Source organism: Lissotriton helveticus, chromosome 4_1 (genome assembly GCF_964261635.1).
Source record: "Lissotriton helveticus chromosome 4_1, aLisHel1.1, whole genome shotgun sequence".
In the NCBI taxonomy this organism is placed as follows: domain Eukaryota; kingdom Metazoa; phylum Chordata; class Amphibia; order Caudata; family Salamandridae; genus Lissotriton; species Lissotriton helveticus.
In genome coordinates, this window is record NC_136063.1 from 1,929,426,181 (window position 1) to 1,930,579,613 (window position 1,153,433).

General features: G+C 44.4%; 1 protein-coding gene and 1 pseudogene across 5 annotated transcripts; one reads left to right on the forward strand and one right to left on the reverse strand.

The window, feature by feature from the left end:
* The first annotated feature begins 19,989 nt into the window (after positions 1–19,989).
* ATP11C (ATPase phospholipid transporting 11C (ATP11C blood group)) lies at positions 19,990–925,845 on the forward strand. 5 transcript variants are annotated; one of them, XM_078688608.1, is made up of 30 exons: positions 19,990–21,534; positions 309,798–309,917; positions 363,629–363,718; positions 418,531–418,611; positions 422,688–422,795; positions 458,461–458,589; positions 471,943–472,046; positions 478,711–478,761; positions 570,784–570,848; positions 571,465–571,546; positions 591,868–592,018; positions 610,864–611,061; positions 632,805–632,966; positions 667,210–667,367; positions 669,404–669,475; positions 708,304–708,377; positions 717,958–718,061; positions 736,486–736,667; positions 743,257–743,520; positions 758,290–758,464; positions 778,275–778,377; positions 790,721–790,866; positions 791,067–791,126; positions 804,902–805,029; positions 835,213–835,348; positions 840,134–840,199; positions 861,685–861,788; positions 900,188–900,341; positions 920,642–920,728; positions 923,420–925,845. In XM_078688608.1, exons 1-29 carry the CDS (start codon positions 21,508–21,510, stop codon positions 920,723–920,725), a joined length of 3,378 nt encoding a protein of 1,125 aa, XP_078544734.1. In that variant the 5' UTR covers positions 19,990–21,507; the 3' UTR covers positions 920,726–920,728; positions 923,420–925,845. The 5 variants fall into 5 exon arrangements, with proteins under 5 accessions (XP_078544734.1, XP_078544733.1, XP_078544735.1 ...); XM_078688605.1 differs by lacking the exon at positions 19,990–21,534 and adding an exon at positions 273,706–273,839; XM_078688606.1 differs by lacking the exon at positions 19,990–21,534 and adding an exon at positions 273,706–273,839 and having other exon boundaries at positions 920,642–920,746; positions 923,420–923,537.
* Positions 313,429–315,111, reverse strand: LOC144826861 (uncharacterized; annotated as a pseudogene).
* Positions 925,846–1,153,433: the final 227,588 nt, after the last annotated feature.

The window sequence follows — 1,153,433 nt, forward strand, 5'->3', positions numbered from 1 at the left end:
AACAGGTGGATGCGATCTCAGACCAAACTCCAAAAGAACACCGAGTGGCAAATACCCTGCAATCAGCGGCTCCACATTTAACCTTATCTATGGAGATCAGATTTAGACACGTGACGCTAATGGAAGTCTCCGTGATGGTGGATTCAGGAGCCACCGGAAATTTTTGTGATCTAAAATTTGCGAGGAAAGTGGGTATCAAGGCCATCAAGAAGTTAAGAAGTGAACCAGTCCGAGCAGTGGATGGCACCAACTTATCTTCGGGTCCAATAGTCAGTCACACTGAGTTAATACATCTGATCTCTAATGACGGACATGAAGAAACAATCCAGTTTAACTTAATAGATGCTCCCCAATTCCAGTTAATTCTTGGGCTTCCCTGGCTCACCGAGCATAACCCCAACATAAATTGGAGTACAAGAACAGTTAAAATGGAATCGAGCTACTGTTTGGAAAACTGTTTTAGAGATCAACAACCAGAACGAGAAGTAAATCCTGCACACATGTTATGTCAAACCGGGGAGTCCATTTGTGTAATCCATGTACAAGAAATACCAGAAGAATACCAGGATTTCAAAGATGTCTTCAATGAGGTGGAGGCTGAGCAACTACCACCACACAGACCTTACGACTGTAAGATAGAATTGGAACCAGGTTCGAACTTGCCTTGTAGTCGAGTATATGCCCTCACGGAGAAGGAACATCACCATTTGAGGGAATATTTGGACAAATATTTGGCAAATGGGTTCATCAGGCCATCGCAGTCCCCAGTCTCCTCGCCTCTGTTTTTTGTGCCAAAGAGGGAAGGAGATTTGAGGACTTGCATTGACTACAGAGCGATCAATAAAATCACCAAAAAGAATCGTTACCCATTGCCCTTGATATGGGTGTTACTAGACCAAGTAAAGGGGGCAAAGATCTACACCAAACTAGACTTGAGGGGGGCATACCATCTCGTGAGAATGAAAGAGGGAGATGAATGGAAAACAGCCTTCAGAACAAGATTCGGCCTATTTGAATATCAGGTAATGCCCTATGGTCTATGCAATGCGCCTGCGGCCTTCCAGCACTTCATCAACGATGTATTGAAGGAATTCATTGATCAGTGTGCCATCGTATATATCGACGACATCTTAATATATTCCATGGATGAAGAAAAGCATCAAGATCAAGTCCGAGGGGTTTTGCAGAAGCTAAGAGAAAACAAGTTGTTTGTAAAGCTAGAAAAATGTGCCTTTGGGGTGGTACAGGTCGAATTTTTAGGTTTTGTAATCTCGCCCACTGGCATATTAATGGACCAAAAGAAAATCGAAGCTGTGACTAATTGGAAGTCTCCAGAGAGCGTCAAGGAAGTGCAAAGTTTTATTGGCTTCGCCAATTTTTACCGGAGATTCATTAATGAGTTTTCACACAAGATTCTGCCACTCACTAGACTGTTAAAGAAAGGGACAAAATTCGAATGGACGACTGATGCAGAAGAAGCCTTCAAAACCCTAAAGAAAAGTTTTACTACAGCCCCAATCCTACAACACGCAGATCCAACGGAGCCTTTCTTTGTGGAGACGGACGCCTCCGATCAAGCCGTGGGAGGAGTCTTATCTCAACGAAACAAGTTAACGGGGCAACTACATCCAGTTGCTTATAGATCAAGGAAGTTAACCCCGGCAGAAGTTAACTATACCATAACTGAGAAAGAGTTGTTGGCCATAAAGGACGCATTCAAGGATTGGAGACACCACCTGATGGGAGCACAGCATCAAGTCACCGTGTACACAGATCATAGAAATTTAAAATTTTTGAAAACAGCGAGAACCTTGACCCCAAGACAATTACGATGGTCACTGTATTTCGCTGATTATGACTTCATCATTACTTATCGACCAGGAGCCCAAAATGGAAAAGCAGACGCTCTCTCTCGAATTGATACCGAAAATCAAAAGACGCCAATAAGAGATCAGTCAATTATCCCCAGTGAAAAAATTATTGGAGCAATCTCTTCAGTTGATTTAGAGCAAGGAATCTCAGAAGCAATGGATGGGAAGGCAATGGAAGATTGGGCAAGGAAAGAAGGAGGAGAGATTCGTGCTCAGTTACCATACTACCAAGGAGCTTTATATATTCCCACCAAAGAATTGCAGCAACAAATAATGAAAGAAAGTCATGATGCAAAATTGGCTGGACACAAAGGGGAGACAAAGACCAAGGAACTGGTCCAGCGACACTATTGGTGGCCTGGAATGTCTCGAGATATAGAGCAGTATGTTAAAACTTGCGAGATTTGCGCTCAGGGAAAATCTGAAAGACAGGCCCCAAAAGGGTTGCTCCTACCCCTGCCCACTCCACCGTATCCTTGGCACACTGTTACACTGGACCTCATCACAGATTTACCACTTAGTCAGGGGTATAACACCATTTTAGTAGTGGTAGATTCTTTTTCTAAGATGGCTCACTTTTCCGCCCTGAAAGGAGTGCCGACAGCTAAACAGTTGGCGGCTCATTTCAGCGCTCAGATAGTGAGAATCCATGGAATCCCGAAAATAGTGATAACGGACAGAGGTCCCCAGTTTATTTCCCACTTTTGGAAATCATTCATGGAAGGATTGGGTACAGAAGTCCGGTTTTCCACCAGTTATCATCCAGAAACGGACGGTCAAACCGAGAGAGTGAACCAAGAACTTGAACAGTATCTGAGATTGTTTCTTTTGAAACAAGGAGGTAACTGGTCAGACTATCTTTGGGCTGCAGAGTTTGCTCATAACAATGCAGGAAATGTTTCCACAGGGTTTTCCCCTTTCTTCATGAACTATGGTAGGCACCCAAATTCGACTCTCAGACAGGTGGAAATCTCAGTTCCAGCAGTAGAGGAGGTAGTGACACAATTAGAGCAAGTGCATCAGAGTGCAATCGAAAATCTAAGAAAAGCTAAGGAAAAATACAAGGTCTATGCAGACAGGAAGAGGCGAGCAGGACCTCAGTTAGAAGTAGGAGACAAGGTATGGTTAAGTACAAAAAATCTAAGACTAAAAGGGAACCGAAAATTTCAACCGAGGTTTATAGGTCCATATCAGGTAGAAGAAAAGGTAAACTCGGTGACCTATCGAATTCAATTACCATCCAAGTTGAAAATCCATCCAGTTTTCCACATATCCTTACTGAAAAAGGCACCAGAGAACTTGCGAAAAAACTTACCTCCGAGGCCCTTGCAGCTAGAGACTGGTACAGAGTTTGAAGTCAAAGAGATCCTTGACTCGAAAGAATTAAGGGGAGAGTTGTATTATCTTGTAGACTGGAAAGGCTATGGGCCTGAGGAAAGATCTTGGGAACGAGAAGATGATGTTCATGCTCCAAGATTAGTGAAGGCCTTTCATCGACAATTTCCAACCAAACTCCGGAGGGGAGAATCTACCTTGTTGGAGGGTACTGTCAGGCCTCCCCAGTTGCAAATAGGGTCGTTAACGCAAGAAAGGCTCAGGTACGCGACTTGGACAGATTTAACTCGAAAATGGCGCCTGAGAAGGCCGCCAGAATCGAGTAGCCAGTAGCGTTCTAGTCTTTGCAGAGAACGCTGGCGAATCCTGGTGAGGAGCGCGCGCTGCTGGAGAACTGCGCACTTCACCGAGGATTTGACCGTAAACGGAAGCGTTACAGAAGTGTCCGTAATTTCTAGTCAGAGAGTCAACGTTGTTAATTGTTAAAATAAATTAGTCTGAGAGGATAGGGTTTCGCAGCAAACCTTTCTGAACCCGAGTGCTGTTTTGAAGAAAGCTCGAGTAGCGTGATTTCGAAGAGGAGACGTCGAGTCACAAGTGTTTCCCTCAGCAGTCTTGAGAAAAGGTTGACGAAGACGAAAACCAGAGCTAAGTGATTAATGGCTATCTCGTCTTAAAATCATAAGCACTTTGAATTTCTAAGAAAGCGTAAATGAACAGAAAATGAACTAATACTCGATTTGAAACAGTGGCATCTGTATGCAGTTTAGCCAATTCTAATGTAAACAGAGGAAACGCGAGAAATGGTTAAATATATATTAAAGTAAAAGAGTCATTGTGTTCAAATCAACAAGGTTATCAAAACAAGACAGATACTCACCCAAGGCAAGAAGTAATTCTTTTCCAGTTAGCTTCTTGAGCAAAAACGACCAAATACTGAAAGAGAAAATACAAGAAATGCAGAAGAATTATTACTAATAAGAAAAGCCACAAAGAAAAGCACAGTAAGTTAGTAGTTCATAAGAACATAAACAACAACAAAAGTAATAAGAGGGTTAGGTGACTAATAAGTATTAATGCATTACAGGTGTGCCAGAAAAGAACAAAAAAACAGATAAGGCAGAGAGCAAGAGATAAAGAAAGGAAAGATACAAGGAGAAATAGATAAATAAGTAAGTAAGGCTCTATAGGAAAATAAGAGGCAGTATAGGAATAAAAGGTTATCTAATAGGTGTATCTTATAATTGCAGACAGAAACCTCCTGCCATTAGAAAACAACACGCATTAAGAACGCACGCACACAACTAGAAGAGGAGCAGAGTTCTGGAAGTTAGAGGGTAAGGTAGTGAGAGATAAGAGTTTAAGAAGCCATAGAAGTAGTAGAAGTATACTGATGTAATTCTTGGTTACAGGTCTTCAGCAAAGCGGTCTGCAGGGCGGACTACTGAAGAAACTCACCAGAAACGTCTCTTCTCTCTTTCTCTTTTGTTATTTTATCCAATATCCTCCTTCCCCCATAATAGCCTCTGTGGAGACTTGTTGTATCAAGCTCCAAGTTGCTGTTGGGGTGGATTTGGGAATTAGCATCTCTGTTCCTGTGTAAAAAATACAATCGAGAGTCTGACACTTTGGATTGGCTACATCTAAAAGGTTAAACACCCCGTCTTTCCCGGAGTTGGAGGAATATGAGGATTGGAGTAATTTTACTCAATTGTCCATTAAAGATATACAGGCTCTGCTTCTTAATTCCTCCTTTAACATTTCCAGTATGAATCCTAAGGGTTGGCTGCTTTGGCACCGTAGTGCTGATTCTTGCCAAAAAAGATTTTTAAATATAACTGACGGTTTTAGGACTGTTAGATCTGATCCCCGGTTTGATTTGAGTCATACTGTCACCTCTTACTCGGTGGGCAAGTTGTGTCAAGCTTGGCTGAAACATTCAACCTTACCTGCGGTTAAGTATCACCTTTCCAAACTGAATGCAGACGTGGATTTGAATGATTTCATTAAAGGCCCAGCTAGTGGCAGGTCGAAAAGGTGGTTATATGGGGTTTACAATGAAATTTGGAAACTGTCACAGATTGAGGCTGCTTCACGCCTTAGGGCTATTGATCAGGCGAATCTTGAGAAAGTGCTTGCAGTTGTTGACAATAGCATTAACGTGCTTTCCTCTAGAATTTACACATTAGATAATATTGTGTCGTCTGTTGTTGATATTGTGCATGATGAAGTGTCAGTATTATACCATGGTCAAAATCAATTACGGTCAATCATGCAGTTTGCATGGACACTTCAGACTCTGAAAATGGGTAAAGTTCCCTGGGGATACATGAACGTTTCCTCTTTATTTGCACCGTTTAATTTGACAGACAAACAACGCTTGCTTTCAATGCGTGATGCTTCCTTTTCTATGCTACATATTGAAAGGTTGGAATCTTTACCTTTTTCTGTGGCAGAAGCCACTGCTGCTACGTGGCTTATCCACGGTTTAATAACACTGCCTTTTGCTTTATATAAGTTTTCAAATTGTATGAAATATGTGCCAATAGGTCGTTTTGAACCCTTAGGTAGCGGTTTTCTTCATGAGGTCTGGTCACTCCCATACACATACAGATGTTTCAAGGATGAACAGGAGGTTTATCTAACAGGGGATGAGTGTACTGAGACGCCAGATCATTCTTTAATGTGCAGACACATACAGTTACACGGTTCATGTAACAAGGACCGACCGAATATGGCTTGCGTTTTACAGGGCACGCCAGTTCCTGCTATCATCCCCACGTTTAAATTGTTAGAGAATGGTAGTTATTTAATGCTCAATAATGAAAATTGTTGTGGGTTAATTAAAGGTATAGCTTTCATAGTAACAGTAAGTGAGCGAGTTATTTGCTGCAGAAATGTTCTTTATCCTCCCACACGTGAACATAGGGAGTCTTCCATTTGGCCACAGATACCGACCTTGGGAGCAGAATTCAGCGGCATGGCTAGAATAAGAGCTCTTTTGTCCCAGAAAGAGGTGGCCTTGAGCTCGGCCGTGAAACTTTCGTGCTTCACATTGCTAACACCCGTACGGAGGTTCAGGCTCTTTTAAATACTGATTTGCCTTTGCATTTCGGAGCCATGGTTCGTTCTATCTTTAACGCATCCTCCACAACGGGCCTAGCACATTTTTTTAAAGTTGTTAGCGGTGGTCTCGTGACTTCCTTTGAGAAGATTTTTGGAGTCATCCCTGCCTTCTTCCATTCTATTTTTTCATCCTTATTTGGAGGGTTCCCATTTTTACTTGCATTAGCGGCTGGCGCTTTGGTGGTTTTCTGCCTTTTTAAATATGGATGCCCTTCCTGTGCAAGACCACGCTCAACTGCTACTGACGCGGTTTCGCAACCGCATGCTTGATTATTATGGCACACTGCCGTTGGCGACTCTAAGCACGGCGTTTGGATTATCTTTTCGGTTCTCCTATTTCACCTGTGTCCAGCCTGTATTTCGCTGCCTGACCTGTGATTTCCTTTGGGCCATTGATTTGTGTCTCTGCGGACCGATTTCTTCTGACGTCGATTTTGATCAACTGATGAGTCCTATCATTGCTCACGAGTTGGTTTGTTCTGACGAAAGGATTATGGCCTTGGCGGTGGCACATGGACTAATGGGTCCCTGGGATGTGTTGTCGGCAGCGCAAAATTTCTTGGAACGAAGTTTTCTTGAAAACCCACCGAGCTGTCCTCTGATGGTTATAGAGGATCCGGTGCTGGGAGATCACGTATGTTCCTTTCATCTTTTAAATTGGATGGCTGAACTGTTTTCGGATGAGGACAGTGACTTCCTCCTGGAGGCTGTTGCAGCTTACTTTTCATATACAGTCTTATCATAAACACTGCCTCAAATTGACATGCTGATTGATAGCATTTCCTTGATTTTATTGACTTTTGGTCAAGACATTTTTTTTTTTGCTTGCCTATTGGCTTGAGCCACATTATACTTGTGGTCAATTTTTTAGCATTAGTTTTTATAATTGAATTTTTATTCATGCTCGTTTATTGTTGGATTCTGCTCTCATGTGATGGCACTTCTGTTATCTTATTTAGTCCGTTCTCGGATCATGGGGGGGTGTTGTATAGCTCCTATATATCCTTATATCGTGTTAAGTTAGCATAGGTACATTTGAGATTTAAACGCCATTTTTCCTTTCTTGCAACTTCTGCACACGACCCTTAATTGTTGACTTAGCTTTCAACCTAGTGGTTTGCCGTGGTGTATGTGAGAATAATATGTTATTGCTCTGATATCAGTTTTGTTTAATAAACCATGTCTGCACGGAGAGTGCTGAAGTTTCAGGAGCAACACGATATGGTATTGTTATGAGGTCTGATCTCCACGCCTTCATAGTCATAACACAAGTGCAGCCTTTGCCAACTTGGGCTTGAGGCGGGATTGATATTGCTTTGCACGAGAATTGTTAACACACTTGATGCGGTGCACATGCAGAGAGAGAGCTGGTGTATGCTGATGTGATTCCTTCATGCTAGGACACTAAGGTATGGGCCCGCCCTAAAACAACCCAAAGAGACCTTCTTAGCTAATAATATAATATATGTGTTAGGGAGGGTGAGATATAAGTGTTGTTAACTCTTATTCATTACAGCATGTTAACATGCTGTCACCATTCGCTTTTTATGTCTTAGTAACTATGCTGATAATTTTGCTACTGATAATAAGCATACTTGTATTATCTAAGATACTGCGCCTGAGAAGACGGCATTAGTAAATAAACATTTCAAATGCACATGTGTCTTCTTTACTCCATGTTCTGGTTTGTAATGATAATATAACGAAAGAGTGTTCATGAGTTCCACGTACCCTGAGGTACTGTAAGTTCATGTTCTGGTTTGTCTAAACATTGGAAGTTTGATATGTCCAATGAGACACTGTAGCTAGCTCGGTAAGGGGTGAGTTGGTTGCTAAGGTAAGTTTTGGGACACCCTAATTTGCCGAGGTTCCACTCCTCTGTGCACAGTTCTGTGTGAGTACAGAAACCCTGCAACACTATTTAAAGAAGGATTTTTTATAATTCGCCCTTTTTTTTGCCCCCCTCTAGATACAAGTATTTTGATGGATTTATCCGGAGACTTCTGGCTCAAACTTGTGTACATATGTGATTTTATTTAAATGTATCTATGTATTTATACGGACATATAGGCTTTTCTATTTTGAATATGTCTTTGATTTCCATGATCACGTGATGTATTGAGGGGGCGGAGGCGATTGGGGAAAGTGTGCACTATAAAAATAAAAAATGTACAAACATTGGTTGCATGTGAACAAGGGCTCTAGTAGCCCGAAACGCGTTATGCACTTTTCCATGAACTTGAGTAAATAAAAAAGAAACCTGACATCTGGTCTTGTGGTCTGTCTCCTGTGTTTCGGTGACAAGAGGAGTTTCTTGTGGATATATATATATATATATATATATATATATATATATATATATATATATATATATATATATATATATATATATATATATATATATATATATATATATATATATATATATATATATATATATATATATATATATATATATATATGTACATATATATATCCCGTTTACTTTGAATATGAAAATTGCACACTCAGAGGCCAAGTACAAATCACCAAGATTTATTTACCGCAACACTGCTACGCGTTTCGACACCGTGGTGTCTTGATCACGCAATATCGGGAGATAATTTATCCGGCGTTTGGTTCTTGCCGGCTTTTGCACCAACCGACGATGGGACTGATCCCAAAAAGAGCCTACAAACTTGTGGATATATATATATATATATATATATATATATATATATATATATATATATATATATATATTATCACAGCTTCTTCTTTCTACAAGTTCGTAGACAAAGACACGGCACTGCAACAGATGGTTTCTTCACGTTTTTTATTATTTACACACCATGTGCAAAAAGAAAGTGTGTCAAATGGACGGTCTACGCGTTTCGGCTCCTGCCTTCAACTGGACCATAGAGTCCTTTGGTCTAGACCTTACTTAAATATAGTGATATGTGTAAGTACCCTCTACTATTTCCATGGTCATCTAGACCACCAACCCTGCATGGTCGATATGTGGCTGGTACATACTAGTAATCATTTTGCATGAATATATATATATATATATATATATATATATATATATAAAGGAAGAAGAGAAAATTATTGCACGAAAAACCTACAAATTTGCAAGGGATAGACAGGACTATCTTTTAGGGCAAATTTTCACTTTCTCGAGAAAGTATGATGGAGTGCTGAGACCGGCTGGGGGTACACAACAAAATACACAAGGAAAAACAAATCACAAACGTGTACAACCAAACACCGGAGATACAACAGCCTCTGACTTCAGTTCAGAACCAGGAAGTGAAAACGAATTGGAATCTAGGGACCCTGATGCCGCAAGTAGTGGCAAAAAACCATCTCCGGGCGAAGAGATTATTTTTTTATGCGAGGTACGCCTCCGATCCCTAAAACCGGGAACGAGAAAAAATTACAAAGAAAATGGAAAAACTACACCCGCAAAAGAAGGAGGAGGGCGAGGGCGAGGGCAAAGTCAAGGGAACACAAATCAACAGAAGAAGAGAGGCAGGGGTCAATGGTACAAAAAATGAGTGACCACACGGAGCAAACAATAATAAATTAAACACCTATGCAACTGACCACCAGGGAGGAAGAAATCCTTAGATTGGGTTTGTCATATGCTCCTAAAACAAATTTGAACTATGCAGCTACTCGTGTAGATTTTCATAAAGCAACTCGCAAATTGAAACTGAAAAAGTACCATAAAATACGCCAAGGGGGGATCACTAGTGTAACCTGTGAGGCGGAACAAGATCCCTCACTGACCCAAGAACTGGATACCCTATGGATGAACGATGGTGATGATACACTCAGTCATAACATCAGTGATAGTATTGGATCTGATACATTATCTCCAACACCATCTATATCGAATAAGACAAACCTGACTAAGCCACTCACCCCGTTCAAACCTCCATCGACATTTTGCCCTATCATGCCCCGAGATGTAATTGACGTATTTCATGAGAATCGGGTGAGTGATCTTAAGGACCTACATGGTAAAATAAGTAAGACAAAATACAGACATGATCAAATAACATCTGATTTTGAGTTATTGGTGGAGAGGTTCAAGAAGGACAATAAAGTGATCGTCCGCCCCAGTGACAAAGGGGGCAACATTGTGCTTCTTACCAGATCGGACTATGACAAGGTGGCATTTCGTCAACTTAATAATCGGGACCACTATGAAAGACTCAAGGGGGATGAAGTTAAGAATATGCAAGGTGAATACCATCTGTTGTTGCAAAAATGGAAATCACAAAAACTTTTAAGTGAATCCGAATATGAATATTTAAAAATGGACCACCCTGTGATACACTCTCTATACTTCATCCCAAAAGTCCACAAAGACAGGAATAATCCCCCTGGCAGACCCATCATCTCGGCCAGGGGGAGTCTATTGGAACGGACATCTATATATATAGACTATTTCCTCCAAAATTATGTTAAAGGATTGAAATCCTATGTCAAGGACACGGGGGATTTCCTGTCGAAAATCAGCGATATACAGGTACGAGGGGGTGATTAGCTAATAGCCCTCGATGTTACATCCCTTTACACGAGTATTCGCCACTCGGATGGTGTGGCAGCTGTACAGCATTACTTGGGGAGGAGGGATGGCAGGTTTCATCAACACAATGATATGCTAATTTCAATGTTGAACTTTTGCCTCAAACATAATATATTTATGTACAACAGTCTGATCTATAGACAACTGCAGGGTGTAGCTATGGGGGCCAGTTTCTCCCCAAGCTTTGCGTGTCTTCACATGGGAGCTTGGGAGGAACTGGTTCTCCAATCCCGTTACCAACATGAAATGGAGAACCATGTCATTAGTTGGCATAGGTTCATAGATGACTTGTTCGTTGTATGGAGGGGGGAAAAGGAGCAGGCATTGGAATTTATCGATTGCCTCAATGATAATGAACTTAATATTCACTTTACAGCTGAATTGAGTCAACATCAGTACCCTTTCTAGACACACTAGTGTACATACTGAACAATATTCTGGAGACTAAACTCTACCGTAAATGTACTGCGGGAAACACTACACTCTATGCAGGAAGCACACGCCCAGGCCACCTTATCATGAGTATTCTGTATGGCGAGATGCTTCGTCTACGTAGATTGTGCAGCAATGATCATGATTTAATGGATGCTCAAGCTGCAAGTGCCAAGAGATTCAGAGACAGCGGATATAGTCAGAAAACCATTGATGAGGCTATAAATAAATCTAAAAACCTCAATCGCCAATCCCTACTGACCAAAAGTAACATTTCCACCCGTACAGCTACTGAGAAAACAACTACTGACTCCAGGTCCATTCTAGGTGATGGAACCTTTAGGATTAAAACAGGCAACAGTTCCCACCACAAGGAGGTGAGGAGAATCATTAACAAAAACTGGCCTATAGTCTTACAGGACCCTATCATTGGGCATAGTCTTCCCAAACGGGTCAGTATCACGTACAGTAGAGCTCCCAATATGAGAGACAGACTGGTGGATACAGGACCGGAGGTACTCGCCAAAACAGTATGGTTTCAGAACAAGGGAGGATTCCATAAGTGCAAATCCTGCAAAGCTTGCACACATGGGATCAATCGTACAGGTTATCAGGATGGGTTTAGCAACAAAGAACACAAAATCACCAAAACCCTTACGTGCAAAACAGATTTTGCCGTATATGTCCTGGAATGCTCTTGCCCATTGCAATATGTGGGCAGCACTAAGCTCCCTGTACATAAACGGATTCTCCAACATTTACGTGCTATTACAACACAGGATAATACATACCGTGTTGCACGTCATTTTAAAACCCACCACAATAGTGACAACAAAGACAACAAAGACCTCAGATACTTTGTGGTGGACTCTGTTTTGGCAAGCAGGAGGGATGGTAACAGAGAGGCGAAATTAAGAAAACTTGAAACTAGATATATATTACAACTTAACAGTAAATGACTTTGTCATTGATAACCATAGGAATATTAGAATGTGCAGTTAAATGTCGATTTAGGTTCCTTACCTTACCTTATGTACCAATCCGGATTCAGTTAAATAGTGTAAGGATCTATGTCTGTAATATCATCAGCAGTAATGAACACAAAAAAATTCTTAAAAAATTTTTTTTTCAATTGCACCAAGCACTTTTTCTATTAGGGTTTTGCACAAACGGAATATGTCACAAGAAGTCAGTATTCTGTTAGGTTGTTTTTGGTAGGATATATAGCACTTTTGAATATATAAAAAAACAGCACAATTAATAGACCGGGGAAGGGCAGTTATTTATATCATGGATTGATGTATATGATTGTGTCTTATTCAAATCTAGTATAATGGATAATTTGAGATGGCATGGTTGTATAAATGTTATAGGGTTTATCTGACTTTTTCTAATTGTAAATATATGAATTGTTTATGATACTGTGCTTTTATCAAAGGTATTTAACCATGAGAAAATCTCTTTGAAATATATGATATTATGTAAAGAATATTGAATCATTTTGAAATGTTTATTAATATCTATTGTATACATATACAACAGTGATCAACTATATGGATGTCGTTAATAGGTATTACTAGAATGTATTAGTTTAACGACTGATCTATAGGAAAAGTGCTTATTGTTGTTTATAGTAATTTTTCGATATTTTGCACAAAGTGTCCGACTACATATTTGATAATTATTAATAGCCATTATATTGGTACATCAGTGCAATTTGGTGATTTTTTGTTAAATATGCCCCTGTATTATACAGTCAATATCCCGCTTATAAGCCCGCTCTCTAGGTCTATATGAAATTAAGAAAACTTGAAACTAGATATATATTACAACTTAACAGTAAATGACTTTGTCATTGATAACCATAGGAATATTAGAATGTGCAGTTAAATGTCGATTTAGGTTCCTTACCTTACCTTATGTACCAATCCGGATTCAGTTAAATAGTGTAAGGATCTATGTCTGTAATATCATCAGCAGTAATGAACACAAAAAAATTCTTTAAAATTTTTTTTTTCAATTGCACCAAGCACTTTTTCTATTAGGGTTTTGCACAAACGGAATATGTCACAAGAAGTCAGTATTCTGTTAGGTTGTTTTTGGTAGGATATATAGCACTTTTGAATATATAAAAAAACAGCACAATTAATAGACCGGGGAAGGGCAGTTATTTATATCATGGATTGATGTATATGATTGTGTCTTATTCAAATCTAGTATAATGGATAATTTGAGATGGCATGGTTGTATAAATGTTATAGGGTTTATCTGACTTTTTCTAATTGTAAATATATGAATTGTTTATGATACTGTGCTTTTATCAAAGGTATTTAACCATGAGAAAATCTCTTTGAAATATATGATATTATGTAAAGAATATTGAATCATTTTGAAATGTTTATTAATATCTATTGTATACATATACAACAGTGATCAACTATATGGATGTCGTTAATAGGTATTACTAGAATGTATTAGTTTAACGACTGATCTATAGGAAAAGTGCTTATTGTTGTTTATAGTAATTTTTCGATATTTTGCACAAAGTGTCCGACTACATATTTGATAATTATTAATAGCCATTATATTGGTACATCAGTGCAATTTGGTGATTTTTTGTTAAATATGCCCCTGTATTATACAGTCAATATCCCGCTTATAAGCCCGCTCTCTAGGTCTATATGAAATTATCCAATCAAAATTGAGCACTTTTACTTTAAATGTTTCACCCTCACTCACTATCGCTGTCATGTGAGCAAGGCACAGGGGTGCCGAAACGTTATGGAACCGACAAGCGAATAAAGAAATTGAATACCGTGAAATTTGGTCTGTGCTTTGTGTCTCTGCGCCAGCTGGGAGTGAGTGGCGACGCGCAGGAAACTTTGGTTGTTTATATATATATATATATATATATATATATATATATATATATATATATATATATATATATATATATATATATCAACAAATAGTCCAATAAAGCGCACAATTGAACAGTCCACTGCTAGTGTAAACAAGAGTTTAATACTCAGACGCTACGCTGCCTTGATTAAGTTTTACTGCCGAAACGCGTAGCATCTGAGTATTAAACTCTTGTTGCACTAGCAGTGGACTGTTCAAGTGTGCGCTTTATTGGACTATTTGTTGGTAATTAATGTCCGGTCGTTGTTTCCGCCAGCATCGCGCATCACCTGACACCGTGCTCAATCTCAGGAGGAACCCGCTCTTTTTGGAATATATATATATATATATATATATATATATATATATATATATATATATATATATATATATTACATTACAATGTATGCACTTTAGCACTGATCAGCAGTGGCAAAATACCCAGAGTCCTAAAGCCAACAAAAACAGGTCAGAAAATAGGAGGCAAAAGGGAAAATGTTTGGGGATAAACCTGTAACAAAAGGCCAGGTCCAACACCCTGCTATCTGTAGCCTGGTGATAAGAATGTATAATAAACATAGCCTTCCCTTAACTTCAAAAGAAAAATGTGGGCCTGAGCTTATATAAAAATAAACTCAAGGCTGAGAGCTAATCTGAAGAAGTCTACGAGCTACTGGTATTGTAATACTATGGGACTGGAAATCTGTATATATTATTTTTACATATTGTGGATCTCGGATGAGGTCTATATCAATCAATAAATGTAATTTAATTTAATTTCATTTCATTACTGGTAGGTCGCGATTAACTAGTTGGAGACACCTGCTCTATTCCTAGTTAAAAAATGTCAAAATCATAACTCCGGTTCTCTTATTATAATTTTGTCATTCGGGGGTCAAATTGTATATTATATTTTATTCTATTTTTATAATTTGGTTTGGGGTTTTATTGTTTTATATTTTGACTTTATCACTGTTTTGATGCTACAAAAAAACTTTACACATTCCCTAAATTAAGCTGTCTGTTCACTGCCACGGCTACCAGGGTGTTGAGCTCAGGCTAATTTAGGTACTTTTGACTGTTCCTCCTGACAAGGGGTGTGATTATTCCTTGAAGTGGGTAGTCAAGCCCCCAAAACCCCCCCCCCATGATAAATTCAATTTCTTACTATGCTCATGCCTATTTACTTTCCCAGTCCGACCCTGGATTATGATTAAATCATGGCAAAAATAGGCGATAGGAAATAAAAAAGAGATTAGTCAAGATGTGGAGGTAAAGATGCCAGTGGGATACCAGATTGCACACACTGAGATGAAAGAAGAGAAAGGGATATATATATATATATATATATATATATATATATATATATATATATATATACTAGCAGCCCGCCCCGGCGTTGCCCGGGGTCAGAAAGGGGCTGGGGGCTGCATTTTGTGCTATTGTTTAGTGCCGGCCGGGCCCCCCCCCTCCCGCCCCGACATTGCCTATACCGCTGCCCGCCCGCCTGCCTCCCGCCCACCTCCCGCCTCTGCCTAGCAGGTTGCCTGGGTGCAGAAGGGGGCTGGGGGCTGCATTTTGTGCTTTAGTTTAGTCCCGGCCGGGCCCCCCACCCGCCCGCCCCGACATTGCCTATACCGCTGCCCGCCCGCCTCCCGCCTCCCGCCTCCCGCCTCTGCCTTACCTCAGCCGCGCTCCGGACTTAGCCCCCAATCCCGGGCCCCGCCCGCCCCGACATTGCCCGGACCGCCTCCCGCCTCGCCTTACCTGAGCCGCCGCGCCACTCCTCGCCGCACGTCGCCGCTCGTCACCGCTCCTCCCTGCCTGTCGTCATCACGCAGGTGTAGGTCGCGGTAAGCGCTACGTCACGGCCGGCGCTTGTTTTAGGGGACTACTTTGTTTTTAAACTTGAATTTTTTAATTTACATTTATTTTTTATTTTATGCAGCCTATGTCCATCTACACACCCTGAGGATTCCAACAATGTATTGGGTGTGTGGATTGGCGCTGTGGTTCCCGAGTTTACCTTGCCAAAAGGTTTCTGTTCTCTCTTTATAATAGTAGTATAGATATATATATATATATATATATATATATATATATATATATATATATTATATATATATATCTATCTATATATATATATATATATATATATATATATATATATATATATATATACAACACCAGAAAAGACCCGTTTTTCACGAAGTCCGTGGCCCATTAACAAATGGCGAGTCCAACCGAGCGGGACACTCGGTAATTTATCCACCACCAAAACTCTATACATAGAGAGAAGGACTCGCACTAGGGATAACCAGGGTTTATTCCAGGCAAGGTAACGCGTTTCAACAGTCAAAGCTGTCTTGATCACACAATTTGCCACAAGACACAGAACGTCAATACATAGATATTCGACACAAACAAGGGACTACATGTTTGATAACTAGTGTTGTCGAATTTAGCGGCCATCTTAACACTGTAAAATATATATACCACATTGGGTTAAACTTATATTACATGCATATTAGCATAGAATATGCCCAAAAAAGCTTGGCTATAAGCCTATGTATAATTCTAATGCCTAATATAGGACAAAAAATAAAATTATACATTTTTATATACAATTGCTAGGGGTCACATGACTAGAATTCCAATCGACTTAGTGTCATAAGAAATCAAATATCAAGGAATACTTAAATGAAGGCTATATATGCAAATATCTACTGCAGAGCAGATGATAATGTACATTACTGTATATACATATTTACAAGTATTTTTAACCGTCATTCAACTCAATGTCAAAGAGTTCCCCGAGGTGCTGTGTATATGCGGCGTAGTGCCACCATTGCATTTATATACAATTTATACAGTTATATACAACAAACTTCCTGGACATAATCCCATAAATATATAGGTAAAGCAGCCAATCTATGTAACTATTACGATTTAACTGTGTCAAGAAAAGTGAAAAGTGCAAGTACAATACAAAGTGCAATATTATATCTACAATTATCTGATGGACAAAAAAGAGACTCAGGTGGAGGGATTAACTGTAGATTCCTGAATTTCATTGTAGCCAGTCTCTTCCACCTAGGAAAATCAGATAAAACTAATCAAACAGTGTTGTGATATGTGAAGCTACAGAAAAAATTAATTAAAAATAGAAACATGGAGACAGATACCAAAGTTTATATGCGCCTGAATGAACCTAATCACATATGTGTGCATGGTTTACTCATTTACTCTTTTAAATGGAAGGCTAATTCCTCATCCAGATTATGGCCATTTGGATACTTAGATTCCATATTAATGATCCATTTTGACTCACGTTTGCGAAGAGCGAGAGTTCTATTTCCTCCTCTTACACCTACGTGAACTTGTTCTAGTGCAAAGAAACTGAGTAGATTGCAGTTCGAATGGTGACACAGTTCAAAATGTCTGGCTATCGGGTAATGGGGATCTTTATTGGTGATAGCTCGCATATGTTCCAATACTCTGTTCTTTACTGCCTTAGTGGTGCTACCCACATATTTCATTTTGCACGGGCATGTTAATACATAGACACAGAAAGATGACCCACATGTTAGGAATTGATCGATTTTTTTGGGGGTTGCATAGCCAGGGATTGTAACAGTTTTAACCATACTGCTGTTGCGGCAGGCTTTACAATGCCCACACGGAAAGAAACCTTTGAGCTGATGTTCATTAGGATCTTTCGTGGGTGTGATATCATTGCGCACAATGATATCTCTTATACTCCTGCCTTTCCTGTAGGTGATTTGTGGTCTACGTGGCATGCTTGGGCCGATGAGAGGATCACTAGTGAGTATCTCCCACTTGTCAGCTAGGATTTTGGATATCTGTTTGGAATTGCTGTTATAGGTAAATACAGCCCGAACTACAGGCTCTTGATCTTTTTTCTCAGATTCCCTTACTGTGTCTGGATTCAGAATAGTAGTGCGGTCTACACTCTTTACTCGATCTTTAGCTTTCTTTAGAACCCATTCCGGATATCCTCTATCCTTGAATCTTGATATCATGGTATCCATTTCTGTCTCAAAATCCACAGGAGAACTACAATTTCTCCTCGCCCTCAGCAGCTCCCCATAAGGGATACTCCACTTGAGAGTATCTGGGTGGCTGCTGAGAGCGTGGAGAAGAGTGTTTCCGGCTGTTGTTTTGCGAAAAAGGCTAGTCTTGAGAATATTCCCTTCAGGAGTTATACGTAAGTCCAAAAATTCGATGGATGTACTGCTAATCTGACTTGTCAATTTGATGTTATAATTATTGGTGTTGAGGATGTTAATAAATTCAACTGCCTTTGCTTCGCCACCTGTCCAAATAATGAACAGGTCGTCGATATATCTCAACCATACTTTGACCATCGGAAAATATGTGGATATGACTTGATCAGATTTTATCTCCTCCTCCCACTTCCCGAGAAAGAGATTGGCGAAGCTAGGGGCAAAACATGTGCCCATGGCAGTGCCACGTATCTGTTGGTACAATGAACCATTAAACATAAAAATGTTGCCAATTAGACACATCCTCATCAGGTTGCCTGGGTGCAGAAGGGGGCTGGGGGCTGCATTTTGTGCTTTAGTTTAGTCCCGGCCGGGCCCCCCACCCGCCCGCCCCGACATTGCCTATACCGCTGCCCGCCCGCCTCCCGCCTCCCGCCTCCCGCCTCTGCCTTACCTCAGCCGCGCTCCGGACTTAGCCCCCAATCCCGGGCCCCGCCCGCCCCGACATTGCCCGGACCGCCTCCCGCCTCGCCTTACCTGAGCCGCCGCGCCACTCCTCGCCGCACGTCGCCGCTCGTCACCGCTCCTCCCTGCCTGTCGTCATCACGCAGGTGTAGGTCGCGGTAAGCGCTACGTCACGGCCGGCGCTTGTTTTAGGGGACTACTTTGTTTTTAAACTTGAATTTTTTAATTTACATTTATTTTTTATTTTATGCAGCCTATGTCCATCTACACACCCTGAGGATTCCAACAATGTATTGGGTGTGTGGATTGGCGCTGTGGTTCCCGAGTTTACCTTGCCAAAAGGTTTCTGTTCTCTCTTTATAATAGTAGTATAGATATATATATATATATATATATATATATATATATATATATATATATATATATATATATATATTATATATATATATATATCTATATATATATATATATATATATATATATATATATATATATATATATATATATATCTTTGTTTAGCCTCTTGAAATATACCCAGGTGCTTGCACTTTATTCTTCACCTTTGCCACCCCCGTGCTTTTATATTTTGCAATTTTGAATGTTATTTTATGATGTCTTGGTCCAGTGTTTAATATTTTTACTATTTTATGACGTATACTTGTATATTGCGCTTTGCATATTTTAGCTAGTATTATAATTATTGATGAGATGGCTAATTCGCTCTGCAAATACAACGCGGCCAAATATAAAATGTATAAAAAATATAGACAATGGAAAAATTGGGTTCTTTCTTACAGCAAGTCTTTACTTTAGTAGCCAAATACCGTAGTTATGTGGCTTGCGCTTGCTTGCGGCTTCTTTTTTGAGCCTAGATCCGTTTGGGCTTATTTTTGACACAGCTCTTATGCTTGTCTGACAAATAAAGCTTGGCGATCCTGCTGCTTGAATCAACTGAAAGTGGAAGTGCCGGGAGGGCGGGCGCCGGTTGGTGGGCGGGGCCTGGGATCCCGGAATGAGCAGAGCTCGATCCCTCCCTCCAGGGTGCTGCGGTGTGTCAGTGTGCGGAGAGCTCCGTGCGATCCTACGGGGAACAAGGGGGGGTGGCGTTTCTGTCAGATCAGAAGCGCCTGGGGCCGCAGAGCACAGGGAGCCCCGCAACAAGCGGCACACACACAGGCTGCCTGGCGAGCACCGCTGCCCCAGGCAGAAGGACAGAGTGCAGAAACCAGGGCGCACAGAGAGGGGGCATTCCTGCTCCGGGCTGGCAGGGGGAGAGCTCTGTTGCTGCCCGAGGCGGACGGGGTCAGATAGCATTAGGGTGCCGGTGCCTGGGGGTAGGTAGGGAGGGAGAGTTGGCGCTATTTTACGCATAGAGGTTCACATCTGCCTTGGGAGTGCCGTGCACTGTGCGACAGGAGAGGGTTGACACTGAAAATGGAGACATGAAGGCGGGTGGTGCCATAGGAGATGAGCAGAATCATACCCTTTTCATTCCTTGTTGCAGGGGTCAGAGGTGAGGTTTGACACTGCCCTTGGAAGCAGGCGGGTTGACACTAGTCTAAGAGACAGTGACATAGGGTTGGCGCTCCCCCAAGAGGCGGGGGGTTGGAGAAGGACCCGCGGAACAAAACTGCCACTGCCCTCGATATTAGAAAGAGGGGGGCATTAGCCAGTCTCTGTCTCCATGTGTCGGGGAGAGGTGTGCTGGGTCTAATACAGCCCGGGGAGGTAGTGAGGGGTGTCTGGGTCTATCACTGGCCTGTAGAACGGGTTAATAGATCCCGGGTGAGTACTACTGCCCTAGGGTATAAAGAGAGGTGATTTTAGCCTAGGGCTGGCGGTGCTCAAATAGCCAGCGAAGGGAGCCACCGTCAGTCGCTGGACCAATAAATGGGTGGTCTGAGCCGGTGTAGAGGGAAACAGTGGGTGACACGACACTAGGAGATTGAGGCGAGGAGGGAGTGTGTATGTAGCCTGGATATGTCCCTGTCCCACTGCAGCACGCTTCTGTTGCCGCAGGAGGCAAAGATGTGTTTAGGTTGTGACTCTTGCACCTGCACTTGACCAGAAGAAGAGCCGGCGGCTGCTGTCAGGGCAGACCCTGTGTGCTTGGGTACTGCCTCTGCTGTCTGAGAGAGGAAGGGACGAGCTGGTGGAGTGTAGAGTCCAGCCCCTGCTGTGTCACGGGGAGGAGAGCGCGGCATGCTGGCTCAGGTACTGCCCCTGTAGTGTGGTAAGAGAGGGAGGATTAGTGTTCAGGGCTGATGTATGACAGGCGCGGGCAGAGGGATGCGTGTGCCCCTTGTGCTGTGACAGGGGAGAGAGCGAGCGCGGCGGGCCTTAGTATCTCCCTGGAAATGTGACAGGAGCCAGACAGCTGTCCTGGATGACTTCCGGCGTGGCGATCAGAGAGCAGGTGGCTGTTCTTAAGTCGTTGGCTTGCCCCGTGATTCTCATGGTCAGCGGGATGTTGACTGGGACGGCACCGTGAAGGCCTCCCGGACCGGCAGCAGCCCTTCGAGCAGCGGATCCCGTCGCCAGGTCCAGCGTCATGCTTCGCAGGGCGTTCAGCCGTTTGGTGAGTGGCTTCTTTCTACCCTAGCGCTGCGCGCCTATGGATGCAGGATCCAGAGGCACCCAGATTCCTTCTGTTGTGGCATCACTGACCCATCCTAGGCAATGCTTAGTGTGGGGTTGTCTTGCAGCTTGGTGAGCAGAGACCTCCTGTCTCTGTGTGTGTACCATTGAGCACCGATGCTGGGCTTTACCTCTGCCATGTGCAGTGCACTGCACGGCTCCGCTGTTGCGCCCGGTGCGCACCGGATAACTTTATCTCTGCTAATAATTGTCTTTTTATTGCTGCGCCTTCTAGGACGTCCTGTTTCCTCCTCTCCCTGGGGCCCTGTCTGCAGGGCTTCTTTCAGTGACCCTGTCAGGCTTGCAGATAGCGCGCGGGAGAGGAAGATGCACCGGCTGCGCGCGCGAGGAATGTGAGGCGTGGAGCCGGATCCCGGCCCGCAGGGCGCGCGTGGGCTCGGTGCACAGGCGCGAGGAGCAGGTTCTGCTCTTTCCCGCATGGGTTCCTTTGTCTCTGTTGTGCTACGAACAGGCACTGGTGCCACAGCGGTGCCGAGTTGTCAGAGGTTGACCTGGGACACAGGCTCGCGCACAGTTTGTTTTGTTAGCAGCTGAGAAGAGGCTTTGCGTGTACTAAAGTTGTCTTTGAAGCAGGAGAAGGACGACTGACTAATCATCACACATTTAATGTTCCTCAGGGAGTACACCATTGCTGAACAGAGTTTACCTGTGCTACAAATAAGATTGTGTTCTCAAAAGAAGCCGACAAACGTCGTTGTATTGTAAGTGGTGAACATAAAATGCAGTCAAAGAAACATAGTAGGCACTTTTGGCCAAGGGCCAGTAATGTAACATTTATAAGAAAGCATATGTGTGCGTGTAATAAATAAATAATCCAAGTTGTAGACCAGGTGGTAAGTTCCAAGTAGTTCTTTTATTAAGTTTCAATTGTAGTTGTACGAAGATGAAGATAAGATGGAAATAAGATAGAAGTATAGCCCCACCAGGAGCAGTCTCCCTCTGCTCAGCCTTTCATCCTCAACTGACACTCTTTCCACCAGTCCACACACCAACATTCCATGACATCACACAGCATTCTCCAGCTATGCAGACTGAACAGAAGAGAGAGGATTGATGTAAAGAAAGAAGAGAGGAATTAACCATTACAACAGTGCGCACATCATTGGTCTATGAAAAAAAACAACGAGCGCAGTAGCATGTTATCACGGCAGCAAGATAAAACAAATGAATTGCAAGGGTGGCCAGTGAATAGCACTGTGTTTTTATGACAGGATAAGACGCCCAGAGAACAATCCCTAAACAAAAATGCAACCAAACAGCAACTACAATGTAATTTTGTTTTCAAATGAAATGAGTCAAATTAAAAGTATCTACAATATAACAAACTGACTACTTGATGCCTTATATTTAAAATGTATTGCAAAAACAAATGAGGCAGCGTGGCCATCTTCAAAATGCCATGGCCAGATAGACAGCCCATGTAAGCAATGGCAAACCATAAATACACATAAAGGCTGAAGATGGCTGACCCAAAGCCCAATCTATCTGTACTTCTTCTTCTTCTTGTAGTTTTGAAGAACTGATGACAAGCGTTGTTCCATATAGCTAAAGCTCTCTGTAGCCAGACCTAACAGTAAGCTATTAGTTAGTCACTGGGAGACAGGACTTCTTGAGGTTCGTATACTGCCAGGTGTTTACAATTTAATCCCAGAGATGGGTTTAAAAAACAAAAAACCTAGCCAATTACTTATTCTGTACCATTAACTTTTTTTATAGTAAGTATGATGACCTGTAAGGGTATGCTCTTTAAATACAGGCCGTGCCCAAACCACCCCTAAAAGACTGCACTTTTTACGAATGATGGTGTGCAATGATATGATGAGATATTGATGTTATTGCAGGGGGCTTTGAGCCACCAAAGAACAAATGCATGGAGCTGTAAAGTTCACTACAATGTCGGTTTCAAGGAAGTCAAAAGGAAGTAGGGAGATAAAAGCAGTAATGTGTTGGTGGTCATCAACTATGTATAGTCTATGTGTAGGTCAGCAGATTGAAATTGATGCAGGCAAAACGAATATTGCTATTGGACTTAAGTAAGGATTTCACTATCGTTCTAAATAATTGTGAAGATGGGAGCATTAAGAATATTTTGGAATTGATATCCTTTGTTGTATTAACATACATTACGTACATTTTCAGGTAGAGGAACTGTAAATGTTTACTGATGCCACAGCAGGATCATTTATCAGCATGTCTTTACATTAGCCGTCATAAGTCCTTGTGCTTGATGCAGTTCAATAAATAATTAGATCCGTGGAATGCAGTGAAATATGGGTTACTCGGGTGAGACAGTCTCATAGCCCCTCCCCTTGTGACTCCACTATGGACTCAGGCCACAAGTAGTTGAATATTGCACCCCGTCCTCCTCCTTACGGATCATAATGCAGAAGGTAACCAGTGGTGTGAAGCTTTGTCTTTCTCATGGTTTTCTCCAGCGTGAGCATGAGGCTCCAGCTAGGTGGCTGATTTTTCATATTCATAATTACATTATTTAAATTACTCAGACTCCACCTTGGGAACACCCTTTCGCAGCAACTAGTCAATTACTGTGTAGAACAATTCAGAGAAAACCGTAAGGCCGAGTTATGGATCCAAGATAACCAAACACCATGGTGATTAAATAAAAAGAATCCACTACATGACACAATTTCTACTTATCCTTTGACTTTCTAGCGTCAGTACAGTTACGTACATATCTCTAGACAACAATAGGGAGGAATAGTGTTTTTTGCATTTTTTTGGGCCTTTGTTCGGTCACTCAAACTGTAAACATCACCCGCCACACCATTCTCTTTTACGGCTGTCTTTGTTGAAGGGCTTCTACTGTATGGATCACTAAACAGCAAATAATGTGGTGGCTGCGTCATCCTACTGTACTCACAGAGCACATTTTAGATTGTGTATTAGGGATTTGTCAACAAGAGGACAACAGTGAAGAGACTGACCTGATTAGTCTGTGAGTTAACAGTGCACTGCTGGGGCAACAGCTCATTAAAGCTCCTACTACCATAAAGATTGCAGTTTTAGAGCACATGACACCATTCACTGGTAAGGATATATGACTGATACAAGTCAGGAACATACCATCTTAAGTGTCAATGTCATTGTGGCAATTGACAGTGGTTAAACTTTAACCCACCAGTTGGAATAAATGACCCATCTCTTAATGAGGTGACTGCCTTAAAACACATTGGAAAGATCATGAAACAGACCTAAAAAAAACATTCAATTGTTGATGATACTTGCAATATTCTATAAAAATGTGGGAAGTGGCTTTGCTGGCTGAAGCCAGCTAATCTACACAGACAGATTGGGTTTGGACGGGTATTTGCCATTGATATTCAGTCTCCAATAAAATAACAGGATTTCATAAAATTTTGGCATCACTTTGACAGGGCCATGTTTCATGGCCTGAGGAAATCTCTGGATACAGAATGTTTTATTATTCATTTGGTTTCTATGCTGTACATGGAATTTGCCCCTCTTTCAGCTCATGTGTAGAATTGGTCTACAATCTTCCCGTAACTCATTTAAAATTGGAGATTTTATTCTGATTTCTGTGTACAGATAGTCTTATAATTTGAGTTAACCACGCAGAGGTTCATTACAGACTGTGTTAACATTCTGAAAACATTTTGACAAAATGTCATCGTTTTTATTTTTTCCAAGAGGACTTCCGACACTATGTATGAAGAGTACAATTTGAGAGACCGTACATAGATGAGCAATGCTGATCAATGTTTCTCAAATCTATAACTTAAAAAAAAATTGAGTTTTATGTAGCGCAAACTAGACCCGTATATATCGCACCAGTTTTGTTACAAAAGGACACATTCCTTTTCGCAAGGCACCGAGAGTTTAAGTGATTTGCCCAGAATCACAGGCTGTTGAGCGTTGTTGCCGAGACTTGAACCCGGTTCCCCAGCTTTGACGTCGACTGCTCTAGTCGTAAGGCTACTTCCTATTGTAATGTAATTGGGGACACCCATATAAAGGGCACAAATCCCACACGCCAAACTCTGTGCACTAATGTTTCTGATGCCCTTATCAGCATCCTTCTTGCCCTTAGCCTTAATGTGAATTTAGACCCATGGAGTTGCATGAGGAGACCTTTTTACCCCAAGTTTATTTGACCTCTTCCCTATCCTCACCCGTTCCTCTTAGCAAAGGTGTCTGCTTGCCTTCCTACCTCGACCCCTCCTCATGCATGGTGCCCCAGCACCTCTTTGCACCCTCCTGCTTTGATAAATCTTTCCACAACCTGTTCCTTTCATCTGTGAGCAGTCCCCATTCCATGTGTATCCAGTTTTCACTCGGCATATAGTCTGCAGCCTGCAGCTGTTTTACCTGATATTCTTATCGACACACAGAGGTCGCTTCCATTGTCTCTAAACTCATCCATTAATCACATACCTATCTTTCATCCCATGCTCTGTATCTGTTACCTCAGAGGCGTTCTTGTGTTGTCTGCATCCTAGAGAACATCCTACCTCTTCTCTGCAAATAAATTAGACTTGTGTTTAGAAAGCATTATTCCTATTCCAAGAGATGTGTTTCTATGCCTTAAGTTTGCTCAAACAGTTCCCTCTGGTAGATATTCACCCCCCACCAGTGTTCATTTTCAATACTAATCTGGCAAGGGGACTACCGGAGACTGACGCAAACCCCTTCAACCAAGAGGAAATACTTAGATCATCCATTTAGATCCTCTGCAAAATCAGTAGCTCTTTCAGTCAGCTACTTTGAGCTACTCGGGCTGACTTTTAAATCAGTTTTACCATGCTTCAGAAACAGGGAAAGTTTGTCGTAAAGGCGCCATTTATATCCAACATGATCACCTACTGATGGTGTTAGGATTAAAACCCACCTGACATATTAGGGAAGAGCCACTTAAGACATGGGTATGTGCAATGGCTGTTCTTCCAAAACACTGTTGTCGGGTGGGGTTTACAGAGGGGTACCAAAGTTCTCCTTGTCTTACTCTTTACTAGCACAGGTCAGACTCAACACCTGGCCTTAGAGAGGTGCTAGCCTAGGGGAAGGAATAGTACAGCTCAAAAAGCAACACAGTAGTAAGAATAAACAAGATAAAGTCTCAACTGCTTTCATATATATACGAATGTATCAGTTACCACAAGTACTTTGAAGCAAATCGATAGAGGCAAAATAGAGTCAAACCGATATAACCAATTACATGCAAGTCAGTGAGGGCAACCTTTAACATGCGTTCTATGACTAATTATTACTGTGGCTCATTTCAGCTGGACTCCGGCCAGAGTTAAGCCATCTTGCGAGTGCTCATTGTCAAATAGTTCTTTGGGGTTTGTCCGGGTGAGCAGCTTTACATTTGTACTGGACCATTTATCATGGAGCCTAGATTTCTCCAAAGGAGTGGTTCCCACAGCTCCACCCTACACTTGGTACTCCAAGTCTCCTGCAGCACCCTAGGTCTAAGGTTTGGTCATGGACTCACAAGAAATAGGATCTAGCTGCTTACCAGAACTTCTTTCAGGTACCATCCTCCTCGAGTTTGAGAGAGAGGAACGATTATAATACACATTCTGCGTATTCACAGGCCCATCTCTTACTTCTGCCTCACACTGGTAGAAGAGAGGGATGGCCGTAAGGGAATGTATGCAATGTGTATCTGCTGGTTTATATGGTTAATCAATGCTATTTCTGAGTCTCAACATGAATAAGTCTTTTCTGAAGCCTCTGTTTTGAAGAGAATTTGAGGTGCACATGTGTATGTTAATTTCCTTGTTTCGCTTCTCCTTTGTACTAGTGAATTATCCGCTCAGACCTGCTCATTTCCACCTTCCTTTCTCTACTTAGTGGAATAGATTTTCGGCACTTTTCAGAGGAAATCGGGGAGATGGCCCAGTGAGCTAAATGCTCACACGTTGATATGCGTGGTAGGTTAATGTTTCAAGCCTGGCAAGACTATCCTAGCCTTTAATCTTTACAATAGCGATAGAAAGCTCTGTATTGAAAGTAGTTATTCTTAGAACATACATTTATACAATGGCTTTTACAAAGGTGTGTATTTTTTAACTATCTAATTGTCCTAGGGTCAAGATGCTTTACAAATCTACTTGTCCTGGTTAAAAATCTACTTGTCTCGTTTTGTGCCACAAAGTGATTTGACAAATTGCACCAGCTTTTATCATTATATGATAGCTTTGATAAGATCCTTTACGTTGTTTGGATTCTCGCATCGGTGCAATTATGCCCCACTCTGGGGTGCGTTCCCAGATTCTCAATGTAGAAGGGATCAATTTTACGTCTTTGAAAATTTGCATTGTCACCATATGCAGAGGCCCTGTGTCTTGTTTGACCCAGTTTTCTGCTCGCAGTAGGGCTCTGAATATGTCAGTACTTTAATTATGCAGAGTTATGAATAAATCGGAGCTCGAAATGTGTCTGTGTTCTAATTGTGTCCTTGTTCTCTTTCTCACCTGAGTGTCAGAAGAAGCATCTTGTGCATTTCTCTCGGTTATTTATGTGTCCCAGTGCATAAATTGTCAACTGAGTATCAAGAATATCTCCCACAGCCTGGACCTTCTCCTCTTCACCACCTCACACTGTGTAATGTTGCGCAAATCACTTTGCCTCAGTTCCCTTGTTTACCGAACTAATGAGCATGTACCAAGTGCTAAACCAGTGTCTGGACAAGTACATTTCATAGCATGATCTCTGCAAGGTGCTGTCAGAGTCGAACTGTGATGTGCCAATCGTGTGTGCACTTGTAAACTGATTCACTTACATAAAGATTTTCATGTGAGTGAATGTACTGTATGCAGGAAATCGGTATTCCGGGCCATATTGCCATTTATTTTGTGTGCATCCAGAAACCTACAAGCTCATGGATATTCATAAACGTCACTCTTGACAAGGCATATGTAACACCTTTTCCAGGGTTAAAAAAATACTACTTCTGAAAGTGGTAGGAGTACAGGAGAGAGGTTTCCACACAGGAAAAAATCGAGGTCTCCACACTGTTAAAATACTTTCCCCAAGGAGATAAAAAGAAAAAAAAAGTTACCAAGTGCATTAACTCTGTAGAGATTTTCTTAGTGCCTGCTGTAGATACGTATGTTTGCTCATGCGATAATGAAATACACAAAGGTTTGCTAAGATTGTGTCTGGAAAATTTGACAGGTGTACCCTGGGAAACGGTTTTGAATTCCGGAAACTCATAGAGCTGGGTCTGTTTCCTCATCACTCCTCCCCTCTGCGGAATGAAATTGCAGGACAATTTCCCAGTCTGGCCACTTAGTAAAACAAGAAGGTAGCGGCAGTGGAGTGTGCACTAGGTAAAAGCCGGAAGCACTGCTCGGCTGCACCTCCGGCTCTTGGTTTGCGCTGTGGTGCCAAGGGCTTTGCTGTGCTCAGCATGCACTCCTTTGTCCCTTTCACCTCTGACTCGCTCACCTCCTGTCCCCCTCAACCCCCTGCCTGTGCAAGTCTCACCGCTGTGTCCCCCACACTTCTCCCTTTGTGTTCAGACGGAGAGACTGCCTGTATCCTTTCCTTTGTGGAGTGTGCGCTACCCCACACCAGAGAAACATGTGAAGCACCACAGTTGCATGCTTCTTTGGATTTCATTCTCATAGTTGGCTAGTTAGGGTCAGGGTCTCAACGTGAATGCAGTGGAAGTCATTCCATAGATGGCAGTAAACAAGCAATGTGTCTTCTTGGTGACCAGCTTTAGAGTGAGACAGAAAAAGAGGTGCTCTGGAGTAGACCATGACCAGCCGAGAATTAATTGTCACACATTATAGCTCCTCTGCCTTGGTCGGGGAGCTTTGCTCTCAGTGCAGCTTTGTGCACTGCCAGAGCTAATCTGACTAATATTTGTTAATTCTGGGTATTGCAAGCCGGGCCCAGGGAAGAGGTGATTGTTATGGAAACCGCCTGTGGGCTGGCTTGTTACAATTTACAATTTGGACTTAGTGGCTCCTCGCTGTGATTGGGTCACACTGCACATGCAGTTATTATGGGTGTTGGACTATTTCCTGCTCTGACAGGATGGCACCATATAACCCCCAGAAGGAAACGTGATCATCCCAGCGATTCACAACAGTCCTTTGAGTAGCATACACCACTACTCAGGAGAATGAGATTTGGAGGTGCGCCCTACACAACGGGTCGTAGCCCGGCCAAGACCCAGCACCACCTGAAATGTGAGGTGCTCAGTGTAGTGATCCGAGCTCTTTCCTCCTGGTCAGACGACTGTGTTGGCTGAGTCACACTACGTCATCCGAGCTAGCTCGCCTAGCTGTAGAAGGGACAGTCAGTGGGCTAGTGCAGTCCCTCAAGATAATCTGTGTCTGGGGCAGTCTCCGACATTTCATGTTTAACTTCGTATTTCATCTGCTTGCATGCACACAGCAGCTTTCCCCCATTCCATACGTGGCTTGGGCTCTAGTCTGAAACCTATATCCGCAATATGCTTCCATAAAAGGAGTCTTCCAGCATATTCCATGCACTTCAAATAAATGACACTAAATCACAAACAGGGTTATTTGAAAAGCTCCAAGCAAGTGTCAGTCGCGAAAAACGGGGGGAGGTTGCGTAAAGATGGGAAGATTGCTTTCCGAAGGAGAGTAGTGATTCTTAGTTACTGCAGTATGTATGATGTACTCCTACAAAGCTTGAAATCTGAATGTTTTTACTATTACACAAATGGTTGACGTTTAACTAATTAATGGCAGTTCTTTTTTGAGGAAATCCAGGATTGCATTGCACTAACTTTGCTCCAGTGGAAAAACAACATAGCACATTAATTTGCACCACTGTGTTTTTTTTTTTAAGTGGTGACGAATCTGGCGGGAAAAAAAACTTGTACCAGGGCAAACATGGTACACAATACGTTGCATATTGTTTTCCAATCACTTCTCACCATGTTTGCCCTAATAAAAAGTTCTGTCTCTAATTTATACAAAGCAAAATCTATTTTCTCCATTCCTGACTCAGTCACGTACTAAACATTGTACCAATGCTTTGCATTGGTTGTTCTTTTTCCCACCAGTGTAAATCTTCTTCTGAGATACTGTCCCCTCTTGCTTTTAAAAGAGAAAACAATCGAACACATAGCCATTAGTAAATGTATTAGCTCTTATCATGAGAGTTAAAACTGACCAGCATTTCAGGATGCGTAAAGGTGAATACTCGCAGCCAGGAAGGATGAATAGCTGAGTCAGCCCACTCATCAAAAGCCTGGAGAAAGAAGAAATGCCAGGCGGGGGCAGGTTTTCTTGAGATCAGGCAGCGGGTATATCGGAAACCTGCCTAAGAAAGTTGCCAGCTGCCCTGGAATAACGGGCAGAGCTGGTGGGTGAGATTCTGTCCTGGCCCGCCCAGGACAGAATCCTGGGTGGACCTAAGAAATTAAGATAAGAAAAAAGGCCCATCTATGATTTAACATAGCTGGTGCCTCCTGTAGGGCTTCCTGGGACAGAAGGTGGTATATCTCCACGGACTGCTTGGCACAAATATGCCCTTCTGGTGGAGATCTGATGACTGGCCCATGATTTTTTGGCAGCGCTGTTGTTTCACTCACTCTTGGCAGATCTGGTGTCCCTTCCAGGACTGCCAGCCTGGCGCAGTTGATGCCCCCCAAAGGCTGCTTGGTAAGGCCAGAATATCTCCCAGCTTTACCTGGCAGGGATGAATTCCCTTTCTGCCCAAGAGCTGCCTGCACAAAACTGAGGCTTGTTGAGCCAAAACTCCTTTCAGGTGAAAGATTGATGAAGGCAGACAGAGTGCCCATGTGTCTTTTCCAAACCATAAGAGCCTGATTCACAAATCACAATGCACTATATGGAGATTCCGCCAAAGGAAAACGTACTCTTTTGTATAAGTTCACAAACGTTTGCTATTCACAAAGGTATTTGATCAGTTGGATCTTTAGGACTGCGGATTCTCTGCACATAAAAAGATAGGACTGTCCTATCTTTTTATGTGCGGAGACCGTGCAGTACTAAAGATACTACTTGTAAAATACCTTTGCGAATAGCAAACAATCGTAAACTTACACCAGTGTAAGTTCACCTTTGTGACTCGGGCCCTACATGTCTCAATAAGTTCAGGCTGTCATAGAGCAGCCCCCAAGAGCCAGTTTTAAGATGTGTTCTGCACATCAGACCGACGCCCAGCCAAGGACTTGACGGAGTAGCTACAGTATCCTCTTTCATGTTTGGAACACTGATCTTGATCACTGTGCATTTCTTTCTGTCTGTCCAGAGTTCGAAAACTCCATGTTTATAAATTTCCCTTACAAGATGGAGATCTGCAATTCTTTTAGCAGTTAAATATTATTTAGCGCCAAGAAACCTGAGTGAACATGTGCCTTACAAATGCATATGATAATCAGCACCGCTCTTGTTGAGGTGCTATTCTGTAGGTTTCCTTCTAGTGATTAGAAGTACAGACTACCATTAGATGTTAGTTTTATTTTTATGGATAGAAACAGTCGTATGTGATCTGAACCAGGTCTTACCTGGGTAATAGTGATGCTTTCCCTCTTTTCCTGCACATCACACACAAATGCTTATTCAGACACTGTGAGGTGGGGCGGGGCACCTTCTTGGCAGGGGACACCAAAGGCCCTGGAAGGCTTGGCTGCTGCCACCCTGAATGCACACATGAATTTACTCTACAAGAGTTGCCCAACACTGCTAAGGGCAGTATTTCATGTGTAACATGGTAGACCATACTTGTTAGCCAACTTTGCCAAGCTGAGATTGAGCCCATAATTGGAGTGTTTAATAAAACTAAAAGTACCATAATGCAACAATGCTGTTGCCTAAAATGCAAGTTGTGGTTGTGGCTTCCATGGCATCTGGCCTACCAGCCAGCAGCCACTAACACCCTTGAACTCACTACAAGTAAATAAAGCACTGGCCTTTCAATGATAAGAAGTGAAATTCATTACACCACTGAGAGAGTGATACACAAAATTTTGAACATGTAAACAAATAGTCTAATGTGTTCCATCAAATTTCTTTAAAAAATATGAACTAGATTTCAGAAAACGTTTTTGAAATGCTCATGGTAGATGCTTGATGAATGATGAGCAGTATATTGCTATTACTTGCTGACAGTACACTTTATTCCTCTGGCTTTTACCTGTACCAGGGTCACCGGGTTTGGTATAGGCAGAGAGCAAGGATCACTTACTAGTGCAAGGTATTGCTGTGTGGAGCAGTGATTAGTCACAGACAAGTTATAGTTCTGTTATTAAGTTCTATGAATTACTTATGTTTTGTTTATCAATATAGGTACACTGTAGGGCTTTTGCATGTTCTGATTATATGGAAGTTGTCTGTGGGACAATAGATGCTGGATTGCTGTTCCATTTGCATTCTTCATGCCATGCAGGCCTGTGGTTCGCACATTTCTCTATCCTCAGGCTGAGGTGTGGGTATGAAATCACACCAGATAATTAGCAGACTTCACCTTGCAGACCTGTCCAAGGTGGCCGAGCAGTGATCTGTAGGCAAGGTATAATGGGGATGCTTGCCAGCGAGAACAATGGTGTTGTCCTGCTAGCTCTGCAGTCCATAGGTTACTTCCTAACTGCATCTGACAGCCCAGTATCAGTAGGAGTGCTAAAGATGTTGGAGCATACATGATGTGTCCTTCTTCAAACTGAAGATCGCACTATTGCCTAGGTAGATTCAACATAGATTTAGAACCTTTCCTTGTCTCCCCGAGCGGAAATGATTCCAGAATGATCATGTTAAAAAGGGTGTAGGATTGGGACGGTGAGGAGCACTTCAGGCGAGTCACTTGACTCGTGATTAAATTATCACATATTGAGCATTGAAAATTCATACATACATACACTGATAATATAAAAATGTCACTCCTAAGCAAACCTGACCGCGCTGGCTGGCTGCTAAGTGTGATGGGGCCCGCCTGTTGCCGTGGTGCCGGCTCGCAAAGAAGTGCCTGCGACTGAGTGACGATATAATCTCCTAGTTGCACTTGCTTTGGAGCATATTGGAGGTGTTTTCTTCCAAACTGACCACCGGCGGTGGGCCGAAGGTCCACTAGACCACCAGAGATTATATTTGGAGAAGGAGTGGCCCCTCGGGCAATGGGCTAATGCTCCCCCTTAACCGCAGGCCCAAATGGCCCAAATGTCTTTCTGCCCCAGGGGGCATATTAGAGGTTGTTACCGACTAGACACCAGGGACACCTTGGCCTAGTGCCCCCAATAGGCACAAATCAAGCCAGAGTCAATTAATTAGTAGCTCCACGAGACTCCCATTGACCTTGGTTTGATGTTTGTCTGTTGCATGCACTAGGCCCAGCCACGTGGTTGTGGTGGCATTTTTATTGAGACAAGGGGAAGAATACTTGATGGCAGGAAGTTTTGGGATTCCTGCTCATTAAGGACATTTACTTCATAGAAATGAAAGGAAAATGTGCAATTTTAGACAAAGTTTGAGGTTTGCAAAGCATTGTGGGTAAGCCCGCTTTGTGGTAACCAAGCAAGGCAAACCACTCTAGACTTCCTTGGGTGTCACGTTTTCAGAAATGTCTGGGTTTGGTAGGTTTGCCTGGGTGGCTGTCGATCCCCGGCCCCAAAAAATACTGCTATCCCCATTGCCAAATCAGATCAGATCATTTTGTAACAGTAAATGTTGACATCTCCACATTGTGTTTTCGAGCACTTAGCCTACCCACTCAAGTGAGGTACAATTTTTATCAAAGACTTAAGGGAATGCTGATTAGACGGAAGTTGGTGGCTCCCCACAGATGTCAGAATTTTCCATTACACAAATGTGAGGAAAATGTGTTTTTTTAGCCAAAGTTCTAGGTTTGCAAGTGATTCTGGGTAAAACCTTGTGATAGCCATCCTGGATTCCCTAGCTGTCTAATTTTCCAAAATGTGCATGTTTCTAGGTTTGCCTAGGTGCCGGCTGAGCTAGGGCCATAAATCTACAGCTACCCACTTTGCAAAAACACAGGTCAATTTTGAGTGGGAAAATGTGATGTATCCATGTTTTGGGCAGTTTCCAGTGTCGGGCACTAGGCCTGGCCGCACAAGTGAGGTACCATTTTTATCAGAAGACCTGTGGGGGCATAGAATAGTAGGATATGTATTATTACCAATTGTATTTGGCTGCATTTGTGCCTTCCAAGCCAGCGTGTACAAAAGAATACATTTTGAAAAATACCCTCTAAATCTCTAAATCATATGCTCGTATAGGTGACCACAAATTGAGAGATGTACAAATAACCACTGTTCCTAAAATCCATATCTCGTGTCTGTTGAACCAGGTGGTTTCTGGCTGTCTGGGACGTATCAAAGCCAGACGGAATCCACCGTCTTAGATAGGATGAGTACGATACACTTGTTCGATAACCTTTGCTCACCCTTTGGTAACTTGACTCCGAGCAGTCAGGCCTATCGTCTGAGTAAAAGTGTAAAGTTTTTGTACAACACTACCCTCACAACACACAGCGTACACTACAAAAAGACTCCACAGCGCATGTATAAAACACTGGTCTTCGTATTATAGATACATTGACATCAACACAACATCCACACTGGATATATACTTTTATAGTTATATGCAATTGTCGAATTCTCACATTAGCAGCAGAATGGCATGAACATATATGCACTATTCATAGGTATTCATGATCCACGACATTGCCAATATCACATACTCCATACAGTTGCAATGGTCAAGAAACCGCAGATTTGACTACGCCTCGTTACTCAGTATTCAGTCACTCAAACTGCACCAGCCAACAATGCACTTTGATTAGATCATCAGGACCACCTAAAGCAGAAGGAAACAGTTGCTGGTTTTCGTCCATACAGATTAGGCCTTCAGGTACCCAGCAGTACCTTCATGAGTGCGGGATCACTATCCACAGTAGGCAAAAGACTGTGACTGTGACACTGGAAGCTGGCGCTCCCAAAAGGAAAAAGGTTTCCCCTCCAGTGAAGGTGTGAGCTGCAGTTGCTCCAGGCAGCCAGCTGTGAGTACACACAAGGCACAACAACACTTCTCAGGTCCAGTCAAGATATTCTCCACAACAAAGTACCTTGTGATGTGGGTCTGGGGAGAGGGAGCCAGCGGCCACGGATGGAGGCCACAATGTCGGCACTATCGTCCTGGAGGTCAAAGACAGTATAGGCTTCCAGCTCCGGTCCCGCGGCCTCAGGCAAATGACCCTCAGCATCCCTCGGACACCACACACTACGGAGTACAAGCTAGCAAATGTTTCCAGTTGCAAGCACTGGTCCCTCGGGCTCGGCAAATTTCCCCTGCACTCCTCGAACTCCTCACATTCCGGCACCCCAGGTGGGCCTCTGATCTTCGCAATACACTCCTCTGCACAGTGTAATTACGGCGTATGTCAGGACGGTCCTTGTGAGGTGCCGGGTTTTTAAGAACCCGGTGGTGCCAGGGAATAACACCCGAAGACCTCTGAGTTCTCCCTTGTTCCGGACCACAGAAACACGGAGTCTTCTAGTCGCAGTCAGAGATCAAGTTTTATTGGCAGCTACCAAGTAACATGTGTCCGAGAAGCACGACCACGCGGATCGTGTGTTCTCAGGAGACTGTTCGTTTTTACAGAACAAGCCTTCTCCTTATATACAGAAATAATAGCTGCAAGCAATAATTATTGAGTTTATGATATGGCTGTACACATATTTCTACAACAATACAAAGAGCGAAGTCATGTAGGCAAGCCCATATTTTGGACGTCCCGTTCGTGATAGATTACCCAGCCAGTCCCGGAACTCACATCAGATATCGATGAAACCCCAATAAAGAAGGGCACCTCCTAGTCATAAAACTGGCCATAAACAAGGAACGCGGACAGGTGTGTGTGTGTAGAAAACATGATCTGTACGCGGTGAATGGTTTGTGGTATGTTATGCATTGATGCTATCGTATTCGGCCACTGGGCGAGGAGCTGCCCAAACAGGTTTGGCTGGAGGCAAGGGAGTCAGTTGGGACAGGTCAGGGGGAAGTCAGGGAGAGGTGGACGTGTCCTTTTAGATCAAGCTCGACCTTACTCAATTGACTTATCATGAGGGCAAGACACAAGATGGATGCCGTTTACAAAATGGAGTCTGAGGGGTCGGAACGGAAACTACGATTTAGGGGTGTTGGCATCCCTCAATCATGATGCAAATGTATAGGGATGATGTCCTAATCATTATCGGTCCGTCGACACCAAATTCGTCATGGTACGTTGATATTTAGTGGCACCGGTATTGGATCTCGATGCTGGGATGACGGTAGGGTCCAGATTTTCAGAACCACACTTGTCTCAACTGATGTTCACTTCCAACCATTTCTGCTGCACCCTTCGTGGTCTTTACAATCTTGTGGAAACTGGAAGATCCTTTCTGTCTCTGGGATCTCGTGGAGAGGAGGCCTGCCAATCGGCCCTTGGAGAGTGCTTATGGACCCATGCCACGACAGCTGGCAATTAGCTGCAGGCTAGCAACTTCCAGGCAAAATCCACCAAGTAATAGTCCCCTTCCTGGAACACATCAAGCCCCAGGCCACCACAAGTCTGTGGATAATTCAGTTGTAGTCCCTCCTGCCCCAATATTTCCTCTTGTTGATGTCCCAGCATCGAATCAGTGTAGTATGGTTCCAATCCCAAAAGCATCTCTAACTCCTGAGGGCAGAGCCCCTAGTTTTTATGCTAGCGTTGGCCTTTGAAGATGAGATCAGTTCAAAAGGCGACCTTTGAAATGCAGGGACACTCTCTAAATGTTGCCCTGTCTGCCATCCTACCCCGGGAGGCTTGACCAATATAATTAGCAGGACCAAGACTATGCCCCTTGGAATGCAGGTGCCAATTCCACCCCCACATTTCTGTACCAAGAAGGCCCCTCAGAGTCGGAGGTCTGCAGTTTCCTTTGAGCGCCTAATTTATGGCCTTCTATCAGAAAAGCACAGATCTAGCTGTCCAACAGTACCAAGATGTGGATTGGAGACAAGCTGACAGGTACACAGAACCACGAGCACAGAAATGCCCACTTTCCCAAAGTGGGATTTCCATATTAGTAATGTTGAATGCACTCGCACCACCGTAGAGGATTTGCCATTACTAATTCATCAATATCAACAATACTGCCACTTTTCCGCATGTAGGAAATACAGCTCAATAGCCTTCCACAGTTCCCTCATGTCAATCCAATGCGAGAAGCAAGCACTACTGTACCGAACACACCATCCGCTGCCATTCACTACCATTGAATGTAGCACACCCGCCCTACCTCTTCCCGACACCACACCCTGCCCCCAGGGAGTACTCCAATGTAGCAAGAGATATGTAAAACCTTGGCAAGTACCTTTTGAAATGCCAAGCTGAGTAACAGTAACCTGTACACACAGGCCCTGCCATGGGACACCTGTGGCGTGTTTGAAGAGCTACCTTCGTGGGTGGCACAAACAGTGCTGCAGGTCCACGAAGGAGCATTTGTGGTACATGCCCTGGGTATATGTCTTACCCCAAGACAAGGGACTTACAGCTAACTTAAATCAGCCAATCCTGTATACACCAATCACCGGTATGTCCTAAAGCTAGCACATAGATAATTGGAACACCAGGAGGGACAAAAGCAACTAACATTTGCAATGCAATAGGTCTCGCATTTGCAAACATTTGAGCTGTTGGATTTGTAAATGACAAACCTTTTATCTATGTGTTGGTTTTGAAAACAGATAAATAAATGGCATTTTCATTTACAATGGTAATAGCTTAAACTCGCGCATTGTTAATAACAATGCCTTTTATTTGTTTTTTTTAAAAAGAACCATAAATAAAACACATTGTCATTTATAATACCAACAGCCTAAGGGTTTGTGCCACAGTGGGTCAGTGCAGACTGTCCTCTTTCACAGACCTGTTCTGCGGTAATGTTCACTCGCAGCCCAAGGGTTTGTGCCGCAGTGGGTCAGTGGCAGACTGTCCTGATTGTTGCTGTGTGTCTTTCTATCTTCCTGTCTCTTCTCTGTCTGTGTGCCCCTTTCTGCCTCTGTCGCCGAGTCAGAATAATATTGTTTGTCTACCTTTCTATCCTCCTGCCTCTTGTATGACATTGTGACATTTGTAAGGCAGAAGCGTGCTAGACACTTGGTGAGTGAACGATTAAAGTCCTTGGTGGCAGCATTCGGACTACATTATCCATAATGCCATTTGTTACGCCCACTGGGGCGGGACTTTGAATTTCAATTAAAAGTATGTTCTCCACAGTGCGCTTCTCGCCTCATTTCCTGCCAGTGATCAAGAGCTTACATATGGCTTCGTGAACGCATGGGGCATTCTGTCTATGTTTCCGCCTGTGGTGCAGTGTGCAGTGTGCGGATACCTGGAGGTGTGCGACATCCTAAAGGGCAACCTTTTGGATATATATATATATATACACATGTATGCATGTGAACAACCCGAATGACAGAGCTGCTGTTGTGCGTGTTTTTTTACGCACAAAATGCATCTTCCTTTTTAAAGCTACAAACATCATCAAATGGCAGTTTTGAATTTTGAACACATTTGCTGATATTTCGCATAATTGTTCAAAAGGAAGTTAATCAGACTTCGAACACCCCTAGTTACGGGCAGTGGGAGGGAGGGGGGTGCGAAAATGCACAGACAACGGAGTGCGAGCGGGGGGAGACCCAGGAGAGGTGGCAGAAAGCAGATGAGACCAGCAGCCACCATTCCACTGGCACACTAAGGCCTCTCGAGACCTCAGATAGGCCGCAGAATAAGGGTGAAGCAACCACTTTGGGTAGCCACTATTGTGACATCATAGCAGTGAATAACCAGATTTCAATTCTGCTATTCGCTATAAAGTCTTCTTATGGAAGCCATATACAACAGAGGAGAAACGGATAGATGCCTAAATCAGATGGGATGCTTGAAGATAGCAGGTAGACCACCCAAGAGGGGAGTGCAGGTATAATTCTGAAAGAACAATAGAAGAATACAGTAATGGTTGATTAAAAATCTATTTGGAAGCCAATATTTTGTCAGCGATGCGCCATAGAACTGAAGAACTAATGAGAACAAGGCGTCTGTGAGTCATATATAAAAACCGAAGCTCCCAAAATGAGGAAATAAGCCTATGGATGCATCCACAGCATAAAGAGAGCTGAGGGAAGTCCCGGCGAGATCCCTAGCAATCTCCGAACAGCTCTCTAGAGACACACGGAAGGTTTCTGAAGATGCGAATTGCAACCACCACAGACTGCGCCTTGCAAGAAGCGCGCTGCCGAACATCAACTGGATCAATATAATAAAAGCAGAGCGAGTTAAGTGCCTTACCATCCGTGAGCTGGCAGTATTCACACACCGGCAGCCAGGAAAATAATGCAGGCAAATCAAAGTGAGCGTTTTACTAGGTAAACCACAACGAGCTAGCAATGCATGAAAACGTGACCAAATAACGAGTGTAAATATAATGAATAGTTTCATAATGTGCCCTCCTCCGGTCCTAGCTACCAGGTTTCCTCGCAATGGCGGGAGCCAGGGGGCTGCGCCTTTCCTTCATACGCTGGATCTGCTGCGGGCAGGGCCCCTAGTGCTGAGGTGGGCCTCTGATGGTGGTACCCCAGACTCTGCTGAGGCCTCTGCGGCACCCCAGGCTGCAGTAAACTGTTGCTGAGCTAGGATATCTGCTGGTCCCCAGGCTGTTCCACTGCAGTTGGTGCGGTCTACGGGGTGTTCAGACTACGCTACTAGAGCAGCGCACCGAGGGCCGCCTGCCTGCAGGTGCTTGGGCTCTGCTACCTCTCAGGCCTGCGCTCGGGCCCTGGAGCTGCTGAGGCAGGGGGAGCTCGGGGCAGCACTGCCGCAGCACAGACTCTATGGGGGCCGCGGGGGAGCTGTGCAGCAGTCAGCGAGCCCTGGTTGTGGATGCACAGGCTCTCTGGGGCCTGTGCCCGTGCTGTTGTCCCGGCTCAGGCACTGGTGATGCCTCAGCTGCGTGCTCTACTGCTGTTTCGCGGTCTCTCCTGGGAGGGGCCCTGCTGACCGCACAGAGGAATGTGGCGGCTGCAGGAGGATTCCCAAAAGGGCACCCGACCAATCCAGCGGCAGTAACAGGCGAGGGCGCTGGCCAATGGGAGAGCCCGGCAAGGTTGGGTGGGGGGGGAGCTGCACTCCCCGTGCACCTCCGCGCTCCATGCCTGCTTCACAGCTGTGGTGAAGAATTTTCTTATCAGCTTGTTAAAAAAACAAGCAGATAAGAAAAGTCTTCACAGCAGCCGCAAACCAGGCCATGGTGTCCGGAGGGGCAGTCCGAAAAACGGACAGTGTGGCACCCAAAAACACTCCTTTCCATTGGGAAGCCAGTGTTTACCATAAATGCTGATGCTACTCAATGGAAAAGAGGGGCGGGTTAGGGACCTCTTAAGAAAAAAAATTCTACCAGTATCTCTCACAGAGGCGGAGCAGCTTCGCTTTCACGCCCACACGAGACCTAAAAAGTTGAGGGAAAGCACCCTAAAAAGGGCCATTTCCAACAGTGCCCATTATAGACATACGTATTTTTCCCTCTACACATTTCACCATATGAACTGGTCTATACTCCGTACAGAATAGTAAACCTTTGCAAGGGGCAGACCTGTTGTTGGCTCCTGGTACCTCAGGTTCTTGGAGAACCTAAAAACACTATATGTTCCCACAACCAAAAAGGTCCAGCAAACTTAATGGTACATGGCTTTTGTAAAAGGGCCATTGTGACAAAGATTAAAACATTGTCACAAATGGCTGCTTTTTCTGCAATTTTTTTCAATATTCCTTTATTTCAACAGTTAGTTTCTTTGGGAAAACCTTGTGGGATCCACATATATGACCCTTTACTGATTTCAGAATTTTGACTGGAAGTAGGTTGAAAGCAAAAATAGTAAAATGGGCCTTCTCTGAGAAATGGCAATACTGTGGTAAAAATGTTTTTTTTATTCAGCTTTGCATGTTCTTGAAAGCTGGGAAGATGGCAACTTTAGCACATCAAACTGTTCGTTGGTGCCATTTTTTTTAGGGAAAAAAGACACTTTTATCCAGAGCATTTTTTTCCAAATTACCAAAAATTTCCATATGAAACTATAGTTTGGCTCCTTTCTTAGTCCCCTCCAGGGGAGTTCACAAACCCTGGGTACCTTTAGAATCCCCAGGATGTTGTTAAAAAAAGCAACCAAATTTGATGTGGATTGCTTATGTGGACAAAATGTTATGGAGGCCTTACCACAAAGTACCCCAAATAGCCCAAAAAAGGCTTAGCACTGAAAAGGGGAGGTGGGGTGGCTAGCAGTGAAAGAGTTAATCAGCAACATCTTCATAAAGTGAAGCTTGAGAAACCTGGGGAAAGATGAACTTGGACAATGTAGTGAGACAAGCCTACTGTAAGGGTGCAAAGACAGAGCTAAAGACTAACCCCCAGATGCATCAACAACACAAATTAATAGCGAAAAATACCGATTCGCTATTAAGGAATTGCAATATAGAATGCATCAAGAAATCACTTAAAAAATAGCAATTTCTTAGAATTCCTTAATTGCGACTCGCAAATTGCGAGTCGCAATTAATGAATACCTCCCCATTCATTCCTATGGGCCTAGAGGCCCATAGGAATGAATGGGAAGACAATTTCTATTTGCGAATCGCAATTAGCAATTCGCAAATTGAGATTGCGATCTCAAGGGTGCAGGGGTGTCCAAAGGACACCCTGTTGCACCCCTGAACTTGATATGTTCACATATGTTGCGCAAACACATGCCCTTAGGGCATGTGTGTGCGCAACATGAAACTTTGAAAAATGCACTTTAGTGCATTTTTCAAAGTTTTTGCAAATTACCATGAAGTTGTACTTCATGGTAATTTGCGTGCCCTATTAGCGAATTCGCTATTTTAAAAACGTTCATGCATTGCATTTAAGGAATCTCAAATTGAGATTCCTTAAATGCAAATAATCGCAATTTAGCGATTTCTAAAATTGCGATTTTTGCATTTGGGATGATGCATCTGGCCCTAAGAACAGACAGAGGGTCACTTAAGGTTATGTCTGTGGTCCTTTGTCAGAGCTCAACAACACTAACACACTAGAAAACTGGGGGATCTCACAGAGCCACACCATGCAAACTGCAACCTGTGATATAAATACAACTTCGGAGTAGAGCAAAAGGTCTGAATCACAAAGCAGTTTGCACTTGTAAATTTACATGTGCATTTGGAGGGACATATGACTGCTGGGTATTGAGAAGAAGATTACCTAGTAATCATAAAGCCATTTACTCCTACAGAACATTACCCCAGCATATTGGAATAACACATGGGGAGTAAATCCCAAAAACGGGGCGGGAGTAGAAGGGGCAAGCCATGTTGAACCTTGATAGTTACTGAATGCCCATAAACATACACATTTGAGCCCATTCACAAACCACCCTGGAAATGGTTAGAGATTTAGTTCCTGCAAGGACTAGAATAAATCCCTTTTCAGGGTAAATAGGAAATTGAATACCTCCAAACTTCGCTGTGGTGTTAAAAAAAGAGGGGGGTGTTTTGTCCATGAAGAAAACAATTGGGATATTACTTTAATTTCCGTAAGCTCTTTATGTATTTGTATATAAATAATGAACAGTCTGGGAAAGTAGCAATATCCACACATTGTTAGATGTGGAAATGTGTAGCTATTTTTATTTCCAAAATCGTTTCACCGACACAATCTGGACTTACTGTATTTTCTTGTAGCAGTTGCCATAAGAGTAAAAAACAGTGCATTAATTAATCTTGTTTACCACTTCACTCCTGAAAAACACAGTGACGTTTGTGGAAACCCCTGGATTTGTAGGTCTGCATTGCGCCAAAAGGTGTCGCCACCCACCAGTTGCCTCTAGCACATCACTCGACAGCCAGAGTTGTCCTCATTAAAGACTGTCCTCTAGAGTAAGAAGTCCCGGGCGATGGAGAGCGCTGCATGCTGACGGGGGAAAGAAGTGAAAGCGTACACCACTTAGACCAGGTCATTACTTTGTCACGTTTAATCATCAGGATGTCTTAAGACTCCTGATTAGTGCCAGTGGCACACTGGGAAACCCGCCACACCGAAGAGTGCACCACAGTGGAACCAGTGCTGCACCAGATGGATCACAATGGTGACGGCAACACATCATGGCCTGCGCCACACCCAAGGGGCACGCGGAAGGTCCTGCTGCACACTGGAGCTCAGACCCCCTCAAGTAGGCGTGCTACATCAGGCATGCGCCTCAGTAGAGTGGCCTCTGGCACACACGGCCTACACCACCGCATCTTACACCTCCTAGGTAAATATTCCGCACAAGACCATGTGCCACTCATGGCCTGTTCAATTCCAAAGGGCCTGATCCACACTGAAGTGGCCTGTGGCACACAGGGTACACCATTCCGAGTCTTACGCCATACAAGGTCATGTGCCACAACTGGTACTATATCAAGGCCTGATCCACACTAAAGTAGCCTGTGGCACACAGGGCCTACACCACCCACGAGAATGCCTTTCTCCATCTGAAAACGCGAAAAAGAAGGCAAAAACTGTGACATGGGAGTACAACCACTTGCATGGAAGCACATGATAAAATATCAACCTGTGTGTTGTATTGGTTTCAGATATAAGTGCCCATAACCCTGGTGATACAGGTTAGTGTGAGTAACGGGTTACTCTCAGCCTCTGAAGCTTGACACCGTGGATGATCTGATTGGACTGTTTGTGCTGGTCTTAGTGCTTTCTCTTATTTAGGTTTGTCAAGTTGGGCAGGTGTTTTGCTTTGTCTAGATATTATGTACATATGGACCTTAAAATAATATTATTTATTTTATGAAAATGCAATCTGTTGCATCCAGTAAGTATTTTTGTATTTAACTGTGCATGTGTCCGCATATGTACACAGAACTTTAATAAAGTGTTAGTGTCCTTCCATTTCTGGTGCTCTGCAGCAGTTTCAAGTAGTTCTTGGAGTTTCTTGTTGCTCAAATGGCTGTAATTTCTAATATTTCGAAGTTTCCCTCGCCCTCGTTGTAAGATTTTTGCTCACAAGAAAGTGTTACTCATAGTTGTTGAAATGTTACTCATAATTTCACTGAAATTATATAAATTTCACACATGGCAATCTGAAACCTTGGCAGCTATGTTAAACTCAGCGGTTGGAGTGCATGAAGATAACTATGGAAACTGTTATCCTGGGTAAACGGGGGCGTGGGCAGAGAGTGTGTGGGTGAGGTTAGAGATATGGTTAAAAACAACAAATTCTGTGTCTTTTTGTTGGCCTTTCACCTATAGATAAGAGAATAAAAACATATTGGACACACCTTAAATGAAAAATAAACGCAAGTTACATTTTTCAGTGGGGAATGCATTTTATAGCCGAACAGCTCGGTTGATTTAGGTGATCACTTAAAATGTCTGTGGGTATAACCAGATAGTCACTGATTTCAATCCTGTTTGGGGAATAGAAACTTGTATTTATAGTGCTAAGAAGTCCAAGCTGTGAGACAAAGCACTGTGAAAAAGTATGTCATTTTCAAGTGCGAATTACTCACAGTATATGCAAAATGTGCAGAAAGGTTTTGTTTAAATGTGTACAGTGCTTTCAAAAGTTATGTTTTTATTAATACACGAATTGTATGTAATGCTGACCTTTTTATATTACAAATTCCTTCAATTAAACCGTACTCCGACTCCTAAGCAGCCTTTAGATTTGCTGAATAACCAACTGCACTCATTAGATTTCTCTCTGATAGCTGGCACCCTAGAGAGATGGCTTGTTTCTTCTTTTGCAGCCTCTCCCTTCTCTCACTTCACAGAAGAGGGGTTCTTCTTCTATCCTTTCAGACTGCGGCAACTCATTCGTTCAGGATTTGGTTGATTTTAAATAAAAAGTATGGTAACTGTTCTGAGCAAATTGATAAAGATTGGAAACGCTCTGATACCCGATATCTTCGGGTCTAGTTCGCGCTATATAAAACTCAAACCAACGTTGTTTCCCTGTCCACTTTGATCTCTGCTTGAAACAACTTGAATATTTGGGTGAATGTGTTACTTTATCAGCAGAGGGTTTTTCTGTGTCTTAACTATTGTCGCGTCCCCGCTGCAGGCACAGTGTGGTGCAATCACACGCTGGACACAAGGTGGGTGTAAATACAATTCTTTATTCCTTCTTTATCTTGACGCTGGTCACATACGTCCGTCCCCTTGCTCGTTCCAGTCCAGTCTGCCCTCTTCCTGTCCCCCTGACCGGATGTGGTGTCTGGTGACCTGGTCACCTCCCTCATGACCCACAGGGTCCTAGTGTCCTCGGTCCCTCGTCAGGTCACTACAACTATCACTTGAGGCTGTAAACTGAAACACACAGCGATGTTATGCTATAAACTGCCCCCCGCCCTCCTTTTTCCTTGAGAAGGAGGAGGGTGGTGCCTGCTTGTCCAGTGGACAAAACAGAAGTGAGTACCTGTCCTTCACCACCGAAAAATGGCCTTGGCGTCAGGCTATAGGAATTCCACATCCTTGCTTTTATATCACAATTTGTCTGCCTGATAAGGTTATAAAAAGTTTCTAGTTAAGATAGTTGAGTGAGTTAATGCATGAAATGAGTACCAATATTTAGGGGGCTGTGTACGGGTCAGTACACACAAAAAGTGGGCTGCTGCTATGAATGGTTTTTGTGTTGCAGATCATTTGATGTTAGGTTGTCCGCGTCCTCGAACATACCAAGCTAGTTCCTCATAGGTGGTACAGAGTGAACATAGAGTATGTGTAGAGACAGGCTCTCAAAGGAGCGGACCCTCACGCATCACTTGAGCAGATAAAGCCTTACTAAAAAGATTTACCTAAAGCGGCCTTCTGATAAGGTCGAGCATCAGACACCCTGCCCTGGTTACCAACCTGTGGTGCATTATTTAACACGCACCGTCTAACGCCCACAGCACAGCTCAGTCATGCCATCAGAGCGCCCTTCTTCTGCCCTCGTCGAACGGATGCCCACTATCAGTCTCACATTACAGATATAATCAGTTTCCAAACACTGGAAGAAGAAAACATACACTGTGTTCCATTGGCGAAGGTGAATAACTGACTCCCAGCCTTCAAACGACTAGCTAGATAAATATCAAGTGATGATAAGAAACGATTACCATGCATTGCAAAAACCCTGGTACCATAAAATGAATGACCATGGTGCCTTCTATCACATAACTGGGGAAATCCTAGACAAGATCAGACATACTGCATGTGTGTATGTTAGTTCTGTTCTGGCAAGCACGTGCAGTTTCTAGTTTTCTTCCCGATCGTTTAATCTGTGAGTACCCTGGAGAGGGACCACTTAGGCGTTTTTTAGGTGCTTGGAAATAGTAAACTCTAACCCTGCTCGAAATTTTGCACAACTGAATTTATTAAGAGCGTGTGAATTTAACAAGTTGCCGTCAATAAACATTTGTGTAAATATTTATGGAGGGCTGTTTTTCAGCTTCCATTGACTAGTGCAACCAGTCCAACCGATTTTGTAAGTGGACACAGTATGGGGACGTCGTGTAGTTACTGTTGCATAAATGGCATGCTGCTGATTGCACTGCCGAGTGTTTCATGGTGATCGGCTGAAGGTTTGCTGTAATATAAAACAAGGATGGACTTGCTTACTTTCCCATATCCCATCTTGGTGTCTTGTTCTCCATAGTGTCTTTGATATTTGTTTATTTCGAGATGTACTCTCTGTTGTGGGTAGGCGTATTCCCCCTACACGGAGTAGGGTTTTAATTTACCCTAGTAGGTTTTGGGTTTGGCAACTTTGTGGACCAGGTTCCAGCATCTGTGAGAAGATTCTTTTAGTTAAGGTCTTTTTGTGGATGTTTGTCCTACTCGCTCCCACTTTGTTCTTTAACTTCTCTTCCATTACCAGGCATCTTGTTGCTGCAAGTATATACAGAAGTATCCCATGCAGCATATAAATTGTGTACATATGACACACTTATATAGTATGTCACCTAGGGAGGTAGCACCACCGAGCATCTTGTTTCTTCAAGTGTGTACAGACATATACCATCCGGCATATCAACCATGTCCAGCTAACACACTTGTATCAGTATGTCACCTGAAGGCTAGAGAAGTACACCATTCGGCACAAAAACTGTGTTCAGGTAACTTACTTGTATCAGTATGTCTCCAAAGGCGATGGCCACACCGGGCATCTTGTTTCTTCAGGATTTTACAGAAATATACCATCCGGCACATAAACTGTGTGTTGATAACCTACTTGTATCAGTATATCACTTAAGGAGGCAGATCTTATGGGGATGGTTATAAGGACTGTATCCGCTCTCACCATGGAGACACGTCCGCATCCACTGTTAGGTTAAAGGTATGTACATAGAATCTTACTTTTAAGAGCCTTTGACTGACACTTGAGGCTTTCTTTGGCTCTGCCTCTGTCTTTTTGTCGCTAAAAACTTAACTGTATCACTGTTTCAGTTAGGGCAGACGGTCACAGAATGAGATCCGGCCCATCCTACTTCCAATCAAATTCCTCACTGTCCTTTCCTTATTTACTACTATACCCAGTTTCTAAGCATGTGACACCATAGCTAATGAAGTGATGAGGAAGGAAACGTTAAGTTTGTGTAACAATTAATTATTCCTATTGGTACATTGCACCTAAATGTCTTCAGCTCCCTTCCACATCTCAGTGTGGAGTCTTGGAATATTTTGCCTAATATGTGAGAAGCAAAAGAAGGGTGTGATTTGGGGAGGGGGTGCATGTTGTTTAGAACCTTTCTGAAGTAATAGAGCCCCAAATGAAATGGGAAGTCCTAATGAGGTGAATTGGCTAAACATGTGAAGTATTTTGGAGTTCCTCCAGGCGAGTAGTATGACCTAAATCTAGAGGATACCAACGTCCAGTGACTATCCCATGAACTATTCACATAGTTTGATCATTCACCATGGTTTTAAGTCTGTGCTAAGTCAATCAACCAATCATGCGTTTGTATAGCGCAAGTTACTCACCTGAAAGAGTCTCAAGGCGCCTGAGGGATGGGGAGAAAATAGGGGGCGCGCAGGTACCGGCAAGGTCACGGAGTTCCATCTAAGAGCCAGGTTTTGAGGTCTTTTAAGAACATGGGGAGTGAATGAGTCTGTCGGAGGTGGAGAGGGAGGGAGTTCCATTCCTGGGCAGTGAGGAGGGAGAAGGAGCGTCCTCCTGCTCTGGTTTTCTTGTTGCGAGGTACTGTAGCGAGGGAGAGCTGGGCTGAGCAGAGTGGACGTTGCAGAGCGTGGAAAGTTGGGCGATGGTTCAGGGTGGCGGATCTGATGTCATGAAGGTCCTTGTGAGCGTGGGTGAGAAGCTTGAATGTGATTCTCTTCTCGACAGGGAGCCAGTGTAGTGTCCATAGGTATTGTCTGATGTGGCAGTGGCACAGTTGGTTGAGGATTAGTCTAGCGGTGGCGTTCTGGAGCTTGCGGGTGAGGTTCTTGTTGATCCCAGCGTAAAATGTGTTGCTGAAGTCCAGTCTGCTAGTGATGAGGGCATTTGTGACGGTTTTCCTGTGTTTGGGGGGATCCAGTTGAAGGTCTTTCGGAGTAGACGGAGGGTGTGGCAGCAGGAAGAGGTGACTGTGTTGATCTGGTGGTCCATTTTGAGTTTGGAGTCCATGATGATTCTGAGGCTATGTGCATGGTCCATGTGGGAGGGGGGTCCCCGAGGGCGGGGGACCACCAGATGTCATTCCAGGCATAGGGTGTGAGCCCATGATGAGCACCTCTGTCCGCGTTGAGTTGTAGGCACCTGTTCTTCATCCATCTGGTGACACCTTTCATTCCGTATTGAACGTTGTGTTTGGTGATGTTGGGTTCATTGGATATGGAAAGGATGAGTTGGGTGTCGTCTGCATACGATGTGATGTTGAGTCCATGTGATCTGACGATGGGCGCAAGCGGGGCCATGTAGATGTTGAACAGGGTCGGGCTGATGGAGGATCCTTGTGGGACTCCTCAGGTGGTCGGTGTGGGTTCTTAGAGGAAAGGAGGGAGTCTGACCCGTTTCATTCTGCCGGAGAGGAACGAGAAGATCCAGTTGAGGGACTTGTTCCGGATTACCGTGTTGTGGAGTCTGCAGGCTAGGGTGCAATGAGATCCATTGTTTAAGGCCGCAGAGAGGTCTAGGAGGATGATGGCCACAGTCTTTCCCCTGTAGAGGAGTGCGCGGATGACGTCTGTAGCCGCGAGAAGTGTGGTTTTGGTGCTGTGGTTCTTTCTGAGACCTGATTTGGAGGAGTCGAGGATATTGATTTCTTCTATGAAGGCGGGGAGTTAACTGTTGACAGCTTTTATCATGACCATGCCTGGATAAGGGAGCAGGAGATCAGTCTGAAATTATTGAGGTTGGTGGGGTCCACTGTGGGTTTTTTCATGAGAGGGTTGATTTTGGTGTGTTTCCAGTTGTTGGGGAAGGAGGCGATCTCGAAGGAGAGGTTGATGATTTGTTGAAGCTTGGGGGCGATGATGTTTGCGGCTCTTTGGTAGATGTGGTGGGGGCAGGGGTCCGTGAGGGGCCCCGGAGTGAGTGGTCTTTGTCATCTTCAGGATGTCTTTGATGCTGAGGGCGGTCCAGCTGTCTAGTGTCGGCTGCGTGGTGCTGGGAGCGGTGGGAGGGGGTTCCTCGTGGGGGTTGTTGTCATAGATGTTCTTGATTTTGTGATGGAAGAAGGCGCTGAGTCTGTCGAAGGTGTCCTGGGAGGGTGGGATGTCTGTAGACTCGCTATTGGGTTGGGCGAACTCTTTGATGATGTTGAAGAGTTGCTTGCTGTTGTGTGCGTGGGTAGAGAGTCTGTCCTGGAGTGCTTTCTTCCTATAGTGTCTGATACGTTTGTGATGGGCAGTGGTGGATGTTTTGAAGTTGTTGATGCATGTTGGGTTTTTGGTGTTCCTCCAAAGCTTTTTGAGTTGTCTGCAGGTGCGTCTGGAGTCCGGGAGTTCGGTGGAGAACCAGCTGGCTTTCTTGGTGCGAGGGTTGGAGACTTTCATGAGGGGGGGATGGTGTTGGCGCAGTCATTGATCCAGTTGTGTAGAGTGCGGGCTGCGGTGGTGGGGTCGTCGTCTGTGGGAGAGGAGCTACTGAGGGCGGTGGCAAGCTGGTCGTCAGATCTTGTTCCAATTCCTGCGCTGGAGCTGATGTGAACAACTGCGGTAGATGTTCGTTTTGAAGGTGAAGTGAACACAGCGGTGGCCGTTAATGGGAGTTCGGAGGTGTGGCTGAAGGTGATAGAGTTCCCTGCTGCGTGAAGATGGGATCGAGGGTGCGTCCTGCTGAGTGCGTAGGTTTTGGTACGATCTGCTTGAGTCCTATGATGTGGAGGTTGTCCTGAAGGGAGGTGGAGTTGGGGTCCTGGCGGCTGTTGAGGTGGAAGTTTAGGTCTCCTAGCAGCGTGTAGTCGGTAGAGGTGATGGCATGTGGCATGATGAGGTTTGTTATGGAATCAGAGGAAGGTGTGCGGGGTCTGGGTGTTCTCTAGATGAGGGTGCCTCAGACGGTGGTGGAGAGGTTGGTCTGTATCTTGAAATGGAGGTATTCCATCAGGTCTGTGGGCTCGTCGGTGTAGGTGCTCATACGAAGATTGTCCTTGTGTGCAATGGCGATGACCTCCCTTCCCCCCACACCCCCTTCCCGGATGGTTGGGGGGGATCCTTATGGGTGAATTTGTATCCTTCGGGTTGGCCATCGTGATGTCTGGTCCAGAGGCGGCTTTCGTCCAGGTTTCGGTGAGGAAGGCGATGTCCGGGGAGGTGCTGTCGAGAAGGCCCCAGATTTCCGTGGCGTGTCTCTGGAGGGAGCGGATGTTGAGGAGGATGCATTTTTTGGTTTGGGGTGCGGTGGAGTTGTTGCTGAAGGGAGGTGTAGGGTCTTGGCGCAGGTGAAGGAATGGCAGCAGTGACTGCAGGTGGAGGGTCTGTGTGTGTCGAGGGGTGAGGAGAGCTTGCAGTTGTTGTTCTTGGCTGACGTTGAGTTCATGGAGAGCTGAGGAGCTGTACCACTGATGCGCCGGAGAGGGCCAGGGTTCCTGGTGCTGGTTGCTGTCTGGTCGCCAACGGGCGCATACGGCCATTGCCTTTGGCATGCAGTCGGCACGGCTGTGCAGTGTTCGCCATTAATTAGGGGTCGGGGAGGGCGGGACAGCTGAGGGGCGGCCGCAGGTAGCGGGAACAAACTGTAGGGGCCGCGGGGGCAGCAGCGGTGGGGTTAATAACGACGCAGGAAAAAGAGAGAAACAGAATAACAGAAGAGGCAGAAAAAAATAGAAAAATAAGGAGAAATGCAGAAATAAAGTAGAAATAAAGTAGAAATACAGGGAAGTACAGAGCCAAACAAGGAAATAACACTCAGAAAGGAAATCACAAGGAAACCAAAGGCAGAGGCTGGAGCAAAGGGCCTCGAGCGGGGTCCGGGAGGTGCTGAGGGGGGCACTTACTGTGGAGCTTTGCGCCGAGAGTGCAGAGCCCTGACGAGAAGGTTTAAGTGGGTATTTTACCTTTTGGGGCCCTGCACGCCTAGCTCCAGCATGTTGGGATTATCTTGTAGGTGTTCCCTGGGGGTCTTGGATCAGGGGGCAGGACATGCATGTCTGGGTCAGGTTGTGACTGTCCACAAAGTTGGTTTCTGAAGTGTGATGATCGCAGCCTGAGAGGAATAAAGCACAGAGTTGGATTCATAGTTAGTTTTGGTGGTTCAAGCTGTGCGTGGAGGGCTGGATACACAGGGAAAATGCCGAGATTAGGTGTGTTTCATATAAAACGAGCACTTGGAGTGCTAAATTAAGACGGCTCTGCCACAGTTTTGGGTGATTGGTGTCTTTAATAGCTGTAGAGCTCGTGCAGCGGTATTTTACCACCTTAGAGAGTGGTAAATGTTAGTTTGTCACTGTAACATTAAAGAAATGTGCTGCTTTTTACAAGAAATGTAGCAGCATATGTTGACATTTCTGAAGTAACAACATAATTAATGTTGCACATGACGTAACACAAAGCAAATAACAAAGCAACAAAAACGTAACAGAGCGCAACAACAGACGAAAAGAATTTACCACAACAACCAAAGTGCAACAGAATGACAACACGCTGCAATGAGGAGATTCAGAAGGGATTCCTTCTCCTTTTAATTGCACACCTCCAAGTGGAGGCCTCGTCTGGAGCTCTGACAGCAGGACTGGCGCGGTTCTGCTGCTCCGGGTCATACCAGAACCCCTCTCTTCGTCGTTAATCTCCTCGCTGACGTTGCTAGGATTACGCAGACTTCCAATCACACGGAAATACGCACCCGGGCTCCGCAGCGAAGTATGTTAATTCACGCGCCACTCTGGGTTACTTCCAGGGGTGGTATGTGCAGTTAAAGGGCCCTGCACAACTTCCCGCCGAAATGCAGAAGTCGGTAGTCCTGCCTTTAGAACCACTGCAACTGGTAAGAGGCCATTGCGGGCACCGCGACTAACGGTGGGCACCGCGACTTCCGGTCGCCATCGGGCACAAATGCTTTTCAGCGTTGACCTCGCCTGACTCATTTGTCTTTTCATTTTATGAAAGTGATGACATGCTTTAAGAAGTGATTACTTTTTGTTTGTGTGGAACTCGCCGTAGCAGTTTGCATTTAGTGTTCTAATAACGCTGATGTGGGTCTTGAGGTTATTGTTTGTCTTTCTTCATGAGGACCGCTGAGTGGGATGTTCTTCTGGCTGCGCTTCCTGTATTGTTATCCGAGACCCCTTGGCCGATTTACAGAGTCAACTAATTCACGTGCGACGACACCGGCCCATTCCTGGTCTCGTGACCGCAGCAAGAGGCCTTCTGTAGACGTCAGCACCACACTGTCCTCTGGCCATGGGGTGTGGGGGCAGAGGGCCTCTCTAGTCCAATGCCTGCCTTAACGTACAAGCTCCCGTCATGGCAAGCCAGACAGATTGGCCATCTAATTCCCACCCGCACCTCCGTGCATTGAGGGGTGGCAGGTTACCTTCCAAGTCTGAATCGAGTGTAAACTTCTGCTTAGATATCCAAGCTTCCATGCTTGGGACGTCAGAAAATACCCACCTAATGTGCCTCCCGGTGAAAGTGGTCCAAAATCTGAATGTGTAGGTGATGTCTGTTAACTTTTTCCCAACCCTCTGATTAGTGCAGTTACAACAAGTTTCTTTATTTATTGAAACTGTTGCCACATGTTAAACCGGCAGGATAGCTCGGCGGGTGAAAACTGCCCCTGAAACGTGCTGTGATCTGCAGGTCACGAGCTTTATCCCTGGAGGGCTCCCCTAGCATTTTAGCCTACCAAGGGCGGTAATGTGAGAACTATTACATTAAGTAATTATACGTGGTATGTGTAGCACGTTGAAGTGGTACTATTGTACCTCAAAACGCTATATAAAAAGCCAAGTTATATTTAGTTGGTTCCTTCCCTCACTGGGGCTGTCAGTCAGTATTTTCATGCTTGCCTGCTTTATCGATGGTAGCATACACTGTGGTCTTCCTGGATGTGCCTCGACGCCCTTACAGCATGCACTAAACACTACTCCAAGGTTCTAGCTTAGCCTGGAGAAATCTGACCATGTGTTGCTTATCCTTCATGCCTTCCATTGACCTTTCGTTCACAGGAGAGTCTTACTTTTAAGACCCTTCAACTGACACATAGTGCTATCTATGGCTCTGGTGCTGTCCTATTTGACAAGAAAATCTAGCGGTATCACCATTTTCGTTAGTGCAGTCATAGCAAGTAAAACTTTATTGCTTTATTTAAAAAAAAAACATTGCAAGTATGGGATTTCAGAAAAATACATTTAAAAAGGGAGTGGATTAAGTCCAATTTGGATGCAGACGTGAGATGTAGCTTGCCGAAATGTTATGCCGATAATGGATCACAGACTGTGGGCCCCTCACAGAGTTTTTTTACTGCGTGATCCATGTACCTTACCAGGGCACAGTTTAGTTTGGTGTTCCTGGGGTCGAAGCAGGCCAAAACTGCTGCTCTACACGATCTAATCATGTTAATGTTCTAGAGATGCTTAAGGAGCAGTCATAGAGTGCGATCCAGTCTCGTCCTAGTGGTGGAAGCTGTTGTAATTCTGTAGTCGGATTCTGCTCCAACTTCAGTGAATAATCCGCGCTCTGTATGATGCATTGTGCTATGACGAGTAAACATGGCGTAAAGCACCTCAAAAGTGGCCACAAGTATGCAGTCAGCATTGTACTGAGAAGTAGTACTGAGGACTCGCAATTTTCATCTATGAGCATGATGGGCTCTAAATTGCTCACTACGAGGACTACCAGCAATTCTCTTGCCAGGGTGCCTTGGCTGGGGCAGATGGCGGATGCCAAAGGGTGATCAGCTGGGCACTGCTACACCCTGCCTGCAGACTCAGGAAGCCATGACATCAAACAAAGGCCTACTCTGCTGTCCCTTCACAAGTTAACCTAGGGATAAACTGACATATGAAAATAAAAAGATGAAGAAATTCCAAAGAACAGAGAAGAAAACGCCTCTGTTGGCACCCGAACGACAAGAAGAGATAGCAGAAATTTCTGCAAGATGTCTATCTCATCTCCAAGTTAGGAAAATAAATAACAATGCCTTTTCAACATGGTATGCATATGACAGTTGCAGGCAGGTTTCTATCTATAACTATACTATACCACAAGTTACAGCTGAATAGTTTTCACATGAAATAATCGTTTTTAGTTGTTATCCAACGTATCGGTCAACCTTGGAAGAGCACTGTCATTGGCCTATTAAAGTATCTCACCATGATACTAACCAGTCACCAGCAGAATTGCACCTCATCTCTGTACCAATTACATGAGCAACCTGCGTTGTCTTGCTACTAGTATCTTCTACGATTAGCTGGATACACCGCGATCTCCACAGCAGCTACATTTACTCCCTAGGCTCTTTTATTTAATTTTTTTATAGTATTTCTTTTATCAAGAGAAGCAAATGAAAACCAACACATATAGTGCGTGGCTGTGTAAGGCAGATATTCACAGGGCAGGATATATAACCGATGGGAAATAATATAGAAAGCAAGCAGCAGTCTTAACTCCAGTGAGGCTTTTTACACATCAGACACATTTCAGTAAGCGCAGTTAACGTATTCTGTTCTACAAATGAAAATTATTACTTATCAATTTTGGTTTGACTGCTAAATAAGTTGTATTGTAAGACAACTTTGTTTTAAAGGAAACTAATAGCTAGTTTACAAATTCCTTTTTCTCGGCTACTATCCTTAAATGTCTAATCACAGATAAGTGTCTATAAACAAAAAATATCACAGTGATTACTTTTTATCCTCTACAGAGAGCATAATAAAACTGTGTTAAAAACCCCAGAAAAACGAATGAAATTGTCATAGTATCACAATTGGTGAGTTAACAGAACTCACACCCCAAGAAAGTTAAAAGAAATATGCAGAAAGTTCAATTTGTGACTTCTTATAATTTGATTCCCAGTTCAGCAATGTTCATTCCTTAATGTGAATAGAGCCACAAGCAAATCTTTGCAAGAGATTATTGAAGTTCAGGAAAAGACCATCATGGGTGAAAGTACACCCTCCTAACAGACTCACAGGGACAGTAGTAGTGGCAAGAGAAGCAGAAATCCAAGGAATAGCAACGCGTGGCTCCAAAAACTCCAGGGTGTCCAAGGCTCAAGTAGCAAGTTAGGGAAGTGAATATAATCACTTCGCTTTCTCTTTTTATACTGAAGATTCAAGGTGGTTGCAACCATGAAATCTCGCGAGATGCGATTTCCAAGTCTTGCAATATTCTGTTTTGATTTCACTTTCACGGCAACCTTGTTCATAGTGACCTCTGTCTTGGATGAGGCATCACCACATTCTTGCAATGAAAGTTTGTTAAGGAACTTTGTAGTAACAATATTTATCCTTTTATTACAGCCTGTGTGCCCACCTCTGAATTCCTTTTCAACTTTATAAGCGATTGTGACCCTTAACCTCAGAACACCAGCAGCACACTGATTGGACATGCCTGAGGCCAGTGTTGTTGCGTTGCTTCCCCCCCCTTAAATACACATCCTATGACCGTTTACTTCACTTCCTATGTCTCGGATACTTGACACAATTGTTCAGTGCTTTCTCTGACACTACTTTTGATTACTTTATACAGGATTTGTGTTAACTTCATTGGCAGCTAAGTGTTGAATGTTTTGCAGGCCTCTAATGTGCTACAACATTTTGAAGAGCATGCATACAGCTGAAGTCTCTTGACACTTGAAATTATTTGTAATTGTCTTGTGGAAAATAAAGTTGAAGGACTGTCCTCCTAGGTGGAAGAGCGTTTCATACAGCAGAAACACCACTGAAGAAGGCCTTGCTCATGAGAGGGACTTCTTTGACCTAAACCAGAGCAGCTCTGTGTTCTAATAGGGATGAAGGCTGAATTAGAGGGCACTGAACACTAACCTTCTGCTGTACTCATAGCATGAACATGGTGGGTATTGGGAGTCTGGGAAGCGGTGAACCCTATGAAACAAGAGGCTGAAGAGACCATGTGTTTGCTTTGGTCGCCCTAAGTTGGCAGGGTATGCCTAGACATGGGTCCCTTGCTCACTTTGCCACTGGATTCAAGCTTGCCTGGCTAATGAATGATGTTACCCTGAAGCCGTTCCCAGGATGCTTGTTTCTGGTCCAGGGAACACCTGGCTTGACAGTTCGGGCTGGACTGTTCCCATGAGGAAGTGGGTCAAGACTGATTTGCATATGGCTGGGTCTGAATTGGGGTGGTGAAATCAGCTAAAGAACGAAGATGGATTCAACCCAGATCTGTGACTGGGGGTGAATGTCTGAAACGTTTCAGCGCTCCGTCCATCATCTCTTTTTGCTTAAGCCTTAAAGTGACCATAGCATCACTGAGGAGTTCATCACTCCTACAATAGGCGAGTATCGCGATGTGGAGAAGGCACTAGCGGACTATAAAAAGGCCCTAAAAAACGCAATAGACAACCTCACCCCTATTAAAAAAAACAAATAGACAAACTTGGTCTTCATGTCCCACGGTATTCCCCTGAATTGCGCAGGGAGAAAGTCAAGTGTAAAAAACTGGAGAGACAATGGCGTCAAACCAATAATTATTCAAAATTTGAGAGAGACCCCTTAGCACACCAGGGGAATAGGGTACTTTTGTACAGTGAAAAAGATTTTTCCCTTGGCGGAAAGACTAGAGTTTCACAACCATAGTAATTATCTAGATCACCCAAACATTAGCAGTGGGTCCTAGCGCACTGTGATACACCAACACAACAAAAATATATACGTCACTATTTATTTTTTTGTTAAAAAGCCATTCATAAATATTACATTTCATAAAAGCAACGCATTGTGTACTTGCATTAAAAACACACTACAATTTCATTGTACATACAATACTTAAAAACACATTTATTAACAGTCACTTCTTGTCGTCATCAATTGGCTACACAGCATTTTTTTTTAACACCGGGGGAGAGACATACAGAGACACTCCTTATTGGTCATAAAGTTTCCACATCTGAGAACCTAATATTCAGAGAATCTACACCTGGACCCTCTCAAAGTCTTGAATACAGGGTAGATTTGGTCTCTTGATTGTGCAGAGGTGGCGTTGACGCGTTTCGATGGCTTCTATTGATAATATGCCATCTTTATCAAGACTAAATGATCAGTCTCTCCTGCTTCTGGGCACTGGTTGGTTGCCACTAACACGGTTTGTCCTATAACCGTTAATGGTATTTGCAAATATCCCCTAGTTTCTGTTCATCCAGCCCTTCATGTTGTGATCTTCCTTCTGATTTTTTTATGTTTATTTTCATGGGGTCCGTCCTTTCTACACCAATTAAATCGCCCCTTGTGGCCTTTTTTAATTGTGCACGTTCCACTCGGACTTATTCTTTTCACTGTATGGCCGGGCTCTGCACCACTGGCTCTTATGTTATTACCAGGATTTAAACTACTAGCCAGGTCCTCAATAATTCCAGGAATAGAGAAGCCTATATAAAAAAAAAGTAATGCTCTACTATGGGAACATTATAAAGTGCATAAGACTCACATCTCACTACAAATTCAACAGGCTGGAAACTCCTCCAAAGAGTTAAAGGGTTATACAAAGTTCTTAAATCCTTCATAAATCCGAGGGCCTGTTCAACAGATATCCTGCCTTTCCAAGCTCTAGTTGATGCCCTTGCAAACCACTTTGAAGAAAAAGTTAATCTGATTTACAGTAACTTTCCCAGACCAATGGTTCAAGTGAGATCAGTACTCCACCTTATCCTTTCCATTGAGGCTAGTACTGGGATCCCTGAGAATTTTGTACCTCTTAGGTCCTGTTTGTGAAGCTTTGAAAGCAGCGAAATCAGGTTTCCCTGTAGACCTTGTTCCATCTAGGATCGCAGCAACACTGGCTAATAAGCTCGCCCTGGCCGTTTACTCTTTATTAAACCTCTCGATCAGCACGGGAAGGATTTCATAAGCTTGGAGAGCCGCCCAGATCATTCCTATCCGTAAGTAGTAGAACCTCCCAACCTCTGACCTGTCGAACTATCGCTCTATCTCGCTTCTCTCCTTGCTGAGCGAACATCTAGAAGGACACATTGACAGACAACTTATGGCGTTTCTAGTATCTAACAGGATTCTGCATTCCTCCCAATCCGGTTTTAAACTCATGCATAGTACCCAAACTGCCCTCATAGCGGTCACAGACTATATCAGATGCTCTCAGAATGATAATCAACCATCATTGTTAGTGCTTCTGCACTTGTCAGCAGCTTTTGACACGGTATCTCAGCCTAGATTATTCCAAAGTTTAGAGGAGATGGGTATTCCGGGTACAGCTCTGCAATGGTTCATGAGCTTCCTATCGCAAAGAAACCAGACCATCAATCTGGGTCCGTTTAAATCCCACACCCTAGAGTTCAACAAGGGGTTCCTCAGGGCTCAAGTCTTTGCCCCACACTATTTAACATCCGTGTAGCCCCCCCCCCCTTGCTAAAATCATCAGAGCCCATGGATTCACCCCTATCTCGTATGCGGATGACATCCAACTTCTTATCTCCTTTGATAAACACTCCTATAATAGGAAAGTCTGTTTTGCAAATGGGATGAACGCTATCTCGGTTTGGATGACAGAACATCCATTAATTAAATGGTAGTAAAATCGAGATCATGCTCTTTGGCAGAGCACATCTGCTCTCGTCTCCGGATTGGTGGCCAACAGATTTAGGCACAACACCAACCCCTCAAATCGACGGTAATAAATATGGGCATACGCTTGGACTAGACTCTAACTAAGATCAGGAAGTGGCTACCACTGGCACCTGCTTTCATCTGATGAGTCTACTACGCAGTGTCTTTCCTCTACTTCCATTCTCGGTGCGCAAAGCCCTAATGCAGGCACTAGTGATAAGCTGCCTGGACTATTGCAATGCCCTCCTAGCTGCCACAAACTATTCCCTATTTGCCAAACTTCAGGTAGTCAAGAACACAGCAGCTTGCCTGATTCAAAATATGCTGGCCAGATCAGCCTCCTCTCCCTTTCTATGATTGCTTCATTGGCTTCTTGTGCACATTAGAATCATATTCAAGATCTGCTGTTTAGTGCATAGATCCCTAAATGGCAAAGGTCCCAGACATGACTGAGAAACGTATTCCTTACCAGCCAAGCAGACCTTTAAGATCTACTGATAAAGCTCTCCTTACTATTCCCCGAATTAATAAAATACATTCAGGGGGTAGAGCATTCTCTTACTTGGCCCCCTACGACTGGAATAAACCACACATTCGCAAATGCAAAGACCCTTGCTTTTCAGAAAGCTTCTAAAACCCGAGCTATTTCCATACTAACTCTGCCTTGTCCATGTTCACTCTGGCACTGAGATACCCCTTCTGGGGTGATTCAAGTGCCCTACAGTTTAAATGAACATAACATAGCCACCTCTTGATCTTTGGTGACATTGAATGGCGTGGTTTGAGCATATCACCTTGAAGGCCCACCACCATCAGTGATTCTTTTGTTTTTCTGATCAAAGCAGCATTTCTAAAGCAATAACACAATGGGTTTGGTGTTTCCGCTGTTAATGTTCTTTATTGCTGGACTGCCCAACTTAATTCTATAACTTTATTATCTGTGTATTACAATGATTTGGTTATATGATTCGGTTATGTCATGTTGTTGAGACTACATTTTAACTCTTACTGCTGCTTTCCTTCATTCTCCCTAGGGTAGTTATGAAGAGAATAATTTGAAAGGCAGTCCACATTGTCATTGCTTAACTGTGTAGCTCAGTCAGTTAGGCTCTCCCTGCTAACATGTGCTGTGGACTACGGGTCACGGGGCCTAATATCATCGCTCTGAAGTCCACGAATAGATTACCTTAACAACACAAGGAAGAAAAGAGAAAACTGTGTTAACAGGCGATATGAAAAAAATATGAAGGTTGGGGATTGTGTGTGAGCATGACTGGCGATGACAGTAGAAATGAATGAATAACCCTGCCTTCTGGAGCAAGAGGACTAATACGGTGATACACTATATTTTGTGGGAAATAACTTTTAGGTTTTGCTCGTACGTATGGCATTATTTTTAAATATCCACCTCTATTTGGCAGCCTTATTTCTCTAATGTGTCTTGAGGTGTAGGCCTCTGAGTCTGTGGCTGCACTGCAGAGGACTGCATCAGTCCCATGTTCTGTTATGTATTATGGAGCAGAGAGCAATGCAGCTAGGACGCAGGCCTCTCCGTGGTTAGGATACCCCAGAGGGTTCAATTAAATCAGTGTATGTTGAGGGCAGCCGGCCAATACTGGTTAATGTCTCTGCATAGGAGAGATTGATGCTGTGGAAGCCACCGAAATGCCAGCGAAGCAGAATTGATTTTGCGAGTGGTGAGATCGATGGGTAGTCTGTCTGAGGAAGCTGCTCGCAGTGCGATCACAGACAGTCCATATCAGGCAGACAGGGCCATAGGCCTGTGTGAGAGCAGTGTGACGGTACCCCACAGCACTAGAACCAGCAGCAAGTGAGGATCACTCAAAGCTAGTGTCTGCTGCCGGGGTGCAGGCCTGTGTGTGAGCAGTGTGAAGGTACCCCAAAGCACTAGAACCAGCAGCAAGTGAGGGTCACTCAAAGCTAGTGTCTGCTGCCGGGCTGTAGGCCTGTGTTTGAGCAGTGTGACGGTACCCCACAGCACTAGAACCAGCAACAAGTGAGGGTCACTCAAAGCTAGTGTCTGCAGCCGGGCTGTAGGCCTGTGTGTGAGCAGTGTGACGGTACCCCACAGCACTAGAACCAGCAGCAAGTGAGGGTCACTCAAAGCTAGTGTCTGCTGCCGGGGTGCAGGCCTGTGTGTGAGCAGTGTGACGGTACCCCACAGCACTAGAAGCAGCAGTAAGTGAGGGTCACTCAAAGCTAGTGTCTGCTGTCGGGGTGCAGGCCAGTATGTGAGCAGTGTGACGGTACCCTACAGCACTAGAAGCAGCAGCAAGTGAGGGTCACTCAAAGCTAGTGTCTGCTGCCGGGCTGTAGGCCTGTGTGTGAGCAGTGTGACGGTACCCCACAGCACTAGAAACAGCAGCAAGTGAGGATCACTCAAAGCTAGTGTCTGCTGCCGGGGTGCAGGCCTGTGTGTGAGCAGTGTGACGGTACCCCACAGCGCTAGAACCAGCAGCAAGTGAGGGTCACTCAAAGCTAGTGTCTGCTGCCGGGCTGTAGGCCTGTGTTTGATCAGTGTGACGGTACCCCTCAGCGCTAGAACCAGCAACAAGTGAGGGTCACTCAAAGCTAGTGTCTGCTGCCGGGCTGTAGGCCTGTGTGTGAGCAGTGTGACGGTACCCCACAGCGCTAGAACTAGCAGCAAGTGAGGGTCACTCAAAGCTAGTGTCTGCAGCCGGGCTGTAGGCCTGTGTGTGAGCGGTGTGACGGTACCCCACAGCGCTAGAACCAGCAGCAAGTGAGGGTCACTCAAAGCTAGTGTCTGCTGCCGCGCTGTAGGCCTGTGTGTGAGCAGTGTGACGGTACCCCACAGCGCTAGAACCAGCAGCAAGTGAGGGTCACTCAAAGCTAGTGTCTGCAGCCGGGCTGTAGGCCTGTGTGTGAGCAGTGTGACGGTACCCCACAGCGCTAGAACCAGCAGCAAGTGAGGGTCACTCAAAGCTAGTGTCTGCAGCCGGGCTGTAGGCCTGTGTGTGAGCAGTGTGACGGTACCCCACAGCACTAGAACCAGCAGCAAGTGAGGGTCACTCAAAGCTAGTGTCTGCTGCCGGGGTGCAGGCCTGTGTGTGAGCAGTGTGACGGTACCCCACAGCACTAGAAGCAGCAGTAAGTGAGGGTCACTCAAAGCTAGTGTCTGCTGTCGGGGTGCAGGCCTGTATGTGAGCAGTGTGACGGTACCCTACAGCACTAGAAGCAGCAGCAAGTGAGGGTCACTCAAAGCTAGTGTCTGCAGCCGGGCTGTAGGCCTGTGTGTGAGCAGTGTGACGGTACCCCACAGCACTAGAACCAGCAGCAAGTGAGGATCACTCAAAGCTAGTGTCTGCTGCCGGGGTGCAGGCCTGTGTGTGAGCAGTGTGACGGTACCCCACAGCGCTAGAACCAGCAGCAAGTGAGGGTCACTCAAAGCTAGTGTCTGCTGCCGGGCTGTAGGCCTGTGTTTGATCAGTGTGACGGTACCCCTCAGCGCTAGAACCAGCAACAAGTGAGGGTCACTCAAAGCTAGTGTCTGCTGCCGGGCTGTAGGCCTGTGTGTGAGCAGTGTGACGGTACCCCACAGCGCTAGAACTAGCAGCAAGTGAGGGTCACTCAAAGCTAGTGTCTGCAGCCGGGCTGTAGGCCTGTGTGTGAGCAGTGTGACGGTACCCCACAGCGCTAGAACCAGCAGCAAGTGAGGGTCACTCAAAGCTAGTGTCTGCTGCCGCGCTGTAGGCCTGTGTGTGAGCAGTGTGACGGTACCCCACAGCGCTAGAACCAGCAGCAAGTGAGGGTCACTCAAAGCTAGTGTCTGCAGCCGGGCTGTAGGCCTGTGTGTGAGCAGTGTGACGGTACCCCACAGCGCTAGAACCAGCAGCAAGTGAGGGTCACTCAAAGCTAGTGTCTGCAGCCGGGCTGTAGGCCTGTGTGTGAGCAGTGTGACGGTACCCCTCAGCGCTAGAACCAGCAGCAAGTGAGGGTCACTCAAAGCTAGTGTCTGCAGCCGGGCTGTAGGCCTGTGTGTGAGCAGTGTGACGGTACCCCACAGCGCTAGAACCAGCAGCAAGTGAGGGTCACTCAAAGCTAGTGTCTGCTGCCGGGCTGTAGGCCTGTGTGTGAGCAGTGTGACGGTACCCCACAGCACTAGAACCAGCAGCAAGTGAGAGTTACTCAAAGCGACAGTCTGCTGCGGGGGTGCAGGCCTGTGTGTGAGCAGTGTGACGGTAGCCAACAGTACTAGAACCAGCAGCAAGTAAGGCACTCAAAGCTAGTGTCTGCTGCCGGGGTGCAGGCCTCTGTGTGAGCAGTGTGACGGTACCCCACAGCACTAGAAGCAGCAGCAAGTGAGGGTCACTCAAAGCTAGTGTCTGCTGTCGGGGTGCAGGCCTGTGTGTGAGCAGTGTGACGGTACCCCACAGCATTAGACCAGCAGCAAGTGAGGGTCACTCAAAGCTAGTGTCTGCTGCCGGGCTGTAGGCCTGTGTGTGAGCAGTGTGACGGTACCCCACAGCACTAGAACCAGCAGCAAGTGAGGGTCACTCAAAGCTAGTGTCTGCTGCCGTGCTGTAGGCCTGTGTGTGAGCAGTGTGACGGTACCCCACAGCGCTAGAACCAGCAGCAAGTGAGGGTCACTCAAAGCTAGTGTCTGCTGCCGGGGTGCAGGCCTGTGTGTGAGCAGTGTGACGGTACCCCACAGCACTAGAAGCAGCAGTAAGTGAGGGTCACTCAAAGCTAGTGTCTGCTGTCGGGGTGCAGGCCTGTATGTGAGCAGTGTGACGGTACCCTACAGCACTAGAAGCAGCAGCAAGTGAGGGTCACTCAAAGCTAGTGTCTGCAGCCGGGCTGTAGGCCTGTGTGTGAGCAGTGTGACGGTACCCCACAGCACTAGAACCAGCAGCAAGTGAGGATCACTCAAAGCTAGTGTCTGCTGCCGGGGTGCAGGCCTGTGTGTGAGCAGTGTGACGGTACCCCACAGCGCTAGAACCAGCAGCAAGTGAGGGTCACTCAAAGCTAGTGTCTGCTGCCGGGCTGTAGGCCTGTGTTTGAGCAGTGTGACGGTACCCCTCAGCGCTAGAACCAGCAACAAGTGAGGGTCACTCAAAGCTAGTGTCTGCTGCCGGGCTGTAGGCATGTGTGTGAGCAGTGTGACGGTACCCCACAGCGCTAGAACTAGCAGCAAGTGAGGGTCACTCAAAGCTAGTGTCTGCAGCCGGGCTGTAGGCCTGTGTGTGAGCAGTGTGACGGTACCCCACAGCGCTAGAACCAGCAGCAAGTGAGGGTCACTCAAAGCTAGTGTCTGCTGCCGCGCTGTAGGCCTGTGTGTGAGCAGTGTGATGGTACCCCACAGCGCTAGAACCAGCAGCAAGTGAGGGTCACTCAAAGCTAGTGTCTGCAGCCGGGCTGTAGGCCTGTGTGTGAGCAGTGTGACGGTACCCCACAGCGCTAGAACCAGCAGCAAGTGAGGGTCACTCAAAGCTAGTGTCTGCTGCCGGCCTGTAGGCCTGTGTGTGAGCAGTGTGACGGTACCCCTCAGCGCTAGAACCAGCAGCAAGTGAGGGTCACTCAAAGCTAGTGTCTGCTGCTGCGCTGTAGGCCTGTGTGTGAGCAGTGTGACGGTACTCCACAGCGCTAGAACCAGCAGCAAGTGAGGGTCACTCAAAGCTAGTGTCTGCTGCCGGGCTGTAAGCCTGTGTGTGAGCAGTGTGACGGTACCCCTCAGCGCTAGAACCAGTAGCAAGTGAGGGTCACTCAAAGCTAGTGTCTGCTGCCGGGCTGTAGGCCTGTGTGTGAGCAGTGTGACGGTACCCCTCAGCGCTAGAACCAGCAGCAAGTGAGGGTCACTCAAAGCTAGTGTCTGCAGCCGGGCTTTAGGCCTGTGTGTGAGCAGTGTGACGGTACCCCACAGCGCTAGAACCAGCAGCAAGTGAGGGTCACTCAAAGCTAGTGTCTGCTGCCGGGCTGTAGGCCTGTGTGTGAGCAGTGTGACGGTACCCCACAGCACTAGAACCAGCAGCAAGTGAGAGTTACTCAAAGCGACAGTCTGCTGCTGGGGTGCAGGCCTGTGTGTGAGCAGTGTGACGGTAGCCAACAGTACTAGAACCAGCAGCAAGTAAGGCACTCAAAGCTAGTGTCTGCTGCCGGGGTGCAGGCCTCTGTGTGAGCAGTGTGACGGTACCCCACAGCACTAGAAGCAGCAGCAAGTGAGGGTCACTCAAAGCTAGTGTCTGCTGTCGGGGTGCAGGCCTGTGTGTGAGCAGTGTGACGGTACCCCACAGCATTAGACCAGCAGCAAGTGAGGGTCACTCAAAGCTAGTGTCTGCTGCCGGGCTGTAGGCCTGTGTGTGAGCAGTGTGACGGTACCCCACAGCACTAGAACCAGCAGCAAGTGAGGGTCACTCAAAGCTAGTGTCTGCTGCCGTGCTGTAGGCCTGTGTGTGAGCAGTGTGACGGTACCCCACAGCGCTAGAACCAGCAGCAAGTGAGGGTCACTCAAAGCTAGTGTCTGCAGCCGGGCTGTAGGCCTGTGTGTGAGCAGTGTGACGGTACCCCACAGCACTAGAACCAGCAGCAAGTGAGGGTCACTCAAAGCTAGTGTCTGCAGCCGGGCTGTAGGCCTGTGTGTGAGCAGTGTGACGGTAGCCCACAGCGCTAGAACCAGCAGCAAGTGAGGGTCACTCAAAGCTAGTGTCTACTGCCGGGCTGTAGGCCTGTGTGTGAGCAGTGTGACGGTACCCCTCAGCACTAGAACCAGCAGCAAGTGAGGGTCACTCAAAGCTAGTGTCTGCTGCCGCGCTGTAGGCCTGTGTGTGAGCAGTGTGACGGTACCCTACAGCACTAGAAGCAGCAGCAAGTGAGGGTCACTCAAAGCTAGTGTCTGCTGCCGGGCTGTAGGCCTGTGTGTGAGCAGTGTGACGGTACCCCACAGCACTAGAACCAGCAGCAAGTGAGAGTTACTCAAAGCGACAGTCTGCTGCCGGGGTGCAGGCCTGTGTGTGAGCAGTGTGACGGTAGCCAACAGTACTAGAACCAGCAGCAAGTGAGGCGCTCAAAGCTAGTGTCTGCTGCCGGGGTGCAGGCCTCTGTGTGAGCAGTGTGACGGTACCCCACTGCACTAGAAGCAGCAGTTAGTGAGGGTCACTCAAAGCTAGTGTCTGCTGTCGGGGTGCAGGCCTGTGTGTGAGCAGTGTGACGGTACCCCACAGCACTAGAACCAGCAGCAAGTGAGGGTCTCTCAAAGCTAGTGTCTGCTGCCGGGCTGTAGGCCTGTGTGTGAGCAGTGTGACGGTACCCCTCAGCACTAGAACCAGCAGCAAGTGAGGGTCACTCAAAGCTAGTGTCTGCTGCCGGGGTGCAGGCCTGTGTGTGAGCAGTGTGACGGTACCCCACAGCACTAGAAGCAGCAGCAAGTGAGGGTCACTCAAAGCTAGTGTCTGCTGTCGGGGTGCAGGCCTGTGTGTGAGCAGTGTGACGGTACCCCACAGCACTAGAACCAGCAGCAAGTGAGGGTCACTCAAAGCTAGTGTCTGCTGCCGGGCTGTAGGCCTGTGTGTGAGCAGTGTGACGGTACCCCTCAGCACTAGAACCAGCAGCAAGTGAGGGTCACTCAAAGCTAGTGTCTGCTGCCGGGGTGCAGGCCTGTGTGTGAGCAGTGTGACGGTACCCCACAGCACTAGAAGCAGCAGCAAGGGAGGGTCACTCAAAGCTAGTGTCTGCTGTCGGGGTGCAGGCCTGTGTGTGAGCAGTGTGATGGTACCCCACAGCACTAGAACCAGCAGCAAGTGAGAGTTACTCAAAGCGACAGTCTGCTGCCGGGGTGCAGGCCTGTGTGTGAGCAGTGTGACGGTAGCCAACAGTACTAGAACCAGCAGCAAGTGAGGCACTCAAAGCTAGTGTCTGCTGCCGGGGTGCAGGCCTCTGTGTGAGCAGTGTGACGGTACCCCACAGCGCTAGAACCAGCAGCAAGTGAGGGTCACTCAAAGCTAGTGTCTGCTGCCGGGCTGTAGGCCTGTGTGTGAGCAGTGTGACGGTACCCCTCAGCACTAGAACCAGCAGCAAGTGAGGGTCACTCAAAGCTAGTGTCTGCAGCCGGGCTGTAGGCCTGTGTGTGAGCAGTGTGACGGTACCCCACAGCACTAGAAGCAGCAGCAAGGGAGGGTCACTCAAAGCTAGTGTCTGCTGTCGGGGTGCAGGCCTGTGTGTGAGCAGTGTGATGGTACCCCACAGCACTAGAACCAGCAGCAAGTGAGAGTTACTCAAAGCGACAGTCTGCTGCCGGGGTGCAGGCCTGTGTGTGAGCAGTGTGACGGTAGCCAACAGTACTAGAACCAGCAGCAAGTGAGGCACTCAAAGCTAGTGTCTGCTGCCGGGGTGCAGGCCTCTGTGTGAGCAGTGTGACGGTACCCCACAGCACTAGAACCAGCAGCAAGTGAGGGTCACTCAAAGCTAGTGTCTGCAGCCGGGCTGTAGGCCTGTGTGTGAGCAGTGTGACGGTAGCCCACAGCGCTAGAACCAGCAGCAAGTGAGGGTCACTCAAAGCTAGTGTCTACTGCCGGGCTGTAGGCCTGTGTGTGAGCAGTGTGACGGTACCCCTCAGCACTAGAACCAGCAGCAAGTGAGGGTCACTCAAAGCTAGTGTCTGCTGCCGCGCTGTAGGCCTGTGTGTGAGCAGTGTGACGGTACCCTACAGCACTAGAAGCAGCAGCAAGTGAGGGTCACTCAAAGCTAGTGTCTGCTGCCGGGCTGTAGGCCTGTGTGTGAGCAGTGTGACGGTACCCCACAGCACTAGAACCAGCAGCAAGTGAGAGTTACTCAAAGCGACAGTCTGCTGCCGGGGTGCAGGCCTGTGTGTGAGCAGTGTGACGGTAGCCAACAGTACTAGAACCAGCAGCAAGTGAGGCGCTCAAAGCTAGTGTCTGCTGCCGGGGTGCAGGCCTCTGTGTGAGCAGTGTGACGGTACCCCACTGCACTAGAAGCAGCAGTTAGTGAGGGTCACTCAAAGCTAGTGTCTGCTGTCGGGGTGCAGGCCTGTGTGTGAGCAGTGTGACGGTACCCCACAGCACTAGAACCAGCAGCAAGTGAGGGTCTCTCAAAGCTAGTGTCTGCTGCCGGGCTGTAGGCCTGTGTGTGAGCAGTGTGACGGTACCCCTCAGCACTAGAACCAGCAGCAAGTGAGGGTCACTCAAAGCTAGTGTCTGCTGCCGGGGTGCAGGCCTGTGTGTGAGCAGTGTGACGGTACCCCACAGCACTAGAAGCAGCAGCAAGTGAGGGTCACTCAAAGCTAGTGTCTGCTGTCGGGGTGCAGGCCTGTGTGTGAGCAGTGTGACGGTACCCCACAGCACTAGAACCAGCAGCAAGTGAGGGTCACTCAAAGCTAGTGTCTGCTGCCGGGCTGTAGGCCTGTGTGTGAGCAGTGTGACGGTACCCCTCAGCACTAGAACCAGCAGCAAGTGAGGGTCACTCAAAGCTAGTGTCTGCTGCCGGGGTGCAGGCCTGTGTGTGAGCAGTGTGACGGTACCCCACAGCACTAGAAGCAGCAGCAAGGGAGGGTCACTCAAAGCTAGTGTCTGCTGTCGGGGTGCAGGCCTGTGTGTGAGCAGTGTGATGGTACCCCACAGCACTAGAACCAGCAGCAAGTGAGAGTTACTCAAAGCGACAGTCTGCTGCCGGGGTGCAGGCCTGTGTGTGAGCAGTGTGACGGTAGCCAACAGTACTAGAACCAGCAGCAAGTGAGGCACTCAAAGCTAGTGTCTGCTGCCGGGGTGCAGGCCTCTGTGTGAGCAGTGTGACGGTACCCCACAGCGCTAGAACCAGCAGCAAGTGAGGGTCACTCAAAGCTAGTGTCTGCTGCCGGGCTGTAGGCCTGTGTGTGAGCAGTGTGACGGTACCCCTCAGCACTAGAACCAGCAGCAAGTGAGGGTCACTCAAAGCTAGTGTCTGCTGCCGGGGTGCAGGCCTGTGTGTGAGCAGTGTGACGGTACCCCACAGCACTAGAAGCAGCAGCAAGGGAGGGTCACTCAAAGCTAGTGTCTGCTGTCGGGGTGCAGGCCTGTGTGTGAGCAGTGTGATGGTACCCCACAGCACTAGAACCAGCAGCAAGTGAGAGTTACTCAAAGCGACAGTCTGCTGCCGGGGTGCAGGCCTGTGTGTGAGCAGTGTGACGGTAGCCAACAGTACTAGAACCAGCAGCAAGTGAGGCACTCAAAGCTAGTGTCTGCTGCCGGGGTGCAGGCCTCTGTGTGAGCAGTGTGACGGTACCCCACAGCACTAGAAGCAGCAGTAAGTGAGGGTCACTCAAAGCTAGTGTCTGCTGTCGGGGTGCAGGCCTGTGTGTGAGCAGTGTGATGGTACCCCACAGCACTAGAACCAGCAGCAAGTGAGTTGCTCAAAGGTATTGTCTGGTACCGGGCCTTATGCCTGTGTGCGGGCATTGTGATGGTAGCCCTGAGGGTCACTCAAAGCTAGTGTCTGCTGCCGGGCTGTAGGCCTGTGTGTGAGCAGTGTGACGGTACCCCACAGCTCTAGAACCAGCAGCAAGTGAGTTGCTCAGAGGTATTGTCTGGTACCGGGCCTTATGCCTGTGTGCGGGCATTGTGATGGTAGCCCAGAGCACAAACCTGATGGATTAGAGGATCATGTTGTATTGTGTGGTAAAAGCATTAATATAGTGTCTCAAAGCCACAATGAGTTTATAACGTCCTGTGTGGGAAGAGTTTTTTTTGTGTTGTTAAGGAGTACCGAAGCGTTGATCTCTTGTGTAGCCCTGAACTTCTATTTGCACTTACACATGGCGTGAAGTGAAATATGAAATACTTTAATTACATGTAGTTACCATCTTTTCTGAGGGTGCCTCTTAGTTTCGGGGCTCGCTAGGCTGCGATTGAGCTGTGTATTCAGAATGGAAGAGTGGTTTGCCGCGCGCTTGGCCTGGGTCAATGTTCCAAGCGCGTGGCAGAGAGCTGCTTTTTGCTGCGTGCGCTGGCATTGGGCGCACGAGGCCTGGGGTCAATGCGCCAAGCGCATGGCAGAGAGCTTGTTGTTGCTGCGTGCGCTCGCATTGGTTCCTCGCTGCCGGATTCGACAGTTTCCCGCTTATCGGCTTAGTCAGGGTTTTCCTCGCATCGGACAATCAGACGGCCATGATTGTATAAACCTCATCCCGGGGATGAGGGAGTCATCGGTTTGGCAAAAGCCCGGTGTTTACCTCCTCCCTGAATTCCAGGTGATCTTGAACAGTGAGCTGCAGGGCTTAGATGTTTTGTGGAGTGCGCAGTCGGTGTGGTTAATAATAACAGAGATTAAAACACGTTCTGGTTTTGTGCTCTGTTTTTTTGGAGTGCTTTCATCTACATCACTTTTCAATTTCGGCCGAGGGCTTCTGGGAGCCATAAGATTTTACAGCTTTGGCGTTAATTGCTTGAATGTGAACAATGCTGTACGCAGCAAAAGTTAATTGTATAAAGCCACAATGAGAGTGGGTTATTTCTGAGTGTTGTTAATCGACTTTACATTTACTGCAAGAACATGTGCAGTCCTGGTCATTATAGTTGTGACGGAAGCCAAACACTAAACAAGCATTTGCAATACAATAGATTTCGCATTTACGAGAGTTTAAGCTATTGTAATTTACAATGGCAGTAGCTCAAACTCTTGTAAATGCGAGACCTCGTCCCCCATTGTCCTGGGTTTCTTGAAAGTGAAAGGGGGCATGGCGGGAAAAGCACGCCGTTCCCGCAGTAGGAGAAACTCATTAAAGGAAAGAGTGCTTCCAAATTAAATAAGACCTGCCTGTGTCTCGGGTGACCACTTTGGCGTAACGAAAACTGAGGGGGCCTCACTGCACGGTACTTCGGGGGGCCCCCTCCGGGCTCAATCAGGAGCTCTCCCGGCCAGAGTTTAGTGCTGAGGGGGCCCCTTGGAGCTAGGGCCCCCCTGCACCGCGTGGGCTGCAGGGGCCTGTGTTACGCCCCTGGGTGACCAGACATCCCCGTTTTCCCAGGATGGTCCCCGTTTTTGGAGAAGTGTCCCTGTGTCCCGACACTTGTGTCCAAGTGACTCAAATGTCCCCGTTTTCAAACAGTGTCCCAGTTAAACACAGAAATTTCCCTGTTTTTCATTGGCTGCCCTTTGGCAATTTAGCATTCCGCAGTTTACCTCCCATGCTTTTCTGTCATGAGCAACTAAGTATCATTAGTGAGTTGTACTTTACGTGTTGCTGACGCGCAGCTTTAGAAACAAGCATTGATAAAGCTAGTAAATGTGGCGTTTGATAGCCTGTGATGTTTTATTGATTTTTGGCAAATATATGCTATAGTCCTTAAAAGTGTAAATGTAATAAAAAGTACTAATGCTGCTGCGTAAAGGAGAGGGGTGCCAATAAAAGACCTCGGATTTGTTGTCTGTAATGCTTTATCTCGGTCTGTGGAGGGAGCTGTCATTGTCCTTTTTCTATGTCAGCTGTCAAATAGTCCTACTTTTATGTCGATGGTTACTGCAAACCGTAGTCCTACTTCTATGTCAAGGACCTGTTTTGTTTTGAGAATCTGGTCACCCTACCTGTGTCGCATCCGAAGTAAAGGGGTCAGTCGCCATGGGTGTTTACAAATGCAGGCAAGGCTGTACCAAGGAGGGACTAACAACCCTAACAACAACTCACAAGCCAACGTTTACGAAGGACAATGACACAATCCAATGTGAAATAAATATGTGTGGAAAGTGTGCAGGGCTTCACTACCATACTGTAAATGTAAATGTATGTATACTTGTAAAGCGCACTATCACCTTTCAGGCATCCTGGCGCTATATACCGCTGTGGAACCCTTCCTGACTTTCCCTGTGAGATGCTCCCTACTGGGCACCCCCAAGGTGAGGCCAGGCATCCTAGCGCTTTCGGGGCCGTTGTGGAGATTAAGCAAGCTATTACAACAAGTCTCGCAGGGCAGCGCATGCGCGCTGACTCCAGCTCGACCTAACAAAAATCACAGCAACAGCGTATGTGCACCGAGGCTCGCACTGCACTGAGGGCCACAACGTAGGGGCGTAAATTGCAGGTGTGGAATCCGCACATAGTCAGTGACTTCTGACCTGGTGACATGTTTGGCATGCCTCGTTCTTAGAGGAGTGCTGGCCAGAGACTCGTTCATGAGCTGTGTTTGCGATGGACCTGATACTAACAGTGGTACATAAACACGGGACAGTGTGAACCCCACACTCGCTGCCCTTGGAAAAGAAGCTCCCATGGGAAGATCAGTCTGAGCAGCTCCACTTTGAAAAACCTAAAAGGAAGGTGCTGGGTAAGGTTTGAGGTGATTTATTCACACACAACCACAGGCCTACCCCAGCAGGACGCAACTGCCTACACTAGAACCCTCGCTCCAGGTTCTCACCCCAAGATTCCACATTCCCAGCACATTCGACAACACCCCAGCACTCCCAACAAAACTTCGAAGCAAAGCGTTTATTTATCTCGGAAGATGCCAAAGTTGGTGGTCCTGGACCTCTGTGATCTGCACCAGGTCTCTGCTGTTTGAAGGCTCATTGGCAGATCAAGTGAAGGGCGGCTAATTGACAGCTTTTGGCTGGTCTGTAACAGGGGAGCATTTTTTGCAGCTGCTCAAAGATTGACTTAATAGGGTTTGTGCAGGCAAAACTAATTGTCAACAGAAAATGAAGTATTGGATTATTTTTCTGAGTTTTTCATGTACTTGTCATTTACTAATAAAGTTTATGCAATCTTGTTCATGGAAGTTGCAAAGGAAGTTGAAGCCGAGAGGGTGAGCAGGAACTTTGCCATAGCATCAGATATTTGATTACTATGCAGTTGTAGCCAGCTTCAACACCCCCGACAGTCACCGCAAACCAACAAAACGGTATCTTAACCATGACCAGCACCTGCCCTGTTTTTTTTTTGGGGGGGGGCGGAGTTTTATATAGTGCAAACTCGACTTGAAGGTATAAGAGCTCACTTGCATGAGCACCAGTTGCGTTACAGACTGACACATTCATTTAGTTGGGAACTGGGAGATAAAGTGATTTGCCTAGAATCGCAGGATGTTGAGCATTCTGCTGAGACTTGCACCCGGTTACCCAGCTTCAAAGCAGACCGGTCTATCATGAACTTACCATCTCCGTTGGCTCTTAGAACAGTGATAACTAGAACTCCATCAGAATGCAGATAAAAAAGTACAAAGAAGGAAGAAAACAAAGAAACGGGACTTCTTCATCTATGCTGCCAGGATATGACGCGACCTCCCTGAATCAGTCAGCCCTGCTCCAAGAGCGGCATACCCACCTCTGTAAAGAACACTGTTTCACAATGAAGTTACTTAGAGAATGTGTGGTCATCAGATCACGAAGGATGCGCTCCTTCAACTTGAAACCTACGTGGTTTCTTCACTCATTCATCACCTTTTCATAGACATTTACATTTACATTCCTTTTTGTCTGAATCAATGAATCTTCAGTAATGACAAGTCCATTTCTGATTGTCAAAATTCAACATTTAATTTTTCTTCAAAATATATTATGTCATTCATTGTAGTCATGAATACTTCATCACTTTTACATCATGCCCAATGCATTTCGGGTTGAAGCGGAAAAACCCTTCGTCAGGGGCCTGTCAAATGTAAACATACAGGACCTTTAGCATTCAAAGCAAAAAACAATCGTGCAAATATAAGGAATAACAATACATGTTGGGATTTACTTATGTGTTGGTGATGATCATACAGAAACGTTAAGCAAGCGTATGAACGCGATTGGTAATCAAAGGTCAAACATTTTGGGGAGCAAATGAATAACAATGGTCAAACAGATATGAGGTCCCTCAAAAAAAACGAGACGCCGGTAAATTAAACCATAATGCATTCGAAAAATGGTAAATCAACAAATGATACAGACGCTATAGTGGTGAAGAGCAGTCAGATGAAACACAATAGCACCGAGTAGATACGGGAATAACTTACTTCATGTAACGCGAAAATAATCACGGCGGTCTGAACTCGGAAAAGGTAGGGTGGCTGAGGAACCAATAATACGAGTGTTTATACGGCGGTGATTCAGTCACGTGGTAGCGATGTACGCTAGATACTGACTGACGAAAAATGAAACAAACCAATTGTGCAGGATACAAGGACCATCTGTGTTAGAACGTGTAGAGGAAAGGAAAGAAATGAGAATAGTGTGGTTGACGGCGGAAAACGCCGAAAGTGTTGCCTTGGCAACTGCCATCTGGAATTTGATAGGATGGGGGTTCCGATCACGTGATATATGAAAACCAGGAAGTGAATGGGTCGAAATCTGTGTCGGAAAGTAAACACATCTTAAAACACGATAACCAACAAAGAAGATGGACTAAAGTGGATGGTTGAGGGCTGAGAGAACCACGATGCTTATAGTCTTAAAAGCATCTTACCATAGACAACATTGCGGTTGAACATGAAATGGAAAATAATAAAATAATGAAATCAAATGAAAAACGTAGAAGGCAGGGCACTACAGCCAAAATAAGTATACAATAATCAATGTTTGACATTTAGGTAAAAACATTTACAGATTTGAAGAGTTCGTTCAGGGGTACAAATATTGATAGAATTTCGATGGGGGTAAGAGACTATCAAAGCCAATAGCTGAGCTGAGCATATAAAGTGTGTTAAAGAAAACATGAAAGTTCAATTCTGTCATTAAACCCTGTTGGTTGAAGGGCATTGTTGGACTTGGGCCTTCTGGCAGGGTCACCCCTGAACTTTTTGCCTTGAAATTATAGTGATTTCTGGTCTTTGCGCACTTTGACACTGTGGCGCAGTGTAAAGTGCGTGCTCTCCCTGAGTGCGTGTGTGAGATTGGCCTGCCCTCCCATAGGAATGCATGGGGATTGTCTGTGTCCCTGGTAGTTCCTGGTGCGTGAGGTGTGCATGGTCAAGTTTGGTATGTGTGAACTCGGGGGAGTGAATGCTGCGAGATGGTGTATGCCGCATGTATGTGTCTAGTAGGGAAGCGCCATTTCTAGACATGGCTGTACGTGTGCTGTGAGGGTGCTGGCGTGTGATTGGCTGGAGCTGGCTGGGATGCCAGGCTCCAGGAAGTCTGTGTGGGTCTGCCCCGGTGATGTGTGGGAGGAGTGTACCTGTGTCCTGGATGGGCTGGGTTTTCCCCACACAATGCTGGCTCCGCCCCCCTGTGGTGTGACTGATGACCCTAGCCCTGCCTGTGAATAGAATGGGTGGTTGGGCCATCAACAGTACTCCCAGACCAGCTGCGACTGGTTCTGCCCCCACCCTGCACCTAAAGACAAAGAGAAAGGTGTATAAAAGAGGGGCTGTGACCCCATGAAAATGTTCTTGTTTGCTGCTTGAATCTTGCCAGGGGCGTGCTGCTGCTTGGGCTCAGGGATGGCTTGCCTCCCTGAGCCCTGCCCAGCCCCTGGACTTCTGATGACCACCTCCTGAAGGACTTTGTGGCTTTTTGTGCCTTCATAGCGCTGGGAGCGCTGTATTTTCCTTCCTAGCGCTTGGGAGCGCTTTCCATTGACCCCTGGTGCAGGAGAGCGGTATTCTGTGTGCCTAGCGCTGGGCGAGCGCTTTATTTGCCTTTTAGCGCTTGGAAGCGCTATATTTCTGCCCACAGCGCTTGGGAGCGCTGTTCATTCAAGCCGGTGCCCACCCGGCATTTGCCCGTTCTGTAAGGGGTCCCTGACCCCCAGCGAGTGCCTACCTCGCTCGAGTGCTCATTTAATCTCTCGAGGGTGCCACCCCTCGTAACAGCCCCCGAGATTCACCGCCGCGGCCCGAGCACCGCAAAACAGGAAGTCAGGCACTACGGTGCCTGACGCGGGGCGGGACTTCCGGTTTGCCGGAGGAAGTCCCGCCTGCCGCCGCGCCCCGATTGGCTGCTCGCTACCACCAGGGGAAAAAGGAAAAGAAACCAACAGCCGGCCGGGAGATGTCGTCCCGCGGCCCGGGGCTCAGGTGAGTTATGGAGAGCCCCGGGGCCGCCAACAGGGAGAGTGCCCGTGCCGCGAGAGTGCCCGCACTCGGACAGGAGTCCCTCCACCGGAGGGAAACCCGCGATTCCCGGTGAGTGAAGGGGGGGGGCTGCCGTCCTTGTCCTGCCCCGAGCCGGTGACTAGAAGCTGGCTTGGGGGGGAGCTCCGGGTGTGTGAGGGCAGCAGGGCGCATTCAGCCTTCAGGGCGGCCCCGGATGGCAGTGGGCCGCCCCAACGTCTTTGTAAGCCAGAATGGCCCCCATTGCCTCAGGGAACCCGGAGGGGACTCCAACGTCGGAGTGAGTCATTGATTAGAGCCCACGAGAGGCTCTTGGGCAATTCGGGTATTGAGAGCCCCATGGCCCCGAGGCCCCAGTATTTTCAAAAGCCTAGAGGGCTCCCAAAAATGCACCTGTGTGTGCAGAGCCTAGAGGGCTCCAACGATGGCAAGTGATGTTCCAGAGCCAGAGGGCTCCAACCTATTGCGCAGTTGGGCGCAGTCCTTGTCCTGAGGGGCCAGTGAGGGCCCCTGTCGCAGATTTGTTCCCCAGCTGCCCAGCAATTAGTGGGCAGCTGCACCGTGTAGGTCTTTTCTTTTCTAGGGACATGTTCTGGACTTTGGGAGTGAGGCGCACTCCTTCATCCCTGGCCTTCCCCCAGCTGCGCAGCACTTAGTGCCAGCTGCAGCGTTTAGGCCCCCTGTCCTGTCCCTCAGCTGCCCAGCAAGTAGTGGGCAGCTGCTACGTTTAGGTCTTGGCGCAAGTGGCGCAACCTGGACTTTGTGAGTTCTACGCTAAAGGTTTAGATGCTGTTATGATCTATGTCCTATTGCTTTTGGGTGTTAGGAAATGTACAATGTGTAGTATGTTTTGCGCACCCTGTGTTCTGCACCTCTGAATGTGTTGTTGATACATTATGTGCCCTGTTCCTTACACCGCTGAATGTAGGTTCTGCATCATGTGTTTTGTCCCCAGGTCTATGCCCCTACTTGTATTGTGATACTGAGGTGGTTGTTCTTGCTAGTGCAGGTGGTGCTAGTAAGGTCCTGGTTCCCTGCGTGACCTGTTCCTAGGGTGGTTAGGATTGCGTAGGGGGGGACTTACCAGTTACCAGTGGGTACTGGTTGTGTGCTTTATGTCCTATTTTGTGTTACAGTGATCTTCTGTTATAAGTGATCCCAAGGGCTTGATACTAAGCTTGCCCCCTGACCAGAGTCCCAGGACCAGTGGACTCTATGGTGCCTTCCCTGCCAAATTGCTGGGACTTGTCTGATCTCCCTGGGCCCCTGGGGCCTCGCTGAAGTGTGCCTCGCTCGTTCCCCTCGGCAGCTCGTGCCGGCAGCCCGTCCAAGCCTCGAGCAGCGCCGCTCTCCCCTGAGCCGCGCCGCTTCGCTGGGTCGCCCGCATCCTGCCTCCCCCTCCTCTTCGGAGCCGCACACATTGGTCGCCCCAGAGAAACGCTTGTACCGTGCCGGCAGCCCGTCCAAGCCTCGAGCAGCGCCGCTCTCCCCTGAGCCGCGCCGCTTCGCTGGGTCGCCCGCTCAAGCTTACTAAGGAGGTCACTCGCATTATCCCGTGCAACCAGGATGGAAGGTCCTGTCTGATAGGCTATGTTCTAAGTTCTAGGCCTACAAGTATTGTATTGTTACTTCTAAAAGTGCTGATTCCTGACAGTGGTCCAGGTGGCCCTGTCTTGTAAATAATCCCTTGTAAATTCTGCCCGTGCCTCTGGCACATTGTAAAGTGTGTGTTTTATCTAATGTGTTTTGGTGTAATACAAAGGCTATTTTTATATAACCTTGTGTGGAGTTTCCTTTGTGGTGGGCCTTTGGTTGTTGTTGCTGGGGTGCGTGCGCAAATACTTAGCCTACATCGCCTCCAAGTTTAGCCTTGCTGCTCGCGCCACGTTACCTAGAGGGTGAGTAGGGGTTATCTTGGCGTGTAACTCCCTTGCCCTGACTTGGGTGTGGTGGTCTCTGACTGACTTTGGCGAAAGCCCTGGCCAGCCAGGGATCCCATTTCCAACATTGGTGGCAGCGGTGGGATAAGGATTTGTGTTTGCGTTGTACCTTAGTAGCAGCTGGCTGCACCACAAAACTCTGCATTTTAGATAAAAACATTTTGGGGATTATTGTATGGAGTTTGCTAAAAATGTCATTTCTGCGGAAATGTGTTTCTTGTGCACTTTGAGTTAGGTGTCCCTAGCTCGGGAGGGTAGATCATCCCCCTAAGTGCAGTGTGTTTTCTGGATTTCACAGAAGGGTGGGATCCAGTGGTGGCAGCATGAGTGTGTCCAGTGCATGTGTCCCCCGTCCCTGCCCTGGAGTAATGGTACCTGTGTCAAGTGTGGTCAGGTTGAGAAGTCGGGGGTGGTAGAAACTGCCTTACCAATCTGGGGAGGGGTGTGTGTGGATGAATGGTGTGTGGCACTGGACGTGTTTGTGAGTTCTCTGGACGGGGAGCTTGCTGAATGCTAGTTTTGCTCAGATATTTAAGTCCTGTGTGTTGAACTTTTCCCAAGAACGTCTGCAGACAGTGGAGCCTGCTTTTTGATTTCTGTGGTCTGTTGAGAGACAGAATTTTGGAGTTGGTAATGTTCTGGAAGGAGAGAGGCATAGGGGATGGAGTGATTCCAAAAGGAGTGTCTGAGGTGTCTTCCAGCCCTGCGTGGTGGAAGAGGTTCAGTGTAGCCCAGCTAGGTCTCGGTGTAGGGGCTCACGTCCTGTCTCAAGAGGAGAAGGAGTGGGTGGGACTTCATGTCTCCAGGTGCCCGAAACCCAGTGTCAGGGCCTGGAATGTTTCTGAAGGGAACATTTGGTCGGGGCCTAGGCTGTACCAATAGGTCATTTGAGGAGGATCTTCCAGAGTGTCTGGAGAACGTGGAACCTCTGTAACCAGGGTTCCAGTAGTTCTGGTGTCTGGCAGTACCGCTCCAGTTGGGAGGGTGCAGAAGTCCAGATGGAGGGGTGCGAGGGGGATAGGTTCCCCAGTGGAAGAGCCAGTGGGTCAGGGGCCAGCCAGAAGGGTTTTGTCGCCAGTGAGGGACCATGGTGATGCCACTTCTGTCCTGAGTGTCAGGCAGACTTGTACACGACACATTAGTTGTGTCACCCTCAAGGAAGTCCTGGTGCGCCAGGCATCTGACCAAAGAGGTACGTCCCTTGGTTGGGGAGCCAGTAGCCGGTGTTTCCGGATCTGGACGTAAGGGCAACTGTATGTAGTGTCCTGAAGTTACAAGAGGGAACTCCTGCCTGAAGAGAAGGAACCGGGTAAGCTGTATGGGGTATTGACCTGCAGTGGTTGCCTTGCTGCTGAAGGAGGAGAGAAAGTCTTAGATTTTTGTTTTCAACTTGTAGAAGTCCTGGTGCGCCAGGCATCTAACCAAAGGGTAGCGTCCCTAGGTTGGGGAGCCAGGGTCAGGTGTTGCCTGTCCTGGACGGCAGGGCGACTGTAGTCAGTGTCCTGGCCGGTTTGTCTTCTAGGGGTACCCCTGTGAACACAGGTGGGGCTCATCTTAAGTGAAGAGACCCTGTGTTTCCCAGAAGGGGTGGTACAGGCCTAGCGGGGATCTTTAGGGTTCTTGGCTGAGTGTTGTGGTACTACCCTGAGAGCAGGTGGGGCCTACCTTAAGTGGAGGGACCCTGTTCTACAGTGGGAGGGTGCAGAACTCTGGAAGGGGGTCAGAGGAAGTCTGACCCCTGTGCATCCGGTGAATTTGGATCCCAGGTGGGAGATTTGTGTTCTGGAGGGTGCTTCAGAAGTAGAGGTAGGGTGGGGCATTCTTGCCCGTGACCTCTGGTCAGCCTGAGGGTGCGGACCCTAGGTTGAAGGATCAGTGGTAGTTTGGAACTACGCTGAGAAAGGGAGTGGAGAATGGCTATTGTAGGCCAGGGGTTACTACCTCCCACTCTGTGTATTGGCAAGGACCAGTGGTATCTAGGTGGCCTAGGGCCTGGTCCTAGCCGTGGACAGCTAAAGAGTACCAGTGGGGTAGCCTAGTTGGGCCTGTGTTTTTTTTAAGGATGTGCTTGTCTTATGGATCAACTTGGCGTAGAACCGGAGGGTGTCCCTGCAGTGCGGGCCCGCGTCCGTGTTCTATCGCCCCAAGCAGGGAAGTCCATCACGGTGGTGATTGGCCTACCCTGCGTTTTGGCTGGAAGGGGGTCGTGTTGGACTTGGGCCTTCTGGCAGGGTCACCCCTGAACTTTTTGCCTTGAAATTATAGTGATTTCTGGTCTTTGCGCACTTTGACACTGTGGCGCAGTGTAAAGTGCGTGCTCTCCCTGAGTGCGTGTGTGAGATTGGCCTGCCCTCCCATAGGAATGCATGGGGAATGTCTGTGTCCCTGGTAGTTCCTGGTGCGTGAGGTGTGCATGGTCAAGTTTGGTATGTGTGAACTCGGGGGAGTGAATGCTGCGAGATGGTGTATGCCGCATGTATGTGTCTAGTAGGGAAGCGCCATTTCTAGACATGGCTGTACGTGTGCTGTGAGGGTGCTGGCGTGTGATTGGCTGGAGCTGGCTGGGATGCCAGGCTCCAGGAAGTCTGTGTGGGTCTGCCCCGGTGATGTGTGGGAGGAGTGTACCTGTGTCCTGGATGGGCTGGGTTTTCCCCACACAATGCTGGCTCCGCCCCCCTGTGGTGTGACTGATGACCCTAGCCCTGCCTGTGAATAGAATGGGTGGTTGGGCCATCAACAGTACTCCCAGACCAGCTGCGACTGGTTCTGCCCCCACCCTGCACCTAAAGACAAAGAGAAAGGTGTATAAAAGAGGGGCTGTGACCCCATGAAAATGTTCTTGTTTGCTGCTTGAATCTTGCCAGGGGCGTGCTGCTGCTTGGGCTCAGGGATGGCTTGCCTCCCTGAGCCCTGCCCAGCCCCTGGACTTCTGATGACCACCTCCTGAAGGACTTTGTGGCTTTTTGTGCCTTCATAGCGCTGGGAGCGCTGTATTTTCCTTCCTAGCGCTTGGGAGCGCTTTCCATTGACCCCTGGTGCAGGAGAGCGGTATTCTGTGTGCCTAGCGCTGGGCGAGCGCTTTATTTGCCTTTTAGCGCTTGGAAGCGCTATATTTCTGCCCACAGCGCTTGGGAGCGCTGTTCATTCAAGCCGGTGCCCACCCGGCATTTGCCCGTTCTGTAAGGGGTCCCTGACCCCCAGCGAGTGCCTACCTCGCTCGAGTGCTCATTTAATCTCTCGAGGGTGCCACCCCTCGTAACAGCCCCCGAGATTCACCGCCGCGGCCCGAGCACCGCAAAACAGGAAGTCAGGCACTACGGTGCCTGACGCGGGGCGGGACTTCCGGTTTGCCGGAGGAAGTCCCGCCTGCCGCCGCGCCCCGATTGGCTGCTCGCTACCACCAGGGGAAAAAGGAAAAGAAACCAACAGCCGGCCGGGAGATGTCGTCCCGCGGCCCGGGGCTCAGGTGAGTTATGGAGAGCCCCGGGGCCGCCAACAGGGAGAGTGCCCGTGCCGCGAGAGTGCCCGCACTCGGACAGGAGTCCCTCCACCGGAGGGAAACCCGCGATTCCCGGTGAGTGAAGGGGGGGGGCTGCCGTCCTTGTCCTGCCCCGAGCCGGTGACTAGAAGCTGGCTTGGGGGGGAGCTCCGGGTGTGTGAGGGCAGCAGGGCGCATTCAGCCTTCAGGGCGGCCCCGGATGGCAGTGGGCCGCCCCAACGTCTTTGTAAGCCAGAATGGCCCCCATTGCCTCAGGGAACCCGGAGGGGACTCCAACGTCGGAGTGAGTCATTGATTAGAGCCCACGAGAGGCTCTTGGGCAATTCGGGTATTGAGAGCCCCATGGCCCCGAGGCCCCAGTATTTTCAAAAGCCTAGAGGGCTCCGAAAAATGCACCTGTGTGTGCAGAGCCTAGAGGGCTCCAACGATGGCAAGTGATGTTCCAGAGCCAGAGGGCTCCAACCTATTGCGCAGTTGGGCGCAGTCCTTGTCCTGAGGGGCCAGTGAGGGCCCCTGTCGCAGATTTGTTCCCCAGCTGCCCAGCAATTAGTGGGCAGCTGCACCGTGTAGGTCTTTTCTTTTCTAGGGACATGTTCTGGACTTTGGGAGTGAGGCGCACTCCTTCATCCCTGGCCTTCCCCCAGCTGCGCAGCACTTAGTGCCAGCTGCAGCGTTTAGGCCCCCTGTCCTGTCCCTCAGCTGCCCAGCAAGTAGTGGGCAGCTGCTACGTTTAGGTCTTGGCGCAAGTGGCGCAACCTGGACTTTGTGAGTTCTACGCTAAAGGTTTAGATGCTGTTATGATCTATGTCCTATTGCTTTTGGGTGTTAGGAAATGTACAATGTGTAGTATGTTTTGCGCACCCTGTGTTCTGCACCTCTGAATGTGTTGTTGATACATTATGTGCCCTGTTCCTTACACCGCTGAATGTAGGTTCTGCATCATGTGTTTTGTCCCCAGGTCTATGCCCCTACTTGTATTGTGATACTGAGGTGGTTGTTCTTGCTAGTGCAGGTGGTGCTAGTAAGGTCCTGGTTCCCTGCGTGACCTGTTCCTAGGGTGGTTAGGATTGCGTAGGGGGGGACTTACCAGTTACCAGTGGGTACTGGTTGTGTGCTTTATGTCCTATTTTGTGTTACAGTGATCTTCTGTTATAAGTGATCCCAAGGGCTTGATACTAAGCTTGCCCCCTGACCAGAGTCCCAGGACCAGTGGACTCTATGGTGCCTTCCCTGCCAAATTGCTGGGACTTGTCTGATCTCCCTGGGCCCCTGGGGCCTCGCTGAAGTGTGCCTCGCTCGTTCCCCTCGGCAGCTCGTGCCGGCAGCCCGTCCAAGCCTCGAGCAGCGCCGCTCTCCCCTGAGCCGCGCCGCTTCGCTGGGTCGCCCGCATCCTGCCTCCCCCTCCTCTTCGGAGCCGCACACATTGGTCGCCCCAGAGAAACGCTTGTACCGTGCCGGCAGCCCGTCCAAGCCTCGAGCAGCGCCGCTCTCCCCTGAGCCGCGCCGCTTCGCTGGGTCGCCCGCTCAAGCTTACTAAGGAGGTCACTCGCATTATCCCGTGCAACCAGGATGGAAGGTACTGTCTGATAGGCTATGTTCTAAGTTCTAGGCCTACAAGTATTGTATTGTTACTTCTAAAAGTGCTGATTCCTGACAGTGGTCCAGGTGGCCCTGTCTTGTAAATAATCCCTTGTAAATTCTGCCCGTGCCTCTGGCACATTGTAAAGTGTGTGTTTTATCTAATGTGTTTTGGTGTAATACAAAGGCTATTTTTATATAACCTTGTGTGGAGTTTCCTTTGTGGTGGGCCTTTGGTTGTTGTTGCTGGGGTGCGTGCGCAAATACTTAGCCTACATCGCCTCCAAGTTTAGCCTTGCTGCTCGCGCCACGTTACCTAGAGGGTGAGTAGGGGTTATCTTGGCGTGTAACTCCCTTGCCCTGACTTGGGTGTGGTGGTCTCTGACGGAAATGGGATCCCTGGCTGGCCAGGGCTTTCGCCAAAGTCAAACAGGCATTAAGTTTATTGATCCAGAAAAATTCAGCCTGAAGGCGTTGTTTTACTGGATCCATGTCGCAACGTTGCGGGAGTATCTCCAGTATTGTGAATTTCAATTGAGCTATTTGGTGATTTGATTCCAGCCAGTGTGCGGCTACTGCTGATTTCACATTTTTTGTGCGAATATTGCTTTTGTGTTCTGATATTCTTATTCTTATTTTGCGTTCCGTTTGGCCAACGTAAATGTTTCCACATGGGCATTTGATGGCGTATATGACATTCTTATAGGTGCTGCTGCTGAAAGACTGACCGGATTGCTTTCGGCTCAAAAAACGCTGCTGTTGGGACCTTGTCACAGCGACCTTGCCCGCCCGCCTCCCGCTCCCTGAACACTCACCGGTATTGAAGATATTACCGTGTGGAGCGCGGCGCTGAGGCAACGAAACTATGTTTCCCAGCAACCCCAGCGGCACCGGCCGCGTCAGTTTCGCGCCAGGAGGCGCAGAAATACGGAGACACCCCCGCTTCGCGGGACGCCGAGCGAAGGCCGGGCAAAGGGCGGGCCCTCTGTGGCCCTCAGTGGCCGAGGTAGGCTGGGCTGGGCCCCGCTATTTTAATTGTTTCTTCCATATGTTATCCTATTCGGTCCGGATGATGTAAGTACTTCAGTTGAGAGGGACTGCACCTTTCCGTCACCCAGAGTACCTGAACGCTGACTGCACTGATTTAATTTTTACATTTTTTTCATCGTGTTTTATTAACTTTTACGTATTCTTATATAGTAATACCACCATCTCGCAAAGCCGGAGTGTGGGAAGTTTGCAGTAAAAGATGACAAAAAAACTTCGCTCTGGGAGAATGGTGGGAGGAAGAACTTGCGCTAAAACAAAATCAAATCCCTTGCGAAATAAGTCTGTGAATAACCAGCTGCTAAAGGGCCAATGTCAGCTCTTTGAACTTTGGGAAAAACCGGTGGATAAACCCTCAATGGCTGTTGAAAAAGGTAATACAGCCCCAGACATCCAAGAGAACGATATTCACATTGTAGATACCAACGCTCTTCCTGTGCCTTCTGAGCCACCACAAGTGTTATTCACGGACACCCCCTGCATTGTGCATTCGGAGGAGGGCAAGGCTAATAATCTTCCTGCACTCTCACTTAATGATTCGCTAGCTAATAACTCCATTCCACTTTTGGAGTCACCCTTGAACAGCATGGATGGTCAAGCCTCACCGCCGCTCTCTATTGACCTGGAACTCTGTGGCCGCTATGTGAAGCCGATCAGCCCGGCTGCTCCGGAAACTAATAATCCTTTAGGAGGGGCGACTCCATCCGGGCTGCTACTTTATAGTAGTACCCCCTCTGTGAATAGCCAATGTATGTCTGATGTATTAAGTACTTCCAGGAGTCCATTTCTTAATTTATCCGGCAGTTGTCCTACTGTCGGGGCAGGAGATAAACCTTTATCAGAATCCCTGATTGCACTGGAACATCTGTTAGCCTCTATATTGTTCCTACTGGGAAAATTTGTAGGCAGCTCGGACTGTATTCTGGACTCTGTTACACAAATCTTAGAAAATCTATTGCAAAAAGCACCGGAAATGAGGAATACCCCCCTCTTCTCACATGGTACTAAACTAAATAAGGGGGAAGCTGAGGTGCGTACAGAAAACTCCAAGATAAAGGTCCCTGAACCAGTGCCAGTTGCACTACACGATAACATTGCTAAAGGTTTGTCTGCAACCGCTGCACCCAATTGTATCATGAAGGCGGATTTGGGGATAACGGAAGAAATTATGCCTAGCCCTGACTGTCAAGTACCACAAGAACTCTTTCCAATCTTCTGCTCGGAAAATAAAAAAGCTATTTCCGAGGTCAATCAAGAAGGAAGGGAAAAAAATGGAAAACATAAAAAATATAAAGGAAACAAAAGGAAACTGGTGCGTAAGCATAAGAAGAAAAGACAGAGGCGGATAATTTTTCAAGACTCTATAATCCTAACTGATAAGGAAGATAAAGCCACTGAACCTATTCCATCTACTGCAAGGGTGATTTTGGAAGCCAATCCTCCCTATCGCGCCTCAGAGTCTTCTGGAAATTCTCCACTTATGATTAGGGAGGTCTTAACACAAAAGGACGGCTTGGGCTCAAGATCTTCCCTTGAATCGAATTTAAGGAGTACTAATCCAGCTAAATCTGAGCTACTTAATCCACTGGCCTCTCCCTTTACTTTTAAAGTTGGGACAGGGGAACCGTTACTTCCCACTCTTGAACGAAAAGAGGCCACATCTTATGTGGACACTTATGTGTTGGATTTTCTTCCGCTATTTGAGGTTGACTTACCACTAAATAGAACATGGCTACTCAAACGCTTTAGTGAAATGGATAAGTTACACCGCATTCAAACAAGCGACATTGAGTTAGTCTCTTTGCTAGGGGGAAATAGTGTTTCAAGCATAAGGGTCAAATTTTATTCTAAAATAATTGTAAATTTGGTTTTGCAACAGGCAGAGAGTTTCCAACGCACAGGTATCGATGTCTTACCGATAGTGAATTTTGGATATAAAGACGTTTCCCATGGGATGTCCCAAAAGGATGATAGACAAATTGGGGCTACTTCACCATTTAAAGATATAAAGATCTGGGTTGCAAAAGGAAAACGCTTGGTTTCCCAGGTTAAACCACCTCCACTGATTCAGAATTCCTCGCAAATAGAGGACTCTAATCGGTGGAATTGGCTGCATAACGCTTTATCATCTAAATCCACAGATAACCCCAAACTGTTTCAGCACCTTTAACAATCAATTGAAAATCATCTCATGGAACGCTGCCGGGATACACAGTAGTCCAGAGAAATTCGAGTTTCTATTCTCGTTGGGTGCGAATGTGATCTGCATTCAAGAAACTTGGTGTATTAATAGAATTGATGTTAGAAAGGATTACTTTGTGTTGGAGGTCCCGGCGGTTGCTTCCAAGAAAGGGCATGCTAAGGGGGGTATCGCGTGCATGTTATCAAATAAATGGAACTGGAAATTCTCCCAGTATACTGACCCAAGTAACCTTTTCCAAGCCATAACTATAGCAAATCTTCCCACCCTCCCAAAGATGGCGTCTGTTATAATTATTAATGTTTATATCCCTCCGGAAGAGTGTTTTAATGGTGTGTTGAAGCAGGTTTTCCAATATATTGGCGAGAGTAAAAAAATATCACCTTCTTCAGAAGTTATACTTGTGGGTGATTTAAATTGTAAAATATCTAACTCCAGTATGAACCTTTTTAGAAATAAAGCCTAAGAAGAGGCGCATTTTATTCCACAATCCCTTTTCCCTGACAAAATAATAACTAGTAAAAGAGGGAAGATTCTTTTGGAGGAACTTTCGGCAGTCGAGGGGCTTATCTTAAATGGGAGATTCCCCTCTGACGTACCTGCAAAATTTACGCATAAATCTCACAGTAAGCCCTCTATAATTGATTATGCGATCTCGGACTATAACATGTTTCCGCGTATCCTGGATTTGATGATAGTCCCCACGACATTGAGTGATCACAATATAATACTCCTGACTATTTCCCTAAAACCTCCTAGTACGGCTTCATGGGCGATTAATAGTAAAGATACAGCCTTCCATGCATCCTCTGGTAGATGTTTTTGGAACCCATCTTTAATTTCTGGGGTGCATACTATTCTATGTAAAACCATAGCAGACCTGAATGCTTGGTATGGTTCGGAAATTGCTAGTTTTGAAAACCTTATGCGGAACATCATCTTGGATGTAAAAAAGGTTAGATGTCCCTCGAAGCGGGTATACATGCCTAGTGCCTTGTGCACACTGAATAAAGAAATAAATAAATTAGTCCGAGCCCAATTCTTAAGTAGATCTGGGGAACGGGAAAAAGAACTTTTGAGGTTAAAAAGAAAGAGAGTTAGATTAAAAGCGAAACTAAAAAAGGAAAAGGAAGATTTAGTATGGATCAATCTAAGGGAAGCAGTAGCGCATGGTAAGATCCGCAAATTTTGGTCCATAATCGGGATGGGATGTGGCAATAGATTAACTCCTTGCCCAATCCTTATTGCCGAAGATGTTTGGTCTACCTATATTTGGGATCTCTATGGGGGGTATGGTACTTTAGTGGATACTAGCCCCCCCGATTTATTCTCCGAAGGAGAAATTAAGTATCCATCAGAGGAAACAATAGCTGCGGCCATAAAGAACATGCGCTCGTCTGGTGCAATGGGGCCGGACGAACTCCCCATGACGGTCCTGAAGCAGGAGCCCTCCCTCTGGAGTAAAATACTTTATCCTCTATTCAAATCCTGTTTTGATTCGAAGAAGGTACCAGCATCCTGGAGGGGTAGTATCTTGGTCCCTATCTTTAAGAAGGGCGCAAGGGATATCCCTAGCAATTATCGTCTGATTGCTCTCCTCGACTCAGTCGGTAAGATCTTTGCGAAGTGTCTTTTAAATCTACTTTCGGACTGGGTGGATGAGAATAATATTTTACCACTCGAACAAACGGGATTCCGTAGGGAGCACGGCACTCTAGACAATTTGACCACCCTTCATGTGATATTGGACAAGTATACGCAAGTGAGAGGGGGAGTTGTGTATGCAGCCTTCATTGATTTCTCCACAGCGTTCGATAGAGTGGATCGTAGAACGCTGTGGAGAAAATTATCAACTCTTGGAGTACCCCCATACTTGCTGGAACTTGTTCGCACATTACATACGGAAACCTGGTGTAGGGTGTTGCAGGGGGGAGAAAGGGGTCTTTCTGATCGTATCCCTTCTCTAAACGGCCTGAAACAGGGTTGCCTTTTGGCGCCTCTGCTGTTCTCCCTATATACGCAGGATCTACCTGCAGCTGTATCTGTCTGTGAGGGCATTGCCCCAGTGATAGGGGGGGCCTCCATTTCCTGCCTGATGTACGCCGACGACATTCTTGTTTTGGATTTAACACCTAAAGGTTTAGCAAATAGGTTGCAAGCACTCCACGCCTTTGCAGTTTCCCACTCTATGAGGATTAATATATCTAAAAGTAAAATTATGTGCATAGGGGGGAAAAAGATGTGCCGTTCGGAAAATTTTGGGTGGATCATTGGCGGTCAAAAGCTGGAGGTAGTCAAAACTTACACCTTTTTGGGAAAAATTATTGCGGCCAACCTGAGTGAGAGGCCTCATATTGATCAATGTACTCGAAAAGCCTTCGCACATGGTAAAGGCATAAATTCATTATACGTAGCGACCGGTAAAAGACATTTTTCTTGTATGCTTGAGGTTTATAGGGCTAAGATCCCCGCTACCCTTCTTTATGGTATTGAACTCGTCGAGTTAAAACTCTGGGATTTCTGCCATAAAACTGAAGGGAAACTCTTAAGATCCTTGGCTTCATTAAACACCAATTGCTCTTTGGCAGCTTGCAGACTTGAGTTTGGGCTAAGGAGCAGTTGGGTGCAGGGATTATGTGCCCTGGTACGTTGGGTGGCCTCACTTGCCAGAGCAGAACCGGGGACGATGAGAGCCCTACTTAAAAGCGAATTATTAGGCAACTTTAAAGAGTTTTCACAACTTGTAAAGAATTTCAGAAAAGCGGTGACTCTTCTGAAACTAGATGAAAGTACTTTGTTCCGGCACTCTCAATCGCATCTAAAAATCCTGTTAAAACAGGCATCTTGGGAACTATGCTTTGAATTAGATAAGAATGAAATACAAAGAAAAGGGGGTTGTGATCTTCTTCTTAACTCATATGTTGCCAAGAAAGCCCAAGCCTATGTTTTATGGAATATACCTCATGGCATTAGAAGGTTGTGGTTCCTCCTTCGTCATGACCTATTACCATTAAATGTACTTCTATCTAAATGGTATGGAACATCTAAAATGTGCAATTTTTGTAACTTAAGTATACAGGATCGTATGCATGTTTTGCTGATTTGCCCGGTACTCCGTACTTTACGCCTCAAATGGCTAAAACCAATTTGCATCCGCTTGGGTATATCCAATGTAAATATCTTCTTACAATCTTTATACTCGCCCTTAAATGAAATGTTCTGCTTCTACATTTTTAAATTTTTTAAAGGATTTTTAGATATTTATTAATACGTTATCTAATTTAAGTTGTGTCAGCCTTTTGTTGTACTCTTGTTGATGGATGATTCATGGACTTGTATAACATATGTTTATGGAATATTATGTTTGAATTTGTAGTTGCTCTTGAACGTGTCGTATGTCTTTTTATGTGGCCCTCTATGAGAGCCAAAACATAAATAAATAAACTTTGAACTTATGACATTCTTAGAATCACATGTTCCTGTATATTTAAGGTCAATTTTGTTACCTTTTGTAGGATGCATAAAAATCTTTCCTGTGATGACATTATTGCAATGGATGCAATTTAAGCATTTGGCCATTCCTTTGTATTGTACTTTAGTTTCTTTCTTTGAAGTGAGAATCTCTTTCAGATTTTTTGATCTTTTGAATGCAAAAGTTACAAGCTCACTGTACAAGTTTTGAAAATCTGGTTCAGATCTGATTAAAGACCAGTGTCGGTTAACAATGTTCTTGATTTTGTTAGCTTCAGTGGAGTATTTCAGAACACATACTGTTTTTTGATCTGTAGTGTGTATTGCTGGATTCAGTAAATTTTCTCTTGGAAGTTTGGCTACTTTTTTTAAGGATTCCTCTAGAATCTCATTGGGATATCCTCTAGTCAAATATTGTTGTTGTTGTTCTTTTAATGCATGATTTAAGATTTCCACATTGGAGGTGATTCTTTTCAGCCGGATAAATTGAGATGTAGGTAAGTGATTTTTGAGGTTTTCAGGATGAAAGCTCTGGTATAACAAGCTCGAATTACGGTCTGTGGCTTTTTTGTACACTTGAGTTTGGATTTGTTGGTTGGTGATAGTGATTTGTACATCAAGGAATGATATTGAGTCTTTTTTTATGGTATGTGTCAATTTTATTCTTGGGTTCACTTGATTCAACATAGAAATGTTAGCTGATAGTTGATCCTTTTCTCCTTTCCAGATTAGAAATAGATCGTCAATGTATCTTTTGAATATTATCAAGTTGTCGGTCCAATTCGTGTTCTTCAAGATATAGTCGTGTTCAAATTTTGACATGAATAAATTGGCATATGAGGGGGCCCCCCCAAAGCCCCTATAGCGTCTGTATCATTTGTTGATTTACCATTTTTCGAATGCATTATGGTTTTATTTACCGGCGTCTCGTTTTTTTTGAGGGACCTCATATCTGTTTCACCATTGTTATTCATTTGCTCCCCAAAATGTTTGACCTTTGATTACCAATCGCGTTCATACGCTTGCTTAACGTTTCTGTATGATCATCACCAACACAAGTAAATCTCAACATGTATTGTTATTCCTTATATTTGCACGATTGTTTTTTGCTTTGAATGCTAAAGGTCCTGTATGTTTACATTTGACAGGCCCCTGACGAAGGGTTTTTCCGCTTCAACCCGAAATGCATTGGGCATGATGTAAAAGTGATGAAGTATTCATGACTACAATGAATGACATAATATATTTTGAAGAAAAATTAAATGTTGAATTTTGACAATCAGAAATGGACTTGTCATTACTGAAGATTCATTGATTCAGACAAACAGGAATGTAAATGTAAATGTCTATGAAAAGGTGATGAATGAGTGAAGAAACCACGTAGGTTTCAAGTTGAAGGAGTGCATCCTTCGTGATCTGATGACCACACATTCTCTAATCATTCGAAGGCACTGATAGGTGCAGTGCAACAAGGATAGCGCCACTCAGAACCTATTGAACTATATCAAACAAATAGAATAATAAGGGAGAGCACGGACATAATTTGATTTATTTTCACAATGAAGTTACAACACACTTCCTCTTTCAGAAGACCATAGCCCTCCAATCAAGTACAGACTGTAGTTTTGCCTTTAACCCTGTAAAATGCTCCACTGTCTTTTGGCGAGGTTCACACAATGCAAATACCACAACCATAGTTACATACATACCTCTCCTTATTTAATGCTATCCACGAGGACAAAACGGTTGACCCCCCTACTAGAATATCAGTGTCAACACCTTTCCGTCTGCATCATTCAATTGAAGACCACTGACCAGCTCTGTATTTTGAAATCTCCAGAAGCAAAGATACTTTGGTGCCTCTCTCTGACAGTCTGGAGAACCGGCTGCCAGTGATCTACCTCATATCCTGTCTGTTGGCGGGTGAGGTGAGAGGTGGCAGACGGCGTGCTTGTGGCTGGTGTGTAATAAGGATGCAGCTTTTGAAGCTGCTTAGAGTTCACCTCAGTAGACCTTGTGCAGGGTTCACAACTTCTTTTTTTTTTTTTTTTTTCCCAAAAACCTTTGAGGATTTAGACACAACAGAAGTACAGAATTGCACCATGACAAAATAATATGCACTGTGATACGATATAAAAGAACGAAGGCTCCCACGTACATGCACCACAAACAATAATATCAATGAAATAGGTCGGGAAAACACCACAAGCAATGCGAAGAAATGATCAGGAAAGGCACCACACATGAGCGAGGGGAGAGCACGGAGTAGGGGGTGGGAAAGGGGAGCAGAGAGGAGACTCATTGACCTGGGTTCACCACTTCCTGAGTGTGACCGTGACCAGGAGATCCTGTGGAGCACTATCAGGGCTGTTTTCACATGGTGCATCACTGCAGATTCGTTCCAGTGGGCTGCACTGCGCCCAAGCGCTCGTTGTCCGTGCTCTGAAACTCCAGTTCCACCAACCTGTGCTTTATATTGTCTTAAGTTTGTAGTTTTGATCACAGAAAGACAATGTTTGCAGAGTCTGCAGATCCCAGTTTCAAAGTCATCATGTAGATACTTGTTGTCCTGCAAGAACAAAAAACGTTAAGGGGACAATTTATTTTATGACGAAGCCTAGTTATATTATATATTCCAGGACTGTCACAAATGCCTTTGATAGATCTGTCCCTCTTTGTGCTTTAAGACCCTCTACACACACAACACTCACCCTCTGTCTGGAAGCGAAGATGCCTTCCTGCTTGTTTAAAGATCTTCAGGACACCACCTTCTCAGGTGCAGTGAGGGTACAGGGTGTTCTTCAGGGGGAGAGTGCAGGTTACAGTGCAGAGTACACTGGTACCTCATGGGATGTGTGCAGGGTACAGTGCATGGTACACCTGGCACCTCAGATGGGAAGTGCGTGGTACACCTAGTACTTCAGAGAGGAAGTGCAGTGTACTGTGAAGGGTACACCTGGTGCTTCAGACGGGAAGTGTGGCATTCAGTGAAGGGTACACCTAGTACTTCAGGGGGAGTGCAGGATACAGTGAGGGCACACCTGATGCTTAGGGGGGAGTGCAGGGTGCACCAGATACTTTACGTGGTAAGTGCAGGATACAGTACAGGGTACACTGGGTACTTCAGGGGGAAGTGCAGGGTTCAGTGAGGGTACACAAGGTACTTTAGGTGGAAAGTGCAGGGTACAGTGCGGGTCACACCGATTCTTCAGGTGGGAAGTGCAGGGCGCCACCGAATAACATCTGTTACTTCAATTGGTAAGGGCAGGGTGCACATGGTATTTCGGGGGGGGCATGGTACAGAGCAGGCTACACCTGGCACTTCAGACAGGAAGTGCAGGGTGCAGTGCAGGCCACACCTGGTACTAGAAGTACAGGGTGCGTTGCTAGGTACACCTGGTACTTCAGACTGAAAGTGCAGGGTGCACCTGGTACTTCAGACGATAAGTGTATAGTACAGTGCAGGGTGCACCTTCTACTTCAGACTGGAAGTGCAAGGTACAGTGCGGGCTACACCTGCTATTTCAGGTGGGACGTGCAGGATACAGTGCAGGGTACACCTGGTACTTCAGTTGGGAAGTACAGGCTACAACAGGTACTTCCGGTGGGAAGTGCAGGGTACAGCTGGTACTTCAGATGGAAAGTGCAGGGCACAATGTGGGCTACATCTGGTACTTCAGGTCGGTAGTGCAGGAGACACCTGGTACTTTAGTTGGGAGTGCAGCGTATAGTGCAGGGTATACCTGGTACTTCGGGGGAAGTGTAGGGTACAGTGCACGGAGATGACGATTGAAAGCCGCCCACTCTGTAATACCCGGCTGACGACAGGCAGTCGAGGTGGAATACCCAAGGAGTGTGACTGTACACATAGAAGCGTTTAAATGAGAGGGGGTCGCCGGTATGCCTATGTTGGGTAATCAAGTGGTAAAATATACACATGATATTATTGCAGTGTGGTGACAACTGACCCTCGCCCTGAAGAAATTGCCATAAGATTGATTAGGCAATGAAACATGTTGGCCCTCTATGAAGAAGTAGATATCAGGCAACAGAGTGTCTTTTTAATGTGAGCAGACCCACGGCACAGAATAAAAAAGTATAGCTAATGGCTGTTTAGCTCGTTCTTAATTAGAAAGGGTGGTCCCCAAGACTGGGTCCCACTTTATCGTTTAGGGGTCATAAATGGTGAGCACGCGGATCAGCTATCCTAGTGCTCATTTCACGATTGTTCTACACTCACCACACTATTCACAGTGTTTCTTTCATATCTATTGCACGTTTTCTGTTACGGTTTGGTGGTTGCTGATGATGAGAACCTGAGCCTACTGGTGAGAACCTATCCGTGGGCTCCCATGGTGTTACTTCTGTGAGGCACTCCAAACCCTTTTATCACTTTTTCTATACTTTTACCACTCTTTGGTACACCACATGTTGGATTATAGGCAGGGGGAGACTTAGTGACATTTTAATAGAAAAAGGACAGGGATTCTCAGAAAGAGACAGTGTGTGTGTGTATATATATATATATATATATATATATATATATATATATATATATATATATATATATATATATATATAGTCAATGCTCGAAGGTGTCCACCTTTGAGTAGCACGCGAACAGCAGCTTGGTTTATGTATAGGTGAGGACGGGGTTGCACTCGTAGACGCAGCTCCGTACGGGATCTGCCCGACGCGTTTCGAAGCTCCATATGCTTCTCTTCAGGGGCTTTAACGGAAGCGGTGTGCGCAACCGCCGACCCACTTCCCCATTTTATATATTACACACCCACCGATGGGAGGCTCAAATGAGACTGTGCATTCTGGGAAGTGTGGTCCGGGAAGCACACAATCAAGTCCTGTATGGACTCCACAAGTGGGCCCGTCCTCGATTCCAAGTACGACTGCTGCTTCACTTTAGTGACCCCCAGGGTACCGGGGTGGTGCATACTCCGCGGCTGGACGGCCGCGTATAAATCAATGCACGAAGGTGTCCACCTTTGAGTAGCACGCGAACAGCAGCTTGGTTTATGTATAGGTGAGGACGGGGTTGCACTCGTAGACGCCGCTCCGTACGGGATCTGCCCGACGCGTTTCGAAGCTCCATATGCTTCTCTTCAGGGGCTTTAACGGAAGCGGTGTGCGCAACCGCCGACCCACTTCCCCATTTTATATATTACACACCCACCGATGGGAGGCTCAAATGAGACTGTGCATTCTGGGAAGTGTGGTCCGGGAAGCACACAATCAAGTCCTGTATGGACTCCACAAGTGGGCCCGTCCTCGATTCCAAGTACGACTGCTGCTTCACTTTAGTGACCCCCAGGGTACCGGGGTGGTGCATACTCCGCGGCTGGACGGCCGCGTATAAATCAATGCTCGAAGGTGTCCACCTTTGAGTAGCACGCGAACAGCAGCTTGGTTTATGTATAGGTGAGGACGGGGATCCACTCGTAGACGCCGCTCCGTATGGGATCTGCCCGACGCGTTTCGAAGCTCCATATGCTTCTCTTCGGGGGCTTTAACGGAAGCGGTGTGCGCAATCGCCGACCCACTTCCCCATTTTATATATTACACACCCACCGATGGGAGGCTCAAATGAGACTGTGCATTCTGGGAAGTGTGGTCCGGGAAGCACACAATCAAGTCCTGTATGGACTCCACAAGTGGGCCCGTCCTCGATTCCAAGTACGACTGCTGCTTCACTTTAGTGACCCCCAGGGTACCGGGGTGGTGCATACTCCGCGGCCGGACGGCCGCGTATAAATCAATGCTCGAAGGTGTCCACCTTTGAGTAGCACGCGAACAACAGCTTGGTTTATGTATAGGTGAGGACGGGGATCCACTCGTAGACGCCGCTCCGTACGGGATCTGCCCGACGCGTTTTGAAGCTCCATATGCTTCTCTTCAGGGGCTTTAACGGAAGCGGTGTGCGCAACCGCCGACCCACTTCCCCATTTTATATATTACACACCCACCGATGGGAGGCTCAAATGAGACTGTGCATTCTGGGAAGTGTGGTCCGGGAAGCACACAATCAAGTCCTTTATGGACTCCACAAGTGGGCCCGTCCTCGATTCCAAGTACGAACGCTGCTTCACTTTAGTGACCCCCAGGGTACCGGGGTGGTGCATACTCCGCGGCTGGACGGCCGCGTATAAATCAATGCTCGAAGGTGTCCACCTTTGAGTAGCACGCGAACAGCAGCTTGGTTTATGTATAGATGAGGACGGGGATCCACTCGTAGACGCCGCTCCGTACGGGATCTGCCCGACGCGTTTCGAAGCTCCATATGCTTCTCTTCAGGGGCTTTAACGGAAGCGGTGTGCGCAACCGCCGACCCACTTCCCCATTTTATATATTACACACCCACCGATGGGAGGCTCAAATGAGACTGTGCATTCTGGGAAGTGTGGTCCGGGAAGCACACAATCAAGTCCTGTATGGACTCCACAAGTGGGCCCGTCCTCGATTCCAAGTACGACTGCTGCTTCACTTTAGTGACCCCCAGGGTACCGGGGTGGTGCATACTCCGCGGCTGGACGGCCGCGTATAAATCAATGCTCGAAGGTGTCCACCTTTGAGTAGCACGCGAACAGCAGCTTGGTTTATGTATAGGTGAGGACGGGGATCCACTCGTAGACGCCGCTCCGTACGGGATCTGCCCGACGCGTTTCGAAGCTCCATATGCTTCTCTTCAGGGGCTTTAACGGGAGCGGTGTGCGCAACCGCCGAGCCACTTCCCCATTTTATATATTACACACCCACCGATGGGTGCACACCGCTTGCGTTAAAGCCCCTGAAGAGAAGCATATGGAGCTTCGAAACACGTCGGGCAGATCCATTACGGAGCGGTATCTGCAAGTGGATTCCCGTCCTCACCTACACATAAATCAAGCTGTTGCTCGTGTGCTACTCAAAGGTGGACAACCTTGGAGCGATCATATATATATATATATATATATATAACTGCCAGTATACCACACAAAATCGTGGGGGCTAAACAGTGATATTAGGAAATTCAATTTTACTGTTGTGGTGTGATAAGGTGCAGGGTATACCTGGTACTTTAGTGGGGAAGTGCAGGGTGCTACACCTTGTACTTCCTGTGGGAAGTACAAGGTACACCGGGTACTTCAAACAGAAAGTGCAGGGTACAGAGTGGGCTACACCTGTTACTTCGGGTCAGATGCACAAGGTGCAGTGTTGGTATACTTGTGCATGCAGGGAACACCTGATACTTCAGACTGGAAGTTCATGGTACAGCAGATTACAACTGGTACTTCAGTGGGAAGTGCAGGGTGCACCTGGTACTTTAGATGGGAAGTGCAGGGTACAGAGCGGGGCCACACCTGGTACTTCAGACGGTAAGTGCATGGTGCACCTGCTACTTAAGACTGGAAGTGCAGTGTACTGTACGGGCTACACTTGCTACTTCAGGTGGGAAGTGCGGGGTACAGTCTGGCCACACTTTGCTCGTGGCTTTCCATTGAACCGTTTCTGCCAAGACGCACTTCCATTGCAGTGCACACGATCGAGTGGATAATCCCCACCACGAAGTGCTAGTCTGATTCGGACCTGCACGCCTAACCCTGACACATGGTTATCATACCACGTGTTTTTATCAACATCTATCTATTGTTCATTGGATTTTCCAAATGACTTATTTTTCTGCATGGATTAACATTTCCAAGCACTGAACAGATGTCTGCAATTGGCAAATATTTATTGACAAATGCCCTTAGTTAAGGTGCGTTTCATTGATTGTGTCTGACGCTTTACAATAATTGTGCCTTGAAGAAGTCCTATGTTAAAAAAGGACTAAACCCGTTGGCTGATGGTTTTTATGAGCAGAACAAACCTCAATACAGAAGAGAATAACATATTCATTGCATTGACAGAAGTTTTTAATTTAATTATGTTACCTTGATGCCTGTTTCTCAACTTGTAAATACGTCTGTTTGTCAGTGGTGCAGCTCCTGTTCTGCTTTTTTGTTTCCTATCCCGCTGTGAAGGGAGGCGCTTCGGGACGGGGTGCATGCGAAGATTTGCACACAAGATTGCTCTGAATGTAAAATATTTTTGTGACCAACGGTCCGGGTGCTGTACATGTGTTTTTGGTCCACTGTCAAACATACAGTCTGGCTACACCTGCTACAGGTAGGAAGTGCAGGGTACTCCTAGTACTTCAGACATGAACTGGAGGGTACAGACGGTACTTAAGACGGGTAGTGTAGTGTACACCTGGTGCTTCACATGGGAAGTGCAGGGTATACCTTGTACTACTGGGTACAGAATAAGCTACATCTGGTACTTTAGACGAGAAGTGCAGGATACAGTGTATGCTACACCTGGTACTTCAGGTGGGTAGTGCTGGGTACACCTGCTACATTCGGGGGTAAGTGCAAGGTACAGTGCAGGGTAAACCTCGAACTTCAGGGCGGAAAGGCCGGGTACAGTGAGGGTACACCTCGTACTTCAGGTGGGAAATGCAGATGTTAGCCCGAGCCCATTTTACAGGCTTTTTTTTTCAAATAAAATCTGTTTCATACAAATATTTCCTAGAAAGCAAGATGGCAGACTAATCATATGCATAGTTTCTCATTAACTGAGCTTTAACATGATAGATTTTCAACAGGGAACACTCCAGCACTGAACTGGGAGTTACATTCCCCGCAGGGCAGCATGGCTGTTACATTCCCCATAGTGAGTACAGTTCTACCTGCATTTGCTTGAACGAAAGATTCTTATATACTTCGAGCTTTAACAGGGCCAGGTCCCTCTGGGACCTGCTATAGGTCTGGGGTCGGGGGAATGGTGCATGCGACATCAGACCCACAAGACATCACCTGGCACTGTGGCCAGACTTTTTTTTTTTAAACCGTTTTTATTTGCTTTTTTATCAAACCTGTACAGTGCAGTCATATCCATAATAGTGTACACTTTTACCCCCCCCCCCACTCCCGCCATCCCCCCAATCATCACCCATTCCGAAGCATATATGTCACATATGTACATGACCACAAGACGGACCCCCCACAATAGTATCCACAGGACTGACATCTCTAGACCTCTCTGGTCACCAGTGCGCAACCAACGTGACGACTCACTGTAGCCCAGCATCCAACCCGTGATAGCTTCTCCATTTCCCCCACACTTTTCGAAATTTCCTGGGACACCCCCTTGCTTTATAAGTGACTCTTTCAGCCGCCATATACATATCTAGCCCTCTCCTCCAGTCTTCCAGACGCGGTGACTCCGGCACCCCCCAGTATTTTGCTATGTCCCTCTGGGCTACTACTAGGGCCAGTACCAGGAAGGTCAGCAGAGGGCGTGGAAGATCCACATCAATAGTCATGCCCAATAGAGCCAGCTTGGGGTCCACCTGTAATTGGCTCTTCAGGACTGCAGGAAGTTCCGTAAAGACATCCGACCAGTACCCCTGTATTGTAGAGCAGGACCACAAGACATGGAAGAAATCCCCCCTGGGGTCCTGACATCGTAAGCACATCGCATCTGCTGTCTTTCCCATTTTCTGGAGCCGCACCCTATCAAAGTAGGTTCTATGTAATATGTTAAATTGGATAAGGCGGAGTCGGGATTTAACTGCCACCTCTCTGGGATGTGTCAAAATTAGCTCCCAGTCAATGTCCTCCATAACTCCCACATCCGCCTCCCATTGTCTCCTAAGCTAGACTAGGTCCCCCAGCATGTTGTTTGTAAGTGTCTTATAGGTTAGAGAGACTGCTTTCTGTTCCCATTTTACAGGCTTATTCTACAAACCATTTGCCTTCCTCCACTTATTTTTTTCACCCTCTTTTTGTTGGCTTTCGGACTCGGGCACTTTACCGGTGCTAAAGTGCGCGTGCTCTCTCCGCTAAACATGGCATTATTGGCACACACCAATTTGGCATATTTAATTTACCTGTAAATCTCTTGTTAAGTGGTATACCATATACCCAGGGCCTGTAAATTAAATGCTGCTAGTGAGTCTGCAGCGCCGATTGCTCAACCCACAGAAGTAGCCTTTCAAACCTGTCCCAGCCCTGTGCAGTTTACTGCCTCATTGACTTGGCATTAAAATTACTTTCCAAGCCTTAAACTCCCCCTTTTACTACACATAGGTCACCCCTATAGTAGGCCCTAGGTAACCATGTATGCAGGGTGCTATGTAAGTAAAAGGTAGGACATGTGCCTTTTATTTTATGGGATGTCCTGGTAGTGACAAACAGCCTATTTTGTTTCTCACTACTGTGAAATCTACTCCTCTCATAGGCTAGCATTGGGAATTCCCTTATAGGTACTTAAGTGGTAATTCCTTACCTGAAAGGAGTAGCGTTGCCATGTTTGGTATATTTGGAATAGTGGTGATAACTCCTGCTTACTGGTGTAGTTGGATTTTAAATCGGTATATAAGAAATGTCACTTTTAGAAAGTGGGCATTTCTCTGCGCTTGGGCCTCTTTGTGCTTTGCAGCCTGACTCTAGTCCACGTCTAGGGCTGAGTGATAGCTACACTTTGTGCATACTTTCCAGACAGCCATCACAGAGGAAGGGTTGGTTGTGACATGGTTACATCGGCATACTTATGGCCTTCCTGGGCTGGGAGAGAGAGGGGCGTTCACACTTCACATTTGTTTAGGCTCTATCTTGCCCTCACACAAAGGGCTGATTTACCTCCTACTGATGTCTGGAGCTAGGGCTGGAGTTGAAAGAGGGTGTTGCGCACTTCTAAGGTTTCTTTTAAATTCACCTCTTGAACAAAGACATTTTGGGGTATCAGTAAAGGGACTCTGACCCCATGATTTGAGATGCTGCATGGGACTTGTAACCAGATGCTGCTGGCTCTACATTCCGCACTTTGCCAGAAGGAACTGCTGTGCTGCGAGAAGGGACTGCTACTTTACAAAATGCTTTGCTGTGTTGACCTGCTGCTTGCTGTGTGCTGAGCTGCAGGAGGGACTGCCACTCTGCGACCGGCTTCTGTGTCTTGGCCTGCTGTCTTGTTGCTTTTGTTGCCCTACAGTGCCCTTCAGGGGCTTGTGGGCTTGCCTCCCCTCCCCCTGTTCTTGTGAGGGGTTTCTGCTGTTCAAGAGGATTCCTGTAAACTTAACAGCATGTGTTTGAGACTTCCTACACCAAAGCATGATAAGATGGTTATTTTCCCTGCTTTGGACAAATTAGCTCACGGTGAGGGCTGCGTTTTTCACTTTGTCTTTGGGCACCAAGTGTGTATGCAGCATTCACTCTTTCTCATTTGTGAAGGGAGAGCGTTTTTCGTTGCAGACAGCGCGTGATGAGTGCTTTTTCCTGCTCCTCGTTTTGCCATTGAACTGCACCTCTTGTTCTCCATACAGTATGGGCCCGGCTTTCCCTGGGCATCCAAAAATCAGTGTGTGTATGGGTGCCCCACATCGGAATCACTGAGCAGAATTTGCTGCCGACCAGAAGGAAGCCCTCCTCGCTGCTGCACCCACTTTGCCATAGCACCCTGGCTCCCTCTGCAAGATTTGGTTGTGGGGGAGGGCAGTATTGCCTGAAGAGAGAGAAGGAGGGTCTCCAGCAACAGGAAGACCGCTCTGTGCAGGATAGGTGCTGGGCTGGGACTGTGACGACCATAGCGAACCCCCGTGGCAGCCCACACTGCCACCTGTGGACCCCAGTAGGGTATGAACGTGCCGAAATCGGCTCCGTGCAGCGGATGGCCTTCCTGGTGGACTGACACCTGTCAGGCGTAATTTCTGATTGACCGACTGCCTGGGAAACTTGCATGAGTACGGTGGCCGCACTGCACATGTGGACGGGTAGCTTCTTTCTCCGCAGGTCATAAAGGACCTGTGGGGCACTTTGACAACACAGTGCCAGTATTTACCTCATCGTTGTTCGCCCCCTTCTTACGGAGTGAAGCAGGAGGGAGACAGAAACACTGCAATCCCCCAGAGGAGTCCGGGGGATGGTCCTGTTGGGGATCTTTATTGGGCTATAGTGAAGCTCCTGATAAGTGTGCAAGTGCTTTGCCGCAGTTATTCAAAAGGGGCCCATTGTTCTATTAGGGCTCATGGAAGCACCGTACACCATATACAAGGAGCGCAAGTGCTCCATGCCCTAGGACTGCTCTAAAAGTAGTGTGATATTCCTGCTGTACTTAAAACCACATTTGGAATATTAGAGCAATACATATGGGTGTTTATTCTTACTGCCTTCCTGGTAGGGGTATTATAGGTTTTATGTGTTTGTCCTCTAACTACACGGCTGCCTTTTTATGCACTGTTGTATGATGTTCTTTGCCTTGCCTGATACAGGATAACAAGTACTATTTCAGTAATGGCATAGTATGCACAGTATTCATGATTTATATGTCGTAGTGGCCCTCGTGCATTTACAGTGATGTATGACCATTGCATAATCTGCAAAGTATTTGTTATTCAAGTCGTTTTGGTCTATGTTTTATGTACAATATATTTATATATAAGCCTGTGGATAGTCTCTTTTGTGGTGCATTAATTGTGTTACTGGTGTGAGTGTGTTGCGCAAACACTTTACACATTTACCTTTGATAATAAGCCTCACTGTTCTGTGCCAAGCTACCAGAGGGTGAGCGTAGATAATCTTTGGTGTGTAATTTAGAGTGGTGGGTTCTACCTGGCTTCGGTGCATACCCTAACCCACCAGAAACCCTATTTCTAACAGCAGGGTACACCTGGTTCTTCAGATGGCATGTGCAGTGTACACTTGGTACTTCAGACTGGAAATGCAGGGTACACCTGGTACTTCTGACGGAAAGTGCATCATACAGTGCAGGGTACACCTAATACTTCAGACTGGAAATGCAGGGTTCACCTAGTACTTCAGATGGGTAGTGCAACTTACAGTGCAGGGTGCACCTGGTACTTCATATGGCATGTGCAGTGTACACCTGGTACTTCAGACTGGAAATGCAGGGTACACCTGATACTTCAGACAGGACGTGCATCATACAGTGCAGTGTACACCTGGTACTTCAGACTGGAAATGCAGGGTACGCCTGGTACTTCAGACTGGAAATGCAGGGTACACCTGGTACTTCATATGGCATGTGCAGTGTACACCTAGTACTTCAGACTGAAAATGTAAGGTACACCGGGTACTTCAGACGGGAAGTGCATCATACAGTGCAGAGTACACCTAATACTTCTGACTGGAAATGCAGGGTACACCTGGTACTTAAGACGGGAAGTGCATCTTATCGTGCAGGGTACACCTAGTACTTCACGTGGGAAATTGCATCAGACTGAACGCACGCCAGGCCAGGTTTCAAGATATTCTTTACGATTCAAGAAGAAAGGTACGGGATTGGATTTTAAATTACGGGCATTTTAAAAGAAATCACATGCTAGCCGTGTGACGTAGAATTAGATGCGTCGCCGAAAAAGCTAAAAAAGAAAGTTAAAAAAACAAGGGAAACATTCTAGCCTTTTCTGTTTTTTGCAGGTGCTCTCGCGCTTTAGCAAGGTTAATTAATAGGAGTACAAGCCTGTGCATGTAGCAAGTATTTCAAACATTTGAACGTACAGCAGGCAGAGTAAACTGTGCAGCAGCGTTTACTCCACTGATTAGTAAAAGAGAGGATGGGTGGCTCCCGTTCGGTATAATAACAGTTGTGTGGACGGATATCTTTTTACTCTCCTGTGTGTGCAAGTAGTCATATTGGAGGACACATCTGTACCATTGCATTTTAGTGTGCGGTTGTGTGGACGGATACATTCCTACCGTTGTACTTTGGTGAGCAGTTGTGCCATTGTTGTATTTGGGGAGTAGTTGTGTGAACGGATTCGTTCCCACTTTTGTATTTTAGCGAGTTCTTGTGTGCATTAACATTCTTGTACCATTGTATTGTGGTGAAAAGATGTGTGCACAGATCCGTTCCCACCGTTGTATTTTGGCGAGTTGTTGTGGGCATAGGCACTGTCGTACCATTTATATTTTGTTGTGCAGTGGTGTGCACAGATGTGTTCCTACTGTTGTGTTTTGGAGAGTAGTTGTGTGCATTTGTAACTCTGTATTTGTGTGAACAGATGTGTTCCTACTAGGATGATGCACGGGAATGCCCCATCTCCAATCATGTCGAGGGGAATAAGACGGCCGTAGTAATTCACTGTGCGCTGGAACGGAGTTTTGAAATGCCCTGGCATGGCCTTTAATCCGTAGATTTTGTATCCCTGGTAAATGAGTTTCTGGGAGTAGGATTTTCAATCAGCAAAGCAGCCGCATGATGGAACTGACCTCGGAAGTAATCCCTGGAGGCTTGACGAGCAGGGCATCTTGGAGGGTAGCAGTGCATTACAGCCACCCAGAGCCTGCACTGCACAATGCACGCAGGAATGAACAATATTCCTGTAATTTATCCTAGTCACCGAGGCACTTGTGTGACAGATGATGCCTTTAGCCAATCTGTTCGTCGACCTCAGAAGCATGAACAGCTAAAAGTCCATCCACTGCATTCGCACTTGTGGTCGTTTACAACCGATAGGTTAACACAGAGCGGTCTTGAACCTTGTGTGCTCGACTAACCGGACCTGAGGCTGAATGTACAGTGCAGGTTCTGTACGTATTATATAAATGATGATTCTCAACTTCAGTTATGTTGCCACCGGTTCACTGATTGGCAAATGAGTGAATTCTCCAGTGTATAAAAAATGCGCTTTCAGCCTTTAATGCATCGCTTGACTGTTGTCGAAGCTGCGAGAGGGGCGAGCAGCTCCGAGAAGCAGTGCCCCTCCCTTGATGTTACACTTGGAACCATGGTCTTATGCACCCCTGTTGGATGCTCTCTCTTTGCGCTTTCATCAAGGGCCCAATCTCACTGCTTTGCTAGCAGTGCCCATCTCTTAATGTTACACTTGAAACCATTGTCTTATTAACCACTGTTGGAAGCTCTCTCTGTGCGCGTTCGTCAAGGGCCCAATCTCACTGCTTTGCTAACTGTCCATCTCTTAATGTTACACTTGAAACCATTGTCTTATGCACTTGTTGGATGCTCTCTCTGTGCGCTTTCATCAAGGGCACAATCTCACTGCTTTGCTAGCAGTGCCCATCTCTTAATGTGACACTTGAAACCATTGTCTTATGCACTTGTTGGATGCTCTCTCTGTGCTCTTTCATTAAGGGCTCAATCTCACTGCTGTGCTAACCATGCCCTCGCTTAATGTTACACTTGAAACCATTGTCTTATTCACCACTGTTGGAAGCTCTCTCTGTGCGCTTTCGTCAAGGGCCCAATCTCACTGCTTTGCTAGCAGTGCCCATCTCTTAATGTGACACTTGAAACCATTGTCTTATGCACTTGTTGGATGCTCTCTCTGTGCTCTTTCATTAAGGGCTCAATCTCACTGCTGTGCTAACCATGCCCTCGCTTAATGTTACACTTGAAACCATTGTCTTATTCACCACTGTTGGAAGCTCTCTCTGTGCGCTTTCGTCAAGGGCCCAATCTCACTGCTATGCTAACAGTGTCCATCTCTTAATGTTACACTTGAAACCATTGTCTTATTAACCACTGTTGGAAGCTCTCTCTGTGCGCGTTCGTCAAGGGCCCAATCTCACTGCTTTGCTAACTGTCCATCTCTTAATGTTACACTTGGAACCATTGTCTTATGCACCACTGTTGGATGCTCTCTCTGTGCTCTTTCATCAAGGGCTCAATCTCACTGCTGTGCTAACCGTGCCCATCTCTTAATGTTACACTTGAAACCATTGTCTTATGCACTTGTTGGATGCTCTCTCTGTGCGATTTCATCAAGGGCCCAATCTCACTGCTTTGCTAACAGTGTCCATCTCTTAATGTTACACTTGAAACCATTGTCTTATTCACCACTGTTGGAAGCTCTCTCTGTGCGCTTTCGTCAAGGGCCCAATCTCACTGTTTTGCTAACAGTGCCCATCTCTTAATGTGACACTTGAAACCATTGTCTTATTAACCACTGTTGGAAGCTCTCTCTGTGCGCGTTCGTCAAGGGCCCAATCTCACTGCTTTGCTAACTGTCCATCTCTTAATGTTACACTTGGAACCATTGTCTTATGCACCACTGTTGGATGCTCTCTCTGTGCTCTTTCATCAAGGGCTCAATCTCACTGCTGTGCTAACCGTGCCCATCTCTTAATGTTACACTTGAAACCATTGTCTTATGCACTTGTTGGATGCTCTCTCTGTGCGATTTCATCAAGGGCCCAATCTCACTGCTTTGCTAACAGTGTCCATCTCTTAATGTTACACTTGGAACCATTGTCTTATTCACCACTGTTGGAAGCTCTCTCTGTGCGCTTTCGTCAAGGGCCCAATCTCACTGCTTTGCTAACAGTGCCCATCTCTTAATGTGACACTTGAAACCATTGTCTTATTAACCACTGTTGGAAGCTCTCTCTGTGCGCGTTCGTCAAGGGCCCAATCTCACTGCTTTGCTAACTGTCCATCTCTTAATGTTACACTTGGAACCATTGTCTTATGCACCACTGTTGGATGCTCTCTCTGTGCTCTTTCATCAAGGGCTCAATCTCACTGCTGTGCTAACCGTGCCCATCTCTTAATGTTACACTTGAAACCATTGTCTTATGCACTTGTTGGATGCTCTCTCTGTGCGATTTCATCAAGGGCCCAATCTCACTGCTTTGCTAACAGTGTCCATCTCTTAATGTTACACTTGAAACCATTGTCTTATTCACCACTGTTGGAAGCTCTCTCTGTGCGCTTTCGTCAAGGGCCCAATCTCACTGCTTTGCTAACAGTGCCCATCTCTTAATGTGACACTTGAAACCATTGTCTTATTAACCACTGTTGGAAGCTCTCTCTGTGCGCGTTCGTCAAGGGCCCAATCTCACTGCTTTGCTAACTGTCCATCTCTTAATGTTACACTTGGAACCATTGTCTTATGCACCACTGTTGGATGCTCTCTCTGTGCTCTTTCATCAAGGGCTCAATCTCACTGCTGTGCTAACCGTGCCCATCTCTTAATGTTACACTTGAAACCATTGTCTTATGCACTTGTTGGATGCTCTCTCTGTGCGATTTCATCAAGGGCCCAATCTCACTGCTTTGCTAACAGTGTCCATCTCTTAATGTTACACTTGAAACCATTGTCTTATTCACCACTGTTGGAAGCTCTCTCTGTGCGCTTTCGTCAAGGGCCCAATCTCACTGCTTTGCTAACAGTGCCCATCTCTTAATGTGACACTTGAAACCATTGTCTTATTAACCACTGTTGGAAGCTCTCTCTGTGCGCGTTCGTCAAGGGCCCAATCTCACTGCTTTGCTAACTGTCCATCTCTTAATGTTACACTTGGAACCATTGTCTTATGCACCACTGTTGGATGCTCTCTCTGTGCTCTTTCATCAAGGGCTCAATCTCACTGCTGTGCTAACCGTGCCCATCTCTTAATGTTACACTTGAAACCATTGTCTTATGCACTTGTTGGATGCTCTCTGTGCGATTTCATCAAGGGCCCAATCTCACTGCTTTGCTAACAGTGTCCATCTCTTAATGTTACACTTGAAACCATTGTCTTATTCACCACTGTTGGAAGCTCTCTCTGTGCGCTTTCGTCAAGGGCCCAATCTCACTGCTTTGCTAACAGTGCCCATCTCTTAATGTGACACTTGAAACCATTGTCTTATTAACCACTGTTGGAAGCTCTCTCTGTGCGCTTTCGTCAAGGGCCCAATCTCACTGCTGTGCTAACAGTGCCCATCTCTTAATGTTACACTTGGAACCATTGTCTTATGCACTTGTTGGATGCTCTCTCTGTGCGCGTTCGTCAAGGGCCCAATCTCACTGCTTTGCTAACAGTGCCCATCTCTTAATGTGACACTTGAAACCATTGTCTTATTCACCACTGTTGGAAGCTCTCTCTGTGCGCTTTCGTCAAGGGCCCAATCTCACTGCTGTGCTAACAGTGCCCATCTCTTAATGTTACACTTGAAACCATTGTCTTATTAACCACTGTTGGAAGCTCTCTCTGTGCGCTTTCGTCAAGGGCCCAATCTCACTGCTGTGCTAACAGTGCCCATCTCTTAATGTTACACTTGGAACCATTGTCTTATGCACTTGTTGGATGCTCTCTCTGTGCGCGTTCGTCAAGGGCCCAATCTCACTGCTTTGCTAACAGTGCCCATCTCTTAATGTGACACTTGAAACCATTGTCTTATTCACCACTGTTGGAAGCTCTCTCTGTGCGCTTTCGTCAAGGGCCCAATCTCACTGCTGTGCTAACAGTGCCCATCTCTTAATGTTACACTTGGAACCATTGTCTTATTAACCACTGTTGGAAGCTCTCTCTGTGCGCTTTCGTCAAGGGCCCAATCTCACTGCTGTGCTAACAGTGCCCATCTCTTAATGTTACACTTGGAACCATTGTCTTATGCACTTGTTGGATGCTCTCTCTGTGCGCGTTCGTCAAGGGCACAATCTCACTGCTTTGCTAACAGTGCCCATCTCTTAATGTGACACTTGAAACCATTGTCTTATTCACCACTGTTGGAAGCTCTCTCTGTGCGATTTCATCAAGGGCCCAATCTCACTGCTTTGCTAGCAGTGCCCATCTCTTAATGTTACACTTGAAACCATTGTCTTATTCACCACTGTTGGAAGCTCTCTCTGTGCGCTTTCGTCAAGGGCCCAATCTCACTGCTGTGCTAACAGTGCCCATCTCTTAATGTTACACTTGGAACCATTGTCTTATGCACTTGTTGGATGCTCTCTCTGTGCGCGTTCGTCAAGGGCCCAATCTCACTGCTTTGCTAACAGTGCCCATCTCTTAATGTGACACTTGAAACCATTGTCTTATTCACCACTGTTGGAAGCTCTCTCTGTGCGCTTTCGTCAAGGGCCCAATCTCACTGCTGTGCTAACAGTGCCCATCTCTTAATGTTACACTTGGAACCATTGTCTTATTAACCACTGTTGGGAGCTCTCTCTGTGCGCTCTCATCAAGGGCCCAATCTCACTGCTGTGCTAATTAGGCTGAAATAAATGAATTAACTTGCCATTTGTGATGATTGAGCCTTAGTCAGGAGGGGGATGGCTGAAGGGAAGGCCTAGACTGTTGCCCGACCAGAACTTCACCAACATTAGTCGTTGATAATCATGCACACAGGGCAAAAAGTGATGTATATAGTACACCATGGCCACATTGTGCTATCAGGCCGGACCGAGCACAGCGCTGCCCTTTAGAAGTGAGTGAAGCCAAAGAGGGCAATAAACGCAACTCTGATAGGAAGGAATGAAGTAAACCCTCTCCTGTAATTGTCTCTTTTATAACATACTCGGTTTGTATAGTTCCGACTGTACTGATCCCATTACGTGCAAATTAAAGAATAATTAGAACGTTATTTGGTGGGAAGCTTTTTGGGCAGATAGGTTGCCATCATTGTATTTTGGTGAGAAGCTTTGTGGGCAGATAGGTTGCCAACATTGTATTTTGGTGAGAAGCTTTGTGGGCAGATGGGTTGCCAACATTGTATTTTTGGTGAGAAGCTTTGTGGGCAGATATGTTGATATCATTGTAATTTGGTGAGTAACTTTTTGAGCAGATACGTTGCCATCATTCTATTTTGGTGAGATTTTATGTGGACAGATAGGTTGCCATCTTTATATTTTGGTGAGATTTAATGTGGACAGATAGGTTGCCATCTTTATATTTTGGTGAGAAACTTTTTGGGCAGACACGTTGCCATCATTGTATTTTGGTGAGAAGTTATGTGGACAAATAGGTTGCCACCTTTGTATTTTGGTGACAAGTTATATGGACAGATAGGTTGCCACCTTTGTATTTTGGTGAGAAGTTATGTGGACAGATAGGCTGCCATCTTTGTATTTTGGTGAGAAGTTATGTGGACAGGTCGGTTGCCATCTTTGTATTTTGGTGAGAAGCTTTATGGGCAGATCGGTTGCCATCATTGCATTTTGCTTAGTAGTTGTGCTCACAGGTGTGCTCCCAGCATTGTATTTTGATCAGTAAGTATGTGCATTGAAATGTTCAAGACGTTTTGTGGTGTTAAAAAATTATTGCATAACCAAACATATTAGGAAGTATTTGTTTTGAAATCTGATTTTTTTTTTTTGTCTCGTTCCTCTCGGTCCGATAGAATGTTGTAATCCTTGTCCTGGGGCCTCGCAGTAAATAACCGGTGCTCACTCTTTGCTCTCTAGCTAGCTATCTATTTTTCCATAAGATCACAAGTTCAACAAGTTGGAGAGCTTCACTTCCCCTACAGCCAGTGCCCCCCCCCCTTCGGCCCTGAACCCTCCGAGTTTGTTCGATGAGAATGTTATATCGTCACATGTGGCAGAAAGAAAGCAGCAGAAAGAAGTTAATGCAAAAAATGGATGTGAGGATCATTCACATGCATAAGCTCAGAAAAGAGCTCGGTGTAGATGAAGAGCTGAGTGGGTCGAAGGCTGTGCATGAGTCTTTCCACAAGGGAAGAGCTTCAGTCCAAGTGTAAACCCTTCCTAGTTGGCGGGTACTTTGCTCACCAGTCCTCCATAGGCTGGAGCATCAGGAGGAGCCGCTCACCATCGCATTTTCCTAGTTTTGTACCTGAGACCGTGTTAACCTTTATCCCACAAAGTCTGCCATTATTTGCAGTGCTTCAAACAAGTAGCTCATATTTGAATATTATCCTTCACTGAACTTTACACACACAGAATTTGTGTGTATTCTAATTTTCGCCTTTAGAAAGCCCTACTTCAAAAAGTTATACAGGTTGAAACATGCTTTGGTCGAAAATGTAGTTCGAACCTTCAGATTGTGACTGAGGAATGTCTAGATCCACATAACTATGATGATAATATCAATAACACATATGTCTAACACATGGAGAATTATCCGGTGTTATTGTAAATAATGATTTCTGTGTTTATGAATACAACTTTAATGAAATGAAATGAAATGAAAAATTATATTTATATAGCGCATACATACCCGAAGGTCTCGCAGCGCTTGAACTGAATAGTGTGGTGAGCAGATAACAGGATTTAGCACATTTTAGCAAACAGGTGAGTTTTTAGTGTTTTCCTGAAGACCATCCGGTCACTGATCTCCCGCATGTTCGGCGGGAGCGAGTTCCACATCTTTGCCGCCATGTGTGAAAAAGCCCGACCTCCCCAACGAGCCTTATTGACTTTAGTTGTAGTGGCAAGATGCAGGACGCTGGAGCGAAGGGTTCTCGATGGAATGTAGGGTAAAACCAAAGAGCGCAGGATAGCTGGGCCTGTTCGATGAAATGCTTTGTGCACAATGCACATAGCTTTGAAGTGCATTCTGGCAGCTATTGGGAGCCAGTGGAGTTCTTTTAAGGCCTTCTTTGCTGATTGCCAGCGGGGGATGCCAAACAAAAGTCGAGCAGCACAATTTTGTGTGACTTGGAGTCTGTTGATCACTGCTACCGGGGCTCCCAGATATAACGCATTTCCGTAATCCAGGCGGGAGAGTATTAAGGCCTGAACCATGATTCTCCTCGCCTGGAAAGGAAGCAGAGGGAGGATCTTCCGGAGCATTCTCAACAGTCCAATACAGATGGAAGCAGTTTTGGTGGCCTGCACAGAAAAATCTAATGCTTTATCAAGCCAAACTCCAAGGCTCTTGATGTGGGGTTTTGGTGAGGGAGGAGAGCCAAGACAGGCGGGCCAGATGGAAACCAGAGTGGTCGGTGCGAGATTGCCCAGTAGCATAATCTCTGTCTTCTCCCCGTTGAGCCTGAGACATGAGGAATGCATCCACTTTGCTACAGCCTCTAGACAGGGCCCCAAGGTGTTGGATGAACCCTCTGTGTGATCCAAAGAGACCACCAGTTGGGTATCATCAGCGTAGGTGATGATACGCACACCGAAGGGCTGAACTATCCCTGCCAGAGGACTCATGTAGACATTAAAGAGCGTGGGGCTCAGGGCCGAGCCCTGAGGAACCCCACAGCTCAGTGGATGTTTCAAGGATACTACCTCGCCCTCAAACACCTGGAAGAAGCGCTCATCCAGGAAGGAGGTCAGCCATTCCAGGGCCGCGCCCGACACGCCCATGCCACTTAGACGATGTAATAGTGTGGCATGGTTAACCGTGTCGAACGCGGCACTGAGATCTAATAGTATAATGGCCGCCTTCCCTCCCCGGTCCAGCACAGATCTAGTTTCTTCCGTTACCGCGAGTAAAGCGGTTTCGGTGCCATGTTGAGGGCGGAATCCCGTCTGGGAGGCACAAAGCAGCCCGTTGGACTCCAAATAATCTACCAGTATGTTGTTAATATGTCTCTCCAGCAACTTACTCATCCAGGGGAGAAGGGAGATAGGGCGGAAGTTGGCCAAGTTGTTCTGATCTAATGTAGGCTTTTTGAGAAGGGCCCTAACCATCGCACATTTCCACTGGGCAGGGACCAAGCTGGAGACAATGGACGCATTTAAGACGTCTAGGATGACAGGACATATGGCCTCGCTGACTTTAAGGAGGGTCTGGGGAGGTGCAGGATCATTGGGAGATCCTGAGGTGACTTTAGAAAATATTTTCAGCAATGTGATGGAGTCAAGAAGAGGGAAGTTATCGAGCGAACAGTGAGCTGGAACGTCCGCTTTAGGGCCAGCAGTGGTGACCAGCTCCTCTATATCAGTGGGGAAAGAGGAATAGATGGCCTGAATTTTCTGAGAGAAAAAGGTAGCCAAATTGTTGCATCGAACGAGCGCACCAACAGAGGATAGGCACTCGGGGGGGGGGGGGGGGGGGGGGGGAGATTAGTGACTTTGCTATTTTAAATATTTCTTTGGGGGAATTTGCAGCTGAATTAATTTTAGAGTCATAAAATTGGATTTGTGCAGTTTTTAATTCACTCTTATATGATTTAATAGCCGCTCTATACTCGGTTTTCTTGGATTGCGAGTATTCTCGCCTCCAAGCTCTCTCCAGTTTGCGACACAATTGTTTCATGGTTCTGAGGGCGGGGGAGTACCATGGGGCTACTTTGGATCGCTTTATGGAGTGTAGAAATTCTTTTGGAAGAACCTGGTCCAAAGTATCAATAATCCAGTTATCATAGTTAGAGGTGGCTATACTGGGGCTCAGTGATTTGGAAGGTAAATGGTCATCCAGAGCCAGTCTCCAATCAGAAAGAGGCAGTGAAGCCCATTTCCTACCCCAGTGCTTCTTCTTATTTGGTGGCATAGGCTGGATGTTAGTGGACCACATAAAGGGTACTAAATAGTGGTCAGTCCAGGGCAGAGGTATAGGGATTTCCACTGTTAGACTGTCAAGATTACTAAAAATGTGGTCCAAGAGGTGGCCTTTATTGTGCGTTGGATGAAAACCTTTTTGCAACAGGTTAATGGCTTGCAGATTAAGTCGAAGACCAGTAACTGTTGCATCCTGGGAGTCATCCAAATGCAGATTCAGGTCGCCCCGCAGCGTAAAATTTGCTGCCGGGAGCATCTGATTAGCGGCCACATCTGTCAGCTCAGTGATAAAGTTATTCAACGGGCCCGGTGGTCGATAAACTAATATACCAGAAAAAGTGGATGTCGGGGAGAACTCCAAAGTAAAGTGCAAACTTTCGCATGCTCGCATAGCCGGGAAGGAAATGCGGCATCGGAAGATGTCTCTATGTATGATAGCCAACCCTCCACCTCTACGTAGCTTACGATCTAGTCGTTTTAGGGTATAACCATGAGGAATAGCCCATACTACAGTAGGATCCATTTCCAGCTGGAGCCATGTCTCTGTCAAAAAGAGGGCGTCAGGATTGAGTTCCTCTATCAACATGGCTAATTCGGTACAGTGTCTAGGTAATGACCTGCAATTGAGAAGGAACATTTTCCGATCATGTCTAGGAGGATGTATTAGTGTGCTCGAGATGGACGTAGCCCAAGTGCAGATTTTACAGTGGGCCATCGGATTGGTCGGAAAGACCGAATGAAGACATGAAGGGTTAATGCTAGATCTTAAAGCCAACAGAGAAGAAGCGCTGTATATAATGCGAGGCCCTACCATGATTCTCGGTGGAAGCAGAGCGCCAGACGCGTCTGGACGCGGACTGGCGCAGACTGGCTTCTCTTTGGCGCCTCTTCGGCGCTCCCGCTGCGCGTCACCGCTGCGCGGCCGAACCGAAGTTTTAATAGATTAAGGGACAATGGAAGCTAGAGCGTCACCCTCCTAAAGATGGCCGCCCTGCGTGGAGTGATCAGGAAGTGAGGACGCTTTTCCTCCCTCCACAGCAAACAGCATGAATTGCTGCGGTGGACCGGGGAGTCAGCGTGTAGGTAAGGCAGAGATTCAACAATGTTAAAAATACAGTCAATAACACATTTTTAAAATCACTGCTAGCAGAAATGCAAGTTTCCTGCCCAGCGCTAGCACAACGATGTTCTCAGTTCAACAATTTGTGCGCGAGTGCACTGAGCCCTTTAGTAGTCAGAGGGACAGTGGAAGCTAGAGCGTCACCCTCCTAAAGATGGCCGCCCTGCGTGGAGTGATCAGGAAGTGAGGACGCTTTTCCTCCCTCCACAGCAAACAGCATGAATTGCTGCGGTGGACCGGGGAGTCAGCGTGTAGGTAAGGCAGAGATTCAACAATGTTAAAAATACAGTCAATAACACATTTTTAAAATCACTGCTAGCAGAAATGCAAGTTTCCTGCCCAGCGCTAGCACAACGATGTTCTCAGTTCAACCGAATGCCGAATGAGTGAACTTATTCGGCTTCAGCAACCACCAGATTTCTCTTAATGTTGTTGATCTCATTCATATTTTGTAGCGTGTATGGGATATGATGCCAGTTGTCCAATATTTTAATCTTCTCAGATAATGTAGTGGAATTTGAGCTTTTATCAATCTCTGCAAAAGCTTCTCTGGCACATCAGTCTTTATATCTTGTGCTTCTTTTGTTGTTTAGTGTTCCGCTTACTTGAAGGCAGTGTACATCCCATTATGTATAGTACATTGCAGTTTCCAATGGCGCCTTCGAATGTTGTGGTCAAGTGACATTCATACACAAGTGTTGGCCATGTCCGTAGCGTAAACAGTTTCAGTTAGTTCTTATGGGTTTGATTTCTTGGCATACCTATATATCCATGGCCCAGAAAAGGTCCTGGGTGAATATGAATAATGTGAGGCATAAATGCCCCATTATGTTTTGCATTCCTTGCTTAGGGTATATTGTGGTAATGGCTGCTTAAAAGAAAGCAGTCTTTAGTTTTTTGAGCAGGTGATTGCTCACCACAGGATCCTTGCCTGTCAAGCCTAAGCTAAATGTTTGCTCTTCATTTCTTTGAAGAGGCTATGCACCTCGGTTCGTTTAGAGTGACGCACAGAAGTTTACAACTAACTTTGTTGTAATGAATATAATTTAACCATATACCAAATGAAAATTAAGCGGGCTTCAATAGGGAGCCGAAGACACATTTTAAAGAAATAATGTGGAAGCAAGATCCTAACTGGGATTCCTCTGATATTAGCTGTGTGGAAGGAGGGCTCATTCTGTAAAACTTGTGATGTGTAAACCATGGCTTAAGGGTGAAACCTGCTGTTTGTTGGGGAAGGCCCAGCTCCATTCACAAGTCATTCAAATGACATGATTGTATTGAGTCTGGTCAGCTTCACATTTGTCGTAATTATTTCTTTGCGATTTGTCAGCACCAGCAAATTAGTTGGTTTCTCTTGTTCCACAAGCTTGACTGGTATCTTCCATGAAGACCTTGCTTTTTCCAGACTGTAACATAATTGTATAGAGACTTGCTCTTGAAAGAGTGTATGAAAAAACTGGATATTTTAAAAATGGAGTAGAAAATTAGAGACCAATTGGAATGTAGGCCACGCTTCTTTAACAGTGGTGTGGTCCAAGAGTCTGTGATGAGTTTGGCACCGTATCAGTAAGGAACGGAGAGTTACTTGTATTTATAGGTGGGAAAGTTAACAACTAATCACATTCATTATCCTATTTACAAGAGCAGCTGCTAGGTGTCCTCTCAGTGAAGTTCATCTGCTTAATGATGTCTGATATATTTTCTTCTTAAACCAGTCGGACGTTTAAATTAGTAGGGTGACTGGTGTGTGACTTCTCCATATCCTAGAGAATATTTTAAAATTCAGTTAGGGTGCAAGTGAAGATTGGGTGGGTGAAAGGGTGGAAGGCATTTCAGTAGCCTTGGCTTGAATCATAATAGTCATGGTGGCTTCATTGTTTTTGACCTTAGAAATTTGAAACTGGGGACCCCTCTTTGTATCCTGGCTTCGGCTCAACATCCTGTGATTCTAACCAAATCACTTAATCTCCTTGTGCCTAAAAGAATGAATGTGGCCTTGTGTAATGTAATCTGGTGCTCATGTAAAGAAAGACCTCTAATGCCCTTCGGCCAAATTCATGCTCTATAAAAAAGAAACTGTAAAACAAAATCCTATGTTTTGCATCCGTAGCCACTTTCCGGACATGGTTTGGACCGAACTTGTGAATTATATTTATTAGGAACTTGTAATGTGTGAATTAGTTCAGTTGGCCAGTTTTAAGGGATTAAGAATTCTTTTGTTAGTGCCCGGTCTTGAATTTCCCCCGTACCTCCTTAAGATATCCATATATCTTTATCGGTAAACTTGGAGGGAGGGCAAATTGCTTCAGAGCACGGGATGATGGTGAGTACCATTCAGGAATCAATATTACAAAGCTGAGTCGTGCATGTTTGCACCATTTTCTTTTGCATTTTCTTCAGTTGAAATCTCGAGGTAAAAAATTACTGAGCCAAGTTGATGGAGCACCAGTTAAAAAATAGCGAGCCTGATTCATTAAGAGGTTTCATGTGTCACAAAATCTTCGGTGTTCAGGCAATTAATTACTCCTTCCATCATGATTTCTCATTTGCACTAAAAAAAATTGTGTACACGAAGAATTCATGATTACTCTCTTACCATCAGAATTTAAATCTTTTTTTTAAAAAAAACAATTGGCAAGATTAGCTTTAATAGAGATATTACATTTTGTAATTCTAAAGAGAGATTAAAGCTCATAGCAGGACAAATTCACAGAAAATTTCACAAAAATATTTATACTAGAATTTAGGACATGGAACCCGACGTTTGCTCACTTTATGTTGCATGGATCTTCTACCTTTTAAAAGCAGCCGTGGTCGGTTGAGGAGTACCTGCCGGGGCGATGACGTGGGGAGGGGAAGGGGCAGGGTGGGGGTTAGTAATGTATGGATAATGGATATGTGCAGGTAAGTAAACATATAAATAAATCAAACAAATTTCGTTGCGTGCACTGCATTGCATTTGGGGATGCAGTGCACGCAACGAAATTCGTTTGATTTATTTATATGTTTACTTACCTGCAAACATCCATTATCCATACATTACTAACCCCCACCCTGCCCCTCCCCCTCCCCACATCACCGCCCCAGCAGGTACTCCCCTACAGACCGTGGCTGTTTAAAAGATCTAACAGCAAACTGGTCCCAGAGTTAGAAAAATGGAAAACCCTGCAACTTTTGTAAGCTGAGCATTCAGACCCTGGATCATGTCTTATTCGCCTGTCCAGCATTGGTTTCGAGCCGTCGTCGCTGGCTTCGGCTAATGTTTTTACAAAACGGTGTTAAAAACGTAGCTTCAGCCCGCAATTTTCTTTTTTGCCCAAAAACCAAAGCAGTGTGTACAAAACTGTTTAATTATTTTAAGGAGTTTAAGCATATATTTTACATTTTTTATAAATTCTTTTAGATGGTTTTTTAACCCCCCTTCTGCCATCTTTTTATGGAGTATTTATTTCTTCTCTGTCAGATTGTATTTTGCACACACATTACTGCTTTTTATTGCTGTTTGCACAATTGGGATATGCTGTGCTCCTCTCCCACTTTTGTTTTGTTGTTGTGTTTAAAACTCAACCGAAGTGGGATTCTGGATTGCATTTTTGCACATGTACTGGCTGCTATTGAATTGCATTTTGCACAGGTTAGGACATGCCCTGTTTTTCCTTTTTTCTTGCACCTAATTCCAAATTGAACGTTCTGCTGAAGATGAATTCTGGACTTTATTTTGTATTTGAACTAGCTGCTACTTACTGCCCTTTGTACATTGTTTGCACTTTCTAGGATACGCCCTGTTACTTCAATCCGCCTGCTGCTAATTCCAAATGCTTTTTCTGTCAAATAGTTTTTTTTTCTTGTTGGTGCTTGAGGTCATTGCGATTCTGTTTTCGTCCATGAGCTAAAAAGATACCATTGTTGAAAATCTTAGCTTTTGAGCCTATTAGGATAATTGACAATATTGATTAATGTTATCCAAAGGAATTTTAGACATGCTAATGCAGGCATCTGATAATTTATGATGGTTTGTGGAATGAGATTTGCTAGGTTTAATTTTCCTATGCAATAATATGTATGTGCTTTTATGTGGACCTCATACGAGTTCCAAATCTTTAATAAAATATTGAATTGAATGAAGCACTTATTATAAGAATTGTCCGCCCCAATTGGGATTATCGTGGCACTCATAATATGGCCCTTCCTAATATGTTTTCCTTTCTTTGTTGGTAAAAATTCAGTGCATTATTATGCAGGAACTACATTTTTGTGTGTAACTAGAAACACCCTGGCATCCTGAGAGATAAATATTATCCCCTTCACATTTCACTTCTGACACTAGTTTTCATATCAACTAATTTCTTCCCATTTGTGTTCATATCCTTGTCATTTCTTCGAGGGCTCATTTCCCCTTAACATCACTGTCCTTTATAAGTTTATCGTGAACATAAAGTTCTCTATTGCTTTTGAATTCCTATTCTTAATTTCTCCTTCTGTTTGACGATAATCTTTCTTACTAGGACAATGACTTTCCTTCAACATGTTTGAACTTCATCAAGCTTTTCTAGTGAATGCAAGTTTTTTTCCACACAAAATTATGCATCTATCTATCTATCTATCTATCTATCTATCTATCTATCTATCTATCTATCTATCTATCTATCTATCTATCTATCTATATTCTAAGCTTGCTTACACCAATTTTGAACTGTTCAAAAAAAGAAGAGCACACTTTGATTTCAGAAACACTGGGAATTTCAATCTATTTGCATATTCAACTTAATATATATAAATACATATATATGTGTGTATGTATGTATATTAGTAAATCCCTCACACTAATTTGCTTCATATATTTCAGGTCCAACCTGTCTTTACCAGACTGTGGTCCATCATATTGTTATTAATATTTTAATTTTAGTATCCAAGATACCTTTTATAGGCGGCAGCACAGACTTCTAAAAATAGGGGGATGCACTCCTTTTCGTTTGAGATTTCTTGAAAGAATGTGTTATTTCAGAAATCTATGTACTTGAACAAATGTGTTTATATTATGCATCCATTCGATTCCGTGTGAGTTTGAGGTTAAGAACCCTTTATCGCGAGAAATAATTCTATTTTTGCAAATTTTGGCTGAAATAGGAGCAATTGATGAAGTTTCTTGAATACTTTCAGCTTCTCAGCTAGCATAATTGATGTACAATATTGCAGTAATTCTTAACATAGTTACATAGATAGTTCTATGGAGAGTCATCCAGGGGAGATGAGAGAATGAAGGCTCTCTCTGGTCGGGTCTCAGAGCTGACTGTGAAGGGATGTGAGAGGCGCATCTGTTGCATTCCTTTGTGTTCCTCCAATCCTGTTGGACCTGTTCTCTTGTATTAGTCTTTGTTTTTCTATGTCCAATCATAGTTATCCATCTTCAGACACTACTGTACTTCACACAGTCACCAAATATAATACTTGGAGAACAGTCTGTTAATGGAACACGGGACAATTTCCAGAAATGATTAAAATTGTTCTGGCCTTCAATGTCATGAGAAATATGTATATATCTGGCTATCCATTTTTCCCTTGTAAAACTTCAGAAAGTTGTTTTCATCTGACTTAAAGGATTGTTTCATTTAACTGGAAGAAATGTGATTGTAATACCATGCATTGTTGCTTTTGTTGTTTATTGCAATAGGAAGAGTAGGTTTTGTCATCGCTCCAGCTGATTCTGTGCACTTGATCCACCCAGTATGCAAGTTCCATCTTTCACAGGATCACTTACTAACGAACATTAGGCGTGCAAAGCCCATCACACACCAAGCATCTATCCTGGGTGGGGATTTCAAACTGTCCTGGGGACACCTTTTAGGTTACTCAAGGCCACCCGACTCTCTGTGAGCCCATCACTCCTACAGAGGGCAGTGAGCGGGGCTGCTGTTATTTTTAGGTCTGGAAGCAACACAGACCACCTGCCACACACACGGGACTGCATCCAAGAAGGAGTGTTGGTTAGTGGTAATTTGACGAACAGGAGATCCATGTGGAGAGTATGTAGTTGGTAGAGGAGTCTGGGGCATTAACAGAGTCCCCTCCGCTGATATAAACTGACTGTTTCTTTGTGGTTGGAAGCTGGTCTTGATCTCTTGAAGAAACTCAATGAAAACGTGTGTGACTTCTAGGCTTGTGAATGCCGGTAAGTCGCTGCAACTGCTCGTAGACCTGCAATATCCCCAACTTTTGGAAGTTTAATGAAGATAACCATTGTAAAGGGGGGCGGGAGCACCCTGCTTGTCGTCTCAGCGCTGTTTGACCCCATTGCATACTGGTAAATGCAGTAAGTTTGCACTCTGAAGTCGCTGTAGTTTTTAACCATTGTTGGTTCTGGCAGTGCAAATATCTCTAGACACTAGTGTTTCAGGGTTTAGCCCTTCTTCAGTAGAGAGCATATAGTTGTTTTGGAGATAACCATTGCTTTGACTTTTTATTATTAAAACCGTTTCGGCCGCAGGCCTTTCATGTCATACCTGATTACAAATACCATAGTATACACGTTCCACAAAATAAACAAGTGCCACTTAAAACGTACACTGAGAAGCTACTGTGCAGGGAGCAAGCTTTAAAACCTAACTTACAAGAGAGGTGTACACATCTGGCCTCCCTACAAGTGTGCCACATTATCGAAATAAGAACTTTTCACTCTAGGCCCCAAGAAGGTAGGCGGACACTTTTGTAATTATAATTGGATTTTGTTCTTTAAAAAGAAATCCATCCTTTCCCCCGCCCCCATACCATTATCTATCATGGCACAGTTTAACCATCTCCAGCGTCCCTTGCCGCATCGTGGACAGATAAGATCAAATGCTCTAGCAATCCATAGTGCAGCTACTATTCTTGCTTACTTGAGCAAGTAAATTGTTGTTTCTTGCTGCCATGAGAAGATTCCTTTCTTCTGTACAGTTCATCGCATGCATATATGATATGATGTTGCTGCCGCCTGTCATGGAAAAAATGCATTGGCATGAAATCGATTGCAAGTTCTTCATACTTGCACCCACTTTTTTCTATTGCGGATATGCCAGTCTGCCATTGCTTTTTTACATAAGGTACTTTTGAGAAGGCCCCTGGGTGAGTCAACCAGCTATATTTCGGAATCTCCAGTTTATTCGTCATCTTGCTGAGGTCTCTCCTCCAAGGGGATTCTGCAAAAGTGCCCATATTTTCTAAAGATCATCTATCCACAGGGCTATTCTTTTGTGCAGTGTGCCTTTTCATGGCATAAAGTATTGAGATTAAATAATCTTGAACCTTGCTTTGGGTGGTCTCAAACTTGTTTCCATTGCAATCCTCTTTCACAGAATCAATATCGTTCACAAAAATAATAACATTCTCACTCACAACATGGGGAACATCCTGTTACCGTGCTTTTGGTGTGCACTATCATTTGTAATTTTACACCTCTCGGGAACGGTAACGTTGAAACATGTTTCTTCATGTTCACCCATCTCTGCAGTGTGTATGAATTTCTCAGGAATGTCTGAACGCTGTCTTAATGTCGAAAATGAAGAGGGCAACCTCATTCAAACCAGAAGGAATAATATTTTAGCTATAAAGTAGAAGAATTCACTTCATTTAGACTAAACATTTGTAAAGCACATTTTGGAGGTTTGTTTACCAAATTAGGTTAAGAAATTTGTATGAATTTCCAGGATTGTTTCTTCGCACCAAAATGTGGGGGTAACGTCCATGATAAGGTTTTGTGAAACATTCTGTCTGCTTGCTATGTTTCTGCCTGTGTCTTATGGCAGTTGAACTTTGGATTTTCAGCCGCTGATGTGGCCCGGGGCCTGCTGTACACTGCCTAAGACCATGTACTCTGTAAACGTCACATGCCTTTGTCTCCTTAGTTTAACTATCACTACTGTGGGCTTGCCCCAGCTCTGTCACTAAGCTGCCAATGAGGCCTGTCAAACTGATTACTAACTGACACCTAGTAAGTGAGCAATTTCAGTCTAGGTATCTGTGTTTAGGAATTATGGGTTGAAAGATAGTTTTGTTGGATTAAACCCAGATCTTTTGACTGGGTGTGAGTGTTTGATTGGTTCAGATGCTCCGTCCATCACCACCCCCTTTTGTACCGCTTTGTTCGCCATAAGTTTGGCAGGGTATGCTCAGACGTGAGTCCCTTGCTCACTTTGCCACTGGATTCAAGCAAGCCTGGCTGAAGACGGCTGGAATGCCAGAAACCGGTCCTAGGAAGCTTGTTTCCGGTCCAGGGAAGGCATGGCTTGGCAGTTCGGGCTGGACTGTTCCCATGAGGCACAGGGTCAGACTGATTTGCATATGGCCAAGTCTGAACTGGGGTGGCAGAGTGGGCTAAAGAACGGTGATGGATTAAACCCAGATCTTTTGACTGGGTGTGAGTGTTTGATTGGTTCAGATGCTCCGTCCATCACCACCCCCTTTTGTACCGCATTGTTCGCCATAAGTTTGGCAGGGTATGCTCAGACGCGAGTCCCTTGCTCACTTTGCCACTGGATTCAAGCAAGCCTGGCTGAAGACGGCTGGAATGCCAGAAACCGGTCCTCGGAAGCTTGTTTCCGGTCCAGGGAAGGCATGGCTTGGCAGTTCGGGCTGGACTGTTCCCATGAGGCACAGGGTCAGACTGATTTGCATATGGCCATGTCTGAACTGGGGTGGCAGAGTGGGCTAAAGAACGGTGATGGATCTTTTGACTGGGTGTGAGTGTTTGATTGGTTCAGATGCTCCGTCCATCACCACCCCCTTTTGTACCGCTCTACTTTGAAAGCACACTATGCAACTGTTGTTTGGCCAAATTTTGATAGCTGCTGCACACCCATGTCTCCTTCAATAAAATGTACCAGGTGGAGCTAACCGAGCTCCAAGAAGGCTGCGGACACTCAGAACTGCCTTTGATCGACATCCTCCCCGTCCTGCCCGTTCGACGCAAGCAGAGCTGTGAAGAGGAACACAGCTGTAGGGACGTAGCTGACCTAAGTGCAGCAGGTGCAGTGGCACTGGGGCCCAGATTCCTGAGTAACCCATTGAACCCAGACAATGCTGTATTTTGCTACTCCAGCTGCTGTCACAGGGGCTATTTTAGTTGCATGCACCTCGGCCCATGGTATCCTTGCTAAGCTTTTGCACCAGTGGTTCTTTCTGTGACATCTACATCTACACCTGAAGCTGAGCTGCAGAAATAATAACAGGCTTCCTGGGAGGAGGCGGAGCAGGGGAGGAGATCGTCTGAACAGGCAGAGCCTGCAGGGCGGCTGGCAGTGCGCTGTCAGGATATGTCTGGGCCAATGCCTGCCCTGTTTGGGTTTGAATAGACCTGTCTATGAATCCTGGGGGGGCAGCTCTCCTGGGGGCCATGGCATACGCCCCTGCTATTCTATTAGGGATGGAGTTTAGACCTGCGACCTCGCAGGCCTGGGCGATTGGATTCCTGCAATGTCAACATGAAACAACAAAGAAGACTTTTTTTTAAAGTCCAGCCCCAGCACACATTTAAAAACAAAATATACAATTAGTATCAATCTTGTTACATTCCACTTCTTGCAGTATACATTTTCCACACCAGATTATTACAGTGCTGGGGTGCGGGTTAATCTGGTTCAGTCTGCCTGTGCAGGAGCACATTTACATATGGATGAATAAGAACAAAGGGGGTTCAATGCCAACCGCCAACAACTGCCAGGAACCAACTGTCAGTATAGAAATGATACACCTATCAAATAAAATCCACTCTGCACGTATCCGCAACCCGCTACCCCTCCTGAATAAAGTCAAGAAACTATATTTTATGTCACCATGGCGATTAGCCGTAACCCCTAGATGGGGTGAAGAATTGGTCTCATGTCCTAGGTATATTAGTGTGGTCGTTAGATGAAAGTATAACATTCAGTTTGGTCAAGTACTCATTCCATTGTTCCATGGGATTACACCTCTCATCTCGAGCTCTGGTATCCATCCGGACCGAGGCCTCCGCATTCTCCCTTGGATCACATCCTTCTGCCTCACGACCACTAGGGGGAGGTGAGTGCACTCCTTCAGGCCATTGCAAAATGTATTTTTGCCAACATCAATGCCAGTGTCTGGCACCCCTTCAACTGTTTAGTTCGTTTCGTCACCACCCCAGAGCGCAGAAGACTTAATTCAGGGTCATACGGCAAAAGAGGTGCAGTGATATCCGATATGCAGCAGAGCACCACTTGCAAAACTCTCACTATTATTGGACATAGTCATACCATGTGGAGTAAATCTGCATTAACCTGCAGGCATCTGGGACACACCACACCACGTAACATTTTTTTCTATTCTGTTGTGAGAAAGGTACGTGTGATGTATGTAGTTGAATTGCGTAAATCGGAATCCTGCATTTCGTGTGGTCGTCCCAACTGTGCCCAGACATCTTCGCCATGTGGAATCCCACATTTCCATATTAAGTTTCTTTTCCCACTATCCCTTAAGAACGGAGGACCGTTTTTCTGCACCCTATTCTCGTAATGCTCCATAAATGTGTGAGATAACCTTGATGGGATCCAGACAGGCTATCATCAATTCCAACGGGCCAGTCGCCTGTATAGGGTTCCCATCCAATTTACATGGTTTCCCTGCCATTCCTGTCCGTGCAGCGTACAAAGGAACAGCCCTACTTCTAGTCCACCCCCCTCCATCAGTTCCTCAAAAGTGCAAAAACTGCCATCTACTATTACAACTCCCCAGGTCTCATACCCAGCTGCGGTCCAGGATTCCACCGGATAAATCCCTTTTAGTTGTCTGCTCTGTGGGAGTACCCAGATTAGTAGGCTAGGTGCATAGGGTGTCACACGTCTACCATGCAGTAAGTATTTAATCCAATTCCACGTCGCCACCCTCGGTAACATGTTAGTAATAGCCCCATGTGAAGGGGAGTTCAAGAACGACTCTAGAGGCAAGTGGTCCCCAAAGGTGCAGTTCCCAGTTGGTCGCATCCAGCAGCTAACTAAGTGGCCATTGGAGTTTGGCCGCACCATAATAAAGCTCATAATTGGGAGAACTCAACCCTCCTTCCTATAACTTCTCTAATTTCACTCAGTCTCTCATTCACCCGTAGCAATGAGGCCAACAATTGCTGAAGGTCTAAAAAGAAAGAAAAAAACCTTCAATATCACCATGAGTGCTGCAAAGAAGTACAGGATTCGTGGAAGGACCAACATTTTACAAATAGACACTCGCCCCAAGGATAATAGGGGTAGCTGCGTCCAGAAGGGCAGTGATTGTCGAATCGAGGACAAGGCCTTCCCTAGATTCCCCTTGACAAGGTTGTTTTCATAGTGGTATATTTGCACACCCTGATATTTTCATGTATCATACCTCCATATCAGTGGGGCATCCCCCACATGGTGGTGTGGAAGGTCAGGTGTCCGTAACAAGGGAAATAGACAGGATTGCCCCCAGTTGATTTGCGATCCGGAGATGCGGTCAAAAGCATCTAAAGCTGATTTAACTCCCGGCTCAATAACAGGGTCAGCTCGCAAATAAATCAGGGTATCATCCGCATACATGGAGATTATGTTTGGATGATCTCCCACAGAATAACCCCAGTCGTACATCTGTTTGCGGGACATACAAGCCAATGGCACCAGGGCGAACAACAGGGGGGACAAGTGACAACCCTTCCTAGTGCCACTTTCACTTCTGAAACTATCAGGGATAATTCTCCCTGTACGTATCCTAGCGATTGGGAGCTCATATAAAACGTGTATCCGCTTACTAAACTCCCGACCTAGTCCTAGTTTCACTAGCACCGCCTGTAAGTAACTCCAACCCAGAGTATCGAACGCCTTCTCTATATCAAGGGAGGCCACACACCCCTGCGTGTTGGTCAGACGTGCCCAGTCCATGACCACAAACAGCCGGCGAAGATTTAAAAACCTATTCCTGCCCTGGATAAACCCATTCTGTTCCTAGTAGATTACAGTGTGTATCATTGATGTCAGTCTGTTGACCAATACCTTACTCCGCACCTTATATTCAAGATTGAGTAATGAAAGGGGACGGTAAACTACTACCTCTAAGGAGTCTCCACTGGTTTTGGAAGCACCGTTATCAAGGCTTCCCTCATACTGTCTGGAGGTCTGCCCTGTTCTTTGGCTCTACTATATACCTCCAAGAGATGAGTGATAAGAAAGGCCTGGAACGTGGCATAGAATTCTATCGGTAGACCATCTGTGCCGGGTGTTTTTCCCCTAGCTATCTGCTTTATGGCCAATTTTACTTCCTCTAGTGTCAGGGATTCATCCAATTCCTGTTTCAGAAGTGGGGCAAGAAGAGGCATGTCAAGGAAGAGTAAGTATGCTGCAATTTCGTCAGAATGTACTGCCGGAGGCGCTTGGCCCTATAGCAAGTTTCAAATTCCTTATTAATGGCCATTTAGGAATACACAGAGTATCAATAGGGAGTTTACCCATATAAAGTCACTGGGACCTGGGTCATAGCAGTACTGAGAGAAGAGGGGTCCCAGTGAGAGCGTAGCAATTACCACAATTTATAAACAAAAAATTAGTAATACACTGAATGAAACTACACTGTTTTTATTCACAACGTAGATATAACCAGGATATAGTATCCAGCAATAACCATTTCCAAAAGGTTGTATGGTGCCCCAGGGAACAAGGGAAAGGGGGTAAGGTGAGGATAGTGTGGATGGGGAATTGTGACAATAAAATCAGACAGTGATCTGAACGCACTAGTAAGTGAATTAGAACATACAAACGAGCAAAAATGCAAATGTATCTATTGATCAAAAAACATGCCCCACGTAATATATAAATGTAACAGTTGTGGTGTGGAGCTGATGGGAGGAAGAGAGTTGTCGACGTTTCGACCCTCAGGTTATGCAGGGATTAATGGTGCCCTTGCTGCGGGGTCTTCATCAGGACAGGGCGGGGGCAGGCAACCTATTAATACATATCAAGGAGCGGATTCAGGTTACTAAACCTAATGATAGCATAGTAAGCATAATTAGCACACATTTCAAAGGGGGAGCGTACCTATTTATTCCCTGCATAACCTGAGGGTCGAAACGTCGACAACTGTCTTCCTCCCATTTGCATTTTTGCTCGTTTGTATGTTCTAATTCACTTACTAGTGCGTTCAGATCACTGTCTGATTTTATTGTCACAATTCCCCATCCACACTATCCTCACCTTACCACCTTTCCCTTGTTCCCTGGGGCCCTATACAACCTTTTGGAAATGGTTATTGCTGGATACTATATCCTGGTTATATCTACGTTGTGAATAAAGAGTGTAGTTTCATTCAGTGTATTACACATTTTTTGTTTATAAATTGTGGTAATTGCTACGCTCTCACTGGGACCCCTCTTCTCTCAGTACATTTAGGAATACACAACAATCCCTGTGGGTGTATGAATTGCACCTATAACGTTAAGGGGTCACTCCGAGTTAAGCAACCAGGCCAGTACACTGCAGCCTTATCCCCCAGATTATGTTGACGTTAGTGTATTCCCTGTAATCAAAGGCAGCTAGGCGGTGTAATGCTTCCCTATGCACGTGCTCTGCCTCGGTAACTGGCCCCTCCTTATACCAGATTGTGTAGACGTATATTCCCCCTTATCGTTACCGTGAATGCATCCCACTCAATCCCTACACGTGTGGCTGTACCTTAATTCTCTGAGAAATATTGAGAGATCTGTTCTCCCACCTGAGTCCGATACAGTGTGTCTGTCAGCATCTGTGACTGGAGGTGCCAAGTGGGTATTGGTGGAGGAGGCCGTCCCCATAGGAAGGTCACTCAGATTGGGCAATGATCAGACAGAGTCCTAGCCAAATATTCAGCTCCTTTACAGGTGGACATCAATACTTTGCTAACATAGATCAAATCTATTTGTGTGTGGAGTATGTGTATATGTGAATAGTGCGAGTACTCACAATTTAGTGGGAGTAGGCCTCACCCCACATCCTCCACTTGCCTATCATGGGCCCACTGTTGTAGCTGCCTGGTATTAATGTGAGATTCCTCAACCGGGTTGCGTTGGGGGCGGGGGACAGTGGATCTATCCAGTACCATGTGACACAGTTAAAATCTCCACACCACAGTGATGGTGCCGTCAGTGAACGCAGGAGGGCAGGTGTGAATGAGTTAAAAAAAAATAGGTTGTCCCACATTAGGAGCATACACTACAATGTGAGAGGCTCCCCGTCCAGCGCACCCTCTACTATGACATAGCGACCCTCCAGGTCAATTAAACTGTGACCCAGGACAAACATAACTCCTGGTGCCACCCAAAGTAGAACCCTCCTGGCATAGGCAGAATATGTGGTACCCAATGCCATGCCCCACTACAGTTTATGGGACCTAATGTGCTTCCCAGTGGTCGAATAGTATTCTTGGAGGCATTCAAACTGGATATTGCATCTCCGCAGGTAGGAGTAAATCCCTGTCGCTTGCCATAGTTACCCATGCCCCTCAAATTCCAAGTCAATACCAGGGAATCCTGTGAAGCCATGTGAGTCATGTAAGGTGGGCCGTTATTGCCGGGCAGTGTAAGTCTGAGATTAAGCAAGACCGCAGGAGAGCCTAGCATAAAGCAACAAATTGTAAACAAACAAACTAAACAATTTCTAACATTTTTCCTCCGCTCCCACACCTGGCGGCACCTTCAATCGGTCACAGCCACTTAGTACTGTCAATGATTCAGAAACTACTACAAAGTTTCTTCTGTACTGAGGGTGATCCATCATAAGCTGAATTAAAGTAACCCTCACTCCACTCCCCCGCCAACATAACAATAGTAAAGTCCACCCTATCTCAAATTAATTATATGGAACTGCAATTATCCACCGGTCAAACATTTTTTCCACCCACACCCACACCCGCACTCGCCACAGCAGGCTGAGAGAAAGGACTTGTAAGAAAAGGGAATAAAAAGAAACACATATGATACTAAAGTGGAGTGAAATGGGTCCTTAGCCATTGGGGTGATCCGTGTTCACACCTCAGTTCCTCTGGCAACTCCACCACCAGCTTGTTGTCCTGAAGAGTTCACCAGTGTCGTCTAGAGTCCTGGCCCTCCTGACCGACTACCGGGGATTGTCCCACTGCTGCTAAAACCTCCACTCTGCCCAAAGCAGCATGTACCTCGGTAGGTCTGCCACATATGCTTCTGCCTTTCTAAGTAGTATGTCTTCTGTGGTTTTTTAACTTCCAGTCCCCCCCTCACTTTCGAAAGGAGGTGTGCGTTGGTGGTCCTCTCTAGACTCCAGCTACGACCACACTTGCTTGTGCATTGCAAAAAACATTGGTACAGATCTGGGTACAACCCTCAATTTCGCTGCGAACCACAATGTGTACAGGATATTCAAGGTGCGTAGACACTGTTTCACATGGAGAAGTGTCTCGTAACTTGTGGACATCCATGGTGCAATCTAGAAATATGGTGACCTTACTGTTATTCGCAATCCAGGACCTTTAGTCCTGGCAATTTGCAGTATATCGTCCTGGTCTCTGAAATTGAAGAGTCGTGGTGGTGCTACTGGGGGGATAGGCAGGTACTCTGTGCCAGCTTTTAACCGAGAAGAATTTAGAGATCTTTCCTCTGAGCACCTCCTTGGCTAGCCATGTTTCCAGATACAAGTCCATGCTTGGTCCCTCTGTTCCCTCTGGAAGACCAACCACCCTTACATTGTTTCGTCGCGAGCAGCCCTCAAAATCATCAGCTCTGGCTCTCAATAGCGCCACTTCTTCCTGTAGTGCATCTATCTGTGGTTGATGGTCCGTGACTGCAGGCCTTACCGTCTCTAGTGTCTGTTCTGTGTTCTTCACCCTGTCTTTTTGTTTTTTGTGGTCATCTTTCAAGAGCTCTATATCAGTTATCGTGGATCCTAGTTTTTGTTCAACTGTGAGTGACCTTGAGGCTGCTGACCGCTGCTAGAAGTTCAGAGAATTTCCGGGCCCACGCGCCAGCCTGGGGGGGCCGACAGGAAAGCAAGCACGAACAAGGGGGGTGGGCAATAGGGGCTGGAGAGGGCTCCGGACATCGAGGGAGCCTTGCAGGCTCAGAGGAGCGACACCCTGCCACACGGAGCCTCCCCTAGCTTATCAATTGCCCTGGCGTTTTCTCACTAGAATCACATGGGAATTATTTTTAGCTGCTGCGGGGAACTTACCCAAGGACGATATCTTGTGGGCTGCGCCGAGTGAAGCCAGCCGTGGTGTATGTGGCGATCTGTGCCAAGCACAGCACCAGGCAAAAAACAGAATCTATGGGAGGAAAGGACTATTGTTAGGGGATGCCGGAAGGTGCGGTCGTGCAGGTACAAGCGGATACCAGCAGGGCGGCTTACCGTAAAGTGAATGGAGACTGAAATCCAGAGCCTACGGCAAGTGCAGGCATCAATCCCGGGCCGCCACATTCGTGTGCGGTTTAGTTGAAATGATGTAGCGATAGTGAAGCTGCTTAGATTAAGTAAAGCATGCGCTTCCGGGTACAGCGCGTCATGAAGTCACGTGCCAGGGGCTACTCTGGTGTGATGGTGGGACTGGGAGGGGCATCAGGGGTGACGCATGAGTGACAGCGGGAGGAGGGAAGGGGCGCGTGGTGGTGGGAGGGGCGGAGGCAAACGGAATGAAACGGGAATAAAAACGTTATTGGTACAAACAATGAGACATAAGGTAGTGAGGATGGGGAGAGAGAACCTTTTGTAGGTACAAGGGCCCCGTAGGACAAAGTATACAGAGCGAAACAGTTTATACATGTTCCGCAATTAAGCAAATTATGGACATGGCTGGTATCAAGTGAATCACACGGGGCCGGAGACATGGAGAGCGTGAGAGGCAGCGGGAGGGGGGCGGGAACGGGGCCGGAGACACGGAGAGCGTGAGAGGCAGCGGGAGGGGGGCGGGAACGGGGCCGGAGACACGGAGAGCGGGAGAGGGGGTGGGAACGGCCAAAAAATAAAAGCAAGCACTCACCTGGACTTCTTCCGGGTGCCGTCAATGCCGGACCAGATTCGGGGGCGTTCCCGAGAATCGGCTTTCGGCTGACGTAGCGTGACGTAGCCAAAACGGAAAAATTCTCGGGAACGCCCCCGAATCTGGTCCGAGATTGACGGACAGAGCCTTCTCCAATGGCTAGCCTCCATTTATGGAGCTAGCCAATGGGAGGAGGGGGCGGATACCCGACCCCACAGAGCAAAACATAAGATTTTGCTAGCGCATGCGTACTTCGTACGCATTGGCTAGGCAAAACCTTAAAAAAGGATGACATTTTGAGGTTTGCTATATCATTTTGGAGGGAAGAGCGAGGCATGGGGGATGGGGAATTGTTGTTTTTGAGACCCAGTACTTAGCGGTGCTGACTCTGGGAAGAGATGAAGTGGGCAATGTTTCACGATGTAGGATAGTTTTCTTCAGGTGAGATTTCCTCTCTTAGGGCCAGATACAGCAAAGGTTTTTGTCCATTCTGTGTCCATGGGAAAATGTGTTCATGCATATGGCCCTTAGTCCCTCCCCAGTCTCTTCTTTTCCTCAATGGGACCCTGGGCTGCTGTGTAATTATTTTCTCTGTGTGATTTCATAGAATATTTTCTCTTGTTGAAAATGGTTTTATAAACTACTAGGTACATGGTGGACTTAAGGTGGGAAATGATTGGACAGTGCCTCACTGTTTACTGTACTGTAATTTGATGCTTTGGTTAATAAAAAACGATTAAGCTTAAATAGAAGCTAACTTTGCTTTTAGCTTAAATCTTGGGTTTGGTGCATGCAATCTACAAGCATTTTTACTTTTAAGTGTAATTTTCTTGGCATTCTCAAATCTGTATACACGTTCAGTTTTGTGACCCAATAATGGGGTGCAGTCTTTAGCTGGACCCTTTTTCATGTACTCTTCCATGGCTTAACAAAGTATCAATGCTGGAAAAGGGGCCTGATCAGCCACCCTTCGTCATGTACTCTTCCATGGCTTAACAAAAGTATCAACGAGCGAAGGATACGCGGACACGCTTCTTTTTATGAATAGCCTGTGCCTGACTGGTAGAGTTGCCCTGGCGATAGGGAAGTCGAGTCTTTACGAATGACGCTGTTTCGAGCCAGGGAACCTTCCATATATGTGTGTCTAAAATATTTTGGTCTGTGAACCACCATTGCTTTTCTGATTCCTTCTTTTCTTTCCTACGTAAACACACAGTTTGAGTTGTGCTGTTTGATAATATTTCATGACATTGGGGAGACACAAAACACCCATTCTCCTTGGCAGCCTCAGTCGATGCTTAGCGATCCATGGCTTTTTCCCTGCCCAGATGACATGCTGCGAATTTGATGATCCAAAAACGTTATTAGGTTAACTGTACAATGACCATGTTAAGAACACGTCTTCTTAATATCCGTATTAATCAATCTTTCATTTATAAAATATACAGAACCATTATTTTTTGCTTTGCAAATGTTTAAATGTATGCTTTTAATGCAGACTTATTTATTGTCATTAAAATTCACTGCTCTGCATTCCCAGTGACCACGTTGACGTACAAGTAGGTTACGTTTACATATGAATACATACATATGTGCAGCAACTGCTATAACTAAACTAGAGAGCTAAAAATGGTTTGTTCTCTTTCACATGAGCGCTGTTTTGTGTGGCCATATCTGTGACGTCACGCAATGTGATGTAATTCCTCATATTATTTAGGCCTCCCCTCCACAAATCCTTTAAAAGCTGTGTCCGATGCTTCTTTCTAGCATGAGAGGAGGATTTGATGGGGAGCGCCTGTCGGTGTCGTTTTACATCCAACCTGTTATTTGGTTCTTGCCTCTTCCAGGGAGGGTCATTTAATTGCAGCCTTCTCTGATCTCACACATGCTCAAGTGGGCTGGGGGTTAGACCAGCATTGCAGGATAGTGCTGCCACATGCCTGGAGATGGTGACGCTAGCATGAGTTTTGCTCGCTACTCCCCTTGGAAAGACTTCTGTCTGAAATAATATATATTATCTTTTGCATTCTCTTCTGTGACCCAGATTCAACAACTATTGTCAAAGCCAATAGGGCTCACCTATGAAAGTTATTGGTTTTGGCAATGTGTTGTAGCGATGCTGTATAGCAGAGCGTATGCTTTGCAGTGTGGCAACAACACATTTTAAATAGAGCTATGAGTCAGCCACAGCGAATGCTTTTTTTCAAAACATTTTGGTAAAGTGAACTTGCGTTGGATGCCTCATAGTCCCTTTTTCATTATTATTTTAGCCATCTGGCACAGCAGTCGCACTTCTGTACGGCATGGATATACATCATTGCCAAAGTCAGCCAGGCTTATGCTGTAAAGCATGAACTAAAACCACTGGCAGAGCCAATAGTCTCAAATGTGAGACCTTTTGGCTTTGCCAATGCTTTTTGGTTTTTAGGCACAGGGAGATTAGGTGATTTGCCCAGAATCATAGGATGGTGAACCGATGCTGGGACTTAAAGCTGGTTCCCCAGTTTTAAAGTCGGCATCTCTGTCAAGAACACCACATCCTCGCCCCAGTACAACTCCTTTGATGTGCCTAGAAACGATTCAGTTCAATGTAAACAGAGTATGGAAACACACTTCAGCATACAGGCACACTTTATCGTTAGAGGAACAGATATGCTGCAGAAAAGGCTTTAGAGGTGGGTTATTGACGAAATACCACAGGTCCCCTCCATTTCCCCTCCGGCACAGGCAAGTCCCTGGCCTAAGACCTCCGGACTGGGTTCGAAGTGTGAGTATTCTATTTGTATTGTATTGTATTTGGCATTTGTAAAGCGCGTACCTACCTGTAGGCGTCCCATCGCTAAAGGGCGAAATGGAGGAAGTCTATATGAATAGACCGGTCTTCAGTTGTTTGCGGAATTTTAGATGATCATGCTCACTCCGTAGGTGGATTGGGAGGGCGTTCCATAGTTTGGATACGTTGAGTGAAAAAAGCCTACCTCCACTTCTGGCCTTTTTTATTCTGGGAATGGTTGCAAGGTGGAGCTCGTTGGAGCGAAGTGACCTGTTGGCTCTGTATGGGATAATCATGTCCCTGATGATTAGGGGTCCTTGTTCATTCAGAGGTTTGTGTGCAATGCAGAGGGCTTTGAAATTAATTCTCTGCTGGACTGGTAGCCAATGCAGAGAATGTAGGGGTGGTTATGCTGAGCGGTGCGCGGGGGTGTTGGTGAGCAGCCTTGCGGCCCAATTCTGTATCATTTGTAGCTTGGAAATGACTTCTTTGGGGGCACCTAAATATAGGGCATTGCCATAATCCAATCTGGATAGGATGAGGGCCTGAGTGACTAGTCTTTTTGCGAGCGGGGGGAGGAGGGGAATGATTTTCCGAATAATTCTGATCAGGCCATAGCATGAGGCGGCTGTCTTCCTAGCCTGTATTTTGGAGGTGAGCTTCTTATCTAGCCGTGTTCCTAGGCTTTTTATTTCTGTTTTGGGGGTAGGTGGGGATCCCATTGAGAGTGACCAGAGCGTGTTTAGATCGATACTCGAACGGTCGCCGAATATCATGAGTTCGGTCTTCTCTCCGTTAAGTCTCAAATGGGAGAGACTCATCCTTTTCACTACTTCTTCCAGGCAGGATTGGAAGTCTTTGACTTGTTGGCCGGGATGGCTCAGGGCTACTGGGAAACAACCCTTACAACGCAACTATTACAACGCACACCGTTACAACGCACACCATTACAACGCAGGATCCGTTACAACGCATGCCTTTACAACGCATGCCTTTACAACGCATGCCATTACATAGCAGATGCTATTACAACGCATGCCATTACAACGTAAGTATGTTATTTTTTTAAATCATTTTTTTAAAATGTAAATTAAATAAATTAATTTAAGTAATAGTATATATTTAGTTTTGGGTTATGGGGTACAGGGGTATTTTTAGGTTTCAGGGCTAGGTTTGGGTTATGGGGTACAGGGGTATTTTTAGGTTTCAGGGCTAGGTATGGGTTTTGGAGTACAGGGGTATTTTTAGGTTTCAGGGCTAGGTTTGGGTTTTGGGGTACAGGGGTATTTTAGGTTTCAGGGCTAGGTTTGGGTTTTGGGGTACAGGGGTATTTTTAGGTTTCAGTGCTAGGTTTGGGTTTTGAGGTGCAGGGGTATTTTTAGGTGTCAGGGCTAGGTTTGGGTTTTGGGGTACAGGGGTATTTTTAGGTTTCAGGGCTAGGTTTGGGTTTTGGGGTACAGGGGTATTTTTAGGTTTCAGGGCTAGGTTTGGGTTTTGGGGTACAGGGGTATTTTTAGGTTTCAGGGCTAGGTTTGGGTTTTGGGGTACAGGGGTATTTTTAGGTTTAAGGGCTAGGTTTGGGTTTTGGGGTACATGGGGTATTTTTAGGTTTCAGGGCTAGGTTTGGGTTTTGGGGTACAGGGGTATTTTTAGGTTTCAGGGCTGCGTTTGGGTTTTGGGGTACAGGGGTATTTTTAGGTTTCAGGGCTACGTTTGGGTTTGGGTTTTGGGGTACAGGGGTATTTTTAGGTTTCAGGGCTAGGTTTGGGTTTTGGGGTACAGGGGTATTTTTAGGTTTCAGGGCTAGGTTTGGGTTTTGGGGTACAGGGGTATTTTTAGGTTTCAGAGGTTTGGGTTTTGGGGTACAGGGGTATTTTTAGGTTTCAGGGCTAGGTTTGGGTTATGGGGTACATGGGTATTTTAATGGTTCAGGGTAACGGGTATTTTTAGGGTTCAGTTTTTAAATAAATAATTTTAAATTTAAATAATTAATTTTAATAATTTTATTATTTTTTAATATTAGTTCTTTAATAATAATAGTTCTTTTTTTAAAATAAACAATTTTTTAAAGTATATATATTTACAAATTAATTATTAAAAAATAATTTAATTTATTAAATTAATTAAATTTTATTGAATTACATTTAAAAAAAATAATATACTTACCTATACTTACGTTGTAATGGTATGCGTTGTAATAGCATCTGCTATGTAATGTCATGCGTTGTAAAAGCATTCGTTGTAAATGTATCTGCGTTGTAAAAATTGCGTTGTAACGGTGTGCGTTGTAAAAGTTCGCGATGTAACGTCATACATCCGGGCTACTACCAATTGCGTGTCATCAGCATAGGTACCACGTGGATTCCGAATGGGGACTCTATCTCTGCCAATGGGACCATATAGACATTAAAAAGGGTGGGACTGAGTGAGGAACCCTGTGGCACTCCACACCCTAATGGCAAATTTTGTGACGTGTGGTTGTCTTGGAAGACCTGGAAGGACCTGCCCTCAAGGGAGGACTGCAGCCATTTTAGCGCTGTCCCAGACACTCCTGCCTTCTTGAGGCGGTGAGCCAGGAGGGGGTGAGGGGGTGTCCATGTCGAATACTGCGTTTAGGTCTAGGAGGATGATTACGGCTGTACCTCCTGCGTCCAGGATCTTCCTTGTTTCCTCCACCACTGAAAAAATAGCGGTTTCTGTCCCCTGGCCAGGGCGGAAACCGGTTTGAGAGGGCTGGAGGACGCCATTGTTTTCGAGGAATGCTGAACGGGAGCAATTGATGAGTTTTTCTGTTATTTTGCTGATGCAAGGCAGTAGAGAGATCGGTCGAAAGTTGGCCAGATCTGTGGGGTCCAGATTCGTTTTTTTCAGGAGGGCGCGGACCATTGCTTTTTTCCACTCAGTGGGGACCGTACCAGAGTTAATGGAGGAGTTAATAAGTTCGGTGGCCATAGGGGCAATGGTGGATCCAGCCGGTGCCAGGATGTTGTGGGGAGCAGGGTCTAGGGGCGAGCCACTTTTTAGTGAGGATAGAAGGGTAAGGAAGGAGTTTTGGGTTACAGGGGGAAACAACCTAAGTTCTGGTTTGTCGGGTTGCGAGTCATCAATCATGTGTCCATGAGGATTCATCTGGACTTTTTGAGGAAGGTGGGTGAGGAGGATCTGAATTATTGAGTGAAAAAAGTTTGCCAATTCAGTGCATCGGTGGTTAGAGGAATCCGAGGGACCTGAAGGGCCAGGGTTCTTCATTAGTTTGGAGGCAATATGGAACATTTCACGGGGGAGTTGCTAGCTGCTAGAATCTTTCCCTCATAGAAGGAGGATTGTGCGGTTTTAATTTCTGATTTGTAGTGGCGAAGGGTCGATTTATATTCTAGCTTTTTTGTGGGTGAAAAGTCTCTTCTCCATCTTCTCTCTGCTTTTTTACAAAGCTGCCTTAGGGTACGCAGGTTGGGTGTTGTCCATGGGGAGCGGAGGGAGCCCATTTTTCTCTGGGCTGATACTTTAGGGATCACCAGGTTGAGAGTACCCTCGATCCAGTTGTGAAAATGTTCATTGTTTATCGCAGGATCGGTAGTGGGGCTGGGTTGTAATCTGTTCAGTTTGTGTACCCATTTCTCTACAGGTAATTTGGACCAGGGTCAAATTAAAGAGCGTGGCGGGGGGGCAGGGTGTGGTATGGGGGTGTGTCCAGAGGAGAGGGATTAAAAAATGGTCAGTCCATGGTAGAGGGGAAGGCGTGAGCCCAACCAAGTTTCCGAGGTTAGAAAAGATTAGGTCGAGTAGGTGACCTTTCCCATGGACTTTTTGGACAAGTTGGAAGGATGCTAAGTCCTGGGCAAGTTCTGTGGAGAGTGAGGCTGCGGGGTCATTGAAATGTAGGTTAAAATCCCCTAGAACGGTGAAGTTTGCCGAGCGACTCGTGAGGGTGCTGATAGTTTCTAGTAGTGATTTTGCAAACTGTCCTGGGGTACCTGGGGGGCGATAGACAAGAATGCCCGTGAGTGTGAGGGAGGGGGTAAAATTGATCACAAAATGGGTGTTTTCACAGTCCGATAGCGGGCTGTCAATCAGACGGCAGGTTAGGTGATTTTTATGTATGATGGCAATTCCTCCCCCCTTTCCTGACTCTCTATCTACTCTTTGGATGGAGTAGCCTGGAGGTAGGGCTTGGACTATGTCTGGGTCTGAGCAGGTGTTCAGCCACGTTTCGGTAAGAAAGAGTACTTCAGGGTCCTCTTCGCTAGCAGCATTGAGATTTCGGTTCTGTGTTTTGGTAGGGATCTGCAGTTGAGCAGGGAAAGTTTGTAGATTGTGTTACACCGGGGGTGAGTGGCCAGAGGAGAGGGAATCTCATAATGACAGTGTGGGCATCTGTTATGGGACCTTTGGATAGATATAGAGTGCAGGCATTGTTGCTCTGGTCATTTATTCATGGTTTTCAGCAACGTGATAGAATACTTGTACCGGTGGTGTTCTGCGGGGGCAGGGGTTCCGGCCCCTTGGCCCGTTTGGGGGCAGACGGGCTTGCCTTAGACATCTGTATTTATGTAGATGTGAGTGAGTTGGGCACTAGACCGCCAACTCATGTTCCACTGGAAGTGTGTTGGGCCAGGACTCCCTCCACACAAACGAGACTTCTCGCCGTGGACCGGGGGGAGTGCCCTTTGTGTAAGCAGGTGAGTGGAATTACAAATGTGCCAGAAGGATAAAAACTAGTAGTCAGTTTTTTAAACAGAAAATAAGACTCAAATACAAACTTTAAAATGCTGATGTGAGACTTGTAATCAGTCTCAAGAGCTAAGCTGGAGGAGCCGGCAGATTTACATAGCGTTATTTTGGCAGTAATCCGATTCACTCACGCGTGTACAGGCGAGTAGGCAGAGTGACAGTGTGCCCTTCGTCGTGCACCTTACTTCAGCCTTCGTATTGGTACAGTGCCTCTTGAATGCACTGTGCAGGGGGCCCCCCCTCAAGTTTCATTAAGCCACTGCTTCATGGCTTTAAAAAAAAATCTTTTTGTTGACATTTTATATTGTACAACAACATAAATTCAGTATCTGCTTAAACAATGACCTCCTTAGATATATTTTGGTATTGGTACTATGGCGGGTGTACAGAGCTATATGCAAGCGAAAAACCGAAGAACCTACATTCGAGGGTCACATACCCTTAACAATATCAACCGGGTATGCCCATGTGATATTTGTAGCGCTGATGATCCCCATGTGGTATGTTGCAGATTTGAACAGTGGGAGTAGGGTTGAACAAAATTAGGACAAATTAATTCAACAGAGGGTAGGGGAAACCTCCCATGACCTGTTGCTGTGGTGTATTACATCGGATGCCTATCTGCTTGTATGTGGTGTTGAATATCTATGAGTTAACTAACTGACCAGGTATAGTGGAACTCTGACCTACATGTGGCACCGCGTACGCAATCTCAAATTGTTAGTTAGGAACTGCCTAGTCTCCCATCAGCTCTAGAGAGTCCCCACAGTAGCCCCCCAACTGCTGGCTAGGGCAAATTTGCGAAGCCCCTCTAAGTCCTCCCGCTGGAGGGTCAGGCCTTGCGCCCTGGCCCGGTTGAATAAAGAGCGGCTCCAGGCCATTACATGCAGGGCCTCCGGCGTTTTCCACAGCTTCGTGATTAGGCGCTTTGCTGTAACTAGGCCCAGGTCTCGGAATCGGGAGGTGACCCTGTTTTTCCTGCCCCTATTAAAGAGGTGCAAAATATATACCTCTCAATGAAAAGGGATGTCCCGTTCAGTGCAACGGGCCACGGTGGTCGCTATTCCAGCCCAGTACTCTCCCCTAGGGCGGGGCAATGCCATAGCATGTGCTGTAGTTCAGCATTGGGTAAACGACACCTAGAGCAGGCTGAGTACGTGCAGTGAAAGTACTTATTAATCTGGGCTGGAGTGAGGTATGCCCGGTGCAGGATAAAAAACCGAATCTGGCGGAAGCACTGAGTACTAGGGACGCGTGTTGGGCCCTCGAGCACAGCCGTCCATTCCTTGTCTGACAGGGCTCGCCCCCGATCGTCCTCCCAATGTTGTTTCAAGGGGGCCAGTGAGATCGCCGCATGTTGACAGAGGGACGATTCAAACCAACGGATCAGTTGACCCCCTTCCGCCATTATATGTAAGTATTGAATCGGATGTATGACGTTACAACGCATACTTTTACCACGCATACCTTTACAACGCGGTTTTTACATCGCAAACCTTTACAACGCATAGCGCTTAGAGGTGCTGGATAGCGGTAAGTATAATTTTCTATTCCAACTCCAGTCCCCGTGGACACTAGGGAAGGTGTTGGATAGAAAATTAAACTTATTCCCTATCCTTGAGCGCCCCCCAGCGCAATGCGTTGTAATGGTAGGCGTGGTAATGCCTGCGTTGTAATGGTAGTGCGTTGTAAAAATTTCGTTGTAAACGTTGTTCACCATTGAATCGGATGTATGACGTTACAACGCATACTTTTACCACGCATACCATGTGGTGTGTAGGAGGTTCCGTGGCTGGGCTACCCCCCTGGATAAGAGTGTGGCTATGAGCGCCCGGTGTAGCAAGAAGTATCCCAGGTGAAGACCCTCCTCTGGGATGAGCTCTGTGTATGGGATAAGGGTGCAGTCGTGAAAGAGGTCCCCTATGTCATGAGTAGCTTATGTGTCCCAATTGCGTAGGTTTGCTGTCGTGATAGGTGAACGTCCCCTAGGTGTTGCTAGTAGGGGATAGCTGGGGCATATGGTGTGGTGCCATGGGTGATAAATAGACTTCTGCGGTAGCATTTGTAAGCTATGGAGCGTAGTAAGGAATCTATATTCTTGGGTTTTGCACATGGATGGAATATGTGAAGCAGAGTGTGGTGCAGGACATTGTAGCGTGGCTGTGTTTGACAAGTGATGGGAAGCTAACCAACTGGCTATCCATTGTAACTGAGTGGCACGGTAATAGTGCTCGAGGTTGGACACTGCGAGTCTGCCCTGTCCCGCTGGTAGATAAAGCTTCTTAACGGAAACCCTATTTCTAGACGCCCTCAAATAAAGTCTCTGATTATCTTTTCAAATTTACAGAAGAAGGAAGGAGAGATATAGAGGGGTAGGTTAGACAAGTAGTAAAGAAGTCGCGGAAGGACCACCATTTGCGTGAGGGCTACTCTGCCAGAGACGTACAATGGAAGATTTTCCCTGAAGGCTATCTGCAACTCAATAGCAGAGGAGGCTCTGACCATATTGCCTTCAAATAGGTCGGTTTTGTTCTGATATATGCGGACACCCAAGTAACGGAAGGTGTCAACACACCATGGCACTAGGACGCTGCCCAGAGAGTGCTCCGGGTTGAGGGTGTCTGAGAAGAAAGAGAAAAGAATGGACTTCGCTGCATTGACACATAGCCCTGATGCAGTGGCAAATACTGAAAGTGCTAAATCTAAAGAGGGGAGAATAGCGTGAAGATCTCTCGCATATAGCAGAATGTTGTCTGCATACAAACAAATTGTGTGTATACCATCTCCCAGGGGGATGCCAATGTCCACTCACGAGCGGATATATGCAGCTAGCGGTTCGACTGCTAAGGAGAAGAGGAGGGGGGGAAACGGACAGCCCTGCTTATGGAGTCTGATATATAAGGCCCGGTTTTCATATGAATGGTTGGGTGCTTTTACAGCAATTTAACCTTTCTAATAAAGAAGTGGCCTATGCCGAACCTGGGTAAACGTGCAAATAGATAGTCCCATTCGAGAAAATTGAAGGCCCTCTCCAGGTCTAGCACCAGGCAGCCTGAGCAGGGCCAATTCAGTGTGGCATATTCTGCCACTCTGAAGTAGCGGTGGAGGTTGAGAGAGGTGTTTTGGGCGGGGACGAACATATTCTGGTCCAAGTGCACCAAGGAGGGAATGCAGGGCACAAGCTGGTTAGCTAGAATCTTCATCAGTAGTTACTAGTCTGTGTTTAAAATCACTAGGGGTCTATAGGACCACAGGGCTGTGGGATCCTTTCTTGGTTTCAACAAGGATACCACATTGGCCATACATAAAGAAGGTGGCAGGGCAGAGCTGTCTACTGTGGAGGTAAAGAGTGTGTGTATGCGTGGAACAAGGACTTGTGCATAAGTCTTAAAAAAACTCAGCAGGTAGTCTATCTGGTCCCGGTGTTTTCCCTGGTGCCATTGACGAGAGTGCTTCCCGGACTTCATCGACTGATATGGGGGATTCTAACGCTAAATGTTGGTCAAGTGGCAGTATAGGCAACGCGACAGAGTCCAGGAAAGCTCCTATGTAAATGTAAATGTAAATGTAGTTGAGCTTATATAGCGCACAGCTACCCGCAGTGGGTTTCCCGGCGCTTGCTTAGGGAACCCTTCCTGGTATTCCCCTGTGAGATAGCAGGGTATCCACAAGGTGAAAGTCAGGCATCCCGCCGCGAGGGGCCGTTGTGGAGATTAAGCAAGCTATTGCCCAGAGTCGCAGAGTGTGAACCCGTGAGTCGAGGAGGCACCGGGGCGAGAATTATCGAGTCCGTGGAATTTTTTAGCCCAAGACCCGCCGAGGCGGGGAATTGAACCCTGGTCCAGGACCGATCTCAGCTTCCGGGTCTGCTGCCTCTAACCCCTGAGCCACACTTCTCCTATTGGCTGGGAGTCTCCATGTGGGCTGGACGTGTAAAGTACAGAGTAGTGTCTGGTCATGGTCGTATGAATGCCCAGTTGTGTGTATCTCATAGGCCCCAGCTTGTCTCTTATTGATTGTAAAGGATGGTTTACCTGCCTTATCAGACATTGCGTGAGTTTGTGCTGAATGTGCTAAGTAGTTATGACAACACAACTTATCTAGGAGTTCTAACCGGTCTGTCTGCATTGCATCCCATTGTGTTTTGGCTTAAGGATGGTTGACTGATAAGGATTCCCAGTGAAGGAGCTTCCTCTCAATAGTGGGAAGAGAGGTGTCTAGTTGTTTGCGAATGCTCCAGGTGAGGTCTAGGCAGTGTCCCCTAGCCGCGACTTTAAAGACCTCCCCGTTCCGTGGAGGGGGAGCCTGTATAGCCGATACTGTGTTCAAAGTATTCAACAAATGCCGCTTCCAGGGAGTTGCGGAAGGCTTGATCCTCCAGCGCTGCTGTTTGTAGCCCCAAGGTGGGGATCGGGGAGTTCTCCCTTCCCAACTAAGCCGCATGGACTGTGGGTTATGATTGGAGGGTGCCCGACCCTGGTACCCAGTGTCTTGGATTAGGGGGAGCAATGCGGATGAGGTCCAGCCGCACATGTAGATTATGGACAGATGAATAAAAGGAATATATCTGTGAGTCGGGATTGCGTGCATGCCAAACGTCCGCCAAGGACCAATGCCCCAACCAGCTGCGCACTGCTTGCAAATTTGAGGAAGCTGTAGTGCGGGTGAAGGGTGGGAAGGAGCGATTTAGTGAGATGTCCAGGACCGAAATGAAATCCCCACCAAAGATCCACGGGACATCCCTCCAGCAAGATAGTTGTGTAGAGATGCCACACAGGAAGGCGCTCTGCTCTATGTTAGGGTCATAAATTGAGCCCAGCACGAGGGGTTGTCCGTTAAGTTTACCCTTGTGTAAAGCAGAACGTACTGCAGGATCGGTCACCACCTCTTATACCTCCCAAGGGACCTCTGATTTCACCCAGACAAAGTCACCCCTGGCCAGGGAAGAGAAGTTTCTGTTGTACACATGCCCACGCCAGCGGTGCCGCAACCGACCATCCTCTAGGCTTATCAGGTGTATCTCCTGGAGAAAAGCAATACCAGCAGACCTACGCTACAAATATGCGTAAATAGAATACCTGTACGCGGGGGTATGTATACCTCTTACATTCCAAGTGATGATATTGACGCTTGTTATAGGTAGGAATGAGATCAGTAGGGTTCAGCCAGCACAGCAGATATGTAGTGTAAGTGTGTGAAAATGGCATCAGGTCACTAGGTGTGGCAGTAACTTTACGGGGAAAAACAAAAGTACCTTAGCTAAGTTGTGAAATTACATAAGAGCGAACTCCTAACAGGAGTTGACCCAAATAGATGTGCCCAACCATGGCAACCAGCAGATGTTGACTCGGAGAGTGGGCGTGTACGAGAGGTAAGGGACCAAGTAACCCACCCCCTGAATGAGTAACACTATGGAGTAGCAACAAAGAGCATGCGCGTAGTGTCTTAGGCACTTCATGTAGGATGCCAGGGAGTGGGCAGAGAAACTGAGTGTAAATTGCTGCGGTGGTAGGTGCCATGTTCATGATGTAGACTAGTGTAAACAGAACGGTCAGATAATATAATCTGAATTTTGTGGTGTGACATCTGGAAGGCGTGGCGAGCCAGATTCCGCGTCCCCCCTGGATCTGGGTGGAGATGCTGTGGAGACTGATAACGATCTCACAGTCTGAAGGGTTGATGCTACATGCAACACACCCTGGCATTCCGAAAGGATCTGTTCTGGGTCTGGGGCATTAATTGGTGAGGCCAGCCGACGTAATCCTCTGCCTCTACCCTTCCAACGACTTTGCCTGCTCCTCTTGTGCACCAGGGGGTCCTCATGCGGTCTAGATGAGGTGGCCAGTCCATTTTCTTCCAGCCAGTCCCAAGCATTGGATGGGGAGTCGAAAAAACAAGCAGTGCCATTTTGAATCACCCGGAGACGGGTTGGGAAGAGCAATGAGTATCGCAAGTCAAGTTCCTGCAATTGGCGTTTCACTGCCCCAAAGGTGGCGCGTCTCTTCTGTACTTGGACAGTGTAGTCTGGGAAAGACGAGACCGTGACTTTCTTGATCTTGGGCCCTGGGTGCTTCTCCTCCTCTCTCAGTATTGCGTCTGTCTCGAAAATGTAATAGACGGAATAGGATGGGTTGTGGATTAGCCCCAGGAGGTGGTTTGCGGGCAGGATCCCTGTGAGCGCGCTCTAACACAAATTGGGGGGAAAGTGATGCTGGAGAGAAGCAACTCCTTCAACCAGTTCTCTGTGCAATTGACAGAGTCCTGCCCCTCTGTCCCTTCAGGTAGGCCAATTACGGGCACATTATTGCAATGTGAGTTGCCCTCTGCATTGTCTAGTTTCTCTTCGAGGGTGCAGATCCTTCCAGCAGATCCTGCAGGGTCACAGTGTGATAACAAGATTTGAGTTGAAGTTCTGCAAGTGTCAGCTCAGCTTAATGTACCCGACTGGTCAATTTCTGATGGTCCGCTCTTAAGAGCGTAAAGTCAGATGTGATTTTGTGTACCCTTTTCCCAAGAGACGTGTGGGTCTGGTCCAGTGCCGCACCAATCTTCTCTACCGCTGCTACTACTGAGTCTAGTTTAGCTGAGAGGTCAGGGTGGCTTGGTTCCAGAGATTTCACCGCCCCATTGGACGACCCTTCATTCGCACCATGGGGCGGCATACCCTGGTGGGTGGCGGAGCGGAGATGGTCCATGGCTAGCTGTTGTGTACTGGGCATAGAGAACAGGCTGTGTGCGGTTCCTGATTTCTGTGACTAAGAGGGGGAGGCAAGTTCATTGCTACCAAGCCTGTGTGCTCCACGTGAGCACAAACCAGTATTCTGGAGAACGTTGCGCTGGCCCAATTGATTACACCTTGAGAAGGGGCCCTGTTGGTCAGATGGACTACAGGTGAGACTGAACAGGTCTGAATCTGCAGTGCCCCTTCAGACCACAAATTATAGCAGAGTCCAACGAAGAGGGCGAGGTAGTGATGTCCAAATGCCACTTTGCCTAATTAAGCCTCGACCCTTGTGCAGTGTAGCCCCTACCGTCCAATGAACCGTATAGTTCAGCCGCGTCATGGAGCGTGTGAAAGTCTTTCCTAGTGTCGAGGGCCATGGGAGGAAGGCGGAGTATCTATAGGCGGACCTTGTGCAGCCCAGGGCTCTACCATTCAGGCCCGTGACACAGGCGCTTTTGGTGGAGCCAGCAGGAGGGCCCGCAAGTAGGGGCCCGGATCAGACCCTCTGCACAGGGCACCCCCGGGTGGATAGTGAGTATGGGAATCGGGAGTTGGCCACAGTCTCAATGGCGCCCGGATTGCCCAAAGGCTGCAAGTGTGAGGAGAGGGAACAGCCTGGGCCTGATGTGACCACTGTGCTGAACCGGCCCGGCCCTCTGTGTACTCTGGAGAGAAAACGTGGGTCTTCTTTGTTGTGCCACTGTCTGTTACCAGGGATGTGAGGGGGCCTAGGCCCGACCAGCCCCGGGTCCCCTTCCCCCAAATGCCTGACTCAATGATGTCCGCGGGTGACATGAGGGGTGACAACCTGGACCCGACACGACCCCCGTTCCGTCCCCCTCCAGTCAGTCTTAGGCCTCCCAATGTAGGCAATGGCCCTCCAATTCAACACAGCTGCAATCAGCTGGGCGCCACCGCATGCATCTCGCCTGCCGAGAGGGCCTGAGCCTGATCGACCCCGAGCCTCCCCTTCTCAGTTTATCACTGAGTAAGCGCCTGCCGGGTTCACCTCCACTGTTGTTGTTGTCTCTGGGCTCAGCAAGCTCACTGGGGTGGTCTCTCCACTTAGCAGCAGGGGACCGCGAGGCAGCCGATCAGGCCACGTGCTTGCAGCTCAACCGCGGTCCTCCTGCACACACTCCGCCCCCCCTAAGCGAGGCCCCAGAGCTGTCCCGCGTGGGGCCGGTATGAGCCTGGGCGTGGAATGCCTGCTGCCTCTTAGGCTCCTCTGTTCACCTGTGGGGGCGCGGACTCTTGTCTCCGCTCCAGCAGACGTCCCACTCAAGGACGGGGTAACATGCGAGTAGGCCTGTAGAGCAGACTTGAGTGCGGGGAAGGCGCTGGCTGGGCCTCAGGCTCCCACGTGGGTAAGGCCGCACTCCTGTGATCTCGGCTGCTGGGGAGCGCACAGCCCCGGGAAGCCCTCTGCTGAACTCAGCAGATGTTTTTAAAGTTAAGTTAAAGTCCACATTTGTAAAGCGCACAATCACCCGTAAGGGTCTCTAGGCGCTGGGGGGCCGTCGGGAAGATTAAGCGAGCTATTGCCCAGAGTCACATGGTGCTGGGCTAACCTGCCGCCGGAGCCGGGGATCGAACCGTGGTCCCCAGATTCCAGCGTCAGTCGCCCTGGCCGCGGCGCCACACCTCTTCCGTGAGGGTATGGTCAGGATAATCGAGGGGGGATCGAGTGCGGAGCCAGATCAAAGCACGTCCGCCATCTTCGGTGCTTAGCCACGCCCCCCCGTTACACCACTGCTTCATGATGGAATGTAGCATACATGCCAATAGACCCGATGCAGGCTGGAGACTACCGATTTTTCAAGCCAAAAATGGCTTTATTTCAGCTGTTTCCTGCCTGAAATTGCATTTTCTACAATAGAAGTCAATGGGGAATTTTTATTCTCCCGATTTTTTTACTTTAAATCTCCCACGCCCCTGTCTTAAAATGTTGGCAGATGTGATGTAGCATCCAAGAGAGGTGCTGATTCCTCCAAAAGGGAGACGCGAGACACCTCGGCTGAGAGAGATTCTGTGTTTGGAAACACAACGGAGCAGCAGTCACCGCAGGGCATGCAAATGAGCTGCATACTTGATAGCAGTTTTAATTGCATGAAATGATCAGGTCCCATAGATGCAGCTGGTCCTTCCAACCAGGGTGCCTTTCAGCGATCTGGTTGTTTATAAGCAAGTGCAATGCAGTCTCCATGTCAGGACTTGTAATGGCAACAGTGATAGTCCACCAGTATCGTGTTTACTGCTGCCGACCGAAAACAGCACTGCCTTAAGCCCACTCACAGTGACTCATTACAGTTGAAAACAAATAATGATGCATACCTGCCACCTACCCAGTGTTCCTTCATCCAGGAATTTAGCTAAGAATATTTTGCGTTCTGGGACTTTCACAAGAACCGTTACAAAATCATAATTCCAGTTTCTTTGTAATTTTCTTTGAACAGAATCTAATTACAGTTCAGAAAAACACTCTAATGGCTCAACAATTCCACCAATGTCTGAGGGCTTTGGCTGCAAAAAACATTCAACGTTGCCTCAACGTCCTGTGATTCCGGGCAAACACTTACTCTACCGCTTAAAAAAAGGATGAATGTAAACTTGTGTACTGTAACTGCTGCTAATGTAAAGCGCTCCAAAACCTTCTGGTTGTGTTGAGTTTGCGCTGTATAAAAATATTAAAAAAGTTAAATAAATTGTACCTCAATCTCAGCTGGATCAGCAGATGGACACTAATTAAGTTAAATCAATCTGTACTTGGTGCATTCTCCACACAAACATGAGACAGTCACACAGGAAGTAATACTTCAGTGCTGCTGAATTAGAAGGCACAGGGTCAGACTGATTTGCATATGGCCATGTCATAACTGGGGTGGCGGAGTGAGCGAACGAATGATGATGGATTAAACCCAGATCAGTTGACTGGGGGTGAGTGCTTGCAATGTTCAAATCTCTGTCCATCATGCCCTTTGGTTTTGCTTAGTTCGCCCTAAGTTGGCAAGGCATGCCCAGACGTGGGTCCCTTGCTCACTTTGCCACTGGATTCAAGCTAGCCTGGCTGATGACGGCTGATTAGCCATAAACCAGTCCCAGGATGCTTGTTTCCGGTTCAGGGAAGACATGGCTTGGCAGTTCGTGATGGACTGTTCCCACGAGGCACAGGGTCAGACTGATTTGCATATGGCCATGTCTGAACTGGGGTGGCGGAGTGAGCTAAAGAATGATGATGGATTAAACCCAGATCAGTTGGCTGGGGGTGTGTGTTTGCAATGTTCAACACTCTGTCCATCATCCCCTTTGGTTTTGCTGAATTAGAAGGTGGCAAAGAAGAGTGATAAGGATGGCGAAGAATGGAAAGTAGTGGGGGATGTTAAAGCCCCTTTTTAGGTCTCGCTAGACGTAAGCAAAAGCGAAGCTTTTGCTGTCTATGCGAGACAACTAATGTAGTTACTTTTCGGGGAATGAGGACAGCAAAGTGCCACGCGCATTTGCAGGCCGAGATTCGACCTCGTGAGCGCGCACGTCGTCACTCACGCATGCGCACAAAGAAAGCCATACACACACTGCATATACACACACGCACCCCCCCTTAAACATACACACGCGCACACAGACAGACAGACAGACGCACGCACAAACACACTCAAACAGAGACACACACACGCGTACACCCCACCCCCACTCACCCCTCCTCTCACTCAACACACTCACCTGTTCTGGCGGTGCTCGGCGGCGGATCTGCATCTCGGGCGGCGGTAGCGCTTTGCGGGGCTCTCTCACCACATGAGAGCCCCGCCTTCCCCATACGCCCGGCCGCTCTTCACCCGGTCCCCCATCTCGGGACCGGGACTCAATGCGGAGCCTTCGTGGCTCCTCGGGCAGCTCTCTCCCTCTCGCCGCGATGGGGCGGGACTTTCGGTTGGGGTCGCGCTGTGATTGGCCGGCTTCCCAACCGCTTCCGGGTCGTCGCAGGCAGCGCGGCGGCCCGGCGGAGATTTGTTTTTTCTTGGTGGCTGTCTAAAGCTAATAAGGCATGGTGACGTTGATAGCTCTTCATACTCTAGATTTCGCATTCTGATTTCCCTATCTTCCAACAAAAAGTGCCAAGAAGGTGTGACTAGGGTAGAGCCAATAACAGGGTCAGTGTGTAATTAATTGTCCTGTATCAATGAAACAATTGAAAAAAATATTTACATGTGATTTTTGCATAGCGCTTTATGGTTCTTTTGCAGCGCTAATACAAACGAAAATGCCTTAGACTTATGCCAGAAATTTGAAATTTGTTCCGAGGTGAACTGAAACATTATGCACCCCGTCTATAAAAACATCAAACCACTGGACTGTTACAGTGGAAATTAGTAATTTGAAAAGGGGATTCGTGAACTTTGGAAAGAAAACATTACCCGTCAATGACGGCGGCGACGATGTCTCCCTGCACAGGCTAAATAAAGGAGATTGATGAAGGTGAAGTAAAGTCAAAGCAGATTTCATGGGCCTTGTAGCGCGCGCCTTGTTTTCGTATGAAATTAGCAGCCCCATTTGAAGCCTCGCTGCTGGAGATTTATTGCCACGCAAATTGCACGCATGAGCGCCACTGTCTCCCCACATGACGCGTCTTACCTGCTAAAGCCCGCGTGCCCCCGAGGCTCCCAGCCGGCGAAGGACGGCTGCTGCTGGGCTTCCTGCCGCTATCTCTGGCGCTGCACCTCGTCACCTTCGGGGGCTACCTCCAGCTGCGGGCAGAGCTGCGACGGGAGCTGAGCAGCGGGGCCCGCACACAGCAGCCCCCCAGCAGCGGGACCCCGGTGACAGTGAGCGTCGCCGCCGTCAGGTGAGTCCTCTGAAGTCCTGGCCGGAGCAGTGCAGGGCTGGTTTTATAATGATGTATATTGAACGCCAAGGAACTGGCTTTGAATTGCATGGACAGTGTGTAAGATAATGTTAAACATAGTTGTTGTGTGAACCTCGTTGCATTTCAAGGATCTGATATAAGGTTGTTTAAATAGAGAATGTAAAACTATTGATCCAAGTTTTGGGGAGAAAAATATTTTTGATGTTACTGTGATGTCAACGTGCATGCAGATTTCATACTTTATTACAGAAATGCAGGTCGAACACACAAGACACAAAACCCTTGAAACAGTACATGGGTGACCTAAAGTATCACCACAATATAAACAAGCATTTGCAATGCAATAGGTCTCGTAGTTGTTAGAGTTTGAGCCATTGCCATTGTAAATGGCAATGCCTTTTATTTATGTGTTAGTTTATAAAACGTAAATAAAAGGCATTGCCAATTACAATGCCAATTGCTCAAACTCTAACAACTGCGAGACCTATTGCATTGCAAATGCTTGTTAATACAGTAGGCAGTTGCCTAGCAACAGTGCATGCACTCTGCCTGCAGACTCGACCTAAAAATACTTACTTCCTTTGGCCTTCTGAAGAAGCAGGTGAGCCTACTGAAGTAATCGCTGGAATAAGCAGACCTCTTTTTGCCAAGTAAAGAACAGGTCCTAGAGAGATAATACAGCATTTTATAAAGCGCGAGCAGCTACCTCACGAGGAGGTGTCCCGGCGCAAAGGAGATGTGCACTGATTAGCATATTTAACGTGCAATGATGTCACATGAAGTGACGTTAGAGCCCTATTAACACATGTTTTTGGCCGTAGGTCTGTGGTCCAGTCACCTCTTGGGTACAAACTTGCCTTAAATATTATGTGCATGCAAATATATCTATGCATTTATAGTTATACTTTAGATTTGTATGCAAACTGTTCGTCAGTGTCTGGCTACATGTTTTGCCAATGAAAAACAGTGGATGTTGGAGGCAATAATTAAGTCTATATTTCAAAACAATGAATACCTTTAAAACATTATATTATTTCCATTGTGTAAGGATTAAAGACTGACTATCCGTGTAATAGCACCCTCCCTGCAATTTTACTCTTTGTTTACTAGCATTTACCTGTATTTATTTTGTTTTTTTGCAGTAGTCTGTGAGACCGCTGTTCCCAAGGGGTCATTGAAAGTGCCAAGTCAAGTCAAAATCATCTTTACTTGGTAATAGTTTGATAATAAAAGTACAGAATAAAAACATTGACATCTTTAAAAATATAAATAACACTTTAAAAGCATTGTGAAAACAGTCTGTCATTAACCCATTGCGTGCTCGCGTTGGCCGTTGGCGGATGCGAGCACTACCTCTGGGGTGTTGCGCACGACCAACGGCCGACGCAGCCCCGCCCACTGCGTGGAACGCTCACACCGCGGCAGAGTGTCCACCGCGGTAAACGGGTTAATGTACATAGGTTCTTTTCAATTTAGTAGCAGCAATGATATAACTAAGAACAGCAGTGCAAATATCAAGTGGTTGTAAACTTTGCAAATAGATCAAACCCTATTTATAAGAACTATGGTGCTTATGCAGGAGGACAGTGAAAGTGCAAATTTGGCGTGTCTCATGTACACCTTTTGTTGTGCCCTGAGATGTGAAGATAAAAATTGATATTCACACCTCGTAGTCTTGAAGGAGCAGCTCCTGCTCCTATGTATAGCCCATGGCAGAGGACTGCAATTACAGGTTTTCTGGTGTAGTATCTACTCTCAGGGATGATGCTCATGGACCTCCTCTACTAGGGAAGATTGTTGCATGCTATGAAATGTTTGCACTGTTAAATGCACTTGTTTTTGTAATAAAATCTAAATATTGCTAATATCAGAATGTGTGTACACAGCAGATCAGTGGTTTTCAGCCTGTGGTCCTGGATACCTTGAGGTCAGTGATGCCTGTTCAGGGGGTCCACAACTACTCAGAAAATGAAATAACATTTATTAAAGTTTATATAAAGAAAAAAGCAAAATGTAAAACTGAAAATTCTAAACAATTCTTTTAAAGCAAAGAAATTTGAAAAAGGAGACTAAAATTTGAGTTAGGTAGGTATGTATATATTGGTCAGTGTCTATTAGTTAGGATCAAGAATTCATCATAGAAAACCTTTAACATAAAAAAACTTAATTAGGGATTACTTATGTGTAGTACAGGAAATGTATTCCAACATTTTCAAAAGTTGATATGCATCACGATATATTCAAAAGAATGCCACAAGTTATGCCTCATGCAAGTAAACAATTACTTCATTGAATCAAGCAGAGTCTACCGGACAAAAGTCTCAACATAGTTGCTTCAAAACAATCCTTGTGGGTTCATTCGCCAATAATAAAAAATTCACACGTAATAATACAATAAGAAATGCGCTCAAAGTGAAGGAGCTTTGAGCGCATTTCTTATTGTATTATTACGTGTGAATTTTTTATTATTGGCGAATGAACCCACAAGGATTGTTTTGAAGCAACTATGTTGAGACTTTTGTCCGGTAGACTCTGCTTGATTCAATGAAGTAATTGTTTACTTGCATGAGGCATAACTTGTGGCATTCTTTTGAATATATCGTGATGCATATCAACTTTTGAAAATGTTGGAATAAATTTCCTGTACTACACATAAGTAATCCCTAATTAAGTTTTTTTATGTTAAAGGTTTTCTATGATGAATTCTTGATCCTAACTAATAGACACTGACCAATATATACATACCTACCTTTACTGACCCAGGTCAGGATGTCCTTAGGGTACACCCCGTTGTGAATTTACTAAAATTTGAGTTAGACTCCTCAGATTAATTTGTGGGAGCAGTACAAGTGCATCAAGCAGAATATAGTATGGGCGATGAGTGGCCTAAACTGAATTTAGAAAAGCTGCACCCTTCCCATTAAGTTTTAGTTGTTTTATATTTGTTTTGAATTAAATGAAATATTTGTGTATTTTTTTCATGAATGCTTGTTTCTGTGTTTTTTGTGTATTACTTTGTGGTTCAAATCATCAACAATGCTTAGAACAGGATTCCAACTTCCAGTAATAACTCTGGGGGTCTCCAGGTTCCATTAATGATTAAGTGGGCGTTTTTTGGTCTCCAGATCCTGCTGTATGTGTGGCAGACTTGCATCCATTTGGCCTGCATGCTAGCCAGGTTTAGAATGGCTTGACTGGTCCAGTGTGTGTGCATGTGCATGTGCATGTGCGTGCGTGTTAGTGTGTGCGTGTGTGTAAGTGTGTGTCATTGTGCCGTTCATGTTTCATGGACCTACACAGAATATCTTTGGGTCACTTGAGACAATCCCCTGCTGAGTGGTGCCACTGTCCTGAAGTCTTTACAGCAGTTAGGTCTAGGGACAGAACAACTTCCACAAACACTAAGCTGCCAGATCGACATTATTTCCCAGCAGTTCTTAATTTGAGCCGGTGGTTTCCTGTGCTCGGCACCAGCACTTAATTATCAACACCGGAACTGGTGACAGTCTGCCACAAGGTGGTGCTGTGTGGGTAATTTAGAAATGACCAAAACAAGTTATTATTTCAATATATATTAAAAATACTTCCATACCGTCCAAACCATTCTTATTAATTTGGAAGTCTCCAGGTTCCATTAATGATTAAATGGGAGGCCCCCCGGAAGTGAAAAGGTTGAGAACCACTGCAGTAGATAGTTCCAAGTAGCTAGCTATATACCTTTCGTTAAAGTTACCGTTTAACTGATTGTGAACATGTTCTGTGATTCCGATCCAGTGTGGAAGCCCACAGCCACCCTAAGAAGTCTACAGATAAAGTCCCAAGAAGCCCTCTCTACCCCTCAAAAGAACTTGCCAGAGCTCTACTTTAAGAAACTGTTGCTGTAGGTGCAGGTGAGCTGAGTGTTCACTACCTGATGAGCAGACTCCCTTCCTGCACCGACTTTTTTTGGGGGGTTTTGGTCTTCGGATCCTGCTGTATGTGTGGCAGACTAGCATCCATTTGGCCTTCATGCTAGCCAGGTTGAGAATGACGAGTGGTCCAGTGTGTGTGCATGCGCGTTCGTGTGTGTGTGTGTGTGCGTGCGTGTGTGTGTCATTGTGCCGTTCATGTTTCATGGACCTACACAGAATGTCTTTGGGTGAGACGTCAGCCTTCTCCCCTCGTCACTTGAGACGATCCCCTGCAGAGTGGTGCCACTGTCCCGAAGTCTTTACAGCAGTTAGGTCTAGGGACAGAACAACTTCCACGAACACTAAGCTGCCAGATCGACATTATTTCCCAGCAGCTCTTAATTTGAGCTGGTAGTTTCCGGTGCTCGGCACCAGCACTTAATTGTTAACACCGGCACTGGTGACAGTCTGCCACAAGGTGGCGCTGTCTGGGTAATTTAGAGATGACCACAACAAGTTGTTATTTCAATATATATTAAAATACTTCCATGCCATCCAAACCATTCTTATAACTTCGGGGGCCTGTAATAGTCAGAGTTGTCACATTTGTAGGAGTGTTATGGTTAGTAGTTGTGTTGTTACTATCATCGGCAGCGTGGCTGGGGCAAAGTGTGGTGGAAGCTGCACTGGCCTCCTGATAAAAGCCCTGGCACTTATTATTATTATTATTATTATTATTATATATTGTTTACAAAGGATGTACTGCTTCCCAGGCACGTTTCTTGAACTTCCGGAGCGCCGAGGCGCTCTTGTTTGCCCTTCCAGGGTCACCGTAATGTCCCAATGTGATTAGCCCCTGTGCTGCCTTTGTTGAGCTGTTTTCCGAGCTCGTGATCGCCAGGATCACGAGCGATAAAGGACTGGAGCCAGATACAGGGCTGCTAGCTTTGGACGGAGGCCTGCGAGGCTCCGTTTTGTAGTTTGTGATCAGGCAGCGATTGTGAACGTTACAGGGTTTGGTGAACATTGTGCGTGTGTGTGTGTGTGCGCAGTCTACCTTTTTTACACTGCCTGTAATATGCTAGGTTTGTGTTTCTTGTTTTCGATATCATCTTGTGATTGAATGGTATATATGGATTATATCACCATTCTTATTGCATTGCTGTTTTTGATTGTTACTTGTGTACTTTTTGACATTATGAAATAGTCACAAAAACTCGCACTGCTCAAACATGTACATTGGGCGAGTCAAGGGAGCTTCTTAAAAATGTGTACTTAATAATTGCAGCTTTTGGATTTTTGATTCTCATGATTTTGGAAACTCCACAAATCACGAAAATCCACTGTGAGCACATTCATGCGTACATGCATAGGAACGAAACCGTTTCTGTGAGGTCATAAAAGCATTGTTGATTTTACATGACTTGTTGGGTTTGCCTCAATGAATACTTCTTGTGGCATTCTAGACAAATCTCCAGGAGATTTAAGGAAAAGGAACACCGAGTCCTGTGTGACTTGGCACACGCTATGAACTGCAGCAGCAGGATAGTCATCCGGTGTGCAGGGCTTTAGGGCTGTGTTAAAGTGGCGCCTGTATGACATGTAATTCCTTTCAAAGCATAAAAAGGAAAGTCGGGCAACTGGTCAACATAAGTCGAACCCTTCTATTGTGTGTTGAGACTTGTTTAAGTCAGTGCAGAGTTGCTAGAGTATTTGTGTCTGCCAAATAACATGTTTTAGAGGTTCATTTAACAAATGATGCATTGTGGGAGCTGTTGCATTCGTTTCTTATGTTGAACCACTTAGACAGTTTGGGCTAGCACACCTGATAAAACATGATTTGTAAAAGGAAAGCCCAGGTCCAGATGTTTGGTGTTAGGTCTACACTGGGCTGTTGTGACAAATCTAAGAATGCTGTATGATAGTATTAGAAGATGCGAATACTGAGTTGCTTCGATTTTTAATGCAAATTGTATTGCGGACATCCGCTAATTGTACTTTTTCTAATTGTAAGGAACAATAAAAAATATTCTGATTCTGATTCTGAATACTGAGTTGTGTTGTTACATAATTATCAACATAACAAAGAAGCCAAGAAGGGAATGGGCAGTCTTAGTGCACTGCATTTATATGAAGAGGGCAAGGATTGATTCGAAATTTAGTTTGAAGTGCTCCATTGCCCAGTACAAGTGATTTTGGAAAGAGCGGTCAAAGATTAAATGGATGTTACATCTCCGCTCAGCTCTCCATTTCGAAAATGATTTCCTTTGCGGAAGAGTGAATGATTAATGGTTTTTAATCCTTTAACCATCATTACGACGTCCATCTGCAATCCAATCCTTTATCTGCTCATCAGCCCTAGCTCTTGCGTGTAGGCCGGACAGGCTTTTATTCCACCGGGCATTTCCCTGGTGGCTTTAGCCCTTGGATGCATGCGTGCTTTTAAGCCTGGGGCTGCTCCTGATGCCTCTGTCACTTTCCCCAGTTCCACAAGAATAATTGCAGTAGGCACGTGTAGGCTTGGAGAGGTCGCTTGGTTTCACTGTCACAGTAGGCACAGAATGATGGTTTGGAATGCTACCCCGTGTAAGCTCTAGTGGTTGGACAAAATGCAAGCTATTCCTCACATCTCCTTTTGTGCGTAATGTACTGCCTTAAGGGGCAAGGGTATGCCCAGACGTGGGTTCTGTACTCACTGTGCCGTTGGAACAAAGCTTCACAACAGCTGACGAGCCCATTCAAGACGAAACGGGTCTTGCGTGGCTTGTGGTCTGGCTCAGGTAGGACCGGACGTGGCAGTTCTGGCTGGACTGACCCTATTGGAGCTGGGTCAACAGTGATTTGTATATGGCTAGATCCAAACTGAGGTGGCAGGGTGGACAAGGGAATGATGGGTTTGAATTCTACCCCGAGACAGTACCTGTGATTAGACAAATTGTAAACATTCTTTCATCACTTTTTGTGTGCTTTGTGTTGCCATCACCTGCTCATTGTGGGCGGTGCATGCAGAGCAAAGCAACACGACAACGGGTACCTACTTCCTCGAGTAAAGTCCCAAACCCTGCTGATCTATTGTTCAGCGAGCCCGGCTGTGCTGGTCCTGTGGTCTCTGGGTGCTCCATCCTCTCTTTTCGTGTTGGTCCTGACTGGTGAGGGTGCAGGGCTGGTTAAATGGCCACTGGTGTTTTGCTTCGTTTGAGGACGTCTCAGAGTTTATTGATGATTGAATATTGTGGTGGTGGGAAGGATGGGAGTGAGTGTGGGAGCGGGTTAGGCCCTTGGTCAAGCCAAGCTATTCTAGGCCTAACCAGGCCAAACAAGGTTCCACCGGCTATTGCTGTCAGCTTGTTTTGCTCTTTACTTGGACGTCCAAGTCTGACTACTGTGGGAAACTTGCAGAATGCATCACGGACCATCCACCACTTACCTTTGTTAGCCAGAGGCCCGAGTAGGATGCTGGGCGTGGACTATTGAGGAGGGGATACAGGGCAGAGGCTCTGCAGAGGTGCCTTGGAATCGGGGAGCGTGTTTAGTCTCGGTTCATCTAAGCTAAGGGGTGCTATAAATCTCACGGGGTCCACCTGTCACCCGGCCTAGGATTCTGTGCTGCCTGTTCCCTCTGACTGCTGGGCTCCGTGCAGGCCTCAATCGAGCTGCACTCTAACACGGACTTCTCATTATTCGAAAGCACTTAACTGCATTCATCATGTACACGCAGGCGACACTGGCAGATAATTGAAAGGCGAGGGCAAAGGTCAGGCATGGCTCTTTAAATTGAAAGGTGAGGGCAAATGTCGGGCTGGTCGTTCCCCTAGTCTGGCGCTTTGCAGTATATTTCTTGTCATGTTATATTGGACTATAATAGTAACATCATGTGGCCGTTTGTGTTTCCCAGTTCTTTCCCTGGCCCCAGGCACTGGAGCACTAAAGAGGTTATGAGAAGGTTAAGGCCAACCGCACAGGCAAAGACAGACGATATTCTAATGAAATATCGATATTTCTAATACGTATTAATACAGTGTTTGCTTTCGCTGTTAGTCGTTGTGTATATATACTCTCAAATACATGTCATTTCTAATTCTAAGCAGCTTATTTTAAAGTTAGTCACACTGTAAAGCTTCTTTCACTGGTTTACAATGCTTGTTATTGCCGATTTGCATTTAGAATTGCAATGAAATGTTATTGCAGATTTTTACAAATGTTGGAATGGAAGGTGTGAGACTGTGCTGATCAATTAGAATTTTCTTTTTGGGGCCAGATTGCATTGGTTTTTAAAAATTGTTCTAGTATGCCATGGAAGTTATTGTAGAAAATATTTTGGAAAAGAGATTTTAGGTAAAGATAATTAGGAAAAAGATTTCAAAACCTGCTACCTTATTACAGAGGACGGGTGCAGAGTGCCCCTAGTGGAGGGCCTGCTTGTGGTACCTCTTACCTGTGAGGTACAGTCACACAAGGTCACTGGAGAAATTTCTTCGGGCCCTTCACCAGTGTTGAACGCCTGTGGGTAGTGTGCAGCATCTATTAACCGCTTCTTCAAGCTCCAGTAACGCTAGACTATAGTGCTACCCGCCTCGATAAAATAGGCAAAATATGATTAAGCTGAGCAAATTGTAAATTAAATGAGACTGCTCCTGCACCTCTTACAGAATTGTGTTTTCATTCATCTCCAACTATCAGTGGCTGCTTCTCTGCTAAGGCAGAGGAGCGTCGCCCCACTGCTTTCTGAGCAGTGCAAAGGAAAAATAAAATTATAATAACAGTGGAATTATTGTTTTATTTACAGTATGGAGCTAGGTTACGGCGAGGCAGGATTGGGCTCTCGTCATAGGGAGGACGAGTGGTGGGCACGCTAAGTGCGCATGACGGTTTAGCCTGGAGACTTGGGCCGACCAAACAGTCATGCGACTTAACATTTCTCCACCTGTGTTGCACAGCCTGGTGCTGAACGGTCCAAGGCACTGCCTGAGCAGCCAAACAGGCTGCTCAGACCAATAAGGACGCTGCTGTCATGCAGGAAAAGAGTGAGGACTGAGGAGAGGCGGCGGCCAGCAACCAGCAGGTAAGTTGTCTTTTTTTTCCCTTTCTTTTTTTTAACCGCCCCTACCCCCGCCACCATTCCCTAGCAGCCGCCTCGGACAACGAAAACGTGTATATTTCTCAGATGTTTAACTTACTCTCGGGTATGTGTAATGTAGAATTCTAGGTACATAAAACTAACCGTTAGTATTTCTTGCAGAATTGTGATGTTTTTGAACTCTAAGTTTGTAGATTTATATAGCGTGGCTTAACACCCGTGAGGGTATCAAGGCACTGTCCATGGGCACGGGAAGATTACGTGATTTGCCCAGAATCAAAGATTGTTGATCCGACACCAAGACTCTAACCCGGATTCCCAGCTTCTGAGTCCTCAGCTTTGGCCTCTGCGCCATATCCTCTTTGGAGCGGTGCAGAGTTTCCAAAGTGTTGCATAGGATTGGGTAAATGTTTCATCATCCATGCTTTTCCCCATGTCAGACCCTTTATTTGTAACTATTGCCTATCGTCAGACCTATCTCAGTGTATTTCTGGGCTCGAGGAAGGTATATTTTTAGGATATGCTCTCCTTTTTTGTCCATGTCACTCTAGACCTGCTTTAAAGTGCGATAGGCTTCATGTTGGTAATGCCCTAGGGCGGCACCACTTTTATAGCATATGTATAGAGACAGCTCTGTCCCCACTGATGGAGCTTGTGATGCATATTAAAATACAGCATTGTAAATAGACCAGGATAATAAATGCAGCTCACTGCGTTCAATAAAATAATTCCAACCAGTCATGACATAACGTAACGTCACAAGTAATCAAAGAATTTAAGACCACAAAACAGTACAAAAGCCTTTTGCCTTTACTATAAAGTGCAAGCCAATGACTTATATTTAGGATGGGAATTTGCACAACCTGAAGAAAGCCGGAGACCCACTTGGGCTTTTAGAAACATCTGAAAACTTCTCAATTGATGTATGAAACATTACTTTTTCATAACACATCTATAATCATGGCATAGATACCCTTGGAGTAAAAAAATAGATATCTTTAAGGTATATCATGGCTCATTTTTAGAAAAAAAATGGATCCCTGCGCTTATCCAGAGAAAAGGGTTGATTATAAGCTCCCAACAAGTAGTTGAGGCAATTCAAGTGGTATCTACCTACTCAGATGAGGAGAAGGCACCTATAATGAAGTATGCCACTATTATTCCTCGGTCAGGAGCCCAAGCATCTGTTGTATTTAAATACAAAAAATCTTAATCAGTCCCATGCAAGGACTTTCTTAACCAGCATTTACAATGCAATAGGTCTCGCACTGAAATTATTTTGAGCTATTGACATTGTAAATGACATTGGTTTTTGTTTTGTTTTTCTTTTGTAACATATAAATAAACAGCATTTTTTATTTCTTTATTGCTGGGGATGTGTATCCATGTCTGGGTAGGTTCTCCTATCCAATAAAGGGGTACACGTTACCATGGTGACCTGATAAATCATCTGAGCCGAATCATCAAATAATTATTTATTGCTATAGATACTACAATGTATGCTATATTTTTACTCGGAAATACAAATGCTTGACTGCATTGTGGATCGTATAAATAGCTTGGAACATATTGTACAATTATTCTCTTTTTACAAAGTCAGCATTCATGCTCTTGGTAAGGCAGATAGACGCAGTTAGGCAATTTAAATTTAATGACAAGCAAAAATAATTAACTGCATGGATGTAAGAGCTTGGACGGAAATATCAAGGCACTATAAGTGATAGGCCAAACCTACTGGCTTTGGCAGTGCTTAACGTTATGGAACAGCAGTGCTAAATACTTGTTGTTTTAAACCGAGTGTAGTTGGTGTATTGCTTTGTTTACAAATAACAGTCTCTATTGGTGTTGTGGGAGAGCAGGCTTTAAATCTTGATTATACTTGTGAGCAGTGTAGGCCTAACGTTTTCCGCACTTCTGGAGCGGTGTGGTAATGTATTATGCTTGTTTGTGGTACGTTGATACCGCATTAAACATAGACACTCTGTAACCTTTTAACACCATTTTTGTTTACTGATAAGAATATGTGCATAACTTACAATGTCGTTGCCTAAAGTCATTCCTCCCTACCCACTAAATCTAGGGGTGGCCAGCATACGGAAACGTTATATAATTTTACTTGGATTTAGGCTGCATTTTTTCTGTATAACTGAACTCTGTTTGCTATTGAGAAAAGGCAATTCTGTTGGTCAGGTGATTATTTAAGATCTTTATATCTGGCTTTAAGGTAACAAGAACATCAATTTAGTTTAACATGCGATACATAATTATCTGAACTGCTGATGAGCTTTGCGGGGCTCCACAGGGGGTAAAAGACATCGACATTTACAACGCAATTACTTGATTAATGCTTCACGAAGGGAAAAAAACAATAACATTTTCAATGCCAATAGCTCAAAACAATGTCATTGCGAGACCTATTGCATTGTAAATGCTTGTTATTATTACCTTCTGCAGGTTGTCCCATCGCTTTGCATTACGCCACTGGTCAGACCCTTCAGAGCGCTTCGCGTTGACCCAGTGTAAGTGGGATACGGGGGGCGGAGGACACAACATTGTCCATGAATCTTCAACATTCCGCTACAATCTGTTTCAAGGCGCTCTAAAAGTGCCTATTACAGTATTTACACAAGCACAACAAAAATTATTTGCGCGTGGGCTTCACTCCACCTGGAAAGTCAGATTTGTATAAATCTTGATAAAAAGTGTATCAGCGTGCTATTAACAGTAAATGTTGGTGTTTCTCGTCTGTAGTCACAAGATCGGCTTCTACCCGCTGTGCGCGGCGCTTTTTTTCTGTGAGGCACTGGGAGATTAAGTGATTTGCCTCGAATTACAGACTGTTGAGCGTGCCTGCCGAGACTCGAACCAGGTTCCCCAGGTCCAAAGTGAGCAACCCCAGCCGTTACGCCATATCTGCAATTTAAGTATCTTACATGCCTGTCCCATTATTTGTTTTGTAAATTGCTGTATAAAGAACTTCAGTGCGCTATGTAATTTCCCCTCGTTCCTTGGTATAAGAAGATTGGGCTGCTCGCCGTCAGTAGCCTGTAAGCATGTTGACACTTCATAAATAGCGTAATTCCAGGGATTAACGTTGGTGCCCGCGCCCACGTGTTTTCTTTGAAAAAGCACTGAAAGAGAGGGGGTGACATAAGAAACCCATTGGACTAATCTGCCGAGCGCTGCCTGAAAGTATTTTGTAATGTATTTTCTCAGTTTATGGGAAACGGCTAATCTCGGGTTACTGGATATTTAAAAATAAAATAGATGTTGAGTTTTTGTTTTATTTCTCAAACAAATTAACTTGCAAGCTGAGATGTGAGCAAAAGTATGCCTTTGGTGAAAGCAAAACATCTGCTATGCTGCAAGAACAAGAAACAAGGTCCCCAGGTCAACAATCCTGCCGCTCTCAAAAATGCCCCAACACAAAGTAAGCTCATGGGAACCAGCCAGCCCGCAACCCGCCCACTTTAAGCGACCTGGTAGCAATGAAGCGTTACCTGCGAACCGGTCACTGGGGCAAGGTTATACAGGCCCGGGGCACTTGATCCTTGCTGACGCGGAACGGATGAGGAGCGAGGCAGCCCCTCCCACCCTCGACGGATTTGGGCCGGCAGCACCGACGAGCATAGATTTTCCTAGGCTCCTGGGCCGGTGGCGGTGAATACGGGGGGATCAATTTGGTTGTGCTTGACTCCTGCCCGTAGTGGTGACGACCACAGAGTTCCCGAGGCACCCGGGCCGGTGGCGATCTCGGGAGCAGCTTTTAAATCCGGTTTTCAGTAGGGTGCAGACACCCGCGCACAGCACCACGTGGGTGATTTAAATAATGCGCTCAGTCTGGGCCAGTGGCGGTGACATTGGAGTGACAAATTAGTTTTACATGCCCCGCGCTGCAGAGGCAGTTTTTCACGGTCCCAGTGCCCTTAATTATATTAATAAAATGACGGCCCCTGATTTCCACTGCATGCTTCTTGGCGGGAATATAGACCAGGGTTGTGAGTCACCTCCTCCTCCCGGCAGAGGCTGGGTAGCCCAGCCCGGCCTGGGGTGGGTGGTGGGGGTCTGCTGCTGAGTCCACGGCCCAATTAGAGAGCCGCAGTGGTGTGTGCTGGATGCATGAAGGCAGCGTGACGGCTTGGAAAGCAGATGCCATGCTAAACTCTCCCTGAACCTTCCCTTGACATGCCCCATGAGATAAGCGAAGAATCATAAAACTCAGAGACGCCGTAGACTCGGTGTCCCAAGGGCTGGCACAGAAAAGCCACAGGGCGGTAACCAAAAACCCTGCAGAGCAATGGCAAGACAGGGTTTTAAATAAATATCGACCTTGCCCATTAGAGACCATGGGCGGGATCAGAAGTCATTCTCCAAAAAATACTTTTACCCCAATTAATCTCAATGCACGAGCAGTGCTGCGCGCTGCAAAGCTAGGCGAAACCTAAAACCCTTTTTTATTTTTCCTATTTTTTTCGTTTCAGATATTTGGGTCTTCTAAAGTTAGTCCATGTACAGAGTATTTGATGTTTGTCAGTCAATCAGTTGCCCCACATCAGTGTCACTTTTCCTATTAGTGAGAACTTTGTCTGAAAGCTTTGGTGCCTGTTCACAAACTACATTTTGTAGCATGCTTAGTTCTAATGTACCACAATATGCTATTCACTCACCTACACGTGAAGGTCTGCGCCTCTGCCTCTCTTGTCTTTTATGTGTGGAGTTCTCCACCGAGCTGTAGAGATCTACAAACATGTAGGTTTTTGTTTTAGTAGTAAATGTGGGAGGGACGTGTGGGTGGCTGGAAAATGGGGATTAAGGGTGGAGTAAAGAGGGACTTAGGTAGGGTTAACAAGAGGTTTAGGGAGGGACATGCACCCACCCACCCACAAAAGAGCAAGCCCATTGCTATTCACAGACTTCACTTCTATGGTTACTACAGCCCATAAGGACTAAAAACAGCACCACAACCACTAGTACTGCAGCACTCTCCATTAGAAAATAAAGGAGACAGGGACTGCTAAGACCTAATGTTAAATTTACTTAGTTTTATTTTTATTTTTATAAGATTAAAATATTTGAATGTTTAAAAAAAATTAAATCTAATCATTAGTTTATTATAAAACATGTAAACCGTTTCAAATGTAAAAATATACATTTTATGTGTTGTAAAAGTTATTCTTTAGGTTGGATTTTATTTTATTTAAATCTTAAGAAAAATAATTTTAATTTAATATATTTAAATAGCGAATTAAAAAGTTGCATAAATACTGCTGTATTATAAATGTATATTTTAAATTCATTTACTTTAGTATTTAAATTAAAACATGGTACTATTTTTGTTTTACGGTTAATAAATATTTAGTATTTTCCTGCACTTCTCCATAGAGAGATTTCTGCCCTGTTGGGCGAAACCTCCTCCTATGCGTGAAAAATTACAAATAGTAAGTTTTCAGTCTTAAATTAGGCTCCATCTGCTATTCAGGTGTGGGATTATATAAGACTACGCTTTTGAGTGACTTTAACCAAATGTAGTAAAGTTAGTGCTCAGTGTAAGAATAAATTTACTTGTAGTAAATCTACATGTGTACATTTACCTTTGTTAATAGAGCTAAGTGACATTCTTCCAAAATCTTACGGCCTGATTAAGAGTTTAGAGGTCCTGGAGCGGGCAGCCACGCCAGCGCCCCGCTCCAGGACCACCCAACCCATAGTCAGACCGCCTGCCAAATTCGGAGTTTTCTCCTGGTCTGGTGGGCGGGCCTTTGGCGTTCCCATGGCTGTGACTATTAAAAAGGCACAGCAGTGGGAATGCCAAAGCCCCTTCCTGCACGGCATGGTCTGTAAAGTCCATGCCGTGCAGGAAAGAGGGTGCTGCAGACAGGGGGCACACCATGTAGCCTCCCACATGCACCCCATGTCCTTGAGGCAACAGGGGCCCTGTAGGGCCACCTAAGTTTCCTTACCACCGCACTTTTAATGGCGAGCTCACTGCCATTGAAGGTGAGGTGGTCGGGAAACTCCTAATGTGCTTGGTGGTGCTACAGCAGCCCCGGTAAGTATATTCGGACCTCTGACCTCCGCACCACTGCCACATCATCCATGATCTTGGTAGTTGCGGCGGTCCTATGGCGCTCCCAACGCATATTCGTAATACGGCAGGAGGACAACCAGTCTGGCGGTCCATTGACTGCCACTAAGGGTTCGATACTCTAATGGATTGACACATCCATAATCAGGCCCTCAGTCTTTGAGTCAAGACACAACTGATAGTTTGTAAGTCTGACACATTAACAGTTATTACCTTTCATCCAGTGACAGTCAGCTGACCTTGTCTGTATGCACTCTGAACTGTTTGCACTTCCTGCAGTGTATATAAACGTGGGTACCCGCCTTTGTAGGCGATGCCTCTGCTGCTGTGTGGTTTTATGGCAGTTATCTTTTCATTGCAATTAGGGATCTGCATCTCAGACATTACTTGCGCACAATACGCCATCTGCAGCATCATTTGCTACCTTGGTTTCTAGCTTAAAATTATAAAAAGATAATTAAAACGTTGCACTGAGTGTGTGTAAAAATTAATGTTACCTCTCCGCTGTTAATTGAGGTAAGAATGGTGTAAATATGGTATTATATAGACTATTGAAGAACGCTATTCTACCGTGTGAAACATCTTGTTGAAGAATATTTTAAACAGGGCAGAAAGAATAACTTTTCCTTCGTTTAAAAAAAAAAATTGTTTCACTATTTATGCAAATTCTTGTTTCCTTCTCAGACACTGTTGTGAAAGCAGCAGTTAGTTCCAGAGTTCAATTAGCTTTTACTTGAGTCCCAAACCACTGTAAACACCCGAGTCTTGAGACACATAATATACAGTGTACAGTTCTTCTGCACTCTTTATTACTGTATTTCTACAGTGTGAAAACAGAATACAACAACTAGTATGTAACAGAATCAGCCAGCCAGAATCTCGTGTAGGTCTGTTTATGCAATGTGCAAAATTGTATTTGTTTTTCACAAACAATTTTACTGTAGAAAGTAGAAAACAATATATTAATTAAACGGTGTTCATATGCTTCCAAGCAAGACCACATTATTAATAATCGTCTGCTTAATTTTTTAAAAGAATATGATAAATGCTCATAGTTTTCTTTTTAGGACCCGTATGCATTTTCTACGATGCCGGGCCTCTTTTTCATAAATGCACATTCCAAAGGCAAAATAACTAGATAAAAGTGCCACTTGCACATCTAAGCCCAAAACATGACCTATAATTTGCCCTTCCTGTACTCCATGATTTAGTCAATCTGCCACATAATTAGTTCCTCTAATACCTCATAATTATTGTGGTGCCGATTGTCGGAGGATTTACAGTACTACTGCATAAAATAATTTGAAATCTGAAGACCTTCACAAGCAAGCTGCTGGTGTCTCCAGATTATTATACATATACGCATACAGTGGTCACTTACCGTTGGCAAACCTGCTTGGCAGCCCATCTCCACCGGACTCAACATTTTGTTAGCGTACGGAGTGCGACATTTGTATACCTTAGATGGTTGGAGTTGCCCTTTAGAGCTCCAGTAGGTTTGCCAATAAACATGCTACTATTGACAAAGTCTGCGGCTCTAGACCTCCATCACTGTCTTACATTGGGAACAAGAAAGCGGCATCCTTTTTGGATATTGTTTCTCCTTTCTCTATTTTCCTACCCCTCTACTTCAACATGAAATGGCAGACCTGGCGTCCCTTCTTAACCCCTTCGCTGCTAGACCTTTTCCCCTCCTGTGCTGAGCCTTTTTTTGACGATTTGGGGTAGTGCGCGCTTAGGCCCCTGTAACTTTTTGACCACATAAGGTATCCACGCCAAATTTGCGTCCTTTTCTGCCAACATCATGTGGATTCCAAAGGCGCCCAGGGTTTGTGGATTCCCTTAGAGGGGTCCCAGAAATTAACCAAAATATAGTGATTTTATTGTTTTTTTCAGAAAAATGGGAAAAACGGGCTGCAAATGAAAGCCTCTGGGTTTTTCCCTGAAAATGGTATCAAAAAAGGGTTTGTGGGGCTGAAATCTCCATTTTCTCAGCTTTTAGGGAATGACCGTCTTTTGTCAGAGAACCGAAATTTTTCACTCAGTTTTGGCATTTTTCTGGGACATAGCCTATTTTTGCTATTTTTAGAGCTTTCCACCTCCTTCCAGTTAATGGTAGAAATGAGTTCGAAAGCAATAATGGATCCTGGAAAGCTTTACATTTTCGAAAAGTAGACAAAATTCTGAATTCAGAAAGGGGTCATTTGTCTAAATCCATGAAGGTTTCGTTATAGAAACTAACAGTTAGATATTGGAATAATTGAAAATTTGTTGAAAAAAACAGCCTTTTGTCTCAATGTTTTCACCTATAACTTTTTCTAATTTTGACAGCTCTTGGAAAGCAATATACCGTTACATCCGTTAGACCTTCCTGGTTGTGGGGATATATAGGACTTGTAGTTTCACCAAGAACCCGACGAACCCAGATCCAAAAACTAAGCAGCAACTTGCAATGGTATTTTTTCATTTACTGGGTATAGTGCACTTTGTCTTGGAAAATGTATACATGGAATAATCTGTAGGAAAGACACCTATGTATTTCTGAATTGGGTACAAATTATAGAGTTCAGAAACAGTATATAATTGCACATTTTCAAAATTGGGAATACTCCTACTAGCATGAGAATTATTGGTCATTTTTCAAAAAGATTTTTTTTTTTACACAATGTCTTTCATTGAAAGGGAGAAATGCATGAAAGCTCAATGGGTAATAACAGTTGATTTACAAAAATCTGAATTACCCCAAGTGTCCCGATAAAAACGGTACCTCACTTGTGTGGGTCGGCCTTGTGCCTGCGACAGGAAACGGCGCAAAATGCAACGTGGTCACACCTGAATTTTGCAGTTACAAATTGACCCTTTTTTGGCAAAGTGCCTACCTGTAGTTTTTGCACCCTAGCTCTGCCGGCACCTAGGGAAACCTAGCAAACCTATACATTTTTGAAAAGTAGACACCCAGGGGAATTCAGGATGGGGTGACTCGACTGCCTACCACCAGGTTTTGTTACCCAGAATCCCTTGCAAAGCTAAGATTTTGACAAAAAAACACATTTTCCTCACATTTCTGTGGTGGAAAGTTCTGGAATCTGCGTGGATCAACAAATTTCCACCCACTCAGCGTTCCCCCAGGTCTCCCGATAAAAACGGTACCTCACTTGTGTGGGTCGGCCTTGTGCCTACGACAGGAAACGGCACAAAGTGCAACGTGGTCGCACCTCAATTTCCCAGTGAAATCTTGCGCTCTTTGGACAAAGAGACTACCTTTTGTTTTTGAGCCCTAGCTCAGCCGGCACCTAGGGAAACCTAGCAAACCTATATATTTATGAAAAGTAGACACCCAGGGGAATTCAGGATGGGGTGACTCGACTGCCTATCACTAGGTTTTGTTACCCAGAATCCCTTGCAAAGCTAAAAATTTGACAAACAAAAACACATTTTCCTCACATTTCTGTGGTGGAAAGTTCTGGAATCTGCGTGGATCAACAAATTTCCACCCACCCATCGTTCCCCCAGGTCTCCCGATAAAAACGGTACCTCACTTGCGTGGGTAGGCATAGTGGCTGCGACACGAAACAGCGCAAAACGCAACATGGTCGCACCTCAATTTCCCAGTGAAATTTAGCACGTTTTGGACAAAAAGACTACCTTTTGTTTTTGCGCCGTAGCTCTGCCAGCACCTAGGGAAACCTAGCAAACCTATACATTTTTGAAAACTAGACACCCAGGGGAATTCAGGATGGGGTGACTCGTCTGCCTACCCCCAGGTTTTGTTACCCAGAATCCCTTGCAAACCTAAAAATTTGACAAAAAAACACAATTTCCTCACATTTCTGTGGTGGAAAGTTCTGGAATCTGCGTGGATCAACAAATTTCCACCCACCCAGCGTGCCCCTAGGTCTCCCGAAACAAAATGGTACCTCACTTGCGTGGGTAGGCATAGTGGCTGCGACATGAAACAGCGCAAAACACAGCATGGTCGCACCTCAATTTCCCAGTGAAATTTAGCACGTTTTGGACAAAAAGACTACCTTTTGTTTTTGCGCCGTAGCTCTGCCAGCACCTAGGGAAACCTAGCAAACCTATACATTTTTGAAAACTAGACACCCAGGGGAATTCAGGATGGGGTGACTCGTCTACCTACCCCCAGGTTTTGTTACCCAGAATCCCTTGCAAACCTAAAAATTTGACAAAAAACACATTTTCCTCACATTTCTGTGGTGGAAAGTTCTGGAATCTGCGTGGATCAACAAATTTCCACCCACCCAGCGTTCCCCTAGGTCTCCTGAAAAAAATGGTACCTCTTTTGCGTGGATAGACATAGTGGCTGCAACAGGAAACGGTTCAAATCGTACAGTGGTGAATTTACAATACCCTGAAGCAATATAACTTTGATTTGTGGGGGGGGGGGGGGGCACCTGAGTTTTTGGCCCGGGGCTGGGTGGTATTCTTTGGAAAGTAGCAAACTCAAACAGTTCTGAAATCTAGACACCCGGGAGAGTCCAGGGAGGTATGGCATGCGTGGGTCCCCCAATGTTTTCCTACCCAGAACTCCTTGCAAACCTTAAAATTAGGTAAAAATAGCACTTTTCCAAACTTTTTGGTGTGGGATCGCCGTGCGGGTAAAAATGTCCTACCACCCAGCGTTCCCCTTGTTCTCCAGAGTAAAAGGATACCTCACTTGTGTGGGTGCCCCAAAGCAGAACACGCCAAAAATGAATTTTGAAAAAAGTAGTATTTAAGTTTTACAAATTAAGCCCCCCAGCCTGAGTCACATGCCTTGGGCCCACCCACACAAGTGAGGTATCATTTTACTCGGGAGAACAAGGGAAACGCTGGGTGGTAGGACATTTGTGCCGGCAGCGAGATCCCAACCCAAAAAGTACGCAAAAGTGGGTTTTTTGACATAAATTTAAGGTTTGCAGGGGTTTCTGGGTAGGAAAACATTGGGGGACCCACGCATGCCATACCTCCCTGGACTCCCCCGGGTGTCTAGTTCTCAGAACTGTTTGGGTTTGGCAGTTTCCAAAGATGCCTGCCAAGCCCCGGGCCAAAAGCTCAGGTGACCCCTCAAAAATTGATTGTTTGGCTAAAGGTAATTTTTTGGTCTCTACAGTAAGAATTGGGCCTTTTCCTAAAGCAGGCACTATGCCTACCCACGCAAGTGAGGTACCATTTTTATCGGGAGACCTTGGGGAACGCTGGGTGGGAGGTAATTTGTGTGAGCCCAGTGATGCCACGCTTTCCCACACTAAAACGTGTGAAAAAACAAATTTTTTCCAGCTAAAAATGAGGTTTGCAAGGGATTCTGGTTAAAGGAACGTTGGAGGATCCACGCAAGCCATACCTCCTTGGAAGCCCCCGGGTGTCTACTTTTCAGAAATGTGTGGGTTAGGTAGGTTTCCCCAGATGGCCGCCGAGCCCCGGGCCAAAAACTCATGGAAAGCCCCTTGCAAAAACCAGGTTGGTTAGTGATTGGTTATTTTGATGTCGCCTCCTTAGGTTTGGGGCCCTTGCCTGTCGTGGGTCCTTGAACCACCCACGCAAGTGAGGTACCATATTCATCGGGAGACCTGGGGGAACGGTGGGAGGGAGGAAATTTGGGTGAGCCCAGTGATGCCACGCATTCCAACACAAACATTGATGAAAAAATAGATTTTTTTAACTAATATTGAGGTTTGCAGGGGATTCTGGGTAAAGGAACGTTGGAGGATCCACACAAGCCATAGCTCCTTGAAAGCCCCTAGGTGTCTACAATTCAAAAATGTATGGTTTTGGTAGGTTTCCCTAGTAGCCCATCAATTCCAGAAACATACACACATACTGGTTGGATTTGGCACGAGGGCAAGTGATGGTTCAGTATATAAAAGAACATTAACAAGAGATTTCACAAAAATGAAATGCACTGTCAATTACATGGACAAAGAAACTGAACCAATGACTTGCAGCTCGTGAGCTGTAAAGCCAGCGTCAAGGCACCAACCGCTTTACAGGCCATTAACACTCCTTTCATACCTGAAACAAAGAAAAACAATCACACCACCAGGCACAAAAGGAACACATCACAACATTTAAAAAAAAAAACCCGGAGCACCCTAAATGAAAAATATAAAAATAAACACAGCAAACAAGTCCTCAAACACACACACTGGTTGGATTTAGCACGAGGGTGAGTGAAGGTTCAGCATATACAATTCTATTAGCAAACGATTTCACAAATAATGAAATGCACTGCTAATAATTGAAAGGACGAGAAACTGAACCATTGACTCACAGCTCGTGAGCTGTAAAGCCACGACAAGGCACCAACCTCTTTACAGGTCATTCATACACCTTTCATACATGTGACACATACAAAACATTCACACCGCCAGCCGCAGGCCCATCACATCAAAACACTCACACCAACAGACAGCGCCATTCAAGGGCCCATCACATTCACACGCCCACATTCCAGACACAGCAAATACGCAAATTGATGGACTGGGTGGAGTGGCACTCAGCTAGCACTGTGTGTAGTGACCATCAGAAAGTAAATACTCAGACACCGCCAGCCAAGCGCAAGTCCACCAACAACACCAACCAAGCACTTGTCCACACACACCGCCAGCCAAGCACCTAACCTTGCACACAACCACCAAAGCACCATCCATTCACACCGCCAGCCAAGCACCAATCCTTGCACACAACCAGCAAAGCACCATCCACTCACACCGCCAGCCAAGCACCAATCCTTGCACACAACCAGCAAAGCACCATCCACTCACACCGCCAGCCAAGCACCAATCCTTGCACACAACCAGCAAAGCACCATCCACACACACCGCCAGCCAAGCACCTAACCTTGCACACAACCACCAAAGCACCATCCATTCACACCGCCAGCCAAGCACCAATCCTTGCACACAACCAGCAAAGCACCATCCACTCACACCGCCAGCCAAGCACCAATCCTTGCACACAACCAGCAAAGCACCATCCACTCACACCGCCAGCCAAGCACCTAACCATGCACTCCGCCAGCCAAGCAAAAATCCACGCACCCCCCCCAGCACAACTCCAATCCATGCACTATGCCAGCCAAGCACCAGACCACGCACACCACCAGCCAAGCGCCATCCACTCACACCACCAGCCAAGCACCTAACCATGCACTCCGCCAGCCAAGCAAAAATCCACTCACCCCCCCCCCCAGCACAACTCCAATCCATGCACTATGCCAGCCAAGCACCAGACCACGCACACCACCAGCCAAGCGCCAGTCCACGCACACCAACAATCCAAGCACAATCCTGCACACACCACCATCGAAATTAGATTTTTTTTTAAGAAATACCACAAATCAAATGAAGAAACCTACAAATCTGCTAACACAAATTCAAAAACGAAATGCTTTGCACTAATGCAAACCTTAAAGCAGACAATAAAATATTACAGAATACAGACCAGACAGTACACTTACAAGCTCAATGAAACTCCCAAAACTTCTTTCATGTGTGTTACGATTTAAAACAAGCTGGCACACACAATCCAGGATTTGAAGGACAGTCAGGGCAGTACATACGAGACTCCCTCCGCACTTCTCTTCGCCAACAGACTCTACATCTTTTAGTGGGATGGTCTTTTGCAGTTATGGGAGGAATGTATTCTGGAAAGTGGCGATCTTTCAGTCTATTCAAAAATGAGTAGGCCCTTGGCACACCTAGTTATCTCTCTCAATGACTATTTTAATAATTATTAGTCGATATATTCCAACTGTTGCGTGCAATCAGGAATCATGGGGCTGCCTGTCCCCTGTCAATAATTAACTTCAAAAAAATGGGTGGTGACCAGAAGTCACTCCCTAACCTGATGCACAGCTATGCTACGTTTAACTGCTGTTCTTAAATGATATCCAAATTACATCTTAAATTTGTTGAATGTTTATCATGGTTTTATTCACCAATTTACTTTTCTTGATCATTTACATTTTTTCTTATCGTAATTATGTTCATTCCATTCATATATGTACCAAGCAATCGATTTATACATTTAATCTTTGGTGTGATTAAGATCACACTTTAACACAGCCCATAAATGGTTATTTGTATGATAAACCGGCGATTGAAGTTTAGCAGGCCCGATGCATTTCGGGACCCTGTCCCTTCTTCGGGGGCCTTCCTGTAAAAAGAATTCATGAATGTCACAATTTTTCCTTTTCATTACTGAATGTTGCTACTAGGGCACTTTCGAGCTTCAAATCTACCACCAATCTGACATTTTACTCATCCTAGAGTGATAGTGATCCATACATATAACGTTTTTTACATTGCATTTTCACCATGCTGTTACACGCTTGTGACAGTTATCCTGTGTGTCTAGTTTACCCTCTGTCCTATGCGATCCCTTAATATGTGAAATGCTCAAGTGTCTACAAGGTGTAATGTGAACTAATAAATGGGCTTGATACTCTTTGTGTGGTAACTTCGAGTGAAACTGTTAACACTATCTCGACATGTACCGTATTTCCATTTTGCCGATGCATGGCATGACATTTCATGCGAGACATTCTTTAACTAAAAACAGAGTCCTGTTTACCTTATCAAAACGGAGTGGGCTTCTGCCTGCCTCTTGGGTGTAGTGCTTACAGCCTGGTATGGTCTGTGGGGAGAATACATTGATTCTGTTATACCGCTCGTCTCTGGACGCTGAGACTGCATAATATTATTGCCTGTTTTTACCTTGGAACGGCACTGGCTGAAAAACCGGTGGTTTAGAGATGGAATGGAGATTCTCACGTCTCTGTTCTTAAGTTGTCCCCGTGATCTCTATACATGTAAAAAATAAAAATGAACTAAATGAAAATAGGGTCTTATCTTTATGCGGAGTTTAATGAAGCCTGCTTTACTCTAGCTTTAAGTGTTACTGATAAACCGCCGAGGAGACTCACCGTAATGACTCTTTGCTTGGCGTTGTAAAGTATCTGCGCTTGTTGCGGTCCGTTACTGAGTACGTTCAATCGGGTAGTTAGATATCTGACCCTTAATGACGTCAGTTCCTGTATATTTTAGGAGGCGCCATCTTAGAGTGGTGTGAGTTAAAAAATGGTGTTTCGGGTGTCGAACATTAAATGGCGATTATTACTATGTGTTTTGGGACGCCATCTTGGAGAGCTATATGTGCTCATGCTGCCCTATGCTCGACTCATGAATCCTGTACGTGAACCAAATGAACTGTGATGTGACTGCTATGTTACACTCACGGAATATAGGGTGGATCATAAATCTATTGAGATAGTTCAAAAAATGTAGACGGAACATGATGCGTTTCGTCTCTTCTCCCAAGTGTGCAAACTGGTGCTGTATATGGATTACATGGAAGATGAACAATTAATTTCGTACACAGAAACTAATAAAATACACGAACACCGGTCTAGACTAGATATCACAAGTTACATCTTTGTAGTTCGACACGAAAATATGTTATTATGCTAAACATTTCACCCTGGTAAAATCTGGTAATAGTGGAGTATCGTCTATACACTTACTTAATAACCTGTGTTTACAAAAAACAGCCCATATCTAATTTGTCATTTAACCCTAGTGGTTCCATAGTTTGGAATTTTTTGATGAGCATTACTTCCCTTTGGGACAAGAATTTTTGATTATCCCTCCCTGGTATAATTTCAATTTTCTCTATGACTAAGAATCTGAGTTGAGAAATATTATGTTTCTTTTCTAGCCAATGTGCTGCCAAGTTTGAATTAGTATTTTTTGTTCTTATCATGCTTTTGTGCTCTCCTATTCTTGTTTTGACTTTCCTCTCTGTTTTGCCTATATACATGAGCCCACATGGGCATTTTATGCTGTAGATCACAAAATTCGAATTACAGTCTGCTGATAATTTAAGTGGTGTTTGTTTGCCTGTTCTAGGGTGGGACACAAACGTTTGTTGCATTACGTTGTTGCAGTTAACACAATTGTTGCAGTTAACACAATTGTTGCATTTCTTCATTCCCTTTCAGTCTAGCCACTTCCTCCACCACTCCAAATCTTGGCACACCTGCCTGTTCCACTAGTACAAGGCTGCCTATTATAGTCTCCTGAAACTTAACAAAAGGCATCTTTGACTCAGGACAAGAATTCTGGAACACAACAAAAGCATTAAAGGATGCCAAGTGGAAAAGATGGATAGCCAACTTCTTGTACCAAACGTAAGCCTTTCGAAGAGCAGCATAAGGTTCCAACCTCTGATCTACTCTGTCAACACCACCCATGTACTTATTGTACTGTAAAATGCACACAGGTTTACTCACTTCAGCGCTCTCACCCCGAACAGGCAGAGCTTCAGTGCTTTCGTCATGGATAGTAGTCAGCATGTACACATCTCTCCTGTCTGAAAACTTCACAGCTATAAGCTTCCCACATCGCAATGCAGTAGACTGTCCCCGCGCAAGCCTTTTGCAAACAAGTTGTATTGGGAAACCTTTCCGGTTACTGCGCATCGTGCCACAAGCAACAGTGCCCACTTTGGCCAATTCCTTGAACAAACGCACACTAGTGTAGAAGTTATCTACATATAAATGGTGGCCTTTGTTAAATAATCGTCTACCTAGTTCCCACACAATTTTCTCAGTCACTCCAAAAGTGGACGGACAAGCAGAAGTGTTAATGATGGAATCCTTACCGGTGTACACCCTGAAAGTATAAACATATCCAGTATCACTGTCACACAGCATATACAGTTTGATTCCATAGCGTGCCCTCTTACTAGGAATGTATTGCCTAAAAACCAAGCGGCCCTTGAACAATACCAAAGACTCGTCCACAGCTATTTCTTTTCCAGGAGCAAAGATCTCAGGAAAACGATCAACAAAGTGATCAAGGACAGGCCGAATCTTAAAAAGACGGTCACAATCAGGGTGATCGCGTGGCAACGCTAAATCATTATCAACAAAATGCATCATGCGAAGAAGAAGCATATATCGATCACGAGTCATAACTGCTGGAAATATAGATGTTTCCATCAAGGGACTAGTGGACCAATAAGAAGACATTGATGGCTTCCTTAGCAAGCCCATCAAAAAAGTTAATCCCAAAAACTTCTTCATCTCTTCAACATATGTGGGAGACCAATGGGTAGCTCTAGAATGGGGCTTAAGGCTGGCACTGTGGTCCCTCAAATACTGCTCTGCATACAAATTAGTTTGCTCCACAATCTCTTGCAAAAACTCATCGTCAAAAAACAACTGAAAATTGAATTGGCAAAAAATTGTCAGTATTCACTCTACACCCTGGAACACCAGTGAAGTCTGGCAATTCCGGCTGCACCATGCCAGGGGCAACCCAGACGTCATCACTAACATCGGGAGAAGAAGCCACCCTAGCCTGCAGCCCAGATGCCTCTTGCTGCACTACATCAACGGGAACACTAGCATCCCCAGATGCCTCTTGCATCACTACACCAACAGGAATACTAGCATCCCCAGATACATTTTGCATCTCTACACCAACAGGAGAACTCACATCCCCAGCTGCCTCTTGCATCTCAACATCAACAGAAGAACTCGCATCCCCAGATGCCACTTGCTGCTCAACAACAGGAAGACTAGCAGCACCAGATAACCCTTGGCGCACCACAGCAATGTGAAACCTTTTGGGTGCAGCCTTTACCACACTTGCCTCTTCCCGACGAGAAAAAAAGGGAAACCTTGAGGACCTAGGCTGCCGCTCAGATGGCTCTTGCCTCTCTACCGGCACATCAATGTCCCTCTCTACCACAGGCCCTTCATCAGCACTAGAAGAAGAATCATCATCCGATGATACCATGCGAAGAGAAAACTCACTGCCTGAATCTTCTGCACCTACCTCATGCTCCGAATCGGAGTCAGTGTCTGGACCATGGTCAGAGGAAGACTCAAAAAGCAAACTAACAACATGCTGAGCAGTCATCCTGCGAGCAGCCATTATCCTTACAAAGCAAGAAGACTACACACACAAGTGAACAACAACCTACACTGTGCAAAGTAAGAAGTAAACAAGGTAGAGTCTTCACACAAAGATCAATACACTCAAAAACAATTCAAATCTAACCAAATATACGAACACTCACCAGCACCTACTCTGCTGAAACACAGCAAAAAGAAAGGAAATCCCACTAGAAAGAAAAAAAAGTATAGATTAGACAAAGTACACATCAAGCAGCAATACAAAAAAAAGTTAACAATCAAGAAACACAAAGCCACACAAACAGCAATAACTACACTTTTCATAAAAACACATTCATCTAGGGAAAGTAGTACAAAAAACATTTACTTACCAAGCACATGCAACTACACAAGCTGCAAAACCAGCATTAACTGAACCACAACCTACACCAATACAAACAGCAAAAGCCTGGATCAAAAACAAAGAAGAAAAAAAAAATTAATACTGCATTTCACAAACAACATAACAAATGAATAAACAACACACAAATTTACCCCCAAAATCACATCCACACAGATGGGCCATCAAAAAGGGCAAAACGGACAAAAGTACGGGTTGATTTGCCCACCGGGGGGGGCAGAAAATCTAAATTTAAAATCCGACCCACCTGGAAGCGACCCTTGCCCAAGGGGTCACTTCCTACAATCTAAAATAAAATCCCTGGTGCTAGTGGGGGCATTTCCACCGCACAATCGCAATGCTGTGCGCGACCGTGAGGCACAAATGCCCTGCAAAGAGACATCAGGAGAGAGGAAATTCACTTGCCTCTCCCCTGATGCCTCTTTGCAGCCCCAAACCCCCCCAAAAATCTCAAAACCAACCTAACACTTCCAGGCACAGGAAGCAAATGGCTTCCCGACCGCCTGGGAATCCCTGAAGATGTTGGCGCGCGCTGTGCGCGCTGACGTCATCAGGGATTCTCATGGGGAGGGGGGCAGCAGAATTACTGTGGTTAACTGTGATGCTGGACAGAGGCACTTGCATCCTTGATTTTCACAAGCGCAATCCAAAAACAGTTCCTATGACCAGGAGCTTCTTTCTCCCCATCTGCTGCTCTCATCAGTCTCTGACCATTTATACACATAAGAGGCATGTGAACTCACACAGAAGACCCCCGTTTGGCGACGCCCACCAACTAGCAGTGTGCACCATCTTTCCCCCATTTACCCACTATGATGGACAGCTCACTCAAGGGACCCCTGCACACATCGGTGCGATGGCATAGTAACACACACATGGTCACTGAAGACAAAGCAGGTGTTCGAGTTGCAGCTCTAAATCAATAACGCATTCATCAGCCCAAAAACACTAGTGAGCTTCCCACTATGATGGACAGCTCACTCAAGGGACCCCTGCGCACATCGCTGCGATGGCATAGTAACACACACATGGTCACTGAAGACAAAGCAGGTGTTCGAGTTGCAGCTCTAAATCAATAACACATTCATCAGCCCAAAAACACTAGTGAGATTCCCACTATGATGGACAGCTCACTCAAGGGACCCCTGCGCACATCGCTGCGATGGCATAGTAACACACACATGGTCACTGAAGACAAAGCAGGTGTTCGAGTTGCAGCTCTAAATCAATAACACATTCATCAGCCCAAAAACACTAGTGAGATTCCCACTATGATGGACAGCTCACTCAAGGGACCCCTGCGCACATCGCTGCGATGGCATAGTAACACACACATGGTCACTGAAGACAAAGCAGGTGTTCGAGTTGCAGCACAAATACAAAAAACCATTCATCAGCCCAAAAACACTAGTGAGCTTTGCCTAGGCAGGACAGGTGTGTTTTTTAGCCACTTCAAAACAGTAATGAAGGACAGAGGCACTTGCATCCTTGATTAAAACAAGCACTATAATTATAATTTCAAAATGACCCCCAAAAGCAATTTTTTTTTTAAAACGGCCATTTATAACCATGAGAGGCACGAAAACACTTCACAGTAACTGTTCCCCCAAAAAGGGGAGCGACCCTTCCCCAAGGGGCCGCTCCCCGAACAAAGAAATTGAAAAATAACAACAACAAAAAATTAAATCCCTAGCATTCCTGCTGCAGGTTCGCACGATCGTGCCGCAGGAATGCTCTAAAGTTGCATCGAGGGAAAGGAAAAGCCTTTCCTTTCCCTCGATGCAAGTTTAAACTCGATTCCCCCCCCCCGCCCCAGCCGCAAAACTAACCTCTTTGTACTCCGACGCGCAGGAAGCAAATGGCTTCCCTGCGCGTCGGAGGACAAAGGGAACCTCCAATGACGTCAGCGCGCGACGTCATTGATGACGCGGGCGCGAGGGCGGGGGGAGGCAGGGGAAGGTCTTCCCCTGCCATCCCCGCAGAAAACTTCTGGATCGGAGACCCTCGGGGGGAGCGCTGGCGCTTCCGCCGAGGGTGGGGCTCATGACGAGCTGGGCTCGTCATCAGCGTGCGAGCGCCCTGCTCCATGACGAGCCCAGCTCGTCATCAGCCCCGAAGGGGTTAAAAAGTACCACTTTTCTCTGACAGCGTGATATTCTTGCTCAGTGTGTGACTACAGGGGCATGTCCCCCTCCTCCAAGAAGCAATATAGGACCTCCGCTGGATATAATATGCAACATTAGGTTCTCCAAGTATGGTTTGTGATCATGAGATAATCAAACAGTTGATGTGGCACAAGCAGCTTCCGGACCACCAGACACTGTTATAAGAAATAAATATCAAGTGCATGTCTGCATTCATATTAGAGTGATATGTCGGCACTAATGTCTTGTGACATGGATTACGAAAGACTATGTATACCTCAACCAGGCACCATATGCTGAATGTAAATGAATGTTGAATATATCACCCTGGCTGTACCAATCAGAATTTATGTTTCTCCTATATATAGTAAAATCAGAATACGGCAGCTAGTAAGCGAGTAATATTTAACCTTGCATGCTTGATTGGTTTGCATGTGTTTGAATGTTATAAAATAGGTTCTGGGGCAGTGTGTTTGCCCTGATGAAAGCCCTAGACCCAATAGGCCATCTGTTATAGGCACGAAACATGTCGCCCAGCAATTTGAGTAGTTGTACCATGATATTCTAAACACACCCCGCTTTCTTTAGAATTTTAACCTTACTCAAACCACCACTAATAAAGAAATACCTTAATTGGTTTGAGGCAATTTTATTATCTCTTGAGTACCCCGGTTCACATTATCTAATGTTCTCCCTGAAATACGGCCCATCCTGGTTTTTAGGGCTCAGGATGAAACCTGATGATAAAACATGCCACTGCTAGAGTGGGTGAGGATCTAACGAATAGAACAAACTTTTTTCTATAGATAGAGTGACCGCTAGAGGATAAAAAAAACTCATTGATTATTAGGCAGTAGAATACTTTTGTGTGTGGAGCTAGGTTATATATTCACCTCGAGAATAGGAGGTCCCTTCTGCAATAACAGAAGTATTTGCTGTTGCAGGTTTGGAAACAAACGACACCCTATTAGACCTACAACAGTTTGAAGGTTGGCATCAATCCCTTGTTTAATTTAACTCTGTATCTGATACCTTAAATTCATTTAATAATAATAATAATAATAGATACAAATCTTTGCAATTACTCTTCTAAGAAAACAAAGAAAAAAAAGAAGGCGATACCTAATCAAAGAGTTTTACAAAGCAGATAAAAGCGATAGAAAAGTTAAAAAAAGAAAGGAAAGAAACCAATCATGTAAACTAGTACAGTACTGTGCATTTGTATAAAAAGCCTTTCACAGTTTGCTGTGTCTTTAGTTATCAAAAAAAGAATTGTCTTAAAGTACCAGAGCAGATCTCAATAGATCTAATACAGTACTGTGTATTTTTTTTATAAAAGCCTTTCTCAGTTTGCTGTGTCTTTAGTTATCAAAAAAAGAATTGTCTTAAGGTACCAGAGCAGATCTCGATAAATTCATTTAATAAGGTTTTCTCCAATGCTCTGGATAATGAGTCCCCAAAATCTTTTCTAAGATTAGGGGCCCGATGTAGGTAATTTTATTTTACCACTTCTTAAATACCGAATCATACCGATTCGGTATTTAAGAAGTGGTAAATATGAAGGGGGGAGATGTAGGTATTTCCAGATGTGGAAATACCGAATCGTTCAGATTCGGTATTTACCGAATCTGGAAATACCGAATCGGTATTTCCTATTGATTCCTATGGGCTGTGAAGCCCATAGGAATCAATGGGCAATACCGATTCTGTAATTACAGAATCGGTAAAGACCGATTTTAGCAAGGGTGCAGGGGGTGTCACTTTGACACCCTCTGGCACCCCAAAAATAGGCATGTGCGCCATGTGGCACACAGACATGCCCTTAGGGCATGTCTGTCTGTCACATGGCTAGGTGTGCATGCACACATGTGCATGCACACCTGAATTCGGTATTTTAACACCCAATTGGATTGGGTGTTAAAATACCGAATTTGTAGGGCCTTTGGGACTCTGAAGAGTCCCACCTACATATGGATTTACAGAATCGGTATATTTACCGATTCGGTAAAATACCGAAGTGGTAAATTTACCGAATCGGTAAATATACCGATTCTGTAAATTCAGAACCACCTACATCTCAAAAGCCAAATACCGGTCGGTAACGGCCGAATTCGGCCGTTACCGACCGGTATTTGGCTACCTACATCTGGCCCTTAGTGCTTAAAACTATCCAATAACTGGTATACAGATAGAGGCCTTCAAGAATAACCATCTTTATCGCATTCAGACTGAATAGAAATTGCGCTCCTACTATGGCAGTAAAGAATTATAAGCAGAAATTGAAGATTTTAAAGAAAAACAGTCTTCTTAGCTAAATCTACTGTTCCTGTGTGACACCATTATTTGCACTCCCAATCCAGCCTGTAAGCTATTTAGTACATAGCGATTTTTCATGTCCTCACTCTGCAATACTCTCATTACACCCCTCCCCCCAAGAGTTTTGTGAGGAAATAGCCTTCATTTTCCTGTCCAGCATTCAAAACATATACAGCTGACTCAAGAACGCTTTAGACAGCCTTTGGTCCTATGGTTTCCACATCCTCTTTCGTGAACTGGGAATTTTTCACTCCAACCAATTCTGACAAGATTGGATCCACGTTAAAGAAAATCTGATCCGGATCCCATGAGGACCTTTGTCCAATCCCTGTTCTACAGGCCTGCTCTTCAGTGGGTGAGCCGGCTTTGACTAACATTATTTTCCTCTCTTTTTCCTCCAGGACTTTACCTAGTGAGTGAAGAAGGGATTGTTACAGACTTATTACCCTCTTTTCTGCTCTGAGCAAGATCACTGAACATGTTTGGCAAAACAACTGGCATCTCACCTAAAAGAACTAAACTACTTGGACCCATGCAACTGTGATTTTGTCCAGGTAGAGGTACTGAGTCTGCTCTGGCTCTTGACCTTGAAGAGTTCATATGCTTTGTCATGTCATGTCATGTCAAAGGTTCTTATATAGCGCCTTATCACCGCAAGGTCTCAAGGCGCTTGCTTTGGGAACCCGTCCTGGCTTTTTCCCTGTGAAATAACCCCTACTGGGCATCCCCAAGGTGAAAGCCAGGCATCCCGCCGCGGGGGGCCGTAGTGGAGATTAAGCAAGCTATTGCCCAGAGTTGCAGAGTGTGAACCCGTGATTCGAGTAGGCACCGAAGCGAGAATTATCGAGTCCGTGGACATTTGGGCTCAAGACCCTGCCGCGTCGGGAATTGAACCCTGGTCCCGGGTCTGACCTCTGCTTCAGGGTCTGCCTCCACTAACCAGTGAGCCACACTTCTCCACAGGAACCAGGAAGACTTGGCCACCCTTCTACTTGAACTTTCTGTAGTACTTGACTCCGTGAAACCTGACATTCTTTTAAGACACTTGAAAGAGTCTGTGCTCAAGGGACCTAAAATCTAGTTCTCTGTCAGTATTGCTTTCCTTGTTAGGCTCTCCTGGGAGAAACCACCAGTGTTCCTCAGGGCTCCCCCTCTCTCCCACTCTTTCTAACATTTGCATGCTTCCTCCAATCACCCTTGTTAGATCATTTGGCTGCACGGGCTCCTCTATGTGGTTGACACCCAACTTATATTACAGATGGATCATCTATGCCAACGCTTAGCAGCTAGTTTAACACCTTGCCTTTCCACTGTCCAGCCTTTCTGCAACTTATTGTCAGTTAGCAGTAATTTGGTCTTGGCATTGTCTGAAAGATGGCAAGACTTGCATGGACCCTCCTCCTTACCTACTGCTGCCTGTGCAGCAGCCAAGGGCGAATACTTTGGGATATATTTCGACCCTCACTTATCAATGCAACATCCGATTCAGTCTGTCATGTCTGATTGTTTTTTCCAATTGAAAATTCTAAGAACAATTCTTCGCTTGTCATCTCATCTGCATGTCCAGGTAATCTCACTATGTCTTTCCATGATCAACTATTAATTTACTTTTTCTGGAGCTCCATGTCTCTTTTCTGAAGCAGTTGTAAAGAAATCAAAACCCTGCTATCCAAACAGCCTGTGGAATAAAGATATTTAATCATGTCACCCAGTCCGTATTGGACGACACTAGCTTCCTTTGAGGAAAAGAATGGTTTTCAAAGTCCTGTGCCTCATTCATATGTTTTTTATGGCACTGAGGAGTCTCTCCTTATCTCTCATTTTAACTTGCACAACTCGGGGAATCCTGCTTTCGAACTCCCAGTTACTCCTTTTTACCCCTTAAGTAAAGAGATTCAGAATGAGTGGACACACCCTCTTTTTCCTTGGAATCCAACTGTGGAATGCTCTCTTTTTGGCTCCCATTTGTCCCATAGGAAGGATGTGAAGGCTTATGACTTCATTAGCTGTTCAGGGCACTGTTTTCTTTGTCTTGCCACATCCAGTTTCTTGCCCCTGTATCCACTTTCGGGCAAATGTTGCAGTTTATGGAGGCCTCTCCATTACACTACATTCCAAAGTCCACGAATAAACAGAGAGATTGGAAAAGAAAGAAAGTGGGTTGTTTATTTGAACCCCTTGTCCAGTAATACCCTGACAGATTATTGATTAATAAATGGTACCCGCATCCATTTAGGTAAAGCCCATAACCTAAAGTTCCAATTAGTTTAGATAGATGGAATACATAACAACAATTAGTGGAATTCACTCGTATTTCCAAATTGATTCCATTATCACTTGTTTTACGGAACGGAAACCCTATATCAGAAATAAACGTCTGTCGTTGGACATGCAACAAGTGAAACAAGTAAGGCTGCAGAAAAACAGTGATTTCCTGAACAGAAAAGGTAGTCTTCAGTTCTTTCATTTTCAATAACACAACAGCAGCCAGCCGACACGTGTTTCATTGCTTCCGCGAATCCTCAGGGCTTAAAATAGACTGCGTATATGCCGAAGGTCGCTCCGCCGGTGATACTTCCGACCCGGTGTGGCCTGTGACCAATTCAAGTGAGAACAGGGAAGTAGAGACGGTCTCTGCCGACAGAGTACGATCGGACAGGAATCCCAGGAGCTCTGTAGCTTGTAGAAGATGTGGAGCGAATAACCCAACAGTCTACCATCAAGATCAGCGGATCGGAGTGAGGGAATAGCAGAGTGAGTATGTGTCTCTAAATCCCTCTTTTCAGTATGATGTCTAACGCGACGTGCACGGCGTTTGGGGAGCTCCCGGGTCACCGGGATTCCCGCCGCAAAAAGACAGGAGGAAGGGCTCATGCTAATCACTACTGCGGTGCCTGCACGGCACCGCTGTAATGATGCCCTGGTTACGGGTTCCGCAAGCGGACGGAAAAGGACCGCCTTGTGGGCCCATGGTGGACGGACTTTCCGTCCGCCGTGGAACCTATGTGATTCCCACTGCCATCCTTATTTGGCGGTGGGTGAATCACATTATGATGTCGGGAGGATCGGCCCGGCCATCCTGGCGGTGGCGATCCTCCCGCCATCATAACGAGCCCCTCCGTGACTGCAAAACAAGGGGCTGTGAAAATGTTGTCAGACTTTGGCTTAAATACTCTGATGAGGATTCCTAAGCATAGATGTACATTATGTGAAAGTATTGTACCTTCAAATCTTAGGTTATGTTAATTAAAATCTAACATGTTTTATCAAAGGGATCATGTTACATTTTGGATATCTATCATTTCCATTGATAATGGAGATAAAATATTATGAAACAACTGTAGCTACTGAACCTGTAAGGAAAAGGTGTTGAAAAGGTCCACCCATTCATTCTTACTAAGCGAGGTTAACCTTAAAAATTCTATATATAAAAGCACAATAGGAAATTGTTATCATGAGGGCTTTAGTGGTTCCACGTGATAACATTGTTCTACAAAACATCTTTTTCAAAACATCTTTTTCAAAACATCTTTTACAATAGAATCGTTTGTATGTGTTGTGTATTATTTTGACCAAATCATCTTTTTTTTATCATTTTCGACCTCCTACTAACATCTTTTTAATTATAACATTTTTGTATGTATATTTATTTCTATTTACATTTGTTTTGATTCACCCACACATTTATACAATGTGTGTGTGTGTGTGTATATTTATATTTATATTTATATATCCTTGATCACTGCATCATCTAAAATGGCATCATTGATAACACTGCATGGCGGGGCCCTGAGTTATAGTTACGGTAGGGCACTAGTTGTAGTTACTTGAGATAACTTTAACTGGTGAATTTCTGTGGTTTGTTTGTTTAAAATGGTCTGTTTTAACAGACCTTTTCACCCAACTATAACGTCTCTAACTTTTTTCTCAGTACATTTCTAAAGTTTAAAAAAAAATGTAAAGATATTATTACAATTGCTAACATCACTGCAACCTTTGTTTTTTTCAGTAAATATATATGTATGTTAATACAAGTACGCACATATAAAGAGCATGCAGACACATTAACGGTTTTAATATGTTTTTCATAATGTTTTTATTTGGGGCCGCCTTATTTTATAAATGTGATTTTTTTTAAGTTTACTTGTCTTTTGTGGAGTATACTCTGCACCTGCCCAAGTCCCTAATACTATATAGTCCATATGTGCATTTCCTTATGCCTGTCTCCATAAATGCATGTTTATATATGGGGGTGGGTGCTTTTACTTTTGCACAGCCTTGGCCCCCGGCTGTCAATGGCTCTAGCATACCCCTGTGACATCTTTTCATTACATGCAGATACTGTACACTTTCATTCTTTGCATCTCGTTAGACTAACATTACTAACAGACTTTCCCTTCCTAGCATTTGGATACATAGACTTATGGTGCAATCCAAACTACGCTCTTGCATGATTCTTTCACAGCACGATGGGTACGTCTACATAGCAGGAGGTGGCCCAATTATTGGATGGCGGTTAGATGTGTACTTTTGATGACGTAGCCTTGCCGCACACAGGAACTTTCAAATACATTCAGTTGCGACAGCCCAAAAAATATTGAAGTTGGTCTGGTCCCATTAACTGAGGTACTTAAGCACACCAGTAACAAAGGTTTGACTGGTAGTTTGTACAATGTATCCAGGCGCATGGCGGGATCTCCATGCTCCTGGAGGATCTCTGCACTGCAGTTTCTCATTGTGGAGATCCTACCACGAGTGTGGAGAACCTGCCACCACTATGGAGCCTCCGCCACGAGTGCGGAGGCTCTTAGTGAATGTGCCCACACATTTTCTAACTAATTGTGCGCTTCTGGCCTAACACTCAAGATTTTAGCATTCAAGATAAACATGCACTAAGGATCTCTCCGGGTGGGGCAAATCTGAATTTTCACAAATGATTTCAGAGCAATGGGGGAAATCTGAACATAGAGTTAGGATTGACAACTGTGAATGCGAATTGCTGCATGCATTAAGGAATACTGAGTAAGGGGGCAAATATGAACATCCATAATGTTGGCATGGGTAATTCTTGACTCTGCTGGGCATTCTAGTCACAATAGCGCCCAGACATGCAGTATGCTTGCACTGAGATAATGGAGGTAATTCTTGACAAATTGAAGGCACTTTTGTAACATTGGTACCCACCAGTGGTTTAAAGTTTGCACTGCCTTAATGCTGGTAATTTTGTACGTATATTAATGTTAATTTTTGCATTTTATAGCACTGTTGCTACTGCTGTCTGAGGCCTCTGCCTGTAAAAGTGATGTAACCGGCCTGCAATCATCCATGTACGCCACCAGTAATCCATTCACACATGCACAAAATCGTCCAACCTTTCATTAGTGCACTCGCTTATTCATCCATCTGGGAGTTCACTATCTATATACTTAGCAATTCACTTATTCATTCATCCATCCAATGATTGAGTCATTAGAACATTCTCCCACTCATTGATTTACAAAACTGCCACTTAAACTCGCCTTAGTGTATCATTACTTTTATTAAGAAAATTGCCAAACCAACCAGTGAGGTTCTGTGATTCTCTTGCCTCACAGATGGTATCCATTACTCAATGGGAAGAATGCCCAGTGAGTTAGCCGCTCACTGCTGACATCTGTTGTCACCTGAAGGCCAGCAGTTTGAACACCAGCAAGGCCAGCGTGGCCTGGTCTCTATTTGTGGTTGGTAAACTGAATACCAGTAAGACATAAGAGTGATTAATAATTAAATAAATAAATAATCCACATTTATAAAGCGCGAACAATCACCTGTAAGGGTCTCTAGGCGTTGGGTGCCGTCCGGAAGATTAAGCAAGCTATTGCCCAGAGTCACATGGTGCTGGGCTAACCTGCCGCCGGAGCCGGGGATCGAACCATGATCCCCTGATTCCAGCGTCAGTCGCCCTGGCCGCGGCGCCACACCTCTCCCTCATGCGGTAGGTATGTTTATTGTGCTCAGCGACCAGAATATATGTCTACTTGGAGTGACACATGAACCTTCCAGTTATAGAAGGGTATATTAAGAATTTGCTTGGAAGCAAAAACCTCATTCGTGTTACTTAAGATGTGGTGTATGAAAATGTAGTCTACCATTATCCGGATTCAAGAACCAAGACAACGTTTTTTTCTGTTGGGAGAAATGGAAGATGTGAGACCAGATCATTGTTAGGCAACTATTCTAGACCCCAGTCGAGGGCTGGCAGCACTTTGTTCACTAGACAGGCAGGGACTCATAATAACCTGATTGTGCAGGGTTTTAATCTCGTGGTAGTAAGAAATACATATGAATACAGGTACAAGATATCCCTGCTGCACACAAGTTTATCTGTATAAAATATCCCTGGAGATCACACACAAAAAGAGCTATGGTGAGCCCACCTAGCAGCATTCAGTTTCTTGCTTCGCGCGACACCTATGATAAAACACGCCTCCTTGGGTCGCCGAGGGGGCTCTGCGCCCTATTTCAGGATTTAAGTAAACTATTTAGGCACAATATCATCAGATCAATTCCACTCTCAGCGCCCAAAGGAGAAAGTAGGTAATCCCTCTTCTTCCTGACTAGACTTGTCTTTGATTTATGGCCATCAAGTAGTGTTGAGAGGATGTGTTTAGGGCTTCATGGCCTCTCTCGCCTTCTGAAGGTAACTTTTCCTTCTTGTCAACCCCACGGTGGTCCATTACTACCCTTTGCTGAGCCAATGAAGATACCACGGGGACAGGGGTTTGCTCGGCAAACCGTGTATCACTGGTGACATCACGTATGGCCTTTGGCTGAACTCTGCTCTTTTCTCAATGAGCTGCATAGTGTTCGCTTTGAGACATTCAGTCCTTATGAAAAAACTTTAGGTCAAGAAGATGTCTCCCCCACAGTAACCACTACAAGAAGCTTCATTTTGTATGCAAGGGAATTGTTCGTATCCTACTGTAATAATGCATTAAGTATTGGATAGCTATTTTATTAAAGCGTCTTTGCTTGTATATGCATCATTTTAAGCGCTCTGTCGCTGGCACGGACTAGATCCGCGCTGTATAAAAACACAGAAATGAATACATAAATGTTGCGTGCCACTTTAAAGCACTTTAACAGCTTTGAATTGCAGATGCAACAACTGCATTCCTCCTCACTGGAGCAACTATGCTTGTTGATTTTGCATTTTCACATTAACAGGACTATAGTCCATAATAACTGGAGGCCAGTGTAGCGTTGTGGGCTCTAGGCCCTCATACTTACTAAAATGTGACACATACACGGTATGTAAGGTCACTAAACTGGCCTCGAGCATGTGCACTCAAGCTCTTTTCTTGGCAGGGTCACCTGCCCGGTGACGCCTGTGTTGGATGGGTGTGGGGTGGTTATATGGCCAGCCCTCAAAGGATTGATTGGTAGACTGGTGCCTTGTGAGATGCTAGAACGTGTCCACAAGGACACTACATTCCTCCCAAACGTTATTGAAGAAACAAAACATAGTCCAACCTTTGGAAATGAATGAAAATAACTAAAAGAATGCTTGGTCTCACAGCCTCGAGAGGCAGTCCACAGGACAGTGGTGGACAGGTGTAGCTGGTAGGCCCCGTGCATCTCTGCATGCGTCTATATCTTAACCAGTTACCGCTGGGCACAAGCTTAGTGTAGAGTTCATCCGGAGCCTTTGCCAGCATTTAGTTTGTGTTAGTGTCCACTCACACATTGATGGTCAGTCCTGCGTGCTCTCGCTGTGATTTGGTTGGTGTCAACAGTTTAAAATTTGGTGCATCAGGAGCGTCGGAGTCCCGCTATAGAGCTGACATTTGGGCATCCTGACTCCGCAATGGACAAGTCTGGTCAGGACTGGGATCGCATAGACTATTTTTGAGATGTCTTCCTCTGATGCCCCGGTGCCACCCGGTACCTGTCGATGGAGCAGCTTCCAGACCATCTCTCATACTAGGATACCTTCGTGCAGGAATGTCCATGAGGCCCTTTTCACTGGGTTGCCACAAGACTACGTGAACTGTGCAGGGCGGCTTGTGGGCCGTCTGGGGCCCGCTGCAGGATCACGGACAGAATTACAGCTCAGCCGCTTGTGCAAACCACAAGGTTGGATGGCACACGGTTGGCGTGCTTACCAACTGAATCCAGGTCCAGTTGTGCTATCTGATAGTCTCTGGACACTTGCCCTCTGACGTTGCCATGGGCGCCTCAGTCTCTTGATGCTTTGCAATTGTAAGGCTCCACCCTGGTGATGAGTTGCTCCTTCACTGGATTGGGTGATGCACATAGCAATGATGGTGTGGTTGCCGTTTGATGACCTGGACAACAGGTGGCGATGATTTGCAAGGGTTAAGGGTGACTGGAGAGACTTTGCAGCCACATAGCTTGGTGTCTTTGCTGGTGCTGTTCTTCTCTCTTGGCATGGCGGTTGCGAGCAGGAATGCAATATATCTCAAGCAGCCGACACTTGGGTACTGACTGTAGCACTGGGAAGTGTGGGGTAGAGACGCAGTTTGCGCTTGCTGGTGGCTTACATTTAGTTCTCCATTTTAGCTGTTGCCAGGGATGTTGATCCGCCCAAGTGGCTGGCTTGTATCTGCGTGGGCACTCTCCAGTAGTGGCACGATACCTCTGTGTTTTCACCCTGTGAGCTTGTGCTCTTCCACCTCTATGGTCGCCCAGTCCTTCAGTGTGACCGGTCCGGTCACATGCTCTTCTCCATGCACGTTAGCTATTTAGTGGACAGCAGTGGAGGTAGTTGCCCTTTGATGGATCCAGTCTGCAGGCTCTTCCATACCTTTTTTCTCCTCAACGAGGTATTCCGGGTGCAACTCAGGATGGCTGTGGGAGGCGGGGGTGTCCTTTCTTTTGCAGTGCTAGGGGATGTGCGACTCTCCTCATGCCTGTAATTTGCTGATGGTTGACACAGTCTTGGGGGCACTCCCTGAATAGTCTCTGGCCCATTGAGGGAAGTGCTAGTGCAGTTAGGTTGTAGGTGTTCCCTTCCGGCATTCAGTCCAAGCTAGGCCTTAGGCCTTTCCTCCCCTCGTGTCTCTGGGGTGGAGAGAGGGAGGGGGGAGAGAGGGGGGAGAGCGAGGGAAGAGATAGAGAGGGGATATATATATATATATATATATATATATATATATATATATATATATATATATATATATATGTTACACCAAGAAGACCCGTTTTACATGAAGTCCGCGGCCCGTTGACAGATGGCAAGTCCGACCGAGCGGGACACTCGGTAATTAATCCAACACACAAACTCTCTACTGCGCTTGAAAGAGAGAAGGACTCGCACTCAGGATAACAAGAGTTTATTTCGGCAAGGTAACGCGTTTCGACAGCAAGCTGTCTTGATCACACCTGATCAAGACAGCTTGCTGTCGAAACGCGTTACCTTGCCGAAATAAACTCTTGTTATCCTGAGTGCGAGTCCTTCTCTCTTTCAAGCGCAGTAGAGAGTTTGTGTGTTGGATATATATATATATATATATATATATATATATATATATATATATATATATATATATATATATATATATATATATATATATATATATATATATATATATATATATATATATATATATATATATATATATATATATATATATATACCCACTGGAGGGTGTGACTCCAGCCTGGGAACACCATGTTCCATAATGCAACAAATTCGAACTTACCTGAGTAATCCAATCATCAAGCAGGACACTATTTAAATGCACAGAAAATCGAGGCTGTTTGTTTTGCTGTTAGTTAATCCTGTGAACAAGTGCAATGTAGCAAGAAACGCGTCAGGAAAAAGTGATTTATTTATGGATGTCAAAATGCTGGTGTGCTGCAATTAAATGAACTTTGAAAAGTTTGTCTGCTACCGTGTGCATTTCCGAAGCTTTTGGGCACTTTGAAATACAAATATATATATATATATTACCTACTGGCGGTCGCCAGTAGGTATATATAGTTAGGATTTTTTCTCTATGGGTTTTTTGAAAATTCTATGTCTAATAACTTTGGCGTTTGTGGACGGAATTGGCTGAAATTTTCAGGAAAATGGCACATTTTGTTTCTGAGCAGCCCTTGAAAATTTGGGGGGGGTTCGTCCAGTGGGGGCCGAGAAAAAAGGGGGGTCCCAAAACGTGTTTTTAACATTGAGTTTTCCATAGGGCGGTTGGCCTCACTTTTAGCCCGAACGGCTGAATGGATTTGCACGAAACTTGGCAAAATTGTAGGGACTGGTAGCCCGATGTGCCTTTTGTAGGTCTCAATATATGTGCTCCAGTGGATTTTGAGAAATTAACGTTTAAAAAAAGATATATATCTGTAAGCGCGGACTGGGCAGCGCACTGGTTCGCGGACTTTTCGCGCAACGGAGCTTTGTGAAGCGAAGCTGATTGGTTCTCCGGCGTCTGTCAACATTCCAAACAGTCCGTAGCGGCCGCCATCTTGTCTCTCGGTAGGATCGAGAGACAAGAGGAGGTCAAAACAAAGGGGGAAATAACTATAAGGGGGCATAGTAGATCCTCGCTGACCCCCTAGGTTTGATGTGGAGGTTTTAAAAGGGCCCCGCGGGGCAAAAAAAAATAATAATAATAATAATTGAACGGCTGAATGGATTTGCACGAAACTTGGCAAAATATTAGGGACTGGTAGCCCGATGTGCCTTTGCTAGGTCTCAATATATGTGCTCCAGTGGATTTTGAGAAATTAACGTTCAAAAAAAGATATATATCTGTAACAGCGCTCCGCTTCGCGTAACGGAGGTTTGCGAAGCTGATTGGTCATTCTGTCACTGGGCTATAGTTGGGCTACATCTGGCTGATATTTGGGCTACATTTGTTTTTTTGTGTGTCTGGCGGCCATCTTTGGGCTACATTGGGCTTCATTGGGCTACATTCGGCTAATTAGCAAATAGCTCATCGCAAACTAGGAATGGTAAAGAATCGCTATTTATTCCTTAAAGTTCGCTATTTAGGAAATGCAAAAAACTTTGATGATACATATGGCGGTTCATCTCTAACAAGATAAGAAGCATAGGGATACATTTATGATGACTGGCGCATCACCAGGGATGTGTTAGTCATTCTGTGCCGCTGTTCCGTCACCTATAGTGTGCTGCATTTACAATGCGGCGCATCATGGGGCAAAAACAGCACAGATGCGTGATGTATCTGTGCCGTAAAGGTGGCGCATTGCTGGAGTTGTATCGCAATTGTGATGAAGCTCCAGCAAGGGTCGGGGGTGCCCCTGTCGCAGGGTTTCTGTTCTCACACAGAACTGTGGACAGAGGATTGGAACCTCGGCGAATTAGGGTGTCCCAAAACTCACGTTAGTAATCACAAACTCCTTAGCAAGCTAGGTACAGTGTCACATTGGATATAACAAACTCTCAATGTTTAGACAATCCAGAATATGAACTTATAGTACCTCAGGATACGTGGAACTCATGAACAGTCGGTCGTTATAGATTTCTTAGAAACCAGAACATGGAGTTAAGAAGAACAGATGTGTATTTGAAATGTTTATTTACTAATTCCGTCTTCTCAGGCGTAGTACCTTAGATAATAAAAGTACACATATTATCAGTAGCAAAATTACCAGCATAGTTACTAGTACATAAAAAGTGAATGGTGATAGTATGTTAACATGCTGTAAATGAATAAGAGTTAGCAACACTTATAAGCAGCCGCGGGCCGTGGAGGGAGTTACGTTGAGGCAGGGAGGCGGGGAGGGGGAGAAGCAGGGTGGAGAATACAAGTACACATATTATCAGTAGCAAAATTACCAGCATAGTTACTAGTACATAAAAAGCGAATGGTGACAGTATGTTAACATGCTGTAAATGAATAAGAGTTAGCAACACTTATAAGCAGCCGCGGGCCGTGGAGGGAGTTACGGTGGGGCAGGGAGGCGGGGAGGGGGAGGGGCAAGGTAGAGAGGGCTCCACCCTGCTTCTCCCCCTCCCCGCCTCCCTGCTTCACCGTAACTCCCTCCACGGCCCGCGGCTGCTTATATCTCACCCTCCCTAATACACATATTATATTATTTGCTAAGAAGGTCTCTTTGTGTTGGTTTAGGGCGTGCCCATACTTTAGTGTCTTAGATTTGAAGGAATCACATCAGCATACACCAGCTCTCTCTTCATGTGAACCGCATCAACTGTTGTGTATGTGTGTTCGGCAAAGCAATATAAAACCCGCCTCATGCCCAGAATTGGCAGAAGTTGCACTTATGTTATGAGTATGAAGTCGTGGAGATCAGACCTCATAACAATTCTGTATCGTGTTGTTCTTGAAACTTTAGCACTCGCTGTACAGATATAGTTTAACAAGTAAAGCAGATAGTAGACCAATAACATATTATTCTCATGTAAACCACGATGAACTACTAGGTGGAAAGCTAAAGCAACAACTAAGTGTCGTGTGCAGAAGTTGCAAAAAAGGAAAAATGGCGTTTAAACCGGTAATGAGCCCATGCTAACTTAACACGGTGTAAAGATATCCAGGACCTAGATGACACCTCCTCATGATCCGGAAACGAACTGAATAAGATAATAGAAGTGCCATCTCATGAGAGCAGATTGCAAGTTTATATGTGGACGGTCCGCAAGGTAAAGCATTAAAAACTAGGAAAATTTAATGCTAAAGAAAAATAAAACAGCCAAGTACTTTATCGAGTCTTAAGCCAATAGGCAAGGTAAATAATAAAAACTTGACAAATAAGTCAATGAATTGTCAATGAAATGCTAGTACTCAGCATATCAAACATGAAAAAGGTCTATGACATAACTGTGTATGCAAAATAAGCTGCAACAGCCTCCAATAGGAAGTCACCGTCTTCATCCGAAAACAGTTCAGCCATCCAATTTAAAAGCGGAAAAGAACATACGTGCTCTCCCAGCACCGGATCCTCTATCACCATCAGAGGACAGCTCGGTGGGTTTTCAAGAAAGCTCTGTTCCAAGAAAGACTGTGCTGCCGCCAGTAAATTCCAGGGACCAAGTAGTCCATGCATCAATGCCACAGCCATAATCCTTTCGCCAGGACAAACCAACTCGTGAGTAATGATAGGAGTCATCAGCTGATTAAAGTCGACGTCAGGAGAAACCGGTCCGCAGAGACACAAATCAATGGCCCAATCGAAATCACAGGTCAGGCAGTGAAATACAGGCTGGACACAGGTGAAGTAGGAGAACCGAAAAGATAATCCATATGCCGTGCTTAATATCGCCAACGGCATTGTGCCATAATATTCTAGCATGCGATTGCGGAACAGTGTCAGCAGCTGCAGGGTCGGAGGTTGCATAGGAGGGACATCCATATTTAAAAATGTAAAAAAGCACAAGAGCGTCCGCTGGTAATGCAAGTAAAAATGCCAATCCACGAACCAGAGTGCAGAAAATACAATGAAAGGAAGAAGGGATGACTCCAAAGATTTTCTCAAATGAAGTCACGAGACCACTGGTAACAACTTTAAAAAAGTGCACCAGGGACTTTGTGGAGGATGCGTTAAAGATAGTCGGAAACATGTTGCTGAAATTGAAAGGCAAATGTTAATTGAAAAAGGTTTTGCACCTCTGTATGGGTGTTCGCTATGTGAAGTACGAAAGTTTCACGGGCCGAACTCAAGGCCACCTCTCTCTGAGACAAAAGAGCTCTTATTCTTGCCATGCCGTTGAAACGTGTCTCAAGGTTGGTATTTGTGGCCAGATTGAAAACTCCCTATGTTCATGTGTGGGAGGAAATAGAACATTTCTGCAGCAAATAACCCGTTCACTTACTGTTACGATAAAAGGAATACTTTTAATTAACTCAGAACAATCTTAATTATTGAGCATCAAATAACTACCATTTTCCAACAACTTGAACGTGGGGATGATAGCAGGAACTGGCGTGCCTTGCAACACGCAAGCCATATTTGGTCGGTGTTTGTTGCATGAACCGTGTAAATGTATGTGCCTACACATTAGTGAATGATCTGGCGTCTCAGTGCATTCCTCTCCATTCAGATAAACTTCTTGATCATCTTTGAAACATCTGTATGTGTATGGAAGCGACCAGACCTCATGAAGAAAAGCACTACCTAAAGGTTCATAACGACCTATTGGTATATATTTCATACAATTTGAAAACTTATATAAAGCAAAAGGCAGCGTTATTAAACCGTGGATAAGGCATGTTGCCAAAAAACCCGCAATCCTCTGCTGATGATGTCACTGAGCATGTCATGAATGATGTAATATGTGACATCATCAGCAGTGGATTACGGGTAATGGTATCTCTAGTTTACTCCCTTATAGCTGTCTTTCTTTTAACATAAGTGTCTGTTTCCTTCCCTTATACTTACTGTTTTTGGGTCGCTTCCGGTTCGCGTACCCGCGAGCGAACTGGGAAGCGAACTAAGAGAAATAGAGGTTGGCACAGTTCCAAATATTGTACCAATTTTTTAATAACGGGGAGGTAGTTCTGAAAAGAACTTTTTTTTTTATTTTTCTGAACATTTTTTTACTGTTTTTGAATTTTTCGGAACAGTTTTATATTTTTTTGGGTTTTTCTTGGAGGGGGCAATGAAAACGATTCATTGTAAAGGGCTCAACAGGAGCAACAAAACAAAAAAAAGAAGTATTTATTATTTTGGGCGTTTCGGACAAACTTGCATATGATAGTCAATAGCTCTGTTGATCAGAGTGATGCTTTTTTCTCCGTAGGAAATGAATCCATCGCAAAATGCGCAGATGTGTTTTACATCACCAAATCTCATTTGTATATTTGGCACCATCTCCCTGCCCTCTGGTCCCGTTACTTCCGGTACAACAGATCTTCTGGCCATAATAGGGAGATTATCTAGGTCGTTCCGAAACTGTGCAGCACTGTAGTTGTTAGGATGCCACCTAGTCATATGGCGATGCATTGTGTAGTTTCCGAAACTGTATTTTTTGTCGGTCCCTCTGGACAGTCTATCTTGACATATAAGGCAAGTTACGTATCTTGCATTTACTTTTTTCTGACCTTTGGGAATTTTAAAAAATTGCCAAATGATGTTTTCTTTCCGGTGAGACGTCCTGGGCTGCTCAGGCAAAAACTGCCTCTCTTCGTGCTCGTCCTCCTGTTCCTCTTCTTCTTCTTCTTGTTGAATTACAACTTGAGCAGGTGGTCCACTCTTCCTTGGATGTGGTGGAGGTGGTGGGGAAGCACCAGCTGAAGCTACTAAAGAAGCCATTGCTCAGTGATCACAAAGGGTCTTTCTCTCACAATGATGAAAGTCAGAGTGAGGAAAGAAGGAGGGATTTTCATCATTTGGGAAAAACAAGAGTTCTCAACCAATCAAAAGTGTTCATTTTAGATTATATGACCTAGTCTTACATCATTAGGAAACCAAAAGTGAAATGAACCAATGAAAAGTGTTATTACCAAGTCACATGACTTGCTGTGTTTACGTTAAGCGCTTTGCAGGGCCTCCCGGTTTGCTTCTAGAAACCTGCGCTTTGCGACTCGCTTCGCGTACCAGTTCGCTAACGTAGCACGTCATATGACGTATCACGCGACAACGTGAAACGTCATGCGGACGGGAGGCGTCACGATGTTGTTTTCTAACGCGGCACTTGCGGTAAAGAAACGTTTACCGGCTCGCGGTCTATTTCGCGGCATCAAGGTCAGCTAACGGGAAGCTTCCCGATTCGCGAAGCGGGAACGAAGAAAAAAAAATATTTTTAAAAAAAATTATTCATAAACATATAAAATATATTTTTGGATTTAAAGAAGAATACATTTTACAGCTACAGATATTAGCTGTTAAAAAACCAATGAAATTCACAGAAAAAACCATAGGTTATAGACCATATATAGTTAGGAATTAGCATTTACAAAACCTTGAAAATTCACTGAAAAAACCATAGGTTATAGACCATATATAGTTAGGAATTAGCATTTAAAAAACCTTATTTTACTCACACAAAACCATTGAAATTCCATATATAGTTAGTTGCACTAACTATATATCGCGCACCCGCAATCCACTGCTGATGATGTCACATATTACATCATTCATGACATGGTCAGTGACATCACTGATTACATCACTGATGACATCTCAAATGACATCACTGATGACATCACTGATGACAACATCCAGTGACTATGTTTCTGTAAAGTTAAAATATGTCTTACATATTGAAGAATGAGTGGATGTATAAGTGTCTGAATGAAGGTTTTAGTAGGTGCGTGATTGACTGTATGAGTGAGTGATTAAATGCGTCTTACTGAATGCACGGGTTAGTGACTAAACTGTCTGAAAGTGTGCATCAGTATGTCTGTTGTTGTGCAAGCTGCTGCATGTGTTGATCAGTAGCTATATAAGTAGCTATATGGGTTATTGATTGGTTGCACAAGTATTTGTATGGGAGACTGAGTGTGTGTATGGCTGGCTGGGAGGTGTGTGACTCTGTGCAGATCAATGTGTACTTGTATCAGTGATTCTATAAGAGAGTAACTATGTGTTAGTATATGTTTCAAAAATGTAAGGTGTTCTGTGTTTAACTGTATAGATGAGAAAATGGAAGTGTGATTGATTCTTTTCAGGACTGACTAGGTGTGTGAGTAACTCCATGGATGAGTGGCAGAGTGTGAGTGTCTGTATAGGTGTATGAGTGCATATGATAGTGTTGTAAAGATGAGTGATTGTATGTATGAATGATTGTATGAGTGAATGTGTGTGTAGACATAGGAATCAGTGAGTGCGTATGTAGTAACTAGTATTGGTGTGTCAATGGTTTCAAAAATGATACTCTCTATTTAACACTGGGTGTAACGGAGGTTATATTACAGTGTGAGGAGATGCATTGTATTATGACATGAATGATATCATCAGTGATGTGATCATTGATGTCAAGTGAGATGTCATCAGTGATGTCATTTGAGATGTCATCAGTGATGTCATCAGTGATGTCATTTGAGATGTCATCAGTGATGTAATCAGTGATGTCACTGACCATGTCATGAATGATGTAATATGTGACATCATCAGCAGTGGATTGCGGGTGCGCGATATATAGTTAGTGCAATTAACTATATATGGAATTTCAATGGTTTTGTGTGAGTAAAATAAGGTTTTTTAAATGCTAATTCCTAAATATATATGGTCTATAACCTATGGTTTTTTCAGTGAATTTTCAAGGTTTTGTAAATGCTAATTCCTAACTATATATGGTCTATAACCTATGGTTTTTTCTGTGAATATATATATTACCTACTGGCGGTCGCCAGTAGGTATATATAGTTAGGATTTTTTCTCTATGGGTTTTTTGAAAATTCTATGTCTAATAACTTTGGCGTTTGTGGACGGAATCGGCTGAAATTTTCAGGAAAATGGCACATTTTGTTTCTGAGCAGCCCTTGAAAATTTGGGGGGGGTTCGTCCAGTGGGGGCCGAGAAAAAAGGGGGGTCCCAAAACGTGTTTTTAACATTGAGTTTTCCATAGGGCGGTTGGCCTCACTTTTAGCCCGAACGGCTGAATGGATTTGCACGAAACTTGGCAAAATTGTAGGGACTGGTAGCCCGATGTGCCTTTTGTAGGTCTCAATATATGTGCTCCAGTGGATTTTGAGAAATTAACGTTTTAAAAAAGATATATATCTGTAACAGCGGACCGGTTAGCGCTCTGGTTCGCGGACTTTTCGCGCAACGGAGCTTTGTGAAGCGAAGCTGATTGGTTCTCCGGCGTCTGTCAACATTCCAAACAGTCCGTAGCGGCCGCCATCTTGTCTCTCGGTAGGATCGAGAGACAAGAGGAGGTCAAAACAAAGGGGGAAATAACTATAAGGGGGCATAGTAGATCCTCGCTGACCCCCTAGGTTTGATGTGGAGGTTTTAAAAGGGCCCCGCGGGGCAAAAAAAAACCAAAATAATAATAATCGAACGGCTGAATGGATTTGCACGAAACTTGGCAAAATATTAGGGACTGGTAGCCCGATGTGCCTTTGCTAGGTCTCAATATATGTGCTCCAGTGGATTTTGAGAAATTAACGTTGAAAAAAAGATATATATCTGTAACAGCGCTCCGCTTCGCGTACTTTTCGCGTTACGGAGCTTTGCGAAGCTGATTGGTTCTCCGGCGTCTGTCAACATTCCAAACAGTCCGTAGCGGCCGCCATCTTGTCCCTCGGTAGGATTGAGAGACAAGAGGAGGCCAAAGCGAAGGGGGAAATGACCATAAGGGGGCATAGTAGATCCTTCCTGACCTCTTAGGTTTGATGTACCATTTTGCCAAGTTTGGTGTAATTCCGTTCAGCCATTCAGGCTGTAGACGTATGTAAATGTCCTATGGAAAATTGCATGGGGAAAACACATTTGAAAGTGTTGAAATTTAGAACCAATTAAAATGTTACTTTGGTTTTGTATTTGTGTGTGATGAAAGTTAATTGGTTATGTATATATGTCAAATGAGAGGAAACCACAGCCATTTTGTGATACTACTGTCTGAGGTACATTTGTGAGGAATTTTTGGTGGTGAATTTCTGGTGTTTGATTTACACAGTACTAACACTTCTGCTACTTTTAAAAAGGTGAGTTGTTAATTTGTAAGGGGAACTATGTTGTACACTTGAAGATAATTTGAAAAAATTTTTCTGTTATTTATTTGCTGTCCTTCTGTTATACTAAATACTTGATGAAGTTAGTTTTATATTATGTATTACTAAAAACGATAAATGAAAGTGATTATTTTTTTCTGCAATTTACAGCAAGCAATTTCAAAATAAAATGGCTCACAATGAAGAGACCGTGGCAATTTCTTTTGAATTGTCCACTACATTGATTGAAATTGAGAGCACCAATAATGAAATATTGTCACAAGGAGGACATGACTTGTATGATTCCATTAGATTGATTGAAATGGACAGCACCAAGAATGAAATATTGTCACAAGGAGATGACTTGAATGATTCCACTACATTGATTGAAATTGAGAGCACCAATAATGAAATATTGTCACAAGGAGGAGATGGCTTGTATGATTCCATTAGATTGATTGAAATGGACAGCACCAATAATGAAATATTGTCACAAGGAGGAGATGACTTGAATGATTCCACTACATTGATTGAAATTGAGAGCACCAATAATGAAATATTGTCACGAGGAGATGACTTGAATGATTCCACTACATTGATTGAAATTGACAGCACCAATAATGAAATATTGTCAGAAGGAGGAGATGACTTGAATGATTTTTTTGATCAATCTCTTGATGGCGAATTTATCGAGTGTTTGGAGACCATAGAGTTACAAGAATCATCATTGCAGACTTTTAATGAGGAGATTCCAGATGAGATGATTGAAGAGGAAATTACTGATGAGGACATGTTAGTAGTTGTTTCAAATTTAGAAAATTCTGAAGAATAAATTTATATTTAGAAATCAAAAATTGTTTGAGACATTATTTATTTTTATTTTTAATTTATGAGGTTGTAGCGAAGTGATTGTAGTATAAAATGAGACTTATAGTATAGAGTGCAACATTTTTATGTTACATGGTAAGTTTACTCATATTTACTTCCCTTCTGCCACTATATTATCTCCAATGTGTATTTGACATGTCTTCTTCATCTCCGGCCTCCTTTCTCTCACTGTGTGTCTCCGATGCATCTTATCGCTGGTATTTTGTGTAATTACAGAAGAGAGTAAAATAAAATAGTTCGGAACGTGAAAAGGGGGCAAAGTAGAGTACTCCTCACCCCCTAGGCCTTTTTAGGCGGTCCCAAAAGGATCAGTTTCTGCTTTCCTGAGAGATTATGGTATGAGTTCCATATACCACAATAACTTGCATTACAACATGCAAGATATCTATCTCCTATTACCAACTTTTGGAGATATTCGCGCTAAGCGCGAATATCTCCAAAAAGTAACACCTGCCCTGAGCAGTTCTTAGCCATGTTATCCAATGGGAGGTGGATAACATGGCTAAGAGTATTAGCTCGGTAATGCATGAATATCGCTGAGTTTTTAGCGATATTCATGCATTGCGGCCGTTTATTATCGCATTTGCGATAAACCTTGATAATAGTAAGGTTTATCTTCGATAATTTCTGACGATGCTTAGTGGTAAAAAATTGGTTGGTAAGCATCGTTAGCGATAAATATCGCTTAACTTTGGTAATATGCCCCAACGTCTGTTAACGTTCGATTCGAAGGAAATGAGGAAGTGTTGAAAAACATTGTCTGCGCCATCTTGCCTTTTTTGAAATGCCACACTTTTGTCGTGCACGGCAGCCATTTTAGATGTCTTGACCAGACCCACTCTCTGCACGCTGTCGATTCGTAGCATGGCTCCTCACCCTCGTAAGCATCTCCCCCAGGCACTGGTCACCACCGCTCTCTGTCTTATGCATGGGCAATAAACCTTCCCCCATCTGCGCTGCTCTTCCCTGAGAATCACACTCTGTGCCCGCCCGACACCTCCCTTTCGCCCTATTCACTACCGCACCCTCTGACACTCCTCTTCCTCTGTGTCCGAATGTCCAGGCCGGTCCTAGGCTATCAGCTAGCCCTGCAGATGTAGTTTATGGCCCCAGCTGTAAAGAATCACCCCTCTTCAAAGGAGTTATAGTAGATCAAGGCCCACACCCGATGTGATCCGTCACAGCACACGCGTTCCTACTATCTGAAAACCATCCTGTATTGTGATTGGGGAGAGGACCGAGCCTGAAGCGGAAGATTCCAGGAATGACTCTTTGTACATCAAAGTTTTTACAATTATGTGTCACATTAAAAATATATAGCACTCCAACAAAGTAGTAGGAATATAAAACTTTAATAACATATAAATATATACAACAAAACAAAAACAGTAAAAACATTTAAACAACGAAGAGACCGTGGCAATTTCTTTTTAATTATCCAATAGATTTATTGAAATTGACAGCACCAATAATGAAATATTCTTGTCAGTAGCGGTCTGTTGTGCGAATAGTTCCAAGGCAGCAGAACGCGCTGAAATCTAGATGGCACGAAAGTGATGTCTAGCAAGTTGCCGCCCAGCAAATAACGGCGTGGGGCGCCGCGGGGGTGAGTGAGTCCAGTAGGCACCACAGCTATTCTTACCGGCATTGCAGAATTACTGCTGGGGACAATGCCTGTGCTGTAGCAGGGTCACAGCAGAAACAAAAAGGATTCTGTTGAAGATGTTGTTGGTTTTCAATTTGAAAACAGTTCTGGTGTCAACTGCTATGCTAATGTAGTGGTTAATGTTTTGTTTTCTCTAGAAAATGTAAAAGAGGGGGAGGCAGTCCAAAGTTCCGTTAAAAGGGCAAAGGAAAGGATCGGTGGTTTGAACTATCAGTCAAAAAGGGGAGGGGGTGCAATAATTTTTCCTACCGGGTCACACTGTGCTTTCACCGGAAGTGAGGTCTGCAGGATTGTAGTAATTCAAAGTGAGGCTGGCGCCAGCATGGGAGCGCCGACGTCCCGCGGATACAGTTTCGTCACTCCACGGGCGATCATGGCAGTCATTCCCTATCGGGGGTCGGAGACTCCCGCGGCTCCTCTAGAATCTTCAAGGTCGTGGAGGACTACGGTGGTGGAGTCAACCAGTGACCGGGCGATTTCTTTATGTTGGGCCCGCTCTTGCCAGGTCGACCGCCATTTTGAGAGTTCGGCAGCTACCGGCGATCGCGGGGTCACATGAGCGGACGGGCTCCACCCTGCCGGGCGAGACGTTGCAGCATGGCCACAGTGGAAGAACCGTTATCTAGGTCGTTCCGAAACTGTGCAGCACTGGAGTTGTTAGGATGCCACCGCCTGGAGCGCTGAGGGTGCAGCTGGGAAGCCTCCACCTGGGGAGGCGGGAGAGGCCTGTTCGCACCGTCTCTCCCTCCCAGTGCACCCCACGGCGTCTCGCTTGAGATTTGTTATGGCCGGACCAGGCGATGAGGACGAGGGGGGGTCGGAGGCATGTGCAAGACATCCCCCTCCAGTGTTGTCGCAGCCATTATAAAAGAAAGAAGTGTCCCGTCCGTCTTCGGGCCGGGCTTCCGGTGGATGTCGGCCGGACGCCCCTGGCTCTGGCCCCATGAACGGGTTTCTTGGTTTATCGGCTGCAGCCGGATCCCGTCGGCCTCGGCCCCCCGACCGTTGGTGGTCGGACCGGAAGAGCATGTGGCGGGACTACCTGCAACTCTCAAGGGCCACCGCGGCCGGACTGGGAGAGAGAGGGGAGGGTCGAGGAGACATTCCCCCCCCCTGCAACTGTTCAGCGTTGTAAAGGCAATCCCCTGGCCGGGTCCCGCTGGTCTCGGCCTCTCCTCCGGCTACACCCTACGTTAGGATCTCCTGGCCGAGGCGTGGCAGCAGAACCTGCCTTATATGGGCTGCTCCCGGCTGGGCGTAGCCGGAACCCTGCCCCACCTTGGAAGTTTCCAGAGTGGGGGTGGATGTTCTACTGACTTGCATTTTCCCTAGTCTATCGATTTTTTTGGCGTGGCAGGCGGTGGGACAGCGAGGGGTGATTTGGTTTCTCTTACTGTTTTTCTGGTCTCTCACCACTGGCATATTTTAACGTTTTCTTGTTTCTAGGACATTAATAGGTTTTATCATTACGTTATGTTATCGTTTCTTTGTTCGTTGTTTAATAAAAGTTCATGTTCATCAGTGGCCTACTGATTTTCGTTTTCCTATTTTTTTCTTTCCAGGTTGTTTCATGGTAAAGTTTCTGTTAACAGGATACAGTGATCACTTCGTTATTATTGCATATGTCCTTTTCACTAGGGGTGCTCTCTGGTCGGGCCAGATGACGTATCTCTAGTAAATGGTCCGGGTGAAAAAGGTGCATCAATCAGTGGGGAGTAGATAGGCATGACAGATTACAACGGGGGAGAACGGTCCGCATTACGTACCCTTTCACTACTTGCAAAGATTTTCCTACGTTTATTTGCAAACAGGGAATACCTCCAAAAAGAACTAATTCCCAAACAGTCAATGTTCGGACAATCAATCAATCAATGAGGAATGAAATAGGTACGACGTGTTAAAGGCTTGCGTTACCTACCCTTCACTATCTGCAAAGGGAGATAGAATATTCCTATTCTTCCTCGTTTGCAGGTAGAGAAGATCGTTAAGAGAATTAACTTCGAACAATTCAATGCTCGATTGAAACAATCAACAAGGGGTACTGTGAACACAAATGAACGCCGCTTATATACATACGCATTGCTATTTTCAACAGGTTGTTCCTAATGTTTCTATTTTAGCGAGGTCAAAAGAGATCCCATTAGTGGCCTACTGATTTTGCTCGATTCCTTTTGTTTTTTTACACGATTTTTCGCTATCTGCAAAGACTAAACAGAGTATTGCGACTCTGTGCTTGTTTGTAAATAGAGAATGAACCAAAGAGAACAATCAATCAAATGGAGAGAGAAGCAGGCACGACGGATTACAAAGGGGGAAAGGGCTGCATTAACTACCCTTCACTATCTGCAAAGAGATAGTACTCCTAATAGAAATGAGGGGTGGGGGGCAGCAATCAAAGCAGATCAGTGTGCATAAACACGAAAAAAAAAATTCTTACCACGTACTTGACATTCGACAGCTTATGATATTTGCTATTAAAAAACCATTGAAATTCACTGAAAAAACCATAGGTTATAGACCATATATAGTTAGGAATTAGCATTTACAAAACCTTGAAAATTCACTGAAAAAACCATAGGTTATAGACCATATATAGTTAGGAATTAGCATTTAAAAAACCTTATTTTACTCACACAAAACCATTGAAATTCCATATATAGTTAGTTGCACTAACTATATATTGCGCACCCGCAATCCACTGCTGATGATGTCACATATTACATCATTCATGACATGGTCAGTGACATCACTGATGACATCACTGATGACATCTCAAATGACATCACTGATGACATCTCACTTGACATCAATGATCACATCACTGATGATATCATTCATGTGACAATACAATGCATCTCCTCACATTTTAATATAACCTCTGTTTCACCCAGTGTTAAAAACAGAGTATAATTTTTGAAACCATTGACACACCAATACTAGTTACTACATACGTACTCACTGATTCCTACGTCTACACACACATTCACTCATTCACCCATACAATCATTCATACATACAATCACTCATGTTTACAACACAATCATATGCACTCATACACCTATACAGACACTCACACTCTGCCACTCATCCATGGAGTTACTCACACACCTAGTCAGTCCTGTAAAGAATCAATCACACTTCCATTTTCTACTCTATACAGTTAAACATAGAGCACCTTACGTTTTCAACCATATACTAACACATACTTACTCTCTTATACAATCATTGATACAAGTACACATTGATCTGTACAGAGTCACACACCTCCCATCCAGCCACACACACACTCAGTCTCCCATGCAAATACTTGGGCAATCAATCAATAACCCATATAGTTACTCATATAGCTACTGATCAACACATGCAGCAGTTTACAGAACAACAGACATAATGATGCACAAATTAAGACAGTTTAGTCACTAACCCATGCACTCAGTGAGACACATTTAATCACTCACTCATACATTCAGTCATGCACCTACTAAATCCTTCGTCCAGACACTTATACATCCACTCATTCTTCAATATGTAAGACATATTTTAACTTTACAGAAACATAGTCACTGGATGTTGTCATCAGTGATGTCATCAGTGATGTCATTTGAGATGTCATCAGTGATGTCATCAGTGATGTCACTGACCATGTCATGAATGATGTAATATGTGACATCATCAGCAGTGGATTGCGGGTGCGCAATATATAGTTAGTGCAACTAACTATATATGGAATTTCAATGGTTTTGTGTGAGTAAAATAAGGTTTTTTAAATGCTAATTCCTAACTATATATGGTCTATAACCTATGGTTTTTTCAGTGAATATATATATATATATATATATATATATATATATATATTCACTGAAAAATAGGTTTCACACTCGTTATAGTTAGGAATAATCATTTAAAAAACCTTTGAAATTCACTGACAAAACCATAGGTTTTACACCAGTTATAGTTAGCTGAACATTTTACTCATACAAAACCATTGAAATTCCCACGTTATAGTTAGTTGGACTCACTATAACTCGCGCGCCCGCAATCCACTGCTGATGATGTCACATATTACATCATTCATGACATGGTCAGTGACATCACTGATGACTTCACTGATGACATCTCAAATGACATCACTGATGACATCATCCATGTGATAATACGATGCACCTCCTCACACACTAATCTAACCTTTGATACACCCAGTGTTAAATACAAACTACCATTCCTGAAATTATTGACACACCAATACCCGTAACTACATACGCACTCACTGATTCCTAGGTCTACACACACATCCACTCATTCACCCATACAATCACTCCTACTTACAGTCACTCATCAATAGAACACTATCATAGCCACTCATACACCTATACAGACACTTACATGCTGACACTCATCCACAAAGTTACTCAAACACCTAGTCAGTTATGCAAAGAATCAATCACACTCCCATTTCCTCAACTACAAAGTTATACACACTAAACCTTACTTATGCAAACATATACTAACACATACTTACTCTCTTTTACATTCACTGATACAAGTACACATTGATCCATACAGTCACTTACGCAATCACAGGCTCTTATGTTTAGTCATTTATATATGCGAACTCTCACATGCACTGTGTTTTACATATGTACTTACTTGGACATGGAGCACTGAGATAGCCATTTACTCACCAACACACCCATGCAGACAGTCAACCACCCATATAGCTCTTTCCACATGCACTCTTGAACCCATATACCAAGTGAATCAACTGCTCACACATATATGCACAGAGTCACACACTTCCCAGCCGCCCACACACACACACTCACCCTCACATACAAATACTTGGGCAACCAATCAATAACCCATGTAGCCACTCATCTAGCTACTGATCAACACATGCAGCAGCTTACACAACAACAGACATACTGATGCACACATTCAGACAGTTTAGTCACTAACCAATGCATTCAGTAAGACACATTTAATCACTGACTCATACAGTCAGTCACGCACCTACTAAATCCTTCATCCAGACACTCATACATCCACTCATTCTTCAATATATAAAACATATTTTTACTTTTCAGAAACACACATTCACTGGATGATGTCTCAGTGATGTCATCAGTGATGTCATCAGTGATGTCATTTGAGATGTCATCAGTGATGTCATTTGAGATGTCATCAGTGATGTCACTGACCATGTCATGAATGATGTAATATGTGACATCATCAGCAGTGGATTGCGGGCGCGCGAGTTATAGTGAGTCCAACTAACTATAACGTGGGAATTTCAATGGTTTCGAATGAGTAAAATGTTCAGCTAACTATAACTGGTGTGAAACCTATGGTTTTTTCAGTGAATTTCAAAGGTTTTTTAAAAGCTAATTCCTAACTATAACGATTGTGAAACCTATGTTTTTTTTTTTAGTGAATTTCAAAGGTTTTTTAAAAGCTAATTCCTTACTCTAACGTTTGTGAAACCTATAGTTTTTTCCGTGAATTTCATAGTTTTTTAAAAAGCTAATTCCTTTGTATATCGACTTTGTAACCTACGATTATTTTTTTTTATTAGCTGTTTTTTACAACAATTAATTATATTTAAAAAAAAAAAAATTATTTGTTCAATGTATATATTTTTTTATTACATTTTTTCCTGGTACGCTCAGGGTGCGCGCACCGGTAAGCTCTCCCGAGAGTGCTCCAAGAGCGCTATTTCTGCATTCGTAAAAAAAATGTATGAAACGTAAATAATAATGCAAGACATTTAGTACCATACTTATAAAAGCAGTATTTTTGATTTACGAAATGAAAATGATTTTGCATTTCCGTAAAGCTATCAAAACGTCACTCAGGCGCGCCGCGTAAGCGCCCCCGGAAGCGCCTACGTTCGCGCCGCGTAAGCGCCCCCGGAAGCGCTTCGGTGCGCGCAGCGTAAGCGCGTCAAGTCATGTGACATTAAAATAACTCTTCATTGGTTGATAACAGTTTTTTTTACAAAGAATGAAATCCCCACCCATTTCCTTCACTTCTTCTTTCACTTTTGTGACTGCAAGACCTGTCTTTTTTTCTCTTGGATCTTTGTTGGATTACCATGGCTGCCAGGCTGTTTAGGAAAGAGTGGAGATACAGACTGGATAAAGACAAGTCAGTGTGAGACCAGGTAAGTAAGGCAGTGAAGAAACAGAGAAAGTGAAAGAAAAAATAAGAGTAGAAGACTGAAGGCCTCATTTATGCACCTGCCTCACAGCAGGCGTAAGACTGACGCAGGCCCTTTAACATGGGCCTGGCCCCATGTGAAAGGATGCATTGCTGGGGTTGCGTCACTTTTGTGACACACTCCAGCAATGCATCACTTTTGTGCTTACAGATACGTCAGAAATACTGACGTATCTGTAACTCCTAGCGACATAATGCATCATACATTAAATATGACGCATGAGTAGAAGACTGAAGGCCTCATATATGAGGCCATGCGTCACTTTTACGCCACCGGTGCGTCACTTTTTGTGACGCACCAGTGCTGTAAAAAATGCACCTTGTTGAGTCATAGTTACAAAGTGACGCATCTAGGTAGATGCGTCACTTTGTAAACCCCTGCGCCACATTATACCTGCGTCAAGTATAATATATGCAAAGGGGGCGTATTGACGCAAGAAAGGGTCGTAGAGGTGACGCAGTGAAATCTATGACATTTCACTGCATCACTTTTAGGACACCATTGCGTCAAAATCTTGCGCCTGCCTCACAGCAGGCGTAAGCCTGACACAGGCCCTTTCACATGGTGCTGGCCCCATGTGAAAGGATGCATTACTGGAGTTGCGTCACTTTTGTGACACACTCCAGCAATGCATCACTTTCCTCTAAACACTCTACTTTATTTTTTTACTCTTTTTTTTTTACACTGTTTTTCCCCGTGGTGCGCTCAGGGTGCGCGTACCGGAGAGCGCACCTGGGAACGCACCCAGTGCTTACCCCGCGAAAATTACAAAAAAAAAAAAAGTTTTTTTGCCCTTCAGGGTCCTTCTAGGCCCCCCTCAGAAAACCTAGGGGGTGAGGGGGTGTCTACTCTGCCCCCTTTTAATTATATCCCCCTTTCTGTTTTCACCTCTTGTGTCTCGATTCTACCGAGACACAAGATGGCGGACTCTCCAGACTGTTTAGAATGTTGACAGACACCCGACAGCCAATCAGCTTTCCGCTCGCGCACTCCCGTAGCGCGCCGGGTGCGCTCCCCGGTACGCGTACCGGTGAGCGCTCGGAGCGCGCCTATAGATATATATGTGTTTTTGAAGTTAATTTTCAAAAAAACCACTGGAGCAATTTTCAGCAAATATAGCAAAGGCACATCTGCGTACTAGTCCCTACAATTTTGCCAAGTTTGGCGTAATTCCGTTCAGCGGTTCGGGCTGTAGACTTGTCAGACCGTCCTATGGAAATTAACATGGGGAAAACACGTTTTGGGACCCCGTTTTTTCTCAGCCCCCACTTCACGAATCCCCCGAAACTTTCAGGGAAGGAGCGCAGCGGAGCTGGCCTAAATTTTGGAAAATTACACACAAATTCCTCAACCGGCGCCAGAGTTATTCCCAATAGAATGTTGCGGATTTCCTATGGTAGCCAATCCTAACTATAACTACCTACTGGCGACTGCCAGTAGGTAATATATATCAGTCAGCTCCTTGTGTTCCTCCTCATGGCATCAGCGGCAGCCCTTCTTGTGGGCACCTGGCAGGCAACTAGGTCCTTTCTTTGACTGACATTGTCTCTGAGGGTGCCCTCAGCTGGCTCTGTGTACGTCTGAATTTTCTTTCCTCGTGGACCTATCGCAGGTCCTGTCCCTTCCTCAGGGATCTTCTTGGTGCTGCGGTCCCTGGATGGAGGGTCACCTTTCTTTCATCTTCTTCACTCAAGGGCGTGGTGCATGCACCTCGAGGCTATGCTGTCGTGGCACTTGGTCCTGCCTAAGGGCGACCATGCTTGGCAGAGTTGGCCACTCTGTGTCACATGCGTAATGACGGGCCAATGGTGGCCATTCTATGTTGGGGATGGCTGGCCACCTTGCATACACGTCCCTCGCTCTTGCAGTGGTGCCCATTCACCACTGGGGCATGCAGCGTTATCCCCTCGCTTGCGATGGGGTCAGACAGCCACTGGGTGTGTGTGCACAATGCTCATTTTCCTCGTGCCTTTTTCGTGGGCTTGCTGCCTTTTCTTTGCTGTGCTGCTTGGGACTTTTCTCTCTTCTCTTTGCTGGAGCGCATCCTTAGACTTTGCTGCTTTGGGCTGGACTCTCTTTCTGCCGAGCTGAAAAGGCCAGTGCAGGGCTTCCCTTCAGAGCCGGTGCGGCAGGACAGCTTGTCCTGGCTTTGTGTTGCAGGGTGCTCTCACCGCGTGTGCGGCCAATCTTCTGGGGCGAGGTTTCTTTTCATGGGGAGCCGCCAGCAAAAAGCCAGCAGAATGGTTTGATGGCTGCTTGTAAGGCTGCTGTATCTCCATCTTGTACTGCACGGTGCACAACAGGCAAGTGAGGTGGAGGACCTAGCAGTTCTGAAGCTTGTTGGCGGGGATGGCTGCCAGTCCGCGAGGGGGCTGGTTTACTGGTCTTGCTGGGTTCTGGCTTGCGTGGCTTCTGCTGGGTGTGGACATGGGAGAAGGTGCGGGGTTCACCCTCCTCTTTCCCTCCGGTGACAGTAACCACTGTTGGGTGCTTTCCAGGAGCTCCGCACGGTCGAGGTTTGCTGCAACACTTCACCTTGTCATGGCACCGAGTCTCGCCAGTCTCACGCACAGGTAGGCAGCCCTACACTGAGTTCTTAGCTCTGCTCTCCGAATCTCGTATAGCCTCACAGCTTGTGAACGGCAGAAGTATTGGAGGGGCCAAGGTGTACCCTTTTCTTGGGGCGACATACCCACTACCACAGGCAGGCTGCAGCAGTATTTCCAAACCCGATCTCCTCCTCAATCACGAAGGAAAACTTCTGGGCAGCACAGTATGGGGGTCTGACTCCTCGTCGCCATTGTAAAGTTGTGAGCTCTAGGACCACATACATCTGAAAGGGTGACACAGACCCGGTATGAAAGGTCACTAAAGTGGCCTCAAACAAGTGCACTCGGGCTCTTTTATTGGCAGGGTCACCTGACCAGTGACACATGTGTTGAGGTGTGGTGTAGCGGCCAGGGCAGCTGACTCTGGAGGGTGGCAGCTCAGCTCAGCACCATGTGACTCTGGGCAATAAATAGCTCACTTAATTTCCACGATGGCCCCCAGCGCCTTGAGACCCGTAAGGGTAAGTAGTTTGCGCTTTACAAATACAGGTTTATTTAATTGTATTGCACAGGTGTGGGGTGGTTGTATGGCCAGCCCTCAAAGGAGTTGCTTGTAGGCTAGTGCCTATTGATACTAAAACATGTTCCGCAGGACACTGCAGCCAGAAAGGTATCTTCTTGGCCACTGGAATTATGCGTTTGTCCAGTCATGCCGATTTTTGCATAGTTATAGATTTGCCGCTTTGCCACTTAATCCACCATCTGCAGCATAATCTGCAGATTTTAACAAAATAATTTTGTTTTTATCACAAACTGTTCAAAAGTTAGAAAGCTTGACTGGTCACTTTTCTGGTTACTTATTGCTATATTTGAGTGTTAAACAGGAACAAGTGAGGTGCAACCAATGCCAAGATAGTATTAACAAGTGAAACAAGCCTTGATAATGCATTGGTTTCGCCTATGTAATGAATAAAGAGCTTTTTTCATTATCTGGGATAACGAAAGAGCTCCCTGATAGATAACACAGGAGTGGAGAGGATGTAGCACAGCGGCCAGACCTGCTGACTGGAGAGCTGGGATCCTGGTTCGAGTCTCGCGGTGCCTCGCAACATCCTGTGATTCTATACAACCACTTAATCTCTCTGGGTGATAACTTGTTATATAAATATGCTGCAATGGTCAAAGACAATACTTTATGAAAATATAGTTCCACCAAAGCAGATGTTAATTTAGAAAAATATGCTACAGCCAATAGAACTGAAGGAAAGGTAAGTGACACGCACAGGAACTAATGAGAAGACCGGAAAGTGAGGGTGTCCGGACGTAAGTCCCTTTTAAGTTTTTTGTTTAAATTTGTTTATTGGGTTTTGGTTGACATTTTACAGGTAGCATGTCAGCGATAATGCAGCACAGTGGTACATATTCGTAAGTCACAGTATCAATACACGCCAAATAGCCTTCCCCATGCAGTGTACTTGTGTTAATTAGCCCATTCAAGTTGTACAAGTCACTTTTTAGTTTATATTAGAAACGATAGATTCTTCACGCACAGTGCAAGCGCTGTGTAGGCGAAACCTAAAAATCTCAAAATAATGACGTAATACTATCATGAAATGTTTTGCATTGCGTGTCAGAATTTGTCTTTTGTTACCGCATAATTCTCATCTCTGCCACATAATTTGGCCCTCCCCTGCCGCATACCAATGACCCTGGGTATATTAGAAAGGTATACACGATAATAGGATATTGCATGGCTCGGGTACAGCACAATAACGAGAATTAACGTCCTCCCTTTCCTATCTGGCAGCCCTGTGTGCACTTTAGCCTGGTGCTTGGTCCACGCCCCTCTTGTTTGTCTTTCATGTTTCTTCGTCTGGAGTATGTGCAACAAGTTTACTTTCTGTCTCTGGACTAGTGTACAACTGCTCGTGAATGTTGATTTGTAATGCAGTCCGCGTTCTAGTTTTAAAGTATTTATCTATCAATGCTTAGAATTAAACTCGGTGGAAGAACAAAAAGAGATTGTCTCGCTGTAAAACATTACTCGGAGCACTCTTATCAGCATGGGTTGCATAAACGCAGCCACTGGGATGTTGTTTGCCGTGTAAATGCAGCCTTTGTTTCCCATCTTTGTTTTGCAAGTATGGCTGTAGCTTTGGGCCCAGTGCTGTCACGTGACGTTCCTGAGTGCATGAGCTGCAGGAGGAGAGCTTGCAAAAACCTCGGGCAACTTTAGCTTGCTGAATGGCACTCTGCAGCATTCAGGGATGGTTTGCCGCGAACCAAAATCTATGACGTATACAGCTTGCAATTATATTTACGAGTATGTAAATGGTGATTTTTTTTGCGCAATCATATCTTGGATAGTTAACTAAGATTTGTTACCTTACCATAACTATGTATAAAGAGGGCCGTAGGAGGACTGCAGCTCGGAGACGTCAGTTGCTTGCACTTTTGCAAGCCTAACCACCTCAATAATAACTTGCTTTGTAGGGCTTCATATATGACCATTCTGCCGCCTCCAAGCGCTTTAAGTCACATTTGCTCTTATTACCATAATGCAATGGTACTTAGTTCACTAACCGCGAAAGAATGGAAGGCTCAATCGTCTTGTCAGGATTCACACACTTGACCTTCACGTCACTGCAGATGTCAACAGCAACTTTTGACTTACTGTGCCAACTTGCTGGATCAAAGAATGAAGGTTTGCTGTAGTATTCCAAATGTTTTTACATTTTTCTAATGTTTGTAAATTGTGATTATGCGTCGTTTCAGTTAGTGTCAAATAACATTGACGGATTTTATATTTACTGATGCTTATAGTAAAACCAGTACAGCAATGAGTATCTGACTGATACAGCCTGATTGGCTCCTGAGAAACCAATATCGGAGAGTTCCAAAGGAACACACCTTGGGTGCTTAATTTGTACAGGTGTTTGCTAGGGCTTAGCACTGAACTTAATTGAGTTACTTGCATTCTAGATTCATAAAAAATGGCTGCTGCGGGCCGCATTACTAATCATAAGTGACATGCGCAATCGTTATTTCATGATTGGCAATCATAGAAAAGGGCAGCAAGCCAGCGGCACAGAAGGCTTCTTGTAAACTCCCACTATGCATTCAAGCTAGGAGACCCACTGGCTCGCATATCAAACCTAGTAGGGGATTAGCGGAGAACCATGCATGGTGTAGGACTGACATGTTTCAGAGAAGCAGAGAGACTTATGGGAGAGGCATTGGTGGTTGTAGTAGGCCAGCGTTTCGATTGAAAACATTTTGTTTTAATTCTTAAAGACATTGGTGCCATTTAATGAATTTCCACAAACCATTACAATAAAAAAGATCATCCTATTTTATTGGGGTACATTATGCCAAGATTTGTGCAGCTCCGTCAAGCGAAGTAAAAAAAGGAGTGGGAGGGAGGGACATCTTCCATTTTAATTCCTGTACTATTATTTGCTCTCTGGTACAGAAGTACTGAATGGAATTACTCAAAACTTTGCATGAAAGTAGAACTCTTCCAAAGAAAATGCCTTTGTTTCTTTTGGTGCAAGTCCATCCAGTAGTATTCGAGATATTAGCTAAGGAGGCTGGCTGTCCACGCTGGGCTGGTCGCAGGACCTGGGTGAATGCCGAAGGCCATGCACACGCATACTGTGAATGGCTAAAGGCTGAAGGCTGTGCATGGTGGAGGTTGACCACCTGCGGCAGGTTGGTCACAGGGCCTGCCTGTAGGCCAGGCTCTGGCTGCGCGTGCAAGATTGGTTACCGGGTCTGTAACTGCTCATCCAAAATTGCTTCGTTCCAGCTCCTGGCCTGTGTTCAATATGTTCCAACCGTGGCGGGTCAGTCAGAGGGCCTGCATCCAACTGTTGGATGTTATATAGGATCAAACAATGAAATTCACTGAAAAACAAGGTTAAACTGAAAATGTGGTTTGCGTTGATTTAATTTACCAACTACAGTTAATTACATTTATGGTTAGAACTGTGAACACATATGATACATAACTTAACATTTACATGTTTTTAGTTAATCTATTATCTTAGATTGCATAGTATTAAATTAGTTCCTAATACTTTTCTTACTGAATATTATAGTAGTAGTACCATTGGGCGATGCCATATGTGATGTCATCCTTCTGTTGAAAATGGCAATGTATATGCACATAAGCGGCGTTCATTTGTGTTCACTGTACCCCTTGTTGTAAGCAGAACGGATATCGCGAATCACTGACTGTGTTATCCCGCCAGCGTAGACCCATGCACACACGTACACGACAGCCATTTTAGGCACCATGGCCTCTCTGCCCGTTTGTTAAACCCCCGGCACCCCTCTCCGCGCGCACTGCTCATGCATCGGCCATAAAACCCTCTCCCTCTGCGTGACCCTGCTCTAGAAGTAACACTCCTGCTTGACCCACACCCCCCCCATTTCCTCCCAAGAACACCCTTCCCCTCTGCTGACGAGCCCCCCCAGCTGCACTTGGCCTTTCGACCCGGTCCCAAGTCCTAAGACCAAGCCTCGTGGATGTACACCCCCCCCCTTTCTGCCCAGCATAACAAAACCATGATACACCAACCGAAGTGCCCGATCTTATCGCCTGCCCAGCCTTTGATCTGATCATCCCCTCCTGCCCTCGTGTCCTGTAGGAATGTCCGGCTGAGAGATCACAATCTCTTGTTACATTCAGGAGGGGAGGATGACATCTGAGCGACTGGTATGGGAATAGGCCTGAAGCTGGGATTCCAAGTATGCTTTTCCTTACTTCAAAGCGTCTTTATTGCAATAAGGAATGGTTGTGCATCATAAACATGTGTATAAAAGACGAAGCCTCAGAGAAACTTGTTAGAGCACCTCCTGAAGACACTATGCAAGTGTCGGAAATGACAGGCTCTCCTCATGAGAAATAAAACTCTGTTCTTGTTTTCCTGCTTTCAGCGCCCGTCTCTTTATTTGGTAATTGTTCAAGATGGGAACTAAGAGGCGCCCTGCGCCAGCAGCCTGGGCATCAGGTGCGTTATGGGCTGACTTTTCCACAATTGGCGTACCAACGCGGGGTCCATCAGCGACATAAGGTCCGGTAAGAGAGGTCCAGACGATGGGATGAACATCTAAACGATTGGAGTATACCTGCCTTGAGAGGGCCCTCGTCCGGCTGCCGATTGAATGAACTTCACCGATTCCGAACGGACCTCTCTCAAGTGACCTACTGTCCTGACTGGAATCCCACAGGAATGCTGCGGTAAAAACATGGAGAAAGAGAACGATCGGGCGCTGGAAAAGGGAAGGCGAAGAATTGCCCACACGGTCCGGTCCGGGTAAGGTTAAGTAGGACGTCTTTACGTCCGATTGGTAAGATGGCTTTATCCATCTGATTGATTGATTGATTGTACTTGAAGTATTGGTTCTCTTTGAGACATTTTCCATTTGCAAACAGCGATGAATAGGAACGTTCCTCTCTCTTTGCAAATAGTAAAGGATAGGTAATGCAGACTTTTGTCCCCCATTGTAATCCATCATGCCTATTTTTCTCCCCACTGATTGTTTGTTATCGATTTTTATCGATTATTGCTCTTTGAGATATTCCCTGTCTACAAACAGGGAAGAATAGAAACATTCTGCCCCCCTTTGCAGATAGTGAAGGATGGGTAATGCAGATTTTTGTCCCCTATTGTAATCCGTCATGCCCATTTTTCTCCCCACTGATTGATTGATAACTTGGACATTTTTTTTGTTGTTCAAGGAATAGTTCGTTCGAGGCATTCCCTGTTTGCAAATAACGTAGAGAAGAAATATTCTGTCTAATCTTTGCAAGTAGTGAAGGGTAGGTAATGTGGACCTTTGTCCCCCGTTGTAATCTCTCGTGCCTATCTACTCCCCACTGATTGGTAAACTAGTTCCACCCGGACCATTTATTGGAGGTAGGTCATCTGGCTCGACCGGAGGGCACCCCTAATAAAAAGGACATATGCAACAATAACGAAGTAATCACTGTATCCTGTTAACAGAAACTCAAAGAAGAAAGAAATAAGAAAGCAAAATCAGTAGGCCACTGATGAGTTTTTGATTTCGCTACAAATAGGAAAACGTTAGAAATAGCTCACGATAAAATACATGATTTCGCAAGAAATAAGAAACGTTAGAAATAAGCCCGTAATAAGAAACATGAAAATGGTGAGAGAAGCCAAGCTTGACATCGCGACGGCCACGAGGCAACTAGGCTTCGCCACCCCTCACTGCTCCAAACATGTCTGTCCCACCGCCTGCCACGCCCCAATAACGGTAACATGAGATAGATACAAGTCAGCAGATACCTACCCCCATTCTGGAAACTCCCGAAGTGCAACAGGTTCGCGGCTACGCCCATCCGGAAGACGAGATCTTCGGCACGTGTAGGGCGGGTCCTGCTGCCAGCCGTCGGCCGGGGAGATCGTCGCATAAGGTGGGCCAGAAGAGGAGCCGAGGCCGACGGGATCCGGGCGTCCCCTCCTCTTCTTTCTTCAATAATGGCTGCGACAACACGGGGGGGGATGTCTTGCTCATGCCATCGACCCCCGCCCCCCCCGTATCCCCTGGTCCAGCCCCGGCTTGGTATGGGCTCCCCGTTCGGCCCTGAAGCGGCGCCTTGCAGGCCACGGGGGGGGGATGTCTTGCCTATGCCTCCGACCCCCCCCCTCTCATCGCTTGGTCCGGCCATCATGAATATCAACACCGAGAAAAACGGCGTGGGGTGCGCTGGGAGGGAGAGGCGGCGTGAACGAGCCTCTCCCATCTCCCCAGGTGGAGGCCCCAGTGCCACCCCGAACGCTCCACTCACCCGACAAGGGTTCGTCGACTCCTGTGATGCAGTGACGGCTGGAACTCATAAAATGGCAGTCGACCCTGCAGGAGCGGGCCCGGCATGAAGGGATGGCCCGGTTGCTTGTTAATTAAGAAAAGAGTCTCACAATCAGAAGTGTTCTCCTCGACTTTGAAGATTCTATAAGAGCCACGGGGGCCCCCGACCCCCGCAGACACCCCCGATGGGGAATGACTGCCATGATTGCCCGCGGAACGATGAAAATGTAGCCGCGAGACGTCGGCGCTCCCATGCTGGCGCCAGCCTCAGTTTGAATGACAAAAATCCTGCAGACTACAGTTCGGATCAGTTCCGGTGAAAACGCAGTATGACCCCGTAGAAAAAAATTGTTGCCTCCCTCCCCCTTTGACTGATGGTTCATACCGCCGATCCTTTCTGTTGCCCTTTAACGGAACTTTTGGACTGCCGAAAGAGGCTCTGGGCCAACCACGAGTTGGTGGAGATTTTGACTATGCCTGGATCTGCCTGGCTGCACCCAAAATGGCGCCGGTACAAATGAAACTTTCAACTCCTTGTTGTACCCCGATTGCTCAGCCTTGGTGTCATGAGATATGTATGCAGTTTTTTAAACACATGGATTGATATAGGATGTTTACTGATTATATGTTCGGACAATGAATTGATATGGGATGGGTACTGATTATGTGTTCGGACAATGAATTGACATGAGATGGGTACTGATTGAACATTCGGACAATGAATTGTTGTTAAGTTTTGGCGCATCATGATTATTGAAAGTTCGAATTTCAACACTTATGATACTCGCTCACACTGAAGTTTCGATATGATTTTATGGCACTTGTCGCACTTTTTATTATGAAATTAACGACCACCGACTCCATTAGGTTTTCCACTAATAAGTATCCCCACATGTACAGTTCCAGCCCGCTCCGTGGCCGGCCCACGGAGTTGTAGGCCCGTATTTGTGCACCGACATTCTTATTAAAGATTTTTGGAAAAAGCAAACGTGGTTGTCACGCGTAGATTGGTAAGTTTTGAATAAATGACCACTATTTCCGATATAACTAAAATACAGGTGAAATGGCTCAGCTCGATTAGTTAAGGGTTAAAAAGTATAGTACGCAGAAATATTGCAAATATGAACGGTCCAGGTTTTTGTTGTATGTGTTTCTCATTTTTGTACAGCCTAAAGCAACCGCTAAAGATCCTGGTATTTAGCCTATACTTTATATGCTACCTGTATCAGGAAAGTTGTTTTAAAATGCCCCTAAGTCGCCCCGAAGGAGTGCCACCTGACCCCCCTAGTACGAACAACAGCGACCCCGTACCACTGTAGGTTATCCCTCTTCCTAAAAGGAGAGCACGAGCTCGCCCCCCCACTCTACACCGACTGCCCTTTGTTCTGACCCCCCCCCCCTGCACACGATCCGTAATACCACACTTGGGCGACCTATGCTATCCACAGGCTTCCGATAATCATCTCTCCCACACTAAACGGTCCACCTGGGCTTAAACGCCAAGTTAGCAGGGACTGCATCCCGTGGAGATAGGCCGAGTATGTAGTAAGTAAAAGCCTTTTCGGGTTTATGCGCGCTAATGTGTTTTTTAAATGCTGCCCCCGCCCCCCCCTTCTTTTTCCCTCTTTCTGCAGGTCACATCGGAACGTCGATTAAAGTACGGCAAAATGGTGATCTAGCGGACGAAGAGATGGGAAAAAGGGGTTTGATTATGGTGCCTACACACGACGAACAAACAATGACTATTTCTCTCCCTGAACTTAGCGCTTGGGAGGACAGCCTGAAGCGGAAACTACAAAATATGACTTCGCTTGGCACCCCGAATAATACAACCAAGAATGACGTGCACTAATGAATAAATTCCTACGTTTAACTAAATAGGGAAAGTTTAAGGAATATTCCGAGGGGAGGTTTACCCAAGTACCCTCCGCCCGGAGGACTAGGAATGTTGCCAATGTTTAAAATCTACTACCTCCTTTTCGCACCCTCATAGACATGAAACTCAAAGCTGCCCCATTGTTCTCCCAACTGGCACCCACTGTTGCCTCAGCCTGGAAACACATTGAGCATTAGCCCGACCAGGTTAGTTCTTGACCAATTGGCAAAGGTGTAAGTGTGTGCAACCAAAGCCACCAGTGAAGGCAGCCGACGATAAAAGAGAAGAAAAAGGTAAAAAGAGCTAAGGATGCACAGCATACAGGAAGAGATCATTTTGGCCAATAACTGTTCTATGTTTTGTCTTGGATTTTTGTATATAATACCAATAACTGTTCTATGTTTTGTCTCGGATTTTTGTATATAATACATGTACTGTCTCCCCCGCCTGAGTTTGTGTGTACGTAATGTATGGATCTACGTCGTCCCTCTGCCTGTGTTTCCGTATTACTTGACCCCTGCTGTTCTGTGTTGTGTGCGCACTAAATGGCCTATTATTGTACACGTTTCTCTCTCTCTCTCTCTCTCTCTCTCTCTCTCTCTCTCTCTCTCTCTCTCTCTCTCTCTCTCTCCCTCTCTCCATGTCATACGTGTACCGAATGGTTCGTTTAAAGTGCGGACGACTCTCTCTCTCTCTGAGGGTCCCCCTGTTCCCTCCTCCCTTGTGTAGGTAACGTTGTGCCCCACCGGCACAAACCTAATTGGGTCTCTTCGAACACAAAGGCGTTCGGCAAAATTGACAGGAACTAAAACGATTGTAACTTGCCATGTTACTACCTCTCCTTTCTGCAAAACGATAGAACCTGAGTTGGTAATGAAAGAAAGGACAGGTAAGACGACTGATGTCCCCATATCTGGCCTTTTTATAGGGGGACTATAACGTCAATGGTCTTCTGTTTTTCAGTTCGTTAGAAATGCAATCCCCAATGCCCAGATTGCCCCACCCCTCTGCACTTAAGTGCGGATGTCCAAAGCGTCCTCGCTTCTCCCGATTGACCCCAGCTCCCTGTCCAAAGCGTCCTCGCTTCCCCCGATTGACCCCAGTTCCATATCAGCTATCCCCGAAGCGTAATTGATGACCTTGATTAACCGTCGCTCCCCAAGAAAAGCATGTTTAGCCTCTGCCCCCCTCTCATGATGATAACCCCTCTGCTTGCAAGAGTTAGCCGACCCCGAGGGGAAATGTAAGATTGTCAGTACTCACGAATGAACGCCAAATAGGCTTACGAATTCAGTGGAAATGCCCTCCTACATACTCCATAAGTAATGACTTCTGACTGTGACCGATGAACCTATCTCCCACCTACTTAGGATTGGGGACGGAATTGAGATGTATAAATGTCTTCTCCTGCCAGTTTTTCTAAAACTTGTTTTGTACCCATTCAAAGATACAATCACCGGAGGAGAGGAGCTGGACGTGACGCACAGCCTGGCCACAGATCATGAAGCACGTGTGACCTCAACAAAAGGTGGAGTCGCAGAGCAACGAGACGCGGGACGAGGCACCACTCTCAAACTCGGCAGATGAAGGAATGAAGGGCTGCCTTGAAGCCCTCGATTTGCTGACCCACTCGTGCCTGAAGTCCCCGTCCCTTATGAGCCCGACTGATGGGCCTGCTTGCTCGTCGCCCTTTGCTCCCTTGGTCCCTTGGTGTGTTCAAAGATCTGATCCCACTCCGCCCTCTCTTCCTTCGATTATTCAACAACATCACCCTTTTCGCATAACTTTTGACTCAGAAAAGAAGAGCAGCATTTAGATAGAATAAGGTTTTGCCACGGAAGAAGAAAGACACGCAGGTGCCCAGCATGAGGCACCCCTAAGAAGATCAGTTAGGAAACAGGACTGTGATCTAACAGCAGAGGACTGATCGCACCCTGCAACGCGTAAGGATGGATCCGAGCTGGACCTATAGCTCCACCGCCGGTGCTCAACAGCGCCAACGAAAGAAGACGGACTACCAGAGCCTACCAGTGATGGCTCGCTGTTAAAAAGACATTGTGACGAAAACCCCCCTTCCTGAACTTTCTACCCACCCCTTGACTAATTGCTTGTATCGAACTGAATTCCTCCCTCAACCATTTTTGTATTGCTTTAAAAAAAAAAAAAAAAAAATGTTACATCGGTCACTCATGTATTTAGTTTTCCAAAAGTCTCATATAGCACTGACAAGACCCGAGGGTATCAGAGCACTTTTTACTGTATGTTGATGTCACCGGAGAGAAAGTCAGAACCTGATTCTATAATGTGTCGGAACCTTTTTCTTGATTGACCCCGACTAAGTATTATGCCGATCTCTAGACTTGTATGAATAACCCAACAAATGTAAATTCATATGTACCGCATTCCGCCAATCGTATCGACTGCATATGGTCACACGCAATCTGCTAGTATTGACAAACGCTATTTCATTGGCCACACATGGCTATATGTACACTCCGTCAGTTGGGGTAAACGCCGAAATGAACTAGCTTATGTTAAAAAGCGGCGACTGTTGAAAATGGCAATGTATATGCACATAAGCGGCGTTCATTTGTGTTCACTGTACCCCTTGTTGTAAGCAGAACGGATATCGCGAATCACTGACTGTGTTATCCCGCCAGCGTAGACCCATGCACACACGTACACGACAGCCATTTTAGGCACCATGGCCTCTCTGCCCGTTTGTTAAACCCCCGGCACCCCTCTCCGCGCGCACTGCTCATGCATCGGCCATAAAACCCTCTCCCTCTGCGTGACCCTGCTCTAGAAGTAACACTCCTGCTTGACCCACACCCCCCCCCCCATTTCCTCCCAAGAACACCCTTCCCCTCTGCTGACGAGCCCCCCCAGCTGCACTTGGCCTTTCGACCCGGTCCCAAGTCCTAAGACCAAGCCTCGTGGATGTACACCCCCCCCTTTCTGCCCAGCATAACAAAACCATGATACACCAACCGAAGTGCCCGATCTTATCGCCTGCCCAACCTTTGATCTGATCATCCCCTCCTGCCCTCGTGTCCTGTAGGAATGTCCGGCTGAGAGATCACAATCTCTTGTTACATTCAGGAGGGGAGGATGACATCTGAGCGACTGGTATGGGAATAGGCCTGAAGCTGGGATTCCAAGCATGCTTTTCCTTACTTCAAAGCGTCTTTATTGCAATAAGGAATGTTTGTGCATCATAAACATGTGTATAAAAGACGAAGCCTCAGAGAAACTTGTTAGAGCACCTCCTGAAGACACTATGCGAGTGTCGGAAATGACAGGCTCTCCTCATGAGAAATAAAACTCTGTTCTTGTTTTCCTGCTTCCAGCGCCCGTCTCTTTATTTGGTAATTGTTCAAGATGGGAACTAAGAGGCGCCCTGCGCCAGCAGCCTGGGCATCAGGTGCGTTATGGGCTGACTTTTCCACACTTCATATCAGTGATGGTATTAATGATATCTAACATATCATCGGTGGTGTCATATGGGAGTTCGTGAGCAGTGCATGATTGATGTGTGAGGTATCATTGCAGTGATTTATGAGTGCCCTTTACTAAAGCCAGGGTCAAAGAGTCTATTTACAGTGCTTGCATTTGGTCACTTAATGCCCTTGTTATGCCATAGGTGGGGGCGGGGGCAGGGGCTGATAAATGAAAGGTCCCCTGTCTCCACCCCCTCAGAACTAGAGTTTGAAACTTGTACATTTGATAAACAAATTGTATTCTTAGTCCACCATTAAAGAAGTTTGCATTTATCCGAGGCATTGATAGTTGTGCATGGAAACAATAAAATGATTTTGACGATTTAAGTTTGTGCTGATGCAACTTGCTGGCACTTGTTAAGGTATGCAGGAAGTTAAATTACTAGGCCCCCCGAAACGTTTGTAGTCATCACTTCTCTCTTTTAGAAACACTGTGGGTTCCTCTTGGGGTCTATGCTAAACGCCACTGGGCGCTGCTGCTTTCAGTTCTTTTTTGGTGTGTTCTTTTTGTAAGAATGATTTAGTTAATAGGAAGGCTCCAGCTTAAGGTGTTTAGCCAGCCTCTCCTTCCATGCATTGTACATTTCAAAGAGTCCTGGCAGTTCTAGAAGGGTCTGTTGAGCCCTCCATGAGCCACTGGGGAATGTAACCACCAGTCAAACATGTCCCACCTTGTGAGGGCTAAGGCAGGTTTGATTGTCGGTAAGATAATTCCAGTTTTTTCCATCCCAGGAAAATATGGTATCTCCAGCTTTACTTTCATATGAGACTGTTGTGGCTTGCACTGTCTTCCTACTTGGGAAAACAATCTTACAAAAAATGTAAAAGACTCGCTCTGTTTGGAAACCACAGCAAGATCTCAGGAGCACCACTGTGGCTGTCTCTTATCTTGAGTTATCTATGAATTCCACTGTGAAAACTATTAAGCATCTATAGGAAATTGACTTTTCAGCAGATGCATGCCACAGGCGAGAAGAAAAGAAGTATGGAGACTGTAGCAAGTTAGACAGAAAGGAGTTGCCCATCATGTAGAATCGGTTTGTTGATTCCAAATGAAAGGCTAAGCACACTTCACTGCTGCTTTTACTATTAGTGGCAAGAATGTGTGATGTTATTGCTAGAAATCCGACTGAATGAGCAGCATCCATTGAAAATCGCATACACATAATGTGCATTGGTAAATTTTAGTACTTCTCCCAAGAAATAATATTGCAGAATTTGATACTGAATGTTGATTCTCTGTTTTGTTTAGACTGCTATATTTTGCTAATGAAGGAGTGCAAACTGTCAGACAGTGATAGTTGTTCAGGTGACATTTTCTGACTCTAGAGCATCTTAAGAGCTTCCATTTCAAGTGCACCATTCTGTGCTCTTAAATTAGTTAAATTCTGTTTTACATCCTACTGTGGAAAAAGGCCTTCTAGTTAGCATGCACATTGTAAAGTCCGGTATTCAGTCCTATTTATCGTCTTAAGAGGGTACATACCTCCCCACTTACTTCAGTAAGAAGTTTCATGTGCACTGCAGTCTGCATACTGAAGCAACCTAAATGGAAATTTCCAAACATTCTCCAAGACTTAAGTTCTTCCTAGGACCACAAGTCCAGATTAGAAGCTGCAGCCTTAGTTTAGCACAGTTTCCTGCACAATCTAAGGTATCCTGTCAAACCTGTTTAATGTCGGGATTATTTGACAACAGGCCTTTTTTTCTTTAATAATAAGAAAATATCTTTTTAGGTACAGAATGTTCTCTGTAGGTCACCTTTTCTCTGTGTTTGCAGCCACAAAGTTTTTATCTGATCCAATAGTAGATGGCAGTCTTGACCCTTGTTGGATGCTTCATGTTACTAACACAGTTAACTGTAGTATTGCCTTTGCAAGCAAGCAAGTACTGTGCGATCATATTTATTCAGTGTTCCTGGGTGACAAGCAGGGTGGCACCCCTGACCAATGGGGTACAGGGTGACACCCAGAAGTATGACAAATTCCTCCAAAGTGTGGCATATTCATGTCCCAAAAAACACATTTCCTTAAAATCCAAAGTGGAGAAACTTTCTCCTGGAGGTTAAGATCTGGCTAAGCCAAACCACTGGTATGGCCAGGTTTCACTAATACTCCCTTTGCAGCCCCTCTGCTAGTTCAATTGCTGGGGCTCCTGTCTGGCTGGGGGTGCAGGAAGTGAATGTGAGTCTGTGTCCTGTCCTGTCATTCCCTCTTTGAAGACCAATATGGCAACCCAGCCCCCTCCCTGCCTTTTGCTGTGCAGCTGCAGATCTCCTCCTATCAAATGTACTTTGTCTCTGTGCAGGACACTTCACACCTCACCAGAGCAGTTTGGCTGCGCCTGCCAAGGCCTGGCCAATCAGGAGAGGCGGCTGGAAGGCTGGATTTTAGCACAACAGAAAAGCAAGTTCTTTAATGTCTTTTCTGTGACTGTTATAAGAAACCTAACCATGATACGTTTTTGGATTTTTTTCTATCATCATACTTTGAAGTATGCTTTTAGCTCACATCGATAGTTATTAAAGTATTCCCATGTTAGTATATAGAGCCATTGTGCTACAACGGGGACATTTTTCCCCTCACTAGGGTATACAGAACATCTTTTAATATGTCCCTGCCTATAGTTAAAAGGCACCCTAGCCCTGGGGCACTGTTAAGACACACATCGGAGCACCGTAGGAGAGGAGACAGAACAAGGAACCACAAGACCCAGAATCAAACCCGCCAAGAACTACAATTCCCAAAGGGCCGTGCGCGGTACCACACGAGGAGGGCGGCGCCTTAAATACAACCAGGAAGCCAGCGGTCGGCGTCGGATATTTTGAATGGTAGACGCGAAGCCGTGCAGCCGACGCTCCAAAGAAGGTGAGCTCTGTGTTGAGTGTGGAAGGGCGGAAGCGAGGGACGCTATTGCCGGACGGCGACTGCACACAAACAGGACCCTGTAACTCACGGGCGTTGTGAACGTCCTACCCATTGCACTTTGCCCCCCCCTCCCCCCCTCCCGCTCGAGGGTATCGAGCGCCTGGGCCTCCGTCCACCACAGAACCTTGCCAGTCCCCACTCGAGGGTTATCGAGCGCGTGGGACACAGTTCCCTCACAAACCTTGCCAGTCCCCGCTCGAGGGTTATCGAGCGCGTGGGACACAGTTCCCTCACAAACCTTGCCAGTCCCCGCTCGAGGGTTATCGAGCGCGTGGGACACAGTTCCTTCACGAACCTTGCCAGTCCCCGCTCGAGGGTTATCGAGCGCGTGGGACACAGTTCCCTCACGAACCTTGCCAGTCCCCGCTCGAGGGTTATCGAGTGCGGGAGGCACAGCACCTTTATTGAACTCGGCCAGTCCTCACTCGAGGGTTTCGAGTGTAAGGAACATTACTGGATTTCCGTTCGCTATTGTATTTGTTTGCCCTCCGTTGGAGCGTGTCAGGACTGACACGAGTGCGGAGGACGAAAGTAACAACAACAACCCGCTTACTCCATACTCGATTGGCATTGTCGGCCATTCCTTAGCACGGTGTCCTCTGTTGGTGGATGCTAGGACTGGCATCCGTGCAGAGGACGGTTGGACATCTACCGTAGCACTGCCTTGTAGAGTATCGTATACTTTTCCTATTGGTAGGAGCAAGCTGTAATAAAGAGCTATTACCAAGCTACGTTTGTCCCTGTCCTTGGTGTAAGAGAGGTGGTAGTTACCCAATCCCGGGGTATACCGGATTACAGGCACTTAGGTGAGACCTTAGGGGTGACATATGTAAAAATAAGGTAGTTTAAAACTTTGGAAGTAACTTTAATTCCAAAGTCGAATTTGCATATCATTTAATTTTAAAAGCACCCTGCAAAGCAGGGCTGCCTTTAAAATGACCGCAGGCAACACAGCAGTGCACACTTAAGTGCACTAAATCTGCTGGTCCTTTAAACCTGTATGCCCGACCATATACTAAGGACTGTCAATGCCAATTGTAATTATACCTAATTACCATTTATTTTTAATCAGGGCATAGACCCTGGGTCTGGTTAGAAGAGCCCAGGGCCAGTCAGAGTCAGAAAACTAGCATCTAATGGTCAAAATGGTGGTAAAACGTGGGGGGGACACTGCCGAAAGCTCTAGTTTCTCACACATAGTGCATGCACAATGATAAAATAACTCCGGTTTAAACTCGGCAGGACCCTGACGATCTATGGCCGCACCTGCATGCAGTCTTTTTGTCTCTGCTAGCAAGGGACGTTTTAATAGAAATCTGAAAGGCAAAACATAGGGTATATGTTTCAAATGTACATGCTTTCTTAAGAGTGAACTATCTGAGCCACCCGAACCATGAAAATAGAAAGTGAACACAGCTGTCCCCTTGAAAAGGGCTGGTGTAATTTATTATAGTAAAAATAGAAATAAAGAAGAAGACAAAGATAGATGAGGATAATGTAAACAGTGCCAGTGTGATTGGAGAATGCAGACAGTAAACTGGGGCACTTGTTCCCATAGGAAAGAGGCAGTGATAAGTTTGCTGTTCTCCAGCAGGGGAACGATGCACGGGTTAAGGTGTGCTACTGTGTGCATAAACACCGTGAGCAGAGCTGAGTTTCAGAAGGGAGATCACAGCTGCCCTTCTTTTTTTATCGCGGTGTTCCATTTCTATACTTGAGGTCTTTCTGAAAGTTGCAGAGTTTATCTCCCTGTTTCAGAGGCTTCAGTTTCCCTTATTCTGGTTGTACGTTCACTGAAACACCACTACGATGATAGGCAGCCTAAAGTGAAACAGTGAAACACTACTATGTCGTTTTCTCAATTCCTTTGGACGTGGCGTTATTGTAACACACCAACATAGGATAGCAGACATTGGCAAAGCCAATAGATTTAGCTTATGCAAGAGCTATTGGCGTTGTCAATATTTTTTAGACCAGTTGCACAGTAAATAAAAACAAAGCTCTATGACGCGGTCTGAGTTGACCGTGTCATAGCTCTTTTTTGTTGTTGTTTACTGTAAGTTATATTGCTCAGCAGCCCCTGCTGCTGTGCAGCATCTTTAAAAACAATATCAAACCCTATCAGCTCTCCAAGAGTTATTTAGCTTTGTTTGTGTGTTTTGGTGGCGGACAAGAGGTCCAGAGAGGGCATGAGAGGGTGGACAGCCAGAGGGGGGAGTAGAGAGGGGAGGGAGGGGTGCAGGGAGGAGTCAGTGGAAGATGAGGAATGGAATCAGGAGAGAGGGAGGGCACAGAAAACGGACAACAGGAGTGAGGAGTGGGAACAAGCAACACAAGGGATGGTGGAGTAGGGAGGTTTGGGCAAAATCACAGACAAGGGATGTGGGAGGGTGTCGGGAAGAACACGGACAGCAGGGGAGGATGGATGGACTGCAGACGCAAGCACTTTAAAGAGTGTATGTCAAAAAGTAAATAGGAAGTGTATCGGGAAGCGTGTGGAATGTGAGACAGGGCAGCACATGGTCAGCGACTAGCTGCCGCCCCCCCCCAAACCGGCACCCAACACCCAGAAACGTGGACACGAGACTTCTTTACTTTTTGGAAGGCGGGCGCTAGTCGCCCGGCCGTATTTATTAAGATATGAAATTAAAAAAGGTTTTAATTGCATGGTCAACAATTATACAAAAATCAGCAGGACATTAGATACAAATTTTGTCAACAAGTTTGAGAGGCTGACCTTAACAAAAACTCTAATACATGTTGTTTCCTAACCGAGTCTAACATCCTCATCTTGATTTTTGTACATTTCTGGCCATATGGCAAGGTCACTACCGGTGTCAGGTCCTACAAGCTGCGCCTCCCCTAGAGACGTGCGCATGCGCAGTGGTACCCCGGGAATTGCCCGGTGTACGCCCTGAACTCCATTTACCCACTAAAGGAGGGCCCTTACTCTGCGCCATCCGGTGACGTCATGAGTATACGCGCGCGGGGTGGCTACCAGCCTAAGGAAAGCGTGAACTACTCCTACCCGCGCTCCTTTGCAGCATCAATTACCTTGCCCCTGGAGTTCTAGGAGTGGCCCGCAGGCCCCTCCCCCTGGGCGGGAACCTCCATAGGATGATGCCCGCCCTCTCAGACCTCAAATATGTGCTCACCGATAATGACCTTACCGCATGCCCCATACCTAATAAATACGACGACCTATGGGAAAAAGTTCTAAAGGACAGCTACACTGGCTAATAAATAACAGCATCACCGTACAGCTACAAAGGGAAAAAAGGCCTAAAGACACTTGGCATCAAAGAAAAAGTACTTCAAACACAGTTTGCTAAAAGGGAAAAAATTCCTAAACAAAACGCATCATCAAAATATACCGACAGATCCAGTTCTACTACCATGTAAGACATGTGGACAGTACCTTCGCAAAATTACAATTAAACCAGACATAATGAATGCCACAAGACTTTTGTTCCAAGGGATGGTGGGTGGGAAAACAAAGAAGCCCCGAGCGCGGGGCACACCGTGCTGTGAGGGAGCGTCCAGGTACAAGGGGGTCTCCTGGGCGCTCCCCACCTCTTTATTCTCAAGGGGCCAGGCGGGGGGGCAACGCCCCCCCGGCCCGCCCCTCCTGTAGCCCGCCCCCCCCTGACCCGGACCTTCTACCTGGTATCCGGGTCAGGGAGGCCGCCGGCCAATCGGTGGTGGGTCGCGCCCACCAGGGCCCGCCCCCACCACCGAGAGACACCAAAGGGAAAAGGGGGGGGAACGGTCGCCGCGCCGCCATGCGTGCGGGGGGGCCGAGGGCCCCCCCTTTTCACATGGTCAGCGACTAGCTGCCGCCCCCCCCCCAAACCGGCACCCAACACCCAGAAACGTGGACACGAGACTTCTTTACTTTTTGGAAGGCGGGCGCTAGTCGCCCGGCCGTATTTATTAAGATATGAAATTAAAAAAGGTTTTAATTGCATGGTCAACAATTATACAAAAATCAGCAGGACATTAGATACAAATTTTGTCAACAAGTTTGAGAGGCTGACCTTAACAAAAACTCTAATACATGTTGTTTCCTAACCGAGTCTAACATCCTCATCTTGATTTTTGTACATTTCTGGCCATATGGCAAGGTCACTACCGGTGTCAGGTCCTACAAGCTGCGCCTCCCCTAGAGACGTGCGCATGCGCAGTGGTACCCCGGGAATTGCCCGGTCTACGCCCTGAACTCCATTTACCCACTAAAGGAGGGCCCTTACTCTGCGCCATCCGGTGACGTCATGAGTATACGCGCGCGGGGTGGCTACCAGCCTAAGGAAAGCGTGAACTACTCCTACCCGCGCTCCTTTGCAGCATCAATTACCTTGCCCCTGGAGTTCTAGGAGTGGCCCGCAGGCCCCTCCCCCTGGGCGGGAACCTCCATAGGATGATGCCCGCCCCCTCAGACCTCAAATATGTGCTCACCGATAATGACCTTACCGCCACAGGCCAGCATTGTTAACCGACGATCTGGCCTCCCCCCTCTAGACCCTACCTAAGGAACGCTCCTATTTGCAAATCCCTCCAACCAGGCCCAGATATTGTCAGACCACAAGACATTCCCTTCTTCATTCAAGTGAACTCCATCCCCCAAGTAATACCTGTCGCCCCAGATACACCCATGAGGTATTGACTGCAACAGGGGGGCTCGAAACAACTTATCCAACCGTGTGTTGATCCTCTTTACCGAGTGATTCAACGCCCTGACCGAATCCCCCCCCCCGCCACTGTAATCGGGGTATGAGTTGCGACCATACTACCGTGCAACCCGGGCAGGTCCTGGCCATCCACCCCGCAGTTGAGATAATCTCCTCAATCAGAATGCGCCTCCCCAGTGTGGCCAAATCATTCTCCCCCAGGTGAAGTATCACCACTGACGGGGGAGATTGCCGGCGCGCTAAAAGCCCTAGGAAGAAGCCCCTAAACTGGTTGAGACATAACCCCCCTCTCCCGAAGAACGTGATGTCAAACCCCAGTTGTGCAGCCCTTTTCCCCCGGTCACCTGAAATAAAAACACATTCTGCTCGTCTCACATAGGAGTGACCCACAATCCAAACACTTTTCCTCATTGTTCCCTGGCTGTAGCTCCGCGCTGATGTATGTTGTTGGTGCCCGACGACAAATTCCTCCCCTGCGTAACAGGTCTGAGAAACTGTAAGAAAGCGGAAACAAACCAAGCGTGAGCACCATGTAATCACAACATGTCAATTCGTACATATCGTTTGTAGCATTCTGAGGACCATCTCCCAATTTTCTTCACTCTCTCCACTGGGAGGCCCCCTGCTACCGCCTCAGTTGCTGCCCCAATTCTAAAGGAATGAGAGCCAAACTCTTTAGGGTCAAGACCTGCTTTTCTGACCACCATCTCCAATACCCTCCTGAACTGATACCTGGTCAAGGGGTTACCGTCGGCGTGACAGAGCAGTGCCCTGCCCGTTGTGCCTACCAGCAGCCCGTGCAATAATTCCACGTGCTTCACTGGGCAGCAAGGGTTGGCGGGGGCCCGTTGGAGGACTATGGTGTGACCCCTTGACTCCTGGTCGGTCTTTGACTTCTGAATAGTCACCCACATGGTGTCATCCTTTATCCTTACACCAGCCCTTTGCAAGCCGCCCAGTAGGTCTGACTTGGAACCTGCCACAAGTTCGCTAAGTCTCAGTGCCCCATAGAATGCCAAGGAGAATGCTGCTTTAAAAAGAAGCGTCTCCCACTCCGAGCTACAAACAGTGTCCAGCGCGCCCAGTAAAGCTGTCAGCCGCGCCAACCCTATGGGCTTTCTCTTATCTTTCTGATGGCCCTGAATACGGCGCCAACCCCTCAAAGCCTTACGCACCATAAAGGTATTAGTGGGATCACGCAAGCCCCTAGCTTGAGCAAAGAATGATACCGCTGCCCTATGCCTGTTTGCAGCTGCCACAGAGCGTCCCTCCCTATGCATCCATTCTAAATAGGCCGCAAAGCCATCCTCCTGCGCCCATAGCACCTCCCATTGCTGCCCCAAAAAAGTACAGTAAGACAAAAACGCCCCTTCATAAGCCGTCTTGGTCCTGGGGGCTAGGCTAGCGACCACGAGGTCCTGTAATCTGGGGCACCAATCTGCCAAAGTACTGCTGGGAAGTGCGCTGGCGAGGGGTCTGCTGTAGGAAGATGTTCCCTGAAAACCTGCATTTTGAAGCGAGAGAGGGAGTCAGCTGCATTGTTCAGAACAACAGGGACATGTTTGGCCTTAAAAACGACATTCCATCTTAGGCACTGTAACACAATTTCTTTTATCAGACGAAGTATGAAAGGACATCGTGCTCCCTGCTGGTTTATACATTCCACTACTGTCATGTTGTCTGACCAAAACACCACTGATTGATTACATAGATGTTCGGGCCAGACCATCAATGCCACCCATATTGGGAAGAGTTCCAGGAAGCCAATATTGGTGGTCAGACCCCATGTTCTCCATACCTCCGGCCACTGTTGAGCGACCCACATGTTCCCTAGGATGGCGCCAAAGCCCACACTACCGGCGGCATCAGTCCACAGGCCCAACTCTGCTGATGTTGTGGGCGGGCCTGGCCAAACCACCCTGCCGTTAAAATCCTCCAGGAATGCCATCCATATAAGCATATCCTGGCGAATTTCAGACGATAACCGAGTGCGGTGGTGTTTCTCCCTCAGCCCTTTCATTGCTTGGGCAATGGAGCGAGAGAAAGGGCGAGCCATGGGGATGATCCTCAGTGCGAAGTTCAACTGCCCTACCACCTCCTGTAATTGCTGCAGGGTGACCTTATCTTTCCGTAGGCATAAACGTAGCGCTGTTTTGAATTTGTCCACCTTGTCCCTAGGCAACCTAAAACATCCCTCCACTGAATCAATCTCAATGCCGAGGAATTCTAAGCAGGTGGTCGGGCCAACAGTCTTCCCGGGCGCAAGCGGGACACCAAAAGCCCGCATGAGCACGCAAAATTCCTGCAATGCCAGTGCACACTCTTGAGATCCCGCCGTACCCAGGAAGAGGAAATCATCCAAATAATGCATGACCTGCTGGTGGCCCATCGCTTGTCTCATGGCCCATTCAAGAAAAGAGCTAAACATCTCAAAGTAAGCACAAGATATAGAACAACCCATGGGCATGCATTTATCCATGTAGAACCTATCCCCAAAGGTGAAGCCTAAGAGATGTTGATCCGCTGGGTGTACCGGGAGGAGGCGAAAGGCTGATTCTATGTCTGATTTCGCCATCAGCGCCCCGGGCCCCGTGGCCTGTAATAAGTTAACAGCCTGATCAAAAGAGGCGTACTTAACACTACAGATACCCTCGTCAATGGCATCATTCAGTGACGCCCCCCTAGGTGCTGACAAGTTGTGGATCAATCTGAATTGCCCTTTCTCCTTTTTGGGGACGACTCCTAATGGGGAACACACAAAATTGGGCACCGGCACTTCAGTGAAAGGGCCAGCTATCCTGCCTAAAGATAGCTCCTTGTCAATCTTGGCGGCCACCACAGCCGGATTGTGCTTTACTGACAATTGGTTTTTACAGTGTGCGCTGCCTGTGTATCCTGCTGCAGGGATCCTAAAGCCTTTAGAGAAACCTTCTTGGAGTAGGGTGGCCGATGTGTGGTCCGGGTATCTGTTCAACCATGGAATCATTGCCAATACATCCACTGGCGTGGGGGGGCCTAACTGGTTTGTCTTACAGTGGCTTTCCCATTCCCCTCTGTCCCGTGTTCCCCTGCTTGGACCTACAGGCAGTTTCTGGATGCGAGGGGTGACCACAGGAGGAACATGCATGTCTAAACTTACACGCGCCCCTTGTGCAGGTGCGCCTATTAAAGTCCCAGCACACCCCCTTTTTCTCTGCCCCACTGGCCCTAAACTTCCCAGGTACCTCACTTGTTTGGGGGGGCCGAAAGGGCTGTTGGGGTCTAGCGGAGAACACCTTGACCGAACCGGAGAATTGAGGGGGGGGTGCATTATCCGAGAACTGTTTATGCCATGACATGGAGTCCACCGTGTCCCACGTTAATGATCTATTAAATTCCAATGCTTTCCTGAAATTCAGATCATACCCTTTCCACGCATCCCCAGAATACTGTTCACTCCACCCCACAATCCTGCTCTGGTAGCATGCCAATGGCGCCTGTAAATCTGGAGGTCGTTCAGCCTTAATAGCCGTGAATACAGCCCAAGCCTTAATCCAGTTGAGCAGTGTTTCCTCAACCCTAAATCTAGCACACTGCACCCTCCATTCACTTGGGTGCATCCACTCCTTCAGTGTTTTCGCATGCTCCATTTCCCTATTATCCAATAACAAGGAATAAATATACACATATTTATCTGCCCAAATCATCTCCTTCACAGCTAGCGACACATGTTGAGCCAAATTCTCACTCCTGGAAGGTAGAACACCGTCCCCCAAGAGCGGCAATGCCACTTCCTTACCATGTGCGGGCACCGGGGCCGGCTGCCCATTAGCTCCATCCGGCTGGGGAAGACTGGGACCTGCAAGGGGAGAAGATACTGGCACTGCAACACTGTCGGCGACCGCTGCCAATTTAATCTTTTCTACAAACCTCGCCGCCTCTGCTGCATGATCTGCAGAAGTTGGGAAAGCTCCCCCTTTTTGGAGCCACGGCATCAAGGCCGTTATCTGAGACAACAATTCCGGGGGCATTGAATCTAAATTCCGGCCTGGGACAACAGGTACCACTGGGGTTATGCCCAATGGTACTGGCGCAGTAGGCAAGGCGGGTGCCGGTTGTGGCAAGCCTGTAGCCGGTATTGTGGCCACCGGTGGGGGAGCAGACCCTGCGTCTCCTGGCGGTACGACAGGCACCGGCACCACGGGGGCTGGGGGTATAGGCATAGGTATAATAGGGGGTGGGATGACCGCCAGCGGCACGGCAGGTACCGGCTCTACTGGCCCTGGGGCGGGTACAGCATACCTGGGTTTCTTGGCCTTAGACTTCCTAGGTGGGGTAACAAAATCCCCCCTTGGCAATGGTGCCGCCCTCTGGCGGATAGGCCTACCCGACGGGCCAGGGGCATCCACATGCCTCTCATTAAACCGTGCTTCCAGCTCATCTACCTTCCCTAGCCGCTGTTTAATTTCACCCATCTCACGCATCATGGCCCGCATCATAGCCTCCATCTGGGACCCACCTTTACCACCCCGTGGCCCTGGCATGGTAAAAACTCAAACAACCAACCGCCTACTCTCCTAATATCACGACAGGCCAACTTTGTGTACCTTTCAGATGGAGGGTCACTAGGGGGCTTTCAACACCATGCAACGGCGACCGCAACACCAGCGGCTTGTCCGCTTATGTAAGGGGTGAGTAAACCTAATGTAGACCCACCCGGCGGCCACCAGGAGCGATGAATGCCAGCCCCCGTACCCCTCTTACCGACCAGTCAGTCCTGCGTATTCCCGGCGATATCGGTCTGCAATCACGCCCCACACCACGTTGCGCGATGACTGTCCTTTCGTCCTCTCTGCGAGTGAATTGGACCAATAATGTCGTTAAAATTGCCTGAAATTGAGAAATTTATTAATACCGTGTAATAAAAGCAGGCCACATTTATGAAAACCCAGTTTGGGCACAGCAAAACAGTCGAACCCCCCTGTTAACCTATCTCGTGCTATGTGCCACTAAATTCTGTTGTATCAGCAACCTTCAATATCACTCACCAAATGCCAGGACAATTCTGGAACAAGTGAATGCACTTCTTACCCACCACTGCACACTTCGTGCAACGTCCCAAACTGCAAACTACTTAATACCTACTACAATCCAGTCATGAACACAGCTTAAGAAATTAGTCGCCTCGCTTTTTCTACAATTTGTACACTTTCACCAGGGGTCTCCCATCCAGGTGCTGCCCTGGTCGACCCTGCTTCGCTTCCTTTAGCAGAACGTGCTATATTAGTTTCAAATCTAACTCCGCTTATTTAAATCAGTCCTCCCCGGCCTGATTTGCCGTTTATTCAAGTGCGCGCCAAAACTGCTTTTTTAATGGAGCGTCAACCTACAGTGCTTAATAATAGTCCACCTTTTTATAGCGCAAAATCAGCCGTAAAATCGGTCGGGAAGTTTAAGCAATACGTTGCCCAGCCTCTCAGGTATATAACAACCGCGTATTTGTACCCGGCCGTTCAAAATCAGGTCGGCACCGATGCACTCGTTCCTGAAAACCCCCCCGCCCCGTACGATACCTTACGGCGCCTCAAGCCGCCCCTTACAACGCTCTCAAAGCCGTTCGGTGTTCCTGATGATTGGCAACCAGCGAAGCGATGGTCCCGGCGTCTCTCTGCTCGCACTATGCGGCAGGCCCCACGCGGCCGGATCAGGCGGCTCCGGAACCCCGGACGTCCAAAGCCTATGAAAGAAAACACAATTTAAAAGGTTCCGGCAATGCTCCGCTCCAACCGGGACTCCAGAAACACCGCTCTCTCCCGCTTGTCCGCTTGCTTCGGTCCAAGTTCCTGTAAAATAAAACAAAGAAGTTTAAAAAACAAAGAAGCCCCGAGCGCGGGGCACACCGTGCTGTGAGGGAGCGTCCAGGTACAAGGGGGTCTCCTGGGCGCTCCCCACCTCTTTATTCTCAAGGGGCCAGGCGGGGGGGCAACGCCCCCCCGGCCCGCCCCTCCTGTAGCCCGCCTCCCCTGACCCGGACCTTCTACCTGGTATCCGGGTCAGGGAGGCCGCCGGCCAATCGGTGGTGAGTCGCGCCCACCAGGGCCCTCCCCCACCACCTAGAGACACCAAAGGGGAAAGGGGGGGGGGGAACGGTCGCCGCGCCGCCATGCGTGCGGGGGGGCCGAGGGCCCCCCCTTTTCATTTTTCAGTTTTTAAAAATGGCAGTATTGAGGTATTCAGCAAAAAAATTCCAGTGTATCGCATATTACCTGCTTGCTCGTTCCTCAGATCCTTCATTTTAAGGTGATTCTAAATAATTTGTAAATTTTAAATGTAACTGCAAACCAGCCAATAACTAGCGGATTTCCCAAGTGCCCCATTCTCACTTTCCTTGCATTTTTTTTTTAGAGGTCTGGAAATGTCTTTGTTTCTGATAGCGGGCCCACTGCTGGCACCACAGTCACACATTCTTTTCCTGCAGTACAGATCTGTCATCGCCACAGCATCAAAAAGCCAGCCCTCCACTATGTTTTTTCTAACTATGTTTTTTTCCTACCTGCAATTTCATAAGGAGGAAAAAAGGTAAAATGATCCCTAGATTATGAGAAAAATGTCCCAGCATGATGGGGCTTTGTTGTTTTTCCCCCCAGAAGAAAGGACCTTTTGGCCTCAATGACAAGGCGGCCCATACAACGTTGTACATTTTCGACTAAAGTACCTCTCCCCTTGCCAATGAAGCACTTTCACTAGGAATTCTCCTTTCTGTGCAAAATCTAAAATTGGGTGGCAGGTCACGTTGGGTGTGTCACTTGAGCATTAAAAGAGGGTCACTTAAGGCATGGTGTAGGAGGGGGCTCTGGTACCCCAGCAGCATTGTATCAAGCTGGCAAAACCTAATGGAGACCAACAGTTTATACATTTTGGCAGCTTGATTAAAATATGCACACACAACTATTAAACCTTAAAAATTCCAGTTGAAGAGTTAGTCAGAATTTCTTTTCCAAGGCTCCAGCCACCAGAGAACTGCCATCACCACAACATCAGAAGGCCAGCCCTTTTTAGGACTCGCCTGTGAGCGCATGTGCTGCTGCTTGAGCATGTGCCCTCACTTGCTACATATATTGTATACAACAAGGGGCTTTCAGCCTGCTCCCTACTTACCATTTACTGGCTTCGTTGTCACTCTTCTTTATAGCCTCCTAATTGTTCAATGCCTGCCAGGCCTCATTTCCTTTTCTTCCTTTCTTACTCTGGAGCATGGAACAAGCAAAGATTGATTCTTCGCAATTAGTGTCTGTCCTCTCCTCATGCAATGATTGAGGTAATATTTCTTCTTCCCCTTGTTTCTTCTTTCCCCACCCACCCCTTCTCTGTTTGCTGCCCCCTGTGCCTTCACCCCCCCCCCAGCTGATGTTGCTTGCCTGTACCTCCTCTATCCCCTTCCCAGTCCTTGCTTGCTCGCTGCATAAAAAAATTAATGGTTTGCACATTTTTCGTAAAAATCAATTTTGCTTGGATCTCAAGAGATATTCAAACTTTTTGTCTCACAGCCACTCAAATCTGCACTATAGACTTAATATGAATTTACAAGCTCTACCCTACTGCTGGAAAAGCCTTTTGTGAAAGTAACACGCGACAAATGGACTATCGGCCTAACCCTCACTTTGAGAAATGTTTCACAACAGGTATGGAGGACATATCCACCCTCCTCCACGCGCATGTACACGTTCGTATTGCGGGGTCCGGGTGCAGTGTTAATGCAAAGATCTGTGCTCCTTATCGGGCAATGCTGTGCACTTTCACAAGGCACATAAAAACTTTAAGTGAAAACAAAATCTTTTCTCGGCATAGCAGGGGGTGACATGCCACATTTCCACACCTTTCTGGTGACTGAGTGCCCTTTGAATCAGTCGGTAGTCGTTCAGTCCTGCTGTAAGTATAGAGCAGATATGGCAGTGGATAGATGACTCCAAGCAAATGTGAACTCCTGTGACAGTGCTGGCAGGCCTGTGTAGATGAGTTTTGTGAATTTATATTTTTGTCATTAATGTGCAATAGGCCTTTTTGCATGCAATTTGTTTTATCTACAATAGGCGTTTCACATATGATTTTATATCTACAGACTGAATTAACATACTTGCATTTGAAGCGAGTTTCTTATGATGTGTTAAAGTGTGTTTATTAAAGTGTTTTAGTTCCGCCACGTTTCTGTGTAATACACTTTCTTGTACAAGATGGAAGTCATCTCTGTCACTCACTTGTGCCTCCCCCTGCGCACAGTGGAGTGGAGTGGTGTGGCTCACTGGTTAGAGGCGGCAGACCGGAAGCAGAGAACGGCCCGGGACCAGGGTTCAATTCCCCACGCGGCAGGGTCGTGGACCAGGGTCAGCGGACTCGATAATTCTCGCCTCGGTGCCTACTCTAACCAGGGATCACACTCGGCAACTCTGGGCATTAGCTTGCCTCATCTCTACAACGGCCCCCCACATTCGCCGGGGATGCCTGGTTTCACCTTGGAGATACCCAGTAGGGACCATCTCACAGGGATAGCCAGGACGGGTTCCCCAGCGGTCTACAGCGCCAGGACGCCTCAGGGCAGCAGTGCGCTTTACAAGACACATTCATTTACATCCTCACCCCACAGACTCCGCACCACACAGTCAAGCTGAAGTCATTATAGTTTACCTGCACTATAATTGTTGTCTTGCTTGTGGTGAACCTTCCATTGTGTGGATGTAATATTGTTACATGTTTCTATGTTTTTTATTTTCTCACTGGATCTATTAATTCAAGCAAAGTCTTATTGTCAAATATTTCATATTCATTCGAATATTACTGGATGATTAGCATAGAGGGTGTTGAATAATTATTCAAGAAAATGGGATAGTGCTTATGTATTAACGTAATAACTTTTTTTCTTGGGTTTTGCTGAAGAAATTATACATTTGCTTTGATATCCTATGCACAAATTGTGTAAAAAAACCTCTTTATTCTTGGGCGAGACAGATTTCTATGAGCTAGGGATGCTGATTTTCTCATGATTTTGTTGCCCATTGGAACTTAGAATGTTTTCAGATTTTTAAATACTCCGTTTAATTATGTATCTATGATCCTTCATGGCATTTACTCTGTACTGCTTATTTTGAATTATTGTAATAAAACCCTTTAATTTTCATTGACCTCAAACTCGGTCATTGATCACGCTCATTCAATGTATTCATTTCTCAGTGAACTGTGTTTTAATTGATTTTGATGCTTTGGGGAAGGGGCCTTAATGCGGGGACACATTGCCTCCTGAAATTAAATGTTTACCCCTGTTTCCGATGCAGTTAACTGTGGGAGGACTGAATGACGTAGATTTTGGGGTGTATTCATTTTGGGGTACCTTTTTTGTTCCCACGCTGGCCAGCGGTTTGCTGAGTCCCAGAGTGTGAAGAAAGTGGAAGGGAATATGTTGATCAAGACTGTGGAAGCACTTGTGTATTTCCAGACATTATCATTTATGTCTCCTTGCTTTCTTCATACCTAAACTAAAGTTACTAAAATGTCAATGGATAGCTAGCTAGCTAAGTGCTTCATTCCACGCTTAGCATGTCACCCTGTTAACATCAAATGATTTATAAATTGTAATCTTCTGGAAAAGAAAGGTGGCAGATGCCTACTTTATTAAGGTTAGCAAGGATGTGTCTTTAACATATTTAATTTGACCTTTTCCAAACATTTCTCATGAGAAGCATCATCACTTTGTCAAGTTTCTACTTCGAGGTAGACCGATAAATGCTCACGGTGTTAATTTCCCAGTTGCGATGACTAGAGCTGCATCGAGGCCACCGTTCAAGTTGCCTGATGGTGGCGCCAAAAGCACGCACTGGCAAAGCCACTAGGCCGCGCCTATGTGACAGATATTGGCTTTGGCAGTTACCTTTAGCCATGTCATACAGCAACCTGTCTGGCGTTTGGCATGACTAAAAGTTAGTGATGTGGCATAAAGGAGAGTGGTGTGAAGTGTAGTGGCATAGGTCAGAGTGGCGTTGGGTGCCATAGAGTGACGTAGAGTGGAATTGATTGATGTAGAGTGTAGTGGCATAGGGTAGAGTAGAGTGGCGAAGAGTAATGTAGCGTGGCATAGAGTGGAATGGCATCGACTGGTGTGCAGTGCCATAGAGTGGAATAGAGTAGATTGTCACAGAATGGAGTGGCCATAAAATGGAGTGGTGTGGAGTGGTGTAGAATGGCGTTGTGGTGGAATGGAAAGCATAAATTAGTGTAGCATAGAGTGCGTAGTGGACTGGGGTGGAGTGGCACAGTGGCATTGTGCGGAGTAAAGTGGAGTGGGGTAGACTAGAGTGGCATATAGTGGAGTAGAGTGGCATGGTGTAGAGGAGGGGTGTAGGCTGGCATAGAGTGGACTGGCATAGATTAGAGTGGAATGGCATTGTGTGGAGTGGAGAGGCTCAGAGTAGAGTGCCTCAGGGTGGCCTTGAGTGGAGCAGAGTGGTGTAGTGTGGAGTAGAGTGGAATGGAGCAGCATAGAGTGAAATGCTGTAGAATGGCATAGAGTGGCATAGAGTAGATTGGTGTAGACTGGCATAGAGTGGAGTGGCGAGTAGGGTAGGGTGGAGTGGTGTAGAGTGGAAAGGTATTCCATATTGACAAAGCCTTTTTACTTTGTTGCTGGCAAGTATGCCAGATGAACTGATGTGATCATTGCTGGTAATCTTGTGAATGGTCACCACTATTGTAATTTGTCTGATGTGTTCGCTGTTACAAAACTAATGATATTAGTAGCTCGGGATGATTTGCGTTGAACACAAGTAACTATTATCACCGAAATGGTTGTAGACTCCTGGTATAGCGCTTCGATCTCATGGCTGTGCCACTCTGTACAGTATGAGATTTGCAGTGTGCCAGTCCGGAGGTGGCTGTAAAAGAATGACATCCTTACCAGTGGTGCCATCATTTCTCCGTTGATTCAATGAGTCTAACATGGTGTTACTGTGCCTCTACTGCTGCCATAACTTCATTGCCTTTCATCCTCCCAGCAGAGGCATCGGAGGTTTCACTGCCTGACGCTCCTGTCTGTCTCAGGCAGGGCGGGGCCCTCATCGTTGACAAACTTTGTGTCATTGAGAGGAGCCAGGAGGATGTTACTTACACTTTAAGGGGCGAACAGATTAACTGACGACAAATGGCAGATACAGGGTCTGACTTTAAACGTGAAGTGCATGGGATTTACAGCAGGTGGTGAGTGGTGTGCATGGCTTGGAGTAAGGAAACCAGAAGAAAGTGGAGGAAGTTTATGGAGCCGGAAAAAAAGATTTGTTTATTTGTAATTCCAGACACTAACTTTTGGTTCCTGTTCTTCTCTGGATGATTACACTTAATGTGCAAAAAATACCAGTGCAGGAAGGAAACGGTGACACCAGCAGGGAGCTTCACACTTCTAAATGTTTAGAGGCACCTTCCTCCGCTACCTGCGTCACACAGAATCAAACACTTCCCTCTGTGATTATAAATACCTATTCACCTTAGAGGCCACCTGGAGCTATGTTGTCAAGAAATATTTATTAATGTATTCATTTAATGTTCCTAAAATTTACTTTGCTAAACTTCACTTTAAAAAAGTAGCTATTTAGTTGTGCTTATATACACAAAATGATCATGCACATTTGTAATCTGCTCCTCATAATGATTTCGGAAGGCTCTCGCCAGTATTAAACGTGCTATACCTACCTTGTGTGGGCAGCGTCTGCACGTTGATCTACAGTGGGGCCTCATTTAGAGTCGTGGGGTGGTAATGCACGCCCACCACAAAATGGGGTTGTCCTGGCTGCTTTCCTCTTTGTTGCCTACCTCATTCTGAGTGTGGGGGATGCACTGCTCCCTGTCGTGGTGCCGCCACCAGATCTGCTATAGGAAGCTCTCCTACTATGACAATAGATATAATGACGGCTGGAAAGGCATCAAAAGGTGCACATAATTTTGAGCGGGTCTTCTCGTGCCATTACCACCAGTGTCCTTTCTACCCAGATGTGCCGTCACAGATTTCCCCCCACAGTGGCTTCCACCGAGTCCACGGGAGCAGATTCTGGAGAAACAGATCAACAGAAATGGAAACCAGTGTAGATTTGCTGACTTGACTACTGCTCGCGTGGTGGAGGCACTACAACAAAGATCTGGCTGCCAAGCTGCTAAAATCTAAACGAGGCCCATGGTTTTCACATTCTAAATTCTTACAGTTTTCTCTGAGTCATCCAAAAAGCGGTAGGCAATAGTTGCCGGGTCCACAGCGTTGCTTGGGCTGCTGTTCGGGCGAGACAGAGCTACACGAAGAACCACTCCATGTTTAGTATGGAAAAGGCCACTTCAATGAAAAGGTGTAAATCGCAAAACAGTTCTTGGCAACTGGCTTACAGACAAGCTATCAACATCACTATTCTTCAAGTTAAACCTAAACATAAATCCCACCCTAAACATGCCAACGTACTTTGCCCTAATTGAAACTCTGTAACAGTCCCCCACTCAAAACCAATTGTGCTTCAACACATAACCACATCACAACATTTCGCCATCCCCACAACACTTTCCGTTTCTCGAGCTGAACATTTGGCAAGTAGCGAGACCAACCAATGCTTAAAACCCACAACTTATTCCCCCCACACACATTTTTCACCTCGAAATGATGCCAGTGTATCACGTGCTTCCATCAAATATAGTTCTATTCCCATAAGTGATAGATGTATGCTATTATCCCTAAAACAATAGCTATCTTCAAAACGAATCTACCCATCTCCAACTCTGCCAGCACTTTCTTCTCTACAGAGGCTTCTCATCTTCTTCAGCTCCGTCTATCGCTGCTTGTTTCAGTGCTCTTCTCCACACCCTCAGCATCAACTCAGTCCTCCCAATACATGTACTTGACCAGAACTGCTTCATCTCCCATGAATCCCTTTGCATATACTTTCTCAATGCCTGAACAAGGTCCTTTTCACAAACATGCGCAACCAACCAGAAGAACAATCCTACCTTTAAACACTCTGCCAATCATGGCAGCAGCTGCCGCCATGCATTTTACTCGTGCACCACCATGAAACCTTTCCACCCTTTGACAATTAAACAAAGCTGGAAGCCATATCTCCTTTCCCCCGCTTTTATCACTGCCCATTTAACTAAAGAATGACCTCATATCCACAACAATGTGGTCGCTGAGGCAGCCAATCACATAATCTAGAGAAGAACAAATAGTTTCCACTAATTCATTGTATCACAAACCAATCTCGTCTCACATAAACCTTATAGCTACTAGAATTACATATTCCTAGTCATTTTATAACCTCTTTCGAAGAACCTCTAAGGCCCAGCCCACTTCTGTTGCTGCCCTGCACTGAAAATAATGTGGAACATATTCTCTACTTGGAAGAAACTCCAAATTTGCTTACACCATCTGTAACACCCACAGAACTGGAAACTGGAAATCTTCTTCCCAGTCTCATGTACAGCCAACCCCTACCTACATATTGTAGAAACCCTCTTGCACACCTGCCACTGTGCTACAGCACCCTCAGATTTCTCTGGTCAGCATTACCCCCTCTCAACCATATTTCCACCCCCATAGGTATTTCCTTCACCACTAATCTCAGTGCAGTACCACAATCCCTCTCAACTCCAATAATTTTGGAACTCTAAATGCCTCTAAAAATAACCATAACATCAGCAATGAAAATAAAATCACTTCCTTACCATCAGAACAAACCTGATACAATTCGAGTGAAATATTTCAACAATTGTTCCCGCATTGACCTCCGCACTTATTTTGCTATAGGTTCCTCTCTTGTCCAATCATCTATGATCCTCCTCCAGATAACCTTAAATTGGGTGTCAAGTTGTGGCATCAAAAAGGGCTGGTCACAAGGGGCGGAGTCATGAAATTCAATCTGAGTCAATATATAATTTTTTTTTAAACTCACACATAAATTAGCAAACGTGACAGTAAATCTGTTATTGCTTACTAAGTTGCAAAGGCTGAATTTTGAGATATTTTATGGGATTAAGGCCCCTGCTTCAGAGAGCTTTGTGTGCCCAGCAAATCTCCCAGGATAAAAATAATGGTAAGATAACTCTAATGGTTAGTGCACTTGCTGGAGAGATATGTGTTGTACCTAGTCACAGTTTTGTCTCATAAAGTACCATAGATTCTAAATGTGTCTTCTGCAAAGACCATTGTGTAGCATGCAGATGACAGCTTGTTATTTTATGGACCTAGGTAAGTGGGTTACTGCTTTAGAAACAGAGATCCATTTATTATTTGCAGTTCATAAATTGCAGTCTTTCTTATCTAGCACAGTGAGCTATGAACCAGCATTAAGGACCTGCATGCAAATTGCAAGGCATGCGTTTGTAATCTTATTGTCTTTTTCTCGATCTGTAGGTATAAGGCTGCTAAAATAGGCCTCTGTGTAGTAATACAATCGTATTAGTGCAGACAACTGCAAGCACTGTCACATTTTAAATCCAGACTTTGTGTTTCCTCCCATCGTGCGCTCTTAGCATATAATCCCTACCAATAAAGATGATGTGTGACTCCTACACTTTAAAATCCTCAATGTCTTATCTAACGCCCTGTACACTTATTCACACACTTCTTTGATTTATTGTCCATGTATAATGTGTGTGTGTGATATAAAGCTGACAGTCACCCAATATTGGAATGGGTTGTGCTATAAAAATTACATTAAAAAAAGTATTGTTTTAATTGTTATTTGTGTAAATACTCCTAAAGGCTGATACCTCTGGCAATCTTACAGTGCTAGCACATCTCTTACATGTGGTGATTGAACGAAGTTAAAAATCTGCCTCCAAATCGCAGTTTCTCTTAAGCACTTGTGAAGCGATAATCTGTGTACCTTTGTATACCTGCATTGCATTGGCTGTAGGCGTGAAGCTCTAGATAGCTCCCACCCTCAAATTAACCCCTTAGGTGCTGCTGTCGGCCGTTGGACGTTGCGAGCACTACCTTCGTAGTGCTGTGCACGTCCAACGGCTGACTCGGCCCCATCCGTTTCTTAGGATGTTCAGCACTGGAGCTGAACGTTCGACGCAAGAAACGGGTTAAAGGAGAGCGGATGTCTCCTTGTTTTTGGCCTTATCTGGAGTCTGAAATTAGAAACCCCCCTCGCAGCCTGCTTGTTGCTGCCCCCAACAGAAAGCAGACAGCTGTATTGTGTCCTGGGACAATTTCATTATATTTCACCAGGGCCAGAGGGATCCCCGATCCGGCTCAATAATAGCTGCCTGGTCCGGGATGCGACTGGATCTGCCTTCATTCCAGCACTGCCTCTGCAGCTGATCCATTGACCTAACATCAGTGCTTTAAAAGGGCCGATACTGAGTACCGTCACTTTTTTTATTTTGAACAAGGGAGTACCTGCACTTCTCAAGAGTGACATAATACTTTTAATTGGAGAGTACCAGCACTTCTCAGAAACCAGTTGGTACTCTGGTACAGGGTGCCTGCACTTCTATTTTTCCATTTAAAGCACTGCCTAACATGTCACTTAAAGGCCGCCCCTAAAGTACCCCACCAATCTGGGACATCTTAAGGATTTTGGGGGCCATTGGCCAAATCTATTTTGGGGTCCCCTGTTCAGAACAGCTTTGAATTTATGATTCAGTTTCAGCTCTTTCATGCCCTCTATGGCCAGGATTGTGTTTACATCTAATATGCAGGGATAGTGATATGGTTTTAGGTCAAGCCTAGCGCAGCGCGCATGCGCTGCTCTACGGGAGGCTTCTTGTGAGCACTCTAAACTTCTCCGTGTGGGTCTGACTCCTCCTACACATAAGAGTGGCTTTTGCTTGTGTCTTTCACTAATGAAAGCATGCAAATGGCTAAAGGTGGGTGCATGTCCCACCTTCTTTTTATAATGTTCACTCCCACTGCTTGCTCTCAGGTTGGCAGCTGCACTCCTCCTTTTGTATAGCTTCCACAGTGGGTGTCTTTAACAAGGCGGTCTACGATTATGTGTGCTTCTGGGATGGGTCAGGGGGCGATGGCTGGGGCTTTGAAGGTGTCTGTTTACAGCGCAAGGCTCTTGTTTTCAAAGACTTTAAATATACTTTGATTCAGCGCAGCACCCATTTCACGAGCGCCACGCTTTATGTTCTACCACTCAGCTGTTACAAATAGCCTTATTTATTTCAAGTTTTAATCTGCATGCCTCCCCCACCCCTGGGGCCCCGTGTAATGAATGTGATAACACTGGTTGTCACTGTGTTGACATCGGATATATTACAGTAAATGAAAGAGTTAAAGTACAAGATTATAACACACTGGCGTATGGTAGCTTCACTTTTGTGTCTTCTCGCATGCTTTCTCTTTTGACCTACACTCCTGGCACGTCAGGGCAAGAGCTCGGAGCAGTCTTTTGCCCCCTCACCCGGCGCACCACACTGCTCCCCAGCTAAATAAAAAAAAAGCCCAGCGGTTACCACTCTCTGGCCGCTCCTTCTTCATGCTCATGTGATTTATAAATAATAAGTGTAAATGCGTTAAGGTTGTCATGTTGTTCTCACCTGGCGCACCACACTGCTCCACAGCTAAATAAATAAACTATGCTCAGCCGTTAACACTCTTTGGATGTGCCTTCCTCTTCATGCTCAAGTGATTTATAAATAATAAGTGTAAATGTGTTATGGTTATCTTGTTGTTCCCGCTTACATTTCACATGCTGTATCTTTAAGTATGGCGGCTGCGCCTTTTGTTCTGCACGGCGCGGCTCGCCCAGCTCCATTTTTTTAAAGACTTTAAATATACTTTTAACTCTCCGTACTGTGCCAGTTTCACGAACAATGCGGTTTATCCTTTACTTGCATTGCCCCCTCACATTTCATGTAATTCTGTTTGACAGTTTTTGCTCCTTATCCTCTCCCTCACTGTTATTTCCGTTTTACAGTTGATTTGAAGATTTTGCCCCCCTCACTTTGCCACCAGTTCTCAACTCCTCTCTCTTAACCCCCTCCTACTGTTAGACACTCTCGCCTCCGTATTCGGAGCCAGGAATAACACCGGGGCACTGATTATCTCCACTGCACATATGGCGCTAACTGCTCCGCATCGCATATACTTCCTTTTCATTCTTAAACTCCAGAAAAAAACATAAGGGGTTTAGGGAAAGACCAGGCAAGCCTCTAACTATATACTATAAGTTAATAGTAAGCAGTGCTGCACCATGCAACAGCATTAATCAGACCCCCCAGGATATAGCGGCATGGATTAGCAAATTTAGCGGCACAAAAATGGAAATTTAGCGGCACAAATATGGAAATTTAGCGGCAATTTAGCGGCATTTTATTTGGCGGTTTTTCCTACAACAAACACAGATATCTGTGTGTGTTGGTCCCTGGTGTGTTTATGGTCTGTGTGTGCTGGGCTCCAGTGTGTTTGTGGTCTGTGTATGTTGGTCCCTGGTGTGTTTGTGGTCTGTGTGTGTTAGTCGCTGGTGTGTTTGTGGTCTGTGTGTGTTGGTCGCTGGTGTGTTTGTGGTCTGTGTGTGTTGGTCCCTGGTGTGTTTGTGGTCTGTGTGTGCTGGGCTCCAGTGTGTTTGTGGTCTGTGTGTGATAATTACGGGTGTGGAGTTTCCATCCTGCAGTTCCTAACGAGGGCTTCAGATGGCACCTGAGATTGTTGGGTTGATGCTTTGTGATCACTTTGGCAAATTGTTTTAGCTTGGCAAATGTACGAACCATGTTTCACTTTCGCCAGGTAAATACAAATAATATTCCTAGCATGCAATGCAGGTTTTTATTTATGCAAGTAATAACAGATGCCAAGTGGAAATCGTCATATTTACTTGCAGGAGTAAAAAAGGGAATTACTTCCTTTTGAAGCGGTCATCGAAAATGCTCTAAAAGGATGTGAAAAAAGAATTAGCATGGATCACAACATTAAACATATTGTCCCTGGCGCCAACCCAGAAGAAAGAACTGAAGCACATTTTCAATAATAAAAAAATGGTGCCAACGGCCTAATCTGCATCTGTATAAGTACTGTTTGGCGTTATTACAGTGCTACTGCCCCAAAGTGCGCCAGAAATTACACACCAGGCACATGGCGCCCCCTGCTGATCTCCAGCGGCAGTGAAAGTGTCATTTTCCCAGGCTTCTAATTGTGTCTCGCCTCCGTAGACAGCAAAACTCTAATGCCTGTGGTCAGCGAGTTTTTTTATGGACAAAGGCGGGGTTTTAGGTTTTCGCATCTGCAGGAATCGGGATATTTTTATGGCGCTGTGTTTTCCATTTCTTTAGCTTACAGACTTTAATCTGCTTTCACTTCACTGCCGCATGGAAACCACCACAGCTTCTATTTATCCACCGACCACTATATACAGGGAGTGGAAAGTTTATTGAGCAACTCGGCCCTCTCCCCTCGATCATGGGATCAGCAGAGAGCACCCCTGGAGGGTCTCACAGAGCGGCCCCTCCCCAGATGGCTCTTTCCACTAGAGCCCTCACCCCTCCGCAGCCGGCCCCGCCCCCTTGAAAGGGGTCTGGATGTCAAGATTTCGCGGGCACTTTAGTAAAAATCCCGCCATTTTTACAAAAGTGCCGATTTCGCGGGCACTTTTGAAAAAATCGCGGCATTTTCACGAAAGTGCCGATTTCGCGGCAAATCGCGAAATCGCGAAATCGCGATATCCTGGAGGGTCTGATTAATACAGCATGCCCCATTTTATACAGCCACCCTCTCAATATATCATAATAATGCTGCCAAGGTCAATAGTCACACGTGCGTGCTCGTCACCATTACACCTGCTGCATCCTGCCTTGGCACCCATACTCCAGGCATGCTGCCCATTCATCTCCAACGCATCTTGGCTCATTTCATATCGATTTTAAATAAAAAGTATACGATTATTCGAAAATGTTGAGTGTGTGGGCATGCTAATAGGGGATAATCTGCTGCATGGCTAAACTTATAAGGTAATCACACATTACTCTACTCCCGGTGAGGGAGAGAGTGGGGGTCCTAGGGAGAATAATTAACGACCCAACCAGTTTCAATCCCCAATCCTACTGATAAACACTACAAGAAAACTGGTGGTCTAATGAACAAAGGAAAAATAAACAATCACACAGAACAGAAATAAGCACAAGACCTACATCAAATCAATCCTCAGTCTGACTGTTAATAGTAGGACACAACCTGGGGTATCGACGGTCAGGGCGGTGCCTCCTTCTTGACCTGAGTCAGAGCCAGGTGAGGCGAGGCATGTTACCTCACACAGGATAGGTATGAACAATCATCCATCCTGCACAGAGGTATTGCGATTGGTCACATGTAGTAACATTGTGATACCTATTAGTTTTCTGTTATCACTGTTTTTCAATATTACACTCTATGCAGTAGCTATACTAACTGGGTCCTGAAGAAAGCCGGGGTTCTGTAACCCACTGCGGCTGAAACTAGTAGACCATTTTCGGTAGATTAATTCAAAACCGACACTGTATTTTTAATAAGTTCACCAGTGGTCATCAATAAAGGCATCTTGGACCACTGCTGTATCTTTTTTAATTCACTTACACTTACACTTTCTTTGCACTGCATTTTCTTCCCCTGTCACAACACGCCTAGTCGACCAAGGTTTGGCTCATTGCCAGAGGAGCTGAGGTGACATGGGGCGCTTTTGGTTTTCCAGATGATGACACTGGCCACCGAGGGCAGTTGATGGAAATCCTTACTTTTCTGCCCTCCTCAGGGTTTCTCCTGACATGTAGTCGTATTCGCGTCCTCATCCTCTTACTACTATTAACAGTCAGACTGAGGATTGATTTGATGTAGGTCTTGTGCTTATTTCTGTTCTGTGTGATTGTTTATTTTTCCTTTGTTCATTAGACCACCAGTTTTCTTGTGTTGTTTAAACTTATAAGGTCCCAAAGGCGAGACCTATTGGCTATGCAAATGCTTGTTTGAATATTGTACCACAGCAGCAGCTCACTAATATCACTGCAAATAATCTCTAATACCCTTCCATTTCTCATATGTGAGGTCCTCTTGTGATCTAAAATAAGCTTTTTTTATGGATGTTGCATGAAACCAAAACAGAACATTTCTCTGCAAAATGTCTGTAATGAACTCCCATACATCGCCCACATTAAAAATAAATTAAAGGAAAACGGGTTTTAAAACAATCTGTTAAAGAATTATTCATGGTTATCAGGGCAGGATTCACTTGAGAACAGAGCCTGGTCTATCAGGGGCCCCTATGAAAGGCTGGGGCCAAAGCCCTCTTTGCACATGCCTTAAAACATCTCTGCTACCAATCATCTTGCTACATGTCCTTTGGTCGCACCACCCACCTGTAAAGCCTGGGAGGGAGGGCTCTAATCATCGCCGCCCTCCAAACTCCTTCTTACCTTCTACTACATGTCGGTTCGTACCCTTTAATAAGATGCTGGACGTACATACGCCATTATTTTCTTAGTATTGAATTCAATCCTCATCTGTTTTCCACATTTACATTCTAGGCACCACTACCAAATACTCCAAGATCAGAGAAATTGTGTGGTTATATTATTTACGTGTCTCAACAAACTCTTTTATTCCTCCGAGGCCCGAGTGGTCCTTCAGTCCATTGTGTACGGTGCGGTGGATGTAGCAGTGAGGCACAATGAGCGCCTGCTTTTGTTTTGTTACAAATAGGAGGTTCAGACGCTAAGCGTGTGCTGCATTTTAATGCGTTTATTTGGGTTCCTGCAAAAAGTTGATTTGTAACCCTACTTTAAAGTAAGCCGAAGGAAGGGTTGCTTTACAATGTTTGAAGACAAACGGAGAAAGAATGAAATCATGCCACAAACACTTTGCAAAATGTAGAATGGTATTTAAATTGAATAATTGTATGTTTTTTTGCAAATGATGCTTTTCTAACTGCACACCGACATGCAAAGAATGACATGTACATGCAGAGCCTACCTATACAAATGTTAAACAGTTTCCACTTGGTGCTGACCGTGGTGAAAATGACAGAGTAATAGCACTAGTAAATTGGGCAGGATTCCTTTTTGCAACAGTAGAGACTAGTGAAAGCATATTTTTTCTTCTTTTCATATTATGTTTTTAGTCCTAGTTTACATGCGACCAGTGCTGTTAGCTGTGATTTGTACATGAACTGTTATTATTGGTTTTGAGCACCGATCGAGCCTTCAATAGTCTCCTTGCGTCCTAGGGATGAATTGCTGTAGGCGCTTTGCACCTCTGCATGCTTTATGATGCTGGCTACTGTAGGAGCATAATTGGCAACAGTAAAATCAGCAGTACTATTGCCGTTTTAAAGAAATAAGAGGGTAGCAATTCATTATCCCAAAACCAGTCACAAAAGCTTTCTGCAGTCCGCTTCTGCGCATTATTGGATGGGACTGATGATTTTGTTTTACAATTCAATTATAACCTGTGCAGTACATTTTAAACAAATCATTGCTGTAAAAGGATAACTAAAGTTGAAGATTTTGGTGATCAAACTTGCCAGCTGTTTCTAATCTTAACACATAATCATTGTTCTGTGTATGAATTGTTGGGGTTCAGCTGTCAAAAATAAATACTTGGGTGAATCCTGGTGGGTGATAGTCTACCACCATTTGCATGCAGCTTTTGCTTGTCTGTGAGTTATGTTAAACACCTCTAGTAACCTACACTGGTTTTCTTCCTCTACTATTTCCCCTTGGTTTCACCAGTACTATATTTGGCAACGTTTTTAGCCAGCATTTTACCCAAAACTCCAATTATTAGACCCACGTTATTTGATTGTGTGATTCTTCAAGGAACTTCGCAGATGATTCCCTGTCACAACTTTGAATTTTGGTATAGAACTGGAGTTCCAAAAAGAGAGCCTTAATCCTCTTACTGAAGTTTTTTCCAAGCCCAGAGCCCAGGTACCAACAACGGAAAGCAACAACTGCCAGTTACATAACCAGTTGGTAAGCCACAGTGGTGAAACCAGTTTATGATGTTGTGAGTATTATATGTAGATCTCCAATTTCCCTAAGAAGGCACAGAATCTTAATAGATGTTAGCAGCGCTGAAACATGTTGACTCCATCACAGGGTGATTGATAATGTTCGAATTGTTTTTATAATGTAAAGTATACATCACCCACTTCATCAAAATAGCACCTCTCACATCTGAACGTATTTTTAATGTACCCCTTGCACTCTCTTTACCCACTGCACATCCCTTGTTTGGATTAAAAAGTTCAGTAATGATTTGTGATAAAACATAATAATAATTTGGTTTTGGTACATAGGATACATTAGAGCCTTCATGAAAAACTCTCAAAAGAACCCACAGAACAAGTTTATTCAGCTAAGTATATGAATAAATAATAATAGTAACCGTTATACCTATACCGGCCCTACATTGATAACAGTGAGTGCAGCCCAGAGATCATTAACCACCCACCTCTTGTTACTTGAGGGCTCTTCTCTCTTTTTAGTTCGAGCCTGGGCATCGCATGCGCTGCTCTGCGAGGCATGCTGTATTGAGGTAGGGACTTGAAACTCCGTACACTCTTTGCCCACATTTATCATTGGCTTTTTTCATTGGCTCAGGTCATTGCCCACTGCAAACTGCGGCTGTTCATTGGTCAAAAGGCTTAGTAGTCCCTCCTTAGTACCGCTTGGTCTCATTTTGTAACCTCCCATGGCGATACCCCGTTACGTGTGTTGTTGCTTGGTAGGCTTTAATTACAGCCTCCGAGCACTTTTTTCTCAAATTGTTTTGTCCTGTCTTCTGTTGTAGGTAGGACACATTCTCTCCTAAAGCTTTTTAAAAAAATGATAGCACCCATTTGCAATGCATTAGGTCTCGAATTTGCGAGAGTTTAAGCTATTGGCATTGTAAATGACAATGCCTTTTATTTATTTGTTTTAAAGACAACACCTAAATAAAAGGCATTGTCATTTACAATGCCAATAGCTCAAACACTCATAAATGTGAGACCTGTTGCATTGAAAATGCTTGTTAATTGTCTGTCTGGTTCTTTACTATACCAAAGAGTTCCTAGCCGAGACCACTGGTGGAGTTCCCCAGGCTGACATTTTCTTTTAACAAATTTTGCTACGTTTTTTGAGAAATGGGACACATCGTAGCATAATCATTGGGACATTTCCCCTAGAGATGACAAGACCAAAACAATTGACATGAGTAGGCTTAAGGTAAGTATTATCAATATACCAGTAAAACTGAATATACTATCAGATCAATAATGCGAAATAATTTACTAATTGTAAACAAACAGTGACCAGCCTCGTTGTGTAGTAAAAGCAGAAGTGAGGGAAAGCCGTGTAGTGGGGTTAGAGACGTGATATACGTTAGTCCAATGGCCAAATATCAGAGGGTCTAGCCTAAGGCTTGGATGGGATGTGGATCACCCATTGTAATGCTGGAGAATGTATTGGTTTAGAAGGGCAACCATGGGTATTTCTAAGGCAGTCTTCGGTCATCTTTGATGCAGTCTTTCAAAGAAAAAAGCAGTTTGCTTGATTAAGAGGAATGGGGCGTTTTTTGGAGTCCCTAGCTTCCCCTCGTCTCAGGAATACTGACTCCACTTCAGCCCAGCGAGTAACTTTGGCATGCCAATGGGTTACTCCATTCACGTATGAGACCTTCAATCTCATTGTGATCGAGGCTATAGCTCGGAGAAAGGTCCAGTCTAGAAATCTACTCGCTGCCTTACTGGACTTAAGTCACTCGCAATTTTCTAATTTGCACCACTCGAAGACATTTAGCTTTTGGCAGGTAGTAGTAGACAATAGTATAGAACTAATCTCACTCCAGAAGGTGCTAGCAATTGGGCAATCCCAGCACATATCTTTGATAGCTACGTATGGTTCAAAGCAACCAGGGCAATCAGAGTTAGCAGTTGTGTAGATTTTGCTTACTCGTGCCGGGGTCAGATCAGCACAGTGTGCTGATGTACTGAAACCTACGGTTATGAGAAATCTTGATTGGGTAGGAAAGTATCTTCTCCCATTCCTTCTGGGTAAAAAGGTGGCCAACGTCTACTTCCCAATTAACACTCTGTTCTGCTACAGGGGCCTTTGACTGATCTGGAATAGCTCTAAATTAATCTCCGAACAGACCAAATTACATAAATTGTTTGGGAGGCTCAGCATAAGTTATGCATTTAGAAGGACTCTCAATGCCACAGTGAGGAATCTTGGGGTTTCAAATACGCCCGCCGGAATACCAAATTTTTCTATCAGTTAGTTAAAGGGAACCAGAGCCCCATGTTGAAACAGGTCAGCCATGCAGCATATCCCAGAGTTCTTCCTCTCCTCAGCGGTGCTGCCTGCGGTGTCTGTCACAAACAGCAAATGCTTTTTAGGGAAGTCCCACGAGCATGTGGTGTGGCATTTGGAGAAACCTTCAAAGCCTTACGGTATCTGTCATATGCAGTACTCAACAACTTATTGGAGAATTTAGGCAGTATGGAGTTGGGGATGAAGAGCTCTTGAATAGTAGCACGGACACCCTGTTTACCAAATTCTCCCACCCCAGGCAGATTATGCCTGGCTAGCAAGCAGGCAAGCCACTGGAGTTGCACCGCAAGATAGTAGCGGCTGACATTCTTAAACCAGGGCATGGTTACTTTCTCATAAATACAGTATTGCCAATCACTACTGCCAGGACTTTTTTGTTATTAGCCAGTATTTTCAGTACTACTTCTGAGCGGTGTACTACCACCTGCTTCCTCCCTTCTTTATTCCACAGCCGTAGTTAGCCAATCACAGCATTGTGTTAGCATTATTGTGCAGATATAGCATCAAGGTCAATACGATGTTAACGCTTGAATGTTCGATAATGCCTCCTCCCCCTATCGCAGCCAGTCTCCCGTTATATGATCAGAATTGAGCTGATGCTAGTGGTGACGCTTTGCACCCGGAGCAGTGTGATTGGCTGTTCTGCTGCAGGATTTGCAATTATTCTGTTAATGAAGGTTATTATTTGAAAACCAATTACGACTTGTACATGCAGTTTGATACTTAAATTGCTATAAAAAATGTTCATTGCTGTTAGTCTAAAGCAGGAGAATGCTTTATCAAACAATAGCCCTTTACTGGGAGCTGGAAGAACCCCTTGGGATACAGCTGATGTGCTGCAAGAGGTAGACGCCTGCTTTGTTATACTTTTCTCGCTGGCCATGAACTCTGCTTTGTCTCACCACAGCCAAAGACAGCACGATTGCTAGAGGTAATTACAGAAAGGACAGCTAAAGCTCTGGGTCACTGCTGATTTCAAACATTACAGACGCATTGTTCTCAGTTTGATTAAACCATAAATGTACTACAGTGTGTGCCCAATTCTCCAAAGCCCTCAGGATTCTAAGTTGGTGCATTTGCATGCCTTCACGATCCTTGAACAATCTGGGTGTGGGTTGGTGTTGATTCTTCAAAAAGACATGATGTTCATGTTAATAATGTGTATTCATTGATCTAGATTGCTGAACGCTGGAAGAATTAGGTCAACCTCTTACCTCGGAAGGTTCATGTAAATCTGTACCTTTACGATCAATTATTAAATGCTTGAAAGAAATGAGTGACTTAGTCCGAGAACCTGCCCGAATTTGATTTGCTTAGAACATCTGAGATTTTTCTCTTTGCTAGCCCCACTGTTTTAGCAGATATCGCAAGATGACCCCCATAGCCACAACTTTTCCCAGACTGTGGGGTCACCCACTGGAGTGGTCGCAAGCTGATTATTGATGGTTCACGAAAGTCCTGGTTTGTATGTATGTAATTTTTAAAATGTTTAGCCCTGTTTGTGCACAAGTGCAAAGTTTGAATATATGTCCCGAAGTCCAGTTTTAAAACAAAACCTTTCAAGTTTTACTTCACAAAGCCATTTCAACAGAAGATGTGCTCACTATATGTGATCATACACAACCATACCACTTGTGTATGCCTGTCGCACATAAACTGAGAAATGTGGATGTGGTCTAACAGCCAGAGCTATTAACTATGGCTCTTGGGAACAGGGTTCAAGTCATACACACTAACCTCAGCAGATGCCAAGGGTGGGAACCAGAGGCTCGGGGCTAAGGGGCAAGGCAGCCTCCACTCTACTATGAATCCACAAAAGAAGACAGCCCTTGGATTGTGTTCCTAAAGGTATCTACAGAGTTAGGGGGAGATGCATTGCCAATGGGAGCATCTCATAACAAGTTACGAACTGGCTTCACACACCGCCCAGTGTCATGCTTCATCATCGGCTGTCCTCGCTACTACTTGTTTCTCTATTTCTGGGGAAGCTTATCACCACCCATGCTGCCTGACGTTATCCCTTGTTGGACCTCCCTTTGTTGCCCTTACTTCCCGCCTTTTCCTCATCCTCACACAGGAAGTGGTGTCCAACTGGCATCGCCATGGTCCTAGTGTCCTCCAGACTTAATAGGGCAACGAATGTACAACTTTACACCAAAGTAAGCGTATGGGAGAGAGCACGTCATGCACAAACACACACACACATGCATGTGTGGAAAGTACATACTACATCAGCACAAAACAAACACAACACATTCTCTTCTAAATGCCGCACCTCTTTGTGCCTATTGGGTCTTGCTCGAATTTATTTACCATTGTGTGGCAGGTCCAACGGACATGCTAGCAGTACGACAACACGGGCCGTACCAGAGTCAGTCCCTATGTAGATTCAGCTGCAACGTTATTACATGACGTGTGCGGACAGTGACGTACGTGTTCAAGGCCGTTCATTTCCTTTGAAGCACTGACGTTCATGACTTTCGTGTTTATTGTGGCTTGTAGCTCAACCCCCATCACTTCTGAACATGTTTGTGTGCACCTGTACTCCAAAGATGATAAACTGCATGTGTGTTGATCCACGGGTCCATTGCATACGCACAGGTTGTTTAGCCCCGTCACTCCGAAGGTCTTGAGCTATGTGGTAGAGGCAGAGCTGCATAACTCGAGACCCTAAGAGTGATGAGTGGAAATGGGAGCAGGGCACCGCCTGAACATGCGCATGGGCTGGACTCCCCCCCTCATACTGGTGTCTTTATTTTCACAATACAGACTTAAACGTTATACAACGTATTGGAAATCAGAGCATCTGTTTAACCCCTTCGACGCTCATGACGAGCTGGGCTCGTCATGAGGTAGCCTCCTCGCACGCTCATGACGAGCCCAGCTCGTCATGAATAATGGGTTTTTGTAAATCCCAGCGCAGCAGCAGAATATCGACCGCACGCATGCGGTTAATAAGGTGCAGCAGCCCAAAGATTGGTGTTAGCGGTAAAGGGATAGTGCAACCCTGTATTAGAAGAAAGAAAAAAACACCACCAGATTTTAAAAGAAGATTGCAAGACTTCGCAGAGTTCCGCGTCTTCATGAAGGAACTCGCCCGTCAAACCTGTTCCCCATATTGTCACATAACTCCTCGGTGACGTGCAATGCCTGTCTAGCATAAACCAGAGGGTGCTTTAGTCCTGACATACTGTTTTAACATTAACAGGTTGAGGGTAAATAGTCTTGCCCTGAGCACGCCAGTGTTCTGCTGTTGAGAATGCGTGGGATATATTAACAGATTTGGGTCTCTTATGACATTTTGTGATAGTACATCTTATCAAATCCAGGCATCATGCTGAGGATGCCATGGCATTGTCCTCTAGATTTTTCTGAATTGGCCAACCTTTAGTTCGAGATACGCTCTGTCATATATTACAAACTTTGACCATCTGTCACCCTTAGACAGTTGTTTATTATTACAGCTTGTTTGATTTTTAAGCCTGGCTTGGCAGTGCAGCTGCTTAAATATGTATTGTTATCAAGTCTTTAAAAAGTGAATAGAGCAGGCCTTTGCTCCACCCAGATACATTTTGTTCTCTCATCCTTCAGGTACTGGTTATTTGGAACATGGAGGGCTTGCATTGTATGTGGGACTATTTTACATTTCCGAGGTACTCCCACATTTTTTGTTTTATTATTTAATACTACAGCGGACGTTTAAAAAATACATTATTCCGAATTCCATAGGCAAGCTAGGCCTCTTGGCTTTGTTGATGTTTCTTTTCTTTTTGCTTCTTACTTGTAGTAGATTTATTTTGTATCGCCCTCAAGCGGTTTTTGTTTTTTATATGTCGATTCATGTCCAGTGCCTGTTGCAATAAAATCATATATATATATATATATATATATATATATATATATATATATATATATATATCCTGGTTTATTTGGGTAGTAGACTTTTGCAATCGGCAGATGTGCAATATTTCTTGATCATAAGGTACACTTTACAAAGTGAAACATACAGTGATGTAACAATAATGGAACAGAGTAGTAGCAACAATTTTATAATGTATTCCGTTTTTTAGGTTTTGCCACAATAGCTTAATAATTAGCTGAAAAGCTAGCTGATGTAAGAAAGTTTGACATGAATTCGAAAGGGTTGGGCCGCACACAGTATTTTGCAGACATGTACTTGTGAATACTTCACTGCCTTGCTGAGGTTTTGTGTAGTGCCTGCAGGGACATGGTGTTCAGGGAAGTATGAAAACTATGCGATTATTGTACTTTGTGTTTGGACTTGCTTATCGTTGCTTTCCTGTTAAATAACTGAAATGCTGCTAGTGTGCTGCAACTTGATTGTTTCTTATAAAATGTCAAGTTATGCCTTGGCGATGGTGTAGTAAAGCCACCTGGAAGCATTTCAATAAATGCACAACGTGCTTGTGAAGGATCAGCCTCGCCTTGCATTAAGTATGCATATATAATAGGCTGTATAGAACTGCTAAAAAATAACTAACATTGGCAATGCAATTAGGTCTGCCTTTACTGTGCTAACAACATCTGTAAGTATTTCTTTGCTTATTCTAGCTGATTAAAGCCAGACCCAAAAAAAAACACACACAAAAAAATAGTCTTGTACTAAAATTGGAAGACATTCTCTTAACATAGTTATAGTTTACTTTCAGTCCAAAAAAGCCCCTGGGTTTTATATTTCTACATTGACATTGAATGATAGCTTTACCAGGAGGCACATTGTCGTAATGGACTTACGAAACGTGCACCAAGTCAAGAGTTCCCTGGGAAATGATGATATGAAGCTAGGTTATATGCTAGGATGAGCGTTGTTGTCCACATATGCTGTTGCTCGCTTGTGCGTTTGCGCTTAGTATGTATCTGCAAAACAACCCCTCCCTCAGTGACATATTGATGTTTTGGCACGCGCTCCCATGATGAGTCCTGGAGGGACAATGGTTCAGGATGTGTGCCAGGTCTCCCACCGACAGGTTGTGCCTTCTCCCTTTTTGGAGTGTTTCGCTTAAAGGTTTGGGAGAGCCCACGCTCCCCACTAGAAAAGAGCCCACAACAAGCTGCCATCCTGCTGAAAGAAGGCTGAAATACATGTAACCCTCATGAAGGCAACCCTGAAACAAAAGAAGCCCTTGTAATCACAATCTTATCTGAAAAGAAGCCCAAATCAATCCTCTGTACTGACTAAAAAACACATGCAAATTTTCTGACACCTTGCTTCTAAAAGTGTTCGAATATTCCAGTGAGAGAATAGTTGCTGAGGCAGTTCTTAACACACTGCATGATTTCAAGATGGCTACATGGAGTGCCGCATTTGCCAACTTGCTTTTGCAAACACTTGCACATCAGTTGAGGGAACTCTGGAGCTAGCAAATAAGAAGAAAAGAAGGACTAAAGACAACCTTTGTGAAGTTGGAAAGAGGGCACTGGTCCTAAACTACATAAAAGCAGCACAAGCTATATATGAGAAACACTTCCTTCAAGTATAATCTGAATTCATAAGTAATTGTACCAAAATACTGCTCGTGTACCTTTTTTCCATAAGGTCATTTCTTTTTTGTATTTTTCTTTTAGTGCTCTTTTCTAAACAGTAACACCTGATCCAATTGTATTGGATTTACACACTCATTTATATAAAACTTCAAGTAATCGTTTATTTTTAACCTCAATCTGTTACTTTCCGTAAAGAAAGACTTCTTTTCAGGATGCATTCACTAAATAGACCCTGACTGGTGCTCCTAAAACAATAATTATCACGCAGGTAATTGGAAGCATTCCCTACGAGGTTGAATAATATTCAATAGCGTGATAGTGTGAAATGATTTGCTCAGCTGGTGTGAATGACATATTAAAGTATTGGCTAAAGGGAGCTGAACCAAAGTAAATAAAATTGCCGAAGGTTGCTTAGCCAAAACCTGTTTTCTGCATAAATGTTTTATTATAAAAGAATGAGTTTTTCTCTTCAATATGGCAGTGTAATGCTTTTATATGCTTTTTGGAACTTGAATGCATTGCTTAATTTGAGCCGGTGGTTTCCGGTGCTCGGCACCAACACTTAATTGTCAACATTAGCACTTATTACAGTCAGACACATGGTGGCACTGTTTTATGTAATTTAAAGATGAGCAGAACAACAGTTGTCTTTTAATTTAATATACATTAAAACATCTCTAACCAGTTGCCCAAACTATTCTTCTAGCTTTGGGGGGGCCTTAAATAGTCTGAATTGTCACACTTGTAATGTTGTGATGGCTAGTGGTTGTGTAGGTACTGTCATTTCCAATGGGCGGTGCAAGCTGCAGTGGCCTCCTGATGAGGGCTCTTGCACTTAATATTTTACAAATTAAGCTCTGCGAATCCAAGCACAAAAGTACACATCTCGACTTTTAATGGAGACAGTGTCACTCTTTAAACATGATAACAGCACCTATTGTATATTACAAGCAGTTAATAGCTCTATGCCTTCACCCACCGGGGGACTCGTTTTTAGAGATGAAGTGGATGCTCTCGGGGGGTTAAAACGCTTGCTAAAGTTATGGGAGCTTTGAGTTTGCTTGGAAATGTATAGAAGAGGTAGGTTTCCTGTATATGCACAATCTTGTCCCACCTGTGAAGTATCTGTGTGGTTGACAATACACAAGAGTAATCAGGGTCGAAGGGATGTTGTTGTTACTTTTTTCCCCACTGTAAAAATATTTTTCCTTGCGGAGAACCCCTTTTGTTAAGTCCTCATGAAATATGAGGATGTCCCTTGCTTTACCCACCCTGGAAAGTAACTCTCTAGTGGTGTTTACAGGAGTAAGTTTGCTGATTTTACTGGTTGAAACAACCTGCAAAATATTTCTGTGCTCTAGTATTAACTGCACACAATGGATGTCTAACCACCATTTAAAACTCTACACAATTTAATATTTCACTCTGTGAAATAAATGATTTTATACTACTGGAGAATAATAGATACTGACATTTTCAGGTACGACATTGGGGGTGCATCATCTGAATAACGTGGCAAAGATAAGAGAACTGACCCCATTTGTAAAACCTTTCCCCAGTTATGAAGCAACATAAAGGAACATCTTGCAGAAATGGGTGCTGGGAACTGACGTATCACAGAATGAATGTTTCAGATTTCAGCTTGATATACCAAAGGCAATCCGAAGTTTGCATGTCAGGGGGACACGAGGGAGAGGGTGGGTACAGATGAAATGCATACCGTAACACATAGAGAACAAGAGATGTTTTAGTGGACGCAGTGCTTAATTTAAGCAGGTGCTTGTTGGAGGGGGACCCTGGCTCTTTTTTGGGACCAGCACTTATCTTTCCTTGTCAGATATTTATCGAGCACAAGAGAGGAAAAACATATAGATTGGGGAGACAGAGGAAGAGAAAGATGGCAAAACCGCCACAAAGGGAGAAATCAGGAACCTGCAGGAGATAGATGAAGGCATTGGGAGTGCCTGGTAGTGGATTACAGGCGCATGAGATGCGGTTTGAGACTAACAGCCTTGGTATTCAGTGTGTCCACAATTAATTGCACTGGCCGCCAGTTTCTGAGCAGAGGGGAGAAAACTTCAAGAGCACGTTAAAGTAACGTGAAGAAGAACACAGTAGTCACCCTGCCATATTTGCATATGAACAAGTATGTATACTGGGAAGAGCACCCAAGATTCATTTTTATCACAAGATACAATAGGAATGTGGATAGAAATCGGCAAAAATATTCTCTTGCATACAGTAGGTAGGAGCTTTGCATTTGTCTAGTTACTGAGGTCACTAAGACAGGTGAAGTGCCCCCGCTATACATTATATAAGGATATTGCAAGTCACCAAGGCATTCGGTGACCATATAAGGGACAGAGGCCGAAGGCCAAGTTTCTTTATAAGGTCATGGAACAGAGCATACCTTAATCGTAACACATGGTTACACCAACACCCTTCCCACAAATCGCTTAAGTGTTTGTGTGTTGCTGTTTCATTTGAAAAAGATGGGATGTTTGCAGACACAAAGAATGAAAGTAGAATATGTAGTGCAAAAGTAAAAATACCAAAGAACAATTAGAGATGTATTGCAAAAAGGTATTATAATCAGTTTACTGCAAGTAAAAAAAATAAGCTGCAGCTCAAGCAGTAAAGACATGCAGAGGGATTCTGTCTTTCCTATAATTACCTAAAGTGTGCAGAAAACAAACATGCTGCCATACGTATCTCTTTTCTACTGATCACTGTCCACCCAGCAAAACTTATCAAAAGTAGGAAAATCCAGTTCCCATTTTCATTGTTTACACCACAGCAGTAATTATGCTCTGTGATTTGCCTTTTGCCCAGGCTGGTGGTTCTGGCAGTAAGCATTGAGGCGTCTGAACTAAACTCGATAACTTTGTACAGTTAAACAGCTACTTTATTTCTTTAATATAGGTGACCAGAGATGCCACAAGTCGCCTGTCATAAGGAAATTAAAGAGGGTGTTTTATACGTTGATTGCAGGCTACACTGTCTATATCTTTATTAGTTCCTGTTGAAGCGGTTGAATCTAAACCAGAGGAATCTTGTTTTCTTCTGTACTCCTCCTCCTGCCCACCATCCGGCCAAACCTCCTATTCCCTGACTGCTGGATTATGTGGAGAGTACAGTTATCTTGCTCTGTTTTCAGGCCCCCAGGCTGGTAACGGAGCATCTCTTAAGGGACTTAGGTGAATGGTGTAATGACCGTATTGATCCTATCTTACTGGAGGATGCATGACAATGCAACGCTTGCCTGAGCCACGCGTGCCTTTTCCACACAGCTTTTACCCCACAGATGCCTTTACCACTCATGCTTTTACTATGCATGGTAATTATTATGAGGTAGGTGATACCCATATATATATATTTCCTTTAATATTTAACTTAATTGTTCTTCATTTTTGGGGAAGAATCCCCCAAGCTCCTCTTTCTTCAGGGTTGAGCCTGCGAGAGCACACACTAGTGCTCGTGCTTGTGAGTCATTTTTTACAAAAAGAGCTTGGATCCTGCACATTGCTCACCATTTGTTGGCTTCACTGTCACTTTTCTTTGCAGCTTCCTTAATTGGCCAGTGCATGCAAAATACCACTTTCGATCCTTTCTCTGGAGCAGGCACCAAGCACAGATTGATTCAAGTTAATCAGTACCCATCCGCTGCTCCTGATGTGATTGAGGTAGTATTTCTTCCACCCCCCTCACCTCCTGTCTGCTACTCCCTCCATAGCACCTTTTTTTTCTTATTTCTTTTGCATTCTTCAGAATCATGCACTAAGCAAAAGGGTGTATGGTTTCATTGGACAGTGGCCCTTTCACGATTTGGACTGCAGCTGAGAAAGGTAATCGAGACGCTTTTAGCTTCAGTGCCGCAAAATAAGCGGGGAAGTTAACTCACCTCAGTACATTAAATCAGTGTGATTCCTGCCACTGACTGCTTTATAAGTGCATTTTCTATGGCAAATCAATCCAGTCTCCTCATTTTCACTCTGTTCTCCTTGCCTTGTGTAAACCAGCTATATTAGCCCATTATTTTATAACTTCTAACTTTTTTTTAACCTCTTTTGAAATTGGGATGCCAGCAGCGTTTCAGGCACGGACTATGGACTCATCTGGGTCCTGTGACGTGAAGCACACCCTGTGATCCAGACCTTCTTGTGGGGTTGTTGCCAGATCTGCCCCGCAGGAGGGGTTGTCCATTGTTTTGTACCTCATTGTGCGGTATTTCAGTGTTTGATATTATTTTTGGGTTTTGCTTATACACAGCTGCAGTCTCTGGAGTCAGCTCCTTTCCACACGCCTTATTAGTGCAGCTGCACTGCCTGCTGTTGCGTTGATTCCACACTAACACTTATTTCAGACAGTTTCTTCCTTCAAAACACACTTCTTTTCAATCACCAAGGTTGGCATTGCTCTTCTGCCTCAGGAATTAAAAAAATAGAATTAAGCCCCTTTCCTGGAAGCTATAGTTAGATGCACCTCAGGTTGCACATTGACTGTGTTGTTGTTAAGTTTTTGTAAGTGTCTGTATTATCATTCGGCTTGCTTGCTTGAATAGCGGTGTTACTCCGTCACTGCACTTTGTAGCGCTCGGTTCAGTCTTTGAGAATATGGGCTATTCTTTCACTGCTCTGTGTAGCGCTTGGTCCATTCTTTGAACAAGTGGGTTACTCTGTCACTGCTTTATGTAGCGTTTGGTTCATTCTTTCTGCAAGGGCGTTATTCTGTCAGTGCTTTTTGTTGTGCGTTGTTCATTCTTTGCTCAAGGGAACAGCGCCCTGAGCGTAAGGGCATGGCAGGTTTTGCTGACTACCTACCAATTGGTCTTACATGCAGCCCACCCTGATGTGCGCCACCACAGCATTCCTATCCTGCGCCGCAGCGCTGCTATCATCTGTCGCTGCGTTTTGGGTGTTGTTCTCAGCAACGTGCCACTCCGCTTAGGTTCCTCTATTTCATTTCTGCCTTGTCTTTTTTAGATCGGAGGTAATATAACAACTGTCAACCAAGTTGATGTAGCAAGTGTCCTGTTTATTCTTCAAATTCAGAGAAGAAGAACGTATAGTTAGATGTACTTCACGTTGTAACAAGGTTTAACTACTTAAAATATGACTTGTGTCAGCTAGCCATTAAATAGAAAATGCATCACAGTGCACATGCCCTCCAAGTAGCAATTCCCAATTCAGCGACCATTAATGCGCCAGCCTTTGTCCTGCGGAGTACCTAAAGTGACATAAAGGCACTATGGGGTCCAATGTAAGGCCAGGAAACCGAATTCATGCTGGATTTTCTTGTCGTCCATATAAAAATGCATTACTATTGATGTGAAAGACAAATGATGTAATTAGTCAGTGGTTAGGTTATCCTTAAAAAAAAAAACCCTGCTTTTCTGACGGTACTTAATAAATCAGCAGATGGGGCGGCACGTGTGGCTCTCGTGTGCTACATGCCTGGTTGATACATGGAAGCTGTTTCCCCAGCAGATACTAGTCATCAGCTGGCCTTGTGAGCTCTTTTGAGTGCGAGATTACAAGCAGATCCTCCAGGTGATTTGGCACTGGTGATTTCAGGTAATACTTAGCGAGCGGGGTGAGAGTTCCTTGATTCAGGAAACCAGCTGAATCCAGCACTTGGCCATACAGAATCTGGCTGTTATAGACAGAAAAGGGGTCCCGGACATGAGAGAGCAATTTATCCAAAATGAAAGTTTTTTAAGAAGATAGTAAAAGAGAATAAATGAAGAAGCAGTGTTGTTTATTCACACAGCAACTATTTTAACCTTCTTATGGTTATATCATTCGTAAAAAATTGTATACTTCATTACAATACATTGTGCCCACATGGATAGAAAAAAAAGGGGGGGGGGTGGGGGGTTTGTGACGTGAGGATTTCAGTGAACAAAAAAGTGAAATTTGAATAAAAAAGTATTTTATATTTTACACCATCGGTCAATAAACGTATACACATCCATAAAATGATCTCCCTAATTCGGAGCCACATGAAATGCACTAGTCACTATGAGTTACACAAAACCAAATATTCTCCTAATTGGTTATGTAATTCCTGATTTTCATTTTTAGGAGTTGGTAAACGTGGTGAAAACAGTTGTGGAAACAGTCAACGTTTCGACCCTTTGCCTTACTCCCAAAGATCTAGGTCCAATCCGATTTGGTAAGGTAGATTCTTTCAATAAATTGAGTCAGGACGTAGTTCTGAAGACAAGCGGGATTACGAAGCAATGAATGCCAAACACTCTCGTAACCAGGAAGTAACTTCCTGGTTACGAGAGTTGCTGTGTGAATAAACAACACTGCTTCTTCGTTTATTCTCTTTTCCTATCTTCTTAAAAAACTTTCATTTTGGATAAATTGCTCTCTCATGTCCGGGACCCCTTTTCTGTCTATAACAATTGTCTACCCAGGTCCCAGTGACTCTTTTTGGGTTTAACCCTGTTTTTTACAATATACAGAATCTGGCAGCAGCTCTGGATTGTGGGGAATGCAGAGGTCTTGTTGGTGACCCACATCTCTCCATGGATAGAACTGTTGAGTCTGCTCAGCCACTGTGACCTCATAGAACCAGCTAGTCAGGCAGAGGTACACACCTCAGCCTGCAAAAAGGGTACCAATTTGGGCAAGAAAACTGTTCCTATAGATCCATCGGAAGAGCCCCACTATATGACACTGGTGCAGAAAAGTGTGCCGGGCTTGAGAGGCCGGAGACCAGCAACTGAGGGCCCGGCATTCGTCAGCACAGATAAACCAGCATAGCGACCATGCCATAGTCTGATGCGGCTTGTCTAGTGCCGCACTACGGCACAGTGGTGAAGCAAAGAAGCACAAATGATTAAGATATTGAGTGAGTCGCTTGCAAAATGTGTATACATGAATTGTGAAGCCATAATTGCATCTCCAGCTGGGGGTGGGTGGTAGAGGAGAGAAATAGCTGGAGCTTTTGATAGGAGGTGAATGTTTTGCTTCATCACATCCTCGTCCCTAATCTTTAGAAGAAAAAAGACCCATAGACGAGTGGTGATTTTGGCTCGAACTGAACCATCCTATTTAAGGGGACTCTCCTTTAAAGCATCATCAATCTGGGTCCTACTACCCGATATTGGAAAAAATAGTGCTAAGCGTACAACAGAGATTGCCTAAATAAGCCATTGAGTTGGGCATCTGGAGAGGAGACGCCCTATTCCCAAAGTATTAATCAGGATCAGCTGTCTCACTGCTTGCTGGGCTTTCTCCCGAAAGGCGGAGGGAGGGTTGGGGGGCAACCCTGTTAGAAATGCTGCAAACCTGAGAAACGATGCACGCTTAGCTGCAAAAAATTGAGCCATTGGGCTCAGAGAATCAAAACTCAGGGTTACTAGATAGTCTAGCAACATTCATAAAAGAACAGGTGAGAAACTTCAGAACTTGACAGAAAACATTTAGGATTTTAGAACAGACCTTGGCACTACAATGGACATAATGTGCTGGGAACCAAAACTCTGAAACTGGAGAACAAGGGGATATAATTGGAGAAGGTGGACCACAAAATTGTTGGAGAACCGTTCAAAGCCTGAAGGAGATAGCGGAGGCACAGTCCTGGAGGTATTCCTCTACTTTTTGCTAGGAGACAGACATTTGCAAGTGAGATTGGAAAGAGTGGACAGGGTAGGTCACAGACACACGATACATGACCAAAAACAAAGATATTAGCGAGAGAATTTTTGTTACTACTCAGAAAAAGAACCAGTCGTAAAATGGGCAAAGACGCAAGGATGACATCATTTTCCAAGAATGCCTATGTGATCCCTCACAGTACATGCCAGCAGAAACAAATCCCAAAGAGTGGTCATCGTGAACAATATGAAAATACTTTCCATGTGGGCTCGAAACAAAGACAAGACCCATCCAGCCACACACCATATACGGTCTAGTTTGCTATCCATATGGGTAAGTGCTTCAGCACCACACACAGAGAAAGAACAATAGATCTATACAATGCAATACAATCCTGCAGAGGGAAAGTATACATTTAAACCCAACACAGACCAGCTCAAAGAATGAAAGATACCCTGCAGGTCGATATTTCTCTTCAGAATCATGTTGGAGAAAGGGGACAACACTCACCTCATCTCCGACCCAATACTGGTGTTGCTATTCCAAAAAATTACCAATTCAAGAAGGTAAAAATGCTGGGACAGCCACTGGCCATTAAGATTGTAGGCTGGTGGGAGTGAGCCAGGTAAACCTCTGAGAAGGAGAGAATTGAGAAGGCAGATCGGAGACACAATTTACTCCAGAATAATTAACATATCCAAAAACTTAGGGTCTGAAGTAATATGCTGCATTCTCCAATACATTAAGGTGGCTTCCAGATTCATTGCTGTAAAACTTTTATTTTGATAATAAATGAAAACAGGTAAATTTAACACGGCCCAAGAAGAGGTGCCTCAAGAAAAAGTCTACATGGTCAGGTGGGCAGAGCTTGGAACAGACCCGTTTCTTCAACCCATTATGTCATTAGGGTGGGAAGTGACCGGTTGGGAGCAAACAATTTCCTCAGAAGGATTATTTCCTTCTTTTTTTAAGAGAAATTTCTCTTACATGAGGTCATTCTGGGGGCTTGCTTCGAAGTCACCTATTTGAAATTATGGTTGTTTTCAAATTAGGATGGACAGGGATTGCATAGAGAAGGAGGAAATCGCCCTGGAGTGGTAACTTCATTTTGAATGAAGATTCTCAGTCAGTCCTGATTACAAAAACAAGGATTATGCATGTGGCAGAGCTCCCAGAGCAGGGTCTGTGGGAATTCTGAACCACTGTTGAACCGCCATGATTAAAGTAAATCTGTATAGCCGCAACTGCCCCACTAAGCAGTCAAGGATCTGGAAATATTTAAAGTAGAAACTTGCAGGTAATCTCTGCGTACAAGACTCACCTGACTAGGGTTGATCAGATCAGGGTGAAGCATAAATTGTACTCCATGTATTCCTCAACCTCCATGAAACCCAAAGGAATAACACTTCCACTTGTAAATATCGGACCACAAATGTGATGCTGATGGGAGGTAACTCGAGTAGGATAGGATGCTTAATTGTCAGTTGATCATTTTGGCACTAAGAGTATGTCGCAGTGGCGGATGCAACAACTTAAAAGTGGTGGTGCCGAGAAAAAGTGTTGTGCCGACTCAGAAAATAACCTTGACAAACACTAACTAAATTGCCGACATGCACTACAATATGGTTTTAAAGTTAAAATGTATAACTTTAAAATGTTAATGTAACTATTTCGTTTTCCACCAAATATGGTCAAATAAACATTCTCTTACCTTGCTTGCTGCATGTCCTCCGGTCCTGGTGTTCTTGTCATCATGCATGGGCCCCGGCTATATCCCCGAACCAGTCCAGACACTACTCTCATGCTGTGAACCAGCATATGAGAAGTGCCAGGATTGGGTGAAGCAGGCTGTCTCAGAACTCCGACAGGCACTGGAAGCCTTTGCTTTCTCTCCACCTAGCTGTCTAAGACAGTTGGGTTGGAGAGGTTTAAAGTGTGCATGTCTGGCTGGCTGTCGCAAGACGGCCGGCCAAAAAAATAAGCACACTTTAAACTTGGGCACCACTCCTCCTCTTCTGCTGCCAGTATGCAGCAGTGGCCCCGCCCTCACAACCCACTCGGATTGACAGAAGAAAAATAAAATTGTAATAAAGTCACTATAGTACTATTTTATTTTTTCATTTTTCTGCCCCCTCCTCAGCTGGGGCGACGCTCCTGCGCTCCACAGGAAAAGCTGCCGCTGGTATTTTGTCCCTATTTTCCCTGGAGATGTCACACATTTTTACATCAAATGCAACCCTACCCCTACTGAAAAAGTAAAGATGCTCCTTTAAACTGCAATTACATTTTGTAATCAAGAGCTACTTCCTCAACATCACTCTGCTCAAACCCTGACTTCCTCTCCCCTTTGCAAAGAATCAAGCATTTGTGGTAGAAGTCACAGTAAATGGTTGGTGCGATCACTGCAAAGCCCTTTGTACAACCTCCTAAAGTTAATTTGTGGTCTTCAAATGGCTTGAAATGCTGTAGGGTGGGCCATGTTTGTTTTGAAGAGACAAGGCCATGTTTCAGCAGCGCATTAGACGTACATTGACTTCTGGTCAAGGACCGTATTGCGTTCCAGACTGGTGCATTTTGTACACGTTCCTGCATCAAAGGACTCCCAGTTATTTGCAACAGCAGAACTCAGGATAACTTTCTGGACTCCAAAAATAAATTTACCTCACGAGTGGTCTGGTCTTGTCCGGTACAAGGCCTCTGTTATGCAATGCCTTAGCCTTGAACATTAGGCTGTCTCACACACTATTTTAGGTAACGTCTTTATTTCATCTGTGCCAAGAAAATCTTGCAGTACTTCCATTCAATAGTAAGCTTGCAGTTACATTTAAAAGTACACAAAGGCAAGCAACATAGACCATGACCACCATTTTAAATGATCAATCGCCGACCACATTTGGCCTCCACCTCTTTCTTTCGGTGTTGTGGGTGGGGATGAACCACCCCGTCTGCTCCCTAGGGTCTCATGCCAGCAAAAAGGGAGGGGGACGTCTTCACACACTAAGGGATGTCCAGAGTGTCCCGGCAGTTCATTTGAAGTTAAAAAGAAAAGTGTGGACAAGACCGAGAAAAGAGGAGGAAGAAAGTTAAGAGGAAAGCATGCGGGGGGGGGGGGGGGGGGGAAGAATTGTGAAAAGTCAGAGAAGGGAAAGGAAACCCGCACCTGCACCCGGAGTGGAGTATATTGAGGGGTAGAAGAGTGGAGTGGTATAAGCTTTGTTTGTCTCTGTGTACTTGTAGAACCACGGGCGCACAAAAGGGGTGGGTGGAGTTAGAGATGCAAATGATGGTTTAATGCTAAAGGCCAAATACTGGAATGGCTGGACTCACGAGCCATCCAATCCAACTCCTTGCCAAGAAGCCCAGTTGAGACAGGCTTCGCTATGGAATGCCACTATGTGATCCGGTGTCCTAGAGTCGGCTCGCTTCCTTCCTTCTTTCGTCACTCCGAATGAGTACGAGTCTCCTTTTATTATTGCGCTGTATTACTCTCTTATTTATTACACTCGTTACAATCCCAAAACATACATTCTCGTAATAGTTATCGTATTTTTTTCTGGTCGAAATGTATAATGCTTATTTTTGCGTGTTGTAATAGGTGTTTCTCCCGAGGCCTAAAATGATAAGTTGAGCGCTCAGTGTATTTATCTCCTCGGCCCCCCCCCCCTTCCTAAAAGTAAACTGCCCGCTGCCCCCTTGCCTCATCCCCTTTGAAGTCGTGTCTGGGCGCTCGCGCCGGGCTCGGCACAGAGCCGGTGACCTTCGCCCGTGGACAGGCTCCGCGGTGGCACCTTCGGCCCCGTGGAGCGTGGAATCCACCGGGTCCGGCCCGCGGACGGAGCGGGCGACCAGCTGCCCTGTCCACACTGGAAGGGATGGAAGCCTATCTGAGGGACGACTCCTGCTACGCCCTCTGGCCACGCTGGGTGAGTGCGAGCGACCGTCCTATCAAGGACGGAGACACTCGAGCTAAACTTCTGGGCATCCGGAAATCTCGTCTCCGAGTGTCTGCCGAGTGCTGACATGGCCGACTAAACACCGTGCAGGCGCCCTTCACCTTCAAAGAGCGCTGGTGTGGGGTTTAGACGCGTTTATTTAATGACCAGTTAAAAATACCGGACCTGAGCACAGCTACTAATAGAAGACAGCTATTAAAAGCCGTACATGTGAATGCTGCCAGGATCAGGGGCTATGCAGTCCCCGCCTTGGGGGTGGGTGGGGTGCACCCCTTCAGGGGCCCCAGGGGGCCCTGTTCAGTCCTCGGTCAATGAATATCTGTGAGATATGGGGCTCTCTGGGGACCCTCGTCACAATCTGCAGGAACTGATGACCTTATGCCTCTGGCCAGGGTACAGTTTCCTCATCAATTTAAACTGAGCGGAAGATCTTCGACAGCTATCTAATCTAATGCTGCTGCTGAATTATCACAACCACGTAAGACATATGCTGATGTTGATTGAAAGTTAACACCAGCATATTTGTCTGATTGCCTTGTTATAGTCCAATTCCTTTGAACACACAGTTCACAATTTTGAAGGGCTATCTCTCGCAAGGGTTTCCTACAAAAGACTACAGTAATGTAACACTCGTAATGTATGTAAACGTTTGTAAATTACACCAGTTTGGGTTTTCACAAAACCTTCCTTTTAATTTGGTATTATTATCTGTGGCTGGTTGATTGAACTGGGGAAAGTGTATGATATTCACAAACAAACCATTCTCACTCCTGTCTCCCTACATGCCCATCCATGTACATTGTATAAAATACTCATTCAAAGAGATAGACAGTAAAGCACATTTGCAATAAACCTTTTAAATTCCTGTTTTATTTTCACTCTAAGACACGTTCCGAAGCTTGTCTAGGGTAACTAGGGCACTTACCCTATCAGCAGAACTTACCTGGACATCTTTTGGTATACAAGGCTCGCGCAGGACATCTCCCCGCCAACACTGCCCTCTGGCATTGCAGAGGGCAGCAACTCCTGGTAGGTAAATGTCTTGTGGGAAATTCAAGAGGATAGGAGAACACGCAAGAGTGGGAGTAGGAGGGCCACCCCTCCCCAGAAAGCAAGAAAAGAAAAGCAGGGATACGGTAAAAAATGAATTAAAAAAAAAACCAACAGAGGGGCAGGCTGCAGAAGCTGATCACGGCTTCACATCTGACTCGCAACCCAAAAGAAAAGGTGCCCTCAAGGGTTGGAGGAGGAAAGTGAAGAGGGTAGTGTAGTTGTATCACTGCAGTTCAGTCACTGACGTAGGGCAGGTGTCGTTGACTTTCCCACAGTGAGAATCCAGATGTTTCAGGTGCAACTGCCATGTGCTGATAAGTTAGAGAAATGTATTCCCCATATTTGTGAATACCCACTCCGACACCTCCAGGAGCGTTCACCAGGCGTGTAAGAGATTTTTTTGCAAACTCTAGCACCAAAACACCAGAAACATCCGCAATGGTCTTAAAGACTAAACATTTCATCGGGATGCGTTCGATATATACACGTATCCTAAAGACTTGCCCTATGGCAAGTTAAGTGGAACTAACCCTAACATAAATTAAGCATTTTTTCATTCCCAAATCTGTTTTAGACAAATGCTTGGACACAGTTTGTATACTGCCTTAAGGGCACAAAGGGAAAATGTGCCCACTTAGTGTACCCCTGCGGCACTACGGTATTACAGAAGGGGTCGCAGACACTTGTGGCAATGCTTTCTTGAGAGGTTGCTCCCTCTTTTGCATTCTGGCGCAGCCCCAATTAAATTAGGCATAGACTTTGCCACTTACCCATGCTTTATTGTGGAAGCGGGCTGAGAGACAAACAGACCCTTCGAGTGCGCACTGTCCTCGTTTGTCCTTTTAATGGGCGCACTGGGTACAGAGTGCCCTGTACTTAATTCGGCCCCAGGGGAATGAACTCTTGTCAGTTTAAGATTTTGTCACACCACCAAGACCAACATTTAAACTCTAGTACCCACACTATGATATCTTTTGGAGCATGTATGCTGGACCTTCCTGAGCACTTGGTCCCCCCTTTTGTTGTGATAACATTTAAACTCGCAAGAAAAAACAATCTAATATAATTTCAATTATAGGGATTTAAAAATCTTCGTTCTTAATATAATATCTATCTGCTGTGGTAGAAGTGTTTGCCTGCTTTTGTGTGGCCTTTCTGTATATGTCCAGATATACAAGAGTTGATTCAAACTTCTTACTGGAGTAATAACTTTATAAATGGGTTACATCAGTCCTGCAGGTCATCATGTTCATGCAGTACAAATATGTGGCTTATATATTTCTTCTTTCTCTGCTTCTCGCTTACCACACACATTTATCAAATTGATTTTGCAAATGCTGCTTCTGGGGTCCCAAAATCCAGATGTTGCTTTTGTGCAGCATGAAACATATCAGTTTCTCTGCGGTTATTGATTTGTTGATTAACACCTCTGCGGTTGAAATAAAACCCCTGTAGTAGTAGACAGCAGGTGAAAATTCATGTTGTCTCCTGGTAAGACGCAATACCCCAGTGCTGCAAACGGCGTAGCCCTCAACAGCAGGCTATATAATGAACAGAGTCCTAAATCTAGTTGTCCTACCATTGTCTTCCGGCTTTCCATTGCTTCTTTTAAAATCCCTTTTTCTCATCTCCCTTTTACAGTATTTGTATACAGACAGTTCATATGGAGAACTATGGAAATGCTTTGCTGTGACCATGAGTAGGTAGAGTTGTGGGCCTTCACTTATGTTGAAAAGTTAGTTTTTCTATTTTTTGAGTTTTCTTGAAACTGTTAGCTTCTCCTGGCATCCAGGATAATGTACAAAAGAGAATTTGAGGGGGTCTTTTTCTCAGTTCTTGACATTGGTGAGTACTAGCTAGACGCCGTGGAGATAGTCTTTTAAAGAATGGAGCTATTGGTGTTTTATGTTGGTACAATCAAAAAACACTACCTACGACTTGTTTTGTTGAGGAAGGTTTATTCCCATGCAGTTAGACTCCGCACATAGTACAGAATGATCTACTTCGCATAACTGCAGGTGAGCATAGGAAACCTAAGCATTGCCATAGGTTGTTGTTTGGGAACCCAGACACCATGCATCAAGAGAGCAGCAAGGATCACCCCCGGGCAGCAGACGGGCACACTTGTGTATGGTGGAGTTGAAATGCATTGGGGTTGGTGTACATATTAAGGAGCTAACGTTTTTGTAGGGATACCAGGAGTGTTCTGAACGCTTTTTAATGTTCTTAACTGAAGGCTTGATCATGCAAGCAAAGTGACTCCGCGTGGTATGTTTAGGATATTCATGTGTGTCAGTAAATACAAATGGTGTATAATTGTTCATACGGTTTGTGTTTTGTTGGAGGATATGGATGTTGTCGTGCAGCTGTAAGTTTTGATGTGATTTATTAAGACTAGAGGCAAGGGGTGGGTCTGTTGAAAACATTCATGACTGTATTTGTCATCAGGATACTATTGCTCCTCACCCAAAAGAGGAGGAGCCTGCTGTGCAACCCCCCCCACCCCCTCTCCACGCCCCCTCTCTGGCTTACCAAATAGGACGCTCAAACTAATTCAAATAAGTACAGCTTGGAACCTTGGACTCTATGTGCGAAAACCTTTCGCTGTCACAAAGCCAGCGAATTGCAGCTTTGTGACTCCAAATATCTATGTCTCAAAATGCAAAAGTTAGTTTGTGAGTCAGAAAAGTATTTCTGATTCACAAAGTAATTTTTGTGACTCATTCCGAAAAGCAAATAGAGGAGGGCATTGAAAGGGTGTCGCCTCGTTGTTAGTTGCAATGAAATGTATCACGGGTTAGTAGCTGATACAGAAAGTTTTATTGTGCCTGTGTAACAACTTCTCCATTGGAAATCGTAGTAAGCAGCCTCGGGGGAAGAGCATACAGTGATCAAGGGGCCTATTGTGCTGCTTAGCATGCCCCCCCTTTGTCATTCCTTCCAGTTGAGAACGGATTTAAATCAGACAATGTCACATTGGAGACTCGAGCTACTTACAAATTAAAATGTTCACTGGGAAGGAATGTGAATGGATGGAAATGGTCTGCTGCCCCTCTCATGCCTCTATCCCTTCGTTAGCAATAATCGAAGGGTCTGCAGAATGCAGGGTGCAACTAGGACCGAACTTCGGGGGGCGAGGGGGGACACGGAGGGGGCTAAGACTCCCAGCCAGGGGAAGCTTGAGCACTGGTGGCAGCTGTTACAACAGTCTTTTTTGGTGCTCTCCTCCCCCATAACCTCCCTCTCCATGAATTTCCTCACTACCACCCCCCAACAGTGCATGCCATCTCCCCATAGCCTTTCTCTCACATATATTTCTTACACTCAGTTCTGTGAACTGCATGGTACACATTCTTTGCAGCAGGCACATTGACCCTCCGTGCTACTTTACCATGAGTCAATACTTCCTCTAGATAAAAAAACACAGCACACCTCACCAAAGTCAGCTTCAGGTGTGGCTACACCAGTTGCATCATCTTAAAGCCAGTCCTGCTCCTAGCAAAGGGGCAGTACAAGCATTTCCAGATATGGGGTCAGAGGTAACCTCATAGCCATTATATGAGGTAAAAGATCTATGTAAGTGGTGAGGTATACTTCCCCCAAATTCCAGCAAGCAAAACAATTTAACACATTTCTTGTAGATGGTTTAAGGGAGAGTAGACTTCTCCTCTGAGAAATTTTTGAAACTTTTGGGATCAAATTTGCTAAAACGCCGCAGACCCTCATAAGGCATTCATGAAATATTCCAGTACTTTCATGGTGCATCAGGGAAAACCTGGCCTTTTCTATGAGTAGATCTTGTGTTTTTCAATTGTTTTAAGTCAGAAATTACTTCCACTTTACCACAGTCATCATTGTTTTGATGGGTGAGTCCCTTTTGCCAAGAAGTACATTTATTATGACAGCTCCAGAAATTTCACATCATGGGTACCTTTAAAGTTCCCTCAATATACATGGGTCAGCATTTTGCTATTGACACCCTTTATAAAATGAGTACAGGAAATCTTATGACAAGAGTTACCTCAAATCTCAGGTCCAACATTTTGCTGTGGATCCATCCCATATAGTAAGAATTATGGGTGACCTATCACAGCCTGGTGTGGTGGCTTGTGTTCTGTCCCTGCCCCTATGTATGTCTGGCTAGCAGCTTTCTCAGTTTAACAGTTCAAGTCCCCACAGCCAATGATGGTGTGTTAATAGAAGCATGTCAGGGCCTGCTGTTTTCCATAGGTAGCACCTCCTATCCATAAACTATAAGTGCCCTTGTCCATAAGGAAATAATAACCTCCAGGATACCAGGCCATCAGCACACTTGTACGCATAGCACATATATACTCGCACAGACGCACATTGTCTCACACCCACATTCTCACTATATCTCTTGCACTCTTTAGTACATTTGTAATCTGTTACACTCACATACAGACACACTGCTACTCACACTTCCATTAGTCACTCTGCTTTTACCATGCTAGAAAAACTTGCCCTGCTGCTTCTGCTATACCTGCATTTCCTTTTAATAAAGACATATTCTCTATACCCGATGCAAAAATGATAATTTATTGCCTTGTCAATTTTTGTTGCAAGTATGATGTGAATGATAAATGTACTTCCTTAAAATAGATCTAGGGGGGCTAATATTTGGTTTCACGTATGGCTCAAGCAGTTACAGTATTGGAAAATAACTAATCCAGATTCTAAAATGTAATTTCACAGCATCCAACTTATCTTATGAAATGCTTGACTCCTTCGGCAACCATGAATATTATCCAGTAACACTTTCCATTTTTAGGTTTTTGAGACCCAACTTACAATGTAAAAAACTACATGTCCCGGGAAGGAAGCATTGTGGTGAATGGAAAGCTAGGAATGACTGAAAGTCTCACACGATCCTCAATGATACCCCAAAGCCTCAGCACTTAGTCTGAGACTTTGTGGTATGTTGCTGGATCAATGATCGTGTGACATTCCCTTGTGCCATCCCACATTCTCAGTCCACTCTCCCCTCTTGCACCAAACCCATTGTTTCAGATGGAATAAGGTAGGCATCTAGTACTACGGAAAAAACAGGTATTTTGTGGGTGGTTTTGTATAAATATGTGTATATTCATGAGAGTTGTGTAATTTTTATATGTGCAGAGTAAAAGGTGTCCTCTTGTAAGTGCTGGGTGATGGTGAATAGTGTGAGTGAATGCAGCGTAGAGTAAAAAATGTGCTCATGTGAGTGTGGATGAGCTGCATGAATGCAATGTGAGGGGAAGGCCCATGTGAGTTTTGGGTGAAAGGAGTGCGTGCAGAGTGAGAGGAGTGAGTGCAGGGTGGTGTGAGCAGTGTAAAGGCAGGGCGAATGGGGTGCCTGTGTGAGGTACAGGGTGAGTGGCGAGAGTGAAGGGTCATTTGTGAGAGTGACTGGTGAGTGCCTGGTGAGAGGAGTTAATGCAGAGTGAGTGATGTGTCCCTGTGGGTTCTGTCAGACTATTGTCCCTCTGTGCAGGCAGGATGAACAGAGTGCCTAAATGAATGCAGGCTTGTCTGTGTGAGTGCAGGGTGAGAGGAGGAAGTGCAGGGTCAGTGGTGTGACTCCAGTGCGAGTACTGTGATTGTTTGCGTGCTGTGAGTGCAGGGCGAGTGCTCTGCCCATGTGAGTGAAGGTTGAGCTGTGTGGGTGACAGGAGTGCCTATGAGTGCACAGCAAGCGATGTGACAGTGTGAGTACTGGTGAGAGGAGTGACTGCAGGGTGAGTGATGTGACAGATGAGTTTGGGTGTGGGTGTGGGTGTAAGTGCAGAGTGGGAGGAACTAATACATGGTAAGTGATGTGCTTGTTCGAGTGAGATTGCAGAGTGAGACGTGAAAGTGACAGGTGGGTGAAATGTCACATAAGTGCAGGGTGAGTAATGTGCTGGTGTAAGTGCAGGGTGAAAAGCATGAATGCATGGTGGGATTGCAGTGTGATTACTGTGAGTGCAGGGTGAGCAGTGTGCTCATGTGACAGCAGGATAAGTAGAGGGAGAATGGCATAAGTTCATGGCGAGGGTCATGAGTGCAGTGATGTTGCTGTGAGTGCAGGATGAGTGAGGTGCTCGTGTGAGTGCAGGGTAAGATGAGGATGAACCTTGCGAGTGAAGGGTAATATCGTCAGTGCAGTGTTATCGCTGTGAGTGTTGGGTGAGCGGTGAAAGTTACAAGTGAGTGGAGTGTCATGTGCGTACTGGGTGAGCTGTGTACTTGTGTGAGTGCAGGGTAGGAGGACGGTGAATGGTGTGAGTGCTTGCTGAGCAATGGGAGTTGCTGTGAGTGCAGGGTGAGCGTAAAAGTGAAGGGTGAGCAGTGTGAATGAGGAGTGAGTTGTCTGAATGGAGGATGTATTTCCAGACACCTGAAGTAACTTGGCAATGTATTGACGGCTGGCGTAGGGTTTCAGATACAAGTTAAACTATTGCTATTATAGCATCAATCAGGGATGGAGGGTGGAGAAAATATATAATTTGCTGATTTTTCAATAAACTTTCAGTCTTGTGATTAGGGTTGCCAGCTAATCGAATTTCCTCTGGCACCAGCAATATTTTGATGTCCCAGCCAGTACAAATATTAGTAAAATCAAGCCAAAGCCAGAATTTTTAGCCCTTATCTGTGCATACTTCAAACAGCAAATACAAATACAAATACAAAGCACTTTTCAAAGTGTTCTATGGCTGCATTAATGATAAATGACTAATAGTTAAAGGAAACAAACACAGAAAAGTCATGTTACAAATGAATACGTACCATTTTCTTTGCAGCCCTATGTGGTGTCAAGGCGAGGCTTTTGCAGACTCTTTAAACAACAAGAAATGGCTGGTATTTTTCGTTTGGAAAGGTGGCATCCGTAGTCATGCGATGCCTTTTCACCAAATGCATTCTCCCATCGTGACAGTAAAAATGAAATTCAAATGAAAGGAATAGGCAGAGTGGGGTACCAGGGGGTACTGAAACCAGTGGGGAAAAAAAGCCTTGTTAACCAGTTCACAAACGGCATGTAAATATTTAAATGGTTTTCAAAGAACTGTGAAAAACGCAGGTGTGGCGGAGATAAGCCTCTAGACCACAGCTTTCCAAACTTTTCATGTTGGGGACACACTTTTTGGAGATGCATCATTTTGGGACACAGTAAGGCAGTGTAGCGAGCGATCGTAGCGAGCCCAAACGCCTAAGGGGAGTTCTGGGGTTCTCACTCACTCTGTCTGTCTCCCTCTCTCTCTTTCTCCCTCTCCCTCCCTCTGTCTCCCTCCCTCTGTCTCCCTCCCTCTGTCTCCCTCCCTCTGCCTCCCTCCCTCTGTCTCCCCTTGTCTGTCTCCATCTGTCTGTCTCCGTCTGTCTCCCTCTGTCTACCTCCCTATGTCTCTCTGTGTCTGTCTCGCTCCCTCTGTCTCCCTCAGTCTGTCGCCCTCTGTTGGCTGCTATGTGTCTCCCTCTCTCTGTTTCTGTCCCTCTGTCTCCCTCCCTCTGTCTCTGTTCCTCTGTCCCCCCCCGACGCAGCCACATCTCCGGACATCTGAGAGACCTGCACTGGCTCCCCGTCAACAAAAGAATCACCTTCCGTCTCCTCACCCACGCACACAAAGCCCTACACGACCAAGGCCCGAGCTACCTCAACAACCGCATCAACTTCTACGCTCCCAAACGCCACCTCCGATCAGCCAGTCACGCCCTCGCCGCCGTACCCCGCATCCGAAGATCGACAACAGGAGGAAGGTCCTTCTCCCACCTGGCCGCCAAGACCTGGAACTCCCTCCCGACCGACCTGCGCCTGACCCAAGACCACCTTTCCTTCAGGAAGAAGCTCAAGACCTGGCTGTTCGAGCAGTAGCAGCACCCCCCCCCCAAGCGCCTTGAGACCCTCCGGGTAAGTAGTGCGCTATATAAATGTCCATGATTGATTGATTGATTGATCTGTCTGTCTCCCTCCCTCTCCCTCGTTCTCTCTCTCTCTCCCTCGTTCTCTCTCTCTCTCCCTCTGCCTCCCTCCCTCTTTCTGTCTCCCTCTGTCTCCCTCCCTCTCTCTGTCTCCCTCCCTCTGTCTGTCTCCCTCTCCTTCCCTCTGTCTCCCCCCTCTGTCTGTCTCCCTCTCCCTCCTTCTCTCTCTCCCTCTGCCTCCCTCCCTCTTTCTGTCTCCCTCTCTGTCTCCCTCTCTCTCTATCTCCCTCCCTCTCCCTCCCTCTGTCACCCCCTGTCTCCCTCTCTCTCTCTCTCTCCCTCTGTCTCCCTCTCCCTCTCCGTCTCCCTCTCCCTCTCTGTCTGTCTCAGTCTCTGCCTGTCCCTATCCCTGTCTCTGTCTCTGCCTCTATTTATCTGTCTGTCTGTCCCTGTTTCTGTCTGTCCCTGTGTCCCTCGCTCTGTCACCTTCTCAGTCTGTCTGTCCCTGCCTGTCTGCCCCTGTCCCTGTCTCTATTTGTCTTTGTCTGTCCCTCTCTCTGTCTGTCTCCATCTCTGTCTCTGTCTCCCTCCCTCTCTCTGTCTCCCTTCTTCTCTCGTTGTCTCCCTCTCCCTCCCTCTGTCTCACTCACTCTCTGTCTCCCTTCCTCTCTCCCTTTCTCTATCTTCCTCCCTCTTGTCTTCCTCCCTCTTGTCTTCCTCCCTCTTGTCTGTCTCCCTCTTGTCTGTCTCCCTCTTGTCTGTCTCCCTCTTGTCTGTCTCCATCCCTCTGTCTCCATCCCTCTGTCACCCTCCCTCCGTCTGTCTGTCCCCCTCCCTCTGTCTGTCCCCCTCCCTCCCTCTCTGTCTCCCTCTCTCTGTCTCCCTCCCTCTCCCTCCCTCCCTCTCCCTCTGTCACCCTCTGTCTCTCTCTCTCCCCCTGTCTCCCTCTCCATCTCCCTCTCCGTCTGTCTCAGTCTCTGCCTGTCTCTATCCCTGTCCCTGTCCCTGTCTCTGCCTCTATCTGCCTGTCTGTTCCTGTCTCCCTCCCTCTGTCTGTCCCTGCCTGTCTGCCCCAGTCCCTGTCCCTGTCTCTGCCTCTATTTGTCTCTGTCTGTCTGTCTGTCTCCCCCCTCTCTCTATCTCCCTCCCTCTCTCGCTGTCTCCCTCCCTCTATCTAGCTCCCTCTCCCTCCCTCCCTCTGTCTCCCTCTCTCTGTCTGTCTCCCTCCCTCTGTCTCCCTCCCTCGATCTCCCTCCCTCGGTCTCCCTCCCTCTGCCTGTCACCCTCTGTCACCTCACCCCAGCTTACAGGGCACACACACAGCCGTACCCGGGTACTTTGCAGGTCTTTAAAAGACCATTTACTTGTTAATGGGCTTTGTTGTGAATCGCCCGGACCCCATAGAGCAGAGTGTCTCAGAGTCCGCGCTGCTGCGGCAGACTCCGAGACACTCTTTCACGGGAATTGCTCTTAATACAACTTAATTGATCACTAGATTTTTGTTTTCAATTTCTCATTCAACCTTTCACGTCTTCAACCCCCATTCTACTGGAGACCTTAATAGCGCCTTTTATGATTTTATTTGTTAATTACTGTAACTCGTGCATTTCATGCAACAGTATTAAAACGTATTACCCATGCAGAGAGTTCTGGTTTCAGATCAGTCTGGCAGAGAGGTCAAATCATAGATATAGGATACTCAACAAGATCATTTCAAGAACAAGAACAAACAAACAGCACACCAATCAAGGGGTGGGTGGGGATGGGTTGCTGGTCCAAGTCTAAAGTGGACACGCATGTTGAGTCTCTTTGGTAGTATGTATGACCCAGGGCCAACATAAACGCCACCATACTGGTGTAAATGTCTTCATAGAGGGGATTTTGGCTACATAGGAACAAATTTGCGATACGTGGATAGGCCTTTTTAAATACATGTCTGATTAGAAGTTGGTTTTCTACATAATACTTGAATATTGAAAAGTGTCCTTCAGTGAAACAAACCAATAAAAATACAAAAAAAGCAAAAATATAATTAACGTGAAAATAAGGATTGTTTCCGATTGTTCTGGTGGTGCAAATAGCCCGGGCGCAAGGTGCTGGAGGAATAACTGGTTTTGGTTAGTCGTCTCAGTCCTGGCTTTACAGCCTAGTGGGAGGGACTGGAGGTCACTGGGAAACAGGCTAAGAGGGCAGAGGAAAGCAAGAAAACGTAACGAGCGTTTGAGGGAAACAGAGTACATACAACTTTGCCTCCGAAAAGCAGAAGGGTCAAAGAACTGCTAATGAAAGAAAACCAAGCGAAGGACCGAGAGGACAACAGGGACAGTGAAGGTCAGTCAGGAAAATGGTTGTAGGAACTGAAATGAGGAAAATGAAAGGCTGCAGGGAAAAACAGGACGGGGAAGAGAGAAGAGTTAAGGGAAAACAAGAGGACCAGAATAAAGGGGGAAAGAAGGGATAAGATCAAAGGGAGTAAAGCAAAAAACACAGAGGATATGAGAAACGGGAGCGAGATAAGAGGAGAATATGGAGGAGAAGAGCTGGGAGTAAGAAATAAAAGGTGAAGGCAAGAGTGGAGGAAAAAGACGACTTAGCACAGCAAAGAATATACGAAAAACATGGGAGGAAAAAAAATAAAGTGGAGGGCATGAGTGCAGGAAAAGGGATGAGGAAAGAGTAGGAAAAGGGCAGGGGAGAGGAAAAGAGTAAAGTAGGCTGAATAGGAGGAACCGGGGGTAAGAAAGACAAGGCGAGTAGAGAAAACAGAAGGGATGAGAAGAGAAGTATGAAGAATAGAAGGGAAGGAAAGGACAAGAAAATGGGGGGGGGGTAAAAAGTATACACATGGTGACGGAGTGAGAAGGACTAAAGAGAAGGTGGAAGAAGGGCTGGAGAAAGAACTATTCATTTGGCACATATTTAAAGACAAATTAGCCCTCACTACTAACCAAGCAATGATTAGCAAAAGGTGGTGAGCAACTAATTCGGGCTACTTTTCTGCGGGGTGCCTGGGCATACGTTTGGTCCTATTCTGACCAGCATCAATTAAAAGCATCATCGCAACATTTATTTTCTCCAGGTTTTACGAAAAAATGGCTTTATTATGAAATGCAGATCAGGTATAAAGCCCATCTTTCTCGGCAGGCTGCTGAGACCACGTCCCCTCCTTTACTCTACTTCACCTGTACCATACGGATATAACCGCCCCACCGACAATATCACTCCATCTGGCAGAAATCTCAGCTGTGTCACAATTACCAATTCCTGCTATTGGCATGCGTTACTGCAGGAGTATTTAGACTACAGCTGGTTGAACACATCAAATGCTACACATGGCAACTGCAGCATCTTATAAAACGCCACACAGATAGATCAAACGTTCTTGTAGAAAAATAATTCCTGGCTGTACTTCGCAGGTCTTTAAAAGACCATTTACTTGTTAATGGGGCTTTGTTGTGAATTGCCCGGACCCCATAGAGCAGAGTGTCTCAGAGTCCGCGCTGCTGCGGCAGACTCCGAGACACTCTTTAAAAGGAATGCCTCTTAATTTTATCAGCAGTTATGTGCTAAGTGCCCTGTCATCCTGCGACACACTGACCACTGGCAGGCGACACAGTACCGTGTCGGGACACACAGTTTGGAAAGCTCTGCCCTAGACACTGCCTAGCCGATACAGCAGCAGCTCAAGCTGTAGCAACCCGGGCAGAGACACACAATGGGACAGGGGGCTAAAGCCCTTTTAGCCTTAATGTCGTCGCGCATCTGCCCCTGCTTCATGAATTTCCATGAGGCACAAGGTTTTACGATCTCCTTAAAATGTGCATGTTGCGATGCAGCGGATTACCACATCAGTCGTATCAGAAAAACTAAGCCTTGTTCACAAACGATTCAGTGAACATCTAGCAAACAGAGCTTAGTAAATTGACTCCCTTCTCTCTGGTTGTTAACCTTTTAACTTCTGTGGAACCCCACCAAATCACTACCAGAAACAGCAGTCCCCTGCCTAAGCTAGTAGAACCTCGAAACAATATACAACCATACAGAAACAACTATACATTAAACACATACATAAAACATTATTTCATTTAACAAACAATTATAAACAACATTTTAATGGAAAGGCTGGAGCTTTTCAATATGTAGTTGTTTTCCCTAAATGGTAAACAAACATTAGAATTTCTCAGTCTTTTTTCATCCTAATACATGCTCTCCTTTTGTTGGAGCACAGCAGTGCTGCTTCAGTTCAGGCCACCAATCATCCACTCTAGATTCCGTTTGCTGTACTTGTGCTGCTCCCACAAAGGATAACAACTTATGTTTTAGCATCCAATTTCAAATTCCACATTTACAGAGATTTAGCATTTTCCATTTTATTTTTTTTGGCTATCTACTTTATGAATGTGGTAATATTTAATTTTCTAAACATTTGTTTACCCCCTGAATAGTCTTCACGGATAGGTGTCTGTGAACCTGAGGTTAAGAACTGCTGCTCCAGACTATTCAGTTGCTGGGGGTAGGGGAGTAAGGCTATAGCACAATCGTAACTAAGTTATTTCGCAACCCATTGCAGTACAACATCAACAGTATGATCCAGATAGTTAATATGCCTTAACTTTTAGTACTTGCATTCTCGATATCCTTAGCTGACAATCCTCCGGCAGTCTATCTTGGATTTGATAATACATTTTTATGAGCAGACAATAGCCCTATTAAGAGATTTGACCCCAATTCCATCTCAGTCTCTCTCTTTCTCTCTTTCTCTCTCTCGCTCTCTCTCTGGGTCTGTCAGTCTCTCTCAGTCAGTCAGTCTCTCTGTCAGTCTCTCTCTCTCTCTGACTCTCCGTCAGTCTCTCTCTCAGTCAGTCAGTCAGAGTCTCTGTCAGTCAGTCAATCTCTCTCTCTCTCTCTCTGTCAGTCAGTCTCTCTGTCAGTCTCTCTCTCTCTCTGACTCTGTCAGTCTCTCTCTCTCTCTGACTCTGTCAGTCTCTCTCTGTCAGTCAGTCAGAGTCTCTGTCAGTCAGTCAATCTCTCTCTCTCTCTCTCTCTCTCTGTCAGCCAGTCTCTCCTAATCGGTCAGCCTTTCTCTGCCAGTCAGTCAGAGTCTCTGTCAGTCAGTCAGTCAATCTCTCTCTCTCTCTCTCTCTCTCTCTGTCAGCCAGTCTCTCCTAATCGGTCAGCCTCTCTCTGCCAGTCTCTCTCTCCCAGTCTCTCTGTCAGTCAGTCTCTCCCTCTCTCTGTCAGTCAGTCAGTCAGTCTCTGTCTCTCTCTCTCTCTGTCAGTCTCTCTCTCTCTCTCTGTCAGTCATCCTCTCTCTCTCTGTCAACCAGTCAGTCTCTCTCCCAGTCAGCCCGTCTCTCTTTGTCAGTCAGTCTCTCTCTTTCTGTCAGCCAGTCTCTCTGTCAGTCTCTTTTTGTCTGTCATCCTCTCTCTGTCAGTCTCTCCGTCAGTCATTCTCTCTCTCTGTCAGTCTATCTATCAGTCATTCTCTCTCTGTCAGTCACTCTCTCTCTCTTTCTGTCTCTCTCTCTGTCAGTCTCTCTCTCTCTCTCTCTCTCTGTTAGTCTCTCTCTCTCTGTGTCAGTCTCTCTCTCTCTGTCAGTCTCTCTCTCTGTCAGTGTCTCCTTCTCTCTGTCAATCTCCCTCTCTGTCAGTCAGTTTCTCTGTCAGTCTCTCCCGCTCTGTCAGTCAGTCTCTCTCTCCCTCAGTCAGTCTCTCTTAGTCAGTCAGTCTCTCTCTGTCAGTCAGTCTCTCTCTGCTATTCAGTCTCTCTCTTAGTCAGTATCTCAGTCACTCTCTCTCTCTCTCCTCTCTCTCTCCTCTCTCTCTCTCCTCTCTCTCTCCTCTCTCTCTCCTCTCTCTCTCTCTCTCCTCTCTCTCCCCGTCTCTCTCTATCTCTATCTCGCTGTCTCTCTTTCTCTCTCTCTCTCTCTCTCTCTCTCTCTCTCTCTCTCTCTCTCTCTCTCTCTCTCACTCTCTCTCTCTCTCTCCACTCTCTCTCTCCACTCTCTCTCCAATCTCTCTCTCTCTCCAGTATTTCTCTTTCCACTCTCTCTCTCTCTCTGGGGGGCCCATGGGTAGATTACCTGCAAGGTCTGCGGGCCGCCAAGGGAGGCGTGCCGCTGGCAGCCCGCGGGCCGTACTTTGAGTACCACAGATCTAGGATATTCTAGCAGTTTCCATGATATAACAAGAACAAGCATTTGCAATGCAATAGGTCTTGCATTACTGATAGTTTGAGGTATTGGTGTTGCAAATTTTCCGAGCCAAACACAGCACCGAGACCGCCCTCATCGCAGCCACAGACGACATCCGATCACTACTCGACAACGGAGAAACAGCTGCCCTCATCCTCCTGTACCTCTCCGCAGCATTTGACACGGTCTGTCATAGCACCCTTGTACAACGCCTCAACAACATCGGAATACAAGGAAAAGCATTGGATTGGATCATATCGTTCCTCACCGGAAGAACCCAGAGAGTCCGCCTCCCCCCTTTCAGATCAGAGGCCACCGAAGTAATCTGCGGCGTTCCCCAAGGCTCCTCGCTCAGCCCCACTCTCTTCAACGTCTACATGAGCCCCCTCGCATCCATCGCACGCCAAAACACAACCTCAACATCATCTCCTACGCTGACGACACACAGCTGATCCTCTCCCTCACCAAAGACCCAAACACCGTCAAAACCAACCTGCACGAAGGGATGAAAGACGTAGCCGAATGGATGAAGAACAGCCGCTTAAAACTAAATTCAGACAAGACGGAAGTCCTCATCCTAGGATCATCACCCTCCGCTTGGGATGACTCATGGTGGCCACCAGCCCTAGGCAGCGCGCCCAAACCAACGGACCATGCTCGCAACCTGGGATTCATTCTAGACTCCTCCCTCTCGATGACCAGACAAGTCAACGCCATCCCATCATCATGCTTTAACATCCTACGCATGCTCAAAAAGATCTTCCGATGGATCCCCACCGAAACAAGAAAAACAGTCACTCAAGCACTTGTCACAAGGCGACTGGACTACGGAAACACCCTCTACGCTGGAACCACAGCCAAATTACAGAAAAAACTCCAACGCATTCAGAACGCCACCGCCAGACTCATCCTAGACATACCCCGCCACGACCACATTTCCGGTCACCTGAGAGACCTTCATTGGCTCCCCGTCAACAAGAGAATAACGTTCCGTCTTCTCACCCACGCACACAAAGCCCTCTACGACCTAGGACCTAAATACCTCAACACGCGCCTGACCTTTTACACCCCCACCCGCCAACTACGATCGTCCAATCAAGCCCTCGCCACGATTCCACGTATCCGTAAAACCACCATGGGAGGAAGATCTTTCTCCTACCTGGCGGCCAAAACCTGGAACTCTCTCCCCACCCACCTCCGCCTTACTCAGAACCACCTCTCCTTCAGAAAACAACTCAAAACTTGGCTATTTGATAAGTAACAACCCCCCCCATCAAGCGCCTTGAGACCCTCCGGGAGAGTAGTGCGCTATATAAATTTTAACTTGACTTGACTTGACAAATAATAATGCAACACCAATAGCTCATACTTTCAGTAATGCAAGACCTAGTGCATTACAAATGCTTACTTAGTGAGCCAGGAACCAGCGTTGTGTATCTAAGTGCAGTACCGCAAGCTGCTCCTAGATGTCCCTAGTTAGCAAGGCACCAGCACTGCATGTTTAGGTGCAGTACGGAAAGCTGCTCCTAGAGGTCCCTAGTGAGAAAGGCACCAGCACTGCCTGTCTCATTGCAATAACGCAAGCTGCTTCTAGAGTCCCCTAGTGAGCAAGGCACCAGCACTTCGTGTCTAGGTACAGTACCGCAAGCTGCTTCTAGAGGACCCTAGTGAGCAAGGCACCGGCACTGCATGTCTGCAAAGTTGGAGTTATTGGCATTATAAATGGCAGTGTTTTTTACCTAGCCATGTTGCAGGATGCTGTACCATATGTGGCCGAGAGGACCTCTTTTGATCACGTATGTTACTGCACCCTGCAGAAGATATGGTAAATCCACCCTACAGATAATGGATTGCATACAAGACAGTACTGCGAGTACATTCAAATAGCTATGTCCATATATACAATTTGTGGCTTTGAATTGCGACAAAATAATTATTACATTAATTTCAGATTAGGTTGTACTCTGTGTGGAGCTGATGAAGGGAAATTTAAAGACGGTCTCATATAAATGTGAGATGTTCTAGTGATTGAAGTAACCACTGTCAGCCTAGTTTTGGACCAAGTGTGTGTTCTGCCTGAAGCCTTTTAAGAAAATACTGCTTTTTCTTAAGTTTGAGTTTGAGAAAATAGTACTTTGAGGCTGTAATTAAAACCTAGGGAGTAACAACACATGTAATAGGGGATGTTCTCATGGGAGGTTACAAGAAGACACAAGGAGGTACTATGAATTCGACGCTGCACTATCTCCGCTGGTATCCTTTTTGGAATAGCCAATTAAATGGGTGTTCAGTTTGGTGGAAGTTTGATGTCACTGATAAGACTCCTCTAAGGCTTCATGACGCAGCGTGTCTCTACACGCCGGTGCCATATTTTGTTGAAATCCTGCGGATGACCATAATGAATGATTGGTCCTAACTATTTTATACAAATATGTAACGCTCAAGTAAACTGTGAGTCCTGAAGATGACCGCACAATAATATAGCTTTTGAAACGCCGTCAACGCTTTTTGGTGGCCCAAATTGAATTAAGAACACATTATTTTTGTTTGTGTTTTTCCTTTACCGAAATATGTAATGGTTTTGTTTGCCACATGTCTGGTTTGTGATATGTTTTTTTGTATACCAGCACTTTGTCTTGAGCGTAATTGTTTTTAGAACCTTTTGTATTATGTATAATAAATAATGTCTATTTGATACTAGAAACACTGTTTGAAGGGCTTCTTCAATTATCCTTTCTTATCCTTTTTTTGATTAACTGCTTTTCTATACTGTTTGTAAACCTAAAGTTAATGTGTTTTGGGTGATCCCTTCCCTGAACCTATTGTTAGATGTATTGATTGACTGTCCCGGGTTCGGGGTGTTGGACAGCCCCTGTGGTTGTTAACACTTTAATTAGCGGCCAGCACATACCAGGCCAACTTCTCACACACAACAAAATAATTTGGAAGGATTACGTTTCTCGTTCCAGTTTACACAACTGGGATTGCCAAAGTTTCACTGTTGTAACATGCATCAGTACTTTCACACTTATAAAAGCAAGGGTGGAATTGTGGGCTTTTTGTGGGTTGTCATGCGTATTGCAGGGAACACCAAGAAATTCTTTGGTCTCTGGACATTCACAAAGAATGTGCAGATAGTTTCCCACTCTGAAAGCATGCAAACTACTCCTGTATAAGGCAGGCATAACTTGTTATCCAGGGTGGGAAAGAGGATGGAATACCTCCATAATTTACAGTGATGCAGGATAAGGGTTCTCCACATGGAAACTATCTTCGTAATGCAAAAGAGGAAGAAACATATTTGCATATAATTTACCCATGCGAATATGCCACCCTTTTGGACAATCTTTCTCAGTAAATTTTGCATGTTGTCAAAGTTCTGCGAATCTATGATTGCCTGGAAGGGAATTTTCTTGGGCCTGGGAAACTTTTGTAAGTGCCCTAAAAACTGGAAATCTCCTCCAAAAGTCGCCTTGGCACTCCAGAAGTAGGTTCTGAATCGGGCTGGAATCTTCTGCACAGCTAACAATCAAACACAGCATTTTAATGCGAGTACAGTACTTTCTTCGAAAACAAACTGATTGTTCCTTTCCCAGGGAAAAGTGTGCACTCTTCATGAAGTAAAGCAAAATAAACATAAAAAGCATGTGCAAATGCGGCATTTGTTTACCTTTCACAAGGGAACATGGGCTATATAAATTGTGTATTTTACTGGCGGATCAAAATTCACAATTTTACTGGCAGAAGGAAATCAAATGTTTGAGCTATAAGATTTTTATCTCGGCCACTGCAGCCATGCACTGCTTAGAATTATGTTTGATAGTCTGGCCCATCAACTTTCACAGTTTTCTTGAAGCTCTGGTGCCCAAGCATCCACAGGAGTACACTTCCATGCCTGCAGCACCCTAGGGGGAGCACTCAGAGAATCGCAGGGTGTCAACTAGAGAATAACATCAAAACCAGAGAGGGACGGCTGGCAGGAAAAAAGCAGGGTCCTTCAGGAACCAGTCGAGGAATACACACAAATTCTCCTGGCATCCTTAGTTTTGTTCCATACACCTCTCTAAATGGTTACCTGGGAGATGCTTTCAGATGAATCTTGCTTCAGGGCCTACTGTACTTGTTCCGATTAACCCTCTTTTCTCAATAGTACTGCAGGAGGATTGTGCATCACTTGTTTTGATCATCCTAGAATGGGCGCAGTGGATCTGATACATTAATCAGTCAGCACTCAGCCACCGTTTCATCACCCATGGACAAAAGATCTGCCCCGCAGCAGTAAGATGGTTTGGTCCTGTACCTTAATTCCCAAACACCGTGTTTGGGTAGCAGGTGTCATTTTGACAGCCAGGAATCATGCTAACAAATCTGTCTCTGTAGATTGCTCGAATAAGTTTGTTCAAAGGTGTGATTCAAAGGCATCTACCCATTAACTTTTGGCTTTCCTTTGCCTCGCTATTTGCATTGTCTCTTGCCCAGCAGGATCTGGCACTGTCTTACGTTATGAGATGTCTGGTGCCCCTGTCTACCTGATCATCCTTCCCTGTTAAGATTGCCAATGGTGGCAACTTTTCCAAACAATTGCTTTACTTGTTTCCACAACATTTATTGTTCCCCACTAGGGTCTGAATCTCACTTTGACTTTCTTGATGGCATCCGTTAGTTTCCCAGTACAACTTCTTACTCTGAGACAGTTTTGTTGACAGCAATAACTTGTGCACCTAAAGTTCACTCAAGAAAACATTGCATCAATCTTCCTCCGTAGATAATACACCCTGCAAGCTCCTTTTCAGTAAATGCTCCAGCCCACTTTCCAGATCCAACAGCACAAATATCTGCCCAAGTCACCCAATTGGTTAGTCTGTATCAGACCACACTTTCCATACAGAATAAATATGTACCAATTTCTAGTTTTAATTTCAACAGCTTTCTATCATTTTTAGATCTCCACCAACATTTAATTAAAAAAATCCAATAGTAAATAAAAGAATAGTATATATACACTTTGAGGAACTTTTGGTCAGCCCTCTTCATCCATCAATCTGTTCACCTGTCCTTCAGATTTAGCTTCTGTCCACATTACATACAGCATATCCCAGTGGCTCAGCCCCCTTCAACCATTGGCTTGTTCCACTAACCACCATTAACTACATTTTGACTGATCAGATGTTTACATCCGCATTCCGCAGGGTTTTCCTTTATAATTCGTAATTCCTTCTTAGTTCTGGCTTGACAGTGCAGCTGCCTGTAGATGTGCTGTTACCACATCTTTAAATTATACACAAAGCCGGTTTTAGCTCTAATAAATGCATTGTTACTTTCTTACTGCAGGCAATTGGTTATATGACATAACATGTGAATGCATGCGGGGATATTGTACAGCTGAAAAGTACACTTAATCATCCTGTTGTTTGTCAAATTCAATACTTTATCACCTAGATGCATTCTATACAAAAAGCAAATACTTTGCTACTTCACAACTTTCGTAAAGCTAGTAGCCTGGTTTTAATGTAGTAAAAGGCATTTGTGAATGCAAAACCCACAACCCGCTCCTCCAGCGCAAATCTGATGACGACTGCCAGAGTTAAGCGCTCTAGGATGGGGGGGAGGGCTTTGTGTGGCTGCCACACAATTATGGAATGAGCTACCTCAGAGCATCAGACAAGTTAACTCCCTGACCGAGTTCAGAAAGAGCCTGAAAACTTGGCTCTTTCACAAGGAATGATCTCCAATTCCCTGTTACTTCTGTCTGCTTACATGACAGTCATACTCAAGTCTAAGCGCCAGGATACCCGTAGGGTGGCAGTTTGCGCTATACAAGATGTTACAATTACAAGCATCTCTAAATGCCTGTGTTTACATGTAGTGGCTCATACAAGCAAGACTTATTGGCTTTGTCAATGCTTGATATATTTTACTCACCCTTATTTGTCTATACTGTCTCTTCAGGTTGCATTTACAGATATTCAAAGCCAATAGTATAATTTCTTAGACCAATAGGTATTGTACTTGCCTGTGCTGTACATTAAACCTAAAAAAGGACTTTCAAGGAAGGCTTTTATGCCTGTTCTGAGTACACATGCTTGTTAGGAAGTGTCCACACTTCTCCATTAAAATTCAGTGCAAAATAATTTGTTATATTTCGAATTTGTATTGTGCGCATATGACTTTTGTACTTTTAGGTGTCAGCATATATTATTTTTTGAACGTTTTTAACGTTCTTATTTTTGTGGCATTTGTAAAAAAAAAAATCCTGTTGTAGTAGGTTGACAAGGTTTCACCTGTTGCTCAAATGCGAGTTCAAATTGTGATTATTCCATAGTGAGGCATGGACACACCACTGTAAACGCATACCCCTTTTTGGCAGTTTGTACATCGTTCTTCGCAGACTTAAAAGGACCACGTTTCCCACTGAACCTGTATTGCCTTTGGAGCATATAACATATATGAGATATTTTCACCATAAATGTGACCCTAATTGTACACCCAGTGAGGGCTTTCTAACCAAGCTTAAGAGGGTCAAAGGATGCACTAACAAACCCATGCAGCATAAGAGCCTTATGGTATGTACCTGTTTTAGAATGACCTGTACAGAGCTCGTAAAACTTGCATCAAGGGAACAGCCTGCTCTCAGGGGATCATTAGTTCTGGAAGTTCACAAATAAGCAATCAGTGCAGAGTCCTTAGACCACAGCAGTTACAAATTAACAATTGCGAAGTAGGAGAGGAGAAGAGCTAAGAGCTGGAGAATGCTTGAAGCTGAGAGAAGCTGGTATTAGACGTTCCTGCAGTGAACTGAAGTTCCCAGTGGTCTGCACCCAGAGGCACGCCATATTGAGAACTATGTGCTAACTCTGAAGAGAACTGCATTCTGGGGCATACTTGCTACCCTGAACAGCAACAGAAAGATTAGCAAATAAAGCAACCATAACAATTACATCTAAACCCGTAGTGCTGTCTGGAATCCTTCCACAATTTTGATCTCTGCATGAAGGGCTGTCTACCCACATCATGCCCAGACGTGCAGTCTAAAGCCTGCTGTATATCCGTGAGCACATGGCACATTTTCTTTATTTGCATCTTTGCAACCAGTGCTGGGGAAAGACCAGTTTCTTTTCTAATGGGGCAGGTCAGTCCATACAAACTTAGAGTATGGAGGCTAAGTAAACAATTATTTCGATTTCCCCATTAATGAGCAAATTACTTGAAAATCAGGAAAATGTGCCCCTTTACTGTCATGTGCAATAGCTTATATTGCAGCAGTTATCTTCTATTCACGAGAGCCCTGTACACTTTCTTGTTTGTCAGCTGTGTTCGTGTGTGGGGGCTTTGTTTAAACTCTTTGCTAGGGAGCAGATACTCAAGCTTTTCGATTAGTCTTAAAACTTGTGTGGCATTTCCTTACTTGGTATCGTGTCCTCCATTCATGCAGTTCTGCTTTCTATCGAATTTGCCCTTTGATAGCGCCACGCAGAGCTCTTTTAGAGTCATATCAGACTTCATGGTCTGTTGCTGGAACCATAGAATAAGGATAATAGACACATAGACCCACACTGATCTTAACCACTGGGCTTTCTTGTTTGTGGTGCCCCAAAGGTCATTACTGGTGTCATATGTGGACTTAAACATTTCCCTTACGCTTTCAAAGATCTACGCCCATCAAGTTGCATGTAAGAATTATGCTTAGCGTAAAACAGCTTTGCATCAGTTTGAATGACTTGACATGCAGTAGAGAGATATTTCATGGGATTAATTTACAAATGCAGGATGAAAAAAAGATCAGAAATCTACTTCTGTGGTTTTGTTTCCTACATTTCGAGAAGGTCACTGACATCTGTGAGATTCTCAAATCTCCCACGAAAACTCCTGAAAGTCTTTGACAGCTTATGTATGTATGTGGTATTTGTAGGGTGTAAACTTAGCCAGAAGGGAGTGAAACACTGTTCAGGGTCAAAGGCGATGATGCAGTCCACAAATGCTTTAAAGTTCTAGATCCTGGGTACATAAATTGCAAAAGCCCACTGCTATCTTTTTTTAAAATGTCTTTCGCATTGGGGGCTCTTATTTCGAGTGACCCGGTTAATTGTAATATGTGTGGTAACTGCTGCTAGGGCACACAGTTATGTTATCAGTTTTGTGGTAAATATCAGAAAGTCAAACCCGCCGTTGTTTATCATGGGGAACAATTCACTTTATTTACTGAAACACATGGATTTTGCTGTCAAACATCTAAATCTACGTGTTATTCCCCCAAAACTGGCTATTAGTTGACACTTAACAGGTGCGATAAATATCACTCCATTTACCGGACCATTCTCAATGAGGTCGGAGGGTGTCTATCTGCTGGTGTACAGAGGTCCCCTGGAGACTGGGAGATTCCCTCTTGAAAACAGGGTTGTGTGTCATGATGGTGGTTGTGGCTTTGGAAATGCAGTAGTACTCCAACTTTGCAAAATGTACTTAGCCCCTATTTGAAAATCCACATAGGTAAATGAGGAGGTAATCTGCAATTGTGTTTGTAACTTTACTTCTCCACAGGGTAAGTATGTTCACTTACACTCCTTTTAAATATCCCTTACCCACTCTGAAAAGGCACTTACACCTACCTTTGAGAAGAATGAGGGAAAGCATCTGCAACATGTTTCTGAATACCCCCCACACTAGGGTATATGGTGTGTTAACTAAATTTGCCGTATATGCATTTTTGTCAATTAGTATTTTTCAGTCCAGAGATGTTAAGTAGTGTTTTAATATTCTGATTCTACATTGCATTACTGTTACGTCGCCTAGCGTTTTTAGTGCCTTAAAATCTGTAGCTGTTGAGAATATAGTACCACAGCAGAGCGCTTGAGCTAGATTGATGCTACCTCGGCTAGGCCTGGGACTGACGGTAAAAGAGATGCCCCATCTGATGTGATGGACGCAACAGCTACTGCTGTTCTTCCCAGAAGTTGAAGCTGGAGCGGGCTATTGGAATCGACTTCACATGCCTGGCACCACTGCTCTCCCTCTGGAGAACCCAGCATCTCCGGATATTTACATTCACTGACACGGTCCAGCTTCAGCTCTATGCTTTTTGTGTCTGGAGATTGTAAAGGAAAAAGGAGCCATTTTCATTTCCTGAACAGGAAGTGTTTGTGTTCCGGGCTCCCAATAACGTAGTGTTAGCATCTTTTCAGGAAGGTAGACTAAGAGGGAAGGCACCTGTTATTTATATCCATAAGAAAGGGAATATTGTTTTTAATTTTTTCCATAAACAGCACAAAAATCTTTTTGGCGTAACACATGCCTCAACCCTTAGCCAGCCAGATTGCAAGCACGAAAAACATCACTTCTTCTTTGAAACATTTGGGCATATTTACGTGAAATCCATATTGCAATCAGAAAGTACATGGTGTTCTTCACAAGGCAACACATGCACTTGTAGGGAAATACTTATGGCCATTAGTCATCCAATGGCTTGCACTGCAAAATGTTCTCCTGCTTTACTGTGTTACACCCGTGGCATTTATAGGGAAGCGAGTGTATCAATAGTACCTTAAGTCGCTCAAGCCCTTCAGCAAGTGCAGGTCTCACTAGCTGACACAATAGGTCACCCCATGTCATACAATCATCCTGTACTTTCTTGTCTGTATGCTCTTCACTCATATGCCTTTCCTCGGCTAGCACCCATACATCTCTATCTCTGACCCAGGCCTACACAGATGGTCTAGTATTTGCAAACCGCTGTATGGCTATCTGCTTAATGGGAAGCAGAAACCCCAACAACACAAAGCGGCTCCTGTTCCTTTTATTTTGGGGGGAGAAGGACCACCCATAGGAGACCATGCTTAATTGCAATCTCTAGTCTGATCCCTGATACCAACCCTAATCTGTCGGTGACCTCCCTCTAGTATTTTACAATCGCGACACAAGTCCGACCATATGCCAAACATCTGCACCCACTTCCATCTGTTAGAAATGGTAATAACAATACAGCACCATAAATCACAATGCTACCTTGCTAAATATGAATGAGTTCAGAACTATATTTTGCATATGTGCTTGCGACGGTACCGCTATTTCTGGTTACCCAGACAGTTTTTCGATCTGGAGCTAGCCAAGACGTTTTGATTTTAATCAAATAATTCATATATTTATATACTTGGTTCTAGGGGCTCTCAGGCAGTTCTCTTCACCCATTGGTCTGTCTGACTGACATTCACATTTTTGTTTCACCCAATACAAAACAAAGCATGGGGCACAGGTCAACCATTCAGCCACTGGCTTACCTCAGTGAGTGATCATTCTGCTCTTGCTCATTGTGCACTTACACACAAGCCCCCTTGAACAGTTTCATAAAACCAAAAAACAAACGTTGGCAGCCAACACCATGCCGAACATAAGGAAATGATGTCATGAACCCAGGTCACCCACCCCACGCTGTTTACATTCAGTGCTGGAACTTGTGATCCTCGGTTGCTCCCCTCCTTCATAGCAATGGCGCATACAGAAAGTGGCATGATGGCCTTGGTGTCTGCACCAGATGTTCATTGGGCTGCAACTGTAACTGCACCAGGGCTTAAAGATTTGAAGAAAGAGTCCCTTTGAGGTCAGTGTAGCCTTAAATTAAAATGGTCTGAGTTGACATGGAGACTAGCGTATGCCACCCTGTGACAAAAATGCTCATTGAGCTCCACTTTCTTGAAGTCCTTCCATTAAGAAATTACCTCCTGTTGCCTTTTATTTTTGTGTTTGAATATTTGCTTTGATTGATTTGATTTGATTTATCCATTTGTAAAGCGTGCAAATGCCTGGAGGCGTCTTGGCGCTGTGACAGACTGCAAACTTCTGAGACGGGCAACCTAGATAACCGCAGTGAATAGCCAAGTTTTGACTACTTTTCTAAAGGACCCCAGAGATGGGCTATTTTTTATAGATAGAGGCAGCCGGTTCCAGGCCCGTGCTGTGTGCACCAAGAAACTTCTTCCGCCCCAACTGGCCCGTCTAAATTTCGGGACTCTGATTAGTTTCAGATGGCTGGATCTAAGCAGTCAAAATACGCAATATTGTGCGTATTTTGTAAGATAATAGGATTTCAGTGTGTGGAATGGAATTCAGAGAAAGGAGCAAATGAGACGTTATTTCCATTTATCCATGGATCATGCAGTTATTTCTTTATCGGCAGTTTCTTCACTTCATATCAAGCCCATGCCGCTTAAGGGAATAAACAGCATTTTGTAATTCAAAGTGTTTACTTATTGTACTGCTCCATTGACATTGGTGTACAGTTTGTGTGATAGCCTACATTTATACAAATAACTCATTCCCCTGCTTACACATTGATGTCTTAAAGGGGTGTGCCTGTTGACACTGCAGTTTGCCTCTGTCATCTCAATAAAGCAGACTTAACTTTCCAAACCCTCATGCTAAGTAGATTATTGTCTGTAAACTCATTTGATCTAACCAAGTATACAGATTCCCACCAGGCTGAGGATTTTGTATTTGAGGACAATTTCCAATATACTGTAATGCTTTTTAAGCCTATAGCTATGAACGTTTGGTGATCTAGGAGTATTTGTGGTTGTTAATTGTTAAGTTTTATGTTATGTCTTTTACAGCCATCTTTACAGATGACTGGAGAGTTTTATGTAATAAACTATTCGAGCTATTGATGCTGATCTTGAAGGATTAAGTAATAGTTTTCAACCTTGTTTTCAATATATTGAACTAGGTGCTGCATGGTTTTGTAGATGGAATGTTTGTTTGACCATCAATTGCACAGTTCTGATATTTGTGAGTATTAAGAGCAGTTCTGACCCGTGGATGTAATAAATTAGGAGTTGACATCAACACGTGTTTAATCCCCACTTGATCTGCCTGAGACCTGAAATTCCTGCTTTTTGCTGTTACTTCTGCTTTATTGGATTACTATTCAAGTCTGTAATTCAATGTAGCTGCATTGTTTTCTCTTTGGTACACAGGTTGAGAAGTTAGCTGATTACTGTCATGGAGTTTTACACCCTACACGTAATAATGACATTTTTTATCGAGTGCTTCATACGGCGCTTGTAACCTTTGGAAATAACGTCTCTACTGTTGATATCCGTTACACTGATAGTAATCAATTTGACGAGGTCCAATAAGAGAATATCCTTATGGAAACAGTTGTATGGCAAGGGATTTTTTTTTTCTAAAATTGATTCTTAAGAAAAAGGCTTTATTGTATGTGGTCGATGAAGATGTGTTTTTAAGCTCTGTTTGAATATTTTTCAGATACTAATTCACTACCTCGCTTATACTTTTTTTCTTTTTCAGTAGCTGCTTGCTTTGCCTTTCTGTAGTAATACTTTGAGCTGTATCTGCTGTTCGGAATTTATAGGGCAAAGTATAAATAATAAATATAAAAATAATTTAATCCTAGTTTTCTAAGGCAATTTAGTTGGAAAGACTTACTAGGGACTATGTGGTCATTACAACTCTTACTTTCGTAGAAGTATATTCTGATTTTGAGAAATATTTTGGTTACATTTGCAATTCCATAGTATTTGATGTTTCAGGCGACCATTTTAATCAGAGTAGAGCAAAAAAGATCTTCTAACAGTGAATATTTTGCATAAAAGCCTTGCTTAGCCTCCAGTAAACTTATGTTATCTGTTCAAGAGGATAACATAAAGTGAGTTTTTTATTTCAATATTTTTTGTATTCATCTGATTTATACCAGAAGTTTTAAAAATACTATAAATAGGTGTGTGTAGATGGTTTTTGTAACGATGCAGATGTGTGGAAGATGTACCCTGCATATCCTGGTTCTCAGTTTGGCAGATACAGATTTCATCAGATTTCAAAATGGTTTGTAAATCCCCTACGCTGTGCTCCATATATTCCACTGGAGTTGTAATTTTCATCCAGTGTCCTAGCCACAGTAGCTGTGGTGATGTGCCTCTTAATGCCAGTAACTAATGTTACTAAGGGTATGATGTTTTGTGGAGTTGAAACATATTATGGGAGATCCAGTTCAATCTGAATAACTGTGTGACTTAACCATGGCTAATGTTTCGAAATCAGAGTTTTAGGAGTACCCCCTCTGATTCTGCTATAACTTGGCGTTTTTAATTTTCGTGTCCACCATTTTTTACCTCAATTAACCATTTTCCCTTACAAGTCAGAGCCATCGTCTTGAATGTGTTTCTCACGAATGTATGACGTTACAACGAATTCCGTTGCAACGCATGCCTTTACCACGCATGCGTTACAACGGAATTCGTTTTCCAAGCATAACATTTACCTCGAATACTTGCGTGGTGACGTCATACGTCGTTAAGAGGAAACGGATATTTTTTTCCCGATTTCTCTTAAATGACGCTGATTATCTTCATATCCCAACGTGATATCTGGTGAGTTTTTTTTGGGGGGGGGAGACCCCCCCAAGCCCCCCCTTTTTTTACTTTTTACCTTTACCACATATGCCTTTACTACAAATCTCGTAGTAAAGGTATGCGTGGTAAAGGCTTTAGCGGTAACCACGCATGCGTTGTTTTGCATGCGTGGTTAAGGATTTCGTGGAAACGGCTTCGTTGTAGTGGCCGTTTCCCGTTTCTCACCATTTGCAGTAGTCTTCTTTACACATATAAGAAGACATAAGTTCATTCAGAAAGTTGTCTGTAAGTACATAACACAACAGTTTTCATCACCAGAACTGAAAGTTGAAAGCCACTGACTGCCCTGCTAACTCGCACAGTGCCTCACGGTGTCACACGATTTTGGCTGCCTTCACATGGTCACCCAGTGAGGTGCCGAAATCACATGTTGGCAGGGAAGACGAGCTGGGAACGACTGCAAAGTGTGTTATTTCCGGCTTGTGTTTGGAAGCTCTGAGCAGCCGATGTCCATTAAGAGGTGTGAAAACAACTCAGGACATCGACAACAGCCTCAGCAGCACTTTATTTTTGTTTTTAAGGAGGGGGTGGTGGGCTTGGTAGAGGGCCGAATGCCCCTTGTGTAGCTCTTGGAATGAGACCCTGCCTCCTCCAAGTCCCCCACCCCACCCACCTCCTCTCACTGTGACATTTATTTTGAAGTTCACAGGTATGCCCGGAGAATGGATGAGCAGTCCAAAAAGTAATGTCAGTGCGTGCAGGCCAACGTGAATACAACATACCATGTTTCATTTGTACTTTTTATAGATGTACTCGGCAAGAGAGCAGTGAACATTATGATACACCTTTCACATCAGGGCAAAAAAAAAATCACAATACTAATTGGAGTTGCATTGGTGGACATAACGGAAAGGCAATTGAACATACATTGCATCTTTTGCTCTTCCAACAAGTAATTTTTGTCTTGAAATAGTTCCATAAATCCTTTGTATAAAGACTGTTTACATATGTCATCAGGGCTCTTTCCACCTGGGTTAGACCTTGCATAGAGATGTTGCTATATGATTCCCTGAAGCTTACAACGTTTACACTACAGGAGCAGGACCAAGACTGCAAAAATGTATTACGGGAGCCCTCACTTCTTGCTTTTGTACTGCCCTACCTTTGGGACACATTCATTGCCTATTTCTTATCACATAGTCCAATGCTTTCACCATGTATAGGTTACTAAGAGACATCACACAATACTTTTGTATTTAGTTAGGCTCCAAAATATTTCTTCTCCCTAAGGCGGATGCAGGGTGGAAAGATTAAGCCATCATGGCATTTTGTGGTCTAAATCCAGACTGGTATTAACTCCTACAACAGCTGGATCACCCATAGCATGTGCTACGTTCAGCCAACCTTATCCTAAACGCAATAGAAACCCATGCACTAGAAACTCTTATTGCGCCAAAGACCATTTCTCATTTAGTGATCACTTCAGGTTGAAGGTAGATGGGCACGTCTCTATAGATTTTACTGGATGAGGGTCAAAAGACTTGCACCAATGCCACATCTGAGGCACAAGGAGGTTCTGAACCCTGTTCCACCCTTTGAAGCATCTTGGTACTTGCCCCAAAAGAAGGTGGCTGCAGGAGTAAACCTCGGCGGCACAGAGCTCAGGATGGTGCTGCCATCTTGAAGCTCGAGTGACAAAGCCCACTGAGAAGTGTAATTGAAGCATAGCAGAATTAAGTCATGTTAATTTTACTATATTTTGGTTTGGATATACTGTCTGAAATAAACCAACCGATTGATCCCCAAATATAAGTGTTAATGGGCCCCATTTGCAACCAGCTCAAATTAAGCAATGGCCCAGGTAGGGAAAGCTAGCGATGACCACTCCTCACTAGCTAGGGCAAGACGACCACCCCATGACCTAACGATCCTGTGGTGAACAGACCATTGGGTCTAGCATCTCCACCAGAAGAGGTGGTTGAGGATTCACCGTGGAGCCCAGCGATTCCCCCAGCTCTAAATGGGGTGAATGAACTACAGATTTGGCAGAATTGTGCTTTAGCATTTTATGGCTGATGCACGATTCCACCAAACTCTAAATGACCAGTTAAGGCCCTTACATTGTACCAAATTCTGATTACCTTAGGGACCTGAAATCATACTGCCAGGCAACTAGTGGTTTGTGCTAATTAATTGAAGCAAGATTGTATATTTTCTATTTATTCTCTTAATTCTTTCCTTTTTAATTTTTTCTCTGTTGTTGCAAATCTGGTTGTTAAATGCTTGTGTATGTAAAATGAAATGCCTCTTCTGGTAACTTGACTCAGCACATCTCCGAAATGCAGCAGGCGGATAATCGACGTGTTGAATCCTTTCAAATTTGCTCCAAGCACATTTGTCAAGAGATGAATTTGTGCAAAATCTTCCTGCGTAAGCCTGTTTAAAAATAGCCTCCATCATCGGCCCAAACGGATGGAGGGAGCGCTGTCATGATCTGGCCTTAAGTGCCTGCCATCAGCATGGAAAGAGACCAGAAGCGTCTTCCGAAAGGGCTACAAATGCACCCATTTGCTTTTTATTTATAAATCTAATGGAAGGTGTGCACTTTAATATTGATTTATGACCCCTCATGCTTCCAGTGCCTGACTTCCAGGAAAAAATATATATTACATAAACAAGAAGACAACATCAGGACCATTCGTGTGCCTTGTTAAAGCAAGCAATGTGTTAAGTGGTTAATAAAAAACATACCTGTCAGGTAGACAATAGCTTCCAGACTGTGACTGTCTGACTAGTGGTCTGGTGTGGAACAGATAGTGAATGCATGGAGATGTTGTGTCGTCCATTGGAGGCACCACTTTGTAACTCGTTACCACCACACAAAACGACCCATGGAGCTCCTACATGAACGTGATTCTACTGGTAGAGGGAACTTAAGAACTGTAGTGCCAGTGAACTGTCTGTTTGGGAGAACAGAGTATAATAATGCTCAATCAACATCTTAAGGTAGACCGCGGACCTGTTTACTTTCAACTGGGGATTTCAGTTGATCAAAGAAGGCAGAATCTCCAAGAGAAAGTCTCGCACAAAATGAGCACTTCTTAGGGTAGTCAGACCAAGAATTATCAACTTTCCCTGGTAATCCCTCATTTCTTAGAGGACCATCGGGTCACCCTGATACCTCCACCCTCTGCCTCCATACAAGTGCCCCTGATATTGGTAATGCCATCAGTGCATGTTGGCATGGCTTTGTAATTCTAATGGACTCCATTGATTCCCTATAGTAAGGCTTAAACATTGCTAGGTGAACCTATTTTTCGTGTGATTCTTAGAGGGTTCTTTTAAGGCTTCCTGTGGTCAAGACATGTGACCCACTTGGGCAAAAAGAAAATTGTAGGATGTGATGATAACTACTGGAAATAACAAGGTAACGTTTAAGGTATACTAGTGTCAGATTACGAATATCGTAATGGTTTCTTAAAGGGTTTACTGCCTCAAGGGGAATCGCAAAGAATGTTTTTCTTTTTAAATAATGCTTAATCGTTTTATTAAATGATAAACAACACTAAGAAGAAAAAACATATAAAGCATGGCTGTTTGCATCAGTATGATCAAGAGTGCATTATCAATCCATGCTCTAAGGCTGGCAGCAGTAAGCGATTCTCTGCATTGAAAGTGTAAAAAGCATCATTCCCACATGAAGCCTTCCGCTAACATAGAATCCTAAAATTACTTCCAACTCATAATTTTTCTTCCTATGCCCTTGCATGTTTACAAATTATTTGGGAGACCTACTTCTTTCCTGTATTGCTTTCTTTGCTGACATAACCCAGTCGGTCTCCGGGATTTGTGGAGCTCACTACTCACCCACAAGGGTCTCAAGGTGGTTGGGGGGCGGGGGGGAGTTGCGTGCAGCTACGTGTTTTCCGAAGAGCCAGGTCTTGAGGCTCTTCCTGAAGGCTTGCAGTGTGGGGGTATGTTTGATACAGAGAGAGAGAGAGTTCCAGGTCTTGGCTGCGATGTAGGAGAAGGATTGCCCTCCCGCTCTGCGGATGCAAGTGATTTCGGCTAGGGCCAGATCGGCGGATCGAAGGCTTCTCTTGGGTGCGCAGAAGGAGATTCTTACGTTGAGGTATTGGGTTCAGATGTTGTGGAGGAATTTGTAGACATGAGTGAGGAGCTTGAAGGTCACTCTCTTTTCGACGGGGAGCCAGTGGAGTTCACGTAGGTGTTTGGTGATGTGGTGTTGTAGTGAGATGCCGAGGACCAGTCCATCTGTGGCTTTCTGGATTGTCTGGTGCTTGAGGAGTAGAGATTTGTTTATTCCGGTGTAGAGGGCATTCCCTTAGTCCAGTCTGCTGGTTATGAGTGAGTGAGTGATGATCCTTCTGGATTCAGGGGGGATCCATTTGAAGGTCTTGTGGAGGGTGTTAAAGCATGTGGAGGATACAGCGTTGATTTTTTGTTGCATGGTGAGGGAGGAGTTGAAAATGATGCTGAGGTTGCGGGCATGGTCTGTGGGTGGGGGAGATTCACTGAGGGTGGTGGGCCACCAGGTGTTGTACCATGTTGAGAGGGTGGATCCGAGGATGAGGAATTCCAGTTTTTCTGGGTTGAGTTGAAGTCAGTTGTTGCTCATCTAGGAGGCGACATCTTTCATGCCTTCCTGGAATCTGTGTCTGGTGATGTAGGGTTCGCTGGTGAGGGAGAAGATGAGCTGGGTGTCGTTGGCGTAGGATATGGTGCCGAGTCTGTGTTTTCTGATGATGGTGGCGAGAGGGGCCATATAAACATTGAAGAGCATGGGGCTGAGTGAGGATCCTGGGGGTACTCCGCAGCTTATTTCTGAGGGTTCGGAGAGGAAGGGTGGGAGTCTGATTCTTTAAGTTCGGCCGATGAGGAAGGAGCGGATCCAGTCGAGGGCGGTTCCCACGGATGGCAGCGTGGTGGAGTGTGGCGGTTAGTGTGTGGTTGGAGACGGTGTTGAATGCTGCTGAGAGGTCTGGTAGGATGAGGGCTGCCGCGTGGCCCTGGTCCAGGAGTGTGCAGATGTCGTCCGTGGCGGCTAGGAGGGTGGTCTCGGTGCTGTAGTTGCTGCGGAATCCGGATTGCGAAGAGTCGAGGATCGAGTTGGCTTCTATGAAGTTAGTGAGCTGGATGTTGACTATCTTCTCAGTGATTTTCGCCGCGAAGGGAAGGAGAAAGATGGGACGATAATTCTTGAGGTCCGTTGGGTCTGCGGTGGACTTCTTGAGGAGGGACTTGACCACTGCTCGTTTCCTGTCGTTGGGGAAAGTGCCTGCTTTTAGGGTGCAGTTGATGGTACTCATGCCCAGTAATGCCAACTACGAACCCGGAATTTACAAACCTGAAGATTTTTTATCTCAGTCCTTTACTTTTTCAGTCATAATTGTAGTTTCTTTATTGTCCAAACCAAATTATAATGCTATACATTTCATTTCCAGAATAAACCGAATATTCAAGTTTCCCCACTTCAGCAGGGACAAAGTTCAGGAGGGTCCAAAAGTGAAGGATCACAACAATTTCTTGTACAGTTTTCCACAACTGTAGTATGTCGAAACGTTTGACTTGGATAATGCCTCAATACTTGTACAAGGAAGGTTCCGCCTGACATGAGTGGACCCAATGTCTAGTGTTGTGGCAGTCTCACATTCGTGGGCATTATGACTTGCAGTCGTGCGCCCCAATGCACACAAAGTAAGGCCATGCCAGAGTAGATCTAAAACCCCCAACTCTCACACTATGGCCCTCTTGGGCGTCGAATCAGTATTCATACTGAAGTGTAATTTGATGAGATCGTTTCAGTCAACAGTGACTACAAAGTCCATAAGTCTCTAAGCTCACCCACTCTCGCGCAGCATTCCGCCACTCCACAAGTGTGTTTCCTTCATGGATTTGTCCTTCATTTCGACCATCTTTCTGGCAGCTTTCGAAACTTCCATAACTGAGGCTGAGGCCCAGTAAGAAGTTTCAAAGGTCTTTTGTAAGGGTGCTCCCTATTATGTCTGTAATACTGAAAGAAGTGAAGGACTGACCGGTTGCGGAAGGGGGAAGTAGGAAACTGTCCTATCTTAATCCTAATCGTAAAATCTTATGGCCTTATTTAGAGTTCGACAGACTGGATACTCCTTCATAAATGTGGCGAATGTATAATTTGCCGTTTCACAAGTGTTTGACAGTCTGCGGCACTTGTAATACAACGGATGGAATATCTGTCATGTTTTGAAGTAGTATTCTTTGCACCAAACTCCAAGTAAGACCGTTAGTCTTTTGCCATACCTCCTCTCTTAACCTTTACCAAACAATTCTCATTAGTACATAATAGAGGATGTTATTGTGGAGTAAAATAGATATTTTTTAAATGTCATTTGTTTATGTAGTTTAGTGTGTGTCACATTTTCCAGAGTATTGAGTACATTATGCTCTATGCCTTTTCTGTCTAATTTTGTCAAAATCCTAACTTTTTTTTGTCATAACAAAAAAAGGGATAGGCTGAATTCATATGAAAGGAGTGTGGCAATATGGTATGTTGAAGATCCCTGTATGCAAGTAGTGAAAATAACAGATTTGTGCTTTTCAGAGAAGTAGTAAACATGGCTACGAGACGAGTTGGGATGAACTTCTCCCCAACTTATTTTAGATTAAAAAAAAAAATCTGTCCCTGTAAAGGCGTTGAATAATCTTATAATACGTCTTACACGGCAAATAATATTTATTCACATTAGGTTGAGACTAACGCCACATTAACCATGAACATGTGTTCAACTCAGCATGACTTTGTCTTTATTAGGTTTAGATGTCTTCATATTAGTCATGCAATTGACCCCATCATGGCCACTAAACAATGCTACTCCCACAGGAATTGTACCACAGCATTGTCATTGCTCTAGCCGTCCTGGAAATTTCCCCCAAATCACCTGGAATGGGGAGAACCGTGCTAATAGCGCACGTAATTCCCCATTTTGTGGTTCGTAAACAATACAAGTGATGACTGCTTACTCGATTTGCCCCATGTAATCATGTTTTGGATGCAAACTGGAGATTTACTCAGAATGGGAGTAGTGTTGAGTGACCATTGTCACCAAACTCAACTTGAAGGCAGTGTCTGCTTTTAGTAAAAGGACTAGTGATGAGGAAGACCTGGCCATGTGAGAGGGTTTGTTCTTAGAGCAGTGGTTGCATTTAAAGTTATGTAAACGGTGGTGGGGACCTTGGTTTCCTACAGCCCCAGACTGCATCAAGCTCCCTCAGAAGGTGAATTATAATTGGCTCACAAGGCTGCAGGAAACCTTTGAAATGCAAGCTCGTCTCCTTTTAACCATGGAGTTATCAATTGCTGGCGACAGGCAATTATATCAACAAAAAGCCTCCAATTTAAATTGTTTACTCTGTTTATTTTTCAATAGTGTCCCGGCGAAGAAAATCGAGTTGGCACGCGCACAGTGTATGTTGGACACCGGCCAGGCTCTGAAACAGATGCTTACATCCCACAGAAGTTCTGCGACAACAGAATTGTCTCATCCAAGGTAGGTCTGTTCCACAGCTGCGCGAGGCCGCGGCGGGCCATCTGCGTGTTGTCGCTAATGTTATAGTTTTGCGTAAATCTGTATAACAGCTCTTTTTGGTGACAGCAGGTCAAGGAAGCACATATAGAAAGCCAAACACATCTATCATCAGACTTTATCTGCACATTTGGGAAGATCTGTCATTTTGGCAGGGAGGAGAGCAGCACAGACCACTTACAACCTGATTTTGTGTGAGAAAGGCTAGCCTGCCTTATTGAAACAGGTGCACATCACAAAACTTTCCCCTGGGCCTTCCGCCTTACAAAACTAAAACATCACTATACAAAACATGAACCCCATATACCTAATCCTGCAACTATCTACTGCCTATTGTACTGCAGTTCTACAGTTTGTAACCTTTACTTTCCCCTACAGCCTGTGACTGTCTCTATTAATATCTAACCACTTAACTTCTTATGCGTAACCTTTAACTTCCTGCCAAATCCAGGTGAGAGGTTATTTACCCCCTCCCTTTCAGCATGGTTTGCTAACAGTAAGGCCAGAAAAGTTTATGTAAACGCATGCAAAACTTTCAAGTCCACCGCTAAAACCTGTCTCGAGCAACAAACTATTATTTTTTACAAAGCAACCCCCTTTTAGGCACCTGTCCCAATCAGAGTGCCTTGAAGCAAAAGCTTTTCCAAAATTCATGGGTGGGGGGGGGACATCCCTTTGCTCTACTGCTCCTAAAACCCACATTGGGAGAGAGGGGTGCAGCATAGACCACTGACCACTTGATTTTGTATTAAAAATGCCACTTTATTGAAACAGGTACACATCACAAAATGTTTCCCTGGGCCTTCCTCCTTACAAAACTAAACCTCAGTATCAAAATCATCAACTATCAATTTTCCTTCCCACCACCCCTAATGTCCCCCAAATTCCAAACACACAACTATCTGCTACCTATCGTACTGCAATTCTACTGTTTGTAACCTTTCCCTACAGCCTATGACTGTCTCTATAACATCAAACTGCTTAACTTCCTGTATGTAACATTTAACTTCTTGCCTAGTTCACCCCCTCCCTTTTAGCATGGTTTACTAATGGCAAGGCCAATATAGCTTATGTAAACTTAGGCAAAACTTTCCAAGCTAATGACTCCTAGAAAAAGGCCTGCTTGCTGACTTTTTCTACCCCTACACCTTACTGTCTCTCAGGACACAATCACCTTCTAATATTCAGCATCCTCTCCAGCATCTCTCTTAATTCCAGCACCCCATGTCCCCGGTAGAACTCAACATTGTCCTATTTAATGTCCGCATGCTCAATTCGACCAAAGCCCTCATCTCTGGAAACAACCCATCTCCCCGTTTACTTTCCTGGCAGCCCTGACAATCGCTGCCTGCCTGTTGGCCCCTGTCTAGTTTCGTCTAGGAATAAACTCCATCCATATCACGAAGCATCCTGCCCTCTGTCTCCTTATTTCCAATAAATCTTGCTTCATTGCATGCAACACCGCCACTCCCTTCTCTACCACTAGATCATTTTCTCCAAGTAGAATAACTAACATGTGTTGTCATCTGCCTGCCTGCCGATATGCAGTTTAAGTCTCCCAGTAACACTTTCCACCCCATACGCCTTTTACCCCACCATTTACCTGGGAACAGATGACGGTCAAAGCCCGTGTTACCTCCGTATCCCCTCTGCGCCGCTTGCTTTTTTGCCAATTTTGTATGAATGTCCCACTACCTAAATGGAAATGTCCTCTGCAGCTGGGGGAATTGAATGGAACCTGTAGCGGATAGCCATCAGAATTTTAAAACAGTGGCCCCTGATCTCAAAGATCCAACCCTTCCAACCACACATATCTCAAAAATCAGTCTGACTACCACCTCTGTGGCATAATATCCTCACAAGCTCATCCCCTCTTGCAGACCTCAGTTACTGCCTCACTGCGGAAGGAGTGGGTCCCATATAGTGCCTCCAGAACCCCCAAACTCCTTAAAGCCTTGGGTAGAACCAACAGCAGCTGGAATGCCATAACCGCAACCCCACATGCTTGAAAATCTCCACTCCTGCAGCTCCTGATGTCCCTCGCCACTTGTCACCCTAAAGTACTGGGCAGTTAGAAGGTACCCTGTAAATTGGCAGAGCCACGCTCCTGCCCTTCCACGACTGGGCTATTTTAGAGTTATGTTGCAGTTTATCCAGCCTGTCTTCCTGTCAAGCATCATCCTTCCAGCACAACTCCTTCCACCTAACAGGCTGGCACTCAAAAGGCACCAAAAATCATCCAGGACACAAGCGTGGCGAGCAACCATGCCTCCTCGTCTCTGCCGCATACTGTCTGCAACACATGTATGACCTTGCTAAATAACTGCCATGACAAGGGCTGCCTCTTTTGTTCATTGCAACCCTGCTCCCTTGCCCAGCCTTCGAGCCTTCTCTTCCTTAGTTCCCTTGCTGATGACACATAACCACTTGCCAATTTGCCCATGAAGGCAATCCCGCCAGCTCCCAGCTATGGCCACCTGGGGCAACCCCCTTTCAGACATCATCAGTATAAATTGCACCATGTCTTCTGTACTTCTCCACCCCAGCGGTCTGCACCCCAGTTTCCAAAAATTCTGACCATACCTGCCCGTATTCTCTCCTACTGGACTCATCCAACGACCCTACCACGAATTGTAACATCCTTTGTTTCCTAGTTCCTCCGGCATGAGCATTCTTGTGTCTTACTCCTCCATGGCTAGTTCATGAAATCTCACCCACTGTGAACGAGACAAAGCATCTGCATTGTAATTGTTCACTCCCGGCATGTGTTGTGCTTTAAACAAAATGTCATTTCTCAGACATCCAAGCACAAATACTCACAACAACTTCAACAACTCTACAGCCCTTGCTGTCTGCTCATGATCTGGACCACTGCTATGTTATCCACCCTGAAGAACCCTCTTTGCTTTGATGTGCCAATTACGTGCCCCACAATGTGATCGCTATCACCAGTGAGAAAAATTCCAAGAGCACAGTGATGCTGCCGCTAACTTCCAGTCTGCCAGCCACTCTTCTGCGCACCTCCGCACTTTCCAATACAGGCCAAAACCCATGCCCCCTGTTGCATCCCAACATATCTGTACATCCCCCTCAATGTCTACTGGGCTGCACAGTAGAATACCATTGAAAAAATTAAAAAGAAACCTCACATGGGGAGATCTTTCTTAAACCCCGCCGACAAGTGAAAATGATGATGTGGCAACAACAAACCCGACATATCCAGGCAAAACCTTCTGCTAAAAGTCCTTCCTGCTTGTTCTACTCTGCACATAATGTACAGATGCCCCAGTTACACCTACGCCTCATTCACCCTCACTTTCTCCTTCCCCAACATGTTATGCAACAGGCCCTGCATTTTCTTTTATTGTTGTGCAGCAATTGCACTTGCATCCCCTGCTAGTCAATCTCAATTCTCAGAAACAATAACACCCTACTGAGACCCACCGTCTTTTCTGGTACCAAAAGGACTCCTGAGTCAACCTTGATCTCTTGAAAACTTAGCAGCAGTTGCTGGCAGCTCTCCGAGCTGAGTTGACTTACAAAGAAAAATTTGCCCAAGCAGTGTGTCAATAACCCATGTTCCATGTGTCAAGGACAAAGCCACTGAAGGAAAGAACTGAAAAATTCAAATACTGCACATGATATGGAACATCCCTTCGGCAAAGCCTTGTCAACGCAGCACTGCCCACTTTAAGTTGCATTCCTAGAAGTTGAAAGTCTTCCGCGTAAACCAGTAGCAGCTGGAAGGCAGACTTAACATTGCACTTTGCCATTTCTGCCCCACTGCCTACTCTCTCTACCCTGGACATCGCCACATCCACCAACAAGAACGACACAGATGGCAATGAGATGAAGTTTTTTACCGACTGCCCCCCTTCTGGCTAAGACAAATGCTGTATCAGCCGAAATAGTCCTTTCTCTTTCATAGGCAGGACCCCATTTGGTGACACTATTAAATTTGCCAATCCTCTGGAAAATTCTTGCAATACACTGGAGTATATGAAAAATGCTGCGGTCCAATTCTCTATGGTAAGGGGCAACCAATAGATTATACTCTTCCACTTTGGACCCCTCCTTTGTGGCCAGTATCAAGTGCGCCCCAATGGATTTGCCATTCTAATGAAAGGCAAGTTTTAAATTTTTAATTCTTTTTTCTCCGGCATATCTGCTTTCTCCTCATTACCTCCAATTTTTGTCCCTGTATTGTTCACTCATCTCTTTTTCCAGTGTCTGCACTTACATCCTTGGTCTTACCCTGTGCCTCCTTGCGTTCCCTTTTCCCTTCCTCTGCAGCAACTCCTATGTCTGTGAAATATCTGCCTTTCCTCAGCTGTGCACCCTCACCACCCTCGACCTCAACACATCCACACCCATGGATATCATCATGGGACCAAAGCCCACTTCCCCGTGGCTCTTACCTGGTGTCCTGGTTGGTGCCTGTTCTGAAGCTTGCTGCCTCGCCAGTTAGCTCAATTTCTTCGCCATCACGCCCTGTTGCAAATCACCTGCTGTCTGTAACACATCAGAGATAGAGACATTAACATGCCCCCCACCCCTTTTGCACCTTTATTCCACCACAGCTCCTCCACCTCCTAGACCGGCACCTTGCCTGCCTCCAGGCTATCATCATCATAGTCCAACTGATCATCTCTCGCAGTTTCCTCTACCTTTGCCTAATTAGGGCCAGCGGCTACCCTTCGCTGTGTTACCTCTGCCTTCCTCTGCGTAGTGGCCTAATGGTCAATGTCCAAGCGGGCCGTGACAACCCCTTCATATCGCTCCGGTGATGCCACTTGTCCGATCCGTTGACTGCTGAGGCTGCCCTGAACATTCCTGCCAGTGATGCTGATGAGGCTTCGCTGGACCTTCTTCTGCTGGTTGCTGCCTAGTCCCATGACGTCTTCCAGCGGACTGCGCCAGGTCCAGCCATCACTTCCCCTCAGGACGTACGAGTCACACCGGACTCTCCCGAGTCTGCCAACATACTGCTCCTTTCTACCTGTAACGAAGAAGACCGGAATTGTATAATGGTGCACTGTGCCCTAGTAGCCCTATGTGAATCTACATCTGGGACCCACAACCATATGCCCTGCTCTTTGCCTGCACTTCTCTGTTCGCTCCCCCTTGTGAACCACCTGCTGCTCTCTCTCTTAGACATCTGCTTCTAATGCCTGCTCCTCAACTCTCCTCCCCCTTGCCCGCCCCTCAACTCTCCTCCCCCTTGCCCGCCCCTCAACTCTCCTTCCCCTTGCCCATAACCCACTTCATTTGGGGCTTAGCAAAGCTTCCTGATTCCTGTTTCCCGCTCTCCCCGCACCCACCCGTCTTCTTTGTTGCTTCATTCTAAGAGCACAGCCGCCAAATCTGACACTGGTCCCTGGGCCTCTGCAGGCCCCCCACCCTGACCCATTGGTTGCTCAGTGCCCCACACATCTGTCCCTGGATAAGGTGTGCGGGCTTTGCAAGCCTCCTCGGACCACCAGTCCTTCCAAGGCCCCTCTGTCGCCCACTGCCTGAGAAGGCGCTGCTGGACCCTGTCTAACCAGCTGTGCCCCTTCATCAAATATTCCTGCGACTACGCCAGCCCAACCCTTTCTCAAACCAGCCCTCCTGGGCCTTGCCATTTTCAATCTCAACCACCAGTACACCATTCTCACCATGTCCCAGTACCGAGGGGCATGCTGCCATGTCTGATCCTCCCTCCACTCCCTTGATGTGCGCTTGACTCCTTAGCGGCGTGGGAGGGGTTCAAAATGGGCGCACGTATTACCGCTTGCTTCCCCCACAGTGCCGTACACGCACTGAACACGCAGACGAGTTGCTCCTTTTGACACATTTATGCCCTCTGTGACTGCAGTCACAACAATCTTTCTAGGCCCCTCTTCCCACCTTCCCCGCTTCTCCCAGTGCTCACTAGCTTTGCTCGCACTTCCCCAGCTTCCATGCTGTCCATATCAGTGCTCGAGGTCTCCCGGCCGCATCTGCTCATGCTCTCATGGCCTGCCCCTCCCTCCTACACCTCTGTATGGTTTTGAGCGTCCCTTCACTCACCTGAGCTTTCTCACCTGCCACTCTCCTCACCTTGTGGGCAGCGAGAAAGCCCATACAGAGGCAGCCTGGTGCTTGGACACCCTTTGAGCTGAGTGAGCCTTGCCTGCCTGATCCTCCATGCCAGCTACCACGAGGTCGAGGTGACCAGCCTCCCTCAACAGGTGCAACGCTTGGGACACCTTGCTGTCCATGCCAACGTGCAACACTTTTTTAAACTAAGAAAAGTCGTGTTTGCCTTAAAATCTACCACAAATGCCAAAAATGCCCTAACTAATCTCCATGCCACCAGATGACCCGTTACCATGTCCTTGTGCCACCTCCCTGGCGACAGCCCTCTTGCCCAGTTTGCCCGCAGTCCTCTACCCTCTTTAGCCTGTCTACCTGCTGTTTTTTGTTTGTGCCCCTCTGCTCATTTTTTGCTCTGTTTTGCCTTTCTGCTAATTTTTTTGCCCTCTGTTTTGCCTTTTTTGCTCGGATATGCCTTTTTTGCTCGGATTTGCCTTTTTTGCTCGGATTTGCCTTTTTTGCTCGGATTTGCCTTTTTTGCTCGGATTTGCCTTTTTTGCTCGTTTTTCTGTCCTTTGTTTTGCCGTTTCTGCTCTCTGTATTTACCTTTTCGGCTGTCTGTTTTGCCTTTTTTTGCTAGTATTTCCGACCTCTATTTGGCCTTTTGTGCTAGTTTTTCTGTCCTCTATTTTGCCCTATTCTGCTCTGTTTTGCCTTTTCTGTTTGTTTTTCTGCCCTCTGTTTTGCCTTTTCTCCCCGTTCGTTTTTCTGCCATCAGTTTTGCCTTTGTATGCTAGTCTCTTCCTGCCATTTCTTCACGACCTAGCTTTTCGACAGAGACTTCGCACCCCAGGGCTCAAATATCCCCAGAGGAGACAGTCCCGCGCTCAACAAATGGTGATTGATTTATTTATTGGCAGTACTGTGAGTGCACTGCAACTACAAGGGATGGTCCTTGGACTTTCTACTCAAAAAGTAACCACTAGTAAACCATTTTGTTGCAGCTATGCATGTATCATTTGCTCCTTCAGCCTGTTATTTACCAGCACAAGATTTGTTTTTAGAGTGTGTAACTCACATCTGTGAGTGTTTTTTAGGTCTCACCTGAACCAGCGTGCATGTGCTGCTCTGCGAGGCTTCTAGTAAGGACTTCCAACTCGGACCACACGCTCGTGCGTGTTTTTTTTTTTAGCTCACAAGCTATTGGCCTTTGCGTACGTCTTTCTTAGAAAGACAGCACGCAATTGGGCAAAGGCGAGTGCATGTCCCATCTTTGTATCGCCCACGGCTTATGGCTTGCAAGAGAGAGCATTAGCGCCATCTGTTCCCAATGAATTGGAAACAGATGACGCTCGCGCTGGCTCTTTTTTATTACCTTATTTATTGCTGGTAGTGTGGGTCTATATCCTTCCTGGCAGAGTAAACAACCACAATGCATGGTGTAAGGGTACGAATTTGGAGGTCTCGCTGGTGCCTTGCCCGGTGCATGATTTGTAGCGAACTGTATACATAGATGGCCCACACCAGAATGATCTTGTGTATGTTGAAGATTAGTTCTGGGTGCCTGCTGGTTGTAGGCGTACTGTCGCGGGCGCTGCGTCTCGTGACACTTTCCTAGCTAGGGTTAATTCACTCTTGTTACTGTGTTTTCTTGGCAGTTTGCGTCCTGCCATTAGTGGCTATGCTGGTACACGTTTCTGACTGCTCCCCAGCCTGTCTAATTTTGCCACGAGACGCCTACTTTGCCTAATGGGTACTTTCAAGCTGCGCCACCTTAACCTGCTCTCATTTCTGTTACTCTGCGGAGGGCAAGCCTTGGCTGCATAGACGCAGTGTTAATGGCATGCTGACGAGTGAGCTGCGCTCATAAGAGCACTGGCAGTTAATTTGTTCTTGTGTATTGACCGGAGCATCAAGCACTCCTTAACCTCGGCTGCGCCTTAGCCTCGCTCCCAGACCTTTAAACTGCATGTTGGGTCACTCCATGTTGGCATAATGATTTCCTGGATACCACTGTGCAGTTCTTCTAGCTCTGGGAATTCTCTCCCCTCTGTTTTACCAGTGCACCTTCATCCATACTATTCCCTCACTGAAAGTCTCACATCACAATGCTTCTATTTTGGTTCTAACCCGCACTGCTCTTCCAGTGCATTTCCACAGTTAGTTCGAGCCGATTGTGTTTTTTCCTGTAAAGCTAATTCCCAGGTTCTTGCGTTTTGTTTAGTACCAGTTGGTGCCCTGTATATTAATGTAAGCTGGCATTGTGGTGGCACGGTCCTCTGTGAAATGCTCCAGCCTCTGCATCAGGTTTTTTGGTGGCATGTGTTTTTGCACCTGGCTAAGAATCCTTCTCGCCCATTGATGGTGGATTAGTGCATCCATTTGCTGCTTAAACTGCTGCAGATCTGCTTGCTCCACATCGCGTTCGCACCCCTCCTCCCCACCATACACAAATTGAGGCTGCCGGATGCTAGCCTTGGCATTCCCAGTCAGTATGGTTTGCAGGTGTTGTCTCGACTCGTAGCCGAGCTGCCAAAACCACAACCTGCGGTGCTTTCTCAGAGGGGAAGGCACTTTGTCTGGCCACCTCTGAGCTTCGTCAGTGTTCGTCCTTGAAGTAACCCATCTGAATGTCTTGTGCAAGGCCAGGTATGTCTGGGACCCATTCGCATCGACTCTGGCTCAGAGTGAGGTAAGTTGTAAATGTTCAAGAAATCTTACCTCCACTAAGACTATTTCCTAAGTAGTACAAGTACAGATGTCTAGTTGGCAACAGGAATTCCAAAAGCAGTGTGGGGCTGTTAAATGATTGTGCTTAGTGGTCGGGTTCACACTTGTGCAGCTGATAAATGCAAGTGCATGGTCTTGGTTAATCCGTTACTGTGGTCTGTAGAGTGTTGTATATATCCGCAGAGCTAGTCTCTGAGCACCAGTTGGGTCACTTACAAACTAGGTAGCTCAGTATATCTTGAGGTGAAATGTCCGATGTGGAGCTGCCTAGTTTCTTGGTGTTCATGGCAGTTATAAGGTCCCAAAGGCGAGACCTATTGGCTATGGCAATGCTTTTTTAAAATTGGTTGGACTGTAACCTGGTCCGGAATACTGCCGTTCAGACAGTGTATAACTATAGAGTTTTTAAAAGCACTGAAAATGGGAAAGCCTAACCATAGCAGCAGACTGAGCACAGCAACTTGGGGTGATCTGTAGGACTTTATTAGTGTGACTATGCAGGTGAATCCCAACTAAATGTCGGTACTCAAAATAGTTGCAGGTCTGGGCTCCAGCGACCACTAGCACAAATTAAGTACTGCTCACAACATTCTTATATCCACATTAACATAACAGTACTGTGTACGAGAACCCATAAGGGTGGCCCAAAACCTATTTAATGCACAGATAACACAGAAAAGAAGCTGTAATCAGATGTACTGAATTACAGAACTCTGTGGTAGGGAAATTAAACTTTATCTTTTCCCCAAAACAAATCAGACTGCCATTTGCTTAGTATAGTTGACTGACCCAAATGCACAATCACAACCTGAATTCATTGCTTTCAGTATTATTAACCCTTAGTATGTGACAACTCCAGATGCTAGGGAAAGTTCATTTATTAGTTGGTCCACTTTTCTCACATCTAACCTTAGTGATTTAACTGTCTGTAAAATAAGAGCCTGCTCTATCTGGACCCATGCTGGAGTTTCTTCCTCCAAGTCTCCACCCCAAAATCTATTTTCTGACGGATTCTTCTAACCACAGATTTTTCACTATATGCACTTCCCTAGGCACTACTCTGGATTTGGAAAACTTTTCTGAGAATCTTCCACTTGCTGGCCATTTGCCTCTGTCTTGACACCGTCTACCTCCGGATGTTCTTCCTTTGGCCTGCCTATAGGTACCACCCCTTCGAGATGATGTCAGTTCCTCTCTTTATGCACCTTACGATGAAGATCAAGAGTTCAACTCTTACAGTTTTCTGATTTGTTGCTGAAGTTTTTTTCCATTGGCTCATGCACATCCCAGGCCATGCTCTGAAAGCCACTCAGCCAGGCTTTGAGCACCCTCCCAGGCTTGCTTTGAGAATATCCTAAGCCATGCTCTATTCACACCCTCAGCTGTGCTCTAAACCTATTATCAGCCAGTAGTGGGGCTCTAGTCCGAAGCAGTGGCGGCTGCTCCCGGGAAGCAGTAGTGAGGCGGGTAGAGGGGAATGGGGGTAGCCGGGGGTTTAAAAAACAAAAATCCCTTACCTGCAGGCCAGCCGCCCGCCTGCCGCTACCTCTCCTCCATCTTCTTTCTGGCTTCTGTGCAAGCAGGAAACACCCAGGCTCTCCTAAGCCTATCACAATGCTGCAATGCAATACTGTGATTGGTCTAAGTGCTGTGGTTGTCGCTCAGACGGGGAATGTGAGCCTGTATTACAGCCTGGGTGGAGAACTTGCAAAGTGCACATGACTGTTTGGCCGGCCCAAGATGGCCGGTCAAACAGTCATGAGCACTTAGAGAGTGCCACCACTCCTCCCTTCTGCACTGCACTGCCCAGCCCCACCCCTCAAAACTGCCTGACTAGGAAAAATAAAATGATAATAACCTTGCATTATTATCATTTTATTTGTACTCTTTTGTAGTGCTAAAAGGCAGTGAGGTAGTGCACCTTCGCATTAGCGGAGGAGCAGCCCCTGGCCAGAAGGCAGCTGGCACCAGCCCATTTATTTTTGATAGCGCTACTTAAAACAGAAGCAAGTATTAATGGTGAAAGTGGTGAAAGGTGTTATAAGCACACCTTTAATCACCCCAAATACCCACAGCCTCATTCCGGACCCCGTTAGCAACACTCTGCCACCGTAGCCAAAATGTGTAAGTTTCAGACAGTCTACACACCGTCCAAGACGCTGCACAACTTCTGCCTCACTCTGCAGACCCTCGGCAGAACTCTGCACACACCCAGCAACACGGACAGTGGAGCTGGATGCGCATTCAGGGGAGTGTGGAAGGTACTGAGGTCAAGGTTATGCACGGCAGTCCTAGGGATTAACAAAATTCCAAGCGTCACACAAAGACCGAATGTGGCAAATGTATCCAGCAGGACAGTGGTGCATAGTTGAGGAGTTGGCCTAACGGCTAGGGCGCTCGACCTCAAATCTTGGAAACCGGGTTCGAGCCTCAGCAAGGACGCGCAACATCCTGAGATTCTGGGCAAATCACTTAATCTCCTGTGCCTAACAAAAATGAATGCGTCCTTATGTAACGCAGCTGTTGCTCATGTAAAGCGCCCTGATACCAGATAACTTCGGTTCAAGTTTGCGCTATATAAAACTCTGTTAAAAAGAAAAGGGTGTAGTGTATAGCTGCTGGTGCTTTTTGGATTACACTGTTGCAAATATATTACTATAGCATAGCAGTGCAGTATCATTTACAGACCGTACTTTTTCAGTTGTAATGGCCACTATATTTGGTCAGACAGTTTTTTACTGTTAAAAAGCACAAAACGATGTGTGCAAATTTGGTTTCAGGAAATAAGTATTTCTTGGTTTATTTTCATTTGGTTTCAGGAAATAAGTATTTCTTGGTTTATTTTCATCCGATTGAAACTTTGTTTCAATCACACTTCCAAATGACAGTAAATAGTGCTTCATTTTTTTTTTTGGTAAATCTGTTTATTGGTATTTGTAAATTCAACAATACAATAGGCACTTCTTTACAATCAAAATGACTCTTCGATTATTCACGGGTGGTATTACATCAACAGTTTGGTCATCAAGGACGTTGTGGCAGTGCACGTAATTAGTTCGTGGACTGGATACAAGCGCCCAGGTTTGTCTTCCGATTAGGGAAACAGGCGTTAACACGTTTACAGTAAATAGTGCTTCATTTGTGTTTTCCGAACTGCTGATGTAGTCTGAAAGGTTTGTGTAGTTCAGTTAAAGGAATTTAAATGTTATTAAATGCTAGAAAAAAACGACTTCTACTGTATCCCTGCAAGATTGCCACATAGTTTACTTTACAAAATTACCTCGCTTTGCAGTTAGAGAAAGCAAACGCCAATCTCTATGTTAAAATAATAAACAGCCTTGTGCAAGAAGCCATAGCCTGACATTATTGTTCCTTGGTCTTTGAAGCACAGTATATATATTACCTGATTAATACATAAGCTCAAGGTATCTTTCTTACTCATTCATCTTCTGAACACCAGCATGGCTATAAGAGGGTGCTGCAGTACCCCCAGAACCCCTACTTCCAGCGCCTAAGACTCGGTGCACATGCTGAGTCCCTTTTTATACATCATCAGACCTCACCAACTCCCTGCACCAGCTACGGCATATTGCCCACTCCATAATACCTCAGCAACTCCCTTCATACCGTTAGGCACGTTCTGTACTCCATCATTCCTCAGCAACTCCCTGCTGCACATTCTGTACACCACCATGCCTCACCAACTCCCTGCACACTCTGCAGCACACTGCACACCATCATACTTCAGCAACTCTGTGTACACCCTCAGGCACATTCTGCACACCACCATCATAACTCAGAAACTTCCTTTACTTCCTGCGGCACATTATGCACACCATCATACCTCAGCAACTCCCTGCACGGTCTGCAGCGCTCTCTGCACACCATCAAACCTCAGCAACTCTGTGCACACCCTGTGGCACATTCTTCACTCTATAATTCCTGAACAATTCCCTGCACACTCTGTACACCATCATACCTCAACAACTCCCTGCGGCACACTCTGTACACCATCATACCTCAACAACTCCTTGCACACCCTGCGGCACACTCTGCACACCAAAAACACTAAAGGGGTTTGAGAGGAAATTGCGCTGTCCAGCACACGTCCGCCCTTCTAAATAGACAATTTTCATTCAGGATGTGCAGTTCTGTTGAGTGATCAGCACTTAACTGGTGTTGGTCTTAGAGGTCAGACACGGGGAGCATCCCTTTATAGGACACACTGACCCTCCCCCACCAAGGAAGCAGTGTAAATGACAATGACTTTTATTCATGTTTTGGTTTTTGAAACATAAATAAAACACATTGTCATTTACAATGCCAATAGCTTAAACTCGTGTAACTGCGAGACCTATTGCATTGTAAATGCTTGTTGTATTAATTGCACCTTTATAGCATGTACATAGACAGCGCTAATATTAGCGAACATGTCGGGACCCCTTTTTCGACTTTGAAAAGATGGCCGAATCAGCCCTGTATAGAGTTGAACATGGAGGATATGCAATAAGATCCATCTGTGGAGAAGTGTGGCTCAGGGGTTAGAGGCAGCAGACCCGGAAGCTGAGATCGGATCTGGACCAGGGTTCAATTCCCCGCCTCGGCGGGGTCTTGGGCTAAAAATTCCACGGACTCGATAATTCTCGCCCTGGTGCCTCCTCGACTCACGGGTTCACACTCTGGGCAATAGCTTGCTTAATCTCCACAACGGCCCCTCGCGGCGGGATGCCTGACTTTCACCTTGTGGATACCCTGCTATCTCACAGGGGAATACCAGGAAGGGTTCCCTAAGCAAGCGCCGGGAAACCCACTGCGGGTAGCTGTGCGCTATATAAACTCAACTACATTTACATTTAAATTTACATAGGGCAGGCGTTTAACTTGCTGAACTAAAAATGTCACTCTCTATTCTCAAATATCAGGGAAATGATTTTGCAGATTGAGAATGGATTTTATTAACAATTGCAGGAGTTCCTACATCTGCTTCCCAAGTCGGGGTTTCTCAAAACCCTGATGACTGTGAAAGTAGGATGGTACCTGTAACCGAGTACCCACGCTAGCTTGCATACAATGCATCTCAGACCTGGAGATACATAGAGCTGGTGCCCAGGTAACCCGTGCATGTGCACGTGCTGCTCATGCTGATGTACTGGCCGTTCTTCAGAGGACAGCATGACCGGGCATACCATCTTATGATGGCTCCTTTACTTGGCGGACAGACCCTGTATTGTCACTTGGATGCATTTAATTTAAGGCCCCTTCCTTGTTCCTTTTGGGTGGCGTTTCTCCTATACCTGATGCATTCTATACAGGGACCTGTGTAACATGGGCACATTTACAAGTTCCAGGCGGTCAACTCAACCTTTTACCTGCTGGTAAAATGAGTTCCAAATAGGTCCAAGTGTCAGATTGAGAGGAAAGAGCACTTTAAAAACATGTGTCTTGGTATGTAGATTATATTGTTGCAATGGCAGTTCGCCCTGTCCTAGGGTATCTGTTTACGGATTCTGCCTGCAATCTGGGGTATGGCGTTGGATAGTGGGGCGGGTGCAGTGGCATGAGAAACTGTACCCCGATAATGTCTGGCTGTTAGTACCTGACGGGGGAGGGGGACATCTTCAATGTTTGCATTGAGGCAACTGCCATCCAGTCCCCCTGCTGCGAAGCAACTTTAGTGGCTCAGGTGAGTACCCAGAAACACATCCGTTTTCCCCTAGGGTGCCCCCCCTTTGCTGCAGCGTCTTGGGTCCACTGCTTACTCCACGCCCCGCTCACAGTATCTGCTGCTCCTTGTGAGGGAGCTCCACCCTCACAAGGAGCACAGGCCGAAGGCCGTTTTATGCTTCCCTGCCTAAGGGGATTGGATGTGAGCGGCGCGCCCTGGCGGAGTCTGCTGCGGTCCGGGGAGGGGGATGTAGCACGATGTCCCAATGCCACCAGCGCGGGGAAACATACAAGATCACACGACACATGAGCGCTGTTCTTACATGAGAACAGACTGTCCTAAACTTAGTCAGTTACCATTAGTGCAGCAGGTGTAGAGGCACCCGGGCCCACTGAACCATGACACTGCTGTATTTTGCTTCCATCAACAGCAGTCAAAGGGGCCATTTTCCCTGTTTGCACCATGGGCCAAGGGATCCTTGCTAGCAGGTGAACCTTGTCATAGATCGCATGACATGCACTCCGTCACCAGCAGGGTCACAGCGTGGTGACACCATGCCTCGCACAGGCACTATAAAACAAATGACACACAGGAACATCAGCTCCCAGTTCTCAGTACTATGTCTGCTATCGGGGACATACCAAACGCATAATACAAAGCCATCACAGGAAACTCCAAGAAATGAAACCGACCACAGTAAAACAGGTCACACTCTTAAAATGACAAGAAATCACAGTGAGACCCCACGCCAATTTAACCGTTCACACCAAGGAAAAAAAAAACAACAGTCTTTAACACAACAATAATCAGGATGCTGTGGGCCCCACTGCCACTGCACCTTTTGTACCCATAGAAGCTAAGCTCGTGGGTAAAATCTCAGAACTGATAGGTGCCACACATAGCAAGAGCCATGGCAGTTCTGAAAGGTGCTGATGAGGCGAGGGGCGGCTTGTTCCTACTCCTACTTGTTCAGAGGGCGTGGATCCCTCATCTCCGGAGGGCACGGGCCCATGCAACACAGGCCGGGACATCCTGAGCTTGGCGCGGCCTGGGCGACTCTTACTGCACCGAGTCTTCATTAAACATTAAACAAGGGGACTTAAACAACAAACAATTCTAGAGGAGGAAGGTGGGAGATCCGACACATTTTACAAAAAGATGTGAGGTACTGTGATGACCTGCGAAGCAATAGATCATTAATGTACCGCAATGTTCCTAAACGTGAGTCACACCAAACAAGCACGTTGGCTTTTAAAAGGCAACAAACTTTATTGCTAGCTTCCTAATGGGATAGCACGCGAATACGTGCTTAAATACAGCTGGCGAGGTAAACAGTGAGATGCGAACATTAATTTGGGAAGCTCAGTATTTATTCTCAAACAGCTACATAAGAGCTACAGCGTTTGGGGTTGTTTGGCTGCCACTCGGAGGTTCATATGTCACTCTAATACAAAACAGGTGTCTGCCGCGGCTGGCACATGTGTAAAAACAGGAGAGCTGCACCTGCAAAGTCCCCAATCTAAACCATATCCGAGCAAATAACAACTCTTTGCGCTTATCAGAAACATCGGGGGCAGCCGGGTCTCTCCAACTTGTCTCGCCCTCTCGGCGGATTCTTTCAGCGATCTGCTCTGCTCACCACACCAGGGAGAGATGCAAATTTCTCGACATCACACACACACACAACTGAAAGTGAAACATTGAAAGTGGCCTAGCACGGCGTTGGCTATTTAACCCCTTCACTGCGGCGGCTATTCCCTGCAGTGCTAAGGGGGCGGGGCGGCCGCCTGGCGGCCGCATACTAGTGACGGAACCGCTCCGTCACCAGCCGCGGTTGCGCTGTGCTTATGACGGAGCGGTTCCGTCACGGCCCCGCCCGCTCAATGGAACGCTCAGCGCAGGCGCAGAATCCGCGCAGGCGCTCCGAGCGGGCCGTGACGGAACCGCTCCGTCATCAGCACAGCGCGACCGCAGCTGATGACGGAGTGGTTCCGTCACCAGCAGGGGAGGGGTTAAAGCAGAAATGTGCTTGGTGTCTACGGTATGTAACTCCCTTCTCGTGTCCCGCATTCATCCGAATGCTTCTCAGGGTGTGGTCCGTCAGTCTCCCCTTTTATTGGGAAAATAAACATGAGCAGAGCGTTGTGTGCACAATTTAAAAAACAAATGTCTGCCATTGTGTTGGCTGCTTTAAAAGTGAAAGCACGCACGGCGCGCTGAATGTAACCACAGCACGTAGTTGTGCCTAATCTAGAAGAAACTCAATGACAAAATAGTACACGTACTGTGGAACAACCAAGTAAAGGGGCCAGTGGCCATGGGAGGATACAAATGACGACATGGCTGTACTAAGGAGGGACTAACAAGCCTCATAATGAATCGGAAGACAGCATTTGCAAAGGATAAACACACAAGCCAATGTAAAATAAGGGTGGGGGAGTGGGCGAAGCTTCTCTCTGTACTAAGCTACCTCAGATCTTTGCAGAACAGCGCTTGTACACTGGCTCATGCTCGACCTAAAAATGACATGTTTTCTAATTGGCAGCCAATGAAGCATCCAAAGAGTAGGGGAGGAGGGGGAACGAGAAGGAAGATTGCAGATAAGTCTAGCGGCAGTGTTCGGAACCACCCTCAACTTGGTCAGCAGGATGCTGTTTACTGATATCAGCCGAGCATTCCCATAGTCCAGGTGGCTGGTGATGAGAGCCTGGACAAGAGTTTTACTAGCTCTGCTGGGTAGCCTAGGGATGTTTAAGAAAACAAGGGGGACCCAGCGGGTAGCTATGAACCATGGGTAACAATTGAGTTTTTTAGAACAGCGGTTCTTAGCTTTTTGAAAATAGAACAAATACTATATAGTATACCAAAATTGTGGGGCAACTTCTTAACCCCACTCCAGTGGCGACAGCCTGTTTATTCTGCATTTGCATCAAGTTCTTCATTTATTTGTATTAATCTTCATTTTTAAACCATCCGCTTTGCGCAATATTTATCCTGTTAAATAAACATCCTTCATAATCCATCCTCAAGCAAGGAGTTGCAAATTATCAAAGTTTCTCATGCTTTGGTGGGCCAAACGAACCTCTCTCCCCAAAACACGCACTGAAGCATGGTTCTTATTTCAGCAGTTTATTTCTATCCAATGCATTTCGAACCCTTACATGGGTTCTTCGTCAGGGAAAACTGTAGACAAACAATTAGACATATATTTACAATCATCTTCGTGTCATGTTAGTCTCATCAGATACATTCACTTCAATACAATCTGCTTACAATATATGAATGCTTTCTATGCCCCTCATGGTCCGTTTTTCTAGTCGATTTTATTTCATTCAGATGCCCCCTCCACTTTTATCTCAATGCTTTCTATCCATGTTTTCAAAAACCTTTTCCTCTATGTGTAAGTTAAACCTGCTAAGTTCCCCGTTTCAATGGCTGTTACTCTCTCTTCCCACCACAGCGTCTTCCTCTTATTATTCTACCAGATTCCAGCTTCCCTCACTCTCTCTCTTCTCCCAGCCTTCGTGTGCTGCGTTAACTTTCCTCTCTTCCCCCTCCCAATCTCCCAACTATTTTCTCTTTACCTGCTGAAACTGCTTTCTCCCTCTGCTCTCGTGAAACTGGAACCATTTCTTTCAACTCGTATCCTTGTTATAAAGATGAAAACTCCCCTTCCACGCTCGGTTCTAAAAACCGCCCCTTCAATCAACATTAATAATATGCACCTGGTTTTCTACCGTATTTTTTCAACCTCTTACACCGCCCAAACTCCTCCTTGTTTACAGACTCCTACAACTCCCACATTCCTCCTTTCTGGCATCCTTAATGCCGTGTTTGTTCTTTCCACAGCCACCTTTAAATCGAACTGTTTAAAAACTCTTTTCAAACTAATTGACCATTACGAGTAAATAATAAACACAGTGTCAATCATATGTCCAGTGAAATATTTTTTTGAAAAAATGTTTTCAACTTAACACTTTTGTAAAATAAACGCGCTGATTGAACCAGATTTTTTTCTTCTTGCTTGGTGGATTTGCCTTCTTCATTACATAACCATCTTAAGGTGCATTGCTTTTCGCTGGGTGCTTACTCCAAGGGGCTGAAAATTGACGTTTTAACAAGTGAAAGGATAGCACACCTTTTAATGTTTCATCTGTTTTTTTGTCCATTCTTTTTAAACCATAGTTTTGTTCGGCATGCACACTGCTTTTAAACCATCCGCTTTGCGCAATATTTATCCTGTTAAATAAACATCCTTCATAATCCATCCTCAAGCAATATTGCGCAAAGCGGATGGTTTAAAAATGAAGATTAATACAAATAAATGAAGAACTTGATGCAAATGCAGAATAAACAGGCTGTCGCCACTGGAGTGGGGTTAAGAAGTTGCCCCACAATTTTGGTATACTATGTTCGTCACATGCAATGTGGGCTTGGCATGTCAAGCAGTGTGCACGCCGAACAAAACTATGGTTTAAAAAGAATGGACAAAAAAACAGATGAAACATTAAAAGGTGTGCTATCCTTTCACTTGTTAAAACGTCAATTTTCAGCCCCTTGGAGTAAGCACCCAGCGAAAAGCAATGCACCTTAAGATGGTTATGTAATGAAGAAGGCAAATCCACCAAGCAAGAAGAAAAAAATCTGGTTCAATCAGCGCGTTTATTTTACAAAAGTGTTAAGTTGAAAACGTTTTTTCAAAAAAATATTTCACTGGACATATGATTGACACTGTGTTTATTATTTACTCGTAATGGTCAATTAGTTTGAAAAGAGTTTTTAAACAGTTCGATTTAAAGGTGGCTGTGGAAAGAACAAACACGGCATTAAGGATGCCAGAAAGGAGGAATGTGGGAGTTGTAGGAGTCTGTAAACAAGGAGGAGTTTGGGCGGTGTAAGAGGTTGAAAAAATACGGTAGAAAACCAGGTGCATATTATTAATGTTGATTGAAGGGGCGGTTTTTAGAACCGAGCGTGGAAGGGGAGTTTTCATCTTTATAACAAGGACACGAGTTGAAAGAAATGGTTCCAGTTTCACGAGAGCAGAGGGAGAAAGCAGTTTCAGCAGGTAAAGAGAAAATAGTTGGGAGATTGGGAGGGGGAAGAGAGGAAAGTTAACGCAGCACACGAAGGCTGGGAGAAGAGAGAGAGTGAGGGAAGCTGGAATCTGGTGGAATAATAAGAGGAAGACGCTGTGGTGGGAAGAGAGAGTAACAGCCATTGAAACGGGGAACTTAGCAGGTTTAACTTACACATAGAGGAAAAGGTTTTTGAAAACATGGATAGAAAGCATTGAGATAAAAGTGGAGGGGGCATCTGAATGAAATAAAATCGACTAGAAAAACGGACCATGAGGGGCATAGAAAGCATTCATATATTGTAAGCAGATTGTATTGAAGTGAATGTATCTGATGAAACTAACATGACACGAAGATGATTGTAAATATATGTCTTATTGTTTGTCTACAGTTTTCCCTGACGAAGAACCCATGCAAGGGTTCGAAATGCATTGGATAGAAATAAACTGCTGAAATAAGAACCATGCTTCAGTGCGTGTTTTGGGGAGAGAGGTTCGTTTGGCCCACCAAAGCATGAGAAACTTTGATAATTTGCAACTCCTTGCTTGAGGATGGATTATGAAGGATGTTTATTTAACAGGATAAATATTGCGCAAAGCGGATGGTTTAAAAATGAAGATTAATACAAATAAATGAAGAACTTGATGCAAATGCAGAATAAACAGGCTGTCGCCACTGGAGTGGGGTTAAGAAGTTGCCCCACAATTTTGGTATACTATGTTCGTCACATGCAATGTGGGCTTGGCATGTCAAGCAGTGTGCACGCCGAACAAAACTATGGTTTAAAAAGAATGGACAAAAAAACAGATGAAACATTAAAAGGTGTGCTATCCTTTCACTTGTTAAAACGACAAATACTATATAGAACACAATAGGCTACTATATGTTTAGCTTCCTTGTCCAGCCGGGCAAGGAATTTATTTATCAACAATTAGAAGGTGAACAGTTATAATACATTTCTACAACAGTAGCAAGACACAATCCTGTGCTGTACCGGGAGGAAAAAAGAAAATAGGAAAGGGTGAAAGGGGTGTTTCAGGCAAAAGAAAAGAGCAGGCAGGGTACTGTTATAAGTAAAGAATATTGACAGTAACGCCTGGAGTAGTACATACAACAACATATATAAATTATTAGCATGTATGACCACTCATGGGTGTCGACGTTTCGATCCCTCGCACAATTGTAAATGTAAATGTAAATGTAGTATACTTGTAAAGCGCACAGCTGCCCCAGCAACGGGGCGTCCCGGCGCTGTATAACTCTGGGGAACTCGTCCTGGCTTTCCCTGGGGGATGGTCCCTTGCTGGGAGTCCCCAAGGTGGAGCCAGGCATCCCCGGAATTGGTGGGGCCGTTGTGGAGATTAGGCAAGCTAATGCCCAGAGTTGCCGAGTGGAACCCCTGATTAGAGTAAGCACCGAAGCGAGAATTATCAAGTCCGCTGACCAAGGTCCACGACCCTGCCGCGTCGGGAATTGAACCCTGGTCCCAGGCTGACTTCTGCTCTCGGGCCTGCCGCCTCTAACCAGTGAGCCACACTACTCCAATTAATAAAGGGGATCATCTTCAGGACTTATGTAATTAGATTTGCCTGATTTAAGAGCACCTCTGGATTAGAGGTATCGGATGGCGAAGCTGGCGGTGTTTTTTTGGGTGGTTAGGCAAGTTGATATTAACAACTCCTTAGACAGGGTGCTGGTGGCGTCGCCGGGGCTAGTGGTGGTGGGGCGAACAGGTACTTAATCCTTAGATTGCGAGGTTGGGTCCCTGATTATTCAATTAGAATTAGAATATTTGAGGCTTCCTGTTGTGCCGGTTACGGCATGGAGCCGAGCGTTTAAAGTTGTTGCAGTTCCGAATAGTGAGCGATGTGGACGGGGGGCTCAATGGCCGTCGCCGTAGTTCGAACAATGTCGATGATCAGCCGCGGGTCAGAAGTCAGCTCGCGGGGCACAGTCGGCGTGCCTGGTCCTACTGCCGGGAGGGCCTAGGGAGGGCCTTTTTAAGAAGCTTCATAGTTTAAAACCAGGCCGGACTTTGACCCGAAACTGGCCCTGGCGAACTGCTCAACCCCTCCAGCCCCCCAACCCCCCCCCCACTCCGGGGTTAAGGGGGGTGCAGCTGAGCAGTTTGCGAGGGCCAGTTTGGGCCAATTTTGTTACAGGGGGCCAGGACTGCCAACCCCCGGTAACCAAAACGGCCCAAAACCAGCCCCAGTCTAGCGGCCCACCGGGGAAATGCCCGGTGCCCGCTAAGGCCAGTCCGGCTCTGGTAGCAAAGCAAGTATCGCAGGTGGCGTTAACTTGGTCTTTTATGGAAAATGATTTTAAATTTTTTTCATTAAAATCTTTTAAATAGAGATTTGTATAGCGCAAATTCGACCCAAAGATATTGGGTATCAGAGCGCTTTACACAAGCACCAGTTGCGTTACAGGAGGACACATTCATTTTTGATTAATAGAACTTCACTCCAAGATTTGTATTTGCCTGCTTAGGTGAAGGGGCTGGGCCAAGTTCAGATGGCCACCAGTCAGCAGACAAAAGCTCAGACGCTTTTCGAAAAAACATGATCTCATTCTTGTCGCTGTTTAGTTGGAGATAGTTACTAGACATCCAAGCAGCGACTTCCCTCATGCAATTAGCAAATTCGCTTTTCACTTTGTCTGGATCAGGGCCAAACGAAATAAGGAGTTGAATGTTGTCAGTGTACGACACGATCTCCACACCACAGGCTCTCACCATCTGGGCAAGTAGCGCTATGTAGATATTAAAGAGGTTGGGCTCAGGCACGAGCCCTGGGGCACTCCCTTATTAAATTGCATTAGACATGACTTGAAGGAGTACAGGCAGACTTGTTGTGTTCGATTTGTAAGGAAGTTGCAGAGCCAGTGTAGTACCCCGCCATGCAGCGCAGCCTTGTGAAGCCTATGGATTAAGATGGGCTGGGAGACTGTGTCAAATGCCTTCGAAATGGAGGTAACAGAAAATTTAAAGACTCTACTGTAACACTTAATAGATAGAATGTAATGATAACCTCAAATTCAAACAAGGTATTGGAAAGTGACTGTGTGAGTGGCTATTTGAGTGAGTGATTAAACATGTGAGTGCTAGTATGCATGTGTGAATGGGTATTTAAGTGGGTGTGTGAGTGACTGTTTAGAGGCTGTATGGGTGAGTGACTGGGTGTGTGGGATGAATGAGTGGGTGTGTTAGGGGCTGTATGGGTAAGTAAGTGACTGTATGGGTGAGTGACTGTGAGTAGGTGTATGGGTTAGTGAGTGGGCTTAGGAGTGGCTCTGTGGATGAGTAAGTAGGTGTGTGAGTGGTTGTATGGGTGTGGAAGTGGGTGTATGAGAGGTGGTGGTGTGAGTGTGTATGTGAGTGGTACTGTAGATTATGTGATCAGTAGTAAGGTAAGTTTTATTGCATAGTTAAAAAAAACATTACATATGAAGCTCACAAAGTCATACGACTTCAAGTTAAAAAGAAATACATACGTAATACATGAAATACAAATCATCTGATCTTACAGGTGGCATTTAATCCTTCAGTTTCTGGTGCTATGCTTCCTTTTTCTTATTGATCTCCAACAATATTGATAAAAACTGTTGCATGTAAAGCTCTAAAGTGAAAACAATTTGTGCAACATATCATGAAAAATGTTAAAATCTGTACCTAATACATAAGGAGTGAATCATCTGTTCTTACATAGGGCAAAGTCTCTCGGTTTCTGAGGCTATAGTTACTTTTTCCTTGTTATTCTCCATCGACGTGCTCTTAAAGTGCCTATGCGTTGTGCAAATCATCAGTCTTTTTAGTTTCTAAGTTGCTTTTTAACCCTCTGATTTTTGTGCTCTGATTAATGTGTGCCTGATTCCTGATACGTCCTTGTTAGTTGTTGATGATCCTAGATGTGCGAGGGTTTTGGGGATGAAATAACATGGTCAGTGGCCCCAGTATTTTGTGCCACCGAGATGATTCTTTGCCAATTTCAAGAATTTTGTTCCCTGGTAAGCTAGAGGTATTGAAACTGCTCTCAACCAGGTGATGACAGCTTGCCTGATGTGGAGTGTCAAAAACAATGGTTTCAGTAGCTATTTCCTTGTCCCAAAACTTCAGGGCAAGTGCAAAAGATCTGGAGGATTGACTCTGTTTTATATCCTCGTACAGGGCCGGTCCTAGGATTTGCGAGGCCCTGGGCTAAAAGGGAACGTGCGAGGCCCCCTCTAATTTAGATAAGTGGCCCCTTGCAAGGAGACCATTCAGAGACACTGTGGGGGGCCCATTGTCCAGCATTTTTGCGCCCCCACAGTTTGAACTTTTACTCCACAAGCACTTCTCACACCTTCAGTCCGATAGGTGTGAGAATTGATCATGGTCTAAAAGTTCAAACTTTGGAGGTGCCAAAATGCGGTACAATGGGCCCCCCACAGTGTATGCGAATGGTATCCTTGCAATTGAGGGAGCGTCTCCATCTCCCTCCCCTATGCCTCCGGACACCATCCCTGAGAGGCCCAGGGAGGGGGCCCCCTCCAATGGACCTTAATTGCAAGACAACACCTTTTTTTGAAATAGATCGCCAAGGAAACAACAGGTGACATCACCAATGCGTGGCCCCATGCTGGTGGGCTGAGTGCGAGGCCCTGTGCAGCCGCCCACGCTGCCCATGCCTGGCGCCGGCCCTGTCCTCGTAAACTACATTTTGGATGTGGTGGACTGCCCTGCCATGTAGGGATAAGATCGTTTGTGTCTAGGTGCCCAAAGCGGTATAGCATAAACAAATGTTTTGAAGGTAAGGAGAAATAGGCTAGCAAATATGCTGGGGGCCTCAACTGCAGTACATATTAAGTACTGTCCAAGCACATCGTCTGTTTGTAAATGTATTCTTATCCTATAGCTGAGACCAAAGCTTTGTTGACGTTTTCAATGCTGCTTGCCCATACTTCTTTGATACCAAGTTCGTCTATTGACAGTCCTATGTACTCTCCACATTATTCTTTCAATAGTTTCTTTATCTGAGCCTTGGTTTCCAGCCAGCATAGGTTTTTCAGGGAGCCACTTGCTGAGGCACGTTGTCTCCTACATAATTTAACAAAAGCACTCAAGCTGCGCTGCTTTTGATTTTTTTTAAGCCTAATTCGAGCCGGACCTGGGTTTGGGAAGTTGATTTTGCAAGCTGAAAACTGCTTTATAGGCATTCGTTTTTAAGAAAATAAGGGTGGCCGTTTCCTTTCTGTGTATGCTCTCCAAGCCTTATCCTTTAGTTGGAATAAGTGTGTCTGACATTTTTGCTAGCAGGTGTTCATGTGAAGGGCAGCTGAGTTTCTTTTTCATCAGCTTAAATGCAAATGTTAATGAATGCGCATCCTCCCGTAGTATGTCCAGATGTTGTTTAAAGGTCAGCTGGCCCTCCATGTTAATGCCAAGATACTTGTTTGACAATACGGTCTCAACTTGTTTGCCCTTTACAAAGCAAGTGAACGAGTTGCGTTTTGAGTTGACAAGGCTTACCACTTCTGTTTTACTTAGGTCAATCTCCAATGCTTGGCGCTCTATGTATCCCGCTAACGTATCCATAGACTTTTGAAGCCCAATGAGGGTTGGGCTCAAGATGTCGGTGTCATTGGCATATTGCAAGGACGCGATTTTCTCTGTTGCCAGTTTTGGTGAATGAATTTCCACTTGTGTCACGTAGCTATCTAAATCAGCGAGATATAATTTGAGAGGAGTTAGCCTAAAGGCTAAGGCGCTCGACCTCGGACCTGGGGATCTGGGTTCGAGTCTCGGTAACGACGCCAAAAACCTCCTGTGATTCTGGGCAAATCACTTAATCTCCCTGTGCCGAAAAAAAAAAAAAATGAAAGTGTGTGTCCTCATGTAAAATGTAACTTGTGCTATGTAAAGCGCTCTGATACCTGATTCGGTTCGGGTCTAGTTCGCGCTCTATAAAATTCTACCAACAAAAAAAAAAAAAATAGACTTGGTGCTAAGACGCTCCCCTATTTCATGCCATTCGTTGTGTGATTTTTTGTCATTACTCTGCTACCATTTCCAACTTTGACCTGGGCCCATAGGTCACTGTACATTGCTATTATTGTGTTTAGCAGTTTTCGTGGGATAGCCCATTCTGCAAATTTTGCCCAAAGACTGCCACGGGAGACTATCAGATGCGGATTTGAGATCGATGAGGCATGTGAACCAAGGGGATTTTTGCTGTATCACCTATTCTTCTAAGATGGCTAGGACTGACAGGTCTAAACCCTGTTTGCGGTTTTGATTTTAGGTTTTTTCATTAACCCAGGCTTGAAGGTCTTCTTGAAGTATGCAAGAGGCATAAAATGTGGCTACTACATCTATTAGCCTATAGTTAAGCAGCAATGAATGACTGCCTTTCTTCTAGTTTATTATTATTATGATGACATTTTACATAGTGCTCAGCTACCCACTTGGGGTTTCCCGGTGCTTACACAACCGGTTGGGCCTATCTAAGTCACATTAGATTTAAACAACCAGGCCTTCAGTTGTTTGTGGAAGATTGTAAATGAGGAACAGCTTATCAGTGCGAGTGCATTTCACTCTATGAATAACGCAGAAGAAAAGTCTGCTGCCGTGCAGGGAATGGGTTGGATGATCAGGTCTGGCAAATTCTTGAAGATATCATCTTGGACCAGTCTCTGATCTCGGTCTGTACATGTAGCTGTAGCATAAGGGTTTGAACTGAACTTGTTTCTCGACCTTGAGCTAGTGGAGATCACATGGGAGAATATAGAGTATTTTGGCTGCCAAATTCTGGACCACTTGTAACCATCTAATAGAAGTTGTTTCCGCCCCCAGGTAAAGCATGTTACCATAGTCCAGTCTTACATAATAAGTGCCTGAATTATCGTGCTTTCACCTGGCAGAAGCCAGATGATTTTCCGCATTCATTTCAGGATGGCAAAACAGATAGCAGCCTCCTTCGACTGGTCTCATGGATAACTCATTGTCCATCAAAAACCAAGTTTCTTAACCATGGTAACTGGGGCTCCGGCTTGGGACCAAATGTTTCTGGCCAGTGTTGAGGACCCCACATTGACGGGTTCTTTCTCTAGTATCAGTATCTCAGTCTTATCTCTGTTCAGTTTTAGTGAATAGTTGTTCATCCATCTTGCAACCAAGCATGAGTTCAATATGTCAGAGTTGTATTTGCGAGCAGATGACAGGTAGAACATAATCTGCGTGTCGTCTGCGTATGAAAATAAAGTAAGAACACAACTTTCCACTAAGTTCGCCAGTGGGCGCACATTAATGTTAAATAGTGCCTGACTTAGGTCTGAACCATGAGGAACTCCTGCAGTAAGGGCGTGTCACTCAGAGGAGGTACTGGCTGAGAGCACCTAAAATGAATGATCCTTTATAAAGGATGTCTTCCAGGAAAGGGCTGTACCTTGGAGTCTCACAACAGCCAATTTCTCCGGGACAGTCTCATGAGACAGTGTTGAAGTCCTCGTTGAGATCAAGATCACTCCCATCCAGGAGTCATCTGAGATGTTCCGTGACTCCTAGAAGGGCGTATTTGGTACTGTGTCCCATCCTAAACCCAGATAGCAAAGGGTGTAGGGAGCCCTGGGATTCAATAAAACTGGAGAGATGTCTATTAACATGCTTCTTCATGATTCTGGACATGATGGAAAGCATTCAAACTGGTCTGTAATTACCCCAATTATCGGGGTCCAAGTTAGGTTTCTTCAGAAGAGGCTGGACTAAGGCATGTTTCCATACCTGTGGCATATGTCCCTTCGTTAAGGAAGAGTTAATGAGCCCCACCAAAAGTTTAAGAGTGGCTGGATCTAGGCTACTGAGCTTGGCAGGGGGAAGAGGATCTATCGGAGAGCCAGACATTATTGATGACAAAAATGCCAAAACAAAAGGCAGGACCATCAAGGCCCAAGCCTTCAATTCCTGACTCATTTGAGTCAAATATGACCTGGGTGATTCTCCATTGGTTGGAGAACCCATAAATGTACTTGGCGGAGAAGCCTGCTTCCCTCCTATCTTTAGAGAAATCTGATTATCTAACACCATTTTAACAATGAAAAGCGCCAGTTCCTCACATTAAGTTTGGGCCAATATTACAACTGATAAGCTCCTCCTAGGATCAGAGAGATCATTGATCTAAAGACAGTTTTCAGACAGATTTGAGCAGAAGTAAGTTGCACTGAATAAAAAGTCCTCCTGGCAGCTCTACAGTGACCATGATATTTTATCAGTGCATTTTTACATATGCATTCACTCTCTTCATTGTAGGACAGTCTCCAGGACCTCTCTAGTCCCTTGCATCTAGATTTTTCCACGTGCAATCCTCAGACCAAGGGGTCTGAGGATCAAGTCTGGCTGGGTGGCTGATTTTAGCTGGCAAAACTATGTCCAACGTGTCTCACAGTCAGTTGTCGATCCTAGGCTGGTCTAACTCAGTCACTTGGGTTAGGCTGGGCTCTGAGTTCCTCAGTTGGCTGTTGAGGCCTACTGTGTCCAGTTTTGACCAGGCCCTGGTCTTTGACTGCCCCTCATTCTGGCCAGACAGTAGCCTGTTCAGACCGCTTAAAGTAAAGCATAATGTTCCGACCATATCAGTGATAGAGGGGTAGCTGAATCCAGCGATTGTATATTGGCCAAAATCGGATCTAGAAGATGTCCCGCTTTAGATTCAGCATTACTTAGATCCAGGCTTAGGGCTTTGAGGTCCTCAGTTGAGTCTGACCAAAACAGCATGAGCTGTCCTCAAAATATATGTTTAAGTCACCCAATAATACAAAATTCAAAGATCCCTGGATGTAGGGTGCAAGTAGATCCAGTAGCAATGTACACTTATTCCCGGCGTAGCCCGGTGAGTGGTACACTAAGCCGCCTGATAATGTGAACTTGTGTGTTCTAATGAAAAAAACATAGCTTCACAATTTGGTATTGTGAGTTCCTGATTAGTGCATTTAAAACTGTATTTAAATACAATGGGATGGAGTATGTTTCCTTTCCATGATGGTGGAAATTATTCGATTGGACGATTTGATTAAAGAAAATTCTTAAATTATGAGCCCAGAAAGTAACATCGTACTTAAAAAGCGCATTTGGATGTCCGTTCGAGCCAGGGGCTCCCTCTTCCTTGAACGTCGTTAAGATCTTCTTTAGGCACTTATCATCTGTTAATTCCTCCACATTGTCTAATTGGAGTATCAGTAAGCATTGTAATTCAAAGTTATGTGACTTTGCTATAGGTTGTAGTACTTTGTTTTACCTCCTGGTTCCCAACATCTGACTCATGCAGGGTCTATACGGCCCATGGATAGTAATGGCAAGTTTACATTGGCTGTTTGCTTGCTGGTCCGGAGTACATAGCGTGGATCTGGGACACCTAAGCCTCTTCTGAGATCCCAGCATTTTGACGTCTAGTTGTTCCAATACTAGCCTATTTATCACACCTCAAAATTCTTTACCGTTTGGTAGTTTGCCAGTCATGAGAAGCTTAATCCATAATTCTTCTTGATATTTGTTTTTTGCCTTCCAACATTCTTTGTGATAAATTGACCTCATCTTCCGAAGTTGGAATGTTTCAGATTTTTTTCCCTGTTCTTGCACTTCTTCGGTAATTTGTTTTTTTAATTGCCGCACATCCCTGGTGTACCAGTTCTGCCTTTCTGGGACCTGTGTAGCTTGGCTTTCTTAATTCTTTGAGTGGGGAACTGAATTGACTGGAAAATTTGACAGTAAGATCCTAATTAGACTTGCCCAGTCCATATTGAGGTGCCCCACTGCTGTGTTTCTCTCTCCTGCTTTTTCTATGTTGTTGTACACCACCGCCATCATTTGTTCTGTGTCTGAGCTTTGCCATTTTAGTCTATGTATATTACAACTCGAAGGCATTGAAGATAGACCGTTCATTGTGCTCAATTTTGGAGGGTTGCATTCTAATCTGAAGTCTTGCAGGAAATGGTCACTTTCCGAACAGGTAATCGTTTTGAATGAATTTAACTAAATAAATGCTTCTTTAACCATTAATGTATAGTTCAATGTTTGATCAACGCCTCCCAATGAGGAAGATCATTGCTGCCGAGGTACCCTCAATTGAAGTGTCATTCAATATCTGTAGACCTTTATCTTTCAACTTTCTGCATCATTGGCGGCTGTGTCTTGGCTGCTTGAGTTCTTATGCTCCTGAATGAGATTGGAATAAAAGTCCCCTGAAATGATGAAGTGCGAATGCTGATGTAAATTTTTGTAGTGACTTTATTAGTTCAACCAAGGTTGGCATATTTCCTGACTTCATGATTTTACTGGGCTGAATATACACATTCAGCATAAGTAGTGACGGACTACATGTGCGTCATTTGGGGTTATATTTCTATTTTGGTTGTCTGTAGCCATTCAACACCTCAATCAATTGTTTCATGTAGCCAGTTATATTTTGTAGATATGTATGTTGAAAGACCCTCCTTTGAATGCCCATAATTGGAATTCCTTTCAGTGGCGGCGTGATGTTCCACGTATTGGTGTTGTGTTTAGGCTCCATGTTTCTTGTAAATAGATGAGATCGAAATTTTGGAGCAATATCATTGTGTTTCTATTGTACAGTATTTTTCCAAAGTCATGTACATTCCAGGAGCATAGCTTGATGTAATTGTTCTCATGCCAGTGTTTAATGACATCAAGACCAGCTAGAGTTTAAGGCTTGATGTAGCCAAGACCATTCCTGCTTTTTCTCCACTGTTGATCCAACTTAAACAAGGGAGGTTCTGCTCCCAACACTCCCATTTGCACCCTGTGACTGTTCTCTGATCTTGTAGACTGAGGCCTACCTGGGCCTAGGTTGTTGACATACTTGTCTGTGGGGAGTAACAGACCCAGATATCGTGATGGTTCTAGATTCCATCGTTCTATCCCCGATATTGAAAACGCTCCTTCTGTTCCTGCACTTGGTGCACTATCTCACTTGTAGCCCACGTATTTAGGGTTGCTTCTCTATTGTTTTGGCAGGGATGAGGTTTAAATTCTATTGAAGTTAGGTGTGATGAGTTAATATGCTCCAACACTTACTTCCTTTATTAATTTGATAATCTCCCCTCTATTCAAAGTGTGTTAAATGCTCCTTTAAAAGAATAATTTGAAATCAACATGAGGTTTATAAATGGAGCTGCTCTAGGTGCCCCTTGGACAAATCCCCCTGCTTTTTAGGTCGCATATGAACTTGTTCCTAGAGAGGATCGTCCTGCTTTGTATCTTGAATTTGGCCAGCCGCGGTCAGTAGTAGGAGTTCCTGCAGGGCGGTGACGTGGGGAGGGTGGGGGCAGTAATGAATGGATTACGGAGTTTAATAGGTAAGTAAACATATAAATATATAAAACGAATTTCGTTGCCTGCACTGCATCGCATTTGGTGATGCAGTGCACACAACGAAATTCATTTTATTTATTTATATGTTTACTTACCTATTAAACTCCGTAATCCATACATTACATGCTTGTTTTCAGTTCAGGGAGGACCTGGCAGTTCGGGCTGGACTGTTCTGCGAGAAGCAGGGTCAAGACTGATTTGCTTATGGCTGGGTCCAAACTGGGTTGGCTTAGTGAGCAGAAGAACGTAATGGAAATAACCCAGATCTGTGACAAGGGGTGAGTGTCTGAAAAGTTTCAGCACTCTGTCCATCATCTTATTCTGTTTGCTAAACACCTGCAGTAACCTTTCATAGTACTCAAGAACTGTCTCTTTCGGCTCTTGTGTTGTTCTTTCAATCTTGAACCAATCTGTATCTCGGGGAGGAGTTTTTCCTTTGAAAAAGTCATAACTGCTTCATATGTTTCCATCACCAATGGTAAAGGTGCGCCAGTTCCTCTCTCTCTAAGTGGTTCTCCTTTCGGTCATTGTATGGCTACCTTAAACTCTGCCCATAAATCAGCTGGCACCACAATTTTGAGAAACGTTTCCAAATCTCTCCACAACACTGTCAAAATCTTTATATAAATTTCTACTTGTGCGTATCACTGCACCGGCTCATCTCTCAATTTTGAAAAATTGCTTGTAAATGCTGTCAAATCCCCTCTATTCATTGGCATATGTACATAAGTACCTCCAACTACTTCCCTCAATGGATATGCTGCTGCCTCATCCAACTCATCCTGTTTGCAGGCTGTTTCCCTCTTTTTCTTTTCGTGTTTCTGTGCCCATTTATGTTTCAACTTCTCTACATCCTTCCATCTGTGTATGCATTTGACTAGTTCAGTAATGTGCAAACACATTCCTATAATCCTCATGTTTTCATCCAATTCAACCCTGTAAGTACGGTGCAGATTTATGTTGTTAGTAAGATCCACATCATACCTTTTCGCTATCCCTGCTAATTTGTCATGAATCATAGCAGCTATATTTTAATTAAGGAATATCCAATGATCTTCCTTTCTTGTCTTTGATTCTTTTGGGGGCTCTGTAACTGCTATCCTTATTTCTCCAGGAATCTCTTCAGTCTATGCTGGTTATTATACATCTCCATTGCCAATTAAATCATTTGTAGTTAAGGGTGTCGTACAGACTAGGCTCCATCCTCCATCTACTAGAGCATGCAAATGTTGTGGGGGGTTTCCACAGAACTAACTGTGTATTCTGGTTTGTCGGTACATTTCCAACAACTAGTATCGTTAAGACTTCTTGCCTTCTCTCATTTTGGGGTGGTGCACTAGCAACCACTCGAGGTGCAGTATTATCAATGGGGACCACAGCTGATGGTCACAACTGGTCGAGCAATTTGTAAAACCTGTAAGGGTCGTTCAACAGTAAGTGGATCTGAATCCACTGGAGCTGTAGCTATGGTCAGTCTGGTACTAGCACTTGACTCTTCTGGGTCAAAATATTTTACAGGTTGTGGTGGTCAGGAAGACAACATCTGTTCTAATACCTTGTCCCCTGAATCAGGGGACAAGGCTGATTCATGACTCATTTCCCCTCTTGCTTAGCAGTATATTTACTCTTTTTTTGTACCCTCTGATGTGAGAACATCTTCGCTGTTCCTCTTCCCATAGATCATTTGCATAATTCCGCATTGCTCTTTCTGTCCTTCTCTGATATTCCTCTTTTTATTTTTCCCTCACAACCTTTTCCCAAGCATTAAAAGCTTCATATTGCATGGATCAAGATGGTGGCTTCAGCTCATACAATTTTCCCTTCAAATGATCTAGGATTCTGGTATTGAATCTCCCGTATCTAGGCAAACTTAAAGCACCCTCATTTTCCGTAATCCTGCTCCATTGTCAAAGCCACAAACACAAATTTAATCCATGTTCAATAGTCATAATGTATGCCGGAGTACCCTTAGGAGGTGCCTCTTCACCTTTGCCTACAGTTATAGTGACATCTCTTCTAACACATTTCTTTAAATCCTTTAAACACTTCATAATGACAATAGAGCTTTCACATTTTCACATAAAACTAAATGTTTTGATTCAGTTCCATATACGTCAAATTTTTGTTCACCAATTACATGACAGCTTTTGATTTCATGTAATTCTTTACCAAATCCAAAGGAAGAACTCAAACCGACAATGTCCAATTACAGTGTGACACCGATCTATCCACTAGCCAATGACAGCAGGAAAGTACACAACCTTCCAATCCCAGTGCGAAACACTGTGACGTATGACTTACTCCTTACAGCCGCTCACCCTCCTTTACAATTTCTTCGCATTCCCACACAACCTTCCAATATCTTCTTAAAACAACTTCTTGTTTGCTCTTTCTAAAGGAAATTAAGTTTCACAAAAACTCAAGAATATTCTACACATGCAAGTGACTTCTCGATCAGGAAAAATTCACACAAATCAATGCAGCTTCAACTGTCTCAATCAATCAAGGTTTGTAAAGCGCAGCTTCTCACCCATGGGGGTCTCAAGGCACCGTTTGCACAATAAGGTTCCACTACATTAACTAAGATTAATCAAAGCCAACAGATTGTCTCTATTGTTACAGATTGAAGTGATGGTACCTTACACTCCACATCTAATTCATCTGCAAACAAGTTGAAACATTTATTATTATACGGGGATCTTTCAACTTCAATGAGGTTGAAAGTCAACTCCTCCTTTTAAGCAACTTGATGTTTCTTTCTCCCACTCATACACCTGAAAAGAAAAACCACTCACAACCACAATACTCTCTACCACAACATTTCCATTCTGTTAATACTCACATCTTCAGTACCGCTAATACATCAGTGCCTTCGATTTTTGCTTCTACACACTGTCTGGATCTGGACACTGGAAACTGGAATTGGGTATTATTTTAATAAAGCTTTGGTGCTATTTTTAATGCTCCATTTGGGGTGTGAACCATAACTCTTCTGCCAGAATTTCTGGGAAATCCTAGGACGGTTTTCAAAGGTCATCAACACCTAACACCCCAACTTACAGATTTCATCCTTTAGAAATCCTGGTGACTTCTTTTCAGGTCAATGGACCTTTGCCACCGTTTTTTAATGGAGCTTGAATGATAATACAAGTCATGCATTAATCATCAGCTGTCTGATTCTTAATATTTCGTCAATGATGAGACGTTGATAGTTTTCAAATCCTTTATTTATCTTAAAGGATTAGTCTGTTTTTTGTCATCTTTATTCACATTGCTTCAGTTTACAGAAATATCAAAGTAAAAAGTTTATTAGTGACAGCATAAAACAATACGGAGTGTTCCATAAAGGTAAATTGTAGCTAAGAGCCTAATCTAACCGGAATAGAACCCATGAAGAGTTCCTTTTCGGAAAAGAGCAAAGTAGAACTTCCCATAAAGAGTCATCTTGGAAACTCAGCAGAGTTCCCTACTGTTGCAGCAGCATCCGTCAAAATACCAGTAATGAAAGGAATTATCTTTGCAGTAGCATTGATCAGAAAAGAGTTTGGATAAGGTAAAGAATAAAGTCACCTTCAAGCAGTAGGTATCGTTAATGAAGAGCTTGAATAATAAGTGACCCTCTGCAGAGTCATAAGGTATCGAGTTTGAAGTGTCAAGACTCTTAAGTCAAGTCTCAAAAGGAAGAAGGGACTCTCTCACTAGCTAGGAACACTCATTAATATAAAATCACGCAAATAATGTAACAAAACTTTAGCAAGTGTTAATAATTCTCCTCAAATGGAAACCACTTATCCAATGGTGTTGTCAACTTCCTATACTTCTCTCGATTCCCACTGTATACATCCACACCGATATGTTGTAAAACCATGTTGCCTATATTGGTAACATGGAGGAAAGTTCTCATGAGAAACTTCTTACCTAAGCTAAAAGATGCGCTCTATGTCCATTGGGAATACAAAAGCAAGTTGGATATGCTGAAGCAAAACTAGCAATAATGTTCTGGTGAGGCATACATGAAATATATCTAAATCATAATTTATTCTAATAGTCACAGCAAAGTTATTTGTTCAGTTTATACGAGCTAATGTGACATGGTGAAGCTAAGGAAACATAAGCTTGAAGTTAGCACAATCTTAACAGGATGCTAATGCTAGGCAAATTATTCTAAATAAAAGTCTATTAAGCTATGAGCAAGAATTGAAAGAAAAGGCTTTTGGGCCTATTAAAGGGGCACATTTAGGAATAATAGCTTAATACCAAAACATTTCTTAACCCTATTTCATATACATTTAAGCAAGCACATTTTCCCTATGTGTGATTAATGTATTACATATTTGTGACATTAATGCATTTGAAAATGATTCTTTAACATTAAAAAGCAAGCACATTTTCCTACAGCAGTTTACATTCTAAGGTGCAATTCTAATATGGCTTGCAAGTGAAATTTTTTATTTTTAATGACATTTCCCACTTCCACAAACAGTCAAACAACAGCCCACACACTGACCTGTCAGACCAGCCCTTCAGGAACTGCCTGATTAGCCTGTAAGCCAATCCTACCTTGTCTACAGATGTGCGTTTGGGTCATTTGGTGTAGTGTGTGCTCTGCATATGCACTGCATACCAGTAAAAATGTTTAGTTATATCGGTGCTGCTTCTTTAGGCATATTCTTATTCGGAAAGGAGATGTCTAGAGACGTAGAGAACCAAGCATGAATGTACAGTTGTAAGGACAAGTGAACTACTAATATAGTGCCCTGAGGCACATCTTTGGTGTGTCCTAAGATTAGGGATACCCTAAACCAGCTTTAAAGGCAAAGCCCTTTCGATCCATTTACCAATGTCCTGGATGGTGGCTGCATTTGCAAGCTTTTTGGGTGCAGTAGTTGCATCCATGGCCGTCTGAATAAATGATTACATTTGTCATGTGCACATTAACTTCACAGGTTCAATGAAATAACCTACTGACCTTTTCCCTGTAAACTAAGTCGAGCGAACTCTGGTAAATGGAGCCCCTGTTGTGTTTGCATTTTTAATTGACTGTGAATGTTTGTCAACAGTGTCTAGATTGCTTTATCAATAAATATTGGAACCATCAGAGCAAACGTGGACAGTGACTGCGATCACCTTGGATACACCTGTCGATAAGTTACCCATTGGTGATTATTAGCATCTTTTATATGCCTGGGCAGCACACCCTCCAGTTCTTCCTCACCCATACTCCTTTGAATGAACAGGCTGCCTGCAAAGCATACAGACGCATTCCCACTAGACCAGACCCCTGGTAATGTACCTGCCTGGCGTCTCAGAGACACCATCTTGAAAGTGCATCCTGGCTGGATGTTTGATCTTTGAGAAATGCTTTTCCATTAGGGTATTGTTGTCAGTTTTCGCCATACAAGGCATTAAATTCAAGTTCCTTTTATTTAAACAAATGTTTTTGGGCACTTTTTGTAAGAATGAACATATATCATGCAGATCCTTAAGGCAGTAAGGCCGTTTCGATGGCATACAGTAAACATGTTAAACATAGTCACTATATCACAAACAGGAAAGCATCAAACATAGTCACAAATATCCGCCCCCATGAGGTGTCAAACACCTTCTACTGAACTCAAATAATGCAACAGGATGAACCAATCTGTCCCAGTAGTATGATCGCCTACTCATCCGAGGCAGAGCTATTGTCATTGCATAAAAGTGGTATGTTCCCCGTGGTCCCAACACCCCAGGCCAGGAGGGAACAAGCATTTGCAATACAATAGGTCTCGCATTTGCGAGAATTTAAGCTATTTGCATTGTAAATGGCAATGCCTTTTATTTATGTTTTTAAAACCAACACTTAAATAAAAGGTATTGTAACTTAAAATGGCAATAGCTCTAACTTTCGCAAATGTGAGACCTATAGCATAGCAAATAGTTTTTGATTGCAGTGATACACGGGTGGATGGGCTGTCTCCTTGGTATTTATTGTTATTTAAAGATATTCTGAAGTGTGGCGAATGTAGAAAGAGACCCCGCTGGGTGTTTTGTGTAGGCAGAACATGCTGGTGCCTGACATCGTTTGCATGCGAGGATCTCGGGTCATAGTTATGCATAATGAGCATTATATGTAGCTCCTAGTTCTTTTATAGAAGACCACTAAGCGCCAGAACAGCAAAAGTAAATACCTCGTCTCTGATTTAACCCTTAAAACTATTTTCAAGAGTGCTAGTTTTGGAAGCGAACAAGCAATGCACTGGAAAAATTGTCTAAGATCACACGAAGTGAACAGAGAGGAAATAAGGGTTACTAGCACATCAGAAAACACAAGTCTGCCGGGATCCCCCTGTCCTCCCCGTGACCCCATGCACCTCTCAGCCCCGTGCCTGCTTCAGGGCTGTACTGAAGAATTTTCTTATCTGAGTGTTAAAATAAACAAGCAGATAAGAAAAGTCTTCACGACAGCCGCAAGCCAGACCATGGTGACAGGAGGGGCTGTCCGAAAAACAGACAGGCTGGCACCCAAAAACACTCCTTTCCATTGAGAAGCCAGCGTTTACCATAAACGCTGACGCTACCCAATGGAAAAGAGGGGCGGGGTTTAGAGTCCCTTTTACAAATCTTGTACAAGATCTCTCGTAGAGGCAAAGCAGGGCTCTTCTGTGCCACGCTCAGGCGAGACCTAAAAATGCAGAAATGAATGTGAATAAAAAGTAATGCAAGCTGCCCCGGCGGGGGGGGGGGGTGGGGGGGGGGGGAATTACTAAGCACAAAGAATACTTATCAGAGAAGGAGTGGATGAGCAGGGCTCAGTGTGCCGGGGCTCCAGTATGTACGAGGATGATCTTGTCCTATCCGAAGGGAATCGGGGCCAGGAGCGACCAGGAGAACTACTAGATAAGTGAGGTGTATGCCCATCAGTGTGCATTTGCTCCTATCCCAGTAGCAATTAAAATACAGTTCTATCTGTATTGTAGACCATTGCTTTAACCCGCTAGTAACAATTTTGTATATTTGATTAGCAGGACTTTAGTTGTCAGCCGTTCTTACCCGGTGAGTGTTGACAGAACTATTTTTCCTTTGAATAATGGATTTGTCTGTCATTACTTGTATAATGTACACCGAGCAAAGATTGAACTTTGAATATGTGATGATTGTATAAATATACAGCTTTAAAGCAGTTTCTAGATTATCTAATACAATATTTGTCTATTTGGTTGCTACAATGTTGGTGTAGAAATCCTAAAAAGTAAAAAACGTTTGTGTGCTTCCTTTTGTCAGCTGCCTTCTTGACTGAAATACAATTATGCTTTTGTAGTTCTTCATATATAATCTTAAACAAGCATTTGCAATGCAATAGGGCTCACAATAGTAAAGTTTGAGGGATTAATATTGTAAATGACAAATTTTTTATTTATGTTTTTGTTTTGAAATTTTGGTAAATAATAACTTTGTCATTTACAATGCTAATAGTGTTAACTTGTGGAAATGTGACACCTATAGCATTTGTAATGCAATATGTGTTGTCTTTACATGACTTAGATGTATTAATATTAAAATTAGGACATTTTGTTTTTACCAATATTTAATAGTTAAATTCAATAATTTGTCATATATAATGGCAATATCTGAAACCTTAGCAAATAATTTTGTGGAAGATTATGTTAGCAGCAAATCACAATGTTTTAACAAGAACAGAAGTGAAAACATTTAACATCTTTTTATGACATTTGCAATAAAGCTTGAAACATTGACAGAAAATATTTTAACCAGTTGTTGTTGAATGGTTGCACAGATTGATGCTGTGGTGGCGCTGAGTGATGTTGTTTTGGGGACAAGTGATGCTGTGGCGTTCAGTAATGCTGTTGTAGCGCATAGTGATGTTGTGGTGCCCCTGAGAGATGCTGTAGTGGTGCTGAGTGGTGCTGTGGTGGTGCTGAGGTGGAAGTGTGCACTGCCGGCTGGTGGTGTGTGTGCCTGGTGGAGTTGAAGGGTGGAGTTGGAGGGTGTAGTTGGAGTTGGAGGGTGTAGTTGGAGTTGGAGGGTGTATTTGGAGTTGGAGGGTGTATTTGGAGTTGGAGGGTGTATTTGGAGTTGGAGGGTGTATTTGGAGGGTGGAGTTGGAGGGTGGAGTTGGAGGGTGGAGTTGGAGGGTGGAGTTGGAGGGTGGAGTTGGAGGGTGGAGTTGGAGGGTGGAGTTGGAGGGTGGAGTTGGAGGGTGGAGTTGGAGGGTGGAGTTGGAGGGTGGAGTTGGAGGGTGGAGTTGGAGGGTGGAGTTGGAGGGTGGAGTTGGATTGGAGGGTGGAGTTGGATTGGAGGGTGGAGTTGGATTGGAGGGTGGAGTTGGATTGGAGGGTGGAGTTGGAGGGTGGAGTTGGAGGGTGGAGTTGTATTGGAGGGTGGAGCTGGAGGGTGGATTTGGAGTTGGGAGGGTGGAGTTGGATTGGGAGGGTGGATTTGGAAGTTGGAGGGTGGATGTGGAGTTGGAGGGTGGATTTGGAGGGTGGATTTGGAGTTGAAGGGTGGATTTGGAGTTGGAGGGTGGATTTGGAGGGTGGATTTGGAGTTGAAGGGTGGATTTGGAGTTGGAGGGTGGATTTGGAGTTGGAGGGTGGATTTGGAGTTGGAGGGTGGAGTTGGAGGTTGGAGTTGGAGGTTGGAGTTGGAGGGTGGAGTTGGAGGTTGGAGTTGGAGGGTGGAGTTGGAGGGTGGAGTTGGAGGTTGGAGTTGGAGGGTGGAGTTGGATTTGGAGGGTGGAGTTGGAGGGTGGAGTTGGATTTGGAGGGTGGAGTTGGAGGGTGGAGTTGGAGGGTGGCTTTGGAGGGTGGATTTGGAGTTTGAGGGTGTGTGTGCCTGGTGAAAGTGTGCACTGACGTCTGGTGGTGTGTGTCTGCTTGGTGAAAGCGTGCACTGATGTCTGGTGGTCTGTGCTTGGTGGAAGTGTGCACTGACATCTGGTGGTGTGTGCCTGGTGAAAGCATGCACAGACGGCTGGTGGTGTTTGTGCCTGGTGAAAGCGTGCACTGATGACTGATGGTGTCTGTGCCTGGTGAAAGTGTGCACTGACGGCTGGTGCTGTGTATGCCTGGTGAAAGAGTGCACAGATGGCTGGTGGTGTGTATGCCTGGTGATTGGAAATGCAATAGGTCTCGCAATAGAAAAGTTTGAGCTTTTGGTGTGGAAAATGTAAATATTTTGTGAAGTTTTTTTTTTTTTTAATATAAAAGTATTAATTTTGTTATAAGAAATGGCAATAGTTATGAAATTATCAAATGTTACATGTATAGCATTCGTAAAGGTACATCTTTTGTTTTCCCCTGTCTTACATGTATTGATCTTACAAATCACAATGTTTTAACAAGAACAGAAGTGAAAACATTTAACATTTTTTATGACATTTGTAATAAAGCTTGAAACATTGCTAGAAAATATTTGAACGAGTTGTTGTTGAATGTTTGCACAGATTGATGCTGTGGTGGCGCTGAGTGATGATGTGGTGATGCTGAGTGGTGCTGTGGTGGTGCTGAGTGATGCTGGGGTGATGCTGAGTGATGATGTGGTGATGGTGAGTGATGCTGTGGTGGTGCTGTGGTGGTGCTGAGTGGTGCTGTGGTGGTGCTGTGGTGGTGCTGTGGTGGTGCTGTGGTGGTGCTGTGGTGGTGCTGTGGTGGTGCTGTGGTGGTGCTGTGGTGGTGCTGTGGTGGTGCTGAGTGGTGCTGAATGATGCTGTGGTGGTGCAGAGTGGTGCTGTGGTGGTGCTGAGTGATAATGTGGTGGTGCTCAGTGATAATGTGGTGGTGCTGAGTGATAATGTGGTGGTGCTGTGGTGGTGCTGAGTGTTTGTGCTGAGTGGTGCTGTGGTGGTGCTGAGTGGTGCTGTGGTGGTGCTGAGTGGAGCTGTGGTGGTGCTGAATGATAATGTGGTGGTGCTGAGTGATAATGTGGTGGTGCTGAATGGTGCTGTGGTGGTGCTGAGTGATGCTGGGGTGATGCTGAGTGATGATGTGGTGATGCCGAGTGGTGCTGTGGTGGCGCTGAGTGATGCTGTGGTGGTGCTGGGTGGCGCTGGGGTGGTGCTGTGGTGGTGCTGTGGGGGTGCTGTGGTGGTGCTGAGTGGTGCTGTGGTGGTGCTGAGTGATGCTGTGATGGTGCTGAGTGATGCTGTAGTGGTGCTGAGTGATGCTGTGGTGGTGCAGAGTGGTGCTGTGGTGGTGCTAAGTGATAATGTGGTGGTGCTGAGTGATAATGTGGTGGTGCTATAATGTGGTGGTGCTGAGTGATAATATGGTGTTGCTGAGTGATGAAGTGGTTGCGCGGAGTGATGCTGTGGTTGTGCTGAGTGATGCTGTGGTTGTGCTGAGTGATGCTGTGGTTGTGCTGAGTGATGCTGTGATTTTGCTGAGTGATGCTGTGGTTGCGCTGAGTGATGCTGTGGTGGTGCTGAGTGATGCTGTGGTGGTGCTGAGTGATGCTGTGGTGGTGCTGAGTGATGCTGTGGTGGTGCTGAGTGATACTGTGGTGGTGCTGAGTGATACTCTGGTGGTGCTGAGTGATGCTGTGGTGGTGCTGGGTGGTGCTGTGGTGGTGCTGGGAAAGCGTGAGACAGGGCAAGAAAACAATGAAACAGGCAGAGAGAGCAAGTCAAAAAGAGAGCGGGCAGAGATAGAACGTGGAAAAGTGAGAGAGGCAAAGTAGAAAAGAGAGAGACAGCGGGACAGAAAGAGAGACGGGCAGTCAGAGAGAGAGGCTGGTACAGACAGTGGAAGAGAGAGAAGCAGGGACAGGCAGGGAAGAGAGAAAGAGGGGCAGAGACAGACACATTGACAAAGAAAGAGAAGTAGCAGAAGCAGAGAGCGGATCAGAGAGGGAAGGAAATACAGGGGAAACGATAGAGGGGCAGAGACAGACACAGTGGAAATCACAGAGACAGGGAGGCTGATACACAGAGCAAGGCAGAGGCGGACTGTGGAAAGATAGATACAGAGACAGACACAATTGAAAAGACAGAGACATTCAGGGGCAAAGATAGAGAGAAGCAAAGAATGACAGTGGAAAAGAGAGGGGCGCAGACTGAGGCGCAGAGAGAGGCAGATAGCGACAGCTGAAAAGAGAGGCAGAGACAGGCTCAGTGGAAAAGATACAGAAGCAAAGGCACAGAGAGAGAGAGCGATAGACAGTGGAAAAGAGGGCACGAGAGAGGCAGATATATTAGAGTAGAAAGAGCGGCGAAAGAGAGAGAAAGAGGAGGAGAGACAGAAACAGGAAATATTTCTGAGGTTTGTTTTGGTTCTGGCTGGCGGCGCCTTGGCCAAAAATGAAAGATAAAGGGAGAGACTGCGGCATGGGGAGCGGGGCAGAGACGGGCTGCAGAGGAGAGAGCGCGTGAGGGGGGGGTGACAGACAGTCATAGAGAGACCTCCAGCAGAGTCTTACATTTAGGAAACAAAACGTGAAACTATGGTGCAGCCTCGAGAATTGGTAACATTACCTCAGGACCCAGAACATCATATGCTGCCTTCATTGAAAGGGATAATCTAACTCCTGAAATGTTCTTGATTATATAACCCAAGATCAAACAAAAACTAATTAACTATTGGAAGAAAAGCACGAGACCTTTAAAAAACACTTTCCTCCTTCACTAAAACATGAAGGTATACACCAAGTTCAATAAACTGGGTTCTAGAATATTAATTTAATGTAAATATAACTGGTGTGGCTCTGATTTTATACTTTGCTTATACTTTTTTGTTAAACAACTGTGTAAACTAAGTGTTCTGGCATCTAGATGCGACGGACCACACTGTAGAAAACCTCAAATCCAAAACCGTGGCATAATGTAAAGAACAGGAATTATTACCACGATAGTCCATTTTATTGGCTTTATAGCTAAAACAAGCAACTGTTAGATCAGTAAAAGCTAAAAACACATTGGGATTTTGACGAGAACAAAACATTAAGGGCCCACATTTTGAAAATCACTGGGATTGTTATCTCGCTATACTAATGTTTAAGAGGAAAAAAGGTCAATGAAACTCAACTGCGTGTACCAGAGATGAGGAAGAAGAACTGTTAAAGTAAAGTGAAGTAAATAATTACAAGGGAGGACGGGCGACGAGACGCACGGAGAGCAGCAGCCTTTGATGTGCTGTCCGGCCGTGCAGTGAATAATTAAGGGAGGAGAAATGCTGGCATGTGGCCGAGCGCACGCTGGGGTTTTAGGAAAAAAACAGAGGAGGTGGGCTTAGGATACATGAAAGGAGAGACTGAGGTGGAGTGGACTGGAGGGGAAGGAGAGGCAGAGGGCAGAGAAAGGGCAAATGGAGGCAGAGCAAAGATGGAACGGCGAAAAGAGGAGGGGTGAGGTTACGTTGGGGATGGAGAACCCAGAACGGCGAAAGGCGAGCAGGAGCCTTTATGTAATATGGACTGCAGAGTGCGTTTGCTCCAATTTATATAACATAAGCAGCTAAGGGGTGCAAACAAGCATGTGCGCTATTTTTTGCACCAGTGCCAAATGTATGTGATCTGGCCCGGAAGTTGCTTAAAGAAGAGACACGTGGCTACACTACTATAACAAGGGAGGAGACCCGGAGAAAAAAAACGGCAAGCTCGAGGGACAGACAACACGGCATTTTAGGACAAGTAAAGCACTCCAATTACGTTGGTCGAGTTTGCGCTTAATAGGAAAGGACGAGCCCTAAAAATATAATTTGTGGCATCACTCCCAAATAAATAAGGAGAGGAGGCAGTGGTTAAAGGTTTTGGAGTAGTCTGGTCAACATGGCATGTTGAGGGGAAGAAGCGCTGCATAGAGGAAACCAGGATTGACGCTTGTGCTGTTTAATGGGGGGCTGACGAGACGCATGGGGAGCAGCAGCCTTTGATGTGCCGGCCGGCCGGCCATGCAGTGAATAATTAGGGGAGGAGAAATGCCGGCCTGAGGCCGAGCGCAAAGCAACAGATGGCTTTGATGTGGAGGCAGGCAGCTCGGGCGAATTGAAGCGCGTGCACGAGACCTCATGCACTCGATGAAAACCGCTTTTTGAGAGCTTAGTTTAGCTCTTAGTTTCACCCCAATAGACTCGTCCTATTCATTCCTTGCGGAATGGAATAGGACGAGCCCTAAAAACGAATAATTTACTCGACAGTTCGATTGATTCGACACATAGATAACCAGCAATAATTTATCTCTGATATACCTTTAGTTAAAATTATCCTGATAGAGCTCCTTCTTGATTCTGGTGTTGCCCAGGCTCTATAAGAAGATATATGCCCCCCTTCCCCTTTTTTTCTACTGCAAGGGGAGGCAAGAAGAAGTGGGAGAGTCCCCGACTGATGTGCGGTACTTGGACTGGCACTGACTGACAGATGACTGTGGGAGTGAAACAAAGCACCTCACATACACTCTACATGTGAACTTGGGGCACCTCCACTTTTTACCAAAACTCACATGCACGGTGAGCATGCCTGTGGGCATTGGTTGGCAACATTGCCTTCAACTTAGAAAACATGCATCCCCACCTGTTATGAATGCGACTAATGAACTAAAAGGGAGGTCTCTTGTAATGCCCATGCTGAATGTGGCGTAGCAACTTTGCTCATTCTGTTTCCTGTCTTGCTCAGTCACTATCAAAGACTTTGTTTACTGCCCATCACTTTCTATAATTGCCAGCCGCCACTGCATAGAGCACTACTGAATCCAGCAGTTGCTGCCAAAGCAGATATTGCTGGCTCCAAGTGCTAGCAAAGATGCAGCATAGATCCTAATCCGTCTCCTCCTCTCATTGGCTGGCCTGTTAGAGGTTCAGCCTATGAAGGAAGCAGGCATGGATCTGAAAGAGGAGCGACTGAGAGCGTGTGAAGACCTTGTAATCTGGGGCCTCCTAGGGACTTCTTTCAAGGTTGCAGTTCGAGTCTTGTGCTCGTGACTGCCTGCTCCTGGGAGCGCCATTGACTCGGGACGCAGAGAACAGCAGGTAGTAGCTTTGCCTTCTGGGCTGAGGAGGCCTGGTACAGAGGTGCCCCCGCCCGTGTGGATGTACTTTCTTTGGCCTACCATAGTCCTGTGATCTTCTTACCTACCTGCCCTAGTGGAATGGCCTATTACAGCCTTTTCACCACATGCTCTCTCTCATTAAGTCAAGATTTGGAGTCTTTTGAAGATTATCAGATCGATTTAGAATTCAAGTCTTTCCTTTGCCTACATTTGAACTATGGTTCGGCCCTCTGCAGATCTTATGATGTATGTTCTAATTCTGCATTTGTACGCACTGATGGTGTTTTTATAAGTGCCCCCTTTGATACCTGGGACAAGTCACGACTATGCCAGAGAAATATATGAATCCAGTGTGCTGACAAAAGTAAATCATTTGACACCTATGCGGCAGTTATTTATATCTTACTGTGAGCTACACCTAATTATATGTTCAAACATTATTTTTCTGAAGGTTTAGATCTATATGGAAAATGTCTCGTGCCACACTTGGGTTACTAAATAGGAAGGTTAGGCTTCATTCAGTGGCAGGTCAGCTTACACACAGAACTTCATTATAGTTTAAATCGATCTGAATAATTAAATGAATAAATGGTTACAATGGAAACAATGTTCGAGGAGTACCGGTGTAACACACACCACTGAGGTTCATACTAGGGCTGTTAGAATTATGTGGCAGGGTTGGACAAAATTATGTGGCACGGTTGACTAAATTATGTGGCAATGAAAAGCAAATTATTCAGCATTATGCGGCACATTTGGAAGCAGTATTCATTATTTTGTCAATTTTACACGTTAAAACTGTATGGACAAATGTTTCATATCCTTAATGGGAGTTTAACACCTAAATACATGCGTGACGAAATGGGCCTGTCACTGTGTGGCAACATGTGTGGTAGCGTTATTAGTAACCTTTCATCCGTTTGAGTTAGAAACCATTTTTTTGGGTAAAATCAGCAATTTAGACATAAAATGATTATGTGGCAGGTGCAACAAATTCATAACTAGAGAAAACGATTCAGCCGCAGAATCGCATACTCCCAGTGGCCATGGTTAATAATACAGCTGCTAGCTACCGTGATATTTTATGGTAATCTGGGTTCCGAGGTCAGGATGCCCTTAGACTGAGGCACGTTTACGTTCTTGTAAGGCTCCACTCTGAGTAGTAAGGCCCAAATAACCCTGTTTTAAGCCACCTAAAGGCACTGTGTTACCTAAGGTTAGAATATGTCCATGCCTTCATCCAGATGTTTTTGATTCCATGCATCACATTTGTATAAATAGCAATCCTAAATATGTGTAGCAGCCGAGTATGTTTCTTGGTTGCCAGTCTGAATGTTAGTGTTCAAAATTGTGGAGGGTGTTAAAGTAGCAACATTTTCTATGATCAGTTCCTGAATTCAGTATGTTTTTGTCCCCGAAATCTTCCTATATTAGGTTTCCATCATAACTAAGCAGGATGCTTTTACTTTGTGAATAACATGTTTGGCCCCAGTACTGGTCTGTGAAAAGCACCGAGATGAGACTGAGCTGATGCTGCTGCACTGCCAGCCAGTACCGTCCATCGCTGAGGGGTCATTCCTGGAAGTGCTTAATATGAGCCGGTGGTTTCCTGTGCTCCACACCGGCACTTAATTGGCTTCGTGGCCGGCACAGGCACTTAATTGTCAACACGGCACTCATGACAGTCTGACACATGGTGGCGTTGCGTATCTAATTTTGAGATGAGCACAACAACGGTTGTTTATGATACAATATTCATTAGGGCAGCCCCTCTGGTCCAGAACTCTTTCTCTGATCTACGGGCCTCTGTCAATCCTAGCTGGGGACCTGGGCATCACACTGTCCTCATTCTCTGTGATTTCAAGTTATGATTTGAAACCCCACAACCCATTGACACTTTGAACCCACCCTGGAGCTCGTCCTGAGAAGGATAATACTCATGATAAAGGACAGCTTAGTGTTTTGGGAGCTGGACTATCCAGTCGCCCATTCGATGGAGAAAACATTCGATATTGTTTTAATGAAGCCCTTTAAAGCACCAAGAAACCTGATTTTCACATTTATAGTGGATGTTTATTGTATTCCATTTCCATGGTTATTATGTTTACTTCTAAATAGCTCGAGAATGTATTGAGGGTTCCAGCTGTGGGTTCGCTCTGAGGCAGTTGCCGACTGACCTCCGATGTAGGCTGACGTATTGGTTGATGCTGTATTCTTCTGGAGAATAAAGATACAGTAACCTACTCAACTATCTCCTGAAATTATTCATAATATTGGAACAATGTTTTTTTCCAGTTCAGCTTTTGTTTTCCTCTAGCTCATACTTGACCAGACATGGTGACTCCGTTTTATGATGTCACATTGTAGTAGCCAAGACGTGATGTGACTGGCATAGCATCATGCTGTTGTCCAAGCAAGTGGTGATTGCTGTGTGATGGACCGATAGCCATATGAACCAGCTGCAGCCGCAGGTTGTTGAAACCTGCCTACACGTGTTAGGGTTGTGACTGTGAGAGCCTCGTGCAGGTAGTGACTTGTTGGTAGATGCCAGGGTCATCAACAAATATCATAGTGACTTAAAGGCCTGCTGCTACCTGTAACAACCTAGTGGCTGTTGATGCCTAGTGCCTATAGAAGGCAGGGCTTAGGGTGAGACTAGTGTGTTTGAGCAGCATCACTAGGTTGGCACATTTAGCATCATTATAACGCAGCCACATGTTTGATATTGCTGTGGAATATTTAACTAGCACTCATGTGCAGAACATACACTGTGGCAACATCTAAAGAACACTGTATAATTCCACAAGTGCGCCTTCATGGCTGCTTTTCTCTCAAATAATTTTAAAGCTTCCAAGGCTGGCAGGAAACGCTGTGCACTGTGCATGAATAGATAGTCCAGACGGACTCTAATTGTCAACTTAATAATAATCAAATAAATCATGTACATACAACAATTTATAAGAAAGTACTTCTTATTCATTCCGGTACATTCCTTCATGGATTACATCATTGCTACTATACAAGCATGTATACAATAATCAATTAAATCACCAGTAGTTAATCAAATATTGGTCCATTACTTCATGAATCCAATAATATTAAGTTGACAATTAGAGTCCGTCTGGACTATTCATGCACAGTGCACAGCGTTTCCTGCCAGCCTTGGTAGCTTTAAAATTGTACTGACTTTTCGCACTTGATTGACAGCAAGTGCTACGCTGTGGCATAATTGTGATAAAACTGTTATAGTATTTGTTTAATTTGATCAATTTGAGAATCAGGAGTGCGCTTCCAACCCTCCTCATCATTTTCTCTCAAATAAGCCTTTTTGGCTACGTTCCTCTGTAAAATTCAATGTTTTCCTTGGGGAGGAGCTGCCCCACAAGCACTCTTCAAAGGATTAGTTACATTGCCTGCTTCACTTGATGAATGAACGGCTTAGTGATATTTTACACCGCGCCTGTTTTAAGTTCTCCACCCACTGCTGGTGATTCGGAGTGGCATAATGCCCAGTAATGAAGCTCTGAACATACACCCTGCAGCCCAACTCCGGCAGTTGCAAGATCTACTCAAGCGTAGACCTGCATCAAACCTCCTGTGCGGCTGTCTGAATGTGGAGCGGTGTGTGATCCCTTTCCTCAAGACTAGTGCTATGTCTGCTGAAGCTCTGCAGCTCTGCTGCTCACCATGTCTGTGTGGAAGCCCCTGGCCAGCCTAAAGAGCCAAGAGGTGTGGAAACCGAGTGCCAGGGCCGGAACAGTGAAAGTAGTTTGAACACAGAATTGTGCTTGATGGTGAGCTCCTCGTTAAAGGTTAAAGGCCATTTTCAGGAATTGCTTTAATATTGTTACATCTTATGGAGAAACTGATCCTTCCAAGAAGCAAAAGACACACAGATGATGGACGCAATGCAGAGCAAAGCAATTATTCACCCACAGTCAAGAGATCTGGGTTAAATCCATTGTTCTTTTGCTTACCATGCCACCCCAGTTTAGATCCAGCCATATGCAAATCAGTCTTGACCCTGTGCCTCATGGGAACAGTCCAGCCCGAACTGCCAAGCCAGTTCCTCCCTGGGCCAGAAACCAGCATCCTGGGACCAGTTTCAGGCATCCCTCCTCATCAGCCAAGCTAGCTTGAATCCATTGGCATGGTGAGCCCGTGACCCACGTCTGGGCATACCCAGTGCACTTAGGGCAAGAAAGCAAAATACACACAGATTATGGACGGAATGTAGAGCCTGGCAGTTCGGGCTAGACTATTCCCAGTGGGCACAGGGTCAAGATTGATTTGCATATGGCTGGGTTCAAACTGTAGTGGCCCAGATCTCTGTACTGGGGTGAATGTATGACATTGTTCTGCATTCTGTCCATCAATTGTTCTTTTTGCCTTCCAAGAAGCGGTCACTACTATTTATTAAAGAACCAAGACCTGTTTGGAGGTAAACTGGTGAACTCAGTGTGAGACTACCTGCTGAGCACACTCAGTCTCTTCTGCCAACATTTTAGTCTGTTCCTTTGATTGGGACCCCCCTGCACCTGTTATCCAGTACCTACGAGCCTTCTTCCGGTGTGGTGTGAATCCTGTTCCATGTGTAAATACAGGCCCATCGGCAAAAAGTTGCCGCAAGCCACAGTTGGGGCGGGAGGATGGTCCAGAATCAGGCTTGTGATGCCGAGGTCCAGCACCAGGCTGGTTAGGGCTCTACCTGGACCCAGAAGCTTGAGGCCTGTGTCTGGGCTCTTTGTGCCGGGTGGAGCCACACACAAACACACAAACTTCCACACAGTACTGAGATCAGCTTTATCTTCCCTCCTGGCATCAGGCCATTGTCAAATGTCAAATGCTTTTGTATAGCGCAAACTTATCACCAAGAAGGTCTCAAGGCGCTGGCATAGAGAAAAGGCAGTAACCCTGTTGAATAGCAACGTCAGAAGTGAGGCATTATTTGGGGAAGAGCCAGGTTTTCAGACTCTTGCGAAATTCCTGATGATTAGAAAGAGACAGGAGATGAGCCGGCAACTTGTTCCAGAGTTGCGGGGCCACGTAAGAAAAGGACCGACATCCATTTCTTGATGTCCGGACCCGAGGCTGGGATAGAAGGGATTTCGAGCTAGAGCGTAATGCTCTGGACGGTCTATACCAGGCCAGTTTTTTTGCTAAGTAAGAATGTCCAGTGCCCTGGAGGAGTTTGTGTTAAACTCAGGATCTTAAATTGACATCTTTGGCGCACAGGTAACCAGTGCAACGTTTTGAGTTTGGGTTTGGAGGTAGACCTAGGAGGCAGTCCCAACACTAGTCTAGCGGCTGCGTTCTGAAGGGTTTGCAGTTTAGAAAGCTAACCCTCGTTGATGGAGGCGAACATCACGTTACCATAATCTAAACGGCTTACAATCCGCCCCTGAACCAGAGGCTTTCTAGATGCAAGAGGAAGCCATTTGAAGATTTTTCGCAGTTGCCGCAATATTGCATAGCATGTTCCTGATACTTGGTTAACATGTGCTTTCATGGAGAGAGCACTGTCAAGCAAAATGCCTAAATCACGTACGACTTCCTTAGGTTTCGGGCAAGGTCCTAATTCACGTGGCCACCAATCCTGAGACCATATAGTCTTGGCCTTACCAAATAGCAGAATTTCGGTCTTACCATAGTTGAGTTGAAGTTTGTTATCACTCATCCAATTACTGATGTAAACCATGCATTGTTTAAACCTAGTACAGGTTTCAAGGAATTCAGAGCTAAAGGTGACAAGCACCTGCGTGTCATCTGCATAAGAAACTGTAGTGAAGCCGTATGATTTTATAATATTGGCAGAGGGGTGAGATACACGTTGAACAACAGGGGACTAAGAATCGACCCCTGTGGGACCCCCACAATAAGAGGAGTATTCCTGGATACCAGGGTGTTCATCTTGATGTAGGTATGGCGGTCCGCAAGGTAACTCTCAAACCAGGCCAGGGCGTTGCCTCTGACACCAATCTCCCACAACCGATGTTTTAAAATGCTGTGGGAGATGGTGTCAAAGGACGCCAAAAGGTCCAATAGGACCAAAATAGCAGATTCGCCTCTGTACAAGGTAAGATGGATATTATCCACCATCTCAATCACTGCAGTTTCCGTACCATGGGCGGCACGAAACCCTGACTGCGAGGGATCAAGAAGAGCATGACCAGATGTTCTAGTACCTTGCCAAAGTAAGGCAGTAGAGATATAGGCCTGTAGTTAGACGGAATAGAGGGGTCACTGTTGGGCTTTTATTTATTTATTTATTTATTTATTTAGGATGTTTTATAGAGCGCGAACATGATCCTTACGGATATCAGAGCGCTTTACAAGTAAGCCCCTGTTTGACTGAATGGGATGATAGCATGAATGAGTATATTCTGATGAGTAATGGCAAGCTTTTGAATATACGTTATTATTTTTGTTCTACAGAAGTGGAATTGTCTATTTAAATTAACCATTTCAACTCTGAAGCTCAGAGGTAAGGGATGTGTTGCTTGTAGTGATGGAGGTGTTAGCAAGAGTAACGTTTTTCACTACGTTGATTCTAAAGAAAGGTTTGTTCCTTTCTTCACAGATTCTGGTCCTGATGAGAACTCTTTTCATCAACTAAGAGTTCGAAACGCGTAGACTGTTACAGCCAGAAATTACACTAAACTGTGGTGCAGAAATTTGAAAAAATGTATCTATGGCTTTCTGTGAATATTAATATTCCAGTGTAAATTTGTATGTGTGTCTGTGGCTGCTTTAGAGATAGGATGATTGAGGTATGAATGAATTTTTGATTGTAAATGTATTGAAACCTTTTTTTGGATTATTATGTTTGTATTTATGTAAATGTTGTGTATTAACGATGGGTTTAACCTGGGCCAGCTTCCAGCTGCTGGGAACGGAGGCGCTTTCAAAGGAGATGTTGAAGATGTTAGTCAAAATATCAACCAGCAGCGGGAGTATCTCACTGCATCTACGTGGGGATAGAGAGTCGGTGGGGGAACCTGATTTAATTTTCCTAAGTGCTTCAAGCACTTCTACTGGAGTGGTGGGCTCGAATTCAGTGAGGGATGGAGTTTCAATGGTCTCTAGGGATGACATCATGCTAGGCGATGCCACACCAGGTGGGCCGGATCATGGTGAGGGGCTGGAAACGAAGAGTAAATTTACTTAATTTTATTGTCAAAATAAGAGGCCAGGGAGTTCACCCACTCCAAGGTGGGAATAAATACTGATTGCTCCACCGGAAGGGTGGTAAACTCCTTCAATATTTTGTACAATTCTTTACTAGAGTGGGCCGCCTTATTTATTCTTTGTGTGAGGTAGAGCGTTTTTGCTACTTTTATGCTACTTTTATGTTTTTTAAATAGTTAGAATGAGATCATTTATAATTCTTACGGTTTTCCGGCGTTCTAAATTTCCGCCATAACTTTCAACTGATCTCCTGACCATTTTCTCTTTTTTCAAAGCCTCAGTAAACCAAGGGGAAGGGACACTTTTTACATTAACTTTCGTTTCTGGAATAATTATATCAAGAGCGTTACTGATGGACACTTCCAGTTGAGTTGCCATTTTTCAATATTATTAGGGCTATTATTGGGAGGCCTGAAATGCATTAGAATGGCCTCAGGGGTCAGTTTGCGCCAAGGTCGTACAGAAGTAGATTTTTTATGAATGGCGGATCTTGACCCGAGAGGCTTAGGGAAATTAAAATGTATTAGAAAATGATCTGTCCAGATCATCGGCATGGGTGGTTCACAAATTAAGTTAGGTAGGTTAGAGAAAATGAAGTCCAACGAATGAGCCGCCTGAAGGGTGGGGCCTAGTACCCTTTGGGTTAGGCCCAAGGTTTCTAAGGTCGTGATTAAATGACAAGAATCGGTGTCATGGAGTAGCTCTGCATGATGGTTAAAATCTCCAAGTAGGATGAAGTTGTCTGTAGCCACCACATGTGACGCTAAGGTGTCTAATAGATAGTTGGCAAATTTCGAATTCTCTCCCGGGGGTCTATAAACCACGGCTGCCCTTCCAAAGGACGTAGCATTACATTTCATATTAATTATCAGGATTTCCAGCATTTCGTTTGTGAACGATTCAAGCCTGGTGATCTCGATAGGGGCCTTAGCAGCCACGGCAATGCCTCCCCCTCACTTTCCTACTCTGTCTTGCCTAATGAGATTGTACTCCTTAGGGAATGCCGTGGCAATGTCAGGTGAAGCCTGGCTATGGAGCCATGTTTCCGTAAAGAAACAAATATCCGGTTTATGATTGACCAGATAGCTGTAGCTCCTGCGAGGGTTTACAATGCATCCATTTGTTAAGGTAACGACAAGTGCTGATACTGAATTGGGAAACAAAGCGATGTTCAGGGTCCCATGACATTTATTCAGGCACTCTGAAACTTGATTAAACCTTTGCTGTAACTATTTCTTATGCGATGTTTTGATGTTCTTTTGATTTGTGTGATCTACTTAGCCTTTTTTCTCTACGTACATTTACACATCTAAAAATGTTAGTAAAGTACTGTTCTTTGGCTGTGCAATCTAACTTTAATGCATCTATATCAAATGTGCTATTGTGCATCATGTTTTCATTATCCCACCACAGCCTGTAAGACCGTGACAGCCTAGCCTAGCCTAGAGTCGAGGATGCTTGGGTGGTCAGTTGTCCTAAGTAGCGTGAACCCCTGAATACTGTCCTTTGCCATTTCTAGCTTGGTGCTGCTCTGCAAGGTCCTTACCTGGCGCTGACAATGTCAACAAGTCCTTCTAACTGATGGGTGACGTGTTTCCCTCTTCTCTTTTTCTGCAGTATACGATATGGAACTTCATTCCGAAGAATCTCTTTGAGCAGTTCAGAAGAATTGCAAATTTTTACTTTCTTATCATTTTCCTCGTACAGGTAAGAACAGCTGTTTTAAGTGAGAACTTATAAACCTGTTTAGAAATGGTTAGGTTTCTGTGAGGTTTTAATCACGTGGCTAGGCATAATGTAATGATGCCCTCACTATTCACTTATCTCTGTTGTCAGGGGTCACAGCTTTGAAATAATCCTTAACTTCAGAAGGGTCTAGCCTGAAATTACATTTCAGTCAAATGACAGACGTTATATATGGTTCACCTGCTTGTTTCTGACTTTGGCCGGAATGTTCTCTGAACCCTCTCAGCAACGGCTGCACTTTCTCTGCACTTTCAGTTGGCTCTCAGAGGTGGGACTTGCAAACTTAGTTCCATAGTATTAAATATCTATTTGTTTTCCATATTATACCTTATCCATCTGTCTCACTAAGCTCTTGTATTATTCACTAAAGCGCAACTTGGTGTTGATATTTTGATATCATTCATTGGTTGACAAAGTGTCAGTCATCATATTCATCAGCCATTGGTGAATTGTAAATGCCATACAAAGTATATGTCGTTTTGCTGCTATGCAGTAAGGAAAACACAGGCTACAACTTCCTGGGAACAAAGGTGAGATGAGAGCAGAAATGACATGGAATTCTCTTTTTGGTAGAGTTAGGAAGACATTTTCCGCAGTAGGTGTGCAAGGAGGTTCATCATTTGGCTCTGAAACTCATTGGGACTGAAGGAGAGGCGTCTGTCACGTCTGGTTTGCATCTAGCCCTATGGAAAAGTTTCAGAAAAGCCTCCTATTTCAGTTTTGTTTAAGCGATTAATCCATTTAAAAACCAAATACCATCTGTGGAGAATTGCATGTGACAATTCCTTAATTTGAGCTCCAATTTATGTCTGCCTTATCATTTCTTATCCCTATATCTGGTCAACAACATTCTTGTGAGGATCTTTGTCTTTGGACTTGACATGTGACTATAGTAGGTATTTATCGGTTTACTGGATTCATTGATCTTTTATTTAATTGATGGTTTTATTGAACATGGTCATCATTCATTGGTAGTGGAACGTTTTACACGTTAAAACTAGTCAAAGTCTAAATACAATGTAACATTTTATTATGTAAAACATCTTGACTTCCACTTTTCATTGCAACATAAGGAAAAAGAAACAAAAAGATACAAACGGATCTAAACTAAAGTACATCTTATTTAAAATTCACAGTTGGACCAGGAGAAACAGTTCTGTATAAAGTTCTGAGGTTTAGTGTTTGGAACATCAGTTATTAAGAAACACAAACTGAACAAATGCACATTATTACTTTTTATATTTTACTCAATTAATTTATTAATATCTTAAAAATATCACTATGTTGAAACTTAGCGTGCAGTCAGAAACATCTAATAGTGGCAGAATGGCTCTGTAATGTGTATGCTCGCCACTACTCATGTGGTGATGCGCAGGTCACAGTTTTTAATCCCTGCAAGGCTGAGTCGATCTTTCATCCTTGAAAGGCAGTAAATTGTGTGCCATGAAAATGGGTTATAGTGACCCTTGTAAGTTACAGTGATTCAAAATGGCATCGGTGCAGTATGACGCGCTACATAACAAACCCAGTTATTATTGTTATAATAATGCTCACTTCCTTACCAGGTAGCAATTTATTCTTCTTGCATAATCAAGGTACCTTTCCATTTCAGCAGTGTATGTTTATCAGCTTCTTTATGAAAGTTACTGTGTTATACTGCCTAATACTAGTAAGATCCACCAAATTTCTCTATATGTTTGGGCCTCTAATATAAAATATTTCCTCACAAGCAAATCACTCTGTAAACATTGAGCGAGGTCCTGGGTGGCTGCCATTTTGCTTTTCCAGTATTTACCTATGCCGGTCTTACAACAGTAATTCACAGATTTGTAATACATTGTTTGTTCATTTTTTGTAGAAACTTCCCATTCAAACTTCAAGACGTAGCTTAGACTGCAATGCAAAGTAAGAGATACAGGCACTGATCTTTGCTTTGCAACCCTTCTTGCTAACATTTCCTGCATTTTAAAATGAGGTACATCATAACTAAATACTTAATAAGGCACAATATTTCCGAGCAGATATCAACATCATGGCCTATCAACTAAGTAAAGTGATAATTCAGATATTTAATGTGTTTTTCTTGAGTTTTAAGACTGGGAAAAAAGAGTGCCTAAATTTTGATTGATTTAACAATTTTGCAAGATCATCCCATCATAAAAAAACCAGAGATCTGAAAGTTTGTCCATAGGCCGACTACCCGTTTGTAAAAATATTCTTCCATATCTAGAATGGATCAAACAACATTATTTTTCATTTGCGTACACCAATTTAATTTTCCAAAACTGTCCACTAAATAAGTTAATTCATCTGCGGTCTCTGGTATTGTTTGTACACATACATGTTTTAAAGTTCTGGTACCAGAAATTATCACTTTAGTCTAGAGTAGTGTATTGTACAAATGACATGTAATGCAGCTGCAATGGATGTAAACCATGCTGGAACCAGTTAACGTGTATTTCAAGATAAAATTGTTACCTTCATATGCAAATGCTGTACCAGAGACCACCATCCAGTCAAGGAGGAATACACACATTCCCTAAAAATGGTAGTCAAATTTGCAATATGCCTATTAAATAGTAGTAAAGTAGTACACAAGCTATCCAGACCCCACTAAGATGTTCAATTTCCTTGATAATATGCAATTTCTTCCAAGCTTTACCCCTAATTAATTTATCCAAAGGAAGACCATTATTGGAGAAGAGCACGAACCACTCGTACACCCTTTTTGGAAGTTTGCACAAGTTTATTCTATACAACAGCCAAAGTGCAACATTGTTAATCAGGACAGCAGCACACCTACTAGCAATTACATGATATCCCCACTGCAATTTGTGTGATCTTTTATAGATTTTTTACATGAACTGCTTCATATGAGGCACATGTGACAGAAACCGAAACCTTAAGTGGTTGGTGTGCAGTTTCTTATGAGAAGAAAGAAAAAGTATGTTAACTCCCAGACACTGAGCGAGTCATTTATCGTGTATGAATGAATGATTTGAGCTTTGTGTAGCACAACTTAGCCTGTGGGCGTCAAGGCGCTGCAGATGGATAGATATGTGTGGAGGGGGGAGGAGGTGCGCCGGCTATAGGTAGGCTTCCTTAAAAAGCCAGGTCTTCAAGGCCTTCCGAAAGAGGGGAGAGGAGGGTTGATCCTTGAGCTCTGCTGGAAGGGAGTTCCAAATCCTTGGAACAAGGGAGAAAAAGGCCCTCCCGCCCCACCTTGCCTTAGAGATTCTGGGTACAGCAAGAATATTTTTATTTGTTGAACGGAGTGCCCTGCCGGGGACATAGAGGGATACAAGGGATCTGATGTCTTCTGCCCTCGATCCATGTAGGGCACGATGGGTGAGGCAGAGGGCCTTAAACTCAATCCTGGCTTGCATGGGGAGCCAGTGCAGATTTTTCCTAATGGAGGAGCCCGATGAGCGCCTTGGCGCGTCAACAACGAACCTTGCGGCCGCGTTTTGCATGGTTTGGAGGCGCTGAACGAGTTGCTTGTTGATTCGTAGATATAACACATTGCAATAATCTAGTCTAGAGGATATAAGGACAACCGTGACCTATTGGAGGGCTTCGAAAGACAGATAGTGTGCAATTTTCCATAAGATTCGCAGGACTCCACAACAAGTTGATTCAGTCCTGCTGACCTGTCTGTCGAATGAAGGCGAGGTGTCAAAGATTACACCTAGATTCCGGGCTGACTGAGAGGGCGTGGGCAGGCGCCGAGAACAGGAGGCCACCAGTCCATAGACCAGATCTCCTGCTTACCTCCGAAGATGAGCACCTCCGTTTTGTCCCCGTTTAATTTGAGGTAATTTCTCACCATCCAGTTCGCAACTGCTTCCATGCAGGCTCTAAAATTTAGGGCGGTGATGTTAATGGATTGGGAGATGGAAACCATGATCTGGGTGTCGTCAGCATATGATAAGACATCCAGACCAAAAGATCTGACCAGCCTGGCCAACGGTGTCACGTAAATATTGAAGAGCATGGGGCTCAGGGACGAGCCCTGAGGGACCCAACATTGCACAGGCTTGACAGGGGAAAGATGGTTACCTAGCTTGACCCTTTGTTCGCGCCGGTCCAAGAAAGATGTTAAAACGCTAAGCGCCGGTCCGTCCACTCCTATCTCCCTAAGGCGCATGGCCAAGATGGAAGGGGACAGGGAGTCAAAGGCGGCTGTTAGGTCGAGCATGACCAGCAAAGTAGCCTGACCACTGTCGACCTTAGCGCGTATGTTATTAGTGACAACTGTCAGGGCAGACTCGGTGCTGTGTGTTTTCCGAAAGCCGTGTTGGGACGGGTCAAGTAGGCTGGAGTGCTCTAAAAAGGCGCTCAGATGGGTGTTTAGATGGGCTTCTAACATTTTGGCTGGGGCAGGGAGCAGAGAGATAGGGCGAAAGTTTTTTAGGGTCCCTGGGTCTAGTGTGGGCTTCTTAAGGAGGGGCTTAACAATGGCCAATTTCCATGGCTTTGGGTAGACACCCTCATGGATAGCCAGATTAATGACCTCCAGGAGGGGCGGGAGTAAGACGTCCCTGCACTTCTTAAGAATCCTAAGAGAGCAGGGGTCAAGAGGAGATCCCGATTTGAGGGCATCCAGGTGCAAATTCAGTTGCTCTGAGGTTAACAGGGGGAAGTTGGTAAAATAGCCACCCTATGAAAAGTCGACATTCAACTGTTTCCTATTTGGAAAGTAATGTACCATGTAGTAACCCAGGCTTGTAGATGTACAAGCGACTATGTAGCAAAAATGTTTGCATGGAGGCTCCACACTACTTTCAATTAATAGTTCTAGGTTGAACTTGAGCGCCTTTGCCACCTCCCACTCCAGGAGCACTTTACAAGTATTCTCTGTTGCCGTTTCTGAAGGAGAAAACACCGTCAACCACCGTTAGTATCGTTAGCAGAATTTTACAAATGCCTCGTGGCTCTTCTGAAGCCAAAGTTTACCGAATTCCATACATACGTTCCCATGGCTGAGTGTAGTCAATGTAACATGGTGAACATGTGTTCTTATTACTACCTTGTAAATCCATGATGTAATGCACCCATGTATCTTGTAATACATAGGTTTCATCTATACATTTCTAACCCCCATTTTGCAGATAAAACCATTCACAAACACCCTCATGCATCCTTTTTATGGGCTAAAACTTATTTTTTGCTTGTTGTTATTTTCTGTCCCAAGTCGCCTCTTTATTATCTCTTTTGGGAATTCATATGCCCTAAGCCCTTCTTATGTTATGTCGATTTGCAGAGTGCTCTAATTACCCCGTAAATTTGTCGAGGTATTTAGGCATGTGTAAAGGCATATGGTCCCCACAGCACATCTTGCAAAACTCGAGTAGTGAAGAGGAGACTCTGATTTGTTGTGAGAGGTTGTTCCATGTTTTGGGTGGGATGTAGAACAACAAGTGACCTCCTGCTCTGCTTTTGTGAAAGTGAGGGGGGGATGCAAGTGAGGGCAAGGCTAAGCATAGGTATCTGGATGAATTGTGAAAGTGTTCGTGGCAGTTGAGATAAGCAGGTCCAATGTTGTGTAAGGCTTTGTAGGTGTGCGTGATCCATAATGTGACCAGAGGGTGAGGTAAGATGTGGGTGTGGCTGGGAAGGCTGAATATGAGTCTTGAGGTAGTGTTCTGAATGGTCTGAAGTATTTTTTATTTATTTATTATGAGTTTTATATAGCGCTAGCCAGACCCGAAGGTATCGGAGCACTTTACAGCAAGAATCAATCATAGGATACATTAAGCAATTTAGTATATATAAAGGAAACATGACACTTGTAAGTAAGATATCACATTAGACTGTACAGGGACTGTATGAGGTAGTCGAAGGGAACCCCATGACTCAAGGATGGGTTCGGCCAGTAAGTGGGGGCGGGAGGTAGTCTTTGCAGTGAGTGAGGTAGAAGTCAATGAGGCCAAAGTTTCTGTGTGCGGCTATGGTATGACTTTGGCGACTGGCTTGTAGCTATCCGTTTGGGGGAGATCAGTTGAGGAGGAAGTCCTTGAGTTGCCATTAGAATTTTATGTAGGAGGTGTTAGTCCTGATTTGTACTGGAAAGGAGTTCAACATTTTCGGCGCATTTCCTGCAAAAGAGCAAGATGCTGTTTTTTGTCTGCGAGATTTCGGGGGGGATAAGGAGTAGAGTGTTTGTGCTCCTCAGGGTTCTTGACTGTCCGGCCTTCTGTAGTTTAGCAGCCAGGTAGGCGGGTTTCCCTGTGTGCAACACTTTGTGCGTGAGGCAAGCGGTTCTGAAGCTGGCACGCATTTCGACAAGGAGCCATTTTAGCTCTTTGAGTGCAGGCGAGATGTGATCATATTTCTTTATTCCGGTAACCATTCTGGCTGCTGCATTCAGAGTTGATCTGAGTGGAGCTAGATGGGATTTTGCTGCTCCTGTGAGGGTTGCAATTCCGTAGTCCAGTCTGGACAGTACCAGGGATTGTGTGGCTTGTTTGAGGTCATTAAGAGGGATGAAGGGTTTGATTTTGTTGAGAAGTTTAAGTTTGAGGAATGCGCTTTTTGCGGTGTTTTTGATGTGTTTGTTCATGTCTAGTTTGGGGTCCAGAGTTATTCCCAACGATTTGCAGAGTCAGCTAGGATGATGTTATGATTGAGAGCCTCAATGTTTTTTATCCAGTCTGTGATTTGGGGGCTCTCCTCTGTGTTAGAGATGAGGAAGATTTCCATCCTGTCCTGACTTAGTTTTAGGTGGTTGCATGAGAGCCAGTGCTGGACTTCTTGTAGAGTGACGTTCAATCTCTGGATGTCTTCGATGGAGGAGGTTTCCAGGTAAATTTGGGTATCATCTGCATTGAGGTGGAAGGGAATGTTGTTGTTTTTTAGTATGGCGGTAAGGGGCTCCATATATATGTTGAAAAGTTGTGGGTAGAGTACTGATCCATGGGGGACACCCCTACATACCGGGAGTGGGTCAGACAAGAAGTTCTTGATTTTTATATTTTGGGTGCGGTTCTGTAGGAAAGAGGTGAACCACTGTAGGACCACCTTCTCTGCTCCCGCCTTTTCTTGAAGTGCTTTGATGAGTAGTTTGTGGTCAACCGTGTCGAAGGTAGCCGATAAATCCAAGAGGATGAGTAGACCGTATTGGCCTTTGTCCAGAGATTTATGCATATCGTCTATTACATTTAATATCACTGACTCTGTACTACATCCTTTTTGAACCCTGATTGATGGGGATCAAGAAGGTTGGTGTTGTCTAGGTGTTGAGTGAGTTGGGTGAGAACACATTTTTACAGAATTTTCGCTACGAGAGGGAAGTTAGAGACGGGTCTGAAGTTGTTCAGTTCGTTTGTGTCCGAGCCAGATTTTTTCAGTAGAGGAGTGACTTGGCTAATTTTGAGACAGTCAGGCATGTCTCCGGTGCTCAGCGAGCTATTTATAATCTTAGTCCAGTGCGGGGCTAGGCATAGTTTGCGCTTTTTGGCTAGTTGGGCCGGTAGGGGATCCAAGGTGTGTGCTGAGGGTTTGGTGTTATAGATCATATTGATGACCTCTGCTTCGGAGATGGGGTTGAAGGATTTCCAAAATTTGGGGGGGGGGTGTTTAGGTGTGAAATCTTCTGACTCGGCGGGCGATTTGCTGTCGAGGGGGCTTTTCATTACGACCAAGGAGAGTTCTATATTGGAGATCTTGTCGTTGAAGAAATTGGCAAAGTTGTCGCACAGGTCTTTGGAGGCTATAACTTGTGTCGTAGGAGGTTTGCTGCTTGATGAGGCTGAATAGTTCCTTGGGTCTGTTCTTAGCTTTGTCTAGGGCATTGCAAAAGGACGTTTTTTCATTTTTTATGTGTTTGTTGTATTTCCCTCTTACTTCTTTAAGACTAGCTCGTAGGATTGTGGACGGGTTGTTTTGCCACAGGCTTTCTGCCGTTCTTAGTTCTCTTCTTTCTGAATTTACGTCTGAATTGAACCATGATCTGGAAGGAATGTTCCTGACTCTTTTTAGATTCAGGGGGGCTATTTGGTCCGTAATGGAGGTCATGGTGGAGTTGTACTGAGAAGTGAGTTCAGTTGCTGATAGATCAACTGTGTGTAAGGGGAGGAGGGAGCTTACCCTTTCCTCCAGGTCAGCAAGAGGGATTTGGCTTAGATTTCTCACCCAGCGCGGTGGGTCCCGGGTCACGGGTTTGTCTTGGATCTTTTGGTTTAGGTGGAACAAAATGATATGGTGATCTGACCAGTCCACAGGCAAGGTGTGGTCGATGGACACTGTGTCTGCATGAGCAATAATGGCGTCGAGGATAGAACCTTTGTTGTGGGTTTTCGCGGTGCAGTGTTGGGTGAGATTGAGGTTGCTTATAAGATCATTGAGGGTTTTGATTAGCGTGATGCTTTCATCTTTCTAGTTTAAGTTGAGGTCGCCTAGAAGTATGTTGTTTGGACCCTGGTGTAAAGAATGAGTTAATAGGTCGGAGAGGTGCTTGCCGAAGGAGGTGTTTCTTGGCTTATGGTAGAGCAGATGACAGAGTAATGAGTTGTTTTCACTCATGTTTATGGTTGTAGTAAGACATTCAAAAGAGTTATAGTTGAGGGAGTCAGTTTCTGTTACTGAGATGCTGTTCTTGTGTATGATTACTATACCCCGTCCTCTCTGTTTTTTTTTATGTAGGATAGCGAAGCCCGGGGGCACAAGCATGTCCATAATTGAGGGAGAGAACTTGTTTAGCCAAGTTTCAGTGATGAACGTGATGTCAATGTCATGTGTGAGAATGGTCTCAGCCAATTCGGTTGCATGTTTGGATGTCGACCTGCAGTTGATGAGCATCCATTTGGTGTTGGAGCTCTCATTGTTGGGGTTCTTTGTTAAGGGAGCTCTGGGGATATTAGTGAGGAGGGCTGGTGGTCTTATGGGTCTGATGGGAGGGCAGACTCTTACCATACCAGTGATCACCTGAATCTTGGTTCCGGAGGTGACAGTAGTGGTTGTGTCAAGTGTGGAGGCAAGATCTATTGCTCCTTTAGTAGACAAGGAGGCTCTTGTTCTTGTGGGTCTTTGAGCCTGGTTTGGGAGGGGGGTTGTGTTCCAGCTGAGCCGTTGGGTCTCATGAGGCCTTATGTGATTGGTGCTGGAGTGTAGGGGAGTCGGAAGTGGATGATGGGTGGGTTTTCCGAGAGTGGTGAGGTTCCGTATTATTTCTGAGAGGCCCAGAATTACTGTTTCTAGCTCGCTCTCCAGCAGGTCCAGCCGCTGGTTCGTCTTTAAGTAGGGAGGGGAAGAGGCGTCTCGGGCGGGTGTTGCAGCTCTTTTGTTTCTGGGTCTCTGAGACTGAGTCGAGTTGGGGTTCTTGGAAGATCTAGGCGGTTGGATTTTGGACGACTTTGCGTGAGTGGTGTCCGTGAATGGGGGTGCCATGTATGGGTGTGGGCTGGATTCTCTGCATTGACTTTTGATGTTGGAGTTGCCCTAATTTCCTCTATGGAATGTCGTGGATATTGGGAGTGGGCGGTCACGAAGGGGGCCCTGCTGCCATCTCTTGTGTGGCAGTGGAGGGGGAGGGATAGGCTTCAAGGGTAGCGACCTGAGATCGCCGGTTGTTTGAGAGTGTGTAATTAAGGAAGGTGGGGGTGGGTGTTGCTCGAGGGGTTGGAGGGCTTGACCTGTGTTGTGATATTCATTACGAATGGGCGGGGAGAGAGAGTTGGGCGCTGGTGGGGAGGGTTGAACCAGGTGGAGGATGGAGTTTGTCGGGAGGAGGCATGGTTGCAAGACAGAGGTCTTGTGGGGGCAGTGGGTTGTGGAGTGGGGAGGAGGGTGTTGGTTGGAATAGGCCTGGGAAGTCACGTCTATGTGGGGGCTCTCATTTGATTGGGGGTGTGTGGGAGAGTTGAGTCCTCTCTGGGGGGGGCGGTGAATGGAGTGTTGGATGGTGTCTGGAGGGGAGAGGTAGTCCAACATGGGGGGGTCTTGTAAATTTCCTGTGCAATCGCATAGTGGGTCCTTCTATTCGGGAATGAGAAAGTGGACGTTCGAGATCTAAAGTGGAGGGGCGTCGCGGAGTGAGGGAAAGAGGGAGTCGAAGGCTTCTAGGTTGTCATTGTTGGCTTAGATCAAGACTGTGCCGTTGGTGTATATGGTTATGGAGGTGTTACCGGTAAGTTTGGGGCAATCAGGGAGTGTGAGCGTAAGTTTGCAGCTGTGGGTGGTGTTGGTTATTTTAGATATGTGCAGATGTGTCTTGAGGACGTTGTTCCAATTATCCGGTCTCATGGGGTAGAAAATAAGGTCAATTTTGATCTCGCCTGTGGAAGAGCAATAGTATGTGTCCACAATTAGGGTTTCTGGGTGTTGTCTGATCAGCCGGTGTTTAAGGTTTCTTTTTGCTTTAGGGGTGGAGTTGGGGGGGAAAGTGATGGAGAAGGAGTTCCGGCCATGTGGTTTTAGTCCATTGGGGAGGGAGGGGCGGGATGGGGTGGTGGTTGCCATACTGTCTCTAATTAGTTGGACGGAGGGGGTGGGCTTGTGAGGGGATTAAGGTGCGATTCAGCACAGAGGTCTGTAGAGAAATGATCTAGACTACTGAGGTAAAACTCGGGTTGATGACTTTGGTGAATAATGTGTTTAACCTCAGTGGTTGGCTAGGGTGTAAGCTCTTACGGTTCCATGAGTTAAAGTCAAAAATGTGTCTGACCTCAGTGGGTTGGCTGTGGTGTTAGCTATTAGCCCGCGTGTAGGAGAGATGGGTGTGGTGAGTAGACCAGGGGCTTTTCAGGAGCAGTAGCCAAAGCGTCGCCAGGAGTGGAAGACACGTGAGGTGGGGAGTGGGGCCACACTACTCCAACAGAGCCCTGTAGGAAGCTAGTTACTCTGCACTAGCTGTCAGCAGGTCTTTTCCTGGTTGGTTTAGGAAGAATAATCTCTTCTTCACCTTTACTGTAGGCAGAGAAATAGTAAATGGTGGCTAGTCCTACTCCTCTGTTCACAGTCCTCAATCCTATAAGAAGTCCTATAATCCTATAAGAAGTCTATAAGAAGCTGCTTGGAAATGCAGGCGTACAGTGCATTGCTATAGTTGAGTGTTATTGTGATGAGTGCTTACGTGGCGGTTTGTCCAATGTTCTGTGGAAGCCACTTGAAGATTTTTTGCACCATCCGCCAGATTTGGAAGCAGGCCGAGTTCACTTCTTTGTGCCATGATGTTGAGCTTGTGGTCCAGATGATCCCCAGATTTTTGTGTGGTCGGTGGATGTGGGTGTCGGTCCTAGTTCGTTGGTCACCAGATTGCTTCCCATGGGTGGTTCCTGTTTCCAAAGACCTGTACTTCTGTTTTGTCGGAGTTGAGTTTCAAGCAGTTGGTGCTCATTCATTTTGCTACTGAGGTGAAGTTGGTTCTGGTGGTGGATGTCTTATCTGTCAGAGAGAGGAGGAGTTGGGGATCATCTAGTTAGTAGATGATGGCGATGCGTTGAGATCTGATTATGTTGGCGAGCGAGCCATGTATACATTGAAGGGCTGAGGGGTCTCTGCATATTAGGTTCTTGGCCTCTGAAGTGAAAGATGGCAGTCTGACTCTGTGTTCTTCCCATGTGGAAGGAGCAGATTCATCTGAGCGTTGCTCCTTGGATGCCAAACTCATGAAGTCTTCTGATGAGTGTGTTATGGGACATTGTGTCAAATGCAGCTGAGAGTTTGAGCAGGATGAGGGCAGCTGTTTATCCTTGGTCTTTACTGGTCCTGACATTGTCAGTGCCTGCAATGAGTGCTGTTTCTGTACAGCCTTTAGAAATTTGCTTTCACATAATTGTGTGAAATCTCAGCAAAAATGATTAAAATTACCCATAATTAGGCAACATGCATATCTGCCATTTTGCGCTATATTTTAGCTCAAAATGTGTCTTTGTATCAATTTTTGGTGCAAGGATGCATTTAAACAAAGGCTTCATGAACAACCCCTTGTGTTCTGTTGTATCTATACATTCTCTATAAATTGTTACTGCAAATTTGCTGGAAAACTTAAAAGCAGATGACATGTAATTATGCAAAGCGGTGTAATGGCATAATTTCAGGGATTTCACATAAGAAGCTTAATGCAAGATTACTGAAAATAGAAGCTTAATGCAAAATCACTGAAATTATGCTGCATCATTTAAATTTCACCCAGACCTTGGAGTGTCCCACCTTTCAAAGGGATTCCTATTCATTATTGCAGTACCCAATGAACAAAACACTTCCCTTTTGTGGAAAAGTAAATTTTGTCATGTTCTGTGTCCCTACGTGTCATCCATCATATGTTATGTGTGCATGACCAATATGCATATGTTATTCCCCATGTCCGATTAATGACGCAATTACAGTTGTGTCCTCCTCTGATATGTCATTTCCCAGTCCTCGTGAATACTACGAATGTCAGGCCTATGTAGAGCTACGTTGCCACGTTTCTCAGTGTGCACGTTATTTCATTATAAAGTCCCCGTTTCCAGGCCTCAACAGGGCCCGGACACTAGATTCAGCTCCTGTCTCCTGAAGCCTCGCTGAGGAGCGATACAGCCCCCACCTGTATCCTCGACCTTTCACTTACTTCCTGCCTCGCAGTGCCCGGTGCAGCTTGGCTCTGCCTCTGAGTCTGCCAAAAGTATGTTATGATTCCAGCTATCAGTTTAGTCCTCCTTCTCTGCGTTCCTAAGCTACTGAAACTGCATCAATAGTTTCCGTCATTGTCTAGCCTATGCGGCTCCACGTTAGAGAAATACTGCATTTAATGGTCATTTAATATTCTTCATCACGCACTACATGTAGAATAATACATGCTCTAGTCTTAGAGTCAGTTAGCTTTTCCCCTCATGACTTCTAGTTTATATCAACATGTTCCCTAAACATCAGATACTAGATAGGGTTTAGGTACATGTCGCTCCGACCCTCCAGACCTTAGTCTCTGCTCCTAGCACAGAGTTCGTAGCCCCCAGCTTCTCCTCGTAACACGTCATTGTCAGTTTTGCGCGCACCACCAGGTTAGAGGTCCCGGCTCCTTAGGTAGCCCCCTCCAATGTTTCCGCCCCATTCATGACATATTCTGTTACGTCTGCACCACATGTCTATGTATACGCCCAGTTACACCTACTTTTACTCTTATCTTTCGCGACTGCTACGCGTCACGCCTTCTGCTCCACCCACTGCTACGCCTACTGCAATGTAATGCCATGTGTTCGCGCTATGTATATATGCTCGTGTATTGTTATTAAAAGTTAGCGCGCTCATCCCAGACCCAGCCCCAGCAGCTGCTGGGCCCCTGTTCCTATGCAGGTTGTCCTGATCCTGTCCTTATGCTGTATTAAACCTGCAATACTCCTACTACCTCGAATCTTGACTCTTATTTATTGAGCTATCTGTTAGGATATATGTCTAGTCAAAAAATAGGGTATTATTTATTTATTTACCACATAATGGCGCCCGAACAGGGACCTGCCCTTTCCCCACGCGTCGGTGAAGCCACGCCGACCCCCTGACCCTCTGCAGTCGTGACGGAACTCTTCTGCGCAGTGGCAGATATTTCTGCTCAAGTATCCCTCAGGCCCACGGAGGAGACGGAGGAGGCGGTCCAGCATCCAGACGAGACGGTGGAGGAACGCGGCGAGTCCCGACCAGAGCCCAAGCCAAGAGTCCAAGGTCCGAGGTATCCGGAGGCCCACCCGTAACTGAAGTCCGAAGTTCGTCGTCCGTCGTCGTAGCAGTCCAGTCCAGTCCGAGGCTTTCCGTTCTTGCTGCCCGGTGAGTACCATTGCTGGGGTAGTATCTAGACAGGGTCAATCTAAATTGACTCTGGTCCGTGGGTTGGTGGTACCCAGGCCCACTAACGAAGTGTTCACCTAGGTGGATACGGGTCTTGATGCGTCCCTTTATGGGACCGGTATGTTCCGTACTGTTTCAGCAGTGCATCCAGTAACTCTAGTCTGTTCCGTTCTCGAGAAATTCTTGTGTTTCTGTTCTTAGTATTCCAGGTATTATTCTGTCCGAACTGTAATGTTATGATGTTGTTCAATGTATTTCCAATATCGTGGTATGCCTGAATTGTGTTCCCAATTGTTATTGTTCCTCGTCTATTGTATTGTGTTCCGATTCAAGTTTACAATGTCTCTCTTTTCGAGACTACGTCAGTTAAAAACTAGAAAGGGTTTGTTAGAAGAAGCAGTTCCTGTCCCGCCCAGGGACAGTCCAGGTCATTTTATGTATCAGAAACATGGCATAAGCGCCATATTGTATCTAGATTTATGGGTAGATTATACCAAACAATTAGAAGAAAAGTATAGATGGCCCGTATCGGGTACATGGGATGCCGAATGCATCATGCGAGTAGAAGAAGCATTATGGAAAAAGAAAGCCAGACAGTCACAGAAAGATGCCATCGAGTTATGGTGCAAAGAAGCTCATAAGAGAACCGAAAAAGAAATCAGAAAGACAGAACTAAGTAGAGAATCCCAAGAACGAGCCCAAGAAAGAGAATTAATCGAGATAGGTGAACGAGTCAAAGCCGAACAGTCAGACAGACAGAGGCATGCCCTCATTAAGGGTATGTATCCTCTTCTTGCTGAGGGCTTGCCAAAAGCGACCCCAGAGGCATCCAGTAATTTCCCGCCACCATTAGTTCCGACCAAGCTACGTCACAAACCGACCGCAGCTGATATTTTTATTTCGTCCTATTTGGACGACATAGTCCCCGAATATGCAAATCCTGTTCACGCTCCGCCAGTCCCTGTAAATCAGGTAATTCCTGCTCCTCCAGACACCGGGGTGCCCTTAACAGCCCCCCCGGGTCAGCCCGCCATACAAGTCCAGCCCACGTTACAATTACCGACCCTGCCAGGACGAAAAGCATCAGTTGATGATTCTAGTTTAGGGTCCGCAGGGGGAGGTCTTCCTCAAACCCCGCCGCCATACAAGCGTTTATCAGCACTCGAATTACATGCTCAAGCATCACAGCGTACTCCTAAGAGTAATAAGTCTGTTGCAGAAATCAGGCAAACCCTTGGCGAATGTGTCTATGACCCAGTTCCAGGCGAATTTAATATGGTTTTATATTCCGTACGCATAAGGAGGGTGACCGAGTATCTAGTCACCTTGCCGAATATGAAAGAAGATCTAGACAGAATATATCGTTTCATCCGTACAGGGGATGATCCAGAAAGTATTAGTGATGCCATGTCTCAAAGGAAAGCCGAGATTCAGCGCATGATATTAAAGTTCTTAATTAATTGTCTAATAAGAGAACAAGATTACCCGTCTAAAGATCCAGTCGAAATGAAAATCCTGACAAAGTGGAGTGATAATATTGCCGAAGGAAAGCACAATACCATTAGTGCCATGGAAAGTATGTACAAGAAAATTCGTAGAGAGATAATAAAGATACACGAACAGCGTAAAGCAGCACAAGTAAGCGAGAAAGAAAGTACCTCTGATCCTGAAGAGGAAGACGACGAGAATACTGCCAGAATAGCGTATGTAGGAAAACCTAGATTTCCAGATCGCCATTTACGTCTAGAACCCAAGTCTACTTTCCATCATCCAGCACCAGAACAAGGTTCCCTAGAACAAGTATTTCAAGCTACCGATCACATTCTGAAATCACGAATCGGTTATAGTGAGTTAAGTACTATGCATGAACAGGAACTAGTCCGATCAGCAGTCCGATGGATTACTGATTCTACCACTTTTCCAGACGAAATAGTGGCACAAATGTTTCTGAAATTGCCCCCAGCCGAGCAGCGACTGGTGGGTATGTATATGATTCAGTACCTCATTACTCTGTATGAGGGTCAGCACTCTGATCCAGGCCCGTTACATGATATCTTGAACGAGTTACTCCAGTATAAATGGAGAGGTCTAGGTACCGATTTAATTAGTGTCATTCTAGAACAGCGTCACAAATATAGAACATTCTTGAACCCGCATTTTGTTCATGTCTCACCCCCAGAAAGTAAATCATTCTACATAGACAGACAGAATCCGTTACGAGAAGTCCACCCAGTTAAAGGAACGGGTGGCGAAATGCAGCGAGTGTTTGTATACACTCCAATCACAAAGATGGAACTCCTTGAAATGAAGAAATTAATTCCCTGTCATGACAAAGATCCAGCAGGGTTCCATCGAGAATTAAAAGACATGCTCCGTATGGGAGAATACACTTACCCAGATATCATTAAAATGTTAAAGGTCCTGTTGCCCGCAGGGGTGTATGAAAAGCTAAAGGAAAAAGAATGGGAGGTGGGAGAGAAAAAGATCGATTGGACAGTTCTAGAAGCAGAAGACAAGGCACGAGTACCAGGTACTGGTCTCGGAGAGAAATGTAAAGAATTACCAGAATTATTGATTCAAGTTTTACCCAGATTATTGACAACTAGAAAAGAAGACTGGGATGCAATCTCAGCCTGTAAACAGAAGCAAGATGAAGATATTAGTGATTTTTATTCTAGATTTGAAAAATGTTTCAGTATCAACAGTGGTCTCAAGACAAGTAGTGAGTCATATCCTCACCTTTTTGTTACTAAATTAGTCGAGAATTCAAGTTCACCAATTAAAAACCGAGTTTTGAAAGTCGAAAGCACCTGGCAAGCAAATACTCCGTCCCAGATGCTCCAGATGCTCCAGTATCACCAGAATAGAATCAGGGAAGAGCAAGAACACGAAAGAAAACGTATGAAAGACACGAAAATGAAAGTGCTAGTTGCACAATCTGTTCCTCAAGACAGTCAGAAGAGGGGTCCGAATCAAGCCAGTCATCCTGCAGCTCCCGTTAAAGGGAACTGCAATTATTGTAAACAGCCAGGTCATTTTATAAATGAGTGTGCAGTTCTGAAACACAACATAGCTACTGGTAAGACTAAAGAAAGACCACGTCCGCCTAGACAAGAGCAAGTTTCACAGATTCCTCAGCCACAGAATGCACAACAAACAGTTACAGCACCGCAGCCTATCGCTGCAACACAGCATGTCACACAGCAGATGTACCAGTATGCACAGTCTGAGTATCCAGAGTACCAGCCATATTCATGAAACAGCCTAGAGAGGGAGGTAGGCTTGCCTCTCATCGAGATACCTGTAGATCAAGAAGGTCCCTATGTTCACAGTCAAGTATTAGGGAAAGACAGAAAGTTTTTGATTGATACAGGGGCAAGTAGGACCACAATTAGTCACGCCGAAGTTCCAGGGGCTCCGCTCTCAGGCTCTAGAAATGTTTCCCTTGGTTTTTCCGGAAAGCCTATCGTAAATGAGATTTCAAAGCCAGTCACTCTAGAAGTAGGTCCATTGTCCCGCACTACTGACCTGTTACTTACTAAGTCATGTCCAGAAAATCTATTAGGCATTAAAACACTGAAAGAGTTAGGTGCGGTTATTTGTTGTTCCCCAGAGGGAATACGTCTGTTCCTACGTGACTTTAAGGGTCACTATGTATTACGAGATTTTGATTCCAGACTGTCTAATGTTCCGCAGCATTTATGGGCGCAAGGTCCAACTGATGTAGGTTACATGCAAATCACACCCTATCGTGTGACTCTCAAACCAGGTGTAGTGTTACCACGAATCAGGCAGTATAGATTGCCACCCGAGGCTGTAGCAGCCTTATCCAAAATTATAGACGAGCTCATCGCTCAAGGAGTAGTTGTAGAAACTGACTCCAATGTATGCAATTCTCCGATCATTCCAGTCATGAAACGTACTGATCCAAATGCACCCCCAGTATATCGATTAGTGATTGATTTACGAGAACTTAATAAATGTATTATTCCGCAGTACCCAGTTGTCCCAGACATCTCTTCCCTATTAACTGCTATTGATTCCGAAGCCACGTTCTTCACTGTCATAGACCTCAAGAATGCATTTTTTAGTGTTCCAATTTCATCCAGACAGCCAGTTTCTTTTCGGATTTTGTTTAAATGGAAGGAGCTATATGTTCACACGCGCTCCTCAAGGTTTCACAGAAAGCCCTAGTATTTACAGTCAAGCACTTAAGAGACAACTAGATAATATTCACATGCCAACTGACACTGCCCTGCTCCAGTATGTCGATGATCTACTGATCACAGCCCGTTCTGAACGTGACTGCGAGCGTGCGTCACTCACGGTTTTGTATTTCCTAGCCGAGATGGGGCACAAGGTGTCCCCTTCGAAGCTTCAATTCTGTGTCCAGCAAGTGGTATACTTAGGACACTTGCTGTCCAAGAGGGGTAGGCAGTTGACACCAGACCGTATCCAGTTGATAGCGAGTCTTCCCCAGCCCAGGACCCAGAAGGAGGTACGTGCCTTTATCGGCCTTACTTCTTATTGTAGACAATGGATTCCCCAGTATGCATTTCTAGCCAAGCCACTGATACAGTTAACGACACAGGAGGCAGCCGTATGGACTGTTCTCCCTTGGACATCTGAACATACACTTAGTTTCAACGAGTTAAAGAAAGCTTTATGTCAAGCTCCAGTTCTAGCTACACCGAACTACAGTAAGCCTTTTACACTTTTCGTGACTGAACGTGAAGGTACAGCATTATCTGTTCTCACACAAGATCAAGCAGGACAATACAAGCCCTGTGCTTATTTTTCGAGCACATTAGATCCAGTCGCCCAGGCGTTGCCTGCGTGCCTCAAGTCAGTTGCAGCCACAGCACTAGCTATTAGACAAAGTGATTCCATAGTCTTAGGACATACCTTGACAGTACAAGTTCCACATTCCGTGGAAGTTCTTCTAAACCGAACACAAACTCAGCACTTGACAATTGCACGTTTAACAGGTTATGAATTGACACTGTTCCAGCCACACATAGAAATTAGACGCTGCAACATCCTGAATCCTGCTACACTGTTACCACCAGTTAATTCAAATCCTGACCCACATGACTGTGTGGAAGTAGTCAACATTACGACAAAGCCAAGACAAGACCTGACAGACATTCCGTTACCAGATCCTGACCTGACACTTTATGTGGATGGTTCATGTATGAGAACTAGTACAGGAGAACTAGTCGCCGCGTATGCAGTGACTACTGACACCGAAGTTATTGAAACACACCGTATTGATACCCTGTCCGCTCAAGCAGCAGAGCTAGTTGCTCTGACACAAGCCTGTATACACGCCAAGAACCTGAAAGTTAATGTTTACACAGATTCACGTTACGCATTTGGAGTTGTACACGACTTCGGAGTGCTCTGGCAGGAGAGAGGTTTCATGACTTCTCATGGAACCAAGATTCAGCATGGTTTCCTTATTCAAGCTCTGTTAGATGCCATACATTTGCCGACATCCATTGCTATCATGAAATGCAAAGCACATACGAAAGTCACTGACATTATTTCTCAAGGTAACGATCTAGCAGATCGCACAGCCAAGCTTACAGCACAGACTCCAGACACTCAAGCTAATCAGACACAGACACATACTCCAGATCTGATTACATGTATGACAGTTAAGGACCCTACACAAGATGTCATAGATATCCAGTTACATGCTACTCCCGAAGAAATCAAGAAATGGTCCGAACAAGGAGGGGTCCAGACAGATCAAGGATGGTTAACGAAGGGTAGAGCCACATGGTTTCTCCCCGACTCTATGGTTCAAGTCATCATTAATACCGCACATAGTCCAGCACATTTAGGAGAAAAAGCTATGTTAGACAGTATCCAGAACATTTGGTTCAACAAGCATTTACAAGCTGCAGCCAAGCAGAAAGTCCGTACCTGTATGATATGTTGTCAGTTTAATCCAGGTAAAAGTGTCCCGGTGGAACAAGGTGGTTTCCAGCCTCCTGACCACCCTTTTGAAGTCCTCCAGATGGATTATATTCAGATGGAGCGATGTCGAGGTTTCAAGTATGTCCTTGTAGTTGTATGCGCTTTGTCCAGATGGACAGAAGCATATCCAGTCCCAGATTATACAGCCGCGACCACTGCCAAGCAGTTGGTTCGTGAATTCTTCCCTCGATATGGACTCCCTAGAGTCGTATATTCTGATAACGGTCAGCCATTCTCATCTGAACTCATGAAGCACGTTTCCCTGTTGTTAGGGTACCAGTGGAAGTTTCATTGTGTACGCCATCCTGAAGCAGCCGGTCTAGTCGAGAGACATAATCAGACTCTGAAAATTCGAATTGCAAAAATATGTAAAGATAAGGGTGTGGACTGGCTAGTAGCTCTGCCAGTTGCTTTGTTTTATATGCGCATGGTCGCACATTCCAGATCAGGTCTGTCCCCGTATGAGGTCGTTTTCGGCCGCCCCCCTAACATGTGGGGTACTCCTAGACCCCGAAGTATTACTGATGTTTCATGTAATATGCTGACAGATTACCTAGCTTCCTTGATGTCTGCCCTCAACTCATGTCGTTCACAGGTTGCTGCCGCATTTCCAGACAATACCGAGGTGGCACCGCATGAAATCGTTCCAGGTTCCATGGTGATGGTCCGTAACTTTGACAGATCAAGTCCGCTGGAGCCTCGATGGAAAGAGCCCCGTCAGGTCCTCCTCACCACCCGTACAGCCGTGAAGTTGGAAGGCCGAAAAGGATGGATACACCTTTCTCACGTTAAACTTTTTAAAGGACTGAAACCCGTCTTTAAGAACATTTCCCAGGATTTTAAGGACTGCCAAAATATTGCTCTTAAGGACTGTCCCGCAAAAGACATTGATACAACCCCTCCCTTGGTAGAGAAAACTCCGCAACAGGAGTATAAGCAAAAACTACGGTCTAGTAAAATAAGTCAGTCAGTTTGATTGTCTAAGTCCTCCCCTAGGTGAAACGGTTAGACTGTTTCTGACATGTATAAAATAGACCCCCATAGTGAGAGAGTTAGTAAAAACTCAAACCGATGTATCGTTTTTCTAAGTTTCATATTATTCATCAGCATTATGATTTCCTGCTCCAGTTATGCCTTTTTCCTGTGTTTCCCAGTTCCTCATGTAAATAAGCATTCTAATGTTACAGCAGAGCACACGTTTAGTGATCTGCCTCCTCACGAATATTCATACCGCCTTGCTATGCGTAATAACTCATTTATCCGTATGTTACATTACTCACACCAGACCAGCAATGCCACTAATTGTTGGGTGTGTGGTCGACTCCCCCCTTTCCAGACACCGAAGGGAGTTCTGCCACTCTTTCCTTATCCTTTTTCACATAATGGTTCGTGTGGAGCATGGTCCACGTTAACGTCATCCTCAACAGACATGTCTTTTCTTAACAGCACATGTTTCCCAGACAAGCAGGGTCTCCCCCACAGAACAGGTTTAGATCTAGAAAATGAAGTATATAATTTAGGTCATTATTCGTCGAATTTCATGGTCCTGAATGTTCAGTCTGATACTACTCCAGACTCACCTGCTATTTCAGTACTACCAGTCAAAGGCGAATTATGTGTCCGAAATAATGGTTCTGTACACGTAGGACATAGTGATTGTACTACTATTGTCAAGTATAGTGACAGTGGGAAATCTATTTTCAAAGCTTCACGTCATTCTTATTTTGTTTGTGGTCAGACCGCATATGTTCGTCTGCCCCTCGATTGGGAGGGAACCTGTTACATTGCTTTCCTACTGCCACCTGTTTTTCTAGCCCCACCTGACTACCATAGGAATTCCTTCCTAGTACATACTAGACACAAGAGAAATCTCCCGATTGTCGATTATACTGAAACTGCTGCAGAACAATTCATTGATATTGATAAAGGTGTGTTCCCTTATTTAGGTACAGTTGTAAACAGTAAGCTAATTCGTAGATTAACAAGAACCCTTGAAGCTGTAGTAGATGAGACTGCCTCTGCTCTAGGTAACTTAACCGAAGAGCAATCCTTTATGAGAATTGTCGTTTTACAGAATCGTCTCGTCCTTGACGTCATACTGGCCGATAGGGGCGGGGCCTGTAGAGTCCTCGGATCTAGTTGCTGCATTTTCATTCCAAATAACGCGCCGTCTGTTTATTCAGCTATAACCAGACTCCATAAAATTGCCCATCTGTTACACCAGAATCCAGGCACCTGGACATGGTCCGGTTGGTTCTGGAATATAATTTCCGCATGGGGATGGAAAGTCCTGTCCTTTCTAGGTATTGCAGTAGCGATCATATTCAGCTGCTGCCTCTGTATACAATGTGGCCCTGCGATTTGTGGCATTTGTGCTACCTCTTGTATTCCTAGTCCCAAGCCCCGTTCTAAATCCCGTTCCAAGACAATTCGAGATGAACAAATGGTACTGTATGAAATGATAGATGGTATCATGAATATTGATGTTTCCTGATGGAAACGTAGTGACAAGGAGGGAATGTGGAAAAGTAAATTTTGTCATGTTCTGTGTCCCTACGTGTCATCCATCATATGTTATGTGTGCATGACCAATATGCATATGTTATTCCCCATGTCCGATTAATGACGCAATTACAGTTGTGTCCTCCTCTGATATGTCATTTCCCAGTCCTCGTGAATACTACGAATGTCAGGCCTATGTAGAGCTACGTTGCCACGTTTCTCAGTGTGCACGTTATTTCATTATAAAGTCCCCGTTTCCAGGCCTCAACAGGGCCCGGACACTAGATTCAGCTCCTGTCTCCTGAAGCCTCGCTGAGGAGCGATACAGCCCCCACCTGTATCCTCGACCTTTCACTTACTTCCTGCCTCGCAGTGCCCGGTGCAGCTTGGCTCTGCCTCTGAGTCTGCCAAAAGTATGTTATGATTCCAGCTATCAGTTTAGTCCTCCTTCTCTGCGTTCCTAAGCTACTGAAACTGCATCAATAGTTTCCGTCATTGTCTAGCCTATGCGGCTCCACGTTAGAGAAATACTGCATTTAATGGTCATTTAATATTCTTCATCACGCACTACATGTAGAATAATACATGCTCTAGTCTTAGAGTCAGTTAGCTTTTCCCCTCATGACTTCTAGTTTATATCAACATGTTCCCTAAACATCAGATACTAGATAGGGTTTAGGTACATGTCGCTCCGACCCTCCAGACCTTAGTCTCTGCTCCTAGCACAGAGTTCGTAGCCCCCAGCTTCTCCTCGTAACACGTCATTGTCAGTTTTGCGCGCACCACCAGGTTAGAGGTCCCGGCTCCTTAGGTAGCCCCCTCCAATGTTTCCGCCCCATTCATGACATATTCTGTTACGTCTGCACCACATGTCTATGTATACGCCCAGTTACACCTACTTTTACTCTTATCTTTCGCGACTGCTACGCGTCACGCCTTCTGCTCCACCCACTGCTACGCCTACTGCAATGTAATGCCATGTGTTCGCGCTATGTATATATGCTCGTGTATTGTTATTAAAAGTTAGCGCGCTCATCCCAGACCCAGCCCCAGCAGCTGCTGGGCCCCTGTTCCTATGCAGGTTGTCCTGATCCTGTCCTTATGCTGTATTAAACCTGCAATACTCCTACTACCTCGAATCTTGACTCTTATTTATTGAGCTATCTGTTAGGATATATGTCTAGTCAAAAAATAGGGTATTATTTATTTATTTACCACACTTTTACGAAGCCCAGTGTAGTGGATATCAATGTGTTGTATTCGTTCCATATCTCAAACTTGTGTGCTCATAATATTGTCCCTGGGACATCTAGTCTGTCCTGGTCTAAATAGATTATCCATGGTTTTACTAATTGGTGTATTATCAAGGAGTGAGACGTCACCTGGGACGGTGTGTCCTCCAGAAACACTTGTCAAACTGGCACGGCCTAGATTATATGGCAGATGAGACAAAAATGTATACTAAACATATGTTTGAAAGTAATGAGCAGAAATTTAGAAATACTGTTTTTTTTGGTCAGAATTCTCATTACATTTTGGAATCACAAGCCGATGTGTAGCTTTGCTTATAGTTGTTTGGGACATATTGTTTCATATTTATTCAAATAAACGGGTTTTAAAATTCCCTGCAATGCTGGTTAGACAAGCAATTTTTGTATGTAGGATTCCATCGAGAGCCTGCGGAGGTCTCCAAAAATCTGGGTATTTTGACTGAACTGTTTCTCCTGATATTAACCTGACTGCGGTTTGTATCGCAATCCACAAGGGGACAAATGCGAGCTTAGGAGAGCTAGCAAGTATTCTGCACCATTGCCCTAAAGTCATCTTGGGGAGAAAAGCAGGGGTGTGGAATTTTACCACAGGATGGGGTGCTGCAGAAATCTACTTATCAACTAAAATAATCCACCTGTCCCGTGTGTTGCCGTGCAGAGAGATGATCAAATATGGCAGCATTCTCATCATATAAAAGCTTTCCTGTAGCTACGCTGATTATGTCAAGGCTTAGTGGACACAGATGTATATGGCACGCCTATCAGACTATCATCTTTCCTGTCTTCCCTGCCATCTTCCCTTCCCCAATGGCCCCACAACAGCCCTCCCCATTACAACCAGCCCAGAGCGGGTGGTAAATGTGAGCTATAATAACCACAGAAAAAAGGAATACCATGCATGCAATATATGCACCAGGAAAAAATTTCATATTTAGGAGTTAAATCACATTTAGATTCTAAAATGCATTTTGATGCAAAATCAACAGGAATGTGAAAACATATCTAGGAGCACAAAACAAACGTCGCAATTTAAGGTAAAAAAATTCACACAGGTGCACTATAAACAGGTGTGTGCAAATACTCAAAGCAGCTGATATCACTCTTAGATCAAAAGGAATCTAAGATACAAAATCACATTTAGATTGAAAATCAACCTTCGTGAAGCATAAGTAGGAGTGCATAAACTCTTTTATTTATTTTTTTAAACATTTGTTTTGGGGTGTCAGAACAATTAACATCAAGCAACCAAACCATCAGGTATGACAAACTTTTGACAGTACCACCCCATCAATACGTATTACTTGTTCATCGCTCGTCTCCCTACCTTTTCAAGTTTAGCGTTGTACCTGGTTGGTGGCCTGCAGAATTAAGCATCCACATTCCCGTTATCTGCATCCACCAATAAGGTCTTAAGAATTGTGACAATATACACTACAACCACTCCTCCAAGACCTCATCTCCATCTGCGCATCTTAACCTGCCTGTCATTCCATGGATGTAGTGATGTTCTGCTGCTTAATGAAACTCATCTAAGGACTTCCCTCTCTGCCGCCATCGTCCACCTGTGAAATGCATTCTTCACCCTTCCTCCCAGCTCCTGACTCGTACCTGCACTGACTCGCACATCTTCCTCGGGTACCTCGTCCGTCCTCACTGTTCCCCTGTGGGCCTCCACACCTAGGACCCATTCCATCATGCCTTTCCTCCAGGCCTGCTTTGTGGGGGAATGGGAGGACATCCAGAGAATCACTATTATCCTTTTTGCCAGAGCTAGTCCCAAGGATACACATTTGCGTTAGGTTTTCAGTTATATGGCCAGGGTATAATTCCCGGAAGGCAGGTTTGATGCAAGTTCTAGTCTCACCTTCGTCACCCCTGTAGACTCTCCACTGCCCCTCCAGTAGTCCTGTATTCTTCTGCAGCTCCATGCCTTGTTTGAGATATTTGCCTGCATTTCACATTTTGGACAAGCGGAGGGTTTACCTGTATGAGTTCTAGCCAAGTTCTGCGGGCTGTGTAAGTCTGCTGCCGGTATGCAGCGGTCTGTTTAAAGGCTGCGGGAGGGCATAATGTGTCCATGAGAGCAAGTTGTGGGTAGTCTTCAACAAACTGCGCACCAAAGCACCACTTAACTGAACAAACACTTTTCAGTGTGAAATCACATTTAGCGCAAAACCCACATCAGGTGCACGCAAAGTGAGGTGCAAATTCACCCTTCATGCAGTCAGCAGGATTGCGGTATCACATTTTGTGCAATGTCACTCAGAGCAGAGAGAGAGTTTGAGCTTGTAAGATGTCACATTAGGTGTACAAGATATGCAACATTTGACATCACATGAGTTGACAGCACAATCGGGTGCAGTGTCAGACTCCTTGCAAGACAAATGGGTGTGTGGGAACACTTATGCGGATCTTAGATCACATTTAGATGCAAAAACGCAGTAGATAGTGTAACATCAACAGGGTTGTTTAACACTTGTAGCAGTAAAAACACATCGAGGTGCATAGTAACATTGTGTGCGTCATCAAGGAGTCTGGAAAGATTTTTATAAGCAAAAATACATTAAGGTGCAAATTCACCTTACTCAAGGTCAACAGGATTGTGAAAACCTGTTTAGGTGTAAAATCATGTAAGAGTGAAAATCACAATGCGGGCACAATAACTTTTGATGTAAAACCGCAATTGATACAGAGATAGCAGGAGCTGGGGTTCACACTTAGGTGCAAAACCACACATTAGAGAGAGGAAAGGCAGGGGTAACATGTCAAATTAAATGTAAAAGTCGTGCTTCTGTTTTTCATCACATTTACTTGACAGCACACAGTGAGGTACACAACTGCCCATGATGCAACATCAGTATGAGTGTAGCAAATAAATCACGTCTAGGTGTAAAACGGATATCTTGTCCTGAGACACTCTCACTGCACGTACAGAGATGTCATTCTAGACCCCCCACCTCCCAGTAGCACACGGTGGCAACTACAACCTGGGACTTCGTATTTAGGCAAGAAAGGCTGGTCTTTGGCCGAATCATTATCATACTATTTTCTGGGAAACATCTGATAATGGTGCTGCACACCCTTATGTATGCCAAGAAAGTGTTGTAATGCCAGGCACAGTCTGACACCCTGATCCTTTTTATCTTCAGTAGATTGAAAACTATGCAACCTTTTTGGTTACTGGAATAGCAAGTAGAATATAGTTGACTTGGGTGATGTGGCATAGGCTCCAGCTCCCTGTTAACAGTTGGGTCTCTTTTAAAATTATTGTTTTTTTGGTCTTTTGTGTACAGTGTGGCAAAACTTTTGTATACAGTAATTTATGTTCTTAATATATGGGTCTTTCAGCCATCTTTGGGGTTAAACACAGGGTAAGTGTTGTGTGTGCCAGGCAACTATAACCATGAACAACATTCCAGCAGACCTACTAAAAAAAGAAAACGTAATCCTTTTCCATTTTCACCTCAAAACCCATAAGAGACTCTTTTTGGCCACTGTCGTTCATGGGGTATGGCCGCCTAGCTCAGTCAATGTTACAGCAGCTGACTCGCATGCCTATGTTCGTATCCTCCCTTGAGCTCGCTGGCTCCCTCCAGGGCCAGTCACACCACCAGCCAGACTTCAGCCACCCAGAGGGAGCTCCTTTACTGCTCGCGATTCCTAGCCTGGTCCACTGAAATGGCATCTGCTCAAGTGTGCGGCCGTAGATCATTGATGCAGTAGTGTAGTTTGAGTGGCCTGATCCTCTCAAAAAAGAGCCACATAGAAAAACAAAGGCACAAAAGGTAGAGAAAGTAGATTCTAGTATAATATTTTGAAATCACTTGGAGCGCATGAAATGTTCTCCAAATCCTTATTTAAGGCGCTAAATACTAATTTTGCGTTAACCCTGCTCCACCCCCTCTGGCTTGTATATGGTTTAATGAAACACAAGTGCGTTCATTAGTACTTATGGGATCCTTTTGGAATTCAGATATGCTCCCCTTCCTATTCACTTAAGAGCTCACAGAAGCACTATGCTGTACAGCGTAACGCATTGCACCCACTATGAAATATGACTGCCTACTGTAAGGCTTCTTCCCTCATTTGTTTGTGACGGAATCACTGTTAGCTAATATACTTACATTTTCTATCCATTCCAGTCTTAAGTATCTGACTTTTCATTGCCTCACCGTCAAAATTCCTTCGTGAGATCTCCGCTCATCTGTTCCTCTTCTGAACAACCAAGGTACTTTGGTTTATTACCCAGGACTACCGCAGGACTTAGTCTAGTCATGCTCACTCTACAAACCATACAGCAAATTCTTTTCAGACCGCGATCCTGCAGAATGAGCAGGAAGTTTCCGCTGAAAAGTTAAAAATGCAATCCTGCTTTCATTTCAATATAACTAGTCATGAGGAACACCCTTTACGGTGTACATGATCACAATGATGGTACCTAATGCAGCTTATGTAAACCACTGTCAATATTCGTGATGTGGTTGGATATAATCACTTAGTAGCAAACATTCCAGATAAAAATTCCTCTTATTAAGTAGGGAGGAACCAATGGAATCTTCCACTAGTAATTGTGAGCCCAGTTGATGCCAGCCTTCACTGGTGACTGAAGAGTTTCAAGTAGTTTTCTAATGGGGTACTCACTTCTGAGGTTCATGGACAAATCCAGCTTTTTTCTGACCCACCAACTGCAACTATAATGCAAAGTTTTTCACAAATTCTTGGCCCTGATAAAGTGAATTTGTGCCAGACGCATTTCACAAGAAACCTCTTTCATCGAGTGCTGGCCCATTTTCTGTTCTTGTCTTTGATGCGATCCAAACAAAGCCTCTGAAGTTGCCAGAAATCACTGGATGCACTGTGTCCAGCGGATGTTTTTATCCCTTTCAGATGCCCTCTGGAGACCAAGTCGCCCACATGAGAGCCTCGGCTCTGATACTGGCTGCAGCTGCATGTGGAGTGAAGGCCTGCACAATGTGTTCCCAGTGAACACCAAGTACAGGCCCTGCAGGAGACTGTTGGCAAGTAAAGCAGCTGTGATATTAGCGAGAATCACTATTTATATCAAGGGCCCTTTTAAAAAAATGTAAACTTTTTTTTCAATTAAGTTTTTGTTAAAGTAGTCGAAGATACAGTATATAAATGACATCACATAATATAGAAGTATAATGGTTAATGAATCGGTGCTGTACATAGCCGTGGGCCCTTTGTCATTATGAAGGCATCTTTTGGTAGTCTTATGACCTTTACTCGGTGACAGTGCCATACATCTGAAATTCTTCGTGCAAGTTTTGAGACTACTGTTACAAAAATACATTTCCCTTCCATTACCTGTACATATCTACCAATAGGTCCCGTAAAGTATATATCGTTTTGTAGCATAACCAGGTGTGTCACTATGAAATTAGAAACCATAGTTATGTATTTATATTCTTCATAGTAATACACAAAGATGTTTTTATCTCCTTCAAATATATATTTCTGGCTGAAAATCATGAACTGCAGAAGACAGTACTTTGCCAGAATGTTTTAAAAAAAGTTGTGAGTGAAATCTCAATTATAGAAGCCACCCTCATACATTGAAGAACTCAACAATGTCAGACTGGTAACTAAAGAACCTAGTTACCATCCAATTAAAATAACATTAATAAAAACAACCTTCTTTATGTCAACTAATCCAGCTTCAGAGAAGAGTGCAGCACAGATACATCAACCTTGACAGTGACTAATGATGCAGTCAAGATAAAGGCCATTCTTGCATCCTAGTTTTTTTTGAATGAGCACCATTTGAAAAGGTCAACCACACCTTCAGTACGTGTTGTACCACAAACCTCTCCAATGGACCTATATTTTTGTATGCAGAACAATGCAAACAAAGAAATCAGAGCACTAAGCCGAAGTATGCATTCATATGTTGAAGGCAGTCCGATTTATTTAAAGATTTGATCCTAATTAGATGCCACATACCTAAACAAAGCACTTAAAGTTTGCTGAGGCATGGCTGTCCAACTATTTCTGAAAACCCAGACAATATTGAACTGCTTGTTCTTTCCACAAATAGTGAGGTTCCTCAATTGGATCCTTGACTCAAACCAGATAGAAGGGCAAATTAGTTGTAAACAAGTGAACTCTCTGGGCTCCAAACATGATTACAGACTATTTCCACAAAGAGACTAACAGGGGAGAGGATGTAGCCGAACGTCTAGGGCGGTTGATCTTAAAATCTGGGAAACCAGGTTCAGGTCTCGTCAATGACACTCAACATCCTGTGATTCTGGACAAATCACTTAGGGGCACATGCATCAAGCATACATTTTGCGATTCTAAAATATCGCTTTTTCCCGAATTGCTATTTTGGAATCGCAAAATGCATTGCATATAGGAATCGCAAAATATTTTGCGATTCCTTAGCATTACTTAATAGCGATTTGGTAAATAGCGAATCACTATTAAGTAATATGACTCCATTCATTCCTATGGGCCTAAAGGAATCATAGGAATGAATGTTTTTTCATTTGCTAATTTGCGATTACCAAATCGGTAACCGCAATTAGCTCATGCAAAGCCCAGGGGGCCTAAGGTCCCCCCGAATGACCCCCAAAAGCTAAAGTGTGCACTTGTAAAGCACACACATGCCGTAGGGGCATGTGTGCGCTACATGGCACTTTGAATTTTTTCCCCAAGTATGAACATGGTTACCATCAACTTGAAGTTGATGGCAATTAGCGTTCCTTAAAATGCAGTCCTGCGTGTGCGCCTCTTTGCATTCGCACTTTAGGTTAGCTAAAAAAATTGCGATTACCTAAATTGTGAATGTCAAGCCCTTGATACATTAGAAATTGCCTTTTTCCTTTTGCCAATGGGCCGATTCTGAGAATCGGCGGTTTGCGAAACGGAAAATGGCGTGATGCATGTGCCCCTATATCTCCTGTGCCAAACAAAAAAAAATGAATGTGTCCTTATGTAACGCAACTGGTGCTTATGTTAAGTCAGGGCTCGAAAAATCCAAAAAATAGTACCAGTCCTGCAGGACTAGTACCTTAAAAAATGTCCTCGACCTAACTGCAACCTACTTGACCTCCATCTCTGAAAGCGGAGGAAATGTAACAAGATAACAAGAGTTAAAGGCATCTTTATTGCTCATTAACTTTGTGAGCAATAAAAATGCCTTTAAATCTTGTTATCTTGTCACATTTGCTCTGTTTTCACAGACAGAGGACAAAAGTTGGTTTGTTTTCCTACTCGCCAGAAAGGGCGAGTAGGACCTAAAAACAGCTCAACCTTGTTAAATTTAGCTCGACTATGCGAGCGGTCGAGTGGAATTTTCGAGCCCTGGTTAAGTGCTTCGATACCTGATACCTTCGGGTCATGTTCTTGCTATATAAAAAGTCAGAGAAAAAAAACAATCAAAATATGTGCCATAGTGTTAGGCCTGGCATCCTTGGCATGGTTTGTTCAGACTTTTTTCCTTCTGACCTCCTAATTTACTGACTTCATTTTTGCTGGCTTTAGGATTCTGGGCACTTTATCACTGCTAACCAGTGCTAAAGTGCATATGCTCTGCACTCTAAACATGGTAGCCTTGTCTTATCCATGGTTAGCATATTTAATTTACTTGTAAGTCCTTAGTGAAGTGCACTATCTGTGCCCAGGGCCTGTAAATCAAGTGCTGCTAGTGGGCCTGCAGCACTGATTGTACCACCCACTCTTTAGCCCCTTAAACAGGACTCAGGCCTGCCTTTACAGAGCGTGTGTGTGCACTGCCATTTTGACCTGGCAAGTTAACGTACTTGCTATGCCCAAAACATCCTTTTTATTACATGTAAGCCACCCCTAAGGTAGGCCCTATGTAGCCCCAGGGTGCAGTGCAGGAGATGTACTTTTTAGTTTTACATGTCCTAGTAGTGAACTACTCTTAAATTCGTTTTTCACTTCTGTAAAGCCTATCTCTCTCATAGGTGAACATTGAGATTGCCTTAAGCTCCTTTTAATTGTAATTTCTAATGTTGAGCACATGGAAATGGGGAGTTTGGTGTCTCAGGATTCACAATTTAAAATCAGAACTTATGGTGAAGTCGGATTTTAAATTGTAAGTCTGAAAATGCCCCTTTTAGAAAGGTGGCATTTTCTTACTTTAACCATTCTGTGCCTCTGCCAGTCTCTGAATGCACGTCTGGTTTGGGTGACAGCTGGGTTCATTGCATTTCCTCTACACAGTCATACAAAGGAAGCTGAAGTGTGATATTTGCATCCTGATGGCCAATCACCTGGCTAATAGGCCTTCCTGAGGTAGCTTGGGAGAGAGAAGCTGACACTTGCACCTGAATAGGGCTGTGTCTGTCTCCAGATAAAGAACTGCATACCCCCTGTTTCTATGTCTGTATCTAGGCAGGAAAAGCAGGGATCTTGTGATATTCAAAGGCCTATTTGATGTCTCCACCCACCTTTAAAAGGCACTTTCGGGTATAACTAGTGGGCCGCTAAAACCCCAAATCAGAACTCTATCAGAACCAAGGACATTCTACCTGGAAGAAGAGCTTCTGTAGGAGGGCCTGCCACGTTGCTACCTGCAATGCTGTGTTGTCCTGCTGCCTGCTGATTGCTGTGCTACAGGAGGGACTGCCACTTTGCAACTTGCTCTGCGTTGCTGGCAATACTGCCTGCTGCTTCTTGCCTGGGAGTGAGAGCTACTGGACTTGCTTTCTATATCCTTGAACCCAAGATTCTCCATGAGCTTGCTGGCTTTCCTCTTGTTTTTGGAAGTCTCAGGGACACAAAATACTTCTTGCAACTCTGCTGGTGCTGCTGGTCTCTGCCATCTTAGAGTCCTACCCTTGCCTGAGTTGCCCCCTCCAGTCCTGGACTTCATAAGTGGGTTCTACAGCTGTTTTCCTGAAAGAAAATGGCACATCAACCCGACTGCATGAGAAAAACTGAAACATTGCTCACCAATGCTGACGCAGTGCTGAATTGACGATGTTGCAGGTCCCGACTGTGAAACATGACGACGCAACGCCGGTTCTTCAACGCAGTCTGCGTGGAACACCGACGACGCAGCGCCAATTCTTTAACAAGTCTGTGAGGCTTGTCTCCGATGCAGTGATCCAACTGCGGGGAAAATGCTGATGCATCATGTGCTAGACATCGGCGCTTTACTCTGTACAAGGTACTTTTTCAGCAGGCCCTACCTGGGTTCTGTAGCTGGCCTGCCCTCCATCGCGGTCGGCCTAAAGTTTTGATTTGTTCTGGTCCCTCGCAACCTCAAGTAACCTTTTGACTACTAGTGAATTATTAGCACAGTTTTCACTTTTAATCTTTAAAAATTCATAACTCAAGTTCTGCTTATTGGATTTTTGTTGTTTTGGTCTTTTTTACTTAACATGTGTGGAGTCTTTTTTTTGGTATTTTCACTGTCTTACTGTAATAAGTGTGCACAAATACTTTACACATTGCCTCTCAAGTTAAGCCTGACAGCCCAGTGCCAAGCTGACAGAGGGTGAGCATGGGTTAATTTAGGGTGTGTTACTGACTTACACTGATTAGGATGGTTGCTCCTGCTTGGACCGGATATATTCTCTGTCCACTAGAAACCTCAGTTACTAAAAATAGCAACTGCATTCCATTCAGTCTTGGATACCTGGTGTTGGATCAAGACCTTCAAACCACAGTCCAGTTACTTGTTCTTTTCCAGACTTGTAGTGGAGACTTGTAAGTAATGGGCCACCCTTACACACACACATGCCTTACACACCCACATGCCTTACACACACACATGCCTTACACCACTAAATGCTGTACAGAACCCAAACTAATTGCCAATGCCAAATTGACAAAGCACATCTCACAAGTACTACGCTCTCTGAGCTGGATCCTAGAGGAGAACATGCATGCTAAGGTTGCATGCATAGCTTACAAGGCCTTGCTTCTTAACTCCCTGGCTTGCCTTGCAGAGAAAGTAGATGTAGACCAGTACCAATGTTAGTCCTTGCTGGTCTATGCTATAGCTGTAAAGTGATAGGAAGGCAGTACAATTAGACACAAAGGTATCTTGAAATACGAATTGGCTGTCTCTCCTGAGAGTAAACCATGCTTCTTTGGCCTGTACTATACAAGGAACCAGAGGCGGCTCCTTCATTGGGGTGTGGGGGCGTCGCCCCACTGCTTTCTCGCAGTGCCACTTCCAAATCCCCTAAGGGCGAGAAAGGTGAACACCAGCAAAATAGAATTTTACAGCCTGGAGTGCTCTCATAAGCTCTGACCGGGTGCAGTGAAGGGTCCCGCCACTATGTGGCGGCCTAAGGCCTACTTTAATCTGTCGAAGCGCCTGCCCTGTACACGCACACCGGATGTGGCTGAGCCAATGTGCGGCACTGACTGATTTACGCAATGTGACAATTTGATCATATATGATACTGGTTTGAACATCTGTCCTTTGATTTCATGCCTTCATTGGTTACGATGTGGTACTATGTAAGTAGTGAACCCAACCCTGTCTGTTCTGTTGTACAGCGCTCTGACACCTACTCAGGTGAGTTACGCTTCATCAAAACAAGAAATAAAATAACTGTATCTGAGCGTTCGTGGTACAAGTAAGTAGTACTGGCAGGAACACATCAGCTGATCAGTGACAAGAGTACACCAGGTGGCTACGTAGGTTGCCAATGGTGGGGGGAAGTGGGGGTGGCAGACTGTTAAATTGCCAGATAATCTAGTAAACATTAGTATGTCTGGGAGGACATAGTACTAAATCTGCTGAGCGTTGTCTCTAGGTCTTAAAGTCAAATATGGTAGGCCCAATGCAGATTTGCACCCTTCTGAGGTCACGAAAACCAGAGCCAGTGTCCATTTGTTTGTTATGATTGGTATGCTAGAGAGCCACTGTTATGACGTATCAACAGTGGTTAAGAAAACGTATAACCCTCTGTTGCTACCAGATAAAGGAATGCCAGGCGGCTTTGTGTGGGCGCCTTGTGAGCCCTTGAGGGCAGCAATGGAAACCAGGGGGCACTGCTTATGAAGAAGGCATGGTGTGTGGTGGGGGTAGGTCGCAGAAGACCAGGTTTTATTTTTCACGCATTTTGGACACAGAAGAAAGGCCATGTTATGTACGGCTTCCCCATTACTCCTCTGCTTAATTCTGTGACTCAAATGAATGCTAAATCACTAAATTATTAATGTGCCTGATCAAATGTACTGACTTACCAACTTTGTATATTACCTATACCTGTCCCCTTGCCGCAATTTTAGAAAATGTAGTTGAGGACGTTTCCTGTGCTGCAAGGGTCCCCTCTTAGTGGACGTTGGCAAGTCAGTGATAGTTCAGCCTGCTCCTTAACAAATCAATTTAGGAGTTTGGGTGGCGCAGTAGAACTGACACTTCCTGATGGGAAGATCACCTGTAATCAATCCTAACATTTCATTGTGCTTTCACTATTGTCACGACCTGTATTGTGGACTTCCTGCTATGCAACAGTGTCACCTAAAACAGATTCAGAATGTTGTACTGAAGTCACTGTTGTACTTTTTTTTAACATCGGTTCATGCATGAAAACAGAAAACTAATTTAAGGAAATAGTGTCATCATATTGATGTACTGCACTGCACAGTCAATGAATGTATTTATTGTATAGTTAAAACCATTACAAGTGTATCCGTGTGTTCAAAAGTTAATATGGGCAAATGATAACATCAGCATACGCAAAGATTGTCCTCTATAGCTCATAAAAATTGTCAACTTCTTAAATGATAAATAATTCATTCGTATTGTTTAATTAACCTCATCGATGCTGGTGACGGAACCACTCCGTCACAAGCACAGCGCGCCCAAGGCTCGTCACGAAGTGGTTCCGTCACGAGCATGGCGGCACCGTGTGCCCCCCCCCCATGCGCTGCGGCGGAATTACCGCCGCAGCCAAGGGGTTAACCTCGCTGCTTCCTCAAATTTGCTTGAAAATGCACCATTTATCAACTCTTTTTTCAAAGAGTTCTCGGGGGTTTTAACCCCCAAACAACTAATGGCTGTCGGCAGTGCAGTGTTGCAATAATTTTACGCCCAACCACTTTCAAATGTGCAGCCGCCACTGCAAGGAACATTTCAGTAACTGATCATTTACTGTCCAAACATTTTACATTTTGGTCTGGAGACTCACAAACTGTGATTTGCATAGGTAGCTTGATAGATGACTCCATCCTTGTTGGCACAACACTGTCGAAACCCGGAAGCATTATTTTGAAGCAGCTGATCTACTGGGATAACACTGCTCTGAAACATTATCTGTTCAGAGTGCAGTAAGTGAAGGTTGATACATGCATGGAATGCATAGGAAGCCGGTCGGTACAAGGGGCGTCTTCACCTGCCACTTTGGCCTCACTGTTTAGAGCTTGTGACTCAAGCCTCCGTTGCCTTCTTGTAGTTGTCAGCCTTGCTACTCACTGAATAGCATAGGGTGAGTTTGGCATACCGACAGTTCTCCAACAGAAGAATCACTTCTGATTGTTCCATGTCTGCTGACCACTGTCACTTTAGTGATTCCTTAGTCTTTCCAACTCACTCAGCGTTTTTTTAAAAGGTTGAAACATTTCTTTCATCTTAGTTTCTGCTCCCTTTGGAATGTTATATTTTAACCCTCTGACAGGTGCCTGCTGCAGTGTGCTTGCAATTACTCAAAGCCGGTCAGAGACTTTCAACCTTAACCTTCTGTTCCTTCATGGACTGATTTCCTTCAAGCTGGGATTATTTTATTGCCTGTTGTACTTTCTGTTCCTACATGAAACCTAGCCAATCTGTGCCTCATCAAATTCTTTTTCTTGGGCCTAATTTGTTCAGTAAAGAACAAATGTCAGCTGACTTTGGCCACAGTTTCGCTGGAAAAGGTGTATTGAGCTCTTCAGTATTGCTGTTTTTGAAGGCTTGGAGTCTATGTGGTAGATGTAAATAGAATGCAGTATAAAAGGGTTTGACATATTTAACAGACAGCTATTATAGGAAGGGTTTCACATTGTGAACTCTGAGTCACAATAGTGAGAGAGCGCAAACTGATATAAATGTATGAGTACATCACACTTACCTATAGTAAGCACAAGTCATGATGAGAAATGCCATGAGTGCTAATAGTATCTGAAATTATATTCTAAATGTATAGCTAATATAGAGATTTAAGTAGAAGTGGAACTAATACAGAAATGTGTGACATTATATGATTTTATTAGACGTGATTATTTTGAATCTATGTCGTGTAGCTGTTAACATATAAGATGGTCTGTGGTAAAACGCAGAACGTGGTAGGCCTCAGGGCCAGAGCTGGAGCTAAAAGGGGAAGGTGTTTCTTTTCACGACACAGATTGTTTAACGTTTTTGGTCATTGCATTAATGGGCCATGATTTAGAGTAATGTTTTCTAAATAATAGAATAAGAGTTTTAACATGCTTTAATTAAATGAAGAAATTGAATGCTATAATCATAATGTGGAATATTGTAGGCCTGAAATGTTTTAGCATTGATTTACACGTACATGTCTGGGCTGAGAAATGTTGCAAGCCTTTTTAGAAGTCTATGAGAGTTGGGTTCTTGGCGGCAGATATCTGTCTGCAACAGGAAAGGGGGGATCCAATTATAAGTGAATGAATAGAGGTCTGTTCAGTAGACGGCCCAGACATGGAGGAGGGTTCTGGAATGTTTAAGGGGTATCAGCGGGCCGGAGAAGAGACTGAGAAGCAAGGTCAACTCTAACGTCTGAGGCCCAATACAAAGCATCATGGAAAAAGCCTGAAGTTGCACCACGTGAGAGGCGTTTCGCAAGGGGCGTCTCAAATGTTGTTGACTGTTTTGTATTAGGGACAGCACCCCTGGGTGGAGTTAGAGCAGAGACCTGAGGACCCTTTAGAGAGCGGATGGGTAGGCAGTGAGGGGTCATGACTGGAGAACTTTAGGTTTTCACCAAGAGACTTAGAGTGGGTGACTTCCCTTGGGGGTCATTCATTGCTGACACCTTTGTTAGGTTGGGATTTGGTTAAGTAGGGATACCATCTAGAACAGGGTAGGGACGCCTAACCTGTGTTTGTTTTCCTCCAACCTAAATGAAGGAGAGATATGCGTCTATGCTGATAGCTTTGCTATTTTTAGAACTTGTGTTAGTGATTTCTGTTGCTCGTCTGAGGGCTTTTCGAGAGCACATGTATGTAATTGGACCTGTGTATCTCGTGAATCTCATTCTGAGATGCTTGTATTTGCAGCTCATTATATCTTTACAATAAACTTTTGAAACCTAGAAGTTGTCCGTGATCTTTGAGAGTAGAGTCCTTTCTTGGGTGAACTAACTTGCAGATAGGTGTACTGTTTCCTTCCAAGACAGGCAATAAAGGTTCAGTCGACCAGATCGAGGTTTGGATCAATAGAGATAAGGTATCGATCAAAATCTCGCCCTTTCAGTTGGTAGCTATAGAGGATGGTTGCCTTCTTGAGGACGGTGACCTAGGCCAGGTTAGCTTACCCCAAGGCCCCTAGAAATCGATGATCGGAAGAACAGCCCGCAGATGAAGATCCGGATGACGTGAGACAGAAAAAGCAGCAGTATCAGAGAGAGTGAGTATAAAGGGTTATGCGTGTTAGATTGCGGTGTTTTGTATTGTATCTATGTTGTAATGTCTGGCGGAGTTGAATGTCTGTAGAGTGACTGTGGAACAGGTTGTGAGCGCGCGCAACCGGTGGAAATCTTAAGTTCAAGGAGAGCTTAAGTGGTTCGGGTGTATCGGACACCCAGAGTAATTGTCAACTAGTGTGAAGGGGGTCATGAGGTACCATTGATCACCCGAGAGACCGAGATAGGGGGAACGTAAGAGTGAGTGCGTGAGTAACGGACGCTGGTCGGAAGTTACTGTGTGTGTAAGTAACCTATCAGAGAGACGATAGACATCTCGTCAGTTGTGTTGACAATTACAGATAGACTGTGGACGTACAGTCGAGAGAAGTGACCGCTTGGTCGGAAGTAGTCATTTTTCAGTGTATGAATGGGACGCATGCATAACCGGGAGACGAGTTGAGAAAGGAGGGGTGCTGCTGCGAAGCGGAGAAAAGAGACGTCAGGTGGTGTCGCGCAGTGATTGGCTGACCGGAGAAAGACCGCGCTGTGATAGGCCAGCTAGCGAACACGTCACACAGGATCGCGACGTGATTGGCCAACAGGAGAAAGACCGCGCTGTGATAGGCCAAGCTAGCAAAGCCGCGACAGGATTGGTGGATTGTCATCAGGAAGTAAACAGAGTAGCGAGGCTGGATTTTGTGCGCATAATTATGAAGTGTTTTAAATGGTTGAAAGCGCTGTTTAAGAAAGAGAGGCGAGGATCGTATGAAGGGGAAGAAGCCCCGCCGGAGGGTACGCCAGCTCGTTATATGGCAGTAAATGTTGGGTTGCATACGATCCTTTGGATATCAGAGTGGAGTAAGATTACTGAAGGAAACGAGGAACTGACGTTCCCGAAGTACGGGACGTTCAGATTAGAGGTGTTACATCGATTGAAATCAGTCATGACCTCAAAGAGACCCTTGCCTAGACCAACCCAGTTTGAAGCCCTTGAGGCATGGCTTAGGGCAGCGCATGAAAGGAATATGAACAGACGACAAGAAAGGGTGAAACGCTCGGTAAGGGCAGTACAGGATGCCAGGTGGGATGCGGATGCTAAAAGATGGAGAGTGCATAATTTGGAAATAAATAAACTGTACCCAGTGTTAGAGGCGCCAGTAAATAAAAGCCCCCTAGAAGAAGATGATGAGAGCGAAACAGAGGACAGCCTGATAAACAGATTACTGACAGACAGGCCACCCCCGTATAATAGAGCAGGGGGAGAGGTCGAGAATACTGAAGGAGAAAAGGGGGGCATTGCAGGAGAGCATAGACCGCTTCCCAGTTCAGAGTGGGATCCTGAGCCAAAGAAAGAGTTGCTCCAGCCTAGTCAGGTGCAACAGGTAGTCGGTAGGTTTGTGGTACAAAGAGCGCCGGAAACGGAAAGCGCCACATCCTACCCATTACCAGATGCACTACAGGTACCTGTTACCATAGGTCCTATAATATCGATATATGACCAAGAGAGAGCAAAAGGGGAAGAACGGAAGCGGAAAGACAGAGAAAGAGCAGAGCAGGCAAGGAGGAACGATACCACTAATTCCCCAAGTCAGATGCCGATACCCAGAGAGTGGAGCACCCCGATGCACACAGCAGGGGACCCAGGAGGAGATCCTGGGGGCCCCAGATGGCCAATGGATTTGAGGGGATCTGGACGAAAGTCCTTTCAAGAACTAAATGAGTACATGAAGCAGTGGGATGAGGCAGTGAAGGCTCAAAAGTGCATCAATGCTGCAGAAGCAGAAAGGGAAAGTCAGGACAGCAGAGCACGAACTCACTGCGGGGCTGGGGAGAGTAGCCCGGAGTGGGACTGTAGAGGGAGTAGGGGAGTCACCCATTGGGCCCGAAATGGAGGTAGAACAGACCTGGAAAACGGGGGCCCCGGGAATGGAGGGGTGGCGTGCCCAATACTCAGTGAAGGGGAGAGGAGAGCGCAAGAGTACAGGAACAGCTTTAAGTGTCCACACTGTGTGCCTGGCACCAGAGAACAGAATGGGAGTTGTGAGAGGTCGCACCATAGTCCCTGTGATGACAGAAATGAGCGCAGCCCAGGGAGTATGGGGAACCAGGAAGGATCGTATCGGATACTGAGCGATACGAGGCAAAGGGAGTGTAGCGACCAGAGGGAAAATAACAGAGAGATGTGCGGTGAGAGGAGAGAAGAAGATGAGAGTGGGCAGAGAGAGAGTAGGGATAAAAGGCCCGTGTTCCATCACCTTCCAAGATTGGATGGCCGAGCATGGGACCTGGAGAGATGGGAGCAAGGGAGGCCACCCATTAACTCTCCTGAGCCCAAACGCAGAGCTCGAAGTTGGGATGGTAGGGAGACCAGTGAGCCCCCTTCAAAAGACATATTGCGAGCTGAGATAAAAGCCAAGAGACTTGATGTCTCCAGCTTAAGGTCAGATCTGGATGACATGGTAGATGGTACCCTGCCTTTAGAAAGAATGGAAATGTATGAACAGGATGAAATACTGTATATGGCAAAGGACATCACACGAAAGGCGAGAGCAGTCCATGAGAAGTTAGTCGAACTAGCAGGCAAATATATGGTGGACTTGTCAAGAACCAAAGCATTACAGGGTAACCACAGGCTACATTACTCAGATCGAGATCTAGATGAGAGGAGAACGATTGGGCTGAAAACACACATAAGGGAACTGATTACTGGAATAAGGACATGGAGGGCACTAGATAAATGGGAAGAGAGGTGGTCCAAGAAAGGGACCGGCAGAAGAAGCATGATTGGTATAACACCAGGACAGCAGGGAATAGAAGCTTACCCTTTGCGTGAAGTTGCCAATGGGAGCTATGTACATGTCCCTTGGAGTAGGGGAGATTTAGCTGCTTTTACCACATCTTTCCCCAAGTTACGAGAGAGCCCCGTGGAGTGGTACAAGCAAGTCGAGAGGTTTGTAAAGATCTCAAAAGTCCTATGGATAGATCTGAACACGCTGTTTGACATTGTAGTACCAGGAGATCTGTGGACAGCATGCAAGGTTAGCGCTGAGTGGCCCACAACGGAGCCAGAGAGAGATGCTAGGACTAATGGGCCGTCCGAGATCGTGATGGCAAAATTCGAGAGAGTGATGACTTGGCTGAAAGAAAAAGTGCCAATGCAAGACATAGATTGGGTCAGAATAGACAGAACGAGACAGGAACCCAAAGAGACAGTCCATGAATATTACGAGAGATTGCTGAAGGCGTTTAAACAGTATAGCGGCTTGGATGTAATGGATCCAAAGGACATAGGGCAATTCGTGTCCAAGTTCGTCCTGGGACTGAGACCGGATATTAGTTTAATGATTCAGCAACACTCGATTTGTTGGCAAAGTAGACCCCTAGATGAAATACTGAGATATGCCAGGTACTGCTGTGATGAGGTAGACTCCAAGGCTAAGAAACTAAAAGAGAAGCTGATGGTGGTACAATTGCAGGCAGCAGGAAAGGGGGGACCGCAACAACAGCAGCAAGGGACAGGTACAGGAGGTAAGAAGCAGTACAGTCAGAACAAGGGTAATGAGGAGAGTACTACCTTCAGACCCAGAGTAGACATAGCTACCTTGAAGAAAACGACTAGGTGTCACCAGTGCAACGAGTTGGGGCATTGGAAACGCGAGTGCCCTTACAATGTAGAGATAGGAGAGCAAGAGATAGAGGAGGAAGAGGTCCAGAGCGCACCTATGAGAGGGGCGACGCCATACCAAGGAAAGGTGCTCAAAGGGGGGGGGGCTCCTCCCCGAGCCCAGTTCCCGCAACCTCCTCGAGTAGGGAGTATGGGTAAGACCTATAGACAAATGCCCCTGTTTGTGGAAGGTGAAGAATGCTATTATGTGGACCCATTAACCGGACAGAGAGTGGAAAGAGAAGACTGCACCCTTGGGGCAGCCTTAGAGGTAGATCAGAGGGGACCCTATGTGGAAGCAGAAGTAGCAGGGTGCCCTACGACATTTCTGGTGGACACAGGAGCCACTAGATCCACGATCAGATCAGCTGCAGTTCCAGACCTGCCCATGTCTGGAGAGACCATACAGGTGGTAGGGGTCGCAAACAGGAGAATAACCAGCCAATTGACAGAACCGGTACAGGTGAAAATAGGGAAGTACAGCGATGAGCACCAATTTGTGGTTTGCGATTCAAGCCCTGTGTGTCTGCTAGGAAGAGACCTGTTGTGCAAATTGAATTGTACTATATATTGTACACCCCAGGGAGTGGAGGTATTGACTAATGATGATGATGCAGATTTCAAAGTTGCAAACTCAAGAATATGTGTGGAGCTGTACCCTACTTTGACAGTAGACGAGCTTCCCTGGGATTTGAGAGAGACAGTGGCATCAGAGGTATGGGATTTCACTGGGGAAGAGATTGGATTAGTCAAAGGGGTGGACCCAGTGAAAATTGTAGTGAAACCGCATGCTGAGTTCCCAAGAACACCCCAGTATAAATTGACTCCAGAAACGATTGCAGGCATAAAACCCGTGATCGAGTCCATGATTAAACAGGGAATACTGAAAGAAATCGTGGGTAGTCCATGTAACTCCCCGATTATGGGTCTGCAGAAACCAAATGGGAAATTTCGGATAGTACAGGACCTGCGAAAGATTAATAACATAGTCGTTTCATGTTGTCCAGTGGTACCGAATCCATCAGTGATACTGTTTCAGATTCCATTCCAAGCAGAGTGGTTCACTGTGATAGATCTTTGTCAGGCTTTCTTTTCGATCCCTTTGGACGAAGATAGCCATTTTCTTTTCGCATTTAAGCTGGAAAATCGCGTCCTAACATGGTGTCGTATCCCTCAGGGGTATACAGAGAGTCCATCGATCTTTAACCAGCTTCTGAAGAAAAATCTTGAAAGTCTAGTGCTGCCCCAGAAGTCAGTTCTGGTCCAGTACATAGACGACCTCCTTGTGGCGTCAGAAACAGAAGAAGCTTGCAGGGAAGATTCCATTGCTTTGTTAAATCACCTAGCTGCCAATGGGCACAAGGTGTCCCCGGGAAAATTGCAGTACTGCCTGACAGAAGTACAGTACTTGGGACACAGAATTGAGAAAGGCAAACGAAAGGTGTCACCAGACAGGATAGAGGCGATCATGAAAATGAACGCGCCTCAGACACAGAGAGAGGTCAGGATGTTCCTAGGGATGGTGGGTTATTGCCGACAGTGGATCGTGAACTTTTCACTGAAAGCAAAGCCCTTGCAAAAACTGACGCACAAAGAGGTGAGTGATCCGGTACCATGGGACAAAGACTGTTTGATGGCATTCTTACAGCTGAGAGAAGACCTGTGTCGTGCTCCGGCATTGGGAATGCCTGATTACAATAAACAATTCTTTCTTTACTGTTGTGAGAGAGAAGGTTGTGCGTTGTCTGTGTTGGTCCAAATCCATGGGAATGCCCGTAGACCAGTTGCTTATTTTTCAGCTACTTTAGACCCAGTAGCCGCAGCGTTGCCCGGATGTCTCAAATCCGTTGCTGCAACGGGTGTCAGCATTGAGAGATGTGAAAATATCGTTATGGGGCACCCGTTAGAGGTGTGCGTGCCACATTCTGTTGAACTATTGATGACCAGGACCAAAACACAGCATCTGACCAATAGCAGGCTCACGCGCTATGAGCAAGTTATTCTTGCTGCAGAGAACGTGACCCTCAAGAGATGCTCTGTTTTGAACCCTGCTACCTTAATGCCACTTCCAAATGATATTGATGATGATGATGAATATACAGACCATGACTGTCTCGATGTGACTGAACTATGCACCAAACCCAGACCCGACATCGTGGATGAGCCACTGACGGACCCAGATGAAGTTTTCTTTGTCGATGGCTCATGTGTAAGAGACGAAGTTGGGCAGTTGAGAGCAGCTTATGCTGTTTGTACAATTGAAGGAGTTGTGGAAGCTGGGTGCCTGGAAGGAGTACACTCCGCTCAGGTAGCCGAGATTATTGCCCTAACACGTGCTTGCTTAGCAGGCAATCAAATTCGAGTCACCATCTACACCGACAGCCAATACGGGTTTGGGGTAGTTCATGATTACGGGCAGTTATGGTCTCAAAGAGGGTTCATGACTTCTTCAGGCTCTCCCATTCGCAATGGAGAGTTTGTGCGCTTGTTGTTAGAAGCATTGCAATGTCCAGCAAGTATCGCAGTTGTAAAGTGCATCGCACATACCAAAAATGAGGACTTTGTTTCGAAAGGCAATAGATATGCTGATGAAGTTGCGCGGTATTGCGCAGAACAAGGTTACTCTTTCACAGAGGTGGATGTGGGTGGAATAAATGTGAGAACTGAATTAGCCATGATACTGGAAACTGTTGATACTTGGGATGAATTGTCAACCATGCAAGAAAATGCTCCTGATTCAGAAAAGGAAACATGGGTAAAGGCAGGATGTGTAGTGGGTGAGACTCATTTTTGGGTCTCAGCAGACGGCAGAGCAGTGTTGCCCAACGAGATGGTGAGTCCAATGGCTAGACTCATACATGGTCCCGTACACTTAGGGAGAGATGCTATGCTGAGAGTGTTTAGACAGACTTGGTACAATCCTAAGTTTAGAATAGCAGCAGAAGCAGTGTGCCAGCGTTGTGTGACCTGCCAGCAGCTGAATGTAGGGAAAAGAACACCAGTTGCACTAAGTCACATAGGAAGGTCTGGAGGTCCATTCAACAGAATGCAGATAGATTTCATTGAAATGCCAAGATGCAACCGCCTCCGCTATGTCTTGGTGGTTGTTTGTGTGTTCTCCAGATGGGTTGAGGCATACCCTACACGTAGGTGCGACACCCTCACAGTGGCTAAGTTACTGCTTAGAGAACTTATCCCTCGGTTCGGGGTGCCGGCCTTTTTGGAATCAGATAGGGGAACACATTTTAACAGCGAGCTTGTGAAGATGATTTGTGTTGCACTGAATATAGACCAAAAACTCCATTGCAGTTACCGACCAGAAGCCTCAGGAATTGTGGAACAAATTAATGGCACGATCAAGTCCAGAATAGCGAAAGTTTGCTCCTCAACGACCCTGAGTTGGCCTGATGCCCTGCCATTAGTACTCATGAGCCTTCGTAGTACCCCAGACAGAAGAACAGGGTTGTCACCACATGAGGTGTTAATGGGGAGAGCAATGAGACTGCCATCTATTCCAGCTACTGCACTGTTAAATATCACAGATGATATGATCCTGGACTATTGTAAGGGGCTGTCTGACGCCATGCGTTCTGTGTCCCTTCAGGTGCAGGCTGCAGAGGTTCCAGCGTGCCAGGGCCCTTGCCATGACCTGTATCCGGGGGACTGGGTCCTGGTGAAGAAACATGTGAGAAGAAGCTGCTTGGATATTCGTTGGCGTGGGCCCTACCAGGTCATCCTGATCACAAGTACAGCTGTAAAGGTGGGAGGCCTGCCCAACTGGATACACGCGTCGCATACGAAAAGGGTTCCAGCACCTCTGGAAACAGCTCCTCTCTCGGATGGACGTCCAGCTGAGGACCAAGAAGCCATAGAGGGGGCTAGCCAAGCTGTAGAGGTGCCAGTGGAAGCAGGGAACGAGTCTGACCAAGCTGAGGACGGTCAGTACAACAGCGAAACAGAAGACGCTACAGAAGGAGAAGACAGCTGGGAGTACGAGTCTGACCCTGACAGGTCTGAAAGAGAGCGAGAACAGACCAGAAGGAGAAGGAGTAGAAGGGCACGTGGAGAAGCAAATTGGCCGCAAAGAAGAAGTTCTAGCCTGAGGTCAACTCCAGAAGCAACCCTTCCTCCGATATCAGAAGACTCAGACCCAGAAGAAGGTGCTCAGGGCGCTGAAGCACCAGACCGAAGAAGGTCAAGAAGAGTGCGTGTGCCTAACAGAAGATACTCCACACCTGAGTGGACATATCTGGCGACAAATGTCTGTGAAACCGGAGACAGGGAGGATCCGAGCGGTGGTGGTGTCCAGTTCTGAGCCCATTATCACCGTGGAAATACAACTGTTGGTACCCGGTGTCGAACAAGAAGGGTCACTAACATTCGTGCTCCCCAGACCTCCCCGCCTCAGCAAGTTAAAACACATGTTTCTTACAGAATTGAAATTCCCCGACTTTGGTACCACGATAACAGCACATGAAGAGCATACTCTTCGCATGGAAATATTGAACTATGCTATTGAAGCTGCAACCACAAATCTAATAGTCGATTGTTAAAGGACTTTGTAAATAAAGCAAGCAGAAGAAAAGAAGATTACCTAGCGCCCAGGAAGCAGAGAATTTTAGGGAACCCCTTGAGTGGATGGAGAAGGGCTAGGGTTGTCTTTTTGAACTGTGAAAGGACTTTTTTGCGAAAAAGGCTGTCAGCCTCCAGCTGTGTGGATTCTAAAGACAAAAAAGGATTGAAAGAGACTGTAAAGGAACGAGAGGAAAAGAACTTTTTTGCAAAGAGAAAGGGAAAAGCTAGATTGTCTGACGAAATGGAGGCCGGCACCCCGAACCGCAGAGCTAAATGTATAATAGGTACACTAATAGTAGGAGTGATAATATTAATAGCTTTAGTGGTAACAATTTCTTATGTAAAGGGACATGAGGAAGAGGTAAAGGTAACTGATGCGAATTCTGTAGTAACACTTACACCCACTGTTGCAGGTGAGAAAAGGGAAAACACTCAAGAGAAAGCGTTATTGGCTGCAGAAGCCCGCAGGTTACATGTAGACGAGTCCCAAGGAGACTTTAGGTCAAATGCTTATGCTAAACTTTTGTATGAATACGTGGATGCCATGGAGGTTAAGGATTGCTACGTCTGCATGCAGTTGCCTGCGTCTGTAGATGAAGGAATTCGATATCATCACCTCCCTCTGACATATGGCATTACATGTAGCTTATTGCTTAGTATATTTTATGAGAGAGATAGTTTTGAATACTATTTCTCCAATTATGATTCTGTGTTGCCAGAAGTCCCGAATTATAAGCAGATGAATAAATGGGATTACTGGAAGAGTGAAGACAGATTGGCCAAGTTCTTCATTCCTTGGATTACCTTAGATACTTCACATGCCCGTAGAAATAATCTGACATGCAAGGTGTCAGAAGTCGAGAAAAAGTTCATAGGGCAGGTGGATGATCGTTACAGGAGACAAAAGATTTTGAAAAAATCAGGACAAGGGAAATTAGATTGGACCGAGGAAGAGAAGTCACATAAGAGAAAGGGTAGTAGTGGTCCAATAGCTTTAGATAAAGCGCAGAAAGGAAAGTTATGTCTTCACCGAGCCAAAACGTATTATGAAAATGTATACGTGGGTGAAGTTGACTGTGAACATGCTTTTAATTTAGAGTACTACACTAAGGATTTCCTGAAGGGAATGCAAGTAATTCCAAATGTGTATTTTGTATGTGGAAGAAATGCTTACGTGAGACTACCTGACAACTGGTATGGATCATGTTACTTGGCAATTGTCTTCCCCAAAATATATCATGCACAAGACTTATTGATCATGGAGGGCCAGACATCATCGAGGGGAAGGAGAGATTTAGGCGATGCAGAAATGGTTGGAGATGTCTTTGGAGCTATGTTCCCTCTTTTGGGAATAATCCTTAATGATGTTAAAATTAGACGACTGGCAACAGTTGTCGACAGGTTGTCTGCCAGCACTGCTCAGTCCTTAATGCTGGTAGAAGGAGAGATGCAATCGATAAGGGCTATGGTTCTTCAAAATCGGCTTGCATTAGATGTCTTATTAGCAAAAGAGGGCGGAGTCTGTAAGGCTTTGAAGGTTCAGGAATGTTGCACTTACATTCCAGACCTTTCAAAACCCCTTGAGAAAGTTATTAAGAACATAACTAATATACACAAAGAGATCGAAGACTTGAGTAGAGAAAATGTCTGGGAAAAGGTGGGCCACGGAATGAGTACAGTTGGAGGGTGGTTTTCCACCTTAGGCAAAAGCTTTATTTGGTATATCCTAAAGCCTATCATCATAATATTGATCTGTGGGATAATATTGTGGGGATTGGTGAGGGTATTCAAATGGTACAGAGCAAGAAGGTCAGAAAGGGCCCAAAGAGAACAGTTGCAGAGATTGGCTGCCATACAAGATAATCAGTACAGGAGCCTGAGAGCTCTGGAAGCGCAGAGAATGCCAGCAATAACTGCAGTTTAAATGTTAGTGATGACCCCGAGAGGTCATCAAAGGGGGGAACTGAGAGAGCGCAAACTGATATAAATGTATGAGTACATCACACTTACCTATAGTAAGCACAAGTCATGATGAGAAATGCCATGAGTGCTAATAGTATCTGAAATTATATTCTAAATGTATAGCTAATATAGAGATTTAAGTAGAAGTGGAACTAATACAGAAATGTGTGACATTATATGATTTTATTAGACGTGATTATTTTGAATCTATGTCGTGTAGCTGTTAACATATAAGATGGTCTGTGGTAAAACGCAGAACGTGGTAGGCCTCAGGGCCAGAGCTGGAGCTAAAAGGGGAAGGTGTTTCTTTTCACGACACAGATTGTTTAACGTTTTTGGTCATTGCATTAATGGGCCATGATTTAGAGTAATGTTTTCTAAATAATAGAATAAGAGTTTTAACATGCTTTAATTAAATGAAGAAATTGAATGCTATAATCATAATGTGGAATATTGTAGGCCTGAAATGTTTTAGCATTGATTTACACGTACATGTCTGGGCTGAGAAATGTTGCAAGCCTTTTTAGAAGTCTATGAGAGTTGGGTTCTTGGCGGCAGATATCTGTCTGCAACAGGAAAGGGGGGATCCAATTATAAGTGAATGAATAGAGGTCTGTTCAGTAGACGGCCCAGACATGGAGGAGGGTTCTGGAATGTTTAAGGGGTATCAGCGGGCCGGAGAAGAGACTGAGAAGCAAGGTCAACTCTAACGTCTGAGGCCCAATACAAAGCATCATGGAAAAAGCCTGAAGTTGCACCACGTGAGAGGCGTTTCGCAAGGGGCGTCTCAAATGTTGTTGACTGTTTTGTATTAGGGACAGCACCCCTGGGTGGAGTTAGAGCAGAGACCTGAGGACCCTTTAGAGAGCGGATGGGTAGGCAGTGAGGGGTCATGACTGGAGAACTTTAGGTTTTCACCAAGAGACTTAGAGTGGGTGACTTCCCTTGGGGGTCATTCATTGCTGACACCTTTGTTAGGTTGGGATTTGGTTAAGTAGGGATACCATCTAGAACAGGGTAGGGACGCCTAACCTGTGTTTGTTTTCCTCCAACCTAAATGAAGGAGAGATATGCGTCTATGCTGATAGCTTTGCTATTTTTAGAACTTGTGTTAGTGATTTCTGTTGCTCGTCTGAGGGCTTTTCGAGAGCACATGTATGTAATTGGACCTGTGTATCTCGTGAATCTCATTCTGAGATGCTTGTATTTGCAGCTCATTATATCTTTACAATAAACTTTTGAAACCTAGAAGTTGTCCGTGATCTTTGAGAGTAGAGTCCTTTCTTGGGTGAACTAACTTGCAGATAGGTGTACTGTTTCCTTCCAAGACAGGCAATAAAGGTTCAGTCGACCAGATCGAGGTTTGGATCAATAGAGATAAGGTATCGATCAAAATCTCGCCCTTTCAATAGTATGTTTTTCTTATTGTGAACTCATAATGAACATCAAAAGAAGGGGATTTGCTTTAGCACTGAGCGACTTTCTTAGACCGATCTCCAGGAGAGGCTAGAGATTGGTGCACTGGGGCTGGCATCAGCCAGGGACAGCAGCTGCAGAAGCTGCTGCAGAGTTGGGATGTGAGGCGTTGTCCAGAAGAAGATGGTGACTGTCTGCAGCCACTAACATGTCCGGGGCAAGGGGCGTAGATTAGTATTTTTACACTCATCACTAGCAGCCGCAGACTACAGAACCCCTCGCGGATTTACATTCACATATTCTGCTGGATTCGCGCCCACCCTCGATGCAAACTAGCGCCAAAGCTCATAGGTCTGTTCTGTTTGATAAAATAAGAACCCCTCTTGACTGACGAGTTTACTTGTTTGATATTGGAATGAGGGAGCGTGACCGAGTGCAATGATCAAATGAGTGCGAGGATGAATGGATGGATGAGTGACTGCCACACCTTTTGGTTTTGCAAATTCTTGTTCCTCTTTACCCCCCTCATTCCCCAAATGCGCTATAGGGCGCATTGTGTATAGTAAGGTCTTTCTATAGGTAAAAGCATGATGAAAATAAAGTATTTACTGCTCAGTGGCTATGTATTTACTGTCAGAAAGCAAGCCAGTAGCGGCAAGGGCACTCTGGGGAGCTCCTCGCCAAACATGTAGAGCTATTGGAGCAGATGACGTCAGCTCGTTAGATTTGAATCCTGTTTCAGCAAGGTGCGTTGATTATCTTATAGGATCTACCGAGTTAGTTTAGAATTGTTAAAATAGTAAGATTTGCAGATCTAACCTTTCAAGGTAACCTCACTGTCCTGTAAAGATCTTGGCTTTTCAGTTTAAATTAAGCTGTCCTTATTAGAACTGAGATAGTTCGTTCCTCACAGAGTCCATTCCAGGATGCCCGTGTTTGACAGGGTTCAAGACACCATTTGCAGAGCAGTCACCGTGTTCTCTCGTTCGACATGGCCATGGGCAGCGTATTGAAAAGTCGATTCCAACTTCTCGCTCCCCTGCTGCCAGATGATGGCAGGTGGCATGCACTGGCAACATTAAATTTGCTGTTCATTTTTTATGACCTTGTTTATCCAAGAGGAAACGTTTGACAACATACTTCCATTTAAACAGTTGAGTACTTAGGAAAATGTTCCTTCATTTATTTTTCCTGTTACAAATTTAATAAGCAGTATTCAGGCGCTCAGTGAAACGTAAGCAGTCTTGTAAAATAGTTGGTTGCTAGAAAACATTGACTAGGGGTGGAGATTTGGTATTAGTGGCCAAGTGAATGACCTTGAAACTCCCAGAGACCTTGGTTCTAACATGGTTTGTCACTTAACCAAAATGTACGTAACCCACTCTGTCTCCTTGTCAAGAAAGTATCAAAAAATATGAAATACCACTATTTAGAACCATTGCCAAAAATGAGTAGATGGGGAATGAAAAACCCTCCATGTAAATGTCCGAGGGTGTGGTTCCACGATAAACGTTTGAGAACGAGTGGTCCAAATAGAACAATTTACAACACCGTTTTATAAGAATTTTGTTAAAATCTACAACTTTTCCTGGCATTTCTGAATGGACGCTCATGAAATTATCCAAAGTCTCAAATGTTACCTGATAAAGCTGACGTCCCCAGGAATGTAGGGATTTTTTAAAATAAACTGGGCGAAATTGTGCATTCTATAGCACAATTTTCACATCAGTTAGACAAAAAGGTCCATATGGTTACATGAAGTTCAGAAGAGGCACTACTGCATTACTGTAATAAGTGTGTGATGTGCGTTACTAATTCGTTTCCCTGCTGGAGATTTAGCGCAGTCACCCCTCCTGAAAACCTGGTATAAATATGATGGCATAATGGAGTATTTTTCAGACCAATTTTAGTCCCAACATTTGGTTTTAAAGCCATGGATTTTAAGATTTCAAATGTGATAAGAAACAAAATATGACTATCCGAAGCAACACAATTTGAAATAATGTGATTCGGATATACTTGGCCCCTATTTCCCTGGAAAGAAAAAAATACATTCAAGAGCGGATTTGCGTCAAATACAAAAATGCTACAGGTGTATTTGATCCTGTTCATGCTATCTGGAGTTATGAAATCTATCTTTCTGGTATCTTAATAAACCATTGTTCGTCTCAAAATAAACAAAAACTGGAGTCAGAGGCTGTGGCCGCAGTGCCAGTAAGCTTGCTTTTGTTCCAGTGTTTGTGTCAAATCAAGCATTTGTTAAAGGAAAACTGAAGTACCAGATGTTTTACCGGTTACCTATTAAGGGACAGTTACAAGTATTTCTTACAAACTAAACTAAGGTGTGTCTTTCAGTATAAAGCATCATGGTTGTGTTTATTTGAAGTTCCTAAACAGGAATTGAGCTACATAGAGAATAGAATAAAATGAATGTTGAAAATAAGACGCTGTGCTCAGTGCAGTGAATAGTTCTCTGAGAGGGAGTTTGTTAGCCAAGTTGGCCCAGTGACAGCCACTTGACGTGTTCTCGGACCTAGATTGCTGTCCACCAAAAATATACGCTAACACAACTACAACCCTGTTTTGCACTGGCTGAACTTGGTAGAGCTTTACACCAACCCTTACACTTCACTGTGGTTCCTGTGAACAAAACTGTCTCCCTGTCATACCTTAATCCTTTAACAACAGGCCCTGCAGCCTCTACGTCTACCAATAGCCTGGAGAGAACCATATCACAGCAAGTGGGTGTGACTTGGATGGGTGATCAGCATGCAGCACTGGCAAAATAAGATGGCATAATGAGCATCTGAGAGTTCTCCGGCAACAGCACTCAATTTCCACTTTCTCTGGTTTCTCCCTATAGCTTTAGAACCTTATTTGTCAGCTGGCTACATGACCAGAACCTTTTTGCGTTCAACGTGACCAGAACCTTGTCACTAACAGTGAAAAGCCAAAATTACAAAGGGCATTACCTGTGGGCATCCCCCATCTAGCCCTGCTATAGCCAGGATAGTCTTCAGCCAGAAACCCTACCCTGAAGCTTCCTCCTGATCCCACCAAATACCTTCACCCACTGCACTGCTCTGTCCCCTCTCTAACCAATACTCAAACATCCACAGCAGTACAAAAGTCACCTCACAACCAAACTAGCTGAACCACATCTCCGTCCAGTGTCGCCACATCCTCCTCACCATGCCACCTCCACACATTCTCAATGCACAATGTGTCACTGATCATGCAGCAGGCATTCTATATCTTGCATTCTATTCATCACAGATACATTGCGTATTCTTTGATGAATCCTTCCCAGTTGGCTGAACAGTCATGCGGTGCCGCCCTCCCATCTGTTTAGCTTTACGTACTGACTAAGAGCTCCTTACACTGTGCCTTTATTAAATTAGGCCCCAAATTGCATTATTCAGGGATAGTTTCACATGTATGTATGCTCATTGTCGTGCAATGTGCGCTGCAATTATTGTGTATTTTGATAGTGTGCTTTTAGTTCATATATTCATATAATCTGCAATATTTAAAGGGATGCATATTGGCTTTAGAGTGAATATGTAAGTGATTACCAATGCTTTTCTTCTCACCTTACATTATGATGGTATTTGTTCTAAATAATACGACCAAATTGTATACAATTATCATTCATAGATCCCTCTGCACAGAGGAGTGTTGGCTTCGGAAATCGTAGAGCATTTCTCCATCTACAAAGCCAATACCATTACTAAACTGCCACATAGACACCATCTACTCTTGTCCTGCAGATAGGCTTTTCAACTGCAAAATTAAAGCGACAACCAACATGTAAACACTGAACGTTCATGGAATAGCGAATTTTTGGTGCTAATATGTTTGTTAGCCAGGGTTAGATGAGCAAGAACTCTAAACAATGTAATACGTTGCCTGGGATTAGGCAACTTATATTTTTTTACATTTCGTTCATTCACGATTGCAACTATTCTTTCCATATTCACAATAATATTTATACAAGAACTCTGCACTCACACTGGCATTAAATTAAGCCTTACAAATTATAGTCTGGATTGCCTGAGTGTAAACACTAGAGGGTAAATGGGTGCCAGAAACTCACACAACTAAATCAAATGCCTGATAGTGTCTGTAATTTGTCTGTAGCACCTTCACTCTTGATATTTTCTCTCATGATCTAGCAGTGGTCCAGGGTCAGGATCAACAGAGCTCTACAGGGTCGAATTGGTCTTGGAAGAGCTTGCGGTTAGGAGCTTTGTAACAAGTGAAAATGTTATTAGCTGTGCAGGGAAGCAACGTCTTCTCTAGAATAATGAAGGTCTTTCATCTGGATGTTCCTGTCCACCTCAGAATAAGTTCTAGGGATTTTAGTTGGTACACAATATCACTTGGCGGAATCCTGTAGTGGAGGGTTTGATGCATTTGGTCATTCAAGTCAGGCAGGGATCTTGAAGGAACCTTTTCTCCCACTTGTCAAGTCAAGCACGAGACTCCGAGCAGATAATTTTGCAGCTACCATGCTGGTTCCTCTGTTCTGTACTCTACTGCTCATATATTTCTCAGGGCCCGATTTATATCCCAATACACTTGTAATAAAGTGGATGAGATATCAGTCACCTTTGTGATGGGGTACTCATCTGCCAAACTCTAAATCAGGGCCTTAGATTTCTTCATATCCAGGCTCCATCATCAGGCAGGCACAGCTCAGTCTCTGTGAGTAGATCTGTAAACTGCCTCAACCGTCTGTGGCAGGATCAGTCTAGTAGTGACTCTGTGATGAGGCGGTTGTCTGGTCTGTGGTTGGAAGCCACTGTCACCATGCAAGTTGACTACCTATGAGAACCGTATCATTTTACCCCAGGAGAAAGGTATCCCCCCCACTCCAAAGACGAGTGATAGCGATATTCATTGGGTCACAGCTTCGATCTTTGAAACATAATATTTAAAGTCAGAGTTTTGTACTGAAGGAAGACTAGCCCAGCCACCAGGTGAGGTATGGTTAATAAGTGGTCCAGGGTATTGCCTTTTGATTGTATTTTCACCCGATAATTTGTTCTTCTTTTATTCTAGGTTATAGTTGACACACCAACAAGTCCAGTAACCAGTGGGTTGCCGCTGTTTTTTGTCATAACTGTCACAGCTATAAAACAGGTAAATGTGTTTTGTCTTATAATTTCATTCTATGTGGTACTGAATGGCATGGCAATTGTTGTTGTTTGTGCTCCTTGATAATGCTTATCCTGAAAATAAAGAATTGCTAATCTGCTGAATGCAGATTTTCTCGTTTTATATAAATGTGTATTGTAGTTAAGACAGAGGTCTGGCATGCCAGGTCATTTTATATTCACTACTGGTTTAGATTGTTTGACATCCAGATTTAGGACCTTTGGCAACAAGGCTGAAAACATTCTATTTTTAAAGCAGACAGAGTGGTGCCGTTTGTAAACAAGCCAGGTTCCCCAGATTTGAGATCGACTGCTCTGGCAGTTAGGCCACACCCTCTCCTCAGTTCACTATAGCCAATGCATGGACGCAGCCTCACAGTCTGGCAGCCCTCCGTCACAGTATTGAAATGTACTGGCGTTCCGCACCCCGGGCTGTAAAGGTAATTCCAAAGGAGGCCCATTGTGTGAGGAACATTGAGAGGAGAATACTGTGCCCTTTGATTCAATTGCTTGCTCTTTGCGACGCTCATAGTCGCGAGACGCGGAGTGTAAATTCTCAGAAATTGGCAGCTTACACCCTACACACACTTACCAGTTGCCATTGGCAGTCTATAATAAGTCCATGCTTTGCGACAGCCGGACAGGTAACAAAGTGTTTGTGAATTACCTTCCCCCTAATGCATAAGGATAAAAAACATATGGCCACTTTCTGAATCCATGGAAAATATCTAATCTGAAGCGAACAGTTGTTTGCACCCAATTTGACATCCACGTGCCAAGCAAAGAGCACCTGGACCCCGGTCAAATTTGTGCCAGAAAAAGAAGTCCAGAATTGGAGTTTTGTAGCTTTGGATTAGAGGGGAACATGCAGTTTTGTGTGTGGTAACAACAAAAGTGCATGTTAACCCTCATGTAAACCTCCAAAACGCATGATGGAAAGGTATAGTTCACCCAGGGAAACAACGCAAGTTATTGCAGTAGTTATTTCCTAGGGCAATTTCAATATTTCCAAGCAACTCTGATTGAGAGATGAAAGAGCCTTACAAAAGAAGAGTAGTTTTAACTTGTTTCTATCTATCCATCTTTCTATTGATCTATTGGTCTGTCTAGATTTGTTTTGGTCTGTTTTAAGAAGTCTCTGAACCAACTTTATCCATTGGGCCTGCTCTGTGCCCCAGCCACAGTGCCCTTAGTTTCAAGAAACAAAATGCTCACAATTTTCTTTAAAACATAAACATAGCCATATATTATAAATATAACCGCAGTAGTTAGTTAAAAAAAAAAGTTGTTGCACGTTTAAAAGCTAATTACACTCAAGGATTCACTTTCCATGATAGGTTTTGGAACAAAGGTGGTGCAATCCATAGGCGGCTTCATCTTCAATCCTCCTGTTCATCTTCGCTTCTTCCTTAAAATGAAGAAGGGCTGCAGCACCCCATATCCTCCTACTTCCATCGCCTCTTGTTCAGCACCAGTTACAGCTTTCCATGTTCCTTTGTGAGTCATCACTCTCTTGACAGCATGTGTAGCTGCTGGTACTTAATCTTAGATTTTGTGGCTAAACCCCTGCTGTGGTGTGACTGCCCCCCCCCCACCCCCCCAGGGCCGGACTGGGGTCACAAACAAGCCCTCGCAATTAGGTCGACCGGCCTGGGGGTGAAGGGAGGGGGGCTAGGGTGGGAGGGAGGATGCTGGCGGGAACACTTTTGCTGCTTGCGCTTTTGTTACAAGCAGCTGATTTTGCAGCACTGCTACAAAACCGGCCTCCAGTAACAAAACCGGCCCCCACCAGCCCAAAACTGGCCCTCACCCTTCCGGCCTACTGGGGAAATGCCCAGTGCCCGCTACGGACAGTCTGGCCCTGAGGGACACCCTCTCGTTGGCAGCACGTGAGTCTTTCAAGAAAGATAGAGGAGTTTGAAGTGTGGTTTTACTTGTCTTGATAGTATCCGCATATTCTACGTATTGCGTCTGCCAGGTGTTGACCATGTGACTGCTTCTTGTGCCCACGCAGGGATAGCTGTATCGATTGATCTGGGATGTTCCCATTTATTGGCTTGTTGCATTGAATTAGGGTGGGTTTTAGAGTTTTTAGGTTTACAGAGATCTACATAATTTTGTGGCAATTTTGTCTTCCATCTGCCTGTGCCTTGGTATTCAGTTGCCTTTCATGATTAAATCCCATCTGATGCCTACTGTCCGCTTCTGTGGCTGGTCTTCAGATGTACAGTCTGGCGCCTAGAGTGACATGCTGATGTGCCATATTTTATGTATCTGTGCCTCTCAGACTTCTCCATTGGATATATAGTCATGCAATGGTGTTATCTGTTTACTCTGTGCCCCAAATCCTTTATATGTGTTTTTGTTCTAGTTGGCGCCTTAGCGTGCATGTTGCTTCTTTTGGATGCATACCTTATTCCAGCTATCCTAAATATCTAAAAGCATATGTGGATCGGCCTGTGATTATGACAATATGTATGGAGCTTTTCTTTGCAGGATCATGTTTACTTTTAAACATGATATTTTGGTCACTCGGAGTGTCTGTTGAGTAGAAAAGGTGGATTGGTGGTTTCTTCTCTTCATCACTGATTATTATTGTCACATGAATCATAAATGTCTACCTGTGAGTTTGTGCCACCAGAACTATGGTTGAGGGCTCAGAGGCAGTCTGAATGTGTATGTTGTACAGAATGCAGTAGACAAGGTGTCCTGCTACAGTTGAGAATATTCTTGGTCCATTGGTTGAGAGGCCCTTTCCACATATCAGGAGTTGTTCAAGATGCACAATTGATGTCGTCAGAGCTACACCATCTTTTATTAGGACAGTCTTTACCCCGACTGCTTAGAGACACTAGTGGATCTTTTTGAGTACAGCAATGCTAGTGTACAAAGAACTGCATTACAGTTACATGGCTAGTTGTCTGCAATCCTTCACCCATCCTAAGCAATCTTTCCTCATTCTGCTGATGTTTCCCGCTTGTATTGCTCTCACTTGGCCAACGGTCTGTACCGTCTTTCTCAGCTTTTGCCCAGGCATCATTTTACTGGTCAGTTGCTTTTTCTTATTGCTCGTTCGTCTCACTACCTGTGTCTGCTGCCCTTTGCTGTGTTGCACGTGTAGCTGATACAACCTGGTTGTGCCTTGAAGTGTGCAATGCCTGCTACTAGGTATTGGGACTGATATACTACAATGCCTAATACTTTACCATTGTAATATCTGCATTTTACATCAGTGGGAGAGGGTGAATGGTGCCCCTTGCATGATATTTGACATGCACTGTACATGGTGTGCCATCCACTCACATCATGTGTCAATGTCAGCACGCATGCCATTGTGCGGTGACATTGCTTTGGTGGAGCGGGATGCGCTTTTACGAACATTTGCTCTTAAATCGGTAGCAGCTATCTTTCGATTGAGTTATTAGTGAAGCCATGCTTTGCGGTGTGCTTTCAAGTTGGAATCACTGTCGTTCCTCCGCATAGATGTTGCCTCAGCTCTCTGCTATCCTTCAGACTTTGATTTGCAGATTAATGCCACATTACAGTTTCTGTCTTTTTTGTACTTTTGGATATTTTTTATTCTTCCATAATTCCATGGCAGTTAATATTTTTATTCACTTCCGGTTTTAGGTTTAGAATGTATTTACAAGTAAAGAAGCTGTAATGCATTTCCCCCCCAGAAATGTCTATTCAAATTATTACACTGGAAAATTATATACCTTTTATAACAAAATGTGAAATATATGCAATTTTCATCTGAAAAGACACACCTGCTTGGAAAGAATAACATTCTGTGTCACTTTCCTTTCCCCATTCTGTATATTGTCGGTATTGGATGAGAATCTGATTCACCGTTACGTCAAGCAACCTGTACGTTGTTTTCTGTCGAGTGAAAATACCACTAACAAATTCCAGCTGCTGTCAAATTAGGGTATTAAGTTTAAATTGCAAAGTTGTTTTTTAAATGCAAGAGTTTCTGAAGTCAAAATATAGGCGCCTGAAGATAAATATCTATATTGTGCAAATGTTCTTACAAGCCCATTGGTTTCCATATGTTTACAGGGTTATGAAGACTGGCTCAGGCACAGAGCTGACCATGAAGTCAATAAGAGTACCGTCTTCATTGTAGAATCTTCGAAGTGTGTGCAAAAGGAGAGTGAAAAAATTAAGGCAAGTATCTACATAAGCACCTTTAAAATTCAATAATGAAAAACAGTATATTAGCCCCTTCGCTCGAGGGTTATTCCCCCGCTGTGCTGGGGGGGGAAGGGGGCGCGCACAGCGCCCCCATGCTCATGACGAGCTCAGCTCGTCATGAGCTACGGCGCTCCTGTGCTCATGACGAGCTCAGCTCGTCACAGGTGTATTGACTCCCGTGGAACGCTCAGCACAGCGGGGGAATACTCCCCGCACCTGAGCGTTCCACGGGCCATGACGAGCTGAGCTTGTCATGAGCACCGGAGCGCCGTGGCTCATGACCAGCTCAGTGCGTCATGAGCGTCCAAAGGGTTAAGATATATCTTTAAATCAGATAATGTTATCGAGCAATGTAAACAGCTATAATGATGGGAGAAGCGCTTAAATAAGGTAAACTTGGAATTGCAGTACCTTGTAAATCCGAAGAACAGTAAAACGAAGGCTGTAATGTAGAATTTAAAATAAAAGAAGAGTCTTGGGCTTGATTTTCGGTAAATGGTGAAAATGAAGACTCCTAAAATTTCAATTCGCCGAGAAATCCAGTGGGTCTTGTAGGTTTCCCTCGTCGCCAATATAATGATGGGCAGTAGTCGATCTTGATGTTAAAATGTAGTTTATTTAATTCATAAACTATGGACCCACCGGAGCAGCAGGGCAAACATCCCAACTCTCCAGAAACCAACCGCCTTCTCCCCACAGCTCACAAAACACCAACATTCTAAATTACATCATGTAATTCCACAAATGACATAAGCAAGTTCTACAAATGATAAGGCATAACATACTGTAATAGACATAGAGAAAAGATACGACCTACTACCACAACAGCTGCAAGGAAGCAGCAAGACACTGCCTCACTACCAAGGATATAACTGAACTTTGCCGATTCTCAGAATTTTTATACTCCATTTTTTAAAAGCTCCTAGGTCTTACTTTAGCTTAGCCAAATCCAGTTTCATTATGTTCTTAAGTTTTACTATCAGATGAATCTTGGCATTAATTGTATAGTTTTTTTATGTATTGAAAACTTTCCCTGTTGATGTTTAATTGTTTTAATTAGCAACAGTAAAGTTACTTGAGATATACCTATGCATTCTTTTTAAAATATTGTTTCCACGGTACAACATCCCTTTTACATCCACTTAATGCTTGATAGAATATTCTTGCCTCTGAAGAGTCATGGCAGAAGCCTTGATGCATGTGTAGCTTTCTGAGTTACGTAGCAGTCAATTTCTAGGATCCTGAACCTTCCATAAATCCTGGTGCCCATTTAGATTTATTTTCTCTGACGGACAGGATCAGTGAACACTGGGTAGATGTAGAAATAGATGGGTCACAGAATGTGGTCACAATTATCGCACAACTTTTTGTGATCAGACATAAATTTTGAGATGGGACCTACGCACTGATGGTCTCGTTAGAAAATATTTGGTCACTTTAGGGGTGCAGAACAACCTGAGTACTGAATAGTAAGTGGTCAGTTTGTTTTTTGTGGGCCCTGGAATTTCTTCAAATAACGGAATGGTGGCTTGCAAGGATCAGCAGAACACCATCCTTGAGTTTGCATTCCCAAATAGAGATTGTTTTAAAAAGAATCTGTGTTTCTTAAAGGAATCGATACTGTTTTAAAAGAAAAAAAATCCCATTTGGGAAGATATTGGGAGGAACAATTCACCGATTCCTGCTCCCCCCCCAATACAATTCCCAAAGGGGAAGCCACCCAACAGGCTCACCTTCCCCTATGCGACCCTGTTACCACCTCCTTTGAGGAGGCGGTGACACTTCTGTGGTTTGCACCTGTAGTTGCAGTTGCAAATCATTGTTGCATCTCTTTGTAGATCTCAAATTTGAAGGAATGTCCCTTCCAAGCTCTCTCCTATTTTGCTGTTCGGTATGAGTTGATAAAATCCATTCCTTGAATTGAAAAGGCCTTACTTTTTCGCAGAATAGGTTTACTACATGGTAAAACACAATTTTGTGATGGTCTTTGCAGATGGACTTGTGGAGTGCTTGTCCTTTTTCCCATCAGGCTACAAGTGTGAAATATTTAGGTCTTTCAAACTCCAAACCCTTAGGTACCTGGTGAGCAAAAAATCTATAATCAATGAAAACACAGGCAAAGGCATTGCACTAATTGCTTTTTTCCTCGGTTGTGAATTTTTTCTACTAGTTATGAGATGTGTAAAGATTTTTATGAGAAGCATGTATGTATTGTCTCAGCTTCAACATCTTTTAAAAAAGTTTTAGAAAGACTTTATTGGTCATATGAATTATATAACATTATAATGAACAACAGAATTATGCTTTAACATAGAAGACAGTATAAAATAGAACAATACATGTAGACCTAATCAATGAAAACACAGGCAAAGGCATTGCACTAATTGCTTTTTTCCTCGGTTGTGCATATTTGTACTAGTTATGAGATGTGTAAAGATTTTTAGGCGAAGCATGTATGTATTGTCCCAGCTTCAACATCTTTTAAAAAAGTTTTAGAAAGACTTTATTGGTCATGTGAATTATATAACATTATAATGAACAACAGAATTATGTTTTAACATAGAAGACAGTATAACATAGAACAATACATGTAGACCTATAAATAATTCAAAACTTTAATGAAAGGAATATTTACAAAAACCCATGTATGATCAATAAGGAATTTAGAAACAAAAAGTAAAAAGAAAAGAGAAGAAAAAGGAGAAAAAGGAATGAATTGTGGGGAATTAAAAGTTAGAAATTTTAAAAAGTAAATGAGAAGTGAATCATATGTAATATTAACCATGGAGCATTCTATAGAAAATAACAATAATTGAGAATCATCATGTTATAAAGTATATGCATGTATGTATGTATATGTAGAACATCCTCTAGGGGCGAGTCTCAGTGGCAAAAACATAATCTTTTTACTATTCAACGTTGCAACCTGCCAATAAATTTGATACCTTTCATGAAATGGTTATCCATGACCTATAGAAACGTTATAAAATCAAGTGCAAAGACAATTTATCAATTGAGGAAAGACGAGCATTATTGGCACTACAACAGGATGAAACGATATCGATAAAGGCTGCAGATAAGTGGGCAATGTGATCATTCTTGACAAAAACTACTATATAAATGAAGATCGACGTGCTATGAGAAACTAACAGAGAAGCCTATCCTAAAGGACAAAGATTTACAAAACAAACTAGAATACGGGCTGGAAGAGACTAATTGACACAGATGAACAGAAATATATGACAGTGGAGAATCTCACAACTTTTTTCTTGTCAAAAATTCACAAGGATCAACGCAACCCGCCTGGAAGGCCAATAATTTCAGCAAATGTTTCCTTGTTGGAACCCAGGTCACATTACACAAACCACGTTCTAGCACCATTAGTGAAGGATCTGTGTTCTTATTTGAAAGACACAAGTGACCTTCTATGACATATAAACAGCACACCCTGGCAAGCCACCTACACATTGTTCACCACAGTCGTTATTTCCTTATATATCAACATAGAGCACGAAATTGGACTAAGGGCATGTGATTACTTTCTAAAAAGGAGGAACATTGATTATTTTCAGAGTAACCAAATGCTGAATAAAATGATCAAAATGTGGTAATTCAATAATGTCTTTTTGTTCAACAAAGAAATGTACAGGCAAATCAAGAGGACCGCCATGGGCTTTTCATTTTCGCCAAGCTATGCAAATCTTTGTTTCATGTTTTAATACGTAGCGGCTGCAGTGCCCAGCATGAAAGGTTTTGTGTGAAATCTGAAGTTTGTTGCAGAGGCTAAACCAGGGACACCAGTCTCCTGGGTTTGTACTATGCATTTGAAAATGAAATAGACTGGATAGGCAATGACTTCAATTACGCCTGGTGTTTCCCCTGCAATGGAAGACATGCCAGGGACAGCCTCACAGGAGATGGTGAGCATATGTCCTTGCCAAATATTTCCCTCATGCCGATGCGACCCTGTGAATAGTGAGGGTTTGTGGGCCTCAGTGTAACCATGTCTGGTATAAACAGCAACTGTGAACTGCCTATTAGAAACACTGGCAACTTGAATACATATTTCTGTTATATATTGAAGGGATAGTTACGCAGAGACTATTTATCAAGCATGGACTGTATTGGTCTTAATAACAATAGAAATACATCTTTCACTTTGAGCTGAAATAATAACACTACATGTGCCAGAATTCCTATGAGGGGATAAAAAGGGAAAAGCAATTAACATTGCAATGGACAACAGTCTTGTCACTGTGATCAAAGCTGCAATGGCAAGAATGTGTTGATTAAATTTGTTTGGAACTCCGAGCCCGTGAGAGCGCAGTGTCATCTGTTTTTGCTTGGTAAATGTTTGCAGATATTGGTCATATCCTAACGCTGGCCCCAGTAGCAAGAGCGTGCCGCTTTCAGACCATGTATGTATATAAATATATATATATTCACTGAAAAAACCATAGGTTATAGACCATATATAGTTAGGAATTAGCATTTACAAAACCTTATTTTACTCACACAAAACCATTGAAATTCGCATATATAGTTAGTTGTACTAACTATATATCGCGCACCCGCAATCCACTGCTGATCATGTCACATATTACATCATTCATGACATGGTCAGTGACATCACTGATGACATCTCAAATGACATCACTGATGACATCTCAAATGACATCACTGATGACATCACTGATGACATTACTGAGCACATCACTGATGACATTATTCATGTGATAATACGATGAACCTCTTCAGACTCTAATATAACCTTAGATACACTCAGTGTAAACAGACACTCACAGACTGTCACTCATCCATGGAGTTACTCACACACCTACTCAGTCATGCAAAGAATCAATCACACCTCCATTTTCTCAACTATACAGTTATACACACCTTACTTATTCAAACATATACTAACACATATTTACTCTCTTATACAATCCCTGATACAAGTTCACAATGATCCATACAGCCACTCACACATTCACTAGCTCTTTATGCACAGTTATTTATATTTGTCAACTCTCACATGTACTGTGTTTTACATATGTACTTACTTTGACATGTAGCACTGAGATATCCATTCACTCACCAATACACTCATGCACACAGTCAACCGCCCATACAGCTGTTTCCACATGCACTTTTGAACCCATACATCTAGTGAATCAACTGCTCACACATCTATGCACAGAGTCATACACCTCCCAGCCACCCACACACACACTCAGTCTCCCATACAAATACTTGGGCAACCAATCAATAACCCATATAGTTACTCATATAGCTACTGATCAACACATGCAGCAGTTTACAGAACAACAGACATAATGATGCACAAATTAAGACAGTTTAGTCACTAACCCATGCATTCAGTGAGACACATTTAATCACTCACTCATACAGTCAGTCACGCACCTACTAAATCCTTCATCCAGACACTTATACATCCACTCATTCTTCAATATGTAAGACATATTTTAACTTTACAGAAATACACAGTCACTGGATGTTGTCATCAGTGATGTCATCAGTGATGTCATTTGAGATATCATCAGTGATGTCACTGACCATGTCATGAATGATGTAATATGTGACATGATCAGCAGTGGATTGCGGATGCGCGATATATAGTTAGTACAACTAACTATATATGCGAATTTCAATGTTTTTGTGTGAGTAAAATAAGGTTTTGTAAATGCTAATTCCTAACTATATATGGTCTATAACCTATGTTTTTTTCAGTGAATTTCAATGGTTTTTTAATAGCAAATATCAAAAGCTTTAAAATGTATTCTTCTTTAAATCGAAAAATATATTTTATATGTTTTAATACAATTTTTTTATGTATTTTTTTTTAATTATTATTTTTTGTTTCGCTCCCGGTCCGCGAACCGGGTAGCTTCCCGTTAGCTCAATTTGGTGCCGCGACCCGGTTTGCGAACCGGTAAACGTTCCGTTTGCGCAACTGCCGCGTTAGAAAACAACATCGTGACGCATCACGTAAGCGCGACGTATGGCGTTCTCGCGTAATGCGTCTTATGACACGCCGCATTAGCGCACCCGGAAGTGCTCCGGAGCGCAAACCGAGGCGCGAAGCGCAGCTCCCCGGAAGCGATCCGGGGCACGGCGCGCAGCGCGTAACGTAAGCGTAACAGGTCATGTGACTTGTTAATAAAACTTTTCATTGGTTCATTTCACTTTTGGTTTCCTAATGATGTAAGGCTAGGTCATGTGACCTAAAAATAACACTTTTCATTGGTTTAGAATTTTTTTTTTCCCAAATGATGAAAGCCCCCACCTTTTTTCTCACTCTGACTTTCAACTTTGTGAGAGGAAGACCTATTTTGACTAATAAGCAATGGCTTCATTAGTAGCTGCAGCTGGTGCACCCCCACCACCACCACCACCACCACCTCCTAGGAAGAGAGGACCACCTCCTCAGGTAATCCTCAATCAAGAGGAGGAAGAAGAAGAAGAAGAGGAAGAGGAGCAAGAGAGGAGGCAGTTTTTGCCTGAAGAACCAAGGAGGTCCCATGTAAAAGAAGATTACATCTGGCAATTTTACTCAATTCCCCGGGGCCAAAAAAAAGTTAATGCCCGCTACGTTACCTGTCTCATCTGTAAAAAAAAAATCTGTCCAGAGGGACTGATAAGAAGTACAGCTATGGCAATTACACCATGCATCGGCATATGGAGAGGTGGCACCCTATAAATTATAGTGCTGCGCAGGTACGTCACCTGCAGGAAAACCCCCCTCCTGTGGCCAGTACATCATCTGGAGAGGCAGTGACGGGACCAGAGGCGAGGGAGACGGTCCCCAACATCCAGTTGAAGTTCGGGGAAGTGAAGCAAGTGTGCATTTATTGCGGCAAATTAATTTGCTACAGGGAGAGTAGCATAAATTTGATCAACGTAGCAATTGAAAATCATAAATGTCCAAAACGCCCCAGAAAGTAAATTATCTTTTTTTTTTGTTGCTCCTGTTGAGCCCGTTATAATCAATGATTTTCGTTTCCCCCCCCCCAAAAAATATAAAACCGTTCAAAAAATACAAAAAAAGTAAAAAAATGTTCAGAAAAATAATAAAAAAAATAAAACAACAAAAACAATAAAAAAAAGTTCTTTTCAGAACTACCTCCCCTTTATAAAAAATTGCTAGAATGTTTAGCACTCTGGCAACCTCTATTTCTTTTGATTCGCTTCCCGGTTCGCGCGCCGGTACGCGAACCGGAAGTGATACAAATTTTTTTTTTTTTTTTTTAAAAGGAAGAGTGAGTATAAGGGAAGGAAACAGAGAGTAATGTTAAAAGAAAGACAGCTAGAGGGAGTAACACAGAGATACTGTTTAATACATCTATTTACCAAAGAAAAGATGAAAGAGGGTATAATTGAGAAACACAAAATAGATAAGGAAGTGAAAGAAAAAAAGGAGAGTAGAGGAATAATAAACAAGAGTTTCTTGGAGAATATGAGTGAATGTTCAAATTAAGAAGAAAAACAGTAAAGGATGTGGAATGAGAGGTAGGGATAGAACCGGACTAAAAGAACAACCCCGAGGGAAAGTGTTAAGAAAAGAGTGAGTGAATGTAAATAGGAATAAAACAAGATGTATGACAGTGACTAAGGTTAAAACATGTGGAATAACAGAGAGAAAAAACAGAAAGCAGAAAAGAAGAAGTGAGAGAAAAGGAATAATTGAAACAGCAAAGAAATGTAAATAACATAGTGTTCTTGAACTACAGGGAGAAAGCATAATGAACAAGTAGTGAAAGAGTGATCAGTCAGAGACAGTAAGAGGAGTAGAGACGGAGTGAGTGAACAGGAGTGAGGAACTATGAGAACAGAGGGACTGAGAAAAGGAGTGGAAGGGGTAGAGTAAGTAAGTAATAGAGAAAGGAATGAGGGAAGTAGCAAAGGCAGGAAACTGAGGGTTAAAGAAATGAAGCAGTGGAACTAATAGAAGTTAAATGTGATAGAAATGTAACGAAAAGAGTACAAAACACTTACCTTATAATTGTCGTTAACTTAGTCACTTGTTATTTTTATACTTTCAATCTGTGAAAGAAAGAACAAAAATTTGAAAAATATTAAAACATGTATTTAAAAATTAGAAAAGACAAGGGAAAAGATTGAAAATCATCCAATTTTACAAAGAAATAAAGTTAGAGATAAACATGCAGAAAAAAAGAGAAAGAAACTGTGATAGACAGTCAGAGACAAAAAGAAATTGTAATAGAGTAAATTACTAAGAGAAAAAAAAGGAAGATACTTTCAGTGACAGAAAAGAAGGATAAAAGAGAAAACTAAATTGAAGTTGTGTAAGCTACTAAAAGAAAGTGAGTAAGGTAAACTATATAAGGAAAGGGTGAATAAGGAAAAGAGAGTGAGGGAGAGAGGAGACAGAGGAAGTGAAGGAAAGAGTGTCAGATACAGACTGAGTGAGGCAACAAAGAAAGATAAATGAGTGAGGGTGAGTTATACTAACTATTTGCACCAAAAAAGGAGAACCCAAAAATATTTAATTTAGAAAACAAAGGGAGGAAAGAAGGAAAAGACAAGCGAAGCAGAAGGTCTAAAAGCTGAAAAATGGTGCAAGGGAGAAAAGAAAAAAGCAGAGTTGGATTAGGGAAACAAAGGTTGAAAGATAAGTGGAGTTAGACAGCAAGGGTGAAAGAGAATAAAACAAAAGGCAATGTGAGTATGTAAGGAGGATTGATAGAAGGTAGTAAAAGATGAGTGAGCATGAGATAAGACGAGTACAAATTAAAATTCACTATACAAAGTACAGAATTAATTATACATGTTAAATGGTTTATTTTTGCTGTTCTCAGAATATATCAAATTTCACTAAAAACAGTGAGTTGAAGGTATTCATCATATAACAGCGGGGAAAAAAAAACACAATCAAAATGATTGTGTTTAAAAAACCCATATAACATAACCAATCAGAACTCCTTAAAAGTAACTTACTTTCCATGACGTCGAAGGATGTCCTAGGAACAGCTTATACTCTGTTGTGCTGTTATTATTTTCAGCCCGCCACTTTCTGAAAGAAAAGCTCCATCGTTTTGACAAATATGTTACATACAATAAATGACTTCTCGCTCTCTACCGCACTTCTCCTCAAGGCCAAATCGTGTAAGAGCCATTTATAACGCTTGGAATTCTTCTAAGCAAATCCTGTCATTTTCTTTTTCCGCAACTTTCAGAAAGAAAACGTTCAAGATCACTTTCACAATCCTGTACTAGTAATATCTCACCCTTCTTGCTCACTCATGTTCCACATTTCCTATGACACTGATACTGCTTACTATGAGGCACACTTTTACACTACCTCTATGACTACTACAATTATTTAATTCTCTACATCACTTTTAATCACAAAGCAATTTAAAACAGTACATAAAATTATATCAACTCCTAGAATCATTATAGGCCAGTTGCCTACCCAAAATTCTCTCTTCTGAAAACAGAAAGCAAGAATATTTTTAAGTCAAAAGGCAACATTGTTTCATAGTCAAATGTGAATCATTTCCGAAACATCAGCTTTTTTTACATTTTAAATAAGCTGTGTAATAAGCGGATGTTGTCAAAGGACCATTATGTCAAATAATAGCTGCAGTTACAAATGTTCTTCCTAAAATCAACGACTGTGTAGCCACAACATTTGTAATTAAAGTTGAAAACTTACTTTCATCAGGTTTATATAGTTGGAATTTTAAAATGACATTATAACCAAAAGTTTGTACAAATAATGTGGACAGCATTGCAGACTTACATTACCTCTACTCCATGTTTTGATTGGCTGCTTGAATTAGCTTATTAAAAGAAACAGTTTTTCTGAACTCATTCAAAGTGCAGTTATTTTTCCATGACGTCAAGTGTTATGGTAAGAACACCGTTTGCTTTGGGAAATACTCTGTTGTCCTTTAACTAATCCGTGCCCACCACTTTCTGTAAGAAAACCTTCTTTTTTTTCAGGAACTACTTAAAACTCAAAAATAACTTTTTACTCTGTACTACACTTATCCTCAAGGCCAAATAGTGTAGGAGCCATTAGAACCTCTTGAAATTCCTCAGAGCAAATCCCGAGATTCTTTCCCTAAAATTTTGGTTTTAAAACACCAGGTAAGAATTTTTAAGGTCAAAAGGCAAATTTATTTTGAAAGTTAAAACAGAATCATTGCAGAATGACCAGCCGTTTCTAGACTTCAAATAAGCTGTGTAATGTCCTGATGTTGTTGAAGGACCGTCTTGATATATAATTGCTGTAGTTACAAAAGTCCTTCCTGATATTGACAACTGCGAAGCCACAACATTTTTAATTAAAGTTATCAATTTTGTTCCATCAGGCCTACATCGTTGGAACATTAAAATGACATACTGGCCATATGTTCGTATAAATAATGTGGACAGCATTGCAGACTTACATTGGCTACACTCCATGTTGTGATCGGCTGCTTTTACTAGCTTATTAAAGGACACTGATTTACTGTCTGGCAAAGTTAAATATATAAATCTTTCTGAGTCTACACTAGTAGTACTTGATACCCTACAGTTCTCACAGTCATGCTGCCATTTATAAGAAAGGCCAAACAGATGATCTACATCTACACCTTCATCTTGCAATACATCAAGCATATACATTAAAAACTCCTGACAATCTTGCTGAATATTTTGAGAGAATTGCGTTTGACCTGAACATTTGTCTAACAGATTTCGAATTTCAGACACACTTTCTATTTTTGTTCTATCAGTGCTACATTTCTCTAACACAGAGTTCAGTAAACAGCAAAAACTTTGATCCGAATTGATCACAATCTGTTCTTTTAAAGTTTCTAGAGAAAAGACAACATTAACCACTACATTAGCATAGCAGTTGACACCAGAACTATTTTCAAATTGAAAACCAACAACATCTTCAACAGAATCCATTTTCTTTCTGCTTATAATTTCGGGTTCATCGACTTTTCGTCTTTTTGCTACAACCTCCCTACTATTGGTCACATTTCTTCATTTCCGGCCTACCACACGTTTCTCAAACAAAGGATATTGAGGCAAATGTGGCGCATACTCTCTTCTTAACCTATTGTATTCCTTAACACAATCTAGATCCGCACAAATGTTTGTGACATCACACTCAATCAAGTATAATCCCGATAAAGTTCTGACTCGTGACAATGCCACATATGCCATTCCCTCCTTGAACACAGAACTGCCAATATTCACCAATGCACTGTCTACACTTAAACCTTGCGATTTATGGATTGTCACCGCATATGCCAAGCAAACAGGAAACTGCTTACGGCGAACATATAAGTCTTTTACAAGCAAAAATCTAGCAGAGCAACGACCAATTAACTGTACTTCCTCAATGCCATCAAATTTAATTTTTAAAAATTCAATTCCATCTCTATTTCTGTATTTCTCAAAATCAACAACATTACCCATTGATCCATTTACCAGACCTCTTTCAACATGTAAATTCCTTCTCAAAATGATACGGCAATTTAAGCACACATTCAGAGTCTTTTCAAAACCAGCAGTTTTAGATATAGTCTTCTCTAATGAATCCAATTTTGATTTCAAATTCTCAGACAAAATAATTGTTGCTCCCATATGCTCTATTCTGTCAATAGCTTCCAGTTTCACAATCTCTTGGTTTTCTAAATTCAACATTTTGTTGTTGAAGATGGCACATTCTGCAAGAGTTGGCATCAAACATATTCCAGATTTCTTCTCAGTAATTTTCCGAAAAATATTCTCTGGCACACCGTCTTCTTCTGGATACAAATTTGACAGTAATCGTGCATGTAAAGCTTCTTTCCCATGCTCGGTCACTTTTCGATTCTAACATCTTGTAGAATATTCTTATAATCTTCATCCTTCGCTTGACGCATATTTTCACGCAGTTCAGCATAATTGAAGTTCAACCATATATTAACGTTGCCAATGCTCCCTAAGCACTTCCTGGTATCTTCATGTGTAAGTAGTTTAAACACTGGTTGTCCTTTCTCTGGTGTCAGCTGCAGAAGATCACCGAAAACAATGATGTGTTTGCCACCAAATAACACATCATACTCTGTTTTAAGAACTTCTTGCATTCTCAAATGCACAAAGGCAAGCATGACATTGGAAACCATGCTTACTTCGTCAATGATAAGAAGTTTCATTTTCCTCAAGACTCTTGAAACTTCGCAACAAGCATCTCCAGATAACGTGTGGTATTGTAATTTGTTATCATGCTCCACTGGCAGCATCAGTAGACGATGCAAAGTAATACCTTTAATGTTATGTGCTGCCAGTCTAGTTGGAGCGGTGACAACACAAGACAGCGATGACTCAGTCCTTTTCTGCAAATAACATGAAATTGCTTTAATGAGGAAACTTTTTCCAGTTCCTGCTTCTCCACTCACGTACAGTCGGACAGGCTTCAACGACATACATGAGCACTCTTTCTTCTCATGACTTAATCCATGATCAATTTGGTTGGTAACTTCGTCATATATTTTCCTCTGCTCAACGTTGAGTTGTCTTTCCAAGTCTTCTAAGTTAACCGCATCCTCCTGAGCATGTGCCATGGCTCTTTCCACTTCAATCATGGCAGTGGCAGCTTCATTTTCGATAACTGGTCCTCCTAGTGGATCCTGACTCAATGAAACAGAACTCTGACTGTCCTGAGAACTGTCTCTAGCAATCTCGGCTGCAATTGTTGCTTCCTGCTCGATTTCCGCATTCAACATTTCTAGAAATTTTGGAAAAACAGGACATTCTATGGTGTCCTTGGCTGCATTGAAAGAGTCTACGTAACAGAGGAAATCTCCAAGCAGTTCCTCTTCTGCACGCCAAGGCTTGAAAAGTTGCAAAAGAGCTAAATAGAAAAACTCTTTTCTTTCAGGAGATTCGCCACTCAATTTTCGATGATTTACCAATGGGCATTTTCTTTGCTTGACCAGACATCCCTCACTTCCAATTACAGCATACACTCCTTTATCAATATCTTCTTTGATGTTCCTCTTGAATATGTAATTTTGTAGAACCTCATACAGACAAACATTCTCGAGGTGACTGCTTCTATTTGGATAATATGTATCCAACATGTTGGTCTTCAAAATATCTGTACTGTTTGGCTCCTTTTCCGCCAAATACTCAATTTCCCATACAGGTTTCAGAACTCGATTACGTGTTGCAGCAAGACCAAGACTCGCCCAAATGATACTCCTAGATTTGGCATAGAGACTTGCTGAAGATAACCGGTCAGAACATTCGTAAGCTCTGATTTCTCGATGCGACAACATCTTCAAACTGAAACTGTACAACTTCTTACTGAGGCTCTTTTCATGGGAAATGTCCTCCCACATATCCTTCAATTCTGTCTTTTCTTTTTTTGTGATGTAAGATGTCACATACCGAGCCACAGCCATACAGTTATCAGCCACAAACTGTATATCCATGTTAGCATTCCACATGGACAAAATCACTGGGTTGTAGTCGTTGATGTACTTGGACTCTTCGTTTCTTTTCAAATTGTATGCATTTTTGGGTGATTTCCTCGTCACATTATGTCGCAGCGAAGACATCAAACTGTTCACTCTTCCTTTAGAAATCACCGGTCGTGGAAAGCTGAAACGACATTTTGTGTAGAACTTGTCCTTGTTTCTGAATTTACGACGACAGTACTTTCCACAACGATGGCTTTGAAAGCATAAAACTTGTTCTCTTAGGCTTTTGTCTTCCTTTGTCTTTGGAACAGCACATGTAGAATACTGTTCTATGAAACTCATCACTAAGTCATCCGGATCTGTTCCAAATTTGGGTGCATCTTTGATCCATAGCAGCATATGTATATGAGGAGCACCTCCTGCTTGATACTCCTTTCTCCAGAAGAAATCCAACACCTCTCCAAGAGGTGGATTTTTCTTGTTCATGATGAAAGACATCATAGCTTCAAATCTATGATTGAAGTACCTGCATACATTCACTGAATCCAAAGAGCACAGTTCTCCGGGTGTCTTGAATTCGATATTTTCAATGTTTCCATTTGCCTCTCGTAGAAATTCAAGTAAGTCTTCCCAGCCATACTCGGCACAGCTGAGAGTGAGGAACCATGTGGGAGTTCCTAAGTTCCTCAGCATACATTTTAAATCTCCATGTCGACGGTACCAGTACTCATTAGTACCACGCTGACATGCCATGAGATTAATCAGGTGAGAATCGAAAATACTGTCTTGCACATTGACTTTATCCATAAAGTCCCTTGCTGAGATATTTTGCATCTGTATACCACTTTTCAAGATGTGGTTCACTGCATATGACAGTCCAGACAGATCGCTTTCAAACAGTAGATGAAACAAATAGGGAATGCATTGACGAAACCTAGGATCTTCTGCATACAATCGTAAAGTCCGGTATTCAGAAGCAGGAATTTGATCAGGTCGCTCATCATATCTTCCTCCTTGACCTGTTGGAAATAGTTGTGGGAAACACCGAGCTTCCAAACTTTCCTCCCAAACACTAATGGGACTCCCTTTGGCTTGTTTCATTTGAAACAACTCAATAGCATTCCCCATGACTTCCTTGGAATGCAAAGGATGAACACTATAATGTTCATATATTTCTTCATTTTTAGAGGCTTCTACTTTCTCAATTTGTCCAGCACACAAATCGCTGTCCTCTTCTTCACTTACTTCCTCTTCTGCAACATATAAATTCTTGTAGTACTTATTGTTTTTCATCAAATACAATGTTGCCTTTTTGACTTTCCTAACATCCACTAAATCTTGCCAGATTTTCTTACTCTTTTTTGGAACCCCATTAACTAAGATAACCAGAGGTTCCTCTTCCACTTTCTCTACTCCAATTGTATTAATGTTTTTCTTCAAATCTAGAGGCAAATAAACAACTCTTCCCTTTAATCCTCTCTGTAAATCTGATGGAGTCAATTTCCCTGTCTTTGGCTCCATTCGTACAATAGCCTGAAAGGGATGGACACTTTGAATCAAAATAGATTCATAAGTATTTAAATCCTTCAATTCAGAAGAAATGTCAACCAATTCCAGATTATTATGAACCGCTCTAGCAGGCATCTGGTTTTGATTTAATTTGTTACAACAATAAGTACACACACGTTGATCCGATCCCAAATCAAAACAATTTTCTACCATCAAGTATGTTGCGAAATCCTTCCATTCACTATTATTTTCCCTTTCACTTTTTGCATATAAATCCACTAACTTAGTCTGATTCTTATAATAAGTGCGTCGACAACACACACAAGTGAAATTAGGCCTCTCACTTGATTTCACCTGAAACGTGGCAATTTCCTTCTGAAAATTATCTGTACTGGAAACCTGTACACTCTCTTCCACATTACCTTCTTCTTCTGGGTCAATTTCAACATTCTTCTCTTTACTTGCAAAGTAACAAAACTCAATTTCTTCACAAATATTCTTCACATCTACTTCAGAACCATGCAAAAGAGCAGTGCATAATTGTTTAAGCATAATTGCTGGACTCTTAGCATAATACAACATTCTAACTAATTTCCTCACTTTATTATGATGCACTGCTAGCATCCTGAAATGATGAAGAACACTCTGGCATACTCTCCTGGAAAGACAAGCCAGTGAATGACCATGCAAACCTGTCACTTCTCTCACTCTGCAAGGATCTAATTCTTGCAACAACTTCATTTTCTGTTTTAAAGTTTTCTTATTAAATGTCCGTACAAAATCACAAAGCAAATTGATGGAATCCTGTTGCACACTGCAAATACTACTACACTTCCAGGTGTACACTGGTCCCTTAGGACGTCTTCCTAAAACCTCATTACCTAACACCTCTTCTGCCTCTGTTGACACAAGTTTTTCTTTTTCAACCGGACAACCATCTTTCACCTCATATGCTCGACCACTGGTGTCAACTGCATGCACCAAATCATTATCCTGGAAATAACTCTCCTCATTAAAAAATGCCTCACAACTTGAACTATGCATCCATTCTCCTGAAAAAACTTCACAAAAATTACTACGATTAATTGTTCTCTTCCATCTACTATTTGTTTTGAAATCATAAATTACCTTGTTTAGTTTCCTAATTCTATTGATTATCAAAATGAATAACTTTCGCTTAATTTCGAATGCCTGATCAATAATTTTCTCAATGTTTCTCTTTCTCTTATAAAAAGCCACTTTCTGTTGACGTTTCTTAATATTTTTTAACAAATTGCCAATTATCCTGTTGCGGAACATTCGTCTACGAATGTCCCTAACCTGATTTTTCCTTCTACTACCATGCACAGAGTTATCTCCTGCTCTAGCAGTAACATTTTTGAGTGGCCTTTCCTTTCCGTTTAAATTGGCTCTCTTTTTCTGGACTAAAACATGTTCTGTAGTGATACTTTTTTTTCTGGAAATGTTTCTTAGGAAAGATTTCGTTCTCTTACCCGGAGCTTTTTTGGTGACTTGACAAGTTTTTATTGTAGAGGACTGCTGCAAGCATGTAGTAAGCTGCTGTGTTTGACGTTTTGTAGCCTTTCTCCTTCTTTGCTTCGAAGGCATTGTGTAATTTTGAAATGATCTGCAGTTGAATCTGTGATAAAATATAATAAAAAATGTTATTAACCACTATTACCAAACAGTAAATCAATAACAGTCATCAAAAAATTAACACACTACTTGTCAATTCTACATACAATAATTTTTAGTGCATTGGCAAATTTAAAACTCACAAATAGTAGCAAAGAAATGGAATGCTTCTACATTTGACCTGTGCTCTTTTATATGTGAATCTGAACTAATTTTATGAGCATATTTGACTAATTTATTAAAGACACTACACACAAGCTGTTTTTGAAGTTGTATTTAATTTTAAATGAAACGGTTAACATGGTTACTTTTCATTTCCAGTAACTTTTAAAAATAAGTCTTTATAGTTCCATAGGCTCGAGCAGGTCAGCTTCCCACCCTATGTCATACAATTCTGACAAATCGGCATCCTCATCATATTTTTCATCATCCACAGGATTTAAATCATCCAAGGGATCTACTTCCACTGATGTTTCAATGACAAGTTCAATGATAAGATCGAGATCAACAGATTGCTCATTATCACTCATGCTTGATGTTGTCGTTATCTTTAAAGAAAGAGAACAACAATGAGATGTTGCAGAGTAAGAGACAAATCTCAGAGACTATAATAGTAAAATTGTTTAACAAGAGTAACATTTTGCAGATATTATTTAACCATGTCCAGCGATGCTGAGGAGGTGAGGCCTATGTCCAAGTTTTCAGTGAACAGGACTCATCTCTTCTTAACCTTGGATAAGCCTCACCAACTCTGTGTCCCCTGCTCATACTTAAATGTAAAGGGGCAGATTTATGTTAACTGGCGCATCCCCAGGGATGCACCAGTTAACGTGCGCCGCTGCTCTGCCACCCATGATGTGCCGCATTTACAATGTGGAGCACCATTGAGCAAAAACAGCACAGATGCGTCACGCATCTGTGCCGCAAAAGCGGCGCATTGCAGGAATCACGTCGTAAGCGCGACATGTCTACTGCAATGCACAGGGGCAAGCCACACATTGCATGGTGCATCACTCCTTATGCCTGTTTCAAACAGGCGTAAGGATTTGATTCAGCAATGTCATAAAGCTGATTCAGTGAAATCTTCTAAATTTCACTGTGTTAGTTTTACAGGGCTTTCATGGAAATGAATGCCCACCCTGCAACAAAACGCCCACATGAAACCTGACGAAGGTTTCATGTGGCACAGGACTTTACACCGTGACACATCTGCCTAGATGCATCAAGTTGTAAATATGTCGCAACATAGCACATCTTTTGCGCTGCCGCTGCGTCACAAAAGTGACGCACAGCGGCGCAAATGAGGCACACGGCCATCATAAATCTGCCCCTAACATTTTAAATGATTGGTTCAGGATGCCTATAAGGTGTGGCCTATCCAGGGGTTTGTTTGAGGTGAGGCCTACTCAGGGTTACAGATGAAATTTAGGCTTGTTGAAGAGTACAGAGGAGATAATACATGTGCAGGCCTACCAACGAAGTGATTCATGTCCACTGCACTCTTGAACAAAGGCCAGACCTCCTCTGTCTCCCTGGACAGGCCTAAACCTGATCTGCACAATGTGATTCGTAATGTTAGGAAACACAGGTGATGTAATTGAAAAATGTGCAATTTCTTTTGCTCATTTCACAATCACATCACTTGTGTTTCCTTTGCTTAGGTATCTCATTGTGCAGATGTAGTCTAGCATATCAAAGAGTACGCAGAAGGTGAGCACTGTATGCAACAATTTTGACACTTACAGAAGATTCAGCTTCTCCATGCCCCCTACACAGTCCTAAATGTATACAGTTTAAACTGACGGTATCTTGTTGCAGATGAAGTGAGGCCTATCTTGCAACATGGTGCATCTTTTGCACCACTGCTGCGTCACAAAAGAGACGCAACAGCGGCGCAAAAGAGGCGCACGGCCATCATAAATCTGCCCCTAACATTTTAAATGATTGATTCAGGATGACGATAAGGTGTGGCCTATCCAGAGGTTTGTTTGAGGTGAGGCCTACTCAGGGTTGCAGAAAAAATTTAGGCTTGTTGAAGAGTACAGAGGAGATAATACATGTGCAGGCCTACCAATGAAGTGAGTCATGTCCACTGCACTCTTGAACAAAGGCCAGACCTCCTCTGTCTCCCTGGACAGACCTAAACCTCATCTGCACAATGTGATTCGTAATGTTAGGAAACACAGGTGATATAATTGAAAAACGTGCAAATATTTATGTTCAATTCACAATCACATCACCTGTGTTTCCTCATCTTAGGTATCTCATTGTGCAGATGTAGTCTAGCATATCCAAGAGTACGCAGAAGATGAGGACTGTATGCAACCGAGCAATGTACATTACTCACCTCCCTTGACACTTACAGAAGCCTCAGTTTCTCCATGCCTCCTACACAGTTCTAAATGTATATCATTATCATCATAGTGACTATGAAACTCTTGCAGAACATATTGTGAAACCTTAATGACTTCAAGAAACGTGTTTTTAAACCGGCAAACAAGGAAAATTATTCTCACATATTCATGGTGGAAAGTAAAACATTTATTTAAAGAAGCAGACACCATTATGACCTTCTCATAAATGTGAAAAGCATTTCTTTTTAAAAAAAAACGATGTTCTGGTCATAATTTGAAAACACAACACAGCTCCTATGTAGAAGCACACCCTGTCAGTACTTAAATTTGCCAAGCACACATGGGGGCGTATTTACAAGGACCTTGCACCACGGGGAAATGACTTAAATTAAAATGGGGAAAATAACATCAAAGCAGCCTATGAAACTCTAGCAGTACATATCAAGAAACCTTTTTAAACACATCAAGTAAACCAATTATTCACCCACATTCATGGGGAAGTGACTTAAAATGCCCTAACACACATGAAAGCGTATTTTTAAGGGCCTTGCACCATTTTTGCGTCACTTTTAACATGGCCATGTAACTCAAAGAAACAAAATATAAATTTGCCAAGCACACATGGGGGCGTATTTACAAGGACCTTGCACCACGGGGAAATGACTTAAATTAAAATGGGGAAAATAACATCAAAGTGACTCAAAGGCCTTGTAAATATGCCCCAAGCAGCCTATGAAACTCTAGCAGTACATATCAAGAAACCTAATTGACTTCAAGAAACGTTTTTAAACACATCAAGTAAACCAATTATTCACCCACATTCATGGGGAAGTGACTTAAAATGCCCTAACACACATGAAAGCGTATTTTTAAGGCCCTTGCACCATTTTTGCGTCCTTTTTAACTTGGCTATGTAACTCAAAGAAACAAAATCTATTTGTAAAACACTTGACACAAAGCAACATTTTAAATACACAACTTTCTTCATAATTTTCTCCATAAAGCATACTATTCTCTATCTAAATTAAATGAATTTTTTCTCACCTTAGCAAATACTTTTTGAGTTTCAAAACAGTCTCAGACACACACCAATTTTTCTTTAGCAGAGCAAAGGGTATGCACTCCAGAGGCTGCAACCAACAATGGCACAGAAATGCTGTAATTCATCACACATATCTCTCATGTCACCCAATCAAAACTCTTCCCTCACTTTTTTCAAATCAACACCCTTCCCCCCTCTGCCCTTTCTGCCTTTTTTCCATAGCAACCACCTCCTGACCTCTCATGTTTTCAAGTTCACACAACAATGTTTCAATTGAACTCTGAACTCTCAGTACACCTGCGTATCTAGTGCAATCTTTCATAAAATGATTTTTTCTTGACCATTCAAATTACATCTTTCAAAGAACTCATCCATGCACCCTAACTTTCTGTTTTCAGCAATCAAAATCCACCAATCACTGCTACTGAATCATTAGCACAGAAACTCCACAGTTTTTTTCATTATAAAACTCCTACTGTTTCAACTGCCATTTCATACCCACACTTCATCTGACTGCAGCATAACCTCCTCTCACCATGTTTTCTGTCTGGATTGTTGGACATAGTTACATCCACTGGGCTCAAAGGTATGCTGATAACAGAAATTTACACAACCTCAATTTACAAAATGTGGAAATCAACTGGATTGGCCACAGAGGATTAAAATGTCACCAATTGATACCATTGGTGAAAACCTTTTTGCATTTGCCAACACCTGACCTGTTAATTGTGCACTGTGGATGAAATGACTTGGGCACTTTGACTGGGGTAGGTCTGGAAATGCTTTTAAAGGACACCTTTGAGCAATTGATGGCACTTTTTCCTCAAACTGCCTTGGTATATTCAAATATATGCCAAAGACAGAAATGGAGGTGGTCCAACCAATTTTGTCCACAAATTGAGAAATCGAGGAAGCATGTAAATAAGTCTGTTTCAGCTTACATGAGACCATGGAATGGGCTCCATCTACAACAATAACTTGCGTTACTACATGGAAGATATCTACAGAGGAGATGGAGTTCACTTCTCAGATGAGGGGAACAGAGTTTTCATCCTGAATTTAAGACTATGTATTGGTACCTACTTATAAGTACCTAAATCTACCACATACCCAAAAGCTCTTCTCAGAGCTACCCTAACTATGATCACTCTAAACAAATTTTAAATGTAACTTTTTTTTAAACTAATTTTCACGATTTACGCTTTCCGGAACGCTACCCGGTTCGCGCACCGGACGCTAACCGCGTGAAATTTTTAAAAAAAAATTGGTTTTTTTTCCACACATATGGGCCTCCTCAGCCACCCTCAGAAAACCTAGGGGGTCAGGATACGTCTCCCGTGCCCCCTTATACCCATTTCCCACATTGTTTTTCCTCCATCTTGTGATTAAATTTCACCGAAACACAAGATGGCGGACTCCCGTTACGCTACCGGTTAGCTACCCGGTTCGCGTACCGGGTAGCGCCTCTACCGCAAAAAAACGAATTTTTTATTTTTTTTATTTTTTCCCCGCGGGACCCTTTAATAACCCCCTCATCAATCCTAGGGGGTCAGGAGGGGTCTACCTTGCCCACTTTCATTAATTTCCCCCTTCGTTTTTCTTCACCTCTTGTCTCTCGATCCTACCGAGAGACAAGATGGCGGCCGCTCCGGACTGTTTAGAATGTTGACAGACACCGGAGAGCCAATCAGCTTCGCTTCGCGAAGGTCCGTTACGCGTCAGGTACGCGAACCGGGGCGCTAACCGGAGCGCTGTTACAGATATATATATTTTTTTGAACGTTAATTTATCAAAATCCACTGGAGCACATATATTGAGACCTAGCAAAGGCACATCGGCCAAACAATATCTACAATTTTGCCAAGTTTCGTGTAAATCCATTCAGCCGTTCGAGCTAAAAGTGAGTCCAACCGCCCTATGGAAAATTGCATGGGAAAAACGCGTTTTGAGACCCCCCCTTTTTTCTCGGCTCCCCCTTGACGAAACCCCCCCACATTTTCAGGGGCTGCTCAGAAACAAAATGTTCCATTTTCCTGAAAATTTCAGCCAATTCCATCCTCAAACGCCAAAGTTATTCGACATAGAATTTTCAAAAATCCCATAGAGAAAAAATCCTATATATATATATATATAGAGAGAGAGAGAGATAGTTTATATATAAATATATAGTTTATATATAAATATATAGTATATATATATGTGGTAATGAATTATAAATTGTACATAATCACAGAATTAATAAAGATTTTCAAGGCGGTTTAGACTGGTCTTCAATCAAAGGTTGATTTAAAGCACACAAAATAGCAGTAGTATTTAGATTATTTGTAACAGGAGCCCATAGAGCAAGTGAGAGAGGTACAATATAAGCTCTATCAAGTCTTTGGTTATGACATAGTCCACATCACCAAGCTTGAAACAAAATGTTTGAGTTCTTTCAGATTTTGTTAATTTTTTGTAATGCAACTGCTAACATAAGGTCAATTGAACATACAATTACTCCAATGTTCTGATAAGCTGCCTAGGAACAGATTGGTTTAGGAAAAATGAACATTTGATTGAAATACAGAATTTATCTGTTCCCAAACCCTAATATAAAACAGGTGAGTAGAATGACAACTAAGGGCTTGATTACGAATCTGGTGATCCACGGGCTGCCAGATTCACGGGGGTCTCCTGACCATCCTATTACAACAAGGGAGGTCGGACTGCCATTGCCCAGCTGCAGCTGACGGGGAACCGCCATTCCCTTGTGATGTAGCGGCATTCAGGAGGCAGTAATATACTTGGCGAGACCGCCGCGGTCCTGCAAGCATATTACAAATTTTCTCTCAAACCCTAAAAGGCCCCTTTATGCCTCCTCGCCAAGTGGATGCACATATGTGGGCACAGCATGTGCCCTCCTTTGTGCTTGGACACTGGTTCCTACATGGCATGGACTTTGTAGTCTATGCCATGCAGGAACTGTTTTTGGCATTCACATTGCAGTGCTCCTTTTCCGGGCACCACCGTGGGGATGTCAAAAACAAAGAACGCCAGACAGGAGGAAACTCCTAACCACTGTTTCGGCAATGCGGCAGCGGGACGGACCCAGCACCACACTGCCAAAGTCGTAATCAGGCCTTAAATATTATTTGTTTGTAGGCTGCGTTACATTCATCACATGACCAGCGTGTAGGAAGTATGTTGGGAGTTATTGTAGACAAAATGTGAGGACGTAGAAGAATTCTATTATTTACAAAAAGTAAGAATTTGGTAGTGTTTGCTGCTCTTGAAGATTTTTGAATCTTGATCCAAATTTTATTCCACAGGTGAACAAACCAGTTAACCTAGAGATCCTCTTCCCATTTCAGTTCCACCTGTGATTTATGACTCTCTTTATCTGAAGATCTAGTATTTTTATATAGTGTGGATGCTATGGTCTTGAAAAAAGAGTATCAAAAAGATGATTATCCGATATCGTGATTGCATTACTGATCGGAAGTTTAGCATATTTAGCAGATACAGTTTGTGGCAAATTGTTACATTTGTATTTAAATGAATTTGGAAACTGAAATAGAAGTTGTGCATCAGTGAAAGATAGTACTGTCTTGCCCTTAAAGAACTGATGAACCCATATTAGCCCTTTCTCTCTACATGGTTGCCAAAAAAGTGTTCTGTTTTAATGGTAATAAGTGAATTACGCCAGATAGATACATTTAAGAAATTATCTCTGTCAGTAAAACATGGAAGTAGTATGAGGTACATTAATCTGCATGTGTTTTTAAGGATGAGTTGCGACAAACATGAGGGTTGTTGGGAAAAAGATATAAATTCTTCAAATGAAAAAGGATAAATATATATTTTTTCTCGATCTTAGCCATAGAGGACAATCATCTTCAATGCTATTTAATAGCCAATAAGGCAATTGTTTTAAACAAAAAGCATTGAGATAAGTTTGAAAAACCAGAAAGTTAGCTCCACCATACTGGTTATCCTTTTTTAACCTCAGTAAGGACATACATGGTTTCCATTTATTTCACACGAAAGATGTGAGTAAGGAATTAATTTTCTTGAAAAAGTAAGATGGTATTTTTGTAGGAAATGTTGGTAGAACAAATAAAAGAACAGGAACCAACAACAGTTTAATAAAATCAAGACTGCACCAGTAAGAAATAATGGGTTCCATCTAGTTATTAATACGCTTAGCTAATAGTTTCTTGTAAATTCCCTTTGACTCTACCTTTCACAGAATTGGAGAGCCAGAGCGCCAACTATTTATTTTATGTGTTTTCGAATGAAAACCAGAAGATATAAAATCATGTTTTAAACACAATTTATTGTGTACCCTCGACCCCTCGCAGTCCGGTTTCAGAGCCAACCACAACACCGAGACCGCCCTCATCGCAGCCACCAACGTCATCCGAGCACTGCTCGACAACGGGGAAACAGCGGCACTCATCCTCCTGGACCTCTCTGCAGCGTTCGACACAGTCTGCCACCGCACCCTAGCTCAACGCCTTAGCAACATCGGTATCCAAGAGAAGGCACTGGAGTGGATCACCTCGTTCCTCGCCGGAAGAACACAGAGAGTCCGCCTCCCCCCGTTCCGATCCGAGGCCACCGAAGTCATCTGCGGCGTCCCGCAAGGATCATCACTCAGCCCCACCCTCTTCAACGTCTACATGAGACCTCTTGCAGCCATCGCACGCCAGCACAACCTTAACATCATCTCCTATGCCGACGACACACAGCTGATCCTCTCCCTCACCAGAGACCCTGACACCGCCAGAACTAACCTACACAAAGGGATGAAAGACGTCGCCGAATGGATGAAGAACAGCCGCCTGAAACTGAACTCAGACAAGACGGAAGTCCTCATCCTGGGATCTTCGCCCTCCGCCTGGGACGACTCCTGGTGGCCCCCCACCCTGGGCACCACTCCCAAGCCAACAGACCACGCACGCAACCTGGGCTTCATCCTGGACTCCTCCCTCTCGATGTCCAGACAAGTCAACGCCGTCTCCTCATCGTGCTTCAACACCCTTCGCATGCTCCGCAAGATCTTCCGCTGGATCCCGACCGAAACCAGGAAGACGGTCACCCAGGCACTTGTCACCAGCAGGCTGGATTACGGAAACACCCTCTACGCCGGAACCACAGCCAAGTTACAGAAAAGACTCCGCATCCAGAACGCCTCCGCCCGACTCATCCTGGACATCCCCCGACGCAACCACATCTCCGGCCACCTGAGGGACCTGCACTGGCTCCCCGTCAGCCAGAGGATCACGTTCAGGCTCCTCACCCACGCACACAAGTCTCTCCACGACCTGGGCCCCAAGTACCTCAACGACCGCCTGACCTTCTACACGCCCACCCGTCAGCTACGCTCTACTAGCCTCGCCCTTGCCGCCGTACCACGCATCCGAAGAGCCACCGCCGGAGGCAGATCCTTCTCCTAACTGGCGGACAAGACATGGAACTCCCTCCCCATCCACCTTCGGCTGACCCAGGACCATCTCGCCTTCAGGAGACTACTCAAGACCTGGCTGTTCGAGCAATAGCAGACCCCTTCCCCCAAGCGCCTTGAGACCCTTCCGGGTGAGTAGTGCGCTATACAAATGCTATGATTGATTGATTGATAGAGGAAGTATCTGACATATTTCAGTACTGAGTTTGTATCCTGAGATTAGGAAAAAATCCTTCACGTCATCTTGAAAAGCTAGAAGTGACAAAGTTGAATTAGGAATGTATAGGAGTATGTCATCTGCAAACACAGATAATTTGATTTCCACCATAAATGAAATTTTGTATATCATTATTCTTTCTTATTTTAGTTTTTTTTTTAAAGGCTCAAGGACCAATATGAATAAAGTAGCAGATAATTGTCTAACTCCTCTTTTTAACTTGAAAGCTGAGGAAATTAAACCATTACCAAATATAAAAGCTTGTGGTGAGGAATGCAAAAGTGATATTAAACTAATGATTTTGGGACCAAAGCCAAACCACTTCAAGACCTGACATCAAGTGTAACTGCTGTTAAAAATAACCTTGTATTATCAGAGATAAATCTACCTTTAACAAAACCTGATTTTTTTCATTTCAACAGATCTGGCAGGAGTGGATTTAAACACAAAGCAACACTGTTTGCAAAGATCTTGTATTCAGCATTAACCAGGGATATTGATCTAAAATTCTTACAGAATCTAGGCTCTCTATCTCCTTTAGGGATCAAACAAATCAATGCACCTTGAAAGGTGCCCTGAGATGTCCCTGTTTAAAAAAAGTAATTAAACAAATCGTGTAATTTTGAGATTAATCTGAGGAAAAAAATTAACAAAATTCAATTGAAAAAATATTTGCACCTGGTACTTTGCCTTTTCTAACTAAATGAAGTACTTTAGTAATCTCTTCCCTAGATTTCCAATTGCCAATTAGTAAAAATTGATATCCTTCTTAGGGCCTGATTCTGATGCAGGTTGGAAAGCTTGCCTACCAAATCAGTTTGGAAATGGTTTCCGACCCACTCGGATCGGGAGAGTCCGACCGACGGAGTACGATGCATCCGGATGCTTCCCGATACGAATTGGTAGGACTCCCATTGACTTCAATGGGAGCATATGTTCCTAACCGCTTCATAATTGGGCCCTTGGTTGGAAAGACACGTTCCCGATCCGATTTGGAAGGAGCAAATGGCGTTAGGAGGCCTTCCTAACCGCATCAGAATCAGGCCCACAGTGTTTGGTTGTGTGATGGGAAGATATTCCACAATTCGTTCATATTGAGGTATCTGTTCAGGAGTGTATAAAGTATTAAAAACTGGGTTAATTCATTTAAAATATCATCATCCTTGGATATAGGGTCTTTATCATTCTAGTTTGCCAAATGTTTTCCAGCTTATTTTCTGTCCACCGATATATTTCCACAGGACCTAAGGAGATGAGAAGAAGGTTTTTTTGTGGAAATTTTATTATATTGGAATTTGTCTTTTATCATTTCATCTAAGCATGGTTTAGATTTGGATGAATGATAATGATCTATTTTCTTTAATATAATATTATACAATTCTCTATTTCGCAATCTTCTTTTATTTGATACACAGGTGATTACGAAATACCTTGCTACCGCCTTTAAGTACTGTCAAACCGCTTGTATAGAAACATCACTAGTAGAGTTAAGATTAAAGAACTCAATAGCACATTTCTTAAAGGCACGTGTGAAGTATTCATCCATTAAAAGAGCTTTGTTAAATCTCCATTGTCTGTTTGCATTCAGAGCACATAAAAAATCAAGGATCCATTCTGTTAGGAGCATGATCGGATATTAGAATCGTGCCAATCTCAGCATTGATTAAGGTTTGTGATATATGTTCTGATGCAAATTTATGATCAATTCTAAACTATGAAAGAGAGAAAAAAAATTGTACTCACTTATAGTAGGCTTTCATAGTCTCCATGCATCAATAAGTCATCTTTGTTATTGGGCTGACAATGTGTTATCCATTTAACTTGGGATAATACTACATTTGGGATTCTAATCAAAGGCTTCAGATATCTGGTTACAGTCTCCACCAGTATTACATTTTCATGAGAACATTCCATGGGCGTTTGAGAAAGTGTACACCAAAAGGAAGTGTCAATTTGAGTTGGACTATATATTTGAGTTGGACTATATACATTGAAAATGGTTAAAGCAACATTCATGATAACTAACGTAACAGCCACCCACATTCTCTGATCATCACACTCTTGAGATATGACATGGATGGCAAGATGTTTATCACATAGAATGATCATTTAGTTTCTTTTTTCCGAACCTGGAGAGCAAGATACACTGCCCACTCAGCACATTTTAAGCTTCAATATTTCTTTTTCAACAAGATGGGTCTCCTGCAGTAAAGCAATGCTTGCTTTAGGATTGGCAAGCTGAGCTAAAACTCTGTCTTTTAATCGGAGAGCCTAATTCCTTGAGTTTGCATAAAACTACTCTAAGTATCACACTGAAGCAATAACTTACATTCTATAAGGCTACACTTCCAAGCATAGATAAAGAGTGGGCATATAAACATGTCCATCATGATTTCATGGCATTAATAAAGAAAGCAAAGAAGACTAAGATTAGAGGTGAAAATGAGAGGTTGGGATTATAGATGAAAAAGGGAGATAAACAAGAAAAGAGAATGAAAGAGAAGCAATAAACACAAGAAAAAAGAACACATCTACAGACAAAACAAAGGGTTGAGGGTGGTGAGGCCACACAATGAGGATAACATGCATGTACTCCAAGATGGATCAGGATTTGTCCATGTATGATAGAACATAAAGACTCTGTGACAAAAGTTGAGACTGAAATAAGCTGCAAGAGTAAAGGTCAAATAAACTTTTTCATCAACGTGTGTGAACAGAATTCATACAACTATCAGTTAATAGCTTTCAATCAATTAGAAACTTTAGAAGTATCCATGTCTTCTCCTTTACAGTCATCCCAAAAGTTCCTCAGTTTGTTAGGATATTAATATGTTGTTGTCTTGTTTTTATATGTAATTTAAAAAAATACCAAATCTGGCATCAGGCGCTCTGGTTGCATTTTTAAGAATTGCTTATGTCTGTCGCCAGAAGCTTTAGCAATATCTTTAGAAAAATATAATTTATGAACAGCTCATGAAACTTGTTTCTTTGTCTTTGCAGCCATTATGACCTTGAGTAAGTTAGTATTGTTGAGAAAAAGGATAAGAACACCTCAGGGTCTGTTAGATGGAGAAGCACAATTTGGTTTATGCCCTCATCTGTGTCCTTATTTGTATATTTAAAGAAACTGGTGATGGCAAGTCTAACACCTTAGGTGTTATGGTTCGATTCGATTCGATTAAGCTTTATTCGATTTTTGTAGGATTAAAAATCATAAAAGCAACATCAACATAAAAAAATAATAATACATGATGTACATAAATACAACATTACAATTGTGGAAGACTGGCTGTGGTTACAAAAGTTTTTAAGAACACGTTAAACCGCATGAGGACCCCTTCCCAACAGCAGGATATATATTATACTTTGGATAAAAGTCATGTAAGTCCCAGACGGATATGGGGCCGTCTCCATTTTGGGGCGGGTAAGATCGTAGAAGGGGGACGATGTTCTTGTTTTTGAATTTCACTAGGACCAGATCCCCACTAATGTCTTTGGTTAGCGACCCTAGCCAGCCCACCCTTCTAACACTTAGAATACCACCGTCATGATTGGGCGCGAGTGGTCTGTTTTTGGAAAGCCAGAATAAGACCTTATTTAAAAGTTCCTGTCGGCTTTCAAATTTCCCATGGCAGGGTGCCGGTATACCTGATAGAACAAGAACAAAAGGAGCGGCTTCAGGAGGCAAGTGTATAGATGCTGCTCTACTTGTTACTCTATTTAGATCCGCTCTGGCAGCAGTGTAATTATTAGACCCGAATTTAGGGGCAACTTTGTTAATAACGCATTTTTTAGAAAGCTGTGGTGAAGTTTGGGCATGTTTGCTAGGGTTAATAGGCAATGGAACTTTTGAGGCAAAAAATAAGTCAGGACCGTTGGCTATAACCTTCTTAGGGGTAGAAGGGTTTACATCTTTTGTTATGGAGATAGCCTGCAGGGCTCTACACCCAATGGATGGATCATTATTAAGTGATGGGGGGTTGGCCTGAATGATTCTCTCGATACCCGTAATTCTATCGCCAAGGGCATTAATTTTGTGAACCAGAGGTGATACGATAGAATTAAACAATAACTCTATCTGGGACAGTAAGAGTACTTGGTCTACGTAAGTTCCACTCTCTACCATGGTTAGGGGGGGATTGGTGACTGGTGATGAAAGACCAGCACATGGTGTGTTTAGATGGTTCCCACTTTCCATAGTCTCATCTTGCTTCCTTTTATTATTTGGGCCCTGAGACAAGGCAACACCATGGGTATTTTCTAATAAGTCACATGGTTTCCCAAATGGGGTAGAAATGCTAGAACTTTTTACGGGGGAAGGGGATGCCACTAGGGCATATTTAGTGCCGCATAAAGAATTCATGTCCTCCCAAAAGGACAAGTTTCGCGAGTTAACAGAGTTGAATGGGGGTAATTGACTGGTGTCTGACGATTGTTGCGACTCGATCACGTCTTCACCGAAAGTGGACAGTGTTTGTTTGGTCACAGTAAAGTTCAGGGTCCCCTGGCCTGGATCACATATTAAAGGTAATTTATTTTTGGACCCCTTACGTGACATAGTCTTACAGGAAAGAGAAACACTGACCAGGAAGTGTTATGGGTATAAGTCAAACGATGTGCTTCCTCTGGTTGCAGAGCCAAGGGGGGTGGCCCGTCCCGGCCTCCTCGGTCCTATGAGGGCCGTAGAGGGCCCGCCCTTTGTCCGGGCTATGTCCCGCGCGCGTCCCGCGTTGCAGGATTAGGCGCGAGATTATATGCACTGCGGGCGGGGGGCCGGGAACGCCTAGGGGAGAGGCAGCAGGTGTGGAGCAGAGAGCCTGCTGGTCCTCGCAGTCCCTCGGCGTATGCAGCACTCCAAATCCTTGTCCCAAAGCACATCCCACACAGAGACACGAGCGCTATCCCAGCGCAGGAAATCCCACGTCGACCTTCCCTGTGGCCTTCCCTGTGGCCAAATCTCCGTGAGCGGCTCCCGCGGAGCGGGGGCCGCGATAGGTATTTACATGTTCAGGCGGGGGGCGGGAACGCCGAGGGAAGAGGCAGCAGGTGTGGAGCAGAGAGCCTGCTGGTCCTCGCAGTCCCTCGGCGTATGCAGCACTCCAAATCCTTGTCCCAAAGCACACCCCACACAGAGACACGAGCGCTATCCCAGCGCAGGAAATCCCACGTCGACCTTCCCTGTGGCCTTCCCTGTGGCCAAATCTCCGTGAGGTGTTATGGTTTGAAAGAACTGAATAGGAACACTCTCTTCCTATATTTCTGGCAGGCCATACATTTTAAGAATATTCCTCCTGTTGCGATTTTCCAAATCCTTCGCTTTATTTTGAAGAAAAGGTATTTGTGACTGCATTTTGCTGATCTTTGTATTAGAGTCCTCTAGGTTGCTCGCCCTTTGCTCAACACCAGTCACTGTTTTTTCATAGTGAGCCAGTTTGTCATCCAGTGTTTATAATCTCTTATTGGTTTCTTCAATCCATGGTCTCAAAGCTCTGATCTCTTCTAGGAGTAATTCCATTGATATGAAGGAAGGTGTTTTGACTGGTGAAGGAGAATCATTTATAGGTCGCTTACGCATAAAGCCGCTAGGGGTTTAGTGACACTATAGGTATAAGGGAGCTGCAAGTGTTTGCTGCTATAGCCAAGTTAGTTACAAGGTAGGGGCATTTGCATCTTCCATATTTTCAGGAGCATATCCTTCTTCATTTATAGTATTTCCAGACGATTGAGAAGAACAAGTAGTGTAAGGTAATTTACATTTTCTCATTTTGCCCATGCTGAAATCTGGCTGACAAAATGTTGGTAAAAATCTCAGATTTGAGGAACCACTGGTTGCTAATGACAAGATATCTCAGCTAGAACTAAAGTAATCTAAAAGTAATGCCTAGAAACTTGTTGGTATTAACAGCTCTAACCGAGCCTACACCATCCACATGAATAAAGGTGTTTGTCAGTAAGCAAAAATGAGAGTATAATTCATCATACAAAGGATGACTGAAGTGATAGTAGAAAATAAAAAGAGTATTTGGCATTTGTAATTCTCTGCACTTGCTGTAACAACAGGCAAATAAAAGGGGAACAAAATATGCTTAAAAGTATATATCTAATTCTGGGACATTTTACTTGTGTACACACTCTTACATGCCATGTTGCCTGCCAAAAACACAAATAAATTGCCACATTTCCATCTAAAAAGCAAAGGACTGTAACAAATATGTGAAGTGCAGACCTCTTTCAAAAGGCAACAGGACACTCCAGGAGCTGACTATTAGATTGCATTCCTTTCTTTCCTAATTTGTGTTTTAAGTATAAACTCATTGCAATTTGTATTTCATTTTAAGCTAGAAATGTGGCTTCCACTGCTGGAGAGTTATGGCCTGCCCCTGACCTTTGTCCACAGCTTGTGAAGATTATAATCTTTTCTTTCTGTCTGTATTTGCCTTTTAATTAGACAGCACACTAATCTAAGCAGTGTCAGAGCTTTTAATGTGGATGTCTAAAGCAAACAAAATAGGTGAAAAACAGAAATGCTTCAAAGACCAAAGTCAGAAGTATATTTGGCATTTCCATGCTGTGTTGTGATTGTGACCTGAAAAGACAGCTGGTTGCTTCATACAAAAGGCCTTTCATATATTAGCAGCACTAAAAATAGTTTTAGTTTCATAAGTATAGAAAGGGATGACTCACATGGTATTACATTCTAGTTTTGGTATGTGGAAAATAAATTCACTGCTCTCATTGAAGAATTCTATCCTGGCAATATGGAGCTGAATCAGCAGACAGCCATCTTCACTCTGCATCAAGCCACGCCCCTCCAGCTTCAACATCTTAAAGGCACCTATTTACTTTCTGTTATCATTTCCATTCAGCTCTAAGCTCATTGAGGTTGGCAGTGTGTAGAATCATATGTACTAGCAGTACCAATATTAAAATGTCAAGAAAGGTTCCACTTGCATGCTGTCAAGTCGGGATCTGCATGGGAGGGTTCCAACAATGCAGAAGTACTATAGGGTAATAGGACAACACTCCTCAAACAGAAGTACATCTAAATACACGTAACGGAACTGTGAAAAAGATCTTTATAGAGATTAAGATCATTCCATATTCTGGTTGAAATGAAAAGGAAAGAGGAATGTATTATCAAAATATTGTCTTCAGTGGTTCTTCTGTACCCAGGTGTAGTTGGGCCTGTGAATGAAGACTGAACAGGGTCGAGGCTGTAGGGGTACAGGTCATGTGACATGCAAAAGATATTGCAAAGAGGATTGGCATGCTTAGCTACCAATGCTTCAAGCATAGAAGATGGGTTAGCAGTGGTAGATAAGTGTTCTTTCAGTATTCTCTTGGCAGGAAGCCAGACACCATGCCCTGACCCACTACTGATCTAACTTCACAACTATTAAAACTCAAAGACCTTCCAACACACAAACTTCTCACACCAAGAAAGAAGGGGAAAGCAGAAGCCAAAGTATCTCAGTGGCACCAGGGTAATGTTAGCTCCATCATCCACCTTCCCCATTCTTAACCATCCAGTTCAATGATACAAGTGAAGTTTCTACACAAGTGATTTGGCACTATTTCAAGGCAGCAACTAGAGATTTCATAATCACCTATGTATCAAATCAAAGAAGAATGTGAAATACAGAATTGTATAATATTATGTATAATATAAAATAAATTAGAACATCAGTATTATTCATCCTACAAAGGCATTAGCTGTAGGGAGAACTGTTTCCTGTTTTGTCCTTAGGAAACAAAACATTTTTTAATATCTAGTAGGACCCCGTTAAGTTATAACAAATTGACCTCCTAAATTCCATGAGTTCCTAAGGTTTCTTATTAGGAGCAAGGTCTCTGCTTCCCTTTTTTCTTATCTTGTTTTATGTTAAAGGGAACCCCCTGCGGTAAAGCAGAGGGACAGCCCCTCTTGCTGGGCCTAGATCTAGCAAGGCTGCCTTGGACTCAATGAAGACAAACAATCCCATCTTAGGTGATTAAAGCTAACAGTTAATCCTGGCTAAGGATAGGCCTGTGAAGCTCCTTGTGATTACCTATGTTGATCCATTCATGAAAGGTCAGAGGTAAACCGCACAACTAGTTTATACAGATCAAATGTTATGGCGTATTTTATTATATCAAATTTAGAAACATTTTCCCCAAATAAATGTGATCCACATTGGTTACAAAACTCTACCAATAGTGAGGTGTAAATGTATATCATAAATATATCATACTTTTAATTACTAACTTTCTCAATATGCTATGTTGGTTGGCTCACCAAAGTTCACCCCCCCTGACTGACAATGGTAATCACAAGAAGTGTTCCCTCCCTGAACAGTTATCCTTAGGAACCCTCACTTTACTGTATTGCCATTTTTACTGCCTAGTTTCTCTGCTCGAGGGAGCTAGTGCTTCTTTTCTTTCTTTTCTATGTAATATTGTGCCTTTGAAGTATGTTGATTACATATAACCATGACTATTGTCAATGTTTGTAATGTTTTGCTTCAGTCTGGTTGTCTGTTTCTAATGGGTAAGCACAATCAATGTTCATTGATATGTAAGTTAGTTATGCTACACAAGTGTTCAAAATAATGAAATACATAAAAAATATTTCTTTACTAAATACATACATAGCTATATTATTAAATATACTATATACACTAATTACATAGCAGCCTGAAGTGGTCCTGTGCTGACAATAGTAGAAAACATTGCAGATAGGGCACACTTAAAAAGCAAACTAAAGAATGAAAGTATTTCGCGACATACCCATTGATCTGAGTGAAGTTAGCCCTTACACAGTTCACCCATGAGGGAAAGTCTAGTCATTTTAACAGAAACGCATTAGGCCAGAGACAGGTATGCAGGCCACAGTCCTTGCTAGAATTTGAAATCAAGCTGGAGAAAATGCTAAAGATGTTGTTACTGCAATGTAGATGAATACAATTTGTTGTATATGTTGATGCTATACAAATGTATTATTTTTTGCTTCTATTAAACGTTGCTTGCATGTTTAGATTGTTTGCTTGGCCTTATTCCAATAGAGGTAACTTCAGCATACCCTGAGTTTCAATTAAAAACAGGTCTTAGAACATACATATAGAAGAGAGAATCTATTCAATAAATTCTTTTTGAATAATTATTCGGTTTTAAAATTAATTATATACAAAACCTTATATAAATTGCAATACATAATACAAATGTTAATGTAGGTCGTATTTTAAAAAAAAATATTCTTTAGGGATATTTTTAAATAAAAAATATATTTAATTAATTGTAATGCACATTTAAGTTAATGTGCTGTAACGATTTCTTGTTAATAATTCTAGATTTCAAATAATATATACTATTATTTCCATTCATATTTTATAGTAACATATTTGTAATTTTTTTTAGTTTAATAAATTAAGCTGTACTTTACTATAATGATATCCCTGGTTGAGGTTGCTGTACTTTACCATAGCAAGATCTTTGCCCCGATGGCAGAGACCTCTGCCTGCGTTTGAAATGTTATGAGTAGGAACTTTACACTCATAAATCCTGCTCTAGGAGGCTCTACCATGTGGTGGAGAAATGCAAATCTACAACTAGGAGCAACTTAATTCTCAGAAATGGTGAATAGCAACAAGTGTAAAGCTACTCTTATGTGCTGGAGTAGATTTACAAACGAGTACATTTACACATATACATTTACCTTTGTGAATCTGGCCATTTGTTTGTACTTTTGCACCTAATTTAAAAAAAAAATCTTTTTAGGGGCTACCTGGTCGAGGGTTTTGGTCATGCTGAGAAGGCCATTACTAAAGGCTCTGGGCTTGTTGTATGTGGATTTAATTAGACTACTTTAGACTGTTATTCAGACTCACTTTCTTTTTATCCATTTTTAGCCATAGGATTCAGTGAGGTTTATTTTAATTCATGTTTGAAATTGTTGGGCGATCAATGAACTACTATTCAGTAAAGTAACAGTTTTCTTAATCACTGCAGGTTGGAGATATTTTAGAAGTTGCTGACAATGAAACCTTCCCCTGTGACCTGATATTCTTGTCCTCGAGTAATGATGATGGCACTTGCTCTGTTACTACAGCAAGTCTGGACGGAGAATCCAACTACAAGGTACATATGCAGCCTAAAGTTCTTGCTGTTGTATTTTTTCCCCTTTATTTTGTGCTGCTTATGCCGATTCCGTGTTGCGTGTCTCAGACTGCATGATAGTAGTTTATCTCACTTGAGGGTGCTGGAATAGAGGCTCAGTATTGGTTCATTCTACCAACTCTGTGTGCGGGTACATCGTTACCCACCCAGGTGCACTATAAGTTGTTACTGGAGTAGTGGAAGAGGTTAGATAGGGCTCTGAGTCCCATGTTTAGACTGTGTGGCAATCTGTAAATTGGATATTGTTTGGCTTTCATACAGTTGTGTATCTTTCAGTAGCCAATCAAAGTCTGTGCTGCTGCCTCCCATGGTTGCATAGTTAAATACGGAGATGTGGAATCAGCCAAATTAGTCCGATGTGACCTATAATTATTCACGGTGTACCGAATGAAATGCAAGCATACTTTTTATGTCTGGCACAGCTGTTGCTTGATGTTAAAAAGAGCTTTAGAGAGCAGTACTCTGATGGGCTTAGGCTTCAACCATACAATTAGCTTCCTCTCTACAAGTTTTGATTGGACAGAAGAAGGTTGCTTCCACCAAAAAAGAGTATTAGTTTCGCACTTTGTACCTTGTCGGAAAGGTTAAGCTCAGTACAGTAGTCATGAGATGGTTATAATGCAGAGTGAATTACCTATTTATTATGAAATGTTATTAAAGAGATAGCAGCCCTTTAATACATACATTTCATGACATAGAATCTCAGCATACTGTATTAGGCAAGGGTTTTAATGTTGGTTACCCCGCTGAAGTACCCTGGGGGTAGACGATTTGCTCTATGACAGTTCCCTTAAACATGTCTTTGGAAGAGTTGTATGTTGTTTTATAAACTACAATTGTGTATATATTGGTAATGTCTTATGACTGTATACCTGATGGTTGCTGTCCAACCAAATTCAGGGGCAGCAGAGCAGACATGGGCTGGACCCCAACTGTGGGGGTTTAGGTCGTTTATCACTGGTATCCATGTATCGGTCCTACAATGACGCTGCAAATTGAGCAGGTACACGCTTTTCACACTTTGCTCCCAAGGTAACTAGGGTGAGCAGTCAAAGGCTTCAGCGAGGTAGTGTGGGGGGCAAGAGCTCAAAACGCAACCGTCAAACAGACACAAGAATGCATTGACAAACTCAGTGACTATCTTAATAATACGAAAGCATTTAAGTAACCAAACAAAACCTAATACTACAGGCAAGCATTTACACCCTCTATGGTATCCTTTTCCCATTGTAGGAATTATCTAGTGTGTTTGGGACTTTTTCTGTATGTGCGGGCATAAGCATAGATTGGGCAGGTGTGGTTCAGTAGCTCTATACTCACGTGGAGTATTTTGCAGTTCAGTTCACCGTTCGTACCCAAAAATTGACTGTGTAGGTATCAGTCATTGTTCCCAAAGCGGAACAACTGTCTGTGTCTGTGTCTCAGTCTTTCATGTGTGGGACCGCATTACCTGCTCACATACCTGCTGTTTTGTAGCTCTAGCTGGTGTTCACCTTGCCTACGCTTTCAGCGGCCCCGCTAACATGAGAATGAGGTGTTAGCTTCACTCTGGTCTAGGACCACCATGCATGTTATGTTATGTTATATGTGCTTGTATAGCGCGCAGCTGCCCCAGCAAAGGGGCATCCCGGCGCTTTCAACAACAGAGACTGATCCTGGATATCACAGCTGAGGGACTCTAATATAGAACAGACAGAAAAAACTATTGTGATGGAAAGAGATAGGTTTTAATAGCTCTCCTGAAATCCGACAGACCCTGCAGGCCACAAATCTGAAATGGCAGGGAGTTCCATAGTTTGGCCTCCAAACAACAGAAGGAACGTCCTTCTGCTCGACAGCGCTTCACATGGGGAACCATGACCTGGTGCTGCCCGAAGGAGCACAGCGCTCGAGATGGAACATACGGGGTCAGCAGATTACAAAGCTGCATGGGCGAAGCAAGTTTCAGTATCTTATAGGAAAGACATAGAGTTTTAAACTTGATTCGCTCCGCCATAGGAAGCCAATGGAGTTTCTGAATGATGTCGGTAATGGGACCGAACCGAGGAAGCCCTAACAAGGTTCTAGCCGCCATGTTTTGGATACGTTGCAATCGAGCAATCTCAGCTTAGCCCCCAAAAGCAGGGAGCTAGCATAGTCCAGTCAAGATAAAATAGTTGACTGGACAATCAGCTGAAGCGTTGAGGGTTCAAAAAACTTTAGAAGAGGTTTAAGACCTTGCAAGAGACCAAAACATTTACCGGCAATTTTTTGGGTATGGATCCGAAAACTGAGGGAGAAGTCCATCCACACCCCCAAGTTCTTAACCTCCTCCTTAGTTTCTGGAGTCTTGCCTAACGCCGTCGGCCACCAATGCTCACCCCACAGGCTTACATTCTTACCAACTAACAAAACCTCAGTTTTACTTGCATTTAACTGTAAGTAGTTGGTAGTCATCCACTCCGCCACGGCCGTCAGGCCGTCTCTGAACCTAGAGGCGGTCAGGGTGGAACCTTCAGTCAATGCTACCACCAGCTGCGTGTCGTCCGCATATGAGACTATGGGAAGGTCCCACTGCCTGGCGACCGCAGTGAATGGCAGGACATACAAGTTGAATAATGTGGGGCTCAGAGCAGAGCCCTGAGGCACCCCATATCGATTGAGTGCGCCTGAGATAGAAAAGGGGGAGCAGTGTATCGAAAAGATCTTCCAGACAGAAAGGATCTGAACCATTCCAAAGCCTGGCCCGTAATACCTGCTTCCTCTAGTCGTTGTATCAGTATGCCATGTGAGACCGTGTCAAAGGCGGCACTGAGATCCAACAGGATCAGTGCCGCCGTCTGACCCGCGTCAAGAATGATCCGCAGATGCTCAGTCATGGCCAGGAGAGCAGTCTCAGTACTGTGGCCGGATCGGAAGCCATTTTGCCACATATCCAGAATGTCATTGGAATGCAAAAAGTTAGTTAGTGTGGTGTTAACATTTGACTCCGCCACTTTCGCCACCCAAGGAAGGAGAGATATGGGCCTAAAGTTTTCAGGCTTGGCCGGGTCCACCGCTGGTTTCTTAAGGATGGGGGACACCCATGCCTGTTTCCACCGTGTCTGCACCATGGCGGAGGAAAAGGAAGAGTAAATTATCTGTCTAAGAGGGGCTAAGAAAAGCGAAAGAGACTCTTTAAAACGAGCAGGCTTAAAGGGTCAGCTGGGGAGCCTGACAGATGCTGCCTCTGAGCTGGGATCTGAAGCGTGTTAGTTGTAGTCAGGTGCGGCCTTTGGGACAACCACACCTTCTCCACTTGAACCTCTTGGAGTCAAGCATCACCTTTAAGAATTACAGAGGGGCTGAAAAGTGTAGATCTCTGACTTGATCTCTGTATGTAGTTCACTGTGAGGGCTGCCATGAAAGACCGGGAGACTCCTCACAAGCTGGGATGACTGCAGCTTCACTTCCAAATGCAGTCAGCAACATCTGGGTGTTCTGCATGCTGGGAACACAGCTGGCTTGTGCCAAACTAAACCTGTGGCCTTTCAAACTGGATCTCATTGGGCCCAGTACTTGGACACACACAACACAAATTCATATTACCATAGATGTGTTACACCCACTGCACATAATTGCACTCTGCACATACACAGAATGTTAACACAAGGTTTTACGGTTTACATGAGAGATGAACGCCTGATGTCAGATGCCATAGTTCTTATCTATTTAAAGAATGAAAAGTTAAAAAAATACAGTGTGCCTGGCGTATTTATTTGTAAAATCACATATTAAAGGCAATAGCCTATAGACACTTATTTTATTACTTGGAATCTCACGGATTAACATATTAGGTGAAGGTTTTGTGTTGGTTACTCCCTTTGACAAAGCTTGAAGGGTAGAAGATTTGCACTGAGAAAATCCTTGTCAGAGGTCTCTTAGGCGGGGTTAAATATTATTTTGCCAACTCTACTTTTGTAAAGAAATGTTCGTGGTGCACATTTCAGGTCTGGCTTGATAGCTGTAGCTGTCTTCCAGACTCTTGCTATCCAAAATTATATTAAAGAAATACATTTGCTTAAAAAAAAGAGGGCTTTGGATTTGCCCTATTCATCCATTGGTCTGTTCGATTGTGACTCACATTCTGCTTCACACCATGTCAGCATAGGAAATGAGATAATGGGTCATCCCACTTCAGCCCTTACCTTTATTTTCCGGTGAGTGACATCACAGATCTAGATCCGCATGAAAATGAGTAAGCTTTAGTGCCAGGGCTGGTGAGCCAGTACTTTAGTTTTCTATTTTCTCATTTTATAGGGTCCCTTTCATTCTATTCCTCCTTTTTTCCATTATATTTTTTTGCGCCGTTCATTTACTCTGGACTGAGCAGCATCCGTGAGGCCACTAATTCTAAACCAGGCAATCCTCTTCAAATGGTGTTGTCGATAGTGTATCATTGATTTGACATTCCATGATGCCACCACCTTGGATCGGCACAAAACTATATACTATGCACAGCATCATTTCATGATGGCCGCTGGCTGATATGTTTGCAGTTTACTCATTTTTATTGCCGTTATATGGCCGCCACATTTAGATGGATTCTTATTTTTTTTATCTAATTTTATTCTTTGAATGCACATTGAGTATGCTTATTGAGTTTTATGTGTTTCCTTATTAGTAAATTGGTGCAAGAAAGAATCAGTGGGTCAATGAATGGATGCATCAGGTCTGGGGTGAGTGACAGAGTGCATGTATGATGAGTTATTAAAAGCCCAAACCCATCAATAACTGCAATCCAATTACAGTACAAGCCAGATGCCTTAGCACTGACCATGCCTTTTTCTTCTGTTGCCTTTGAATTGCTGTGCCTGCACTTATTTCTCTTTATTTTCGTGCTGCTTAAGGAAAGCGTAACGTTGCTCTTTGAAATATTAATACCTGTTGGTAATCAATAGTCTACCTGCTTCCGCATCTCCTGGAGCTCATGTGCAAAGTCCCCAACCACATTCCCTTTGCAGAGCGCTGCCTCCTTCTAAAATATTAACCAATCTACATTTGTTTCATACCATTTGCAATGGGTTGTTTCTATGCGGCTAATGGTTTATGCTGTGATCTGAATAGAGTGAGAGTATGTGAATCAACATTTTTTTCATAGGTATACTGACAATAACTGCGTTTATTAGAGTTTTTTATAACTACAAACCTGAGAAATTAATTGTGAACCCATTTCCAGAAGGGTGTTTTATCTTAAATGAAGCAGAAAATAACCCTTTCTGTATTTTTGTACAGCCATAGGTAATTGTATTGTAATTTATTTTTCTCCGGAATTTCATATTGCGCAAACTTGACCCGAAGGTATCAGAGCGCTTTACATCAGCACTTGTTACATTACACAAGAACACATTAATTTGTGTTAGGCAGAGGAGATTAAGTGATTTGTGCAGAATCACAGGATGTTGAGCTTCAATGCCGAGACTCGAACCTGGTTCCCCAGATTTGAGATTGACAGCCCTAGCCGTTAGGCCACATCCGCTTACTACCCCTGATAAGGTGCTGAAGTGCTTTTTCGGCTAATAGCACGCTACTCCAGAACCCATATAGGATTAGTGTGAATTAGTATACTGAAAATATGAAAGTAATGTGAGCGGTGGCTATGTTAGTCTGTTATTTGGATTGAGAAGGATAGTGGGGGAATAGAAGAGGGAAAAGGTTTGCATTTATAAGCGCTTGCTACCCCTGATGAGATGTTGAAGCGCTTTTCGGCAAGTAGCATGCTACTCCGGAACCCAAAAAGGATTACTGGGGAATCAGTATAGGGAAATATGAAATTGGTTTGAGCGGTGGGCATGTTAGTCTGTTATTTGAATTGAAAAGAAATAGTGGAGGCATAGAAGAGGGAAGGGTCTACAGTTTATTTTTGGAGTTCATAGCAGTAGGAGGGGGGGTGAGATGAGTAAAGGGAAGGTGGAGGGGGAAGAGTCAGATGGAAGGGTTTTGATAGGCTTGTTTGGAAGATCTGAATAGTAAAAGAGGTATGAAATGAAGCAAGGAGGGCTAGAGGAGGAAAGAGTCTAGAAAGTGTTATTTTGGGGATCATAGTAGTGGTATGGTGTTTGGGTGAATGAGAACAGTGGAGGTAGAGGATATATTGATAGAGTTATGGGGTGAGAAATAGGGTAGTGCATTGGTTAGAGAAGTAGAATAGGGTTTGAGATTAGTCAGAGAGTTGATGTAGAGGATATATTGAGAGTGATATAGGATGAGAAATAGGGTAATGCATTGGAGAGAGTAGTAGAATGAGATTTGAGATGAATAGGAGTTGAGCCTGAGGATATACTGCGAAAGATACAGAGTGAGATATAGTATAGAGTAGTGCATTGGATATGCTAAATTAGAAGTAAAGTAACAAATACTAAGACACACAAGTATACTGAAGGTATGTACATGCGCAAGGAAGGCAATATATGTGGATGAAAGCTGCATTTAACAAACTGGCTTTCAAATGTTGCTGCACTCAATAATTAACTTTTTCCTTTTTTTGCAATTCAAAAGTGAAGCAATTGTAGATAAACAGTTTTGAGAAAAGATTTACTTATTTATGCAGTCACATATACAGGTTTAAACATAGAATAATGTAACTATTAGTAAGATGTACATTTTTAAGCAGAACCAAATATCTATATTTTTTAAAAGATAATTATTATACATGTTTATACAAAGCAATACACGTATGTAGGTACATATCTATAGTCCAAATGAATGCTTCTATACAGAGGGATATGCTGTATATTTATGTTTCACTTTTTGGTTATGTGGGGAAGAGCCAATTATGGACCGCTTTTGCTGTCTCGCCTCAACTATGGTTTTTCCCCCAAAAATCATACATAGTATCATTAGTGGCTGCAAGCATTGCAAAGTGGTGGGGTGGGTAGAGGGCAATACAAACAAGAAGACAATAAAAAATGAATACAATTGTACTTAGCTGCCGCTCTGGCGGCAGCCGCTGCCACCACCTTGCTCCTCTCTCCCAATCCTCGACTCTGTCAGCTGGTGCACACTGCGCAGGCTCCCAGACGCCAATCCCAGCACTTCACCCTTGCTGGAAATAGCATCAGAGAAGCGCTCTGATTGGTCTGAGTGCCCTGGTTCAGCACTCACAGGGACTGGGAACCTTTGTCAGTTCTTCACCCAGCTGTACAAAACAGCCAGGTGGAGAAATGCTAAGTGCGTATGATGGTTTGGCTCACCCAAGACTGACGACCAAACCATCATGCGCAATTATGGTGTCCACTATTACTCCTTCTCCCTGCTCCAACTGCCCATAGCCCAGCGCCGCCATCCTAACCTGGCTCCATAATAAAAATTAAATGATAATAGCTCAACTTTATTAACGTTGTGTTATAATTGTTTTCTTCCTTTTATACTGCTCAGAGCTCTGTGGTGCGACACTCCTCCGCCTTAGCGAAGGAGCAGCTGCTGCATAGTATGCATATTTAGAGCAACTTTTTGGTCAGCAAGCTTCATCTGCAGGTCTATTAAATTGTTGTTCACATTTGCTCCCATCCACAATACTATGCTGCATATAGGTGATGGGGCGGACCTCTGTGTGCATTGGGTCCCTTCACTTTGTATAACTGCACTGAGCCTGGGTACATTATTCAGATACCTAAGAATAGTTATCTTTTCCGTGTCAACTCTGGTTCACAGTGGATTTTATTGTATTTATTTTTTATATTAACTTTATTTACCAGATATTTATTTTGCCTGCATTTGAGGTGCCCAGTTAAATGAGGATTTATATTTCATCTATCTTTTGAAGTTGCTTGCATAAAGTGTTTAAGTAACATTGGAGCTGGCTGCAGTTTAAGTACTTGGTTAAGTGGTGATTTATTTTTGTCTACTTTAGAAACAATTCGAATCAAATAATATCAACATTGATAGCCTTGAAATTTATAATACAGTACTTGTAAAACAGCCATACCACTGAATGTTTATCATTTTACAGTTGGTCTTGCAAGCATTTGGTGGCCACATTTAGGGGGCTACACATGTTCCATTTCATTTTATTGCATATAGTTCAAATAGTCAAGTCAAGTCAAGAGGTCTTTATTCGGTGATTAAAAAAACACCATAAAAGCACATATATACAAATGATTAAAATACAATTAAATCATTATCAGAACCCTGCTTACGGTACAAACTTTTTTTTAAAGAAGGTAAACAATATACATTCATTGGGGTCGTGTGAATCAATCCCCCCCTAGTTACCCTCAATCGGACCGCTACTTTAATAAAATTCATGATACAACATAATGTCAGTGGGTCAATCGCTTGTTGCAGAAAAAGTAAAGCAGTTTTAGCGTGGGTCAACTTAGCTTGTTTCAGAATTCCTACCAAGAATCTACACCTAGGCATTGAATAAAAAGAACACAGTAGTACAAAATGAAGGGAGTCCTGCGGAGACCTATTGTCGCAGCCGCAGGCTCCCTTCTGCTCAATGGAAGATAAAAAAACAGGTGGAGACGCCAATAAATATGGTAATAAATTGAGCCTAAAACGTCACATTAAAAACCTATCCTGGGCATTATACATAAGGTATAGGTATGGTTCCATTCCCTCAGTACTTTTGACAAGACTATGGGCACTCACAGTACATTTGGACCCTTCAGCCTCAGCTCTGCGTGTTATTCTCTCGGCCAAAAAAGCTCTCTTTATAATCGCTTTATCCTGAGATACAATTGCTGCAGGATCAGTAAATAGATTCTTATAGCCGAGGTTTTCCAAACTGGCCTTTACATAATTGAGCCATGGAATACTCATACTTTTGTCCCTTCCTACGCAATCACTTAGAATTTGCCTACTTAGGGACGCCTCGGGGTTTGTCCAGATTTTCAACCAGGCCAAGATGGGTCTAAGCTTCACCAAATCTTCGAGGTATGGCCTCCCTAATTCTCTATGTGCTATAACAGCTGGGGTACTCTGTGGGATTTTCAGAATTGATCGTAGATATTTGTTTTCCTCCCGCTGTAGTTGGTTAATACAATTCAAAAGGGGGTGGTGATGGACAGAGTATCTGAATTAAGCAGAACACTCCTACCCAGTCAAAAGATCAGGGCTTGATCCATCACCGTTTTTTAGCTCACTGCACCATCCCAGTTCAGAACCTGGCTACATGCAAATTAGTCTGACCCTGGCCCAGTGCATCATGGGAACAGGGCAGACCAAACTACCAAGCCAATTCTTTACTGGAAAGGAAACAAGCTTCCGGGGACCGGTTTCTGGCATTACAGCCGTCTTCGGCCCGGCTTGCTTGAATCCTGATGGTGCAGTGAGCAAGGGACTCACATCTGAGCATACCCTTCCACACTTGTGGTGGCCAAAACGATTCAAAAGGGGGTGGTGATGGACAGAGTATCTGAATTAAGCAGAACACTCCTACCCAGTCAAAAGATCAGGGCTTGATCCATCACCGTTTTTTAGCCCACTGCACCATCCCAGTTCAGAACCTGGCTACATGCAAATTAGTCTGACCCTGGCCCAGTGCATCATGGGAACAGGGCAGACCAAACTACCAAGCCAATTCTTTACTGGAAAGGAAACAAGCTTCCGGGGACCGGTTCCTGGCATTACAGCCGTCTTCGGCCCGGCTTGCTTGAATCCTGATGGTGCAGTGAGCAAGGGACTCACATCTGAGCATACCCTTCCACACTTGTGGTGGCCAAAACGATTCAAAAGGGGGTGGTGATGGACAGAGTATCTGAATTAAGCAGAACACTCCTACCCAGTCAAAAGATCAGGGCTTGATCCATCACCGTTTTTTAGCTCACTGCACCATCCCAGTTCAGAACCTGGCTACATGCAAATTAGTCTGACCCTGGCCCAGTGCATCATGGGAACAGGGCAGACCAAACTACCAAGCCAATTCTTTACTGGAAAGGAAACAAGCTTCCGGGGACCGGTTTCTGGCATTACAGCCGTCTTCGGCCCGGCTTGCTTGAATCCTGATGGTGCAGTGAGCAAGGGACTCACATCTGAGCATACCCTTCCACACTTGTGGTGGCCAAAACGATTCAAAAGGGGGTGGTGATGGACAGAGTATCTGAATTAAGCAGAACACCTACCCAGTCAAAAGATCAGGGCTTGATCCATCACCGTTTTTTAGCTCACTGCACCATCCCAGTTCAGAACCTGGCTACATGCAAATTAGTCTGACCCTGGCCCAGTGCATCATGGGAACAGGGCAGACCAAACTACCAAGCCAATTCTTTACTGGAAAGGAAACAAGCTTCCGGGGACTGGTTTCTGGCATTACAGCCGTCTTCGGCCCGGCTTGCTTGAATCCTGATGGTGCAGTGAGCAAATGGACTCACATCTGAGCATACCCTTCCACACTTGTGGTGGCCAAAACGATTCAAAAGGGGGTGGTGATGGACCGAGTATCTGAATTAAGCAGAACACTCCTACCCAGTCAAAAGATCAGGGCTTGATCCATCACCGTTTTTTAGCTCACTGCACCATCCCAGTTCAGAACCTGGCTACATGCAAATTAGTCTGACCCTGGCCCAGTGCATCATGGGAACAGGGCAGACCAAACTACCAAGCCAATTCTTTACTGGAAAGGAAACAAGCTTCCGGGGACCGGTTTCTGGCATTACAGCCGTCTTCGGCCCGGCTTGCTTGAATCCTGATGGTGCAGTGAGCAAGGGACTCACATCTGAGCATACCCTTCCACACTTGTGGTGGCCAAAACGATTCAAAAGGGGGTGGTGATGGACAGAGTATCTGAATTAAGCAGAACACTCCTACCCAGTCAAAAGATCAGGGCTTGATCCATCACCGTTTTTTAGCTCACTGCACCATCCCAGTTCAGAACCTGGCTACATGCAAATTAGTCTGACCCTGGCCCAGTGCATCATGGGAACAGGGCAGACCAAACTACCAAGCCAATTCTTTACTGGAAAGGAAACAAGCTTCCGGGGACCGGTTTCTGGCATTACAGCCGTCTTCGGCCCGGCTTGCTTGAATCCTGATGGTGCAGTGAGCAAGGGACTCACATCTGAGCATACCCTTCCATACTTGTGGTGGCCAAAACGATTCAAAAGGGGGTGGTGATGGACAGAGTATCTGAATTAAGCAGAACACTCCTACCCAGTCAAAAGATCAGGGCTTGATCCATCACCGTTTTTTAGCTCACTGCACCATCCCAGTTCAGAACCTGGCCACATGCAAATTAGTCTGACCCTGGCCCAGTGCATCATGGGAACAGGGCAGACCAAACTAACAAGCCAATTCTTTACTGGAAAGGAAACAAGCTTCCGGGGACCGGTTTCTGGCATTACAGCCGTCTTCGGCCCGGCTTGCTTGAATCCTGATGGTGCAGTGAGCAAGGGACTCACATCTGAGCATACCCTTCCACACTTGTGGTGGCCAAAACGATTCAAAAGGGGGTGGTGATGGACAGAGTATCTGAATTAAGCAGAACACCTACCCAGTCAAAAGATCAGGGCTTGATCCATCACCGTTTTTTAGCTCACTGCACCATCCCAGTTCAGAACCTGGCTACATGCAAATTAGTCTGACCCTGGCCCAGTGCATCATGGGAACAGGGCAGACCAAACTACCAAGCCAATTCTTTACTGGAAAGGAAACAAGCTTCCATCACCACCCCCTTTTTGTAATTATTTTGGCCACCATGAGTGTGGAAGGGTATGCTCAGACATGAGTCCCTTGCTCATTGCACCATCAGGATTCAAGCAAGCCGGGCCGAAGACGGCTGTAATGCCAGAAACCGGTCCCCGGAAGCTTGTTTCCTTTCCAGTGAAGAATTGGCTTGGTAGTTTGGTCTGCCCTGTTCCCATGATGCACTGGGCCAGGGACAGACTAATTTGCATATAGCCAGGTTCTGAACTGGGATGGTGCAGTGAGCTAAAAAACGGTGATGGATCAAGCCCTGATCTGTTGACTGGGTAGGAGTGTTCTGATTAACTCAGATACTCTGTCCATCACCACCCCCTTTTTGTAATTATGTAGTTGGTTAATAGTCACAAAGCCCCATACCTCTGCACCGTACGTGACTTTGGAACAACACATAGAGCCATAAAGGTTCATTACTTGTTCGGGACACCATCTGCCAACCCTCCGCCCATAACTCGCAATAGCACCATTAGTGGCAATCATTTTACAGCAACGTTCTTCCACCAGGGAATTACATTTTAAAAACCTGTCAAATAGTAAGCCTAAATATGAGAAGGATTTAACCCTTTCTATTGTGTGGCTTCCTATCATATAAGTTGATTTGGTGCAAGATAGTTCAAATTAAAAAATTAGCAAGTGCACCAGCATTTCTAGGTCAGATTTATTGTATTGTCAATGTTTGTTTTCATTTTATGATGATTGGTTCCATAAGAAAATCTCGGCTGCATTATTTAGAACAATGTATTTGTCTGGATTCCCTTCAGTTTCCCACATCTGAATTTTTCATTGTTATTATGAATGTGCCTATATCCAAAGTAGAAATTTTTGAGAAATTGGAAATGTTTCCCTCACAATATGTGGTAAATGTTTATAATTCACCAAGAAGGTCGGTTGATTGTGCTGCACTCAGCCCTTATGGTCAGGCTGACATCTAAGGACAGGCACCAGAGATTGCCTGGTGCATGACCTGGGGATGATATGAGCACGCCTTGTTGCACCGGTGAAGGATAGAGGGATCCTTTGAGTGGATCATGGGATATAGAGTAACCCCAGCCTGGCAATGTGCAGAGAATAACATGATCTGGCCATCAGAGTAAGAGGATGTGCTATATTTAATCGTGCTGGGGCTGCCGGTGCACTAATCTGAATCCTAATGCAGGAGCAGGCAAGGAGCCATGACTGTGCGTGCATTGCTGTAGAGCTGTGTTTATAGAATCAGCGCCTGCACCGTGCATGCTTTTCATTCGAAGGCTGTGGCACTACATGTCTGGAGAGAGGGGAGGCCTGCTCTGTGATTAGTTTAATTAAAATTAATTAAGACCGTGGTCTTGTGACTGCTAATTTAGGATTCCCTGTTGGCTGAATGCAAACAAACTGTTGGGTTGATGTTAGACTTTTCCGTTGATTGTGGCCACACTTCGAAATGGCCCATCGCGGCAGCTGATGCTAAGAATAGGGTTACTTGGCAAGACTTCAATCAACCATTCCTCTGCAGCGGAAACAATCTTTGACTCTCTCCTCAGAGACAGCCATGATGCTTCCTCGACAGCTGGATGCATGTAATACAAGCCCCTGCCAGCAGGTCACAGTGCAAGTGTTAACTCTGTGTCATGTGGAATGAACGACTTCCCCTGATTGTTCCTGTTTCTCACCTAGGTCTACTACGCTCTGCGTGAAACCGCTGCCCTGTCTACCGTCCAGACCGTGGATTGCCTAAATGCCACCATTGAATGCGAGCAGCCTCAGCCTGACCTCTACAAGTAAGGCTTCACAGACTTCTTATTCCTTTATGCAGCTCTTAGCTGCAGGTGAATGTTTCACTGTTCTTACATCCCACAGTAGACATTGGTTCCCTTGGTAAGTAGAGATCATAAAAGAAAATGGATTTCCTACTTTTATACTATATGATCCGGTGCCAGGTCCCTGCACAGGTCCATGGGAGAATCATCCAGCCTCTGCATATCATATGTCCCGGTCTATCCCAGAGGAAGGATCCGCCTATTCACATGCTAAGGTTTTAGAGTCTCAACCCAGCCTTGGCTTGAGCACAAAGGCAAGCGCCTCACCCCCCTTGGTGTCAACAATGAAGGTGTGAGCTAGCCTCTTAAGAGTGTGTCATTTGTGCCTGCTTTCTGTGGGATTGAGGAGAGGTGCAGGCAAAATTTTAGTTTGCAGGAGGCTAAGCACTGAACTGACCTTCCGGGGGTGGTGCGCTTAGTTAGGTGGTTAAAGCAATACAAAAGCTGCATTGTGGAAGTGATACAACATCATCCAGAGAAGGTCTCAAGAAGTGGCAGATACTTCTTCTTAAAAACACGCTGTTCCTTAGACACATTTCTTTATTTGACAGGTGTAGATCTCCTGTGCAGTTACTTGAAGGTCATTTGAGATAATATAAACCATTACCTGTCACTGATTGGTCAGACCTGATGTTTCCAATATGCGCTTTGGGGTAGCCTCTTGCTCATGATTGGCTGGTCTTGTTTTATATCTCAGCTGTCTTCTCTTGAATTACGAGCTTCCTTCCCTATTCATGTTTTTCCTGCCCAGTAGCATTTTGTTCCCACAGTGTTCTGATTGGTTGACTTATATCCTTCCACTTCTAATGTTGTTTGCATTCATGAAACTATGTTTTTCTTTTACTTTAAGCACCCTATGTGAGTGCATGTGTTTTCCTGTACTTTGCCCTGTGTGTTGCTTCCCCCTTTATCAACCCATGCACTCTCAGTGATATTACCTCCTCCCCCAAAGCTTGTCGATTGCTTCCCCACCCTTACACTTTCCACTCATTTTTAATAATATTCCCCTCACTCCCCCACCTCCACACTTGGTGCTTCCCTCCCAACCCTTTCCAATATAACTTTTTGTTTTACTATTTGTCGCCTGCCACACTATCAGTGGGTGTCTATCATAAAATTATTTTTTAACAATTTCAAGATGTCCATTCGTAAAGCAACATGGACATGCATGTGTGGTGGGCATCCAGAAATTGGTTTATATAATTTTAACAAACCCATTTAAAGACAGCTGGCGCAGATGCACATGCTTCCACTGAGGATATATTTGAGCTGGGTTTATTAAAATATTACAAATGCATTGAAAGATGGCTTCTGTGAACGTGTGTGCAACCACAGGTTCCACCGTTGAGCTGCAGTTGTTAAAATGTTATATATATATTCAATGACAGCTGTCATGGATGCACACACATCTACAGTAGGCATCTTTGAATGCATTTGTAATATTTCAATACATCTTGTTCCAAGAAGGCTCTTTGAGATGTGTGTAAATTTGTGTTAGTTATCTAATGCAAAACATATTGATAAAACCTGTAGATTTCACTGGTGAGTCCTATTAAGTTTGTTATTGCGTGTTTCTTTTAGTTAGCATTCAGGCCTACATTTGGGTTTGAAAAATAACCCAGAACCCACTCTAGAGGTGGATTATAGATGTGGAAAGCTCTATCCTTTATGTCCACCCAGCTTCTGAAGCTTTTAAAGCCAGAGTTTGTAGATGTTAATTTCTTGGTCAAGGTGTAATGACATAGAGGGAAGGGATCTACACACAGGTCACCTAACCGGGCAGTCTACTTATTCATGATGAAGATCATCTTTGACAATGAATTGGTGGATATCTCAAAGAATAAATGAGAAATTGATTCAGAGAATTGCTTACAGTTGTTACAAACTGAGGAGAGTAGCAGCAGCCTTGAAGGTAGAATCAGGCACACCAAGGAACATACATTCACAATACTCCAAAGAAATGTAATAACTGGCAGATGTGTTGAGCAAAATTAGACGAAGAGGTGGAGTTCTCTTTGATAAAAAATAATCCATCCATTTGGGTGTTGCTTCCTGTATAGAGCAGTCGGCTCTAACCATTTCTGAAGGACGGTCGAAGGTATCAAACGCAGTTTTATCATCTATTAAGAACAGTGCACAACCACATCCTCCATCTATATCGACCTCAAGGAAATCACCGTGTGTTCCTTGCCCTTGGCAGGATGTAAACCAGCTTGGTGACTGTTGAGGTCATCATTTTCTCTAAATGTTTGCAGTTGGATGATTTGCAGCAATTTGGCTGGATTAGTTAGAAGGAAGATTGCTCTATTGTTAACCAGACATTTAACATCTAAAGAGGATTTTTTGAAAAAAGGGTGAATTTTGACAGGTTTAAATAGATGTCAGTTGCAGAAGAAAAATGCCAGTCTCGAAGGAGCAATTAAAGACTTCGGGAAGGAATGGACTAACGTTTCATTAATTGTTAATTCAGTTTTCCAAGAGCATGGGTCTCCCTGAGTCATAGGCTAGGTCTTTCTGTGCCAGGGTGTATGCATTTCCATCCAGGTGTTTCACCTGCTGTTCCCAGCTGGTGTTTATATCTGTTGTGTGCAGACTGCCCACACCTCCATACCTAGTCTCTCTTTCCTTCTCTCTCGTTGTCCCCGTGTGCCCAGATATCCTGGTCCCAGTGTACTGCTCTCCTTACACTAGTTTCTCTGTACATGTTTGTGTGCTCCTATGTCCTTGTTGCTCACTCCACATGGTCATGCATTTGTCTTCCTGTCCTTGCTTGTACTCGTCCGATGTTTTTAGGAGAGGGTTTCTATCAGCAGGCCCTTCTGCTAGCATGATCCAGCAGCACCTTGTCCCCATTGCACACTGCTCTGCTGACTTACCATAAATGTCTTTCACTGCCTGGGCTTTTACTCTGTCAGTAAGAAGCGTACACGTTAATAGTGCAAAATTATGAATAAGGAAGTGACTCCGATAGGTTAAAACCTGCCAGAGACAGAAATGTATAAAATCCGTACTTTTTTAAGCATAGTCCCATGATGCAGCCATTTTTTTTTGTAAACATATTTTTATTAGTTTCTTCACAGTAAACACTTAGTCATCTTTCGGCTTATCAACCCATGCTCCTCCCCGTATCACAACAATCTTGAATACCAATACTCTATTATATTGCATTTGGTCATAAACGTATCTAGTTACTTGTCGCATTATGATAGTGTGATGCTATGTGCTTCTAATCCCCTCTCATTAGTTACCACATCAATGCTTACCTATTAACTTAATAACTAAGCTACTAACAACTCCCCCCTCTCCCTACCCCCTCCCCACCGGTGTGTCCTGCTGCATAACTCCATCATAGATACTGGTGTGTTGATATGATGCAGCCATTACCCCATTGTGGATCAGCAAAAGGGGTCTTGATGTGTCTTTTTTCCTCTGGAGGTCTTTGGGTCTAAGAGCTATGGGCTTCTAGCAGCATGTGCATGTTCCAGATGCAGGTGGCACTGCTTTCAGAATTGCCTTCTATTTCTCTGGGCCTCAGCCAGGTGTGCGCCTATCGTTAGAGGCGGTAGCACATATTGACTGGTGATTCACTGAGGGTTAGTGGTAATAGTGACTTAGTGCACTTCGAGAGGAGTGCTGCATTGAGACATGTGATGATGTAAGTAGACAATGAAGTGAGTGGACGAGCAGTTATCCCTTTGGCCTCTGACCCGCAGTTTTAGATAACATTATAGGGCTGTTGTCTGCCCTACAGCCTGCTACAGTGCCAGTGCTTCGCTTCCATCGGAGAAATCACAGCCTCTGTTTATGATCCTGCCTGTGGATTTAGAAATGTGTAGTTGGGATGTCACAAATGTACTGTGTAACTTAGCTGCAAGGTCCCCAGTGCAATGGGAGGCTGGAAAGAGAGGGAGGGCTAATGAGGCAAGGTGCTGCACCTGTTAGAGTATCTGTGTTTTTGGAGCATAGCCACCAAACGATTCAAGTGTCTCCGTCCTAGGGAAAAGTGCCCCCTTTACGTACACTTCAAAGTATTACAATACTCTTTGCTTTGGGCAAAGGCATCATATTTGTACTAAAGTAAGCAAGTTAATTATGATAATTCTGAGGAAGTGAAACATGGGTTCCTTCTCGTCCCAACGCTATGGAGCAGCCACACAAAGCTCCAGAGTTACGCCATAGCTGCCGCCCTTGATACACTGGGTATGGTTCAGTGTCAAGCTCTCCTGTTACTTTAGGCAGATCGCTCGCTCCTCGTGGTGGGAACTAGTCACCTTGCAGCCAGGTCTGAGAAACCCTTGGGTGGAGACAGAACCTACAATCAAGAAACAAGAAGAAAAACATACCTTCCGCAAATGGAATTGCAGGGTTCACAAGGATTCGTGGAATTAACCTCACACCTCAAGTGCTTTGCTTGATGAGGTGATTTTCCTGGCATTTTTGGACTTGCTTCACAATCAATCCTCCAATAAAGTGTTTTGAAATGTAGTTTCGCATGACAAAGTTCTCTATGTGCTGCGTGTATCTGTCAATGGCTGACGGAAGTGTGCTTTCCATCATCATCCATGCTCTATCGTTGTATATTCTTCTGTGGTTTATCAAGCACCAATTTTATGGAACCAACTTCCAATTGTCTTAAGACAATGCCCAGACCATCTGAAATTCAGAAAGGCCTTGAAATCAGCCCTTTTTAGACCATCCACTGCATCTTCTTCTGCAAATCCACGAGCACCGAGATACCCTTTAGGGGGTGATTCATGCACTATATAAGCCTATAATCGAAACGAAACGAAACTTTTGCCCTTTTAAACATTAACATGCCAGTGATGTCTTCCATTAATGTTTATCCGCAGTGGCCTTACAGAGAAGGCCTGTTTTTACATCTGTGACTCATCTAGTATTCTGTGCCTGAAATGGTGCAGAGTCCACATGTCACACTCCAGGTACCAAACCACCTTATGTCTAAATGTATCCTTCCCAGGGGGTCCTCTTCCCAAAGGATGACTGGCAATTGCTGCCATGGAGGGCTCTTGCCTTCAAGTCTTATGCAGCATGGACACCTGTGCCTGTGACATCAGGATTCACCGTAATAAGAACTTGGCATACTGCTCTTCTGTAATAATCATTGACAGTAGAGTTGTGAAATAAAGACTGCTGCCAGAGCCTAAAGGCAGTGTCGATGCATGCTTTTGAGGGGAACAGGCAGTAAATAGGAAGCCTTTGAGCTCCATGTCCTTTTTCTTCCCCTAAAAATCGACTCTGATTGCCTGATATGCAGTCACTGATGGCATTTTTCTGGAGTTTACAAAACGAGGAAACAAACCTGATCTGTGGAGCTACAAAAGAATCCTGCTTTAATCAGTGGCATAAATTCCTATATGTAATTAAGTTATTGTACGTGACAGATTACACAGTTATGCTACATATCCTCCATCTGAGGAGCTCGTTAATAGTAGAAAGAGAACAATAATTTGTGAAGGCGTGTCCATGCCATCAATTGTTTTACAAATCACATTAGAGTTTTGTGACTTCATATAGAACTTCGTCTTTTGCCTCATTCCTGCTTTTGATCAACCTGATCATTGAATCAAGTTATTTATTTTGATTTATTAGTATGGTTTGTGAAATTTTGCACATTTTCTGAAATATGCCAATACTAGATCGGAGTAGAAAACCTTCTTTTATGACGAATGTTTATTGTGCTTGTAGAATTGCTTTATGTTTAACTAGCAATTTGCCTCACTGTACATATCACCACTTTACTCAATGAGACGGTGAGTACTATCCGTGACTTCGAATAATAGTTTCAGTTATTTTTTGCATATTTTTAGAAAGCAGGAAGACATTTAGTTTGGATGATATTGCAGTCCGCATCCTTTAGTGAATCAGGAACCACATTTGGGCCCGTATTACGTAACGGGTGCATTGTCCTTGTTTGTGCCACAGCAGGTTCCAAGTATGGGCCAGGTGAACATGTCTACATCCTAGTGCATCATTATTTGAACATCTAAGGCAGAGTTTCCCTAAGGATATTGAGCGTCAAATAATGTTGCAAAGTTCCGGTTGTACCCGGATGCTGGTCAGGATGTACATGATTAAGATTGTAACCAAAGGTTTAGTACTAACGTAATAGTCTGTTCCTGCCCAGAGAACGTCCTGGTCATGTGAAATGACCTGGATCCCTTTTATAGTAAAGGTTGGTCTAAAAATTGCCTATAACTTCTGGTACGTGTTCACAGACGTGTTTAGTACGTCAAGACAAATTAGTGTGACTTAGGTGACATGCAGTCGCTCTACATCCTAGTATATGGTTGAGGGAATCACCTCCCTTCAGGTATTGCGGACAATATATCAACTTCTTGGCGTTCATGTGATATCCTACTGAATTCTGGGTGTTGTAGTCTTGTGTTGCATGTATTATACTAAGTAGACTAACACACCTGAACAGAATGATTTTTAGGTGAAGAGTTCAGGATTGGAGCCAGTGCCTTTAATGATGTGGAGGGAGCTCTTCACCCTATTGGATTATGCCAGAGTTGATATCTGATGTACCTGGTGTTTGATGAGTTTGACTTGTTGTACACCAGAAAGGGAAGTCTTAAAAGATGTTCTCATTATTTTTTTGCAGGTTTGTTGGACGGATGAACATCTATGAAGATAACCAAACAGTCACTGCAAGGTTAGTTTGCTCCTCCAGTGCATCATTGTGTTTCACGCGTGTATGGCTTACGACTACAGACTTCGTTGTCATAGATTAACAGGTGTGGCCTGAGAAATGGGGATATTTTTCTGTAACATATGGTTCACCTTCAATCCCACAATAGAGAGCTCCCTCATGACCTATATTCACCTTCAACCCCACTTCAAACCTATGCATTTGTTCTCCTTAAAATGTTGAACTTGTTGAAGCTGCATAATATCCGATATTTCCTTGCAATATTTACTGTCATTTAGTAGATACGAGTACTTTAGTGCTTTGTCCAAATAACTGCATTGTCGTGCTAGCCCTGTTCATTTTATTTCATGTAGGTTTTGCATTCAGGTTTTCCATCACTTTTACAGTAGCCTTATTTATCATTTCTGAGTGTGAAATATTTCTTTACATTCTTTGTAATCTCTTCACCGTTTTCTTAGGTATGGGCTTCCAGTGAGTCTCATGGCAGAACTCCATTGCTATCATTTAATGGGCTGAATGAATATTACATGGTGACGTTTGGTCTGTACTCGTTTTCATGGTCATCTTAAAGTTTAAGAACACGTTTTGTTTATCACATTCAGCCTTCACTGCAGACAACGTCAAAGAGGGTTTTCTTTCAGATATGGTATTGTTTTACCAATCTGAAAGAGACACATAAGTGATAGATTCCTTACCTTAGAATATCCCCAGGCATCAGACTGGATCCGGAAAGTTTTTTTGTCAGCAGTACCCCTGCGCGTCGGTAGGTGGCGTCGTGCGGCTCTGCGTCCGTTGCTGTCATCGTAAGCGCCGAGATGACATTACAGAGACTTCCTGGGCGCCACCCGTGGGCGCTGAAGTCAGTTCTTTCTTTTTCCGCGCCAGTAAGCGCAGATCCGGTTAGAGCACGTACCCTAGTGACTTTTTGACTATTCTTTTGAGACTTTTGAGACTTTTGTCTCCTGTCAGTCTACTCTGGTGCAAGTAGGGATGCCTGGTTTTAAGTCTGATGGGGCCTGCCGTCGCAATATGTCGATGGCGGACCCCCACGACGTCGATCTCTACTGCCTGGAGTGTGACCACAAATCTCGGTTCTCTATGGACTGTCTGTCCATGGCCCCATAGGCCTTGAGGGAGCAGTGCCGGAAGCTGCTGGAGGTCCACTCATACCAGCACCGCTATTTGTCCAGGGGCCGCTCCAGAGAACGCTCGCTGGGCCACTATCATCACTCCGTGGGCTCCAAGACTTCACCCTCGGATTCGGGTAAGAGACGACACAAAAAGAAGTCGAAGAAACGTTGTCACTCTCCGACGTACCCCCGTCGGTCCCCGGATGCGGACGAGGGGGACAGGGGTTCTGCCCCTGTGGCTCCTTCAGAGCCCGGGAATCTTGCGGCCTGCCCACCTTACCCGGGTCCGTCGGCGACTCCCGCACAGGCGCAATAATTTCTTGCTACCATGGACCGCCTGCTTAGGCCTCGGGCTCCTGCCAGCATGCCTTTGGACACCGTGGTCCCATTGTAGCAGGGATTCCGTTCTCCTACAGAACTGTGCATAGAGACTTGCAACCTCAGTGAATTAGGGTGTGCCAAAACTCACCTCAGTACCCAAAATCCCCTTACCGAACTAGCTACAGTGTCTCATTGGTCATTACGAACTCCCAATGTTTAGACAAACCAGAAAATGAGCTTAGAATACCTCAGGTCACGTGGAATACATGAACACTCTTTCGTTATACAATCATTTCAAACCAGAACGTGGAGTAAATGAGGACGCGTGCACATTCGAAATATTTATTTACTAATGCCGTGTTCTCAAACGCAGTATCTTAGATAATCCAAGCCAACATATTATAAGAAACAAAGTTATCAGCATAGTTACTAGTCCATAGAATGCAAAAGGTGACAACATGCTAAAATGCTGTAATGAATAGGGGTTAACAACACCTAATTCTAAACCCTCCCTAACTAGCATATTATATTATATCTAAGAAGGTCTCTTTGGGTTTTAGCAGGGCGACCCCATACCTCAAGATCCTAGTGGCAGAGGATCACATCATCTTCCACCAGCTCTCTGCATGCGAAGCACCATCATGTGTGTGTCGTGTGCTGTATGCAAAGCAATATAAAACGCGCCTAAAGCCAGATTTTGGTAGCAGCTGCATTTATGTTATGTCTAGGAAGGTGCGAAGATCAGACCTCACAACAACACTGTGTCGAGTTATCCTTGAAGGCTTCAGCACTCACTGTACAGACACAGTTTACTAAGCAAAGCTGATATCGGAGCAATAGCATAATATTCTTGTGAAAATCACAACGCTCTTCTAGGCTGAAAGCTAAAACAACAATTATGTGTCGTGTGCAGAAGCAGCCAAAGGTAAAATGGCGTTTAAACATTTAATAAGCTCATGCTAACTGAACATGATATATACTCAAGCAGTAACTATATGACATCCCCCCATGATCCGAGCACGGATAAGATAAGATAAGATAAGGTAAGGGGAACATCATGAAAGCAGAGTTCAAGAACGATGAGCCAGGTCAAATTTAAAAACGGTGGAAAAAACGTTTTCATAAGTCAATTAAAAAAATTGCAACTTGCCAATCCATTATTCACTTTTACTCAAGTCAATAGGTCTGGGTGGTGGAAAATGTACGCATAATTTGTAAAAAAAAATTGTAAGTAAGAACGGGTTGTCATCAAAAGCCTTGAAAGCCTTTAGGACAGGACTGAATATGCAAAATATGCAGCAACAGCCTCCAACAGGAAGTCACTGTCATCATCCGAAAACAGTTCAGCCATCCAATTTAATAATGGGAAAGAACATACGTGCTCTTCCAGCACCGGATCCTTTAGCATCATCAGAGGACAACTCGGTGGGTTCTCAATAAAACTCTGTGCCAAGAAATCTTGCGCCGCTGCGAGTATGTTCCAACGACCCATTAGTCCATGCATCGCTGCCAAGGCCATAATCCTTTCGTCCGAACAAAACAACTCATGAGCAACTAAGAGACTCATCAGATGATTAAAATCGACGTCAGGAGACACCGTCTTGCAGAGACACAAATCAAGGGCCCACTCGAAATCGCAGCTCAGGCAATGAAACACAGGCTGAACACATGTGAAATAGGAAAATCGAAACGATAATCCATATGCCGCGCTTAAAGTCGCAAGCGGCAATGTGCCATAGTACTCAAGCATCCTGTTGCGAAACAGTGCCAGGTGGGGCTGTGCGGCGTGTAACACAGGATGGGCATCCATTTCTAATAAAACAAAATATCACCAGGACGCCTGCAGCCAGCGCCAGCAAAACAGGAAATCCACCAAATAGCTTGAAAATATAGAATGAAAGAAAGCAGGAATGACTCCAAATATCTTTTCAAATGAAGTCACGAGACCACTACTAACTATCTTAAAAAAGTGTGCGAGGCCAGAAGTGGAGGACGCGTTAAAGATTGAATGAATCAGCTCACTGAAATGCAACGGCAAGTCAGTATTTAAAAGAGCCTGCACCTCTGTGCGGGTGTTAGCTACGTGAAGGACAAATGTTTCACGAGCCGAACTCAGGGCCACTTCTTTTTGAGACAAAAGGGCTCTTATTCTACTCATTCCATTGAACTCTGCCGTCAAGGTTGGGATTCGCGGCCAGATGGAAACATCCGAGTTCCCATGCGGAGGAGGATACAGAACGTTTTTGCAACAAACTACACGTTCAGTTACTGTTACCACATAAGCAATACCTCTAATTAACCCACAACAATCTTCGTTATTTAAAAGTAAATAACTGCCGTTTGCCAGTAATCTGAAAGTGGGGACAATTGCGGGAACCGGAGTACCTTTCAAAACACAGGCTAAATTTGGCCGTTCTTGGTTACAAGAACCGTGTAATTGAATACGTCTACACATTAATGAGTTATCTGGTGTTTCTGTGCAATCCTCCCCTTTAAGATATACTTCTTGTCCATCTTTTAGGCATCTGTAAGTAAAAGGAAGCGACCAGGCTTCATGGAGAAATGAACTACCCAGTGGTTCATATCGGCCTATCGCAATATATCGCATGCAATTTGTAAATTTAAACAAAGCAAATGGTAATGTGATTAACCCGTGGATAAGCCACGTAGCAGCAGTGGCTTCTGCCACAGAGAACGGTAAAGATTCCAACCTTTCAATGAGTAACATGGAAAAAGATGCATCTCGCATTGAAAGCAAGCGCTGCTGGTCAGTCAAATTAAAAGGGGCAAAGAGGGAGGACACGTTCATGTAATTCCAAGGCACGTTTCCAGATTTAAGCGTCTGCAGGGTCCACGCAAATTGCATAATGGAACGCAATTGATTTTGACCATGGTATAACACAGACACTTCATCTTGCACAATATCAACAACAGAAGAGACTATATTATCTAATGTGTAAATGCGGGAAGAAAGCATGTTAATACTGTTATCTACAACTGCAAGCACTTTTTCTAAGTTAGCTTGATCAATAGCTCTAAGGCGTGTAGCCGCCTCAATCTGTGATGTCTTCCAGATTTCATTGTAAATCGCATCTATCCATCTTTTAGATCTACCACTAGCCGGGCCTTTTATGAAATCATTTAAATCCACATCATCAGTCAGCTTGGATAGATGCAGTTTAACCGCAGCCAAGGTAGAATGTTTCAGCCAATTCTGACATAATTTGCCTACTGAATAAGTGGTGACAGAATGGTCAGTTTCAAAATGGGGATCAGGCCTGACTTGTGTAAATCCTTCAGCTAAACCCAGAAAACGACGTTGGGATGAATCAGGACTTCTGTGCCACATCACCCAACCTTTTGGATCCAAACTGGATATATTAAAGGATGAATTATGCAATAGAGTTTGCAATTCCCTAATGGAAAACTGTGTAATATTACTCCAACCAGAATATTCTTCTAAATCAGGGACGGTAGGTGTATTTAATTTTTTAGAAGTAGCCAATCCATAGCATGTTGTTTGCGAAATGGTAGAATTCTAAAACAACATATGATTTTGGAAGAGACATGCTCGGTGCCTCAGTGCCTTGTACCTGCCATCTTTTAGAACCCCAAACAGATTTAAGGTCAACAGTTTCCTTCCATAACTCGTAGCCTTCTACAGCCAACTTGTCTAGAGAGGACTTCGAGTACAACAACTTAGTATCGGAAAGTCTAACCTTGGACATGGACCTCTCCGTCACTTTAAAATAAAAAGAAGCGGGATTGGACTGATTAAGTCAGTAAAATATGTGTACTTTTTCAAAAAAGTACTCGAACTACCTTGTAAAGGAGCCGGGCAATGCTCCCACTGTGTATAATTTACAGTACTCCTTCTGGAATTAGTTTTATGCAGATAATGGTTGCCAAAATGTTGGAAGCAAAATAATTCACCATAATTAGCAGATTCTAAGTACAAATCTTCAGCATCAAAGGCAGCATAATATTTCAAATCAGAAAACAATGCCTCTACTGCCTGAATATCCCAATCATCAGAACGTATGTTTTGTTTCACTACATCCCCCATGTTTACCCTGAGCACTTTAGGGACATTAACAACCTCAGTAGGGCCATGGATTTGAAATTTAACGGCATCCCACACAATCCCATCAATACCAGGCCAAGCAGTGATGTTAACAAAAGTCAAGTCTCTTTTCAGTCTGTGTGCTGAATGCGATGAGGAAAGGGGGGGCCAAAGTTCCATTTAGATGTCGAATGCATGTTCTCTCTTCGACATAGTGTCCATTGACGATTCGAAAAAAATAAAGACACAAAACCAATTGACTTAAAAAAGGTAAATTGAAATAAGTACCAACCAAATATATGTCCAAGGGGGAATCAAAGTGTTTTTTAAATAAACTGGCATAAACTGCAAAACGTGAGGGCTTTTTTGAGTTATTCGAAACAGTGTCAAAAGGAAATCTGGATTCTGTGGCCAAACGTGTTTGCAAATCAGGCATCAATACATCAGTTGGGTAAGTGTAATCAAGTTCATCACCGTTAGTACCAGGCAAAGTACTCAATAAAGGACTGGAAATGACGGGAATCTCGATGGCCACTTCTGGCATAGGATTGGAAGCAGTGGCCAAAACAGAATTTCTCACAATCAAAGGACAGGAGACAGCCTAAGAAGAATCGGCCACTCTGTGTATTTTGACATTGTCAATTGAGATAAACCTGTTTTCCTTATGACCTGGAAGTGGTGGTAAAATGACTGTTCTTGTGCCCTTCACACCAAGCACAGGAACCGGAGCTCGATAGGAAGGACCAAATTCTTTCTTGTTATCGATCTTCTCTCGAACCAGTTCTCCAACTTGGGGTAGCCAGCCAACTACAGGGATCTGCAATGCATGGAGGGCAAATGTTCCTTTGCAAGACTGTCTCTGGTCTTTTGTAGATCCTGTAAAACATTGCAATGTTCATCTACGTTAAAGGCTGTGGCTTGGGCCACGCAGTCTAGATACCAAAGAGCATTTCGTATGGGGTCCGCCCACCCAGAGACCTTCTAGGGAGATTATTAAGAGCACGCTGCACGCCATTGAGATGGGCCAGCCAGTTTCTGCCAGTGCCTATAACTCGGGCTGTCAAAGATTGCTTTAAGTCACGGTTCAATCGTTCCACTACACTATTACCCTCAGGTCTGTAAGGAGACGAAAACTTGACTTGGACCCCCATCGACATCGTGGCATCCTTGTACGCCTTTAGAGGCGAAAGCCGGACCCTGATCCGAATGGAAGGTACCACAGGGAAAAATCCCTACAAAGACACGCAAATCCCTTATGACAGTCCGTGAATCAGCGCTGCGATGGGGCCAGACCCACACAAAGCGTGTGCATGAATCAACTGCTACTAAGATGTACTTATACGCGGTGTCAGAAGAAAAAGGACCGCAGTGATCCAAATAATTGCTTCCTTGTGGTTTATTAGATATGTACAACTGTGTCTGTGGCGGACGCGCAGCAGTCGAAGGCTTAATCTGCTGGCAAATGTCACATTGAAGGACATAATCGCGCATCTGTTTGTACAGTCCCCGCCACCAGAAACATTTTTGTAATTGAGTTACAGTGGCCGAGACGCCCGCATGCGCAGACGCAACACCTTCATGTGCCGCTGTAATCAACGTATTCCTGCGGTCCGAGTTGGGAATCAACCTCTCCCCAACCTCGGGTATTTTCACATAAGGAACCTTATCGGGACTTAAGTGGTATGTGTACTTCGAAGGGAACCCCGCAGGGTTTTTACCTCCCTTCTCAGTGGCAGCAACAGCCGCCAAGATATCATCATCAATCTTTCTTTTGGACCGTGTAACCGCTGCAACCAAGTATGCCGATACTGCTGATTTCGCTGCCTCATCAGCAAGCGAGTTACCAACAGCGTGAACTCCAACACGCTGGTGACCGAGAGTATGAATCACAAACACAAGTGGCAACTGCTCTTTAAGCTCAGCCACTCGAACCCAGATCATTTTATGTTTTATCGTGCTACCCTTGGAATCACGAAAGTCATTTTGAATCCAAAAGAACAAGTTTTCATTGTAAGACTGGACACAGTAATAGGAGTCACTCACAATAAGAGTTGTCACACTAGGATCTGCGTACTCCAATGCAAGCATCAGAGCCCGAAGCTCTGCCAATTGCGCGGTGCAGTCCCCTAGAGTCTGCGTGTGCACGACTCATCGTTCACCATGGCACCGACCACAATGGCGCATGCGGAAACCTAGGCATGTTTAGAGCCATGCGCAACCTGCGCCGAACCATCAGTGTAAATGATGCAATGGAAATCCTCCAAAGGTCGCATAGCTAAAGGAGCTGGATGAACAAATTCATACTGTAACTACTCCTGCGACCGCAATGAGGCGTCAAAAATAAACCTGACATCCGGGGACGTCAAGGAAGCAGCCCATTGTATCCACCGAGGGTGCAAAGCTTTTGAATTAGGTACACTGACTTTCGCAACTGCCTCCAAGGCAGGACACGGGGTAACAACCAACATGGGTTTTCCCTGTGACAGAGTACGTTCCTTAAGAATCGCCATCTGTACAGCCGTTAAAACTTTCTCCACAGTAGAAAAACGCATTTCAGCCGAAGTGTACAAGTGTGACTTGTAAGCAATAGGTACTGTGTCTCCTTCATTAAAAGTCAGGAACGTGAAACCCACCGTCCCAGGGATGATTCTTATCACCAGGTTGGCGTGGTTGTCAAGAGTCAGTAAGAATTTAGAAGCGAGCAAATCAGCCTGCAAGGATTGCAGAATAGCTGAGGGCTCAGGTAGCCAGCATGATTTGGAAAAAGTAGGTTGTATCAAAGCATACATAGGCTTGATACGCTGGGCATATTCCGGAATGTATGTTCTCCCGAAATTAAAAAAACCCAGTAAAGACTGTAATTTTTTCAGAGTTGTCGGAGCGCGCAGTTGTGCGCATTTCTCCAGGAAGTGAGGAGCCAACCCTCTACCTTCATTGTTGAGGTCATAGCCCAGGAACAACACTGCATAATCTGCAATGTGCGATTTTGCAAAATTGAATTTGCAACCCATGTCTGTAAAGCTACAAATTAAGCGGTCAACGCGACACAGATGCTCCCAAAGTTCGTCGTCTGTGAGATAAATGTCATCCACATACGAGCAAGCATCAGGGTTGACTCTCTCTAAAAGAGAGACAATGCGGGCAGTAAAAATCCCAGGACTACTCTTATAGCCCATAGGTAAACGCCGAAATTGTTTTTGGACACCGCCGCATGTAAAGGAGGTCCATTGGGAACTTAGACCATCCAAGTGGTGGGTATAAAAACTGTTGGATATGTCAAGCGTGGTCTTAAAACGCTTACGCACTAGACTATCCACCAAGGCAGAACCGTGAGTATTCTGTACTGCACAGGTACGGCAATGTGAGTTTAAATGCCGGTAATCCAATACCAAACGATACGAACCGTCCGGCTTGGTCACAGTAAAAAGAGGGTTATTAATCGGTGACACACATGTTTCAATCACTCCTTGATATTCCAATTGTTCAAGGTTTTCCGCAACGGAAGCCTTAGCTTCACGTCGAAGGGGATATTGAGGTTGAGGCTGTGGCTGAGACCGCAATGGAATCTCGTGGCGTGGGGAAAATGTATCCCATCCACAGTGTGTACGGTACAGAGCTGGCGCTAGAGCCTTAGCCCACGCTTCTGCAAAATTCAGCGCATGCTCTTTCGAGACTGTGTGCGCGAAACTAGGGAGGATTACCTCCTTCCCTCGCGGAGCTGCGAGCACAAAAGGTGATGGCCAGTCAGCCTCGGATAACAAAATGTCATACGTAGACAAAAGATTTTCCCAAAATATCCCTTTTATGGTACGCTGTATGTCACCTTCGATTAACAGGACAATTTCATAAAGTCTGTCAGGGGAGCAACTCTAGTGTCAGCTGTTTCAACTACAACATAACGGTCAGTCGCTGTCACCTTCAGTAGTGGACGCAGGGCCTCTCGCACTATGGTAATCTCAGCCGCGCTGTCCAGCAAGGTCAGAGCCCATGTCAGTTTCCGAAGCCGCGTTCTCACTATCTGTGGCATATCTCGCTGTTAAAGCGGCGACTTTCTTCTTTTGAAACTGGGGTCTCTTTGGTGTAGAGCCGACCTGCTTTCCTGCACCGTCTTCTGGGCGGGGCTGGTCGTGTCCTTGCTGGCCACCCCGACCCCTGCCGCCTCCTCCACCACCGGTCGCCGAGGCTGATGAATCCTGAAAAGAACGAGGAGAGCGTTGATCAGAAACCTGAAAACGATCAGGTGATTTAATATTTGCGCGATCGCGCAAGTCATAAACACGTTCTGTGGGGGCAGGCACTGGAGACACAGGACGAGACTCCTGTTTCTGTTGCTTTCCCCGTTTTTGTTTTTTAGGCCAATTTTGTTTCTTGGACTTGGGCTGAACGTCCGTGTCAGACTTCTGCCCTTGGGGTTGCGTTTTCTCTTTAGTAGAAAAATGCTTTTGACCCCTACTATTGCGGCCCACGGTCTTATAAACCGCCACAATAATCCTCGCTAACTGTCGGGGTTTCTCGGCATCTGGAAGCGCACTCAAAGCATTAGCTACCTGAAAGTTCACGGCATCCCCCTTGACATTAGCAAGAATGAGATCGCAAACCACATCAAAGGTGCCACACAGGCGCATACCCAATTCAACCGCAGCCTCAGATCCGTGCTCGTCTTGAACATGCTTAAGGACCGCAGGCAGGACAGTCATAGACGGAGTGCCGTAGCACCTCTCATAGACTGCCACAAATGTCCTACCCCATGTCTCACAGTCACCGATTTCAGGGGCCAAGTCTTTGGGTAAACTAATTGTCAGAATCCTGTGTTTCTCACCAGGAGTCGTGTTAGGAAATACTGCTTCCAGCTGGTCAAATTTCTCAGCAAGCCAGAAAGGAAATTCATCCGTATCCTGGGGACGCTTGCCCATCACAGCATTGACCATCACGGGACTGAACTTCATACCACCCTGTCCCGCAGGAAGCGCGCACCTCCCGGGGCCCCACCCGGAAGGTTACTGGTTATGTATTGTACCAACGCGCGAATAACGCTAATGGAGACTACATGTAGTCTGCGAAGTTCAACTACGGTACAATTGCCGTGTTGAGGATGAGGAGTAAATCCAGCCAAAACAGGCCAATTTGCACCTGGAATGGACAAAGGACCTAACTTCGGAGCTGTTAAAGAATGGGGGAGGGCGCCACCAAACCAAACGCGATGCTGCCAAGTATCTATAGGTACTTCCTGTGCCCGGTACGGTGTGTACTCATTCGGCACAGGGGTGGTAGTGTATGTGTGGAACACACCTGAAGTACCGTCCACCGCCAGGAATGTCACCCACGAATAAAAGATTTTGTAAGGGTAAGCTATCTCCGCACTCACCACCATTATCACAGCCATGCCATCCACAGGGACATTATAATTCTGCAAATGATTGCGCACCGCAATTCGACTATGTTGCGGAATGTCCACGGCAGTGGCCATGATAATACAGAAGAAAAAAGACAAAGGAAACTATGTAGCACAACTGGGTATGTAATTCAAGGAAACCGTTTAGAAAGATTCAAGCTTGAAAATACCTATTTCACAAATAGGTAGGTTTTTTCCAACACCACCGTTTTCCGGAAACGAAAGTGAAGGGGTTAAGGATTGAGTGATGTACTACTCAAGTGTCATGAAATAAGACCACCAATGTATGGGCGCCATGTAGCAGGGATTCCGTTCTCCTACAGAACTGTGCATAGAGACTTGGAACCTCAGTGAATTAGGGTGTGCCAAAACTCACCTCAGTACCCAAAATCCCCTTACCGAGCTAGCTACAGTGTCTCATTGGTCATTACGAACTCCCAATGTTTAGACAAACCAGAACATGTACTTAGAATACCTCAGGTCACGTGGAATACATGAACACTCTTTCGTTATACAATCATTTCAAACCAGAACGTGCAGTAAATGAGGACGCATGCACATTTGAAATATTTATTTACTAATGCCGTGTTCTCAAACGCAGTATCTTAGATAATACAAGCAAACATATTATAAGAAACAAAGTTATCAGCATAGTTACTAGTCCATAGAATGCAAAAGGTGGCAACATGCTATAATGCTGTAATGAATAGGGGTTAACAACACCTAATTCTCACCCTCCCTAACTAGCATATTATATTATATCTAAGGTCTCTGGGTTTTAGCAGGGCGACCCCATACCTCAAGGTCCTAGTGGCAGAGGATCACATCATCTTCCACCAGCTCTCTGCATGCGAAGCACCATCAAGTGTGTGTCGTGTGCTGTATGCAAAGCAATATAAAACGCGCCTAAAGCCAGATTTTGGCAGCAGCTGCATTTATGCTATGTCTAGGAAGGTGCGAAGATCAGACCTCACAACAACACTGTGTCGAGTTATCCTTGAAGGCTTCAGCACTCACTGTACATACACAGTTTACTAAGCAAAGCTGATATCAGAGCAATAACATATTATTCTCGTGTAAATCACAATGCTCTTCTAGGCTGAAAGCTAAAACAACAATTATGTGTCGTGTGCAGAAGCAGCCAAAGGTAAAATGGCGTTTAAACATTTAATAAGCTCATGCTAACTTAACACGGTATATAGGCAAGCAGTAACTATATGACACCGTGTTAGGATCCTGTCGAGCCGTCAGCTCCGGCCCTGGCACCACAGGATCCTGCGCCACAAGGTCCCTTGCTGCCGGCTCCGTCTCCACCCTCGGTTCCACCTCCGGCGCCGCAATGGGTGCCGTTTGTTCCACCCCTGCCCAGGATCCAGGACACTTTCGTCCCTTCCTGAGATCCAAATTGGGACACAGCACCAGTTTGGCCCCGTTCAGCGCTGTTCTCAGCTCTGTTTGTTCCCTCCCCGGTCCCTGCCCTGCCTCCGTGGTCTGTACCACATACGACAGAGGTGGAGGACGACTGGGAGGGGTCCGAGGACCCTCTTGCTCGTCAATGTGACTCTGATCAGGACTGTTGTGAATTTCACAGGAGTGTTACCCATATACCAAAGCAGGACTGGGTAGGTAAGGTGCAATAAAATAACAATGTCCTGAGAGGTAAAAATCTGTAGACAATTAAAGCATGCATGCACATAGCATTACTAGCAAAGAAAGAAGGAGAAAATGTGTTTGTATGCCAAAAGATAGTTAATCATCTTTATATGTTACATAACTTTCATGGTCAGATTTTATACAGTTAGGAAACAGCACTGCAAAAATTCAATTGGTGACAACCATAAAAAACTTGGTGCAAAAAGGTGTACAAAGTGCAAGTGGCGGCGCAAGTGAAGGTGAACAGCGTGGACGGCGCACTGTGAACGAAGTGCAAATAATTTACAGTGAGTGGCTCTAAGGTAGATGTGACAACGTGATATCACAATAGTACAGGTTCTTTCAATTAGATGTGGAGCCACAAATGAGGAGTGCGCCTGTTATTCAGACTGTTAGGTCGACGGCGTTTCGATCCTTGTAGTTTCGGATCGTCATCAGGACTGGGTTGTCTAACTTTGGGCGTGCTGTAGTCAGTTCCAGATAGCAAGACTCAGCTATCTAGTAGTTGGTCCTCCGAGGGGAACAGCAGTCAGTGGCGACTTATGCTGGCCGAATCTTTGTTTGGTAGGAGGATTGCAGGGATGCGCTTTTTAGATAAGTGCTTCAATCAGTTGTCTGTGGAAGCACGAACGCTTATCAGGTCAGTGCTTTGATCGGCTGTCTGTATCGAGCCGTGTTGGAGCACGAACGCTGCTGAGTGAATCGGCGTGTCCGGCTGCTTTACTGAATGGGAGCGTCTGACGCTCCCATTCAGTGGACCTGAATACAGCACGCCCAAAGTTAGACAACCCAGTCCTGATGACGATCCGAAACTACAAGGATCGAAACGCCGTCGACCTAACAGTCTGAATAACAGGCGCACTCCTCATTTGTGGCTCCACATCTAATTGAAAGAACATGTACTATTGTGATATCACGTTGTCACATCTACCTTAGAGCCACTCACTGTAAATTATTTGCACTTCGTTCACAGTGCGCCGTCCACGCTGTTCACCTTCACTTGTGTCGCCACTTGCACTTTGTACACCTTTTTGCACCAAGTTTTTTATGGTTGTCACCAATTGAATTTTTGCAGTGCTGTTTCCTAACTGTATAAAATCTGACCATGAAAGTTATGTAACATATAAAGATGATTAACTATCTTTTGGCATACAAACAAATTTTCTCCTTCTTTCTTTGCTAGTAATGCTATGTGCATGCATGCTTTAATTGTCTACAGATTTTTACCTCTCAGGACATTATTTTATTGCATCTGATCAGGACTTGGCAGACGAGTTGGAGGAGGCCATCGGCCTTCATGTCTCCTCTGACCCAGGGTGTACCTCTCCCCTGCCTACCATGGAGGAGGGCGCCTCTTACACGGTGGTGCTCCATTGGACAGCTGAGGTCCTCAACCTTGATCTCCCAACGGTTGCCCTAAAAACTAATCTCCTCACTGAGGTGCTCCAGACCGTGTCCACTTTGTCGGAGCCCCTTACTGCCATTTATTGACGCCCTCACTGATGTCTTACAGGGCACTTGGTTGCGGTCAGCCACAGGGGCCCCTGTGGATAGGAACGTCGCCAGGCGTCATCGCCCGGCGCCTGGTGACCCTGCTTTTCGGACCACTTATCCTACGCCCGAGAGCCTGGTCATCCAAGCTTCGACGTCCCAGAGTGCCTTTCCCACGGCTCTGCCAGTTAAGGACTCTAAGAAGCAAGAGCAGTTTGGCAAGCGGTTGTTCTCTATGGCCAGCTTAGGGCTTCGGTCAGTGAACACCGCATGTCTATTGGGCTGCTATTCCCACGCGGTGTGTGATACAGTTGCACAGGTGTTGCCTCAGTGTCCTGAGGAGTCCAAGCTGTGCTGTCCCAAGCTGTTGCTGAAGGTAAAGATGCGGCTAAGTTCGCCATTCGGTGTGGTTTGGACACCGCAGACTCACTAAGTAGGGCAATTTCTACGACTGTGGCGCTTCGTCGCCACGCCTGGTTGAGATCTACCAGGTTTTCGCCAGATGTCCAAAGCTCACTCATGAACATGCCCTTTGATGCTACCCGCCAGTTTGGTGATAAAGCTGACCGTGCACTGGAGCGTTTTAAGGACACTCGGGCTACGGCCAATCCTTGGGTCTCTCCACCAAGTGCCCGGCCACGTCTACCTTTCATGGCCACGGAAGGGGCACCCCTGCCCGCTCGTTCAGTCAGAAACCTGCGCAGAACCAAACTCAGCGGGGCCCTGGGCATGAAGGCTGCCGTGGCGGCACAGGGTGCCAGCATGCGGGTCAGTGCACTTTCGCGTCTCCAACCTCCGCCTCAAAGCTTTCCTAGTCCGAGCTTTGGGGTTCACCCCATGACTGTGGGTGGCAGGATTCAACATCACCTTCCCCACTGGCGTTCTGTCACTTCCGACAAGTGGGTGCTGCAACTCGTCCAGAGGGGTTACTCCCTCCCCTTCGAGTCTACCCACCCAGCCAAGCCACCTAAATTCCACCGGATGTCGGGGGATAACTTTGTGCTTCTCCAACAGGAAGTTATGGCCCTCTTGGCCACGGGGGCCATTGAGCGCGTTCTTGGGCCAGAAGTAGGACGTGGTTGTTATTCCCACTACTTTCTGGTCCCCAAGTAGGACAAAGGGGCTTGCGCCCCATTTCGGACCTCAGGAACGTCAATCGCTTCCTCCCGGAAGGAGTAGTTCAAGATGTTGACTCTGGCTCAGGTCTTGGCTGCCCTCGACCCTGGAGAATGGATGGTAGCGTTGGACTTGCAGGATGCATATTTTCACATCCCTGTCCTGTCTGCCCACCAGCGTTACCTGCGGTTCCCTGTAGGCCAGGAGCCTTTTCAGTTTGCCGTGCTCCCCTTCGGCCTTACCAGCGCCCCTCGGGTGTTCACGAAAGTGATGGTGGTGGTCGCAGCTCATCTGTGCAGGTCAGGAGTGGCAGTCTTCCCCTACCTCGACGCCTGGTTGTTGAAGGCGTGCTCGCCCCAAGCAGTTGTCACCCACCTTCAGACTACAGCCGACCTCCTGCATTTACAAGGGTTCTCCATCAACGTGCCAAAGTTACACCTAAGTCCCTCTCAGAAGCTCTCCTTCATCAGAGCGGTCTGGATTCGATGCGGTTTTAGGTTTATCCTCCCGAGCAGCGAGTCCGGGATATTCAGGCTATGAATCTGATTTTTCAGCCTCTACCCCGGGTTTCAGTCAGGATGACCCTCCGGCTCCTGGGCCTGATGGCCTCCTACATCCTGCTAGTGCAACATGCCAGATGGCATATGTGGGCTCTGCAGTGGGACCTGAAGTTCCAGTGGGCACAGCATCAGGGCAACCTATCCGATCATGTCCAGATCTCGGAGGGCATTGCACGACATTTGCAGTGGTGGCTCACGAATCGTGATTGGGTCAATGACAGATCCCTCTCCCTTCCCCAACCGAAGCACACAGTGGTGACGGATGCGTCCCTCCTGGGATGGGGAGGTCACTTGGGAGAGGTGGAGATCAGAGGCCTCTGGTCTCCGGCATAGTCCTGGTTCCATATCAATCTTTTGGAGCTTCGGTCGATCCGATTTGCACTGAACTGTCCGGGGAAGTGTGGTGCAGGTGTTCACGGACAACACCACTGCAATGTGGTAGTGCAACAAACAGGGCGGGTGGGGTCCTGGACCCTATGTCAGGAGGCTCTGCGCCTCTAGACATGGCTGGAAGATAAAGACATTACCTTGGTGGTTCAACACCTGGAGGTTTTCTGAACGCCAGGGCGGACTAACTCAGCCGCCGGTGCTTGATGGATCACGAATGGCGTCTGAACTCTGACGTGGCGTAGGTCTCTTTTAGCAGTGGGGAGAGCCTTGGTTAGATCTATTCGCCACCGAAGAGAACGCGTAATGTCATAAGTTCTGCGTGTGGGAATTTCCAAGGCGGCACTCGTTCGGCGACGCTCTTCGAGCATGCCTGCTCATTAATTCGCCCGCACAGGTGGGGAATTAGTACCACCTGGGCGGAGCGGCAGCAGCATGATGGAACCATGCCATCATGAGCACACGCCACCCGTGACTCATGACGGCGTGGTTCCGTCATAAGCACTCAAGGGGTTAATGTACCTTGGTGAGTACATGTGTGTCTCCATAAACATAAACTTTAAATAGTGAAACGTGTGTTTGCTTTTGGCTGTAGATATTAATGATGTTTCTGATTTTAAAAAATCACGTTTTCAATTTTTTTCTAAATCTTAAATCTGCAACTTTTTCCTGTATTAGCGTATACAAACAATGACCCAGCTATTTCAAAATAAGTTAAAAACGTGTTATGTACACATATTGAAACTATTTTCACTGAGAACCAATGTTCCCTCTAATTTTTTTCCTCTGTGTGCGGCAGTGTGAGGTCTCTGTGCGCTCCAGCCACGGCAATGTGCGCCAAGAACCCGACTGCGTGTGTGGGTGTAGCAACAGGGGTTCTGACACTGGGGTTCCTGCTTGATTGTACAGATAAATAACCTAAGTACTGGAAGTGAGGAGGCCTGTTTGATGGGGCAGACAGGGCCGGACTGGGAACCCAAAGTAGCCCTGGCAATTTTACCTGATCGGCTCCCACTCACCTTGGGAGGTGGAGGGGGGGTGTCAAGTGTCAAGCACTACTGCTTAAAACTGGTCCCCCAACTGGTGCTTTTGTTACTGAGGGCCCATATTGCAGCATCGCTGCAAAACTGCCCCCAGTAACAAAACTGGCCCCCACTGCTCCAAAACTGACCCCACCCTTCTAGCCTACGAGACAAACGACCAATGCCTGCTAAGGCCAGTCCAGCTGGGGGGGGTTGTGTCATGTTCGAAATGAAAAAGTGCAGTGCAGAGCATCTGCAACCACAGCAAAGCTATGCTAATATATGTTAGGAAACCGGGGCAACCGGCCTCCTTCTACAGTGCCAGTAATTTGGTGGTGGATATGTTTTTCAGTTATTTGGCTAGAGAAGGGTAGGCGGAATAGGCGGGATAGAAGAGGGAAAGAGGTTTGTATTTATATAGCGCCTGATACCATTGATGGGGTTTTGAAGGACTTTTTTTGGCAAGTAGCACGCTAATTGGCAACCCATAAGGATTAGTGTTGAATTAGTATAGTCAAATATGAAAGTAGTTTGAGTGGTGGATATGTTAGTCAGTTATTTGGATTGAGAAGGGTTGGGGAGGGGGTGAAAGGGAAAAAGGTTTGCATTTATATAGCACTTGTAACCCTGATAGGGTGTTGATAAGCTTTATTGGCGAGTAGCATGCTACTCTGGAACCCATAAAGGGTTAGTGGTGAATTAATATAGTGGAATATGAAATTTGAATGGATGAAGAGGGCCGGATTAATGAGTCCCCTACTACTAAATACATTATCTATCTTGTTGTGCATTATATACAGAGTATTAAAAACAAATGGTCTTGGCAAACGGCAGACACAAAAATAGTTATTTCTTGGTAAATCTTGTAGGGCTGTAACTGAAAAACCCATGGCTTCCTACCATCAGTTTTTTTCCAGGTGTGGCATTAACAGTTAAATTAATGGAACACTCACAATGAGGCCCTAAACATGTGAATGCTATTACGAGCCTCTCTCCTATCTTTTTGCCAACAGGCCACATGTTGAAGCTCCACAGCAAGAGACTGGAAGGAAGCGCCCTATCCAGAGATCAATTACAAAACTTAGACTAATGTCTCTTTAGTAATTGATGCTTGCTTCCTTGATAGTACGTACTGGGAGGAACATCCTGCCATCCTATGTCTATGGTGGCAGCATTATGCACCCTTTGTCAACTGACAAGTCAGAAAACCCCCTCCCCCTTAACTTTGAGTTTGGCTTTATAACGAAGGGTTCTTACAATATCGTAAATGCTTATTTTTGTGGAAGCCTAGTAACTCTTGCTGTGGTTATCTACTGTCCTCTTCACTTCTTCTGCCCACCAAACCTCCTCCATTCACCCTGACTTCATTTCCTTACCTATTCCTCTTTGGAACTCTCACTCCACTCTCCAAAACCTATACAGTCTTTAATGCCCCTGGTAAGTCTACCTCTCCCCTTATCACTCATTGATTTATCCTCCACTTTGCGCCCCCGTCTTCATCCCAGTGTCAAACGCTTAACACAATCCGCTCACCATCCCCACTAAGGCCACTAGGGCTTTATGGTCAAATCTCCGCTTTCTCGTAACTCAACTTTCTTGCTGACATCCATTTTTTCAGACGCCTACAGTCGACACTGCTCCACCTATTACCCCGGCTTTTATAATCTCTTCTTAAGTTTCCTCCTCATGATCATCTTTACCCACCTGCTATACTCTTTCAGTGCTTCCTTTAAGGGCCACCCTTCTGGCTCACTGCCCACGGTACACTTTTCTTCCTCTCCGAGCTACCTTACGTCTTTCCCTACATACCACTGAGCTCATTCCCCTCCAATGCCCATTGTCCAGCTCCCCAGCCATAACATGTTAACGTGTCCCTTTACGGTCATGCCTCTTACGAGTTTCTCTTTTGTCCCCTCTATTCTATGTTTCTACATACAAAGCATCACCAACTAAGTCATCCGAAGCGAGTTCCAATGAGGTGACCTAGAACTACAGCTCCCAGAAACCACCGGGCGGTGAAAAGATATGCCCACCGCAGGGACACAGCTGCCCTAGAGAACAAGCATTGGCATAGCCAATAGGTCTCACCTTTGGGACCTTATAAGTTTTTAGCCATGCAACAGTCGATGTTGTTGCACCTAGGATATTGTACTGCATAACTAAATACTTATAAGGGCCCAAAGGCGAGACCTTTTAGCTATGCCAATGCTTGTTTTATTTTCTGTATTTTACTTAATCGTGCATTCCGTAAGAGTGCTATCTAATTCCAGGGTATTGTTTTTTTGTATTGTTTCAGTGTAGCAGATTACTCTTCTATAGTTCATACTTTAAACAGAGTTCTCCATGTGCTCATAATGGGCAACAATTGATAAGTCTGGATTGGAGGTTGACTGTGCTCGTCTGTGGGTTAAACAGGTGTTCAGAATGCGTGGTCATCCAATCCTTGGCCCCCCTGCAAGGCACACAGACAATGGTCACATACTTTAGTTGCAATTGTGATTCAGTCCAAATGTGTGTGATGGAGGTATACAGTTGTTAAAATATTGCATATGGTGAAAGTAAAGGAAATTGCAGTGTTTCCAGGTGAGTGGTTGTGTTGTGTTTGGGGTGGTGAAGTGAAGAAGATGCGAGGAAGTGCCTTTAGTAAAGAGTAAAAAGAGGGTGGTGAAGAGGAAACAGATGGGGAGTAAGATATGCAGATGAAGGAGATGTGGTGGAAAAAGGGAATACACCTCCAACACACAGTGAACAGAACAGAAGAGACTGAGTCACTCTGAAGACCACTACCCCTTCCACAGTCCTCAGTAATGTTTAATTCAGTCTCACAATTTCAGGATTGAAATATTTCCAATATTAATTATTGAGAACAAAATAATTGCTATTACTAATTTATCTTAAACCAGCCAGAAGTCTTGGCTGGTTTTAGGTGTATGTCAGTCATGTGACGTCCCATACACTTCCCTTGGGTCTCTTTTGCCCTCCTACCATGTCCCATTCCATTGCTCTCTAGCATTCATCCTCAAAATTTCCCTAAAATAGCCTAGGCCTATACAGCCTCAATCCTGTTTGTCATTATTCCAATACACCAGATACGTTTCCGCTCTCAGACCTATCATATTAAAAAACAGAAGTGAAGGTTGGCAACTCTATTGTTTTTTGTAAACTTATACAAGACTCAGCACTGTACATGCTGTGCTCACTTCTCTAAAGTGAAAAAGACAGGCTTTATTTTTTCATTGCAGGCGGGGGTGTGGTGAAAAGGTTCACTGATTTCGTAAGGCACCTCCTATCTTAAACTATCATGACTGCACAACAGCAGTTGCGGCAGCAGCAGCCTAAAGGAGTGGGGCGGGGGGGGCATGTGCTTTAGGGGTGTGAATTAAAACACTGCCTCAATATGCCAGACCTGCCCTGTGTAGCGCTGCACTGATAAGGACATCTCTGGTATATGGAATGTTCATAACCACCATGAGTCATCGCATTTTACCTCAGCTGCTTGTCATATCAGCTACCTCCCAGCGAATACATGAGTTAAAGGCTGGTGAAACGATCTGAGTACAGACCGTTCATTGTGGCCCAATAAAGTGTTCCACTCTCCAGAAACCCAGGGCCTCATTTATGAGGCTAGGCGTCACTTTTACGCCGCCGGTGCGTCACTTTTTGTGATGCACCAGTGGCGTAAAAAATGCGCCTTGTTGAGTCATATTTACAAAGTGACGCATCTAGGTAGATGCGTCACTTTGTAAACCCCTGCGCTACATTATTCCTGCACCAGGTATAATGTATGCAAGGGGGGCGTATTGACGCAAGGAAGGGCCGTAGAAGTGACGCAGTGAAATCTATTAGATTTCACTGCGTCACTTTTAGGACGCCGTTTCGTCAAAATCTTGCTCCTGCCTCACAGCAGGCGTAAGACTGACGCAGGCCCTTTCACATGGGGCTTGCCCCATGTGAAAGGATGCATTGCTGGAGTTGCATCACTTTTGTGACACACTCCAGCAATGCGTCACTTTTGCGCTTACAGATACGTCAGAAATACTGACGTATCTGTTACTCCTTGCGACATGATGCGTCATACATTATATATGACGCATCAGGAATGTCGCAAGGAGCGCGCACTGAGAAGTGACGCATCGCTGCTTTCACGCAGCGATGCGTCATTTCTCATAAATGAGGCCCCCAGTTCGGAAGCCGAAAGACATTGCTTTATCTCTCTAAAACTACAACGTGGTGTGCACCTGGTCAAATTTCAAAGCCCGTACTTCACTGCGCAGAATTAATCGATGATTAAAAGTGCCTCTACAGCACTGAGATTGATTTTTATAAGGACTGTATACAGGTGAATACGGTGATAACCTAATAGAATATGGAACAATGCATATTTTTGGGCTGCCTACCAGTGTGGCGCTGAAAGCTAGCAGCCAAAACTGTGCCTGTTTAAAGTGTGCAAAGAAAGTTGGTTCACCTTAAGAATCGAACCATCTTGATTTGGACACCTTTTATGGGGCTAAATGAAAACAATATGTAAAGATGGTAAAAAAAAGCAATATTTGTTACAGTAACAAAACTCTTCCTTAAGACATTAGTCTAAAACATTCACCTCAGTTTCCTTACTCTAAAAAAAACCAATAGTATTCTTTCTATAGCGCTCGTATTTTTCCGCTTTTCTTTGGAAAAACTGCAAACTCAATATTCTCCCGGAAGCCAAGCAGTCACAGGTGATCCATTATAATACGGATGAGAAGCAACGGAGTAGACATTAACATCAGTACAATAAAGCATGCATCACGGAGTGTTGTGTGACAGTGAAACTTTCCATTCAAGGTTAAAAGCTTACCCAGTACCTTATTAGCGGGCTGATTGCGGGCCATTGTGAAAATATTTGTTAATGGCAGCACCGCAATGCGCTGCAATTAACATCAATATTTTCACAATTGCCCGCAATCAGCCCACAGCTGTGCTCCTTTCAGAGAAGAAATGCATCACACGTCCTGCTTTTGGACTTGCTGCATTTCTTCTCTTAAAGGAGCACGGCTGCGGGCTGATTGCTGGCCATTGTGAAAATAGTGATGTTAATTACAGCGCATTACGGTGCTGCCATTAACAAATATTTTCACAATGGCCCATCAACAGCCCCCAGCCGCACTTCATTAAGGAGGAAATACAGCAAGTGCAGGAGCCACGAACACCAGGAAATTATCCTTTTTCACGCAGCTCACGTTATAAAAACGGAGGCGCAAATGATCTTCCGGGATGTGCTGTGGGTGCGCGCTCCACATGAAGCACTGCGCGCTTGGAGGAACAGACGTGCGCGCGCGCTCGGCCGCGCACGTTGCTGGGAACACTGCTGAGAACGCTATGAATATTTACCTAACCCATCAGAGGATAAATACTTTTTTGTGGTATTTTCTAGCAAGAACTTGTATATATAGAGGCAGTGAAGTAAATACAGCTTTACTCAAGGAAGTGCCTTGACTCGGCTTGGTGTAAATCCTTTTGGTAATTTTGGATATTTTTAGAGAAATTTGCCTTTAAAAATAATTTACCATTTTGTGACTACAAAGGTTAAATCGTAGATATATCTGGACTGTTCATTTGCGGATTCTCCAGGGATTTGCAAAGACAAACCATTGGACATCGGAGCTTTTTCTCCTGTTGTCCATTGCAGAACCTTGAATGCATCTGCAAAGTCACAAATCCGCCATGCTTTGATAGGCAGCCATCCTCCAAAAATGTATTTTGCGGCGGCCATTACTCACCGCAGGCGGTGCATCAAGCACTGTTTGAGGAAAAAGAAAAGGGGCATAATAGGGCACAGTGAGCCTACCATGAGCCCTTGTCCAAAAGGGTCTACGCCTCCCCTGCATGAATAATAAAATGATTATGAAATTTTTTTTATTGCAGGGTTAGGGAGTTATTCACTGCATTTTCCTATCCTGGACCTGTGGGGGCGAGCCTTTTCAGAGGCTCTCTGGTGCAGGGTTTGGCCTTCTTTGCGCACTGGTCCTTTAGACTGACAAAATAGAGATTGGCACGGAAGCTGTAATATTAAAGAGATATTTCATTAACACTCATGAGTGGAACTGCATCGATACATAACCCTCAGGCAATGTATGAGGCATTACATGGAGTACAATAGGCACACGCATAAACAATGCTTGCATGCTTGTGTTTGTGTAGAATTACTAAATAACTATATAACCCACAATACAAGCAGACATTTTGACACTTGATAGCGGGTGTTTACAAGCCAAAGCAACAGTAATCTGCTTGACCTGAGGGAAATGAGCATTTAAGCTCGCCTTCCAAGCATTCCCACACATGCCATTGTTATATGGAGAGGTTTGCCGCAGGGGCATATCCCACTGAGCTATTTACCTATACTGGAACCTGTGACCAGCGGGTCACATAACACCTCCGCGGTAGAGTCGTGGAGGGGTGAGGGAGGTGGGGTTATGGGGCTCTCTTTTGTTTCGCTGCTCCCCTTCACTATCAGCATGGGGAGTGATGACTTGATTGTGCCCCAGCTGCAGGTTTGGGGGGATACAGTGAGCTTGCAGGAATGAAGAGGAGGGACCCCCTCCCCAAAGCAGAAAGCATGTGCCCAATCATTGCACACAGATGTCTTTAGCAAGTGCAAATCAACCATAGTTACATTGTTCTGCTATGATAGTTACCTGATGTGCACAGGTGTTTGCTGTGGAGGCCTTCAAGCGGCCACTCTATCTGCTACAGTAATCCACCCACCCAACAGCGTCCCCTTGTCCCCAGAGACCACAGGTGGAAAAGGCTGCAGTCCGTTATTAAACATGAATGTGCCTTGCTGCATCAACCCTTAAAGTAACAAACCACGCAAACAGAACAACGGATACCTCATGCACATAACCAGTCCGTGAATGTCCTCCTTTGCAGCAAGCAAGGGATTAACTGAATGAGTTGTGTTAAATCATACACGCAGAGAGCTAGGCTAGTCGTGTAATTCGGCATGTCCAGTTTTTACCATGGTAATCTGACTGTCACAGATTTAAATGTTGCCGCGACCCGTCCTGCCTTTTTACCTCGAATAAAACAAGCAACAACCAAGACCTTTAATCAGAACTCCCTCCCGCGAACATCACTAATAAGCTCCAGGGCTGTGGCAATAAATGGTATCTAAATCACACAAATAACGTGTGTATAGTTCAATTTGTGTAAATGATGTAGTACCTTTGTGTGTGGAGCTAAAACCCTACAATTTATTTTCAGAAAGGTAGGCACCCTAGTGAGCAACATAGCACTATTGGTAGCACGGGGCAGCTGTGCAGCAAAGGAACGCAAACTGCCGCTTTATGAACCCCGGTACATTCAGAAAATAAAGGCAGCTGCGGAAAGTTAGCGCCCAGACGCAGTGCCGAACGGGGGTCGCTGCCTGAAGCCCCCTCTCTGGTCCCAAGGCCCGCACACGGCAGCAGTGCTAGCCCAATCCGCCGTGGGCCTTTCATTTAAATGAGAAAGAAAGTGGCCTTGTTTATGTAGGGCACAGGCCTGGCCGGCTCCTCTGATAAGCCGCCCTGGGACCTTGCTGTCTCACGTCTGTGCGGGCTCTGAGACCACATTCCACAAATGCTTAGAGCAAAGTAAACATGACTTTCAGCTTGGACATGGGAATGTGCCAACTTTATTCACTCTGCCTCGGACATGGGATGGAAAGGAACATCACACGCTCCAGTAAAGAGTAGGAGGCTGGAGCAGCAGAGCCGGCGCGGCTCCCTCTACAGGCTGGAAGACCTCAGCCTACACAGAACAACAAGCGTGACCACGCAAATTAAAAATAGATGGCCCCTGCGTGCTGCTGCTGGCTCCAGAGAGCAAAACGCTCTGGGAGTAAACATTTCCCAAGAAGCTGGGACCTCCACATGCCTTTGGCCAATTGCGCACTAAAGCCAGACGCAAAGGCTAATCGCGTGTGAGCACCACATGCACAAGCTTTTACAAAAGCTGAAGTGATTCCAAGAGGTCGATTCTAAAGCACCGCATGCTCGCTACGCAAGGCTCAACCTAAAAAATGAACAGATTAACACTAAACTTAGCATGAAAGTAGAACTTTTTGCAGCGTGAATCTTTCTGGATTCACTATGCTGTGCATTATTCCGCGGTCTAGTGGTTGGGTCCGGAATCGTAGTCTTTTCTTTCTTTTTTCATTTTTTTTTAAGCCCAGGTGGGCGTCTACTTCCCACCTTTTGGTGTACTTCCTGTGATGTCGGCTCGCTTCCTGCGGAAGCTCCCACCTTTGGGCGCCATCTTCAGATTCTTTTTTCCGCCGTTGGGTCTGGATCGTTGCTGAGAGGCTCCAGATTTTGGAGGAAAGAAGACGCAGAAAAGTCTAATTTTGCACGGAAAAGATTGGAGAAGACGACGAGAAACAACACCATCAAGCCAGGATGACAAAGAAGGAGAACTTCGACGTCCAACGGAGAATGCGCACACAGGGGGCCCCCTGAGCGCAAGAAAGGGACAAGACACCTTTTAAATTCTGCCGTAACTGCCACCACAAATACGCGTAGAAGGACCAGCACCCGGTTTGTAACCTCTGCCTACCGGTCGACCACGAGAGCAAGGACTGCAACGCCTGCTCCGCCTTCGCATCGAAGACTCTCCGGGTTAGAGAGAGACAGAGAAGAGCCAACTACAGCATGCAAGGCAAGGGACAACCGCCGTCGCTTCGGGACCTGAGACTCTCGAGCGACGAGGAGGACAACATCTCCAGGGAAGCCGACGACTACATGGTCGTAGAGACCAATAAGAAGACTTGTAAAGAGGTAGGAGAGTCGACGACCCCTAAACCCCCGACAGATCCTAGAAGGTCTGAGTCAGACTCTCGAAAAACAGAGTCTAAGTCCTCAAAGGGAGCACTGGCGCTGAAAATCTCGACGGCTGCAGCTGCATCCAAGGACAAACAGCCCAGCGCATCCTTCGAAAAGGACTCGCAGGAGGCGAAGACCGGCGAAAAGCCAAGGTCATTGAAGCACGTCCCTGAAAAGGAACGATCGACTTCGAAGGAGAAGGACCCGAAGGTCGCTTCGACGTCGATGAGTATGTCGAAGAGATCGGCCGAACCGTTCGAAGCCGAACAGGCCGCCTAACTGGAGAGAAAGAAGAGTGTGTGTGTGTGTGTATATATATATCATACAAAACCATATAAATTCCCTTGTTATAGTTAGTTCAGCTAACTATAACTCTCGCGACCGCAGTGCACTGCTGATGACGTCACATATTACATCACTCATGACATGGTCAGTGACATCACTAATGACATCTAAAATGACATCACTGATGACATCCTTGTGAAAGAGTGGCAGACCTCCTCTCACCCTAATATAACCTTTGATAAACACATTCAAAAATAGAAACTAACATTTAAAAAAAATAGAGATACCAAGACCCCTTAAGGGGACCCCATGCCCCGGGGCCTGCCTTTTAAAAAACATTTTTTTACAATTTGAATGGTGGAGGGGGGCCGTGTGGCCCCCTCCTGGGCACCTTATGGCCCGGGGACCCCATCCCCCGGGGCCTGCCCTCTCCGTTGGGGACCGTGGGGGGTCCCCAAGCCCCTCACGGTCCCTGCAGGCTCCCCGCATCCTGCGGGTGGCGGCATTGCTTTTCTGCTTGGGGAGCAGCTAACATGCTGCTCCCCCTGCAGAAAAGCAATACGCTTTGATTTTTTAAAGAGAGAGCAGGTTTCCTGCTCTCTCTTTCAAAAATCAAAGCAGTTTGCTGTGGTAGGGTGGGAGCCGCAAGGCTCCCGCCCTACCAAAGCAAACAGCAGTGTCCCGGGGGTAGGCACCCCGGGACACTGCAGGAGCCGGCCCTGGGGTGTGGCGGTCCCCTGGGCCATCTAGGGCTCCAGGAGGGGGGCTGCGCAGCCCCCCTCCCACCTGTTAAAAGCCCCAGGGGTGGTGGTCCATGGGGCAGTGTGAGGGCGATTGGGGCCCCCCCACACTTTTTTTTTATTATGCCCCCAGGATTTGGTCCCCCCAGGGGCTAATTTGACAAAAAATCTGACCGTTTTTTTTTTTTTTTTTTTTTCACGGGTACCCCGCGATTTAAAAAAAACAAACATTTTTGGGGGACCTTGGGGGTCCTTGTGGGACCCCCTGAGCAGGCCTAGGGGGTCAGGGTGTTTCTACCCTGCCCCCTTTGCGTGTTTTGCACGTTCGTTTCACTGCTTTCTTGTTCCTCAGTTCTACCGAGGCACAAGATGGCTGCCAACACTTCCTGGTTTGGAGTGTTGACAGACAGTTGACAGCCAATGACCATGTAGCTCGTGCTCGGGAAGGTACAGAGTACGGTACTTCATTTATAGATATATCTATGATTTTACTTTTGAGTTTCTCAGGAACTACTGAACGGATTTACACCATTTAACAAAAAGGGTAATCTGCGAACCGAACTCTACCTTTTTGCCAAATTTGGTGTAATTCCGTACAGCCGTTCGGGCTGTGGCCCTGGATAAAGGTCCCTATCGAAAATTGCATGGGGAAAACACGTTTTGGGACCCCCCTTTTTTCTCAGTCCCCGCTTCACGAATCACCCCCAAACTTTCAGGAAAGGAGCGGAGCAGGCCATTTTCTTGGAGAATGTCTTGTGTATTCATCGACCGGCGCCAAAGTTATTCCAAATAGAATGTTGCGGATTTCCTATGGAAACTAGGTCCTAACTATAACTACCTACTGGCGACTGCCTGTAGGTTATATATATATATATATATGTACATATGTATGTATATGTATGTGTGTATATATATATATATTCACTGAAAAAAACATAGGTTATAGACCATATATAGTTAGGAATTAGCATTTAAAAAACCTTATTTTACTCACACAAAACCATTGAAATTCCATATATAGTTAGTTGCACTAACTATATATCGCGCACCCGCAATCCACTGCTGATGATGTCACATATTACATCATTCATGACATGGTCAGTGACATCACTGATGACATCACTGATGACATCTCAAATGACATCACTGATGACATCACTGATGACATCTCAAATGACATCACTGATGACATCATCCAGTGACTGTGTGTTTCTGAAAAGTTTAAATATGTTTTACATATTGAAGAATGAGTAGATGTAGAAGTGTCTGGATGAAGGATTTAGTAGGTGCGTGACTGACTGTATGAGTGAGTGATTAAATGTGTCTCACTGAGTGCATGGGTTAGTGACTAAACTGTCTTAATTTGTGCATCATTATGTCTGTTGTTCTGTAAACTGCTGCATGTGTTGGTCAGTAGCTATATGAGTAACTATATGGGTTATTGATTGATTGCCCAAGTATTTGTATGGGAGACTGAGTGTGTGTGTGGCTGGCTGGGAGGTGTGTGACTCTGTGCAGATCAATGTGTACTTGTATCAATGATTGTATAAGAGAGTAAGTATGTGTTAGTATATGTTTCAAAATGTAAGGTGCTCTATGTTTAACTGTATAGATTAGAAAATGGAAGTGTGATTGATTATTTACAGGACTGACTAGGTGTGTGAGTAACTCCATGGATGAGTGACAGAGTGTGAGAGTCTGTATAGGTGTATGAGTGCATATGATAGTGTTGTAAAGATGAGTGATTGTATGTATGAATGATTGTATGGGTAAATGAGTGAATGTGTGTGTAAACATAGGAATCACTGAGTGCGTATGTAGTAACTAGTATTGGTGTGTCAATGGTTTCAAAAATTATACTCTGTATTTAACACTGGGTGTAACAGAGGTTATATTAAAGTGTGAGGAGATGCATTGTATTGTCACATGAATGATATCATCAGTGATGTGGTCATTGATGTCAAATGAGATGTCATCAGTGATGTCATCAGTGATGTCATTTGAGATGTCATCAGTGATGTCATTTGAGATGTTATCAGTGATGTCATTTGAGATGTCATCAGTGATGTCATCAGTGATGTCATTTGAGATGTCATCAGTGATGTCATCAGTGATGTCACTGACCATGTCATGAATGATATAATATGTGACACCATCAGCAGTGGATTGCGGGTGCGCGATATATAGTTAGTGCAACTAACTATATATGGAATTTCAATGGTTTTGTGTGAGTAAAATAAGGTTTTTTAAATGCTAATTCCTAACTATATATGGTCTATAACCTATGGTTTTTTCAGTGAATTTTCAAGGTTTTGTAAATGCTAATTCCTAACTATATATGGTCTATAACCTATGGTTTTTTCAGTGAATTTCAATGGTTTTTTAATAGCAAATATCATAAGCTGTCGAATGTCAAGTACGTGGTAAGTGAAAACATTTTCGTGTTTATGCACACTGATCTGCTTTGAATGGTGCCCCCCCCCTCATTTCTATTAGGAGTACTCTCTCTTTGCACATAGTGAAGGGTAGTTAACGCAGGCCTTTGCCCCCGTTGTAATACATCGTGCCTGCTTCTCTCTCCATTTGATTGATTGTTATCCAAGTATTTACTGTTTTAGAATTGGTTCTCTTTGGTTCATTCTCTATTTACAAACAAACAGAGTCGCAATACTCTGTTTAGTCTTTGCAGATAACGAAAAATCGTGTAAAAAAAAAAGAAAAGGAATCGAGCAAAATCAGTAGGCCACTAATGGGATCTCTTTTTGACCTCGCTAAAATAGAAACATTAGGAACAACCCCTCATGACAAATACAAAACTAGTGAGATGAACTGAACTCCACACAATGATGGCTGCAAAACAGTTCGGCTCCGCCACCCACCCCGCCCAAAATAACGATAAAGAGCGGCTGCCATGATTGGTTGCGGAATGGCCACGACGGAGCTACGAAATGGTGCTGCTCTCATGCTAACCCCAGCTTCAGTCTGAAACATCCAGAAACACTGTAGACTACCAATTCGATCAGTTCCGGTAGCGCCCCAATGTAACCCGGTAGAGAAGAACTAGCCCTCCCTTCTTTGACTGATGGTTCTTGTTGCCTGTCCCTTCTGTTGTCATTTAACAGAACTATTTAGCCTGCTGAAAGGGGTTGTGTTCCGACCGCTGGTTGGTGGAGACATTTTGACTATATTCTGGACCTGCGTTGTCGCGTAATGCGTCATATGACGCGCCGCGTTAGCGCATCCGGAAGTCATCCGGGGCGCGCAGCGCGTAACGTAAGCATAACAAGTCATGTGACTTGTTAATAAAACTTTTCATTGGTTCATTTTACTTTTCTTATTCTAATGATGAAAGGCTTGGTCATATGACCTAAAAATGACGCTTTTTATTACTTCCGAACATTATTTTTTCTTAAATATATGTTATAATGTTCCAGGCTAATGTACTTTCCCGGAAAATTTACAACTGTCCTGCAAGTAAAATATATTCTTTTTTCGAGAAAAAGAGCGTTTCTTCGTCCCATGACGGAGCCGTTGAGCAAAAGAGGGTCGACCTGCTGTCTTAGTCGCCGATACGCCTGAATATGAGATTCTTATCGATCACTTTATGTTGCAGGAGTAGAAAACACAACAGCCCTTGACCATTTATCTTTACTGCGTTCCTTCGTATTATACCTTTTACCCTTCATGTAATTGGTCTGCTTTATTTCACTTGCCTTTTAATGATTCTAAAACAGTGACTATTATTAAAAACTTTACCAATGTATATACTACTACCATGTTTTCTTTTAAAAACCTTTATTGTGAAAATTTCATTATACAAATACGAGCCTATAACCACGTGGGCCGGCCACGGAGCAAACTGTAATCGTATATGATGAGTAGACATTTACACTGTAGAGGAACGTAACGGGCGGGCCATTAGGTTGCAAGAACTAAGGTGTCTAACAGTTACGGAATCGGTGGACGTACATTTTATAATTAAAATACGACAGGGCCAGTTACAATAAAATTATCTAGATATATATTTGCAGGCAAGTACCATGGGTGACGTTAATTCGAACTTTCAATAGTACAGTAATCAATAACACATCAGAACTTAATATCAATAGGGATGTCGAAATATTCAATCAATTCTCGTCCCCGCCCGCCATGTGCTTCAAAACTGCATACGTATCTCGTGATTTCAAGGTTCTGCAACCAGTACACAACAAGGAGTTACGAGTCCCATTTATTCCGGCGCCATTTTGGGCGAGGACGGGCAGGTCCAGGATATAGTCAAAATGTCTCTGCCAACCATCGACTATGATGATGTTCATATGCTGTATTTATTAGAGTAACACTCATCTGTCCACATGAAATTAATTTGCCACAATCTAAACATGTCATTTTAATCTTTCCAAAGTTCTTCTAAATATTTGGGACCGTTTCCCTTGCCTCTGATGCTGTCAGTGCCACTTCTTTGATGAATGTACTAGCAGGTCAGGGGTTCTCCTCCAAATCTCTCTTTTATGCAGCACTATAATTAATTGGTGCCACCTCTCCATATGACGATGCATGGTATAGTTACCATAACTATATTTTTTTTCGGTTCCTCTGGAGAGTTCATCGTGGCAGATGAAGCGTGTAACGTACCGGGCATTTACCTTTTTTTGCATGTACAGGAAAGGGAAAAAAAATCGAGCGTCCGAGTTCTAAGGTGTCCCAGGGCCATTTTAGTGGACCAGGCCCAAATCCAAAGAACAGGCCGCCATTTTGAGAGTCCTGTTGCAGCCGCCTGTCGCTGTAGCATCAAGAGCAGCCGAAACTCAGCTGAATGGCAACTGAAACGGTAAAGGGGCGCCCCACTACAGCAGACGAGCCTCCACCTAGGAAGGCCCGTTCACGCCGCCTCCCCCCCCCCCCCTTCGGGCACCCCACGCCGTTATTCGGAGCAGTATTGTAGGATGGCAACACCAGTGCGGCAACTTGCTAGACATCACCTCGGTGGTAACCGAATCTCAGCGCCTTGTGGTGTCTTCTATTCAGAAAACATTGTTGTGCTGCCTTCGACCTATTCGCCGCAAGTGCGCACGCAACTCAGCTGCATAGCTTGCTAGACACCACCTCGGTGCTAACCGAATCTCAGCGCCTTGTGGTCTCTTCTATTCCAAAAATATTGTTGCGCTGCCTTTGGCCCCATTCGCACATCGGTCCGCTACTGCCGCCATCTCACAGGCCAACGGGGCGCCCCACGCCGACTTTCAGCATTGTAGGATGGCCACACCAGTGCACCTTACTAGACACCACCTCGGTGCCATCCGGATCTTGGCATCTCAGCACCTTGTGGTGTCTTCTATTCAGAAAATATTGTTGCGCTGCCTTTGGCCCCATTCGCACATCGGTCCGCTACTGACGCCATCTCACAGGCTAATGGAGCGCCCCACGCCGAGTTTCAGCATTGTAGGATGGCCACACCAGTATAGCAACTTGCTAGACATCACCTCGGTGCCATCCGGATCTTGGCATCTCAGCGCCTTGTGGTGTCTTCTAGTCAGAAAATATTGTTGCGCTGCCTTTGGCGCCATTCGCACATCGGTCCGCTACTGACACCATCTCACAGGCCAACAGGGCGCCCCACGCCGACTTTTACCATTGTAGGATGGCCACACCAGTGCCACAACTTGCTAGACACCACCTCGGTGCCATCCGGATCTTGGCATCTCAGCGCCTTGTGGTGTCTTCTATTCAGAAAATATTCTTGCGCTACCTTTGCCCCATTCACACATCGGTCCGCTACTGACTCCATCTCACAGGCTAATGGGGCGCCCCACGCCGAGTTTCAGCATTGTAGGATGACCACACCAGTACAGCAACTTGCTAGACATCACCTCGGTGCCATCCGGATCTCGGCGCCCCACTGCAGATGAAGTGCCTCTCAACTATGAAACCACCACGGTGCCATCCGGATCTTGGCGCCTTGTGCTGGTTCCGGCCTATTCACACATCGGTCCGCTACTGACGCCATCTCACAGGCCAACGGGGCGCCCCACGCCGACTTTCAACATTGTAGGATGGCCACACCAGTGCGGCAACTTACTAGACACCACCTCGGTGCCATCCGGATCTTGGCGCGTTGTGCTGCCTTCGGCCTATTCGCACATCGGTCCGCTACTGACGCAAACTCACAGGCCAACGGGGCGCCCCACGCCGACTTTCAGCATTGTAGGATGGCCACACCAGTGCTGCAACTTGCTGGACACCACCTCGGTGCCATCCGGATCTTGGCGCGTTGTGTTGCCTTCGGCCTATTCGCACATCGGTCCGTTACTGACGCCGCCTCACGTGCCAACGTATTTTCTCCGCATTTTATACCCTATGCCGCATAACAGGTCATGTGACTTGTTTATAAAACTTTTCATTGGTTCATTTTACTTTTGTTTTCCTAATGATGGAAGGCTTGATCATATGACCTAAAAACAACACTTTTCATTGGATGAAAACTTTTTTTTTTCCCAAACGATGAAAGCCCCACCTTGTTTCTGGATGTTTCAGACTGAAGCTGGCGTCAGCATGAGAGCACCACCATCTCGTAGCTCCGTCGTGGTCATTCCGCGAGCAATCATGGCAGCCGCTCCCCACCGGAAGCCTACAGGAGTCGGGGGCCCCCAAAACTTTTGATGAATCCTCAAGGCGGAGGGGACGCTTTCGAGAATGGGGTCCAAGACCTAGCAGACAAGCGTCCGATTTCCAAGGTGTCCCAGGGCCATTTCAGTGGACCAGGCCCAAAAAGGAAACAGCCTGCCGCCATTTTGAGAGTCCTGTGACAGCCGCCTATCGCTGCACCGCAAGAGTGGGCGCAACTCAGCTGAATTGCGGCTTTTGACACAGTGGACCAAAAGCGGACGGAATGGCAACTGAAACGGTAAAGGGGCGCCCCACTACAACAGACGAGACTCCACCTGGAGAGGCCCGTTCACGCCGCCTCCCCCGGGGCGCCCCACGCCGTTATTCGGAGCAGCATTGTAGGATACCAAAACCAGTGCGGCAACTTACTGGACATCACCTTGGTGCCATCGTTCTGCTGCCTTGGAACTATTCGCACAACAGTTTGCTACTGATGACCCACCCCCCGCGACGCCCCACGCCAGAAATCTGGACGTTGTGCTGCGTTGGGACTATTCGCACAGCCGACCGCTACTTCGTTGTTTTTCCCTAAAAATGTTTATATGTTATTACTGTTTTTGTTTTCTTGTATATATTTATAAGTTATTAAAGTTTTATAATCTTACTACTTTGTTGGAGTGCTATATATTTTTAATGTGACACATAATTGTAAAAACTTTGATGTACAAAGAGTCATCCCTGGAATCTTCCGCTTCAGGCTCGGTCCCCTCCCCAATCACAATACAGGATGGTTTTCAGATAATAGGAACGCGTCTGCTGTGACGGATCTCATCGAGTGTGGGCCTTGATCTACTATAACTCCTTTGAAGAGGGGTGATTCTTTACAGCTGGGGCCATAAACTACATCTGCAGGGCTAGCTGATACCCTAGGACCGGCCTGGACAAACCGACACAGAGGAAAAGGAGTGTCAGAGGGTGCGGTAGTGAATAGGGCGAAAGGGAGGTGTCGGGCGGGCACAGGTTGTGATTCTCAGGGAAGAGCAGCCCAGATGGGGGGTGGTTTATTACCCATGCATAAGACAGAGAGCGGGGGTGACCACTGCCTGGGGGAGATGCTTGCGAGGGTGGGGAGCCATGCTAAGGATCGACAGCGTGCACAGAGTGGGTCTGGTCAAGGCATCTAAAATGACTGCCGTGCACGACAAAAGTGTGGCATTTGAAAAAAGGCAAGATGGCGCAGACAATGTTTTTCAACACTTCCTGATTTCCTTCGAATCGAACGTTAACAGACGTTGGGGCATATTACCAAAGTTAAGCGATATTTATCCCTAACGATGCTTAGCAACGATTTTTTTACCGCTAAGCATCGTCAGAAATTATCGCAGATAAACCTTGCTATTATCAAGGTTTATCGCAAATACGATAAAAAACGACCGCAATGCATTAATATCGCTGAAAACTCAGCGATATTCATGCATTACCGAGCTAATGCTCTTAGCCATGTTATCCACCTCCCATTGGATAACATGGCTAAGAACTGCTCAGGGCAGGTGCTAGCTTTTGGAGATATTCGCGCTTATCGCGAATATTTCCAAAAGTTGATAATAGGAGATAGCGATGTTAGCGACTGTTTCCAGTCGCTAACATCTTGGCATGCCCACTTTGCATGTCATTAGTGATAAATATCACTCACATGCAAAGTGGGGCCCAAGATGGTCGCTATCTCCTACTAGCCGTCGCTAACTGGTGTTAGCAACAGCTAGGTAATACAGATATAATTTTATCTCCGCGAAGCGGAGCGCTGTTACAGATATATATCTTGTTTTTGAACGTTAATTTCTCAAAATCCACTGAAGCACATATATTGAGACCTAGCAAAGGCACATCGAGCTACCAGTCCCTACAATTTTGCCAAGTTTCGTGCAAATCCATTCAGCCGTTCGATTATTATTATTATTTTTTTTTTTGCCCCGCGGGGCCCTTTTAAAACCTCCACATCAAACCTAAGAGGTCAAGGAGGATCTACTATGCCCCCTTATGGTCCTTTGCCCCTTCGCTTTGGCCTCCTCTTGTCTCTCGATCCTACCGAGAGACAAGATGGCGGCCGCTACGGACTGTTTGCAATGTTTACAGACGCCGGAGAACCAATCAGCTTCGCAAACCTCCGTTACGCGAAGCGGAGCGCTGTTACAGATATATATCTTTTTTTGAACGTTAATTTCTCAAAATCCACTGGAGCACATATATTGAGACCTAGCAAAGGCACATCGGGCTACCAGTCCCTAATATTTTACCAAGTTTCGTGCAAATCCATTCAGCCGTTCGATTATTATTATTATTATTATTTTTTTTTGCCTCGCGGGGCCCTTTTAAAACCTCCACATCAAACCTAGGGGGTCAGCGAGGATCTACTATGCCCCCTTATGGTCATTTGCCCCTTCGCTTTGGCCTCCTCTTGTCTCTCGATCCTACCGAGAGACAAGATGGCGGCCGCTACGGACTGTTTGGAATGTTCACAGACGCCGGAGAACCAATCAGCTTCGCTTCACAAAGCTCCGTACCGCGAAAAGTCCGCGAACCGGAGCGCTGCCCGGTCCGCTGTTACAGATATATATCTTTTTTTGAACGTTAATTTCTCAAAATCCACTGGAGCACATATATTGAGACCTAGCAAAGGCACATCGGGCTACCAGTCCCTACAATTTTGCCAAGTTTCGTGCAAATCCATTCAGCCGTTCGGGCTAAAAGTGAGGCCAACCGCCCTATGGAAAACTCAATGTTAAAAACACGTTTTGGGACCCCCCTTTTTTCTCGGCCCCCCCTTGACGAACCCCCCCCAAATTTTCAAGGGCTGCTCAGAAACAAAATGTGCCATTTTCCTGAAAATTTCAGCCAATTCCGTCCACAAACGCCAAAGTTATTAGACATAGAATTTTCAAAAATCCCATAGAGAAAAAATCCTAACTATATATACCTACTGGCGACCGCCAGTAGGTAATATATATATATATATATATATATATATAGATATAGATATTCACTGAAAAAAACATAGGTTTCAGGCCTTATATAGTTAGGAATTAGCATTTAAAAAACCTTTAAAATTCACTCAAAAAACTATAAGTTTTAGGGGTGTTATAGTTAGCTGGACATTTCACTCATACAAAACCATTGAAATTGCTCCTATATAGTTAGTTGTACTAACTACATTTCGCGCACCCGCAATCCACTGCTGATGATGTCACATATTACATCATTCATGACATGGTCAGTGACATCACTGATGACATCTCAAATGACATCACTGATGACATCATCCAGTGAATGTGGTTTGCTTCGTTATTTAAATATGCATTATATATATAGCAATTTGCATTGAAGAATGAGTGGATATATAAAAATAAATATTTGAATGGAGGATTTAGTAGCAGTGTAATTGACTGTTTACTTGACCAATTTATAGTGTCTCACTAAATATAGTGGATAGTGACTAAACTGTTTGAATATCTGTATCACTTTGTCAGTTGTTGTGTAAACTGGTTCTCCAGTTAGTTACTAGCTATGTGAAAGTCTGTATTAGTTATTGATTAGTTAACTGAGTATTTGTATGGGAGAGTGAATGTGTGTGGGGTTCGGTGGGGGGGGTGTGACTGCCCAAAGATGTGTGAATAGTTGATTCACTAGATATATGAAGTTAAAACTACATGTTCTAGCAGTTGTTTGGGTGAGTGAATATCTTTATGGGTGTGGTGATGAGCAAATATATTTCTCAATGGTACATGTCCAACAAACTAGAAAAATAAAAGGCAGTGTATGTGTCAGTTGTTGTATAATAATAAGTATACATAAGACTCAATGATTGTGTGAGTGACTGTATGGATAACTTTATACTTGTAATAATGATTTTATAATTCACTAAGTATGACTTACTATCTAAATGAATAGATGAAGTTGTGTTTGTATAAGTGTGTAGCTAAGTAAATATGTAAGTATGATCCATTGTTTGCATAAGTGAGTAGGATGACTTCATATGTGAATGTGCAAGAACTAAGGTGTCTAACAGTTACGGAATCGGTGGACGTACATTTTATAATTAAAATACGACAGGGCCAGTTACAATAAAATTATCTAGATATATATTTGCAGGCAAGTACCATGGGTGACGTTAATTCGAACTTTCAATAGTACAGTAATCAATAACACATCAGAACTTAATATCAATAGGGATGTCGAAATATTCAATCAATTCTCGTCCCCGCCCGCCATGTGCTTCAAAACTGCATACGTATCTCGTGATTTCAAGGTTCTGCAACCAGTACACAACAAGGAGTTACGAGTCCCATTTATTCCGGCGCCATTTTGGGCGAGGACGGGCAGGTCCAGGATATAGTCAAAATGTCTCTGCCAACCATCGACTATGATGATGTTCATATGCTGTATTTATTAGAGTAACACTCATCTGTCCACATGAAATTAATTTGCCACAATCTAAACATGTCATTTTAATCTTTCCAAAGTTCTTCTAAATATTTGGGACCGTTTCCCTTGCCTCTGATGCTGTCAGTGCCACTTCTTTGATGAATGTACTAGCAGGTCAGGGGTTCTCCTCCAAATCTCGCTTTTATGCAGCACTATAATTAATTGGTGCCACCTCTCCATATGACGATGCATGGTATAGTTACCATAACTATATTTTTTTTCGGTTCCTCTGGAGAGTTCATCGTGGCAGATGAAGCGTGTAACGTACCGGGCATTTACCTTTTTTTGCATGTACAGGAAAGGGAAAAAAAATCGAGCGTCCGAGTTCTAAGGTGTCCCAGGGCCATTTTAGTGGACCAGGCCCAAATCCAAAGAACAGGCCGCCATTTTGAGAGTCCTGTTGCAGCCGCCTGTCGCTGTAGCATCAAGAGCAGCCGAAACTCAGCTGAATGGCAACTGAAACGGTAAAGGGGCGCCCCACTACAGCAGACGAGCCTCCACCTAGGAAGGCCCGTTCACGCCGCCTCCCCCCCCCCCCCTTCGGGCACCCCACGCCGTTATTCGGAGCAGTATTGTAGGATGGCAACACCAGTGCGGCAACTTGCTAGACATCACCTCGGTGGTAACCGAATCTCAGCGCCTTGTGGTGTCTTCTATTCAGAAAACATTGTTGTGCTGCCTTCGACCTATTCGCCGCAAGTGCGCACGCAACTCAGCTGCATAGCTTGCTAGACACCACCTCGGTGCTAACCGAATCTCAGCGCCTTGTGGTCTCTTCTATTCCAAAAATATTGTTGCGCTGCCTTTGGCCCCATTCGCACATCGGTCCGCTACTGCCGCCATCTCACAGGCCAACGGGGCGCCCCACGCCGACTTTCAGCATTGTAGGATGGCCACACCAGTGCACCTTACTAGACACCACCTCGGTGCCATCCGGATCTTGGCATCTCAGCACCTTGTGGTGTCTTCTATTCAGAAAATATTGTTGCGCTGCCTTTGGCCCCATTCGCACATCGGTCCGCTACTGACGCCATCTCACAGGCTAATGGAGCGCCCCACGCCGAGTTTCAGCATTGTAGGATGGCCACACCAGTATAGCAACTTGCTAGACATCACCTCGGTGCCATCCGGATCTTGGCATCTCAGCGCCTTGTGGTGTCTTCTATTCAGAAAATATTGTTGCGCTGCCTTTGGCCCCATTCGCACATCGGTCCGCTACTGACGCCATCTCACAGGCTAATGGAGCGCCCCACGCCGAGTTTCAGCATTGTAGGATGGCCACACCAGTACAGCAACTTGCTAGACATCACCTCGGTGCCATCCGGATCTTGGCATCTCAGCGCCTTGTGGTGTCTTCTAGTCAGAAAATATTGTTGCGCTGCCTTTGGCGCCATTCGCACATCGGTCCGCTACTGACACCATCTCACAGGCCAACAGGGCGCCCCACGCCGACTTTTACCATTGTAGGATGGCCACACCAGTGCCACAACTTGCTAGACACCACCTCGGTGCCATCCGGATCTTGGCATCTCAGCGCCTTGTGGTGTCTTCTATTCAGAAAATATTCTTGCGCTACCTTTGCCCCATTCACACATCGGTCCGCTACTGACGCCATCTCACAGGCTAATGGGGCGCCCCACGCCGAGTTTCAGCATTGTAGGATGACCACACCAGTACAGCAACTTGCTAGACATCACCTCGGTGCCATCCGGATCTCGGCGCCCCACTGCAGATGAAGTGCCTCTCAACTATGAAACCACCACGGTGCCATCCGGATCTTGGCGCCTTGTGCTGGTTCCGGCCTATTCACACATCGGTCCGCTACTGACGCCATCTCACAGGCCAACGGGGCGCCCCACGCCGACTTTCAACATTGTAGGATGGCCACACCAGTGCGGCAACTTACTAGACACCACCTCGGTGCCATCCGGATCTTGGCGCGTTGTGCTGCCTTCGGCCTATTCGCACATCGGTCCGCTACTGACGCAAACTCACAGGCCAACGGGGCGCCCCACGCCGACTTTCAGCATTGTAGGATGGCCACACCAGTGCTGCAACTTGCTGGACACCACCTCGGTGCCATCCGGATCTTGGCGCGTTGTGTTGCCTTCGGCCTATTCGCACATCGGTCCGCTACTGACGCCGCCTCACGTGCCAACGTATTTTCTCCGCATTTTATACCCTATGCCGCATAACAGGTCATGTGACTTGTTTATAAAACTTTTCATTGGTTCATTTTACTTTTGTTTTCCTAATGATGGAAGGCTTGATCATATGACCTAAAAACAACACTTTTCATTGGATGAAAACTTTTTTTTTTCCCAAACGATGAAAGCCCCACCTTGTTTCTGGATGTTTCAGACTGAAGCTGGCGTCAGCATGAGAGCACCACCATCTCGTAGCTCCGTCGTGGTCATTCCGCGAGCAATCATGGCAGCCGCTCCCCACCGGAAGCCTACAGGAGTCGGGGGCCCCCAAAACTTTTGATGAATCCTCAAGGCGGAGGGGACGCTTTCGAGAATGGGGTCCAAGACCTAGCAGACAAGCGTCCGATTTCCAAGGTGTCCCAGGGCCATTTCAGTGGACCAGGCCCAAAAAGGAAACAGCCTGCCGCCATTTTGAGAGTCCTGTGACAGCCGCCTATCGCTGCACCGCAAGAGTGGGCGCAACTCAGCTGAATTGCGGCTTTTGACACAGTGGACCAAAAGCGGACGGAATGGCAACTGAAACGGTAAAGGGGCGCCCCACTACAACAGACGAGACTCCACCTGGAGAGGCCCGTTCACGCCGCCTCCCCCGGGGCGCCCCACGCCGTTATTCGGAGCAGCATTGTAGGATACCAAAACCAGTGCGGCAACTTACTGGACATCACCTTGGTGCCATCGTTCTGCTGCCTTGGAACTATTCGCACAACAGTTTGCTACTGATGACCCACCCCCCGCGACGCCCCACGCCAGAAATCTGGACGTTGTGCTGCGTTGGGACTATTCGCACAGCCGACCGCTACTTCGTTGTTTTTCCCTAAAAATGTTTATATGTTATTACTGTTTTTGTTTTCTTGTATATATTTATAAGTTATTAAAGTTTTATAATCTTACTACTTTGTTGGAGTGCTATATATTTTTAATGTGACACATAATTGTAAAAACTTTGATGTACAAAGAATCATCCCTGGAATCTTCCGCTTCAGGCTCGGTCCCCTCCCCAATCACAATACAGGATGGTTTTCAGATAATAGGAACGCGTCTGCTGTGACGGATCTCATCGAGTGTGGGCCTTGATCTACTATAACTCCTTTGAAGAGGGGTGATTCTTTACAGCTGGGGCCATAAACTACATCTGCAGGGCTAGCTGATACCCTAGGACCGGCCTGGACAAACCGACACAGAGGAAAAGGAGTGTCAGAGGGTGCGGTAGTGAATAGGGCGAAAGGGAGGTGTCGGGCGGGCACAGGGTGTGATTCTCAGGGAAGAGCAGCCCAGATGGGGGGTGGTTTATTACCCATGCATAGGACAGAGAGCGGGGGTGACCACTGCCTGGGGGAGATGCTTGCGAGGGTGGGGAGCCATGCTAAGGATCGACAGCGTGCACAGAGTGGGTCTGGTCAAGGCATCTAAAATGACTGCCGTGCACGACAAAAGTGTGGCATTTGAAAAAAGGCAAGATGGCGCAGACAATGTTTTTCAACACTTCCTGATTTCCTTCGAATCGAACGTTAACAGACGTTGGGGCATATTACCAAAGTTAAGCGATATTTATCCCTAACGATGCTTAGCAACGATTTTTTTACCGCTAAGCATCGTCAGAAATTATCGCAGATAAACCTTGCTATTATCAAGGTTTATCGCAAATGCGATAAAAAACGACCGCAATGCATTAATATCGCTGAAAACTCAGCGATATTCATGCATTACCGAGCTAATGCTCTTAGCCATGTTATCCACCTCCCATTGGATAACATGGCTAAGAACTGCTCAGGGCAGGTGCTAGCTTTTGGAGATATTCGCGCTTATCGCGAATATTTCCAAAAGTTGATAATAGGAGATAGCGATGTTAGCGACTGTTTCCAGTCGCTAACATCTTGGCATGCCCACTTTGCATGTCATTAGTGATAAATATCACTCACATGCAAAGTGGGGCCCAAGATGGTCGCTATCTCCTACTAGCCGTCGCTAACTGGTGTTAGCAACAGCTAGGTAATACAGATATAATGTTATCTCCGCGAAGCGGAGCGCTGTTACAGATATATATCTTGTTTTTGAATGTTAATTTCTCAAAATCCACTGAAGCACATATATTGAGACCTAGCAAAGGCACATCGAGCTACCAGTCCCTACAATTTTGCCAAGTTTCGTGCAAATCCATTCAGCCGTTCGATTATTATTATTATTTTTTTTTTTGCCCCGCGGGGCCCTTTTAAAACCTCCACATCAAACCTAAGAGGTCAAGGAGGATCTACTATGCCCCCTTATGGTCCTTTGCCCCTTCGCTTTGGCCTCCTCTTGTCTCTCGATCCTACCGAGAGACAAGATGGCGGCCGCTACGGACTGTTTGCAATGTTTACAGACGCCGGAGAACCAATCAGCTTCGCAAACCTCCGTTACGCGAAGCGGAGCGCTGTTACAGATATATATCTTTTTTTGAACGTTAATTTCTCAAAATCCACTGGAGCACATATATTGAGACCTAGCAAAGGCACATCGGGCTACCAGTCCCTAATATTTTACCAAGTGTCGTGCAAATCCATTCAGCCGTTCGATTATTATTATTATTTTTTTTTTTTTTTGCCCCGCGGGGCCCTTTTAAAACCTCCACATCAAACCTAGGGGGTCAGCGAGGATCTACTATGCCCCCTTATGGTCATTTGCCCCTTCGCTTTGGCCTCCTCTTGTCTCTCGATCCTACCGAGAGACAAGATGGCGGCCGCTACGGACTGTTTGGAATGTTCACAGACGCCGGAGAACCAATCAGCTTCGCTTCACAAAGCTCCGTACCGCGAAAAGTCCGCGAACCGGAGCGCTGCCCGGTCCGCTGTTACAGATATATATCTTTTTTTGAACGTTAATTTCTCAAAATCCACTGGAGCACATATATTGAGACCTAGCAAAGGCACATCGGGCTACCAGTCCCTACAATTTTGCCAAGTTTCGTGCAAATCCATTCAGCCGTTCGGGCTAAAAGTGAGGCCAACCGCCCTATGGAAAACTCAATGTTAAAAACACGTTTTGGGACCCCCCTTTTTTCTCGGCCCCCCCTTGACGAACCCCCCCCAAATTTTCAAGGGCTGCTCAGAAACAAAATGTGCCATTTTCCTGAAAATTTCAGCCAATTCCGTCCACAAACGCCAAAGTTATTAGACATAGAATTTTCAAAAATCCCATAGAGAAAAAATCCTAACTATATATACCTACTGGCGACCGCCAGTAGGTAATATATATATATATATATATATATATATAGATATAGATATTCACTGAAAAAAACATAGGTTTCAGGCCTTATATAGTTAGGAATTAGCATTTAAAAAACCTTTAAAATTCACTCAAAAAACTATAAGTTTTAGGGGTGTTATAGTTAGCTGGACATTTCACTCATACAAAACCATTGAAATTGCTCCTATATAGTTAGTTGTACTAACTACATTTCGCGCACCCGCAATCCACTGCTGATGATGTCACATATTACATCATTCATGACATGGTCAGTGACATCACTGATGACATCTCAAATGACATCACTGATGACATCATCCAGTGAATGTGGTTTGCTTCGTTATTTAAATATGCATTATATATATAGCAATTTGCATTGAAGAATGAGTGGATATATAAAAATAAATATTTGAATGGAGGATTTAGTAGCAGTGTAATTGACTGTTTACTTGACCAATTTATAGTGTCTCACTAAATATAGTGGATAGTGACTAAACTGTTTGAATATCTGTATCACTTTGTCAGTTGTTGTGTAAACTGGTTCTCCAGTTAGTTACTAGCTATGTGAAAGTCTGTATTAGTTATTGATTAGTTAACTGAGTATTTGTATGGGAGAGTGAATGTGTGTGGGGTTCGGTGGGGGGGTGTGTGACTGCCCAAAGATGTGTGAATAGTTGATTCACTAGATATATGAAGTTAAAACTACATGTTCTAGCAGTTGTTTGGGTGAGTGAATATCTTTATGGGTGTGGTGATGAGCAAATATATTTCTCAATGGTACATGTCCAACAAACTAGAAAAATAAAAGGCAGTGTATGTGTCAGTTGTTGTATAATAATAAGTATACATAAGACTCAATGATTGTGTGAGTGACTGTATGGATAACTTTATACTTGTAATAATGATTTTATAATTCACTAAGTATGACTTACTATCTAAATGAATAGATGAAGTTGTGTTTGTATAAGTGTGTAGCTAAGTAAATATGTAAGTATGATCCATTGTTTGCATAAGTGAGTAGGATGACTTCATATGTGAATAGGATGTGTGCTGGTGTCTAATGTCGATTTAGGTGTATAAGTATTTTTGATAGTGTTCTATTGTTCATTGACAGCATGTATGAGTGGATCTACAGGTAAGTGATAAGATGTGTGTATACATCTATGAATCACTGAATGGGTTTTTAGATACTTGTATTGCTGTAACAATGGATTCAAATATGATACTCTGTATTTTACAAAGAGTGATGAAAGATTTTACTAGTGTATGAAAAGGTGTATGTGATTGTCATGTGGATGATGTCATCAGTGATGTCATCAGTGATGTCATTTGAGATGTCATCAGTGATGTCACTGACCATGTCATGAATGATGTAATATGTGACATCATCAGCAGTGGATTGCGGGTGCGCGAAATATAGTTAGTACAACTAACTATATAGTAGCAATTTCAATGGTTTTGTATGAGTGAAATGTCCAGCTAACTATAACACCCCTAAAACTTATAGTTTTTTGAGTGAATTTTAAAGGTTTTTAAAATGCTAATTCCTAACTATATAAGGCCTGAAACCTATGTTTTTTTTAGTGAATTTCAAAGGTTTTTTAAATGCTAATTCCTAACTATATAAGGCCTGAAACCTATGGTTTTTTCAGTGAATTTGCAAGGTTTTTTAAATGCTAATTCCTAACTATATAAGGCCTGAAAGCCCACCAGGAATCTCCAATATGCGCCAGGGGACTGCATTGCAGAGAGGTGTAATGAAGCCACGCCCCTTTTTACACCTCTCTGCAACACAGCCCCCTTGCATGTTTGAAGAGGGGGAACTAATTCCCCTTGCATACTGGGGGCCCCTGGGGGCCAACTAGCCCACCTTGAACCTCCAGTATGCGCCAGGGGGCTGCATTGCAGAGGTGTAATGAGGCTATGCCCCTTGTTACACCTCTCTGCAACGCAGCCCCCTGGCGCGTTTGCAGAGGGGGAACTAATTCCCCTTGCATACTGGGGTCCCTGGGGGCCAACTAGCCCACCAGGAGCCTCCAGTATGCGCCAGGGGGCTGCATTGCAGAGAGGTGTAATGAGGCCACACCCTTTTTTACACCTCTCTGCAACGCAGCCCCCGTGCATGTTTGAAGAGGGGGAACTAATTCCCCTTGCATACTGGGGGTCCCTGGGGGCCAACTGGCCAACCTGGAACCTCCAGTATGCGCCAGGGGGCTGCATTGCACAGAGGTGTAATGAGGCAATGCCTCTTTTTACATCTCTCTGCAACGCAGGCCACTGGCGCATTTGCAGAGGGGGGACTAATTCCCCTTGCATACTGGGGGTCCCAGGGTCATATCTGCCCAAACGCCGAAATTCCGAACGATTGAAAATGACTTTTCTTGAGAAATATTTGGATTTGGATTTTCATGTCCTATACTTTGGAATTTTTGAAAGACTGACTTTGAGGATGCTATAAATTACTCAAGTCTGCCCGAATTGTTTGGGTAAAATTGATACCTAGTCACTTTGAATAAGAATGTACTTACGTCTCGTCTAACATTTGGAAGAAATATCTAGTTATATGACAACAGGATACCGACATAACTTGAAGGAAATAAGAACGCCCTGAAGAAGTTCTGTTGTACAGAACGAAACGCGTCAGCTGGCTGTGGTACATAAACTTAAGGAAAATAAAAGCATTTGAATATACACCAAGATTCAGCGCTTCAATAAGGACTCTAAGTGATATGATTTGATTGGACTTATTGTGCAAGTGGTGCTGTGCCAAACTTTGGAATATTCTCCACTACTCTCTACTACTTACTCTCTACTACTCCACTACTCTCTAATACTCACTCTCTACTACTCATTCTCTACTACTCTACTACTCTCTCTCTACTACTCACTCCCTACTACTCACTATCTACTACTCTCTACTACTCACTCTCTACTACTCTCTACTCTCTACTACTCACTCTCTACTACTCTCTCTCCACTACTCACTCTTTACTACTCACTCTTTACTACTCACTATCTACTACTCTCTACTACTCACCCTCTACTTCTCACTCTCTACTACTCTCTACTACTCACTCTCTACTACTCTCTCTCTACTACTCACTCTCTACTACTCACTCTACTACTCACTCTCTACTATTCTCTCTCTCTGCTACTCACTCTCTACTACTCTCTACTACTCACTATTTACTACTCTCTACTACTCACTCTCTACTGCTCTCTACTACTCACTCTACTATTTACTCTCTACTACTCACTCTCTACTACTCACTCTACTACTCTCTACTACTCACTCTACTATTCACTCTACTACTCTCTACTACTCACTCTCTGCTACTCTCTCTCCTGCTCTCTTCTACTCTCTACATACATATGCATGTTATTTACATGAAAGTTTTAAAAACACTAATAAAAGCAAAGCTAAAAAGCCACCTCATTACAAACAGAATGGCTTTAACTTAAACGAGGGTGAGATCTATTGCATTTTCAATGCTTGTTTACTTTGGTTCCATCAAGAAGGCATTCAGATGTGTCACACATTTGCCATAAATTCTGAATGTTAGCACTCTAGTTGCTCATTAAATCACTGTAGTAAAGCTACTGCTCACCAGGGAAGTCTGCTGCTAATCATACTTTCTATGGCAAAATGAACCCCCTCATTTTGTTCCTTTTTAAATTAAATGTTTTCAGACTTACCACTTCATTCCAATCAAGATGGCTTCTGGTGTGCCTTACTTTTGTCATAAGTAAGACTGTTAGCGCTCTAGTTGTTCTTTAGAACACTCTGGGACATTCTGTCATTGGGCTATACTTGGGCTAAATCTGGGTGATATTTGGGCTACATTTGGGCTCTTTTGTCTCTGGTGGCCATCTTGGGAGACTGCATGTCAGAATTTTTTATTGAAATAGAACAGGATTTGGGAAGTCACTTAAAATGTGCCCTAATTTTTCTTTCTGCAGCACTAATCATACTTTCTATGGCAAAATATACCCCCTCATTTTATTCCTTTTTAAATTAAATGTTTTAAGAGTTACCACTTTATTCCAATCAAGATGGCTTCAGGTGTGCCATACCTTTGTAATAAGTAGGACTGTTAGCGCTCTAGTTGTTCTTTAGAACACTCTAGGAGGCTGCAGTAGAACACAAAGGAATCAACTGACAGTCTCTGTCCTTGTTGGATGTACATGTTTTACTGAGAATGTCAGACTTCCTTCTCACATGACTGAGAAAGATAATGTGAATTTACAGAAAATATGCTTTCAGGTTAGCTTATAGATCCCCTTCCAAACCACTGTGGGAAAAGCATGAGATAATAGTTTTCTTTCAAACATGATTCATGATATCCCAGCAGAAGCTTTTTCACATGGTAAAATCACCTTAGAACACACCACAATTCCTAAAATGAGTATGGTACCATCAACAAATGATTTATAATGTAACTAAAGTCCTAAAACCCTCTATTAACTACAATGCTTTTTAATGAGGTGCTATCATGTATATTGGTCCCAAGATGGCTGCCAACACTTCTTGGATGAAGTGCTGACAGCCAATCCGATCTCACGATGAGATGTGTGGTTAGGCTCCGCCCAGATATGTGTTTTTGAAGTTAATTTTCATAAAAACTACTGGAGCAATATTCACCAAATATAGCAAAGGCACTTCTGCGTACCAGTCCCTACAATTTTGCCAAGTTTGGTGTAATTCCGTTCAGCGGTTCGGGGTGTAGCATTGTCAGAACGTCCTATGGAAATTAACATGGGGAAAACACGTTTTGGGACCCCCCTTTTTTCTCAGCCCCCACTTCACGAATCTCCCCGAAACTTTCAGGGAAGGAGCGCAGCGGAGCTGGCCAAAATTTTGCAAATTTACACGCAAATTCCTCAACCGGCGCCAAAGTTATTCCCAATAGAATGTTGCAGATTTCCTATGGTAGCTAATCCCAACTATATATACCTACTGGCTATCGCAGTAGGTAATGTATATATATACACATGTGTGTGTGTGTATATATATATATATATATGTATATATATATATATATATATATATGTGTGTATATATATATGTGTATATATATATATGTGTATATATATATTCACTGAAAAAAACCATAGGTTATAGACCATATATAGTTAGGAATTAGCATTTACAAAACCTTGAAAATTCACTGAAAAAACCATAGGTTATAGACCATATATAGTTAGGAATTAGCATTTAAAAAACCTTATTTTACTCACACAAAACCATTGAAATTCCATATATAGTTAGTTGCACTAACTATATATCGCGCACCCGCAATCCACTGCTGATGATGTCACATATTACATCATTCATGACATGGTCAGTGACATCACTGATGACATCACTGATGACATCACTGATGACATCATCCAGTGACTGTGTGTTTCTGTAAAGTTTAAATATGTTAGATATATTGAAGAATGAGTGGATGTATAAGTGTCTCGATGAAGGATTTAGTAGGTGCGTGACTGACTGTATGAGTGAGTGAATAAATGTGTCGTACTAAATGCATGGGTTAGTGACTAAACTTTCTGAATGTTTGCTTCAGTATGTCTGTTGTGATGTAAACTGCTGCATGTGTGGATCATTAGCTATACGAGAGGCTACATATGTTATTGATTGGTTGCCCAAGTATTTGTACGGGAGATTGAGTTTGTGTGGGGGTGGCTGGGAGGTGTGTGACTCTGTGCATAGATGTGTGAGCAGTTGATTCACTAGGTGTATGAGTTCAAGAGTACATGTGGAAACAGCTACATGGGCGGTTGACTGTGTGCATGAGTGTATTGATGAGTGAATGGATATGTCAATGCTACATGTCATAGTAAGTACATATGTAAAACACAGTACATGTGAGAGTTGGCATATATAAATAACTGTGCATGAGAGCCACTGAATGTGTGAGTGGCTGTATGGATCATTGTGAACTTGTATCAGGGATTGTATAAGAGAGTAAATATGTGTTAGTATATGTTTGAATAAGTAAGGTGTGTATAACTGTATAGTTGAGGAAATAGAGGTGTGATTGATTCTTTGCATGACTGACTAGGTGTGTGAGTAACTCCATGGATGAGTAACAGTGTGTGAGTGTCTGTATACACTGAGTGTATCCAAGGTTTTATTAGAGTCTGAAGAGGTTTATCGTATTAGCACAAGAATGATGTCAAATGAGATGTCATCAGTGATGTCATCAGTGATGTCATTTGAGATGTCATCAGTGATGTCATCAGTGATGTCACTGACCATGTCATGAATGATGTAATATGTGACATCATCAGCAGTGGATTGCGGGTGCGCGATATATAGTTAGTGCAACTAACTATATATGGAATTTCAATGGTTTTGTGTGAGTAAAATAAGGTTTTTTAAATGCTAATTCCTAACTATATATGGTCTATAACCTATGGTTTTTTCAGTGAATTTTCAAGGTTTTGTAAATGCTAATTCCTAACTATATATGGTCTATAACCTATGGTTTTTTCAGTGAATTTCATTGGTTTTTTAAACGCTAATATCTGTAGCTGTAAAATGTATTCTTCTTTAAATCCAAAAATATATTTTATATGTTTATTAATAAATTTTTTTTTTAATATTTTTTTTTCTTCCCTCCCGCTTCGCAAATCGGGAAGCTTCCCGTTAGCTGACCTTGATGCCGCGAAATAGTCCGCAAACCGGTAAACGTTCCTTTAACGCAACTGCCGCGTTAGAAAACATCGTGACGCCTCGCGTCCGCATGACGTTTCACGTTGTCGCGTGATACGTCATATGACGTGCTACGTTAGCGAACTGGTAAGCGAGGCGCGAAGCGCAGGTTCCCAGAAGCAAACCGGGAGGCGGCGCAAAGCGCGTAACGTAAACACAGCAGGTCATGTGACTTGGTAATAACACTTTTCATTGGTTCATTTCACTTTTGGTTTCCTAATGATGTAACACTAGGTCATGTAATATAAAATTAACACTTTTCATTGGTTGAGAACTATTGTTTTTCCCAAATGATGAAAACCCCTCCTTCTTTCCTCACTCTGACTTTCATCTTTGTGAGAGAAAGACCCTTTGTTAGCAGTGAGCAATGGCTTCTTTAGTAGCTTCAGCTGGTGCTTCCCCACCACCTCCACCACATCCAAGGAAGAGAGGACCACCTGCTGAAGTTATAATTCAGCAAGAAGAGGAAGAAGAGGAAGAGGAGGAAGAGCAGGAAGAGAGGCAGTTTTTGCCTGAGGAGCCCAGGAGGTCTCACCGGAAAGAAAACTTCATTTGGCAATTTTTTAAATTTCCCAAAGGCGAGAAAAAAGTAAATGCAAGATACGTAACTTGCCTTATATGTCAAGATAGACTGTCCAGAGGGACCGAGAAGAAATACAGTTACGGAAACTACACAATGCATCGCCATATGACTAGGTGGCATCCTAACAACTACAGTGCTGCACAGTTTCGTAACGAACTAGATAATCCCCCTATTATGGCCAGAAGATCTGTTGTACCCGAAGTGACGGGACCAGAGGGCAGGGAGATGGTGCCAAATATACAACTGAGATTTGGGGAAGTAAAACAAGTCTGCGTACTTTGCAATGGATTCATTTGCTACAGAGAAAGTAGCATCACTCTAATCAACAGAGCTATTGACTATCATCTTCCAATTTGTCCAAAACGCCGCAAACAATAAATTCTTTTTTTTTTGTTGCTCCTGTTGAGCCCTTTACAATGAATCGTTTTAGTTTCCCCCCCCCAAAAAATATAAAACCGTTCAGAAAAATTCAAAAAAAGTAAAAAAATGTTCAGAAAAAAATAAAAAAAATATAAAACAACAAAAACAATAAAAAAAAGTTCTTTTCAGAACTACCTCCCCGTTATTAAAAAATTGGTAGAATATTTGGAACTCTGCCAACCTCTATTTCTCTTAGTTCGCTTCCCAGTTCGCTCGCCGGTACGCAAACCGGGAGCGAACCCAAAAAATTGTTACAAAAAAAAAGAACAGTAAGTATAAGGGAAGGAAACAGACAGTTATGTTAAAAGAAAGACAGCTATAGGGGAGTAAACTAGAGATACTATTACCCGTAATCCACTGCTGATGATGTCACATATTACATCATTCATGACATGCTCAGTGACATCATCAGCAGAGGATTGCGGGTAACAGTATCCCTAGTTTACTCCCTATAGCAGTCTTTCTTTTAACATAACTGTCTGTTTCCTTCCCTTATACTTACTGTTCTTTTTAAAAAAAAAAAAATTTAGATCAGTCAGAAACAGTGAAAGTAATAGAGACAGAGTGAGTGACCAAGAGTGAAGAAGTATGAGAAGAGAGGGACTAAGAAAAATAGTGAAGGAGTAGAGTAATTAAGTAATAGACAAAGGAATGAGCGAAGTAGCAAAGGTAGGAAAGTGATTCTTAAAGAAATAAAGCAGTGGAACTAATAGAAGTTAAATGTGATAGAAATATAACAAAAAGAGTACAAAACATTTACCTTATAATTGTCGTTAAGTTACTCATTTGTTCTTTTTATACTAAAAAATCTGTGAAAGAGAGAACAAACATTTGAAAAATATTAAAACATGTTTTTAATAAATTAGAAAAAACAAGGGAAAAGATTGAAGGACAAATAGTTTTTCAAGAACTTTGACACTTACAGAAGCCTCTGCTTCTCCATGCCCCTACACAGTCCTAAAAATATACATTTTAAACTAATAGTATCTTGATGCAGATGAAGTGAGTCCTATCTTGCAACATTGTGCATCTTTTGCATGACTGCTGCATCGGTTTCATGTGGCATTGTTTTTTTACAGCATGACACATCTGCCTAGATTCATCATTTTATAATTTTGTCGCCTCATACCAAATCTTTTCAACCGCGACTGCGTCACAAAAGTGACGCACAGTGGCGCAAAAGAGTCATACACCTATCATAAATCTGTCCCTAACATGTTAAATAATTGATTCAGGATGTCAATAAGGTGTGGCCTATCCAGAGGTTTGTTTAAGGTGAGGCCTACTCAGGGTTGCAGATCAAATTGACACTTATTGAAGAATACAGAGAAGAAAATACATGTGCAGGCCTACCAACCAAGTGTGTCATGTCGACTGCACTCTTGGACAAATGTTAGACCTCCTCTGTCTCCAGGAACAGGCCTAAACCTCATCTACACAATGTGATGTGTAATGTTAAGAAACACAGGTAATATAATTGAAAAACGTGCAATTTTTTTTCCTCATTCCACAATCATATCACCTGTGTTTCCTTTGCTTAGCTATCTCATTGTGGAAATGTAGTCTATCATATGAAAGACTACGTAGAATATGAGCACTGTATGCAACAACTTTGACACTTACAGAAGCCTCACCTTCTCCATGCCTCCTACACAGTTCTACATGTACATCATAAATGCAAACAGAACAGAATTAATTATACATATTAAATGGTTTATTTTAGCTGTTCTCAGAATGTATCAAATTTCACTAAAAACAGTGACTTGAAGGTATTCATCATATAACAGCGGGGAAAAAAAAACACAATCAAAATGATTGTGTTTAAAAAACCCATACAACATAACAAATCAGAATTCAGAACTCCTTAAAGTTAACTTACTTTCCATGACGGCGAAGGATGTCCTATGAACAGCTTACACTCTGTTGTGCTGTTATTACTTTCAACCCGCCACTTTCTGAAAGAAAACCTCCATTGTTTTCAAAAACATGTTACATACAATAAATGACTTCTCGCTCTCTACCACACGTTTCCACAAGGCCAAATCGTGTCTGAGCCATTTATAACTCTTAGAATTCTTGTAAGCCAATCCCGTCATGTTGTATTTCCGCAACTTTCACAATTAAAATGTTCAAGATCATTTTCACAATCCTGGACTAGTAATATCTTCCCCTTCTTGCTCACTCATGTTCTACATTTCCTATGACACTGATACTGATTACTATGAAGCAGACTTACACTACCTTTATGACTACTACAATTATTTAATTCTCTACTTCACTTTTAATCACAAAGCAATGTAAAACAGTAGACAGCATTGCAGACTTACATTCCCTCTACTCCATGTTTTGATTGGCTGCTTCAATTAGCTTATAAAAAGAAACAGTTTTTCTGAACTCATTCAAAGTGCACGTATTTCTCCATGACGTCCAGTGTTATGGTAAGAAGTTATGTCTCTGTACTACACTTATCCTCAAGGCCAAATCGTGTAGGAGCCATTAGAACTTCTTGAAATTCCTCAGACCACATCCCGAGATTCTTTCCCTAAAATTTTGGTTTTAAAAACACCAGGTAAGAGTTTTTAAGGTCATACGGCAATTTTGTTTTGAAAATTAAAACAGAATCATTGCAGAATGACCAGCCATTTCTAGACTTTAAATAAGCTGTGTAATGTCCTGATGTTATTGAAGGACCGTCATGATATATAATTGCTACAGTTACAAAAGTCCTTCCTGATATTGACAACTGTGAAGCCACAACATTTTTAATTAAAGTTGTCAATTTTGTTCCATCAGACCTACATCGTTGGAACATTAAAATGACATACTGGCCATATGTTCGTATAAATAATGTGGACATCATTTCAGATTTACATTGGCTACACTCCATGTTGTGATCAGCTCCTTTTACTAGCTTATTAAAAGAGACTGATTTACTGTCTGGCAAAGTTAAATATATAAATCTTTCTGAGTCTACACTAGTAGTACTTGATACCCTACAGTTCTCGCAGTCATGCTGCCATTGATAAGAAAGCCCAAACAGGTGATCTACATCTACACCTTCATCATGCAATATATCAAGCATATACATTAAAAACTCCTGACAATCTTGCTGACTATTTTGAGAGAATTGTGTTTGGCCTGAACATCTGTCTAACAGATTTCGAATTTCAGACACACTTTCTATGTTTGTTCTATCAGTGCTACATTTCTCTAACACAGAATTTAACAAACTGCAAAATCTTTGATCAGAATTGACCACAATCTCTTCTTTTACATTTTCTAGAGAAAACAAAACATTAACCACTACATTAGCATAGCAGTTGACACCAGAACTGTTTTCAAATTGAAAACCAACAACATCTTCAACAGAATCCTTTTTGTTTCTGCTTATAATTTCAGGTTCATCGACTTTTCGTCTTTTTGCTACAACCTACCCAATATTGGTCACATTTCTTCGTTTCCGGCCTACCACACGTTTCTCAAACAAAGGATACTGAGGCAAATGTGGCGCATACTCTCTTCTTAACCTATTGTATTCCTTAACACAATCTAGATCAGCACAAATGTTTGTGACATCACACTCAATCAAGTACAATCCCGATAAAGTTCTAACTCGTGACAATGCCACATATGCCATACCCTCCTTGAACACAGAACTGCCAATATTCACCAATGCACTGTCTACACTTAAACCTTGCGATTTATGGATTGTCACCGCATATGCCAAGCAAACAGGAAACTGCTTACGACGAACATATAAGTCTTTTACAAGCAAAAATCTAGCAGAACAACGACCAATTAGCTGTACTTCCTCAATGCCATCAAATTTAATTTTTAAAAATTCAATTCCATCTCTATTTCTGTATTTCACAAAATCAACAACATTACCCATTGATCCATTTACCAGACCTCTTTCAACATGTAAATTCCTTCTTAAAATTATACGGCAGTTCAAGCACACATTCAGAGTCTTTTCAAAACCTGCAGTTTTAGATATACTCTTCTCTAATGAATCCAATTTTGTTTTCAGATTCTCAGACAAAATAATTGTTGATCCCATATGCTCTACTCTGTCAATAGCTTCCAGTTTCACAATCTCTTGCTTTTCTAAATGCAACATTTTGTTGTTGAATTTGGCACATTCTGCAAGAGTTGGCATCAAACATATTCCAGATTTCTTCTCAGTAATTTTCTGAAAAATATTCTCAGGCACAACATCTTGGTCTGGATATAAATTTGTCAGTAATCGTGCATGTAAAGCTTCTTTCCCATGCTCGGTCACTTTTCCAATTCTAACATCTTGTAGAATAGTCTTGTAAACTTCATCCTTCGCCTGACGCATATTTTCATGCAGTTCAGCATAATTGAAGTTTAACCATATATTGACGTTGCCAATGCTCCCTAGGCACTTCCTGGTATCTTCATGCGTGAGCATTTTGAACACAGGTTGCCCTTTCACTGGTGTCAGCTGCAGAAGATCTCCGAAAACAATGATGTGTTTGCCACCAAATAACACATCATACTCTGTTTTGAGAACTTCTTGCATTCTCAAATGCACAAAGGCAAGCATGACATTGGAAACCATGCTTACTTCGTCAATGATAAGAAGTTTCATTTATCTCAAGACTCTTGAAACTTCAAAACAAGCATCTCCCGATAGCTTGTGGTATTGTAATTTGTTGTCATGCTCCACTGGCAGCATCAGTAAACGATGTAAAGTAATCCCTTTAATGTTATGTGCTGCCAGTCCAGTTGGAGCGGTGACAACACAAGACATCGATGACTCTGTCCTTTCCTGCAAATAACATGAAATTGCTTTAATAAGGAAACTTTTTCCAGTTCCCGCTTCTCCACTCACGTACAGTCGAACAGGCTTCAACGACGTACATGAGCACTCTTTCTTGTCATGACTTAATCCATGATCAATTTGCATGGTAACTTCGTCATATATTTTCCTCTGCTCAACGTTGAGTTGTCTTTCCAACTCTTCTAAGTTAACCGCATCCTCCTGAGCATGTGCCATTGCTCTTTCCACTTCATTCATAGCAGTGGCAGCTTCATTTTCGATAACAGGTCCTCCTAGTGGATCCTGACTCAATGAAGCAGAACTCTGACTGTCCTGAGAACTGTCTCTGGCAATCTCCGCTGCAATCGTTGCTTCCTGCTCAATTTCCACATTCAACATTTCTACATATTTGGGAAAAGCAGGACATTCTATAGTTTCCTTGGCAGCATTGAATGAGTCTTCATAACAGCGGAAATCTCCAAGCAGTTCCTCTTCTGCACGCCAAGGCTTAAAAAGTTGCAAAAGTGCTAAATAGAAAAACTCCTTTTTTTCAGGAGATTCGCCACTCAATTTTCGATGGTTTATCAAGTGGCATTTTCTTTGCTTCACCAGACATCCCTCACTTCCTATTACAGCATACACTCCTTTCTCAGTATCTTCTTTGATGTTCCTCTTGAATATGTAATTTTGCAGAACCTCATACAGACAAACATTCTCGAGGTGACTGCTTCGATTTGGATAATATGTATCCAACATGTTGCTCTTCAAAATGTCGGTACTGTTTGGCTCCTTTTCCGCCAAATACTCAATTTCCCGCACAGGTTTGAGAACTCGATTACGCGTTGCAGCAAGACCAAGGATGTGTAGGCTGGAAAACCGGGAACATGGCGGCGGCAGGCTAACGGCTGCTGTGAGGCTCCGTTCCTAAGCCCTATAGAGCTTTTTCCGGCAGGTCTCGTATCCTGTTTTCTGGACGGCAGAGTGCGGATTTTCCTATGGTGAGATACGGAGTGCGATATGATTAGTGATATATTCCATTATTGTTGAGCTTTCTCTCCTTTTTTTGTCAGTGGCCGTGGTTTGTAAAAACCACCGAGCAAGGGCTGCGGAGAGAAGCTGTCGGCGCTAGGACCCACTCCATTGGGATGAGAGGGGAGGACCGAGAGCTAGAATCCGTTCGGAGGTACGCGGAGGAGCCTAGAACGGGGCAGCTGCATCGGCTGAAAAGACACGAAGGGAATTGGGAGCTGAGGGAGACAGGACACGGCAAGACACACGACAACAGTCAAACGCAAGTAGAGCAATACACCGGAGTCCGGGTAAGCTGTAACAATGCTTGGCTGCGCTCAAGAGCAGCCTTCTGGTATCGGGCAGCAGTATTTGCACGCCGTGTCCCCTCTGCAGTCTTAGTGTCTTCTGCTTGTGCGGATTTGATTGAATGCATGGAGGCAGATAAAGCTGCGTCTAATCTTCAGTTCCTCCGCGATTTCCCTGATTTACAGGCTGCATCTAGTGGCAAATTGAAAGTTGGCCCTCCTAAACTACCCGAGCTGTCCGAGTTGCCCTCTAAAGAGACTGTTCCGGCCAGCGGTAATAGCGAAAAAAGAAGTGTGGTTAGGAATCGTTACCAGTTGCGCTCAAAGCTTGAACTAAAGAAGAAGGGGGTTTTAAATACAGCTGATTTGTGCGAGGGTGGAAGTAGTGGTCTGGTTCCCATTTCACCCTGTAAGCAAAGTAAGAGAGATGGGGCACGAAGGGGGAAGACTAAAGGTTTAAAACAGACCCAAACTGCGAAAGGAACTCCTTCACTCAAAAGCTATTTCAAAATTATGGAGCAAGCAGTGTCATCGGGGGCAAACAACATCGAGGCAAATATTGAGACTAATATTACAGAGGAAAGAGAGACAAGTAACCAGCATGGGCTCGCGAAGCCCGTTGGAAATCTCACCGAGAGTATGAACTTGACCACAGCCTCCCCTTCCCCTGTTTTAGCTATTTTTTCTCTGAGTAATAAATACACAACTTTGAATTTAGCTAATTCTACAGAGGTACCGGAGGCAGCTGAAAGAGAGGTTCCAGTACAACCTTCCTCGGAAGATACTGACATACATCAAATGCCTCAGATTACAGCATCCCAATCTTCTCTGGCAGTCCCCCATATAACCCATACATCGGGTCTAGAAAATGATGGTCTCTTCCCACCCTCAAACGAGGAGATGAATGGTCGTGGAGGTAGAGCTGAGACAGAGAAGAGCTTGGGCTTTTTACTTCATTCACTCAGAGGTGATCTGTTGGAAAGATTTGAGATTTCTGAAAAGAATCAGAAAGGACTGCACAATAGATTTGACCTCCTGGAGGCCAAAATTGAGGGTATTAGTGTTAGAACAAGTACTCTAGAGGGGAAAGTATCAGTACTCACAGAATCCTCAAAAAATAACTCTAAAGACATTGCTGCCTTAAAATCTCAGAATCGAATTCTAACAATGGATCTGGAGAGGTTAGAAACTCAACAACGACGTAATAACCTGAGGATCTTAAAAATACCGGAAGGGGCAGAAGTGGAAGATATCAAGGGGTTTGTTTGTAGATTATTGCGGGAAGATATTCTTAAAGACAGACCGGACATCAACCTGGAAGCTGAGATTCAGCGGGTTCATAGAGATCCATTTAAGTTGCATCCAGATCGAAAAGCGCCTAGGAAGATCTTGGTATATTTTCAGACTTACAGCATAAAAGAGTTGATTCTCACTAGGTGTTTATCTCGCACCTCCTTACATTTTCGTGCTAATCCCTACCACATCAGATCGGATATAGGAAGCAAAACTGCTCAAAGACAGTGGGAATTAGGCTCTAGGATGCCAGCCTTACGTTCATATGGTGCACAGGTTCAAATGAAATTCCCAGCGCTCCTCAAAATTATGTGGAACAATAAAATGTACACCTGCCATTTTCCTGAGGAAGCTGACGCAGTTTTGACTAAGATGAAAGAATCGGAAGAACAGGAGGAATAGAGTGGAGGAATAGAATGTATCTAGGATGTCCATTGGAGAATCTACTATACCTCCCATTATACCTCCTATTATTAGCCTGATTTCAATTGAGTTTAAAATGGATGAGAGATGAGAGTGAGAGTGAAAAAAAAATAAAAATAAATAAACATAACAGGTTGAGGAGTGACTGATAAAGTTTTTGAGGGGGAAAAAAAAAAAAAAAAAAAAAAAAAGTAATAATAATTATGAAAAATAATCAGTGTGGTATGGTGAGGTGTTGTGAGGGTGGTGTGGTGAGGGGAGATTTAGAAAAAGTAGGCGGGAAAAAAAAAAAAAAAATATATGAGGGAAGAACTTCAGGTCAATAAATAAAAACAGGTACAGATAGGGATAAAGAGACCGATATTTCTTTCTTAATGGGGAGGGCATCAGCGGTTCGGGGCCTCTTAGGGCGTATTTTCGCCAATCAGGAAGGGAGGGTTCCCCGGGGGGTGGGGGGATAGGTTCACCAGGGTTAGGGGAAAAAAGCAGTTAAAAAAGTCCTCATGTGCCACAAAATATTATTTCTTTTTTTCTTTTAAATTTAAGTGTCAATATATACGCTCGAGACAAGCCACAATTTATAGTTTAAAACTTCGGTATGTCTCAAGTTAGACAAACTAAAATCCTTTCCTGGAATTTGAACGGTTTAGGAAATCGAAAAAAACAATTAAATGTTCTTCATTTTTTGGAGAGTAAAGGGGCCTCCTTGATTTTCCTACAAGAGACCCATTTAGAAGCAGAAGATTGTAGAAAATTTTTTAATAAGAGCAAATGGGTTCAAGATGTTTTTTGTTCTAAACAACCAGGTAATACGAGAGGGGTAGCAATAATAATTTGTGCAAATAAAGGAATTGTTATGCATGACTGGGCCACAGATCAAACGGGCAGGTGGTTGGTCGCAGTTGTTTCAATCAGTACAGTTAAATTTTTATGTGGGGTCTATTATGGCCCAAATGAGGATAATCCATGTTTTTTACAGAAACTAGAAAATCATATGCTGCAATATACTATGCCCATTGTATTAGGAGGTGACTTCAATTTACTATTAGATCCCGCAGTAGATCGCACCTCTAAATCTAAATATAAATGCCCCAAGAAATCTATGTTAGCCCTGAAAAATATTATGAAGGAGCATTTGCTATGTGATGTGTGGAGAGTTAAGCATGGCACCCGTAGTGAGTTTTCCTTTTTTAGTAAAAAATACCACCAATTTTCTAGGATAGATTTCTTTCTGGTTAATAGATCATTGCTTGCAGATATTAAATCCATTTCCTATACTCCAACCGGGCTGTCTGACCACTCAACAGTTGAGTTAAACATTAATTTCCAAAAGAACTCTTCAGAATATAGGTGGACTTTGGATAGGACAATTTTGTTAAAGGAAGAGTATAAGGCAAAAGTTAAGGAGAATATACTAGAGTTCTTTCTGTTTAACCACAATACCGCCCCAGATAATATAATATGGGACGCATTTAAATCTGTATTAAGAGGTATATATGGTTCCCAAATGGCTCTGACTAGAAAGTTAAAAAAAGAAATGGATATCAAGGATCTTAGAGAGATTAAATTAAAAGAACAGCAACTTCTTTCCGCCATCCCTAATGATCAACTTGGCATATCAAGATTGGAAAAAGAACTTTCTGAGTTACAAACAAAGTTCAGGTTAAGAAACGAAAAAATAATTAGAGATAAATGGGAAATAAGCAAACTAAGAAATTTCGAATATGGGAAAAAATGTGGGTCATTGCTAGCTTGGAAAGCCAGGTCGGAGAGGACCAGGAATAACATCAAAACGTTAAAACAAAGAGGAACGGGTCTAGTCTTGTCTGAAGATGGTGAGATCAGGGAGGAAGCTAGATCTTTTTACGAAGAACTTTATTCAGAAAATATTAATAACTCGACGGATGAGTTAGAAAAATTGGCGATTTTGGGACACTTACCACAATTATGCAATGAAGATATAGCCTTTCTGGTAAAGGAAATAACGGAAGGGGAAATTAGATTGCAAGTGAAAAAGATGGCAAGGAACAAAGCAGCAGGCCCAGATGGTCTGCCAATAGAGACATATAAGGACAACATAGATGAAATTTTGGGCCCACTACGGGCACTATTTAACAATATTTTCATCCAGGGAAAACAAATCCCGCCCTCCTGGTCAGATGCTACAATCTCTTTAATTGCAAAACCGAATAAAGACCCGGAAATAATAGGGTCGTACCGACCCATTTCACTTTTGAACTCTGACCTAAAGATTTACTCGGGCATACTAGCAAGCAGGTTGGCTAAGGTTATAAAGACTATTATTCATCCTGATCAGCGAGGATTTATTCCTGGTCGACAATTGAACGAACTTACATTTCAAGTGATTGGCGCGATTGATTATGCAATCCAGAAGGAAAAGCCACTTGCGATTGTGGCAATAGACGCTGCCAAAGCTTTCGACCAAGTGAACTGGCCTTATTTATGGAGAGTGATGAAGAAATTTGGCTTTCCTGAGATTTACATTAAAGGCATCGAAACCTTATATAGGGGCCCTAGAGCTAAGATTTTGGTGAATGGGGGCCTGTCAGAGTGGTTGAATGTCTGCAGAGGGACAAGACAGGGATGTCCCCTGTCTCCATTATTGTTTGACATATATATCGAGCCCTTTGTTTGTGTTTTAAGGCAAGATCCCATAATTTCCTCTTTTAGTATTGGAGAACTATCTATAAGGACTGCACTGTATGCAGATGATCTTCTCCTGTATACTTCCAATCCACTAGTAGCAATCCCAAGATTATTTAGCCTAGCTGAGGACTTTGGTATTGTTTCTGGTTATTCTATCAATCGGGATAAAACTGAGGTCATGTGTTGGAATATCCCAGTTCCTATTCCAGAAGCTAAACCAAAGATGAGATATTTAGGTGTCTACTTAACCCAGAAATTGGAGGAAATTCCTAATACTAGTTGGGAAGAGGTAATAAAAGAGATTAAAAGACTTTTGTCTAGGTGGAATGCACTTCCTTTCAATATTTATGGTAGAGTTAATTTGGTTAAAATGATTATATTACCAAAGGTGACGTTTTTGTTTAATTCTATTCCTTTAATATTTAATAAAAAAGATATTATGAATCTACAAAGCAGGATAGGATCTTTTATTTGGGCAACTAAGACTCCAAGGATAGCCTGGAAGAAGTTGAGGAGAGGATTGAAAGTAGGCGGACTATCTCTTCCAGACTTATTATTTTATTGTTACGCCTTTCAACTTAAAAATTTTAGGTTATTAGCCAATAAATTGGACTCAACTTCCAATAGTTTGCTGTTTCGGGCAATGCTGCAAGATCTACCATATGATGCAGATTTTTTTTTGTTTAAATTTGGGGATAAAAAGTTCTTCAAAAAGGTTAGACTAAAGCTTTTGAAAGCCGCTCTATATTATTGGACACAGAGCTGCAAGGTACTCCATATTCCCTACTACCATTCATATGCCCCGATTTGGGATTCCCCCGGCACCCCTGAATGTTTAACTGACCAATTGGCCCTTCCCCTGAGGAGAACTGGTCTTTTCAGATGGGGCGATTTAAGCAGTATATCAAGAGGTTTAAATTGGGACTTTTTGGTAGGCATAACTGGCGGCACTCTTACGAGATTTAAATTTTATCAACTTTCCGCCTGGTGGGGAACCCAATATTGGGGTACTGATGATGAAAATCTGTTTTTGAGATTCATTAGTAACTGTAGTGGTAAGAAGGGAGAGACTGCCAAGTGCTACAAAATTTTATTAGATTATAAAGATAATCTGGAGCTGGAAATTACCAGGCTATGGGATCTTAGTACGGTCTCGATTACTGATAACTCGGAGAATTTGGAGAAGTTGTGGACGGATTCCTTCTTGATATCTCAGAAAGCAATAAAACCGTCCAATTTAAGAAGAAATCACTTATACACAATGTATAGAGTTTATTGGACTCCAGCTAAGCTTTCCAAGTTGTCAGTAACTTCGTATTCTTGCCCCAGATGTAATTCACAGGACGCAAACGATATTCATATGTTTTTAGACTGCCCAAATATAAGTAATTATTGGGGGCAAGTGTGTAAATTTCTGGAGGAGGTATTATCTTTTCCAATTATATGTACCCCCAGATTGGTATTCTTTGGTTTAATTCTGAATTATGCTGCCAATAATCACATATCACAATTTATTTTTTATGTAATAGTGATCGCTAGAAGAGAGATTTGTAAAGCTTGGAAGTCGGCACTCTCTCCGACGTTTGCAGACTGTCTCAAAAACATCATGGGGGTGAGTAAATTAGATACTTTATGCGGCGGTGAAAAATCTGCTAAATTATGGTCGATGCTAAAAACCTGGAGCGAAAAATAATCCCAATAGTCCAATGATTATGCCAGAGGTTCTGTGGTCCTGTCCTTCCTACGCAGCAAGAACCAATACGAGAGGAAGTTGGACGGGTAACAATCCTACCTCTGGGCAATCTTCAAAGGCTATCCATAACCACAAGGGCCGTAACGGAAGGTTGTGTCAGTGGCTTGAAGAGCGCTAAATCAGAGTATCAATTGACTGGTGGCATGTATGAGGACACAAAAAAAAAAAAAAAAACCAAAAAAAAAAAAAGACCAAGATTTGCCCAAACGATACTCCTGGACTTGGCATAGAGACTTGCTGAAGACAACCGGTCAGAACATTCGTAAGCTCCGATTTCTCGATGCGACAACATCTTCAGACTGAAACTGTACAACTTCTTGCTGAGGCTCTTTTCATGGGAAATGTCCTCCCACATATCCTTCAATTCTGTCTTCTCTTTTTTGGTGATGTAAGATGTCACATACCGAGCCACAGCCATACAGTTATCAGCCACAAACTGTATATCCATGTTAGCATTCCACATGGACAAAATCACCGGGTTGTAGTCGTTGATGTACTTAGACTCTTCGTTCCTCTTCAAATTGTATGTGTTTTTAGGTGATTTCTTCATCACATTATGTCGCAGCGAAGACATCAAACTGTTCACTCTTCCTTTAGAAATCACCGGTCGTGGAAAGCCGAAACGACATTTGGTGTAGAACTTGTCTTTGTTTCGGAATTTACGACGACAGTACTTTCCACATCGATGGCTTTGGAAACGTAGAACTTTTTCTCTTAGGCTTTTTTTCTCCTTTGCGTTTGGAACAGCACACGTAGAATACTGTTCTATGAAACTCATCACTGAGTCTTCTGGATCCGTTCCAAATTTAGGTGCATCCTTGATCCACAGCAACATATGTATATGAGGAGCACCTCTTGCTTGGTACTCCTTTCTCCAGAAGAAATCCAACACCTCTCCAAGAGGTGGATTCTTCTTATTCATGATGAAAGACATCATACCTTCAAATCTATGATTAAAGTACCTACATACATTGACTGGATCCAAAGAGCACAGTTCTCCGGGTGTCTTGAATTCGATGTTTTCTACGTTAGCATTTGCCTCTCGTAGAAATTCAAGTAAGTCTTCCCAGCCATACTCAGCACAGCTCAGAGTGAGGAACCATGTGGGAGTTCCTAAGTTCCTCAGCATACATTTTAAATCACCATGACGACGGTACCAGTACTCATTAGTACCACGCTGACACGCCATGAGATTAATCAGGTGAGAATCCAAAAAACTATCTTGGACATTGACTTTATCCATAAAGTCACTTGCCGAGATGTTTTGCATGTGTATACCACTTTTCAAGATGTGGTTCACTGCATATGACAGTCCAGACAGATCGCTTTCAAACAGGAGATGAAACAAATAAGGAATGCATTGTCGAAACCTAGCATCTCCTGCATACAATCGCAAAGTCCGGTATTCAGAAGCAGGAATTTGATGAGGTCGCTCATCATATCTTCCTCCCTGACCTGTTGGAAAAAGCTGTGGGAAACACCGAGCTTCCAAACTTTCCTCCCAAACACTAATGGGACTCCCTTTGGCTTGTTTCATTTGAAACAACTCAATAGCATTCCCCATGACTTCCTTGGAATGCAAAGGATGAACACTATAATGTTCATATATTTCTTCACTAGTACAGGGTTCTACTTTCTCAATTTAACCACCACACAAATCGCTATCCTCTTCCTCACTTACTTCCTCTTCTGCAACATATACATTTTTATAGTATTTATTATTTTTTTTCAAATACAATGTTGCCCTTTTGACTTTCCTAACATCTACTAAATCTTGCCATATTTTCTTATTCTTTGTCGGAACCCCATTAACTAAGATAACCAGAGGTTCCTCTTCCACTTTTTCTACTCCAATTGTGTTAATGTTTTTCTTGAAATCTAGAGGCAAATAAACAACTCTTCCCTTTAATCCTCTCTGTAAATCTGATGGAGGCAATTTCCCTGTCTTTGGCTCCATTCTTACAATAGCCTGAAAGGGATGGATACTTTGAATCAAAATAGATTCATAAGTATTTAAATCCTTCAATTCAGAAGGAATCTCAACCAATTCCAGATTATTATGAACTGCTCTAGCAGGCATCTGGTTTTGATTTAATTTGTTACAACAATAAGTACACACACGTTGATCCAATCCCAAATCAAAACAATTTTCTACCATCAAGTATGTTGTAAAATCCTTCCATTCACTATTATTTTCCCTTTCACTTTTTGCATATAAATCCACTAACTTAGTCTGATTCTTATAATAAGTGCGTCGACAACACACACAACTGAAATTTGGCCTCTCACTTGATTTCACCTCAAACGTCGCAATTTCCCTCTGGAAATTATCTGTACTGGAAACCTGTACACTATCTTCCACATTACTCTCTTCTTCTTGGTCAATTTCAACATTCTCCTCTTTACTTCCAAAGTAACAAAACTCAATTTCTTCACATATATTCTTCACATCTATTTCAGAACCATGCAAAAGAGCAGCGCATAATTGTTTAAGCATAATTGCTGGACTCTTAGCATAATACAACATTCTAACTAATTTCCTCACTTTATTATGATGCACTGCTAGCATCCTGAAATGATGAAAAACACTCTGGCATACTCTCCTGGAAAGACAAGCCAGTGAATGACCATGCAAACCTATCACTTCTCTCACTCTGCAAGGATCTAATTCTTGCAACAACTTCATTTTCTGCTTCAAACTTTTCTTATTAAATGACCATATAAAATCACAAAGCAAATTGATGGAATCCTGTCGTACACTGCAAATACTACTACACTTCCAGGTGTACACAGGACCCTTAGGACGTCTCCCTAAAACCTCATTACCTAACACCTCTTCTATCTCTGTTGTCACAAGTTTTTCTTTTTCAACTGGACAACCATCTTTCACTTCATAAGCTCGACCACTGGTGTCAACTGCATGCACCAAATCATTATCCTGGAAATAACTCTCCTCATTAAAAAATGCCTCAGAGCTTGAACTATGCATCCATTCTCCAGAAAAAACTTCACAAAAATTACTACGATTAACTATTCTCTTCCATCTACTATTTCTTTTGAAATCATAAATTGCCTTGTTTAGCTTCCTAATTCTATTGATTGTCAAAATAAATAACTTACGTTTAATTTCAAATGCCTGATCAATAACTTTCTCAACTATTTTTTTTCTCTTATAAAAAACCACTTTCTGTTGACCTTTCTTAATATTTTTTAACAAATTGCCAATTATCCTGTTGCGGAACATTCGTTTACGAATGTCCCTAAACTGTTGTTTCCTTCTACTTTCATGCATAGAGTTATCTCTTACTCTAGCAGTAAAATTTTTCATTGGCCTTTCCTTTCCGTTTGAATTGCTTCTCCTTTTCTGGACTGAAACATTTTCTGTAGTAATATTTTTTTTACCACAGATATTTCTTATGAATGTTTTTGTACTCTTACCCGGTGCTTTCTTGGTGACTTGACAAATCTTTTTGTTAGAGGACTGCTGCTTTTTTTCATTCAGCTGCTGTCTTTGACGTTTTGCAGCCTTTCTCACTCTTTCTTTGGTTGGCATGCTGAAATCTTGAAATGATCTGCAGTTGAATCTGTGGTAAAATATAATAAAAAATGCTATTAACCACTATTACCCAACAGTAAATCAATAACAGTCATCAAAAACTTAACACATTACTTAACATTTTTACATAGAAGATTTTTTTGTGCATGGCAAATTTAGAATACAGAAATAGCAGAAAAGAAATGGAATTTATATTCATTTTACCTGTGCTGTTTTATATGTGAATCTGATCTAATTTTATGAGCATATTTTAATATTTTATTGAAGACACTACACATAACCTGTTTTTGAAGGTGTCTTTATTTTTAAATTAAACGGTTTACATTTTTACTTTTTATTTATTATAAATTTATAAAATAAATGTTTATAGTTCCATAGGCTCAAGCACGTCAGCTTCCCATCCTATGTCATACAATTCTGACAAATCTGCATCCTCATCACGTTCTTCTTCATCCTCAGGATTTAAATCATCCAAAGGATCAACATCCACTGATGTTTCAATTACGAGTTCAATGATGAGGTCGAAATCAATTAATTGCTGATTGTCGCTCATGTTGATGTTGTCTTTATCTTTAAAGAAAGATAACAACAATGAGATGTTGCAGAGTAAGAGACAAATCTCAGAGATTATAATAGTAAAATTGTTTAACAAGAGTAACATTTTGCAGCTATTATTTAACCATGTCCAGCGATGCTGAGGAGGCAGCCGCGGGCTGTGGAGGAAGTTAAGGTGGGGCAGGGAGGCGGGAAGGGGGAGGGGCAGGGTGGAGGGACCTAAAAACTGGCATATGGATAATTGCAGATAAGTACACAATTTAATTATTCAAACGAATTTCGTAGCGCACACTGCATCGCAAAATGCGATGCTGTGCGCGCTACGAATTTCGTTTGAATAATTAAATTGTGTACTTACCTGCAATTATCCATATGCCAGTTTTTAGGTCCCTCCACCCTGCCCCTCCCCCTCCCCGCCTCCCTGCCCCACCGTAACTCCCTCCACGGCCCGCGGCTGTCAGGAGGTGAAGCCTATGTCCAATTTTTCAGTGAACAGGACTCATCTCTTCTTAACCTTGGATAAACCTCACTGACTCTGTGTCCCCTGCACATAATTAATAATAAAAGGGGCAGATTTATGTTAACTAGCACATCCCCAGGGATGCACCAGTTAACGTGCACCGCTGCTCTGCCACCCATGGTGTGCCGCATTTACAATCAGATAGGACAAAGCTGCGTCAAAACCCTGCGCCTGCTTGAAGCAGGCATAGATCTTGACGCAGGTAGACTGAAAGCTAAAGCAACAACTAAGTGTCGTGTGCAGAAGTTGCAAAAAAGGAAAAATGGCGTTTAAACCGGTAATGAGCCCATGCTAACTTAACACAGTGTAAAGATATCCAGGATCTACATCAGTTTGGGGTTCACGAACCTGGCAGGTACAAGGCACTGAGGCTTTGCACCGTGCATGTCTCATCCCAAATCATATGTTGTTTGTGAATGAAACAATTTCCCAGACCAAATGCTTTGGATTGGCTACTTCTAAAAAATTAAACACCCCTACTATCCCGGAGTTAGAGGAATATGATGGTTGGAGTAATTTTACTCGGTTGTCCATTAAAGATTTACAGGCCCTACTCCGTAATTCTTCCTTTAACATTTCCAGTATAAATCCAAAAGGTATGGCTTGCGTGTTGCAAGGCACGCCAGTTCCTGCTATCATCCCCACGTTCAAGTTGTTGGAAAATGGTAGTTATTTGATGCTCAATAATGAAGATTGTTCTGGGTTAATTAAAAGTATTCCTTTTATCGTAACAGTAAGTGAACGGGTTATTTGCTGCAGAAATGTTCTATTTCCTCCCACACATGAACATAGGGAGTTTTCAATCTGGCCACAAATACCAACCTTGGGAGCACATTTCAACGGCATGGCAAGAATAAGGGCTCTTTTGTCTCAGAGAGAGGTGGCCTTGAGTTCGGCCCGTGAAACGTTCGTGCTTCACATAGCGAACACCCGTACAGAGGTGCAGGCCCTTTTAAATACTGATTCGCCTTTGCATTTCAGCGAGATGGTTCAGACTATCTTTAACGCGTCCTCCACAAAGGCCCTGGCGCATTTTTTTAAAGTTGTTAGCAGTGGTCTCGTGACTTCATTTGAGAAAATCTTTGGAGTCATCCCTGCTTTCTTTCATTCGATTTTTTCCACTTTGTTTGGTGGATTCCCAGTTTTACTTGCATTAGCACCGGACGCTCTTGTGCTTTTTTACATTTTTAAATATGGATGTCCCTCCTGTGCAAGGTCCCGCCCTGCAGCTGCTAACGCTGTTCCGCAATCGCATGCTTGAATATTATGGCACAATGCCGTTGGCGATATTAAGCACGGCATATGGATTATCTTTTCGATTCTCCTACTTCACCTGCGTCCAGCCTGTATTTCACTGCCTGACCTGTGATTTCGATTGGGCCATTAATTTGTGTCTCTGCGGACCGGTTTCTCCTGACGTCGACTTTAATCAGCTGATGAGTCCTATCATTGCTCACGAGTTGGTTTGTCCTGGCGAAAGGATTATGGCTGTGGCATTGATGCATGGACTAATTGGTCCCTGGAATTTACTGGCGGCAACACAGTCTTTCTTGGAACAGAGCTTTCTTGAAAACCCACCGAGCTGTCCTCTGATGGTGATAGAGGATCCGGTGCTGGGAGAGCACGTATGTTCTTTTCCGCTTTTAATGGCTGAACTCTTTTCGGATGAAGACGGTGACTTCCTATTGGAGGCTGTTGCAGCTTATTTTGCATACACAATTATGTCATAGACCTTTTTCATGTTTGATATGCTGAGTACTAGCATTTCATTGACAATTCATTGACTTATTTGTCAAGTTTTTATTATTTAGCTTGCCTATTGGCTTAAGCCTCGATAAACTAGTTGACTGTTTTATTTTTTCTTAGCATTAAATTTTGCTAGTTTTTAATGTTTTACCTTGCGGACCGTGCACATATAAAGTTGCAATCTGCTCTCATGAGATGGCACTTCTATTACCTTATTTTGTTCGTTTCCGGATCATGGAGGGGTGTCATGTAGATCCTGGATATCTTTACACCGTGTTAAGTTAACATGGGCTCATTACCGGTTTAAACGCCATTTTTCCTTTTTTGCAACTTCTGCACACGACACTTAGTTGTTGCTTTAGCTTTCAACCTAGTAGTTCATCATAGTTTACATGACAATAATATGTTATTGCTCTACTATCTGCTTTGCTTCTTAAACTATATCTGTATAGCGAGTGCTGAAGTTTCAAGAACAACACGATACAGAATTGTTATGAGGTCTGATCTCCACGACTTCATAGTCATAACATTAGTGCAGCTTCTGCCAATTCTGGGCATGAGGCGGGTTTTCTATTGCTCTACCGAACACACACATACACAACGCTTGATGCGGTTCACATGAAGAGAGAGCTGGTGTATGCTGATGTGATACCTTCAAATCTAGGACACTAAAGTATAGGCACGCCCTAAACTAACCCAAAGAGACCTTCTTAGCAAATAATATAATATGTGTATTAGGCAGGGTGAGATATAAGTGTTGCTAACTCTTATTCATTTACAGCATGTTAACATACTGTCACCATTCGCTTTTTATGTACTAGTAACTATGCTGGTAATTTTGCTACTGATAATTGTGGTAGCGTTCTAGTGTTCCTGCACAGGAACAGGATTTGGGGAAACAGAAAGCGGAAGGCGGCCATATTGTTTGCTTGGCGCCGACCGTTGAGCAACAGCTTAGCCCCGGCGCTCCGGAATAAAGATAACTAAAAAACATTTAAAGACGTACGTTCTCACATTATTACAATGGCGACGAAGATGTGCACTTGTATTATCTAAGATACTATGCCTGAGAAGACGGCATTAGTAAATAAACATTTCAAATACACATGTGTTCTTCTTAACTCCATGTTCTGGTTTGTAATGAATATATAACGACCGAGTGTTCATGAGTTCCACGTATCCTGAGGTACTGTAAGTTCATATTCTGGATTGTCTAAACATTGAGAGTTTGTTATATCCAATGTGACACTGTAGCTAGCTTGCTAAGGGGTTTTTCGGTACTAAGGTGAGTTTTGGGGCACCCTAATTCGCCGAGGTTCCAATCCTCTGTGCACAGTTCTGTGTGAGAACAGAAACCCTGCGACAGGGGCACCCCTGAGCCTTGCTGGAGCTTCATCACACTTGCGATACAACTCCAGCAATGCGCCACCTTTACGGCACAGATGCGTCACGCATCTATGCTGTTTTTACCCCATGATGCGCCGCATTGTAAATGCAGCACACCATGGGTGGCGGAACAGCGGCACAGGATGACTGCAGCCGCGGGCCGTGGAGGAAGTTACGGTGGGGCAGGGAGGCGGGAAGGGGGAGGGGCAGGGTGGAGGGACCTAAAAACTGGCATATGGATAATTGCAGGTAAGTACACAATTTAATTATTCAAACGAATTTCGTAGCGCGCACTGCATCGCAAAATGGGATGCTGTGCGCGCTACGAATTTCGTTTGAATAATTAAATTGTGTACTTACCTGCAATTATCCATATGCCAGTTTTTAGGTCCCTCCACCCTGCCCCTCCCCCTCCCCGCCTCCCTGCCCCACCGTAACTCCCTCCACGGCCCGCGATTGGATGACTGGCACATCCCTGATGATACGCCAGTCATCATAAATCTATCCCTAAGCTTCTTATCTTGTTAGAGATGAACCGCCATATGTATCATCAAAGTTTTTTACATTTCCTAAATAGCGAACTTTAAGGAATAAATAGCGATTCTTTACCATTCCTAGTTTGCGATGAGCTATTTGCTAATTACAAATTACCCATTCATTTCCATGGAGCAGGAGGCCCATAGGAATGAACGTGCAATTTGCGATTAGCAATTAGCTCATCGCAAATTACGAATTTTTTCGAGGGTGCAGGGGTGTCTCAAGAACACCCTGCTGCACCCCTGAAAAAGAAATTTGGGGGCATATGGCGCACATAAATTTTGAAAACATTCCTTTACCTCAAAAACGATTTTCAACTCATAATTTGAAAACACTGCCCACGGGGAAATGACTTAAAATGTCCTCAAGACACATGAAAATGTTTTTTTAAAGCCTTTGCAACTTTTTTGGGTCACTTTTAACATGGCTAAGTAACTCAAACAGTCAAAATCTAAATTTACCATGCACAGGTGGGAGCATATTTACAAGGAATTTGCTCCACGGAGAAAGGTCTTTTAATTTAATATTGCAAAAATAACATCAGAGACACTGAAATGCCTTATAAAGAAGCATACACCATTATGTCCTTGTCATAAATTTTAAAAGCATTCATTTTCCCCAAAAACGATTTTCAAGTCATAATTTAAAAACACTCCACATGGGGAAATGACTTAAAATGTCCTTAAGACACATGAAAGCGTTTTTTGATTGCCTTTGCATCATGTTTCGGTCACCTTTAACATGCCTATGTAACGCAAACATTCAAAATCTAAATTTGCCATGCACAGGTGGGAGCATATTTACAAGCAATTTGCTCCACAGGGAAACGTCTTACATTAAAATGGGAAAAATAACATCAGAGACACTCAATTGCCTTATAAAGAAGCATACACCATTATGTCCTTGTCATAAGTATTAAAACCATTCCTTTTCCTCAAAAACGATTTACAAATCATAATTTGAAAACACTCCACAGCTCCTATGCACATAAAAACCCTGTCAGTACTAATACTTCACATTTTCTCCAATTACAATTTCTCAAAGAAACAAAATCTATTTGTAAAACACTTGAGACAAAGCAACATTTGAAAAACACAACTTTCTTCATAATTTTCTCCTTAAAGCACACTATTTTCTATCTAAATTAAAGAAATCTTTTCTCACCTTAGCAAATACTTTGAGTTTCAAAACAGTCTCAGAAACACACCAATTTGTCTTCAGCAGAGCAAAAGGTATGCACTCCAGAGTCTGCAGCTATCAAAAGCACAGAAATGCTGTAATTCTTCACACATATCTCTCATGTCACCCAATCAAAACTCTTCCCTCACTTTTTTTCAAATCAAAACCCTTCCCCCCCCTCTGCCCTCTCTGCTTTTTTGCATAGCAACCACCTCTTGCAAGACCTCTGGTGTTTGCAAGTTCACACAACAATGTTGCAATTGAACTCTGAACTCTCAGTGCACCTGCATATCCAGTGCATTCTTCCATGTAATGATTTTTTCTTCGCCACTCAAAATACATCTTTCAACGAACTCATCCATGCACCCTAACTTTCTGTTTTCAGCAATCAAAATCCACCAATCACTGTTACTGCTTCATTAACACAGAAACTCCACAGTTTTTTTCATTTTAAACTCTTATTTTTTCAACTGCCATTTCATTGCCACACTTCATCTGACTGCAGCAGAACCTTCTCTCGCCATGTTTTCTGTCTGGATTGTTGGACATAGTTACATCTATTGGGCTCAGAGGTACGCTGAAAACAGGAATTTACCTAACCTCAATTTACAAGATGTGGAAATTAAGTGGTTTGGCCACAGAGGATTAAAATGTCACCAATTGATACCATTGGTGAAAACCTTTATGCATTTGCCAAAACCTGACCTGTTAATTGTGCACTGTGGAGGTAATGACTTGGGCACTTTGACTGGGGTAGGTCTGGAAATGCTTTTAAAGGACACCTTTGAGCAATTGATGGCACTTTTTCCTCAGACTGCCTTGGTATGTTCAAATATATGCCAAAGACAGAAATGGAGGTGGTCAAACCAATTTTGTCCACAAATTGAGAAGTCGAGGAAGCATGTAAACAAATCTATTTCAGCTTACATGAGAGACCATGGAATGGGCTCCTTGTACAACAATAACTTGCGTTACTACATGCAAGATATCTACAGAGGAGATGGAGTTCACTTCTCAGATGAGGGCAACAGAATTTTCATTCTGAATTTAAGAATGTGCATTGGTACCTACTTATAAGTACCTAAATGTACCACAAACCCAAAAGCTCTTCTCAGAGCTACCCTACATCTGATCACTCACAATTATTATTTTACTCTAACTTTTTTCACTAATTTTCAAGAAAGTACGCTCCCCAGAACGCTTCCCGGTTCGCGAACCGGGCGCTCCCCACGCAAAAGAACTAAAAAAACGATATTTTTTTTTTTTGCCCTGCGAGGCCCTTTTAAAGCCTCCACATCAAACCTAGGGGGTCAGGGAGGATCTACTATGCCCCCTTATGGTCATTTGCCCCTTCGCTTTGACCTCCTCTTGTCTCTCGATCCTACCGAGAGACAAGATGGCGGCCGCTACGGACTGTTTGGAATGTTTACAGACGCCGGAGAACCAATCAGCTTCGCTTCACAAAGCTCCGTAACGCGAAAAGTCCGCGAACCGGAGCGCTGTTACAGATATATATCTTTTTTTTAACGTTAATTTCTCAAAATCCACTGGAGCACATATATTGAGACCTAGCAAAGGCACATCGGGCTACCAGTACCTACAATTTCCCCAAGTTTCGTGCAAATCCATTCAGCCGTTCGATTATTATTATTTTTATTTTTTTTTGCCCCGCGGGGCCCTTTTAAAACCTCCACATCAAACCTAGGGGGTCAGGGAGGATCTACTATGCCCCCTTATGGTCATTTGCCCCTTCGCTTTGGCCTCCTCTTGTCTCTCGATCCTACCGAGAGACAAGATGGCGGCCGCTACGGACTGTTTGGAATGTTTACAGACGCCGGAGAACCAATCAGCTTCGCTTCACAAAGCTCCGTAACGCGAAAAGTCCGCGAACCGGAGCGCTGCCCGGTCCGCTGTTACAGATATATATCTTTTTTTGAACGTTAATTTCTCAAAATCCACTGGAGCACATATATTGAGACCTACAAAAGGCACATCGGGCTACCAGTCCCTACAATTTTGCCAAGTTTCGTGCAAATCCATTCAGCCGTTCGGGCTAAAAGTGAGGCCAACCGCCCTATGGAAAACTCAATGTTAAAAACACGTTTTGGGACCCCCCTTTTTCTCGGCCCCCCCTTGACGAAACCCCCCCAAATGTTCAGGGGCTGCTCAGAAACAAAATGTTCCATTTTCCTGAAAATTTCAGCCAATTCCGTCCACAAACGCCAAAGTTATTAGACATAGAATTTTCAAAAATCCCATAGAGAAAAAATCCTAACTATATATACCTACTGGCGACCGCCAGTAGGTAATGTGTGTATATATATATATATATATATGTGTATATATATATATATGTGTATATATATATATATGTGTATATATATATATATATGTGTATATATATGTATATATATATATATATGTGTATATATATATATATATATATATGTGTATATATATATATATATATATGTGTGTGTGTATATATATATATACCACTCCAATCACAAAGTTCATCACCTGCAGTACACAATATGCGGTTTACTGTTTACAATGCCCATGTGGCCTCCGCTACATAGGCAGCACTATTAAAGAACTAAAGCTAAGGGTTTTGGAACACTTGAGAGCCATCGACAAGGCAGACCCCAGCTACCCAGTGGCCCGCCACTTTGCGGAGGTCCATGGGCGAGACCGAAAGCTACTGCAATTTTTCGGCCTTGACACTGTACCACCAAATGTGAGGGGCGGAGATCGCCTTAGACGACTTCGTAGACTTGAATCCAGGTTCATTATAGACCTTTCTATGAAGTCCCCGAGGGGCCTCAATGCTGGGGAGGAGATGGCCTTTCACCTGGGTAAATGAGACCAGTGTAATGTCCTGTAAAGGCTTGGCAACATCTATAACACATCCACAGCACATTCATATTATATCCAACCTATCCATAATTTTGCTAAAATGAAGATGACAGCATAGGTCATTGGGTTCAAAAGATTGTTGCGAGATGATGTGGAATCTGAGGTCCGGTTTATGGGCTGCGAGCTTGCCTTGTGAAGGGAACTACAATGATTTATTAAGTATGTACCTTCCAGGGATCTTTTGTCGCAATTTATGTATGAAACTCATTGTATAGATATAAATCACCATGTTTAATGTACTTGAATTTTACTAGAGTTCTCCTATCTGTCTAGAACCCTCATATGATTTCATATGTAATAATGTCGTGTTTGAAGGACTGAATGAGAACTCTCTCCCTTTTCTTCCCCTTTTAAGAATTCTTAGGAATGTCGAAGCATTGGGATTTACACAATGTGAGTTGTACCGTAACATTTTTTGCGATTAATTTGGTAACAATGAGTGTTAAATGTCTGCAAGTATAAAGGTGGACCATCATGCCATCCATTAGATAGAGGACCTTAGCCGATCCACGGCTTGATTCTGTTGTTCATCCCAGAAACCTATAATTTAATGTTTATACCCACTAAGCGTATGGATTAGCCCATTTAGGGCTTTATTATACAACCTGTAGCATTATGAGGCTATCTATACTGACATTTTAAGATGGCGCCTAGAGTGACCATAGTGGGGTTGTCCTCTGTTTATTTCTATGTATGAAAATAGAAAGTGAGAATGGTATATTTAAATCCACCGAAGAGTAAAAATCACTGTAACCACACTGACGAAGGCGACACGCCGAAACGCGTTTGTGGAGAGTGCCTGCGAATAATAAAACCTGCAGTGTTTGAAAGTGGCCCTCGAGTGCTGTTGTCTTCTTGTGAGCCGAGAGGATTTGGAGCGTCATATATATATATATATATATATATATATATATATATATATATATATATATATATATTACCTACTGGCGGTCGCCAGTAGGTATATATAGTTAGGATTTTTTCTCTATGGGATTTTTGAAAATTCTATGTCTAATAACTTTGGCGTTTGTGGATGGAATTGGCTGAAATTTTCAGGAAAATGGCACATTTTGTTTCTGAGCAGCCCTTGAAAATTTGGGGGGGGTTCGTCAAGGGGGGGCCGAGAAAAAAGGGGGTCCCAAAACGTGTTTTTAACATTGAGTTTTCCATAGGGCGGTTGGCCTCACTTTTAGCCCGAACGGCTGAATGGATTTGCACGAAACTTGGCAAAATTGTAGGGACTGGTAGCCCGATGTGCCTTTGCTAGGTCTCAATATATGTGCTCCAGTGGATTTTGAGAAATTAACGTTCAAAAAAAGATATATATCTGTAACAGCGGACCGGGCAGCGCTCCGGTTCGCGGACTTTTCGCGGTACGGAGCTTTGTGAAGCGAAGCTGATTGGTTCTCCGGCGTCTGTGAACATTCCAAACAGTCCGTAGCGGCCGCCATCTTGTCTCTCGGTAGGATCGAGAGACAAGAGGAGGCCAAAGCGAAGGGGCAAATGACCATAAGGGGGCATAGTAGATCCTCGCTGACCCCCTAGGTTTGATGTGGAGGTTTTAAAAGGGCCCCGCGGGGCAAAAAAAAAAAATAATAATAATAATCGAACGGCTGAATGGATTTGCACGAAACTTGGTAAAATTTTAGGGACTGGTAGCCCGATGTGCCTTTGCTAGGTCTCAATATATGTGCTCCAGTGGATTTTGAGAAATTAACGTTCAAAAAAAGATATATATCTGTAACAGCGCTCCGCTTCGCGTAACGGAGGTTTGCGAAGCTGATTGGTTCTCCGGCGTCTGTAAACATTGCAAACAGTCCGTAGCGGCCGCCATCTTGTCTCTCGGTAGGATCGAGAGACAAGAGGAGGCCAAAGCGAAGGGGCAAATGACCATAAGGGGGCATAGTAGATCCTCCTTGACCTCTTAGGTTTGATGTGGAAGTTTTAAAAGGGCCCCGCGGGGCTAAAAAAAAAATAATAATAATAATCGAACGGCTGAATGGATTTGCACGAAACTTGGCAAAATTGTAGGGACTGGTAGCTCGATGTGCCTTTGCTAGGTCTCAATATATGTGCTTCAGTGGATTTTGAGAAATTAACGTTCAAAAACAAGATATATATCTGTAACAGCGCTCCGCTTCGCGGAGATAAAATTATATCTGTATTACCTAGCTGTTGCTAACACCAGTTAGCAACGGCTAGTAGGAGATAGCGACCATCTTGGGCCCCACTTTGCATGTGAGTGATATTTATCACTAATGACATGCAAAGTGGGCATGCCAAGATGTTAGCGACTGGAAACAGTCGCTAACATCGCTATCTCCTATTATCAACTTTTGGAAATATTCGCGATAAGCGCGAATATCTCCAAAAGCTAGCACCTGCCCTGAGCAGTTCTTAGCCATGTTATCCAATGGGAGGTGGATAACATGGCTTAGAGCATTAGCTCGGTAATGCATGAATATCGCTGAGTTTTCAGCGATATTAATGCATTGCGGTCGTTTTTTATCGTATTTGCGATAAACCTTGATAATAGCAAGGTTTATCTGCGATAATTTCTGACGATGCTTAGCGGTAAAAAAATCGTTGCTAAGCATCGTTAGGGATAAATATCGCTTAACTTTGGTAATATGCCCCAACGTCTGTTAACGTTCGATTCGAAGGAAATCAGGAAGTGTTGAAAAACATTGTCTGCGCCATCTTGCCTTTTTTCAAATGCCACACTTTTGTCGTGCACGGCAGTCATTTTAGATGCCTTGACCAGACCCACTCTGTGCACGCTGTCGATCCTTAGCATGGCTCCCCACCCTCGCAAGCATCTCCCCCAGGCAGTGGTCACCCCCGCTCTCTGTCTTATGCATGGGTAATAAACCACCCCCCATCTGGGCTGCTCTTCCCTGAGAATCACACCCTGTGCCCGCCCGACACCTCCCTTTCGCCCTATTCACTACCGCACCCTCTGACACTCCTTTTCCTCTGTGTCCGATTGTCCAGGCCGGTCCTAGGGTATCAGCTAGCCCTGCAGATGTAGTTTATGGCCCCAGCTGTAAAGAATCACCCCTCTTCAAAGGAGTTATAGTAGATCAAGGCCCACACTCGATGAGATCCGTCACAGCAGACGCGTTCCTATTATCTGAAAACCATCCTGTATTGTGATTGGGGAGGGGACCGAGCCTGAAGCGGAAGATTCCAGGGATGACTCTTTGTACATCAAAGTTTTTACAATTATGTGTCACATTAAAAATATATAGCACTCCAACAAAGTAGTAAGATTATAAAACTTTAATAACTTATAAATATATACAAGAAAACAAAAACAGTAATAACATATAAACATTTTTAGGGAAAAACAACGAAGTAGCGGTCGGCTGTGCGAATAGTCCCAACGCAGCACAACGTCCAGATTTCTGGCGTGGGGCGTCGCGGGGGGTGGGTCATCAGTAGCAAACTGTTGTGCGAATAGTTCCAAGGCAGCAGAACGATGGCACCAAGGTGATGTCCAGTAAGTTGCCGCACTGGTTTTGGTATCCTACAATGCTGCTCCGAATAACGGCGTGGGGCGCCCCGGGGGAGGCGGCGTGAACGGGCCTCTCCAGGTGGAGTCTCGTCTGTTGTAGTGGGGCGCCCCTTTACCGTTTCAGTTGCCATTCCGTCCGCTTTTGGTCCACTGTGTCAAAAGCCGCAATTCAGCTGAGTTGCGCCCACTCTTGCGGTGCAGCGATAGGCGGCTGTCACAGGACTCTCAAAATGGCGGCAGGCTGTTTCCTTTTTGGGCCTGGTCCACTGAAATGGCCCTGGGACACCTTGGAAATCGGACGCTTGTCTGCTAGGTCTTGGACCCCATTCTCGAAAGCGTCCCCTCCGCCTTGAGGATTCATCAAAAGTTTTGGGGGCCCCCGACTCCTGTAGGCTTCCGGTGGGGAGCGGCTGCCATGATTGCTCGCGGAATGACCACGACGGAGCTACGAGATGGTGGTGCTCTCATGCTGACGCCAGCTTCAGTCTGAAACATCCAGAAACAAGGTGGGGCTTTCATCGTTTGGGAAAAAAAAAAAGTTTTCATCCAATGAAAAGTGTTGTTTTTAGGTCATATGATCAAGCCTTCCATCATTAGGAAACCAAAAGTAAAATGAACCAATGAAAAGTTTTATAAACAAGTCACATGACCTGTTATGCGGCATAGGGTATAAAATGCGGAGAAAATACGTTGGCACGTGAGGCGGCGTCAGTAGCGGACCGATGTGCGAATAGGCCGAAGGCAACACAACGCGCCAAGATCCGGATGGCACCGAGGTGGTGTCCAGCAAGTTGCAGCACTGGTCTGGCCATCCTACAATGCTGAAAGTCGGCGTGGGGCGCCCCGTTGGCCTGTGAGTTTGCGTCAGTAGCGGACCGATGTGCGAATAGGCCGAAGGCAGCACAACGCGCCAAGATCCGGATGGCACCGAGGTGGTGTCTAGTAAGTTGCCGCACTGGTGTGGCCATCCTACAATGCTGAAAGTCGGCGTGGGGCGCCCCGTTGGCCTGTGAGATGGCGTCAGTAGCGGACCGATGTGTGAATAGGCCGGAACCAGCACAAGGCGCCAAGATCCGGATGTCACCGTGGTGGTTTCATAGTTGAGAGGCACTTCATCTGCAGTGGGGCGCCGAGATCCGGATGGCACCGAGGTGATGTCTAGCAAGTTGCTGTACTGGTGTGGTCATCCTACAATGCTGAAACTCGGCGTGGGGCGCCCCATTAGCCTGTGAGATGGCGTCAGTAGCGGACCGATGTGTGAATGGGGCAAAGGTAGCGCCAGAATATTTTCTGAATAGAAGACACCACAAGGCGCTGAGATGCCAAGATCCGGATGGCACCGAGGTGGTGTCTAGCAAGTTGTGGCACTGGTGTGGCCATCCTACAATGGTAAAAGTCGGCGTGGGGCGCCCTGTTGGCCTGTGAGATGGTGTCAGTAGCGGACCGATGTGCGAATGGGGCCAAAGGCAGCGCAACAATATTTTCTGACTAGAAGACACCACAAGGCGCTGAGATGCCAAGATCCGGATGGCACCGAGGTGATGTCTAGCAAGTTGCTGTACTGGTGTGGCCATCCTACAATGCTGAAACTCGGCGTGGGGCGCTCCATTAGCCTGTGAGATGGCGTCAGTAGCGGACCGATGTGCGAATGGGGCCAAAGGCAGCGCAACAATATTTTCTGACTAGAAGACACCACAAGGCGCTGAGATGCCAAGATCCGGATGGCACCGAGGTGGTGTCTAGTAAGGTGCACTGGTGTGGCCATCCTACAATGCTGAAAGTCGGCGTGGGGCGCCCCGTTGGCCTGTGAGATGGCGGCAGTAGCGGACCGATGTGCGAATGGGGCCAAAGGCAGCGCAACAATATTTTTGGAATAGAAGAGACCACAAGGCGCTGAGATTCGGTTAGCACCGAGGTGGTGTCTAGCAAGCTATGCAGCTGAGTTGCGTGCGCACTTGCGGCGAATAGGTCGAAGGCAGCACAACAATGTTTTCTGAATAGAAGACACCACAAGGCGCTGAGATTCGGTTACCACCGAGGTGATGTCTAGCAAGTTGCCGCACTGGTGTGGCCATCCTACAATACTGCTCCGAATAACGGTGTGGGGTGCCCGAAGGGGGGGGGGAGGCGGCGTGAACGGGCCTTCCTAGGTGGAGGCTCGTCTGCTGTAGTGGGGCGCCCCTTTACCGTTTCAGTTGCCATTCAGCTGAGTTTCGGCTGCTCTTGATGCTACAGCGACAGGCGGCTGCAACAGGACTCTCAAAATGGCGGCCTGTTCTTTGGATTTGGGCCTGGTCCACTAAAATGGCCCTGGGACACCTTAGAACTCGGACGCTCGATTTTTTTTTCCTTTCCTGTACATGCAAAAAAAGGTAAATGCCCGGTACGTTACACGCTTCATCTGCCACGATGAACTCTCCAGAGGAACCGAAAAAAAATATAGTTATGGTAACTATACCATGCATCGTCATATGGAGAGGTGGCACCAATTAATTATAGTGCTGCATAAAAGAGAGATTTGGAGGAGAACCCCTGACCTGCTAGTACATTCATCAAAGAAGTGGCACTGACAGCATCAGAGGCAAGGGAAACGGTCCCAAATATTTAGAAGAACTTTGGAAAGATTAAAATGACATGTTTAGATTGTGGCAAATTAATTTCATGTGGACAGATGAGTGTTACTCTAATAAATACAGCATATGAACATCATCATAGTCGATGGTTGGTAGAGACATTTTGACTATATCCTGGACCTGCCCGTCCTCGCCCAAAATGGCGCCGGAATAAATGGGACTCGTAACTCCTTGTTGTGTACTGGTTGCAGAACCTTGAAATCACGAGATACGTATGCAGTTTTGAAGCACATGGCGGGCGGGGACGAGAATTGATTGAATATTTCGACATCCCTATTGATATTAAGTTCTGATGTGTTATTGATTACTGTACTATTGAAAGTTCGAATTAACGTCACCCATGGTACTTGCCCGCAAATGTATATCTAGATAATTTTATTGTAACTGGCCCTGTCGTATTTTAATTATAAAATGTACGTCCACCGATTCCGTAACTGTTAGACACCTTAGTTCTTGCAACCTAATGGCCCGCCCGTTACGTTCCTCTACAGTGTAAATGTCTACTCATCATATACGATTACAGTTTGCTCCGTGGCCGGCCCACGTGGTTATAGGCTCGTATTTGTATAATGAAATTTTCACAATAAAGGTTTTTAAAAGAAAACATGGTAGTAGTATATACATTGGTAAAGTTTTTAATAATAGTCACTGTTTTAGAATCATTAAAAGGCAAGTGAAATAAAGCAGACCAATTACATGAAGGGTAAAAGGTATAATACGAAGGAACGCAGTAAAGATAAATGGTCAAGGGCTGTTGTGTTTTCTACTTCTGCAACATAAAGTGATCGATAAGAATCTCATATTCAGGCGTATCGGCGACTAAGACAGCAGGTCGACCCTCTTTTGCTCAACGGCTCCGTCATGGGACGAAGAAACGCTCTTTTTCTCGAAAAAAGAATATATTTTACTTGCAGGACAGTTGTAAATTTTCCGGGAAAGTACATTAGCCTGGAACATTATAACATATATTTAAGAAAAAATAATGTTCGGAAGTAATAAAAAGCGTACTTTTTAGGTCATATGACCAAGCCTTTCATCATTAGAATAAGAAAAGTAAAATGAACCAATGTAAAGTTTTATTAACAAATCACATGACTTGTTATGCTTACGTTACGCGCTGCGCGCCCCGGATGACTTCCGGATGCGCTAACGCGGCGCGTCATATGACGCATTACGCGACAACGCAGGTCCAGAATATAGTCAAAATGTCTCCACCAACCAGCGGTCGGAACACAACCCCTTTCAGCAGGCTAAATAGTTCTGTTAAATGACAACAGAAGGGACAGGCAACAAGAACCATCAGTCAAAGAGGGGAGGGCTAGTTCTTCTCTACCAGGTTACATTGGGGCGCTACCGGAACTGATCGAATTGGTAGTCTACAGTGTTTCTGGATGTTTCAGACTGAAGCTGGGGTTAGCATGAGAGCAGCACCATTTCGTAGCTCCGTCGTGGCCATTCCGCAACCAATCATGGCAGCCGCTCTTTATCGTTATTTTGGGCGGGGTGGGTGGCGGAGCCGAGCTGTTTTGCAGCCATCATTGTGTGGAGTTCAGTTCATCTCACTAGTTTTGTATTTGTCATGAGGGGTTGTTCCTAATGTTTCTATTTTAGCGAGGTCAAAAAGAGATCCCATTAGTGGCCTACTGATTTTGCTCGATTCCTTTTCTTTTTTTTTACACGATTTTTCGTTATCTGCAAAGACTAAACAGAGTATTGCGACTCTGTGTTTGTTTGTAAATAGAGAATGAACCAAAGAGAACCAATTCTAAAACAGTAAATACTTGGATAACAATCAATCAAATGGAGAGAGAAGCAGGCACGACGTATTACAACGGGGGCAAAGGCCTGCGTTAACTACCCTTCACTATGTGCAAAGAGAGAGTACTCCTAATAGAAATGAGGGGGGGGGGCACCATTCAAAGCAGATCAGTGTGCATAAACACGAAAATGTTTTCACTTACCACGTACTTGACATTCGACAGCTTATGATATTTGCTATTAAAAAACCATTGAAATTCACTGAAAAAACCATAGGTTATAGACCATATATAGTTAGGAATTAGCATTTACAAAACCTTGAAAATTCACTGAAAAAACCATAGGTTATAGACCATATATAGTTAGGAATTAGCATTTAAAAAACCTTATTTTACTCACACAAAACCATTGAAATTCCATATATAGTTAGTTGCACTAACTATATATCGCGCACCCGCAATCCACTGCTGATGATGTCACATATTACATCATTCATGACATGGTCAGTGACATCACTGATGACATCTCAAATGACATCACTGATGACATCACTGATGACATCACTGATGACATCTCAAATGACATCACTGATGACATCACTGATGACATCTCATTTGACATCAATGACCACATCACTGATGATATCATTCATGTGACAATACAATGCATCTCCTCACACTTTAATATAACCTCTGTTACACCCAGTGTTAAATACAGAGTATAATTTTTGAAACCATTGACACACCAATACTAGTTACTACATACGCACTCAGTGATTCCTATGTTTACACACACATTCACTCATTTACCCATACAATCATTCATACATACAATCACTCATCTTTACAACACTATCATATGCACTCATACACCTATACAGACTCTCACACTCTGTCACTCATCCATGGAGTTACTCACACACCTAGTCAGTCCTGTAAATAATCAATCACACTTCCATTTTCTAATCTATACAGTTAAACATAGAGCACCTTACATTTTGAAACATATACTAACACATACTTACTCTCTTATACAATCATTGATACAAGTACACATTGATCTGCACAGAGTCACACATCTCCCAGCCAGCCACACACACACTCAGTCTCCCATACAAATACTTGGGCAATCAATCAATAACCCATATAGTTACTCATATAGCTACTGACCAACACATGCAGCAGTTTACAGAACAACAGACATAATGATGCACAAATTAAGACAGTTTAGTCACTAACCCATGCACTCAGTGAGACACATTTAATCACTCACTCATACAGTCAGTCACGCACCTACTAAATCCTTCATCCAGACACTTCTACATCTACTCATTCTTCAATATGTAAAACATATTTAAACTTTTCAGAAACACACAGTCACTGGATGATGTCATCAGTGATGTCATTTGAGATGTCATCAGTGATGTCATCAGTGATGTCACTGACCATGTCATGAATGATGTAATATGTGACATCATCAGCAGTGGATTGCGGGTGCGCGATATATAGTTAGTGCAACTAACTATATATGGAATTTCAATGGTTTTGTGTGAGTAAAATAAGGTTTTTTAAATGCTAATTCCTAACTATATATGGTCTATAACCTATGGTTTTTTCAGTGAATTTTCAAGGTTTTGTAAATGCTAATTCCTAACTATATATGGTCTATAACCTATGGTTTTTTCAGTGAATATATATATATATATATATACTCCAGCAGAGACGAAAGTGTTGGAATTAGGACAGTCTTACTGTCCTCCACGCAATATGAACTATACTGACACAAGTTTGGACACTTATTGATTTGTGAGAAAACTTACGTTGACCAAGTTTCACCAATTACAACCGAAAAAAGCTAATATCTGTCTTAACCCTGTGAATCCGATCAGTCCACCACTTTTGAATGCCGGTGATTATGAGGTGTTTGAAGATGCAATGGCATTGCTGACTGAACAACCAGACTTTGTAGCCACAGATGGTATAATATATGGAAATGAAAGAAGAGCATGGCAAACATCTTTTAAACCAAAATCCGTCTTGCACCCCATTATGTTACATGACAATCTTGATGTTTATCATGAATTGGTAACACAAGGCTTAAAGAAATTATATACAACAGTCAATAAATCTTGGCACGCAACTAACAAACGCAATTTATGTTACAAAAATGTGATGAAGAAAATAGGAGCAAACTCCAACATAATTGTGAAACAAGCGGACAAGGAGGGTAACTTGGTCTTATGGCCACGGCAGTTATATATGAATGAGGCGGAAAAACAACTGTCGGATGTAGCATGCTACAAAAAGAGTAATATACATGTCGTTAAGGGGTCTTGGAATGATCATTATGCAAGGCTATTAGCTTGGAAGAGCGGGGGATTATTGAGTAACACAGAGTACCAATTTTTAAAGAATGAACATCCAGTGATCCCTACGTTCTACCTGATTCCAAAAATTCACAAATGTATTGACAATCCGCCGGGAAGAACGATATTATGGCAATAAACAGCATTATGGAGAATACGACCAAATATGTCGACTATTTTCTCCAATAATGGGTACAAGGACTAGGCTCCTATGTCAAAGACACTTCGGATTTTTTAAGAAAGATTGACAATGTGGAATGGTGTGATGGCATGTTACTTATGACATTAGATGTATCTTTGTTATGCACCTCTATAAGACACAATGATGGCATGTAGGCAATAGAACATTTCTTGAGTAAAAGACCCATGAACTGTGCGCCCCATAATAAGATGCTGTTGGCTATCGTGAGGGAATGTCTTGAGCAAAATAATTTTTTGTTCAATAATCAGATCTACCACCAAGTCAGAGGAGTGGCTATGGGGGCCTGCTTCTCTCCTAGTTACTCCTGTTTGCACATGGGGCTATGGGAGGAGCAGGTCCTCATGGGGGAGCACAGGGACATCCCTGAAGAATATGTGGTGGTCTATCTGAGATATATTGATGATCTATTTTTCATTTGGAGGGGGTCACAAGAAGCTGCCATCGACTTTGTGGATAAATTGAACAACAATCATTTAAATTTAAATTTTACTTCCACAATTGACCAAAAAAGAATTTGTTTTTTAGATGTTGAGGTGTTCGTCAACAATAATGTGTTAACCACCAGATTATACAGAAAGGTCACAGCGGGCAACACGATACTGCACGCGGCAAGTCACCATCCGCAGCACTTGATACGCAGCATCGCAGTTGCTACTATGATGAAAATTTGGACATTTGCACATTATAGAATAAGTTGGGCTGCTTTAGTTTTTTGCTGCTACGATCTAATCGCGTATTTGCACATTATGGGGCCGATTAGGATCGCGGACGGACTTGAGTCCGTCCGCGACCCCTGAGGAGGAGGGAACGTCCGCATGGGCTGCGGCGTTCCCTCCGAGCAGATTAGGATGTGACCGCCAGGGTGGCGGTCACATCCTCTATATTTAACATTGCGGCGGATGCAGCTTCAAGCTGCACCCACCGCAATGTTAAAAATGCATGCATCGCATTTGCATGCACAAAGCAGCAGGCACTGTGCAGTGCCTGCTGCTTTATGCATGCAAATGCAGGGGGGTACCATAGGTACCCCCCATGTGCACCCCCCACCCCCCTTTCACCCAGGGGGCCCGCAACGGGCCCCCAAAGTGAAAGTCCGTATGCTTTTCCACGGCGGAAAAGGCGCCGCGGAAAAGCATGTATTCACCACCATCCTAATATGGCTGGCGGTGTCTAATAGACACCGCCAGCCATGTTAGAGCTTTTCGCCGCGGTCGGAAGGCGACCGCGGCGCAAAAGCTGCGGACGGAATTCCAGACCCACCAGCCATCCTAATTTGGCGGTGGGTCTTTGGAGGCTCCGCAGCGGTTTTTCCGCATCCTCCGGGCCGGCGGTGGCTTCCGCCGGCCCGGAGGATGCGGAAAAACCGCAATCATAATCGACCACTATGTGACAATTATGCTGCTATCCCACAATGCTGCTATACAAATGTAATTGACATTGAAATGTTTTTTCATGCACTTTGATAATTATTATTGTATCATGATATTGCGAATTTGCACAAGTGGAGAGCACTATGCTGGAAAGTAACTCTACTATGTTTAGGAACACGACTTACCATTTCCTGGTTGTACACTTTATAACGTCTACCCCGCTATGGCAACGCGTCATGTGATCAAGACCCGATAGGGGTTGAAACGCATCATGGCAGACTGGCTGGTCGAATTACAATAAAAGAAAATTTGGTTTGGCACAAGTACTTGGGTCCACTGTCGTCTCTTTGTTGTGGGAGAAGCAACTGTTTTAAGCGACGTTGGAGGATATATATATATATATATATATATATATATATCGATTTGCATACACATCCAGGTGCAGAAAAAGACACAAACCACTATGGATGCTTCAACAATTTATTGCTGTTGCTTGGTGAGCGTAACACGTTTCTGTGGGCGGTTGATTCTCAGAGCAAGAGAACACTTTACTGTCATGAGGAGCCCAAGTTTCAAGCTTTTCGCCTTTTCTTGATTAGGAGTTTAAACTGATGCAGTCCAAAGGTCCAGGACCTGGGGGGCACCGCATGAGGAGCGGGACTCACTCCAGCACAGGCCAGCAGCAGGGCTCCGGCAGGTCCAGTTGGTAGTGGTCAGCTGAACAGTGCAGGAAAGCCTCTGTAAGCTTGTTGTGTCCCTGCCCCTCACACAGGAAGTCAGCCAACTGACCCTTGAAGTCACCCTGGGATGAAGGCACGAGGTCAAATCTTGCTTCTTCAGACAGCAGGGCATTCCTTCCAGCAGTGATGCGTCCTTGTGGCAGTGGGGCAGTCCTTTTTCTGAATCTTCCTCAGGTCCAGAAGCGTTCTGATGAGAGGTTCTCAAGGCCTCCTTTTTAGGTTTTGCCTAGCAAAATGCGTACGAAGTACGCATGCGCTAGGAAAACCTTATGTCTTACAGTGGGGAACAGGGACTCGCCCCCTGCTCCCATTGGCTAGCTCCATAAATGGAGGCTAGCCATTGGCAGACATTGCTGTCCGTCACTCTTTGCCCGTCCGGACGCGAATCGGGGGCGTTCCCGTGCCTTTTTTAAGTCCCGCCCCCTTCTTTCGTCAGCCGCCCCTTTTTTCGTCACGGCTTTTGTCGCCCGCCCTCCGCCCCTTTTTTCGTCACTGCATTTGTTTGTTGCCCCTCTGCTTTTTGATTACCCTTTCCCGCCCCCCTCCCGCTGTTCGTTCCTTTCCCGCCCCCCCCCTCCCTCCCACTATTTTACTGCTGCTGCTGGGCTTGGAAGGTAGGACACAACCCGAGTAATATTTGCTGTGCTTTTATAGTGCCCAGTATGAGCTGAATTGTATCTTTGCGCTAGTTGGAGAGCTTAGTGGGTTAATGGATATTTCAACTTGCTACCTGGTGGGTCCCTCAGATTTGCTTACAGCAGTTTAGTTAATTTTTTCTGTTGACTTATGCACTCAAAGTGCCTGTAAAAGCGCCTTGAACCCTCAGCGACCGAGTTGCGCTATCTCAACGATAGACTACTGTTTTAAATATGTGCGTCCTCGTTTATAGATACTACATAAGGTGAAATGTGTGCTTAGCGTTATTAACCCTGCTTTAGCCTTCTCCCACGTGACTGGTGAATGAAAAGCAGGAATCAAACAATGCAAGTTTCCGCATTTATGCGTGGAGTATTTCATTTTACCGCCACTTTCTGTTGCTGTTAACGCTGACATTTTTGCGACGTGATGAGGTAATTGATAACGTGCGTTACCACCACGATTACCGCATGTTTAGCGCATTTTCGTGCTAATCTACAGTGAGAAGATTGTTGTAACAAGCGAGGTGACACGTCTCGGTCTCATGTTGTGTGAGTTGGGGGTGGGGGGTGCACATGTCCTGCTTCACATCCAGCATGGACCACTGGAAAACTTTAGGCACTAGTGATACATTCACAAATTCGACGTTTTTACTTCACAAAGCGTGTATTTGTAGAGCGCTAAGTTGACCCCAATGTATCCCCCTAGCGCTATTGACACATTATAGATGTTTAGTGTTTCCTACCTCAAGGGTAGGCATGTTATCGACCTGTTAAGGATAAAATCCTGAGTGGGCTCTTCGGATTCGAAACTGTGGCCATGCATTTGGCCTCATTTCCAGCCAGCACTGAACACTGGACAGCAAAAGGGTCAGTTTCTAATTGTGAATTCACACATTTTGAAATGTATTTGCTTCGCATAATGTGTATTTGTAGAGCGCTGTATTGACCCCAGTTAGGCCTCTTAGCGCTATTGACACCTGGAAGCTGTTTGTTGTTTCCTAACTTAAAGCTGTGCGGTTTATCAACTTCGTAAGGATGAAAGGCTGAGTATCTGTGTATGTGGGAAGCTTTGTGTGGCTGTGTGTGTGGGAGGCTGGGTGGGTGTGTGTGGGGGGCTCTGTGTGGGTGTGTGTGTGGGGGGGCTCTGCGTGTGTCATTTGCGAGAGATAAAGCTAGTGGCATTGTAAATGACAATGCCATTTATTTATGTTAAAAAAACATAAATAAAAATGTCAAGAGCAATGCCAATAGCTCTAACTTTAACAAAGGCAAAACCATTGCATTGTAAATGCTTGTTATACCTGGTGCCGGTTTTTGTGGGGTCGGAGAAATCCCTGACTTACCCTCAAACTGGTCCTGCTGAATTCTTCCTCTTCCCCTTGTCCTTTCTCCAAACTGTCTAAGGTAACTAAGGCAAGGGCAGGTCTGGTGTCAGATTCCTGATGGTGTGCTGCAGGCAGAGCCTCTGAAGTGTAATCAGGGCAGAGCACAGTTCCTCCCCAACCATCCTGTAAAGAGGATCCTGTCTGCTCATACCTAGGCTTCCCTTATTTCACTGTCTGAAAGAAATATATAACCCACAACAGCAGAGGCATTCACAGTATGTGACTCGGGACACTTGCAGAAAGACACACTTAGTTTAAACCGAAAAAAGCCAGCTTTCTCAACTTTTTTTTTTTTTAATTGTAGCTCTAAATATGTCTTCACCATTAAAAATGATTTTAAATTACCATTCATTTAAATGGAAACAGCATATCTGTAGCTGCTCCCAATCTGAAGTTAGCATATATTTATATGTAATAAGGAAACCCAGTGTTACTCTATGGGGAAGATAGGTTTTACAACAGTGACAGAGCAGATTAAAACAGCTATGCAGGCTACAGTGTCAGGCCTGAGACAAGTCTTGCAGTACTACTTTAGTGGGTGGCACAATGAGTGCTGCTTCCCACTAGTAGCATTTAATTTACGGTCCATGTGTACATGGATTACCATTTACCAGGGACTTATAAGTAAATGAAATATGCCAATAAGATGTAGGCCAATGTTACTATTTTTCAAGTAGATGGCACAAGCAAATATTAGCAGGGGTAAAGTGCACAGAATACTAATGCCAACTAAAACAAGTTCAGCCAAAATCAGGGAGTGAAGGCAAAATGTGTGGTGAATACCACGCCAAGGATATCGGGTCTAAAGGTCTTGCTGAAGGAAACTTCCTTCCTTCACAGGTCTCCTGCCGGTGATAGGAATCCCATCTTTGGGATTTGTATTTGAACTTTAACATTAATTTTTCATTAAATATGCAGAAAAATACTTTTTTGCTGTAAGCCATTTGCAAATGAGACTTCACTATCAGCACTGCACTATCCCTTAGGGTGAACGCAAAGCTGAGCATTGTTAGGGTGCAATACTGACTGCCATCAAAATAGGAAGAAGCTGTCCCTTCCCTTAATATGGAATTCACAGGTCTGATTTTGAAGGATGAATAACAACACTGCGTCCTCTTTGGAACGATGAGATTGGCTCAGGCAATCAAAAAGGCCTGGGATGCTTGCGTTAGCTAGTTGTTTGCCTGCATGTTAAGTCAAGTAATAAAGTGAGGATAGGTCATGATGCAGAAGGTCACAGCAGACATCTTCAAATGCATGTCAAATCAGGTTATGTGGATGTTTTGAAAATATTGCTCACACGTTGCTTCATTTGCAGCAGTTAATTGACCCATCTCTAATTGTACAGTCCTGCCCAACTACTGGCCTGGCAATTATCACTTGTTAACACCCTAAGAAGAGGGCAGTAATGCTTATGAAGGATCTGGATGCATGGCCGTTATTTCAGACAAAAGAATCCAAGGGGCAAACTAGTGAGATTCAGGGATGTCAATGTTTGAATGCATTTGATATTGATTAATACTGGGAATGTATTGCTTTCTAGATCTCTGGGTCCTGAAAACCTGCTGCTGAAGGGAGCTACTTTGAAGAATACCAAGAAGGTTTATGGTAAGTATTGCTGTGTTGTGTATTATACAAAGAGACGTGCAATTCATTGAAGAAATCGTTCTAGAGCCCATTCCTCAATGCCAAGACATACCAAAATCAGCTTTCATTTGCTGGAGATTTTCTTCACAAATATGGGGTGTATTAGTACACTTTTTATCCGTCACAGCTGGATTATTGTTTTAATATATCTTCTTAGCGCACAATACTAAAATATAAAGACTGTTTCTATGGAACGTCAAAGGACTTGACAGAATTTTCTGGAAGGGTGGGAACAAAAATATAAAACGTGTAGGACTAGGAATGCAATGAATTTGAACAATTGAAAGGTAAGATGCGGAGTGACAGGATGTATTTGGGTTTACAAATACATTAGGTATTTTACTGGAGGTTTTCTGGATCAGCGGTTCTCAACCTTTGGACTTCTGAATCACTAGTGGAGGTTAGGGGCCCCTCCCTAAACAACTTTTGTGATTTGAACCTCAAAACAATACAGAAAACGACAGAAAAATACACAACAAACAAATTCACATGTTATGTAATTCACAAACATAAAATGTTTTGAAATGCATTTACTCCGCCATGAACTCTCTAATCCAAAGCTCTTTATGATGTACAGGAGTTGCAATCTATACTGGAATGGAAACAAAAATGGCTTTGAACTACCAGGGGAAGTCCCAGAAGCGCTCTGCGGTGGAAAAGTGAGTACTTATTATGTTTAGTATTAAAGTGCGTTGTTTACTTTACACTTAAGATGTGTTGTTTAGTTTAGTTTCAAAGTGTGTTGCTCACTTTACCTCAGCTTTGAAAGCAATTCCCAGTTGACCTTCTTTCAACTGCCCTAATTTAGTTTCGTACCTACATCCTTAAACTCGGTAAAATAAACTTTATACATTTTGATGACATAATTTGGGTGTTCTATAGATAGCGGTAAAATATTTTTTATAAACATCTGTTTCCTGCAGAACAAAAACATCACATTTAGAAGTTTTATATAAACAGGAGTGCAGCAAAAATGAACGCTTTACAAGTAGGAATCCCAAGCCATTTAGCCTTCTTTAGTTTTCGATCTAATCGGAAAAATTTCAAAGTGGGTGTGGTAGAAGTTTTTAAATGACCAAGGAAACTTCTGAATTACATTTTAAATGTGATGCGTTACTTGAATTGTTTGGAATTGCTTTACTCTGTTCTGATTGATTTTATGTTATTTGCAATGTTTAATTTAGAATAAAAATAAGCTCATCATTTTTCTGAGGAAAGGCTGCCGGGTTCTTCCATCTGAGTGTCCATCATAGGCGTAGCCCCCTTCCACAACAGATGCGGCCCCCCTCTCCATCCGCTCCCCCTGATCTCTATCCACTCTACTCTTGCTGTCTGTCTCCCCTACTTTGTACCTCTTTTCAATCTTTCCTTTTTTACCCACATTTTGTCGATCATCGCAATCATAGATAACAGAGTCAGAAAAACGCACGTATCTAAAATGCATGATTTGCACAGTATTTGAGACCAAACACTGACAAAGCACATCTGTGAGACTCAAATTCCCGTTGATTCCCTTGTGAAGAACTTTGTTAGCTGATGTAACCAGTGTATACTACTGTAGGCATACACAGATTCTCGTGTGGGTAACCCTTTTCATCTTAAAGAAACAGGTTGGTGTTAGATTCCTTACCTTAGAATATCCCCAGCCCTTGCGCGCTGATGTCAATTATTCTTTTTTCCGCGCCAGCAAGCGCAGATCCGGGAAGAGCAGTACTCCTTAGTCACTATTTGACTAACTTTTTTCGATCTGTTTTGGATCTTTTCGAGTCGTTTATCGACTCCGGTGCCGATAGAGATGCCCGGGTTCAAACCCTGTGTCGACTGTAGCCGACTGATGTCGGTTACCGACCCCCACTGTCGGTGCCTTTATTGCCATGGGGCTGACCATGATGACAAGTCGTGTCCCAACTGCCGGGCCTTGACGTCGAAAGCTAGGCGGGAGCGGTCCCGTAAGCGACTTGAGCTCCGACAGTCATCACACCTCGGCGAGTTGACACCACTTGTCGGGCTCGAAGTCCCCAGGTAAGTCGAGGCACAAGAAGTCGAAGAAGCAACATCGCTCTTCTGACTCTCCCCGACGCTCACGCGACACGGCTGGGGGTTCGGGCGACACCACCTATGCGGCTCCGCCAGAGACGACAGCGCCGTGTCCAGCTCCACGTCCAGCTCCACACCCGCCAGTCCCTGGGCTTAACGCGACGCCGGAGGAGATCAGCGCCTTCCTCACGGAAATGAGGTTGCGCTTCCCTGCGTCGGGTCCCGCCGAGGTGCCTTCGGGCCCCGCGGACCCGTCTGGGAGTCCAGGTGGGCCGGCGGCTTCGGCCGCGACGCCGGCGGAGACTGCGGTCCAGACGCCGCAGGGCTCCTCCGGATCCAGGCCTGAATCCGGGTCGGTGCCGGTAGACCTCACGACCCCTCTGCCGGCGTCGTCACCAAGGGTGTCGCCCCCGGCGCCGTCCCCGATCCCCTCCCCCGTCCAGATCCGGCATCGGACCGGCGCCTCCCGGCGCCGTCTTCGACGCCGATGGGTGAACCTTTCACCGACGATCCGGCTCCATCATTTCTCCCTGAACTTCAGGAGATGGATGACGAGGGGGATTGGGAGGGGTCTGAGGACCCTCTGGCATTGCAATGTCAGTTATCTCAGGACTGGGTGTACGAACTTAGGGATGCCAGTGGTCTGGATACTTCGCCCAACTCTGGTTTTGTCTCCCCTCCTACCGTGGCTACGCAGGAGGGGGTTGCGTACAGTGTGGTGTTGACCTGGGCAGCCAAGGCCTTGACTCTTGAGCTCCCGGTTGCGGCTGTGAGGACTAACCTCCTCCCTGAGGTCCTCAAACCGCAGGCAAGCTCCTCGGAGCCTCTCCCGCCATTCAATGAGGCCCTCACCGACGTTCTGTTGGGGACCTGGTCCAAGCCCTCTACAGGCCTCCCTGTGGATCGGAACGTGGCCCGACGCCACCACCTGGCTCCGGGCGACCCCAGTTTCTTGTCCGTTCACCCCACCCTGGAGAGTCTGGTGATCCAGGCCTCGACTTCCCAGATCGCATACCCTACCGCTCCCCTGATCGGGAATCCAAATGGTATGACCAGTTCAGTAAGAAGCTGTTCTCCTCATTAAGTTTGGGGTTGCGGTCTGTTAACACCGCTTGCCTTTTGGGCCGTTATTCCCACTCTTTGTGGGATACGGTTGCGGTTGCGATGTCCAGGCATCCCTTATGGACATGCCCTTTGATGGCCGTCGCCTCTTTGGCGACAAGGCAGATAACCCTAATTTTGCTCTCGCCCTCCAGGAAATTTTAGCTCCCCATCTTAAATCCAAAGAAGACTTTATTCTTCTAGGAGATTTTAACACGCACGTAGATCTGCCTACTCTGTCTGAATCTACTGCTCTGATCACGGACCTTCGCAACCTAGGCTTAGAACTTCAAAACCATGGACCAACCCATAAAGGAGGACATATGCTTGATCTACTCTTCTGCAATTGCGCCAAAGTAATCTGCTCTCCGGCAAAAGATATATCATGGACAGATCACTCCATGTTGGAATTCCTATTAATGACTCCACCAAGATCTGTTAAAAGGGCTCCCCTCCCCCCTATCTGGCGACGACAATGGCACAAAGTGACTGTTAATAAAGTACAGGAAGTTTGGGCAAGTCCTGACATTCTGGCAACAGACACAGCAGACATGGCACTGGCTAAACTTAATGTCTCTATAAAGCAAGCCATTGATACCATAGCTCCTCTAAAAAGGCATAAGCAGTACCCTGCGTCCAAACAAGAAAACTGGTATACACATGAACTGAGAGCAGGCAAACAAAAATGCAGACGAGCTGAGAAGGCATGGAGGAAAAGGAAAACCAAAGACAGTCGTGTAGTTTTCCTAGATGCTCAATCAGAGTATTACAAAAATATTAAGTTAGCTAGGAAACAACACCTAACGCAACAGATAGCAGAAGCGGGTAACTGTTCTAAGGAACTCTTTAAAATCCTGCAAAATTTCATTAAACCAACTGCATGTGAGAGCTCTGATGACTTCTCGCAGGTTTTATGCGATGAAGTCTCACTATTCTTTGAGGACAAAATAAATACCATCTATGAAAGAATAGTAGCAGCGAAAAATACCACAGACACGACCAATAAACTTCCTTTTCAGACCCCCCTAATATGCAACAAACCTTCTCTGTTATCCTTCCCTCCAATTGATAATACAGAGCTTTTCTCCCTCTGTAGCCACATTAAATCAGGATCTCCCAGTGACCTCATTCCTGCCAAAATGGTTGGCCCTCTGATCTCTCTCCTGGGTCCTCTCATACTGGAGGTGATTAACACCTCCCTTATGAAAGGTCAGGTCCCAGCAGATTGGAAAAAGGCGGTGGTGAACCCGATAAGGAAGAAAGCAGCATCCCCTTGGACAGACCTATCTAACTTACGACCTATCTCCCTTCTACCCTATCTGGGCAAGGTTGCGGAAAAGCATGTGAACACCCATCTTTCTCAACATCTTGAAGCGACGGAAGGCCTGGACTATTCACAATCTGGGTTCAGGCCAAACCACAGCACAGAATCTGCTCTTCAAACAGTGACCAATAACATCAAAATGGCACTGGAGGATGGCAGCTCTATGATTCTGGTGCTGTTGGATCTTTCCGCCGCTTTTGATACGGTGTCTCACGTGGTGCTTCTCAACCGCCTAAGGGAGGTAGGCGTGGAGGGAGGGGCTCTGGCGTGGATGGAAAGCTTTCTATCTGGTCGATTCCAAGAAGTGAGGCTGGGCTCCCACAAATCCACCCACAGGGAGCTCAACAGGGGAGTGCCACAAGGGTCTTGTTTGAGCCCTACACTTTTCAACGTGTATGTGGCCCCCCTAGCCAACTTAGCAAGATCCTTCGGGTTCACCCCAGTGTCGTACGCTGACGACACCCAACTCCTTTTTCCCTTTAAAAAACTTACACCTGCAATAAAAAGATCTTTTGCAGATGGCATGAGAGCCATTGCAGAATGGTATCATCAAACTATCTGCAGTGTAATGTTGGGAAAACCGAGGTCATGTTGTTCGGGCAAGCAGCAACACACTGGTCATCGGACTGGTGGCCCTTGGAGTTAGGCCCTGTCCCTATCCCCAAGAGTACGGTCAGGAACCTGGGCGTGCTACTTGATCAGCAACTTACATTTAAAGATCATGTAAATCAAGTTGCCGGCACCTGTTTTCGGGCTATTGGGATGCTTAGACGAGTCTTCCCCTACTTACCGGATCATCACAGGAAAACGCTTGTGCAGGCTCTTGTCATCAGCAGGGTGGATTACTGTAATGGTTTGCTCCTTGGAGCTAACGAGGAACAACTTAATAAATTACAGGTGATCCAAAATACAGCAGCGAGGATTGTCCTGAATGTTCCACCGAGGACTCCCTCCTGCCCCCTGCTGATTAGACTCCACTGGCTTCCAGTGAGGAAACGAGTCCAGTTTAAAACCTTATGTACCATCCACAAGTGTATGATAGGGGAAGGCCCAAAATACCTGGCTGAAATCTTCCAACCTTACATCCCTGAGCGTTCCTTACGCTCCAGTAACCGGCAACTGTTGCAGATACCTAGAGTAAAGAAGACCAGACAGGGTGGCAGTGCGCTGGCCCATGCCGGACCAGTACTCTGGAACTCTCTGCCCCTCGAACTAAGATCACTTAACAGTCACCTGATTTTTCGGAAAACCCTAAAAACCTACCTGTATCCCAGTAACTAATGTATGTCTTGCCTGTATATCCCCACTGCAGCACACCTTTCTCAGAACACCCTCCTTGCAGCAACAGCGCGGAGATACCCCTTCGGGGGTCTATTCTGGCGCTTTATAAGAGTATAAAATAAAATAAATAAAATAGCGCACTGGAACGTTTTAAGGACTCCAGGGCTACGGCCAAGTCCTTGGGCCTCGGCCAACGCCAGCAGACTTCCGCCTTTCGTCCCTTTCGTGACTAAGGAAGGGGTGCCCCCTCACGTTCAGCAAGCCCACAGGCCGCAGAACCCACCTCAACGCGGTCACGGACGTGGTAACCGCCGTGGCGGTGCTGGAGGACACAGGCACGGCCAGTCCGTCTCCACCCCTGCAGCATCTGCCTCAAAATCCTCCTAGTCCGAGCTTTCAGGCCCATTCGACGCCAGTTGGGGGCAGGGTTAGCCATCACCTCCTCCACTGGCGCTTCATCACATCGGACAGGTGGGTGCTGCAAATCGTCCGAAGGGGCTACTCCCTCCCCTTCGAGGCGACCCCTCGAGCCATGCCCCCGCAGTACCACCACATGTCGGGGGATCACTTGCAACTTCTGCAGGAGGAAGTTGCGGCCCTCTTGGCCAAGGGGGCTGTTTAGCGCGTTCCTGGGCCAGAAGTAGGACGTGATTGTTATTCCCACTACTTTCTGGTACCCAAGAAGGGCAAAGGGGGCCTACGTCCTATCTTGGATCTAAGGAGCGTCAACGGCTTCCTCCGGAAGGAGAAGTTCAAGATGCTGACATTGGCTAAGGTCCTAGCTGCCCTGGACCCAGAAGACTGGATGGTAGCGTTGGACTTGCAGGACGTGTATTTTCACATCCCCGTCCTGCCGGGCCACCGGCGTTACCTGTGGTTCACGGTAGGCCACTAGCACTTTCAGTTTACCGAGTTCCCCATCGGCTTTACCAGGGCCCCTCGGGTGTTCACGAAAGTGATGGCGGTGGGGGCAGCTCATCTGTGCAGATTACGGGTTTCAGTCTTCCCCTATCTCGACGATTGGTTGTTGAAGGCGGGCTCGCCCCAAACAGTCGTCTAGCACCCCCAGACTACGGCCGACCTCCTGCACTTGCTGAGGTTTTCCATCAACATGCCGAAGTCACACCTGTGTCCCTCTCAGAAGCTCCTCTTCATTGGAGCGGTTCTGGACTCAGCACAGTGGACGTGGAGCTGGACGCGGCGCTGTCGTCTCTGGCGGAGCCGCGTAGGTGGTGTCGCCCGAACCCCCAGTTTCGGGTTTATCCCCCCGAACAGCGGGTTTGGGATATTCAGGCTCTGATTCCGGTCTTTCAGCCTTTATCCCGGGTCTCGGTCCAGTTGACGCTGCGGCTCCTGGGGCTGATGGCCTCCTGCATTCTTCTGGTGCATCACGCCAGGTGGTGGATGCCGGCTCTGCAGTGGGACCTGAAGTTTCAGTGGGCACAGCATCAGGGCAACCTGTCCGACTACGTCCTGATCTCGGAGGGCACTGCGAGACAGTTGCAGTGGTGGCTCACGAATCGCCATTGGGTCAGCGGCAGATCTCTCTCCCTCCCCCAACCGGAGCACGTGATAGTGATGGATGCGTCCCTCCTGGGCTAGGGGGGCCACTTGGGAGAGAGGGAGATCAGAGGCCTCTGGTCTTCGGCGGAGTCCCGGCTCCACATCAACCTTCTGAACTGGGGGCGATCCGGCTTGCACTGAAGGCATTCCTTCCCTCTGTCCGGGGAAGCGTAGTGCAGGTGTTCACGGACAACACCACCACCATGTGGTACTGCAACAATCAGGGCGGGGTGGGGTCGTGAACCCTTTGTCAAGAGACTCTGCGCCTCTGGACATGGCTGGAACATCAGGGCATCACCCTGGTGGTTCAACACCTGGCAGGTTCCCTGAACGCCAGGACGGACTAACTCAGCCGCAGGTGCATGATGGATCACGAATGGCGTCTGAACTCGGACGTGGCGCAAGGCCTCTTTCATCAGTGGGGAGAGCCTTGGTTAGATCTATTCGCCACTGAAGAGAACGTGCAATGTCATCAGTTCTGCGCGTTGGAATTTCCAAGGCGGCACTCGGAGGCGCTTTTCGTCGCGAGTGGAGCAGCGGTCTGTTGTACGCCTTTCCACCTATACCACTTCTGCCCAGAGTGCTGAAGAAGATCTGGAGAAACCGGGCCCAAGTCATCCTTGTGGCTCCGGACTGGGCACGAAGGTTTTGGTATCCCGAGCTACTCAGCATGTCAGTCGATCCTCCGATTCGTCTGCCTCTTCAGGAGGACTTTCTGTCGCAGCAGCAGGGGGCGGTCCTCCACCCGAACCTGTCCAGCCTCCACCTCTATGCGTGGAGTTTAGCGGCGACAGTTGAGGCCATTTGACTTGCCTCCTGAAGTATGTGATGTGATTCTGGCAGCCAGGCATCCCTCCAGGAAAACAGTATACGCCTGCAGGTGGAATACGTTTGTGGCATGGTGCACAGCAAAGGCTGTGGATCCTCTCTCTACCCCCCTTTCTGAGGTTCTCCTCTTCCTTCTTTCTCTTGCCCAGCAGGCCTTTGCTCTGGGCACTCTTAAGGGCTACCTCTCTGCCATTTCCGCCTTCTTGAGGCTACCTGATCAGCCTTCTCTTTTCAAGTCCCCGGTTGTAAATAGATTCTTGAAGGGCATCACACACATGTTCCCTCCTGTTCCTTTCGTGATGCCTCAGTGGGACTTGAATCTTGTTCTTACTTATCTGATGTGCGCTCCCTTTGAGCCACTTCACAATTGTCCTCTCCGTCTTCTTACTCTTAAGACTACATTCCTGGTTGCCATCACCTCTGCCAGGAGAGTGAGTGAGCTCCAGGCTCTTTCTTCTAAACCTCCCTTCCTTTCTGTCCATCCGGACAAAGTTGTGTTGAAAACGCGTCCTTCTTTCCTGCCCAAAGTAGTTACAGCCTTTCACATCGAGCAGTCCATCACTGTGCCCACCTTCTTTTCGCCTCCGCATCCTTCTAAGGAGGAAGAGAGGCTCCACCGTCTGGACCCAAAATGTGCGCTCTCCTTCTACCTTGATCGCACACGCCAGTTCCGGGTGGACGACCAGCTCTTTGTTGGTTACGTGGGCGCTAAGAAGGATGGGTGGTACACAAACGGACCATCTCTCGGTGGGTCCTGTTGTGTATCAAAGTATGCTACTCTTTTGCTCGGAAGGAGCCCCCTGTTGGGCTGAGAGCCCATTCCACTCTGGCTACGGCGGCTACTACAGCCCTGGGTCGGGGAGTTCCCCTACAGGACATCTGTCCGGCAGCTACATGGGCCTCGTTGCACACGTTTGCTAAACACTACTGCCTGGACAGCCAAGTCCGGAGGGATGGCTTCTTCGGCCGTTCCATTCTCCAGAACTTTCTGGTGTGATCTTGGTCCGCAGACCCACCACCGGGGTTGGTATTGCTGGGGTATCTATTCTAAGGTAAGGAATCTAACACTAACCTGTTTCTTTCAGATGCACAAGTTACTTACCTTCGGTAACGATCTATCTGTAAGAAACAGTAGTTAGTGTTAGATTCCTTACCGCCCCACCCTTCCTCCCCGTTCTGCGGACCGATATCTAGGGTTAAGGTATTTCCCTTTGAGGGCCCTAGTTTTATGGCACCAGTGTCAGTCTCTGGCATAGCTCTGCGTTTGTGGCGCGGAAAGCTATGTACAAGAACTGACGTCAGCGCACGAGGGCGGCGTCTAAGTACTCCGACGTCATACCTTCGACCACGACGCCGACGACGGACGCAGAGCCGCAGACAACGCCTACTGACGCGCAGGGGTACTGCTACGCAAAACTTTCCGGATCCAGTCTGACACCTGGGGATATTCTAAGGTAAGGAATCTAACACTAACTACTGTTTCATACAGATATATCATTACCGGAGGTAAGTAACTTGTGCTTCCGTACAGTAAAGAACTCGAAGTTGGGTTGTAGACTTTTAAGCACCATGGGTAGGGATTTCTTGCTTCCCACCAAGATCAGTAGAACTCTCCTCTGTCACTTCTTCCCCTGATCTCTTTCTCCAGCCCATCCTCTTGCTTTTTACCTTCTCCCCATCAGCCCTCGTCAGCTTGCCCTTTGCTTTAGTCCTTCTCTGTCCTTTTTCTGCTTTTTCCTGTCTGTCTTTCCTTTGCTTTACATCCATGTTTCTCTCCCCTTCTCTTTCCCTGTGCCTGATATGCTATCCTCTTTCCTGTGCTTTCATTTTGTTTAACTGGTGTTTTTTCCTCTTTTTCGTCTATCCCATCTGCTCCTCTTTCTCTTGTCTTTACCGCTGTGCCATGCGCTCCTCTCGTCTTTATCGCTGTGCTTGCTCCTGTGTCAGGCTATCACATGTCTCTTCTGTGCACGGTGTTTGCTAGTGCGTGTTTCGCATTAGCCACCCAGCTGCCTTTTACAGGGAAGATACCATTAATTGTTGGTAAAATAGGGACAAAACAAATGCCATGTAACACTTAGGCAACAGAAGAGCACCCACCTCACCCAGTAGCACCTGTACCACCCATCCCCTCTCTGACACTATAAAATATAATTGTGAAATATCAAATTTTTTAAGGATTTCGCATCTGTGAGCACTGTTATCTATCAAGTGTTGATAAAGTTTTACTGTCCAGCCAAGATTCTGCATCACAAACAAATGTCTTCAATACATCCCTGTGAGGTATGCTTTGGTGCATAGGATCGGGGCAGCACTCCAGGGCCTGCAGTGTCTATGCTCAGATGAACCTGAAGACCATATGGAACTGTGAAGTGTAACTTTACGTCGCCAAGCACCCAAAGACTCACTTCTTATTGAAATGTTTGTGGAAGCTTAAAGAGAACCAGAAGAAGTCAAAGCAGTAATCATCCCCTTTCTGACGCTCTCCAATTTATAGAGAGGGTGCAGTGGTGTCAGCATGCCTCCCTGTCTCGTTCCCAAACTCCCGAGGAGCCAATTTTAAATTTGAACCAATCCAATCCGAATTTCCGGGCCTGTTTTCAGCATGGTAGCAAATGGACGCCTTTAGGAGAGCCATGCTACACATATTTGGCATGCTTCCAGTTCCCTCTGATGTGCCTTTGGGCCTCTACAATCCACAGAGGCCTGCTTTCCTTTGCCCTGCTGGCGGTTTCCCCCTCAGCTCTGTCTGTGTCTCTTGGTCCCTCACTTGGTTCTGCACCGGCTTCGGTGCTAACTTTGGTTCTGGCACCACTCCTTGTGTTGCTTCCTTATCATTGATGCCAGTCCTGACTCCGACAGCACCAGAAGAGGTGCCATTACTTATAGTGGTCTCCAAGTAGAGCTAGCTTCGACTCGACCAAAGCTGCTCGCTGATTTCACTGCAGCCTATAACCAATCCTTCAACTCCTATACCTTGTCCTTCATACACTGAGGACAGTTGGTACGCCGAGCTACAGGATGCCAGTGGTCTGGACACTTCCCCAGGCACTGGACTTGTCTCTCTCCCAGGTATTTATTTATTTATTTATTTATTTATTTTTACGATTTATAAAGCGCAACTTTTACCCGTGGGTGTCTTGGCGCTATGACTCAACTCATTGTCCCAGTAGGAGCATTATCAAGGTTCAAAAATAGTGCAGATAGTAGGAAGGTTATTGGTCAAACAACCAAGTTTTCAGCAGCTTCCTAAACTGATACAGTGAAGGGGTAGATCTTATCGCCATCGGAAGAGTGTTCCAAAGTCTGGCAGCGGTGTTTGTGAAGCATCTATCACCCCAGGAGACAGTCCTAGTTCGTGGCACTGTCAGCTGGTGTAGATGTTCCGATCTAAGTGATCTGTTAGGGTGATATAAGATAAGTTTCTGTTTAAGAAACACCGGGCCAAGACCATGTAATGCCTTAAAGGTCAGGCATAAGGTTTTGAATCTGATCCGATTTCTTACAGTTAGCCAGTGGTAGCTCCGGATTACTTGCTTGATGGATTTATATTTGGGGGTGCCAGACAGTAGCCTTGCTGCTGCATTTTGGATTAGTTGTAATTTGGCCACCAACCGGGATTGAGCATTCACAAATAATGCATTGCAGTAATCCAGAGATGAAAGCACCAAGGAGCTCAGTGGTTAGAGGCGGCAGACCCGGAAGCTGAGATCGACCGTGGACCAGGGTTCGATTCCCCGCCTCGGCGGGTCTCGGGCCCAAAATTCCACGGCCTCGACAATTCTCGCTCTGGTGCCTACTCAACTCACGGGGTCACACTCTGCGACTCTGGGCAATAGCTTGCTTAATCTCCACTACGGCCCCTCGCGGCGGGATGCCTGGCTTTCACCTTGTGGACACCCTGCCGGGGTTTCTCACAGGGGAATACCATGACGGGTTCCCTAAGCAAGCGCCGGGACGCTTACGGGCAGCTGTGCGCTTTACAAGTCCAACACATTTACATTTACATTCACTGTTTTCTTCGCATTATCTGGAAGAAATGGGAGGATTTTTTTTAGGAGTTTAAGTTTGTGGAAGGCGGAGGACGCTATCTGGTTAGCATGGTTAGAAAAATTGAGCTTTTCATCAAAAATTATTCCTAAATTCCTGACCTTATGAACAGGGGTTGGCAAGGCTCCGAGTAATGGAGGCCACCAGACAGAAGACCACAACGGGGATAACTTTCCAAAAATCATTACCTCAGTCTTCTCTGAGTTGAGTCTTAAACAATTTCCAGCCATCCACTCCTTAATTGCCAACATTCCTTCCTGGAATCGGGCCGCCACCTCTTCTCCATTGTTCTTAATGGCGAGCACCAACTGGATATCGTCGGCATATGTGGTAAGGCTCATCCGGTAGTTTTTAATAACCCTAGCTAAGTCCGACACATAGATATTAAAAAGTGTCGGACTTAGGGATGAGCCTTGAGGAACACCACATGGTAAAGCAAGATCAGCAGATTTAAAAGATCCTAGTGTTACTGCCTGCGTTCTATCTACAAGAAAAGAGGACAGCAGGGCCCTGGCCATTGAATGTATACCCAGTTCTCCGTCACGGTCAATCAAGATGGAATGACTGACCGTGTCGAAGGCCGCAGACAAATCCAATAGGACCAACACCGCTGTACCTCCTTGGTCCCTGATGATCCTAATATCATCAGCGGCCTTGATCAGTGCTGTCTCGGTCCCATGCATTTTGCGAAACCCAAATTGGGAATCGTCGAGCAAAATATTTTGCTCAATATATTCTGACAGTTGCTTGTTCATAACTTTCTCAGCTACTTTAGCCAAAAATGGTAAGCTAGCAATAGGTCTATAATTCTTCAACGTGGATTTTTCTAGACCAGGTTTTTTAAGAAGAGGTTTCAGTAAAGTATTCTTTAACCTGTCCGGAAAGACCCCTGATATGAACATCCCATTGCAGACACCTGTTATGACTTTACTGATGAGGTCAGTTATTGGGGAGAAGATTTTAGGAAGGCAGGGATCAAGGGCTGAGCCCGTTTTTATGGTCCTAATAATATCCGCTGTCTGCTCCTCTGTTATGTCTTTGAATTGAGCAAATGAGCATTCGAGAAGTTTCGATGAAGAAGTGGATTTCAGTATAATAGGGGTTTTCGTTACTGAAAATTCAGAGTAAATGTCATTTACTTTAGAATAGAAAAAATTAGCCAATGCATCACAAAATTCTTGCGAAAGGGGAGGACCTAAGTCTGCTGATTTCCCAGCCAGTGATTTAACCACGTCATATAGTTGTCTACTGGAATTTTTCGAATTTTCAATTTGTTCTCCAAAAAAATTTTTTTTTGCCTCCTGAATCATTTTCTTATAGACAGCTAGTGTTTCTTTGTATATAGATTTACTTTTATTATCATAAGTCCTGCGCCAATTTCTTTCTTGGTTCCTACACACCTGTTTTTGCTTTCTAAGGGCTTCTGTGAACCATGGGGCCGAGGGAGCTTTCCGATTTTTTTAAATGGATTTAAGCGGCACATGTGCCTCCACCGCATTACCCAGCCAGGTAAAATACTGTTCCACCGCTACATTAGGGTCATCCGAAATTACGGGACAGGATTTAATCAGCCACTTTCTAAAGATCTCGTAATCAATATCCTTCCAAACTCTAAACATTTCATGAATTGGAAGGGATCTTTTAGTAATCGGAGCCTGATAGATAGGAATGTGGCACAGAATAGCATAGTGGTCTGACCAGGTAAGTGGCAGTACCTCACGTATTACTAGCTCATTGATGTTAGAAAAAATGCCGTCTAATGTATGTCCGGCCTCATGTGTAGGTACCTTTATAAGTTGTGTTAATCCCAACATTTCACAGTCAGCTAATAGGGATGCAGTTTCAGAGTCTTCCTGAATGGCCACTGAAGAGAGGGTGTCTTTTGCTTGGGTCGTGAGGTGGGCTTCAGAGGTCCTTAACCTACAGCTCCCTACAAAGGAGGTCTAAACTAATGTCTTGATAGAGGTTCTTGAGGCTGGCTAGGCACCTATTGCCATTCAATGAGGCCCCAACTAACGCCCTCCTAGACACTTTGGCAAAGTGATGTTCTGGGCCCCCAGTTAATAGACAGGTAGCTCATTCCAAAAGACCGACTCAACTTATATTGAGCGCATTTTGGTCCAGGTGTCCACCAGCAAAATCAATGCTAGCACCTTTCCTGTGGAATGTTTCTGACCATGAGTCTAAGCTCATGGAAACTTGTGGTAAGCGCATGTTTTAACTGGCTAGTTTGCTTTGCACTTAATCACTGCCAGCTGCTTTCTATGCCGCTAGAGTCCCTACCTTCTGGTATGCAGTTAGTCAAATCCTGCTGGCAGTTCCAGAGGACCTGCAGGCATCTTTAGCCAAAACCATGAAGGACGGCCTGGATCCGACAAAATATACTGTCTGGCCTCAATGCATCTAACTGCTTCGGTTGAGTAATGTGCACAAGTGTGGTGCTTCTGCGCCACACCTGTATTAGGTCTACATCCTTGTCTGGGAATACCCAAGCATCTTTATTGGGCATGCCATATTATGGCTCTCACCTTTTTGGTGAGAGAATAGGGTTGGCCCTGAAGCAATTTAGAGAGGGTTGTGCCAAAGTGTGCTACTAGATCACTTCCTCAGCAATTTCACTTCTTTTGTTGCTATTCTAGGGGAATTGAGTACCGCCAATGCCAGACCCCGCCACCAGCATAACAACTTTCTCAGCCTTTTCTTGGCTAAGGTATCGGCACCCAGAGGAAATGTTCTGAGCATCAGGAACAACATGTAGCTTAGTCACCTGCTACTCCAGCAACAACCACAAAACTGCTTTGGTACCCACCCTGTAGTAGTTAGGATCCTTCAAGTGTAGCATGAAATCACCTTAGACTCATGGGTCCTTCAACTTAGTAAGTAGGGCTACACCCTTCTATTTCATTCTACTTCGCTGCACTTGCCACCCCATCAATGCGGCTGATGGTGGAACGCATGTTCATTTTGCAACAGGAAAAACAGGCTTTTTTGGCACATTTAGCCATAGTGAGGTTTACGGTCTCGGAAATAGGAACTGAGTGTTATTCCCACTACTTCCTTGAGCCGAAGAACAATGGACGCCTTCATCTTATTTTATATCTTAACCCTTTCAAAGCCTTCCAGCGGAGGACAAATTCCAGAAGCTCACTCTGGCCTAGGTCTTGTCTGCCCTAGATCCCCAAGACTGAAGGCAACATTGAACCTACAGGACGATTATTTCCATATTCCGATCCTGCAGGCAAACAGAAGATACCTGTGGTTCACGGTGTGCCAGAATCATCTGCAGTTTGAAATGTACTCCTTTGGCCTCTCGGCTGTTCACAAAAGTGATGGCAGTGGTTGCAGCGCATCTTTAGAGGTTAGTGGTGCCCTTGTTCCCATACCTCTGACTGGTTGTTAAAGACAGGCTCAAACCTCACCTCATTGGTGTTCACTATAAACATGCCGAGTTACATGTGACTCCTTCGCAGATACTCCCATTCATCAAAGCTGTCCTGAAAGATGAGCAGTTTTCTTCCTTCCCCCGAGCAGAGAGTCTAGGACATTTGGGCTATCATCCCAATGTTGCAGCCCCTGTTCTGGATCTCAGTGATGGTTGCATTTAGGCCGCTGGGACTCTTGGCAACCTGCCAGTGCAACACTGCAGATGGCACATGCGGGCTCAACAGCGGTATTGAAAATCATAGTGGGCACCGTACAGGTACAAGGTTTCAGAGAATTCAAAGGGTCTGTAGTGGTGGCTGCTAGACCTCGCTTGGTCGAGTGGCAGACCCCTCTCCTTATCACACACAGAGCTGACGGTGGTCAAGGTTGTATCACTACTGTACTGGGGAGGCCCTATGGACAAGGTGGAGATCAAAGAACTCTGGTCACCAGCAGAACCTGCATCAGTTTGCTGGAGTTGCGGGCCATCTGCTTGTAGTTGAAGGGTTTGCTACCGTCCATCAGAGGGAAGCTGGTACAGGTCCTCATGGACAACACTACCACCATTTGGTTCTGCATCAAGCTGTGCCAGGAGGCTCTGTGCCTCTGGAAGTGGTTGGCTCTCCAGGGCATTTCTCGGGTCCTGAACCACCTGGCAGGAACTTTAAATGGCCAGGCAGACTAATTTAGCTGTTGATGCCTAACGGATCGCGAACGGCAGTTACGGAAGGGGGTTGCGCAGGGCCTTTACCAACAATGTGGGGAACTCTGTCTCGATCAGTTCACCACAGAGAATGTGCAGTTTCAGCTTTTTCCATCCAAAAGTTCCCAAGAAAGCTCTCTCTTTTAGTAGGAACATTTGCCTTAAATGGAGATCAGAACTACTGTCTGCCTTTGCCCCTATGGATTGAGTTCTATAGAAGATCAAGACCATCTGGGCCCAAATCATTATGGTGGCTCCGGATTGGTCCAGGGGTGTGTGGCATCCAATACTATTGGGCACGAGCATCAGTTCCCGCTTCATGGAGGACCTACTGTTGCTGCAATAGGACAGGGTCATGTACCTATTGAGCACCCTCATATGCACACCTTGAGCGGCAGCAGATAGTCTCCCTTGATCTTTCTCTTCAAGATGTTAGTGTGATCCTGGCAGTCAGGCCGCTATCTACACAATTGGTGTACAGTGTGAGCTGGGATAAATTTGTGGCTTAGCGCAGCACCTTGCGAATTGACAATCTAATCTGTCTAAAGTATTGTTGTTTGTTTGGTCATTGTTTTAGAAAAGACTTGTGTTTGGCTCTGTTAAAGACTATTTGTTGGATCTTTTGTCTTTTTTGAGGTTTCCAGATCAGCCTTCTTTGTTTGAATCATCTGTTGTGATGAGATTTCTCAAAGGTGTACAACCCACGTTTCCACCACATCCACTTTTGATGCCACAGTTAGACTTCAATTTAGTTCTCGTTTTTCTAATGGGTTCTCCATTTGTGCCAATGCCCAGCTGTCCAGTATGTCCCTTGACTTTTGAAGTTTTTTCTGGGTGCGATCAAGTCAGCTCAGCATGTGAGTGAGCTGCAGCCCCTCTGTTCAGCAATCTTATACAATGTTCATCCCAGACAAGCTGGTGTTGAGAACTTGAGTTGCATTTCTCACGAAGGTAGTGACCGCTTTCCATGTCGGGCAATCTGTCACTTTTCTGCAATTCTTTGCCCCACTTCATCCTTCAAAAGAGGATTAAAAGCTGTATCCTTTGAACCTAAGGAGAGGTCTCATTTTCATAATTGATCGTAGCATGGACCATTGGATGGACGATCAACTCTTTGTGAACTTCTCAGAATGGAAGGGCAAGGCACTGCAGGAATTAACCATCCCCAGTTGGGTAGTACTCTGCATTAAAATCCATCGAAATGAGTTGGCTAAGAAGCAGTCTCCTCAGGTTTGAGGTATCATCTGTCTCGGACCAAGACTGCTACTACTATGCTAGCACACAAAGTGGCTGTCCTGGATGTTGGTCAAGTTGCTACATGGACATCAGTGTGCACGTTCACAAACCACTATTGCATCTGTCAGAATGGTAATTTGTCTGTTTTGTCCCCCACAAATGTTTGGTCTGATTCATTCCACTGTCCCACCACCTGGGGAGGCACTGCTTTGGTATCCATTCAGGAATATAAGGTTAGTATCCATCAGAAGACCAAGCTACATACCTTCAGTAATGCTCTTTCTGGTAGATACTCCTTATAACCCCAGATTACCCACCGACTCTACCACCTCCCCTTTCCGTGAAGTGGCTCGTTTCCCCTTTAAAACGGCCCCAACTTGGGAGATCTGCACATTGGCCAAGCCAATGTGCTGATGGGCTGTGTGTCTGAGGGAATGGACAAGCTTTAGCAACTGACATCCGCCCACCACGGTGGCACTTGTATGCCTGTCGTTCGTTACTTCTGGAGTGGAATAACGTCTGTGCAGAGTACTACTTTGGAGTTTTCGGATCCATTCTGACACCTAGTGGTATATTCAATAGGTGCGGAAACTCAGACTAGATAGAGTATCCATTAGAGTGAGCGTTATCAAAGATAAGTAACTTGTTCATTACATGTATTAAGAATATAAGCAGCAACCAGAAAACAGGGCACACACAAAAAACACTGACATATGTAACAGTATTGAAAAATTGAACGAGTAATCTCACAATGATGACAGTAATCTCATCAGAAACTGGTAACCAAATAACCCATAAAACACTATACAGTGATGAAATCGGACCGAGCTCTAGCATTCTTGAAGTGCTAATGTTCATAAACGTATCAACAACACAGAGCAAAGCAAATCCAATGGCAACTACTCCATCAATGGTACCTACTAAGGAAGAGAACACTTTTTGGGAGTTTGTGTGTAGATTGATGGCTATGATAGAAGTTCATTGCTCTTTGAGTGCCAAACCCAAAAACACATTGACTTGCAACATATATTAAAAAGTATCTGGGTGCAGCTAAGTCTATAGCCATCGGAGTGCTCGAGTGTCACAGTTGGCAGGTGAATGGAACACAAAAAGTATAAAAATCACAAATGATGGTGCAAAAGAGACAGCCATCCGCCTTCTCACCTGCAGATGTAACAATCAATGTCTCGGGCAACCCATCTCAATCTTTGGTGAGGATTTCAGTGGATGTTCATGAACACCTGTGCTGTAGAAGTGGATTCTTCAACAACATGCCTCTGGTATTGATGAGAGGTTAAGCCAGCTTCCAGTTTGTAGGTTGTCTCTCTCCATCTCTGTGGATTGCTGGGTGCTTCTATGCAGGCGATGTAGCAGAATGAAAGTCCTGCAGAGCTTAAACAGGACCTTCAAGCTTAGTCCGAGACAGGATGAAAAGGGCTGACTGGAACTTCACACTAGATATACCAACAATAGTTTTTTTCACCCAGGTCCAAGTCAATAGTTCAGACTAAGTGAAATATTTCCAATAGTCTAGGCATGCAGAAGCCTGCTGTAATTTCAGCTTGTAGATTGGCAGTCATAAAGTTTTTATTATGTCATACATTTTTTATTATGTAATGTCTGTGAACATGGAAGCACTGTACAGCTGAGAAGATGGTATAGGGAAAAATCGAACTTGATCTTGAGGCAGAGGCTTTTATTTGTGATGGATGAAGTGTTCTTTGAAGAGATATGTCTTCAGTTCTTTTCTGATCTGCATGAGGGTTTTTTTGTCCCCAGTATGTTTGTCCCCAGTATGTAATGGAAACGTCCTTGAGGTTCTGAGTGCATAACTGAAGAAGCAGTATTACTGGGGCTCTTTTTCTTGCCTATTTACTTCCAGTATGACTACCTCATTGTTGTTTGTGGTCCGTTGGCCTCCCAAGATGTTCGGTTTTTCGACATGTAGGAAGGTGTTTTTGATTGAAGCTGTTTTTCAGGTGACAAAGTGGATATGAAAAGTAATTTAAGCTTGAGCAAGATATGTTAATGTATATCTGTAAGTAGGGGTTGATTTAGTCCCTTGATGGGGCAAGAAGCAGCTTTGCGGTTGCTGTTATGATGGTCAGTTTGAAGTCAGGACTGACAGCTAGCAGAACTTCACTTATGTGCGATTTGATATTCCATTGTAGAGAGAGCTAATACCAAGCTATGTATGCATTATATTCAAAATGTAGGTTTCTAAAGTAATGTCAAAGATGATGGCGAAGTTAGGTTGCTTTGCATTTGTTGTGAGTTTTTAATTGAATATATACTGTTTAAATTGGATAGCAAGCCTTGGCTTTTGGTCAAGAATCTCGATTTAAGGGCCAAGCCAACATCTGCGACTAAAATCCCAATTGTTAGGTGTTTTGGCAAAGAACTGTACAGTGCACGTGCCTGGCCAATAAATACTCAACCACCTGCCCAAACCCTACTGATCGTAACGGGAACCAAGAAATTCTTACCCATTATCTTTAAAAATGTACATCCTCAACACCGCAGTGTAAGTCGGTTATATCAGCTATTGAAGTTATTCATAAGGGAGTTCGGACAATCAGGTGTTTCAGAATGCATGAAAAGGCATTGGAGTCGTAAATATGCCCATCTCCAGAGTTTGTATTCAAATACTGTGAAAATTCTGCATTTTGATGGGTGCGTTTTTCTGATCTTGTCAACTCCGATCGAGATGTCTGTATAAATGAGAAGTCATGCTACCTCATGGCTGCTCCTTGAGCTACACGTTTTATTGACGTGGTAGGAAGCAATCAGGCAGGATATACTAAAGCAACTCAGTGGTAAAGGTCAGCTAATTTTATGATGAGTGTTCTCTCCTAGTGCATTGGTGCAGATAGTTTCACTTCCATTGCAACAGGAATCTCCACTCATGGACCCTTAAGCGAGCCTTCTGAAACACAGTGTAAATATTGTGATCAATCATTTCTCTATTGTGTTGTATCGCTGTTAACCGTTTAATGGGTCTGGTGATAACTCACTTATTTTATTACAGTCCTCTAACCTCTGTCAGCTGATGTGACCAACGTATACAATACACAGAGACAAGGTGCATCCCATGTGTGCAGTCTACTGTTTCTCTTTACATGTTAATAGAAGAAAGTCAAGGAAAAGTTGATGCTTAATCATGTAAAGTATAGTATTTGAACGAGGTTAAAGGGATGGCTAAACGAACACAGTACATCCTTTTCTTACAGCATTTTCTGGTAATAGTTCCTAGATTCTGACGGCCATGCCCCCGTCCTGCAGTGAGTAAGCACGTTTGCTGCACTTTTCAGTGCTGGCAGTAGGCATGTGGGACTTGGAATGAGGTCCTCCATGTAGAGTTCAAGGCTTGGCTATGTCTGGGGACTGCAGCCACGTCTGTATTAAATTTCTATTTTGCTTCTTGTTTATTTCAGGTCTATTAATGCTTTTTTGATCGTGTATCTGTGCATCCTGCTCTCCAAGGCCATCGTGTGCACTACTTTGAAGTATGTCTGGCAAAGTGACCCTGCCAATGACGAGCCTTGGTACAGTGAAAAAACGCGGAAAGAAAAGGACTCATTTAAGGTAAATTGGCGCTTCACTGAGGCTTCTGCAGTGTACCACTCACATCCTTTACATGTTTATATGAGCCTTCTGTTGTAGAGAAAACAAACACTTCTTTTTACCCAGTCCTGAAGCTCTTAACCATTTTCTTGAGCTGCACTTCCCAATCTTTGTTGTTTTTCAGAGCCCACTGAATGGGGTTTTTTATGACACAGTTGAAGCGCTCACCCTTACCTTTACTGCTGGGGTTGTACAATGCAGTTGTTCTGTGTTTAACACCTAACCTTTAAAAATATTCTGTGATCTTAACAGATGTAAATTGCACCCGATTATCACCAAGCAAATACGCTGGAATACCCTCTAGTAAAACTACTTGATCCAAAAATTGCAACACTTCATTTGTGTCCACTTTTTCCACAATCTTAAAAATGGGCAATCTGGAATTCATATCAATTAGTACTATGATATACTTGCACCCCATTCCAATTGGTCCCATTATGTTAATAGCTATGCACTCCCATGGAAAACTAGGTACATGATTTACTCCAATCGGAGCCCTCAATGTGACCAATGATTAATCAGCTGTTTTACAGACTTCACAATCCTGAACATATCTCCCTATTTCCACATCCATTGCAGGCCACCAACATGATGCCTTCATAGCTTGTTTAGTCCTAACAATACCAAAATGGGCTTCATGACATAAGTCCATTATTGGTTTCCAAAAACTTGTGGGAGGAATTACTCTTTCTTCTCTCCATACAGACTATTCCTGCATTCCCACTTCGTATCCAACTTCCCATTAAGGTTTTATCAAATTTCCCATTCCTGCTTTACTTGGCCACCTCCGTCCAAATGCACCCGTCTAATAGGTCATGTACATATGCAATTTGTTCTGACTTCCACTTTTTATCTTCACATAATTCTAGTTGTTTGGGCATTCTTGATAAAAAATCAGGAATCACATTTTCCTTGCCAGGAACACATTCCACTGTGTAATTGTAGCCTTGCAATTTAATCGACAGTCTTGCGACCCTAGCAGATGTATTAATTATGCCGTCAGTGGTAAGTACTTTCACCAATGGTTTGTGGCGATATCTCCATGTGAAACATTTCCCCTACACAAATGCGCTAAAATGATTAGTCGCCCAAAAGCAAGCCAATGTTTCTGCCAATATGCCAGCTATAGTAATGGTCTAAATAATAAGAAAGTGGGATTTAATTGGGCGTGAATATGAAGATCGTTCTAGCCGGAGATGAATGTCCCCTGCTCAGAATGCACCAGTGAACTTCGAGCACAAACAAGCCTATAAATGTGTAAATGCCCATTTTAGGTTTCCTCCTACAGTTCACATAGATTTTAGAATTTGAGGGAATTTACAAAAATTAGAAGGCGAATGCATGGAAATGTATTCAAATCAGTGCTTAACTGGAGCCGGTTGGTTCTCTGCTTAGCACCGGGACTTAATCAACACTGGCGCTATAGTTTTATTAGCACCAGTTAAGGACGCACTCATTTTTGGAATGCACGGGAAGATTAAGTCATTTGCCCTAAATCACAGGATGTTGAGCTGAGGCCGATACTTGAACCGGGTTCCCCATCTCCGAAGTCGGCAGCTCTGGCCATTACACAACATCCTAGCCCCACTTTCTGGTTAGTAATTGGCTCGTTTTTAGGTTGAAGCAATTAGTTTCAGCACTATATACATAAATGTCGATGTGGCATATCAGTTTACAACAACAATAGCACACAGAAAAAAAAGTCCAGTTCCAGGGTATATATTTCTTAGTGAAATGTTCTTCTTTATTTTTCACAAGTAGAGTTTCTTTACATTCCACATATCATAGCCTCCTAACCAATGCGTTTTGTCTCCAACAAGACTTCTTCAGGGTTTGAACGTATGGCATGCAACGTATTCCTTAAAAGACTGTAAAATTCAGATCCAATGGTCATGGGATACCTATAAATCACGCTGTTCTCAACAACGGCATAATAACCGACCGCATGTGTAGTCAGGATAAATTGTATCTGGTCTTTGGTGACTTTGCTCCATCATCGGCGAGGGATCTGATGGGTGCCGTGGTGCGTGGTGGGTTTCCGGAAGGTGAAGTAGATGCAGCGATGGTCGGTCCAGTGGAGTTCGGTGGTGTGGCTGAAGGAGATGAGGAGCTTGCGGAGAAGATGGAGTCAAGTGTGTGCCCGGCGGGTGGGTTTTGTGACGAGCTGTCTGAGTCCGAGGTTGGCGAGGTTGTCAATCAGGGTTGTGGAGTTGGTGTCGTCGTTGTTCTCGAGGTAGAAGTTCAGGTCCACGAGGAGGATGTAGTCAGTGGAGGCAAGGGCGTGCATACTGACGGACTCGGCGATGGCGTCGCTGACCTGTGACCATGGTCCGGGGGGTCTGTAGATGAGGGTTCCTCTGAGGTTGGTGTTGCGATCAGTGTGGATCTGGAAGTGCAGGTGTTCGGCGGTGTTGAGGGTGTCGTTGGTGCTGGTCGAGACTCTGAGGGTGTTCCTGTGGACGATGGCTATTCCTCCTCCTGTTCCGTTGGTGCGGTCCATGCGGGTGATCTTGCTGCCGTCAGGGATGGCTATGGCGATGTCGGGTGCCGAGGAGGGGTTCAACCAGGTATCCGTCAGGAAGGCGATGTCTGGGGAGGTGGAGTCAAGTAGGTCCCAGAGTTCGATGGAGTGTTTCCTGGCTGAGCAGGTGTTGAGTAGAATGCTCTGAGGGGGTTGCATCTTTTCTCGGTGGGTGGTTTGGTGGCTTGGAGGCTGGTGAAGCTGCAGCTCCGGCAGGAGAAGGGTCCCTGGGTTCGCTTTGGGGCGGCCAGGAAGCAGGTGTGTGATTGTCCAGTTTTGAGTGCGTGGAGGGTGCTGGCATCGTAGCGGAGACAGGCATTGTGGCGTTCGCGGGAGCCAGGGGTTCTGGCGCTGGGTGCGGTCCAGCCGCAGGCAGGCGCAGACAGGCTTGCCTTAGACACGCCGGCAGCCCGGCCGCCATAACAAGCGGAGGTGGTAGGGAGGAGCAGCTGGGAGGACGGAGTGGACGAATGGGCGAGCGGGGGGGCAGGGCTGCAGGGGACGCAGCAGCGGGAAAAACGGGGGAGACAAAGCGAAGGAAACAGAAGGCAAAAAAGGGCACAGGGCAAAGAAATAATACAAGAGGGAAAAGGAGGAATGAAAATAAATAAATAAAAACAAAATGCAATACAATTACAACAAAAGCAAACCTACAGCCTACCACTGGCCACCAGGGATGAGGCGCAGGTGGTAGAATGCGGGTGGAGGAGGGCCTCAAACTCTACTCAGCATTGGCAGCTGGGGCTCAAGGGCACGGACACACAGGTGGTGCTGTGCGGCGTAGGGAGCGACTTGCCTTTCAAAGGGTCAAGGGTTGCTCATTAACAAAAGGGGGCCCCTCTGGAAATGCCTGGCAGTGCGCTGGCTTTGAGAGCGCACCCCTAGCACAAGCTTATGCTGTCCTTTAGGGAGACCCAGCTTGTATATAACAATGTAACATTTGTTGCACCGTATGTTGTTCCATAAAGTATAAAAGCAAGAATCGCTAACAATTGCTCTTGAATCCTTCAATAAGTATCAGAGATAGTGGAGTCACCTTTGTTGCAGCGGTGATGGGATTTGCACCGTGCAGATTATTGGTGCAAATTTAGGTACAAGCTGCGTGCGAGTGGATGGACCGTTAGTCCTGGGCTAAGGTTTAACATCAACAATGCAAAAAGGGCAGAGAAGCACATTAGTCCTCACAAGGAGGACAGATAGTATGTAATATAGGAGTTCATTAGCAGATTAGTAAAGTTACTAAACCAAATTATTAAATTATTCATAAATCGATGATCATCATATAAATGCATTGGTCAGAATAATTCAGAGCGATTATAAATAGCAAAGACAGACTATTTAAAGTTGCGATAAGGAAACCAGGAATTTTGTGAGAGAAGTCAAGCAGAATATTCCAGCAAGCAAAGTCGCTAAAAAGCAAAATCAAATAAAGATTCAGTCAAGGAAACAAAGCATTTTCTCAGGAGTCTAACTCTCTTTGTAGGTGCAAATTAAGGCATATAGTCTCAAGAGAGTGTTTATGTTTTGTAAATCGCATGGCTACCCGAAGGCTTCCCCGCGCTGGTGAGTACTGTACTGAGAGTAGGGCCTCTGGTACATTAACAGGGAAGCAGCCATGTCTTAACCCCTTGGGCGTGGCTGCGATTCTGCGCCTGTGCGGCGTTTTTCGAAGTGGGCGGGTTTATGACGGCCCCCAGCCGTCATCAGCACAGGAGCCCCGTGATGCATGACGGCTGGGGGCCGTCATCGGAAGGGGTTCAGTTTCTTCCTGAAGGAAAGTTCATTTTCCAGTGCTCTGAGACTGGGTGGGAGATCGTTCCACAACTTCGGTACTACGTGTGCAAATGGTCTCCCTCCCCATCTCATCCTTTTTACCCTGGTTTGTACTGAGGATATGAAGATTCGGGGATCTAAGGTGTCTAGTTGGAACATAAATGGTTACCCACTCTCTGAGCTTTACTGTGAGCTTACACTGTGAGTGGAAAGGAGCATCTGATTCTAACTAGCTCAGCAATGCACAATTAAATAATACAATGTCTTGACAAGATGCAGCAGCCTTCACGGTTCTCGGGGGGAGACCAAACAAGATTGGATGTTCCCCAATAAGTTGGTAGCATACTTGTCCCCAACCATCACACAATGGAAGGTTTCAACTGCACAACCTTTAAGAGATGTCTCGTATTACGATGAAACATAGCGGTCAGCATTTCGCAGACATAGGTGTAGAAATTCACCATCCACTCTCTATGGATTCTCGCAGAAACCAAACCATTTGTAACAATATAATTACTACAAACTACTGCAGTTTGGACCCTGAAATGAGAGAAAAGGAGAAAGATCACAGCAACAGCCAAAACGACATTTTGGTTTTAGCGTGAGTCTTTTAAACAGAGGCTTATATTAACGATAGCTCACTTATCGTGAACATCATTAACTGTGGCCAGCCTCAACGTGAAAAGCGCACTTGACACATTTGTATATGCGGTTCAAGTTAATATATATATTGTGTAAACGAAGAACAGTGATATAGCATCACCACCTTGAAGACCAGCATTCTGTTGGACCCTCCTGAACTGATTGTAACCCAAATGAATTGATTTTTAAATTTATTCTGCGGTTGAAAGTTTTTTTTATAGATTTTCTTTTCAAATCACAATGACACCAATAGTTATTGAATATTTCATCAGACTTAAGCTCAACATGGCTGCTACTTATAGCTCCTAAGGCCCTAGCAGTGTTTCCTCCGTGACAGTGACTTTTTTCCTTCAGTGCGCCCTTTACACCAGGCACATACACACATGCACAGTTTGGTTTTCCTAACTTGGAGAATTACTAGCGAGTGAACAATTTTGTAATACATATTCACAATGTTGTCGATAGAGCATTCACAAAAATGGAAACATTCTCCAAAAATTGATAGTTTATTAGCCTGTATTTTGTGTGTTCATGCATTTTCTGCTGGGGCACTTGCCAACGAAGATAAGGCGGCAAAGATTAACTGAGGGCTTTGGCAATACTTCAGTAATGCTTTGTGTGCTTGGAGGAAATGTTGGACACACTAAAATTGCCTCTTTACCCGATGTGAACCTCAGTCCCAGAGACTTGGGGACGAACCCCAAGGGTTTCCACACGGGGCGGGCGCTTTTTAAATTGAGGAGTTTGACTTTTAAGCTATACAGTTGTAGCTGAGTGTACAATTTACTTTTTATACCTGGTACACACTCTCTTAACCCTCCTGCCCTTTCTGGTCATGGTACGGTCTGAGTAGGTTAAACCACTGCATCCACAGCACTTCATTTCAATGTATTTAGCTGGTTGCTTCACTCAAAGCTGGACTGTTTACTTGCAAACCCAGCCCTCACCCAGCAGAGATGAATTAGTGAGTAGCATGGTATCACCTTAGGGAAAACTCAATTACAGCTCTCCTCTTGCACTGCCCTCTACCGGAGCAGCTACAGAATGCAGCACCAGCTGGTGCCGAACACTTGACAGACCAAAACAACTGCCCGTAGCACCTTGTAGGCTGTGTTGTCCCTGACACTACCTGCTGTCCACAGAGCGTGGGGGTTTCCTGTTCTAGATATTTGAATGATTTCTGCTATGCTCTTGGTGTTGTAACCGAAAAGTATAATTTCGGTCTCTGGGACCTGAAGCAAAGACGGCACCTCTGCATCATTAATGCCCGCTGAAAGGCTTTGATTGATGTGTGTGCCTGCTCTCTTGACATGACCAGGCGAGCTTAACTTCCGGCAGGTGTCTTCTTTCAGTTGTTAAAGATCCCTGAGCTCAGCAGTCACCCTCACTGAACCTTGTATCTAAAGAGCTTCATTGGCTCTTAGACTTGGAGTCTCAGAAGTTGCCTGAATTGCAGTTTACTGGGCAGTGGCGTCCATGGGCCTGACGCATATCTGAGTGCTTCACATTCTTGTTTCGAGCATTTAAATTGGACAAAGCAATACAAAGCCAGGGGTACGAAGCGCACTAAGGAAAGTGCGTTGCTTCATGGTTAATCATCGCATTTAATATAGATAGTGCTTACTTCCTATATGGGGCCATGAAGCACTTTTTCGCACAGGTAGCTTCCAGTTTCATGTAGGGGGCATGGTTGCAAGGGCATTGTCCTTGTTTGGATCCTGTGTGGGAAGTGTTTCATTGTCGTGTTTGATAAACACAGAGGTATGTATGGCTGTGGATGCAACCCTTACCGCAATAAAATAAACAGCCATGGGATGCTGTGGGGCCCTGACGCCCAAAGTCTCAGAATTCCACTGCACAGGTTGCACTAAGGGGAGCTACACGTTTACCCTCTTATTGGGGAAAGGCATCTCTGACCTACTGGAATCACTGTCGCTAATGGGCTGCTATTATCGCTGTTACAAGGATCAATGAGATTGCCGGCATGCGGGCCACCATACCGGTATTGGTATGGCGGGCCACCCTCTCCTGTATTGCGGGCATGCTAGCTGCAGAGCTTGTAGTCACTTGAAGCCATTACGCCCATCTAAGTAAGTAAAGATGAACCTCCTATTGTGTAGGTACGTGAGCTCGCCATCGCATGGAAACGTGGCATTATGAATTGATTGTGCCAGCGCTTTATTCTTACAATCATGTGCAGGTAAAAAAAAAAAAACTGTTGTTCGAGATAATCGTCCCAATGGTTGTTGCATTCCCCACATCTTTTTGCTTTATTTGACTACTTTGAGGGTTTCTCTCTTCTAAACTAAATGCTTCTAACTGATGCCATATTTCTTTCCTCAAGAAGTGCTTCTCAGCACCCACCCTGCATTGGGTACAAATGCATGTTCGATTATCATTTGCATGATATCCATGGACTCTTGTTAAATCTTCATTTGTATTTATTTGTTTCGCCATTCTACCATGTGTGCTGTGCAGAGTTACCACTCAGTGCATAGACTGTTTAAAAGGTAATCGGTTACAATAATTAAATGAGTGTAGTATGAATGATAAAACGAGGCAAAAGACATTAACATTACATTCTGAAAGAGACATCTAACCGCAGATTCCTTACCTTTTGAATATTCCCCACGCGTCCCACTGGATTCAGAACCTTTTCAGCAGTACCTCTGCGCACTGGTAGGTGGCACACTGCGGCTCTGCACTGATGCCAGTCCGCTCTGGAAATGATGTGTGGAGCGTATATAGGCGCCACTCTTGCCCACTGACGTCAGTTACTTTTTTTCCACGCCCCAGAACAGCTGTGGCTCCTCTGCTAAGGCGGAGGAGCGCCGTCCCACTCCTCTTTGAGCAGTGGAAAAAAGAAGAATAAAATGGTAATAGCACAATGTTAATAGCACAATGTTATTATCATGTATTTTTCAGAGGCAGTTGTCATGGTGGGGCGGTGTGGGGCAGCCAGCGGAAAGAAGATTGGTTGGGGCACTTGAGTGCGCATGACAGTTTGGCCAGCAGTCTTGGCCGGCCAAACAGTCATGCACACTTAGCATGTTCTCCACCGGGCTGTATTGCACAGCCTGGATGGAGAACATGCACAGGCTCCACTCAATGTCTGAGCACAACAACGGCACTCAGACCAATCACGATGCTGCTGTCATGCTGGTGACAGCAGCGTCGTGATTGACTTAGGGAAACCTATGTGCTTCCTGTTTCCAGTCTCGGAAGATCAGAAGATGGAGGAGAGGCGGCGACCTGCAGACAGATAAGTGAAATTTTATATGTTTTCCCCTCTCTCCAACTTCACCCTCTCCGCCTCATCGGTACTACTCTGTGACAGCTGCCACTGCACCAGATGCAGACCCAGAGTTACTTCTTGTCTCTTTGAGACCCTTCCCTCAATCAAAAAATTGCTTTATAGTGTGCAAAGGACATCCAAAACGATAGGTTTTAAGAGGTTTTAAGCCCTGTTTGGACCATAGCAAACACATGTTTTTGACAGAACCTCATCAGATTTGCCTCTGGTGCCTGGGGTTGAGCCACAAATCTAATGCCTGCAGTGATGGTGCATTGGTGAACCTGAAGGCCAAATTAAATCAGCAAGGTGAAATTCTACATAGCCAAGCACTAGAAGACTCCTTGACAAGACTGATTCAAGTTGAAAGTTTGGTCCAGTCCCTCTCGACATAGTAATCTCAGGAGTTTTTCCTGAGATGAGTCTTCATCTTGATCAAAGAAAAAACACAAGAAATCTAATTGGGACTGGGTCTCTTTTGTTGGCGTTCCGTTGTAGCACGTAAAACACATTAAATGAGGTATTCAGCTGTCACGTGATGGATCTAAGTTGAATATACTGGCATATGAAGATTTGAAGACATAGATACATTTTATTGTTGTGTTAGGTTTATTTTAGATACATGCCAGATTAGCTAGTTTGACTGGGGTCAGGAGTGGAGAGAGGTAGAAGTGGAAGGGTAGTTCCATTTCAACCGTGGACTTGGCGAATTTTGGTGAACTGCTGATGATGGAAGGTCGAAGGATATACTTCCTAAATAAAGCGTATATCATGACTACCTTGGACCCATAATGACCATGAGACATAAGTGTGACCATGATCTTGGTACCCCTCTGACAGCTTACACAAGGGCCATAACCTGCACATATGTTAAAAACTTAAAGTGTCTAGTAATACACAATTTAAGCTTCCACAATTTCTGCACTCAATTCACCTTCCTCACGTAGCAATACATCAAATCAACTCAGCCTGTCCCACTAAGTATATAAGGTATGGCAAGGCAATGGAAGAATTCCTCTTTATGATATTGAAATGCCGTTTGATTTATAACATACTGGAGACTGTGGTGTTTGAGCTAAGGCTGGCGTTGTGGCTTATTACTGAAAATAAAGAACAAACTGTAAAGGAGGGTCTGAGGGGAAGTATTTTTAAAGACCTGCTTACATCCTGGCCCCCAATCTAAATATCAAAAACACACAGGGGATGCTAATGGTCTGTAAATAACTACAAATATCTGTACACTCAGATGTAATGTAGAGGGCTGGTCAATGTGAGGAGAGAAACAGACATGTGTAAGAAAGATACCCATCAGCCCACCCATTGGCGGAGTCTCATCATCTGGGTTTTTGTTTTTGTAAAACGTGTGTTTATTCAAAGTTTTTCAGAAGGAAGGGAAAGGGAAGGGGGAAAGAAAAGGGAGAAAGAAAAACATACAGGCGACAATTCCGCCACAAATCCCTCACAGGGGAAGCTGTAATATGTACGGGGAAATAAAAGCGTTAATTGTCTAAAAAGGGTGGCAGCCCAGCAACAAAATCCAGCAGAAAGTATATTGCCAGCTCGAAAGTTTGCAGGCCAAGGCCCAAATGTAGTCCGAGGGCAGTAGGAGAGGGGTGCAAAACAATACAGAAGCCCTGCATCCCCAGGAGCTAAACAGTGTCGCAACAATTAACAAGAACCCGTCCCCAACTGGTTCCCCCCACCCTCCACCCTCCCCAGTGGTGACGACACAGACACTCTCGCACCGTACTAAGCTGCAGAGGCATGTAATCTGGTCATATTTGAAACAGGTGAAGTGCCCGGAGCGTGGGTGGGCATACCGCAGATGGCAGCCCAGATGACAAGAAACGGACCAGTGGCCCCCATCGGAATAAAACGTTTTTAAAATTGCCCAGGAAGATGTCCGCCATTCTCTCCATACTCCGTAGCCCCCACAGTCTCGCATGCCACAACGATATAGCCGGGGCATGTGGTTTCTTCCACGCCGCCGCCAACGCAAGCTTAGCTGCCCCTAAGCAAAGCCATTGAATGCGCTTGTCCGACTTAGTCTGATGTTCCAATAACGGATCTCGAAGACCCAGCAGAACATGAGCCACAGAGTCTGAGATCGGGTACCCCAATATCTCCTTGATGTGGGAGAGTATCTCCGTCCAGAAGGGGCGAATGATCGGGCAGTCCCACCAAATGTGGTGGAAGTCCCCCAATAGGCCACATCCTCTCCAGCATCTATCCGAAGAAGTAGGGAATATACGGTGGAGCTTGGCCGGATACAAATACCAGTCATGCATAGTTTTCAAGTGGGCTTCCCGAAGGTTCACTGAATGGTTGTGCGCCGCTATGTCCCTCCAGAGGTTCTTCCATTCAGCATCAGAGATGTCCCGATCCAAAAGGACCTCCCACCGTTCCATATATCGAGGGCGTGGGGCGACCGTGGTGGCCAGAAGCAGCCCATATAGGAAGGAGACCGTCCCCCGCATCACAGATGTGCGGAGCAGAAAGGACTCGAAGGGGGAAGGCGATCGTGTGGCGGCCTCGCCGACTTCTGCCGATGTCGCCCAATGTAGAAGCTGGGCATGGCGAAAGCGCTCTGTAACCGGAAGTCCATAGTCGCGCATGCAATTGTGGAATGTGAGGGGAGCCCTCCCATGAAACAGGTGCGTAAGTGCCCTGCAACCTCCCTCTCGCCACAACCGAAAGGGTCCCTCCTGCGAGGCCGGCGGGAAGGCCGGGTTGAAGTGAATGGTGGGTGAAGGGAGACGGAAACGTGGTCCAGCAGTCGTCCCCAGAGACCGTGTCCCACACCTTCAGAACTGTGCTAGTAGGAGTGCTAATGTAAGCATTCTTAGGTCGGTCCGCCTTGGGCTTCCAGATCAGATCCCAAATCGACCTCCCCGCCACGGACCTGTCCATATGCAGCCAGTGTTTCTCTGAGAGCTGCTGGGACCATTCCACTATCACCCGCAGCTGCGCAGCCTTATAGTATAGAAGCATATCCGGGAACCCAACTCCTCCCTCCGTCCTCGGTCGGCGCAGTGTCGTAAAGGGAATACGAGCCCTGCCACCCAGCCAAACAAACTTCAGCATCAATGTCCGTAAGCGGCGAAAAAAGTCCTTGTCAATAGGTATAGGGAGGGCCTAGAAAAGATAAAGAAATTTAGGCAGGAGGACCATTTTAAGAGCATGTATCCTGCCAAGCCACGAAAGGAACTTCGGCTTCCACCGATCCAGGTCGCTCCGTATCGTAGCCAGCAAGGGGGGAAAGTTAGCCGCGAACAGGGATCCTATAGTAGGTGTCAGGTGCACCCCCAGATATAGTAGGGAGGCAGGAGCCCACGGTAGAGCCGTCAGTAAGCGCACCCGGTCAACTTCCGCAGGGGACAGGGTTAGATTCAGGATGTGCGACTTGTCGAGGTTGACTCTGAATCCCGCCACCGCTTCAAACCGGGAGAGCTCCTCGTGAACATGCGGCAAGGATTGAGCCGGATCCCCTAAGGACAACAGAACATCGTCCGCAAAAAGGGATATTTTATGCTGTTCCCCCGTGAAGGGAAGGCCCTTGATTTGGTCCTTCTACCGGATTGCCAGGGCCAAGGCTTCGATACTCAAGGCAAAGAGGAGAGGGGAAAGGGGGCACCCCTGTCTCGTACCCCTGGAGTGAGGAAAGCAAGCAGACCGATGGCCGTTAATCAGCACCCTCGAGGTAGGGCAATTATAATTCGCCCGAATCATCGTGAGGAACTGGCGCGAAAACCCAAAGGCGGATAGAGTGCGAAACAGGAATCCCCAGTCGACCCGGTCGAACGCCTTCTCAGCATCCAGTCCCACTAGCACCGCCGGAATGCGGAATCTGGAAGCCTTCTCTATCAAATGCAACACCCTTCGTAAGTTGTCATGAGTTTGCCGACCCTTAATGAAACCGGACTGGTCCGGATGTATAATGGCCGGCATCAGATCTTGCAACCTGCGGGCGATGATAGAGGAATACAATTTAGCGTCCACATTCCGGAGAGCTATAGGGCGGTATGAGGCACACCTGGAGGGATCCTTCCCCTGTTTGGGGATCACGGTGATCATGGCATCGGCCATAGTGCCAGAGGTCTCCCCAGTGGCCGCCATTTCGTTGAAGAGGGAGACCAAGCAGTCCACCAGTTCAGATGCAAACGATTGGTAGAAATAAGCGGTATACCCATCCGGGCCGGGAGCCTTATTAGGCTTTAAGGCGGTGATCGCCTCGAGCACCTCCTCCCTGGTGAAGGGAGCCGTCAGTTGTTCGTTCCGATCATTAGAGACCTGCGGGAAGGGAAGGCCCGATAGAAATGCGTCCTGCGCACCCTGATCTAGGGAGTCACCCTTATAAAGCGCCGCATAGAACCGGCCAAAGATGTCCGCCTTATCCCCATCCCGGTGATGCACTGAACCCCCCCGAGTCCCGAATCCCCCCTATATATTCCTTCTCCCTTTTCTCTCGAAGTTGACGTGCCAGATGTCGGCCCACTTTGTTCCCCTGTGTGTTCGACACTCGGCGCAGTCTCAGGAGGGTAAACTCAAAGCGATTGTTGTAATGTGCTTTCAGCTTCCCCCTGACAGCCGTCAGCGAGCGAAGCGTCGCGCGAGAAGGATTCAATTTGTGAGCCCGGTCCAGTCCTTCGAGTTCAGCCTCCAGCTTCTCCCGTTCCTCCCTCCGCAATCGATTAATGGCCGCATTCAGACCTATGCAGGTGCCCCTCAGGGAGGCCTTACAGGCATCCCAGGTGTTGAACACAGAAGTGTCCGAGGTAGGGTTAAGCGTCAAGAACTCCCTGATGGCTTTCCTTAGCTCCTTACAGGAGGTATCATCTCGCACTAGCGCCGCCGGGAAGTACCACTTCCGATAGCCATCCCCCCGCACTGACCACTGCAGCAGAAGTACCAACAGGCTATGGTCCGAGACAGAGAGCGGAAAGATCCTGGAATCGCGGACATCCCCTCTGAGCGCCTGGCTTAAAAACACATAATCTATGCGGGAATAGGTGTGATGCACGTGGGAGAAGAATGTATAGTCCCGGGTCTGTGTGTGAACTGCGCGCCAGCCATCTTGTAACCCCAACTCCCCCATCTTGTCTTTCGTTGCGGTGGAGAAAACACCAGAGTCCGACCTCTGGGCTCGGGAGCTGTCTAGAGTTTGGTCCCACACCATATTGAAATCCCCCATGGCAAACAAATGGCCCTCCACAAAGCCTCCCATCTTATCCAGCAATCCCTGAAGAAAGCTATTCTGCTGGGCATTGGGCACATACACCACCACAAACGTACATAAGCGGCCATAAATCACCCCTTTGACCATCAACCACCTTTGTCTTAGCACACTCCCATAGGCTGGAATTGGATGGACGCCCGGAATAGAAGAGCCACCCCCCTGTGTTTAGTAGAAGCAGAGGACCTATAGATGAGGGGATATCGTCTGTGTCGGAGCCGGAGTTCGTCCCTTCATGCCAGATGGGTCTCCTGGAGGCCCACCACATCTAGATGATGGTCCAACAAATATTTCCAGAGCTTTTGGCGTTTCTGCGGGGAGTTGAGGCCTTTCACGTTCCATGTGCCAATGCTAAGAGGCATGAGGAAACGTCAGACCCCCCTGCTTCACAATAGCCAGAACCACAAATCTCCAAACTCCCCAGCTCCCGCTCATCCAACTCTCTCCCACCCCAGGTAGCCCTCCCTGCTCGCCCCAGGTCAGACCCCTCCCAACCACCGTCCGTCCCCGCTCCCGGACCCCCGCATCCAACTCCGCCAATCACAGAAGAAGGAGTCCAATAGACAACCGCTCCTCGGAGCACAATATGGAGTGATAAAAGCCAGCAAAGACCAGTTGTTCGAGACCTTCAAACGATCAGTACCTAGAGCAAACATCCAGCCGTCGCCACCACTACCAAGCCCACCCAAACACCCTCCCCAACCGAACCGCCCCCTCCCCCCCTACCCGTCCATGTCCCCCCCCCACCCCAACACCCCAATGACCCAGGACAAAAGCAAACAGAGTCCTGAATGAAACAAGCTGTGAGGAAAACTTCCCAGGGGGCGGGGACGGGGACCCAATATCGGATCCCCCAAGGCCGAAGACCGGGGTGTCTTCTCAGAAAGTACATACATATCCCCGGTACCTGAGTGTGCGTGTCCCTCCGGCACCTGGGCCAGCTGTTCGATGATCAGGCCGCCCCGGAGCTCTGCTGAGAGGACATCAGCGTCGCAGAGGCCACAGAGGCCACCGCACTCCCTCGCTCCTGTAGACTAGTCGTGCGATCAGGCCTCCTGCGATTTGCCTCCGAGCCCACTCTGTGCCAAGATGAGGAGCGACGTCTCCTCCGTGGTGAAGGACTGCGACGGCCAGACGCAGGGACCTCGTCCTCAATCCCCAGAAGCTCCTTCGCCTCCCGAAGGGACCGGATCTGCGCCAGTCTATTCTGCCATCGAAAGATTATGCGGAAGGGGTGGCCCCAGGAGTAGGAGATATTATGCTCTCGCAAATAGGCCGTGACAGGGCGGAACTCACACCGTTTCTGGAGCGTCGTGGCTGCCAAGTCTTGATAGTGCTGAGGACGGTGGTCCCGGAACTGCAAGGAGGGGGTGTCCCGCGCCTTCCTAACGATTCGCTCCTCGAGTTGAAAATCGTGCACACATACAAGTATGTCAGGAGGAGGACCTCCATTTCGCCTGGGCAACCCCACTCTGTGGACTCTATCCATTCTGATTTCTTGCAAGTCCTCCTCGGCTAGGATTTGAAGAAAGAGCGCCTGCTCGTATCCTCGGAGGTCCCCCGCTTCTCCATCCCAAGGTACCCCCCGTATGCGGATGTTGTTCCGACGGGAACGATTCTCCAGGTCCTCCGCGTGAGCCTGCAGGTCAATGTTCTGTTCCATGAGACGGAGCACATCCTGTTGCAGTAGATGGACGTCATTGGCCATGCTGAGGTCGTGGTCTTCCAGAGTGGCCTCTCTCTCTCCAGGATTCGGTGGGGTCCCGACCTTACAGATAGACAATCCGCCGGTGGGCCCCGACGCCCCTCTCCGAGCAGCCTCACGCCTCTTCTCCGGTCCCTCGACTGGCCCGGCAGCCCCCACGTGGGCAGGGAGGCCTCCGCGTGCGCTTGCGTCTCTGGGTGCACAACTCCACACCTCCGGCGGGGTCCCAGCCTGGGGAGTGCGTTCGTCACGCCGGCAGAGGGTCCAGGACCAGGAACTGCTGCGGCCGCACTCGGCTCCGGAGCCCAGGTGGATCCGCCCAAGTAGAGCCAAAAGTCCGGGGATATACTTCCCCCGCCAAAGGCCGGTCTCCTCACACCACTATAGCCTCCAAGCCGGCTCCGGTAGAGTCTTCTGCGTCGCCCCAAGCCGCGCCGCTAGCGCGGTCCGCCGTGGAAAGGACTTCCGGACACGGCTAGGCCTCAATCCCCGGCCTCGCGTAGCTCGCCGGCCGGGCCGGGAGGCTCCGCCACTCCGGCCTCGGGGTCCCGACTCTGCGCAATCGGCAGTGGAGCTCACAGGTTTGGGTGCAGGCGGCGAGGCATCCCAATGTCCGGCAGCCTGGACGGCTCCCCGCAAGGCTCGCCGGGGATCACAGCTCCCACCATTCAGCAAGGGTGCCCCAAGGACGTCCAGCGTCTGCCGGTCGTGGCGCTCCGCTGTCTCCGCGCCGGCTGCGATCGTCGCCAGCAGTCTGGTTCAGCTCCAAACACCGGGCACCACCCACAGGGAGTCCGGGGCCGGTCAGAAACCTTTCCAGAGTCCGGGAACCAGTGCTAGACAACGCTATGAAAGGCCCGGCGCCGGAGAGACAGCAAGGCACGTCTCACTCGGTCGCCATCTTGGCCACGCCCCCATCTGGGTATTTTTTAATAACCTGGTATCTTACTAAGTGTCTCACTGAACGTATTGTGAGAAACACTAGTACAAGATCCACCAGTGAGAGAAAGACAACGGGATTAGATGGTAGTGCTGAAGAGAAGTTGCAGTGCTCTAAAGGTGTGAAATAGTGAACAAAGTGATGTTTAAGATTGCCTGTTATGATGCCAAAGAAAGACTTTATTGGGGGTGGTCATCAAAAACGGCAAGATTAAAAACAGAGTGATGATAGTATGTCTAACAAATATTACTATCAGTTGATGAACCTATACGGTCAACATGTTTCAGCCTATCACAGCTTTCTTCAGGACCTGTAAATAATACACTACTGCAACAGTGAAAAAACTATAGTGAACCATGCAACAAAAAGTATTTTAGAGACCTACCATAAGTAAAATACTATATGGTAGTCACAAGTCATGGTAAAGAAAGTTCTCTCCTGAAAAAGAAAACAAATACAGCCAACCAAATATATTAAATGGAGCAAACAATTATATATGTGTGTGTATGGACCTGTGCCAACATTCAACATATTTTGAAAAACTCACCCATACAGTGTTATGGAGATAGCATTCACCTCGCCTGGCACTCGCTCAGGTTAAAGAGGCCCCGCTCTAGGGAGATAGGGAGGGAAAAAAATTCAATTTCTGTTATTAGAAATTGAATTTTTTTCCCTCCCAATCATTTTTCACTGTTGACCACCCCCAATAAAGTCTTTCTTTGGCATCATAACAGGCAATCTTGTACTAGTGTTTCTCACAATACGTTCAGTGAGACACTTAGTAAGATACCAGGTTATTAAAAAATACCCAGATGATGAGACTCCGCCAATGGGTGGGCTGATGGGTATCTTTCTTACACATGTCTGTTTCTCTCCTCACATTGACCAGCCCTCTACATTACATCTGAGTGTACAGATATTTGTAGTTATTTACAGACCCTTAGCATCCCCTGTGTGTTTTTGTTATTACTGAAAATACCAAACACCACTGTGTATTAAGATTTCACCCTCTGCCAGGGATAGGTGTGATACTGATTTGTTGCTCTGTGCCTAGGACTGACTTATTTCGGAGTAGGTTGGTACTGGTTCCTAACTAAAGCCCTTCTGTTACCTGTCGGCTGAAAAGATGTGTTTGGTTAGTGGCTGAAGAGATATCCATCTCCAAGAACTGGACAGACTCCAAACTAACTGAGGAAATTAATGGTTTGTGTGAATTGAGCAGTGAACCCCAGTACCCCAGATGCCTTGTCACCTTAATCAATTGAAAGCTTGAATGTTAATTTCATACCTACTTCTTGTATATTTTGACAGAAATATTACAGTTGCTACTCAATGAGACAATGTAAACTGGTTACATGGGGGATATATATGTACTAGTCAGTCGTAGCTGCTGCCTAGAAGCAGCAGTGGGGCGGGAGTGCCAAATTGATAAAAAAAGAAATCACTTAACTCCCGGCCGGCCACGGCTGCCTTTCCAGTGTCCTGTCCCGTCCTCAACTCGTGTGTGTGTGTGTGTGTGTGTGTGTGTGTGCGCCCTCCATTACAGAATTTGAAGGGTGCATATGCCAATGGACATCAGGAAACTCATGTATTCTCTCAAAAGCTTATATAATAAGAGAACGTAATTACATTACTCATGTTGCTGCCACATTAGAAGTTCCTTTAATATCTTTAGCATTTCTCTTGATTAATTTTGGGCCTTTTTGTAGAACTGGTTTTAATGAAATGCAGAGTTACGACTTGTTGGATGTTCACCACATTTCTAGTAGCCACTCATGTATCCTTTCTCTGGGAGCACCCATGCTTCCACTTTCAACAATGAGCCCATGACTGCTGAAAGTCAGTGCAAGATAGTAAATTCCAACAGAAAGTGTAAATCTTATTCATACAACCCAAAATAGTCTTTCATACTTGCAAATCACTCCTATGCAAGATATTTGTGAATCTGGACATTACAATCTAGCAGTAATTGGTTGAATAATCTTCAGCCCATAGCTAGACTACATTCAGCTGTGATTGCGCATTAGTTATTGGAAGTTTCAAGTCAGCCAGGCTGATTTAGCCCATTGTTTGTGTACTATGTACATTATTTGATTCATTTACACATTTGGCGTGCCTGACATACATCCATATTGCAGCTGTTTCTTATTGAGAATTGACTACACTTATTTATCATTCTGGCAAATATTGCAATCAAAACATGCACTTTATGAAGTGCCTTTTAATTGTACTATTTTTGGTATTGACAAATTGTGTAATTTGTAAATTTGTTCTTTCTCCTATGTGACGATACTTTGTCATTTGTTCTCATCATTTATTGTATTCCTTGTAATGAAATTAGATTTAAAGATAAAGTATAGTAAGAACTATTATTTAAATCACAGCAAATTGGAGGATGATGAGAGTAGTATGTGATGAAATTATGTGCAGTTGGGTTCAGGTTTGCATACTGTAGAGTGAATATAAAACCCTATTGTTCATCCAGATTGATTTACCCCGTGGTTGGACTATCCAGTGTTGTACACATTTGTACAAAAGTGGTATCCAGTTACTCTCACCGATTGTCTTTCATTTGGATCTACACTTTATGTAATACTTTTTCTGAACAAAGTTTCAGCCTATATGACTTTTTTTTCCTAAGCATTTAACAATCCAACCTGACCAATATCCTTTTAACAGCATAAATTGTTTGTTTTTAAGGTCTTGAAAATGTTCACCGACTTCTTATCCTTCATGGTTCTCTTCAACTTCATTATCCCAGTCTCCATGTATGTAACTGTTGAGATGCAGAAGTTTCTGGGATCATTTTTTATTTCTTGGGACAAAGAAATGTATGATGAAGAAATAAAAGAAGGTGCTCTCGTTAACACTTCGGACCTCAATGAAGAGCTTGGGCAGGTCAGATTTCAATTCTTTCCTAGTGGATGAAGTTAATACATTATTCTGCATACCTCCTGTGCATGATGTTTACCATATTGTACTGTTTTCTTTTAAGTGAGTGGTAGTGAGTTGTAGTTTTGTTATGTAAGCCATTGATGAACACATTTCTGTGTTTTTTCCAATTTTTGTTTATAAAATGCATCTGACTACATAAACAGAACTAACCGTTGGGGGAAAACTTTAGGAAATCTTTTTGGCTCAGTAATTGCTTTTTCCACTAAGACAGCAGCCCTTTCTGCATTAAATTACATATCTGACAGGAATCTCTCCCAGTTTCTTTTAATTCATTCTCAATTAATAATGAACAAAATATACCGTCCAGGATACCTTTAAATTGTTCTTTGAAATTAACCTCCGCTTAACACTCTGGCACAAAACCGTCAGATTTAAATAGGAGGCAATGTATTAATTATTTATGCACCACTTCAAACGGTGAGAAAGTGAGAGCATAACATAAGAAAAACCCACACCAATCTAGAAAAATAAATTAAACTTAAATATTTTAAGACCAAAATATCAAAAATCCACTTAGTAGAGACAAAGATATGCAGTTTAAAAGGTATTTCAGAAACATAGCACTTAAAAGCAAGAAGCGCAAACTGCAGTTATTTGGACAGGGTCTAAGTCACAAAGTCAGGCTGCCCACAATGGGCTATATACAGGACTGAATTCAGTCCGCTGTACTTGTGTTGAGGGTGTCAATAGCAACGTCCTTAAATTGGCCTGCGTGGGCGTTGAGAAGCCATCAACGGGAGTTTGCGGTGCGAGGCCCTGCTGCGAGGTGTGTTGTGCTGCGTCGGTGAGGCCGCTGATCAGGAGCAGTGGTGCCCGGGTTGAGATGCGTTGCAATGAGTCGAGGCCGATGAACCCTTTGGGGCTGTGAGGGCTTGCGTTGTTGCGTTGAAATGTGTTGCTCTGAGTCAAGATGCATCGAGCTGGGCCAGTTGTCGGCATCAAGATGCATTATCCTGGGAGGGGGTGGTTGAAGCTGCTGAACAGAAGCTGTGATCTGCAGTCCTGTCTCAGGATGTGTCAAGTTTGGCTGTTTTTCTGCATCAAGGTGCATCGCACTGGGTCAGTGCATGCAAAGCCGCCAACCAGAAAGTACAATGGTCCTGTGTCGAGTTGCATCACCGTAAAGAGCTTGTCTCCCTGTATCTTAGAACAGGAGGTCAGCCAACTAGCCCTTGGAGTCACTCTTGAGGTCCTGCTTCCACAGGCAGCAACAGAAGAGCAGTCCTTCTGCAAGTGGATACCTGGGCAGCAGAGCCGCAGAGCAGTTGGAAAGTCCTTCTTGCAGCTGAGCAGTCTTTCTTCTGAGGTTTCCACAGGTCCAGAAGTGATGTGAAGAGTTGGGTCTGAGGGTCCAATATTTAGACCTGATGCCCACTTTGAAGTGAGAATAGCTTCAAGAGATTCTCCCCCCACCCAGATGTGTCTGTAATTTCCTTCCTCTATATCCTGGCCCCCGATTGTCGGGGGTCACAATAGTCTAGTGTGAAATCCTTCATGGGTGTGCTGGGGCAGTTCCTTTGAGGTGCAAGCCCCTCATCCTGCTAGAGATAGCCCGTCCTGTTCACGCCCAGTCTCCCTTTGTGACACTGTCTGGGAGGAATACACAAAGGCCAATTGCCACCTACACCTAGTCATGTAATCCTGTAACAGGCTGTAGGCATTAAATGGTGAGGCCAGGAAAATTCCAACTTTCTGAAAGTGGCATTTTCAGAATTGTGACCTTAAATCCGACGTAACCGGGAGTGATCACAAGATGGCCGACTACCAGCTCTGCCAGCCCACAACTTTATCCGCACTTGAATCCTGTTCCCTCCACCGCATCCAGCCCAGCATGCAGCTGCTGAAGTTTAAGTAATTCCAGCCGGGAGGATAGAGCCGACTCTGAACCAAAACACAATTCGGGAGAGGCCGGATGAAAGAAATTGCAGCAAAAGCCTCCCTCAGCTAACAAGATGGTGGTCACAAGGTGAAGACCTGCGGAGACCAACCCGCCCCTGGACCATAGCGTGGGCAGTTCCAAGCCCTGTGAGGTGCCTAGATCTCAACGCTGAGAAAGGAGGTGGTGAACCCATGGGTGGACCCGGGTTGCATAGAAGAGCGGCAGCGGCACCGACCTGGAGGTGCGACAGATTCTGGGCCATGAATCTCCCCCTCGACCACTGGGAACATGTGGTCCTGGAGGCTGCTACCCTGGGTGGCCATGAAGGGGCCATGGGGAAGACATTGAGAGCCAGCAACCCTTGAGGGAGGGACGGAGAGACAGCGAGCCACCTGAGCGAGCAAGAACTAGGGCTGCACTCATGCTGGCCAAGTGATCCTCTGGGCCCGATCAGCGCTCCAAAAACTAGGCAGAGAGCAGCTGTAACGGAGTGAGAGGGTGGCCTCATTGGCCAGGGTTGGGCAGCGAACTCTTGGAATGGTATGAGACATCCACACCTAAACCACTAAACACCTGTAAGGTGCAACCCCAAAGCCTGGGAGGGACCTTGACCATCACAGTGGGGGCCTCACTTTGGGTCCGGAAGCCTGAGGCAAGCACTGAGAGGCTGACTGGGCCCAATCCCCCACTGAACACTCCTGGAGTGGGCCACGGAACGGGGGGGGGCTCCTTGCACCATTGTGGTCCAGACTGATAAAAAGTAGTCAAGGCTAAGGGCAAATCATCCACTTTGGCCCCTCAACAGAAGAGACCTGAGACAGAGCAGGGGACGATCGAGGGCCCTACCCTCTTCCCCTTTGTGCTCTATCACACAGAGGCTTGAAGCAACTGTAGAGACAGGGGGCACGGACTTGTGAGAATCTGTCCCTGACGTAGAGACGCTGGAACTGCCATACCCCCATGAGCCGAGCTCAGCGGGGGTGATCGCTACCATAGAATAGCAACTGGGAAGGAGTGCCCTGACAACTCAAAACAAGAATACAGATTCACCAATGGAGTAAGGCATACTCTACCACAAGCCCAGACAAGGAAGAACTGGCCCAGCAGGGGGGTAGAAACTAATTACTCCCCCTTGATCCACACGGATGTCATCTCCTCCGACCCCATGAATAGACTGGTCACACATTCACGGCAAGGCATACTTCCCTTCCACACCTCATAAATGTGGCTGAAGATCAAGAAACCAAGCCACAGAGACCGGGCAAGAAGGATAGATATACCAAAGCAGGCACCCCAAAGGCTGAGGAGGTAGGATATCGACCCTCAATTTTGGATAACACGATACTCTTACAGGCCATACAAGCCTCGAGAGATACACTAGAGGTAAAGCTAGGTGGGGTCCGATCGGAGATTACCCTACTGTGTCAGGACCTGTGGAGTAAGGAAGTTCTCGAACTGCACACAACCTTGAAAGAAGTGGCATGGACAGTGGATGATGTAGAAAATCGTGCGAGGAAACACAACCTTCGCTTTGTAGGATTCCCCGAAGAGATTGAGGGCTCAGAGGTGGGGAAGTTCCTGAGGGGATGGTTGAGAGATTCCCTCCTGACAGCCCAGTTTTTGTCCTTCTACATGATAGAGGGGGCGCACAGGGCTCTCAGTACCAAACCACCTGCAGGGGGTTCCACTACACTTCCTCGTTGCCCGCTTCCTTAATTTTAAGAGAGGCAAGATGGTTGGGGAAATTCGTCATGCCAAGGCAAAAAAAACTATATTCCGAGACTACTCCAGGGAGGTTCAAAAGCAAAGACGCACTTTTGACTCCGTAAATACAAAACTCAGTACAATGAACATACAAAGAATGCTCCTATTCCCAGCCAAACTCAAGGTCATCTCTGAAAATAGGTCACTCTTCCAGACCCCAGAAGAGTTGTGGACATGGGTAGAAGACGCACCCTCTGTAGTTCTGCTGCCTAGTTTATCAGTCTTCCCACCACTCTAAAAAAAATGTCAGTCAGTTTCCTAGAGAAGATGGCTCCCCCAAAGACAGCAGTATTTAAGTTGTGCTGAACTACAGGAAGCAGATGTTGGTTATGGTTACATTTTCATGTGTCTTTGGAACCAGTGCTCTGGTCACACCTCATAGTTGTACAAAAAATGTGCCTTTATGCTCCTTAAGGCGTTCATGAAGCTGGAGACAGAGCATTACACTACTGAGCACAAGAAAATCTCATGTTTGAAACAGCTCTCACCTTCTCATTCCAAGTTGTGAGGCCCTGTTGGTCACAGGGTCAGTCCCCTCATGGAGTCCAAATCATAATGTTCAGGTAAATTGAAGTTAACAATGTGACTTAAGTCAAGAAGGCTAAGTGAGATTTAACCCCTTCTTGCCCTTTGGAATAAGACGAGTAGTAGTGAAGGCAGCACTCAAAGGTCACCCTCACCCCATAATGACTACTGATTTTGAATCCCAGTGTGCTATGAATTCCTTAAGCCTCTGTCGACACCGCAGAAGATAGCAGCCTTCAAGTAGGCCATTCTACAGATCTTTCAGATGCTTCAAGCTCCCTCTGAAGTTTCTTTGGGCCCTATGGAGCCAAAGTGTCCTCCAGTCAGACTTTTGCTAGTGGAACCCTCCCTTGATCCCAGCAATCGACCTAGGACCCATTTCTGGTCCAGGCTTCCACTGTGACTCCAAGGTCTACAGCTACCCTTTGCATGCTGGACCTACTCTGTCATTGCTGATACTGGATCTAATTCGGACTCTTCGATTACCCTGAACTGGCATCGGCCCTCATCACATATTTATTAGGCTAGGAGACTACAAAGGTATAGGCAGTATTCATTGAGCCAGATCCTTAGCCTCTTCCATGGTGTCAGTATTAGCAGAGGTTAGGGGGGTCCTATGTGACTTCAATTCTGACGTGGTCCAGAGTCTTCATAATTTTCCCCTCAACACTGATGATGACAGAGAAGTAAATAAGCTACTCTACCTCCCCTCACTACACAGATGAAGGGCTTTACCTAGACCAGTAGAAAGCCAGTGGGCTAGACACCACCCCAGACACCAAACTGAAATCACCACCTGGTCCACCAACAGAGGAAGGTGCTTTCTTTCCAGTGGTAGTGCGCAGAACAGCAGAAACAAGTATTCTTTGCGCAAGCACTTTACGCCCTAAGTGGGATGGGTATGCCCAGACGTGGGAACCTTGCTCACTGTGTCACTGGATTCAAACTAGCCTGGCTGATGAGGGGTATTACCCCGACACCTGTCCCAGGATGCTTGTTTCTGGTCCAGGGAGGACTGGGCTTGGCAGTTCGGGCTGCACTGTCCCCCTGAGAAGGGTCAAGACTGATTTGCATGTTGCTGGGTCCAAACAGGGGTGGCGTAGTGAGCAAAGGAATAATGGATTTAACCTAGATCTTTTGACTGGGGGTGAATTCAGCTTTCCGTCTATCATTTGTGGCCGCAACACATGTAAACTTAGGCATAGTTGCTCCTTACAGCTCCTGACAATCAAAAAAGGCTTCCTCACAGTGATCACATATGTGGTGTGCAGAAGTAAGCTGCAACTACTGTTGATGCAACGTCCCTAAATCACTTTCTTTCCAAACTGATGATTCAAACTAGAATTGAGACCTCCTTCATGCTAAAGGGGGTGTCTCCTTGTCAGTGACTCAATCACCTTACTGGGCTTGCTTCACCGCACCCATCAAAAGACGAGATGCTGCAGCGACTTGCCCCTAGAGAGCTTTCAGCGTTTACATTGATCGCACAAGAGAACACCATGTATACTATTGGACTGCTGTGCATTTCGCTGGAACCATGCAAGGTAAAACGGTGCAAAAAAGAGGACCCTTTCATTGTAGATTGTACTCTGCATCAATATGTGTCGCACAGTGCCTAAGGCTTGTGGGCTTATTCCATCTGGCCCAAGCATGCAACAATGGCACTGGCAAGTGAAGTGCTTGTCACAAGACATCTGCCAAGCTGCAATGTAAGCACCCTTGCATATGTTCACTTAGCACTACTGCCCTGGCAGCGAGGTCTGCAGGGGCGGCCATTTTTCCATTTTACCATTTTGGTCCTGTAGGACTTTGTTTTGGTTTGAGTCCACTCCTTCTTTGGTATCTATTCTAAAAGTGAAAAATATGAAGTTAGAAGAACAAGTTACATTCTTTCTGTAACACTCTTTATGGTGACACTCTATCTAACCACAGATTCCTCACTGATCTCCCACCTCTCTGTTCTGTGGAAAGGACATCTGCACATTGTACAAATGTCCCACACTAGATTTCACCACATTGTCGTCTGCAATTTGTGATCGCTTATGAGGTCGTGGAAGAAAAAATATGAATAACTAACATCAGCCTGCAGGGGCTCCGCTCTGTCACGTTTGGGACAGTGCAAGGTTACCACTTAGCCACACAGGAGAATTTTTTAGATCCACTGAGGTGCCAGGATATCAGGTGATATTCCAACAGTGAGAAATCTGCAGTTAGATCGAGTATCCATCAAAAAGAGCATCACCGAAGATAAGTAACTTGTTCTTAAGTCCATCCTCTCCATGAATAATTTGCTAGGAGGTACACTTGCAGCAGCATTTCCATTCAGCCCAAAGTTTCGGTTTCTATGAAAAAGCATGTCTTCCTTTCGTCAGTAGGCGCCCTGGCAGGATCTACTAACGTTAGCTGCACAATCTCTGATGGGAAATGTTTGTAAGTCAGACCTCTCAACTTGTTCTTGACTTGTTCCACAAACATGTTGGCTTCACAGAGACCAATCCTGAGGGCCTCCCTCCAATTTAACTCTGCCCCAAACCATCTATAATGTCACGCATCACAGCCTGTACTCCATTAAGAAGCAACTGCACACTTTCATTGGGCCTCGGATTAAGCATGTGTTCCTAACACTTTCTTTTTTATCAGGGTTTTGTTACAAATCATATTTATTGTGGTGTTTACTTTTTGGATGACAGTGCCATCATTGTGATGGTAATTCTCCCTTTTGTACTCTCACTGCTGCAGCAGCGAGTTAAGCCTGAATTAGAAACTGCAGATTTGTTTGTTTATGGTACATGGCTTGTGTTCCATTTAATTATAGTAATTTCAGTTAAGGCCGATTCGCTTGATAACTTACATTTTATTGCCAAGCTAATTCCACTTCACAATTGAGTCTTGCAGGGGAAACTATCGCCTTTTTTCTTCGTGTACAGAAGCTAACGGGCAGCAAGCACATCTTTTTTGTATTTCATACATCATGCCACTGACCCCAAAGCAGCAATGTCTGCCCAGGTCATTCTGCCCAAGTCTTGAAGTCTCTTTCTGCATTTGCAAGCCTTTTGGCTACTTTGGTTTATCATGCGCCGTGAAAGTGGTTTTGTCGCGTTCAATCTGGCTACTAGCTTGGTTCTACTCTTTTTTTTTTTTTTCTTTTTTTTTTTAATTACATCAAGTCAATCCATCAACTTCATATATTTTAAGTACTATACAAATAGCATATAATCCTGTCTGTACTGGGAAAGTGTCAGTTTAAATACGTCCAAATATTATAGTATTCTCATTGGATTCAAAATTAATCTTGCTAAAACACCTCTAAATTATCCTCTGCACAGTTTTAGATAAGGTGTCAGGCAACAATATTACTCATTTCAGATACATTGCATTGTCAAGGAATTAAAATGTTCCAGATGTATCCATTGTTCAATAAAAGGCAGTAGAGAGGTTTTTTTCCTGCACATTCCCTTCTACACTCCCTGCCTCAAATTCACGAATTAAATTCCTAATAAAACTCTAATGCACTGCTTGTAAAAAAATAAAAAGATGTCAGTCAGAACCAACAGAACCCGTTTCTTAGGCTGAAGCCCTCTTCGGGGAGTCATCTCCTATTTTTTTTCTTAGACTTGTGGCATCTTACATTTGCATTATTCAGAACCATCCTTCATCCTAGATTAACCGTAATGTCCTTAGTGTGTCTTGCAGGTACCCCAGATTTTCAGAACACACCAGAATCAAGAATAAATGCCTCTTTGAAAACCTTGGGACTATCTATGCGGCTTCTAGCTCATTCATCTCTGTGATCGAGAATTCTAATTCAGTGATCCCAAAAGATCTCTTAGCAACAGTGAAATACCTGAACAAGAGAAGGGATGTGTTGCTTCTAATTAGACAGTGATTATCAATATAGGTTAATCTTTTAATTAAAAGGTGCAAATTCCTGTAGCGGGAGCTCTGTGGTGTTTTTGCACTACAGAAAACCCAGAAACTGACTGCAGAGCTTCTTTTGTAATACTGAATTTATACTTGCTCTTGCAGAGGGCACACATTCGAGAGAAGCCATTTTCTCTTTTGAATTGTATTGCAAAATGCAAATAAGGAGTCCCTTTTTCCATTGTGATTACACCATTCCTATGAAATATGCAGATGAGCAAAAAGCTCTAGAGAAGCACACTGAATGCCAGCCAATCAGTGGGTACTATACATTTAGCAACCGCACTCGTTCCCTCCCAGCCCTTGCTTGGGGGCCTGGAGCACCCCTCCTAGCTTCTTGAGGACCTAACATGAGTGGCATGCAGTCTCTGACTAAACCCCCATTAGTGGGTCCACAAACCCCTTCCAAAGGGAAGGTGGGGTGCCCAAGTACAGATATTGTCAGTGTGGTAGGGCTCTATGTTAGCATGTGCACTTATTCCACAACAATAGGAGAGAGGAAAGGTTTTTAACAAATCTGTGAGGTGGGAACTCCCGGTCCCCTTCTTAAGTATTCAACAACAAATGGAGGAGTACCCCCTGGAGGTGTAACAGAGAAAGGCTCTGTACTTGGAGCTTAAGGCTCAGTGAAGCACAGTGTGCCCAACCTTTTTGCAGGACAAAGCATGTCCTTTCAGAAGACCCCTCACTCACCAACCTGGTTGGTGACATGCTTCATCATCGGGGTCCCACCCCGAAGGCCGAGTGCCAACAGGGTGTGCTTCGACACCTGACTACAGTGGAGCGGGTATATTTTCTTTTTTATATGTGCAATAGTTCTAAAGGTGATAAGTGGTTTAAAAAGGGGCCAATACTACTCACTGCAAGACTTTATTCCTGAGTGATTGTTTGGAACCACAAACTTGTGGACCTTTGCAAAATATAAGCTCTAAGTACAGAGCCTTTCTCTGTTACGCCTCCAGGAGGTACTCCTCCATTTGTTGTTGAAAGCATGTGCACTTAGGCACAATCGTCCTTAAAGGGAGGCCTGCACACAGATGAGGAGGGGCAGGCAAACCTACCACATTGTATGCTCACGTTTATGGCTGAGCTCATTTTTACTGGCAGTTGGTCTCTGTGGTAACACACTCCCAGGTTGTGCGAAAGGTCCTATTTCCCATTCAGGTTCTGCCCTGGAGCAATTTAGGAGGATGTGGCTCACTGGACTTTTAATCAACAAGTGTTTGCCGGGTAGTTTTGTTTTTACAGGCAAAAGGGAAGATACTTCTGGTCTGGCCCAATGAAAACAGCTTTGTTGTAATGCTCTAATCGTGAGCTGTAACATTAATTCGCTAGTACACTTCATCTGGGTGGCCCTCTCCTGGGTAAGACTCTTCCAGGCAAAGGTGATCATCAGTTTTGTGTAGTAGACTCTCAGAATTGACACCTGTTGTTGCTCCTAGATCGGACTACGAAGAGCTTTAAATTGACATCTAGGCAAACTATTTACAACTGCATTTTTGTGTCCTGTGTAGTAACAACCCAATGGCTTTATTGTGAAGTGAAACATATGGGAATTTATGTAGTGCATCCTACCAATGAATAGGTGGAGAATTGTAACATTGTTTGGGGCTTGAGAACTGCAGGGCGAAGTAGGGAAGTGAGAGAAGATGAGTGGGTGTTACCGAATGAGGTGGGGGCTAGGTCCATCATCTGGAGGAATCACATATGAACAAAGTTATGTTTGAAGAGGAGTGTCTTCAGTAAGAAGTGAGACGCATGCCAGATCTGGGTCAAGAGGAAGTTCCATATCCTTTAGGCATTGCTGATGAATGCCTAAATATTTTGTCATTCCTTTGCTGCCTTTTCTTGTTTCAAGTCTGATGGTATTGCTGCTGTCTGAGTGATGCATTACTCACCAGACAGCTTGATCTTGCTTGGAGATAGGGTACAGTGATTTAATTACTTTTAGGTGATGTAGAAAATTGAGAAGGTAATACAGGCTGTAAAAGGGAGTTGGTAAATAGAGAGATCCTATCAACTTACTAAGTCCTTTTGTAAGTCCGCCTCTTCTGTTGGGTAAAGTGTGAACCTGTGACACTGACAAGGAGGGCATTGCCTCTGATAAGGTGTGATAGAAGAAAGGCTGCAATGACTGTTCTGAAGTCAGGGAGAAAAGCCTTTATTGTGTGGAGCATAGCAAATTAGTACTAGGCATCCTATGTCATTTAGTAGTGCAAGTCTTGACGCCGACTGTGATTTTGATGTGGAAACTCAGTGACGCATTTGACTAGCTGAGATTCATTGCTTTTAAACAGTAATGTATTTTTTATGGATAAGGATGCTTCCACCAATTCTATAACATTGGTTTATGCTGTATGTTGTAGACTGGCAGTATCAAGACACCAGGGCATGGTGGAGGTAGGAAAGCTTATCCTTCATGATGAAGATGGAGTTGAGGTTGTGTGTTTGTATGTGATGACCAAGTTGCATACACAGGACTGCAAAGTGTGTTTGTATGTGATGACCACGTTTGCATACACAGGACTGCAAAGCATATGTTGACCAGGATGAAATTCAGTGTGTTCATAGCATGACAATGATGCGGTGATAGGGATGTTATGTTATGTTATGTTATTTATTTTTTATATAGCGCACAGATGCCGCAGCCAAGTGGCGTCCCGGCGCTTAGGATATGGTAAAACACAACACAGTAACTAATGACCCAAAAAAGGAAGGAACTAGACTGTAGAAAATAGGAAGGTCTTCAAGGCCTTTCTGAAAGAAAGCAGATCAGGGATGGAACGGAGAGGGGCAGGCAAAGAGTTCCAGAGAGCTGCCGCCATGACCGAAAAAGAACGTCCACCCATTCTAGCTCTTTTAAAGCGTGGCACAATGGCGAGATTTAACCCCGAGGATCGAAGGGCTCTGGAAGGTACATAATGACAGATTATCTGCGAAAGAATAGGGGGGGAGGCTAACTTGAGAATTTTAAAAGTTAAACAAAGAGCCTTAAATTTAATCCTTTGCCCAACAGGCAGCCAATGAAGATCTTGAATAGTTCGGATGTTGAAGTTGTTTAGGTGGCAGGTGTGCTTGTGGTGTTTGCAGAGTTCTGAGATGAGGATAATGCTTCGTGATGTTGAAGCAATCCTCATAATAGATGGGTGAGTGATTGTTGATCATGCTGGGAGGTGGGAGTATGTAAGAAGTATGGGTTTTGGTCTTGGACATTCTAGACATTTTCAAGTCATAAAGAGGCAAAACAGAAGTTGTCTTAGTCTCTTTGCACCTAGGTGGTGGTCTCCTAGGAATCATGCTAAAGGAGATGATCAACATTAGAAAGTGTGTTATTTGTGTGCAGTGAGCTCACATGACTTTACTTGCAGTGTTCCTAGGTAAATCCTGAATTTAGCTGCCTTTGGTTTGGTACGTTTGGTAAGGCTGTATGGACGAGAAAGAGAGGTATTGTCAGATTGGTATCTGGTTGACAGGAAAGTAAGATAATCGTCCTCAAACTAATTTTATGAATTTTATTTTGAATGAGAATGGCTGACACAGGTTTGTGGTGTGATTACTGAGGAACTGGACCTGAACACCTGTTAGAAGAACAAGTGTATCAAATTATTCAGGTAGAATGACTGATCCTCGGAACTTTTTTCTTGTCTTTCTCAACATGGATTTTATTTCTAATATGAAACCCTTGGACATCTTTATATGTAAGTTTATGCTAGCTTCGCAAGTTTTTCAGGACTAAAAGATATTTTTTCCAGAACTTTATACTTTGATATTTTGTGATATCAGTTTAGATTTGGTACCCTTGATGTGTTTTTGGCGCTTATGCGTGTCTTGGTTTGTTGGACCTTACAAGAAATAAGCTATTAAGAAGTTGCTAGTGTTTGATTGATGTTTCATTGATTGCTGTCTATATTCCTGTTTGCTATATGGTCCCTCAAGAATTGATCACTTTTTTTAATGAAACATGAAATGGCTACTACTGTTCTTGGTAACCCCAATGAATTGATCTAGTAATTCAGGATTACTGTGTGGTATATGGTGCCTCAAAGTTCATCATTTTGTCCACAGTGTGGCAATTTGTCAAATGACAATTGCTACTTTGAAACTCAGATTCTGAAAATCCTTAGAGTGACTATATCTACTCCTTTGCCTTGCATGTGTTTTCTTGCCAAGATGGAACTGTAAGACGCCATCGCGTTTTCAATACTCTTTACCTGTTCTTTTTCTATTTTTATTGTAATACCATTTTTTACAGAAAAGCTAGAATATTAGCATCCAAATCGATAGGATGCTGGTGGGCTGTAGGATGCTAGAATACAAAACGTGGTGTGTTTAATGCTTGAATTAATCCCAGCCACTGATAATTACTAGGGCTGTATTCCAGCCCATTGTGTTTTTGTGCACCATGCCATCTCAGACAGGAACCTGTGTAATGTAAATCAGCCTTGGTCCTGTTACATTAGGAGCAGTTAAGCTCGACCTTCCAAGCCAGGTCCCTTCTGAACCGGAATACCTGCAACCCCTGATCAGTTTAACCGTACTTGGGCCTGGTCAGTGCAGCTTGGCTCAACTGGCATGGTGAACAAGGAATCCACTTCTGGGCAGATTTGTCACGTCTCAACGAGGAATACAAAAAATTGACTGGCGAAATTCTTTGAATTAATCTCAGCCACTTGGTTTGCATCCCAGTCTATTGTTCTACTGTCCTACCATCCCCCCCACCCCTGCCATATCACCTCAGATAGGCTGTAGGCAAATCAGTCATGTTCATGCTCCAATGAGAACAGTCCAGCCTCAATTACCAAGTGAGATCCCCCCCTGAACTGAAACACAAGCATCCTCATTCCAGTTTTCGCCTACTTGAGCTTTGTCAGGTGAGTGTGTGGTAAATTGGGATGGACTGTTCCCATGAGGAGTAGGTCGTGTACACATGTATACCTCACTGGATCATGCTGTGTACATCTCTTGTGCACAGGATGAATATTTTCACTCTCCAGATTTTTGGTGAGCCCTATGGTTTTATTTTATTTATTTATTTGCTTATATAGCGCAAGACTCGACCCCCGAAGGGGTATCTCCGCGCTTGTGTTCTTCCAGAGAGCCAGACCAAAATCATGAAAGATGCAAATTATGCTGTCAGTAACAGGTATGTCTTTGAAGACTTTCCTGAAGTCTTGAATATTAGTATTTTGCCTCAGGGTGAGGGGCAACGTATTCCACAGAGTGGGACCCTTGTAGGACAATGCTCGACCGCCCTGCTTTACCCTCTTGACACGTGGGACCTGGAGCAGCAGTTGGTTACTAGAACGCAGGGAGCAAACAGGTTTATAAAGATTGAAATTTTCTACCAAATATTTGGGACCTGAACCAAACAGGCATTTATGAATTATGCAGCAAGTTTTAAACTTGACCCGCTGACGAATGGGTAGCCAGTGGAGTTTGTCCGGGCGGGGGCGTGAAGGGGACCTGGCTGGAGCATTAAGAACCAGTCTGGCCGCAGTATTCTGGGCCACCTGCAGTCTGCTAAGCTGCTCTTCATTGGCAGATATAAGAAGCCCGTTGCAGTAATCTAGCCTGCTAACCACAAGCGTCTGGACCAGCGTTTTCCTATAGTTGTCGGCCAGAAACGGGAATACGCGCCTCAGGAGTCCGATGACCCTAAGACAGGATCCAGTTACCTGATTTACGTGCTCCTTTAGTAGCAACAACTGGTCAAGCCGTACCCCTAAGTTTTTCACTACCTGCTTGGGGCAGGGGGCTGGTCCTAAGTCCAATGGCCACCATTCAGGTGACCACAGGAGAGGGGCCTCACCAAAAAGCATGACCTCCGTTTTGCCCACATTACATTGTAGGCAATTGGAGGCCATCCAATCGGACACTGCTCTCATACCTGCGGCAAATGCGTGTTTGATTGCCGGTGTAAGAGTCTGGAAAGGAAACAAAAGCTGAGTATCATCAGCATATGATACTGGAGTGAACCCATATTCTCTCACAATGTCAGCCAAGGGGGCCACATACACATTAAAAAGTGTGGGGCTTAAGCATGAGCCTTGAGGGACCCCCTTGGTGAGCTCCTTAGAGATGGAATGATGGGAGCCCAATCGGACACTTTGTGAGCGGCCAGAGAGAAAACTCTCAAGCCAGGACAGAACCAAACCGCCTATCCCCACCTTCTGCAGACGACCGAGAAGTATGTCATGTGATATTGTGTCGAAGGCAGCGGACAAATACAACAGCACCAGAATCATAGAGCCCCCTCTATCCTGTGCCATCCTGATGTTATCGGTCACGGAGAGGAGGGCTGATTCGGTGCTGTGATTAGGTCTGAACCCAGATTGTGAGTGGTCCAGACCTCCCGCTGCCTCGATGAAATTTGACAGGTGGGTGTTCACATGCTTCTCGGTGATGTTGCTTAAATAAGGCAGAAGGGAGATAGGGCAGAGATTGGAAAGGTCTGACCATGGTAGGGCTGCGTTCTTCCGAATAGGGTTCACTATTGCTTTCTTCCATTCTTTAGGTACTTCCCCTTCCTTGAGGGAAAGATTGATCACAGTTTGAATACTAGGTAGTAGCAAATTACCTAGAGAAGCAACCATTTTCGCAGGCAGAGAGTCCGTAGGGGATCCTGTTTTAATTTGACTAAACAGAGAGGTGACATCAGAAGGACTTACTTCCGGAAATGAAGTGAGTAGGGTACTTTTATGCATAGATGACATAGAGGGGGGACTGGCGACATTGCTCCTGAGATTCGCGGCCTTTATGATTTTTTCATAGATTAATTCTATTTTATTCTCGAAAAACAAGGAGATATCATCACACAGAGCTTGGGAAAAGTCATCAGGGCTCTCGCAGGCCACAGGTTTTACAAAGGACTGTACGATCTTATAAAGTTCTCTGGAAGAATTGCCCTCTTCAGCCAGCTGTAAGGTGAGACCGTTCCTCCTGGCCAACTTTGTTTTTATGATAGGTGGCCAAAGCCTCAGAATACATTTTCTTGCTGTCTACCGTGTGAGATTTCCTCCAGATTATTTCGATCTTTCTACACCCCTGCTTCTCCACTCTAAGCTCTTCAGTATACCACACCTCTTGTTTGGATGTGGGATACTGTTTGTGTAGCTTCAAGGGAGCCAGTAGATCAACCGCCTCTAGGAGAGCTTTGTTGAACTTAATTAGGCCAGACTCTACATTATCTATATCTAAGATGGTAGGTTCCTTCCATACCCTCTGTAGCTCATCCGGTGTTACTTTATGCCACTGTCTACGACATATGGCAGGGAGGAGTTTTTGGTGAGGCATGTCAAGGCCTAGAAGGGCGAAATCGACCATAGAATGGTCTGACCAACACACTTGAGTCGCTAACCGACATTTAATTTTAGGACAACTAGAGAAGATTAAGTCCAGGGTATGTCTGCCTATATGCGTAGGGCCACTGTTCTGTATTTCTAGCCCTAGCATAGAGAGATCGGACAGCAAGGACACCGTATCTGGATGACTAGGGAGATCGACATGGATGTTAAAGTCTCCAAGAAGAATAAAATCTTCCTTAGCTTTCAAGTGTCGAGCCAGTAATTCCATTAAGGACAGTGAGAAGCCCGCACTCGGCCCCGAGGGGCGGTAAACTAGTGCTCCCTTCCAATGAATCTTTGAAGTGGAGCTGATCTTAAATATCATAATCTCCATCATAGAACAGCTTCTCTGTTCAAGTAAGGAGACCTTCAGACCCTCTTTATAGACCACAGCAATACCGCCTCCAGTTTTAATTGGGCGGTCAAGTTTGAGAATCTTGTATCCCATAGGGACCCCCAGCATAATGGCGGGAAGTGTATGGGGCTTCAACCAAGTTTCCGTAAGGAAGCAAATATCTGGTTTTACAGTGTTTACCAAGTCCCAAAATTCAAGGTGGTGTTTAGGTAGGGAGCGAATGTTTAGGAGAAACTGGTTGCCTTGTCCTTAACATTAGCACACAGCTAACCCTAACTTTATTATGATCCAATTGTGCTTACTTGTGGGCAAAGTATCAGGACAGGAACTTAATTGTTGTGTTTAAATAAACACTGACCAAGGGGAAAGGGAATGGATTTTTGTGTGAGTGATAGGACCCTGACCTACCCATCGTAGATTCTTCATTGAATATTGATCCCAGGAATTTTGAACACGTTTCTTACTCTATATAGAATAAAGGAATATCAGAAGATGAGGTTATTTATTTATTTAAGATATTTATAAAGCACACAGTTATGCAAAGATATTGTAGTGCCAGAAGGTAAATCAGCAACAACTGCAGAGTGGACTATTGTGAAATAAACAGATTTTGCGCAGTTTCCTAGATTAAAAAAGATTGAATTAACTAAGATTGTACAGAAGCAAGTTATATTGTGGTGAGCAGATAAGCAAATGATCTACCCCTCTTGAGGTGTTTTTTTTATTTTGTGGACTTGTGGAGCACAGAGACTTCAGGAACATACCATGAGAACAATTGCTTAACAAAAGCAGACCACAATAATTAAACACGTAAAAAATGCTTTTGAAAAAAACACATTTCTTAATAGGAAGCCACAGAAGTGTGAAAAGATGAGATGGTAATGTGGTTGGTAAATTAGTGAGAAAACGTATTTCAGAATTCTGCTCAAACTGAAGATGCTGAAGTTGTTCTGCTGGTAGCCCCAAATGAAGGGTGTTGGCATAGTTCAAACCAACCAAAAGAGGGAGGAACTCTAAGGGATACATTTTCCTCTGAGCATTCTTTAAGCTCTTTAAATATCAGTAGCTCTAGGATGTAACTTTCTCAATTTGAGTACTGAGTTATAACTTCTAAATTGCTAAAACAATCAGTGGGGTGGTACTTTGCCCCAGCTCTCAGGGCACCATTTGGCTGTCTAACCTACCTACAAAATGTGAAAGAGAAATGGGTAACCCAATCAACCCTTGTAGGCTTGGGCAATAAGCAATTGAAGTAAAGAGTGACTAGAAGGGATTTTGTTTGTATATTGTTTTTTGATCGAATTATGAGTTAGTTACCTAAGATCTAACCCCAATGTATCCATAGGATAACAAAACTTTTCATTGAAAGACAAAAACAAGGGAAAGAAAAAGCACACGGTAAAGTAGTTTTATCTGAAAAGGGTATTGTATTGAATGAATCAACAAATAAATATACGGGGATATGAAGAACAAATCAGTATCAGCAAAAACTGTTATGGACAGATGTATGCAAAAGTCAAACGGTCAGTTCATAACAACTCATCAGCTCCTTGAATTCATGAAAAGTAACCAAGTCAAACAATGTATGATGGTTAGCTCTTTACGCAGATGGAATGCATTAGGAGATGATGAAAGGGTCGACATTTCGGTCTTGGTTGAAGATGTCTATAAGACCATCATCAGGACTGTAATATTTTTGCAATGAGTGCCCCTATGCACAAAGGCGAAAGATGTTCAAATGGATGAATCACTACAGGTGGAAAGCTACAGCACTTTTATCTGTCGTATTTGATGGCACAGATCCAGTATTTAAAACTTGAAACTGGCAAGGTTGACAGGTCAGACAAGGCGCAATCTGTTTTGAAAAGGCGCTTCTTGAAAACAGCGTGTTCCGTGTTCCAGCTAATATCATCGGTCCGCAATGGATCCATTGCGGGTTAGATCTTTGGTAACTAACTCATAATTCGATCAAAAAACAATATACAAACGAAATCCCTTGTAGTCACTCTTTACTTCAATAACCTACCTACAGTCACTTTCTCTATTTTATTTGAAGTTATTTCAGACAATTAGAAGACATCAATCCACCAGTTTCTTTAATCCAATTACAATGCTGCTTAATGCATTTTCATAAGCACTAGCGTTAACAAAAAGTGAGGGGGCCTCCCTGCACGGTACTTAGGGGGCCCCCCTCCGGGCTCAATCAGGAGCTCTCCCGGCCAGAGTTCAGTGCCGAGGGGGCCCCTTGGAGCCAGCGGCCCCCCCGCACCGCATGGGCTGCGGGGGCCTGTGTTACGCCCCTGTTCATAAGTCACATCTAGTCTATTATTTGAGTGTCATCTGCGTAGCACTTGCAGTAAAGATGATGGTCCTTAAAGAGTTTATGTAGAGCAAATGAGAGCGAGAGAAAAAGAGTTTGTGTGGAGGCTAGTTCACTTCCCCAAAATAGTACAATGGATATCAAGAAGAAATGGCTCACACTTTCGAAGCTAGAAAATAATTTGTGGAAAAAACACTTGTTTTATATGAAAACCCTCACCCACCAACCTAGTTGGTGGCATGCTTCATCATCGGGTCCCACCCAAGGTGCTGTGAAAGTGAAGTCTAAAAAGTGTCATTGGGTCCCTTTTGAATAAAGTTAAATATTTTAATGGTGGGCCCTATGGCAGTGTTAAAAAAACGAGAGAATCGGATATATGTAGAGTTTAAATTATGTCTCTTATATCCTGTAGTAAGAGTTTAGTCAGCGGTCCAGCAGATCAAATGGGGTTGAACTAAGGGATGAACCCTTTAGGATACCACACTTTGAAAGATTTGGATAAAGATCTGAATGGTGATGTGAACTTCTTGAATCCTTTCATTAAAAAATAAACAAAGCCAATCTAAAGTAAGCCCTCTTACTCCAATTTCACGCATCCTGTTTAGCAACAAATCATGACCAATTAAAACTTGCAGTGGCTCATCCATAGTAATGGTGCTAAATTCCGATAGACCCTGATTTGAATTAGAAAGAACTTAAGTTGACATTGAGGCCAGACTATCAGCGGTAGTAAATGATCGCTTAGTCTCCTTAATCTTTTAAGCAAAGTGAAAATCAAATCACTAATAGACCTTCGAAAGTCAGTACAACAGAACGGGGACTAATACTGTTAGCAGTAGAAAATCCTTTAACAATTAAAAAAACTCAAAAGAAGCATTACTAGCTTGGTTCAGCTATGCCCTTTAAACTTTAAGCCTTTCATTATATTTAATTTTATCTTCCATGGAATATGTTTTGTGCCACCTCCTTTACAAGACTTTACAGACGTGCTTGGCTTTTGCTAACCGACTAGAAAACCATGGGGACCCACGATGGGAGACAGTAATGACTATCTGAGCAACTGCATCTAATGGAGGTACAATCTAAGCAGTAAAAGTGTTCTTCTTTCCCTGGTTGTTATTATCTAAGTTCTTCTTTAGTGAAGAACGAAATTTGACAGAGGAGCTGTTACTAAGCGCACACTTAGCAATAGATGATAAAGATGTAGCATTGGGCTTTATGTCCAGATCATCACATTTAACTTCAAACGTGAGTGCCACATGTTCTGACCATACAACAGACAGATCTTTTGTATCTAGAATGAAGTGACCGGACACAACTACTGTTTATTGGTACCTCCCACAGTATGAGTGAGTGGTATATAAAGTCCCTTCACTAAACAAATTTGGATGAGTCTAGGCAACATATTGAGCAAAAGTCTGATAAAGTTCGACTATTAAGGTGATGGTAAAGCGGAGTACCAAACAAGGTTACCGAAGCAGTGATGGAAAAGGATAATCTTTCTGGATAGGGAAATACCTCAATTTCTAAGAGTGTTACTTTTATCTGTTCTCTGTAAATACCTGCAATACTACCTCCAGGTCTGTTCATGCCTTCCAACTTGCGTATTTTATTACCATGTGGCTCTGTTAGGAATATATCTGGGCCACATGTGTCCTTGAAACACATTGGCGTAATAATCACAAATATATCAAGATGGTGACTTTCAATAGAATTAAAGTCGAGGTACAATTGATTTTTGTAAGATTGGATATTTAGCAGGGCTGTCTGCAGCTGACCCTTATGTTTTATGGGTGGTTTCATATCTTGTGACACCTTATTGGCCTTCTCATAGGAACATTGTCGAGAAGGAAACTCAGCTTCTCTATATGCTTAAATGGAGGTAATCTGATAGGGGAGAGATTATCCATCATGACCAGTGGAAAGGATCTGCCTTGTGGTAATATTTAGTAGAGGTCAGAGGTGAGTTACCCTTACAGAATAGTCATCAAGGTAAAATCTCTTACCCATAACCACAATGTCTGCTGGAGCTAGCTGGAGTATCTCCTCACTAAAGAACATGCAACTACTGGACAACAAATAAGCACGGATTTCGGCCAGGGCTTACCTTTGGCTCTTGATGTGGCATTGGCTCACTCCCTGCATGGTCATGCAGGTCGGTGATTTAAATAATTTAAGAGCGCTATCCTGAAAATGTAAACATAAAATGGCCATGCAACCTGAGACAGCAAGGTGCCTACAAAGTCCGACGAAAATCTGCTTGCCAATAAGTAGGAAACGTGAATGAGATTTGGCTTTAAAAGAGAGCTTCCCGATCATCCCTTTGTTGGTCATGGAGAGAAGTAAGCATTTCCTGACAAGCTTCCTTTCTCTTCCACAGGAATGTGTACTTTTTCAGGCAGGTATGTTCTGGTAGCCTTCCTAAGTCTTCCACAGACCGGTGTAATAGATTTTTAGAAGGGAGTAAAGCAGGTGTTAAGGTTGTTGTTGTGGTGGAAGGCGGACATATCCTGACAACCTTCCTTCATCTATCACTGAGAATATTTCCACTGAAGGATAACTGGCATGGGTTCATTTGAAAACAACCATTGGCAAATTCAGTAGGTGTGACTTTGGCTACATGCCGTTTGGCTTTGTCATTACTTGCTTTGTGTGTTTATTGTTGGGGTAGCTCTGATGGCATCACCAGAACAAAAAAAGAAAAGATTGGCTAAAAAACAGAATATTTTTTGTGTCAGAAAAAAAAACCTCCCATAGTAGTCCCTGGTACTGAATGTACTTGTTTTGTCTTAGGATGTGCTAAGAATGCTGTCATTCACAATGAAATTAGCCAATGGCTCTGTAGGGCTGACGCACAGCTCCATTCTGTATGCTGCAGTGGGTGGGGAGAAATGTGAAAAACTCAACAGCAGGCCAATGGATGAAAAGGGCTTGCTGGACGTGGCAATAAAAAAGATATATAGTTATATACAGACAGAGAGAGAGAGAGAGAGAGAGAGAGAGAGAGAGAGAGAGAGAGATCAATATATAGATGGATGTCTTGGTTAACGGATGAACTACAATGGCTTTCACAGTGAACTGATTAGTAAATGAATCTACAAACTCTAAACTTTTTAAATAGCCACCACACCTTAGTATATAAAACACTCAAAAGTAGTTGTATTTTTCTAGTGGATACTTATTTCTTCTCATCCACTGTCCTCCCAACTTGAAGTAATCAGTGCTTCTAGACATCTATATTCAGTGTGCACGGCTCAGTCTGCCCTCTTTGCGATCACGTCTCATGAAATGATCATGCAAGGGTTTATCTCTAAGCATCGCAGGCTCTATCTGGCTATGTTACTTGAGTATTAACATTTCTGGAGCGATTGCTTGACATTTCGTGGTATGTATTAGATGAGGAATCTGAGGGAGACATAGTGCACCCTTCAAAAATATTTTTACAGTCTGGTACATACTTCCATTTGTTGAACATGCAAATATTTAGACAACTTTTTGGCACAAAATGCACTTCTTAAATAGACAACTTAAATCATATTTGCTTACGTTAATATGGTTTAATTTTCCTTTTTTTCCAAGGTGGAGTATGTATTTACAGATAAAACTGGAACCCTTACAGAGAACAGCATGGAGTTTATTGAGTGTTGCATTGATGGACTCAAATATAACCAGCAGGTTTCAGAAGTTGACGGATTTTCAGACGCTGATGGACAACTTGGATTTTACAGGAAAGCTCAGAAGGTAAATATTTGTGCAGTGAGTTTTTGTGGACATTGTAGGGACGTGAAATAGAAATCTCCACAAGTGCACCTTTGACTCAATGAGGTGAACTCACTTACGACACAAACTGTAACAAGTGTTTGTGTCAAATGTCTAAACTAAATGCAGCTAACATTATCAGAAACATAGAAAGTGAACCACACACCTGCTCCACCCAATCTACATGTCTGCAGTAAAATGGACACCTAGGATGGCACTGTGTACCTGAAAGGATGCCTGCTTAGATACACATCCATCCCGTTTGATGAGCAGGTCTTGTACAGAGGATGGGCAGGGTAAAGACAGATAGGATGTTACAAAATGTAGTTGCTCCTTTATATTATTTTGGAAATGTTACATTTTGCCCAAACTAGTCTAGGACTGGAGTTACTATGGTAAATGTAGCCTTCTCAGCATCCGCAAAGCATTTTCTGCCGTGATGGCAAACAACTCAAGGTAACCCAATGAAGTGATGGCTAAAATGTACACATCAAGAAGCAGCTCTGACTCTCGTCATGTTGAAAAAGTAGACTTCACATCAAAGCTTGAGGTTATATTAGTGTGGCATTGAAATGTTTTTCTTTCCAAAGCCTGCAGTGGGAGGGGTACCTGAATGTGTTCGGCACCCAGCAGTTACATTGGGTGTGATCACTGATCACACCATGGGTCTCAGGAGGGGGGTGGTGGCAAGTAGGCACACCACCAGCAAAGCCAGGCACCCGATCGGAACCTGGAATCACCATCTGTAACCGGACCCGAATACAGCAGGTCCCTGGCTTTGCTGGCGGTGTGCCTACTAGCCACCACCCCCCTCCCGAGACCCATGGTGTGATTAGTGATCTCACCCAATGTAACTGCTGTGTGCCGAACACAGCAGGTTTTGGAAAGAATTTTTTTCTTCTGTTTTTTCACACTTTGACCGCCGGGGTCTTAACACTGGTCCTGATGAATTCCTAGCTACTTGCATTTAGATAGGCAGAAACATGTTGACCGCACATAGCGAGGCATAGCTGCACTATCTATCTAGCTTTCCTACTGCCCGCTCCACTTTTAACTAAGCTGGGTTGGCCAACGAATAAATAATGTTTTTGGACACAACCTTGTCACTTTTAACTCATTTCACTTACACAAAAAGTAACCAGCTCCGCAGTAACTCTGGTGTCGAAGCACACCGGGGTGGGGGGGAGGGAGGGGGAGGGGTTCTAGAGCTTCCTGGTAGGGCCCGATGATGAAGCATGTCACCAACTGGGTTGGTGAGTGAGGGCTTTCTAAAAGAATCTACTGAGATTCTTTCCCACTTACTCCTCTCACAAGGAAAAGTGCACTCTTTCGTTGTTTTGATTGTATTTTGTAGGGGAACTAAGAGTGCTCCTTCTTATAGTGCAAAAAACCCTCTACCTCTTGTTGTTTAAGTTCATTGAAACTATCGCCAGTATGAAAAGTCCAGTACAGGTCCATTATAGTACCCTGCCCCCATGCTTTCCCAGTCTCCCGACTCACACCATCAACCTACTAGGACCAGTTCATACCTCAAGCGTGCTCACAGATCCTTCATCCTCCAATGTGGAGTCAAAATGTTCCCCCTCAGGGTGCATATACCCATCCAATGATCCCACCCAGACATCAATGTCCTCTTGAGCCGTCTAATCACGTTGACACCTCCTCAGACAAACCTCTTCAGCCATGGTCCATTCAACCACATCCGCCACCCATCATTTCTCACTCGGTCTAGCTCGCGCTATTCAGGTAATCACAAACCGTAACTTGGCTAATAACAGCATCAGGTGCAATATCATAAAGGCCATATTTTTGTCCCCTTGGCTGCCAGATGTCCCACAGCAAACAAATCAGAGGGTCCACCTCCACAGGGATCCACACTATGGTCCTCACATAAGTCACAACATTTCCCCAATAGTCATACACCTCAGGGCAGGCCCAGGCCAAGTGGAGATAAGAAGAAGTCGGGGTAAAAAATCTATAATATGAATCACTCCTACCAGGATCTATCCTAGACATCAATACCAGTGTGATGTACGTATGATGTAGGAAATGGAAATGCAAGTGTTTGAAGTGTGTGTGACTCAACACTGTCTTCACCAGTGCACACATTCGGTGCCACAAGACATCATCAGTCAGTACCCGCAGGTCCTACCCCCAGGCCTTGCGGGCCAGGAACTGATTACTCCTAAAGTCTGATGTCAAGGCCTTATAAAGATGCGCTATCAAGTGCTGGCCCCCGCCCAACTCCACCAGGCACCTAAAAGTCATTGAGGTAGTTTGGGTCCCGGGAAACGAGGGCCAGATATGCCACCCAGTAGTCGCTATATCTGCTTGATTTAAAAATTGACCTACACCAATGCTCTCCTGTGCTGCCTCAAATGCAATAAATTCCTCATTAGGGAACAGGTCCCCCAACACTACATACGTCCCCAATACTCGAAAGTCAGGGAGATCCCGACGACTAAGTCATGAGTAAATGGTGTCCTTCCCAGAAAACCTTTAACAGTAAATTCCCACAGGGAAGCAGTGTGTCGGACCAAATAAGAGACATACTCTACATCTACGCGGGGCACCATCAAGAGCTTAGTAAGGTCCATTGTCCCCCAATATCTTCCATCAAACATTACTTAAGTGTCCTCCTCGATCATCCATTGCATTACATGCTGTATTTGGGCAGGCAAATAGTATTGCTCTTGATCAGGCACTGCCAGACCACCCTCTTCCAATGGTAGCGCCACTTAGATCCTAGCCACTCTACTTCGCCCCCAGCCCAGATCTGAGCCGTCAGAAGAGAATTAAGCATTAAACCTGCAAAACACAGCAAAGGACAACACATCAAATAAGTGCTAGATGGCATAAAGGCACTGGGGAAAAAAACACCATCTTCGCAACAGCCACACATCCCGTGAGAGACCATGGCTGGGAAGTCCAGAAGCGCACCGACAAACGTAATTCTGCAATCACTTTGTCAATATTACATTGTTTGCACTGTTGCAGAGTATAAGTGATAACCATCCCTAAATAGCAGAAGGAGTCCAGCACCCACTGAAGAGGCACCACGGGCAATTCTTTCTCTCTGCAGGCAGCCAGAGAGCCCAATGGAAACCCAAGGGATATGCTACGATTAAGATGGAGGCCCAATTTTCCCCAAAAGCGGTGATTTACCACAACAGAATGTGCAGAGACCGCAGCAGAGACAACAGGTAAAAAAAAAAAAGAGTATTGTCCGCATATAAGGAAAACAAATGAGTGACCCTCATCCCCCACAACAATCCCACACTCTGCCATATGCTGATGGATCTGAACGGCTAGTGGCTCCAATGCAGTAGCAAAGAGGAGGGTGACCCCTGGTCCCGTGCCTCTCTCCACCTCCCGGAGTGCAGAGCACTGCCACCCCACTCGAACCAGAGCAGTGGGCTTTGTAAACAATAGACTTACCCAGGAGCAGATGGGGGGGGGGGGTCCAGACCCCATAACCTCCAACACCTGCTTAAGATATTGCCACCGAACCGTGTCGAAAGCTTTAGCTTTGTCTATTGACACCACAACCAACTCTTCATCGTGACCCACCACTTCATGTAACATGCATCAAGTGCCGCAGGTTAATTGAGGTACTGCAATCCAGCATGAACCCGCATTTATCTGCTGGATCAGCGGCGCAAATACTGGGTGCAGATGAAAGGCCAATACTTTACAAAGTATTTTGGTGTCCATCTTGATCATCGCAAGTGGCCGATATGCCGAAAGTTCCGACTGGTCCCCCGGGCATCGGGAGCATGGTAATGCAGCCCTCTTGCATCAATTCTGAAAGCAAGCCTTCCTGTCGAGTTCAAAGTACACCTCCAATAAGAGCTGCACAAGCACCGATGAAAAGGCCTGATAGAACTCGGCAGGGAAACCATTGCAGCCCAACGCCTTCTCCCCTGGTAGCTTCCCCAGAGCCTTGTAAATCTCTTCCAACGTTAGGGTCTCATCCAAATCTGGCGCCTCCATGTCTCCCAGCCGTGTGACTGGTAATGGCAATAGAAAGGCCGCAATCGGCACCTGCCAAAAAGGAACAGGTTTGCGGTAATCTTGCTGCAGGTATGTGCGTAAGGTATCCACTATAACGCCTTGCATGTAAGCCGCCCAGCCCTGAGATGTAGAATAACAGTTTTCGGGACCTCCCATCTTGGGAGCCAGACAAGGAGGTGCCTGGATCTGTCCCCCTCCATATGGAGAAGCTGGCGATAGGATTTAAGTGTAAACTGCTCCAACCCATCCCTAACCTCTGTAACTTCACGCAAGAGTTCTAACTCTTCCCTACGCCCCTCCCCATTGTCCGGTGCCAGACGCTGTGCCAACATCTTTCTGAATGAGTTCCAATTGCAAAGTGCGCTTCACCCCACACAAATGCCCTATACAATGGCCTCGGAGCACCACCTTCATGGCCTCCCATTCAGTCGCCCAAGACCGCGCTGAGGACCCATTATGCAAAATCTTTCAACACTCCTGACAGTACCTCGGGGATAGTCTTCACGCTCCTGGAGTCCGCTGAACCCTCCCATACATGCAAGTTTCACAATAGGCCGGCGTTCGGACCGACATATAGAGAACTCTATTATATCAGGCTCAACGTAGCCGGCATAAGAATGCGATCAAGCTGGCTACAAGTACTGAGTGTTGGCGAGTAGAAGGTAAGAGATAGTACGAGTGACTGTTCAATGGCAAGTCATGTGGGTTGTTGATTACTTGAGTGTTTGAGGCAGTGAATACCTTGTTTAGCTAGTAAGGCATTTTGATGTCTTCCTTAATCAGGTACATTTTAGTCATCCTAGATGTTTAGGGAGTCTGAGTTTTTTAACTGTGATTCTAGGCTTTTCTGATAACAAAAGAAAATTAGTCACAAGATCATCATTTTTTTTTCAAGAAGTTGTTGGTGAGGGAATTGGGGAACATGCGAAGGTTACTAATGAGGAAATCATCATTTTAATGGTTTCATCCCTATCATGTAATATATTTTAGTGCCCATTTTTATAGAAGGTCTTTGATATTTGACAGGGTAACAGATTCGTTGTATTTAATGGAACAGGGAAGTACATTTTCAAACCATATGCCTAGACATTAAATTTGGAGCCTCTAATCAAAGCGCACCCGCTACTGGGGAGGACTTCATCCCCCACTGGGCACCGCGTCTAAGTTTGTAACCTCCCATGACGACACGTGTGTTGTTGCTCAGTAGGCTTTAATTACAGTCGCCGAGCACAATGTTCTGAAAAGCGTTGTCCGAGATGCTCTCTAGTAATGCTTTTTAACATTTTTATAGCACGCAATTGCCAAGCACTAGTTCTTGCATTTGCTAGAGTTTAAGCTATTGGCATTGTAAATGAGAATGCCTTTAATTTATCTGTTTTAAAAACAACACAAAAGGCGGGGGGCGTGGCCTGGAGCCGAAGATGGTGGACGTGTAGTCCTCGAGCTCCGTCCATAGCCCGGAACACTCGCATTTTATCCTGCAGCCCCAGATTGAAACCCACCTGATTTCTTTACCGGAGGCCACCCGGGGGGGTGCTGAAAGCAGCGGAGCGGTGTCTGTCCATCCGACCCGCAGCACACGAGCTCTGCGACATTGGACCTGCAGCGGCCTTCTGGACAACGCGAAGCCCCGGGCTCAAGTAGGTGGCCTGCCCGGCTTGCCCTACACCATCGGCGCGGTCCGATCGGGGCCCCGGACGGAAATATTTGTGGACACCAGCTGAGGTATCGGGCGAGTGGGGACACCCCCGCATGCCCGTGGCCCTACTGCCTGCCGCCTAACGCTGTGCCCTGCCCAGCCGCCCTGCTGTGGGGTCCGCGAGACACACGGGAACCTTCCCGGATCGGCTTGCCTGCGCACCATCCGCACTGCAGCGCCTGCCCTCAACAGTGCTGTCCTGGACTGCGGGTAGGGTGCTACCAATCACCAGCCATCGGCACGGGGAGCCCGACTCCACCCGGACCCACTTGACCACGTCTGATCTGAAGCGCAATATCTCTCGCCGGCGCCATTTTGCAGGCACATCCGGGCAGTGCATTGCCCTCAGGACTGGGACTGTGGCGCCTTGCATGAGAGGTGGGACCCTTACTCGGGGCGACGCATTTCTGAGACAGGACACCCCGCAGTGGAGACCGTACCCCAAGAGCCCGGATTGCTGACACCGGCCCACTGTGCAGGAGAACGACAAGCGCATTGCAGCCTGGCCACATAACTCCAGTACAGACGCCCATCGTGCTCCTGCTAGGGTTTCGCGCCTCGACTGACGATACCCGGGTCCCACGGTCCCTCTTCATTTGCTATCTGGAAGCAGGGGTCACATCTACCCGCTAGGCCCCCTGTGGACATACAGAACCCCCAACCACAGCGCAGGGCGCATGGACCCTGCATGATCTCTGCCTCTCTGACCACTACACCCTGTCCCCTCGGTGGACGTGGCGCTGCGTTCTGGTTGGACACTAGAGTGGGCGGCGGCCCTCGGGAGTGCCCATTGCAGCGCCACCCTGCTAACGAGATCCATGGGTAAGCCCAGGGGCAAGACTCATGACCGGGGAGTCGCAGCGGACATGCAGTCCACGGGCTCTGAGGACCCACTGGCCTCCTCCAATGTGGACATCATCCCTCCGACAGGAAGAGGATCCCAAGACGCAAAGTTGGACCTCATCCTCAATGAAATACGCGCGACGCGCGAAGCCCTGGAATCACGGATAGACAACATGGCGACTGGCCTGTCACTATTGAGAGCAGACCATAACAAGCTGGCAGAGCGTGTAGCAGAACAGAAGATCACACTGAATGACCTTGTGCCACAACAGACGGAACACTCCACGAAGTTGGAGGGTGTGGAGAGACAGCTTAAACAACTGTGGGATAGAGTGGACGATGCCGAAGGACGGGCCCGCCGCAATAACGTCCGCATCCTAGGCATTCCGGAAAGAAGCGAGGGGAGGAACCCTACCCAGTTTGTGGAGGACTGGCTACGGCAGTTAGTGGGCCAGGAAGACCTCACTGCCCTATATAGTGTGGAGCGGGCACATAGGATGCCACCGCGCCCCCCCAAACCAGGGGCGCCTCCTCGTCCCCTGATCGCGCGCCTCCTTCACTACAGAGATCGTGACACTGTCCTACGAGCGGCCAGGGAGAAGGCGCCGATACGTTTTGAAGACAAGAACATCTCAGTCTATCCTGATTTCACTCCTACTGTGCAGCGCGCCAGGTCCACCTTCATGGGTGTGAAACGCAAACTAAGGGAAAAAAACATGAAATATGCACTCTGTTCCCCGCACGGCTCAAAATTCTACACGACAACAGATCCCACTTCTTTGATTCACCAGAAGAGGCAGAGGAATGGATGGAAGTCACTCTACCACCATCGACCTCACAGGGCACGTTTGAAGATCGCCGCGGCGGCGTCCACAGGAACCCCCCGGATCAGCAGGACAACGCTTCCGGCCCAGGACAACATGCTTCCCATGGTACATCGGCGCAGCCGCGCCCTTCTAGTATCCGCGTAGACGGACACCCGTCCTCATCACAGCGACAGCGGCTAACAGAGGAGTCACTGGCCGCACACGACGCGGAAGCGATCGACGACAGACACACCGTCACCACTGACACCCACACCGAGGTGTCTGGATCGATTGACAGCTTGCCGCTTTTTCCGAAGGTCACGGCCCAGACGGCGGAGGAGTTCTGAGCTGCTGCACGTATGATCCCCTCCGGGTGGTAACGTATAACTGTTCCCTCCCCCCCCTTATATAGTATGTGGTGGGTTGCACGGGGGGGCCATTTTATGGAGGGCTATTGAACCAATGCAGGCCGTTACGAGACAATTGACAGAGGCCTGTCACCCCCGGAATGCACACAAACTTAACTGACTTGTGCCCACGTTGGGCACCATGGTTTGGATCCCGGGCACGTTGGCCTGGGGACCCTTCTGTTCAGGGAATTCAGGGTTACAGGACACTCTCATCCTTTCGTGGAACTGAACTAACATGGGTACCCGGGTGTTTTACCTGGCCACACCACATAGATGGACATGGGGCCGCTTAATAAATACCAAATGTGCACTTGGAACGTGCGTGGCATGGGGGCAGTTCAGAAACGACATAGGATATTAGCCCAGCTTAACCGTAGGGGGATACAGATTGCTTGCCTGCAAGAGACACATTTGAATGCTGCAGAGAATTTGAAACTGCGCAAGAAATGGAGGGGGCAGCTCTTTGCTACCTCCTATTCTGCGTTTTCCAGAGGGGCAGCGATCTGGTTCCGAGGCTCTGTTCCCTTCCAGATGTTGGAGCAAAGAATAGATAATGAGGGACGATATGTATTTGTGCGGGGGCTGTTGGATGGGGATGCTATTGTATTTGGGTGTGTGTACTCGCCGAACTCGAATCAATCGGAGTTCTTGTTAACAGTAAACGGGGTACTTGCAGATTGGGCGGATCATCGCCTGTTGATTGGAGGGGATTTTAATGCTGTACTTGATGTTGCGTTGGATAGGTCACATCCCCCTTTACAGGCAGCTGAGAGTAAGAAACAGGCAGAGGCTCTTGAGAGATGGTCTGGGGGCTGGGACCTGGCAGACGTGTGGCGTAGCGCACATCCACGAGACAGGGAATATACTTTCTTCTCCCCGCCCCACCAGCTCCACACCAGAATCGACCACATTTTCTGTTCCCGTTCCCTAGCAGATTCCATAATCCAGACCCTACACATGGGGAAAACTCTGTCTGATCACAGCCCTGTCGAACTCATCTGGCAGTGGGGTAGGCGACTGGACCCCATCCCAACTTGGAGACTGTCTCCAGGTCTCCTTGAAGACTCTGTATTTCGGGCCTCCCTGTCTGACACTATAGTTACCTACTTCTCCACAAATGCTAACACAGCCAGCACCCGGCTAGTAGAATGGGACGCTTTTAAAGTTTGCCTAAGGGGGGCGGCAATGGCCGCTGGGATGGGTAGGAAACGAGAGGTCATTGCTCAACTGAAGGAGGTGGAGAACTCACTTGCGCCCTTAGAAAATGAGGCAGCCGGCACCAATGCACCCTTCACACCACTGCAGGAGGCTCACATTAGACACGCGGAGCTGCTAGAAGACCTGAGGCTCCTAGACTACAAAGAATACACGAACAGGCAGCATACACAGGCGGATAGGGCCGGTCCCCTACTAGCTCGTCTTCTACGTGACTCCCCAATTCACCATCCCATTCTGACTATCCTAGACCAGGCGGGCAACCCAACTAACACCCAACTCGGGATTAACACGGCGTTCAAGGACTACTACACAACACTTTACAGTCCCCCGCAGCCCCTATCCGAGGATGCATTCGAGACCTTCATGAGGGACCTGACTCTACCTCAACTCACTGAGAGTCAGGCCAAAGATCTGAAACGCACCATTACGATAGCTGAAATTAGGCAGGCGATAAGAGCTCTTCCAAAGGGCAAAACCCCTGTTACAGACGGCCTATCGGCCGATTTTTATGCGACATTCATGGACCTTCTGGCACCGCGGTTGCACACTGTTTATATGGAGGCCCTACGGACGACGTCCCTTCCACAGTCCTCCATGCAGGCATTGATCACGTCCCTATTGAAGCCTGCCAAGGAGGGGCTACAGATGGCTGACTATAGGCCACTATCCCTTCTCAATACTGACTCCAAGGTACTGAGCAAGGTGCTGGCAGCGAGGCTCGTGCAATACGTACCGCAACTGATCCACCCGGATCAATGTGGTTTTATTCCGGGCCGTAACACGGCCATGAACCTTAGGCGTTTAGCCCAACTAATGCTCGGAGACGGAAGGGACGTGCACTCCGAGGGCTGCATATCTCTGGACTTGAAACAAGCGTTTGACTCCCTTAGGTGGGACTATATGTTCGCCACCCTGTCCAAATTTGGGATACCATCTGAATTTCTCGACTGGGTCAGATTGCTGTATACCGTCCCCACGGCTAGAGTGCGCACCTCCGGACATATATCGGCTCCTATAGCCATAGCGAGGGGCACCAGGCAGGGCTGCCCGCTATCCCCGCTCCTCTTTGTCCTTGCCCTTGAGCCTATGCTCTGTCGGCTTCGGTCGATGGCTCCCCGCCATGGCATATGTAGACACGGGACGACACATATTGTGTCTGCTTACGCAGATGATATTATATTGTATCTCCGAGACTTGAGGGGAGACCTGAGCCCTGTTTCCCAGGTCTTTGAGGACTTTAGGTCGATCTCTGGTCTGACCATAAGCGAATCCAAGTCCTATGGCTTCACATTTGCGGCCACAGGTCTGACTACTCCCCTACCCTTCGCCCCTCACGAATTCCAGATAGCGGAAACCACCTTTAGATACCTGGGGATGCAAATCTATAGAGAGGCTGAACTGATGATTGACGGTAACCTAGGGAGGGCCATCAGAGCGCTGAAGTCGCAGATACAATTCTGGTTGACACTGCCACTTTCCATACCCGGCAGAGTAGCGATATCGAAGATGGTGATGCTCCCCCGTCTCCTCTACCATTTCACCAACCTACCGTACCTGATCCCAGCGGCGACATTTAAGATCCTTGACACTCTCCTCACGGAGCTCGTCTGGGGGCACGGCCGCAGACGTATAAGTTTGTCCAAGTTACAGCTCCCCTCTGACGCCGGTGGTATGGGCCTGCCGGACTTTAGAGCTTACAACTATGCGTGTCAGCTACAATGGCTGGCTTACTGGGTGGCTGGTCGCAATCTCCATGAGATCGATATGTCGGAGGAGGATCACGGTAGGGGGAGACTACACACACTACTCCTGCCCAACTCGGATATGCCGAGAGATGCCCCACCACTTCTTAGGCTAGCGATCCTTTATTGGAGGAAGGCACTGAAATACACTTCCCCTAAGTCATCCTATGCCCCCACGATCCCGCTCTTGGGCATCCCATTGGGCACAGGAGCTCTCACGACGACCTCGATAGCCACATGGCATGGCGAAGGAGTATCGCAAGTGGGCGACCTGTTTGCGGAGGGACACTTGTTGTCCTTTGAAGACTTCAGAATCACACAGGGCGTACCTGGGGGCTCCTTCCTCCTGCACGCCGGTCTCCGCAATTATATTACACATAAATGGGCACCTGAGGGCCAGGAACCTGACACAAACCCTCTCACCATGATGCACTACCTCATGGGATCGGGTGCACACCTGACGAGATGGCTTACTGCTGGCATCAGAGAAGGGAGAGCATTCACTCTCTCGCTTCTCAGGGAGACATGGGAGGAGGATATTGGTAGGCCCCTGAGGGACAAAGAATGGGACCGAGTACTGCAATTTCCCAAGAAGGTAGCTAGGAACCCCAAGTTCAAATTCATTCAATTGATGCTGCTGCATAGAGCCTACCTGACCCCGCACCGCATACATACGATGTTCCCTGATGCGAAAAGCAATTGCCCCCGCTGCGACACTGAAGATGCATCACTGATACATATGCTGTGGCAATGCCCCAAGTTAGGATACTATTGGACCACGGTCCATGCATCGCTTGAGAGCGCGGGGGCTCTGTCCCGATCTCCTACACTAGAAGGCACGCTATTGGGGCTGGGGCCCTCCCAACGCAGCAGGACAGTAGCGTCGCGCTTTGCAGACCTGGCCCTATTATTAGCGAAGCGAGCCATTACGATGAGGTGGAAGTCACCCAGGCCACCCAACCCTGAATTATGGAAGGCAGAGGTAGTGCGCTGGGGTAAGGCAGAGGGAGAAGCACTGCAGCGCGAAGAATACAGAGGCCTACGGAAAAAGCCGATATCGTTGGACTGGTTTGTCACGTTGGGAGCGTTTGAATATGGAGACGAAGGGGAGGAAGGGGATGTCAGTGACACACCGAATGTGGAATAAATATGTCCGGAGCCGGACGTTCATGCACTGTCACTGACTGTGATGCATAACTATGGGATGGGGAGCATCCACACACTGGCCTGTTGCCTCGCACCGTCTATGTGTCCAGATGGAAGAAGCTACATGTTATGATGCCAAGGGTGACCCAGATAAATGTTCATCCAATTTATTTAATTAGCTACCTGTCAAGAGAGTGTCGGGTGGGTTGTTCGAGGGTGGTGGGAGGGTTTGATCTGACCGGGGTTTGTTCAATTGCGACAGTTACGATCGCCACAAAATGTAAAATCAAAATGATAATGCATATATATGTTTTAAGCAGGCACATACATGTTTTACTCTGCTTCACTAGTCTTGGACATTTCTGTAACTGCTTTACTTACTATTCTAATAAACAGATTTTCAAAAAAAAAACAAAAAAAAAACAAAAAAAATAAAAACAACACAAAAGGCATTGTCATTTACAATGGTAATAGCTCAAACTATCATAAATGCGATACCTATTGCAATGCAAACACTTGTTTTGGATGAGAGTCTGTAGTGATTGATGGTTCATACAGGCACAGATACAATCTGATTGTGGCTTCTATGTGCATGACTGTTAAACATCTGCACCATGAGCTATTAGGAAACAGGACTGTACGGTTGAAAGAGTCTTCTCCTTCTCATCACTTTAAAAGCATTGGCGTAAATAAAATAGGCACTGGTGAAACCAGCTTTGTTAATGTTTTTTATTGCCATGTTGTACAGCAGCGCAAATGCTGTGCAGCATGGGTAAAAGTAAAAAAAGAAAAGCAGTATGGATCATCACACCATTGAGCATTTTTTTTTTACTTTTATCTGCTGTACAACATGGCTAAAATATAATTGTTAAAACCCTATAGGGGTTCCCATGAGGCACAGGGTCAGACTGATTTGCATATGGCCATGTCTGAACTGGGGTGGCAGAGTGGGCTAAAGAACGGTGATGGATTAAACCCAGATCTGTTGACTGGGTGTGAGTGTTTGATTGGTTCAGATGCTCCGTCCATCACCACCCCCTTTTGTACCGCTTTGTTCGCCATAAGTTGGCAGGGTATGCTCAGACGTGAGTCCCTTGCTCACTTTGCCACTGGATTCAAGCAAGCCTGGCTGAAGACGGCTGAAATGCCAGAAACCGGTCCTAGGAAGCTTGTTTCCGGTCCAGGGAAGGCATGGCTTAGCAGTTCGTGCTGGACTGTTCCCATGAGGCACAGGGTCAGACTGATTTGCATATGGCCATGTCTGAACTGGGGTGGCAGAGTGAGCTAAAGAACTGTGATGGATTAAACCCAGATCTGTTGACTGGGTGTGAGTGTTTGATTGGTTCAGATGCTCCGCCCATCACCACCCCCTTTTGTACCACTTCATAGAGGGGATCAGCATCATTTGAGTCGGCTGCCTGATGCACTGAGTCACTAGGAGTTGTGCTAAGTGCTAGATTGTCTGGAGCTCCCCCCTGCGGCCTGCCAGATGTAAGGGTGGTGTATGTGGTCTCATTGCCCAAGAACAGTCTGCGTTCCAATCAGTTCAATTTCAGAACACACAATACTGACCACCCTCTCCAGCATATTGTTCAAAGTGGTAGTGGTGGGGCTGGCAGATGGTAGTTAGCCAGTACGTTTCTCCATCATATACTAAAAGTTCCTGGGTGAGTGGCCGATGGATGGAAAGCGGAAGTTTCTTACAGCTATGAGGGCTGTTGGCCTTGTCACGAAGTGATGCCACCCAGTGCTTAGATTCGTACAGGTCCCCCCCGCAGGTAGCTTGAGTGCCAGAGATAATGCAGAAAATGATATGTGTGATAGGAGTAACAGGGCACAGTACTTTATGAAGTATTAAGGAGGACTACTAAGCTTTTTGACCAATGAACAGCCACAGTTTACATTGGACAATGTCACAAACCAATGAAAAATGTGGCCAGAGAGTGGGTAGAGCTTTAAGTCGCTACCTCTATATAGCATGCCTCGCAGAGCAGCGCATGAGCTGCCAAGGCTCGACCTAAACATCTGGCCCTCCAGGAAACACTACTAGAGCCGGCTGCTAATAAAAAGCATCCTCTAGACAGTGCTACGCTGCTGTCCGACCCGGAAGTCTACAAAGATAAACCTGTTTATATCAAACCGTATTTTTAGCATAAAAGATTTTATTCACGGCCAAATGGTCCTGTAAATCAGAAAACTTGAATTACATTTTTTTTTAAATCACTTAATGAACAAACTAATAATTACTTTGCAAATGCTACTAAGAATCATATTTGTGTTAAAATGTACACATTAAGCAATGGGAGTAAAAACAGTTAAAGCGGACAAACAAGCATATAAAATAAGTTAATAGCCCTATACAATATTCGCTTCACCCTATAATTGTCCAACCATAAAGTAAGTTAAAACAACTTCTGTTTTTTGCCTAAAACATTTGTATCATTAGCAAAAAATCCTATAAATTGTAAAACATGCACCAAAAAAATCAAGTAAATATAGACTATCGCAAGAAGTTAATTATTATTAAACTAAAAACACAGGCCCTCGGCAAACAAAAATGCAGATGCTGAAGATACTGCAGCTCCAGTGTTGCTGAGATCAGACGCAGTGTGAATTACTTAAGAGTGGAAAGCGCAGAAGGCAACAATTGCTTTGTGGCCACACTCCTCTCCAGTTAGAAAAAAAATCGGTTTGCATTTTTTATGTACTCACAACAACTAATTTTGAACTGGTGCTAAAGTAGTGAGGAATTGCAAAGGGCAAATAAATGCGACAGGTCAGCACTGCACTTGCCTTTTATCCAGATAAAATATTTGGGTGTAGAGGCCAACAGTACACTAGACAGCTCACTTTTGTCGACACGAGTGCGTCATGCAATAGAATTGGCATAAGTGCTGAGATTGTTACTGACATGGTTAAAGAGCATGCCTGCACAACTGTGCTTGAGAAATCTTTTGGTTTTAATATGAACTTAAAAGGGACTTACATCCTGCTGCCACGCTTTCCAGGCTTCTCATTGGTTTCTGTGTGTGCAAGGTACCTTTCCTCCATTTTTATTGCTATAGCATATTTTCCAGCATTTACCAATGCTTGTTCCTCGCCTGCTTCTCTTATCAGTTTCCTGCCACCGAAATACTGTTAACATCCACTTTGGTGGATCTATATTTTCATAAATTTTTGCCTTTTACTATTGCAGCATATTTATATAACAATTTATCACCCGGAGAGATTAGGTGAGTTGCATAGAATCATAGGATGTTGCGCTGCGCCGCCGAGACTCGAACTGGGATCCCCAGCGCTCAAGTCAGCAGCTCTGGCCACTGTGCCACATCCTCTCCACTACTGTGTTATTTGTCAGGAAGCTCTTTTCTTTTCCCGGAAGATGATTGATGAAAACCTCTTTATTCAATACATTTGCAAGACCGATGCATTACCAATGCTTTTTCATAATGGTAGTCATCACACAACTAGTAAACAACTTGATCATTGATTTCAGTAACACTCGGCATAGGAAGGTAAGTGCATGCCTCACCATCAGAGGCACACAGGGTCTACCTTCACCTGGTTACTGCAAATTAACAACGGGTACCTTGCCATGCGCTCCCAGAACACCACAGCACACAATTATGTTGCGCCATCATGGTCTGGGACTGCTGGCCACCCCCCGCCTTAACACGCAGACAACAGTTACACATTTAACAGACCAACAACAGAATTCTTTGGAAGGCAGGGGGTCTCGAGCCCGAGACCCCCCGGCCGTATTTATTAAAATATGAAACAAAATGAAAAATGTTAATCAAATTAACATTTACATAATTATTAAATGCAAACTTCAGAACATTAGATTTACATCCATATTTGACATGATATGATGGGCTAACCTTAACAAGTATCTAATACAGCGTGGTTCCTAACCGAATCTAACATCCTGATATTAAAATTGCATTTTAATAATTTCTGGTCCTACGGCAAGGTCGCTAACCGGTGTCAGGTCCTTTTACCCAGCTACGCTCTCGCGTCCGAGATGCGCATGCGCGACAAGGGCCCGTTTACCCTCGTGCGCTCCGTGAACTCCATTTAACCATAACAGGAGGGCCCTTACACTCGCGCCCTTAGCATCATAGTGCATAGTGTATGTGTGGGGTGGCTACCAGCCTGAGGGAAGCGTTGACTCCCCTCCCCGCACCCAAGCAAGCGGATATCCTGCCCCTGAAGTTCTGGGAGAGACCAGTGGCCCCTCCCCCTGGGCGACCCCTTTCGTGAATGGGGCCGCCCCCACCTAAGGACCTTAAATTGCTGCTCACCGATTATGACCTTACCGCCACAGGCCAGCGTAGTTGACCGACTATCTGGCCCCCCCAACCGCCTACACTGAAAGGTCATATCCTCCTAGTCAAAACCCTCTACCCCTGCTAGTTTGTTCCCTAACCATAGGGCATTCGCTGACTCCATCAAATGTACCCCTAACCTGCAAGTAGAGACAACCCCTCCAACCATTGCCAACCATTTCTTGTCAGCCGCTCACTGCTGGTCTCCTTCAAGCGAGCCCCCCCTGCTAATCTAAATCGTCCCTCTCTGATGCACCCCTGTGGAATATACTGCAATGAGGTGTTTGAAATACTTTCCCAATCCAAGTGTTGATCCTCTTTACCGAGTGATTCTTCCCTGAGTGATTCTGCTCACTAACGGAGTCCACCCCCCCTTTTCCTGCAGCCTGTGAAATAACTGAGATCCCCTATGGTGCAGTCTGGGTTTTATATTTTGCTAGCCTGCTTGCTACTGCGATTATCCCTTCCACCAGGACCCCCTTGCCCAATTAAACCCAATCGTTGCTACCCGCATGTCAAATAATGACTGAGGGCGGTGGGGTGTGCCTATCGCGTGCCTCTCCTTCCCCGCTCTGGATGGACAGACCCCATCCTTTGGGGTCCCTGTAGTTGCTGTGACCGGGGGTATCCTGGAACTATACATGTACACCACCCACTGGCGTATCGTGAAGTCTGCTAACCACCCACACCTGGCCACTACGCTCTGGGAAATGTTCAGTGTATGTCCACCCCTTTTACTATGGAAATCCCCACCCCTTTTACTATGGAAATCCCCACTTCCCCACAAGGGGTGCTGAGGATGTTGCATAGGCCTATTATTCCTGGGGTTGCCCAGGCTAGCAATGCCCACCCTTGTGCACTGCCCCCATCCCTATCGTTGGCCCTACCAATTGGAAACCTATGAATATACCATGCTGACACTGGTGGCCCTGCGAGCACAGGCGCCGTTATTGTAGAAATACAATTTCCTGGTAAGGAAAATACTGCCATTTTTTGTGAAGCCACATCCCACTCCATCACTGCGGCCAGCCCAATCTAGGGTTAACATACCAAAAACAATCAACCCAGTGCTGGCACCTCCTGCGTCCTTGATCGCTCGCCCATCACACTTGACGTTGTTGTTTGCCATCCTCTACCTGACGTATGCCTCCCTTGGGCTGTCCACCTGTTGCAGCTGTAGTGGCGTGGCGCACCTCACAGATATCCACCATGGACCCGGCCATACATAAATGGAAAAGATAAACACAAACCATTAGTGTTTCTGGCGATAACTGCCGTACACGTGCTTGTCTTACATTGCCATCACATGCCAAGTTCTAGATAAGATTAGCGCCAGATGTATACTCATTAACACTTCCAACTAAGTGTTTAGCATAGCCTCAGTTTGTGCCCCATGTAGTGTGTTTGGATTAGTGCTCCTTAAGGACGATACACAGTGTGAAGCGCAGTGCCACGGCACATTCATTGTTACTAAAAATTCTGCTGCAGACCAGGACATCACCTCCTATTCCTGGTTTTCTACCCACGTCTTTATGCAATAGGATCTAAATTTGAAAGGGATAGTCTGTTTGCCAGTGCAGCATCAAAGTCTTTAAGCATAGGATTAGCACCGCCCTAACCATGCTAGGCTGTAATAATGGCTTCCTATTTTCACATTCATTGTTATTAAAAGAAAATTCTGCTGCAGACAAGGACATCACCCCTATTCCTGGTTCTCTACTCACGTCTTTATGCATAGGACATAAGTTTGAAGGTGCCCCCATGACTCCTTATGGAAGATAATCAGTGTGTAGTGCAGTGCCACAGCACATTCATTGTTACTAAAGTTCTGCTGCAGGCCAACCAGGCTGTAAAATGGCACAAGAGCCCTTCTTAGCTCCCCACTTGGGCTTCTGGTAAATACCATCCCAGCCACCCTGACATGATGACAAGCACCCATGACATGTATTTCACCCTTCTCAGAGAGATATACCCCTGTCCACACCCGAGTGAACGCCGGGTTTAAGTATAAACAAAGCCGGTTCATAAAGATAATGCTGCATACATCTACCAGAAAACCAAAGCAGAGACTCTGGATAGTTCTCAAGTTTAATTGGAGAGCTCCCGTATATAGCACTCTCAGCATCAGTATCACATTGCGTTTTGGACTCCCCCTAATAATAAATGAGACAAGAGTCTTTTACATATCCCTGCTTTCCGAATTGAATACATTACTAGGCCCCCCACGGTATTATTAGTCTTCAAATTGAAATATTCCAGTGCCTTGTTTGGTTTTCTGCTTTGAGTAGCACAGAACGTAGTTACTGTCCGTGCCTAGCAATAGAGTGCCGCCCAACCTGGGAAACTGGCTTTCACACCAACGTGCCGGCCTGTACTCGACTAAACGTTACTCGCGGGGAGGACCCCAAGAGAGGTCATTAGCATAGAAAAGTTTCCACAATTGTTTTAACTATCACTCCCGGCACGCATTAAGCTTTGGCTTTCGGTAAAAGTCCATCCACACCACCTGACATAATTAAAAGGACAACCACTTACATGTACTGCACTCATTAAGCCCTCAGAGAGGTCCAACTCTGTCCCTACCCAAGGAAGCACCCAGTTTATGTGTACACGAGACCTGTTCTTCACGGAAACAACACAAACTTTTAGGGACAAGCAATAAAGTGCTGCATGAATTATGCTATAAAAGAAACAGACACATCCGGGTAGTTCTCAAGTTTAGCTGGAATGCAGCTCCAATATAGAGCACTCTCAACATCAGTGGCACACTATATTTGTTCAGCTCGTTAGTGCCCTCAGGGAAGTATAGCTCCATCCCTACCCAAGGGAGCACCCAGTTCAAGTCCAAACAAAACCTATCCAGAGGTAAAGTGCTGCATAGCTTGTGCAATAAAGCAGCAGAGAAATCTTGGCTCAATATTAGGAACGAGCAGGGAATTGTAGTTCCACACCTGGCTCTCTCTCCCATGATCAAATGTTTATATTTGGTTGGTAGAATGCAGTCCTAGCCGCCAGGGGCGGCACTGTACAGAGTACATTTGTATTACCATGGGAGCATAGCAGACTGCAGCACTCACACTCGAATAGTGTTACCAGGGCTTTCAACTGGGTATAGCTAGTTAGATCCCACAGTGCTAAATTTGTAAAGTAGAAGAATTGGGCCTGGGTCCTAGTCAGGCGGCCACGACAGTTAGCCTCGCCCAGTGCCCCTGCCAGCGCTGGGCTTGACATTACTAACACACCTACTAAATAAATGCTTGTAAGATTGTGCAATGGTAACATCATCAAGTGAGTGCACTGCAGTATTACAACGTACATCCACCTTTATGTGTAGAGTAACTAAATGAAAGAAACACTCTACTTGGTACCTCGACATATTTTGTAGGGCAGCCCTCCGCGACTAAGGGCACGCCCTCCTGATGGCCACAGGGTGGCCTCGGGCAAGCACAAGGAAGACACAAGAATAGAAAGCAATGTCTAAGGAATTCACAAGAATAGAAAGTCATATCCCAGGAAGTCACAAGAATAGAATGTAACGTCTAAGGATGTCAAAAGAATAGAATGTAATGTCTAAGGAAGTCACAAGAATAGAACAGGAAGTCACCAGAATAGAATGTTATATCTCAGGAAGTCACAAGAATAGAACTGGATTTACTCTTTTCCTAAATGTTACAAAATACGGCTGACAGTCCACGTCCGTTAACTTCTAAACATTTATAATTGCTGGAATGACCCCATTATTGAAGTAAGGTCGCATTTTGGCCCACCAACTGACTTAAAGTAATAACCTGGATTAAGGATCTCACGACTCCCTACTTAAATATTAGGCGTTCTTATTAAGGCATGTACATCACCCACGTTCCAGATGCATGTAAACCACAAACTTCCCCATTAAGGTGAACACCGCAAAATCATCGCATGCACCAAGAAAATGGCCGTGCCAATGAGCACCTATGCTGACAATTCGTCAGCCAATTGAATACCAAGATCGCTGCCCATTGATAACACAGCGCAACACCGATTAGCCTTGTATGTATCCCTTTAAGAGCTAGGAGTTTGGGGTGCCAAAAGGCACGGTCTCCAAATCTTGCATTATTTGTATGACACGCCCTGGGAATATAAAATAGCAAAAGTGTGAAAAGCATCACATGCGCCAAGCTTCAATTCGCAAAAACACTCCTACAGAGGGCACAGCGGACCCTGTGGCCTCGTAGCGGCTTGCATGACGCAGAGCATTGCACCTTTCTCTGCAGCACTTCAAAGCCATGAGTGTATGCACCCTTCTAAAATTCTAAATATACATTGTGTACATGTCCTATATAACGCATAACTTGCAGGTTCCCATCAACTGCGCTTCAGAACCATACACGAATGATTAACAAAATTAGAGCCAAGATATCACTCTAACTACACAACAGTCATGTGCCAAGACAGACTCCACAGCGCTGCCCGTTTAACCTACTACTAGGAAGGTTTATGGTCACTAGCCAGTGCGTCACCGTTTTACCGGGCAGGACCCAGCCCTCTCTAGGGCACAGCTCTCTCTAGGGCACAGCTCCCTCCTTGCTCTGAACACAGGGGGCCTGCGCGGAGAAGGGGGAGTAGCGCTATTCCTTAAAAAACCCCTGTCTGTTCACACAATCAAAGTAACTTACTAAAGACAGCGTGGAGCGCGCCAAGCCTTGCACATAAATGATATCTCTGGTAATTCATCCAACCCACATAATAAATCTGGGAGCGCAGGCCTGCACTGCCCCGTCATCCTGCAGGACCAGCTTACATCGCCATACTCTATGACCCAATTTTTAAACTCAAGAATGCCGGCTGCGGCAAAGAACCTGTGTGCCTCTTATGCCCCTATTAGTGCTGCAGGACATAGTATACCACAAGTGCTGAAAGGATTAATATCCCAGCTGTATCACTCGTAATAACAAAACTATTAGGACACGCATGGTAATGCCTCAGCACAAACACAGCAGTACTATCCTTTTGAGTGCCACAAGTGATGTAGATGAACAGCGATATTCTAGCCCCAAGAAAATGCTTGCGCATAAATTAAACGTTATCATGTAGTGGTTTTTTGTTAACTAACTGAGGATCGATAAACATTAACATTGCCCTGCAAAACATACAACTGGCAGAACAAGTCCCGTTGTTCGTCAAGTGCAATTCCTCTAGCTGAATCCCCTCACTGGTAATGTGCAGTTGTTAGAATATGATGTGCGACACAACTAAGGTTCGTAAACGGCCTCACCTTTCACGGACAAACTAGTAAGCTCCTTTCCGACGCACCCCCCATGTCCACACTGCCCAAGTATTCAAACCCCCATGGCACAGGGCACGGACAGGCATAGTTGGACCCCCGTCTCCCAGGCTTTCAGCCTTGCCATTACAATAACAATGTGGTGCCTCCCTGGGTCAGCATAGCCCGGAGGCAACACCCGCATAAAGAAAAACACAGCACCCGTGGCTCACCTAAAGCCCCACTGTCCTGCCCACTCCCGGGCTCCGTTGCGAATGATGTTAAATCTGCTCGGCCTCCCCCAGCTCTTCTGACACGACGATCGCCTCGCAAAGTTCTTTGCTTTGGAGTCTCTCTTCGACTCTTCCCGCGCCGATTCCACCAGCACGGCCTCCACTTTTGCAGACATCCTGGCTTGTCCCCGACCCGGCCGACAACCTGCAGGGGAGAAAAGCAAAAGAAAATTAAACGGCCCCACAGCAGGGCGAGGAGCGAGACTGGGAAGCGCGGGCACAAAGAGGCCGGTTCCCGTGCTCCCCAGGCTCTTAACCCCTCCTATGCCACGGTCCCGCCCCTTAACCCGGAAGCGCCAAACTGCTTCCGGGGCAAGGGCGGGACACGCGAACCAACCGTGATCGGCGGAAGGGGGGGGGGCCGGGCCCAGCCATGTGTGCGTGGGGGCCGATTGGCCCCCCCTTTCCTGATTTACACGCGCTTTTATACATGGCGCACAAGTAACATTCCATGTGTAAGCACCATACACTCTGCACTCTCGAACAGTGGGGTCCTCACATTCCAAAAATTGTCCCGCAGCAAATGGAACATGCTAAGCACCAATATTATAATGTGTTTTATGTGTCTGCCTACTCCATGTGTCTCATTGAGACTTGATGATGCGGCAGACTATAAGTGGACACAAAATTAAGACACGGTGACTATCTAAAGGCAGCCCAACAAACAATTAAAGAGAAAATAAAGTCAGTTGCAAAGCCCATCATAGACACCAACATCTCCTAATACGTGGCCGCCCTCCCTTTCTTCTGGAAGATGGTTGCCAGTGCCTAGAACAGGGGTGTCCAGTGCAGAGTCAGGAGGGCTGAACCCATGCAAGACTTTCAGGATACACATAAAATTCATTTGCATACTGTGAATTGAAAAGGAAATGATATGAAAGTAAATACAATGACATTCAGCCATAAATCCGATCGTCATTGTGCAGACAGTTTTTGGCATAGAACAATTTATTCAAATCCAAAACAAACTGTAGAGCAGGAAACACGTACTTATAAAATAATTACAAACTACAATAGGATCTCCTTAGCCGGCGCGATGAAGATTCATATTTTTGTTACATTGTAGACATTAAGCAAAGGGAGTAAACACAGTAAAAGCGAATAATCACATATAATATCTAATTATTTGCCTTCGCAATATTATTTCCGAGCCACAATCGTACAAACATAAACCAGGAGAAAACAACCCATTTCAGAGTAACTGATGCAAGAGGTGTTTTTTATTTACCCGGAAGTTCTCCGGATGTCCCAGGGGGTCACAGTAGGTATGTGTGCAGAGCCAGACCCCCCAGGATATAGCGGCATGGATTGGCAAATTTAGCGGCACAAAAATGAAAATTTAGCGGCACAAAAATGGAAATTTAGCAGCATTTAGCGGCATTTTATTTTGGGGTTTTTGCAACACCAAACACAGATATCTTACTGTTTGACCTTGCCCACGTAACGCTTGTTCCTGTGCCTGAGTGTCTAGCACTTATTGCAGTACTATACCTCAAATTATACTCTGTTTTCTCTTATAACTGCACACTTGTCACTTTCATCTCCTCTTGTGCACTTTTGACTACCTCATGCATTTTTGGTTGCTCACAATTTTTACTCAAGTATTTTGTTTGCTCACGATTGTCACTATTACCTTTACTACCTCATGTACTTTTGGTTGCTCACAGTTTTTACTACCTCATGCCGCTAAATTTGCCAATCCATGCCGCTATATCCTGGGGGGTCTGCTTAATGATCTGCGATGACAGCCCAACTTTCGTTTGGTCTAGTTATGCCACGATTGAAAACGTAACAATAAATGCCCCAAACGTAAGAATGCCCTAAATCTACATTCCATCTTCATGAAAAATAGGGGATTTTTCACAAGTACATAGGACAATGCTCATTGAAAAAGAGAGACCGGAGCAGCATCAATAAACCTTCAGTATTGTGTTTTATAAAAAATATTTTATTTTATTAGTTTTTTTAACATAGCCAGATATGTAGCTCCGAAATACAGACACGTCATACTCTATAGTTGAATGCACTATACAAGAAATAATAAGAGTGATCTTCAAGATATTACAAGATGTGTTTCAATCCAAACATAAACTGGGCATGTTCAATCCAGAGGCAGACTACAACTTTAGTAGCAAAGTGAGAGCTAAAGGTAACCGTTTCCATTTCTTCCACGTGTTAAAAAGCTTGGATAGAAGGTTATTAAATCTGTGAATGTCCTCAGAAGCTCAGTGCTTCTGTGCGGGGCTCTTTAAAATGCGCACACAGAAGGGCAGGACAGGTTGCCGCCGTGACGAAAAGGCGTGCCCTCAAGAGCAGACACTGCAGGGTGGCGCACTTACGTGTCCAGGCAGACGGGTGCGAAGTCTCTGAGGAAGAGTCTTCGGCCGCTTCGTGCTCTCTCCCCCTCTTGCTGGTGTGGTGCTGGTCTTCTTCCTCTCTCGGCCGCCGTGGTCTTCTCCCTCGCGCGTCCTCGACCTCCTGGCTCCTTCTCTAAGCCGCAAATCAAATGGAAAATGGGTGCGGAAACGGGAAACGGCAAATTTCGCGGGCTTTATGCCATATATCGCGGCATTTGCGGAGATCGCGCGATTTCGCGATTTTTTTGCAAATCGCGAAATCGCGATAAGCTGGAGGGTCTGCAGAGCCGAGATTCTTGGAGCACTTTACTGCTATGGAGGAGGCAGCGTCGCACAGGCATACATTCAGGACACTCCCCATTGCACTTGTAAACAGGAGAAGTGACCTACATTAAGGCAAAGTGTTCCTCTCCTTCCCTGCAGTCTGTTCCACCGCGCTCGGTTGTTCGAGTGCTCTTCCGCTTTGCAGGTTGCAGCAGGAAGAGGACCCTCTCATTTGACCCCAGGCACGGCGGGAACGCGCATTGTGTATCAGCATGATGACATGAGGAAAGGACCAGCTGCATGCGGCAGGGGCGGACTCGCCTGTGGGGCAATCTAGCAGTACCAGAAGGGCTGGTCTGATAGGGCAGTGTGTGGGCTGGTGTTATACCTGTTTTATGGCCGGTGGTTGGGTTTTACTATTGATTTTCTTGATATTACAAAATGCATTCCCCGGAGCAAGCTCAAATCCATGCAATCGCCCATACCTGGTAAAACAACTATACAGCTTGTTTTTTCAAATTCAAAATTGCTCCGATTTGCAAATATGGTCCACTTTTTTTTAGCTCTGATTAGCTAATGGGTCCAATTTTATTCTGGTGTCGGGCCTTGTTTCTACCCTAGTCCGACCGTGACAGAGGTTCACCCAGACTAGACAAAGGACAGCATCGTCGCCTGCACCCTCAAATGACCCCCAGATGTTACTAATAGGTTCTGAAGGAGCACATCAACGACAAACAATATAAAAAAATTGGCTATCTCCTTCCAGCACTGAAATGGTGATCAGAAAGCATAAACTCGTAGCAGAGCCCACTTCCCTTACCCACATTACTCAAGTTCAAGGCGGAGGCCATGGCCTTCAAAGAACCAAGGTTGACGCATTCATTTAAGATTGGTGTCCTTCAATCCATAGCTTAGCAACACACCGTGTGCCTTAAACTCTGATGTGTGCAAACAGTAGCCAGAGAAGGATGTTTTTTTTTTGCAGATTTATATAGCACAAACTGGACCCAAAGGTATTGGAGTGCTTTACATGCGCACCAGTTACGGTACACAAGGACAAATTTATTTTTTGGTAGGTGCTGGGAGATTAAGTGATTTGTCCAGAATCACAGGAAGCTGAACCGACGCCGAGACTCAAACCTGGTTCTCCAGCTTAAGATTCGGCAGGTCTGGCCATAAGGCGTCAACCTCTGTTTGGACAAGGGGTGTTGACTTATATTCAAAGTAATATACGTGAGAGAAAAGATAGAAACCAAGATATAGTGGGTAAGGAAGAGGTACTAGAATTGGAGAATGGCTCCTCCAACACTAGGGAGAAGGGAAAGCCAGCACGGTTCAAGAAGGGGTTCTTTGTCAAGGGAGTCTAAGCCAGCATGCTGCAGCCTTGAAGCTCAGTGTCACACGAATAGAAATACATATTTTGGGACCCTAAGAGGGCAATGAAGGCCCTGAATTCAGTTGTTGGATAAGTTACAGACTCACATCAGGCCCAGTGAAAGACTGAGAGTTACTGAAGTCTGGGTTAAATGTGTACCAATCAAGTGATTTTCTTGGAGTTGGCAAAATTGAAAGCATGCACTGATGGAGGATGACCACAACATCATACAATTGAGTCCTGTTTTTATGACGCAGTTTGTGATAAATTGGGTTGTATTGTGCTTTTATGTTATATTTATGTTCTTTTTTCTTGTGTTCCATTGTTTTTGTGTATCGTGGTATGTTGCGGTTATGTTTTATGTTGCAGTTTGTTTGTAGTGATGATTTTTTTGTGTTCCGAGGTTGTGTTCTTGTTTTGAACTGTTGTTTTAACCTTCGTTGTGCTGTTATGGTGCGTTGACTTCTCTTATTTTTTTCGTAATGTTGCTAACTACAACAAACTACAACAAAAACTGCAACGTTTCCATCCAAAAGTAGAACATTATGTTAAAGTACTAGTGTAAGAGGTGAAATGTTGCCATCCCAGCTCTATGTATTTATAAGATATTTAAAAAATAGGCCAAAGCCATGCCCCAGACCATGCCTTAAAGTAGCACTACCCAGGCTCACTTTATGTGATATGGCCAAGGATGGGGATTTGGTGCGGGTGAGAGTTAGAAACCAATACAGGGTGAAGCAGGTAATTATTCTGATGGATAACTGTTATGTCCACAGTACAATCTTATACTCGCCACTTCTTGTTGAAGCACAGACAGACAGACAGACAGACAGACAGACAGACAGACGCGCACGCACGCACGCACACACACGCACACACGTGCACCCCCACCCCCAATGAAGTGTATATTTATTATTTTAACTCCATGCAAGCTTTGATACTGGGTTAGGTTTGCGGACCAAGGCAAATAAAACGGCACTTTTATGTTTTATGATACAAAAGTACCTCAACACGTTGCTGGGATGGATTCTCGAGGCACACTGGTCCTCACAAAGATGGTGTTTATCTGGTTCTGTCAGGGTTCACCCACAATCCAAGGACTGATCCAGACCTGTCCCCTCAGCGTGGGTTATACATGCCCTCACACACACTCTCTCTCTCTCTCTCGGTGATCTGACATTATGATTATTCTTGCTGTCAGTTTGTTCTTGTGTTAACCTTACATTGTGATTATTTTGTTGACTTGATGCCATGCTTTGATTTTTCGGTCGTTGTGCTAATTTTGCACCTTGTATCTGATTGAATTTTGAATTCCTGTAATTGCTGTTATTCGTATGACATCAGGGATATCCATGCTCAGTCATGGTTCTGATGTTGTGTTCTCTCTGCGTCTGGGTGGACCCTGCAGTATGATGATAGTGCTGTTTGTGCACTCGTCTCATCTAAGTGTGTTGTCCTTAAAGACTATGCGACAGGAACTTTAACTCCCATCCAGGAAGTCTTTGTGCGCAGGGGCGGTGGGTGACATTTGAAAGTGGTGGGGCGCAAAATGATTAGCATACTGCACCGTAGCGAGCGAGCGCAGCGAGCGAGCCCGAACCCCAAAAGGGGGGTTTGGGGTGATAACCCCCCCCAAAAAAAAATTGAAGAAAAATCGTGCATTTTCAAGCAAATTTGAGAAAGCAGGAAGGTTAATAAAGCAATTGTGAAAGTGCAGGTATTACATTAATAGATGGCATAACATAGGTAGCTGCTTATTCTGTATAACGACAGAATGACCATGCACGGTTCTACAGCATATTCTAAAGCAGAACAAAACAAGTGGAACTACCCCTCCCATAAACCATACAAAAGAGGATGAATGAACTAGTCAAATAACAAAAAACAGGGGAGGAATAGGAAACATACATGGGCAAAAAAGCAAAATGACAGGGCAAAATTTACAGCGTGATAAAGAAACCAGTAAAATTAATAAAATATCAGATATGCATGTAATAGCAACCCAGCGGTAGGCTGCTCTCCCTCCTAGAGAGGGTAGAAGAACTACAAGGGCTGGCTACAGAGCCATGAACACAGTTGGATGGCTCTCCGGAAGAACCAGTGCACAAATCTGGGGGAGACCCTAAGATTATGTGGTTTTAATGCATTCACCGCCATGTATCTGCAGCAGAAATGCTCTGGGTCTGAGAGAAGCACTGGCTTTTGAGAGATTTTGTTGCTGCCGTCTCTTGCTCAGGAATGTGTGTGTTCTCTTGCTCTCTCCTCTGTGTGCTGCTTCCCCTTTAGTTTCCCCCACCTCGTCACTTTCATTGTTGCTTCCCTCTACTCGTCCATAGCTTCCTCCGCTCGTCCCCATCCCGCTCAACTTATTATAAAATATTTCACCTTTTCCCCATTAGCCCCTAGCCATTTGTTGCCTGGCACACCTTCCCATGCCTTCTAACCCTTTCCCAACACTCCTCTTCCATTTTTTTCAAACCTTTTATCTCTGAGTTTTTTGTTGTTTGTATTTCCATTTCGAGGTTGCTGTGTGCGGGTGTGCTTGCACAACTAGGAGCCGGGGGCACTTAGGAATACTTTGGTAATACTTTAGCATATCCCATTAAAAGCGTACATCCATCCATCCCTTTAAAAACCACATCCACTTTGGGAACTGATGCTTGTCACACAAGTCCTTTCAGCCAGTGAGAGATCAGTGGTCGTTCAATACTCAAGAGGCAAACTTGAGGCAAAGTTGGCAGGGTATGCTCAGACGCGAGTCCCTTGCTCACTTTGCCACTGGAGTCAAGCAAGCCCGGCTGAAGACTGCTGTAATGCCAAACCGGTCCTGGGAAGCTTGATTCCAGTCCAGGGAAGACATGGCTTGGCAGTTCGGGCTGGACTGTTCCCATGAGGCACAGGGTCAGACTGATTTGCATATGGCCATGTCTGAACTGGGGTGGCGGAGTGAGCTAAAAAACTGTGATGGATTAAACCCAGATCAGTTGACTGGGGGTGAGTGTTTGTATTGTCAACGCTCCGTCCATCACCACCTTTGGTTTTTCTTCATAAATGAAGGGAAGCATTTTTTAAATACAAAACACTCACAATTGAATGTTCACATGGAACCTGTGTTGCACAAACTACCTTTAGATGTATGTCCTGTTTTTTCATAACTCACATTACCAGAAAGACATGGGGGAGGTGTACTTTCTTAAAGAATGTGACTGGGCTGCAGATGGCTACTAATTTCAAGAGACCTGTAATTTTCAATATACACATGATTGTGTTTTGCCTCCTTTGGATCGTCTTACTCTCAAAAATAGCCAACAACTTTCAAAAGCAAGATCAAAGTCCTGAAATACTCTCCTAGACTGCAGTGGTTCTAAAATATCACTTCTAGCTGTGGGACTCAGAAATATTCTTAAACCTGCTGGTTGATGTTTTATTACTGAGTCACCTGCTTTATTTCCTATGACCTTATGGGACTCTAACAAGTCCAAGAGGCAGTCTGGCTCTCCACTCCGATCTCAGGCCTATAAAATGTAGAGTTGAGTGATTGCAAGCGGCATCCTGCACAGTTATTGCCTTACACTGACTTTTATCACAACAGCTAACATTTTACACACTGAAGTAGTCAGACTTTCAAAAACTAGGCTCCCTTCCAATTTCAGTCTTAGCATTTTTCTCACAAACTGATTAATTCTGGAACTATGTTAGAAAACAGGTACCGCTGTCAATGACATCAAAGAGTAATTATTAAATGTATGGATATTCTGTCCAGGGCCACCTCAAAGGAATTTATACATGTTACTAATATGATGTGATCATTCAGTACAGCGAAATTGCAAAGGACTGTTGTGGACGTGGTAAATATCAAGATGTACAGGCAACTTGTCAACATTAATTGGAGACCCGTGGTTTTGTTTGGCAAAAAATGATGATAGTCTAGATTTTACTGTCTTAAAACTTTCTTCATGTCAGTGAAAGTTAATTTGTAAAAATACACATTTCCCATTATCCCATTCTCTAAATTCACAATTCCAGATTCTGGCAAACACAGATCACAGCCTACATTTAGAGATATCAGCTTGCCCCATGTCAGTGAGTAGGCCTTGCCTTGATTTGAGTTTTAGTAGTTGTAACCTTGCACTTATAAATGTAAGATAACTAAAATTACATTCAAGTGTTTCAAAATGCAAAGTGAAGTAAACAGGCTTTCCTTGGTTTTTAATGTGCTCGCAGATCTATTGTGTTGCATTTATCCAGTTCATACCAAAATACCAAATACCACATACCAAAGCTGGGATCCGATTTAGAAACATTGTGGTTCTTGTCAAGCAGCATGTTAATCTAATTCTATTGTAATACAACGAGAATTTGCATAACTTCACATATGATCAGGCAGGTAAGCCAGAACTACATGCTCTACATTTCTATTCCATTGCCACCTTCCTATTTTTTATAACTATAAATCGACAACTCACTGGATATATTTCATAAATTTAACTGTAACAGCTCATGTAAAGCGCTCTGATACCCATACCGGGTCTAGTTCGCGCTCTATAAAACTCTATTAAGGTAAACACAAGTCCTTAGTAAATCTCTCCCCTACTGCTTAGTTCCTGAATTGAAACTCGAAGCTTCCCAAAGGTAAGCATAATTCGCTAAGTATTTGAAATGCTTACATGGCATCTTTGGGGTGTGTGCTATGATTCTTCTTTGATTTTGTGATGTGTTATATCCTGTTACAACAAATAAAGAGAAATATCAAGAAGCAAGTAAATCCATTTGTGTTTGGCTTCCCACTCCTCATATCAGTGGAGATTTGAAAACTTCAACAGGACATAAATCAGCCTGGCTTGCTTTGCTACAGGCACCCCCAAATAATTCTCCAAGGCACTACGAGGCAATACAAATTACACATTTCTGTTATACTCCCACTGCTTCAAGGGGTCAGAGCATAGATGAAATATTTAACCCCTTCGACGCTCATGACGAGCTGGGCTCGTCATGAGGTAGCCTCCTCGCACGCTCATGACGAGCCCAGCTCGTCATGAAACATGGGAATGAGTAAATCCCAGCGTACGGGCGGAATTCCGCCCGCACGCATGCGGTTAAAATGCACGTTGTCTTTTAGTCATTGTCCTGCACCAGGAAGTAAATAATCATTACACAAGAGAAAGCTATGAAGCGCCGCGAAGCAGTTGATGTGCGATATTGTGCCTGGGAGGGGTTTAAAAAAAAGTGTAAACGGTATCAGCGCTTTACAACATTTAAAGGGCGGATTGATGGATCTGGGCTTTGTGTCAGTATTAAACATGAAAGCCCTAACCGAAAATCCTATAAACCCAGAGGAAATTCATAGAAAGTTTTACTCGGGAAAATCCACAAGGCAAGGTTCAGACTGCAACCACTGAAGGTTTAATAAAAATGTCGGAATCAACACAGAAGGCAAATGGCATTAGTCGCTCATTTCAAAATCCAAATAAATATAAAATCATTGGCAGCGAAAATTAGCCCTAATTTAGTCACAAGTCAGCATCGAATATAGTCCATCACATGGCAATGAAAACCAAGGAGCACTTATCTTTAAAGACTGCGCTATTAGTCAGGAGAGAAGAAATATGGAAAGTATTCCAAGTTTTATTTTTTTAAGTTAACAAAAAAAAAAAGCAGACAACTAAGAGCAGGAGCCGGTGACATTTGCAGGCCTGCTAACGAGAAGTGTGGAGCTGCCGGGCGCCGAGTTCGGCCAGGCTCGCAGTAATCACTGCCAGATTCGGGGGGGGGGCGCCATGTCACTTTTATAAACACTGCAGTTTAATTTCCAGATGGCCGCTGTCCCCACCACCAATGCTGTGCCCGTCTCCCCCCCCATGATTTAATGACCCCGGTCCGCATCTCAAACAGTGTCCATATCTTTATGTAACTCTCAATCCCGTGCCTCACCACTCACCCTGTGACCCTCGCCAGCCGACAGAGTGACTCACCATATTCCAGGAGCTCTTCGTCTTCTTCCACTCGGTGTGAGCCTGAGTTCCTCAGCATGTTAAGGCCGAAATCTAAAGCACACGACACGAAAGAGATGCCAACCCCGGCCGCGACAGAGCTCTTTGCTGGACAGGATGTCCCCCCCCCACACGCGGCATCCAATGGGATGCTGCGCCGGTGGACCAGCAGTGCCAGGATTGGCTAGGGGGGCCCATTTGCTGCTCGCCCTGTCGCCCCTTGTAAACCCGGGCTGTGTCAGGCGAGCAAGGTCCCGCTGGGGACCTTACAGTGCGGTGAGTGCACATGCTTGTGCAAGTTGCAAACAAACTTGCACTTGCGCACTACGGTCTGCTGCAGCCTGAGTGTGTGGACTGTGTCACTCAAGCTGTAGCACGCCACCCCCCCTGCGCAATTCCCGGCGGCTGCCGCTGGTATTATGTTACAGTCACAGTAATTTATTTATGTAGATAGGAATGGAATGGATTGTGGCCGGCGGCCGCGATGCGGGTCCATGTGGCTGGTAGGGCTACGCCCCTACGCCCCAATGGACGCACCGCGGCTGGTTGTGCGGACTCATTGCTCTGTTACCTGTTGTCTCATCCGAATGAACCCTCCGCCATGGTTTGTTCTGTTGTTGTACTTGTTTAGCATCAGGATCGGTCTTTCACTTTTGTAACTGTTGAGATCTGTGGACCCTGATTATGCTTTTCAAATTGATCCCTTCTGCTCTTTCCTCCTTTAATGATCCTCTACAGACCCTCTTCCGCTCGCTCAAGGACCTCTTGCTGCCACCCATCCTATGGGGACAGGGCTGCATCAGGGTTTCACATCAACTCCAACGCAGTCTGTAATGCCTCCCGCTGATTCTAAACATTGCTGGTTTGACTTTTTGACAGAAAGCATGCACAGGGTGTGTATCTGTGCCACGGAGTTTCATTTACACCACTGCCAAGGCCTTCCGTCAACTGCCCTTCAGCATGTGTACGGGCTTGTTGCATTCCATCATCCTTTATCCAGTGATAACTCTTGACTAACTGTCTTTTATCTACTCTATATCTCTTTCTAACACAGACTTGCATTATGTTCACAGACCATCAGTATATCCATTGAACCACTGGTATGGCACATAAGCCTCCTATCTAAATGAGAAACTGACAATCTCTGGAGCAAATAGGTGTTCCAGAAATGCCTAATCTCTGGTTCTGGAACCCACACCCCCACCTTCAATCAAGAATGAGACATGAGCCAGTCATTCTCTGGTAGTGCCACAAGAATTTGGAACGTTGTGCCTCCATCCCCCCGCCTAACCAACTGCTTTTCACCTTCAAAAAGAACCTCAAGCTCCTCTAATTTGACAGACACTTTGGTTAATCGCCCTCGACCATACTTAAATACTCTCTCCACCAGATCTGAACTACCTTTGTTATGTGACCCCACCATCTAAACCGATGCTTTAACTGTGTACGACCTTTGACCAACTGCTGTAATTGTCTCATGTGGTAACTCCTGCATGCATCTACCGACGTAAATGTTTGATTACTGTAACTCGCTGCTACCCATCTATCCTGCTGCTGTTGTAAAGCGCTCAGATGCCTTTGGGCCATATCTGCGCTATATCAAATTGCAAAAATAAAACAAAATACCTAAAAAAAAACCACTCACCACTTATTATTCAATTATGCATCTTCTTCAGTCCTCTACACTCATAGTCCTAATTTAAACCACGCATGCATAGCACGTTATGTAGACGTCCTTTCAGCCCGTCCATACCATGGCACCAAAGCAAAGCATTGGTCAGATCACAGTTGTTTTCGTTACACATCTCTATCCAGCTGCAGATATTCATCTCCGAACCTTTCAGGATGAGTTAGCGTGACCACGCTCCCCATCATAGCATTGAAGCTATATAATTAACAGGCAATAGACAACCATGCATCCTATTGGGAAAATAAATGGTAAAGTCGTTTGGTGCGTACACCCATGCACATAGCACACTACTTGGATCTATGGTAGGATCAGACAAATGTATATCATAACATTCACTGTACAATCCATCTCTAAACAATAAGGGCCTGATTCATTAAGGTAAAGTTACACTTTTGTCTAAGTTTACGATTGTTTGCTATTTACAAAGGTATTTACTAGTAGTAACTTGACGACTGTAGAGTCTTCACACACAAAATGATAGGACTGTCCTATATTTTTATGTGCGGAGACTCCACAATCTTAACCTACTTGTACTATTAGTATCTTTACGACTGGGGAGTCTCTGCAAATACAAAGATACACCCCACTTTGGTTGGTGACTGGCCTGTGCAGTGGAAGGTGTCCCACAGTTATGCGTGGTGATGAGCAAGTGAGACATGAGTTTATTTCAAATTGTCTGTATTAATCGGAGGTCCTGGTTTCAGCCTTGTCTTGCTTACTCCTCGTGTTACAGTCTTCAGCCTCTGTATGTGAAGTCATGATGCAGTAAAAAGAAGGTGCTTGATTCTGTATTTTTATTCTTTTTTAGGAAAAGGAGGAGCTGTTTTTGCGTGCCTTATGTTTATGCCACACTGTTCGAATTAAAGAGCACGATCAGACTGATGGACGGCCCTTCTCGTCGGAGCGTAAATATTCCTACATTTCATCTTCCCCTGATGAAATTGCTTTGGTGACAGGAGCTAAAAAGTAAGTTCGCCATTGAGGTTCAGTTGAATAATATCTCACGTCTTAGAAATATTCTTTAATTTTGAGATATTCTGTAATATCTAGGACACGTGACTTTATCAACATGTGTATTTATGTAATCTTTATATTCATATTTTGATTTCTGTATCACAACGTGCTTCTAGATTGCAGCTTCAGAGCATCTGGAAGACAGAATGGCTGCAAACTGCTAGAGTGGTGATGTGGGTGTGTGGGGAGGGGGCCAATCTGACCATAGGGGGTAGATGATCTATACAGATGTGTGGGCATAGAGTTATATAAAAAATGCCTACAATTGTGCTGTCTTGCTTGACTCTTTACCTAAAAGTTGCTGCTTCTCAACTCGTTAGATCCCGTGTTTTTTTCATCCACCTTTGCCTTACGTTTTGGTTGAATGACTTCCTGTATGCCATGTATCGGAGCGGCTAGTGCCAAGAAGCACGCCAAAAGGATATGCATTCCATATAAGGGCAGGTCGCATGGGCGTCAATTCACCAAAATGCCTGGGGTAGCGGAAGTGACATCATAGACAATGTGACCTTGACTCTGAGTCACACACACACACACACACTTAACCATACACACACATTAACACAAACTCAGATAAACACACTCACCTACAAGCATGCATAAAACATAAATTTAAAAACATTTTTTTCTTACCTTAGCTGTCAGATATGGTCATATTCCAGCTAATTAATCTCCATTTTCTTATTACACTAATAGTGAATAATATTGTTCACTATTTGTGTAAAAAAAAATTGACAGTAAACCATGAAAATGGAGCTACGCGCAAAGTGCATTGGGGTGAGCTGCTTTGGTGTTCCAGGCACTGATTTTGCCACGTCTGAGGCCAGGAGTCGCAAAGGCATTGTCAAGGAGTATCAAGGGGCAACCAGGAGTCGCAGCTGCGACCCCTGGCAAACCCTAAATGACTTCCATGGTAGCTCACCCAGCAAGGATAGCTCATCTTGCATTTGGATCAAGTGGGTGCTTCACTAAGTGCCCTAGAGTAAGGAGCCTAGAAACAATGTTCATTTCGAAGACACTCTAGTGCTCAGGCCACTAATTGGAGAATGCACCCACGTGTCCAACTCTCTTGACTCTTGCAGTGGTCACTGCTTATTTTCACCAGTTAAAGATGTCTTCCGAGCTGGTAAAACAATATGTTCTAGTAAAGCTGTGATTGGACAACTTTATAGAAGGTCTTAAAATTGATTTCATATCCCGTAATGATGAGGGGCACAAGAGCGCTGGATGGCGGGAACACGTACGAGAGACAATTCCCTAGCCCTACTTTGTGGCTGGCATTGGTTGTATTCAGCAGCCCTGTAGCTGTCATAAATTCATTTGCTGAGAGGGTCCTTTGGCTCCTGCCTATGAGTGGAGAAGTGAGTCCATTACAGACCCTCTGCCCATGGACGTAATTTAGGGGTCACCAGGAATAGCAGCTGTGACCCCTGGCATAGACCGGTTAAAAAGGACAAATAGGGAGTAGGAGAGGAGGGACAAAGGTGAAATAGAGACAGAACAGGTAGGAAAGGATAACAGCGAGAGAGGGTAAACATGTATTATAAGGAGATCAGTGAGAAAGACACAGTTAAGATAGAGAGGAGGGGTGAACAAGAGTCAACAACATCTGAGTAAGACGTGGCGGATAATAGAAAAGTAAGACAGATCCCAATCAGCTGAGGGAAGGCTGACAGCGTGTCTTAAGTCATATGACATCACATCCTGTGATGTCATTGGGGTCAAAACATGTGACGCCACTTCCGCCACCCCAGGCGTTTTGGTGAATCGATGCCCATGACTCTGCCTTGGGATTCTTTTGTGCTCGGTACGTTTTCCATAGGATGATTAATCATGGGAGGGGATAGACCAAGTGGGACCCCTTTCATTAGCTAGTCAGCAGGGACGCGGGACCTAAAGAAAAATAGACATGACATTTTGTAAAAAATGTAATAGTTTAATGATCAAGTGAACCTGAAACTGTTTTGTCTGATCTTTTTACTGCACAGATATGGTTTTACATATTTGGGACTGGAGAATGAGTACATGAAAATACAAAATCAAAAACAAGAAACTGAAATGTAAGTAATGGCAACTACCAATCTTGCATTTAAAGAAAGGTGTTATTATTATTACATATGTAATCTATCTCATTTGTAAAACGGTTTTATGGCATTGCAGTGCCCTTAACCCAGTAATATCCGGGTAAATGTGGAAGCTGATTTACATTAAAAAAAACAGGCAAAGAACGGTTAATTTCATTCATGTGGCAGATAACTAAAAAGGCTGTCCTAGCGCCCTCTAATTCAACTGTGAAGATGATACACATTCCTTGGGATCTACACATCTCTCGCTCTAATAAAATCTTTTTGTTCGTTATTGGCTGATAAACAGATTGCCTCAACCCTCCTGTGACCCTGAGACTAACCTTTCAGTTGATTCAAAAAATGTTGTTTCTTTATTCTGCTTAGTATATGTTTATTTAGATGACGGCATATACTTGTTCAGTTTAGATTCATAGAACTGTTAAAACATGCTAATGTAGACCCAACTTTCCTAGGACAAAGATTGCATTCAGTAATGGGCGTGGCTTGATGTTCAGAAGCATGTTGTATGTTTTCGGGTCTTCATTGTATATGGGTTGGCTGCTCTTCCCCCCCAGTGGACGAGATTGTTCTGCCAGTGGGAACCTGCATCCCTCCCATTATGCAGTGGCAGGGAGTCACTTGCCAAATCATCTGTCAGCAGAAACTGTTCACAAAAGACACTTCCAGCCACCATTCAATCACACATTGCCATCCGAGAGGTTTCCACGCAACACTCCTATGTAGCGTCAGGCAGAGCAGGCACTGGCAAAACCAATACGTTTTGCTTGCATTTTCAATGACCACTCATTCCTATAGTGCCCATTGGTACATGTTGTGTGTGTTTGGTACGCGTGTTGAGCATTACGTGTGGGATTGCTGCTGGTGTTTATGTTCTGGGTGCTTTGTAGGGTCTCTCTGTCCGTCTGTCGTGTATCATTATGCGATCAAGTATCCCTCAGACTGTTTTAAACCGTGCTGTTCTGAAGCCTTTGTCAAAGAGTGAATTAATTTTGGGAATATTCCAGGAGCATAGCTATCAATAGTACTGAAGGTGCAGTGGCACAGATTACCAAATGTGTGAAGGGTTCTTTGCACCCCAGTTAACCTGTTGCATGCTTTTGCGTGCTTCTGTCGGCCAACGGCCATCGCACGCACTACCTCCGTAGTGCTGCGCACGTCCGTTGAACGACACGACCCCGCCCACTTATCAAAGACGCCGCACCGCAGCGGAATTGCCGCCGCGGTAAAAGGGTTAAGACTGTCATTATTATCTAACCAGGGGAGCCGTTTACTGCCCCTATATTAGGCCCCAGGGCAACCTCACTATGCCACTGCAAAATGCATAAGAAAGAGCAAAAAACAAAATGTTCCACTCCATTCACATGGGTGTAAAGATGGAAGTCAGTTGTAGGCGCTGGAGTTAGCGGGCGGGGGTGTTGCAGCACCCCCAGAATAACCATGCTGGAGTTCAGATGGTGAATATGAAATAAAGATGGCTTTAAATTATGTTTTCATCTTGTTACATCTGCTATGCTTCAAAGTCGGAGGTCAAATGTCAGACTGTGTCTTTTGAAAAACTGCTTATTCTTTTAACACCAAGATCAGTGTTAACTTTCTCTGACTGCAAAGTGAGAAGATTTTTTCAAGTAAACTATGTGATGATCCGCCAGGGGGAGAGGGAGTCTAAAAGGAAAGGGTGTAAGACACAAAAAAGTAAATACTTGTAAATGAACTGCTCAAATATTTCAGAATATATTAACAGTTGGGAAAGGACAAATAAAATACATATTTTGTAATTCTGAAATAAGATGGAAAAAAAGATTTTAAAAGGATTAAAACAAATCAAGACACTTACGTGGTGATACGCAAATGATAAATATTTTGTGAATCTCTATTTCCACACATTATTTTTGTGCACTTATTTATTTATTTATAAAGTTTTAAATAGCGCCTATGTTGTTTTATCTGCAAACATGTATGTCTGTGCAATTTATTTTTTAATTTTTTAATTTTATTTTGCAATAAACTACAATCGGTACATGATTACATAACGACAGGCAGTATCTATAAGCGTTCCATTCATTTAAACAGTTTCGCTTTTTCTCATACATTCCCATACTATTTGCTTGTATATATACAAGGTATACAGTTATGTGGGATTGTCTTTTGACACATTCACTTTTCATTCTAGTCTCCATTAGTCACTAACATCAGATAGTGCGTCCTCTTGTAGGGGTTCGCATATATTACCACGGAAGGTGTTCATTTTTCTCCACACCCAGGCCCATTTTTTGGGGCATCCCCTATGCACATAAACTGCTATTTCTGTTACCATAGCATTGTCCATGTCTTCGCACCAATTTCGCTTCATAGGAGTCTGCCTCGATCCCCAGTTATGGGCTATATTTCGCTTTGCCAGTGCCATACCAAGTGTTACCAAGTCCTGATTTGCGTGGTTACGGTCTGTTGGTTCCCATATATTGATTAGACATCGTTTTAGTTCTGGCGGCACCTCCACCCCCATGTCTTGTGATATTGTGTTCATGACCGCCTCCCAGTATAACATAATTTTGGGGCATTCCCAGATGATGTGTAGGAATGTACCAGGTAGGCCACACTTTCTCAGGCAAAGGGACGTGTCAGTAGTGCCCAGCTTATGAAGAAGCGTTTGTGTGTAATACGTTCAATGTAGGACTTTCAATTGTAGCAGCCTCAGTTTTGAGGGGATTGCTTTCTTCTTTGGAGATGCCAACGCTGCCTGCCGATCTGCCTCATCTAATGGTCCCAATTCTCTCTCCCATCGTTCCTTAAGGGCTACCATTGGGTCTTGTTGATTGTTTATTATTTTTCGATATTTCTAGGGAGATGGCTTTCTTATTCAAATGATCTGTGAGGAGTCTATCTTCCAGAGGTGAGGCTTCTGGTAGTTGTCTACCCTGCTGGTGTACGCTTTGGAGTGCATACCTAACCTGCAAGTATCTAAAGGTCTCTTTGTGTGCCAACCCGTATGTTTTTTGTAATTGGTCAAATGGGATGACCTCTCCTTTCTTCCAGATATCCCCGACCTGTGTAATGCCTATCAGGTTCCATTGTCGGAAACCCTTTGTATTTCTCAGTTTACATAGGCGTTGGGTGTCCCATAGTGGCGTAGCCTTTGTGATTACATCCTCCCATCCCATCGCGCACTGTGCTTCAAACTATATCATGATCGTATGGGCAGTAGAGCCCGTAAGTGTCAGTCACCGTGTTTTATTGTATTATGCAGTGGCGATTCCTCCATGGGGGCGTTTGGGCGCAGCCCCCCCCCTGCTTTCTCGCCGTGCGAGAAGGCAGAAACAAATGGTAGTGAATTTATTGCCGTAATATAACTACCATTGTTTCTGCCTTCTCGCACGGCGAGAAAGCAGAACTTCTTGGTTTACAGTGGTGGTGTTACTCGAGGGCAGGGCGGAGTGGCTTGGGGGAGTGGCTTGCCCACTGTTGTTAATACTGTCTGTTTGGGGTGCTGAGGCCGCCCAAATAGACAGTATTAACAACAGTGGGAAAACCACCCCCCAAGCCACTCCCCCCTCCCCTCGAGTAACACCACCATTCACTCTCCCTGTTCTCTCTGTATGCTGCAGCAGCAGCATACAGAGAGAAAATGACGTAGCCTGGGGCAGCCGGCCGCACCAATGAAAAACGTGGCGGTGGAGAGGGAGGCTGCCTGCCGCGCTGCCTTCCTGATGACGTGCTGCAGGACTTCAAAACGAGGACGGCGGGAATCGGGACGGAGTCTCCGGACGGTAAGTTTACTATTTTATTTTAAATATATTTGTTGTAATGTGTTGTTTCCAGTCCAAACCCCTCCCGCCTCCCCCCTCATGTCGTCGCGAGTGCGACCCCATTTCCAACCCCCTCCCCCCCTGTACCCCCCCCGCCCGTGACTGTTCCAAGGGGATAGTGGTGAGCCCACTTCAATTTCTGTCTAGATGCAGAATGATCTCCGGCTGAATAGGTTTCTGTTTGTTTCATCGAGGACCGCAGCGTTGGGTGACAACTAATACACTACCCAGTGGCTAGGTAGGCATCCCTAAGGGTAACTGTTGTGTACAATACAGCCTCGAACCATCGAATGGTTCCCCATGCTGTGCCTGAGGGTCGGGGGAACGGGCTGCAACTGGTGACTCACCATTTTTAATCAGTGACTGGATCACATTTTCAGTGCGGTACATGCTCAAAAGATGAAACGGTCTATAGCACTATATTTAGACATTTACATGTGGTAGATGGGCTTGTAGGTTAAAGAGTAAATTGCATAATCCATATGCTCAAATGTATGCTACATTTCTAATACTAGCAATTACTGTGTTACTAGGTGCGCCTCTGGGCTAGAGAGAGAGCGCGAGAATGGGTCGGTGGCACTTTACAAAACATTATCATGTCAGCTGAATGTCAGTGAAGATGTAATCAGCAATCACATTTAAGGGAATGCACTGTTTTGAAATATTGGTTTCGACCTTAGTTTTGTCCGTCTCATAGTGCTGTATTTAATTTCTTCCACACAATGTATTAATCCTGAAAGTATATAAAGATGCGATGTCCCGCCTGGCCAGGTTTTAAACAGCTGAACTATAGGTAAAATACACAGCAGAGGTCAAGCTAACTCCGTTTTGGGCATGCTGTTACAAATACATTGCTAAAGGAATGTGTGCAAATTATATTACTGAAGGATGGTGCAGGAGTGCACTGCAATTCACATAATGCACATTTTCACTGAAAAGTGCATTACATTTAACAATCGTGCACTTCTACAGATAATTTTATAAAGCAATGATTTGCCCACTCTTTAAAAAAAAAAAAAAAAAAAAAAAAAAACCTCCCCAGAACCTCCCTTATGATAGTCAGGCTACCTCGCTTAGCTTGCAACATAACACTCATCCACGAATTTTACGCCCTACCACTTTCAAATGTCACCAGCCGCCACTGGTATTATGCCCCCAGAATTCCTTCTTTGTCAAGGAGGTGTCTGTCCATGCGGAATGCTGGCTCGTCCTGCGGCACATGAAGCCATTGGTTTATTACCATGAGTTGTGAAGCTCGGTGGTATTGTTTTATATTAAGGAGAGCTATTCCTCCATCATACCACCCTCGCATGAGTTTGTGCATGGCTATCCGACTTGTTCTACCGTCCCATAGCAGATTGCTTACTTCCGCGTAGATCGCTAAGAAATATGTGGGAGCGACCAGGAATGGCGTATTTTGAAGGGCGTATAGAAACCTAGGAAACGCCATAATTTTAAACAGGGCTGCTCTTCCAAGCAGTGTTAACGGCAATGAGCGCCAATGTTTGACATTGTTATGAAGTCGTGTCAGTGGCTGTGTGAGATTTTCTGTGATGAAGCATGTGTGGCTGTGTGTTATGTACATACCAAGATATTTGAACCCTTCATTCGTAATTTGTATATCGCAGTGCCGCGGGAGCCTCAGTGCGGGCCCGTGTAATATATAAATGAGGGATTTTGTCTAGTTTATCGTGTATCCAGAGGCTCGCCCATACGGCGCACATATATCTAGTAGACAGTTTATGGAGCGTGTACGGGACGCCAGATAGAGGAGTATATCGTCCGCATAGAGCGAGATACGGTCTTCCCATCCCATCGCCCACTTCAGTCCACGAATGACCATGTCTAGCCGGACCCATGCCGCCAGAGGCTCCAGCACCAGCGCGAAAAGTAGAGTTCTACTGGTAGCCCGTTGGGCCCCAGTGCTTTCTCAGTGTGTAACACCCAGATCGCTAGTTGAAGTTCGTCACTGGTCACATCGTTTTCCAACTCCCAGGCATCTTCCGGTCCCAAGGTTATGTCTGTGCAACTTTAGTAGCGATTTAAATGGAAAGTGTACTTGCTGTCTGTAAATGACAGTTTGCAACCACAGCATTCTTTAGTAATATATTTGCAACAGTGTGCTCCAAAATGCCCGACTTGCTGCATACTACACTCTCTTACCACTGTATTGCTGGATATATTTGCTGCACTTGTTGTTTGTGCAATTCTTGGATTTTTCACAATCCCTATGACTTCAGTGATGTAATTTTGATGACAGCACTTCCAGTTTGAAAATTGTTCCAGCACCACTGAAGACCGTAATGAGAAATATTAAAGCATACATTAGACTGGGCATATTGATTGTGGACAACCATGAGGGCTCATCAGTTGCAGTGCTTGCTGGGCTCAGTGCCTAAAACTTGACCCATTTTAGATGATGAAAGAAAATGCCCTTGAGAACGGTGTAGGGTAGTTGAGGCTGTACGCTGGTGTTCAGTGGTGGATGAAGGTGGCTCTGCGGGAGCTGCGGGCCCCATGCTGTTGTCAGAGGAGCACCGTCTGCCACTTCTGTAACAGCAGCCTTTGGTCCCATAGCTGGCGATGACTGCCTATAAGGAGCAGCTGCTACCTAGCCCCAGTGGTAAAGGGTTATCGGTGTGCTACCAAATGGATAGTGTGTGGGAATTATGGACTGACCTAGTGCTCGGAGAGTAGGGATGAGCAAGTATTAGGTGGGCACCAGTGATGAGTAGATGGTAACTGGTTGTGAGAAGGGCAGCAGTGCAAGGCAGGTGTGTGCAGGGCACTATAAAGAGATGGTAGAAGGGTATGGGTGAACTGTGCTTTTGGTAGAGTGATGGTGATGAACAGATCTTACAATAGTAGACGTGAGGAAGTGTTAGTCTTGTAGACTTGGTGGGCATGATGGTAGGAGCTTTTATGTAAGCATGAGGTAGGCTTGTAGCAAGCAGGTAAGAGGGTACAGATAGGCAAGCCATATCAGGGTCCTGTGTGTAGTGCTAGGAGTGTCCTATGTGTAACCATGATTTGATGGTGGTAGAAGGGCGACAGTGGGGAACAGGTGATATGAGGGCAGCTATGACTGGAGGATTAGGTGCTGAGCAGGTGGTAGAATGGTAAGTAGTAGTTACTGGGTGGGCGGAAGGCAGCGCACGCTGGTGAGGATGTGTCAGGATGGAGGTCGGACACTGACATCATAATAAAATGTTGCAAAAGCGTACACTTTATCGCATAAACATTAATTAAAAAAAGTCACGATTTACCCCATGGACCTAGTGAGATGAGGTTGAGGGATGCATGCATAGACAAAAACATCACAGTTCAGATTTAGACTGCATATGTAGTAGTGACTATATTTGTGTCTTATTTGTGCGTGGTCAAGGTGTTTTTATTGCTTAGTTCATGTCATATCATTTTTTAGGGGACTCCCAGGATCTGTGAAGTCACCTCTACTGCACCATGATTTTGGTGAAATGACATCACTTAAGTAATTAAGTGTTTGCAAACATGACACATGATGTCTTCATGGTATGATTGACTCGTTTTCACACCAAAGAGCCTTGTGTAGAATGCTGGGATCTTATTGGTTTCAGTTGTTGAATGTGCTTATCTCTGGTGTCCATAGGGATGAGCTGGCGAGCACTGCAGTACAGTGAGTCTGAAGCCTGAAGATTACATTTGGAAAAACAATATTCAACCCCCACAAGAGGGTTAACAGTGATCATCAAAGTGAAGGTGTTCTACCCACAGCGTTTGTCAGATGGGGAAACCAGAGAGTGAACCCAATACTAAAACCCTTGCCCCCTATAGTAATCTGAGAATTCATGTAGCCCGGTGCCTGTCTTCAGGCTTCAACACAATGAAATACCAAAATACCTGTTAGCTTCAACATACGCTCTGCACAAGAAATACGGCTGGCCTACTGTGTTTGTCATACATTTTAATAATAATAAGATTGAACCCACGGCATCTGATATATCTTTTCCAGTCAGCTATTGATATACAGTCATAAAATCACAAAAATGTACAAAATGACAGTTGGCAAAACAATATATAAGCCTTGCTATAAAGACATAATGATTCTCAAAGTACAAATCTTCTATGAGAGTTGTTTGAGGGAGAAAACAACAAAACCTCTGTGTGCCATCATGATTGGTGAAATTCTATGTTGCATATTAACTGTATACAAGCTTTAAAACCGTGTATTGATAATCCACCCTCAAAGGTAAATTGCCTTTAACATATGCTCTTTGCTATAAATATGTTATCCCTAAAATAAACAGATCAGGGCTATAGCCTTTTTTTTTTTTTTTAAGAACTTTATTCGTGATTGTACATGTTCAGCGTGGTACATAGTCAACAGTAGCACGACATACATCACGGTTTTCATTTTTCATCCCCAACCTACCCATAATTTCAAAGCTTTGAACATTTGTTTTCAAGTTCAGCGTCATTCCCAACAGTTATAGGTTCTGTGTACTCCATGTGGTGCCCCCCTCCTCCCCTTACCCTCCCCAACTAACCCTCCCCCCACCCATCCAACTTTGGTGCTTAGTCTTTCTGCCCTTTCGATCCACGCTCCCCAGTGCTGTTCCGTCTCTACCAGGATTTGCAGTGATTCAGTCATCGCCCAACCCCCACACATCACAATGCCTTTCTCATGCTATCAGAATTCCTCTGGGGTCTAGCACGCTTAAGTGACTTGGGACTGGGGTTGATCAATGTCTTCCAATGCTAGGAGCGTAGTCTCCCAGTCCAGTGCCACCGGGATTTTCCGCCTCCCCCCTTCTTCCTCCTTCCTAAGGGCAGCACCCTCTGCTCTACCCCATTTCACTACTTCCGTTCGCCATTGCTCCACCATAGGCGCTCCCAGGGATTTCCACTGCATTGTAATTTGCCGGACTGCTATGAGCAGGGCCAAGTCTATAAATCTCAGTTTGGGCTTCAACTTCTTAGGGCGAGGTCTGGCTCCTATCAGGCAATACAATGCACTATCCTTCACTTGAATCCGGGTCACCTCCCGTAGCGTCTGGCACACCTCACTCCAGTACCCCCTCAGTCTCGGGCATGACCAGAGCATATGGAGGAAGTCTGCCTCGTCGGTTTTACATCTCGGGCATTGATGGGAGGCACTGGGGAACATTTTATGTATCCTCTTCGGGGTAAGGTACGCCCTATGGAGGATCATGGCTTGGATGTATTTAAATCTAGCATTTCTGGAGACCCTCCTCGGGTGTTCCAGAGCCACCTGCCAGGTCGTGTCTGTGAATTCCTCCCCGGTATCTCGGGACCAGAGCTCTCTTAGGGTGTCAAGGGAGATCGCGGCCTGGGCCCTGATCCCGGTATACAGCCATCGGACCAAGTGTCCCCCGGTCCCCATGTAGTGCATTAGGTGTACCAGTTCGTGTTGCTGTGGGCGGGTGCTTTGGGGCGCCCATGTCGTCCTAATGTAGTGAGAGATCGTGGCGTGTAGTAAGTAGTGTCTGTCCGACGCCCCAGTCACCTGCACGAAAGTACGGTGATCTAGTAGTAGGTCGTCCCCAAAGACGCTGCCCACCCCTTCAATTCCACTCGCCGTCCAGTCCCTAAGGGCATGTCTAGTGAGTCGTCCCTGTGGTGTCGGGATGCCGAGCAGTGGTATGTTGTCCGCGTATGGCAGAGCAGCGGACGTATAGGCCTGAGCCTAGGAGGGCAACGCGGAGCAGTGGGTGGCACTCCCGCGGAATTCTGCTTTTGGGTAGCAGTAAGGCGTGTAATTCCCCTCGGTCTAAACGGCCCGCCGTCCATCCTATCTCCTGGAGGTTCCTCCCCGCCAGCCAGTAAGACAACCATTGAAGTTGGCTTGCATAAAAGTAGCCTTGGAAATCAGGAGCCCCCAGTCCTCCCTGTGAGGTACTGAGTTGTAGTTTCCGCAGACCAACCCGCCGTCTACCCGGCCCCCATATCAGGGTAATCAGTAGGGATTTCAGGGACTCAAAGGTACGGCGCGGTACGCATATGGGTAGATTCACAAAGTAGTATAGCAGGCGTGGTAGCATGACCATCTTAGATATCGCGACGCGGCCTATGACCGACAAGGGGAGCGAGGTCCAGAAGCCGATACTACCCCGGAGGCCGGTTATAGCCCTAGAAATGTTGCCTTCTAGTTGGTCCTCCGGCTCCCGGTATACGTGTATTCCCAGGTATTTAAAGCTTATTTGGGCCACCTGGATTATATAATCGCCAAATGGCAGAGACGGCGGGCGGGGTCCCTCATGGAAGTAAAACCCCGTTGATTTGTCCGGGTTGATAGCCAACCCCGAGGCCGTTTCGAATCGGCGGAAGGTGTCGTATAGTGTTGTATGGTCGGCTTCCAGATCCCGTAGGTACAGCAGCATATCGTCTGCGTATATTGAGAGAAGGTGATACGAACCCGCCACCAGTATCCCTCTCTCCTCCGCGTGTTGGCGTAGGGCAATTGCTAATGGTTCCAGTGCCAGCACGAATAACAGTGGGGGCAGGGGACAACCCTGCCTGGTGCCCCGGTGAACTGGGTATTCGTCCGACACATGGCGTCCCGTGCTCGCCCTAGCAGTGGGACCGGTATACAGCAGCGTGATCCATCGTATCAGTGGGTCCGGGAACCCGAATCGGCGCAGGGCCTCGAACATAAAGGGCCAAGAGAGCGAGTCGAATGCCTGCTTTAGGTCCAACGAGATACAACCCGCGCGCGCCAGCATAGCCGGCGTCGCCGTCATGACAGCGTGCAGGCGTCTCGTGTTGCGGGAAGTGCTGCGTCCCGGGAGAAACCCGCATTGGTCGCAGTGGATAAGTGTGCTCAGGTGGGGCTGAATTCAGAGGGCAATGGCCTTACTCAGGATTTTGTATTCTGTAGCCAACATGGACAATGGTCTGTAGTTCGCGAGCTCTAGAGCATCCCTATCCGGCTTAGGGATAGATATCACCATAGCCTGCATGGTCGAGTGTGGCAAGTGACCTTTCTCGAATGCCTCCTTGTAAATTCGTTCCAGGACCGGCACTAGTATGTCGGCATAAGTGGAGAAGAACTCCACTGGGAGTCCATCCATGCCCGGGGTTTTGTTTCTATTCAGGTGTTTGATTGCGGCGCGTATTTCGTGTTGGGTGATAGGGCCTGTCATGGATTCTCGTACCTCTGCCGTCAGTTGGGGAAAGGGGAGGTCCCGCATGAAATCAGTCAGAAGGGCAGGGTCTTCCGGTCCGGGTCGGGCATACAGGGCCTGTAAGTGATCATAAAACGCCCGGTTTATGCCGCATTGTGTGTCTACCAAGGTGCCCCTTGGGTCGCGTATCCGAGTGATAACCGGGGTGTCCGGCTTATCTCGTATGATGCTGGCAAGCAACGCCCCTGAGCGGTCTGTCTCTGTATGTTGCCGTTGCAAGTAGGTCTTGTAGTCCATATTACGCAGCGTTTCTAATGTTTCAGCGTGTAAGATATGTTGTGTCTGCAAAGCCAGCTTCCTCCCATGGGTCTTCCACTGCTCCCCGCTCAAGTTCCGCCAGGCGGTCCTCCACCGCACACAGCTTCTGGTGGATCTCTTGTCTGGCGCCCACTAATTTCCCGATCGCCTCTCCCCTCACTACCACCTTCATCGCATCCCAGACTATGAGGTTAGAGGAGGCTGTATCCCAGTTAATCTCCCAGTACCGTGACAGGGTCTCCGAGAGAGCAGTTTTAAACGGGCCGTCTTCTAAGTGTCGGGGGTTGAGTCTCCACGTAGGGACGGGAGTCGGGATCCTGCCCCAGGAGGTAGCGCACCTGAGGAGCCTGTGATCCGAGAAGGTCTTTGCCAGATATTCCGGGGCGTTCATCTGTGAGATCAGTGCTTGGGAACATATGAAGCGGTCTATGCGTGTATGCAGGTCATGTACAGGGGAGTAAAAGGAGTATTCCTTATGTGTGGGGTGTGCCTCCCGCCATACGACTCTGAGTCTCCAGCCTTCCACCCATGCTTTGAATGTGTCGGTGAGCTTAGTCGCGCCGGCCGCCTGGAGGGGCGGGTGCGACCTATCTAGGGTCAGGTCCAGCACAGCATTCCAGTCCCCGCCAAGCACCCAGGGAATGTCCGCCCACGGGGAGAGGGCCCTCCCGACCCTCTGTAGAAATGAATCCTGATCGTAATTCGGAGCATATATACTGCCTAGGACTATCAACTTGCCATTTAAGGCCCCTTTCACCAGGATGTATCTGCCCTGATCGTCCACTTTCTGTTCAATGGCAGTGAACGGTGTTCCGTGTCGCACCCAGATGGAGGCCCCTCTGCAGAATGCAGAGTAGGATGTTGTGTATATAGTACCTCTCCACTTTTTCCGTAGCTTCTGAGCCTCGGATATCGTAAGGTGTGTCTCCTGTAAGAAGGCGATTTGTGTATGCTGCCTAAGGAGATAGGCGTGGACCCGGTGTCGTTTTGGCACTGCCCCCAACCCACGCACGTTCCAGGTGACTATCTTATATGTGCCTGTCTGGTCAGCCATGGTCAGTGTGTGGGGAAGTCAATCTCGGGGTTGAGCCTATTTCGGGAACATCGGGGAGCGGAAGACAGAAGTGTGCACCTGTAAAAAATGTTAACAGTTCTAAACCAAACCTGGCACAGCCATACAACCTAGCTGAGCCCAACGTTAACAGTAACAACCTATAGAGCCAAATGTATGTGCATTCGCCTTGGGGGGGTGGGTCCAGCACACATACAGTCATTTCGTTAGCAATTCCGGTCTCCACCGGCTCAACTGTGGCCCGCCCCGGCACTCAATGCAATCAGCTTGTGTTCACGGACAGGGTTTCATACTAGACCAGTATCGGTCATGAGCCGCACCCCGGGGCTCCACCGTGCAGTACCTGTTCTAGCAGTTTTTGGTGGGGGGGAACGAGTTCTTGTGTGTCCATTCCACTCCTACACCCCTCCCCCGCCTCCACCACCGCTCCTGCAGTGTCCAACCCCCGGGGACTAGGCATATCAAAAAAGGATACTCTTGTGCTTTGTAGGAAACTCGCTGCAGCCGCCGTGGAGGATTCTACTCGGGGAACCTCCGGCAGGTCAGCTGTCTATGAGATCATCTGCAGCTCTAGGCGTGATGGTGGGAAAGAGCAGCACACTGTTGTCTGAGTCCGAGTGACCGGTGGTGTCCTCGGAATCCGAGGTTATTTTCGCTGAGTCCTCTCTGATTGTGCCGGCCAGCGAGATGGCCTCCCGTTGTCCATCCCTCTGGTGGTTCCTTGACGGGCCGCGTTCAGTGTTTCTTCTTCCGGAGACAGTTTGGGATCGGCGACTACCTCCCGGCTCCTCCTCCGGTGCTCTCGCCTCCGCGTCCTGGGATGCCTCTTGGCTGCCGTCTATGCCTGTCACCTCTAGCCATTCCTCAGTGTCCGTTGGACTTTCAAAGAAGTGGGACTTCTTTCCGTGGATAATCTTCAGGCGGGCGGGGAAGAGTAAAGCATATTTCAGGTGCGCGCTTCTCAGTTTCTTCTTCACCTCCAGGTAGGAGGCCCTCTGCTTCTGCACCATATTCATATAGTCAGGGTAGAGCGATATCCTCGGTTTTCGAAGTGGATGGTGGATTTCTCTCGAGCTTTCCTCAGGAGGGTGTCCCTGTCCCGGTAATTAAGAATGCGGACAATGAGAGGGCGAGGCGGACGCCCCGGCTGGAGCTGTCCCGTCGGGATCCTATGCGCTCGTTCCACACAGAAGTACGGAGAGAGTCCGTCCGTCGCCACATGGTCTCTGAACCATTGTTCCATGAACTCCGCAGCCCGCGGTTCCTCACATCTTTCCGGCAGGCCAATCACCCGTATGTTATTCCTTCGGTTGCGGCCTTCCGCATCCTCGACCCGGTCCATCAGTGTGGCCATCTGCCCCTGGATAGCCTGGATAGATTTACCGTGGTCCGCCACCTTGGGTGTGATGTCCGTGAGCGTCATTCCCTGGTCCTTGACCCTGTCAGCTAACTTGCCATGGTCTGCCTTTAGTAGGGACAGGTCACTGGTGAGGGTCCCCAGTTGGTGCTCCAGCGCATGTCGGGAGTCTCGGATCTCTTGGAGAATGAGGTCCAGCTTGTCCGGCTGTACCCCACTCTGCTCTGCCTGGCCAGCCCCTCCGTGTCTCATTCCGTCTTCCCCAGCTCCACTCAGCGGGCCGGATCCCGTCGGCTCGCTCGGACCCTCCACAGTTCTCAGCCCCTTTCGACCCATGGTGTCCTAAACCAGGTGGTCGTCGCCGAGTCCGTCAGGTGTCTCTCGGTGGGTAGTTCGTACACAGTGGCCTTCTCAGTACCGGGTGATTGAGCAGGGGGCCCAGGAGACAGCCGCTCGTGGTCCGGCAGTGGCTCTACTGTCCAGAGGTCGTAGGGTTAATGCAGTCGGTCTCCGTGCAGGTCCCGCTCCGCACACACTGTGGCCCCCTGTTCACGTGTAAAGAACCCAGCAGCCTCGTTGCGGTGTCAGCCCTCCGGCCGCGGGGTGCGTCCCCGTCTCCTAAAGCGGTGCCTCAGGCGTTCCCGCTTCCAGTCCACAGGTGGGGGGATGGGCCGGCGCGCTGTGCGGTTCGGGTCCGGGTAGAAACAGTCTCCTCCGGGGGGGCCCAGGCCCGCGTCTGGGCCCCTGCAGAGAGGATCCCCCCCCTGATGTGATCGCTTCCTGAGGCCGGGGCCCCCGCAGGGCCAGGGTCGTCTTCAGAGGCGGCCTCGGTCCCACACAGAGCACCGTGTCCAGTCTCGGCCCTTCTCAGCCCCCGGCCGCAAACAGCTCGCCGCCCCCGGTGCCTTCAAGGGCGGAGTATTGTGCGCAGGGTGTTCCAGGGCCCCCAGTAGTGTAAAGGGCTCACCTCGCCCCCGGCCCTCGCCGCAGTCCGGCGGCACAAAATGGCGGATCCGCTCTGCCCAGCGATCCTCGGCGGAGCCTCGGTGCTCCCGCTCTGGTCCCCCTCGCTCCACCACGGTCACTCCTCTTCAATGCGATGGTATCCACGGATGGCCAGCCGGTCGGCTCCGTCTCACGCGGGGTGCTCCCGTGCCGTCCCCCGTCGGATCCCAGTGCTCTCAGGGCCGCCGGAGGGTCGGCAGCGCACTCTACCCCCACGGTTTCACGGGCCTGCTCCACGGGTCTCGGCGCGGCCCGGAGATCGCTCTTAACGGCGTTCTTTCTCGCCGCCGCTCAGGGTCCCCGACTCCAGGCAGTGTCCCGCTGCAGTTGCAGGTGGTTTCAGCGCTCAAGATCCCCTGTGTGTCCGTGTGTTGACGGATTAAGCCCGGCCGGGCACGGAGCACTAGTCAGAGCCGTCCGCCATCGTGGCTGGTCGGCCACGCCCCCCAGGGCTATAGCCTTGATCATCGGTTTGTCACTTCATCCAACTCAGTCGTGCTATATTGAGCACGAGCTTTCTTACAAAGAAAAAAAGTGCAATTCCAGCACTCTTTTTCTGCAGAAGTACACAACTTCAGCCTAGTTGAAATCTCTACTTCGGTAAATGTCAACATTTGGATGGAGCAAATCCCCTCTCTCGTTTTGCTTCTTAAAATAATTTTTGTTGATTGCATAATGTCTAGTACTAAAAATGTTTTGCACTTTTTTGAGTCACTTGATTGTTTTTACTACATGACAATAGATTTGGCAAAAATGGAGATTCACCACATAAATATAAGCCGAGTTGTAGAATATAACGAGATTTCCTGCTTTGATAGTTGCTTGCAAGAGTTTATATTTGAAGTATAAATAGTGCAGGGAATAAAGCGATCCAGCAGCTATTTTTTAGCCAGAACTGATATCCTAACTGGAGCTCCAGTGAAATATGCAGAATGTGTCTTGTTGTAATTTGCCAAGACAGGGACACAATCAGCAGGGCCCACACGTTATGTGCTTTCTATTTGGATTATTGTATCCCGAGCAGGTAGCTGACTGGACGCTCGATCTAAACATTGAAATAAGATACGCCTACCGATCTCGGACCATCACCGGAAATTCACAATGAGGAACTGAACAGTATTTTAATTGAAGGATGCCCACTACCTTCTCAGTTTGAGGCGGATCTGCACCAACACACCTAGTGGATAGGAAATAGACAAAAGTGGAGATAAGACTCACTACCATTCCACAAAGCATCCACCGAGAAGTAAGATTTTCGAATATAACCCCAGGTACAGAACCAGACACAACCAGGCGACAGAAGCCGTTGTGTCTACACATATAGGTTATCCTACAAATAGAAGGCTTTTGCCATCTACGACTGTTTCCTGCTTAAACGAGAGTGAAATAATTGTTGGTCTTGAAAAAGATGGAATAAAATGTTAACCCATGGAAACGCGTCGACGCACACTAAGTAGTACACAACCCCTCAGCATCGCACTACTTGAACGGCTAAACTATATGGAAATGTTGTCAAGTATTGTTTGTATTATATAGCAATACGGGGTGTGTGTATATCACTAAGACCAAGTGAATAGGTCTGGTACATCACTTTTTTTATAAATTCTCTCGTATGTTTGCATTTATCTGTGAATGTTGTTTTTTCATATTGTTTTTAATTGTGAGATGGCATATAAAATTGTATGGTAAAGTTTTAATGAAACATATTAAATTAATTTGTAACCAAATAAATTGCAATCTATGGAATTCAGTGGTCTTTGAGGCATATATAGTTATAGGGACTACAGTATGTTGTTGGTGAGTGAAAGGAGTGAATGATATCTTGAGTCTCATCAAGTGTGTGACAATTCACTTTAAATAATCTACCCATTGGGATCTTGCTACTTTACACTTCCTATTTGGAGCAGCAACCTGCAAGGTGTGAGATGAGATTTCTTATTTTCACTCCCAGCTGGGCCCGACACAAAAGTCTCAATTAAAGGGCCATCAGCCCTCAATATGTTTGAGTTATATCCTAGCATGGAGCTATCTGGAGTCTAACACCTAAATGCCAATGCACTGGAAGGAAACAAAGACACTCGGCTTGTTACCACTTCACAAGTGCATAAGAGAAAGTGTGTATATATGAAAGTATTTCATATTTCTATAACGCAAACCTATCTAAAACACAACAGTGCACTCAATAGGAGAGGAAGTTAGGTTGTTGACGGTTACTGCATTGTTATGTAGCATTCTTTTAAAGAGGTGAGTCTTCAAATCATTTCTAAATTGAAGCATGTTGGGGTGGTCCTGATGCATATAGGGCTATTGTTCTAGATCTTGGGTGCATGGATGAGAAAGACTTGCTGTCTTTAAAAAAAAAAAAAGGAAATTATACTTCATAGTCTGCGATGTGTTGGTGGGGTTCCTGGTTGCAGGTATGCCAAGAAACACCAGAAATGAGCATGTCTGCAAGATAAGCGGGGATGCATATCATGATGGCTTTGTAAATGATAAAGCTTGTTTTGAAGATGGTGTAGGCCGGCAAAAGAAGCCAATGGAGTTCCATCAGTACAGGGGTGTTTTTAATGTTTTTAACCAGGGACAGGTCACTGGTGAGGGTCCCCAGTTGGTGCTCCAGCGCATGTCGGGAGTCTCGGATCTCTTGGAGAATGAGGTCCAGCTTGTCCGGCTGTACCCCACTCTGCTCTGCCTGGCCAGCCCCTCCGTGTCTCATTCCGTCTTCCCCAGCTCCACTCAGCGGGCCGGATCCCGTCGGCTCGCTCGGACCCTCCACAGTTCTCAGCCCCTTTCGACCCATGGTGTCCTAAACCAGGTGGTCGTCGCCGAGTCCGTCAGGTGTCTCTCGGTGGGTAGTTCGTACACAGTGGCCTTCTCAGTACCGGGTGATTGAGCAGGGGGCCCAGGAGACAGCCGCTCGTGGTCCGGCAGTGGCTCTACTGTCCAGAGGTCGTAGGGTTAATGCAGTCGGTCTCCGTGCAGGTCCCGCTCCGCACACACTGTGGCCCCCTGTTCACGTGTAAAGAACCCAGCAGCCTCGTTGCGGTGTCAGCCCTCCGGCCGCGGGGTGCGTCCCCGTCTCCTAAAGCGGTGCCTCAGGCGTTCCCGCTTCCAGTCCACAGGTGGGGGGATGGGCCGGCGCGCTGTGCGGTTCGGGTCCGGGTAGAAACAGTCTCCTCCGGGGGGGCCCAGGCCCGCGTCTGGGCCCCTGCAGAGAGGATCCCCCCCCTGATGTGATCGCTTCCTGAGGCCGGGGCCCCCGCAGGGCCAGGGTCGTCTTCAGAGGCGGCCTCGGTCCCACACAGAGCACCGTGTCCAGTCTCGGCCCTTCTCAGCCCCCGGGCGCAAACAGCTCGCCGCCCCCGGTGCCTTCAAGGGCGGAGTATTGTGCGCAGGGTGTTCCAGGGCCCCCAGTAGTGTAAAGGGCTCACCTCTCCCCCGGCCCTCGCCGCAGTCCGGCGGCACAAAATGGCGGATCCGCTCTGCCCAGCGATCCTCGGCGGAGCCTCGGTGCTCCCGCTCTGGTCCCCCTCGCTCCACCACGGTCACTCCTCTTCAATGCGATGGTATCCACGGATGGCCAGCCGGTCGGCTCCGTCTCACGCGGGGTGCTCCCGTGCCGTCCCCCGTCGGATCCCAGTGCTCTCAGGGCCGCCGGAGGGTCGGCAGTGCACTCTACCCCCACGGTTTCACGGGCCTGCTCCACGGGTCTCGGCGCGGCCCGGAGATCGCTCTTAACGGCGTTCTTTCTCGCCGCCGCTCAGGGTCCCCGACTCCAGGCAGTGTCCCGCTGCAGTTGCAGGTGGTTTCAGCGCTCAAGATCCCCTGTGTGTCCGTGTGTTGACGGATTAAGCCCGGCCGGGCACGGAGCACTAGTCAGAGCCGTCCGCCATCGTGGCTGGTCGGCCACGCCCCCCAGGGCTATAGCCTTGATCATCGGTTTGTCACTTCATCCAACTCAGTCGTGCTATATTGAGCACGAGCTTTCTTACAAAGAAAAAAAGTGCAATTCCAGCACTCTTTTTCTGCAGAAGTACACAACTTCAGCCTAGTTGAAATCTCTACTTCGGTAAATGTCAACATTTGGATGGAGCAAATCCCCTCTCTCGTTTTGCTTCTTAAAATAATTTTTGTTGATTGCATAATGTCTAGTACTAAAAATGTTTTGCACTTTTTTGAGTCACTTGATTGTTTTTACTACATGACAATAGATTTGGCAAAAATGGAGATTCACCACATAAATATAAGCCGAGTTGTAGAATATAACGAGATTTCCTGCTTTGATAGTTGCTTGCAAGAGTTTATATTTGAAGTATAAATAGTGCAGGGAATAAAGCGATCCAGCAGCTATTTTTTTAGCCAGAACTGATATCCTAACTGGAGCTCCAGTGAAATATGCAGAATGTGTCTTGTTGTAATTTGCCAAGACAGGGACACAATCAGCAGGGCCCACACGTTATGTGCTTTCTATTTGGATTATTGTATCCCGAGCAGGTAGCTGACTGGACGCTCGATCTAAACATTGAAATAAGATACGCCTACCGATCTCGGACCATCACCGGAAATTCACAATGAGGAACTGAACAGTATTTTAATTGAAGGATGCCCACTACCTTCTCAGTTTGAGGCGGATCTGCACCAACACACCTAGTGGATAGGAAATAGACAAAAGTGGAGATAAGACTCACTACCATTCCACAAAGCATCCACCGAGAAGTAAGATTTTCGAATATAACCCCAGGTACAGAACCAGACACAACCAGGCGACAGAAGCCGTTGTGTCTACACATATAGGTTATCCTACAAATAGAAGGGTTTTGCCATCTACGACTGTTTCCTGCTTAAACGAGAGTGAAATAATTGTTGGTCTTGAAAAAGATGGAATAAAATGTTAACCCATGGAAACGCGTCGACGCACACTAAGTAGTACACAACCCCTCAGCATCGCACTACTTGAACGGCTAAACTATATGGAAATGTTGTCAAGTATTGTTTGTATTATATAGCAATAGAGGGTGTGTGTATATCACTAAGACCAAGTGAATAGGTCTGGTACATCACTTTTTTTTATAAATTCTCTTGTATGTTTGCATTTATCTGTGAATATTGTTTTTTCATATTGTTTTTAATTGTGAGATGGCATATAAAATTGTATGGTAAAGTTTTAATGAAACATTTTAAATTAATTTGTAACCAAATAAATTGCAATCTATGGAATTCAGTGGTCTTTGAGGCATATATAGTTATAGGGACTACAGTATGTTGTTGGTGAGTGAAAGGAGTGAATGATATCTTGAGTCTCATCAAGTGTGTGACAATTCACTTTAAATAATCTACCCATTGGGATCTTGCTACTTTACACTTCCTATTTGGAGCAGCAACCTGCAAGGTGTGAGATGAGATTTCTTATTTTCACTCCCAGCTGGGCCCAACACAAAAGTCTCAATTAAAGGGCCATCAGCCCTCAATATGTTTGAGTTATATCCTAGCATGGAGCTATCTGGAGTCTAACACCTAAATGCCAATGCACTGGAAGGAAACAAAGACACTCAGCTTGTTACCACTTCACAAGTGCATAAGAGAAAGTGTGTATATATGAAAGTATTTAATATTTCTATAACGCAAACCTATCTAAAACACAACAGTGCACTCAATAGGAGAGGAAGTTAGGTTGTTGACGGTTACTGCATTGTTATGTAGCATTCTTTTAAAGAGGTGAGTCTTCAAATCATTTCTAAATTGAAGCATGTTGGGGTGGTCCTGATGCATATAGGGCTATTGTTCTAGATCTTGGGTGCATGGATGAGAAAGACTTGCTGTCTTTAAAAAAAAAAAAGGAAATTATACTTCATAGTCTGCGATGTGTTGGTGGGGTTCCTGGTTGCAGGTATGCCAAGAAACACCAGAAATGAGCATGTCTGCAAGATAAGCGGGGATGCATATCATGATGGCTTTGTAAATGATAAAGCTTGTTTTGAAGATGGTGTAGGCCGGCAAAAGAAGCCAATGGAGTTCCATCAGTACAGGGGTGTTTTGATCATATTTCTTCATGCCCTGGATGAGACGTGCTGCGGTATGCAGGATGCCCTGAGGGGTGCAAGTGTGGAGTCTGGGAGGCTACGGATTAGGGCATTACCACCATCCAGTTTTAAGAGTGCAAGGGCTTGAATAGCATTTCTGAAATCTCTCTGAAAAAAGTGGTTTGACTTTCTTTAGAAGAGAGAGCTGGTATGAGGCCATCTTTGTTTTGTGGCTATGTGTTCCTAGAGGGTATGGCTGATGTGCAGGATGATTTCAAGTGACTGGGCATGTCATTAAGCCAGGTTTGTACTGTATCTTGTTTGTTCTTTTTTGGCAAAGTCAAATAACTGGAAGCCTTTCTCCAAACTATTATTTGGAGGCAGGTTTTGGGGTTTGTTCAACCCCTGTATATAAGAGGTATACATGCACTATTAGAATGTCCGCTGCATCTGTTATTACACTAATAACGGTTTAATTAGCACTTATTCATTTTTACTTAATATCTTTAATAGCGCTGCTCTTCCTGGTGTAGGGCGACAGAGCACTTTACATCCCACATCTTATATATGTAGAACTAATCGTACAAGTGTGTAAATCAATGTACAAAAAATGAAGGGTTACAAAGTATAGGAATCACATATCATTCACACTGGTAGGCATTAGGTGGAAGAGAGTCAGGATTTAAAACGTAGGGCAGTGGTTGGGCTTGTTTGTACTAATAAGACTATTTTAACCAAACAAACCCAACAGAAGCAAACTTAGAATTACTGGGAGAAAATTGTTTCAAAACCCTTGCTGTTTGCATGCAGCTATTTGAAGCCCTCAATTTGGTCCTCTTTGAGGTGACAGTGTGACCAGGTCCCCAACCTGGACCCCAAACCGAAAGTAAAAAATCTGGGCATCCTTTTTGATGCCCAGTTATATTTTGAGAGCTAGATCAAGGCCACGGCTGGCACTCGTTTTGAAGTGTTAAAGTTGCTAAGGAAGATTCTAGGGCTTCTACCGGACTCTGCAAAAAAGACGATAATTCAGGAGCTTCTGGTGTCCCGGCTTGATTATTGTAATGTACTCTGTATGGGGGTCTCGAAGGGAAGGCTGGGAATGCTTCAGAGAGTACAAAATGCAGCAGACCGGATGCTGCTAAAAATTCCAAAACGGCTTGCCATTAGCTCAGGTCTTGCTGAACTTCACTGGCTCCCCATTAAGCACAGTCACTCTGTTTTACACATTGGATACTGAATCAGAGGGGTCCAAGTTATTTGTATCCTCTGATTCAAACCTATACCCCCTCCAGACAGCTTAGGTCTTGTGCAGCGGCTTTTACCGTAATCCCTAGAGTGCGCAGAATGTGCCGGGGGTGGGGGTGGCAGTTTCTTTGGATTCCTGGCAGCCAAACTCCGGCGCTCAGTGCCATTGGATCTGAGACTCCTTCAGAAGCAAGTTTCCACAAAAATCACTAAACCTGGCTTTTTAGGCAAAGTAAGTATCTTGTTCTTAAGACGACACCAACTCTACCGGACTAGGGACTGGTGCTACCTTCCTAGCACAGGGACACTGCTTGGAGTAACCAGGCGCTTTATAAATCCTTTGGCATTTAACATCACCACATTTGATGCCGATTAAGAGCTCACAGTACTTCAGTAGAAGAATTGTAACAGTCCGTTAAGCCAGAGGCGCAACTAGAGTCAAATTTCGGGGGGGGGGGGGGGGGGGGGGGGGCTGAACCTTTAATCAGTATGCAGAGTGGAGCTGCAGGGGCTCTTAGAAGGGGTGAAACAACTGCAAGGCCTAATTAACATTCAAATGGTCTTTTAAAGACCTGTGAACGTTCAGGTGCGGCTCTGTGTGTGCCCGGGATCTGTCTCAAACCGGGCTGCCGCACACGAGGGGGGGGGGGCTGAAGCCCGGTGAGTTCAATGGGTGTTGCGCGCCTGCGTTAAACTGAATTACTGTGATATGCAGTACAGACTCATTAACAACCACTTTGTGGTTTTGTATGAGTCAAAACTGTGACAAGACAAAACATAGATATTTGACTTCACCACTAAAGTTATCGCACCAATATTAATATCGCCTAGAAGTTGCTGAGCTCACCATAATCTCTGCAGCTGATGTCTTAACCCCTTAAGATATTTTAAATGTAGCCTGTTTGCGACCAATTAAGAAAGCCAGAGCACATTTGTTAAGCTTTCCTGTATTGCCAAGTTATTTGTGGCAGAGTTTTCGAAGAATAAATGTACAAGTGACTCTCAGACTCTGATTTTCATGACTCCATCCCTGTGAGCCCCCCTCCCCCAGATCCCTCCACCCTTTCCACTGCCACACTTGACCCCCAATTTATTGGACCCCAGAGCACTATTTTTCAATTTTCAGCGCGTGTTCCAATTACGTGCAGTGTTGTATTGTAGGTCCTGTTAGCTGCGTGCGCCGTTCTAGGGTAAGAAAAGGATAATACTGCCATCTAGTGGCGATGATTTAAAATTTCAATCAGCTGCAAACTGCTTGCAGTGAATTTTGAACAAAAAGACTTTAAAATGACAACTGGAAGACAGATTGGCTTATGTTCGCTTTTCAAACAAACTGCCAAAGAAACTCGTCACATGGCTGCCGCGGTCTGTACAGGGTGGAGCTGTAAATCTTTCCGGGTACGAGTTGACGTTCGGCCACTAAATGGAAATAAACCCCGTACAGCATGTACGTACCCGACCTCAACATAGGCTCATAGTAGCTGGTGTCACATAACAAACCGCTCATTTTTAGTGACACATGGATGGAATATGTACTCCGATTGACAAAGAAAACTCGTAAGTGTTGTGCAGTATTTTAAATATTTTGGCGCTCTTGGTGTATGTAGATACATAATTTTGCAGATCTGTTCTCGGACACTGTTGCTTTTAATGTGTCCCCTAAAATTTAGATCAGTCACAAATTGCACTTTGGAAAAACAAATACTTATTAATTTTCTGGTTAATTGACCTTTAAGTGACTAGACATCGTAGGGAACTATAACTTTGGATTTTCACGCAATACGCTCCTTAAAAGCCTAGTCCCTCCCACCCCTACGGACCCCCATGGAACTCGCTGCGAAAATCAGGCCGAGTTCTTTGATAACAAAGTTCAGAACATTATAAAAACGCTTCCTCAAATCGATCCTGTATTGATGAGCGCCCCAGCAGACCGCCCCCCCGCCACCAATCATCCCCTGGAACGTTTCCCCCCTCTCCTCCTTGAAACGCTCCTGACCATTATGCCCACAGTAAAAAGTGGATCACCAAGAGACCCAGCCCCCATGAACATCCTAACTAAAGCTGCATCTGTTATGGGCCCCACAATCATCCATACTATCAACGCCTCACTCTGCACAAGAGTAGTCCCCCCACTTTGGAAGGAGGCAATGGGTAAGACCCTTCTTAAGAAGCCGCACCTCGATTCCGCAGATCTGGGCAACTATCGCCCAATCTGTATTTTACCGGGATCTCAAAAATCGCCGAAAAATACGTCAACCACATCCTCTCCAATTTCCTGGAAACCTCCAACCTGCTACACCCTTCTCAAACAGTCTTCCGGCCTCTCCAGTGTGGCGTAAAACACGGGGTTCTTCACTGAGCCCTAATCTTTTCAACGCATATATGGTCCCTTTGGCTTCTATAGTGGCCCCGTTTGGGATCCACATGGTTATATATGCCGATGACACCCAACTGGTCGTAGCCTTAAACCAATTCATACAATACTCCACGACCATGAAAATATGTTTCACGGAAGTCGTAAAATGGATGGGGTCTTCCCACCTGAAATTAAATGGAGAAAAGACAGAGATCATGACCCTGGGCACATTTGATAACACCTCACTCTTGCATGGGCCCAGTTCCAACCCCTAAGCCTGAAAAAAAGAGTCTGGGCATCTGTCTAGACCATAATCTGACACTCCAAGCGCAAGTCAGCAAGACAGTAGCAATTTGCTTTGGCCTGATCAGAATGGCAAGAAAAGTACTTCCCTGCTCTCTCCCCATGCCAAGAAAATCATGGTCCAGTCTATTCTACTCTCTAGACTGGATTATGGCAATGCACTTTATCTGGGAGCCCCCACCTCAGTAATCAATAAACTACAGATAATCCAGAACTATGCAGCCAGATTGTTGACGGGGACAGCCAAATTCTTCTCCGCAAAACCTGCCCTCCGTCTCCTACATTGGCTGCCAGTGAAAGAGCAAATTATCTTCAAATCACTTTGCATTGTCCATAAATCCCTTCAGGGGATAGGCTCTCCCTTGATCTCGGCTATAATTCATCCATACAAAGCAAGGAGAAAGCTTCGCTCGGATGACCTCCACCTTATCGAGACCCCCAGAATCAAACGAGCCAGAAGTGGCGGTAGACTCTTCTCTTTGAATGCAGGCAGACTTTGGAATGCCCTGCCGCTCCACCTCCTAAAAGAGTCTAGTCATTGCTCCTTCAGGAAACAACTCCAAACCTATCTAGTCCCTTAAACTAATCACTCTGTCTCGTCCACCCGTTCATCAGTCATGCCTAGCGCTGGGAGGCCTTCTGGTAGCCATGCGCTTTGCAAATGCCCTTTTCATTTAATTTAATTTCATTATAAATAGGGCTCCCGTTTTTTTGTTTTTTTAAAATGATTTTTAAAACATTTTCGTCTGTATTTATCCATATTTGTTATTTATCCACATTTATTTTATGTTTTGAGAATAAATTGAATTGTAAAATTGTATATTTACACACTTATTTAACTGCTAAACGTGTGATCATACTTTGATGCCTGTTGTGCTTTAGCAAGTTAAGCAGCCAAATAAATCAAAACATTACACCGACGGGTAAATATATGCAATATATTCAAATATATGTTGACATGCCTGTATTTAGGGGATACTCCTCCTGATTTTAAATCCCCATGGTGTGTCTATGCTTAGCAGTTGGGCTGGAATTCATGAAGGACAAGGAAAGGCCCTCACAAGAAGCACAATTTTCTGTATTTTTCTGCTTTTAAAAATGAGTACAGACTGGAAATATATTTTTTCCGTCTGTATTAATCTGTAAAATTCAGTAAAAACAGAAAACCGGAAGCCTTAATTATAAAGCCATAGTGACGATTGGGCGGTGTTGGGTAGTCTCCCTAGCCCTTCCTTGCCGACCTCCGAGATAAATGTAATCCATTTCCTGACATCGGTACACAATCCAAGGTGTGCACCTTCTTGTGTTCAGAAGTCAGTGCCTAACCCACCCCAGATTGGCGAGCTTCCCTTCTGGGTCACCAAGCATTTACTTTTTACTTTTCTCTTTCCCATCTGTCTATAATGATGTCCATAGATTTTCTAGTGCGTAAACGGTCGCAGTTTATTACATTGTAAAACATGCTGGGTCGTATATATCATCACTAGACATCAGTCGTTAGTATGAACCATGCATTACACATTTTTTTTTAACAAACTTTATTGCACGCCAATAAGTGTTACAGTATTATTATTGAATACATCTAGGCATGTTCCTTTTGTTTTTGTTGAGACATCTTAGCCGAATATTTCCCATCGTGTAGGAAATTACATTTTGGTGTGACTCAGAATACATCAGGGTAACGGTTTTTCCTATGCCCGACCAAGTACGTTCGCCAGATTGATACATAAGTATTGCCTATGGCAGTTACAATTGAAGTGCAATTTAACCTATTACCCACATCATAACATCCCCTCCCCCCTCCCTCCTGGTCTGCGTTTTGTTACGTGTCCTATGGCTTATTACTGTACATCTAGCTAAGAACCTTTGAGTCCAATTGTCGGTGCGGCTTGTCTGGGCGATGAGGTAGGCTCTACAAACCAACTTCATGTATGTTGTGGCATGGTGGGTGTAGGATGGGGTAGGTGTGACAGGTTCAGGTGTTAGAACTAATTGCCAAAACACTTCTAGCAAGCGGTCCCATTCTAGGGAAATGGTGTGTTTTCGTAACCCTCTTGCCTCCTCCCATCTAATAGCCGCGCCCTCAGCCTCGCACCACTTTATTGTGTCTTCCTGCCATGAAGTTATTGGAGGGCAGCGGGGAAATTTCCATCTCATGGTAATCCCACGTATAGCTAAGATGGTCAAGGAACCGCAACTGAACCCTAAGGGCGCCATTACGTTTGCGCAGCCCAGCAGGCACTCCACAGTGTTGTCATGAATCGTGAGCTGTGTGGTCTCCTCGAGTGCCCTCCGGACCCTGCCCCAGTAAGCACCGAACCATGCATTACACATAACGTCGATGTGTAGACGTAATCATTGAATCATTGTGGAACAGATCATTAGGTGTCCATAAGTCATCTGTGTTTACTATTCACTCCTTGCTGTATAATCTTTAAGTTAGTCCATCATCAGGCTGTCAGCCCTTTATTTGAGGACCCATTGTTGTCGAGCGCCTCATCTTCTAGCCTAGTCACTGATGTCCGGCGTTCGCAGCCCTCTGGTCATACCTGGGCTGCAAGTGTTGTGTACGCCTAGCGCTGACCCTTTGCTGGCCCTTAGCACCTGCTGCAGTGAGTCCCTGCTGTGAGACATCCTAATGATTCTGTTCGAGCGGCTATTCTTCCTGGTCTTCTGTGTTATTATTAGCAGTCACTGATGCTGTCTCTGCCACGCTGCCAGTTGTTTCACCTCCGCTGGAAATTGCCCGTTCTCTGCCGGTCTTCACCCTAGGAGAAATCTATCCTCTCAAGGGACCACACTATGTTCTAAAGGAACATGTCCATCCCTACTCCAGATGAATGGACCCTCTCCTCCGCATAGTTGCCGGGTAGCCTAAGGTTAATGAGGCCATGCCTGATGTATTCCCATCCCTTGTCTTTGCAGAACTTGCTCATTTGTATGTCCAGTTCTCGCCTCGACCTCTCCACAGCCGCATTGGTCCTGAGCCCCCCTCCACTGGAAATGTGCTATAACTTCTGACCATACCACATTTGCGGGTCGGACTAGCCTTGCGATTGCGGTGATGTGTGCCTTCATGGCTTCCAAGAGGCTCAGTCGCCATAACCCTGCGAGGTCGTTGCCGCCAAGGTGTATAAGCACTGCATCCGGCTTGCCTCTTGTTTGTAGGGCTCTGTGTACCATAGGCAGCAGCTGCGCCCATTTCATGACTGGTATTCCCATCCAAACCCTTTCAGTGTTGTGTAGCCATATGATTTTGTAATCCTTCTGCAAAGCTGCCCAGTTCCCTGTTCTTGCTATGTATACGTGGCCCATCATCCAGACCATTTTCCTCCTTTCTGGGTGCCCTGCGATGGGAAGAAATGCCTTGCTTTAGTTGCACTCTGGTCTGATGTAATCCTGAAAGCCATGATTTCCACTAGCCAATGCACTTAATGCAGTCTCCCTCCAGGCTGGCCAATGCAGCGGTCTTTGCTGTCCCTCTGCGGAAGGAGTGCGACCAAAGTTTTCCAGCTGGAAAGCCTGCTTTCTGCAGTCCTTTTCGAAGCACCGCAGTGAACTGACACCTGTTAGGATATGTCCCATCCTGATGCGCAAACAGCAGGGTGCCCCCTTGCAGTCTCTCCTGCAGATAGGCCCATGTAATGGCAAATTGGGCAGGCCCCATGTGCTGCAATGCAGTCAATGCTCATAAAGTTCCCTTTACCTTCCTTGTCTGTCTTTGACCGTCTCAGCCTTAACACCATGTGCCCCTGCCCCGTTTGGACATCTTCCAGCTGCATTCATGCTTCACCTGCTTTATTTTTTACCGGGGCCACCAACTCGCTGACCCTGTAGGCCCCAAAGAAAGCTACTGCAAAAGCCACCCTGAACAGGCTTATCTCCCCGTCTCTTGTGCAGATGCCTGCTAATGCTCATCTATATGCGTGCCTATCCTAGTATTTCTACCCGGCAATAAGAGCCTATCGGGTCTGACCTCCTGTGGAGCTTAGAGAAGTAGGCAATTACGCTCAGGTGTGCTTGAGCCCATGATCTCGTTTCTCCTTTTGTAAAAGCCCAGTGTATGAACCTTTCACTTTCCCAGCTCCCTATACTTCGGTGGCCCTTGACCCCACCTACTATCTTCTGAAAAAATGCCTAGCACATAGGGTATTTAACTGCGGTCCTAGGTGTCATAGCCTGGTCCACAAGTGGAGTGAGGTCAGGTCTCCAAGGTTCCATAATTCTTCCGGGAAGGTGAAATCTCTTGTGGTGCTCGATGCATGATCTGCCGGAACCTAGTCTACTGAAAGAGAGAAAGAGGGCATCAGCAACTGAGTTATCGCAACCCTGCATATGCCTGGCTCTAATTGCTATGTAGGTACCCAGCTGGCAGCCATCCAGGTAGCCAAACTGCCCCAACCCCCTTGGGCACCAGATCGTGGTTATCCAACTACTGTGTCACGAAAGTTGGTCCCGCCACAACCAGAGTGCTGCTACAATGGGGAAAAGCTCCAGCAGCATTATGTTTCTTCTTCATCCTTTATGATGCCACTTATCCAGCCACTGGGCCACACACCAGTCTGTGCCCATAATGCTCCCAAAGCTCTCGCTACCCACTGCATTCTTTAAAAGCTCTAAATTTTCCGCTGTTATCCAGGGCTAGCGCCACACCAGTGTGCCATTGAAAGTTGTGAGAAAGGTGAGCCATTGTTGAGTGTCTTCTTTGACCCCGGTCATAAGCCTGATCCTATGGTGTTTTTTGCTCAGTCCATTTGTCAACCAAGCCATGTGCCTGAACCTACGCCCGGCAGGGATTACTCTGCTTGCGAAATTCAATTTTCGTAGCCAGTGTTGAAACTTTCCTAGTGTTGCCTTTCTTTTAGCCAGTTACGCTTCTTTTAGTAGTCTCAACTCTGCAATTTTCTTGGGAAGTATTGTACAAACCCATTCCACCGTGTCCAGATCGATGCCCATACATGTGAATTTGGTTGTGGGCCCCTCTGTTTTTTCATGGGCTAATGGCGCTCCTAGTTTTCGCAGTCGGTGTAATAAACTTACCCCTGCAAAATTCCGCATGGCGGTGAGCTGGGGTCCCTATGAAGAGGACATCATCAAGGTAGTGCAACCGCCAGCCCACCAGCTGCCTTGCGCCTAGCTCCCATTCCAGTCATAGTAGAAGAAGTCACCCACTTAAAAGCCAAGCAGGTGGAAGCGGATGGAGTGCACTTGGAGAAGCCTGAAGGGCGATTCAATGTCGGCTATGGCTATCATTGGTCCCTTTCTGGCTGTCCTGAGCATGTCCACTGCTTCATCTAGCGTGGCATAAGATACTGAGCAAATGTCCTGTTCCAACCAATCATTTACCGATGACCCCTCCGTCTAAGGAGAATGGAATCCCCTTTCCAAAAATAGTGGGTACAATTGTAGCAACCTCCGACTTATGCCCTGGGTGGAGGAAAGAGGAAAAGTAAATAAACTATGTTTTAGTACAGAGGCCCAGGTTTGGAAGTCAGGTGCTGTATGTGTTTTTTTCTTTGTAAAGTATTTTATTGCTGTTCTATGCATGTACGAAACATAAGCAAGTGGCAACAGGGCTCAGAAGCAGACTCTAGAGGGCAACATTTAAAACAAATAATGGACCGTTTACATTTTTTAAAGGTAACATTGGTCCAAGAGTTCTACAATCTATGTTCTGTTTATATGGAACAACTACTCTACACAGGGAAATAACTCCCCATAAAGTGAGGAGGCCTCTTAGATGTGGTTTTACCTTACTACACAAATGTTACCCCTTGCATCTTCATTTAATTGTATTTTCTTAAAACAAATTCACATGAAAAATGTCATGGCATAAACAAATAAATTAGCCATGCATGCTGATGCACAGCGCATATAATGCTATTGATTGCAGTTGTTTATTCGAGTCGGGGCATCATAACTCACTCACAATAAATGGCTTCTCCTTGCCATCCAACAGTAATAATTAGCATATTTCCAAACCCTGCATAGATGCGCTCACTCAAAATACACGCAGTAGGGGCAGTAAATTGATGTCCAGCCAAAACCTTACTTTTATGGTAAAAGAGCAGTTTTATTTGTATAGTTATGATGGTTATTCCCCGTTCACTATAGGAAACATCCAGGGTAAGCCCTACTAGTAGTCAGAGTCTCAAGAGTCCACTGTTACCCTATTTTATAGTCCAAAGTGTTTCAGCACCAAAGATCTATCTAGCAAGCATGCTCCCCTGTGGACAAATGGCCCATATTCAGTCATTCTACACACTAAAGGGTGACTGTGGGTCTAAGAATGCTGTCTATTGAACAGTGCCTGAGACTCAACTCAAAAAAGTCATAGAGGACCAAAGTGAATCAAGTGCCACAGGATACCTTCACATTTGTAAAAGTACCCATCAGTTATCGATCGGTTCCGCCCTTATCATCATTTGGGACTCCTAACACCGAGTAGAGCAATCCTGCAACCACTTGATTTTGAAAAAGTGGTTGTCCTAATATGTTTTAACGGTGTAAGGTAGATAACTGTGAAAACTGAAAGAAGCAGTGCATGAAAGAAACAGATATTAGTGTGAAAAATAGTGAGGGAATATAAAATTGGAGAATTAGGAGAGAAAACACTTTATTAGGTATCTCCTATGTTTCCAACATTAAAAATAAGTGCTGAGATATAGTAGAAGAACAAATAACTACTATTATAGGTCTTAAACGGTCGACATGTTTCTGCAGACTGCGGACCCACCAAGGTGTCCTGCTGCTTTCATCAGGACCACATCTCGCTACTGCTTTAAGCTCCAAAAGGAGGTACGTTTGTAAAAAAGGTTTTACTTTATGTGTCTTATAAGTGAACAGATTGTCCCTCGACAGGTACTGGTCCTTTGTAGAGATAACAGACAAAGACAACACACAAAACATACAAATTAAGGTCAGTTACATCATTTAGTACGACCAAAATGCAGGTATGCAAATTACATATCCTCACTCATGCCGAGTTATATTCATCTGAGGTTCCTATATAGGTCAGTCCCCTGCTTAACTTTTAGGTAGGTGGCACACGCTACGCCTCACCTGGCTGCAGCTCAGGTAGGTGGAGCACCGCGCTATAAATGACAAAAGGAGGTGGTACATATAAACATATCACACATAGTGTTGGTCATGTAATGTTGCTAATGTTAAGGTTACAAAAACCACGGTAATTGGATGGCCTGTATTAGTGTTTGTCTGATCACGGCAGAAGTTAGTAGATGGATAAATGAATCAATGTTTACGCCCCTAGTATGTGAGCGGGTAGTCTATCATAGATATTAATTACATCAAAGCGCTTTAGATCGAAATTCATAGCTGTATGATTATATAAGTGCCGATAGAGGAGACACACTCTCGCAAGGTTCTAATTCTGAAAGCAAATGGCCTGTCAATCATAAGGTCCAATATCATTATCCCATATAGAGAAACCACACACAAAGTCAGAAACAGGCAAACTCTGTGAATACAAGTTCGCGGGTACTCAATCGGGGAACGCAGCATCGCGCTTAATGCGGAAGTTCCTGTTCTTAATGAATATTGCGTTCAGCAAGACGGAAGGAGGAGCGCACAACAAACAGGCGTGTGGTATCGATATGAGCATAATGCTTGGCCCCTCACTCCGTATAAACGCTCACCTCTCCGTCGGTACTCCGGGCGTCCTCTGGGCCGTCTCTGGGAGGTGCCGCGGCAGAGGTGAGCACCATCTTTGTATTCCGTTGTCGTGACATCACTGCGCTCACCATAACCCGAAGCACATGACCCCTGCGCCTGTTGGGAGATGTAGTACTCATCCTAGATTGATCCATACTTGTGAATCTGTGTTATTATGCTAGCTTCATAATGTATTCTATTATAATGACATCACTGCGCTCACCATGACCCAGGGCACATGATCCCTGAGCCTGTTGGGAAATGTAGTACTCATCAAGATTGATCCATAAAACTTATGAATCGGTGTTATTATGTTAGCTTCAGAATGTTTAAGCTACGAAGTATGTATAAAGCTTAACGGGACATTATTATGCTAGCCCGAAGGATGTTTAAGCTCCGTGGGTAAGGTTTTATATTCTAACTAACCAGCCAGTTATTCCTCCGTTCATACAAAAAAGAGCTTTTTGCTTTATAGTTTTGAATATCATCAGTAATATAATCCGCAATATCAACCCCATAGAGATGGTATAATATCCTGGGTATCCAGTTATTTGTCCACAAAAAAATCGAAGAGGGGAGGAAAAAGGGAAGAGGGAACATCTATAACAGTAAGGGTGTGTATATTGTCTTGAGATGTTTCGTTGTTTGACCCTGCCTATATGATGTAATAGGTGGATTTTCTAATTGCACTGATACCAACACTGAAGTCAATGCAAAATGACAACTTCCTCTCTACCTCACTCAGTAGCATCACAATGTGCACTGATCCAGAACTACACATAAAAATGTGTCTCTAATCACAAAAACATCCAAGGGATGTCTTTGTTCAAACCCGCCTTATCAGTATTGAGTCTGTAGACCCATTTTTGTTCCATACTGAACAGATATTTACTGGTGTCTACAACATGGGCAGGGATAACCGGTTGCTCAATAACTGTCCACGTAAAATCGGTGGGCCCATGACCAATTTCCAGAAAATGGTTGGTTAACTGGGTCGCTTGCTTCTTGCACCGAATGGTGCTTTTATGTTCTGATATGTGAACCCTGATTTTCATATTCAGTCATGCCTGCACCTACAGGATCGATGTGCCCAGAGTTTCTGAGCACACCCTCTCTATGGGCGCTGGAGCGGCAGTGGTTGATCAGATAAGCTCGCTGCATGTGGGCCCCACAGGTGGCACTTCATAATCCCCAAGTTCCTCACACCCAGTTGTGCGCCCGTAGCAATCCCAGGTTTGTTGCGGCTCCTCCTGACAGGATAAGTCTTTGGACCATTCTACGGTGGGGGAAAGGCGGTGCGAACTTCCAGATGCAGATCCCTCATCCCAGTGTATGTTCGTAGGGGTTACCATGGGGGCCTCACTCCTCAAGCAACGCTTCTGGGCAGGTCCACCTTCTTGCTATTCTGGCGACCCGCTTCGGCATACAGGGTCACCATATCTTTACTGTACAGATCACTGACCTGATCGGCACAGCAGATTTCTGTACAGCAGCCCCTCCTGGCATACTGGGTTGCTGGCTGTTCACAACGCAAGGCCTACAGCCAACTCTGTATGGCAATCCATCCATGGCTGCCCCTCCTGGCATCTGGGGTAGCTGATTCCTCACTGCACATGGACAAATTACAGTTCACCTTGTGGCTGCCCCATCTGACATATGGGACGCTGATGCCTCACTGCACACAGGCTCCAGCCTGGTCAGCACAGCTGTATCCGAAGCTTACTTTACAGCTGGCCTCTTCTGGCATACGGGGAGTCGAAGACTTTGTCCTGCACACAGACAATGACCTGATCAGTGCAGCAGCCGTTTCCTCACAATTTGCTCATAAAATCCACTTGATTTCCCCACTCGCTTTCCTCTTCCTTACAGGGCCTATTGGTCTTGGCAAGCAGGCTGGCACTGGTACTACAGCTCCAGGACTGATGGCCTTAGATTCCCTGGGTGATGTCCCCTCTCCCAGCAACGTGACTAGCAGTACTTGGCCCCTAGTGTAGGTTGCAAGCAGAAGTCTTGCAGATCTTATCCTCCTCGCACAGCCCGACTGGCTGCTTGACAGTTGGCAATATTTGGGGTCTCAAGCTCCCCTTCTTATTGACCATTTCCAGACACCAAATGTGATTTAGGGTCTGCGTCTTCGAAGTTTATGTTGGAGGTCTGCTTCATTTTGAAGTGCTCGCTCCTCCACCCTCTCTGCCCCAGCAAGAGTGACTCCAAATCTTTTAGCCCCAAAACAAAGGCTAAGGGAGTGACTAGAGTCAGCCATAGTGATATATGTATAAAAAGGTTAGCCGAGGGCCTCAGCCCTAGTCTTTATGATTCTCTTATCAGCCCCATCTCCTTCCTGAGATGTGCTCAGGCCCCTCCCTTGTGACCTCTCTTAATCAAAGAGCTCCCTTCGAAGTGTTCATTAGGTATACCCTCAGCCTTCTATTGTGGCCCGTGCAGCACCTTTTGTACATTACTGGGCACGCCCTGCAGATCCCTTGGTGCACGGCCCGGCTACAAGATATTGGCTGAACATTGCTGTCTGGATTGGGCTCCCCACCCCTGACATTGTGCCCCTGCTGTGCCCTGCACACTGCTTGCCCTCGTCCTGGTAGCAATCATGGGTCCTACTAAGGGCACAAAACCTGGCCCAATTCCAGGTCGGGAAAGTCCCCAGTTGAGACGGACACAATTTGACGGCTCGTTAGCCTACACGGGAGAGGATTATATACCACCACCAACAGCGGGCTCGGTTCTGGATAAGCTCAATGTTATCCTGCGAGAAAATCGCGACTCTTTGGCCGCCATAGAACATCACATCAACACACTGGCTTCGGACATAGACCACTTCTGTGAAGACCATCACAAACTCTCAGATAGGGTCAAAGTCACAGAAGCGGAAATAGCAACTATGGCTCGACAACAGAAGACCCACATGGCAGAATTGGATGAATTGCACTCCACTTACTTGACAGGGTGGAGGATGCAGAGGGTCGATTACGATACAATAATGTGCGTATTATAGGAATACCTGAAGGGGCCCAATGCCACTCTGTGTGTTGGAAACTGGCTATGGACCAGTGTAGCTCTGCAGGGTTCTTTGACTTGTTTACTGTAGAGAGAGTGCATAGGGTTCCACACAGTCACCAGGGCTACGTCCCAAACCCATCGTAGCTCGTATCGTGAACTACAGAGAATGTGACACAGTGCTCCAGAAGGCTAGGGAGAATAAACCAGTTGTTTTTTACAACTCTAATATGATCTACTACACTTTAGCTGTTGAGCGCAAGTGTGCCTCCTTTCTTGCAGCAAAGACACTGCTCTGATTGGAGGTACTGCCATACGCTTTGATGTTTCCAACATGCCCAAGAGTTGTTCATGACCAAAAAACATTGTTCTTTGACATCCCTGAGTCTGTCTGGGACTGGCTGGAAACACAATACCCAAATACCCACTGCCCTCCTCCAGGAGCCATCGCAAAGAACTTCTCATGGGCTCCCTCAACGCCACAGTGTGGGACCCTTCGGGTGCCCCCTTCCTGGGAAGCCTGTTCTCCTCATTAGGCATTGGAGGAGCCATGTACGGTGTTGGCCACCATGAATTTGTCCAGACTGCAACGATCCTATTGCCCCCCAACTAGCTTGTTCACCAGTGCTGTCTAAGACACTGAGTCTAATATGAGCATAGCCCTCTTTCCCACGGTGACACCACAAACGGCGGATGTGGTGATCTGACCACCCCACCTTCTTGCCTCCAGTCATGAAGTATTATTCTTACGTCCCAAGACATTTAGAAGACAAGTATGGTCCTCCACGTCACCATGGACTGAAGTATTGTATGTAACTTTTTATGCTGTACCACTATGCGGAGTTCTTCCTGGGGCGCCCTGGGGTAAAGTTGTGTGTTTTTACCCTCTCGCTGTGGACACACTCAACTGGTCGTCCACCTAAGCAGTTGCTCCAGCTTATGCTCTATTGAGCTATGTTTACATTTTTGGTCAAATGTATGTTCCTTGCTGGACAGAGTATTGGGGTTTGATTGTTATTTTTTTAACATTCTGTTCCACACTTTCTGCTCTTGATCCATGTATTGTGGGAGGCCTGCGGGGGTGGCTTTGTAAGATCCCTGTACTACACGGCTTACCAGTCGAAATTTATGCCACTTTTCCTTCCCGTTTGCTGCCACACCTAGAAACATTATACAAAACTTAAGCCATGCTGTGACTCGTAGGACATGTACTCCTACAGGCCCCTATCTTTGTTAACAACCGAATATAAGATATTGAGGAAGGTACTGGCGAGGTGGCTGCTCCTTATTCTGCCGGACTTGATACACACCAATCAAAATGGGTTAGCCTACGCCGGTGCACCTCCTTAAATATCCAACTTCTGTACTAGGTCATGGAGGTGTCAAAGGCCCATTACCCTACTGAAAGATTCCTCTTTCTCAACCTCCAGGACGTGTATGATACTCTGGGTTGGGAGTATGTGTTCGCCACACTAAAGAGGTTTGGCATTCCCCAACCCTACATTAGTTGGGTCAAACTCTTATGCACAGATCCCACTGCACAGACGGGCCCACACACATCTCCCCCTTACTCAAACTATTGCTTCACTAAGCATGGATGCCTCCTGTCTCCGCTTCTCTTCTTACTTCTGATGTAACCACGAGCACAAAGTATCAGACATACGGCAGGAGACTGGTGCATATAACATGGCCCGCTACAACATGCTGTTTCCCTGTATGCGGACAATATGATCATAAACATACTTGACCTGACTATGGACCTTACACCCCTTGTCATCCTGCTTGATACGTTTAGCGAACTCTCTGGCCTCCATGTTAATCATGCCAAGCGGTATAGTTCAGGCTGCTCAACTCTTTACTCATTAATCTTTTATGAGGCACAGGGAGACGCGTAGTAGGCCTATCCAAGCTGCAACTCCCACTGGAGCAGGGTGGGAAGTGCGCTACCCAGTTTTAGACCCACGCCAACATCTCCTACTTCGTTCTCACACACACTGGGCACCAACGGGGTCAGAACCAGAGAGCCACTCATTCATCCAGGCTGTGTACGAAATGGGCACAGGTAGCAACCTGGTAAAATGGCTATATAAAGGCCTACACGTGCACTTGCACTTCTCATTGGTGCCTGTACAAGCTTGTGGGAGGAAGATTTTGGCCAAGTCCTGCATTACAAGGAGTGGCGCTTCCTCCTGGAATATCCCAGTTTGATCTACTGCAACTCCCGATTTAAATGTATCCAATTCTCACTGTTGCTCAGAGCATACCTCACACCATAGAAACTGCACAAGTTGTTTCCTACAGTGCCCCTGCACTGCCCCAGATATCATGCAGACCCCCCCGCACTTGGTACATATGCTCTGGGACTGCCCTCCCTGAGGTTGTACTGGGCAGATGTTCCCTCTTCCCTTGAGGAACTGACAGGGGTCGAACACTGAAGCCCAGTGGAGCACTGCCTCTTAGGCCTGCTTCCAGTCCCCAAGACCTCCAAAATCATCTCACGTTTTGCAGACCTGGTGCTCCTGCTTGCCAAGCGACAGATTACCATATACTGTAAGTCCGCCAGAGCCCCCCCTTGTGGTCAGCTGGTGGGAGGAGGTTATTCACTGAGGTACAGCAGAGGGTTGCGCACTGCGTAGGTACGAATAGTTTGGACTACGCAAACAGCCCATAACTTAGAGATACAGAGCCAAATTTACATGTTAGGGCACCCGTGTCTCCCAGATGTTCGGGTGTACGCTAGGTCGACCTCGTACACTGTAAATTGTCTCTGTTGTCCTCCCCCTGTTTCCAAGGACCCTCCCATTGCTACACCTTTCCAAGAATTTCTAGTGGCAGAAGGCTAATTGGGGTTAGGGTGTGGAGTTGTTTATAATTACCAAGTCTAAATTTGTTACTATGTTGAAATTAATGCGACACATGCTCTGTATGTACCCTGATCATCTTTTGTTGTTATATTTTATGTGCTTCATCACCTGAAAGTTCTACTGGCGCAGTTGGTGTACATATCTGTGATGGCCCCATGCTGGGCTTTTCATGTTCTTGCACTACTATGTCTACAGCATACATCATGTATACTCTATTATCTGCCAAAACTTAATAACATTTGTTTAAAAAAAATATATAGATTCACAGGCTCTCACTGGTGGTCCTAATTTGAATCAATTTATGATCTCAGACCTTTAGTTTGAAGAGTTGCCTATTTGTAATATGTGATTTGATTCCGTAACTCGAATATCAATGTGCTCTTACTCACATTTCTCAATTGGTCATTTATCGCACCGTTGTTCTTCAGAATTACCATTGTACCGCAGAGTTACTATATTGGTATTATAGACTAGCTGTCTACACTACGAGTTCAGTAGCTCTGCATTTAACCAATGAGGAAAACTTCTAAATGCCTTCTATTTTTCTGTTTATCTGCCTAATGTCATACTCCCTTATTTTTCTTTATCTTTTGTATATTTCTTCGAGTTAAAACCATCAGTTCTGTACTGCCTGTTATGTCTTTTTAGGTATCAGCTCCTCCATGTTTTAAACTTTGACCCCGTCCGTCGACGAATGAGCGTTCTGGTGAAAAACAGTGCAGGTAAGACTGTAGGTGTAAATTGTTTGGTACAAAACACAGCTTACTTCTCCACCCTATATTTTGCCCTGAACATTGAACAGTCCACAAGAGATTTCACGTGAAGCAACCACCATCTAAGTTCAAAACATATTAGAGGCCGCCTTTATCCACTTCCATGACATATAATCAGTAATCATCTATTGATTGTCAAACTGTGTTGTTCTTTCAATCACTGGGTTTACACATCTTTCCTGTAGAGATGTGGTAAATCCTGATGTTGGAAGTAGAAGGACTTGGACTGCGGCTCTGGTGTCCACGGGCGATCCAATGCTACATTTTCTGCCTCGTTCATTATTTGGATAAAACAAATATTAGAAATTATAACACACATGTATAGCGCGGTAGTTCTAGTTGCTCATGTCACGTTGCCACACAGTCCTCAAACAACTACCTTCAGGTATATTTGAAGACCACAGAAGAGGACAAGTCACCGATTTCAGCCTCAAATTGTCGTGCCACATTCTATAGAATTTTACCGTGAACGATCTTCCTCCATTAGACTTCAATTATGGTGCATCATATCAATGAAAACGTTATAGGACAACCATGAGATACAAAGAATGTTTTGAGGCACTTGATCTATGTTTGCTCGTGATGCAGAAAGAGCTTAAAAGTTAAAATGGGTAGGCCAGTACAGTTGGGCTTGTCCAGAAGTCTTTAGGTCCAAATAGACCTTGCCCTATTTAATTTTTTTCTGAAAACCAATATTTTTTTAGGGTGTTTGCTTTAATAGTTATTTTTCATGAAGTTTCTGTTTCTCTTGTCTTTGAGCAAAACACTTGATATATGCACCATTGATTTTTGGTATTTCTGCTTTGTGTCTTCCAATTATCCCATTGAATTTTGTGTTTCGCACCATTTTTTCAATTGGTTTGGGGCTGTGGTTTCCACTCTCTGGTTTTTGTTTTGTGTTAATCTGGTGTTACTCTGATACCTTTTTTTTTTATTATGAGGCTCAATTTGTCTGGCCCATGTGCCTAGAATAGGACTTGCCATCCACGGTTCCAGGGCCCAATACCGGAAGGTCTGCCTTCTTGATATCTAGGGCAAAGAGTTCACTGAATTATTTTCATCTATAAGAGAATACTTCGAAGCAACTTCCAATTCCCAAAAATTTCTTTTGTAGGCATCTAAAACAAGCATTGGCAAAGCCAATAAGTCTCGCTTTTGCGAGAGGCTCTATTTTGTTTTCTCTATTCTACAGTAGTTGTGTGGATAGTAAGTGTAGATGGTTTGTCTTTGTGCTAATAAAATAGTTTTTAATGTTTTGCTGATTAAGTGATGTATGTTTTGTCCGCCTCGGTAGACCTACTGGCATTGCAAATGTTTTTTGTCTATGTTAATCGGCTGAAACATTAATGCCATGCAGCACCTCAATGCCATTGAAGCCATTACTGCAGATTACATAAGCTTCCTTTGGCATGTGTTCAGCAAGGTATGGTATATGCCTTTAAGCCATTTTGGCACAGCACACAGAGACTTGGTTACTTAAGCAGGAGAGGAGGTCTTATTTTAGCCTCCATTCATTACAGAAGTTGTATGTGTAAGGTATTTATATATAAACCTAATTCAAAGGCAGCGGTGCTCTGCATACTGTCAAGGCAGAGCATCACAGCATATGATTGAAGTGGTAGCTGGTTTGTGGAGCATTGCTGTTGCGGTTTGACTTAACAGTGTGAATCAATGTCTTTATCTCAATCACGTCTTGCAGCATCACCTCTGCGCAACCCATCGGTGCACTTGAGTCATGTGATGCAGCAGGAAGAAGTTGAATTAGAGTACTCGCACAACTGCTTTCCTTGCTCCTGAACATTAACTTTTGGAACTCGCAGACTAGCCGCAAGACAGTGCACTAACAGTTCATTTTATAGAATACATAGCTGTAAAGTTTGGGTTTCTATATATGGTTGCGGTAATTATTGTTAATGCAATGTGCCTTTGTGGGATGATTGGCAGTCTCACGAGTAGCTCTCCATTGGAAGCAGTCTTATCAAGGGGCTGGGAATCTAGAGTGGGACTCGAGGGGGGGGGGGAGGAGATGGAAAGAGCGGTCGACGATGGAGGGGGCAAGCAGCAATGAGGAAATTGGGTAGTGGACGAAACAGGCACTCGAATGTGACAAGATTTACAGGCTTGTTTACAGAGATGGCGCTAGGAGCATGAACACTACAAAGAAACAAAAAGGAAACTTTTCCAAAATATGGGCTCAAAGAAACATAATAAATAGTGCACATACAGAAACTGAAATAGAAAAAAGTGAAAGGATAGAAGTAATAGACTACTGCTCCGTGAGAGGGTGCAAGACACAAGAAGGAGGGACAAAAATACCCACATAAAAGTAAGCTTTTGGGAAAGATACGCGAAGAAACTAATGAAAAGCAACTGGCAGGCTGTAAGCCCACAGAGTGAATACAGCATGGCTCGAAGAGACAGCGCATGCACTGCTGGGCGAAATTTAATGAATGGACTCATCTTTTAGAGCTAAGCAATGGTAGTCCTTCAACTTCACTTGTTGAATGGTTGTTTCTTGGTGGCCACTACAGTATCTAAGCAGAGAGCTACAATGCAGGTCTTGTGCTCACATGAATCATGTCATTGTAATATGGTTTTGTTAAAAAAACGTGCCTTCCCCGTCCAGAAAGGAGTTCAGACCTTTGCCTAAATAAAACCTAATTACTAACCTCTTCCCTTCTAAATCCACCCTCCTCAGTGGAGACTTCATACAGTGGATATAAGGGTGGATGCTGGTTTTGTGCCTGTGGGGCCATTTTTGTCATTGGGGGACGGTTTTGCAGCAGTGCTGCAATATTGGCCCCCCTGTAACAAAAGCAGGAGCGGTGCTTTTTGCTTGCACCAGCCCCCCCCTTTCCCTCCCCCCCGACTCCCCTCGCCTCCAAGGGTCAGTTGAGCAGCAATCTGCCAGGGCTGATTGCTGTTCCCACTCTGGCCCTGCCTGTGACTCACTTGCTATCAAGTGCTGTAAGCTTATCTCAGACATGCTTGTAGTCAGAGGGTTTATGGTGTCTTGGTTTTCTCCGCTTTACTAAAAGATGCTTAGTTCCTTCTGTTGCTTTCTCATTTGAATATCTTGTCACAAAGAAGCCATCATTCTAGTTTGTATGGCTCATAGGACCATTACATGTGTTATGCGCATTCAGAGCGGAATGTTTCTTTGACAGTGAGGAGACTCTTCACGGTATGTATGCACTTTACCAAAGCAAGGATGATGAGGACAGGTCAGATCTAAAGCACAGTATACATTAGGATTAACAGGGCAGGCTGTGGTGTTTAGTTATTTCTTGAAATGTAGTAGGATCTGTGGTACTAGAAGCATACATTAATGGTATACCTAGGCCAAGTCATTTTAACTGAGTGGACACAACATCCAAGTGGTTGCAGGGAATTGAGAAGCAACTGAAGTCAATTTTACAAAGGTATGTAGAGAACAGTGACTACCTGATGATGAAAAGTACACCACAGCTGTAAAGCATGAGGTGGATGAACCAGTCCTAATCATTTGACATATTTTACTAAGATACTGTTAAGGAAGAGCATTTAGTCTGCATTTGGGTAATTCTTCTGAAGGAGAACTTGCAATTTTAAATAAATCTTTCCTAAAAATGTTCTTCCCCTGCTGTCTTTGTGAGCACTGTATCCTTCAGTGGTCAAAACTAAATACACTGCTGCCCCTTCCGGCCATTCTGAGAAAACAGCTATTTGCTGTGACTGAAGAGAGCTGTGTTTTACCTGCAAAGTATTCTCAGTTTCTTGTTGCTTTGATGTTTGATCCATATGTCCGATTTCATTCCTTTTTAGGTCTCGCCTGTCGATGCGCATGCGCATCGAGCAAGCGAGACTATGGTGGCTTATCCACTCTTTATCCAACTTGCAAGGAATCGTGGCGATTCCTTGCAGTGCACGAGAAATTTAAGCTCAATGCGCATGCGCATTGAGCTTAAAAGCGCGTGCACATGCCCCCAGCCGCCTGCCTTGCCTACTCTCCCAGCTGGTGCCGCTCCACCCCCTGCGGCATCAAAGGCTTTCACGGCCGGCCGGCCGGCCATGCTTTCAGTTTCACGACCGGCCGGCCGTGTGAAGTACATTTTAAAAGCCCGCTCTCCCTGCTCCGCCCCCTGCTCCGGCCGAGACGCATTTCTCCTCCCTCCTCCCCCCTCCTAGGTCAGTTCCAGTCCACCTCAGCCCAGTAGTTGATGTACCGCCATCATGGAATCCCACTGAGTGCTTGTGATAATTCCTTGCTGCTATTTTCTTGCACGGTTTTTGAGTTTGGAAATCAGTTAATGGTGAGATAAAAACAGCAGCAGATTTTTTTAGCATTTTTAACGTACATATGGGGATTAGCTTCGCCCACCCACTCCCCATATCTCTGCCACATTAGTTATAGTCCCATTTTGTGTCACTCAAATTTAGATGCCCTGACCCCTGCCAGCTGCCAGGCCCCTGCTCCGCCCCCTCCCCTGCCCGCCGTGTCGCTCCAAAGCAGCCTACGGCCAGTATAGATAAATCTGTAGCTCTGAATTCGCAATGTATAAGCACACCGATGATTGGGGAATACTCCACAGTCTGAGCAGAACTTTGAAGTATCTATATTGTTACTTTTCATTGAAAAAAGCGTGAGTTTTGCTTTTTTTCTTCAGAAACATTACAATAATTTGCAGTTCACGGAGTTCACAGCAAAGCGTCCAACCCTAAAAGGGAGTTATTAATGTCACAACTGCACGCAAGTGTGCTTCGGCCGATTACTGTGCATTTTGGGAGTTGCACAGATGACTGCTCAAGAGCGTGAACATTTATTGCTTCATCAACGCTGAAAGCAGTTGCTTTAGGTGCACAATGTTCAAACGCACACATCCCATATACCCCCCCCCCCACCCCCCGTCAGCCACCACGTGCTTCCCACATTGAGCAACGCGGTCAGTATGCCGGCTCTCACGTGGGTACCGTTTCCTGTAACTGAAATGCGACCATGCTTGACAAACATCCCGCGCACAGGAAAAAGCCCCACCCGGGCTGCTGCTCTCTCCCTCCGTCCCTCGAGCCACAATAAGCCGCTTCTCACAGGGTGATTCCAACGCCCTCCAGAAGTAAGCACCAGGTTCAGACCTCCAGGGGGCATTTCTCCTCCCCCCTCCCCTTATCTGCCGTTCCTTCGTCTGTTCCTTCTCCCTGCTCCGCCCCCTCCCCTGCCCGCCGTGTCGCATTTCTCCTCCCCCCTCCCCTTATCTTCCTTCCCTCCGTCTTGTTTATATCTGTAATCTATTGACTTTCGTAAAAAGCCGTGGGAAACGGTTTATGGGGTGATGGATGTTCGCCTCGACTCTGGGAGTAGGGCATGCTGCTGGACTTTGGGAAACCATGCATTCCTTCCTCGAGGACCAGACGTCTCTGCAGAGGTAAAACATTTTGTATATTAAAAACAAAACTCTGCCTTTCCCGCGACAAGTTCAAAGGTGCAACATTCAGTTTACAGGACGGACACATTCTAAACAAACTGTGCACCTAACCCTGCTCGAGAGAGTCCTCGTGGGCGCAGGCTGCCTCATTTCCTGTTGCACGTGCATACCACAGCCTGTCCTGCTTTGCAGCACCCCGCCCCAAGGGCATGGCTCCCTTCCAGGAAGCAAGGACCGCGAGAGAGGGGGGGGGGGGAAATTGAATTACTATTTGAATCACATTTTAACCTCTCCAATTATATATTTTTTATAAACCGTTGCTTTTTGTTGTGCGTCTAGAAAACCTGGTTTGGATCACGCCTCCAGGATATAAGTTTAAGAGCGTTTTTCACCCACAACAATCCTCGCGGTACAGAGTGGAATGTATATGCACATGGACATCAGCTCATTAATTCGCTGAGGATAGCGAAAGTGACATCACTGATTATTTGACTCCTCGCCAATGACAGCACACATTTGACTGCCAGGCCCACCTTTATCCCCTCAAGAGACTCCTGTTTCATGGTGCTGGGACCAAAGTTAAGAGCAACGAGAGGCATCACTGATTATTTGACTCCTCGCCAATGACAGCACACATTTGACTGCCAGGCCCACCTTTATCCCCTCAAGAGACTCCTGTTTCATGGTGCTGGGACCAAAGTTAAGACACAACCCCTCACTCACCCTCACTCACCCTCAACCACTCACCCTCACTCACCCTCAACACCTCACCCTCACTCACCCTCACTCACCCTCACCCTCACCACCCTCAACCCCTCACCCTCACCCTCACTCACCCTCAACCCCTCACCCTCACTCACCCTCACTCACCCTCACTCACCCTCATCCTCACTCACCCTCAACCCCTCACCCTCACTCACCCTCAACCCCTCACCCCCTCACTCACCCTCACTCACCCTCATCCTCACTCACCCTCAACCCCTCACCCTCACTCACCCTCAACCCCTCACCCCCTCACTCACCCTCACTCTCACTCATCCTCACTCACCCTCAACCCCTCACCCTCACTCACCCTCAACCCCTCACCCTCACTCACCCTCACTCACCCTCACTCACCCTCAACCCCTCACCCTCACTCACCCTCAACGCCTCACCCTCAACCCCTCACTCACCCTCACTCTCACTCATCCTCACTATCACTCATCCTCACTCACCCTCACTCACCCTCAACCCCTCACCCACCCTCACTCACCCTCACTCACCCTCACCCACCCTCACCCTCACTCACCCTCAACCCCTCACCCTCACACAGTGCAATAGGTCTCAGACCATTTCAGTTAGAGCTTTTAGAAATGTTTATGGCTTTTTTTATTTGTAATTCTTTAGCATTGGCTACAGGAAACAAAAATGTTAAACATTTACAAAAAAAACCCATAAACAATTCTAAAAACAGTAACTCTAATGGTGCGAGACCTATTGCATTTCCAATGCTTGTTTGTCACATGGCTTTTTCAGTAACTTGGTTTGGACCTTTTGCGTTCGTCCTTTATACCTTAGTGTTGTTCTGTTTATGTTTTACACTGTTACTGCATGACTTTCTCTGAGGAAAGTCTTGCTCTTGATCAAGCTGCTATATGCGAGTTGGGGAGTCCTTCCATAGGGTGAGATTGGTTTGGCCCTGTGAAAGTTCGGTCACAGCTCCCAACACGGCCGTGCTACGAGGTGCCTCTGGGTAAGGTAGATAATACGCGGGATGATGTGAGTCCTCACAGTGCACCACGCCTAGCCGGCCATGATCACTTGATTGTTTGTGATGTGCTGCAGTAAGTACTACCTCGGTGTATGTATCCAAGCAGATAAATATTAATATTGCATGCACAGTGACTCCTGCAGTAAGCGCAGCCTTGGAACGTCCTGCATCCAGTGCCGGCAGTGTGGGAGCGTACGCTTTCTATAGCTTAGATCAGAACTAAGCCAAGGTCTGGTGCTGATTCAGAAATCCAGGTCTCGTTGTCATGTTTTCGAGCCGAGACAGTGGCAAGTTTGCAAGAAATCAAAGTCTGTCCATTGGGAGGACGAGTCAGGCTTATTATATGCTAGACTCTGTTCAAAATATATACTAAACACATGCTGCAGAGATCTTTAAAGCAAGGTCGGTGTCAGAGGAGTGATTCTCAAACCAAAGGCATGAAGGGATTATCCTATCCCCTCGATTAAAAGTCTGCTCCCAGGTTTCCAATGAAACAACAGATATTCCTATGTCTTTTCCATTGACTGCTGATTTGTTTGTGTTCTCCTGGTGTAATGGAGAGTTGAGTTCCTTCACTGTTAGTGTGTCTCTTGAATGCTGGATCGGGTGGCTCATAGTGGCGGAGGAGTGTCGCCTTTAGGGCCGGACTGGGAACAGAAACCGGCCCTGGCAAACGGTTCAGCTGCCCCCCCCATCCCCACCCCTGGGGTGAGGAGTAGTGCAGCTGAGCAGTTTGCGAGGGCCGGTTTCGGCCGATTTTGTTACAGGGGGCCGATATTGCCGACCCCTTGTAACAAAAATGGCCCCCCAGGGTCCCAAAACCGGCCCCCACCCTAGTGGCCTCCCAGGGAAACGCCCAGTGCCCGCTATGGCCAGTATTGCCTTAGTCGCCTTACTGCTTTATGCGGTGTAAATAAAGGAACAATAAAATAATTACTCAAGGTTATTGTCTTTTTGCCTTTTCCCTTTGCGGTGTCTTTGTAGAGCGGGGTTGCTCTCAGAGCAGGAGGAGAAGTGGTTTGCAGTCCTTAGTGAGCATGTGATAGGCCTGCCCTCTTCGGCAGGCCTGCGCACATAGCATTACAGCCTGCATGGAGAACATGCCCTCCCCTTCAGCTCCTGGCTGAGCGCTGTGTCACAGCGCTCAGACTAATCACAATGCTGCATTGCAGCATTGTGATTGACTGTGGGGAGCGTGTGTGCCCTGGTGCTTCCTGTTTCCCCTAAGAAGCCAAGAAGAAGACTCTGGAGAGGCGGCAGCGGCTGGCCAGCCGGTAGAGAAGTGATTTTTTTTCAACCCATCCCCCCGCCCCCTCCCACCCTGCCTCACTGCTGCTTCCAGGTAGCAGCCGCCACTGGTGGTTCAATGAACTAATGCATCCATTACAGGGATCTGTGCTTAACCCCTAGGTTACAGGTTCAAATCCCAGCGTATCCACTCAGCCGTCCATCTTCCAAGGGCAATAAAATGGAAAAAATGTAGTTGGATAACAATAAACACTCAATATCTGGCAATAGAGCAAAGGACGTACACTCTAAAAATAGGTATGTTAGTCATGTTTGTGGCAGAGGATTGTCCATCTAGGAAAGATGGAATGAATGAATGAATGAATACAGGGCTTTCATTGGCCGGGTCTCACCGGTGCTGAGCATCGGCAAATTCTTAAGGGGGCGTCAAAAGGGGTCTCTATTGGGCTCTGTTTTGTGTCATGGCATAGGCGGTCCGCTTTTTCCGGATTGCAGTGAAAGCATGCACGTCACTAGTGGAGAAGTTACGGCATGACGTCATGCCAGTTGAGCATTGTAAGGGAAGGGAAATCTTTTAAGCAGAGACGTTTTCTCTCTGGATTTTCCTTCTCTTTTTGAAGGTCAGGAGCAGCAACATTGCTGTGGTGTCACCAGGGCTTTAAGTGGAAGCTTTTTCAATATTATATACAAGCCATAGTTGCTGCTTATTTATCTTATGCAACTAACAACCATTGACAAAGCCAGTAGTCCTGACTTATTGTATTATATATCTGGATGTAATGACAGAAACAGCAAAATACAAGTTGGGCGGCACACTATGCACAGATTTCTAGTTTATGTATTTTTAAGACTCACCTTTAATTACATTGGCCACGCCCCTTTGAGAGACCTCCCCCCCCAGGTTTTTTCATCCCACTTAAAGCCCTGAATAAATACCAATTTTGAATGCAAGACAGTGACAGAATTATTGGATAATTCAACCTTTCCTTGTTTATTGCCATGGCACGTTCTCGGAATCATATTCTTTGAATAACAAGCAGGTGTAGTTCTTGCCAATAGGTGTGCACGAGGAAGCAGTTGGGTGTGAGTTCTACATGTTGTCATTGTGGTCTGTTATCTCTTCCTTCAGGAAAGATCTTACTCTTCTGCAAAGGTGCAGATTCTTCTATTTTTCATCGAGTCCAGCAGGATGAAGTGGAGCGGACAAAAGCACATGTGGAGCGCAATGCGTTGGTATGTACTGAAACACAACGCACTCTATGTCCTGTAAAGACTGAACTACTATATGTGACATCACGTGAATTCGATGTAAATAACTATCAGCCATGCTCTTCTCTATGCGGCACCTGTTGAATCCAGTCTTGATTCTATCTTTGTGATTGTCCTTGTATAAAATGTCCCTAATTTTCTTGCAGTTTTCAAGCCTCTCTATCAAAAATGTGCATGCAGAGTGCATCATCTTATTGCTCTGCTGTCCTTTGGCGATACAGATACTGCATACATACATACATACTGTTCGAAATGGGGGTCTCTAGTTGGCAGAGGTAGGTACCTTTTTCGAAGTAGGGACCCTTCTTCCTAGTCAGGGTAAGGGGATACACTTCTTAAATAACCGCTGCTCACCCCCTTGGTAGTTTGGCATGAGCAGACAGGCTTATCTCAGAAACAGTGTGTAAAGCAGTAATACAGTGAAAACACTGCAAATGAACCCCACACTTGTTTAGAAAAATAAGTAATCTTTATCTAAACCAAAACAAGACCAAAGCGACAAAAATCCACAATACAGTACTAAAAATATGATTCCTAAAAGGTAAAACAGTTCTGTTCCACGAAAATGCGGGATGTGACACTGTCCAGTTCCAAACGTATCCTCGGGGTCGAACCGATGCTCAGAGGGGTCCACCTCTCGACAGCCCCAAGTCTGGAATAGATATATACGCAGACTTTAGGATGGTCAAGCGGGAAAGGAAAGGATGGGGACTGCAGGGAGGGAGACCTATGAAAACAAAAAGAGAATATAGTGATACTCTTCTGTGGAAGCGAAACTACTACTCTAAATGCTCATGGAAGTAATTTGAACCCCTGTAATTACCAGGAAAGGAAAAAAATATGCAACCTTCTAACAGGGAGGTGAGCAGGTGATGACAACTTCTCAGCACCAATACTGTAAGAAGGAAACAAAGGAGATATGTAAGTACCTATGTGTCTAAATGAGCTCCATACCCCGCTGAGGAGTGAATACAGTTCCTATCACACATAGCCTTAGTGTTAGAAATGGCAATTTCCTGTTGGCTAAGGCTTTTGCCAAAGCCAGGCAAAATCCACCACTCTAGTCAGGGCAAGGAAGTCACCCGCCAAAGATAACCCCTGCTCACCCCCTTGGTAGCTTGGCCCGAGCAGACAGGCTTATCCCGGAGGCAAGGTGTAAAGCATTTGCACACGCACCCACCAGCAACAACATCCCAGGCCCCCCACAAAAGGAACTCCGACAAGGTTATATATAAAAATAGCCTTTGTATTATACCAAACACATTAGATAATAAACACACAATTTACACTGTGCCACTGGCACGGCGGAATTTACAGGGGATTATGTACATAGGACCGGGCCACATGGACCACTGTCAGGAATAAGCACTTGGTAGAACTAGCACTTAGTAGGAATAGCACTTAGAACATAGAATCATTGTAGAACCAAATGGAAAATGTAGCACACAACCAGTAACCACTGGTAAAAAGTAAATACACCCTACGCAATCCTAAACACCTTAGGCATATATCACGCAGGGAACCATGAACTCACTAGCATAACCTATACTAGGAAACACAACCTCCTAAGCATAAACACAGTTAGAGGTATCAGAACACAGAGTGCGCAAAACATACTACACACAGTACATTGCCTAACACCCAAAAGCATCAGCACATAAATCAGCATTGCACATAAATCACATTAGGGTCCAGGTTGCGCCACTGCGCCAAAACTTAAATGTAGCAGCTGCCCACTACTTGCTTGGCAGCTGAGGACAAGAACAGGGCCTAAACGCTGCAGCTGTCACTAAGTGCTGCACAGCTGAGGAAGGCCAAAGTAGGGATGAAGGAGTGCGTCTCACTCCTACATGCAAAGTACGTGTCCCTAGAAAGAATAACCAGCTGCCCACTACTTTCTGGGCAGCTCGGAAGCAAATTGCGACAGGGCCTCTCACTAGCCCCTCAGGATAAAAACTGCCCCAACTGCTGGAGTCATTTAGGCTCGGCAAATAAATCATGTTGGAGCTATCTGGCTCTGGACCAAAGACTGCGCAAAACGTGGGAGCCTCGTAGGCTATGCAAGGCAAAACTGCTACCAACCACGTGAGAGCCACGTAGGCTCTAAACAAAAACAATGCCCCAACACGTTGGAGCCCTCGGGTTCGGAGAATAACTGGGGCTTGACACTGCCCCTGGCCCCACTTAGGTGAAGAAAGGCCCCAATCGTTGGAGCCATCCGAGTCTCAGGGAAGTCATTAAAAAAACGTTGGGGCGGCCCACTGCCATCCAGGGCCGCCCTACATGCACCCCTGACGCTGTGCCTTACACAGGCACTGTTAAAATGGAGAGGCCCGACTTACCGGTCTCTGCCCGGTGCGGCGGTAGCGCTTTGCGGGGCTCTCTCACCACATGAGAGCCCCGCCTTCACAAGGCGCCCAGCCCGCTTCACCCGGTCCCCCATCTCGGAACCGGGACTTAGTGTTGGGGCAGCCCTCTGTCGAGCTGGGCTGCCCTGAAGATCAGCGCAGGCCATGTCTCCCGCCCAGCCCTCACTCACCGGGGCACTCCTCTACTAGGGCGGCGGCGGGCAGCATCCCCGGTCTCCCCTTCCTCACGGGAGACCGGAAAGGGCGGCAATGGCTTCCCCCAGGCCGGGGGAAGCGGAAGTGAGGCAATCCAGGCCCCGCCCACAGTCAGGCGGGCGCGGGCCTGGCTTCCAGTTTTGCCGTGGCGGCGGCACCAGCATTTTCTTTCTCTGGGGCATACGAGGGGTAGGCTCCCTCGCCAGGCAAAACAAGCAAAGGAGCGGGGTGGCACCCGAAAAGTAAATAAATGAGCAGGGTAGGCACCCGCAGGGACTATAAATTATAAACGAAGACGCAGGGTGGGCACCTGCGCACTCAGGGGCATACAAAGGGCAGGAGCGCTTCCCTCAGAGGAAATATGACAGCGCTCTGCCCGGACAAATAAAGTGCTCTCAAGGCGCTGGGTGCACAGACAGCACCAGGCCCCTAAGGAATGACCCCTTAAGCAACCAGGGCCCCAGCAACAAGGTCCTTCTAGGTGCAGAGGGCAGGAGGGTCCAAAAGAAGTCCCCCAGCACCCAGGCAAGGCAGAGGGGTCCCAGCACACAGTCCATCAGCAATCCAGGGCCTGGGCAGGGCCCAGGGAGGCAAGCCTTCCCCAGGGCACCAGCAGCAGCACGCCCCTGGTAGATTCAAGTCAGGAAACAAGAACATTTAACATGAGGTCATAGCCTCTTTTTATACACCCAATCCTTTTGTCTCTAGGGTGCAGGGTGGGGGAAAACCAGACCCAGCTGGTTCTGGAGCACTTTGTTTTGCTCAGCCCCTCTCCCCATTCACAGGACAGGCTAGGGTCATCAGTCGCACCACAGGGGGCGGAGCCAGCATTGTGGAGGGAAAGCCCAGCCCTATTCAGGTCCCAGGTGCAGCCCCTCCCTGTTATCAACATGCAGATCTCCCCATTCACCACCGGGGAAGACCCATCCTGACTTCTGGAGCCAGGCACACCAGCCAGCTCCAGCCAATCACAAGCCAGACAGTCAATTCACATTTACTGAACAGGCAGGCCAACTTCTAGAAGTGGCACTTCCACACTAGACACATTAAAGCCGCACACATCATCGCGCAGCATTTAATCACACGAGTCCGCACATACCAAACTCAACCTTGCACTCCCCACGCATCAGGAGTTACCATGGACACACACATTCCACATGCATTCCTATGGGAGGGCAGGTCAATCTCACACACGCACTCAGAGAGCGCACGCACTTTACACTGCGCCACAGTGCTAAAGTGCGCAAAGACCAGAAATCATTATACTGATGTAACATTAAAAGGCAAAAAGTTCAGGGGTGAACCTTCCAGAAGGGGCAAGTCCAACACTTAGTATCAGGTGGAGAAGACCAAAAGAGAGCATAGAATTCTCAGGGTAAAATTACCTGCTATGGACCACCACTGTTGAAGGAAACACAAAGATTCTCCAAATGCTGATTATATCAGTTGGGAGTAATATCAGAAAGTAAATGCAAGAGAAACATTTCCCCTAACAGTTATTCATATATTCCATCAAAGAAAACAAATACGCTGGTATGGCTCGGTTTCCCTCCTGGAACCACACCTATCCAATCATAGTATCTTAGCACACTTAGTGGATGGTGCCACAAATTTTGAGAGTTGTCATCACTCTCCTTACCAGGGCGAACAGTAATGCCTGTAAATTATCTTCCCTGCATGAGCCACAGAACGTGACTCACCAACGGGGAAGAAAACAAGTAACGAACTGGCCTAGCAAATGTACAAACATGAAACACTTGAAAACAGAAAATACCTTACTCCCTCGCATGAGCCCCTTCTTTTAAAGAACTCACCAACGTAGGGAGGTATACGTATGAACCACGGCAAATCAGTAACTTCTGAAAAGTACTTAGAACACACCTTACTCCCTCGCATAAGCCCGTTCTATCAAAGAACTCGTCAACGTTGGAAGATGTACGTATAAACCACTGCAAACCAGTAACTACGGCTATGTCCATCCATAGACCAAGGACCTTGATGCCGATAAGAAACGGTGCATACAGCACCCTTACCAGACCAGGAACGGCCACCATACCCCCTAGGAAATGAATAATCGGCAGCTCCGTCTGCAGAGTCCCCGTCTAAATCCGGATTTCTTGACGTTGCGCACTATGGTATGTCTGACAAGAATGCGCATCCCCAGTCCCTGTACCTCCAAAGCCAAACAGTCAATACACAACCTAGCAGAGGCATACTAGATGGTTAGGCAAGAAAATACTACTTTCTAAAAGTGTTATTTTCAAACCCAGAATGTAAAAAGCACCCTCACTAAATTCATCTTAACATTTTGAGTTCAGTTGTATCAAACTTTACTTTCCAATCTAGTCCTAATGGTAAGTTATATTTATAAGATGTTATAAAGACACTCCCATTCTAGCCTATGGGACAGATAGCCTTTCAATAGTGAAAAAAGCGAATTTGGCATTACTTCACTAATTGGACATACCACACACATCAGGGCATGTTCTACCTTTATAATAAACATCAAGCCGGAGAGAAAGTAAAGGCCAGAACTAGTTCACTTCCCCTAGTAATCTGTTAGAATCAATTGGAACTAGCTACAGGGTAGAAGCTCCTTGTGTATGTTTGCAGATGAAAAAAAACATTTGAAAAAACTTTAGTTTTTTATAAATAGCCTCACGGCAAAATACCTGCTCCGCTGTAATCAGGTGTTGACGCACACCCAAGGTACATTCGGTGCCTTAGGTGGGACCCGATGATGGAGCATGCCACCAACCAGGTTGGTGGGTGAGGAACTTTATAAAAAACAAATGTTTTTTCATCAGCAAACATACACAAGGAGCTTCTACCCTGTAGCTAGTGCCCATTGATTCTAACATGTCCTACCTTTCACATTCACTGCACCCTGCACACAGGGGTACCTTGGGTCTACTTTAGGGGTGACTGACATGTTAGAAAAGGGCAGGCTAGGACCTTGCAAGTGTGTGCACTTGCCAGGTCAACATAGCAGCACACACTGAGTACAGACACTGCAGTGGCAGGTCCTAGTTACTTTTACGGGCTGCTTATGTGGGTGGCACAATCATTGCTGCAGACCCACTGGCAGCATTTGATTTACAGGCCCTGGGCACACACAGTGCACTTTACTAAGGACTAACTAGTAAATCAGATATGCCAATCATGGAATCACCAATCCAAAACAACAATTTACGGGGAACACTTGCACTTTGGCACTAACCAGCAATGGCAAAGTGCCCAAAGTATATAGACCAGCAAAACAAAGTCCAACACACAGCAACATAACAGGAGGCAAAGGCAAAAATACAGGAGAACCCACACCCAATGATGCCAGGTCTAGCGCATACATACAAACATGGGTGCATGCACCGTCAGTGGTCTGGAGCTGTATCCCAGCAGTGGCCTCTGAACTGCCTCTGTACTCATTCTGTATCTTTGCTGTATGCTACTGCCTACTCTGTTAACTTTGTAGGCGCTTTACTTGCAAAGTAAGTAGTGTAGAATGTTGGCAGCTTCAGTAGAACCCTTATGGAACTGAGGGCCTGATTTATATTTTGTCCGATGGCTCGCCGTTCTGCCATAGGGACTGAGTAAATTACTCTGTCCCCGTGGTGAAGAGACCACCCCAGAAATTAATAAATTACCCCTAAGTTTTCAGTCATTTTTAAATCATTGGCAGACGCCGCTTTCATAGCTGTTCCCATCAATGCATATTGCACGTTGGTACAAGGCTCCTCCACTAAAAAATTGTCATCTTATTTTATTTTCAAAAAGAAAATCCTGAACTATGATTTTCTTCTTGCATAAAAAAAAAGTTTTGCTCCCTTCACCATGCTGGTCTTCTCCCATGGTGGGGGGGACCATTATTTGACTTTTTCTTGCTTGTCACTGACAGGGTTTGCCTGGTAGTAACTGACCGTTAAAAAAATGGCGATATGCCTGCCCATCCTGATTGGGTGAGCAGAAATACAGACATTTTTCCAATGACCATGACTTTGTCCGGCCATCGGAGAGGTTTGGCTTTGCAGTGACGAAGTAGTCACTGCCATTGTCAATAAAGTTGTCAAGCAGACCATTATGTTGGCGGTATGTATACTTTGTCTCCGCTGCGACGGAGTATACATACCGCCATGATAAATTATAGCCCTTAGTCAAAGTACAGTCGAAACTCAGCATATAATTCACTTGAAGGGGATGGGGAATGGCTTCCCAAATGTAGAAGCTTCAACATTAGAAGATTGCTTTCTTGTCTCGTGGTTTAAAGTTCCTTCAGCAGTATGTGTTCTTATCTTGAGGAGATTGTTGTCTTTCTGGTGAGCTCTTGAAGTGTAGAAGTGTTGCTGGAAGATAATCCAGGGGTCTGATTGGCTTCCAAAATTAAAAATAAATGTTAAGACCATTTTATTCACCTTATGTTACATGTGACCTAGAAATCTCGAATCTGTAATCGTGATCATGACAAGCTGATGTTCTTCTTTGTTTACTTGTTGATGTCAACAACTGAATTCAAGAAGAGAGTCTATTGATAAACTACCCTTTAGATGCAAACTAGCAGACGTGTTCCAAAAGACTTTTCAGAAAAAAACATAAATCCATTTCGTGTGGAAGTCTTGACCATAGCTACTGAGCCACTACCGTCAACACTTACACACACAACCACACCTTCTGCTTCTCTCTTCCAACCACAATCAACTACCTGATGGCCAGACAAGACTATTTGTTAGAGGAGTGCCATTGCAAATATATATGCTGGGTGGTTCTATATACTTTAGAACATATATTCATTTTTAATACAGATTTGGTTGTTTACTTGAACTACTACAGTACCCAATCAAAAATATTTACAAATCGGTTTATTAGCTCTCGAAGTACGAGCATTCAGGGATAGTAATTTATGCAATAGACATTCTGTATAGACTGAAATATTTTTAACTATTCTTCCTCCTCATGGTTCGGTCTGGAGAAGCCTTTTTCCATGTTTTTTTATTTTCAGACTTTATGAATGATTGACTGTATTTTGTTTATAGTGCTAACGTGTGCCAAAATGGGTTCATGGTGCTAGCATTGAAAAAATGGCCCATACAAAAACCAATGCTGAAACAGTACTAACAGAATAAATGTGTTTTCAGAAACTTACTAAAAGACAAAAGGTTTCCTGTGAAATGAATTGATTCCGGAAGGGAGTGCCACAAGGTGGAAGCAAGTACCGAAAAGGCTCTACCACCCATACTTGTTTTGGTGATGCGAGGATAGTACAATAATGGCAAGTTGTTTGATCAAAGTGACCTTAAGAAGTCTATCTTGGGAGCAAAGCTTAAAAAAACATAGGGGCTTTTGCGTGGTACTCTCTGTAAGAATAGTATAGGACCTTGAAGTGAAGGCTCCTTTTATACTGGTAACCAGTGTAAATCACGGTGGACTTCCGATATATTTGTTAAAATCTGTTCATGATGCCTTCTTACTGCCTGATTTTGGACCTTCTGCACCTGCGTAGGGGCAATGACCACCTTAACATAGGTACAAAGGTCTTGGGGGATTGATAGCAGGATCTGTCTTAGCTTACCGCACTGAGGGAAACAGTCCTTAACCACATAATTAAGGGATGCACTTAGTTCACTATCAAATGAAAAGCCAAGACTTGCTACTTTATCAGGCATGGCAAGGGCAGTAGACCATAAAGTAGGATATCTGAGGTTGCTTTTACTAAGGAAAAGCATCTAGGTTCGGACTTCATTCAGTTTTAACAAATTGTGGTTCCCCCATTCTAATGCTGAACAGACACAACCTGCCAGTTGATCTTGAATAGTCAAAGAAAATTTGTCCAAGTGCAGGATGACCGGAGTGTCATCTAAAAGCCTTTCTTTCAAGTGTTAAACTAACCAGGTGAATGAGTATTTTTCTGTCCCCTTGATTATTGTAGGAAGGAGAGAAATAGGCCTATTGTTAGCTACATCCCGTGAGTGTAGGTTACATTATTTTATCAAGGGATTAATAATTGACTTATTCCAACAGTGCAGCACAATTCCAACACTGAAAATGGAGTTTAAAATCTGAGTAATACCAGAATGAAAGGAGCGTGCAGATATTTTTAAAGTTGAGACAGGGCATGTTTTATCTAGTGAATTACAATTCAGTGTCGTAGGCAGTGTTTTAGTCTTCGATTCATTCAGAGAAAGGTAGGAATCAGTTATGCATTTTCCATTAAGAGACTCACTATCCTGAGTTGCGGACTCATACCGAGTGTGTTCTGATTGGGGCTTGATGGAGTTATGTTATGTTATATGGGTATTTATTACGCGCACAATTACTCTTGAGTATCCTGGCGCGGAACCACAAAGAAATCACATAAAGAAGCACAGCATAACTTTAGTAAGCTTGGTTGAAGAGGTGAGTTTTAAGAAGCTTTTGGAAGCAGCTAAGGTCTCTGGTGTTCCTGAGATTGAACGGAAGGGCATTCCAGAGGGTAGCCGCTCTGACTGAGAATGATTGGCCGCCCAATCTGGTGCGCCTAAAGCGCGATGTTACTAGCAGGCGTTGGGAGGCAGATCTAAGGTGTCTGCTAGGCACGTGGAACGTCACTCTTTCCCTGAGATAGACTCGGCCAGTATCGTGTAGTGCTCGATGAGTGAGAACCAGAGCCTTAAATTGAACTCTTTGGGCCACCGGCAGCCAATGAAGAGAAGCCAGTTGGGATCTTATGCTAATGCGTCTGGGAATGCCCAGCAGAAGTCTCGCCGCCGCATTTTGGATGAGCTGCAGCCTGTTTAGCAAATAGGAGGGGGAGCCCAGATAGAGAGCGTTGGCGTAATCTAGGCGGGACAGTATAAGGGCTCTGGCAACCGTTTCTTTGGCTGGTTGGGGCAATAAGGGAAAGAATCTGCCCAGGGATTTAAGGGTCCCAAAGCAGGCACCCGTCAATCTTTTTATCTGCTCTGAGAACCTCAAATCTTCATTGAACCAGATGCCCAGATTCTTGGCCGGGCCCCCCTCAGAGAGGGGACGGGGGAAATCGGGAGGCCAGATCAGTTCAATAAATTGGTTAGGAAAGTGGCCATATAGTATAATCTCCGATTTTCCCTCGTTGCATTTAAGTTTGGCCTGTGCCAGCCAGGTGAATACGGCCGCCAGGCACCTTTGTGCTGCAGTCGTTTCTAATTGTGAGTTACCCCAGGTGAACAGAAGCTGGGTGTCGTCGGCATATGCCATTATTTTCGCACCCAGCTTCTCGGCCAGGTAGATCAGCGGGGTCATATAGATGTTAAAAAGAAGTGGGCTCAATGTAGAGCCCTGTGGGACCCCCGTCTGAACTAACCTGGCCGAGGAGGAGTGTGGGGGCATCCAAACTTGCTGGTACCGCGAGTCCAGGAAGGACTCCAGCCATGACCAGAGAGCCCCCGTGAGGCCGATGTCAGTGAGGCGAGCCAGAAGGAGTGGATGTATGACGTTACAACTCATACTTTTACAACGCATACCTTTACAACGAAATTTTTACAACACAAAAACTATTACAACGCATGTATTTACAACGCATGTTTTTACAACGCAGGTACCTTTACAACGCATACCATTACAACGTAAGTATTGGTAAGTATATATTAATTTTTTTAATTTAAATTAATTGAAATTAATATTTAATTTAATTTAATGTAATTTAATTTAATTTCATTTAATTGATTTAATTTAAATTTAATTTTATTTTATTTTTACCCTGTACCCCTGTACCCCAAAACTGACCCTGAACCCTAAAAGTACCCCTGTACCCCAAAAACCCAAAAGTGACCCTGAACTCTAAAAATACCCCTTTACTCAAAAACCCAAAACTGACCCTGAACCCTAAAAATACCCTTTTACCCAAAAACCCAAAACTGACCCTGAACCCTAAAAATACCCCTTTACCCAAAAACCCAAAACTGACCCTGAACCCTAAAAATACCCTTTTACCCAAAAACCCAAAACTGACCCTGAACCCTAAAAATACCCCTTTACCCAAAAACCCAAAACTGACCCTGAACCCTAAAAATACCCCTGTACCCCAAAAACCAAAACTGACCCTGAACCCTAAAAATACCCCTTTACCCAAAAACCCAAAACTGACCCTGAACCCTAAAAATACCCTTTTACCCAAAAACTGAAAACTGACCCTGAACCCTAAAAATACCTTTTTACCCAAAAACTGAAAACTGACCCTGAACCCTAAAAATACCCCTTAAAAAACCCAAACATATAACATTTTAAATATAATTATATACTTACCAATACTTACGTTGTAATGGTATGCGTTGTAAAGGTACCTGCATTGTAAAAACATGCGTTGTAAATACATGCGTTGTAATGGTTTTTGCGTTGAAAAAATTTCGTTGTAATGGTAGTGCGTTGTAAAAGTTGCGTTGTAAAGGTTGTTTCCCAGAAGGAGTTGATGTGGAACCATATCAAAGGCGGCAGAGAGGTCCAATAAGATCAGCGCCGCTCTGCCACCCTTGTCCGTGCACTCCCTAATGACTTCCACCACCTCTACCAAGGCTGTCTCCGTAGTGAAGGAGGCCCTAAAGCCCGATTGGGCTGGGTGAAGTACCCCAGACTCCTCCACAAAGGTGTTCAACTGCCGGAAGATCACCTTTTCGCAGACTTTGGCCAATGCCGGGAGCAAAGAGATGGGACGGTATTTTGCTGCGACAAGGGGGTCTGCTGAAGGCTTCTTTAGGAGGGGCAAAAGTTTCGCTTGCTTCCATTGCCTAGGTACCATTGCAGATTGCAGTGACCAGTTGATCATAGCTGTAACTTCTGTCACTACACAGTCTGCTACTCCAGCCAAAACTCTTGCCGGGCAGGGGTCCGCAGGGATGCATGTTTCCCAGTCGCTAGGGAGTTCGGGGAAAATATGTAGGCATTCACAATGGGTATGAGCATTGCACTGATGGGCACTGATGGGTTGCAGTCCTCTAGAGTAGGCATAATCGGGGCAGAGCTCCGATGGGGCTCTTGAGCCAAACAACTTCATGGTAGCAGTGGTTTCTTCTGGGATGATGATGGGCCATGTGGTTAGCGTTGGTTGTTTGGAAAAGATTGGGAGGCATTGGGCAAGGTTTTTCGGGTCTGGTTGTGGGTTGAAGTTTCTGTAAATGGCACTGATTTTGTTACTGAAAAGTTGAAAGTGATTGTTGCTGAGGTCCTGCGAGGGGGTGATAGAGTTGGAGGCAGCCACTGGTAAGGTGAAATCCGTAACAATGGCAAATATTTATTTGCTTCTGTTGGTGCTGGCATCAATGCAGTCTGCCTGAGTGACATGTTTTGTGGTCTGGATCATTTGGTAGAGTCTCAGGGTGAATTTGAATGTGCCCCTACCTGCATTGTGTTGGCACATTCTCTGTTTGTGCTCCAGTTGTTTGAGTGGTGTTTCCTTAGGTTGAACTATTCCGTGTACCAGCTTGTCTAGGATCTAGGGGCCATATGTTAAAAAGTGCACAATTGTGATCACCTAATTATGATTTTTACCGAATCACAATTCCTGATGTTCAAAAACGTACATCTTTTAATCAACCAACCTCATGAATATTTATGCGGTAGGTCGCAGCTTGCGACTGATTAGGAATGATGGCCATTACCACCAGGCTTGTGATTGCTTTTGAATAAAGAAATCACCTGCAGCCTATTTTCCTCAATGGAAAACAGGTGTGTTTTATAAAAAGAAATTGAACGTTTTGAGTTTCTTTTTTTTAAGAGTAGGCAGGGGTCCATTAAATTTCTGCCAGCTCTTAATAAATATTTTGTGTAACATTCTCAAAAGGAAGGGTGTCCCTTGAGGACACTTCTCATACCTTCCCATTTGTCAATGGTTACCGTCTCCTACGAGGTGCTGGTTAAAAATGAATGTTTTACAAGTGTAATTTGGTCACAGAACATTCGTACTGCAATTCAGTATTTGGAAGAGACGTCCTAAACACACCCTTTCCAAATACTAAATCGCTAACACAAATTGTTATTCTGTAAGGTGTTACTAAATACCAATTTGTCTTTTGGACATTTAAAAAAACCTTTATGCTGTTGTATGACTTGTACATATGACCCCAGATTTGATTGTATAGGTGTGTTTGAGTGGTGCCAGGGAGTCGGCGCAGGAGGTGATCCAGTTGTTGATATTCTTGTTGACTTTAGGGAGGCTGTTGCTGTGTTCGGTTCAGTAGAGGTTGAGAGCAGTGTTCCTGTTCTTGTCAGGGATGCCTCTCCAGTTATGGCTGGCTAGTCTGGTGGTGGAGTGTGTGCACTGTACTGGGATGGGGATGTTGTACTTGATGCGATTGTGATCTATCTTGGAGACTGGTGTGGGCTGTTCTAATTTGATGTTGTCAAAGGTGGTGAATATAGGATCCAGAAAGAGTCCTGTAACATAGGTAGGCTCCTTTACTCAATGATTGAGGCTCGGGCTTCCAAGATCTTTGATTAGTGCTTTTGAGTTGGGATCAGTATGGTCTTCCAGGTGAAAGTTTAGGTCTCCAAGTAGGATGTAATTGCTAGCGTTGATGGCAAGTGGTGCAACAAAGTCCCTGATGGTGTTGGTGAAGCGGTGTTCAATCCAGGTGGTATGTAGCTGAGAGTGCTGGTTAGGGTGAAGTTGACTGTGACATGAAGCTTGAACGACAGGTGTCTAAAGTCTAAAACATCCTCGCATTCCAGTGATGTACTTTCTTCCGAAAGTACATAAAAAGGCCAACCAACCGCCGGGCAGACCAATTTTGTCTGGATGTGAATCCGCTTTGGAACAAATGGCCAAGTATGTTGATTACTTCTTGAAGCCCTTTTTACCTGAGGTACCATCCTATTTGAGGGATACCATGGAGTTCATCAACAAGATAGAGAGGTTTGAATTTGATCCGACGTTCCACATCCTAGTTACAATAGACGTGGCCTCTTTATACCTTCAAATCCCACAAGACGATGCCATTGAATTTTATTTGGAACAGAGATTGAGACCTCATAGAGTGCCAACAGATTTCATTCTTCGACTTGCGTCATTATGTTTATTAAGGATTTACTTTAAATTTGATGATGACTTCTACATACAAATCAAAGGGACAGCCATGGCCGTCGGCTTAGATGACCGCCTGAGGTACCGACGGGAAGAGCGATGCCTCCTTTGTCCTGAGCTTGTTGCCAGGTGGGGTGGGGCCTCTCCTCCATACTCTTGAGATTTTCCAAGAGGTTTAAGGAATCCTGACTGTGAGAAGCTTGTTTCCCAGTGTATCCTTTATATTGTCTAATTTTTCACTGTTTGCAGTAGCATTTAACATCTACAAGGTCCTGATGAAAGCACTTGGTATCCTTCTTACCGCTTAGTGCTGAAACATGTTGACCAATATTTACTTATAGATGGCTATTTATTTAAACTGTCCTTTTGCACTGTTTTTTACTATTGTTCGTATCAGACATGAATAAAATAGGAGTCTGATTATGCTTCAATTTTAGAATTCACTTTACACCTTTGCACTGCACTATCCTCCCATACACTCAACAAATAACACCTGCTCACATCTGTTCTTACAAACTTTGAAAACATCCTTGGGCTCCTCCATCATTAGGGTGGAGTGGTAGGCCTGTTAAAGGAGACCCAGATGATGAAGCAATGTCACCTGGAATGGTGAGTGATGGGAATCCATACACATTTGTTGTATTTTTGAGAAGTCTTGGTTTGTTTTTGGCATTTTTTTGCTCTTCATAATTAGACTTCGGGATATATATCGTGTATTTACCATTAAGTAGGTCCTGGGACGGGGAGGAGTGATGCCACTTTCTGTGCAGGTGAATGTTGGGAAATTCTGTGATATCACTTCCTGTGGAGATGGATGATAGTAAATCCAGTGATGTCACTTCCTGTGCAATGAAGGGTGGGAAATCCAGTGATTTCACTTCCCGTGCAAATGGATGATGGAAATCTTGTGAGCTGTGGTGATGCTCACAATACTGTCCGCTTTAAGCTCAGTGCTGGTCTTGCCTCAGACATCAGTCCCAATTCCATTGATTTCTGGGGAGGAACACATTCTTTTGACTCCCTCCTTCTAAAGATTGTGCCTTTGACATTGATTTGGTATGTTCTTAATCTACTCACTCTTCTTAAGGTAGTCAAGAAGTTTCATAAATATACACATGATGTAGAAACATGCTTTTGTTCCTAACAGTTGAAGACTTCTTCAACAGTTGTCAGCATGGGAATGTTGACTTTCTTTTGAGATGTAGTCAAGAAGAGTTGCTGTAAGAGAATTAATGATTCTGCTCATACAAATATATAAAGGAGGATTCTTTCTTCAACTTATGTTCGAAGTCACCCACATCCAGATTCCGTGGTCACTGCCATGGCTAGCAGATGCACCTCAATGTTCCCTGGCTCAAAAGAGTAGATTAGGCTGATACACGGTGTACATTCTTGTTAACTTCCAAAGAGTTTCCCTGTAATAAAATCTAACGGCTAAGCCCTGCAGCTAAGGCATCACAGTGGATACCATTACATGGAATACCGTATTTGAACACAGCTATAGATGCACATTACGCCTTGAATCAAGTTTCAAAATGTGTTAGATCCTACAGAAAAGAAGCCTTTTCTACCAGTCTTGCTACATGTAAGGAAATGCCTTGTTTTGTTTGGTCACCCCGTAGTATTTTTCGACTGATACTGCTGGTTTTTCATCTGAGTGTACTGAGGCCTGCTATCCAGACCCCAATGCTGGTGCCCTGACGCTAAAATGTATATCGAATTGGCTATACCCAATTGGAAATGGCTAACTTACCTGTACATCCCTAGCAAATGGTACCCCGGTACCGAGGGCATTTATGTTAAAGCCGTACCCCAGGACTTCCAGCACTGATTGTGCCACTCAAGAGGTCACTTAAGTAAAACAAGTTTGCCACTACAGATTGGTAGAGCAGTTGTCCACAGCAAGCGCAATCTCGTCATTGAAAGCAACGGTAAAGCCACCATTTCCCCATGATATGTGTGAAAGTCACACCTCTGGCACGTCTACCGAGCCCTAAAGGCAGGGTGCAACATATGACACTGGCAGGACATGTACTTTGCTTGTCTATACAGTAAAACCTTTAAAACTGCACTTTTACAGTGCAGGCTTACACGCTGCCACCTCAGCTGTGCTAACTCCTGAATTGTTCAGCTAAAGTAGGCACTCCAAGGTATCAAATAACTCATTACATTAAGTCTGACTTGTTTCTCATGTTGAAATTAATTTAACTTGTTGCATTGTGCAGCTTTTTCAAAGCTGCCACTCTGTTGCTGTTAAAACTCCTGTCCTTCCCGAGACACATATGAAGCCTGCCCTCCAGGAGAGGCATGCCAATGACTATCAGGAAGGAGAACAATGGGGGATTGCAGGCCAGGAAGGTGTTACCTCCCTCCTTTGGTGTTGGCTCCTAAAGGCAGGCTTCAAATGGAAAGCCACATTTGAAGGGCACCAGGAGGGAGGGCTGCCCCATTGTTGAGGTAGACAGGCTGGCACGGGAAGCCAGTTGCCAAACTGGTTTCCCATGGAGTGTGTAGTCCTTGGGTAGCCACCCCCCAGGGGTGGGCTAGGGAGGTCTGAGCACCAAGAGAGGGGTCTCACCATTGCGGGAGTGGCAGAATGGTGCATCCTGGGCTAGCCGGATGCCACACTTTACAGGAAGGGATCATCAGGTGGGAGGGAAGCTGGTTGCCCATTGGCTACCAACTGCATCCTGCCATGAGGGCACTTTCTGGGCTTAAAGGGGGCACCCAGACCTTCGGTCTCGACTGACTTGAAAGAAGTACTGAAGGTGGACTGCCCTGCTGCACAGAGGGACCAGGAAAGATGCGCTGCATAGACAAGGTCTGCACCAGCTGCACCGGGTGGCTAGCAAAGAGAGGGACTGTGCCTGCCGTGTCCTTATAAAAGGGAAGCTGTTTCCAGAGCCCAGTCAAGCAAAGAGAATTCTATGGGCCAGTTGACTGGCCTGTTTGCAGCACAGGGACACAACAGCTGAAGAAGCCTGCTAGGGCAAGTTGGTAGCCCAAAATCTTCAAGCCACTACCACCGCCGATTTGCAGCACCGGGGCCAAGTCTCAGCACACAGAGTTGCAGCCGAGTTCCCAGAGTTGCTGGAACCCTCAGAAGCTGAGTTATCGACCCAGGAAGGATTGGCTTGTGATGGCAACAGGCGACTGTACTTTAGCCAGACCAGAGAGTACTTCCTGGAACTGCTTCTTCTGTGAAGGTAACTGTTCTTGAGAACCTTGCTGGTCCTCCTGAGTAGCTTCCTGCAGGAGTTGGTAACCCAAGTACTTGTACCCAACAGCATTGACAATTATCTAAGTTTAAAAAACAAAAAAGTTTGTGTCCAAATTGTTGACTTTGCCAAGGCTTGTTCACGGTTAAGTGGCATCTTTTTCATTCTAGTGTCTAAAAACGTATAAAAATGCAGTCTATTTTTGGAAATTGGTGTCGGATTTCTTGAGTCATGTCGATTTCTTCTTCAGCTGTTTGGTGCAGTTTAAATGCTCAACACTTGTTCCTCTGTGTAAGGGTTGCTGATCAGTGCAGCAGCTACACAGGCCTGATCTGAGGTTAGACGGACACAATGCAAAGGACTTAAAGAGGTTGGTTGGTGAATTGCACACAATAGCAGCTTCTGCTATAGTAAAGTGGTGAGAGGGGGCTTGGGGTATGTTTTAAAAATAAGACTTGCCCACTGCTGCTGGCAACTGCCTCGTTGCTCCTCTTATCCTGGAAATGGAGGGGCTCACTGCAAAGGCTTCCCAACCAATCCAGGCGCTGCTCTCATGCTATTCCTAGCATAGGAGAAGCGCCTGGATTGACCTAAGCGGGTTGGTTTAATGCTTGCTCAAGGAGCCTACAGCTTTTTTCCGATCTGGTTGTACAACACAGCTGGGAAGGAGAAACCTAAGTGCGCATGTCTGTTTGGGTGGCATAGACATTGGCCAAACTGACATGCACACTTATAAGTGCCTACCACTCCTCTCTTCTGCTGCTGCTGACGTGCCACTCGTCAGCATGGCCTCACCCCTGCACTAATCTCAGCTTGCAATAAGATAAGAAAAATAATAAAACTATTTTATTATCATTTTCTTTTTTCACTGGAGCGACTATCCTATGCCGTATCGGGGGAGCCGCCCCTGATTACATGGTGAGGTGGCACAACACATCATATAGTACACCGTTCCCTTACATTACATAAGATTTTGTCTAGAGCATGTTTCATTTAGGATTTACATTTGTTTTAAAATGACTGTAAGGACCCAAGTATGATGTGCTGTGGTCAGTGGCATATGAGCTACTACACCTCTGCAATGATTGTACGTTCAGCATTTGAATGATTTGATGGGCGTCCCCCTCCTTTCCTTGATTGTGCCTTCCTCTTCGCTCTCCCCCACCCCCTCTGTCGCCAACCCCACATATAGGAAATGTAACGATTGCTATTAATCCTGTGTATTTTTACCCGCACCTACTAGGGGTGCATGATGACGCTGCAGTTGTAGTGTTTCTGTTTCTAATTTCTATTTATCCCATTGAGCCTCTGTTAGTAGGTGATTATGGCTAGTTGAGACCCCGCCGTTGAGGGGTGCTTATTCCTTTGTATCACATTTTAATATGTCAAAAATGCATGGCCTATATAACACATTTTACCCCCCAAAATTGTTTTTTGAAAATCCATCATTTCATGGCTTACAATTTTTTTGTATAATTTATTAAGTAGATTACTGCATGAAGTAGAAACAGAATGAATTTTCTCTGAAAAAAACGTTTGCTGTTTCTGTAAACATAGTAACTCAACTTTTCTCCCCTAAAAAGGATGGCTACAGGACACTGTGTGTGGCTTTCAAAGAACTGTCCCCAAATGAATATGAAAAAATTAACAAACAGCTCGATGATGCCAAGATGGCTCTGCAGGACAGAGAGGAGAAGATGGCAAAGGTTTTTGACGACATCGAGACTGACATGCATTTGATTGGGGCAACTGCAGTAGAAGACAGGTAACTTTTAAAGCACATTTTTGAAAATACTGTCAATCAAGGAACAATGTTCAGTTCTCCAGCAATTCAATTCTGGTTTGTAAGGAAGGAGTTGTGTGAATTGGGTGAAATATTACATTTGTTGAATGATCAAAGCACTCATACGCCATCAGTTTTCTACCGATGGTGTATAGGAGACAGAACCATGGATATTCACACTTTAAAGTGAACAACACATTCTGCAGTTCTTTTCTCAGACAATTAAATGATTTTATTGTTTTCTATTCACATTTGGTATTACTTTCTCTTCTTACTAAGGCATGCTGACCCTTGCTTTAGCAACATTATGAGTGGTCCTATGTGATTCATTGGATAAAGTCCAGGAGAGCTCAAAGGGCCTGGGAAGGAATGTTTGCAAATCAGTCTGATGTTATAGGATTCTGGCCGACTAGTCGAAAGAGTAGTAGGTAGCGGAGAGCAACAAGTAGGAGGTTCTTGGCTACACAGCAGACAGCTAGTGATTGCATCCAACCCGCCTCTCTAGTGGTACTTGTGCTTCTTGAGCATCATGGAGCCCCTCTCCTAGTGCCTTATTCATTGATATTCTGATTCATGCTTCTGCCTTCTCCTTGCCATTGGATGCCACATTGCGCACCCCTCGGTGGCACAGCACACAATGAAAGGGACTATTTAGGAGCTCCTGTGATTCCTGAACCCTATGCATATTAAAAGTCCTTGAGCTGGGCATGGGACGCCTGAACAGTAGAAACCCCTGTGCACCATAAGGCTTCAGCGGGCTAGGTCAAGCCCCTAGTTACCACCATTACTATTCTCCTTCCTGTTGTCTTAAGGGTGGGTTATCGGGCTTTCTAAGCAGACCTTCCCATTCGGGCTCAAACCAATCCTTATTTATTCCTCTAATTATATTTTCTTCCATCTCTGCAAGTTTCCTATTGTATCTCGGCAGCTCTTCTCTTTTATCCAATGACTTTTCCTGTGTCATTTAGTAGCTTTCCTACCGTCCTTTTTAGTTTATTTTTTCATCTCTCCTTTTCTCATTTCCTCGTCTCCCATCTGTTTTCCTGTAGTTAACTTCTCTTCTTTTGACCCCTCTCTTTCTGCATCTCTTTTACCACGTTGCCTTACTTTCTCTTCCTTGTATTTTTTCATATATCTTCCCGACAGCCTGCTCTTCCATATATTTTTAGTGGAGATTTAAACTCTTCATTCCTAGAATCTGTGTTTTTTCAACCACCTGTCTGTTGTATTCTGCCTATACCTTCCTGTTTGCTCTTGGGGTTCTCTTTTCCTCCAGTCTGCTCCGTATTGCTTAATAACGCATTTCACTACTGTCTCGTGGCTTCTTTGTCACTCTTTCTTCCTTCCCTCACAATTCTCCTATTTCCCTCTAGGCCCATATTTCTCTTTTGTTAGCTCTCTTTTCCCCCTCCACATTCGATCTTTATCTCCCTATCTGTCATGCAGAAATGCCATGTGCTGTGGCAGTATTTCAATCCATTCCCAACTCCGAAAAAGCACCTCAGTTCTGATCTCTAGCAACCTATTTATGACTTGACCTACACACTCCAATTCTGACCTGCTGCCCAACCTGCTATTTCATTATACGAATCCACACACATTGTGCCATTGGGCTTTCGCCTTGATCTGCATCATTCCATGCTTCTGAAGTGTTAGGACCGACACAAGCATCTTTGCCAGTGCACCCAATTCGTGACCTGCAGAAGCCCCAAGTACACAAGTACTGTGACTAAGACATAGCTCCACCAGTGCACGTCAGTCCTGGCACGTAGCACCTCCTGCAGTTCTAGTATCTGGCACACACAGAACTCTATCAATTCCCTTCAGCTCTACCTGTGGTTCCTACCTTTTCTTCCAGTACTTTGACCTACACCCAGCTCTAGCAATGCACCTGAGTCCTGGAAAGCTTCACCTCCTGCTATGCCCCACAGCTTTTCCACCGCATCATCTATTGTTACACTAGTACTCAGTTCCAAACATGGTATAGTTTGAGATTCCAAAACACTCATTTCCACTGCTACCACTGAGTCAGAAGAAGAAATTACCCAACTTAAACCTTCTACCTAAAATTCTGCTGAGCAACACGAGATTTGTAGTGATCAAGTGTGGCTAGTGATTAGGGAATCATGAGATGTCAAGGGAACAAGAGGCTGTGTTTGAAACAAGATTACTCATAGAAACAGTACATGAGGGTCATAATGACTTTGCAGACACCTAGTCTGTCTGAATTCCCTTGTTGTTCTCATCTTACAGGATTGCCTTTTTATTCACTGGCATTTCTCTGTGTCTTGCCCAGGGCTGTACATCCCAACTGCAAGCCACTCACACAGAATCGACACAAACCCAGATTAACAATAGGAAAGCTCATGGTTAAAAGAAGCAGTCTCCTCTGTACACAAGGTTTACCAGGCAGACCCGGTTGTCACGGTCCGAAGAAATGGCACAAAACATCCTTGATGAGAATGCCACTCTTGGGACAGAACCGTGTCCTGCTATGGATTCTCCTGTGCCTCGTCAAGTGGAGCCCATCTCTTTGAGCACAGGCAGCTTGATGGATATGTCTGCTTTGTGAGCATTTTGAGCCTGTAGCGATAAGTCTAGTAACTAAACTCCTAAGATTTGTTTACTCTGAGGGATTTTTCTGTTGAATGCAGTCTGGGATTGTGAAATCTGTGTAACTTTTTATCTTCTGACCTGGCTCCTTCCAAGAAGATTCTCACTCTTTACAGATGACTGACCATCTAATTGGAAGAGGCAGGTGAAAAAATGAAAGTTACTGAACAGTGTGTGGGAGCCCACCAATTGAAGCCATAATCATCATCACATAAATAAACAGCTCAAGACCAGAACAGAAATCCACCATTACAAAACAAACATACTCATGCATTCAAGTTCTCCTTATTCATACTTACACAAGTTAATTCAGGACTACACAGCAATACAGCTTGTCACCCCACAGAAGGATCCAGCACCGGGAAGTTGGCAAAACTCCTTTCTCCTTCAATCTGGGCATTGAAGACTGAATATTTTCCAAACATATTTTGGGGACCCCTTAAAGAGGAGGTGCTCTAAGGCTAACCAACCTCTGCTACCAACTCAACTTTGTTGGGGGCTGGACCTCAATAATCACATGAGCCCCAATATTTGATCACCCCAAAATATTTACCAAAAGTATTCTGCTCCTGAGTCTCCAGTTGATCTAGCGGTTAGAGACTACACTCCTCATCAGGGAAAACACAATTTAGCTAGTTAAACATAATAAAATATTAGATGCAGAAAGGACTGAGGTCTAGATCGAAAATAGAGCAAAAAGGATAGTTATTACAGGTAGTCAAAAATGCAGTGTAGAGGGAAAGTGCATTGAGTGCCATGTTGGCCCAATACAGAAGGGCAAATAAAATACAAAATCATAAAACTACATAATCCCTAGTTAGACATATTCTAAGCAAAAAAAAAGTGTCAAACTAATAAAGAGCATTGACAGCATAACTTGTCACCTACGAGGAAAATGGTAAAACAAACCCCGAAAGGCAGAATCCCTAAGGTTTTATAGACAAATCACACCAGCTGGTAATAGATTTTGCAAATTCAGCATGGTATTATCCTGCTTATGTTCTACGCAATTATTTAGCAATAACCCATTTCGTAAGGTAAGAGTAATCTTCCACTTGCTTCCTCAGCTTGATACGTTGCCAAAAATGGGGAGGGATGGCTTTGCAGCGCAACACTGATTAGGAGGGGGAAAGAGCAGGAAAAGTTGAACAGAATACTAGAAACTGCATCCATTTTATCATGATGGCGCATTACACCTCTAAGTGACCTAGGTAACTCATTTCAGGTGCAAAGTTCGTTGGTTACAACTCTAGCATCATTAAAACGCAACATGATCAAAATAATTTTCTATAACATGATATGTGACTTAACCCCTCGGCTGCGCCGCCGATGTTGCGGAAGTGCGGCACTTCTGCAAAACAGCTGGGGCCGCATCAGCCATCGGCCGACGGCAGCACCAGCGAGGTAGTGCAGCCATCGGCCGACGGCAGCATGGAAGGGGTTAAAACATGGTAGAAGGCTATATTAATTTAATTTGGAATACTTATGAACGATTTTAAGTGAATTAGTGCTAACAATGTACCTTTGTCGCCACCCGGTTGTCACAGGTTTCTTCTGGGTAAACCTGAAACCTCAACTCCCTACCTCCTAAACCCCCTCCCTGCCCAAAAAATCAATGATGAAGGGTTAGGCATGCTTGAAATATTTGAACACTTCTGAATTGTTTGTTAAACCTGTGGCTTTTTGACCAGTTTATTTGAAAAAGATCCCACAATCCCATTTCAATCCAAAATATTCTTTGGTGAAGGGTCGCCTAAAGCTTGTCAATAGTGAGCCTTTTGCTTGTTTTTACTGAGCAGCTGCTTATCCTCCTCCACTTTAAAAGGCAGCCAGTATTATTTACTCCACTAATGCCGATATAATACTATCTTTGACCATTGCAGTCGGCTGAAACTGTATTTGTTCACTTACAAAATGTTGCATTCAAAGGTTTTAAACATTGCTATTCCCATTCTCAAACCTGGAATATGGGTTAATATAAAAACTCCAATCAGGCACTCATCGCACGTAGATGAATCTTCAGCCTCCTTTATACAGCTTGTAAAGATAACTCTAAAGCCACCGTACCAGGGTTCAAGCATGATGGGACTATTTACTTTGTATGTTTCTCTGCCTTCAGTTCTGGAGGTATGTTACAGAGGTAAATCACCGTATTCCTTTATGCCAGGTAACAAATCCAGGTTTTATGTTTGGTTTTGTGGCACATGCAGATATCCCTTCATATTGTTTAAAGGCGGTGAGATTACGTGATTAAAAGTAATTTTGGAATATAGAAGGGTATTTCTCATGCAGATGCTGGAGAATGGAGGGGAGGCTTGAGTGGAGATTATTTTAGGTCTGTATGGCTCTACTGCAATATTTCTTCTTTCCCCCATTTACCCTTTCCTGTCCCATTGCATAGTCCTTGAGCAGGCTCTAGCTAGGTAATGTGTCACTCCACTCTGAATAGGTCTGTGTACAACGCACAGCCTTTAAAGTGGATCTCACTTTAATAGGAAGCCAATGCAGTGATCTGAGGGTAGGTGGGATACATGATTTTGAACTTTTTGCTGTTGGTCAGGTAAGAAGCTCAGTGCTGTTCAGTAATTTAGGTGAGATAATAACATAACGAGGATTAGTGCAGCCTTTTAGCTGAACTGTAGAAAAGTAGTGGGAAATGTCTTGATGTTAGCGTAAATGGTAGAATGTACATTTGGTGCCTTCGTTCACATGAAGTATAAGTGTAAGATTATTGTTGTACATCATCGCCCTGATAAAGGTGTAGCCCCAGCTGGGGCCGTACACCGAAACGCGCGTCAGCGCTTTTTGTGTGGGGCAGCAGGATTGTTTTCCATTCTCAATCCAAGTTTCATGCCTTGCTGCTACCCCTCTGTTTGATGACTTATTTCCATCGTGTCATCCTACCAGTTTGTGGCGCATATGTACCACTATGATTATGCATGCGTCTGTAGTTTGATGTATGGTTAAGAATGGAATGTGTGTTGGGATGTTTGTGAGCTTTGAACGGGGTGTGTGGGACCTCTTTTGTTATAGAAAATGTTTCCTTGTTTTAACGAAATTGATTATGTCAGGATTTTGTATTTACCGTTGTTTGCCTATGAATTGAACTTTTAAGTCTTGAGAAAAAAATAATAAAAATCATTGAATGTATTTGTGGATTTGACTCTTGTCTCCATTGATGGGTGCTCCTATGCCTAAGCTTGTATTTTAAGGATCCTCTTGTAGGACCTGATTTAAATAATATTATTGGCAGGTCTTTTCTCTGTTTTTATTGATTTTTTACTTTCCCCTGGTGACCTGCCTATATCCATTCAAGGGACCCCCTTCTGTCTAGTAAGATTATTGTTGAACATAAACCCAGGCTGCGATTCTTCTGAATTGACGATTGGCTGAGGCCAGACTCATGGGGTCTGGCAGTGAGAAAGGGCGAAGTAAAGGGTCGACTCGGTCCACAAGTAATGTTTCTCTCTTCTGACTGTTAAGGCAAAGTCAACTGTGGTGCATCCAGTGTTGTACCTTCTTCAGACAGTGTTCAACCTGATTCCATTGCATGTGCTAGTTTGAGGAATATTCATGTATCCTCTGCATATATGTGAAAATCGAGATTATGAGCATCCACAGTGTATGTCATTGTCGCCAAATGTACATTGTAAAGGTTGGGAGAACGCGTGTAACCTTGAGGGACTCCACAGATGAGGGGAGTAGTCACGGACAAGAAATAAACCAGCTTGACCTACTGAATCTGATTTGTTGCCCACTTCTAAATATGTCTTTAGTCTGTCACTTAAGAGTTTTTTTAATCGATTGTGTCAAATCCAGGAGGGAACTCTAGTAATATCAAGCCAAATAAATTGATGAGGGGCTGGTTAATGCTTATTTTCATGATGGGTAATGTTTGCAGAATGAGACACCATTTTACTGGATACAGTGTTGTGAATGTCATTGTTTCTCGCCCCAGGCTTCAGGAAAGAGCTGCTGAGACTATTGAGTCTCTGCATGCTGCAGGCATGAAGGTGTGGGTGCTCACAGGAGACAAGATGGAGACTGCAAAGTCCACATGCTATGCCTGCAGGCTTTTCCAAACCAACACTGAGCTACTGGAACTAACTATAAAAACAACTGAAGGTAACGAACGAAGGGAAGATCGCTTGCTTGAAGTGCTGCTTGACTATCATAAGAGGTTGGTGCAGGACATTCCCAAATTAAAAGGGAGCATGAAAAGGTAAGACATGCAGCATCTTTCCCTTGAAAGTTTTCTTTGTTTAATCTGCACAAATGACATTTTAAATAGATGTGTTTTTCAAAGCAACCTATTAGAAAATATGCTATTATTGTATATGTAGCCAAGGAAAAATATTTAACCAAACATTATTTAAATTGTAGCTACCAGCCATAACCCTATAGGAACATGTTTGTGTAGGAGCACCGTTTAGCATAGCCGTCCCTTGAACGTTACATGATTCCCTGTATGCTTTTCTGATTCTTACATTGAAACTAATATTGTAGCTTTGCAACAGGAACTTTACTAAATAACAGTCATTCTCCAGTACTAACTCAAGTTCTTAGTACAGTAGCCAGACTGGATCTAAACATTTTGCAAAAACTCCCCTATGCCAGAACATTGCGCCATGGTTCCCAGACGACTCCTGGGATGTGGCACCAACTGGTGCTCTGTTATCAGTTCCCTATTTCCAGTGCCTTATTTGAAGATGTTTCACATTTTTGCAGTCTTTTTGATCCTGTCACACTCGCCCTTGTTGGTCCCCTTATTGGTGTGTTCCTCTGGTGCATCCACGTGGCTGGCTCAGGCCGCCATTCTTGCTGACTCCAGTGGGCTGTAAGTGTATTTCTCTGAATCTGCCCCCTGAGATTTATTTGAAAATTAATTCTCCCTGTTGTGGCCTCCTCACTTGGAAAATGTACTTCCATCATGTTGAGACATGTCCCTCTTATCCACCATCCATCTCTGACATGAGGTAGGTTTTTGTATGGGGTCACTCCTAGGCTCCATCCTCGTCTTGATGTTGTATTCAGACTCATCATCTGCCAAGCTGAGCAGAGTCCTGGGTCCAGTGCTTGGCTCTGTTCCAGCATCCTGCATAATGTTGCCAGAACCATTCATGGCTTTACTTGCACCTGTTTCTGACCCCGCTCAAGTAACCGCATTAGTCAGGCTCTGCCAGTGAAGCTTTGGCTTTCTCCAACTCCTTCGGGCAAACCGTTGGACACTAAAGAGTTTCTAGGCACAGCATATGCCCACTCCCCACTGGAGAATGCTGTCCCGGATTTGTCTTTGCCAGCAAGTGGGCTTCATCCTGGTTCTGGCATTTGTCCCTCCACCAACAGCTTCTGCCTCATTGCTGGTCAGCTTAGATCACCTTGTCAGCTTAGATCACCTTGTCATCTCCATTTTGGCCCCAATGCTTTCCATTCATTTTGCATCTGAAAGGCCCTCCCACCTGGCTCATCCTCAACATCAACAATGATATTGTGGACTGCATCGATGCAAAAACCTCACCAGCCTCTTGGGCGTCATTGTTTTTTCAACTGGAAAAGATCCAGCTCGGGCATTGCTGTTGTTGTATTCCACTTTAGGTGTCCGTATATAGGTTTTCCTGATGCATGTCCTTATATAGGCACAATTCGCATTGCCCTTATATAGGCATAAGATCCCAGTCCTTATTTAGGCACTAGCCATGCTATCCAGATACAGGCATGGTCACCTACATCCGTCCACCCCATCGTCACAACGAGTTCTTAGAAACCACACCCTTAAGCTGTTGGGAGTTTCCCTAGCCCAGGATTATTGATTTCTCCAAGAACTCATTTATTATGCATGAACCGCTATTCCCTAAGGGTTCATTCCTGAAGTCTTCCTCTGCCCGACTTTACGTCAATGCTAACATTCCAAGACACCAACCAGGTAAAAATATACCTTCCCTTGCCCAAGCAAGTAAGAGGAGACCTCAACTTTAGAGGAGCCCGTGTCCCGGCCTGGCGCACTGACAAGATGCTGTCATCGCTGCTCGCAGGGAATCCAGCTTCCAGTGTTCTGACTCCCTTCGTGAGGTGTTACAGTTCGAGACCCGGAAAGATTTCCCACCTCTCTCATTCTCAAGGTATGGAGCTGACTAGAACCTAGAGGGACTCATGGCATACAAACTTGGCATACCATACGATAGCCTATCGCACCTACTTCATACCTTGTACTACACTTAGGTACACTGGGGTAGAACTAGTTAGAGAAGCATCTTATGAGTACTCGCATTTTTAGCATATGTTATTTATGTATATGAATATATGTGTCATAGCTAAAAGATAATTCTAGTGCAGTATTATTTCTTCCTACTGCTTACGCTGTACACAATATATCTTGCATACTGTCTTACGATTGTAACAGCTCATATCTCTTACACGAGAAATTAGACTGTTCAATAAATCCTTTTTATTGAAAGGCCGGTCTATACTTTCTGTGTAACTCTGAAGAAACTAAGCATGCACAATTAGCTAAGTAAAACTGTTACCTGTTGTTTCCACGATTCTGAGCGTGTTCGGATTCTAAAGAAAAACAAAGTTGTCATTTATGCGGTTGCCAGAAACTACTTCCTTCTTGTTTACAAGGAGTTGCTAGTGGCCTCTGAGTTAGCTGCCACACAAAGTAATTACGTTTAATATACTCGATAGGGGCATAAGGACCTCAGTCCTATGCCAAACCTTTAGTGTATATTATTCCAATGCGCAGAGCCTATTAGGGAAGTAGGAACTACACTACACTGTAGGTGATATGTTGCCTTGCACATCAAGAACTCGACCTCGGACTGTGGGCAGGCTCGCTCTTCTAGATCATCAGCTTTGGGAGGTTGTGTGAGATCATGGATGATTTCAGGGTAATGGTTTGCACTTTTTCTTCTTCAGAGTAACACAGAGGTTTTATTAGACTTTTAATGACAGTAGTGGCTTGGAGTTAGAGCCTGAAGTTGATCTTGAATGGGCCCTAGTCTCATTTCGAACAATTTGAATTTCCATGGGACTGCGCAAGGCTGAGGAGTCTTGCTTTTTCCTCTAGAGGTTAAAACCAACCTGCTAACTGAAAATCACAAGACTGGTCCTGCCTCTTTAGGACCCTTTCTGCCATTTAACGAGGTACTGAGAAAGCCCATTAGGAGTATTTGGAACTGACCTTTGCCACTCCAGCAGTCTGCAGCTGGACCTTGAATGTCATGCCTTAGTTCCTGAGGACCCTAATATTCTCTCTTCTAATCTGCATCTGACTGTGTTATATGGTGATTCTTCTTATATCACAGGATTTGTGTCTTATGTCCACCATTGTCTCTTTAGGTGGTATGAAAGCAGTTTAATGCCATAAGGAAGAAAATATTTAATCGAAAGCTATAACTTTTTGTTCTTGTAAAGCTTCTTCCTTCTTGAGCCACTCTTCTATGTTCTTTGGGAGATGGTACAGATTGTTGTTCTTCTGATTCCAGATCATGGAAGTAGTTACTTTGTAAAGGTAGTTCATGATTAAGACCACCGGAATTATTCAGCAGGGGATGGCCAAATTATGTGGCAGGGTTGAGTAAATTATGCGGCAAGAAAAGGCAACTTATGTGGCACATTTTGTGAAAGTATTCTTCCATCATGTTTTCATTTTTAAACTTGCTAAAACTGTCTGGGTATTCATTAGTTGCACCTCATTAGTACAAGGTTAGCGCCCAAATATACCAATAAGCTACGGAAAGGTGACCTTTCAACCTTTGCAAAGGGCGTTCCATTGCTCAGTAACAGAGATTGCTGCATTTTTAGTAAATTTTGAACCGTTAGAGCTAGAAACAATTTGTTTTGTTAAAATCTGTGGATTATGCTGCAGATGATGGATTATGTGGAAAATCTACAATTGTGTGAAAACCGTCATGGCTGCTCAATCATGTAGTTCCAGTGGCCCTGGTTATGTTATATGTCTAACCAGCTACTTAGGTCTGGCCCTGACACTTTGAACTAATAGACTAGATAAATTGGTTCTTGAGTGTCCGTCTGCCTTAGTGCTCACTTGCGTACTTCTGGTTTTTCATGGACTGTCCTGGTGTACTTCTTTGACTTGCCTTTTGATGGCTCCTGTCTCTTTGGAACAGGAGCTGAGCAAATTCTGGAAAGGTACAGACAGGAGCATCTGCCCTCTTGCCCTAAGTAGCTGGTTTCTTTTGTGAGGGTGTTTTGAAGTTGCAGAGACCTCAGAGGTGACAGAGGTTCGTATCTCGGTCATATGGTCTCAGCTGTTTGTTGCTTTTCAGTGCACTCTTCCATGTTCACTGGCTTTGTGCCTAGGCAGTCGGGTTTGCCTTGATGATTCTTTCCATAGCTCTAGAACTTTTCTACTGGGCTTCACCCTCTGCTTTGCATCAGTCTAGTGCTTATGTGGTTATAGTATGGTCTTTTCATGTATGCTGTAGCATATCCGTCAGTGGTGTTCCTAATGTTCTTGGGTACAGGGCTGTGGTTTGTGTGGAGGCCTTGTCATAGATCTTTCTCGCATGAGCAGACATGAGATACCATGTTTATGTTGGAACAGAAGATTGAACATCAGCCTGTGCCTTTTTTCATTGTCTTTGAAAGTGACCCCTTTTATCATGGTCAGACAAGTAGACAAGGTTTTGCACCAGCTTAAAACGAGGAGCAAGCTTATTAGTCAATCAGGACACAGGACTTGCAAAAGCTCACCCAGAGTTATGTATGTTACACTGGTCTTTCATCATTACCAGACACTTGCAACTGGTTAAATCTGTCAGCAGCATTTTGCAGCCTTAAGACAATGTGCATAGCAGATCACTAGAGCTATGTAAATAGATCTAGCTATCCCCCAAACGCTGTGCTCTAAACAATTTTTTAAGTATGTTTATTAGTTTGCATGTAAATTAGCAGTCCATTTCTGTCATCTCGCCTCAACAGCATGGTTACTAATCGGAATTAAAGATGCACAATCAAAATAATCAATCAATCAATCAATCATGCCATTTGTATAGCGCACTACTCACCCGGGAGGGTCTCAAGGTGCTTGGGGGGAGGGGTATGCTACTGCTCGAACAGCCAGGTCTTGAGTTGTTTCCTGAAGGCGAGATGGTCCTGGGTCAGCCGAAGGTGGATGGGGAGGGAGTTCCAAGTCTTGGCAGCCAAGTAAGAGAAGGATCTTCCTCCGGCGGTGGCTCTTCGGATGCGTGGTACGGCTGCGAGGGCGAGGCTGGTGGACCGTAGCTGGCGGGTGGGCGTGTAGAAGGTCAGGCGGTCGTTGAGGTACTTGGGGCCCAGGTCGTGGAGAGACTTGTGTGCGTGGGTGAGGAGCCGGAACGTGATCCTCTTGTCGACGGGGAGCCAGTGCAGGTTCCTCAGGTGGCTGGAGATGTGGCTGCGTCGGGGGACATCCAGGATGAGTCGGGCGGAGGCGTTCTGGATGCGCTGGAGTCTTTTCTGTAGCTTGGCTGTGGTTCCGGCGTAGAGGGCGTTTCCGTAGTCCAGTTGGCTGGTGACGAGTGCCTGGGTGACAGTCTTCCTGGTCTCGGTCGGGATCAAGCGGAAGATCTTGCGAAGCATACGCAGGGTGTTGAAGCACGATGAGGAGACGGCGTTGACTTGTCTGGTCATCGAGAGGGAGGGGTCCAGGATGAAGCCCAGGTTGCGTGCGTGGTCGGTTGGCTTGGGTGCGGTGCCCAGGGCTGGGGGCCACCAGGAGTCGTCCCAGGCGGAGGGCGAAGATCCCAGGATGAGGACTTCCGTCTTGTCCGAGTTCAGTTTCAGGCGGCTGTCCTTCATCCACTCGGCGACGTCTTTCATCCCTTCGTGTAGGCAGGTTCTGGCGGTGTCGGGGTCTCTGGTGAGGGAGAGGATCAGCTGGGTGTCATCGGCGTAAGAGATGATGTTGAGGTTGTGCTGGCGTGCAATGGCTGCGAGAGGTTTCATGTAGATGTTGAAGAGGGTGGGGCTGAGTGAAGATCCTTGCGGGACGCCGCAGATGACTTCGGTGGCCTCGGAGCGAAACATAATACAACTGTTTCAGACATAAACCAGCAATCTTTCCATACAGTGTTGGTCTTTTCACAAGTCTTCATGTACTTAATTAGGATCATGCAGTGGCACAGCAGCACAACGGCACTGCTGGCTGATGCACGTCCACAAAGGAGAGGAAAGCACTGAAACAGGAGTGCCCACAAAATGTAGTATTGTCTGAGCCACATTCATCAGCAGAACTTCTAGTACAAACAGCTTCTTAGAGGGTTTATAACCCCAGACAACCATGTTATCAGCAGTATGTCTCAAGCATGTGCAAAGTCCCTATGACCAGTTCTGGCACTTGAGGGCCCTCAGAACACCACTCTCAGTTTCAGCCGGGCTCCAAAAAATTATTATGTCCCAAGATAAGATCCTGTGTGATAAACATCCAGGAGCTGCTAAAAGGAACTGTGATGTAAGCAATAAAACAGTAAATTATCTAAAGGATATCTAAAGGTAGGAACTAAATATAGAAACTTCTCAACTTATTTATATCCATCTCCAAAAGCAAGTATTCTCCTCCCAATCAGCTATCACTATATGACTGAACCTGAGCTTTCCACTGACCTGGGAGGTTACTTTTGGGGGTTGAGGACAGCCGCAGACCGAGCGCTGCTCCTCTGACAAACCGGACCTTGCAGCCTGCCGCACACCGATCACCGCGGCGAGGCGGGAGAACTACACTACCCAGCACCCCTTGCGCCCAGGAAGGCGCGCATCCAGCATCCTGCCCCGCCCCTGGAGGTGTGCTTAAGGCCAGCGCGAGCCCCGGGGGAGCGGGGAACCTGAGCTTTCCACTGACCTGGGAGGTTACTTTTGGGGGTTGGGGACAGCCGCAGACCGAGCGCTGCTCCTCTGACAAACCGGACCTTGCAGCCTGCCGCACACCGATCACCGCGGCGAGGCGGGAGAACTACACTACCCAGCACCCCTTGCGCCCAGGAAGGCGTGCATCCAGCATCCTGCCCCGCCCCCGGAGGTGCGCTTAAGGCCAGCGCGAGCCCCGGGGGAGCGGGGAACCTGAGCTTTCCACTGACCTGGGAGGTTACTTTTGGGGGTTGAGGACAGCCGCAGACCGAGCGCTGCTCCTCTGACAAACCGGACCTTGCAGCCTGCCGCACACCGATCACCGCGGCGAGGCGGGAGAACTACACTACCCAGCACTCCTTGCGCCCAGGAAGGCGCGCATCCAGCATCCTGCCCCGCCCCCGGAGGTGCGCTTAAGGCCAGCGCGAGCCCCCGCGTCGCGGGACCGCGCGCGGGCTAAGCCCGGGCAAAGGTCGGGCCCTCTGTGGCCCTCAGAGGCACGAGGAGGACGGGACGGGCCACCCCCCTTGCCAATTCACTCAAAGAGGTACTGTGATTCCCCTTACTATTTCTATCAACCCATATCTTTGGAGACTCGCATCACACCATGTCTATCTGGGAGGAGCTCAATGCTATGTGTGGATCTAAATATATCCCTGATTTTGCATCCCCATAAGCACAGCTACCAATCCTGACGATGTTAGCGCCACCCTGCAGATGTCACCTCTTTGCTCGAATAAACTCCAAACTCCAATCAAACCACTCCCGGGTGGGCTCAACATCAAGATAAATAACGATGATGTCACTGTTAACGGGAACCGAGCCAAAACTCCAAAACTATGCTCCTGTCCCTCTCAACATCACTCCAACTTCAGCTCTGTGTCGGTGTATATGGATCATGGAAAAATGGTGAACTGCCCATCATCCCCTCAACCAACTTTATTGGCCCAGCTTGAGAATCTATTAACCTCCCTAATTTCACCACTGGTGGAAAAAATTAATGATCTGGGGGACAGGATATCTAATATTGAACTGATAATCAAAACACACATTCCATCTGGAACTAAATCAGTATTATCAGACCCTCCTATTCCCCTTACTGTCCTGGAAAAACCCAAATTGATTTCCTGCAGGAATGCGCATTCTCAAACTACACCGCTTGTACAAACAAACCACATCAAGGCTAAACCTGAACCTGTTAGAATGCCACGAATAAACTTACCCCCTGAAGCCGCCCCTTATGTGACCGTTGTCTCTGGGATCCCACCACTAACTCACGGAAAACTTGAAACTCGTCAAGATTTATTACATAAGGCTATGTTTTGGTTACAGACCAATAGACCCCTGCCACCCAACCTAGATGGGGGGATCCTAAGCGTTAGGAGGGTGGGATGGTTGGGCACTTTGCCAAAAGACATTCCAGGGGACTTGGCGCTAATTAGATTCAAGCATAGGAAAATAGCCCGCTATTTACGATCCTGCAAGCATAAAGAGGGGGATGGCCCAATTCGTATCTGGGATTTACATGACTTTTACCCGAGTATTCCACCCACCCAGTTACCTAGAACACAAGGGCCAATGTAAAAATGCTGCTCTCCTTTTTATTTTTTTAGAATTCTGCATAATATATATTTTTTTTTTTACTTATGAAAAGTTTTGGTTCCCCTGATCCCCTTCTCAAAATGTTAACTTTTTCCCTACAAAATGTTTATATTTTTTATATTTTTATCTATTTTAATGAATTGACTAAATGTATTGTTGTATATTTTTATTTTATTATGATTGCTTGTATGATATTCTTTGAAATATCGAATAAAGCTTATTTGATGATGATGATGACTTTATTTTGCAGTAGAGATTGAATAATGCAAAGATGAAATGCTACTATAAAGCTCCACATATTGGATTGATGAAATAAAACAACAGTTTGTTAATATTTCATGTAGTGATGTTGGAAATGATGCACTTCCACTTGTTTTAAAAAACGTTTGATTACTTAACCCTACAAAATATTTTGAACGTTTTGGAATAAATGCAGATTGTTCATGATAAAGTACATCAAGCTATTAACGTTGATAGTTTCCTATTTCTGCAACTCTCAATTATAGATGTCACAGTAATTGTATACCTTCACAAATGTTCAAGAAAAGTCAAGAAGGAAAATTGAACGGGTGTCAGTTCTGTGTCATGGAAAGAGTAAAGTTCGGCAGTAGACATGAGGACTAAAAAAAACGAAATGGATTATTCGCCTCTCAATATTGTCTTCAAGAAGCTTGAATAAAGTGGGAGGTTTAACAATTTCTATATACTATATTTCATTCTTTGAAACAGTGCTACTTTTTAAAGTGTGTGAAGAGAAAATGATGTACTGCATCTAGAGGGAGAGAAATTGTTCCTTGAAATTAAACTAGATGAAAGGAGGGCTTATGTTTTAAACTATTTGAACTACCTTCTTTTGGTTTGACTCTTATGAATCTCGCATTGAATCAAAAATTGATCTCACTTCATAGTCGGTTAACTTAACTTCACTAGCATTGGCTACCATAACTTTTGTGTTAAATGAAAAAGATGCCATTTTAAAGTCCAAATGTTGAGATTGGATTGGGAGTTTCAAAATGGTGAAATGTACCTTATCATTAATAGTGTAATCAATGACCCTTGATGGACAGCATTTATTGGCTCCTCATTGTTGAATTCGGTTTTATACATAACTTTATTAAACCCCTATGCTGTGCCTGTTTGTGGCTTGAAATATGCACAGGTTTGGATACAAAAATTAAGGCTGCTGTAGTTTGTAGAAAATGAATTAAGGGTGCTATTTGTTTATAACTTAAACTTAAAATAAAGGTGGAGAATATTTTCAGCATTTTTGGAAGAGATACTGTGGTGACTTATTAAGAGTTGTTTCACATGTCTAAGTAATCATATTGATGGCTGCCTGATTTTGGAAATTCTACATCAGTCTATTAACCGTTATGTACAATGCATGGAATCTTGATTCATATGAAAACTCCTCAACAGAAGAGTTTTGCTGTTCCTCTTTAGGGAATAGATCATTTTTGGGAGGCCATCTATGGTGAATGCGGACAAAGGTGTGCTGCATGCATGCATGATGCTGTGATAGGCACATTGGGGTTATTAGTGGAGCTGTGAATCAAAAAATTGTGCCTAATGGTGCCGATTTGTTTCACTGAAACATTACATGCTAGGATTTCTGAGTTCACTGGAGAATTCAATGAAACATTGCTTAGTGCTCAGATTTCTGCACTCAGTGGAGGATATTATTTGGTGGGAAGAAGATGATTCAGAGCTTTGCAGTTTTGAAGAGATCTTTTCACTTGGTGATGTGAGATTTTTAAAATTCTTTGGGGGAAGACGTGATTGAAGGCTTATTTGCAAGAAGTATCTTCCAGTATTGAGCGGTTTTCAGCAAACGGTTTCCTAACTTAAATCCTTTTCTCTCACATTGATGTTGTGGTCTAGTGTGTAGTAGAATGTTGTATGTTTGACTTTCATGCTTTTAAATGGTGGCCAGCAAAACACACAAGATGATGGACGGAATGTTGCACAATGGCAAAACATTCACCCCCAGTCACAGATCTGGGTTTAATCCATCGTTATTTTGCTCACCAAGCCACACCAGTTCAGACATGGCCATATGCAAATCAGTCTTGACCCTGTGCCTCATGGGAACAGTCCAGCCCGAACTGCCAAGCCATGTCTTCCCTGGACCGGAATCAAGCATCCTAGGACCGGTTTCTGGCTATCAGCCGTCTTCTGCCAGGATAGCTTGACTCCAGTGGCTTTGTGAGCACGGGACCCACGTCTGGGCATACCCTTCCCACATAGGGTGAACAGCAAAACACACAAGATGATGGAAGGAATGTTGCACAATGGTAAAACATTCACCCCCAGTCACAGATCTGAGTTTAATGGTGGCCAGCAGCTTACCAGGGACCTGTGCTGAAGTGACTATAAGTTCTTTGATGTGGATTGATGAGGTTGTAACGAGAAGACAGCGTACTGATGTTCTTCCACTTCACCGAAATTTCTGATTGAGTGCGTAGTGATTTAAGAGGACTTGAGAAAACTGTTATGGGTTTTCTTTTTGAGGGCAATAGTAAAAGAGACATTGTAGCATTTGCATTAGTAATGGGGAATAGTGATAACTATAAGCAAATGAGGCAAAGGAGCAATAGGTTTCAATGTGTTTTGTCTGGAATGAGTAAGTTTGTAACCTGAGAGCAGAGTGCCAAGGAGGTACTGAAAATATGAAATGAGTGGTTTATGTTTTAAGGTGCGAAATTACCTATTAGGAAGCTCTAACCTCATAGAAGCACTGTGCCTGCACCCCCTAATGTCAACGCTTACCCATAGGAAACAAGCGAGGAGATCACATCCTGAAGTAAAAGAAAAGAAGACTTTTCTGGTGTGCCACTTCTGTTACACCTGGCTGTGTCTATTGTGCTCGAACTATGATATGTGCTTTTCAGTCAACAGGCTTGCTTTAAAGCCGAAGGACTATTATTGCCCATAGGCAGTACCCATATAGTACATCGCTCTTTTGCTGTTTACATGCACTATAAAGTGTTTTGATACAAGGCAGAAATGTAGGTCTTCTTGGATTAGTCTGAATTCCGTAAGAAAGATCATCTTTAAAAAGAAACATTTAATATTAGTTTTTAACAGATTGTGTCCATTTACATTCTTTTACTTAAACAAAGCAATATCAGTCTAACTTACGTTGGGAAACAATTACATCTGATCTCCATAAAAATACTGTTGAAATACATTCTGAAAGTGGACATGTATATTTTTTAAACCATTCACCATTTTGAACAGTTGGGGATCTGGGGTCCCTAGTTAGATTGTCATTCAAATGCTAGCCATGTCACAAAGAGATACTGCAACATCTAGATAGTTGACTCTGTCACCTGGTAATCCTACCACTGCACTGGGGTAATCTGAGATGATTGGAACCCCTCCCCCACTTCAGGAAGCACCTACTTGCTACCTTCTAGTAAGCTTTCTTGAGCTTAACTCACAGGCCTCGGGCTTGAAATGGTAAAAAAAGAGTCAATTGCGGTATTAATGATCAAAATGCAACACCTCTGTACACAATTCCTATATACCCCATTTATCTCTTGAGTGTTCATGGAGGCCTATCATCATTCCTCTTTGTCTCAAATTCTAAAAACAGCGTATCCATGCTTGCACAATTGATGTCCTTATGACTCCCCTCTTTTTTTCATTGTGGAAAGTTGCACTCCCGCTCATCTCCCCACTTCATTTCTCCAGTGTTCGGAGTCTAGCTGACATTCAGTGCATCACAAGGCGTCCCTTTTTATTGATAACTGAGCAAAATCTATACATTTAGTTTCACCTTCAAGCTCAGTAAATATGCCTCAGCTTTCTTCATTTCTGCTTTTTCTATTACCTCCAAAAGAATATCAGTCACAGTTGCCCAGCAGTTTGTTGTAACCTGGACACTGTCACAACATAAGGTATAATCAAGCGTCCTCATCTCCATATTTTGGGCAGTTAACTCAGGAGTGAATACATCTGGTCCACTCTGCTAAAAGATCAGGTAGGACCCATGCAACAAAAAAATCAAGTTAAACAATTAAAAATGGGAAACGGCCACTACAACGAGGCCGTTTCAACGAAAACCATAACCACGCATGCATTACAACGCATGCGTGGTTACAACGACTGCCTTTACCACGCATACTTTTACTACGATGTACGTAGTAAAGGCATGTGTGGTAAAGGGTAAAAATAAAAAAGGGGGGCTTGGGGGGGCTTGCCCCCCCAAAAATAAACCACTAACCTTTAGAGGAGATGTGCAGGAAATCGGCGGCGCAGGAGAAGGAAACGGCCGTTTTTTTTTCTACTTATGACGTCACCACGGAAAAAACGTGGAGAAGGAAAAGCGTGAATATAGTATTCCGTTGTAACGCATGCGTGGTAAAGGCATGCGTTACAACGGAGTTCGTTGTAAGATCATACAACCATTAAAAATACAGTAACTTGATTGAGGCACTCCTAAGCCGTTTGGGACTATAACTCACTAATAATTAGGTCTCAGTCTGCCTTTCCATGCTCTTTGTCCATGCCTCCAGGCAATTTCATTTTGAGGTCCTCTCAGGATGCTTAGACAATTCAAGGGCACTTGATTGTGATATATCCAGTTGCCCCCGTAATGGTGAATATATTTACCACACCATGTGTTGGTGCTTCTAAATCTCCCTTTACTCACTCTGTTTTATTGCCCCATTATTTTCTCATACATCAAGAACTGTCTGACAGGAACATCTTGACTAATGTGCTCATTTTGGACTCATGTTTAGCATCACATGGTCTCTTTGTGATGAGTGGTCCGAGTAAGAGCCAGGGTCAGTAGTATCTAGCTTCGTCGCCATCATCCCACACAGCAACATCCTGCCTTAATGTGCTCCCATTGCTCACACCACAGCTGCACCTGGCTGTGAGACTTGTTTAGCTTTGCGCAGCCTCGATTTCCTTCTACTCATTTTTGGTGGTAGGTGGGGAGTTTTTTCTCCATATCCCGCGGCATATTCCTCCACCCCATCCCTGTGTGCCTAACTCTAAAATGGAGGGCTGCAAGTCACTAAGCACCCAAGGAGGACAGAAAAATCCTGGTGTGTCAATCAGCAACTGAGGTGCTGGTTGGATTTGCATCCTGGGAGCTCCAATCCATGAGTTAGTCAAGCCCCAGACACCCCGGAGACACTAAATGTGTGACTGCAATGCAATGGAATTAATGTAGTATCAAGATTTTGAATCAGGGAGTCTCTGAAACACAGATCTGTGAGAGTGGCAACTTGTTTGACCCAACAGGGAGCAGAGTCTCATATTCTTAAACTCTCATTGCAAATTATTTCACAACGAAAACAGCTGTAAAAGTTAGGTAGTCCATTCTATGTGCATACCTGTATGAGAAGATTGTAAATCATGCCCTATATTAACCCTGAACAGTAGAATAAATGAAAATCTGGAATCCCCCATTAGTAAATATAGGTCCATGGATTCTTTATGAGTGCATTAAAATCACAAGTGGAGGGGTTGCAGTCTTATAATTTCTGAATTCAGTAATAAATGTTATTAGAATCCGTGCAAAAAGCCATTGAGGGAATACCGAGGGCTGCATGTCTTTAACAGAACATGTCAAGAAGACAACCAGAGATTCTGCTTTAAAAATGCCAACTTAACTTATTTCACTGCAAAAACAATTTGAGCCCACTTCTGTGTAACACAAGATCCTAAAAGATGTTTAAAGCTAACGGAAAATCCAGGTCAATTGAGCATAAAAACCCTGATGTAGGATATCTAATGGATAAATAGGCCTCAAGAGCAAGAATACACAATTTAGTTCCCAGTTCACTTGTTATATGTGAGATTAATTGTCTAGCAGACTATAGTAGTCTGATTGTCAAACTTTTTTTGTAGTATACTCATGCAGCTAAAAAGTGCATACTGCACATTGGCAGAATGTTATCCACCCTAGAGCTATATCTAACCAAGTACCAGTTTTAAGGTTAGAGATCAGGACCACATTTAGAAGGATTGAAATGAAATAAAGACCTTTCAAAGTCCCAGTTCTATATGATCTAAATAATTGTGTGTTTCTCAGCTACATATCGCATGTGGCACATCCCGTATTTGTCAAGCGCGAACTAATCACCCCTAAGGGTCTCAAGGCGCTGGTCCATCGGGGAGATTAAGTGAGCTATTGCTCAGAGTCGCATGGTGCTGAGCTGAGCTGCCGTCGGCGCGGGGGATCAAACTGTGACTCCCACTCCAGAGTCAGCTGCTCTAGCCGCTGTGCCACACTTCTCCTCATACTCACACTCAATACTCACTGGTTCTACTGTCAAAGACAGAGTCTGATACAAGTGTACCAATTTGAACATTTTGTCATAAGAATGTTAACACTAAAACGGTATAATGTATTAATACAGTATGTGTTTTCGAAAAGTATTTGTGTGTATATATATATATATATATATATATTCATTTAATTTGTGTAGATGGTTGCTTGCGTCTAGGTTTAAGGGCTCTCTCTTCTTGTTAATCTCTGGTTGATGATCAAATACCTTAAATGCATCTTTTTTTATTGTTATAGAAGCTGGTCAGTAACCCAAGAATATGGCCTAATAATTGATGGCTTCACGTTATCCCTAATATTAAATTCAACTTTAAACTCGAGTTCCAGTAACTACAAACATATTTTTCTACAAATTTGTCAGAAATGTACAGCTGTTCTATGCTGTCGAATGGCTCCTTTACAGAAAGCACAGGTAAATATGGTATTATTGCTGCAACAATAATGTGTTACTTTTACAGACTGTTGATTGTAAAGTGTTGTTGTAAAAATCACCCAAGCTCTGCTGTGGTCAACCACTAGTACTGCAACCCCGCACACAGACAATGGCGGTAGGAACTTAAAATTATACCCCGTAGAAAATCATGTTAAATTATTTACAACAGTTAAAAAAGATAAATAGATATGTAAATGTTAAAAAAAACTAAAAATACAACATTTATTATCTAATTATAAAATATTTTTACAACCTGTTTCAAATTTACTAATTAATGTCATGTGTTTTAATAAAATGTAATTAAGCTGCTTTTAATGAATTCTATACACCCATGTTCTAATCTATTGAGACGCGATCCGAAGTTGTGTCTCAAAGCATTGCAAGGGCATTCTCAAAGAGCTCTAAAGACATGGGTCTCGAGGATTTTGAAACAGTTTGTGATCTTAAATTCAGTTCCCCACCCCAAATTCTCCCTTTGTAGGGGTCAGGCTCGCTCACTGCATTCGCTATGCACCCTATGGGGACTTATCTGACAAAATTTACTAGGGCTGCTTTGTGTTAGCAGTCAGGCCCTGGTGACTACAAATACCTTGCAGAAGATTGATAGCCATTGCAATGAAGAGCCATATTGTAGCCTTGTCCATTGAGCCGTGTTAGAGTAACCTAGGCACAAAACAGAGAGTGATATTGAGAATTCACAGAAGTGACATTTCCTTGTGGACATGTGCTTGCTCTTTCTTTAAATGAACTTGCCTAGAATAGGTATGAAAGCAGGGGGATAGGGCTGCATGGGAGGAGTCACAGGCCGATGACCGATGCATGACAAAATTATACATAAACACCAATTCATGCTCTTTTCCAAGATAAACACCAATTACAAAAATAAACAGTAAAACAATTATTACAACCAACCATATCTACAGTACAAGTGAATTAGATCACAATAATATTGGTAAGTACTAAATGTAAAAATTAAAATAGTACACAAAAATGAAGGGCAAAATGCAAACCTTGAATGATAAATACACACTGCTGCCTTTTAGAAAGCACTGTAAAGTGATTTTAGTGTCTGCCAAAGATCTGAAATCTAATTAGGAAACCTATTTTAGAAGATTTATAACCACCTGAGCTTGTAATTATGGGGTAAGAGAGATTCTGAAGGCTGACAATATGCTAGAAATGCTTAATGTCAGCCCAATAAAAATAATTTCATCTCTAGTTCTTCTTTATACATGTTGCTTTCTATATATCATCTTGCCTATTTATATTGACTATTATAAATGTATACACTGGTTTAAAGCAAGCATTTATCTGTCCAACAATACAAAAAATGAATGTTCTAACCTTTAAGTATGTATAAGTTATAGTGTACGTGATTGTATATATATTTTTTTTCCCAAGAGATTTCTCAATTAAAGTCCAAGCAAAGACAAAGAAAAAGCCTGCACTCCAGGGATTGACACCAATCGTATTTATAGCTCTGGCTGACGCGTTTCCACCACCACAGTCGTTGTTAAAGACCCCGGTGGTCGAAACGTGTCAGCCAGAGCAATAACTACGATTGGTGTTAAATCCTGGAGTTCCGGCTTTTACTTTGTTTGGACTTTAACAGATAAAAAAAAAACTTGAATTCTAAAACGGGTCCTGCACCCACTGCTCTGGACCGGCCCGATAGGTGGATGCAGTCAGAATCAGCAGGATGAGATATATATTGATATATATATATATAGATATATATATAGATATATAGATATATATATATCTATATATATATATCTATATCTATATATTTCAGCTACCAGTACACCAAATAGTGAGGCACTCAATCGGCGGGTGCTGCCTCGCGGTGGTGTACCGCGATACAAATCAACGCTCCAAATTCTCCCCAAATCCTTGGAAAAGAAAGGCAGCACACCCGGGACACTCCAGTTTCACGAAAGCTTTATTGGCAAGACAGACGCGTTTCGGGAAAGCTCCCTTCCTCAGTGTCTAAACACACTCTCAATACGCAGCACCATTTTAAGGCAGGCAGTTCATCAAAATAAAAGAGGGGTATCGCATAACGCGATAACACCGGCGCCATATTGAAAGTATAATACTTTCATTGTGTAACGCACATAGCAGTAATTTTACATATATACTGTCAACAAAAATGCTAATGCATACATTTCTACATCAATTATGCCACCTTGACAGATATCTTGCCGTGGATCGGCAAAGCAACCCACTTGGGTTGCAAGTCCCTCTAAATTTCAGAAAGTTAGCCTGAAACCTTACAAAATTATTATGTTAAAATGCAAAGTGGATGAACTGTAGATGGTATTAGCATCCACACTCTCTCATTAATCTTGTCATTTTATGCATAAAACATACATATTACCCTACATTTTTGTTCAAGCAGTGAAGCAATTCACATATTTAAAATAGTAAACAAACAATTCAGAAAAATTCAGAAAACTCTTAGATAGTAGATATTACAGGGACAGTCTGAACTTGTGAATATACATATAATCCATCATTCCCCAATCTACACACCAAGGTGCACCGCCAATTCTTCTCCGATATTCAGGCCATCAGGGACCTTAGTTTGCAAATCTACTATGTACCTGGACTCCAATCTGCGGAGTCTCTGCATTCTATCTCCGCCTCTCGGACTCTCAGGTACATAGTCCAGACAGAAATATTGACGTAAATTTCTATCACTTTTGTGTTTGATTGCAAAGTGCCTAGCCACTGGGTAAGAAAAGTCCTTATTTGCGATGGCCCGCATATGTTCGAGAATCCTAAGCTTTACTGAATTGATGGTGCTACCTACATACTTCAGATTACAAGGACATTTGAGACAGTAAACAGCATAAGTGGTATGACATGACATGAATTTGTTGATTTTCTTCACTCCCCTGCAACCCTTTACCTCGTAGGACAATATCCTTCTGCTAAAGGCACAGGCCTTGCATCTGCCACATGGGAAAAATCCCCTTGCCTCCTGTAGTGACCCTGTTTTTTTAACCACTGGTTCAAGATGACTATGCACCAGATGGTCTCGCAGAGAACGAGCTTTTTTAAAGGTAATCGGGTGCGGGAGGTACATCCGAGCCAATAATGCTATCCGTTCTTAAGACATGCCAATGTCTCCTCATGATGGATCTCAACCATGTAGAATCGCGTGAAAAAGTGGTAATGCGCCTACATTTTCCGTTGTCTTGAGTGCCTTTCAGTTTCTTATCAAACAGATCCTTCCTGGGTATAGATTCTACCCTAGTTAATGCTTTTTGAAGGAGTTCCACCTTATATATATCTATTCTCCTACTGGCAGTAGTTTCCATAGGAAAAGCGTTTTTGATTTGCTAATAACTTTTGAGTTGTTTGATGAATCTTTGCGAAATTCTCCAAATGAAAAGTCTATCCAGGTCAGCTCCTATCCTGAAAGTTTGGAGGTGATTCGTCAATCCTAGGCTGAGAAAAAAGGGGGGACCAAAACGATTTTTTCGGGTGTTAATTTCCATAGGAAATTTTGAGACAGGCTACAGCTGGAACTGCTGAACAGAATTATCCCAAATATGGCAAAACGGTAATTCTTGGTTCAGAAAGCGACCTTTTATAAATGTTGTAGTTGCTGAGAAATTCAAATATAAAAGTTTTGATATCTATGGCCGCAGTGGATTTGCGAACCCTCCCCACCACAAGCTTTATTCCAATTGGCTGTCAACACTTCAAACCAGGAAGTTTTGGCAGCCCTCTTGTGACTCGGTTCTACAGGGAATTAGGCATGAAAGACAAGAAAAGGGGGCAGGCTAAAAACCCTCTAGGCCTGCTCAGGGGGTCCAACAAAGACCCCCAGGCCCAAAAAAAGTATTTTTTTAAATCGGCCGAATTCGCGCTGGGTGCGCGAATCCGGACTGAAAAGAAAAAAAAACGAAGCCTAGGCTCCCACACTTCATCTTCAAAAAGCCCCCGCTTGGGCCAGGCCCCGGGGTACTCATAAATTATATTGCGGGGGCTCCCGCAGCCCCGGGGACTATCACCTCCCTGGGGCTTATTAAATTAAATGCGGGGCACGCAGCCCCCCTGTAGCCCCGGTGACCGCCACCTCCCAGGGGCTTTCTAAAGAAATGCGTGGGGGTTCCAACCTCCCCCCCACACTGCTCTGGGGACCGCCACCTCCCCGGGGGTACAAATTGGTAGGGGGTGACTCCAGGGCTGCTCCGGGGACCGCCACCTCTCCGGGGCTAAAAAAAAAAAAATTAGTGGTGGGGGGGCTGAAGCCCCCACACACTGCCCCGGGGACCACCACTTTCCTTGGGCTTCACACATGTTGGGAGGGGGGCCGCGCGGCCCCCCTCCTGGAGTTCTCAATGGCCCTGGTGACAGCCACCCCCCAGGGCCGGTTCCTGCAGTGTCCCGGGGTGCCCAACCCGGGACACTGCTGTTTGCTATGGCAGGGTGGGAGCATGGATCCCGCCCTGCCATAAGCAAACTCTGCTTTGGATTTTGGAAACTAGAGCAGGTTGTTAACTTCTTATATCAGGCATGTCCCCTCCCTCCACCACTGTCCAAACGCGCACCCTAGCACGTTGTAAATTGAGAGATTAAGTCCCCTTGAATCCTGAGGGTCCCTGGGGTACAACTAGCCCACCAGGTACTTCCAGTAAGTGCCAAAGAGCTGCGTTGTAGAGAGGTGTAAAAAGGGGCGTGGCCTTGGACCACCTCTCTGCAAAACAGCTCTGTGGCGCTTACTGGAGGTACCTGGTGAACTAGTTGGCCCACAGGGACCCTCAGGATTCATGGGGACTTAATCCCTCAATTTACAACGTGCTAGGGGGCGCGTTTGCACAGTGGTGGAGGGAGGGGACAGGCCTGATATAAGAAGTTATTATGAATCCGAAACCGGTCCCAGGATGCTTGTTTCCGGTCCAGGAAAGACATGGCTTGGCAGTTCGGGCTGGACTGTTCCCATAAGGCACAGGGTCAGACTGATTTGCATATAGCCATGTCTGAACTGGGGTGCCTGAGTGAACTAAAGAATGGTGATGGATTAAACCCAGATCAGTTGACTGGGGGTGAGTGTTTGATTTGTTCAAACGCTCCGTCCATCATCCCCTTTTGTATCGCTTTGATATAAGAAGTTAGCAATCCTGCTGTGTGGGACTTACTGGTGGTAATAAAAGGGGTAGTTGGCCCCCAAGGTTGACGTTAGGGGCTAATTACTCCTCCTGTTACCTCCAGTAAATCCCACACAGTGGGATTGCTAAGCGGTGTTTCGAAGGCCCCGCTCACCTTTCTCCACCACTCTGGAAACGCAACTGGTATCTGTTAGAAGGTGGTTCTGACACTATGAGCCGCCTGGATTTTATCGCTTTTTGAGCACCTAATTGTTGAGCTTTTACTATGGGAGAGCCTCATAATCTGGGACTCACCCACAGTGAACTCATAATGAAGGAGACTGCATGGGTATTTTACTGGTGTCCCCCAGGCTTGACCAGGCCACTACGCAGCAGCTGGAGTAAGGGACACCGGGCTGGTTACATGCAGACACAGCTGTACGTGCGTGTGCACACGTGTATGGGCTGCGCAGGGGAGATTCCTAGCGTGCGCAGTCCAGGAGGAGCTACAGAGTGAATGGTGTGGCAGGACTTAAGCAGAATAGGGTGGTGACGTGGAATAGGCTTTATACACTGAAAAGAAACATGCCAGGGAAAGTCAGTGTGTTTTATTGTGTTTTTCACTTCATTATTCCCTTATGGGGATGTGGTGCCCATGGGCTAGAGTAACTTCCATAAGGCGTACAGATTCCAGGCACGCACTAAAGTCCACTGTAGCGGATGTGAATATTTGTACTGCTTTTGGGTCATACAGAACTATCATATTTCTCTGAGCCAGCTATAACCAGACCCTGGCTGAGGGCTGACCTCAGCAGGATGGATTAATAACCTTTCTCCCACAAGCGAAGGCCTGCTCTTCAGGAAGAGAAGATGGGTGGGGCTATAGGCTCATCCATCACTGGGTGCCAGGCACCAGGCTGCACCAAGGAGGGAAGGCAGGGTGGGGGGGGGGAAAGAGGCTACAGAGCCCATTAGGCCAGAGACCCTGGACAATGCTATTTTGAACAAACCCAGAGCTGGACAAGAAAGAGGGAGCAGGGAAGTGATGTGTTTCTGTTTGACCAACATAGACTTCCTGCCAGCTCCCTACTCAACTTTTTAAAAGTGCTTGCACAAGAAGGGAAGCTCTCTCTGGGGTGTGGTCTGCTGAGGTGGAAGGTGCTGGAGCCTGGCACTGGGCAGTTGGAAGGAGAGACCCCCTGACTGCCCCCCAGGGCCCTAACAGCGCCAGAAGAGCCCAGTACCGGTGTGCAGAAGCAGGGGCCTCTGCGCAGGGAGAAGAGAGGCCCAGGAGGAGAGCCAGGTGAAAGGCTGGCACAGGGAGCCAGTGAAGACCGCTCCCTGCAGAATGCACCCTCTTGGAGACCCGGAGTGGGAAGGAGGGGGGCACCTCCAGGAGCAAGAGGACGTGAAAATGGGGATGATCGGACCCCCATGGGCTGAGATATGGCCCCCAGAAGGTAGGCTACCTTTGAGCCCTAAGAAGACCGACGACGAAGTATGTGGGGCTCCGACGCCAATCTCTGACATGCCCTCAGTGTGGGTCAGGTCACGGGGGCTGGCCCCAAAAGTAGTCAAGTCGGGGGCAGCGTCGCGCTCCCCCGTGAAAGTGCCCAGTGGGGTGCCAGGAGCCCACCCTGGCCCCTGTCACGCTCCCCGTGAAGAGGTGCAAGGGAAGGGACCTGGGATTACAACTCCTGGCCATGTATGTGACCAGAGGTTGGGGGGGGGAGTGCCATCGCGCCCCCCCTCCCCATGCGCGCGAAGACGGAGGCGGGGGGCGGCTCCCACGGCAGCACATGAGGGTGCTGGCCGCATGGGGAGCCGGGGGTTGGGCTCCCCAGGCTGCCCTCCACCAAAGAAGGCAGGCGGGGGTCCCAGGTGGGACCGTGACTCCAGAAGCAGTGTTGGGGCATCGTGGGGCCTGGGTTGGCCCGGGCTCCGGAAAATCGGGCGGGGGTGGGCTCCCCAGGCCGTTATGCTTACCTGGGGGTCCGGGTGGGACCGGACCCCCCCAATGTGGCCTGAAGATGCAGCGAAGCCACCATCAGTTCAGCGCGGATCTCCCTGGCACAGCGGGAGAGCCGCTCATTAAATATGCATGAAAAGGAGCTGAAGCGCCCCATAATGCCTTGCAAGGCATGGGGAAAACATAGTTTTGGTGCTTGTGGTGGTCCCAGGAGAACTGGGTCACCGCCAAATTTGTGCAAATGTGCTGGGGGAGCTGCTGAAGAAGCGCAGTCTACCCCCTGCACGAAGAGAAAAGTCCCACCCTAAGGGGCCCATTAGCATGTCTGGCGAATCACCACCGCCCGCATGGCGGTGGTGATCCGCCTGACATCTGTATCCGCCCGCAAGCCAATTCCCCCTGCCATATTACTATGGTGGTGGAGACCCCGGCGGACGGAAAGACTGTCTGCTGGTTGTCCGCCGGTAGGCAATCTGCCCGATTGCCTACCGGGCGAAACCAGCTTGTTTCGTATAATCAGGCTGTTTGCTGCCGACGTCGATAACGCTGTGGCCTCCTTTTTGAATCAGACAAATTGTGACATATGTCCAGCTGTTTCTGAAAGAACAAAATACTGAGAAGAGGAAGCATTAAACAATAAGAAAGTGGCTATCCTCTGCCCATTTCCTGAAATACACTTCAAAGCATTTCCTATGTTGAAGCTCCTGTCTCTAAATATTCGACAGACTGTCCTCACCAACTCATATAATAACATTGATCTAAATAGGAAATGGATGGTTGATACTTTTATAGGGTCATCACATAGATGCATAAAATCCATGTCCTGATGATGGTCTTATGAAATAACTTCGCCAAGACCGAAACGTCGACTATTGTGTCTAATTCTGCACGTGATTTACCAACTACGATTGACTTTCATTTATTTTTTGATTTGAAGTCATTGTATTACCATTTTTTCAGCAGTTTAGACCTATTTTCTGATGTATTATAGGAGTGTATGAAATCCCCCCTTGTATATCTGAAATGCATTTTTTTCCTGTACCCTTTTATATTATCTAAATCTCTTTGTTCTTAAGAAAATAATAATCTTTTTGATCAAAAACCTGGTTATTGTATTTATTTACTTTGTTAGTGTGGTAACATTATTCAATTGTTCTTAAAGATTTTTATTTTTCAGCCACTAGATTTTTAATAGTGAGGGTTTTTAATCAATTCAAAGTCCCTGCCTAGCTGACATTCATAACCTAAACAAAATCCCTTGCTGGCCTCATGTACCACTGAGACATCTATTCACTCACCAACGCACCCATACACACACTCACCCACCATACAGCTATTTTCAGATGCACTCTTGAACCCATACACACAGTGAATCAACCACTCACATCTATGCAGAGAGTCACACACCACCTACCCAACCACACACTCAGGCAGCCATACAAACACTCAGGCAACCAATCAATAATCTATATAGACACTCATGTAGCTACTCACCAACGCATGCAGCAGCTTACACAACAACAGACAGACTGACACAGGCATTCACAAAGTTGAGTCACTAACCCATGCTTTCAGTAAGACACATTTATTCACTCACTTATACAGTCAGTCACGCTCCTACTAAATTTTCCATCCAGGCACTTATACACCCACTCAGTTTTTACTACACCTTAACATATATATAAAATATATTTAAACTTTATAGAAACACACAGTCACTGGATGATGTCATCAGTGATGTCATTTAAGATATCAGTGATGTCGTCAGTGATGTTACTGACCATGCCATGAATGATGTAATATGTGACGTAATCAGCAGTGCATTGCGGGGGCACGAGTTATAGTTAGCTGACCTAACTATAACAGCCGAATTTCTTTCGTTTTGTATGAGTGAATGTCCAACTAACTTTAACCTGCCTGAAACCTTTGTTTTTTTCAGTGAATATATATGTATATATGTACATATATGTATCTACACAATCTCCTCACTCTTACTTCCTCAGAAAGGAGAAGCGGCACCCAAACCTCCTTGAGCCATTAAGATATTATATTTTTGCTTCATCAAAAAGTGATTAATATGCATATAGACTGCCAATGCTTTTCAGCCTTTTGATATCGACTGGACCATAGAGTCCCAAAGCAGAAACAGTCTGTGTACAAATGATACGGTTTGAAAGTCCATCACCCCCTTTTTTTTTTAAACAGCAAGAATGCCCATGCTGTTATACAGACACTGGTCCATTTCATGCTGCAATTTTTTTATTCAGTGGATAGAAACCTCATGTTCCTTCCCTTACCTGCCTGTACTAATTACTTTTACTTTTAAGTAAAATGTTCGCATCAATTATTGTGCTTTTTTTTAAAAACTTGTATTCATAATTCCATATTTGAACCACCATTTAAAACAAAATGCATAAATCATCCCATACATGAATATTGAATTAAAATATATATATATATATATATATATATACGTATGTGTGTGTATATATATATATATATGTATGTATGTATGTATGTGTGTGTGTGTTTATATATATGTGTGTTTATATATGTGTGTGTGTGTGTGTGTGTCTATACATACATACATATATATATATTCACTGAAAAAACCATAGGTTATAGACCATATATAGTTAGGAATTAGCATTTACAAAACCTTGAAAATTCACTGAAAAAACCATAGGTTATAGACCATATATAGTTAGGAATTAGCATTTAAAAAACCTTATTTTACTCACACAAAACCATTGAAATTCCATATATAGTTAGTTGCACTAACTATATATCGCGCACCCGCAATCCACTGCTGATCATGTCACATATTACATCATTCATGACATGGTCAGTGACATCACTGATGACATCACTGATGACATCTCAAATGACATCACTGATGACATCTCACTTGACATCAATGATCACATCACTGATGATATCATTCATGTGATAATACAATGCATCTCCTCACACTCTAATATAACCTCCGTTACACCCAGTGTTAAATAGAGAGTATCATTTTTGAAACCATTGACACACCAATACTAGTTACTACATACGCACTCACTGATTCCTATGTCTACACACACATTCACTCATACAATCATTCATACATACAATCACTCATCTTTACAACACTATCATATGCACTCATACACCTATACAGACACTCACACTCTGCCACTCATCCATGGAGTTACTCACACACCTAGTCAGTCCTGAAAAGAATCAATCACACTTCCATTTTCTCATCTATACAGTTAAACACAGAACACCTTACATTTTTGAAACATATACTAACACATAGTTACTCTCTTATAGAATCACTGATACAAGTACACATTGATCTGCACAGAGTCACACACCACCCAGCCAGCCATACACACACTCAGTCTCCCATACAAATACTTGTGCAACCAATCAATAACCCATATAGCTACTTATATAGCTACTGATCAACACGTGCAGCAGCTTGCACAACAACAGACATACTGATGCACACTTTTAGACAGTTTAGTCACTAACCCGTGCATTCAGTAAGACGCATTTAATCACTCACTCATACAGTCAATCACGCACCTACTAAAACCTTCATTCAGACACTTATACATCCACTCATTCTTCAATATGTAAAACATATTTAAACTTTACAGAAACACATAATCACTGGATGTTGTCATCAGTGATGTCATCAGTGATGTCACTGACCATGTCATGAATGATGTAATATGTGACATGATCAGCAGTGGATTGCGGGTGCGCGATATATAGTTAGTGCAACTAACTATATATGGAATTTCAATGGTTTTGTGTGAGTAAAATAAGGCTTTTTAAATGCTAATTCCTAACTATATATGGTCTATAACCTATGGTTTTTTCAGTGAATTTTCAAGGTTTTGTAAATGCTAATTCCTAACTATATATGGTCTATAACCTATGGTTTTTTCAGTGAATTTCAATGGTTTTTTAATAGCAAATATCATAAGCTGTCGAATGTCAAGTACGTGGTAAGTGAAAACATTTTCGTGTTTATGCACACTGATCTGCTTTGAATGGTGCCCCCCCCCCTCATTTCTATTAGGAGTACTCTCTCTTTGCAGATAGTGAAAGGTAGTTAACGCAGGCCTTTGCCCCCGTTGTAATCCGTCGTGCCTGCTTCTCTCTCCATTTGATTGATTGTTATCCAAGTATTTACTGTTTTAGAATTAGTTCTCTTTGGTTCATTCTCTATTTACAAACAAACACAGAGTCGCAATACTCTGTTTAGTCTTTGCAGATAACGAAAAATCGTGTAAAAAAAAAAAGAAAAGGAATCGAGCAAAATCAGTAGGCCCCTAATGGGATCTCTTTTTGACCTCGCTAAAATAGAAACATTAGGAACAACCCCTCATGACAAATACAAAACTAGTGAGATGAACTGAACTCCACACAATGATGGCTGCAAAACAGCTCGGCTCCGCCACCCACCCCGCCCAAAATAACGATAAAGAGCGGCTGCCATGATTGGTTGCGGAATGGCCACAACGGAGCTACGAAATGGTGGTGCTCTCATGCTAACCCCAGCTTCAGTCTGAAACATCCAGAAACACTGTAGACTACCAATTCGATCAGTTCCGGTAGCGCCCCAATGTAACCCGGTAGAGAAGAACTAGCCCTCCCCTCTTTGACTGATGGTTCTTGTTGCCTGTCCCTTCTGTTGTCATTTAACAGAACTATTTAGCCTGCTGAAAGGGGTTGTGTTTCGACCGCTGGTTGGTGGAGACATTTTGACTATATTCTGGACCTGCGTTGTCGCGTAATGCGTCATATGAAGCGCCGCGTTAGCGCATCCGGAAGTCATCCGGGGCGCGCAGCGCGTAACGTAAGCATAACAAGTCATGTGACTTGTTAATAAAACTTTTCATTGGTTCATTTTACTTTTCTTATTCTAATGATGAAAGCCTTGGTCATATCACCTAAAAATTACGCTTTTAATTACTTCCGAACATTATTTTTTCTTAAATATATGTTATAATGTTCCAGGCTAATGTACTTTCCCGGAAATTTTACAACTGTCCTGCAAGTAAAATATATTCTTTTTTCGAGAAAAAGAGCGTTTCTTCGTCCCATGACGGAGCCGTTGAGCAAAAGAGGGTCGACCTGCTGTCTTAGTCGCCGATACGCCTGAATATGAGATTCTTAGCGATCACTTTATGTTGCAGGAATAGAAAACACAACAGCCCTTGACCATTTATCTTTACTGCGTTCCTTCGTATTATACCTTTTACCCTTCATGTAATTGGTCTGCTTTATTTCACTTGCCTTTTAATGATTCTAAAACAGTGACTATTATTAAAAACTTTACCAATGTATATACTACTACCATGTTTTCTTTTAAAAACCTTTATTGTGAAAATTTCATTATACAAATACGAGCCTATAACCACGTGGGCCTGCCACGGAGCAAACTGTAATCGTATATGATGAATAGACATTTACACTGTAGAGGAACGTAACGGGCGGGCCATTAGGTTGCAAGAACTAAGGTGTCTAACAGTTACGGAATCGGTGGACGTACATTTTATAATTAAAATACGACAGGGCCAGTTACAATAAAATTATCTAGATATACATTTGCGGGTAAGTACCATGGGTGACGTTAATTCGAACTTTCAACAGTACAGTAATCAATAACACATCAGAACTTAATATCAATAGGGATGTCGAAATATTCAATCAATTCTCGTCCCCGCCCGCCATGTGCTTCAAAACTGCATACGTATCTCGTGATTTCAAGGTTCTGCAACCAGTACACAACAAGGAGTTACGAGTCCCATTTATTCCGGCGCCATTTTGGGCGAGGACGGGCAGGTCCAGGATATAGTCAAAATGTCTCTACCAACCATCGACTATGATGATGTTCATATGCTGTATTTATTAGAGTAACACTCATCTGTCCACATGAAATTAATTTACCACAATCTAAACATGTCATTTTAATCTTTCCAAAGTTCTTCTAAATATTTGGGACCGTTTCCCTTGCCTCTGAAGCTCTCAGTGCCACTTCTTTGATGAATGTACTAGCAGGTCAGGGGTTCTCCTCCAAATCTCTCTTTTATGCAGCACTATAATTAATTGGTGCCACCTCTCCATATGACGATGCATGGTATAGTTACCACAACTATATTTTTTTTCGGTTCCTCTGGAGAGTTCATCGTGGCAGATGAAGCGTGTAACGTACCGGGCATTTACCTTTTTTTGCATGTACAGGAAAGGAAAAAAAAATCGAGCGTCCAAGTTCTAAGGTGTCCCAGGGCCATTTTAGTGGACCAGGCCCAAATCCAAAGAACAGGCCGCCATTTTGAGAGTCCTCTTGCAGCCGCCTGTCGCTGTAGCATCAAGAGCAGCCGAAACTCAGCTGAATGGCAACTGAAACGGTAAATGGGCGCCCCACTACATTTCAGCATTGTAGGATGACCACACCAGTACAGCAACTTGCTAGACATCACCTCGGTGCCATCCGGATCTCGGCGCCCCACTGCAGATGAAGTGCCTCTCAACTATGAAACCACCACGGTGACATCCGGATCTTGGCGCGTTGTGCTGCCTTCGGCCTATTCGCACATCGGTCCGCTACTGACGCCATCTCACAGGCTAATGGGATGACCCACGCCGAGTTTCAGCATTGTAGGATGACCACACCAACTTGCTAGACATCACCTCGGTGCCATCCGAATCTTGGCATCTCAACGCCTAGTGGTATCTTCCATACAGAAAATATTGTTACGCTGCCTTTGGCCCCATTCGCACATCAGTCCGCAACTTAGACATCACCTCGGTGCCATCCGGATCTTGGCATCTCAGCGCCTTGTGGTGTCAGTCAGAAAATATTGTTGCGCTGCCTTTGGCCCCATTCGCACATCAGTCCGCTACTGACACCATCTCACAGGCCAATAGGGCGCCCCACGCCGACTTTTACCATTGTACGATGGCCACACCAGTGGCACAACTTGCTAGACATCACCTCGGTGCCATCCGAATCTTGGCATCTCAACGCCTAGTGGTATCTTCCATACAGAAAATCTTGTTACGCTACCTTTGGCCCCATTCGCACATCGGTCCGCAACTTAGACATCACCTCGGTGCCATCCGGATCTTGGCATCTCAGCGCCTTGTGGTGTATTCTCTTCAGAAAATATTGTTGAGCTGCCTTTGGCCCCATTCGCACATCGGTCCGCAACTTAGACATCACCTCGGTGCCATCCGGATCTTGGCATCTCAGCGCCTTGTGGTGTCTTCTACTCCGAAAATATTGTAGAAAATATTGTTGCGCTGCCTTTGGCCCCATTCACACATCAGTCCGCTACTGACACCATCTCACAGGCCAACAGGGCGCCCCACGCCGACTTTTACCATTGTACGATGGCCACACCAGTGCCACAACTTGCTAGACACCACCTCGGTGCCATCCGGATCTTGGCATCTCAGCGCCTTGTGGTGTCTTCAAATCAGAAAATATTGTTGCGCTGCCTTTGGCCCCATTCGCACATCGGTCCGCTACTGACGCCATCTCACAGGCCAACGGGGCGCCCCACGCCGACTTTCAACATTGTAGGATGGCCACAGAAGTGCGACAACTTACTAGACACCACCTCGGTGCCATCCGGATCTTGGCGCGTTGTGCTGCCTTCGGCCTATTCGCACATCGGTCCGCTACTGACGCAAACTCACAGGCCAACGGGGCGCCCCACGCCGACTTTCAGCATTGTAGGATGGCCACACCAGTGCGGCAACTTGCTACACACCACCTCGGTGCCATCCGGATCTTGGAATCTCAGCGCCTAGTGGTGTCTTCTATTCCGAAAATATTGTTGCGCTGCCTTCGGCCCCATTCACACATCGGTCCGCTACTGACGCCATCTCACAGTCCAACGGGGCGCCCCACGCCGACTTTCAGCATTGTAGGATGGCCACACCAGTGCGGCAACTTACTAGACACCACCTCGGTGCCATCCGGATCTTGGCGCGTTGTGCTGCCTTCGGCCTATTCGCACATCGGTCCGCTACTGACGCAAACTCACAGGCCAACGGGGCGCCCCACGCCGACTTTCAGCATTGTTGGATGGCCACACCAGTGCGGCAACTTACTAGACACCACCTCGGTGCCATCCGGATCTTGGCGCGTTGTGCTGCCTTCGGCCTATTCGCACATCGGTCCGCTACTGACGCAAACTCACAGGCCAACGGGGCGCCCCACGCCGACTTTCAGCATTGTAGGATGGCCACACCAGTGCTGCAACTTGCTGGACACCACCTCGGTGCCATCCGGATCTTGGCGCGTTGTGTTGCCTTCGGCCTATTCGCACATCGGTCCGCTACTGACGCCGCCTCACGTGCCAACGTATTTTCTCCGCATTTTACACCCTATGCCGCATAACAGGTCATGTGACTTGTTTATAAAACTTTTCATTGGTTCATTTTACTTTTGGTTTCCTAATGATGGAAGGCTTGATCATGTGACCTAAAAACAACACTTTTCATTGGATGAAAACTTTTTTTTTTCCCAAACGATGAAAGCCCCACCTTGTTTCTGGATGTTTCAGACTGAAGCTGGCGTCAGCATGAGAGCACCACCATCTCGTAGCTCAGTCGTGGTCATTCCGCGAGCAATCATGGCAGCCGCTCCCCACCAGAAGCCTGCAGGAGTCGGAGCCCCCAAAACTTTTGATGAATTCTCAAGGCGGAGGGGACGCTTTCGAGAATGGGGTCCAAGACCTAGCAGACAAGCGTCCGATTTCCAAGGTGTCCCAGGGCCATTTCAGTGGACCAGGCCCAAAAAGGAAACAGCCTGCCGCCATTTTGAGAGTCCTGTGACAGCCGCCTATCGCTGCACCGCAAGAGTGGGCGCAACTCAGCTGAATTGCGGCTTTTGACACAGTGGACCAAAAACGGACGGAATGGCAACTGAAACGGTAAAGGGGCGCCCCACTACAACAGATGACACTCCACCTGGAGAGGCCCGTTCACGCCGCCTCCCCCGGAGCGCCCCACGCCGTTATTCGGAGCAGCATTGTAGGATACCAAAACCAGTGCGGCAACTTACTGGACATCACCTTGGTGCCATCGTTCTGCTGCCTTGGAACTATTCGCGCAACAGTTTGCTACTGATGACCCACCCCCCGCGACGCCCCATGCCGTTATTTGCTGGGTGGCAACTTACTAGACATCACTTTCGTGTCATCTAGATTTCAGCGCGTTCTGCTGCCTTGGAACTATTCGCACAACAGTTTGCTACTGATGACCCACCCCCCGCGACGCCCCACGCCGGAAATCTGGACGTTGTGCTGCGTTGGGACTATTCGCACAGCCGACCGCTACTTCGTTGTTTTTCCCTAAAAATGTTTATATGTTATTACTATTTTTGTTTTCTTGTATATATTTATAAATTATTAAAGTTTTATAATCTTACTACTTTGTCGGAGTGCTATATATTTTTAATGTGACACATAATTGTAAAAACTTTGATGTACAAAGAGTCATCCCTGGAATCTTCCGCTTCAGGCTCGGTCCCCTCCCCAATCACAATACAGGATGGTTTTCAGATAATAGCAACGCTTCTGCTGTGACGGATCTCATCGAGTGTGGGCCTTGATCTACTATAACTCCTTTGAAGAGGGGTGATTCTTTACAGCTGTGGCCATAAACTACATCTGCAGGGCTAGCTGATACCCTAGGACCAGCCTGGACAATCGGACACAGAGGAAAAGGAGTGTCAGAGGGTGCGGTAGTGAATAGGGCGAAAGGGAGGTGTCGGGCGGGCACAGGGTGTGATTCTCAGGGAAGAGCAGCGCAGATGGGGGGAGGTTTATTACCCATGCATAAGACAGAGAGCGGGGGTGACCACTGCCTGGGGGAGATGCTTGCGAGGGTGGGGAGCCATGCTAAGGATCGACAGCGTGCACAGAGTGGGTCTGGTCAAGGCATCTAAAATGGCTGCCGTGCACGACAAAAGTGTGGCATTTGAAAAAAGACAAGATGGCGCAGACAATGTTTTTCAACACTTCCTGATTTCCTTCGAATCGAACGTTAACAGACGTTGGGGCATATTACCAAAGTTAAGCGATATTTATCCCTAACGATGCTTAGCAACGATTTTTTTACCGTCAGAAATTATCGCAGATAAACCTTGCTATTATCAAGGTTTATCGGAAATACGATAAAAAACGACCGCAATGCATTAATATCGCTGAAAACTCAGCGATATTCATGCATTACCGAGCTAATGCTCTTAGCCATGTTATCCACCTCCCATTGGATAACATGGCTAAGAACTGCTCAGGGCAGGTGGTAGCTTTTGGAGATATTCGCGCTTATCTCGAATATTTCCAAAAGTTGATAATAGGAGATAGCGATGTTAGCGACTGTTTCCAGTCGCTAACATCTTGGCATGCCCACTTTGCATGTCATTAGTGATAAATATCACTCACATGCAAAGTGGGGCCCAAGATGGTCGCTATATTCTACTAGCCGTCGCTAACTGGTGTTAGCAACAGCTAGGTAATACACATATAATTTTATCTCCGCGAAGCGGAGCGCTGTTACAGATATATATCTTGTTTCTGAACGTTAATTTCTCAAAATGCACTGAAGCACATATATTGAGACCTAGCAAAGGCACATCGGGCTACCAGTCCCTACAATTTTGCCAAGTTTCGTGCAAATCCATTCAGCTGTTCGATCCTACCGAGAGACAAGATGGCGGCCGCTACGGACTGTTTGGAATGTTTACAGACACCGGAGAGCCAATCAGCTTCGCTTCGCAAAGCTCCGTAACGCGAAAAGTACGCGAAGCGGTGCGCTGTTACAGATATATATCTTTTTTTGAACGTTAATTTCTCAAAATCCACTGGAGCACATATATTGAGATCTAGCAAAGGCACATCGGGCTACCAGTCCCTACAATTTTGCCAAGTTTCGTGCAAATCCATTCAGCTGTTCGATTATTATTATTTTTATTTTTTTTTGCCCCGCGGGGCCCTTTTAAAACCTCCACATCAAACCTAGGGGGTGAGCGACAATGTACTATGCCCCCTTATGGTCATTTGCCCCTTCGCTTTGGCCTCCTCTTGTCTCTCGATCCTACCGAGAGACAAGATGGCGGCCGCTACGGACTGTTTGGAATGTTGACAGACGCCGGAGAACCAATCAGCTTCGCTTCACAAAGCTCCGTTGCGCGTAAAGTACGCGTCCTGGGACGCTGCCAGGTCCGCTGTTACAGATATATATCTTTTTTTAAACGTTAATTTCTCAAAATCCACTGGAGCACATATATTGAGACCTACAAAAGGCACATCGGGCTACCAGTCCCTACAATTTTGCCAAGTTTCGTGCAAATCCATTCAGCCGTTCGGGCTAAAAGTGAGGCCAACCGCCCTATGGAAAACTCAATGTTAAAAACACGTTTTGGGACCCCCCTTTTTTCTCGGCCCCCCCTTGACGAACCCCCCCCCAAATTTTTAAGGGCTGCTCAGAAACAAAATGTGCCATTTTCCTGAAAATTTCAGCCAATTCCGTCCACAAACGCCCAAGTTATTAGACATAGAATTTTCAAAAATCCCATAGAGAAAAAATCCTAACTATATATACCTACTGGCGACCGCCAGTAGGTAATATATACATATATATATATATATATATATATATATATATAACATCGAAGCTGGGGAACTGGGTTCCAGTCTTGGCTGGGACGCTCAACATCCTGTGATTCTGGGCAGATCACTTATCTCCCTATGCCTACCAAAATTTTAATTTCTCCTTCTGTAACAAAACTGGTGCTCATGTATAGCGCTCTGATACCTTTGGGTCGAGTTTGTGCTATACAAAACTAAAAAAAAGAATACATTCATTTGTAGTGCACATCAGTCACCATCCTCTAGTGAAAATTAGTCACCATTCTCTAGAGCACATTAGTCACCATTCTCTAGAGCACATTAGTCACCATTCTCTAGTGCACATTAGTCACTATCCTCTAGTGCAAATTAGTCACCATCCTCTAGTGCACATTAGCCACCCTCACTAGTGCACATTAGTCACCCTCCTCTAATGAAACATTCTTCAGTTCTTTTCTGACTGATCAATATAAAGCACAAGACGACAAGGTAAATCAAACCCATGCGGGCAACACAGCCAGAATCAATACCAAAAAGGGAAATTAAAAGCACGTGGTAATGTCATCTGCATTCTGTAGTTGATCAGACAATAGTCACACTATCCTGTCCTATTGCAGGACCAAGAATTATGTGCAGATGCAATCCCCACTAAAAACAGAAAAAAGAAAATAATAATCAAAGCACACTGATTATTAAAATTCATACTAAAACCATTCTGGAGGAAAAAAGCTATAATGGATACTGACTACACAGCTAGCAGTTCATTCCTGTAGGTGTACCAGTAACTCTTCATCTGAGTTAAGTAAACATCTACCATAGGTGTCAAGAAGGCTTTTGATGAAACACGTTTATCCATTTATGTTATTTTTGCCTACAACAAATCATTTTGCATGATATCCCCCTCTGTAGTGCTGATGTTTATTTGTCTGAGGAGCAACTTGGTTGAAATATTGGGCGCTACCTGAAAGCTGTTGTGAACCAGGAATGAAGGGCGCAGGCAGTGTGAATCTACTCGGGAGTTTATTTTTTTACATATTTATCTATATGTTTTATTTTGTTTTTAATAGATCGTGAAGATGGTGAAGAACACAAAGGGCAGCCCTATTACGTTATCTATCGGTGATGGTGCAAACGATGTTAGTATGATCCTAGAAGCACATGTCGGTATAGGTAAGTAGGTGTTTATCAGTGAAATTATTAGTGCAATGTAGGACATAAAGGATTGTGAGGACAGAAAAAAATATTTTGTTGTGAAATTTTAAGAATCCCTTCTCCATATAGTGTATGCGTGTTTTCAATCTTTGACTCTTCCACTTGATAAAGTGAGGTTTGTATAAGGTTAGAAAAAAGGTCAGTATCTAATATTTACTGGGGCAAGTTTGGCCATTATATTATCAACAGTAAAAATTAAGTTTACTTTGCCATCAGTGGTACTGTAATTCATTAATTGACAAAGGAGGCTGTATCAATATCTCATTCTGTGCGCTTCACAGATGCAGAAAGGGGTCAATTTGTTTTTCTCATCTTCAGTGCGCAAATTAACTTTAAACACCTCCGAGTCAGTGCATGAACTGCAGAAAGCAGAACTCAGAAACTCAGGGCAGTAAATGCTTCTTTGTGTCTCCGAGCGCTGCTGTAAGCACCTCATGAACTAAGTCTGAGATTTTCGATTTGATATATGCATAGTAGCGGGGGAAACCACCCAGCTCCCCAGGAGTTTGTATAAGGTCTTTTCAGTGATTAAAGACACTTAGGGGTCTATTAGGAAGGCGGTCGGAAAATCACTCCAATGGTAGTGGGAAAACACCACCCGATAGAACCGTGGGAAAACCCTTGGTCCAATTAGTATGCTCTGCAGTCGAAATCCGACCGCGGCGATCAGATCACAGCAGTTAACATTGCGGTGGTTGCTGCTGCCAACAGCACCGCCGCGCTCTCCAAAAAAGTATGTCCTGCATGTCCCTGCACTGTGTGGCAGGCACTGCACAGTGCCTGCCACCTGGTATAGGGACATACTCCCCCCAGTGCACCCACACCCCCTAATACATTGGGGGCCCGCAATGGACCCCCGGAGACATTCTCCGCATGCCTTTCCACGGTCCCACCATTGCGGAAAGGCTGGCTACCGCCGGCATCATAATCGTGCCGGCAGTGCTTGGCCCTGATGTGCCACAATTGTAGCGGTCCAGCTCCGCCCGCCAGGCAAGCGGGGGAACTGCAACCGGCGGAAAAGTGGCAGGCAGAAAATCTCACCGATGCGGGCATGACCGCAATGCTAATCGGCCCAGCGGTTCTCAGGGTTTCGATCGTGGGCGGATGTCCGCCACCGGTACGGCGGTTGCTACCGCCGGCCCAGCGGCGGCCTTCCTTTCCGCCATCCTAGCATCATCAGCACTTTTCCAGCTCATATTTGCCACCCATAAATTGTGTGATACTTTAGCAGGTTATTTTGTTTCTAAAATAAAATACTTTACACCATGAATTCTTGAGTTTTGTGATGAATTCCAATTGTGTGAAGCTAGGCTACCTCCAAAGCCCTTGATGACAGTGTTGTTGGAATTTTAGCTGTATCCTTTCAGAATTTAATTTACCCAATATAGGCTCCAGGATACATGAATCCTCTAATACATCATTTGAAGGAGGTCTGTCTTGAACCTATTGTGTCCAATACATTACATACACTTACAGTGAGATTTCAGTCAGCCCCTTGATCATGATTCAATCAATAAATCAATCATGCCATTTGTATAGCGCACTACTCACCCGGGAGGGTCTCAAGGCGCTTGGGGGGAGGGGTATGCTACTGCTCGAACAGCCAGGTCTTGAGTTGTTTCCTGAAGGCGAGATGGTCCTGGGTCAGCCGAAGGTGGATGGGGAGGGAGTTCCAAGTCTTGGCAGCCAGGTAAGAGAAGGATCTTCCTCCGGCGGTGGCTCTTCGGATGCGTGGTACGGCTGCAAGGGCGAGGCTGGTGGACCGTAGCTGGCGGGTGGGCGTGTAGAAGGTCAGGCGGTCGTTGAGGTACTTGGGGCCCAGGTCGTGGAGAGACTTGTATGCGTGGGTGAGGAGCCGGAATGTGATCCTCTTGTCGACGGGGAGCCAGTGCAGGTTCCTCAGGTGGCTGGAGATGTGGCTGCGTCGGGGTACATCCAGGATGAGTCGGGCGGAGGCGTTCTGGATGCGCTGGAGTCTTTTCTGTAGCTTGGCTGTGGTTCCGGCATAGAGGGCGTTTCCGTAGTCCAGTCGACTGGTGGCGAGTGCCTGGGTGACAGTCTTCCTGGTCTCGGTCGGGATCCAGCGGAAGATCTTGCGAAGCATACGCAGGGTGTTGAAGCACGATGAGGAGACGGCGTTGACTTGTCTGGTCATCGAGAGGGAGGGGTCCAGGATGAAGCCCAGGTTGCGTGCGTGGTCGGTTGGCTTGGGTGCGGTGCCCAGGGCTGGGGGCCACCAGGAGTCGTCCCAGGCGGAGGGCGAAGATCCCAGGATGAGGACTTCCGTCTTGTCCGAGTTCAGTTTCAGGCGGATGTCCTTCATCCACTCGGCGACGTCTTTCTTCCCTTCGTGTAGGCAGGTTCTGGCGGTGTCGGGGTCTCTGGTGAGGGAGAGGATCAGCTGGGTGTCGTCGGCGTAAGAGATGATGTTGAGGTTGTGCTGGCGTGCGATGGCTGCGAGAGGTTTCATGTAGATGTTGAAGAGGGTGGGGGTGAGTGAAGATCCTTGCGGGACGCCGCAGATGAATTCGGTGGCCTCGGAGCGAAACGGGGGGATGCGGACTCTTTGTGTTCTTCCGGCGAGGAACGAGATGATCCACTCCAGTGCCTTCTCTTGGATACCGATGTTGCTGAGGCGCTGGACTAGGGTGCGGTGGCGGACCGTGTCGAACGCAGCGGAGAGGTCCAGGAGGATTAGGGCCACTGTTTCCCCCTTGTCGAGCAGGGTCCGGATGTCGTCGGTGGCTGCGATGAGGGCGGTCTCGGTGCTGTGGTTGGCTCTGAAGCCGGACTGCGAGGGGTCGAGGGATCCGTTCGTCTCGAGGAAGGCGGTCAGCTGTCTGTTGACGATCTTCTCGATGACTTTAGCAGGAAAAGGGAGGAGCGAGATGCGGCGGAAGTTTTTGAGATCGGTGGGGTCCGCTGTAGGTTTCTTCAGGAGGGCGCTGATCTCGGCGTGCTTCCAGCTCTCCGGGAAGGTGGCGGTGTTGAAGGAGGCGTTGATGATGTTCCGGAGTTGGGGTGCGATGGTGGAGTCGGCCTTGTTGAAGACGTGGTGTGGGCAGGGGTCGGTCGGTGATCCGGAGTGGATGGTGTTCATCGTGCGGGCTGTGTCTTCGGTGGTCACCGTGGTCCAGGTGCGAAGGGTGGCGTGGGGGGCATTGGTTCGACGGTTGGGTGCGTGGGTCGGGCACCGAAGCTGTTGTGGATGTCAGCGATCTTGCGGTGGAAGAACGAGGCGAGGGAGTCGCAGAGGTCTTTTGACGGAGTGATGTCGTTGGTGCCGGTGCTGGGGTTGGAGAACTCCTTGACGATAGTGAAGAGCTCTTTGCTGTCGTGGGCGTTGTTGTCCAGTCGTTCCTTCAGGGATTTCTTCTTGGTGGTGCGGATGAGCTGGTGGTGCTTGCGGGTAGCGTGTTTGAGGGCGGTCATGTTGTCGGTGGTCCGGTCGAGGAGCCAGGCTTTCTCGAGGGTGCGGCAGGTCTTCTTGGAGTCCTTGAGGTCGTCGGTGAACCAGGATGCCTTCTTGCTTCTGGGTCTGCTGGGAGGGTTCTTTAGTGGCGCGAGGTCGTCGGCGCAGGCGGTCAGCCACTGTGTGAAGTTGCGGGCTGCTTCGTTGGGGTCCGTTGTGTTGGCGGGTGGGCTCTGGCTGAGGGAGGTGGTGTGCTGGTCTGCGGTGATCTTTCTCCAATTCCTGTGAGGTACCTGTTGCGGGTGGTGGTGGGTCGTGGATCTTTTGAAGCTGAAGTGGACGCAGCTGTGGTCGGTCCAGTGGAGTCCGGTGGCGTGGCTGAAGGTGATGTACTTGCTGGAAGAGAAGACGGGATCAAGCGTGTGGCCGGCGTAGTGGGTGGGGGTGTTGACCAGTTGCTTGAGTCCGAGGTTGGCGAGGTTTTCCAGCAGGGCGGTGGTGTTGCGGTCCTTGTTGTTCTCCAGGTGGAAGTTGAGGTCCCCGAGGAGGATGTAGTCAGTGGAGGGGAGGGCGTGCGGGCTGATGAAGTCTGTGATGTCTTCGCTGAATTGTGTGCGTGGTCCCGGGGGTCTGTAGACGAGGGTGCCTCTGAGGGTCGTCTTAGGGTCGGTGTGAATCTGGAAGTGGAGATGTTCGGCTGCGGCGAAGGAGTCGTTGGCGTCGGTCGTGATGCGGATGGTGTTCCTGTGGACGATGGCGATGCCACCTCCGGTCTGGTTGATGCGGTCCCTCCTGATGATCTTGTACCCGTCCGGGATGGCGATGGCGATGTCGGGTGCAGAGGAGGCGTTCATCCAGGTTTCCGTGAGGAAGGCGACGTCCGGTGATGTAGCGTCGAGGTGCCATTATTGTCTATCTCAATTCCCTGCTCCTGCTGAAATGGCTTTCCTCCCTATTCTTGTTTTTCTACCACCAAGGAGAATTTTAGTCTTGGTGTTTTTATTGACTGATATATCCTTCAGCTGCTTGTATCAGACTTTACTTTCCAGTGCTGGGGAAGGGACTATTTATTCTCCCTCTCTCTATCTGACCTCTGCTTCGACCACCCCTTCTTTTATACCTCCTCTCCTTTTCTACTCACTAAAAAGAGTCCTTCTGCCTCTGCTTGCCCCTTTATTCATTTCCCAGCACCTGCCACTTAAGAGGCAGATGGCGAGCTTAATGTTGTTCCCACCCGTAACATGTGTAAGGTCCATCTTTGTGAATGGGCTTCTAATCCATTTAAATATGGCCACTGTTGCGTGCTCACCATTGAATATGCATTGGCGGCCATCTATGTCCACTTAAAGATAGTCACATGTACATGCATGTAAATGTGCACACAAGAAAGGCATCTTTCAGTTTTCTGTAAACCTTTATTTGAGAAACATTAAAATACATCTGCCTGTACACGTGCATGCATACATGGGCAGCCATCTTTTTATATTTTTGTAAACCTTTATTGCAAAAACATGTAAAGATGGCCTCCTGCACGGGGGGTATGCAAATGCAAACATTTTTGACAAATGTTTTTGTAAAAGTAGACTGGCAGCCAATTCCCTTCCTGCTGCTTTTGCAATATTTGATTAATAGTGACGTAGCCCGATATCTGCAATTTACAATTTTTTTAAATTGCATAACAATCGTTTACATGTAACACTTCATTAAATAGGTTTGGCCGTTAAATCTTTTATTTTCATAACTGTTTTACTTGTTTTGACACGTGGATCCTTGCACCGTTCATGGCATATAGGTGCAAAACTACTAAAGGGTTTGACAGGTATACTTTAGGTTTTTGGTTTTCCTATGTAAGATATTTCTGAACATGTTGTTGCTGAAACTATGGCCCTCTAACCTGGCTTGGGAGTGTCTTACACCATGAGTCAATGGCTTGAACATAATGAATTGAAGGTGTCCAGGGCTGGACGCTGTGAAGGACCATCTTGTCTCTCTGGATTGCCTATGAAAAGAGTGAATCCTTTCAGTAGCTATGGTAAAACCTTCCATTTGAATTTACACATGAAAGGTTTTAAGTGTCTCCTGATGAGGGTCATAGTTAGGCGGAAAAAGCCAAAGGGCCCAATCTTCTTTGACAACATGCTGGCCCCTGATTGCAGAGGAAGAACAAATGGAACTGAGAAAGAAGGCACCAAATCTTCTGTAATTAAGAGTAGAGAAAGAGTTCTGCAGATTCTGAGCATGAAACTCCTTAAAGTGTTCAGCTGCATAAGAAGGGCAGAAAATCCGGGCCAAAACCCATCAAAGTAGCTGGTGAAGGTGATAAAATGTAGGGTTTGAATGCATTGTGCCACATTCATCTCAAAACAAGTCGTCCTTATATATGGTCTAGGCAGTACTGACATTGCAAGAAATGAGGTAGGCACCATCTTGAATATGGGAGCTCAGGTGCACAATATTTGAATGCCAACCATGCTATACTGGGAAGGTTAAAGTGTTGGCCCTGCTCATCTTTGAGGAGAATGGCATTGTTCAAAATTTGCCAACACAGGACAGGTTCTGCTGTCCGCTTAGGTCAACCTTTCCTCACAAGGTGCGGCCACCACGACAGGTTCCCAAAAATCGCTGCTCTTGCTGAGTCGTCAACTTGCTCTCTCTCCTGATTCAAGCCGTTCAAGAAATTACTTCTTACAAAATAGAGCACACATATATGGCCCTTAGTAGGCAAGGCACTCAAGGTATGCTCTCCTTTGCTCCTCAGCAGAGCGGCACCAACAGACTATGCCGCCTCTGCCACAAGATTAGAGCATCTGGGCCTCGAGTTCCACTTCTTTTTATTTTTTTTTATTTAATATATTTATTATTTTCCATGTTGCACACACTTTATACATTATACATTGTTCAGCATTAATACTTCATGCTTCATAGTTAAATAAGCTCTATTACAAGATATACAAACATTTCATTACACATTCCCACAAACATTATTTATATTTCTTACTTTACCACCAATAAACATTAAGCCGTTCTTGGGTCTACATGCGGCCAAATCCTTCCTTCCACCTACTTATAGGTTGCCATATTCTTAACCCTAATGTCCTTCCCCTTTTCCCTTTTCGTGCATAAATATTCTTCTCCATATTATATGCATTCAACAGATTAGCCAGCCAGGTTTGTAGAGCCGGTGGATTTTTGTCAAGCCATGCCCTTGCTAAGGTCAATCTGTATACTGACATTGCCACGAACAGGAATTCCTGCTGTGTATCGGCTCCTTCCATACCCAGACCTAAGATTATCCGAGCTGGGCTAAGTTTGATTTGAATCCCCAATGATCTGTCTAGAAAACCCTCGATGTCTCTAACTAGCGTATGTAGTTGAGGGCAGGTAGCAAATATGTGAATATCAGCTTCGCTAGCGTTACATCGGGGACAGTTTGTACCTATGGTCCCACCCCATTTAGCTATCTTAGCGGGGGTATGATATAATGAATACAAAGTTTTATAATGTTGTGACTGCATGGAGGATGAACACAATATAGTACGGCCTAGGTCCAGTGATTTCTTGGACCACCCTACTTCCACGTTAAGTTTTTCCGCCCATTTATTACCCACTTTTCCTAAGTAATCAGTTTTCCCTTTAACCAAACAGGCATAAAAAGACCTAATGGTGCGATCCTCCAAAAGTCTAATTTTTTCCAGTATCTCATTCCTACTCGCTCCAACTGTCCCCCCTGTTTTATTATTCAAAAAACTCCTGACCTGGAGATACTTGAAAAAGCCTCTGTTATTGATACCATGCTTAGTTCTTAGATCTGCGAACTGTACCATCCCCTCTGCCTCAAATAAGTCCCCAATTTGGACAATACCATTGTTTACCCATTCTAACATTACTTCATCTGCAAAGATTGCTTGAGGAAATGACCTGTTTTTATAGAGTCTAATATATCTATTGTATTTCCCCAATTTACTTCTTTTCAAGAAGGTAATCCAAATCTTAACAGCAGCGGAAAGTGTCTTAAACCTGGTTCTTTTAAAGTAGCCAAAATCGATACAATTTAAAAAGAAATTTCCCGCATCTGTCCCTAACACCGTAGCATATACTTTCGTAGACAGGTTATTAACTCTTTGATCCAGATCTGTTCCTCCTATTAACCATTGCATATATTGTAGGGCAGCTGCCATGTAGTATAACCTGAAGTCAGGTGCTCCCCACCCCCCCCCCTTTCTCTTGGGAGCGTGATGTATCTATATGCCCTACGCGTCTTCCCATGTGCCCAGATGAATCTGTTGCATATTGCCTCTAATGTGTTAAACCATCTGTTCTCAAAGAATAAAGGGATCGATCTAAAAAAATTAAGTAATTTGGGGAGAATCAACATCTTAATAACGTTAGTACAGCCCATCAACGATAGGTGTAAGTTGTTGATCCTTATTAGATCTGTTTTTACTCTTGTCATCAGTGGGGCCATATTTATCTCTACCACCATATCAAGATGTGCTGATATTGCCACCCACAAGTACACGGCTGAACCAACTACTCTAGCGTCGTTACACACTGAATATCTATTTTCAACAATCTGTGTCTTGGATTTGTTCAGTTTGTATCCCGAGATTTGACCAAAACATTCCGCCTCTGCTTCAATCTCCCTAATGGCGGCGGAGGGGTTAGGTGTCAAAATGGCAACGTCATCCGCATACGCAAGGGTTTTTATTGCACAGCCGTTCATGTTCATCGGGGCAATCTGTGGATTCTGTTCCAGCCTGCGCAGATAGGGATCCAAGTATAGTGCAAACAGGAGGGGGGATGACGGGCAGCCCTGCCTAGTCCCTCTACAGATCTTGACTGCTGCCGAGTATCCCCTATTGACCCTAATCTTAGCCATTGGGTTGATATACAGGGTCTGTATGGCCTTGATGAAGCCCTCCCCAATTCCATTCCACCTCATGGCTGACCATAGGTATCCCCAGGAGACCCTATCAAATGCCTTCTCTGCATCTAGAAACAGCGTTGCCATGGGGTCTCCTAGGGTACCTGCTGCATCAAACATGGTAATGACTTGCCTGATGTGCTGTTTTGTTCCTTTTCCTGGGATAAACCCATGCTGGGAGGGACTAACCAAACCCTCAACCACCCCTGCTAGTCTTTTAGCTAGTATCTTTGAGTAGACCTTGACATCGGTGTTCATCAACGTAATAGGGCGGTACGAGCTTGGTTCGGTTGTGGGTTTACCTTTCTTTGGTATTACGATGGTTTTGGCTGCACTCCAGGACTCAGGGACGGATTCACCCTTTTGTGCCATTGCCATGATATTAAACATGTCCCCTATGATCACTGTTTGGAATATTTTAAAGAATTCCACTGGGATCTGGTCTGGCCCCGCTGCCTTCCCGGAGGGAAGACTGCCAAGAGCAGTGACCAGTTCCTCTAACCGGAATCCAGCATCTAACTACTCCTTTTCAATTGCGGAGAGCACCGAAGGAGGCGCCTCGCTCAGATATTTTTCTATCTCTTCCATGCTGGCTGATATATCTGAGGCGTAGAGATCTGTAAAGAATTGTTTAAAGACCTCCCTTACCTGTCCTATCTCTGTTACCATATTTCCTTGGGTATCTGTAATTTCTTTAATATCTGCTGCTGCTACTCTCTGCCTAGTCCGCACAGCTAGAATATGGCCCACCCTTTCACTGAGCTCATATGCGTTCTCCCTGTTAGCCATATATTTCTCGGCCGTCTTTTGGGCAACTCCTTCCAGGGCATCTGCTCTAAGCGATATTAGCTTAAGGATGTTTTGTTCTATCGGGACCTGTTGTTGAATAGCTACTGCTAATTCTTCTTCGGCCCTCAATAGATTTTGTCGTATTTCTTCTATCTTCCGTTTCTCTTTTTTTTGTGCGGACAATACAAAGCTTAACGTCTACCCTCTAACACAAGCCTTAAAGGCGTCCCACACTATCCCTGGGGGTGCTGTCCCTCTATTTATATCCCAGAAGTCCTTGATCCATTTTGTCATATACACCCGATATCCATTATCTTGCAGCAGCGCCCTTTCAAAAGTCCATTGCACCTCTTTTTTATGGGAATGCCCTAGTCTTATCGTCCGAACCAATGGGCTGTGATCAGAAATTATTCGGGGTTGTTTTTCAATTTTTGATTCAGCAATTAGATTATTCGAAATTAGAAAGTAATCCAGTCTAACCAACACCTGGTGAGGAGCGGAGAAGAAAGTGCTACCATCTAAGTTAGGATGCCATTTTACCCAAGGATCTTCCAGTGAGTTATGTGTTGCCATATCCGACAGTGCCCTAAACATTTTCTTTTTCCTGCCTAGATATTGTGAGCCTGGCTGCAAAAATGAGCTGATTGGGTGATGCAGATTAAAATCACCGCAGCATACAATTGGCTCAGGCCATTGTGCCAATTCCACATCCAGGTACTGAAATACGTCTGGATCATCCTCTGTGGACCCATATATTGTAGCTAAGGGGAACATTTCCCCCTTAAAGGCTATCTCGGTCAGCACCCACCTCCCCCATTTATCTTCTCTTTTCCTCTTTATAATTGTGTCACTGCTCCTGCCCAGCACCGCCACACCTCTAGTTTTGGTCCCTTGATTTGATTTTGCCATAACTTCGAACCCTAATTGGCCCAACAGATGTGCGTTGGTACCCTCTATGTGGGTCTCTTGCAGACAAACCAAATCAACGTGCAGTGTTCTAAGTAGTGCTGCTACCTTAAACCTCTTTTTTTGCTCATTCAGCCCACATACATTTATCGAGGCTATTCTACATGCCATATAGCTTTAGTACTTTTGACCCTATGCTGATATTTGTCTGTTTTATCTTTACTTTGCTGTATATCTTGTGTTCTTTTCCCTACCCAAACTTGTAATGGCAATAACAAAACACCATATCCTTGTGCAACATTTCTGCCCTTTCCCCTCCGTTCCCCTCCCACCCCTACTATCCCCCCCTTCCTCACACCCCGTGCCCTACCCTCTCTGCTCTCCCCCCTCCCCGTTGAGACGCCATGGGTACAAAATTCCCAGGTGTGGTTGTCAGTTGGGGCAGTACGTGTCAGACGTGCCCCGTGGCCCGGAATCAAAGAGATGTATTCCCTACATTTCTTTGGCACGTAAATAGAAACTTCTGCTTTACAATATAAATAGAGCCTCTACCTTACAGTATAAGTTCTGCTCAATATCTACTTATTTTGCTGACATGTGGGAGTTATGTCCTGAGTTTTGATTTGTTGTTGTTTGTTTATTCATTCAAAAGGCTTTCAGGACTTTTGCTACTTGCCAGCTTTTTGATTAGTATTCCCCCCGATTTCGTTCAGGTAGGATTCTGCTTGCACTTCACTGGTAAAGGTTTTAGTTGTGCCTTTATAGATTATTTTTAATCTTGCTGGGTTTTGAAGAAATATCTTTGCACCCTTTTGTTCGAATGGAGTAATCAGCTGCCTCATCCTCCACCAGCGTTCTACAGTCGCGTGTGCAAAATCTGGGCGCACGAAGAAGGAGAAGTTGTTGAATTCCTTCTTCCTTGTGGGCCTCGCAATATCATAAATGGCTTCTCTTAGCCTAAAATTTCCTATGTTGACCAGCATAGCTCTAGGATACTGAGCTGGCTTCTGGCTACGTTTTGGGAGTGCCAGGGGGAAGCGATGTGCCCGTTGAAGTTCAATGTTCATATCCCAGCTTTCAAGCTCCGGAAAGGCTGTCTTTACCAGGTTGATCATATACCCCCTTGGGTCATCTCCCTCAACTCCTTCGGGAATACCTAGGAAACGAATATTATTCGAGTTCCACTTCTGATTAAAGCAGAAGGGAGGAGTCTAAGGACTAACTTGTGATAATTTATTACAACTGAGTTATATTTCTTATTTAGAATCTACATGTTGCGTAGTTCATGGAATCACATTTGATAGGGGGCTTAATAGTAGCACTGTGGTTCTTCTGGCATTTTAAAAGTGGAGAAGAGAGACATTCAAAGTGCAACTTTTAGAATGCACAGCCTGCTGGGATAAACCGTGTAAAGGTTTGCAACAATATTTACTGCTGCTTCTTCTGGTGTGTTTATGAATGATGAGCCACTTGGTGTCATGGCAGTTAGTGAGCATCCTGTCCCGATTCCCTGAGAGGCAGGTCAGTCACCATAGGAGGATTGCTCCACATAGGCGGTCTACAGCTGCCCAACTGGCTCTGTAGAGTCAGTATGAGAAGTTGTTATTGTTAACAAGGTAACATCGCTGTCGATGATATAGGGTGCAGTGAGGCAGATAAGTGTTGTAATGTTGCATACATAAACAATACAAGAAATTGATGTTCCAGGATATTTTTCACGTTTTATAGAGCTACATGACCCAGACAGTCTAGACGTTCACAAACAATACCACAATGTAGCTCTACAGAGTTTTTAATATCAAGATGGTGGTGAAAGCAGCCTTTTCCTTTTCCCTTGGTAGATGCAATGAATGTAGGGTCTTAAACAAAGTGGGTGGCAGGTGGGATGGAGAGGTGGCGGACTCAGAGTAGCACGAGAATTGTGACTCAAAAAATGTACTCATCACTAGTGCCAAAGTTACTTATGAGTGCCCTTTTCCCCGAAGTGACAGTCACCTAAGACACTGAATATCAAAATAATAGCTCATGATATTCAACAAAGATGCAGTGTTGGTGCAGGACAGTGCGGGGTGTTGATTAGTGGGTGGTAAAGCTAACAATGGCATCCTCAGAATATCTGTTTAGGCAAAAAATAAGTTACACTGTGATAAATTATTAGGACTGCCAGTGATGAACCATTAAGGTCTGCGAATCCACAGAAGTAGCGCTTTCCAACTGTTTGCTATTCTAAATAGTTCATCACATTAATGTAATCCTTTTTTTCTGTTTAGGTATAAAAGGAAAAGAAGGCCGCCAAGCAGCAAGAAACAGCGATTATGCTGTTCCAAAGTTTAAACACTTAAAGAGATTGCTGTTAGCACATGGGCATTTATACTATGTGAGAATCGCCCACCTTGTGCAGTATTTCTTTTATAAGGTAGGACTTTGCACCTAGCAAACATACGTGAATACTATTCGCAGTATATATCGTACAAATCAAGCTTAATGTCTACATTTCTTTCACCTGTAATCTCGTTGAAAAATGTGTTGATCAAATAAAGCTTGAAGTAACACTTGCTTGTATGGAAAGTTAGAAAATCTATATTGATTCAGACAATTTTAATTTTTGTGTTTCAGAATCTCTGCTTCATTTTACCTCAGTTTTTGTACCAATTCTTTTGTGGATTCTCTCAACAGGTAATTAATTGTGTGCAAATAACAACACTCATATTACAAAATGTTTGCCTATGCTGATGTATCTTTGTAAAAGCAAGGATTTAAATGTATAGAAGCAGTCAAATCATGAACTTTCATAGAGATGCTATAGATCTAGTTTTGTGTTGAACTGTCTGGTAATTGCTATATATTTTGCAGCATGTCACACATGTTCTTGAGAAAGAGTAAAGGACAAAATACTATGAGTACGCTTCCCTAATGCGTGAGAACGACAGAGAAAGACTGTGCATGGAATGTGGGAGTCCACATTGTGCATCGTGGAAAGCAATAGAAGTAAAGCAGGAAGTTTGGACACAGGTTAACTTATTTATGAAAAACATTGTCCTCTTCAATCCATGCCCTATAGGGTGGCAGAAGAAAGGCAGAGCAGACCATTTTCTCCAACCACTCATTCCTAGCCACTCACCCAGCCATTTCATCAGAGCCCTAGTCTTAGATCTTGTCACTGGGGATGCAATGTCTGTGGCCACTCCCTTAAAGATGGATGTGGTCTGTAAGGCCTGCCCAATAGTTAGTGCACTTCAATATGGACCGGTACCGCCTAGGCCCCCTCCCTTACATTCCCGAGACCCAACAGGTTGTGGGACCCTCCCACGCCCCTCTCCCCCAACATCAAACAATTCAGACGCCACTACTTGTTTGGATTGGGAGTCGTAGACCCCGGCCGCATTTATTTCAAAATAATAACATTCAGATGATGATTATTTACATTATATACAATATGCAGAAAGTCCAATACATTGATAGGTACAAGGTGTTCCATTGCCTAACATTAACATGTCTCTAATACATATCCATTCCTATCTTATTCTAATTGCTGAATATGATTTACTTTCTGCGTAACCCTGTTAGAGCCTACGGCAAGGTCAATGACTGGCAACCCCAGGTCCCAAACTAACTTCCCAGACTCCTACCAGAGCGATGTTGCAAAGGGGGTCCAGCTTACTGGAGAGATACCTCCCCCGGGCCTCCCCTACGCCCAGACCCTTCACTCCATAACGGGAAACTGTAATCATGCGTCTGTGCGCCCTTGAGCGGATGAGCGTGCAGGGGTGGCCACCTGGAGGTGTGGCTCTCCGGCCCCCGCATACATCCAACTTACTGGCTGAAACTGCCCCTTGAAGTTCTATGAGAGAGACCCTCTGTCCCCCCCTCGGGCGTCCCCCTTAGATAATTGTGATGCCATCTTACAGGACTGCAGCCTATGTTCACCAATCATGACCTTACCGCCACAGGCCAGCATAGTTGCCCGACTATCTGGCCTCCGCCTCTGTTCACCCAGAAGGTCATGCACTGCACCTTGCGCCCTCTAGACATGCTAGAATGTCTTCCATGAAAGCCTGGATCCCTCTATTTGAGAGGTGAAACCCATCGCGCAAAAAGAAATTGTCACACCGGATGTACCCATGTCCTATCTATCTCACACCTTTTCCATCTTGTTGTTGATCCTCTTTACCAAGTGATACAACGCCCGCATTGACTCACCCCTCTCCACTGAAATCTCGGGATCATGTGAGATCAGACTATAATTGCCTCAGGGCATCTCTTCGCCAGCCATCCCACCTCACTGAGCAGGTCCTTCCCAACTGCTCTTCGTGCATGTGAACCAAGTCGTTACCCCCAAAATGTAGAATATAGATCAAAGGGGGTCTCTTGCTGTTACGCAGCGCGCGCTCCATCAGGTCCTTGAATTGCTTAATGCGCAGACCACCCTGCCCATTAAATACCAAATTCTCCCCTGCTTGTTGTGACCTAACCTTGAAGGCACCTGTAAAGAAATGGGTTAGTCGGCGAAAGTACGAATGCCCGATGATCCAGACGTCCATTTCGTCTTGGGCCCAGACGTGAGCCTGCGCCATGACGTGTGCCGTGCGTTCTTGTACTGCTGATTGTTGGCCTCCTGCATGGCAGAATGGCATCGCCTGTGCCGTATGATGACCCACTGCACGCTTCTTCCCTGCGACGCAGGCTGAAGAAACTGCAAAATCAAAACAGTGAGAAACAACTGTCAGTTGATCTCCCTGCACCTGGTCACAGCATATGTAAGCGCACATAGCGTTTATAACAGATTGCTGCCATCTTCCTATCCTTTGGACTTCAGTCCCGCTAAGCCCTCTGGCAATTGCTTCAGTAGCTGCCCCTATTCTAAAGGAGTGAGTCCCAAAAACAGCTGGATCCATATTGGCCTTCCTCATAGATAGCCCCAAAACCCTCCCAAACTGAAAATTGGTGGGAGGAGTCCCATTCGCATGAATGAGAAGGTGCCTCCCTGCAACCCTTGACCGTTCAATCAATCAATCAAGACATTTATAGAGCGCACTACTCACCCGTAGGGTCTCAAGGCGCTAGGAGGGGGGGGGGGGTGCCGTTACTGCTCGAACAGCCAGGTCTTGAGCTTCTTCCTGAAGGCGAGGTGGTCTTGGGTCAGGCGCAGGTCGGGAGGGAGGGAGTTCCAGGTCTTGGCGGCCAGGTAGGAGAAGGACCTTCCTCCTGTTGTCGCTCTTCGGATGCGGGGGACGGCGGCGAGGGCGTGGCTGGTTGATCTGAGGTGGCGCTTGGGAGCGTAGAAGTTGATTCGGTTGTTGAGGTAGCTCGGGCCTTGGTCGTGTAGGGCTTTGTGTGCGTGGGTGAGGAGACGGAAGGTGATTCTTTTGTTGACGGGGAGCCAGTGCAGGTCTCTCAGATGTCCGGAGATGTGGCTGTTTCGTGGGATGTCGAGGATGAGTCTGGCTGAGGCGTTCTGGATCCGCTGGAGTCTCTTCTGGAGCTTGGCGGTGGTTCCGGCGTAGAGGGCGTTGCCGTAGTCCAGTCGGCTAGTGACGAGGGCCTGGGTGACAGTCTTCCTGGTCTCGGTGGGGATCCACCAGAAGATCTTCCGTAGCATGCGTAGGATGTTGAAGCATGACGAGGAGACGGCGTTGACTTGTCTGGTCATGGAGAGGGAGGAGTCCAGGATGAAGCCCAGGTTGCGTGCGTGGTCCGTCGGTTTGGGTGCGGTGCCCAGGGCGGGGGGCCACCAGGAGTCGTCCCAGGCGGAGGGCGAGGAGCCCAGGATGAGGACCTCCGTCTTGTCTGAGTTCAGTTTCAGGCGGCTGGTCGTCATCCACTCGGCTACATCTCTCATCCCTTCGTGCAGGTTGGCTCTGGCGGCGGCGGGGTCGTTGATCAGGGAGAGGATCAGCTGGGTGTCGTCGGCGTAGGAGATTATGTTGAGGTTGTGTTGGCGTGCGATGGCCGCGAGGGGGCTCATGTAGACGTTGAAGAGGGTGGGACTCAACGAGGATCCTTGAGGGACGCCGCAGATGACTTCGGTGGCCTCTGACTTGTACGGTGGTAGGCGGACTCTCTGTGTTCTTCCGTCGAGGAAGGAGGTGATCCATTCCAGTGCCTTCTCCTGGATTCCGATGTTGCCGAGGCGCTGCACTAGGGTGCGGTGGCAGACAGTGTCGAAAGCCGCGGAGAGGTCCAGGAGGATGAGGGCCGCTGTTTCTCCGTTGTCCATCAGGGTTCGGATGTCATCGGTGGCCGCGATGAGGGCGGTCTCGGTGCTGTGGTTGGCTCGGAAGCCAGACTGTGAGGGGTCGAGGGATCCATTCGTCTCGAGGAAGGCGGCCAGCTGTTTGTTGACGGTCTTTTCGATGACTTTGGCCGGGAACGGGAGGAGCGAGATGGGACGGTAATTCTTGAGTTCGGTGGGGTCCGCTGTAGGTTTCTTGAGAAGAGCGCTGAGTTCTGCGTGCTTCCAGCTCTCCGGGAAGGTGGCGGTGTCGAAGGAGGTGTTGATAATGTCCCGCAGGTGGGGTGCGATGACAGCGTCGGCCTTGTTGAAGATGTGGTGAGGGCAGGGGTCAGTCGGAGATCCGGAGTGGACGGAGTTCATTGTGCGGATGGTGTCTTCGGTGCTGATCGGAGTCCAGGCGCGGAGGGTGGTGGTGGGTGGAGTTGCTGCGGTTGTGGCGTGCGTTGGCTGTGTGCTGAAGCTGTTGTGTATGTCCGCGATCTTGTTGTGGAAGTAGGACGCGAGGGAGTTGCAGAGGTCTTGCGACGGGGTGATGTCGTTGTTTCCGGCGTTGGGGTTGGAGAGCTCTTTCACGATGTTGAAGAGTTCCTTGCAGTTGTGTGCGTTGTTGTCCAGTCGGTCCTTGTATGTGTTTTTCTTGGTGGCGCGGATCAGTTGGTGGTGTTTCCGGGTGGCGAGCTTGAGGGTGGTCATGTTGTCCGTTGTTGGTTCCCTTCTCCATACTTTCTCGAGGGCTCGGCAGTTCTTCTTGGAGCTCTTGAGTTCGTCGGTGAACCATGGGGTTTTTCTGCTGCCGGGTCTGCTGGGCGGGGTCCTCAGAGGGGCGAGTTCGTCCGCGCAGTTGCTGATCCACTTCGTGAGGTTGTCGGCGGCCTGGCTGGGGTTCGCTGAGCCGGCCGGAGGGTGCTGGCTCAGGGAGGCGGTGAGCTGGTCGGCTGTGATCTTGTTCCAGCTTCTTCGGGCAACCTGTTGCTGGTGGTGGTGGATCGTCGTTCTTTTGAAGGTGAAGTGGACGCAGCTGTGGTCCGTCCAGTGGAGTCCTGTTGCGTGGCTGAAGGCGATGTCTTTGCTGGATGAGAAGACGGCGTCGAGTGTGTGTCCGGCGAGGTGGGTGGGGGTGGACACCAGCTGCTTGAGTCCGAGGTTGGCGAGGTTGTCGAGCAGGGTGATGGTGTTGCGGTCGCTGTTGTTCTCCAGGTGGAAGTTGAGGTCCCCCAGGAGGATGTAGTCGGCGGAGGGGAGGGCATGCGGGCTGATGAAGTCGGCGATGTCCTCGCTGAATCGTGTGCGTGGTCCCGGGGGTCGGTAGATCAGGGTGCCTCTGAGGGTGGTCTTCGGGTCGGTGTGGATCTGGAAGTGCAGGTGTTCGGCGGTGGTTAGGGTGTCGTCGGTGTTGGTCGTGATGCGGATGGTGTCTCTGTGGATGATGGCGATGCCTCCTCCCGTCTGGTTGGCGGTGCGGTCCCTCCGGGTGATCTTGTAGCCCTCTGGGATGGCGATGGCGATGTCGGGCGCTGAGGAGGCGTTCATCCAGGTCTCCGTGAGGAAGGCGATGTCAGGGGCTGTGGTGTCGAGGAGGTTCCAGAGTTCGATGGCGTGTCTGTGGACGGAGCGGGTGTTGAGCAGGATGCACTTGAGGTGGTTGCTGCTGGTGTTAGGCTTGGCGGGTGTTGGTGCGGGGTTGGTCCGGATGCAGGTGAACTTGCAGGCGTGGCAGCTGAAGGGTCCGTGGGTGTGCTTCGGGGTGGCTCGGTGACAACCCGGGATGGCGCCGGTGTTGAGTGCGATGAGTTCGGCGGCGTTGTAGGTTCGTCGGGTCGGCTTCCGTCGGTGGGGGCCAGGGGTCCTGGCACTGGGCGCGGTCCAGGCGCAGACGGGCTTACCTTTGGCACGCCTTCGGCGCACAATCGGCGCGCCCGCTGCGCGTCAACGCTGCGCGTTCGCACGGTCGCCATATATGGCGAAGTGCGCGGGGGGCGGAGCAGCTGGGAGGCGGGAGCGGGGAGGGTACAGAAGGCAAAAGGGGCGGGGTTTGGTGGCGGGAAGCGGGGAGGGAGGGTGAACGGCGGCAAAAACAGCGGCAAACAGGAAGGAAATCCACAATACAGAAAAAACAGGCAATACAATTTACAAAAGCAGATTGACAAGGTACAACAGCAGGGGCAGGTTAGGAGAGCAGGGACCACGCCGCTCGGGGGCCGGGGGCGTGGTCACGCGCCGGTAGCGAGGCAGTCCGGCAGGGAGGGAGAGCACACGCAGCAGCTGGTGGCCGTGCGGCGCGGGGGTGTCCTAGAGCTAGGCCACCCACATTGTGCTATGAATGTCTCCAGCCTGGTAACCGAGCAGCAGGGGCTACCCCTAGATCTGTACAGTATTATGCCTTCCCCCCTGCCCTCGTGATCAGTTTTGGATCTGGGGAGTGATATCATAACCAACTCCTCCCCCACCTTGACATGTCCCATCTGCAGGCCCCCGTGCCAATCCCTTTTATTCTTTGCAACCAGTTCCCCTACCCTGAAAGCACCATAGACAGCTAAGCAGAATGCTGCTTGGAACAGCGTTGCCTCCCCTGGGGTATTACAGACCTGCTGTAAGGCCTCCATTAAGTTGGCCGGAATGTGAATCCCTACTGGCCGTTCTCTCATCGAGTTGGTCACCCTGCAAACGCTGCCATCCTTTAAGGGCTTGGGGCACCATGAATGTACCTGTTGGATTGCCCCCCCCCCTTATTGATTTAGCAAAAAAAGTAGATGTATCTGACATGACGCCTAGCTGCTGCTACAGAGCTCCCCTCCTCCCTCATGGCCCTTAAATATGAAACCAAAGATACAGTTTCCTGCCACTTCTGATCCCAATGTCCCCCCAAATAGTGGCAGTATGCCCAAAACGCCCCTTCATATGCCTTCCTGGTCCTGGGTGCTATGCTAGCTGCCACGAGGTCCGATAACTGGGGGTACCAAGCTGCCAAAGTTGTTCTGGGAAAGTTGTTGGCATTGCCGCTACTTCTGAGTGGTAGGTCCTGAATGCCTGCATCTTAAAACGAGATAAGGCATCAGCTGCTTTATTGAGCACCCTCTGCACATGCTTAGCCCTCAACAACTTAATAATTTTCATGTACTACAGTATGATTTTCTTCAGTAGCCACAATATCATGTTACAATTTGCCGTCTGGGTGTTAATGCACTGTACTACTGCCATATTGTCTTACTAGAATATAGCAATTTGGTTTCTCAATTGTTCAGGCCAGACTGACAGCACCACCAGGATGGGGAACAGCTCCAGAAAACGTATGTTGGTCGTTAGCCCTGCCTCCTCCCACCAGGTTGGCCAACGCTGCGCCACCCAGGCTGAACTCAGGATGGCACCAAACGTCTCGCTCCCGGCTGCATCCGTCATTAGCCCCATCTCTGGGCTAGACCTGGGGGGGCTGGGCCACACCACCCTCCCATTGAAATCACGCAGGAATGCTTGCCATATTTGCATGTCCTGTTTTACCTCACCGGTTAGCCTGGTGTGGTGATGTTTCTTCTGCAGTCCTGACATTGCCTGCACAATCGTGCGTGTGAAAGGGCGTGCCATGGGGATTATTCTGAGAGCAATATTTATCTGCCCCACCACTTTTTGAAATTGGTGTAGTGTAACCTTCTCTTTTCCCAAACAAAGCTGTAGTGCTCTCACAAATGCCTCCACCTTTCCCACTGGTAAGTGCGACATTCCTTGTACTGAATCCAATTCTATTCCCAGAAGTTCTAATGTTGTTCTGGACCCCACCGTTTTGTCCCTTGCTAGTGCATGAATGCACCAAACTGTAGCAATGCCACCCTGCAGGTGCTCGAGTCTGGTGGGCCTAGGAACACAAATTCATCCAGGTAATGTAGCTTCCTGCTGTGCCCCGTTGTTTGCTTGAAAACCCACTCCAAAAAGGTACTAAACTTCTCAAAGTACGCACATGACACAGAGCTACCCATGGGCATGCACTTGTCTAAGTAATACTTCTCTCTGAATTGAAAACCTAAGAAATGGAAATCCAAAGGGTGGACTGGCAACAAACAGAAAGCAGATTCAATGTCAGATTTAGCCAACAAAGCGCCCGGACCCAAATCCCTGAGGATCTCCACTGCTTGGTTGAAAGAGGAGTACTTGACGCTGCATAATGTACCGTAAATGGCATCATTCAGGGACTGCCCCCTGGGAGCGGAGAGGTTATGAATCAACCTGTACTCTCCCTGTTCTTTTTTGTGAACCACCCCTAATGGGGAACAGACAACATTGTGCATTGGTGGGTCATTGAATGGGCCTGCCACCCCTCATTGTCCCTGACTGAGACTTGATTCCTGCAGTATGACACCCCGGTGTACCCAGGCGCAGGGATCCTGAAACCCTCCATGAAACCTTCCTTAAGCGTTTTTGCCGTGTCTGAACAGTGGTATTTGTTAAGCCAGGGGATCATGGCACTCGTTATCACGGGGATCCGGCCTTGTTAAGGGACACGCTTTCAGTCCTGCTTCTTGACCTCTTTCTCTCTTGTTCTCTTAAAGCATTTGGATTCAGGGTGGGAGGAATTGCCGCAGAAAGCACAGGCATGTTTAAATCTACATGTTCCTGCTGGCCTGTTACATGTGCGTTTGTTAAAATCCAAACAGGCCCCCTTTTTTCCCCCCGCTTCCTGTCTGTCACTGGGGGCTTGAGCGAAGGACTGCCCCTGAAATATTTCTTGCGAGTTTCCCCTTGAGCTTTCCTGTGGGGCACGGCAGTGATTCAGGTGAATGATCATGTCCTGCTTGTTCCAACACAAGGAGGGATCAGATGCCTTAGCTCTCCTAAACTCCTTGTCATAGCCTTTCCACCCTTGACCCCCATATTTATCTTGGGCGCACGTGATCCTATTGTGGTAACATGCCATCTCAGAACCTAGGTCCGGAAAATGCTCGCACATAACTGTCATATAAGTTGAAAAACCCCTTATCCAGTTCACCAAGTTTTCCTCCACCCTGTACTTTAATAGTATGTTTGACCATTCCCTGGGATGAGTCCATTCCTTGTTTTTCTTGGCCTCTTCCCTTTCAGATTTGTCTATCAACAAGGAGAATATATTAACATATGCACCCTTCCAGATCTTCTCCTTTGTTTCTTGGGACAAATGCCTCCCCAAGTGTTCCCTAGATGAACTTTTTTCCCCCAAACCCTGGGGTGGTAGGGACTTTGGAATACCTGTTGGAGTTGTATGTGCTGGCTTAGATGCTCCTGGATCCATGGGTGGGAGTATAGGTGGAGGAACTTTGCCATCCCCCACCGGGGTTGTACACCCTGGGGCTCCACCCCCTGCCGGTACTGCCATTCCTTCACTTGGCTTAGCCTTGTTGAGCTCCGCTATTATTTTCCTGCCTTCTCTGTCGCATCCCCTTCACTCCCAGACATTCCCGCAGCAGGAGACCAGTTCCCTACTTTTTCCAACCATGGGAGTAATGCTGCCAAATTGACCACCATCTCTGGTTGGGCTGGGTTGACCCCATCAGGTACTACCCCCTGGGGGACAGGAGAGCGCTGCGGTAGCGTATTATTAAGGGGCTTATTAAGGGGCATGACTAGTGCCAGGGGCGGTATAGGTGACAGCACACTCGGTATAATTGGTGCGGCTGCCGCTGGCTGAGGGAGTTCCAAGTTCTAACCGTACACCCCCCGCCCCCACCCCCCTGCCCCGGGACTGCTCCTGGCTCCCCCTCCTGATCATGACCCTCTGCTCCACCCCTCCCTTCTTGGCTCTATTTTTCTTGGTTAATGGGGGTGAGTAAGTCTTGGGGGGAACTATTGGTTGCCTGGGCCTGCTCCCTGATGCCCCATCAAGCCCCTCAGTCCTCTTATTGCTTGCACCATTACTGCCATTTCCCGCAACATTTTATTCATAAATGCCTCCATGCGAGAGGGCTGCTCACCCCGCTTTGCCTTAGGGGCCATTATCTACGTTGCACACGCCCCCAAGCCTCAATTGAACCTCAGTGGCCGACCCTCGGTCTGGGACACCCACACCCTTACCTGGCAGTTGTAGCAGCTACCAGCCAGCCCAGCACCCAAGCAACCAGAGCCACTTTCCACCAGCTAATCTAGTGGAGCAGGTAAGTAAACTCCAACCCGCGTGGCTCCCGGAGGCGATGTTAATGCGGCTTGCCGGTGCTCCCCCCAACGAGTCCTGCAGACAATGCTTTGTCCATGCAGCAGCCAACTGGTGTCTCAGCTCCTCTCCTGTATCTTTCTTGTGCCTCCTGCAGCACAATCAGGAAGAGAAGGGGAGAAAAGACAAGCACTTCCCAGTTCCCCTTCAAGCACAATGCACCCCCAACCAACCTTTCCTGGTTGCTGTGCCTGTGCCACTAATGCTCCGATGCCTCATGCCTATACTGCTGTTATATTTAGCCACTTGCTGGCAGCTCTCGTTAATAAACGCACGCCGCTGACACGGGATTCTCAACAGCTGATGCTCCCCTATGCACGATGTTAAAATTGCCCTACTGCTATCAAACGCGCTTACTGCGTTATAGTTAGCCACTCGGTAAGCACGGCACCTCGTAATTAACTATGTAGCTAATGAACGTGACTCCCACTATCCGGTCTCTTCCCCAAGCGCTATGCTGCAGCTTCTTTCAGCCCCCAAATCTTTGCTGGCACACTCGGGTACTTACTATTGGCTGGAGAGGGTCGAAAACAACGAGCACGTGTTACTGATACTCATGTGCAGTTCCTGCCATGCGTCATCGGATAAACAGCTGATTCCTTCCCGCTGCTGCTTTCACGCAACCAGCTGCAACACGTCAGCGTTGTCCTCGATCCTATGACCTGTAGCGGAGTTAAAATCAAAAGCAATTGATCCTCTCCCACGCACCAATCCTTCCACTCGCAAACCGACCTCTGCAACTTGAAAAAGAAATGAAAAATCAAAGTTAGCGGCCCTCCCAACAGCCTGGCCACGCAACCAGCGTTGTGTCCAGCAAAAGGCAGCGGAGCGAAGAGAAAGCCTCTTTGCTCCCCTCCCCTCCCCTTTTAAAGCAGTAAATGGGGCAGGATACAGTTTGGACCGATCTGCCCCTGCATTGCGACAACGCCACTGGAAGCACTAGGAAGTGCCTCCGGGCCAGGGCACAACGCACGCCGATTGGATGACCCCTTAGGAGGTCGGGTGCCGCGTCACTATTGTGTGCGGCAACCCTCCCTCCCCCACTACCGGGGGCCGGCGCAACTGCGATATTGGAGGCAGGCTCGATGCCGAGCCCGCCTGTTTAAGCATCTTTTGTATACACCACCCTTTTTTGGACTACAAAGCTGGTCTAAATTTGAACTGTGTATGTCCTCATATCACCCGCTCCATAATAACAAATTGGTATTTTCGAGGAGCAGGATGTCTACATTAACCATGCAAATCAGGCTCCCCCACACAACTTTCTAGCTGCTTTTTTAAGTCTACCACTGTGGTACTGCTGCTCTGCTCCCAGTTTATGTGCTGTGACCACTAAAATGTGCTATAATTGGCTAATTCCAAAGTGGCATAGAAAGTTAAAGGTCAGTTGTGGATTGCAGCACCTTCAGTCCATTCACTAGGCCACGCTTCTCCAACGAGTAGCTCGTGAGCTACTGGTAGCTCTCCAGGTACCTGTAAGTAGCTCTCCTGTGTGCAGCTTAGTCAACTAAATTAGAAGCTTGTGCCTAGTTGAATTAATATATGTGTATCAAAATTAAAAAGCATACATTTCAGACGAAAATGCGTGTTGTGTTGCCAAAATATATTTAAAGCTGATACTTGAATGAGAAATGGTGTTGAGGAGATTTTTTGCTAATATCATTAACTTGGTGGCAGGGCATTGCACCTATGCCTGTTATGTATTATCAAGGTAGAAGCATTCCACATTGACAAAGCATTTTCCCATTACTGCTAGCACCCATGCCTGATGCACTGAGGTGATCGCTGCTGCTAAACTTGCACAAGATGGCCGCTAATGTAATCTTGTCTGATGTGGTCTAATATATCTCAAATAATATTGGCTGTTCAGGAGAATTTTCATTGACCGTAAGTAACTTATATTACAGAAACAGCTGGAGACCCCTGCACTAGGCTGACAAAGAAAACGTGGCTTCATGCCTATATCTGACGACTATATCTAGCAGCTTTTCAACTTGCAGGCAGACCTGATAAAATAAAAATTTTGGCAGGAGGGAAGCTCTACTGTTAAATATGAAATAAGTTAGCACTAAGTAGACCCTGTGGTCCACAAGATAGGGTTCCTGGTATTTAAAAGGATAGGATAGGATCATATGTGTAAAGCGCATTATACCCGAGGGTGTCAAGGCGCTGGGTAGATGGAAGAGAAGAGAATAACACAGAACAGCCAACTAGGATGAAATAGCCATGTTTTCAACAATTTTCTAAAAAAGAGAAGTGGAACATGTTAGAATTTAATGTTTGTATGTTCCTACAATGACCAGCCACCAAACACAATTTTCAGTGTTAGGACTGTAGCTGGTTCGATGAAGAAAAAGCTGAAGCATAATTAATTTGGTTAACTGAGTATCTTTGGTTTGAAATAAGCTACAGAGATGGATTCACATTCAAAGGTGAAGTTTGACATTTGCTAAATATATCTCAAAAGTAACTTTTCAAAAGATATACTTTCTCTGCCTGAAGCCAACGCTAGCTAATTAGCACTGATGTGCCTGCAGCTAGCCTGTCAGTGTGGCTTTGAGGAAGTTTGAAATGCCGCTCCCAGAGTGGAGAAAATGACTTGGGTCTGGCAGGATGGCTTGGGGGACAGATGTCAGCTTAACCCAAGCAGGGCAGTTAGGAGTTTCCTGAAACTTCACTAACTTAAAAGGGACCAGGGGAGACCTGTACTTTCTATAGTTTAGAGATTAGAGAAGACTGGTCTTTTGATCCTTAAACTCACTTTAGCTTCTGGCTTTAGTATCAGTGCAGGAGGGAGTTGGCCTCAGAACTTGTTTAGAGTAATACCAGTAACACACTCATGATAACTAACAATAAACCTACCCAATTTTAATTATTTCATGATATTAATTTAAATTCCAAATGGTAGTGCCAAAACCTTTCTGTAGATAAAGGAACAGTTATGACAACTTTTCTAGGTTTGGTTTTAGCTACTCATGCAACTTTGTGATTTAAAGCATGTAAATGCAAGGAAAGATGTTGAGGTCTTTTTTTCTGCTCGCGTGGTCCTCCCGCCAAAAAACTACAAAAGTTGTAGAAAAGAGGCCAATTGGTCTTTACATTGGACTCTCCCTTCTCGTCACAGGCAAGTTATTTTGACTTTTTATGTTGTGAACACTAAGTGGAAACCTCTTCTTTTTTTAGGAAAAAAGGATGTGAAGTATACTTTTGCCTGAGAATGAATGTCTACTCTGCACCAGATCACTAAAGAGTTGGCATGTCTTAAAGAGTCACCACTCTGTAGCACGTTGTGGGGTGAGGACGTTTGGGTCAGGGTGTCATACCTCTGTGCCTAGGTAACTGTTGATTCTACGAAAAAATCTAACACGGGTGCCAGCAGGCCCAACTCAGAGCCCCCGGACCCAACTACCAACCTACAAAAGTGTTTATTGTTGGGGTGTGGGAAGTAAGGATGGGGTGGAGGAGCGGGGTGACTCCTCAAACCACCCGCCCTCCAAAGCTACACCCCTGGTTAAAGCCATATAGCCATCAAAGAAAGAATAACAAAGCTACTTAGCTGTTCACAGGAATGAATGAAAGCCATAAGCAACAATGCCAATGCATCGGAGCTATATAAAATAAAATACCCATCTCCTGGTGGTATCCTACTCTGTTCATATTATTAGAGAACTATAACAGTACCCTTCCATTTCCATGATGTCATGTGCTGTGCAGATCAAGATGGTAAACCCTGCCCTTCTAATGTGTTTCTATATGTTATGAAACTAAACGTATGCTTATGAATATCCATATGTATCCACTGTACTTTCTGAAATACTGCTTCAAGTAGAATGTGTAAAAAAGTTTTTATTTTTATTTTATGGACATGTGTGTCAGTCTCCAGAAGTTCAGACAGTTTGCTTGTTCAGCTAGTGTGTTGGGTCAGTTTTAATTGTATAGTTTTATAGAATAGTAAACTGAACTAAATCTGTTTGATATGTCTCTTAAGCTTACCTCACATTACATTCGAATTGTCCAACTCTTCTTTTTTGTCTCTTGCGGAGAAAGCCGCTCTATGATGCAGCTTACCTTACAATGTACAACATCTGCTTCACCTCCATGCCTATCCTGGCCTTCAGCCTGCTGGAGCAGCACCTCACCATTGAAACCCTAATGGCCGATCCGAAACTCTACATGTAAGTACTAGAGCCACAGTTCTTGCGTCTGTGGAATGTTAGAAAGGCCCTCACGACGAGGGGGCCGATAAGTTCTGATATGTGCAATAACGCGTGTTACAGAACTTATTGGAATTATGAGTTCTGTTTTAAATAATGCTTCTTCCGTATACATTTTAACAGGTCAAACATGCCAATATTTATCAGGGGAAATATTTTTGGTAAACACTAAAACATGTGGATATTGGTGTGGCAAGCAGCAAGATCTGCACGTCATCCCCCCAAAACTTTGTGATAGGTGATATTAATCACACACTATAAATACTGAACACCCTGGTGTCATTTTTTATCATGTGTGATAATTATCGCAAGCGATAATACCAAATCTTTGAGGGCCTAATTGTTAGTCAGAATCTTTGTATATGCATTTCGCAGAAAGAAAGAACTCTTGGCACCTTCTTTTGGTCCAGTGTGATCAGAAACGTATATACATTATTGGCAGATTCTTATTTGTTTTCAGACTGAGATTCAAAGTCAGGAGCAGGTAACATTTTTTAAACCTGGCCTGGATTGCACCAGTCAAGTGAGTATTCTGAGCCCTCTTCATGGATGGGTGTGGCGGGGAGTTTGCCCCCAAAAACATATGTTTTTAAACTGGGACATATTGGTGCAGTTGCAGCACAGTAACAGTAGTGACTACTGCAGCACATAAGGGAAACTAACCAGCAGTAATGCCATAACATGTTTATCAGTATGAATAAGGTCTTAAATCCAAGAATTATCTGATAGATCATAATGATGCCATTGTTAACATTGCCCTAGACTAAAATCACACCATGTCAGGAGTTTTTACATTGCCCCAGTGTGTAGAACACATGGTCAGAAACGCATTGTGGGATTTTGTGTACCATCACTTTCAAGGCAAAACTCCTATTGCCCTAGTATGAGACTCAAAAATGCCATTCACACATGTATTTCGCGAAGATGTGTACAGCATCACTGTCATGCCAGGATTCAAATTGCCCCAGTATATAAAGCACCACTGAGGCGCAAGCATCCACATTTTGCTGGTTTGTTAAATAACCTTGCCAGTCAACCCAGAATCTATACTGCACATCGGTGTACACTATCATTGCTCTGACAACTTTCGTATTGCACAGGCATGCACAACACCACTGTCATGTCATAAACCAAATGTCTCTGTTATTTAAAGCCTCATTTTTGTACAATCTCGCATGCTGACATGATCAACACCCAAAACCTTGTCCCACCTCTTCTTCCCTTATCAATTTTGTACTTAAACTGACTGGGTTGAACCTGAGGCTGGAGGTTGAAGGTGCATTCACTTGGAACTGCAGTCTTGCCCATCTATAACTCACCATAATGCTAGGTACTAAGTATACTTCTGCACAGATCGAATGATAGCTGTACTTCCTTCTTCCATTTTCGATCCTGTGATAACACAGACCTCTCTTCCAGTCTACTGCTTCTGCTACAGTCACCAGCGGGTTAATCCTTATATAAGCTTTTACCTGTACATATGCTGTAGCAGTATTTTACAGGTTGCCAGTTTTTTTAGCCTGGAAAACTGGGGTGTACTTGGAGTCAGTCTATGTGCCACAGTCAGTAGGCTGTGGATCGATTGAGGCAGTGGTGGCTTTCAAGGTTGCATCGCACTCAAGCCTGTAACCTTCTTGGTAAAGAAGAAGTTTCTTGGATGGCAAGATCAGCTCTAGATTTGACATGCTGATTTTGCGCCTCACCCATGACAGCAAACAGCCAGTGCAAGGAATGCTCTTAAAGAATAACCTGTTTGGTTTCCATCCACAACTTTCCTATTGTGCAAAGTCCTTGGGCTTCCACATTGACACCAGCCTCGGCTTCAAGACCTACACAGCACAGAAACCATCTAACACCTTGCTGGCCAGCATCGCAGTGACTCACCTAACACTTCTGAAGAGTGTCTTCACGCTACAGCTTGTCTCATGAAAAGCCTTCACAAATGTGACAAAAACTCTGAATCTCCGAGAACATCACTAGCCTCAACTGCCCACACGCATTACGCAAAAGATCAACTGATTCATCTACAAGGCTGTCAATACCAATCCAACATACCTTGATTCCAAGATGTCTGTCAGAACAAGCACAATGTACACCAGTAGCATCGAAAGACTGGAAATGACTTGAGGAAATGAGATGCCAATCATTCTTCTGCTACAAGCCCAGAGTAAGGTATATCACCCCAGTTCATATTTGGAAGGCAATTTCTCTTTCTAATACCAAATGGAGGTGAAGATTCATCTTTTCAAGCAACAGTGTTTCACATTATAAGTTATTATCAATGGTATGAGGAGGAGTAACCCCCTCACAGAGCACCACCTTCTAATCATCACCCTTTTTCATAAGCAATACCACTCCCTCTTCTCTTCTCCTCCGCTCTCCCCAATTCGTCCTTTGCCCTCGCCTGATATAGCCATTTTGTGTTCTGGAAGAGAAACCCAATATCACCTGCCTTTTGTAGTGTTCTGATGTTATTATAATAATTCATGATCGAGCAGGAATACTGGAGTTACTTGGATTTCATTTCCAGTCAGATATAAGCACAAAACCCAACTGCCCAGCCAGGTGCAGACAACCTATGGGAAACAACCTTTACAACGCAACTTTTACAACGCACTACCATTACAACGAAACTTTTACAACGAAACATCCATTACATCGCATGCCATTACCAGGCAACCATTACAACTATAATATATGTAAGTTTCGCCAAAAATTCGGGTAATTTAAGCTCTGGATCAAATCCATATACAATTAAGTTCACGTAACAGGGAGCCGTACATTTTAAATAAGCATGGAGCAAAGTAAATATTCTGCCCCAAAATACCTTAATTCTAGGACAATAGACCATTATATGAGACCAGTTAGCTAAGTCCGGTTGACTACATCTGAAACAAGTAGATGAAATATTACTGTACATTTTCACAATAGCTACTGGAGTGTGGTACAAAAGCCACTTACTAAAAAAAAGCCTTCTTCGCCAATTGGCGCCTCTCAAAATACTAAAATTAAATGTATTTAATATTGTCCAAGAGTTGTCAGTTAGTTTAGAATTTTCATGTTTCTGCCATTTTTTAATTGCTTTAACGCTTAATTCATCCTCCCTGCTTTGCGCTAAGCTACTTCTCCATTTTCCGGGGTTCTTAAAAAGTGGAGACCAAAAAAGATCATTGGTTAACTGTGAAGATTGACCTATCTGTAATAAATCATTTTGAACCAGAGACTTATAAAACAAGTTATATGAGCTTATCAAAAGAAAATTTCCACAGATTAGAGTGGTCATCTCATTCGGAGTCAGCCAAGATCCATTTTTCACAAAGTTTGAGAGCGTTAAGAACCCATATCTTGCCCAATTAGATATAATTTCTACCCCCATTTTAATCCCAAAACCAGAAATAGCGTCACTCAATGGAGTCATTAAATTCATGAGGCAGAGTGAATATCTTTTCAACATACCATCACGTTTTTTAAAGAGCCAATTCAAAATCTTATATCTGACTAATTTGGGTGATTTAAAAATCGATATTGGGGAGGGAATTTTAGTCTCTTTACAGATTAAGTCAAAAAAGAAATTAATAAATAATGCCTGACTTAATGCAGGGTGTTTAAATCTAGATAGGTATTGTCCAAAGTATGCATAATGGTAATCTTTAAGATTCGGTAGACAACGACCTCCTTGTTCCCTATCTGCATATAATGTGCTAATAGCGATTCGGGGCGTCTTTTTTGCCCAAACAAAGGCTGAAATTAAGGACTCGACTTTTGAGAAAAAAGAACCGGGAAGGGAGCAGGATATAGTGGAGAACAAAAAGTTAAATAAGGGGAGTACTGACATTTTGATTAATGCCACTCGACCTAAAATAGATAAAGGCAAAGCATTCCAACGCGTAAACATATCGCGAACTTTTTGAATTAAAGGTTCAAAATTCAATGAATATAGATCCCGTACTGAGGGGGAAAAATATACTCCGAGATATCTTTTGGGTCTATTATTAATCCAACTCTGAATATCAGGGTGCAAACCGGGATTTATACCACCACAAATCAAAATCTCAGTTTTCTTATTATTAATTCGATACCCCCCCAAGGCTTCAAATTCTGCAAAAACAGAAAAAGCCTGTATTTGTGAATGCATCTCAGGTTTCAATAATAACATTATATCATCTGCATATAGTTTGATCTTAGCCATGGAGGCAAGAGGTGGAGAAATATCAGTGCGGTTCCTAATTGCCACTGCTAAAGGCTCAATAAAAAAAGCGAAGAGGGCAGGAGACAATAGACAACCTTGCCTCGTCCCCCTCTGTACTGAAATCGAGCCTACCATAGATGTATTAACAAGGATATGAGCTTTTGCACCCTGATATAGATTTTTAATTAAGTTATTGATTTGTGAGGGGATGCCAAAACGCTGTAAAATAAAGAGTGTATCCCAAACCACCAAATCAAAAGCTTTTTCTGCATCTAAAAGGAGAACTAAAGCCGGAACCTTTCGTGTTTCAAAATTATCTAATGCCTCAATCAAGTAGTATGTATTGGTGATAAGTTTACGGCCTGCAATAAATCCATTCTAATCCGGTTGGATCAGTTGCGGGAAAACATAATTAAAACGAATAGAAAGTAATTTTGTGACAATTTTGTAATCTGAGTTAAGTAATGTAATTGGCCTATAGGAATTTGGATTTTTGGGCTCCTTTCCCTTTTTAAAAAAACTAACCACCGTTCCGTCGTAAAAAAGGACGCTGGAATTGGGCCGCCCTCCAACATAGAATTTAATAACAAAAGAAGTTCAGCAAGGGAACTAAAAAATATAACAAAAAATTCAGCAGGAAGTCTATCTGGACCACAGGCCTTACCACGTGGGAGACCCTTAACTACTAACTCTAATTCATCCCTAGAAAATAAGGTTGCCATTGTTTCTTGGTCCAGATGAGAGAGAGTAGGGAGAGGATATTTATCTAAAAAATCATTGAGTCTATATTGATCCGTGATATGATGTGAAGTATAGATGTTTTCATAATGAGACAACATTATGGTCCCTATCTCTCCCGAATCTGTGGTGTCCAAGTCATTAATTGGAGATTTTAAGGAATGAATTATATTGGCAGCCGCTTGTTCCTTGATCTGCCATGCCAAAAATTTACCAGTGAAATTACTATGTTCCTAAATTTTTGGGGACGGTCTACAAAAAATGTCTTCACTTCTTGCAAAATAGTATGCGCTTAGTTCCCGCTTTGCAGGGTTTAATTGAATCTGTATAATCACGGAGGGATTATGATACTTTTGATCTATTAGGGCCTGTATTTTTTGCTGTAATAAGTTCTTGTGTCCCTTACGACTGCTGATTCCCTTGCGTCTCTTCCTATAACAACCCCACGAATAAACGCCTTCAATGAATCTCATACAACATGAAGAGGGGTCGTCCCCATATTACGTCCAATATATTCCCTTATTTCATTTTTAAGTGATGTGACCCAAACTTCGTCGGACAGATACGTTTTATTAAATACCCATCACTTTGAAGTTTTCTTACTGTCCTCCAACACAAACTCAATTATTAACATCGCATGGTCGAAAAAGCCATTATGCAAGATCCGATGATACTGACTTTTAAGTTTTGTAGAAGCAAGGAAGAAATCAATTCGAGAATATGACTTAAACCTTCCCGACCAGCAAGTAAATTCCCTTTTGGAAGGATTCGAAAAACGCCAAGGGTCAACCAGGTCAAGAGTGTTTACATTATTGATAATTGATCTGAACGATTTGGGTTTCAACAGTTTTTTCCCGCCAGTGGTAGAGTCTAGTTTAGGATTCATAAGGATATTAAAATCTCCACCGATGACAATATCCCCACCTACCAGCAATAGGGACTGAACCAACTGCTCATATATCGTAGGGTTGTCATTCAAGGGAGCATAGAAACTTACAAACATTATGGGCGATGGTCTATTTTTTAATTTACAAGTGATCCAACACCAATGACCCTGGCCTCCCTCTTCAGGTTGGATAATCTCTGCTTCCATTTTCCTATTTAGAAAAAGTGCGGTTCCTCTCTGAGACTCAGTAAAGAGAGAAAAGCCACGATAGGAAGCCCAGGCTTTAAACATTGAAAAATTGTCCAATTTTGAAACAGGAATATGAATTTCTTGTAAAAGTATAATTGTCATGAAAGCTTCTTGAGGGCTTCACCCCACACAAATGTCCTCCGCTTATACAATAATTCTCTTATAGGCTCAGTCTTATCTGCAAACGCTAGTACAAATTTGGCGTAGTACCCCAGTAAGCCCATAAAAGATCTCAACTGATCTTAATCACACGGCGCCTGCAGCTTGGCAATCGCACTCACCGAGTTTTGTTTTGATTTTATACCTTCATTACCAATGTTGTAGCCTAAGTAGTAAACCTCCTGTGTTCCAAAGACGGACTTCCTCAAAGTCAAATCAGCCTCACTTATTATTTTAAAAACTCCATCCAGGGTTTTGTTGCGTTCAGTCTCATTATCCCTAAAACCAGGATATCATCCTGGAAAAACACAACTTTGGCAATCCCACTTAAAATCTATGTCATGATTCGTTGAAAGGCACTAGATGCCAGGCACAATCCAAAGGGAACTGAAATTTTCCTTCTGAGGTAATGAATGACGTGAAATGCTTACTGTGTGGATGGACCTTTACCTGGTTGTTAGAAATGGTATCTCTGGTTGGCTAAGGCTTACGCCAAAGCCAGGCAGAGCCCACCACTCTAGTCAGGGCTTGGGAGTTGCACGCTGACGATAACCCCTGCTCACTCCCTTGGTAGCTTGGCACGAGCAGTCAGGCCTATCCCAGAGGCAATGTGTAAAGCTTTTACGCAACACACACACAGCAGCAACCCACTAGGCACACCACAATAAAACACATTAGATGATAATCACACAATATACACTGTACCAACTGGCACTGGGCAGTATCTACAGGGGATTACATACACACGACATGGCCACATGGACCACCATCAGAATCATCACTTAGAAGAAATAGTAAAAGTAACATTTATCATAGACGTAGACCACAACCAGTAATTTCTGGCACAATAATGACCTCCGCATTATCACATTAGCATTAGGTATAAAACATATCCTGCTCAAACCTCTGGGGCATAACAACAATATGTATAAGCACCATAGCATCACATTAGGCCTCACAAGCGTAAACACCTTAGCCAACAGATTAGCAGAAAATCTGTGTGCCCCAATCGCCACCCCCTTTTGTACCAATCGGGGGGCACAGCACACTGAACCTGGCCCCAGGCCAACTGGCCTCTCACAGGGGCTCAAATGCCCGATGTTCAGACTGTCTGGGCTGGCTGCGCACGCAGCAAAAGCAGCAAAGCAAAAGATCAGGCCTAAACGTGGCACCTGCCCACTACTTGCTGGGCAGCTGTGCAATCCAAAAATGGGCACGGTATTCTCTGTCTCCACCCCCAACCCCCCCCTAGGGACTCTAACAAAATAATTGTGCCCCAAACGTTGCAGCTGCCTGCGCTCTTGCAGGGCAGCTGGGGAACTTAGGCAGAAACAAGCTTGGGTACTACAGTGCCTCTGGGCCCCGCTCTGGGGCTCTTCACACCAATTGTCTCCTTTAGGAAAGATGGCACTGGCACTGCGGGGGCTTTAGGCATCCACACTGGGACTTTTAAACTGAAATGGCCCCCAAGTCCCCCTCCGGGACTTTTAAAAAGGAATGGCCCAAGAGAGTGCGGGCACCATGGCGCCAGTTACATTAGAGTCCCGCTCTGGGACTCAAAAGGAAACCCAAAACTTTGCCCACATGTTGCAGCTTCCCTCTGACAAGTGGGCCAGCTGTGAGCACCAACAATGTGCCCTGAAGCGGGCACCAACCATGTGCGTGCGGGCCCCTCGGGGCTCGCACCAAGTGCTGGATCTCTTTCTGACCCCTTCCCGCCTCCGGCCAGCACGTCCCAGTGCAGGGTGGGCTCCCGCCTGGGTCTTTCAACGCGGCACTTCCAGGGACACCGGCACGGCTCCACTGGTGTTCTGACCGGCTCTTCTCTTCTGGGCCGCTCGAAAGCCCCGCCCACGTCCTCTCCGAGACTTCCTAGCTTCCTGTCTGGGCTGCGGCGGTGAGTTCGGGTGCAATACGGGGTAGACTCCTGTTTTAGGAGTAGATCAAAAAGAACCCTCAAGGCAGGGTGACACCACAATGCGGGGTAGGCTCCCGCTAAGGAGGTACCGATGATTGGTTGGCTCCCACTGGGTTTACAAACATTATTCAGCGGGGTGGGCTCCCGCTCATGAAGGGCACAAATGCGGGGGGGAACCCCACGCCGGCGATTCCCTCTTCAAAATTATCGCAGCTCCGTGCTGCAGCCACAAATAGAAGCGCTGCTCCTATCGGCCACAAGAAATAAAGCGCTCTTCAGAAAATAATGATATAGCGCTTCCCAGGCGCTTGAAGTCTCAAATCCAGGGAAAAAGAATGGGGCGCTCTGGCCAGCAATAAAGAGCAGAGCGCTCTTCTAAATAAAGGCAAAGGTCATGGGGGCACAAGGCTGGGCTCAGGCAGGCCAGCACACCGGGCCCTCCAGCAGGGAGGCAGTCCCTTGTGGCGGTTCCTCCTGGAACCCAGCAGCAGCCCCCAGCGTCAGGACCAGCACAGTAGAGCATTTTCATGGTGTCACAGCCCTTCTTTTATACACATTTTTCCTTTGTCACTCATCACAGGGCTGGGGGAAGACCAGATGCAACTGGTTTGGGGGAGCTTTGGAGTACTTTGTTGTGCTCAGCTCCTCTCTCCTTTGTCAGGTGGCGGCTAGGTGCTCGGACGCACCACAGGGGGCGGAGCTAGCATTGTGGAGGGAAGGCACAGCCTTATTCAGGTCCCAGGTGCAACTCCTCCCTCCCAGCTACATGCAGATCTCCCTATTCACCACTGGGCAGACTCATCCTGGCTCCTGGAGCCAACCACCCCATCCAGCACCTGTCAAACACAAGCCAGACATGCACTCCACATCAGGCAGGCAGACACAGCACACAGAAATGCCAACGTCTAAAAGCGGCACTTCAGTCACAATAAATCTGCGCACACCATTGCGCAGCATTTATTCTCACGAGTTCGCACATACTAAACTTGACCCTGCACTCCTCTTACACTAGAAACTACCAGGGACACACATATCCCCCCTGCATTCCTATGGAAGGGCAGGCCAATCTCACCACACGCACTCAAAGTGTGCACACACTTTACACTGGGACACAGTGCTAAAGTGCGCAGAGGCCAAAAACTACTAGTATCAGGTCACATTAAAAGGCAAAAAGTTTAGGGGTGAACCTGCCAAAAGGGCCAAGTTCAACACAATCCCCTTCCATCCAAATCGCAGGGCAGACCAATCACCACTGTGATGGGCTTCCCTGCTTGGGGCGATAGAACACGGACGTCGGCCCACAACTGCAGGGACACCCTCTTTTTCTACGCCACGGTGAACCCATGTGCTTCCTTCTGTAAAAGCTGTCGGGAGCAACTGGGCTACCCCACTGCTACTCCCTAGCTGTCCGTGGCCAGGATCAGGTCCTAGGCCACCCAGATGTCACTGGTCCTTGCCTATCTACAGAGTGGGGGGTAGTAACCCCATGCACATAGTAGCCATTCTCCACTCTTCCCCCTCATCAGGGCAGTTCTAGACTGCCACTGATCCTCCAGCCTAGGGTCTGCACCCTCAGGCTGACCAGAAGTCACGGGTGAGGCTCTCCTCCCCCTACCTCACCTTCTAGGGTTCCGCCCTCTCCTCCTTTGAGAGGTACCCAAAGAACACCACTCTCCCACCAGTTCAGGACCTCTCTCCAACAACTGGTCTCCCAACCTAGGGTTTAACCCCTACAGTGCGCCGTGGTCAGAGACGAGGACTCCCACCTTCTGCACCCCCTTCCAGAGTTCTGCCCCCTCCCAACGGGAGTGGTACCCCTGGAAGATGAACCGGTCAGGACACTGGTTACAGACGTCCTTCCCTCCAGGTCAGGCAGTTTCTGAACCTGGCCTCCCACCCTTGGGTCTAAACCCTTTGGTGGAGTACTTGCCTGGCACTCCAGGACTTCTGGGGACTCGCACACTATCCCGCCGAGGGTAACACATGACTCATATGTTGTGTGACATTCTGCCTGGTGCAGATTTCCCGTCCCCTGTCCACCTGACATGGTCACTCCAAGGGAACTCAGCCCTACTGGCTGGTCCCTGACCCACTGGTTCTTCTACTGGGGAACACATCCCCCATTCACCCCTCAATCTGGACTTCTGTGCCCTCCCAACTGGAGCGGCACCGCCAGACACCAAAACCACTGGAGCTCTATTTACAGATGCTCCAGGTTCTCTAGACACTAGGAGATCCTCCTCAAATGGACTAACAGGACAGCCTAGGCCCCCAACCTGGGGTTACCTGAAGAAACCAACCATTCTGAGACTGGGTTTCGGGCACCTGGGAACACTCAGTCCCATGCTCACTCCTACTCCACTGAGACAGGTTGTGAGCCCCTACACCCCTCTCGCTACACTGGGACCTAGCTGGACTGCTCTGAACCTCTTCCACCACTCTGGGTTGGAAGATACCTGTACTACTATTTTTGGGATCACTCCCCAATGGCTCTTCAGAAACTCGCGCACTTTTCCAGCGGTCTGCTTCTAGTATAAATTCCCATAGGTCAGAAAGCCCACACTCCAACATGTGTTGGCGCAACCCCGGTGAATAACAGCTGAGCAGGTGCTCTCTGATAATAAGTTCAAACAGGCCTTCAAAATCCTCTTCTGTGTGAACCCTTATCCAATCAACCAGTGCATTATTACATTCATCCGAAAAATCCGCCCATGACTGGTGAGACAGTTTCCTACTGTCCCTGAACTTCAACCTGTATTCCTCCTCTTGGGAACAAGGTACCATACTTTGGGAACTGGTAATGGGACTTCCTGCACTGGACTCTATATTGCTACCACCACTGGACTCCACCCTCACTGGGGAATCCAGAAAACTACAACTGTGCTCAGGGGATAATCTACCCTCCAGAGCTAATTTCTCTCTGGTGAAGGGCCTCTCAGCCCCCGCCATCCTCTCCTGTGCTAAGACCCTCTCGGTCTCTAATTTTTTGCTCTTCAAGGCCCAAAGCATTATGACTCAACTCCTGAGCCAATAATGCCTTTTTCTCCTCCAAGGCTAACTTGCTATTCTCCAACTCAAATTTCTGAGATTCCATATGCTCATAGCTCTCCTTCTGGAGTTTCTCTAAAGCCAACTGATGCTCTCTTTATTCCCTCCTATCTACCTACTCCTCTGGGGACAGGGAAAGGGATGGGGCGCTGCCCCCAACACTGGACCCAGCAAGGGACTCCCTATCCATGGGGTCCTCACTATCTACTGGTGTCTCTGTCCTGTCATTTTCTTCCTCCTCTTCAGGGCTCCCCTCAGACCCACCACCCTCTTGGCGTGCAACCCGGGTCCTCTCCCCCCTCACTGCGCTCACGTTCCCAGTCATCCTTCTGCCATTGGATTAGGTTTTCCCGAAGTTTGGACTGGGTGTCTGACCCACTCACTGCTATGTCTTTCTCTTCACAGAACTCTACTAACTCATACATACTGTATCTAAACAGACCACAGGAATTAAAAGCAAAACCCATTTTGGCAGGACGCTCAGACACGTGCAACACAGGGGATCTAGCTGTCTGAGCTGAAGCAAGAGTAGACAATCTACAAATGACACTCAGGAGAAACAATAAATAAAACTCAGAAACAATAATCCCCAAACACGTGATTATCTAAATGCAGAGTTTGTAGTGCAACCAGTTGTCACTGTGGTACTGCGCAAACACAAGTCCTAATCCCACCGCTGATCACCAATGTTAGAGATGCGATATCTGGTTGGCTAAGGCTTGCGCCAAAGCCAGGCAGAGACCACCACTCTAGTCAGGGCTTGAGAGTTACACGCCAAAGATAACCCCTGCTCACCCCCTTGGTAGCTTGGCACGAGTAGTCAGGCTTATCCCGGAGGCAGTGTGTGTTGCACCAACGCTTTACACATTGCCTCCGGGATAAGCCTGACTGCTCGTGCCAAGCTAACAAGGGGGTGAGCAGGGGTTATCTTTGGAGTGTAACTCCCAAGCCCTGACTAGAGTGGTGGTCTCTGCCTGGCTTTGGCGCAAACCTTAGCCAACCAGACATCCCATTTCTAACACTGGTGGTATGCACACTTTAAATCTAATTTGGAGAAAAATGTCCCCCGTGAGAGCATCAAAATTATCTCATTAATATTGAGTACGGGAAAGCTGTCCATAAGCACACTCTAGTTCAAGCTTCGTAAGTCCACACAGAAGCAAAGTGACTCATCTGTATTTTTGTTGTTGTAATTACGACAGGAGAAAGCCACTCCGTAGCTACTACCGGTTCTATGACCTCTTCCTCTAACAATTGCTGTATTATCTCTTACACTTAAGTACATGCTGCCATAGGAATTTTACTTGCCACCATGTTACTTCACTCATTGTCACCTTGCATCACTGACACATAGATAATTTTCATCTCTTTCATACACCTCTCCACTTCTTTATTGACTTTGCCATCTCAATGGCCTCTTTCAAAGTTGGATTCTTCACAGCCCACAAACGTTTTTGTGACTTTTTGCTGTTGCTATGATCAATTAATTGGCCTCTCTCCATTTCATCAGTCATTTGTCCAAACTGACATTTGGATGAAAGGTCCTGTAATCTGGCAACAAATTCATCCACAGTTTCTCTAGCTCTTTCCAGCTGTCAATAACATTTGTGGCTGCACATAACAATTACCTGCTTAGCAAGCCTAGAACGTAGGCACAAGTTAGCATCCTTGTATACATTATCCACTTCCTCCAACAGTTGTGGAAGGTATTTGAAAACATGTTCCCCTTCATGCCTAAAACTCCCAACAACAATGCCTTTTTACATATTGCTGGGCACCTGGTACCATCCAGAGTCACCGAATAGTTTTAAAAATGAATCTATACAATCCTCCCATTAAATAGATGAATCCCTAGCAGACATTAGAAATGGTGGTGGAAGGGGGGGGGTATTAGAGGGCGCACTGCGGAATGGCTGCCTTCTGAGACAGCTCTGCTGGCCAGGTACGTAATGCATTAGAAAAATATCACTTTGCGGACACAAAATCGCTGTACGTTAGCTGGAACGGGCATCGGAATGCTTCGGCTCTGGTATGAGCGAAACGTAGTGCTGTGATGACGCTTCTGCAACCAAGAATTTGAAAGCGAAAGCGGAGTACCGGACGGGCTGTGACACAGGCAAGATGGCAGCACCCTGATGCAAGGCTATATCGGAGTGATCAAGGTACAGGACTGCGTGATGAGGCGCTAAGAGGTCTACAAATAGTATTGCTGGATGCACACAGCATGAAGCGCCGCTCCTATTAGACCGCAAAGAAGCCTCAGAGGTGCCGCGGGGAGCGGTTCACATGTTTGGGACGCGGACTGCGAGGTGCTGGCAGAAAATGGCGGCTCGCACTGGCGGCGGCATTCACCAGTGCCCTGCGGCGTGATGTGAAACTGCGGATAACAAACAGAGGCACACTGAAAAGCCTGCTTCCAAATATCGGCACTGCCTGTCTTAATCCTGCTACTAGATCGGATGCTGTTGCAAATGGTCCCGTGCGCCAGAATCAAAACTTGCCCACCCGCTACATGAATACAGGATCCCGGAGGCCCGCGGTGTCACTGCGCAGCACACACATAATTGGGGCATGTGAGAGGCGAGCACTAACTGACAACCCTGCAGCACCTCACAATCAAGAGGCTGACGAGCTGGGCGTACTATGGGCACTGTTGCCTGCTGAGGCGATGGATGGTGCACGGAGTGGATCCCGCTGATTGGGATGCCCTTGCCCCAATGTTCCTATCCTGAGTGAGGTGTTCCAGTCGTGTGCGGTTCCACACACTGCAGTCCTGGTAATCGGGGTTCCCCCCTACAAAATAGATTTGTGCGGTGCCTGCTACCGGATGACCTATCTGGTGGAAGAACCTGCCCTAGTGCTGGCGTCTCACTGTGACTAAAACAACACTCCTGCTGACAGATATCTGCAAGCCCTGCTGAGGTCTGTCTGGAACATAGCGGCTACTGTACAAAACAAGGAGAGACAGCACTCTGGCCCTACAGAGTACTACACAGCACCCCATACACTTTCAGTTTCTCACCGTTGCGCTCTCTCTGGGCTGGTGATATCAAATAGCGGGACAATGGGGAAGCCGGAGAAGCAGCAGTCCAAACTGTCATTCGAAGCTAAAAAGCATACCAAAGGTGCGACGGCGCACTCCGACACTGAGCTCGACAATGAAGCGGCGATGTCCAATGGCATGGAGCACATGCTGCAGGCCGTACAGCAGAGTCTGCAGGACATAAATGGGAAACTGGACACCATCACGCAACAGGTTGACAACATGGCGGCTAAACTGGACAAGCATGGGGAACGTCTTGTCGAGGCCGAAACCAGAATCACTGCAGTGGAAGCTGAATCCCATGCCACGACCCAAAAATGCCCGGAAATGGAGAAGCTCTTGGATGTTATTAAAAACAAAGTGGAAGGTTTAGAAGCGAGATGCCGCCGCAATAACGTCCGAATTGCAGGCATTCCAAAATCCACCAACACAGGGAGGATGGAAACATACGTGGAGGACATGATCCGCAACATCTTTGGTGCAGAGCACTTCTCGACTTCTCGATGGTTCTACTAGTACAGCAAGAGCATAGATCCCTAGCTCCAAGGCCGAAACCTGGCGCAACTCCATGACCCATCGTCACCCCCATTCTTAATTACAGAGACCGGGATACCATTTTGAGGTTGGCTCGAGAGAAACGGAACATAAATTATCAGCGCAACGCGCTGGAGTTATACCCAGACTTCACTGTGACGGTGCAACTGGCGCGCAAAGAGTACAACCCAGCGAAGAAGTTTCGTGAGCTGGGAATAGAATACGCCATGCTCTACCCCGCACGGCTGAAAGTGACACAGGACGGCCGCTCCACGATCCTCCAAATAGCAAAAAGCAAAAGCAGCGCAGGACTTTCTAAAGAAATTCAATGACAGGCGCAAAGAATGGAACTGTGATGAACAGAACCAGGATTTGGAATGAACAGTTTCCGGCGGGGTAAGAAGCACAGCATCCCTGAGTTCAAAGACTAGTAAGGCATATGGGCGACATGTTGTTAAGAAAGTGAACTATTGACACTATCAGGCAGCAGTCCAGGCCCCAAAACTTGGAGACATTCGGAGTTTCACTCCAAATTGATTCTGTTGACCTTCTATGCTGCCAAAAAATGCACTAGATCGAATCTGTACCTGATATTGAGGTTTATATTTAGCTACTGTATTTAAGTTTGTGCATGGTGGTGACACCTACACAGGATGATAAACACTTTTGCATTGCGCTCACTGCATTGATTCGGACTATGATAACTGCGGTGGTGGTTCTTTGAGGATAAACTAATTTAATGCATGTACTATGCTTCAATTGTTGACTGTGTTATACATAGGCAGCAGAGGGACAGTGGAAATGTTCTGCAGGGTACTGTATTGCGCGTGTCATATGTGTTTAACAAAGGGTATTGTAGCCTCACACCTGACCTCACCTTCAACCCTAGTGTCACTAGGCACTGAGATCTTTGTGGGGGGTTGTGAGTACACTTAAGCAATTGTGTATTATTTACATCAAGTGTGAACTTTTGACACTCCTGCGGCCAACAGTTACACTTAGGCCATGTCTAGTCCGCATAATTAACGAACACCTGCCACATCCACTATGTTGGATGCAGATGTGTCCACCTGGCGGACCCCCAAGTGGGTGCTCCCCAACCAAAGTTTGGTTCTAATGTTTCCTTCTGGAGGGAAATGTCTTTGGCATAGTTTGGATGCTGAAGTCGGTGGGGGTGGGGCGCACGATGTTGGGTTTTGTTCTCCAGACCAATGCACTTGAGAAGCATCGCTGAAATCCAGAGTAACATTGCAATGTGTAACGCTATTACTTCTTTTCAGACAAACATACGAAGCGTGCATGCTACAAATGACATGTTGTACTGTAAAAGATGTTACGTTTTATCGATGACCACTGAGAAGCTACAGCCTAAACATTTAAATTTGTTAACTTGGAACGATAGAGGGTTAAATATTCCGAAGAAGATTCGTCAAATCTTGGCGTACTTTGACAGGCTGAAGGTTGACATTGCCCTCCTGCAGGAGACACACATTGCCCCTCACGCACCCAATAATATTGGCCGAAGATGGGCAGAATCAACGCATAGTGCAACCTATTCCTCTTATTCCAGGGGGGGTCCTCATTTTGATCTAGAAAGGCCTGAATTTCCACATTGATTACATCATCACAGATGAAGAGGGGTGCTATGTTATAATAACAGGGGTCATAAGAGGGCAAAAACTTGCTTTAATAAATACGTATGGCCCAAATATAGATGACCCTGACTTCTGTCACAGAGTATGGCGCAAACTTAACGATTAACAAGACATTCCGTTACTGTGGGGCGGGGATTTCAATATCGCTCTGCATGACGTTCTAGATAGGTATGGGATATCAATGGAGCCTCACAAACGGGCACTAGGTGCATTGAAAGATATTATGACAGACATGCAACTTACTGATATTTGGAGAGCTCGACACCCTGAGCGTATGGAGGCCACACACACATCAGCAGCACACAATAGCTGGTCACGTATAGACTACTGGCTAGGCACTGACGACATATCACTATGGACAAGATCTGTCACGCACCTACCTGGGACATTATCCGATCATAATCCGGTACTACTTTTAATCACTATACCACATTAAATACCGCCACCTTACAGTTGGAGATTCAATGCGAAAGCATTATTAGACTCAACATACACCAACACTATTAATCAAGCCATAACCGAATATTTTTACCTAAACGCTCCAACCACTGAGGACCCGAGCCTATTGTGGGAGACTTTCAAAGTAACAATCAGGGGGGGTCTGCATAAGCACCACCGCCGGCATTCTTAAAGATATAAGGCAGCAACTTTCTACGCGGGAAGACAGACTGCGAACGTTAGAGCGAGAATAAGAACATACACAAGATACGAAGTTGTTAGGGAAAATTAGGACTGTACTAATGGAATATCAAACATACGCAGACGATGAACTAAAATATGTAACGAAACGTCAGGTAGCTCGTTCCTACGGGGAAGGAGGTAAACCTGGTAGGAATTTGGCAGCTAAAATACGCGCGGGTCATGCACCACAAGTAGTCCGGGCGATCAGGGACACCAAGGGGGTTCTACAGCACCATGCACAGGGTATACTGCGTGAATTCATGACAGCATATGGAGAATTATATACCTCGCAGCCCACTGCCACCACAGAGGAAATTATGGAATATCTAGCTGACGTATCGATAGCATTGCTGTCTGATGCGCAGAGGGAATACTTATCGCTAGCCATCACTGTAGAGGAAGTAACTGCAATTATTAAATCACTGCCAAATGGAAAAGCGCCGGGCTCCGCAGGATTCACGTGTGAATTCTATAAATAATTTGCGGATAAGTTAGCAACCCATCTATTGAAGATGTACGGGGATGCCCATGATAAACAACTAATGCCACCAACACTGGGAGAGAAGCCATGTTAATAGCCCTTTTGAAGCCAAACAAAGACCCAGAATACTGTGATTCCTATAGGCTCCTGTCCCTCATCAACATAGATACGAAGATTATAGCCAAACTGATTGCTACACGCCTGCAACCGTTGATGACTAACCTAATCCTACCGGACCAATCTGGGTTCATTCCATCACGATCGACGGCCCATAACACTAGAACACTTTTTGCGCTATCACATTATTAAATCCCTAATACCAAAGCTGCTGCGGTTTTATTAGATGCGGCTAAATCATTTGATTCCATAGAATGGCCGTACCTACACTAGGTTTTACGACGTATGGGATTCCCTACTATCTTTTTACAATGGGTGCAAATGCTATATACCGCCCCAACGACACGTATTAAAGTTAATAAATATATATCAGACACTATACAAATTGCCAGACAGACAAGACAAGGCTGTCCTCTGTCTCCTTTGCTATTTGCAATTGCGCTCAAGCCATTGGCGTGCAAATAAGACAGGGGCACCACTATTCAGCGCTTCAATTCCCACAGAGGACATTGCATATCTCATTATATGCAGACGACATGATGTTATATGTCCGCGATCCCGCGCAACACCTAAAACATCTACTGAAGTAATATATCAAATTCGGGCAACAATCAGGACTTAAAATAAACTGGTCCAAATCCCTAATCATACCATTGACAGAAACCACATGCCCGCACTCCATAGACTATCTGTTAGAATGGCAATCAGAACCAGTGAAATACCTAGGAGTTTGGTTCCATCGGTACCCGAAAATAGTCATCCGCAACAAATTATGGTAGAGCAGTCAGTGCGATGGAAGACAAAATCAAGAGGTGGAACTGTTTGTTTGCCGTTATCGTTGGCTGATCGTTTAGCCATTGTGAAAATGGTCATCCTACCTACATTTCTGTATCTTTTTAATAACATTCCAATCAAACAGAGGTGTTTCGTAGGATTTCCACCATGGTACTAAACCTGATATGGGCGGGTAAACAAGCCTGGATTTAAATGCGCACTCTCACACTGCCCTATTCACAAGGGGGTTCAAAGTTCCAGATTTTTTGCTATATTATTTATGCGCACAAGCACAAAACGCACATTTTTGGTATCACGAGTTCCCTTACCTTACGCATGTCGCCATCGAAGAGGGATATGTGCTTCCAATACCACTGACAGCTATCATAACACACAAAAGACCCCAATCGAGATATAAACACAATAGATACGACAAATAACACCTGGCAAATAACGGGGCGGAAAGCACACAAGTTACCACTGTATGCTATCACAATGCCACTACATCATCACCAGGAACTCTCAGTCACTCGGGAAGAGGTGGGTATGGGTTTACTTAAACAAGTTGGCATAGATACCATGGGTGACCTATACCACAACAGCAAGTTTAAGTCACTTGACGATCTTTCCTTCATAAGCAATCAAACATTGCTCTTCAAATTCACATATCATAGACTGCAAGGTGCGATAAAGAAATTGTATCCATCTTACCCCTAGGAGCCACAACAACTTTCCTCACTATAGCTATTCATTACCACTCCCGCAGCTAAGCACATAGTGTCTAAACTTTATGTTAAATTACAAGAATATTAGCGAGCACTACACAGAGAGCACTAGAGAAATGGAATGTTAGTCTAGACACTCCACTGACAGAAGAGGAATAAACCATAACCTGCACACTAACTGGATTGCTAACGCCCAATGGGAACCTACGTATATTACACTATAAGTATCTCCACCAGACCTACTCTACACCTGCTAGGCTCCATAGATATGGCCTACGTACAGATTAAAAATGCCAACAATGCAATGCTGAAACAGTAGATTTTATACACCTCGCATGGTCTTGTTCAAGGGTAGCAGAATACTGGGTAAAGGTGACAGAGATGTCAAGTGCCATTGTGGACATACCTATTGAATGTATTGCCCGCACATGCTTGCTGGGTCTGGTGACTGATGTACGCGCCACTAAGCGCAAATTTTGTGTAATTGCATTACTCCTGGCTAAACGTGGAATTTCAATATGCTGGAGTGGTAGAAGGGCCCCGAAGATTAAACAGTGGCTCCGGGACCTAACGTATTGTAAAGACACCCTGCTAACTTATGAGGAGGAATTACCTGCTGGCTCAAGACCCAGAGATTACTGGAAATATTCAATTGAATATTTAAAACTGTACCAAGTTGACTAATTGCATGTACTAGCTACACCACAGTGAATGTATATATGAAGTATAATGTAATATTACTAACCTGGATAATGGATGTTGTTGTGCAACGGTCTGTATGTTTATTAACTGTTGACATTCTATGTCTTTCAAATACCAATACAAAATATTAAAAAAAAAAAATGGCGGTGGAAGAGGTATCGCATATCCCAGATTCATTTTAGTGAATTGCTGTTGTACTGTTTCTTCTTTCTTTTCCAGTCGGATCTAAGGGCTTTGTCACGGCAATTGCTAAATAATGTGAATGGTCAGCACAATGTGGCGCTTCCCCCAAAAGAAATCTCCAAGTGTGCAAATGACTGAATGACCAAGCTCTGCATTATAACCTAGCGTGCCAATAGCTGATGAACATTTACAGCTAGATTCATCAAGCGAAATGCGCTCGCAAAAGGGCCAGATTCTGAGAATCTGGCCCTTTGCGAGTGCAAATTTTGCATTTGGGATTCATCATCCCAAATGCAAAAATCGCTAATTAAGAATTCGCTAATATGCGAGGATTAGCATTTAAGGAATCTCTATTAGAGATTCCTTAAATGCTATTCATGAAACATTTAAAAATTGCGAATTCGCAATTTAGGACCGCTATTTACCACGAAGTCAAACCTCGTGGTAAATAGCGAAAACTTAGAAAAATGCATTTTAATGCATTTTTCTAAGTTGCATGTTACACATTCACATGTCCTTTGGACATGTGTGTGCACAACATCAGTGTAAATTCACATTTCAGGGGTGCTACAGGGTGTCCTTTGGACACCCCTGCACCCTTGACATCGCATCCTTATTTGCGATTAGCAAATTGCTAATCGCAAATAAGGAATAGTAGGCCCATAGGAATGCATGGGGAGTTATTCCTCATTTTCGATTAGCAATTTGCTAATCGCAAATAAGGAACATGTAGGAATCGCAATATTTTTTGGAATTCCTACATGAATCCCGTTTTGCAAGTCCGTAATAGCGATTCCTTATGAATCGCTATTAAAGACTCGCAAAACGGGTCTTTGATGAATCTAGCAGTTACTTCTTTAACTACCAAGTGGGGATAGCAGCTTGTAGTTTACATTTCTTTATAGAAATGCTGCACAGCGAATGGACATAGCAATGAAGTAAAACAGTAGACATCAACTTACCACTGCATAAGAGTGTGCTAATAACTGATGATGGTACCACTGCAGAACAGTAGAAGACCACTTAGCACTCCATGAGAGTGTGCTAATCACTGATGAAGGTACATTCTTCTCTAAATACTTTTCACACTAAACTGCTCAAGAGCATGCAGTTTGACTCCCAGCCTGAAGGTGTCAGTAATTCCTTTGTTAAACAGCACCAAACACTGTAGACCTTCTTTTACCTTGGGCGTTACATTACATTAGTTAATCTGCCCAAAAAAACGCCCAAAAAGTGACTTTCACAGAATGCAGCCAACAGAACGCTGCCCAAATCCCATGCAGACAACAGTTTAAGCATGCCTACAGGGATTAAATAGTTGCACAGGAAAGCCGAGCCAGCATGGCCAAGTAAATTAAAGCATACACTAAACTGTACTCACGCGTACCCAATAAGCAATGGCACACGCAGGGGTCCTGCAGCACTATGGTCCCAAGCAACGTTAGTCCCCACAGACTCCACCAAACCTCAAGCTGCCTCAGAGGTATATCAATGAAGCACGCCGATCCCCATGACAGATGATCATAGGGAAAAACACTCTCGCATTATGTGGCACGTTACCTCAGTACATGGTCAGCACCGCTCACTCCCACAACGAGCATGTTGCACTCCATACACCACCAGAATGAGGCCTGCCAAATACATGCATCTATTTTATGTTCTGGTTAAGAGCCATGAGTGCAGCCCTGTCTCACCAGCACACTCGCTTAAAACATTTTGTCCAATGCCCCATCTCTCGAGTCAATGTAGTTTCAAACGATGTGGGTTCATCTTGGGTTGCTTATCTCTGACCTTACCTCCTGCCCAGTTAAGATCATCGCCAAAATTGTAATAATGGAGTTGGAGCAGGAATACTTGAGTTACTTAGACTTTGATTCCAGTCAGAAATATGCACAAAACCCAACTGCCCCAGCCAGGCGCAGACATCCTTTCAACTGTCATCCGGCTCATTTCATCTCCGAACCCTCACATGTCATCGCAGGAATGTACATATGTCAAAATGTTCTCAGCCTGGCTGAGACCCGCCTAAGCTCAATATGACAGTAATGTTTCTGGATTTGTGGTTCGCTCATTACAGTGGACCCAAATATCTCAGATTTGTTCCAATTGTATGTCGAATCGGCCAGAAGACGAGAAGGTGGAATGAGACTGTACAGTAGATTGACTGTAATCCTTGTTCAATTACTGGTAGGCAAGTTCTGAACATTAGATGATGTAACAATCACACACATACTTTAAGAATCAATCCACTGATTTCAACGTTTAATCCATCAGCTCTTGGTATCATTCTTTGCCCTTGGTTCTGGTAGGCCCAGCTGTACAACTCAAAGAACGCCCCTTGATTCGCAAGCCGAATAGTTTTTTTTAAAAAGCAGCAACACTGGTGATGCACCAGTAGGAATGCAGCATATTTGATGACACTCCCATCTCTTCAGTTGCAGATGTAACTTGCATTGTGCATCATCCCCCACGGCGAAAAACGTCATCTTTCCCATAAGACATGGTCTACCAGCACCATCTTGAAAATATAAATTCTTGCACTTTACACTTGTGCCGCTCCCATCTCTCCAGTTGATTCATGGGGGCCATCTCGAAGATCGACACATCTACCTAAACATCAAACTAAAGCGACCAAACTCTGCTCTTGTATCCCATTATTTTGCCTTGTACTCAAAACTATTCCAAACTGCATCAGTATCATCTCTACTTCTTGTGCACTCTTTACTTAAATCTCACTGATTACTACTCAGAGATATTATCAGGAATTTACACTGTTCTGTTCAACTTCCTCGCTCCAATCAACTGCCTCCGTAAGTAACCATTTGATCTTCTTGACTTGGCCATATTCCGATGAGGTACACAATTTCCACTGTGCATCATCTCCCACTTCAAAAAACATCCTCTTTCCAATATGACTTGGTCAACCAGTACCATCTTGAAAACAGGAATTCTTGCACTTTACACATGTGGTTTTTATTTCTTTTCTCTGCTGGTTGAACCTCATACTGTACATCTTCTAGCCCTCTCAACAAGTCCGCTAAAGCTTTGGTGCAATCAGCTGAGCCTGTCTCTTGGCAATCCCTAACAAGCCAACTGGTCCATATCATAATTGCTAAAGACTAATACATCTGTTCAAATTGTGATTGTACCAGTCACTATTTACCCCCGGCTGTCCAGGGCATGAGATTATTCCCTTTTCCTCAGTTGACTGTATCCCCTCTTTGTTTTCAGTTCACTCAACAGCATGCTTCCAGGGTTAGCTATCTGTTATTTAATTCTTTTGTTTTCCATAATACTAAGCACAGACTGTTTTTTCTTGTTCCGTCCACCAAGAACAAACAACTAGCTACAGCTAGTGGCCCTTCATAGCACCTAGCAACAATTTCGCCTAGTGGTGACTACTCTTCCATTTGGCGCATCACTCACCCAGCAACTTCACCAATGGTTTCTGGCTCTTCCTTATGTCTCCATGTTGTCATTAAATATAACTAAAATCCCCTTACTGAAACTATTCTATCTGTCACCAACTGGCAAGATCTGACTTTCCGAGCAGTGGACGCGAGGAGTAGGTCGATTCTGATCTTACCTGCCTAAAACTAAATTGTGATTATACAGGCATTGACCTTACGCCCTGCCCGTTGAAGCGCAGAGTACTCTAATTGGAGTCTCTTGTTTTAACCCGCCAGCTCGCTTATTTTATTGAGCGGCATTTACCACTGGCAATTTTTTGCCAGTAGGCACACAGGGGATCAAGGCTGGGAGTGCTTTTTAGGGAGCACGCACCCCCTGTCCACCTGTTTTTCTGGTCCTGACGAATACCGGGCAATAGCCCTTATGGTAGAAACATGTTGACCATCCAACACATATAGAGATCCCAGGGTCGTAACCCTCCCTATCAGGATCTCGCCAGTATTAATTTTAAAACATTGTTCAGTTGCTCTATAAATAAAATTACTTTTTCTGAGTACAACCAGGACAATTTTTAACATTTTTTTGCACTTACAGCCACAACCCGCTCCACTGTAGTCCAGGTGTTGTAGCACACCTTGGTGTCGCTAGGACGCCAAGGTGGACCCCAATGATGAAGCATGTCACCACTAGGTGGTGAGTGAGGGGTTTCTATCAAAAGGATGAATTTCCTTCTTTTTGCCAAGAACCAATCCTCCAGATACGTCTGTTCTTCTAAGTCATAGTGGATACTCCTTCCTTTGTTTTTGCCAAGATCTGACTTTCCCCAAGGCAATGGAAATAAATATAGTCCTCAGAAAGAGAGCGAATGGAAACAGTCTCATTAAATTTTATTGCCTACTTTGTTCTCTGTCTCTCAAAACCCCAACCCTTTTTCTTTTATTGCCTGCTTCACAATCCCAGATTATCAAATGGCCCTCTTGGCATTTTATATGGAAACAGTTCTTCATGACTCTTATTGGTGATGCCCTAGAAAGTCGTATCACCTAAAAGCTCCTTCTCCTCCTGCATAGTGATAATATATTCCATGTTAGAGTTTTTTTTAATTAGCATTTCAACAAGTAGGACTGCACACTTATGTTTTCTGTCCATTTTTTTCTGTATCAGACCATACTTTCTACATTCTTCTGTCTACAGATGCAGACTTACTCATGTCAAAAACTGGTAAGTCAACAAACACACAAGTGATGCATCAGTCATTGGATTCTCATACTCATAATCAACTTTCTATAGTAAGAACAGATACTTTTAATGCAACTCCCCCCAACCACTTCTACCCTCCTAGACTTCCATCTAGACATCAATCACCACAAATACAATCAGAGATAAGAGCTGGATGAACTACAAGCGTGTTCGCATATCATATAGGACATACCCCTGGCAGTGGGATTATCAATGCACCTGTGGAACTAGGTCTCCCAGTTTGTGATTACTTTCTAGTTCCAGGACCTGTCTTGCATGATAAGCGTAATCTACATTTAATCCGTTGAGGCATCCTCCAAGGGTGCAGCAAATGTCGGTGCCACCCTTTCATTCCATCTTGTCCATCACATGTGGGCCTCTTCTGCACCTGCCCCTTTCAGCAAGTCGTTTCTCCAGGCCCGAATTTTAGGACGCCTGATACTCAACCACCCTACTGCAATACGGCTCTTTGCCACTACAAGGCCTAGCAACGCAAACCTTCTGCTAGTTTTTTCTTGGCATTTTCCGGGATCAAATGCAACAAACAATGCTTGATATTACTGGGGATCTCCCATCCTGTGATGGGTTTAATGTGGGACAACACCTCCTCCCAGTATATTATGATAACCGAGCAGCTCCACACAATATGAATAAAGTCAGCATTGGTGCAACCACATCTAGTGCATATAGGAGACCTATCAGGGTATATAGCGTGCAACCTCTTCGGGGACAAAAAGGCTAGGTATACGCAGTTATATTGTATCAGTTTGAACCAAGTGTTTATGGAAGCCCCACGCACAGCATTATGAATGTTGCCCCATTCTTTAGGTGTCTTTGGTTCTTCGCAAGCCTGTTGCCAGGTCACCTCCAATCCCAGTGGTGCTACTCGCTGAGCCGCCCAAGGCGCCTGATATGTATGCGTTATATGTTTACGGCCTCTGGCTTGGGAGAGTATGGTAACATCGGTTTGTGTGGGCTCTGAGGCCTCAGAAAAGGATTGCCATAGCTGCCTAGCAGTGGCCCCTTTTTTGACATACTGTACAAAATTGCCCTTGTCCAAGTCCAAACAACTCAGAAGTGTCCTGTATGGTTATAAAACGCCCCCCCTGGATAGAGGGGATAGAGTTTGGAGAGTGTAAACCCTGCCCATTCATCCATTTGTGGTGGGCATTCCTTTAAATGAGTGGAAGGATCTATAATGCATTGTTGGGCCTCGCTTCATATCAACACTTTATCCATGGAGAGACATAAAGGATAAACTCTCAGTGACAGTCCATGTTGATTTTGGCCAGTCTGTTGGGAGGCAGGTTAATTGCTGAAGAAAATGTCCCCAAAGATGGGGCTTACAAGAAAATTGACTCTTCGTTGAGGAAGGCTTTTCCTGACTCAGATCTCACCATTCGTTCTGGTATATATACAAGGAATTTGTTGCACATTCTTTGTTGTCTGACTTTATGGCTTTGTTCATGACTATGCAAGAGGGTGGTCATTGTCAAGGGATATTGAAGTCTGTGGAAAGACTGAATTTCCTTCAGATATTGCATTTGATTCAGTTAGGGGAATCTGCCCTGACTATGCCACTACCGTGGTTCCAGTTGGCGAGACACCAGAGGTTGGTGTGAGACTTTGTAATTTCCTGGAGAATTGTCATTGCACAACATCCAACAAGTGTAGCTATACGTAGGGTTCAAGAAGAGCACAATCCTTAAGAACCAATAGGATTTAAAGACTTGTAAGTCACAATACACAGACACAACAATCTAATTTAAATGTCTTGAGATCTTCCTTGTAAGACAGGATAACAGAACCGAAAGTTCATATTGTAAATTTTCTTTATTTGAAGTTACGTCATGTAGATTCAACAAAAACAGCCGACACGTGTTTCGTCAGTACCATCAGTCGGTACAATGACTTTCTCAAGGCTTAACCGGCAGAAATGACAAAAGCTGCTTCGAGGTCTTGTCTATATAAAAATGTGGCGTAAAAAACAGGAACCTAACATGTGTATGGTGAGGATGCGTGCCAAACATTAATTTCAAAAGGAGGTAGAAGTTCCAGGCAGTGGTCTTGATAATATACAGACTTCACCCTAACCGTTGTGCCGTAACACCATGTAAAGCTGGACAGGTGATCATCCACGCACTGTAATGTGTTTGGTGTCAAAAAAATGTTCAGTATGTAAACCAGAAATAGATAAAATTAGAGCCCCGACACCAATTAAGAGGAACAGCAGAGTCAGGTGAATTACCGGACTTGAATAAACGATGGTGAAAACGCAGGTCGCAAAGTGTCAGCGAACCAAAGCGCTGTCCCAAAGTCTCTAGATGCTGCAATTAGGCAGAAGGGTCCGCATAGTAACGAGCCCGCAAAACCGGGCTCGTTACTATGCGGACTCTTCTGCCTAATTGAACGTTTTCTTGACACCAAACACATTACAGTGCGATTGTGCTCTTCTTGACCCCTACGTATAGCTATATTTTTGTCAGTCTTTGACGGGCACTAGTCACTTTTGGTAGTGAGTGACAGTGGTCTGTGCAGCACTCCGTCTCAAATTGAAGATTCCATTTTACATTGTAAACCCAGTACTACTATTTAATCTAAGAGAGCTAGTGTATGTGCGGTTTTTCCTTATGGGAAGCACCACTACCGATTTTTCTTAACATCCAACAAGTGGGTGCTGAATATTCTGGAAGGAGGTTATCAGATAGTTTATGTCCTTTCCCACATCATCAGTGATGATTCAGACGCCTCTTCCAAAGGATCCACTCAGAAGGAAAGCATTGATGCTAGGGATTTGTTTGTTTCTCCTGAAGAAAATAATTGTTCCAGTCCAAAAAAAGAGTAGAGGGAATAAGGCATTTATTCAATTGTGTTCCTAGTCCCGAAGGTGAAAGGTTTTTTCAGGATCGTGATGAACCTCAAGTCTCTGATTTATATATGTACGAAAAGTTTTGTTCAAAATGGAGACCCTCCAATGGATCATTCCCTTAATTGAGGCAGGCTTTGTAATGGCTACGTAGGATCTCATTGATGCATATCTCCATGTTCCCATGGCGTCGAGATTCGAGCAGTATCTGCGATTCTCTCTGATGGGTCGTCATTGACAGTACTGTGTACTACCGTATTGCCTACGGTCCTCACCCAGGGCCTTCACAAATGTTGTAGCGCCTCTAGTGGCTCACCTTTATCTTTAGGGGATTGCAGTGTTTCCTTACCTGGATGATTGGTTGCTCTAGGCCCCATCTGTACAGGTGATGCAGCGACCTGCGATTTCACCATCGTTTATTCAAGTCCGGTAATTCAACAACATCTTAACTTGACCACACGTACACTAAAGAGACATGGTTTTGTGTTGAATGTTCCAAAATGCAATCTCCATCCCTCAACACAGAGGACATTCATAGTGGCGGAATTAGACTCTACTCTGTGCAAAGTATTCCTTCCTCACTCTAGGATCCAGCATCTACAATGCCTGCTGACATCTCTGTTATCTCAGAAGACTGCCAATTTGTTTCAGTGGATGGAGGTGCAAAGTCATATGGCGGCCGCTGTCTTCACAGTTTTGTGGGCCTGGTTGCACCTGCCACCCTTACTGTAGTGCCTTCACCATTTTGTGACATTTCTCTGTCGTGAGTGTGGAGAAATCCGCATTACTTATACCCACTCGAGAATCTGGAAGTCGGCTTTCAAAGGCATGCTTACCTTGTATGTTTGGGAGCTCCCTCAAAGATCTGAGTATGTGAGCATTTTCAAAAGTTGATAGGACACCTTTTCACCTTCGGAATGATATGAGATTTTTAAAGCGTCTGCTGTGTGTCCCTGGGAGCACACCGAATTTAGCTGCTCATGAAGAACTTGGCTGCTTGCATTTATCGGACATTGTTGGACTAAAACCGTTGTTGTGCTGGGTAAAACTATGGTTAAGTGATGCAATCCCTCTGACCCACTTGATAGTGGAGGATCTCTTATCGCTTGACCACGCAATGCGAGTACCCTGGCTTAAATATTTGAAGTCTCAATTCTTGAAGCTTGGCCGAGTGAACTTGTTTGATAACCCGGGGGATATAGTTAAGGGTGATGTTGCTGCAATTAAGAGTGCTTTTTACCTGAACCGTAATGCTGTAAGAGATGAAGTTGAGCTCTTGAAACCTAATGTTAGAATGTACATCATGTTGAGTACCTGTAATTCAATGGAATTGTATCTAACATGCTCCTTCACCACCCATGAAAAATTTTTGCTGACCCGTTTCAGGTTTAACATCTTTCATCAGCTTTTAATTAGACCCAAGTCGGACATTTTTAAGAAACCAGCAGCTCCCTGTGGCTGCGACGGGAAGTCTCCACAGGATATGCTGCATTTTATATTTTTATGTACATTTTATGAATATCCCCGAAAGCGGTTTCTGGGTACCCTTTTAAAGAAATTAAATTTTAACCAAATTAGACCCGCCCTTATGTACTTACAGTTGCTGCATCCTGATAGTGTGCTTCAGGTGTTAGAATTTTAAAAAATGACCATGAGACTAAGAAATTGTCTGGATGAGTAAATGTGCATTAACTGCAGTTTATGGCACTATCGCACTTTATTTCGTATATTCTGTATTTGGACATTACTTGCACTTTTTATTCTGATTCTGTCAATGCACTCGTTTTTATGATATATTTGAGTTGTATGTAATTTAAGATTGACTTTGTGATCACTGTGATGTTTTATTATGTCTTGTCTATTGTGTGTACTTTTATGGATTGCAATATATCCGAAATAAAGTCAATTTGAATTTGTATTTGATAGGAGATGTACAGACTTGTTGGGGGTGTGGAGGTAGAGTTTTCTCCACTTTTAAAATGTTTTTCTGCTGCGAAAATATGCAGCATTCCTCGGTGAAAAGGTCTCCTTTACAGAGAACTTCCCAAAAATGAACGAGGAGTTATTGGAAGAAGATGCATTACATGCCCGGACGTATGCCCCTAAACCTGTGCCTTGCACACGGGGACGGATTGGGCATTTATTCCATTTTGTATTTCTCTGAGTGGCTGGAGCCATTGAAGCCCTTTTCTTGAAGGTGGATAGTCGCTACCTGGGGTTTATGGCAGCAGGGAAAACGAGAGAGAGGCAGAGAAAGAGTCAGGGAGACTGTAAAGAAAAAAACAGGAAGTGAGTGGGGCTCCTTTGAACATTTTTGCCGGGGTTGCTTTTGGCTTCCAGTCCTAACGCAACTTGCGATGGGTTCTTCTGGGAATGTTTGTGAATAGCAAAACATTTAAAAATACATGTAGTTGGTATGCAAATCGGTGCCCTTTTTCATACATGTTTGTGAACTTGGCCCACTGTACTTCTTTGGCCACTGTGTATGTCATTGCTTATTAAACAGAAATAAAATCGGGCTTTGATTTGATTTATTTTCGTGGCAGGACAATTTCGGACAATGCCATGCTGCAATGGAGGCCTTTCCTGTACTGGACCTGCCTTGGTGCTTTTGAAGGACTTGTGTTTTTCTTTGGAGTCTACTTCCTGTTCCTGAACCCATCTTTAGAAGACAACGGGCAGGTAAACAAAGGAGTGCTGTTATGTGTATTTTGGGCAAATGTTAAACTGTATATCGGACGAAGGAACCATGTACATTTCTGCTAAAGATGTTTCATATAAGATAAAAATGTTCCTCTTTTGGAAAATAGGGCCAATCTAAAGGTTTTGACAAAGTTTGTCGGCCATTTGTGAATGGCCGAAACCATTCTTTTCAGATAAATACTAACACAGTGGGTGTTGATGGTGGGGTGCAGCAACAGCCCTATAATTTCATGTCTTGTCACCTATGCAACCACTTGACCCACCCATCATCTCGCCAGACACCTTCCTTGGGTCTGTGTGAACTGTGAGAAATATAGTCATTAAACTCTTATCTGAGTTGTCCATTGCTTTTCACCTCCGCCTATACTTTTTACTTTCAGTGGAGTGGATTACAAAGGGTAGTTTTTAGGTCTCGCGACCTATCGATGCGCATGCGAGAATTCAAGCAGCGAAAACATCATGAAACCACCAGCTTTTTGCTGGCGTTTTCATGGCGTTTTCTTGCCGTTCATGTGAACCACGTGAGCAACATGCACGCGCATTCACGGCCAGGGCTTCTCCTCCCCTAATTATTCATGGCCGGCCGCAGGCCGGCCGTACTTTCACTTTCCCGCTTCTCCTCCCCTAATCATTCATTCCCGGCCGCTCACAGCACATCAAAGGGCTTCGCCCAGCGTGCGCTCTGCATTCTCTCCCCAGCCAGCTTCCCCATCCCTCGTACCCCCTCCTCCTTCAGGCCCCCACCATTTGCTGTTTGCAAACATCGCATGTCTGTTTTCTGCCGGCACGACAAACTAACTAACATGACATTTAGTTTTTTGCATGTGTGAATAGTGAGTGTCTCCGAGTGTATGCACTGCTTCTCCAGAAGCTAATTCTCATGTTTGTCATTGTTTATTCCGGGTACTTTGTACTTCGATTTGATGGCTGCGCCTTGGTTTACATTCACAAATAACGCCAAATCTTAAACGAAATTAAGCAATCTTTGTGCCACGCTCTACGTATGCATATAATTCCAAGGAACGTGACAGCACGCATGTTAACGACAATACCTGCCAGTTGTACAAGCATTGGCATTGCCAATAGGTCTCGCATTTGTGGGACCTTATAAGTATTTAGTTTTGCAGCACAATATCCTTGTTGCATAATCGGATATTGTGCTGCAAAACTAAATACTTATAAGGTCCCACAAGCGAGACCTATTGGCAATGCCAATGCTTGTTACTTTTTGTTCCAAGACAGCAGTTTAAGACATGCACCTACAGTTATTTTACTAATCGAAATGTGAAAGGTACTTGAAAAAGGCATATAAATTGATCAGGGATACTTGGGGTAAGGTGAGAGTAAATTGAAAGTGTCATCAAAAAGAATGTAGCTGATAAGGGAATGAACGGGTCAAAATATTTCTTAGTTTAAATTTCCAAGTGACGAATGTCTAAAATTAGAGAGTCCAAGAATGCAAAGGTGTTTTAGGAAGAGGAAAGTGCTATGACTTTTGCATTTGTGTCCACTGTTAGGCATCCTTGGATGGTTCATATTGGTGACTGTCAGTTGTGTTTCAGATTCATATTTATCCGGCATTTGCTACACATGAGGGATCCAATCTGCTCAGTAAAAACCACAGACTCTTAGCTCAACTGTACATAGGTTTTGGACCTCCATTGCGGAAGAGGGTGTGAACTTTCACATCAGCCATCGTATGCTTTTTATTATATTGAAACAGAACTTGATGCCAATTATGGCCCCACTGGCAAACTAGCGTACAGCGCACAATTTACTAAAAGCGCACCTTCAAAGTGTTCGCTCCTATCCGCATGTGGACAGCACATGATTGGATAGCTGACTGTTTAGAATAAGCAGTGGCAAAGCCAGTAGGTTTCAGCAGTGAAGCCTTCTGACTTATCCAATGCTTGTTTGTTTTAGATAGCTGCTGCAAATACCCATGCATCCACAGTGGTCATCTTTAAATTGGTTTCTTAAAACATTAGAGGAGCATTCAAGGATATCCATTGTTGTTGTTTTTAGCACTCTCATTTTAACCCGATACAAAACAACATGCCTTCTCATACAAATTATATATGAAGCACTGGCCTGATTAAAGCATCAGTTGCAAGGGAAGGGGCCTCTCTTCTCTGCCCAGCTGGGATCCCCCATGAGAACATCCCTAATATCTCATAGTGAGTCCAAGCATGTAACCACCCATGTCCCTGCAGTCTGATATCAATAGTACCTTGGCCGTCACAGCCCACCGTCTCTCTGGCCATTCCAGCACTGCATGGGCTGTGGTGGGGAAGGCAGGGCTTTATGAGGGATGAAAAAAACTGGAGGGTCTCTCAAAGGGGAGTGGCCAAAGTAATTAGGGCGTAGCTTAAAAAGAAATCTAAAAAGCTGTGCTCAGCATAGTGTGCTGCCGACTGGTAATTTGCTGCATGTCATTGCATCCAGATATATAATACAAGTAACATTACACCCGCAACAAGCCAGGACTATTGGCTTTGCCAGTGCTTGCTAGTTACATAAGATAAATAAGCAACAACCATGGCTTCGTGTTATAGCATGCTGAAAATGCATCCATTCTCAAATGATGACTGTGAAAGTACTATAACAAGTCTCTTTGGAGTTGAATAAAAGGCAGTGAAGGGTAGTATTGCTGCAGATTAAGACTTTTTTTTTTCACCCCTGGGGTGAGGGCAAAAATGGAGAGCCCGATAGGGACCCGTCTCGACACCTACTTTTAAGAACTGCCGGTACTCCGCACTGGCAGGACCTGGCCCAATTAAAGCCCAGGGGGAGGGTACGTTTATTTACAGTGACTCGCTAAATCTGTTAAGCTCCTAGTGTCATGTATGTCATCCTAGTCTTTTCTGCAAGAAAACTCTTTTTAACCCAAAGTCACTTTAGAAGAATCATGTGGTAGCAGGTATCCTTGGATCCTCCATATGTGTCTTAGCACCTCTTTCCAGTATGTCTCTATTCCTGGATATTACCGCCAGAAAGCCAGTACATTTCTCTACATCGCACATTTTCTACATTACATGCCGATCATATCAGCTGATGTGTTCCAATTTATTAGGGGTTAGCTACCAAAGGAACATGTGCTTCTACATTATCGCTCTATTTTGGACGCTTCGCGCTAACGTTAGAATGTCCTTTAATAGAGTACTCCATCGAGGTGCATCAGTTTTTGTACACACCATTTTCTCCTATCTATTAATTTAGGGTCAAATCGGGTACGTGTCCATACCTGTCAGCAGGAATATATATATATTAGCGATCCGACCTCTAATAGACGTAAACATTGGAAAAAGCTTCCCAAATGTAGTCTTTCCAATTTGTATAGTGAGAGCTTTCTAGTTCAGGCTTCAGAAGACTTGAGGTACCCTTTAACGAAAAGATCTTTCGGCAACCAACACACCCTCCCACTCCACTTCCAGAACTTATCTCCTGACAGAGCAGGTGGGAAATGAGGGTTATGGATCAGTAGTGTGTAGAGTGAGTGGAATATGGTCACCTGGGACAAACCCATTCAGGTATCCCCTACAGAGATTCTCCATCTTCTCATCTAACTCGAAATTCCACAAAGGTTTGAAACTCCACTCCAAAGCCAAGACTTTACACTGGTGCATCACCTTCTTCCAACCTGTGGCTATATTACAGAAAGTACCCCAGGGACAAAATGGTCGTTTGCGCCCACTTTGTGCACCCCCGAGCACCTTGGTATTACAGAAGAGGCCGCAGACACGTGTGGCCCCTTCTGCTATCTTCAGGGGGCGTTGCCTCACTTGCAAGGGGACGTGCCCCAGGCATATGAGGGATTGTCTTTGCCTCAAAGCGCACGCAGAATTACCGACGCGGGCGCAGAGGCAAAGAAGCCCCTCGGAGGCACGCTGTCAGTGCGCCTCCTGGGTGCAGCCCTCTGCAGGAGGTAAATGGGGTCAAATGGACCCACTCACATCCCCTTGGAGGTGGGTGATGTCAGTTCCTGCACCCGCATGCAAGGGGATCTCTTTTCCCCTTTAAATGTGCATGTGGGTTGCCGCCTGCACAGTGAAACACAGAGTGACTGTAAAGCAACCGCTCCATATTTCATGTGAATGCGCTGCCTCCAGGGCGTAGAGGCAAAGACACTCATGCGCCACCTTAAATTTGGTGCACTTTTGTCAACGTGCCCCCTGAGAGCAACCCTCTGGGAGTGAAATGGATCCCCCAGATATCCCCTAGCAGGTGGGTGCAATCACTGACTGCACCTGCCTGCAAGGGGATCTCTAACTGGGTTGCCGCCTGCACTGTGAAACATGGAGCGGTTGCTTTAAAACAGCTCTGTATTTCTCATGAATGCGCTGCGTTCGCAGCTGCCCTAGGGGCAGCGCAATTACCATAATCTGGCACACTTTCCTTCATTGAGCCGGGCGCACAGTGCACTGTATTAAGCACTACATGGGGCCACATGTGTAATGAGACCCCTGGTAGTGAGATCCTAAGACTTTGAGATCTGTCCCTGACATGCCTTCTCCGGTGAGTGAGAAAATGTACCTGCAAAGTGCAAACAATAACCCAAGTAAATATAATCAGGTGAGAATATTAAACCATATTAACATTTTTGCAAATTTTATTTTTCTCGCTGCAAAATTCTGCACATTTTATCATTTTCCCTTCTTCACCAATCAGTGCTTATCTGACATAATAGAGATATTGTAGAATAAATGTGTGATTCATTCATTACTTTCTGAATGAGATCTAAATTAAAGTCTTTTTATTTTCTAGGTATCTGGCAACTGGACGTTTGGAACGCTTGTTTTCACTATATTAGTGTTTACAGTTACCCTAAAGGTTAGTATAATATTTGTGGTTTATTAATTTTAAGCAGAAGAACTGATATTTATCGCCTCAGGCTCCCTGTCTGTCTTTTTCATGCACATACAGTAACTGTGCTATCAACAGGATATAAAGAATACCAAATCTCTTTCCCTCTTACTGAAAAGTATATAATCCATATAACAACTTTAAATCTGTGAAGTATGGCCACATTCTTCAAGAGTCTATAGCCATGCTTGCCACAGCCGCCATCTTTATTGTATGGCTCCTTCAGTAACCGGTCCACGATACCTTTTCCAACACAAGCACACACCTCTACTTCCTCCGCAACTAGCCTCAACTACGATCTTCAATCACACTATCCACTCAATTACAATTACGTCCTCATGCAATAACTTTAAACACTATACCCCTACCATAGGTATGTCTTCAACCATCGCATTTTAGGCAACACACCTGGGTCATGCCTAATTCTACTATAGGTCTGAACATTTATCACATGTATTACTCTATGTTTGATGCACTTAAGTCAAAAACGCGTGCCATAGATGCAAATTAAACTATTGTTGTTTTCACCCGCCAAGGCGTGGCCACATCTTTGTAACCACAACTATCTAACCTGGGAAGAATACTGTAGGAATGAAAACCAATTACGTGCCCCCTTGCTATGTTATCACAACAAATAAACATAGATATGTTGCAAACCTTTAGAGCCCTAACTGGGACTTCCTGTATGTTCCTCAGAGTACCCCTTGGTCAGCATTAACAACAACCTTGGTTAGACTTCCTCTTGTATAGTAGTACCACCTAATTCGGCCATTTCAGTTGCTTCCGTCACAGTGTTCCATTCAACCATTACCCTGTTGGTGGCCCATGACTGCTGAAACATGCTTAATGATCCTCTTTATCGTAAAGCAAACCATTTGACGGGACACAAATACAGCCCCATTCTCTGTACCTGTGTCAAATGTAAAAAACTTCCAGCTAAATAGGTGGCACGGGCAGCACACCACTCTCTTAACAATAGGAGCTAACATTAACTACAGCTCTGTCCTTTTAGTAAAATAACCAACCATGACAATGATGTACTTCATGCTGTCATCACAGTGCTAATAGAAACAATGAAACCTCCCCCCCCCCGTTGGTGCCACAAACCTGTCATTTCAACTGAAATCATAGGTGCATTTTCCAACATGTGTCCTCCATGTAGTATAAAACACAAGCCTGAATATGAGTTTTCACTTTGGACTGGTGCCTGATATACCAGGTGTCTAAGAGTGGTGGATAATCATCTCCTTAACAACTCGGCAAGTGCTCCCTGCCTGTGCCCAGTTTCGACTAGTTGCAATGCTGCCCCACTAATACCACTTCCTGTTCTATAGACCTTCTCCCTCTGAGCTTTGCTGTTGCCCCTTCCTTCTTCGACCTCACTTCCCCGTACCCTGAATCCTTTGCAGTGCTAGCTCCATGTCCAATGCTGTTCCTTAGGCGTCAGTGGTGGTCATGTGCCAATCCTCTCTTCCCTCGCAGAATACCTCTCCCTGCTAACTCGTCTTATGGCATGTCCAGCCCAGGTGGCCATGTGAAGGGTGGAATTGTCAAATGTAAGTTCCAGTGAGACTTCTCTGTTGGAGCCTGTGGGAAGAGCAGCTCAATCCATTCCAGTACCCTCCAAAGTGTTTCAGTTCTGACCCAGACCTAAAATGTCCTTCACCAAATGTAAACTTTTCATCTCATCTGAATGGATTTGCTTCCACTCCCGCTTCCCAGAATGATCTTTACATCATGATCACCTTCTCACCTTTCGGAAGGCTCCCTGCCTTCCATCAGCATCTCCTCCTACTCCTACGAATATAACCTTCCTCTCAACTATAACCTATCAGTGCCTACCTAAATCTCTCCTCCTCCTGTGCCACTTCTGTTTCACATTCTTCCACAACTTTTCTCTCCACTCTAACCTAACTGTCCCCTCAGACCTGCTCCTCTTTCAGTTCCTCTTCCCTGTTTCACCTTCTTCCACTACCTCCATCTGCCAACTTACCCTTTCTTATGCCTGTTCCTTCCTTACCGTCTCCCTACAAGACCTTGTCCAACAGCATCATTCTCCTACTTCCCCCATGCACCTCCTTCCCCATCTTCTCCAGTAACCTCAATTAATCCTCAATCCGGATTTGTAAAGCGCAACTTATCACCCCCGGAGGGTACCCAGGCGCTGAGGATGGGCTGATTAGTCTAACAGCCAGTTCTTGTGTGCTCTCCTGAAGTCAGAGAGGGTGTGGTGGAGGTCCAGAGGTGGAGGGCCAGTTTGTTCCAGGATTTGGCAGTAAGGTAGGAGAAGGATCAGCCCCCTCCTTCCTCGCTCAGTCCTTTCCAATATATTTTCCCCTCTCTTCGGACTATCTTTCCCTTGTATCATCCTTGAGCCGACCTCACAAATCCGGCCCAGGAGTCTCCACCCCTCGTCTTCCATCCTATCCCCCCACAACCTAGCAGTCTCCCAGTTATGCATTTCTCCTTCTACGAACGCTGTTCCCAGGCCTGACCTGCCTTAACATCCCCATTTGTCTCACAGTGCCCCATCCCTCCTGTCACATCTATCACCTTTTTTGGGGAACTTCTGACTCCATCAGTCCCTTCTCCTTGTCTTCTCCAAACTTGGACAGCTTAATCCCATTGTCTCTCCTCCATCACTTAACAACCCCCTCCTAGCGATCAGCCTGGGTCCCTCCACTTCTTTTCCCCAGCCGATTTATTCTCTGCAAACTTTACTCACTAACCATCCCTCACCCACTCACTCCTTATTTATTGAATATTTGCATCTAGCAAACTATATGAAGATCACTAGGCACTTCACAGTGAACAGATAAGTAAAAATAGCCAGGTAAGCGAGTACAAAATCAGAAGGCAAAGTAAACCAGAAGTATAGCTGCAAGGGAAGAATGGCTGCAAACTGAGCATGGGGAGGGAAGAGGAGAAGGGAGGGAGAGGTGGAAGCAGCGAGTTTTCACCTGCTTCCTGATGGCGATGGTGGAGAGCTGGAATCTAACGCTCCGTGGAAGAGAGGTCCAGGGTCTCCATAGGAGTGATTCCTAGTGGAGGAAGTTTGGAGCCCATCACGCTCCGTCGTCGGGGCAGTGCGGCCTAGTAGGGGTCTTTGACGCCTGGTGATAGGTAGCAGAGCATCAAGGTATGAATGACTGACAGATGGCCAACGGAGAAGGAGCTCTTCCTGCAAGCTCCTGAGGTAAGGAATAGCCGTTGGCGTTAATCTCTGGTAAACCTAGCCCATCGTGCCCAACGAACGAACCAAGCAACAAATAAATAATTTAACGGAGGTAATCAAATGTTCTGTACCTGCAACCTGGCTTTTCTGGACCTATAGCAAGAGGAACTCAGGATACGATGACAATCCCCATCTGCAGTCTCCCTCAGACGATCCCGGACCGGCACTGCAGGCTGCATTTGCAGGGTCCACTGGGCTACACTCTCCTTGGCAAATAGGAGCTGTCGCCCCCGCAATGACAATAAGGAGTCGAACGGACACACCGGCAGCACCCCCCCTCGCCTGGTGCCTTCTGACATCGAACCGGACATCTCACTCATCAGCCGTCTGGAACCTTCTGAGGTCCGTCTCTCGCCCAACCGATAGGCTATCTTCCATGGAAATGAGCCCCTGTTAGAGGATCAGGCCCAAGATACGCCGTTTGCACCTGGAAGCTGAACCTTGCCCGAGGACACCCTGCACGCCCGGTTGAAGACATCACTGTATCTCCTGAACTGCTGAGACCAGCATCGGCAGGGAGAGGTGCATTGTGAAGGTACGTCTGGGACTGTCCACTGCAATTGTGTTGCCTTGGCAGTTGGTGGAGACTGACCACCGTGTCCTTTCCCTCAGCCCTAAACCCTGCTTGGCCCTTGCACAAAAGCTCCGGGGCGAGCCACCAGTCCCCATCAGCGGCTCATGACTGTCCATGGTTGCGGCGTGAGCTCCAAGTCCCGCACATCCGCTCCGGAGAAAATGAGGCACCAGGACACATAAAGCCTGGATATGCCCCCTACCATGGCCAGTGGACCTAGGGGGGGCTCATGGTCCTAATGAGGATCGAGAACACTCCTGCCTCTACAAAGCTTGGAGCCGCCCCTGTGCCTCTCCTAGGGGTGCGAGGGGCGTGTGATCAGCCCAAATCGCTGGTGTTTTTGTCTTTTCTCACTGCATATGTCACAAATTGTTAACTTTGTAGCGATGCAATGCAAACAGTTGTGCAGCAATTTTTCCTTTCTTTTCTTTTCATCTCTCTCGTGTTGTGCTTTAATGCCCCAGCCATTTTGAGCACAGGGATGCTGCTTCATATTGCCACAATTCTACTTCCTCCAAAATTGTAGCAATCTGAAAATGGCAATAGAAAGAGGACTGAACAATAAAAATAAACAAGGGTCTACAGCTCCATGATGAGCCAAGATCGCCAAGATGGCAGCCATCTTGGAAATGCTATGACCTTCTATAGCCTTCAATGAAGGAAGTGTTGGATTTGAAATAGCATAGGAAAATACTTTTTCCATTCGTCATAATCAAGGCTTATCTAATTAAATAATATCTATTTCCGATGAGGATACTACCGAATGAATCATACACTTAAGGATTTAGAGGATAGGAAAGTCATTAGCAGGAACCACAGCATGACTCATAGTTGTTTTTGAGAAAGGCAGGGGTCAAAAAGAAACATCATAAGGAAATAAAGGAGAGTGGAGACACCAACATGAGCCACAGTAGACTTGTAGATGTTTTGAGACAGGAAATGGACTAGAGGATGCATCAAGGTGAGGTCACCACTGCAGGACCACCCCGGAGTATTATATATCCCCATCAGTAATTATGGCCAGAACCAATTTAAAATCAGCAGGCAGTATTTCTTACGTCATAAAGTACCCAACTAACCTATCTAAGAATGCAGCCAAAAAATTCAAATGCATTTTAATGAGAAAAAACCCAGACACGCTGATCTCTGACTTCTCCTTTAATCTAAAAAAAAAAAAGGCATTATTGTAAATTACTTTATATTTTTCACCAGAAAAACTGCTAAATGGCGCACTGTCATGACAAAGATGCTCAGCATAAAAAATATAAGCAATATCCCACATGGTACTAAACTTTTGATCATCCCATCACCAAGATTAAGAGCGGAACAATGCATTACTATCTACAAGAAAAGTATTGTGCTTATACTAGCAGCAACCACGAGTTAAAAAGTTTGACAACCTGTTTACAACCTTAAATGAGTTAAGAGATAACACAAGTTCCCAACAACAACTGACCACCCAAGCAGTCACCTTATATGCCACCAACCCAACCACCATAAAAGTCATAATACCTAGAGACCCACAACAGCCACAACCTACAACTTTGCCTGGAGACTCTACTTTGCCAAGAGACATACTTGACAGGAACTTTTTCAGATCTAGAAGAAGAATCTCTACTAAATGCTAATATCGCCCCTACGCCATTACATCGGGAAAAATCAGTACCTCTCCCCAGGATATGATTACTCCCACACATAGGCCATTTAGTGGGAACCCCCATCCAGCAATAAAGGGTAGGGAAGCTAACACCCCTTCCATACCACCATCTACGACAGTACAAATTGCATCTGAATCCATACGAAACTCGTATCCCCCTAGCTCGATGTTAAGTTCACAGGACAAAGAGAGCGCATCTCACATAGTACACAGGAGAGGCGCAAACACCCGAACTAATGACAAAAAAATGAACACTGAAAAAGTCACATATCTAAATCACCGGGACACAAACAAAACACGAACTAGGCAGATGCACACTTCTAGTATATCACCGCATACTCAGAGAGATATCGAAACTCTTCAGATACAAGCGGACAATATGTCACAGGACGTGCTAAATGCACTACAAGTTATGGAAAAAATACTAGAAATCACTGTACCCACTCACTCCAAAGTCGAGCTCATTCAAAAATCAGTGTATGACTTTCAAGGAATAAGTAAAGGGATAGCCATGCCATAATCAAATAGGCATAATCGACCATACAAAAATCTTGAATATTTATCAGATGATGAAACCCAAGCCCTACTCCTCTCATATGAGTCTACAGCCATCAGCAGAAGGAAATTAGATCAGTCCCGATCGATGCAAATAGAACGTCCGGGCCTAATAACAGAAAACCAAACCGTAAGAACCTAAAACGAGGCCAGTTAACAGCCAATAGTCAAGAGATGAACTCTGGTATCTCAGGGGAACCAGTGTTATGCCTACTGCTCAATTGTCGTTCTGCAGCAAAACATGCCTTGGACATTCCTGCCCTCATCATTAGTCAGGAAGTGGACGTGACAATCTTAACAGAAACATGGCTCACAGAATCTTCTTCCTCGTTCATAGATCTACTGGTGCCTCCTCATTATAACATTGTGAGACTAGATAGACAAAAAAAGACAGGATGTGATATAGCCTGCATACACCGATCTGATATCGAGATCAGCCAACTACAATCCGACCCTCTTGAATCCTGTGAATACCTCGGTCTCGCTATAAGAACTGCAGATAATCAAAGGTGCAACTTGCATGTGCTCCACCATCCACCAGGCAATAATACCCCTTTCATAGACCAGGGTGCCGCTCATTCACTGACTCTTGCCTGATATAGAGGATCGTTCCTGGACGTTTGTTCCCTGCTTGCTCCCTGAGGCCGTGTCAGCTGGTGTGAGCGCTTCCGCAGTCGGCAGATTTCAACTCGCTCCCAGTGTGATATCGCCCAGGTAGAGGACTTTGGCGCGCACACAGCGCAAGGAGCCTACCGGGGGACTGCCAGGCCCAGCATTCTCCACTCCTCACAGCTGGTGCCTCATCCCCCGGCGGCCACGCCCTCTGCTTTGGAACCTTCATTACCTTTCGCGACACCCGCTTCGCGGGTGCCGCTCATTCACTGACTCTTGCCTGATATAGAGGATCGTTCCTGGACGTTTGTTCCCTGCTTGCTCCCTGAGGCCGTGTCAGCTGGTGTGAGCGCTTCCGCAGTCGGCGGATTTCAACTCGCTCCCAGTGTGATATCGCCCAGGTAGAGGACTTTGGCGCGCACACAGCGCAAGGAGCCTACCGGGGGACTGCGAGGCCCAGCATTCTCCACTCCTCACAGCTGGTGCCTCTTCCCCTGGCGGCCACGCCCTCTGCTTTGGAACCTTCATTACCTTTCGCGACACCCGCTTCGCGGGTGCCGCTCATTCACTGACTCTTGCCTGATATAGAGGATCGTTCCTGGACGTTTGTTCCCTGCTTGCTCCCTGAGGCCGTGTCAGCTGGTGTGAGCGCTTCCGCAGTCGGCGGATTTCAACTCGCTCCCAGTGTGATATCGCCCAGGTAGAGGACTTTGGCGCGCACACAGCGCAAGGAGCCTACCGGGGGACTGCGAGGCCCAGCATTCTCCACTCCTCACAGCTGGTGCCTCTTCCCCTGGCGGCCACACCCTCTGCTTTGGAACCTTCATTACCTTTCGCGACACCCGCTTCGCGGGTGCCGCTCATTCACTGACTCTTGCCTGATATAGAGGATCGTTACTGGACGTTTGTTCCCTGCTTGCTCCCTGAGGCCGTGTCAGCTGGTGTGAGCGCTTCCGCAGTCGGCGGATTTCAACTCGCTCCCAGTGTGATATCGCCCAGGTAGAGGACTTTGGCGCGCACACAGCGCAAGGAGCCTACCGGGGGGGACTGCGAGGCCCAGCATTCTCCACTCCTCACAGCTCCTCACAGCTGGTGCCTCTTCCCCCCCACTGATAAATTGATAAAGTTAACATACTCTAATATAATAAAATGTTTAGATCCTTCAGTAGATGACAGGGTGGTTCTTGAAAATTTCAAGATAATATTAGAAAAAATAAAAGGATTGCTGACCAGAAATTCTAAATCAACTAAGTCATCCTTACCAGGATGGTTTAACCACGACTGCACTGTGGCCCTAACCAACCTAAAAACGGCCCTTAAACAACCACATAGAGTTCAACAGCAAATACAACACCTCAGGCTCCAATATAATAAGGCAAGGAAGCTGAGAAAACAGGAGCTAAAACAAGCACTATGGGCTGATCTCCATAAAAGCGCACTCATAAAAATAGCGCGTCCTTCTGGCGGATAGTCAAGACCCCCTTTCTATCTGATCCTGATAGCCCTAAGATCGAAGTGGCTATAGAAGAGGAAACCTGGGTAGAGCACTTTTCCAAAATATTTAAATTAACATCTCCGACCGAAGGGCTAGACCACCCTTTTTCCCCAGTTGAATTTCCAATTCCTTTGCAATTTGACATACTTGATATAATACAGGCATTAAAATCAAGCAAAGGTGGTAAAGCACCTGGCCCTGATGGGGTGCCAGTAGACCTTTTTAAACATCTTCCGGACCTCTGGGCCCCTATACTCACAAGAGTATGTACCGCAGCAGCGAAACTGGGATTGTTGGAGTCTTGGTCCAAATCGATCATGGTGCCAATTTTTAAAAAGGGGGACCGCCAGGACGTCTCATGTTATCGTCCCATTTCATTGTTGGACTCTCTGGGCAAAGTAGTTGGCAGAGCGGTACTAGAGCAGCTCCAGCAATGGGCAGTTGACAGGAATATTATATCAGACCTACAATTTGGATTTAGGGAAGGCTTCGGAACTGTAGAACAGGCCCTTAATCTAAGTATGATCGTGTCCAAATACATTCACGCAAAGCAGGGGACAATGTTCATGGCATACGTTGACCTGTCTGCTGCGTTCGATTGCGTATCTCATGCGAAGCTATGGTCTCTCTTGAGAACCATGGGGGTGGACCCCCCCCTCCTGGATTTCCTGAGAGAATTATATTCTAAGGCTTCCGCAAGAGTGCGCTATGGTATAAAAGGGGAGCTCACCGCGTCTTTCAGAGTGGAACGGGGAGTCAGGCAGGGGTGTGTTCTGGCCCCCTTTCTCTTCTCGCTGTACACCAATGGATTGGAGGGGGAGATGCTGAGAGGGGGGCAGGACCTCCCCAGATTAAACCAACGCTTGATCCCCGCTCTACTCTACGCGGATGACGCGGTCATCCTGGCCCGCACACCAACTGAACTCCAGAAGTCCCTGACCAAGTACGCTGACTTCATGAGCGCTTTAGATCTACATGTAAACGTCAAAAAAACATTTGTTATGGTGGCTGGTGGAGGACGAAAACGAACAAAGAATATTTACTTAAATGAAAAAAAACTTGAGAGGACCCCCCAGTACCCCTATTTGGGTATAATGATTGACGAAAGATTAAACTGGAGGGCAGCCATAGAGGCTAGGAGGCATCTTTTTAAGAGGGCAATTGTAGCACTGATGAACTTCTCCCAGCGACTGGGAAGGAGACCACCAGTTGAACTGTTAAGAATTTATGCCGCGAAATGCCAAGCAATTGCGCTGTATGGGGCTGGGGTATGGGGGCATACGGATGTTGGCTCTCTCCAGATAGCAGAGAACTCTTTTATGAGATTTCTCCTATCTGCGCCGAAATGCTCCTCTATTTATGCTTGCCATGTGGAACTAGGAATCCCCTATATAGAAGACCTGATAAAGGTTCAACCATTGTTACTTTGGAGGCGCATTTGGGTCTCGGACAAAAATGTGCTGACCAAACATATTCTAGAGGATTCCATGGCGCTGGACCGCGCACACAAAATACCGTGGCTTACCTATGTCAGGCACTTTTTCTCAGACTTGGGTCTAGAAAGGTACTACCTTACACCTGATAAGCTAACTGAAATAACAAAGAAAGACTTGAAGCAAATAGCCCTGAGCCATTTAGAGACTCTTAGGATTACCTTGGTATCAACCAAACAATCCGCATTACATGCAAATATGGTACAGCTCACACTGCAAATCCAGCCTTATCTCACATTAGAGATCAGCACCTATGATAAGATGCTTCTGACAAGGTTTAGATTTAATCTTTTTCACAGGCTTGTAGCCTTTCCAGTAAAGAACACATGGGAACTAACATTGGCTCACTGCCCATGTGATGACTTGTCGCCACAGTCTTGTTTACATACAATATTGTTTTGTAAATATTTTCATACCCACAGAAAAATTTGGCTATTCCCTCTGTTAAAGCGTTGGGGCTTTAGACAATGCCGTCCCGCCATATTATGTTTACAAATGTTAGATTCTGAATGCACTTGTTATCATGTACTAAATTTTTTTAAATGTATTGTTAGGCATAGGAACAACCTCTAAAAGCTGGAACTATCACAATGAAATCTATCCTTTTAACATTCTAGAATCCTGTTAAAATATTTTTTATGACAGACTTGATATTTTTTAAACATGTAAATGTGTAATTTATGTTGTTGCTTTTATGGTTTTGCAATGTCTAAAACCGAATAAAGAAATAATTATTATTATAGACCAGTTAATGGCGCTCATCACAGCTAACTAACACTCACACCAATGATATATTGCTAGGGGACTTTAATTTACACTGGGACGATAATAATGACAAACAGGTAACCGTACTCAAAGACTTTTTAGCAGACATAAACCTTACTCAAGCCTGCACACTGCCAAAACACTCGAAAAGGGCAACCTTTGACTGGGTAATCTCTAGAGTCAAGGATAATACAATTCATTCAATTGTTCCTTGCGATTGGTCAGATCACCATGCCATAACCTTCAATATATCCATCATAAAAAAGAAGAAGAACACACTACCTGTCAAACTTAAAAAGTCGACACGGGACACCAAATATCCTAATATTGAGCAATTAGTAGCAGAATGTGAGACGGATCTAAATCCGCCTAACAACTTGATGAACGTTAGCAAATCAACTGATCACCACACCACATCAATAACGAATATAGTAAACTTCACCATGACGCTAAAACTGAAAAGAATTTCAGAGAAAGATAAAAATCCATGGTTTAATGGGATGCTGAATGAAGACCGGCGGAAGCTGAGACAAGCAGAAAGAAAATGGAGACAGCACCCATCATCCCCCCAGCTAAAAACACTCAGGAAAATCAGAAACGAATACAACAAAAGTGTTCTCAAATCCAAAAAGGAATTTGTTAGATCGGAATTGGATGATGGCAAAAACAGACCACGGAAACTTTTCGAGATGTTAAAACAACAATCCAATAAATTTGCCAAATCTGCGCAAGAAGCAACAAAAACTCAACTGAGCTGCGAGGAATTCTCTACATTCTTCCCAGACAAGGCCAACACACTAGAGAGAGAACTTATGATGGCAGCGGACTACCTCTCTAGCAAATTATCATCATAGAACGATTCTATCCTGAAAAACGCTCAAGATATGACGAAAAATAAAGCACAATGGTTGACCTTCAAGTTATATGACCAGAATACCATTGCCAAAGCTTTATCGGATATTAAACCAAATAGCCACTACAATGACCCCCTCCCCTCTAAATGCCTAAAAAGAATCAACCATATTGTCGTCCCAATATGGACAAAAATAACCAATGCCTCACTATCTCAAGGGTTCTTACCAGAGTGCCTAAAAACAGGTGAAGGCCTCCCAATCATCAAAAAACCTACAGCGGACCCAGCAGACCCAAATAACTTTCGTCCAGTGACCAATATTCCATTACCTGCCAAACTAATTGAAAAATGTGTGCAAAATCATCTGAGCAACCACATCACTAATTTCAATCTGCTGGACAACTGCCAATCTGGTTTCAGACCAGGCCATAGTACGGAAACCACAATCTTACATATTGTGGATGATGCGCTACAGGCCCTGGATCACAATCAAACATGTCTACTAGTTCTTCTTGACCTGTCTTCCGCATTTGACACAGTAAATTATGAAAAATGACTAGCCCGGCTTGAAGACAGGATGGGTTTATCTGGAAATGTTCTGAAATGGTTTAAATCCTTCCTACAGAAAAGAAGACAAAGATTCCTGGCCAACCACACGCTAGCCCCATCATGCCCTAATTTGATTAGAGTTCCACAAGCATCAACATTATCTCCATAACTATTAAACATATATGTCAAACCCCTTACAGACATTCTCCGGCTTGCAAACATATCCTGTCACATGTACGCAGATGCCACTCAGATTTACATCAAGATCTCGTCGTTAGAAGCGATCAAGACAATGAACGAGGCCTTAAAAGTGTCATTACAATGGTTAACAAGCAATCATCTGAAATTAAATGCACAAAAAACGGAATTTCTATTAATATCATCTCAAAGGAACCCCGCAAATGTGAAGAAATGGGCCAAACTGATCACAGCGCTAAACTGCACCCCTATCCTAGTTGACTCGACGAAATCACTAGGAATCACGCTTGATAAGAACCTAGACATGAAAGCACACATCAAATCAATGGCAAAAAGTGCCTCTTTTCACCTGAACTATATTAGAAAAGTGAAACCACTGATTACTACGTCTGACCTCAAAATGGCAGTTTAGTCCTTAGTTATATCAAGGATTGAATATGGCTGTACAACACTAACAGGTCTACCTAAAATCTCCACAGCACTACTAAAAGCCTGTCTCAATGCGGCCACAAGACTCATTACAGGTTCTTGAAAATACGACCACATTTCCCCACACCTGAAGGCATTAAACTGGCTACCATATGAAGCCAGAATCCACCTTAAACTGGCATGTAATACCCACAAAGAACTCCACTACAAAACACCAAGGTACTAAGCCCAGAAAATTGAGTTATCAGGGTCAAGCAGACCATCCCGGAACGCCAGAGACCTGTTGCTGAAACCTCCCATCTTCCAGAAGAAAAAAACATATGAAAGAGCATTCTCCGGAGCGACCCCCAGAATCTTGAATTCACTTCCTTCAAACATTAGAAACATTCCAAACACGGCAACATTCAAGAGGGAAGCGAAGATCTTCCTAATGAGCAAATTCCTACCCTAGACAATGACTTATCATCATCTGCATATTGGTTAATAGCCGGACGTCGCATAGTCCAGTTAGATATGGATATATCCTCCACAAAAAGACCACAAAGACACAAAAACTAACCTTAGACTGATGCCAACTAGATCTGATGTAGGTGTTACCCCAACAGGTCCACAACGAATGTAAAGATAAACTCACCAGTTAGCTGCGAAGACTTCTTAGACTGTACATTACTATAATTAATGGATCTTCGTAGTATTGATGTAAAAGATACGAAAGGTGGTCATCGTAACCTTATGTATAATACTAATGTTATAAATTTTGTACACCAAACCGATCCTAATCTTGTTATTGTTAAAACTGATAAGAAAGGCATGCACCGGAACACATATATATATATATACCAGCTCCAAATTCCTCACAATCCCCAGCCGGGTAAAGGAAAACAGCACTCGCAGGCACAGCAGTATCTCAGCAAGGGGTTTATTTAGAACAAACGCGTTTCAGGAGATAAACTCCCTTCGTCAGTATTCACATCGGAGAGCTACGGGCGGCACCATTATCTATGTTTCTAAAAACAATCAAAACAAACAAAGGACTAAGTCCCAAGCACAATATTGCACGCCATGTTGAAGTGTGCAATATTAACACAAGCCCAAAAGACATTACTAACTGATCAGTTAATCCCAATTGGCTGCCGTGTATCGGCATAATTGCATTCTCAAGTCAACCACATATAATATACAATCGGAAAAATTATAAATCCGAACCTCGTGGCCTCGAGAAACAAACGCTGTAAACACAACGTTATCATCCGACAATAATCACATATTCACTGTGTACAAATCGGGTAAATCTTGCCGTGGATCGGCTATTGCAGCCCCGTAAGACTGCTCAACAAAAGGTATAAACCAAAACAGAAGCAATTTAAAATGGCAAGTGTAAAACAGTTCAATATGCGCACCTTCAATCAGAAACCCATCTTTCCCTCAGTCATAGTATATACATCAAAACATCATATTATACAGTTTAACAGTCATAACACTGATATCCATATTTTAACCCAAGTGTGAGGCTAATTCTTCCCCCATGTTCAGACCTCTAGGCGCCTTGGTCTCGAGATCAATAATATATCTAGTCTCTAGTCTCCTAAGTGCCAGCAATCTATTTCCTCCTCTTGGATTCTCCTCAACCTGATCCAAACAAAAATATCTCAGGAGGCTCCTGTCACTGTTATGTTTGATGGCAAAATGCCGGGCCACAGGATATGTAAAGTCTTTATTCGCGATGGCCCGCATATGTTCGAGTATCCTTAACTTAACAGGATTAATCGTGCTTCCGATGTACCTTAACATGCAGGGACACACTAGACAGTAGACCGCATGGTCAGTGTGGCATGACATAAATCTGTTAATTTTCTTGCCACCTCTGCAGCCTGTCACCTCATATGTTAATGTTCTTTTGCTGGCTGAACAGGCTTTGCATTTTCCACATGGGAAAAAGCCCTTAGCGTCCTTCAAAGTACCAAGTTGTTTAGCCAATGGTGGTAAATAGCTGTGGACTATTCGATCACGTAAGGATCTTGTCTTCCTGAACGTTATTAAAGGTACATTAGGAATGTCGGGCCCCACAATTTGGTCAGATTTTAAGATGTGCCAGTGCTTAGACATGATAGATCTAAGTTTAAAAGAGTCCGCAGAATAGGATGTAATCATGCAAAATCTTCCCTCTGTCACCGGGCCTGACTTCTTAACAAAAAGGCTTTTACGGGGTAACTTCCTGACTTTATTTAAAGTGTCTTGGAGGAGATTAGAGTTGTATCCTCTCATCAAGAATCTCTCTACGCTTTCTTTTGCCGCATTTTCAAAATCCCCAGTTTGACTGCAGTTGCGCTTAAGCCGCAAAAATTCCCCGTAAGGAATGTTGGTAATGAGTTTACGGGGATGACTGCTCGAAGCGTATAGTACGCTATTACCAGCAGTTGGTTTGCGGTAGAGTTGTGTACAGATTTGTCCATCTCTGACACTCACTTGGAGGTCCAAATAATTGACCATTTCACTGTTTACTTCCCCAGTGAATCTCAAGTGGTACTCGTTGTCATTGAGGATTTGTATGTATTGGTTAGCTTCATCAATGGATCCGTTCCACACTAGGAACAGGTCGTCGATGTACCTGCTCCATGCCACCACTTTGTTGTTCCATGTGGCATGTCTGGGTGCCCAGGCTACCTGCTCCTCCCACCAGCCTACGAATAAATTCGCATAGCTGGGGGCAAAGCAGGAGCCCATGGCAGTACCAGAGAGTTGACTATAGATGGTATCCTGAAAGAGAAAAATATTATTATGCAAGCAAAATGCAATTAATTCCAATAACATCTTATTACGCATTGCATATTTAAGTTCTCTTTTGTTTAGGAAATATTCCACTGCATGAAGACCTTGTTCATGGTCTATACAAGTATACAAACTTGTGATATCCATTGTGATCAGTACATATGATGGTTGCCAAACCAAAAGTTCCACCTTCTCAATAAAGTCCGAAGTGTCTCTGATATATGACCTCAAAGACAATACAAAACTAAACAAGTGGTGGTCTAAGAACTTCGAGAGATTCTCGGTCAATCCTCCCATGGAGGAGATAATGGGTCTCCCTGGGGGATCATCCATGTCCTTATGAACCTTGGGTAGGTGGTAAAAACAAGGTAAAATCGGGTTATTAGTCTTTAGAAAAAGATATTCATCCAGATCTTCCATGGACTTGTCATGCCATTTTTTGAGCAAGGCATGTAGACTATTAATGCTTGCTAAATAATCTTGCTTCTTGATAGGAGCATAGCAAGATATATCCTGTAATTGACGCATGGCTTCTGCAACATATTTGGGCCTGGACATAATAACGATGTTCCCTCCCTTATCGGAGGGTTTACAAACAATCGTTTTATCCTCCATGATGTTTTCAATGGCCAATTGTTGTTCCCTGGTGGTATTGAATTGTTTCTTTTGATGACTCTGTGTTGTTCTCAAGGCCATCAGATCCCTGGTGACCGCATCAGAAAAAATATCAATAGAATCCACAGCGATTTGAGGAACAAATTTGGAGCCAATTTAAAGTCACTTTTAGGGGCTTCTTGATCGATGTTAATATTTGTCATTCTTTGTGTAAGAGTGTTATCCACTGGATTGGTTTCCATATCTCCTTCTTGCCTCAAATTGTTCAGAACTTCACATGCTGTCAGATCGTTTACGGTTAAAAGATCCGTGTCTTTTTTGTTTTGTCTTAGTTGTTTGACTTCTTTTGCAGTAGGTTTGGTTTTATGAAACTTATGCAATTTGACCTTCCGAATAAATTTATATAAATCAATCCGAGTCTGGGTATATTCCATATTCCTGTTCGGACAGAATGTGAGTCCTAACTTTAAAACGGACTCTTCCACTGATGTTAATTTTCTTTGGGATAAATTCACGATGGTTAGTTGGTCAGAAGCCCTCACCATCTGCCTCTCCTCTGGCTCCTGGTGATCCTCGTGGTTGCCCTGGTTTGACCACTGCCTCTGCCTCTTCCCCTTCCAGCCGCCGCGTCTGGTTTGTCTCCCTCTTCTGGGGGTTTGTTCTTCCCATCTCTTAGCCAACTTTCTTGGATGACCTTGAACTCCTGTTGAAAAGGAGTTTTGTTAGTTGGTAATGCGGGCGTGGTTGTTGTACCTGTTGTTTCATCTCCAGACAGTTCACTGGCAGTAAGGTCGGAATCCGACGTTTCCACTACTGTTTCCGCTGCAGTTTTAGGCATTAGGCTTTTTCTTGCGACTTCCTTTCGTGGTTGATCATATCGCTTAGAAAACGTCAAGACCCTTCCCATGGCATAGTCCCGTTCGTCCCGGTCAAATTTTTCTTGTTTTCTCAGTTTGATTTTTGTTTCATATTTCTGCAATCTTAGCTTCATTTTAGCCCAGAGTTGTTCTTGCTCCTCTTTATCAGTGTTATGAGAGATCAAATCCTCAAGCTCTTCAATCTCTTTTATGACTTTATCTTGATGGCTCCACGCAAATTGGATTAGAATCTCCAACATTCCTTTACAGGAATTGGCTATATGGGTAGCCCAGGTTTCAAGCACGAGGGGATCAGGGTTCTCATACGCAGGGACAGTAAAGATCCTTAAACCTCGAGGTACCCTCTGTACCTCGATATATCCCTGTAGTGATGTTCCCTCCCACCACTTGCGGAGTTCACGTTCATAAAGTTTTTCAAGTTTATGAAATGGAGATATTAGAGTGTTAGAGGCTGCCACATTGATTGTGGGTGGTGGTTTTGATATATCCGGGTTTTTATTTTTGAAGATGCTGCCCGCCGCATCCCTGCGCTCCGACATGTTAAACATGTTCTGTCAGTTATAATTGGTACCTGGTCCCAGGAACCAACCAAAAACCCAATGCTTGTTTACTGCTGGCTCCTCGCTTAACCGCCAAAACAAAGTTCAAAGGCAACCCAGGATTTGCAAATTCGAAGGCAGGCTTACCGCATCTGTAGTTCACCAGCTCATGCAACTCCCGTGTGTCGATCCGATCTAAAATCCAACGTGGGGATAGTGTGCTTCAATCCTCCTCTCACGTGTGTCGGTGGCGGTGGTGCACTCGTTCGGTTACTATTTCAGCTCCAAGTTTACACCAAAGAAACACGAGTCACTCTTTAAAGCGGGTGCTTTGCCGCGATGGTGTCCGCGTTAAACATACCAGCTCCAAATTCCTCACAATCCCCAGCCGGGTAAAGGAAAACAGCACTCGCGGGCACAGCAGTATCTCAGCAAGGGGTTTATTTAGAACAAACGCGTTTCAGGAGATAAACGCCCTTCGTCAGTATTCACATCGGAGAGCTACGGGCGGCACCATTATCTATGTTTGTAAAAACAATCAAAACAAACAAAGGACTAAGTCCCAAGCACAATATTGCACGCCATGTTGAAGTGTGCAATATTAACACAAGGCCAAAAGACATTACTAACTGATCAGTTAATCCCAAATGGCTGCCGTGTATCGGCATAATTGCATTCTCAAAAGTCAACCACATATAATATAAAATACATATTCACTGTGTACATTTACCCGATTTGTACACAGTGAATATGTGATTATTGTCAGATGATAACGTTGTGTTTACAGCGTTTGTTTCTCGAGGCCACGAGGTTCGGATTTATAATTTTTCCGATTGTATATTATATGTGGTTGACTTTTGAGAATGCAATTATGCCGATACACGGCAGCCATTTGGGATTAACTGATCAGTTAGTAATGTATTTTGGGCTTGTGTTAATATTGCACACTTCAACATGGCGTGCAATATTGTGCTTGGGACTTAGTCCTTTGTTTGTTTTGATTATTTTTACAAACATAGATAATGGTGCCGCCCGTAGCTCTCCGATGTGAATACTGACGAAGGGAGTTTATCTCCTGAAACGCGTTTGTTCTAAATAAACCCCTTGCTGATATACTGCTGTGCCCGCGAGTGCTGTTTTCCTTTACCCGGCTGGGGATTGTGAGGAATTTGGAGCTGGTATGTTTAACGCGGACACCATCGCGGCAAAGCACCCGCTTTAAAGAGTGACTCGTGTTTCTTTGGTGTAAACTTGGAGCTGAAATATATATAAAGGCTTTTGACGAAACACGTCTCTTCTCTTACCTCATGGGCTGAGGGTGTCCATAAAGAATAAATTGATGCCATACCCTGACAGCCTTGTGTCTGTGCCTGCTTCTATGGTGTATTCTGTGGGAGCTGGATGGAGTGTTCATATATATATATATATATATATATATATATATATATATATATATACATACATATTACTTGTGCTATACCCGTTGTATTATAAACTATTTATCTAATGTAACTGTGAAGCGCTCTGATACCCTTGTGTCATGTTCGCGCTATATAAAACTCTATAAATAAGGTTGGGAGAGCTGTTGAAGTATAGTGCCTTTGCTGCATAGCTATAGGGGAAGAGAGCATTTAGCGGTAACCAATTAAGCTTTCTTAGAACGGGGCAGATAGCTTTGATTATTTTGCATAAGTAGTCAGCCTGACTGAAGACTGTAAAATGGTGTAGAGCAAAGCCAGAAAACACTGAGAAGCCGCAGCTCGGATAGCATTCCTAGTTTGTAGACTTCCATTGTTGCCTGTCCCTTCGGGATGAGTGAAGAAGTGAGAGGTTTGACTGTTTTCGAGGCACTGCTCAAAGAAAATGGCATCTGTGCCTTGTTGTTGATTTGTTATAAGTTTCAGAGTGAAGCCCATGTTGCTCTGAGTGTGGACGAAAAGCTAAGGGACTCAGATAAAAGTTTGGCTTCACAGAGAACTTTAGTACCTCAGAAGATGGTGAAGCAAACCGCGGATTTGGAGGCCTCAAGGTGTGTAACTTAGGCCTCTTCAGCCCCTGCTGAACTGGAGTGTGTTCTCCCTTCCAAGGGGCTCCATCCATCCTACGGCCTGTGAATATCTGTGCAATGCAGGGTCCCTTCACCCAGTGCTTAATTTGAGCCGGTGGGGTGCAGGTGGGGCCCACTGACATTCATTTTTGTGGCTCTGAACTCCTTTTTCCTTATCAAACCTTCGCCCAGAGCAAGAGAGAGAACACAAAATGGGGAAAAAAGAGAAAGAACTATGCAGCCTTGGTATTCAGCACCCCCAATATTCGTAGCACCAGATGCAGACTTCTGAAGAGAAATTTGGACCCAGGCACTTATTGTTTTACAAATTAAGCACGCCCCATCGCTACACCGGATGGCACGCTGCAATCACTCTGCACATCAGCTCCGCGGTCAGACTGGGAACGGAAACTGGCCCTGGCAAACAGCTCGGCCGGCCCCTTGGAGAGGGGGAGGCAGGAAAAGGGGGTGCTAGTTGGAAGCACCACTCCTGTCTCACCGCTTCTGCTTTTATTATAGGGGGGTGATATTGCAGCTATGCTGCAAAACCGGCCCCCAGTAACAAAAACTGTCCCCACAGGGGTCCAAAACTGGTCCGCACCCTGACGGCCTACCGTGGAAACGGCCCCGATCGGCTCAGTGCCGTCATGTGATCCTTGCAGAAAGGTGACGGAGGCTCTGTCTACCCCCTTGCATATGCATAGCGTAGCATTGAGTACACAATTTCTCCAGGTGGCTAACATTGGCTCCCTGGAGGTGGAGCAGTGCATTCTGGGTTTAACAAGGAAGGCATACTTCGCTGCATGTGAAAATGCCCTCCTAGACCTCATTTGTTTGTTTTGTGAATGTGCGGGTGCTTTATGCATGTTAGCACTGTGTGATAATATCGACTCAGGTGCTGTCCAAAACCAATTGGGGCAGAAGCAAGCCTAATTTGAATATTGCCGGTCTCTGTCTAGAATGGCACAATGTGCAAAAAACAGATGGTCTGGAATGCGGCCCAGGGCGATTGCCAATGGCTAAGATTAATTCAAGCATTTCTTCACCTTGTTGATTTTGCTATATTATCATTACAAGGACATTTAAAGTAAGCAATGGCAAAAGAAGGCTGACCCAAAGCCCTTATGCTTATATTTGCTTGTTTGTTCACTCCCACTCACTGGGCTATCCATGCACTCAATCACAAATGTATTCACTGCACCTATCGCATGCACTGTCCATGCTCTCACACTGCCCCAGGCCCATACCCCCTGCCCACTTCTTCCATCAATACAATCCCCGCTACAACTAGCCGTTCTCCCACGCACCCACTCACCAATCCAACCATCCACACACTCACTCTTTCATCCATGCATCGTTCACACACTCACGCATCCATCCAACATCTATTCACTTATCTATCCAGTCATCCATTGTCTTATTCTCACATTTATCCACTCATCTATCCACACAACCTCACGCACAGTTAGTGAAGAAGCACACACAAACAATCGATCAAGAAGCGATTTCAAAAGGCCTCTTGCCTTTATCAGTGGTGGGTCTTTTATTTGTCTTTCTTGCCCGAGTTGCATTCCGCTTAAAACTAAAGGCTTATTCCTCAAGAACTACAATTAGCTCATTTTAGAAACATGTTGCACGGATGTTCTATCTATAGACATCCTTTGAAAAAACCCACTGTGTCATGGGCTGTAACACAAGGCGGATGTATGTCGTTACTACGCATGCTTTTACAACGCATGCCTTTACCACGCAACTTTTACAACGCAAGTCGTTACAACGACTTGCGTTGGGGGCGCTGGATAGTGAATAGTTTAATTTACTATTCCAATTCCAGTCCCCGTGGATAGTAGGGAAGGTTTTGGATAGTAAATTAAACTATTCCCTATCCTACAGCGCCCCCCCAGCGCAAGACGTTGTAACGACTTGCGTTGTAAAAGTTGCGTGGTAAAGGTAGTGCGTGGTAACAGTTGCGTTGTAAACGCTGTTTACCCACAAGGCATACACAAATACACGTGGCTGAAGGCGGGGGGGGGGGGGACCTGTTGTTAGAGTCGCAGTAATTAATTGTTAAATTTAACAGCCCAGTAGTGCAACTATCCTTTTCTGCGGTAGGGTACATTTTGCAACATAATTTTTTTATTTTATTTTTGTGATAAATTATTGTTTATTTTGTGTTTTTTTCCTTTCAGCTGGCGCTCGATACTCGATTCTGGACGTGGGTTAATCACTTGGTGATTTGGGGATCGTTAGCATTCTATGTATTTTTCTCTTTCTTTTGGGGAGGAATCATCTGGTAAGTAATTGTTCTATTCATTTATATACAATCAATGAATGCCTGTCGTCCATCAGATGTACGGTCTTTTTCCATTGGTGTGTAAGGTTACAAAGCAGAGTATGATGGGCACCTTCCAATGATACCTATTCCCTGTCACTATGCTGGGGCATGCAATCTAGACAGCGGTGCTCTTATCTGTCATGGTACAAAATAAAAGTATCACCTCTTGCCCCGCCAGATCCCAGAAAATCAGCCCCACCTTTTGTCACAGAGGGGGCGAGAAGGATAATTTGTAGCTGCCATATTTATTTTGGTTTGAGGTAAAATGTTGCTGTTGCCAGAACGCCCACCATGGTGACCCAGTAGTTCCTTGTACTGCTGAACTTCAAAGAAATAGGGCCCAAGAAGCAAAGTTATTAGGACCTCGTAGTGGAAGATACGTATGCGGATGTGGGAACTTTTGAGGGAAAATCCAGTTTGTGATTCTCAGTATCCTTAATGGGGTTTACTCACTAAGCAAGTCTGCCAGTGTGTTAGATTTCTTTTTTGAGCAAGTCTGCTCTTAGGTTAATGTTTGTGGGTCCTTTCAATGATAAACTTGTAAGAATTGAGGAAGACGGAGACGCTTGCACACACACCTAACAGGGTTATATGTGTATTTGTTACCTGTTCAGAATTGCGTAGATGGGTGGTGGTTATCCACAAGTATGTAAGTGTTTGCTTTTAACTACAGGATAACCCTCTTAGAAACCTCCCACAGAGGCAGCTTTTCTCTATTTGGAAATGCACGTGGCAGATGCAAAATTCTGCCAGTCTTGATTCTGTGAATCAGGGCTGGTAATTTGCGGTCACAGAGAGCAGTCTTGGTTCACCTAGGTGTGACTTACGAGTAAAAACACTTTTGTGAATCTGGACTTCAATCTTCCTTAGCCTGCAGATGTTCTGGATTTTCCCTTAATAAAAAGCGGCGACATTTGAGGACTTTATGGTATGGTTCTGCAGTGGGAGGGGCGATGGATTATACTACAGGCTGGCTGTTACACTGTAGGAGTGACTGACTACCATTTACGTCTAGTTGCACAGGGCGGTTTTGTTTACCCTTCTATGTAATCGCTTGCCCTCTGAAGATAAGATATTGCGTTTCTGTCTGTGTAGGCGTCAACGTGAGAATGTCAGATTTGTGAAAATTAGGTTCTTTGTTTCTATTACAACTCATTTTTTTATTTATATTTCTAGTGATGATATGGTGGCACGTTTTTCATGTATGTACCACATTAAAGTTAGATTCAGCATGCTGCTTAAAGGGAAAGAATTTCAATTTGCAGATGATCTATATGCTGGTTGCAGACCACTGATATTTTACTACCGGTTTCTTCACTTTTCGTGACTACATATTTTCGTTTTAAACTATGATGGGTTTGAATGTTACCCAAGCGGTTACCAGTGGTTAGACTATTTACAAGCATTACTTCTGTCACTTTTTGTGTCTTTGCTGTAGCGCCCAAGTGGCAAAGGGTATGCCCTGATATGGGTTCCATGCTTAATGTGCCACTTGAACCAAGTTGCACCTGAGTGTAGAGACTCAAGTAGGCAGAAAGCAGTCTTGGATTGATTGTCGTCCTGTTCAGAGAAGACCTGGTTAGGCATTTTGGGCCTGATTTGCATGTGGGTGGATCTAATCTGAGGTTGCATCGTGGGCAAAAAATGATGGGTTGGATTGCTTCCTGAGCAGTAGTCAGTGGTTAGACTGTTTTGAAGTATTCCTCCCATCATCTTTTGTGCTTCACATATTTTTGTACACCTATATCCAAATTTCTTGCTTCCTGAATTAATATTATTATGTTAATAACATGAACATTTGTCTAAATTAAAACATTTGGGCTGCGAACTGCATTGTTCATTGATGTTCGCTTTTTACAAAGGGGCAATGGTGTTTGAGGCAAGGGTCCTAATATGATATAATTTCCTTTCTCACATTAGTTACCAGAGTGGCAGTCACAAAGTTTTAATCCTGTTTTAATCCCGTGAGACGGGTCTACGTCATGGCGCACATGCATGATCTGTGCTTGCCAACAGCAACAAAAAGCAGCACTCTGTGTCCAGGCAACAAAAGAGTTGGGCACTCAGGGCAGGAGAACAGTCCTTTACCATGCAGTGGACGTTTCCATCCCAACATTTTTGTTCCTGTTCTGACTGGATATTCCTGTCTGTACTAGTTAGTGTGCAGATTTCCAGTATTCACAGTTGATTGGCAGCGATAGGCGGGGTGTTTCTGGCTCGGTGCAACCTACAGCTGGGATGGTGTCAGAAGACAACTTGCCATTAAACCTTATTCTTGGTGTAATTCTGTCCAGCGGTTCGGGCAGTAGGTTTGACAAAGTGTTCCTATGGGAATTAACATTACAAATAGACCCTTATTTTGTGCCCCTGTTTCTCGGTCCCCACTGCACGGATCACCCCAAAACTTTCCATGACGCACAGAACCTACTTTGGCACATTTTGGGGAAAAGTTTTTGAAGATTGGTCAAACGACCCCGAAGTTATAGGCAAGTAAAAACATGCTTTTCCCATGGAAACTAGGTCCTAACTATAACTACCTACTGGCAACCCCAGTAGGTAATATATATTGCCTACTATCAGGCACATGCATCAAAAGAAAAACCGGTCGCAAACGGGCAGATTCTCAGAATCTGCCCTTTTGCGACCGGTAGTTTTACATTTGGGATGCATCATCCCAAATGCAAAAATCGCAATTTAAGTAATCTCTAAATTGCGATTACTTAAATTGCGATTGCATTTCAGGAACCGCAAATTGAGATTCCTTAAATGCAATGCAGTAAAGTAAAAAAAAATGCGATTTTACTAATAGGGGGCGCAAATTACCATGAAGTTGAACTTCATGGTAATTTTCAAAAACTTTGAAAAATGCTTTTTTGAGAATTTTTCAAAGTTTCATGTTGCCCTCAGGGCATGTGTGTGCGCAACATATGTGCACATATCAATTTTAGGGGTGCAGCAGGGTGTCCCTTGTACACCCTTGCTCCCTGAAATTGCATGCACAATTTGCAGGGACCTATTGCCACTCGCAAAATTGCACATGCAATTTCCCATTAATTCCTGTGGGCCTGTAGGACCACAGGAATGAATAGGAAGCCATTCCTTATTTGCGACTCGCAATTTGCGAGTCACAAATAAGGAATGTGTAGGAATCACTATTTTTATAGTGATTCCTGCATGCATAGGCTTTTGCGAGTCCTCAATTGCGATTCCTTAATTATCGCAATTAAGGACTCGCAAAATCCTACCTTGATGAATGTGCCTGTATATGCCTATATCTTGGATCAGTCAAGACAGAAATATTGTTTTGTCCAGGTAGAATTTTATTAACCTAAGTCTTTTTTGCAAGCAAAGGCCTCTCAAAAAGGAGTGTGTAGAAAGCTCAATTTGTGCTTGTGATAAAGTAATTTAGGGTGAAATAAGGTGTTGTCTGGTGCCAAGACAGGGTGTAGGTCCTAATTGGTTCCCCATCTGGTTCTCTTGTTAGCACTCAAAAGTCTTATAGTGTTTGCTGATGTAGATAAAAGCCAACAACAATGTTTTCAGGGGTTTACATTAGGTCAAGATCACTGCCTCAGAAACAATACGGGTAAGAGATGCTTCTCTTACCTGGCCATCAGAAGTAGAGTTTGTCACCAAATGTCAAAAACTTGAATTAAATAAAATGAATTGGAATTTTTGTTAGATGAAATTGATTACAAAGCAATTGGGTACTACTCCAACAATAGTCGGGGCTAACTTGTCTGTGTTTCTTTGTGTTGTATTTGTGTATATGCATTGAGGAGTGTTTGAAAGGGTCTCATAATGATTTCACACAACTTGGCTTAGTCAAGCTTTTCGGGGAAACAAGCTTTATCCACAGCTATAAGATGGGAATAGCTGATCTTGAGAACACGGTCAGTGATAAGTAAGTTTCACCCTGAAAGTTGTCTTATCCCTTAGAAGATTATTCAGCAAACATATGTTTTGCTAGCAAAGTGTAATGGTATTAGAAGAAAAAGTTAAGTTGGCAGTCCCACACTGGAAAGTTGGTGGAGAAAAAATACAATATTTCTCCTGAATAAGTGTACTAATCGTTGATCTCCCTGAAAAAGTTTGGCACTAGGTCAAGAATGATCATTTATTTAATACAAAATGCTTCTCACAGACTGATGAACTTGTGTTTCTAATTTCCTGGAAGAGGAAATGTCAATACTGAGGGGCATATTTGGAATTATGTTTCCCTTGCTCCTTTCACTCATATCTTTAGCTAATGTTTTACCCTAGTGCTTCCCTTGCCATACTTTCTAGTTCTCAAATGATTTTCGAAGAACAGCAGCTTCCCTCTCCAAATGTCCCTAAAAGTTAGCAATGTAGGGTTCAGTTCTGCTCGCCATTAGCTGTAGGTACTGTCCGCACAATTCCTCTCCTCTTTAACAAAAATAAATTGGAATCTACCAAATTTTATATTGATCAACTTGGGAATACCAGCTTGCTTAGACTTGCCCCACTTCTTCTATATTCCTTACATGCCTCCCATAAAGTGGTATATCTAAACCAGAGGCGACATTAATATAAAAACACTCTTCAGTGGCATCATGAAAGTCTTGTTTAAACACAATGCCTCTCAGCTCTTCAGGAAACATTCAAAACCTTCCCAGGACACTTCAACATTTAACTAGAATGGAGAGTGGTTGAAGAGGGTTCTGGGCAGGTGGCATGTAAATGTAAATGTAAATTGATACTTGTATAGCGCACTACTCAGCCGCAAGTGTCTCAAGGCGCTTGTACGAATACCGCTGTGGAACCCATCCTGGCTTTCCCTGTGAGGTGTCCACTCCTGGGCACCCCCAAGGTGGAGGCCAGGCATCCTTAGCGTTGTGGGGGCCGTTGTGGAGATTAAGCAAGCTATTGCCCAGAGTTGCAGAGTGGGACTCCATGATTGGAATAGGCACCGAGGCGAGAATTATCAGGTCCGTGGAATTCTGAGCCCAAGACCCGCCGAGGCGGGGAATTGAACCCTGGTCCCGGGCTAGACCTCTGCATCAGGGTCTGCCGCTCTAACCATTGAGCCACACTTTTCCATGGGTCCTCTACAGAGGCACAAAGAGAAATATAGTCTTAGCTACCAACCAATAGTCTACCCTAATGACCTTCGTCATTCCTCATCACTTACGTGCTGGATTTAAAGTTTTGGCCGTTTGCTGTATCCCACTCATCATGTTGTTTACAATGAAAACTACTCATTGATAATTTTCAAAAGCTAAGATGATTCCTTGGACCCACAATTAAGCCTGCTTTGCTTGTGATCCTCCCATGCTATGACTTTAGAGGCAGGAGGTGCACTTACATCCAATGGTCAGATGTCAGATATAACTGATTGAAGTGCCTTCAACATCACCCATTGTTCCAGGTCCACAATAGGCAGGCACTCTGTGGTGCTTGTCACAGCGTTTCCCTCGATAATTAGTATGTCTCTTCATATATAGCAGGAGACACCCAACAGAAAACCACAAGCTTAGCAAATAGATGCTTCACAAGTGCCCCTGTGGTCTGTGACAAGTAGTCAGTAAAAAAGTAAAGGAAGTCAAACCAACTGATCCTCTCAGTGACAAAGTATCCTCTGAATAATGTTACTTAGTCTCGTATCAAAGCTGGATTCTCCAATACAGCCCCCCTCGCCAGCAGCATCTCCAATTTCTTACCCTCTAGCCTGAGCTACCTGTTATTTGCTGCTGTGTCATGGCCGGTGACATCTCGACAGGCCTCTCCATCATACTTGAAAAGCTGTCATCTCATTGAGTGTGGTCAGCAAAGGGGGGGCAACAAGCATTAGTCCACCTCAACAACTCTTGCTCCATGCTCGAAATAAGTTTCATAAAATGGCCACCTGTTCCATTGCCATCCCTGTCATACAGCTTTGTAAGTGAAGGCCTCCGGTGCTATCACAGCCCACCAGGGTTCTCCAGTGCGACTAGTCCAGGTAGCTGCACAGGCACACCCTCAGGCTCACTGGTAGCCCAGGGTAACTCTTTGCTCTGAGCCGCCCACTGACACGCTGCCAACAATTCACCCTCTGGTACTGATCCCAGGCAGGCTCATCGCAGATCTGGCAGCAAGCCCACAGCTTAGTCACTGAAGAACAGCGACCATTTTGGTTGGACTCTGATCATATTCACCACCCCTCCTCATCCTCTCCTAATGAAAACAGTCTCCCCTCTTTGAAGAGAACTCTTTTGCATGTTGGCCAATCGTGACCTGGCTTCTGGACACAAAAATACGTAGTTATGGGTACAGCTCCTCTAGGAGGTATATCTTTCGGATAATATCACAGGCATAACATTACGATTCTCACAGCTATATAAAGGTTGTTCCTTACTATAAGGTAGGGTTCTTATTTTCCAGCTATACTCCTTCCGGCTCAGACAGGGGACTGCACATATTTCAGCTGCCTTGATGAAGAGAAACTCAGCCATATCTCATCTGCCATTTTTAAGTGATCTATTATAAATTAATATCAAATGTTCAAAGATATTTATTTTCGAAGCATCCGACACCACAGTCAACTTGTTGACAAAAATAGGTCTACAAACCTTTCTTATGCATCTCTGTTCACCGTGGTACTGAAAAGAAATTGTGGCGTGTATAATGTACTACATCCTTATTAGCAGCATTTAAGTTTTGCAGAATTAGAATCTCTTGAGATGTACGCACTAGATGGCACTTCCTGCTAGGGAAAGCCTGCTGCTGTGGTAGATAGCTACTAGTCAGAAGTTCCGAAAAGGAGGCATGCTTGGTAGAGCTGCCATTCAAAACACCTACACAGTTAGATTTTTCTGTGCATACACAAACCCTTAGCATGCCAATTCCTACCATGGAAATGAAGGTGAATCTACTCTAAAAAGGTTTGCATATATATGAATAGAAAGGGTAAGGTGTAGAGAGCACCCCCAAGTTTAATGTGCTGGAGAACAATTCATTAACAATTAAATCGTGTTGGAGTAAATGGAAATTAGTCCTTTATACTTTGTCTTGACTTTTATATGCCCTTCAAACATGCCACAGTAGTACATATTCATAAGTGGTATCAAGCATAGAAATTTACAATTTGCATAGATTTCCATGAGTACAGCTGGGAGTTTTTCTGTATTCTCAAAATGTTGTAAACCCACTGAAATCTCAGCCATAAATCAATGTTAAGTTTCAGCAGTAAATACACTTCACTGTGGTGTAGAAGAGTGATACAGCCTAGGTTTGGTACAAAAACACATAGGCGTTCAGCTGTGGGCTTTATAGGTCCAAGATCTAATTTTGGTCAAAATCATGGTCACCAAAACCAAGCAACTGAGATTCTCCATAAACTTTCGGCCATTCAACACCAGGATAGTTTTTGTTTGATCATTGGTTCCAGTGGTCTTACCAAGCTCAGTTCTTTTTCTTTCCTTTTCTAGGCAAAGATGGTAAAGCAGTGGATTGTGGATGTTTCCAATCCCCTATCATGCAACAATATTATTTCTCTCATGCCTTAAAGAATTTGGTACAACAACCAAAACAATATAGGCAAAATAAATGCCTCGTATTTTCTAATTCAGGATGGCTCAGATGTTTATAACTCTCTGGTGAGGGTAAGGTCTATGAACAATGGGCTCATATAAGATGTATCCGTCTACATTTGTCATGTTTTCTTACTGCAGTATAGGCTAAACTCCATGACGTGTCAACGTGTGACAAATGTCTTGATATCAGAAACACAAGCAAGAGTGCTCTCTACTTTTCAGTAGTGCATGCATCACTATATAATGCAGCAGTGGCTGTATTCTTAAGGGATACCCCAATAAAAAGCTACTGGGGATTAGCTGACATTGTAAATTGAATGGAGTGGAGCTTGCCAACTGTCCACTCAATTCTGACATTAACTAAGTTTTAGAAATTATTAATTTACTTCGAAGTAACTGCAGAAGAAATTACAAAGATTCAAAATGTAATCCGGATTATTTTTTTTTTAAATAATGATGTACAATAAAAATTTGTTTAACGTACATTTCCATGAAGATGAAAATTCCTTCACAATTCATCAGTGGTTAGTCTCTCCAGATCCATTGGCTCAGCTTTTGCTTGCAGTGTGCCAAAAGATGTCCTTCTCATTCTTTAGTTGTTCAAACCTGTTTCTGCTTTCCATTTGTTAGTTGGCCCATGAAAAAGTGAGATGTACTTCTGGAACTGACTGCCTTGCCTAGCTCCGCCCATAGGTTATCGATTTTCTTTCTCTACAAGCATTTTTTTCTTTGTATGTAGATAACCGACTACATGTCTTGAAAGTAGGAGTGCTGTACAAATAAGTAGATGGTACAGTTGCTCAAACTGTATGTTAGAGGCATTTGTGGCTATAGATGTACATGCTGTCCATACTCCTGCCATCTAGTGTTGAGCCCAGACGTGTGAAAGTTGTTTTTCTAGAAGAATTCTTCTTGAGTGACGAGGTAGTGTGACTCCATCTCTTCCTAGTAATGCACATCGTCATCGGTTCCATTATCTTTTCGTTATCGGGTTCGAACGTGGGTACCCATGATCTGGATCGATGCAGTGTTCCTTTCGGACTTCACAGTTCCTTTCCCTCCGTTGATATAGTCTTCCATCTTCACCTTCTTTTGTATTGGGTCGACACCTGCAGTTTGTTAAAGGCGGACCTCTGGTTAACTTCGGCCCCCGATGGGGCCTCACCCTTCGCTGCCCTCTTCCCTTCTATTCGCTCTGCTGTCACCATGCCCTCCTGAGGTGGAATGAATGCCCTTTCGATGCCGCCCTCGGTGTTGTGGAAAACATCCCTGGGCCGGTCTCCCCCAGGTCTGTAATGTATGCACTATGTGGCCTATTGCAACACCTGCCGATTCCTCCGGTCAAAAAAGACTCTTTGAGACCTTCGGGCACGTCAACTCAAAATGTCACGCAGGAGTGGTGAGGACACCCGAGACCGCTTTGGCACCCATATCCTTGAGAGGGAACATCATCCGGAGACGTTGCCCACTGGCAAGGAGGCTTTCACTCTGGGCACCAGCTACGGCTCCAACCTCGAGATCGAAGTCCTCCCGGCTGCTCAACAAGTTGTGAGTACAGTTCCACTCTCCTCTTCCCCCCTCGATGCCACTCGCACTCCGAGCTTCCATCTCATAAGGGGCATTCAACCACTCTGGACCTACAGAGACATGCTTCTTGGCCGCCACTGCCTTCGGGCCATGGTCATCATAGTCCATCATTTTGTATCCCAAGCCCAGCTTCGGCTCGGCACTGAAGAAGATCCTGAAGCCTTCCAGCTCAGTGCCAACCCGACTTTTGGATCCAAAACTGTCTGTGTCAAAACCAAAATCACCACTGAAACTGAAGCATTCAGTGCAGATAGAAAATCATACATTGGAACAGTTGAACTGGTCCTCCAAAAATTTCAGGATGAACTTGACACTCACCAGAGTTATATTTTCATCCCCCTCAGGTGGGCCGAAATCTAATACAGCCTCTGTGGTCAGACACTCGGACTTCAAAGAGGCAGTTTGGGTTCGAGGAAGACTGGTGCCCACACCACCACCCAAGGAAAGACAAGGCCACTAGTCTGCTTCCCGAGCCTCTGCAACCTGTTCCCTCCACCACACCACGCAGGCCTCCAGAATCACCATCCCCACCTGCTTCAGTACCTTACCCACCTTCCTATACACCTCAGTGGTCACCCTACATTCTAACCTGGGCGAACATGTTGAGGGGGACCCATATGACATGCCCCCAGCAGGAGACCCACAGGATTCTTACGATGTGAATCCACCAGAGGTTAGGATTCCTGACCTCTGACCTCCCTGACTCGCCCCTCCAGCTGACACTACCTCCTACCACAAGGTTCTAGATAGGGCTGCATCATGCCTTAGGGTGGACATATACAGGGAACCTGTTGAAGATGACTTCCTCTTTAAAACTCTTTCCTCTGCTCACCGTTCCATGCAGTACCTGCCCATGCTAAAGAGAATGCTCAAAACCGCTCCTTACATTTATGAGCAACCGGTTAATGCTTGAGTAATTGCCCCGCTGAGTCAATAAGAAATGCATGGCTTCACTGTCAGTCCCCATCTACCTTAGGGGCAACTCCCTCCCAATTCCTTGGTAGTGCATACTGCCCGCAAATGGGCCAATGCACAAGTTACCGCAGCGCCCTCCGCTGGAAAAAGAAAGCAAGTGCATTGATGCTGCCAGCAATCACGTCGCAGCACAGTCTGCCAATCATTTGTGTATCACCAACTCCATGGGCTAGCTTTCCAGGTACAACTGGCCCAACGGGACAAGATGGAGGAGCTCCACCAACATCTCCCAGGGCATGAGCTGGTTTCGGAGGGCAAGCTCATCTCAAACACCACTTTAGATGCTGCTGACATGACTGCTTGGGGCATCAATTCCAGCGTGCTCCTCTGCAGACAGTACTGGCTCAGTGGCTTTAAACTGGACTTTCAACAACATCTCCTCACCCTACCCGTTGACTAGGAACATCTCTTTGGGCTCTAGGTTGACGAGATGTTGGAGAAGATAAAGAAAGACACCGATATTGTGAAGGCCATGGGAGCCTTACAAATACCCATCCCTTTCGTGTTCTTTGCTGCTCAGGTTATCACAGAGGCTCCAAAACCACCTCCCCCGAAGGCTCCACATCCTTTAAGCATCACCAGCCCAGGAAACCTCCACAAAAGGCTACTTCAGAGGTGCCTACTGGAATACCAGCACCATCAACCAAGCAATGACTTGCCACTTCTCCACCCCCACCCACCTCGTAACACTTGTCAGGGGAGGAGTTCAGATGTTCTTCCCCACCTGGCAACATGTCACCTCCGATCAGTGGGTTTTAGACATCATTCAACATAGTTACTTTCTGGAGCTCATTTCCACACCACCCAACATACCACCTGCTGACATGTCCTCTCCTTGGAACACCAATACCTGCTTCTGGAAGAGGTTGAAGCAGTCCTTCTCTAATAAAAGGCTGTGCCACTACACCTGCAGGGATGCCCTCTACTTCCTCATTCCCAAGAAGGACAGTCCTCAGGTCCAACCTGGACCTCATACCTCTCAACGAATATATCCTGTCAGAACATTTCCACATGGTCACTCTATAGGATGTTGTTCCGATGCTGCAGCAAGGCAATTTCATGGCTGCACTTGACCTCAAACATGCCTCCTTCCACATCCTGAATCATCCAGCACATCAGCTCTACCTCCGGTTTGTGATAAGTGGCAAACACTATCAGTTCTAAGTGCTGCACTTCAAGCTCACCACTGCACCTTGAGTTTTCACAAAATGCCTTTCAGTAGTAGCCGCACACCTGCAAAGACAGGGCATTCATGTATTCCCATACGTGGACGATTGACTGATAAAGAACACAATGCAACAGCAGTGTTGCCTACACACACAAGCCACTATAAACCTGGTGTACCAACTGGGCTGTACCATCAACGCTGTAAAATTCCACCTCCAAAACCAGCAAATCCAACCTATTTAGGGGCCATTGTCAATGCAGAGGTTGGCAAAGTCGTACCCAGTCCGGCAAGAATCTAGTCCTTCCATGCGTTGCTTCCTCTTTTTCAGCCTGATCAACAGGTCACAGACCGGATGGTCATGCGCCTCTTCGACAAAAAGACCTCCTGCATTGCCATTGTGTCCCAATCAAGATTTCACATGCGCCCTCTGCAAGAATGCTTAGCGCATCAATATTCACAGGCGCAGAGTCATTGAGAAGATCTAGTGTTGATCAGACACTGCATTCATTACTCTCTGTAGTGGTGGAACACCAACAGTTTGTTGCAAGGACTGCCTTTTCTCGACCCAGTTCTACAGATTCTGTTACAATGGACATATTTCTCACTGGGTGGGGTGCAATCTACAAAACCTGACTATTTAGGATTAGTGAGATCCCAGTCATAGGGGCCTCCACATCTGCTATGTGGAGCTGTTATCTCCAGCTAGTACTCAAGGTCTTCCTTCCCCTCATAGTGGGCAAGGTTGTCCTTGTCCAGGCTGACAACATGCCAGCTATGTATTGCCTACAGAAGAAGAGAGGCACTCGCTCTTTCCAGCTTTATCAGCTAGCCAAGTCCATCTGGTGGTGGGCTCTCTGCCACAGCATCCACCTGCTGGTAGTGGACAACAACTTTGCCGACCTCTTCAGCAGGATGCAGCAACAATTCCATGAGTGGGAACTCCACTCAAGAATCCTCCTCCAGTACTTCAGACAATTGGGGTTTCCAGATGTGGACCTATTTGCCACAGCAGAAAACACAAAATGGCAAAAACTTCACCTCCAGATTCCACATCCACAGTCCATGGGCAATGCACTATGAATGAACTAGTCCGGGACATTTGCCTATGCTTTTCCGCCTCTCCCCTTCCTACCATTTGTGGTTTGGTGGCTTCAGCAGACCTCCCTTGCCCTCATTCTGGGCCAGACAGCCTTGGTACACCACTCTCATTGAGCTTTCGGTGGTTCACCATGAGAAGCTCCCCAACAAGCAAGACTTCCTCTTTGCAAAACCATGGAGAAATCAGGCACTCGACCCCAGGAGTCTCAACCTTGCAATCTGGTTCCGTAAGTATTAGAAGTTGTCTACCTCAACCTACCTCTCGAATGCATTAACATACTCAGGGAGAGACACAGACCTACTACTTGTGTCTTATGCTGCCAAATTTAAAAGGTTTGTCTGCTATTGCCTCTCAAAGGTCATTCACCCCTTAGCAGCTAGCATCCAAAACATTGTTTGTCACCTACCGCACCTACAAATCTGTGGACTAGCCTTTACCTCCATTTTAGCTTCACTTGGCTGGTGTGGCTGCTTATCTCCAAAATAGGTAACTCGTTTCCCTCTTTATGATCCCAGTCATTAAAACTTTTATTGGAGGACTCAAGGTTTATTCCTTCTCGTAGCCCTCCGGTCTCAGTGTGGAATCTCAAAATTTTTCTTACGAGACGCGTGGGTTCTTCGTTTGTGCCCCTCCATGAATGCCATTTAAACAAAATAGAATCCACTCGGTGGTAGTGATCCCTAAAGTGATGGGGAGCACACAGTGTTGTTTAAATGCCCCTCACACACCAAAAGGCCCCTTGGTGTCATGCTTCATCATCGGGGCCTTCGCATCCCTCTACGGGACGCGGCGTGCTGCGACTCACGAATACGTAGGAGCACTGATAGTGAACTATGTGTGTGTGTGTGTGTGTGAGAGGGAGTGAGTGGTGAGGTGAGAAAGTGAAGGTTAAAAAATACCTGGCTTGTAGGAAAAAATATTTATTATGTCCTCGGCTGGTATTGTTAAAAGGGGTGCAAGACGAGGTTGTTAGTTATACGTATTAGGGTATACTAACCTCAGAAAGTGTGTCAACATGATTCGGAGTCCAGCGACTCCTTCTTCAGGACGAGGATATGCACGACTATCCTCACCTTACTCACATGGGATTGTAATGTAAAAGTGTATTCTACAAAAAAACACTAGGTGAAATGTACCTATAGGTGTTACTCGTATGTATAAGTTCTGTTGCGCCCAATTGGCGTTGAAGATAAGGAACCTGTAGGATAAAACCAAAAGCATAATGAAAGTTTTTATATAGCACTCAAACAGTAATAAAGTGAAAATCCCAAACTAATATCGAAAAATAAAGTCCTTACTAATAAATATAAGAACACCAAAATGCCAAAAACCCAATATGTACAACCGTAGATATGAAGTTTAAAAAATTGAAATAAAATAACTCCATAAAGCACAAAACGCCAACCTTAGTTATCTGGTCACTGTAGATCGGGTGAAAGTCAAAAGTTACGTCTGACCGTGATGGAGCTCAGGTTGGATACAGGGACAGGTTTGTTCCTGTGAAAAGTTTACATTCGAACCTACAAACTTTTATGGAAAAAAGTGGTCATAAGTCTTCTGTGGGGCAATCAGGATCCAAAGCAGGACTCTAGGATGGCCGGTTGCTGAAGAGCGGGGACTTGGTGCGGCCATCGATAAAAGTGGGAAAGCTCCAAATTGTCAGAGTTCGTGCCCAGGCAAGCCTCAAAATCGATGGGATGCTGCTCGGTGTTAACCCTGATAAAACACTGTACTTTCAGACTTAGAAACTTTTCTGAAAGTTAGATCTCCGTCAGTGTGGCAAACCAGCTTGTTGATGCAGACCAGCGATTTGATAGCTGCGGATTTGATGGTGCTCCCAGTCTCCGTTGGTTCTCCTGGCAGAAACTAGGCAAACAATTTCTAAGGTCCATTTTTTGCAGTTTGGGGACAGGAGGAGTACAGTCTAACACCAGCCAAGGGTCCACGACCTGGGATCCACCACTTGGTGCTTAGGACTCATTCCAGCACTGGCCGCAGGTCCAGTTGGTGCTGGGCAGTTGCAGGAAAAGTGTCTCAGGAAGCTTGCTGTATCCCTGTAGTTCAAACAAGAGGTCAGCCAACTGACCTTTGGAGTCACTTCTGGGGTCCTACAAGCAAGGCAAGCATGTCCAGTCTTTCTTCAGGTTCTTCAGACAGCAGAGGAATCCTTCTTCCGATTTTTCCCAGGTCCAGGAGGATTCTGAAGCGAGGTCTGCAGGGTCCAGTTTTATGCCCAGTGTGAGCCTGTGGGTTGTGGGCAAGTCGTTTTCCACCCCTTAAACCAGTTCTGGAAAGTATCTCTATGCCCACTGGGTTTGGTACCATCCTGACTAGAGAGACAAAGGGGAAGCTAGCCTTGGTGTGAACTCCATATGCCAGTGGCAGGGTAGGATACCTATGAATCTCAGAAAGGGTCGGGGCACAGGTCATCCTATCAAGGGGAGGAGTCCACTTCTCAACTTCTGTAGTCTTTTGTACACTGGAGGCAACACACATTTCAGCACAGGGGGGGCATCAGGGGTCAGGTGACAGCTGGACACTGATAGGAAAGGCTTTTGTTTTAGGCCGGAAAATAGTAATATCTGAAAGAGACACGTTAGTGATAGATTCCTTACCTTAGGATATCCCCAGGCGTCAGACTGGATCCGGAAATTTTTGCGTAGCAGTACCCTTGTGCGTCGGTAGGCGTCGTCTGCGGCTCCGCGTCCGTCGTGGGCGCCGTGATGACATCGTCGGAGTACTTAGACGCCGCCTCCGCGTGCTGACGTCAGTTCTTCTTTTTTCCGCGCCAGCAGCGCAGATCTGGAAAAAGTGGTACCTTAGTCACTTTTTGAATAACTCTTTTTTGATCTTTTGATCATTCTTTTTCGAGTCTTCGACTCCGATCGGTGCCGGTAGGGATGCCAGGTTTCAAGCCCTGTGAGGATTGCGACCGACTGATGTCGGTCACGACCCTCACCGTCGGTGTCTCCACTGCCACGGCGTCGATCACGACGACAAGACCTGCTCCGACTGTCGGGCCCTGACTTCGAAAGCTAGGCGGGAGCGGTCCTGCAAGCGACTCGAACTCCGGCAGTCGGTCCCGCGCAGAGAAAACGGTCCCGGTCCGGACGGAGGTCGAGGGACCGGTCGCGGGAGAGGAGCCATCGGAGCTCCGGGAGTCGACCTCACTCCTCCGGGTCGAAGTCCGGTAAGCACAAGAAGTCGAAGAGACGTCATCGCTCTTCCGATTCCCCCCGACGCTTGCACGTCGCGGCCGAAGGTTCTGGTGGCACCGCCCACGCGGCTCCGTCGGAGTCGCAGGCTCCGCGTCCGGCCTCATACCCTCCGGTGCCTGGGCCTAATGCGACGCCGGAGGAGATCGAGCGGTTCCTCATGGCCATGAGGTCCCTCTCTCCTCCGACGGGCTCCGCGGCGTCTCCGGGCCCAGCGGACCCGTCTGGGGGGCCTAGCGGGTCGGGGGCTTCGGTCCCGACGCAGTCGGGTGCTGCGGCTCCGATGCCGCCGGCGCCTTCGGGCCCGGCGCTGCAGGGCCCCACTGGATCAGTTTCCGGATCCGGGTCGCCGCCGGTGGACTTGACGACCTCCCCGACCAACCCCCCAGGTGTCACCCCCGGCGCCGCCCTCCGGCGGCGCCGTCCCCGATGCCTCCCTCGACCCGGTTCCGGCGCCGCTGGGCACCGCTTCAGACGCCGTTCAGAGAGTTTACTTTCCATGAACCGGCCCCATCATTTTCTGACCCTGAGTATCAGGAGATGGGTGATGAGGAGTATTGGGAGGGGTCTGAGGACCCTCTGACACGTGAATGTCAGTCCCAGGAGGACTGGACAGGTGAACTTGGGGATACCAGTGGTCTGAACACTTCGCCCGACACTGGTTTTGTCTCACCTCCTACCGTGGCTACGGATGAGGGGGCAACCTATAGTGTGGTGTTGACGAGGGCAGCCAAGGCCTTGGGCCTTGAGCTCCCCGTCGCGGCTGTGAGGACTAACCTCCTCACTGAGGTCCTTAAGCCGCAGTCATGCTCAGCTGAGCCTCTGCTGCTGTTTAACGAGGCCTTGACCGACGTTCTTTTGGGCACTTGGTCCAAGCCCACTACAGGTTCGCCTGTAGATAGGAACGTGGCCAGACGTCACCGCCCGGCTCCGGGTGACCCATGTTTCCTGTCCACCCAACGCACCCCCGAGAGCCTGGTCATCCAGGCCTCCAATTCCCAGAACGCATTCCCGTCGGCTCCGCCGGACAGGGAATCCAAGAGGTATGAGCAGTATGGCAAAAAGATCTTCTCATCCCTTAGTCTGGGACTGCGGTCTTCCAACACCACATGCCTCTTGGGCCGCTACACCCACTCTCTGTGGGATACGGTTGCGGAAGTGCTGCCAGAGTGTCCGTTGGAGGTACAGGCCAAACTCGGCCAAACCCTTGTGGAGGGCCAGGATGCAGCCAGATATTCTATCCGGTGTGGGCTGGATACCACCGACTCACTAGGTAGAGCGATGGCTACGACAGTGGCGGTCAAACGTCACGCCTGGTTGAGGTCCGCCAACTTTTCGGCCGATGTCCAAAACACACTGATGGACATGCCGTTTGATGGCCGTCGCCTTTTTGGCGACAAGGCAGACCATGCGCTTGAGCGCTTTAAGGACTCCAGGGCTACGGCCAAGTCCTTGGGCCTCTCGGCCCCGCGCCAGCAATCGGCTGCCTTTCACTCCTTTCGTGGCCACGGAAGGGGTGTACCCACACGTGCTGTGGAAACCGCTGTAGAGGCGGTCGGGGACAACGGCGAGGTCAGTCCACACCTTCCCACGCAGCATCCGCCTCAAAACCCTCCTAGTCCGTGCTTTCAGGCCCATGTGACGCCAGTGGGGGGCAGGGTTCGCCATCACCTCCTCCACTGGCGCACTGTCACGTCGGACAGGTGGGTGCTGCAAATAGTCCAAAGGGGCTACTCCCTCCCCTTCGAGGCGACCCCTCCAGCCATGCCACTGCGGTACCACCGTGTATCGGGGGATCATTTGCGGCTTCTGCAGGAGGAAGTTAAGGCCCTCTTGGCCAAGGGGGCCATCGAGCGCGTTCCTGGGCCAGAAGTAGGGTGTGGTTGCTACTCCCACTACTTTCTGGTACCCAAGAAGGGCAAAGGGGGCCTACGCCCTATTTTGGACCTAAGGAACGTCAACGGCTTCCTCTGGAAGGAGAAATTCAAAATGCTGACACTGGCTCAGGTCTTAGCTGCCCTGGACCAAGGAGACTGGATGGTAGCGTTGGACTTGCAGGACGCTTATTTCCACATCCCCGTCCTGTCGGCCCACTGGCGCTACCTGCGGTTCACGGTTGGCCACGAGCACTTTCAGTATACCGTGCTCCCCTTCGGCCTTACCAGCGCCCCACGGGTGTTCACAAAGGTGATGGCAGTGGTCGCAGCTCATCTGCGCAGGTTAGGGGTTTCAGTCTTCCCCTACCTCGACGACTGGTTGTTGAAGGCGGGCTCGCCCCAAACTGTTGTCAGCCACCTCCAGACAACGGCAGACCTCCTGCACCAGCTGGGGTTCTCCCTCAATGTGCCGAAGTCACACCTGTGCCCCTCCCAGAAGCTCCTCTTCATCGGAGCGGTTCTGGACTCAGCGCAGTTTCGGGTTCATCCTCCCGAACAGCGGGTCCGGGATATTCAGGCTCTGATTCCACTATTTCAGCCTTTATCCCGGGTCTCGGTCAGGTTGACGCTGCGGCTTCTGGGGCTGATGCCTCCTGCATCCTACTGGTGCATCACGCCAGGTGGCGGATGCGGGCTCTGCAGTGGGACCTGAAGTTTCAGTGGGCCCAGCATCAGGGCAACCTGTCCGACCACGTCCTGATCTTGGAGGGATCTGCGAGACAGCTGCAGTGGTAGCTCACGAACCGCGATTGGCTCAGCGACAGGCCCTCTCCCTTCCCCAACCGGAGCACATAGTTGTGACTGATGCGTCCCTCCAGGGCTGGGGGAGGCCACATGGGAGAGGCAGAGATCAGAGGCATCTGGTCTCCGGCGGAGGCCCGGCTCCACATCAACCTTATGGGCAATTCGTCTAGCACTGAAAGCATTCCTCCCCTCTGTCCGGGGGAGTGTAGTGCAGGTGTTCCCGGACAACACCACCGCCATGTGGTACTGCAACAAACAGGGCGGGGTGGGGTCGTGGACCCTTTGCCAGGAGGCTCTGCGCCTCTGGCAGTGGCTGGAACGCCAGGGCGTGACCCTGGTGGCTCAACACCTGGCAGGTTCTCTGAACGCCAGGGCGGACGAGCTCAGCCGTCGGTGCATGATGGATCAGGAATGGCGTCTGAACTCGGACGTGGCGCAAGGCCTCTTTCAGCGATGGGGAGAGCATTGGTTAGATCTATTCGCCACCGAAGAGAACGCGCAATGTCATCAGTTCTGCGCGTTGGAATTTCCAAGGCGGCACTCGCTCGGAGACGCTTTTTGTCGCGAGTGGAGTTGCGGTCTGTTATACGCCTTTCCGCCTATACCACTTCTGCCCAGAGTGCTGAAGAAGATCAAGCGCGACCGGGCCCAAGTCATCCTTGTGGCTCCGGACTGGGCACGAAGGTACTGGTATCCAGAGCTACTCAGTATGTCAGTCGATCCCCCGGTTCGTCTGCCTCTTCAGGAGGACCTTTTGTCGCAGCAGCAGGGGACGGTCCTCCTCCCGAACCTGTCCAGTCTCCACCTCCATGCTTGGAGATTGAGCGGCGACAGTTGAGGCCATTTGACTTGCCTCCTGAAGTCTGTAATGTCATTCTGGCAGCCAGGCGTCCCTCACAAAGTCGGTATACGCCTGCAGGTGGAACAGATTTGTGGCATGGTGCACAGCAAAGGCTGTGAATCCTCTTGCTGCCCCTCTCTCTGAGGTTCTTCTCTTCCTTCTTTCTCTTGCCCAGCAGGGCTCTGCTCTGGGCACTATCAAGGGCTACCTTTCGGCCCTTTCAGCCTTTCTGAGGCTGCCTGATCAACCTTCTTTGTTCAAGTCCCCTATTTTAAACAGATTTCTAAAGGGCATCACACACACGTTCCCTCCTGTTCAGTTTGTGATGCCTCAGTGGGATTTGAACCTTGTTCTTACATTTCTGATGTGCGCTCCCTTTGAGCCACTTCACAACTGTCCTCTCCGCCTTCTAACTCTGAAGACTGCTTTCCTGGTTGCCATCACCTCTGCCAGGAGAGTGAGTGAGCTCCAGGCCCTTTTTTGTACTCCTCCTTTCCTTTCTGTCTATCCGGACAAGGTTGTGTTGCGTACTAAGCCATCTTTCCTGTCCAAGGTTGTCACAGCCTTCCACATCGGGCAGTCCATCACCTGGCCAACCTTCTTTCCGCCTCCGCACCCCTCTAAAGAGGAAGAGCGGCTCCACCGTCTGGACCCAAAATGTGCGCTCTCATTTTACTTGGATCGCACACGCCAGTTCCGGGTGGATGGCCAACTCTTTGTTGGTTACGTGGGCGCTAAGAAGGGGAAAGCGGTTCACAAGAGGGCCATCTCCCGGTGGATCATCTTGTGCATCCAGGCATGTTACTCCTTGGCTAAAAAGGAGCCCCCTGTTGGATTGCGGGCTCATTCCACCCGAGCCACGGCGACTACAACTGCCCTGGTCCGGGGAGTGCCCTTACAAGACATCTGTCCGGCAGCTATGTGGGCATCACTGCACACGTTTGCAAGACACTACTGCCTGGACAGTCAAGTCCTGAGGGATGGCTTCTTTGGCCGTTCTGTCCTCCAGGACTTTCTGGTGTGCTTATTGGTTCGCAGACCCACCACCGGGGTTGGTATTGCTGGGGTATCTATTCTAAGGTAAGGAATGTATCACTAACGTGTCTCTTTCAGATGCACAAGTTACTACTTGTGTAACGATATATCTGTATGAGACATAAGTTAGTGATAGATTCCTTACCGACCCACCCATCCTCCCCGTTCTGCGAACCGATATCTAGGGTTAGGGTTATCCCCTTTCAGGGTCCTTGTTTCAATGGCGCCAGTGTTGGTTTTTAACATGGCTCAGCGCTTCTGGCGCGGAAAAGCTGTGTCTAAGAACTGACGTCAGCACGCGGAGGCGGCGTCTAAGTACTCCGACGACGTCATCACGGCGCCCACGACGCCGACGACGGATGCGGAGCCGCAGACGACGCCTACCGACGCGCAAGGGTACTGCTACGCAAAAATTTCCGGATCCAGTCTGACGCCTGGGGATATTCTAAGGTAAGGAATCTATCACTAACTAATGTCTCTTACAGATATATCATTACACAAGTAGTAACTTGTGCATGAAATCCAACCTAACCATTAAGTTGGATTTTAAATTACTATTGAAGCAAGACCTTTAACCATTTTTCTAGCTACTCCCAAACAGAATGTAGCACTTATTAAGAGTGTAAAACATTGTTATGCTGTGGGAGAGCCATCTTTTCTCACAGTAAAAGAGAACGTTGTAGTTGTTAAATACCCTGCACCCAGTCATATGGGCATTTAGGGCCCACCTTAGGGGTGGATTTATAAGTATTAAAAATAAAGCTTTAGGTCTGACAAAAAGTTTTTGCCGGGTTGTAACAGTAGTTTTAAAACTAAATCCAAACTGCAGTGGCAGGTCTGAGACATGTTTTACAAGGCTACTTTAGTGGGTGGCACAACGAGTGCTGCAGCCCATTAGTAGCATTTAATCTACAGGCCCTGGGTACATGTAGGACTGTATACTAAGGATGTTGAAGTAATTAAATGTGGCAAGTAGATATATGACAATTCTCACCATGTTTAAAAGGGAGAGCACATTACCTCAGGTTGGCATGGGTAAAGTGTACCGAGTTCTTTTTTTTTTTTTAAGTTTGAAGTTTATTGAAATAAAAACAGACAAAGGCAGAAAATGAAGATACAGTCAGAAGTTATGAAAAACAAAAAATCTCTTACAAAATGATGAAAACTTATTAAAGCTATATCAGACATAAACTAAGATGCGCAATAAAGGTCAGGAACATAAAGGAATGAGGGATCATCTTGAAGAAGAAAAGCATATAAATAATATGATAAAACATTAGATGTAATGAAGAAACAGTATAAGCAAATAAGAAAGTGCAATCATGGTGGTTTACGAACTTCAACATTACGTAATGGAGAGGTGGGAGGAGGTCTGGTAATCTTAGATAAATATTCGGTAAGGGGGAGCCATAAAAGGTCACGTTTAATTGCTAAGGAAATGGGGGAAACAAAATTAGTGTCTAGACGGTGATGAAAACAAACTGCGTTCCACCAAGCAATAAAGGAAACATCTTTAGCCTGTTTCCAATGTGATGTAATATGGTGAAAAGCAATGGCTATTAAGAGGTCAAGTAATTTATGTTTGTGGTGTGACCCGGTGAAAGCAGGAGAATGTGAACCTAGGAAAATGTGAATGACGGAAAAAGAAAAAGTAAAGTTGAAAATCTTTTGCAAGTGGGACCAAACCAAGTGCCAAAAACGTAAAATATGAGGACATTCAAATAGCATGTGTTTCAAATCAGCTAATGGGCATGGACAGGACCAACAAGTGGAGGGAGTGTCTGGGGAGAATGATGACAGAGTTGATGGAGTGAAAAGTGTACGGTTATAAATAAAGAATAAAGTTTGTGTAGTGTTAGCAGCTCTGGATGTACTGTGAACCTTGGACCAGATTTTATCCCATAAAGTGAAGGACCAAATTTGAGACAAATCTTTTTCCCAAGCCAACTCAACCTTAGATTTAGTACGATCGGTAGAAGACTGCAGAGATTTATAGATAAATGAAGCAGAAAGGGATTGATCGAGGGCATTAGAAATCGAAAGGTGTGTGATAGGAATAGAATTGGTAAGCGGGAGCAAAGCAAGGTATTGGGTAAGGGATGGAATCAGGGATAAGTATTGCTTATGAGAAGAGGAAGGTAGCGAAAATTGTGTTTGAAGGTCTTGAAAAGGAAGAGGTTGAGTTTGTGAAAGAAGTTGGGAGATCCATTTTAAACCAAGAGAATGCCAGGTTTTCCAATATAATGAGCGGTTACGGATTTTGAGGAGTTTATTATGCCAAATAGGTTGGGTGTGAGTAGAGGAAGCAGAGGGGTATGTGGACAATAAATAGGGACGAAGAAGAGAACAGGAGTGAGAAATGATGGGGGAACGTAGAGATGATACATTAGAGGAAAAGGAGAGAACTTCTGTGAATTCATGAGGATGAAGAAAAGAAGATTCTAACGTGAGCCATAAAGGAGGAATGTGAGGAAGATCAGAAGAAAGCCACCGCATGGCTTGTTTTAAGGAAAAAGCATTGTGATATGATTTAAAGTTAGGGAATTTGACTCCGCCGAAGGGTTTTATCCTTTTTCAAAGAAGAGAGTGCTATTCGAGATTTTTTACCCTTCCACAAAAATTTGACAAGAATAGAGTCTATCGACTTGAAATAATGATCCGGAATACGAATGGGAATCATGGAAATAGTATAGAGAACTAAAGGTGCTAGCATCATTTTGATGGAGTCCAAACGACCCCACCAAGAAAGGAAGAGAGGATTCCAACGATTGATTGATGTAGTAATTTTATTAGAGAGAGATTCAAAATTAAATTTAAGTGTGTCAGGAAGACGAGGAGCGAACCAAACACCCAGATACTTAATCTTAGAGGGCTGCCAGGAAAAGCCAGAGGAGTCAAAGAGATGTTTTTGACATAAAGGATTTAAGGGTAAAATTTCGCATTTGTCAGTATTAAGACGATAACCTGAAACAGTTGAGAAAGAGGAAACTTGATTAAGGAAGGAAGGAAGAGTTGTTTGGGGGTTTGAGCAGTAAAATAAAATATCATCTGCGTATACCGATAATTTAGCTTGTTTTTGAGAACCATAATGAAAACCAGTAATATTATCATCAAGTCGAATCTTAGTTAAAAAGGGTTCTAAAGCTAGAATAAACAAAAGAGGGGATAGAGGGCAACCTTGACGCACCCCTCTTTGAAGGGGAAAGTAATCGGAAGTCATACCATTAGCAAAGATGGAAGCATGGGGGCTAGAGTAAAGTAAAGAAATAAGAAAAATGAATTTAGGAGGGAAACCAAACCAACGAAGTGCCTGAAACATAAAATCCCAGCCTATTCTATCAAATGCCTTTTCGGCGTCCAGAGAGATGGCAGCAAGGGGGGTAGAGAGGGAGGCGGCTTTACTCAAAATGTTAAAGAAAACACGAGAATTGTCCGACGATAAACGACCTTTAACGAATCCAGACTGCTCAGGGCCAATAAGTTCCGGTAGCAGGGGATCTAATCTAAGAGCTATAATTTTGGCGAAAATTTTATAATCAGTGTTTACTAGGGAGATAGGACGATAATTTTTACAGAGGGTATGATCTTTATCTGGTTTAGGTATTAAACATATTAAAGCTTCTTGGAAAGTTCCCTGAGAAGATCCGGAAGCCGCAAAGGATTGGAATAACAAAAGTAGTTTAGGAAGAAGAAGGGAAGAGAAGTGATTGTAGAATTCAATGGTAAAACCATCGGGCCCAGGTGCTTTACCGCGACGAAGGATAGAGACTGCATGTGAGATTTCAGAAAGGGTAATATCCAAATCTAATGATTGGAAGTCAATATGAGAAGAATCCGGAGAGGGAATATCTTGAAAATATGTAAGAAGATCAATAGGGTCAGGATTAGATTCGGGAGTGTATAGAGTTTGGTAGAACGAAACAAATTGAGCTAATATGTCCTTGTCTTTAAATAAAGAAACACCAGCTGGGCCTTGTAAGGATTCAATTTTAGTTCTTTCTTTTCGTACCTTGAGATAATTGGCAAGAAGTTTGCCCATCTTGTTCTGTCCACCGTAGTAGCGGGAGTTGCATTTAAGAAGAGAATTTGAGGCAGCATTGGTGGTATATTTATTAAAGTCAAATTTGGCGGATATAAGTTCACGAAGAGAAGATTCAGAGTTAGAGTTATAATAGGCATATTCTAGCTTCTTAATGTTATCTAAAAGTTGAGTTGATTTAGAGATAGATTGTTTTTTCTTTTGAGAAACAAAATTAATGATAAATCCCCTTGCAGCCGCTTTAAATGAATCCCATACCATGGCAAAGGAGGATTCTGGAAGATGGTTAAGTGTAAAAAATTCGGTGATAAAGGAATTAAAACGGGTGCAAAAGTTGGAATCAAGGAGTAAGGAGTTATTAAATCTCCAGCGTCCTGAGTGAGGGGAGAAGGGGATAAGGTCAATATCCACAAAAACGGGAATTAAAATGGAGCCTATATCTGAGTGAATAGCAAGTTGTGCTAAGGGTTTGCTGAGGAAGAGGTAATCATTACGGGATTGGGAGTGGTGAGTGGTGGGTGGGGGAATAGAAAGTGTATTCTCTAAGGTCCGGATTACATAGTCTCCAAATGTCAACTAAAGCATTGTTCTGTATAGATGTGACAAATTGGGAATGCATTTTGGAGGGAACAAATTTAACTTTTGAATTCCTATCTAAAAAGGGATCAAGAACTTGATTGCAATCACCACCAAAAATAACATATTGTTCATTGAGAGTTACAAGCTTATCAGAAATAGCAGGCCAAAACAATTTATCAACACCTGTAGGGGCATAAACATTGAAAATAACTAAAGGAATTTTATCAATAAGAAGATTAAGGAGAACCCAACGACCATTAACATCGCATTCTTGAGATATAACTGAAACAGTTAACTTTTTATGACATAATATAATTGTACCATTTTTCTTACCTAAAGCGGGAGAGTGAAAAACGTGACCCACCCAACAGCGTTTAAGTTTGGTAGCCTCCGTTTCTGTAAGGTGGGATTCTTGGAGGAGGGCTACATCGGCTTTAAGCCTAGTCAAATGTGTTAAAACTCTTTGACGTTTAATGGGGTTATTTAACCCCTTAACATTCCAGGTAACTACTCGGAATATAAATTATCAAGAGAATGATATAAAAGAAATGATGAAGTAGAAGTAGAAAATGAGTCGAGAGGAAAGGAGAGAAGTAATAAGAATGCGAAAAAGAGTCTGTAAGAGAAATAAATCAAGAGAAAAGATCGAGAATAAGGTAAGTGAAAGGTGGAGAAAAGGGTAAAGAAAGAAAATAGAAAGAAAGAACAGTAGAAAAAATAGAAGAGAGTTAGAAAAATGTAGAAACATACCAACAAATACAGAAGAAAAATGAGGGGTGACGACGCCAGAAGAGGACGACATCGACAACAGAGACTCACGCCATCGAACACCTGAGGAACCAGCTTAGGTTCAATTGAAGGGAGCAAAAATACACCAGGGTGGAGAACATGAGGAGAGGATCTGTAAGAAGACAAAAATGGAAAAGAGGATGTTAGAGAGACATAAGAAAAACCAAATATATAAACTGCGCAGTACTAGGACAAAATATACTAGGACTAGGTGTATACAGTAGGATGGAGGAAACAGAAACTAGGTATAGTAGGGAAACAAAAAGATAAACATTTTAGTCAAACAGGAGAAAACATGAACAATTAAACAGGTCTTGCAGTGTCCATGTTGACGGTTTCGTGGTGACGGAGAAATTCTTCAAGGACTTGTGGATCTTCGAAAGTTGTTGTCTTGTCTTTGTAAGTGACCTTGAAGAGGCAAGGATGAAGGAGACCAAATCTGGCACCAAGATCTCGTAGTCGTGGTCTTAAATCAAGGAAGTGTTTCCGACGGTCAGCTGTTACTTTAGCTACATCTTGAGAAAGATATAAACGATGTCCTTCCCACATAACTTGTTTCTTAGCTTTTGCTGCTGAAAGTACTTGAAGTAGGTCAGTATATTGTAAGAACAGCATGATGACTCCGCGGGGTTTGGTGGAAACTTTTGGACCAAGTCTATGTGCACGTTGAATGTTGAATGAAGATGAAGGAGGAAGATCCAAAATTTTTGGTAAGAAGGTTTGGAAGAAGGCAGTTGGATTGGACCCTTCTGTAAGTTCCGGAAGATTATAAAGGCGTAAGTTATTTCTACGGTTTCTATTTTCCAACTCCTCAGTCTGCCGTCTTAAGAGAGAGACATCCTTCTCCAACAACGAAATTTTAGAACAGGAAGTTTGAAGAGACTCCGTAGATTGTTCCACCAAAAGAACCCGCGATTCAAGTGTAGACCATTTGTCGTGAAGAAATTGCAGAGTTTTAGTAGTTTCAGCCATGAAGGGTTTAAGCGCGCGAAGTTCTTCAAGGATAAGATCCATGGATGCTGAGTGCGACGAGGAACCTGGAGAGGGAGGATCCTTTTTCAGACGTTTCGTAGAGCCAGGTTGCAAAAGCTTACTGGAGGTATTAGCTTTAGGAATTGCCCCATGGGTAACATCCGGTTTATGGGAAACAGGGTCATCCATGGTCTGCGTCGTGGAATCAGAATCTGAGGAAAGACGTGGTTTGGTCTTAGAAGCAGTAAGCTTAAGGGTGCGCAGCTTCCCCATATAAGGCAAGGGAGAAAAATAGCAGTGCTACCCCAGATGCTAAGAAAAAAGGTTCTGTGAGGAAGGCACTCTTTGGTGTGATGATATATAATAACGAATGATAATGCGTGATATAAGGAGCAAAAGTTATTAGTATCACACACAGTCCCTTTACAGGAAATCCTCCACAAGATAGAAGTATATAGAAATGCGCCACTAAATGTCACCACATGAAACTGAAAGTCCAAGCATAAGGACCAGTGTAGCAGTGAGGAGAATGAACATTGGATTCAGACGATGTGTTGAACATAAAAGTCACTGGTCAGGAGGAAGAGAACAGCATTTATCACTTTTAAGAAGTAACATTGTTGCAGGCATGTCAGTAGCCTGTGAGGTAAATTGTTGTGAAGAGCGGTGCCCTTTAGAATAGTGCAGCGTAGAACGCTAAGCAGCGTGAAGGAAAAAGGCACTTGAGCTTGAAAAAACGAAGAGGAAAGGTTCCTGCTGAGGAGTTATCAGGTAGATGCGCAGATTAGTGAGACTCATAACCTCGAGGTGCTTAGAGGAAGCGCTGTGGCGTAAAAAGCAACATTTGCCGACTGAGGGAGATTCGCGGCAAAAGGTGAGGAAATGGCGGCCACCGAAATAGCGAGCCGCGTCACTAATTGAAAGTGCGCATTAGAACGGAGTAGAGGGACGCAGCTGATATCATTCTGCTCACCTCATGCTCCGATGTTCAAAAATGTTAGTGGCGTCCGCGAAAGTCCGGGAAATGCTGAGGAAATCGCTGGTGTCGGCGCTCGAACAGCGGAGCTCCGGAGTTAAGCCGCCATCTTGTGCGGCGCTCAAGCCACGCCCCCCCAAGTGTACCGAGTTCTATGGACAACAGAAAATTGGTGTTGCATCAGCAGGTAGAAATCTGGGATGAGTCTGCTGGAAGGCCACATTTCCAACACAGAGCTACAAACAAATCAGTCCCTTAATGCTATCTTGCATTCTCAGTTATCAGCCTTCCTTTTCACCTTACCTCTTGAGGCCTCAGGCTGAACATGTAATGCCAGCCACTGGCAATTGAACCTTTATTAGGACCTGTTACGTTTTGCCCGCACAAGCACAAGAGTGAATACGATTGGGTTAATCTTCTGAATGGTGTTAGTGTAAACATATGGACACATTCCATTTGCGCCAAATGTTACACTTGTGCTTGAGTTTAATTGACTGCAGTATTGTCAAACTAAGGGCCTGAGTAATAGTTTGGCAAACAGGTACTCTGCCATAAAGATGATGAATATCCTATCCGCCTAATTATAATCCATTTACCCCACCACAAAGCTTTAAATCAGGCCCTAAATATTGTATCTACCTCAAATGCATGTTGTCTGAATACCTCCCAGAGTGAGCCACATTCCATTACCCCAGTGAAGGTACACACTCCTTTCTATAGTTATATTTAGATTTTGTTTCAGTAAATGCTGCTACTACTCCAACTATGCTATAAGCCACTGATAAGGGCTGGAATACACACCTTGCTCTATTTACCCTTATTGGAATATCATAGTTCCTCATCAACAATTGTGTTCATGTTACTTTTTGCTACAGACCCTTTAGCACCACTTGGAAGAAGGCCAGGTAGCAACACCCATGTGTCAGAATGTCTAGTGTTTATTTATCAGCATGAGAGAGGGCGGTACATTTCCATACAGCAGTGGGAGACCTATGTGTTAACTCACTGCTCTATGTTTCAAATTGACAGAAGAATGCCCATAATGAGTATTTTGAAGACAATGTGGTCATAACGACAAAGGTCAAAGAGGAGACGAAAATGGAGCAAGAGAGAGAGTGAAGATGGAAAAATGGAGGGTGAGAAAAGGAAAAGACCAGCTTGTGTAGAGAGTAGAGCAAGGAGTGAAAATACTGAACTTTTCCCTAGCGATGCTACAGCAATTTCTGCCCCTGCAACTGGTAACCTCCTGTACTTCAAATATGCCTAACTTGAGGAAGATCATGCAACGTGTTTCCAGGCCTCTCAGCATCTCCATTCATTAAATCACAATCATTGAACGAGGGCAGAAGGTAAATGGTAGAATGACATGGCTGCTCTGAACTCGAAATCAGCTTGGCAAATCCTTATAGCAGAAAGGAGTCCCTGCGTGCAGCATCGTGTGCACTTCCACAAGGGCCGCTTATTCGCCGCCCTCCGTACTTCGCCTCTCTCTAAAGCTCTGGATGAAGAGCAGGCTGACCAGTCCTCCACACAGGTCTTGCTGTGGTTTTGTAACTCCGCTTTGTAAAAGAGTTTGGGCACAGCTCGAATTTTGCATTTTCTATCCTCTTGTACTATAAATAGCATGCACTGTGTATCAAAGTTTTCTTTTTGGCAGACTACTAAGTCCCCCTATTAATCTGTGTTCACTGAATAGGTTTTTCAAAATGTTAACTTGCAGGGTTCTGCATAGCTGCCAAGATTTCATTTGCTTGAGTGACACCTCAGTGTTTTCGGCGTGCTTATGTGTGACATTATTGCCATATGTGTGGCACTTAAACCGACACTTTATTGCGAATGTATCAAGACCGTAATGTCCATGTACTAAAATAAAAATCGGAAAATACCCATTTTGTGCTACATAATGGTTAAAAAGAACAAGTGACTTCACTTTGGTAATGCCTTTTCTGGTAGAAACTCTACCTAGCCTCTGATTCCTTACTTAGAATATTCCTCAGGCATTAGACTGGATCTACAAATTCTTTTAAATTTCCCCTTGCACACCTGTAAGTGGCGTCGTCCGCGCCGCAAGTGACGTGCGTGGTGCCTGTATTGGTGCCACCCAGCACGACTTCAGTTTGTGCCAAAGTAATGTCCTAAAGAATCTCTTTGAAGTGAAATGTACATTTCCGGAACTGGGAGATGGGAGGGTCGAGAAGGTATCTGCAGCTAGATAGAGTGTTTACCAGATAAGGCATTACCAATGATGAGTAACTTGTTAATCTGACAGAGACTTCTAGCCGCAGATTCCTTACCTTAGAATTGATACCAAAGCAAACACTCCCCATAGGTGCGTCCGTGGAATGTGTTACGCTAAGAAGTCCCGGAGAACCAACCAGGCGAAATGGCCGTCCAAGACCTAGCTGTCAAGGCAGTAGTGTTTGGTAAATGTGTGCAGAGATGCCCACATGGCTGCCTGACAGATGTCCAGAATTGGGACTCCTTTAGCTAGTGCAATGGTTGCCGCTTTAGCGCTGGGGGAATGAGCTCTGAAGCCCTCAGGGGCCTGCTTCTTAGCTATTGTGTAGCAGATTTTGATACAGAGGACAATCTATCTGGAGATGGTTCTCTTGTGAATGGTCTTGCCTTTCTTCACACCCTCAATACTAACAAAGAGTTGATCATCCACCCGGAAGTCTGGTATGGTCAGTGTCAAAATGACAATGCTCTTTTTGGGTCTCTTTGGGAAGAGTCTCCTCTTAGTAGGGTGGGAGGTGAAGAAAGTAGTTCCCTCCAACGTGAAAAGGTGTAACCCCCTTTGGTAAGAAGGAGGTACGGGTCCTAAGGACCAGCTTATTCTGGAAAAAGGAGATGTTAGGAGGATTAATGAAAAGTGCCTGTAATTCGCTAAATGTCCTGGCATATGTTATAGCCACAAGAGGCATGTATTGATGGTTACCTGTCTCTGCGGGCAGTTGTGCGTAAGTATTAGAAAGGTGAGAACTAAATTCAGATCCCATTAATCCGAGTAGGGCATAAAGAAAGGCTTGCCGCAGGCGGACGTGCTGCCGGGGGGGAAAGGGTGGGGGGTGTTCTTACATGTCTTAACTCTGCCATAACTGCTGCTGACAATTTTTTAGCTTTTTAATCTAGATGCTTTTTTAATTTCTTTGTTTGCCGGAAGGGGGCTTTCTGTTCCGGTGGGGCCGCGCTCTTATTGGTCCATTTTAGCCAATCAGAGGCGTACCTGTGAGGAGCATGTTGTGCCCCTAGGGACTTTAGGCTTGCTGCAGCGCGGACGCGCTGCCAGGGGGAAGAGTGTGTTGTTACATGTTTTAACTCTACCATAATTGCTGCTGACACTTTTTTAGGTTTTTAATCTGTTGTCCTGCTACTTTCCTGAGCACGCTAGATGCTTTTTTAAGTTCTTCATTTTGCAGGAAGGGGGCTTTCTCTTCCAGTGGGGCAGCACTCTGATTGGTCCATCTTAGCCAATCAGAGGCATACCTCGGAGCAGCCTGTTGTGCCCTCAGGTACTTTAGGATCGGCGCAGCGCGCATACGCTGCCGGGGGAAGAGTGTGTTGTTACATGTTTTAACTCTGCCATAACTGCTGCTGACACTTTTAGCTTTTTAATCTGTTGTGCTGCTACTTTCCTGAGTGTTAGATGATTTTAGAAGTTCTTCATTTGCTGGATGGGGGCTCTCTGTTCTGGTGGGGCCGTGCTCTGATTTGTCCATTTTAGCTAATCCGAGGAGTACCTGGGAGAAGCCAGTTGTGCCCCCAGGTTCTTTATGCACGCCGCAGCTTGGATGCGCAGCGCACACACGCAGCTGGCACGCCACAGGCAAGGCCGTCTGCGCCCGTCCGTGCCTGGACGTCGCCAGGAACCCCGCCCATTTGCCCATCCAGAGGACGATCTATTCACGTGAGGAATTACTCATGTTGCGTAGGGCTAAACCCATGTGTGAGTCTCATTGCTGGTCCCCCTCTAAAGGTTCATGGCAGGCTGCTTGTGTAATTTCCAGCCCCAGCGTAGGTTCGGCACCCAGTTAGGCACATTTTCTACTAAAGCCAACGTCTGCAACAATAACCACAGGTCGCTGGTGAAACATCAAGCGGAAATCTTTGATCTACTATCTGAAAACTCTTTAGACATTCTGTTGTTAATGGAAACGTGGCTTTCCCCAGACTCCGTGCCATCTTTGGCTTGGCCCTGCCCCCGGGATTTGTAATGAAGAATGTTAACAGAGAAGTGAGTCATGGTGGGGGTATCGCTGTGAAGGGGGTGGGGGTATCGCTATAAAGACTGCTATACTTGTACTTTTAATCCTGTGCCTATTTCGGACTGTGAAAGTGCTGTTTTTAAAATGGCCTTATCTAGCAACTTTATGTTCTCTGGCCTGGTGATCTACCGTCCTCCAGAGCCTCCCAAATGTTTTAGAAAAGGGCTCATTAACGCAGTGAGTAACCTAGAATACAGTTTGCTAACTTTACTATTATTGGTGATCTGAATTTCACCTGAAGTCTGATAAAGACCCGGACATACATAATTTCCTGAATGATCTGACTGCCTGCCAATTAAATCAACTGGTCTCTGGACCTACGCATAAGGCGGGATATCTACTTGACCCTGTGCTAACTAACATTCAGCTCACAGAGGCCCCTAGAGTGGCTCTGATGGTTTGGACCGACCATAACCTAATAGGTTTCTCATTGCTTCATACCGGCTCTAAAAATCAGTCTCGGCCAAAAGCTGTATACAAACATCCCTGGCAGAAATTAGATCACCCCACTTTCCCAAATATGCTTGTCACGTATCAGTCTACTTTCCCCTCGTACGTCGAGACGGCCAGTGCTGGCTTTGAAAACTGGATTAATCAGGCACTAGATAGGTGCAACCCAGCCAAATGGACTCATCCTAAGAAAGGCCATTCCCAGGAGTGGTTTGATGAGTCTCTTGTTAAGGCTAGGAAAAACTGTAAAAAAAATGTGAGCGTCGTTGGAGATGCTCCTACTGTCCCATCGCTAAATCTGTGAACATACCTACTAGGAAAACCTACTAAAGGATATGGTTAAATCTCCAGTGACTAGTGACAGTTCGAGCACCTCGAATGACCAATGTGAGGTGCTGGCCACCTACTTTATTAATAAAGTAGCAGGCATTTATGACAGCTTCCATGGGGAATGTGAAGCTTCTGAGATTCTGGGGGCTGAGTTTGCAGGAACAGGGGCCAACTCTCTGCATACCCCTTCTATTACTTTAGACGGCCTCAAGACTCTGATTACGAAGATTAAACCAGGGTCCCTTGCCGACCCCATTAAGCCTGATCTTGCTGTCAGACATCAGGACTGCCTCCTACCTGGCTGCCTGGATCTCATTAATCTCTGTCTGTTCAATTCCAAAGTTTCTGGAAGCAATCGAAAGTTATTCCTCTCTTGAAAAAACCTTCTCTGGATTCCTCCAGGCCGGAGAATAATCTCCCGATTTCGCTCTTGCCATTCTTTTCCAAAATCACAGAATCTTATGTGAATGGCATTTTGACGCAATATTTGGAGTCTCACTCCGTACTGGACCCGTCCCAGAATGGTTTCCGTCCTAAACACAGCATGGAGTCAGCTCTATTAGCTGTAACGGAACAACTTGGAGCCTACATGGATGAGGGCAACTTGACTGTGCTCATTCTTCTTGTTCTTAGCGCTGCCTTTGATACGGTCTCACACAGTATTTTCATCCATCGGCTGCGTGAGATCGGTGTCACAGGTAGTGCCCTTGATTGTTTCTTCTCCTTTCTACGTGATAGGTCGTTCCAGTTCATAGCGCCACCATTCCACTCCCTGACCCACAGGGATCGGCATTGAGTCTGACCTTATTCAATATATACGTTCGTCCGCTGGCCTTGTTGGCCAACACTCTTAATATACAGTTCATATCATATGCCGACGATATGCAACTGATTTTTTATTTTACCAAAAACTCCAGCCAGGACTCGATTACATTTCAGGAGGATCTGGTAGCCATAGCGGGTTAGATGGAGGCGAACTGTCTCCAGCTTAATTCATCCAAAAATGAGATCTTCTTGTCTTGCTTGGCAGAGACTCACACCGATGGGGGTAACAACTGGTGCCCGTCAGCGCTGGATAATACCCCTACGCTCAATATCAGGGTAACAAATCTTGGCATACGGTTGGCTACTGCACTCTTGTTTGAGGTGCATGCTAAGACGGTGGCAGGGACCTGTTTCTGTATCTTACACGGACTTAAACTCATCTTGGGTCTGTTTGACCGTAATACGCGCCAGCTGCCCCGACTCCACTGGCTTCCCGTGGAGCAAAGATTCAGGTTCAAAGCACTTTGTGTTATTCATCAAGTTTTGACTGGCTCCGGTTCCCCCAGTCTCTATATTCTATAATCCATGTCACCATATGACATCATGTACCAAATCTGAAAGAGACTACTAGCCTCAGATTCCTAACCTTAGAATTATCCCCACTTGTCTGATTTTTCTCCACAATCCATGTTTTTTATTGCTAGGGGCAGTAGGTGCTAAAACATCATATTCTTTAACTCAAAATACTGTCCCCTACCCCCTTACCTCCCTCCCATCTGGGGCTTCCACTTACTGTGAGAACCAAAAGAGCACCTTATTTTCTCCCAGTCTACACCTCAGCGCATCTTAGCTTTGCCCCACCCATGTCCAGCATAAGCATGATAACCCACCATTCTACATGGCCTCAAACAGTGATATGTGCTACCACCGATCACCCCATTCTCTGCTTGATTTGCTTCTTGACTTATCAGTCATCTCGTGCTAATAAGCACTGCTCAACTCCTCACTCTATCTTTCCGGAAACACAGTTTTTACACTTTGCATTGGACGTCCTTGTGAATCACAAGTCAGGGAAGTCATCCTGTCATCATTACATGCTAGAACTTTGTGAGGTAATGGAACTGGAATGTGGGGTGGTTGTGTGCGGGAGATGGCAGCGAACAGCTATTGGATGAGATGTAATTATTATTGGCTCATTCTACCTTTACGGGGTGCCTGTCGTCCTTCATGAGGAACACCATATTTGCTTGCAATGAAGGATGGGTTGGTCAACATCTAGAAGATACCCACACCTCAGCAAGGCTGAGGCAGATTTCTGTGATTGTAGAAATCCACTGTTTGAGCTCAACATGTGTCACTCTGAGTTCCTGCTCCGTGTGGAGTCTGCGACAGATCATACGGCGTGTGGAGACTTGATTTAATGGACAAGGTGTTAAATCAACCTGAGAGACCTGGCTTGGGCAAGAGATCGACTGTTCAGAGTGCGAGCAGTATTAATGCTAGTCCACAGTGACTGTAAGGCAGGATTTGTCTCCTGCTTGCGTTGTTAATTCAGCTGTGCCAGTGAATGGATAGACACTGCACATATGCCAGTGCGACATGATATGAAAACAGGTCCTGGAAAGTAGTGTGTATGACTGCAGATCGCTAGGCTGTGGCTTGTGCTGCCTTTGCCAGGGTCTTAGTGCAGCCTGTCGTATTATCACTGCATGCCATGTCGGGTGACTTGGCAGCCTTTGCTCTTGTGAGCGTACTAATGTTCGCGTTGGCTCAGTGGTGGCTATTAGTAGTTGGGAAGCCACGCTGATTTATGGTGCGTCATTCCATTGGCGGCTTGTCTCAGCAGCAGACATTTTAGTTTAGGAAGGAGAGTTATTACCAAAGGGATACAGTTGGCTAGGGTGAATGGGCTGGAATGGAAACAAGAGTTGTCAAAGGGAATAGCAGGACACCGCATTTCTCCCTAATCCATCACGGCCAAATATCCATTGAGTTATTCAAAGGCAGAGCTCCTTCCAAAAAGATGTGTCCAGGGTGGATGTTTTGGAGTAAAGGATGTGTAGACAATGCTCTGGGGGAGTTGAGAGAAAAAAATTGTCCTAAAGGGGAAAAGAAAAGAGAGTTATGACCAATAGAAAAATTTGAAAAATGTTGAAGTTAATTTAGGAGATTTTGTAAAGATAAGAGCGCCAAAGGGACGTGCAGGGTGGTCAAGATTCACTAGGGAGTTGGAAGTGATTAAAATATTTAAAGGTGCAGTCCAACCACATGATGGTCGCTTATAGAATAAGAACGGAGTGGCAATTCTTCATCATGCACCTACAACCTTTCATAGTGAATCACTACATGGAGAGAAGGAGGAGTTGGAAGGGGGAAAAGAGATCTGTCAAAGTCAAAGCACCTTTGGCATTTACGTACAGTAGGAGGAATAGTGACAGGGGTGTTAAGAAACCTTTATACCTGAAGGATTTTCTATTGCAATGAGGCTATAGTCTTGTTTATGTACATTTATATTGTCTAAAGACAATATGTTGTTGTTCTTCTGTCCATTCAACTGCTAAAACATATATTAATGCTGTTTTTCTGAGAATATGTGGGAGATCCTGTTTTATTATCATTTTCATGTGTGAACATATAATTTATATTTATTACAGTTCTTTGTGAGAGAGAGAGATATGTGTGGCATGAGGTAATGTCATCCTGTTATCATTAAATGCTAAAGCTGTGTGAGTGAATGGAATTGATATGCGGACGGTTGGGAGCTTGCACTGGCAGTGAACAGCTGTTGGTTGAGGAGTTATTATTAAATGCTCAACCTACCTTTACCGAGTGCCTGTCGCCCTTCATGGGAACACCACATAAGTATAGAGTCATCAGTAGTCTCATGGATAGCTTCTGGGGTGAGGGTAATGGGTAGCGTTGTCAGTGGTCTCGTGGATAGATGCTGGCATGAGGTTAATGGGTAAAGTCGTCATGGGACTCAATCACGGCTGCATTGATGGAAGTACCAGGTTGTAATGACCGGATTTTCTGACCAAGTTATCAGCTCACCCAAACACCACAAACCCAGTCATCACGGAACTTCATCCCTTCCCAGACCCTATTTACAACAGTACCTGGGGTACTTACCTGGGAATGGGGAACCCACAATATATACAAGCTTACACAGCTAATATACCACTAAATCCTATAGGAACTACGGAATTCCATCCTATATCCTATGATCTTACCTTATAGCCCCACAGCAATCTGGCTCGGGCTAATTACTCTCTCTCGTGGCGGAGAGCAGCTATTTATAGTGTTCCCACTTGTAATCCCACGGCAATCCGACCTGGACTACTCTACCCCCTCTCTCCTCGGGGAGCAGCTCCAGTATATAACGCCCTATCCTGAGCGATCTCTCTTTTAAGTGTCCCCACTGTCCTATTAATACCTCCTGCTCTCTATTGGGAATTTCCTAAGTACCTAATATCTACTGGAAGTATCTATCTCACATGAGTTATTATTAAGAACTGCCAAATTATTACATTCAAGAATTATTCCCTGATATGACTTATACTCTCTCCTGTCATCAGTTACCTTCTCAGAAGGGAATGTCCCATCCTTCTGTTTGTCAGCACCTGGCTAAAAAGAAAGGTTAACTCTATCATGGAAACAATACTCAGATGCATTTATTAAGAACTGGGGTCCCTTTATTAAACAATAAAAATAAACATTGCATTCATAGTAGCATCTAGCAAGCTAAGCATAGCCTGAAAAGTTAAGGACAGACTTCACCTTATAATTACATAGTCCGGTTCTGGCTCTCATCTGGGCCCCTCTCTCATCTGTGCCTCGGCTCATCTCAGACTCTGCTCTGCACCCACGGATACACGTCTGCACCGCTATGCTCCTTCAGCTCCGTCACCCCTCCAGGGCACCGGAAACCTTCTCTGGTCTTCTTCCCTGTCTCTCAGCTCTGCACCGTCCAATCTGCACAGACTTCTCCTCTCCCACGAACTGTCTTCACTTCCAAGCTTCACTCTAATAGTATAGTTTCCACTATTCTGAGAACCATCCGTCAACTAACTTCTTCACTCTAATTATGCCAATTCTGGCTACAAACTAACTCCAACTGCTCTAACAGACCAATTAACGGTAGAGCTTTGGTCTCTCCAAAAGATCATCTGCATGTCCAAGAATCATCTGTGTCGTTTCTCTCCCAAAGATCGTCTGCCTCCTCTACCAAGAATCATCTGCCCCTCTGCTCTCTTGCCTTCTGATAATATAGAATGCTCTCTCCTCAGGGAAATTTCCAGCAGCAGGCTGCCTCCCACCGAATTCCTGTGCCAGCTCCAAGGCTCTCTGCGCACCCGCAGTGGCCACTTGCGTGTTGCGTCTGGGACCCAAGAGACAAACACATTCCTTCGATAAGAACCAGTCTTCACTGGCTCCTCTCTAGCACATAACAGGCTAAACTCTAAACATTACCTTTACCCTACAAGCATCTCAGGCAGCTGAGGCAAGAACAAAGATGGCTTCTCTCTAGTTTAGGCCTCCAGGCCCGAAAAGAGGCAAAGAAGGCACAGAATCATGACAAAGCCAATGGGTAAACCCTACAAATAGGCACAAATATGCCTGAAATAAAGGATTCATGAATATATACTGAGATGGCGGTGGACAACAGTCAACATCAGTCCAAATAGGACAAATTATCCGGGCACGACATGGGTAGAGGTCTCAATGGACTTGTAGATGACTGTTGGCATTGGGGAGTTACAGGAAAATTGTCTGTGGTCTTAAGGAAAGCTGCATGCTCCCTAGCTTTCCTTTTGTGATGCATGCCGCATATAATAAGTCACAGGAACTGCAAACTTAGCATCCTATGATAGTGAACTAATATTATTGCTTCAAGTCTATCCATTGTGTCCTAAATTGACCTGTGTTTGTCGCATGTTTGTAAATGCCTCTAAGATGATAATGTGTTCGCGTTGTACTGTGATGACTAGTGATTTATTCATCGCTGCACTTAATTCATCAAGTTTAAGATCTATGAATCTTTCCATTTCTTTTGTTTCAGGCCTTTCCTCAAACAGCAAAGAATGTATTTCATATTTGCTCACATGCTGACTTCAGTTTCAGTGTGGCTGACAATAATTCTTCTGATACTTGTCAGCCTTTTCCCTGAGATTCTTCTAATTATTTTCAGCAATCTGAAACGTTCTGATCAAAAGGTAAGTGAAAACGTGCCAGATGTTTGGCACTTAGGAAAGTAAAAGAAAAAAAAACACAGATGGACTTTAGAATCCTTTTTGAATGTTTACAGTACAACGTTTGTATTTATAACTTGCACCGCATAGTATATAAAGTGCATTTGCAAAGCGCATTACCTGCCTTTGTTAGTGAACTCCTTCACCAATGTACGGTAAATTCTACTGCGGCGACCAGGACTGTCATGGAATCAGTGACATGCCCCATGGCACAAACCGATGGCTTCTAAATATGTATCTTCCACAACTCACCACATTCAACATCTAGAAGAGCCACACAACTGATGGTGGTCATAAATGGCATGTATAGCCAATATAATTTCATACTTTAAAAAAAAAAAACTAAACCATTTGCAGAGAACTCGGCTCAAGATCATTGTGATGCTAGTGGGGTACTATAATGGCCTGGAGGTAGCCTTCTGCCTGGCCTTTCAAAGCGTGAAGCCAAACTCAAATGTCTACTAAATGTACATAAAATACCTAACATTAATGCATGTTGGAAATAGGTATAGATGGAAATCTTGCAGTTGTGCAACACCAATTAAAATTACAACTAGACTATAGACTGAAATGGAAACATTCAAAAAAGAAATGCAAATGAAACTTGACTAAAAGTGTTTGTCTCCATATACCAGTTTTTTTGTTGTGATATTTTTGAGGGATTTGTTTTAATATTTTTGCAGTTGGCTGCTAGTCTTTGGCTGAAGTCTATATTTTATCTGTAATAAAGTCTCCATGGTTGCATTTTTTCCTTTCTTCCGACATCTCTGGTGTACTTTAAGCATTTTAAAATGTGGAAGCTCTTGAACATCCGGAATCATTCACAGCTCATGTCTGTACCTTTCACAATTCCAGCTATCAAAAATATATGCATAAGCTGAGAGCACTGGAAACCTGAGGTACAGACCTTAAAGTAACTTGCACCCTGTGCAAACCCAGACCTCTCCAGTACCCCTTGATGACTCTCTAGATCTTTCATTTGTGCCTCTGTATGCTTCACCTCCTTTTACTGCTGGTTGCTGGGGTATGGCCACTTTGTAGAAGTAACCCTTACCAGCTTCTATTACTTGAGTAACCTTCAGTCAGCCAGCAGCTGCTAAATTGAAATGGAGTAAATATGGATGTATGCCCTACCGTGAAGAACTGATTGACAATAGATTCACGAGAAGAGCTTAGACCCGCTATACATACCAATATGGAAGTATGTTTCAATCTCGAACGCAGTCCGCTGTGAATTGTGGTTTTTTGTATTTCTCTTTGGTTGTTTACTGGGGACGACGATTCTGTTTATCTTACTGTGGAAGTCATGTATTTGGTTGTATCCATTATCTCGAATATATATTTATTTTTCGTTGGTATCTTCTTTAATTGCCACAGAGTCTATATGAAAAATACACTGTCAAGTCCTACTGTGCTCCTGATGAATACCCCGTGCTGCCCTTTTAAAAGCCTTCCTGATTCATGACTTGATCTAGAGTGGGCAGTGGCCCTCTGTACCTGAGGCTTACATTCCCACAACCCCATACTGGAACAGCTCTTTGAGGAGTGGATATGATATATGATAGGATCTCAAATTTTTTTAATATTACAGGAATTTGCACTAAGCGAGATATGATAACCGGGGAATCCATTCTATGCAATTGCCTGTGCCAAAACCGTGACCGTTAATCTAATCATACGTTTCACACATTGCAAACTCCACCCTTATCTTAGTTCATTAGACAGATTTTCATGTTTGGGCTCAGTAGCCTGGCTTGGATTAGCCAACTCAGTCTGAGTATAACCTGGAGAATTGTAGCTAACTACATTTTCCTTACAGGCAAGTACTGTTGATTAGTCTGATCAATGATATTTTGATAATTTGGTGTGGAATTGATTTATTTAGGACTTTGTGTCCACTTTGAGTGTGGTTCATTAAAATAGTGCACAGAAACAGAGGCAGTAGAGACACTGGGATAGGGCATTTCAGTGAACAACTTCTTCACTTATGACTGAGGATGGCCTCTTAAGGGAAGTGGTGTTTTTTCGTTTTACACTGTGTTTTAATTCCCAGAATGCATGTCTGTCTGTCTATCTATATATCTATAGATCAATAGACGCACACCCCTCTCAAAAAGTTTGGATACCTTTTTGAGAGTCACTCTGCCTGCATAGCTCCAGACAGATAGCATAACAGGACCATAATCGTTATCATTGTTTGCTTCCAAATTTCAATAAAAAGATATTTTTTTTTAGGAAATGTGCATCGCCCATCCCCAGTAGTCTCATACTATAGAAACGAACACATTTGGCATCCCATATTTCCAGCCTGTAAGCTCCACAGAGAATGTTTTCTTTACTTTAAAGCCCACCACCAGTAACCCATCTGGTCCAGTCTTATCTTACTTCCCATTCCCTTTTCTGGTGTGTTGTGGTAATTACTCTCTTTTGTATTGCATATCATTCTGCAGCTAATGGTGCCCTCGAGTACAACAGTACTGCACTCCCTCCTTCTGGCCATTGGTGCTGCTGACCACCACCCTGACACCAGGCAGCTCAGCAGGGTTCTCTAGTTCTCCCTCAGGTTGCAGTACTTGCTTTGTCAATCAGCTCCGTTCCCTTTCCCCCCAATTCCTTCACACCGCAAAGTCAATTGAAAGACAGCCTCCATCTGCAGAGGAATCACCTGTGCTCTTGGCACTGTTGAATTCTCTTGCCAGCATGCTCAGTAGTCCCAAAACAGGCTAACAATCATGCCTTTCACAGATGTAGTACAGAGAGGTGTTCGGATGTTTTTTATGGCAGCTAGTTCCCTAACTCTACTAGTGTCCAGTGCCGGTGGCAAAAATTGGACACTGCTACTTTGTCACGGTGCTCATGCCACTGTAAATTACAGATTTAATGGGGATGCTTAGGGTGTGGCCTCTGTTCATGTCAAAAGGCACTGTTAGTCTGTTACCTATACTAACATTGTCTTAAACCTTCTTGAAGGATAAATAATCTGATTCATATCCGAGGGTGAGCTTCGCAGAGAGATAGCTTTGATATCCTTAGTTACCGCACTAACACTCAAAGATGACTCAAATCTTTGTTGAGTCTATTATGCAGGTTTTGTGCCGGAGCACGTGCAGCGCTGGTTCATCCTACATTAAGGAATAAGGAATCAGTTCAAAGATTGTAAATCTGTTATTATTAATAGAAAGAATGATTTTAGAATTTATCGAATCAACATTATGTATATTCAAGGAGTTCAGATATATTCAATTGCAAGTATTACGTTGAACCTTTGTTACAGGTAAGTGTCTTGCGAGAATCCACTCTCCACTTTTACCTGCTCTGAATTTCTCATTTTGTACTAAACATTTTTTTCTATATTTCTCTTTGCTTACCACGTTTGCTCCTCTTTTGCTATTTTGCATTAGGTAAAAAGATACCTCCCTTCCTCTGGAATTTCTACTGTCTTCATGCTCTCTCAAACTTCCAGCAGTCACAGTGTCTCTTGGAATGATTAAGGTGACATACTTTCTTAAAACCTTTTGATTGCCTACATTTCTAATACTTTCCTATACTTTTACATTTTTGGTTGGATATATAATCCCTAACTTCTAATCTAACAAACTAACATTTCTTGCATGCATCTTGCCTTTTACTCAATCTTTTTCCTTGTATGTACTACCAGCACACATTGAGCTACTCAATTTTGTGGGTGCATAACTTGGTTTACTTCAATAAATACATTTCCTCTGATGAAGCATAGCTCTGTGTGAATATTTGCATATTTCTAGAGCACAGAACCTTTATGGATTTGCCCTGCTTTGTGTTTCACCTGTTACACCTCAAAATAATCTTCAAAAAGAAATTGAGTATGTTTCTCTTAACAATTGTAACAAGCCTCCAAACACACAAAAACCTTATCCAAACTACAGTAGTATAATTAACCCAGAAGTTCATGTATTCCTCAGGTTCGTTCTTTATTGTTCAGTGTCCACAGCCAACTAACACATGTTTCGTCGCTGGGGAATTCACCCCATAAGTTCCTCAGGGGTGGAACAGAACAATAGTGTAACTTATAAGTCCAAATATACATACACATTGTAAGAATGCCACCCTGTGTCAAATGAGATCAGGGCCCGGTGTAAGGGCCAACAGTCAACACGTGGTGGAAACTCATGCATCATTTATCATACAAGTGTATAAGGTATAGGATATATAAAAATTAACATCTAACATTATGAGCTCCATAGTATACATGCAGTGTCTGTGTCATATGTCTATTGCCACTACATCAAAGAAGGAATTCAAATGAATTAAAGAGTATACATAATATACAACACCCAAAGTGTACAATACATATCCGCAACCCAAATCAAGCATCTCTTTTACTCAAAACACACATTGGTACCTTAAATGGTCCAGGCACATATCCAGAAATAAGGGTAGAATATTAGTGACTGTTATCAAATAGTTGTACCAGCCAGAAAACTTGAAAATACCTTCATCATATTCTCCAGGGCTGTAGTCTGTAATCATACAAAATCTTAATCAACAAAAGGTCATAACAATCATTATCTTTTAAATAAGTGCCGTAATATTTAAAACAAAGGCTCATACCTCCAACCGGGATAGTGTTTTGCACCCTGCTGAGATCCAGTTGTCCTAACGAGTTTAACATGTATATCAGCATTCCCCAATCACCTCACAAAAAATACAGAGTCTGCTATTGAGCTTGGATTTAAATAAATATTTTAAGAAACTAGAAGGTAAATCCATACATTATTCAAGGCACTTCATATACCTGCCCTCAACGGCAAATCCTTTCCATACACATAGACTGCCACGGATGTAATCCATTCGCTCATTATGCAGAACCATTTAATACTGTTGGAACATGTACATCAATGTCCCCAAACACCTCAGGAAAAATCCATTGGGTCCGCTTCATTCAAAGCACTTCATACACCTGCCCTCAATGGCAAATCAGTTCCTTACAAATTGGCTGCCACAACTGTAATCTGTTCACTCATTATGCAGAACTGTTTAAAATTGCACCATTAATCCCTGCTAGCCACAATTCAGTGTACGGGTGTGGTAGCAGCCCCCAATCTGTATTTACCTTTCACTCCTTATACAGAATTCTTTAAAATCACAGCTTTAATCCCTGCTAGCCAACATTTAGTAAATGGGTGTGTTGCGCCTGTCCCTGTTGCAGCCGCATAGTTATTCTTAACTCTATAGCTGCGCTCAGCAGATCAATTAGTAATTTGAGTAAGATTGAATAAGTTTGAGCGTGCTTGAAGGCTTTTTACATTTGTTGTAGCTGTCTAGGTTTTGGGGATGTAGGGTTGACATCCCTTCTCTTTAAAAACTGCCAATACATTGAATCTGTGTTAAAATATGTGTGTACTGTGCATGAGCACCTAGTTTCCTAATTCGCGGCTCTTCCAACTGGTCTGTGGCAAGGGATTTTTGATCGAGCCTGTGTCTAAGAACTTAGGAAAGATAGTATGAGGTCAAATGCCTTTGGAAACAGCTTGCATCTAGCTTGGCTTAGACATCATATTTTTTAGGCCACGTCAGACTCAGGAATAGGTACCAACAGAGTACACAATATTGTGTTGCCAACTGAGGAAAGTAATGTAAAATCTATTGTTACAATTTCCACTATTGCTCCTATCAAGAGTAACCTGCCTGTACTATATATATATATATATATTACATATATATAGATAGATATATATATATATATATATATATATATATATATATATAGATAGATAGATAGATAGATAGATAGATAGATATATATTACTGTTAAATGATTATATAACTTATTATTTGGTAAAAAATTAAGTTGAAAAAATATAATTTAAAAAGAATTATTGAGCAAGGGCATTTTATCCTGCAACCATCATTGTATAGAGATGTGTTTTAGCAACTTTTTGGTATCGTTTCATATCTAGTGTTGACATTGTGCAATATTGGTTGTTTTGACACTCAACATAGAATGATACTTAATACTATTTGAACATTAAAAGTGAAATTTAGGTAGACAAGTACAGGCAGTTACAATATCAATATCCCATTAACAAACTCTGACATGTTGCCATTTTCCACTTGTGTAAGTGATTTACTTGGTGTGCACTCTGAAAATTGAAGCCAGAATACCGCGAGAAGAAAATATCTAGAACAAAATCTTTGAAACCAAAATATCAAAGCGTAAATAAGTATAGACTTTCAATACCTAACTCCACTAACATGTACCTTGACAATGTATGCATCTTCAGCGTGCAGAGATGTGAATATAGGAATAGTAAATCTATACTTCCCTCATAGGCACTTGCACTTTTATATTTGGTCTTCGGTATTTTGTCCACCATATTCTTTTACCACGTTATTCACTCGATAGTCAGTAGTGCAATCGATTTACTGACCAGCAAAATCTGCTACTATGGTGCAATTTCTGCTTGAGCAAATCTATATGAGGTTGCTGCTGAACATATGCAAATGTGAAAGTTTGTTAGTGTTAACAAATGTTTCGCAAGTAGCTTCACATCCTGAAAATGCAGAACAGTTTACACCTGGATAAGCAACAGTTGCAGCGACCCAGGACTGGGTATGGAATTCTTTGTATGTTTCTGATTAGTGGAATATGTACTCGGACTCTAAGCTTTTCCTTTGAATCAGGCCACGTGAGTGTCTACTTTTATTGGCATCCACCTATGGGCACAAACATGTGGAGTCTGCAGGATCTTCAATTTCAACACATTGAAGTGCAGGGAAATATCCAGATTAGCAAGTAATATCCAGATTGTCAGTGAAGGAGAATCATGTGTCTGTATCCCCTGATAGGTAGGGTGACAGTGAAGTTATATATTAGACAAACAGAGCACACTTTTTTTTATTAAAGTCGAGCATCTTCTGTTTGATGAAACAGTGCCATAACTATAAATAGTCAAGCCAACAAATAAATTGTATGACTTAGAAATACCTTAGAGATTATACAGTTATATGTCAAACTTCTCGTGTCGTGATAGATGGACATAATGCATGTGCTGAAAATAGGTTTTCGTTTTCTTTCACGAGTATACCTAACTTTTCTCCACTGACTCATTCACACAGGGACATATCAGCGGATCAGCTATATAGAGATCATTAATCACTTTATTCTCCTCTGTATCACCTGAGTATAGAGATACTGTGAGAAGTTGGCCTGGTATATGATGTTCACTATTCTAGTGAGTACCTTGCACCAGTCCAAACAACCCTTATGCACCGGTTTGAACTGGACTATGCATGGAGCACCTAGTGTGCCCCAGGCAGTGTCTCATTCTATTCAGCCCTCCCTGTCCCAATACACAAAGTCCTGTCTGGGGTGGTGCTCGCACCTCTCCAGGCAGGAAACCTCTTTTCCAAACCTCCGTGACTGGAAGGACTCCCAGCAGCAGGAGGTCAGACTTGTGTCTGTGGGAGCAGCGTCCATTTTGTGACGCTGGGGCTCTGGTTAACTTTAACCGGGATAGTCAGCAACAACATGTCTTCTCCCTCTAGAAGGGTGGAATGCTACCCCCGTCGCCAGAATTGGCGAGGGGGTAGTATTCCAAAGCGTATGACACCTTACACGACATGTTTAGATAAAGCCAAACCAAAGTTAGCATTCAACCGCGAGGATTATAATGCACTTAAGAGTATATAGTATGGCGATATCATAGAACAGCTATAAGGACATGGTTCCTCAAGCTGCAGACAGGCTCAGCTCATACTAGAGCACCATCTCACACATAACCAAGCACTCTGCCTCCAGGATTGTTAAGGCCTGCCATAGGAGTAACTTATAGGTTACTGTGTGTCTATATATAAGGGTAGATATAGGAATACTATACCTAAGCAAGGGGTGATTACACGACCTTGCCCCAGCTGAGTGAACAGCCACTTGTGTCAGTTTGAGTGGCCAGCCAGGGGTGGCATAATACATGCTGCAGCCCCTGGTAGGCCTTGGTTACACCTATGCCCCGAGTACCTAGGGTAGACTTCTACAGGGGCTGATAAGGTGAACCAATTCCCAATTGTGGATGTACCTAGAGTACATGGTGTGAGTTTAGAGAGAGTGCATCTGGGCTGTGGGTCTGATTAGCAGGCCCACAGCCACATCTAAGTCGAAAACCAGTAAAGCAAAAGCAAAAAGTGGGGGTGACCATAGGAAGCAGACCCTACTCTCCTACAGATACTGGATCTGTTTGCGAATTCACTAGGTCAGAGCTCTCTACCTTTGCAAAACAATGCCACCTATCTTTTTTTTATTGCATATACACAGACCCTGACTCTAAATAGTAACATAACTATAGTGTTGTAAACCCTAGTAAAGTAAATTAACAATCTAAAATGTTTGTTTTCTCACTGGAAACACTCTAAGGACTTCATCATCGGATTAGCTCTACAAGAGTCGTCTCTGAAAAAGAGGTTTTGTTATGTGTATTTCTTATATATTTTATATTTCCCTGACATATCAAAAGTATATTGATACCCAGATTTCTAATGGAATTTTCCCCACTGATTACTCATCTAGAAGTATCTTTCAGGCTTCGAACTATATTTCTTTCCAATTAGGTCAACAGTGCCGCCAACAGTGTAGCTCCAATGGAGTAATTGACGTAAATGAATTTCCAGCTCAACAGCAGAACCCCCATGCCACAAACCTTATTATCTAGTGTTCCACCAACTACTACTCAATTTTATTATCCTTTTTTATGATGTTTGTCTTTGATTTATTCTAGTAAGCTGTCCTGCTTTAAGTTACGATGCCGTACTCTAACTGTATCCCACAAAAAACTTTGGCTGCTTTTATTCCAATGTTGGTGCATTCCTGACCTCAACAAGACTTCTAGTGTGTGCTGTGGTACTAAATCTTGATGCGTGTGTGCTAACAGTCTAGACGGTCATTATCTAGAGGTGCTATAGCACATGTTGCGTGTGTTACAATTCAATCAACATCTGATCTGGTGGCGTTACCTATTTCAGGGCTATTTCTAGAGAATTTTCTGTAATTTTTAGTCTTTTCAGTCTGGTTTCTACACACAAAATAGTTGTTGCCATTTGCTTGGCAGAACAATGCCACTATAGAAAGTAACTCATTTAAATACCATTTTTAGGTATGGGGTTAATCAAGACCTTTGAGATATATATATTTAAATATATCTCAAAGGTCTTGCTAAATCCAAACCTAAGATCTATGTCTCGCCTTCATCTGTCTAACGTGCACCACCATCTGTAGAGACTAATATGCATCATACTCAGGGAAAGACACCTTCCTAATTACAGCTTACAAATAAGGAATTCCAAGCATTAACCAATTCATCAATACATAGTATATTATAAAATAAAACAATACATGTGATTGAAAAAGTAACATGTGTTAATTTCCTTATTGTCAATAACACTTGTGTTGAGGAATTTATACAGTTGGTTGTCACAAAATTTATATTACTGCAGATGCCCAACATCCTAGAAGATCCGGGACATAATGAATCAAAATAAATCTAAGTGAATATCCAGAACACTTGGCATGACCATAAAGATCATTCTTAGAAAAGAACGCGCACAGTCAAAACTATGCCATTGTATACAAAATGTTGCCCACAATCTATTTGTTATGCATTTAGCGTGCCCCACTTGGCTGTCTCTGTTGTCACTAAGTTGAGTCTCCTTCACGTCATGATACCAATGCATATTGGTATCTTTTCGGACCGGTACCATACTACTTCAGTCTCTCAGTGGTCTCTTTAAATTAATGTTTCTGAAGAATCCCTCAATGGAGAATTTAAAGGTGAAAACTAGAGTGCATAGGGAAGAGTGATACTAGTAACATTGTATTGCCACTAAATTTTGAAGAAGATTGATGACACATCCTGCCTAAATGTAACACCCCATTATGATCCTACATTATCATGTGCATGGCAATATAACATTACTAGTATCACTCTTCCCTGTGCACATTAGTAATCCCCTACAAATGATCATTCAAACCTTTGTCGGTGGGGAATAAAATAATATTCAGTGTGTGTTCTCTGTGTAATTACAGACAGGCTTACTTGAAGTCGAGAGTACAAGGGCAACAATAACCCAATGTCCACGTCTGGTGTGAAATAATTGAAAACCTCTTAGATTAGAATAGGGGTTGTACAGTGAGATGATTATTTGGCAAACACAATGACGAAAGGATCCAGAGTTCATGTCATATGCACTCTGACAATTCATGTGGGGACAAAGCTCAAAAAAGAAGTATAACATGATGAGTTATCTTGTGGTAGAAATTCCTGATTCGCAAGGTGTACGTGTCTTTGATTATGGACCCAGTTGTAATATATGGGTAGTAATGATATTCTTCTAAACATTATCAGCAAAACAAATGGGAAATCCTAATGATTAAATAGAAATGTCTATTGAAATACATATTCACAGAAACTAGTAAAATATATATGATATTTCAAACCAGTGGCAAGATGTATCCAGAATCAACCCTAAATAAGTTCAATAGCGGTTGAAAAGAAATCGGAATGGCGGAGCCCAACTTCAAGCACCAAATGACATATGCCAAGTCTCAGTAATGCTGGTGGTGATTAAAGAGGCTTCATTTCTAGTGAAAGGATAAGGATGCTGCCACACAATGAAACGTAACAGATATAGTTTAGGCCATTGTGTTGTTGTGCCTGAGGACAACATTTGTGTTGAACAGGGTGAGGAGGAGAGGTAGAAACGAGGTCCTTCCAGACAATGAATCAGGAAGAAGAAAGAAGGCAACCAAGGAGGATCTCAAACACCTATCATCCATGTCCACTCCTATCTGCAGTCATGGGTTGACTGGTCAGGAGTGGTGGGAGAGTTGGTGGGTGAGGATGGGTCTTAGGAGGCAGACAGAAGCAGAGGAAGAGACATAGCACCTGATCTACTGCAGCAAGTGGCAAGGCGAGGAACCCTCAGTAGATGCCTGAGGGTAGGCAATTCTTGTTGCAGAGTGGTTCCCCAGAAAATGGAAGGTGGCCAGAAAGAGGGTCTCATTAGCTGCGGGCAGATAGGAAGATACAACCGGTAGCAATTGCGGGTTCAGAAATATGAACACCTCAGAAATCCTCCTGCATGCTCTCCTATTCAAAGTGGAAGTGAGAGCCAGAATACTCCTCTCATTCTCAAATATTAGCAACATGCGATTAAAGTTAACTTGTGTTCATTGTAAGCCAATACTGGATCTGGTTAGCTGTATGCGGATGAAAATATCTTCTAAGGAGCTTCATGCTAATTTTGCTCACATTTCTCCGGTTAGCTGACCTTGCATAGTCCCTTCTCGATTTAACAAGTCTGCCTAACTAACAATTTTCGTTGGGCAACTGGCCTGTGTATAGCCCACTTTACAAAGGAGATGTGTTTCATTATATTTCTGAACACATAATCAGTTTAGGAGCCTTTGGATAGCCTCTCGTGAAAGTAGACACTCACATTATTGAATGTGTATGCCAAAGGGACTGCTTAACCAAATAATTTAAACAAATTGTTTAGGTGCTGCTGTTGTAAGGACAGGCTCAGCTCCCAAAGCAGATGGCTTTTGTCTTTGGGACATTTAACTGAAAACTATCACTCGCTATTGTTGCAAAACAGGCAAAACAAGAGGGCAGATTTGCCGACAGTCTTAAAGAGAGCATGCTTTTCAGTAAATTCTGGTGATCATCGACTTACCATTCAAATAAATTGTGCTGTTTAACTAGGTCTTACTGTGGGTTTAGAGACATATTAACATATATGGGAACAGAGTGGAACCCTGGAGAATTCTTATGTTGATGATTCTGGGGCAGAGGAGATTATCTGGCTTGTGACACGTTTGACAATGTTATTTACAACAAGGGGTGGTGATGGACAGAGTCTCTGAATTAAGCAGAGTACTCTCACCCAGTCAAGAGATCAGGGCTAGATCCAACACCGTTTTTTAGCTCATTGCACCATCCCAGTTTCAGAACCTGGCTGTATGCAAATTAGTCTATCCCTGGCCCAGTGCATCATGGGAACAGGGCAGACCAGACTACAAAAGCCAATTCTTACACTGGGAAGGAAACAAGCTTCCGGGGACCGGTTTCTGGCATTCCAGCCGTCTTCGGCCTGGCTTGCTTGAATCCTGATGGTGCAATGAGCAAGGGACTCACATCTGAGTATACCCTTCCACGCTTAGGGTGGACAAAATTATTTACAACAAGGGGTGGTGATGGACAGAGTCTCTGAATTAAGCAGAGTACTCTCACCCAGTCAAGAGATCAGGGCTAGATCCAACACCGTTTTTTAGCTCATTGCACCATCCCAGTTTCAGAACCTGGCTGTATGCAAATTAGTCTATCCCTGGCCCAGTGCATCATGGGAACAGGGCAGACCAGACTACAAAAGCCAATTCTTACACTGGGAAGGAAACGAGCTTCCGGGGACCGGTTTCTGGCATTCCAGCCGTCTTCGGCCCGGCTTGCTTGAATCCTGATGGTGCAATGAGCAAGGGACTCACATCTGAGTATACCCTTCCACGCTTAGGGTGGACAAAATTATTTACAACAAGGGGTGGTGATGGACAGAGTCTCTGAATTAAGCAGAGTACTCTCACCCAGTCAAGAGATCAGGGCTAGATCCAACACCGTTTTTTAGCTCATTGCACCATCCCAGTTTCAGAACCTGGCTGTATGCAAATTAGTCTATCCCTGGCCCAGTGCATCATGGGAACAGGGCAGACCAGACTACAAAAGCCAATTCTTACACTGGGAAGGAAACAAGCTTCCGGGGACCGGTTTCTGGCATTCCAGCCGTCTTCGGCCCGGCTTGCTTGAATCCTGATGGTGCAATGAGCAAGGGACTCACATCTGAGTATACCCTTCCACGCTTAGGGTGGACAAAATTATTTACAACAAGGGGTGGTGATGGACAGAGTCTCTGAATTAAGCAGAGTACTCTCACCCAGTCAAGAGATCAGGGCTAGATCCAACACCGTTTTTTAGCTCTTGCACCATCCCAGTTTCAGAACCTGGCTGTATGCAAATTAGTCTATCCCTGGCCCAGTGCATCATGGGAACAGGGCAGACCAGACTACAAAAGCCAATTCTTACACTGGGAAGGAAACAAGCTTCCGGGGACCGGTTTCTGGCATTCCAGCCGTCTTCGGCCCGGCTTGCTTGAATACTGATGGTGCAATGAGCAAGGGACTCACATCTGAGTATACCCTTCCACGCTTAGGGTGGACAAAATTATTTACAACAAGGGGTGGTGATGGACAGAGTCTCTGAATTAAGCAGAGTACTCTCACCCAGTCAAGAGATCAGGGCTAGATCCAACACCGTTTTTTAGCTCATTGCACCATCCCAGTTTCAGAACCTGGCTGTATGCAAATTAGTCTATCCCTGGCCCAGTGCATCATGGGAACAGGGCAGACCAGACTACAAAAGCCAATTCTTACACTGGGAAGGAAACAAGCTTCCGGGGACCGGTTTCTGGCATTCCAGCCGTCTTCGGCCCGGCTTGCTTGAATCCTGATGGTGCAATGAGCAAGGGACTCACATCTGAGTATACCCTTCCACGCTTAGGGTGGACAAAATTATTTACAACAAGGGGTGGTGATGGACAGAGTCTCTGAATTAAGCAGAGTACTCTCACCCAGTCAAGAGATCAGGGCTAGATCCAACACCGTTTTTTAGCTCATTGCACCATCCCAGTTTCAGAACCTGGCTGTATGCAAATTAGTCTATCCCTGGCCCAGTGCATCATGGGAACAGGGCAGACCAGACTACAAAAGCCAATTCTTACACTGGGAAGGAAACAAGCTTCCGGGGACCGGTTTCTGGCATTCCAGCCGTCTTCGGCCCGGCTTGCTTGAATCCTGATGGTGCAATGAGCAAGGGACTCACATCTGAGTATACCCTTCCACGCTTAGGGTGGACAAAATTATTTACAACAAGGGGTGGTGATGGACAGAGTCTCTGAATTAAGCAGAGTACTCTCACCCAGTCAAGAGATCAGGGCTAGATCCAACACCGTTTTTTAGCTCATTGCACCATCCCAGTTTCAGAACCTGGCTGTATGCAAATTAGTCTATCCCTGGCCCAGTGCATCATGGGAACAGGGCAGACCAGACTACAAAAGCCAATTCTTACACTGGGAAGGAAACAAGCTTCCGGGGACCGGTTTCTGGCATTCCAGCCGTCTTCGGCCCGGCTTGCTTGAATCCTGATGGAGCAATGAGCAAGGGACTCACATCTGAGTATACCCTTCCACGCTTAGGGTGGACAAAATTATTTACAACAAGGGGTGGTGATGGACAGAGTCTCTGAATTAAGCAGAGTACTCTCACCCAGTCAAGAGATCAGGGCTAGATCCAACACCGTTTTTTAGCTCATTGCACCATCCCAGTTTCAGAACCTGGCTGTATGCAAATTAGTCTATCCCTGGCCCAGTGCATCATGGGAACAGGGCAGACCAGACTTCAAAAGCCAATTCTTACACTGGGAAGGAAACAAGCTTCCGGGGACCGGTTTCTGGCATTCCAGCCGTCTTCGGCCCGGCTTGCTTGAATCCTGATGGTGCAATGAGCAAGGGACTCACATCTGAGTATACCCTTCCACGCTTAGGGTGGACAAAATTATTTACAACAAGGGGTGGTGATGGACAGAGTCTCTGAATTAAGCAGAGTACTCTCACCCAGTCAAGAGATCAGGGCTAGATCCAACACCGTTTTTTAGCTCATTGCACCATCCCAGTTTCAGAACCTGGCTGTATGCAAATTAGTCTATCCCTGGCCCAGTGCATCATGGGAACAGGGCAGACCAGACTACAAAAGCCAATTCTTACACTGGGAAGGAAACAAGCTTCCGGGGACCGGTTTCTGGCATTCCAGCCGTCTTCGGCCCGGCTTGCTTGAATCCTGATGGTGCAATGAGCAAGGGACTCACATCTGAGTATACCCTTCCACGCTTAGGGTGGACAAAATTATTTACAACAAGGGGTGGTGATGGACAGAGTCTCTGAATTAAGCAGAGTACTCTCACCCAGTCAAGAGATCAGGGCTAGATCCAACACCGTTTTTTAGCTCATTGCACCATCCCAGTTTCAGAACCTGGCTGTATGCAAATTAGTCTATCCCTGGCCCAGTGCATCATGGGAACAGGGCAGACCAGACTACAAAAGCCAATTCTTACACTGGGAAGGAAACAAGCTTCCGGGGACCGGTTTCTGGCATTCCAGCCGTCTTCGGCCCGGCTTGCTTGAATCCTGATGGTGCAATGAGCAAGGGACTCACATCTGAGTATACCCTTCCACGCTTAGGGTGGACAAAATTATTTACAACAAGGGGTGGTGATGGACAGAGTCTCTGAATTAAGCAGAGTACTCTCACCCAGTCAAGAGATCAGGGCTAGATCCAACACCGTTTTTTAGCTCATTGCACCATCCCAGTTTCAGAACCTGGCTGTATGCAAATTAGTCTATCCCTGGCCCAGTGCATCATGGGAACAGGGCAGACCAGACTACAAAAGCCAATTCTTACACTGGGAAGGAAACAAGCTTCCAGGGACCGGTTTCTGGCATTCCAGCCGTCTTCGGCCCGGCTTGCTTGAATCCTGATGGTGCAATGAGCAAGGGACTCACATCTGAGTATACCCTTCCACGCTTAGGGTGGACAAAATTATTTACAACAAGGGGTGGTGATGGACAGAGTCTCTGAATTAAGCAGAGTACTCTCACCCAGTCAAGAGATCAGGGCTAGATCCAACACCGTTTTTTAGCTCATTGCACCATCCCAGTTTCAGAACCTGGCTGTATGCAAATTAGTCTATCCCTGGCCCAGTGCATCATGGGAACAGGGCAGACCAGACTTCAAAAGCCAATTCTTACACTGGGAAGGAAACAAGCTTCCGGGGACCGGTTTCTGGCATTCCAGCCGTCTTCGGCCCGGCTTGCTTGAATCCTGATGGTGCAATGAGCAAGGGACTCACATCTGAGTATACCCTTCCACGCTTAGGGTGGACAAAATTATTTACAACAAGGGGTGGTGATGGACAGAGTCTCTGAATTAAGCAGAGTACTCTCACCCAGTCAAGAGATCAGGGCTAGATCCAACACCGTTTTTTAGCTCATTGCACCATCCCAGTTTCAGAACCTGGCTGTATGCAAATTAGTCTATCCCTGGCCCAGTGCATCATGGGAACAGGGCAGACCAGACTACAAAAGCCAATTCTTACACTGGGAAGGAAACAAGCTTCCGGGGACCGGTTTCTGGCATTCCAGCCGTCTTCGGCCCGGCTTGCTTGAATCCTGATGGTGCAATGAGCAAGGGACTCACATCTGAGTATACCCTTCCACGCTTAGGGTGGACAAAATTATTTACAACAAGGGGTGGTGATGGACAGAGTCTCTGAATTAAGCAGAGTACTCTCACCCAGTCAAGAGATCAGGGCTAGATCCAACACCGTTTTTTAGCTCATTGCACCATCCCAGTTTCAGAACCTGGCTGTATGCAAATTAGTCTATCCCTGGCCCAGTGCATCATGGGAACAGGGCAGACCAGACTACAAAAGCCAATTCTTACACTGGGAAGGAAACAAGCTTCCGGGGACCGGTTTCTGGCATTCCAGCCGTCTTCGGCCCGGCTTGCTTGAATCCTGATGGTGCAATGAGCAAGGGACTCACATCTGAGTATACCCTTCCACGCTTAGGGTGGACAAAATTATTTACAACAAGGGGTGGTGATGGACAGAGTCTCTGAATTAAGCAGAGTACTCTCACCCAGTCAAGAGATCAGGGCTAGATCCAACACCGTTTTTTAGCTCATTGCACCATCCCAGTTTCAGAACCTGGCTGTATGCAAATTAGTCTATCCCTGGCCCAGTGCATCATGGGAACAGGGCAGACCAGACTACAAAAGCCAATTCTTACACTGGGAAGGAAACAAGCTTCCGGGGACCGGTTTCTGGCATTCCAGCCGTCTTCGGCCCGGCTTGCTTGAATCCTGATGGTGCAATGAGCAAGGGACTCACATCTGAGTATACCCTTCCACGCTTAGGGTGGACAAAATTATTTACAACAAGGGGTGGTGATGGACAGAGTCTCTGAATTAAGCAGAGTACTCTCACCCAGTCAAGAGATCAGGGCTAGATCCAACACCGTTTTTTAGCTCATTGCACCATCCCAGTTTCAGAACCTGGCTGTATGCAAATTAGTCTATCCCTGGCCCAGTGCATCATGGGAACAGGGCAGACCAGACTACAAAAGCCAATTCTTACACTGGGAAGGAAACAAGCTTCCGGGGACCGGTTTCTGGCATTCCAGCCGTCTTCGGCCCGGCTTGCTTGAATCCTGATGGTGCAATGAGCAAGGGACTCACATCTGAGTATACCCTTCCACGCTTAGGGTGGACAAAATTATTTACAACAAGGGGTGGTGATGGACAGAGTCTCTGAATTAAGCAGAGTACTCTCACCCAGTCAAGAGATCAGGGCTAGATCCAACACCGTTTTTTAGCTCATTGCACCATCCCAGTTTCAGAACCTGGCTGTATGCAAATTAGTCTATCCCTAGCCCAGTGCATCATGGGAACAGGGCAGACCAGACTACAAAAGCCAATTCTTACACTGGGAAGGAAACAAGCTTCCCAGACGGCTGTAATGCCAGAAACCGGTCCCCGGAAGCTTGTTTCCTTTCCAGTGAAGAATTGGCTTGGTAGTTTGGTCTGCCCTGTTCCCATGATGCCCTGGGCCAGGGACAGACTAATTTGCATATAGCCAGGTTCTGAACTGGGATGGTGCAGTGAGCTAAAAAACGGTGATGCATCAAGCCCTGATCTGTTGACTGGGTAGGAGTGTTCTGATTAACTCAGATACTCTGTCCATCACCACCCCCTTTTTGAAATTATTTTGGCCACCATGAGTGTGGAAGGGTATGCTCAGACATGAGTCCCTTGCTCACTGCACCATCAGGATTCAAGCAAGCCGGGCCGAAGACGGCTGTAATGCCAGAAACCGGTCCCCGGAAGCTTGTTTCCTTTCCAGTGAAGAATTGGCTTGGTAGTTTGGTCTGCCCTGTTCCCATGATGCCCTGGGCCAGGGACAGACTAATTTGCATATAGCCAGGTTCTGAACTGGGATGGTGCAGTGACCTAAAAAACGGTGATGCATCAAGCCCTGATCTGTTGACTGGGTAGGAGTGTTCTGATTAACTCAGATACTCTGTCCATCACCACCCCCTTTTTGAAATTATTTTGGCCACCATGAGTGTGGAAGGGTATGCTCAGACATGAGTCCCTTGCTCACTGCACCATCAGGATTCAAGCAAGCCGGGCCGAAGAGGGCTGTAATGCCAGAAACCGGTCCCCGGAAGCTTGTTTCCTCTCCAGTGAAGAATTGGCTTGGTAGTTTGGTCTGCCCTGTTCCCATGATGCCCTGGGCCAGGGACAGACTAATTTGCATATAGCCAGGTTCTGAACTGGGATGGTGCAGTGAGCTAAAAAACGGTGATGCATCAAGCCCTGATCTGTTGACTGGGTAGGAGTGTTCTGATTAACTCAGATACTCTGTCCATCACCACCCCCTTTTTGAAATTATGTTTGACAATGTGGCATGTGTTTCAAAAGAACTAGGAGTGCTATACTAGGACTGTCATTTCCACCCCAGCAATATTTTCGAGATAGCTCACCAGCAAGGCATATTTCACTGTTGAAAACACCAATAGATTGAATGTATTTAGCATAACCAGATTTTCTTCACTCCTTGATATGAACACAATCTAGACAGCCTGCCGTCATGAAATTGATGATAGTCTAAGTGTCTCTAGCGCAGAGGTTGCAATCACCTACAGAACTTTGCACTCATTGAGGAGCACCTATATACTCTGTGTCCGTATAAGATTACGTTTTTTTATCATGGCTCTAATAACTCAAGAAAGGGGAGTTTTTAAAGTGATACAGCTTGAACTTAGGCCCACTGACAAACTGTGAGTCATGATTCACATCCCTAAAAACAGAGAGGAATTGTGGTGATCTTTCGGTAAAGCTCAACCGACAACCTTCACCTTCATACTCATCAGCAAAGTATAACAGTGTGGAATATGATCTGTGACTCCATGGCCAACTTGTTGACTCTTAAAGATCACATGCTCATCTCACAAGAACAAGTTTTTTAGCAAATCGTTTCACTATAGGCGTGCATGTTCCCATTTGTTGGCATAATGAGTAAGGATGATGGACATAAACTTGTTAACCAGTGAAAAGGTTCTGGATTCATCCAAACTAAGTGAAATGTGTATGAGAATTGATGGGACAGTTGACTATGGCATGATGGTACTAGTTACCCTTAGATCGCAAACTACTTTCTACTACTGCTGCCACCTTCACCTCCCATGAGGCCAAAAGCAGAGGCAGAGGTACCATGAGCAAGACTGGGGCAGCACCTGCACGGCCTGTTCCCTTCTGTTTGACGGCCCTAAGTTTAAAGTGCAGAAAGCTGTCACCAAACAACAACAAAAAAGATTGATACACAATAATCTGAACTTAATGGATAAATGATGGATCCATGTCGTGTTTCTGCTTTATAGATCTCTTAATAATTTACCCCTGAAAACACATACACTAAAATAATATTCTGATGTGCTTCAAGATGAATGTCCCTCCTGGGGAATGTTGAATTGTGTGACGAAGTCTATCTAAGAAAGAGCAAGAAAAACAGATATTTGTATTACATTTACCAGCGCTTGCTGCATTTGCAACAGTTTGGTCCTCATTAGTATGCTACAAGGTACTCTTATTATTTCTCAGTGTATGGGTTGGTAAGGTGATCGATTATTAATGAATAACCTAAAGTGTCATTTAGGGAAGTGGCTAACCGACTGTAGGCGCTTTCCTCCGGCACTGGCTGTCTTCACAGATTGCCTTCTGGTTTAGTGATCTGTGTCTAAACTCCTGTGGCTTCATGAAGAGGTATGGAGCTGTAAGTAGAGGTTAGTAAAGGCAGACTCTTGCTGCCTTGGTGTTTGGTTACTCCTGCTAGCTTAGTAAATGTGTATGTGTACTCAACGTAACTGTCAACACACCATGCCAAGTGGGGGCCACATGTGTTATTGGGTCACTTTGTCCCACATGGTACCGCATTTGTGTTTTTCTTCAATTTCAATGGGAGGAGGTCTAAACTTACAGCAGGGAAAATGTGTAGAGTTTGTGGCTGTTTGATGTTAGTATAGTTGCTCACCACTGGAAAAGTTAAACCACTCGTGTACTCTCACCTTTACAGAAAACGTTGAGCGGCACTGCAGCCAGATCTGCTGTTCGACCTCTTCTTTTACGCACGTTCTCTGATGAGTCTAATGTTTTGTAACAGGTACCCGTTCCTGCTAAGGTTAGGGTGAGAGCCTAATGCTGTCGTAAATCTTCACCCAATCAAAAGCGCCTCTCTTTCATCTTCTGGTGTTGATTCTTTCATCTTCGCTTACAACATATAGATTTAATGCATGCTGGTTATATGAGTAGATTTAAATTATTCCTCTAACCCTGAGGACATCAAATCAATACAAAAGATTCTGAGAGATTGACTGTTGCCTAATCTGAACAATTCACAACAAAGTATGTCTAGTTGGGGGCCTAGCTTTGCCACAGGTGTTGTGTTTTTAACACAGCTTGGTGTTTTGGATCAGCACTGGGACATGCTTTTTAGCATAGTCAATAACTGCTACTACAGTAGCAGAACCTTTTAATGAAAAACCTTGCAAATATTTGGTCTGCTTTTTAAAAGAACACTTATTATGTGACTAGAGCTTGGTGTCCGACAAGAGGCCAGAGCAATACTGGATTTTGAAGATATTCCGATAAGATAAATTCGCTTTGACCGCATTAAGTCTAAATCATTTAGACAGTAAGCGGCTATCCTACACACCTAGCACGGATGTGGCTTGCTGGAGCTACTCTGGACAGTCCTTAACTAATGTACCCAGGACCTACTGAACATTTTCCCTATCAGCGGTGAAGTGATCAAAATCCAGTGGCAATGCTGTTTCCTCGATTACATAATATTTTGTATGAAGGTATTTTAAATATGTTGATTGTTGCTTATTGTGGGTTGTGTGGGAGAAGGGGAAGCTGTAGTTCTAAATCTAACATTTTCAAATGAGTGTATTTTCTAATCATCTATCTCCTTATGTTTCCTGTATTTAGCCACATACCGTTGTGGTCATATGTGACTGTAAATTGCGCCTACAAACATCACTGACATATCCAGAAGTGGCTGTTCTAGCTGAATTAACAAGTTACTTGTTTGCTGCCACATGAGAAACACACTCTGAACGCCTTGTTATTGTGACTCCAGAAGGCCACTGTTGGACACTGGGTCCTCTGCTGAGGATTAGACCAATACTGAGGCTCTTGGAGACCTAAAGGAACAACCAGGAACCCTCTGAGAACAAGTTGACAAACCAAGGTCCTCCTTGACTCAGGGTAGGCCAGATCAGATGGAGCAAAGTCAAGATGGCAGGCCAAAGGACATACATGGGACAAACCATCAGGAACTCAATACCAGTCCGATAATACTTAGGTTTCAAATCCAATCTCCATCCTTTTAGAGGCGTCTTGGTGACAGTTCCATCCAGGTAATTTCCAGGGTGATAAAAGTAGATGCTACAGAGATGAAGTTGAAAGTATTCTCCAGAAAATGCCCCACCCACGTGGACACAGCCCAGGACACTCTCCCAGATATCTCCCCAGACACTGTCAACAACATTCCGCAAGAATGTAGCCCGCCTGGGCAGGTACCATTTCATGGCTGGTTGATCAGCTCACCACTGCAACCTCGAGAAAGGATGAGTTGTGTTTTTGTAGTGCTTGCTGACACACTTCTTGCCGTTTTGTATTGTATATAGCAGCTGTTATTTACTCCTGATTAATTAGCACTAATTTTATTGACTGAGTACGTGGCTTGATTGTTCATTTTCTACCAGACAATGTGGTGGTGTGGGAAGATTGTGATAATGCTCTTAAAATGAGGTAAGTGTACATGCATACCTCATGTGAATTTTGAAAGGACATTGGTCAAACGCAAAGGCAGTTGCAGTAAAAGGCAAGACGTGGAAGCCACCAATTGTGTCGAGATTAGGTAGAAGGGAACGGATGCCTGCCTTAGCACAAAGCTTATACACGTGCTGGAGGTGGGTGGTAGAAGTGTATTACTCGATCAAGTGAGGATCAAAGATCTATTTTGAAATGTATAGACCAGTCTTAGGAAAAACTAATGTGGGATGTTGAGATCTAGTGAACCTAGCAGGCATGTAAGGAAAGGGTTTGGGTGCATGTCCATTTAGGACGAGAAGTGATGTACTAGCTTCAAATAAATTTCCATTCCTCTTGATGGCAAATCAGTATGTCGGCCACTGTTAATGAACGACTCGTTTATAAACCCGCTCCACGACTGTTCATTCAAGGACATTTACTCAAATCCAAAATGTCTTGCTGATCAAGTCTCCTGTTGAGAGTAACTAATTACAGTGGTGAGGACATCATAGGGTATAAGGGAGGACTCCTACAGAGTCATCAAATTAACCCATCAGCCTTCTAGTTTCTGGTTCCATTCTACTACTCAAAGCCGCTACCACGGAGTACGGACCATCGTAGTACAGCCTGCCTCTGCTCTGAGCTTGTTACATAGTTTTGATATATTTTGTTTCGCAGTATTATATAGCGCGAACTCGAGCCAAATGTATTGGAGCGCGTTACGTGAGAACGATTTACTTTGGACACTGGGAAATTAAGTGATTTCCCCAGAATCACAGAATGTTGAGCCAACGCGGAGACTCGAGCCTGATTCTCCAGTATCAAAGGCGGAAGCTCTCGCCTTACCGCCGCCTTTTCTCCCCAAGTTAAATATAAAGTTGCATATCCTTTCGTTTTTTTATGTTTAGTGTCTTGATGTTCATTGATTATCGTTTACTATTCAATTTGCATATTTGATTTGTTTAGTTTTCACTTTGTTTATGTAGATTCCTTGAGATAAAGTGAGTTTAATACGCTATTTGTTTTCTTACAGATCAGGCACTTGAAGAAACCATTCTTACTTTCATACAAGCATACTGAGAACGAGTGCACCCTGGAAATACAGAGGGACAAATGTACCTTCAATTAGGGCAAAGCCTCCTTATACGTCTGATGCCACCATTTTACACAGTGGCAGTACAGTGGCAGTTTTCACCCACATTTCAGTTAATTAGAAAACGATGTATTCTTCTTAAAAGAAATTTGGAGCCAAAGCATGTAGCTAAAAACATCTTAAAAAGTGTAACACGTTTGAAATGAAATGCAAAAAAAAAGGAACATGGCATCTGATTTTAAGTCGGCTTCAGGAACCAGTTGGGGAAGTAATACTCAACTTTGTGCATTGTTCCATTCAAAAGAACTAGAAGGAAGCGTTGCCCGAATCTCAACCAAGAATTGAATCTGATCTCATCTCAAGAAGAAGCTCTCACTCCTGCGAGAGCAGGCGGGGTCCTCCCGTATGCGGTTCTATCTCAGCGACCATCAGTGCCTGGATGAAGTTGACCTGATCATAACAAGTGTCATCGACCAACAACAATGCAGTTATAATCCACCAACATGACTCCGCAGCAGACCTGCAGGACAGTGTTCAATGATACACGTGGCAACTGAAATCAGGCTTCCCTTGCTATACATAAAATATAGCCAGCTTAAATTATTGATAATATTTGCCAAGATTTAAGGAAAAGGGGTCTCTAGATCCCAGTTACATATGACAAGTCCATTTGGCCTGAACCTTTAGTCAATCTTTCTGCTGCATAAGTGCATGTTGGCTACTTTTTTATACTTTACCAAAAAATAACTTTCTGTTGAGATGGAACTTGGCACCATACGATTCCTTTCTCTGAATATCCCTTAAACTCAATTATCTACACAGATGCAAAATATGTTGCAACGTAGATCATCTTTGCTGAAATTCTAATGTTACATTTTCATAGCCCAGCGGTGCGGTATCATTTCACTGGGGAACTCCCTGCCTTGTAGTTCCCACTTCAAATCCATATCGCACAGTTTCTGACCACGAGTGATATCCTGCTATATGCTGCAATATCTTATGATATATCTTACTATGCATGCCGCCAGTAAAGCAACTCACGACCATGTGATGGCTCGTTTGGCTATAAAGGATTCAGTGAGAGAAAATCAGTGATTACACCTGTTCATCCTTGTGCATTCTGATTTTGTTACTAGGCAAATATTGCATTCACACAGTATTATTTATATGTTTATGGATAATTCCTAATGTGAGTCATTAGCTATAGCGGAAATTGTGCCGCTATTATGCGGTGTCCCATTTACTGAGATATGGCGGGTGGCGTGTGGTGGCCAGCCAGCCAATAAAGTTGCACTGACCATGGAAATCTGCTGAAATACAGTTAATGTGTGTTTGTCAGAAACATTTTTATTGTTTATTTTGTATATGTCGGTGTAGTAGAGGGAGTAAAGGGTCGAATCGATTGGTAGGCTGACGAGCAGGTAAGTGCCAAATTATAAAGAGTGATAAAGCCTTCTTTTCTGGTCAATGCCAATACAGTTGTCAACTAACTGTTTATTGTTTTACCGTTTATAAATTAAGCTGTATTTCTGAACAGTTTGTTAACCGCTGCAAGGGATTCTGCTCTGTTAATAGTATATCCTTCCAATATATTTGTCATTTTAGTGCAAAATATTAATTAGATTGTATAAAATCCTGAAATCTTAATTTTTAAATATTTTATTGTAGTTTTCCTTAATCATGTGCCCTTCTAATCAACATGCCTAATATTTATTATGTTTTTATATAGTGTGTCTGATTTGATGTACATTGAATGGACAGGTGTTCTTAGGGGGAAAAAAATCAATGTATTTGTCTTTTCAGCACTTTTTTTATTAAACATTGTTACTACTTCTTTTTAACCCTAATTAGCACAACGTTTGATTCAGCCAATCAGAAAGTTTGGAATGTTGACACTGACTTCGGTTGTTTGCCTGCCTACTTTTTTCAGTGGCGGGGACAAAAAGCAGATGGGCTTATTGGCCGATTTTTTCATATGTTGGATAAGATTAGGGGAATGTGATCTAATACACTTATTGCTTGCATGTTGTCAGACGTTAACAACTATTAATTGCCTTTTAATCAACATGCACCTTTAGCTCAGGCCTGTGCTTGCTGGCGGGCAATTAACAGCATTTAGCACATTGTATAGAAGTCAGTAATGCTTAAATAATGGCTAGTGTGAGTAGGAGAAGAAATCAGTTCTGTAATGCTAAAGTAATTGTTTGTATTCATACGTTAACCACGTTTTCTTTTTTATTATGTTTATTATTTCATTTTGCCAGTAAACCTAAACATTCCATTGTATATATCTTCAAGTTGTGTATGAAAAATAATTTTGCCTATTGTCTGGATGACCGATTTTATTACAGTATATTTTCCAATAACATCGATTTCAGTGATTTAAAATTTTACAGTTTTCAGTTTTTTAACGTGGATATCTGAATTTGCTTTCCATTCCTAATAGGGGAGACGGTGGCACAATGGCAATACATTTTACAGTTGGCTAAGGGGCAGTGCTCCTATTGGATAATAATTAGACAAGGAAACGTGTTTACAGTTCACTAAGATGCAGTTCAAAAATTGCTTGTGTTATATTTCTGTTTAACTTGTGATACAGTTTTTATTCTGATTTGGTTTTTGGGGCCCATTCACAACACATTTGTCAAGTTGTTTGCTCATTACAAATAACACAGTAATTGGTGGGGAATTCTTACCGACGATTGCATATGTTGTGACCATTATTAACTCCTGATTGCAAGTTCAGGAGCGGGGAAAGGGGAATAACCAGGGAAGTCATTATTACCACACCGGGTTCCGCAGTTTGCCCCAGATACTGGGAAGTTTTTTCAATTAGCTTTTTGCATAATTTTTAGCTGGTGAAATGTTAATGAGAAAATTCTGAATGTGTGGGTTTTCCCGATGAAGGGTCTTCCTTCGGCAGTAAACAAGTGTATGGCCCAACCTGGATTACCATAAAACCCTACTGCTGGCACAAGATACACAGATACCTTTGTTTGAGTGCAAATTCCTGTTCTTTAAACACAATCACAGACTCAACAATGGTGTGATTTGAACTTGTGAATCGGATTTTCACGTGGTACTTTTCAATAGTATGGTGGAATTTCCATTGGAGCCAGGCTAGTGTGAAGAGTGGATTTATGAGAGTTCTGGGCAGGTCCACCAGCAACAGTCGGTGAACACTCCGAACACGCAGGCTTTGGGTATTAACAAAACGTTTGATTCTAGTTTTCCCTCACAAGGATGCGAAGTTGGATTTCCTGGTGGAAATATAGAGTGACCATTCCCAAACTTGGAGACTGGGTAAGAGATGGGGTGTCTTGGTGGAAAAGAAAAGAGTTACGCAAGATGTAAGCGATGTGCGTACATTTCTTGCTTTCTTTCCATTTCTTCTGTGAATTGAACTGTTGGTTTAAATTACATTTGAGCCACGAGACTCTGCGTGAGTTAAACATTGTTCTTCCACCTCTCTGAGTCCACTCCCAACTTCACAAGAGTGAAGTATTGATCAGTCCCTGCTCTGCTTCCAGCACCTGGTCATTATTCAGTGTCACTCACTTACAGCTGTCGTATTTCCGAAGTCCTATGGAGTGTAATAAGAAAAGTTTTATGAGAACACTATTTGTGTGCCTGAAGATCTTTACCCCTCAGGATATCTGGGTAATTTTATGTTTGTGATGCCCACACAGTGGTTTGGTCTTTCTTGAAGTGCAGTCCTTGCTTTGGGAAGCTGCAATTCGATAGATCCAGAAGGAAGGCTTTCACTTTTCAGGGACTGTATCAAAGACAGGTCTCTAGAGGGTGAAACAGGCATTTGCGCCTATTTTTTAATTGAATTGTAATTGTATTTATATAGCTCTTACTATCACTGAAGAGGTGTTTTCTACTCTCCAGGGCACCGCAGCATTGCAGACACTTGCACAGTTCCTTCTGTAATGCTCGTAGCGCCAGCACTATTTTAAGAAGCCGTGCCCCATGCAACTGAGGGAAACACCTTTCCTCTTATGGATGTAAGTGGCAAGGATGCCCTCAATAGGTGCACAGATTGTGTGCCACCTAGAGGTAGTGTACGCTCTCCCAGGGCAGTTGCATGGAGGGGCAAATGGGGTTCCAAGGACCTTACTGCACCTGCTTGTAGAGGGGATTTCTGTGCTCTCTTTGAAATGCCCTCTGCAATGTCAAAAAGGCAGTGATTGCTTCAAACAGCTACTCCGCTGAAGTATTATATGAACCCTGGCTTTTTTTTTTCATCTTGGCAGATATGGCCATTGTTGGCACTCAAGATCAGGTTTTAATTACTACCCTGATTTTGTTGAATGCATCTTTTTTACAATTATGTATTGCCCTTTGAACTTTGCTGTACACCACACCACAACACAAGTAGACTTGCAGACATGAAGTCCAGATAAATGCTATGATGCAATTGCTTAAGCAGAGTAAAACCCTGGTTGATTATTGCTGATTAATAATTGTTTTTAACCTAGTCTTCACTGCTCAGCAGATTTTATCTCAACCAAGAGTGGGATATACACCTTTAGAGCCTTATATCTGTATTACATTTCTCTGGTAATTAGACAACCTTCATTTGACCCGGGTGCTGGCATTGTGTGTTTATAAATGTTATAAATGCTCAGCCTCCACTACTTTTCCAGTTTATTTATTAGAGCAAACACTTCGGCCAGCACAGAACGGCACTTAATCTTCGCTGTTTAAAAAAACAATTTGTGATGATTGGGTCCCACAATGCCCAGGCCGAAGATTTGGAGGACAGACTCATGCTATTTTCTGCTGGTTTATCCTCTTTCGCTGCCCGGAGTGTATTCACCTTGTCTTCATTGTACTCTCGGATTAGTGAGTAACTCGCACTGTCACCCTTGGAACCTCAGAGAGTTTCCATAAAAACAAGTAATTAAAAACTCACTGTAATGCCTTTTTTAAATTGTGTAATTCCCGCATGGAATGAGGAGGATCGTCTCAATTGTATTTTGTAGACCTCATCCAAACTACATAGGTTACAACTTGCTGAATCTAAATACTGAAAGAGCACTTGGGCACTTTGTCAAAACATTGCAAGGAATTTAGTAAACCAGTTGGCATTTCTACTTAATTCAGTCATTGTTTTTTGGGCACGTGTTCTTTCACACCATGTGGTATTGTTTCTGCCATTGCCTCTTAAGACTACATCAGCAGATAGTCGCATAGCGTCTGTCGTCTTCTAAACCGCCCTGCTAAGCAAATGTGACAGCCTGCTTCTCTTTGAATGCAAGCTCCGGAGCTCGTATTCCATATTGAATACCTTTTACCATCAAGCTTTGTTTACTATTCGCTGGACAAAACATGTCGCGTGTAAGAGAAAAAGACTGAAAGTTCTCTTCTCACAGTTACTACTCCTGCAGACACTTACTTGCTGATAGGTACATCAAACCGCAGATTACTCACAGTGTAAATACCCCCAGACACGTTATTGGGTCCGGAACTTTTTCTCAGCATTACTTCTGCGTGCCAGCAGGTGGTGTTGTGCAGCGCCACATCGACTTTGTATCACCACAGAAGTGACCCCTGAGCCACATACATACAGCACCCCTCTGCACTGATGTCAGTTCCTTTCTTTCCACACCTTAAGACTCTGATCTGGAGCCTACTCCATCGACGTTTTCCCATTCGCAAATGTTTCCTCAAAAGTGTATGCAGTGTGCAAGGGAATATGTCCCTTCTGAAGACTACAGGGTTTAAACCTTGTAGGGACTGTCACAGGCATATATACATGATAGATCACCACCAGGTATTTCTCAGGTGTCTCAGGTCTTTGCAAGACCCCAGGTCCTGTGGAGACTGCGCCGAGATGAATATCAAGGCGATTCGGCACCAGAAAGCCAAGCTCTCCTTCTCCAAACATCTTTGGAAGGCACAAAAGGGCCAGTCCACATGAAAGTTGAGGACTCAGACCTGTTCCTGTTCTGAAAGCGTTCTCACAAAAGGTTCTCTTAACGTTCCATGTCGTCAGGTAAGTCCAAGTCACGGGAGAAACACAAGGAGTCGAAGCATGACTCTCCCTCATCCCGGCAGTCTTCCCCAGAGAAGTTGTGTGGATGTCAAAGTGCGTTCTGGTTTCTGTCCTGGTCACCTACATAGGAATCAAATTCACAACTCATACCAATGCAACCTAAATTCCCAGGGCTATCAGCGATACTTCAACAAATAGAGGCTTTTAAAGAAGCCATATGCTCATCTTTGGCACCCTTCTGGATCCCTCGGGTGCACCTTTGGGATCCCAGGATCCAAGTAGACCTCCAGATGTGCTACCATAAGCAGATCCATCCGTGACACTGTCTGTGCCTTTAGAATCTGCTGCAGGTCCACCCTGACTCAAGGGATGACAGCCAACCTGATTTTTAATTCATTGACATGATCCACGCCAGTCCCTCGCAAGTTAATGCAAGCCCAGACACCTGAGGAAGAACCTATCATGTTATCAGACTCTGTAGTGTAGCTGGCATGACCTACACCAAAGTTGTGGCCTCCACCTCCTTTGGTGCAGCCGGTCCAACCTCCTTATGATTCAGACAAAATACTGCCTAGGACGCTTCACATTCCTTTTACCTCAGTCTTGGAATGCAGTTAATACGGGAATACAGGAGATGATGTAGATGATGTATAATTATGATGGCGACAGTCATTTTATGGATCTGCATAATGCCAGTAGACCCGAACACTGGGTTTGACTCTTCCTTTGGCCCTCCCACCATTGAGTCAGCCTCTTTTGCTGTGGTGATCGTATGAACTGCAGACCTGCAACTTCCATTTGTTCAAATTGATACAGTTCCAACCTAGATGGACTTCTAAAGAAACAGCTTATATCCTTTTAAAGAAGCAAGGCGGACACATTAATGGGCTCCTAAACCAACACTTTTTCTTGTCTACCAGTGAATAGATAAGTCTCCAGAAGGCATAGACCTGACCCTGGTGACCCTGCTTTCCTCATGCAGCACCCTACGTCTGAAAGCTTGGTGGTCCTGGCATTCCAAGAGTATACATAATGTTTTCCTCAGTGAGCCTCACTCTTCACTCAAGAAATGCCAGTTGCCTCCTGGGATATACTTGCATGCATTATGGCATATGGTCATCAAGATCTTGCTGTCAGTCCCTGATGAATATTATACCAACCTTGAACAGATCTTTCATGATGGTTAGAGCACAGCAGAGTCTGATGTGGGCTGTACTCTAATGACTTATTGAGCATGGCAGTCAGAACCAGTGTGATGCTTTGGTGCCATGTGTGGATGAGATTCATAGTCGACGTTCAGGCATCACTAATGGACATTCCTTTGTGTTGGTACCTGTGTCTTAGGAGATAAGGTAGACATTGTGCTGGAACTCATAAAGGAAAGCAGACACACAGCACAGTCCCTCAGACTTTTTGTGCCCATGTGGAAGTATCCCCAACAGTTTTGCTCTTTTCGAGGCTTCAGAAGGGGCTTCACGCAAAGACAATGCAAAGGTCCAGCCCCACAGCAAACGTCCCTTACTGGCCCCCAGACCTTTCAAGGCTGGGGTTGAAGATCTGGACAAAAACATCCATGCCCTAAGAGGCTATACACTGCTTAGTCCCCTGCTGCATCTGCTACCACCACCAAGCCACTTTAGCTTGACCTCAGTGCTCATTGCCACCCTCATAGAGTCCGGATGGAATCACATCAGACAGGGTGCTTTAATAGCGCCGCACGGAGCTGCCATACCATTCCTTTCAGATCCGATACATGCACATTTCACCTACGTCAGAGCAGCTGTCCAAGAACCATTTGTCCATTTTATGGCAAGCATTCAAGGCTCTTTTGGACAAAGGAGCCATAGAGAGGGTCCCAGCTTAGGTATTACTCCCACTATTTTGTGGTGCAGAAGAAGGATGTAGTTATTTATTCTATTTTAGATTTTGATCCTCGCAATTGGCTCCTAAAAAAGGACAATTTCAAGATGCTCCAATCCACCAAAGTTCTATTTTCTCTAAATCCACAAGACTGGATGGTAGCGCTGGATTTGCAGGACCTCAATTTTTTACTTTCCTGTCCTTCAGTCCCACAGGTGTTACCTGTGATTCAAGGTGAGCCAATACCATTTTTATTCTCCATGATTCCTCTTTGATCTCACCAGTGCCCCCGGGTGTACATGCAAGTGATGGGAGGTTGCAGTACCTTTTTGAAAATTGATGATACCAGCTTTCCTCTCCCACCACAACAGATTGTTGAAAGTGGGCTCGCCAGAGTCAGTCAGAAATCCACTCTAAACAGTGGCAGACCTTTGGGGTATGTTAAAGTCACACCTGACTCCTTCACTGAAGCTTTCATTCATCTGAGCCATCCTGAATATGGTGCAGCTTCGAGCCTTCCCTCTGGTTCCACAAGTCCAGGACATTTGAGCTATTGTTATGTTTCAGCTCTGGTCCTGGGTGTCAGTGAGAGTGGCTCTGAGACTTCATGGCCTCTTGCATCTTCTTGTCGTCTGCGCCTGATGACACATGCAGGCTCTGCTATGGGATCTGAAGTCTGAGTTCACTCAGCACCAAGATAACCTGTCCGATTTCACCCATGTTACGGAGGAGACTGCAAAATAACTTCAGTGGTGTTTGCATGACTGTGATTGGATAAGTGACAGGCCCTCCCCCTTCCCCACATAGAGCTGATGGTGGTGAAAGAAGCATCATGTTTGGATTGGGGAGGTCAGGTGGGATCGGTGGGGTCTGAGGACTCTGGTATCTATCTGGCAGAGACTCGGCTCCACCCCAACCTGTTGGACATGGAGCCAATTTTCTTGACATTGAAGGCCTCCCTATCATCCATCAAAAGTCCATGTTCCCATGGACAACATCACTATCATGTATTACTGCAGCAACTGGGTGCACTGGTGTCCTGTGCCAGAAGGCATCTTCCGGCATCAACTTTCACTACTTTGTATCATGGAAATTGATTCAATAAAGTATATGGGAAGTGGAAGTGACCACATATCCTGTGATCTCCAACGACATCAGTTCTCTTTTACACTGGGATCACCCCATTCTCCCATCCTTTACCCCCCAACAACCTACTATTTTCTGCAGAGGCCATAGGGTGAGGTTTTGGGGTAGAGAGTACAGAAAGTAATCACATCTTTATGAGCCTTGTAGCACCCTAGATAACTAAGTTAATAAAACAGCATTGTGACTGCTTCATGCCAACGGTGGCTGACAGGCAAGCAGAGATGAATGCAGACCGATTCTGATTGCCACTAGTGAGCTGTCCACTTAGGGACGCCGACTGTGTTTTAGGAAGCAGCAGCACAGTGCAGGCATGATGTACTCATTTTATTGTGTTTTTCTAGTATAGCCACACATGCAAACGACTCATTACATAAAAATGGGACTTTGTGATGAGACCATAGAAGCCAGAACCAACATGAGAGATATTCTGCTGAGTCCAAACAACTGGAGGGAGGGCTGCAAAGATGGCAGTACTAACAACACTGACATAAAATCAGATAGATGTCATGGTGCATTGATCTATACTCCCCCCCCCCCCCCCATCTAAGGCTTAATGTGGTGGTAGCTTAATGTTTTGAATAGACGCTAGCTAGGAAGTATTGTGTCAGAGGCAGGTCTAGCGCAACAGTAGCATGTGATAGGGAAGCCTGTATTAGCCTATAGTAGCACACAGCTGAGGAGATAGGATACTACCACTGAGTCCTAGGAATCCACTTTCTTCTACCAGTTACAATTGGGATTTTAGGTACTAGGATGGGCTAGATGCAGAATCAGAAGTGCTAGCGATTATGACCATATGCTATAAAGGATGCACAGCCCCCAAACCAAATTGTATACAGACGTTAGGCCCAGATGAAAAAGAGTCTAAAAATTGAGTTTGTTTTCAATAACTAAACACGGTAAACATAATGTAAGTAATGGGGGACAATGCGTTTGAAAATGTGTGCTTTAGATTGTTGTGCCATAGTAATATCTTCACCTGAAAGCGCTTAAAACCATTTGTGACTTCATAATTTGTGCTTAAAATGTGGATTTGTTTTGTGTTATGTAATCTTTTTTGTAAAGCACACATTTTCAGATCTTGGCTCTGACTAAAACTGAACTAGAAGCTGGGAACACAGGTAGAGCAAAGTAAGATGAACAGCATTATAGGAGAGATTTAGTTAAAAAGCCAGGTTTTCTCAATTATTTTGCAATTTCTGAGATGAGGCCTTGCACGTAAAGACTGGGACATACAGTCCTAAAATTAAGCTTCAGTGACAGAAAAAGTTCTGTTGCCAATGCCAAAAGTCACTGATTTGTCCTAGATAATCACCACATTGGTTCAAACACCATAGCGTACGTTTTAAGATGTACCTCTTATTTGCCAGTAAATCAAGAGTATTTAAATATGGTGCATTATGCGCAATTGACAGAGCTTTGAAACAAACTCTACCACAGATGAGTAAAAAACAAGAGCTAGGTATCGGTGATATATGTTCCATTCTTGAAAGCAAAGCACATAAGCCAGATGTGCAGCAGCATTTTGTAGTAGATGAAGACGTGTTAGATTTCTCTCTGTGGATGCTGGATATAGTGGGTGTAGTCTGCACATTGTGATATTGAGAGTTAATAAATAGAGGTATCTTTCTTAAGCTCCTTAGCTTCAAATATTTGTTGTTGACCTTTGCCACATAGTGTCAAGAGACAAACTGGAGTCAATGTGAATGTTCAAATTCCCACCTACTTTAGCAAGTTGTGCTGATGGACATATTCTAAGAATCCTGTGGAGTGTTTCTCCACCAGGCAGTATCTCTAATTGTAAGAAGAAATTCCATTTGTCTTGAGTTAAGTGTCAGGAAGTTCTGAAAACATTCACTACTGCTGGATGGCCAAACACTTGGTCATGTCCTCCGAGTCCTGGTTGATGTTAAGTAGTGTTGTGTTTATGGTGAGATAACCCATTGATGTGCCGTGTGTCATCCATGTAAATGTAGAAGAGCAACTCGTACTTGCTGTAAAAGTTTAAACAGGTGACATGTACAGATGAAACAGAAAGAAAGCTATAATTAAGCTTTTATGAGCACTGTTGCTCAATTCCCTGGCTTCAGAGGACAAGAGAGTAACTGCCTTACACCTCTTGGGTAGGAACGATAAAAGTTAGTTCAGGATGTTGTGGTCAGTGGTGTCAAATGTGGCTGACCGATCTTAATGGCTCAGCGCTGACACCACCACCATTAACAAGACTTTCCCAAATCATTAGAAAAGAGAGCACCACAACTTTGCTACTATGATCTGGTTGTAAACCTTCTTAAAATGATTGCAGGATTTTCTTTTCCAAACCTTGATAAAAGTAAGCTGCTCTAGCAATTTGCCAATAAAGGATAGCAAAGAAATAGGGTGGAAATTACTCACATTGTCTGAGTTTAAGGAGCTCTATTCAGGATTGGTTTTACCAATGCTGACTTACAAATTGCTGGGACAACACCAAGGCTAAGGAGGCTGTTAAGCATCAATAGAATCTCATTATTATAAACAGGCAAAAGTATTTCATGATTTGGAAGGACACATATCTTTTCTGGAGTGGGAAGGTCCGTTTCTAGAGAGGCCTGATCTCAGATTGGGATTAAATCTGCTTCAAAGGTTTCCAGCCATGTAGAAGATGCTTTGGAAATGAGGTAAATATTGCAGTTATAACCCGAGGAATATGTTCACAGCTTATGTCCGCACAAACTGTCCAAGCTAAAACTTAAGAGTTCATCTTAGAGTTTTGTGTGGGTGATATGGTTGAGTGATTTTGGTGCATTGTAACTCAAAGATAGCATCGAAGAGCTCCTTTAATTAGGTGTCTGGTTAATGTGTTCAGAAAAATATGCCGCCTTTACTTCTCTGGCCTTATTTTTCTAAACAGATGCTAAGGTGGCATAAGCATACTGTAGGTTCGGCTAATAGTTTTCTTTCACTTCTTTCTTTTATGAATGTTAAGTTTTAATGCCCTCTACTCAGAGGAGAACCAGAAGTTGTTTTTTGAATGGATGAGCAAGGGGTTTTCCTTTTATCATGGATAAGTATTAATTGTGGAAGTCTGTATTGCCTTTCTTGAAGCATTCCATCATAGTGGTGCTGTCTACTTTTCGAGTAATGGATCTGAACCTGAAAAGGGGCTTGGTCACCAATGGTTATCATGCACTTACAGTTCTTCTACTTAATCTTCAATTGTGTTGAGAAAGCTTTCTGAGATGTTTGCTGGCTATGGGAAGAGTAAAGCCCTTGGGTCCTCAATGGAGGTGGCTTATTTTTTTGTCTAGTGTCTAGAAGGAGCCCTGGCAAATGTGTTCACTTGGTATTAAGTAGCTTCAAATTAAAAATTGCAAAATCGGTAATAAATCTGAGAGCTGCACTAGCCTCTTGCTAGAGTTTGTGGTTGCCCAGCTTTCTGGTGTTATATTGCACAGTCTCTTCTACTAAAATGAGTCATGTGGAGAGCAGATTATTCAGGGTTGATAAATTAGTAATATGTTGACTGGAAGATTGTTGATTTTACAAGAAAGCAAGTAAGTCATTATGTATTGATTTAGATGGATATACCTGTTATAGATGAAGAGTACATTATGTAGTTTTGTTGAGTGATACAAGTCTTCACTTTGTAGCACCTGAATTTCGCCCTAGGTGAAAATTGAGACAGAAGAAATTCAGGGGAATAAGATTTCTTTAACCTGATCTCCGGTCGACCATCAGATGTGAATCCACAGCTTTCAGAGATGAATGCCCACCAGCTGGTGGTGTACAGGTGGGAAATGGGCATATAGGATTTACTTAGGTGTGCACTTGGCGCATGCTCTGCTTGTATGCATTGCCCAGCGACCGCGAGCTGGTCTTAAATACAATTAATCTAATTGGCCCATCACAATGATTTAAGAGACTGGACTGCTAACCAACCAAGATGTTGGGTGTTTATTGGCATGCTCGAGCACCCACTCAAGATGTCAGCTCCAACTGAGTGTGTATTTATACATGGCACAATAAGAATATACATTTTGTCACAACAAAATAATGAATTAAAAAAACTGAATAGGTCTGCTTTACTGTAAATCACAGTAGCCAAACAAAACAAAATCCAGGCGAATCAAATGAAAGTACAGCGTGTATGTTAGGGTAGTGGCAGTAAGCAGAATATGTTATTTTACAGCTCTTAAATGCAGCAACGAGAACATAATTAAATAGCCAGTTTGACCTTAACCCATTTTAAAATAGTTGAGTTTGTTGTACCACTAAATAATTATTTAAGAGGAATTTTATTTATTTTAAGCACTTGGTCTAATAACAAGAAAGATACATCCAATGATGTGCGCAGCACTTCAAATGGCAAATAATGCGTGGTAAAATATTTATTTAAGGGGTCACTACACATACAGCAAAGAAATTCTTTACATTTGGTGTGTCCAGTTTAAAGTATACTAACTTGTATGTCTTTGCTGAGAACGTTATGAATGCCCATTCAGAATGTATAAATAATGTTCAGGTCACATAATTTGAGCCTTTTTCAGCTGTCAAAATGATAGATTTTCAAGCAGAGTTTTCACCTACTGTTTTATACAGTAAATGTATTATTTTATACAACTAAAGACTGCATATTAATATTGACTAAGAATACATTTCTCCGTGTCCCTTTGTCACCTTTCAGATTTTATTGAATGCAAACAATAAAGTTTTGTATTGTAAATTAATAATTCTACCTGTATTTGTCTTGCTTGAAATAGTATCTTTTTTTGTTGCAGTTTTGTATATAGTGCAAACTCATCCCGAAGGTATTGAAGCTCTTTACATGAGCACCAGTTACATTACACAAGGAAACATTCATTAAGAAAAAAATTGAAGGCCCAGGAGATAAAGTGATTTGCCCAGAATCACAGCCAACGCCGAGACTCTAACCTGGTTACCCTGTTCCAAGGTCGGCAGCTCTGGTTGTTACGCTATATCCTCTTTTAGTATCATAACATTCTTTCTATAAGGGCCTCTAAGCATTAATAAGCACACCTGACAAGCTTTTCCTTGCAGGCCCATTGTTGATGCAATCATCTACCAGTGAATCCTCCGCAATGTGTAAAAATAAATATTGTAAATGCAGAGCACGGTAGGCAAAAGTTCCATAGTTTACATTGCACTTTATTTTCTTCTACATATATATATATGTATCTGTTTATTTTCAGATTGACTCTAGCGTGTCAATGTACTACAAAGGAAAAAGAAAGGCATGAGTGTTCAAATCTCCTTACAATGTGCTTTACATTTACAATCTGATTTATAGTAATGAACATTGGAATAAAACAATTTTTTTAATATTAGCACATTATCCCCAACAAAACACACATTTCTGAAACTATTGCGAGACATATCTGTAGTCTCAGACAAACAATGAATCGAGCCAATGTGCTCTAATTCTTTCTAAAAAATGATAAAACTATTTAATAACCCAGGTACGATATGTAATATGGTCCTACACTGCCATCTCAGAGTTCAGGTGATATTTGTGTCTTTAATAAAATGGAAAAAAAATGTTACACTATCAATTTTGAAAATTACAATTTTATGTCAACTCCAAAGGATCTCATTATGTGCAAGGTCAAAGGCCATGCACAACACGTTCAGGCACATGGTTTCAAATACGACTTAGAAAACGTGGCTACATTAGACCAATCAGCAGAAAGCAGACTGTCCTTCCGGATCCTCCTAAGATGTATGCTTTAGCAGCCATCGCCTCTCTGGAAAAGTGTGCTCCAAATTCGCACACATTCACACTTTCTTCTTTCATTACACACCTTGCAATGGTCATAAATGCCACCGTTCTAAAGGGCTTCACATACAAGATTAAAAGTTGATTCGCACCACAGGGTCTCACATCATGAGTTCTAATCTCATACGGCCTGATTCATGAACCGAAATTGCGCTCGCAATAGCTGCGAAAAAGCTATTGCGAGCGCAATAGTCAAAATCGGTATTCATGAAGAAATTAACGAATTCGCAAACACAGAATAACGAATACGCAAAAGTATTCGCAGAATCCCGGCAGTAGCCCATTTGCGAATCGGAAATAGCGAGGAACCACGGATACTGCGAAAAATATTGCGAAACCGCAATATAATCGCAATCGATATTCAGGAAAAATCGCTAATAGCGAAAAACCCATAAATCGCTATTTGCGAGGCGCATTTTAAGGACAACCCAAAGCAGGTGGTAACCATCAAAGCCTATGAATTTTTTTTTTGAAAAACCGTTACCCAATCAGGAACAGGTGCTGGCCTGACCAACCACACTTAAGGAGATGCAGCAGCTGCATTAGGTGTCTAACAATGCCAGGACTCTACATGGTGGTCAGGCGGCGAAGGCTACAGCGAGCAGCACGGAGGAGACGTAGGATCCAGGAGAGGATATTCCGCCAGCGGGTCACCCTGCTGGGCCAAACGAGAGAGCAAATATACGCAAAGTACCGCCTGAATGGGGCAATGATCATCCAGCTAATTCAGGACCTTGACCCCCTGATGCAGCACCCAACAAGGCGGACCAATGCCGTGCCCACACATGTCCAGGTATTGTGCAGCCTGCACCTTCTGGCGTCCGGGAGCTTCCAGGGGATAGTTGCTGTTGCATGGGGGATATCCCAGCCCACCATGTCCTGCTGCCTGAGGAGTTTCCTAAATCCAATGCTGACCCAGCTACACCACCACATCAAATTTCCCACCAGCCAACAGGAGTTGGATGAGACCAATCATCAATTCTACAATGTTGCGCATTTCCCACATGTGATAGGATGCATTGACTGTACCCACATCGCCATCTGCCCACCAGCTGAAACGGAGTACATGTACCGCAACTGCAAGTCCTACCACTCCCTCAACATCCAGATGGTGTGCAATGCTAAGACATACATCACGGACATAGTGGCACAGTACCCGGGGAGCACACATGACTCCTTCATATTCCGGCACAGCGGCCTCCACACATGACTGGCCAGGGGAGACTTTGGTGAAGGACACCTACTTGGTAAGTACACTTGGCCCACAATGTTACACTGTGATGAAGTAGCTGCGCTGCACAGGCACTCACCCTCTGCTCCTCTCATGCAGGTGACAGTGGCTACGCCCTCCGTGAATACCTCCTCACCCCATACCTCAACCCTGCTACACCACAGCAACGGCGTTACAATGTAGCACACATACGCACAAGGAATTGCATTGAGAGGACATTTGGGCTACTAAAGAGCAGATTCCGCATACTGCACAAGACTGGTGGGGCCATGTACTACAGTCCTGATGTGTGCTGCCGCATTGTGGCTGTGTGTGCAATACTACACAACATTGCTAACAAGCGCCGGATACCTGTAGAGATCTCTGGCAGTGAGTCGGAAGGGGACGACCGGCCACCTGCACATGTGCGTCAAGCACGCGGGGAGAATCCAGCTGAAGGACACAGACGCCGCAACCACATCACAATGAACAGTTTCTAGTGCACCCACTCCCCTCACCCCACAAATAACAAATGCATGCAAATGGAAATAATGACAGGAGGCCGATGTGCAATGCTAGAATAAATATTATTGTTGAAGGCACAATAATAATGACTTTTTGAAATTCTTAACATGTGAGCAGTATTGCGCCATACTCCTCTGAATCATACACAGGACATGCTTCTATCGTCAGCATGTCCCTGCCAATGGACAGTAAAGTCAAGTGCGCCTCCGGCGCGCGGCACCCAATCGCCTTTCAGGCTCATCCTCTGGGACGGCACGTGAACCCGCAGTGGGCCTGCTGCTGCGGCGTAGCACACCAACCTGTGAGGCAGACAGGCTGCTGACACTGGAGGTCCCCTCACTAGTGTCGTCCCCACCACCATTGGCTGGGCCGGTTGGATGAAGTGCCAGTACGGCACTGGTGACCTGCTCCAAGACTCGCGCCACATCCTCGCAGCATTGCACCAGCTGCAGCTGCATAGCTAGGCACCGACGTGAGAGCTGGGAGGTGGCATTACCAATGACATAGTTCGAGCGCGTGTAGGCAGTTAGCCGCGTAAGTAGCTGGCGGTGGCGGCGGCGGGCGGTGTTGCGCTGCGAGATGATGGCCGCAGTGTTCGCCTCCATAGCAGTTGTCATCCGCTCTATCCTGTCCGACACATTTTCGACATTGCGGCCAATGTTGTAGAGCTGGAGTTGCATTGCCCCTTGGCGTCGTGCCTGCAGTTGATGGATGCACAGCATCCGGCGCTCTATGCTCTGCCCTGGCACGCGCACAGCCATCCCCCTCCTGCCGCTGCGTGCTGTGCTCTGCTGGCGAACCCTGCAATGCCTGCTGTGCTGCCTGGCCACAGTGGGTGTGCGCACTGTCTCCGCACTAGCAGCACCAGATGTTGAGGGTCCCGCTGGTGGTGGTGTTGCGGTTGACAATGGTGCAGCGCCTGATGGTGCTGGCGCAGATGGTGCTGGCGCAGATGGTGCTGGTCTGGCAGCAGGGATTGGTGCAGCGCCTGATGGTGCTGGCGCAGATGGTGCTGGTCTGGCAGCAGGGATTGGTGCAGCGCCTGATGGTGCTGGAGCAGATGGTGCTGGTCTGGCAGCAGGGATTGGTGCAGCGCCTGATGGTGCTGGCGCAGATCGTGGTGGTCTGGCAGCAGGGATCGGTGCAGCGCCTGATGGTGCAGGATGTGTGGCTGTTGGCACCTCCTCTGCATCCTCTGGTGCCTTGTCTATGAGCAGCCTGTCGCTGTCGCTGCTGTTGTTGTCAGCGCCACCTGTGAGCGGAAGTGGACCTAGATTAATTGCATGTATCTGTCACACGTGCAGTTGCTACATGCATGCTGGCTGACATTCCCTGACTGGCTGTGGCATTGCGTACTTTGGGACATGTCTGGCTGCATTGGGGTTTTTGTACATTGTGGGCAGATTACATGTCCCACAATGCTTTTGGGTATGACCTAATGTGCATGGATTGCATGACTTGGGTTGATTATGGGAGGCTATAGGGTCATGGCCATTGTCAGGGGACAGGGTCGCAGTCGCATGCCACTTACCTTGGCTGTCTTGGGTGGGTCGGGATGAGTCCAGTGTGAGGGTCTCGCCCAGCCTCTCTGCTACCCTCTCCTTGGCACGACCTCTGAGGTCGTACCACCTCTTTTTCAGCTCCTCGATCGACCTGTGTGTCATGCCCACAGCGTTGACTTTTGCGCCGATCCCCAGCCACAGTCGGCGTTTCTCCGCTTCAGGCACCCTCCTGGAGTCCTTTCCAAATAGTTTTGGGTGGTTTTCTACCACTCCCTCTATCAGGTGCTCCAACTCCTGCTCACTGAATTTGAGCTTCCGCTTGCGCCCGGAGTCACTGCGCCCTGGTGCTGCATCCTCTGCCATTGCTGCAGTCACAAAAGTGAAGGATTTTAAGGTTTGGAGGTGTTCTGGAAGGAGCTCTGTGAGATGCAGCCTCGAGATCTGCCTCACTGTTCTGAATGGGGGTGGGAACTGCCTGCTTCCTGGTTGTGATGTCATCACTGTGCTCGAAATGCGACTTCCCGTTTTAGCGATCTCGCTATTAGCGAGATCGCATTTATCGATCTCGCTAATAGCGATATTGCTATTCCTGCACGGATTTTGACGGAAATAGCGATTTTCCCGCGATTCTTGTAACTCGCTAACGCTTTTTGCGGCCGCCTGCGAATCACTTTATTTTCTCTAAGATTTTGATGAATAAATTCTAAATTGCAATTCGCTGTCAATCGCAATTTAGAATTCGCAGTATCCGGTTTTCATGAATCAGGCTGATAGTCCTTAATACCTCTCATCACACAAAATTTCAGTTCTTCCCTAAAATTAGGATACTCCACCATTCAAAAGGATATCTGGGACATACAATCCCTTTGATAAATCCAGAACCCTTTTATCTGACATTCGTCTGAAAATCACTAAACAAAGCAACATCAAACATTTCCCATGACAAGAGTTTCATTTATAAATGTATTATCTGGTTTTTCTGTTAACAAACAAAAAACCACATCCCACAAAACCGAGTAGTTAGGCCTGGGGCACTTTCATCAATTTTCACAGCAAATCACAATTTCTTGCATGCACTCCAAAATGGCCTGCAGAAATATCTGACCTATATGCATTTACAGTTTGATAACTCACCCTTTCAGTTAAAAACTCATCAAAAAACTCACCACCTGCCCGACACGTGCTGCACAACGTCTCTGACGAGTTAGTGATACTCATGTATCCCTGACCAATTCTGAAGCGTCTCTTGAAAGGCAATCGACACAACAGAGACCCTAAAACCATCCAAGCCATCAACTGCAAATGGGCTTTTAGAACCTTCTCATGTAACTCCCATTGAGCAATCTTCAGAAAGTTTGGAAACAGGAAAGCAAAAGTAGAGGTAGAACACTAAAACCCATCAGGGTTGCAATCCACGTCTAAGTCAGCCTCCAGTGAGTAAATAAAATAAGACAGACCAAGTATCTTTCCATCTGTAACAAACCTCTTGAGATCATGGAGAAAGGAGGAAAAGCGCAAGCTCCTGTCCGTTTCCAACTGAAATGTCTCTGAATCTGTCTCAAGAGACTTGAAGCAAAGAGATCCAACTCCAGAGGGCCCCATCTGCTGGGTACAACCAGACATACCTTCCTGTCTAGCATCCATTCAATCAAATCTGTCAAGTACCCTGAGTTCCATTATGGTTCTCCATTTAGATTCCCAGGAATGCGCTCTGCCCTCACTAAACTCTAGAAGTCCAAACAATAATGCCAAAACTAGTTTGCTAACTGTCAGCTTCATTGACCTTGTTCTTCCTATACTGGTGACAAACGTGACTGCTGAAAAGCTCATTTTAGAATGCATGTTTAGTGTACTGACACACTGTCCATGCTCAGAAGAATCGATTTCTTCTCTACTTCTCACAAAACTCTTCACTCAAATTAACCTGGGATTAATTCTAAGCAATTGATATGTAGTCACTGTTCCTATTTCGACCATTTCCCAACTGTAGAATGAAAGATACACCTTGTCCTCCCAAAATGACCGAGCTCTGAAGATCACCTTCGGCACCTAAGCTGGTTTCTTCCTGTTTACCATGTAACCAAATCTCCCAAGAATGAAAATGTCTAATCAATCTGGTCTAGTAATACTTTTTAGTCCTGCTCATTATTAAGCTATCATCTAAGTACACAATTAGACATACTCCTTGCTGTCATAAAAAGGACACCAGAGCTCTAAATAATGATAAAACACCACAGAGCAGAAGAAAGCCAAAATGACAAGCCAATAAACCACCACCATCTGCTCCCCTACTGGAATACTAGATACGTCTGATTATCCCTGTGAATTGGGATTGTGAAGTAGGTGTCCTTGAGAGCCAGTCGAATCATCCAATCGGGAGGGCTGAGAACATCCCTCAGAAGATGGATACTCTCCATCTTGAAATAACAAACCACAGATTCATACAGCGCTCCTAAATTTATCACTGGTCTCATACCAGGATTTTGACTTCTGTTTACTAAAAACAGATTGCTTATAAATCTTGCCTGATCTTTTCAAATCTTTTCACTGGCTCCTTTCCCTTACTTTTCTTGAATCTCCTTCCCTACCAATATTCCTTTAATAAAGCATACCCTTTCTAAAGTATTATCTCTACGTCCTGAAATGATGCAATTCCTTGCCCCTTACAAAAGACTCTCTCTGGTAAAAGTTCTGAAGCCTAAACTGGGCTTGATTGGGAAAGTGACCTCACCATTGCCCAGTCCTCTAAAAAGACACCACCTACAAAAACCTTTGATAGCTGACTAGACTTTATCCAGGTTCGTGAATGAGGCAGTGCTCTTCCCACTTCTTAGGATGATGGCAGTTATTCCCAAACAAGAGACCCTGTGCCTTAAATCCATTTTCATTAGGAGCCATATTCACCAATTTGGAGTTGATTCTCATGGAAATCGATGTTTTCCTTCCCGCCTGAAATGGTCACGTTGTCATTACTTAACAAATGCACTTAACAAATGCACTGTGCACTGAATCCCGTTCCTCAAATAATGTACATCCACACTGACACCATTTGCTACTGCTTCCTCTGTCATATCAAAAATCCTAGAAAGAGGACAATCACATCCAGCAATTTATCTTTGGATCTGGTTTGGGGTACATTGCCAGCTATAACTGGTCTAGAACATTCTGACCTTAGTTTGTTTCTTTCCTCTGCCTCCAGAGGTTTACACATTTTTTAATATAGTTGCTTTGTTACATGATCCATAGGCCACCAGCCTCTCAACCAAGGTTGATGGATAGCCCCCCACCACCCTCCGCCTCAAACATTTCTCCCCCCAGGGGTTTCTCAGAACATCCTTATTCTATTCAAAACTCAAACATTCTCCAAAGAGATCATCCTCTATATTCTCTGAGTCATGCAGTGTCAATACATCTCCCAGAAAATTTTCCTCTGATTTCGTAAACAAAGATTTCCTTCTAATAACTGAGCTCCTCCGCCCCTAGAGGATGACCTGTAAAGTCATCCCTCCTCCCTTGACAGGTGGAATTCTTACTACTTTGTAAGCCTCTCTTTGCAGAAAACGCTTTCTGCTTTTTTCTCAAGACAGTATTTCCTAGATAAGTCCTGGATCACAGGATTTTTCCCCTATCAAATTTTAAAAACTAATGTTGGCTCGAATGCCACTGTTTTCTTTCTTCTTTCTCATGACACATTCTCTTCCAGAATCCAACAAAGAGAAAAATTGTTCTTCTGTGGTAAATAAATAATTAAATACCTGTTCTATTTTTGACTAGATATACAATAACAGATAGCTCAATAAATAAGAGTCAAGATTCGAGGTAGCTGGAGTTTGCAGGTTTTAATCAGGCATAAAGGACAGGAACAGGACAACCTGCATGGGAATGGGATGGCAGCTGCCGGGGGGCAGGATCTGGGAGCATAAGGGGTAACTTTTAATAACAGTGCACAATATTTATAGTTAAACAATTGCATTACATTCAGTATAGTAGGCGTAGCAGTGGGTGGAGTTCATAGCAGTCGCGAAAGATAAGGCATAAAGTGGGTGGAACAAGAGGCGTATACATAGACATGTGATGTAAACGTAACAGAATATGTCATAAACGGGGCGGAAACATGGAGGGGGCTACCTAAGGAGCCGGGACCTCTAACCTAGTGGTGCGCGCAAGCTGGCAATGACGTGTTACTAGGAGGAACTGGGGGCTATGACTTCTGCGCTAGAAGAGGAGACGAAAGTCTGGAGTGTCAGAGCGACATGTACCTAAACACTATCTAGTATCTGATGTTTAGAGAACATCTTGATAGAATCCAAAAAGTTATCAGGGCAAAGGCTAACAGACTCTAAGACTGGTGCATGCATCATTCTATATGTAGTGCGTGTTGAGGAATATTAAATGACCATTAATACAGTATTTCTCTTACATGGAGACGTAAAGGCTAGACGATGACTGAAACTATTGATGCGATTCAGTAGCTTTAGGAATGCAGAGAAGGAGGGTTGGACTGATAACTAGAATCATAACATACTCTTGGCAGACTGGCAGGCAGAGCCAGGCCGAGCCGGGCACTGTGAGGCAGGAAGTAAGTGAAGGGTCAGGGATACAGGTAGGGGCTGTATCGCTCCTCAGCGAGGGTTCAGGAGACAGGAGCTGAATCTGGTGTCCGGGCCCTTTTGAGGCCTAGAAACGGAGACTTTTCAATGAATTAATGTGCACACTGTAAAACGTGGCAACATAACTTTACATAGGCCTAGTACTCGTAGCTTTAACGAGAACTGAAAACTGGCATACTAGAGATGGACACAACTAAAATTGAGTCTTTAATCGATCATAAGGGAATACATATGCATATTAATCATGCACATATAACATAAGATGGGGAACACGTAGGGACACAGAACATGGCAAAATTTACTTTTCCACATTCCCTCCTTGTCACTACGTTTCCATCAGGAAACATCAATATTCATGATACCATCTATCATTTCATACAGTATCATTTGCTCGTCTCGAATTGTCTTGGAACGGGACTTAGGACTAGGACTTGGAATACAGGATGTAGCACAAATGCCGCAAATCGCAGGGCCACATTGTAAACAGAGGCAGCAACTGAAAATGATCATTACTGCTATACCTAGGAATGACAATACTTTCCATCCCCAGGCAGAGATTATACTCCAGAGCCAACCGGACCATGTCCAGGTGCCTGGATTCTGGTGTAACTGATGGGCAATTTTATGAAGTCTGGTTATAGCTGAATAAACAGACGGCGCGTTATTAGGAATGAAAATGCAGCAACTAGATCCGATGACTCTACATGCTCCTCCTCTATCGGCCAGTATGACGTCAAGAACGAGACGATTTTGGAGCACGACAAATCTCATAGCAGATTGCTCTTCGGTTAAGTTACCTAGAGCAGAAGTAGTCTCATTCACTACTGCTTCAAGGGTTCTGGTTAACCTACGGATTAACTTACTATTCTGGATAGGTCCTATAAAGAAGAAGAAACCTCTATTGAAGTCTGTATACTGTTCTAGAGCAGTTTCAGTTTGATCGACAATCGGGGACTCAATCTCCCTTCTATGTCTAATGTGTACTAGATGTGTGTTTCTATGATAATCGGATGGAGCTAGGAAAACTGGTGGCAGTAGGAAGGCAATGTAACATGTTCCATCCCAATCGAGGGGCAGACGAACATATGCGGTCTGACCACAAACAAAATAAGAATGACGTGAGGCTTTGAAAATAGATTTCCCACTGTCACTATACTTGACAATAGTAGTACAATCACTATGTCCTACATGTGCGGAACCATTTTTTCGGACACATAATTCGCCTTTGACTGGTTGTACTGAAATAGTAGGTAAATCTGGAGTAGTATCAGACTGAACATTCAGGACCATAAAATTCGAAGAATAATTACCTAAATTATAAACTTCATTTTCTAGGTCTAACCCGGTTCTATGGGTGAGACCTTGCTTGTCTGGAAAACATGTACTATTCAGAAGGGACATATCAGTTGAGGATGACGTTAACGTGGACCACGCTCCACACGAACCATTATGTGAAAACGGATAAGGAAAGAGTGGCAGAACTCCCTTCGGTGTCTGGAAAGGGGGGAGTCGACCACACACCCAACAATTAGTGGCATTGCTGGTCTGGTGTGAATAGTGTAACATACGGATAAATGTGTTATTGCGCATAGCAAGACGATAGGATAGCTCGTGAGGAGGCAGATCACTAAATGTGTGTTCTACTGTAGCATTAGAAAACTTATTTACATGAGAAATTGAAAAACATAAATGCAATGCATAACTTGTGCAGGTAACCATCAAACTCAAAAATAGAAGAAAACATAAAATAACAATACATCTGATGGAGTTTTGACTAACTCTCTCACTATGGGGGTCTATCTCATACATGTCAGAAACCTGTCTAACCGTTTCACCCGAGGGGGACTTAGACAATTAAACTGGCTGACTTATTTTACTAGACCGGAGCTTCTGTTTATACTCCTGCTGCGGAGTTTCCTCTAACAGGGGAGGCTTTGAGTCAAAGTCAATAGCGGGACAGTCCTTGAGAATAGGGCAATTTTTAGACTCGGAAGTGTCTGTAGAAGTATCATCGAATGTTTTAGTTCTTAGTCCATGAAATTTCTTGACGTGAGACAGGTGCACCCAGCCTTTTCTGCCTTCCAACTTCACGGCCGTGCGGGTGGTCAGAAGGACTAGCTTCGGCTCCTTCCAGCGAGGCTCCAGCGGACTTGAACGATCAAAATTCCGGACAAGCACTAGACTTCCTGGAACGATTTCATGCGGTTTCACCTCGGTATTGTCTGGAAATGCGGCGGCAACCTGTGAACGACAAGAGTGTAGGGCAGACATCAAGGAAGCTAGGTAATCTGTCAGCATATTACTGGAAACATCTGTAATACTTCGGGGTCTAGGTGTACCCCACATGTTCGGGGGGCGGCCGAATACGACCTCATAAGGGGACAGACCTGATCTGGAATGTGCGACCATGCGCATATAAAATAGGGCGACTGGCAGAGCTACTAGCCAGTCTACACCTTTCTCTTTACAGACTTTGGCAAGACGGATTTTTAATGTCTGGTTATGTCTCTCTACGAGACCTGCTGCTTCAGGATGGCGTACACAATGAAACTTCCACTGGTACCCTAACAGAAGGGAAACATGCTTCATTAACTCTGATGAGAATGGCTGGCCGTTATCAGAATACACGACCCTAGGGAGTCCATAGCGGGGGAAGAATTCACGAACCAACTGCTTGGCAGTGGTCGCGGCTGTATAATCTGGGACTGGATATGCCTCTGTCCACCTGGACAAAGCGCATACAACTACAAGGACATACTTAAAACCTCGACATCGCTCCATCTGAATGTAATCCATTTGGAGGACCTCAAAAGGGTGGTCAGGGGGCTGGAATCCACCTTGTTCCACCGGAACACTTTTACCTGGATTGAACTGGCAACATATCATACAGGTACGGACTTTCTGCTTGGCTGCAGCTCGTAAGTGCTTGTTGAACCAAAGGTTCTGGATACTGTCTAACATGGCTTTTTCTCCTAAATGTGCAGGACTATGTGCGGTATTGATAATGACTTGAACCATAGAGTCGGGGAGAAACCATGTGGCTTTTCCCTTCGTCAACCATCCCTGATCTGTCTGGACCCCTCCTTGTTCGGACCATTTCTTGATTTCCTCGGGAGTAGCATGTGACTGGATATCTACGACATCTTGAGTGGGGTCCTTAACTGTCATACAAGTAGTCTGTTCTAGAGTGGATGTCGGTGTCTTGTTAACTGGTATGTCTGGTGTCTGTGCTGTAAGCTTGGCTGTTCGATCTGCTAGATCATTACCTTGGGAAATAATGTCAGTAACTTTCGTATGTGCTTTGCACTTCATGATAGCGATAGCTGTCGGTAAATGTATTGCATCTAACAGAGCTTGGATGAGGAGACCATGCTGAATCTTGGTTCCATGAGAAGTCATAAAACCTCTTTCTTGCCAGAGCACTCCAAAGTCGTGTACGACTCCGAATGCATAACGTGAATCTGTGTAAATATTAACTTTCAGGTTCTTGGCACGTATGCAGGCTTGAGTCAGAGCAACTAGCTCTGCTGCTTGGGCAGACAGGGTGTCAATACGATGTGTTTCAATAACTTCAGTGTCAGTAGTCACTGCATACGCGGCTACTAGTTCTCCTGTACTTGTTCTCATACATGAACCATCCACATAAAGTGTCAGGTCGGGATCAGGTAATGGAATATCTGTCAGGTCTTGTCTTGGCTTTGTCATGGTGTTAACAACTTCCACACAGTCATGTGTGGCAGGATTTGAAGTAACTGACGGTAACAGTGTAGCAGGATTTAGAACGTTGCAGCGTCTGATTTCTATGTGTGGCTGGAACAGTGTCAATTCATAACCTGTTAAACGTGCAATTGTCAAGTGGAGTCTGTGTTCGGTTTAAAAGAACTTCCACGGAGTGTGGAACTTGTACTGTCAGGGAATGTCCTAACACTATGGAATCACTTTGTCTGATAGCTAGTGCTGTGGCTGCAACTGACTTGAGGCACGCAGGCAGAGCCTGGGCTACTGGATCTAATGTGCTCGAAAAATAAGCACAGGGCTTGTATTGTCCTGCTTGATCTTGTGTGAGAACAGATAATGCTGTACCATTACGTTCTGTGACAAAAAGTGTAAAAGGCTTACTGTAGTTCGGAGTAGCTAGAACAGGAGCTTGACATAAAGCTTTCTTTAACTCATTAAAAGCAAGTGTATGTTCCTGGGTCCAAGGGAGGACAGTCGATACGGCTGCCTCCTGTGTCGTTAACTGTATCAGTGGCTTGGCTAGAAATGCATACTGAGGAATCCATTGTCGGCAATAAGAAGTGAGGCCGATAAAAGCTCGTACCTCCTTCTGGGTCTTGGGCTGAGGAAGACTCGCTATTAACTGGATACGGTCAGGTGTCAACTGCCTACCCCTCTTGGACAGTAAGTGGCCTAAGTAGATCACTTGCTGGACACAGAATTGAAGCTTCGAAGGGGACACCTTGTGCCCCATCTCGGCTAGGAAATACAGGACTGTAAGTGACGCACGCTCGCAGGCACGTTCAGAACGGGCTGTGATCAATAGATCATCGACATACTGGAGCAGGGCAGTGTCAGTTGGCATGTGAATATTGTATAGTTGTCTCTTGAGTGCTTGACTGTAAATACTAGGACTTTCTGTGAAACCTTGAGGAGCTCGTGTGAATTCATAGCTCCTTCCATTTAAACAGAATCCGAAAAGAAACTGGCTGTCTGGATGAATCGGAACACTGAAAAATGCGTTTTTGAGGTCTATGACTGTGAAAAATACAGCTTCAGAATCAATAGCTGTCAATAGGGATGAAATATCTGGAACAACTGGGTACTGGGGAATGATACATTTATTAAGTTCTCGAAGGTCAATCACTAATCGATATACTGGAGGTGCATTTGGATCAGTACGTTTCATGACTGGAATGATAGGAGAATTACATACATTGGAGTCAGTTTCTACAACTACTCCTTGAGCAATGAGCTCGTCAATAATTTTGGATAAGGCTGCTACAGCCTCAGGTGGCAATCTGTACTGTCTGATTCGTGGTAACACTACACCTGGTTTGAGAGTCACGCGATGGGGTGTGATTTGCATAAAACCAACATCAGTTCGACCTTGTGCCCATAGATGCTGCGGAACATTCAATAATCTTGGATCAAAATCACGTAATACATAGTGACCCTTAAAGTCACGTAAAAACAAACGTATTCCCTCTGGGGAACAACATATGACTGCACCTAATTCTTTCAATGTCTTAATACCTAACAAATTTTCTGGACATGACTTCGTAAGCAATAGATCAGTAGTTCGGGACAATGGACCAACTTCTAGAGTAACTGGCTTTGATATCTCGTTTACAATAGGCTTTCCTGAAAATCCAAGGGAAACATTTCTAGAGCCTGAGAGCGGAGCCCCTGGAACCTCGTCATGACTGATAGTAGTCCTACTTGCCCCTGTATCAATCAGAAACTTTCTGTCTTTCCCTAATACTTGACTATGAACATAGGGACCCTCTTGATCTACAGGAATCTCGATGAGAGGCAAGCCTACCTCCCTCTCTAGGCTGTTTCATGAATACGGCTGGTACTCTGGATACTCGGACTGTGCATACTGGTACATCTGCTGTGTAACATGCTGTGTTGCAGCTATAGGCTGTGATGCTGGAACTGGCTGTGGTGCATTCTGTGGTGACTGAGAAGTCTGTGAAACTTGTTCTTGTCTAGGCGGACGTGGTCTTTCTTTAGTCTTACCAGTGGCTATGTTGTGTTTCAGAACTGCACACTCGTTTATAAAATGACCTGACTGTTTACAATAATTGCAGGTCCCTTTAACAGGAACTGCAGGATGACTGGCTTGATTCGTACCCCTCTTCTGACTGTCTTGAGGAACAGATTGTGCAACTAATACTTTCATTTTCGTGTCTTTCATACGTTTCCTTTCGTGTTCTTGCTCTTCCCTGATTCTATTCTGGTGATACTGGAGCATCTGTAACATCTGTGACGGGGTACTAGCTTGCCAAGTACTTTCGACTTTCAGAACTCGATTCTTAACTTGTGGACTTGAATTCTCGACTAATTTAGTAACAAAAAGATGAGGGTATGACTCGCTACTCGTCTTTAAACCACTGTTTATGATAAAACATTTCTCAAATCTAGAATAAAAATCACTAGTATCTTCGTCTGGTTTCTGTTTACAGGCTGAGATTGCATCCCAGTCTTCCTTTTTCGTGGCTAGTAATCTTGGCAAAACTTGTATTAACAGTTCAGGTAATTCTTTACATTTATCTCCTTGACCGGTACCTGGTACTCGTATCTTATCTTCAGCTTCTAGAACTGCCCAATCGATCTTTTTCTCTCCCACCTCCCATTCTTTTTCCTTGAGTTTCTCATATACCCCTGCGGGCAACAGGACCTTTAACATTTTATTGATATCTGGATACGTGTATTCTCCCATACGGAGCATGTCTTTTAATTCTCGATGGAACCCTGCTGGATCTTTGTCGTGACAGGGAATTAATTTCTTCATCTCTAAGAGTTCCATCTTGGTGATAGGGGTGTAAACAAATACTCGTTGCATTTCACCATCCGGTGTCCTAACTGGGTGTACTTCTCGTAACGGATGCTGTCTGTCTATATAGAATGGTTTACTGTCTGGAGGTGAGACATGAACAAAATGCGGATTCAGAAACGTTCTATATTTATGGCGCTGTTCTAGAATGACGCTAATTAAATCAGTACCTAAACCTTTCCATTTATACTGCAGTAACTCGTTCAGGACATCATGTAACGGACCTGGATCAGAATGTTGACCCTCATACAGGGTAATGAGGTGCTGGATCATATACATACCCACCAGTCGCTGCTCGGCTGGGGGCAGTTTCAGAAACATTTGTGCCACTATTTCGTCTGGAAAAGTGGTAGAATCAGTAATCCATCGGACTGCTGATCGGGCTAGTTCTTGTTCATGCATGGTACTAAGTTCACTATAACCGATTCGTGATTTCAGAATGTGATCGGTAGCTTGAAATACTTGCTCTAGAGAACCTTGTTCTGGTGCTGGAAGAGGAACAGTTTTCTTGTGTTCTAGACGTGAATGTCGGTCTGGAAGTCTAGATCTACCTACATACGCTATTCTGGTGGGATTCTCGTCGTCTACCTCTTCAGTAGAAGAGTCGTTTTCTTTCTCGCTTACTTGTGCTTCTTTGCGTTTCTCGTGTAACCTTATTATTTCCTTACGAATTTTCTTGTACATACTCTCTATACAACTGAGCGTCCTGTGTCTTCCCTCGGCTATATTATCACTCCACCTTGTCAGGACTTTCATTTCGGTCGGATCTTTAGTCGGATAATCTTGTTCCCTTATTAAACAATTAATTAGAAACTTTAATAGCATGAGCTGAATCTCAGCTTTTCTTAGAAACATGACTTCGCCAATACTTTCTGGGTCTGTTCCTGTACGAATGAAACGATATATTCTGTCTAGATCTTCTTTCATATTTGGTAGGGTGTCCAAATACTCGGTCACCCGTCTTACACGTAATGAATATATAACCATACTATCATCACCTGGGACCGGATCATAACGGCATTCGGTAAGAGCTCGTCTGATATCTGCAACAGACTGATGTTTGGGCGTGCGCTGTAACGCACGTTCATGTAACTCGACTGACGTTACACGTTTGTGTGGCGGCGGGGTTCCCGGAGGACCTCCTCCCGCGGCCCCTAAACTGGAATCGTCGACTGATACTCTTCGTGCTGGCAGAGTGACCGATGTAGCGGGTACTTGTAATGTAGGCTGGACCGGGGGTACCGTAACAGGTGCTGTAACAGGTGCCCCGGTGACTGGAGGAGCAGAATTTACATTATTTACAGGAGCTGGCGGAACAGGATTTGCATATTCTGGGACTGTAAACAAAAAGACAAAAGGAGTGGTGGAGGGTCCTAGGGGAGTTTGTTTATAGACCGTGAGAGTACCTAGTCCCCCAACTTGACAGCAAAAAACACGAGAGGTACTAAAAGTCTAGAAATCAGAGAACTACTGGAACCTAATTGTGTCCCATATTAATGTTCAGACCACACTGTTAATCTAAACAAATGACAGTGTCATGCCAGAGAAGTAAGACAGAGAAGATACAAAGTCTAAAAGACTAGAAAAAGACTGGAAAAAGTACCCATCAGCCCACTCAAAAGTGGAATCTCGTCATCTGGGTTGTTCAGTGTTGGAGACAGGTGTCCTGTAGGCTCCTCCTCAGGGAGAGTCTGAGGTTGCCTAATGATGGACCCTGGGATCAAGCATCCAACCAACAGAAGACAGTCTGTGAGCGGAAGGGGCAAAAAGTTGCAGTGCTCAAAAGAAGAACAGAAAAGGAAAATGATCCTAGTGATTTAAAAATACCTACTTTAATGACATAAAGAAACTTTATTGGGTCTGACCATCAAAGTGGTATTATTAAAAGCAGTATGCTGATAGCGTGCAAGGAATTGCTATCTACCATGAATGTTAGTTGGTCGACATGTTTCAGCCTAGAGCGGCTTTCTTCAGGACCTATGATTGGCTACTGCAACACTTACTTATCGTGTTATAAGACGTGATTTACAACCATTCTCCAATTGATTAAGAGGAAAGATGGTATATCTTCTCCTGTGTATACAAATGTGGGAGACAAAAGTAAAACAGTATTAGAAATATGCATATCTGTAGCATGCACTTCACAACTCCGTACAAGTGAAAGAAATAATATGAAAAAATGTAGTTCTCACTCACCCTAATTGTGGGGAGAAAAAACCTCACCTCACCTGGCGACAGCTCAGGTTGGAAGGAGGCCACGCACTGTAAATAAGCGCATGGATCTGAAGTTAATTTCAGGGCGACTATTACAGTCACACAAAACATTTAAAACATTTCATAAGTGATACTGTTGAGGCAAAAAGGCAGAACTAGATTTAGAATGTACACAGCTATGGAGAGCGTCCAACTGGAATATTCCATTAGGACACCTCACTAGCTGGTCAAAGTAACCAAGTAGCTATTCCATTAGTGCTTGGGTGAATAATTAGTACTCAATGAAAAATTACCACACCTCCAGTACTCTGTCAAAGACAGAAAACAACCGCATAGTAAACCGCCATGACTCACCTCTCCGTCGTTGCCTCGGATTGAAAACTGAGCCGAGGGGGAGGTGAAGTACTGAGTTGTAAGCGGTGTTTTATCAGTAGGTGGCGGACCTTAGAGGGAACTCTAAATGTAAGCGTTTCTATTGGCTTGCTATCTGCACATAACATGAGCCAATGGTGGCAGTTCGGGCCTCCATGCTGGGCTATAGGAAGCGATGAACTGTCAGCCAATGGAGGGCCATGACGACAAAATTAAGTCCGTTAGGGTGACGGACCTTGTTGGAAGCTCATAAGCGGAGTATTCCCATAGGCTGGCTGTCCCGACCAATAGGAAGTCTCAGAGCAGAATACCACTCGAATTCAGTGATTGGTTAAATGTAGGCCAATCACGGAAGAGCTCAACTTCCGTGGTTCTGTCCAAGGGGACTGGTTTCAGAAGTGTTGTTATGCATGCGAAACAAGGGTGACGTCTGCGGTATTACGCGGACCAATTGGGAAGGTGAATGGGAAGGAGAGTTTAATGCCGCCTTTCCATTCGTAAGAGAACTGCATTCCCATAGTCATTTCCAAAGAAATAGCGCATTATGTGGAAAATTATTAGTAGCAGAATTGTAGTAAATCCTTCGCTTGCAAATGAGGGTCACAGGCTAGCGCACAGACTCAAAAATGTGTTTAAATTTGAGCCAATGCTAAACAGCAATAACGTCAAGGGTTGGACGCGGACCAAAAGGGAAAACAGTAGGAAGGATGGTATAATACGGCCAAAACAGAGTTCATTTTGACTAAAGGCATATACTGATCAGCCTGAATGCTAAACAGCTACCTTCACATTCAATATGTCAGTGCAAAGGGCAGTCGATCCTTCGTACAACATTGATCTTGCCGACAAAGGAAGGCAGACCCAAAGTACGATGAAGAGAAACTCAGACAGAATCAAATAACCACACGATCTAATGCGCCATGCATATGTTGCAGTGTGGAATCGATATATCCATAGACCAACGCGACCACAGTAGATAGTGAGGCCAATGTACATTTAGAAGAAAAAAGAAGAAAAAAAAACATTAGAGAAAACATTTAGAAAAATGGCTCGCGAAAAAGGCAGTGCCTATCGGTCAACATGGTATGCAGAGCCAGGTGGTTTATCTAATGGATGGGCATGTGTCAGTAGTATATGACATTATAGCCAAACATTCAGGAGCATCAATACTTCTATGCCAGGAGTGTCATTCAATAATGTCAATTGGGTGATACAGCTTATCAGCTAAGTCATACTGAGTTCAGGCTCACAACTGCATCCACGGGATGTCGTCGTTCAAACCTTCTGTGTCACTGCGTAATTTATAGACCCATCTTTGTTCTTTCCTGAGGAGAAACAGTGGAATATCTGTAACGTGACTGGGTATATATGGTTGCTCAAGGATTACCCACTTCAAATCATCGGGATTGTGTTTTTTGTCTAAAAAATGCGAGGTGAGGCGGGTAGCCTGCTTATTGCGTCTAATTGTGCTCTTATGCTCTTGTATGCGCAATTTGATTTTCCTCGTCGTCATCCCTATGTACCTCAGACCACAAGGACAGGTGATTTGATAGATGACTTTGTCACTGTTGCAATTCGTGTGGCGTTTAAGTAGCCAAGGTCTGGTAGTGCCAATGTCTACTGCAAGGGTCTTACTGGTTTGTGCACACACTGAGCAGTTCCCGCAGGGATGATGTCCCTGCACCGGAGGAAGGTTCCACAGGTTGGAAGTGGATTCTACAACTTCTTCTCGGGGTCTCGTGTGGACCAGTGCGTCTCTCAAATTAGTACCTCTCTTGAAAGAGAAAAATGGCAAAGGAATATGTTCTCCTGAGCTATTCAGAATACGCCATTTCTGTCTAATGATTTTCTGAATTTTAGACAAAGAGGTGTTGTATGTGGTCACACACACCAACCTCCCAAGAGGTGGTTTCTCAACTGGAGGCTCCAGTAGGGCCTCTCGATGATTGTTCGCAGCGCAGCGCAGACGTCACCCTTGTTTCGCATGCATAACAACACTTCTGAAACCAGTCCCCTTGGACAGAACCACGGAAGTTGAGCTCTTCCGTGATTGGCCTACATTTAACCAATCACTGAATTCGAGTGGTATTCTGCTCTGAGACTTCCTATTGGTCGGGACAGCCAGCCTATGGGAATACTCCGCTTATGAGCTTCCAACAAGGTCCGTCACCCTAACAGACTTAATTTTGTCGTCATGGCCCTCCATTGGCTGACAGTTCATCGCTTCCTATAGCCCAGCATGGAGGCCCGAACTGCCACCATTGGCTCATGTTATGTGCAGATAGCAACCAATAGAAACGCTTACATTTAGAGTTCCCTCTAAGGTCCGCCACCTACTGATAAAACACCGCTTACAACTCAGTACTTCACCTCCCCCTCGGCTCAGTTTTCAATCCGAGGCAACGACGGAGAGGTGAGTCATGGCGGTTTACTATGCGGTTGTTCTCTGTCTTTGACAGAGTACTGGAGGTGTGGTAATTTTTCATTGAGTACTAATTATTCACCCAAGCACTAATGGAATAGCTACTTGGTTACTTTGACCAGCTAGTGAGGTGTCCTAATGGAATATTCCAGTTGGACGCTCTCCATAGCTGTGTACATTCTAAATCTAGTTCTGCCTTTTTGCCTCAACAGTATCACTTATGAAATGTTTTAAATGTTTTGTGTGACTGTAATAGTCGCCCTGAAATTAACTTCAGATCCATGCGCTTATTTACAGTGCGTGGCCTCCTTCCAACCTGAGCTGTCGCCAGGTGAGGTGAGGTTTTTTCTCCCCACAATTAGGGTGAGTGAGAACTACATTTTTTCATATTATTTCTTTCACTTGTACGGAGTTGTGAAGTGCATGCTACAGATATGCATATTTCTAATACTGTTTTACTTTTGTCTCCCACATTTGTATACACAGGAGAAGATATACCATCTTTCCTCTTAATCAATTGGAGAATGGTTGTAAATCACGTCTTATAACACGATAAGTAAGTGTTGCAGTATCCAATCATAGGTCCTGAAGAAAGCCGCTCTAGGCTGAAACATGTCGACCAACTAACATTCATGGTAGATAGCAATTCCTTGCACGCTATCAGCATACTGCTTTTAATAATACCACTTTGATGGTCAGACCCAATAAAGTTTCTTTATGTCATTAAAGTAGGTATTTTTAAATCACTAGGATCATTTTCCTTTTCTGTTCTTCTTTTGAGCACTGCAACTTTTTGCCCCTTCCGCTCACAGACTGTCTTCTGTTGGTTGGATGCTTGATCCCAGGGTCCATCATTAGGCAACCTCAGACTCTCCCTGAGGAGGAGCCTACAGGACACCTGTCTCCAACACTGAACAACCCAGATGACGAGATTCCACTTTTGAGTGGGCTGATGGGTACTTTTTCCAGTCTTTTTCTAGTCTTTTAGACTTTGTATCTTCTCTGTCTCACTTCTCTGGCATGACACTGTCATTTGTTTAGATTAACAGTGTGGTCTGAACATTAATATGGGACACAATTAGGTTCCAGTAGTTCTCTGATTTCTAGACTTTTAGTACCTCTCGTGTTTTTTGCTGTCAAGTTGGGGGACTAGGTACTCTCACAGTCTATAAACAAACTCCCCTAGGACCCTCCACCACTCCTTTTGTCTTTTTGTTTACTTGTGCAGCTGAGGCTGCGGGTCCCTATTTACTAAATCAATGCACCACATTGTAAGTGCTTTTTGACATTTTCATTGAGTGATACTATGGCAGACTTTGGCGGCCTAGGTTTTGACGATGAAATCCTTTCATCTATTCTGTCAGAAAACCCCAGTATGTTAGACCAAATTCCAACCCCGGCACCAACTATAGTGGGGGATTGGGAGACAGTACTCAATCTCAAAAAGAGCCATTCACGCACCATTATACATGGACAGATCATGGCGGAGTATTTGCATGGAAAATGTTCACCTACAGGTCTCATAGTGACTAATGCGCCCAGGCTATTCCTCACAGACAAGGCCTTCATTAAGGACTGGTCCCTGATAGCCTGGCGCTGCACCAGAGACTGGCTTATTTTAATTATCACTACAGCCAAAAGAATTGCAGATGCCATTCTAGTTGAAATACAGGTTCTTGAAGGACAAATCAAAACCACCTTAACAACTAAAAGATTTGAGAAACAGCAAGAGGACTCTAATAAGGCCAATAAGGAGTATAAAGAACCTATCTTCTTTGCCAAAATAGAGAAGTTTAAAAAAGACTTGGCTAAATTCTCACATGAGAAAGTGTACCCCTACACCAGTGACAATTACACTCCCACTGATTCTAATAAACAGAAAAACACTCAAGGCTCCTCCTATGCCACATCCTCAGACACCGACTCCTCCGGCTCAGACAGCGGAGACATCAGTCAACCGAGGGGCAGAGGACGGAACAACCGATCCAACAGGAGATACAATGGACGTGGGAACATGTACCAGACAGGATCATGGTGGCCACCAGCGCCATGGGGTTATCCGCAATTTCCCCCACCCATGTCTCATTATCCTATGCAGCCTCAGTACTTTGACAACCAGGCTTTTTTGGGACAGGGCCGAGGTTGGAACCGAGGCAGACGGAGAGGTCAGGGTCAAGGCCAAGTACAATGGGCAGCCGATCAAGATCCCCCAATGGCCCACAACAAACGAGGCCAATAGACATTAGACCCCAGCCCACTGAAGACTTGGTTGTAAACTTGAGCAGCCGGGTCATTACCCCCAGTGAACAGGAGGTTCTCAATAGAGGTCTCGGTTTTGTTCCTACTAACAGCGGAGAACCTTTTCTGTTACGAGGAGAAATCGAACGATTTTTCAGGACAATAAGGCTACACTATTTCTTTAAGGAGAAAGAGCCAGTTACACCAATTGAAGATATCAGTACAGGGCTAAGAGTTAAATCCACCTTCATGCCCCTACTCCAACAAGTACCATCCAAGGTTGGTACTTTTGAGGCAGCAGTACTGCAAGATTTGAAATCTATTGATTTCTCTAAAGAAGGCAACTACCAGAACCTCTCAAAGAACGACAGAGCCGCTCTTAACACCCTTTCCAAGGACACTGCAATAGTGATCAAACCGGCGGACAAGGGGGGAGCTATAGTCGTTCAGGACACCAATGCATACCGCACTGAATGTCTCAAACAACTAGGCAATACTCAGTTCTACACCCCCCTTGTTGAAAATCCCACCGCTAGACTCACCAACGAGATTAAACATCTAGTGGAAGAAGCAAGCGCTGAGGGATGGATCACTCCACAAGAGGCTACTTTTTTGGTGACTAAATGTCCTATCATTCCATATTTCTATACTCTTCCAAAGATTCATAAACCGGTCAGACCACCGCCCGGTCGTCCAATCATCTCAGGAATTGGATCTTTGTTGGAACCGCTATCAACTTTTGTTGATGTCTTTCTCAGTCCCATTGTGAAAACCATGCCAACATATCTTCAGGATACAAAGGATGTTCTACGTACACTACCTGAGGTTCATTTCGACATCAACACTGACATATTAGCTAGCTTTGATGTCGAATCATTGTATACCTGTATACCTCAAATTGAGACACTAGAAACGGTACAAACACTTCTAGAGGACTTCTCTGTTGACACTGTGACCCCCATTCATTTTATAATGGAACTGGCAAGAATTGCCATGACAGAGAACTTTTTCGCCTTTGAGGAATCTCTGTACTTACAGGTATCGGGGACATCAATGGGCAGCAAATTTGCCCCGAGCCTGGCGAATTTATATGTCCACCATTTTGAGACCCAACATGTACTTAATAACACCAACCCACATCATCAACAACTGATGATGTGGAAGCGGTACATTGACGACATTCTAGTTGTTTGGCGAGGGGACATACCATCCCTCTTGCTTTTTCAAGAATGGCTGAATGGACAGAACCCCTATCTCAGGTTCACATTGGAGTACAGCAGAACTGAACTCCCTTTTTTGGACTTGGTAATTTTCCCACAAGAAGGACATCTGGCCAGTTCCTTATATCGGAAGCCAATGGCACGAAACTCATTGCTGAGATTTGATAGCCATCATCCCCGTTCCCTCAGAGAGAACCTCCCGTTTGGGCAGTTCCTGAGGGTTCGGAGGAATTGTTCCAACCCCACAGATTTCCATACTAAAGCCAAAGATCTCTCCACGAAGTTGAGAATGCGGCGCTACCCGCACACTCTAGTTCGCAAATCTTTAAAACGCGCTGCGAACAATCATCGAGAGGCCCTACTGGAGCCTCCAGTTGAGAAACCACCTCTTGGGAGGTTGGTGTGTGTGACCACATACAACACCTCTTCGTCTAAAATTCAGAAAATCATTAGACAGAAATGGCGTATTCTGAATAGCTCAGGAGAACATATTCCTTTGCCATTGTTCTCTTTCAAGAGAGGTACTAATTTGAGAGACGCACGGGTCCACACGAGACCCCGAGAAGAAGTTGTAGAATCCACTTCCAACCTGTGGAACCTTCCTCCGGTGCAGGGACATCATCCCTGCGGGAACTGCTCAGTGTGTGCACAAACCAGTAAGACCCTTGCAGTAGACATTGGCACTACCAGACCGTGGCTACTTAAACGCCACACGAATTGCAACAGTGACAAAGTCATCTATCAAATCACCTGTCCTTGTGGTCTGAGGTACATAGGGATGACGACGAGGAAAATCAAATTGCGCATACAAGAGCATAAGAGCACAATTAGACGCAATAAGCAGGCTACCCGCCTCACCTCGCATTTTTTAGACAAAAAACACAATCCCGATGATTTGAAGTGGGTAATCCTTGAGCAACCATATATACCCAGTCACGTTACAGATATTCCACTGTTTCTCCTCAGGAAAGAACAAAGATGGGTCTATAAATTACGCAGTGACACAGAAGGTTTGAACGACGACATCCCGTGGATGCAGTTGTGAGCCTGAACTCAGTATGACTTAGCTGATAAGCTGTATCACCCAATTGACATTATTGAATGACACTCCTGGCATAGAAGTATTGATGCTCCTGAATGTTTGGCTATAATGTCATATACTACTGACACATGCCCATCCATTAGATAAACCACCTGGCTCTACATACCATGTTGACCGATAGGCACTGCCTTTTTCGCGAGCCATTTTTCTAAATGTTTTCTCTGTTTTTTTTTTTTTTTTTTTCTTCTAAATGTACATTGGCCTCACTATCTACTGTGGTCGCGTTGGTCTATGGATATATCGATTCCACACTGCAACATATGCATGGCGCATTAGATCGTGTGGTTATTTGATTCTGTCTGAGTTTCTCTTCATCGTACTTTGGGTCTGCCTTCCTTTGTCGGCAAGATCAATGTTGTACGAAGGATCGACTGCCCTTTGCACTGACATATTGAATGTGAAGGTAGCTGTTTAGCATTCAGGCTGATCAGTATATGCCTTTAGTCAAAATGAACTCTGTTTTGGCCGTATTATACCATCCTTCCAACTGTTTTCCCTTTTGGTCCGCGTCCAACCCTTGACGTTATTGCTGTTTAGCATTGGCTCAAATGTAAACACATTTTTGAGTCTGTGCGCTAGCCTGTGACCCTCATTGGCAAGCGAAGGATTTACTACAATTCTGCTACTAATAATTTTCCACATAATGCGCTATTTCTTTGGAAATGACTATGGGAATGCAGTTCTCTTACAAATGGAAAGGCGGCATTAAACTCTCCTTCCCATTCACCTTCCCAATTGGTCCGCGTAATACCGCAGACGTCACCCTTGTTTCGCATGCATAACAACACTTCTGAAACCAGTCCCCTTGGACAGAACCACGGAAGTTGAGCTCTTCCGTGATTGGCCTACATTTAACCAATCACTGAATTCGAGTGGTATTCTGCTCTGAGACTTCCTATTGGTCGGGACAGCCAGCCTATGGGAATACTCCGCTTATGAGCTTCCAACAAGGTCCGTCACCCTAACGGACTTAATTTTGTCGTCATGGCCCTCCATTGGCTGACGGTTCATCGCTTCCTATAGCCCAGCATGGAGGCCCGAACTGCCACCATTGGCTCATGTTATGTGCAGATAGCAAGCCAATAGAAACGCTTACATTTAGAGTTCCCTCTAAGGTCCGCCACCTACTGATAAAACACCGCTTACAACTCAGTACTTCACCTCCCCCTCGGCTCAGTTTTCAATCCGAGGCAACGACGGAGAGGTGAGTCATGGCGGTTTACTATGCGGTTGTTCTCTGTCTTTGACAGAGTACTGGAGGTGTGGTAATTTTTCATTGAGTACTAATTATTCACCCAAGCACTAATGGAATAGCTACTTGGTTACTTTGACCAGCTAGTGAGGTGTCCTAATGGAATATTCCAGTTGGACGCTCTCCATAGCTGTGTACATTCTAAATCTAGTTCTGCCTTTTTGCCTCAACAGTATCACATATGAAATGTTTTAAATGTTTTGTGTGACTGTAATAGTCGCCCTGAAATTAACTTCAGATCCATGCGCTTATTTACAGTGCGTGGCCTCCTTCCAACCTGAGCTGTCGCCAGGTGAGGTGAGGTTTTTTCTCCCCACAATTAGGGTGAGTGAGAACTACATTTTTTCATATTATTTCTTTCACTTGTACGGAGTTGTGAAGTGCATGCTACAGATATGCATATTTCTAATACTGTTTTACTTTTGTCTCCCACATTTGTATACACAGGAGAAGATATACCATCTTTCCTCTTAATCAATTGGAGAATGGTTGTAAATCACGTCTTATAACACGATAAGTAAGTGTTGCAGTAGCCAATCATAGGTCCTGAAGAAAGCCGCTCTAGGCTGAAACATGTCGACCAACTAACATTCATGGTAGATAGCAATTCCTTGCACGCTATCAGCATACTGCTTTTAATAATACCACTTTGATGGTCAGACCCAATAAAGTTTCTTTATGTCATTAAAGTAGGTATTTTTAAATCACTAGGATCATTTTCCTTTTCTGTTCTTCTTTTGAGCACTGCAACTTTTTGCCCCTTCCGCTCACAGACTGTCTTCTGTTGGTTGGATGCTTGATCCCAGGGTCCATCATTAGGCAACCTCAGACTCTCCCTGAGGAGGAGCCTACAGGACACCTGTCTCCAACACTGAACAACCCAGATGACGAGATTCCACTTTTGAGTGGGCTGATGGGTACTTTTTCCAGTCTTTTTCTAGTCTTTTAGACTTTGTATCTTCTCTGTCTCACTTCTCTGGCATGACACTGTCATTTGTTTAGATTAACAGTGTGGTCTGAACATTAATATGGGACACAATTAGGTTCCAGTAGTTCTCTGATTTCTAGACTTTTAGTACCTCTCGTGTTTTTTGCTATTCTGGGACTGTGTCGTCCAAATAGGACGAGAGAAAAATATCAGCTGCGGTCGGTTTGTGACGTAGCTTGGTCGGAACTAAGGGTGGCGGAAAATTACTGGATGCCTCCGGGGTTGCTTTTGGCAAGCCCTCGGCAAGAAGAGGGTACATACCCTTAATAAGGGCATTCCTCTGTCTGTCTGACTGTTCGGTTTTAACTCGTTCACCTATTTCGATTAATTCCCTTTCTTGGGCTCTTTCTGAGGATTCTCTACTTAATTCTGACTTTCTGATTTCTTTTTCGGTTCTTTTATGAGATTCTTTGCGCCATAACTCGATGGCATCTTTCTGTGACTGTCTGGCTTTCTTTTTCCATAATACTTCTTCTACTCGCATGATGCACTCGGCATCCCATGTGCCTGATACAGGCCATCTATATTTCTCTTCTAATTCCTTAGTGTACTCGACCCATAAGTCTAGATATAATATGGCACTTATGCCATGCTTATGATACATAAAATGACCTGGACTGTCCCTAGGTGGGACAGGAACTGCTTCCTCGAGCAGACCTTTTCTAGTTCTTAACTGACGTAATTTTGAGAACAGAGGCATGACGTGAACTGGGATCTGGACACAATACAATACACAATGAACACAATAATGACTTGAGACTGATCACTCATACCACGACATTAAAAACACATTAAAATGACATTTAAAATAACAGTTCGAACAGAAACATTACCTGGAATACTTGAGAACAGAAACACATGAATTTCTCGAGACTAGAACTTACTAGAGTTACTAGATGCACTGCTGAAACAGTACGAAACATACCGGTCTCATAAAGAGACACGTCAGGACCCGCATCCACCTAAGTGGACACTTCGTGTTGGATCTGTGTACCCAAACCCACGGACCAGAGACAATGCAATTGACCCTGTCTAGATACTACCCCAGCAACGGTACTCACCGGGCAGCAAGAACGGAAGGCCTCGGACTGGACTGGACTGCTACGACGACGGACGGACGAACTTCGGACTTCTGTTACGGGTGGGCCTCCGGATACCTCGGACCTTGGACTCTCGGCTTGGGCTCTGGTCGGGACTCGCCGCGTTCCTCCACCGCCTCGTCTGGATGCTGGACCGCAACCTCCGTCTCCTCCGTGGGCCTGAGGGATACTTGAAGCAGAAATATCTGCACGTGCACGGTATGGTTCCGTCACGGCTGCAGAGGGTCAGGGGGCTGGCGTGGCTTCTCCGGCGCGTGGGGAAAGGGCAAGTCCCTATTCGGGCGCCATTATGTGGTAAATAAATAATTAAATACCTGTTCTATTTTTGACTAGATATACAATAACAGATAGCTCAATAAATAAGAGTCAAGATTCGAGGTAGCTGGAGTTTGCAGGTTTTAATCAGGCATAAAGGACAGGAACAGGACAACCTGCATGGGAATGGGATGGCAGCTGCCGGGGGGCAGGATCTGGGAGCATAAGGGGTAACTTTTAATAACAGTGCACAATATTTATAGTTAAACAATTGCATTACATTCAGTATAGTAGGCGTAGCAGTGGGTGGAGTTCATAGCAGTCGCGAAAGATAAGGCATAAAGTGGGTGGAACAAGAGGCGTATACATAGACATGTGATGTAAACGTAACAGAATATGTCATAAACGGGGCGGAAACATGGAGGGGGCTACCTAAGGAGCCGGGACCTCTAACCTAGTGGTGCGCGCAAGCTGGCAATGACGTGTTACTAGGAGGAACTGGGGGCTATGACTTCTGCGCTAGAAGAGGAGACGAAAGTCTGGAGTGTCAGAGCGACATGTACCTAAACACTATCTAGTATCTGATGTTTAGAGAACATCTTGATAGAATCCAAAAAGTTATCAGGGCAAAGGCTAACAGACTCTAAGACTGGTGCATGCATCATTCTATATGTAGTGCGTGTTGAGGAATATTAAATGACCATTAATACAGTATTTCTCTTACATGGAGACGTAAAGGCTAGACGATGACTGAAACTATTGATGCGATTCAGTAGCTTTAGGAATGCAGAGAAGGAGGGCTGGACTGATAACTAGAATCATAACATACTCTTGGCAGACTGGCAGGCAGAGCCAGGCCGAGCCGGGCACTGTGAGGCAGGAAGTAAGTGAAGGGTCAGGGATACAGGTAGGGGCTGTATCGCTCCTCAGCGAGGGTTCAGGAGACAGGAGCTGAATCTGGTGTCCGGGCCCTTTTGAGGCCTAGAAACGGAGACTTTTTAATGAATTAATGTGCACACTGTAAAACGTGGCAACATAACTTTACATAGGCCTAGTACTCGTAGCTTTAACGATAACTGAAAACTGGCATACTAGAGATGGACACAACTAAAATTGCGTCTTTAATCGATCATAAGGGAATACATATGCATATTAATCATGCACATATAACATAAGATGGGGAACACGTAGGGACACAGAACATGGCAAAATTTACTTTTCCACACTTCCTCAGACTGATCGAACTGATCTTTTCTCTTAATATCATTTTACCTAATAGGCTTTGACTAGAAAGCTGTCCTCACATTTTTGCAAGCCATCTTAAATCTATCAAAGGCAATCAAACTAAGTTTTTCCATAGTGTAGCCACTAATATAAGGCAACTAATCCATATGTGTGTGTGTATATATATATATATATATATATATATATATATATATATACATATATATATATTCACTGAAAAAACCATAGGTTATAGACCATATATAGTTAGGAATTAGCATTTAAAAAACCTTATTTTACTCACACAAAACCATTGAAATTCCATATATAGTTAGTTGTACTAACTATATATCGCGCACCCGCAATCCACTGCTGATGATGTCACATATTACATCATTCATGACATGGTCAGTGACATCACTGATGACATCACTGATGACATCTCAAATGACATCACTGATGACATCACTGATGACATCACTGATGACATCACTGATGACTACATTCAGTGACTGTATAATTCTGTAAAGTTAAAATATGTCTTACATATTGAAGAATGCGTGGATGTATAAGTGTCTTGATGAAGGATTTAGTAGGGGCATGACTGACTGTATGAGTGACTGATTAAATGTGTCTCACTGAGTGCATGGGTTAGTGACTAAACTGTCTTAATTTGTGCATCATTATGTCTGTTGTTCTGTAAACTGCTGCATGTGTTGATCAGTAGCTATATGATTAACTGTATGGGTTATTGATTGGTTGCCCAAGCATTTGTATGGGAGACTGAGTGTGTGTGTGGGTGGCTGGGAGGTGTATGACTCTTTGCATAGATGTGTGAGCAGTTGATTGACTAGATGTATGGGTTCAAAAGTGCATGTGGAAACAGCTGTATGGGCAGTTGACTGTGTGCATGAGTGTATTGGTGAGTGAATGGATATCTCAGTGCTACATGTTAAAGTAAGTACATATGTAAAATACAGTACATGTGAGAGTTGACATATATAAATAACTGTGCATAAGAGCCAGTGAATGTGTGAGTGGCTGTATGGATCATTGTGAACTTGTATCCAGGATTGTATAAGTCAGTAAATATGTTTTAGTATATGTTTGAATAAGTAAGGTGTGTATAACTGTATAGTTGAGTTAATGGAGGTGTGATTGATTCTTTGCATGACTGACTAAGTGTCTGAGTAACTCCATGGATGAGTGACAGTCTATGAGTGTCTGTTTACACTGAGTGTATCTAAGGTTATATTAGAGTCTGAAGAGGTTCATCGTATTATCACATGAATGATGTCATCAGTGATGTGATCAGTAATGTCAAATGAGATGTCATCAGTGATGTCATCAGTGATGTCATTTGAGATGTCATCAGTGATGTCATCAGTGATGTCATTTGAGATGTAATCAGTGATGTCATCAGTGATGTCATTTGAGATGTCATCAGTGATGTCATCAGTGATGTCACTGACCATGTCATGAATGATGTAATATGTGACATCATCAGCAGTGGATTGCGGGTGCGCGATATATAGTTAGTACAACTAACTATATATGGAATTTCAATGGTTTTGTGTGAGTAAAATAAGGTTTTTTAAATGCTAATTCCTAACTATATATGGTCTATAACCTATGGTTTTTTCAGTGAATTTTCAAGGTTTTGTAAATGCTAATTCCTAACTACATATGGTCTATAACCTATGGTTTTTTCAGTGAATTTCATTGGTTTTTTTAAAAGCTAATATCTGTAGCTGTAAAATGTATTCTTCTTTAAATCCAAAAATATATTTGATATGTTTATTAATAATTTTTTTTTTAATACTTTTTTTTTGTTCGCTCCCGGTTCGCGAACCGGGAAGCTTCCCGTTAGCTCATCTTGATGCCGCGACCCAGTCCGCGAACCGGTAAACGTTCCGTTAGCGCAACTGCCGCGTTAGAAATCAACATCGTGACGCGTCGCGGAAGCGCGACGTATCACGTTGTCGCGTAATGCGTCTTATGACGCGCTGCGTTAGCGCACCCTGAAGTGCTCCGGTACGCGAACTGAGACGCGAAGCGCAGCTCCCCGGATGCGATCCGCGGCGCGTCGCGAAAGCGCGACGTATCGCGTTGCCGCGTAATGCGTCTTATTACGCGCCGCGTTAGCGCACCCGGAAGCGCTCCGGAGCGCGAACCGAGGCGCGAAGCGCAGCGACCCGGAAGCGATCCGGGGCGCGTTCCGCAGCGCGTAACTTAAGCGTAAGAGGTCATGTGACTTGTTGATAAAACTTTTCATTGGTTCATTTCACTTTTGGTTTCATAATGATGTAAGGCTAGGTCAGGTGACCTAAAAATAACACTTTTCATTGGTTTAGAACTATTGTTTATCCCAAATGATGAAAACCCCTCCTTCTTTCCTCACTCTGACTTTCATCTTTGTGAGAGGAAGACCATTTTTGATAGTTGAGCAATGGCTTCAATAGTTGCTTCAGCTGGTGCACCTCCACCACCACCTCCACCTCCTCATGGGAAGAGAGGACCACCTCCCCAGTTTATCAGCCAGACAGAGGAGGAAGAGGATGAACTAGAGGAAGAGGAGACCGAAGGACCACAGTTCTTACAGGAGGTGCCCCGGGTTTCCCGTCGGAAAGCCAGCTTTATTTGGCAGTTTTTTTCACTCCCTCGAGGGCAAAAAAAAGTAAATGCTAGGTATGTCACCTGCCTGATTTGTAAAGACCGGTTATCTAGAGGCACTGATAAAAAATATAGCTACGGAAACTATACAATGCATCGTCACATGACCAGGTGGCATCCATTGAACTACAGCCAGGCGGAGATACGTGACATGCAAGATAACCCAACAACAACTCCTGTGGCCAGGTCAACATCACTGATATCGTTGACAGGAGCAGAGGCACGGGAAACCGTGCCAAACATTCAGGAGAACTTTGCTCATATCAAACATACCTGTATGTATTGCGGTGCATTGCTGTCATGTGGTAACATGAGCATTAATTTAATCAACCTAGCTTATAACAATCACAATTGCCCTAACCGCCCCAGACAGTAATTTTTTTTTTTGCTCCTGTTGAGCCCTTTTCAATGCCTGTTTTTTGTTGTTTCCCCTCCATCAAAAACAAAAAAAAACATAAAAATTTTCAAAAAATACAAAAAAAAGAAAAAATGTTCAGAAAAATAAAAAAATATATAAAACAACAAAAACATTAAAAAAAAGTTCTTTTCAGAACTACCTCCCCTTTCAAAAACAAATTGCTAGAATGTTTAGCACTCTGGCAAGCTCTATTTCTTTTAGTTCGCTTCCCCGTTCGCTTCCCGGTTCGCGAACCGGGAGCGAACCAAAAAAAAAAAAAAAAGAAGAGTAAGTATAAGGGAAGTAAACAGAGAGTAATGTTAAAAGAAAGAGAGCTATAGGGACTAAACCAGAGATACTGTTTAATAGATTTATTTACCGAAGAAAAGAGGGAAGAGGATATAATTCTGAAAAACAAAATAGATAAGGAAGTGAAAGAAAAAAAGGAGAGTAGAAGAATAACAAAGAAGAGTTTGTTAGAGAATGTGAGTGAATGTTCAAAATAAGATTAAAACATGTGGAATAACAGAGAGAAAAAACAGAAAACAGAAAAGAAAAAATAACAGAAAAGATTAATTGAAACAGCAAAGAAATGTAAATAACATAGAGCCATATCATCAACATAGGCAATAAAAATTTTGCAGCTTTTATCGGCAGAAATGTGTCGCTAAAGCCGCTTTCGCGGCAGAAAACTTCCGCTAAAACCGCTTTTGCAGCAGTTTTCTGCCAATAAAAACAGCAATAATTTTATTGGCTGTGTTGATAATATGCCCCTTAGTGTGCTTGAACTACAGAGAGAAAGCATAATGAACAAGTAGTGAAAGAGTGATCAGTCAAAGACACTAAGAGTAATAGAGACGGAGTGAGTGAACAAGAGTGAGGAACTATGAGAAGAGAGGGACTGAGAAAAGGAGTGGAAGGAGTAGAGTAAGTAGGTAATAGAGAAAGGAATGAGGGAAGTAGCAAAGGCAGGAAACTGAGGGTTAAAGAAATGAAGCTGTCGAACTACTAGTAGGTGAATGTGATAGAAATGTAACGAAAAGAGTACACAACATTTACCTTATAATTGTCATTAACTTACTCACTTTTTGTTTTTATACTTTCAATCTGTGAAAGAGAGAACAAACATTTGAAAAATATTAAAACATGTATTTAAAAATTAGAAAAGACAAGGGAAAAGATTGAAGGACAAACAGTTTTTCAACAACTTTGACACTTACAGAAGCTTCTGCTTCTCCAGGCCCCCTACACAGTCCTAAAGATATACATTTTAAACTAACAGTATCTTGATGCAGATGAAGTGAGGCCTATCTTAAAAAATGGTGTATCTTTTGCACTGCTGTTGTCTCACAAAAGTGTCACAAGACACTAACATTTTAAATGTTTGTTTCAGGATGCCAATAAGATGTGTCCTATCCAGAGGTTTGTTTGAGGTGAGGCCTACTCAGGGTTCCAAATGAAATTTCGAGTTGTTGAAGAGAACAGAGAACATAATACATGTGAAGGCCTACCAATGAAGTAAGTCATGTCCACTTCACTCTTGAACAAAGGCCAGACCTCTTCTGTGTCCGTGGACAGACCTAAACTTCATCTGCACAATGTCATTCGTAAACTTAGGAAACACAGGTGATGTAATTGAAAAATGTGGAGTTTCTTTTCCTCATTTCACAATCACATCACCTGTGTTGCCTTTGGTTAGGTATCTCATAGTGCAGATGGAGTCTAGCATATCAAAGAGTACATAGAAGTTGAGCAGTATATACATCAATTTTGACATTTACAGAAGACTTAGCTTCTTATCTTGTTGGAGATGAAGTCAGGCCTGTCTTGCAACATGGTGCATCGTTTGCATCACTGCTGCATCGGTTTCATGTGGCACGGGTTTTTTACAGCATGACACATCTGCCTAGATGCATCAATTTGTAATTTTGTCGCCTCATAGCAAATCTTTTGCACCGCCGCTGCATCACAAAAGTGACGCACAGTGGCGCAAAAGAGGCATACACCTATAATAAATCTGTCCCTAACATTTGAAATGATTGATTCAGGATGACGATAAGGTGTGGCCTCTCTAGAGGTTTGTTTAAGGTGAGGCCTACTCAGGATTGCATATCAAATTTATGCTTGTTGAAGAATACAGAGGAGATAATACATGTGAAGGCCTACCAATGAAGTAAGTCATGTCCACTTCACTCTTGAACAAAGGCCAGACCTCTTCTGTGTCCGTGGACAGACCGAAACTTCATCTGCACAATGTCATTCGTAAACTTAGGAAACACAGGTGATGTAATTGAAAAATGTGGAGTTTCTTTTCCTCATTTCACAATCACATCACCTGTGTTGCCTAGGCTTAGGTATCTCATAGTGCAGATGTAGTGCAGCATATTAAACAGTACCCAGAAGTGCAGCACTGCATGCAACAACTTTGACACTTACAAAAGCTTCAGCTTCTGCATGCCCCCTACACAGTGCTAATTATATACATTTTAAACTCATGGTATCTTGCTGGAGATGAACTGAAACCTATCTTGCAACATGGTGCATCTTTTACACAAAAGTGACCCACAATGGAGCAAAAGAGGCGCACGGCCACCATAAATCTGACCCTAACATTTTAAATGATTGTTTCAAGATGCCAATAAGGTGTAACCTATGCACAGATTTGTTTCAGGTAAGTCCTACTCAGGGTTGCAGATGGAATTTAGGTTTGTTGAAGAATACAGAGGAGATAATACATGTGGAGGCCTACCAACGAAGTGAGTCATGTCCACTGCACTCTTGAACAAATGTCAGACCTCCTCTGTATCCAGGAACAGGCCTAAACCTCATCTACACAATGTGATGTGTAATGTTAGGAAACACAGGTAATATAATTGAAAAACGTGCAATTTATTTTGCTCATTCCACAATCATATCACCTGTGTTAACTTTGCTTAGGTATCTCATTGTGGAAATGTAGTCTATCATATGAAAGACTACGTAGAATATGAGCACTGTATGCAACAACTTTGACACTTACAGAAGCCTCTCCTTCTCCATGCCTCCTACACAGTTCTAAATGTACATCATAAATGCAAACAGTACAGAATTAATTATACATGTTAAATGGTTTATTTTTGCTGTTCTCAGAATGTATCAAATTTCACTAAAAACAGTGACTTGAAGGTATTCATCATATAACAGCGAGGAAAAAAAACCACAATCAAAATGATTGTGTTTAAAAAACCCATACAACATAACAAATCAGAATTCAGAACTCCTTAAAGTTAACTTACTTTCCATGACGTTGAAGGATGTCCTATGAACAGCTTACACTCTGTTGTGCTGTTATTACTTTCAGACCGCCACTTTCTGAAAGAAAACCTCCATCGTTTTGAAAAACATGTTACATACAATAAATGACTTCTTGCTCTCTACCACACGTTTCCACAAGGCCAAATCATGTCTGAGCCATTTATAACTCTTAGAATTCTTGTAAGCCAATCCCGTCATGTTGTATTTCCGCAACTTTCACAATTAAAATATTGAAGATCATTTTCACAATCCTGGACTAGTAATATCTTCCCCTTCTTGCTCAGTCATGTTCTACATTTCCTATGACACTGATACTGCTTACTATGAAGCAGACTTACACTACCTCTATGACTACTACAATTATTTAATTCTCTACATCACTTTTATTCACAAAGCAATGTAAAACAGTAGACAGCATTGCAGACTTACATTCCCTCTACTCCATGTTTTGATTGGCTGCTTCAATTAGCTTATAAAAAGAAACCGTTTTTCTGAACTCATTCAAAGTGCACTTATTTCTCCATGACGTCCAGTGTTATGGTAAGAAGTTATGTCTCTGTACTACACTTATCCTCAAGGCCAAATCGTGTAGGAGCCATTAGAACTTCTTGAAATTCCTCAGAGCACATCCCGAGATTCTTTCCCTAAAATTTTGGTTTTAAAAACACCAGGTAAGAGTTTTTAAGGTCATACGGCAATTTTTTTTTGAAAATTAAAACAGAATCATTGCAGAATGACCAGCCATTTCTAGACTTTAAATAAGCTGTGTAATGTCCTGATGTTATTGAAGGACCGTCATGATATATAATTGCTGCAGTTACAAAAGTCCTTCCTGATATTGACAACTGTGAAGCCACAAAATTTTTAATTAACGTTGTCAATTTTGTTCCATCAGGCCTACATCGTTGGAACATTAAAATAACATACTGGCCATATGTTCGTATAAATAATGTGGACATCATTTCAGATTTACATTGGCTACACTCCATGTTGTGATCAGCTGCTTTTACTAGTTTATTAAAAGAGACTGATTTACTGTCTGGCAAAGTTAAATATATAAATCTTTCTGAGTCTACACTAGTAGTACTTGATACCCTACAGTTCTCGCAGTCATGCTGCCATTGATAAGAAAGCCCAAACAGGTGATCTACATCTACACCTTCAGCATGCAATACATCAAGCATATACATTAAAAACTCCTGACAATCTTGCTGAATATTTTGAGAGAATTGTGTTTGGCCTGAACATCTGTCTAATAGATTTCGAATTTCAGACACACTTTCTATTTTTGTTCTATCAGTGCTACATTTCTCTAACACAGAATTTAACAAACTGCAAAATCTTTGATCAGAATTGACCACAATCTCTTCTTTTACATTTTCTAGAGAAAACAAAACATTAACCACTACATTAGCATAGCAGTTGACACCAGAACTGTTTTCAAATTGAAAACCAACAACATCTTCAACAGAATCCTTTTTGTTTCTGCTTATAATTTCAGGTTCATAGACTTTTCGTCTTTTTGCTACAACCTCCCCAGTATTGGTCACATTTCTTCGTTTCCGGCCTACCACACGTTTCTCAAACAAAGGATATTGAGGCAAATGTGGCGCATACTCTCTTCTTAACCTATTGTATTCCTTAACACAATCTAGATCCGCACAAATGTTTGTGACATCACACTCAATCAAGTACAATCCCGATAAAGTTCTAACTCGTGACAATGCCACATATGCCATACCCTCCTTGAACACAGGACTGCCAATATTCACCAATGCACTGTCTACACTTAAACCTTGCGATTTATGGATTGTCACTGCATATGCCAAGCAAACAGGAAACTGCTTACGGCGAACATATAAGTCTTTTACAAGCAAAAATCTAGCAGAACAACGACCAATTAGCTGTACTTCCTCAATGCCATCAAATTTAATTTTTAAAAATTCAATTCCATCTCTATTTCTGTATTTTACAAAATCAACAACATTACCCATTGATCCATTTACCAGACCTCTTTCAACATGTAAATTCCTTCTTAAAATTATACGGCAGTTCAAGCACACATTCAGAGTCTTTTCAAAACCTGCAGTTTTAGATATAGTCTTCTCTAATGAATCCAATTTTGTTTTCAAATTCTCAGACAAAATAATTGTTGATCCCATATGCTCTACTCTGTCAATAGCTTCCAGTTTCACAATCTCTTGCTTTTCTAAATGCAACATTTTGTTGTTGAATTTGGCACATTCTGCAAGAGTTGGCATCAAACATATTCCAGATTTCTTCTCAGTAATTTTCTGAAAAATATTCTCAGGCACAACATCTTGTTCTGGATATAAATTTGACAGTAATCGTGCATGTAAAGCTTCTTTCCCATGCTCGGTCACTTTTCCAATTCTAACATCTTGTAGAATAGTCTTGTAAACTTCATCCTTCGCCTGACGCATATTTTCATGCAGTTCAGCATAATTGAAGTTTAACCATATATTGACGTTGCCAATGCTCCCTAGGCACTTCCTGGTATCTTCATGCGTGAGCATTTTGAACACAGGTTGCCCTTTCACTGGTGTCAGCTGCAGAAGATCTCCGAAAACAATGATGTGTTTGCCACCAAATAACACATCATACTCTGTTTTGAGAACTTCTTGCATTCTCAAATGCACAAAGGCAAGCATGACATTGGAAACCATGCTTACTTCGTCAATGATAAGAAGTTTCATTTTCCTCAAGATTCTTGAAACTTCACAACAAGCATCTCCAGATAGCTTGTGATATTGTAATTTGTTGTCATGCTCCACTGGCAGCATCAGTAAACGATGTAAAGTAATCCCTTTAATGTTATGTGCTGCCAGTCCAGTTGGAGCAGTGACAACACAAGACAGCGATGACTCTGTCCTTTCCTGCAAATAACATGAAATTGCTTTAATAAGGAAACTTTTTCCAGTTCCCGCTTCTCCACTCACGTACAGTCGGACAGGCTTCAACGACGTACATGAGCACTCTTTCTTGTCATGACTTAATCCATGATCAATTTGCATGGTAACTTCGTCATATATTTTCCTCTGCTCAACGTTGAGTTGTCTTTCCAACTCTTCTAAGTTAACCGCATCCTCCTGAGCATGTGCCATGGCTCTTTCCACTTCATTCATAGCAGTGGCAGCTTCATTTTCGATAACAGGTCCTCCTAGTGGATCCTGACTCAATGAAGCAGAACTCTGACTGTCCTGAGAACTGTATCTGGCAATCTCGGCTGCAATCGTTGCTTCCTGCTCAATTTCCGCATTCAACATTTCTACATATTTGGGAAAAGCAGGACATTCTATGGTCTCCTTGGCAGCATTGAAAGAGTCTTCGTAAAAAAGGAAATCTCCAAGCAGTTCCTCTTCTGCACGCCAAGGCTTGAAAAGTTGCAAAAGTGCTAAATAGAAAAACTCCTTTTTTTCAGGAGATTCGCCACTCAATTTTCGATGGTTTACCAAGTGGCATTTTCTTTGCTTGACCAGACATCCCTCACTTCCTATTACAGCATACACTCCTTTCTCAGTATCTTCTTTGATGTTCCTCTTGAATATGTAATTTTGAAGAACCTCATACAGACAAACATTCTCGAGGTGACTGCTTCGATTTGGATAATATGTATCCAACATGTTGGTCTTCAAAATGTCGGTACTGTTTGGCTCCTTTTCCGCCAAATACTCAATTTCCCGCACAGGTTTGAGAACTCGATTACGCGTTGCAGCAAGACCAAGACTCGCCCAAACGATACTCCTGGACTTGGCATAGAGACTTGCTGAAGACAACCGGTCAGAACATTCGTAAGCTCCGATTTCTCGATGCGACAACATCTTCAGACTGAAACTGTACAACTTCTTGCTGAGGCTCTTTTCATGGGAAATGTCCTCCCACATATCCTTCAATTCTGTCTTCTCTTTTTTGGTGATGTAAGATGTCACATACCGAGCCACAGCCATACAGTTATCAGCCACAAACTGTATATCCATGTTAGCATTCCACATGGACAAAATCACCGGGTTGTAGTCGTTGATGTACTTAGACTCTTCGTTCCTCTTCAAATTGTATGTGTTTTTAGGTGATTTCTTCATCACATTATGTCGCAGCGAAGACATCAAACTGTTTACTCTTCCTTTAGAAATCACCGGTCGTGGAAAGCCGAAACGACATTTGGTGTAGAACTTGTCCTTGTTTCGGAATTTACGACGACAGTACTTTCCACATCGATGGCTTTGGAAACGTAGAACTTTTTCTCTTAGGCTTTTCTTCTCCTTTGCGTTTGGAACAGCACACGTAGAATACTGTTGTATGAAACTCATCACTGAGTCTTCTGGATCCGTTCCAAATTTAGGTGCATCCTTGATCCACAGCAACATATGTATATGAGGAGCACCTCTTGCTTGGTACTCCTTTCTCCAGAAGAAATCCAACACCTCTCCAAGAGGTGGATTCTTCTTATTCATGATGAAAGACATCATAGCTTCAAATCTATGATTGAAGTACCTACATACATTGACTGGATCCAAAGAGCACAGTTCTCCGGGTGTCTTGAATTCGATGTTTTCGATGTTTCCATTTGCCTCTCGTAGAAATTCAAGTAAGTCTTCCCAGCCATACTCGGCACAGCTCAGAGTGAGGAACCATGTGGGAGTTCCTAAGTTCCTCAGCATACATTTTAAATCACCATGACGACGGTACCAGTACTCATTAGTACCACGCTGACACGCCATGAGATTAATCAGGTGAGAATCCAAAATACTGTCTTGGACATTGACTTTATCCATAAAGTCACTTGCCGAGATGTTTTGCATGTGTATACCACTTTTCAAGATGTGGTTCACTGCATATGACAGTCCAGACAGATCGCTTTCAAACAGGAGATGAAACAAATAGGGAATGCATTGTCGAAACCTAGCATCTCCTGCATACAATCGCAAAGTCCGGTATTCAGAAGCAGGAATTTGATGAGGTCGCTCATCATATCTTCCTCCCTGACCTGTTGGAAAAAGCTGTGGGAAACACCGAGCTTCCAAACTTTCCTCCCAAACACTAATGGGACTCCCTTTGGCTTGTTTCATTTGAAACAACTCAATAGCATTCCCCATGACTTCCTTGGAATGCAAAGGATGAACACTATAATGTTCATATATTTCTTCACTAGTAGAGGGTTCTACTTTCTCAATTTGACCAGCACACAAATCGCTATCCTCTTCCTCACTTACTTCCTCTTCTGCAACATATACATTCTTATAGTATTTATTATTTTTTTTCAAATACAATGTTGCCTTTTTAACTTTCCTAACATCCACTAAATCTTGCTATATTTTCTTATTCTTTGTCGGAACCCCATTAACTAAGATAACCAGAGGTTCCTCTTCCACTTTTTCTACTCCAATTGTGTTAATGTTTTTCTTCAAATCTAGAGGCAAATAAACAACTCTTCCCTTTAATCCTCTCTGTAAATCTGATGGAGGCAATTTCCCTGTCTTTGGCTCCATTCTTACAATAGCCTGAAAGGGATGGATACTTTGAATCAAAATAGATTCATAAGTATTTAAATCCTTCAATTCAGAAGGAATCTCAACCAATTCCAGATTATTATGAACTGCTCTAGCAGGCATCTGGTTTTGATTTAATTTGTTACAACAATAAGTACACACACGTTGATCCAATCCCAAATCAAAACAATTTTCTACCATCAAGTATGTTGTGAAATCCTTCCATTCACTATTATTTTCCCTTTCACTTTTTGCATATAAATCCACTAACTTAGTCTGATTCTTATAATAAGTGCGTCGACAACACACACAAGTGAAATTTGGCCTCTCACTTGATTTCACCTGAAACGTCGCAATTTCCCTCTGGAAATTATCTGTACTGGAAACCTGTACACTATCTTCCACATTACCCGCTTCTTCTTGGTCAATTTCAACATTCTCCTCTTTACTTCCAAAGTAACAAAACTCAATTTCTTCACATATATTCTTCACATCTATTTCAGAACCATGCAAAAGAGCAGCGCATAATTGTTTAAGCATAATTGCTGGACTCTTAGCATAATACAACATTCTAACTAATTTCCTCACTTTATTATGCTGCACTGCTAGCATCCTGAAATGATGAAAAACACTCTGGCATACTCTCCTGGAAAGACAAGCCAGTGAATGACCATGCAAACCTGTCACTTCTCTCACTCTGCAAGGATCTAATTCTTGCAACAACTTCATTTTCTGCTTCAAACTTTTCTTATTAAATGACCGTACAAAATCACAAAGCAAATTGATGGAATCCTGTCGCACACTGCAAATACTACTACACTTCCAGGTATACACAGGACCCTTAGGACGTCTTCCTAAAACCTCATTACCTAACACCTCTTCTGCCTCTGTTGTCACAAGTTTTTCTTTTTCAACTGGACAACCATCTTTCACTTCATAAGCTCGACCACTGGTGTCAACTGCATGCACCAAATCATTATCCTGGAAATAACTCTCCTCATTAAAAAATGCCTCACAGCTTGAACTATGCATCCATTCTCCAGAAAAAACTTCACAAAAATTACTACGATTAACTATTCTCTTCCATCTACTATTTCTTTTGAAATCATAAATTGCCTTGTTTAGCTTCCTAATTCTATTGATTATCAAAATAAATAACTTACGTTTAATTTCAAATGCCTGATCAATAACTTTCTCAACTATTTTTTTTCTCTTATAAAAAACCACTTTCTGTTGACCTTTCTTAATTTTTTTTTTTTTTTTTTTTCAAAACCGTTTTTATTGAGAGTTCAAGCAAGGTTCAGGACAGCCCTCCACAGTCAGGAGGAGACTGCCAACAACACACACAGATAAAAGCATGGCAGTGAACCCAGAGTTTTACGAAAAGCACACCCCAATTCCCTCCCAACCACCTATCCCCAACAACACCCCCCCCAAAACCCCCCCAGCTACCCACCCCTTATCCCACCCTAGCCCAGTGCACGTGATCACAGGTCAGCAACATGAGATGGAAATCAGAGTCAGTGTCGGCTAATAGCCTAGGGCACGGGATCCACATCAAGGGCCAATACATCATCAATATCAGCCGGGGGATCGAGGTCCAGACCCCTGTAGTCTGCCCACCGTTTCCAGATTTTGTAGTGTTTCCGGGGGCACCCCCTGGCCTCAAATACGGGTATTTCTAGACCCATTAGAAAGTCCAATCCCGCCTTCCATGCACTCAGTGGGGGGGCACGTTCGCTCTTCCATGTTTGGGCCAGATCACGCTTGGCCACCACTAGTCCCAACAGCAGCAAGTGTCGTTTGTAAGCGTTGCCCCCAACATTTTCCAGAATATGAAGGAGGCCCAGCCTAGGGGTACGGGGAATGTCCCACCCCAATACCTCCGACAGGCAGTCCCACACCCCCGCCCAGATTCGGGTCAGCCTCTCACAGGACCACACTGTATGGAAAAGCGTCCCCCTTTCAGCACCGCACCTCAGACATTCTGGAGCAGCTATGAGGCCCGCCCGCCACAGCCGCTCTCTAGTATAATAGGCCCTATGAAGGTACTTGAATTGAATAAATCTAAGACGGACGGCTATAGCTGCGCCGCGGGGGGATTCAAGGGCCTCGCTCCAATCATCATCATCCAAGGGGCCAACATCATTCTCCCAGGAGGCCTTCAATGTCGAGAGGGAGGGGGAGCAGTGTGTGACCAGGGAGCGGTATATCTGAGAGACCTTCTTGTCGCCCAGGTCGCCCATAAACAGTCTAGCCTCAATAGGACTAAAGTCGGGGAGTTGCTCCAACCCCACCAGGCTAGGGCCAAGGGCATGGCGGAACTGAAGATACCGAAAGAATTGGGACCTAGACAGACTATATTCGGAACTAAGGTCCTGAAAGGACTTAAGTGTAGTTCCGTTAAGGACATTACCGAGGGACGAGATCCCGATCGCGTCCCAGTTGCTAAACCCGGACAAGGAGGCCAGCGCTGGCAGTAGGCCGTTGTGCCACAGCGGCGTCTCGGCCGTCAGCCTGCCCCACCACCCCATACGGTGCAAAGCCTGCCGCCAGATCGCGAAGACCACCTGAGTGACCCTTGGCAAAGCCCTCCTCCGTCTGGCCGAGTACAGCAGGGTGTGGAGTGTGGCACCTCCCATCAATGAATGTTCCAGTGCATAGGCCGGATCACTACGGTCCCCATACCACCACTCGTTGAGCACTAGGAGATGGGAGTCCTGGTAATACGATAGTAGATCCGCGGACGCCAAGCCGCCACAGTAGGTAGAAAGAAAGCAGGTACGCAGTGCCACCCTAGAGGCACCCCCGGCCCACAGAAATCTACCCAGTACCGAGTTGACACTGCGGAATCATTGCGGGTCGATTTTATATGGGTGATTCTGTAGTTGGTAGAGGAGCCGAGGCAGGGCCACCATTTTGAATATGGCCGACCGGCCATAGATATTAAGGGGCATACGCGTCCAGGTCTTAACGTCTATCTGGACCCTGTCCCACACCGGCTGGACGTTCCGATCCCACGCCACGGTAGTCGAGGCTGAGAGGAAAACGCCCAGATACTTCATGCCATCGACCGCCACCTGAAGGGACGCAGCCCACTGGCAGCTCACCGAGGCTCCCCCCAATACTCACAGGGTTGACTTGCGAGGGTTAAGAAAGAGCCCCGACGCCTGACCGAACTCCCGCATTATCTCAAGAACACGAGGTCCCGTACGGTGTAGGTCAGTCAGAAAGAAGAGCACGTCATCCGCATACAAGGCAATGCAGTCTGAGTGGTCCGTCCCCCACACGAAACCCCGATAGAGCGCGTCTTGGCGTACCCGGGCGGCCATAGGTTCCATAGCCAGCGCGAAGAGGTACGGGGAGAGGGGGCACCCCTGACGAGTGCCCCTGGCCACAGGAAACCGCGCAGAGATCGCCCCAGAAACACGCACCGAGGCAGTGACATTAGTATAGAGTAATTTCACATAGGAGATGAAGACAGGACCCAAGTTCAGTAGTGGCAGAAGGGCAAAGAGGTAGGTCCAGCTGACTGAGTCAAAGGCACTATCTATGTCAGCCAACAACAGTGCCGCCTGGTCCCCGGTCGTCCCAATCGCGTCAATCGCTGCCTGCGCCCGCCGAATGTTGTGTCGCGTCGCCCGTCGCGGCATAAATCCCGCCTGGTCTGGGTGAACAAGGGCCGAGATGTGTGGAAGCAGGCGATTCGCAAGCGCCTTGGCCAGGAGTTTGGCCTCAAAATTAATAAGGGAGATGGGGCGGTACGACTCGTGGCGCTCAGGGGGTCTGCCCGGCTTTTGAAACACCACAATTTCGGCGTGTCGCCAGTCTGGGGGGAGGCTACCCCGCTCCCGAGCTAGTTCCAGTGCCCGCCCGTAATGCGGCCCGAGCTGTAGGTGGAATTTCCGGTAGAATTCGCTGGGGAACCCGCTGGGCCCAGGGGCTTTACCCACATTAAGTTGACCCAGTGCTTCACCCAGTTCTTCAGCTGTCAGGGGGAGATCTAGGGCATCACGGACATCATCAGGTACCGCTTGTGGGCGGACCGCCGTGAGGTAAGCCTCAATGCAGTCGGGGGAGAGGCTCTCACGAGAGGTATACTGATGCTCGTAGTAGCGCGCAAAGCTCGCCGCAAGGATCGAGGGGTCCGTAATTGCCACCCCCGCATCGTCGACCAGCCCAGGCAGGGTGATCGGGTGGAAAGTCTGCTGACACAGCCGGTGGAGCATGGTGCAAGACTTGTCGCCCCACTGGTATACTCTACTACGTGTAGCCAGCCACGCCTGGCGGGCCTCATCTAACAAGACCGAGGAGTAAGACTGTTGCGCTTGTAGAAGCAGCCGCAGCGTCACATCATCGGCCGCCTCCCTATGTCGTGCCTCCCGCCTTTCCACACGTTCCGCAGCAGTAGCAATACATTCTTGTCGGGTCCGGCGAGCAGAAGCGCACCAGGCAATATCGACACTCCTCAGGGCAGGTTTCATGGCCTCCCATACCGTCACCGCATCAACCCCCTCGGTAAGATTGTCCTGCCAATAGTGGGCGATCGCGCCGCGCAGATGCCGGGAGTAGCCCGGTTGCTGCAGGTGCCACGTAGACATCCGCCATCTGAACGGTTGGCGCGCTTTACAAAGGTCAATCTGAACCGCCACAGGGGAGTGGTCGGACAGCCCGCGAGGTCGGATCGCCGCCCCCTTCACCCTGTCGAGGAAGGCCCCCGGTACAAACACACAATCCAAGCGCGAGAGGGAGCCATGCACAGCAGACACATAGGTGTATTCTCGTCGCTCTGCATGAAGATGCATCCACACATCCACCCATCCAAGACCATCAATCATTGCACTCAGCTTCATAGGGGAGGCCACAGCCGCGACCCCTCGCCCCCTCTTCCTGTCTAAAGTCATATCTAACACATCGTTCCAGTCACCACCAATCACAGCCAGGGAACGGGGAAGCTCGGCCCACAAGGCAAACAGCCGCTCCGCAAGGGCCCACTGCAGCGGGGGGGGGCATACACACTACCAAATATTACAGGCTCCACACCAATCTTCCCCTGTACAAACACAAACCGGCCCTGAGGATCGAGCCATTGACGCTCATGAGTATAGGCCAATCGTTTGTGGACCAGGATGGCCACCCCCCTCGAACCCCGAGCAAACCCGGCATGAAACACCTGGTGGAAGCCAAACCTCTGCAGACTCAGTGCTTTAGTACCCAGCATGTGCGTTTCCTGGAGAAGGAGCACATCAGCCAAGTCCCTCTTTGCCCAGCGAAGCACAGCCCCCCGTTTGATCTTGTCCAGGAGCCCCCGGACATTCCAGCTCAATATACGCATAAGAGTACCAGACGGCACAAGTCGTGGAGCATCAGCCATTGTCACGATGGGTCTGTTCCTGTAATCCCCGCAACCCGACCCAGACTCCCAACCCTCCAGCTGCCAACATCAGAAGAAACACGTGCACCCCGTAGAACACAACCCTGACCCCCACTACCCCGCTAAACCCGACCGAACCCACCAGAGACCAAACACCCCAGTACCCCCCTCCCCCACCCCCATACCTCAATGAACAATGAAGTATCTGTCGCGGTATACGGTACTTCAGGCCCAAAACACAGCGCCCAAAGCCAGCCATACCAATGGATCCCAACCAGTCCCCCCCCGAACTAAACAGACACGCTCCCAGAACCACCCCCCAGTCCCAACAGGATTTCTTAATTTTTTTTAACAAATTGCCAATTATCCTGTTGCGGAACATTCGTTTACGAATGTCCCTAAACTGTTGTTTCCTTCTACTATCATGCACAGAGTTATCTCTTGCTCTAGCAGTAACATTTTTCATTGGCCTTTCCTTTCCGTTTGAATTGCTTCTCTTTTTCTGGACTGAAACATTTTCTGTAGTAATATTTTTTTTACTACAGATATTTCTTATGAATGTTTTTGTACTCTTACCCGGTGCTTTCTTGGTGACTTGACAAATCTTTTTGTTAGAGGACTGCTGCTTTTTTTCATTGACCTGCTGTCTTTGACGTTTTGCAGCCTTTCTCAGTCTTTCTTTGGTTGGCATGCTGAAATCTTGAAATGATCTGCAGTTGAATCTGTGGTAAAATATATTAAAAAATGTTATTAACCACTATTACCCAACAGTAAATCAATAACAGTAATCAAAAACTTAAAACACTACTTGACATTTTTACATAGAAGATTTTTTAGTGCTTGGCAAATTTAAAATACAGAAATAGCAGAAAAGAAATGGAATTTATATTCATTTTACCTGTGCTGTTTTATATGTGAATCTGATCTAATTTTATGAGCATATTTTAATATTTTATTGAAGACACTACACATAACCTGTTTTTGAAGGTGTCTTTATTTTTAAATTAAACGGTTTACATTTGTACTTTTTATTTATTATAAATTTTTAAAATAAATGTTTATAGTTCCATAGGCTCAAGCACGTCAGCTTCCCATCCTATGTCATACAATTCTGACAAATCTGCATCCTCATCACGTTCTTCTTCATCCTCAGGATTTAAATCATCCAAGGGATCAACATCCACTGATGTTTCAATTACGAGTTCAATGATGAGGTCGAAATCAACTGATTGCTGATTGTCGCTCATGTTGATGTTGTCTTTATCTTTAAAGAAAGATAACAACAATGAGATGTTGCAGAGTAAGAGACAAATCTCAGAGATTATAATAGTAAAATTGTTTAACAAGAGTAACATTTTGCACCTATTATTTAGCCATGTCCAGCGATGCTGAGGAGGTGAAGCCTGTGTCCAATTTTTCAGTGAACAGGACTCATCTCTTCTTAACCTTGGATAAGCCTCACCGACTCTGTGTCCCCTGCACATACTTAAATGTAAAGGGGCAGATTTATGTTAACTGGCACATCCCCAGGGATGCACCAGTTAACGTGCACCGCTGCTCTGCCACCCATGGTGTGCCGCATTTACAATCAGATCGGACAAAGCTGCGTCAAAACCCTGCGCCTGCTTGAAGCAGGCATAGGTCTTGACGCAGCATTGTGGAGATGGAGCACCCCTGAGCCTTGCTGGAGCTGCATCGCACTTGCAATACAACTCCAGCAATGCGCCACCTTTACGGCACAGATGCGTCACGCATCTGTGCCGTTTTTGCCCCATGGTGCGCCGCATTGTAAATGCAGCACACCATGGGTGGCGGAACAGCGGCGCAGGATGACTGGCACATCCCTGGTGATGCGCCAGTCATCATAAATCTATCCCTAAGCTTCTTATCTTGTTAGAGATGAACTGCCATATGTATCATCAAACTATTTTGCATTTCCTAAATAGCGAATTTTAAGGAATAAATAGCGATTCTTTACCATTCCTAATTTGCGATGAGCAAATTGCTAATTGCAAATTACCCATTCATTTCCATGGGCCAGGAGGCCCATAGAAATGAAGGTGCAATTTGCGATTAGCAATTAGCTCATCGCAAATTAGGAATTTTTCCAAGGGTGCAGGGGTGTCTCAAGAACACCCTGCTGCACCCCTGAAAAAGAAATTTTGGGGCATATGGCGCACATACATGCCCTAAGGGCATGTATGGGCGTCATATGGCACCTTTTGTTTTTTGGAAAAAAAGCTTTTTGAAAAGAATTCGCAAATTACCACCAACTAGAAGTTGGTGGTAATTTGCAAATCCTTAATGGCATTTTTTGCATATTTTTTGTTTGATACATTGCATTTAAGAAATCGCAAAATTTGCAAATCCTTCAGTGCAATCGCAAAATAAGGAATAGCAAATTTTGCTATTCCTTATTTTGCATCAAACTTGTTTGATACATACCATTTGTCTAATTAGCATTCGCAAAGGCCAAAATTCACAGAATTTCGGCCTTTGCGAATGCTAATTAGCTTGATACATATGGCCCCAAGTGAGGCCTGTCTTGCAACATGGTGCATCTTTTGCATCACCGCTGCATCGGTTTCATGTGGCACGGTGTTTTTTACACCATGACACATCTGCCTAAATGCATCAATTTGTAATTTTGTCGCCTCATAGCAAATCTTTTGCACCGCCGCTGCATCACAAAAGTGACGCACAGTGGCGCAAAAGAGGCATACACCTATCATAAATCTGTCCCTAGCATTTTAAATGATTAATTCAGGATGACGATAAGGTGTAGCCTATCCAGAGGTTTGTTTAAGGTGAGGCCTACTCAGGATTGCAGATCAAAGTTACGCTTGATGAAGAATACAGAGGAGATAATACATGTAAAGGCCTACCAATGAAGTAAGTGATGTCCACTTCATTGCGCCAGTCATCATAAATGTATCCCTAAGCTTCTTATCTTGTTAGAGATGAACCGCCATATGTATCATCAAACTATTTAGCATTTCCTAAATAGCGAATTTTAAGGAATAAATAGCGATTCTTTACCATTCCTAATTTGCGATGAGCAAATTGCTAATTGCAAATTACCCATTCATTTCCATGGGCCAGGAGGCCCATAGGAATGAAGGTGCAATTTGCGATTAGCAATTAGCTCATCGCAAATTAGGAATTTTTCCAAAGGTGCAGGGGTGTCTCAAGAACACCCTGCTGCACCCCTGAAAAAGAAATTTGGGGGCATATGGCGCACATAAATTTTAAAAACATTCCTTTACCTCAAAAACGATTTGCAAGTCATAATTTGAAAACACTGCCCACAGGGAAATGACTTAAAATGTCCTTAAGACACATGAAAGTGTTTTTTTAAAGCCTTTGCAACTTTTTTGGGTCACTTTTAACATGGCTATGTAACGCAAACATTCAAAATCTAAATTTACCATGCACAGGTGGGAGCATATTTACAAGGAATTTGCTCCACGGGGAAAGGTCTTTTAATTTAATATGGGAAAAATAACATCAAAGACACTGAAATGCCTTATAAAGAAGCATACACCATTATGTCCTTGTCATAAATTTTAAAACCATTCCTTTTCCCCAAAAACGATTTTCAAATCATAATTTGAAAACACTCCACATGGGGAAATGACTTAAAATGTCCTTAAGACACATGAAAGCGTTTTTTGATTGCCTTTGCAGCATGTTTGGGTCACTTTTAACATGGCTATGTAACGCAAACATTCAAAATCTAAATTTGCCATGCACAGGTTAGAGCATATTTACAAGCAATTTGCTCCACAGGGAAAGGTCTTACATTAAAATGGGAAAAATAACATCAGAGACACTCAATTGCCTTATAAAGAAGCATACACCATTATGTCCTTGTCATAAATTTTAAAACCATTCCTTTTCCCCAAAAACGATTTTCAAATCATAATTTGAAAACACTCCACATGGGGAAATGACTTAAAATGTCCTTAAGACACATGAAAGCGTTTTTTGATTGCCTTTGCAGCATGTTTGGGTCACTTTTAACATGGCTATGTAACGCAAACATTCAAAATCTAAATTTGCCATGCACAGGTGGGAGCATATTTACAAGCAATTTGCTCCACAGGGAAAGGTCTTACATTAAATTGTTAATAATAACATCAGAGACACTCAATTGCCTTATAAAGAAGCATACACCATTATGTCCTTGTCATAAATTTTAAAACCATTCCTTTTCCCCAAAAACGATTTTCAAATCATAATTTGAAAACACTCCACATGGGGAAATGACTTAAAATGTCCTTAAGACACATGAAAGCGTTTTTTGATTGCCTTTGCAGCATGTTTGGGTCACTTTTAACATGGCTATGTAACGCAAACATTCAAAATCTAAATTTGCCATGCACAGGTGGGAGCATATTTACAAGCAATTTTCTCCACAGGGAAAGGTCTTACATAAAAATGGGAAAAATAACATCAGAGACACTCAATTGCCTTATAAAGAAGCATACACCATTATGTCCTTGTCATAAATTTTAAAACCATTCCTTTTCCTCAAAAACGATTTTCAAGTCATAATTTGAAAACACTCCACAGCTCCTATGCACATGAAAACCCTGTCAGTACTAATACTTCACATTTTCTCCAATTACAATTTCTCAAAGAAACAAAATCTATTTGTAAAACACTTGAGACAAAGCAACATTTGAAAAACACAACTTTCTTCATAATTTTCTCCTTAAAGCACACTATTCTCTATCTAAATTAAAGAAATCTTTTCTCACCTTAGCAAATACTTTGAGTTTCAAAACAGTCTCAGAAACACACCAATTTGTCTTCAGCAGAGCAAAAGGTATGCACTCCAGAGTCTGCAGCTATCAAAAGCACAGAAATGTTGTAATTCTTCACACATATCTCTCATGTCACCCAATCAAAACTCTTCCCTCACTTTTTTTCAAATCAAAACCCTTTCCCCCTCTGCCCTCTCTGCTTTTTTTTGCAAAGCAACCACCTCTTGGAAGACCTCTGGTGTTTGCAAGTTCACACAACAATGTTGCAATTGAACTCTGAACTCTCAGTGCACCTGCATATCCAGTGCATTCTTTCATTTAATGATTTTTTCTTGACCACTCAAAATACATCTTTCAAAGAACTCATCCATTCACCCTAACTTTCTGTTTTCAGCAATCAAAATCCACCAATCACTGTTACTGCTTCATTAACACAGAAACTCCACAGTTTTTTTCATTTTAAACTCTTATTTTTTCAACTGCCATTTCATTGCCACACTTCATCTGACTGCAGGAGAACCTTCTCTCACCATGTTTTCTGTCTGGATTGTTGGACATAGTTACATCTATTGGGCTCAGAGGTATGCTGAGAACAGAAATTTACCTAACCTCAATTTACAAAATGTGGAAATTAAGTGGTTTGGCCACAGAGGATTAAAATGTCACCAATTGATACCATTGGTGAAAACCTTTATGCACTTGCCAAAACCTGACCTGTTAATTGTGCACTGTGGAGGTAATGATTTGGGCACTTTGACTGGGGTAGGTCTGGAAATGCTTTTAAAGGACACCTTTGAGCAATTAATGGCACTTTTTCCTCAGACTGCCTTGGTATATTCAAATATATGCCAAAGACAGAAATGGAGGTGGTCAAACCAATTTTGTCCACAAATTGAGAAGTCGAGGAAGCATGTAAACAAATCTGTTTCAGCTTACATGAGAGACCATGGAATGGGCTCCGTGTACAACAATAACTTGCGTTACTACATGCAAGATATCTACAGAGGAGATGGAGTTCACTTCTCAGATGAGGGCAACAGAATTTTCATTCTGAATTTAAGACTGTGCATTGGTACCTACTTATAAGTACCTAAATGTACCATAAAACCAAAAGCTCTTCTCAGAGCTACCCTACATCTGATCACTCACAATTATTATTTTTCTCTAACTTTTTTCACAAATTTTCAACAAAGTATGCTCCCCGGGGCGCTACCCGGTACGCGAACCGGAAGCTAACCTCGCGAAATTTTTAAAAAAAATGTTTTTTTTCGCACATATAAGCCTCCTCAGCCACCCTCAGAAAACCTAGGGGGTCAAGATAAGTCTACCGTGCCCCCTTCTACCCATTCTGAACATTATTTGCCCTCCATCTTGTATCTTAAGTCGACCGAAACACAAAATGGTGGACTCCCGTAACGCTTAAGGTTCGCGTACCGGGGCGCTCACCAGTTCGCGTACCGGGGCGCTCCCCGGGAAGCTCTCCATCAAAAAATGTGGGAACGTAATTTACAGAAAAACGACTGGAGACACTCTCACAAAATATAGATTAGCTCATACTACATACCAATCCCTATAATTTTCACAAATTTGATTGAAATTCCATTTAGCCATTTAGCCTGTAGACCTCTCTAAATACCGTGAGGTAAATTACTTCTCAAAACACATCTGAAGTGTTGGAATTGACATCCAATGAAAATGTTACTTTCATTATCAACTTTTATTACCTGACATTTGATTGGTTATATACCTGAATATATATAAAGGAAGAGAAGGAAACACAGCCATTTTGACTACTACTTCTTGTTGTACATTTCAATTGGATTTTCACTAATCACTTCAACTTCTTTGTAAAGGTAAGTTGTTATTTTTAAAACTGAAGTAAATTGTGCACCAAAAGTTAATATGGTAAACTTTTTCTGATAGTTATATACTATCCCTCTGTAGTAGTTATAGATTTAGATAGACTTCTCTGTTATAGTTATGGATGGAGTTAGGTTTCTCTTGTATAATTATGAAATTACTTACGTTAAATCACACACACTTTTTTATATTCCTACTTCCACTCTGATACTATACACTGCCCAAAGATAAATTCACTGATAAAAACTGCCTATCTAAAATTAATCCCAACAGTGCCCTATCTCTACTAATATATATTTTTTTTTATCCAAATTTCAGGCAACATGGAAGGCGAACAGAAAGTTTCATTTCAAATTGTCCTGCAAGAGAGCAGCCAAGAATTAATTGATCCAAATGATATAGAATTTATGGATGAAACTTGGGACCAAGAACTACTGCAATGTGTTCAAGCAGTAGATGACCTCCTTCAAAATGAGGACATTTTACACCCTCAGAGATTACAAACTATGTTCATGGAAAATGACGACATTTCAGACAGTGAAATGTTAGAAATGTTATTAAATTTTGAAACAATCACAATAATAAATAATTGCTTAAAAAATAAAGAAATTAAAAAATAATCAACAAAACCAACAATCAATTAACATACAGTATTTGAAAAGTCTATCATTCTTTTTTCCTTATAGTACGCTTCCCGGTTCGCAAACCGGGCGCTCCCCACGCAAAAAAAAAAAAATTTTTTTTTTTTTTGCCCTGCGGGGCCCTTTTAAAGCCTCCACATCAAACCTAGGGGGTCAGGGAGGATTTACTATGCCCCCTTATGGTCATTTCCCCCTTTCTTTTGGCCTCCTCTTGTCTCTCGATCCTACCGAGAGACAAGATGGCGGCCGCTCCGGACTGTTTAGAATGTTGACAGACACCGGAGAGCCAATCAGCTTCGCGAAGTTCCGTTACGCGTAAAGTACGCGAACCGGAGCGCTGCCCAGAGCGCGCTTACAGATATATATCTTTTTTTAAACGTTAATTTCTCAAAATCCACTGGAGCACATATATTGAGACCTAGCAAAGGCACATCGGGCTAACAGTCCCTACAATTTTGCCAAGTTTCGTGCAAATCCATTCAGCCATTCGGGCTAAAAGTGAGGCCAACCGCCCTATGGAAATTAACATTGGAAAAACACGTTTGGGACCCCCCTTTTTTCTCAGCCCCCCCTTGACGAACCCCCCCCAAATTTTCAGGGGCTGCTCAGAAACAAAATGTTCCATTTTCCTGAAAATTTCAGCCAATTCCGTCCACAAACGCCAAAGTTATTAGACATAGAATTTTCAAAAATCCCATAGGGAAAAAATCCTAACTATATATACCTACTGGCGACCGCCAGTAGGTAATATATATATATATATATATATATATATATATATATATATATATATATATATATATGTATATATTACCTACTGGCGGTAAGTAGTTATAGTTAGGACCTATTTTCCATAGGAAATCCGCAACGTTATTTTCTCAATAACTTTGGTGCCGATTGACAAATCTTTGCGAAATTTTCAAAACTCGTGGGGCGCTCCGGTCCGCTCCTATCTTGAAAGCTTCGGGGTGATTCGGCAAGCGGGGTCCGAGAAAAAAGAGGGGTCCAAAACATGTTTTCCCCATGCAATTTCTCATAGGAAACTTTAGACACGGCTACAGCCCGAACTGCTGAGTGGAATTACACCAAATTTGGAAAAAGGTAGCTCTTGGTTCACAAAGAACCCTTTATGTTAAGTGGTGTAAATCCGTTCAGTAGTTGCTGAGAAAATCAAAAGTAAATATCTTTATATATCTATTGCCATGGAGGAACCGCGCATCCTCCCGATCAGGAGCTGTATGCTAATTGGCTGTCAACACTCCAAACCAGGAAGTGTTGGCAGCCATCTTGTGCCTCGGTAGAACCGAAGCACAAGAAATCAGTCAAACAAGTGCGCAAAACGCAAAAAGGGGGCAGGGTAGGAACACCCTTAGGGGATCCCACAATTTTTTTTTTAAATAGGCTAAAAGCGCGACGGATCCGGCTGCGAAAAAAAAAAAGAAGGGTGGACTCCCTCCCTACCTTGCTATTTAGTCCCCGGGTGGGCCAAGTCCTGGGGGCAATATTTTAATTGTAATGGGGGGCCCCCCAGCCGCGGGGACCGCCACCCACTAGAGCTTTTAAAATATATGTGCAGGAGGGCTCACAGCCCCGGGGACCTCCGCTTTTTGAATATAGGTGTGGGGGGCTCACAGCCCCCCCCACCCCCTGGGACCGCCACCCCCGGGGCTTAAAAAATCAATGGGTGGGGAGGCTCAAAGGGCCCCCACACACCCTGGGGCTTTTCAAAAACATTTGTGGAGTGGCTCACGGCCCCACGGCAGCCCCGGGGACTGCCACCCCCCAGGGCTTATTTTTAAAAAAAACTGTGTGTTGGGGCTTCAACCCCCCCCATACGCCCGGGGACCGCCACCTCCCCAGGGCACTAAATAATACATTTGGGGGGTCCGTGATGGACCCCAACCCCCGGGGACCACCATCCCCGGGGCTTTGTACATGGTGGAAAGAGGGCTGCGCGGCTCCCACCTGGAGCCCTCGATGGCCCTGGGGACCGCCACCCCCCAGGGCCGGCTCCTGCAGTGTCCTGGGGTGCCCACCCCCGGGACACTACTGTTTGCTATGGCAGGGCGGGAGCCTCGCGGCTCCCTCCCTGCCATTGCAAACTGCTTTGGTTTTTGGAAGAGGGAGCAGAAAACCTGGTCTCTCTTCCAAAAACCAAAGCTGATTGCTTTTCCACACAGGGAGCTGCATCTTAGCAGCTCCCCATGTGGAAAAGCAATGCTGCTACCGCAGGAGGCGGGGAGCCGGCGGGACCGTGAGGGGATTGAGGATCCCCCACGGTCCCCAAAGGAGAGGGCCAGCCCCGGGGGATGGGATCCCCAGGGCTAGATGTGGCCCGGGAGGGGGGCCATGCAGCTTCCTCCCCAAAGAATTAAAAAATATATATAGGCAGACCGGCCCCGGGGAATGGGGTCAACAGGGCCATAATAGGCCAGCAATACCCAGTCCCCGGGGTATGGGGTCCCAGAACTAGCCCACCAGGTACCTCCAATAAGCGCCACAGAGCTGCGTTGCAGAGTGTAGTAAAAAGGGGCATGGCCTATGAACACCTCTCTGCAATGCAGCTCCCTAGTGCATACTGGAGGTACCTGGTGGGCTAGTTGGCCCCGAGGGACCCCTAGGATTGTAGAGGAATTACTTCCCCAACTTAAAACGTCCACAGGGCATGTTTACACTGTGGTGAAGGGAGGGGACGTGACCTGAGGTGATGTGTGCAAACACGTCCTGTGGCACGTTTTCAGTTGGGGAAATAATTCCCCTTCAATCCTGAGGGCCCCTGGGGGCCAGCTATCCCACCAGGTGCTTCCAGTAAGTGCCACAGTGCTGCGTTGCAGAGAGGTGGTCAAGGCCGTGCCCCTTTTTACACCTCTCTGCAACGCAGTTCTGTGGCGTTTACTGGAGGTACCTAGTGGCCTTGTTGGACCCTAGGGACACTAAGGATTCAAGGGGACTTAATTTTCCAATTTAAAATGGTCACAGGGCGTGTTGGCACACATGGTGAAGGGAGGGGATGGGGACTGAGGCGACGTCTGCAAACACGCCCTGTGGTGTGTTTTAAGATGGAGAAATAATTTGCCTTCAATCCTGAGGGCCCCTGAAGGCCGACTAGTCCATCAGGTGCTTCCAGTAAGCGCCACTGCGCTGTGTTGCAGAGAGGTGGTCCAGGCTGTGCCCCTTTTTACACCTCTCTGCAATGCAGCTCTGTGGCGCAAACTGGAGATACCTGGTGGGCTACTTGGACCCAAGGGACACTCAGGATTCAAGGTGACTTTATCCACCAAATTAAAACAGCCACAGGGCGTGTTTGCACACGTCAGCTCAGCCCCCCTCCCTTCACCAATGTGCAAACGCTCCCTGTGGTGCATTTTAAGAGGTAGCCATCTGAAAAAGTTGAGGGTACTGGATGATTTTGCAACAAGGCCTCTTTCAGCTTCTCTGTTTGTTCTTTCTGCATTTCTTTTTCTTTTTTCTGTGTGTTTTTTCTTCTTTCTTCACATGTCCAACCTCTGTAGGCATAGTTAGAAACTAGCATTTAAATAAACGTTGAAATTAATTGAAAAAACCATAGGTTTCCTGCACGTTATAGTTACAAATTAGCATTTAAAAAACCTTTAAAATTTACTGAAAAAAACCATAGGTTTCAGGAACGTTATAGTTAGGAATTCGCATTTAAAAAAGCCTTAGAAATTCACTGAAAAAAGCATAGGTTTCAGGGGCGTTAAAGTTAGTTAGAAATTTCACTCGTACAAAACCATTGAAATTCCCCCATTATAGTAAGTTCTGCTAATTATAACTTGCGCGCCCACAATGCACTGCTAATGACGTCACATATTACATCACTCATGACATGGCCAGTGACATCACTCATGACAACACTGATGACATCACTGATGACATAAACCAGTGAATGTGTTTTTTTCTGAAAATTAAATGTTTTATATATGTATATCTCAAGGTCGATGGAAGAATAAATGGGTATATAAGTGTCTAAATGGATGATTTTTTTGTTGAAAGATTGATTGTATAAGTGTATCTTGGTGAATACATGGGTTAGTTAGTAATGTTTAAATATATAAATATCTGTATCAGTCTCTCACTTTGTGTATAAGTGGCTGCATGGGTTGGTGAGTAGCTACATGAGTGTCTAAATAGGTTATTAGTTGGTTGTTTCAGTATCGGTATGAGTGTCCGAGTGTCTATATGGTTCGGTGGGGGGTATCGGGTTCGCGAGTTATAGTTAGCTGAACTAACTAGAACGGGAGAATTTCAATGGTTTTGTACGAGTGAAATGTCCAACCAACTAGAACGCCCCTGAAACCAATTTTTGTTTTTCAGCGAATATATAGATATATATATATTTGGACACAGTCATTACTGAAAACCTAGGAAATTATAAAATTATAATCTAGTGCAGGCCCTACAGTCTGAGGGGCAAAATGAGACACAGGCGGCACTTCACCAATGAACAAAACAAAATTGGCTGATGCACTATGGAGAAAGGAGGTGAAATCCAAATACATAATTTTACTCCAAAGCCTGGCCCCAAAAGGTTTACGTCAGGATGAAGAGCTACATGTATATCTGTGAATTGGACAATCACTGGAACGACGACTGAGGGAAAAAAGGTGTGCAACATTTTGAAGCAGCTCAATGGAGAGCAAGAATCAATCACAAACAAAAGAGAGATCATTTAATAAAGTACTACCAAAATATAAACAACGATCAGTAACAAGCAAGCTATAATTGAGATCTTAATGTTTTAAGATTAAAGTGTTACGTTTTAACTGATATTTTCACATAACTATGATGGCACTTTAACCTATGTTTTACCACTGACGTTCTGTGTTTTCTTTTATGTAATGTAACCCCTTGGACGCTAGTTTATTTCTCGTGTGGTGCTGGATAAACAAACGGCGGGCGCTCACGCCCACTGTGACGCATGACGGCAGGGAGCCGTCATGAGCATACAAGGGGTAAGATATTAGCAACAGACCCGACTATAACATATGTTTTTGTTTTGTTTATTCTTTGAATTTCAAAGTTTAAAAAATATTTAAGGCTAACAATATTATTTGAGGTAATTTCATGTAAGGCAAATTCACTGGCTGTCTCTAATGTTGCTTATTGGGAGCCCATGCACTCCCACCCCAAATATTAAAAACAGCACAACTTTGCCAACCTCCTCCCCAGGGACCTGGCCCACCCGGGGTGCCTTATAAATTAAAAGGTCGGGGACTCCCACTTTAAAAAAAACTATTTACTCTAATACTACTGCAGTACCCCGGTTTTGGCCCTGGGGAGTCCGTCTGGGACACTCCCCCAAAAAGTTTAGGGGGCCAGAGTATCCCTATCCTACCCTGAGTCTTAAATGGCTGCCAAACATCATTGTAGATTGATGGCAACCAATCAAATGCTATCTTTTGATCTGCTATCATGCGGTACTACTGCAGCCTGAAATATCTTTACATTGTGCACCTTAATTTCTCAAAAACTACTGAATGCATTTATATCAAATGCAAAAATAACAATTGATGGACAGAATGCAGAACAATGCCATACATTCACCCCAGTACAGAGATCTGGGCCTAAATCCATATTTGTGGGGGGGTATTTTCTTGCTCACCATGCCATTCCAGTTTGGACCCGGCCATATGCAAATCAGTCTTGATCCTTTGCCCAATGGGAACAGTCCAGCTCGAACTTCCAGGCCAGGTCCTCCCTGGACTGGAAACAAGCATCCTAGGACCGGTTTCGGGAATCAGCCCTCATCAGCCAGGATAGCTTGACCCTAGTGCCATGAAGAGCACGGGACCCAAGTCTGGGCATACCTGTCCCACTCGGGGTGCCAAATGCAAAAAGAACAATTGATGGACAGAATGCAGAACAATGTTATACATTCACCCCAGTACAGAGATCTGGGCCTAAATCCATCGCTATTTTGCTCACCATGCCCTTCCAGTTTGGATCAGCCAGGATAGCTTGACTCCAGCATTTACATCAAAGCACAAAATAATGGTTTCTTTGAAAGGTCTAGCTATCTGCCAAATTTGGTGTAATTCTGTTCAGCAGCTTTTGTTGTAGCCCTGTTATAAATTTTATGGGACATTGCACAGGGAAAATGCGTTTTGGGACACCTGCCCCACCACGCCTCCTTTTACTCAGCCCCCACTTGTCAGATCACCCCAAAGCTTTCCAAAAAAGGAGCTGAGGTAGATAATCCTTGTTTGGAAAAGGTTTTTAGAAATGTGTGAAACAGTGCCACAGTTATTAGCAAACCAAAAAATAGATTTCTTATGGAAACCTGGTCCGAAATATAGCTACACAGCGTCAACTGCGTTATTTATATATGTGTGTTGGACTTGGCCCTCTTTGGCAGGTTCATCCCTAAACTTTTTGCCTTTTCTCTGACTTGATATTGGTGGTTTTTGGCCTTGGCGCACTTTAGCACTGTGGCCCGGTGTAAAGTGCGTGCGCGCTCTGTGTTGCATTTGTAAGGTGGCCTGCCCTCCCATAGGAATGCATTAGGGATTCCCTGATCAGTGTGTGTCAGTGGTAATTCCTATTATAAGAGGAGCTGTATTGTCAAGTCTGGTATGTCTGAAATTATGTGAATAAATGCTGCGCAATGGTGTGCGCAGATTTATTGTTGTTATTTTAGAAATGCCACTTTTAGAAGTTGGCATTTTTATGTGCTATGTGTCTGCCTGCCTGATATGAATTGCATGTCTGGCTTGTGAGTGACAGGAGCTGAGGGATGAGGGTGGCTCCAGAAGACAGGGTGAGTCAGCCCAGTGATGAATAGAGAGATCTGCATGTAGATGGGAGGGAGGAGTTGCACCTGGGACGTGAATAGCGCTGTGCCTTCCCTTCACAATGCTGGCTCCGCCTCCAGTGGTGTGTCTGATCACTGAGCACCCACCTGACAAAGGTTAGAGGAGCTAAGGTGCTCCAAATCCACCCTATACCAGTTCTGACTGGTATCCCCAAGCCCTGTGCTGTGACACAAAGGGATTTTGTAATATAAATATAGGGGCTGTGACCCCATGAAAATGTTCAGTTCTGTACTTTGTTGCTGTTCCTGACCTTGCTGGGGCTGTGCTGCTGCTGGGGCCCCGGAGGAATGGCCATGAGGACTGCCTCCCTGGGCCCTGCTTTGCCCCCTGGAACGTTGCCTTCATTCTGAAGAAGGTTCTAAAGAAGCGCTTTATTTTTCCCTAGACTTGGATTATAGCGATTTGGGAGTGCTGTACTTTTATCCTTGTGAGCGCTTTCTGTTTATTTCTTAAAAGCGCTATATCTGTAATCTGTTGAGAAGCGCTTTATTGATATTACAGAGTGCTTCCCTTATTTCACTGAGCGCCTCTTTTCAGCCTGCAGCGTGGAGGTGTGATCATTTTTGCGGGAATCCCGATGTAGGGATTCACCAGCTAGGATGATTTCATAGCGGATGCCCACCCCACATCATGGCCGCATTTGTTTACGTTATTATTTCCAGCGGGAGCCCACCCCTCTTTGTATTGTGAATTTCGAGGGAGCCCATCCCTCATCGCCACCGAAGGAATCTTGTCCCGGCTGCAGGAGCATGACCAGGTAGTCAGGCACGTCTGCCTGACCTGGGGCGGAGCCTGCGGCCGGAAACAGGAAGTCCGGAGCCTCGCGGACTTGATCTCAAAGTCCCAGTCCCGAGGAGAGGGACCGGGTGAAGCATGGCGCAGGGTGAGGCGGGGCTCCCGTGAGTCGAGCGAGCCCTGCAAGTGCAGCAGCATGTGGTGTGTCCAGCGGAGGGGGCTTGAGGCACATTGTTGGTGCATGCTCTCACACCGCACCCAAGAGTGAGAGGCCGGGGAGCCTGTAAACCAGTGAGTGATTGCTCCAGGCAGGTGGTGCCTCCTTTGAGACACAGTGTCGGATCCCTTTCCCTGAGCGGCCCGTGCTTGCCCGTACATTCCTCCATTTTGGGCCATTTTCCCTCAGCTGCCCCACCTGACAGTAGGCAGCTGCAACGTTGCCCAATTTGTTTTATGAGGTCCCACTGGAACCCAGAGGGGCTCATCCGGGACAGTGGTGCCAGTACCCATCCTTATTTCCCCAGCTGCGCCGTACCAGCTCAGGCAGCTGCAACGGTTGCCACATTTGTTTTAAGAGACCCAGTGGGAGCCCTGAGGGCAGAGTCGTGCCAGGGACCAGTTGCTCTATCCTCAGCTGCGCCGCACCAGTGCGAGCAGCTGGGCCGCACCAGTGCGGGCAGCTGCACCGTGGCTGCCTATTTGTCCAAAGGGCACAGTGAGTGCCCATGCCCCATTTGGTGATCCCAGCTGCACAGCAATTAGGGCCAGCTGCAACGTTTAGGCCATTATTTCATTGGGGGACATGTCATTTGATTTAGGAGTGGGATGCACTCCTTTGCCTTATACTTTCACAGGTGCGCCGCAATTAGTGCCAGCTCAAACATTTAGGTCTGCACAATTGTGCACACTTGACTGAGGTTGGTCCAGAATGTATTTCTCGCCTAATGTGAAACGGTGCATAATATGATTTGTGGTTACAGTATGATGCGGAGTATAGTGTTTGCTAGTAATTACTGGTTGTGTTCTATGTTTATACCATATGTACCTTACTTTTACTATTATTACAGAGTGATGGGTCTGACAGTGGTCCAAGTGGTCCTATCATGTGTAAATAATCCTCTGTAAATATGGCCCAGTGCCAATTGGCACAGTGTATATTGTGTGATTATTATCATAATGTGTTTTATGATAATACAAAAGCTATTTATATATATAACCTTGTGTGGAGTTCCTTTTTGTGGTGTGCCTAGTATGTTGTTGCTGTGTGTGTGTTGCGCAAATGCTTTACACATCACCACCGGGAAAAGCTTGACTGCTTGTGCCAAGCTACCAAGGGGGTGAGCAGGGGTTATCTTTGGCATGTAACTCCCTTGCCCTGACTACGGTGGTCTCTTCCTGGCTTTGGCACAAGCCTTAGCCAACCAGAGATCCCATTTCGAACAATGTGTGTATGTATGTATGTATATATATATATATATATATATATATATATATATATATATATATATATATATATATATATATATATATATATATATATATATATATCAAACCTACTGGCGGTCGTCAGTAGGTAGTTATAGTTAGAACCTATTTTCCATAGGAAATCCGCAACATTCTATTTGGAATAACTTTGGCGTCGGTTGACGAATGTTTGCGAAATTTTCAAAACTAGTTGGGTACTCCGGTACGCTCCTATCCTGAAAGTCTTGGGGTGATTCGTGAAGTGGGGGCTGAGAAAAAAGGAGGGTCCCAAAACATGTTTTCCTCATGCAATTTTCCATAGGTACCTTTGATCGCGGCTACAGCCCGAACGGCTGAACGGAATTACACCAAATTTGGCAAAGTTGTAGTCCTTGATTCAGACTCGTGCCTTTTGCTTATATGGTGTAAATCTGTTAAGTAGTTCCTGAGAAAATTACAATTAAAAGTACATATATATCTATGGCCTCTGTAGATCCGCGCATCGTACACAGATCATAAGCGCACCGTCCCGATCACGAGCAGAATGCTGATTGGCTGTCAAGTGGTTGTCAACATTCAAAACCAGGAAGTGTTGGCAGCCATTTTGTGCCTCGGTAGAAGCGAGGATCTAGAAATTAGTGGAACAAGTGTTCAAAAAGTATAAAGGGGGCAGGTAAGAAATATTGTGACCTTCTAGACCTGCTTAGGGGGTCCCACAAGGATCCCCTAGGGCCCCAAAAACATATTTTATTTTAATACAGAGAAATGTGTGCTGGGTGCATGGATTTGGCGTAAAAAAAATAAAATCGAAGTGTGTGCTCCTGTGCTTGTTTAAAAATTAGCTACGTGGGAAGGAGAAATCCCGGGGTGTAAAATATTGCATTTGAAGCGGGGGCAAGGAAAAAAAGGAGGGTCTCAAAACTTGTTTTCCCCATGTAATTTTCCATACGAACCGTTCATCGCGGCTACAGCCTGAATGGCTGAATGGAATTACACCAAATGTGGCAAAGTGGTAGTCTTTGGTTCAGACTCGTGTCTTTTGCTTAAATCGTGTAAAGCCCAGGTTCACACCGGAACATGTTAACGCTGTCCTTGATAATATGCCCCCAAGTTTGCTATGGCAGGGCGAGAGCCTCGGCTCTCATTCTTGCATAGCAACTAGCAATGTTGAAAAAATCTTCCGGTAAGATAACAAAGGATTTCTAAGTCCATTATCGCCGTTTCAGTTCTAGTTTGCTGCTGTTAAAACGACAACATTTTAACGCAGTCCTTGTAAATATGCCCCAAAGGTTTGTAATGTCGACAATCCAGTCTCCCATTTAAATAGGCACGAAGTATTTAGTGAAGTGCATTGGGAATCGTGAAGCAACACTGTCTAATTGTGATCGATAAAGAATTCGTAGAGTTGTGTACTTCTTTTGCTCGTAATGTACATAGGGGCAGATTTACAAGTCCCTTGCGCCACTATTGCATCACTTTTAACATGGGAAAAGTGACGTGAAAGTGGCGCAACGGGCTTGTAAATCTGCAACACTGTGGTCTGTCTTAGTTTGCTTTCCTCTCGGTCATGTAGAGGATCCTGGGTTAATATAACAGTTTAGCCAGTAGCTTTCAACCCTACCACCAAACTACTCACTGCTTGTTACCATAGTAACAGTTCATGGAACACTTAAGTGAGCACACAGGTTACAAGTTCACCACACAATGTTGCTAATCCAAACAGTTACTGTGCTGGAGTTTTTTTAATTTTCCATAGGAACCGTTAATCGCAGGTACAGACTCTGGTAAAGAGCTGGTAAAGAGTTAGCCTCAGTATTATACTTCTAGTTATAAACATTATTTCTATTTTTACTTGTTTAATGTTTTCTAAGCATATGATTATCACACTAAATAATAGTGAAATGTCAGAAAAAGAAGACGTATATACTTTTTAAAATTAACTTTTATTAAAACAACAATAAATAACTAGAAACGTAACTTTAAGATAACAAAATAATAAATAATTAGAAACATAACTTTAACATAACAATATAATAAACAAAATGTGAAATGGACTCCAATGGAAAGAGGGTAGGTAACCTGCAAAACAAAAATGAAAATAAGTGTTTAAAATTAGATCGATGTGACTGAATGAGGTCAACGATCACAAATTAAGGTAACACTTGGCAATATTTGGTTGTCTGCAGTGTGCCTGATACATTCCACCACTCTTATAGGCCCGCGTTGAAGAGGTGTCTGTACGGAAGTGCCTACTGCGTTAGATTTACAGTATGGAGGAACAGGTCTTTAAAATGATTCAGAGATGAGACTGTATTAAATTCATCCTTGATTTTTTTATCAGAAGAGTGGACAGCAGCGTTCATAACTTTAAAAGAGAAAGAGAAACAATGTGAGAGAGAGTGAGAGAGAGAAAGAGAGAAAAAACAACATTAAAAGTGTGAGAGAGAGAAAGTAATAGATGGCGCAGGAGAGGTAGTGTTAATACTGGAGAAAATCTTCGTAGATCACCTTTTTGCCTCCGTTGTGTGTCCAAGCACGTGACGGTTCATAGTGCACCCTCAAGTTTAGTGATCTGAAAGATAGTATAGAGTTAGTAATAGCAGAGTACATACAACCGCACAAGTATATTTCTGCTTTATGTCTTTGCACACTCAGGATACTGTATTACATCAACTTCCAATGCAAGGAGGTGTCTGTGCGCTGTTTTTCTCCCAGACTACTATACCCCATGCACTCCCACTGCAAAGCGGTGAGTTCTCATTACTGCGTACCCAGCCTGTTGCACCCCATTGTCTCCAAGAGTCCGGAGGTGAGTGCCTTTTCTTGCGCACTCAGGGGCAGTTTAAAAGCTCCTTGCGCCACTTTTGCATCACTTTTCCCATGTTAAAAGTGACGCAAATGTGGTGCAAGGGGCTTGTAAATCTGCCCCTCAGACTGTTGCAACCTATCCGTTCTCACTGCCCGGAGGGAATTGTACATACCTACGCAGTCTAGCTGCTGCCCACTACCCACTCTCTCCGCCCACAGGTGACTTCTCGTTGCTACGGAAACGAGCTTCTTTGCTCACCTTGTGCCTTTGGCATGATTCAAAGAGGGTGCACCACATGTCGAAGCAGCCTTCTCAGACGTTGTTAGGATGGGCACACATCATCTCAGAATCCTCGAACGTTGAGTTTTGGAGGTGTATGGGGGGGACGGCAATTTGTGAAACACAACCTGTTAGATCAAAAGGAAGATAACATTGTGTGTCATTTCTTTATCAAAGGAGAGAGGAAGTGAAAGAGTGATTGAAAAGAATATTCGCAGCTCACCTTTCTGTCACTGGTGTGTCTTTCACCACGTGCAGGCCCGGACTGGCCGTAGCAGGCACCAGGCAATCCTCCAGTGCGCCGCGCAGGTGGTGTGCGGTTTTGGGCCCCTGGGGGACGTTTTTGTTACAGGGCCGGTTTTGCAGCATAGCTGCAAAATCGTCCCTGTAACAAAATCGGCTGAAAAACCGGCCCTGGCAAAGAGCTCCGCGGCACCCCCACCCGCTGGGGAGGGGGGTGCGAGCACTTTGCCAGGGCCGGTTTTGGTTCCCAGTCCGGCCCTGACCACGTGCCGTGACATAATGCACCCTGAAGTTCTAAATCTAAAAGATAGTAAAAGAAAGATGTTATGATTGATAATTGTTACTATCTTAATGTGGAGTAGAATTACATCGCCCTTTCACACACCTTCCCTCCCGCATTTAAAAAACAACTATTTGTACAGTTCCAACTTGTTTAATAGGCTTTGATTTTTGTACAATTAGTATAGTAGTAATGTTTTTTATCTGATTGTGAAAGCAAGTTGTGCGCAGTGAAACACGTGGTTTCAATCATCACAAGCGACGGATATTTGACCGATTATAAAAACTTTCCTGCCATTGGAAAAAAAATACAAATGCAATAAGATTATATACGACTGCGTACGCCTAAATTGCTGCGTCGCCTTTTTGTATGTAGTCTGCTGCACCCCATTTACTCCCTCCTCTGGGCACGCAGGCCTCACTGCTCACCTTTACGTGGACAGGGCACCTTCTACATCATGCAGTCCCTGTCTGCCACTAAGAAGTCTCACATATGGTGCTGAGTCTTGATATCGCTATGGCTAAGGACATACTCGTGCTCCCATCCTCATTGCAGGTTGCTCACCCGTTCAGTCCTTGCGGTACCACTAACTCAGTGACCAAAGAGGCCACGCACGTAGTGGTGGGCCCCCCTGCTCGGTGGTTCGGGCCTACATGAGGCATCCGAACCACTAGGATGGGCCATCACAGCGCTTGCGATGGGAGCAACTCTAAAATGGCGTAGAGCACGTGACCCCGTCTTTTTTATTGGTAGGGTCACGTGTGTAGTGACGCATGTGCTGGATGGGTGTGGTGTGGGTGTATACCAGCTATGAGGGTGTGTGTGTGTGCCGTTCTGACAACTAGACCTGGAAGTAAGAAATCACTACAATGGAAATCTGGGCCATGTACGTACCATTGTTGTGTTTTCCTGGAAGCGTAAGCGGAGTGGGCTGGACTGACATATGCCAGTGCTGCGCAAGGCTGTGAACGATGACTCCGGAGCGATGGGCATGGTTCCGTCGTGAGCTATATGAAAAATCAACTGATTTGGGTGTCCGTGTTGTAGTGCTGCTGTCACCCGGGTCTTACACACAAATGTGTCATTATGTCTGTAAAGTCCCACAATATGGCTAACATGGAAGGTACGGGGTATCATTGACCTTATATTCATCCACATAAAAGATGGTGGACATGACGCATTTCTGCGAATATGAATGTTTGATGTACATTCAGTGGAGTGTTGTAAGTGTCGTAATACAGGGCTGTGAAAGGTTTAGGTTGCAGTTTTTGACACATGAAGGACAGATAATATATATACGTATGTGGTCATTCAGGTATACTGTCGAACTTGATGCTGTAAATCATAATTTTTCGAGGCTTGGATTCGCGCCCACATCCTGTTATTGTAGAGTATTGACGTAGTCAATGCGTGCCTGAAAATGCACTGTAAATACGGTGGTCATGTAAATTGTTGATATAGTTTTGGGTCGACTTCGCGCTATATAAATATGCTAAAAAATGTTTTAAAAAACAAGAAATAGTACACATTTATAAATTGACTATACAGTTTCTGTGCAGTATTGTAATGATCCACTTTGTACGTTCGTATTTGTAGAATGAGCGAGAGAAAGTTATATAACCAAAGTTTTTGTTATTGGCAGAGGTAAGATGGTTGCATACGTTGTTTACAGCACAATATAATGAGGTAGGGCGCAGGAGCCGCATTTTACAAACATAATAAGTACACAGACACAGATAGATAGTTGAAGTGGGTACGCGCACGTGTGCTCGACTCCATTTTATTATGTTGCTGTTGGTAACAAGTAGAATAGTATTCATTATATCATACACAGATTTTCAATCATAAACGGTTTTTGACTTCTGCTGTACAAAGGTAGGAGCGCTAAATGTGAAATAATACACAGAAGATTCTATCGTTAAGGGTTCATGAGTTGTGGTGCACTAAGGTAGGATCGGTTTGTGTGGAGCCTGCGATGATGCGTGGTTCAGGCAGAACGCACTGGTAAGAATGTCTTTTGGCAACTGAATTTTGCCTTAATAAGGCCATGTGGCGATTATTTATGGTGCACTGAGTTAGTGGTACGTCTGGTGCTCCGCGTGTGCTCACCCTGCGATGATGCGTGGTTCGAGCAGTCTCTGCTCAAAGCATTGAGTGTTGCATACTGGACTCCATGAACTTTGAGGGGGGAAAAAAACAACCATCTATGATTATCAATTGCTCTGCAAACTAGGTCTACTGATTGCTCCTCATAACAAATTAAACAATTGCATTTCAGGCACTGCATTCTAACTTTCTCAAAATGGGGAAGTATGTCTGGTGGCAATGTTGAAGGTGATGACCCAGAGGTACTTGGTATTGCTGGTGGTGGAGGTACATTTTGGCGCTGTGTTCTACATTCTTTGTGAACACAGTTCACAGGATGCAGGGATTAAAGGTGCTTGCGCACACTAGCAGTGTCACAAGTGTATTTTTTGTCTGTGCCTTAAATAAATCAAGGATACATTCCCTACTGTCTGTAGTGTAGATACAAAGCTGAATTCAAGTTGCGAACCCTACTGTCTGCAGTGTACATCGAAGCCACTATTCAGCACAGTTATAGAAGAATGCTTTTCTCACTTATTTTAACAAAATCTGAATACATACAGTATAATTGTCTATGCATTAAGTAAATCAAGGCTGAATTTCCTACTGTCTATAGTGTAGATGCAAAGCTGAATTCAAGTTGTAAACCCTGCTGTCCGCAGTGTAGATCTTAGGGTGGACTGCATCTTCTGTAATCATGATTGAAATGAAAGATAGAACATGTATAGAATACAGTGTTGAAGTATGTATGTTTCAGGGACATTATAGTTCAAATTGTGACCAGTGCTGTCCTTGGTGTAGACTGACATTAAGTGTGTCTTTGCACTTGAAACGTGAATTTTATTATTCAACTTGTAGTGTGGCCTAGGAACAGCTTTGCGCGCATGTTATGTTAGCATGGCTTATTAGAATTTTAAACACCATTTTGCCTTTTGCTGCTTTTGCACACGACACTGCATAGCTGTTTTTGTAGGTTAGCCTTGACGAAGGTCTACCCATGAGAAAAGGTTTGTTTTCGACATCTCTATACTTGCATCGTGACACTAGTCTGCACAGTGAGTACTGAAGCCGTCAAGGTTATCAAAACATGTTAGCTGTTTTTCCACATGCTCGAGTAACACTTTCTAGACACAACATTTTGGCAGTTGTGAACCAAGTAAGATTCTGGCGTCCTTATTATCACACACTTGCCATGATTTCACACACTTGGAAAATTTCCATTTCCAGGGATGCAGAGAGCCTATGCTGATTCAGATGTAATTAACACTTACTGAGCAGAAAGGTAATGGGGTCCCCCAACCAAGCCTAAGAGACCTTCTATAGTTTATAATACATAGTTCCTATATAGGGAGGGTGTTAAAACTAGGCTCTATTGGACCTGTTTTCACCATCATTGTAATATGATTTCTCCTTTTGTATTTTATGGAATTGTAACCATGCTGACCATATTATTTTTAATCATATGTCTGCTTATGTTGGCTAAGATACTGCACATGAGATTCCGTTGTTAAAATAAATATTTTAACCTTACCGTGTCTCTTCATTACTCCTGTTTTGGACTGGTATGAGAGTATAACAAAAGAGTGTTCTCACTTCCCACCATTCCTGAGATGGTCCTAAGTCGCATCATCTAGGTTGTCTAATCATTGGTTACTTCGCTATAGGACGAAGAGCCAATGTGACACTGATGCTAGCTGATTGGGGTTTTTCTAGGTACTGAGGTGAGTTTCTGGTACACCACAATTCACTGATGTTCTAGGTCTCTGTGCACAGTTCTGAGTATGAGCAGGATCCTTGCAACAAACTAAATCTATAAGTGATATAAAAGACATTTTTGAAGGAAGCATACTAAAGGGATATTGTATAGATTTGATAGGTGTTATTCTTAGTTTTGTTTGCACTGAGTTAGTGGTACCTGAAACAACAGGGTTCCGAGGAGCCTGCGATGATGCGTGTTCCGGGTAGGCTGTACTGATAGTAATGTTTTGTGTCTTGTGAATTCAGTCTTAGTAACGCCACGTGCCAATGATTTTTCTTGCACTGAGTTACTAGTACCTTTGGCGCTTAGCGTGTATGTATCCTGCGATGATGCGTGGTCGGGGGGGGCACAGTAATGAAGTAATGTGTTTTGTTGATTGGATTCTGCATGAATTCCATTTAAAAGGGACCGTATGTCTCACTGTGACATAAAACTGTTCACTCTTCTTTGCGATGATTTATAGTGCACTGAGTTAGTAGTATCTTTAGCGCTGAGCTTGTACATATCCTGCAATAATGCGTAGTGCAGGGGGTCTGCACTGGGAGTAATGTTTTTTGCCTAGTGAATTCTGCATTTTTTAAGGCTACGGGGAGATGATTTGTGGTGCAGTGAGTTAGTGGTACCGAAAGAACTCAGCGTGTGCGCACCCTGCGATGATTCGTGGTTTGGGGGGGGCGCAGTGGTATAATGTCTCTTATCTACTGGAATGCGTCATGTACAATCGCCATTCTATCTGAATCGTGAGCCCTTACAATGTAGATCAAAGGCAGTAGTCATCACTGACATCAAGAAATTATTTTTGTCGATTCTTTTAACAAAATCTGAGGACATAAAGTACAATTATCTCTACCTTAAAAAAATCAAGGCTAAATTTCATGCTGTTCGTAGTATAGATTCAAAGCTGAATTCAAGTTGTGAACCCTGCTGCCTGCACTGTAGATCAAAGGCAGTAGTCAACAGAGATATCGACAAATGATTTTTGTCCCTTATTTTAACAAAATCGAACACATACAGTACAATTGTCTCTGCATTAAATAAATCAAAGTTAAATTCCCTACTGTCCGTAGTGTACATGCAAAGCTGAATTCAAGTTGTGATCCCTGCTGTCCGCAGTGTAGATCGAAGGCAGTAGTTGACACAGACATTTAGGAATGCTTTTTTGTCACATACTTTAACAAAATCTGAGGACACAGTACAATTGTCTCTGCTTTAAATATATAGAGACTGAATTCAATGTTCTCTGTAGTGCTGATGCGCCACTGGTATCAAGTGGTAAGCTCTGTTGATCGCAGTGTACATTTGAAAGCAGTAGTCAGTATAGCTGTTGAGGAATGTTTTTTGTGGCATCCTTTAACAAAATTGTCTCTGCCTTACATAAATCAAGGCTATCTTGAATGCTGTCTGTAGTGTAGATGGAAAGCTGAATTCAAGTTGTGAACCCTGCTGTCCGCAGTGTAGATCGAAGGCAGTAGTTGACACAGACATCGAGGAATGTTTTTGTCACTTTTTTTAACAAAATCTGAAGACATATAGTACAATTGTCTCTGCCTTAAATAAATCGAAACTGAATTAAATGTTGTCTGTAGTGCTGATGCGCAACTAGTATCAAGTTATAACCTTTACTGACCGCACTGTCGATCGAAGGCAGTAGTCAGCACAGATATCGACGAAGAATTTTTGTCACTTATTTTAACAAAGTCTGAGGAAATAGAGTAGAATTGTCTTTGCCTTACATAAATCAAGGCTAACTTCATTGCTGTCAGTAGTGTAGATTCAAAGCTGAATTCAAGTTGTGAACCCTGCTGTCCGCAGTGTAGATCGAAGGCAGTAGTCGATACAGACATAAGTCTGCGGTGCTGTGGCACTGAGTTTGCAATGGGCCTGTATCGAGGAGGCATGTGGTCATAGCGGAAGCCACGTGGCTGGGTGAGGGCCTTTGCTGTGGCAAGAGTCTTTTCTCTTTGCAGAAGTGAACCACGCCCAAGGCATAGGCTAATTATTTATACTCGTACGCTAGAGTTGCGTACTTTGGACCAGCCCACTCCGCTTCTGCTTCAAGCGGGGGGGGCAACACAGCTACATGACCAGGATATTCCCCAGAGTCTGAGATAATATGGTTGCGTCCACTGTGCAGTACACTACACGTATCAATAGTATATGGACACACGGAAAAGTTTTTGGTTTGTATAGTGAGTTGTGTATAGCATATCACCGGTAGTATTAGCATTGTGTACATTATTGTTGATGTGCAAGTTCCTTCCCTTATACATAATTGATTGCCACATCTCTGAACATTGAGCTAGTGTGCTGTTGAGGGGATATATTATTTTGGGAAGGTCCGTTGTCCTGATTTGTGCTGCTTTTGAGGTAGTAGAGGGGGAGCGGTCAGGAGGGGTGGTTCTTGTGGTGGTGGCGCTAAGTGTTGTGATTTTGTTGGGTGTTGGAAGTGCATAATTAGTACCTCTATTACATATTTGTCTTTAGATATATGTGTGAGTTGGATGTAATTCACACAGTACATGGTCGACGTCCTTACACTAGTTAAATGTTGCTATTAATTTGTTAGTGGTAAATGGAACTATCGCCTGTTTTTTTAGGTAGCATTGTAGATTTGGTTTGTTGTTGAAAGTATGGGAAGTGGTGTTTTGGGGGGGTTTCTACGGGAACGTCTAGTTTGTATATTATTAACGTTAGTTGTGTTTCTGGTTTGTAGCGATTTTCTTGGAGGAAGGAATACGTTGAAGAGTGGTAATATTTTCAGTTTGTACTACATTGAGAACGGGATGATAATTAAAATAAATAGAAAAAAACTGAAATGCTCAATGAACATTATAATTAGGAATTATCATTTAAAAAACCTTTGAAATTCACTGAAAAAACCATAGGTTTCAGGCAGGTTATTGTTATGAATTATTATTTAAAAACCTTAGATATTCATTGAAAAAAACATAGGTTTCAGGGGTGTTATAGTTAGCTGGACATTTCACTCATATAAAACCATTGAAATTCCTCCATTATAGTTAGTTGTACTAACTGTAACTCTCGAGTCCCAATCCACTGGTTATGATGTCACATATTACATCATTCATGACATGGGCAGTGACATTACTGATGACATCATCCAGTGAATGTAGTTTGGTTTGCTACTGATATATATATATATATATATATATCAGTAGCAAACACCCTTGAGCTTTCGAAAGGGCACAAGTCGATACTCTGCCATCCAGCTATTTAGGCCCTGTGCAGCTTCTCACCCCCTCTCCATCGTAAAACACCTGATCCGACGCGTTTCGGGGCAACAACGCCCCTTAATCATGGATTCTTAGCACAGAGGTATCAAGACTCACTTTCAAAATTCAAATCGTTTTAATTGAATTACTCCACCCTAAGTGGGTGTGGCTGAAATTTTCGTCAAGCGGAATGCTGGGCGACGTAGTCCAAGAAAGTGAGTAATAGTATTGTCCTTAAGTAGGTTTCAACCTCTCTATTCTGATTGAACACTTGTAACAACCTTTAGTAGGAAATGAGCTATCACCTATGGTTTGTTCAATGAATTTCTAAGGTTTTTTAAATGACAATTCCTAACAATAACCTGCCTGCAACCTATGTTTTTTTCAGCCAAAAGGCGAGATAGGTGCAAAAAAGTTAAACTCAGAGCCAAAAAGAAGATACTGGCGCAAATAGATGAGACCAACAAAGAAGACAAAACCATCATAAACCTGATCAATATGGAACTAACTGAAAAAGAAAAACAAATACTCAAGTTAGGGCTTTCATACTGCCCACCCAGCGAATTCAATTACGCCCAAACCAGGATTGGTATTTTCAACTACATTCGCAAACTTAAACTGATTAATTTCTTCACTGTCAAAAATGGTTTACCGAACAAACAAAGAGTAGCCACAAAAGATCAACCCAAGAGAAGCAACTTGTTGGTAACAGATATCCCGGTACTTCTGGCTGCACAATCCATATCATTAGAAATACCTTACGGAAATGATGAAAGTGACTCAGACATGTCAACACAGCAGTAACTACAACAAGCAGCCATATCACAGAGAGGGGCGGACAGTAGTCCTTTCAAAAAAGAAATCCACTTTCGTTACACAAATGCCCGAAGATGTAATTGGCATCTACCATGAGAGAATTACTGACGATATCAAACAACTATACTATCACTATCGACGCAAAAAATACCATAATGAAATTGAGTACATCAAACTCATGGACAGACTTAGCAAAAACAACGAGGTGATAATAAAATCCTCAGACAAGGGTGGAAATATAGTCCTCTGGCCCAGAAACGACTATCTCAAGGAAGCCCACAGACAGCTCCCTGATGAAGCATGTTACAAACACTATAATATGAAAGAGTACACCGACGCAACAGAGAGACTCAGGAAACATCTACACCAATTAAAACGGGATAGTATGATTTCCACTGAGGAATTCAAATTCTTATGGAATGAGCATCCAACAATTCCCTCCATTTATTTTGCACCAAAAACCCAGAAAAACATCAGTCCCTTTCCCGGTCGACCCATCATATCTGCCATCAACAGTGTTGGGGAACATTTATCTCAGTATGTCGACTACTAACTACAGGACTTGGTTAAAGACCTTCCGACATATGTCAAAGACATGGGAGATTTCCTCAACAAAATCAAGGAAATCAAATGGGATGCCAACATTAGACTTATAACTCTTGACATCGAATCGCTGTATACGTTTATTGATCATGATGTGGGGCTCAAGGCATTCAAACATTCCCTAGGTTGTAAACTAGTTGAATGTTATGAGCATAACAAGATCATACTCAAATGCATTGAATGGTGTGTCAATAACAATTTCTTCATGTTTGGCACACAGATGTATAAACAGTTGCGCGGAGTGACAATGGGATCCTGCTTCTCCCCCAGCTACGCCTGTTTAACGGTGGACTGGTGGGAGGAGCTGATCCTCAAACAGGTACATCATGAACAATTCAATACACATGTCAGACATTGGCTAAGGTTCATTGATGATGTTTTTATTGTGTGGCATGGCAATGAAGAGAGTGCTAAGGTTTTTGTCAATAACCTCAATGACAATATGCTAATCTAAAATTCACTTTGCACATTAGTGACAAGAAAGTGGATTTTTTAGATGTAAATGTATATGTGGAGGCAGGGAAAATCAATACCACGCTCCATAGAAAAGCCACAGCGGGCAACTCAACGCTACATGCGTCGAGTCCCCACCCCAACACTTAATCCAAAGCATACTATATTGTGAACTACTGAGAATTAAGCGAATATGTAGCACCGCAGACCAACAAGAGGTATGCACAAGAGAGGCACTCGAGAGATTCTGACACAGAGGCTACAGTATATCTACTCTTAATCAAGCCCTGACTAAGGTCACTATGAGTCCAAGAGAATCACTATTAGAATCCACAAATGCCACCGCAGAATCCATCAATGAAACCAACACACCCAGGCCCATCATCACTTTTAACAGGCCGCAACGCCAAATCTGATCCATTATTAATCACAATTGGCCCATAGTCCTGACGGATGCAGTCCTAACCCCTGACTTACCCAACATCCCTACCATTCCATTCCATAGAGGGACCTCTATGAAATCTCAAATTGTGAGCAGTAATCCAGAAACCTTAAAAAGCAAGAAAAACACCTGGTTACAACCCAGACAAGGTTCCTACAAATGCTCATCATGTAGGGCTTGTAAATTTGGTATTTCCACCACCAAATACAAGACCCCCTTCAGCCCTAATGAGATTAAGATCCAAGGCAATTTTAATTGCAAAACAGAGTACGTTGTATACGTTCAAACATGCATCTGTCGCCTCAGATATGTAGGCAGCACCAAACTACAGGTGCTTGTCAGAATCCTTCAAAACCTTAGGGCCACAGTCAACAACGATACAGCGTTCCCGGTTGCCAGACACTTTAAAGTAGGGCATGACAATGATTTCAAATGTCTCTAGTATTTTGTGATCTCAGCTATCCCAGAATGCCCTAGAGGAGGCAACAGGGAAAAAGCTTTAAGACAACTAGAGTTCAAAATTATTTTAGAACTGGACAGTACGCATCCAAAAGGGCTCAACAATACAGAGGATCTCCAAAACTTTCTCTAAAGTTAATATCAAGTGTAACATGAATTTCAATTCTGTACACCTGATTCCTCAGCTGCTGAAACAACTATCTTCTCCCCCCCTGTTCCTGTTTTTAATATATATATTGACTTTTTAATATATATATCTTTTAAATCAAATAAACCCATTTTATATAATATTTGCACATTTGCACAATCATAATTTTGCACTACTAAGGCACTTTCTGGTCGTGCACTACTTGATGCATATTGACCAACATATTGTTTACACAAGGTGAAATTTTGCACGTGCTTATTGAAACACAACTTGAACATACCATCAGTGGGACTTATTTATTGTATGAATTTATTCAGTCATCGATCTTCACTTTCAGTACAGTAGCGAATTTTTTATATTTGTAGAAAAGATTTTTTTATAAATATGGTATTTATGTATTTATTGACATATGGCACATATGAACAATTTATGATGAAATGTGATACCTCTTTTTATCACTATTTATTCAAATGCCTGATTTTAAATTCACAATGACAATGTACTGTATGGAGTCCTGCATTTACGCAGACAAACAATGTTATCAAGTTTCCCCCTGTAATTCGATTTATTTGGGTTGATCAATATATACTTTTCGCATCCACCATGTGTAAAATGCAGAAAGAAGAAAGTGGCGCAAGTATATCTTTCATGTTTATTGTATCACGTGACAAGGGTTTAAGCATCACTAAAAAATGGCAAAAAACAGTAAACGGACTGCGTTTCTGCCAGTAATCAAGGATACTTTGTTATCAGAAACGCGTCTGACGAGGCTTTAATAAATCAAGACCTGCCAAACCACGTAAATCGGTTTTCGTTTCCCTTCCTCTAAAGCATTGCCGGCTGGAGTGCGATAGACGACTTGGGGAATACTATTTGTATATATATATATATATATATATATATATATATATATATATCTTACCTACTGGCGGTCGCCAGTAGGTAGTTATAGTTAGGATTGATTTCCATAGGGAAATCGCAACATTCTATTTGGAATAACTTTGGCGCCGGTTGAGGAATCAGCCTGAATTTTTCAGCAACTTTGCCTCGCGGCTCTCCGCTCCTTCCCTGAAAGTTTGGGGGGGATTCGTCAAGCAGGGGCCAAGATAAAAGGGGGGTCCCAAAACGTGTTTTCCCCATGTTAATTTCCATAGGGCGGTCGGTCGCACTTTTAGCTCGAACGGCTGAATGGATTTTCACCAAACTTGGCAAAATTGTAGGGACTGGTAGCCCGATGTGCCTTTGCTATGTCTCAAGATATGTGCTCCAGAGGATTTTGAGTAATTTAGGTTCCAAAAAATTTATATATCTATAGCAGCGCCCCGGTACGCGTACCGGGGAGCGCTCCGGGCGCGCCATGCGACTTGCGCACGGAAAGCTGATTGGCTCTCGGTTGTCTGTAAACATTCGAAACAGTCCGGAGCGGCCGCCATCTTGTGTCTCGGTAGGATCGAGACACAAGAGGTGGCAAAAAGAAAGGGGGAAATAACCAAAAGGGGGCAGGGTAGACCCCCCCTTAACCCCTAGGTTTGATGTGGGGGCCATAAAAGGGTCCCGCGGGTAAAAAAATATTATTTTTTTTTCCGATTTTCGCGGGGGGAGCGCCCGGTACGCGCACCGGGGAGCGTACCACGGGGGAAATCAAGTGAAACAGGAAAATAATAATTCAAAGTGATTAGAGGTAGGGTAGCTCTGCATAGAGTTGTTGTGTTGTTTGGGTGTTTTAAGTACCAACATGTAGGTACCAATGTAGAGTTTTAAATTTAATGTACACCTTTTTTTATGTAGATATCTAGCATGTTGTAATAGAAGTTATTGTGGTATATGGAATCCATACCATAGTCTGTCAGGAAAGCAGAAACAGATGCTAAGTACTCCCTGAGAAGACCTACGGGATCATGGGTAGTCTACTCTGCTCCCTTATGATGTTTTAAAATTTCATTGTATACTTTAAGTTTCACTTTATACTATAATATAAACATAATTATTTTGGTAGTACTTCATGAATTAGATATAAAAATGAATAATGTCTCAAACAATTTTTAATTATTAAATAAAAATGTATTGGTCAGAATTTTCATAGTTCAATAAAACTTCCATCATTACATCATCTGGAATCTCCTCAAACATGCATGTTTCTATGTCTTGTAAACATTCAATAAATTGTTCATCCAAAGACTGATCCATAAAATCTTCATCCAAAAAATCTTTATTTAGAATCTCCTCAGATGTAATCTCGAAGGAAATATTGACATTTTCTTGCTCCCCTTCCATTTTTTTGGCTGTAAATTGCATAAAAAATAACTATATCAGTAGAGTTAGGGCACTGTTGGGTTTAAGTCCAGACAGGTAGTTCTGATTTTTTAACAGTGAAGTTAACTTTGGGTAGTGTATGGTAACAGGCAGCAAGTAGAAATATAAAAAAGTGCCTGTGAAGAAGTGTAAGTAAATTCATAATTATAGCAGAGAAGTCTAAGTCAATCAGTAAATATAACAGAGGAGCCTATCTGTATCTATAACTATAGCAGGGGGACAGTAAATAAATATCAAAAAACTTTTTTACAAATTAACTTAAAGTGCCCCTTACAAATTATCAACTTACTTTACAGAGAGGTTAAGAAGAAAAAATGTGAAAATCCTTTTGAGATGTACCTCAGGTAGTTGTAGTCAAAATGGCCGTGTTTCCCTCTCATATTTCATTTATATTCATGTACATAACCAATCAAATGTCAGGAAACAAAAATAAAGAATGAAAGTAACGTTTTAATTGGTTGTGAATTCTAACACTTCAGATGTGTTTTTGTCATGTAATTTACCTCAGGATATTTAGAAAGTGCTACAGCTCAAATGGCTCAATGGAATTCCACCAAATTTGGGAAAATGGTAGGGACTAGTATGTAGTATTGCCTATTCTATATTTGGTGAACTTCTCTACAGAGGTTTTTATGTAAATTAACTTTTACATTTTTTGGGAGCGCTTACCGGTGAGCGTACCGGTAAGCGCAACGGGAGTCCTCCATTTTGTGTTTCGGTAGATTTGAGACAGAAAATGGAGGACAAACAACGTTGGGAATGGGTATAAGGGGGCACGGTAGGCACCCTCTGATCCCCTACGTTTTCTGAGGGGGTCTTAGGAGGCCCATATGGCCCAAAAATATTTTTTTTTAAAATGTTTCGTGGGGGGGGGGGAGCGCCCGGTACGCGCACCAGGGAGCGTACCGGGGAGCGTACTTTGGTGAAAAATAGTGAAAAAAGTTAGAAAAAGATAATCATTTGGAGTGATCAGAGGTAGGGTAGCCCTGAAAAGAGCTTTTGGGTTCTGTGGCTGATTTGGGTACCTATAAGTAGGTACCAATGCACAGTCTTAAATTCAGGAGGAATATTCTATTCCCCTCATCTGAGAAGTGCACACCATCTTCTCTGTAAATATCTTGCATGTTGTAACGCAAGTTATTGTTGTATATTGAACCCATTCCATAGTCTCTCATGTAAGCAGAAACAGATTTATTCACATGTTTCCGTGCTTTCTCAAATTGTGGACAAAATTGGTTGGACCATTTCCATTTCTGTTTTTGGCATATATTGGAATATACCAAGGCAGTTTGTGGAAAAAGTGCCATTAAATGATCAAAGGTGTCCTTTAAAAGCATTTCCAGACCTACCCCAGTCAAAGTGCCCAAGTCATTTCCTCCACAGTGCACAATTAAGAGGTCAGGGTGTGGCAAATGCAAAAAGGTTTTCACCAATGGAATCAATTGGTGACATCTTAATCCTCTCTGGCCAATCCATTTGATGTTCACATTTGATAAATCAAGGTTGTGAACATTTCTGGTAGCTGCATACCTTTGAGCCCAGTGGATATAGCTATGTCCAATAATCCAGACAGAATACATGGTGAGAGGAGATTCTGGTGCAGTCAGATGAAGTGTGGGAAAGAAATGGCAGTTGGAACAATAGGAGTTTGCAAAAAAAATGTAGACTTTCAGTGCACAAGCAATGATTGGTAGATTGAGATAGTTGAAAACTGAAAGTTAGGGTGCATGGTTGTGTTCTGTGTAAGAAGTAATTTGAATGGTTAAAAAAAATCATTTAAAGAAACCTTGCACCAGATAAGCTGCTGTATTTGCAGGTCAAACATCCTTGCTGAGGTGATTTGAAACATTGTAGAATAAACTTTTAAACCTGAGAGCTCAGTGAGGAGGGAGTTGCTATGGTAACAGGTAGAAAGGGCTGAGGGGGGAAAGGGTGTTGGTTTCAAAATACAGAGGGAAGAGTTTTGATTGGTTACCATGAGCAATATGTGTGTAGAATTAGAGGGTTTCTGTGCCACTAATGGTTGCAGTGCCTGGAGAACATGCCTTTTGCTCTGCTAAAGAAATATTGGTGTGTGTATCTGACACTGTTCTGAATCTCCTATAGCATTTGTAAAGGTGAGTTATGATTCATTTGGATAGAGAGTTCAGATTAAGAAGCACATTGATTTTCTTTGGTATTGGTTTGTTTGATGTTTTTTGAAAATGCATGGTTTCTATATTTGTAAAATAGAGGATTTGTATTTTGTGAAATAGTGATGTTTCAGTAGTCAAGTTGAAGGGTTGTACATAGGACTTGCACTCTGTATCTAAAATGGTAATTGAAAAATTATTTTAGTGGGGGGCGTGGCTTGCAGCCGTGAGGAATGGCCGCGTTTTAGACCGGCTCCTCGGCCCTCGCCTGTAAATCCACCCTAAAACCAATCCAGATGCCGCATTTTCGACCCCTGTGACCACCTAAGGGGTCGACGAGAGAACCGACCTGACTGCGACCGCATTTCCAGGCTCCTCCGCCGTACCTTCCTTGAGATCGCTGCCGCCTCGGAGCATACACTGACGCGGAGGAAGATGGCGGCCCGACTCGCGATTCATCAGGGGGCCTAGAACTTTCCGCACTGCCCGGCCCGCTGAAGTAAGTCGCGAGTCCTCAGTGCCGTCGGAGCTCCCGGGGGCTACTGGGCGCAATCGGGCCAACTTCCACCTGCCCTACGCCGAGTGGTGACGGCTCGGAGCTGGGGACCTGGCTCACCCCCACCGCCGGCCACAGTGAACACGCGAGTCCCCGGCTTCTTGGCCTACCGCCGGGACTCGCTCCAGAAGTCTTGCTGCGGACCTTTCTTCTCCCGCCCCCGGCTGGCTGCCCTCGGCGAGAAGTACCAGCTGCCCTCCCTTCTGAGTAAGAGGCCCCCCCCCCCTCCGGTGCCTCCCATATTGCCATACAGACCTGTGTGGCTATCGCATTGCAGGACATACAGCTGGGCCCTTCCTGGTGACCACGGGCTGACGACGCATCGGGATACGCTCCACTCTCCTAGCCCAGAGCCAATGAGACAAACCATCAGACCCTGATCAGACTCTCTCGGACTAGCTATGGTGCACTGAGTGGTCACTGGTGCGCAACTGCGGCCCCCTTGGACTACGTGGTGGTTGCGTGCTTGCCCCATCTCTGGATTTTGGACCTGAACCGCAGCATTCTGAGCACACCTTGCACAGTTGTAGACGGGGAGACGTGGATTGTTGCCTGCAGAGACTCCTCGTGGCTCCTAAGTGCCGGCGACGACGACGCTGATTGTGCCTCCTTTTGCAAGACACGCGCACCAAGTCGTGTGTGCCATCCCAAAGGCTACGGACACTATCTGTACTGCTGCACCCCACTGCTCCCCTGGCTGGTTCTGATTGGCTAGACTTGGACACGCGCTCGTGGGCCACGCACCCGCCCTGACACCCCATGATGGCAGGCAATAGGAGTAACCGACCCACCACCCAGAAACAAATCACTAAGTTCACCTGGGCGTCCAGGGGAGAAAGCAAGGGCCGTCCTTCTGAGGGGGACCAATCAGGTGCACCTCCCTCCCCCACGACGAAATCCCTAACACTTGAAGACGTAATGGAGGCCATCGCGGGCGTACGGACATCCTTAGAAACGCGCATTGACTCCGTCAACATTGAAGTCACCCTCCTGCGCGCAGACCTCCGCAAAATGGATTCTAAGGTCAAGGATGTGGAGGTGAAAACCACCGCCCTCATTGACGACATATCGACGCTCCAACAACAGATGGACCAGATGAAAAAGCAGCAGCTCATCATGGGAGAACTCCTGGATGACTACGAAGGTAGATCAAGACGCAACAACATTCGCATCCTAGGAGTTCCGGAACAAATGGAAGGGCAGGCGGCAGACCTCTTCGTGGAGGACCTTGTCCAAAAACATCTTAAACCTAAACGACTCTCCACATACTTCTCCATTGAGCGGGCTCACCATGTCCCTGGAGGCCGCCCAAAGTTGGGGGCTCCCCCGCGCCCCATTATAGCCAGAGTCTTCAACTTTCGCGACAGGGACTCCATCCTCCAGACGGCCCGCGCGGGGGGACCTCCGCGCTTGGAGGATGCGCATATTACGTTCTTCCCGGACTTCACAGTAAAGGTACAGGCCCGACGACGCAGCTTCCTTGAGGTAAAAAAAGCCATGCGTGATAAAGACATTAAATACTCCATGCTCTTCCCTGCAAAACTCCGCGTGGAAGCAGAGGGCAAAACTTGTTTTTTTGAGTCTCCGGAGATGGCCTGGGAGTGGCTGGAAGGTTGGCGCCAAGTTGGGAAACCGAAAAACGACCGTGCTGGCGCCAGAACGAGTGACCATCGCAACCGCCCCCCGGACAGCAGAGAGGACCCACCGGAGGATGAACCAGCTGATCAGTGAGGATGTCCGCACAGAATAAGATTGACAACGACCTCCATGACAATCACTGCCTCGGACTGCCACACTTGGGGCAGTAACATGATAGATAATGCCCTAGGTCTCCTGATCCTAGATTCCGCAAGTGGTCCTGTTGTTTCCACGGGACGAGACGCTCATCTAAACCGTATGTTATGTTCCTTTACGATATGTCACAATGTACAGGTCGGTTACGACATGTTATAGATCATTTGTTATGCTATGATGCTTAAGGCGAGGGCCCCCATGGCTCACCAAAACCCCCCTTCATGTTTGGGAAGGCGACAGGCACTCTGCCTAGTTGGGGAGTGGATAGTTTTAAATCCGCGGGCAGGGGGGCAGGGAGGGTTGGGATGGGGTTGGGGGGAGGAGAGGGTTTGTTCTTGTTTTCGTTTGTTGTAACTTTCGCCCTTAGCAGAGTCCTTTCTTACAACAATCCAGGTTCTGGGCCAGATTTGGCGGTGGCATGGCACACTTTCCCTCCGTACTTAGCGATTTCGCGGCCCCTGAAGATGCAGACGCCTCTTGCCCCTCTTGCTCAGGTCCACCTGAAACGAACTATCCGACCTCTCTTATCACGTATGCACCTCCACCATGATGTCCACCGTTAATCCACAGACCCTGTCCAGGTCCCTTACCATCATGTCGTGGAATGTACATGGACTTGGTCACAAAATAAAACGAGGCATAGTCCTTCAGTTCCTACGACACCACTCTCCCGACTTAGTGTTATTGCAGGAGACACATCTGGTGGGAAACACCTGCCAGGCACTTCAAAGAGGGGGATATAGACTGTTGGTACATGCGGGTTTCACATCTGGGTCTCGTGGCATTGGGATCCTAGCTCGAAAAACACTAGCACTCACAGATATAAAGACTTGGGCTGACCCTCTAGGCAGATTTGCGTCAGTTGAGACCTCCTGGGAGGGACGTCCCTTGAATTTAATTTCCGTATTTCTCCCACCGACTATATGTAGGGACTCCCTCCGGGACTTAGGGATTCGCCTGGCGACCATTCCGACGGGTACACTTCTCATAGGGGGCGACTTCAATATGACTATGGATGACCACCTCGACAGACATCCTACGCGCCGCTCACACAAATCCTGCACTGACCTCTCCGATTTCGCTCATGCCATGGGTTTAGAAGATATATGGAGAGCCCACCACCCCGCTACCCCCTACTTCACACACTACTCTAATGCGCACAACAGTATGTCCCGCATCGACTACTTCTTTTGCCCAACAGCAGATATCGGATTCTTTATACACCCCATGGGTCTTCCCCGTGGCATCTCCGACCACTCTCCCATCACCGTAGAACTGACATACTATCGTAAAACCACCCGCGGCCCCATAATCATTAATCCCTGGATTTTGCAAATTCCAGATATCAAGGAGGACTTGATTGAACATACTGACTTCTACTTCACTGAGAACGTAGGTTCGGTTCAATCGGCAATAATTGTATGGGAAGCTTATCTGGCGGTCATTAAGGGCAGGTCATTATCGCTTAAATTAGGCTACCTCCGGCAACATAATGAGCAGATCCTACAAGCCGAATCTGACCTCCTCCAACAAGAGTTGGAACACAATGCATCCCCCTCGACGGAGTCGGCCCGCCAACTCCGTGCGAAACAACTCAACTATCGGGCTCTAGCGCAGGAAAAGACACAGGCTCGACTACTCAATACCCGTCATCGAATTTATGAACATGGCGACCGAGCCGGGAACATGCTGGCCTGGCTGGAACGTCGCGACCAGGGGGCGAGATGGGTTTCTTCTATCACGCGGCCGGATGGATCGGTGACCTCCGACCCGCAAGAGGTTGCGGAGACCTTCGCAGACCACTTGGAACACATCTATACTGCCGGGGCGATTTATACCTCGGAAGAATCTAGACAACTCCTTGCGGAGATGCAACTACCGACACTCTCAGAGACAGACCGAGACGTGCTCGATGCTGACATTACAGCAGACGAGCTCACGTCGGCGATCTTCTCCATCAAGTCGGGTAAAGCCATGGGTCCCAATGGGGTCCCGATCGAATTCTTAAAGGCTATGTCCCCAGGTATCGTCCCCCACTTACAATAGATGTTCGAGGAAGGGCGAGACGTTGGCTCCCTCCCACTTGATCAGCGGCTGGCATCTGTGGTCGTCATTCTCAAACCAAATAAACCTCCCAACGAATGTAGCTCCTATAGACCGATCTCCCTGATCAGTACAGAAGCCAAGGTTCTAGCGAAATTACTGGCCAACCGTCTCCTTGATATACTTCCCTCATTAATACACACCGACCAATCAGGATTTCTTCCCGGGCGAAACACGGCCCTAAACCTGCGTCGAGTCAACAATGTCTTGAGTAGACAACCACATATCCAGGAGGACTCTGCTATTGTCTCCCTCGACGCCACCATGGCGTTTGACTCAATAGAATGGTCTTATCTTTTTGAAGTCCTTCTTCGATTTGGCTTTGGGCCAAAATTTGTCCAATGGGTGCGTCTTTTATACACGGACCTTCTGGGCCAGGTCCGAGTCAATAATCATACGTCCAGAAGATTCACACTCCACAGAGGGACCCGTCAGGGCTGCCCCCTGTCGCCGCTTTTATTCGCCTTGACCCTAGAACCACTGGCCCAGTGGGTCCGCACAGATGCCTCCATCATAGGCCTCCGCTGGAACAACGAAGTGACCGATAAGATTTCCCTATATGCAGATGATATCCTGGTATACGTGGCTTCCCCAAAATCTTCTCTCAATAGTCTTTTCCACGTCTTAACCAACTTTGGGAAGTACTCGGGATACTCAATCAATTGGGCTAAATCGGCTCTATACATGCTACGCGGCCCCCCCCCCCCCTCGCTCCCAGTGGATTCTCTATACCGGTGGCACAAGAGGGCTTCAGATATTTAGGCATTTTCGTCACCACGAATCCCACCCTTTTCCACGACCGGAATCTGCTAGCCCCATCGCGCAGACTACACAGCGATGTGGCACACTGGCGATCCCTACCACTGTCCCTCGCAGGCAGGGCGGCCCTGTTCAAAATGTTGGCACTCCCACGCTTCCTATATGCCCTCCAAAATTGCCCCTTTCCGATTCCTGACTCCTACTTCGGGTCAGTGGAGCGCGATCTCCGCCTTCTCCTGTGGGATGGAGGGGCTGCCCGTATTGCCCTACAAAAGCTGACAATGGGCTGCTATGACGGTGGCATTGCACTCCCCAACTTGCGCCTCTATTACTGGGCATCACAACTGGTTGCTACTAACCACTGGATACACGGCTCACCCGTTGACCCAGCCTTCCACCTTGACAGATACCAGACTGGTCGGGAGGGATATTTCGGGGCCCTATACAGTAAGCCCAAAAAGGATAGATACATTGGCCCTATGGCGCACACAGTCGCAATATGGCATCGGGCCATGGCTCGCCTAGGTTGGTCGAACAAACTTACTAAAGCCACCCCACTGTGGGCATCACAACAGCTTGGTTCCCTCTGCTTCCAGTTGGGTTTCGACAAATGGGACGCAATAGGCATCTCAACAATAGGTGACCTGGTACATAAGGGTAAACTCCTCACCTTTGCAGACTTACGAACCAGGTACGCACTTGCACACACTGAGGCCTTCCGTTACCTCCAAATCAAACACGCCCTCCTCTCTGCCATTCCCGATCTCTCCTCCTTGCCCGAGTCCTCCCCTCTGGAAGACAGATTACTCTCAGAACCCCTCCCGACAAAAGCCATTTCCTACACATATACCGCAAACTCTGCAATAATCTCCCCAATACATTCCAACCCCTACGAGATAAATGGCAAGCAGACCTAGGTGATCTGGAGGAAGACGAGTGGCAGGCGGCCTTGATGTCCCCCCGGGAAGTGGCGATTAACCACCGACTCAGATTGATTCAACTGAAAGTCCTACATAGGACCTATATGCCCGCAACTCTGTTAGCCACGATCGGGAGAAGGGAGGACGATAGATGCCTCAGAGGTTGCGGACAAACTGGCACCTTTTACCATATCTTATGGGACTGTCAAGTAATACAGCGCTTTTGGGAGGGCGTTGTCCGAAGAATGAGAGACTCGTTGGGAAAACCCATCTTACTGTCACCAAAGGAAGCTGTCCTCAATATCTGGGGTGCCACGGACCTGAGTGACCTGGAGCTACAATGGGCTGCCTTGGGTTTTCTAATCGCTAAACGTTCAATTGCAATGAAGTGGGGTGCTGCCGATCGACCTCTAGTGGTGGGTTGGATGGCTGAACTGGACAGATGCATGTTGGCTGAAAAAACTGTTTACAAGCTCCGTGGCTGCCCTGCGAAGTGGGACAAGAAATGGGGCCATTGGAACATTTACCGGGGCGAACTCTGTGAATCCCCCACGGCGGAGCTGGCCATGAGCCGGACTAGACTATTGGGCTGAATTGTGCATCTCTTTCATGGTTAATGTACTATGACTTTGCTTGAACATGCTAATTGTACACTGATTTTGACTCTGCACTGTTTTCAATAAAAAAAAATTGTTAAAAAAAAATTATTTTAGTGCAAATCTATGGGTTTCAGTAGTGACAATGAATGCTTCTAAATAGGACCTGTGTTCTGTTCCTAAAATGGAAATTGAAAAACGATTTTAGTGCAAATGAATGGGTTTCAGTAGTGAAAATCCATGCTTGTACATAGGACCTGTGCTCGGTTCCTAAAATGGTAATTGAAAAAAGATTTTAGTGCAAATCCATGGATTTAACATTTTTAAAAAGGAATAAATAGTGTGTGCTTAATTACATAAAAATATTTGAATCTTTTACAAACATGTTATCTGTTTTAACTCAGATTAGGAAGCAGATTGAGTTTCTTTGCTGTTGGTTTGCTTAATTTTTTGGGTAATGCTTCGTAGGAATGTTTACAAGAGATAGGAAATGTATTTTATAAAATAGTGACTTTTCAGTACTCAAATGGAATGATTGTACATAGGACTTGCACTGTGTTTCTGAAATGTTATTGAAAAATCGATTTTGGGGCAAACTAATAGATTTTACATTTTTGAGAAAAAATATATAATGTGTGCATGATTAAGTAACATAATTTGAAGCTTTCATAATCATGTCACCTGTGTTACCTCACATTAGGAAGCACACTGAGAGCTTTATTTATGAAAATAGTGATGCATCACTTTTCACTGTGCACTCCTTGTGACACCAATGATGCATTATTTTTAATGTATGACGCATTATAATTCTAGGATTTACAGATAAGTCAGTATTTGTGATGTATCTGTAAGCGCAAAAGTGACGAATTGCTGGAGTGTCACAAAAATTACGCAACTCCAGCAATGCATATTTTCACATGGGGAAAGCCCCATGTGAAAGCGTTTGCCTCAGTCTTACGCCTGCTGTGAGGCAGGCGCAAGATTTTGACGTAATAGTGTCCTAAAAGTGACGCAGTGAAATCTCATAGATTTCACTGCGTCACTATTACGAGGCTTTTTGTGGGGGAATGCCCCTTCTGTGTACATTACAGCTGATAGAGGTATAATGTGGCGCAGAGGTTTAAAAAGTGACGCATCTACCTACATGCGTCACTTTTTAAATATGGCGCAACAAGGCACATGTTTTATGCCGCTGATGTGTCACAAAAAGTGACGCATCAGCAGTGGAAAACTGATGCAGGGCTTTATAAATGAGGTTCATCTCTTTTTTTGCACACTACTCCAGTTTAGTCCTGTTCACTGCATTCTTGGACACAAGCCTCACCTTTTGTGCTCCCCTGGACAAGCTTCATTACATCTGCACTCCTGCTTAGGCCTCATAATCTTTTTTTAGAATAAGATTTGAAAAACAGAGAAAAGGTTATATGTATAAGTTTTTCATTACACTACTAAAACATTTTTGGGACAAAATAATGTCTTTTACATTTTTGAGAAAGAATAAATAGTGTGTGAATGATTACATAGAAATATTTGACCTTTTCACAATCACGTCACCTGTGTTACCTCACATTAGGAAGTAGATTGTGCAGATGAGGTGAGGAATGTCTGCTATGAGGCAGGTGCAAGATTTTAATAGTGTCCTAAAAGTGACGCAGTGAAATCTCATAGATTTTAGTATTACGAGGCTTTTTGTGGGGGAATGCCTCTTCTGTGTACATTACAGCTGACAGAGGTATATTGTGGCGCAGAGGTTTAAAAAGTGACGCATCTACCTACATGCATCACTTTTTTTTGTGGGGGAATGCCCCTTCTGTGTACATTACAGCTATTAGAGGTATAATGTGGCGCAGAGGTTTAAAAAGTGACGCAAATACCTACATGCGTCACTTTTTAAATATGGCGCAACAAGGCACATGTTTTATGCCGCCGATGCATCATAAAAAGTGACGCATCAGCAGTGGAAAACTGATGCAGGGCTTTATAAATGAGGTTCATCTTTTTTTTGCACACTACTCCAGTTTAGTCCCGTCTACTGCACTCTTGGACACAAGCCTTACCTTTTGTGCTCCCCTGGACAGGGTTCATCTCATCTGCACTGCTGCTTAGGTGTCAGAATCCTATCACATGGGAAAAGCCCCATGTCAAAGCGTTTGCTTCAGTCTTATGCCTGCTGTGAGGCAGGTGCAATATTTTGATGTAACAGTGTCTTAAAAGTGACGCAGTGTGATCTCATAGATTTCACTGCGTCACTATTACGAGGCTTTTTGCGGAGAAATGACCCCTCTGTGTACATTACACCTGACAGAGGTATAATGTGGCGCAGAGGTTTAAAAAATGACGCATCTACCTACATGCGTCACTTTTTAAATATGGCGCAACAAGGCACATGTTTTATGTCGCCAATGCGTCACAAAAAATGACGCATCAGTAGCGCAAAACTGACACAGGGCTTGTCTTCTTCCTCTCTCTTCCCTTCTTTCGCTCCTTTAGTGATTTTACTTTTCTCACTTTCACCCTATTATACCTTTTCTATTTTAAACTATGTAATAAACAATCCCTCTGTGTTTCTCCCTCTAGCTCTCTTTCTCTTAACATTACTCTCTTTGTGTTTGTTCCCTCAAGCTAACTCCTTCATAAATTTTTTTTTTTTTTTTTTTGGGTGCGCTCCCCGGTGCGCGCCCCGGGGCACGTACCGGTACGCGTACCCTGCAGAAAAAAGATTGACACAGATTCATTAAAAATATAGGTTTATTTTTATAAAGTAAAGGTAGTTCTAAAAAGAACAGTTTTTTTTCTTCTTTTTGTTGTTTTATATTTTTTTAATGTTTTTTTGAACATTTTGTACTTTTTTTGGCTTTTCTGAACACTTTTATATTTTTTTGTATTTTTTATGGGGAGAAACAAAAAACAGGGAATTGTAAATGGCTCAACTGGAGCATAACAAAAATCAGGAAAAATTAGGGTTTTTTTGGACACTTATGGTTATCACCAGCAACCATGATAAGTTTGATGCTTTGCTCACCATAGCAAAGTAACTTGTTACAATATTTGCATAACATTTTGTAAACTTAGGTTTACAAAAAGGTCGTTAAACTTAGGTTGGATAGTAGCCAATGTGTCTCTTGCCCCCGGACCCGATGGAGTGGGTTGTTTTGATGTTGAGCGTCTAGACGTTGATGGGGGTAGTTTACTGCAGAGGTCCCTTAACTCTGCATTAGAGTAGTTGTTTGGGTGCGCACGCGTCATGTGGCGAATCATCGTGTGATTCCCGAAGGAATACTTTTTGTTAGGGTTCCCCCTGGATAGCTCAGCACCACAAACTAAACAAGTCACCTTTGCTGCGTTAACTTTTTTAAAACCCCTTGGGAGTTTGTAGAACTGCCATATAAAGTGCTCTTTGGGTTTGTAGGGCTGTTTATCTTCAGGCAGGAACTCCATTCTCTGTGCCTCCTCTTCATCATCCTCATCCTCTTCCTCTTGACCACCAACGTAATCTTCTGGTGGTCTTTTAGATGGTGGTGGTGGTGGTGGTGGGCCAGATGCTCCAGCTGCTGATACTACTGTAGCCATTTTCGGAGATAGAACTCGAAACAGGTCTTCCTCAGTCAAAGGACAAAGTCAGAATAAGGAAAAAAGGAGGGGGCTTTCATCATTTGGAAAACAAAAGTGTTCTGGACCAATGAAAAGTGTTATTTTCAAGTCACATGATCCAGGCTTCATCATTTGGAAACCAAAACTGATCTGCAACAATGAAAAGTGTTATTTTCAGATCACATGACCCGACGCGCTTACGCTACGCCCCCCCGGGGCGTGCCTCGGGGCGCGTCGCGTAAGCGAGTCGAGACGTTGCGCGATCGTATGCGATCGCGTGCTTCCGGGTGCGCTTACGCAGTGCGTCATATGACGCATCACGCGACTACGCGAAATGTCACGATGTTGTTTACGTTCGCGGGAATAGCGCTAACGGGACGCTCCCCGGTACGCGCCCTGGGGTGCTCCGTAACATTGCGCTTACCCGTACGTTCACTGGTACGCGCCCCGGGAGCGCCCCGGGGCAAACAATAATAAAAAAATAAAAAAATACATATTTACACAATTTTAATTTTGTTATAAAAATTATTACTTTTCATACCTATAGATATTTGCTATTAAAAAACCTATGAAATTCACTGAAAAACCCATAGGTTTCACACCAGTTATAGTTAAGAATTAGCATTTAAAAAACCTATTAAATTCACTGAAAAAACCATAGGTTTCACACCAGTTACAGTTAGCTGGAAATTTTACTCGCATAAAACCAATGAAATTCCTACGTTATAGTTAGTTGGACTCACTATAACTTGCGCGTGCAATGCACTGCTGATGACGTCACATATTACATCACTCATGAGATGGTCAGTGACATCACTCATGACATCACTGATGACACCATCCTTGTGACAGAGTGACAGACTTCCTTTCACTGTAATGTAACCTTTGAAACACATATTCAAAAATAGAAACTAAAATTTTCAAAAAAATTGATACCCATACCAGTTACAACAACCAATTCAGTAATTCCACCATCTATATACACATCCACTCATTCAACCAACAGTTCTATATAGCCACTCATACATATACTCACTCATCATATGTAGTGATACACCTATACATCCTCTTACACACCGACAGTCATCCAAAAGATACTCTCACACATACTCACACATGCAAATAAACTATTGAACATCCATTTATTTGCATATACAGCTATACACACACTACCACTTTACTTCTAAGGAAACTTACACATACTTACTCTGTTAAACAATCCCTTATAGAAACACATACTAATTTAAACAGGAACTCTTACAATCCCTCACTCTCACATATACTCACTTATATACATCAATATTCACATATACTAGATTAAAACATATGTAGTTACTGATAAGGACACTAGTGAGACAGTCATTCACTCACTAACACACACACATATACACACTCATCCACCCATACAGTCCTGCACATATGCTGTCTTCAAAACACATACAAAGAAAGAGTTAGTCATTCATGTATCTATGTGCTAAGTAATACCCTCACCAAACCATATAGACACTCATACTGATATTTAAAAAAACATCTAATAACCCATATATATACACATTTAGCTACTCACCAACCCATGCAGCCACTTTTAAACAAAGTGAAACACTAATACATATATTTAAATATTTAAACATTACTCACTAATATATGTATTCACTAAGATACACTTAATAAGCCAGTTAACCAATCAATTAAAAAAAATCCATGTAAACACTTATTTAAACATTTATTCTTCCATCAATTTTTACATATACATATATAACACATATTTATTTAAAAAAAATACACACATTCACTGGATGGTGTCATCAGTGATGTCATGAGTGATGTCACTGACCATGTCATGAGTGATGTAATATGTGACGTCATCAGCAGTGCATTGCACACGCAAGTTATAGTGAGTCCAACTAACTATAACGTAGGAATTTCATTGGTTTTATGCGAGTAAAATTTCCAGCTAACTATAACTGGTGTGAAACCTATGGTTTTTTCAGTGAATATATATATATATATATATATACACATATATATATGCTTCGTGACCACGAGGCAATTGCAGAGGCATTGTTTTCGAATTTACCCACAATATTGAAAACCACAGAAAGAGACAATGTGCAGAGTGATGATAAAGAAGCTAATGTTAAAACGCTTTTTAAAAAACTTGAAAAACTACAAAAAACGGAATTAACAAAATGGTGGGAAAGCAAATCTCTTCAGAAGTATAAAGAAGCCGGGAGAGTGCCTAGGGGTTTAAGAGTGTTGATAGCCCCATCGTTTGAAAACCCTAACCCCCTAATGCTTCAAGAGTGGGCTACGAATAATCTTGATGCATCGATGAACATGATATGGATCCTCATAAAATACGCTGAAATTGATAGAGCGGACGTGGTCAAAGAAATTGATGCAATAATAAGTGAATTGGGCACTTGTGAGCAGCAAGATTTTATCACAAAGGAGAGAGAAAACATAAAGAAGCGTTTGGAAAAGCATGAGTCTGTAATCAAGGAGCGTAAAGTCTTCAAATTTGCAATAGATAAGAAAGACTATGAAACCGGAAGAATATTCACTTTCTCGAAAAAATTTGATAATGTAAAAAGGAAAGCTATGATTCCCAAAACAACAAGTTTGTCAGTTCCTACATTAAATATCAAAAATTCATCTGATACTGAAACAAGTTCCATTATTTCCACTAATTCCTTAACCGCATCGATGCGGTGCATTTTCCCGTTGTGTGCTGGAAAATGCAAAAACAAATGTTCCATGACGAGCTGGGCTCGTCATCAGCGTAGCAGGAGGCTACCTCATGATGAGCCCAGCTCGTCATGAGCGTGGAAGGGGTTAAGTAGCAGTATGAACTCTAATGATGATTCAATCATGAATGCAGGAGGTGCATATTCGGCCAGTTTTACCCCGTCAGAAGAGTTGGGGTTTATCGTGGAAGATAGGAGACAAACCCTAAGTCCCTAAGACCGAGGGTACTGCTGAAAAAGCAAGGTGTAAACGAAACAGGCACCGCAACCAGAGGCGGAAACGCAAGAGGCAATTGGAGAAGGAGAGGAGGGAAAGGGAAAACTCAGTCAAATCAGTAAATGAAGAAAAGGATGCCAAGAATAATACTGTCATCAACCTGAGTAACCTTGACCTGGATGCTGCAGAAACCCAATTGTTATCTCTGGGACTCTCTTTTTGTCCAAAATCAGGTTTCAAATATACACAGTCAAGAATAGACATTTTTAAATTCATTTGCAAGCTCAAATTGGTGAAATTCCACAAGCTAAATAAAGGTAATAACTTGGCGTCTACTATTGTAGTGTAGCTCCTATTTTCCCAATAGGCTCTGCGCATTGGAATAGTGCCTACAGCAGTAAAGGCCTAGGCCAGACGTTAACTAGGTCTACTACTGTCGATACTAGACTTAATTTTTGGGTTTGCCAGCTAAGCTCAGAGTTCGCTAGAAACTTTCTCGAATGTTCAAGGAAGGATGAACTCCCCTGATTAGACAAGAAGGGATTTAGTTTCTGACAACCATAGAACATGACAACTTTGCTCTCCCCTAATCAAGAGTCAATCTCGAGAGTCGTGTGAGCACAAGGCAATTATTTTACTCAGTCAGTACGTGCATTCTTAGTCTCATCAGAATGTAGAGAAAAGGAAGAGACGGGCGTGTTCAATAAAAGATGTTATTTATTGATCAGTCTCTTTTCTCGTACAAGAGAAATGGATCGATATTATTGCAATACTTATAGTTAAGTAAAGTGCATACATTAGAAGCAATAGTATAAAATAATACTGTAAAAACATTGATATGGTTTCTGAGCCATATGATGTTTAAAATGATTAAAATATATTTACATACACATATACATTTGACTAAACGTACTCAACTGGTGTTTCTAAATACGCCTACCCCGTGTACCTGACCTAAGTCTAATGCGTGGGCGGGAATAGAAAGTTACAGTTTAGTTTAAGTTTGTTTTTGCCAAGTGAATAACTTAAAGAATTCTCTAGGAGGGGTTATTCAGTTCTGTACCTGGAATTTAGGATGAATGAGGAATGGTATCTCTTTCTCTGCTCTCGATATTCCAGGCTGCCTGCGAGGGCTGCCCAGAAGCGCCGGTGCTGGGTCTCTCGGCTTGAGATAGCAGCGCGTCTCTCAGCGCGTCAGGAAGGCGGGGCTGCTGCCTGCGGGGTCTGCTTCTGCTCTCGGCTTCGGCAAGTATGGCTGCTCCGTCTTGTCACCACGCGTGTGTTTGCATAGGGCAAGGTCGGCAATATTTATACCTTAAAGGTGCCGAGATTGACGTAAGGATGGACATAGGTACGTCAATAAAGATGTCATACGACTTGCTCGTTAGCACATTCTTTACTAAAGTTCTCTGTGAAATCAAAACAATGGCCGCACGGATTATCCAGGTTGTCATAGGTTTGATTTGTTATGAGAACGTCGTATGCCTTATCAGGGGCTGGAGGAATGTCGCTTGTCTAATTAGATCTCAAGCGTTATGACCTAATCAGATAACACGTTCCTGTGCCGTAGTGTGACTGCGTCAGATAACGGTATCTGCATCATGGGGGATTTCTTGCCTCATGGGCTGACTGTTAGTTAACTAGCTAGTAAGTTTAACCAGAATAGGGTCAGGAATAGGGGGATCGAATCAGAACCTATAGAAATACACGACACCCACTCCACGCTAACTATGGTCATATCTACTAATCTATGCATAGTATAACATAGTACAACATACTATAGAGTATAGTGTATACCTTACCACCCCAAAATACATAAATGCATTTCGAAATTTTCAAATATACTGAAAAATTGCAGTCATATATATTGTATGCACTTAAGCTATGAATTAAATGCAAAAGTGAACACGCATTGTTATGCATTATTGATTGTTGGTATATGAGAAATTCACATGAAATGGCTCTTAATATGGCTATACAGAAAAAAAGTCGAAACCATTTCATCACATAAAATCTATTGCGAACATACCAGCGGGCAGCTAAAGTCTATAAAGTCTATAAAGTATCTAAAATAGAAATCTTAGTTCTCTAGGAATAGTCTCTTACTTTAAGCAGAAAATCAGTGTCCCGGGAAAAAATATATAGAAAAATATTTTAGGGGCTTGCTGAAAAAAAGTTGCTGTCCGTGAACTGGATTGTAATTGTTCATGTGACTTTATTTTTAAAGTTGAAGGCCGAATTCAGGGAACGCCGTGTGCGAGTTTACTCAAAAGTCTCTATTTCTGTTCCGGAGAGAACATCATATCATTCAGGCTTTCGAAAAAACTGTCAACAGCTTCATGGGAAAGTTCCTCTAAGTCGGAAATAGGGGTAACCATGCATTCATGCGCATGATTGTCTCCATTGACATTCTGATTTGCATTGCTGACAGAAGGTCGTACCTGTTCGATGCTGCTTTCATCTTGAACTTCACTACTCTTCAATCGCAGTGGTGAAGATTCCAGGAATGCCGTCATCAGAATTGGCAGCCTTTGAGGGCAGCACAGTGCGTGAACCTTGGTAGGAACCAACAGTGTATCTGCATCCACCGGCGCATCCGATTGTAGCGTCAGACAGGTGTCTAACACGCATTCTTCTCCGCATAGCAGACACCTTAGTACAGGTAAAACACACCTTTGCCACATTGGTCGAAATGATAGAAACCAAGTCATGTTTAGGTCTCTAAGCCGGGATAGTCCCAGGATTTTTGATATCCGGTCCCGGTATCCAATGGCTAGGATCGTATCTTCCATTGTCGCGAGAGTTTGATCTGTGACATGGGTTGCCATAACGAAAAATAAGGACTAGGAATAGGATTCCTGCAATTAGTCCTAGGATCAGGGGAAGTCCGCCAAAAATCGAATGGACGAAGTCTGGAAAAATACCCAGTATGGCTTTGAATGGTGTTAATGCCATCGAAAATACTGTCTTAAATACCTTTGAGACCCCAGTGGTATCAGAAATATTTAAGATTTCGCTCAGGATTTCCGCGAAATGTACGGGGGAATTAGTTGATAATAATGTATGTATCTCTGCAGTCGTCCTTGCGACTTGTAGATCATACGTTTCTTTAGATGACGTGAGCCTTGTAGGCGTCTGAAGAAGCACTGTTTTCATTCTGCTTAAAGTGTCTATTCGAATAGAAGTAATTTTCAAACTGGGCCATGCCCTTGCCTCCCTGTCTGGAAAGGAGCTGGGAAACAAAGAACGTCCACAGCACTTGACCTTCGCCGTCGTAGTGACGAGATAAGGAGTCCCGGGCATAAGACTACAGCATCTGCGGTCTACAATAAGAATGTAACTCCCATTATAGAGTCTTTGAAAGAATGGTTCTATTTCAGTTGCAGGTGCGCCTTGCTGGTGACATGAAAGGTTGTATGAATTCCCTTCACAGGCTCCGTGCAAACTAATACCGTTACACAGAAGCGTGCCGCTTAGTGACATAGCACAATTGTTGCCACTAAGAAACACTTTCTGTCCTTTGTTACTGACACATGCATGTGAATAGGGCAGGTTCCATGTTGTTTTAAGGTACCCCTTTCCCAATTTCTCGTACATGCCAGCCTGTATATATTTTTGGCAGTATTGAAACCTGAAGGTTGAGATTGGAATATTTATGATTCCGTGGATTATCCATTCACTGACAGGTCGTTCTGACATTGTCAACGGTAATCTTTCTAGTTTTTCAATGCTCAAGATTGTATAATCAGCACCCTTCTGAGCCATACCGATTTGTCTATCAGTAAGGTTAAAGATTTGGAATAGTGACGTTGTGTTGATTAAACGCCAAGGCACATAGCCTGAACGCAGATTTTGTAACGTCCAGCCAAGCTGTACAATAGAACGCAATTGTGACTGACCATGTTGTAATAACAGTAAGTCTTGCGATAATATATCGATTGCTGAAGACACAATGCTGTCCAATGAAAAAATTCTGGAGGACAGAGTCATTAACCCATTGTCCACTACAGAAAGTGATTTTTCCAAATTAATACGGTCAATTTCCCGTATTCTTTCTGCTGTTTCAATTTGAGTAACCTTCCAGGCCTCATTGTATGCTGCATATACAGAGGCTGCTATGAAACGCTTTTGACGCTGTTTGCGTGGTCCCATTATGAAATCACGCAAGTCAGCACCATCAGTAAGTAAAGTTAGGTGTTGCTTAATTTCAGGCAGTGTGGAAGTTTGTAGCCATTGAAGGCATAATTTGCCCACACTGTAGGTTGTTATTATCCCTGGGTGATGTCTTTGGGGATATCTAGGGTCTGGCCTGGTCATTTTGAAACCCTGTGTTTTATTCAGGAATCTATCTTGACAGTTATTTGTATCTGTGGGCCAGATCAACCATTGTTTCCAATCAGGATGTGTTCTGTTTTGGTTAAGTATATGGTTTATGTCTATTTCTTCATCTGTTTCAGAGTTATTGCTAAACATTGTTGGCTTTGGAATAGACAGGTTATTTAAATCTTTGATTTTGGCTAAGCCAAGACAGGTGGTTTGTTGAACGGTGTCATTTAAAAATATCATTTATTCTGGGATCATGCAGGCTCTAAACAAAGCTTCTAAACCCTGTACTTGCCATTCTTTTGTGCCCCAAACACTTTTCAAATCAACATGTTTGTCCCAATAATCAAATCCAAAAGTATTCATTTTTTCAAAGAAAGAATCTGAATATATCAATTTTGTGTTGGTTATCATGGTTTTCATCCCTGTCTTGTTTGACAATTTGTAATAAAATGTTTCAGCATTAGTTATGTTAAAACCTGAAAAATATGAATATTTGCCATACACGGTTCTAGAGCTCCCTTTTGGTGGTGTAGCACAATGTTCCCATTGATTAAAATTTAAAACATTTCTAGGTTGTGCAGATTTATGCAAGAAATGGTTACCATAATGGTTATAGCAGTACATGCTGTCATAATTTGTAGAACCCTGCAAATAATCATGTTTTGTAAATTTAGCAGACATTACTAAGTCAGACATCATATTGTTTATACTTTCAAAGTCCCAATCATCAGCAAATGAGTTTGGTTTTGCAAAGTCACTCAAGGAGATCTTGATTTGGTGTGGATATTTCAGGATCTCGACCGGACCATAAATTTCATAGTCAGTGTTGTCCCAGGCTACCCCACCAGATATTGGAATTGCTGTGAAGTTGGCTGAAGAAAGTTCTGAAGAAAGTTCTCTTTTCTCGACGTGTGAAGATGTGTGTGGTTTGAGGACCAAGTTGATGTTCTGACTTGCTGTGTCCATTTTAGCATATTTTCCCTCAATGAAGCGTCCCAAGGTAAATACCATGATGAGCCAAAGTATGAGGATAAATGCACCAAAACCCACCCAAAATTCAATCCATGGAGAAACTAGATATGTTTCTTTCAGTTGTTTCAAAAGTTCCTTAGCTTTGTCTTTAAAGGATTTTGATGATGGCTGTGTCTTTTGTTCGCTGAAGCCGTCAGAGGAATCATCGAAGTTGATGAAGTAACCGGATGCAGTTCTGTCAATTGTTCCAATTGGTTCAGGATTTTTGTTTCTCGCATTTTCACTTGGTACTTCTGTATAGATTGGTGTGTCTCTGCTAAATGTCTTTATTTGGGTTTTCAGAGGTCTAAGTTCTATTGCATTGTTGCATAGTCCTTGTTGTTCTTCCGTAGGCGTTTCGAATGTGATGAGCCTCTTTGATAGGACCTCTGTACTGGTAGCAAACCTTGGTGTTCTGCTACTTATTGGGAGTCCACTTGGCCTACTGTTTGTTATCGGCCACATGTTGTGGTTTTACCAGGTCGATGGATACAACTCGGTTCTCCTTTTTTCCAGCAAGTGGCGGTAGTACAACTGATCTTGTCCCGTTGACAGACAATACAGGAACTGCTTTTCTGTAAGAAGGCCCAAATTCCTTCTTTACCGCGATCTTCTCCCTGACTAGATCCCCGACTTTTGGAATCCAGACAGGTCTTGCTGGGACAGGTGGTGATTCTTCAGTGGTCGTTGGCTGTTCTTTCAACTGTATGTTGCTCAGGTCTTTTCTTGTTTTGTTTAAGTCCTGCAAAATAGCCAAACGGTCTTTGACATCAAAGCTTTTTTCTGTTACCACTGAAGTCTGACTATCAAGGTCAGAGATCAACATCCTAGTTCCGAATAATAATTCGTACGGACTGAATCCCTTCAGAGAATTTCTTGGCAAGTTATTAAGACTACGTTGGACACTTATTAGATGTTTGACCCACCCAGCTCCCGAACCTAATATCCTTTCTATTATAGATTGCTTTCTGTCTTGGTTTTTTCTTTACACCATCCCATACCCTCAGGAAGGAAGTGAGAAGATTCCCGCTGGGCTGTGCTCATTTGGCCATTCTTTCCCCCCCCAGGCTGGATTGCCTGAGAAAAAGAAAAAAATGGTCGAACGTAGCATGCTCTTAGCGTATATGCCATTTAGACTCGCAAATCTTGTATAACAGTCCGGACGTCAGCCGAGTGTTGTGGATCTACATTATAAGTGGGAACTAGCCTGTATATGTTAATCGCAAGCCATTCTTTTTAGTGGTGATGTTATCTGCCTTGATACGACGAGGTATTAAACTGCTTCTCTCCCCACTGCGATCTCTGTTGCAGTTTTGGCAGTTTTTTACAAACATGGTGTAGTGCAGGCTCATGCCTGGCCACCAGTACCGTGATTGTAATTCTTCCAGAGAATCTTTTAATTTAAGGTGTCTGTAACCCTCGCCCATGTGTGCGTCTGCGATTAACAAGTTTCTCCTGTCCATGTTTGGAATCACTCTATCCCCCACTCCAGGGATTCGAGCAAAAGGAATGGAGTTTGCATCTATGATGTATGTGTAATTGAGTGGATAGTTGATCGGTAACGCCGAGCAGTCGCCTTTTGATGACGTTCTTACTGCCAGCAATGTTTCGCCGTCAATGTATTTTAATGTACGCTTTTTTCGATCTACGGGAGCCGGTTTACTGGCTGCCGCTGCGGCTGTTTCAGCCAATGAATTCCCTACAACGTGAACGCCATCACGCTGGTGACTCAGTGAGTGTGTCACGTGAGTCTTTGGTAGTTCTTTTTTCAAAAGAGCTACCTGTTCCCAGAGCAGTCTCTGCTTTATTGGTGCATCCGTGTCATCTTTGTAATCGTTTTGAATCCAGGTCTGCAAATCCTTGTTATATGCTTTGACGCAGAAATATGAATCTGACACTATAAGTGTCGGGAATTCGCGATCCGCATTATCTAGCGCCATTTTCAAAGCTAATATTTCAGTTTGTAGTTCTGAATTAGTTTCTACTGAGTGTGATTTTGTTAATAGAGGTCTTAGTTTACCTCCGTGCCACACTTCTTTTGTAATCTCACATGTGGGATTGTATGCATGTTCTCCCCAAACGGAGGGTTGAGCATGTCCGTCTGTATAGATTACACAGGCGTAATGTCGTAGAGGCAGAATGTCGATTGGCAGAGGATACGTTTTTTCATATTTTAGATTTTTTAATTCTTCTAGTTCTTAAAAGACTGTTAACCAGGCAATACTTGATAATTCATATCCTCCGTACTGGATTTTCAGATGGGCAATTCTGGACTTTTTGAAGTTGAATTTGTAACCCTCTGCAGCGAAACCAAGTATTATGGTGTTCACTCTTTTCAAGTGAGTCTCCAAGTCATCATCTGTTAAGTAAATGTCATCGACATAAGATAATGCTTCATCATCATATAGTTGTAGTAATTCTGTTACTCTCGCTGAGAATACCCCCGGGCTGTTCTTGTACCCCTGGGCTAACCGACAGAATTGTTTTTGAGTGCCATTTACTGAGAATGCAGTTAAATATCTGCTCTCTGGTGCTATGTTTTGACAAAAGAATCCGTTGGAGATGTCCAAGGTTGTTTTGTATTTTTTGCGCACTATGTTATTCATTAGTGCAGCACTGTGTGAGTTTTGCACTGCAAAAGTTTTGCAACATGTGTTAAGGTGTCGGTAATCCAAAACTAGACGGTACCAATTGTCTGGTTTGGAGACCGGAAACAAAGGATTGTTCATTTGTGAGGTGCAAGTTTCAATCACCCCTTGGTATTCTAGCTGATCTAGTATTTCATTTACTTGTTTTTTAGCTTCTTGCTTAATTGGGTACTGCCTTTGTGCAGTAGGTTGTGATTTTAACTGGACTTTGTGAGGAGGAGAATCCTCATCCCATCCTACATGATTTTTATATAAAGCAGGTGCTAAGGCCACTGCCCACTTTCTAGCAAGTGTATATTTTTTATGAATCGGTATTTGATTCGAGAAGGCAGGCATAATTACTTCTTCGCCATGAGGGCACTCCCTGACAAACTCTGGTGGCCAGTCTTTTTCAGCTAGAAGGATGTCATAGCCCTTGGATAGGTTATCCCAAAATAGTCCCCTTATTTTCCTAGTCTTATCTCCCTCTATACGTAATGTTATCTCGTATATTTTGTGGGGCTTGCTAACTCTGGTATCTGCAGTTTCCACTTGAAGGTATTCATTCGTGTCCACTGTCTCCAGATGATTCATAAGGACTTTGCGAGCTATGCTCACCTCTGCTGCGCTGTCTAGCATTGTCTGAGCCCATTCTCCGTTTTTCAGTTGTGTCCTCAGTATTCTCGGCATTGTTAACTACCTTGATACTGGCTACCTTCTTTTTTGGAAATTGTGATTTCTTTTTCAGTTGAGCAGGTTCCTTGTCTTTGGACTTGGCGTGCTCTTCTGATCGTCCTCTTCTTTCCGATTTCTGCGAGGAATTCTGAAAAGATTGAGAGGGACGTGTATCAATGTCTTGATATCTATCAGGTTTTTTAATATTATCCCTATTTCTAAGGTTATATCTATTCCCAGAGGGTTCACTCTGAGGTGACCTTTGTCTCGGGTTCGGAGATTTCTCTCTTCGCCTAGGAGACCTTCCTCTGGACTGGAATTTCTTTTCTTTAGGATTGGATTGTTTATTTCCATCCCAGTTCTTTTTTGGTGAATTATTATTAAAAAATATTTTTTCTGGACTTGTAGTCAGTTGCGGTTTTACTGGTATTCCACCTAGACTATCTCTGCCTAGTTCTTCATAGGATTTTTCTATGATTCTGGCAATTTCAGCTGGTTGGTCTGCTATATCTGTCTCTTTTAACCTCTGGCGGATCGCCACGTTTGCTGCTTCACCCTTTATGTTGGCTAGTAATATAGCCGAGACCTGCTTGAAGTCTTTCAGTAATTTCATACCAAGAGTTAAAGCAGGTTCTGGACCATATTCGTCTTGAATTTGTTTTAGCACATCTGGTATCACCGAAATGGATGGAACACCGTGCGTTTTTGTATAGATGGAAGCAAAGACTGTACCCCAAGTGTCACAGTCCTCAATGTGTGGTGCGATTCCCATTGGGAGACATATAGTCAGAATCCTGTGTTTTTCTAATGGGGTGGTGTCAGGAAACACCGCCTCTATTTGGGTAATTTTCTGTGCCAACCAGAATGGTATTTGTTCCCGTTTAGCTGGAACTTTACCTAGGCAGGATTGGATGTTCTGTGGTGTGATTTTATTTGTGTTCCCCTGGTGAGGGGTCAGCTGTGGAATTTTAATCGCTGGCTGAATTGCTGAAGTCCGCATTACATACTGAACTAATTGTCTATGAATTTTTAGTAGTTGTTTTAGCTGTATTAATAGCTCTGCTGCAGGCATTCTTTCGATGTCTGGATGTGGTGTGTATCCGGCTAGGACCGGCCACGTTGCTCCTGGTCTTCCTAAAGGACCGAGCCTTGTAATGTGATTGTTATGTATTAGGGCGCCATCAAATAAGAGCAAATGCTCTTGGAATTTGAGTGGTACTTCCACCTCCTCGAAAGGAGTGTACGTTTCAGGAGGTTCCTCTACTTTGTAATAGTGGAAGTACTTTGTTACAGCATTTGCTGCTGGAAAATGTATCCATGTATAGTATACCTCTGTCTGCCGATATTCGTGTGCCTCAATTACGAATATGACTGTGCCACCTCTAGGTGTCAGTCCATTTTCTATAAGTTTTAAGGTTATAGATCTCCTTTTAATGACCGGAATAAGTATTATATCCGCGTCTGCTGCTTGCATGGTAGCATCAGCATCTGCTATTTCAGTAGCTAATCTAATTGCCTCTCTTTCTCCATCGCTGTCTCCCATTTTACTGACAGGATGGTATTATTTTTGTTTGCAGATCAGGTTTCTTTATGGAAACAGAGATTAGATGCACAATATTTTGGAACTGTTTTATCCTTCAACGTTGACTAGACCAAGAACCATACATAGGAGTTCCCTCCTGCGAGGTTTTGGAGGATATTATAACCTTTCACCCACTCCAGACGTCTTTGGAGTATTTGGGAAAAGGGGTCTGAGTGAGAAAGCACGACTGAGTTACTCTAAATGTCTTACGTTAGTTTTATCGCCCTTTCCAAACACGTTGGGCGCCATGTAGTGTAGCTCCTATTTTCCCAATAGGCTCTGCGCATTGGAATAGTGCCTACAGCAGTAAAGGCCTAGGCCAGACGTTAACTAGGTCTACTACTGTCGATACTAGACTTAATTTTTGGGTTTGCCAGCTAAGCTCAGAGTTCGCTAGAAACTTTCTCGAATGTTCAAGGAAGGATGAACTCCCCTGATTAGACAAGAAGGGATTTAGTTTCTGACAACCATAGAACATGACAACTTTGCTCTCCCCTAATCAAGAGTCAATCTCGAGAGTCGTGTGAGCACAAGGCAATTATTTTACTCAGTCAGTACGTGCATTCTTAGTCTCATCAGAATGTAGAGAAAAGGAAGAGACGGGCGTGTTCAATAAAAGATGTTATTTATTGATCAGTCTCTTTTCTCGTACAAGAGAAATGGATCGATATTATTGCAATACTTATAGTTAAGTAAAGTGCATACATTAGAAGCAATAGTATAAAATAATACTGTAAAAACATTGATATGGTTTCTGAGCCATATGATGTTTAAAATGATTAAAATATATTTACATACACATATACATTTGACTAAACGTACTCAACTGGTGTTTCTAAATACGCCTACCCCGTGTACCTGACCTAAGTCTAATGCGTGGGCGGGAATAGAAAGTTACAGTTTAGTTTAAGTTTGTTTTTGCCAAGTGAATAACTTAAAGAATTCTCTAGGAGGGGTTATTCAGTTCTGTACCTGGAATTTAGGATGAATGAGGAATGGTATCTCTTTCTCTGCTCTCGATATTCCAGGCTGCCTGCGAGGGCTGCCCAGAAGCGCCGGTGCTGGGTCTCTCGGCTTGAGATAGCAGCGCGTCTCTCAGCGCGTCAGGAAGGCGGGGCTGCTGCCTGCGGGGTCTGCTTCTGCTCTCGGCTTCGGCAAGTATGGCTGCTCCGTCTTGTCACCACGCGTGTGTTTGCATAGGGCAAGGTCGGCAATATTTATACCTTAAAGGTGCCGAGATTGACGTAAGGATGGACATAGGTACGTCAATAAAGATGTCATACGACTTGCTCGTTAGCACATTCTTTACTAAAGTTCTCTGTGAAATCAAAACAATGGCCGCACGGATTATCCAGGTTGTCATAGGTTTGATTTGTTATGAGAACGTCGTATGCCTTATCAGGGGCTGGAGGAATGTCGCTTGTCTAATTAGATCTCAAGCGTTATGACCTAATCAGATAACACGTTCCTGTGCCGTAGTGTGACTGCGTCAGATAACGGTATCTGCATCATGGGGGATTTCTTGCCTCATGGGCTGACTGTTAGTTAACTAGCTAGTAAGTTTAACCAGAATAGGGTCAGGAATAGGGGGATCGAATCAGAACCTATAGAAATACACGACACTATCTCTGGTGAAAGTGCGCCCAGTATGCAATTTCAGGTGTCAGATATTTCCACCTTAAGAGCAGCTCAGTCGCTGGCAGATGTAACAGATGATAATGAATTTGCAAACACCCAACAAGAACTTGGAGGAAGGGGTATTGCAAGTAACAGTACTGTTATAAGTCCATTCAAACCTTTATCGATATTCATTCCTGTTATGCCACGTGATGCTATAGATGTCTTCAGTGAGGTGGTCATTGAGGATTTGAAACAACTGAATAGAGACCTGAATGTATGAAAGGGTTTTGTTTTGACTTAATACTGGGTGCTCCCTTGTGTCTGGACAAAGCTCTACCTCTCTGAAGAGCTCTAATTAGAGCGAAACACCGTGTCAGGGGTTGCTTTTACTCATTTCTGGTTGGCTTGAGTTGGTATTTTACCAATTCAAAGCTGTAATATTGTGCCTGGAGTGATAAATGGCTTTTGTCATTTTACAGCTCGGCAAGGACAACACTGTACTAGTCCTATGCTTAAAGACTTTGCTGTATAAATGGCAAAAGACTTTGAGAACTACGCAGCCTGTGGGACACGGTGATGTGCGGTCTTTCTGAGACTTTCTGAGCCTGAGTGTCTTGGTTCAGGCTTTTTTCCCCCCTGTAGCTGTTCATATGTTAGCAGCGGGAGGATGCGTGAGGCAGTTATTCGCTGGCATATATGAAACAAGCATTTGCAATGCAATCGGTCTCGCATTTGCGTGAGTTTGAGCTATTGGCACTGTAAATGACAATGCCTTTTATTTATGCGTTGATTTTCATAACAGATAAATAAAAAGCATTGTCATTTACAATGCTAATAGTTTAAACTCTCGGAATGCGAGCCTTATTGCATTGCAAATGCTTATTTTTAAGGTGCTGAAGATTGTTGAAGAATGTTGGAGAATATGCTGCAAGGTGGAAAGAGATCCAAAATTAGAAGTCAACCCGAAGGCCTCCCGTAAGTGACAGCAGTGCCACCATGGCCTCTTGCTTGGCATGATGAATCAGGCGCCATGGTTCAGCCGTATAATGCCACTGTAGCCATCTGGCATCTATGTCACCAAACTTTAAATGACGTCCTTAAACGGGTGTGTATGTACTACAGCTGATATGATGGGTCAGTGGACTCCTGGCAAACATGTTCAAAGAAATCATTAAAAGAAGCCTTTGCGCACAATTGTTTTCAAAATTAATTCTTAGAAGCAAACATGTCAATAAACCAACATTTTCCCCTTTCAAAAAACACAAGTGTTGGTGCAAGCATGATTCAAATACATGTACGATATTTGCCGGAAGAAGGTGTTTGGAGTCCGTTATCTGTAAGAAATCTGAAGGCAGGCTCGGCTTCCGGCCCTAGAATCTTAATCTTGGTGAAGATGGGAAAGGTGGGCGCCTTGGTCAAGGAGGCAAAAGCTGCGATCTGCAGGTTCGAGGCTGGCTCTGACTTTCCAAACTGATTGCAGGGAAAGGTCAGGATTGAAAAGGGCTCTCGGTGCAGCTCTTGTAGCTCCCTGTAGTGCCTTTTTGTGTGCTGACATTTACTAGCCACATTTACAACCAGGGCGGCCTGGAGCCAAAGAACGGAGTTAGTAACTCTAGGGAAGCACATAAACATACACCATCCTGGGTTGTGCAGCGAACAACTTACACAGCTAAACATAACTCAAAATGGATTTATTATGCCACCTCTGAAGATACGCTTTACGCTATGGAGGCAAAATGTTCTAATGAAGCGCTTTAATTTCTTGTTGGGAGTAGGGAAGCACTATATGAATGCAATTACGATACAATTCAGTCTTCATCTAGACAATATCACCAGCGAGACATTGCTTATATTTGCATATACAGCCAGGCTAACTTTATAAAACCTACTGAAACTACGACATTGTATGAAAGGTTTTTCAGCATTGTCCTAAGTGCAATTTATTAATTCCCTTTTGTTATTTCATTTTAAAAGATGTTTGAGTATATATGGAATCACACATAGCTCCTGTCGGATGCCACCCTGTTTTCTCCCTCTCTGAAAGTGCTACCTGTCAGATTTTTTTGGGGAAGTAAACAACAACCACGGCTGGAATTGTTGCAGAGTCCACCGCATACAGCTGATATTTAAAAAACGCTTGCCATTCAAACATAAGTAACGTATGCACAAAGTCTCAGATGGATCGATATTTCTCAAGAGAAACGATCCTCGCGCAAATAAGGACTCTCACACAACTCTGAATATAGTATAAAAGGTCACCTTTATTACCAGGACAGCCAGAGACAGACCCGCAACATAACTTTTCCAACAAAACTTTATCTTTATTTCTTCTCCAAACCTTTTACATATAACGATTACCTTTTTCCCAATTCTTTCTTTTCCAATAACCATAACTTGTTTGAATACCATCCTTGTGTTTTCCTTCTTCTTTCCATCTCTTCCCCACCTACCCTCCCAAGCCCTCCCCCTTAGAGAAAGGATGAATCCGCTCTAGATTATCCAATCCCCATCACACACGCCAACAAAGACAACAAAAAAGAGTCTGCCTTAGTAGTCCTGAGGTGACATCTTAACATTCCGACATGTATCAAGAGGTATACATGCTCGCATATCCTTTTTTTTTTTTTTTTTTTGAACAACATAAAGACTCGACAGTCGACAAAAAACACCTCACCCTTGATTTCGCAACCAGGGTGGGTGGGTGGGTCAAAAGCGACACCACCGTTCCTCTCACTCGCTCAGAGTGACGTCAGCCCTCCCTCCCCTCCCTTCCTTGGACCTAATCCCTCCCACCACCCAATCAGGTCGCATGAGGTCGTCCCTCGCGCGAAATACCCCAGGGGGACATTGGCTTTGCCAAGTGCCCCTGGGGGCCCATTCCGTTCAGATCCTTCCCTTAACAAGCATTACGCGGCACCCCACTATCCTAATGCTGATGGCAGCCCGCACGCTTTAGCTTTAAGCATCTGAAGCTAAAGTGCGAGTGCTGGGATTGCTTGTAAAAAGTAAGGAAAAAGAAAATGTGCATTTTCTTCCATTTCTTTACTTTTGAAGTAATCCCTGCACTTGCGCTTTAACTTAAAACATCATAAGCTAAAGCGCGAGTGCCGGAATTGCTTTAAAAGTAAGAAAAAAGAAAATTGAAATTTTTACTATTTCTTTACTTTTCCTGGCACTCGTGCTTTAGCTTCAGATGTTTCAAGCTAAAGCGCGGGTACAGCAATTGAAACGAAAGTAAACAAATAGGCGGAAAATGGCGGCCAGACATTTTTTTCTGTTATTTATTTACATTTGGAGTAATGGCGCAACACGCGCCGGTGCCCTATTAGAACAAAAGTAAGTAAACAGGGAAGGAAAAAAACAGCATGTAATCACTTGTCCCATTTCTAATTGGCTTTCCACAGATGGAGAGGCTGTGGTTTAGCGGGTAGAGCCGCCCGCTTGAGAGCTGGGGGACCAGTGTTCGCTCAACCTTTATTAATTATATGCAAATTACGATCTTGCAAAAATAAATAACACAGGGATCTCGCCGCCTTGGGACAAAAGAAAGACTAATCAAGCTTCACACACCTACCAACAATGTCCATGTCCGATAAAAATTAACATGCGCCTCCCAAACATTGCTTGGTTTAACATAGCAATAAAAAAAAGACACATTGTAACACACCGGTGCAAATGTTTCAAGTCTGTCATGCAATACACTTCAGAAGCTTGAAGAAATATTAAGTGCCTGGAAACTGAATCTTTTCAAGTGTGACCATATCACGGCTTGCCTTGAAGTAAAAAAAAACAAGCATTTGCAATGCAAGAGTACTCGCATTTACGCGAGAGCTCTTGAATTGCAAATGGCAGCCGTGATTAAGACACGAACATTGGGAGGGGCGGGAAAGAAGGCATGGACAGCGGGAGGGGTGAAAGGACACAAAGTACTGCTCAGGAAATATGCAGTAAAGGGGCCGATAGCCATGGAAGAAACATGGCTGTAATAAGGAGGACCTCTTAACCAATCAGAAGGCATCCTTTAAGCCACAAGCCAATGAAAAAGCGGGCGAGGGAGTGGGCGGGGCTTCCCTCACCTATAGTGTATACTGCATGCCTCGCAAAGCGAACAACGCAGTCGCGGCACCGCTAGGCGAGACCTAAAAAAAACAGAATAAAGGAGACAGGAAACGAGGTGAGGCGGTTGTGAAAGGACGCTCGCGGATAAGTGAGAATTCTTGTGACAATCCCTGGCAATTTAACGGCAATCTAGAGCCAGATTTAAGTGAAAAGAGATTACAGAGGCAGCGGCAGAAGTATAGAAGACTCACAGCATATTGAAGACGAAGGTGTAGCAGGTGAAAATGGGCAAGCCCCAGAAGGATGGAAATGCTGCTGGTAAACCTAGCAATTAAATACACAAAGGGGGTCAGGCCCATTGGACAGGACACAGGTAGGCCCTTTTATAAGTACAACAAGGGGAAAACCTGGTATCCTAATTATTTATTACTTGTTTTTTACAACAACCACACTATATTCTTTTAGTGATTGGGTTATTTATTCACCCTATTTTTGACAAAATTTTTTGTGAAAGGACCTTATATCCTTTTCTTGGAACACATAAACAGTACCATATACATATTTACATACATGACAATTTACATGACATTTAACACAATATACAATACCAACACTTTTAACAAACACATATTTGGCGTTATTTCACATCAACATAGATACATCACAAAACCAATGTGCCATATATACTCCAAAATGACACTGTTAGATTTCATTAAACGTTCTTATAATTCAGTCCAAATTATTTCCTGAATCAATTAAGTTTCCTTTGATATTTTATCCACTTTTGCCAACTTATTAGCAATTGCCGACGCGTTTCAAGCCTCACGGAATTTCAATGGGCTCTCATCAGGGCTTCTTACTCACAACACATTGGAAAAATCTACAATATAAATAAAACAAAATATCACTCATAAGTCTAGACCCTTTTTGTTGTTTCTTGTACCCTTTATTTTAAATATGTGATCATACCTGCCAATGTCCTGAACAATTTTTTCAATGACCATGCGTCTCTCTCAATTTGGAAAAGGGACCAATATTCTTGACCCTATGTGAACAATAAAGTTCAATTGAAAAGAACAACTAGGGAAACTACTTTGTTTGTTTCTCATGATGCTGATTTTCAAAACACACACACATACCTTTCATAAATCCTTATGATGATGATTCACTAATTCGGGCAGATTTGCTTAAGTTCGGATGTAAAATCAATACGTATCTGTAGAGGGAATCAACACCATTTTATCAAATTATGACCCACAACTTGTGTGCTATATAAATATGCGTCAATGAGTGGAACTTGGGTGAAACAAACATACCTTCATGTCGCTTAACCAGCGATATATTTCCAAAAAGTTGTTCGTGAACGTCTGCTCCTCAAACACTTAGTCGCATTCTATTCAAAACAAATCACATGGCGGGTCGTGTTAAAACCGCACGCAAATGTCTATACTAATTTCATCATTGACCAAAGGTGCCCCAAGCTCTCACCTTCTTTTCTTGTCCAAAACCAAGTTGCCGTGTCTCCTCACGTTCCCAAGTGAATTCGAACCAGAAGTCACTGCATGCTGTGATCTTCCGGTTTTAGTCTCACCATACTCTGGCTTCTGGGTATTGTAGTTATTGTCATGTTTTACCCGTGTCACGTGACTTACAGAACCCTTATTGATCTAATCTTTCCACATATGTCACGCATGGAAATGTGACTCCCCGAAACCAATAAACGTGAATATCTCAATCTACTTGTGGACGGCGAGCATCTGACACTCTGATTTCATATTTTTATAGAATCAATGAATTGTGCTTTACGTCTGGATTTTCCCAGTTTCCCCGCGCATTTACCCAGGCATTATGGGAGTTGCAGTTTTTTGAAAAACAGAAGCCACAAAATCGTGCTTAAATCAGAATGAATACAATTCTGTAGATTTGCCCTTGGTTATACATGGTAACCATCCAATGCTCTTTTGTCATTTAATTTTATACTAAACACTTCAGGACATGATAACTAAATATGAACAGTTTTACCTTGTTGAATACATGACAGAGTTGCATGCCAACCCTCTGAGGTTTTGTTTAAATTTTACAATTTAGGCATTATATTCGCGATACTTCTGACATTTCATTTAATCCTGAATGAACACTATTAAATCTCATGATCAGGTTTGCCTCTTTTGCCAACAATAAAGACTCCGAATCTGCCATTTTTTTTAGATAAATTCAGTTCGGTCAACACAGTCCATTTGAAATCACGTTCCGAATGCGCGGCCTTCATAAAGTGATCCACCATAGGGGCAGTGATCACCTTCTTTTTGATTCTGGATCTGTGTTGTGTTATCCTCTGATTAATCTGTTGATTTGTCTTGCCTATGTACAGTTTAGCACAAGGGCATACTATAGCATACACAACGTTTTTAGATTTACAATTAGTGAACATCATGTGCTTCCATTTCACCTCTCTATGTACAAACTCAGTGCCCTCTATCGTGGATTCACAAACGACACAATTTTCGCATTTATGATGGCCTTCCACAGGTTTCATGCCCCACTGACTTTGCAAATATTTTTTTATTTCTTTTGGAAAAATGTCTGACCTGACAATCTCTTGGCCAACACTTCTATTCTTTTTCATCATGAATAAAGGCCGGGGGAATGGGCATTCCAGATTTTCCAAAAAATGCCAGTTTCGTAGCACAATTTGTTTAAATTTGTTTGTATCTGACCCAAATATTGAGATGCATACCAATCTGTCTAATCGTGGTTTTATTCTTTTCTGTAATAATGTTTCACGTGATGTGAACCATACACGCTTCTTTGCGTGTTTTAGCATTTTCTTTGGATATCCTCTAGCTAACATCTGATCACAAAAATTCCCCGCATGTTGGTCAAAATCATTTTTGGTCGAACAATTTCTACGAATACGTAGTTATTGGCCATAAGGGAGATTCTCCTTTAAACTCTTAGGATGTGCGCTATTGTAATGTAATATTGTGTTCTTGTCAGTTTCTTTTTGATGCAGTGATACTGTAAGTACATTCTCCTTTGGGACAACATCGACATCCAGAAATGCCAATCTGGTCTTACTGTTAGTGTAACTAAACTTGATGTCATGATGCCTGGAGTTCAGCTACCCAAAGAAACTGTCCAAAGTCTCAACTGGGCCGGACCACAGGCACCAGACATCGTAAATATAACGGAGCCATTGCTTTATATTGTTTGAGAAGGGATTGTTATCAAAAATGAATTTGGCCTCATACTGGGTCATGAAGAGGAACGCCATCTCCAGTGCAAAAGGACATCCAATGGCAGTCCCCTTCGCTTGGTAAAAGGCATTGTCAAACTTAAAGTAATTCCTTTTTAGGGCTACCTCTGCTAGGCTAAGGATAAACTCAGTAGAAATTCTGTGTGGCTTTGGTATTTTTTCCAAATACAACTCAATGACTTCTAATGCTTCATCCTGTGGTATCTGAGTGTGCAGGGAGGTGACATCAAAGGTCACCATCTACTGTTCAAACTCATCAAACTCAACTCCTTCGATCTTCCTGATAAAATCAGTTGTGTCCCTCAAATATGACTGTACTTCCACGAGAAATGGCTTTAAGAATATATCTACGTACTTAGATATAGGCTCCAGAACAGATGGCACCCGGAGACAATTGAACGTCCTGGTTGTTTTTTTTTTTGTTGGTTTTTTTTATTGATACTTGTATAGCGCTCTACTCACCCGCAAGGGTCTCAAGGGGCTTGTACGAATACCGCTGTGGAACCCATCCTGGCTTTCCCTGTAGGTGTCCACTCCTGAGCACCCCCAAGGTGGAGTCCAGGCATCCTTAGCGTTGTGGGGGCCGCTGTGGAGATTAAGCAAGCTATTGCCCAGAGTTGCAGAGTGGGACTCCATGATTGGAATAGGCACCGAGGCGAGAATGATCAGGTCCGTGGAATTTTGAGCCCAAGACCCGTCGAGGCGGGGAATTGAACCCTGGTCCCTGGCTAGACCTCTGCATCAGGGTCTGGCGCTCTAACCATTGAGCCACACTTCTCCACTTCCATCAGTCTCTTATGAATCTTGGGAAGTAAATAAATTACTGGGACCCTAGGGTATTTTTTAGATAGAAATTCAAACTCTCTCGGGCCCAGCAATCCTTGTTCAAGACCTTCTTTTAGGATCCCCGCAATCTGCCTTTGTATAGCTGCAGTATGATCATCCTCAATTATTCTGTAACATTCTTGGTTCATAAACCTAGCAAAGCAGATGTTGCAGCGCGCCTCAAAGTGAAAACACGCCAAGCTTTTGCAAAAAAAGCTGCACTTCGAGCCACCAAGGATAAAGACAAGGAAAACAACTCCACCTCCCCCGGTCTTGACAGCACCCTTGAGAGTTCAGAGGATGAGCCCTCCCCCACCTTAGCCTCCCCCCAGCGTGAGGGGCAGCCTGAGTCAGAGGAATTAGTGGCTGACCAGGCGAGGGATACATCGGAGCAGATAGAAGCGGTTGCTCTATCAACTAGCCCAACTCAAGGCGTCCCGAAGAAAGGCACAAAAGAAGTTATAAGAAAACCATCTCACAATCTCTACAACTTCCACACCCAGAATCCTCCTCCCTATCCTCCTCAATGATCCCGGGCTCAGCTTTAATATCACCCAATACTCGATCGCTGGAGACAGGACTGGTCTCACCAGGATCATCAGCTCCTAAAGATCAGGCAGTGACGCAGCAAAATCTTGATACCGAGCATTTAGGAGTCCAACAGCAACCGAATGAAGATAACTCCCTCTTGACCTATAAATACATTTCTTGTTGGAGTTTTACTCTCAAACACAGGGCATATATCAACAAAGTCTACACAAGGTGTAAATTGTTTTTAATTTTATTTCATTTTTAGTAAAAATTAATTTTTTTCATTTTTGTCATAGTTTGCAATTATAATACTTCTAAAAATATAGACATATTACAAAAAACTTCTAGAGAAGATTGCTTTTCAATTTTCCAAACTATACATATATGTCTTTTAAATTCATAAGAACACAGTTAAATATATACAATTCACAGGTAAAGAGCCACACACGCACAACACATACACTCTAACTAAACATCCATCCAATCACAAAAACACCAACAATCATGTCCTATAGCATTGAATCTGGTGTCCACTACATGACCAAAGTCATGAGATTTTTCGAAAAGAAAAAGGTCGACGCGTTTCGGTGGAATTAGCAAGAATGCGGACCACCTTCTTCAGGACCACGACAGATACAGTGCGGTATAGGGCCTCTGAACCTGAAATATAAGTCTGAGACAATATATACAACAATTATTTTACCATTCATTAATGCCCTGTAAAAGTTTCATAATAATTTATGTACATTTGAACAACAAAACGGACCAAAGCACACGCTTAAAAATCTCACAACTCTTCACCACTCAGTGAACCTTATAACCCATACAGTAGAGTGTGATCACGAGTTGATGAAAGGAGAAAAAAGAAGTCTATTCAATGCAATCAAAGGAGCCGAGATCTACTATTAGGATATTCAAATATGAAAGTTTGTTTAATATGTACCTCTATCAAAAAATGAACAATGTAGTAAATATTTGGTTTTTGAGGGTAGCTACGCTTCAAACGTAATCTGAATTGGAAAAAGCACGGAGATTACTCATCTTTACTATGCTAGGACCATCCTAACACATTTGCTAACAAAGCAGTTCGAAAATCATCATCCTTTATTACCTGACGGTTAGAAGCAGGCAAATATACATAGTTTTTAGTCCGACTGATGCAGGTAGCCAGCATCTAAAAAATATATCAGGTACAAGCTTGTTGTAGTAAGACCCCACTATGATTTTATATAGTAAATACTTTTGGGGCTGCAAAACATGATTATTACCAGTTTTAATCTGCCAAGTATCACAAAGAGGCGGGGCGGCTTTGATATTTTTCCTTGGTTCAATAGTGTGGAAGGGACGCCACCTCTATAAAAAAGTAATAAAAGGCGCCCGACATAAGTATCCTAACATGAGCAAATATGCGGCCTTTATGTCAAGCACTTTTGTGCCTACTTACTTTTTTTTTGTATGTTGTACACTAGCAAATTGGGTTTTCTGATCGTCTTTGAAATATTCCAGCGCCTAGAAAGAAAAAGGCGTATGGTCATTAGGAAAAACATCTCCAATATGACTCCCTCCTTATATTTACAAAGACTCCTAGTTTCAGAGGCACAGCAGATAGACGATCATTAAATGATGTGCTTCATCAACCTGTGTTACCCTCGAATTACTCACATAACAGAATGGAATGTAACCACCTAAGCGGCTTCCGTATGTTTGTTTGCATGAACATTTAACTTGGAACTCCAATGATTGACCCACAGCATAAATACACTGCAAGCTCATCAAGGGATCTCATTTAATACGCTTTTTGCAGCGAGGCATATGCGTTTAGCTGGAAACTACGACTGGTCGCACCTATATATAAAATCCATTTAGTGCAACTTATTTTTAATTATTTATGATGATGTGGCTATGGTTAGCTATGGTTGATTAATAGCATCTATTTTGAATGCGATAAAGGCTAGGATGGCAACATTCAACCACTTCACAATTAATCGTATGGGTAGGTAAATGCATCTGATAAACCGATATGCAAGGTGGAGTTAACATGCTATCTAAACAAGTTTTGGGACTATAGCACTAAATTATCCTTCAATTTTCATTTTGAGTAAGTTTTAGCTAAACGCTAAAAAAGACATGGTGACATTCCCTGATTTAAACAAGGATATAGTGGAGCATCAAGCACTTACTTTGAAAGAATCCAAAATTTCAAATCCCCTTTAGCACGCCGCCTCCACCGCCGTCATCCTCCTGAAGTGGTTCGACATTGCAATGTTGCACACGAACCCACCAGTTTAAATAGCCCGCGACCCAATCTATAAATTGTTACAGCTGTGTCAGCATCGTCCCTTACTATCTACGCAGCCCGGGATTCTTTCGGGTCATAGAGCTAAAAAACGGACTGCGCTCAGTATCTCCATCTTGGAGTAGTCCCAACACGGGACGGCATGCCTGGTAATTTAATATCTAGTTACCAGTGATATTAGAAATGGCAAAAGAAACCATCTCAAATAATTTAGCCATACAAGTGTTTTACCGAACGTAGGAGATTATGGGCTCAATTAGTTGAATTATAAAAGACTTCTATAACAAAAATAAAAGACGATGTTAATTGTCTATTCACAAGTTGTTCCTCAACAAATGATGAGTATTATTGAAAAGACCACCACAATTAATGGCTAATGGCAACCACTACGTAGCCCGCGACTCTTTGGGATCATAGAGCTAAAGAACGGACTACGCTCAGTGTCTCCATCTTGGAGTAGTCCCAACAAGGGACGGCATGCCTGGTAATTTGATATCAAGTTACCAGTGATATTAAAATAGGCAAAAAAAAATTCATCTCAGATAATTTCACCATACCGGTGTGTTACAGAACGTAAGGGATTGTGGGCTCAATTAGTTGAATTGAAAAAGACCCCAATAACAATGTACTTAGATAAGAGACGATGTTAATTATCTATTCGCAAGTTCTTACTCAATAAATGACGAGTATTATTGAAAAACCTCCAAAAATTAAATGGCTAATGGCAACCACTATTTATTTCTTATTTGTTGCAAAGGTATATATATACATATATATAGATCGGTCATGTCTGACATGTCTATGGTTAGTGCTAGGTGTTAATACAGACGTGCCCTATCTCTACTCCGCTAGAGGTGGAAACTAAACATCCAACAAACAATATGTTGTACTTATGGGCTTAGCTGGCCTCTCAGTACCTCGTTTTTATCCATAGTACAACAAAGAGACCTGTGTGTTGGAAACTACCATGGTTTGGTAATGATCCACTGGATTTCTTCATTCAGACCTTGTTTTACAGAGTCTAAGAAAAATATCCAAAAACACGCCCGTCGTTTACGAGAGATGTCCATGGGGGTACCAAGACTCCCCTTTACCTTCTCCAAAATGCACCAGCGAACATCCGTTGCTGAATGGCATTTTTCAAGAAAGTGTCTGACCAGGGGTGCTTCTGTACGTTGGTTACGAATCGCGGATTTATGTTCGCTAAGGCGAACACGGAATTCACGTCCAGATTCTCCAATATAAACCATGTTGCAGGGGCAAACGATACAATAAATTATATTTTTGCTTCTACAATTTGTGAAATCCTTAAGTTCGATCTTCTTCTCCTTATGTACAAAGCAGTCTGTGACAAGGGCTGTTTCACATGCGTGGCATCCGCCACATCTGTGATTTCCCACAACAGGTGGTAAACCTGTGATGGTACTCTGCCTTAATTTATTGGTATTCTGAGTTCTGGTATGGACCAACATGTCCCGTAGGTTGCGGTTTCTGCGAAATGCTACCAAAGGTGCATCTAGAATTTGATCCTCATCTCCCATGTTCAATATTCTCCAATTTCGCTGAATAATGTTTTTAAGTTTGAAATTAAAAGGGGAATGGTTCACCACGCAAACTACTTGTTCTTTCTTGGCACGTGAATTACCTTCTAGTAGGGCATCTCTATTGTAGTATTTAGCCCTCTTATAGGCATGTCGAACCAGCCGATTCGGATAGCCTCTTGTTAGTAATCTTAATTTGAGGGCATCACCATGTTTGTGAAATTCAGACATGGTACTACAATTTCTTCGTATTCGAAGAAATTCTCCAAATGGAATTGAATCCTTTTGTATACCAGGGTGATAACTTTGGTATTGGAGAATTGTATTCTTGGCTGTTGGTTTGCGAAATAGATTAACCTCCAGGACAGAGTTGACCCCAGATATACAGATATCTAAGAATTCTACGCTGTGAGGGCTGTAATTAGCGGTGTCCAACAGCAACAGCAGGATCTAATTGAAGTGCAAGCTACGGTAGCGCCCTGTACGCTTTCAGCCTCCTTGAGTGCAGCAGAAAAGACTACGTCTAGGCTAAATCCCTCTCAGGCCCAAAATTTGGCAGTTAAAGTTGGAAAGAACTTGATTGAAACCTCTGCGAACTCGATGTCACCACAGCCCCATCGACAATCCCAACTCCAACCTCAATCAGGACCTCAAGGGCAAGTATTTATCAGCTAGACATCAGAGATATGTTGAATCTAATCTTGGGAGAGATACGCGAAATGAAAAAAGCCCAGCAAATGGAAATTGCTGCCATGCATCAAAGATTGGGAAAAATTGAATAAGTAGTGTCTGGTTTTCCCATTAGATTGCAGGAGGCAGAATTTCCGTATTGGAGGATCAAATGAATGCGGCCATTGGAGAGAGGTAAAAGAGGCGGCAAAAAAGGAAAATTACCTTGAGAATAAACTGGAGAAACTTGAGAATCATTCTCGGGGGTCCAACCTCCAGATTGTTGGGGTTCCAGAATGGATAGAAGGCTCTCAACCCCTCCAATGGGTAAATTCATTTATTAAACAGAATGTTCTGCCTGAGTTTGAGGGAGACCTTACTATTACACGAGCTCAGCGAGTTCCAGCGCAACCTTTTCTTAATTCTACGATACCTAAAACTATTCTGCGATACCTAGAACTATTCTGCTGAATTTAGCGGACTTTCGTATCAAGGAATCCTGACGAGCGATTCAGCAGAGACAGTTTTCTGTGAATGAGACTAACAAGTGTCGCATATTTTCTGATATGACCGCTGCCCCTGCACGCAGGAGAAAATAATTTGTTAAAATCTTGCATTTGTTTAGAGCCCATGGCTCGCAAGCATCAATCGCTCAGCAGTCAACTCTAAGACTTTTGGTCAAACGAAAGTTTTTTATGTTTTCAGACCTTGAAGAAGCACATGCTTTGTTAAAAGACATTTCAGCAGGGTCTAGAGCAGGGATCTCCAAACCGGTCCTGGAGGGCCGGATCCATGCCGGATTTTTAAAATAACTACATGTATCTAAATGGGGATATGCAAAAAATCTGGCATGGATCCAGCCCTCTAGGACCGGTTTGGAGAACCCTGGTCTAGAGCATGAATATTGATATATATAATATCGAGTTGTCAGTAGCAATGGCAATATTAAGGGTGCCCTTCCCAGAGATACAAGCTGGGCTGGCTGGGAAATGTATTTACTGATAGGCAATTGTCAATTGTAATTCAGAGAATTGTTGCCATTGGTGCTTCTTTAGATCAGCTTTTTGGTACATTAAAAAGGGGTCCCCTTACATTTAGCTTATTGACTCTGGCAAACACTTAGATTGATTTTTCTTTTTTAAGATTGCTGGGGGGCTAGGAGTTAGCGGGGACACTGAGGGTGTAATTTCATGACACCCAGGAAGTCTGTTGGGAGGGGTGAAATGTGGGTAGCCTGGGTGGCAGGGTTTTTTCCACATTTCAGGGGTGGGTATTTTTTTTCTGGGGTGGGAAGCAGGGCACAGCAGGAAAAAGAGCACAAGCAGAAGGTTCGGAAAGTATAGGAAATGCACAAGTAAGGGCTAATTATGGAAACCAGTAAATGTAAGATCCTATCAGTCAACACTAATGGATTATTAAAAAAAAGGAAATATGGCGCTCTCATTAGATGGTTATCTTCATTAAATCCCCAAGTTTTGTTTTTATAGGAGACACACTTGAAATCAAATTCTCCTAATCTTTTTATACCTAAGATTTTTTCTAAAGTTTTTTTTGCATCTTCCGGTTTTGTGGTTAGAGAAGTAGCAATCTACTTTTCTAGTAAACTTCCCTGGGAATTCATACAAGTACATAGGGATATACATGGGAGGTGGTTATGGGTAGTAGCCAACTTATAGGGGAAAACGTTAAATTTTATAAAGTATTATGGTCCAGTCTCAGTTGATATCGCACCCCAGACTCAGATTAATGATTTATTGATAGGATCTCCCGGGCAGATGGTATTTGGTGGAGACTTTAATTATATATAGGATATTAGGAAAGATACCTCGAATAAAAATAAAAAACAACTAAAACCAAATACAAAAAAATAATGGGAACCATTATACAAGAATATGAATTGGTGGACCCATGGCAGGAAGTCAATCTAGATAAAGAATTCTACACCTGCTACTCGCACCATTTTCGGACAACATCTCAAATAGATTATTTTCTCACCTCCAGATCCGTTGGATTCAAGATGCCGGCATAGGCTGTAACCCTTTTTCAGACCATGCCTATGTTGGGATAGATTTGGTGTTTGGGGGAAGAGGTAGGGAACGTCCCAGGTGGCAGCTGGATCGTCTCCTATTGCAAAATGAAAATTGGGTTCAAAGATTTAGAAAGTAGATTCTGGAATATTTTCTGATTAATGAAAGTACGGCTTCCCCTTTTCCAGTATTGGGGGAGTTTAAGGCAGCAGCCCGTGGACATATAATAGCTTACACGGCCCCCAGTCCAGTACCCGGAGGACTAAGATATCTCAATTGCAAACCGAAGTGGATCGAGAATACGCTCTCCAACTTCAGTTTCTTCCAAACCTATATGAGCAGGCAAGAACAGAGCTGAGGGACTTTTTTATTTTAGAAGAGGTTTGCAATTCACAACTTTTTCAACAGAGGGTCTATGAAGAAAGCCAGTTAATGGGTAAATTCCTGACAAATTCCACAAGGAAAAAACAAGAATCAGCTACAATAACTAAAATTATGGATCCTCTGACTGGTCAAGAAATAGCCGATAGCAGCAATATTTCACAGATTCTTTTGGACCATTTCCGCCAGCTATACTCTACTGAGTATTTAGTGGAGGAGGAGCAAATTCTGGAATATTTTATAAATTTGAATGACCCCAAACTATCAGATAATCAGATTGGCGAATTGGGAAGGGAAATAGAAGCTACCGAGATTTTAGCAGCCATTAAATCAACAGCGGTGGCAAAAGCTTGTAGGCAGCATGGTTTTCCTATTGAGTTTAATAAAGTATTTTTATAAGAACTTGCGACCCCGTTGAAAAACGTATTTAATTTTGTTAAAAAAGGTGCTGAGTTCTCAGATACTTTAAAAGAAGAAATAATTGTTTCTTTAGTTAAAAAGGATAAAACCCCGGAAGATGTGAATTCATATAGGCCCATTAGTCTGTTGAATTCTGACTATAACATTTGGATGAAGGTATGGGCAGAACGTTTATTACTTGCCGGCCAAGAAACAATTCATAGCAATCAAACTAGCTTCACAGCGGGAGATCAATGGCGGCTAACACCCAGTTTTTAATACATGCACTGGATTATTTTAACACGAATTCCATTCTGGCTAGTATTGTAATGGTTAATGCAGAAAAAGCCTTCAATCTTTGTTTTTCACTTTGGGCCGGTTCGGGTTTCCTGCACAGGTAGGTAATATGTTACATAATATCTACCATGGGGCCACTGCCCAGGTCATAATCAATTCAAACCGTACAGGAGCCATAAACATAAACCGTGGAACCAGGCAGGGCTGCCCACTTTCGCCATTACTTTTTACTTTTTTTATCGAACCTCTGGTTTTACAGATTCGAAATAATGCTGCTATCCAACCCCCGATACCTGGTATGGCTAAAGTAAAACTTTTCGCTGATGATATTATTTTATACCTGATTCCTGACAGAGAGAGCCTCGAAACAGCTCGGAGGGAATTTGCGGAGTTTGAGTAAATAGGCGGATATAAAATAAATGCCAATAAAACTAACATCCCGATTAAAATAAATCAGTCATACTTTATGAAATTGATACCTTACTCAGGGAATTCATTTGAGGTAGGAAAGCTCAGAGGGTGAAATTAAATGTGGTCCAATTACCCATAGTACAAGGGGGCTTAGTGCTACCTCGTTTGAGAACTTACTATGAGGCTGCCTTTTTAGATTTAGTGTCTAGCTTGATAGGATCTAATTGTACTAATGGCAGCTTTTTTATAGACTAAATGACACAAGAAAAAGGATCTCTAACCCGAGTGTTTTTAAAAACTTCTAAACTTCCAAAAAAGACACACTATAAGACTTTAAAAGATTACATTTTAAGACTTCAATCCTTTTTTAAGAAGATGGGTTCATCTGGTCTATAGTACTTAAAATTAAGATAATCTACGAGTCTCATCATCCAGTTGCAATTGAGACATATAAGTATTTGGGAAGGCTGTGGATTCTCCGAGTTAAGGCATTTTATAGTCCAAAATAGGCCGATCTCCTGGCAAGAAATATTGGCAAGGGCGGAAGGCCATCGGAAGCAGACTTTTCTCGAATATCTACGCGTTGTTCATCTGATAACGAATACCAGTGGCATTTTGGACACCCCTAGTCAATTCATGATAGCTCTTTATTGGGCCAATATTAAAGGGGTGGGAAACTGGTATAGGCTGCTACATAAGCAGGGACAGGCTTCCGTTATAGAGACTCATCTGGACAAAATAACTCGGGAGACCGGATGTAGGTTGAAGATGAAGAAGTGGGAATCTATGTGCCTCCTAGGAAGTAAATCTTTGCGTGCTACAAATTTTAAAAGGATGGCCTTCCTATCGCGATGGCTAGCTTATTTAACTCCAGCCGCTTTAAATAAAAGATTTCCAGGCATAGAAAATAGGTGCTTTTGTTGCCAAATAGATGGGGAGGGTGGGTGGCACCATACTTTTTTTGCATGTTCAGGACTTAGGCTGTTTTGGGAAGAGGTTTTCTCGGATATTGGGCAAGCAATCGGTAAGAGTATTTCGCTCGAGGCCGAAGCTGTATTCTTTGGTATCAGGCGAGATAAAAAGATACTATCCGAACCCAAAAAGGCCTTCCTATTCATTTCATGTATGGTCGCTCGCTCCCTAATTTTACAGAATTGGATATCTAGGGAAATGCCTTCTCATCTGAAGTGGTTCAATAAAATGAAAAGAACTCAAAAATTTGAGGAAGCTTATGCTAGGAGGGTAGGAGATACCCCAAAATTCGAAAAACATTTGAAGTTTTTTAATGAACTGGAAGAATTTAAAGAGAGATCATAGCACCAGGGCTGGCAAATGAATGGAGCAGCTTTTTATTAAATTGCACTAGCACGTTTTTTCTTATTGCACTTTAACAGCACCAGCACCAGCACTTTTTCTGGCACTTTATAGAATGCATTTTGCACTTTGGTCAATAATGTAAGAAACCGCCACAGCCACAAAAAAATAAATATATAAACGTGTTGTATTTATGTTGGCTTTAGGCGATAAGATGGCACTAGCACTTTATTTGTATTGCAATTTAAGAAGTATTGGGAATTTATCTTATTGTTACTGTGTTCTAGGATAAATTTGCACTGGTTTTATGAATGAAAACATAATTAGCTGCTTTAGTTTTAGTTTTTTGCCATTTTCTATTATGTATTTTGATTTTTGAAACTGGTTTTAATGTTAGTGAAAATGTTTTTTAGTACACCATGTATTTAAATGAACCTAATGCTTTGCTCAACAAAAATTCTTAAATACAAAAAAAAATGTCATTAACTTTGCAAATTAAAAGTGTTTGCTAATTAAACGGTTAAAAAGAGGTTTTGGGAAATTCATTAGAAATTGAACACCTAAGCATACAATCTTGCATACAATGTTGCATTTTCAGAGATGCATCATACTAGACTAGAAAAAGGTACAATGCACAAAATTCATACGTACAGGTTATTGTAAAAAAACATTCTCATTAATAAAGTTAGGGCACTAAAGAGAACCAAAATATTAGAGTATATTACACTTTCACTTTTTTTTGTCCTGTCAAATTCAGAAAGTGAAACCACGAAAAAGATACTGAACTCAACATTTAGTATTACAAACCATTCTGCAGTCCACTTTCAAAACAATACAACTTCTTTAGAGACTAATGGCTATATTAGGAGTCTGTCGGGTCTACAGACCGCCAGATTCATGGGGGAGCGGCGGTGGCGGTCTTTCGCCACCCTATTACGACCAGGGTGGTTGGGGTGGCCTTGGACTGCTGCAACTGCCAGGTATCAGAACCTTGGTGGTGCAGCGGTCTTGAGGCTGCAATATGCTTGGCAGGGCCACTGCGGCCCGCAAGCATATTACGAGTTTCCTCACTGCCACACTTTTAATTTGAATTTGAATTTAAAAATATTTCTATAGCGCACTTTTACCACGCGGTTTCTTGGCGCTTTTGAACAGTAGGAAGGCCAACAGGAGCGGAGGGAAGACTAAGCATTGTAAGCTCGAGAAAAGAGCAGGGTTTTTAGACCTTTCCGGAACTCAGTGTAGGAGGGTGTCCCACGGAGTTCCGTCGGGAGAGAGTTCCAGAACGCGGGAGCGAGGACTGCGAATTTTGTTCCACCTGCCTTTTTCTTTCTGAAACGAGGGATGGTTAACAAGGCCTGATGAGAGGAACGAAGCTCTCTGCCCGGCGTATAGGGCATGATAGCGGAGCAGATGAACTCCGGAGCGGTGCCCATTCTGGCCTGAAAGGTGGTGCCGCCGAGTTTAAACAAGGCTCGCTCTTTCACCGGCAGCCAGTGCAGGGCCTGCAATAAAGGAGTGACGCGATGGAATTTAGGCAGGCCATGAATCAGGCGGGCAGCCTGATTCTGCACTAGCTGCAGACGGCGAATGGCATAGGCTGGGGCGCCGTTGTAGATGATGTTGCCATAATCGAGGCGCGAAAGCACCATAGCCATCACTATGATCTTTAAAGCGGGCAGAGAGAAGAAGCGAGAAATCTTCCTAATGGTTCTCAGGGAAAAAAAACTGGAAGAGACAACTGAGTTGACCTGGGAGTGAACAGAAAGTGAGGAGTTCAAAAAAATACCAAGGGTTTTGACCTTAGGAACCGGGATCGGAGGGACACCAAGTGAGGGAGGCCAGTAAGAGGGGGACCAGGGACTGCAACCACCTCCGGTTAGGACTAGTTCCGTTTTGTCCGGATTGAGTTTGAGGTGGTTGCAGTTCATCCAATCCTGAATGAACAACATGATGGATTGGACATTCAGGGATGAGGAGGAGGAATGGGAAAGGTTAAAGATAAGCTGGAGGTCATCGGCGTAGTTAAACACCGTGACCTCCAGCTGCTGTAACAAAAAGATAAGGGGGTAGATGTATAAATTAAACAAAAGGGGAGAAAGTGAGGAACCTTGGGGGACTCCACATACAACCCCACGAGGGGCAGCAGTGAAACCAGCTAGGTGGACCGCCTGAGCCCTATCGCTCAGGAAGGACTCAAGCCAGGCGAGGGCCAGGCCCTCTATGCCCGCCGCCCTGACACGGGTAAGGAGGATGGAGTGGTCCACCGTGTCAAAAGCGGCGGACAGGTCTAAAAGAATGAGGGCCTGCGGAAGGTTGGTATCAATGCCCTCGCGTAGGCAGTCCATCACTGAGGTCACCACCTTCTCCGTAGAATGGAGGGGGCGAAAACCCGCCTGCCGAGGGGAGAGGCAGTGATTAGCTTCCACGTAGGTGCTCAGAGTGCTGGTGACATGGGTTTCTAGAACCTTGCCCAAGTAGGGCAGAAGGGAGATAGGACGGTAATTAGAAGGTGATGAAGGGTCGGCACCGGGCTTTTTAAGGATGGGAATAACAGCCGCGAATTTGTGAGCGGTGGGGACCACACCATTGCTGAGTGAATCATTCAGGAGAGTGAGGGGGGGGGTAGGGCAGTTTAGGAAGATTTCTCTCAAAATATGAGCCGGGGCAAAGTCTAGGGGGGAGCCTGACTTTATCTTGTGAAGCAGGGGAAGAAGCGTGACCTCGGTGAGGGGGGGAATGGAAGTAAGTTTGGAAGTGACAGCAGGAGAGGGAGGGATTGGTGAAGGTAGGGGAAGGGAGGGGGATGTTGGCCTTGATCTTTGCGACCTTGTTAATGAAAAAATCATTAAGCGAGTCGCAGAGTGATTGGGAAGGGGGGATCGAGGCCATGACTCTATTAGATGAGGCAAGCTCGTGTACCGTAGCAAAAATCTCTTTAGTTTGGGATTCTGCTGCCAGTATCCTGTTAGAATAAAACAGGGTCTTGGCGTCGAGGATGCCTTGCTTATATGCTTTGAGCACAGAGAGATAAGTGAGTTTTTTGACAGGACAGTAGTCTCTTCTCCATGCACGCTCTGCTCTACGCGCGGCCAGTTTCTTCTCCTTAAGCTCAGAGGTGAACCAACGGTTAGCAGCATGGGCTCGCTTAACCGTGATCCGCCTCAGAGGGGCAAAGTCATCGCCTGCCTGGGTCAGCCAGCTGTCAATAGTGGCCATTTGGACCGGGGCGGTGCGATGGTGGTGCGACCTCCATGAAAAGTGTGGCAGTAAGAAAAGGGGGGCCAGTATCTCTGTGCCATGGGGTGCATGCAGGGGGGCACATGTTATACCCCCGGCGTGCATACGCCCTAGTACCTATACGGCACGTACTGCAGCAGGCCATGCCGAGTGGGTACTGATATTGACTTTCTGATTGCGATGCCTATTTCATAGGCACTGCCGTGGGAATGACAAAGAACTGCCCACCAGACAGGAGAAAACTCCTAATCTGGTGGGTGGTTTGGTGGTGCAGGAGCAGCCAGGCCTGCTCCCTCACTGGCAAACTCATAATAAAGCCCTATGCATAATGGCAACAGGACATGGTACCAATACATTCCGTTTACCTTCACATTATAAAACACCTTTTATATCTAAAACACTTTCGGTGGCTCCCTTCTAATGCTGGACAGTTTGATTTCAGTCACAAGTTTCTGCGAGAGTTGAAAGCTGACTTTAATTATGATTTAAGTCTGATGTTGCATAACTTCTAATGCTGATTGATGAAGGCTCAAAGGACATGCAATCTAAACAGGGTAACAGTCGAAAATGTGCAACTTTGTTATCTGATCCACAGAACAGCGAAGAATCGAAGCATGGAGTTGTGGTTGGCAGGTCTGGACCGTCTGGCTTTGAAGCTTTGAATGGTGCTAATGATAAGCGTGGGGAAAAGGTAATCTGCTGGGAATGTGGTAAAGCCGTTAAAAGTGAAACATAATATTGTTCGCACAATTTAGCCACAAACACAGTAATAAATCATTTTGACTTTTTCATTGACTCTATTTCTTGCTAAATATGTCTGTGGCTACCTCTGCGTTTCAGAGAACACCGTGGTGAGAATAGTGAAGCACTTAAGTCCTCTCAAGAGCAGTGTGTGCTGGACGAGAACCAAAGTGCGGAAGGTGTGAACTTGGGTGAATCTAGTTTAGAAACTCCATCAGTAGCACAATCCTTAAAGGCAGGCACTTCCACTGCAACAGCAATAGAAACTGGTCACATAAGTTATTGGCACTCTTGTTGTATCCATTTTGATCCCCGTGGAAGGTATACATATTTTGGCAGACACATTTGTGACATCAAGCTGTTGTCCATAAACTGCACTCTTTTTAATGTTTTCACTTATCTTATAATGTTCACTTTTCTTTACCTTCACTCTCTGTATGATCTTCTCTTGGGTCACCAATTGATTCATTAGTAAAAAATATTTTGTTTTTACATAATTATTTTATGAGTGAAATGCCCAAGAACATAAATATTACGTTCACACACATTGCACATATTTAAAAAGAAACTAAAATTCAAATAACATAACAAAAAAATGAATGCAGTAGTGTTTAAAACAGCCTTTGGGTTGGATAAAGAGATTTTCGTGGAGATGATTAAGGAGCATACATCGAGAAGAATCCTCACATCAGAAATGGTCCCACTGCAGAAATATCCTGGATTCCATAAAGCCTGCATAGGAGGTAGCTGACACTAAAGGAATGAACTTCCTAGGTAAATCAGATATATCGGCAACAAGTTGCAATTCAAAAGTTCTGGAATTACAAATAACTAAGACCCGGACCTTCCAAGGCCATAATTCTGATTTGTATATATGCTCACATTCCAATCTGTCAAGTTTGGTGCACACTATGTGCATCACACGACTATAGCTCTCATTCAGCTCAGAATCATTTACCCAAGGCTGCAAGACACTTTGGAACCTTGACAAGAAGTATGAAAGTGAAGTGCTAGAAAATGCTGCATTGTAAACAATGTATTTCTGCAAAATATGCAAAGTGCGGAAGAGTTACCAACATCAGTAAGGTGGAAACTATCTATGGAAGCAGATATGGATTGTCATCTCTTACACTGTTTTGGTAAATATTGCCAAACTGAAAATCTCCAAACAGTGCAACCATGTCTTGATTCAGTTTGCAACTGGAACCCTCTAGTTTTGGGTTGAAGTCAATAGCGAGGAGCCACTTTTGATGTTGAACAGTGCATGACAAAATATTGTGTTTATTGGATATATAACTTCAAACCCTTTCCTTTAATACAGAACAAAGGTTTAACCATTACATAAATCCAAGATAATTACCTCCTTTTTTCACAAACTGCTGTTATTCGTGAACACCAAAAAAGCATGCCAAGTACCCTGAAACAACAAGGTGGACTGCTTAACTTTGATTTTTGGCCACACTAGCACATGGACTTTCATCAGTGAGTTACCTTCCAGACAAAAGGTGCTTTCTAAATGTGGTGCTCAGACCCCCAATGGGAAGCAGGGATGGGAGTGGGGGATGAAAGTATTCAGAGTTTGTTTGCCCACTGACCTGTTAGTTGACTGTGGTTGTTTTTGGTTAGTGATATGCTGCCTTGAACAGTGACCACAAGGGCTTTCTGTATCCTAATACCTTTTACTTATAGGAAGGATCTTGTCCATTTGTTGGTCATTTCATTGTGTTTGTTGCCTGACCTTAAATATTCTGATGTTAATTTTCTGTCTCAGTATGGTGAAGTGCACATTTTTCACAATGATCTGGGTCCTTCTCAACACATCTTGTTCATATTGCAGAGAACGTTAGTAAGTAGCAAACACAACTTTGTCGATCTTTTTTGTACCAGCTGCAACTTGTGGGTAGGTTTGTTTCATCCGGGAAGCCCTTTTTAATTGCATACCAGAATTCTAAGCTGATCATAAGGCAGGATTTCGTTATATATCTTTAAATATATTCTGAAGTGATGTTACATTTTATTATAATTTGGTTACAAAAAAATTCAACCCGTCATCCTAACTCAACATGCCCTTTTGCCTGTAAAATGGGATTTGTTCAAGAATAGATATTCTTGATTTTACCCTCACCTGTTTCATTTTTAATTTTCTGACCTTTTAAAAGAAATAGAACAGTATAACATTGTGTGTTAAGTTTCTGTAGTGCACTGGGGAGAATCCTGGTATTGGAGGGTAGCTTGGTGCTGGAAGGTGTGACCCCAGCCACGCTTATGGCAAAGGGAAACTATTCGAACAGCAAGGCCTTCAGCTTTTTGCAGAACTCAAGAACCAAAGAGGAGGCTCTTAAAGATAACGGCAAGTTGTTCCAACCTTCGGGAGCGATGTAGGCCAAAGCCTGACTTTCAGATCTGGTTTTGTGTATGCATGGGATGTGTGCAAGTAGGTGTCTTGTCAAACAGAAGTGTCTGGATGGTTTGTGAAAGGAGATGTGGTTTTTGAGGTATGCTGGGTCAGTATTATGTAGTGCTTTGAAAGTTTGAGTGATGAGTTTGAACTGTGCTTGTTTGTGTATGGGGAGCCAGTGGAGCTCCTTGAGGTGTGGTGTAATGTTCGTGCGCCATGGGAGGTGGAAAGTCATTCTGACAGGAGGCCCCTGGTGAATTGCTTACTTATCCCACTGTAGAGGGTGTTCCCATGGTCCAGCTTGCCTGATGAGGGTGTGTGTGTTGGTTTTGTGGGTGCTGGTTGGTAGCCATTTGAAGATTTTCTCTGCATCTTCAGGATGTGGAAGCAGGAAGCTGTATGTGTGTACTTGAGAGGTCATGCTGAGTTTGTTGGCGATGATGATCACAAGGATCTTGGCATGGATGGTAGGGGCTGGGCGTGGGTCCTAATTCAGCTGGCCACCAGGTGGTGTCCCACTGTGAGGTGTTCTTCCTGATGGTCACAACTTCTGTTTTGTCGGTGTTCAGTTTGAAACAGTTGTTTTTTATCCAGTCGGAAACTTTTGTAATGCTGCAGTAAACTTGTTCTGGGTGTTGTTAGTCTTGTCCCGGAAGGACACTATAAGTTGAGTGTTGCCTGTGTACAAAAGGGCGTTGATGTCATGGGTGAGGATGATGCCAGTGGCATCATGCATGTGTTGAAGAGGGTCGGGCTAGGCGATGATTCTTGTGGTACACCACAAATGAGGTAACAAATATCCAAAGAGTGTGGTAGGCTGACTCACTGAGTTCTGCCTGTCAGGAAAGAGCAGATCCAGCAGAGAGCAGGCCCTTGGATTCCAATTAAATACAGGCATCAGATGGAAATGAGGTGTGAAACCATGTCAAAGGCTGCAGGGAGAATGAGGGCGGCCATGTCTCCTCTGTCCAGGATCATGTGGATGTCGTTTGTGGCTGGAATTTGGGCTGTTTCTGTGCTTTGGTTGGGTCTGAACAAGGGCTGTGTCATGTCAAGGAGCAGTTGGTTGCTGAGGTTGTTGGTGAGGCATCTATTGATAAGCTTCTCTAGGACTTTGGCAGGGTACGGTTGCAGGGAGATCAGTCTGTAGTTAACAGGCATTGATGGGTCTCTGGAGGGCTTCTTTTTTTTTTTTTTTTTTAAACCTTTATTGTATAAAATGAAGACAAATGCAGACCTACAACCACCAAGGCCGGTCAGTAATGCGAAGCAAAGAGAAGAAATCAGTACACAGCTCATCAGCCGACAACCCGAGGGTTCAGCAGCGTAGAAGCATGATGTGGTCCAGAACATCCGGCAGATGAGGATAAACTAAAGGTTTTTATATTTTTTAACATACAAACAACAAACAAGAAACCCCACAAGAAAAAGAATCGAGGCAAAATTATCAATATAGGGGCCGCTACGTGTGGCATGAGGGAGACAACAAAAAGCAAGCATCAAGAAATCATGGAAATGGGGAGCGGGGACCAAGAGCGAGCAATATTTCACAGAGAATAGAAAGTGAAAATACTGGAACGTACAGTCAAGGAGATCTAGTAGTGTCAGGGGGTTCTGCAAGGGGAGGAACACAAATCTCTCCACGATACGAGTTCCACTGACCCCAAATCCTATCCCACTTCCTGGGCCTACCTCGGGAGATGTATACAATTTTTTCTCTAAACATGCACCAGTCCATGTTCTCCCAGGTTGAGACCAGCGGTGCCCTATGAGACCCCCAGAGTTGAGCAATGTCTCTTTTTACGATAATGTTGCCCAGCGTGACCCATTGAGACTGAGCAACGGTACAATCATTCGGTTCCCAAACATTCAGCAAACAGCGTCGGGCCTCAGGAAGTAGCCCGACTCCCGTCACTTCTCTCATCACCGCATGGACTCGATTCCAAAAAACCACCACCGCCGGGCATTCCCATATAATATGGAGGAAAGTAGCAAGCAAACCACATCCACGCCGACATAACCCATCCACAGAATAGCCCATATGTATCAATCGTGGACCCGTGACATAGATACGATGAAGAATCTTGAGCTGCACCAGTCGGAGACGCGCCGGAATAGCGACTTCCTTTGGGGAGGATACTGCAGCCTGCCAGTCTTCATCGTCTAACTCCAGCCCATCACCGGTCCATGCCTCACGGAGCTGTATGAGAAGGTCCGAACGGGTATTAATACGTTTTTTGTATATGAGGGAGATAGTGCTGTCGGGAATATGCCCATCTAGCACTCTGTCCTCCAAGGGAGAAGACTCAGGAATCGAGGCACCAGCAGGAAAGACCGAATCAAACGCATGGCGGATTTGAAGGTATCGGAAATATTCTCTGTCACTCAGCTTATATTCCCGTTGCAACTCGTCAAAAGTTTTGACTCTATTGGTGGCCCAAAGATCACCCACTTTGCTGATACCAATTAGGTCCCATCTATCGAACCCCTTCGAAGACCACAGACCACCCAATTTCTCAGCTGCATATAAAGGAGTCGCCCTAGTGAGTGTATCAGTCCAGCCCGTGGCCGATGTCGCACTATCCCATACACGTATGCCACCGCAGTGGGGCCCGTCAAAGAGCTCCTGTCGGTCTTGGAATAAAGCGCTCTATTATAATCGCCCCCCGGCAGTTGCCACCTATCCATATCATAAGCGGGATTAGGAACAGGTCCATACATGGCGTGGTTGATAGCACTCAACTGGGACGCCCAATAATAGCGTTTGACATCCGGTAAAGCTATACCACCGTCATACCAGGGCAAAGTCAACTTCGCAAGCGCTATACGCGGCCGCCCGCCCCAAACCAATTATCTCTGGAGGCCCTCGATTTCTCTGAAATAACCAGCTGGAACCAGATCCAGCGTGTTCTGGATGGCATATAAGAACCGGGGAAGGGACATCATTTTAAACAAAGCCGCCCTCCCCAAAGGGGAAAGAGGCAATCCACACCACACCGCCACATCCGACCGAAGTCGGGCAAGCGGAGGCAGTAGATTCCGCTCGAATCGGACCTTGGGGTCCATAGAAATGTAAATCCCCAAGTACTTGAAACCAACACTGGAAACAGGTATAGGGCAAGAGCGAGGCAGAGAAGGCTGTCCACCCGTAAGTGGGTAAATACAGGATTTAGTCCAGTTGATAACCAAACCAGAGTTCTTCCCGAAAGAGCACAGGACATCAAACAGGACACCCAACGACTTACGGGGAGAAGTTAGGTACAATAAAATATCATCGGCATAGAGAGACACCTGATCCTCGAAGGTAGGGGACCACCGTACGCCCTTGAGCGAGGGCTCCCAGCGGAGCCACGCGGCAAGGGGTTCAAGAGCCAGCGCAAAAAGGAGAGGCGACAAAGGGCAGCCCTGTCTCGTGCCGCGCCCGAGGACAAAAGGATCCGAGGCCCTTCCATTAACCACCACCTGTGCAAGCGGTTGTTCATATAGAAGTTTAACCCACCCAATAAACTTAGGACCAAACCCAAATTTAGCGAGGGCAGCCCACAAATAGGGCCATTCCACCGTGTCGAAGGCCATCGAGGCGTCAAGGGAAACCAAAATGGCCGGTTCCGCAAGAGACCCCGCCCTCGCCAAGACACCGTGGAGGCGCCGGAGATTAAGTGCAGTATTACGGTGGGGGATAAAGCCGGACTGATCGGGGTGCACCAAATCGCCGATCACCGTGATCATGCGGCCCGCCAAGATTTTAGCCAGAACCTTAGGCTCTACATTTAAAAGCGAGATTGGCCGATATGACGAACAGTGTTCCCGGGGCTTTCCATTCTTGTGGATGACCACAATGGACGCCAGTCTCTGATCTCGGGGAAGAAGCCCGAGATCTCGTGACGCCAAGAATGCCCGACGAAGATACGGCGCCATTTTGTCGGGACACAGCTTATACAGCTCGACTGGCAAACCGTTCGGGCCCGAAGCCTTACCAGAGCGAAGTGCACGGATAGCGAGCGCTACTTCATCGGTAGAAAAATCCCCCTCCATAAGCTCCCTGTCCGAGTCCGATAGACTAGGCAACGTGATATCTCGGAGCAACAGATGCGAGTCCTCCTCAGGTCTGTCCGAGACCGGCGAGTACACTTTCCGAAAGTGCTGGGCAAAGACCTCAACGATCTCGACCGGGTCCACAACTCGCACACCATCCACTCGTTCAATAACAGGCACCACACGATTCACTCTATTGCGTTTATCCAGCCAAGCAAGCAATTTCCCCGCCTTGTCACCCACATCATACAGGCGTCCCTGCTGTTCACGATTCATCGCCTTAGCCGCATCGGTCACCAGAGCTCTATATTCAAACTGTTTAAGCGCCAAGGAATGCAGGCTATCAGGTGTAATCGCAGATTCCATCCGTTCCTCCAACTCAGAGATATTGTTTTCAAGTCGTACCACGTCTGCAGTCCTGCGCCCCCTTTCGCCAGCAATCAAAGAGAGAGTCTGACCCAGGACCACAGTCTTACACGCCTCCCATAAAGTAACAGGGGAGGATACTGACCCTTCATTCTCAGCAAAGTAATAATCCATACACTTAACCACTTCCTTACTAATGTTGGGGTTACAAAGATGCCACGGATTAATAGGAGCGACACGACCCCCGGACTCCAGCCGCACATCAATAGTGAGCCACAGTGGGGAGTGATCTGAAATCCCCCTTGCCAAATGCCTAATTTCTCTCACGGAGACCATCTGTGCCGCTGGTATAAAAATGTAATCAAGTATCGAGAGACTACCATGGGCCCCCGAATAAAAGGTGTACTGGAGCTGTCCAGGATGAAGTTGTCTCCAACAATCTGCTAATCCCAGTGTATCCATGAAATTTCCCAACCATAGCTGCGACGTGGGGAGGGTTCTACGAGAGCTACGATCTTCTTCTCCACTGACAACCGAATTGAAATCCCCACCCACCACCAGCAAGCCATCGGGGAGTCCCAGGACCACCCCACCCAAATCAGAAAACGTGGTAGCCTGCAGACCAGGGGGAACATACACAGACAAAATGGAGATCGTCTTCCCCTCCCACCGACCTACAACAGCGGCATAACGACCCCTATCATCCAGCACCTCGTCATCTATCTCGAGGGGGGAGGGAGTTCCTAACCAAGATACCAAGATCCCACTCACGACATCTTCCACCCGTCTGTCCGCGTGGGGCCAGGTTACGATAGACGAGGTGAGAAATGCGTTCAACTCCATGAAGAGCGGCTCCCCTAGGGACCCTGCTCCTCTCCGGATCCTTAAGGAGGTAGCCCCCACTATCATCCCCTCCCTTACCCATCTGATTAATACCTCACTCCAACAAGGAGTTGTACCCTCGAGCTGGAAGAAGGCTGTGGTAAAAGCCCTACTGAAGAAACCTGCTCTCGATCCCGAGAACCTGGCGAACTACAGGCCCATTTCCCTACTCCCAGGAGTCAGCAAGATCGCGGAAAAATTAGTCAACAGGAAACTCTCGCAGTTTCTAGAGGCCAATAACAAATTAAAAAGCTCCCAGACGGGTTTCCGACCAGGGCAGGGCACGGACATCGCCCTCCTGGCAGCGGTAGAGGAGGCCAGAGCGCTATTGGATGGGGGAGGATCAGTGGCAGTGATCCTCCTCGACCTTAGCGCGGCGTTCGATACCGTCGACCACCAACTCCTCATCGAAAGATTGGCAAGAGTTGGAGTGGAAGGTACAGCCTTATCTTGGCTTTCATCTTTCCTGGCCCAACGGTCCTACCAGATTTGGGAGAAGAACGCCCGCTCCTCCGAAATGCCCCTCCAATGTGGTGTGCCTCAGGGCTCCTCCCTGAGCCCTACATTATTTAATATCTATATGTCCACATTGGAGGAGGTTATCACCCCATTCGGAGTGAGCGTCGTCAGCTACGCCGACGACACGCAATTAGTGGTGTCTCTGTCCCATCCCAAACAACAGAAAGCTGATCTCTTCAACTGCCTTACGCAGGTCCATTGTTGGATGAATAGATCAGCCCTAAAGCTAAATGGGACAAAAACTGAGGTCCTTATACTTGGCCCGAAAGGAACCTCACTCCCCCTGGACAGTTGGCCAGTCTGTCTAGGTCCTCCCCCCGACCCAAAAACAGAGGTGAAAAGTCTGGGTGTATGGATCGATTCCGATCTCTCATTTACTTCCCAAGCAAAGAAGGTAGCAGGGACCTGCTTTGGTCTCTTAAAATCTTTGAGGAAAGTCCTGCCCCTTCTTCCCCCTAAATTCCAAAAATTACTAATCCAAGGTCTCATAATATCGAGACTGGATTACAGTAACGTGATTTATCTGGGCGCTCCCGAAGCGACCCTTAATAAACTGCAGAGAATTCAGAACACTGCCGCCCGGATTATCACAAACACCCCGGCCAGATCATCTGCTAAACCCGCTCTCAAACTCCTTCACTGGCTCCCCATAAGGGAGAGAGTCAAATTCAAGGCCTTGTGCCTTGTCCACAAAACTCTGCATAACCAAGGCCCCCCAGTCCTCAGCAATTTTGTCACCCCTTACATAACTACTAGATCTCTCCGTTCCAATGCAGAAAACCTTATCAATACCCCAAGATTCAGGAAAGCCCGATCAGGAGGAAGACGCTTCTCGGTACAAGCCGCCCGTCTTTGGAATTCACTCCCTCATGACTTACGTCTTGAACCACAATATCTGCGCTTCAGGAAGCTGTTAAAAACACATCTTTTTCCCTAGCCTCCGTGCCCCCCCCTGTTTTGATTTCTCATCCTCCCTCTCTTTTGCTCTCAGCTCCCGGTCCTCAGTTCTGCTGAATTAGGGTTCCTTTAGCGCTGGGATACCTCCGGGTGACTATGCGCTTTATAAAAATAAATAATAATAATAATAATAATACCCGCCCCTCTCGATCCAGTGGTAAATCCAGAGTGGGCCACCAAACGGTAGCCTCGTCTATTCAGTGCGCGGCACGTATTTCCTACCAGGTGCGTTTCCTGTAGGAGAACAATATCCGGGGAGTGCCGCTTCAAATACGGTAAAACTATCCCACGTTTTATTCTATCCCCGAGACCATTAACGTTCCAGCTCAACACCCTCAGCCCCCTACCTCCCATCCCAGACAAAAACCAACAGCCCCCCCGCCACAAAGCAGGCACAAAGGATAAAATAGTGACCAAATCAGAGCCTTGAAACAAACAAACAAGAAAAGACCCCCTCTCCTCCCCCCAAGGAACCCTCAACACGCAACCCCCCACCCTGCACCCCTGCGGTAGACCAGAAAGCCACCCCAACTTGCAGTGTGCCTGTCGCCCCATTAAACTAACCTACAAAAAGAGAGAGAAAAATGTCCCCTGAGGAGGAAGAGTCCCGAATCCCCCCACCCCCGGGTATCCACAGCGTATAAACATCGCAATCACAGAGCCACTGCAAAGCATCCAATATTGGCTCATCGGCACTGACTCACTATTCCTGTTCTTCCAGCCCGCCTTCGGCACCTCTCGAACTCTCCGGGTTGGTATGCTGTGTCGGCAAGCTGTCCAGCCAGTCACTGGCTATCTCAGGGCGATCAAAGAAAAATGCACGTTCGTTATACTCAATCCGCAGGCGAGCCGGAAAAAGCATGGCATATTTCAGTTCCATGTCCCTGGGGCGTCGTTTCACCCCCGTAAAGGCCATACGTTGCTTCTGCACTGCCTGAGTGAAGTCCGGATAGAAGCTAATCGATACATTTTCAAACTTAGTGGGACCATTAGTGCGGGAGGCCTGCAGGATAGCGTCTCTGTACCGAAAATTAAAAATCCTGGCTATGATAGGCCTCGGAGCTGTCCCAAGCTTGGGCTTCCCACCTGGAATCCTATGAGCACGCTCCACTGCAAAAAGATTACTAAGGCCCTTTGGTGACAGATAGTTCTGGATAAGGTCCTCTACCAAAAGATCCGTTGGTACATCCGTAGAAGTCTCCGGAACGCCTACGATGCGAACATTATTTCGTCTGGCCCGGCTCTCGAAATCATCCAGCCGACGGGCAAACGAGTCTCTGGCCATGCGAAGATCGCGGACCTCGGTTTGAAGGTCCGAAACATCTGTAATTAGGCTTGCTGTCTTAACATCCAGAGATTTGACCCGTTCGTTGGTTTTCCCCAGGTCCGTCCTGATAAGGTTGACCTCAATCGCAACCGTATCCAACTTAGTAGCAAGAGTTTCATATTGCTGACCCATCGCAGTGTGGATATTGGCAATGGCGCCCATGACATCCGCCAAAGTCGGCTCCTCAGTCGCAGGAGTACCGTCAACGGCCATTGCCCATTGCCGCCCGGAATTGATGGACTTCATGATGGCAGTGGTTTTGTCTGTGGTGATGATGTGCTACGGGGTCTCGTTGTTTCTGTGCATGAGATGGGGAGCTGTGTTGCAAAGTCTTTCAGATCCACTTGAGGGTCGGAATTGCTGTATATGGATGTTATCTTGCTGCAATTGAATTGAGAGAGTTTTTTGCAGAGGTCCTGTGGAGGGGTGGTATTGTTGGTGGCTTATGCGGGTGCGGTGAAATCTTTCTTGATGGCAAAGATCTCCTTGTTTCTGTTGGTGCTGCTGTCGATTTGGTCTGCTAGAGTGGTGCATTTGGTGGCCTGGATCTATTAGTGGTAGTTTCTCAGGGCAGATTTGAAGGCGTTTCTATCTGGCTTGTGTTGGCTCATTCTCCATCTGTGTTTCAGTTGTTTGTAATGGCACTTTGTCATCTTGAGTTCCTCACTTTACTAACTAGCTTAGGGTCTGAATCTCGTGGTTTTGCTGTGCTTGACAGGGTCAGGGTATTAGTGATGTGGGAAATCCAGTTGTCGAGTTTGTTGATGGCTTCGGAAAGCTGCTACTTTGTTTGGGCTGGTGTATGTTGAGGGCGATAGTCCAGTCTGTCCAGTTAAGTGGTGGGGGCTTGCCAAATGAGATGTTGTCGAAGGAAGTAAATATAAGGTCCAGGAGGTGTCCGGCAGCATCTGTAGGTCCTTTCACTCGTTGGGTGAGGTCCAGGCTTTCAAGGTTGTTAAGTAGTGCTTTTGAGTTTGGGTCAGCGTGGTCTTCCAGGTGGAAATTGAGGATCAGTGATACAATATTGTGGTAAACAATATCATTGACAAAAATATTGTCTACCGCAATATCGTATGCCTATACTTACAATGGAAATGACAAAAATATTGTTTTTTTTGTCCTCATCTCACCAAAGACATTGGTAGGTTTGACAAGCCGTTTTTTCCATTTCTGTTGGGCGCCCTTCGGCTCACTGCGTCAGTCTAGGCCTACCAGGCCTTCCTCACGTGTTTGAGGACTGGTGTAATCATAGGACTAGTGGGCTGGATCTATGTTGTTCTGTTTCTCATTGAGCAGACGCAGTTGCCGACCCCAACTTATCAATGGAAGCCAAATGCTGGGTGGACTCCCCTCCCTTCTGTCTTGTTCTAAGCGTGCTATGTTGAGGGCGGCTTTAAGCCATTCTTCCCTCCCCGGAGGGATGTAGTCTTCCATCTAATGCAAATCTCTCTCCTTGCCAGAATCACTAAATATAACAGCAAGCCCATTTGCTCCTGTGGGAGCACCCCACTGGTGGAGTCCTTCTTACCAAAAATCACGAGGTGCAGATCTATTTCAATAACGATTTCAAAAATGGATGTTAAAGTATCTCCCACATTTTTCCCAAAAATACTTAACTCCGGGCATTCAAAAAAGATATGTATATCATTGGCATTGGCGAGTTTGCCTCTAGGTCAGCTTGGGGGCGGGTCAGGGGCAAATTTGGCCATCTTGGCCGGAGTATAATAAAGCCTATTAATCCCAAAGAAGTGATTTTTCTTCAGGCCAGCAGGTTTTACATATTCATACAGTATCTTAAGTGATGGCTCAAAAAATTCTTCGATGTGGTGGGTGAGTGGTGTTTGATTCCAAACTAATATTTGGGAGGGGACCTTGGCTTCCTCTGCTTCTTGGATTCCTGCATACCAGAGGGATATTTCTTTCTTTTTAGGCAGAGGGTCTTGCAATAACTGCTCAAGTTCCCACCTCCCAGTGATATCGGCTGCTTCTGCCTCATACGATGATCTTAATTGAAGATACTTGAACCTAGAAAAAAGAGGGCATATCTTGGCTTGTAAAACTTCCCAAGGATTAATCCCGTCTGAATCCACCAGATCCGACCACCTCACCAAACCGGAACTTTTGATCGGGGTAACCAGGGTATCGCACGGAGTGGGGTCCGTGGGGAGTCCCAGATGGGGGCGAAGTCAGAAAAATACCCTATACACCAGATGCGCCTGATTTTATACCAGGTAGTCAAAGCTGTTTTTAAAACCTTTAGACGGACCCGTTTAAAAAAACCTTGGGGCCCCGAATTTATATAGCTACCCTCCTTGCCCACTGCCTCCCTCAGCCAGCACCATTTCCCCTAGCTCTCTTCCCCACGCAGTTTCCTCTGGACTAGTCAGCAGCATCATGATACCCTTAAATTGAAAGGCCATCAAATACCAGTTAATGTCAGGGAGGGCCAACCCACCTATAAGGAGCTTCCTTCTAAGCTTTTTACATGACATCCTAGCACTTTTCTGGCCCCATATAAAGCTACCAAGTTTCCCCTGAATCCTGCTTATAATTTTTGGTGGGAAAGTTAATGGGATTGCATTGAAAATGTATGTCAATTTTGGAAGTACAGACATGTTCACAAGATTTACCCTCCCATTGATGGTCAAAGGGAGTTTCTTCCATTTGGCAAAAAGGTAATCGATGTCCTTTCCTATTTTCCCCAGATTTATCAGGGGGATTTTGTTTAAGTCCTTGACTATTTTAATACCTAGGTATCTAAATTAATTGCTGACAGGGCCGCCTCGGTATAGGGTGTTCCAGCACATTACTTCGGTCGTGGCCGAATTAACAAGGTACCCTGAGATCATACCAAATTCCCTTAGCCTATGTTCCAGATGTGGGATGGCATGCTCTGGATCGCTAGTATAAACTATCACATTGTCAGCATATAATGCCAATTTGCACTCATAGCTTGATGATTTGAACGGTGTGATGATGTTATCCAGTCTAATAGTTTGATGTAAGGGTTCGATATAGATATTAAACAAGAGGGGGGGACAGGGGACACCCCTGCCTTGTCCCTTTCTGGATAGAAAAACTTGAAGTCCAGGAACCATTCAAGAGGATTTTTGCTGATGCGCCCAAATAACAATTCTTTACGGTCTGCACAAACACTAGCCCCATACCCATGATCTTCAGGACCCCCCAAAGATACCTCCAACACACACGATCAAAAGCCTAAGAGGCATCAATTGCCACTACTGCCAGGGGATCCGCCTTAATCTCCGCTAAATCAATATTACCAATCAGCAGTTGGGTTTGTTCCTGGATTACTCTCCCCAGCATAATACCCTTCTGATCGAAGTTAATTAAATTGGGTGCCAGTTTTGCCAATCTCCCTGCTAGAACGCCCATAAAGATCTTATAATCGGCGTTCAGCAGGGAGATCAGACGATAAGAGTCGGCCAACAAGGGGTCCTTCCCAGGTTTTAATATTAGGACTAATGTGGCCTCTCTCCAGGATCTAGGCATCACCCCATTGGAGCAATAAACTGAATTAAATAGTGGATGAAGTACCGGTAAAAGATCCTCTTGTACCAGTTTGTATATTTCATTGGGGAGGGCATCTAGACCAGCAGCTTTTTTATTCTTTGATCTCTTTATTTGGTTCCTAATCTCCTCTATTGTTATAGGTGCATCATGCGCCTCTCTAGAGGTCTCAGTGAGAGCGGGGAGGGACTTATCCCTTAACCAAGAGGATATCTGGTCCTGGGGAGGATCTAGATCTTCCCTGTATAGATCTGAGAAGAGCAATAACAGGCATTTTTGCATCTCTTCCGGATTACTTGATTTATTCCCACTACTGTCAATGATAAATTCATCGATGTTATTCTTTGCCCGATCCAACCTAGCCTTCCAAGCCAAGAGGATCCCTGCCTTTTCCCCGTACTAAAAAATGTCCATGTTTCTGGCTCGCCATTAGGCATTACATTTCAAATCTAAAAAAGACCTTAGGTCTTGCCTAACCTCCTCCAATTTCCTGCCAATCTGCTTTAATTCCCCAATATCGTTTGGGATTATATTACTCCTTTCCACCCCTAAAGCTGATATCTTACTCACCAGGGCATGCAATTCTATAGTCTTTGTTCGATTTTTGGAATTTATTAAGGCATGGAGAGTACCTCTCAAACTAGCCTTATAGGCGTCCCATACATGATCTATTGAGGTAGATCCTAGGTTGATAGAAAAAAATTCTATAGAGGATCTACTAATGGATTGAACAATTCCTAAGTCTGTCAGCATTGCTCTGTTCAGCATCCATCTTGATTGGGAACTATTGCCGCCCAATGAATATACAAATAAGAGGGGAGCATGATCAGATAGGTGGCTCGGCAGGATTGATATACTGATAAAATGATAGAGAGCATCTTTATTTACCAGCACATAATCTATCCTTGAGGAATGATGATAATTTTTACTGTAAAAAGTAAACCCTTGGGCGTCGCCCATCTTAGATCTCCATAGATCCACTAAATTGATATTAGTCTCAAGTTGGATCCATCTTTAACTGGGTCAAGTCTAACATTGAAATCCCCTCCTATTACCAGGGGGGGAGGGGTTACCATAATTAAGCTTTCTTGTAGCTTGACTAAAAAGGCAGGGTCATCTGTATTTGGGCCGTAGTAAGATGAACAAGTCATTTCTACCCCCTCAAAATCCAAAAGGACTATTATCCATCTGCCTGATTGATCTGTTTGGGCTGACTTGATCCTACAGGGAACACCCTTCTTTACCACTATTGCTACCCCACGACTACTTAATGATTGTTGTGAAGAACAGAAACACTGTACCCAAGGAATCTTAGAAAAAACTGACTGTAGCTCTGTTGGATTTAGGTGGGTGTCCCTTGCAACAAAAATACCTGCGCTGGTGAGAGCTCCAAGTACTTTAAAATCAACCTTTGCCTGCACGGGCACCGCAGACCATTCAAATTCCAAGAAATACAATTAATCTTACGACCATCTTTCATGTTACCTATCCTGGGCTTGGAGATCCTCTGCTAAGTATTGATGAGGTTTCTTGTTAGGCAAGTGTGATGAGGCATTTCTTTTTATTTTTTTCCCTCTCTGCTCCCCACCCTGTGCTCCCCACCCTGTGCTCCCCACCCTCCTCCCCCTTCCCTCTCTCCCTGGTGCCCCCTGAACACCCCATACCCCCCTTCACCCTGAGGAACCCTCCCTTCCGAAAGGCTTCGCCTATTCGGGCATTGCTCCCTTGGACTACATTCCCTTATTTAAAACCTAATATATATTATAGTCCATAAAGAACCAAGCTCCCAGAGAAAACTTTGATGTTCCTCCCTTACTTCCCTCCCTGTTTTTCATGATGGATTTTTTCAATAAGCGTATCAACTTCTTCTGGGGATCGGATCATATGCATATGGTTGTTCCACATCACCCGCAGAGTGGCAGGGAACCTTAATTGAGCTTTTGCCCCAAGACTATTTAGCTCATCCAATCTTTCCCCCAACTCCCATTGTCTTCTGGCCGTTATGTGTGAGATATCGGATCTGATGGAAAAAGGAAAGGGGGATTGGCCAGAAAGTGAAAAGGAAATGACCCCTTTCTTTAAAGCGGCTGACAGGATAAGCTCCTTCACAGAATATGAAAGGAAATTTCCCAAGATCTTGCGTGGTTTCTGCTTTCCCAATTTTCTTTTTAAAGGATCCCTGTGAACTCTTTGGATTTCATAGTTGAGATCAATATTCGAATGACTTTTAAGGACTGTGCTCTTCAGTAAAGTGATCTGAAACCCCCTTACATCCTCCCCCTCTACTGCTTCCGGAACATTTATGAGCTTCAGATTATTTCTCCTTGAGTGATTCTCTAAACGTTCGAGATCGTCCTTCAGTTCTTTGTTCTGAGAGGAGAGTGTCTCTAGCTGGGAGGTAGTGGACCCTATTGATTCTTTAAATTTTGGCATCTCTTCCTTGAGTGCTTCGGTGCTTGCCGTGATCTCCTCTAGTTTTTTAGCAAGGATCTGGCAGGATGACCAGATTGCAGCCTGATTTGCCTCTGAGACAAAAAACCTACTTGCCATTTCTGCCTGATTTGATTCAGAGACTGTAAATCTGGATGCCATCTCATCCTTTGTGGCCAGGAGTAGATCTGCTAATGAATGTGGATTTGAAACTGACGTGGAGGGACTCGGATCCTTCTGAGAAAGATCTTGCCGCTCATCGCACTTCCCCTGCACTTGGCCCCGGTCTTGATCGATTTCTTGTACTTCCTCTTCCTGCTCCTCCAACACCGAATATCTTTTGGTAAGGCTGATCTCTGGGAGGACATCCCGTTCTACCATAGTTTTCTCAGCAGATTTTAAGAGCTGGGAATTATGATCATGATTTAATTGTGCAAACTCGCAGCTCTCATCCGTCCCCATCTTCTCTTAAGACGGGGGGTCGGAGTAGAGACCGAAGGTGGCGTGTTAGATTTAGAGACCGGCGAGCGAACTGGGGTGCCCCCGGAGTAGAATTAAGCATAGTTTTATTCACTAATTGGGGTGATTTGGTTGAAGACGAGAGTGACATGACCTGATAAAAGAATTTCAAGGATGGAGTGAATTTGGGTTTTATTGCAGATTTTTTTTTCCTGTCTTGTGTTTTCGTCTTGCCTTGTTGTAACTTAGCTTTGTCTGGGGTTATACATCCTGGGGACCCCTGGGCCCCTAGCCCTGCTTACGTTGACTTGATACAGCTCTAGCCTCAGCTCTGACTCCTGCTTCTGCTACTGGCGGGGATACTCGGGGGGAAAACAGAATGTGTTATATCTCTATTAGCTGCCAAATGTGCTGCCTTCGCCTGTAGTGTGTATCTACTCAATTTGGGGGGGATAAACCCTCTTGAATGCTAATGCTATTCTCACCAAGAGACACCAAGGCCCCACCTCTGCACTACCCCTGCTTTTTTCACTCCGCGCTGGGTACTCTCCTTATCTGTCCTGATCCCGCTGGTCAGTCGGCGTTCAGGAGAGTCGCACACACTCTTGGAGACCAGGGTCTGAGCTTTACGCCGCGGCCGCCCCCCCTACCTGCACCAAGCCCGAAGAACAGTGATCGAGCAGCCGCCTCCCACCTCCAGCACGGCTTCCCGGGGACTGCTCCGCCCCCGCCCGGGAAGCCTAGAGCGCCGACTGCGACCCCAGAGGATTCGGCTTGCCAGAGTTCCCGCTGGTCCTCTCGCATTGCCAGAGACGACAGGCACACCAACGCCGGGTCAGAACAGGAACACCAAAAAAAATCGGGTACAGGAAACGTAGATCAGAAAACAGGTAACCGGGTGCACATTTGAGCCTTGATTCCTAGGCCGCCCTATGGAGCCCGAGGCCGATCCCACTACGGCCGCCATGTTCCTCCTTGACAAAAATATTGTTGACAATAATATTGTCAAAATATTATTTTTCTAATATACTTCCAGTGTAAAGTGGTAAATGTAAAATATTTTGATAATAAAATAATTATAATATTAAGTAGATATATTCCACTATTTCTCAAACTATATAAATATCATTTATCCTTTCATTTAAAACTTTATTTTGGTCGTTAAACCATAAAAATGCAGAGTGCATTACTTACATAAAAATGTTTTTAAGAAATAGTAAATCATTTCATGAAGACCTTTTACAAGAAATATAGACCATATGAAAACTATACAAGTTAAAAGCTTCACAAATGATTGTGGGAGGTTAAAACAACAAAAAACTTGTTGATGCTTGGTGGACCTTATAGAAGTCATACTTTTGGAGCTGATAAGTGGGGTGGCAAATTTGGCCTTTAGGCCTTCCTTCTGATTCCCCACATTTGGCCTAGAAATGTTGCGAGTGCGCAGGTTAACAATGGTCTTGCATCAGATTTAAAGAATGCGCAAGGCCACACCATGCTCTCTAGTTCGCAGCTGCTTACAAATAGGTATTAGCCACCTTCTTCTTGGGCGGGAGTATGCTTGGCAAGCAAGGAGGACATGGGCGGTTGATTCATTGGGAGAAAGGCATCTTGGGCAACACTTAGATTGGACTGTGTTACATGAGCAGGAGCTTGTAAGGAATTCAGGGGAAGTGCGCCAAGCCTAAACTGAATGTACAATTTTCTATCAGTTGGTAACTGCATTAGGTCAAGGTAGCCTTCCAGTAAGCTAGTCATTTTAAAATCAACAAATTCTGCAGTTAGCCTACCCATCTTGGTATTACTAATTTTATTCTGGGCTACCCAGTCCCAATACATAGCTTTTACTTGCTTCTTTGAGGGCAGCTCTAGGCGATTGGTGCTATCCCACTGGCCCTTTTATTCCCAATACTTTCAAGTAGGTAGTTGATGTTTTTGATCTTGTTAAATACATCCAGAGTACAAACTTTGTCAAATGCTATAGCATAGGAAGACAAGTCCAGGGTCGATAATAGTCTCTGCCAAAAAAGCAGTGGGCAAAAGTTTGCAGTCTACAATGGATTTACAGCCCATATCCAGTAAAAGGTGGGTCTAGTGGTGTAAATGATATATAAATATCTATTTATGCAAACACACACACACATATGTTTATATAAACCGATATATATAGTATAATATAATTAATGAAAAATATTTATTTTACATTATCTTCATTTTAATTTCTTTAAATAGTTTCAATTTAGCACTATAAAAAGATATATATTAATATACACAGTCATAGTTAGGGCCATATTTCCATAGGAAAATAATTTTTGGGTAATCTTATAACTTTGGTGCCATTTGACGAATCTTCACAAAACTTTCCAATAAAAAGGTTTCATTCACCTCAGTTCATTCCTGGAAAGTGTTGGGGTGATCTGTCAAATGGGGTGCGAAGCGAGAAAAAAAGGGTAGTACCAAAATGCATTTTCCCACTTACATTTTTCCCCAGGAAAATTGAACAGTGATACTGCAAAAACTGCTGAACGGATTTACATCAGATTTGGCATAAAGTGTGTTTTTTGTGTTTTGGTATAAACTCATTCAGTCATTTTTGAGAAATTAAGCCTCAAAACCTTTTATATATGTGACACCGCCGAGCGTCCGTGGAGCAGAGATATCTCAAGATAAGATTTAATTGGCTCTCATCACATAAACAACAATGTGACTGCAGCAATCTTTGGACTAGGGACTCAGTCCCGAATCCAAAAAAAAGGTTAAAAAAGGCTATACGTGGGCAGGGTTGGGATACCCCCTGGGGCCAGAAGCATTTTTTTTTAAATTTTGATGCAAATTTGTGGTAGGTCCGCAAATCAACAGCAGAATAAAAAAAAAAGTCCAGGCTCGTTCACCTGAAACACATTTACTTATTAAGGCCCCATTGCCCTGACGAAAAACATGTGTCCCAGGGAACGCATTGCTAGAACGCAGTTTCCCTGCCCCCAAGAGGGCAGGCAGGTAATAATGTACACTCCTGCCAGTTGGGAGCTGCAAGAATGCTCCCGCTCTAGGTGGGAACACATTTTTTTCTCTTGCCTGTTCTCTTGCAAGCAGGGAAATAGATAGCTCCTGTCTAGTGGGAGCAGAACAGAGAAAGAATTCTGCTTCTGCTGGGCAGGAGCTAAGCCGGGTCCCTCTGCACTCAGGATGGATGCATGCGTGGAGCCAGCAGGCCCCTGGAGGCTTCCTGAATAGCCCCTAACATTATGTTGTGGGTTCCATGTGTGGGCACTGGGACACCCACATTAGGCACAGGGACTGGGGTTCCCAGGGCCTGTAAAGGCTTGGAGTGGGTGTGTGTTCCCCTCCCCTTAAAACAATAAGGCCCTGGGAGATGGGGCCCCTCCTTCATTTAAAAATATGATATAGCCTACGGGGATGGGCTCCCCAGAGCCTGTAAAGGCTTAGGGAGGAGAGCCACAAGCCCACCCTTCCAAATTGTTATATATTTTTTTTAATGAATTGCTGGCTTTCACTGGCACCCAGGATGGGTGTTGGCAGGGGAGCCGGTGGGGCCCTAAGGTAACTGTAACTTGTGCCCTTGTCATGCACTGCTATTTACCTCAAATACTGCTTCCTTTATGCCATGTACTATGACATATTTGATAATATCACTGCAACATTTGCAATGACCTCACTGATGACAAAACTGTGCTTGGCCGGGTGCAAGTTACAGTTACCTTAGTGCACGAGTTATAGTTATATGACCAGTGCTTTAAATGGGCCAGTACCTCCCCAAGAGTACTGGCACTTCTCCATTACCAAATAGAGTACCGGTACTCACTGTCATACATAGTCATGTGAGCATGCATCGCATTTCTACATTGCGGCGCATGCTCACATATTGGTGATTTCACAAGGAGGGCAGTGACGCCATGGCACCAAGGCAGAGCAACCGGTGACCCAGGTGCGCAATGCCCATTGGACTTCAGTCCCCCCGCCCTCATCGTTTGTGGCAGCCCAGGCTGAGACAGCTTCCCGGGCACACACACAGCCACATCCGAGTACTTCACAGGTCTTTGAAAGACCTTTTTGCTTGGCAATGAGGTTTTGATGTGTTTCACCCCTTCTTAGAGCGCCCCTGCAGCTCCACTCTGACTTGGCTTGAAGAAATGTTTTCCTAGTCCCCCCCCCACTCCACCCTCCGAAATTTGACTTTAGTTGCTCCTCTGGTGTGACCTCACCCGCCAGGAAGCTGTGCGCAGGAAGAAAGGGAAGCTCTTTATAAAGCACAATTTGCTCTGGCTTTCCCTTTCTTCTATGCGAAAAAGACGGAAAGGAAAGGATAGCACAGCAGCTGGCATGTAAGAAGGGGGACAACTGAGGAGAGCTTTCAGAAGTAAAGGGGTATAAGCACAGTCAGCTGAGGAAATTGAGGGGTTATCTGAAGAAGAAGAAAGGGGCAAGCAAATTATAGTAGAGAATAATCTGTGGGCGCGGGGCTGTGGGTTTAAAATAAAGCACCTGATGGATAAGATGAGGGTCATCTGATGACAGTAGGGGTGGGTAGGTGTCCCAAGAAAGAGCCAAGGCTTTCAATAATGGCGCAGGTCGGTGGAAGGGGCCTGTTGAGTGAGGACAGAGTGACAGCTGCACTGGCAGAGACTGGTATTTTAAGTGGGGGAGGGGTATCCCAGAAAAGCAAGAGAAGGAATTTGATGTGATGAACGAGGGGACATTTAAGATGAAAGGTGGCGTGACCACCTGAAAAAAGAGAAAATGTAAAGAGACACATGGGGCATCGGAGGGGACATGAGGCTAGTACGAAATGGCTAGGGACATCAGAGAGTAGAATTAGGTGAGTATCTCATCATTCAAAAAAGTGTTATCTAAAACGGGGACAGCAGCTGGATAGAAAAATAATTTGGAGGCGGGATGGTATTTTTAAGTCCTGTGTTTTTTTTTATCAGCTAATATAAAGTTTATCATAATGTGACTCATTTTTTTGTAACAAAGTTAAACAATGAAAAGCCCAACAAACAATCATAAGAATTCAAATTGCATACTTGGAGGAAGAATGGATTTATCAAAATACTTAAACACAGTATAGACTTTACTGGGGCATACTGGAAGGGGAAGAATAATGTGCATGGAGTTGAAAATGGGCATTTACCAGAAAACATTGAACGTAGCTAACAATAAAAGCATTCAAACACGACTAAGACATGACGTCCCATGGCTTGGTGAATGTTTCTCATTCATTTCTATGATGTTACACTTTAAATTGCTTCCAAAATGCTTGTGTCTGATATCAAGCATTTCTCAGAAACTAAGCCTTTTTCCAGATTGCCAAGTACGCTTTTTTTGCTGTCATACACATGCGCAGTCACACTTTTTGGTATTTCTTTGTTCTTTAGACCTGATAAGTGCTACTCTCCAAACAAAAGTGCTTTAACACCCCATCAGGAGTAACAAGCGCTATATAAATGCAAACCTTTTTCCCTATTCTATCCCTCCACTATCCTTCTGAATCCAAATAACTGACTAACCCATCCACCATTGAAATTACTTTCATATTTTCACTATACTAATTGAACACTAATCATTCTTGGGTTCCGGAGTAGCGTGCTACTTGCCGAAGAAGCGATTTGACACCTCGTCAGGGGTAGTAAGCTCTATATAAATGCAATTACAATACAATACCTTCAGTGTGGGTGGATTTGGCCAACTTCTACACGCCCATGATGGGAAGTATTGCAGTGGTTAAGGTGTTTTCATGGGTGTCTGAATATTGTTAAGGAGGCTAATGAACAGAGAATTGCCTCCATTCAGGTGGGTGAGGACCAGGACTTCGACTGACACGGACATCAGGAAGGATGGATGTCTGGAGGCAGAGCTCTTACCATACTGGGACAGGCCCATATCCCGTTACCTGCAACAGATGCAGCACTGACTAGATTCCCCAAACAGTAAATGTTACTGACAGCCTACAATAATCACAAACAGGGAAATTCAGTTTTATTTCTGCATTTCAAAGACTGTCTGCATTGGGGAGGGACAGTTACAGCCAGCCCTTCACCTTCTTTTATAGCAAATTGATGCAAATTCACATAACATTCTGGGGGAAATAACTGCAGCTTTTCGCTAAATAAGGTGAAAACATCTATTTTAGGTGTGGTTTATCTTTCATTTGCTGCCTTCTTCTGTATGCACACCCAACACTCCAGCTTGGGATTTCTGCACCCACAGAGTGCCACTAGTGTGTTGTGACAAAAGTATAATATGAACATGGATTTCCATCCATGTAAAATTAGTGAATTGGCAAAGTGGTACACAGACTAATGTAAATATTGTCCCAAGAACGTAGTTGTCATTTCCGATGTGGCCAGAAGGCTAGACCCCTCAGGCCAGGCAGGGAGCTTAAGAACCACCCCCACCACTACAGGCCAGGACACATATCCCCGCAGGCAGAGAAGCCGAAAGAAGGAAGGATCATGGTTAGACAGGGAATCGCAGGTATGTCTTTCCAATACTGTGGAGGCATCCATACGTGTGCGGCTGTGAGCAGTACAGAGATATGAACGGATAGTGCCAAATGTCTGCCCCTCCCAATTTCCACTACAGCAGCTTAGAAATCTGTAGGGTTCCACTGCACTATGAGGTGCACCAGACTGGTCATCACCAGTTGACACAACAGCTGGCTGTATCTGGTATTCATGAAAAAACTGAGCCACACAGTAGGAGTGGGAGCACCAGGGAACCTAAAGCACCCAAGGGAGGAAGCCAAGCCTTGGACTTGAGAAGAAGGAGCAGGCCTAAGGGAAGCTTTGAGCATCACACACATGTGGGTACAGGGTGTCTCCCATATCACAAACAGTGGCTACAGCAGACCTGCTGACCACCATCATCAGTGACATCCTTTTACTAACCCCTCAGAATTTTGGACTAGGTTTTGCTGGGTGGCACAGTATCTGAAAGTGAATGAAAGGGTGAAATATTATTGCTCTGTTGTGAGACCCCAGATAACTTGCTTTTCCCAGGATCACTAGCATGACAACTGATGGCTTCCTTCCACCCGATGCGGGTCAGAGTTTCATTTTAGGATGTAGTCTTTTTATCCTTTAATTTTCAGTAAAACAAGTCTCTGCACCTTTTAATGTTTTGTTTTATATACAGGTGCCTCTGAAAAAAAAAGGAAACCTGATAGTTACCTTTCAAGTCTGTCAACTAGTACAACTTAATACATGCAAGGGCATCAACAAAAAATTGCGGAGGGAAGCAGTTTGTAATCATTCGCAGCCCAAAAAATTATTGCGCCCTTCAAATCTTTTTCATTAGGCCCACCCTTAGTCCCGCTTCTAGCCCCGCCTCCTTGCCACGCCCGCAGTCCTGAAATCATTGAGCCAGGCGGTGCAATCCTCCGTGGCTGCACTGTTTTTTTAATTATAAAGTTCTGTTGAACTCTCTCCCGCAGGAGTCTCGTCCTTCAGCTCTGGGGCAAATTGGGAGGATGTAAATACGCTGCGGCCTCGGCCGCGGAGGATTGCAAAGCCTGGCTCAATGATTTCAGGACTGCGGGGCTGTAATGGAATGGCAGTCTGATCGCAGCACGGAGGAAAAATGTATTTAAAACTGCGCATCCTTTCTCGAGGCCCACTGGAGGGCTGTAAACATTGTGAGAACATTGGGGATGTTGTAACTTTGGACAAATACATGGACCCTATCGTGGGAAATATCGGCACGTCAACACCCGGCATGCTATTCACTGGAGAGTGTATGCTAGTGGAATAATACGTTTGCAGTGTGTTCTCCATGGTTTGTTTTTGCCCCGCCCGATGATTAAGGTGAAGTGTCACTGAAACGCATCAGGGACTGATAAATTAATTGAGAAAGGGTGTGCTCTGTTTTGAATAATAAGGTTCTGTTGAACTCTCTCTCCTGTAGGAGTGGCGTCCTTGAGTTCTGGGGCAACTTGGTGGATAAATAAATATATATATATATATTCACTGAAAAAACTATAGGTTATAGACCATATATAGTTAGGAATTAGCATTTACAAAACCTTATTTTACTCACACAAAACCATTGAAATTCCATATATAGTTAGTTGTACTAACTATATATCGCGCACCCGCAATCCACTGCTGATCATGTCACATATTACATCATTCATGACATGGTCAGTGACATCACTGATATCACTGATGACATCTCAAATGACATCACTGATGACATCACTGATGACATCTCAAATGACATCACTGATGACATCACTGATGACATCTCAAATGACATCATTGATGATATCACTGATGACATCATTGATGACATCTCAAATGACATCACCGATGACATCACTGATGACATCACTGATGACATCTCAAAAGACATCACTGATGAGATCACTGATGACATTATTCATGTGATAATACGATGAATCTCTTCTGACTCTAATAAAAACTTAGATACACTCAGTGTAAACAGACACTCACAGACTGTCACTCATCCATGGAGTTACTCACACACCTAGTCAGTCATGCAAAGAATCAATCACACCTCAATTTCCTCAACTATACAGTTATACACACCTTACTTATTGAAACATATACTAACACATATTTACTCTCTTATACAATCCCTGATACAAGTTCACAATGATCCATACAGCCACTCACACATTCACTGGCTCTTATGCCTAGTTATTTATATATGTCAACTCTCACATGTACTGTGTTGTACATATGTACTTACTTTGACATGTAGCACTGAGATATACATTCACTCACCAATACACTCATGCACACAGTCAACCGCCCATACAGATGTTTCCACATGCACTTTTGAACCCATACACCTAGTGAATCAACTGCTCACACATCTATGCAGAGAGTCATACACCTCCCAGCCACCCATACACACTCTCAGTCTCCCATACAAATACTTGGGCAACCAATCAATAACCCATATAGTTAATCATATAGCTAATGAGTAACACATGCAGCAGTTTACAGAACAACAGACATAATGATGCACAAATTAAGACAGTTTAGTCACTAACCCATGCACTCAGTGAGACACATTTAATCACTCACTCATACAGTCAGTCATGCATCTACTAAATCCTTCATCCAGACACTTATAAATCCACTCATTCTTCAATATGTAAGACATATTTTAACTTTACAGAAACATACAGTCACTGGATGTTGTCATCAGTGATGTCATTTGAGATGTCATCAGTGATGTCATTTGAGATGTCATCAGTGATGTCACTGACCATGTCATGAATGATGTAATATGTGACATGATCAGCAGTGGATTGCGGGTGCGCGATATATAGTTAGTACAACTAACTATATATGGAATTTCAATGGTTTTGTGTGAGTAAAATAAGGTTTTGTAAATGCTAATTCCTAACTATATATGGTCTATAACCTATGGTTTTTTCAGTGAATTTCAATGGTTTTGTAAATGCTAATTGCTAACTATATATGGTCTATAACCTATGGTTTTTTCAGTGAATTTCAATGGTTTTTTAATAGCAAATATCAAAAGCTTTAAAATGTATTCTTCTTTAAATCGAAAAATATATTTTATATGTTTTTAATACAATTTTTTTACGTATTTTTTTTAATTATTTTTTTTGTTTCGCTCCCGGTCCACGAACCGGTTAGCTTCCCGTTAGCTCAATTTGGTGCCGCGACCCGGTCCGCAAACCGGTAAACGTTCTGTTTCCGCAACTGCCGCATTAGAAAACAACATCGTGACGCGTCGCGTCAGCGTGACGTATCGCGTTGTCGCGTGAAACGTCATATGACGCGCCGCGTTAGCGTACCCGGAAGTGAACCGGTACGCGAACGAGGCGCGAAGCGCAGCTTCCCGGAAGCGATCCGGGACGCGGCGCAAAGCGCGTAACGTAAACACAACAGGTCATGTGACTTGTTAATAACACTTTTCATTGGTTCATTTCACTTTTGGTTTCCTAATGATGTAAGACTAGGTCATGTGACCTAAAAGTAACACTTTTCATTGGTTTAGAACTATTGTTTTTCCCAAATGATGAAAACCCCTCCTTCTTTCCTCACGCTGACTTTCATCTTTGTGAGAGGAAGACCTTTTGTGATCACTGAGCAATGGCTTCATTAGTAGCTTCAGCTGGTGCTTCCCCACCACCTCCACCACCTCCAAGGAAGAGAGGACCACCTGCTGAAGTTATCATTCAGCAAGAAGAGGAAGAAGAGGAAGAAGAGGAAGATCAGGAAGAGAGGCAGTTTTTGCGTGAGGAGCCCAGGAGGTCTCATTTGAAAGAAAACTTTATTTGGCAATTTTTTTAATATCCCCGGGGCCAAAAAAAAAGTCAATGCCCGGTACGTAACTTGCCTGATATGTAAGAAGGATTTGTCCAGAGGGACAGATAAGAAGTACAGTTACGGCAATTATACAATGCATCGCCATATGGATAGGTGGCATCCTATCAACTACAGTGCTGCGCAGTTACGTGACCAGCAAGATAATCCCCCTTCTGTGGCCAGAAGATCAGTTGTACAGGAAGTGACGGGACCAGAGGCGAGGGAGATGGTCCCAAATATACAGATGAGGTTCGGGGAAGTGAAACAAGTGTGCGTGCGTTGTAATCAGTTCATTTGCTACAGAGAAAGTAGCATCAATCTAATCAACAGAGCTATCGACAATCATGTTTGTCCGAAACGCCCCAGAGAATAAATTCTTTTTTTTTTGTTGCTCCTGTTGAGCCCTTTACAATGAATCGTTTTCGTTCCCCCCCCCAAAAAAACCAAAAAAAATATAAAACCGTTCAAAAAATACAAAAAAAGTAAAAAATGTTCAGAAAAATAATAAAAAAATATAAAACTACAAAAATAATTTTAAAAAAAGTTCTTTTCAGAACTACCTCCCCTTTATAAAAAAATTGGTAGAATGTTTAGCACTCTGCCAACCTCTATTTTTTTGAGTTCGCTTCCCGGTTCGCTCGCCGGTACGCGAACCGGGAGCGAACCAAAAATTTTTTTTTTTTTAAAAAAGAAGAGTAAGTATAAGGGAAGGAAACAGAGAGTAATGTTAAAAGAAAGACAGCTATAGGGACTAAACCAAAGATACTGTTTAATAGATCTATTTACCGAAGAAAAGATGGAAGAGGGTATAATTGTGAAAAACAAAATAGATAAGGAAGTGAAAGAAAAAAAGGAGAGTAGAAGAATAACAAACAAGAGTTTCTTAGAGAATGTGACTGAATGATCAAATTAAGATTAAAACATTGGAATAACAGAGAGAAAAAACACAATGCAGAAAAGAAGAAGTAACAGAAAAGGAATGATTGAAACAGCAAAGAAATGTAAATAACATAGGGGCATATTATCAACATAGGCGATAAAAGTTTTGCTGCTTTTATCGGCAGAAATCTGACGCTAAAGCCGCTTTTGCGGCAGTTTTCTACCGATAATGACTGCTTTTATCGGCAGAAAACTGCTGCTAAAGCCGCTTTTGCGGAAGAAAACTGCCGCTAAAGCCACTTTTGCCGCAGTTTTCTGCCGATAAAAGCAGCGATAATTTTATTGCCTGTGTTGATAATATGCCCCTTAGTGTGCTTGAACTACAGAGAGAAAGCATAATGAACAAGTAGTGAAAGAGTGATCAGTCAGAGACAGTGAGAGTAATAGAGACGGAGTGAGTGAACAAGAGTGAGGAAGTATGAGAAGAGAGGGACTGAGAAAAATAGTGGAAGGAGTAGAGTAAGTAAGTAATAGAGAAAGGAATGAGGGAAGTAGCAAAGGCAGGAAGGTGAGGGTTAAAGAAATGAAGTAGTGAAACTAATAGAAGTTAAATGTGATAGAAATGTAACGAAAAGAGTACAAAACATTTACCTTATAATTGTCGTTAACTTAGTCACTTGTTATTTTTATACTTTCAATCTGTGAAAGAGAGAACAAACATTTGAAAAATATTAAAACATGTATTTAAAAATTAGAAAAAACAAGGGAAAAGATTGAAGGACAAACAGTTTGTCAACAACTTTGACACTTACAGAAGCCTCTGCTTCTCCATGCCCCTACACAGTCCTAAAAATATACATTTTAAACTAACAGTATCTTGATGCAGATGAAGTGAGGCCTATCTTGCAACATGGTGCATCTTTTGCACTGCTGCTGTCTCACAAAAGTGATGCAACGGCAGCGCAAAAGAGGTGCACAGCCATCATAAAACTGTCCCTAACATTTTAAATGATTGTTTCAGGATGCCAATAAGGTGTGTCCTATCCAGAGGTTTGTTTGAGGTGAGGCCTACTCAGGGTTGCAGATGAAATTTAGAGTTGTTGAAGAGTACAGAGGAGATAATACATTTGCAGGCCTACCAATGAAGTGAGTCATGTCCACTGCACTCTTGAACAAAGGCCAGACCTCCTCTGTTTCCCTGGACAGGCCTAAACTTGATCTGCACAATGTGATGTGTAATGTTAGGAAACACAGGTGATGTAATTGAAAAACGTGCAATTTCTTTTGCTCATTTCACAATCACATCAATTGTGTTTCCTTTGCTTAGGTATCTCATTGTGCAGATGTAGTCCAGCATATGAAAGAGTACCCAGAAGTGCAGCACTGCATGCAACAACTTTGACACTTACTGAAGCCTCAGCTTCTGCATGCCCCCTACACAGTCCTAATTATATACATTTTAAACTGACGGTATCTTGCTGGAGATGAACTGAGGCCTATCTTGCAACATGGTGCATCTTTTACACTGCTGCTGCGTCACAAAAGTGACGCAACGGCGGCGCAAAAGAGGCGCACGGCCATCATAAATCTGCACTTAACATTTTAAATGATTGTTTCTAGATGCTGATAAGGTGGGGCCTATCCAGAGATTTTTTTCAGGTAAGTCCTACTCAGGGTTGCAGATGAAATTTAGGCTTGTTGAAGAGTATAGAGGAGATAATACATGTGCAGGCCTACCAACGAAGTGAGTCATGTCCACTGCACTCTTGAACAAATGTCAGACCTCCTCTGTCTCCTGGAACAGGCCTAAACCTCATCTACACAATGTTATGTGTAATGTTAGGAAACACAGGTAATTTAATTGAAAAACGTGCAATTTTTTTTGCTCATTCCACAATCACATCACCTGTGTTTCCTTTGCTTAGATATCTCATTGTGCAGATGTAGTCTATCATATGAAAGACTACGTAGAATGTGAGCACTGTATGCAACAACTTTGACACTTACAGAAGCCTCAGCTTCTCCATGCCTACTACACAGTTCTAAATGTATATCATAAATACAAAAAGTACAGAATTAATTATACATGTTAAATGGTTTATTTTTGCTGTTCTCAGAATTTATCAAATTTCACTAAAAACAGTGACTTGAAGGTATTCATCATATAACAGCGGGGAAAAAAAAACACAATCAAAATGATTGTGTTTAAAAAACCCATAGAACATAACCAATCAGAAATCAGAACTCCTGAAAAGTAACTTACTTTCCATGATGTCGAAGGATATCCTATGAACAGCTTACACTCTGTTGTGCTGTTATTATTTTCAGCCCGCCACTTTCTGAAAGAAAAGCTCCATCGTTTTGACAAATATGTTACATACAATAAATGACTTCTCGCTCTCTACCGCACTTTTCCACAAGGCCAAATCGTGTAAGAGTCATTTATAACTCTTGGAATTCTTCTAAGCAAATCCCGTCATTTTGTATTTCCGCAACTTTCAGAAAGAAAACGTTCAAGATCACTTTCACAATCCTGTACTAGTAATATCTCACCCTTCTTGCTCACTCATGTTCCACATTTCCTATGACACTGATACTGCTTACTATGAAGCAGACTTACACTACCTCTATGACTACTACAATTATTTAATTCTCTACATCACTTTTAATCACAAAGCAATTTAAAACAGTAGATAAAATTATATCAACCCCTAGAATCATTATAGGCCAGTTACCTACCCTAAATTCTCTTTTCTGAAAACAGAAAGTAAGAATATTTTTAAGTGAAAAGGCAACATTGTATCGTAGTCAAATAGGAATCATTTACGAAACAGCAGCTTTTTTTACATTTTCAATAAGCTGTGTAATAAGCGGATCTTGTCAAAGGACCATCATGTCATATAATAGCTGCAGTTAAAAATGTTCTTCCTAAAATAAACGACTGTGTAGCCACAACATTTGTAATTAAAGTTGAAGACTTACTTTCATCAGGTTTATATAGTTGGAATTTTAAAATGACATTATAACCAAAAGTTTGGTCAAATAATCTAGACAGCATTGCAGACTTACATTACCTCTACTCCATGTTTTTATTGGCTGCTTGAATTAGCTTATAAAAAGAAACAGTTTTTCTGAACTCATTCAAAGTGCAGTTATTTTTCCATGACGTCAAGTGTTATGGTAAGAACACCGTTTGCTTTGGGAAATACTCTGTTGTCCTTTAACTAATCCGTGCCCCCCACTTTCTGTAAGAAAACCTTCTTTTTTTCCAGGAACTATTTAAAACTCAAAAATAACTTTTGACTCTGTACTACACTTATCCTCAAGGCCAAATTGTGTAGGAGCCATTAGAACCTCTTGAAATTCCTCAGAGCAAATCCTGAGATTCCTTCCCTAAAATTTTGGTTTTAAAAACACCAGGTAAGAATTTTTAAGGTCAAAAGGCAATTTTCTTAAAAAAGTTAAAACAGAATCATTGCAGAATGACCAGCCATTTCTAGACTTTAAATAAGCTGTGTAATGTCCTGATGTTATTGAAGGACCGTCATGATATATAATTGCTGCAGTTACAAAAGTCCTTCCTGATATTGACAACTGCGAAGCCACAAAATTTTTAATTAAAGTTGTCAATTTTGTTCCATCAGGCCTACATCGTTGGAACATTAAAATAACATACTGGCCATATGTTCGTATAAATAATGTTGACAACATTTCAGACTTACATTGGCTACACTCCATGTTGTGATCAGCTGCTTTTACTAGCTTATTAAAGGACACTGATTTACTGTCTGGCAAAGTTAAATATATAAATTTTTCTGAGTCTACACTAGTAGTACTTGATACCCTACAGTTCTCGCAGTCATGCTGCCATTGATAAGAAAGCCCAAACAGGTGATCTACATCTACACCTTCATCATGCAATACATCAAGCATATACATTAAAAACTCCTGACAATCTTGTTGAATATTTTTAGAGAATTGCGTTTGACCTGAACATCTGTCTAACAGATTTCGAATTTCAGACACACTTTCTATTTTTGTTCTATCAGTGCTACATTTCTCTAACACAGAATTTAACAAACTGCAAAATCTTTGATCCGAATTGACCACAATCTCTTCTTTTACATTTTCTAGAGAAAACAAAACATTAACCACTACATTAGCATAGCAGTTGACACCAGAACTGTTTTCAAATTGAAAACCAACAACATCTTCAACAGAATCCTTTTTCTTTCTGCTTATAATTTCAGGTTCATCGACTTTTCGTCTTTTTGCTACAACCTCCCTACTATTGGTCACATTTCTTCGTTTCCGGCCTACCACACGTTTCTCAAACAAAGGATATTGAGGCAAATGTGGCGCATACTCTCTTCTTAACCTATTGTATTCCTTAACACAATCTAGATCCGCACAAATGTTTGTGACTTCACACTCAATCAAGTACAATCCCGATAAAGTTCTGACTTGTGACAATGCCACATATGCCATACCCTCCTTGAACACAGAACTGCCAATATTCACCAATGCACTGTCTACACTTAAACCTTGCGATTTATGGATTGTCACCGCATATGCCAAGCAAACAGGAAACTGCTTACGGCGAACATATAAGTCTTTCACAAACAAAAACCTAGCAGAGCAACGACCAATTAGCTGTACTTCCTCAATGCCATCAAATTTAATTTTTAAAAATTTAATTCCATCCCTATTTCTGTATTTCACAAAATCAACAACATTACCCATTGATCCATTTACCAGACCTCTTTCAACATGTAAATTCCTTCTTAAAATTATACGGCAATTTAAGCACACATTCAGAGTCTTTTCAAAACCCGCAGTTTTAGATATAGTCTTCTCTAATGAATCCAATTTTGATTTCAAATTCTCAGACAAAATAATTGTTGATCCCATATGCTCTACTCTGTCAATAGCTTCCAGTTTCACAATCTCTTGGTTTTCTAAATACAACATTTTGTTGTTGAAGATGGCACATTCTGCAAGAGTTGGCATCAAACATATTCCAGATTTCTTCTCAGTAATTTTCTGAAAAATATTCTCAGGCACAACGTCTTGTTCTGGATACAAATTTGACAGTAATCGTGCATGTAAAGCTTCTTTCCCATGCTCGGTCACTTTTCCGATTCTAACATCTTGTAGAATATTCTTGTAATCTTCATCCTTCGCCTGACGCATATTTTCACGCAGTTCAGTATAATTGAAGTTTAACCATATATTAACGTTGCCAATGCTCCCTAGGCACTTCCTGGTATCTTCATGCGTGAGCATTTTGAACACAGGTTGTCCTTTTACTGGTGTCAGCTGCAGAAGATCACCGAAAACAATGATGTGTTTGCCACCAAATAACACATCATACTCTGTTTTGAGAACTTCTTGCATTCTCAAATGCACAAAGGCAAGCATGAGATTGGAAACCATGCTTACTTCGTCAATGATAAGAAGTTTCATTTTCTTCAAGACTCTTGAAACTTCACAACAAGCATCTCCAGATAACTTGTGGTATTGTAATTTGTTATCATGCTCCACTGGCAGCATCAGTAGACGATGCAAAGTAATACCTTTAATGTTATGTGCTGCCAGTCCAGTTGGAGCGGTGACAACACAAGACAGCGATGACTCAGTCCTTTCCTGCAAATAACATGAAATTGCTTTAATGAGGAAACTTTTTCCAGTTCCCGCTTCTCCACTCACATACAGTCGGACAGGCTTCAACGACGTACATGAGCACTCTTTCTTCTCATGACTTAATCCATGATCAATTTGGTTGGTAACTTCGTCATATATTTTCCTCTGCTCAACGTTGAGTTGTCTTTCCAAGTCTTCTAAGTTAACCGCATCCTCCTGAGCATGTGCCATGGCTCTTTCCACTTCATTCATGGCAGTGGCAGCTTCATTTTCGATAACTGGTCCTCCTAGTGGATCCTGACTCAATGAAACAGAACTCTGACTGTCCTGAGAACTGTCTCTAGCAATCTCGGCTGCAATCGTTGCTTCCTGCTCGATTTCCGCATTCAACATTTCTAGATATTTGGGAAAAACAGGATATTCTATGGTCTCCTTGGCGGCAGTGAAAGAGTCTTCGTAACAGAGGAAATCTCCAAGCAGTTCCTCTTCTGCACGCCAAGGCTTGAAAAGTTGCAAAAGTGCTAAATAGAAAAACTCCTTTTTTTCAGGAGATTCGCCACTCAATTTTCGATGGTTTACCAAGTGGCATTTTCTTTGCTTGACCAGACATCCCTCACTTCCAATTAGAGCATACACTCCTTTATCAATATCTTCTTTGATGTTCCTCTTGAATATGTAATTTTGTAGAACCTCATACAGACAAACATTCTCGAGGTGACTGCTTCTATTTGGATAATATGTATCCAACATGTTGATCTTCAAAATATCGGTACTGTTTGGCTCCTTTTCCGCCAAATACTCAATTTCCCGCACAGGTTTCAGAACTCGATTACGCGTTGCAGCAAGACCAAGACTCGCCCAAACGATACTCCTGGATTTGGCATAGAGACTTGCTGAAGATAACCGGTCAGAACATTCGTAAGCTCCGATTTCTCGATGTGACAACATCTTCAGACTGAAACTGTACAACTTCTTACTGAGGCTCTTTTCATGGGAAATGTCCTCCCACATATCCTTCAATTCTGTCTTTTCTTTTTGGTGATGTAAGATGTCACATACCGAGCCACAGCCATACAGTTATCAGCCACGAACTGTATATCCATGTTAGCATTCCACATGGACAAAATCACTGGGTTGTAGTCGTTGATGTAATTGGACTCTTCGTTCCTTTTCAAATTGTATGTGTTTTTAGGTGATTTCTTCATCACATTATGTCGCAGCGAAGACATCAAACTGTTTACTCTTCCTTTAGAAATCACCGGTCGTGGAAAGGCGAAACGACATTTGGTGTAGAACTTGTCCTTGTTTCTGAATTTACGACGACAGTACTTTCCACAACGATGGCTTTGGAAGCGTAGAACTTGTTCTCTTAGGCTTTTGTCCTCCTTTGCGTTTGGAACAGCACATGTAGAATACTGTTCTATGAAACTCATCACTAAGTCTTCTGGATCTGTTCCAAATTTAGGTGCATCCTTGATCCACAGCAGCATATGTATATGAGGAGCACCTCTTGCTTGGTACTCCTTTCTCCAGAAGAAATCCAACACCTCTCCAGGAGGTGGATTTTTCTTGTTCATGATGAAAGACATCATAGCTTCAAATCTATGATTGAAGTACCTGCATACATTCACTGGATCTAAAGAGCACAGTTCACCGGGTGTCTTGAATTCGATATTTTCAATGTTTCCATTTGCCTCTCGTAGAAATTCAAGTAAGTCTTCCCAGCCATACTCGGCACAGCTCAGAGTGAGGAACCATGTGGGAGTTCCTAAGTTCCTCAGCATACATTTTAAATCACCATGACGACGGTACCAGTACTCATTAGTACCACGCTGACACGCCATGAGATTAATCAGGTGAGAATCCAAAATACTGTCTTGCACATTGACTTTATCCATAAAGTCACTTGCCGAGATGTTTTGCATCTGTATACCACTTTTCAAGATGTGGTTCACTGCTTATGACAGTCCAGACAGATCGCTTTCAAACAGGAGATGAAACAAATAGGGAATGCATTGTCGGAACCTAGGATCTTCTGCATACAATCGTAAAGTCCGGTATTCAGAAGCAGGAATTTGATGAGTTCGCTCATCATATCTTCCTCCTTGACCTGTTGGAAATAGCTGTGGGAAACACCGAGCTTCCAAACTTTCCTCCCAAACACTAATGGGACTCCCTTTGGCTTGTTTCATTTGAAACAACTCAATAGCATTCCCCATGACTTCCTTGGAATGCAAAGGATGAACACTATAATGTTCATATATTTCTTCACTTTTAGAGGGTTCTACTTTCTCAATTTGACCAGCACACAAATCGCTATCCTCTTCTTCACTTACTTCCTCTTCTGCAACATATACATTCTTATAGTACTTATTATTTTTTTTCAAATACAATGTTGCCTTTTTGACTTTCCTAATATCCACTAAATCTTGCCATATTTTCTTACTCTTTGTCAGAACCCCATTAACTAAGATAACCAGAGGTTCCTCTTCCACTTTTTCTACTCCAATTGTATTAATGTTTTTCTTCAAATCTAGAGGCAAATAAACAACTCTTCCCTTTAATCCTCTCTGTAAATCTGATGGAGGCAATTTCCCTGTCTTTGGCTCCATTCTTACAATAGCCTGAAAGGGATGGATACTTTGAATCAAAATAGATTCATAAGTATTTAAATCCTTCAATTCAGAAGGAATCTCAACCAATTCTAGATTATTATGAACCGCTCTAGCAGGCATCTGGTTTTGATTTAATTTGTTACAACAATAAGTACACACACGTTGATCCGATCCCAAATCAAAACAATTTTCTACCATCAAGTATGTTGCGAAATCCTTCCATTCACTATTATTTTCCCTTCACTTTTTGCATATAAATCCACTAACTTAGTCTGATTCTTATAATAAGTGCGTCGACAACACACACAAGTGAAATTAGGCCTCTCACTTGATTTCACCTGAAACGTGGCAATTTCCTTCTGAAAATTATCTGTACTGGAAACCTGTACACTATCTTCCACATTACCCTCTTCTTCTGGGTCAATTTCAACATTCTCCTCTTTACTTCCAAAGTAACAAAACTCAATTTCTTCACAAATATTCTTCACATCTATTTCAGAACCATGCAAAAGAGCAGTGCATAATTGTTTAAGCATAATTGCTGGACTCTTAGCATAATACAACATTCTAACTAATTTCCTCACTTTATTATGATGCACTGCTAGCATCCTGAAATGATGAAAAACACTCTGGCATACTCTCCTGGAAAGACAAGCCAGTGAATGACCTTGCAAACCTGTCACTTCTCTCACTCTGCAAGGATCTAATTCTTGCAACAACATCATTTTCTGCTTCAAACTTTTCTTATTAAATGTCCGTACAAAATCACAAAGCAAATTGATGGAATCTTGTCGCACACTGCAAATACTACTACACTTCCAGGTGTACACAGGTCCCTTAGGACGTCTTCCTAAAACCTCATTACCTAACACCTCTTCTGCCTCTGTTGTCACAAGTTTTTCTTTTTCAACTGGACAACCATCTTTCACCTCATAAGCTCGACCACTGGTGTCAACTGCATGCACCAAATCATTATCCTGGAAATAACTCTCCTCATTAAAAAATGCCTCACAACTTGAACTATGCATCCATTCTCCTAAAAAAACTTCACAAAAATTACTACGATTAACTATTCTCTTCCATCTACTATTTCTTTTGAAATCATAAATTGCCTTGTTTAGCTTCCTAATTCTATTGATTATCAAAATAAATAACTTTCGCTTAATTTCAAATGCCTGATCAATAACTTTCTCAACTTTTTTTTTCTCTTATAAAAAACCACTTTCTGTTGACCTTTCTTAATATTTTTTAACAAATTGCCAATTATCCTGTTGCGGAACATTCGTCTACGAATGTCCCTAAACTGTTGTTTCCTTCTACTATCATGCACAGAGTTATCTCCTGCTCTAGCAGTAACATTTTTGATTGGCCTTTCCTTTCCGTTTAAATTGCTTCTCTTTTTCTGGACTAAAACATTTTCTGTAGTACTACTTTTTTTTCTACAAATGTTTCTTATGAATGATTTCGTTGTCTTACCCGGAGCTTTCTTGGTGACTTGACAAGTTTTTTTTATAGAGGACTGCTGCAACACATTATGAAGCTGCTGTCTTTGACGTTGTGTAGCCTTTCGGATTCTATCCTTAGACGGCATTCTCTAATTTCGAAATGATCTGCAGTTGAATCTGTGGTAAAATATAATAAAAAAATGTATTAACCACTATTACCAAACAGTAAATCAATAACAGTTGTCAAAAATTTAACACACTACTTGTCATTTTTACATAGAATAATTTTTAGTGCATTGGCAAATTTAGTATTCACAAATAGTAGGAAAGAAATGGAATGCTTCTACATTTTACCTGTGCTGTTTTATATGTGAATCTGATCTAATTTTATGAGCATATTAGACTATTTAATTAAAGACACTACACATAACCTGTTTTTGAAGTTGTGTTTAATTTTAAATGAAACGGTTTACATTTTTACTTTTTATTTCCAGTAAATTTTAAAAATAAATGTTTATAGTTCCATAGGCTCAAGCAGGTCAGCTTCCCACCCTATGTCATACAATTCTGACAAATCGGCATCCTCATCATGTTCTTCATCATCCTCAGGATTTAAATCATCTAAGGGATCTACTTCCACTGACGTTTCAATGACAAGTTCAACGATAAGATCGAGATCAACGGATTGCTCATTATCACTCATGGTTGATGTTGTCGTTATCTTTAAAGAAAGAGAACAACAATGAGATGTTGCAGAGTAAGAGACAAATGTCAGAGACTATAATAGTAAAATTGTTTAACAAGAGTAACATTTTGCAGCTATTATTTAGCCATGTCCAGCGATGCTGAGGAGGTGAGGCCTATGTCCAATTTTTCAGTGAACAGGACTCATCTCTTCTTAACCTTGGATAAGCCTCACCGACTCTGTGTCCCCTGCTCATACTTAAATGTAAAGGGGCAGATTTATGTTAACTGGCGCATCCCCAGGGATGCACCAGTTAATGTGCACCGCTGCTCTGCCACCCATGGTGTGCCGCATTTACAATGTGGAGCACCATTGAGTAAAAACAGCACAGATGCGTCACGCATCTGTGCCGCAAAAGCAGCACATTGCAGGAATCACGTCGTAAGCGCGACATGTCTACTGCAATGCACAGGAGCAAGCCACACATTGCATGGTGCATCACTCCTTATGCCTGTTTCAAACAGGCGTAAGGATTTGATTCAGCAATGCCATAAAGCTGACTCAGTGAAATCTTCTAAATTTCACTGTGTTAGTTTTACAGGGCTTTCATGCAAATGAATGCCCACCCTGCAACAAAACGCCTATATGAAACCTGACGCAGGTTTCATGTGGCACAGGACTTTACAGCATTACACATCTGCCTAGATGCATCAAGTTGTAAATATGTCGCAACATAGCTCATCTTTTGCGCCGCCGCTACGTCACAAAAGTGACTCACAGCGGCGCAAAAGAGGCACACGGCTATCATAAATCTGTCCCTAACATTTTAAATGATTGATTCAGGATGGAATAAGGTGTGGCCTATCCAGAGGTTTGTTTGAGGTGAGGCCTACTCAGGGTTGCAGATGAAATTTAGGCGTATTGAAGAGTACAGAGGAGATAATACATGTGCAGGCCTACCAATGAAGTGAGTCATGTCCACTGCACTCTTGAACAAAGGTCAGACCTCTTCTGTGTCCGTGAACAGGCCTAAACCTCATCTGCACAATGTGATTCGTAAAGTTACGAAACACAGGTGATGTAATTGAAAAATTTGGAATTTCTTTTCCTCATTTCACAATCACATCACCTGTGTTTCCTTTGCTTAGTTATCTCATTGTGCTGATGGAGTCTAGCATATCAAAGAGTACACAGAAGTTGAGCACTGTATACAACAATTTTGACATTTACAGAAGATTCAGCTTCTCCATGCCCCCTACACAGTCCTAAATGTTTACAGTTTAAACTGACGGTATCTTGTTGGAGATGAAGTGAGGCCTGCCTTGCAACATGGTGCATCTTTTGCATCACTGCTGCATCGGTTTCATGTGGCACAGGACTTTACAGCATGACACATCTGCCTAGATGCATCAAGTTGTAAATATGTCGCCACATAGCAAATCTTTTGCACCGCCGCTGCGTCACAAAAGTGACGCACAGTGGCGCAAAAGAGGCACACGGCTATCATAAATCTGTCCCTAACATTTTAAATGATTGATTCAGGATGACGATAAGGTGTGGCCTATTCAGAGGTTTGTTTGAGGTGAGGCCTACTCAGGGTTGCAGATGAAATTTAAGCTTGTTGAAGAGTACAGAGGAGATAATACATGTGCAGGCCTACCATTGAAGCAAGTCATGTCCACTTCACTCTTGAACAAAGGCCAGACCTCTTCTGTGTCTGTGTACTGGCCTAAACCTCATCTGCACAATGTTATTCGTAAAGTTAGGAAACACAGGTGATGTAATTGAAAAATGTGGAATTTCTTTTCCTCATTTCACAATCACATCACCTGTGTTTCCTTTGCTTAGGTATCTCATTGTGCAGATGGAGTCTGTAATGGTTTCAAGGCAGGTTCTGCAGGAGCGTCAGGAATCCGAAGATAATCCACAGCCTTCCCCTACGGCCTTCCGACTCTATCAAACACTAGAGTATCGAGAGGCTCGCCAGGGGAAAACAGGGAGACAAAACAAGGAAAGGTGGGGAAGACAAAGACTGTGGCTGTAATCTTCTGTATGTAAACGGTAGAAACACTGCAAGGACTTCAGGTGGATGTAAGGGCTGAAAGAAAATACAGACTTTCTAACTTCAAATAACATACATAAAACAACGTCACTATGTATTGTACATATAAATTGCATACCATACAGGGCGGGAGCTACGTTGTAATTTAGATCTGTCAGTCCTGAAAAGGTTCAGCTTAGCTAGTGTATAAGGAACAAACACAAAAAAACAATGGTTACTATGCAAAATAGCTGAGAGCTTGTAGAAGTCTGCTGGGTAGAGGGTGTGTATATTAACCTGTAGAAAGCTCCTAAACCAGCGTCTAATATGCCTTGGACTGGACTGGACTCTGGTAATAACAATTCTGTGTATCTATAATTCAAGGATACAGAACAATGTCTCACAATGTAACTTAATGAAAACAACAATGAAAACTTAAATGTAGCGCATAGCTCTGTTACCGTGATTCTGTGTAGTGAAGAGGATAAATTGCGCCTCACACGAGTCCTTGCAAGAAAACCCCAAACACACCATATGTTGATGCCCAGGAATACAGAAAGTGAAGGGAAGGGATGAGATTACAGCCAAGTGGTAAGTAGTGGGCAAACAGGTGTGAAGGAATCCACCGGATGGCGGAGATTACGCCTGGCCGCCGGGTGGGGAACAAGAAAACAAACCTAAATACCTAAAAGAGCGTCCCGCTGAACGGCGGAGAACAAGCCTGGCCGTCAGAGGAAGCAGGTAAGGGACAGGGCTCGTAGCAGGGGTATCTACCCGGCCGGACGACGGAGCAAAGCCCGGCCGTCGGGCGGAGTAGGTGGTGGAAGGGGGAAATGCTGGACGGGTGCCCGGCCAGGCGGCGGAGCACAAGCCTGGCCGACGGGCAGGGCCGGAATACTGGAGGGCGCAGAAACCAATGCCCGGCCGGACGGCGGAGAGCAATCCCGGCCGTCGGGCGGAGCAGGGGGAAGAAATACACAAGTCTTCGTAGAACCAGGAAACAGCCAAGGAACTACAAACAGAGTTGGAACTTCAAAAACTGAGGACAAAAGAAAACCCGGTCTCATGAAGGACCAGCAGGAAGTCAGGCAAATACGGGAACAAGATGAAAATGCTAAGGCGGAGCTTGACGCCAGAACGTAAAGCGTTGCTCCGAGGGCTCTGCCTGCATTTATAGTCTCATTCCTTAAAGGGACAACACCTCGGGGATATCGGGGCATGACAGAGTCTAGCATATCAAAGACTACGCAGAAGGTGAGCACTGTATGGAACATGGCTATATAACTCAAAGAATCAAAATCTAAAATTGCCAAGCACACATGGGGGTGTATTTACAAGGACCTTCCACCACGGGGAAATGTCTTAAATTAAAATGGGAAAAATAACATCAAAGGGACTCAAATGCTTTTTAAATATACCCCAAGCAACCTATGAAACTCTAGCACTACATATCAAGAAACCTAATTGATTTCAAAAAACGTTTTTAAACACATCCTTTAAATCAATCATATACCTACATTCAAGGGGAAATGACTTAAAATGCCCTAAGACACATGAAAGCGTTTTTTTACAGCATGACACATCTGCCTAGATGCATCAAGTTGTAAATATGTCGCCACATAGCAAATCTTTTGCACCGCCGCTGCGTCACAAAAGTGATGCACAGTGGCGCAAAAGAGGCACACGGCTATCATAAATCTGTCCCTAACATTTTAAATGATTGATTCAGGATGACGATAAGGTGTGGCCTATTCAAAGGTTTGTTTGAGGTGAGGCCTACTCAGGGTTGCAAATGAAATTTAAGCTTGTTGAAGAGTACAGAGGAGATAATACATGTGCAGGCCTACCATTGAAGCAAGTCATGTCCACTTCACTCTTGAACAAAGGCCAGACCTCTTCTGCGTCTGTGTACAGGCCTAAACCTCATCTGCACAATGTTATTCGTAAAGTTAGGAAACACAGGTGATGTAATTGAAAAATGTGGAATTTCTTTTCCTCATTTCACAATCACATCACCTGTGTTTCCTTTGCTTAGGTATCTCATTGTGCAGATGGAGTCTAGCATATCAAAGACTACGCAGAAGGTGAGCACTGTATGGAACATGGCTATATAACTCAAAGAATCAAAATCTAAATTTGCCAAGCACACATGGGGGTGTATTTACAAGGACCTTCCACCACGGGGAAATGTCTTAAATTAAAATGGGAAAAATAACATCAAAGGGACTCAAATGCTTTTTAAATATACCCCAAGCAACCTATGAAACTCTAGCACTACATATCAAGAAACCTAATTGATTTCAAAAAACGTTTTTAAACACATCATTTAAATCAATCATATACCTACATTCAAGGGGAAATGACTTAAAATGCCCTAAGACACATGAAAGCGTTTTTTTAAGGCCCTTGCACCATTTTTGCGTTACTTTTAACATGGCTATATAACTCAAAGAATCAAAATCTAAATTTGCGAAGCACAGATGGGGGCGTATTTACAAGGACCTTGCACCACGGGGAAAGGTCTTAAATTTAAATTGGAAAAATAACATCAGAGACACTCAAAGGCCTTATAAATATGCCCCAAGCAACCTATGAAACTCTAGCACTACATATCCAGAAACCTAATTGATTTCAAAAAACGTTTTTAAACACATCATCTAAATCAAATATATACCTACATTCATCGGGAAATGACTTAAAATGCCCTTTGACACATGAAAGCGTTTTTTAAGGCCCTTGCACCATTTTTGGGTCACTTTTAACATCGCTATGTAACTCAAAGAATCAAAATCTAAATTTGCCAAGCACAGATGGGGGCGTATTTACAAGGACCTTGCACCACGGGGAAAGGTCTTAAATTAAAATGGGAAAAATAACATCAGAGAGACTCAAATGCCTTATAAATATGCCCCAAGCAACCTATGAAACTCTAGCAGTACATATCAAGAAACCTAATTGATTTCAAAAAACGTTTTTAAACACATCTTCTAAATCATATATATACCTACATTCATCGGGAAATGACTTAAAATGCCCTATGACACATGAAAGCGTTTTTTTAAGGCCCTTGCACCATTTTTGGGTCACTTTTAACATCGCTATGTAACTCAAAAAATCAAAATCTAAATTTGCCAAGCACAGATGGGGGCGTATTTACAAGGACCTTGCACCACAAGGAAATGTCTTAAAATAAAATGGGAAAAATTACATCAAAGGAACTCAAAAGCCTTGTAAATATGCCCCAAGCAACCTATGAAACTCTAGCAGTACATATCAAGAACCCTAATTGATTTCAAAAAACGTTTTTAAACAAATCTTGTAAAGCAATTATATTCCTACATTCATGGGGAAGTGAGTTAAAATGCCCTAAGACACATGTAATCATTTTTTTAAGACCCTTGCACTATTTTTGCGTCACTTTTAACATGGCTATGTAACTCAAAGAAACAAAATCTATTTGTAAAACACTTGACACAAATCAACTTTTTAAATACACAACTTTCTTCATAATTTTCTCCTTAAAGCATACTATTCTCTATTTAAATTAAATGAAACTTTTCTCACCTTAGCAAATACTTTATGAGTTTCAAAACAGTCTCAGACACACACCAATTTGTCTTCAGCAGAGCAAAAAGTATGCACTCCAGAGGCTGCAGCCATAAAAAGCACAGAAATGCTGTAATTCATCACACATATCTCTCATGTCACCCAATCAAAACTCTTCCCTCACTTTTTTCAAATCAACACCCTGCCCCCCTCTGCCCTTTCTGCCTTTTTTGCATAGCAACCACCTCCTGAAAGACCTCTGGTGTTTGCAAGTTCACACAACAATGTTTCAATTGAACTCGGAACTCTCAGTACACCTGCATATCCAGTGCAATCTTTCATTAAATTATTTTTTCTTGACCATTCAAATTACATCTTTGAAAGAACTCATCCATGCACCCTAACTTTCTGTTTTCAGCAATCAAAATCCACCAATCACTGCTACTGCTTCATTAACACAGAAACTCCACAGTTTTTTTTCATTTTAAACTCTTATTTTTTCAACTGCCATTTCATTGCCACACTTCATCTGACTGCAGCAGAACCTTCTCTCACCATGTTTTCTGTCTGGATTGTTGGACATAGTTACATCTACTGGGCTCAAAGGTATGCTGATAACAGAAATTTACCTAACCTCAATTTACAAAATGTGGAAATTAAGTGGATTGGCCACAGAGGATTAAAATGTCACCAATTGATACCATTGGTGAAAACCTTTTTGCATTTGCCAAAACCTGACCTGTTAATTGTGCACTGTGGAGGTAATGACTTGGGCACTTTGACTGGGGTAGGTCTGGAAATGCTTTTAAAGGACACCTTTGACCAATTGATGGCACTTTTTCCTCAAACTGCCTTGGTATATTCAAATATATGCCAAAGACAGAAATGGAGGTGGTCGAACCAATTTTGTCCACAAATTGAGAAATCGAGGAAGCATATAAATAAGTCTGTTTCAGCTTACATGAGAGACCATGGAATGGGATCCATGTACAACAATAACTTGCGTTACTACATGCAAGATATCTACAGAGGAGATGGAATTCACTTCTCAGATGAGGGGAACAGAATTTTCATTCTGAATTTAAGACTGTGCATTGGTACCTACTTATAAGTACCTAAATCTACCATAAACCCAAAAGCTCTTCTCAGAGCTACCCTAACTATGATCACCATAAACAAATTTTAAATGTAAATTTTTTTTACTAATTTTCACAATTTACGCTTCCTGGAGCGCTACCCGGTACGCGCACCGGACGCTAACCGCGCGAAATTTTAAAAAAAAATGTTTTTTTCCGCACATATGGACCTCCACAGCCACCCTCAGAAAACCTAGGGGGTCAGGATACGTCTACCGTGCCCCCTTCTACCCATTCTGAACATTTTTTGCCCTCCATCTTGTATCTCAATTCTACCGAAACACAAAATGGAGGACTCCCGTAACGCTGTCGGTTCGCGTACCGGGGCGCTCACCGGGAAGCGCGCCATTAAAAAAGGTGGGAAAGTAATTTACAGAAAAACGACTGGAGACACTTTCACCAAATATAGATTAGCTCATACTACATACCAATCCCTACCATTTTCACAAATTTGATTGAAATTCCATTTAGCCATTTAGCCTGTAGACCTCTCTAAATACCCTGAGGTAAATTACTTCACAAAACACATCTGAAGTGTTGGAATTGACAACCAATTAAAATGTTACTTTCATTTTCTACTTTTTTTACCTGACATTTGATTGGTTATGTACCTGAATTTATAAAAAGAAAGAGAGAGAAACACAGCCATTTTGACTACTACTTCCTGAAGTACATTGCAAGAGCATTTTCACTGACAACTTAAGCTTGTTTTTAAAAGGTAAGATGTTATTTTGAAAATTAAAGTATATTGTGCACTTTAAGTTAATATGGAAAACTTTTTCTGATAGTTATATACTATCCCTCTGTAGTAGTTATAGATTTAGATAGACTTCTCTATTATAGTTATGGATGGATTTAGACTTGTCTTGTATAATTAAGAATTTACTTAGGTTAAATCACATACACTTTTTTATATTCCTACTTCCACTCTGATACTATACACTGCCCAAAGATAAATTCACTGTTAAAAACTGCCTATCTAAAATTAATCCCAACAGTGCCCTATCTCTACTAATATATATTTTTTTATGCAAATTTCAGGCAAAATGGAAGGCGAACAGAAAGTGTCATTTGAAATTGTCCTTGCAGAGACCAACCAAGAAAACATTGATCCAAATGACATTGAATTTATGGATGAATCTTGGGACCAAGAACTACTGCAATGTGTACAATCAGTAGATTTCCTCCTTGAAAATGAGGATATTTTACACACTCAAACGTTACAAGTTATGTTCAATGAAAATAACGACATTTCAGACAGTGAAATGTTAGACATTTTATTACATTTTGAAAAACAATCACAATAATAAAAAATTGCTTAAACATTTTTTTTTTTTTAAAAACAACAAAACGAACAATCAATAAACAAACAATATTTGAAAAGTCTATCATTCTTTTTTCCTTATAGTACGCTCCCCAGACCGCTTCCCGGTGCGCGTACCGTTTGCGCAACAACCGCTTTAGAAAGCAACATCGTGACGCGTCGCGTAACGCGTTGTCGCGTAATGCATCATATGACGCGCCGCGTTAGCGCACCCGGAAGCGCTTTAGTCCGCGAAGCGAAGCGCGAAGCGCAGCTTCCCGGAAGCGATCCGGGGCGCGGCGCGGAGCGCGTAACGTAAGCATAGCAGGTCATGTGACTTGTCATGAGACTTGTTAATAACACTTTTCATTGGTTCATTTCACTTTTGGTTTCCTAATGTTGTTAGGCTAGGTCATGTGACCTAAAAATAACACTTTTCATTGGTTTAGAACTATTTTTTTCCCAAATGATGAAAACCCCTCCTTCTTTTTACCTCATTCTTACTTTCTACTTCCAGAGAGCAAGACCTATTTTTCACAATGGCTTCTATAATAGCTGCAGCTGGTGCTTCTCAGCAACCACCACCACCACCACCACCAAAAGGACCACCTCCAACACTGGACTTTGGTAGAGAGGAAGATAATGAGGACGAAGAGGAGGAGGAGGAGGAAGAGCAAGTAAGGCAGTTCCTGCCAGAAACACCAAGGCAGAGCCATATTAAAGAACACTACATATGGCAATTTTTTTAAATTCCACCTGGACAAAAGAAGGTCAATGCACCCCAGGTGTCTTGTTTGATATGTAAAAATATACTTTCTCGTGGCAACCCCAACAAGAAATACAGCTTTGGCAATCATACAATGATTCGCCACATGGAGCGATGGCATCCTAATAATCTTTCCCAAGCACAAGTAAGGGATCTTGCTGCCAACCCCCCAGATGTCATCCCCAGCACCTCCAGTGGATAAAGCTCATTCGCCGGACCAGAAGGCCGAGAAATAATCCACAATATTCAAGCTCCTTTTGAACACTACAAAATAGTATGTATATATTGTGGAGGAACTATTTGTTATGGAGAGAAGAGTATTACTTTGATTAACCGAGCTGGAGAAAATCATAAATGCAACAAGATGAGAAAACATGAATCCTTTTTATTTTTTTTTGCTCCTGTTGAGACATGTTCAAACCCTGCTTTTTTGTTATTTCCCCTAAAAAAACACACAAAAAACACAAAATAGTTTTCAAAAATAAAAAAATAGTTCAGAAAATTAATAAAAAGAAAAAAAAGAAAAAGAATAAAAAAAACAGTTCTTTTCAGAACTACCTTCCATTTATAACAAAATTGCCAATATTTTTATACCCTGTCTTTCTTTTTTCCTCATAGTACGCTCCTCGGACCGCTTCCCGGTGCGCGTACCGGGCGCTCCCCACGCAAAAACAAAGAAAAAAAATATTTATTTTTTTTGCCCCGCGAGGCCCTTTTAAAGCCTCCACATCAAACCTAGGGGGTCAGGGAGGATCTACTAGGCCCCCTTATGGTCATTTCCCCCTTTGTTTTGGCCTCCTCTTGTCTCTCGATCCTACCGAGAGACAAGATGGCGGCCGCTCCGGACTGTTTAGAATGTTGACAGACACCGGAGAGCCAATCAGCTTCGCTTCGCGAAGTTCCGTTACGCGTCAGGTACGCGAACCGGGGCGCTAACCGGAGCGCTGTTACAGATATATATATTTTTTTGAACGTTAATTTATCAAAATCCACTGGAGCACATATATTGAGACCTAGCAAAGGCACATCGGGCTAACAGTCCCTACAATTTTGCCAAGTTTCGTGCAAATCCATTCAGCCGTTCGAGCTAAAAGTGAGGCCAACCGCCCTATGGAAATTAACATGGGAAAAACGCGTTTTGGGACCCCCCTTTTTTCTCGGCCCCCCCTTGACGAAACCCCCCCAAATTTTCAGGGGCTGCTCAGAAACAAAATGTTCCATTTTCCTGAAAATCCAGCCAATTCCGTCCACAAACGCCAAAGTTATTAGACATAGAATTTTCAAAAATCCCATAGAGAAAAAATCCTAACTATATATACCTACTGGCGACCGCCAGTAGGTAATATATATATATATATATAAATATATATATATATATATATAGTCTCTCTCTCTCCCCTCCCCCTCTTTCCCCCTTTCTCCCCCTCCCCTAGTCCCGGTTAGTTACGAGGCTGTCTCATAGGTGGTGCGAGTTTGGCTTACCGGGTAACTCTATCAAATATTAAGCTCTCCTCCAATCAGCAGGAAATAATTTTAATGACAAAAAACGATGCGTTTCGGCTTTACGCCTTGCTCATGGTCATCTGAGCAAGGCGCAAAGCCGAAACACGTTATTTTTTGTCATTAAACTTATATTCAAGCATGCTGGAGTGTCGGAGTATTTCCTGCTGATTGGAAAAGTGCTTAATATATATATATATATATATATATATATATATATATATATATATATATTACATATACAAGAACGCAAACAATACAATAGAAAAATAAAGTTAAAGTATATTAACTAATTTAACCAATAAACATTATAGTAAAGTATTAGAACCCCAAAAAACACATTTCCTAATAATAATATAAACATTAAAAACATTTAATAGTAAAAACAAACAAAATTAAATATTTTTAAACAAGGGGTAGGTTTTCCATTCCCACTTCAGTCTAAGCAACAGTGGGGAAAGCATTGGACTTCGGAGGGGTTAGATTTACTATTCCCACTCTAGTTTAAGCAACAGTAAGGAAAGTGTTGGACTTTGGAGAGATTTACTATTCCCACTCCAGTCTAAGCAACAGTAGGGAAAGTGTTGGGTTTCAAAAGCATTACATATATAAATAGTCCTTTTAATTTAGTGAAGATATATAAACACAATATTAAACATTATTACATCACTACAAATATGTATACATATCTATATATGTGTGTGTGTGTAAACATTTAAAAAATAAAACAAATGTGAAATATAAATTAAAAATTAAAAAGACAGAAAAAATAAAATTACATATTAATATCAACTTCTCTAACTACCCATTTTTTTTAAAAAATCATTACTGATGTATTTAATTTGAATTGCTACATAGAAAACAAAATGTGTAAGTTATAAATGTCATTTTGCAAGCAAAATAGTGCAAGCACTTACCATTAAATTACACAAGTTATGATGGTAACAGTTATTACGAAGCGCACAGCATGTATAAGCAAGTAAATACAAAATGAAATGAAAGTTCAATTGGTGCTCAAAGTGGAGCGAGTAGGTTACCACTACTCGATAATCGTCAAAAATGACTGAACGTAAGCAAATATCCACCAAGCACTCGTTCTCAAATATAGTCTTTTTTAGTGTTCAAAGTTCATTTATTCCAAAAGGTCTTCATCAAATTTCTTCATCCGATAAACGACAAATACCAGCCAACACGTGTTTCGTCTAATCAGTATATGATTTACAGACTTCTTCAGGGCTGTAATTAATACAGTAACCAAAAATTACACAAAATACTAAATACTGAACTCAGTATTTACAATACAATTCTTCAAAAATTCACCGAATCCGTGCAAAAGAAAAAGTCAATCTAGGAAGTACCCGTCACCAAAAGTAAAGCTTGAAAACCCAAAGTGTGTCTATCTTACTCTAGTACCCAAGTATGAGTACATTTACTTAAAATCTTATATTTATCAATCACCTACAATACCAATTAGGACCCAGTCACCAACCACACCAGCAGATTGGTCATCATGTAAATGATAATAGTAAGACATCTGCGACTCACCATTATACTTAATAGTAATGGTTGTGATTCGTAATCCTCGCAGCAAAAAAACTCAATCCTCAATCCAAACCAATCGTTATAATAATCTGAAAACAATACTAATATCTCTTAGTATACATTCTATTCGTATTGTCACACACATGTATCAAACTAAGGTTTAAATGCACTTCACTTTCTTCCTGCTCAGTCATTCTATCCTCCAAATTGGCCAGTATAAAGTATACCTACTGGCTAGAGATGAATCAATCACCACTAAGTACATCATCTGATTCGTCTCACAGTTAAATATTCAGCATGGTCTAAATCCGACCTTCATAAATACTAAGAATTTGCATCAATCAACACTAAGTACCTCGATATTTCAGTTGTATCGTCTTCCAATAATTTGATTCGTCTCGCAGTTATATATTCGTCATGGTCTAAATCCGACCCTCGTAAATATTCCACACTCTCTCGTTGTCCACGTATCTGTAGACCGAGATCAATATATTACGTATATTCGTATACACTCATGTATCAACAGCATCGTACATGCTAAATCTACCAATCTTAAATATCTATATTAATCTCAGTAAACAATAGATACCTCAGTAGTTAAACTGCTTCTCAGTCCAATGATTCCTAATATACTCCGTTCCTAGTCAGCGGTGCGATACTCTCTAAGTAATCCAAAGTTATCGCTGTCCTCATAGCGGTGGGCTGCAGACAGAAAATGTGGTACATTAGTAAGCGCCCTTTTGGCAGCTAAACATCTAGCGCCCAATATCCTAATTATTATCTCACTCACCGCATATCTGCTCCACACTCCTCTGTCGATGGTCGCGTTTGACTTGCGCGCCATCTTGGAGAGGCAGTAAATAGACTACTTCGCGGGCGCCATCTTAGAGTGGTGTGTCTATGAGTATGCACACAATCTTGCACAGTATTCCCAGTCCTGACTACAATAGAATTCATTACCTTAATATTAAATCTAAAAATATATCCGCCGCGTAATTAATTATGAGGCAACCTGAGGCCAACGTGTTATGTTCACGTACCAACTTTGTGTAATAGTTTCGAACTGCTTACGCAGGCGCCATCTTGAAATTATTACTTACTAGTATATCATCATAGTACTTCGAAGTGTTACCAATTCTAGGATTGGGTAACTGCTAGTTCACCTTTCCAAATAGTCCCATAGACTCAAAACTAATAATAATCAATTATTACAACGTTTCGTAAAGAGAAAGAAAAAATACAAAAATAAATAGAAAGTAAGTACTAATATTTTTTTGCGCAACACCGTGCGCTATTTACATTCATTACTGCCGACAGCCCATCGTTATGACTATCCCAAGTCATATGTTCAAATCGGGTCCATCGACCCACATCTGGCAGCGTGTATCGGTTAAAAGGGTCCCAATGGTATTGGCATTCTGCTCTCATTTAGCAGATTACATGTAAACCCAGGAGTCAGGAAGAGTATGAAAGGAAGACAGGGTAAGGGTAATAGTAACATACATAATACAATCTATTCTTCTATACATCCTTTAGACTCTACATAGCACAAGGTACAGTCAATTCATATGTACATCTGCAAAGCTCTATCAGAGCAAAGTCATAGATTCTGCTCAAACTCAGTGGTTCATCTTTGCCCCAGATAGTATTCAAATTCATGGTCAATGTTCAAACCGCGTTCAACTGCTTTAAGCTTCAATAGCCACATAACTTCTCTACGTCTCAGCTGTAACTGCCTATTCCCACCTCTAGCATCTAATTTAATGTGATCTATTCCATGATATTTAAAAACATGTTTCTCTTTTTCGTGAAAATTCCTAACAATATGAGATGCTATTGGATAACGGGTGTCCCCTGTTTTTAGTGCTCGAAAATGTTCAACCATCCTATCTTTTAATCTCCTGATGGTGCTACCAACATAAATCTGATTACAAGAACAAACTATAACATAAACAACATAAGTAGTATCACAGTTGATAAACATGTTAATCTGATGATCACCCGTATTGTTATAGTTAAAAGTTCTGATTTTATTTACCGCCCATCTACAGGAACTACATCTTCCACATTTGTGGAAGCCTGTAGATCTCTCCGTAAGCCAGTCAGGAGCTGTAATCTTCAAAGGGTAGCTGGGACTAACAAAATTAGAAAGAGTGCGACCCCTTCTAAAAGTTAGTCCTGGTTTGTCTCCAATAAAAGGTGTTAAGTCACTATCCATCTGTAAGAGATGCCAGTGTTTATTCAGGATTCTATACAGTTGGGCACTATCAGTACCATAATTTGTAATTAGACGGATCTTTTCATCTTTATGTGTACTAGATTTGTCTTTGAGGGTTGTAGACCTCTTCAGTTTCTTAGCTCTAGTTACAGCCTCCTCAACCACTTTACCCTGATAGCCACGTTTCATGAATCTTTTCGTAAGGTCATTTAGATTAAGCTCAAAGTCGTCATCTATCGAGCAGTTCCGTCTTGCCCTTACCATCTCTCCGTAAGGTATAGCATTTACTTGGCTGACTGGATGACAACTTCGAGCATGTAAAACTGCGTTGCAGCTAGTCGGTTTGCGAAACATGCGACTACAAATTTTCCCATCCTTAATGAATAGTTCAATGTCTAGAAAATTAATGCTATTTTTGTCATAGTGTGTGGTAAATGATAGGTTCAGTGAATTGTCATTTAAATAGTCAAAAAAGCCCTTAAGTTCATCAGTTGAGCCTGTCCAAATTAGGAGGCAGTCGTCGATGTACCGCCCCCAATAATAGATGTATTGTATCCATCTCTTACCGGATGGGCCCCAGATGCGCTCCGCCTCAAAGAACCCCATAAAGAGGTTCGCAAAGGACGGAGCAAATCTAGAACCCATCGCGGTCCCAAGGCGCTGTCTGTACCAGTTTCCATCAAATAAAAACACATTATTTTGAAGCACCAATCTTGTCATCTCCAAAATCATCTGATTATGATCGTAGTATTCAGCACTTCTTTTACTCAGAAAGAAGTCAATTGCATGTATTCCTAATTCATGATCGATGTTGGTATACAGTGATACCACATCGAGAGTAACCAATGTCATCCTGTCATCCCACACCAAATCGTTCATCAAATTGAGTACATGCTTAGAATCCTCAATAAATGAGGGTAAATTTTTAACATATAGTTGTAAGAAAGTATCTATGTATTGGGAGAGACGCTCCGTCGGTCCCCCAATGCCAGAAATTATTGGCCTGCCTGGTGGTTTAACCATAGATTTGTGAATCTTTGGCAGCGTATACATGCATGGTGCCCGTGGTGTAATAGCTTGCAAATACAAAAATTCATCTCGATCAATAAGGGTTTCATCATACCATATTTTCAAACGGTCATTAATAACCTTCGACAGGCTTGCAAGAGGGTTACTATGCAGTTTCTCATAGTACACAGTATTGTTCAATTGAGAGTAAACCTCTTCTTTATAATCAAAGGTGTTCAAAACTACTATATTCCCACCTTTATCCGCTCTACGTATGGTGATGTCAGAATTATTCTTCAGTTCATGCAGTGCCACCCTTTCCCCAGGCGACAAATTATCTATGTACCTCTTAGTCTTAGTTAAAAGTTTAGCATCAGTAATTTTGTCTATGTCTTGGTTCACCGCTTTAGAGAAGGCTTCAATCGTACCCCCAGATGCTACCTGAGGTGTCCATTTAGATCTTTCCTTCAGCCCACTATCTTCACTCAGGAACCTGTCTATCCCTAAATCATCCAATAGCTTAAGTAACGTAACTGGATCTTCCTCTCTCTCTGTGAGAGACAACAAAAGTTGTGTTTCCTTAAGTTCTTGAATTGTAATGTCACTTACAGGTTTAATTTGTTCATATCTAGGTTTATCTGGTACATTAGAAAAGTATTTCTTCAATTTCAGCCTTCTAACAAATTTGAAAACATCAATTTTAATTGAGTACCAGTCTGACATAGTGTTAGGGCAAAAGCCCATACCTTTTGAAAGTAAACTGATCATATTCTCAGATAACTCAGTCGATGACAGATTAACAATTTCAATATTATTTACATCATTAGCATCATTTTCAATTACGGTTTCCATGATCTCGTTCGCATGCCTACCCTTCCTCCCTGTCCTCCTGCCGCCTCTGCCCCCTCTCCTGGTTTTTTTGCAGTAGTTGCTCGATTCCTCTCTGAGTCCCTGTTTCCACGGCGCAATCTGTGCACCTCTACTAAAAAATTATTCTCAAGAGATTGAGTAGGAGTAGTCTCAGAATTATCTTCAGATTCACTACTAGAAATATTACTTGAACCAGGGTCACTCTCACTAGGAGATGGGGTGCCACCCTTCTGTTTCTCAGTATTAGATTTAGTAATTAGATAATCGAATCTCCTTGCAAAAGTATATACACGACCAGACCGATAGTCCTTTTCGTCGCGTTTTATCTTTCTCGCTTTCCTTTGTTTAATTTCATTCTGTAAATCGTTTAATTTCTCATCCAAAACGGTATAGTTTTTAATGGTTGCTTCGGGGAGATTCATTTCTTTAATTTCATCCTCCACCTTTTGTATCTCTATAAGGAGTTTCGCTATTTTTCTATCAGCATTTTCGATGAGGATATTAATTAGATTTCTAGAGCTAGTATTAAGCTCCTTCTCCCATGTAATGTAAAGATCAGGTTCCAGATCCTCGTAGGTAGGTATAATCTGGGACCTTAGGCCACGTGGGATTCGATTAAGCTTTAAATATTGTTTTAAAGTGGCGGCATCCCACCATTTATTTAATTCAGTACGTTTAAGGGATTCAAGCTTCACAAATTTAGCTCTCAGGCCTTCTTTTTTCGTCTCTTTAGGTGGTCCCATGGCAGCTCCTATTGTACCTCCTGCCACTAATTTATCAAATAATTGCTCAGCTTCTTTATCTCTGTTCATCTTCGCTTATGCGGCTGCTCCTAAACCTTAAATTACACAAGTTATGATGGTAACAGTTATTACGAAGCGCACAGCATGTATAAGCAAGTAAATACAAAATGAAATGAAAGTTCAATTGGTGCTCAAAGTGGAGCGAGTAGGTTACCACTACTCGATAATCGTCAAAAATGACTGAACGTAAGCAAATATCCACCAAGCACTCGTTCTCAAATATAGTCTTTTTTAGTGTTCAAAGTTCATTTATTCCAAAAGGTCTTCATCAAATTTCTTCATCCGATAAACGACAAATACCAGCCAACACGTGTTTCGTCTAATCAGTATATGATTTACAGACTTCTTCAGGGCTGTAATTAATACAGTAACCAAAAATTACACAAAATACTAAATACTGAACTCAGTATTTACAATACAATTCTTCAAAAATTCACCGAATCCGTGCAAAAGAAAAAGTCAATCTAGGAAGTACCCGTCACCAAAAGTAAAGCTTGAAAACCCAAAGTGTGTCTATCTTACTCTAGTACCCAAGTATGAGTACATTTACTTAAAATCTTATATTTATCAATCACCTACAATACCAATTAGGACCCAGTCACCAACCACACCAGCAGATTGGTCATCATGTAAATGATAATAGTAAGACATCTGCGACTCACCATTATACTTAATAGTAATGGTTGTGATTCGTAATCCTCGCAGCAAAAAAACTCAATCCTCAATCCAAACCAATCGTTATAATAATCTGAAAACAATACTAATATCTCTTAGTATACATTCTATTCGTATTGTCACACACATGTATCAAACTAAGGTTTAAATGCACTTCACTTTCTTCCTGCTCAGTCATTCTATCCTCCAAATTGGCCAGTATAAAGTATACCTACTGGCTAGAGATGAATCAATCACCACTAAGTACATCATCTGATTCGTCTCACAGTTAAATATTCAGCATGGTCTAAATCCGACCTTCATAAATACTAAGAATTTGCATCAATCAACACTAAGTACCTCGATATTTCAGTTGTATCGTCTTCCAATAATTTGATTCGTCTCGCAGTTATATATTCGTCATGGTCTAAATCCGACCCTCGTAAATATTCCACACTCTCTCGTTGTCCACGTATCTGTAGACCGAGATCAATATATTACGTATATTCGTATACACTCATGTATCAACAGCATCGTACATGCTAAATCTACCAATCTTAAATATCTATATTAATCTCAGTAAACAATAGATACCTCAGTAGTTAAACTGCTTCTCAGTCCAATGATTCCTAATATACTCCGTTCCTAGTCAGCGGTGCGATACTCTCTAAGTAATCCAAAGTTATCGCTGTCCTCATAGCGGTGGGCTGCAGACAGAAAATGTGGTACATTAGTAAGCGCCCTTTTGGCAGCTAAACATCTAGCGCCCAATATCCTAATTATTATCTCACTCACCGCATATCTGCTCCACACTCCTCTGTCGATGGTCGCGTTTGACTTGCGCGCCATCTTGGAGAGGCAGTAAATAGACTACTTCGCGGGCGCCATCTTAGAGTGGTGTGTCTATGAGTATGCACACAATCTTGCACAGTATTCCCAGTCCTGACTACAATAGAATTCATTACCTTAATATTAAATCTAAAAATATATCCGCCGCGTAATTAATTATGAGGCAACCTGAGGCCAACGTGTTATGTCCACGTACCAACTTTGTGTAATAGTTTCGAACTGCTTACGCAGGCGCCATCTTGAAATTATTACTTACTAGTATATCATCATAGTACTTCGAAGTGTTACCAATTCTAGGATTGGGTAACTGCTAGTTCACCTTTCCAAATAGTCCCATAGACTCAAAACTAATAATAATCAATTATTACAACGTTTCGTAAAGAGAAAGAAAAAATACAAAAATAAATAGAAAGTAAGTACTAATATTTTTTTGCGCAACACCGTGCGCTATTTACATTCATTACTGCCGACAGCCCATCGTTATGACTATCCCAAGTCATATGTTCAAATCGGGTCCATCGACCCACATCTGGCAGCGTGTATCGGTTAAAAGGGTCCCAATGGTATTGGCATTCTGCTCTCATTTAGCAGATTACATGTAAACCCAGGAGTCAGGAAGAGTATGAAAGGAAGACAGGGTAAGGGTAATAGTAACATACATAATACAATCTATTCTTCTATACATCCTTTAGACTCTACATAGCACAAGGTACAGTCAATTCATATGCAGATGTACATATGAATTGACTGTACCTTGTGCTATGTAGAGTCTAAAGGATGTATAGAAGAATAGATTGTATTATGTATGTTACTATTACCCTTACCCTGTCTTCCTTTCATACTCTTCCTGACTCCTGGGTTTACATGTAATCTGCTAAATGAGAGCAGAATGCCAATACCATTGGGACCCTTTTAACCGATACACGCTGCCAGATGTGGGTCGATGGACCCGATTTGAACATATGACTTGGGATAGTCATAACGATGGGCTGTCGGCAGTAATGAATGTAAATAGCGCACGGTGTTGCGCAAAAAAATATTAGTACTTACTTTCTATTTATTTTTGTATTTTTTCTTTCTCTTTACGAAACGTTGTAATAATTGATTATTATTAGTTTTGAGTCTATGGGACTATTTGGAAAGGTGAACTAGCAGTTACCCAATCCTAGAATTGGTAACACTTCGAAGTACTATGATGATATACTAGTAAGTAATAATTTCAAGATGGCGCCTGCGTAAGCAGTTCGAAACTATTACACAAAGTTGGTACGTGAACATAACACGTTGGCCTCAGGTTGCCTCATAATTAATTACGCGGCGGATATATTTTTAGATTTAATATTAAGGTAATGAATTCTATTGTAGTCAGGACTGGGAATACTGTGCAAGATTGTGTGCATACTCATAGACACACCACTCTAAGATGGCGCCCGCGAAGTAGTCTATTTACTGCCTCTCCAAGATGGCGCGCAAGTCAAACGCGACCATCGACAGAGGAGTGTGGAGCAGATATGCGGTGAGTGAGATAATAATTAGGATATTGGGCGCTAGATGTTTAGCTGCCAAAAGGGCGCTTACTAATGTACCACATTTTCTGTCTGCAGCCCACCGCTATGAGGACAGCGATAACTTTGGATTACTTAGAGAGTATCGCACCGCTGACTAGGAACGGAGTATATTAGGAATCATTGGACTGAGAAGCAGTTTAACTACTGAGGTATCTATTGTTTACTGAGATTAATATAGATATTTAAGATTGGTAGATTTAGCATGTACGATGCTGTTGATACATGAGTGTATACGAATATACGTAATATATTGATCTCGGTCTACAGATACGTGGACAACGAGAGAGTGTGGAATATTTACGAGGGTCGGATTTAGACCATGACGAATATATAACTGCGAGACGAATCAAATTATTGGAAGACGATACAACTGAAATATCGAGGTACTTAGTGTTGATTGATGCAAATTCTTAGTATTTATGAAGGTCGGATTTAGACCATGCTGAATATTTAACTGTGAGACGAATCAGATGATGTACTTAGTGGTGATTGATTCATCTCTAGCCAGTAGGTATACTTTATACTGGCCAATTTGGAGGATAGAATGACTGAGCAGGAAGAAAGTGAAGTGCATTTAAACCTTAGTTTGATACATGTGTGTGACAATACGAATAGAATGTATACTAAGAGATATTAGTATTGTTTTCAGATTATTATAACGATTGGTTTGGATTGAGGATTGAGTTTTTTTGCTGCGAGGATTACGAATCACAACCATTACTATTAAGTATAATGGTGAGTCGCAGATGTCTTACTATTATCATTTACATGATGACCAATCTGCTGGTGTGGTTGGTGACTGGGTCCTAATTGGTATTGTAGGTGATTGATAAATATAAGATTTTAAGTAAATGTACTCATACTTGGGTACTAGAGTAAGATAGACACACTTTGGGTTTTCAAGCTTTACTTTTGGTGACGGGTACTTCCTAGATTGACTTTTTCTTTTGCACGGATTCGGTGAATTTTTGAAGAATTGTATTGTAAATACTGAGTTCAGTATTTAGTATTTTGTGTAATTTTTGGTTACTGTATTAATTACAGCCCTGAAGAAGTCTGTAAATCATATACTGATTAGACGAAACACGTGTTGGCTGGTATTTGTCGTTTATCGGATGAAGAAATTTGATGAAGACCTTTTGGAATAAATGAACTTTGAACACTAAAAAAGACTATATTTGAGAACGAGTGCTTGGTGGATATTTGCTTACACTTACCATTAAAATTACATATGCATATGAAATATTATTAAAAAAATACATATTTATATTCTTTCCAACCGACTCATCTAAACATGCACCCTTCTAAAAAATGTATGTAATAAACTTACTTATAAAAACTGAAATGCATATGAAAATAAATTAAAAAAATACAATTACTAAATTGGCAATATTTTTACATAGTTTACATTATTAATAATTAATTTTTAAAAGTTAGCATTAAATTACATTTAATTTTATTTAACATCCCACCCTACTCCCTGCTCCTTTACAAACCCATCAACCCATAACGAAAATATACCTTAAATAAATCAGAATTATAGTATTAACATAAATACGTCAATTAATTTACATATAAAAACGAATTAACAATAATTTTTTATTGATTATTAGTGACCTAATTTCCCACCCTACATCCCTACCAACCCAACAAACTAAAATATAGGTTACTACTAATAATAATTAAAATAAAATTAACTTTTCAAATTTAAATTCAAAATATAATTTAGCACTTAAAAATGTTTTACATAATTAATCATTAAAAAATATTAACAATAGAAAACAAATTAATATTAAAATATAAATATTTCTCATTTAAATTGCATCCCACCAAATTTCCCTGCAAACCCAGCAACCTGCTACCACTGTAAATTACTAATAGTATTAAAAAATACTAAATCACTCATAATTGCAATTATATATTTTTTTAAATCATAACAATTATATCAACAATGCTAACACAAACAATTAATATATTATCTAAAAATCCTTAAAATAATTAAAAAACAATATTTTTTTTCACAACCGTGAGGCTCATTACGTTGTCGGTGTTGCAGTTTGGAACCGCCTGACCATAGGTCGGCGGCTCTAACCTCACAATTAGGATGAAACATCCAATTTGCAATGGCAGCTTGTGCAGCGGGCAGAAAGAAAATTATGTTTTTAACCATCCCTGCACTGTGTGGTAGGCACCATAGGCAGGGATGTTTAGGGGGGCACCATAGGTGCCCTCAGGCTCCTTAGCAGAAGCCACAGAGGGACAGGGCCCTGCTAGGGGCCCACAAAGTCATTTTATGACAGCCTTTCCATATCTGAAAGGGTGACTCGGAAAGGCTGTCGGAAAGTGACATTATAATCCCAACGGCTAAGCCAAGGCTCGCACCGCCATCGTAATGGGATTATGGGTCCTTCCGAATCTCCAATGGGCATCTCCTGTGGGTTTCCCTTCGACCGCTGGCATCATAGTACGGTTGTCGGAGAGAAACTATCGATGTCAGGCAGAAAGCCACCAACAGCATGTCGGAGGCTTTCTGCCCGACATCAAAACCAGACCCTAAATTAATAAAAACGACATTAAAAACAATATTCTTGAAAACAATATTATTTCTTTTAAAAACGATATTCTTGACAATGATATTATATACCAAAATATTTTTAAATCACAATATTGTTTCGATATTTCTGTGCTCTGATATTTTTAACTCAATATTTTGTTCAAACACTGGAAAATCAGACCTTCAAATAGGATGAATCTTCTGTGTTGAGGAAGAGGAGAACAAAGTCCCCAATGGTGTCTGTAAAGTTGGTGCATGGTCCCAGTAGTCGATAGATCATGGTGCAGCTCATGGTGAAGTTGGCTGTGATGTGAAGTTTGAACAGTAGATGTTCCACGGTGTTGAGATGTGTTTGTGGAGGTGGTGTAGCTGAAGGTGTTCTTTTAGAGGATGTTTTTTCTGCCTCTGGGCTTGTGTTGTCTGTCTTGCTTGGTAATCTTGTAACTGGCATGAATGTCAGTGACAATGTCAGGGGCCGAAGCAGGGGTCAGCCAAGTCTCTGTGAGGAATAGTAGGCCCTCTGCATGGCTGTACTGCAGTTCCCGATGCCAGTGTCAACACTGGAGAAAAGACCAGTACAGTCAAAATAAAAGTGAAATGGCAATAAACAAAAGGTCAGAGCAAACCTTAAAGATATGAGGAGTGCGGGAGATGGACCAAGGAACCAAGAAGAGGCAGGAGCAGGGTATGGGCCTTTAACACAATGGAGTGAGACCCAAAAGGCCTAGCCTGGTCAGAGGGCCAGGCATAGTAAGTCAGAAAGGGGAGAGCTATGAGGTACCTGCTTAATGTGTTAATAATGTGGTAACACCTTAATGTATTTGCACCCCGGGAGGAGCATGAACATAATACCCATCATCCAGGTTTTGCTTCAAAATGATGCATCCCAATGAGAAGCTCATAGGTGAAAAAGTGTTATTAAATAACTTTCAGCTGCCATGTTCTTATATATACATCGTCCATCAGATTCATCACATTTATACTATTCACCAAGTATCATACTGGTCTGAAAAAGCTTTTCTGAGGAGTAGCTCTCCAGCACCACAAAGTGGTGCCATGAGACTCAAGCCACGATTCCACCTGCCAGATGTGACATCACCAGTGTACAAAATAAAACTAACTTGCATACAGGTGTTCATTCATGCTTTTTCACACCTCAGTGACACATCCCAGAAATCTCTTGGTGCTTCACCAATTACATTTTTTCTCATCTTATAACAGTGACTAGGTCTTTGTGCTACAGCGACCGCCAGCGATGACAGGCTATGCGAAATTTGCACTTCGGGCTACAGCATAGACAGCCTGGGATGACTTGCAATGCAAAGCTTCAGCAACAACCGTCCATGAGGCCCGACGGGGTCTTCGTGTTACAGTGACAAACGTCATAGACATCCGGCCTGGTCTTCGCGTTACAGCAACGACCATCCGCAATGCGCTCCTCGTGACCTCCTCCAGCTTCAAACTGGACTCTTTGTGCCAGATTTTGAGAGCGTATCTTTTTCAGCTGGACTAACCTAGTCACTATACCCAGCCCACACTCCATCATGGCCGGCCTGAACTTGTGACTTTCCCCCGGTTAGCACAACCAAATGACCCTTAGTGGTGCTTTGTGCTTTTAGGCTCTATGCTTACCTAAAACTTTTAAATTGCACATCTTCAGTTCTACTGACTGGATTTTTGTCATTTTGTTGTCAAATAATTTATTAAATTTTACTCAGTTTTTATAAATTGGATTTTTCATGTTTTGTCTTTTTACATTATTACTGTTTGTTTGCTGCATAAATGCTTTACAAAGTGCCTCTAAGTTAAGCCTGATTGCTTTCGTGCCAAGATGCCAGAGGGTTAAGCACAGGTTAATTTTGGGACTTCTGTTGTTCACCTGACAAGGATTGTGGTTATTGCTTAAAAAGGGTTTCAAACTTCTTCAACCAATAACTCAATTTCTTAAAATTGTCCTCCAAAAACTACTGTATGATTTTCTCAATGTGCTAGTGATATAATCCTATCATTCTGCACAGAGCCTTGTGAAAGTTGTGACACGTGGACCAAAGCCATCAAGAATAGATGGGAAACAGAGATGAAAATCATTATTACTGAAGACAAATGGGAGATAATAGTATTTTACTAAGGCCAGTTGGTGAACGACGCTTGTCCTGAGAAAATGTTGAAAAACAAAGAGCAAAACTATACTCTTTAGACTGCATTTTGACACAGAAATTGACCAAAAATAGGTATTGGTTTATAATTGAACTTTTGAATGGCTAATCTTAAAAATGTTCAAATATTTGACAATGTGCCCCAGAAGGATTTTCACAGCAGGCGACCTGGTCTCACTCACATCAGTATATATATTGACTAGTTTGCACAAAGCCCCAAGTAATGGTTTTCCTGTCAACCCACTTGACTGCATCAGCTGGTAAATATTGACATTTTGGATTCAAAGGTGAAAAACACCATGATCACATATTGATGACCCGCAACAGCAGTTCTTACTGAACTGACGTTTCATTTAAGTATTGGTCAACAACCACCAGAAACAATATTTTTGAACAAATCACGTGCTGTTGGACATAAGCAATATTTTAAATGTGATTGTGTTTACATACATTTGTGTCATGCCAGTCAAAAGAAATAAGGCTCAATATTTTTAGAACTAGTATACAACAAAATTAGCATTCCATGTATTATTACAGTTGCAGTGGTGGAATCCATTCTTTTTCTGTTTTTATAACACTTTTTGAGTTCATTATTGTATACCAGCACAAATAATAAAAACATCAAGCCCAAAGCTACGAGGGTCACAGTTTAAGCATTGAGCAATACAAAGAATATACACAGAGTCATACACAGCAGTAAAGATTACAGCCATCACTGCCACCATAGCAGGAATGCACATGAAGTCAGAGAAGAACCATAGTCTCAACAAATTCACATCAAGTTCTCGGTCCACACTCTAGCTATGCGGGTGAATTTCTGTGGACTCATAGATCAGCTTTTCAAGCGCTGTGCAAGAGTTCATTCCTCGAACCCACTTGTGTATGGATGGGGCCTGTGTGTCCCTCCAATGTCGAGCAAGATCCAATTTTACCACCATGTATGCTCTTGCAAGCAGGGAACAGACTGCTCTAGAATCACCCACAGGGTCCTTAATCCCCAGCAGGACAATTTTGGGCTCAAGGGCCAGAGGGAAACCCACCGCCCACCCCATATGTCTTATGACTACCAACCAATATGCCTGAGCTCAATGGAAAGTCCAGGTAGTGCAGTAAAGGGTACCCGGGGAGGACCCAAATCATAAACAAGCAGAGCCCTGGGCCTGGCCCATTCACCAAAGGTGATCGGGAGAATAATAAATCCAATGGGCACACTTGAATTGAACCAAGAGAAGAAGCATTGATGTTGTGAGTTTCCTCAAGGCCATTTTCGCCTTGGCCCATTCCTCATCCTCAAGGATCCCTACATCGTCCTCCCAGCTAGACCATGCTGCTTCCAGGGGGCCAGGCACATTGAAAACCAGGGATTTATAGAGTCTAAATGGACAAATCAAATATTGTCATATTACAGTATAAAGACATCAGTTTTTGCTGTCTGATAGATTGTACATACCAATCACTTTATAGAGAAAAAAAAACTATGCCCATGCTTATAAGGCCTTTATTATGAAATTTTATTTTTCTAAACTGAAGTAACCTTTAGCACAAGTTGCTTACATTTAAGACACTGTTTGTATTCAGTTTATAAGCACTTTTCAACTAATATATGGAAGTTGTCTAATCATCGAGTGAACCAAAACAAATTTGCTTAAGAAGGGTATCCCAATCTGAATTTTCCATATAGTTCAAGCTACACCTCACTGACAAGACCTAAGTAGTTTGAAACCGGCCTGGGTTGTTTGTGTTCCTCTTCAGGGGGGGATCTGGTCTGGCAGTTTGGGCCCTTGGAGGAGCAGGAATAAGGTTGATTGGTATATGACTGACTTCTGTCTGAGGTGGCTTGGTAGTCAAAAAGAAACAGAACGAATCACTGACTAATTAGCAGTGGCTGAGACTAATTCAAGCTTTCCACCCTTCACTTTTTCGTTTTCCTCAGTGTCATTCTCTAAATATTACGGGTATGCCTAGATTTGGGTTCTGTGCTCACTGCGCCACGCTATACAAACACTGACGAGGCCTAAGTAGTCTGAAACCCATCTACTGTTGCTTGTGTTCCCGTTCAGAGGGAGTTGGCCTAGCCTGGCAGTTCGGGCTGCACTGTTCTTATTAGAGCAGCTAATGCTTGGTGAGCAACAATGGAAGATCAATAAATGAACATTCGAATTTTTCCTTTTTAGGTCTTGGCATGAACTCCAGTAGACAAGTCTTTGGGCCAGACAGCTCGTTTTGATGCCACTTCCGAGAGCGATTTCCAGAGTGGTTTCCCAGAGACTGCTATTCCCAGACACTCATATCTTGTGGTAAAATCTAGGTTCCTCCACCCAAAGCTTTGGCAAATGCTAGGAAATTCAAGGTGTATCTTGGGTAGGTGTTTAAAGTGTTGGGTATGTTTGGTGTTGTTAATTAAATTGTATATATTTGAATCACACAGTTGTAGATAACATTGCTGTGTATTCCCTCATTATAGCGCATTTTGGAAATAAGTTTTATTTGAGTTGCAATTGCAAGACCCTAGTGAGGTCACTGGTGGTAGCAATGCTGTGCACAACCTCAGTAAGGTATCTACCGGGCCATCATATGAGTTCACAGGCCCATCCATTTCCACGCACAGCAGTGCTTAATTTGTAAGATAATGAGTGCCGGTACCATAATCGCAGCTCAGAAGCCAGCAGCCCGCTACTAAATGTCAGAGCGCCGAACACCAAGGCTGTGTAGTCCCGAATCCCCTCATGGCTCTTTAATCTACTGCCGAACACTCCTTGCTCTCTTATTTACCTCTTTCAGGTTCCTGCTTTCTCCCTTGGTGAGTGTTTTGCTTGTTTTTCTCTCCCTCATTTCCCGAGTGTGTGTTTCTCTCGCTCTTGCTCTCAGGAAATGTCTGATGACGAAAAATAACTGTTGGTCCCCAAGAATGAGTGTGGTGGCCCCCACCGCCAACCACCCGCTCAAATTAATCACTGGCTGACTACTCCCAACTTTTACGTCACACAACTAAGGAGGATAATACCAAAGACTTACTGAAATATTATTCATCGTTCCTGTCTGGTAATGTGACGACTTGCAATCAGAACATAATTGCTGCTGTTGCAACTCTTATGAGCTGCGGGGCGTCATCCTGGGCTGCGTCATCCTACCAGGTTTACGAGTTAAGAACAACACCAAGTTTTATGAGAACACAATGTGTGTCTGGGCGATCCCGGCCACATTACACATTAGCGCGCGCCATTCTGTGATAACTGGTAATATTTGCAGTAATTACTTATTTTATTTATTTATGAGAACACGATCTGTGTTTGGGCGATCTGGGTCACATGATCGCATTAGCGCGCAACACTCTGTGATAGTTGATAACATTTGCAGTAATTAATTATGGTCAGAGCAGACAGGCGCGAGGTTATTAGGGGCATGAGCACACCTGACTTTGAATAGGATGCCTTTCCGTCAGGGCTGGGATGGGAACGCTTAACACCTCACACATTACAACACGCATGGAAGCCATCGAACCAACCCTTTCCAGCTGTGGTTGGTACGGTGATCTTTTCTTGGAAAGAATTAAACATAAAGGGGCTTATTTACAAGCCACTTGCGCAGCCAGTGCGTCACTTTTACCCATTTTAAATGTGACGCACCAGCGGCGCAAGGGGCTTGTAAATAGCCCCAAAGGGTAATTTCGTCAATTGCGCCTCACAATTTTCCAAATATATTAGCTAAAAAGCAAGAGGATCTACCATGGTAGTTATGACATACTGCAGCACTACGCCCCATATTTACCAATTAACTAGGAGTTTCCTTTTGCTAACAGGTTGAATGGGGAATGAATTATGTAAATTTGTAGAGCGCAGCAGCTGCTCAAAAGGATGTCGTGGCACAAAAACAATAAAGACTGTGCAGAGGGGGCCGGCTCGTCTAGAGATTCCTGCGTGTCTAAAAGCCAGGTCTCAAGCCTTTTTTTGGAAGGCAGGTAGATGTGTTTCAGTTCTTAAAACAAATGACAACGAGTTTCTCAGGGAAGCACCCGGTAAAGAAAGTGATCTGCCATCCAACGTAGAACACTAGGTGTGTGGCACATAAACAAGACGTCAGAAGAGTGTACGAGCTGAGTCTAGATTGGCGAAAGCTGGAACCTGCTTAAAGAAAAAGACAAAGGCCCCCATTAGGAGTCCGCCCGCCATCCCATCGGTAAAAGGGACCGCCGGCCTTAAGGGCGGGGGTCCCTATGTATGCATTAGGATGCGCCCGCCACAGTGGCTGGCGCATCCCTCATTTTTAACATTGTGGTGGGCGGTGTTCACTGCACCGCCCGCCACAATGTTAAAAATGTATGCAGGCATTTGCATACACGAAGCGGCAGGCACCGTGCGGTGCCTGCTGCTTCGTGTATGCAACTGCTGGGGGGGTACCACAGGTATCCCCGTGTGCACCCCCCACCCCTCCTTCACTCTGGGGGCCCACAGGGGGCCCCCAGAGTGAAGACTGCAGGCCTTTCTGTGGCGGCATCGCTTTTGGCCCATACTAATATGGCTGGCGGTGTCTATTAGACACCGCCGCCATATTAATCCTTTTCCGCCCCGGCAGCAAGGCGACCGGGGCGAAAAAGCGGCGGGCGGTCTTTCCGTCTGCCGCGGTCCCCCCCGCCATACTTATATGGCGGGGGGAATTCAGTTGCGGATGTCGGGCGGATTACCCCTGCCAGGCCGGCGGTGGCTACCGCCAGCCTGGCGGGGGCAATCCGCCCGACATCCTAATGGGCCCCAAACTGTCTTGAATTGAATGCGTAGGTGAACAGGTAACCAGTCAAAGAACAAAGATAAGAGGAAGTGAAGCAAAAAGGAGGCCGATTAAAAAAGGAGTCTTGCAGTGACATTTTGACTCTGCTGCGGAAGATCGATTTTTTTGTTTTTTTGGAAGGCCAAGATAGTTTAAAAATTTTTATTTATTTTTATCTATTTATAAAGTTCTGTATACCGCGAACATGACCCAAGTGGGTATCAGAGCGCTTTACATGACAAGAAGTAGCGTAACAATTGGACTGGTAAACAAAACATGCACAAGGGTGAAACATATAAGAAACTACATATGATTTAAAAGAAAAAATACATTACAGTAGTCTATGCAATAGAGAATAATGGCTCAGACTACGACTTGTGTGCTGACTCTGAAAGTAAAGGGAATGCCTTGTACAGTAGATCCTGATGGTAGAAGGCTCCCAAATACAGTTAAGTATTCATTTGCACCCTCAGATTTTTAACCACATACTTTGGGATGGTGGCAAAAACCGAAATCATCTGGCCATTATTCCTTGAACCAAGGCACCGAGGTACCTTCATAAAGGTGTGCCACAGTTTTGTTGACATTAAATTTATGAAAGTCGTCTGCATCCAATCTGGAAATTTAGACATACGAATCAGAAACTGAGCTTTAGGAGCAACTTTGTCCAAATAACGGTCAGGGTGTTTTGGGCGTAATATAAGTGCCAAGTCAAAACTGAATCAATTTAGCAATGAGAGTCATGTAGATGTTAAAATGTAATGGGCTTAGAATCGAGGCCTGGGGACTCCACACTGCTGAGGCTTGGCTCTTGATCTAAATGGTGTAAGATACACCACCTGGGTTCAATTGCTCTGAAAAGATATAACCACTGCAGAGAAAAACTCATGACACCAGCATTCCTGAGCTAATTGATGGGGACAGCATAAGAAATGGTATCAAAAGAAGCTCTTGTTGCAGGGATTCTGCATATCCACAGAACTATGCGCAGGAAATAGGGACCTCGGTGTATAGGGACTAAGCCTTTCCACCACCTTAGTACCAACAAACCCAGGACTGACTAGCTATAGTGCCTCACTAGCTCTCCTACTCACAAATGGAGAAACCAATGATTAGACACCCCAGAACTCAACACTCCCAGATCTCTCAGGAATCGCGGTAACAAGACACTCTTTTTCGCTCACATTCTCATACTTTTCCACAATAAGATCTGATAGAAACACGAAAATAGTTTAAAATATTTATTTTAACTAAAGTGCTCTAAAATGCAGTATACGAGCCACCACCAGCAGCAAAATGCATAATATCAATACAGTTAGCATTGCAGCAAGGCCATATATCATAAAGGGAGATATAATTTTATAACAACAGTGGATGAATGACTATAAGGCCTAGCCACCCTCCTCTTGGTAAGCAGAAGTATTATTATATAATAGAAAATCTCTGGGCTTTGTCAGCAGACCCCATACCTCAGGGCATAGATTGTATTTCTACATCACAGTTGCGTGTAGCTCTTCTCCCTGGAAAGGTCCCTTTCCAAGTGTGTGTTACCTAAACTTAATATCAAAGTACGATCCTCCAGCAGAAACAGCTGCATTCATATGTTTTGTCTAAGTGCTAGGGCCTGACCAGAACATAACAACAAGAGTCACTGTTTATCGACCTTGCTCACTATGTTTAGACTAAACTCCAGGAACAGGCAGAGAACGAGCACAGCAGAGAGTTCTCATGTGAAAGGCATAAACAGAGTTGTGCAAAATAAAGACATGCAGTGTTGTGCGTAAAAGCAACATCATAGCAACCGGGCTCATGCTAACACATAGATGTCGAAAATGTCTCTAGTAACCACGTGACACCCTCCCCTTGGCCAGGTCGTAGTGATCCAGCGGGCTTTTGGAAATATGTCATAAGCAACGCTACCCAACTCTACTATATACACCATCAATCAATAAACTCTCATAAGGCCCATAAATCTAACATGACATATTATAACCAACTGGATCATGTGACCTAATTAACCTATTCACAAATTATATACATCTATATACAACCATGGTAAATGAATTCATTGTACTATACAAACCTACAAGCTAATTAAGCCACTGTGGCGATAAGATCTAGCTATGAATAACCTATACATATGAAAATAACAAGACCAGCTTGATTTCCAAAGTAAGATTTTTATTAGCTACTCATTTGGAAAAAGTATTAGAGATTTTATTAAAGCATTTTTATTTGAATCATTGCAAATAGTTATGACAATTTTATTATGAATCAAAATTATTATTGCAAATGAAAATTATCAGCTTGGCATTTTTCAAAACCTAAGTCCCTAACTAATGCTAGCTATAAGGAAAATTAAAAGTAAAGTCTTTGAGGGCTCTTACGTGCTCCAAGAGAAGTCCAGCAGCATAACGCCCTCATCAAAAGGTCTGCAAGGAGAAGCATAACTCTTCCACGGGGTAAGAGTTTTTATACCTTTCTACGCTAAGCTAATCTAAAATTGTATATTTTTCTCTGCTGAAATGAAGTCCCATTGGCTCAAAAGTGACAATGCGATATGTCACCAGATTTCAGAATTACAGTTCCGTCATCATTCTTAGAGACCATTGTCTCCGGTTTTCGAAAAACGCAGTTTCCTCCAGTTCGATACATTGGCAACAAAATAAAGTTTTCAGCTTCCTCGGATGCATGAAAATTATAAGCTTTTCGCCGGTTCCTGGCCTTGGCCTTGTTCGACAAAGAGAATGTCATCTCATCGTAACAAACTTTTCAGACGGAGAAAACTGAAGCCATCACAGACTTATTCTGGCTCCAAGCAGATTTTTGCAAGCACGGAAAGTTTTCACTAGGCCCAAAGCCTCTTTATTAACTAATGTATAAACAAACACAAGAAAATAATTAATGCGAGAATAATTTGTTCAGTTGCCACCCTTTATTACTAACTATTAACCCATTAGTCTCAGTTACCTAGCAGAAGCAAACAAATAAAGCAGCATTTTTATATCTACCATTCTTCTTATTATCCAGCAATGTCCTTAATGCACCTATAGAGAATAGAGTGACACCACATAGACAGGGAAGCAAAAATAAGCACATGCTATTTATTCTAAACAGCTGCAGTTAAGTTTTTGACATGACAATAGACACGATTAATTTATTATTTCCACAAACAAGGAAATGCAACATAATGCACGTTTATGAGCACAGATGTTAGTATCCCGCGTTTGTCAGGTGTAGATGCATACATACACAATACAACTGTTAATTTTATTATTTTATTATGGAAGTGTGACTTCACGAGTTGAAATGAAAAACATTTCTGAATCTCGCTCCATCAACTCCCTCATCTGGTGATTAACCAATCACCACACCACACCCACAAATTTGGTAACATTTTTATCTCAAAAGAAAATGGTTCGATTTCATTCTGTTAGTATTTTCTAAAGACTAGTTTCAACAAAATCTTTACAACTCTCAAATTGAGCTCTGCGCAACTCCTCAAGCTCTATCTCTTTCTCTTGCTCCTTTTTGATTTTATAAATTCTTCTCTTTTCCCTCATGTGCTTCTTTCTCTTGTGTAACATACAACTAATCTTTGTCAAAACTATCACAAAAATTATTACAAACAAAGGTGTTAGAATCTTGCCAAGAACTGATCCACCAATCTCTTGAAACCAGGTTTTGATTGCTTGAAATCTTTTTGAAAGTCGTTCTGAAAAATCATCTTCTTCTAAGGGGACTATTTCTGAATGCAACTCTGTGATATTTCTAATGTACATTTCAATATTCTTACTCTCATCTGGAATGTAGGTACAGCAATGCTGTACATGTAAAATGCCACAGACTCCTCCCTCTTTTGCCAGGAGTATATCTAAAGCAAGACGATTTTGCATCGCCATTGATCTGACCGCAATGACCTCCACATCCACTAACTGAAAACCACCTGCTGTGTTAGTGGACAATCTGTCAACAATTGTGGACAATTTTCTGATTATTCCTGCATTCAAGGTTATACCTACTAAGGGTATCACTGCCTCAAAGATGTCTCCCAAAATTTCTGAGAAACTTTCTCTTCTATATATGTTTGCATGGCCACTGATTTCAAAAGAACCTTCTGCATTTCTGTCAACATGAAAAATCTTGGGGAACACAAGACCAACAAAACATGTCCCATACCAATGGTCCGGGAGATTATAATAAGCCTTATCTCCACAGACAAAATAAATCCCAGGAAAAATTGGATCTCTGCCACCTTTGAATCCCCAACCCCCCATTATTTGGTAAGTGTACTCACAGTTGCTAGCTCCTACAAAATAATTATCAAACAGTGTATTGTCTCTCCTAATGCAAAGCTTGCCACTAATTGGTTTGTCTATGTGAATTGCAACATTATCAAAAGATTTGCCATTAAGCTTAGCATCCTCCTTCTGCCAAAACTTCGATTTGGTCTGTTTGACCATCTCATTTCTTTAATAAATTGCCCTTCTCTCCTCAACAAGGTTCAGGAAAGTCTTTTCCTCAGCTCTCAATTTACAAGTTAAATTGTTTCTATAAGCATACTCGTAAGTCAGTTCATTAGTTACTAAAAAGAAATCCCTCATCTGTTTAGCTTGTTTATGTTTATTTAAAGCATTCTCTATTTTTAGGTTAGCAAAGATCTCATCATAGTTGGAATAATAATACTCCAACCGACCAGTCTGGTAAAATAAACTAGCTATCACACTGCATGTTATGCCATAAGTAAGAGGAAGCATATTGTATGTCACTCCCTCAGAAACAGAAGCAGGCAACTTCACACAGATATAACAATCTTTGACACCCATGACCTTAACGTACTCTCCCAGAAGCCTTGAAAAAGTATTGCTAGAAAAATCACCAACAGACCTGTCCTGATGAACATCTGGTCTGTGATCAATAACCTTATTAGCTTTGTGTGTTGCACTATGTTTGTCTTGACTAACTGAAGCTTTGCTTGTCATATTGACCTTGTACCTCTCCTTATCGATCCCGAAAGGAAAGATGACAACTAAAACTAACCAGAGCAGAATTAATATGAGCACACACACCAGAGTCATCTTACAGCATTTCTTAAAAATGGAACATTTTGAAGTACTACGCGCCATTACATAAGGCATCTCTTTTTTTTTTATATATAAACTTATTTACAAAAAAAAAGAAAACAAAAATTTTCCAAATTTTCTAAAACTTCACACCCCCCTTTTAAATTATTATTATTTTTTTTAAAAAACCTTCTAACAATTTTTCTTCGACCTTGCGTCACAAGTTATTCTCCAACTAAATACAATTTCTTCGACCTTGTGTCACTTAACACAATTTCTTCAGCCTTACGCCAAAAACAGAAACCTAAACTTAATTCTAAATTCTAACAGGTTAGTACTTCAATCATTGTCACTAATTTCTTCCACTTCTTCTTCCTGACTACTGCTATTTATTTCAATTACAGGTGGTATTATTATATAAGCCCATTCAGGACACTTATATTTCTGATTCGGTCTCAAAACTCTCTTTGTCTTTCTGGAAATCACTTCTATTTTCTTTCCTTTTTCAGCTTTCTTTTCAGGATCCCCTTGACTACTTATCTCATTCACCTGCTCCTTTGATCTTTTCACTAACATGACTCTCAACCCTCCGTTTTCAGATGGCCAGGTCTCTCCTTTCCTCAGGATTTTTCTTTTTGGTTCAGACTCATTAGATTCTGTTTTCCATGATCTTTTCTTCACTCCTACTTTTTGACATTCTTCATCACTTTCTCCAGAGTCACTGTCAGAAATTTCAATCGTTATCCCAGGATCGTTTCTAATCGGCAGCCTTACTCCGTTAGGAACAGCACTCCTTCTCCCATCACTGGTACTCGGTAATTCGTCTTCGTCCAATTCTTCAATCACCTTTAACTTCCCAGATCCGGAATCCTTGTTCCTGCTTTCAGAGCTCGTTATCTGCCTTTCGATACCCTCCTGGTCTTTCTTCTGAACTTGATCAGACTCTTCTGTTGTTTCTTTTTCTTTTCTCGATTCTTTATCAGGTTCTCTCCCTTCACCTGTTTCCTTTTCTGTTACTTCTGTTGATTCTTTATCTAACAGATTATTTTCATCTCCAGAATCTATTTCAATAATCTTCAATTCTTTTCCAATCAAACCTCCATTCACAGATGGTTTCTCCAGATGTCGACCACTCTGTCGATCTTCAATATCTGGATTTCTTTCTACTTCTTCTTCAGAGTCTGAATCATCTGTCGTATCACTCTCCTCATCAGAGTTTTCAGGTGTAGGTATTGGAATAGTGTGACTCGGATGTATCCACCTTTTCAATCCTCTACACTTCACTGCATTCGTTGTAACAAGGATCACCTGCCTCGGTTTCTGCCACCTTGGGATCAAACAGTTCCTTATTCGGTGAACTTTCGTTCTGACCCAATCTCCAGGTCTCAGATCATGTGTCTGCACTTTGTCTTTTGATTGTGCTTCAGTTCCCACCTGATTAGACACAGAAGTCACTACGTCAGACAGACGTTTGCAATACTCCAAAATCGCACTGTCATTAATGCTTAACAGTTTCCCTACAGGTACATAAGCTTGCCTCATCACTCTCCCCATAAGGATCTCATGAGGACTCAGACCTGTCTTTTTATCTGGTGTACTTCTCAAAGTCATCAGAACAAGTGGAAGAGCATCTGTCCACTTTACACCTGTATCAAGACACATTTTCCCAATTCTATTTTTTATTGTTCCATTAATCTGCTCTACTACTCCAGATGCCTCTGGTCTGTATGCACAATGTATTTTCTGCTCAATGTGTAATGCTTCACAGATCAATTTCATCAGTTTGTTATCAAAATGTCCCCCTCCATCACTCTCAAGAGTGACTGGGAAACCGTACCTCGGTATTATCTCTCTAAGAAGCAACTTTGCCACTGTAATCGAATCACAATGACGTGTTGGAAATGCTTCCACCCATCTTGAAAACAAGCACACAATCACCAAAACATATTTTAAACAGTTGTGTATTGGCATTTCAATGAAATCCATTTGTAATCTGGTAAAAGGACCACCCTCCCGACCTATAACTCCCGTTCCCACAACTGATTTCCTGTTTGGGTTCATTTGTTGGCAAGTCAAACACCTCTGACAAAGAGACTCTGCAATTGTCCTAAACTTAGTATTAAACCATGTCTCTTTGAAAAGCCTGATCATAGAGTCTCTTCCAATATGACCAGGACCATGATACATTCTGGCCATGTCAGCAATCATGCAATTTGGTAAAACTACTCTGCCATCTTTGTAGGTCCAAACACCATCCTCATCTCGTGGCCTACATTCTGCTCTTAACCATGAGTTCTTCTCATCATCGTCAGCTTCATTTTGTAAGTCCCTAATTTCTTCCCATGTCTCAACAACAGATGTTAGCATTACTGAAATTGAACCAAAGTCTTTGTTTTTCCCCTATTAAGTCCAAATTAATTTTTTGCACAGAATTTTGCCATTTCGTCTGCAAAATTATTGCCTTTGGTGATAAAATCTTCACCTTTTTGATGTGCTGCGCATTTCACTACAGCAATCTCCTTTGGCAATTGAATGCCATCAATCAATCTCTTAATAAATACTGCATTTTTGATTGGCGAACCTGCTGATGTCATGTAGCCTCTCTGAGACCAGAGCTGTCCATAATCATGCACAACTCCGAACCCATACTGACTATCTGTTATTATAGTAACTCTCAAATCTTTTGCTATTTCACAAGCACGAATCAAAACAATTAATTCAGCCACCTGTGCTGAACGAATTCCTTCTAGACATGATGCTTCTTCAACATCTGCAACTGTGCAGACTGAGTATGCTGCTTTTAAAACACCTCCTTCTGATCTTAGACAGGAGCCATCCACAAAGAAAACAAGATCTGATTCAGGCAACGGTACATCTTTAATGTCCTGCCTTGGCTTGGTACAGTATTCCATGACATCCAAGCATTCATGCTCCACTTCATTTTCGTCAATATTTTCAATGTCAGGCAACAGTGTGGAAGGATTTAAATTCACACACCTTGCAATTGACACATTATCAGATCCCAGAATAATTTTCTCATATTTGGTTAGTCTGCTGCTTGTCATGTGCTGCATTTTACTCCTTGTAAGGAGAATTTCAACTGAGTGAGGAACATAAACTTTTACAGGAAATCCCATTATTATTCCCTCACTTTGCTCCAGGCTAACACTTGTTGCTGCAACTGCTTTTAAGCAACCTGGCAATGCCTTCGCAACCGGATCAAGAACTACTGAGAAGTAAGCAATAGGCTTTCTCATGTTACCATGTCTCTGAATTAACACAGACAAAGCACATCCTTCTCTTTCACTGCAGTATAGTTCAAAACCTTTTTCATAATCTGGCATGCCCAGAGCCGGAGCTTCACATAAGCTTCTTTTTAGTTTCTCAAAAGCTTCTAATTCAATATCAGTAAGAACAATTGGATCTTTCACATCTGATTTTGTTAATCTCTGTAGTGGCTTCGCAATTACCGAAAATCCACTTATCCATTGCCGACAGTAACCAACCATTCCCAGGAACATTCTCACCTGTCTTTGTGTTTTTGGAGGTTGCATTCCTTGAATCATTTTGATTCTCTCAATTGTCACCTGTCTCATTCCTTTTGCAATTCTATGACCAAGGTATTTTACCTCTTGTTTACAAAACTGCAACTTTGCAGGAGACACTTTGTGTCCCTCATCTGCCAAATGATTCAAAATTGTAATCGTGTCTGTCACACAATTATCTCTCGTCTTTGCTGCGATCAACAGATCGTCAATATACTGCACTAATGTCGATCTGCCTGGCAAATTCAAATCTTCCAAAGATCTCTTCAATAGTTCATTAAAGATAGAAGGACTTTCTGTATACCCTTGAGGAATTCTGCACCATGCGAGGGTCCTACTCTGGAACCGAAAAGCGAAGATTTCCTGGCTTTCTGGATTCAATGGGACAGTAAAGAACGCATTGCAAAGATCAATGACAGTATACCATTCTGCATCATGCGGAATCTGGTAAAGAATGACAGCAGGGTTAGGAACAACTGGGCAACAAGGAACGACAATCTGATTAATTTTTCTCAAATCCTGAACTATTCTGTACGTTCCATTTGGCTTTTTGATCCCCATAATCGGTGAGTTACAAGGACTGCTCTCAATTTCTTTCAAAACACCTTGTTTGATGAAATTTTCAATTACAGGAATAACACCCTCAATCGTTTCTGCCTTCATTTTATATTGAGGAATGTTTGGAAAGTCTATTCCCTGTTTCACTGTGATTTTGACTGGATCGACATGTTTCATCAGACCCATCTCATTTCCAGTCAAATCCCAAATCTCAGAATTTACTGTCTCTTTTAATTCCTCTGGTAAATTTTCTTTATCAAATGTAGGAAACAATTTTTCTTCTTCCGCCTCAATCATTAGCATAGTTAGTCTGTACAACCCATCTTCCTCCATGGTTTGTAACTCAATTCCACCAGGTGAGCAATATATCCTGCAATTCATTATGCACAATATATCTCTACCTAGTAAATTCACTGGACTGCTATTACAAACTACAATCTGTGTTTGTCTTTGAAATTGCCTATTTCCATATTCACAGGATCAGTAAGATCAGTCTTCATTTGTTGATTGCTGACTCCGACTACTTGGATGGTATCCCCAGAGAGAGGTAGGTTTTCAATTTCCACTGATCTAACAGTAGAACGAGTCGCACCAGTGTCCACAAGAAAAGTGATCTCTACATCGTTCACCTTTCCATTTACAAATGGACCAGACTGGTCAACCTCAAGAGTGGCTCCAATTACACACTCTTCCCCCTCTCTCGGGCACCGTCAGAAGCAGTCATCAGAATCACTTTCTTTGTTTCCTGTTAACAAAAATTGTCCTGATTCACTTTGCAAATTTGGTCTTTGATTTCTTATTACCTGATCACATCCGCTGAATCCAAATTCTGGATTGAATTTTTGACTTCCCCCACAATTTGGGAAAGGGGGCAACGGGATCTGACTCTGCTGCTGGTTTAACTGCTGTTGTAGCTGTCGCTGAAGATTCAATTCACTCATTTGACGCTGCAGCTGCAACTGTTGCTGCAGATCAACATCATTCTGCATCTGTGGGTTAAATGATGCATTTTTAAACTTTCTGGGTGGGTTTTTACACTCGTTTCTCCAATGTCCAATCTCCCCGCAATTAAAGCAAGGCATCGTTTGTTTTAATTTTTCAATTTCTGGATTAAACTTTGGCTTAATTGGATTATTAAAATTACTTTTAAACTTTCCTTGACCCTGATTCTGATTTTGTACGAAATTTCCATGTTGCACAAAATTCCCATTTTTATTTTCAAGGCTTGCTATCTGTTGTTCAGCTACTTTTACTTGTGCCCACATTGCTTTTTCCTTTAGCTTCTTTTGTTTGGCCTCTAACTCATCACTGCAGTATTTTGCTTTCCTCAAAATATCATCAACCGAATTTGATTGCCATCCGACAATATTATTCCTGATCATTTCCCCGATTTCTGGTCTAAGACCATATACGAACCTGTAAATAAAATGGCTCATATCTTTCTCATCTAATTTTTCATAACCACTGTATTGTTTGAAAACCAATAATAATCTTTCATAGAATGAATGAACTGATTCTTTCGACTCCTGGTTTGTTCTGTCAATTTTAACCCAATCTACTTCTTTTGGGGCGATTTTTTGTTTTAACCAGTAAATCACTTTTTCATAGAATTCCATGACCTCGGGTGCTGGAGCACCTGTCTCTTTAACTCGATCTGGTTCAGCTTTTGGCCAACTTATAGCAATTTTGCATTCTGTCCATAGATCTGATGGGACAACTATGTCGAAAAAGCCAATCAGATCAATCCACAGAACTTTTGAAACTTTAATAAACCTGTCTACTTGTCGGTACCATTCCACAGGTTTTTCCCTCAGCCGAGGAAAATCATTAGTGAAAAGCAAAATGTCCTGTCTTGACCAGGGAACATGTACATACCCTCCACCTGCGATTTCTCTCATTGGAAACTGTTTAGACAGATTATCCAACCTATCCAACCTTTCGTCTTCCTTCTTTTTAGTCCATTTCACTCTCCATTTACTCAAGTCACCCAATTTCTTGATATAAACAATCAACTCTTTTATGTGCATAATTCTTCCTCCTGTATTGAAATTTTCAATGTCTTTTTCTGTAAAATTTAATCTGTAATGTTTTCCTAGGTTTTTCTGTTTGTTCAAATCAATTTCTAATTCTTCTGCCAGTTCTTCCAGCTGATCATATTTATTCTTTATTTTCCAATGAATGCTTTTGCTGATGAACAGGAGTTCATCATCTCTGTAAAATTTTAAACTATCAGGACCAATTGTGCCAATTATTAATTCTTCTAAATCTGCTTTTAATTTAGCAACATCAAGCTTTGAATTCGTTTCTCTTTTCTCAGGTGACTCAGCATCTGACTCTGCACCCATTGGTGTCTGGTTAAAAGAACCTTGATTAAAAGTCAAGTCAGGCATCCTTGATTTTTCACGATTAATTTCAGATAAATCTGAATAAAATTTTTCAGCTACTTTTTGAATTTCTGCGTTTAATGGAATTGTTAAACCTGGTTGTTTAATTTCCTTTTGATCGAAAACAGGCTGAACAGGACCAATCGTTACTGGAACTGTCACTGCTTCCATGCTCTTGGTTATTTGTTGAATTAAATTTTCTTTCGATCGCAGGTATTCTGAAGTATTTGCAACTTCCTCAATCCTGTCAGTTCTCATTAGATTTCTAGGGGCTTCCCTTTCCATTGGAAAACTTCTGTTTTCATTATAAACACTAGAATTAGTTCTTGTCTCAAATTGTTCTGGAGTTCCAAAAGATTCGCAATTATTTGGGTACAATTTTGGAGAGTCATTTACTGGGGGTGCACTAGGAGTGGTTCCAGCAGAAACCGTTGGAGTGGACCAGGAACGAGGCTGTCTCAAAGGGGCATTTTTATTATTCGTTGTATAAATTTATTCTAAGACTGGATCCTCTGTTTCATTATCTATAACCATATTATTTTTCTTTTCAGTTCTTTTTTCACCTGGAGACCCTAGAACCATTTCCCTAATTAAATAGAGACCATCACACATATCTCCCTGTCTCCACATACGCATTCTATCTTCATGCGTTTCTCGTCTGTAACTCGGTGTTTTTGGAGGTCTCTTAATTCCATTTGCTTCTCTCTGAAGTTGAAACATCTCATCCTCCCATTCAACTAAAGCTTCAAATTGTGTCGGTCTAGGCCGTGGTACTAGAGCTGACATTTTCTCTCTCAGATTTCTCAAAACCTTAACATTAAATGAACCATCATCCGGCCAAGCCAATACGCCGTCGTCCTTTGTGTAATTTTTCCAAACATCAAACCACAGGACAGTATGGTAACCATATTCACCTTCCATATACGCTGCAGGTGTCTTGTACTTATGAAGTAATTTACCACCTCGCGTTTGAATTTTCTTGTCTGGTGAAAATAAATTCTTACATTTTTGAAGTATCGAAGTCTTTTTCTCGACATGTTTAAAGTAATAAGTCATTTTTAAATCAAATCCGCTTAATCAGAAATGATCGTAAATGTTTTCCTGTTTGTTCCGTAACACCAGCCAATCCGTGCGCGAAACACACCAACAAGCCAATCAGGTTCGAGCTACGTCACCACCTTGCTCAACCAATAAAATTAGAGCTTTCCACTAAAGCCAATCAGCGTTCAGCTCGACAAAGTCACATGAGCCAATCAGAGTACAGCCTATGACGTACGGTACCCAATTCCTGCGCAGACCCTGTGACGTACACAACCGCTGCTGTTTCTCGCGTCTCACTCTCAGCGCTCACCCCTCCTTCACAAAAACTTTTCACAGCCCCATTTTAAAGACGCTTTTCTCAATGAAATTCAATTAATCAACACAAAAAGAACGAACCATTTGTCTGTTTCTCTAAATAAGATGATAGTTTTACAGACACACGAGAAATTCTTTGCGTGGAATAGACGACGCTATTCTCACAGAATATGCATTTGCCGATAAAGTAAACCTTTACTCTACCCTTCACACATGTAATAACAAACTCGCTTCCCTCTGAATGCACATAAAGTAGCAATTCAAAGTTTGACTCGAACAGAATTACAAAATCATTTACGCACTTTCAAACGGAAAGTATCCCTAACCACACACACATGAAATCTTGGCGGGACTCTAACCCCCCACTGATAACATGAATCGTCAGTAAAATAAGCGACGTTATATCCTACCCTTCATTCAAGTGGAATAAATTCTATTACTTTCCCCACAGAGAGGTTTACAATGGACACAATGTCCTTATACTCAAAGTTTCGATTTCTTAGAAAATCCTCACTATTCATGCATTCTATCTTACACACCTATATCCCTAACACGTGCTGCGCGACGACAACACTTGTGATACACGACGATATCACAACTCTGAAACAGATCAAATGCACTGTGTGACTTGTGACTTTACACTCTGGCCACACTACTCTGTACTGGTACAACTAGGATTTTCCACGTCGGAAAAACCCTTTCGACTACACATAACACAATTTAACAAACTCAACATATGTTAATCATCGATCCTATGCAACTACCATATAACATATCGGTTACCATAGTAACCATCCTCTGCTACCAGAAAAATTGATCCAGCGGGCTTTTGGAAATATGTCATAAGCAACGCTACCCAACTCTACTATATACACCATCAATCAATAAACTCTCATAAGGCCCATAAATCTAACATGACATATTATAACGAACTGGATCATGTGACCTAATTAACCTATTCACAAATTATATACATCTATATACAACCATGGTAAATGAATTCATTGTACTATACAAACCTACAAGCTAATTAAGCCACAGTGGCGATAAGATCTAGCTATGAATAACCTATACATATGAAAATAACAAGACCAGCTTGATTTCCAAAGTAAGATTTTTATTAGCTACTCATTTGGAAAATGTATTAGAGATTTTATTAAAGTATTTTTATTTGAATCATTGCAAATAGTTATGACAATTTTATTATGAATCAAAATTATTATTGCAAATGAAAATTATCAGCTTGGCATTTTTCAAAACCTAAGTCCCTAACTAATGCTAGCTATAAGGAAAATTAAAAGTAAAGTCTTTGAGGGCTCTTACGTGCTCCAAGAGAAGTCCAGCAGCATAACGCCCTCATCAAAAGGTCTGCAAGGAGCAGCATAACTCTTCCACGGGGTAAGAGTTTTTATACCTTTCTACGCTAAGCTAATCTAAAATTGTATATTTTTCTCTGCTGAAATGAAGTCCCATTGGCTCAAAAGTGACAATGCGACATGTCACCAGATTTCAGAATTACAGTTCCGTCATCATTCTTAGAGACCATTGTCTCCAGTTTTCGAAAAACGCAGTTTCCTCCAGTTCGATACATTGGCAACAAAATAAAGTTTTCAGCTTCCTCGGATGCATGAAAATTATAAGCTTTTCGCCGGTTCCTGGCCTTGGCCTTGTTCGACAAAGAGAATGTCATCTCATCGTAACAAACTTTTCAGACGGAGAAAACTGAAGCCATCACAGACTTATTCTGGCTCCAAGCAGATTTTTGCAAGCACGGAAAGTTTTCACTAGGCCCAAAGCCTCTTTATTAACTAATGTATAAACAAACACAAGAAAATAATTAATGCGAGAAAAATAATTTGTTCTGTTGCCACCCTTTATTACTAATTATTAACCCATTAGTCTGAGTTACCTAGCAGAAGCAAACAAATAAAGCAGCATTTTTATATCTACCATTCTTCTTATTATCCAGCAATGTCCTTAATGCACCTATAGAGAATAGAGTGACACCACATAGACAGGGAAGCAAAAATAAGCACATGCTATTTATTCTAAACAGCTGCAGTTAATTTTTGGCATGACAATAGACACAATTAATTTATTATTTTCACAAACAAGGAAATGCAACATAATGCACGTTTATGAGCACAGATGTTAGTATCCCGCGTTTGTCAGGTGTAGATGCAACTTAAACTAGATTAAATTAATACATACACAATACAACTGTTAATTTTATTATTTTATTATGGAAGTGTGACTTCACGAGTTGAAATGAAAAACATTTCTGAATCTCGCTCCATCAGTAGTGCATGGACAAACAGGTCTCAAAGATAAGCAGAGCCAAATTGCATCATGTTCCATTCAATATTAAGTCAATCCACAAATGGGGAAAATTAAAAAATATATATATATATTTTTAATTCAGTCAAAAAATTCAAAAGATTACGTGCACCCTGGAACGTAAGGCGCTCCAAAAGGGCATCATTGTTGTTATGAAAAAAGAGGGATGCCATCCAATTGAGCAGAGCGAATGAACATTCATGTTCCTCATATTCCAATGCATCCAGAGCAGAATAGGGCAACTTGCGTGATATTCGATTAAAACTTTCCTGCAAGAGTAGCTGTGTAGCCACACAGGTAACCCAACATGCCAATACTCCGAGTGCAGCCCCACGCATCATTCGGGCATCCTTATAACAGTCCTAGTCATGGGTCAGCAAGGGACCCACCAACAGATCATAATCCCGCTCTACACCTGATGTAGTGGAGAGGCAGATTTCCAAGGTTGAACGGGCACCGTCGACAGTAGAACAAATGTTGCACGCAAGTGAAGTAAACGAAACAAAAGGTAGCCTATAGCTCACCCTTAGTGTGGCCAATGACAAGCCTCCAAAAAGTTGCTGTAGTCGTTCACGGTAAAGACGCAATAGGCCTGGTCTGTGCAGGACCACAGGATGGGCATCCATTGCATAACACGAGCAGAAGCACAAGCACTCCACAGGGCAATAATAGGATACGTGGAAAATCAACGAAGGCGCTGGAAAAAATAGAATGTATTAAGACCGATGTTACTCCAAAAATAGTCTGAAAAGATGAAACCAGGCCGGAGCCTACGAGTAAAAAAAATGTGCAAAGGCCTTCAGTATCAGATGCATTAAATATTTGGTGAATCAGTTCCCCAAAATGTAGTGGGAGGTTCTTTGTCAGCAGTGACTGAATTTCACTAGACATTCTAGCCACCTGCAATTCTAAGGTCTCTCGAGCAGAAGTGCGAGCGACCTCTTGTTGAAACAATAGCGCTTTGAGTCTGCTTAGTTTATTGTAGTCTGTTTTCAAAGTGGGAATAGAAGGCTTCCACCAGCTATCTACAATCCCATGCGGGGGAGGAAAAAGAGCATTGCTGCAACAAGTAACTCTTTCGGAAACAGTAACTATGTACGGAATCCCTGCCCGTAATCTGCAGCAATTGTGGTTATTTAGGATAACATAACTACCGTTAGAAAGCAATGTCAGTGTGGGAATTATTGAGGGAACTGGTGTTCCTTTCAAATAACATGCTATATGGTCGCTGAAATATTACAAGCGCTGTGCAGCTGAACTTGTGTTCACACTAAAGCGTGTCTCACTGTAGAATCACAGTCCTCCCCAGCCAGGGAAAACCTCCTTAAAGTCACACAAACAGTGAAACGTAAACGATAAAGACCGCACCTCATGCAGAAAAGTACTACCCAGGGGTTCAAATCTCCCTATAGGGAAATGTTTCATTTTTGCACTAAATTGAAAGAGGGAAATAGATAAAGAAATAACTCCATGTGTTAACAATACTGAGGAGTAAGTCTCTGCTTTAGAAAATGGTAGTTGTTCTAACTTCTCAATATGTAAGAAGGTGTATGTGGAATCTTTCATTGACATGAGATTTTGTTTATCTGTCAAATTAAACAGTAAAAACAGGGCAGTTGTGTTCAAATAATCCCAGGGCACTTTCCCATTTTTCAACGTTAGCAAAGTCCAGCCAAGTTGCATTACAGAGCGCAACAGTTTTTTTAAAAAATAATTTTAATAAAACTAAGCATAAAGCTACATATAGCAGCAGTTGACAAGGATCTCAAGTACTCAAAGCCTTCCATATATGTGCAAGGTCTAATATCCCTTAAAAGGGGTTTAATAAAACGATCTCTTGGGGCTTTGTAAAGTGAACAGAAGAGTACAAAGTGCACTGGGCATTGTTGGGCTCCATTATTACATGGGCAAGGGGGCAGCCTCTCACACCAACCCCCTTGCTTAGGGAAAGCAGCCAAAAAGTGCAATATTTTCAACCGAAATCTGGTCAAACAGAAATGCCATTGTGTGTGTGTGGTAAAGGACAAATAAAACTGTTGTTGTGATATAACCACTTGATTAGATGTTGATGTTTCTTGGCTATGCGATCCTACAACAGTATAGTAGGCATTCTTTTTTTTTTTTTTTTTAAACCTTTATTCCAATTACAGTATTACATTTGCGAGCCTACAACCACAGGGGCCGGCCGTCGCTAAAACAATAGAAAACAGTTGGCATTGCGAATTTACACAGCTTTCAGCCGACAGCCCGGGGGCCCAGAAGCAATTCAACTTTACGTTTCGACAGGAGCAGAATAGTGGCGTAGGAAAAGGTGAAGGTCTTACTTATTTTAATTATTTATAGAAACATAAGAACGACAATAACAAACTAAACAAGAGGCAATGCGGCGTACGTCCGTCTCATGGGGGAGAGTCATATTAAACAGATATACAGTAATAAGGATGAGATGAGAAGTGGGAGGGGGGCCCTGGGTAATCGGACATGTAGTGCGAAAATCTGTATAATGTAGGAACGTCAGGTCATGGGGATTGTGGTATCACCGGGACCTCTACAAGCGGGGGGCACAAATCTCCCCACGATATGAATTCCATTGGTTCCAGACTCTACCCCACTTCTTGGGTCTACCACGTGCTACATATACCGCTTTTTCCCTGAACATGCACCAGTCCATATTTTCTTCCCATGCTGAAGCCGTAGGTGCCCTCTGAGACCCCCATAGCTGTGCTATGTCTCTTTTAGCCACCATGTTTCCAAGGGTAGCCCATTGTGTCTGTGCCACAGTGTAGTCATTCGGCTCCCATATATTCAGCAGACAACGGCGGGCCTCAGGCAGCAAAGAAACTCTCGTGACTTCTTCCATAATCACATGCACACGGTTCCAGAACAGAGCCACAGCCGGGCATTCCCACATAATATGTAGGAAGGTACCCAGCGCACCACAGCCACGCCTACACACTCCATCCGCAGAGAGACCCATACGAATCAGACGGGGACCAGTTACATAGATACGGTGTAAGATCTTCAGATGCACCAGCCGGAGATGAGCCGGGATCCCGACCTCTTTCGGGGAGGATACCGCTGCCTGCCAATCTTCATCGTCCAATTCCAGTCCATCGCCGGTCCACGCCTCACAGAGCTGCAGAAGCAGATCCGTTCGGTCGTTAATCCGTTTTTTGTATATTAGAGATATGGTGCTATCAGGAGTATGGCCATCAAGCACCGTATCTTCGAGGGGGGAGGATTCCGGAATGACAGTTCCGGTCGGGAAGACCGAGTGGAGCGCGTGTCGGATCTGCATATAGCGAAAAAGCTCCCTATTACTAAGTGCATATTCTGACTGCAGCTCCGCAAATGTCTTGATCCTGTCTTTGACCCATAAATCCCCCACCGCACTGATACCGATAAGGTCCCACTGCTCGAAGCCCTTCGTCGTCCATAGGCTACCCAGTTTCTCCGCAGCATAGAGCGGGGTTGCCCTGGTCAATATGTCTGACCATCCCACGGCTGCGTTTGCACTTCTCCACACCCGCACGGCCACTCCGGTGGGCCCTGACAGCACCTTGCAAGTCGATTTAGAATATAGTGCCCTGTTATAATTCCCTCATGGTAACTGCCATTTATCCATTTCAAACGCGGGGTTTGGCGTTGGGCCATACGTGGCATGGTTAATTGCACTCAATTGAGATGCCCAATAGTAGCGCCTGATGTCCGGCAATGCGATGCCCCCATCGTACCAAGGCAGGGTCAATTTTGCTAGGGCGATACGAGGACGCCCGCCCCAAACTAATTGCCTCTGCAGACTCTCTACCTCGAGGAAGTATCGTGCTGGTACGAGATCGAGTGTATTCTGAAGGGCGTATAAGAATCGGGGCAGGGACATCATCTTAAAAAGGGCAGCCCTTCCGAGCGGGGACAACTGCAGGCCACTCCAGGCCTCTACATCAGATTTAAGCCGGAGCAGCGGGGGGAGCAGGTTGCGTTCATAACGTACCGTGGGGTCTAATGATATAAAAATCCCTAAATATTTAAATCCGATCTGCGTTATCTGTATCGGGCATGTGCGCGGTAGCGGGGGCACATCACCAGTGAGTGCATAGATGCTAGATTTAGCCCAATTAATCACCAAGCCGCAGTTTTTGCCAAATGAACTGAGGACATCAAACAGCACTCCCAGCGATTTCTGTGGGGAGGTGAAGTACAGCAAAATATCGTCTGGGTATAATGATAGGCGGTCCTCAAAGTCAGGGGTCCACCTGATTCCCTTAAGTGACGGTTCCCACCGTAACCAAGCAGCCAGGGGTTCCAGGGCGAGCGCGAACAGCAAAGGAGATAACGGGCATCCCTGTCGTGTACCCCTCCCGAGCACAAAGGACCTCGAGACCCTACAATTAACCACAACCTGGGCGAGCGGCTCCTGATACAGAAGTCTAACCCAACCGATAAACCCGGGGCCGAACCTAAACTTCGCAAGGGCGGCCCACAAAAATACGGCCATTCCATGGTGTCAAAGGCCATCGTGGCATCCAAGGACACCAAGATGGCCGGCTCACGCAGGGACCCCGCCCTCGCCAGGACACCATGAAGACGACGCAAGTTGAGCGCTGTGTTGCGGTGCGGGATAAATCCAGACTGATCCGGGTGTATCA

Coding starts and splice junctions, on each gene's coding strand:
- ATP11C (XM_078688609.1), top strand. CDS start 273,789: ATGGAAGCCTATCTGAGGGACGACTCCTGCTACGCCCTCTGGCCACGC. Junction 708,378..717,957: donor TCTGGTGAAAAACAGTGCAG/GTAAGACTGTAG, acceptor CTCTTCCTTCAG/GAAAGATCTTACTCTTCTGC. Junction 861,789..900,187: donor TTTTGGGGAGGAATCATCTG/GTAAGTAATTGT, acceptor CTTTTGTTTCAG/GCCTTTCCTCAAACAGCAAA.